The sequence below is a fragment of the Phalacrocorax carbo genome, chromosome 18, assembly GCF_963921805.1.
Source record: "Phalacrocorax carbo chromosome 18, bPhaCar2.1, whole genome shotgun sequence".
Taxonomy (NCBI): domain Eukaryota; kingdom Metazoa; phylum Chordata; class Aves; order Suliformes; family Phalacrocoracidae; genus Phalacrocorax; species Phalacrocorax carbo.
Window position 1 is genome coordinate 9,015,784 of NC_087530.1, and position 1,153,433 is coordinate 10,169,216.

The window sequence follows — 1,153,433 nt, forward strand, 5'->3', positions numbered from 1 at the left end:
TTGTGGCCATCCCATCACACCCATCACTACACTGGGAAGTCAGAAAGAGTTCTGGGGTTTCCTGGGTGGACTGGGGGATTCTGAATAGAGACACAGATCAGGACAGGCACGGTACCCTGGCACTGGAGGCTGTACACAGCAGCCGGTACAGGAGGAGGTGAAAGGTGACCCTCCCCTTGACAGCCCTTGAAGAGGAAACACCAAAAAGGAGGGATGTAGCCATGGCCTCAGCCACTGTGGAAAGAAAAGCTTCATTGCAAAACCACAGGCTGACGGGACCTTTGAAGGGTCCAAGTCCTGCTCAAAGCCAGTCTAACTTGGGTCAGGCTGCTCAGGGCTGGTCCAGTTGAGCCCTGAATGGTTCCAGGGCTGGCGCTCCATCCAAGCTCTATTCAAGACTCTTGCTGTGAAGGTTTTTCCTCGTGTCTAGTTGAAATTTCCCTTGTTGCTACTTGCGACCAATGCCGCTCATCCTGTGCTGTGAGAAAAGTCCGGCTCTGAATGCGCTGAAATTTGGGTGGGAGAAAGGGTCTGACCTGTGGAACTCGGTGCTACAAAACAACCATGGAGGGCAAGGGCTCCGGAGGATTCAGAGAGTGATAGACAGATAATGAACATCCATAGATAAGCGGATAAAACGCTTACAAGGGATATAATCCTTTCTGTTCCTGGTGATAAGCCAGCTGCTGACTGACAGAGGCAAGGAGGAAAACCCTTCTGGGAAGATTATTCCAAACCTGGTGAATTTAAGCCATGGATACTTGCAGAACTGGTTGTGGCAATCTCAGATTCATTAGTGGTTATCTCTGGAAGCAGCAGAAGATTGGAAAGGGACAAAAAATGCTTAACTTTTAAAAAGTATTAGGAACATGGGGAGACGTGGGGAACTATAGACCCTTCAGTTTAATTTCAGTCCATGAAAAATCCTGATGGAAAGGTATGAATCCACAGTTTACAGGAATCTGGGAGGTGTCAAGGACAGGAGTCTCAGTGACCATGGATTTGTCAAGGACACCCGTCTTCAAACACCTCTGTGACAAACTGGAGAAATGAGCTGAAAAAATAAGAGGTTGAGATTCAGCTGGGGCAGCCAGAAAGTAATATGCCTAGGGATGATGGACTGCACAGGTGAGCTAGGCTTCAGTTCAGCAGAAAAAGATCTGAGGTTTGTTTTGTTCCACCAAGTGAGCATGAGTCAGTGATATCAAGCTGCTACAAAAACGGCAAACATCATCCCAGGTTGTATAAGAAGGCCGATGATGCAGGAGACGTGCATTAATCCTAGGGACTGGTGATGCCGCAGCGGAGCTCCATGACCAGGGTTACCATGTGGGAAGGAAGAGGTGGGAGAATGGGGCAGTGGTCAGGGGGAAGCGACAGGAATAATGAGGGCTAGAAGAAATTATTTCCAAGGAAAAACGTAGTCTAGAAATGAAGGGAAGTGGAATGTCAGTTTGGGTAATGCAAGGCTTGCCTAAAGGGCCAGTTTCGGAAAGAGGAGATCATGGCAATTTCTTTTCTGCCTGGGTCCTGGATTGGACTGAAAGCTCTAGCCAAAGTCAGTGCCTGGGAAGGGCAACTCAGAGGAGCCCTGGAAGAAGAGATTGCCAGACTTATCTGAGGATTGGTGGGTGGTGTAAATAAAGCTTAGGATATACCCAGGCTATGCGTCAGTGGGAACTGCCCTGCATGGCCCCCAGCATCTGCTGCTGCAATGCAACAGGATAGCAGACAGGCTGAGAAGATGTTTAATTTAACATTTTCCTTTTGTTAAATGGCTCCTACTGCCTAGGCAGGCCTGATAGGAGGACGGGGGATGTGCCAGACCCATGGTCACCTGGGAGGTGACACAGTAGCAGTCTGCTAGGGTGGGATAACCGAGTCCTCTCCTTTGTCAGCACCCCTGACACTGCTGGCTGCTCAGCAGCACTGGATGGGGAGGACAGAGAGGTTTGAGCAGAGAAGAAAGAGCCCTTGCCCTTGTGTTCTTCTGCTGCTTTTTGGGGCCTTGTTTTTTATTCTTAAGGAAAGATGTCCTCCAGCACCACCCATGGCTGCTGCATCTCCCTGGCTTTCTGGGTCAGGAGGTGAAGAGGCACAAGAGAAGGCATTCAGCAGTCTGGCAGCAAGCCTGAAAGCATCATCTCCACCAGAGAGTGGCAGTTAGCAGGGAAAAGTCCTGTTGGACCATCCCAAATGGATGCCCAAAGGCTGAGTGGAGAAGCCTTTGGCTGCAAGCAGCCTGCATAGAGCTGATCCATCTTGGGGACCCTCTTTGATGAGTGCCTGGGGGGAAATAACTTTTATCCCTTTGCAGAATCACAGTTTGATAGAGAAATAGGAGCGTATAACAGCTACCGAGAGATGGGCAGAAGCCCAGGAGAGGAGCAGAGAGAGGGCCCAGCCTCCCCCTGCTCCTCGGTCCGCTGGCAGGACTAGCGCCAGACAGCCCCATGCTGCTTCCAAGAACCAGGCAGCAGAAAATGACTCACGTCAAGTGAGCACAAAATGGTGTGCAGACAGTCAACCTCCTATTGTCTGTGTCCTCGGACGGCTGCCAAGCCCCGGCGCCTCGGCGGAGGCGGGGTAAAGAGCCTGGCTTGGTTGACATCTGCTCTACTCAAGCTACGGCAGAGGAGGAGGCTACAGGGCAACATGCCGTTCTCCTTCCCTCCCATCCGTGGTTGTGCTGGAGACGTCAGCAAGCGCTTCTGTTCATCCCAGGAAGCTCTGGCCTTGTGGCTGTTGGCCATCTCTGGTCATCCGGCAGGTTGCACTGTGCTTAAATCTTGACCCCAGCTGCTGGCACCCCACCACAGACCCCACCGCGGGTGCTTGTAATCAGCTCTACAGCAGCATGAAATGCAGAAAGGAGAGGCTTTGTGGGGCTCCTCTCTCATGCCACTAGGCTAGCGAGCATGAGGCAGACCTTGATCTCACCTGGGAGCATGGTGGAAACCAGGAGAAACCTCTGGCAAGACTCAGAGCCCCAGTAAAAGAAAGAGAGAAGAATATGGGTTTTTTTACATTAATTAAGGGGATAATATCCATACTGACGAAAAAAATAGCTTAGAGCACCGTTAATGTATGCTGTCCTAACATATGCTAAGTCATCAAAACCATGCCATTTTAAAAATATCCAGCATGCTTGCAGTGAATATCAGCCCATGTTATACACACGTTTTACCAAAGAAGACTTTCAGTCTCATTTAAAGATATCCAGGAAAGATTCTGCTTTCCGTCACCCAAGGGTAAGTCTCAGCATCAAAAGAGATAACATCCGTGGCTATAAAACACTGTGTATATTTATCCAGACTCAAAAGGCCATTTTTATAACTTCAATCTTGGTTTACTTTTCAATACTCTTATCTTTTTTGCCACGTTTTGGAAAATATATAAGGATTGGCTATTGGAACATGCAGCTTTGTGCAAAATATTTAATCGAAGCCCTTAATTGCAAGCTGTGAATGTAGTCCTGGTGACAGATTGTAAAGCCAGAAACCATTTGGTCAACGCACAACAGCTAACAAGGGTGTTTAAAAAAAAAGAAAAAGAGAAATACCAGCATATAGGACAGTATTTTAGCACAGACATGAGTTTTATTGCAAGAAAATAACCCTTTCAGAAAACTTAGGAAAACGGGGAAGGTAGGAATGTGTTATCAGATCCATAAGACATATGACAAAAATCAGGCTGCTTTTTTTTTTAATGTAGGAAAAAATATCTACCTTAAATCAAGCAAAAAGAAGTGATATATTCTTCTTACTAAAAGTAATTCTTGTCTATAAAAACTTCCAGGACTTCAAACAAAAACAAACCGAGGACTGGAAAACAGTCTCTGGAAGATGCTAGCTACTCCTGTTCGACTCATGTTTCCTCTTGTTGCCGTAAAGCTTGGTTGATTCCTTAAATGTTTGAAATGACAAGCTTCTCTCGAGATGTGCGGTTGCAACTCTTGTGCATCTGTGTACAGGCGCTCACAAAATAACTTCCCCGCCGCATTTGCTACGTGGCTGGCGAGATGCTGCTTGTACAACACGGCAAGGTCAGACGATGCTGCAGTTGGTTACTACTATAGCAGCAGCTGAAGCATAGAGTATTTATATTAATTAGGGAACTAGTTATCTGTCAAGAGGCACCTCACTAAATGTTGTTAAGAAAAAAGGACAATAACTTCTTTAATGACTGCTCGGGTTTAAAGGCACCCTTTAAGAATTAATTAAATTAAGATGATTATTTTGAGAGCTGGAAGACTTTTATACATAAAAGTGAGGTTGTTTGGACTTATTGGAAACAGAATTTCAGTTACTATTAAACCCTGATGAAACTAAAAGAATGACTCAGAAAATTGACCGAATAAAAGAAAAACTCTTAAGATGCCCTGCGAATTTCCCACCGCAAGAACAAAGGCAATTAGAAGTGTAGTGCATAGGCATTCAGCAGATTACATATTCATGAGCTGAAGACATTACCGGGTCCTTCCCCCACCGAAGGGATGGCAGGAGCCGATTTTACATCAAACGTCATGTTACCCATTCCACAAAGCGATGGGATCAAGCGGGGTCTGAAAACCCTGAACTGAGCTGAAAGCCGCATGTTTGTCCTGTCCCTCGCTCCGGGGTCCCCGCAGGCTCCGTGCGCGGGCAAGAGAATCCAGCAGAGCGAAGCACAGGAAGGGGCAGCCGCAGCGTGGGCTCTGCCCAGCCATATTTTCACAGGTGAGATGAAGCCATAAAATACTGCCACAAAATTTTATTTGCATTTTTGGGCTGATTTAAGGAGATATCAAAATGCTTTTATAATTCACAACATTGAGAGCTTCTTCGGTCAACACCAGATTGGTTAGAAATGGTTTCTTGCAATGCAGAGACAGGCTAAATTTGTGTCACAGGGCAGGATAGCATGAGTTTATTCAGATTTAAGAACTTTGGTATTCTTTGATACGCCTTTCTTAAGGCAGGTCTTACGATGGTTTCTTTTGAGTAAGAGACTTAAATATTTGCACTGGCTTCACAGGGTTTGCTTAAGATTATTCACGTTTCTTATTACTAGCTGTTTAGATTATCCCTGATATACCAAAATAGGATTTACAAGACTCCCCACACACATACAGACAAACCATGTCTGCGCCTTGTTTTTTATCTACCATTAAAACAAGATTACAACTCATTTTAGGAAAAAGGTACTTAGATCCACTCCAAGGGTAAATCCACTCTTGCCATATATAATCTCTGTTACAAAGTCTCCTCAGAGGGAAGTACAGAGGAAACTGTAACTGGAATAATCATCATTTATTGCATACAATCTCCTTTGGTTCAGATTGTTCTTTTGCTTTCTTTGGCAATAAAATAGCCACAAGTCATTCACAAAAATTTTTGTGTTCGTTCTTTATTGAGAGAACTTTTGAGGATGGGGCGAATAGTGGCATCACACCTTTCAACTGCCATGAAAGGCGATTTTAAAGATGGGGCCCTCCTTATGCATCTTGCTTTTAGCTTGCAGCAATTCCTGAGGCAAAGCCCAGCAGCTGGAGACATCACCTCTAGTCCCAGTCAGCCTGAAAGGTCCCTTCCTCCTGCACCTGAGAAAAGGGGATATTCAGCACCTACAGCTTAAAAAAAACCCCTTCCCTTGCCATTGGGGTGAATGTCAAGGTGTAACATCACCTGTTGTGTGGTGGGACCCCCAAATTCAGAGGACGGTGCTACCCAGACCCCCAGTACTATGCAAAGCCACAGTGGACGCTTCCAAAGCTCAGCCATGCCCCGTTATAGGAATGATTGCTCCTTGGGAACAATTAGTTTCCTTCTTCACTGGAGACTGAGTTATGGGCATCATCTGCTAAGGAGATACATGTGTACCCTCCTCTCCCATGGTATCAGGGCCAGGGGAGCTAACGGGCTATAATGGCCTGACCAGCCCCACCTATCACAGGCTGTATTTAAGCCCAGACCAAGTACCCCAGCCTCCCTTAGGTTATCCATGGGCTGTCTCTAGACCTTTTGTGGTCATACTGCTCCTCTGTGTCCTGCCCCACCAGCTGGCCTCCTGGATGGATGCTGGACTTGCCCTGTTCCTACAAGCCTTCCCTGATGCTGTGGTTTCTCAGCAGCTGGCTCCAATGTCCTCTTCAGGTATCATGGGATGGGCTGGGACCACAACAGAGCTTTGGCTCCTGGCCTTGAAGGAGCATCATGGCACTTGGATGTGGGGGCTAGAAGTGCCACCTACCTCACTGGTCATTGACTGGAGCTCCTCAGAGGGCTGGCATGGGTAGGGAGGCAGCACACAAGGCAAAATCAGCAGTACTGCAAGCCAAAAGGTGGGGCTGAGTCAGGGTGGAGATCCCTATGTAGGTCCTTCTTTGCACAATGGAACTGAGCTCTCCAGACCATCTCTCCATGCACAGCCTTTCTCCATAGAGGGATATGGCCTTCAGGGTGTGTCATGGTGACCTCCAGATGCATGAGAAACTTTATCCCAGTGCAATGAACCTTTCCTGGAAACTGTGTATCTGACCAGGACCCTTCTGCTGTGCTCGTCCTCCCTAGGCCGTGAGGACTACTAGGAGGCACCAGCTGACCTTGCTTTCTGGGGTGCATGGGGCAGGAGAAAGCTTGGTCACAGGAAAGCAGTTTCTCAGCCTGTTTGGCCTGTGCAGCAACAGCTCTGAAAGGTGATTGCTCTATATTTTGGGTTTTTAATATATGTGCTTGAAGGGGTTTAGAGGAGAAAACCATCAGCTCCAAACTCAGTGTTTGTGCATGCTGCAAGACCCTGCTTGTGCATCATTCCTTTCCTCTCCCCTTGTGCTCCCTTTGCTTGTTTGTGATTCTCGATGCTCTTCCTGGAGCTGCTGAAGGAGCTGATCCCTGCAGAAAGCCGCTGCTCCAGCACCATAGAGCCCCAGCATCCACTGAGGAGGACCATATGTACCCTGGCTAAGCAGCCACGAGCATCTCCCTACAGCTCCCAGCCAGAGCAGGAGCGAGGTAGGAAGACTCAGCAGCTCCCTGCTTTGTGCTGTTTGCATTGCTGAGCTGCAAAGGGTGTGCAAATATTCTCTTTGGAGCGCGGGGACATTACTTGTGACAGAGCAAGTGAGCACACTGGGGCAGGGGCTGCCGTTTACTTTGTGCTTGTAGATTAGACCCAGCTCTAAGAGCTGTTCTACATGGCGCAGGATAAACACTGGGTGAACCGCACAGATCTGAGCTACCAGCTTGTGCGTCTAATCATATTTCTAAAAGATGCCAACAGAGGGCATCCGCTGCCAGACATGCAGCCTGCAAACTCCCTGCTGCAGCCCCTGTGCCTGGCGTCAGGAAAAGAGCATCTCAGGCTTTTTTAACCCTCTCCCACTTAGGTTAGGTTAAGCTTTGTCAGAGGTTTTAAGCAGATGGGTTTTTTCAATGGGTGTTTTCACTGTCCTTTGGAAAAAGGAGGAGGTGGGGAAACAATAATTCACAGCTGCAGTCTTTTGGTCAAGGCAGGACTTTGATAATTAGTGTCTAAGGGCAGTCTCCACACAGCCTGGCAGAGCAGCAGCCAGGTTCAAAGTGAAGGTGGATGCTCTGTTGTCCTGTGCAGCTGTAAACTAAATCAGAAACACTGCTGTGCTGGCATTGAGGGAGAGCAGGAGATTTCATGACATGGCTTTGGTGGATTTAAATAGTCAGCTTTATTTATAGGTGTTTATTCCTGGTGTTTAATCTCCTTGTTTCATGTCTCTTGTGGACAGTCAAAAAGAAATCAAACTTCTAAAGCCTGCTGCTCCCTCTGGTAAATACGTATTGATGTTTAGGCTGTGGAGCAGGCTCACTCTGAGCACATCGTCACTCTTACTTTGTTAAGATCTCACACCAAAACATCCAAGATGTTCAAAGGCCAGGCAGCCTGTCCGATGGCAAGCTCATTAATCCAATTTTGACTGCATCAGCAAAGGTCCCAAGACAAGGGCTGTTGTTGGGGCTTGTGTGAGGGTAAGGGATGGAAGAAGTCTTATCTGAGGTTTCCTCCCTGCACATAAAACCAGCAGAAGTTTAACAAGTGCAGGAACTGGGGAACTGTGCCTCTGAGTGGACTAAGAACAAGGCTCAGCCTGAGCCGGGTGAGGGCTTAGGTGTAAATGGATGATTCCAAGTGACGTGTTTTATCAGAAATAAGGATAGGGCACAAGCCAGATACTCAGCTCCCCGTAGTTGTGTATTTCTTTTAAATCAGCCTGGGTGGAGTGTGACCTCTTTGAGATCCAGCTCAGCAGTAATGGGGCTGGTGGTTGCTGGGCTCCCAGAAGTATATTCTGCTCTAGGGTTTCCAGTTGTTTTGTGCACAAAATGGGGTAAATACCTAAAAATCAGGCCTGGCTAGGATAGCCATCTGTGCTTAGGAAAGCCCTGTCCCTGCCTCATGAAGCTAAACCTGATCCAAGCTGTGCCATGTCTGACCTGGTCCAGTAGTACCTGTTCTGGGTCTGGTTTAACTCCTGGTGCAGGAACCTTTTAACTTCCAAAAAGTGTACACATTTTCAATGGTGCAGCTTGAAATACATGAACCTGATCTTTTTAGAAAAGGTGTTTGCTTGCTTTGATTATTTACCCAGGGTTTCCCAACTGGCCACCAAAAAAAAAAAATTCTGCCCTGTACTTGTAGGTCATCTCTGCTCCACATTATAGGTTGAATAAGGGCCAGAAACATACAGCCAAATCTGATTTATGGACTGCCATAGAGATTTAAGAAATTTATGATTTGATTAATCCATCCCATATATCTCTTTCTTTATTACCGGTAATTCATGCTATATATCATAGCCTTCTGTGCAGCAATTTGGCTGCCTGGTGCATGCCGATGTTTCCTAAGGGTTAAATTCTACGGTGCACCAAACAAACTGCTGTGATATGCTGGTTAAATATGTGTTCAGCAGTACTGGAGTCTGACTTACCCAATAGATTTGTTCCGGTTTAACAAGTGAGTATGTATTTAGGACACAGGGTATGTGCAGGACAACATACTGGGCAGGGGGGTGGTTGGAAAAGAACCTTTGCAAAACACACTGATGTGCCAGGGTGACCAAAGCTTGTAGAAAATGAACAGGCATCTGCAGTGCTCCTATAAACATGCTGAGCCTATAGACAGGGTGACCAGCTCTTGTTATGCAGGAGGACTGCCTGGTGACAGTCTTCACTAGCGGGGCGAGGAGCCTTGGCAGCGGGGTTGGCTGCTGAGAACTGGTCCCTGCTGGCAATCTTTGTTTTCACTCAGAGGGAGGTGGGGGTTTGGCATAGGGCAGGAAAAGCAAATCAACTGATTAAGTCAATGAGAGGATAAAAAATAACATACCTCAGATTGAATGAGGATGTGACCTGAGACTGTAGATGCTTCTGCTGCTGGTAAACATGTTTTCTGGTTTTTTTTTTTTCCTGTAACGCTATCGACATTTTAAAATGATCAGAATATTTCAGAGTGCATTTAACAAGACAGAAGTACTGGATTTCAATACTGTCAACTGCAGAAAGCAGAAGGTGGGTCCTAAATTACCTTCAAAATCATAACAATTTAAAAAGCGCAATACTTTCTAATTTGCTTTCTGTTTTTCCAGCTAGTCTAGGTTACCCTGCTCACCGCCTCCTCCCCTGGGAGCAGGACTTTGAAAAGGAGGAGGAGAGGGGTGACTCTGGTTGCACTGGGGGAAGCAGCAAGCACACACCTGACAGCCCTGGAGCGCATTCCCTGTGCAGGATCCAGGTGTGTGAGCTTCCCCTGCCTGGCCCTGCCACTGCTGCCTGGGGGGGGCGGGGGACCCCCCTCCCCAGCCCTGCAGTCCTTGGTTTCTGCTGACGGGGAGTGGGGATGCCAATTAGCAGGAGCCCCACTTTCATTTTACAGTGAGGACTCCTGCCTGTTGGGGACTGGTGGGAGTTGAGCAAGGTTTCACCCAGCAGCCTTCAGTAATGCCTCAGCTCTGTTAAGCTGCCCACAGTTTCAGCCAGCTGCCTCTTTCAGAAAAGCCCTGCATCTTCATTACCTTCCCCTCGAGCCATCTGGTCCCCCAACCTGACCTTTTTAAAAAAGATTGGTTAAAAAAACTGGAGCAGTCCCTGAACAGAAGACCTTGTGTGTCATGTTTAAGCCCAGAGCAAATTTTTATGTCCAAGCTGTAAAACCTTGAAAATAAAGATTTATAATTGAGATTCTGGCTGAAGCAGAGTGAACAGAGATGGTCTAATTAAATTCTGTAGTGGATATAATTAGCCCATTTATTCATTTATTACCCTTTATACAGCTAATGCAGGCTACCCCATCACCATTTGTTTATGAAGAGCCTGTTACCTGGCTGCCCGGCTTGGGCTGCACAGCAGCCAGGCCCATCGTGATGCTCTGGAGGGGCTGCAGAGAACAAGCAGGTCTGATCTGACAGATGCTTTTTCAGAAGCCAACCCAGCTCTCAAATGAGTCAGCTCAGAAAGAGCAGAGTGGAAAGGAAAGAGGCTCTGGGTTCTGCTTTGGACTCTTGGGCAGAGCTGACAACTGACTTTGATCAAGCGTGGTGGCTTGGGAGAAAAGGGGTTTTGGGGTTTTTCTGGAGCAGAGTGGTTCTCTGGTGTCGTACACACCTGGTACCATGGCCCTGAATCCTTGCTGTGCACTATGGAGGGCCTCTGTAACAGCCATGCTGACATGTCTGGATTTCTGCTTTCTCTCCTTCGTAGTTCAGCATGGAAATGGCACTTGCAAACCCGTAACACAGATAACTACTCACACATCCTTTGGGAGAGCCTCATCTGACTAAAAGCCCAGCTGGCTTTTCCAGAATGGAGCTGTTTCCTTTTACCAAAGACTCATTTTGCTTCACTTTCTTGCAGCCATCACAAGATAAAAAAAAAAAAAAATGAATCAACCAGAGATTATTTTTCATGAAAGTTTAATCAGGCACTGTCCCCTTCCTGCTCTTGTGTGAGCAAACCTTGATGAGTGTGTAGGGCTTGAATGTGGAGTAAAAAAACATCTGCTTGAGAGGCAAGAAGTGCAGGGAAAATCCTTTCCTTGCTGGCATCTGTCTATTTGGGCAGACTGTCCTGCTGCAGATGTGCCGCCTGCAGTTCAGCCTCTGGGTCCCTTAACCCATCCATCTCTTCAGCAGTGAAAGCGAATACCTGCCCCCTCCTTTCCCTCCCTTTGCTGCTCCTTAATATTTCATGCATCAAAGAAGTTTCACTTGTAATGCAAAAACTGATTAATCAAGTAGAGTGCAAGAGTTACATGCATTCAAAGTTTCTTTCCTCTTGGGAAGGAGAGGAGCCACGCTGGAGCCTGTTATTGCTCAGGAAAGAGTGTCACAGGTCAGGCATATTGGGGTGGTTACACAGTACTGATGGAGGGGGAAGGACAGCCTCAGTTGCTCGACTTTGGCCCGAGCAACAGGCTGCTTTCCAATTGTCCCAGGGTCCTCCCCTCCTCCGTAGGTATACTTGTCAGCCACCTCTGAGGTGGTTTGGAGGGGGAATTGTAGCAAGGCACCTGCCTGGCTCCAGGTGCCTAAGGAAGGCCTTGCCTTAGGGTGTGCGAGGTCCCTTTTTGTTGTGGCTTCGCTCCTGAACATGCCCAGCACACTGCTGACACAATCCATGAGCCACATCTGGCTAAAACCCCAGTGTGCTCCGGGAGGGGCGTTACAGAGGTACCTGGTGCAGGACGGTGTCACTCAGGAAGAAAACCAGAAAATGCCCTGATGCCACAGTGATGGGCACCTGACCACAACCTTCCTGCCCGGGTAAAGTCAAGGCTGATACTTGTAAAATAATGATTTAGTCTGTACCTCAACACAAAGTGCTTAACAGCCTTTCCTAGCTGTAGAAATTGTGCAGCCCTCTGTTACCGCTCCAGGCCCTTCTGAACTGAGCCCAGGGGCTGTTTCCCAGCGCACAGTGGTGTTTCACGGCCCTCCAGTAAAAGGTACGAATCAACTACTTGTATCTGAGAAGGAAGAAATTCAGCCGCTCCTGGCTGCTAGCTTTAGCTTCCCTGGTTTTGCAGAGTGTCCCCTCAGGGTGCTTGTCTGGAAGTGGTCAGGAAGCTCCTAGTTTGATGCTGTGTCAGAAAGACAACATCTCCTGCAGCTCTGGGCACAGCGAGGGGTCTGTTGCCTCACCACTAACCGAGAAGCAAGAACGTCACCTACTGAATTGCAAAGGGCACTTTCTGCATCCCCTCGCTCGCTCTCCCAGGAGGCATTTCTCTGAATTGCTGACCCAGCCTGTCTCTTGCTTTGCTTGCGAGAGCTGACAAAAGCACAGCTTGAGCAACGTAGTCGTTGACCACAGTCAGATACCATATGGCTGCGGACCAGCATTCGTACACCGCAGCTTAGAAACAAAATTAATTTTGTGGCGTTTCCTTCAGAATATAAAAACCCTTCTCACTTTTTTAGTGGAGTTATTGATGCTGATGTGACTCTAGCAGGGTGAAATATCAGCCTCTGATTACATCATAGCTGTATGACTGACTTTCTCCTCCACTTGCTAGCAGTAGGATTTGCGATACACATTACAGACATAAATTCTTCTCTAAATTGTAAATACATAGTGCATTTTAATGATTGCTGCTGTATGTACATATCTTTGGTAATAGGGCCAATTGAAAACCACTTCAGAAAGCTGCTATTGATATCTTTGCAATAACCTCCTCCTCTGCGCCAGCCGATAAAAGAAGCATTAGTTCTGGGTGTCCAGAAATCCAGCTCACAGGACTGAAAGTCGAAGAATGCTTCATCTGTGACCCTTTAAATGAGAATGACTTTTTCCCCTCCCCATCCTTTTTAAACTTAGATAGTATAGGTATTTTAAGCATTTTTCAGCAAAATGTCTGCACAAAGTTCTCCACAGAGGCACAAAATCGTGGGTTTGCCTGAATCCCACTTGGGGTATTGTCATACAGAAGAAACTGTCCCTGGGGCTGAGCTGCTCTGCTTGGGAATAAGGAAATAAATTGAAGAGCGTCTCAAAGTTCCTGCTAAAAAAATCCACTCAGGTGAAAATTGGGAGTGAACGTAGGCAGATGCAGACATAAGGTAGGCATAGTTCAGTGTAGCCAAGGTTCCCAGTTCACATGACACACAACATATGCTCTGCCTACTTTTAGAGGCGTCTCCACCTGATAACAGCCCACTATTGCTGCTCAATAGTGGAGAAACTCCCAGCTCATGCCGAGAAAATCTGTGCTTTTTGTACCGAAAACCTCACGCTTGGGACTGTTACAGAATCGATTTCTGCAGCCCTCGGTATCTCTTTTTATCTCTTATGGTAACAAGTAATTATTTTCTTGAGTTTTGGTATGTAAGTGAGGACACAACCCGCAAGGGTGGAAAATAGAAGGGGTTTGCCCCCAAACTGCACAGTCAGTTAGCAGCTGAGGTGAGAACGGAGCTCGAGTCTCCTGACAACTCGTCAGATCCCCTACCCTCCCCATAACACCCTACCCAGATGGGTCTTGTCAGTGTAATGCGTTTTCACTTGTAAGACGATTTCCATTTTCAGCCCTGAGTTTTTGCTAGGAACGGCAGTTTTTGCTGGTTTCTTGGCCCTAATGCTATTGAAATCGATGGTCAGGCAGTGACTGACTTCCCTCAGGAAAGGCTGGACTCATGAAGAAAAGGAAAAAGATATTAAAAATAGACCTCATTTACAAATAGAAATCTGGGTTACGGACTATGCTGTTGGCCTGAAAATCCACATTTTGTGTGGACTTAAAATAACCCCAAATCAGCAAGTTTAAGCAAACTTCTGTAAGTGTTCCTAGAATATTTTGCTAGGAACTGAAACTCCCTCAGTGCAATGTGCTTTACCCTGTTCATGCCATTTCCTTTTCTGTTGAATGCTGCTCAGGGGGGGTAATGGAAATCCGTTACCTCTGTTGTAACCCAGGGCTAAACTTATTTTCCTTTGGAAATATTATTGGTGGTTTTCAAAAAGTGAGGTTTTGTGTTTAGCTCAGTTCTTTGGAATTAAAAAGCAGGTGGAACCCTTTTCTCCTGAAAACCAGAACAGAGGTTTGCATTTACACCAGGAAGGATCTAGGCTAAATGGAAGCCGAATGTACCCATTTAAAGACAGTGGTTTGCAGAACATTCCCCTTTATTGTTGTGTCCATGTTTGTACAGGAGGACTTGCAAAAATCTCTGTGTGCTTCTCAGAAGATAGTTGTTAGCGGTACTTTATGAATACTCGCAGCAAGGCAAAATAGGATTGAATGATGCATGTAGAGCGGCTCAAATCTTTGGGTAGGGGCACAGCCAAGACAACCCCTCAAGTCCCTCCCAGCACTCTTTGCTAACATCTCAGGGCTTGCCCAGAGTCAGTCAGTCAGGGGCAATGCAGGCATTTGAACCCATGTCTGCTGATCATTACTTTCCACCTCTAAACCCTGAAAAACATTCACCACGTTGCTTGATGGTATATGCTGCATCAGAGAAAATCTAGATACACCTAGAACGCGTCCTCCCTTCCAATTCAGCTGGATCCATGGCAAAACTAAAGAAGAAACCCCCCCACACCCCAAAGCGCACTGCCCAGAACTGTGACCGCAGTAGGTACCTCTGCATCCCCTTCCCACCCCAAGGACATCCCCTTGCCAAAATCCTCCTGTACTTGACAGCAGAAAGAGTCTCTACTTGTGGCACACACAGGGCTGTGCAGCAAGTGGCTACCAGGAGATCTAAGTAACAGGGAGGTGGCCTTAAACAGAAATAGATATTTTTCTTTTTCAAGATTTTCAGTTCTAAAAAAGATCAAAAATGTACTTTAGCACTTTAGACATACTGCCTACTAGTGTGACGTTTTGCATATCTCTGCGGTATTGTTCCTTTGGTCTTTTTGCCTAGAAGAATTGTTAAAATTAGGAAAAAGAAATTAGCACACACCCTGCTAATGCCTGGAAATTAGTCCACATACTGACAGCAGCCTAAGTCAGTCCAAAAGCCAACCTTTCCTCCTTTAAGAAAAGAAAAAAAAACAGGGGAAAACTCTTTTCTACTGTTACAGCTGACATTTAGGACTGCATTTTTTGCTTGGTTTGTTTCTTCTTTTCCAGCACGCCTAGAAACTTCATCCCTCCCAGTTCGGCAGAGCTGGGGTCCCACAGTTAATATTTTGTTGACTAGTTGCCTGTTTGCTGTTGAGCACTTTTTGGTTTCTCTCTATTCCTGTAGCTGGAAAGAGGCACCGTACTCACACCGCCACTCTCACGGCAGCTTGTTACGGCTGCGAGCTGCGGCTGCTCCTGGAGCGGGGACGGGCCCCGGCAGCGGGGCTCGAGCTGTTTGTTTGCTGGGTTTCACGTTCTTTGCCATCCTGCCGTTGTTGTGGTTTTAACATTAGATGACCCAGGTATCTCAGAAGGCTGTTTTGCCTCAATAGGCGTGTGATGAATTGATCTTAATTAGCTTGTGGAAATAATATAAGCCTGAGCATTAAGCGTGCTTTGTTAGGGTTTTGACATCTTCTTTTATATGTACATCTACAAATAAAATCAGGTAGATTAGCAGTCACTAGGAAATTGTTGTGAGTCACTGACTCATAACTACCGTAGGCTGCCTCTCCTCGTCTCGGTTAGTCATGCCCGACCGTGGGCAGCGGTTCATGCAGCTCTGGGCTGGGGTTAACTCTGTCCCTTTTGCCCGCGGGGCCAGGGCTTGCCTCCAGGCTAACCCCCATCATTCTACCTTCCCTGCTGGAAGAGCCAGTTGGCTCCGTCGTGGCTCAAGCAGAGCGTGAGCCAAGATCGCAGCAGGGGAGCTCACCTGGTTTGTCTTCAGGCACAAACTCCAGCCCTCGGGAGGCACCGGGGCATCCGTGTGATGGGCAGATATAGGAACCCGTGATTAGACCTCAGCATCGCTTACTCCTCTGGCTCCCATTTAAACGCTGGCTGTTACAGATCAGGTCAAAAATCTTTGCTAGAAGTCACTGGTTTGTCTCCTCCAGGCTTGTCATTGCAAGCCATCTTCGCGTGCCCTGGCCACTGGAGGTGCTGATTCCCTTGCGAAAGGCCAGTAACTAGTAAAAGCTCACGGGAAGCATATTTCTGTGCTGTTTCTAACTGCAGCCTTGGCAGTTGCCTCCAAGGAAGGGCTACCCTGCAGGTGTGCGTGGCGATGAGCTGCATCCCATGGCCAGGCGGGGGGGGGGGGGCCGGGGGTGTGTGTGGAAGGGAAATCTGGATTTTGTGGCTAAGGAGAGGACGCGGTGATGCGCCCAGGGCAGCAGCCTGGGGTGGGGGGTGCAGGCCAGGGGGACGGAGGGATGGGAAGGGGGGGGGAAAAGGGCCGGGGGGGCTGGGGGGCCGGTGCCCGGCGGGTCAGGGGGCCGCAGGGAGGGCCGGGGCAGGGAGCCGGGCGCGGGGCGGGCTCAGCCCGGGGCGCTGCTCCCGGGGAGCGGCGGAGGGTCCCCGGAACGGCGGCGCGGGCGGGGGGCGGCGGCGGGGCGGGGCGGGCCGGGAGGCGGGGCCGGGCGGCGGCGGCGGCGGCGGGCTGGGGCGGCTCAGAGCGCCCGGCTCCGCTCGCCTCCCCTCGCCTCGCCTCGCCGCGGCTCTCCTGCGCCTGGCTCCGGCCCGGCATGGCCGCTCCGCCGCGCCGCCGCCGCCGCCCCGCCGCGCCGCCCCCGCTGCTGGTGGTGCCGGTGGTGCTGGTGGTGCTGGGCGGCGGGCCCGGCGCGGCGGCGGCGTCGCGGGAACCCCCCGGTCCCTGCCGCGTGAAAACGGTCACGGTGTCCACGCTGCCGGTGCTCCGTGAGAACGACATCAGCTGGAGCGGCGCCCCGCCGCCCGCCGCCGCCGATTCCCGGCTGCTGCTCTTCGTCCGCAGCGAGCTGCCCGGCCGCGTCGCCGTGCAGGACGACCTGGACAACACCGAGCTGCCCTTCTTCACCCTCGGTAGGTGCCCGCGCCGCTTCCCCCGCCGCGTCCCGTCCCGTCCCGCCGATCCCCCCCCCCCCCCCTCCCGGGGGTCGCGGAGCATCCCGGTGCGGGCAGCCGGCGTCCCCTCCCGCGCCGGGGTTTGTGTGTGTGCGTCCCCCCCCGCCCCGCATCGCGGCCAGCCCGGTTGCGTTTGGAGCTCTCTAACGCTGCCCTTGCTGCACCCTGGGTTGTTGGCTTATTTTTTCCTGCCGGGGAGGGATTTTTTAGCAGGGCCTGAGGGCTGCTGCCTTTTAAAAGCCCTGGGAGTAAAGCGTCTCTGCTCAGGCTATAAAGTGATGGGTGCTGCCTCTTGTGCTCCAACTTGAACGCTTAGCCCTGCAGGAGGTACCACCGAGCCTGGGAGAACGGCAGAGGCTCGTTTTCTAGGCAGAGCCTAATTTTATAAATGCTTCGTCTTAATTCTCGAAGCTCGCTCTCGCCTCACGCACAACTCCGGCGCCTGGCTCTGTGGCGAACGCCCGCAGACTTTCCTCCTATCTCGGCTTTTGTGGGGAGGGGGATGGGACTAGAAATAATTCCGTTGTTGGACTTTGGGCTCGATGCCGGCTCCTGTTGTCTCAGGTGGGGTGCCCGCGCTGCCTCTTGTCACTTTTATCCTGAGCTGTGCTTTAATCAGCCTGGGGATCCTCCGGGAGAACTGTGGGGAGCGCCGTGTGGGCAGCGTGGTGTTTACTCTGCCAGGTCACCGAAGGTTTTCCGTTGATCTCTTCTTTATCCACTAGCTTTCTTGCTTTTCGCTCTCTGAACCTAGGATGATTCAAGTACCCGCTTAACTTCGGGTCTGCGATACCGCTTGACACGGCTGGCTTGTGACTTCGGCGCATCGCCCTGCGTGCATCAGGCGTGTCGCGGTGTGCCGGCGTGCGGGCTGACCTGGCGGGCACCTCGCCGTGATCCCCTTCCCACGCCCCGTGGAAGTGACTGCCTTTCACTGGGTGCGATGAGCCGGAGTAGGAAAATGACTGTCCGTGTCTCCCTGTCCTGTCATTTTACCTCTGTGAAGCTTTCTTGTAGCAAGCGCCTGTAATAAATAAGCTGATGGTACTTCTTGAGCCTCTTGGGTTCTGGCTTTGCAGCGTGGCTTCCTTAGACACGGTTGGTCAACCACAAAAATCCCAAACAAACCAGATACTCTATTTCAAGTAATGAAAGTGAAAAATCAAAGGTTTGAAGGAATGACGTTTATCTTGCAGTGATTAAAAGTAACAAGAAGTTTCATGGTTCACTGAGTTGAATTTTCATATTGGAGTACGGTTCCTTCAGGGACGGGGTGGGAATTGCGCACTGATCTAAATATATCGGAAGGCAAAGAAACCCCTCTGTGTGTTGCTCAAGTTGGAGGAGAGAAATTTGTCTTGATAGATCAGAGATATGATCTTGTACAGCAAATCCTATTTCTGTGAGTGACTGCCGACAGAGAGACCATGTCTCGGTCTAAAAAATTATCTTTTGCTTGCCTGGGATATTGGTTACGTGTGTACTCTTTCATATGTAGCATGTCTCTTGCAAAGCTGTGTTTTTGTTGCTGCCCCTTCATAGAGGAAAGACCCCAAAACACCCCCTCCTGTTCCCCCGAACCTGTGGGCATCAGGCGATCGGAAGATAAATGGAAGCTTTGCCCATGGTGGGATGGCTTCATCACCATCCTGAAATTAATCAGCATGTTGCCTCCGGAGGAGGTAAAACACTTGTCCTTCCCCAAGGTCTAGCTCATGAATTGCTGTGGATGCTCTGATATTTCAAATTTGTTGCACTTCTCCCCGTCTCCTGGTATGGCAACTGAGTCTCGCTTGCAGTTAACTCTTTTCTGGGTGAGTGCTTTAGAGGATTTCTGCTGGCTCGTTTTTCTAGTGCAGGAAGTAAGGCTGGAGTTCTCTATAGTGGTTTTTCCCCCTGCATCCGTCTCAGGGTTCATCGGTGGTTGGGAACCCGAGAGCTGCTGCTGCCTCGGAACGGGCTCTTGGACCTCAGTTGAATGGCTTTGGAGTGACTTGAGGGCAGGGATTGCTTTAAACTGTGGCTTCTCGTCGCCAGAATCTTTGAAGCCCTTATCATTAGCTGATTTCTGATGCTTATGTGTATTTATGCATGTTGCTGAACATGTTTAGAGGCTGCCGGGCCTGAGCTCCAGAAGGCAGTAAGAGCTGACATCCTGCTGATTGCAAATGTGTTGAGGGTTCCTAAATGTCTTTAAGTTCTGGCTCTTTCTGCTAGCAAAGACTGCTCTCTGGCCTCATGGGGGTGAGGATGGGGTAGGAGGACCCCCTAAAGCACACATTTCAGGGCAGCCACCCTGACTGGCATCCTGGAGGTGTTTTGAGGAGAAAAAAAACCCAACCCACCAACTCAAAACCATGAAGCAGGTGGAGCTGAGTCCTGGTGCTGATACTACAGACTCAGAAGCAAAATAAGTTTTAAATAGAGGCCATCCTGTTCTGCAGGGCTCAAAAGTCTTTCCAGACCAGGAAGTATGAAATAAAACATTGCCTTGCTTGGTGATGATGAGCTTGTTTAAGCGCTGTGGGCAAAGGCAGGCAGCCTGAAGTCCTGGGCCTGCTCAGCAGCTCCCAGCTTAGTAAGTCTCCCGAGGCTGGAGTGGTTCCTGCGCCTCTCATCACTCCTTTGCGATGAAGGTGGGGGGCGGGGGTGGTGGTGGGGTGTCTGTAGCTAAACGCTGACAGGTGCCAGAGCCTTGCCGGCAGCAGTGTGAAACTTCTGCTCATTCCTTGTAAGGGCAGAGCAAGTTAAAATATGCTGAGATAGATGCTCTGAGTCGGTGGCTGGTACAAAGCACATGCAGTGCTCTGTGCCCCTTTTCTTTAAAGGATTCCTCCTTCTAGGAAGGAAGCAACTTTTTCTGTTCCCTGACAATAACAGATTTTATTCACTTAAGTATAAGCGCATAAAGTGAGAGAGCGTCCAGGGTTGCATCCCTGCCTGCAGGGAAGCCTGGTCTGCAGGAGCCACCGCATGACTGAGACGGAAGGAGAAAGGAGCGCTAGGAAATTCCCACGCAGCTGACCCCCGGCCCCGTGGTGCGCGGGCAGGAGCAGCAGCAGCAGCAGCAGCAGCAGGAGCAGCAGCAGCAGCAGCAGCAGCAGCAGCAGCAGCAGGAGCAGCAGCAGCAGCAGCAGCAGCAGCAGCAGCAGGAGCAGCAGCAGCAGCAGCAGCAGCAGCAGCAGCAGCAGCAGCAGCAGGAGCAGCAGCAGCCGCTTGCTCGCCCGCGCGAGCCGTGGGTCGCGAGTGGAGGCGCGGGAAGGAGCCCGCTAGGGGGTGGTGGGAGCCCGGAGATGCTCCGCCAGCAGCATCTGCTCTGCCGGAGCCCTCCCTGCGAGGGGTGCAGCCTGCACGCAGCCTCCTGCAGCGGGTGGGGAGGCCAGCGAGGAGCGGTTTTGTCCTCCCTGAACAGAGAGAAAACTTTGTTTCCTCCTTGCATCCTTCCCCGGGCTGCAGCAGGGGGACCCGCTGCTGAAACGCCGCTCAGCAGCTCTAGTTTGCTCCGTGTCCCTTCTTCAGCAGAGTGTCTCAGTTTCCGTATTTTCTACGCCTTGCTTTATTTTTTCTCTCTTGCACTGGAGACAAGAAGGATGTTTCTCCCCCTACCCCACAGTTACGTTGCTATAAAATTACCCAGCAGAGCACAGTGGTGGCAGGAAATGACAAATGTAACTTTGCCATCAGTGCATTATGAATTGCTGTGCATCCCCTTTCCTGAAAAAGCATCCTGCCCTTTCCTTAACCTTGGATACAACTGATGCTTTGCGGTATTTCCCCCCCAGTTCTTCTAGTGTTACGCTGGCAAATGGTGCAGAGTTGACTTTATTCTTGTACAATGAGGTCTCTCTAAGGTATGTATCTTGATTTAGTCAGCAGCCGTGTGTTCTGTACAATAGCTGCTCCACAAGCAGCGTAGACAGCTTTAAGTGCAATTCAGGGAATGAAGCAGTTAGCTTCTGAGCTAATTTAGACGAGCTCTGCCTATGTGTGAGCAGATATATATAGAGGAGAGAGAAAGCAAGAGGCAGACAAATTTTCACCGCTGCTCTTACCGGTAGTGGCTTACATAAGAACAGTTTACTACACACTTCTCATAAATGGCCTTAATGGATGCTGTGTGACTGGTGTCTGCAGTGCTACAAGGTGCTTTTGTTTTGGTGGTTGTCAGAAAAGGTGCTGGTGCACCTACATCACAGCTACATCACCATGACCCCTCTGCATGGCCGATGGTTATCCCCCGCTTCTCGAAGCTGTGCAGCTCCTCCATCTCCTCAGCAGTTCGTGCCACTTCTTTTACCTTCTTTCTTAACTTCTCCTGAAGCCGTCTTGTAACTTGAGCAACTTCTCTTTAGGGTAGGAACGCATTAAAATAAGGGCAAGCACTTAGTTCCCTGCGGATTGTTCGAATTTACTGCTTTTTCTGAAAATACCTGAGCAGGGTTTTGCCACCCTTGCTTTTGTCAACAGGTCCCGTTTTTGCAGGGCAGGGTGGGGAGGCTGGAGGGTTACTCCTGGGGAGTGCAGGAAGATTTTTGAAGCCACTGTTCAGAAGCGCCATTCTCTGCTTTGAGTTGGCCTGTGAGATGTGGAGCAGCATCGTGCGGGTAGAGGAGAGGCAGCGTGCCGGGCATGAGACCCCGCTCGTCAGGGCATGGCATCTAAAACTGGGTTGTCTCTGCAGAGAGAAGCCAATGGGTAAAGACCGGCTTCAACACCTCCCTTTTCTGTTAACTGTGTCCCGCTAGACTCAAAGAGCTGCACTGCATATCTGGCCGGAGGTTTGGTTAATCAAGTGTTGGGTTTCTTTTTGTTCATTTTTCTTTTTCTGGCTGTTCCCAAGGTAGTCCAAAGGGTAAAGAATCACGTCTTCCACCAGGCAAGTGGAGGGAGCCAAAAAGTCTCAGCGAGGTGGTACAGTGAAGATGAGACGCATCGGTGGGCTCCTTGGGGTACTGGGGAGGATGTAGACCTGAAAGCAGGGGCTGCTTCCCTTCCCCTTCATGCCCATCCCCAGCTGTGCGTGGCTGTGGGGTCTGGGCCTGATCCCTTGTGGCAGGGGCTGCCTGGGGAGGGTGTAGGAAAGAGGGGAAACCTGCTGGTAGCAGTCTCCTCCCCTCCTCGTATGAAGCTATGTGATTACTTCAGCTTTCCAGGCCGTTGGGTTCTTGTAGTTGGAAAGGGAAGGAAGGAAAGCCTGGCTCGGGGCGAGGTTGTATTGGTGACGTGGGTCCTGAGCTCGAGATCTGCCCACTGTGGTTGCAGGAGAGGCGAGCTCTGTAACACCCAGAAAGGCTGTAGGCACAAAATGCCCATGAAAATGGGTCTGTCCTCAGATGACTGCTTCCCTCCCCCAAGACAAGGTTGAATGTGACTTGTCCAGCACGGTGGGGTGTGGACTTGCAGGGATTTTGCTTTGTCTCTGGTATTTTCTGGGGTGAAAATCCATGTTAAAACTGGGAATCTGTACCTGAGTGGCAGGCTGTACTGAGGGAGTTGCTGCTTTCCAAGAGTACCCGTGTTGACCAGCTAGTGGCAACAGAAGATTAACTATAGAGAGAGGAGCCGGTTTTCTGCAGCTGAATTGTCAGGCTGGAGTAGTAGGAGGAGGAGGCTGATGGCTGGGGATCCCCTCTGCTCCCCCTTCCTCCCCTGTGATGGCAGCGGGTTTTGCCTGATGTTGGTGTGCCAGAGACCTCTACTGCTCTTCTGCTGGAAGAAAAAATGTGCTTTTCTTCAGAATTAGGTGGGGACCTTGAATTTGTCAGTGGAGGCTGGGGAGGTGAGTGACTTCCTACTGCCACCATGCAGATACACATTACCTCCAAAACTTGCTGCCTTTTCCTTTCTAAGCGCTAGAAGTATGAACCCCGGCTGTGTGACGGACAAGCCTTTGTGCTGCCTCAGTGATACGGTGCTGCTGCGCAGTGTTGGCTGGCTGTGAAACCAGGCTGAGCCCACGGGCTTTGCTGGTGTAACAGGAGTTCAGGTGCAGGACTGGCTGGGACAGGAGGAGAGCAGATTGATGCCACTTGTGGGAATGATGAGATATTGATCTTATGCTACCTTGACATATATGTTAGCAGTTGCAGGTGGCTTGAGAAACACCTACCATCACACCAAAATGCCTTGTAGAGTGTGGGAGTAGACTGGGGTTGGAGACTGAAAGGAGAAGTGAAGAAAATAGAAATGCCTTGATTGAAGCCTTTCATCGTCTAATGCCCACAGTACGGCTCGTGTCGGGAGTGTCCTCCTCCAGCTGCAACTATCTGAATTGGGAATTAATGAGCCTCGGCCAGTCTACTCTTGCTGCTCCCAGTCCTGCCCCTGTCGCTACCTGTGGGGTGGGTGACGGCATCGAGCAGAGATGATTCTTGTGCATAACCAGCTCTAAGAAATGGGGCCACTTAAAAGAATTGAATGCTTGTGCTGCTGCTCGGGTCTCAGCTAATGCAGTTAAGGTTTCCAGTGTCCAGACAGTATGGAGACACTTAATGGTATTGAAGAAACAGAAATGGCATGCGGAGGGGCGAGCGGTGATCCTGGCTGCCTGCATCTGCGCTGCCTGGGCGAGGCTTTCTGGGCGTCTCTTGAGAAGGAGGCAGGTGGGGGGAAAAAGCAGAGTAAATGATTTTGGCCCGTCAGTGTCTTTGGGCATCTTCCCTGTGTGCCATGCAAGAGGCCCTGCTCTTGAGCGCGTCCGGCGTGCTTATCCCGCTGCGGTCCGGGAGGAAGGAGGGATTCCTCGCAGGAGGAGGTTGGGCTGTGACTGCCTGCGAGAAGATGGGGCAGATAAGGTTTGGAGCCAGGGCTCTGCCTGTGGGCAGAGATGGCTGGTGGGGAGGAATACAGAAGTACGAGTTCCCCTCTGTTTCTCATTATCTGTTCCCTACCAGTCTTGCACCCCTCCCTCTGTGCTTCCACCTCTCCCGTCTCTGTGCAAGACAAAGTCTGTATGAAACCGCAACTGGCTTTGAAAGCAGCAGCAAAAGGGGAGAAATTTTCCATTAGCAGCATCAGCAGTAAAAGAGATTTTTTCCCAGTCACCTGGTAACTGCTGTATTTAGGAAGATTACTGAGCTGATGGTGTTGCTCCCAGGCACATGCATGGGAGCGATCCTGTTAGAGGGGGAAGCAAGGGCCAGCATGCATGGCTACAGGCAGCACGGTCTGCATGGAGGCGAGCTGGTAAAGGTTAGCTGCGCATCTCTCTGCAAGGGAGAGGAGAGCCACGGCACTGGAGAGGGGACCCGCTGGGCCTAGCACCTTGCATGCACCGTCATCTGCTCTTCTAGTGCACAGAGAATGAAGCAGAAATTTCATTGCCAGCTGCACTATCGAGCTGGGTGGGGGGAGCGGAGTGCGGATCTTCGGGGGTGGGCGCTTGCCCGTCCTCAAGTGGCAGAGGGAATACCTCCCCTTTGGGAACCAGCCAGTTATTTTGGGGCCTGATATCAGACCCAGAGAAAGAAAGGTGAGATATGCCTACTGAGGGGTGCTGTGCTGGCTGCAGAGACCCTAAATGTGAATGTGAAACCTCCCTCCCAAAAGCCCATGGTCCCAGAACTGCGTAACCGGGGTGTAGGGTCTGGAGACCCCAGATTTGTTCCCAGCCCTGCTGGTGGCCCTGGGCATCCTCGCAGGGGCTCAGCTGTGCTCATACCTCTGAGGCTTTGGTTCTTTTCCCTTTCCCTGCTCCTTTATCTCTCTCTGGGGGGCAGCGGGGTGGCCTCGCCTGGGGCCGGCTCTGCTGCATGAGCAGGGCTCCCCGGCCAGCCCCGAGGGCTGCTGAGGTACTCGCCTAACGTGAGCTGGCGTTGCAGAGTGTGCCTGCGGCTGCCGCAGTCGCGCTGTCTGTCCCAAGGCCGTTCACAGCCTCTATCCTTCCCTTGCTGCTCTTTCTGGTTCTCAAGCAATTGGCGTTCCAGGGAGCGCAGCGCATCCCTAAGATATGGGATCAAGTGACAGAAGATAGGAGTTGGCAACAGCATAGGAATTTTTTTTTTTCGCCTCTAGCCAACTGCTCAGTAACATCAGCTTCTTGATGCGCCGCTCCTGTGTCAGCAGCATGTTGTGATGGCAAATGCAGGGCAATTTGTGTGGGGCAGCAGGGAGGAGGGCTGGAGCAGAACGTGTTTGCTGCAGCCCAGGACCAGGACCTGCTGCTTGTCTGCCCCGACCAGGGAGCACCTGGTGTGTGTGCTGAGGCTGAAAAGCCTCTAGCTCTGCTGGCGCTTGCCATGTTGCTATTGCTCTTGCTGCCTGGGGGTCTGATAGGAGCTGGGGTAAAAGCTGATGCCGCCGACCTCATTCATTACTTGTGCAGCGTGCACCCAGAGCGAGATCTGCTCTCTCAAGCAGTTCCCCACTTAGATGGGCTTCCTGGGGCGAAGGGGCTCCCACGGCAGATGCTGCCAGTTGTTCCCTCCTCAGTCTCAGTTGCTCAGTGCTGCCTGGCACAGGCTGCTCTGTGGGGGTAGAGGGAGATGGAAAACCTTTCACCTTGGCTTGCTGGGTCTCAGCAGTGACCTGTGTGGTGGGTTCAGCATGAGTGGTGGCCCTGGAGAGCTCTGGGTCTTGTTGGACATCCTGATATGTCCCTTTTCCTTCTAATCCCATCACACTTCTTTCTTGTCCTTTGTACCTCTCATCTGTTTAAATTAGAGGAGTTTAAACTCTCTTTCCTGCCCTGTAACTTGCCCAGGGAATTCCTCCCAGCTTCTCTGAAAGCCGCCTTGTTGGCATCACGCTCCGCCTTCTCTGCCCCTGAAGTCTTGGGAAATCTGGGCAGAAGGAGGTGTCCAGGAGGAGTGAGGTGTTGGGAAGGTGATCCAAGAGGTGGATGCACGTTCCCCTCCCTCTCTTCCATGCCATCCAAACTGCGCAGCCCGTGGTCAAGCTGTGTCCACAGATTCATTTGTAGCATCAATTAGGCTTCCAAAAAAAGTAGAAACCGTTTCCTCCCCTTCCTGCGAGGAGCAGACAGGCGTTTGCAGGAGGCACAGCCTGAGCCAAAGCAGCCTGTTGGGGTTTAGTTCCCTGTGCCCGGGGCTTTTGCTGGTTCAGGCTCTGGTGTGGCCTGGGATCCCCCAGCCCCGGGGCCACCCGCTGAGTGCAGCAAACGTCTCCCATCATGTTCTGGTTGGAGGAGGAGCTTGAGGTGGGCAGCTCAGGGTCTCCCAGGGGGTGCCAGCGCTGGGGATCACTTGATTAAGGTAGGTTCAACTCATGGGAGCCTCCGGGCCTTTACTGGGGATGGCTTTTGGTACAGGAGGTTGTATGGTAGCCCCAAGTGAAGAGGAGGGATGGTGTAGAGGAGCCGATCACAGCAGTGGCATTTTGGGGACCCGACAGGTATGTTTGGGAGTGAGACACGTTGCAGGCTGAAGTGATCCAGCAGTGATGACGTTGGCCTTATCTGTGCAGGCAGGTCCTCGCCTGCTGTTGCTGGAAGGGCTCTGGCTGCTCCGTCTACCATGTTCATATCAGGGGCTTCAGCATTTTCATCCCCCGCAGAGCGGAAGGGAGGGCTGTAGGGGTGCATTCGTCACCTGAAGAGCCCCTGGGCTTCGGCTGAACTTTGTGTTCGAGCAATAAAACCGTGCTAGGAAATGTGTGCTGTAACAAAGCCCATGGATATAATACATCTGTATCACACTGTACCTTTCATCTTGAAGGATTCCCAAGGAGCTTTACAAACTCGGTGTGCTGCAGCCTGCCAGGGTGACTGAACGCTATCAGTGCAGGCTGCAGTCTAATCTCTGTGGTAGCGCGTGTCCCCCCCCCCCGCTCCCCCTCGCAGGGGGAACTTTATGAAGTCTGATCTCGGACTAGTGCTGTACCAGGTGTTTTCCTCTAAGCCTGAGTTTCTCAGGAGAAAAAGGAAAACCATGTAGCTGTTTGTTATGCAAAAACAGCAAAGAAATATTCTTCCTGGGGCAGTAGGAGTGGGTGGGAGTTACTTTCGCGCACCTTCAACAGCTTTGGATCTTGGCAGAGAAGCATTTGCAGGGGAACATGCCCTCCCTGCTGTCCCAAGAAACGGGATAATAAAGTTTGAGCACTTGAGAAATTGCTTCTGGGCATAAGCAGGGTGGCAGAGTTCAGCTGATGGGCACTGGGGCTGCTGCCAGGGCAGCTCTTGGGAGGGAGACTGCAAATGTCTGCCTGAAGTCATTGGTGTGCAAGTCTTTTGTCACCCAGTGTCCCCTTCTGTCCACCCAGAGACACTCCCTGAGCCAGCTGATGGTGTGTCTGTGTCCTGCAGCCTTTGGTAACGTCTGGGCCGTTGCTGCCTCCCACTGCACAGGACGGCAGCAGGGAAGGGCGATGCAGCCTTCTGCCTCGGTCACCCTTGGTGGTCTCCAGCTCCAGCTGGGTTTATTTTCATCTGTTTTTAGCTTACTTGGAGCTGTGGGGGAGGTGGGAGGTGTCTGAAGTTGCTGTCAGTGGTGGCAGAGCCTAAAAATCAAAACTGGAAGTGGGATAAGGGGCACTAAGCGAAGCTGTCATCAGAGACATATGCTTGAAAAGTGGAGGTTAACTTGAGTCTATTTTTGTTTGGAGTGGTACATGCTGAGGCTGTTTTGTGTAGCAGTTTGTTTATGGGATGTATTTTCCCATCCTGTGTAGCTCCTCAAATGTATGCTATAAACAAACTGTAAAATCAAAAGCAGCCTTTACGTGTTCCCATTAAATGCATCCTGGAGCACAGGAGGTCCAGGGCGCGTGGTGCTGGCAGAGGTACCTGCCAGCTTGAGGTCCGCAATTAAGGAGGAGACAACACGCCATCAAGGGAGGTTATGTTGTTATGTTTGAGTATGGGAATTGCTGCAGGTGCCCCTGGGATGGAGCCTGGACACCTGAAAAGCACGCCTGCCTTATTGCCCGTTTGCTCTTGCACTGGAGGCTCCGAGCCTTCTCGTGCTCATCCCCGAGGAGCGCAGGTGTTGCCACCTGCAGCTCCTTTAGCTTCTCCTCCTTCCCTAGACCCCATCGAGGCAGTTCCTTAGGCCACGAAGGATGGGATGTGGTGTTGCTAGCGTAGTTCGTGGATCCTGGCTATTAAGAGCCTTCAGTATTTATTGAATTTCAAGAAGGCAGTAGAGGTTTGTGCTCATCCTTATTGTAGTTGTTGCAGTCGCATGCCGTGTACTGGATCAGCGGCCATGTGTTTCTCGCTTTAATTTTTCTGTGCGTGATCAGAGGGGCTAGAAGTGTATTTAATTAAATAGCAACAGCCTCGCCTTTTAACACAATTCAAGAAGCCTGAGCTGCTTGAAGACACAAACTCCATTACGTTCCTTTACGTCTTATCACATCCCAGTGCTTGCTGTTTCCTTCTCTTCTGTTCTTTGCTCTCCCCAGACAAGCAGCACAGTTGTCCTTACTATGTTCCTGGCTTCTGCTGTGTCGGAGGAGGAAATCCATTATCCGGTGGCATGGCAGCTGGGAGGGAGGTCGGGGACGCTGCCTGTAGGGGCTGCTCATAGCCAGCTTGGGGTCTTGCCGGAGCAGCAGTTTGCACGACAGACACGCTGCTCCTTGTTGTACTCAATTTTATTCTGCTTTTGTAGCAGCTGCCTTTGCCGCTTAGCTGACAAGCTGTTCCTTAACGTGCCATGGCCCAGCGGCGTGCGGGAACAGGAACAAGAGCTGGGATCTGGGCAGGATGTAAGCTCCATGAGCTGGAGGTGCGGGGACGCTGCCAGCCTCTGCTTCTGCTCTCCAGGAGTGCGTGCGCTGCCCAAAATCACGTGTGCTGCCCAAAACTGTGCGTGCCGGGGGAGGTTTTCTTTGCTGCCTGGGCTCGCTTTAAAGACTGTTGTAAAATCTTTTCCCTCCTTGCCAATGAAGGGTTTTACAGCGTGTTGCAATGAGCTGCTTAAATGCAAAACAGGAGGAAGAAATCCTCTTTGCAGCACTCCTCCCATCTGAGCGGAGCGGCAGCCCAGGGCCTGCGCTGGGGCGAGATATGGGAGATAGGGAGTGTGTGCAGGGGATGCTGAAGGAAAGTTGAGCCTCGTGAGAGCCTTCCCTTTGCAGAGCAATGCACCGGTGTTTCTGCTGCGGCCTCTCCCAGCTGCATTGCCTCCCCAAAAACATGTTCCCTGCTGCTCGGCAGGTTCCTCTGCCGGTTTGGGGTGTGCCAGGAGTTGCATAAACTCAATTTTTTAGTAGACCTTGGTCTGCAAAGCTTTTCTGCAGCAAGAATGGTGCACATTTGTCCGTGGATACCTGCCCCCCATCTGAAGCAGCTCTGTGATCACCTCCCTGGGAAGGGTGTCCCAAATCGCCCCATGTCCCGCAGCCTCTCTCTGCAGGGAGCTGCTGTGGGACAGTAGCTGCCCACCCCTGCTCCCGGAGGGGCTTTGGGCTGGGAAGGAAGGTGACTTTTTTTTTTTTTTGCTGTGGTTTTCTGTGGATGTGGGGCTGTGGTTTTTAATCACTGCTTGTTCTGATCCTCTCTCTACAAAACTGCTCTGAAGGCACCTAAGGGCAAACGAGCAGGTGTTAATATTATTCTCCTTTTGCTGTTGTTGACTGGGGGAAGAATTTAGGTTGAAGAAGAGCTGTTATTTGTTGTGGCGCTTCTCGCCTCAGCTGTGGCAGCTGAGGGGCAGGTGAGACCAGGGCAAGAGGAGAGGTCCTCTGGACCTGGCTGGGGAACAGGCTGCAGCTTTAATTTGGCTGGGAATGGCCGTGCAGCGTTTCCCCAGCCTTCTCCATGCTCTTGTTCTTCCAACTCTGTGCAAATATTTGCAGCAGTTAGGGAGCTGCCCAGGGAGGTTTTTATTCCTGGCATGAACTGAGTTAGAGGGAAAGGCTGGCCCAGGAGGATGGGCTTACGGGGCACACCAAGGCTCACCCTGTCCAGCAGCCTCTGCTGTGGTGGCCAACGGAAGGTGGGGAACAGGGCACGGGTCCCTGGAGCATCCCGTGGAGGTTTACTCCTGCATTCCTATGGGATGATTGCTTGCACAGAGCTGCAAGAAGTATCTGTGTGTCCTGACCGAGCTGAAAGGGTCCCACAACAGCTCCCGAGGGGCTCCTGCATCTCCATCATGTTGGCCTCTCTGGGACGTCCTTCTGTTGATGGGGATGCTGTGTTGTGCCGTGCAGACGGGCTGCGGTGAGGGAAGAGGGAGGTTTTTCTTTGAGGTCTCATGGACACGCCAAGTGCTGACCAGGGGCCAGCACAGAGGGAAGGATGCTTCTGTTAATTAGCACTAGATGAAAGGAAGACTTGTCTTTATTCAAAGAGCACTTGTTCCAGTTTCATTGCGGCCCCTTAGTTCTGAGCTTTAAAGTTCGGTGTATGTGTGAACAATAAGTTTGGAAAGATGTTTTGAAGCTGAAATCGCAGCATTGTTATGAAAATGCTGAAGGGGAGTTGTGACACTGTTTTGAAGATGAAAGTATTTTTACAATCTTAAACTGACACATTTAAAAAAAAAAAAGAAAAGAAAAATAAAGTTTGCACGAAAGACAGCTTTCAGCAAGACTTTCCTTGGCCAGAATCAAACGTGACCATCCATGAAGATTGGTGAAGGCACTTTGAGGTGCTGCTGGCTTTGGTTGTCACATAGGTGACCCTGTGTCCAGCGTGGCGAAGTGAGTGGCTCCTCTTGGTTTTAGTGGTCTGTGCTGGGCAAGGCGAGCTCTGTGCGGCCCTGGCGGAGGGAGCGGTGGGTGCCCTCTGCCCCTCTGGGTGCCTGCTTCTCTCTGGGCACCTGATGGAGCAGCAGGAGGAGGACACGAGATGAGGTGTTGGTGGAATATGGCCATGTGCTGGTCTCATCCTTGCTGCCCAAGTGATGCCTTCACCACTTTGACCCCAGCAGTGCTCGTTGCTGTTGGAGTTGGTCTGTGCAAACAACATTTTCACAGCTCTTTAGCAAGCATCTGCATAACAGGTTAGCTCAGCAGCACCCTCTCAGTGAGGAGTGAAGGAAGAGGCTGGAGCTGGCCATCTCCAGCACCGGCTCTGGGCAGCTCCTGCTCCTCCTCCGTTTCCTGGGGCTCATTGGTTTGTGCCATTTCGGCTCACCTGCAGGCACTGGGGAAGCTGGGCTGTGGGGCAGAGGCTGGCTATGAAACACCGGTGTCAGGAGGGGGAATGGCCTGGTGGGTCTGGGGACTTCCAGCACCTTGGGCTCTGTCGCAGCATCTCCCAGTGACTGGCTCCCCCGTCCCAACGTTGCATCTCGCCAGTTTAAGCTGCGGTCCAGCCCTGGCTGCTCGTGCATCGCCTCCTGCACGGAGCAGCCTCTTGCACCCCATGAAGACGTAGCATACGAGAACGTGTCTGGGGTGTCTAATGAGGCTGTGCTAAGCGCACCTCCCCTTTGCCAGCTGCCTGCAGCTCCTCTCGGCCGGGATGGCAAACAGCATCGTTGGTCACTCACCTACCACCTTTTCTTGGGATTTTCTTTTCCATTACCACCTAAATGCACTGGCTTGTGGTGATGGCTTTTTTTTTTTATTCCCATTAAGCTCTAGTTTCCATTGCACTCTCTCAGATACCCAGGGGCCTCTGAGCACCTGCCCTATAATTAAAAGCAATCTATTACGATGTCTGAGGGGGCTGTGCGAGTTACAGGGCCACGAGCCCTGCTCTGCTGCAGAAGAGCTGCCAGGCAGTTCCTTCGTTAGAAAATAGACACCAAAAATTCCTCTTCCACCCCCAACTTTGTCTTCCTGCCAGCCCTGGATTCCAGATTTATTTAAGGGTCTTTTCTTTTGGGCTCGGGTAGGTGTGGAGCGTGTATTTTTTGCCATGTCAGTCTGACAAGCCCTTGGGGAGGATGAGTGGGTGTCTTAAAGCATTAGGGAGAAACTTGGCAAGTGCTTCAGCTCCAGGGATCTCTTCACATTTTTGGCTGCATCTGCTTTTTTATCCTGCTGTGCTTAAACTTTTCTGAACCAGCAAAGTCACACCCCAGCTGCACTGCCATGCAGGAGTAACGCAGCTCCTGTTCCTCGAAGGCCTGGCTGCAGAGACCAAATGGTTTCAGTGGTTTCTCCCAAGGGTGCCAGTGATGGATGGTGCTGGATGGGACAATCCCGGGTCCTTCTGCCCAGCACTCCTGAATCTGGGTGTTAACCATGGACGGGGATGGTCTTGCCATCTCTGCATCATGGAGGAGGGTCCTCTGCTCTTGGGGCTGGGATGGAGCTGGGCAGGAAGGTGCTCAGAGCTGGTTGCACAAAGGGGCAGCTGTGTGTGGCACGTGCATACTGTGCTTGGGTGTTTTCCCAAAAAAAAGACAGGCTCTTCTGAGCCTCTTCAAGGTGTTTATTTCTTGTTGTGTGGTGTTCCATGCTCCCAGCTTGGTTCCTAGCCTTGTGCATGGTATTTGGGATCTGGTTTCAGGAGGTGAAAGCAGTCTGTTAGCTGTGTTGGGGGTTAGGGGGAAGAGCTTTATGTTCCATGACCTTTACTGTACTGCAGTTAAAGAAAGCATACATGAGTGTGTGGATTCATCTGGTGGAAAATACAGGGCTTTTGAGTCCTTCTGGGATTGTCTTCTTGGCTTTGCTGCTGACTTCTGAAACGACCTTGAGCAAGCGGGCACACCTCCCTATACCTTTTCCTTATCTACTGTTTGCAAGGGCTCAGGGGGCTCCCTGTTTGCATCACCAGGGTGGTGTAAAATTCCCGTGTGGAGGCTGTGCCGGTGGGTAGGAAGGAGGGACCCTCTTGGCTCCTTTCCTGCTACCCTGCCTACAGGCTGGTGGTGCATGAAGAGCTGAGGAAAGGAGACCTGTGGAAGAGTGGTAAGTGGACTTGATGGACCAGGATCCGCTGCTTCTCTGAGCTGGGGTAGCTGCTGCCCCATACCTTCTCTAGCTGAGAGCTCTCCCCACGGCTCAACAAGCGGCTGAGCAGTGGGAAAGCAGGATGCTGCTGTCGAGTCCGATGGCTGTAACATGCTGTCCTAACGAGGAGTTGGGGTTTTCTCTCTGCTTTAGTGTGCTAAAAATGATCTGCATGGTTGAAAGTTCTCCTCCTCTCCCCTGCGTGCACGTGCTGTCTCCTGATCTCTGCGAGAATGACAGCTTCTCTAATTAGGCAGCCAAGGAGGTAACCTTAGCAACTCCACGCTGGTGCTGGGGACCATCTCCAGCTACCCTTGGAGATGGCGTGTCTGGTGTTCAGATAGCCTCTCACAAGGACAGGAGGGCTCGGGCTGCTTTCATGCCCTGACGCCACTTTGCATGGCTGCTGGTGTCTGCCACGGAAAGCAAGGGCCGGCCCGGGAGGAGGCACCTACGTCCCATCGCTGCTTGCTCTGTTCCTGCTGATGCGCAGGCTGGGTGTGCTACCTGCCGCAGCTCTGGGAGAGGTGCTCTGGTGGCTGTGGGCAGTATGGGAAGGGAACTGATGCAGAAGGAGATGCTGAGCCTGCTTCTGCACTGGTGATGCCTGCTCTGCTGTGAGGGGAGGCTTGGAGCAGCGTCAGGGGAAGCGCTGGAGAGCCAGGAGAGCAGGAACCTGCCCTCAAGGAGCTCAGCGTGGGGCATGCACTTGGCTTTCCCGTCTCCTTAGGTTGCAGGCAGTGGGACCTGATAGCCTGGCCGCAGAGCAGCGCTGGCCGGGGCTTGGAGGGAGGGTGGTTGCGAGCGCAGTAGTGTCCGTGTTTGCTGCAAAAGGACTGCTGGTGTCCTGTGCCCTGGGAGCTGACAGCTCGCCGTCCCTCCGTCCTCGCCGTCCCTCCGTCCTCGCCGTCCCTCCGTCCTCGCCGTCCCTCCGTCCTCGCCGTCCCTCCGTCCTCGCCGTCCCTCCGTCCTCGCCGTCCCTCCGTCCTCGCCGTCCCTCCGTCCTCGCCGTCCCTCCGTCCTCGCCGTCCCTCCGTCCTCGCCGCCCGGGCTGATGTGGCGGCTGCTGCACTGAGCAGTCCCTTAAAATCTGAATGCGCCTCCTGCTCTGTGGGCTGGAAGGGGCCTTGGCTACTTGAAACAGTGCTTGGAAATACTTTTTTATAGCAGCTGGGAGCGAGCCAGGGTGAAAATGAGCTAAGGCCGCTGAAGGGAGATAAGCTGAGACGTAAACTGTGATTTTCTGCCCTGTGAGCCCTATGCATGGATTTCATCTTTTAATGGAAGTGCAGTAAATAAAAGCCATTTTCACAATAAGCTGAGCAACAGGTCATAAGCGTCTGAGCCACTGAAATTGATAGAAGTGAGCTAAGCGTAACAAATCTCCCAAAATTGCACCAGACTCCACTTGTATCTAGTCCCTTCCTGCATCTCACCAATTATAGCAAACGGCAATTATTTCTGAGCCAGAGCTTCCTCTGAATAAAACCTCAGTCAAACTGCAGATGTTTTATCATCTTTTCAAATAGATTTGTACCGGAGAAAAAAACCCCGGTGGGGAGAAATCCCATTTGAAGGGGCTTTCCTTAGCAGTGTTTGCAGAAAAAGTAGATGCTGGACACGCACGGAAGCGTAAATTTGACCGATCCATAGTTTGCTGGCTCTGGGTGAGAGGGGGATTCAGGGAGATGTCAAGCGTGTTCCCTTTCAAATGTCACTTGTGTCTTTGTTAGGATGGAGCGTGGGCTGAGGATGTGCTGGCGTCAGCCGTCGCGGCATGACCCAGTCGCTGATGGGATGCTCCTGTTGATGGGGCCCTTGTGGAGCATCGATTTTTTTCTCTTTCTTCCAGTTAGATCCTTCCCAGTCCCCACCACAGGGCTCCGTGCTGGTGCCCAGTGATGCTTCTGGGGTGTAAAGCAGGCTCTCAAGTGCACGCTCAGAATAAATGCTAACACTTTTGTCCCATATAAGCTCTATGCTTTTTTTACAAACCTCTCTGCGGCAGAGCCTTGGGGATGCACCTGCAGCAGGAGTAGCGGGGTGTGTGCGTGAAATTTCCTCATCTCTGCACTAGCTTGATTTGAGGGGGTTACCTGGGAATTTATTTGAATTTGTTTGCAAGCGCTTCTAAGGAGGTGCTCATTTTATACATGGAGATGTGGCACCACTGGTTTTACCTTCTCGGTCTCCAAAGTCAAACAGCCTGGTCTTCACCGTTGTTTCTGGGGTTGTGGTGTTTGAACAAGATGTCTCCGGTACCGTACAGAGCATAGGGCTCGTGGAGGAGGGTTGTGCAGGTGGCTGTCAGCGTGTATATGGTCACTCCTTGGCCGAATCTTTGTGCCGAGGCATGAGGCATCTCAGCCCTGATGTTTTTCTGTATGTAGGAGTGAAGTGTGCTGCTTGGGATTTGTTGGAAACGTGCTTCTGCTAGAGAAGCTGACGAAGAAGTGCCACAAGATAGCGGGTGTCTGAAGCTCAGCTGGCTTTCTGATTGATGTCATTAGTGCTCCCTACTGAAAAATCCCTCAGAAGCTGGACACTTTCTGTCTCTGGATTCCTCCAGAAGTTTTAGCTGAACAGCTTCTTGTTAGGTGCTTAGAGGCTGCTAATGTGGCACCCTCCTGGGTCCCTGAAAAAAATTGCAAGGTCTTAAATTGCCCAAGGACTGATTTGTCTCTCATGGTGCTGTTAGCGAAGTGCATCACTCAGTTATTTTGCAATGCCTGAAGCCTGTGGGATGGGATGGGGAGGCTCCATTGCCTGCCGCAGCCCTGGGGCCGCCACTCGGTAAGGCTTTACTAGCACAGGTGAGATGAGAAATCACCAACGGGGAGCGATGAGCGTTGTTCAATGATGCGTCCTCCCCTGTCATGGGGGAGCAGAGTTTGATTGATTTACTTTATGTTAGTTTCACATGAAGAAAAATCTTGCTTCTTTTTCTTTTTTTTTTTTAACACCTTAGACTTGGGAATTACATTTCTGCCCCCCTCACCCCAATGGAGGGTTGTTAATGAGAAGCACTGAACCAGCTTCTCTTCAATTTAATTTGCTTGCATGAGCTGGCAGTGCCCCACTCCCCAACCACCTCCCAAAAATATATGTCAAATATTTGTTGAGAGGCTTCCAGGGCTGCTTCCAAACGGGCTGCACACATGATTCTGCTGGCAGATGTTCTCCATAAACTTTGCAGCTTGATGCTTGCAGGCAAATACATATCTCTGTGGCTGGAGTCCCCTTGCCCAGTTTGGAGAAGGAGCATGTGTGTGTGCTGTGTCCTCGGGAACAGCTCATGGTGGGGGGCTCTGGGCAAAGCAGCTCTCGGAGTCAGCGGGAGCCCTATTTCTGTGCTGAGGGAGCAGGTCGAGGAGGGAAGCATTGAAAAGCCACAAAATGTTGTATTTCAGACCTCTCCCGGGCTTTCCTGGCAGGGGGAGGGTTGGCTGGTCTTGGGGTGATGAGAAGGGCCCTTGTAGCTGACCACAGGCTGGGAGGTGGAGATGGAGGGTCTGGGTGGGCAAGACCTTGGCACTGGCCAGGCCGCGAATGCCTGTTTGGCTGAAGTTCAGAAAACAGTCTGAAGTCCATGCCTTTCTGTGCCCTCATGCCTTTCTTTGGAGAGGTGTTGCAGATTGTTAGTTAAATTTCAGGTGTTCCCTGAGTAGCTTTTTCCTTCCCACACGCAGGTGGGCAGCCCCACCATCAGCATCTCCGCTGCCATGGGGTGGCACAGTCACCAGATTTGGAGCTGGCCAAAGAGAGCCCTGCTCCCCACGGTACCGCTGTGCTGGCTTATCTGTTATCAGAAGCAGGGCTGTCATCAGGCTTTACAACCTCCTTTGCCATCTCTCTGCTAGCTGAGGCACATCTGGCTCTTCTCTCCTGGTCAAGCGGCAGCCAGGGCTCTCGATGTGTCCCATCGCAGGGATGCACTTTGTTGTCCACCTTTGGAGTCTCCTCTACCAGTGGTATTGGAGGCAAATCAACTAAAATATAGGATCAGAGTGGTTATTCAGTACATCTACCTTCCTCTGGCGAGTGGTTTGGCATGCAGAACATGTTCATTTATTCGCCTAAGCAGAATTTCATCGTCCACCTCCCGTGGTGCATAATGAATCCAGCCAGAGACGATTGACCCTCGTAGCCACAGCAAGCTGAATCTCCCCAAGATCCTCCTCAAACTGCGACTTACTCTCCACGCCTTGCAGTGTTGCCATAATGCAGTTGGCCCCTGCGAACCTCTTTTCAATTTGGGAAGCACTGTCTTTGTTTCCTTTTGCCTAGCCAGCTGTAATCCCTGCCTGGCTGTGCCCCTTACTGGGTAGCCGTTTATTTTCCTTAATCTTTTATGAAGCACTTTTATCATAAGCTCTCTGAAAATCTGCTGAAATTAGACCCTCTAAATCACCTTCATCTATTTGAAAGGCTTTCTTTTGCAGATAATACTGCCAGGTTGCTTAGCATGCCCCTTTTCCACCATTCCTTAAGGAAGTTGTGTTGCCTTGACCTGTTCAGATTATACTTTGCCGGTTTCTATATTGGCTGACCCCTAATTAGACTCTGAGTGAAGTTCCTGCTCTCCTGCAGTTTGGTATTTAGCTCTGTGGCCCTGGGGCCACAGTGTTCTGCTTTTTAAAAATAATAATAGTAATAATAAAAATACTGCAGCTGTTTTAGTGTTTGCATAGCTTTTAGGAAAAGCATCCAGGGCTTGGTGTGGATAGTGTGGGAATTATATTAATGTTTGGTACAACTCTGTACCTGATCTAAGAAGCTTTTTTAGATGTGAAGGACTGAAACTAGCTTGTTGGCCAGCTCTGCGAAGGGTGTGCTGAGACATTTGGGAAGTGCAAGTTTCACTGTGTAGCTACAACCTTTGAGAAATCTCACTGTACGCCTCTGATGTAGCTTTTCTAATAGTTTATTCCTCATTCGATGTGGGGGGCGTTTCTTCCTGGAGATGCTGACCCCCATAAGATGGGGAGAGCCATGGGTGCGCTGGCTGCCCGCAGGCAGCTGCCTTATCAGTCCTTCTGTGCGCAGGGAGGAGGGAGGCTGGTGCACAGCCCGGCACTGCGCTTGAGAATTAGTATTTTCTTTCTTATAGGCTAAAAGAAGTGTATTCTTGAAGCAAATGGCTGTAGCCTTTCCCTGATTTGAAAGCTTGGGGAAAAATAGCGTTGGTTGACCAGCTCTCTGTACTTGGGAAGGTAAGGCTATTTGGAGGAAAGCCTCCACCTTGCAGCCTCAGGCAGAACTGTATCCAGCATCTGGAAGTTGCAATTAGATAAATTCAGGCTGAAAATGAAGAACAAATCCCAAAATGAAATTAGCTGGCCCCCGTTGGGCTGGGGTCGTGCTGGTGATCTCTCCTGCCTGCGTTTTCGGGAACAGCTTGTTTCTGGAAGGGCTGCTCTCTGGCAGCGTTCTCTCGTACTCCAACTGCTGGAAGGCTACAGCGGGCCGTAATATTGCTTTTTTTTCCCCCTGCTTCCTACAAATAAAGCAAGCTTCTTTCCAGACTTCTCAGGAAAGGTAGGACACAGGAGGGATGTCTTTGAATAGAAACATCTGTGCTTCCCCCGTCCCCTCACTCCTTTCGCAAGGTTAAATGCCACAGCAGAGAAGGAAATTGAGTTTTGGTGTCTGTGCTCCCGAAGGCTGCTCTCAGCTGGGGAAATGCATCATCCTGCTGGGCTGTCATGCTAATCCCTCCTGGGATTGCTTGTTGGCCGGGAGGCAATGACAGACCGAAGCGGTTGCAGCCAGTGCTCCCGGTGTCCTCGGGTCAATGGGATGCTGGTCCCATCATGCACTTATAATGGAGAGGGTATCTCTAGAACCAAGGATTTATTTACTGTGTCTGGCCTGGCAGGGGTAATTTGGGATTGCAAGGAATAAGTAATCAGATTTCCATTTTCTGAGGGCAATGCCAAGTAAGAATGTATGAGTCTAATGCTTTTTTTTTTTTATTGTTTAGAAGAAAAGAAACCTTGCACTCTCTGCAGTGGGGTGGGCTGTATATTAAAAATAGAGGTTAAAGCCTGGAAGTGGACCTACAGATGCCTTGCAAGAAAGACTCCAGGACATTTTCCCATCTAATCTCTGGTGGAAGAGCTATTGACCCTAGGGTGGCCTTGTGAAGAAGGGAAAATCATGCTGTTCCCCATCCTTTCACCCCTAGTCTCCTTTCCCATAGGACTCAGTGAATTCTTCCTCTGATCATGCAGCTGTCATCAGCTGATGGGAGACTTTATCTTCTGCGTCCACTTGGTGGGGTGTGGATCGGGCTATCCAGGAGAGATCCTCCTGCTGAAGTGTTACAACTCCTCGTTTGGAGATTTGGCCTGTTTAGGAGACTTCCTGACAGAGTCCCTCGGGAGGCAGTCCTGAAGGGCAAGGGGGTCCAGCTGACTGGAGATTAGCAAATGTGACGCCCATCCGCAAGAAGGGGTGGAAGGAGGATCCAGGGAACTACAGACCTGTCAGCCTGACCTCAGTGCTGGGGAACGTTATGGAGCAGATTGTCTTTAGTGCCATCACAGGCACGTACAGGACAACCAGGGGATCAGGCCCAGCCAGCAGGGGTTTATGAAAGGCAGGTCCTGCTTCACTAACCTGATGTCCTTCTGTGACAAGGTGACCTGCTTAGCGGGTGAGGGAAAGGCTGTGGATGTTGCCTACCTAGACTTTAGCAAAGCCTTTGGCACTTTTTCCCACAGCATCCTCCTGGAGAAACTGGCTGCTCATGGCTTGGATGGGTGCACTCTTCGCTGGGTAAAAAACTGGTTGGCTGGCCAAGCCCAGAGAGTTGTGGTGAATGGAGCTAAATCCGTTTGGTGGCCGGCCACAAGTGGTGTTCCCCAGGGCTCAGTGTTGGGGCCAGTCTTGTTAATATCTTTATCAATGATCTGGACGAGGGGGTTGAGTGCACCCTCAGTAAGTTTGCAGATAACTCCAAGTTGGGTGGAAGCATTGATCTGCTCGAGGGCAGGAGGGCTCTGCAGAGGGACCTGGACAGGCTGGATCGATGAGCCAAGGCCAACGGTATGAAGTTTAACAAGGCCCAGGGCCGGGTCCTGCCCTTGGGTCACACCAACCCCAGGCAGCGCCCCAGGCCCGGGGCAGAGGGGCTGGGAAGTGCCCGGCGGAGAAGGCCCTGGGGGGGCTGGCTGACAGCCGGCTGGGCATGAGCCAGCAGTGCCCGGGTGGCCAAGGAGGCCACCAGCCCCCGGGCTTGTGTCAGCACTGGTGTGGCCAGCAGGAGCCGGGCAGGGATGGGGCCCCTGTGCTCGGCCCTGGGGAGGCCCCACCTCGAATGCTGGGCTCAGGTTTGGGCCCCTCGGGACAAGAAGGGCCTTGAGGGGCTGGAGCGTGTCCAGAGAAGGGCAGCGGGGCTGGGGCAGGGTCTGGAGCACAAGTGTGCTGGGGGGCGGCTGAGGGGGCTGGGGGGGTTTAGCCTGGAGAAGGGGGGGCTGAGGGGAGCCCTTCTCGCTCTCTGCAGCTGCCTGAGAGGGGCTGGAGTGAGGGGGGGGTCGGTCTCTGCTCCCAAGTCACCAGTGATGGGACGAGAGGGAACGGCCTCAAGCTGCGTCAGGGGAGGTTTGGGTTGGAGATGAGGGAAAATTACTTCACCAAAAGGGTTGTCAAGCATTGGAAGAGGCTGCCCAGGGAAGCGGTTGAGTCTCCATCCCTGGAGGTATTTAAAAGATGTGCAATGTGGTGCTTGGGGACATGGTTTAGTGGTGGACTTGACAGTGCTGGATTAATGGTTGGATTTGATGATCTTAAAGGTTTTTTCCAACCTAAACGATTCTGTGATTCTATGATCCCATGCTGTGCAGAAGAAGAAAGGTCTCAGTTTTGGGAGAAGGGAATTGAACCCCTGTTGCCCATCAGCACATGTGTATATGTACACATGTATGTATGTGTACATAAAAAAGCCTCTTTAAACATGTTGGCTAATGTGTTAAAAATAATTGTTATTAGTTACAGAAATTACTAGCAATATTGCAATAGCTGTATTACAGCCTAAATTTTCACTTGATTGCTGCCACATAATTTTTAGCAAATAACCAAAGCATTCTAACTTAAATATTGTCACAACATCCTTTTAATAGGCAAATGAGGTAATTATAATCTTCTTGGATAATAGGATAGCGTCTACCTACCAATGTGCATGTAATGCATTTTGCTGATTTCAAGCAGGCTTTGGAGATCTGCATTTTCTTTTACAGTAGTTCTGCAAAACTTTTTAAAAAAAACCTTCAGCTGGGTGAACAGGGGGGTCTGCAGATGGGCAGATGAACACGCAGGTCCTGGTGCCATCCTTCCTGATGAAGCTTTTATGTGGTTGCTTTTTTCTGGGAAGAATTTGTCCATGGGCAGGGGATAAACTCTGACATAATGTGCAGACTTCAGCCCTGCTCCGAGCATGCCGGTGGCTCGGTTTTGGGATTAGTGGCTGAGCGGAGCTTGCGGCAAAGCAAGTGTTTTGGACATGGGGCTGGCTTTTTAAAATGAAATCCCAATCTCTTACAGCCCCCAAACCTGAAATCGTCTCGGGTTGCTTTCCAACTCTGCAAACTGAGTTTTGTGTGTGAGTGGCACAAGCAACTCCAAGCTACTGGTGCTGCTGGGGTCCCAGGGGCTGCAAGGCAGCTGGTGCTGGGCACAGGCAGGGGTTGGCATTACAGTTGTCTTTGGGGCCCACCAGCTCTGTGATCTGCTTTGCCTCCTTCCCCTCCAAATGCACCTCATGAGTATTCATGCTTCCTGTGAATAGTGGGGTGCACGAGGAAGGGCAGGAGCAGGAGGGGTTTCTGTTTGTAGCTTGTCTGTGTTCAAGTTTTCTTGGCCTGGTCTGAGGTTTGCAGTGAAATGTTGCTAGTGGATTCCGGCGGCTTGGATCTTGAATTGGTGGAGTGGAAGCTGGCAGCTCTGCGTTGCTTTGGATTTCAGAATGAAGGGATGGGTGCTGGGCTTGGCTGCAGGAGCCACCGCTGTTGGGGTGCGTATGGGGAAGGGAGGCTGGGCTAAAATTTTACCTGAATTAATTGCAGCCAGGGAAAGGAGTTGGGATGCAGCAGGTGCCTGGGATGGAAGCGCTGCCTGTGTGGGATGGCTGGCTGCCTTCACGCTGCCTGCTGACAGCCGCAGTCCAGGGGGACGTGGCACACGCAGGTGAGCTTGTGGGCTCTCGTGTGCCACCCGCTGCTCCGAGAGCCAGTGGTCACAAAACGTGCATAACAGGTTCATCCCCTGCAGCATCCCCTACTCCGATCTTGGAGGTTCTGGGCTTGGCGGGTCTCAGGGGCATCCAGCATTTGTCAGGGAATTGTTTCACAAACCAGCATCTCCTCTGTCCCCCCAGTCCCCCTGATGCTCCCTCCCGCCTGCGACGGGTGCTGATGGGGAAGGAAATTGCAGCTGCAGAATGAGCTGCGCTGCTGTACCTTGCCATCACCTAAGCTATACTTTTTTCCTGCTCTCGCTCGCACCCTGCCTCTGATGATTGTAGCGGGGAAAACGCCTTGATTGCTGACAGCTTCTCAGGAGTTGCGACACAATTGAATCAGTTCCCTTTCAGTGCATAGAAGCCCTTCAAATTGTAATCACAGGCCATTCTCCATCTCCGCATTGTGTTCAGCAGGCAGCTGTGAACCGGCGCTGTCCTCCTCCTCCTCCTCCTCGGAGCCCCCAGGGCCGTGCTGGCTCCAATCCCCTTGCTCTCACCCCTGGCAGGGCTGCTCCTTGGCAGGTATTTGCATGCCCCCTGTGAACAAAAATTGTGATGGAATGGGCTGGGATGGCGTGGCAAAGCCACCAGGAGTGGGTGAGGTGGCTTTTGGGGACAGCCAGCGGCAGCCGGGTTCAGGGGCTGTGGGTCAGATGCTGTGCTTGCGCATCTGCATCCCGCTCCCAAGTGGAGGGGTGGAATGCCCTGGGCTGAAGGCAAAATGAGGGTGCTGCCAGGCTCCCGTCCCACCTGCCTTGCAGCCCGAGGCAGATGGACGTAGCGCTTGGAGCTGTAATACTGGCTTCGAGGTGGGTCTTCTAGGAGCAATCCATTTTCTAGTGCTCTTCTTCTTTTTTGGGGGGAAACCCCAGGAGTGAACTGGGGGCAACCACCTTCCACTTCCCAACCCAGAAGAGAAAGCAGAAACGAGCCTCCACAGTCATGGGAGCAAAACCATCCATGTCTTCCCCTGCTGCTGTTCTGGGTGTCCCAGTGGGGCTGTGGAAAGGTGACCGGCAGCCAGGCAGGGCTTGACTGGTGACACCTGGAACCCGGAGAGTTCCCACGGGGCGAGGAAACGTCAGCCCTGCCGGTGCCTTGTGCTGGTGCCATGTGGCTATTTCATCACCATGTGTCAATGTTGGGTGCCCTACCCTGTCAACCACATTTTTGCTGGTTTTGCTCTCTTTCTCTTCCCTGACCCTTCACTTTTTGTGCTGCATCTTTCTTTGCTTTCCTTGGCTTTCCTTTTGTTCACTGGCTCCCCCTCTGTGTCTTTGTGCTCCCTTCAGAAACTTCCCAGCCTTCCCTCTCCTGCAGGGCCATGTCCACGCGGATGCCGGTAGGACCAGACGGGTGTCTCTCCTGCCCCTCAGCTCCAGTTTCATGTGGGCAGGTGACCGAGTGCTGCCTGCCCAGAGCTAGCAAACGCAGCAGAGGGTGGACGTGTCAATGGAAAATTGAGTGCAGAGAGAATTAGGGCAGCAAGGCATAATAATAAAACCTATTGCTGTTGAAACCAAGCCAGGAGAAGCTATAGAGGGAGGGCTGGGTGCCAACTCTAGGGAAAAAAGTATGATTCAGCGTTGCCCTGAGCTCATCTCTCTGGAAGTAAGGATAGGGCTGGGATAAGCTTTTGGGCAAGGGACTGCAGGGAGCAGACACTGGCCGGGGCAGAGCCCTGGGACCACCTGCCTTTGAGAGCCTTGCTCCCCTCCCCGCAGACCCCAGTGCCAGCTGGTGGTTTTTGCCGGTCTGGCTGCTTCCTTCTGTTCTGTTCCTTCTCTGTAGAGCTGGGGAGGTAAATCTGAAAAGAAAATAAATACTTAGTGGGAAAGAATAGCTTGAAAGGGGTTCTGTGCTTTGGGGGTGGGAGGTTTTGTTGTTCTGGTTGTGCTTGCTTCCTTTCCCCAAGGAGAAAACCTAAAACTTGTTAAACTTGAAAGGCCTGAAGTCCCCAGCGCACGGCGTGGCTGGGGGTGAGCGCTGTCGCGGCCTGCGAGTGCACGACAAGTATTTGGGTGAATTTGTTCTGGGAGCGCTGGTCCCGATTTGGCAACGCAGCTCAGGCGTGTGCTTTGCTTTAAGCACCAGTGCTGTGGAGGCTTCAAGCCAATGCTTTGCTGAAAAGCATCCGATAGGCTCAAGATACTGTTTTCTTTGCTGTGATTTTTTTCTCTTTTTCTTTTTTTTTTTTCCTTCATGTTGGGAAGGGGAACTATCTCAAGGTGGCAGTCAATTAAAAAAACAAAACTCAAAACCTGGCTGCTGTGATCTGTTGTTCTCCCCCCTACTAAGCCCCATCGGTTCCTTCTGAATACAGAAGTAATGTTAGCAATGCTAACAACCTCGTTATCACAGATGGTGTCTTTAAGGCAGCCTGGTTTGTCTCCAAGGCTTTCAAACTTTCTTTTGTCCCAAGAAGTCAAAGTAAATTGTAGGCAGCCAGCTAGAACATGGGTTCCTGGGGGATCGGCTTTCCTTGGCAGATAAGCAGGCTTTTTTGTTACTATTGAGGCCTCCTGCATTGAGGTCTCCTTGTGTTCCCGAGCCCTCTGATTGTACAACTGTCACCATTATGTGCTGCATGAGGGCACAATGGGACATACTGGGAAACCAGGTCAGAGGAGCGCAGGCATCCCTGGTGCGTCTCGCAGCATCCTTGCTCGACATTGCTGGCACGTGGTGTAGCATCTCAATGCTTCAGTGCCTAATAGCAGCACCCAAGCTTGAAACACAGGGAGAGGGGACCCTTTGCCGTAGGACGGCTTGACCTCCGGTTTCACGCATGGCTTCGTGCTGGTGGGAGCCTGAGTTTCCTGAGGAGGGTGGCCAAACCTCGTGGCTAACCCAGTCCTGGAGCTGAGGAAGGACCAACCCTCTTCCCATGCCAAAGCCAAGAAACAAATGGCCCTGACTTCAGCTTAAAAATTGTGTCCTCACATCAGCTGGGGTAGAGCAGCTCATATATTCTTGTTTCCCTAAATGAAGGATGCACTCAAGCAATTGAAAACAACTTCTGGGACAATCTCGTTCCATTATGTCTAATGGAACCGGGTGTACGTGGCACGTCGCGCGTGCTGATATCTTAGAGAAACAAAGCGGGATTTTCCCATTATTCAGAGAATGGATGAGACGTGAAATGAACTCAGAGGCGTTTCAGTTTGTCACAATAGAGCAAAGTGAGTCACGTTTGGAGGATTCAGGAACAAAATGTGTGCGATTTCTTGTATTTCCCTGTTTGCATGCTCCCTCCCTCTTCGGTCCCCCTCCTCCCTTTCCTGTTAAAATTTGTCAGCAGAAACCCGAACTCAAGGCACACTTGCTTATACTTAAGAGTCATCAGTGGAGGTTAGACTGTAGCCCCCTCTCCTCCCTGGACGGGGCTGCAGGAGAGGACCTCACCAGCTCAGGCATCAGCGGATGCTCCTGAAATGGGATTTTATTTGTCATTTTGTTTGTAAGCCCAGAGGAGGCGTTTGCTTGTGTCTTAAAAGCTGGCAGTGGCCATGAGGAGCAGCTAATCCAGCGAGCCAAGGCAAGAGCATCTCAGCTCTTTCAAATGTTTTTGTTGGAGCATTAAGAAATAACCAAATATCCTGTGAACTGGAATAATTAATCTCATATTGATAAGTAAGCTAATGGATTCAATGGACTATGGGATGCTGTATTTGCAGCCCTGGGGCTGCTTGATGCTTCGCAGCCAGAGAGGAGCATCCAAAACTCCTTTCAGAAAATATAATTTCACTGAAGAAAGGGCGGGTGGGGGCAAAGGGGGAACACTTAAGCTGTACCCTCCAGTTGGCTGAATTAGAACTAAAACTGTCATTTTACTTTGAAATATTATTTCTCATGGCTGGACTGCAGGGAGTTTGGGGTTCTGCTGGGCATGTGTCCTGCTTCCAGCTCTGCGCCATCATAAATGAGGGATGGGGGAGGCTGGTTTGCGATCGGCTTCGGCATAAACCTGGCGAAGGTGTGCAGCACTTGCCCAGGAGCACGGCCTATTCGAACACCTTTGCTTTGGTGGCACTGAAATATTTCCAGAGGCCAAACGGTGCCACCCAGGTCTGTCCTGGCTTGGGCGGGTGTAGGTGCAACGTTAATGCAAGTGAGGAGCACCACAGAGCTGTGTCCTCCCGTAACGGGGGACCTTGTGCTAAACTTGGCAGTGCTTCCAGGGACAATGACCGGCAACGCCTTACCTGGGTCAGCACTTGCTGGGCACCCCCCCGTTTTTGGTTATTTTATCGTTATTGGAGTTTTTTCCAAAGCAAGGCAAGGAGCCGGTGTAGGGGTGGCGATGCAGAGACTGGAGTGGGCAGCAGCTTTCCTCAGTCAGATGGTGCAGAGTTTGGAAGCGGTGTGGAGTATTTCTTTTATGGCCGGCATGAAATACTGCAGTTTGTTTCTCCTTAAGCAGCGTAATTTAATTTTCTCCTGCAAAAATGCTGCCCAAAAATAAATCCCTTACAGGAGAAACTTAATTAGAAAGCCTTGGACATAAATCTCTTGCAGGGCTCTTTGAGCATTCCGGATCCCATCCTGGCCGTAGGGGTCTCCTGCCAGGTGAGGAGGGGAGAGCCCCACTTTCAAGACCTTCCCCTGGAGTCGTTTCTGCCTCTTGTCAAGCTCCTCTTTGCTGCACCTGGGTTGCTGATTAAGAATTACCTTGAAAGGCATCTTCAAACTCTTAAAGGACTGTTTCCCGACTTAACAAATCAATGCATTAAAATCTATAAATATTTAATCACTGTTTGCTCTCCAGCGAGGCTGGCCTTGTGCCTCTTCCCCTCTCTGTTCCCCTCCACACCAGTAAGACCCTTCCCTGCAATGCCCAGGTAATCCGTTTGCTAATGCCCACTGCACGACTGTGCCCCTTCTTCTCTGGTAGCAGGAGGTCCAAAGAAGAAGCAGTCCCCAAGGAGCATGGGAAAACCCTGGCTGGGGTTTCTGCTACAAGCAAATCAGCAACTGCCGTGGCAGGTTGAACCACACAGCTTGAAGGGTGTGGGATTTTTTATTTTTAAATGTTCTCCCATCTCCATGAAGCATCTGCCAGTGCTTTGTCTTGTGTGTGAGGGTTTGAAACTGGTCCTTCAGCACATCCAGGGTAAGCAGGAGGGGGTGTGTGTGGCACTGGGAAGTGAGGGTCCAGCAGGTAACTGAGAAGGCGAGATATTGGCCCTGGTTACGCAGCGGTTGGGTGCGACAGCGGACACCTCCCGTGCTGTACCAGCAGGATGCTCGTGGGCGACTGGCTGCCCAGCCGTACGCCTATTTCTGTGCAAGCTGTGGCCCTGAACTGCAAAACTCAAACCAATCCCCAAGAAAACTCTAAAATTCTTTAGAAAAGAGACACAAATAATGTGGCTTATGAAAGGGGTTCTTTATAACTCTGAACCTTTTTTTTTTTTCTCCCGCTGCAATTAAATTCAAGGTCTTGTATCATCTGCTCTTATCATTCCCAGGGAGAAGCCGTGACAGCCTGAGCACTGGGAGGAGGGAGCCAGGCTGCACCCTGAGCTGGGGGAGAGGTGGGTGGGCAGCCTGCCCTGGGTGCAGTGCCCAGACCCTTCTGGGAGAGGCTGCTGGGGGGGGCCCTGGGATGAAATGGGACGTCCTGCCCGAGCTGGGCTGATGGACAGGGACCAGAGGTGCTGGCGTGGTGTGCTGCGGGTGCAGGAGGCCCAGTTTCCCTGCAGGACTGGAGGCTAATGTCTCCAGTGCCCGTGCTAGCTGGGGTGTTGCTGCATGAAACTTGTTGTGGGAGGGGGAACAGGGCAAGTTTTGCGGGGAAAAAAGCATTTAGACAAAAGCTGATAGCATGTTACGTAGCAGAGAAGGAGCAAAACCTCCCAGCCGGAGCTGCAGGCTGTTGCTTGCAAGAGCTTTCCCTCTCCTCTCCCCCTGCTTGTGAGCTTGATGGCTTCTTGCTGCGCTGTCGCATGCCTGCGGCGTTTGTGTTTTCCCCATTACTTGTTTGGAAGATTTCTGGGGCTGTTGGCCTGAGTTATGGAAAGAGGCAGGCGTCGGAGCAGCTGTGTTGGTGATGATACCAGGGCTCAGCCAAGCTGGGCGCAGACTGCTGCTTTCCTTCGGTTGCCGGCTGCACTTCCCGGGGAATCTCATTATCCTGGCTCTCTTCTCAACCCGTAACAATTTATTAGCCTTTGCCCATCTCTGGAGCTTTGGCTGTCTTTGCCTCCTTTCCTGAAAAGGTGACATTTGAAGGGATTGAAGATGTCAAAGTGAAGGCTTAAAATGGGCAGGCACGGGGAGATGGGTGCCGGTCCTTCTCCAGGCGGTCGGCAGAAGGTGCTCCCCCAGAGCGGCAGCCCTGTGCCCCGGGTTTTGTGCAGAGCGCCAAGCCCTGCCTCGCGGGTACCGGGACCGGACTTGGCAGGCTCTGTGCTTGTGTGCTGTAATTTTGAGAAGTCCCAGCGATGTGGGTAGACTTTCCTGGGTGTTCAGGGGGAGATGTGTGCCTGGAGATGCAGTGCTGGATGCCTGTTAGTGCTGGCCATCACTGGTCCAGGAAGAGGCTGGATGATGGATTTGCCTGCAGGAACCTTAATGGGGTGCCCCCTTGTCCCATGCTCTAAGTGGCTTCATCTGGAATCTGCTTTATTTCTGAAAGTACAAATGAGAGACAACCAAATATGTGGGGCTGGCTGGCTCCAATTCAGGGGCTTTAGCGGAGTCCTCCAGCCAGGAGCCTGTGGGGAGCCCAGGGAAGCTGGAGGCGGTGGCAGGAGCCATCCCATTTTGAAAACAATGAAATGCAAAATGTCTTTATTTCCCCCCGCCCCTCCCCTGAAATGGGAAGGAAATTCCAAAAAATCTCGTCATGACAACTCTGACACTTCTGTTCCCATTTGCTCCAAAATTACCTTCCAAATATAGTTCAGTTCTTTCCAGCAGAAGACCTGTCAGAGAGACTCTTCCAGGACAGCTGAGGAAGAGGGAAAATACTGAAGCAGCATCCATCCCCACTATCTCTAAGGGAACTAAACGTGGCACATTTCAGCTCTGGGTGCCTGTGCTGTGCTCTCTCCTGCAGCATGAATCCCAAAGGGAGACAATGTTCTGAGTATTATAATTTGATGATAATAATTCAGCATTTACAGAATCTTCTATCTCTGAATAACAAAGGATGTCAGGAAAAAAATATTACCCCCAGTGACAGGTGGGGGGATGAGAGGTGAAGTCGAGTGAGTTGAGCTGAAGATCTGGGTGTGAAACCTGGGGTTTCTGACTTCTGGGCTGGAGAGCTTTACTTTCCTGATGCCCTCCCCACACCCCAGCTGCCTCGCAGGGGATGTCACCCAGAGGGTGCTGATGGGGTGCTCTGGTTGTGGAGGTTTTGGGGATTCTGCAGCCCTTAGTGCAGTTCGCGGGTACATCGTCGCTGCGGTGGGCTCTGCTGGAAGGCGAGATGCCAGCAGTGAGGGGAGGGTGTCCCAGAGCTTTGGAGACAACGGACAGAAAATGATTTGTTTGAAAAGTAAATAAATGCAAGCTTTCAGAAAGGGTCCGGTCGCTGTTTCTGATGACATAAGAAATGGCAAGGCTTCAGAAAGCAGGCTGGGTTTGTGCTCCTGCCCTTGACACGCTATTCAGATATCTGTATGAAAGTGATGTCCATATTATCATTATACCTAATTGTTCAAACTCCTTCTTATCTGCATGACTTCACTTCTGAAATGACCGAATGAGAGGATGGGGGAGAGGAAGGGGGGGGGGGTGTCTGCGGTAGTGAGTCAAAACCAGGGATTAGAACAGAAATTGTCTTATAATTAAAGTTACAGAGCTGCTGCCGCAGCAGTGTAATTACTAATGGGGATCAGTGAAGCGCAGATGAGGAAACATAAGATACCTGGCTGTTGGTGAGCATCTGAGCAGGGGTGAGGAGGCAAAATGATGCTGTTTGGGAGGACAGCTGGGGATGAAGTCAGGGGATGAGCAGGGTGAAAGGAAGGGGAGAGGAGAGCAGTCCTGTGCTGTCACAGCTCCCGGAGGTATTTCAAGCTGGATGCATGGTATGGGGTTCTCTTTGACCAGGTTTGCGTGTGCACCATCAGGTACGGCGAAGCACCTTGCAGCCCCTCCCGCCTGCTGCCGGAGGGGCTGCCGGCATGTGCGTGCGTTTCACTCCAGGAGCAGGCGACCTGTTGTTTCTGTGAAGGGAACCTTTTATTTGGTGAGCATTGGCCTCTGCTGCTTCATTTCATGCTCGGTGCTTGAAGATCAAGGGCTGTTTCTTTCCAAGACCTTTATGAAATGCGCCTGAGTTAGTGGAGCTGGATAGTTAACACTGGGAGGGAGGATGGGAGGTGGTTTTTTCCTGGTCCAATACTTGTGGCTGTTGTGTTGCATTCCTCTGCCCCTTCCATGTACGTGCTGCCTGTTTTTTATTTATTAATGTTGACCAAGCGTTGGTTTTTGGGAGGGTTCTCTGCGGTGACACAATTAGAGCTGTGCATCGGCAAACGCTCAGAAATGAGCAGTTATCTGTGTCTGCTCCTGGCAAAGGCCGCGGAGTTGCTGGCTGCCGAAATGAGCTTTGGTGACCCTGGTTTGGCTCTTGTGCTCAGGGTCAAAAGGAGTTATTTTTATTTTTGCCTTCTATATGGCCAATAGCATCTCTTCTCATTTGGATGCTCTTTCTGCTGGTGTCTCTGCCCGGTTGCTGCCTGGAGGATGGAGCGCAGCTGGATGTGGCTATGGTACCGACAGCCTCAGCATCCTCCACCCCAAGGCAGGAGCATGGGATGCGCTTCTCCACTACCAGAAGTTAAACTAGAGAGAGGCAAGGGCTGTTTCCTGGGTTGTGCTGGGGGGGTTAAGGTGGAGAAGTTGTTCCTGCTGGCGTGAGCTCTGCACCCGGTGAGGACCGAAGCGGGCTGGGATGAGGGGAGTGCCAGGCTGCAGTACCTTGTGCTAATGCACTTCCCTGCAATATGCAAAATGCTTACAGGAGCAATGGGAATTTCTGCCTGACCTCAGCTGGTGTGATCAACTGATGCCCTGAAGCATGAAAATAAATAGCTCTGACTCATAAGAACAAGTGGTGCAATTACTTTAGCTAGGATAAAATATTTGTAAGTATCTAATCCTTCTCTGTACCGTGTGCAGAAGCGAGTACTTATCTCCCCGCTGCTCCCTCTTCCCCGCAGCAGCACAGCTCCATGCAAGCAAGGAGCCTCTTAAACTCCTCGTGCCTTGGTACATCTGTTCCCGCAGCCTTTGCTCCAAGCTGGGGCAGTGGGAGGGAGGCGCAGCCCCGGGAGTTGCTGTGAGTGGAAGTTGTGTCTCTTAGTTTGGGGTTATATTGTGGCTTTGCCTTAAAAAAGTAGGGCAGGAGCGAGTGCCTGGAGATCTGTTAGCAAAAGGACAGCTCAGAAGGAGCAGGAGGTATGAGTTGAAGCCCAAGGAGAGTTCCCTGGCTCCTGGCTGGGTGTGTGGCGTGGCGAACGTACCCACCAGCAGCATTAGGGTTTCTCCTGGGGTCACTGGTGTGAAGGGGCTAATCCGGGGTGTTTGGCCTGGCTGAGGGTTGGCTGCCGGGCTCTGGGGCTGGCCAGCTTGCCTTGCCTCGCCTCTTTAGCCTGGGAGCGGTGGAGGGGAGATGGGACTGCCCCGCCAGCGGGAGGCTACAGGGGTGGTAGCAGTGAACCCCATTAAATGACACACAGAAGGTGAATTCGGATGTGAACTTAACTTTTTTTTTCCTTCCTTAATACTAGCCACCAGCTGTGTCTCTCCCCTGGATTTGCTAGGTGCTGTTTTATGTTTTAATTTTGACTTCTAATCACTGCAGCTGATCTCATGTGTAGTGGTGGGGAGCCCTCTGCATCCCCTCGCCCCCGTGTGTGGGCACACACCTAATCCCTCCTGACCCACAGGTGAGAAAGGCCTTGTGCCTTGGATGCATTGACGTGGAAAATAAACAGCTTAACAGGCAGGATGCTGGAGTCGTGTCGGGGCTGCTGCGCGGGGCCGGTGCTGGCCGTTAGCAGCTCGCGTTGCCCAGATCTTGGCGTGCAAATGCTGCCTAATCAATGCCGACATACGGAGGCAGCACAGTGGGCAGGAGAGCGCCGGCGAGATGCAAGTTGCGCTCCGGGAAGGGCGAGGGCAGCGCCATTCGTCCCACAGGCCGAGCTCGTGGGGGTCTCCGTCTTGCTCTCCTTTGCGGTGCCCCATGGTCAGTCCCAGGGACAAGGCTGGTCCCAGTGCAAAGCTGGGATTTTTCTGACTCAAGCATTTTCTTTCCTTTTCTGTTTTGTTTGTTTGTTTGTTTGTTTGTTTTTTCATTGGGTTTGGCCCAAGAGTGATTTAATGATCTTCTTCTACAATTCAGGGGGTTTTTGGCTTTGTTTCAAGCATTCGCTATTTCAGAACTAATTGTCAAATGAAACATCAAGTTCACAACAAAACATTTTAAGGGTTTTTTTTCCCTTAATGCTTTCAGCAAACAGAAAAATGACTTAATCTCATGGCTGTGGCCTGATGTCCAATCTGCGTTTGATAGTGCTATATTTGGACAAATGTACAGGGCAATACATTCCTCTTTTCTTCTTTCCCCCCCTGCCGATTTCACAGTCAGCAGGAAAATAGTCCTGACTTCAGCTGTACTCTTACAGCATTAGCATCTTGCGAGGACCTGCCCCGAGCGGCTGGAGGTGTGCAGATTACTGCTGCAGACTGCCCGTGTACTCGCTGGCGGCTGCATCAGTCTGTCTCATGGTTTCCAAGGTTTCTTGCATGTCCAGGGAACAGGACTTGCTGAAGGAAGGCTCTGTAGCACTGGACCGCAGCGTTCAGATGACTCAAAGGCAGCCTGAGTCTAGCTTACAGCAGAGCTAAAACTGGGGTTAAGGATCTGGTGGTCCAGCGCTACCCTCACTGATGTTCCCCATCCTCCTCTGAGCCCTGGTGCTGCTGGGGAGCTGCGGGTTTGCCCTCTCCCCCGCGTCTTCAGGGTGTCGTGATCTTGGGGTGGTGGTGGTGCCTCGGACCAGGGGAGCTCTGCCTGCGGGGGGACATCATCTCCTGGGGCTGGGAGAGCAGGGCGAAGCACTACCAGAATAATAGGATTTGGTTTGTTTTAAAGAGACTGAAATAAGCTATTTCTCATAGCTGCTCATCTCTGGAAGATGCTTGCCCATGGGAGAAAAACAAGCCTGGAGTACAGCGCTTTTTAGATAGCAAATAATTGGTGGGACAAGGCCAGTTTTCGAGAGCTTGAGGCCAGCGTTGTACCTGCTCGGCACCCACCAGCAGGACGAGGTCTCTCCAGAGCGCTCGCTGCCCAGCAGCTTCAGTATTCCTGCCAGGTTCCCCGAGCAGGGCTTGAAACTGAAAATGCCTCCAATGCACACAAACTAATTACTGCCGCCTGCCCCTGGAGAGTGCGTGTGATTTGAGCTGCAAGTCCTGTATCTTGATCATTCCCTGGGAAAGAAACAAAAACAGTCTTGTAGCAGTGGTCCCCACAGACTTGGGAAGATGTGTGACTCAAGCTTGATTGCATTACTCCATCAGCAACTGCGATATTAAAAACATTTAATAAACACATTTGGAGCGCAGATTGACGCGCCTGCGTTAGGCTCGCTTTGGGAGCCGAGCGCTGAAGTTCACCGTGGACGTTGTTTCTTGCTGTGGTGTGTCAGCACGGCCCCGGCAGCGGCTGGTCCTGGCCCCGAGCTGGGCTAACGCTGCGAGTCACCGGTTTCCCAAGGGAATAATTTCCTGGACCTTAATGCTAAAGCTGGCCAAGGGAAAAGGGGGCTATCCCGTGGCAAGCCTCCGGGCGTCAATGATTCTGAGCCCTTAGGATATATATATATATATATATAAAATAATTTTTTTTCTGCCTTCAGAATGGGGTTGTGTTGATCTGCCTGTCGCATGCATCAGGTTGTGTTTTGCGATTTGGTGTGTTTCTTTTTTTCGCTGTCACTCTGATCAGAAGAGACAAAAGCCTCCCCATGGCACCGGGCAACCTTCCTGCTGAAAGGGGAACACCCTGGGAAGGGTTTGGATTGAGCAAAGCAGGCCCTTCTGATGGAAACCCATTAGCTGCTGCTGCTGCTTTTCTCCCTCCTCTCTTCCTTGCTAGAATAAAGTGGTTTGCATCATTTTCCCCCTTGTTTCAGCCAACAAACATGTTTGTTCCTCCTTAATTACCTGGGTGTCAATGGGGTGCTTCATCACTGTCTCTCCTCAGCCAGTTCCTTTTCCTTTCAATATGTAGCAGATAACCAGGGGCCTCAATTGCAAATCCTGCAAAATCCTCCAAACTGGAAAAAAACCCAAAAATGACCTTAAGATGACTTTCGATGTCCATGGAAATTAAAATTAACTGGACTTATTTGACTGGCCTGAGGGGAGGAAGATATTTAAAAAAAAAAAAAGAAAGACACAATCTGACAAATGAGCCGGGAAAGTTTCGAGTGTCTCAGGTGAATGGGAACGTTAGAATATGTATTAGTTATAAATGCTCTAGTGCAGGGTGCCTGAAATTGTTGTAGGAAAATAATCTGTGTGGATGCACGAGGAATGGATGTGAGATGCGCAGGGCTGCGGTAGGAACGTGACCCCGCGAGCGGGTTTCCCTGCAGCTGGGAGAGAGCAGGAGCCGAGCGGTCTGCGCTCGCTGGGGAGCTTGGGGGACTCGGCTCGCCTTCGTGCGCTTCGCTCGCGCTATGAAGGTTCATTTTGGTGGTGCTGGCGGCTCTGCCTGAGCTTGGCCCTCACTTTCGATGCGTCTTGCACAAACGCAGAGGGCGGCAGAGCGAAGGGACGTGGCGTGCGGGTGCTGTGTTCTGGTAGCTGTGAAGCACAAAATGGCTCGCACAAGGACACGTAGGCTGGTCCTGGCGGAGGTTGTGCTTCAGTCCAGATCCCCTGAGCTGCCACTGCTGTATCTCACCTGTGAGGCCTCTTCCATATGGACAAACAAGCTGATGGACACAGGGCGGAAGGTGGCTGGAGATGTGCACGGGGTTGGTCCTCTTGGGATTTCCCAGGCCCCGGGGTTTTGCTTCGAGCAACCACGTTCCCAAGGCGGTCGCACACTGCTGTAACACCATGTAGTGTCACCCTTGCCCTCATGTCAAGGGGACACATGTCCCATGACAGCCTGACGGAGTAGCTGTCCTCTTCTGTCTACTGCTCGAGTGTGCTCCTTGTCTTAGCCGATACCTGGTGAGGTGAAAAGAGACTAGATGAAGGCAAAGAAGCCAAAAGCACGGTGTGTGGAGGGGGAAGGCGCTGGGTGTGTTGACTTGAAGGAACACACCGTCTCATTGAATGTGAGGGTGCACTGGGGTCATGTGGCAACCCCCGTTCCCCATCCCCCCCGCACTGCTTGGCCGGGGAGGGGGTAGAAGAGTTGGGAACGAAGCAGCTCGAGTGAGAGCGGCTCGGTGGGGGTATGGCAGCCAGCCAAGGTGAACCCACCATGGCAGGCAAGCAAGGCGTGTGCAGGTACAACCTGTCACCCAGCCCAGGGCAGGGTGGCTGTGCTGAGGTTCTCGGGGTTGTGTGTTGGAGGCTACGGCTGTCGGTCCCAGTCTGGAGCTGCTGGAGAAGGGATTCCCTTGCACTGCAGTGTGAAGGGTCTGTGCTCCCTGATGGTCCAGGCCATTGTTCCATCTCCATGACTGCTTCTTGTTTGCCTATGGACTCGTTTGTCAGGTTGGGCAGCAGCATTATCTTGACAAGAGAGAGAGATTTAGAGCTCTGTAATCCATGCTTGTCCATCCTAATTACTTCCCTTACTAGCCTTCAGGAGAGTAACTTTACAGTGGTAATTAGTCTCTTCAATCCCACCCTATCTTAATAATTAACATGGAGTTAGAATGTGAGCAGAGGATCTCTGTTTTGGGCTGAAAAGGTCCTTTGGTGGGGAACAGTGACATAGATTTCTTAAGCCTAGAGAGGACAACCTTGGGGATGGCACGGGGAGGCTGTGGGACCTGTGGGACACTGACAACAAGTAGCAAGCAATGCGAGTGAAAACTGTGTTTCCACAGTGTGAGTTTGGATGTTTTATTACAGGAAGCGTTTGGCAGGCGCTGGTGATGCGGTATCGGAGTGGTAAGCATCTGCGGTTTGTATGGGCTTCACCTGGAGCTGCGAGCATCCAGCTCTGCTGAAAATGAGCCCATTCATCATCTCTAGGGTTTGAGACACAGCACAAAAGGGGCAGTTTGACCTAATACTACCCTATAGCAGCTGTAATTACTGAAGTATAATTAATTTCAAATGGATCCAGAGACTTCTTTCCATTAACATCCAGAGTAAAAAAGAGTGAGTGGGCAGGAATCGCAAGCCAGGCAGTGATCAGCCTGACAGTCATTGCAGGCAGGGGATAAGTTGCATTTTGCAGAGGCAAAGGGCAGGATTAGACCTAGCAGGGCTCCTGCATGCTTCTCTGGGAAGACACTGGTTTTCACTTCTGGTGTTTAAATGAGGATCTTAGCTCTGAGTACAAGCAATATAGCTTGTGATGTGATGATCAAGGGCAGCCACGGTGGCAAATCTCTTGCAGGAAGCTTGATTCTCAGCTTTTTCCAAGTGCAAGTGCTTCAGTTTATAACACTCAAATCTCATTGGGGTAGTGTGTTGGTTTTGGTTATGTCCTTTTTTCAGAAGGAGGCCCACAGAAGAAGTTTGCAGGAGATGGAAAAGTGGGGCCCTGGAAACTACTCCATTCTCACCAATTTTAGATGATATTGCTAAGGCAGGATGCACAGAAACTGGGTTGTTAGTCTGGACACTCAGTGCTGCCTCAACTCGAAGATCTGGCTGTGTGTATCGAATCTGGTGTTTCTTTGAAATTGGTTAAGTCTCAGCTCAGTCTTGTTTTGTGCTTTTTGGAATGAAGCCGTTGATCAGCAAGGTGGGTGTGAGGAGCAGCAAGTGCTTTTGCATGGTTTGCCAGCTTCTGGGGATGAATGCAGCTGGGGCGCCGCTGCTCTGGAGCTGACCTCTGTCTCTGAGGAGCTTGAGAGTAAATGTATGTAAAGGGAGGGATGGAATTGAAATTTTTTTTTTTAGGCTGCTTCTTTAATTTTCAGACATCATGTATGTAATCTGGCTCTGGGAAAAACATCTTGGTTTTTATTACAATCCCCAAAGGCTCATACTGATAGGTTGGTTTAGAGCTGGCAGTAATCCCTTCGAGAAAGCATCTGCAAAACTATCTGAAAGCTAGACTCTGCACCATCTCTGTTTCTCAATATCTGTCCTCACTGGCTTTTTCCATCCTTATCCCCAGTCTGTTCCCTTGTGCTGGAGCTCCAAAAAAAAACCTGCTTCTGCCAGGTCAGCCATCCAGGTTAACCATTGGACATGGCCAAGAGGGTCTCAGGTCCTGGTTCCACCCAGGCTTTGAAGTAGGAGTGCAGGGACATGGAGGGGCTCACCCATCTGAAGAGCTTCCCTCCCTTGCCAGCCATTGCTGCAGAAGCTGTATTTCCCTTGGCTTCTTCCAAGATTAATTCGATCCCCACCGTGGAGTGGTGCCAGGCAGGTGTCAGGCTCTGATGGATGGGCAGAGACACTAAGCAGTTGGGTAAGGATCCCGCTTGGTCGTGCCCCTTGGCTCCTTGCCCCGCTCCCGTGCCGGGGACACGGCCCCTCTGCGGTCCACCTTTCCCTTCCATCATCACCATCGTGCTAAACTGAAGAGACAGCACCGTTCAATAATTCATAACCTCGTGTAGTCTTTGTAATATTTAAAGGAGGAGAAAAAAAAACCCTTTGGTTTGTCCTTCCTCCAGGCTGGAGATAGAGGAGCAGGAGTGATGGAGGCTGTTGGGCTCCTTGGGCAATGCTGTTTGTCCAACCTGGTGCAGCGACGGATACAAATGCCTTCTTGCAGCCAGATGCAGAAGGGAGGGACACAAGGCAGGCAAAAGCCCTCTGAAGGTGTGAACGTTGTGTTGGAGAAGGCTTTGCAAGCGACTCATGCGGGGGCCAGAGAAAGTGCTGGCTAAGATTTTACTTTTTCATTTGGTTTTGAGTGTGTTTAAATGATTCTCATGGTCAAGTCTGGCTTTCAAATGGGATTTGATAATTCCGAAACTGGGATGTTACTGAAACCCAGCAAAACTGGCTCTTCAAGCAATTTTCCGATGAGTTTTGAACAGTTGCCTTCCCATCTGTGTAACATAGCCTCATGGAATAACTGTATAAGCTGTTCTGCTTCCTCTGGCTATAAGGTGAGGTGCTGGATTTATCCCCCACCCATCCAGGCTTATTTTCATTCTTGTACAGACTTTTCTGAAACCTGAGTAGAAGGTGCTGTGCAAGTCCAAAGTGTTTGATTGTTTAGAAGTCACTGGAGTATTTTGTGTTCATTATTTTAACAATTGGAGAGAGGGTTTTATTTTCTCCAGAATCATAAACACAATCTTCAGTGTGTTTTATGAAAACAATAAACCTAAACTCTAATAACCACACATTTTCCTTGCTTTATGTACACACATCCTTGGGGAACAGAGCCTCAAGGACTCATCTTGCTCTGCTTTTAACAGAGTTTTAATGTGCTCAAGTTGGTAAGTGGTGGAGAGCTAGATTATGAATTTGCTTTGGTACCTAAAGGAGTTTTCTTTCCCTTTAAAAATGTTCAAGGTGAGCAAAAAAGGCACCTCTGGAAGAGAAAGCCAGTGACGCAATGCGAAAATTTCAGCACTGCGATCCGAAAATCAGGCTTCATTTGAATGCTGTATATTGCAAAATCCTCTGTATGAGGACTAATTAGCTTTCTTGCATCTCTTTCCTATCCTGTGAATAATACTGTTTTCTTTTAGAAGAGATCTGAGGCTCTCAGAGGCAATTTATAAAGGAGGATGCTCTGTTACAGATGGAGAACCAAAGCGGGGAGACGAAAGGACGCAGTTCCTAAAGTATTTAGCCACCTAATGGATTTTTTGTTTTTGAGTGCAGAAGTAGGTTAGGGCCTGAGCTTTGTCTGTGGTAGGTTTTTTTTTTTTTTTTTTATTGAGAACTCACTTAACAAGACAGTTTTCATCCAGAAGTGCTGAGAAATCCAAAATACCATGGAGATGCTCCAGTTTGGAACATGTTTCAGGGGAAGGGGGGGAGAAAATCCCACCTTTTCGCATTCTTCAAAGCAGAGCGTGTGACCGGGTGGGTAGGGGTCCGTGTGCGCTGTAGTCACCCTGGGACAGCAAATGGCCATGGTCCTGGCCGCGTCGCGACCTACGGTCACTGCTGCTGGAGGGGGTAGACAGACAGGTTATTTTCCCCTCTCCCTCGTGGTGAAACTTCCAAATGGTCTTTATTTTGCACCAGAGGCCAGGATAAGGTTCAAAATCTCAGAAGAGCCCCTTTGATCTTCATGGGAGCAGCTTCTCTATTTGTTTGATTTCACTGTGGTGTGACTAGGACATGCAGGCTGCGTCTTTGCCTGCCAGAAGCCCCAACAGGGCCAAGCAGATCTATAAATATGTGAATTTATAAATTTCTGTGGGGTGAGTGGCAGAGCCAGGGGTTGAACAGAGGGCTTCTCAGTATCTGCCCAGTGTGGCAGCGATGGGCACTGTAAAGGATCACCAGGCTGCACTTACGGCTCATCCTTGCAAGCACCACGTGCTCAGAGCAGGAACCCCAACGTGTGGGGCATCAGGAGGGACAATGTATGTCTGTAGATCCCAAAGCTGCAACAGCAAAGGGCTGGAGCCCTGAATGCCAGTATCCCCGGTGCACAAATGATCTCGGCGGGTGGAAAGTTGTCAGGGAGGAAAGAGGAGGAGATGAAAGGTGTTGCTGCTGCTGATGGGCAGAAGGTGGTGTGTAAATGCAGACAAGTGCCTGCCTCCCTGGGAGGGGAGAGCTCTGAGCCAGCACTGCATGGGCCGGCTACGGGCCCCATGCTTACGGTCCTGGGCAGCCGGAGTTAATTCGTGTGTGTTTAACACGGCAGAGCTGCTGGGCGCCGTCGCTGTTTCAAGCTAAGGTGGAGTTCTCGCGTCCAAAGTCCTTTGATGGTTGTCTGTGAGTATCAGGGCTCTCTGGTTTCCAAAAGGAACAATCCACAGAAGAGTGATAAATGTGTTTAATTTTTGCAGAGCTTGTAGCCTGGTTTTATCCCAAGATCCGTCTCTTGAGGTTTTATTAGCTGATGGTGTCTGTAGGAAAAAGTCAAAGCGACTAGACAGGAACAGCCGTGGAATTGATGTAGGAAGCAAGAGCATGTTTTGGAGATAATGTTTCTCATTCTTGCCATTACTATGTGCTGAGTTTAGGCAGCGCATTTCCAGTTTGCTGTGGTTTTACAGCTCCTGCCTGCCAAAAAATCCTCCGGCTGGCCTCCGGCTTGGGCAGGGTGTGAGCTGCACGCTCTGCTCGTCATGGGCCCCCTGCTCTGGTCACTGGGACAGTCCCTGCTGGGTTGGAGCGCAGGGACCAGTGACAAGACGGGTGACAAATGCTCTTCTCCCCTGCGCCCGGTTCTGATAAACCTGGTGCAGAGGAAAGCTTGGCTTGGCTTGCTGAAAGCTCCAGGTGGCAGGAAGGGCCCATCTGCTCCGGGTGTGCTGGCACGGGGAGATGATCACCCTACCTTTGAATCTGGGAGAGAGACGATTTGCAAACATGTGTTGATGTGTTCCCGTAGGAAGCCAGGCACTAAATCATCACCTTGCAGCTTGCGTGCAGATTCATCCAGGGAACCTATTTAATTAGGGGATAAATTTAGAAATCAATTATTAGTTGCAGAAACAGTTTCTTTCCCTCTAATGAGGCTGCAAGGATTCATCCCCCTCTGCCTCTTTCCCATGACCTTTGTGTATGCAGATCAAGGGTGGAAATGCTCCGGGTCTCTTCTTTCTCGGTGTAGGTGGCCCTTTTTGGGCAGCTGCCATACAGCTTTCCCCGAGACTCTGTAAGGACAGCAAGTGGATCTCATGGTGTGGTAATGATGGGGGCACCAGGTCCACTGTTAATGGAGACATGGGTTAGCCTTTCCTAATGGGGTAGGGGTTGGGAAGGGATGTGAACTTGTTGGGAAGGGGAAAATAAGGATGAAGGGCTGGAGCGGGGTGGTAGCCCTGTTGCTAATGATAGGAAGGAAGGATGCGGGGCAGGAAAAGCTTCATGAAGCATTTCCACTGGTGGGGAATGCTAGGCAACCTGGCTGGGAAGGAGTGGGACCGTATGGGGTGGTGTGGGTTGATGGTGAGTTGGCAAAGGTTCTGCAAAGCCAGGTTAGGGCTGCAATGACAGTAAAGCTGGGCCTCGTCTGCCTGTTTGGGAAGATGTGGCGCCGGTGGGCTCGAGCTACCAGCAGAGCTGGAGGAACTCCTGTGCAAGCGCAGCGGCTGGAGACCTCCCTGTGCCTGGCTCAGGCTGGCACCCCATGGCATTGCACCCTGGCACTGTCGCAGGCGTTTCCCTGACCCTTGTGCAAGGGCTGGCACCCCGGCACGGTAACAGGGGTGTTGGAACGGCCTGGCCACCTTCTGGAAGTGCTGCAGGGTTTTCTAGTGACACAGGATTGCTCTCTTATTTCGGGAGGTGATGCACTTGTTGCAAGACATGGCTAGCACCCCTGCTTCTCCACTTGCGCTGCTGGAGAAAGGGACCCTGCTTTTGCTAGCCCAGGGCGGTGATTGTGTTTGTGAGGACACTGCTGCTTCGGGCTTCGGTCTCTGCCACTTCATTGCTTCTAATGACAAATTGCTTACCTTCTCTTTTGGCTTACCCACTTTTAAATGGGGAAAAATTATTTTGCCCACAGGCTCCGAGAAGCCTTAATAAATTCGGTTGCTTTTATTATTTTGGATTTTAATGTCTCCTCGTCTTACGATGCCACTTTCTGAGCCCTCCAGCGACTTCTCTGTGCTCTTAGATCATCTGCTTTGAGTCCAGTTCATTTCAGTGCAAGTCAGTCCAGAGAGAGGTGAGGATTTTCACAGCTACGTCTCATTAAACCCTTTTGCTTCTGGCAGCCGGACGGCTTGCAGCCTCCCACCGCAGCCCTTTGCTCCAGGGCTGAGACTGCCCAGGTGGTCTGTCCTGCTCAGGGAGGGTCCTTGGTGCTTGGCCAGCGGGAGGCTGTCCGTGTGTCCCGGGCTGATGGCATCCCTCTGAGGTAGATAAATGTGCAGGTTGCTCCTGGATTAAGGTGTAATACTGGGCTCTCAGAGGGAAGTGAATTTTCTGTGAGGTTGTGAGAGCTCATTTCTGTAAGTAGGAGCTGAATTTGGGGTTTGTGTGTAGCCAAGACAGAACCTGGGTGCTTGAGTGGTACCTGGGAGGCTTTGGAGAACAGGGGGCTTTCCAGGGAGCAAGCGCTCAAGAGCCTCTCCCGCAGAAGAGATAAGACCCTTAATACTTTTTAACCACGGTGGATGACTGCCTTGACAGCAAGTGAAGGGACCCTCTTAGTGTAGGAGCCCGTCAGGATGCACGTGAAGGGGCTCCAGCAAATGTTAATTCCTGGTAACTGATACTTTTGCCTTTTTGGGTGAGGGTATGCCCAGAATTTTCAGGCTACTTGGCTTCTGATGCACGTACCTGCTGCTCCAGGTGACACATAGGCTGAAGAGCCCAAGTTATCAACTACCTACTTTTTTTCCTTAAAATCCCCAGCCAGCCGTCAGCTCCTCTCCTTTGCACTTCTGGCTCTTCCTCCTTGGAGAAGGACATCTGTCTCTCAGGAGGGTGAACATCCTAGTGCTTGTGTCTCTAGAAAGTGGTGAGCCCTCTTTCCTCCTTCCCTACTTTCTCCTCCTCCTCTCCCCATCCCACCCCAGTGCGTGGGGAGTTTCTACTGGGAGCCCCCCAGCGCTCAAGAACTTACCGGGAAGGGAGATCCTTGGAGGAACCATGATAGAAAAATTACTTTGCTTCACAGTTTGAGCAGTGCCCTGAGCTAGGAAACTACCTTATCGTTTGAAGAGGTATGTTTCCTAAATAGAGACATTTAAAAAACACATAGAGGTTATAAAGCACTTGGCTAGTTTTAATCAAGCTCTGAGTGATGCTCGCCCCTCGAGGCCGGCCCCGTTCGCTCACTCCCCGGCGTACGCTGTGCAGGACGGCGGAGGCTGTGAAACGTGGTGCGCTCCTTTGTTGTGAAGTCTGCCTGGCTTTGCAACGCTCTTCAAGTCACCTGAATAGGTCATGTTGCCCTTCTGCTCCTGCCGCAGCTTGCAGGGAAGAGAAGGGCGGTCCCCGCTGCCTGGCGTGTCCCTTCGCCTGCGTGACAGCCTTTGTCTGCCCCTCGGTGCCCACCCCGCTGCGCTGAGCTGCCCTCTGCCCCGCTCCGCTCCCAGCCCTCAACTGCTGCAGAAACTCGCAGTCAAAGACAAAGTTGCACTTGCTGCTCTCACCTCCACAAGGAAGAGGCCACAGTGGGTATTTTTTCCGAAAATGGAATGTGTTCTCTTTGCACAAGCCTCATCTAGAGCCATAGTGACACCGGGGTCGGCTCTGCTGCCGTGGTGTCTGTGCTTGAAGTGCTGCTGGCTGCGCTGGAAAAAGGCATCCCCACCCCAGCCTCACCGGCCAATGCCTGTGTCAAGGAAAAGAAAGCAGGAGGGATGCAGGCAGGCTGGGGCTGACTGAGCACCTTCTTGCTTTTGCTGTGGGACTTGGGTTAAAATACCAGCAGAATCCATCCGGCCCTGTCTCCACGTGCCAGTGTTTGCCACCCACTCGGGGACCGCACGCTGCCACTGCAGGCGATGCACGGTGCCTTGCCCGTGCCTTGCCCGCCCGCCCGGCTGCCTCCTCCCTTGTGTTCCCTCAGCTGCTGTGAAAAATCAAGCGAGTGGTTATCGCAAAAACAGCTCTTGCTCAGTAGCCTCCGGTTGTGTCAATAGACACCTCAGATCTGTTCATGCTCCAAGCGAAGCTCCCGTGTCACCGTGCAGGCAGCAATCTGCGGCGGCAGGCGATGGCACTCCAAGCACCAGCACCTCGGCTTAGCTGAGCTGTGCCTGGGCTTGAGGGTTAAATAGGAGTTTTTTCTTGCCCAAGTAGGGTGGGAATAGACCCTGTAATGCATGTAGCAGTCCTGCAGGAGCCAAGCTGGGGTTTTCAGACGTGTTGGAGTCACGTGCCAGGCTGGAGCAGTGACGGAGAGATGTCCTGTGTGGCAGCGGGTGCGGGCTGGCACCCGGAGCGGGGCAGACCAGGCCCCTGCAGGGCTCAGGCTGAGCAGATTTGCCTGCCCTGACGCAGCAGATCTGCCGGTCCCCTGCACGTTGCTGAATTTTCTGAGCCAGGACATCCCTACTGTCTTCATAAAAACCTGTCTCATTTAATCGATCCTTAAAACAGCGGCAGGCCAGGGCCGGCATTGTTGTGTGCCCATTACCTGTAGGAAAGCTTCCTCATCAAAGACATTGATTTCTTTAACAGGGGTTGGACGCTCAAAAACTGGTGCTTGTGCCTTTCAAATAGACTTTTTCCCCCATGTGTCAAGGTCTGTCTCTTGTTGATTTTGAGGAGTAAGTGGGGAACAGAAGCCTTTTGCAGCTTTCCTCATGTACTTCTACAGCAGCAGCTTCCGTGGACCGGCAGCTCATTCTCCTGCGACAAGAGGAAAGGCTCATCTCTTCCTTGCACCATCAAGTGCTCTTTCAGAAGTGAATTCCGTGACTCTCTTGGGTGAGCTGGGAGGCTCCAGAGAAGTGGTAAAGCTTGAGCTTTTCAGTAAAACCCCAAAGCAGCTCCAAAGCAAACTCCTGTCCCTCAGCTGGGTGATGGAGATGGAGAAAGGGGAGAGGGCTGCTAAGCAAAATCTGCACGTCAAGGCTCTTTCAAGGACCGTGTTCACTCCCATCGCTCCTGCAAGCCTGCCCTTCATCTCTGCAGGATACACGGGAGGGGCTGTGACACTGAAAGTCACTTTCCTTCGCCTTTTTTTTTTTTTTTTTTGACAAAGGCTGCTCAGCCAGGTGGATGGCACTGTCGAGGGGCTGTGGCAAGCCTGGATGTCCCACCTATCCGAAGAAGCTGCACCCAGGAGCTCTCTGCCAGCTGCTCTTCCAGACCCAGCGTTTCTCATTCAAACCGAGATGACCTGTCATGTTGAGCTGTGTGCGAGTAATTTCTATAGGATTGGCTTAACATGCAGCAGCGCTGTCTGCCTGCACGCAGTTGGCTTCCACCGCTGGTCAATGGGAGTCTCTGCTGACAAATAAAAATGGAATTGAATGGAAGGGAATTGAAAGTCAAAAGGGCCCTGTAATAATTTTAGAGCGCCTGAGGCGCCACGCTGAAGCCCTGGCATTATAAATAAGGGTAATGTACTAGAGACTGAATTGCAATCAAAGCAGCTGTAAGAAAGTGGAGCGTGCGCTGAGCTTCCTTAAAGTGCGTGGAGTCAGGTTATGATCTGAAGGCAGTGCAGGCTAATCAATATCCGCTTGCTGACGTATATAAGGACCCTAAAGCCTGCGATTAGAAAGGCCGAAGGGATGTGGGGACCGTGCAGAGGGCTCCAGAGCCAGGAGGGAGAGCTGTGTTGCAGCAGCTCAACGCTCAGAGTGTTTCCAGGGGCTGAGCTGTCGAAGAGGCTGTCTCTGTCCTCCCTGCTCACCCTGTCTCGTCTCCTGGACCATCCATGTGATGATGCAGTCTGCTGACCTCTTGCTGCATTTCATGATAATTACATCTACCTAAATATTCTTTTTTTTTTTTTTAAAAAAAGGCATGTCTATGAATAAGGTTGGTGGAAGGATGGGAAGAATCCAAATATCCTGGCTGAGTTCGCTGTCCCTGACATTAACTGGAGTCAGTCCAGTACTATCACTGAGCTCACAAGTGTAACACCAGCTCATGCCAAATTGCACAGGCTGCCCCAGAAGGGCTGGAGCTGAGTCAGAGGGTCGGGCAGGGAAATGTGACATTGGGTTGGCGCTGGTGCCTGCTGAAGCTGGGCAGATGCTGTGGGCCCGCCTTGGGACAGCTGGTGCAATTGCATGGCTCTAATAGCTCGATGGCAAGACATGATGGTAGTGAGGAGAGCCCTTCTTGTGTTGGGACTCACTGTCTGGCTTCAAGTGCCGGTGGCTGAATTTATCAGCTCAGTGCATTTATTCCTTCACACCCCACTCAGCCACCGCGGGCCGTGCATGTCCTGCTTTGTGCCATGTGCAAGGTGAGAATCCCTTTTTCTGCAAAAGTGAATGGGCTTGGGAAGAGTACCAGCTGAAGGGGTGCCATGTACCTCTGTGTTGTGGGTGTAGGTGTACCCACAGACCTTGCTCCCACCAAATCACTGCCTGCAGGAAGAGTTTTACTGGTAAAAGGGTGTAAATTTTCAAGCCCACAAGATGAGATGCACGGGATGGGTTTCCAGCTCTTTGAGAAACCAGGAGTGCTGGTGTTCACGAGGGAGGAGTTGCTGGGGTGCTTGGTGGCTCCTTGCTGCTGACAAAAGCATCGACAAGCTCAGTCTGGGAGTCACCCCTGCGTGGGGCAGAGTCAGTGCAAAGCCTTTCTCAGCATTTTTTGAAAAGTCTCCAGAAGGATTTTTGGCCAAGGCACTGTGAAGGTGGGAACAACGCCTTCTCTCGCAGCTTTCTGTGCTGGTGATGCCCTACCGGCAGCATGGGGCAGGGCTGAAGGTCGAATGTCCTGGGGTTGCAAGGAGGCACGTTGTCGGTTCGCAGCGGTGACAGAGCAGGCAATTGTGCTGGTGTTTTGTCTGTCCCCTGCCTTCGATAGTGTGGATGGCGAGGTGGTACCGACGGTGCCATCCCCGGTGAGTGCCAGTTCTCCCTGGCAGCACGGGGGGATGCTCTGCGGCTGCGCTTGCCCCTGTGCCTCTCCAGCCTGGCTGTGGGGAGAGGCAGGTTCTCCATCTGAATTGAGGAGGCTTTCTCATTTCTTGGGTTCCTGTTGAGCTTGGGATCAGCCCTCAGGCATGTTTCTCTGATTGTCAGGGATCCTTCGGTGGCAGCTCATCTCTTACCACATCTATGAAGTCTGAGGACTGCCGGTCCCAGGAGCATGCCTGAGACCTGGCTTCTCCTTCTTCTTCTTGGGCAAAGACCCAAAATAGCCAAACCCACTTCACTGCAAATCCCATCTGACCCTTGGGTACCTGTTTCACCCGTCAACATCAGACGCACGATGCTGCTGGCAGAGCAAATGAGGTGCAGAGAGAGCACCCCAGCCTGCCCACAGTGTTGGTGGGGTGCCCCATGGACCACCCCAAGACCAAAGCTCCTTGAAGCCCTCCTCCATCCAGCACCATCCCTGGACATGCACCGTGTCCTAGCAGACATGCACAGTGCCGAAGCCACCCCTGAAATGCCCTGCAGATGCAGCCCTGCGTTCCTCGGCCTTTGAAAAGACATGATCAGAGGGAGCTTGACATCTTTTTTCCCCCCCTTCTTAAACTTCTGGGCTTCCCTATTACTTTTTATGATCTGCAGCTGCATTTTTGTGTTGCCCTAGGGAGTACTGCGGGGGGAACAGGGGAGTAGGTGTAGAAGGGAAGGAACATGTTAAAAAATGAGCGGGGGGGTGGGGTGGGAATATAACCCACCACATTGCCACCAAAAGACCCAAACCCTTAGAACTGTTAGGGCCTGTTTGACTGCAGAATAGTCCCCCGGGGAGCATGGGGGAAGCCCCATTACTAGAGTCGTTGTGGAGCTAGGCTGCTCAGAGAGCGATAATCTATTCCGCAGGGAGCAATCCTGTGCTGGCAAGGGCACTGGGGAGAGCTCTCTGTTTATGACTTTCTGCATAAATTTGGTTTATTAGCATAAGTGGTAGCTAGCACTGAAGAACCTATAAACCAACACTTCACCGGAGGTTGGCGCCTCTGGAGAACATTAACACAGCAGAGCCCCTGGACTAGGCAGGAGAAATGGGGTCGCAGGATTGGGGGTGATGCATGGGCAAGAAGAGGACGACAGTGTCGACAGTGCTGGCTTTTTGTTCGAGATGGGATCGTGTTTCTGAGCCTGCCTTAAAAGGAAATATCATCGATAAACAGATCTCCAGCTTTCCCCCTGCCAACAGATTAAGACGGTGAGTTGTGCAGGTGACCGGATAAAGCCTGGCTGCAGGGTGCAGGTCCTGCTGGGATGAAGCAGGTGGTGAGGAAGAAGGCAGGAGGAGCCTGGGTCCATACTTGGAAATTACTCACAGGCTTCCCACCCATCACACCAAGGATTTGGTCCTTATTGTGAAGGTGTCTGGCAGGTCCCAGGGTCTGAGCAGCGCTGGGGAGCAGAGAGGAGGGGAAACACAAGGAGGGTTTGGTTATCCGGGGGTGGGGAACCGTGCAGCGATGAACTGCCGTAAGCAAAATGGCTTATTTTAATAATGACCTTCAAGAATTAAATAAAAATACAATAATCACGGTAGATTAGCAAGAACAAGCCAATTAAATACAAAACAGGCTTTGTAAAATGCCATGACAGATAAGGCAGGGCTGCAACCTCCCAAATAACTGATGAATGTTGAAGCATTGCATAAGGTCGGGGCGGGGGCTGGGGGAGCTATTGAATATTTCAAGCCTGGCAGCCTGCCTTGGAGAAGGCAGAGGTGAAAAGGCTATCTCTGCCTGTTCTCTGCCTTCAGTAAAATAGAGCGGGAGGGGGCGGAGAGGAGGGAGGAGATGGGTAGGGCGGCCAGGAGCCCGAAGGCATGGAGTAACAATCCTCCAACTTTAATATCTGCTGTTTCATTTTATATTCATCATGTCAGCATAATCTGCTTTTATGGGAATCGTCTTGGTTCCCAACCAAATGCATTTAGGCCCTTTTGCTTTTAAGTTTGATTGTAATATGAGTTGAAGACTTCAGTGAAATGTTTATATGTAAGGATTGCAGCAATGGTAAAGGGAATTAGAGAATCACTTGGAAGGGGTCTTGCTGTGGTTGCTGCTGTCCCTTGCCTTGTCCTGAGCGGGTGACCTCCTGATGGGCACGAACCCAGGTCGGGGGCTGAGCCCCGGGAAAGGCTTTGTTTGGATCTCTTGTTTGATTTAAAGGAAAATGTGGAAATTGAAGTTTTATGGGACCCAGAGCCTGAGGAAGGGCAAAAAAGAATGTGCTCTGTGTGCCCTTTTTCTTTTAATTAGGTGGTGCCGAAGGCTGGTGGGGCTGTGGGGTGGCGGCACAGCTTGGGCTCAGCTGAGCTGCGTGATGGGAGACGAAGGGCAGGTGTAAAGAGTTGGGGGCAGGGGCTGGCTGAGGCTGGAGAGGAGACATCTCTGCTGACGTTGCAGGGGAATAGGCTCCTCAGGTCTCTGCTGTGGGATAGAGAAACATGTTTGCCTGTGGGCTTCTGTCGGGAACAAGGCGTCTGGCTGGCTGCTGCAGGAAAGGAGGACCCTTGTCCCTTCTCTGCCCTTCTTTGATGGGTGCAGCGAGCAGGTGGGAAGATGGCGTGGCAGATGTTTTGTGGTCTGTTTGGCTGTTTTACTCGGTGTTTTACCCATGAAGTTGTGTTTGAACCCTGGCTGAAAACTCCCTGTCTGCTAGATGCTGAGATTTTAAATAGCTATAGACCGTAAATGCTTTTTCCATTGCTGCCCATTTAAAACCTTAGCTGTATCTCATTCTGTTTTGGTGCAGGAATGCCCTTAATTTGTTCCAAAAGCATTTGAAAGCTCTGATAACAGGCAATCTTGCTGCAGACTATTGCATCCTTTCTGATGGACGGGCTATCGCTGCTGTAACTACCGTGTAGATAGTGGAGTGACAATGCGTGTCCAGTGAAACACAGGCGGTGTAATACTCATGTCAAGTATATGAGGCCAGGGAACTTCCCTGCCTTTGGATATTGAAGGGTTCTGCAGCTAACAGGGCTTGAAAAGGCTTTTTTTCTTTTGTGAGCAGTGAATCTGATTGAAGGCTCATGATGTCCTGGCAATGCTGGGAGGGGTAATGGCCAGGTTTCCTGCAACACGGGCTGCAGGGGTGAAGAGCATACTGGTATTTATAAATGTATGGTAAATGGTACCCAGGCTTGGCAAGTCAACTTTCGTGAGAAATTGCCTCGCTGCTGGGTTTGCTTAAAATTGTGAAATGAATGTGAAATTGAAGTTTCTACTTTTGGAAGAGACCTTTTGAAAATGAAACAGGCTTATCTTCAGTCTAGGCTAAAATCCAAAAAATTGCCTATATCTCAGAACTCCCCAGAAATGTTCTCTGTGATCCTTTTAAATATCCCATGCGAAAATGTGTGTGCAAGGGAAGAAATTTGAGGCAAGATTGACCCTGGAGTTTTTTTCCTGGCTTCCTTAATGTGTTGTAGCCTTTGCAAACTGTAGCAGTGGGATCCTGGTGGCACCCACATCAGGTCTGTGCTGTGGGCTGGGTGATGTAACCTCCTTTCCTGAGCTCTTTTGGAAAGGTCTGCTGCAGGGATGTGCGTGTGATGTGTGTGTAATACTGAAAATCATCCTCTCCTACGGGTGACTGTCCCTCTGAACAGAATTAAGATGGCTTTGCATAACCAGAGTCAAGCCTCTTGATGTGTCCATGCTGTCTCACGGGCTGTTTGCTTCAGTAGAAGAGGTTGTGATATCTGTCCCAAAGCTAAGTTACTGCTTTTAGTCCTAAAAGTAGCATTGTTGCAATTTTAATTAGACAAGGAGATGCTTTTCAGGACAGACCTTTGAAGTATTGCTAGGAAAACAACTGCAATTAAGCAGCCCTGATATTCCTCTCATTTTGTTCTTACTTTTACTGCTATAAGAAACCTTCAGTTTTACTGTCTTTGGTGGTGAGAGACACAAGCCTCCTTTCATTAGATTCCCAGGTGTTGTGCAGGCTGCTGTCCTGTGGTGTGAGCTGCAGGGCTGGCTTGATTTTCAGGGTAAAGAGTGCAAGAAATGTGTCTTGGTACTGATCTGCTCCAGCAAATGGCTATTTATATTACATTGAAGGAGGGACGGGATTATTAGGAGCAATCTCATTGCAATGACAGAGATATGACAGGGAGCTCGTGGGTCCCCTCCAAAGTGCAAGCCTGGGCTCTTGATGGGTCCCATGCATGGTCTGGAGCTGTTTGGTTTTTTCCCTTTGAGTGCTCAGATGTGTGTAGAGATTGGGGATAACGACAGGCGCTGTGCTTGGGAGGCAGAGATAATGAGCACAGCCTGCCGATTAGATTCAGGTGACAGTGCAGCCGGCTCAGGTATGTCAGTGGTATAATTAATGAGGTGCTGAATCAGGGACTTGGCAGTAATGGGGTAACCTTGTCCCTGCCCTCAGCTGGGCTGTGCAGCAAGGGGGGGTCCTGCAGGGCTTTGGACACGATGGGGACTTTTCTGTGAGCATGGGGTGGTTGCCTCCATTTTAATCCACAGTGGAAAGCCACGAGCTTGCTGGTGGAAAATGTATTGATTTCAAGGGTAAGAATAATTGGTCCTGAAGGATCAAAAGGTTTTTTTTGCTGGGCTGGGACGTGGGTCTGTGGAAGTGGAAGTGCCTGGTCTTGTAGCCTGCATAGTGGCTCATGCGCCAGCACCCAAGCATCTTGTCCTGAAAGGTGTGGGTAACTCCTCAGGCCAGCCTCAGCTGGGCTTGTTCCTTCCTTCATCTCCACTGGGAGCTGGAACTGGATGTGCTTTTGCTCAGCAGGGTTCAGGAAGATGAAATGCAAAACGCCACTGCCGTTCCCTTTGCCCGTGGGGGAGCAAGCCCTGCCCTCCCCGCTGACCCTCTGCGGCCAAGGTGCGGAGGAGGACCTTCTCTCCACTCCCACCGTGGTGCCAGGGCAACCTGAACTCGTGCTGCCGGCCTTTCTGGAGCAGGCACGCCATGCAGACTGCAGGTCGTGATCTGTTATAGCTGCTCGCCCTCCCCAAACAGGAGGGAGTTGAATTTGGGTCTCCCACAAAGCAGGTGGCTGCCGAAGCCATGGGCCCAGTGACTAAGAGGACCTGACTTGCTTCCCATTGCTTATATTGCAAATGGAAAAACAAACAGAAAAAAAGAGGTGGTGGAAGGAGAAATATTTTGGCTCATTTTGTGCTAGTATTTTTTTTTCGGTTTTGATTCGGCTGCCAAACTGCCAAATCAGTTCTTTGCAGAGATCCGTTTAAAACTTGATGGGCAGCTGTGGAGCTGTCAGCACTCCTGCCTGTGTCTGCTGCTGCCTGGCCAAGGTGGGAGCTGCAGCTGAGGCCTGGAGCTGCTGACTTTGGCTGCGCTGGAGGCTGCAGATCTGGGGCTGGCTTTTGGTTACGTGGTGCCTGGATTGTCCAAGCCCCTGATTAGTCAGGTGTGGTGCCCTAAGTCAGGGGAAGCTGCCACGGTGGAGGTGTGTGCTGGGATGCTGTAATCCCAGCTCCCAGGGTGCTTACGCTGTAAATCAGGATCAGGTGGGATGCAAAACTAACAGAAGGCTGCAGAAGATGACAGACAGACGCGCAACCCTGAGGTCAATAGGCATTTGTCAAGCCCGGTGGTTACCTCTTCTTGCTGGTGCTCATTAGTCTGTACTGGCAATGTCCCTCTAAATACAGCTGCAGTGCTACCTCGCAACCTGGGAGAAGGTTTCTGTTGCAAATGCCGGCAGAGTATGTGCTGATGTCCACAGTTTGGCTTGCGTGGCACCAAGCGTCCTCCTTCCACCCCGTGCTGAGCAGCAAACCTCCACCGGGTTTGGCTGCAGATCTCTAGGAGCTTCTTCCAGCTTTTTGCTGGGAGAGCTATAGGAGGTTAAAGGCACCTTGTGCAACATGTTATTTGTTGCTGTTGCCTTTCTAGTGCAGAAATCCCAAGGCACTCCGTAGCCCCTTGCTTTTTATTAAGGAAGACATCTGTTAGTGTTCGTATATGGGGGAAACAGCAGACAGAGGCCAAAAAGCAATGCTTAAGCTCATCCTGTAGATCAGAAGCAGCACTAGGGGTGAGACTCAAAAGTCCTGATTTCCAGAACTGCTAAGAATACCTGCTTTTAGCTCCATGGAGAAAAGTGATCCTCAGTTGCATGTTTTATCCCTGCAGAGATGTCGGGGACCGTGGCTGACATTTCGCTGGTGCACTGGAAGCAGCAGTGGCTGGAGAACGGCACCCTGTACTTCCACGTCTCTATGAGCAGCGCTGAGCAGCTCTCCCGGGCCACCCCCCCCAGCCTCCAGGAGCCTTCGGAGATAGTGGAGGAGCAGATGCACATTCTTCATATCTCGGTCATGGTGAGTCAAAGCTGCCGATGGCATTGGAGGGCGCAGAAGACCCTCTGGGGTGGGGGGGACGGCGGCTGGCAGCCAGATCGTGGTGGGAGGGTGATGATAAGGAATAGGATGGCAAGTCCGGTGTGCAAATGTCCATGTCCCTTCTCAGTTGGGCCTTCAGGGAGGGCCACATGTTTTTGAATTGGCCAGGAAAAAGAAGAGTGGTTGTTCTTTTAAGAAAATGAAATAAGGTAAAACAGACCCTAGGGAAGAAGCTGTTGGGAGCGTGACAAGGAAGCTTGTGGTTCCTCCTGCCTCTGCTAGCAACTGGCAAGGTCAGTGGAGTATTTCTCCTTGGTCTTGCATTTAGGCGTGTGCAAAGGCAAGGTTTTGGGCTTGGTCATTTCTTTATGAAGCTTTCTGAAACTGAATTTTACCCATCAAGTAAATATGGGCTGTAGCATGATCCTTCTCTAGCAAAGGACAAGCCTGACCTAGAAGTAAAAAGAAGATCCAGATGCTCTGAATGTCTTAATCTCAGGTGTTTATGTGACCTTTTATTAACAGATTGTGTATGTGCTCTGTTGCCTTTTAAAATGCCTATTTCAGTATCTTCTGAGGTGGTTGCCTACGTATTTGGATCTGGTCCATCTGTGTGTAGAGCTCCATCTGTAAGACGGGACTAAATGTATTGTCCCTTAACTCCCGTTGGGATAAACTATCCTGCCAATAAAAGAAAAAAAATAAAGTTAGGCTTGTAGGTCCTGTGTACGTGCATGTCATCTATTTGCCCAAAGAAAGTCTTTTATAGGATTGGGGATCCTGTTGCAGCAGCCCTCTGCAAAATGTGTGTCTGTTCATATCTCTAAACCCGTGCATGGTCTCCTTGCCTTCTGTTCTTTGTTTTGGAAGAGCAGAGATGACTGCACAAAGCCTTCCCCCCACCCCTTTGAGCAAGCGGCTATTTGGCTTTTACAACTTAAACTCTGGTTTTTTAGAGTGTCTCAGCTGTTGTCATTGGGGCTTTAGATTGGGCACTGAGTACGTGTAAGCATGGAGAGAGGCTTTGCATTAAGGCTGTTGGGCAAGATAAGAGTCAGCGTGATAGCAGGATGGCAGAAGGGAGGGGAATCGGCGACTGCAGCTTACTGGGTTGGACGGGGAATGATTATTACGTCCTGCTAAAAATGTCAGTGTGATGGAGTTTTGGAGGGGGGGAAAAGGGGTAAAACTGGTATACTTAAAAAATGGGCCTGAAAAAATGAGAGAGAGACAGAGCAAGGAATGAAGATGGCAAAACCCAAGTCTGAGGTGTGAAAAGCTCGATCCCTGTTTGGGTGTGGGATTGCTCGACTGTGGTGAGCAAACCTGAGCCATGGAGAAGAGGCCCGTGGCTTTGGGGGGGACGCTGGCTCTTGAGGCTGGTGATTACTGCAGTTGCTTGAAATGCGGATTTTCTTTAGTAGGGAGAGATTCAATCCTGGTCCTTGGACCTTGCTGAAGCTGATCTTTCTAAAAAACAACATGATGATTGTAATGAATTGATGCTTTGGAGGGAGAAATGAGTGTCTTTGAGAAATCACTTCCCAGAGCCTTCATTTGCTGTAGTGCAGAGCTCAGGAGCAGTGATGCTAGTAGGCTGGAGCTGGAAGCATTGCTGTGCATATCACAGAGGAAATGTTTTTGCACTCTAATCCGGGGTTAGCCAGTGAAGATCTGCTTTGCCACATCTCGCTGAAGCTGATAGCATGGGAGCATCCGTGGCTTTGTTGTGAGAGTTGACTCATGACTGAGCCTCTCCTGCCTTTCTACAAAACAAGGGGAAGACAGGAAAGTTTGTCCTTCACAGAAAGAGCCATAATTCCACTTTCTTTATAAACCCCGATACTCCTCGCAACGGGAGCAGAGTTCCCAGTCAGGGATGTGGGTCCTGGGGAGGCAGAAGCCCTGGGTGTTTTTTCCCTGGGTCAGGATTGCAGCACTGACTTGAAACTTTGCCCAGGTTTTTTTGAAGATTCCTTAACTTGAGTGAACCCAAGCCAAGTAGAAGATAAATGTGTGTTTTGTTAGGTTTTTTCCACACCTCAAAACCACATGGAGTTCTGTAGCTAAAGTAAAATGGGGCAAAAGTCTTTGTTTCATGGGTGACATACTTCATCTGAGCCCTTGGGCTCTGTTCAGGCTCCTTTCCCATGCTTGTACTTTCCTCCCTGACCCCAGTTAAACGGTGTCTCAGAGACCGCTCATCGTTCGAGCCCTCCTGCCTCCCCGGCAGTGGGGTTCCCTGGCCGTGCCGTGCTTGGCAGCCGCCCGATCCCAGCACAGAGGGGCTGTGTGGTACCCCCCACCCCGTCCTCCCCTGCGCCCACCATGTCCCTATCCCTTCCCCTGCTGTCCACGCAGCTGGATGTCCCTGTGTCCTCCTTTCCAGCTTCTCAAACACTTTTCCCTCTGCTTCCAATGTCTCCTGCATGCTCTCTGTAGACTCAAACACCGTTCCAGCTATGCAGGAGGCGTTTCAGGCCACGCCAGCGCTGCTGTGGGAGTGAGGGTCTGCGTGCCCCGTTCATCATCAGCCCAGCATCTCGCTACAGGGGACAGGAGCAGACACGGCCAAGTGCTTCCTTCCATCTCCTTTAAGTGGCTGTAACACTTACTTTTACCTGTCTCCTCGTCCTCTGGCTGAGTTATAGAAAGCCGGGGAAGGTTTGCCTGGGGGATCTTGCTAATCTCCTGCTTAGGGAGTACTCTGGCAAAGCTTTATTGGACAGTGAGACATCTCTAAGCTGAGCTCCCTCTGACGGGAACGTTGCTTTGGATTTGTGTAGATCTTTATGACTTGGCTGGTTGCTCCTGCTCTGCCTCCAAAGCCAAGACCTCCTCTGCACTGTGTGGGGGCTGCAGGGGGGCATAAATCCTGGGTGTACTCTTCCTTCCAGTGATTTTAGCTGTCGGAGTGTGGCTTTCTGGTTTGGGGTGGGTTTGCTCCCAGTGCAACAGTAAAAGGGCCAGTGGTGTCTGTGACCCCACGTCCCTGGGGCCACCATCTGCCCCTGCAAAAGCCATGGACACTGGCTGACTGTGACGCTCTTCACACCTCCCTGTCTGAGCTCAAGGGCATCTTTGATAGCAAAATAATACTTTTTTTTTGTTTTGTTTGGGTTTTCCATCCCCATCCCCCCCCCAGTGTTTTTTCTTCGTCTCTCCCCAATGAGACATAATGTTAATTACTGCAGTTAAAGGGAATTCAGTCTCCATTACTGTCTGCCACCCCTTTCCTCTTGGCGAGGGCATCTGAAATTTGTCTCCCAAATGGAAAGAAAGGAGGAAGGGGAAGAAACAAATATGCAAATGCTAGATTTTATTTATTTACTTTTTTTTTTGCGCAGTGTCAAATAGGAAGGAATCAATATTTTTGTCATTATGCCTGTTGTGTGTTTTCCCCACAATCTTAGCTGTCATTTGGGTTTAATTGTGTTGTTTCCTCTTGTGTGGAAGTAAATCTTATCTGTTTTGGATTAAAATTCAATGAAGGTCACAGCAGCTCGAAAACTTACCAGGCTGCAGCAATTAATGTTCATTTGGCTTTGATAAATTGGAATGTTCCCCACAATAGGACTGGAGTGGATTTCAGAAGCAATAATTCTTCCATTAACTCAATGATTCCCCGCGTGATAGAGCGTCTTGTCATTGCTCTGTTTGTCATCTGTCACTTCAAGGATCTGGGCATATGCCTGATATGATTTATCATGATTATTGGGGCTGCTTGTGTCAAAACATTTTAAACCACTAATTATTCCAGCCTTGTAAATTGCTGAATTTAACAAAACATAACAGATATTTATTTTTTTGTTGTTCCCCACCATCTTGTGTCCCTGTTTAATTATTGCTCTGTGTTGTTGTAAATTCAGACCCAGGGCCGCATCCAACAGCATTTGCCGTAGATGGGGGCTTATTTGCTGGGCTCTGGGGAGATGGAGGTGTGGGGAGGGGCAGGACAGGCACATTTTCTCTCTGCATTGACCCACCTTGCAGACCTTTGGTAGGGCCGTTGCACCCCACAGCTCCTCCTGGCCCTGCGGGTGCCCGGGGCGCAGGTTTGGGAAGAGGATGCAAAGCTGCGTCCCATCCCGCTGGCGGAGGGACCAGCCGCTCCGCTCCTTGCAGATGTGGCTGCCAGTGCCATGGGCTGGTTTTGCCTCTCGTAAGGCTGTATGAGCGATGCTGGTAAAAGCCCTGGCTGCGGGAGATCAGAGCCGGGCCTGTGCCCGCGTGGTGTGCGGCTTTGCGTTGCCTCCGCTCCATCTCCAGCAGAAATAAGGTGGGCTTTTTTTGAGAACGATAACAAGCAAAAGCCTCATTTCATCTTGTACTGCTGCCCTGCAAGGGAGCGTTTTAGCGTCTGGAATAAAAGGTGACCAGACCTCATCAGGCTGCCCTTTTTTTATATTAATATTTTTTATTTTTAATGCCTACTTTTTGTTGGTTGTTACTGGCAGTAGACAAGTTAGCTGCTGGTTTCTAGGGCTCCCAGTGGAATTTTTCCACTCTTATTTACGAGTTTCCTTTTTAATTCTTGTTCTTATGTGTTCTGATGTTTCCATAATGATCAACCATTGGTGCTGTGCTCTGGCAGCCTGAGACGAGTATAAAGTGTGCTCTTAAACGCTTTGCTCTGATTTAGCATCCTGCTCTGAAGCGGAGCCGGGTAGGGGTCCCGGGCACCCGATGTACCGCGCAGGTTTCTCGTGGCTGCCTCGGCCTGGGGCAGCTCTCTAGCTTCTTAAGCATTGCAAGAGCAAGTGAGGTTGTAGGAGCTGCTGCTGTCTCCTTTCTGAAGCTGCGGTCACCTGGGGAGGGCCATGACAAATGCATTCATATGCCTTTTTTCCCCCCTTTTTTCCTTTTTTGCCATTGTCTGACCCATATCACAGCTCCCCCTCCCTCCACGCTCCACTGCCTGTGTTTCCTCAGGGACCCCATGTCTCGTTAGGCTCTTGCCTTTCAGCTTGGCCGCAGTGTCGTGTGTGGGTGGCATCACGCTTCTCCTGCGTAACCATTGGGGTGCGATGGGAGCCGTACCCCAGTGGGATGAGCCCCTTGGTGCCTCGGCTGCCCTGGACACAGCGTCCATCCAGCGTGTTGGACAGGATGGTGAGGTCTCCTCCAAACAGCTGCGCAAGCCCAGCTCCCTTTCTGTGCATGTGCGGCAGGGGTTATTCTCCTTCCCATAGATATATCGTCATACCGGTGCAGCTGGGCTTATCCTGGCACATGCAGGAGGGGAGAGGAGGCCAAAACCCTTTGCAAAGATGGGGTGATTCCCACCCTCCCCAGCAAACAGGTCTCTGAGGGATTGCTCCAGGTCCTGCAGGCTTCGGACACATCCACGTGCGGGCTCCTTCAGCTCCGCCATTCCCCCCTGCTTGGCCATCATTTGAGTGGTGCCTTGTTTTCCTACCCCACGGTATTTTCTTCTCCTTGGTGCAAAACCTCCCAATGGATTTACTTCCCTCCCGACCGCGTGCTCACAGCTTGCGTGCCGGCGTGTCCTGCGGGATGGCTGGTCGCTCCAGCGGAGCCGGCTCCTCTGGTGGATGCACAAAGTTGCTTGAGCGTTACTCTGGCTCCTTGCAGTGTGTCTTGCTGATGGCAGCATTGGAGCTCCTGTCAGCCAGCGCAATTGGGGGGGGAAAAATAATGGTGTAACTTGAGTAATGAGGTAGTGAAGAAGGCACAACATCTGTGTCATCATTTCTGCACCAGGAGGTCAACCAGATTCATAAAACATGCACTTCCAGCTTGTGATATGTTTAGGAATTAATTAAGGTAGGAAAAGAATTGCTGCCGCAGCGGATTTCCTTATCTGAAAGGTACTAAAAAGCTAAATTGATCTCCAATGAGCTGTTTTTATTAAAAAACAAAACCAAAAAGAACCCTAAAACCCCAGGAGCAGGGTTCAGTTGTGTCCCTCTCTGAGAATCACGCCCCCACTCCTTGCATGTGGGGAGAGGAAAAAGAGGTGCCCACCCCAATGTGCAGATGGACCGAGCATCTCCAAATTCCTGGGGGGCGGATGGAGATGCAGGCTCTGTGCTGATGACAGACCAAGCACCTTGCCTGGAGCAGCGTCCCATCAGCAGCCCTTTCCAGTCTGCTGAAGATGTCCCAAAGATCCTCCCTGAGCGTCTTTGGGGTGGCCAAGGGGGCTTGTGGGACCTTTTCTGGGTCTAGTGGCCCAAGGTGGTGGGGCTGAGCGCTTGCAGACCCTGTCGATTTGGGGACTGGAGCTCAGCACAGCTGGAAGCTGAACGTCACCCTAACGACCTTTACCTGCCCTGTTGCCATCAGGAGCACCTTGGAGACGGTAATAAAGTCACGCATGTACATTTGGACTGGCGTGGGGAAGGGTTGCTGCTGGATGAAGCTAGAAGCAACTGGCCCTGACGTCTTCTCTTTCCCAGGGTCAGGACATCCATTGCCTTGAAATGTCATTTCCATAATGTGCCACTAACCAACTTCTTGTGGACTGGGAGAAGCAACCTCTTTCTTTCACCCTCCTTCTTTGCAGAGACAGTATAAAATGGGAATTAAATGTAGTTAACGATGTGCTCCTGTATTTAGGGAATTCATTTTGGGGGGATTTGTCTTTAAAGTGTCACTTTTGTGACAAGGACACCTGTTACGTTAATAATTTTTCACTAATCTCTCTCTCTTTTCTACCTTAGCTGCTGTGAATACATTAGGCACTTTATAGCTTTCTAGCTAGCAGATCCTCCCCCCACCCTGTGCTAAAATATGTAACTGGAGTGCTTGATTTGCATCTCTGATAAAGCAAGGCTGGGTAAATACTCTTAGTTCATCCGAACTGAGCAGCAAGCTAACTTTCTTGTGTCATCCCCAGAGCAATCAAAGTTGGTACCGGGGAAAAAGCAGCCATAGGAAGCGTTGGGGAGGGGTTTGCTTTTTGCAGATGGCATCGAAATGCGTGGGAGGGATCTGCAGCCTTAGAAAATTCCCAACCTCGACATGCTGAGAAGAGAGGATGGAGGATAAAAAGTAAGAGCTTGCATTGGAAAGGTGGCCAGTATAGTCAGGGGGTGCTAGGGCTGGAAGGGGGATGCTGAAGTGGTGAGGAGATGGAGAAGAACCGTGGAAGGATGGTTTTGGAAACAGGGTGAGGAGCATTGGAGCAGCGTTAGCTCATGGCTCAAGGTGGGACACGCAGCAAGGCGTTGTGTGTGTCTGCCTTCGCCCCCGTGGCGGGTCCCTCCACGCTGCTGGCGACAGCGAGCCGTGTATTTTTATCGCACGGCGCGCTGGGCTGCGCGGGGAGTTTGCCGATTTCAGATTCTTGTCTTGAACTTGTTCCCTTCCTTCCTCCTCCTCGCTCTTCCCCTTCCCACCATCTGTCTGGGAGAAATACTTGTACATCTACAGCGCCGCGGGGTGTAGCTGGTAGCATGACCTTTTCTCGGTGTTTTTTCTCTCAGCTTGGGCGAAGCAGATGGAAAAGCCAGGCTTTGGTGGGATAGCTCTGCCTTGGCTCCGGGTTTGCAGAGCAGTCGGAGAGGAAGGAGCATCCCTGTCCCAAGCAGGTCAGGTATCCTGGTGCTGCGGGTCTTGCTGAGCTGCAGGGCTCCCCGAGGGAGCAATTCTGCGTGGGCCCCCCCGTGCTAATCCTGCGTATAAAGTGCCGGGAGTGTTTGATGGGTACCTTTTGAAACATTGACATAAACACAGAAATGCTTTACAGCTACTAGCCTAGATCTAATTGCTTTAAACTGCCAGGCTCAAACCTACATACGGCATTAAAGTTGTCATGAAACTTTAATCCAGGAAAACTCTGGTGGATGCTGAGCTCTCTGGGAGGTGCGGTGGTGCCTGGCACCTGGCTCCAAGGTAACTGCTTAGGATGGAGAGTGTTTCCCAGGGCTGCAGAGCTCGCACTGCCAGCCTTGGGATGCTCCTCGGCTGGGTGCCGGCGGGGTGTAGGGTGCTGTGCCCCCTGCCGCCTTGCCGGCGAGGCCGCGCTCCGTGCCGGGGGACACCGGGCTCCTTACCTCCCTGCAGGAGTGGCAGGGCTTGCGCGCTGTCTCTGGCTTTCTGTCAGTACAACGTGGGCTCTGACCCTGGGGACGCAGGGAGCTGGGTGAGGCTTCTCACCCTGGGGTTGTATTTTTCTGTTTCAGCTACAAGGAAGACCCTTGTGGGCTTGAAGGCTGGGCTGGGGTTCAGTCAAGGAGTGAAATATCTTACTTTTTCCTTCAAATCTGGTGTTACCTCCGTTCTCTCGGTAGTTATTCTTGTTTGAATGCAGGTTAGAAATGTTTGCGTTGGTTAAAATGTTGTCGGTATCAGGCATTGGCTCATGTAGAAGTGAACTGTGATGAACCTGATGCAGAATAGCTTAAAGCTGTTTATGAAAGATTTTGCATTACAGCACTACAAGAGACTGAATTTTCATTTCGTTGGCAAATCCCAAAGATGGGAGTGTTAACGACAGGATGAAATGTAATATCGTATTTGTCCCCAGAAATATGATGTTTGCTTTCAGTTTGGGCTTTTTTTTTTCCATTTAAAAATAAATTGGACTTAGTTTCTCAAGGCAACATTATACTGTGAAAAGGCAGAGCGCTTTTTGTTCAGGGAAGTGTCAGAATGAAATGTTTCTACTCTTCCACACTTTCCACATCCTCCCCAAAACCACTTACACTTTAGTTTCAGCTGATGTGAAACTGTCGAAGCAGATAAACCCTTCCTTGAAAAAACTTGCCAAGCTCTTCATGGAGTAACTGCGCCTAAACCAGAGGAGATGCGGTGCTGTGGGGGGTGGGGATGTGGGCCTGATGATTCCTCACCAAGTTTCTCCAGCCTCTGTAGCACCCAGCCCCGGTGAAGAGGATGATAAAATACCTGCTGGTGTGAAACAGGGGGAAGAAGCTCATGCATAAATGATTTTCTCTGATCATCATAGAGATGCTAATATAGGAAAGGATTTTTTTTATGTGCGTGTCTGGTTCTTGCTGCTGTAGGAAGTTGGGCAAAATTCCCACTGGCTTAATTGGGAGCAACATCAGGCCAAGTGTGGTTATTTTTACCTGTCACTGCTCCCACTCCACCTCCTCCCTTCCACCTCCATCCCCCCCGGACAGTTTCAGCCTTCAAAAGGTCTCCGCCAGCTCCGAGCAGCAGCCTCGTGTTCATGATGTGCAGCAAAGGAAAAGGGGGGAAAAAATGTAATTGTGCTTATTTTTAAAATCCAATTATCTAAAACTGCAGGAAAATAATTATTTTTGAAGGGAGCTGTTCGGACTGGCTGGGCTTTGCCCCTGGGTGGGAGCAGCCCGGGGCTGGGCTGGGCTGGATTTGTTATGGTAGCAGCTGGAGAGGGAGCGAGTGGGAGCATCAGCCCCAGCTCTACTGGGAAACGCTCAGCTTTCAGGGGTTTGGCACTTCATTCGTTGTGTTGCCCTTTATCCAACAGGGAAACTGGTTGTTTCGCCTTCCAGCTTCCTTCTTTCTAGCTCCTCAGGGCAGGGGAGACCACTTTTTTTTTTTTTTTTTTGGATGGGGAGGTAAGAAACCTGCCTGCAGAAGGATGGCAGCAAAGCTGGCTGATACCTGCCATTGCAAAGGCAGAGATGCTTTAGCAGAGGCATATCTGGTTATGAACTCATTGCCAGCCACGCCTTAGGCAAGCTTGAGCTCTCCTGCTGTCCTGGGCATGGTTTTACTTATTGCACCAAACTCATGAGTCTCGGGGTGAAACCCAGGTGGTGACAGCAGAGATTGCAGGGGGAGCAGAGAAGAGCCCCAGAGTTGAATTTACTGGTTATTTTACAAACATTGGGGTTTTGGGAGCATTGTTCTGCAGAGGTCTGCCTTGGGGGGTGGGTTTGATAAGGCAGAAGTAAAGGGATGGGCAGCCCTGTCTGGCTGCCACGAGCTGCAGCAACAAGGCAGCCGTCGGCAGCGTGAAATTGCAATGGGGGAACGACTGGATGGAGGGCGCTGGTTAATGTCCCAACGGGAGTCCCTAGCTACGATTAAGCTGCGGGCTTTGCTTGGCCTCTCCTGGAGATCCATCATTCTTCATGCCAGCACTGGGCCTGTCAGACTCCCTCTGCCACAGAAGTTGATGATTTGCGCTCCCCGACTTGCTCAGGCATCGGGATGGTGCTCGGTGAGGCAGGCGAGGGCTCTGTGGGGTGCCAACAGAGCCGGGTACCAGGGACCTGATCCTGCACTACATCCTGGGATGGCCAGGACCTCAAGGATGGTGAGGGCAGGGCAGCCGCTTCTCCTACCACCCTTCCTCATGCTGGGGGCTTGGTATGCGTAGCTGTTTAGACACTGTCTCCTTCACGACCCTGGGGGTTCAGGCATATCTTCAACCCCCTTGGAAAGTGGTCCTTCACCTGCGGGCAGCCTCAGGTGGTTGGGAGAGGAGGGGATGGGGATGAATCCTGGGGCTCCGGTTTCAGAGGGCATCATAGCCATCTGTGGCACAGGATTAGGTAGGGAAGAGGCTTATTTACAAACTGCAAACAAAAGCAATAATTGCTGCAAGGCTCATAGGAACAAACAGAAATGAGGCAACAGCACCAGGTACGTCGACCTATCACTTGAATTAGTGCCAAGGATTCCTCTTGTCCCGCAGCATCCAGCTAACAAGCCGTGAGATGCCTCTTGGCTGCATGGCTGAGGATCCAGTTATCAAGTAAGGATTGTGCCCTTAGGCTGAGATTACAGGAGGGGACATGGAGGGCTGTGCCCTCCTGTCCTGTGCCCTTTCACTGTCGGCTGCCAGCAAAAGCTTTTCTGCCCGCCTTATGTGCCCTGCCAGGAAGGGCTGGTGCTGTTGCTGCCTGCAGCTCCTGGATCCTGAGGTGACACAGCCAGCATGTCACTGGCCCTGTTCCACACCAAACATCTTGAAGAATCAGCTACCTGGGGATGCTGGTTGATCTTGGGGATGCTGGTTGGCCTGACAGATCTTACCTCCCTCTTTGAGAGCTACCTTGAGCTTATGTCATCCTCAGCTTTGGGGTTACCCTTTCCCAGATCCGCGTAGGATGCTCATGGCTTGTGCTGCGTTGAATGCTTCAACACTGAATATAGTGTGGAGCCATTTTCAGTTCTCCTCTCCCTCTCTGTGTGCTTGAAGAACCTCTGCCATGCAGCTTGGCTCATCCTTCCCTTGTCTGGGGCCAAGGCAAGGAGGAGGAGTTGGCCACATTGTTCTAGTAGCTGCTGCTTAGTTCTGGGAATTGGGGAAATAACCAGAGGAGTGAAGTGACCTGATTCTTCTCCCCCCTCAACCCTGTGCTCCCTGGGAAGCAGGAATTAGCTTAAGGTGTTTGCTGGCTTGTATTTCCCCTGCTTCCCCCACTGCCCCCACCCCCGGCAGGGAGGTTGGGGGTTGCATGAGCATTTCAACAGCTTGCATGTGGTCTGCAGGGATGGCTGAGGCTGGGGTTAGGCAAGGACACAGAGATTTTCTCAAGGATACTGACTGGTTTGGATTTGGCTACCACAGTCCCTATATACCACCCCCCCCAACCTTGTACCCCTCCCAGCACCAGCCCCAGCACCCTGCACTGCTGCCAGGCAGAGCCTTCCCTGTGGGCGTCTGAGGATGAGCTGTTCCCAGTGGTGCAGAAGTGCCCTTCCCCAGCTGAGATAGGTTGGGGTAAAACATTGACCTTGGCAGACGCAGACCTCTGAAGGGTCATGTCCCTGCCTGTGGGCGCTCTGGCTGGCCTGGGCTTCATGGCTGGTGCCATATGGCAGGAGGTAGTCCTGGGTGGAGGTGACCCGTGTTGGCTCTGGGGCACTTGTGCTCCACAGGCTGCTGTAGTACCAAGGTCCTGGCTTTGCTCTCCGGGCAGATCTTTGTGGAGGGAGCACTGTGTACATGCGAGCAGGCTGCGATGCTCCCAGGGATGGCTTGAGCTTTCCAGGCGTTGCACGGTGTAGCTGAACCTGGGGAGGTACCTGGTGCTCAGTTGCCAACATGATTCATGACAACAGGAAGACTGGCTTTAATGATGAAGTCATGTGCTGTGTATCTCTTTGCCAACCACTGTTTTAAAGTGACCACACTTCACCTGGCCAGGCCTTGCCTGTCACCTGGGTGTCTCTGCTCACGTACGATCTCTTTCCATGCTGGGGCACTCTGTTCTGCTGCAGCAGCTGCGTGGGGGCTATATGCCCCTCCTCAGGTAAAGGTACCCTGTCTAATAACAGGTGCTGCCCTGCAGCTGGGGGCAGAGCTGTCACCCGGACGGGCTGTCCATGTGCTGCACTCAGGTTGTTCCTGGGATGGATGGCTGGGCTTGTCTCCTTGCTCTCCCGATCAGTCTTCCTTTCTTCTCCCTTTAAAAAAAAAAACCAAAAGAACAAAGCATCAGACTCATCCTGTCCTTCCCTGGGAAGCTGCTGTGCCCAGCCGCGAGGCTCTGGGTGCAGAGGGCTTCACCCTCTGTACCCTCTGGGTGCTGGCGAGCTCCTTCCTGCTGCAGCATCCTCAGCAGAGCAGTCACCTCTGTCGGGATGGCTGCGTGCGCCCGGGAGGAGAGGGGAGGCTTGTAGCCTCTCTGCCAGCTACCCTGCCTTTTTGGGTCATGAAATTTTGAGGCAAAATCCCTCTCTTTCTCCCCCATGGACTGAAGCCTGTTGGCAAAGCTGTGCACCCAGCAGCGCTCATCTCTGTAGGCTTGCTGGGGTGGGCATGATGCCTGCCTGGGAGACCTGTGTTGCTTTTGGGGGCTCTGTACAGCAGCACGGGGTGCAGGGGGGGTGCACAAAATGCAGCCGCTCCCTCCTGCCTGTGAAGGAGGCAGTAGGAGCCCTGCTTTCCCTGTGCTGACTGGAGGATGTGGGGAGGGTGATGGCTTTGCCCTGGCTGCTGAGCAAAGCGATGGTCCCAGGATGCGTCTGCTCACCTCCTGCCGCAGCTCCGTCCCCTTGGCTCAGCTCTGTTTCCCTTAGCAAAACAAGTGGTGGGGAGTTTTTTCTTTCCTTTTTAAATGGCCACTTTTCACTTTTTTTATGCTCTTCCTCCTTGGCATGCAGGTCAGCAGGGGGAGGGAGCCTTCAGCCAAGCTCTCCATCACATGTCCCTTGTTTTTTGTGTGTTATTTTTTCCCCACTGCTGTCCTTGCCAAGGGAAGGACATTGTATAGCCGCTGAGACTGGCAGGGGCTGTAATGCTGCCTGCCAATAGCCTCGATGTCTGAAAAGGCTTAGGAAATCCAAGCTCTAAATTAGCTCCCAAATCTTCTTCTTCCCTTTCTCTGGTCAGAGTGCCCTGCAGAGCAAGCCAAGCTCCCCTTTTGTCGCTGGGCTCCCCGGCGAGCGGCTGGCTTTGCAGCGGTGCTGGGGGGCTTTGCCTGGCGAGCCCAGTGCGATGGTCCCATGGGGATAACCGGGGAGACCCTCAGCATGGCGTGGCTCAAGGCAAGCTGGAGCACCCCGGGGAGAGGTGGGGGGCAAATTTCTGGCATCCTCCCTGGCCACAGCCTCCTCGCAGCCTTTGCTGCCCTGTCCCCCTGCCCAGCTCCCTCCCCGTATAAGCGCTTTGCAGCCTGGCAAGCGCGTTGGGGTTCTCAGCTGTGGCACTGGAGAGGGCGGGAGGGGAAGCGCAGAGCTGAGAGATGGCTGCCAAAAGCCTCCCTGGGGAGGTGGGAGGCCCAGCCTGTGCTTGCCCCAAGGATGCTGCCAAGAGCAGCCAAGGTCACGGCATCGCTGGCAGCGTACACGGCCAGGAGATCTGGGGCCAGATGAAGCCAGAGGAGGGGAGCAGGAGGCGTGCTGGCTGCGTATCTGGTAGAGGAGGGGACAACCTGTGCTGTGCCCAGCTGTCACTCCCCCCCCCCCCCCCCCAGCACCTCATTTCTGCCCTTGCCAGGTCAGTCGGTGAAGTCAGTGGCTGCTTCTGCTGCGCTGTGAGATGGCAGCGGGCAGCAGGTCTGTGCCCCTGCGCTCTGTGTCTGCAGGATGTCTGCAGGGTAACTTTTTTCCTGGGGCCTTGGTGAGAGGTGATTTTGCGGCAGCCGAGCTTGGGGAAGAGCTTTGCTCGGCAGTGCCGCTGTGTTTTGGCGAGGCTGTGTCGTGGGGCTTCGTCTTCTGCTTTCTCCTCTCATGAGATAGAAATGGAAAGGACTCGCCTTTGCTATCTCTCTGGGAAATTCAGGCTTCAGCTCTGCAAATGCCTGGCGGTTCAGCACCCCCACTGGCCCTCCAGCCTTCACCACCAAATACAAATTGTTTAAGTGTCTCCAGCAACTCTCTGTAAGTAGCTTTTGGTGCTCAGGTGCCGCAAAGAGAGCACAGGCATTACATCTGATATGCTGTCCTAACCCCAAACCGTCCCGGAAAGGGCTCCTGCACCTTCTGCTTGGGGGTCTCTGCATCCCTCCTGGCTTTGCCTGTGGGTGAGGAAGGCGATCCTTGCCCTGAGGGCTGAGCGTCGCCAGGGCACGTTGGTGCAGCTCAGCAAGGGAGGTGGTGAGGCCAGGCTGCTGCTGCAAGCATCGCTCCTTCTCCAGGCCCTCGGAGGTGGCACATGTGTGGGGGAGAGCGTGAGCTGTGCAGAGCAGCCTCGGGCGGTGAAGTCTGCCCGCTTCGTCCTAGCGGTGGGTACCTTAGGAAACAGCAGAGGAAAATTCCACTTCTAGAGGCATGTAACTTGGGCTTTGTGGTGTGGTGTTTTTTTTTTTTAAAGGCTCTGTCAAGCTCCTGCTCTCTTTCCCCCTCCCCGTGCTATGCAGCCAGCTCTGAAGCAGAAGTGATATTCTCTGCCAATGCAATGATTAGCCTTTCCGCTAATGACCCAAGAACAGTGTCCAAAATAAATGAGCCCAACCTGCTCATCTTATTAGCCAAATGATTGCAAAGAAAGAGGAAATATCTGCAAAAACCGCTTAGGCAGCTGGAATTTGGAAGCGTGGTGGAGTCATTGCTCGAAGTATGGAGAGGAGCCATATGTCTTCAAAAAGCCAGTCCTCTCCCGGAGAGGGAAGAGCCTCTGCGTTATAAGGCAGGGTTCTGCTCACCCCCTGCTCTCCCTTTTGCGAGGTGACCCCGAGGGGCCGGAGCTGTGGCTGTTGTTGAGCTCTGTTGGCTCCCGAGGCGGAGAAGCTGGGGATGGACAGGTGTTTCTCTTGCTGTCTTCCATGTACGTCCTTTAAGTGACAGGCAGCAGCACTGCAATGCTGGTCAGGAGAGCAACTGATGTGGTAACCAGCGCTATGTCATTCTTTCAGAAGTTGTTCTTATGTCCTCCAGGCTCTTCCCAATTCAGTTGGCAGTGTCATGGAGCATCCTCGTTTCACGTGCAGAAGGGTGAGGACCAAAAAAGCAAGAGCTGTAGAGGCACAGGGGGTTCTGCAGGGAAAGGAGGTGGAAAGGGCCTCTTGTGATCCCCCTCGTAGGTCATGGTGATGTTGAAGTAAAACAAGAGCTCACCTTGGGAAGGGATTTCAGGCTTAATGTAAATGTATGAGAGAAACAGGGCTCGGTGCAGGAGAAGGGGTATGTCATGTGGAGTGGTGACTATGCCGAGAAGCTGGAGGGCTGGGTGTGAGAAACCCCCTGATTTCGGAAGCAGCTTAACCTTCTCTATGGGGTGAACTCAAATGAAAGTTGGGTTGTTTCCTCGGTTGCCGCTTGTGCAGCCCAGTAGGTCTCTCACCAGCTGAAAGGCCTGACCCTGGCGTGAGGCTCTGCGGGAGGTGACAGTAGTGCTGGGGGCTGAGGCTGGAGGCTGAGACGAGCCCTGAATACATAACCCTGTAGCCCTGAAGCTGTATCACATCAGAGGATGCACACGAGTCTCACGTCTTGTTTGATAACAGAGAAAACCACCCTTGTTCCTCTTGTTCTCTTGAGCCAGGGGGACTTGGCTCACAAAGCATGAGGCCCTAAAAATTGCTGAGGAGGAGGAGGTTGTCCTCCTTCCAGCACCTGGCGTGCATGCCATATGCTTCCCTGACCACCTCCATAGCACAGCCGTTGTGAGCTCCCGTGTGCCGGCTCGTGTGTTCAGCCTCGCAGCTCACGGGCTGGTGTCCCGGGCTGCTCGTGGGGTCCCACCAGCCCCTCAGCGTCGCGGGGCTGGGCGTCCCACCGGGACTCTTCAGCAGGCAAATATGCAGACTGACACATGACCAAAAGCACTTCATGCACATTATATGGCTCTGCGTGTGCGTGTATGAAATATAAATTTCATGTGTATATGTGTATATATATTTTTTACTGAGCTGGGATCTGAAAGGTGTAATGTACAGAAACAGGAACCGTGACTTCTTTATTTTTTTTAATTTAACTACATACATATGTAGCTAGTTCTTTGCTCTGTTCCATTTTATACAAACTTAAATTGTGCCTTGAACTTCTTTCTTCCTTTCCTAATTGGTGCGGGAATTGCTAATTGTATGTTTTTGTTCTGAAAAAGTTTCAAGTTTAAACAATTATCTGTGCTGGAAAATATCCTGACAGTGCAAATATTGAAAACTCAAATATGAACTAGATAAACAAATGTCCCTTGCTATCTTTGCACCCATCTATGTCTTTCACTGCACTGAACCTCCCTGGAAAATGCCTTCAATCCATGGGGTTTGGAGGTTGGTGAGGCGCGGGAAGCTTCACCTGCACGCCCCGGGCCCCACAAGCGTACCCTGTGCTTTGCGAAAGCATCGGCTTGTGCTAATTTTTCATTGTCATTTTCTTAAACAAGTTTTTCAGGTTAATGCTGAAGTGGTTTGGCTTGGGAAGGTGTGGCGTTTTGTTGACTGCAGGGTGGTTTTCCTTTTGAGTGGGGGAGTTGTTTGTTCGGTACCCCAAACCTCCTACACGTGCCCACCCTCTCGATGGCACTGGCATCATTTGGCATACTCCAGGGGCGCCGCCTTTCTCAAGGATTTTGCAGGATGAGGATTACTTTTCCATAGGATCTCTGGAGTGGAAGAGATGTGGAGAGGTCATTAAATCCATTTCTCTGCCCCCAGGCAGGATCAATAACCCTTTGTCACTGGTGATGGATGTTTCTTTATCCTGCTCTGCAAGACTTCGCCGTCCCCCCAGGCAGTTGTTCCAGGCTGAGCTATCTGACCCAGATTTGGGCTTGGACTGTGGCTGACCCGAGGAGGAACAGCCTTACAAACCCCACCAAAACACGCTTCCCTTCCAGAACGCTGCCTTCAGCCCAACTTTGCAACAGCCTAATATTTCAAATAACTTCTACAATGTTTGGACTGATTTAGATAAGCAGGCGGTTTGAAGTGATTGATGGAAATCCTTTTTCTGTAAATGTTTTGCTCTGAGGATTTAGCTGCAAGTATCTTGCTGCCAGTAGCGAGCTGGAATGCAGGCTGGCATCTTCCTCTTGCCCCGATGTTGCCCATGGTTCCTTGGACAGAGGTTGCAGGCCCGTGTACGTGCGGAGGATGGCTACCTGCTTTTTAAGGGGAAAGGTCTAAGTGCTTGTATTTTCCTTTCCAAGGTGTCCCTTGAAAAGTGGGATGTGCCCATGCTCCACGTAGCCACCTCCGCTCCTCTTGCTCCAGCAGCTGGTCGCTGCAGGGACTGGACGTTTGGTGCCTGCAGCGGTGGAGAGCTGCCACGATGGCTGAGGCCCTTGGTCCTGGGCTTTCGTTCCCAAGGGCTCCTCTTGGTCTGTGCAAGACACGTTCAGCATATGGTTTTAAAACACATCCCCCCCTGTCTGGCTTGTGTGAGGGCATCTGGTCTTAGGTAAGTAACCGAGCTGCTCTTCTGTGGTGTCTAGCACAGATCTATCCTTGGATTTATGGATTTATCCTTGTCCCGCTCCCATGAAACAGGGGCAGGGCTGTTTGAGTTGCTGAAAGGACACTGGGGTGCAGGGATTGAATGATTCTTAGGTCAGATAGAGCTATGGCAGGAGCTGGGGACGGAACACATCATCTCCCCAGCTGTGCAGCACCCTGACCCCTGCCCCAGCTGCCCTCCCTGTGCCTGGGCGAGTAGAAAGCAGTGAGCTTTGGAAGTGCTTTGGGCAAGGGGTGGCTCTGGGCAGCTTCCTAGGTGTGTTCTTCCTCTTCCTCCCACGGGGTCTCTGGTGCGTAGGAAGGTACTTGTGATGGATAGCTTGGTATCACGATGCCCAGCAGCCCTAGCCAGGGTAAGGGCTCTCTTGGTGTTGCGGCAGAAGCTGCTGTCCCACGTTCCTGAGCTGGTGCTCATGGGTGGTGGCAGGTCACCATAGAGCAGGGACAACTGCTGTGTGCGGGGCGGAGAGAGGGCGCAATGAAGCATTTGGGTTACTGGGCTCTGCAGTGCCAAAGGGCAGAGCTGATGCTCAGCGTCGTTCTGCTGATGCATGGGGTGCCTTGCCCTGGGGAAGGCCAGAAAGCGTGCCTAGCACAGGTGGGTGGTCACCAAGGAGAAGAGTGGAAAGCCAAAGCCTAGTGCAGGTTCTTGACCCTCTTGTGGGGCTGTTAGTCCTGCTGTTTTCATCTTTACACGTTTGTGGCTTGTGAGCATTGTGGGGTCCCTACTAGTGCCACATGTCCCCTCTCTGCTGTAAGGGTGGAAACTGCCTTGTGGCACATGGCAAATGTTCATGGCAGAAGTTAATGATTGAGCTGTTGGCTGGGAAGGATCCCTCAAGCTCAGCTGCACTGTTAAAGAGCATCACTGAGTTATGTGAGGAGGAAAACAAGGGTGGAAGTGAAGGGTTGTGAGAATCTATGTTCAGATCCCCTAAACCTCAGGATCCCGTTCTGACAAGACCCATCTGTGGTGGACATGAGGTGCTGCGCCTCAGGGCCCTGTGGCAAATCTCCCTGGAGCAGCCCTGCCTGCTGCTGACCCTGCCAGCTGTCCTCTTTGGGGTTGTACCCACACTTTACATAGCCAAAAGAGGTATTTAAGCCCCCCCTTTAGCAGACCAGTCTTGTTCCATGGTGAGCATTTACCGGCCAGGCAGGGATGCAGTTGCCGAGTGTGTAACTTTACTCACCCGGTGCTCTTGGGACAGGCTTTTCCTCGCCTCCTGCTATCCAGGGCTATCACATTAAATTGTCTGCTGCAACTGCTTGGCCATCACATAGATTTTTATCTCAAGTGTCCTTACGAAAGGGAGCCCTGAGCTGTTGCTGTGAATGTTAAAACGGTAACTGTGTTTTGCACCAGGTGATGGGAAGGAGCAGCATTAGGGCTTGTGATTGCCAGCAGCAAAGGCTGTAGACTGTGGCTGCGTGTGGGCAGCTCTGCCTCTTCTCCAGAGGGCTGAGCATCCCAGAGGAGTGGGAGAGGACCAGCACCTCTCTGCTTTAGCACAGCCAAGCTCTTCTGGTGGCTGGAGGTGGCTCAGGTCTGTGGCTGTGTCCCGGGATGAGCTGGGGAGAGAGGCTGTTGTGGAAGCAGGGCTTAGTAGGGCAGAAGGGTGTGCTGCTGCTTGAGATGGGGACACAGGAGAGGGAGCAGAGCCCTGGGCCTTGTTTTCTTAGTTGTTTTCTTGCATGTAGTGACTCTGGCCCCACTTGGGCTCCTGAGGTCCTGTTTGTGTGCTGGATCCTGTCCCAGCCCTCTGCTGAGGCTGCCAGCAGAGAGCAACTTGTTTTGGAAACTCCTTGATGGAAAGCATTTGCTTGCCTTAGAGCGAAGGTTTCCTCCGTTTGGCTGGGCAGTGCTGGCTCTTCCCTCCATGGTGTCTTCGATCCTGGTGTGTGAACTAGCCCTGCAGAGTCGTCTTCTGCCGCTGGAAGATCCCTGCAGGTGTGGAAAGCCTGGCCACGGAACCTCAGGGAATGCTGGGAAGGGCTGTGCAGCGGAAGGGATTGGAGGATGACCGTCTCTCCTTAGCCGCAGGTTAAGCTCTTGGTGAATGGTGTCCCAGTGTAGGGTGCCATTGCTTGGGATCATGGCTAGTAAAGAGCTAAGCATCCTCCTTGCCCTCTTGGATACCGCTTTGCTGCAGTGGCACGTGGAGCACTGATTTCACCAGGTCTCGCATCCAGGTGCTCTCCAACCACGGACTGGAAGGTTGCCTTCACCTCAGTGTTTTGCATGTTGACTGGGTGTCCTGGGCTCCCTGAGTTGGGACCTGGACATGGACGAGAAAGGTTGAACCAATTCTCCAGGGCTCTGTCTATACAACATACTTGGGATGCATTTCTGGTTTTTTTGGCTTCCTTTGTCCTGTAGGAAATTACTCTTTTGCAATGAAAGCCTGAAAGGAGGTCAGATGCTGAGGACATCAGCTGAACGCCTGGGGACCAAGAGGTTCTTTTTGTTTGGAGTAAGGGGAGGATGAGAAAGACAGAGGAGACCATGCAGATCTGCGCTGCCTCTCTAATGGATGCTTCTCTCTACCTGGGGGCTCTCTCCTTGCCACCTGCCTTCACTTTGCTAACCAGGAAAGCTCCTCTGGGAACATACAGCTGTATCTTCATCTCCCATTCATGCTTTTCCCCTCAGGCAAAGCTGTTTCTTCTGCAGGAGGCCAGGCCTTCTCTGACTGTGAGAGCGTTGCATGGGCTGGGCTTAATTTAGATTGGATGTGTGCTTGTAAACTCAGCCCAGCCAGAGGATAGGCACTGCATCCAGGTGAGGTGTGATGGAGCTGTAGCTGAGTGGGAGGTGGTTTTCCTGTGTCCCAGAAGCCAAAAACAAACTGTTGGGGGTGCCCGTGCATTGGTGGGGGAAGCAAACCAAAGCTTAATACCCACTGCCTGCACCGGGAGCAGCACATGGGGGAGTAAAGAGGTGCTTTGTGAGCCAAAAGGTGTGGGGAGAAGGGCTTTATTAGCTCCTTTTGAAATATTTCGTCTTGATTCCCATTTAGCTGTGGAATCTAACTTTATTTTAGCTTTAAATTTAGATTTTCAAAACAGGCCTGTCAAATTAGCAGAAGGAAATTTGATTAGAAAATGGCAGCGGGATTGAGATCTTTGTTTTTCTCTGTGCGTGATTTGGCTCAGAGATCACTTGTAACCAAAAATACCCTATTGGAAAGTGGTTTCAGCTAATGAACACTTTCCAACTGGGGGGAAAAAAAATCGGAGAGCAGAGCTGGAAAATTCCTGCCACCAGCTTCCCAGCCAGTGGCTGCCCCTCGGCAGGGACCTGGAGGGTTGGGCTGCAGGGCCAGAGCTGTGGTGGTGTTGGGGATGACTCGGGGACTGGAACAACAGGGAATGCAGAAGAGGGTGGGATGGTTTTGTGCCTTCCCCTGTCCTCTCCTGCTCACTGCTGTCCCTGCGTCTGGGTTCAACTGTTTGAACTGTGTGAGGGCACTGGTGGCTGAGCCTCGGCATGGCTCTGGGCGCTGCCCATCCTGTGCCTGGGATACAGGGGGATGCTTAAATGGGGAGGGGTGTGTGTGCGCGCGCGCTGTAAGGCTGTTTTGGGGTGGAGGTGCAGAGCTTTCCCCTGCCTGTTAACCCCAGTGCCTTGGTGCATCTGCCATCCGTCCATCCCCAGGCCAGGCAGGGGGGAGTCCGTCCTGGAGGGCAGGATTCAACGGGGAAGGATGAGGGAATTAATTAAATGGTGGCGTTAAACACTGGCTAATAACAGCTTTGGGGAGAGGGGGGAGCTGCCATGCCCAGCACCCAGGGCTGCCCCACAGAGCCTTCCTGGGGGGGGATAAGAGGGAGGTTTGGGGTTGGGGGATACTTTTCCTTGCACAGAGCCCTGTTTGAAGCCTGTTTGCATTAATGAGCTGCATCAGCTGAACATCCAACCCGTATGGCTGTTCTTGGCCCTAGCAAGCCCCTGCTGGTGCCACTCGGTGGGCGAGCAGGGACGGGGTGCCGCAGAGCTTGTGCCGCAATCAGTGCTGCCGTGGGGGGCAGAGGGCTGGGAGTGGGTAAGTGGGGGTCAGGCTGGCTCCAAAGCAGCCATCCTTGCCCTGTCCCTGCCTGCTGACGGGGACGGTGCCGCCTGCCATCAGAGGCTGAATTCACTCCGTGATTACTCACAGATGCTGCAATTACACTGGTGACACCGTGTCAAAAACCTCACGGCAGCATCGGCGTGCACACGGGGACGGGAGGGGGTTATTAGCCTGTTATTATCCATTTACCCAGATATCCTGGCTAATCAGCTTTCAGATGGGGAGAATTAATTGGTTTCATTTGTAGCACCAAGCATGTTTAATTGAAATGAATTCTTTCCCATTTCCAAATGGGCACTTTCTCAGCTGCTGTTGGATGGGGAGTGGGCGCCGCAGCGTTCCCATCATGGACCCTCACGGTACGGTGCAGCTGGGCTGCAGTGAATCAGCTGTAATAGCAGTGCCCTTCAATCCTCTCTGCATCTGGGAAGGAGCTCTTGTTTCAGATGCACTCCAAACCCTTTGCTTAAAGCAAGGGGAGTGCAAGTCCCAGCCTGCCTCAGTCCTTCGAGGCGTATAGAGCAGTGTGTAGCGGGGAGCTCGGCAGGCCATCCCGGTGGCAGGCCGCGACATTGCTGTGGTGCTTTCTGTGGGCAAGAGGTGCAGCCTGGGGGATGGAGGCAGGAGGTGAGGCTGGGTGGGCCTGTCTAGCATGCGTGCAGGATGCTCAGGGCTGTTGCGAGCTGTGTGCCTGGAATAAAACTGCTCTATACCCCAGCTGCTGCGGCTTGCCCTGCTCCAGGTCTCGCCCTGGCTTTGCTGCAGCACCAGGCAGGCTGCTGAGCTGCCCACACAAGAGAAGATCATAGAATCATTAAGGTTGCAAAAGACCGCTAGGATCATCAAGTCCAACCATCAACCCAACACCACCAGGTCTCCTAAACCATGCCCTGAAGTGCCACGTCTACATGTTTTTGAACCCCCCCAGGGACGGTGACTCCCCCACCTCTCTGGGCAGCCTGTGCCAGGGCCTGACCGCTCTGGCAGGGAAGGCATTTTCCCTCATCTCCAACCCAAACCTCCCCTGACGCAGCTTGAGGCTGTTCCCTCTCGTCCTGTCACTGGTGACCTGGGAGCAGAGACCAGCCCCCCCCTCACTCCAGCCCCTCTCAGGCAGCTGCAGAGAGCGAGAAGGGCCCCCCTCAGCCCCCCCTTCTCCAGGCTAAACCCCCCCAACCCCCTCAGCCGCCCCCCAGCACACTTGTGCTCCAGACCCTGCCCCAGCCCCACTGCCCTTCTCTGGACACGCTCCAGCCCCTCAAGGTCCTTCTTACAGTGAGATGTCTGTGTTGGGTGGGCCCAGAACCAGGGACCGAGCAGTGCCCTGCAGCCCTAGCAGAAGTGGAAGGGGTGGCAGCCGGTGACCTCTCCTGCAGGGGATGGCACTGATGTTGCCTGTGAGGATGCAAGGAGAGAAAACCCAGCACCCTGGGGGTGTGTGTGTGTGTGGCACTGAGTGAGGCCACCAGCTCCCCCAAACCCTTCTGCCCGTCGGAGCTATTGCTGCTGCCCACTGGCCTCTTCCTGCTCTGGTGCCAGCTTCTCTTAATTAAAGGTCTGCCTCTTTTTTGCAAGAACGTGGCTGTAATTAATGCTGGGTGCAAGGACTGCTTCTTGCTATATGAGAACACAAGTGGAAGCTCACAGCTCTCCAAAGGTCACTTTAGATAGCAGGGATGCATCCCTGAGCCCTGCCCCAGTGGGGGCTGCACTTGGGTTGTCCCCAGGGAGTCCCTTCAGGTCCACTGTTCCCAGTTCTGCTTTAGCAAGGGTGCGGGTTACATTGGTGGGGGACTCAGAAACAGTCATAGGCTTTAAATTCAAGTGGTTGAGGAGGGCTGGACTGGACTGCCTCAGATCCCTGGTCCTTCCTCAAAATGCACAGAAAAATACTCTTTTGGAAGTGCCACCATCTTGGTACTCTCCTGTAGCATTCTACAGGGGAGAGATGTAGGTGGGATCCCTGCCTTCTTCCTCCTTTGCTCTGCCTCCATCATTTTTTGGGGTTGTTTAGCCTGGAGAAGAGGAGGCTCTGGGGAGACCTTATCACTCTCTGCAACTGCCTGAGGGGGAGTTGGTCTCTGCTCCCAGGTCACCAGTGACAGGACGAGAGGGAACGGCCTCAAGCTGCGCCAGGGCAGGTTTAGATTGGAGATGAGGGAAAATGCCTTCCCTGCCAGAGCGGTCAGGCCCTGGCACAGGCTGCCCAGAGAGGTGGGGGAGTCACCGTCCCTGGGGGGGTTCAAAAACATGTAGACGTGGCACTTCAGGGCATGGTTTAGGAGACCTGGTGGTGTTGGGTTGATGGTTGGACTTGATGATCCTAGAGGTCTTTTGCAACCTTAATGATTCTATGATTCTCTGTGGTGTCCTGTATCCATACAGAACAAAAGACTGGAATTGCAGGTGCCTTGAGCCGCAAGTGCATTGGGATGGGGGCTTTCCCCTTGGTGTGCAGAGCTCTCCAGAGCTGAAGCTGCTCTGGCTGCACCCCGGGGATGCGAAGGGCCCCATGGCACCTGCAAACTCAGCTTCTTCCCCAGCCCAGCAGCGAGATGCCCTGTGCTCCCCATTGCAGCTCTGTCCCCCCGGCAAGGAAATCACTGGCCTCATCCCCTTCAAAGCGCACTTGAAAACAAACGAGCAAAACAAAGCTGGCACGTTCCTGTCCTGTTATGTTACTGGATTTCGATCAATACAGCGAGAGGGGGCTGGGCAAACGACTAGCTGGGTTTTGGTGAGATGGCTTAGCATGGTCTGACATGCCATGGAATGAAAAGGTTTCCGTGGGCCCATGGGTGCGTAAGCAGGGAGTGTGGGAGCTGTACGGCAGGTAAACCCCTGTCCCAGTGGGTTTCCTTTTCCACCGTGTGAAGCCTCGAGGTGATCTGGAGGTATCACTCTGAGGGCTGGGTAAAGGGATCTCTTCATTCTTGGGCAAGAAGACAAAAAAGCCTCTAAACACCTGATAAATTCTATGTACGTGCAAAGTCCTGGTGAAGTTAATGGGAGTTAAGCGTATGGTTAAGTGCTGTACTTAACTGGGCTCTTAACAACCCGATGGGAATAACTGTGGTGTTTTTTGGAAAGAAGAAGGTTGGTGGACTTGCTGAGCTTTTTTGATCCTTTCTTTAAATCAAAGTCTCGGATCTGCCTGTTCTGTGGTGCACGGGGTAGGGGTAGGGGGGTCTGTGCTTTTGTCAAATTGCATGCGTGCAAACTGATTAACTCCTTCTTTTCCTGGTGTGCAACGCCCCAGGTACCAGCGGAGGCTCTTCTCCAGGGCAGGGGGGGCTGTGGTGTGTATCTCCTGCGGTGTGAGTTACAACGCCAGGACTGCAGCGATGCCAAACGCTGCACAGGCACATGCATGCAGCTTTTGTCCCTTATTGTGTTTGTATGCCCTCCCTCTCCCCTGGAAAGCAGCGGTTTGTGTTGCTGCTTTTCAGAAGGATGTTCATTATGCTGACATATTTGCACTTTAAATATGGTAAGGCAGGTTTTTTTTACGCAAAAAGCTGGATCGTTCTCAGAGCAGCTGCCAGCTCTGGGCTCTGTAATAGACCTTTAAAAAAAACCCTACTGCCAACAAAAAGAGCTCTTTCCCTCCTCTCCTGTGTGCACAACAGCACCTTCCCATCAGCTGCTTGCTCCGTAAATTGTTCTGAGATGCCCATAAATAAACTCTAAACTCCTTTTCCAGTCTTGTTACCTGCCTTCGCTCCACCCTGTGTATGCAGGAGAGCGGCAGTACACACCAATGCAGAGACCACCTGGCCCATCGGTGGGGCTTGGAAGTGTTGGGTTACTCTAAGAAGTCCCTGTTCCTTAATGCCGCGGTGAATTTTTCTCTGTTTTGCCACCTTTTCTGGACAACTGTCCAAGATCTGGCAGCCCCCAGAAGCTGGCTGGGTAATTAAGCAGAAAGGATGTTGTACCACGTCACTCACCAGCGCTTGGAAGCTGGAGGCACAATGTGAATTGTGTTCGTGTTCCCTCATCCAGAGATGTGCATCTCTTATTAGATTAATTTTTTTTTAATATATGCAGAATATACAGTGGGAACAGCATTAATTCGCACTAATGGTTGTGAGATCCACTGAGAATTAACTGCATTTTTTGTAAATTAGTGGGGAAGCGGATAAACAATTACTAAAAAAACCAAGAAAGGTACTTTTGCAACAGCAGTACATGTTACTCATTTATCTGACAAGTGTTCTTTTCTTTTAATTATATTTCATCGTTTGCTAGCGAACGCTCTGCTGGTAGGTATTGTAATAACCCTAGTAATTTGAGACCTCGCTTTAGCATTTGTTAAACCTTTGGAAGGGGTACGCCCCGCAGTGGCTGTGATTTCGGGGGCCCCCGTGGTAACGGTCACTCGAGTCTGTGGTGGCTCCTGGAGGCCCCGGCTGACGCTGGGGTGCCGCAGGGATAAGCTGCGTACACGTGCTCTGGGAGATGCTCCTGAGCGCTTGCTGTCCGAACAAAGCAGATAAACACGGGGCAGGAACAAAGGCAGGACGTGCACCGCGTTTTGTGGGGGGCACTGAGCGCTGGAGATGCTGAGGTTTGTGGGTGGCCGCTCAGGTGGGTCTGAAATCAGCCTGAGGCAAAGGCTCCAAAAAGATGTGCAGCTTCTGGGTTTTATCCTTTTTTTTTTTAATTTTGAATTAGCAGCTTTAACTGCATCCCTCCTTCATCGTGCCACCTTGACGCACCTCTTCCTGTGACTAATACCAGTGCTGCTCTGTTGCTGGGGCCAGCTGAGCAGCAGGTTGGCTTCTCCATCAGATGCTAAAATGAATATTCTGCATTTTTTTCTGGAGTAGAAGGCACCAGCTCGGGCAGAAGCTGGGGAGGAGTTTGTGGCCTCCACTGGGCAGTGGGCGAAGCATGGCTGTGATTAAAAGTGACTGCAGAAAAGCAGAGTGGTGCGACTTGGCCAGCACAGCCGAGCGTGTTGCACTGGATGTTCTGCCCTTGGATGGGGCACCTGCGCGGGCAGGGCTGAGTCCGCAGCTCAGGTCAGGAAAGTCTGGAAGAACTCCATGTGATGTTCCCGTAGGCAGCACCGTCCGTCCCTGAAACGGGAGGAGCGAAGTGCAGAGCAAGGCGGGTTTGGGCTCCTGTGGGACTGGCTGTTCCCGCCCGGGGGTGCGCAGGTGCAAGGCCCTAATCTGCAGGTCTGTTGGAGGGGTCTCATTAAGAGGATCCCCCAAATGACCATCTCTGCGCTCAGACGGGAAGCTCTGGAGGGAGAAGTGGGGCAGGGATGTGGTCCTCGCTAATGTCAGGCAAAGCAGGAACGGTCAATCTGCTGTTACTGTTGATTTTGGTGAAACCAAGCTGAAACTGAGCCTTGGAGGGCTTCGTTGCTCTTCTCTTTCATGTGAGAAGGTATTAGGGCTACAGGCAGTCTCCTTGGTCCTCCTTGATATTGGGTGGATTCCCACTTGCCCTTCCCCTGGCAGAGGCTGCCTTTGCTGGGATGCAGCCGCCGGGCAGCTCCGCCAGCTGTTGGCGTGCTCCTCGCCTGAGCCGGGTCCCCGCGGGCGGTCGGGCTTTGGCCTCTGGCCTGAAGGTGCTTCGAGAGAGCCATTGTATGGGTGGTGGCTCTGCACTTGCCGGTTTTGAGGGACTTGCCTTTACCCCATGCTCAATTGGAAGGTGCTTTGTGTATTGGCACAACCCTGGGCGCGCTCAACCTGCGACGCGTGGCAGCCCGTGCTCGCGAGACCCCCGTGTGCTGGGGAGAGGCTTCCCGTGGCTGTGGTGACTTTTTGTATTTAAAAACAAGGTGGTTGTTTTTTCTTAATGCAAGTGGATTTTTCCTCCCCTTTGGAACATGGCTAAAATGCAATTCAGGTACTGGGTATAAATGAGCCAAGCAGGAGGAACATGTGGAGGTGTCTCTAGCAGGCTTGACGGCGGGGAAGGATGGGGCTCTGTAGCTGAAACTCCTTGGAGGGGGGAAAAAAACCCTTTTGTATTTGTCTCAGCTTTGTACTCAGCCAGCCTGCCCACATTAGGGAAACATGAGCATGAACGCACGAGACCTTATGCATTTTAAAATCTCTCCTCTCTGAGGGCAAGCTCCGGGTTAGCAGGTCAGCCGATTTAGGTGAGCCATTTACCGCGCATTAAAATCACAATTTATGCAATCTGTGCTCTGGTTTTAAAAAGAGCTAGCAATCAGGTGCTTAATAAAAATCACCTCCAGCCCTCCCCTTTCAGTTCACTGCAAATAAATGCCCTTTTTTCTTTTTTTTTTTTTTTTTAATTTTGTTTTGCATCATAAAAATGGATTAGGAGTCATTTTGAATTGTAATCCTAGCAAGATGTGCAGCTTGGGATATGCAGGCATGTTCGGTGTGATTGAGGTTTGTGTATTTTGGTGCTTGCATCCAGCCGGTGCCTGGGAGACCATTCAAATAAACATTTACTAGAACATCACATTGCATGTCTGAACGGCGCAGAAAGGCCGATTGGCAGGTTCACTCCTCCTTTTTGTTTCCGTTCTTGGATGAAACAGCAAAACAAAATTCAGCGTGGCTTTTAAAAAAGATAAAATTATATGGAAATGTGACTTTTTGTCTGACTCGTTATTTTTTTTTAACGCAGAAGAGTCGGAGATTTTAAAGTTATGGTTCCCACAGCAACTGTAACTCTCATCTCTTGTGCATGTGTTATGCTTTGCAGGACTGTATATGCTATTAAATTTATGCCCAATGCGTGTATGTACGGAATGGCAAGCAGAGCGGCCGCGTATGACGGATCTGCCCGGGCCTGATGGAGCGATCCTACGGGAACCCTTCCCTTTAAACCCCTGGGCCAGATCCTGCACTCCCTTGCACCAGTTTAAGCCCTTTCGGAGAGGGTGGTTCGTAGGTGCTGTCGACTCTGGGCAGGGTTGGGTGGCACAGCTGTGATAACAATGCAGTGCCTCATCATCGCTGGAGCTTGGTGAAGTTGTAAGAGCGTGGAAAGAGGGGAGGAAAAAAGACATAATGCAGTTCTCTTCAGGCCACAATTCAAGCAGCCATCCCTGCTCAGCAAAGCACTGAGGCGTGTGCTATAGTCTCATGGACCGTAATGGGTATTAAACACATATTTAAAGTTAAGCGTGTGGTTAAGCACCTTGGTGAAGCGGTGCTCGAATGGGGATTTGAAGCATACAGGGAGAAAATGCTGTATTTTTTAGTAGATTTGCCTTGTGTCATTACTGTCTTCTATGGAGAGGTGAGGTTGAGTTGTTTTGAGCTCGGGACTGGATCCAGATCTTTTTGGAATATTTTTTTTTTAATTCCTGATCTTTATCTCTTCCTCACTAGCCTTCATGCTGGCTTGCTGTCTGTCCTTGGTCATCTTGTCATGCTCTTCCTCAGTTTCCCTGCCTGATGCTCACCTGCCCGTGGGCTCATTTACTGACCCCCGCGGCACGTGGGGGTTCGTGCTGTCAGAGGGTGGTTCTGATCCATGGACGGGGTGGGTAACTGGAGCAGAAGGGACTCAGCAGGACCCCGCACCCCGGAGGCGTGCCAGCACTGCTCCACAATTCGGGCAGGTGACCTGCAGTGACGGAGGTGTCCCAGCTCTCCCAGGAGCATCATGCTTCTTACAGTTGTGCACGTTCTCATCGCATGTCAAGCGGTGACTGACTTCTCGCACCATCCGCCATGGATGCAGGAAGAGAGTAAGCATCCTTCTGTCCTTGGTGTATGCTGTCACATCCCTTCCGCTGGCAGAAGCTGTGTGAGGACCAAGCAGGCTTGGGCAGGTCCGTGTCTGTGGGAGCATCTCCTGAGACGGGATCCGGCGCCTTCCCAAACTTCAGGTGCTGCTGCTCCATTTCTATCTGTGAGCCCTGCTTTCCTCTTGTAGCAGATGTGGCTGCTTCTTGCAAAGCCTGTTTCCCGAAGCCCTGTTTCTCTCCTGTCCTTTCCCTCCTTGCATGCTTTTGGTTGGCTCCGATAACCCTTCCCTGCCCTCCTCTATGGTGTGCATTAGTGGATGGGGTGATCTGGGGCCTCTTTCTTCTGCTTATCTCCTCTTATCACAAAGTTGAAGAGATGTCTGTATTTCTGAGACCTTTTCTACCTTTTTAGACTTGGTTGTGATGGGCCAGTGTGTACGGACATGAGAGGGGGAGGACCGAGAGGCAGACAGAGGTGCTGTGGCTGCAGAAACCTTGATTCTGGAGGAAACAGCCAAACTCCCCTATTACGGGGTTCACAGCTGGAGGCTGGTGTATCCCCACTCTAGGGAAGAGCACACTGAATACCATCCTTTCCACTGCCCTGCTGTTTCTTTAAAGTCAGAGGGATTGAGTACTGTCTGAGTATGCCCTACAGCCCAGGAGGGTGAGGAAGTGGCAGGGTGCAGAGGAGGTCATGATAAACGGCAGTGTGCGGGAGAGGGAGGACTCCGAGAGATGTCTGCAGAGATCAGCCTTATTTTTCATAGTTAATGATGTGAAAGAAGGTGCAAACAGCATGTTAATCAAGATTTGCAGAAGAAATATTTAAATCGAGAGGTACAGCAACGAGAGTAAGAGCAATAAGGTAAAGGAGTCCTAGGGAGAAGCTGGTGTGGTGCGGAGGCTTGATCTGGAACGGGAAGATGCAGATACCAGGCAACCCAGCGTGTTAAATGGGGTATTTTTCTTCCAAAGTTGTCCTGAGCATAGCTTGGTCGGGGTACAGGTGTGGGGGTCCTGGTGCGGGGTCTGGCCTTGCAAAGGGACCTGCTGGTGGAGCTGGGAGGGAGAGGGTGGACAGACCTGGGGCTGCTCCCGGCCAGCGTGGGCACCGATGGGTGTCCTCTCTGAGTTTGGCTGCAGCAGAGGGTTTGGCCGAGAGGACTGATTGCCGATTAACAGCCACTGTTACAACGGCTAACGTGGATAATCCCAGCTCTGGTTGTGGTTCACTGTGGGACATGGCCGTGGAGGATCCGTGCCTGGGAGCAAGCCTCCTCCTGGTGAAGCAGCATTTATAGGGTCTCAGTGCTGTTGTTCGCCATTGCTTTTAGTTAAATTAATTAGAAATCAGTTAGCTCAAATTACAGCATCGCTAAAACCTAATGCAAATGTTTGCTACACCTGCTCATTGAGCACTGCTTTATTAGAGTCCTTGGCAATGGCAGGGCCGGGCCGGCAGAGGTTTGTGTGCCAAGCTGCGGAGGTCCAAGGTTTGGTCCTTGCTGGTGGCAATCCCCGTTAGCTCTGTGTTAGGTGGATGTGCCTTACCTGCCCGCCTGTGTCCATGGTCCGCTGGCGCTGTTGACTGGGAGGAGAGGAAATGTTTGAAAGAGAGGTAAGATGCTCTAGAGCTGAATGCTGTGACTCATGAAGAAACGTGGGGAGGACAAAATTGGGGGACTGGAAGACTAGAAGGGACTGTGGGGTCATCTGCTCTGCCCTTCACTGCTGCACAGGGCACAAGAATTCCCTGAAGCCTTTATTTCTTATTTGAAATAAAGCAAAACTTTTCTAAAAGCTTCTAGGCTTGATCTAAAAAAAAAAAAAATTGACAGTGATGGATAATCCACTACAACCCTCGGTAAACTGTTCTAGTGTTTAATTACCTTCATGGCCAGAAAGGAAAGAAAGGAAAAAGTACACAGTGTGAAGAGCTCTGAGGATTGTGTGGTTATCGCTGATACCTGTTTGCTTACTGTGGCTCGCCTGCTGGGACTGCGCAGGGCAATGTGATGCTCTGGCATCAGGGTCCTGCTCGCCCCAGCTCTCTGAAGCTGCAGGGTGGGATGGGGGGGTCTTTGTGCAGGGTTTGTGCTGGGCAGAGCCCGGCTGTCCCGGGGGACTGTCCTTGGAGTGACAGCCCCGGGCTGCACGAGCCCCGTTTCACCCAGCAGCAGGTGGTTCGTGATGGGGCTTGTTGTCAGCACAATGTGGGACAATAATCGGTTCTGGATGTCGTGTGGGAGAATAGTGGCTTAAAAGTTAGGAAAAAAAAAAAAAAAAAAAAAGGATATTATTTCCTCCCTAGAGCAAAGCTCTGCGTCAGCGTTCAGAGGAAGCAGCAGAAGGGGTTCTGGTCAGTACCAGGCCGAATGCCGCGTTGATTTGCACTGATTTTGCTTTGTCCCACAGAAGGGATGCTGTGCTGTAACAGGTCTGCTCAGCCCAAACCGTGTTCTCCTCCAGCCTGGGACCTTCTGTGGCTGCAGCCTTGTTTGGCGTGGCGGCTGGCAGACCCTCAGGGCTTGCTTTCCTGACGGCTGGGCTGCATCGCTGCGGTTGTGCTGTGTTTGGCTGCAAAGCTGCAGGGCTGGAGGGCCCCTGTGGGGAGCCACGCCAAGTCCGCCCCGCTACGGGGAGCAGAGCTGACCGAGGAGCCCTGGCAGAGTTGGGAAAGGGCAGAACCTGTTGCAAGAAAGAGTTTATCCAGACCCCAGAGGAGCAGGACTCCCCCCTCATCTTTCACTGCTTTGGCAGAGAAGGGTGGTGGCTTGTGTTCGAAGCAGCACATGCATCCTCTTGCTGCTCAGAAATTGTTCAGCAGCTCGGACGGATGCCCAAGCAGTGATCATCCTCCAGGTCGGCAGCTTGGCAGCCTTCATAATTTATATGAGCATCCAATCTCTTGGGCTTTGAGGTGGCCTCTTCCATCAGTTTTCCTTCAGTGCTTCAAGTAAGTCCCAGCCTTGCTGCTTTCCAGCTTCAGCTGAGGTTTGCTCCCGTGCCACAAGCCCTGCAGTTCTGCACACACTTGGGTTGTCCCCGCCAGCCCTCCTCTTCCCCATCCTCCTCCTCCTCCTCCCATCCCTCCTCCTCTTCTGTAGGTCTCAGCAACCCTCTGGTGCCCAGCAGCTCCCGCTTGGCCAGCACGGGGCACATGGGAGCACGGCAGGAAGGACATTACGTGGGAGAATATGCATGTTCACAGCTCAGAGGATTAAAGGCCCGTGTTCTTATCACTGCAGAACAGAGTATTATAAATCCAGCCTTAGAATACCAAATCCCCGCGCGGCTCGGCCATTGTTTGGGAATATTAAAAAGCTCCGAGACAGAAATAATCAGTTTCCGAATGACACATTGTCAAATAAAACATTTCTCATATTATCCCTTCCTTCCCCTTTCTCTCTCCCGCTCCCTCAGTTGGATAATTTAACATGAAAAATAGATTAAAATGAGGCTGGCTTGAATGCCTCCTAAGTTTGACTTTTTTTTTTTACCCTCCTTTCCCCCCCAGAAAGCTCCTCCGGCATGCGTACCACGATTAAATAAGCAGCTGCTGGCCTGGGGTCAGGGACGAAAGGAGCACATTGAAACTGAGCAGCCTGCTGTGAGCCTGTGAGTGTTCACCTGAGGGGCTGGCACAGGCACCCCCAGCCTTTCCCAGGCAGAGGGGGGGCTGTTGTCTCGGTGGCTGGCAGAGCAGAGATCTCCGGCTCATCCCCAAAGGATGCGGGAGCCGCGGCCAGGCTGGGCTGGGAGCCCTCGGCTTCCTTGAGCCAACCCTGTAGGTCCCAATCCAGGGCGGGGGGAACAGCACGCTAATAACCTCTGTGCCTTTACACCGTTTTGTAATTTCTCCTAAGCAGAGATATCTTTAAATTAACATGCTGGCAGGTTGATCTGTTCCAAGGCATTTCCTGGGGGCAGGCGCAAGGTGAGCCCAGCCAGGCAGATGCACGGCCCCAGCACTGCCGTGGGTGCCTGGACGCCTTTCCTGGGTCCAGCTGGCAAAGCTGCTGCTTGGGAAGGGCTTTCTTAGTCACCCCAGCCTTTTCTGAACATCTGGGTTGTCTCCAGTTGTGCTTTTCCAGGGAGGAATCGTGCCCGCGTCCCTGTGGGTGTGGGGTGCTCTTCTCTGCACCCGCTTTGCAGTTGCAGAGAGCACCCAGGCACGAGCGACGTCCAGCTGGGCAGCTCGGGGGCTTGGCTGTGCAGCCTTGGAGGAGGCTGTTCCCGGTAGTCATGTCCGCATTGTTATGAGTGTGGACGGCCAGGTAGGGTTCTCATCCCGCTGGTGCTTCAGGTACTGCGGGGCACGAACCTGGTTGGATCAGCAAGCCCTGCCCTTCCACACGGAGATCCCCGAGCATCTCCTGGATGCTAAACCAAACCGCCTTTCTTGATGGTGCATGTCACCTAAATTGGGGAAGTCAAGCTGAGCAATATCCTCATGAATCCCTGAGCCCTTCTCCCATTACTGCCAGTTTGGGGGGAGAGGTGGAGGGGTCCTGAAGAGAGACACGAGGCTGGGCTCCTCTCTGCAGCGCATTGTGGTGCCAGAGTGGCCAGGGAAGCATCTCTCCTCTGCTTCTGCTCCTGAGGCCTCTCCCCCAGCTAACTCATCCTGTGAGCTGCAATTTTCAGTGCTGCCTCTTTATAGATGATCCTGTTTATGAGTCGGAGCCGCGCTCTGGGTACCGCATGGAGCTTTGTATCGAATGCAGATGAAATATTTGAATGTCTCTGCTTTGTTTTTGCACGCTCAGTAAAGTTCTGGGCTGTGGCATCCCCTGTGCCAAAGAAACGCCGGCCCTGCCTTGGCTGTTCCACGTCATGCTGTAAAGCCCCCATTGCTCACGCCGCTCTGGATTTACATGCCCTGCTTCGCTCATCTGCCACGGGATAAAATTTCTCCAACACTGCGGAGATTAAGAGGGTGGAAGCTGGCACATGCACAGCTCCTGCCTGCACAGGGCTGAGCGCCTGTAACCTCCACAGCAGCCAGGAGCAGGGCTGGTGCTCACTTCAGTGCTTCCTAGACCAGCTCCCTTGGGAGGAGATGCCACTTCCACAGACATATGGATATTTAGGAAGTTTATTTTTTTTGGTAAAGTTTGGTGTGGTGTTTTATGTGTTTTGGTTTTTTGGTTTTTTTGTTTTTTTTTTTTTTTTTAATGGTACGGTGGTTGGGAGCTGTGGTAAATAAAATTTGGAGGTGGAGGAAGAGGAGAGCTTTGCAGAGAAGGTTTTGGTCTGGAAAATGTTGTGCTGTGCCCCCAGGTCTGCACCTGAAGTCTCGCTGAAACCATAGGCAAGTCACAACCAGAAATGATGGAGCTGGGGTAACCGTGCCCTGGGGAGTGGCAGTTGCATGGTGCAGTTTGTTGCACCATCATTTATGTGAAATGTTGTGTGTCTCTGCTGAGGCTTTACTGCTCCGGTGTCAGTGGCTGGGTGGTTTTAATGAGGTTTCTTTCTCCTCAGCGGTGGGATGCGATTGCCTCCTTTCCCATCTCCCCGTGCAGGGCGGGAGGGGGAGCTTGCCCACCTCAGCCCCTGGGCATGTCGGGGGGCTTGGGGGGACCCAAGGGTGCGTGGTAAGAACAAAGTCACCAGGAGGGTGGGCAGAATAACTTGGGCAGAGCTGAGCTGGGGCTGTCACTGTGCTGTCCCTGGCCGAAGGCCACCTCCAGCATCCTACTGCTCCTGCCTGTGATATCCTGCTGCAGAGGTGGCAGCTCCATGAACCCACCGGTGTGCGGTTCGTGGAGCACTGATGAAAGGGTGCTCTGGGGGTGGAAGAGGGAGAGGGTCTACAGATGCTGGCCGCAGTGTCTCCTGACCCATCCCTGTGACCCGTGCATCTCCTGACCCGTGCCCTTTGCTCTCCTGCAGGGTGGGCTGATCGCGCTGCTCCTGCTCCTCTTGGTCTTCACAGTGGCTCTGTACGCCCAGCGGCGCTGGCACAAGCGCCGCCGCATCCCCCAGAAGAGCGCCAGCACGGAGGCCACCCACGAGATCCACTACATCCCCTCGGTGCTGCTGGGCCCCCAGGCCCGCGAGAGCTTCCGCAACTCGCGCCTCCAGGCCCACAACTCGGTCATCGGGGTGCCCATCCGCGAGACCCCCATCCTGGATGACTACGAGGACGAGGAGGAGGAGGAGATGCCGCGGAGGGCAGAGCCCAGCACCAGGGAGGATGAGTTTGGCAGCCAGGTGACGCAGACGCTGGAGAGCCTGGGCCGGGGTGGGGAGGAGAAGCCTGACTACGAGAAGAAAGGTTCGTGGCTCTTCTCTCTCCTCTTTTCCCTCTCCCTGTCCTTCACCGGGGTGTCTGTGATGCGCGGTTCGCCTGGAGAGGGTGGCTCATCCATGCATAGCCCCTGTGGCTAGTGCTTGGCTCTCTAGGCTTTGGTCCTCAGGTGTCATCTACAAGGTGGTTTGCAGACCACGTGCTGAAGCTGCCCTTCCCGAGAGGGGAATCACCTTTGAATGATGCTAGGGAAGTTGAGGCACAGTAGCTGTGAGCACTCAGCTGTCACTGTCAGCCCTGAGGACCAGGTCCCCTGGTCTCGCAGCGCTCCCTGACTGTGCTTTGCTGGTGGTTTAAGTGCCACAGGGGCGCGTGAGCTGTGTGCTTGGGTGCTCCACAGAGGGGTGGGTTCATAGGATTTGATCTGCCTCCTTCATCAGTGTTCTCTTCCAAAACCAGTCTCCTGTTTCCAGCATGAGCCTGCCTGGCGTGGTGGGATGGGAAGCCGATGGCTCTGCCTTCGGGCTTGGTGGTGTATCTCATCCTTGCAATGGCAGAGTCTGCTGTTGAACCCCTGGTGGGTTGGGGATGCCTGGCTGGGGGGAGCAGATCTGGCATTGTCCCAGGGAGGGGAGCTGCTTTTTTGCCACGGGCTTGTGCAGCGCCTTGCACGGGACAGCAGGGAGGAGACCTTCCCGCTGCTCCAGAAGCACTGGAGCTCCTGTCTCCTCAACAGGATGGGAATGCTGGGATTCATCCTGACTTGTGGCTGTGGGTGAGTGCACATGGCCATCAATCAGGCCAGTCTTTGCTCTCTAGGTGGCAGAAATGTTCATTTCATTGCTGTCAAGTAGAGCATCAGTTCTAGCGAGCGAACGTGTTGGTGCGCCAGGGCACCACCAGCCTGCTGAACCTTGGTGCTCCTCCAAGAACTGCTCCGTAAAGCTCTATTTTCTACAAGCAGCAAAATATCCCCGGTGCTTTATTCTCTGAGCAATCAGACGAATGATCCTGTAGTCATCTGCAAACAAAGCCATCAGGGCCGTAGATTTAAGGCAAGCACACAGGAGCTCTGTGCGGAGTTGGAAATGGCAGATCTGAAAACTCTCATTGCGGCAAGAACCGCAGAGCTGAATCCACGTGGATCTGATGGATGGACGCAGACCCTGAATGTGAGCTGTTTCCCACCTGTGGTGTTTGGTCCTGTTATAGATGGCATGGCGGGTATTTAGAGTATCTGTGGGTCAGATTAAAAAGAAGCCTGTGCAGTTTCACGTGTGGGTTCTGGCTGCTGGCTGTTGTACGACCTGCCTGTCCCTACGGTGCTTGTAGGGTATAACATAGGTTTATGTTGCTGTTATGAAGTATAAATCCCGGGGTAGTAGCTGCAGGGAGCTGGACAGTGAGAGCTGGGCTGGGGTGCCGTTCCTGAGCAGGCGAGGTGCTGCGGGTGCTTTGTGCCTTCCCTGAAGGTGCTGGGCTGGGATTTGGAGGAGCTAAGGTCACTTTGGGGCTCCTCCTCTCCAAAGCTCTGCCCGGCTCAGAAAGATAGTAGTGGTGGGGTCCCTCTGGGGAAAGCAGTCTAACATTGGCACAGCAAGTAGCCAGAGACTGGATACAACAGGACAGGCAGAGTCCTCTGCGGTCACGGTGTACGCGACGGTACCCGTTGCTGGGTGTACCAGGTGTGTGGGAGCAGAGGGAAGCCTGCGCAGGCAGGGTTGGCAGCGGGTCCTGCGGGCTGAGCAGCTGGGCAGGTGCCTTTCCTGCTATCAGCCTGTGCGGCTTCTCCTGGGAGAGGAGAGACCCAGCCGCGGGCGATGGGTGCTGGCGGTGTCTCAGTGCACTGCTGAAAGGCACTCAGGAGCTCCAGGAGGCGGCCAGTGCCAGAGCCTAAACGAAGCAGTCTAGACTGGCTGCTCTCTGTTTAGTTGTTCTCTTAACTAAAAACAAAACTCGCGCTGCCGAACCGTGTGCTCTCTGCACTTGGAGAGCCGTGGCCGAGGGGGCCAGGCAGGGTCCGGGTGCTGCCCCCCTGCCTGCGCAGCGACGGAGGGACGTGGGCCGCGCGGTACAACTGCGTGACTCGAGGGGATGTTTCTCCTGCACGGAGAAGAGCGGCTCTTTCCCCGGGGTTCCCAAGGCTAATGCACACTTGGTTGTCTGCATTTTTAAAGTCTCTTAGAAGCTGCAACACCCACTTCTGCTTATTGAAATGTCATTAGAAGCCATTTAATGTTGTTCACCTGCAATGCACAGTAAAATGCATTTGAATAAACAAAAGCAAAGTACATTAGTGCTAATTGCTGAGTGACTCCAGCAGGAGCGAGGAAGGGATGCTCCAGCTCCCTCTGTGCAGGGAGGGGCCTCCTGGGGTGATGCTGGACTGTCCTGCCCTTCCTCCCGTGAGCATGTGGGATTTCCATAAAGGCCAAGCGGTCCCTGCGGGAGCACCCATGGTGGCAGTGCTGGGGGACGGGGATGGGGACAGGGACTCTTCTCAGCTCTGTGGAGGAACGTGCGGCTCTGAGCACTGCAGCCAGGGAGAGCCCAGGTGATGCATCCTGTCTGGAAAGCAGATCCCTGCACCCGCAACAGTCATAAGTGGTGGCTGAGGCTGTGTTTCTTCTCAGACAAACATGGAGGTGCCCAGGAGTCCATCTGCCATCCTCTAGTGCTGATCTGAGCATCCCTGTTGGCATCCCCCTTTGTGTACGGTGGGCTGTCACCAGCCCACGGTGTTCCCTAACCCTCTGCTTCAGTGAGAATGAACAAATGAAAGCCTTCATATATCGTAACTGAGCTACCTTTTTTTATTCTTTCATATTCTCCTCTTTGTTTTGCTTTTCTATAAATTATTTAAAGTTGTATGAGTGGGGAAGACAGCAGTAACTGCATTTCAGTCCTCTTCAAAACATAATAGTAAACAAGATCTAGGGCAGAATATTAAACTATCCGAGGGCTTCAGGAATTGGCAATAAAGAACTTCTTACGCTGACTGAAACCCCCCCCAAGCCAGGGCTGGAAGCCGCCTGCAGGGCCAGGGCTGCCGCAGGCCGAGGGATATGTTCACAAGTGCTCCCACCAGTTCAGCTCGTGATGCCGTCGGGCTTTGCACCGTGGGTCAAGGCAGGTTTGTGTCTCGCCTGGTCTCATCCTTCCAAACCGTGCCAGTTCACTCTGTGTTTCTCCCCAGATGGATGTGGCTTTGCTCGAGGAGTCAGGCTACGGTATGTGCTCGGTGCTGTTCTCTGCTGAAGCTGGCCAGAGCCTGGATCACCTAGGGTGAGGTGGCTGTAGTTCAGATATAGGATTTATAGACTAGAACTATAAATGTACGTGCCGTGGGCTTTGCGCTCTGACCTGGTTTGCACACGCATTGGAAACGTGACGGTCCGGGAGGCGTTGGACGTGCCGCACACATGGGCGCTTTGCCCTGCCCGCAAGCAGCAGATGCAGCCGGGATTCCCTGGGGATGGGGCAGGTGGGGTGGGGACACTCTGCAGTTGGTGCGAGCAGACGCCATGGACCTGGAGCTCCCCAGGGGCTGGAAATGAGTTCTGCTCGAGCATGGTTTTGTAGGTGGATTGAAGATGGATGAATGAAGGCAAACGCAGCTGGAGCATGGCCCTAGCTTGAGGACAGGGTCGGCCTTCCCCCTGGTGCCCAGCTGCCTGGCTGGAGCTGCCAGGTTTTGGTGCGATCACCGGGACCAGGCAAGGAGCTGTGCCCGTGTACCGGGGGCTCCATCAGCACGCAAGGGGAAAGCTCTCCTTGCTGCTCCTGCAGTGTAGCTGCGTCGTGATAAGGCATCAGCTGGGACTTGTCAGCAGGCTCCAAACAGTATCATCGCTGACGCTGTCACTAGAGGCTCTTTCAAGTGTCACTTCGCAGCATTAATTACCAGGGATGGCAAATCCGATGAAGATGGAGCATTTTGGCTCACCCTCCACCTGCCTGCGCTGCTTGCTTTCCCCCACGTGCCGGGCAGCGATGGATTTGCAGGTGCCAGGTCGTGCCGGAGGCGGGCACTTCCCATCATTTGGGATTCATGCACCCTGTGCTGCGCGGCTGTTGGGCTCCATTGCCCTTTCCATGAGGAAGAGTGTGGGGTTTTTTTATTCCCCTCATGGAGCTTCTGGATGTACCAGGCCAGGCAGGGAATTGCACTGGATGACTGCTGTGCACAGCCGCGCAAAATGGGAGAGAAATCCCAGCCCAGGAGGTCGAGCAGCACAAATGTGTGTTTTGCAAATCACGGGCAAGCGGAGCATGGATCAGCGCGCCAAACTTCCCTCCCAAGTCTCGGGCAGCACTCTGCAGCGATGCGGATGGGAGGGCTGCTCCCACGCGGTGCCGGAGCATCTGAAGTGAAGCCCAGCGCAAACAAAGCATGGGAGCAATGTGCTGAATAATGACATGGAGCAACAAGCGCGTCTGAGTGATAAAGTTAATGAAATTACAGGTTCTGACCTGATACCAGGCTCTGCTGTGGGTAGATAAACAGCAGGGCAAAGATGAGATGTTTATTTCTCCCTAGCTGCAGTCGTAATCTGGATGCGCTGTGCTAGGCCATTAACATTATTACTGTTATGCAAAATAATTTTTGACTTGGGGGGGAGAGGGAAGAAAGAAAGAAAAATCCCCCAACTCCCTAGAAAATGGAAAGCTGACAAAATTAGAATTGCAGCAGGAGCACAAGCTGACCTGGTGACATTGCACAGAGCCCAGATGAATTTAGAAGAAAAATCCGAGGCAGTTGAAAAAGAAAAGTAGTCTTTTTTTTTATTAATATAATAAAATGAAATGGAGCGAGGAAGGAGGCAATAGCCAGACAGTCCTAATTAGCCAAAAGGATCCCTTTGTTCTGGTGTGGAAAGGGGACCCTGCCATCTCCTCGTGGTTTTGGGTTCTCTCTAGAAATTAGAAAGTCTCCAGGGGCTTCGTGCCCCGTGGGTGTGTGTGGTGCCACGGGGGTTCTGCTGGTGTGGGGTGCGGATTCTGGGGCCTGTCTTTGCTGGGGAGGCCCCCGTGTCCGAACCTAGTCCCCGTGTCCGAACCCAGGCCCTGTGTGTACACAGCGCTCTGCGATTAAGGGGATTTCGGTAAATTCATGCAGGTGATGTTCCTGTCCTCTCTGCCTCGGTCCTTACTTCTCTGGGTAGTTTTCATTCTATGCTTCTGATGATTTCTGCTCTCCTGCCTTTCTCAAGCAGATGGCCTCAAGCTCCAGCCCTTTGGGAATTCCTAACTTGCTTTTATCTTTTAATATACCTGGCTCTGATCTTCACTGACACGGTTTCATCCTACAGCAGCAGGAGCACTTTGCTTCTGTCCATCAAGTGCTGTTTGAGGGGCTTTGGCCCCCAGTCCATCGCAGGCAGCACCGCTACGACCCCAGGAGGGACACGTTGCGTGCACAGAGATGGAGTTAGTAAGTGAAAGCATATAAAGGTCCAGCTAAGCCTGAATATGGGCTTACCCACAAGTTGCCCAGCCAGAAGATTTTGACAAACCAAATCTCGTAAGGGTCAGTGGGAAGCAGAACTTCTGCCCAGTGAAAACTGAGGAGAAAATAGATGTTAGACTTGAAAATCGAGTATCTGCAATTCCAGTCCTGCAACAAAGGACCCATCTTTATTTTCTCAGTTTCTTTCATGTTAAAAAAAAAAAAAGAAAAGAACTTTTCAAGCAGGCCTTTGTGCTGGCTTCACAGACTCTGCAGTCTCGGTATGGCCTCCAAGTCTAGACAGGAGACAGGACTTATTACCAATGATACCAATGATTAATACCGTAGGCATATCAAAGGTGTGGTTGTACAGTCATCTTGAATTCATATCTCCTGGACTTTCTTCTCACCTGCTGTGTTAACTTAGGTAAACCCCTGAAGTTTCTCTTACTTAATCCATGGATGCTTTTCTCTGTAGTGATAGCGAGAGGCTTTTGAGGATGCCCGAAAGATGGTCTGGCACCGGGAGTGAACCTGGAGACGTAGAACCAGCTTTGCTCTGCCGCTGGTTGCTTTGGTTAACCCTGGTCATGTCACTTAATGGTCCAGTCCTCTGTGGGTTGGAGAGGGGAGCCAAGCCAGGCAGCACAAGGAAACGTTGAGAACTTCTAATGTAAGGGGTTGTGGTCCCAGCAGCCTCCCAGCCAAATGGCTCTGGGTGATGCAGTCTGGGAGAACTGCGGGAGAAGGGTTTTTGGCCGGGGGAGGCAAATAGCTTAGGTTTGAGATAATGGCGAAGGGCAGGCAGGGGGAGGGTCCTGGTGATGAGGACGGGGAGCTTCCTGTGCCACCCACCAGCCCTGGAGCAGCTTTTCTGGTGGCCACATCTCAGTCACCAACTTCACCTCCGGGTGAAGACTCCTCTAGGGGAGGGTTAAGGCAGGGCTCTGGCCTGAGGTCCTGGGGGCAGGGCTGGGGAAAGGGGCATTTTGGGGGCTGAGATGTGGAAGAGGAGGGCAGGTAGTTAAGCTGTGGCCTAGAGTTGCTATTAGTTGCAAATATATGTGCTCTGCAGTGTCCTGCAGGTGAGATTTAAAGACATGGTGCGAGTCAGAGGCGGTGCCCTCGCAATGGGCAGGGCGGTGGTGTTCTCCTCCGTGATGCAGAAGGGAGAGCCCACGGGCAACGGGAGCGACATGACCATGCTGGTGTTGCCATCCCTGAGCCGGCAGCCCAGCATCCTCGGGGGGACATCTGCACCCAGCTGGGCTCGTGGCTGGCTGCCAGCAGGGCTGTGCCGTCCCTGGTGCCCGCGCCGCCGTTCTGGGGCTGGGAGCTGCTGCCGGCAGCTGCCGCTCGCTCGGGTAGGCAGATGCAGTGCCACCCTGAATCGAGCATTAACCAGAGGCTTTCTGAGCCTTTAATAAATAAAATGATGGCTTAACGTTTGCTGGCGCTGGAAGCTAAAACGGGACAGTACATCAGGCTGGCATCTGATGTGTCTTGGGGCTCTGTCTTCTTTCCAGTGACCTGATGGGATCATGACCCTCTTTGTACGTGATCAGCTTTTCCCAGCTTTAATCCCCGTCAACTCCTTGCGTAATTTACAAAGACCTTTGAAAATGTATATTCACATAGCCTGCCCAGGGAAAGTGTTTTTTGCAGTCCGCTATTCCTGGCTGAAAAAACGGGCTGCAAATTTCAGCTTTAAAAAAATACTAAAAAACATGAAGCCCAACAGGACAGGAATCAGGTCCCAATTCAGGAAGACATTTAAGCATGTGCTTAGCTAGTGTCTGTAGTTATTAGATAAATTAAATGTGTCTTTGTGTCCAACATGCTTAATTCCAACTGGCTTGAGTGCATTAATGAAGAGACATGGGGCCCCAGTTGCAGAGGTTACAACGGATATGCCATTGGGCCCTTCAGTTCTATAGTGATGCCAGCTGACTTTTATGTTGATTTTAAAATGTCCACACCTGCCAGCAAAAAGCTTTGCTTTCTAGAGATATAAACACAGTCATAATTAATATATCAATTGTCTTTTGAGCTCTGGACAGAGAGCTGCCAGGCTGGTGTTTTAGGTTTGTTTTGATCACTCCACACTGAACTGGTTGCCCCCATCCCAAATTTGGGTTGTCCCCATCAATGTGTTGGGAGGGAACAGTAGTCTCTTGGCCTGGTGGTCCTGCAGGATACCCTCCACCTCCCAAAAAACTGGCCGAAGGCAGCACCACAGATGCGCAGGAGCGTGCCCAGGAGGTCTGCGCAATGGGACGCACATCCACCGTGCCTCCTGCCTCCAGCAGCAGGTCAGAGGGGATAGGGAAGCTCCTGGGCGCTGGTGGCCTCCTCTGGTCCTGCACCCCCCTCACCAAGGGATGTGCTGTGATGGCATGTGCTTCATGACTAATTAAGGCTTAAATATCTCTCAGGCTGGTTGGAGCTCTTCCTGGCCCACTGTTGAGGGAAGACTGGTAGGTTGGATTTCCTGGTGTGGTTTTGTTGTTTCTCTCCCCTCCCTTCACCGTTGCTATATCCCCACTCACTAATTTCGTGAGACAGAGGGAAGAAGCAGACAGAAAAGCAGCTTCTGATGGTGCCATAGTGAATGGAAGAGAAGAGAGGTGCTTTAATATTCCAGCATTTTGATGAGCATCCCAAAGGGATGGCGGTTTCCCACTGATTTATTGCTGCTTTGCAAGGCTTGGGCTAGTCTTGCCCTGACACTGCACAACAACCCATGTGAGAAGAAATAGTCTTCCCTTCTCCCAGCCACAGCTGGGTGACTTGTGGCTCCTCAAGTCAGCAGCAGCTCTTTTAACATGGGTTTTTGTTGGGTTTTGTGGCGTTGCTGATGCCTGGTGGAGATGTCATGGCAGCTTTGTGTGCAGTAGCCCTGATTCCCCAGGTGTCCAAAGTGCTTTTCATCCAGGCGAAATCACGAGCTCACAGAAGATAAGCTGTGAAGTTTTGGCTGTCCAAGAAAAACAAGCCATCAGGAACTATATTTATATAAATGCTAGGCGTGTGTTGTTCATCACTTTGTGCATCACTATGAATGTTTGATAAAGCACTACATTATTTAAGGCATAGCTGGGTTGTAGGCCAGTTGTTGACCAGGATTAGTTTTGAGATGATTTTTTTACTACTTTTTTTTTCCTGATGCAAAAATCTAAAAAAAATTTAGTATGGTGGCTGTTCATTCCCCATGGGAGACCCTGGGGATCTCAAGTGTCCTCCCTTGAGTTTGTGTTGCATTGCATCTTGCAGCTGCCTTGTGTGCAGTGTAGAGGACCTGGGGGAGTGTCATCTCTGCCCAGGGCTGTCTGTCCATGGTTTCAGCATGGAGCAAAAACCTGCCACCAGTTTCTGAAGTCAAGCTGACGAGGAGAAGAGGGCGTGGGGTCTGGGATGAAGGAGAACCGCCCCACAACGTTCCCCATTTCTGCTGGAAATATATAGATGCTCATGAACTCGGGCAGCCCGTGGGATGCATGGCTCAGAGCTGAGGCTGCTTCAGATCCTGTCACCTGCATGAGAGCGATGGGTTTGTCTTGGACCATGATGGTCAGCACTTCTTCACCTTGGCTTTTAGCGGTGTTGTGGCTCTGTCTGTGTGCGCAGGATGTTCTCCCCATCGGTCTGTCCCGAGCTTACGGGGAGGGGAGCAGGGAGGGCAGCTGCAGCACCAGCTCTTCGCTCTGTTTGCATGTCCTCTCCCTATCGGTCGTGTTTTACCTGGCCACGGCACCGAGACAGTTAGTTTTGTCAGCTGGCTCCTAAGGAAGATGGATCAAGGCTGGGCACCTGCACTGATTGTAGGTCTGCAGGCACCTTCCAGCCCCATTTATCATTAGGCAGTGACCTACCCAAAGGACCAGCGGGAGAGGAAACTTATTAACAAGGTGCTTCAAATCAATCCTTTCCGACGGCCCCGCTGAGTTACAGCGTTTGCTGCAACTCACCTACCGGGTCCTGCGGTGTCTGGCCGCGCTCAGCCTCACTTCTTTGCCCACGTGGCTTGAAACTGGTTTGCTCCCTTGTTCTCCCTGGCATGTGGCACTGAGTTGCTGGTACCATGAAAAGGTATCTTGCCTATTGGGCAAAGGGAATTTAATTTCCAGCTAAGAAATTCATTCTGCGTTGCTGAGCAGGGAGTTGGGTGGTGGTTGAGACTGGAGAGGGGTCACTGTGCCACATTTCCCACCCACATTTGCCGGCCGTTGCTGTTCCGGGAGCCCTGCCCTGCCCGTGCCCATCCCTAGGGGTGCCAGGACTCGCAAACACGTGCTTTACAAATGCTGAAGTGCTGCTGCACCAGGTTCTGTCCCCCAGCGGTGGTTGCTCGGCCAGGTGGGGATGAGGCTTTCCCCTCCCCTTGGTGGGTCTCTGTCCCAGCTGGCTCCATGGGGCAGTTTTTCCTCTGGATTTGTGGAGTTGTAGGAGATGTGCCGTAGGGAGAGGGAGCTGGAGGTCAGCGCTGTGCTCTCGAGCCAATGTCTCTCCTCCATGCAACGTTAGCCGGGGCCGCTTCGTTTGCCCCTTAGCACCAAATTGGGAAGCTTCCTACAGAGTGTTCCTATTTAACTTTTTCATTATCTTATAACTTGAGGAGCATTAGCTGCTGCTGAGGGTCTGCCTTCCTTCCCCATGCCTCTCTGCTTGCTGTGTAAGTGAAAAAGTTAGTGTGTCTCATAAGAAACGGTAAGTTAAGGGTTTATTACAGTGGAGATGGTGGGAAGCAGAGCCACTTGTGGCCTTGGACCTTCTTGGTGCTGGGGCAGCATCCCATGGCCAAAGGCTTTTGCTTGCAGAATGACAAATGAGGTAAAAGGACGAATCATAGACTCATAGAATAGTTTGGGTTGGAAGGGACCTTTAAAGGTCACCAGTCCAACCCCCCTGCAGTGAGATGTCCCTGCAGTGGGACATCTTCAACTAGATCAGGTTGCTCAGAGCCCCGTCCAATCTGATTTTGAATGTTTCCAGGGATGGGGCATCGACCACCTCTCTGGGCAACCTGGGCCAGTGCTTCACCACCCTCATCGTAAAAGATTTCTTCCTTATATCTAGTCTGAATCTACCCTACTTTAATTTAAAACTACCACCCCTTGTCCTATTGCAACAGGCCCTACTAAAAACTCTGTCCCCATCTTTTCTTATAAACCCTCTTTAACTATTGAAAGGCCGCAATAAAGTCTCCCCAGAGCCTTCTCTTCTCCAGGCTGAACAACCCCAATCTGCAGTGCCCTGGAGGTGTCAGGGGAGGGGTGTGCTAGAAAAGTCTTTGCCCCGTAGAAGAGCTGAGGATTTCCTCTTCAGAAACAGCTCCTGGGAAGGTCGAGCCCAGCTGGTGGCAGCCCAAGGCACTCAGAGACCCGTCCGCTTTTGCAAGATGCTCGCAAGGCAAAGGTGTGAGGCAGAGGCGGGGGCTGTTGGATTGCGGCTTTTAAGTGTTTGATCTTTTGCGATGTGTGTATAATGATATTGCATTGTCTTAATTATCGACGTGGGAAGTTGGGAGCGTGGCGGGGGAAGGGAAAGGAGGAAGGCAGAAAGGCAGGGAAAGTACGGGGTGACAAATAACTTGCAGCCTCCATCGATGGGGCCCCGATTGTGGTTGGAGTTGGAAACGATGCTATTAATACAATGCTTATTCATTTCCTATAATAAAAAAATGGAAGTGCTTTGCAATTACCCAATTCCGAATGAAATTAACATTCCGTGGCATTTTCCAGTAAACGGTTAGTTTGCACACATGAGTGGAGGCAATTAGCTGGGAAGCGATTGAGCGTCGTGACTGGAGAGAGGATGAAGAAGGGTCAGGGCAGCCGGTGCTGGGAGGGTGCTGCCGTGGGTGCCAGCTCTGGGTGCCCCTTCCCCGGGGGGCTGGGCGTTCTCCTGGGTCCTGCCAGTTTGAGGAGCCGCTCCCCCGGCTGCAGCAAGGACAGGAGCTGCAGATACTATCTCCTCTTCTTGATAGGTGAGGGAGGAACTGCAAAGCTTTGCAATGAAGAGGAAAAAGAGTGGGGGTGTGGTCAGAGGGGCTGGGGTTGCCCTGGTGCTCCCCGGGGTCCCCGTCCCTGTTGCGGGATGCTGAGCAGGTCTCCATCCCCCTCCCAGGCTGCATGCCAGCATCCCTCCCTCCCCGTGATGTGCCCCAAGTTTTATTAAAAACCAATGGAGACATTTTCTTCCCAGATTTGGTAAACTACTGAAAACTTCTGATCCTATCAGGTTTTTTTTTGGTGTTCCCCCCCCCGCCTCATACCAGATAAGGACTGTGCTGGATCTGAGCCCGGAGCTGAGGGTGGTAGAAAACAGGGTAGGGAAGCAGGCATCTCATGAATATATGAAGGAGGAAAGTACATTTGTTCAGTTTCCTTCAAAGGAGATGTCTCGAATAAAACTTTATCTCTTCTTCTGCTACCCTCCCCCTCCAATTTGCAATTAAAATCAGACTTTTATGTGTAAAAATCTATTTTTATAGCAAGAGATTTATTAATGTATATGATAATCTATTAACGTATTAATACCTATATTAAAAAAATTATACATTTTCTATTTTAAAACTCAACAAAAGGGGCCGGGAGAGAAAAGAAGGAAAAAGTCGAGATAGAACTCAAGCATTTTCAAAACGCTCCCGGGTTCCCATATCCCTCCGTCGCTGCATCTGAAAACCCCTCTGTGTAAAAGAGCTTCTCGGAGAGAGATTGATCCTCCCTCGCGCCGCGTTGGCAGCTGGGCTGGGGGCCAGCTCCGGCAAAGCGCGTGGTGCCACGTATATCATTTCCCCTGATGGGTTCGCCTAAGAATGGCTTGGAGCTGTACGCGTTGCAGGAGGTGCTTGGTCCCTTGATGTATGGGTATGTGTGGTTATTTGTGCTTTGTTTTGAATTTTATATATATGTATATTAAATATACGTATCTATATATCTCCTGAGTTGGTTGTATAATGCAGCCAGCAGTGTCCTGGTGTTCTTGGACACGGTGTGCCTGCATGTGGCATATGATGTGACTAACGGAGAGCAGGGGACCGATGGGGACAGAGACTCTTGCTCAAGAGGTGGTAGAGTTGCTTGTTGGCTGGAAAAAAAGGTGGAGAGCTAAAGCTCTCAGGGTTTCTCACGTCTTTGCTGTATCCACCACGCTCTGTGGCAGGATGTTGTTCTGCAGATGTGTTTTCTTCCCAATACGTGTGAAGCTGTTGTACAAATCTCTCCCACCATCATCACCAGGCATCAGTGTAATTACCTAATTTTACACTAGCAAAGGTCTCTGGTTTCTGGAGCTTAGCACCTTCAGGGTGGCATTGTTGAAACTCAGCCTGCATCCCAGCTTCAGAACAAAGACTGTTGCTTATTTCATGCTTCGAAAAGCAACAAACACCCATTATTTAGAGCTGGTGAGAAAACAGAGTTTCCACCATGTGGAAAACTTTAAGTATGGTGAAATTTATGCTCATCGCAAGTAGAATCAGAAAGTTGATTTCCTTAATTACTTTGTAGAACAGAAATTTCCAAAATACCGATCCAGAAACATCAAAATATGTGTATTGAAACTCAGGGATCAGATTTGGGGGAAACAATTATAATGTTATTAAACTGCCTTATACACACCTGATGTTTACATGGTGCATTAGGGACATGGCGATGCATTAGCCCTTTCGAGCCAGCGTCAGTGGTTGCCAGGAGGGCGCCCTCCCCTCTGCCTAGAAAAAGTGGATTATTTGAAAACTACTGGAAGCAGTGGGTGAGAGGGCAGGAGGTGGGCCTGGAGAAGAGCTGGGTCTGAGTCAAAGGGGCCGTGTTCTACACGTGGCTACACGTGCCGTCTTGAATGTGTGCACAGGTCAGGAGGTAAAAATCCCACCACCCGTGACTTCTAATTGCACCCAAACTTTTTCATTTAATCCTTGATTGAGTTTGACATGTTCTTGCAAAACACTTTGATTCCAGCAAAGCAGCACGCTCAGTCGAGCAGCTCTTGAGCTGCTCTGTGAGTTACTTCTCTCTCCAAAACTCTGGGAGTATTTTAACCACCAGTAATGTTGAGGAATCAATAACTTGCCCTCTGACACTCAGAAATCAAAGATAGGGATGGGAAAATCAGATGCCTGAAAAATTATATTTTTTAAAAATATGTTTTACTCAACACCTAGTGAGGGAGGCTCCAATAACAAGCTGCTCTTGCCTTCCCAGTCTTCTTGCTGCAGCTGTAGCGTGAGGAGGACAGGGATGGCTGTAGCTCCAGGGACCAAAACTTGAAGCCGAACGCAGAAGACTGGGAGACTCAGGGATACTGGCACCTTTGCAGACCTTAAGCCTCACTGCTCGGTTTTAATGTACCTCAAGACCTGAGCCGTGGGGCTGTCCAGCTCTCCCAACCGCTCAGCGGCAGCACGAGGCGTTGAGACTGGTTTGGGGAGAAGCTGCTGCCTTTCCCCACCTTGCTAGTGTCCGGCGCAGCACCAGGTGGGGCTGCCAGGTACTGGGTGGGTATAGTGTCTCTGCGGGCTGCAGGAGCATTGCCTGAGGGCATTCTCCGGTGTGGGGTACAGCTGCTCTATTGGGGTCCTCCAAGGCTATGTCTGAAGACCCTAAAGTATCTCAGTGAGGTTGAGGGCTTTTTTCCAAGGGCTACGTGGTAATTCCATCGCCACCGGCTTCATCCTGGCTTCCCAGCCTCTGCTGGCAGAAAACAGGTTGCACAGTCAAAGGGGTATTGCAGTTCCTTGTTCTGGCCCTCGGGAATGTCCTGGGATGATGGAGGCACCATCCAAGTGCAACCAGCGGAGGTCAAGGCATGCAGCCAGCACGTCTCTCAAGTACCGGTCGTGGGTGGTTATGTTAATCTAAGCCTGCGACGGTGTTTGGGAGAATCCTTCCTGGCCACTGACGCTGGGGAGACGCTACTTTTGGTATCTCCCCAGAAGAACCCCTCAGACCCATCCTGTGTGTCTGGGAAAGGTAGGGCTCTCCTGGCTGCACCGGGAGTCCCATGAGGACTGAATGGGTGCTGCCGCTTCCCATCTCCATTGCGGTGTATTTTTACCCGAACATCGCTTGTATTGTTCAGTTGATGACTTTGTTGTTGTTGTTGTAATTTTTAAGCCAAACAACATATTTTTCCACTGCAATTTGTGCCAGCAAAGAGGAAGGAAGAAAGGAAGGCTGTTGGTATGAATTGTTTTGTGGGAGACATGCAAACGAATAGGGGAGCCATAAGGAGAGCAAATCGCTTTCAAAATAGCGTATGGGGGTGGACAGGAGGGAGGTGTATGACGGTAACATGTAATGTGCTTTACAAAGGTACGGTGACCTTCAGCTGCGTCCTTAAATTGCTGCCAGAGATGGAAGCTGATTTTGCGGAGGCTGAAGAGCCTCATGCTTCCTCTGCTTCGCTTGTTCCTGGGGTTGTTACGCTGCCAGGGGCCCTCGCTATAGGATGCGGTGAGATTGAGATCGTAGCGTTGTGCCAAACCTCGGGGTGAATCTCACCACCTCTGCCAGGGTGGAGAAACTCTCGACGTGGTGGTGAAGATGTGAGCTCAGGAGCCCTGATGGATTTATCTCCTGGAAACCAGGGATGGGAGAGAAGGTAGTCTGGCAAGCTTCGCTCGAGGAGAGGACGGGCCTGTTGCCTCTAAATCTGCGTCGTGTTTGGCGGTCGCTGGGAGGAGCTGGTGCCCGGGCGCTGGCGATGCGGCCGCGGTGCGCTGGGGAGGGGAGCGGAGCAGCGTGCGGGGAGCGTGGCAGCGCCGGGAGCCGCCGGCTGAGCCCGGGTTTAGCCTGTGCAGCCCAGGCGGGTTCTGCTGGGGTATTCGAAGCTTTGCACTACCCTGCGGTAGTGTGTGTCCCTGTCCTTTTCAGAACTATTAAAACCTCAGTGGGAGACGGGAACGCCAAGCACGTGTGCAGCGTGTGCGTGGCACGGCGGTGCGTGTGCGCAAACTGGTGTTTGCCGTGCGGTTGTGTGATGCCTGCGGAGGCACCGGTCCAGGCGGTGGGTTCCTACCCCTGGCTGTCCGGGCTCAGATGCTGAATATGGAAATCCCTGGGTGACAAAGGCCAGGTGGCAGTTTGCGGTGGACTCTGTCTCTTTTATGGGTCTGATGGACACCCACATAGTCAATAGGGTCCCAGCAGCCTCGGTGAGTGCAGTGCCTCATTAAGTTACGGTGCGTTGGTTTCTTCTCCCTCCCCCTCACCGTGGTTGGCAGTGCATGAAGGGTCCTTCCTTCATCCTTGACCTCTGATGCTCGTTCAGTTGAAGCCCAGCTACCTTTCATTTTCCATGAGGGTTTTATCCATGCTGGCCATGTCAAACTCTACTTGCTGAGATCATGTCGACAAGGGTTGGTTGTTGGTGTTTTGTTTTGTTGTTTTTGTTTGGGTTTTTTTTTCTTATTATTGCTCTAAATCCCTGAGCTCAGGGACACAGAGAGCCCAACAATGTGCTGCCGCACACGAGCTGTGCAGCGCAATGCGATGCACCAGCTTTTTGCTCCTATTCCTGGTATAAGTATTTGTAGCATCATTGCAAATAGCCGGCGACTGCAGGGGTCCTCTCCCCACGAAGGTAATGCTCTCCCCCTGCTTTTGGCGTTCGCTCTGCTGACGAGCAGGCGAGCAGATGCCTACGGATGGATGTGCCGAGCGTGGTGGCCAGATGGGATACGATCACTGTGGCGCTGATTACTCCCATCAGCCGAGCAGGGACTATGAGAGAGCCGTGACCTCTCCGCGTTTCATCGCTAGCTGAAGGCATGGCCCCCTCCTCCTCCCCTCCCGTGCTCTCCTTCTGGCCTCCTTTTGGTAAATAAGCCTCAGCAGCACGGTTCCCGAGTTCCCTGATCCGCTCACACACGTTATATATCGCACGGCCCCAAGGTTCAAATAACTTGCCATCTGTTCGCGGGGAGGCCCTGCTACGCTTGCTCCCAGGCGGAGGAGCTGCGGGGACGGGCTTCCCCCCGCAGACACGGTGCTGAGCCATGCTGGTGCTGCCGCAGCATCCTTTCCCGGTGCCGCGGAGGCGCCCTGCAAGAGGGGGTTGGATATGTGCTCTCAGAGGTGGGACTAGATGCTCTTTGGGGACCTTTCCCTGCTCTGGATTTTGTTTTTTTTTTTTTTTTTTACCCCTGCAATGCTGCTTGCTGGGGCATCCGACACCACAGGATCTGGCCGTGCCTGCCATAAATGTAGAGGGCTTTGGGGAGCTCTGCCTTTGATCTGTGGTGCCTGGGGGACCCCGGTGTAGAACAATTGGAAGACGTAACATAGCTGGTCCCTTAGGCCACCCTGGAGAGAGCTCTGGAGCTCTCACGAAATGGTTCCCACCTTTGGTGCTTGTGCAGGCGGTGGGTTTGATCCTTGTCTCTCCATCACCTGGTGCAGCAGTGCTGAGTGGATGGATCTTCTCCCAGGCCCTCCCAATGCGCCTGTGCCCACGGGCACAGCAGCCTGTCTGCTCTTCTCCGGCGCTCCCCCTCCCAATGGCCCCAGTAGATGTCGGTACGTTCTCTGCAGCCTGTGTGGGTAGAAAAAGCATCCTGGGGAGGTCTAAGAGCCTCTTTTCCCTGGGGAGGCCCAGGACATCACCTTTGGGATTTGAGGAGAAGAAAGGAGGAGCTGATTCATGGGCTGGTGTGGCACTGCCTGTGGCATGGGGCCGTGGGGGCTCTGTCTTCCCTGCAGCGCCGGTGGCTGTTGGAGGAGTCTGCTGTAGACTCCGCGTTTCAGTCAAATCCTTGTCTGGATTATAAATGTCTCGTCCTGCATGGCCACCTTCTCATTTCACACTAAAATGGGCCCTGCCACATGCTGTGGAGGGAATTAGAGTCCATGGTCCGGAGCAGTTACGCACCTCGAGCTCGCCGGGTGCCTGAGGAGCTCCATACAGATCTAATGTGTCTCTGGAGCCGGGAGATGCAGTGGGGTGATGCATCAGCCTGCAACTCCTGGCGGGCTGGGGAGCTCCGAGGTGCTCACTCATTCCTTACCGAGCGGGACGCGGGGTGGCTATAGGGCTGGGGATCCCTGCCAGCCCCGCGTGGGCACGCCATGGACAGGGCGAGCTTCAGGAGCTTATCAGAGGACTTTGTGACTCTCAAAACGGAGACAGGACAGAGGTTATGTTCTGCTAATGAGTTTATTCAAGGAGCTGACAGAGGCCAAACCATTTGTTAAACCTGGGAGACCGCTGTGGCCTGCAGGAGGACAAGCCTTTTCATCCTGAATTTCAACTTTGCTCTTTGTTAGTGCTTTCATGATTTCCCATAACCGCCTGTTGTGCGGGTGGGTGGCGAGTTTCATAGAACAATTCAGGGGCTTTTTTCTTCCGTATTGCTGGATAGGGGCTGTGTGAGAGCAAGGAGGGGAGTTGCTTAAATATAAGCAAGGTGTGATGTTCCAGGGGACATTGCAGCAAGCTTTTTCTTGAGCTCAGGTGCTGCTGCCCAGCGTGTGAGTTCAGCCCCTGGAAGTCCCCAGGGATTCCTGGTGCAGCTCACGGCATGCCCAGACCGGCTCTACATCGTTTGCCTCACTCCCACCCAGCCTTGCCCCTGGCTCCATAATCCCAAACTTGCCTGCTGGGGATTAACCAAGGCCCCCAAAGGCTGCCAAGTCTGGGGTTCGACTCCAAGCTCCCAGGGCAGAGTTGAACCTGACCTGAAGCCATCTCCGTGCTTGGGGTGTTCCGGTGTGTTTTGAACCCTTCAGGCTTGGATAAGGGCACGATGCTTCCAAGTGCTCTGCATGCACGTGGGGGAAGAGGCAAGGAATAATCCAGAATGCTGGGAAAGCAGTGTGAAAAATGCAATTTCCATAAACTCATAATTTTCTAATTCCTGTGGCTTTGGTAAAGCTTGGAAAGTGGTGGATGGATCCCCGTGGGTGACTTCGGAGGGTCTTGGCAGAGCTCCTGCCCCAGGACTCAGCTCCAGCTCACGCTGCCCTCTGCTAGGAAGGGGTTGTACGGGCAGTGGGGACGTGGCTGCCCGGTCCTCTTTTAACTGCAGTCTCTTTGCTGGCGTTGCAGCTCCCGAGGTGACGCAGGAGACGGTGGAGTCCCTGATGCAGAAGTTCAAGGAGAGCTTTCGCACCAACACGCCCATCGAGATTGGGCAGCTCCAGCCCGCGCTGCGCAGCACGTCCGTGGGGAGACGGAAACGCCGGAGCCGGCCCCGAGGTAGGCTGCCGCGGTCGCCAGCCGCTCCTCTGGTGCCCTGGATTTGGCCACGTCCACAGGAGTTTGGCTGGGGACGAAGGCAGGAGCTCCTTGGCCTCACTGCTGAGCATGGGGAACCCGGAGCTCCTTGGTGATGGGTGAAGAGGCGCAAACACCATGCAGCGTCCTCTGGATGGTCTGGTGGAGGTGCTTGGGAGTGGTGTCACCTCACGTTACGCCCCCCCCCCCCCCCCGGATTTATCCAGGTCTGCTGCACAACCAGGGTCCCTGCCAGCTGCCCCATCTAACCGAGGTTCGGTGGAGTGAAATACACTTTCTTGTCAAGTTTTTATTTCAGAGGAAAGAGTGAAGCTCATTTTGGCTCTAACTCCCATTGCTGGGGCCTCTCTTCGTTGCACTTTCCCAGTACTTAGAGTTTTTTGGGCCATTTTTTTAGGGGCCACACAGAGGGTGGGAGCAGCATTTCATGGCTCTGTAGGCTTGCGCCACACAAAAGCGTGCTGGAGGGCTGCTGAGTTGTATTTGTAACCTTGATTGCCATTGCCAGCTGCACCGGAGCAACGGGAGGAGGTTGGCTGGAACAGCCCCGTTAGCAGGATTGGTCCCTGCGTTGCCTCTCATCAAGCGAAACCACCTCCTCCTATTGCTATCGCTGCTTAAAACGGTGATGGCGTGGGCTAAGCGGTGAGTGCCGAGGCTGCGTGGAGGGTTTGGGTCCAGATTTCTAGCTGGGGATGAGGAGGAGGAGGTGTTGGGGTCCCTCCAGGGATGATGGGCAGGGACGTCCCTTGGCCGTGGGCTACCCTGTGCACTGCGGGTCTCTGTGGCAGTGCCAGAAACCGAGAAGGAAATACTTTTCTTTCTGTTTACTGTTGGTTTTGTTTTTCATTTATTTATGAGTCTGAAATGTGATCTTTTATTCTGGATACATTTTCCTGTAATACAGGCCTGGAGAGGGCTGCTTTTATTATAGCTCTGCTCATAAATTATTCACTTAGTGTGAAGAAAAAGTTCTGACTCTTTAACTGGTTTAAATTATTTGGTTTCTTTTCTAGTAATTATTCAAATACGTATATCTGGATTTTAGCGTGCGTGTGTGTGGGTGCTTTGCTGTCCACAGTGACTGTCTGGTGAAGTTTCCCTGACTCCCTGCTCCAGCCTCATGGTTTTTTTGTTTTTATCTCACTTTTAAACCTCTGGAAGGCAGGAGGCTTTTTGGTCATTAATGGAGCAAGTCAATTAATCCTTATGGCCAGGCTTAGGAGGAGACACGATGCCCAGCTGCAGGGAGAGCGTCTGGCTGCAGGGGAGCAGAGTGCAGCCCCGAGCCAGCCTGGCTTGTCCCCCATCTCTGGCGATACGCACCCTCCATCTCCCACCTCCCCAGGCTGGTGCTCCCCTGCCTCCCTGCAAATCCCCAGCTGTGCCAGAGCATGCCCCAGCGCCGTCTTCCCAAACCTCGCCCCATCGCCGCTATCCCCCTGGATTCCCTCTGCCCATCGGTGGCCACAGGAATAGTCAGTGGATACTGGGTCAAGAGATCCCCTTCGTCGCCCTCCATTTCTGCCCAGCTTGTGTTTCCTCTATACAGGGGTTGGAGATTGGCTCGTGCCCAACATCTCTGCTTGGGATGGGGAGCTGAACTTCCCCTCCCGCTGCGGTGACCCGCTCGGAAACCCAGCTGTGGTGCTCAGCCAGGTCACCCTCCCTCCCTCCCTCCCTCCCTCCCTCCCTCCCTCCCTCCCTCCCTCCCTCCCTCCCTCCCTCCCTCCCTCCCTCCCTCCCTCCTTCCCTCCCTCCCTCCCTCCCTCCTTCCCTCCCTCCCACGGCTGCTGCACGGGCAGTCCTCAGCCCTGTGCAATTACAGCTGGGCTGTCCAGCAGGTCCCCAGCAGCAGGCTCAGCCAGACTTGTGTTGGAGAAAACATACTGCCTCCCCTGGGGCCCTTGTGCCCTTCCCTCTGCTCCCGGTGAGGAAGGGGCCCCCTGGGAGCCAGAGCATGCCCAGCTGCCCAGCCTCAAATCTTCCCTGCTGTGCCCGTCGCCGTATTTTGCTCTCGGGCTGTCTCCCGCGGCGTTGGGCGTGTGTCTCGGGTATGCCAGGGTGCCTGCTCCGGGCAGCCTCTTGAACACCTGAATTGTGGGGCTGGGGAAGGGCTTTGGGGGTGGGATGCAGGTGATGGGGAGGAGCTGGGCACCAGCACCTCGAGCTGTTCTGGTCCTGAGCTGGTCGCGATGGTCCCAAAGGTGCTGCAGGATGGGTGGGGATGTCTCGCTGCACCCCCGTGCTGCTGGGCTCAGCTCCAGTAGAAGCGAGGAGGATGGCTGTAAGTGAAGGGCCCAGGTTAGCTGGGAAGGGGCTGCTGTGGGTGTTCCCTTGTCTGCACTGGAAGCAGGACGGGTACCCGCAGCATCAGTGCCCAACTTACCATGGTTTCCTTGGGTCTCTGTTCCTCCCAGCAGCTGCTCTGCAGATGGTTGCGTGTGCTGTCAGAGGTGGTGGGGAGCTCTGTCTGGCCTTAGTTGCCCAAGGCATAATGTACCCCATGGGCTTCAGGAGGGGACTGTGACTTTGAGTGTCTCCACCTACGGGGGAGCCCTCACTGGCACACCCTAGGAAAAAGATTATAAGGTCTCACTCCCCACAGTCCCATCCCATCCTCTTTTCCTTTTAATTTAAATTTCTTTTCACTTGTCAAAACTGTGGCCAGGCGCTGCTGCTGAGGCTGTATCCATGCTTTTCCCTCTCCTCTCCCGTGCTGGAGGTTTTGTTTTTACAGCCCGCAGTTAATTGTCCCTCCAGCGGGCGAGCAGTTGGAGTGCTATCAAACATTAAGGTTAAATGATGATATCACAACTCGCGATGTTTGCATTTTACATCCAATTGCAAACACAAACCCTTCGCCTCATTAATCCTTTGCAGTCCGTGAGGTTTTTTTTCCCTCCCCCTAAATGAAATTGTCCGTTTGGGATGCATTTATTTCCTTTTAACAGCCCTGTGACAGTTCCACCGATGGAGTTTGCATCCAACTTTGTTACTGGGTAGTGACAAGTTGGCCTGATGGATGCATGTGTGTAATTATTTTCTCGCAGTTCGATTTAATTAATGCTTAACCTCATCAGAGCCCTGCAGTTGGAGCGCTCTCCCCGCAGGAACCGCGCGCAGCAAAAGGATTTCCTTATGGAAAGGCTCCGAAAGGGCTCCGAGTGCCGCTCCTGCAGCAGCACGGGATAAACCAAACCAGAAAACAACCAACCCACCTCCCCGGCCCAACAAAAACAGATCTGGGACAAGCTTTGCCTTGCTTCGCTTCCCTGCACTAAGTGCACTTAAACTGCTGCCTATTGCTTGTCATTAAATCTGATTCTGCACTAAGTGTTTCTAACAGCTCTGGGAAAGGTCGTATTTTGCCAAGATGATTGAGTTTAAAAAAAAACAAACCCCCACACCACCCTCTCCATTTACAAGTACCATATAACTTTATTTTGTCTAGTGCCTTTTTCATACAAACTTTCTCCCCAAACACTTTTATGGAGTGAAGCACGTTTAGAGTTTATAAATAATAGAGGGAGAGCGAGGATGATAAGAGCTGAGGTGCAGGAGGGGTGGGCTGGAAGGAGGATATCTCTGCTGAGGGCTGGCAGCGTAGAAGGGAAGGATGCTGCGTCTGAAAGGGTCTGGATTCACTGGCTCCCAAACTGCAGCCAGGCTGGTACTGGGAGCATCCCAACCCAGCTGCATCAGAGCGGGGCTTAAACTGGGAAGCGATGCCCTGGGAAATGTGGGGAGAGGCAGTGGTGCAGGGACCGAGGATGCCTTGGCTGATGGACCACCCTGTGCGCCCGCCCCAGGGGCTGGGGGGTGTCTAGGTGCAGGGCTGGGAGGTGGCCTTGGGGGGAGGCCTGTCTGCGCAGAGAGGGGGTCTGGTGCCCTCTCCTGGGGCAGGCCTTTAAAAACACCCTGGCTTTGAGAATAAATAAGCAATTAAATAAATCCTTCTGCCTGAGGCGGGATGGCGCTGTTCATCAGGGTTGCAGCTTCTTGTGTTTTAGAGGTCTTGGTTGTGCCATGAGTTACCCCAAGTTACCCTCGGGAGGAGAGCCGGGCTCACCCACAGTCCCTGCTTTTGCCAGGACACCCCTGCCTCCCCTGTCTGTCTGTCCTGTAGTGCCCGTGGAGCATCGTGTTTTGTTGGCGAGGCTTTTTTGGGGTTCAGCTGGGACCTTTCACCTCATCTGAGTCAAAGCATCACATCCAGCTCCTTGAGATGGTTCTTGGTGAAAGTAAAACCCGTCAGAGCTGTGCAAAGGCTGGGGTCTGGACTCAGTGCAATCCCAGTTTTCTGTGGCGGAAGCCGCGGGGTCACCACCTGGGTGTCGCAGCACCTGCCCCGGGGTGGGTTTTCTGGCCATAGGCAGAAAGAGAAAGGAAGATCAATGAGGAGGAAGAATTTTCAGCAGCTGAAGCCAGCATGCGTGCCTGTGTACCCCTGCTGCAATGACAAACCAGAGCAGAGCGCTTCATTTTTTAAAGGGCTTTTTTTCTTTATCCTTTTTTCGTGTTGACTGGACACATTTCAAAAGAAAACGTTTGCGTTTGTTTTTTCTCCCTAAAATTGCGTCTAATTTACGTTCCTCTGGTCACGTTTGTTTTTTTCAGTTGGCTGGTGTGCTTTTTGGGGATAAATGAATGAAACAAAAAATCTCCCCTTAGCTAATTGTATGGCTCCTCGTCGCCCTGCCAGCCCTCGGTGCGCGGACCTCGCGGCAGTGCTGGGGAGGAGGGGATGGGGGCTCATCAGCTCGTTTTCACTGGGAAGCCTGGGAGCAGAGGGACTCGTTGGACACCCAGGAGACTGTGTTCCACGGGGCAAGTGGGCGCGGAGGTGGAATGAACGGAACGGGGTCGAGCAGGGAGGTGGTGGGTCTTGAGTGCTGTGGTGTGCAGGGTTTGGCCCTTGCTCTGGAGGGGTGGGGTGCACGGGCACAGATGTCATCCAGGGGGACAAATACGAGCTCCCACTTCTGTTACAACATCTAGCTTGGAGGGATTAAGTATCCGAGGTTAACCTGGCCTCAGACAGGAGTTCTCCAAAGAGCTTCTGTTACTTATTTCTTTATTTTAACTTGGTTTTGATTTGTTTTGCATCCATTTGGCTTCCCTGAGACGCTCTGTAACCTCTTGGCTTTGGGGAAGGGATTTAAAATGTCACGTTTGCTTTTTTTTTAAAAAAATGACAGAAATGCGCCTTTAAAAATACACGTGGTTCTGGCTAACAAAAAGTCTTTGGGGATAACAGAGCCCTCTAATTCCCAAATTTTATTTCCTTAGTCCCTATTGAGCGTTAAAGCTACCATCTTTAATTATGCCATAACGAGAGGTGTTTGCCTTGGCACCCCGCCTTGCTCCCCGCTAAATTAATGTCGGGCTCAGAATGAGCGCCCTACCCTGGCGCGTGGCTGAGCTGCGATCTATTTGAACGGATTAACGAGCTTGTAAATCTGCAAACAGGATTAGAGGCGAGAGCATCCTCCTTGAGCTCCCCCTCCTCGGCTGGTCCCCAGGCGGTGGGGCAGGAGGCAGGGAGAGCAGGCGAGGAGGGGGAGCTTTGTTTTTTCTTAAATCTAAATGACGGGGTATAAAAGGGGTGTAGCTCCTTGGGGGAGCTGCTGGGAGAGTTGCTGGTGCGTTACGGGTACCTGGTGCTACGAAGCTGCTGTTTCCCTGTCTTCCCTCTTTTAAACATCTTATTCTGCTTTGTAATCGGTTGTGGCGATTAGAATCCTTTTTCTGTTAGCTGGTGTTTTTTCCTTTCTCTTTTTAAAGCAGAAAGGAGTGCTGACCAGGCAGGGCTGCTTGGCTTTAGCTGGCTGCTCTCCCTGTTCATCCCCACCAGCAGCTGCACATGGGGGCTCTCTGCTATGAGCGTCCTCAGCCCCATCGTGAGCATCCTTGGCCCTGCCGTGAGCATCCTCAGCCCCGTGCCCCGGTGAGCAGCCTGCCACAGAGGCCAGCCAGTGCAGCTGGTGCCAGGACATATTGCCCCAAGTCCGAGAATTATCACAGGGATGCTTCAGCAAGATTTTGGGGCCAGTTAAACATGAAATCAGGTTCATGGTGGAATCAGTTGAGGATCAGCGCTCCTGCATCCTACGGGCTGCCTCAGCTGGGCTGTGGGACCGCCAAAACTACTACCAAGATGTGTTCCAGCATCCTTGGCAGTGTGACGGGGTAAAAGGGCGTCCCTTGCAGCCATTCCTCTGCCCTGAGCTCGTGTTTCCAGGCTGACCTCTGCCACCGCGTGTTGGGTCAGAGGAGATGTTTCTGCTGCGGGCTGGGGACCTGCGCCGGGTCTCCCAACTCCTGTATTTATACATCCTGCGTAGTGCTGGGTAATCAGAAAATGCAATATCGCTGTCACCAGCTCTCCGAAGACATCCAGCCTGAGTAATTTAACATGTCAGCGCCATCCATCACGGAGACGCAGCCGGCAAACAAACGTGGAGCGGCCAGAGGGGGCTGGAACGGTGGCTGGTGGAGCGGCTGCTGCCTGCACCGGCTGCCTGGTCACCTTGGCAGCGTGCGAGAGTGGAGCAGGCGATGGAGATCACCGCCTCTGTCCACCCCCGGCCACCTACCCGCACAAAAGCAACCAGGTCTGGCTCACGGGAGGGTGGGAGAAGGATGTGCCATGTCCTGCCTGCACAGGAAATATCCAGGTCCCTCTCCTGGGTAGAGGAGATGCTCTGCCAAGCTCCCGGGGGAAAACCCTCCCATAGCTGGCGTCTTTCTCCCAGCCCTGGGTGCCTCCGGCAGCAGAAGAGCCTGGGGCAGCCCCTGCTCGGTGGGAGAAGGAGGTGTGCAGCAGAGCTGCAGTCCTGGCCAGTTGCCCAAGGGCCTGTGTTAGAAGCCCAGGTTAATTAAGATTTTCCTTGCTAATGCAAATAAGCCTTATTGGTTTTACCATTCTGCTGTGCCCTTCAGAGCCCCCGTCCCTGGGTGCAGGTGTATCATGACATCAGATGTTCACTGTGATACAGGGGCCTGAAGAGGGGCTGACAGTGGGTTATGGTTTGGGTTGCAAGTCTGTAAACCCCCCCAGACCCTGTGTCCAAGCACTAAACGCTGCTGGCTGCAAGCACTGACCCCTCCATCTGCTTTCAGGAGGAAAGGAACTGGTGGAGCCTCTTCCTACCCTCCCTGTTGAGACCCCCCTGAGGGCACTGCACGGCCAGGTTGGGGCCTGGATGGGGCAGGAGCCACGTGCTGAGCTCCTGGCATCCCTATGGCTCCTGCCAGCCACCTCTCATTGCAGTGATTCAGGATTTCAGAGGGCAGAAGGCACTGCTCGTTTTCTGTTCTCCTGCCAAGAAGTGGGGAAATTGTGCTTCTGCCTAGAATAAAAGGTTTTTTAAAAACAGTAAAATATTTTAATGGCAGTTTAAAGGGCCACTGTCAACCCCTTGAGGCCTCTTTGCTTTAAACTCTGCAAGGATTGAAGGACTTCTGCCAGTTAGAGTCTGTGCTGCTTTTTAAGCATCTGTCGCTCCTTGGTGGGGCTGGTGGCTGACGTGAGCGGGGCCCCTCCAGCACCTCACACCGGCTCCAGCTCCGGGACAGAGATACTGGGTAAACCACGAGCCAGCCCTGCTCCTGGCCACAGCTGTCGGTGCCGCCGCTGTCGGGATGGGTGCTGCTGGCCATTGTAACGAGCTGGTGGGCCAAAGTGGGCGCTGAGGGAGGGAAATGGGACCCTTGCCATGCAGGGGGGTCCCAAGAGCCCCCCAAGTGCTGTATTCCCCCCGTGTCTCTTGTCTCAGCTGGGTTTGCTTTGAAGCAAGCACCTAAAATTTACTGTACTTCACCATGTGGGTGACCTTGGGAAAAGGAGCTTCTACATTCAGAGGTTTTATTTGTAAATACATTGCAATGCATTTGTAAAATTCATTCCTGAGGGGAGGAAGCATCTTATATTTATGTTGCAATTGGCACCATGGGGACTTGATTCACGACAAGGGCAATAAAGAACCAGCCAGCTCATGAGTGGTAAAAGCCCCCAGTTGATTTTGGTGACCCCAAGCAGAGCACCTGGCCTGGGAGCAGTGGATGCTGGCCAAACGCAACAGCTCTGCCGAGGAGCTCCTGGCTCCCCCCCGCTGCTGTGCATCCCAGCTGACAGGGCTGATTTTTTCCTCTCTATTGCTTGCAGGTGGGATCGGGTTTGGACGTGCCAAAGGAAACTCTGGCTCTGAGGCGGACGATGAAACCCAGCTAACCTTCTACACTGAGCAGTATCGAAGCCGGAGGCGAAGCAAAGGTACAAAAATTATACAGGCACCTGTGACAAACGTGGGTGTAAGAGGCAAAAAACAGTTGAGCACCTTGACTGTTTCCATGGGTGATGCTGTCTGATACTGCATGAGCCTAGTAAGGACCGCCATACCAGGCTGCAGTGGTAAGGACATCCCAAGGTGTGCTGTCTGTGCGATGCAGCACCGTGTAGGAGCCATAAATAGCATTTCCTGGTGATGTTGCTGAGGTTCTGGGTTTCTTTGATGATTTCTAGTATCAGTTACATTGCACATGCCCTGGCACTTCCCTAAAGCTGCATTGGCACGTGGTGACCATGTTCGTCATCGTCCTGGCACCAGTGCAGCTGTCAGGGATGGTCACCTTGGCAATTCCTTGCTCCAAACTCCTGTTTTCTGCCCTTTATTTCCCATGCAGAGCATCCGTCGGACAGAAATTTCCCAGCCTTCCTCTCGGCACAAAGGCAATTAAAAGGAACCAATTAAAAATGAGGGCTGGGGTAGGGATTTGTAGATCGGCATCCCTTGAGGCTTTTTTGTGTGTTAGAAGAGCTGAGAAACTGAAATATCATCTGCAGTTGGAAATTAGTGTCCATGTTTCCTCTGGTCACATCACGGTGGATTGTTTTTGCTCGGGACCCTTGGACCAAGCTCTTTGTAGAGGATAGGGCGAGCCTCGCTGCTGCTGCTGCATTTGAAAAATCACTGTCAGGAAATAACTACGCTGGGAAGCAATCTAAAAATTGCACAGTGGGTCTGCTCCCTTCATTTGTTTTCTGTATTAAGCCGGGCATCGGCAGAGCGCAGCATGTCAGATAGATGCCTGTGCCCGCAGCAGCAAACGTGGCCCCATTTGTTTCAATGATTAGGCATTCCGATAAATGCTCGCAATGTGTTTATTTGAATGTGAAATTACCTCAACACCTCTGATCAGCTTGATGATTGCACATGGGTATAAACACAGGCATGCACAGGGGTGTATTGCGTTTGTTCCTGCCGAATGGCAAAGCATTCCCCTTTTTTTTTCCTTTTCCATGAGTTTTAGAACCACGAGAAGTTCTCACCGAGTTTAAAATGAGCTTTTGATGAAAAGTAGGGGAAGAATTCGTGAGTTAAGGATACCTGTTGCAATATGAACATAGCTGTGTTACGGGTAAAATGATTTGCGAGAGAAGGAAGAAACTGGTCGTCTTGCAAACAGAGACAAAAGAAATGGTCCTGAAAAATCGGTGGCACGGGGAAAATTTCCCAAATGCTGATGTAGTTTTTTCAATAACTTACTCTGAAATACTGGGCTGGGTGAAAGTCCTTGGGTACTTTGGAAAAGTTGCTGGAGATTGGGGTCTTCTTTTTTTCCAGCCACCAGAAGTGCATGAGCAAGGTGTGGAAAGCTGTGTTTTAATGAAAAGCAGACAAATCTTTGCTTTCTTGCCGCCTTGATGCCATTCCCCATGAGTTCAAGTGCTCTGTCAGTCTCTCGAAACATGCTTGTGCTATGTGCTGGGTACAAAGATATGCTTATTGACAGATACGTTGGCTTTGGGGTGTTTGTTTAAGCTTCTTTGTAGGGCAGATACAAAGGAGTAGATAAATAGGATGAATTCCTTTAATTTTCATTGAATAAGCTGTTGTTCACCTGGGCAGCTTTGATGGCTGGGTTTGAAGGGAGTTCAGGAGGAAGAGCTGCCTCGCACGGTTGCAGAGAGCTGGCTGTTAGATCTACGTTGGTGTTGGAGTGATGCTGTGAGAACCTGGTGTGTTCGTGTTCGGTGGTGGCTAACCGAGGGAATTGTCTTGCATAAAGTCCCCATTGTATTTCCCCTCCTGTCTAGCTAAATTTCGCCAGCGCTGCGTCCTTGAAAGGAATTTTCCATTAGACTTTCATTGACTCTTCTCTCCCTCGTGGAAGGAAAGCAATAGCTTAGTGGGAAGTCACAGTACCGAACTCATAATTACAAGTTCAGCAAAGATCCATAATTGGATGAGATCATAACTCTAATAGAGAAGGATGCATCGTCAGATACGGTTAATTCTTACAGTGATGTTCCCGTATTGATTTCGCTGTGCTTACGTGCTATTGTAGGTGCCGTGAGATAGTTATCAGGTCCAAGGAGAGAGATTCTTTGGGGTTTCTCTCCTCGGATTAGGTTTTGCAGGATTGCGCTTAATTACTGATACCGTCAAGGCATTGATCCCAGCCGATGCAATGGGATTTTTCCACTTAGGTGGTGCATAGGCTCAGTTTTACTTTGAGCTTTGTTGAATTCAGCTGGTTAAAAGTAGTTGTGGGCTTTGTCTCCTGTAAAAGAAAGACTGCAGTTTTCATAGTGCCTTGGCAAAGGTAAATTAGAGGGACGCTCCCATAGGTAAATACTGAGCAAGGGAGAGCTTTTTCTGGTAGCTCAGGACCAGGAGACTTGTTGATATCTGCTTTTCAATGCTGGAATACATGGGGAAGTAAATCTGATCAATCTGGGCACAGAGGCAGGGCCGGCCGATGTGTGGCTGCACCACACATCTTCCCAGGTTCTAGGTCTGTGGGATCCCCTTACACTTCTGCTCTCATGTCTTTGGAAAGTCTCCAAAGACTTTGGAAGTTAAAGAGGGGGAGAGCGTAAGAAATAATGCAGGAGAGGCTTTCCCATGGAGCCTTGGTCCTTTGCTGTTGGGCTCAGGCCCATTACTGGGATTAGAGCTGGGAGAAGCAGTGCTGGTTACTGGTGTCTCTGGGGAGCTGGCTCATGCTAAGAAGGGCTCTGTTCATACCTGTCTTCAGCGAGGCATCAGTTTCCTTCACCATGGCCCTGGGCCCATGCCCACGCCGGCTCTCCGCTCTCTGCTTCTTTTTGATGGATCAGTGTGGCCTCCGCTCTGGGTGGCAGCGCTGACAGCAGGGTTGCAGTGCAGTCCCAAGGGAGCTGGAATTTGGACTTCATGTCCTGCTTTTCCAAGTGAAACAAGTCCTGAGAAGGCTGTCAGGCCATGCGGAGCTCCGTGCTCGAAGGCAGGAGGGGCGCTCAGCTGGGGCCAGGGGTGGCTGGTTTGCTTCTTTCTGCTGACCCCCATTACTGGCTCCACGAGATTTTCCAGAAATGAGGTTTTCTTGCAACATGTTTGTAACAGGTTTGTGTGCTCCAAGACTCTGCTTGCGGGGTGCAGGGGGGATGGCTGTCCCCTCTCCTACGCCCCTGGGAGAATTAGGAAGCGTGGGAACCCCCCCCCCCACGTGACCGCCGTAGTACTCGGATGGCTTTTGTCTCCAGAGCTGTCAGTCATCCCACCTTTCCCCAGCACTGACATCTCTGCGAGAGAGAGCCTGCCAGTGTTGTAGAGATGCTAATCTACATCCCCAGCTGCCCATCACTGGTGATATCAAGCTTTGATACTTACTCAGCTCCTCTCGTCTCCTGAGCAGTGTGGAATGTGTTCAGTCAGGTCCGCCTCTGACTTTGAGAGGAAAATATTAGTAGCAAAAATAAAAGCCCAAACCAAACAGGGAAGCAGAGCCCTGTGCACAAACCTTGCTTTGCACAGTGCATTGCTCCTGCTCCATCCCTCCTGCTCCGGAGTGGTGGTTGTCTCCTGCCCAGCAAAATATATTCAGCTCTGGGTCTGACTTTGCAGCCCTGAGCTCCTCAGGTCGCATGAAGTGCCTGCCCGATGGCTGTTGAAATAGAGAGAAAGGCTGGTGGGAGAAAAGCAGCAGCATCGTAACTCCAAGGCCGTATCGGGCTCCCTGCAGCGGTGGGCTGGGCCCTGCGCTCTGTGATGCACAGCTCGTCAAGGACTCCGTGAGTCTAAGGAGCCCCTCCGGCTCGCCGGTGGGGAGGGGGGAGGCGCGAGCGAGCCTCCCCCGCCTCAGTCTGCTTCCTCGGCCCTGGAGCAGCTGCTCTGTAACACAGAACTGTTCCTGCTCTTTTAAAGCCCTTCTAGGAGAAGGTTTCTAAGGGATAAATGAAGGGTAAATCGTCATCGCTTCGGGTCTGCAGAGCAGATGCTGTGCAGCTTCCTGAGGAACCTGAGACAGGGGAAGCGAAGGAGACCCTGTGAGGGGCTAAGCACCCCGATCCCATGCTTCTTGGAGACCTGCAGAATCTCTGGCCCCTCCTGCTCCCCAGCCGTTGTCCCTGTGTCTGAGCCGCTGGGAGCTGCCAGGAGCCACCACGGCTGCTGGTGAGCCCCTGGGGCTGGGGCGTGGGCTGATCTCCACCCCCCCGTGAAGCACAAAGGTCAGGTACAGAGAGTTGCTGGAAACCTGGGAACAAAGCAGAGCGCTGGGTGCGAGCGCAAAGCGATGCTGTTGGTACCATGATGTGCTGAAGCGCACCCAGCACGGTGACCCAGCTGGGATCTCTCATTGAATGTCCTCAGCTGGCTGCTGCTCTTCAAACAGGGCTCTGGCAGGCATCTGCTTCAGCCCGAGCTGGACGACCCCCAGCCCATTCCGTCATGCTTGGGTCTGGGATCACTTCGGTCCTCTCCGCATCATCTCGGTTGCAGCCTCTTAAAAGAGGAGGGGGGAAATATCCCACCCTGTTTGCATGCATTGCTTGCATCCAGGTGGTACCTTCCCGTCCCAGCAAGCTGCTCCCATCCCAGGTGAGCTCCCCAACACCCCAGGGAAGGGGGGGACGTGGGTTTGGGATGCTTCTTGGCTGAGGTCTCCATGAAAAAGGCGCCCGGCTGTTTCCGTACCACACAGTGATGGTTTAGACAAATTAGCAGAGTCCAATTATGTAGCTAGGATTGGTGTCAGCCGCGCGTGTGTGCGCACATGTGTACGCCTTGCTGGCTGGTGAAGTCTTCTGAGGGCTGTTAGAGAAATGAGAAGCTGAGCTTTGATCTGCCTCTGTGTTTGGTGTTTAAAACAAGGCCTCTTATAAGGGAATATTAGGTATTCGGAGTCTGTTACATACAAGGAATCTTCGCTTTGATCCTCTCCTGTCTCCGGAGGCAGCAGACACTTATTATTTCATGGGGAACTAAACGAAATGCAGAATGAAATTTGGGTGCTGCTCTCCGTGCTCTGGCAGTGCCCCCAGCCCCGCCAGGGCTGAGCAAACGTCATGAGCAGCGTGTTGCCCCAGCTCTGCCGTGGTCCTCAGGGTATTGCTCCCCCCGGGTCCGCACCGCCTCGGGCTCGCCATGCCGGCAGCCTTCAAACCGGGGAGGGGATGCTTTCAGGAGTCAAAGGGACACAAAAGGTGATAAAGCAAACATGTTGGTTTGGGTTGTTTATAGTAGCAAGAGGGAGCAATGGGTCTGTCCATGCCTCGTGCTGTCTGTCTGTGCTCGGGGAGCCTTCTCCCTCTCTGCTGGCGCTGGCAGCCCCGTGCAGCTCAGCTGCTGTGTGTCCCCTCCTCGTGTGGTCAGCCCACAGCACGGCCAGCCGTGCCCCAGCCCCTGCAGCGCTGCACGACTGGCTTCCCTGGGAAGGGGACACACAGCCGCTCGCTGCGGGGACAGACGGACGGGTCAGGGCTGGTGTCTGGCACACACCCGCTGGTTTGTGGCACATGGCGCTACGCTGCTCTCTGCGAGGCCAGGGAGGAGCACCCCAGAGGGGACAACTGGTGTCTCATATGACCCAGAGACCCCTGAATCTCTGAGGATGAGACCTTCATGACACAAGTCTCATTTTTACCTCCCAGAGCACTGGGGTACATCCACCCCCCGCAGCTGCACCCCTGCAGCACAGCCCCTGCACAGACCCCTGTGGAGCCCCAGGGCAGTGGTGCCGATGAGGGATGCTGTAACTTTCCAACCTTTCTTGGCTCTCAGAAGCTGTCATGGATGGTGTTTTTCCAGCAAGCAAACAAACGTGGTGCTTTTGCATGATGGCTTAATTTTGCTCGCAGAACAAGCAGGCACTGCATCAGCAAATGAAACCCACCCAGCGCCCCTCGCCATCCCTATTAGACTCCGTCTGTGCAGGGAAGCTGGGCTGGGGCGGCTCCAGCCGCCTCTTTGGTTCCGTAAGTCCCCGGTGGCTGTAGGTACGGGGGTGCACACGTGCTTCTGCCCATGCATGGGCACGTTCGTGGGGTAATGAGGTTATGGGGAGAGGGGCTGCTGCAGGGAGCTGGTTGCAGAGCGTGAGCTGGGGAGCAGAGGGGTCCGCAATTAAAGCAGTTGTGGTGCCGTGGCAGCCGCAGGCTCTTTAACTTCCCCGGACTGCGCTAGAGATAACAGCTTTTACATCTGTTCCTGGAGGCAGTGTGGGTCTTTCTATTTATTTATTTATTTTTTGATTGTATCTGATACAGCCTCAGCGAGTAATTGAGTGTTTGAGAGTGAAAAATTATCTCTCCGGCTTGGCCCTTATCTTGACAGCAAAGCAGCACTTTTAATTTAATTTTGTTCAGAGCATGTGGGTAACAAATTTCACTAATCGCTCTGCTGTCGCCCTCCGCATGGTAACGAGTCTCTTGTTTCCCAGGAAGCAGAACATAAACATGGTGCTGGATGCGGGTGGGAGGAGGGCGAGGGTTAGCGCGGGCTGGAAAATGAAGACGCATTTCGGCACCGATGCTTGGCGCGCCCGTGACGCGATGGATTTGTCTTGTGGCTGGAGCAGGAGGAGGAGTGGGAGGAGGCACAGGGTGGTGGATGTCACACTGTGCTGGTGAAGCTCGCCCTTGCGCAGCGTTTGGCTGCGGGGGAAACTGAGGCACGGAGGGGACATGCCTCAGCCCTGGGGAGCTGTTGCAGAGCAGAGTTTTTTAGTCGCGCTTTGCATCTATTCCAAAAATAACGGAGGGAGGGGAAAGATGACGTGTCTGGCTTTGGCGATCCCAGCCCACTTCCCAGGTCCCAGGCGGCAGCGCGGCTCTGCCTGCGGGGCGGCGGTGGGAGAGCGGACAGGGCCTGGATGGGCGGCGGGGTGGAGGTCCAGCAGCGACGGGCCGCTCGCCGGGTGCTGGGGCATCTCCTGCCAGGTCCCAAGCCCTCCACGGCGGCCTGGCCCCAACCCCAGCTCCCTCCTGGTCTCCAAAATCAGTTTGGCTGTCTGGCCAGCCCTTGACTCGCCAAGTGCAATCCTACCTGAGCTGTGACTCAACACGAGCTATTTCCTAGATAATGATTACTTTTTTTCTTTTTCCTGTAGGAATAATGTTTTCATTACACTGTATTGAAAATTGCTTTCCCTCCTCCTTAAAATGAAGCCTTCCACTCAGATTTGCCTTTGTATTTGTATATTGTAAAATTGGGACTCATTTGGAGTTTAAAACAAAAAAAGATCAGGCTTTAATTCCACGAGAAGTGTTTCCATTGATTTGCGTGAAAGAAAATTCCAGTGCAGGCAATCTCTGCCTTTAAATATGTAACTGTTTCTTTAATGTGATTTTATCTCAACTGATTCAGCACCAAGAACATGAAAGCAAAACTGACTTCATTGATTTTAATTGTCCATGCCCAGAGAAATGCAAAAAACATAACAGCGCCAGGAAAGCAAATCGGGTTTGCACAAATTCTTCCCCGTTTGCTGTGCCAAGGGAGGTCTAAGACAGGAGGGCAGGAGACCCTGCCAGTGGTGAGCCTGCCTGTGGCGATCAGGGCTGGTGGTGATGGGGCTGGGGGTGGTGACCCTGGCGCTGATGGGGCTGGGGGTGGTGCTGGGGCTGGGGGTGGTGACCCTAGTGGTAGCGATGCTGACCCTGGTGGCGATGGGGCTGGTGGGTCAGCAAAGACCAGCATCTCAACCTGTGCCACCTTAGTCATCTCCATTTCCCCCCTCCCCTCTGCTGCCCCTTCCTTGCCCAGCCTTCAAAGCCTTTCCCTTCCCTCCATTTCCCCTCTTCCTCCTCCTCCTGATTGAAATTTGCTAGCGGCATCTCCCTGCAAGCTGCAGGCATGGTGTTTTAGAGCAAAGGGGGAGCACCACTGGCAACTGTATAAATAGGACGTAAATACATTTATTCAGTACATGAGGCATTAAAACTCCAGGAGAACATAAAGAGCCGAGGCTCACTCCTCTTGCAGGAGGAGCGCAAGAGCTCGCTGGGGCGAGCGGCGCAGGCTGTGGTGCGCACTAGAGCTCAGCCACCGAGCCCTTGACCTTGCCGCAGGGTCCGACAGCCTGACCCTGACCTCCCTGTGGCCCTGCCACCCCTTGGCATCCTCCTTTTCCTGACCCACACCCCAGGACGGACTTTTTCTGCAGCCCCCTGTGCCATACCAGAGGACGCGTCAGCTAATTGCTAGTGGGTAATTCATAAATGTTAATAGTATTAATCTGATTCAGTGTGTGCTTAGCAAGATCAAATCCTCTATAAATCCAGAAGTGTCTGATCTCACCCTCCTGCTGCACAACGCAGCCGTCTTTCCTCCCTGCTTCCCCCCTCCCCTCCCCTTCTTGTGTGCACCCTCTCTGCCTTCTTGGGGGTGAAAGGGGTCTCCCCCGGCACGGGGTGGGAGCAAAGCTGCCACTTCGGGGCCGATCCCATCCTGCTGGCTCTGGGGCAGCCCTGTGCCCAAATCCTGACCCAGATCCAGACTCTGGATGTGAGCACCTTCACTCGGGATTTGTCCGAAGCAGCGATGGAGAAGGTGCCAGCTCAAGGAGAGGCTGAGGCCGGGCGAGGTAGAGAGGGTCTGCAATGAAACGCCTGCTCGTACTCTCACCCCGCGGCCTGCGGGCGTTCATTGCATCAACGTCCATCGCCTTCTGAGAGAAGCGCCTTGGGGCAGGGCGGTCCGTGAAGGCTTGGTAGGTACTGTGGTGTGGGAGAGCTGGAAGGAGGATGTCCCATCCCATCCCGTGTGTCTGGTGTACTGGAAAAAGAGGGACCATCCTGAAGTGGAAGGGGTGGGGAGGCCGTGGCGAGGGGCAGAGGCTCAGGGCAGGGAGGGGAGATGGTCCCTGGCGGGGCCGTGTCCCGTGGCAAGAGCCACCTGCCAACGCCGCTGCTCATCTTAATTGGCGTTTGATTTGATTCAACGCGATCTCCTGCTTGTAAAACACCTTGAGATGTTTCTGTGTGTGAGGGTGTCCTGGAAACGCTGTTGTACCGTATTAATGAGCCTCTGCTTGAACATAAAGAAGGATCATTAGGAGCGCCCAACTGACATGGCAGCAGCAGCAGCGTGCGTCGGGAGCAGCGTGGGGAGGCGAGAGGGGCTGCGGAGGGCTCGCTGCCCCCCGGGGGTGCCGGAGGAGCCGCTCACCCCGCGCCGGGCGCTTCTGCATGCGGCACGGCACAGCGGCCGGGCGCTGGTGGCTGCGCCGCACGTTGCTAAGCAGTCCAGGCACTCGCTGCTCTGCCACTCGGTTTCCCCAGCCCCATCTTCCTTGGGCGGCAGAAATACATTTTAATGTCCAAGTAGCCGCGAAACATTCTGTATTATGCTATTATCTCCGGGGGGGTGGCGAAGATTGCAAAGCACTTGGTGTTTAACACCCACATATGGCTAACACCATGGGCTGTGTTGATAAAGATGGGGTAATTAAAGTTTATTTTTTTTATAGACTAATCTCCCAAGCATGTATTTATGAGCCTGATTTAGAAACATCATATTACCAAGAGTGCGGGATATTTGTGTTGCTTGTAAATCCATATGTGTTCTGAACATGCCTCTTTTGTTTTTTTTCCCTTAAATTTAGGCAGCACTGCCAATATTAAAGAAATGAGCTCGGGGTTTTGGTGGTTCCCCCCCCCTCCTCGTCCTTTAGGTGGGCAAGGCAAGTGTACAAAGCAGCGAGTAATTAACTGCATGAGGAAATGATATTTCAAAGGAGACAGAGTGCATTTGGAGGGGCTGTTTGCAGAGTGTTTACACCAGTGGCTTTGAATTTATCTTCATCTTGCAGCAGGTGCAAAATCTTCAGGGGAAGGTGGCGCTTTGCAGGCTGTTTGAGCTGTCTGCAGAGGGGCCCGCATTTCTCCGGGAAGCCGGAGCCGGGCTAATTGGCACTGGTGCTTAAGGGGGGAAAAGTCCTGGATGGGAAAGGTGGTGGTGGCAGGAGCCCCTCTGACCACAGCCCTGGCTAATCCTCTTGTCTTCCAGTCTAATTAAGCTGCCGTTAATTGGATCACTAGCAGGAAGCATCTCAGGTAAGATTCTGCCCTCAAACGGAGCAGTTTGCCTCTCCTTTCTACTTCTCTCTCCTTTTCTCTCACAGGCTGGGGGAGAGGTTATTTTTGCCCATTTAGGAAGAAGTAATTTCTTCTTATTCTTCATCCTTGTCGTGTGTCCTGCCTGCTGCTCTGCCCGCTCCTCGGGTCTGCCTCTCCAGTGAGCCCCCGTGGGCCATCGCTTTCCCCCTAAGACAGCCTGGCTGAGCACTCGGGCACCCGCTTGCTCTGCTGCAACCATCCAAAATACAACAGAAACATGCTGAATTTAAAGTACAGAGAGGCCATCTCAATATATGAAGGATTTATTAGGGCAGAAGAATCTGGGGAGCGAGTTTAGTCACAGCTGTTCCTGGTCGCCACCTTCCTCTTGGGCATTTTGGACCCCACAGGACCCAAACAAAGACTTGTGTTGGGTGCTGAGGCTCTCTTCTGAGTCCAGTCGGCCGTCCATGAAGGCCTTGCATTCCCCCCCAGGCTTCCTCCTCTTGATAAAGGAGTGGAGGTTGATACTAGCTTGTCCAGTGGACCTGGCTTTGCAAATCTGCACTTTAAACACCTCCTTGGATATCTGGAGATGACAAGGAGTGGAGGGAAAGAGCAGGCTTCACCCAGGTAGAGCTCCCATCGCCAGTGTAGTGGTTTATCCTGGTGTTGCCTGAGTTACAGAGGTGGTTTGGACATCCAAAGAAGGAATGGGTCATTTTGTCTCGCATCCTGAACAGAAGCATCAAGCCTCAGTGAACCCATTGAGGTTGGTTTGATTAGCAGTGGCTTGCTAAGAATACATTTGCTTGTGGTTTTAGAGGCCTGGCATGAAGCTGTTTATCTCCAGATGGGTGTTTAAATGCAGCACAGGAGTGCTTCTGCTGCAGCATCAGTGGTCTGAAGAGAAGGTGATGGGATGGAGAATGGGAGCCACGTCCTTCCCTTTAAAGAACAAGGGAAGGATCTGCTTTTCCAACAGCCTCCCATCAAACCTGGCAGCAAATTGGCCGTGAGCAATAAAGAGCTGAGCTGGAAATCCAATTTCTGCTCAAGCAGAAGACCCGTTGTTTTGGTTCAGTTGGTCAAAGCCAATGTCAGGCAGTTCTAGAGGTCAATAATTAGCACTGTGATGGAAACAAGTGGGGAGTGGGAGGCAGGGGAGCGTGGAAGGTAGTTATAGGAGACTTGTAGCACATTGTCCCTTTCCTTGGGCAGCCAAGCTCAAACTCATTGAGCTGTAATGGGCTTTTTGCTGTTTCAAGCTCCTGTGCCCCCCGCCTCCTAGTCACAGGGAAAGAAGCAGCCACATGGACTGGTGGGGATGGGAGCTCCCAGATCCTAATTCCTCCAGCTCCCCTCTGGCTGCAGGATGGTGAAAGCTGCCGTCGTACCTGTGATTCAGGCTCTTTGTGAAAAGGGGATAATACTCGTCTAACTCGTAAGGGATTTGTGATTTAATGTTTGCAAAGCACTTTAAGACCCTGGATTGAAAGGTGATTTATAATGGTAAAATCCAGTGTTCTCTGGTCTATTGTATACTTGGCTGTGTCCAATTATCCTGATGGAGGCTTTTTTCCTTCTTCCTCCCCCCCCCCCCCAGCTTTTATGCATTCCTGTAGTAATTCCAAGCAAACGCGGCGTTTGTGGCAGGCACAGTATGCCCAGCAAGGGGATGAGTTTGCCTCCCAAGGAGGTGCTAACTTACGCTGAATGATATGAATAAAGATTGGGAAGAAAAAAAGGGGATTGCAAGGTGAAGGGCGCAGGAGTTTGGCAATAAAGCTGTGAAATAGGGGTGGGAAGGCTGTTTAAATGATGCATGCATAAGGAAACTAAAAGATGCTTCATAAATAATCAATTTGCATACTCATGTTGGTCATAGTGACGGGGGTATTTTCCAGCAGATCAGCCACTTCTCCTGTCCTGCAAATGCTGGTTGGAGCATCCACTGTGCAGGCTCTGTCCTGCAACAAGGGATGCTTTGGTGGGGCATGCTGCCCTGCCTGGAAAACACAGGCCGGGCTCAGACTGAGCATGAAATCCCTGCCCTGGCACCAGCATCTCTAACAGCGGCTTCTGTCAAATTACAACCACTGGATGTATTTTCCCATTCAGTTTTCAAAGCGAAGCTTTTTAAATCTCGCTTTGCTGATGAGATGGCAAGGGCCGGGGAGCAAGGGAGGAGAGGATGGATTGGCTTCCAAAAATAAATAAGTGTCCTCACCTAAATCCTGAGCAGGGACACGGTTAGGTCTGCTGGGAGCTCCGTCATCTCAGCCGCACCGTAATAGACTGTGCAGTGGCTGGAGTTAATCGCCGGGCTGTGCCCTCTCCTTGGCATTGCCGGGCTCCCCAGGTGGGTGTTAAGCAGCGTCCCAAGCACTGGCAGAAGGGAAATGGCTGCTCCATGAGGCATCTGTTGTCAGCTTTGAGCAAAGCGGAGCGCTGGTGTGAGGCGTCAGACTGGGTGACCCTGGGGGATGCGGTGCAGTTGGAGCAGCAGTGGGGCAGCCCCCAGCTCCAGAGAGGCTGGGCTGGGGGGGGACACCAGTGGTGCCCCAGGGATGCAGACTCTAGGGCTGCTCCCTTCTCGGGCAGTGGAGACCTATTGAGGGGGTAATGGTGGCCAAGGGACAGTTTCTCCTGGTCACCTCCATCGGTGGAGGGTATCTCACCTGGACACGTGCTCCTGGCATGTGCCCAACAAGAGCATCTGAATCTCCTGGGGCAGCCAGGTCTCTCGCAATTACTCTATATTGCCCAGCTTCACCCCATTCCCCGTGGAGTTTGGGGGTTGCTCTGTCCCACCCAACTGTAGTTGACAGTGATTCAGTCATCTTAATGCCACCCTGCTCCATGAGGGTTTCCCAGGTTTGCTGGCCTCTCTAGACCTGCAGATGCCCAAGCTCTGGGTTGGCTTGTTGCCTTTCACCTAATGCTTAGAAAAAACCAAAAAACCACCACTCCCCCCCCCCCCCCCAGGCCAACCAACCAAAAAAACAAACAAAAAAACCCCAAATAAATAGAAGCCACCAGCCAAGCCTGGCCGAGTGTGCAGGTCTGAGTGGAGCCATGGGGTGATGGGATTGTTCCTCAGTGCAGGCATCCCTTAGCCTTGTTGCCAGGCACATGGCCTTCGAGACAAGGGAGGGCAGCCCGGGAGTGACCCGCGTGCTGTGCGGGGACCGGGCGGGCCGGGTGTCTGCATCGGCGACCGGCTTTTGTGTGTCAGAAAATACTGAGTTGCTTTGTGGGAGATGCTGTGAGCTTCTGCACACCACAAAATGAAACTGGTTTTGTAACATCTCCTATCTCTCAAAAGCGGCTGGCTCTGTAGGTCACTTTGTTGTTCGGTGTAGTCCCCCTGTGATGAGTGAATATTTGTGTAAATAATTAATACTCATTGGTTCTCTGTGACACCTACAGGTGCAGACTTCTCCTGGCGTTAAGCGAAAGCAAATGATGCCGTGGCCCAGGCAGCCCTCAGATTTGGCTTGATTATTTTTTTCTTTTTGACTTGACAAGATTTGTCAGATAAACCGAGGCTGACGAGAAGCGATGGCGGCTCTGCTGGCAGGGGCGGTGAATGGCTCTGGGGAGGGGGGGTTCCTAGGGAGAGGGTCTTCACAGGGCTCTGAGCAGGTTGTCTCCCTCCTCTAGGAAAATACAGTCCCCGGGATGGATGCAACTCAGTGAGTGAAACAACACGAATGTTAGAAACCCAGCCAAACCAGGTGTGATGGGAAGGATGGGGTTTGCAGGCCTCGGGAGCTCTTTCAGTGCTACTGGACCGACCTGTTTGTTTTCAATGCCTGCCCTTCCCCGGGGTTGGGGCTCTCCTGGTACAGCTTTGCCTTTTGACCACCCACCCCTCTCTCTGCCCTCCAGGTTCGATGAAGAGCCCTGTCAACAAGACGGCGCTGACCCTGATCGCGGTCAGCTCCTGCGTCCTGGCCGTGGTGTGCGGCTCCCAGCTCTCCTGCCCGCTGACCGTCAAGGTGACGCTTCACGTACCCGAGCACTTCATCGCGGATGGTAAGACCCTCCGGGGACTCGAATGACCCCGCTGCCCCACCGGGTGTGTTTGGGGCATGGGGGGGTCCCTCTCTTTGAGAATTGCCTCGGCTGCGTTCGGCTGCAGGGATCCCCCTTCCCAGAGGAGCGATGCACGTCTGCAAGCCCGAGGCCAAAATCCTCTCAGTCGTGTCTTTTTTTAGCTTTGTTATTATTACTACTATCAGTGCCTGATGGATATTCTGGTTTTCCTCCGAACCCTCTGATGTGCCCTGGGAACCTGCATAGACAGATGTCCTCCTGTCCTGCAGCAGCAAGGCTGCTCTTCCCAGCCCCTTGCAGCATTGCGGAGTGAAATTGCTAGGATTTGAGCAAAAGCAGAGATGCTTTGAAAAATTAGACGAGGGCTGCTGTCACTATTTATTGCGTTCTCCAACTGGGCTCCCTGTGTTTGTTGTGTTTCACTGACCTTTTCTTTATAATGTGCAGTGAGCGTCGAGTGCAAGTTTTCGGTAACACGAGGGCAAATTTCATTTTCTTCCAGCAGACGGGACCCATTATTCAGTCAGTTCCAATTCCTCAGCTCCGGCGCTTGTCTTGCTATGCGGGGCGTGCGGAGGGGGGCACCTTTTCTCTGCCAGAAATGTGCTGCATGGAGTTGGTGCATCGCTGGCTCGCTGGGGTGTCCCAGCGTGGCCAGCTGCTCTACAGCCCCTCACTTTGGGGGCCGGGATGAAGGGCAGCTCTTGGGGGGATTAATATTTTGGGAAGAGGTAGAGGGTTAAAGCAGTGCAGCGGTACAGCAGCAGCAGGGGGTGATGGAGAGGGGTTTAAACCATCACCCCATGGCAGGGAGGGACTCAGCAACGTGTTTGAAGTGGGATTCAGCTCTGCTAAGGGTGGTTTCTTCTTGGCCTGGATATGCGTATGTAGGACGTTACCTGTGCTGCAACACCAAGAGAGCGCGTGCTCTCCCCGGCCCTGCCACTGACCCTTGCTGCCTCGTTAACCCCGCTGCTGTGTCTGCACCTAACGGTGCTGATGGGGTGGGCGTTGGGTGCAGCCGGCGGGCTGATGCTCCCGTGCTGGCGTGCGAGGCTGCCTCTGCTCCGATCCCCAAGGATGCTTCTTAGCTGCTGACCCTGCAAATTACAAGCCAGTACATGGGCTATCCCGGCCGTCAAAGCTTGGTCCTTAAAGGAAAAAGGAGGAGAGCGTCTACTTTGCAGTCTGAGATTGGAGGAACTAAACATCAGAAGGGACATGAAAAAGGCATAACTTGAAACAAGGGACTTGTCTACACCTTGACCTGTTTCTAAAATGTTTTAAGGATAGTCCAGGCTGCACATAAATATTCTGAAGTCTTCACAGATCGTTATGCCGAGTAGCTGGATAACAGAAACTATTTTTGCACTTGGGAAATGAGGTTGCTCCAGTGTTAACTCGTGTCCCTTTGAGACTGGCACCCGCCAGTTCATCGCTTGGACTGGGAGTTCACAGCTGGTTCTGGTACTTGCTGAAGGTCAGCCAGGAAGGCAGTGACGGGGACAGGACCTCGGCATCCTGCTCCTGCCCTGCGGTTCAGGGACGTGGAAGACAGCATGTCCTCGAAAAAGAAAATAAAACAAAATGCAATGTGACTCTGTAGAATTACAGTGAAAAGCTGAGCCTGTGCTTGTCACCGGGAAGGGGGTGGCAATGCAAATTATGCAAATACGGAGAAAACTCGAATGAAAATGACAATGAAATACCAATAAAACAGATTAATATCCTTGAAACTGGGGGAAATGGGATGATCTCCAGTCCTGACTTAATGACTTTTCTAAAGAGAAAGTGGCAAGAGGACTGGTAAAAATGGTTTGGAGAAGGATTAATATGAACTTTGTAATGAAACTGTAAAATATAATTACAAACTGCAAAAACTTTTAAAATATTTTTTATGAGAAACAGTCAAATTCTTCACATAGAAGCAGCCAAGACATTTTGCAGTGGCTATCACTTTTACTGAAATCTCATCATTTTATGCGATGGCAGAGTCCCTTGCCTGGGAAGAGAAAAGCTCTTAAAATTGTCCCTTCATTTTGAATAACAACAAATCCCATGGCAGCACCCAACTGGCAGCAAAATATTATAAAACATTTAAAGACATCACAGAACCGAGCCGGGTTGGGAAATGTTAATGATACCCAGGAAAGCGTGGCCGGCTGTGTTTGCAGAGGCTTGGCACCTGGAGTCTTACGCTGATGAAAAATAGGAGCCTTGCTCTTCCCTGGCCACCTCCTGGGTGGGTTTAACCCTGCTTTTTGCCTGGGTGCAAAGGGGGGTTGGCATGGGCATCCCCACGTGAGCGAAGTGATGGCAGGGCCGGTGGCTTTGGCACAGCCAAGGCTGGGAGCTTTGATCAGTCTTAAACCAGCCTCTCACGTGGCACCCGATGGGGCACACCGCGTCTCGTGAATGTTGCTGTGCACTTAAATTGTCTGGTTCCTGAAGATGTTCTCTTTTGTATTTCGCATGACGATAAGGCAGGCGCTGCGAGAAGGCAGGGATGATACATTCACGGGAGATGTTCCTGTGCGAGAGGAGGGTGCCCTCTCATTCCTTTTTGAGATGCGGTGTTTCAATAGATGCCAGTAGCCAAGGAAAATCTTAAAGCGGAGCAGCTACCACCACCTCTGCAGGAAAAGCCAAACAAAGACAGAGGCTGAAAGAAATCGAGCTCTTAGCAGATGAAAACTCGTCTTTGAAGGAAACTTTAAACAGACGCCAGCCAGTTCCAGTGTGCCAGGAGCCAAAGCCAAGTTGGGAAAAGGAAGGGGAGGTGGGGAAGAAGCCCCACCAAATGTCTCCAGCCTCAGAGGAAAGCAGCTTTCCCCCTCTGCAGTGGGCAACAGCGTTAGAGAAAGCTTCTGAGCCCGCTGGAGTCACAGGATGGGAACAGGGATGGGGAGGACTGGGACCAGAAGCCAACTGGCAGCAAAGGCTGGGAGAATGTATTCCAAGCAGCAGTATTAATAACCAGCCGGTCTCTTGCCCTTATTTATCTCTCTCGGTTTGTTTTCTTCCTTTTATTCATTTGATGGGGTTCACCCGCCTGCTCCTCTCCCCTCTGAGCAATTACTGCCTGGTTTGTACAGCTGCTCTGCCTTCATTTCGCAGGGTGGCCAAATCCAGGAAAGCCTGGCAGAAGCTGCCGTGCTCTTTGCTGCCGTGGCTGGCTGGGGCAGGCGGGGGGCCTCCTGCCTCGGAATCAGGCCGGTGCCTCGGAATCTTCTGCTAGGATGCGGTGCTGGGGCGTCCTCTCCTCCCTTCTGCTGCTCCTGGGCCCCGTGTTTTGGGGCAGCCTCTGCCCGTGCTGAGCTGAAGGCATCGTTCTGATTTCAGAGACGGTTTGGATTTATAGAAAGAATTGTAGTGGCTTTTATGAGGATATGGAAATGCAAAGCATTATTTGGAGGACCCTTTAGCAGTGTCAAAGGAGGGAAGGAAGGAGAGAGAGCTCCTCCATCTAAGTCATAAACCCCCTTATGAATATGTGAGCCACTCAGCCCTATACATTCAAATAGTTGGGTTTTTTTTTCTTTCTTTCTTGTAAGTAATCATTTAAAAAGTAGAGATACAGCAATGGGAGCAGCTTGCAGGGAAGGCAGGTCTGGAGAAAGATACCCTAGAGGACTCAGTCTGGAGTATGTCCTTGCTGCACAACAGTTTGAAATATAGTATCAATTAAAGCTTCCCATTTTTACAGCCTGCGAAGAGGTTATATACGGCGTGGGTGGATGTTTGTATCTGGATACTTTAGTGGGAGAGGTAGGTGAGATCCTCCAGTGCGTACAGAAGGAAGCAAGAGCTACATTTAGCTAGGGGCTTGTAGGGCTTCGTTTTATAAGTGGAAATAAAGTAAAGGGTATAAAGTAGGTTTCTGTCACTTCAAAGACATCTAGGGCATTTGCAACCTCCCTCCCTCCGCTTCCGAGACGCGTGCCAGAGGAGATGCGGTAACCCCTCTGCCTGAAGCCTCGCTGAACGGCGGGCTGGGTGGCTTACGGAGGTCGGGAGCAGAGGCAGCGCTTGGCGGGCTCTGCTCCGAGCCGCCCGCGTTCCCGCTTCGGCCCTCCGGCGAAGGCGGGTGCACCCCCCGGGATGAACGCTGCCCTGCGGCGGGGGGAGGAGAGCAAACCCAGCCCCACCCCGCGCGACGCCAGGAGGGCAGCGGGAGGTGGAATTGCCACTCAAGAGCGTGCTTTGGGTTTGAGCGTCTGACAAGATGGCAGAGTTGGAGGAAGCTTCTTTTCTTTTCTCTTTTAAGCTTCGTGTGCCTGCGTCTGCTCGCCTGAACAATGACGTTCTGTGATTGTCACGCAGCTGATCGGTAATTGTTTCGTCTGAAGATTATTTCCTACCTTCCTCCCACCACTGTTTCCTCCAAGTCACCGGTGGAATTGGATGCTGCTATTAGCAACTTGTGTTAATTTTCCCCGAAGATTGCCGAGCTCTGCAGACTGCAATTGTTGGACTCGCAACAACTTCTCATTTTGGTTTTAATTAAATGTGTTGCTTTAAATTGTTTGCTTTTGACATCTCCTGCTCAATCTTCTGCAGCCCTCAGAGGTGACCAGGCATTAGCTTGTGTCCTCAGGCGCTCGCCTGCGTGTGTGCTCAGCACGTGCCGTGCATGCGGTCGCAGGGAAATGAGCAGCAGGAGGTGGGGGACCAGCTGCCTCCCCGTCCTGTTTTACAGCAAGCAGAAGCTGGAGACACTCTTTTATTTACCTGTGAAGCACCCCAGGTTTATACCAGACGGATGGAGACAGGGAACTGATCTCAAAGGTATTTCCCTGAGCTTTCAGAGGGGTGCTGCCATTGGGGTCCCCCACGTTCTCCAGCTGGTCCCAGCCCCACCAGCCCCCTCTGAACTCAGCAGAGGAAATTGGCTGGCTTAAAATAAGTTTTCTCTTGTTCTGTTTTCTCCCCCTGGAGTCATTCTGCTGCAGGGGTGCCTGTTTTGCTGTACAGAGACTTGGGTCAGGGCTTCGGCAGAAGCAATATTTTCTTGTTGCAGACTCGGTGCCAGGTCTGGCTGCGCCAGACCCCATGTGTTTCTGGAAAGGTGGCCGTGTTTGGGGGCAGCTTTACAGGCTGCATTTCATTCCATCAGCTCTTAATCACCGGGTCACCTCCGTGTCTGCATTATAGCTCACTCCTGTTCCTGCGCCTCTTTGGCTGGCAAGAAAATGTGAGCAAATGGCTGTAGCATTACCAGACATGAACTCTAAATATTAACATCAATTTATAAACTGTATCAGCGTGGATCAAAGGGATTCCAAGACGGTTTTACGGTGCGAATGCTCTTTGCATGAAGAACTAATAAGATTCTGGAAGCTGAAGTACATCATGTTTTTACCGTGCCTTTGACAGGCTCGGGATCCTGCACTCGGCTCTTCCCCGTGCCAGCCTGGCTCCCCTGGCCACGTGCCTGCCACAAGCATGCCTGCCTGCTGGGGCAGCTCGCTTTGCAAGGGAAGGCGAATGCCTCTTCCTTTCTCCTTTTAGGATTCATCGGAGCAAGGCCAGGGGGATCGGTGCTGATATTTGGGTGGTGTCAGCAGGGCCTGGCTCAGAGCTGGGAGATGTTGCATCTGAGAGGCAGGATGCATCCACCAGTGGGGAGGTGGCAGCCAGCGCCTGCTGAGCTTCTACCAGCACCATTTACCCTTTAACTGGGGAGGGATGGTGAGGGAAGGCTACACTAAGGCACAATATCCTTGACCAAATAACCTACTCCCTTCCTAGATGGAGGGATGCAAACATTGACTTCTGCATCTGCAGGATGAGACCCTGCCTGCTTGCAGCGTGGTGGTGGGTCAGTCCTGGGAAGATGGTTTAGGCCATGCGTGCTTTCGAACAAGAATTGATGGGATACCTGCAGCAGCTATGATGCAGCAGTGATTTTTTGGAGGCTGCATAGCTAGGAACATGCTACTTCACTTTATCATTCTCCCAACAAGTAGCATTGCTGATGCGCAGTCTCTGGGTGAGTGGGTGGTAGCTTGCTGCGGCCCCGTGGCGTATTAACTTTACGTGTGCTGCCTCTCGGTTCTGTTTCCTGCCATCCTAGTCTTGGGGCTGGCTGAAAAATCCCCATTCACACACAACTTTGTTTTTTAAAGCTTATCGTAACTCATCCATCATATACTTTATGGCGTGATTAGATTTAGGCTGGATTTCCCCAAACCCTTGTCCAATATCTAGAGAACCTCACTGAGAAAGAGCCCCAGGCTGGAGCGTGGGAGTTGGGAGATACAGAGCATTAAGGAGAAGCTTTTCCTTAGGAGTCTAATTTCTGCCTCAGCCATTGCTGGCCCAGATGCCTACTGAGGACGGAGTCGTGCTGTTACTAATGCCTGCACAATTATATTGTCTAATAACGCCATGGGAGATCTCATTGCTGTGTGAGCTTGGCCACAAGGCAGGGGTGGGAAGATGCTGTCTCCCTTGGGTTTGGGAAAAGGTGGCCAAGTCATTACCTGCTGAATAATGTTAAATCCGTGCATTGCTTGTCAGAAGTTCAGCCGTGGCAAAATCAAGACTGACTGCCAAGAAAACCTAAAGAAAGAGTCTGTCAGAATTGTCAAGAAAGTGCAATTTAACAATTAAAATGTAACCCTGCTCCTCCCACAGGAAAGATGCTTCTAGTCAGAGCTGTGATTACATACAGATTTGTGTCACTAATTTGCCTCTGCTTTGCCAGAGTGGAAAAGCTCTGGCAGGATTGACGGTCTTTCTAAGGGATGGGGGGCTCTGGGTTTGATCACCGGTGTGTTGGGGAGCGCTGGCATGAGCAACCCATGGCCGTGCAAGTAGTTTGTGTGCGGAAAATACCTCCTTGGGTCAAGCGCTGTGTGCCATATAAACTGTATGTACCTCGGCTGATGGAAGATTAAATGAAAGGAGTGTCTATAGGCTTTTGTGGTTTTAAAAACTTGCTATCATAACTTTCTGTTTAGGCATTTCATCTTGTTCAAGAGAGGAGTCATTGGAAAAACAAGATCAAGTGGATGGCTTGAATTTTAACCCACTGTGATACTACCCCTGGTGTCAATTTAGAATAAAGAATTAGGAGTTCAACTTCAAAAAAATTTACATTATTCCAAAATTACCAAGTTTTGCACTGAGCAGGAGAGGGGTGGTAAAGCTGAGCACCGTGTGAGTCTGTGGGTGTGATCCTGCACCAAGCCCGGCTTCCTTGCTTAGGTCAGTATATGTGTGTCCTGAAAATCCAAAGACCTGTTGGCTCTCCTGCATTTTCTGAAAGAAATTCAAGAAGCAGAAGTTTTCATTCCCTGGGTCCAGGACAGGAGAACAACAGCTGATAATGGAAAGAGCTGATAGGGGAGGAGTTTTCTCTTTGGGAAATGTTCTTTCAAGTTTAACAAGGAGGAAAAAAAGAAGGTCTCTAAAAAATGAAATAGGGTTGTTCTTTGTACCTATAGAATGGAGCAAGAGGGGTAATCCTTTCTGTAGCATTAAAAAAAAATATCTGTAATAGGATTATAATTGTACGATAGTATAGGGATGGCTACGGTAATAGCAACCTGTAGTATGACCTACCATGGCTTTCCAACACAAAATACTAATTTTAGATGAAAGGGAGTTTCGTTGGCCAAGATGCAGCGAATGGACCAAAGACGGCAAAAAAAACGGAGGGAGGAAGAAATAGAAATTCTTAAAAAAAATTATTTTTTGATCTCTTCCCTTGAAAACGAGAGAGAGAGAGAGAGAGAGGAAAAGCCAAACCCTTTTAGCTGCCTTTTGGGTGCTTTGTTCTTTTCCCTTGTTAGATATCTCTTCTGAGCTGTTTTATCCTGTTGTGTTCTGGAAAATGATTTTTGAAATGTCAAAACTTCAAGCCTCTTTTGTCAAGGCGTAAGCACTTCCACTGAACTTTGAAGGAGACCCCAGCATGAGAGACATTAACTTTTGATGCTGCCTTAACTGATCGGGCTTTGATCAGCGTTGGAGAAGGAAGGGGGGTGTGTGTGTTGAACGTACGCATGCAAAAACCCAAACAAGTCAATCCCCTGAAGTGCTGGTGGACTTCATGGAGCCGGGAGGCAGTTGCGTAGCCGTGTACTGATGATCTCCATGGCATTGCAATGCTGCTCTACCACATAGACTGGATCATAAAGCCGTCAGTGCTCAAGGGACAAGTCCTACCACAGGGGTTCCTGGGAGGAGGTGGTGGTGGTGGGTAGAGAGCTGCCATTTCGTTGTTGTATTCCCTTGTTTGGCTGACGGTTGCCTTACCCTGATGGTTGCCCTGGGGCCTAAATGTCTCCATTTAAGGGGGATTTCACTGAGCTTTTGGGTGGGAAGCTCAAAACTTGTGTCCAGGAGGACACCTGGGAGGGGACGGGGTTAGCAGTAGAGGACATCAGGGTGGACAGTCTCTCCTGGGTGTCTTTGGAGAGCGTCTCTGCTGGGATCTGCTCCCAGGGTCTACAGGCAGCAACTATAGGTGTGCGTCAAACTGTAGGCTGGGTGCAGTGTAGGGTGCTTCGGTGGGGTCTGAGGTCCTTGATGCAGATTTTCAGAGGTTGGTTCGGAGTGGGGTCTACCCCCCACTGCCCCGGTGGTGTGAGCCCCTTGGCTTCCCCGTCAGCCCCCTTCCCTCCTCCTTGATTTCTCTCCGTTGAGAGACTGCTGCACGTTGGTGAAAACAAACCTGGCTGATGTTGCTGGCAAGCTAAAGATGTTTGAAACAACTCTTGCTTAGAAAATGTTTGTTCTCGGTAGTTTCTGAAAGGATTTAGTACTCAACCCGCCCTTTCCGATCTTTTCAAGATGGTTTTGATAAGTGCGCACTGTTGACTTTTGAAAACCGTTTTCTATGTGTGGATTCTTTGAAAATAAAGGGGAAAATTGTGTGAAAAGGCTTTGAAATCTTCAGAATTTTAGCTTTCAAAATATTTGTAAAATGCCTTTTCCTGTTATTTTTTTCTCAAGCAAGCTGTAAAAGGATCAAGGTTGGGATGTTTGTTTGTTTGTATTTTCAGTGGGAGTGAAGGTGATGAGAGCGGCTGTGAACACGTCTGAAAACCTCACCCAGCTGAGCGGCGATGCACTCAGCTTCAAAGATGTGAGAAGTTTTCTTGCTTGGAGTTGTCCCCTCCTTCCTCCTAGGAAGGAATGAAAGTGTTTACAATTAACTAAAACCTTTTAATTTCCCCAGATTCCTTTTTTTTTTTTTTTTTCTTCGACTGAGGCAGAAAAGGCTCCATTTTAGACTGCAGAGGAATTCAGGGATTGTGGATTCAAATGTTTTCACTTCTGCTTTTTTTTTAAAAAAAAAAAAAACTTTTGATATTGGGGGTAATTTCTCAATCAGACTTACTAAAATCAAAATAAGTAATTCATCTTGAAAATGCCAGGACTTTTCTTTTTTATTTAAGTTATGGTTGCATTATATTTGGGAAGGTCTTCCTCTGTACAGAATACGACAAAGTTTGATCAATTTGCAAACTATTTCAAACTTCCAAAATTTTTGGTTTTACATGGACACCAAACTTCTGCTGAAAGAGGAGTTATTGGCTCCTGGCCAGGTGTCATATCTTGGTGTTGATTTAGGAGGTGCTTCCATAAATAGATAATTTTGGGGGGTTTACACTTCCAGCAGCAAACAGGCTGGGTTATCCAAAGGTAACGAAAATTTGGCAGCAAGGCCATGAATGTGCTTCCTCCTCCCGGAGGAGCTCAGGACGTGGGGCTGGTGGGGAGCTCCAGGAGTCACCCCTCCATTGCTCACCCTGACCATGGGTTCCCCTCCACGTAGCAGCTCCTGGGCCAGGATGCTCTGCCAGCTCGAGTCACCTTTGTCTTTATGAATACTAATTATATGGCTATTTTATGTCTGATTGGTTCCATTACTTTCAGGCTGGCTGTATTTTAACTGGAAGCCGGGTTCATGAAGTAGGGATTTTATCAAGAGCTGGTGGTTTTGCTCTTCAGTCTTCGGGTGCAGAGGGAGTTGTGCGTAGCTGAGCCTTAAAATGTGCTTGCGTGTATCCCAAGCCTCGCTTCTTATTAGGGAACTAAAAAAAATGAGAAAGCAAGATTGACAGGTTACCACATTGACAGGTTACATACACGTAAATAGTAAACACTCCCAGGGGTTCAGAAATTCTGTTTGATAAAACAAACCAGCAATAGTTATCATTGGTATTTAAAGCTATCTTTAAATATTCATGGAAAAGAATAATTAGAAATAAAATCACGTGGCTCTAAGGTACTTCTTTGTGCTCAGCGTTTCGATGCTTTCCACTGGTGCTGTGGAGTTTACCCGGCAATTTACTGCTGCCGGGTGTCTGATGGAGGCGTATCCTGCAGCCTTGGTGAGGCAGGCTCCTGCCTCGCTGCGTCTCCAGGGCAGCTGGACCCTGGATGTCTAATTTTCATTTGCTTGAACAGTCAGTAGCTTGGCAGCCTCCGTTGGCTTTGAGTGTAGAGGTGTGCCTGCGAATACATTTATGGTGTATAAACAGTGTAAGTGTAGAAGATTTGAATTCATGTGAAATTAGGGCCCAGATCTGTGCGGTGCTGAGATCTCAGGGTACCTGGAAATGGGGTTGCTCACTGGGATGCTTGACTTGGAGCTTTGCTTTTTTTATCCTCTGCAAGGATAATATGGCATGGGATGAGGTTCAGAAGGGCTCCTTCTTGGTAAAGCATCAGTGATTCTCTTCAAAAGGAAATTAGGAGTTTGTGTTCAAGCAGGTTCATGTGGGGTGGTGGCTGCTATGGTCTTTTTCTCATGCTTTTCTAATCGCTTCGCCTTCATTGAGCTAAGATCTTAGCTTAGAAAAATGATGTCCCAGTCCTTTACTAAGTGATACAAGCCCTAAAGTTTCATGAAAATACTCCCTGGATCTATAGACTTGCCATCCTTGGGTGACCGCTTGGGAGGATTGGGATCTTCAGATAGCGGTTGCAGATTTTGCTCACGTTTGCAAGTCCTAGCGTGTAGTGGGAGGGTAGCTGTGGGTTCCTGGGCTACCTGGCAGTTTCTCTTGCCCACTCTTCTTTGAAGGTTTCTTCTCCCCTGTTTTTAGAGGCTTTTACCCTGGTAACTTTTGGAAAACACCACTTAATGGCAGGGGTTTTTTGGCTCCCCTCTGATCTGTGCAGCGCTATTACGGAGGCAGTCTTATAATCAATGTAATTGAAGATCAGAGTTAATGAGGACCTTTGTGCCTGCAAAATCCCCCAAGCGATGCTGGGCCTCAGATGTTAGATAAGGAAATGATTGGGCTGAACTGAAAATCTATTTGGCTAATTAGATGATGCGTATTCCCAGATGCCAGTGGGGAAAAATACATTTCACAAAATAAAGAAACATAACATTTTGTAAGAAAAGCTTTTTGGCAGGAGTTCGCTTCTGACTCTCAGGAGGGAGAGGGGAGGGATTGTCTCTGATACGAGACCACTCATATGAGAAGTTGTGTTGGGCCGGTTCGCTCACTTTCAGCTAAAGAGCTGAAGTGGGAATGGCCCACGCTGCTGCTGCCCACCCCTGTCCTGAGCCTGGCATCCAGGCGTCTCGCGGACACACCCTGCATGAGCTGGGGAAGCGATGCTCCAATCTGGCCGATCAGAATAATTCCATTGCTCCATATTTCTGCAGAGATCTGGGAATCAAATCCAGTATCTCGTGATGCTGAGTGGGGTGGGGGTAGGGGTAGGGGAGTGTCTGGGCAGAGGAGTGTCCCAGCTGATGGGCCATTCATTGGGAAACGTTTGTATGGAGAAAAATGGTCAAATGAAGTTCTTTGGGTCCAAGTGTGGGTGAACTTGGTATTACTTTGCTGATCTTGACATTACAGCAGCTCCTGAACCATAGAGCGTTCTGATATTGGGCCGAAACGTGTTTGGGTTTTTTTTAATTTTTATTTTTACACTCACTTAACATATTTTTTCCCCACCCTCCAGGCAGCAGCTTCGTTGTGAGCGAGGGAAGCTACTTGGACATCTCCGACTGGCTTAATCCAGCCAAGCTGTCCCTGTACTATCAGATCAATGCCACATCCCCCTGGGTGAGAGACCTCTGTGGGCAGAGGACCACTGATGCCTGTGAACAGCTGTGTGACCAAGAGACAGGTAAGGGAGGCGGGGGAAGAATGAAGACCTTGCAAAGCTTGGAGATGCAAGGGAGAAGGTTCGTCTCTGGGTACTTCAATGCCTGCTCACTCACCTCTGTGTGAGTCTGGTGTTAGGCACAGAGGCCAAGAGGTACCAGCAGGGTCACGCAGTGGTGACCCCCACCAGCAAAGTATAAAGAAGGTGGGCACAAGGATGGGGATTCAAAATGGTGGTCCTATCAGTTCTTTGGTGTGGCAGCTACAGGCACGTGGAGTTTATCTGCTTCTAAGTTGTGCTCTTTCACTCTCCGGTCTGGAAAACCTACTCGTGAGCTTGCCCATCTCCAGAGCACCACAGTTCCCATTAGTGCTCCTGCCTGATTGTCAGCCGGGTTGGATCCCTCCCCCAGCCCTTCCTCGTGGAGCTGTGCAGCCTGCCATCTTCCCTCATCTGTAAATGACCTTTTTGCGGAGCGCGTTCTGCTTGTGCGCAAAGGCTGCCCCTGTGAAGCAGCAGCCAGCCCTGCTGAGACTCTGAGATGTGGGGCTGGGCAAAGGCGAAGTGTCACCTTTCCTTCTGGCCTGTGTGCTCCTGGGTGACAAACAGGGATCCCGGAGTCCACAGTGAACTGGGAACACAGAACCCAGCAAACATGCAACTAGAGAATGCAGACAGGGGGTCTGCGTGGGTGGGAAATAAGTATGTGACCCCAGCCAACAACTGGCATCTCCTCAGCTGATGCAGGTGACAAGACCTTGCATGGGAAGGTGGCTCAGGGACTGTGCTGAGTTTTTGTAATGCGGGGCGCACCATGGCTTCTGCAGCAGGGAGCGTTGCTCGGGCTCCTCAGTGCCTCGCCTCGGGTGGGATGCCTCCTTCGTGGCATGGAGACAAGTGGCCCTGTTGCTGCTGTCATGCTCTGCATCTAGAGAGCACAGCAAACCCCCGCCGCCTTGCAGAGAAGTACCATTCCCAGGTTAGCCCTGGCTCTCCTTGTGAGCTGCTTTCCTCCTCTCTAAGGGAGGGAAAATGAGAAAATGGGAATTTCTCTGCTACCTGTGTTTGCGCGTGAGACTCATGGCTGCAGGTCGGGATGTTGGTTTCTGGCTTTGCCAGGGGCTTTGAAGAGGCGTGGCTTTCACAGGAGAAGGCTTTTTCTAAGCCTCTTATGGCCATGAACTGTACCGTTAATACACAGCACCTTGAGAGGAAGAAACCCTCCTGGGTCATGAACACACCATGGGCTGGTGAGCGTGATGCCATTCTCATCCCCCCCTGCTCAGTTGAGATGCAAATACTGAGCTTGATCTCAAAAATCCATTTTCCTTGTCAAGGCAATGTTCTTTTTAGTACTTCAGTCCTCAAGGCTTGTCTGCACAGAAGCACTGGCAGGCATCACTGCAGCAGGATAATTACGCTGGATGAACTCCCTGTGTAGACGAGCCCTGGGCATCGCCTACAGTCCCAAGGAGGGCTGGGAGGTGGCAGCAGCCACCCTGGCAGATGGAGATGGTGCGGGAGGGGGCTTCTCTCATCCAGATGTCACAGAGCAGAAGGATTGTTTCAGGTATCAGTGAAATGCTGCAAGGGAGGGAGGATGTGTTCAGCCCTCCCCTTGTTCAGGGGAGGAGGAGAGGGAAAAAAAACTGTGTCCAGGAGAAACCGCAGGGAGACCATATGGAACCAGACTATGACTCCCCCATTGGAAGAGCCCCGTGGCTCTGCTTGCCAGCCCCACGCCATCCTTGGCACCGAGCAGGGCTGGTTGAATCCTTGCATGGCCTCCGCTGCGAGGAGCGGCTGTTTTCCCGGGCTGGCCCAGCTGCTGCTGCCCCTGCATCCCCAGCTCACCAGGGCAGCTTGTCACTCTCACTCAGCATCCTGTGCTTGAGCAGGATGTGTCAGGTCGCGTTTGCCGGGAAGGGAGCGGTGCTCGTTAGCCCGGGAGGTGCTCTGCTCCGGCACTGCGCTCGATCCTAACCTCGCCAGCTGCTCTGCAACTCCTGTCGCTGGTTCCCATCCTCCCCGCTGTACGCGTGGTGGGAGGTGAGGGCAGAGCAGCCTTGACCTGAATCTTCAGGTTCCTCACCCAAAATCAACAGATCAGCTTCTTCCCTCTCCCTGCAGCCTAGGAACGTGCATGTGGATAAAGTAAAAGTTCTCTCCAGTCTCTGCCAGTCGGTTCTGTAGGGGTAGAGCAGGACTAGCCTGTGGGGCTGCTGATTTTCAGAACCTAAATCTAGGTCCCCCTTAAGAGGTCAAACTTCACAAGAGCTGAGCAACCACGCACTGAAAATTAGGCCTTTGGAAGTACCTATTTGACACCCTACCCTAGGACATAGCCCCAGGCACCACTTACGTCCATCACCAGCCTTTAGCTGGTGAGAAGTTTCCATGCTAGGCTGGGAGATCGTAACTCCATGATGCCCTGCATGTATTTTTAGATTTATTTTTATTAATGTCATTCTATTTATAAGGGTGATTTATTTTTATCACCATGAGAGAGGCAGGCCTGTGGTTTTACTATGGGGCATAAATCCTGCTGAGATTTCAACCTTCTCAGGTCAGGGATTTTATCATCTCTGTGAGCATCCCAAGCAATGGGTGCTGGGGGTTTCCCCTGCCCACCGTCCTCTTTGGCTGCGCAAAGCGTCCATGAGGAGGATGGACTGAAGTTTGTCCTGTCTGGAGGATGAAAGCCTTGAAGGTTTCCTCTGTGAAGAGCAGCAGAGCCAGCTTTGAGGTCCTCCAGCATATTTATCTCTAATGTGACTTCAGCCTTACCCTTGGAGCCATTCCCTGTGGCAGCGTGGATGCAGCCTTGCCCCAGAGCATCCTTGCCCCTAGGTGCAGGTAGGGCTCTGCAGGCAGGGCTCGTCCTCGGTTGCAGTGCCACAGGCTCCTGGCACATGTTTGGACAGAGGCCCCCCAGGTCATGGATGCTCTGTCTGGTGAGACTTGAGCTCTTACCCCTTTCCAGCACTGAAGACCTCTTTCGGGTGGGAGTTTTATATAAGATCTGTCTGTACAATGCGCTGACTCATGACTCCAGCCACCAAGTGCTACTTCAGTATGAGAAAATGGAGGCTCTGAAACACTAGGAAATGCCAAAATACATTTTGCTTGCCCGACCTTAATTTGCCTTCCCTTGTGTCTTTGCTGTGTGACTCACTCTTTAATTAAATGATTGCTGCCCCCCTGACAAATTTCAAACCTGCATTGCAAAGCACCAGCTCATCAGAGCTTTTCAGAGGAAGCACCAACATCTGCACATTAGCAAAATATCATCTTTCTCCTCCCCCCCGCCTTGGAAACGGCCAAGCTGGTTGGTCTGATGTGACTGCAAATATATAAACAAATGGATGCTGCTGAGGGTCTTCCCCCTGCAGACTTTACCTGGTGGCCGTGCCCCAGCTGCCACGGCGGACGGGACAGGTACCTCTCCGGGGTCAGGATGCGATCCTCAGCTGAAGAGGTTCAGCCAAAACACTCGATCCTCTTGGCAGGTGCTGATTGTGCTGCTGGAAGCAGGAATGGGGAAGGTTTCTCATCTTCTGGGACTGGCAGTCGACTCTCTTCACTCTCCGTAATTTGGACAGATGTGGAGTACATTGCCAGCGCCGCCGCTCGTACCACGTGCTGGGATACCTCTGCGTAAAATCCAGGAGCACTGCTTTTTCACTGGCCTCTTTACCAGCGCCGGTAACATTTATGAGAGCTTCTGTTTTCAGCGGCATATGCAAATCCTGATTTGTGAGCACAATTACCTGCTTTGTATGCACAAAACTGATTCACTTGCACATTCTGCGGGCATCGCTTAAGAGACCTGCTGGAGAATCAGTCCCTTAGGGCCAAATGCTGGAAAAAACAGCCTCTGATTTTATGCTGTCAGGCTTGCTGGAGCAGTGGCATAAATGAGATGGATAGCTACCTTGATTAGCAGGTGCAAATGTGCTGAGTTTTTTTTCCCCATCTATAAATCAGGCACTTCTCCATCAAAATTCTCTCCTTTGCATCCACAATTGATGGCACCCCCCAAAGCAGTAGGCACACGCTTGTAAGGACCAAATGAGATGTGGTAGCGAAGGGTCTTTTCTGGAAATTGGCAGGAGGAAAAAAAACAGGGTTTCCATCATCTTCCAAATGGGCTAGTTTGTCACCAGAGCTGCAGATGGTGTTCCTGTCCGGGTAGGACAGGGGTCTTGCGGGCAGGAGACAGATGAAAGTCATTTTTAAATAGAGCCATTTTTTAAAGGCAACCTGTTAAGGGGATTTGGAGGTTGCAGAGCTGAGCATGTAAATCAGGAGATGACCAACCTTGGTGAGGGTGTATTTGTGTTTATGAAAACAGCCATTTTCTCTGATAGTTCAATGTAATATCACGCAGCTTTTGTGCACATCAAGTAATATTTGTTTGTTCTTGTGCACTTCTGCTGTTTTCGCTGTTGGAGGATCCTAGTGTCTTTATTGACTTAGACTTTTATAAGATGAGGTTCTGTCTCTCTAAGGTATGTAGTTTAATAACTTGGTCAAAAACCATGTAATATACGATTTCTTTTCATGTGGCGGCACAGCTTGCCTCGTGCACCAAGCAGGGCAGGAGGCAGTTAACTCCCAAGCTAATTTAGCTTTGGGCTGAAGTGTTCTACATAAACAGCAATCAAAATGCATGCCTGCAAGGGGGCTGAGTTAAGGTTATCTGTGCTGTCTTTACACTCTCATTTTCTGCCATTAGAGTGTTTAATCCTGCAGCTGCTAATGTTCTTGTAATGGCATTTCTGTGCTTGTCTAAAGACCACGGGGAGGGGGGGAAGAGGAGTGAGGTTTCCTGTATGGAGCTGCTTCCAGGCCCGCCTCCCCGGCTTGACCTGTCCCACCAGCGCTGCAGGAGGTGGCTTCTCACCCCACCATGGTCAGCTCTGAGACAGTGGTCACCCCAGAAGGTGACAGCTGTGGCATTTTGGACCACCCTTAGTCCACCCTTGGGACCTCTCAGTGCTTCCTTGCGTCAGCCACACTCATGTGCCCAGGGAGAGCTCCCTCAGCTGAGCAGATGATCATGAGAATAAAATCCATGCAGAGTGTAAACCCAGATGCCATCCTTGGAAGTTAAGCTGTGAAGGATCTGGGTGAAGAGGGTGACTTGCAGCGGGGGGAGAGGAGGGATAACTGTCGAATTAACCCCAGTTTTTCCCTCCATGCTCTGTGCCAGGTCGGCCAGGCAGAAGCCACCTTCCCTATCTCGTTCCTCGAGAGCTAAAGTGCTTTTACTGAAATTGCATTTCTTGTCAGGATGAAGCAGAGACCCCGGTTTGGAAAGTGCCGTCCCCAAAGGCCTTGACCAGCAGATAGCAAGGGCAAGAAGAGCAGTTTTTCAGAGAGCTTTACTGGGAGCCGGTGCTGCCACCGTGGTTGGAGGAGCCACGGCCTCGGCCAGGGCCAACATGACTCGAGGAGCAGCTCTCTGAAGATGCTTCACTTGTTAATTGAATTTGGGAATTTAATATCCTACTAAGACCCTCATTCATCCCTGCCTGTGTTTAAATTTTTCCAAATCTCTTTTTTAAGAGAGGCCCTTGCTCTGCCATCTCGCAGAGGCACAGCAAACTCTTTAAGGAGGGGTTTTGTTGCAGGGTTTTTTAACTTTCCTCTCATCCCTACCTCTACCGATGGGAAACCGTGATGCCAACCCTTGTGCAAATGCATGTCTTGCCCCATCCCTGGCGAGCTCACCCTTGTCATCGCGCTGCTGGGAGCTGCCTCTCCCAGGCTAGCTGCACCAGGGCACCTGGGCAGCCGTCACCTGCTGCAGTTGCACCCGCAGCAGCCAGTTTGAGGCTGGCACGGGAAGTGCTGCTAGCAGATAGTTTGGTGTTTTGTTGTTTTCATTTAGGCCAGACTGCAGGCAGAGAAACTCCTGTCTGTGGAAGGACTTGGTGTCTGAGATCTCTCGTGTATTTCCCTGGTAGAGTGATCGTCCCGTGGCAGGAGGGCTGGCAGCAAGGGGGGCTGTTGCTGCGTCGGGCCCGTGGCACCTCCCTGTGGGTTATGACAGCTCTAGGGTGGGGTGCTGGGGCGCAGCCAGATCTGCCTGCACAGGGGTTGCTGTAGGCAGGGAGGGAGACAGGCCAAGGCAGGGAGCATCGCACGTGGTTCGGAGACAGTGGCGGGGACCGTCAGGCCATGCCGTGCCCCCGAGGGTACTCCACAGCCTCCTCTCGCACCGAGGGTCCAGGGTGCTCTGCAGTGGCGAGGAGGATCTCTGCCTGTGAGAGATGCCTGCGGGGCCAGAGCATGCCCTTCACACGGCTGAAGGACACAGGGTTTGACTGGCCCTTGTCAGGCTTTTTGCGGATGCTGGACAAAGAGGTTGTTTCTCCGCCAGAAGCTCAGAAACATTTTGCAAAGGATAAATCAATGCAGGGCTTTCTCCAGACGCAGATGAGACTCTTGAGGCCTTGACAGCTTCCTTAAGGGAGGTTTGTGGCCATGGCTCTTGGAGAGATGGGGTGATTTGTGTTGGTCTGTTGGCGGCTTGTGCCACACAGCTGATGCTCAGGGCTGCTGGTCATGGTCCTGGGTATTGCCACCACCTTGGAAGGGACATGTTGGGGGACAGCAGAGCTGAGGGCAGCACGGGGTGTCCCTCATGGTGGAAGGAGGCAGCCCATGGGTCCAACGGGGCAGCACCCAGGTCCCCTCTGCCCCCGTGGGGGCTCCTGGGCAGTGGCTCCTGCTGTAAACAGTGGTGACAAGGGGACATGGCCCTCGCAAGCACCAAACTGGTGGCTGGGACAGCAGCGCCAGGCCAGGAGATTCTGTTTGCAGCCACCTTTGCTCCTGGAGAGGGGATTCAGGCCACACAGCTTGAACTGCTGTTGGGGGCAAAGACTTTGCATCCTGGCAGGGAAGAAGGGGGGGACCCTCCAGTCCTCCCACCTCGGAGCAGGCTGGTAACCCTGGAGATGGCTCTGTGCTCGTGCAGAAGAGAGGGGCTTTGTGCTGTGGCCCTGCAGCGAACACTGGTGCAGTCAGGGCTGGCAGGGCGGGCAGCCGCTGCGCTCAACGGCCGCCTCTGTTCGCTGAAAAACGCTCGGCCTGGGCTTGCCGCCCGGCGCCCACCTCCCTCTGCAGCCCCTTTCTCCTCCTGTGCCACGGTGGGTGGAAGGAGGAGAAGCAAGAGGTGGTGTCGGAGGGACAGCTGTGCTGGAGCTCACCCCCCCACCGGGATGCCTGCTGGGATGGCGAATCTGCGGGGAGGATGACCCAGCTGGGCTGCGGAGCTGAGGGTGGCTGGGGAGGTGGTGCTGCAGCTCCCTGGCTTGCTGGTACTGAGGGTGCTTTGTTGGGGCAGCCCTGTCCCCTGGTGTGTGTCCCCAGAAAGGAGGGTCCACCCTTGGGTGCTGACCTGAAAAGCTGGGGCCAGGCTGTACATCACTCAGGGTGGGAGAGGCAGCTTTGAAGCAGGTGTGAGCGTGTAATGCAATGCTCACGCAGGTCAAAAGACACATGTTTGTAGTCCTGCAGCCTCCAGGAATAAGCTACCACCTGAGCTGGGGGGGCTTGTCCCCAGAACCATCCTTTTGTGGCAGGGGCATGACCCAGTAGAGCAGGGCATCCCTGCAAACCCAGGGGTGGAGGTGCTGCTGTGGAGAAGGGAATCGTGGACACCGGCAGTGCCAGGAGAGGATTGATGAGCCACAGGTTTGTTCTAACACTGCCAAAGCCCCTCTGGCTCCTTAAATAAAAATGCCAATGACAGCAAAGAGCAGCTTCCCGGGGAGCACAGGGACTCCAAGAGCTTTGTGCTGCGCGCTGGGTGGGTGGATTAGGGGGATCTTGCAGCTTTATCACCGCAGATCACCTCTCTCCCTAACGAGGCTAACAGGATTACTCTGGCACGCCGGCGGTTCGTCCCGCAGCCCTGCTCTGCTGCTCCCCGGGCAGAGCGTGGGGATGGCCGGGGAGGATGCAGATGCAGCACAAGACCCCCTTTCCCCTTTCAGGAGGAGCAGCAGCACGGTGCAGTGGGCAAAATGGAAGAATAGTTCTGCAGCTTCCAGCTTAAATAGAAAAAAAACCCAAAAGTGAGCTAAAGCCTCCAGCTGTGCTGGTCGAGATGCAGCAGGGGCCAGAGGGCTGTTTTCTTCCACGTACTTGGCTTTGCACCATGCCTGTGCCACTGGAGGTGATGAGCTTGGATGTAGCTTGTGTTAGATTCGCTTCCTTCAGGCACGAGCAAGCCTCAGCATGGGCCATCCCTGAGCCAAAAGCCACGGATGCTAATGATGACTGCAGACTGCTCCAGCCCTGCCCTTCTGCAGCTCCAGCCCTAAAGCCCGTGTGAAGCATGGGCAATGCAAGAAGCCCTTTGCTCAGAAATGGGCAGAAGCAGCTCATGTCTGCATGATGAAACCAGGTTGATATGTCCTTAGCTTGCCCTGTTCCTCCAGGTCAGCCTCCAGCTCCTTCTCGCTTCCCAGCTGAGGGCAGGAGCGATGCTGGCAGCGTTGCCTGCAGGATGCCTGCAGGAGGGCTGCCTGGGGCCAGAGGGAGCTCGGGCTGCTTTTCCCCAGGTGCTGCAGGCTGGGTTCCCTGCTCCCGCCTGCTGCCTTTCTGTGTGCGGCTCTGTGTGGCACTGTGGGCTGAGCTGCTGGTACTCTCTTCCACCAGACTCCCTGGGGATGAAGGCTCAGCAGGTGGGAGGTTGCAGGTAAGACACGCCTGTGGTGTTTTGGGATGTGTCCTGCTGGTTCAGACAGCGGTTCAGGTTCACCCTCCCTGAGCAGAAACCAGCCCGGAAACTCCATGTCACCCGTGATTAGTCATGGCAGCGTGGTCTTTGATGAGGTTTTGTGTAAGTGGGGCGAGCGGAGCAGGGGAGGATGGAGAGCAGTGCTGTGGGTGCTGCCACGTTCTCGTGGCCTCAGCTGTCCCCTTGCCCTTCCCTGTAGCTGCACGTGTCGCAACAATGACGTGTTTTCTGAGTCTTGCTAGAGCTGTGGTGTTGCATTTCCCGGCTTAGGCACCTTTTCTCTGCAACAGCAGAGGTTTCCTGGCCCGCTCCCAGTGTTTTGTTGAATAATACACTGGAAATGTAACATGGGACCTCCAGAGCTGAATGAGCAGCGATCCTTGCTTTTGCTGTAACAGTTCATAATTTGCCATGGATTATCCAACACGATTTGTGGGTTATGAATCTGAAGGAAGAGGAAGGGCCACACATGCCTGTGTTTTTAGCATGGGCAGAGTGCGGGTTGGTGGCTGCAGAAATAGGATGCTTGTCACAGTGGTTTGTAGATCCTGATTTATTTGTCCTCCCGCAGCAGCCGAACACTGCGTGGAGGCATGTGCAGGACCTGTGGAAACTGCATCTGGCTTCCGGTACAGTTATTTGTCAAACTTGGTTATTTTGGTTAACCCTGGCTTTAAGCTCAGGTTGAATCCTAACTTAGCATGCACGATGCTGAGGGGATAACTTCACTTATCTCAGAAGCACATGGGATTTAGTAACTCTGAACAAGGGCATTGTTTTGGATTTTGATGGTTTGGTTTTTTTAATGGCATGTTGAAATCTGCTCTTTAGAAAATACACCTACCCTAAACAGGCATTAGAGCTACAGGAACCTCCATTTCTGCCACTCCAGGGAATTTACTGGGTGTTTCTCTGTCCATGGGGATTAACCTGGCTGGTTCAGCTCCCCCCCAGCTCAGCATCGTGCTGAGGAGAGAGAGAAAATAATGGACTGGCTCAGGGGGCCAAAGGAGGAGTGTGGATGCTGATGGGGAGAGAGCAAAAGCTCCCGAAAACCTGTTAGAGCACCGTAGGTTCTACTGAGGTGGTTTTTGAAACTCCACTAATTGCCTGTCGGTAGTTCTAGGTACAGAAATGGATCCTAAACCATCTGTCCCAAAGAGGTGGAGTCCCCACTCCTCCAGCAGACTGCAATGTTCAGTCGATCCCGTGCTGGGAGCCTTCCTATCCAATTTCTGAAACTGCCAAAAGTGTGCCAATCTCCCTGGTCCCGAGTGGTCCTGGAGGGGGGAAGGTACCCGTGGTCTCCGTGCCCTGAGTGGATTTCCCTCGCGTCCCATCTTCCTGCAGCCCTGGATCTCCCCAGCGGGTGACACCATTTGCCCTCTCACTTACTGAAATAAACCTCCCAATAAACCTCCCAATAAAGCTTTGAGCACCGGCTATAGCTGTTGAAACTCCAGGATTGGAGTCAATAAAATCAATATTTCTGCAGGTTGATAGAGTTTCTCCTTCCAACACCAAACTGACGGAGCAGTAAACAAACCAGTAGACAAAATCAACCCTCCTGCTCTGCGGGAAAGGGGTTCATCACCCCGGCGCCTCCAGCCATTGATATGGAGGGAGGTGTTTGGGCTGTTTGATACCAACAGCATCAAACACCATGATGTTTAATAGGTGGTTTTTCCCTGCTTGCTCTAATTTCCATGACAGGAGCTGAGCACGAGCCGGTGCCCCAAGACTCCCAGCTCTGCTTCGCAAGCACTTTGAGATGTCTCTCGTTTGCAGAGCATATATTTGTTATGTAATAAGCGCCAGGAATTAATGATCCGCGGCGCAGCTGGGGAAACTTGCGTGCTAAGCACCCACGGAAAAAAATAACTTTTCTTTTTTTAAAATCACTGATAGAGCCATTAGGACCTGCGTTTTCTTGCAATGAGACCTCCCCAGCCCACGGGCACGGCTGAGCTGGAGCAGGGGCTGGCGCCACCGCCTCTCTCCCAACTCTTTCCCTTTGGAGGAGCAATGTTCCTGCTGCTCCCGTTATGAATCATGAAGTTAGCAGCTTTTGACAGATCATAAATCAGTGCTTCGAAGTCGCTAGGACAAATCCCAGGACATTTAATCTTTAATATTAGACGTGTTTAAGGCAGTGAATATTTCATGAAGGTGCTGTTGCATTTTAGCACATCATTAGCTGTCTCTTTTTTTCCCCCCTCTTTTCTTTTTTGCCGCCTCCCCCTTTCCAGGCAGCTCTTCCTCAAAAATCTCAGCAGTTGAACCCCCGTCTCGCTCCCTCCTGACAATAAAGCTCTTTACTGTAATCCCTGTGAGACATTTTAAGAACTTACTTAGGATCCTGATGAGCACGCAGGTACCTGCCAGTCTGCATTAGTGCCGTGATGGGGGTCCCCCATGTCCCCCCCCCAGCATGCTCCGCAGATCCCCACCTCTGCCAGTGTTTACAGCTCAGCCTGCCCTGACGTCAGGCACGATGGGGAGAGGAGGGGAAGCAGGGGGGAACCATCAGCAGGAGCTTGTAACAGAAACTCCACGTGCAAATCCAATTAATCTTTTGATTTTGCTGTTTCTTGCTCCGGGTTATGTATTTCTACCAAACACAGAATCAATTTGGGCCAAGCACAGTCGGGTTTCTGGTGTGGGAAATGTCTTTTCCTGCTGTCAAAAGGGTGTAACAGGGTGAGCCAGCATCCAGAGAGCAAAGGGGAGCAGGGCCGAGAGCCCCTCAGCCAGGGGATGGGGAAGCAGCATGGGCACTGCCTGCAGAGGATGGAGGTCAGGGCTGTCTGCATCCTCCTGTGGGACTTTGGGCTGCAGGAGGCTGCGCCATCCCATCGCTGTGCGAGGTGTTGGGAGCAGAGGTGGGAAGGGGACATGGCCAGGATGAATCGGGAGCATCCCCTGCCTGGGAGGTGCATGGAGTGGATGCTGGCTCTCCTCAAGCGAGGTCATGATCCCCGCTGAGGAATGAACCACTGGCCCAAGAGCAGAGATTTGCTGAGCCTGGAGAGCTGCAGGGCTGCACAGGAACACAGGTTAAGGACAAACCTTCTGCATCATGAAATCCCACCCCCAGCTACTGTGACTGCTACATCATGTAACCCCTCCAAAAGAGCTACAGGTTTCGTGCAGCTTTCCACACCTCATCTCCTCTTGCACATCTCCTGGAGGTTTTAGAAGAGTCCAAAGAGCTCCAGATCCACAGCAGGAACCAGGAATGGCCGTGAACAAGCAGAGAAGAACCGCAAGGGAGGAGGACCCAATGCTGCGGTCGCTGACGTGCCTCTGGGGCAGAAAGGTCTCATCTCCCCCTCTTCTCTTTTAGGAGAGTGCAGCTGCCACGAAGGCTATGCCCCGGACCCCGTCCACCGCCACTTGTGTGTGCGCAGCGACTGGGGACACAGCGAAGGGTGAGTGGTGATATGATGGTGTGTTTGCTCTGTCCTGGCTCCCACATCGGCGAGGTGCCCCGTTCTCCTCCCCACTGGCTGGCACCGGCACCAAAGACCCCGGACTGGGCTGAGGTGCTTTCCCTGCCGAGCGACATGCCACAGCTGCTTTTTCCCTCTCTGCCTCCCAGGCCGTGGCCCTACACGACGCTCGAGCGGGGATACGACTTGGTCACAGGAGAGCAGGCGCCGGAGAAGATACTCAGGTGAGTCAAAGGTGTGTTTGGCTTGGATGTTCAGGAGGGGAGAGCCGTGAGGACATCCCAGTGAATGCTATCTCTTGGTTGCTCCCGGCTCCGTCTTGTGCTGGCTGGGGCACGTGAGTGTTGTTTGTCTTTGACAGACCTGAAAGATTTGTCTGTAGTCTGCAGATGAGGAAGGGTCTCCCTCTCGTCCCCCTGAGCTGGACATATCTCTGCAGAAGGGAGGACAGTGCACACGTAAAGTCCCCCTGGACTAAAAAGAAGAATCTTGACCATCCCCATGTTCTCCCTGTCACATCTCTAGCTATTCCTCTCTCATTTGGCTTTCAGGACAAGACCAAATGACTCACTCATCCCATGGTGCCACTGTTGCGCTGACTTCCAAGTGGTCAGGTGCAGTAGAGGGCCGCCTTTTGCTGTGGACACTCTGTTCCTATATGACATGTTTGTCCTTATTCTAGGTCCACCTATAGCTTGGGTCAAGGCCTGTGGCTGCCTGTCAGTAAGAGCTTCGTGGTGCCCCCCGTGGAGCTTTCCATCAATCCTCTTGCCAGCTGCAAGACAGATGTTCTGGTGACGGAAGATCCAGCAGATGTCAGGTAGGAAGCAGATTTCTTGTTTTCCTCACACTTGAGTGACTACACTGCTCCTTAAATTGTTATTGAGGATGCAGTAATTTCTATGATGATAAGTTTGATTAATCTTCTTCCAATAAGAAATCTGATGCGATAGCTCTCCAGGCTCTTTTGGGCCTTACGGGTCTGGGCCAGGCATGTGTATATAGCTCCGAAGTCTGACAGTCCAGTCAGGTGAATTGGTGTGAACCTGTGGCAAGGCAATTTTAAAGTAGCTTAAATCTAATATTAGATTGCATAGCTTAAATTGATGCATTTACCAGTATGAAGGTGGTGTCATCTTTCAAAAACTCCTAGGGATATCACATCCACCCAGCCCCTGATACTCTGCTATGGTGCTCCTGAAGGGCCAGGGTCAGACCCTGGTGAAAGGCCGTGTTTCCTGTCCAATTATTATACAATTAGAGGGTTTTTTTTTCCCTTCCTTGAATTCAGTAAGCATCCGGATATTTCTCTGGCACCCCCATTTTGGCTAGCTTGTATTTTAACCAGATGTCGTTGGGCTTGTGACAGCCTAGTTCAGAAGTGGGGCCTAAGAGGGCATTGCAGGAGAATCGCCCTGGTGGAAGGAGAGGCTGTTTGCTGGGAGAATGTGCTGAGGGTGGGCAAAGGGGGATCCCTTGGAAGAGGAGCCAGGCAAAACAGTTGTCGTCTGTGACCCAGCGGGAAAGGGAGCAGCAGCCTCTGCCTCAGAGAGCAATGGTCATGGTAGTCCTCCTCTGCCTGGTTTACAAGCATTTATCAGTAAACTACACAGGTTTAACTGTTTAATTTCTAAGGTAATTAGTCTGTGTTCCTCTCTCCCCCATTAAACTAAGATTGAGTATGGGAGACTCTGTGATCCCTCCCTCCCCCTCTTCCTTCTCGCTGCCTTCTCCTGTTGATGGGATTTCCTCATCCACAAATTCTTCTGTTTGTTGCGAATCATCTTCCTGGGCACGAGCAGGATTCTTATATCTCCCAGACCCTTCTGTCTTGTCTTCTGCTAGACAAAGAGTGATGGGATGGTGGATTTCCATTCTTCTCTCCCATCATCATGAGGCTTGGCAGGGCTATGCTTGGAGCAAGTGCCGACAAAACCTACGGCAGAGCCAGGACTGGCATCCAAGAGGTCCTCACTTCCAAGTGTGTTTTTGTTACTAATTAGCGCTTGGCCCCACCCTGCAAAAAGAGACTGATGGTACATATCTATCATGATTTGGCTGTCTTAGGAGTGTTGCTTTTCTTGTCTGTGGAAGACTACTGCTTTGCATTTGAGAAGGTGAAGGGGTGCCTTGTCATAGGTTAACATTTTCTAAGCTAAAATGCCAGGAGAACACGATTTCTTTCTTGCCTCCTCACATCTTCACGGAAAGCACCTTAGTGAAAGCAGAGGCTAGGAGGCTTGCTTTCTGCTCCAGTGTAGTAACTGGGCACTGATCCTCATGGAAGAGTCTCGGTCGGGATGGATCAGCACCAGGCAGGAGGAGGGAAGCTTCTGGCACAGAGGCTGTTGCCTGCTCCCCTCATAAAGGGAACCCGAACTGAGAATTCCAGGTATAAATATTGGAGTGACCCAGCTAGAATAAGGGAGGCGAGTTCACGGTGCTTGTATCTTGCATACAGGAGATGCTAAATTATTAAAACTTTAATAAACGTAATAATAAATATTTGATGTTGAATTATGGAAGGTTTCACAGATACAGTGAAAGCCAAAACGTGATCTATTATTTCTGCATTAGAACTTAAACACTTCTCAAACGGGGATCAGGCCGCAAGCTCGGGGTCCCGTGACCCTGGGGTGGGTGGAAACCAAGGCGATACCACCAGAGCGGAGCGTTACGGTGTGGAGGAGCTAATGCTGGGGCTGTTCAGGTCCGCTGCAGTCAGTGAGCAGGGATGTTGCTGCATTTGGAGCTCGCGGGCATCGCGTTGGCCTGTCTCCGAGAAACTCGTCTGAGGTTCTTGGGTGCTTTCATGAACTGAGAAAGGTATTTTTAGAGCTTGCAACCTCTTTGCTTTGTCCCACTGGCCTGAGACAAGTGTTGGTAGCTTCTCAAGGGCGCAGTAATGCAGCGGTTTTGGTGGTTCAGCTGTCCAGATGATGGCGCGTAATGTCAGACCTACCATCAGAGGTGAACACGTGCTGTCCATAGTGTAGGTGTTCGAACGTAGCCATCCTGCTGCATGGGGGCACCTGTTCCCTGGGCTGTGGGACCACGGTAACACTGCTGTCCCTCCATGCTGGCAGCTCCTGCAGGTGGTCCTGCAACGCTGGAGCTCTAATACAATCACATCCCCATGCCAAGGGGCAGATCTGGGCTGTAATTACACCAGCTCCAACACAGCCGCATCTCAGCACCTGGAGTGCCTTGTTTGCTGTCCTGTAACTCTGTGATGGTAGCTCAGTCCTGCATTTCTTCTATTTAATTGTATTTAATAATGAGCGTGCTGCATTCCTCCAGACGTTTCATTAGTCCAACACCTTTTGGCTCTGGGGTCACTTGTCTTGAAGAGTTTAATGGAGGGAAATTGCAGAAAGCCTGGTTTGGAGAAAACAAGCAATGAAATCTTTACAACTCAGAGGGTTAAATGTTCAAACCTGGCCTTGCGTTTTTATGAAGATGCTTGAGGCTGCGGAAGGGACAGGTGGGGCTCTGCCTTTCAGCGACCCTCCAGAGGAATGCTGACTCCCTGCTGCTTCTCCAGAGGGACACTGTTCTCCGTGTGTTTTACCACTGAGCAGTGCAACAAGTTGTACGCAGTGCTTTGGTGGGTGGGAACGAAGGGCCCAAGCCTCCTGCTGCTGCTGTGGCCAAGTCATTAGAGAAACTTCCTATAGACAGGAGCCAAAGGTCTACGTGCAAACATCCCACCGGGGATGCTCGATGTGTGCTGGGGCTTGAGGGAGAACAGGATTTTGCACGCAGAACTCAGTGCTGGAGGTTTTAGGGCTGTGCACCATAAATCAAGCATGAGGGTGCTTAGAGTTAATGAAGCTCACATGGATAATTTATCAGTAACCATACTGAGCATCCCCTCCTTGACCCCAGAATCTGATCCTCTGTGCGATGATCAGGTCAGTCCCATGTCTGGGATCATGGCGGCCACACTAAGAGTGTCATCTTTGTTCATATGAGGTTGGCCAGCAGCGCTGCAGGGCTCTCCCTGCACTGGGAAGCCTCTGGCTTGGGCTGGAGGCTGGCTCCCAGGCTGGGCAGGCTGCCCCAGCTGCGCATCCCTGCCAGGATGAGAAATACCTCCAGTCCCACCTTGTCTCACTTGTTTTGAAGACCCCTGTTTCCCTCTCCCCATTGCTCCCGTCTCTCTCTCTTATCTGTATTTCTCCCATAACCTGGCGATAAACACAGTAGTCTATTTTTTTTTAAACAAATTACTATTAGGTGTTTAATCCTTCTGCTGGCTTTCCCTGGATACCTTGCTGTCTCTTTCTGGCCCTTTAGGAGGTACTGCTTGTCCTGTGGGACCAGGAGTCGCTGTAATTGCAGCGGCGTACGCGGCTCTGCCCCGTTGGCAGCTCACCGGGAGGACCCACACCCACAGCCCCCGGGTCCCACCACCATCAGCACCGAGCATCCCTGCAGGGGGTAATAAAAGCATCCTTTGGGGTGCAGCTGGCTGCGGGGGACCGAGAGGGGGGATAATCTGGGGGGCAGAGTGCGGCACTGGCAAACGGCTGGTGGTCCTGGTTCACCGTGCCACCCGCTCTGCAGAAAAGTTGGTAATTTCTGGTGAGCGGCTATAAATCAGAGGCGCGAGCCTCAGCTGCCGCCTGACATGACATATAGCTCTATCGTTATGGCAACCATAGAAACAAATAAAAGCCTTGCCTTTACTTGACAAGCCTTTGAGATGTCCTGATGGAGAGACAAGTGTTCAGCGGCAGAATGAATTCTCTTGAACTCACTGTCGATTCATCTTTGTTTTGCTCCCAAGTGAGCCCCTTTGCTCTCTGAATTCTTTTCCAAAGTACAGTCAGCTGGATTTTTTTCTTTCTATTTGTTTGTTATTTTATTTTCAGTTCTCTCGGCAGCAGGGAGCTCTGCTCCCCAGCTCTGAGCCTGCATGCGTCCCGTCTCATGTCGAAGACAGGAGCTGGGGTTTTACTCCCTGCCTGTAGCTTTCCCTGGCTCAGCCTTGCCATGCCCTTGCGACACCATCACTTCTCCAGGCTTACAGGGGTTTTGCAGTGATTTTTTGCAGGGGATTTACAGTGATTTGGGCACTCATGGTTTTGCAAGTCGGTACTCAGCACTGCAATGTGAGGCTCCCTGGGAGCGGAGGAGGATGAAAAGTGAAGTGGATGAGAAAGGCAAAGGGAATCTGGGCCAGGAGAGAGGAAACAATTTTGCCGTGGCCATGCTGCCGCAGCAGCAGCAGCAGAGCTCATCTGCCTCATGCCTTAGCCTTGTGCCTTAGCCTTGTGCCATATCTGCAGGGACACAGGAAAACGGGTGCTCCTGCAGGCGAGCACCACTGAGGCTCAGGAGGTGCCTGGGCTGGTCCCCATGGGCAGCGTGCCAGCAGGGTACGGGCAGGAGCAGGCAGAGGGCACCTTGCCAGCTCTTCCTGTCATTCAGTGCGGGAGATGCCATGGGAACTTTTTTCCCACCTTTTCTGCCTCCCGGAATAGAGCAGGCTGTGATTTCTGGATACTCAGTGCTGGCAGGACCCCCAGCCAGGAGGTCGGGGGAGAGGAGAAACCCTGATTTTGGTCTGTTCCTCAGTGGGGACCCAGGGAGCTGCCTGCAGAGGCTCTTGATCCGTTGGTGCCAATAAAGCGACCGTGAGCGGCTATCAGCAGGTGCCTGTGATGAATGGATGGCTTCACATGATGGAGCAAATTGATCATTGCATCACCAGGCACAACTTACTCATTTCTGCTAAGAGGGCAATTCATTACCGTTCACATCACAGAGACACCGTCATCCCTGCAGATAACGTCCCTGACGCTCTGGCCTGCGCCTCTTATCACCCCAACATGCTGTCGTCTTGCAAAAGCAGTGGAGAAGCAGCTTGCAGTGCTTAACATGGGAATAAAGGCAGCCTTTGGCCTCATCCTCTGCAGGGAAAGGACAAATGCTTTACATAGAGGCAGCCACCAGCCTTGCATCTGTCAACTTAGCAGCATCCTGGCTGCTTACCGGGATTTCTCCAGCTCCCTGCCTCCCACTTTGATTTATGAGAGGAAGTTAGAAGGGTCAGGTATGTCTCACTTGGCTATGGGGAGACTAAATGGGAGTTGTAACCTTCTGACAGCCACCGAAGGGTGTGAGCAGCAAAATGAGAGGGATTATGGGAGTGGTGAGATGGGGAAATAGGGGCAGAGAGGAAAGGGGGGAAGCCGCCCCAAAACTTGAGCTGAAATCACCCAGGAGGTATCTAGCATAGGTCAGAATTGAAACGTTGGTCACGCAGGACCTCTGGGAGGGTGCAGGGACCTCACTGCCCTCAGCATGTCTCAGCATCCATCACCAGCCATGGGTGATCTTTCATGCCCAGAAGCAGAGGGACATTTCATCCCTCCCTCTTCAGGGGCTTTTAATAATTCCTGCTACGGTAATGCTGAGTTTCGCTCTGTCTCTGTGCTCCGGTCCTTTGTGCGAACCCACTGCATTTTGGAGGTCTTGATGCTGGGCCGTAAAACTGTACAGAAAATGATCAAACCCCTTGGGGTAGCGGATGTAAATTTGAATCTGGCTCATTGGCAGATCCATCATAGGAAGCACCAGCAACAGCTACAAGTTTGGCAGCTGAGCGATTGCTGTTCCTCTCGTCCATGGAGCCACACAGCCCAGGAGGGAAAAACAACCCGACGAGTGAACAGATTTTGTTTATGTATTTATTGAGACAATTAAAAAACTGTGACACCCGCCAAACATGCAAATGCTGTCTCACACCCAGAATGATTCCCTTTAATGTATCTGGGATCTCCCGTCACAGAGTAGGCTTTGGCACTGGGCTCTGCAGCCGCCCCTTACGCCAGATCTGCTGCTGTAGCTGTCTGTCCATCCATCCAACCGCCTCTGGAGCAGGATCCGTGGTGGAGCAGGATCGTGCCGGTGCTGAGACAAGCAGCGAGTGCAGAGGGTTTAGAGGGGGAGACAGGGGTTCTAAAACACTGTGCTCATGGGTGTGCTTAGCAGAAGGGGAGATGCAAGGCAGTGAAATCAGCAACCTTGGGTTTCTTCAATGAAAGGAGTTCTCCTGTACCTGTTTCCTGGTGTTATTTGTTTTTATGTCCCTGCCTTTGCTTCTTGTTAAACATCAGACAGAGTGTGCTTTGTAGCTGTTTTTTCAAAGTGCAGCCCCATGGCCTCTCTGCTCATACAGCTCGTCTCTACTATGTTTCCTCCATTACATTTATTTCCCCCTGCCCTGCATCTGAGTTTTATTACCTTTGCCTTTGCGTGCATCTCCTGCCTGGGAGAGAGGACTAGAAGGTTTTCAGGCAGGAGGGGGACCAGACAGTTCATCCCTCCCACAGTGCCATGCTGGGGCAGCAGGGACCTGCACCAGGCTTGGGACAGGGAACCTCTGCTCTCCTCCTCCTCCTCCTCCTCCTCCTCCTCCTCCTCCTCCTCCTCCTCCTCCTCCTCCTCCTCCTCCTCCTGCTGTGCCAGGGAGGGAGCCGCTGTGTTTTTGGAAAGGGTCAGGTCGCTGGGTTTGGACACAGCAGTGCCAGGCCAGCGCTGCGGAGCCGGTTTGTAGTGCGAGCACTTGAGCCCCAGCAAGTGCAGAGTATTTGGGGTCAGCTCTGCCCTCTCCTGTTTCAGGAGGAGCCGACGCACATCGCCTTCAGCCGGTGCCAGGCGAGAGCGTGTGGCTGCCAGGCCGGTGGGCTGGGGCTTGGAGCTGCACCCGCAGGTGGCTGGGGCCGGGAGAGGGATGGCGGAGGAATGAGGATGGTGGCAGCAGCAGGAGGGACAGGATTTCCTGGGTGCCTGGGGAGGATGCTCTGGGTTCCTGCCCCTTGCTGAGGGCTGTCCTCAGGAATTTTGTCCTTAAGACCCCAAGATGATTCAGGGTGGTGGGACAATGGCCCTGGTCCTGTCTGGATGTGGAGCTCTCCTTCAGCTTAGCTGTGTTGTGGGATATACGGTCCCAGCTGGGGCAGTGACATTGGGAATGGGTTAATATCTTTTCTTCAGCTATTTCTTAATGCAACTTAGTAGAAAGAGCTGGCACCACCCACCAACCAGTTCTTATGAGATTTCAGTTGCCTTAAACTTGCTTGACGTGGACCGTGTTTCCTCCTCCTTTCTCGTTTTTATCTCCCGTAACTACCATTGGATCACTTCATCCAGAGGACAAAACTAATAAAATTCAGCCGAGCTGAAACGTTCCTGGGAGTGCGCCAGGGACCTGCGAGAGGCTCCACAGCCGGAGCAGGGAGGAGGCAACGGGAGCGGAGGTGGACACGACCAGGGAAGCTTTGTCCTTCTGCTTTAAGGGCACCGTGCAAAGACACTGGTCTTGCAGGCTTGGAAAGGACGCTTGGAGAAGACAGACCCCTACATTTATTTTTATGGGTTTTTTTTAATTGCTGAAGGGAAGGGGGGATGCAGACGTTGCTGCAGAGGAACATTGTTGTTGCTGTGGAGGGATGAGGGAAGGCAGCTCGGTGCAAACCAGACAAAACTGAGGGAGAGAGCTCAGGTCCAGCTTTCACCCCAGGGCAGGCAGCGACCGTGCTGAGCCCGGCAGGGTGGGCAGCCAGGGCCGGGCATGGGGGCAGCCGCAGCCCCAGCCAGCGAACCAGGACGTGAGCACCCTCCGAAGTCAAATCAAGTTAATTGGTTTCAGCTCCTGCTTCTGAGTAGCTGGGGCCGGGGTGATGTTTCCCTCAGCTCCAGTGGGCTTGGTACAGTGCCCCACCACCACAGCTGCTGCCCCCAAGGGATTTGCACTGCTCCGGTATGTCACCCCAGCTCTTGGTGTGATTTATTAGGGCAAAATGCCCTCCATCTCTCCCACCAGCCTCAGGGCAGCCAAGGGAGCGACCAGTGAAGTGCCTCCCGGGCAGCTCAGAGTAGCTTTGCTTGTGCCGTGCTGGTCCTTCTCATTCCACACAGTTTCCAGACGCAGGAGGAACGCCCTGCAGGCTTTCCCTGACCTCCAGGCAAAGGAGCAAAAGCAGCTCAAAATGAGGTTAGAAGCACCAAAAAGCTCAGCACATGGTTTAGAGACAGCGTCAGCATTGCACAGGTCAGGGGATGGTGCACCCTGTCTGGCGCTGCCCGTCGGCTCGGAAAACCTTTCCGTGCTTTGCTGCAGCTGGCCAGCGGGACCACAGCCCGAGCGGATCATGCGTCAGCTGGATTGTCTGCCCTTTGCCTCTGCTCTGGCCACCTCTCGCATCGTTGCCCCTCTTACTCTGTTTATTTGGTGCTTACTCAGCGTCTCTTTTTCTGATTTAGATGCTTATAAGTACCTGTCAGGTCTTTCTCCAGTCTCCCTGAATCTGGCTGCTGGCTACAGAGTGAAAAGCAAAAGCTTTCTTGACTTCTTCCTGCTGCTACACGTTTAAAGCCCAGAGGTCCGGTGGACGGTGGTGCTTTCCTGGGCACCACGCTGCAGTGTGTTAAGCAGAATATATTTTTGAGGGACTAAATCAAAGAATGATGCAAAGCTGGAGAGGTTTGGAAGAAGGGCTGGGGAACGAGTGGAGGGAAAAAGAAAAAAATAAAATTAGGTGAAGCCTTGCAAAAAAAATCCCATCTTAGGAATTGCCGTGCTTTCACTGGGCTGTGGTTTAACCCCAGCTGGCAGCTAAGTGCCGCACAGCCGTTTGCTCACTCCCCCCCAGTGGGATGGGGAGAGAATCAGAAGGGTAAAAAAAGTCAGAAAACTCGTGGGTTGAGATAAAGACAGTCTAACAGGTAAAGCAAAAGCCGCGCACACAAGCAAAGCAAACCGCGGAATTCATCCCCTCCTCCCCACGGGCAGGGGGTGCTCAGCCATCGCCAGGGCAGCTGGGCTCCATCACGCCTAATGGTGGCTTGGGAAGACAAACGCCATCACCCCAAACATCCCCCCTTCCTCCTTCTTCCCCCAGCTCTATGTGCTGAGCTTGATGCCATGTGGCGAGGGACATCCCTGGGGTCAGCTGGGGTCACTGTCCCAGCCGTGGGACCCAACCCCTTGTGCCCCCCCAGCCCCTCGCTGGTGGGGTGGGGTGAGGGGCAGAAAAGGCCTTGGCTCTGTGTAAGCCCGGCTCAGCAGGAATGAAAACATCCCTGGGTTATCAGCGCTGTTCCCAGCACAAATCCAAACCAAAGCCCGGTACCGGCTACTATGGAGAAAATTAACTCTATCCCAGCCTAAACCAGCACACACTGCCTGAAGAATTACTGTGCCGTAATCAACCAATTGCAAAACATTTCCTGCCATGTTTTTGATATAATAAGGTGCTGCTGGCTGCAGTTAAGTGCCTTTTATCGTAACACGGATGGGTGCCGTTAGGAACCCGCTGCCGTGCCATGCCGCAGGCTGTGCTGCACTCAGGGCCAGGCTCCGGCCGGGCTGAGCGGCGCTGGCGGTGGCCGGAGTGGAGGCAGGGAAGGCAGCGCTGGGAGGAAGGGATGGGGATGAGGGTGTTGATGGACCACAAGGTCTGTATGTAATTCATCTAGCACATCTTTCTCATCCACTGGGGGAAACGAAAACAGCTGGTATTGAGCAGGCTTTGGAGGGCAGGCACGTGGCGGGTGAAGAGCCTCCAGTTGGATCTAGGGCACATTCAGGTCTGTTGGCATTGTGGCTGGATGGGTTTTAGGGGAGAATGTATTCATGTCTCCCACAAACAGGAGATCAGGGCGTTGCATGTGGGGGTTTGTCCCAGGCATCACATAGCCAGCTCAGGCTGGGGTAGTGTCCCCCAGTGCCTCTCACCCTCCCAGCTGGTGGCTCTGCCATGGGCTGTCCCATGGGCTGTCACTGCCTTGCCACATGCACCCCAGCCCTGCCCCTGCCCCTGCCCTGCCGTGGGGCTGTCTCCCAGCAGCAGCTCGTCAGGAGCCGCGCTGAACCCAGCCGCGCACAATTAAACACCAGCTAATGCTTCCCTGCTTCCCTGCTACTGCGGAGGGCTTAAAATGACATAAATGAAGAAGCTGAGAATTAAGGCAGGATACTGTGTAAATATGCACTGAGCTTTTGCTGTGAGAAGTCTCTTTGTTCAGTTCAGACTACATTTCCCTTTTATTCTTAATCGGTGTGTATCAAGTACAGATGGGCCAGAGCTGGAGGTGCTGGCTCTGAAATGGGGCTCCTCTGGAGCTGGACACAGCTTGGGGTTAATGATAAAGTTGTGGGTGGTTCAGTAAAGGGCTTCTTGACCCGTAGAGTCGAAGGGGTAAATACATTGCTTATAACCATCCATACCAGACATGACCTATATGTGTAACAGGTCCCTGACATGTGTTAGGGCTCTTCTACCAAAGTAAATGCTGTGGAGCAGCTATTCTGCACTGCTTCCCCAGGGGCATGCCCTGAAGACCCTGCGGGAAAGGATGGAGTTAACTCACCACAAGGCTCTTGATCTCAGCCCCCCTTTTATTCTATATGTGCTCAGGCTGACAGCCCGTAATCTGCCATTAACCCTTTATTAACTCAAAGCCTGCCCTTATTTTGAAGCATGAACTTTAAGCTCAGTAGCACCAAGGCTGTTTTCCCAGGTGGCAGTCTCTGCAGAAGCTGAGTGACATCTGGGCAGTGCTGCCTCTTGCCTGCAAGCGTTGGTAGTGGCTGCTGGCCTGGCTCACAGCCCGCCCGTCCCCGAGCGCCCTGCGTAGGCGCTTGGGAGGTGTTGAGTGGTGGTACCCGGTTTCCTCCTGTTCCGTGTCGATGCCTTCCTTCAGGGAAGCTGTGTGTTTCTGCTCACCTCATGCCCACAGCCAGTCTTTGTGGTGGCATTTTACCTATAAGTTAGTAGTTGGCTTCTGTTTGGGTCCAAAGGATGTTGACTGGTGCTGAGAACTAAAATGAGCCCTCCTAGACCTGCTCCATGTAGTTGGGATGGGCACCACTGCAAGACAAGACTATTTATTATGGATGGACTATTCCAGGCTATCTGTCTCCTTAGTTCTCACCCTTTCTGAATAGGTGCTTCATGTTCCCTGTTCCTCCAGGGAGCTATTGACGGCTCTGGTTATCATCCTGATTCTCCCCATGGGAAAGGAGACCTGGGGGAGGCAGGGTGTGGTGCTTCACTTATCTGAGCCAAGAAGCCAGCACTAGGTGTGTTATGAGACCTGGCTTCTCTCCCTTATAGGAGCTTCTCCAGGACTTAAGGCAGGAGCAGATCATCCCTACCTGATGTGACTGTAGGCAAACCTGAGCCCACCCTTTCTACCCTCCTGCCTGTGCGGTGGGACCTGGGTCCAGGTGAAGGAACCCTCCTGGGTTTGTGTTAGTTGGACTTGGGGCCAGACCACTGTGAAGACGTGGGTCATTTTTGGGGGTTAAAGCCATGATTTGTGCCCAGACATAGCTGATACATGAGGAGAAGGGTCAATAATGGCTGCCATTGACCTGAAGGGCTTTTCGTGGCATCACATCTGAAGCTCAGTGAGAGTAACAGACTCCCACTTTCCTGGTTAAACTGGGATATGCTGCATCACAGGCAATTATTATATATGGAAACCTCCTCTTTTATAGAAGCCTGGTTTATAAAAAGGAAAAGGAGCTTTTAGTCTGAGCCTGAAAAACTTCCTTGCAGTGAAAACAGTGCCTGACTCAATTATAAAGCATAAGCAGGCAGCAGACGGGCTTGGAAGCAGCTGGGGTGACTGAGTGGGGAGACACTGCCGGTATTTGGGCATGCTCATCTGCTGCCTGGCTCCATGGTAGAAAAGAAACCACAGTAATTCCTGCTGTCCCCTTGCCTGGCTCCAAGAGGGGCCAAGAAACAGGTGGGATTGAGTGCAGATCTGTCGACCGGTACAGGGAGAAGCTGTGATTTTTATGTGCCTTTTGGATTCATCAGCTGGGGTTTTGGTGGGATTTAAGGGAGCATGAAAAAATTTCCTGGTGAACATCTGGCTCCCCGATATTTTGGCAGCCTGCTGGGAGAGCACCGTGTGGGGTAGGCAGAGGTGGGGAGGTGGCAGCAGCTTTGCTGTCCCTTTGCTGCGGGGATGGTGGTCCTGAGCCCACCACTGCTTACAGCACGGATGGGTGGCTGTTCCTATGGAGGTTGTTGTCCTCTGCCGGTCCCTTGGTGTCATTCCAGCTGTGTAGCTGTGGGTGACAGGGCATGCAGAGAGTTGGAGGCATCCCCACAGATGCTCCAACCTCTCCCCCCGGCCTTCCCCTGTGGCACCTGGTCAGGCAGGGTGTTCCCAGAATAGCCCAAAACAGTCTCATTTTTTGGGAGTGTGTGGGTTTGGCTGTGCAAAGCCCAGCTGGAGGAGCAGCAGCAGGTAGCTGGAGTGAAGCCTCTGAGCTCTGGCCTCTCCACGGCAGCTGTGACAGTCTGACATGCGTCGGCATGTTGCCTGCTATAACTGGGGTTTTCTGAGCTTTGCAAGATTCATCTGGTCTCTCCTGGCGTTCCTGGTGGGAGCAGCGTTCGGGGAGATTCGGGCTGGGAAGTCTCGGCAGTTTAGAGGGAGCTGAGCTGGTTTGCAGGGCCAGCACGGCGTCTCTATGTGTGACATCGATCCTGCTGTTCTCTGGGTCAGGCGCCCACGCAGGCGCTTCCTCGAGAAATAAAACCCAGCGCCAAGTGCTGGGCGACCTAGTTAGGAAATGCACATCTCTGCTCCGACTTGGTGCCACAGCATCCCGGCAAAGTTGGTCCCACATCCTCTGCTGCAGCTCTGACGCTGCCAGGAGCTGCCGTGGTCCCTCCTGCCGCCGGGTGCCCGCACAACCACGTAGCGTGCCAGTGTCTGCCCCACGTGTCTTGCAGTGAGGGATTTTCACCTGCAGTGATAGAAATGCTCCTGCTCTGGGAAGGGCAGCCTTTTTTCTTTGCAGATGACAATGTGGCTGCAGAAGGCAGAGGAAGACGTGCTTGCGCAGGGGGCTGTGTCACCTGAACAGCCTGCATGGCTCAAGTGGAACAGCTTCTGTGTGTTCAACCTTGCTTTTTGGGGCTGAAGCAGGGATACATGTGGCATCTTTTAATTGCATGTGTGTGTATGCAATCTCTCACTCAGGGAAGTACGTCTCCCTGCCTGCCAGAGAGATGCCATTAACGGGACAGCTGGGACTTTGGTCATAGAACCATAGACCTCCTGGGCAGCAGCTGCCTCTCTCTGTCTTGGTTCCTCTGTTATAAATTCAGGAAATTTTTTTAGTAGAATTACCAATGGCTTGGCCAAGACCCTGTTTGCCAGCAGATGGCTTTGGCTTTGGGGACAGCACTGGGCATGGCCCCACAAGACTTGCTCTTGCTCTCTCTGAGCTGGGAAATGGGACCCCTGGGTGGGAGTAGTCGTCAAGTCCTATGAATTTGACAGTGGAAGACTTTGCTGCCAAACTCCTCCATCCTCTGATGAGAACACTAGTGCAAATATCAGATAGGTTCATTCCCCAAGCAGCTTGAGAAATGGTACTGAAAGCTCCCTGTCTCATCTTCCAGCCCGACTCAAAGGCTGCTTTTGTATGGTCTCTCAGCCACCTCGTAGTTCTGTGTGAATCCTTATCCACGGTGGCTTTGTTAATAATTTCTCCACATCACTCTACCAAGTTATCTGTTGAAGTCCAGACAGATCAGGTATTTCCCTTTCCTTAAAAAACCCAGTACAAATTCTTTTAGCACGGAAAGGTAAGGGGTGAATCTGATACCCTTCGGAGTCAACAGGTAGACAGATAGAGAGGACAGGGACCAGCGTGTCTGGCAGGAGCTGACGCCCCCGCTGCCTGTCCTGCCTGGGTGCAGCTGTTGTGCATCGACACCTATTGATGGGGTTGATCCCTGCAGGGATGTGCCAACTCCCCCGCCGGCTCCATGAGCTGTGCAAGCCCCCGTTGACACACCCAAGAGCTTCCCGAGCTTCAACCAGCTTCAGGCCCTCCTCGGCTCAGCCCATCCCAAAGGTCTCTGGTCCCCTCCGTGTCCCCTCCCAGCACAGAGCCCCCCATGCCTTCCCCAGAGCCACCGGCGAAGGAGGGGTTCCTGCCTCCTCCTGGTGACAGAATCAATACCAAAGGCCTCCATTAATATTCTAGGAATGGCAGAGAAGATTGACTGCCTCATTAGCAGGCATCGTGTGAAACTCTGACAATAATTAACAACTCAACGGTCTTATTTGCTGGCCTATCACAGAAGTATTCAATCAAAAATGTAATTTGCTCGACGCTCCCATTTACCATAAAGAGAATATTCCTTCAAAGTTTTAAATAGACTAATTAAGAGGGAAGAAATACAGGGAAAAAAATTATTAACAGTATAGTTTTAATGGGAAATTACTGGAGCGTATTAATAATGCAATAACCATTTTTAACAGCTGTCTGTCAGTTTGTGGGCCGGGGTAATTAAATTAGTCACTAAAGGGTTAGTCAAATTAGGTGTTGGAGAGCACTGCTGGGGCTAACGAAGGCGTGTCAAGCTTAACGCTCTGGCACACGGATGCTGACATGAGATGCTGACACTCACGGGAGGATCCCTCCGAGGTGCCCAGGGGCTGTGCGGGGGGAGCCCCGGTCACGCCAGGCACCGGCATCTCGCGTCTCCTCGCCTCAGTTTAGATGAACCCATCGTGCCGGGTGATGCGAGGAGTGGGGCAGAGCTATGCGTTGGCAAAGGCTGGGTCGTCTCCAGGATAATAATAAGAAAAGAGTCTTATCTGAGCATGAGCATGGCCCAGGGTGGCCTCGTGACGTCTGCTTCAGCCTGATGCTGCTCGGGGTTTTAATCTCTTTCTGAGAGCCAGAAGACAGCTGTGCAGGGGCTTTTTGGCAGTTGCTTTCAAGGCTTTTATATTCTGCGGGTTTCAGGCTCATGTTCCCCTTTCCTCCACGCCTTCGCCCCTTTTGGAATGAATCGCAGTTAATTTTGGATGTTGTCGAGCCTGAAAACACATCTTTCTTGCTGCTAGCCAATTAAAAAAAATATTTACAGCTCCATAAAGCAACGCGAGCTGTCAAGGTAACATCCTGCTGGCTCCCGTGCGGTGTGTTCAGGGCGGAGAGTAAGGATTTGGAGGAGTACTTGCTTGCATGAGCACAGTGAGGATTTCAAGCCCAGCGGAGAGGTTTCTGGCTGAGAAAATACTTGTGTCCAGCCTGTGGAGGTGTTCATGGGAAGCACAGTGCCCGGGGGACTTGGGGTGCTTGGTTTCCCAGCCAGGGGATGCTGCTGCGACTCCCTTTCCTTCTCTGCTCTGTAAATCAGGGTGGGGATGCTGGCCTCTGGCTCTGTGTGGGAAAGGATTACTCCTTCCGATGTGTTTTTTTGAGATGTTTTCTCCGTTTTGTATTGATGAACTAGGACCTTTTTTATAGTATGTTCATGCTGAAAAACAAACCAACACAAAGCAGTAATGAAAGCCCAGAGAAAAAGCCTCACCCATCAAGAGGTACCAAACAGTGTGGTGGTTGGGGTGTCTGGAGGGTGTAGAGGTCTATGAAACCATGGCCTAAATCATGCAGAGCAAGGACATCAATTTCCATATATTGGCTAAATGTCTGGGCTTTTCTGGGTAATTTTCTTGCTCTGATTTTACAGGGAAGCGTGCTTGAGATTTGAAAGTGATAGAGGTGATGGCAAAGCCTGTGTGTTCCCGTGAGAAGTTTCAGTTCACATGAATCAATGGGGCTTTTTTTGCAGATTCTTTCTCCCATCACCTCCATTTAAAATTTAAGTTAACTACAGAAACAACCCTATGTGCCTGAAATACTTGGGGCTTTCTGCTCCTCTTTCATTAAGATAGATGTAACGCTAGCAGTCACTTTAACTGGGTGATTTGGGAGGAAAATGTGCCCTGCATGGCACTCAGGGGTCAAATAAATACCTGGTGGAAGCCCTCTGGTTCAGCTGTTGACTGTTCAGATTGCTTCAAGAGGAGAACCCTGGGAGAAGGGAAAAGGTAAAACCCGTCAAACCCACCAAAACACCTCAATATCCCAACAACTGCAAATAAAAATGTTCCCGCCCATATTGCAGCGGGTTGAGTGGCCGGGCTGGGCACTCGGGCGAAGGCAGGCCCTCCTCTTTCTCACATGTTGGAGAATTACAAGCTGTATAGATTATTTTAATGGCTGTATTACTTCCAACTGTGCCTTCACCATCTGTTCTTTCCCAATTACGGATGCAAAAACCCAGCATGTTTCTCCATTCCGGCAGTAGAGAATGAAATATAAGCGCTGTAAAAGGATGTATATTCTTTCAACAATGTAGTTGGCACCTGCGATATTTCGCTCATGCTTCCGACCCGCGTTGGTCGAGCTGCTCTGCCTGGTCCCTCCGCACCGCTCCGGGCCGATGCCCGGATCTGCGGTGGCTGAGGGACTCGTTGATAAAAAGAAGGTGATGTGCTACATGGTTTGTCCAAGCCATGCGGGGCAGCTGAATTATTAACGCTGACCAAGCGTCTAAGTGCTACAAAACTCAACAAGAACCTCTTACCTCTGGCACAGCGATAAACAGGATTGAGGCACGGTGGGAGGGAGGGAATTAAGGCAGGACATCAAAGACTGGATTCCGTCAAGTAAATCATGCCATTGCTTCAGTAAAAGAGCCCCTAAATGTTTTATTAGGGATTTTCAACAACTACCAAAATTAAGATGGAAGGGATGAATTATTAAAAAACAGATTAACTAAACTAGCCTCTGAATTAAACATGAAAGGTACCTATCAGGAGCAGCGTGGGCACCGTGTGCTGCAGTCATCGAGTCCTTCAGCCAGGCACGGCAGTGGTGGCCTGGAGAGGGGGAGCGGCAGGGCCGGGGGGATGGAGAGCTGCAAGCTGCTCTGCGGGTTGGGGTTGCATTGCCAGGGCACGGAGAGGCTGGCTGCAGAGTCGGGAAAGCAGAGCGCCAGGTGCTGCATAAGCATCAAAGGAGGCGGTTTCTGCCTTGGAGAGACGCAGGCTAGGTACACAAGGTGGAGCAAAAGAAATAATGTTAAATAATGCAGGTACCAAAAGGTGACTTGCCTGAAGTACTAAAGCCAGGATCTGAACTTTCTTCTGCTGTGTGCTAGTCTGGTGTTATCAACTCGAAGCCATCCGTGGCAGGAGAAGCACCGAGCCCGCATACAGCTCAGGGGTTGTGCTTGGTGTTGGGGACCTCGTGGACCTGCTCCACTGGCTTTGGTGCTCATGGCAGGGTAAGGAGGGTTTGCAGGGGCTGGAGAGCCTCTCGGGTGGGTGGGTGAGGGGTGCTCCTGCGGCCCCTCCTGCCAGCTCACCTGGGAGGATGGGGATGCAGTTTGGGTGGTGCCAACAGCTGGGCACAGCTGGCGCTCCCAGGCCGGAGCAGGGGGTCTGTCAGCGCCTTTGCTTAGTTCAGGGACGCTGTTCCGCCCCCAGCTTGCTGCGTGCCCACGAGCAGGCAACTTCGGTGTCTTGCGCTATGTTTCTTCCATCTGTCAAATAGAGACAATGTATTCTTCACTTCCTAAAGTGGCTGTGTTATCTTAATTTGCTGTTTAAGTGCCCTTGCAGTACGATCTGTCCCAACGTTATGCGTGCAAGGCTACAGCAGCCCGTGAAGGTCAAGCACAGGCAAGAACGGGAGGTGGAGAGATGCTGCTGTCTCTAGTTTGTTTTGTTCCAGCCCCCGGGAGGGTGGGAGCATCGTCTCCAGGTGCTAAGCACAAAATGGGGTGGAATTTCTATTTGTTTCTTCTCCTTCTCTTTCTTCTTCCCCAACATGTTCAAAGCTCTTATGTGCAAGTCTACAGTCAAACTCCTGCAAATGCCAGCACTCGTACAGCTGCTGGGAACAATTCACAGTGTCTACAGTAGCACTGCTTTAAGGTGTACTCTGGTGGAGCAAGTGGAGCTTCATTCATAATAATAATAATAACAACACACTATTTTGCAGTTATAGGCTGCTTTTCATCTTCACAACTCAAAGGAGCATTAATTAACTGCGCGGCACGGTGGGAGGTAGGTATCTGTTGTTGTCGTCCCTGTTTTACAGACGAGTCTGGAGCGCTGACACATCCTGCGCGTTGCCTGCGGTCGGTCGTGCGGTAATTCACCCCCCGAGGCTGCAGCCGATCCTGAAATGCCAGCTCCTGCTCGGGGCTTTATTGCTGGGAACGCTCCCTGCTCATCTCTGGTGGCAGAGCAGGAGTTTAGAGATCATCTTCATTGCTTTAAACCAAGTTTGCTTTTGGGTAGATAGATGCGAATATTGCTGAAGACGAATTTGAGTCTTCTAATGTGAATTAGGCCAAACGCTGAAAGCACGTTCATTGCCCTCAGGCCAGGGTTAGGTCAGCATTTCAGCTTTGGGGTGCTGCTTCCATCAGGAGAAAAACTGAGAGACACAAATTAAGCTCAGTCTTTGCTGTGATCCCTGCTTTTCACAAATACGTATGGAGAAGACTATTTGAAATGGTAAAAATACAAGCACCAACTGTTTTCTTGCTCATAAATCCCCAGGTTTGCCTCTCCAGTAAGCTCTGTCTCAAAAAACCTCCTACTTGACTCTTTTTCCAAGGTTCACATTTGCAGAGGCTTGCTTCTGCTGCTGCTCGTTGGTTGAAAAATCAATGTTTTGGCCCTTGTGTATGTAATCAAAGAGGAGTCTTCGCTTGTATTTTGGGAAAGCTTTTGACCAAGATGCTTTGGGTAACCCTCATCTCTCCTTGCACGCAGCATTGGGTCGGCATCGCTCCCTGTGCAGCTGCAGTGTGAAACAGGTCAGGCTGAGAGGTCCCCCAGGAAGAGGAGTGGGGTGCTTGCTGCTGCAGGTGTCGGGGTGGGATCAGCCCTCCCTCGCCCCCCGCCTCCTCCGAGAGCCCACGCGATCCTCACAGCTCCCTCTCCTTCCCGGAGGCACCAGCTGCCACGGGCTCTGATGGATGTTCCTGGCATCCATCCGAAGACCTTCACCTGTCGCTGCCTGCTCTGGCAGAGGGGGTTCGTGGGGTCCATGGTGGGAGCCTGGGCTCCGCACGCCTCTGCATGTCTCTCTCTGGTGCCTTTCAGAGGAAGCATATTGTATTCTAGGCGTTCTCCTCAGCCCTGCAGGGCAGACCGTGGATTTGCATGGAAGCCTTTCCATTTAGCCTCCTTAATTAAGATAGACGCTAAAATAAAGGTGGCGAATGGAATGTGATGGGCAGGAGAAGGAGGGTGGTCCTGCAGCGTGCAAGTGCTCTTGTCTTCCCCCTCCTTGCCTCCTTTCCTCCTGCCATCAATCTCCTGTTGCTAAATGTGCAGCTGGAGAGCGGGTTCCCGGGCAAACTTCCCCCTGATAGGTTTTGACAGACCTAATCAGGCAGGAGTAGAGACGACCATGTCCCACACTCCTGTGAATTGTGCTTCAAGCTGAATATCCTTCACTGTGACACCGGCAACTGAAACGAATGTGATGGCTGGGATCTGGCCGGCCCAAGGGCAGGGATGCTCCCGTCCCATGTGCACCTCCCCGCAGCTCCAATCGTTGCCCGCGGGCTCGGGCCCCCGATGCATCCCTTGCCATAGCGCAGCTCTTCTAAACACCTTTCATGTGAGACACTTAGTGCTGATAATTGAGCTCAGGGAAGAATCTGCCAGGAGGTGTAGTCTCTTCTGCCTTTATTAAATGTGTGTATTCTTTATGTTCAGCTTAATAATGCAATAGCACAAAGGTTTACAGATGAAGGCAGGATGTCTGTTCTGGGAAGGCTTGGTATCAGAGCAAGGCCGCAGGCGCTCCGAGTTAAACTTCAAAATCAGCGTGTGTTTGTGTGTAAGCACAGTGCTGCCATTGGTTTAATACCATTGTCTGCTCTTTAGAGGTGCTTCAGGTCATGGGTTACTGTTCGGGGGGGTAGGCTTATAAATAAAGAAATAACCCAACAAAATAAGGAGGTAGATCTTCCGAAGTGATGTCTCCTTTGGAAACCTGAGTCTGGGACTAGTGAGAAACCCTGGGAGTCTGCTCAGCCCTCTGCATTTCTACCCATACACACCATTAATAGGCCTGCCTGGGAGGTCTAAACTAGGGTAGCGACGATGTCAAGAGGCTAAAAGATGGGGCAACATGTCAAGGGTAATGAATCCTGTTACGGGCACTGGGATTTTGTCATTTTACAGGTTGGTAGTTCTGGGGTGTCTAAGACAGTGCAAAGTGCAAGGAGTTTCTTCCGTAATTGAGGGTTTCTGTCTCTCTCCCAAATGGTGTTTTACCTATGTAATCCTACGGGTGAGCTCAAGACCTTCCCTTTCCTCAGGAAGGCCAATAACAGGCTCCTTCTTCTCTCTTTGGCATCTATTGGAGGAGGTCCCAAGGGCCGTAGGCTGGGACTGATTTGACTGCACTTAGGAGCAGCTTAGATCGTCCCTAGATCTGTATCTAAGCTAGCCCCCGAGGATGCCCTTTCTAATCAGCAGAGATCTGGTCCATGGAGCTCAGGGCATCGATCAGCTCTTGCTGCAGTCCTTGACCACCTTAGGGCAGGGGCATCATCCCCAAATTGAGCTGATCTCTCCCGGTGAGTTTGGAGGAGCCAGAAGTGATGAATCCTATGTGTATCTTGGGTTACCTTGGGATGGGTGAGCTGAATCCCATCCTTGGCATCTCTGAGACCTCTGGGAGGGTTGGTCTGGCCACTTCTGGACCAGAAGTCGGGTCCCAGCCCTGTGCAGGCTGCGCACCCACTCCAGGAAAATGCCATTGGCACCAGCAGATGCTCAGCTTCAGGAATGCAATCCCCTGTCATCTTATCCCAGGATATGGGTCTGAGATCTTCTGTTTTGAGCACAGCAGACCCGGTCTCACTGCATAGTCCCAAGCCTTGGCAGAGCCGACACAGTTCCTGCCTCCCAGCGTTGAGCTCCCAAGTGAAGTGTCCTTATGTGAGATACGCACATGTGCCTTGCTTCAGCCTTTCTGCCTTTAACCCTCTCTCTTCCTCAGGTAAATGATGATGTTCCCTGTTCCACATTCAACTCCCCACACAATTCATCTTGTTTATTGACCCAAGCAGAAAGTCAATGTTTTCTTCATCTGCCATTTGCTTCGATGGCAGTCAATTTGGTTCAGCAGGAACAAAAATGGATGCAACAGAGTTCAGTGCCAGATTCTTCGCCTTTTTTTTTGTTTTTTAAAATGCTGATTATCCTTTTTTTCTGTACACACCTGGCCCTGGACGCAGTTCGGCAGCCTTCGCTATACGATATGGCTGCGGGCAAGGCTGAAACTGTAGAGCAATCACCCTGCGAATTGGCAAGGCGGGAGGAAGCCCACAGGTCATCTCATTACTGGCAGGTGTTGCCATGGCCAGGGCTGCCCCCTCCCTCCTGGTGGGTGCTGTTTGCTTCTGAAACATTGGCCTTCGGGGTTTTCATGTGCATTTGAAGCTCTGCCTCTTCCTCAAAAGTCTGAAGGTGATGCTTTGCAGCTATCACTCGGATCACAGATTTTCAGGCACAGTGCCATGGGCTCCCAGGGGCTGTGGTTTGCAGTGGGGGTGTGAAAGGGAGTGGGGAAAGGCTTGCTTGCCTCTCCGCTGGGGTATTCGTAAGACTGTAAATCAGGAAAGGTTCATTTAAGTGCACTGAAGAGAGCTGCCCCATGCACAGGTCTAAATACAGCTTCTGCCCCAAAGAGTTTGCAAGTTGGGGACAGCATGTGGCTGCTTTGAGGTCTGTCCGGGCAGCACTCACTGACGTGGGGGTGAGAGGGGTATGGGGCACGGGGCATCTTTGCAGGGGAGATACAAGACAAACCTTCCTGGCGGTGTGGGTGCAGTTTTAAGACTTAGCCAAGGTGATTTAGTGGGACCAGCCACGGGGCGGTCCGGGTCCTCCCTTAGCCACTGATGCCCATCGCTTCCCCCAGGGGCCTCTCTCTGATCCTGGACTGTGCTTGTTCAGGGATTTAAACTGGCAGAAAATCCCTGTCTTTGTGGTAGGAAATGATTTGCTCTCAAGTGCCCACATCTCCAGGCAGGTGTGGGATGGGTCCCTACCAAAGGCGGCAGCAGATTGGGGTGCCCCTCACCTCTGGATACCAGACCTCTGAAGGTGGTGTCCTCAGAAGGGCTTGGTACCTGGTGGCTTTCCAAGGAGGGTGCTGCCCTTGTGACAAGCCTGGCTGTACATTGAGGAGCTACTAATGGATGCTGGGCACCTTGGAAAACACAGCTGGCATTGGGTGCCTTGGTAAGAGCTGAGTCCTTTGAAAAATCTGCCCATACGGATGGAAAATCCCTATGCAAATCTCTCCCCAGGTATAAAATTAATTGGATTCCAACTTCAAAGACTAGTTCTGGAAACGAACTGTAAATAATCTAGTTGTGCCTCAGTTCCTCTGTCTGCGGACATTCACCTGGCTCTTTCAAAGCCAGTGAGTGTTGCTGATAGAAAGTGCTATATTTAGCAGCAAAGCTATGCATATATGTATACATATGCATAAATGCATCCCTAGTAAATGACCCAGGTGTGTGGTGTTTTCTGAAATACAGCTCATGGGTTTGATTCTCCAAAAAGCTCTGGTATTGCTTCTCATGGGCTCTTACCCCTCTCTCTGTGCAGCTGTATGTATGCCAATGCCGTGGGATGCTTGCTCGCCCAGTGCCGTGGCTGGGAAGCAGTGCACCCAGCTCCCCAGGTCTATGGGGTGCAGGTAGGGTCGACAGGGTCTGGTGAACCCTGGGATGTGGAGGGGTTGGTGAAGGTCACCCAGCTGTGTGGCTTTCAGGGGGGTTCAGCTGGACAGAGCTTTATTGCAGAGCCTAGTGTTGCCCCTGGATCTGCATGGGGATGCTGAGCTGCTGCGGCATTATAGGGCTGGCTTCTCCACAGGCTGTCCTGCCAGCGGTGAGCATCTCATCGGGGCAGGGATCCACACTCTGAATGCTTATCGCTGCCCATGAGGAGATGGTTGATCCCTGGCACCCGTTTTCCCAGGGGCTCGATGCTGTCTGTTCCCAGCGGATCGATAGGAGCACCTGTGAAAAATCAGGGCATGGATGTCTGATCCTGCAGCCTTGGCTGTTTCCTATTTATCTAATCTAATTCTATTGACATTTCTAAAGTGCTTATCACCACTGCATCTAAGCACTTTATACGTTTCTTGAGAAAAAAAATCCCAGTTGCTGTGTGATGAGAGTGGTTGAGTCTGGGATGTGGCTGGTCCCCGTGCCTGGGTGCAGGCAAACAACGGGCTAGAGGGTAACCCCCTCCCTCTCCCAGTTTCCCTGCAAAGTCCAACCTTTCCTGCTGACCCTGCGACAAAGTCAGATCCAGAAGAGCCCATTACAACAGAAGGCTTGTCCAAAATACCCTTGAAGGCTATGAAGGGGAAGGAAAACCCCAGTGACTCATTTGTGCCTAAAATGCTGAAGTCTAAGCACCAAGCTGGGATTTTCAAGCTTGCCATTGCAAAATGCTCACGATGACCAAGGGAGATAGAGCTCCCCATGCCGTACCCCGTACTGGGTCGGTCCCCAGCTCTCACGGGGTGCTGTAGGACATCTCTGCCTCCGTGGGGCTGGGGGACAAGCTTCAGCACTGAGAGGGCTGTACCACCCCCGGGGCTGGGGCACAGGGGCAGGGGACAGAGCCAACACGTGGGCTGGGATCCTTCCAGCTCCTCTCTGCTTTTCTGGCCCCTTTGAGATCCCACCAGCGAGGATCTCAGTTTCGAGGTGGGGAAAGCAGGGAGGAGACATGGGAACTGCCACAGCCAAGCTCTCTTTTGGGATAGAATATATGTCTGTTTTAAATGGGAAAATCCTTTAGCTCATCCCCAGCTCATCCCTTTGGGCTGATGAATGAGCAGTGACCTGAAATCTTGGTTTGCTGACTATTTTGAAGGGCAAAGACAAGGAGAAAGTGGCTGGATGCTCAGTTCCTCTGTGGTGTCTGCCCGGGTCCGTGTTGGGAGCGAATACAGGCGAGGTAGCGAGGAAGAGCCCAGAGCCCATCACGGCAGTGAGGTTAATGGCATTTTTCGCCATGCCACATAAAGTCTATGCAAATCTATGTTTTGTTCAGACCAGCCCAGGCAGGGCTGCAATCGCTGCCTGGTACTGGGGTGGCCTGACCCATCTCATGATGTTTACAGCCTTTAATAGTTTAGGATGAGAGATCCCAAGCCTTCTGTCTAGGCTTTTGCTTGATTGCTTGTTTTTCTAAGATTTCTTTTTCTCCCTGAGGCAAAACTGTTGCAGAGGATTGAGGCAGACGTTTTGTGGAGGGTCTCTCTTTTACAGGCGAAGAACCGCCTTCATTTGACCAGCTTAAAAGCGGTGCTGAAAAACTTGAATCACTGCACACGGCATGAAGTCTTGTTTGATTTTAGCAGCAAGAGTCGGCAGCAATCCTCCATGCCCGAGCACAGCCAAGCATTCCTGCTCGGAAATGCTGGCTGAGGGAGTGAGGGTGGCCAGCAGCGGCTGGCCAGAAATACCGAGTTTGTGTCTAGCGGGGAAGGGGAACTGGGGGAACGGGGGACAAGAGGGGAAGAGGATGGTGAGCGGGCAGGTAGGAGCCTGACAGGATGATTTTGCCCTGGGGAGAGCTCTGCTCACCAAAGGCTGAGTGATGGTGCGTCCTGCAACTGCTGCTGAAAAATGTCCTCTCTTCCAGACTAAATGCCTCCCCTTTCCTCCCTGCTCAGAATAAAATCCCAATTAGGCTCCTCTTCAGCAAACGTTATCAAGTTTGCAAAACTCCAAAGCCGGGAGGTGCCAGGGTCAGTTTGCTGTGCAGCCTTCAGGCAGCCCCTCTGTGCGTATGCATTATGAAACCGTCTTTAATGGCATGATCATATCCTAGTTTTTCACCTTTGCCTCACTCAGTGCAGCCAATGAACCTGCTCTGGGAATGATCTGCATTAATGTGGAGCTGTAAAAACTTCAACCCAAGTCAATGAGAGCTGTGCTTTGAGCAGGAGAAGTGTCGTTTAATGCTAAGCACTCTGAAACATCAAGTCTACATGTCTCAGATTTGGTGCGTGTAATGTAGTGGATGTTTTCTATATTACTGTTCCTGGGCCTTAGCTTCCCATCTGTAAAATGGGGGTGGTAAGAGGGAGACTGGGGACTTAATCACTTTATTGGTTGTGAAATACTGCTGCGTTTTGGTGTTGAGCAAAGGATAAGCAACCCATGATGAGCCGAGTAATTGTGCATGCAGAACAGCACCTGAATAGAGCACAGTAAAGTAGGAGCTATGCGTCCTCCAACAAAGAGAGAACAAGATACTGAGAAGCTGCAGATGAAGTTGTTTGTAGGACGCTGAGAAGCCAGCGGATGTTCATAGGTACCCAGGGATGAGTTTTGGGATGCCTAAAGGTCGAGCTCTGGACTGTTTCAGGCACCCAGAGACACCTGGTTACAGCTCAGCACCATCACCTTTGGTGTTTGGGGAGAAATAGGTCCTTCAGATAACCCTCCTGTATGTGGTCTTGAAATCACACCTTCATCAAAGTGCATAATTACCAGAGACTGAATTAAGGTTGCCTTGGCAACCTTAGGTCTCCCGTTTTCTTAAGTTTTGAGCAAGTCACAATGCAACCTTTATAATTTCCTTCCCTATACCTTTTCTGCGAGCGCAGACCTGCGCGTACCTGCGTTGCGTACGGCCGTGGCTCCCGATTGCAGGATGCCTGATGGACCTCCATGTCTCTGCATTGCAGGGCAGATGTTTTGCAGGATCCCTTCACCGGTGGAGATCCCACCATCCAGGCGGAGATAGCCGGGACGTGGCATGTCCCCTGGGGGGCTTTGCTCCCTGTAAGTTTAACTGTGGGGTACTGTGCTTGGCAGCTGCCCTGGATTTGAGTGGCAGGGCTGCGGGAAGGGCTGGTTGCAGGGGCAAGACAGGGATGATAGCAGAGCCCGTGCCGCTTCCCTGCCAAGCTCCTGCAGAAGCCTGATCTCCATGGAGGATCTGGAGCCGGGCTGGCCTCCCTTGTCCTCCTGGGCCCCTGCCCTTGGTCACAGTATGCGGTTCTGGGGTCAGAACCAGGGGTTTAATCAACATCAAACGAGCTTTCTCTCCCTCCCACCCCTCACTTCTCCTCCTACAGCATGATGTGTTTCGCTCCATCCCTCCCGATAAGCCCACGGGACTCCTGGCCGCCCACCTGCGTGGTGCAGGGGTCAGCGTTTTGTTGGTGGGGGTGTTAGAAGTGGTTTTGGATGCCTCCTGTCATGGCAGCCAGCAGCATCAGCAAGGTCTGCTCGGCTCAGGGCAGCTCCGCCGTGGCAAGCCGCGAGCCCTCCCTGTGGTCTCTACCTTCCCCTTCTGCACAGATTTTTTTCCTCCAGTTGTTTTTTATTTCTAAATTGAAGCCAGAAATGTATTTACACGTTCACTATTTTGAAAATAATATTTGAGAGGATGGGATGGAAGGAATTGATGGGCAAACTGAGCTAGTGAAAATATTAATTAGCTTAGAGAAATCATTTGATAATTTTCATTTATGTATTTTTTAATTATGCATTTCTGCCTTTGCTGATAACCCCCGCGCCAATAGCGTGATCCATTTTCCTAGATAAACATTACTTTGTGAGTTAATTAGTGCTCAATTACTATCAATTAATATGTACTACTACTGATTCTGTGTTGAACAAGCAGATTCCATTACTATAAACTGCTTAAATTATTAATATTTGGAGCTGCCTAGAACCCCTCATGTTGTTCTTTCTGTTCCTCGTGGTCTAAATGCTATATTTTTTCATAATTTTATGTCTTAAGATGTTGAAACTACGCTTTTCCCATGCTTCTGGTTTGCTACTGTTTTTTGAACTTCTAGAAATCATGAAGTTTTTCTTTGCAGCTGAAGTTTGGAGAAGCAGTGTAGGGAAAGGGATGGGTCAGGCTCATCTCGTGTAACTTTGGTGCTTCATAGGTAAATAACAACTAAAGTTAATACAACTGAATTAGGTGTGCCTGGCTCTGGCTGGTGATATGGTCAACAGAGGGAAGCGGATTCCTTGGAAGCTGAAACATCAGCTGGGATGTTAGGAGTGGTTGTGGTAATAGCAGCAGGGAGCTGGGGCTTTGCATCTGCATGGAAGGGGAGAAGTAGTTTTGTCAGTGCTGGACACCTTCGAGATGGGGACAGTCACATCCCTGCCTTGAAGAATTAGCTCCTGATGAAGCTAATGAGGGGCAGGTGGAAAATGCACAGGAGCGGGGACATTTGCCAGGTGCTTGGTGGGCCTGAGCCCCTGCGACACAGCTGTCAGCTCCAAGAGATATAAAACAGGAGGATAAAGGCTGGGACCTCAGAAATGGCTGGGAAAGCTGTACCCTAAATAAATGCAGAACGGGGAGGTGGGGATACAGGACAACACGCATCCATTTGGCCGCGACGAGCTTGGCTGTGCTTCTCCTCCTGGCTGGTGTCCCCAGGTGCTTAGCGCGGGTTTTCTGTCCCACCTGGAGCACTTGCTGTGCTCCAAGCCTCCGTCTCATCCCATTCCACATCTTGCTGTTGAGGTGCCTGATGCACAGGAGCATCCTGACCTGATGATAGCGTCACCGCACGGGAAACGCAACCACCGAACTGGGGATTAATTACAATCCGTGGTGAAGCAGGCGCTGACACATGTAATTTTCAGCGTACTGACCCTGGTTTATCATCCCTATTAAGGCTTGTGTGCCTTTTCTTAAACCTCCTGGTGCCAAAGGAGACTGAGCTGGCATCGCCTGTCTTTGACTTTGGCTTGCGCAAGGTTGCAGTGGTGACTGCAATTCTTCCCTGAAACAGGAAAAAAAATGCCCAGAATTAAAACTATTTTATTTATCTCAGCTGTGGCATCCCGGTCTTTTGTATGGCAGAGCCGTGCCGCATCCGAGGATGGGGGCCCACCTGGTGTGATCAGGAAGATCCCTGTCCTCTAGTGTCTCCCGGGACGTGTGCTGCATGTGATGGACTTCCTGAGCTCGCTTTTATTCCGGTGTGTTTGTTTTTGCTTTGCTTTGCTGTAATTAAATTTCTGGCCCTTCTGGTTGCTGAGGTGTCCTCAAAACGCCTTGGCAGAGTGATTGTTTTATTGAAGCTCTAGCAAATTATTGGAGCGTGGTAGGGAATTTTTCACAGTTTCAACCTCAAGGTTTTTGGGAGAGCATTTTTGCAAGTGTTTATTATAGTATTACGACAAGAAGTGAAACTACCTGGAAAAGTTTTAGTAAGCAGCTCATCATCTGCGGTGTGCCAGCGTAGCTCCATTGAAGTGCCTTCTCCAACATCACTCAGGTAAGGAAGATTTCTCCCAGTTTAGGACCTGGATCAAGTTTTTCCTTGAAACCTCAAAGCACTATTAAAGTGGCTGAAAATTGTCCGTGGGTGTGCTGGGTTGAAACTCAGTTTTTCTGCATAAAATAATAAATCTGCTCCATGCACACACATCTTCAGGCACCACACTGAGAGACCTGATTGAAGACGTAGGCTTAAGCGTGCCCAAGTTTCAGACTCTGAAGTCCCTTGGTTAGAAGCTGCCACCGCCTCGTTGGGTCCTCCAGCACTGGGGCTGGATTAACTTTTCCAATGCATCCCAGCTTGGTCTGTGCATGGATGGACTTGCTCAGGAGGTACCTCATGGTTCGGTGCTGCAGGAGATGGTTGCTGCATGACCTATGGACTTGGTAAACGGTGTAGTGGGTGCAGGAGAGGGCTGTAGAGGGAATAGTCTCTTGCTGCAGGCAGAATAAAAAAAGGGAAAGGTTGAAATCCTGGAGAAAACATATTCTGTTGTATTTAAATCAGAGACTGATTTCCTGAGGTGACCATGTATTCATCATAATTCGGGTGTTTATCTGCATGGCCCTCTGCACAGAACAGCTGAGCCTGTGGTGCAATCAGACCCGGTTGGAATTGTGCTGTGAGCATGGGAAGTGCTAAAAGTACTAAAAATAATTTTGAAAGCATCTCCCATTGGACACCCAACAGTGGTAAGCACCTTTAATCCTGATCTCTTGTTGCCTTGGCTCCGCGTCTTAAACGTGAAGAAAATAATACCCAGTGTAGAGAAGCTGTGAGAATAGGCTAACGTTTGTGAGATGCTGGGGGTCCTGGGTGGTGAGTCCCCAGGAGGGGAAAGGATGGCTGTTCCTTTGCAGGTGAGTGGGAATGCCATGTTGCTCAGAGCAGGTAGTGGTACCTCGGGGTCCCGAGGAGTCTGCCTGCAGCCAGGGCCCCAGCCCCGTGTGCTGGTCAAACCCCAGCAATTCACTTCTGACTGTTGGGCTTTGCAGATGCAATTTGTGGTTTTATTGGTTATGTGTAATGCTTACATTAAAAATGTGTTTAAAAGTTTTGCAGCGCACCCTCAGCTGGGCTTCATGTGTTGGTCAGGCAGGCAGACCCGCCGTGCCCATTTCTGTGATGAATTTTACTGGGCATTGTGTGAACACCCTGAGCTCTTCCCAGCCTTAACACGGCCAAGCGCTGCAGTGCAGAAAGCCAGGGACGAAGAGCTGGGTTAACTTTGCTTCTGCTACGGTCTGTAACACCCCTCCAATCTGATATTTCAAGCTTGCAGATGAAAGCACCTACCCTCCTCGGCTCTCCATCTTCCACCCAGCATTTGCAATTCATTGCTGGTGAAGAAGTGTCCAGCCCACGTGGCTACAGACAGAGGCAGCAAAAAGGCTCGTGCAGGTCCTGCTTCTATCAATTCCATTAATACCTTTGAACTGTTTAGTCTGAAACTCAAGGAAGAGTTTGGCAATCTCACTAATGATTTCAGTGCTGGCCGGATTAGCAGAGGAAGGCTGGGGTTTAGTGGAGGAAAAAGAGATGTGAAAGAAGAGAAAAAGAGGGGAACAGGTGAGAGCACAAGTGATGCTCAGAGTATTTGCTGGGGAGGAAATAGCCAACCCACTACATGGACTGGGGCTTCAGCTGCTGCAGGTCTGGGGCTGTGTCTGGGGACTCCTTGGAGGCATTTTGCCATCCAGCTCCTCCTGGAAACTGCTCTGGAGGGACGGGTGCTCGGCTTGAGCTTTCGGGGCTGGGTGGGACTGTAATGGGGACTAGAATGGGAAAGCTCCCATTCTAGCTCCACGGCTCCCACGTGAGCATCCATGGGGCAAAGGCCGAGGGTCCCTCTGGGTAAAGCCAGCTCTGGGTGAGATGACCTGATGGGCCATGGAAGAAGGGTGAAAGGCAAAGGACATCCAGGTTTAGCCCCTGGTTGGACATAACAGGAAAAGGGAGCAAAGTCTGCACAGGGAGACACTTCTCTGGTGGGATCTTAGCGACAAGGACACCAGCCCTTTCTCAAGTCTTGCAGCCCAGCGGAAGTTTCGTGGCTAGAGACAGTCAAAATTGCTCAGGCAAGCAGCTGTTGGGCTGAAAAAGGCAGAATCTGGGTGTAAATTGCTCTGTCCTGGTCTGCAAGTGCATCAGCTCTTAAGTTCCCTGTTGAGCGGGCTCTTGCCAATGGCAGTAGGAAGCAGCGCGAGGTGCTGGACACGAGGCATGGTGGCTGGGCTGCCCCGGGTGGTTTTGGGTCCCTGCTCTGTGCCGGTCCCTCCTTTGGGATGATGATCTCCTTTGGGATGAAGCTTCAGGTTACGCAGCATCATGCCTTTTGCTGCTAGTGGGCCCTGTCTCTAGAAACTCATGAACCCCAAATCTCCCCTGATCCCTCTCCAAACACAGCTCGGGGAGCAGATGGTAGAGCAGCACTGGCTTAGTCCCCAGCTCACATCCTTTTCTTTGTTTTTCTCAGTGATGGTTAACTTTGTAAGACACCGAAGCCTTTAACCATTAGCAGACAATAAAAAGGGGCAGCTGAGTTGGATAACACCCACTAATCCCCTTCCAGAATGAGCTGGAGAGAAGAGCCACTGCGAAGCTCAGGAGCTTATTCTGAGATGAGTGCTTTGGAGGCTTTGAGAATTGCCTGGTGTTGGTATTTCATGAATAAATAACCCCCAGTGATATTTGTCACTGAATCTGCTTCATTAACAAGGGCCTGGAACAAAGAAGGAAGGTGGAGAAAAGTATTTTCAAGGGAATCAAGGCGAGTGCAGGGGATGGAAGGTGGTACGGGGCTGGGAGAGGTTGGGTGCTGTGTTCTGCACCGCAGGAGCTGTGGCAAGTCAGGTGGCGAGCCCTGCTGTTGTGCTTTGCGCCGACCATTTGTGGCAATAGAAGCTGTTGGAAAAGGGGCTTTTACTGAGGCTGTGTATCATCGGTAGGTCCTGGCAGAGAGGGGAGTGCATTTCATTTATAAGTGTATCATTTGGGCGTCTGGCTGTGGCTTTGGGAGGCCTGGTCACTCAATGAAATCCAATACAGGTAGATGGAGAACAAGAGAAAAGAGCTGTTCCTTTGCAGGCAGCTCGTTACTGCAGGGAAAGTGATTCATCCGTCAGGGCTGGTCTAATCTGGCGTGCCTGGGCGGTGGGGAGGGACGGCTGCCCCCGGCGGGCACGGCGCGGTGGTGGCCAGACGCTGCCATCGCTCCTCATGTGTCCCCTGCCTCGTCGGCACTGCCGGCTCTTCAGGGCGGATTTGGGGCCTGGGGGCTGCAGCCCCATACAGCGGGCAGGGAGGGACGGGCAGGGGTCACCACTGGAGCTGCGTGGGTGGAAAATCATCTGCTCCGTGACACGTGTTGCCTGTCCCATTGTCACTGCGGGAGGCAGGTAGTTAATTATTGCTCTTCACCCCATAAAATTAAACGGAGGCGTCGAGGCTGGCAGTGCCAAAGCCTCGGCAGCGCCTGCCTGCACCGAGCCCGGCTCTGCCAGCCCCGCTGGAGGCAGATGAAACCAGAGCTTGCTCCGAGCATGTCAGCCCTCTCATCTGCTGACGTCCCCTTTGTCAGGGCACCGCTCTGAAGTGATGCCCCTCTCATCTAATGACGGCCGGTGCAGAAGCAGTCTGGCCAAGCAGACCCCCTCCGTCTGCAGGCAGCACCGGCACCCCGCTCCTCTCGCAGGTGACGTTTGAACACTTACCCCCAGCTCCGCTTCCCCACCTGCCGGCGAGGTTAATATTTTAATGCATTTAGTGGCTCGTTCTGGCTCAGCAGCCCCTGCCCATGTTTTGTTGGGGGTCATCCATTATGCCAGGCATGATTTTGGAGAGCAAGGTTCCTGTTCCTGTCCTCCACCCTCCTGAGGGCAGAAGGTCATTTTGTACTTCCAGCTTTTAAATTATAAGCGTGATGAGCTGCCCCTGCCAGCCCCAGCCCGGGAGCACAGCACCGTGCGGGATGAGCCCTCTTCTCCAGCTCTCTGGAGTTACCCTGGCCAAGGATCTGGCCCCGGGGTCTCCTTTACACCACCCAGCACAGGTGTAGCTCCTCACCTTCTCCCTTCAGGGCCGTGGGAGCTGCAGGAGGGTCTGGTTGGTTGGTGGCCAAATCATAAAGCCAGGAGGAAGCACGGGGACACACTTTTTGCAGTGCACATATGATGAGAAACCCCTCGGAAGGACCAGATGGGGCTGAGCTTTCCGGGTGGGTGGCAGAGGAGTTGTCATGGTTTGTTGGTTTGTTTTTTTTTTTTATTTAAATAATTATCTCTACATTAATAAGCAGACTTTTTTGGTTAGTAAATAATATGCTCTTTCTCTCCCCCCATATCTCCAGCAGAAATACATGTCCCGATCTAATATATTGTGTCTTTCTCACTCCCTCACTTCGGAGGAGCTCCAAATTCTGGTGGGAACAGAGTGCTAATAGAAAAGGGCCTCTAAAGGTATTTGAAACACGACCAAGAAAGGACAGAGGGAGATTCAGCTCCAAATATGCTGGAAAATCTAGGAGATGGGCCAAGAGAGGGGGAATATTGGAAGCCTTATCACCAAGAAGGAAAAGTTAATTGGGAAGCATTAATTGGGGTGAAAGCAGGCAGCGCAGACGTGACTTTGCTACGCGGGGCAGCGATGCAGCCAGGGGCACTGCGGTGGGCACGGAGGTACGCTGGTGCCGGGGTAACTTGTCTGCCCTGACCCACAGTAGCGGAGAAGCTGCCCTCCACCTCAGTCTGAGCAGGAATGTGCCAATTTACCAGTTCTTGCTGGTTTTATGGTGCTTTCCTTGCTGAAAGTCCCAGCTTCTGGAATCCTGTGACTGCCTGGAAATCTAGAATCTGCAAAATCATTACTTCAGTACTGCGTAGGGCTTTATCTCTTTGGGTTTGGTCTCTGGGTAGTTTCTAGCCCTTAAGCTTGCAGGGAAAAGCTCAATTACACTCTAAAGGCTCAGAAAGCAGAAGGCAAATTTAGGGGAGGGGAAAAAAAACACCCTCACCCAGTGACTGATTTATTTTTAAAATCTCATCATTTTTATGCCAATCTCATATTTTTTTTAATGCCTGACTCATGATTTTTTTGAGCATTTGGTGTTGGCAGGGCTGCGTGCGTGAGTGTGACGGCATGTGTGTGTGCGCTGGGGCCCTCCGCTGATAGATAATGCAGTGCTGGTTCAAGACAGCAGTGCTGTGGTCTTCAGGGGCTGCTGAATACTTCTCCACTGCTCTTCCATTGCCAAGTGCACGGTTTTCAAATTAAAAACTCCCCAAAAAGGGAGACTAGCACTGGACATTGAGTCATTGTGTGGCTTTTTAGGTGCTGATGGGAGAGTGGGGGAGATGCTAAAGGGGAATAAACCACCCTGTGACTCCCAACATTGCCGGGGGGGGGGTCGGGGGGGGGAGTATTTTAAGGTTAGAGGGGTCAGTGTTTATTTGTAGCCCTCTGTGTACAATAGTCTATGGAGGTCAAGTCCATCTCCATCACTGACTTGTTCTGTGATCTTGGGTAAATTGCTTTGTGTCTCTCCAGTCGGTAAGAGGGTGACGGGATCTGTTGCCCAAGACGTGTTGCAGGTGTCAGTTAATATTTAAAATGTGCTTTGAAGATGAAAAATACCTTGGAGATTCTTAAAGCTCTCGACAAGCATCTGTGTTCCCTTTGCAGGCACCCAGCAGAAAGCGAAGTGCCTGAACACTTTGTCACAGACAAAATCTGCTGAGTGTGCAGCTTGGAGAGGCAGGGCTGGGAGCTTCCCAAGGCTTTACATGGACATTGAACTCATGGGCATTTATGCTTCTTGCTTGCTCAAGAGCAGGGCGTCACAGCGTGGTGGTGTCCGGGGCTGGCGGAGCTGTCGCAGGCTGGAGCAGTGCAGCAGAGCGCCGTGCCTGCACCCATCCCTGCATCCCCTGCTCCATCCCCCGGCCCCCGGCGCCAAGCGCAGGCATGACCCTCCACACCCAAGTCCCAGCAAGCGCGAAGCCAAGTTTCATATGGCATTCCAGCTTTGGCAGTTGTCCCCAGGTGATGGACAAGGTGTGAGTGCTTGGGGAGGCTTGGCCCAGCTGCGAAATGTGCAGGAGGAGTTTCACTGTTGTGGATTTGCTGTTGTCTATTATAGAGTTGGATTCACACACAACTCCAGACTACTAATAAAGTATCTCTTAGTTGCTAGTTTGCCTGAAAGTGGTAGATAGTATCTTTGAAATGCCATAACTAGCTGATTTTCACCAAGGAAGGCAGAGTTATGCAGCAAATTTTTTATATATAGGGTAATCACAAAGCCTGAATTTTCTTGGGAAGCTTCCTTTGACTCGATTTTGCTAATCAAAATACCATGACTTTGCTAGAGCAGATCTCTCTGTGGATTGCCCTGGCCATGCCATGCGCTGCCAGTTCCCTGCCAGCCCTAACGGTGCCTTTTCTCTCCAAGGGAAGAAGCGATGCTGTCCACTTACTTTGAAACCATCAATGACTTGCTCTCCTCCTTCGGGCCGGTCCGAGACTGCTCCCGCAACAACGGTGGCTGTACCCGCAACTTCAAGTGTGTTTCGGATCGCAAGGTGGACTCGACAGGCTGCGTGGTAGGTACCGTGGCTACTGGCCCCCAGGGCTGGCGTCTGCTCTGGGGACAAGCCAGACGGGGACGTTGCCTGCTCCCTCTCCAGGGACGTGGTCAAGGGGATGTGTGTGCTGGTGGTGGACTCTTCCCACCCCCGGGGCCTTCACGGCAAATCACATATGCCTTAAGGACCACAGGGAAGGAGCCTGGGGGCTCAGATCAGCAAAAGAAAAATGCTTGAGGCTGATGGTCCTTTTCCTGCTTGTCAAGAAAGCGCAAGCTGAAAGCAATCTCACCTTTTCTCCTGCCTTGTGCTTCCCAGTGTGGGAGAAAGATGAAGCACCTCCCCATCCTCTCCCACTCTGGGCCCCTGTGACACCCTCAGGGTTTTGATGATTTGCTTCTGAACGTGCTCACATCTTGCCAGACAATCTTCTGAGTCCCAGGTTTTGCAATCCCCCCTCCAGAAGACCTCTTAGACCCTAAACCACTAGTTTTGGGCAGAGGTTCTGAATCATTCCCAGCTATTGATGCACAGAGGGGTTTTGCTGTTCTTCCAGAGGGGAGCAGGAGAGCTCAGCAACTCTCCCAGCTCTAACCCGTCTCCCCTGACGGCAAAGCTGCCACTTCCCTGCATGCAGACCAATACGATGTGCGGGGGTGTAGGGTCAAAGTGTTGGGCAACTGGGGGAAACCCGGAGCATCCCTTCTCGCCTGGCTGTTGGAGGAGCCGTCTGCCTGCCAGGCAGCAGGAGGTGGCCCCCGCGGGGGTCCAGAGCTCGTCACCCACTCCGCCTGCCCTGCAAACACACACCCGCTGCTCTGCCCCCTCCCCTCCCCTCTTGCCGTGGGCAGAGCCCCCATCGCCCCATCCCTCCCATCTTGGCAGAGGTGGGAGTTAAGTGTCTTTTTATTTATTGAAGATGTTTATATATGGCAGCCGGGAAAGGTCAGGCTGGAGCGGTGCAGTCCCGGGGGTGGCTTTTTCATTATCCCCTTCTCCGATTGCTTGTTAAGGCCATTTAGCACGACAGCCTGATGTGTCACCAGCAGCGCCCAATGCCATCTCCCCTTGCCGTTCTCTCCCTTTCCTGCTTTTCTTTCCCCCCCATTGTTGTTTCCTTTTGTTCCCTTTTCCAGGGAGCAGCTGCCTTTTTCATCTTTTGGGGGATTTTCCCTGTTTTTTTTGTGGTGTAATTTTTCTCTGAACACCAGTGTGCCTCCCAGACACTGTCAGAAGCAATTGGGGCTCTGATCACCCCATGCTGCTGGGAAGAGATGCCTCTTTTTTAGAAGTCAGGATATATTAAGATAGAAATTGTCAATAAATTACAGGCCTAGCACTTACCACGCCAGTGCACGGAGAGGCAGAAATTGAAAACTGTGTCACTGGGGGAAAATAGCACCCCCCGCTTTTGTAATGTCTAAATGAAGCTTTATTTAAGAGAATGAACCACGTACAGCAGGCAGCGGGGAGAAAGGGGAAGCAGTGGGAGCGGTTCTGCTGGAGCGCATCCCTTCCCTGAGAGCCATGGGTGAGAGGTGACACATGGGGACCGTGAGACCCCCGTCCCCCCACATCACGCTGGGCTCCCAGGGCCGCGCATCCCACAGGGACAGAAGATGGCCACAGAGATGCCTGTCTCTCCTCCCTCTGCTCTTCAGCACTTTTTCTCCTTGCTGCAGGAGTACAAGGTTGCTCTGCCCTTCTCCACAGTCCCTGGTCGTGGGGTGAAGCCTCCCAGCTCCCCAGTCCCAGGTGTAGCCTGAGGCAGCAGAGCTAAGCTCCCTGGGGGGCAGTTTGGAGACGGCTGCTGCATCCCACCTCTGGTCCACGTTTCCCCCTGCTTCCCATTGGACTGACGCCCGGGGCACAGTGCTCCATCCCTCCCAGCTCTCCCAACTCCGTGTGATGTCTTACACTCGTCACCTGCGTGTAGGTCCCCAGCAATGGCAGGGGTGCAAGCAGAGGTCTGGGGGGGCACTGCCCCATGTTTCTGGCCACGGGTCCATGGCTGTCAATCTGAAAAGCCTAAGGGGTGGGCAAGCAGCGCTGCCCCCAGCCCCGGGTCATGCTCATGGGGCTGAGTGGGGTTGCAGGTGATGGGAGCTGAGTTTTGGAGCTCGCCGCAGCCCCAGCATGCGACCTTGCAGCACCAGCCCCTGCGCTGAGCGATACGTCCCCTCCTCATCCCAGCTGGGCTCCTGGAGTCTGCCGGGTGTGCGTTGGGCTTCCAGTGCGGGCAGGGATAGGATCATTTGCTGCAAATTTGCAGGGATGTCAGTTACTTTTAAAGCTGAACTGCCATGAACTCAATTTGCCAATTTGGTAAGTGCTATGGGCAATATTGGGATGTAATTTAATTAAGCTATCCCCTTTTTATAGAGTTCAGGGAGCATTCGTGTTCTAATTTTAGCACTAGGTTTGCTTCAGCTTTACTCCGGACACTGTTTCGCAAATCATGACATGTTGTTAATCTTTACCAGTCAACAGTTTATTAATTTGCCAAGGACCACAGACGTATATAATCAGTGGTTCATCAATCAAGGCTAAATCCAACAAATGTTCCAGGCAGGTACTGAGCATAAAATATACATGCAGCCTTGTAAGCAATTAATACGCAGCAGAGCCGGAGCCCAGCAGCTCAACCAGGGAACAGCACAAATCTCAAAGATTTCTTATTCCTTTTATAGATAATCATCATCTGTTACCAATTCCTTCATGCCTTTAGTACAGCTTCCAGTAATTCTGCGACGACTGGGCATGCATTTATCTTCGGGCTCTTTTAGCAGCATAGGCTCTGCCATTACCTAATTGTCTGGCCTTAAAAGGACTTGGTTGAAATGTTGAGGGCAGTTGTTTGCAGCTCGTGGTGGAGTATCTTTGAGGGTGGTCTCCCTGGGCTTACAAAGGAGAAAAGAGGGTGTCCCTTCGCTTAGTTAAAACTCCGCACGCAAGGTGTCACGTGGAAGACCCCAAAGGCTCTGCGGTGGGGCTCCCATCCGGAGGGGTGGCAGCTCCCCACCTTCCATCCCACACTTCCCATGGGGCCCTTTTTTCCCCTTTTAATGATTTTTCTGTTATTTTTACCTGTACCCAGTAGGTGGCATTAGTGCATAAAGGTTTTCTGCAGTTCTTTTCTTATCGGAGGCTTTTTTTGTTTGGGTGACTTTAAGAAGCATGAGCTGCAACCTTGCTAAGACCTTGGCATTGCTAACTGGGGCCTTGCCTTTGAGCCCCCCCTTACAAGATGACAAAACAATCCCCAAGCTCTAGAAAACTTGTTTCTGTGCTGCTTTTCCTTGTTGCACCCCAGTATTGCTGTCGTGTCTGGGAAGCCATGGGTATTTCCCAAGAAGCCAAAATCCCAGTGAGCTCTAAACCTGCTGGCTCTGCTTTGCACATTGAGTCTAAGTGTACATTTTGTACCATCTTGCAGGGATCACAGCAAACCAGGAGAAATTGTGCTGGAGGAATAAGTCAGATTATTGCCATTACAGGAATATATATCGCTGATTCCTTCTACCAGCATGGTGGTTATTGCTCAGCCAGGAGGGAGGATGCTGAAGAAGGGAAAGTGGTTGGCCCTCATGTGTTGGTGATTTATAATTTGAGATGAAAATCTGTGAATTGGCCTTGAGAGACTAAAGAGGGAAGAAGCAAACACCTGTAACCTGTCTTAAATTCAGGTTTCTTACCTGTCTCTCAGCTTGGCTTTACTCACTGATGCTAGTCCTCTCGTTTGCCCTGGAAAACGTATCTGCCTCATACCTGCCACCCCATGGCTGTACCTGTTGGGGAGCCCCAGCGAGGCAGGATTGCAGCCCCAGGGGAATAAGAAGGGTGAGGTTTTTTTTTTCCCAAGGAAAGTAAGCTTTGATCTTAGTTCATGAGCTGGGTGAGGAGATGGATGGTGCCTCTCCAGTGCAGGTTGGGCAACCTCAGCATCACTGCAGGAGGAGGCAGCAGCAGTTACAGGTATGCAGTGAAGGTGCGTGTCTGAGTCCCGTGGTGCCTCTCAGGGTGGGGTCTCATCACCGTCAGGACCTCCTGGAGAAGCAGGAGGGCACAAGCTACCTAGCTGGTGGTGGGGAGGGCAACTCAGAGTCCCATGCCAAGATAGCAGCAAGATTAGGGCCCTTGTTTCCCTGCTCCGTGAGCAGCTTCACCGCAGTGACACGGCGGCAGATGGGTGTGGGTGGTATGGTCTGATGGTTCTGGAACATCTGCGATGCCCATAGATGTTAGCGAGTTGGTCTTTTAAGTCAGAAGAGAGTGACTTGTGGCACGGAGGCCAAAGATGTTGCAGGGGATGTGGAAGGGCTCACAGCGTGGCTGCGCTGCAGGATCTGTCCCACCTTGGGAGAGGGGTCAGCAAAAGGTAGAAGAGCCTGCTGAGCCCAGGCAGCGGGTGCCGCTGTTCTGCGCAGACATGAAATCCTGCTGATCATCACCATCTCCCTGCTCTCAGGCTGGGGTTCCTCTAGCACAGATTTATTTCTAATTTGAGTGAGGAAAAAAGTATAGTTTGTCTCCAAGCATGATGTGATCGGGGGTCAGCCCATCAGGCAAGAGGGACTTTGTCTGGTTCAGCAGTTTACAGAAGGGAGAGCATCTACCAGAGAGTCTCTTGATGAAGCTGTGGCCCATGGTGACACCGGCGTGGTGTTGGGCCCAGCCTTTTTAGGCAGCAAAGGAGGAGAAATTTGCCATGGTCCATACAGGTGTATAACCCTCAGCGCAGCCTGTCTGGAGCTAATCCTTCTCTTTTGCTCTCTTCCACATCAAAACGATGGGCTGTTCCTTAGCCGCTGCAAAGTGGGGCAGAGAAATGGCTTAATTTAAGAGTGTAACCGTTTCGATGAGAAATGGGATTAGAATTGAAGGAACAGGGCAGTGGCTACCGCTCTGGTCTCCTCCTTCCAGCACAAGTCACCCAGGGGTGTGGGGAGATACTTTGAAATGAAGTGGATGATGCTGAGAACTGATATTCTTGGGGAGAAATTGCGTATTTGGGAGTTTCCGCCCAAATCAAAATGCTGTGCAAAAGTCCCCTGCATATCTGAAAATTCCAAAATATTTTAGTTCAGAACATGTCCTTTCTATGAAGGAGGGAGAAATGTTTAATTCCAACATTATCATCTGGAGTTTTGTGTTATATATTGTGTTATCCCAGTGTACTGCCTGAAATAAAAACAAAATTAGGCAGTGGAAAGCAAAACGTTTCAACCTTGTCAAAATTAAATGCTCTCCTAATTTCCCAATGAATTTTGAGATGTAATTGATGGAATCCCACAAAGCACTTAAGCTTCATCAAATCTGCATTTTTCTGACAGACAATTGTTCATTGAAAAATAAAAACTCATCCGTCCCAGCCTTATGAGGCACCTAGCTAATTATGTTGAAGATGCACACACAAGGGAGGGAGATGGGGAGGAAGCCATTCTCTTCTAATCCCTTTAAAGTTTAGCTGGCTCCTTGAAGCAGAAGATGACTGCTTGTGCACGTTATGGTTGGAAGTAGAAGCCCCCTGAGCTCAACAGCAAGCCCCCCTCCCAAGGAGCCTGCAATTTCGGATTTATCTCATTAAGCTGGGTAACTACCTGTGATGAAAATGGGATTTGAGGAAGAGAGGGAAGCAAAGGATGGCAAAAGCCGATGGGGTTGGTAGCCGGCTGTGGCAGGGAGCGGAGGGGCCGGGGGGGAGCCCACCGCCTGCCTGCTTTTGCTTGAAGTGCTGCAAAAGGTGTTTGCACCACGTTGGCAAGCGGTGGCCAAATTTAAAAGCAAGTGGAATAGCTTAGGAAGCACCAGGGAGTGCTGGAGGTCTCTGCCTGCACTGGGAAGAGGTAGCTTGGTTGATAGAAGTCCCATTTTCTCCAGTGTTGGCTTTTCCAGTGATGTTCCTTGGAGGGCTTGGCTGGCAGCAGCCCTTGCCCCTCTGCTCCCCAGCAAACTGGGATGCTTCATGTGCTGTGGTTGCAGCTGGGTTGGGTCTTCGGGTTCGATTTGGATCATAGGATTTGGTGTGTAGCATTGTGGCTGGGCTGTACCCTGGATGTCAGGTGAGGCAGGAGTTGAATTTCTGGTCTCCCAAAGGTTTCTGGAGGTGCCAGCCTCCACTCTGGCTGGGAAGGAAAAGGCCCCAATGACAGGAGGTGCTGGCGCGCCCCAAAACGGGCTGTTGGTGACTCCTGGAAGGAAAGCAGCTGGAGGGTTTCCACTAGCTTCATTTCCTTGCTCCAGCAGCTCTGAGCACTTACGTCTATGTACGTAGCATCCCGCCAGCTGCTTGAAACAAGTCCATCCCACTTTGAACTGAGATGCAAAAAATACACAGTGACTTGCCCAAGAGGGTCCATGCGAGAGCTGTGCAGTGGCCGGAGGCAACGAGATGCTGCCTCATTGCACGGAGCTTTGGTCTCCTCCGTGGAGCCCCCAGCCCGCTGTCAGAGGGGGAGCAAGCCAAGGGGCGTGAGCTATCACAGCGTGTGCTTGGGAGCCTGGGAGACAGATGGGTTTGATTTTTTTCTGAGGCTAAAATAATGATTGATGATCTTGAAAGCGAAAAGGAAGCAGGGGAAAGGAGGGAGGGGGGGAAAGAGTGGGAAGATAATGACTCTTATTTCAGAAAACAGTTGTAATGTTTCCCTCTGGGAAGGATGCTCTCCCACTGTGGGGTGTTGAGGAGGGGTCTGCCGCAGCCAGGGTGATGAGGACGTCACTGCCCTGAGGAGATGGGGCAAGGGTGACCCTGGAGAGAGACTGCCTGGAGCCGATGGGCACTTCAGTGGCCAGCTTTTTGGCACGTTTTGCCAAAACATTAGGACAGGAGAGATAAATCTCACCCGCAGAGACTGGGCTGTGTACAGCCAGACTCCGGTCCTGCTGCAGCTGAGGAGCACTGCTCGCCGGGGGCCTTCTGGGCCAAGAAAGCGAAGGCAGAATAAGTTGAAGTTGTCCGAATATATATATATGTGTGTATATATATATGAACGCATAGGAGTTACTGCATTTGTATCATTTCTGAGCTCCAACAAGCAAATAACACACATGCCACTGCATAGTTTGGAGTTCATTAAAATGCTGGCACTTGCTTATACCTCAGCAGTGCCCCAGACTAATGTTCTTGTCTCACACTGAAGAGGTTCCTTGGTGAGAAGTGAGGATGCCTCTAAATGAAGGGGGGTGATTAGGGCCTTTGGACATTGCACTCGGTGCCTCTGCAGCACTGAGCCACCAGCACTTTTTGCAGCCTCAGGCTGGCGGTGCTGGGGATGCAGCCTGGAGGAGCTGCACTGGGCAGGATCATGGGGCTGGGGTCCTGGGTCTTGCCTCCAGACGCATCCAGACGTGGGTGTGCAGTACCCAGAGCGGCACTGGGAGCAGGATTTGGTGGCAGTTCCCCTGTGTGGTTTTAAAGAGCTGCGGAGGAGCCGGGCTCGTCTGCGCCAAGAGCATCACCTCCGACACCCCAGTATGGGAGAAGTCTGGGCTTTTATCTCTGACAAAAAGGCTGCTATTGTTGAGAAAACAGAGTGGAATAATAAAAAGGGCAGTTTACTCTCTACAGAAACACTTTATTAAATATTCTGTTTTCTTAAACTTAATAATGGAAGAGAGGAGCTGAGCTGAGAAACCCTGGCAGACAGCTTAGATGGAGAGCTGGTGTCCTCTTGTTTTGGGGATCCTTGTCAGTAATGAGACTTGGATTTTATTTCCAGTGACCCCCTCACCCATCTCACTGCTAATGAGTTTTGTAAACGAGAAAGGAGAGAAAAGGGGCCTTTGCTCACTAATGTGAACAGGGACTCATCCAGAAACTTCATTTCCTAAGACACAATCTTTTACAGGTTTCAGCAGATGCTTTCTTTCTTCTTCTTGAAGACGATCCTCCTGCCGTTGCGTTTGCTCTGGCCGTGTGAGGACGGTGGCGATGGGTGGAGGAGCTGTGCCGAGTGCTGGTGGCAGGAGGCCACGTGGTGTCCCACGCTGTGCTGGCACGATGGCGGTGGGCACAGGCACCCCGATTTGTTCCAAACCGCAGCCCTGTGCATCGGCAAGGCTGGCTCTGGTGGCCTCCCAGGGGTGGCAGCGGGCATGTGGCAGCAGGTCCAACCAGCTCTGCCACTCCATGTCACCTTGGATATGTCATTTAAAAGGCAAAAAAGCCCATTTCTTCAAAAACCTGATAAAAATAGCACTTTCTTATTCAGCATATCCATTTTCCATGCGTACCTGGAGTCTGTCTGCTGACTGCAATCACAAAAATAAGGACCTGGGTGCTCTGCCCAGCGCGGCTGGAAGGTGACGAGCCCGTGCCCGGCTGTGCTATCAGGCAAACCCCGCCGAGCTGCCGGCGGTTCCTCCTTCGCAAACCTATCGGCAACAGCAGGGTTGGGGCATTGTAGCTGTGGGTCACGTTTAGCCTGCAGGTTCTGTATTATCAGTGCTAATGCAGAAGAAGATAAGAAAGTAAGTTTTCTTTTCCAAGCCCAAGAGCACTTTCCAGGGCTGGCTGTCATCACAGAGAAACCAATTCACTCCTGCATAGGCAGTGGATTTGCAAGGCAGTGGAATTACATTTGTATGGTAACGGCTTCTCACTGACTTTTCGGAGCAGACCAGGAGCTGGAGTCTCCCCCTACCTCCCTTTTCTTCTCCATAGCACAGATTAAGTCCCAAACCTTCTTCCCAAGTGGTGAGGTTATTTCTGCTTGTCAGATCCATGGATGAAGGATAGTCTGGAGTTTGAAGCGAGTTCCCGAGAAATGTGGGTCTAACGTGGCAAACCACAAACAGCTTTCTTTTGAATGGCAGACTAACTAGGATCCCTTTGCTTCCCTGGATAAATGGATCCACCGTGTATCCGGACGGGGGTTGCACAGAGGTGGTTGGCCGGGGACTGCGGGGGCACCACGTCTCGCCAGCTTTCCTCCCACTGGGGAGGGACGTGTCACCCGGGATCGCCCAGACAGAGTTATTGGCTGAGTTGCTTATTGATTTTCTAATCATTTTCCAACACAGCCCCCCATCCTGTGTCACTGCCAAGGCAGATCGCAAATTGAACTGCAGCTGAATTGATGGAGGATTGATTAAAACTCACTGTAATTATTGGTTCTCTGCTGCCCGAGCCAGGCAAATCAATGTCAGCAATAACAGATCTGGTCCTTTATAAAAGCCCAGCAAATGCAGAGCGAGCACCAGTTTTGGGAGGCCACTTGGGAGCCCAGACCTTTCAGCACAGCCCGGGAGTCGCAATTAGCTCGAGGCAGTTTTTCCTGGGTAATTTCTGACTACTGTGGGCAAGAGCATAGTTACACCCAAATGGGCTTTAGTTTTCCCCCTGCTCTGATCTGCTGGTGGGACATCTCGATTGCAGATCCTCTGCTCCAGGGATAGGGAGATCTGTAGTAAAGATTTATTGTACCAAGTAGTTGCTCCATCCACCTATTCATCCCTGTAAAACCCTCTGCGCGGGTGGCTGGCGATGCCTTTCCCACCATCTGCCTGTTTGTTTTGCTGGCTGGCAGAGCTCACCGGGTTCCCCTGCCTTGCTGTCCCTGGCATCTTCGTCTTCCCCACCCCCAAAAATCAGGGACACCTCCCGTGTTTGTGCGTTGGCTACCAAAGCTTTCTGTCCCTGAAGAGCTTCTTGATGAGATCTGCTTGAGGGCAGGAAGGCTCTGCAGGGGGACCTGGACGACTGCATCGATGGGCCAAGGCCAACTGTGTGAGGTTTAACAAGGCCAAGTGCCGGGTCCTGCCCTTGGGTCGCACCAACCCCAGGCAGCGCCCCAGGCCTGGGGCAGAGGGGCTGGGAAGTGCCCGGCGGAGAAGGCCCTGGGGGTGCTGGCTGACAGCCGGCTGGGCATGAGCCAGCAGTGCCCGGGTGGCCAAGGAGGCCACCAGCCCCCGGGCTTGTGTCAGCACTGGTGTGGCCAGCAGGGGCCGGGCAGGGATGGGGCCCCTGTGCTCGGCCCTGGGGAGGCCCCACCTCGAATGCTGGGCTCAGGTTTGGGCCCCTCGGGACAAGAAGGGCCTGGAGGGGCTGGAGCGTGTCCAGAGAAGGGCAGGGGGGCTGGGGCAGGGTCTGGAGCACAAGTGTGCTGGGGGACGGCTGAGGGGGCTGGGGGGGTTTAGCCTGGAGCAGAGGGGGCTGAGGGGAGCCCTTCTCGCTCTCTGCAGCTGCCTGAGAGGGGCTGGAGTGAGGGGGGGGCTGGTCTCTGCTCCCAAGTCACCAGTGACGGGACGAGAGGGAACAGCCTCAAGCTGCGTCAGGGGAGGTTTGGGTTGGGTGTGAGGGAAAATGTCTTCCCTGCCAGAGCAGTCAGGCCCTGGCACAGGCTGCCCAGAGAGGTGGGGGAGTCACCGTCCCTGGGGGGGTTCAAAAACATGTAGACGTGGCACTTCAGGGCATGGTTTAGGAGACCTGGTGGTGTTGTGTTGATGGTTGGTCTTGATGATCCTAGAGGTCTTTTGCAACCTGAATGATTCTATGATTCTTGCTGCAAAACTACAGCTGGCTGCAGAGCTGGCTCCCCTCTGAGCCGGGGATCGGTACAGAGCAGAAGGGGTGCTTTCTTTTGCAGATTTTGTGCTGAGCTATTTGCCTGCCATAATTGATGTGTATTCGGAAGCATAATTACAAACCGAAAGGAAACACACTTTGTGGTGATTAAAAGCTGAACTGGAGGAATATCCCAGGGGTGGCCTAGATCAGAGTGGTGTAAAGGATGGGAGGGCTTTGGTGACGTGCTAACCCAGTCCCAGGGGAGAATCCATCTTCCTCTGCGGGCTGGGGAAGATGCTGAGCTCAGCACATGGACCATTGCCAGGGCGAGAGGCCCAAGTGACAGCTCAGAAAAGCCGTGACCAATCCCCTGGCTGTGATCCTGTAACTTCTGTGGACTTAAGGTCCCCTCTGGTTGCCATCAGCACCCTGAAAAGTCCCTTGGGAGCTCCAGAGGGGAATTGAGCAGAGTCTCAGACCTCCCCATCCCCATTGGTGTGGAGAGAGCAGCAGAGAGGCAGATGTGGTGCCGTGGGACAGAAGATGCTGTTTGCAGTCAGCCCTCCGTGTCCTCCAGGGAGGTGTGTTTCTGCCAGTTTGCACAGCTCCTATTCTTACAATGGGGCTGGCAGACGCAGAGGAGACCGCAGGAGAGAAGTGTTGTGTCTGTGGATTCACAAACATGCTTATCCTGATCCTGTTTCCCAGGCAGATCAGCAATGAAAAGCACAGATTGTTCTACGTGCCGTCTCCTCCTTCATACTTATTCTGTGTATGCATCTAGAAGGCTTCCTGCTTCCATGTCTTCTGCTGCCTCATGCCTAGGCAGGGCTAATGTTTCCCAGGCTGCCTGCCCAGGGCCCTGCCTGTGCCGTGCCTGCTCTGCAGAGATGGGCAGCATCCTATTCCAGAGCCCTTTGCTGCCAACATAGAATCACAGAATGGTTTGGGTTGGAGGGGACCTTTAAAGGTCACCTAGTCCAACCCCCTGCAGTGAGCAGGGACATCAACTAGACCAGTTGCTCACAGCCCCGTCCAATCTGATTTTTGAATGTTTCCAGGGATGGAGCATCGACCACCTCTCTGGGCAACCTGGGCCAGGGTTTCACCACCATCAATGTAAAAAATTTCTCCTTTATATCTAGTCTGAATCTACCCTACCTTAGTTTAAAACTGTCCTAACATCCTTTGGCTAGAAAAGCTGCGTGCCTCAACCCTCCCTTGCCTTCCCTTCCCACCTTACCCAGTACCTGCAAGGAAGGTGCTGAGGTTTGCAGGGTCCACCCGAGCTTCAGGGCTGAGGGCGTGGGAGCCAGCCGGGTGTCTGAGGGACGTCGGGCGTGGGGATGCCTGAGACGCTGCGGTTGCTGCAAGTGGGGCAGCAGCTTTGACACTGCTGCTGTAGGGAAGTGGCACAGGGTTTCTAGGAGGTGGAGAGAAACTTCTCATCGCTGAGATGAGGTGGGCCAGGGCTCTCTAAAGTATCTTTCTGATATCCACTGCATGCAGTTTGTTTCTTGAGTAGCCAAGAGTGAGCAAGGTTCAGCAGCCCATCTCCCACCAGGACCCTACCTGTGACAGCGAACATGGGCCCAGGGTCTCCTGAACTTTTATTAATATGTACAGCATTTTGCTCACACAGAAAATTGATTTTCTTTTTTAAGCATGAAATATAGCTGTTTTATAACCTTTCTTCTGCTTGACAAAGGCCATTTATAACCTGCCTTCATCACTACCCGTACAAGCTCCAGTCTAACGCATCTTCAAGAAATTCCATAATGCATTTTTAATTGTGAGCTGCTCCTGGGTGAGATTTATTTATTTTTTCAAGGACTGGGCTTTTTGTTGTTGTTTGTGTGCTTGCGTGTTTGGCAAAAAGGGATAAATAACGCAAGTAGAATAGAAGAGTGCTTTAATCTGGGTGACAATTTATTGATAGCATTTGCCGCCTGCTCGCTTTTATCTTTTGGGACAAGGAAAGCCAGCTGGGGAACTGAAATTAAAACCCAGAGCCAGATCCCCAGCTTGTGTGAGTCAGCATAGTTCCCTTGGCTGTGGAAAACTGTTCTGATGAGCCTGGGCTGCGATCCCATCCTCCCCCAGTCCTGCCTCCACCACGGGCCAGTCCTGCCTGCAGCTGCCTCCTCCCGTAGGAGGATGCTTTCGGAGATGATGCCAAGGCCACATTTGCTGGCCTGCCTGGCATGGGTTGAGATGGTTTTCTGGGTCACTCTCAAGCACTGAGATGGTTTTCTGGGTTGGTCCCAGGTGTTGAGATTTTTTTTCTGGGTCACACTGGGCTTCTCTGCATCTCAGAGGAAGAGGTAACAAATGAAGAGGGTTTTTCCAGCACGTTACAGAGTGGGTCATCACACCTTGCCCCATGCTGGCTTGAGGCGTCATTGCTGTGTTATTTGGCTGCCTCAGGGATTTCACCCTCCTCCAGAGGAAAGATGGGGAGCGTGGCTTTTGCAGCAGACCAGGCCCTTGCCCTGTGGTCCTTGCCCCTTCCCCAAAGGCTGTGCAAGGTGGTGCAGGGCCCTTGGGGCTGCCCCATCCATCACTTGGGATGAACTCATCTCCTTTAGACGTAGACGGAGTTCAGCAGCACAACACACAAAGCCCTCTGGCTCATGGGTGGGCAATGCCCTGGGACTGGGAGGGCACCCCCCAGGCTGTGGCTCCAGGGTAGGTGAGGACCCTCAGGTGACCTTACTGTGTCCCCTCTCGCTGCAGTGCCCCGAGGACCTCCGACCCATGAAGGATGGCACAGGTTGCTACGACTACTCCAAAGGGATCGACTGCTCGGACGGCTTCAATGGCGGCTGTGAGCAGCTCTGTCTCCAGCAGACCCTGCCTCTGCCCCACGACCCATCATCCAGCACCATCTTCATGTTCTGCGGGTGAGTCCCCTCCAAAGCTCTTGCATCTCCTGCTAGGAGCTAAATAGCCCGTGCCCTTTTCCATCCCTGCCAGCCCTCCTGTGCCACCCATCCCCAAACCGGCATGCCCAGCAGGGGAGCTGGGCGCCTGAGAAAAAGGCTTTTTGTGGGGCTGAATTCCAACAGGGTGTGGAGGCACCTGGTTTGGCTGCAGGAAGTACATGTGAGTGCGAGGAGCAATGTGAGCAGATGCACCTTCCTCCTCTCCCCCACTGTGTGACAGTACGGTTTGATCTGTGACTCACCATAAAGGGACCCAAAAATCGTACGTTGTGTGTTGGAGGGGGAAGGTGGAGGACTTGTTTAAAAAATACTACTTTTTTTCCCCCCCCCTCCCCTGTGCCTCTCTTAAAATAGAGTTTCATCCCTGGTTTTGGCTGGGATCCTATAATCCTACACAGTTTAGCATTTTCTCTCAGGAAAATCTCCCTGGCTACAGTATGTTCTAAAAGGAGCTCAGTGATTATCTGGCTTTCTGTTGCACAGCTGCAGCCATCCATCCATCACCTCCCCCAGCCTGTGCCCAGCCCGGCCCTGGGGCCCTGCACATTGCATCCCTTGGCTGGTTCATGCTCTTGGGCACACGAGGAGCCTACTTCATGCCCCTGTAGGAAAGATTAGGGTGAAGGAGGAGAAAAGGAACCCTTTTGGGAAGGAAATCCCACAGAATCCTAACAGTAACTCTGGGGAGCATCTGTTGAGTCCCGATATACAGGTGCAGCAGAGACCACATGCAGCTCGAGCCGATGGCTGCTCCTCTGCAAGCCCAGGGAGCTCTGCCTGTGTCAGCTTCTCTTTTTTTATCCCTTTTTGATGGTTTGTTGGTTCCTCCCCCCCCTCTTTTTTTATTATTGTTTAGCAGCACAGAGCGGTTGAGTCACTGAGAGAGAGCACATGGCCCGTGCCGTGCCTGCAAAAGGGTTTGGAAATCCATATAGGCCCCAGCAACATTTGTGGGGAGGGTCTAGAAAATCTTGGGACATTACATGGTCTCCATGTGCATGCACGCAGAGAATCTGCATTTCAATCTTCCATCCCCAAGGACAGAGACTGTTTCCCTTTCTTCATAATCCCATTTCAAGGCAGAGCTGCACTTCGGGAACAGGCAAGGAAAAGTGCGACAGACGGGTGGGAGTTTTGCTTGCAGCAGTAAAATGCAGTAGAGGACTGGGAGAGGGGAGGAAGCCTGGATGGAGCTGGGATTGGTGTTAGCAGAGCACTGTGGCTATGGGGAGGAAGGGGCAGGCAGGGAATGGACGTTTCCTTGTCAGCTGGGAGCCACAGTTGTAGGGAAGAGACCAGAGGAAGAATAGAAGAAGGGGAGGCAGGATGAGCACATATGCAAAAGATGCCACTGGTGTCTCCAGTGTCTGTAGTTAAATCACATCCCTGCTGCCTGCCTCAGTTTCTCTTACTGTCTGTTGAAGATAAGCATGTGCATCTTACCCACAATGTGCTTGAAAGAGGGATCAAAGAGCAAAGGAGCAGCCATGCTGGAGCTGCTTCCTTGCAGGAGGGCTTTGCTGGATGAAAAAAAGGGCAGGAGCTCGATTTTGCTTTGTTCTTGCCTGGGGAGTGTTTGTACCTGCACTGCAGCAGCATCAGAGGGCACCAGGCAGGCAGGGACTGTCGGCAATGGTCGAGCAGCAGACGCACAGTGGGCCCAGCTCTGCTCTCCAGTGCGGGGCAGCTCTCGGGCAGGAGAGCGTGGCTGCAGGCAGACAGGGTCACGCTGCTGCAGGGAGGATGGGTGTTGGGAGCCAAGCGCTCACTTGCTGGTCACCCAACCAAGCCACTGCAGAGGATGTGGGCTCTGCAACCTCTGCGCCTTCCTGGGCAGCTGCTGCACGTGTTGGCGATGATCGGCTGCGCTTGGCAGAGACTCATCCCGTGGCAGAGCTCGTGGGGTTGCATGCTCTGCGCCTGGCCCATCTCATGTAGCTTACGGTGCTCTGCAGGTGCGTGGAGGAGTACAAGCTGGCCCCTGATGGGAAGTCCTGCCTGATGCTGTCTGACATCTGTGAGGGCCCCAAGTGCCTGAAGTCAGATGCCAAGTTCAACGACACCCTCTTTGGGGAGATGCTTCACGGCTATAACAACAGGAGCCAGCACGTTAACCAAGGGCAGGTGTTCCAGATGACTTTCAGGTATGGCCCGGTTCTGCTCCTAGTTCTGGGAACATCAGGATGGTGGGATGAGACCAAGTCTATTGGTGCAGAGCCAGCATCTCTGATACAGGCACTAGGGGAAGAGAGCAAGAGGACAAGAAGCGTCCATGGTTTTCCTGGTTGCTCATCCTTCCCTCAGGCAGTAGCATCGGACCCTCCCGGGCCAGCGCGTGTCTTGTTGGATGAGTGTTTGATTGCCTTTGAGCTTTTCTTGGTAGTGTTGCCTCATCTCTTTCTGAACATTGATGCCTTTCATCTCCGCAATATCCTGTGACAATGAGTTCCGCCATTTAATTGCTTGTAGTATGAAAGAGCATTTCCTTTGGTGTGCTTTCAACCTGGGCGAGCTGGTTTTATTCAGTGCCCCCAGTTATAGTACTGGGAGGGGCCATGGATACGGCTTAAGAAATAACAGAAATACGCTGAAGGTAAATACCCCACCAGAATGCAAGTAGCAGGTAGCAGAGCGTGTTTGCAGGCTGCGTCCCGGGCATATCAGGAGTGCTGAGGGTCCGATGCAGGCGGGGAGAGCAGGGTTTGAAGAGCCCAGGTCTTTGTCTTTCGGTGCTCATGGAGGAGAGCTTGCTGATAGTTGCTGAATTCAGGGCTGGAAAATGAGTTGATTTATTTATTTTTCTTCGATTCTCCTGAATGCGGCCACATTTTGATCGCGTGTAAACCAAGGTGTGCCTATGAGTTTCAAAGCAGCAGCACTGATCACGGTCAGGAGATGACCCAGCCCATATCCCACCCTGACATGACTCTTCCTTGCCCAGCATCTGCCATGCACTGAGAGTTTCCTTCCCCTTAAGGCACCGAGACCTCATTGCTGTCTCCAGTTTTAGCTGGAATTGTGGGTGTTCATCGCTGCTGGCCATGGTGTTTTTCTGGGCACTTTTTCCCCAGCTGAGTGCAAAGCCTTCCTAGCTATGAATTCTTGCTGAACTCTGGCCTTTTGCTTTCTTGATGGCAGTTGAATTACGAGCTCCCCCAGCACAAAGGCGCTCGGAACGCCACAGCCAGCACAGTGCTTGGAGCCAGCGGAGCCGCGGCCTTTGCTGGAAGTGAGAATTGACAGTACATGAAGGCAATTTTCCCAGTGGGCTCCTCTTTGCTTTCTCTCCCTCCCACGTTACAAGTGTCAGGGGGTCTGTCAGAGCAGAGCCAGAGCTGCAGAGTGGAAATTTTCCATGAGCTGGTGGGTTGAGCTGGTCTGGGGGCTTCAAAAACTCCCCAAACCTATCATTTGGAAATGCCAGACCTGGATGGGCTCCCCTCAAATGAGGTCCAGCCCCAGCTTGTGCCGTCGGTCTCTATGCACCAAACCTCCTTTTGCAGAGGCTTTAATTTCCTCTCCAGCTCATCTGTAGCCTGCCCTTTGCTTGTACTGCAAAGCAGGAGGGTTGGAAAGCCATCCTTCCCCTGCCTCAGCCAGGGCTGGGGTCTAAGGGCTGCTTTGTCACTGTGGGAAGCAAACACGTCCCCCATCCTCAGGGATAAATTCCAGTTGGAAAACACGCAAGGTTGCCGGTGGGTCTGGTTTATCCTGGGACATGTGGCTTCTCCAAGTCATGCCGTCTGAGGGCATCCTGGGGATGGTGGGTTTGGGCAGTCCCAGGCTGGACCAGGAGTGCTCTCAGGATAAAACACCTTTGGTGTTGGGATTGCATCATCCAGGGCTCAGAGCCCAAAGCAGTCCCTGGGGCTCTGGCTGACAGGTTTTCAGGTTAAGAAAAAGGGCTGCTAGTGATCTGTCCTCCTTCCCACGGCTGGCACAGCTCCTGCCGCGCTGTGTGGGTGATGGCCAGGGTGCATGCTTTTCCCGGTGATGGTCTTTGCAGTGGGAGCCAGGTTCTCTGCACAAGCTCGCCACCACAAACAGGTTTTTCAGTGCCCAGCATCAGCTGGGGGACTAGTCCCATGTCTAGCAGCTGTAAGGGGTGGGAGAAAACAGATCTGAAACAGGAGCAACCTGCAAAGTGTGCCTGCGTGTTGCAGGCTGTAGAATGTGATGCGCTGGCTGGGCAGACCTGGGAGCCTGGCAGGAGGCAGCATGTCTGCTCCAGAAATGCTTTCAGCAGCCTGGAAGGTCAGCACAGCCAACCTTTCCCATCTGAATGTAGCCTAGTGGCTCCAGAAGCACCAGGCAGTGATGAGAAGGGCTCGCTTCCCCGCACACAGCGTCCTTCCCCGCGGCCAGGCTGCCCGGTGTGTCGGAGGGTTACGCTGTAGAAGCACCGTTATATCATCTCCTAACAAGGGAAGAGAAGGAGGTTAATGGAGAAGAAATTATTAACTAAAAGGTGTAATTTGCCTCTGATTTTCATAGATATTCAAGAATCTCTCTGAGCATTAAGACACCAGCTGTTAGAGAAGCCCTTAATTTGGTGCATTTGAAACATAGCAGGAAGCTGCCTAATACCAGGGATTAAAAGCCTGTTTCTGCAAAGTAGGAGCAAGAACCTGCTATCAGAACAAGGGGCTGAGTATTTTAGAGGGATTTATAACTGCTGGGATCCTTTAGCTATGCAGATGTGACAGTCCTTTGAATGGTGTCTGCTTCCCATGTCACCGCATCTTCAGTGTCTTTAATAAATAGGATATTCTCAATCCGCCAGGCATGTCAGCATGGTGTTGGGAGGAAGGTGGGAAAAGCCTTCTCTCACACCTTGACCTGGGCAACACCTACCAGTTACAGTGGTATTTCCATCCCGTTGGAGTTGGGTGGTCTCTGTACCACCCAAAGGTCTGCCCATGCTGATTAGAGCCTCTGCCCTTCTGTGGTGGCTGCATGGTCCTCCCGGCTGTGGCTTGGCACGGCAGCGGGATGGAGCCGGTGTAGCGCCGACAGCTTTATTGTGTCTGGCCAGCTCGAAAGGATGGGGATGTGCAGTGGGTACCTCTAGAAGGCAGCGTAAGGGCGGTGTTTGACATGAGCGTGCAGCACAGCAGGCTGGTAGTGGGAGAGCTGCACAGCTTGCAGATCCCAGACCTGAGACCAGCCTGCAGTTCTAGTTAGTGCTGGCTCAGATTTTGGTTTTACCCTTTAACCCACATCATTTTATCCAAGGTAGTCGGGCAGCACCCAGACACTTCGGGGGCATGACTGAGGAGATGGTAACACCCAAGGGAAGGATGGAGGAAGTAAATCTTGGCTGCTGTGAGCAGGGATGGGCAGCAGCCAGAACAGTTCACACTGCGTGCACTGTATGTGCTCTGTATATACACCAGCACTGGTGCAACACCTCGTTGTGCTGCACAGACCCTGTCCCTGCTCGGACGTCCCTTCGTGCTGGTACCAAGGACCCTTTCCCCATCCATCAGTGTCAGTGAAGCCACAGCCCAGCAGGACCGTGAGCACCACGGCATCCCTGCAGCTCAGCTGGAGCCATCATGAGTTAGGAGTTCTGTGGACAGCTTTTTCCGTACTGAAGTGGCTTAATAACCACTAATTATTGCTGTGGTGTTTGGCGTGCTCGCCTGACCTGTTGGATAAGCCCGTGTCAAGGCTCCTGCTTGGAGGAGTGTGCCACGTCATTGCTGCTGCTGTTTTATTGCAAGCGTTTAAATCAAAGCACTCCTCCGGTGATGCTTCTGCCATGCAGTCCCTCGCCATGCACTTTGGTGGGGGGCAGAGGAGGGGTCTTTGGTCACACACCAGAAATTCCCCTTGCTCCTTCTGCTGTTGAGCCGAAAGCACGTTCAGAGTCTCTGCCTTCTTCTGGGCATCCCTCTTTTTTTAAAAAAAAGGTTCTTCTCTTTTGGCAAAACACTGTGCAATGTTAATAAATATTTGGGATTGGAGCTGATCTATTCCAGTCACACCTCTCGGTCTAGCCGGGAGGCTCAGCAGTGGATCCAGCTCGCTAAAGACTAGATTAGAGCAATTTTCCCCCCGTTGCCTCACGGTGGGGCAGAGCCCAAACTCCGCACATCCCCAAATCTTGGGGGGATTATTTTCCAAATGGGTTGTTTGTTCATTCCTTATCTGTTTTGTGCCATCTCTTTGCCTCGAGGGAATAGAGATTTTTGTTTAAGAGCTGTTTGCAGTTTCAGACTGTTGCTTTTATGCCATTAATATGGAGAAAACCCAAATTACTACCTGTGGAGCCAGCTTTACTCACTGGGTTATTACTGCACGGCAAATGGGATGTCAGAGCAATGTGCTGTGGAGCGCTCCCCAGGGAGCAGCCGTCTGCCCTAACCGGGGTCTCTTCCCATCCCTGCCTCCAGCTCTGCCTCTCATCCTGGCTCCGGCTTCAGCTTGGCACAGTCCTGAGACATGGGGAGCACCCTGCTCACCCGCACAGCCCGTTTGATCCCCCCGAGCAGAGACGCAACGAGTCTGGGGAGTTTCTGGGTGTTGGGCTCAGCTAAGCAGCCAAAATGGTTTGGTGGCTGGAGGAGAGAGAGGTTTTGTCAGCATTCCCTCGCTGCTCAGTGCAAAAAAAATGGCTCAACACTGAGTGTTCTCCCCTCTCCAGAAGCAGGGAGGGCAGTGCTGGAGGATGCAGGGCTGCTGTGCTGCGCTGAGCACCTTCCCGCAGATTGAAACACTCTCCATCCCTCTGCAAATCAGTCCTTGTAGGATGCTGTTCCGCACATCCCCCCCTGTAAAATAGGGCTGCTACTTCTTTACGGCCCTGGGGAAGGGAAAGGGTGGGTTGGAAGCGGTGCACAGTGCCGGCCGGTGCTGCTGAGCACAGCACCGAGGTGGCCGGGGTGCTGTGGGGAGGGACGGGCACCCCCTCGCCCCGAGCGCTGCGAGCCTGGCAGCCGGCTCTGCCTCCACACAGCTACGTTAATGCTGTCAGGCGGCGCGCTGGGTCGCTGAACCGATGCGGGAAATTGTCATAATATTGATGGGGAGTTTGGCAAGTTAATTTTAAATCTGTCACTCCTTCCCCTCGCTGCTTCTCAGCCCTTAATAAACTAGCATGGCAACGGCGGGGCGTGCTGACAGCTCGGCGCCATCCCCGCCGGGGGGCTGCTTTTGGAGATGTCCCCACCCCATCGCTCCCCCTGCACCAGGGGAGGCCTTGTGTGAGCTGCACCCAGTGTCTCCCCGCCCATGGGTGGTGCCAGGATGGGTGCTCAGCCAGCTGTGGCATCGCAGCTGGGTGCGGGAGGCCGGCTTGGGGCTTTGCTGGTGCCTCTCAGCTTGGAGCTCACGGGCCAGCCCCAGCGAGAATGGCCTGCCTCCCCCATGGCATCACAGCTGTAGCATCTGTAACTCGTTAAATTAACACTATTGATTTTTTCATATTTTTTTCCTTCTCTTTGAAACCTCTGAGCACAGAAGTTATAATTGCGCTGTTTATTATTCCTGTGCTGGCGAGCTCGGCGCCAGCCGGTACCCCAACGCCTTGTTTACCTATTACCCTTCAGGCCAGGATAACGGATGGGTCTCTTTTCCAGTGGCTGCCTTCCATTTCATTCCTCTTTTTATTATTTGTTGCTGCAATTCTATTACCTGTTCACAACTCTGAAGCCTCACACATACTAGTTGGAAGCAGTGATGTCTTTCCAAGCCAGGCTAATGCCTCAGGCCTTGGTCCTCAGTAGTGGGTAAGGGGGTCAGTAGCACTTTAGCAGCTCCATGGAGCTGTTGTGCGATGTGACGATGCTCCTCTCTCCGCCCGGCTCCCAGCGTGTGCCATGCAGGAGCACTACCTGCTCCCAGCCAGGGATGCTGCCTTCGGAGCAGAGATGTGCTGGTACCCGCTTCTGGCCATGCCTCACGCAATGGCTTTACAGCCCCCAAAGGGCCCCCATCTGAGCCTTTTTTCCTCAATCCCCCAAGGGCCCCTGAAAAAATAAGCCATTTTTCATCAATCCCATATTTTCCACCTCTCAGCCTAACACTGGGGACATCCTGGCTGTTTCTTGAGTCCATCCAGCCCTTTTCAGAGCCCACAACAGGTTGCACATAGACACATGCTCTGTATTTTGAGTGCATCCTCACTGGCCTTGAGATTTTACCAATCCAATGCGTAAATGACTAATGGAATTAGCACAGCACCCCATCAGTTAGGTTACTATTGCATCCTGCGTGCATCAGCCCTGCTCTGTTTCAAAGTTAGCATCCCACCAAGAAGGGGAACAGATTGTGTGACTTTAAGCTGGTATTTCCAACAGTCTGCAGCCACATGCTTTTGCACCGGATTGGTAGCGGGTTTTTTATTCCTGTAGCAAAACAGAAGCAAGTCTAGTGCCAGTGATATCCTGAAGACAATGCAGAGGTCCAGGGCAGAAGAGTTGTTTTTTAAAATACACAGAGGTGTTAGTAATAGAGGTATTTTAAGTACTAGAGGTTTTTCAGACTCACTCTGCGCCTGGCGTGGGTAGGATTTAGGGAGCAGGCAGCACATCCTTGCCAAGCATGGGCATGGCTATCACAGCCACCTCCTGCTCTTGCTGCTCCAGATGCGCCCCTGAGCTGCTCCGTTTCATTCCAGTCTGTGCAGGCAGCGGGGTAACCTCGCATGGGGTCAGTCTCTGCTGTTTGGCCATTGCCCACAAGAGCCCCACCACTCCCAGTACGTGTGCACCCTGGGAAGGAGGAGGGACAGCGGGAAGGGAGCTGCCAGCACAGCCAGAGCCCAAAACTGCATCCATGACTTGGGGCTTGGCCTCCTTCCCCAGCCCCTCCTGAGCCCCAGTGGTGCCAGGCAGCGTGTGAAGAGGTGCCTGTACAAAAAATAAATAGGTGGGTGTTAAAAAACGCAACCTAACACCCCACCTTTATCATGAGGCTGAGGAAAAGCCAAACAGCTTTCACCTTAGTCCGTGCCCCAAAAGCAGGCTTTGCAGCTGTGCAAACCGATGAGTTTGTGTTCCAAAGGTGAGCCTGGGTCCCGGCGATGGGCAGTGAGGGGGCAGAGCTGGTGTGGTGCCCTGGGAGATGTGGGTACCATGGGTACCTACCCAAACCCACTCTTCCAGACAGATGCGGTCCAGAGTGGAGACACTGCTGTTGGAGACGGTACCAGCACCCACCAAAGCTGATGGCGTGTCACCCCAGGCTTTTGCTGGGCTCGGGGACCAGCCGGTGGTGGCAGAGCTTTCCTTTCCCCCAGCAGCACTGCTGCCCCCGCAGCGAGGGATGCTGGGGAGCTGCCCCCCCACCCCACGCCCCTGCTCCCGCGTTTGTGTCTGCACAGATGTTTGTATTCTCTGCAGCTGATGAAAATATTCATTATCTTGTTAGCTGCTGCGGCGGAGGAAGTTCAGATTTACATTTCCACAGCTAATCACGCAGCGCAAACAGAGCCTGTCACCCAGCAGCGCTAATTGGGCAGAGCAGCACTGCACCCAGGCACAGAGCCCTCCCTCCTGCCCTTCGCACCGCCAGCGCTGCCATGCCAGTGGGGACGGCAGGGGAGAAGGGCTGGGGCCGTGCAGGTGTGCTGTGGAGGCGAGGAGGATGATGGGGTTTCTGGGAGCAGGAGGTGGAGGAAGGCAGCAGGCACTGGGCCTTGGGCTGCGTGCCTTAGCTGGGTTGGTTGGAGGAGTGCTGGTCCTTGGGGTGGATGGGAGCAGGCAGTGGGATCCCAGTCCGGGAAGGCAGCTGGGCAAGCCATGTGTGTGTGCATGTGGGAAGGTCGTGTCTCCAAGCCCCGGGGCTAGGAGCTTCTCGTGGGATGGGAGGTGAAAGGTCTGGGACCGCAGCCATCCTCTGGAGTAGCTGGTCTGGGACACGTGCTCCTTCTGCAAGGTCATCGGCCTGTGACCCTTGGGGGACACCCATGTTCCCCCCAGCAGCTGTCAGGGAGTTCATTGAGGTCTTCAGGGCTCACCCTGTGAAAAGCTGCTGGTGACACCCTTGTCTCGAGACCTGAACATGAAGAAAGGATAAAGGTTTGAGAGAGGGGACATGGGCCCACACAAGAGAGGAGGGACTGGAGGTCAGCATTGGGCACTTGCAGATCCAGAGGGGGCTCTGCTCCTCTCCTTGGTTTGACAGAGGCGTGGTGATTCGTGTGCCATCCCCTCCTTGTCACCGTTCCTTTCACGGTGCCTGACACTGCTAAGCCTGCCTTTGCTTTTCCGAGCTCCCAGGACACCCAGGAGGTTCCCCACTTCCTCCGTGGCGTGGGGAGCAGTCCATGAGACAGACTGGTTGACCTGCTAGCCTTTCCCATCCCTGACTTTTATGATACTAATTATAGCTGGTGTTATTGCATAGTTAATCTGCATTATTAAGAGATGCAGTGGAGATTGGTTTTGTAATAATAACAGCTCAGATTTATAGAGTACCTTTCATCCCAGGGGGTCCTTACTGGCTTAATAGCCTTGCAGTGGTGTAGAGATTTGCAGAGAGGAATTGCTTTGCCTTCTTTCCTCATCCAACATGGGGTGCCACCACTCCTGGGCCACGGGGGCTCTGCACCCACTCAGGACACATGAAAATAAGGGTTATGCTCAGCTGAAAAGAAATAAGAGACTGAGGCGGGAGGGTTTGAGGCAGTGAATTGTAACCACCCAACTCTAAACTGTGATAGGAGGGGGTTTCCATCATGCTGTGGGCACATCCCTGGTGGTCCACATTAGCACAGGCCGTGGGTTTGTGCTGCTTTGCACCACGGACACCGCTCCAGCGGTACCTCCGGGAACAAGGCTGACACTTACCAGCCTGTCACTGCTCTTCCTTGCTACTGCCAGCGCTGGTTGATGGAGATTCCCCATCCAAGGACTAAATCAGCTTGACATTGACTTAGCAATGCGGATCCTTGCTCCAGGCAATGCAGTCGCGAGCAGGCACCAGCATGGGGATATCTGAGTGCTCCGCAGCTATGCCAGCTGTCGAGCCATACCTGCTTCCGAGTTAGCAGCAGGGCTTGGATGCAGTCCTTGGTGCAGCAGAAGATTTTGTCTTGCTTTTTCCCATCCCAAGTGATCTCTCCGGGGATGGAGAATCTGCCCTTCTGCATGTTGCAGTGTAACTCGTGGCTGCGTAAACCTGAAGGCAAGTGTTAGGTTTGGTCTTGGGCCCCGTCAGTTAAACCCATTGTCCACCAACGGTGGTGGACAAGCTATGCTGGGACCCCTCCCATCCCCTGCCGCACCCTACCCATAGGACACGTGGGATAACCCAGGAGATCTCCTCAATCTTCCACCGCAGCCGTTTCCTGGGCAGTGTGACCTGGCTTGGATGCTGGAGCCATGGCTCAGTGCAGAGGAATGCAGGAGCAGGCAGTGGGGACTGACCCACCATCACTTGCCCTCCTCCCCATCCCCCACCGATGCTCCCTTGCTGTCGTGCTCTCACGCTGCCCAGATGGCAGCTGGGCGAGGAGGAGTCTCCCATGGGCTGTCGCCTGCAATAACAGTTTTCTCGAGATGAAAGCTTGGGGCATTTTCACCAGTTCATTTCTCTCCCCGCATGGGCCAAAGGAGCCTGGTGCAGCCTGCATGCCCATGCCCCGGCTTTCCAGGGGATGGTGCCACTCGCCAGCTGTGCCCATACCCATGGGCAGCAGGTGAACATCTGGAAGGTGCGATGGCACCGCCACTTGTCACCAGGCAGCTGCGCAGCCCTGGTGCAATGGCCCGCAGAGCTGGAAGGAAGGAAGCAAAGTGGAAGGTGCTCCAAGGCACCTCGCTGAGCCCCGGAGCGGCACTTGGCTCTCAGTGCCCACCTTTCCTTGGGAGGATGGCAAGAGGTGCATCGCTGCAGGTGCCGTCACCCCTCCCCGGCTCACCGCGCGCATCGTTTCGTGGCTTCCGTCATTAACTTCGCACACAGAAACGCGACTTCGCAGATGCGGACACAAATCCCAGCTAATTCACCATATGCTCTGGCTGCCTGGGAGCACCTGGGAGCTGCTGCTCACAGATGTGTCCCTGAGCGCTGCCCTGCCTGGGCACTGCCTTTGCCTCCCTTGCCTGTCTCCAGCCGCCGGGGGATGCCAGGCTCTGCACAGCAGCTCGCTGCAGAGCGGCCGCCGTGGTCCATGCTGGCAGGCTTGCTGCTGGGCAGAGCCACGGGCCGCCCAAACATCCTGCATAGGCACCTTGTGGGGGCACCGGGCACCGCTGGGATCACCCCAGGCTCGGTCGATCCTAGCACAGGGACCCTGGAACAGCTGGAGCCCATGCTGGTGTGTGGCAGGCCTTTAGCAGAGGGGAAGCAGGAGCATTAACTGCATTGAAATGACTTTGTTGGAGTGCCAGCATATGAAATGTGTGGTGATATTGCAGCCCTGCCACTGCCTGTGGCTGTTTTTCCTCTGCTTCTAATGACTAATAGAGAGAAGACAAAACAATTTCTATTAGTTTCTCCCACGCCGCAGTGGGTTTCTTATTTTCCAAACCTCATTAGAGTTTGTAATACCATGGTGGTAGTCAAGAGCAGTCCGAATCACCCTGGGGGGAAAGAAGAACTGAAGAGATATGATGTGCAGCCCAGTATTAACACTGCTCCTGGCTCATTTCCAGGGTCCCTCCTGATTCCTTTCCAAACTCTTATGCCTTATCTCCATCTTAAAGGTTAACGATGAAGCTTAGGAGAGGGGAAAAGAGTGCTTAAGATCCCAAATTGTTAAAAGAGAATGGATGTGTGTGCTGAGCGTAGAGCTGGGTCTGCATTTACATTGGAAAGGCAAATATTATTTAAAAGGCAGTGCTTGCGCTTCCCAGGCCGTTGCAGCTGGGGTGTGGGTTTCCCTGGGAAAGCTGCTGGTGCGAGGGGCTGCTGGCGTGCAAAGAGGCCAGTGGCTTCAGGTTGCCATGCCTAAATCCCCCAGGGACTGGATACAAGTCAGGCACCAGCCTCACACCAGTTTCTTGGGAAGCCCCAGTGTGCGGCCCTGGCTCCTCTGAAGTCAGTGGGAGTTTTGTTATTTGTTGCCTCGTTACAAATAACCCTGATGAAAGCACCAGGCACGCCTGGAGCTGCTTGAGCAATGCTCGGGAAATGATTGGAAACAGCACCCAAACAACCCGTGCAAAAGGACCTGCAGCCTTGGCTCAGCTTGCCACCAAAATAATCATTCAGAGGAGGCATCCAGCCTGGCTCTGGGTTGCTCAGGCATAGAAAAACCGTGCCTGTAGAGAAACCAGCCCCAGATCATCTCGCAGTGGCTACAGCCCGGTGGGCAGAAGCTTTGTGAGCAGCTCCAGGAGGTCTGTCTGTCTTCACAGCACTTCCCCATCCAGATTGTTAAAAAGCTGAAAGTTGCTGGGCTTATGGAAGCCGACAAGGTCAGATCCTTTGGCTGTCAGTGATGGCAAAACTAATGGAGGGAGACACCTTGAAGAGCAGATACGCGGAGCAAGACGTGGATCCTCCTGGCAGGCACTAAGCAGCACCAGCCCTTGCAAACGGGCAAATTTCTCAGCAGCCACATCAGCTGTCGGGCGATTCGCAGACCTGCCCATCGAGGAAGGGTGGCACGTGGCTCAGACCTGTCCTCCTGGACACACCACTAGGTTGCAGGCTCAGGACAAGGCTGCTGAGGCCAAAACCTGTCCAGCTGGTGAGATCAGGCAGAGCCACGGAGGGAGAGAGGTTTTGGCTACTTGCTCTTCTGCTTTTCCCCTGTGCAAGGAGAGGAGGAGCAGAGGTGTGTGTGGAAGGGCTTGTTCTGGGTGATGATGCTCCTAAGTGACATGATGCACCTACACGATGTGACTCGAGCAGGACAATAGTAAGGAGAGAGCAACTTAAAGATGCAAAGCGATGGGTCAGTCATACGCTGGGTTGTATTTCATCAGCTTCCTTGCTGCTGTTGGTGGTGGGAGCAGTCTCCGGCAAAGAGCTGGGGTCCTGCTCTGTCAGAGGGAAGGCACTGTCCGTGGACTCTGGTATTTTGGGCTCTGGTCCTGATGCAACTAGGAGATGTCACCTGGGTTTGTGTGTTAATGATGGCAGCTTCTGCACCAAGTTGTGTCTCATAGCTCTCATGCGTTCACCTCCTGAGGGGTTTGCTCTCTGTGGGTATGGGCTTCCAAGAGCAAGTTATGCCAGAGTTACAGGCAAACAAGAGACAGGTTGTGACTCTTTCCCCTTTCCCCAGCTGGGGATGTGTCGGCTTTTTGTCTTCATTCTACTCTAAAACGGGGACTTTTGACTTCTCTTAAAACTTGTTGCAGAAAATCACCTTTAAGCTTATGTTAAGTACGGGAAATTTTAATCCCAACGGGAACAACCCATATATTTGTGAAGTTGTGTAAGGGGCTGAAAACTAGAGCTTTGCATGGGATTCTTCTTGCAGCCCCAACTCCGTAATTAAAGCATAAATCCAGCTTTGTGTGCCTGCGCACTGCCTGCTACACAGGCGCCAGGCGTTGCTGTGGGAACCGTAACTTTCCAAATTTGTTTTCACTCGTCACACTGTTCCAGCCTGCTCCCAACAGGCACTCCGGAGGAAGAAAGATCCACAGCCTAGCGCAGGATTTGACCCACAGGAGACACATTTTACTGGAATAAATAAATAGCTATATAATGGGGAGCAGGGTGGAGAGGATAATAAAAAGTGATAAATGGGCACTGAAGATGTCACCGGGACCCGGCATCTCGAGAGCCAGCAGCTGGGAGAGGCTGGGGAGCCTCTTGGAGTCCCTCTGCATGGCTATGGGCACTCTACCTGAGCTGTGTTGCTTTTGCTGGCCAGAGCCACATGCCGGGGCTCACAAGGGTACAGGAGGGAGATCTCTGCTCCTATTGCTTGTGGCTTCTCCATCTCCCCATCTCAAAGCAAATTCCTGTGTCTTTCCTTTAGAAATGACTTCAGGAGAGGATGCACTTTTCCTCACTGGCCCACCAGTGCCACGGTGGTGGGCACTGCTGGCTGGGTTGTCCTGAGTGCTCAGTGGTGTCACCAGGGCTGTGCGGAGCAGAGGAAGGCTTTAGCATTTGGGGGATGTTTGGAGATGATTTGTAGGAAAATCAGGTTGGAATGGTCTGGTGTTGGCAGAGGACGGTGCTGATGGGCATGGGCACGCAGGTCCTGGGGCGCTGGAGGTAGGGTCCTGCTGCTGACCCAGGCTCGGGCATGAGCAGTGTGGAGAGTCGAGTTATCGGTTCAACAGCTGAATTAAAACACCAGCAGCAACATGCTTTGGATTACCGTGAAATGAATTTGATGTTCTGGTGCGCTAATGGAGAATGGGAAAGCAGTCGCAGTCTCCGTTGAGACTTGCCTTTAGCTACCAGGGAGGTGCAGAACCCCCGTGGCAGGCACGGAGGTGCTGGCAACACAGTGGTGGCAACTATTCGTTTTCCTCCATCTATTTTTACTTAAAAAAAAACAACAACAAAAAAAATCTCTGCTCAGGTTCTGCAGCGAGTTCAAGTGGAGCTGACAGATAGCTTTGCATCAACTGAATTCCTGCTTTATGGTGAATAAACTATTCACTGGGAAGGAATCCCCTTCCCTGCCTTTGCTGGCTCCCCCAGAGCAGTGCTGCTCCCACTGCATCCTTCTGTCTGGCTGTCACTGCTGTCCCATGTCCAGATGTCCTTTAGTGGCTGTCACCATCATTGTGCCATGGCTGGGTCCTTGCACGGCACCACACGCCCGGTGGCACAGGCAGTAGTGGGGTTTGCAGCTCCTGCTCCCAGCCGCGGACCCTGGTGACAGCCACCACCCTCTGCCCGGTCCTGCGGCTCTCACCGTCCTCCCCCGTGCTTCGGTGTCCCCAAATTGGGTGTGACAAGGGCCACCAAGGGCCACCAAGGGCCTCCCACAGCCGTGCCGGTGTGGCGCCACAGTTAGTATTCCAGTGCTTGGATCGAAGAGCCACCGAGCTCGAGCCCACAGCATTTCACCAGCATCAGCTGAGCCCTTTCTAACACCTCCCTGTTACGGAGCCGGTGGCTTCACCATCGCGCAGCCCCAGCCCCGCGGGAGGGCGGGAGTGGGGGCACAGGGCGGGGGGTCTCGGTCGCTCCCCGCCCCACAGAGGGTTTTGGGGCAGGTGTTGGGGCTTGGTCTGAGGGCACGTGGAGGGGATGGTGCTGAGCACCGTGCTTGTGGGCACATCACACCGGCCCTGAGGAGCACCGTGCATGCCCACAGGCACTGCGGCCCCAGCACTGTTGTGATTTACTTCCCTGAAATGCCTCAATTTAAATGCTAATTCTTCCTGAACCGAGGGGGTAAGGCAGCTATTGAATATTGTCTGAATATTGAACTGTTTATTGCTGGCACCGAAGTGGGGTACGCTGGGGATGTGGCAGGGAAGGCTGGGCAGCACAGATACCGGTCTTATCCACGGCATCGGGGCTGATGGAGGGATGGGGGTGATGGCTGTGGCCACACTGGGGGGATTTGGGGGGCACAGGCAGCTCAGAGTTGGTGCTCTCCTTTCTTCCCCCCAGCCCAGTCCGACCACGCATCGTTGCAAATGGTGGTTAGGGCTGAAAGTTGGGGAGCCTGAGGGGGCTCTGGGGCCTGGCAAAACCTGAGTGGTCTCTCCTTTTTTATCCTGCCTCGTTATACAGGAGTGGGGCCTCACTAAAATTAATGACCAGTAAATTTGGAGTAAGTAACTGCTGCTTCAGAGGGTTTGCATTAAGCCTTTATAATTCACCAGTGCCTGAGGTCATGGAGACGCGTGGGGGGAGATTTACGGCATGCTTACCTTCTCCGAAGTGGCTGTGGAAACAGGACACCCTCTTTCCTGTCTCCCAGTAACTCCAGATCCATTTTTTTTTTGGTGATGACAAACTAAGAAGCAGCTATTTCTGAACGTCCCCGTGTCAGATACAGGCTGGGCTCTTGTGAGCTTGCAGCCACTGCAGCGGGAAAGCTCCTCCGAGGAAAAGTTGGGTCAAAAGCTGGCACTAAATAACCTCAAATCCATCTTGTTCTCCCCAAGCCATTGCAGGACAGAAAGAAGTAAGATTAATAAATTATTCTTGCCAGAGAAGGCATGCTTTCAGACTTGCATAGCAGAAAGTGCAGTCCTCACTTAGTCACTTTGCTGAACATAAGCACGCTGGATGATAATGTGATTAACATTTGTAGCTGTGCCGGCTCAGATGAGGGTAATTAAATCTCACGCTTCAGGGCATCAGCTAATCACTTGTGGGGTCATTTTATATATATATATATATATATAATTTTTTTTTACCCCATCATGAATATATCTGCCCAGTTGCTGCGATTCAGGGTGTGCTTCTGCTGTCAGTGGCAGATGGAGGCAGGAAGCCCCATGCCAGCTGATGCTTGGATTTGTAGTAGGCACTGTACAGGAGCAAGGAGTGTCTCCGAAAGGGTGCGCGGGCAGAGTCTGGCATCGAGGTTGTGTCCTTGGGGAGCAAAGTGTGAAGGGAGGAAGCCACAGCCGGCTCAAGGAGGAGAAGCTGCTCCTTCACCCAACGGTGTTGCTAACAGGAAAATGAAATGAATGTGAGTCACCAGCTGATCTTTCACTACTGCAGGCCAAAATCCCACTGCAAGTGTGGGCCAAAATCCCACTGTGAGCTTGGCCCTGGCTTTCAGTGCCTCAGCGAGGGGATGAGGTGCCCCAGGGCTCAGCAGAATCATGCCATGCAGCAGGACCCAGCAGCCGTGGCCCCATTCAGGAGGAACACAGCACCCCGGCTGCTCCCCAGCACCTGCATCGGGCTCTCCTGCTCCCCCAAAACCAGGCTTTCGCTCAGGGATGCTGCGGGGTGCTGCTCCTTTTTGGAGGCTTCCAGTTGGCTGCATGAGATGATACCAGCACTGCAGAGCACAGCAATGCAGCCCTACGCTGCACCATGCCACGGCTGTATTGCGTGACCTTGGGTGTATTATTTAAGGTCAGATTTCCTGAAAGCATCTCTAGTTGGTGTATCTAATTTCAGAAGGACAGGAGAACACTGGCACAGCAGGCTCCTGCTGCCTGAGCCCTCCTCCTGGTACCTGAGCAGCCGCTAATTGCATTTACCCCGCCAGCACCCCGAGATGGAGGGAGCTGCTCTCTGTTACATGTGTCACCCGAGGCAACAGGTGCATTTTACAACTCGGCCAAGGTTAATATGAAGTGTCCGTCAAAGCCAGGATTTTGAACTCAGTTTAATCCAGGCGACTGCCTTCCTCCTCAGCCCACCCTGGCAGTACGAGAGCTCGGTGAAGCCTTTGGCTGTTTCACCTTTCTCAGCATCAAGACTCGTTTATCTGGAAGTCAGCTCCCCCCCGAGGGAGGCACGTACTCGGGGTCGGATGCTCCTGGGGACTAGGGCTGCAAGGGAGAGACAGCGTTTCCTTGCATAATGACTCAGATTCTGCAAAATGCCCTGAGAGACGTTCAGATCCCCACCAGGGCAGTGCTGCCAGTCAATGAGTAGATTCAGCGTGCATCATGCTGTAGAGAGCAGCGTGCTTGCTGCTCCTGCAAGTATCAGGCATCTGCTCCGTGAGTGTTGGGGAGATGCTGGGGGCAGAACAGGACAGAGGAGGATGTTCTGAGGCTAGGACTTGCAGGGAGCAGACAGGTTTGCCAGGCTCTCTCCTGATCCCATTGGAATAAACCCGGCTCCACAGCTGGTAGGAACTGAGAGGTCACAAAGGCACTGCCGTACCTCTTGGAAACAGCATGGACCCTCAGGTGTGAACCCGTGCAGAGGTGCCGGTGGCTCGGCCGTGCCCCAGATGGAGGCACGTGTGGCAGCACATGCACAGGGATGCTGTGGCATCCATCCCTTCGTCTGTGTCCCTGCCCCTCGCACAGAGCCCGACAGCTTTGATCAGAGCTTCCAGAGAGCACAAAAGCCTGGCAGAAACTCCTTTTTGTGCCTTTACAGCGAGCAGCGCTGCGAGCTGCCGGGTTATTAGTAAGGCACAGTGGAAAAGGAGCTACAGCCCTCTGCCGGCTGCGGCTCCGCAGCACACTGCCCTCCACGCCGGCCAGGCACGCCGCGGGCAGCAGCCGCCTGGCACAAGCGGTTTTGGGTGTCCCCATCATCCCCACTCCGGGTTTGCCTTCCTACCCCCGCAGAAGCAGTGGGGGCTCAGCGCGGTGCTGGCTGCCAGGGCTCTGCGGGGGGGGCTGCGCCATGCTCGGACCCTGCGCCCAGCGGGTGTTCCCCTCTGTGGGGCTTCGGCTCATCCCTGCTTTGGGGTGGCAGGGAGCAGGGGGCTGGAGACGGGGAGGGAGGGAGGAGATGCGGGAAGGCTTTGGTGGTGAAAATGCATCACTAAAGTGCTCCTGGAGCCCTGCCTTGTACTGTTGCGCCCTCCCATTATGGGAGCACGTTGTGGGCACGCACCAGTATGTATGCCCACGCCTTGTCTCGCACTTGCCCCTTGTTTTTCCTCCACCTTTCGACTGCAGAGCGGTTAAAGCAAATGGCATGACAGCAAGCAGCACCGCAGAGCGCGGCTTTTCAGTAAATACCTTTTCATAGAGGCGTCAGCTCTGAGCAGCAGCTGCTGAGCGCGGGTTCCCCTCATGCTGGTGTGCGTTGCCTCCAGCTTCTCCCTCCTTAGCAGCCTGTGCATGGACCACCAGCCCCCGCGGGCTGTCCTGCCACCCGGATGAGCTGGGCTCGTGCCCAGGGAGAGGTGATCTGTGGGTTGGTGGCAAGGGCGGGTGTCGGTGAGATGGTCCGGGTGGGTTTACATGGGAGGAGGAGACGCCGCTTCTTCGCATCTTCTCTGCCCCACGCTCAGGTGCAGGGCATAGGGTTAATGCAGTCTTCTGGTGTCTGCCATGCCCTGTGTTTCTGGCCACCATGACTGAGCTCTTCTGGCACCGCCAGGCCTGTCCCCTTGTGCTGCGGGGTGGTGGGACAACACTTAGGAAGGTGTCCCTCCTGGTCCTCTCGGAGGTGGGATGCAGCCTGGACAGGCTTCTGCCATGACCTGCCTGGCCCTTGTGCTCACCCTCAGGTGCAGGGCTGACCTATCAGGGAGGGACAGTCCCCACGCCCCGGGCCGGCAGGCGGGCTCAGCACAGCTGCATCCCGCCTTCCTGGTGCGGCATCGTGCCTCTCCGGGGCTTCGGGATTTGGTAGCACTGATGCTTTTCTCCCTTTTTTGCTGAGGCAGAGCAGCAGAGGCACCGACACGCTCCTTCCCGGGTTCCCTACTGACTTGCCTAATTTTGCAGCCCCTGCTTCCCACCACCCACACGGTTCCCAGCTCCGGCAGTAATTGCACTTCCCCATTTGCATCGCTACGACAGCAAAGGGCTCAGAACAGCAAAGCACCGCTCCGCCACGGGGATCCCACGCCTGGCATGATTAATAGGAGATTTGTGAGCACACGTGTGAGCGAGAGGCTTTTCCCCTCAGACAAATAAGCCACTTTTTCTCCAGCAGCGCCTGAAGTGAAGCTCCTGAGATGCAATCAGGTGCCAGTGGCTTCGAGGCAGGGGCGCAGTGTGAAGGCAGGCTGCTGCCTGGTGGCAGAGCTGCCTGCCAGCCATGCTCAGCCCCGCTTGTGTGTCCCCTCCTGCAGCTGCTCATCCCAGTGCTCCTCACCTGCCTCAGGGCTGGGAGCATCCCCAGGCTGGTTGCGTGGGGCTATGGCATCCTGCTCACCACTGGCACAGCTTGCACCGGCTGTAGCTTGACCCTAGAGCAGCAGGAGGGCCCCGGGGAAGTGCTCCACCAGCCCGGCGTACCACCACAGCAGGACCCTTGGAGGTGCCCAAGGTGTCCCCACTTGCAAGATGACGATGGGATGATGGAGCATCCCTCCCAGGGTCGAGCTGCGGAGGGTAAAACCAGGGAAGGGGAGTGAACTGAGAAGCTGTTAAAAGGAAAACCTATTCAGAAAAATACAGCTGGGGCAGGCGGTGCCAGCCTGAGCCTCCCCCCGGCTTCTGGGGCTGACCTGATTTTGCAGGAACCTCCCTTTTTTCTGCTCAGCTGCCCTTTTGTCTCTGTACCCGGAGGATGCAGAGTCTCCTGGCCTATATTTTGGCTCTAAGATCAATATTTAAAATCCCCCCTCCCGTTTCCTTTGCGCAGGCGTGAGGCATTTCGCTTGCCGGGGGAGGCTTGTCTCCCAGAGACCTGTCTGTTCACCATTTCAAATAATTTCCCCAGTATCGTTGTTCTAGAAACAATTCATTAGGGGCCTATTATACAATGTTATACCTGCCAAGGTTAGAAAAGATCCCGCATGTGTGGTAAAATTGCACCATGAGCTGCACACGCTGGCTTTTTTTTTTGTCGTCTGCCTAGAAATGTACCTTTTCTTCCTTTTGGAGAGCTAGTCGTCTGGGGACAAAGCCGTGGGGGCAATGATGCTGCCTGGGATGGGGAGCCCTAGCGGGGCTTGGTCTGGTGCTTGGTCATGGTCCCGTACTGGGAAGATGCTGCAGGTGGTGGAAAGGGGCAGCTTTGGGGTGTAGCAGCCATTCCTCTCTCCTCACTGCTGTCTGCCCCTCTCCAGTGGCACACTTTGAAAATCCAGGCCAAAACTGGTGGCTGGGTTCCCAGGCTGAGAGCGGTCCCACGCCGCCGGAGAGCTAACAGAGCCACAGTCCCCAGGGAGCTCATTAAGTCCCACCTCGGAGGGCTGCGGAGCCAGGGGCAGCTGGCGATAGGGGCTGCAAACCCCATCCCTTGTCAGGTCTCCTGCTTGCAGGAGATGCCCCTTGCCTTCTTGGGCCATCCGTCCCTGTGCCGCCGGGGCGGCTCAGCCCCCCTGCCTGGCTGTGGCCTGCATCGTTGCTTTGCAGTTGTCTTTTTCTCTCTGCAGGGAGAATAACTTCATCAAGGACTTCCCCCAGCTGGCTGATGGCCTCATGGTGATCCCGCTGCCTGTGGAGGAGCAGTGCCGTGGTGTCCTCTCGGAGCCCCTTCCTGACCTCCAACTTCTCACCGGTACGAGCTGCCCCCGGGCTCAGCCCCCACTGGGCACAAGCGCAACAGCAAGAGCCCCTTCTCCCACCCTGCATCCCAGCATGGGCCCAAAGGGGCATCAGCACCCCCAGCATCTTGGGGTCCTTCATGGCATCCCTCCTGCATCCCCTGGGCAGCAATAGCATACGGGCTGTGCAAGTCCACGCTGGCATGGCAAGGCAGCATCTCCGTCCCCGCAAGCTCCTGGCAGCCGCAGCATGCCACCGCAATGCTGGTCCTGCCGGCACCCTGGGGACCCCATGGTGTGACTGCCGGAGGGGGTTACCGTCCCTGCTACCATGCCGTTTCTCGCCCCTGCGGCGTGTAGCAAAGCAGTTGCTCGGTGTGAGCAGTAAGCGTTCCCTAAGCTCGGCCGCCGGGTCGGCAGGGGCTGAGTGCTGGCTCTTCCTTTGCAGGGGACATCAAGTACGACGAGGCGATGGGCTACCCCATGGTGCAGCACTGGCGGGTCAGGAGCAACCTCTACAGGGTGAAGCTTAGCTCCATCACCCTTTCCACAGGTGAGGGTTTCTAGCGGTGGGGAGACGTGTGTCTATGCGGGTGGGTGGGTGGTAGTCTTCTGCCTCTAGCATCTGTGCTACCACCTCACCAGCGTTTCCCACCACCAGGCTCTGCACGGGCAGTAACTGAGGCTTCCAGCACTGCTGCAGAGGCAGGCAGAGAGATTTTCCTCCTTTGTACAGGGGAGAAACCGAGGCAGGGAGTTTGTGTGGCTCCGTTGCACAAACCAAGAGCTGGGGTCAGGGCCAGGATCAAGCTAATAAGCAACACTGCAGGGAGGATTCACATGGGGGTGGCTTTGTATACGTGTATGTAAGGCAAACAGTAAGTTCTTGAAAAAAATGTGTTTTCAAAAGGACCCAAAGCGCTTGTAAATGTGTGTCATATAAAGCAGGGAGTCGCAGATGAAGAAGGGGCGGGCAGGAGGATCTTGGAAACGTCAAAACATTTCACTTCCATGTTTTTATAGCTACACATTTTGTTTCAGAAATGCTGAAACATTTTGTTGTGACCTGAAATGTTTTGCTTTTCTATTTCAAAACCGCATTCTTTATTTAAAAATCAACCTGTTTTTAAATGGGGAAAGAAAGAAAAAAAAAAAGATTTAATGCAGACAGGCTGCACAACCCCAGAACAAAATAACCTGCTTGGAGCTGAACAAAATATTTGAGTTCAGCTCAAAATTAATTCTTCTAGCCTTCTCCTTCAATAAACCAACCAACCAGCCAGATAACCTCATTTTGGTGACAGTTATGACGTATTTTCTTGCAGTATGTTTTCCATTCCACCACTGAACCAAAACAATTATATCAGCCAGCTCTAAATGATGCCAGGGTGTCGTGTAGTCACCAATACTTCCACGATATTTCGTCTCTGTAGAGCAGTGAGGGTCCATGTCCTTGTCCCGTGACAGCAGTCTCCGCTGTCTGCACGGGCGCTGCAGGGAGTTGCTCAAGAGACGCCCCAACCCTTGCGCACCCATGAAGCTGCCATCAGCCCAGCCCCGTGTGTCCCTTCGGGTTGTCTCCAGCTTTCCCAAAAATAGTTATCGGTTGTGCAGGGTATTTACACTGGGGATGGTCTGCAGTGCAATCTGTAATAAATCACGCCAGGAGAACACCTCTGGTTATGGTTACTGCAAAGCAAAGGCCAAGCACATCCTCTGGGGAGAGCGCTGATGGTGTCCCCGCAGCCTGCCGAAGGGGATGGAGCTGGTGCGAGGGTGTTTGTGTGTTTGCGTGAATATGTGTGTCTGTGCACACATGCATTCATGTGTACATCCCTACAAACTGATTTGAGAAATCTTGTAGGGAGAAGAATCATAGAGGATGACAGAGCCACAGCCCAGGGTAAACAGCAGGTTGGGCATTCCAAAGGATCATGTAGAGCATGGAGGCAAGAGAGGAGGAACTGCACTTTGCACCCACGTGGGGACTTGTGTGTGTTGAGCAGGGGATCTTCTGGGCCTCCCTCCCCCGGGGCTGTGGCTGGCAGCCCTGCCTGGCTGACCTGCCGATCCCCTGCCTCCCTCCCACAGGCTTTGCAAACATCCTGAAGATCCTGAACAAGGACAGCAGCCGGGAGGAGCTGCTCTCCTTCATCCAGCAGTTTGGCTCCCACTACATCGTGGAGGCGCTGTACGGCTCCGAGTTCAGCTGCACCATCCACTTCCCCAGCAAGAAGGTCCAGCAGCAGCTCTGGCTCCAGTACCAGAAAGGTGAGGAGTGCGGCAGAAACGGGCTGTGGCACAAATGCCAGTATTAATTCGTGGTGTTTTCCACCCATCAGCCCCTCTCCCCCATGCATACACTGCCACTGTGCTGGTTAGTGGGCAGAGACAGGAGACCTGCACCAAACTGAGTGCCCGGCAGCTGGAGATGGTGGCACATGGCTATGGGGGGCAGCCCTGAGCCAGGGGAACCCATCCTGCCTGCTTCTGCCTGCTTCTGCCCTTCAGCTGCCACATTCTGGCTCCATCATTCCCCACGGGGACCCTCTTCACCACCTGCCTCCAGCTCTGCCACAGTGGCCCCGGCACGCCAGGGGTGCTTGGGGTCGGGTGATGGAGAGGTGACATAATTGAGCTGTCTTAGAATGGCTTCATTTTATTGCTTGTGACAATGATGGTCTTTAAGGAAGTGTATTAAATCAATAGCAGACTCATTGTGCTACACCATAAATAATGAGACACATCATTAAACAGGGCAATAAACTTCAGGACTTTGAAGTAATACAATTAGGTTATGTTTATAAAAACTCCCTTATCGCTGTAGCCTTCCATTTACCAATTCATCTCTCTCCTCCAGGTAGCTGGGGATATTCCCCAGGTCTGATAGTTTTTCCATTGAAAAACATCTGTGGTGTTTCATAGGACCCGTTGCAGGGCTAATGGTAATGGAGGTTTAAAAGGCATTTGCATCCTGCCCCGTGGGCGCTGCCTACGGCGGCCTCGTTTTGTGTGAGCCAGCAGATAGATGTGTGCTTCTGTCCGCTGCCTCCATCACTTTCTGCTCATTTTTTTCCTCTGTCTTCCCAGCACAGCTCGTCTTGTAAGCGTATTTATAACACCCTGTACTCATTTGTTTGGGTTTTAAATAGTGATAAATGAAGTTTGCCATAGCAGTGTCCCTGTTCAGTGGGAGAAAGCGTCGTGGAGGTAACGTGGTGTTTATGTACTCGCAATGTTATTAATCATTCGGGCATGCTCCCTGCAGTCCCCGGGTAAATGCATTGGTGGGGAGCAGACCCGGCGTGGCTCCATGGTCCCAGCGCTATCACCGCACACACAGGGTTTCTCTGGAGATGCCAGGTGGGAAGGAGAGGTGGATGCCGAGGTCTGAGCCTGGCATGAGCATCGCTGCTGCTTCACGGTCCTGGGGCCAGAGGGGAAATGAACGGTGGCAATACTTGATCCAGTGGTGAAATACCACCCACTTCTGAGCCCCCAACTTCTCCCTGGCCGGGGGCAGCAGCGGTTCCCAGGATTCAACTGCAAAGCCGTGCAGTGGCACAGGGCCTGAAGGCGCGCAGTGGCTCACTGACAAAATAATTTCCTTTTTAGTCCATGGTATGCAGTTGGCCGAGGTGGGCTCCCTCGCTCCTCACCCAGCTCCTGCCCACGCCCCTGGAGCTGTGCCCGCCCCGTGCCGCTCGCAGGGCCGCCCCAGCACGCTGGGGGCATCCAGAGCATCCTTCCCAAGCGCCCGCGAAGCACCAGAGCACTTGTGGGTCCGCAGGGATCCCCCACGGGTTCTGCATGTAATGCCAGGACATAAGCATTCAGTTTCTGACCATGAAACTAAAGATGAATCTAAAGATGCCGGGTGCTGGCTCCGTCTTCGTGTGTGGCCCCGCCTGCAGCTTCGGTAGCTGGTGGGGTCGGTGAGGTTGAACTTTGGGGCCATCAGTACTGCAGAGGGGACCAGTGTTGTACTTAGCTCTTTGCTGGCCAAAAAATGCTCTTGGAAGGACATGGAGGATGTTTGGGGCTCTTGCTGATACGGGGGGAGATCGGCTCTGTGGACAGAGAAGAAGGTGTCACGGGAAACCCAGGGCTTTCTGCTGGAGAAACCTGTTAGCTAAGAGTGAGAGCTTGCTGTTTATGGTAGATGGATTTTATTCCCAGCTTCTCCACAGACTTACCCTCATCTTGCCAGCGACATAAGGAGGATCTCAATAAATAGCTCCAGCTAGATGTTTCTGGATGCCTTCTCCACTCAGAAACAGCTCTGGCCCGCCGGGCTCCCTGCTGCTAGCCAGCCCGTTTCCGAACTGCTCAGAGAGCGCACATATGCATCATCTCTAATAAATACAAAAGTAAGGCCACAATAACTGTAATTTGTTAGCGAACAAAGCAGGTCAGAAGAGGAGGGGGAGAGGAGAGACTCGAGCTAATTGGAGTGGCACCAAATATGAAAAAAATGCACATTGCAGCATGTTTGCAGCATCTCACAAAATTATTTTAATATTTTAATCAACTTCATAAATCAATCGGCAGGTCTCAGGAGGAGGCCTCCGCCAATACAGCGCACAATCTGTGCGTTGAGCCCTAATTGAAAACATGGTCTCGAAGAAGAGACCGCGCCGCTGGCAGCCGGACTCCTTGTAAAGCGCCGGGCCAGGCGCTGGCTCTCTGCCGAGGCTGGAGCAAGCCGAACGCCGCGCTTGCAGCCGGCACAGCAGCCCGTGATGTGGGTCGGTGTCTGCAGAGCGCTTCCTTCAGCCAAAGAGAGGAGAAAGAGATACAGCTCTTACCAGGGACAGCAGAAAGTTGGTATCTTCTCGCTGCTTGGACCCACCGCCCCGCCGGGATGGGTGGGCTCAGGCACCGCCGGCGGTTGCAGGCAGCTCTGCTTGTAGGAATGCAAAATGTTCCTTTTCCTCCTGCAAGCAGATAAGGTGTGTGCTGGGGGGAGGCGAGGCGATGGAGCTGCCCGCCCTTGTTCCAAAGGATTCCCAGCAGTGAATCCTGCAAACGAGAGGCATGAAGGCATGGCTACCCGCCTGCATGGCTGCGGCACACCGAGCACCATGCTCATTCAGGGCAGGCATGGAAACATCCCCCAGGCTCCCCCTCAGCTGCCACGTTAGCCTGTGAGCAAACCAAACGGAATCCCAATTTTATTTTGGGCAGAGTGATTAAAAGCCTGGCTTTTTGGGCTGCTTCCTCTGGCTCTGTGCAGATTTAACTCATCGGATTGGCCTCTGAGTGGGGACCTTGAGATTGACCCAGCCATCAATCTGTGCCACAAGAGCCCACATTGGTTTCCTCCCCCATCAAAGTCAGCATTTAATGCCGATGGTACCTCATTAAGTTCACACCAACTGTGTGAGCATCTTCATCTGGCGGCTGGGGCAAACACGACACCCCTGGCCACCTCCTGTTGTGTGTAAGAATGTGCTGGGTCTGGCCGGGATGGAGTGACCTGGCTTTGTGGCAGCCCTTGTGGTGCTGTGCTTTGGAGTTGTGGCTAAACCAGTGTCGATAACGACCCAGCGCATTGGCTGCTGCCGAACAGTGCTTGCACAGCGTCAGGGCTTCCTCTCTTTCCCGCTCTGTTCCTGCAGTGAATAGGCTGGGGTGGGCAAGAGGTTGGGAGGGGACATAGCCAGGACAGCTGACCCAAACTGGGCTGTTCCACAGCATATAATGCCATGCTCAGTGATAAAACTAGAGCTGGAGGATGAGGGTCAGCCCACCACAAAGTCACAAGATGTACAGGAGGAAAGAGAGCATCCCTCCATCCAGCAAATCCCACCTGCCACGGACCACTTCAGGCCCTGCTGAAGGTTTATCAGCGACCTGGTTGCTCTGTGACCCCTCGGTCTGGCTGGACGAGGAGGAGGAGGAGAGCTTGGTTAGGGAAAGAGAAGAACTGCTCTGATAGCAAAATCTGACAGCCCCAGTGGGATTTCTCCAAGAGCTGTTCTAGCTTGCTCGTTCCCACTGCGATACACAAAATGCAGAACAAATGTCTGTAAGTGCTCCGGCACTTAGAGAAAATGGAGACGTTATCAGCAGTAATGCGGAGGGTCTCGTCTTGTCAAGCATTTGAGTGACAACTCTTTTCCTTCACATGGTGCAGACTAGCTGAGCCTCAGCATGGGAGACTTCTGTTCTCCAGCTGGGAAAAGTTGGAAAAAAGAAGGGTGTGCCGGTAGCATGCTGCCGCGGAGGAGCACGCAGGCTCGCGGGAGCTCCTCTCTCTTGCCACCCAGGACCGGGGAGATGCACAGCTGGGGAGTGGGGAGCGGTGCTGATGGGCTTGGGGTGTGTTGTGCATGGGTGGAGGAGATTCAGAGGGTTTCCCCACCCAACTGTTAGGTTGCAGCAGTACTTTAGGTCTGTGGTGAGTGAAATGTTTGTTTTTCTTGCATTTCCTATGATCACTAGATAGAGTTTCCTTGGCTGAGGTTGCCTGGCCACATTGGGCACTCAGCAAGCTGAGCCTTGAAAGTGGCTGCTACAGATGTGAAAGATGTTTAACAAGGCCCAGTGCCGGGTCCTGCCCTTGGGTCACACCAACCCCAGGCAGCGCCCCAGGCCTGGGGCAGAGGGGCTGGGAAGTGCCCGGCGGAGAAGGCCCTGGGGGTGCTGGCTGACAGCCGGCTGGGCATGAGCCAGCAGTGCCCGGGTGGCCAAGGAGGCCACCAGCCCCCGGGCTTGTGTCAGCCCTGGTGTGGCCAGCAGGGGCCGGGCAGGGATGGGGCCCCTGTGCTCGGCCCTGGGGAGGCCCCACCTCGAATGCTGGGCTCAGGTTTGGGCCCCTCGGGACAAGAAGGGCCTTGAGGGGCTGGAGCGTGTCCAGAGAAGGGCAGCGGGGCTGGGGCAGGGTCTGGAGCACAAGTGTGCTGGGGGGCGGCTGGGGGAGCTGGGGGGGTTTAGCCTGGAGAAGGGGGGGCTGAGGGGAGCCCTTCTCGCTCTCTGCAGCTGCCTGAGAGGGGCTGGAGTGAGGGGGGGGCTGGTCTCTGCTCCCAAGTCACCAGGGACAGGGCGAGAGGGAACGGCCTCAGGCTGCGTCAGGGGAGGTTTGGGTTGGAGATGAGGGAAAATTTTGCTACTACAGGAGTGGTCAGGCCCTGGCACAGGCTGCCCAGAGAGGTGGGGCAGTCCCCATCCCTGGGGGTGTTAAAAAAACATGTAGATGTGGCACTTCAGGACATGGTTTAGGAGGCCTGGGGGTTTTGGGCTGGCAGTTGGACTTGATGATCCTAGAGGTCTTTTCCAACCTTAATGATTCTATAAGTCTATGTTCCCTCTCAGTAACACCTCTTGGATTAAAGTAGTCTACAGAGGGGCTGTGCCCTGGCAGGTCCTATCACATTCCCTAAGGCTTTCTGCCCACCAGCCCCACCAGTACTTGCTTCTCTTCCCTTGGACCATATCTTGTTGCTTGTATTTACCTTTCAGAGGTTACAGTTTTCATGCGTTTTTGTGAACTCAGGAGTTTAGACAAAAGATCGTCATAAAATGCAAGCCCCTTCAAGCCTACAGCCTCGAGCTCTGCTAAAGTAGCTGTCCATATTCTTCTGAGTAAGGTCTGCGGATCCCTTCTGTCCTCTCAAGGTCTCATTTATCTCCCTTCAGGTCTGGTACTGCCTTAACACAGTTAAGATTCAAGTAGTCCATGGGAGCCTTTAGTTTTTATTTCCTAGACACGATCAGGTGCATTAAGAAAGCTGTAAGGCAAGCTTTGCATCTATTAAAGGAGATAATGGCTTTCCCTTATACCTGCTTGGTCAGAAGTAAAGTGTATAGAATTTCCCTGTCCTTGAGATCTGTTCCTATAAACAACCACTCTATTACCTTTGTAACACCCTTACTGCTTGCAGTTTATGTCATTATATTTATTTCAAAACCTCCGATTTTGACATTTTGTTGGGAGGAGGAAAAAACAATCTAGCTGGTTGCCGTGAAATTTAGTTTAGACTAAAATATGTGCTGTGACTCAGTCTGCTAAATGACCTTATGCACTGCTCATTGTAATCCAAAATTGCCAGGCAAGTAGAGTAATTAGTTGTGCAAAATGAAATAACTTTAAATCCTCGCATTGAGTAATGACCCAGAAAAATCACTTAAGCTATACAATAGAAAAGACTTGAAGCATCTGGCTTTATTTTTACTTTTGTAGCTCTGCCCCCTTTGATTAAGAAACAGGCTCTCCCCCACATCCCTTTAGAAACCCTGGCTGTCAGTTCCTGCCCAGAACAAATGTTTGTGGCTTAGTTGCCGCTGCCCTAAGAAATCATAACTTCTCATAAAACGGCAGGGTAAGTCTAACAGCACCGGCACAGCAGGTTCGTATACGTTTGATAAACCAGTGACTCGTATCTGTTTAAAGAGCTGCTTTGTACCATCTGAGATTAGTCTAAGCAATAAAAACCTTCACCCAGATCAGCAAACCCAGCCGGGTAGCAAGGCCAGGGGAGGACCTGCACGTGCTGCTGACGTACTGATGCCTTTGAAAGACGAGTGGCAAATGGCTTAGCATTCCTTTGGCTCCACCTAAATACACTGTTTCTAATATGATTTTCTGCAGCATTTATCAAAATTATCCAGAATAAAAGGCGAACCCTCACAGCAGCCCTCCTACCGGCCCCAGCAAACACGTAACCTCTGCAGCGGCGCAGAGCCGAGCCAGAAAGCCCCTCGATGAGCCAGGGACGTGGGCGATGAAGCCTTCAGCCAGGGTCCCACGTCCCATAACTGAGTGCTCGGTGCCAGTAAATTTCAACCAGACCTTTAAAACATCAGGTATCGGCTGCAGCGAAAAGTAAGATATTGCCTTTGTGGGAGTATTGGCGTGAACTGAGGTACGGAACTCGAGTATTTGTTTAGGAGGTGGGTAGGGAAGTGTCAGATAAAGTTACGCGAGACCTGCCAAGGAGATCAGATTTATCCTCTGCAACCTGACAGCATAACGGGTCTCGTAGCCATTGCGTTCCCAGGTCTAATCCCACTGGCTGTAAAAACCAGTCTGCCACCAAAGGGAGGAGATGAAGTGTTTTTAGTAAGAAAATGAGCCATTTGCAGCCACTTTTAATTGGATCAATTTTTTCCTTTATTACACAATCTTTAAAAACCAAACACATATGTATAACCAGACAAGCTCTTTCTCCAGGTACAGAGCAGAAGCCAAACTATTTCATCACAATCCTTAATTACTCCATTTCATCTGGTTTGGCAGACAATCACAACGGGGGGGGGGGGGGACACACCACGGCAAGTAACACAGCTCTGCAAAATCACCTCACAGTCACTATCGAGCTTTCTCAAGGGATGTGCATACCTTGGGCGAGGGACAGCAGGTTTTCTGTTTTCCTTTTCTGCCTGGAACGCAAGCCTAGAAGAGCCGCAGGTGACACACACCCCAAGGCAGTGTCCTGGCCCACCAGTGCATCGCAAGGTAGTGTTATTTTTCTTGAATCTCTGAGTGAGAAACAGATGACAGATGCTTTTTTTGAACTGCATAACCAGGAACAGGCTGGGGTAACCAACTGCTCAGTTTACTGGACCAGCTTTTACGTCCCTTCAAGCACTCCAGGAAATGTTATTGCTAGTAGTGCGATGTTTATTGCAAAAAAAAAAAAAAATAATTAAAAAATCCATTGGCACAGAAAATGACGGAGGTACATATCATCATAGATAATATTGCTTCAATTATTCAGGTCCACGGTAGCTTTCTGCTTGGAGCAGTTCTTAGAAACTGGAGAAATGTTTAAAAGAGATCAGTAGGAGAGGAACTGCCATTACCATAATACTGGAAAAAATGCCTTGAGTTACAACGTAATTAACTGCAGAAGGGCCCAGTAATAGTTGTCATCTCCAAAAACATACATGCAGGATGAGGTCGGCTCCCCAAATTGCTGTTACAGACCTTAGGCGACTGCCCCCTCCCACCCAAAAAAGAGAAGCAGAGAACGTAAATAATTATGTGCGAGTTGGCAGCCTTGGCAAACACACAGAGCAGCTCGGGGGGGAAGGAGGCTTCAATTCCCTCCCTCGGCACCATCTACCGCGCTGGTGTCTTAGCTCCTACTCCCTTCTCCACAAGCTTTTTCCAGCAAATTATAACAAAATAGGAAATTGCCCTGATGGAGGGGCACCTCCATCACACAGCGGGGCGTTTGTTGTGCCGGCCCTCTTCAGCGCTTTGGCTGAGCAGAACAGGGAGAGAGGAAAAAAAAAAAACCAACCAAAATCCTGCCAAAATCTGTTCCCGGCGCTGCTTCTGCAAACCCTGGAACTGCCAAGCAACCGCCTGCAGCAGCAGCGGCTCTGAAGCCTGTTTTACTTTGCTGTTTCACTAGGGGAAAGTATATGGGAGCTTGAAAAAAATCACCTGTTGCATACATGTTGTAGCACAAGTAGCAAACAATTTGCTGTAGCGTGGCAGCCACCGTAAAATCTACTTTTTTATTGTCTGTCGTGCCCCCAGATTTGCAACTACGTTGTTGATAGCAACAAATAAATGCACTGCAGTGTAACTATTTTCTGTGGCAGATTAACATGCTACAACTGTGCCCTATTTAAATGCATCTTTCCTTCAATAAACTATTATAGGCAAGCAGCACCACACTGAGGTACACATTTATCAGCCAGGAGAGTAGCTCTGTGGGGGCCTTGGTTCACACAGCTGCAGTTTTGTGCTTCATTTGGCCCAAAGCCGTGATGAACATGAGCTCTGGTGCCTGCTGGTGCCGTAAAAAAAAAAATATCTGAGGAATGTAGTGTTTTGCTGTGCAAGGGAAAAAAGGGCAGTGCACCAATGGATGTGCTTCCAAGTATTAAAAAAATAAAAGCAAGACAGTCATTCCCGCCACCTCCATCCGCAACTCAGCAGCGAGTACCTCGCACATACGAAGTGCAGATGGGTGGAAACATATCGCTAAATGCAATGGTCTGGAATGCGGAGAAGTGAAGTGCAGGTGAACCTATAGTATATTGCATTTAATCTCACTTACTACAATCTCCCTGCCTTATTCCCCCGGCCCTTCCCTCCCCATGAAGCTTTAGATACCAGACATATCTTCCAAAGACAGTTTCCAGGACACATTTAGTAATAAAACAACAGTAAATATAAACTGTGGCTTCCCCCTCTTTTTTTTTCCTCCAGCCCCTTCCCTTTTTACCCCCTTCTACCTAGCAGAACTCTTAATAATAACAAAAAACCTGTTGCCATCAGAGGGCAGCTCTCTAGCTCAGCGCAGTCTCCCATGATTGCACAGTATTCACTCTACATTGAACAGACACAGTTCACAAATGGCACGACAGGGGTGATCTCCTGAATACCAGAAAAACAGAGAGAGAAAACCCTCCCTTGTCAGTTTGAAAGTAAAGCTCCATCTCCCCGCAGTTTTAGAGGGCTATTTCGTTTTATGCAGTGTTGCAATCAGAAATTGCTTTCTCTGGTAGTTGCCCAGACAACTGCTACCCAGTTCCTTGCAAGCACCACAGCAAGAGGAGGATTGCCTCTCTAGTCCTCTAAGGGAAGGTGATTTAGAGCAGTCAGTCAGTGTTTATGGCACAAAGAAAGATACTAGGGTTAAAGCTGGAAGTGTAGGAGATGCGGCGAAAGGAGGTGAGGTTTATGGAGTGACCAGTCATTTAGCAAGGAACCCACGCTGCAGAAGGACGGATCGTTTCCCTCATGTTTGTTGTTCTTATTTTTTTTGTTTGGATTTTATATAAAAAAAGAAGAAAAAGCAGACCACCACCACGTAGGCTATTTTTGTTTCTACACACAAAGCATGACAGCCCCTGTACCAAACCCCCTTCGGGTATGGCACAATCTTCCTGAACGCCTGACACCGGTTCCCATCAGATTGCCATGAGGCTGCTGCCAAAAGGGGCTTTACCTAGAGAGATGCCTTTAAGGGGTGGAATACCTTCTCAGATGGTAACTGTAGATCTTGATGCAATGATCCCAACAGTCCAGCACCAGCAGCTGTCCTTTGGGAGTGATGGCGATGCCGACGGGACAGGTGAGTCCTTCCCGGATTAAGATATTATAGCCACCTCCTTTAGGAAAATGCAGGATTTCTTTACGGCTGCTGTCAGCAACAATAAGGTCTCCCCTGGCATCGACACACATGCCAGCAATGCATCTGAAATCCTCATTCTCAGAGAAGAAGTGGCTAATCTGGCGTCCCAGCTGCCCATCTGGGCTGACGGAGCCAATTGAAAAGCCTCCTTCTAAATGGTGTTCGTACTGCCGGTTTTCCAGGTTAAGCCCCAGCCCTTGTGTAAAGTATATGGTCCCTTCAGCATCGCAGGTGACAAACTTTGGGCGCACTGCGCTACATAAGCAACTGTACTTCACTACCCCCATGCCGCGATCCACCGTGAAACACCAGAGCTTCCCTCCTTCCACATCAGTCACTACAAACTGCCCAGAAGGCAGGGCGGCGATGCCCCAGGGCTTGCTTAGCTGGCTCCGGTGACACGCCACGCAATGGCCATCCATGGTGTAGACCTTGACAGAGTTATCGTAGCTGTCAGTCACACCTATCAGGCCATGGCAGTTCATGGTGACAGAAAGGGGAGTCAAATTGGGCAAGTCTGCTCCAAGGAAACTCAGCACAAAACTATCAATTCCACTGGGGCTCCGGCGGATCTCCTTCAGAAAGCCCTTGCGGGTAAAAACCTGGATTCGGAAGTTGCCACGGTCTGCCACAAGCACCTCTCCTTGCAGGGTGACGTGCAGGCTGACGGGGAGGTTAAACATCCCTGGCAGGCTGCCCTTGGAGCCCATCTTCTTGATGAAGTGACACTGCTGGATGCTCGTGGCTGCTTCAGGCATCCTTGGCTTGGCCGGTGAGGAATTTGGTGTGCAGCTGGCCTCTTCCTGCCCCACGTCAGGCTCCCTAAATGATGCCGATGAGCATGCTGCAGTTTCCATGAGCGATTCCTCCATGTTAACGGTCCGGGGTTTCTTCACCACCTGCCCGATCTGCAGCGGTCCCACATGGCTCACCTTAAGGAGTTCAACCTCTTGAAGAGTCAGCTCCCTTGGGAGACTGTTGGTCAGTTCCGGTTCTTCCTCATCTGCTGCCTCCTCCAAGAGAGCTATATCTCCCTGCTTTATTTTGGCAAGGAAATAGTCACAGCGAGACATTATCTGTACTTCTGCTAAGTTCAGCAGATAAGCTTGCTCCTCCATTACCTGATTATTTACCTTCTCCACATCAGACAAAGAGGTGGTGAAGAACTTGCGTGATCTGGCCAGCTCCTCCTGGATCTTGCGCTCTTCTTTGCTGTAATCTTGTAGAACTGCTTTGTATCTAGCTTGCAGGTCTCTCGAAACACCCTCCAGGGATGCTTTTCTTTTCTGCAGATCACCCATGAGCTCACGAAGTCTGGCAAGCCTCGTCCCAAATTCCCTCCTACGCTCTTCAGCAGCCTCTTTGATAGCAATGACTCTATGTCCTTGGGGCGTGTGTGATGTCTCCTTGCACGGCTCACATAAAACCAAGCCACAGCTCTTGCAGAAGTGTCTTGGCAACCTTCTCCCACAGACTTTGCACATGAGAAGACCCACCACTTCCCCCAGTCCGGCGGTGTCTATGATCTTGAGCACAGTAAGATTGTCAGTCAGCTGAGCTAAGCTTGTGATCCGCGTGATTTTGCTGCAAAAGGGGCACCGTATCCCATTAATGCTGTTTGCTAGGAGTTTCTCCAAGCACTGTTTGCAGATGGTGTGCCCGCAGTGTAAGAGCTTGGGTCTCAGGTGCTCCTCGGTGAAGGACTCCATGCAAATGGGGCACTCCAGGACCTCTCGGAGTGCATCCGAGTTGAGATGAGGGGCTGCAGCCATGGCGTTCCAAGGCAGCTTTAGCCAATGCAAGGTCTTGTAATCGCATCTATCCCAAGGTGCTCCGATCCTGTCCAGAAAGGAAAAAGGAAACATGATTTATGCCATCACCAGCAGTTACAGATGCATGCAATTTATTTCCGATTTATCACCCAACCCTGGAAAAAAGCAGCCCAGTTAGCTTCTCCACGTTTAGAAAGGATGGATTAGTCATAGCTAATCTCAGAGTGGGCAAATTCCAAAACTAACTTGCAGCTCCTAGTGCAATGAATTGTTCACTTGCAAAATTTATAAGTAGAACTGAAAGAAGTGTAATGGCAGCAATAAGGAAGCCCAATAGATATTGATGACTGAATCATCTCCTCATGGTGCCCATCTCCCGCTGCCAAGCCTCCGAGTTTATGTAATTTACTGAAACCCAGGGAGATTAAACCAAGCATTCAAAATGTTGCACATCAAAAGAGGAACCAGATGGTGCAACGCTTTAGGACATTAATATATCACCTCTGGAGACCTGCATTCAGATGTGACATCAGATACGAACGAAATAAATGTCGTTGTTTTACTCTGCTTTTCTAGATAGCCAAAATAAATTTTCAAGGTTTCATACGTTTGCCAGAGAGCGAAACTAGAAGGAATGATTTGTCAGCTTCCACTCGTTCAGGGAATGACTGTACATACTGAAAACACACAGCAAAGATTTTACGCCAGCGTATTTCATTAACCTCTGCCACGCTGCATCATGCTTCAGCATGCAGATTAAACACAGCTCGACGCGGCAGTGTTCTAGCAGCGTTATTAGCAATAATGGAGTTAACAGGCAACTCCAAACATTCGATAATACATATACTACAAGTGTTCACTATTAGTTCTTGAACTTAGATTAATTACATATAATTTCTCCTTATTTCCTTGCAGCATTGACCTCATTCTTGTATTCTGGTTCAGTTTTATACCACTCTGGTTGCCGTTCAGCTTCAATCCAGGTTTCTCCATCCTCACATCCCTCACGGCAGGGAGCTGATCCCAGCAGCTCTCTTGCTCAAGCAGCCATCCATTCAAAAGGAACAGAACAGGGTTCACATCATTAAGTTATTATTCAGTAGACTGGGTTTCAATACCTTTGCAATTGCATTGCTTAGCCATTAAAGGAAATGGGGAAGAAAACATTTCTTCTAGGGAGAGAGAAAGTAGTTAGTCTTTAAAATGAGGAGACGGTCACGGAGGGATGTGAACAGACAGCTTTTTCTGAATAATGGCTGTATGCATGCAGCACTCTTGCTTCCCTGCTGGGTTTGCCTGCTTCATCCTCAGGAGCATTTCAGACAGAAAAGTTCACTGTATTTCAGTTTACCATTTGCTCAAGGGGAAGAAGACAACTGCAATGAAGAAAAGTTCTTTACGTTCATATAGAGAAGGAAAAAAAAAAATCATTTTAATGTACCAGCTGCAGTTTACAGTCCTTTGACGCCCACATTTCAGGAAGGGATTCAGTGGCATAGCAGAACCTCCAAGTACCAAGCTGGGATCTGATCCTTGGCTCGACGGCAGCGCGATGACTATCGCATCCCCGGCAGGCCGGGAGCGGTGGCAGTCCAGGCGCTTCCTGCCCCTGGCACTGAATACGCTTCCCTTTTATTCTTAGTGTATATCTCAGCTGGGGAAGCAAAAGCCTGGGCACTGCCACGTAGATCAGAAACCCTCCTCAAAGGGATGAAAAATCTGTATTTTAAAACGGTTTTTAAAAATGAAACACAATACCAAATCTATTATTCCTATTTTCCTTGGAAATATGTCAAAAGACTTGCTTAGGAAAGGATGAGGGAGCAGCGCAGACACCAGATACACCAGAGAGTTACATAAAAAGCTGCCTTTAAAACAAGTATTTTCATTAAAGAACAATAGCGGAGGGGATTTTAAGTTAGGTTCAGTTTTTAGGGAAGACGAGTTGTACGGCATTCTTTTCATATATAAACCCCTTTTATCGGAATGCCAGCACACGCCTTAGTGATGCAAAATTATTTTCACTGCTGCACTTTTTATCTTGCATTTAGCCGTGCCTCCACGGAGGTTTCCTCAACAGGGAGTCGTTCTGGTGTATGGGTCCCTCCCGAGGCACTTCTGCCACAAGGCAGGGTATCAGAGGAAGCCTCAGCTGAGGGTCAAGATAAAAAAAAAACTCTGTAAATTATGCGAGTTTGGTTCCTTATATTTCAAAAATTTTCCTGACGTAATTTCCTCGCTCTGTTGTCTGCAGTCAGGATGCGCGGTGAAGACATGCCGGACGCGATGAAGCCTAGTTTCGTTTGTCGTTCATGCCTTGTGTCATTAAGGAGTTAAAACAACAGGGCGAAGCAGCACAGCCTGCGGCGCGGCTCCTTCCCCCGGCGCTTCCCGCAGCACCCGGGCGAGCACCAACACAGCCATGGCGGCCGTGCGCGCCCCCGGGGGGCTCCGGCCCACAGCGAGGGCTGCGGCAGCCCCGCGGCCGGTCGGTGCCGGGAACGGGCCGGGCCGGGAGGCGCTGCGCGGGGGGAGACGCGGGGCTGTACGGCCGGACAGACTGACGGGACGCCCGGGTCGGTACGAACGGACGCTTTAACGGCAGGACGAGCCCCCACCCCGTCCCCTCCCCCAACCCCGCCGCGGGACTGTCACCCGGGCGGGCCCCGGGCCCGCGGGGACACACGGACGGACACGCGGACGGACACACGGAGGACCCCGCGCCCCCGCCCTACCTGCCCGCCGCTGCCGGGCCGGGCCGCGCCGCTCCCCGGCATGCCCCGCGCCGCCGCACCGCCCCTGCGCGCGGGCCGCTGAGCATGCCGGGAGGCGGAGTCCCGGGGCCGGCAGCGGGGGGGGGGAGCGGGAGGAGGGAGGCCCCGGCGGTCCCGGTCCGCCCTCACCGGGCGGGGGGGGCGGAGGACCCGCAGGCCGGCCCCGGGCCCGGCCCCGCCGGGGGCCGGAGCAGGGACCCGCCCGCCCGGGCCGGCCTGGCCCCTCCTCCGCGCGTGTGCCGTAGCGGTTTGTGGCCAGGAAAGCTAAAAGGGGAAAAAAGGGGAGCAGAAACATATTTTGTTTCTTTCTTCCTTCCGTTACGTGCGGTTCCGCCACACACGGGTCCACCCGTGTCCCTTCCCTCAGCCCGCGGCGCTGCCGCAGCAGCCCCCTCCCCTCCCCTCCCCGCGCCCCCGTAGGCTTTGCATCACCGCCTGAAAATTCGTCTTTCTCAGCCCGTTTCACAAAGCGCCTCGCAGCCGCCCGTGGACTCCCAGGACAAAAAGGACTATTTTTAGGTAGAGAATAGCAAATGTAATCAGTTGATTGGGTGATGCGCATAAATGCCGTCAGTGAATAGACAGGCAGCTGCAGTTGCTTATGCAAGGACTTGCTCGGGGCACGTCCTGGTTGATATTAATTTCCTTCCCACGGTGGCCCCGATTCTGCACTGGTGGCCGGCGGTCAGCGCAGCTGCCGCGGCGCAGGCTGGAAATCATCGGTTTATGGGGAACCGAGCAGTTATGCTATTTGCCCTCCATCAGAGGAGAGCTTGCATCGCCCGGTCATTCGGCTCCTCTGCTCACGCCTGGGAGGGAGCAAAGGATGGCATCGCCGTTACACCCCCGCAGGACTAATGTCTGGAGTCATTAATCATAGAATCAGTCATTTCCCTCCTGCCTCTTCCCTCCTCCTCCTCGTCCCTCCAGCCTTTATTCCTGACCTCTCTGCCCCTCAGACATGCTCTTGCGCTGCCGGCAGGCTGGCAGCTGGAGCCGGAGGCCAGGGTCCGGCCGCTGGACCGTGGCTCTACTCTGCCCTGGCATTTCTCGGGGTCACGCTGCTGTAAGAGCTGTCAGTAACACCAGCCCTGTTCCAGCCCGGCTTTCGCTCAGCCGTCGTGAGGCGGCTTTGCAGATGGCAGAGAGCAGTTTTGCCGTGACCCCGCGGGGCGGCAGGGCCGATCAGGAAATGGCGGGGCTTGGGGCTTCCTCTGTGGCAGCAGGGAGAAGCCCAGGCCTGGGCAGGCAGGTCCAGGGGAGCCGTGTCCTTCACGCACCAGCAGTGCCGTGGCTCCGGTGCCGCCGGCAGCGCTGCCGGTCACAGCAGCACCCGGGCAGTGTCCTGCAGCCGGCCCTGCTCCCCGGCTGGTGTGCAGGTGAAGGTCGGGAGGCTCAGAGGAGTTTGCTGCCGGGGCGGGGGGGAGGCAAGCCTGCAGGTTAACCATTTCCCGTAAGCCCTGCCTGCGGCCTGTCTGCCTGCGTGCCCAGGCGGGAGCGGGGCGCAGCCGGACGCGTGCCAGCAGCTGTGGGGCCGTGCCCAGACCTTTCAGCAAAAGCTGCAGCACATTTCCACTGTTGCTCACTCGCTCCAGCAGCTACCAACCAGCACCGAGGAAAGCACTAGCATAATGCAGCAATTCTTGCCACCTTCTGGTTTTGGAATTTTTTCTACTTTTTTTCTGTTCAGAATTGAATAGAATAGTTCAGTTGGAAGGGGTCTGCACCTGAGCAGTGATCAGGAGCAGCAGGGATCATCAGCGTGGGCAGCGGATGCACTCAAAGAGCAGATGCAAAGCCTGGCCAGGGTTGAAAAAGAAAATGAGTGAGAATTATGGTGTCCTGTTTCATACCATGCTTCAGGCCCTGAGCAGCAAACCTCCGTGGGACACCCCCCCAGGCACCAGTGGTTCCCTCAGGGTGTTTCTGTGCCCCGGGAGGGGACATGGGGTTCACTCCCAGCTCCTGGTATCGCCAAGGAAATGTTCTTTCGGCCCCTGATGTATTTTCCAGTGAATAAAAGTGGATGTTGGCGTTGAACCAGGGAGGTCTAGCAGATTTTCTGAGAGCACACCTGAAAATGAACAGTGTGAGGGAAAAATAATGGTAGGAGTAAGGAAATAAGCTTTTAATGCATTCTGGGGAGAAAACAAAGGACTCTGTGGATTTGATTGGAGGTGATAATGATGTTACCCAGAATGTCAGAGTATGGGCACCCTGTGCCATGACGAGGAAGGACGGGGAGGCTGTGAACCCTGACCCCCTGGCAGAGTGGCGTGTCCTGAGGGGCTGCCCCATGCTCATGGTCATCCAGCTGGCAGGGCTTGGGAGGTCTCAGACATCCCCTGGCAAATGGATGTGCTGGTGTGTTGGAGCAGGGAGGGAGCCAGCTGCCGATGTGGGTCTTACACAGCATCCCAAGGGTGGCGGCAGCAGCAATTTGGGGGGTCATGGAGCCGTCCTTGCGGGGCCATAGTGGCTTGGAGGCAGTGGGGTGAGCACTGAGATGCTGCTGAGGGTCGGATGAGCAGGGCAGGGCTTCGGTTGTTGTTCCTGGGAGTTGGCGCAGGCAGCAGGGTGCAGTGGGGCTGTGCAGGGCTCTGCTAGTTCCTTTGATAAAGTGAGCTCACCAGTGATGCCTGCACCACCGCCTTTTATAGAGGTTTATCAGTGATCTCTCAAAGCCCTCCTGGCTTTTTTTTCTTTATACCATAGGCTTGCAAGTCTGTAAATGTCTCATCTGAAGCTGAGATTACTGCAGAGCCTGCCTGGCCAACCTGCAGGCGGAGGCGATGGTCTGCCTCTGGATTTCTCCCTGCCGGTACCTTTGGGATCAGCCCCAGGGCAGAGGGGGTCCCGTGGGCAGGCAGGGGTCGCGCGTGCCGCTGAGCCACAAGCACTGCGGTGCGGCTCTCTGGCCGCTCCTTGCAGTTGGGTGTTGGGGCACACAGAGTCCACAGGGTTCTGTGTTTAATTGATTTAGGTTAATCAGCTGGGAGCAGCGGTCACAGCATCAGCAGGGAGAACGGGGTTTGCAGCGGGAGGCTGCCCAGGGGCAGAGGCAGACAGGCAGCTGGCAGTGTGGGGCTCTCCAGATACAACGGGGGGAGAAAAGGGGTCACAAACCATCACATTCAGGAGATTATCCCGTGTCGGCACTCAGGGATGTTACGGATTTGGATTGCAGGCTCCCCAGAGGATGAGGCCCAGGAGGTCCCCGCAGAGTGGCTGTGGGGTGACAGCGGCAGAGCGAGCGGTGGCAGGATCGCCAGCCCAAGAGCCATCCTCCCGCGATGCCACGAGAGGGCAGCAGGTCCTCACGGACCGCGGTGGCCACAACTGCCCCACAGCCACGCCGGTGGCAGAGCCCCACGCCACCCCACCGCCTGCTCCGAGGGGGGCTTGGCAGAGGTGTCGCATGGGCGCACGCCCACGGCTTGCAAAGCCCCAGCGTGCACGCTTCTGGGGTCTGCGCCTGCGCGCTGCGTCCCTCCTGGACAGCCTGTAGTCATGCCTTCACCCAAGCTTCCCACGCAGGACACAATGCCACGGGACGGCTACCTTCCCCCAAAATTTGGGCAGCGGTTCCTAGGTGAGCCCTCCCTTGCCCAGCCCACGCGTGAGCCCTGGGGACACAGGCGTTGCTGGCTGCTTGGCAGCTCGGCACAGGCGGGATGGCATTTCCTGGGCAGCGGCGGGGGCTGGCACCGCGCTCCTTGCGCGCTTGGACACATGTGGCCGAGGAGCGCTGCTGGCTCCCCCGGGCATTGCGCCCATAACCTTCTCGCAGCCCCGAGCAGTGTTTGCCCATCACTAACAGCAGGCAGTGTTAAATCTGTCCGAGCTCTTCACAGACCTGTTGGTTACCGCACTGATAATATCTCACTGCAAGAGATATTCCCAGGCAAACACATCCATTGATTTTCTTTCTAACTCCCTTTCGATGGATTTGCCAACAAATGGGGATATTATTCTACCAGATAATAAAGGGGCAGCCTGTGCCCGCGGATGTGTATTGGCCATAAATCCCCGCGGCCCTGCCCGTGGTGGCACTAGGGCTGTGAAGCTGGAGGGTGGTGTAAAAGGGAGGTGGACCAGAATTACATCTTCCTTACATGAAATGGAAAACCCAGGTCCTAAATCAGGTCCAGCTGAGCAGCCAGTCAGTGTCGGTGGGGTTAACCTGTTGAGCCTGGAGGAATCCCTACCTGGGTCTGTTCCTGACGTTCCCTCTACGGCTTCAGCTGGAGAGCCTTCTCCTCCCCTTGTTCCAAGCTTTTCTGCTGTTGAAGAGCTACCACATCCTACCCCTGATGTGGCTGCATTCTTGTGGTAAATGGAGTTATTCCCAGTTTTGGAATGACTTAGGATCTTTTGGAAGAGGCGCTGGATTAAATGCTGGACCACTAGCAAACCCATCATCTTCTGGGAGCTCTCAAGAGAAAATAGCACTCCAACACAAAAGAGTTAGGTATTATGCTTCTGTTATTGTTATAGTAGTGGTGTTATCGTGCTTCCCTCTTGTCCAAACACTAGGAGGTGCTGCTGGTAACACTGGAAGCGTTTCCCCACATCTGCAACTGCTGCATCCCGAGCAGGGACCCCTGCCCGCTGAGCAGGCAGTCACCTCGTGCTGTGGGGTTATTAAATCCTGGTGGAGCACAGAGACAGAGCCAGGCACCCTGACAGGCGAGCGGTACCTCTGCACACCCTGCGCTGCTCATCCTCCCTTTCTTACGCAAGGCTTGACGCTTAGCGGAAGGCTGTTATTTTATTTGTTTTGTTGTGTTGTTGGTTTTTTTTTTTTTTAAACACATACTTCAGACAAACAAACAAACTAATAACTCCCACAAGTTGCAGTGATGCGTCTAACCACATCCGCAGCACTGTGCTTCCAAACAGATGTTGCCAGGATTCAACTGAGTCGCCAGCAGTGTTAGGAAAGCATGTTCAGATGCAAGGGCTGATAAGGAATCTCGCTGTCCTCGCTGCTGCTGCGCTGTAGCCCCTGCAGCCAAGCCTCATCCTTCTGCCAGAAGGGGACCTTTGGAGCACCCTGTGGTCACCTGCAAAGCCCTTCCCTGGGAGCCAAGCACAGGCTTTGCAAGAGCAATCTGAGCACCCTGGGAGGTTATTCAGTTCTGCGTGGGGCTCGTGCAATGTGGACCTGAATGCTAAAGCTGGGTTTACTTACTCTGTGCTGGACCCGGCAAAGACAACAGGAGTGTTTCTGTTGCCTTCGCTGGCAGCTGGAGGTGGCATTGCAATGGTACATTGCAGGGTCTGGTTCTGATTCTCTTCAACAGCAAAAACTTCCTTTGACTTCATCAGGAATAGGGTTGGGCCTCCCATATTTTCATTCGAGAAGAAGCCAGTCAGCTGGGCCTCAGCGCTGACGAACACTGTACAGCAAGTAGGTAATAAAAGCCAGACCAAGCCTCCAGGAATATGCAGGGTTTCTCCAGTTCACTGTCAGGTTTGCCATGGGGAGAGTGAGCTGGTCCCCAAGCCCCCTCCTTGTGTGCTCGCAGCTGAGCAAAGAACCAAAACTCATCTCAGAGGTAGTAGGGAGGGACACGGGGGGACCCTGCTCCCTTCTCCCTGGGCTACAGTTGCAACGGCAGGTCCAGGAATAAAGGAGTGTGTTTTGGGGGAAAATACCTCCCAGATCTGAATAATTCCTCTGTGAGGTGCCGTGAGTGGCGCGGGATGTGGGTGGGGGGAGAAGGAAGCACGGTCTCTGTCAAAGAAATTGCCAGCTTTCTAGAGATGAGTGCAGTCCCGAAGGCACCTGGAGCTGGTGCTTTCCGCCCCCTCCCCAAGCAAGCAGATGAGGACCAACAGTCCTCCTCGCTGTCTCTGCCCAGCTCTGGAGGAGCTGGCTCACAAGCAGGGTGTGCAGCTGGCACTCACAGGTACATTTTAAGAACAGAAACAGGGTGGGGGTTTTTTTTGTTAAGCCCCCAAAGCTCGTTCCACAAAAGCTACCAGGAATTGCTATCCAGTGCTGATGACTTCCAAGTGCTCGTCTGGATGGGAGATGGCAATTTGGCAGTGAAGCCCGTCTCCCTGTGCTGAGCCACGTCCTATTTCATTTTCCTCCTTTGGAGTTGTACCCAGAGCCTTTTTGGTACAAGGGAACACTGTGGATCCCTTGCCAGCATGCTGAACCAGGACGCTCAGCTGCAGTAACCCCTTACCTCCCTAGGAAGCCAGTCTGCAAAGCAATCCTTTTCCCAAAGCGGTTGGTCTCTACCACCCCTGGCTACAATGCCCTTTACTGGGAGCGATGGGCAAAGGAGCCAGCGGGTGGTGCAGGATGTGTTGGATGAGCTGATGCTCGTTTTCTTTACTTGCTAAAGGGGCTGTCTTGTCAGAGTGGACTCTGCAGACGGCTCTCCTTATCTAGCCCACCATTTGCAGGGAAGCCATGTCCTCTCCTTCCCCAAGGTGACATGTCCGGCAGAGCACCGCTGCATGGAGCTTCGTCTGTATTCCTGAATGGGGCAGCTAATGCAAACACTTGAGTCTAAGCTCTTACAGCTGCATCAGCTGGGTTGTCCCTCAGCACAGGGCGATGCAGGGAGGCTGTTGAGCACACAGGCCGGGTGCCCCCAGAGCTGGTGCTCGCCCGCAGAGGAAAATCCTTGTGCAGAGGTTCATTTTACTCCTTACTTGCCTCAGCTTGCTCTGTGCAAATACAGACCACAACTGAGGAGGACCAAGGGAGGTTGCTCTTCCTGCTTATTCATCCCACTCCTTACTGCTTGTTTGTACAAAGAGCAACTGAGACCACAAGCACTGTGTGTACATGCATCGTGTGCCCTGTGCTTCAGCGCAGAGAGGACGGGGGACACAGGGAGAAAACAGAGCAGATAGCTTCAACTGAGCCTCTCACAAGGCATTCCCAGAGCAGCGCGCCAGGAGCTGGACCATGCTGCCCATCCAGCCTGGGTTTCTTCTTTAAGGTGTTGGTGGAAGCCTGTATATGTGATTTGAACAATGATTTTTGGAAAGCCTTTTAGAAAGGCTTGAAACTGTGTGCCACATCTCCAGACGAGCCTTAGCTAAGCTTAGGCTAAGCCATAGCCTGTGTTAAGGACACATCCAGGCATTGAGGCTAGTGGTCAATAATTCAGGAAGGAAGGTTTGACATCCTATTGCCGCTCATGAGGTAGATAACTGATAGCACTTTCTGTTCAGCTCTATATTCATGTTCTCCCTTAAAGCATGGCTCCAAAACTTCCTTCCCCATGGAGGACTGCTGAAATCACTGCTTGACCGCTGGTGAAGCTTCGCAGCCCAGAAGCGTCACTGTCATCTCCTTTCTCTTCTAAATGTAGTTTAGTAGTGATGTTAAAAAAAATGTTACTCTTACCCAGAAGTGAGCAGAGGCTAATGGTATGCCTTGTAGCTTCGCTCTTTCTGAGCCACCCAGTTTATTACAGCTTCATGGCTTTCCCTTACAAGGCTTGAAGTTGCCTGGAGCTGCTCTTCAGAAAAAAAAAAAAGCTCTCCAAGAACAAGCTCCAACCCTCATTTTCTATGTCTGCATACACCAGTGTCTCCCTGGATGTTGAGACATCTCCTCACAGCCTTGTTTTAATTTATCTAAGCAACTGTCCCCCTTTTATCCCACTGAAACACGGGTTGGTTGGAATTTGCTTGTTCTTCCTGTGACAGCTTTGATCCTGTGCACAGAAGTGTTCCCTGACAGCCAGACAGCAGGGAAGGGCTGTCCCTAGCCTGAAGGCCTTCAGGAGTCATGAATGAATACTGTGTTTACTTGCATTTCTGATTGCCTAGTGCCTTGCCAGATCAGCTGCATGTCACTGCAAGCCGAGGGCATTGAGACAATCCTCTTTCCTCTGCAGCTCCTTCTTGGGACTGGGAGGGTGTTGTTGGAGGCAACAGCCAGCCAGCTCACGGTGTTGGGAGCCTCATTCGGACATAGAATGGAGAAAGGCTTTTCTTCTGTAGGACTATCACCAGGTTATGAAGGTTGAGCCTTCGTTCTTGGATCAACCCAAGAAGAGTGTCTATAGATAAAGAGTTTGGAAAGAAGGGTGCAGGACAGCGATGGGAGTCCTGGCTCCTTTGCTCAGGGTATCGCCAGGTGCGATGTTTTCCGTGTGCTTTGCGAGCGTTTGGACCAGGGCAGAACAAAGTACGGCTCTCTGGGTTTATCTTCTTGTGGTTAAGACCCCTGGGAAGCTTCACAACGGGTTTCAAAGGCCTGAATATTTCCTGAAAGCAGAATGTTGAATAGTTTGGTTTTGGAAACGCCTTTGTCTATTCCCTGTGTGGTGAGATTGTTCCGGTACCTGCTTACCCCCTCTGCCAAGGGGCTTCATCCCACCATGTAGTCTCTTTGCAGCCTCCTTTGGGTCCGTCTGCATGCCCTGGATAATATGTCACCCAAAAGAGGGACTGCAGGGACTAGAGAGGGCTGGCGTTGGGGCAGGAGTGAGGGCACTCAGCTCTTTGACCTGGTTGCTTTGGAGAGGTTTCTCTTTGGCAGGGAAGATATACTTGGGTGGTTTTGTTTCATTTTGAAGTGCAGAAAGTAAATAGACAAATTCAAAAAAAAGGAAGCTGGAAATGCTCACACTTTCTACCCACTCCCAAGCAGTGACCTGCAAGTTCTGTTTTTCTCCTTCTCTCCTTGACCTTTCTGGTTTCCTGCTCCCACCTGGCCTATACCTTCAGCAGCTGTGTTTATCCTGGCTACAGCAAAGTTTGGGTTTGGGATGACTGTGCTGAGATTTATTTAATGTTGTTTGGTTTCTTTTCTCTCCCAAAACCAGAAACAACAGAGCTTGGAAACAAGAAAGAGTTGAAATCCATGCCCTTCATCACCTATCTCTCGGGCCTGCTGACAGCACAGATGCTGTCTGATGACCACCTTATCTCAGGTGTAGAGATTCACTGCGAGGAGAAAGGGCGCTGCCCATCCACGTGCCATTTGTGCCGGCGCCCTGGCAAGGAGCAGCTCAGCCCTACGCCGGTTCTGCTGGAGATCAACCGAGTGGTGCCTCTGTATGCTCTGATCCAGGACAACGATACCAGGGAGGTGAGTGAGCCGGTGATGGACCAGCTCCACCACTATGATCCTGCCTTGGTCACTTCTCAAGTCTGCCTTCTTTGGTCTCTGCATAAATGTTGGGTATCCCAGAGCAGGGCAGTATTTTTGTGTGCATGTTTGGTGAAGAACACTTCAGGATGGTGTCAGTGATGGAGCTGGCAGGTCCTGCTGCCCACCACCTCCAGCTCTTGTAGACCTATGTCTCCCTGCCTTCAGGGTGGTGAAGGCAATGCTATGAGCAGCTGGGACCACGGCCATTCCAGGTGTCCATCCACAGCAGACAGCAGTGTGCAGATTGTGTCCTGTGGATGGGGTCTTAGAAGCCAGGCATCAGGTCAGTCTTTCACTCCTGGCTCTGAGACCTCGGCCGTAGCTGTGCAAGGGATGGCCAAAGTCCTGCAGGGCTCCAGCGTGGCTTTGCAAAGCGTGGGTGCAGAGGGAGGGCATAACCAGCCCCTCGGGACAGTCCTGCAGCCACAGGAGGTCACTGTTACTCCAGGAGGGACCAGCCAAGCTGGAGGTCACCCTTCCCTGGGGCTGGGCTCCTCTCCCTCCTGCAAGAACTTCAGTGTTAATCCTATGGAGATTGATTTCCCACCTTCCCCTTTCACTGGTGCCCCCTGCCCCCCTCTGCAGCCCTCTAACCCCAATCCCAAATCCAAAAATGACAGACCTGCTTAAAGTCACTTATTAGCACTGAGCCTGCACTTGATTAAGATGCCTGGAGTTGAGCCAGTGTGCAACAGCTGTGGGAGGGATGCAGAGGGCTGCAGGTCAGGAAGCAATCCTAGCACATGGAGGTGTGACCACCAGGAATGATGCTTCACCCCCTCCCCAGATTCACAGGCAGAAGAGCCCCTGTGCTTCTCCTGGCACCCAAGTCCCTTATGGGGACTGTCCCTCCTTGTCTACCTCTTGATCTTGTTCCTGCTTTCCCATCAATCAGCCCTCCTGGTTCTTCCATGCAACTGTGCCTGACTTCCATACCTCAGTTCCTCTCTCTTTCTAGTTCTTTTTCCCCAAACTCCCTTTCTGCCACTATTTTCTCACCCTGGTTCCTTTCCTCATCCATGCCTGCCCTTCCCACTGGGCAGGTCTTGTGTAGACATTGACCTGCCATTATCAGCATGTCCAAGCCAGTGCTGGGATGAGGCGTTACAGGCACAGGGAGAACAGTGGGAAAGTTGGTTTCCTTCAGGCAAGAAAGATACGCTTTCCAGCAGCGATCTGCAAGAAACCAGTTCCTTTTGGGATATGAGAGGTAGGTTAGCCAGCGGGGAAGGGGTAACAGCAAAAGCAAGCAGAGCCCAGCAGGATCTGGGGGATGTCCATGGACCCTGCTTACCACCAGCTCCCCTTCCTAGCCCCGTGCCCAGGTGGCAATGCCACCCGGCTTCCCTGGCCCTGGCTGCAAGGTCCACTCCTCCTTCTCCTCGCCTGTCCCCCCAGCCCTGCCGACACTACCTGCCCTGCCGGGCTCCCTTGGGGTGCCTCCTTGTCCTGGGGAGCTGGAGCCTGTGTTTCACCAGCAGCAGCCTCCCTCCCTCCCTCCCCTGGCTCAGGCGGAGGGCTGGCCCCATCAGCTGCAGCTGGAGGACAGCCCGCATTGTGCTTTCTGCTGAGGCGCTGGGAAAACCAGCAAACAAACACACAAACAAACAAAACTCCAATGAAGCAACCAAACTATAGAAGCCCCAGCCATCTTCCAGGGGGCTGCAATCGATGCATCCCTCCTCCTCCCTCCACTTGCTCACCTGGAGGTGGAGGGGCACCCCCGGGGAGCCTGTCAGTGCAAGGGTGCTGTGTGTGAGCCTGCTCCCCCTTCACCCCTGGGTGCTCTCGATCAGCGGTGCTGGGGTTAGAGGTGGCAGGACAAGGGATTCGGGCAGCTGCAGGACAGAGGATGCTGCTGGAGCAGGTGCCAAGGGGACGCTGGGAGCTGGCATCGAGCAGCACGTGCCAGGACAGGTCACCTTCTTCCATCCGCAGTGGTGGGCCCTGGATGGGGGGGCAGGTGGGTGCAGGCCGTGCAGCTGCACTGGGTCTCATTGTTTTGGCTGTGGGCTTCTCTTGATGGCAGGCCCTCTCATCCCCCCATCCCTGCAGCCCATCCCAGACCATCCCCACCCTTGCCACAGCAGGACACAGGGAGTGCTTTCTGGCTTCCCTGTCCCTCCGTCTCTTTCCTGGCCATTCCTATTCCCTCAACGTGAACCCCTTGTCTCACATCAGCCCCAGCACTTTCATTTCCCCTTCTTGCTCACTCTTAAACCTTCATCTGATCGGCTGTCCTGCTCCCTCCATCCCTTTTTCCCAGCTTGCTTCCTACCCTTCTCTCCATCAGCCTCTCTGCTGCAGGATATTTATTTCTTTCCCTCTCTTCCCCCTGCTGCCCGTCGGCCCCACAGGCCTGGTGCCTGGTGGCTGTAATCCATTGCTGCCGGAGGGACTCGCTGCCACTACAGCACAAACCTCACCTCTTGGCACTGGAGGGTTTGCTGGGTGGCCTGGGCTGGGCAAGGCTGCACTCTCCTCTCCAGAGGAGATGGAGCTGATGGTAGCCATTCCCGTGCCCCAGAGAGGATGGCTTGGTGCGGGGTTGGCGCTGCCTGTGTGAGAACGTGTCCCTGCACCTCTCATGGCATCGTGAGCTCAGGGACGAGGGATGCCCACAGGGGCAGGGGCATGGCCCTCCCCTCACTGTCCCCCATGAGCAGGGAGGGAGGGCTACTAGGAAGGGGCAGGGGTCTGGGGGCAGTGGGAAGCCGCCGTCTCCACAGCGGCATCACCCTGTTGCCAAGACCCAGCAGTGTGCCCTGGTCCACCGCGAGCGTGCCGGAAAGCCGCTGGCTTAAACTGCTTCCTCTCTCTGCGCACCAGGGTCGGCTCCCAAAGGGCGGGTGCTGTCAGGAGCACCTCCTCTATGGTCTGCATGATGAAATGTCCTTTTTCAGCATCAAGAAGGGGGCCTGGCGGGGGGGGGTGTGGGGCTGTCCCAGCACTAGCAAAGTGGCATTTGCCTGTGGCATAAACAAGATCTGCAGACGCCTGGGCTGAGCCAAGTTGTGCATCTCCAAGCACAGCCCGGAGCACAAGCTCAGTCTGCAGTTGAGTGCTCCCCTGTCTGCTTTTCCCTGTTCTTGTGGATAATACTCGATTGATAAAGCAAACGCTGACCTCGCGAGAACCGCAAGCAGAACCCGATTTCCCCATAGTATTAAGAAAATAGTGGTTGTAAAGAACTAAGATCTTTCTCTTTGCATATATGATCACACAGATAATTCTATACATGTACAGAGAGAAAGCAACATCATTAATAAGGTGGATACTAATACCTATAGAGTTTGCTGAAAGTTTTCCCATATAAGCCTAGCAGCAGAGGTGAGGCAAGACACAGGTAAAGACATTTTGCCCATTTCAGTATGTGCAGGGATTTTTTTAGTAGGTTTGTCTCTTCATCTGCCTCAGTGCAGTGAGTTACACACTTTTTAACATTTACAACTGCCACACTGGGCAAGGCCATGTTCTCGGTTGCTGATGACCTTGCCAGACTCTAAGTGTTGGGGTTTAAGTTTCCATGATGGGTGTCTGGCTTGGGCTGACTTGCAATTTTTCTATGTGTGCATGTTTGATTTCAGCTAAAACTGACCATTTCCAAGAGGGAGATTAGGTGAAATATATTGCTTTGCGCACATGAAATAAGTTGGAAAACTCTTTATTTCCGTGTCATTGGGAACTGCTGTTTTCTTCATGCTTTGAAGCAATGGCTTGAAATTTAGAAGGGCTCCAGGAGTCAGGTTTTGCCTTTTGCTGCCCAGGGAACATTTGTCCAGAGGCATTTGTGCTGTGAGCTTAAGGAAACTCTCATCTGTATGTGATCAGCAGGGGTTTTCTATCTGTCTCCCCAGTCCTGCTCAAGCATCACTCCTGCTCCCAGCAGCGGAGCGAAACAGTATCTCAGTGTGTTCAATGAAAACTCAATGGATTGAGCCCCTGCAAGGAGGTGTTTCTGTTTTCCCGTGTGGTTTAATGGCATTGGTCAGAGAACTTGCACGGTCGCTGATAGCTGCAGCCTGGCTGGGGACTTTGGCAGTGCTGGGGTGGAGAAGGAGCTTCCCAGGGTCATGAAAAACATGTTTGAAAACCCAAGCACCTCTTGAAGGGCTTTGCTGACTGGCTTTTTCATGGCAGTCATGGCTGATGTGGCTGTGGGTAGAAGGTTTCACAGGGGAAGGACTGCTTGCTGGAACAGGGGCAATGCTGGAGTCCTCCCTCCACCAGTCCCAGTCAGCTGGTGAGATTAAAGTAGTCCAAGTAGGTTTATAGCACCATTGCGGTTATAGCTCCATTCCTCTTCAGTCTAAATGCTCACAACATGGGTTGAAGAGATGTAAAGAGACAGAGAAACTGTGACCTTGGCAGTGACTTCTCTGGATGTCTCTGGAACCTGCATCTTATTTTGATTGATGCTGTCTGCACACATCTCTCTTCTGCTTCGCTTGAGCTCTGCAGCAGTGCAGACACCACAGTGTGCTCCATGGACCCTCCACTGCTGTGTCCAGATGAAGCTGGAGGAGATTCTCCACTGCAGGACTGTGAAAGAAGCCTCCACCAGTGTCAGTGCTGACCAGGCCCAACAGCAGAGAGTTTCTACCCATTCTGGGGCTTTCTGCTGGCAAAATGCCCCCAACATCTCGAGGGCAGGGTACTGTTGAGTGCTTGTGATGGGAGAGAAGGGAGATGTGGTGACCCTGGCTGATTCCCTCTAGTGAATGTCCTGGAGCCAAAGGAGGGGAGAGCTGCATGTCACCCCAGTGCGAGTGCCAGGCTTTGGTGGCCTTCCTCTTCCACCATCAACATATTCCTGCCTGCCCTCACCTCATGGGGCGGGCAGCATACTTCTTACTGCCCAGCATAGCCCTGGAGTCCACCAAGAGGCAGGGGCTGAGAGAGTGAGACCCCAGGTTTGCATATTCTGCAAACCTCTGTGTCCCCTGGACTGAGCTGTGGGAGGGCAAGCCAGGCAGCTAACCCTGAGAGGCAGCAGGAGGAGCGGGGCTGCCCTGCGTCCCCCCTCCCTCCCAATGCCAGCGCCAGCATGGGGAGCATCACCGAGACCTGGAAGATTCGGTGCATCCAGGAGCACCTTTGACAGGGATGCTGACATGCGTGGCCGGGGCCACAGGGCAGCTGTGGTCAGCAGTGGGGAGGAAAGGGGCAGGTGGGTTTGGCAACGTGGTCCCTCCTGTTTGTGGTCTGTTCCTTTCCCCCCCAAAAAAAACTGAAACAAACACAAAGCCGCTCCTGCGGAGCAGCTTGGCCAGCTGCAGAAGTGCTTAGAGGGTGGCGTGGCGAGGGGGGCTCAGGGAAGGGGGGCAGGAGAGATCAATCTCGCTCCTAGTGGGAAATGGACTCAAACCCCTGTAGTTTGTATTTAAGGAGACAAATGGATGTGGAGCTTGGATTTTTAGAACACCCCTAGGACCTTGATTTAATTTGAAAATTGAGTAATCTCAGTGTTTGCCTGCAGCTACAGCCTCCTCACAGCACATGCGACCCAGCCTGCGGTGTGGAGGGGATACGGGGGTGGCTGGGGGGGCACATCCCCACACTGCCAGCCCCTTCGGCCTCCGCAGGAGCCCAGCACGTGGCTGGGACCCCAGCGGGGTCTCAGGAAAAGCTGCTTCATTGCCTGTGCATGGACCACAGTGTGCTAGTACCAGCCATGCCTGCCTGCCAGGGGCCTGCAGGGGCCCTGCTGGGTCATCTGCCAGGATGGCAGCTCTCGAGGTTGGAGCAAAATTTCCCATCACTCCTTCCCACCCCTTGCCTGCGAGCACCCGCTGGCCCCGAGGAACCATCTCATGCTGAGCAGAGCGTGGCCACCACTGAGCACTTCAGTGTCCCTGGGCTGGCAGGGTGGCCTTGGCCAGGGCGCTGGGAGTAGAGGACCGGGAGAGCCGCGGGCAGCGAGTGTGCCCAGCCTGTGCTCATGCCGCAGGGGAGCCCTGTGCCAGCCTCGGCGTCTGCCCGAGCCCAGCCAGATGGGCAGCTGAGTTATCACGGACCAGAAGGCAAGCAAGGGCAAAGATGGAAGAGATCCTCTTTCATCCATCTATCTCATCCTTCAAACTCCCAGCTTGCTCTGAGGATGCCCTGATGATGATGGGATCATGTGTCCTTCCTCCCCCCCAGAGCAGGCTGGCTGCTTGCACAGATGATGGCAAAGTGGTGCTGGCAGTTTCAGAGGGAGCTGCTTTTCCTCCTGGGTCCAGCTGATCTCCGTGCCCTTGCTGCTTGCTTGCTCCGATGGTTATATTTAGGCAGAATTGGAAAGCGTAGCTGGTTTTGATGTCTTCTGTTGGTGGTCTTTGGTCAGGTCTCGGGGTCAAGGCTGTCTCTCACTTGCTTTTGGTGAGGTACAGTGCGATGGAGCCGTACCCTGGCTGCATAGCCAGAGCGCTTCTGTGCACTTATACCAACCCTGAATTACCAGGATGGACAGCCTAAATGGCCCACAATGGGGTGAAACACGTCCGTCATACCTCAATTGCTGCCTGTCTGTCAGGGTGGTGGGGAGCCCACCCTCATTTGTGTAGGCTGGGCTTGCCTGTGCGGCTCTCCACCCCTGGGCAAGGAGCTGGAGTATCCAAGTGTATCGCTGCTGCTACGACCCCCACTTAGGTGTCGACATTGCCCTCGAAGGGCAGAGCAGATGGAAAAGAGCACACCTGAGAAATCCAGGATCCTGGGGTGCTGGTGCCCTGAGACCCCATGGTCCCGCAGCAGGAGCTTCCCTTGCCAGGCGATTCCGGGCTCTGCCGCTGGCTTTGGAATTACGACTGTGCCTAGGAGAGGAGCCCTTGGCTCCGTTAGGTAAATGTTGTCCATACAGCTGTCCTGGTTCGGCCTGTAGGGAAGGAAACCCTGTAAGTGGAGACAAGAGACGTGCCTGGAGGAGGTTGGTCCTAGTCCTGAGCAGGACTAGGAGAAACGTACACCTGAGAGAAGGGAGAGATGGGGAGGAGGAGAAGGCAGAGGAATCGAGGCAGGGGCTGGAGAAGCCAAACCGAGGCTTATTTATCAGGGAGGAGTTTGCTGTACCCCTTAAATCGCATTCAGGAAGACAGATATCTGGGCCCTTCCCATTGCCCTATATCTCAGGGCTGATTCTCCTGGTGTCCTCTGCCCATCTGAGCCTTGCAGGAGGGTGAGGTTTTGCTGGATTCCATGGGGACAGGGTGAGAGGTGTCCCAAGGCTGTGGGCTCTCTTCATCCTCCATGTAGCAGCAGACGGCAGAGCTACTGGAGGACAACTATCCTCCCAGTACACACGCGGCTTCCCCAAAGCAGCCCCTGAAGGCGTGAAGAGACAGTGCCAGGGATTTCTTTCTCCACCACCAAAGCTGAAAGGGAGCCAGGGCAAATGGGGACAGTGTTTGTATTGTTGAGGTGAGGTTTTTGTTTTGGTCTCGGGTGTGGTTTTTTTTTTTTTAATTTGTTTTTGCTTTGTTTTAATATCTGCTAATTGGCCCTTGTCCTCCTCCTCCTGCACTTGAGCATCCTGCTGCAGCTCTAGCTCACATCCGACTCGCGTTACCGGGGAAGAATAGCTGCATTGTAACCGCCCCGATCGTGCTATAATGGGGAGCTTTGTAGCTGAGGTGTGAAAGCGGAGCTGGCTCCCCAGGACAGGACTCTCACTGCAGCGCGAAGGCTTTTATTTCCCCTGCTGCCAGGTTTTAGTGTCCTCTGCTGCTCCCTCAGATCCCATAAATAACAGAAACCAGGATGCTGCCCACCCTGGGTCCCTTCCAGCACCCTGACCTTTCCAGCAAACCGCTGATGTCCTTCCCAGGATGAAGTGCTGGTGATCCTGCTCCCCGGGGACAGGCAGCCAGCGGCAGGGAGGGTGTGAGCAGCACAAGATGAGATCACCTGCCAACAGCAGTAGGGAAACTTCATCCTCCTTTGCCGTGAACATGGAACAGGCTTTCAGACGCAGACTGCATGATCCTGGAAAGAGTCTCTGGCTTGGGACATCCTTAGTTTTCCTCCTCCTTTCCCCCCCCCCGCCCCTCCTCCCAGAGATGTCTAGACTAAGGAGCAGAGTTTGTCTCCTGTGAGTGGCACTGAGCGTTACTGTCAGGGCATGGAAAGCTTTTCCTCCAGCTACCCTATCATCATGGTAGCATCCCATTCAGGCTGTGATATCCCTGCTTGAGCCTACATCCCATAGTCTTCTTTCCCTTGATGAACAGGCAGTATTGCTATTGCTATCTACAGACTGCTTGGAGCACAGCAGCATCCAGGAGCTGCGGTCAATGGCCCTGTTGTGTCAGGCTCCGTGTGGGGTGGCATCGCTGGGTGACTGGATTTGCTGGTAAGCAGAAGAGGGCTGCACCTCGCCAGGGTGCCCTCTGCCCGCGCCGGGGGGAAGGTGGTGGTGGTGGTGCGCAGGCACCATCTCCCTCCTGCAAGCAGGAAGGGACAGAATGTCTCCCTTGGCTGCTGTGTCCCTGGACATGAGGCAGAGCCTGTCTGCTGGCATGACCCAGCCTGCTTCCACTCTTCTTCCCTTCCTTCTACATTTAGAAGAAGAAAAACAAACAAGCAAAGGCAAAAAACAATTGAGGCAGATTTTCATATCCCTGTCAGCCATGGAGAAGAGCAGATGTTCACAGATAAGCACCCAACACATGCCCCTTCCAGTACCCCATCTGGAAACACCAGCCCCTGTGGTGCGTGCTGAGTCCTGTAAATGCTGATCTGAAAGGTTCCTTCATGTCCTATAACTTACCTCTCTGGGGATGTCAACAGAAAACCCACGGTCAGAAATAACTTAATGCTTCTCCCTCCAACAGCCAGGTCTAACAGAGGACAAAGGAAATGTTCTTCTATATTCTGTTGCAAAGTGTCTAAGCTATAAAATGGGGCCAAATGGCCTCCCTCTGAGCACAAATAACAACAGGAGAAAGATCCATATGCAATCGAGTGTAGGATAAATGTGCTTAGCTGATCATTCGTTTCCCTAATATTTTTTTTATGAATAGGCTTAACTTATGGTAAGATGGGACTTTATGGTCCTCTAAGTCTTGCTTGTGTCAAAACAAATGAACTAGCCATCCTATGGGGGAACTATCAATCCAATATATGTGTGTGTATGGGTGTGGGGAGTCAGACCTATTATACCTTTAAGAGCAAATTAGATGCTGTTCCTATGATTCATAATGCTATATATCTAATGGCATGACTCGTCATCTAGAAAATAAACGTTTCGAGCCAGTTTCTCATCTCATAAATTTCCCCTCTGGCACTGAAGGACATAAACTAAATGGGCTGACTCACAGGGAAACAATACAATTTGGATACTTTTAAATGAAAGATAAAATTGCCTTAGGGCACAGAGGGGCGTTGAGATCCCGGGGAGTGGTTGGCAAGCGCAGGACGTCGCTTTGGGGGCCGCTCTGCCATCCCCATCAGGCAGGGCTGCTCCCGGGAAGCCCTTCACACTTGCAGAGCTTGTTGGGTTGTCCTAGCTCGGTAGCTTGGTGTGACCACCGTCGCAAAGCATTTGATATGGAGATGGTCTTCTCATTGTACATGGTGTCTCCTGGCAGGGAAGAGAGCGCTTGCTGCAAGTTTCTGAGCATGGCAGCAGGGAAGGACAGGAGATGTGGAGGTGCCCACTCCAAGGCGGGAGGGGAAGGTTGTCCTTGGCCACTGCAGACCAGGGAGGTCCCTGTGCGTTCCCATCTGCAGCTCTCCCACAGGCTGCAGGTGCCCATGGGACGGGTTTCAGCACCCTCACTTCATCCTTTGTTCATCGCTCTTGGTCTTCCTGCTTTGGGCTTCTGGTTTAGGTGGCATCTCCGTTCCCCTGCATTTGTGTGAGCAGTTGCATACCCCCCCGAGCTACACTGTCAGAAGGAGAAAGGGAAGGAGAGGTTTTCACATGGTTGCCACCTGTGGGGGAGCACATGCCTGCAGCGTGCCTTTGGGGCTGGGCTGGTTAAAGCTATCGCCTTTGCAAGGGAAGGCAGCTTCAATGGCTGATTTCTACCGGGGCCTGAGAGCAGCCCCTGCCACTGCAGCCAGAGCCTGGACCAGGCTGGGGAAGGTGAGGGAAGGAAGGGTGGGCTGTGTCAGAACTACAGCAAAAGCTGTAAGTGGCTTCAGGGCTGGGAGGACCACAGAGTCTTCAAAGCCCACTGGGACCCTGCGTTTGTCCTGAGGTTTCTGTGGAGCAAGTGCATGCCCCAGGGAGCGGGCTGGTGTCCCCACAGAGAGTGTAGAGCCTCCTAAAGCAAGGGTGGCCATCCTCCTGTGAGGAGCTTCATCCCTTCTTTCTGCATGATCTTACCCATTTCCCCCATCAGTTCGCTCTTGCCACTTCCCCACCCTTTGACACACGTTCCCTGGCACTGACGGGAAAATCCTGGAAACCAGTGGCTAGAAATCCCGCTGGGAAGTGAGGGAAGGTGAGTCTTGGCTGCCCAGCCACCCCAGCCCATGCCTGACGTCAGCCGGCTGCTGGAAATCGGATGGAGGCAGCAGCCAGCACCGGGGGCTAGCCGTGCTCCGCGAAACCCGGTTAGCGCGCGTAGGTGCGGTCGCCTTAATGAGTGCAATTGAAGGACGCATCGATTAGCTAACCTCATTTGTGTGAAGGTTGACACAAGGCAGATGACGGCTGGGTACCTGCAGGATCTGATTAAAATGTGCGCGAGGCTGCGCAGGCAGAGCAGAGGGGATTGCTCATCCAGCCTTGCACTTACCAGCAGGAAAAAAAGAAAATAGAAAGCAGGAATTGACTATTGGATTTGGCTAAAGGGCATGGATGGGGCGGGTGGGATTTCGTCCCTGGGCTGGGGATGTGCAGGGAGGAGCTGGGTTAGGGGCCAGGGAGGGAGTGTGCAGAGAGGCGGGGGCCGGGGCTGGGGACAGGGTGACAGCAGAGCGGTGCCATCGGTGTGACAGTGCAGCTCTTCCAGGGATCACCCAACATCCGTCTTCGCCCACAGTGCATGTCTGTGCACACATGTGCCCACAACGTATGTATTTATCCTGCTTCCTAGGGAGAGCAGACACTTCCCCATCCATCTACGTGCATCGCCTTCTGTTTCTATCCTGCACAGACCCGCTGCTCTCTACAGAAGTGTATCTGCACCCATTTATCCATGTGTCAGATAAACTCCTCTCTGTCTTCCCTGCTCTCCAATTACTTTGCGATGCCCTTTCCAGCCCAGCGCTTCAGTTACATTCTAAAGAACAAAATAAAATAACGTCACATTTTCTCTTTCACATGTTTTTTCCTTCCTTTTTTTTTTTTTTTTTCCCTTTTTTGAACTGTCCCATTTTGTAAATGCCTGGAAGCAGAAAATGTTTCAGAGGCGAGAGCCTCGAGGCGCCTCATTAAAGGTGCTCGGGGTGTTTGGGGAGAGCAACAAAACGCCGGACAATGGGAGCCCTGACGTCAGGCTCTATTTATACCTCCTCTTTTCAGAAACCTCCCCGGGATGGCGCTTTTCCTAGAGTTTTCTGCTAAATGCCACAGCCGCTGGAGCCATCCCTATCCTCCTCAAAGGGCACATTTTTATCTTTAAGGCGTAACCTGGCAGCACGGGCGGTATCACCCGGGCCAGGCATCCGCAGGCGGCTTTGAATGGGCGGAATAGTGCTGCTGCGAGCTGGGCTGCGCGGAGGCTGGCAGCGAGGCTGCTGTACGTGGATGCGGACCTGTGAAGGCATTTCAACCCCAAATTGTGCCTTTTAAAAGGTCAAAAGCATTACAGAGAGGTTTGTTTTAGCAGGTGAAGTTTGGGTGTTATGAAATCTTAGCAGGGCACTGTGGCTTCACAGGGTCTGGCTGAACTGTGTGTGCAGGGACAGATGCTCTCTTCCAAGCTGGAGGTTTAATTAGGCATGACAGGCAAAGGGTAGTGGGAAAAACCACTGTAAATCCACGCAGTCTGAACCACAGCAGGGTACGGAGTGAGGGATGTGCCATCCTGCAGCACGGGGACCGACACCCAGCACCCTGGGTTGTGGGATGGGCACAGGGAGGACGCCGCAGGGTTAGACCTGGAGGCCTTTGGGAATTCAGTCAAAGTGTTTCAGCCTCAGACAGCTGTTATTCTAGGCATCCACTGGCATCACGAGGAGCGGCTGGGAGGGCTCCTGGTCAGGCTGGGGACAGCCTGCGGAGGGAAGGCTGCCCAGATGGGGAGCATCCTGTGAAAGCATTTTGCAGGATTTAATTTTTTCTTCCAGATACTGGTATTTTGCTTGTGAATATTCCTTATGAAAGTGAATAAAGCAGCAATTTGCTTGCAGGGGGGCAGCTTGTACGAATAACAGACCTATGAGAAGGATGGAAGTGGTCTGTGTTGTTGGGGAGGTAGGAATTACTGTATTCTTAGTGGGGACAGCAAGAGCTATGGGATGGGCACGTGGAAAAGTTTCATTGTGCACAGCAGCCGCGTAAAGAACCCTACATACGATGTCCAGTGTCACAGATGGGCTTATGTTTGTGTTACTTCAGGCAGCTCATTCTTCCACCACAGGAGATTCCCCTCTGTCCAAGGCATCATGCAGACACTTCCCGTCCCCACACCAAAAGCAGCACCCAGGGATGAACCAGCATCGCTCAACAGGCGGGAGATGAAGCGCAGGGAGGTGAAGGGGCTTGTCCAGGGCCGTGCAGAGAGTCAGTGGCAGAGCTGGGGAGGACGCCCCTGTATTTCCCAATCCCGGGGCTCTGCGCACACACACCTCTGGCGCTCAGCACCGCGCGGCCAAGCCGCTGGCCAGATTTCACCAAGTCTTTAGCACACATGTTCACGCTTTTTGTTCTCATGTCAGGCTTTCAAGGGAGCCCTGATGAGCTCATACTGGTGCTCAGGGAAAGGCGATGTTATCGAAGACTGGTGCAGGTGTGACCTCAACGCCTTCGATGAGAATGGACTCCCGAACTGCAGCCCTCTCCCTCCGCCTGTGTACGTATCGGTGCGAGCCCCTCCCGCGGGTCACGGTCCCCCGGCACCAGCCCCTTTCCCGCAGGCTCAGCCCACGGGCACCTCCTTCCTCTCGCATTCGAGCCCCGGGGCCATAGTCCAGCGCTCCTCACTGTGTGACTGATGCCTTTAGGATATCCTGGCTCCGGCTGTGGCCCTGGAAGGTTTCCTTATAGATTTTCATCACCTGATTAGCAGGGCTCGTAGAATGGGATTTCAAATGCTGAAAGAAATGGAATTACGGTGCAATTCATTGTGGCTTGTCAGAGCAAGAGCAAATCAGGAGCAAACTGATGGGGAATTAGCTGAGAAAGCAGGAAGACTGGCTCCAGTGAGCCACAAGGAGCAGAACACCTTCTTAGTGAGCCAATATCCTCGGGGGGGATTCATTTCCCATCCTGAGTCCAACAAACACGCTCGTATGTTTGGAGCCGGACTCTCCATAGCCTTGTACTTCGCCTTTTTATCCACCCCAGTGCAAAGAGAACAGATGCCTTTGCACTAGCACAGCCAGGAGCATAAAGCCCTTCTGCCTTCACCCCTACCCATGTGGTCCCTGGTCTGGGCAGGAGTTCCCACACAGCTGCCCTGCTTTGGCTTTTGCTCACACCCATCAGAGGCTTGCTCATTTGCAGCTGGGTAAATTCACAGCCACACCTGTCCCTTCTCTCCCTCCCTCGCCTTTGCTCACTGGCGATGCAGACTAGACCTTCTCCTCCTGTAGACTTATCCCAGCTGGGTTGCTTGAAGGTTAAGCTGGGTCCTCCCCTTCTCTTTTGTTCCTGGGCAGCTAGTCCTTGGTTCCCTGTGGGGTTGCTGAAGTTCAGCTGTTCTCCCAGGAGATGAAGGCTCCTTTAGACAGGATATTTGGGGTTACATGGCTGCAGTTGCATGGCCTAGGCTTTTCAAGGAGCAGGGGGAGGTAAGGACACAACATTGCAGTAGGCTGGACCCAACTGGCCTTCAGCTGGAAGTTCTGTGCTCACCTACCTGCTCTCCCCCGTGCCCCCTGTCCTTGTGGGTCTGTCTGCCCATCCCTGTGGATGAGTGTGAGCCCTGCCTGGCGTTGTGCTGCCTGGAGGTGGATTCCTCCCCAGAAAGGGAGCTGATGTCTTATTTGGTTTCTTTCCTGTCTCCTGCCCAGCCTGCGGCTCTCCCCCAACGTGGAGCCCTCCAGCACCGTGGTCTCTCTGGAGTGGCTGGATGTGCAGCCTGCCATTGGGATGAAGGTGTCTGACTATGTCCTGCAGCACAAGAAGGTGGATGAGTACACGGACACGGACCTCTACACAGGTGGGTGCGGCTGCCAAGGGCGAGCTCCTCTTGGTGCAGAGGGTGCGCAGCGGTGCATCCTGTGCCCCGCCTGCCCGGGAGCTGCTGCTTTTGTGGAGAATGGTGCGTAGAGCCAAGGTGTTATATGAGGTATAAAAACTGCTCCATTCAGGAGAGGTTTCTGAAGGCTTCTGCAGATGTGGGTATTTGAGGGGAAAGGGAAATAAAAACCACAGTGTGGCGGAAATAAATTATTTGCCCTGTTTGGGTAGTGGGCCTGTGAGTTGGAGTTTCTGACTGAAACAACTGTTTGATCTGGGCAGTCTGAAGTGCTGTGAGATGGTGGGTGTGGGAGGAAGGTCAGCCCTCAAAAACTCAAGGACTTCACTGGTCCATTCCAGTGAATACTGCATTGCATGTCAGCCTTTGAAAGGACACTTTAAGTTGCCTTGCAAACCTATTGAAGTAACTCAAAGCCTGCAATATTTAGGGAGATCATTTGAGCAGCACAAAACTTCTCCAGGGGAACCTGAAAGCTCCTTGGGTTGGAGTTTGAGTCTTTGGACTATGTGCTCTGTACCTTGCAAAGGCTTTGTCAGCAACTCCAGCCATGCTCCAGGAGCTGCTGGGCAAGGCAGAGGGGTGTGAAGGATGGGGTTTGATTTGGGTGAATCAATGATGTATTTCAGAAAATAGCACCTGACACCTTGACTGATGCTACTGCTGCATGGAAAGCCAGGCAAAACCTCCTACTGCTTTTTGCTCAAGGATTTTGGATGTAGTTTGTTAAAGAAGCTCATGTGATATGTCAGAGACAGGCAGTGTTGTTGACTGAAGCAGAGATTTACCTTTGTGTGAAGTCTCCTTCCCCCAGATGCTGGCAGTGCCTAATTTCAGCCCCCCAAGGTAAAGGAACACAGGAAGGTTTCTGCCTGTCATTGGAGCAAAGCTCTGCGACAGCTACTCCTTTGGGTGATTAAAAATCTCATTTGTTTTAAGGTGGAGCCTGTTCAGCTTATGCAAGGTGTGCATGTCTGAGCTGGCTGCAAGGACAAGGAACCAGACCGACGGTGGGGACAGGGCCGGCATTGGAGGGGGAAACCTCACTGTACTCATGCAGTCTTGCAGGGGCTTCCTGGAGGTCCTGGCAAGACGTTTGTCTGTGTTTCCCTGTTGGGAAGGCAATCTCAGGAAGATAATTCAGAGCAAGATCAGGAGTTTCACACAGGCAGGCCTTAGGTCTTGGTCGGAAGCTTTCTCAGGTTGTGATGGTGGCTTTTTCTGCTCCTTACTGGTTTTGTAAGACCCTCTGTGCCTCTACCCTGAAAGGAGCGGGTTCTCTGCTGCCATGAGCTGCCACAGAGCAAACTGCTCCAGCTCGCATCCACAGGGAAATTTTCACCCTCCCTGTCCATCTCAGGCCCATCTATTCTGCCTCTGCAGCCTCTCTTACTACCATATCCAAAATTTTTGTGCTACAAGAGCTGGACTTGTGGGGCTCTGGCTCTCTCTAGCAGAACATCCTGGGGGGCCCCAGCTGTTTGTGGAGACCCCTGTGAGAAGGAGGTCTGGTTCCTGGCTCATACCCCAGTCCTGTCCCACAGGAGCTTTTTCCTACACCTCGCCAGCATCCACTTCCAGAGCTGCCCGATGTGGCCGTGGCCCCTGGGTTATGTTTCTAGTTTCCCGGCATGGAAGAAGGCTTGTTCTTTATCTTGGAGGAGCACCCTCCAGTAATGGAGAAAGAAAACAAGCCACCAAAGGAGGGGCTTTGTTTTGGATGGGGATTCCAGATTGCTCACACATTGGTCAGGTGAGGCCAGACCGGGGAAACTTGGGGTTTCTCCTTTGAAGTAGCTGGATCTTTGCCTGGCAGCCAGAGTAGGAAATACAGATTATTATTATTATTTTCCTTTTATGACTGCCATGTGTTTGACAGGCGATTGAATTCATTGTGGGGAACTGCCCTCCCCTCTCCCTGCTCTGGGGGACTGTTCAGGACAGAATGACCCCATTAACAATTAAAGGGAAAAGTCAATCCTAAATCTCTCCCTTTTTTTCTATGTTGTTTATAACCAAACAACATTCCTGCCTTCATTCCTTTCTTACCCTACAGGCCCCTAATGCCAGATGACCTGATTCTTGCAAATACCTTGCGTAGGTTTGCAGAGATGCTGACTGCTGCAGCTCTCAAAGGCTTCACTTGGTACCGTGCTTCACCCAGCCAAAAAGCCTACCACGGGTATCCCCTCCCCACCATCGCCTACCCGTCATGCTACACCCCACCCCCATCACATCTGAGCAGCATCCTCAAAACAATGCATCAACCCCAGAAGGGGGAAGCTTTCGGAGGGGGGTGTGGGATATGAAATCTGAATGGCTTTTGATGGATATTGGCAAATCTTCCTTTCCCATCAGTCTCCTGGCTGCTGGCAGGTAGGAGCAGGTTGCTCCTGTTTCTGGGAGGTGCGCCACAGGTGTTTGCAGAGTGTGGCAGTGCTGGGCTGGGAAGATTCTGCAAGGTGTGAGGGCTCTTGAGGCTGCTCCATTCATCCCTCGGATCTCTTGAGTCTAAATGGGTGGGTTATTTGTGCTTGTACAGGTTTTTTTTTTTGTTTTGCTTTACTGCAGTTGTAGCCATTTCTTATTGGGAATCCTGGCATTGGCTGGGGCTAGAGCTGTGCCAACCTGCTCTCAGCCCCGTGGCAAGCTAGATGGTGCCTGGCCCCTGCTGAACCTGCCTTCCTCCTGCCCCCTCAAAGCCTCCAGTCTCTCACCCTTGCGGAATTACTTGGCCCCCCCCCTTGCTCTGCAACTGGAAGATGTAGCATTTCCCTTGAGCCAGAAAATATTTGCCCCTCTTCTTGGAGCGGAGTCAGGAGGGAGTTTTGAGGCTGGTCTAACGTGCATCCCTTCTGCTCCCTGCCAGGCTCCGCACGGGGCGGCAATGCGGTGGGACAGGGCAGAAGGAGCCGGGAGCTCGCGTGGGGCGGCTGCCCCCGGCTGTACGTGCTTTTTAAAGAGGCTTATTACTGGTGCTTAGAAAAACACAGCCCTTGGACCATCTGAGGCTAATAGGAGGTGAACTTGTGTTCAAAACAAACCACACTTTCAACACCAGCGCGCGGGGAGCGAGCGGCTCTCCACTCAGGAGCCAGCGGAGAAGACGGAGAGCAATTACATCCCAAACTGTTTATTAAAACTTGTGGAAATTACTCATAACTCTGTGTGCAACGGCTTTGTAGTTGAGTGATGCTCTTTGTTTGAACATGGGGCTCTCGAAGAGGGTGCGAGCGTGTGTGTGTGTGCGCGCAGCCGAGCACGCCAGCGCATTATGTCATGGATGAAGCAGGCGCTGCACTTGAGAGAGGGAGAGGGAGAAATGTGTTTTACAGGGTGAGGTACAAACTGAAATGGCTGTGAACATCTGGAACTGATATTAGGCTTGGAAAATGTTTTCTGTCACTCCAACACTCCTCTGGAGGAAGGTTTCTGAAGTTAAGAAGCTCCGAAGGGGATGAGGGGGAGGGACAAGGGGATAACATGACTGCGGCGTAAAGTGCTTTTTATGTCTCGGTTCTGGTTGCTGTAGCCAGGCCGTGTCCCTGCCTGTGCCGGGTGGGGAACCTGGGGTATTGACATCGCTCTTTGTGGTGGCCCTGGCTTAGAAGGTCCCCTGGATGAGCTGAGCCCCACTGCCTGAGACGGTCCTGCATGGGGAACACTGCATTCTCCAGCCCGTGCTGGGTAGGACAGGAGGATCCTTGGCCTGGTTTTAGGGTTGGGAGCCAAGGAGCTGAGGTTGAAGGCTTCATCTGAAAGACAAAGGGTGAAATCCTTGGGTGAGGTTTAACTGCCTGGTTTAACACCACCGGGACCATCTCTGGGGCCCACCTGGGAGGTGGCACCCACCTGGGGGCCAGTGCAGGTTGGGACGGCTGCTGTGGGCATGCAAAATGCAAGGCTTAGAAACAAAAACGTGATTTGAATGTGCGTGTAGCACACACACAGCAGGACTGGGAACGGCTGGAGGAGGACAAGGGGCTGGGCTTCTGCTGTGTGATGGACTGGGCTACGTGGGCTCAGCGGGGGGCTGCATCATGCCCGGGTGATGGCCATGTTGCTGCTGTGATGCTTTGTAGTTCTGGGAGCTCTTTGGTTCCTTCCTCGATGTTCCTCTCCCTGGTGCAGTTTTCTTCCCCTCCTGCCTGTGTCTGCTGCTGGATCTCTGACAACGCATCTATCAAACAGGGCCTGTCTGAGGCAGGAGGGGCTCCCTACCGAGGTCAGCCCTGGGGGCCACATGATGGTGCTGAGCTCCTGCTGTGTCTCTGGGCCCCAGCTCTCTGAGGAGACTCGGGGGTGGCCGCCATGTACCTGCACAAGGGATGGTGAGGAGGCCTGTGGAGTTGGTGTTCCGTGTGTGAGCCGCGAGAGGATCTCAAAGCTCTTTGCTGTTCATAAGTCAGACCATTCCTCCTGGGGATCACGCAAGGGGCTCTCCCATGCTGTGCAGATGGAGGAATTAATTAAAAACAAGATACAGAAATAAAATGCTTTCCCTGAGATCACAAGAGCTGGTCAGTGAATTGGCCTCAGCACAAGACCCTCAGCATCGAACAGTACTTGCCTCTGAGAGCAGAGGGGGATGCAAGTCCTTGGACCCCTCCAGCTTCCTGCCCTGCTCTCGCCTCGGTGCTCTGTCAGGTCCCACATCTGACCACTGAACTACGCCGTACCTCCCAGTCATCCCCCACCACCCGAGCGGTCAGCTCTGTACCCGTGAAAAGCACATGCAATAGCTGTGCTCCTTGAGCCTGAAGCCGTCTCCTCCTGCTTGTGCTCCAGCATCAAAGTGGGTAGAACTGGGAAGACGCAGAGGAACGAAGCAGCACTTACTGTCACTATGGTTGAGGGTGACAGTGAGCGTGAAGGCGATGCTGCCACAACGTGCTGCTCACTCTGTGTTGCTGCTACCAGATCACAAAAGGTGGATTACTAGGCTCTACCTCTTTCCCAGCCCATCGTCTTCCATCCTGTTCTGCATAGGCTCTCACGCTGTGGTTTCCTCTGTCTTTTGTGGTACTACTTCTGCAGTTGGGTTAATGTACTTGGGGATATTGTGGGGTATTAGTCGGGAAAAGAATACAACAAATACACCTCTCATTTGCTTTTATGCAGCGGTGCTGCTGTCAGTCACGAGGTGCCATGTCCCAGAAGGTGAGGTCTAAGCAGAGACTCCCAAGCTTTATTATTTCTCACGACACCCAGCGATCCTGGCTGCTCCTGTGTCTCTTTGGCTGGGCAGTGATCACATTCATAAGAAGGAGGTAGCTTGTAGTCCTCAAAGAAAGGAGGAGAACAGAAACACAGCCTGCTGAGTGAGCTTGTTGGAGATCATGTAGACCTCAGAGCAGGAGAATGCAGATCCTAGCAGCTTGGTCAGAGTCCTCTAGTGCACGAGGGCCCTCTGTATACAGGACTGCGGTATGGAGATGAGCTGGCAGGTAAGCTGGGGAGGGTGTCTGGAGAATAGGCTGAGCAGAGCGATGTACAGAAGTTGAGGGTATGGTTATATAAAACCTGTGCATGGCACCGTGCCGGCGTTCAGGCTTCTCTGGAGCAATGCTGTTCTGCAGAGGAGTCTCTGAATACACATCGTGTCTGCAAAAGAAAGTGGAAGAGGTCAAACCAGAAGGCTTGGTGTTTTGTAGACTTCCAAGTTGTGCTCCGAATTAAGATTTGAGAGTATCTTATTTATAACTTAACTCTGCTCTGTAGAGCATCGTTCTGACGTGTCTGGGTGGCCAGGCCTGCATAGATATAGCTATGGCAACCATCGCTTCCGCTACACCCTCTTGTGTGCAAGCTGTGCTGCTGCTGTCATGTGAAAACCAGTGATAGGCTGGAAGAAGAAGAGGAAAAGACTATCTGTCCAGAACAAGTACTGTGCCTGTCAGTAAGGAGTCAGTGCAATCTCTGTACAACCAGGTTGCGCTCCTATAACACGCCTTAAAATCATCTTTAGAGTCCTGACTTCCAAACAGGCTGGGCACCAGAGAGTAGTAGGAGTTGACGCTGCCCTTAGAATGCTGTAGGAGCTTGAGGTCCAGTCAGGAGTTCGGTAAATACGTGAACACCCAGTTTTAAATCATGCCAATGACGTGTGGAGGATGTTAAAACATAAGTGTTTAAACCACTTGTTAAAGATGCTAATGATCTTGGGTGTGGGTGATGGGATTGACTGCCGCTGTAGAGCCCTGTGGAGGTAAAGCTCTCTCTGAGCGAACCGTGGCACCTGTATTAATATAGGTGCCATTCTTGTAGATTTTTGATTTGTAATTTGGCCCAGGAGTCGTAGGCTTTGCAGCTGGTGGATTGCAAACTGAGACTTGGAATAGAGATCAGTCTCCTTTGGTTTCAGAACAGTAGTTCTGCTCTTCCTATCTCTGATACCGGGCCACTGCTCTCAGCACAGCGATGCTGGTGGTCAGGAAGGTTAGTGCTCAGCTTGGGAGCGATAGAAAGCTCCTTCAGGGGGCATCTGTGTGTTTGACTTGTGTTCCAAAGATGTCCTTGAACATCACCAAAGTAGAGGAGGACCTGATGGTGGTCAGGAGCTGGTGACCCACCGTGGCCAGTCTTATACTCGCTGCTTGGTTGCTTCTGTCTGCTCATTCCTTGGTGATCTGCCTGGTGGATCTCAGCTGGTTCCTCAGTGGGCAGATGTTTGGTGGATCACAACCACCACTCAGCAAGGAGGAGCTTGCTTACACTCTGGGGATGGAAATGCAGCAGATCTTCATCTGCAAAGGCCCGTGCAGGGAGCCTGGGCAGGGCAGGGCTGCTGCGAGGAAGCTGTCATTGCTGCTGCCTCTCTTGTAACTAGTGCATGGGTAAAGATGTTTTCAATGCTCAGAGTACCCTTCTTGAGTGCTGAATCCACTTCGCTTGTTAGCAAAAGGAAAGTTGATTCAAAAAGAAGCCTTTGAAGAGAAGGTCAAGGTTTTGGAAGCTGCTTCCTGGGATGTGTTGTGTAATAGCACCAAGCAAGTGCTTAATTTTGGCCATTACACTTGCTGTGAAGCACTGATTTCTCTCCCACTGGGGCAGCTGTAGTTATTTCCACCTACTAGTGTCATTTTTGTATCCTGGAAAGCAGAAGGGAGGTGGAGGATTCTCAGCTCTCAATTACGATTGAGTCAGTTGCTGAAATATTTCATTAATTCACATTTCCATATAGTTGTTCCAGGTTTTTTTATTTTTATCTGCCCAGACACCTTTTGAACAGAACTGGGCGTTATCTTTGCTTTCTCCCACATCACTTCATAGGTGGAGAGCTGGGACTGTCTGCCTGTTCCCCGCCGACTGCGGAGGATGGAGCAGCCTGGATGGTGCCACGAGTGTGTCATGCACTTTGAGAGCGTAGTGTTTGCCAAGGGCTTTGTGCTGTCTGTTCAGAGCTACCTATCCCTCAAGGCAAAGGACAGATGTAGATGCTCCCTTTTAGCTAAGAAGGCTCTGAACTTCTTAAATGGCAGTTAATGAGGCCAGTCATGGAGGTTTTTTACTAGTCTGTAATTTTATCCTCTAGGATTAAGTTTCTCCTGATCTGGAAAAGTCAAGGCCACAAATCCATCTTGTCAGAAAGCATCAAAAGCGAAGACTGCTAACACAGACAGACGGATCATGGCATGTGAGTGCACTTCAGTGGAACCTTTTCACAGGAGCCTTTATTGACTAGACAGGCTTTTCTAATCAATAAATTGTGGTTCGAATTTGGAGGGAAGCTCAGTCTGTGTTTGTAAAGCTGGCACTTGGCAATGCAGCCCCTGAGCTACTTGGAAAATTTAGGCTGTGGGGCATCTGTGGATGCAACACAGCCCTGCTCTGGGAAGGAACCTGGGCATGCTAGCTGGGCAAAAACCACGGGTCTTCCCTTTAGATGGGCTCTCAGTGGCACCCAGACTGGGATTCCCTGCCAGGTTAGGACCTTTCTGGAGATTTTGCACGTTCCTCTTGTTCTAGCCAAAGCCTGAGATGAGATCCTGAATGGGATGGGGAATCTGCTTTCCACCCCTTTGGCTTCTGTTGAGATTTCCCATGTGTTCAGCTTTGTCAGGTGGCTGAAATACAATCCAAAAAGTCAGGCAGCATCCCTCCACACTTCTCTGGAGGGAAATAAGGATAGGAAAGGGATCCAAGGAGGCACAAAGGCTGCCTTGGGACAGCCTATTCTGTCCTGTTTGAAACATTCCAACCCTGGTGCAGGAGGTCCTGTGGGGACGTTGCAGCCCTTTTGGGCTGTGATCCTGCCCGTTGCCTGCTCTGCCCTGCCAGCACCAAAGCTGCTCTAACCCACATGGTTCCCCAAGCACATCTGCATTAGATGACATGTGGTTGTACCAGCCCTTCATCCCTGCGTCTCCCAAGTCAGACTGCGTGTGCTCTGTGTCCTGAGGACCATCGTCCCCTGCCTCCCTGTTCGCCAAGACAATTGGGGCTCCTCTTGTGGGGCAGAGGCTCAAGGTGGGGCACGTCACCTATTCCCCATGTTCCTTTGGTGCAAGGGAAGTTAAGCAAAAACGGAGAGGGATTAAACCTTGAGTCAGGGGATTTACCAATTAAAATAGCTGCTCCTCCTGCAGGTTTCATATGATACAAGAGCAGGGAAAGACCCTCCCCGTCTCCCCCGTGACCCCTTCCCAGTTTGTTCAGCTTGCTAGGGATTGAGATCTGGCTCTTAAGAGGGAAGGGGCAGCTGGTTCATGCTGTTTAGATAGGATAAACCTTTCTTCCCTGTAATTGGGTGATTGGACTTGTGAGCTTTCTCAGATATTAATCTGGACACCCTAGAGGGGGTCAGATTAGGTTATGGAGACATAATAGGAAATACTGCTGTGGCTAGTTTGGGTTATGGGGGATAGCGTGGATATTCTGCGGCGTTCCCCTGCTGGGTTCCCACTGATGGGCCTGCGTGGTGGGGTCAAGGAGCGGTCTTATCTCAGCATCGGGTTGACTTGGTCTTTGCAGGGAGTGACTGTTGCTGAACTCTTTCCACCCCTATAATCCTGTTCTTCCAGAGATGGGACCATGACCTCTCCTGTGCCAGAGGGAGGGGTGGGTGGTGCCGACCTGCCACTGGGGCTTGTTTGCAGGGGAGATAACATCTTATTTTCAAATGGGTGTCATGTCTCCAGGAACCTTGGGATAGAAAAAGCTTCACGTTCTGAACTGGTGTTGTTTGGACCAAGTAAGATCTTTCTCCTTGCTAGCCCATGTCATGCCAATCGTGTGGAAGGGGTCGATGCACCCCAGAGGGGATCATTTAGAGCAGCAAGCATTTAAGTGCATGCTTTCATCTGTCCCATGTGAGAGATGTAGCTGAGGAAGGATGTCATGTTGGTCTAGTCAGCCACTGAGATGAGCTTGTCCCTGTGGCCAGATGAGTGTTTCAGAGATGTTTAGGGATGCTGCTTCCTGAGGGGTATTGGAGAATGGAAACCCACCATGTTTATGCCGCAGACCTGTCTGGTGTGTGGGTTAATACCTCCTCCCATTCCTGTGCGCTGTGTCCGGGAGCAGCTCTGCAGCGTTGCCGGGTGCGAGTTCTGCTGATACAAGCCTGGTTCCAGGCATCGGTCTGCAGAGCTCCTTCCAGCCCTCGTTTCTTTTTATTAACAGTGAGATGACAGATAGGGGATGGTCATTAATTTAATAAAGGAAGTTTCTGATCATGACTACAGAAGCAAGGTCCTGAGGTTTTTTTGTGGTGGTCTGATGACTCACCCTGATGAAATAGTGTGATGCTGGGATAGAAAATACCTTGCTGGAGCTTGGAGCACGGCAATGGCTCTTCTTACATAGTAGCTAGGCTCCTACAGTCATTCTGCCATCCTTGGCTGGACTGTCCTTTGGACCGGCCTCAGCAATATGAGCATTACCCCCACTGAGAAGAGCTGAATTTCAACTCCAGAGAGACCCACGGTCCTATGCAGCTAAGTCAATTTGCTGGCTTTAATGAGAATGACTCTTTGTTTCCCTGGTGCTGGCCCTTAACACCTTCCTGGGGTGACGGTGGAGTCACGAGTGTTGAGGTATGGCTGAGGGATCCCACTCTCCCTGGTCCCCTTTGTGGCACACTCACACATGTGCACACACGTGAGGACTCAGAGCAGGAGCGCAGGTGCTAGCAGCGTGGCTGTGCTGGGAGAGGAGAGCTTGTACACAATCACAGACAATACCTGGCTTTCCTTTACCCTGTGCTGTCATCTGTGGAAATCAATAAATCTCACCAACTTGATTGTGCAGCCTGGGAAATCGAGGCACTTGGTAGTAACAGCTGTGTGGGCTCTAAATCCAGAAGAGCCAGTTAAGAGCAAGGGGTCTAAATTAATGTACAGTTAATATTTACTGTGCTTGCTGCTCTCAAGCCTCAAAAGTTCACACTTGGCTGCAGATTATTTTCACATCTCAATTTCCAGTTCCTCTGGAAAACCTTGGTGTTGTCTTGGTAGATGGAAAGCGTCAAACCCAGGTGAATGTGCCCGCCCTGCTAGGGACCAAAGCGAGCAGGAGCGATAGCGACCCGTGCGCATCAAAAAAGCCACTGGGTCTGCCCCGTCGTGGTGGTGCTCTCGTGGATGGCGAGATGGCCATCCCACCTGGGTGCCCTGGGGTGTGCCAGCCCCTGTGGGCACAACGTGCGGGGGCTCTTGCCCCTCTGCACCCTGACTTCATGGGTGGTCCTCCCGCAGCCCTGCAGCTGACGGAGCTTGCGCTGCCAGACGCCCCCAGGATGGTGTGTTGGTGTCCAGCACCACAGCCCCATCTCAGCACCCTGTTTTCCGAGGACAAATGCTTGAGATCGTTGTGTCCCTATTTAAGCTATGGAGCTTTCTTTGAAAGCTCTCAGACCTTTTCCAGTCCTCAAGGATAAGCTCAGAGAAGCAGCAAGAGCTGCTTAAAATTGGGTGCTGGGGCCTCTAGACCTAGCTAGAGGCTGCATGTTCCCCTTCTGGGGGGGCTGGGAGGACTTTTGGTGCCTGCTCCGCCTGACCCCAGATCCCAGCCTCCCTGCTCCCTCCTGCCCGGACAGCGGGCGGCTGCAGAGAGGCATGCCGGGGCTTGTTGGGAGCAGGGCTGGAGAAGGGAGCGCGTGAGGCGGAGAGATGGCCTGTGATGGGGTGGGGGGGATGCAGGAAAGCTGCCCAGTTCATCTGGGCAAGGCTGGGCTAGCACGGGAGGTGGGTAGCTGGACAGGCGCACCTCGGGAACACCCCAGCTGTGCGGCGCGAGGGTCGGCTGCTCGGCATCTGCCTGTGTCCTCCAGCCGCAAACAGCTGGCGCGTTCGTCGGGAACACGCCGAGCTGCACCGGGACCGACCCCGCTTCAGCACAGCCAGGTCAGCCAGCTCTCTTCGGATCTCAGTCACGGGCTGATCCTGTACCCTGGGGGCTGCGGTGCCTGCGGGGAGGGTCCTCTCCCCCCGGGGTACCCTGTAAGCAGGGTGCTGGGGTGAACCTCTGCCCTCCTCTCTGCATGTACGGCAGCGGGCAGATGGGCTGCAGTAGACACCAAAGCCAGGCGGCAGGGTTGGGGATGGGAAATGCCTTCCTCCCTGCCCCCCGTGCTCATCAGCCAACCTCCTTGAGCATGTGATAGATTCCCTTTATCTGCTAATATTAGTCTTAAAACAATCCAGATCTGTCCATAATCCTGTTAGAGCCTTTGACTCTTGCTCCTATGACTCCCAGCAGCTCTAATTACAGATACTCATGCTGGTGATTAATGACTTGATTCATCTTCAGTGGCACCAGGTTTACATGTGAAGCCCGCTTTCCCCCTGCAATGATCTGTGCAAAGGGGGAAATAATCCCTGTTAAAAACCAATAGCACACAAATGTGGTTTTGGTGTTTTGCCTTTGTCTGGCCCTTCTGCATCCTGTCCATCCTTTCACTCATGTCCCCCCAGCCTTTCATCTCTGAGAGAATGAGCCTAATTGCCACACGCTCTAATTTTACTGTACTGTAACCCATAAATCACTCCGACACATGGAGCATTTTCATGCTCCTTAACAAAAGGAGCAGGATTTTCTCCTCTGCTGCGTGTTTTACAAGTGACTAATTGCATCAAGGCACCTTTGAAGCAATGACTTCATCAATTGCTCATCCTGCAGATGCACTGCTGGTTATGTATGCCTGATCAGAATCCTACGTTTATTAGGATTAATTTATTCTCCAATCATTTTTCTTCCACCACAAGGACAGGAAAGTTGAGCGATGTTACTTGCTCAGCTACGTAAGCACGATTTCTTGCCTCATTACTGAGCCTGAGATATTTTTGTTACACGCTGAAACTTTTCCAAATGAAAATGAGTAATGTTACGTCTCGGACAGAAGTGCTCCCGGGACACTAGAGAAATCAAGTTATTTCAGGGTGCCTACAAATTGGCTTCAGATCTTCATCATCTTCCTTTCTAATTTTGCCCCCCCTTCCCCCCCGCCATTTGCCATGGGGCACATGTCTGTGTGAGCAATAGCACACCTTGGGGCCTCATACAGAGGGGTCCAGGGGTGGGTAAGAGTATAGTTTCTCCCAACTAGAGACCGTCCAGAACAGGGGGATCATGCTTAAGGTTAGCAAATCCTTACGAGGCTGCTGGCAAATAAGCCGGGTGTGTGGCTGAGTGGGAGGGGTGTGGAAGGGCTGGCTGTATGAAGAAAAAAGGATGTATTGAACACAGGCTGAGCATCTCCAAGGAGGAGGCACTGTAACTGGTGAGGACAGAGCGCAGTAAACACAGGCAAATTGACACATTTTCTTAAAAGCTGTGGTCAAACTGTTTCGTAGGAGTAGTGGCTGATAACAACTGCCAGAAGCCCTCGACTCAGCTGCTAACCTCCCACCCCCAGAAAGACTTCTCTTTTGGGAAGGACAGAGCTTGTTTGCATCCAGGCAGGAATTTTGCCTCGGCTACTTCCCGTCTGGTGTTTATCTGCCCTTAATTCACTGCTGGCCCCAGCAAGTGTCGGGGTGTGTGTGTGTGATTTTGGAGCATATCTAATGGTCCAAATGGGGTCATTTTGAACTAGAGCTGGGTTTAGGGCTGTGGTTTGGGGGAGCTGTGGTACTGCTGGGGAGTCTCACCTGGATGATGTGCAGTGCTGGGGTGAGGAGGTGCAGGAGAGAGGACGGAGGATGAACATTGGGGGCAGATGGTTTCTTTTTGTTGTACCACAAGGGAGTGCACCAAAGCCCCCGTACCGGGCTGGGAGAGTGCTCATGCAGCACTGGGGAGCTTGGGTTTGGCAAGAGACCAGAGAAAAGCAGGTGACGGCTTTGGAGAGGTTGAGGAGAGGGCAGTTCTGGACCTAGAGAGGATGTACCGAAGCCCAGAGCCGTACAGAGGCATGCTTGTTTCACTTTGCCAACAGCAAACTGGCAAGACACTGGTTGTTTTGATGGCAAAACTGCTGTCCTGCTGGATGTCCAGCCTTGGTTCATGTCGCATGTAGCAGGGCTGGCTATTAATGAGCGGCAGAGCGGAGACCAGATCCCCGGCTGTCCTGGAGCCCCACAGTCCCGCTCTCCCTCTGGCCCCACGGTGGGGGGCTTGGGTTGGGGTAGACAAAGAGGGGGTGTTGCCGAAAAAGCATTTTAAGAGGCAGGGGATGCTGGTAAATGTGGATCTTTGCCTACAGAGGGGGCTCCTGCACTGCCCGAGCCCGTCTGGGCTGGGAAGGCAGGAGAAGGGATGCAGCGGCTGCCAGCTGACCTTTCTCAAACAGTTCATGGGTTTCCAGAGCAGCCGAGGTGTCAGCGGTGTAGAGCAGTCACAGCTTCCCAGTCGCTGGAGGAGGAAGGCAGGGGGCACTCGAAAGGGGAGGAAAAGGCTCGGTCCTGGAAGGGTGGAAACCTTGCAACCTATTAACTGTTTCTCGGCAGAGAGAGGTGGAAAGCAAACAAGGGGCTGCTTTTCTCCTGCGCTGTGCTTGCCCGTTCCCATCCTTTCTGCCCTTCTCTCTTCTGCCCCTGCCTGCCTTTCTCGAAGGCAGGACCTAGCTAGTGACACTGAGGATTTAGGTGAAAAATCAGCTCTGGCCCGCCAAGTTGAGCAGACCTAAACAGCAGCGTGCTGGAAAGCAAAGCGTGCCTCTGTGCCCGGAGCCCTGGCAGTCCCCATGGTTGTGTCTCCGTGCAAAGCCCTCTTCTTTGATGAAGTCTCTGCAATCAGACTTAATTAGTAGGCAGGGACCCATGGAAAAAACCTTTTCCAGCCCTTTTTTAACCAGCGTGTAGCGGTGTGCTCTGCGTTGTCAGATCTTTACTTGCTGAAAGCGCGTTTGTCTCAAGCAAGGGAAGGGGCTGAGTTGCTCCATGACAGCCTAAAACTAAGATGCTCTTGCTCACGGATGACAAAGCTTGGGAGTAAATTAGCAAGCGGAGTCTGTGAAAGAAAATGTTTCCTTAAACATTTCCATAAAAGCTAATTGGCCTGTAAGAGCAGTGTACCTGTGGGCACGCTGCCTCCGGGGTCTGGGACTTGGGAATCTATTCCTGGCTCAGCTAATAATTTTCAGTGTGACTTTGAGCAGGTCATTTCAGTTCTTTGTGCCTTGGTTTCCCTTTCTCTGAAATGAGAAGAATATTCCCTTCCAGAGCACTGATAAGGTTTAAGTACTAAAATTTTATTACTCATTTGAAGATCCTTGGCAGAGGGATATTATGCATATAGAAGGTTAATGATGATGATAGAAAGAGAATAAAAAAAGAAATTGCTGTTTTATTTTTATTTTGTTCTTTAAATGATGTTTAATAGCCAGTTTTCAATTCAGGAATAAAACCCAGTCCTCTGTGACCACCAAATTGTCTCGCAAACTCTGTTCTGCATGCTCTTAAATCTCGCAGAGAAAGCGAGGAGCGTACCCCTCTCTCTGCTCTTAGGAGCAATCAGCAAAACTCATCTTGAGCAGCTGATCTCCAGCAAGAGTTTTTCTTTTCTCAGTTAGGAAGCTTGTCTTGATTCATGATTAATTAAGAGAGCACTTCCTAAGAGTCCTCTACCCAGTGTTGGGGGTCTGTTAGGGGCTCATGGTCCCCGCTGGGGTGACAGCCCCTTGCACCAGGCCCAGTGTGTGTTAGGCAGCTCCTTGCCCAGAGCCTGGGCAGATGGAGGGACCTGCCCGAGGTCAGGTAGGAAGTCAGGCAGACCTGGCAAACAGGACTTTAGCCCTGCCAGAGGGAATTAAAGGCTGACCTGAGCCGTTACCCCGCCCCAAGTTAACCCCATGCCTTTCCAGAAGAATTTCTAAGCAAGCACGTCCCACCACTGTGATGACCTGGAGAGCCAAGGTGCCCGTTCCAGGAAAGAGCCTGTTAGTGTTTGCAGCGACGCTGCGGGCTGGGGGTTGCCCACAGGGTGGGTGCCCACCCAGCCCTTCGCTGGCCCTGCAGCCCTGCCCACGGTGCCCTGCCCAGCTGCCCCAGCAGCACTGCTGGCCACCCTCGTTTGTCATCCTCACCACAGCTACTGTAGGCTGTAAATGTCAACCACAGCGAAACCGAGCGCAGTCTGCGGCCGGGTGTTTGCTTATTTATTTCTTTTTTCATTTGTTTTTTTCACAAACATTAGCTACGTCAAGAATGCCGTGTTTGTCACCCCCAAACTATTACAAAAGTTAAGGTCAAATTCATGGAATAGTTTTGGCTGGGGAAAAGAACAATGTAGATGAGTTGGTCCCTGTGGGTGAAGTGTGGGGGCTGGAGGATGCTGTCTCCTCTCTTTCCGCCGGTTGTAGATGAGGGTTTTCCGTCTGGGTGGCAATGTCCAGGCATGGGGTTGAGGCTGCGTTCGTGAGGATGCAGTCTTGGTACTTCTGTTCTCTTCTTCCTGCTGAATTCCACTTTGGAGAAATACTTAGTGAGGTCTTGTTTGTTGGGGGAGGTAGTATTTCTTGTTAGGCCAATAGAATTACCTGAAGAAGGAAATTGGAGAAAAAGGACCAGCTTGTGGACTCATGGTCCTCCATTAGTCACCAGCTAATCCCAGTCACCATCGCCCTACACTCCTCATAGTCCAATGGCTCATTTAAGAGGTGCAAGACCTCTGCCCATTTTGCTCATCTATCTATGCTATCCTGCCCCTCTGTCTGCCCACACAACCTTCCTCTGAGCCATCCTCCTGCATGCCCCCGTCACCTCCTGCCAAACTTGTTGTCTTGTTTTCTTCCTGCACAAATTTCCACTTCTGAGATCCTTCCCCTCCATTTGCATCTTGGTGTCTCTCGCAGTGAGCTCGCCCCGCCTCATCCCACATGCGCAGTTGCAGCCTTGCATCTTCTCTGGGATCCCCCACTGTGCTGCCCAGCACGAATAGCTCCAGCCAGGGGCCTGCAAGCCTTCCGTGGGTGACAGTGCAAAATACACTTGGGGTATTGCTTTTTGGTTTCCCATGCAGTTGCATTTAACTGCACACAGTATCTGCCCCAGCTCATCTTTGCCATCCCTCTGCTTGGGAGGCTGTGTAACGCAACTGCAGTGTTTGTCTGGTTTCTGTGCAGCGGCTCGTCCCCGGAGCAGATGACATTTTGCTATGGCTTTCTTGGTCAGTGTTCCTCCACTCTGCTTTTGGCACTGAACACGAGTCCTGCAGGTAGCTGGGTTGCAAAACATGGTGCTGCTTCCTGCTGGCTGGCCAAAGCGTCCAGCAGAGACCAGCCAGAGTCTTGAGCCAGGTCTGAAGACTTTATTGGCCCTTATTGGAAAATAATCTTCAATGGATCTAAACACTTCCCTGATGAGGCAGTTCAAGCTCTTTGTTCACACTGGCAAGCAAACCAACACCAAAATTGCCACAGCCACACCCTCTGCGAGAACTTGGTGATTCATGACCCCTTAATCCAACTTGATGACCAAATGCTGGCACAATGGGAAAAATCACTGTAGGAAGATGAAGGAAGAAACCAAACGGCCGGCCTTTATCCTCCTTTTCAGTCCTGTGATGTGGGGCTGTCCTGGCGTGTGTCTCCCTGTGGAGGCTCTCACTGGCAGAGTTTAGGTACCTGTTGCCTCTCTGCCCGTGGCAGGAGCTGAGGGACCTGGGAATGGGAGGGCTTGGGGCCAGTATTCAACCCTAAAGTGCTGGTCCATCGCTTCTTGGCTTTGCTGTTGACGTCTTGAATATCCCTTGAGTTTCTTCCCAGCACTTTAAATTTTGTCTCTGTAACAGGCTTTTAAACAAGAACCCTCGCACTGTCCCCACCCACTCATCATGTTCTCTCAAAGATCTTCTCAAAACTTTCCCAAAAAGCTGCCATGTGTACAGACAGCTGGTTTTCTCCTCATCCCAGTGCCCTTCTCCCTCATTTCTCCGTCTCCATCTGGATTCTCCTGGCCATGTCTGGGAGGGATTCAGCTCTAGGTGCAGTGTGTGCACTGGGGAAGGGAAGGACCTGTACTCCCATTAACCCTCCCACCTCGATAAATATGGTCATGATGAATTTGTTGAAGACATGGGCTGATTTGGGGTTCTTTTTTGCCATCTGTATCTGTACAGAGCTGATGTGGGACTATGATGGTAACAGTTTTTCACAGAATCACAGAATATCTTGAGTTGGAAGGGACCCATAAGGATCAACAAGACAAAATCCCTGAAGAAGGAGTTGTCTGCTCGTGCATATGTGTATAAAATCTCTCCCAACAAGACCCTGATCTCTCTTGGGACCTCAAGGTCTACTGCAAGATGAAACAATCGAATACCATTGCCCGGCAAAAGGTCACATTGCATCGGTAAAATTCATCTTTGTAAAGAAGAGGAGCGTGGTCTATCTCTCTGTTTAAGAGCTGGGCTTCAAGTTGTTGCCAGACGAGCTGTTTGGGTATTTGGTTTGCATAATGGAAGATGGGGAAGTGCTGTGAAAGGCTGTAAGGGAGATCCCACAGGTGTGGCTTTGCCTCCTGCACCCCTGCAGCGTCCCTGCTCATGCTCTGGGTCCTGCCACTCACTCGGTGCTTATTCATACCAGGAATAAACCCAGCCCTTTTTTGACCTTAAGTGATGTTTTAGGATTTCTTTTATTTGTGGACCTTGGCTTGGCCTTCTGTCACTATTTGTCTCTCCAAAAAAAGGATTCTGCTCTTTCAATTTCTATGTCCAATTTGGAGGGGGGGATATTACCAATCGGGGTCAGTAAATAGCTCATCTGACTTCGTAATACTTAGCATTTAGATAGTGCTTTCCACCATCAGAGCCCTTTGCAAACTCCCAGTAATCCTCCCAGCTCCCCTCGAGTTAGGTAAGTATAACTAATCCCAAACAAATAGCTTCAGTGTGGAACTAATGTAGAGAATGCATAAGAGTAATTTAAGGTTTAAAAGAAAACTAGTGGGTAATTTCACATCAAAATTAGAAAAAAAGGGCAGAGGGAAGGAAAAAAGCCCGAGTTATTGAATGTGAAAGTTAAAACGGGCATGAACAAGTTGTTAATTTGCCTTTCAAGTAGCCAAGATAGGCTGTAGATATTACAACTACTTAGTGTAGGTCCTGCCATTTGGAGATATGATATATATCAAAGCTTCAATAATAGGTAGGATGATTAAATTAAAGATGCCCTCAAGGTTAGCCTTTCTGTGCATGTTAGACCTTACCAGGTTTTTCATGTAATTTATTTCTAAATCTTGCAAACAATACTGCATTCCGTCTTTTGTGTGTTTATATCTAACAACCATATTTACTTATTAGTTTTAAAGTTTCATCCCCCTCCTGCCTCTCATCTCAGATGACTGGGAACCCAAGGAGATTTGCACACCCTCATTAGTAGCTTCATCGTAATGTTTTGTAATTTGTGTGTCTTGGTTCACTTTTTTCCCCAAGTCTGGTTGAACAGTTGCATTCGGCCACCAACAGAACTCATTAATCCGTGTTCCATTTGGGATAAATTTCTGAGAGAAAGGGCTCAAAATCAGATTCCCTTTGGAAACCGAGTGCCTGATCTTTGTTCTAGACAATTACCTGCTGCCTCGTGCATCCTGCTCCGCATGCAGGATACTACATCCGCGGGGCATTCCCCGAGTGAGGAGGGAAGCTGCAATTAAAGGCTTAGATCTCTAAATCTGATGGCTCAGCAAGTCACCTCCCATCTGCTTTCCAGCGTTATCTGTGGGTGCTGGACCAGACCTAGGGCTCCAGCAGACCAAGACTCCTGTGAAAACCCATTTGTGCAGCTATTTGCCCATCCAGGAAATCTCCTTGCAGACTGAGTGACTCTGAGCTGGCGTTTTCCCTGCGTGTATCCTCTAAATGGGTCTTCTCCTGTATGGACTTTAAAAGATGACCCCAGTTCAGAGGCATCTGTGTGGTTTTCTTGCACCCATGCATTGCCATTGCAACCGATCCCTGTGCTGTGTAAGATGTTGCATGCTTGATCAAGGTTTTACAGAGCGATTTAGCTGCAGATGCTATTGCAAACTGCAAGTAGCTACTTGCATCATAAGGACATTTTGCAGCATTTTCATTGCCCCCAAGCATTGCCCACGGATCCGAGTCCCTGCCACAGTCCCAGCACTCACAGCAGCTATGCGTGCCAAAGCCCCGCATGTCCCCACTGCCCTGGCTTGAACTGGAAGGTGTTGGGGTGACCAGGCATGACGACGCTGATGTGTGACCCTGGATAAGTGCTGGCAGGGCTGTGGGCAGGGCAGGGCAGGACCGAGGTGTGCAGGGGGCAGTCCTGGCATGGGAGCGGGCTTAGATCTGTGTGTGGGGCAGGGGTTGTGGGTGGGCTGGGAGTCGCAGCTGGGGCATCTCAGGAGTGGAGACCAAGAGTGGGACAAGCTGTGGTCCAGCCAGGCTAAGCTACATTAGCAGAACTGCAGAGGATGTTCTCCAGGTGCTTTTCTCCCTTACAGTCACCTAAATCCAAAATCCACTGTCTCCTGCCCCAGGCGTTTCTAGGCAATTACATATTTGCCTCAGACTTCTCTTCCCTTCCATCCTCAGCCCTATGTTCTGAAAGCAGGGTAACTAAAACATACCTGAAAAGGACCAAGCATGACTTTATCGCAGAGATTAGGTTCAGGAGAGGCAGGACAGAGCCCACCCCTCCTTCGTGCCCCCCACCCTCCCTCTCCATCCGCTGTACCCTTCTGCTGCGAACTTGTCAAGAAGAAAGAATAATAAAGGCTTGGCAGGTCTATTCACACAGTGTAAAATTGAATTAGTGGAGGTATGTGAGGAACATGGCTCAATTTCCATGGGGATGAGGAGATCTCTATCACCACCCCCCCAGGATTATCCCATGCCGCACAAAGCTGCTTTTGGTGCTAGCGGGTGGGCATCCCCCCGTGAGCCTCGTCGGGGTAAAATCAAGGTGATGTCTGAGTTGGGCTGGCCTTGCTGGACTGGGGGCTTAGTCAGGGCAGGGAAGTGGAAAAAGGAGAACCAAGCTGAGGGGAAGCAGAGATGAGTGTCTGCAAACGTGCAGGCTGGAGATTGGTGAGTGATAGGAGCTGGGAACCCCCCTGTTGTTTTCTGCCCCCTCTCCTTTGACAAGGCTCAGCACCTTTTGATGCTCTTTGACAAACCTGTGGGGTTTGAGGAGGTTCTGAGCCACGGCTGGGCCAGGAGGGGCTGTGGCAAGGGCAGGGGAAGGCAATTGGAGGAGATTGCATCCTAATCCCAAAAATAACAGCACTGCTTTCCCTATCTGCTGCTGATGAGCTCCACCTCCCCTGCATTCAGTGGCAGCTGAGAAAATGTCAAGGATACGACCTGTAGAGGTGTTAGCCCTCTTGCAAAGGGATTATCATCTGTCTGTCCCAGAAAGGTCCCTGCAGCCCATCTAAAAGCTCATCCAGCCCAGCACACCCCCATGAAACCTCAGGGAAGGGCTGAGGCTTCAGCCTGAGCGTGGGTGGCAGCGCCACAGGACGGACGTGACACTGCTAATGACAGGGGAGCGACGGGAAAGCAATACCAGCTTTCTGGGCTGATGGGCTCCGCGTTGGCCGCCCTGGATGGTGAAGTGCAAAATGGAAAGGAAAAGCAAGAGGGAAGAGCGCTGTTTGCGCACACGCCCCTGCACAGGCAAGCCAAGCTCGGGGGCCAGGCGGCCGGGAGCGAGCAGCCTCTTTGCTTCCTCCCTCTCCACCCTGGAGGGATGCGGCTGGGTGGAGATCTGGCCAAACCTCTCGTCCTCTCCCTCGCCAGCGCAGCTGAGCTGGGGCAACTGGTATCTAGCGTCGGCGCGGTTCTGGCATCCACAGGAGGGAGACGTGCTGTGCATCCCTATAGTGCGATGAGGGCCAAGGAAAAAACCCTTGAATGGGATGGGAGAACATATGGGATGGGTGTGATGTGGCTTTAGGTTGTGCAGGGCAGGGTTTAAAGCAGAGTCACACCATGTCAGGTGGGAAGGTATCTTCTCGTTGCATGGACAGCATGGGAAGTGGTACAGGGCCAAGGGAAAGGAGCTGCTCGGGGCAGAAGGGCACCCAGAAAGAGGAGGGGGGAGCTGTGCAGCATCCCCCAGGAGAGCAAGCCTGCCCGGGCAGTGAGGAGCGGCAGGGTCCTCCGTGGGCAGCCGATGGAGCGGGGAGGCTGGAGAAGCTGCCCAGCCCTTTGGTTGTCTCTCCTCCATCAGCTGGATCTGCCATTTGCAGCCTCTTTTTCCCACTTCGGAGTGATTTGTCCTCTGCTTCCTGCGGGAGGGCAGTGGCCCAGTTCTCATGAGCAGCCCTGCCAGGTCTGCTTGCCGAGAGCTGCCCATCCCAGGCCGGGAAAAATGGGCCCAAAATACCATGCGATGTGCAGATGTTCCCTTTGGGTTACTGCCCATCCCAAGTATCGCAGGCCAGGCTCCATCAGCACTGACCCATGCACTGCACGCTGGAAAGCCTCATTTTTATAATTTGGAAAAGCCTGTTTCCTTTAGGTGTGACCCTTCGCCATCTTAAAAGTTAAATTTCTCATTTTCCAGAGACTTGGGCACAAGCTCTATAGCTAGGACCCTTCTTGATCAAGCCTGGCCCCTTAGAGCCTCTTTCACACCTCTGTTGTTCCCCAAAAAGGCAACCAAGGCCTCTAAACACTAATGTTTTACTTTTGCAATGAGGAGCTGCTCTCTTTGCAGCGTGTATGGCTGCTGGTAACCATACGCTGCTTCTATACAGCACCCGTGTGCAAGCATTGTACAAAACTTGATATCCACGTATCCTCTAAGATGGGCGGGAGGTCTGCGAGGGGCGTTCAGGGAACTGCTGGGGACCCCCTGCTGCCGCACTTCACCCGTCTCCCCCCTTCAGCAAGGTGATGTTACAGTAAACCAGACTGGCACTGCACGTTTGGGGAACGGGTGCTGGGGAAAGGCAGAGCAGCCTTTCACCCCGCTCGCTGGCTTGCATAGCTCCGCGAGCCGTGTCGGCAGCGGAGTCAGAGACAAAACTCATTGCTGCCTTTGGGGTACCAAAGGTATCCAAGGCCGCTCCCCCTGTATCCCACACCATCGCAGGACCCCTTCGGATGCCAGCACGCTGGCGCAGGTAGTGACGTGAGCTTCAGTTTCCAGACTAGTGAAGGGTTAAAAACAAGCCCGTGGTGAGCCCTGCGGTGCTGAGCGGGCAGGATGGGGAGCACGAGGGCTGTCTGGCCACAGTGCCAGCTCAAGCCCTTGGCATTTGCCTACCACACGCCTTCCCTCGTCCCTGGGAAGCAGAGCCCACAGCCCTTTTGCTTGTTTGGTTTTGTCCTGTAACCAGCCTGTTTATTGTTCTGAAAAGGTTAAATTGGTCAGGGGAAAAAAAAAAAAGGATAGATTTTTTTTTTTCTTCCCCTTTCTAATGAGAGTCTGGGGACCTTTTCCCTGCTGACGTCAGAGTCGTATCCAATAGCCTTTGCAGTGAGGCCTGATTTGCAAAGGACACCCTGGGGAAAAGCAAAAATCTTGGTGAAACCTTTAAAAAGAAAAAGCACCCTTTGAGATGATTTTCTGCTTCTTTTATGTCCTGATTTCACCTTCTAATTACTAATTCCTTATTTCTTTTTTTTTTTTCCCCCCTAGCCAAGGGAAGGCGGGAGGGGAGGCATTTGCAGCCCCCCATGCACGCACACACTCCCCGTCTCTCCCTGCGCTTGGCTCTCCCCCCCAGCTGCCATGCAAGGAGAAGCCAAGCCGGAGCAGCTGGGCTGCTCCGTCCTGCCTTGGCCGGGAAGCCGAGGGGGCCCCGTCTGGGTCGCGCTGCACTCAGGCAGCCCCAGCCCTGCCATTCGCCGTGCGCGCCCTGCCTTGCCTTGCCTTGCCTTGCCTTGCCTTGCTTTGCCTTGCCTTGCCTTGCGGGCAGGACGGCGTGGTGCCTGCTGGGCAGTGGTGCGGCATCGGCTGCCTCTGACCATCTGGCAGGTCCAGAGGGACATGGGGGGCCATCCCCTCCTTCCTCCAGGTAGGCAGGAACGGGCAGTGCCGAGGTGGAGTTGCGGCTCTACCTGTGCTCCTGCCTGTCCAGGCTTTCAGAGCAAGAGCAGCATCTCCTGGGTCGTGCCCCAGCCGTGCCCTGCCGCTCCTCGCCTCCCGCCGCGGCCGTGCCCTGTCCCCCCAGCAGGACCGGCAAGGGCGTAGGTGGCAGGGACAGAATTTTAGCTTGGCCACGCTGGGGAAAGATGCCAGGACGTCCCGGCTGGACCCCATGTCCTGTGTTTATGGTGAGGCTGCGGGAGATGCCCACGGCGCTTGCTGGGAGCTGGAGGGGGGTCAGGGAGGAGCTCTCGGCCGGAGCTGGCATTTCTGAGATGCTGCTCACGGGGCTGCCTTGGAGCCGCAGCCCACGGGCAGCTGTGGTCGTGGTCAGGAATTTGACTCAATGCTCCTAATTGCCACCCCAGCATAAGCTTGTGAGCCCGTGTGCCTGAAACGCGCTCCCTGGGGAGGAGGGTTCCTTATGCACAGCTGAGTCATTCGATACCCTCCAGGTGGAGACTCGGTTTTAGTAGAAACATTTTAAATTTATCTTTAAAAGTTATTACTTCTTCCCCTCCTGCCCATGCTGCCCAGGGACGGAGAATCCCAGCAGCTTTGTGGCACCAGAACTGCTCTTCAAACCTCTGCCCACCGTGCCTGTGTGGCAGGGGCGGGCAGGACGTCACCAGCCCTCAGCACCACGGTCGAGAGATGTCCTCAGGATGCTCACCTCCCCTCCTTCCTCAGCGAGGGAGGCTGGGATGCACCCAGGCCTCTTGGGCATGTTTATCTGGTGGTTTTCTGGGTAGCTTGTGTGCTGGTTTTGAGGGCATTCAAAGGAAGATGTGTCTCATCCTCATTATAGCCAGACTTTGCTGGGCTTAGAGGTTGTCTGTTTGGAGAATGCAGAGTACTGCTGGCCGCAGGGTGATGGCATTTGGTTACCCTCCCGTGTCCTGGAAGCAAAGACCATCTCCCGTGTGCTGAAGCAGCCACATTTCGGGTGGGCTGCAGTACAGGTTCAGAGGATGCGGCCCCCCCTGGGGTCCCACCTGCGAGCAGCAATGGGTGCTTCCTCAGAGGACAGGGACAACAGCGTTTATGAGTCCAACAAAAAACCTAAAATTCAAACAGTACAAATATAGTTCTGGGTCCAAACTTCATGGCCCTTCTCTTCCTAAGGAGTTGAATCTTTTCCCGGTACAAATACATCCAAACTTTGAGCAAGCTCAGCTTCTGCTCTGGCTCTTAAGTCAAGCTTTGCAGATTCAATTGCTCTCTTTCTCCTGCTTAGCTCTGGACATGTTTCAGCACTAAGTAGATCTGGGTCCACAGCCATGCTTTCCTCATCCTCCCCAAAGCTTTTCCTGTCCGGCAGCAGTCAAACCGCTCGGGTTTTGTGTGCCGAGCCCAGCGTAACTCCTTTGCTCTGGTGTGCAGGGCTCCTGGTGCACCGGGCTGCAGGGCAAAGTGCCTGGGGGGCTGCTCACTGGTGTAGGGGGACAACTGCACCTCACTGATGCAATTAGCAGGGCTTGTTATGAAACTCTTTCATTAGTATCTTATTGCCTACTACGTGCAGCCTACAACCATGCGCTCAACTCGCTGCAAATGTCATTGGTTTGACAAACCTGCTCGTTCCTCTGCTGGTAGTGGGGGAATCCTGCCAGGAAAAGGTATCTCCTGGGAAAAAAAAATCTCTTCGTGCCCTGATATTGGGAGGGTCTGTATGCAGGTCTCTGCCAGTATCCAGGACTCTCTTCGCACTGCAGATGAAATACCCCTGCGATAAAGCAGGTACCTGTGCAGGGTGGAAAGAGGCTTCCTAAGACACAGAGGACAGACTTGTACTATAATGAAGAAAAGCTCAGGATTTCAACTGCCCGTCTTAAGGCAAGATTTCTTTCAGCACTCTTCAGAGTGACTGAAGTGAGTGACTGGCTGGGGTAGGCATGTGTTACCTGTCTACGTGATGAAGGACCCAGGAGTGATTTCTGGATCTTGCATGCTGTGTGCACTCCTGAGGATGCTCCTCTGGGAGAAGGTGGGGTAGCCATGGCGCAAGAGTGTGACGTGTGGGGAAAGGGCCGCCAGGGAAACACAGCAAAGCCCTGCAGTGGCTTCGGCACGTGCCACAACGTGCTTTGCCGTGGCGGCAGCTCGGCAGCTGGGAGCAGGTCTGGGGACAGCCCCATTTGCACAAGGGAGCCAAGGGCTGTCGTGAAGCAGAGAGGTGAAGCAGTGGGGCCGTGAGTGACGGCACCGGCCCCCCAGCACCAAACCGCTCTCCCTGGCACCCCCAGCTGCCGGCAGCACAGCCTGCCCCTGAACAACTGCAGCGGCAACCTCCTCCAAGAAAAATATCCCGGCTGCCATGGTGGTTGAGCAAGGTGCTGGAGGGGGTGAGTGCAGCGGTGTGACACAGGTGTGGTGAGGAGGTCCCAGTGATGGCTCATGCTGGGCTGCAGCCCCATCCCTCCTCTTCCTGCGCTCCTCACTGGAGACCTGCTGCCCAGCCAAGTTTGTCTCTGAACAGCCGCGATACATTGGGAAGGCTGGGAGCACCCTCCAGCTGCCCCTCCTCCACCTTTTCCCTCGTCTCCCTGGCTTTTCTTCCTCCCCCCCCCCCCCCATCATCGCTTTCTGCTGCTGCTTCTCACTTTGGAGTTACCTTCAGCAAACGCTGCTGCATCCTACCCGAGCCAGGCGTAAAAGCAGCTCTGGCCCCGTGGCCAAATGTAGGCTTAGAGGCACAGCACAGACACAGCTCCATTAAGCCAGGCTGAGCCTTACGGGAATCGTTCCTGGCCAGGGCTTGAAAAACAAATATAGCACGTTGGTTTGCTTTGGCTGCGCCAGGAGGGTCATGCAGGGCCACAGGTTTGCTGTTCTGATGGGAGGCAAGGTCCAAAGAGCAGCGTAATAGGCTGAAAAGCTGTGGAAATGGTATGTCATTATTTACATGTCAGGGACGGAGCCAGCAAAAGCTGAGGATGGGCTCGTAGGAATGGTCCAGGTTTGTGCTTGCGCTCATCACGCGTGGGAGAGATGCGGGTCATCCCGGAGGCTGGTGGGGTCTCAGCCACGTGTTCAACCAGAGCAGGTCATGCAGAGAGGGACGGGTGAAAGTCCAGCCCCGTCCTGCAAAGGACAGGCAGCATCCCATCCATCCGAGCTCATGCTGCTCCACTACACCTGCTTGGCTGTCTCAAAGCACAACAGCTCTGCACCGAGTCGAAGCATCCAAAGGTTTGCTGGGTTTCAGCAGAGGTTTGACCATCACGAGCCTGCCCTGGGCGCTTCTCCTGCCTTGGGTCCCGCAAGGGGCAGGCGTGGAGGTGCTGGCAGCGGCGGTTCCGTCCAGGAAACTTTCTGTGCTGCCTCAGGCGCGGGGTTTATTCTGCCCCTTGCTGCACAACCTGGGCAATGAGACTTTTCTCCCAGTTTTGCTACATCTAAACTGTTTCAATTGCCAGTTCTTTGGGACAGGAATTATTCATCCATAAGGCATCCAGCATGTGTTGGTTATTATTTGGATATGTTATTATGAGTCAAGTAGGCAGTAATAATTTATGCTGGAGCTGGAGCTGACCTTTGTACACCAGGGAAACCAACCTGAAAAGGGAAAACAGTGACGACATCCACTGTGTTTACTGACATTTTGGCTTTTTACTGGCATGTTTTCAAATACCAAAAAAAGTCAGTAAGTGGATTCTCTATAAGTACACATAGATACAGTATATAAACATGATGCAGGAGTGAAGGTTTTAGTTCTGCATCTTTTGTGTGTATGTGCATATCTATATAAAAATGCCGGCATCAGATTTGCAAAATTAATATCTAAATGATTTTCTGTGTGCGTGCTTTCTGTTTATGACCAAAACATTACTGCCTTTTCTTTCATTACCCATCATTTAAGTGAAAAACAAAAAAGCTATAACTCTAGGTTATATAAAAAAACTTATTGTATCACGTGAAGCTTACACTGGACTAAGAGTGGAAAAAAACTGCCTTAAAGTTAATTTACCATTATTATTATTGTGTTCGGGGCAGGGTGGGGAAGAAATACGGACTAGTACCAAGATTCAGTCTTTGATTTTATTTTCTTTCCACCTCCTCTTTGTAATTGCAGTGCTGGGTGCTGGCCCCATCCAGGAGGTGGGCATAGACATGCCTACGGGCACGTTCACGTGCACACACGGCCTCTCTCCTCTCTTGCATGCTCACATCCAACCCAGCCCATGCAGATGGATCTTTGACTGCTCAGTCATCACCTTATAAATAGCTTTTCCTACATGTACTTGGCCAACTGCATCATGCAGTGAGTGATACCCTGAGCTGCTCAGATTCTGGCTGCAGGTTTGTGCTGACCCATTGTGGGAATTTAAGCTGTTGCTTCGCCCCTTAGATCCTAATTCATCCTTTGGGTTTGCTCTTTTGGGACTGGGAATTGTCCAGGACAGGAATCGTGTCTACATGCCCAGCAGAAATAAGTGCTAATTAAACCTGGAGATGGCCTGGATATTCGGTCTGAAGGGAAGAGAGGTGTGTACGCGTATATACATGTATATAGATGTACACACAATATGCATGTATTTAATTACGACAAAAGGGAACAGTTCCCCTTCTTTCCCTCCTGTAATGATTTAAAATATTCCGTTAAGTAAAATCTCCCCTTTACAGCCCCCTACATCCCCTCCCTGCCCCCTCATAAAACCTGCTTAGGGTTAATTTAGTGGCTTTGTTGTGTGAAAGTGAAACTTTTTTTTTCTTCCTGACCTTTTAAAAACTTAATATTTTTAATCGTTGGTAACTGTCTTTAAAAAAGTCACTTTGAAAGCTAAAATTGCATTGTTCCATTCCAACAATGTCATAATAGGGCAGTTTCAACACTATTAAGGGGATTGTCTCGTTTTGTTTCCCCTAAACCAAAATTTCTTTGACCTGTACGCCTGTTCCTAAACCTATCATTTTTAACCAGAAGGACGTTTTTGCTGGACAGCTGGTTTGGGCGTAGCATTCCTAACCAGTCCTGCTCATAACTGCAGCCTGGTCTCTTGGGAGATCCTGTAGTTCACTGGGGGTGGCCCAAGCCTTTCGCTGGGCGGGGGGGCACCAGTTTTGGGACCCTTTGCATTCCCCAGGGAAGGAGGGGAGGTGAGCGGCAGCGGCTCTCGGGCTGGGGCAGGTTGCCTGGCCCGGTCCCACCACGCGCTGCCCCACGCAGGTGGAGCTTCCCCGTGCTGTGCTGTGCCAACTCCAGGCAGAGGTGGGTCAAACACCACGGAGAGCTGGTGGCCCTCCACACTGAGCAGGGCGCCAGCACATGTGTGCAGGTGCATGCTCGTAGCCTCAATTTATTATTATATGTTTTTTGCAAGCTTGTCCAGACCAGCCAAGAACGTGTCCTTCTCCTGTACCACAGCTCCCTGTTGGCTTGGCTCACCGGAGGGTTTTCATGTTTGCTCCTGTTGTCTCTCAAGACAAAAGGGCTGGGATTTCTCCAAGTCTGGGATGTTTTTGTTTTGGTTTTTTTTTTGCATTGACCTTGCGAGGTGAGCTGCTCCAGCTGACATGACATGCCTTCGGACGTCTCCTTCTTCCCCCACCCATTCCTCCTGTGGAAACCCCGCCGTCCCTCCCTGGGTGTCTCTTGGCTCCTCTTGGCTGCCCTGAACCCAGTATCGTGAACGTGCTCGGAAATAGCTCCAGCAGCACCTTTCTTAAATCATGTGTATTACATGCAGCCTCAACGTTCGTTGGGAGGCCACTGGAATGGCTGGGAGGGATTTACCAGGTCCAAATTCACTTGACAGAAAAACAAAATTCCAGCGTAATTTTAACCAGCTGTGGTGGGAGAGTGAAGGAGAGAGAGAGGCAAGGAGAAGGAAAGCTCGGTGTGTGGGGGGAGCGGGCGGGAGGGGCGGTGGGAGAGAGGTGGTGCTGCGAAGGGGCTGTTTTGAGCAGCGATTGTGCAAAGAGGAGCCCTGGGAGGCCACCGCATCGCGGGCCGGTGACGATAGGAGGTGATGCCGATGCCAACGAGGCAGCACTGGGATTGCTCCGTCCTGCTGAGCCCTCGTGGCATCACTGCTGTTTGCCCGGAGGGGGGGATGTGATTTCCCTGTCGGAAAGGATGAATCCATACTGTATTCATGTCATCTTCGGAACCGCAGTGGAGAGCGTGTGTCAAAAAGATTGCCTATTAATAGCTCATTGAAACCAGGGACATCTCAGGCATACACAAATCTATGCCCGTGTTGAGATTTTGCAGAATCAGAGCTATGTGTTATGATGCATAAATGTTGATAAAAATGAGTTCTTGTAGGACATAAATAGAGGAGAACATTCACACCATTTACAAGAAAAAGCCGCAGTGTTCATGCTGATAAAAGAACCCAAGTGAACGCTGTCCTGTGTGGAGGGACACCCTGCTCAGCTGAGAAGAAATTCCTTGGAGATAAATGAGCTGAGCATCCTGAGCTTCCCAGTGATAATTTCCATGGAAGTATAACAACTATTTTTGTTTTATTTTGTTTTACTTTTCAAAAAAAAAAAGAATAGCACAGCATTGTGGCTTGATGCTTGGTTTTGTGAGAGCTTGTGCGTGCACCAAACTCGATAAGGCAGGAAATACGGTGTGGTGGGGTTGGCCTGGAGCAGCAGGGCTGTGCATCAAGGGCAGGAGGTTGGAGAAATCTCTGGTTAATCTCTGGTGCAAAAGAGGCTTTTGGGGCAGTTGTTCTAGACGTCCTACCACACATGAGGGTGGCTGAGAGTCCTTGTTTCTCCTGGTCTGCCCCCACAGCAATGGTCTCCCGCTCCCCTGGTGCTGTTAGGGGATGTGTGGGCTGAGTGTGCCTATCTGCAACTGTGGTAGTTGTGGCTGATGTTCTTGGAGCTTCTGAAAAACCCAGAAGACACTGCTTGTCCCATTGACTATGTCCCAGTAGTCTCCTTAACTATGTACCTGCCCTGCTTTCTCTCTCAAATCCTTTCCCACTAGATCTTACAGTTTTGTGAAGGCAATTGCATGAGACTGGGTTTTGCATCTTCTGGAGATGGACACCTCTTCCTAGCCAGGTGCAGTCTGCAGTTCAGCGCTGTCCAAGCCGTAACCCTGACCAGTGGTAGAAGCTTGACAAAAGTCAACTCTCTGAAAGAGAAACCCTACTAGGTGGAAGACGACCAGTTAGGGTATGGTTAGACAACCTTCAGTATTGGTATAACTCCCCATTTATGTATTTATATGTTGAGTGTTTTTTGAGAGCTTTGTCAAAAGAGGCAAGCATTTAAAGGAGCTGTGTGACTGCTCCAATGTCATCCAGGTAAAAGTGGTACCTCATCTTCCTGGGAGCCTAAAGGCTGCTCATTTCATGTGGCTAGAGATCCCTGGGAGAAACATTTCTGCATTAAAGATGCCAGCAGTGACAGGTTGCATTAAGCACGCAGCCAGAAAGGTGTCTTGTGGGCCCGCTTTCCATAACAGCGCTGCTGGCCACGTAATGTCAAGCTGCCTATTGACTATCGCTTGTTCCCCTGGACCCCAGCACTCTCACTTCCCTTTGCAATGCATGACATGGTTTCTTTCAGACCAAATGGCCAAACCAGGCTTCATACGATTATTTTTTACCCCAGTCAGCATGACTGACTTTGTTTCTATCTGCTCCTTCATGGCTGGGGAAGCCATAAGTGAACTTGGGGGGCTTGGAGAGGGCATCTTTGTCATAACACTGGGCTGTGTTTTACCTACAGCAACATCTATTAGACTCAAGCCTATCCAGTACCCAACATGCTAGGAGCCCGGAGACCAAGAATTGGCAGCCAATGAGTTGGGGTGTTGATTTCCCATTAACTTCTAAGGTGCCCCTTTCCTCCGGCTGTCCTGGGGACATTGACATCACCACTTCTGGAGATGCTGCTGGCTAAAGTATGATTTAGTGTGAAACGACTGAGTTTAGATGTGTCTAAAAGGATCTACTTTCCCCTGGGAGTCCAGAGGTGTTGACTCTCTCTGATCACTCAGTCCTGGGCTCTCACCCATGGATAATTATGTTCTTCCATGGATGATCCTGAAGGCCAAGTTCTGCTGGAGCGGGAGGACTTGCAGGTGGGCAGTGGTCAGCTCTTCACCTCGTGCTTCCTACAGCTGTTGCTGCAGCCACTCTTCAGTTTTCTGTCTAGGGAGGGTCGGAGACAGGGAAAAAAAACCTTGACGTAACTGTCCCTCCCTTCCCCGTTCAGTAGCAGCAGTGAAATTCATGATCCATTCCCGTTGGCGCTGAGCTACCCTTGATGGCTTCTCGCAGGAGCACTAAGGACTTTGGCTTGGTCCAAGGGGTGATATTAAGCAAAACACTTCATACCTCAGCCCATAGCGATCCTGGACTTGGAGCTGGGCTGCTATGGTGACAGTCTCCCTCGAGATGCCTAAATCAATTAGACAGGGACAGATCATCTCTGGTCTCTCAACTTTTTCCCCATTGCCCTCCCCCATTCCATCTAGCTGCATGTTCTGTGCAAGATACCTACCACTCCCAGCCGGTAATGACTTCCACATGGGGCTGGACCTTGTGGACAAATCCCCTGTAACAATAGGAAATGTTCCTTGGTCTCTCATTGTGTCTGTCTTTGGGAAGGAGGAGAAGGCGTTGACGACAAGCTGAAGAGCTCTAATATTCCTCCCGGACAGCTGATTAATTCCATCCTCTGCATCCGCTCTGGACCATCCCGCCCCGCCCCGCGCCTTCTGCTTTTTATTGTTCTCTCCACCTGGCTCCCTCTGGCAAGGAAACCGATGGGATTTCGTGCCACGTGGAGCTCCAAATGGAAAACCCGGACAGCGAGAGCCTCTGCTCCCCCCGCGGTCCAGGCCCAGTGGCTCTTTCTGGAGGAGGAGAGTCTGCGCCTTCCTCGCAGCCAAGACCGAGCACTGGAACGGGGACGGAGCATTCCTCCCCGGCACGTCCGCTCCCGCCTGGGAGAGACGAGACCCTGCCTTTTCCCACTCCTTCCCCCGCCATCAGGATAGCTCCTCTCTTTGCAGATAGCTGCAGGCTCACTCCCCCGCTCAGGCCCTCTTCCTGCACCTGCGGGCACGCTCCTGCTTAGAAATGGCCCGGGCTCCTGCGGGGTTGTGCCCACCCTTGCCCTGAAAATTGCTTTGCCCGCTGCATGCTGCAAGGCCCCTCTTGCTCGTCCTTTCCCCTGCCCGTGTTGTTTGTTCACCCGCAGACTGACGCAGCGAGTGCTTGCGGTGGCTCCCACGCCCAGCTGCGGTCACACGTGCACACAGAGGCGCTCAGGTTTGCATGCTCGCTCTTTCGGCACAGTCTGGTTTTGTCTCAAGTACTTGCCATTCCCTCGCCAGATGCACACTCCGGCCTCATTGCTCAGCTGTGATCCATGGAAAAGGGGGAAAAAGAGAGACAAGGGCATTTTGATTATGATTATGGAGTTGATTTATTAGAATCATTTTAAAACACAAAGCCATCTGTGTGCCTCTTCCCTATCCAAGATTTATAAAAGACCAAACCATCCATCTGACCCCCAGCTCTCCCTCCCCTCCTCTTCCCCCGCCTCATCCTCGCCTTCCATTCTCCTTTGTGGCTCTCTTGCCAAAACACTTGCCCATACTTAATTCTCCTCCCAGAGAGACAATGCTTTGCATTCTTGTATTGGAAGCCAAAAAAAAAGACAATTCTATTCTGTCTCTGCTTTGCAGCTTGGTCTGCTAAGTTGCTTTCCCAAGAGTCTGTGTTTAAAACGAAAAAAGATAAAGGAAAAGACAAGTTGGTGCTGAAAGGTGCTGGAACATCATCGCGTGGGGGTAACGTTTTCATTCACTCCACATATCAAACAGCCACTGGCAGGCTGTCCCCAGGCGGAGCGAATGGGACTCAAGCCTGTTCCAAAGGGCTCACCTTTAGGACGGAAAGACGCTTTTGGACTTTGTCTCCCATCCTTCCTTTGTTCCCTTTTGAGGGCCTTGGCTCAAGCCCCAGTTTTCGAGGGTTGAGGTGTGCTGACAGATTCTCTGAGCAGGATGAGCCGGTGGCTGAAGTCCAGAGCAGGAGGAGAACTGAGGTCCGAGTTTCCTGGAATCGCGTTGTGACAAGCAGGAAGAGGCTCGGCCCTCCTCTTCCTCACTGCTCTGCTTGATGCCGGTCCAGCCTCCCCGGGGTGCTGACATCAGAAGAGCTGTAATGGTTTATGCCTCTTGAGGACTTGCCTGTCCCCACTGTGGCCAAGTCTTTTCACCTCTCCATGCCTCCATTTTTTCCAGATCTGCGATGCTGTAGGCATTTCTGTGGTCACCAGAAAAACTAAATCGGTGTCACCAACTGGCAGTTAAGGATCTTGATATTATAATGCTGTTGTCCTTCTCACGAGGTTGCAAGGTAGGGAGCAGAGCTAGAGCTCTGCAGCTCCTGTCTTAGATGGAAAGAGAGATAGAGGGAGCATTTGCATGCGGTTTGCGTGAGCTAGAAGTGGTCAAATGAAGTTTGGGATTACCTAATGCATGCTTAGCCTTTTCTTATTTACACATCAGGGAAGCATTTTCCTCAGTTCAGCAAATTAATTTGTAGCCAGTGTCCAGCGTTCAAAATCACAGTGATGGTGGGAGAAGGTCACAAGCAATGGTGATCGCAATCCTGAACAGCAGTGTTTTGACTTTGATTTTGTTTGTGCGTGCTTGGGTACAATCAAAACCTTTCTGGGTTTTGTAACTGTTTTTTTGAACTTCATCTTTCCATATAAATCTTATTTTTATGTTGTTAGTGGTTCTCATATGAGATCTGACATTTGATATTTGATACTGGCAGAGGAGAATGAAACCTATTAATGAAGGCTCATGGGTTCAACAGGATCCTAGGGAATAAGAGCAGGGGTTGTGAAAAGACCTGAGGATTTAGTGTCACTGTCATCCGCTCGAGCTCTTGAATCTCTTTACTGACCTCTTTCTATCCACGGAATTGTCTGTCTTCGGTTTCCCTGGTTCCAGGTGTATATTCATTGAAGTTGATGACTTATCCACTTTGTTGTACACTAAATCACCCAAACGCTGAGTGTCCTCCAGGACCTCTTCGCAATTCCCTTATGGCTGCTTAGAAAAGATAGGCATAACCTCATGCTTATTTTTTTTTTAGTAAAGAAAGAAAAAGGAGTTTTACTTAGAGCACAAAACTGCTGTGATTTGCGTGGCCCGTCTTTGCACCGCAGTCCCTCTCACTCCTCTTCCGGAAGGACAGCTTGTAGAGGAAAGACACTGCTCAGCTGGGCTAAAATTTCTCAGGAATCCTAGGAAAGGGCTGGAAGCGATGGTCTTCCAGGCCTAGAGAGGAATAACCCTGCTTAAACCAGCTGTGAGGAGGGTCCAACCAGCAGCCTTCAACATCTGCGCTGAAATGCTCAGCCATGAAAAGCCTTAAAGATGACCCTCCAGTTTAGGCATCCCCAAATGAGTGAGGACAGTGAACGGCTGCATCTCACAGACTCTTCTTCTCGGATTGGAGTGCAAAGATCCCTGCTTGCTCCACGAATGCTGACCTAAGAAAGGGAATTTCCAGCCCGTATTCCCGACACTCTTAGCTTCTCCCTTTTGATTTCTCTTGAACGCGACGTTCATCTCCGCTTCCCGTCCAACGCTGCTGTATCATGGTTTAAACAGCTGCCACGTCCCACCCTCGAGGCAGCTGCGTCTCAGGGCTGCCTGGGGAGCACAGGGCTCCTCGCCCCAATGCTGGTCCTGCTGCCCGAGCATGATGGGGCCATGGGGTGCAGGTCTGGCTGGAGGGATGGGGCAGGACCATGCCAGGCCATCTACCGGTCTTCCTTCACACTTTGCGGTCTGGGGCAGAGATGCCTTTTCTCCTCATTTTTTTCCCTTTCCTTTTTTTTTCTTTTTTTTTCTTCTTCTTTTTTCCCCTTTTTTTTTCTTTCCATTGGTTGTTTGGATTAAGGGGCCTTAAAGGGGCCAGACATTTTTTGTGTTCTCTCATACCCTATAAATAACCGGCACCTCTCCAGTGCTCCAACTCCACCCTTCAGTTGCAGATTCCACTGTCTAGCTGCCACCACTCCGCATGGCCTTTCACACTCTTCCTTTCTAATATGGAAATATTAGTAAAAAAACTTGCTGTCACCAATACTCCAAGAGGAGGAGGGGGAAAAGGCAGAGAGAGGTGGGAGGTGGGAGGGGAGGACACAACCAGCCAAAAAAAGTATCAGAAGGAATGTTCTTCTCCCTCCCAGGTTTACAGCAATGCCTTTCCATCCAGAGTAATCTGTTTTGTTTTCCTTCTCCCTCAGCCTGAAAGTGCTGCAGCATTATCATGTAATGTTGCTTAATGTGACCAAAGGCTTCAGCGAGTTGCCTCGTGGACCGCAAGCATAGCCCAAATTCCAAGGCAGCGATGCCTGCGGCATCTCATTAAAGCAGAGGACTTGCAGTCCTCTCTGTGTCCCATGAATGGTTGTTTGGGGTTTTGTTTTTTCCTTTTCTTTTCTTACCCCCCCCCCCTTTTTTTTTTTTCAAAGTGCAAGCCGCCACCCCAAGTGCCAGGGAGGGATTTTGTAACTGAGGAGGCATATCTGGGAGGTATTCGTGGAATCTTTCAAATGCTTGGTCAGTCCTCTGTGGTTTCCTTTGAGCAACTGCCCACCCTGCCAGCTCCCACCACCCCTTCCCAAGCCCCCTGACATGCAACCGGTTGCGCCATTCACACTGCATTTTCACATGACAGTCATCTCCTCCGAATTTCTTTCTGTTCCTTCCTCCTGGCCTATTTTCTGATGCTGGTGAAGGATCAGAGGGTAGTAGTCCTGAAGGCTAGAGTCATCTGTTGAACAACAGAGCAGGGAGAGATACAGGACAAGTTCCTACCTATGAAGCATCCTGATCCAATTTAGGGAGAGAGATGTAAGCCCTACTCAGTGCTAGATGGTGCTAAGACTTTGAGTAAGGGAAGTGGGATACTCTAGCAGATAAAGGTCAGATTGCTCTACCTGAGATGTTATTCCATCAGTATGTTATAATGTCTTGTGAATTTTTTTCCCACCAGCCATCTCTGGGGCAGGCAACTCTTTTTGTTCCCAATTTGGGAAGGTAGAGTTGAAGCATGGAGCCCTGGAGATAAGGTTTGGCTTGGGCGTTGCTAGTTGCCTGGGCTTTCCAGGCCAGTTGGTTCCCACTGGCCAGGGTGATGGGCTCTTAGCCTGTGGGTACAAGCTCCCACGTACCATTGTCCACAAGCTCTGCGGGAGATGTGCTGGTGGGTTGTGCCGGCTGTGATTTTGATCAGAGTATTTGAGACTACATGGATGGAAATGTGGACTCATGGGATGGTGTCTCGCAGTCCTCCTTCCTGGAGCTCAGCCTGCGGCCACATTTCAGTTGTGCTTCCTTGATGGTGTGTATGGTAGAAAAGTCTGACTATGAGACTGGTGGTTTCCACGACAGTTTGTCTGTATCCTTAGCCCTGGACACGTGCTCATTAGCGTCATCTGCCTAGCCTGCATGGCCAGGCCCCTGCAGCGGTCAGTGGGGCTGCACAGGTTTCCTCTGTGGGAAATCCCTCTTGCATGTCTTCGTTAATGTTGCCTGGATGTGAGGAATCACTGTCAGGAGATACCTTTACTTTTCTGTTGACTAAAGGAAGAACTTAACGTGATGCCTGGTTCAGAGAGGGCTAAAGGGAGGTAAACCCCAGCCAGCGTGATTTATTTTGCAGCCTAAGAGCTGCCCTGCTTTCTGCTTGCACACCACGCCAGCAGGGTTACCTGCCGAGCAAATGGCAGCATGTCATTTTTGTTACCACTTGCAATTTAAAAAACTAATAGAAGAGAAACCCCTGTGCACTAAAACAGCAAAGCAGTGAGGCCTGTTCATGCATAATTTGCAAGACGCTTCTATATTGCCTTGTTACTGGATTTTATTACTTTCTTCTGTTTTTCCTGTATAAGGCCTGAATCCTGCCCCACAGACGTCACTGACATTCCCCAGTCTCTTTCAGCAGGAGACAGGTGAAGCCCTTTCGTTCAGGCATTTCTCTGTGCCGTGAGATCTCCGTGCATTCACCAGTGGTGGTCTCGCAACAACCAGCACAGCACCATCCGCAGTCCCTGCACAGCCCTCTGCCCTTTCTGCATTACCATTGCATTAGTGCTTAATGCACGAGTTGCCTCTCCCCTGCAGCTGCAGCAGGCACCAGGCAGTTGGGAAACATTAAGCAATGTTTTTCAGCCCCTGAATAAGGAGTGACGGAGCTATGCGCTGCCTTTTGGCTGGGGCACGCTCACCCACCCTTTGGGAGGGATGTGTACGTGGTGTGGGCCAGTGCAGGAGCTGTGAGGGGCTGGAGCATCTCGGGGAACTCGGGAGAAGCCAAAGAACCTCTCTGTGGAGTGTGTGCAAACTGAGTACTGATGGCCTCGCAGTGCTGCCAACTTGAATGAAATTTCTGAAGACAAAGCCGAGTCGTTAACTCAGTGACCACCCTGTCTGCCAAATGCCAAGCCCCTGCTCTGAACACTGGGCCTTCACAACAAAAGTTGTAAGTTGGTTTTGGTTTTTTGACCTTTTTTTTTTTTGTTTTTACACATGAGGAAAACTATATTTTTTTCCCAAGCTGCCTTGTTGGAATTGGCCGGGCTTGTTTTATCTGAGACTTTCCAAAGAAAATTCAGCCTGAGGCAGATACCCAGTGTGGAAAATTTCAACCCAAACAGTTGAAGTTTGGCAGCGGTGTAGGAGCTGAACATACGGAAAGTGCTGGGCCAGTGTACTGAAGCCATGCTACCTGCTCTGCTTGGGGGGTGTTTGCATGGGCGTCCCCTTCTCAGGTAGCTGAGCGTGGATCTGGCCTCATGCAGAGATGCAGTAAGGGACAGAAACATCTGTGCTGGGTTATGGGAGCCTGCACGCTAACCATAAAACCACTGCTGATGGTGGGACCCTGCCCGGTCACCTTCTTAGAGATGCTGCGGTGAGAAGGGCCAGGGGAGCTGGATCACACCTCGCTGCCATCGGGGCAGGGCTCATGCGTTTGGGATGTTCTGCGTGAAGGATGGGTAACTTGAATGAGGAGAGGATCCTTTCCTGCCTCTGGTCCCTCTTATCAAACTGAGGGTGACACCAGCTGCTAGCTGGTGGTCTTAACCCTTCAGAGTTCACATCTGAGATATGTGCTCATACCCACGTTGTACCCATACGTATCTTCTGTGCTGACAAGAGGCTTCCAGCATGGGCACCGCTCCACCCAAAAGGTGAGCAGTTGCTTTGTGTTCCCTCCATGGCATCAGTATCAAACAGATCTGTGGTTTTGGACCGGTCCCCGAGCGGGGCAGGTGCTGGGGGGCAAGTGCCAGGGAGCCTTGCTTCTGTGCGAGCTGCTTCCCGAAACCCTGCGGCCTTCCGCCTCTGCCAGCCCCAGGACTCTTCTTACTGCACTCTTCCTGTTGGGTTCAGAAAGAGGTTTGTGAGCCTAGGGTTGTTGTTCTTTTTGTTCTTCTTGTTGTGATTTTAATGAAGCCTGCAGCCTTTTTGAGGAAGTGTTTAATCATGTAAGAGCCTGTTTGGATTTCTCAGTGGGGCCACATGTGTTGGGCATTTATTTCCCCCAGGTCGCCTGTGGCGGGGCAAGGCGAGGGGCTCTGCTCTCACCTCTGCCTCCCCTCTCAACGCCCCTTTCTGAACAAAACCCAGACACAACCTGGAACCAAGTGCCAAGCCAAGTCTTCAGCTTTTCTTTTCCCTGCCCACCACGTGCTCATGCAGATGCACACTGTCCCCATCACCTCCCTGGTGGCCACGAGGCATCCTGTCACCCGCCCCTGCCAGCCGCGTGGGGACGGCCACAGCACGGGATAATGTGTTACCGCCAGACAACCTGGGTGATGACTTTTCTTAATTAATCTGGCTTTCCTTCCCCCTCATTCTTTTTTATTTCTGTCCCCAAAGTGTGGCAGAAAACACCAGATGCTGTCAGATGTGTTGCACAGGCAGGGTGACATCAGTCGTTTCCTTTGGGATGGTGCTTTACGGTCCGGCTAAACTTTTTAGGGCCGGTTTTCATTAAAAATGGCTTTTGAAAATGGGTAAGTAATAATTTGCTAAATCAGGCCCTGAACTGCTCAGTTTAACAAATTATTGCTTTTTTAAAAAAAAAATAATATGTGAAAAGAGAAGCCCAGTTTAATGAAAACTGGCCAGGTTGGATCAGGCTGCATGTTAATTCCCATTCGGTGTCACCACCATCTTCATCGTCATGGTTTAGTCATGCCCTTCTTTACATGTTAATTAAACTGATGTGTCAGTAAGTGTTATAAGTACAAACTTGGTTTTTTTTGCTTTTGCACTGTTGCTTTTGCAACATTTGTTTAGTTTTCATTCAATGCATAAAATATGAAGAGAACAAAAAACTTGTGCACATTGTATCATGTAATTAGATGAGTAACCAGATGTTAATTAATATATGAATATCGTTTTTATTTCCAATTGTCTGGCTGTGGTTTGAGCAAACCTATGTCTCCCAGCTGTTGCTACACGAAACGGAGTCAGAGCAAAAACAGAGCTAGAGTTCAGCTGCTCTGTTCCCAGAGCACAGACTATTACCCCAGCTGAAAGAGGAGATGCTTTTAGGATGTGCTGTCCCCAGACGTGACACAGTGGTGTGACATTCTCCCTCTATCCAGCGGAGGGCAACAGGGGACACGCTCACAGCCACGTACCTCCTGACCAGTTTGGGGAGCCGGTATACTGGGGCTTTGAAGCCCTGCAGAAATGCCTCCAGGTCTTTCCTCCTGGACACCACAGGCCGGTGGGATTTCTGCTACCAAGCCGTGATTATTTATACACCAGCTCTGTGGCTCTTGGAGGAGTCCATGGAGATTTTCAAAATTCAACTGGATAAAGCCCTGAGCAACCATGCCCTGGCTTTGCAGTTGGCCCCACTTTGAAGAGGCGGGACTGGAGACTTTCCGTGATTCTCTGATGGCAAGGCAGGCAGTGGGCCACCACACTCAGCCTTTTGACATCAAAGGATTTGATTCTTCCCTGTTTCAGCTGGAAGACCCTTTCTAAGCTGATCCAAAAATTTCCTTTCCTTTTCTCCAGTCTCATCCAGTGGCAACCTGTGGTTGTGCTGTGACCAGCCACTGCATCCAGGTGTTCCTCCTCCTCCTTTGTTTCTGTTCACAGAGGTTCCTGCTAACAAACAATTTTAATGTTCATCTTTAAGTTAATTTGCATTTTTAAATATTAGAATTCATTCCACTTGTATTACTATAGCCCTCAAGATCAATTTCTTTTGACTCATCCTCTGATCTCCTGTGCACTAATAATGCATTCCACTTCATTGCTGCTAAAATCATTGCTGCATTTCCAGTGAGATATAACACTGATTACAAGACTCATCATTGAGGAACTCTGCTAGTTATAACTCTGTTCCCATCACTCTCTGCTCAGCATAGCCTGTTTTAATTTGTCCATTACTCAGTTCCTACCTGCTGTATAATTCTTCTGCTAATTCCCATTTTTCCAAGCTTACCTAATAATTACCCATGTCATGTCATGGCTAGTGCCTCTTGATACCCAGATAAATCCAATTGTACCATGCTTCTCATGTGTAGGGAATTAACTGTCTCATTGAAGAAATACATCAGGTTTGTCTCACACAATTTACTAAAGCTGCCCTTGCAGTTTATTCTCCTTGTCTTCATGTCATTAACGAGTCCTTTCTTTAAAAGAGGAAAAAAAAAAAAAAGAGGGCTCTATAATGAGATAATTTTCTCTCTCAAAGCTACACATGTGCCTTGAATATCAGCAAGGAAGGCCGAGCCATTCCACCTCTTTGACCCATCACATGGTCCATAGATGCATTGACTTTCTCGAGGCATCCCATCTTCTGCTAAGTCAAAACGAAAGCCCGTGACTTTCTCTAAATTGCTTGTGAACTCCCTGACACTCTCTCTTTGTCTCTGTTTTTCCTTCTCTCCTCCAGTAGCTGGCATGAGGAGAATAACAGTGGAATCTCCCACATTGCTGTGGTCTGAGCAGGTTTCCCTCACATTATGTCTAAATAAATATTAATAAGAAAAATGGAATAAGAGCTCATTGACAAATTCGGCAAATATTTGCCTCTGCCTTCTCTTTCCAGCCACCTGGCTCCTGGAGGAAAGTTTTGCCCTTTCTCAGACCAGAGCATTCAGGAAATAAACACTCGGTTTATTTTCTTGGAGGAGGAGGAAAATGAAAATAGCATTATGGGGCCTGAAGCCCGCATCTCACATTTTGTGTGGCTGGAAGGAACTTCAAACCGCTAGCTTGAGCAATGACTTCTGTCTGTGCCTTCAAGTGGCAAGTTATCACAGAACTGGCCAGGATGGGCTTGAATGATGTCCGTGATTTCACCTTGATGACCCGGAGTGCTTTTCAGCACCCTTGGAGGGACTTGGTATCAAAAAAGCTCCCGGAAAAAAGAGACTGATTCTTCAAGCCAATCTTTGCACTTGAGAAATTGAAACCTTGGTTTTAACGGCAGCAATGGGCAGAAGGAATGAAGAGAGAAAAGCAGGGATGGTAACAGCGCTAGCTCCCGGGGGACGTGGTTCAGGCAGCCGTAGCCGTGGTTGCTAGCCGAGACCTGGAGCGTGGTCTTGGGAGACAAGCACCCGCCTGGGAGGTGGCTTTTGTGCAAGGCTGCCCGAGGGCTTGAAGGGTGCAGGGGCACCCTGACTTTAAAAAAAATTACTGAAACGGTCAACGCATTTTTGCTTGCTGGGATTTGGCTTACTGGCGGCTTGAGCGGAGGCTGTGTTGGAGGGCAAGAAGACAAAGTTGAGATCAAGACCAGGCAGTTGTGTTGTTGCAGTGCGGGTTTCCAGCTGACCCTGGCCTTCTGGTGGAGGTTATATTTGTTCCTGCTTTTTCTTTGGTTTCTGAATAGAAGAGGGATTGGGGCTGGGGTAAACAAGGAGGGATGAGGGAAAACAAGATGATGGGAGGTATGACAGTGAGTCACAAAATGAAAATACGGTAATTGTCACTCTGATTGCTGGTTAATTGGATGCCTTCTGGGAGAGGAAAGCCCATCAGGGGAATACATGGGGTTCAGGGCAGCAGATCCCATAAAGCAAACAAATGCTGTGAAAAGGCTTTTCTGGAGAACCACAAAATCCAGTGTCTGGGACATTTTCTGGGTGTTTCTGTTGTCTTCTTGCCTTCCTGCTCAGAGGAGCTGTACCGCACCAAGCACAGTTTGGAGCCAGGCTCTCGTCTGGCACAAATTGCTCCGTTCCCACTCATGCCAGCGGAGCTGCTGCGGCTTGTAACGGCAGAGGCTTCGGCTCTGTCGCTGACGCAGTTCTCTCTGTGTCCTGTTTCTCTTTCCTCTGAGGAAACAATCTCGGTGTGGTCTTGCAGAGGTATAGCAGAAAGGGTACTTTAATGATTTACAGTTATTCTCTGCGACAGAAGTATGCGACTGTATAAGACGCTTGCTTTAATTTAATAGCAAGCTGCTGGGGAAAACAAGCAGGAAAACCCAAAACACAGAAGCTCAAGAGAAGCCACTTTCTGCGGAGCAATGGTAGAGGCAATTCCTTAGCCAATAGTTGTGAAGATCTCCTACCTTCCATTTACAACCAAGTTCAGAGCCACTGGCAGGCTGCTCAAAATGTTTGTAAGGTTCCCCCTGTGCAGAGTTTGTGAGTGTTGTTGCTGAGTTTTTGGGCTGATGTGCACAGCTACTGGGGAGTGCCAGAGCTGCACAGACACCCGTCACGAGTGGTAAGGTAGACCTCCTTGTGGACTGTTGGGGTTTGCTGTTGTTCACAAGCTCTCTCTGTCAGACGGTGTATTTTCCCATAGCTAATTGTTAACTACCAGTCAAGAGGACTAACCCTGCCCACGCTGGGTTAGAAGGCTAAAGAAGCAGAGGGACCTGAAGCAGATCCCTCTGGGCAAATCGGTTAGCTCTGCCTCTGGGGAGGTAAAGGCAGTAGATGGTGGCTGGTTCTCGAACAGCTGGAGTGGGAGGTTGAGGTTCAGGTAGCTCTTTGGCCTTAATGCCATCCATGGTCCCAGGCAAACGTGAAGGACACCGTTACGCTGCAGAGCGGGAACTACCCCTCCAGCAGCTCTGTGCAGAGGCTGGCACAGGGCAAGACATTTGCAACCCTCACTGGTGCTGACCCTGACCCACAGCTACATGGAGGAGTTTGGTGTGAGGGCTGCCTACCTTCCTCCAGAGCAACAGCTGGTGGTGTTCACACCACAGGCCATCTTCTGACTGAGTGCCCACCTTCAGGTCTCCTTAATCACTGCCAGCAGAGAGCTGCCTTTCAGACAGATGCATCCCTGCCTGGCTCCTGGCCATGACCAAATGGTAGCCAAGCTCCCCGCAGCTCCTCCAGCCCAGCCTCGGCTGCCTCCCTGCCATGGAGCTTTGCTCCAGGTGCTCGCTGGGCAGAAAGCAGACAAAAATTGTTCTCGGGATACCACGTGGTGGCGTTCCTTAGTCCTCCAAGGATGGAGCAGTGGATCCCGCCGTTCCCTTAACGAGACTGACTAATTATTTATTACAAAGGAGGTTGCAGGAATCTGGAGCGGAAACTGCTCCCCAGGCCAGCTAGCTCACACCTAAGCACGCCAGGCTGCTTTCAGAGCAGAGCCCATGCCGGAGCAATCAGACCTGCTGCTGGGAGGCTCGCAAGAGAGGGACCAAGGCTGTTTTATGCATATATGTGTGTGTGTATGTATATATATCTATGTATAGAAAGTGTGCATGCGTGTGTGTGTGTGTATATTTTACAATGTTAAGCTATAAACTGTGGGGGTTAGGTATGAATTAGAACCTTATAAAATGTGTTTACTCATTCTGTGTAACTCAAAGCAGGGATTAAACGGTAGGAAAAACTGACCAGGAGAATTTTCCAAGCAGAAAAGGTTTTACAGCTCTCATTGTGAACTTGAGAGGGAGGGCTTTTTTTTATTTATGGTTTTTTTCAGCACAAATTTTTTGTGTTTGAATTTTTATGGTTATTAAATAAAAGGGGGGTGGCAGCTGAGGAGGAAGGATGACTGGGGGAATAGCAGGAGAGCATTCTGGCAGGGAGTTTTCCCCAGGCACCTGAGCCCCGTGCTCCTCTCCATATCTTGTGACAATGTGCTTTCTGTGCCAGTGACATCCAGAAGGGCCTCCCCATGGCATGCCGTGCTCCTAAGCAGGCCCTGCTTTTCTCATCTCCTTGAAGGCATCTTTTATGGGGAAAACAGAGTCCCATAATGCTGCCGCAGTTAAAGGGAATAGGTGTGGGAATGGAGCGGTGGAGGGAGAGGCAGCAGGGAGGTGAAGCTCTGCTGAGCATCTCAGGCAGGGAAAAAAGACAGGTAAGAGCAGGGGATGGGGAAGGATTGAGGTCTTACAGCCTGTTTGCCCTCTTTCTCATAAAGGAAGGCTAGACAAAGCACCACAGAAATAATCTCACTGCTATCAAGTGAGGGTCAGTTCCAGCTGAGTGGTGTTCGATAAAGAGCAAGGTGCATGCTACCCGGAACCATTTCATTTCTTATTTCCTTCTCTTCTTGGGTACAGCTTTCTTTCTGCACCATCTTTTTGGTCTGTTCTACGTTCTAGTTCTTGCTGCTTTGGTGAATCATCTCTGCCTTCTGGACTGGTGACCCATGTGCAGTTAGCAGAACCTGACTCACTCTTCTCTACATGTTATTTCCACAGGCTTAGGAAGGTTGGGGTTTGGTTGTTGGGGTTTGGGTTGGTTTTTTGGTTTGTTGTTTTTTTTTTTTTTCCACTTCACTTTATGAACATTTTCCAGGGACCAGGGGAAGGGAGAGGAGAAGAGAGACCTGAGAGGGTTCATTGTTTGGGTAATTTTCCCTACTGCTAAATGTCAACATCCTACGCTTGATGCTTAGGACAGGGAGTAGAGGGGCTTCTATTTCAGGCTTTGCAAAGGTTGGGAGAGACTCACCTTATCTCTCTAACATGGTCCAAGCAATGTTTGGGTTCTATTTACGGATTTGAAGAAAAGAGGGCAGTGATAACCTCACTGTGTGAGCTCCCGGTTGGCTACCTGGTGCTGGCTTCCCTCGTCAGCACAGATCCTGGAACAGCCCTGGAATCCGTTTACCACTTGGCTTAATCCTGCTCTGCTCGTTCGGGAATCTGTCTTTTGTCGTCTGAGCGGTAAGATGTTGCACAGTTGCTGGCGATGACGTGTCTCCGACTAACCATCCTAGAGCGATCAGTGATCCTGGGGATGGGAAGCATGCCCAGATACCTTGCTTTGCCAAGGACATCTAGGAGTCAAACAACTGTTCCCGCCATAGAAGGCCTTTGGTGAGATGGGTTCCCAGGGGACATCGTCCATCAGAGCTCTCCTGGCTAACAACTCCCCTTGCCTGTGGATGCCAGGATTGATTTGTCTTGATTTCTGGGAAATGTGACTTAAAATTCAGAGCAGAAGGCATTCCTTCTGTGCCAGCATCCTGCTGTGCGCTTATGGCAGGTATCCTCAGTGCCTGGAGTTTGCTGACTTGTAAAAAAGGGTTAATAGTCTTTCAGAGATGAAAGCCAGCTATTAGCGGCTAGAGATGTGGAGTGGGGCTCTGGGTTATAGCCTCAAATTTGCCTTTTGCCTCCTATCTTGAAAAAGTAATTTCCTTTCTTTGCATCCCTGCTACTTTGCCTGCCGCCTCTCCTGATGCTGCAGCCTCCTGCGACACAGGTGTGTATTGTAATGGAGCTCACGTCTTGGCTGAGGGATGTAAATGCTGCCACATTGTCAGAGGTATTAATGGTCTTTGTGAAGTGCATTGAAGTCTCTAGGTGTCAGGCACCTTGTTGACACATGTTTTGTCCTCAAGGAAACAAAATCAGCTCAGTTTAGGGAATTGGAGATTGTATTGTATCCTTGTGAGCAGCAGGACTGTGCAGTGGTGTGGGAGATCCTGTCTCACCTTGTAGTCTTAGTGGAAAAGATGGAGTGACTGCTGATATGATGATGGATGCTGAAGTAGACTCCTTATGGCCAAGAGGTTCCCAGATCTTTCTCCTCTTCTCTGACTTGTGTCTTCTAATGAATCAAAAAATGTGATGAAAAATGTTAACTTCGTTATGGAGAAATCAGTAAGTGAATGATTCATAAGCTGTGTTAAGAAAGCTGTTGTGAATATACTGTCGTAACTCAGGTAGTTCCTTGTTCAAGAACTGAGAACTGATGTCAACTCTTGCATATGTTAGTCCTGACCGAGTGGGTGTTTTCTAGCTTCTGAGTTTGGTCAGATAATTCCTTCTTTTCTCAGTTTTATCCTGATACTGCATTTGTCTTCTCTTGTGATACCTGCTAGGATAAATGGAGAGTTACGAAAAGAGGCACAGTCAAATGACATGCTTTCTAGTCTGAATCTGAGGTAACTGAACATATACATAACTGAACATATACAAAAATATTTAGAACTCGCTGTGTGTTTGCACAAGTTTTAACCTTGGTCCTGGAAGTATGTTCATTAGTTTATCTGGCACACAAGTGTAATGGAACAACTCACATGTATAAAGCTAAACATGTGTAAATGTTTGCAAGATATGGGTCAATAATTCTTCGGAAATCATAGCAAACCAACTCTCTATTTTCTTATGCAGTGGTATTCTCCTATCCGTCTCAGACAAGTGATCTGAAATATCTGTAATAATCATTATGGTGTAGTTGTTCCAAATAGCTCACAGCCAGGATGCAGAAACTCAGCTAGTGTAAATTGTTATTGTTCCATTGACTTCAAGGGAACTACAGGAGATTTTATGAACTGAGGATCTGCCCCCACATTCTCAAATGTCTAAAACTGCATATTAGGGCCAAATACAAGGTCTGCTTCCATGTGGGTCCCTCCATCAGGACCAATTTTTGTAAGTGTTCGTTGGCTAACAGGATGCAGATCTGGCTGAAGCTGTGTGTGCTGAGCTCTTCAGAATACAGTGGTCCAAAGATTTATCGCTAATTCATCAGCATTTATGTATATTACCTCTATTTAGAATAAATGGGACCAAACAGAGTATATTTTCTTTAAATTGGTTGCTGCTACAGGTAGTGGTTTGGTCCACTTCCCAGCACTGAGCCATGAAGTGTAAGAAGGGACCGGGAGCAGGGTCAAGGCAACAGTGGCAATACAGAAGAAACTGGCTGACCTAAGAAGTCCGAAGGTTCCACTTTCCCAAGAAGTGCAAGGAGAAGCGCAGCGCAGACCAGCTGATGGCTTTTCAGCACAGGTTTTATTAATTTGATTTGACAATTCACCCGAGATAATTATGTTTTTAGAAATTAACTGCACACTGAGTTTCTTTCTAGGAAATGTTTTTTCCCTGTCCTGCTAGTCTGGTATTTGCATATGTGTGTAAGGCTTGATCTCCAGTGCGTGCAAATCAGCCAGCGGGGTTCTGTGGGGCATTAAACTACTGGAGTATTTGCTCATAAAGAGCTGAAAATAAAGGTAAGAGACTGCTCAGTGGAGCTGCAGATGAAGGAGCTGAGCCTGCTGTTTGGCAGGTCTCCCCTGCTTTCTTCAGACCATCATGTACTGGGCAGGGGAGGAAGTTTGTGTACCATGCAAGTGTGTATGTCAGACACATTGTAGGTGTATCACCAGGGCCTGCTTGGCCTGGCCAGAATCACCTCATCATTGACCTTTCTTTAGGAAGGATCCCAGGATTTGTTCTCTGACACGTCTCATGGTGAAAGCTGCTCCCTTTCAAGTTTAGTCATCTTAATCCCAGCAGAAGGTGGAACCTCCCAGTGCTCTGGACTGGTGGAGCCCAGGTCTTTGGTGCCATCTTTGCATCAAAAATCTGGGGTCATTCTCAGACTGTAACTCATTCCCCTAGGAACCGCAAGAGTGCAGTAGCTTTGTGCGTTTCAGAAGAAAGAGGTTATGATACAGGTTTTGTTGCCATGTCCGAAGAAGTATGTGACACATCACTTTATGCTGTAGAAGAATGGCTCTGGGGCTGTGGAAGGGCTGGTGGGATTCCTGGTGAACATCAGGCTCCGTGCAGTCTTGGATCTGCTACAGACTGCTGACTATGGGCCTTGGGGACCACCAAGTGTTGTGAACCACTGGTCCATTGTTTAGAAATCTCTAATTTAAAAGAAGCTAAAAATGAAAGGAAAGCAAGAATGAGGGTGGGAACTAGATCTGTGGTGATAGACAGAATCTTCTGCCAGACAAGAAGTATCTGAGGACAAAGCTCATGTCTTTGCTTTGTGTCTGCACAACTCCCAGCACAAATGGGTTCCCACTTTGCCTTGAAATCAACTATTTTAACACGCTGCAGAGCCCAAAACAAACTCCAAGGGAATAGATAAATTCATTTGGATTCTCCACCATGCTAATGTGAATACGTGGCTTTGAGATTGGAACTGGTTCATGCCTGGATGGCTCCAAGCATAGCAGAGTCAGCTTGTGTCTGGCTGTGGTTGACCCTTAGCAACCCAGTGAACCTTGAGAAATACTGGAGAGCTCACAGTGCAGAATGAAACGCATTAATTCACACTCTCCTCCAGCAGCATACTGCCTTGGGGGAGATGGAGGAGGTGATGCGTTTTTACATGAGTCAAAGCAGTTTTTCTGAGGTCTTAGATACTGACTGTGAAAGAACTGTGATAAGCAGTCTGTGGAGAGCTCAGGTGAGGGAGCAGTGAGTTCTACTGATGACCCTAAAAGCAGAATACACTCATGATTAGCCTTGTGCATCCTGTTTTTAGGACATTGCAGCTCATCCAAATTAAGACCATTTCCTTCTGTTCAACTGGCTGCTCTTGATAAGAACAGTGCAAGACAGCCCATCCTTCAGTTCCGCGTGGTCACCCTGTATGCAGCAAGTTCTAGCCCTGGAGAGCATCAGCGAAGCCTTTCGAGGGACTTTTGTGGCACTGGACTGCAACTTTTGCTCTTAGCTCAGCTAAAGCATTGGTCCTTAAATTTAGCCATCTACAAATGCAGCCTTCCATCAGCAGAGGAACTGGGAAGCCCAGAGGAGAGCTCTCCGTCATTATTAATGTGTCTGGTAGCATATAGACATAGGAAGCAAATTCCCTCCAAATTCACAGCTCAGGCAAGGTGAAGTCAGAGAAGTGCTGCAATTTGCACCTTTGTACAAGTTGGCAAGCGAGGCACAAACTGAGGCATAACCACTGGCTTTTCTGTTTCAGCCTAGACAACCTGTGCCCATAGAGGGATTCCCAATGGATGCATCTTTGAGAAAAGTCACAACAAAGAAATTATTTCAGCGGCTGCAGGCTTTTTGGGCATGGGGCTTAGGCTGCCATCTAACACGAGAGGCTGGCATGCATGGATGCTCCCAGAATGTGGGCAGAATATTTTTCAGTAATAACTAGGCCTTTTTATTTCTTTTATAATCTGGCAAGCCATGTAGGGAAGAAGGTTTTGACTTCCTTCCACCAGGATCAGTAGGGACGGTTTGGTTTTAATGATCTAGGCAGCGAGACAGACCATCTGCTGATGTAAATCGGAACAGCTCCATCGCCTAAAGTTATGTTACACTAATTTAAATCAGCCCAGCATCTCCAAGAGAAACCACCTTTCACTGCCTTCCCCCACCAAGCACCAGCTCCGAAGCACATTAAACTCAGGTATGACCTCGGTGTGGAGGCACCACCCTGCAAGCCTGTGCTCCCCACCTACCCATCCAAAAACCCAGTCCAAGCCTTCTGCTCACAGCCCTCCTCTGAACCTCCCTTCCTCGGAGGCAGACCCCTGGAGGAAGAGGAGGGTGGGATGAGGACCCCCAAAAGGTGACAGACTTGGAGGGCTGAGCATGCCATTTGTTTCTTCATTTCAGGAACCAAAACCTGGCAAAACCAAAGCAGATTAAGGTCTCTTTTTCCATCTGCTTCGCTGGCATTGCTCTGGAGGTCACTGCCGGGGACGGAGGGCCTCGCTGGGCCCCATCTGCCTTCCCTGGGCTCCTTCCTTTATGCCCACTTGGGCTTCTGACATTCTACTCTGTTTTTCTTTCCTTGAAAATGGATCGGGAATTGGGAGCCGCTGCGCAGGAACGCGCCTGTTCCCCATTACAGCTCCACCGGGGCTGTAACACGATCGTGCCTGCTCCATACCCACACAGATATTTATTTATCCATACAGGCTTTCTCCTTGTTTTCATTAAGTTAGGCAGAAAAGGTTAATCTTTCTTCTGCTAAAGCTTCAAAACCAACCAAGCTAAATAAAATATGATTTCTTTCATTTCTTTTTTAAAGGACACTCTCTTCCCCCCAGCCCCCCCGCCCTTAAGTACCAGAATGAGGTCACAGTCAGAGATGCCACAAGAGTAAATTGAAAACAGGTTGAAAAAAAGCAAAAGGGAGAAAGACGGAGAGAGAAAACCACAATCAGAAGAAAGTCACTGGTAACATTGCAGGGTTGGTTTCGTCCAGTCTAGTAAAGAAGCTGTCAAGACAGAGACATTGGTGCCTTCCTACTTTCCCCTTTGTGCTCTTTCTAGGAATCTCAAAGGTGGTTCTCAGCAGAGAGGTCTGCTCTCGTCTTCATTTCCACTTCGGTTTGCACAGCCTGGGTTCTGTCCACGCTGCTCTCGGCACAGGGACATGGGCTGAAGGTGTGGGAATGCTGTGAGGGTCCCGGAGCTTCCTTTTGCAACTCTAACCTCCTGGAGGCTCCTGGCCTTGCTCTTTTGTTTAGTCTGTTTGAACTCAATGCCATAACTCTTGTTGTCTTTGGTGGGATGGTTGATAGGTGATTCATCCTGCCTGCCGTCCGCAACTGCTGGGCGCTGGCACGGGTCGCAGTGGAAGGACTGAGGCAGTCTAAGACTGCTGGATGCTGTGGGTGAACAGTCTGAGCCTGGTCCCATCCATTTTCATTCCTCAGTCTCCATTCCTGCCCATCTGAGCCTCCTGCCACTAGAATTGTGCTCACTTGAGAGCAGATTGCCAGCTCAGTCTTGCAAAATGGCAGCTGAGTCGAGGTTGTCCCCCTCCTCCTCCAGACCAGACATCAAGTTGACTTCCCACATGGCTAGCCCAGAACCAGCGCCAGTGGGTTGACCTATATGCCTCGGTATGGCCAGGAGAAGTTTGCAAAGCTTCACAAAATGGCGCTGACCCCCCTGCAAGCTCCAAGCGTGCTGTTGTTTTCCTCTGTTTTAGGGAGAGCTCTGACTCACCACAACACCAGAACCAGTATGAGAGGCATGTTTACAAAACCAGAAAGAGGAGGTTTGCTCCACAGCTGTGTGTGCAGAGGAGGACAAGGCAGTAGCGAGGAGAGAGAAGGAAAATGCCACCAAGAGGGAGTTGCATCTTTCTGCAGTTATCAGCAGAGCAGAGACTGATTTTCAAAAGCTGCCTGGGGAATTGGATGGTTTGGGGCAGACCAGTCCTGGGAAGGCAGTGGCATGGAAATAAGGGGGAAGAGAGTCTTGCAGGGATTTGGTCTACAGTTGGGAGTATGAGCATCCCTTTGCTGAGCACAATTACTCCGTTATCTGTAATCAGTGTGCAGCACGTACCATCTTCTGCTCTGTGCACAGCATTTAGCATAGTGATGAGGAGCTCTGGTCTGGATTTTTTACTACTGAGAAGTAAACACAGGTGAGGCATCCTCACAGGAGCTGGTCATTTGTCCTTGATATCTGTAACAGCTTATTGCTTTATTTAGCATGACATCAATTATTTATTACTATTAATGAAGGACACAGATGGCTGTCTGGTCAACAAAATATCTCCTGCTCCACAGAGATGATCTACTTAGCTATCATTTACTCTGCAGAGAACCTTTGGATTCTTTCTGAAATTTAATAACAGAAGCAAAGATACTACAACAGTCTAGAAGGTTTGTGCTTCAGGACTTCTTTGGGAGGCTGAAATCTTTCTTTATATTTGCTGGCAGGGTGTGTGAAAACACAGGTCCAGACAGGAAAGAGAAGCCCCTTTGCTTTCTATCTCAAGCTACTTATCCGTATAATCCCTTTTATAAAGTGATCAAACTCCTTCTTAAAAGATATTTGCCTTTCTCAGGAGTAGACCGTTTATTCATATCCAATTTACTTTCTCTTGCCATTACTGCCCATTAGCCTAAATATTTATTTTCCATCTGAGTGCCTGCCCTGTTGATGTATTTACAGTCATGTATTTCTGCTTGGCCTTTTTATGTCTCTGCTCGTATGGTAAACTTATGCTTTTTGTTATTTCCCTGTGAAGCCTTCTCTCTTGTTTTCCCTGTGCCTTGTTCATAAGCACAGATGAGCAATGCTGTGCACTGAGCTCCCACGATGGTCTTGTGCAGTTAGGTCATCATCCTTCCATTGCTGCAACATCCTAAGACCACTTCTTGGTAGGGCAACGTTGGTGGTCCATCATCCTCTTGCAATGCCAGCAAATGCACCTGTTGCAATCCACTGACAGGGCCCCAGTCTAAATGTAGGGAATAACTTGTTTTCTGGTCCTAGGGAAGGCTTAGGAAATTTCATTTCAGCTCCTTTCAGAGCACTGTGGACTCAACAAAGAGAGACTTCTCTTGTGTGAGATGAACAAATAAAAGTTCCGCATACTCTGCTTCACCCAGGGGAGAGCATGGACAAGCAGCTCCCTGTGTTTGCGGCAGATTGACAGCTCTGGGTAGTCGGTTCGTCCCTGGGGTGTCCCTTACCCAACCCCATCTTTGCTCCACCGTCCGTGCCGTCTGGCACCGCCAGCGATCTCACTGCTGCTTGTACAGGTGCAGAAAGACTCCCAGCCTTGGGGCTGAGGTTTCAGCACCTTTGCTAGCATCTGTTTTGCTATTTCCATAACAAACTCTTTGCTTTTTTCTGATTGTAGCAGGGCCAACGGGAGAGGAAAGTTCCCCAGAGGCTCCAGCTTGAACACAAAGCACCCTCTTGCTGTAGGGATTTCACTGCAAGGGTTTTGGCTTAACCCAAGTTGACTCCGCGTTGGCAGACCCTGAGAGCTTCCTTTCCTTCCACGCAGGGGGACAGCAACACACTCCACAGCCTGCGCCTGATCCGTGGCAAACCAGACCATGGTACGATGCAGTTGCCACTGCATTTCAGTGCAGTGCTCGCTGCCAGCCTGTTCCCCTCAAAGCTACCCGGAAAGACCATGAAAGATGAGCACGCAGAAGTTAGTGGATGCCTTAAAGATAGTTAGCTGTATGATTTTAACACGTGCTTTAATTCAGTGGTTGCACGTGATGTTTTCCATCCCATTTCCAGTCTCCTGCAGGTCTGGTTCCACCCTCTGCACTCCCTGTCTCAGCCCTGTGTTTATCTCTCCTATCCCATCTCTTGTGCTCCCTGGCACAGATGTCCTGGCTCCTTGTACCTGTGGACTGCCAGTCCAAATCTCCCCTTGGTCTTGCCCAGTTGCTCATCACAGTCTCTCTGCCCAGCTATTTTCTTTTCTACTCCTCAACCCTGCTCCCTCTCAACCCTGAGTGCTCTGGAGGAAGGTATGAGATCCCACAGCAGGCACCTGTGGGATGACTGTCCCCCCGTGAAGGTTCTGTATGGTCAGAAGGGAGGTTGCTCGAGGTCTGAGGAGGCTTAAAAGCTCTTGCTGTGGTTCAGCAATACATTCAGGTCCTGTTTCTTTGTTATGTGTCTGTGATTCATCTGCTTTGTAAGGCACAGCAGTGTCTGTTCTCAATGACTTCTGGTGACAGGGAGTTCCCCAATCTGGCCCAACGTCGTACAAGAAGGGATGGAAATGAAAGTTGGAAATGAGCAATAGGGTTGTGTTTGTTTGTTTAAACCATAAACCCAGAGCTAAGGGGCTTGCTCGAAGCCGTTCAGCACTCGTGACTTCCAAGCAGTGGTTTTAGTGCTGCCAGGCCAACCTGCCCGTTGAGTTGACTTGGGGTTTGGTACGGACCTGGGGCTGGGAACTGGATTAAGCTGCGGAGACGAGTGACAGGGCTGCCTGAAAAAGTTTGGAAAGAACAAGTCGTGCTGGGAGCATTAAAATGAATAATTAAGGCTTGGATTCCTTTAGGGAGGAAAAGAATTTACTGTTGCTCTTTTCTCTGGCCAAGGGGGACATTTGTTACTGAGTTGTGTATTTTGAGACAAGACGCAAATGTGGTTTGGGGGGGCTGGGGAGGAGGGGATTTTTTTCTTCTACCTGGGTAATCCAGCCGCACAGCGAGACTTTCTGGGCTGGTTATACCACTGGGTCAATTCCGACGGTCTGCACCAAGAACCTGGACTTGTGCTTCATTTCAGTAGTCCTCAGTCACTTCCACTTTTAGAAAAAATAAAGAAAGGAAAGTGCTGAGAGGGAATTCTCCTCTTCCCTCTGCTGCGGTGTACCTGGCACAGCAATCTGGGTGCAGGTTTGCTTATACCAGCATAACTCTACCAGCTGCAGCAGCCCTTTCTCCGATTCCCATCAGTGGGAGTGGGGGCACAACGAGGGCAGCTGCTCTGGTTTTTTTACTGCTTAGTACCTTGGGCTTTCAGTACCACTGAAGCAAAATGGGACTTGAATGCAATGAGCTCTAACTGACACTGCCCACTGCAAGGAGACAGGTTGCACGACAGTGGATAACCGTGCCCAAAAAGCTTAATAAATGAAGCATTTTCAGTTTCATCAGGGTCATGTTCTAAGTGTTTAATAAGCTTTATAAACCAGAAGGCAAAAAAAAAAAAGCTTTTCAGGATTTTTAATTAGTTTTTTTTTTTCTTCAAGTGCTTGTGAAGGGGCGAGCACTCTTCAGCACAGCTGAAGCAGCTCCAGTCAGAGCTCCAGGGGCCAGCAGAGCACTCATGAAAGGGAATGCAAAGCTATGGATAATCATTGAACTTAAAAAAAACCAAAACAACAAAAAAAAAACAAACAAACAAAAAAAACCAAACCAACCAAACAAACGAACAAAAAAGCACATTGACAGCAATTCCATCAAAGCTCTAAAAACGTCTCCTTTTCCTGACAATCTAACATAGCAGAAACACATTTCACTGTGACAGGTGATTTTTGAAAATAACCATGTCCCCTTTAAGAATTGAATCTGCAGTTGGGGCAGGAAAGCCCTCTTTAGCCCGACTTCCAGCTCTTCTGGAGACCGCACGTGGTGTTTGCCCTGAGTCCACGCATTGCCCGTATGCCCTGTGAGTGCCCCCTCCCGCTGTCCAAGCAATGACTTAGCACTGGCCCTGCCTTCTGCAGTGGGACCCTGTTACAGCCGATGGCCCAGGTGTGTTTTAGAATCGTACAATCACAGAATGGTTCGGGTTGGAAGGGACCTTTAGAGGTCACCTGGTCCAACCCCCCTGCAGTGAGCAGGGACATCACTTCTAAGCATCATCATTCAAAGCAAGGCATCACTTCAAAGCAGGATTCTGCTTGCTTTGTCCACAGGAGTTATTCCCCAAATAGACTTGGGGCCATTCCTACCAGCCACAGCCAGCTGGGGTTTGCTGATTGCCTGTCCTGTGTACAGGTGTTCCTACGGTGTTTTGTTTTTTTTTAAATGGTCAGCAGTAATGTTGCACTTGCATTGATGTTTTGGTCTTGCTCATCTCTTTGCTTTCCAGGAGAATCCTTGAGCTTTGCGGATGATTTGCTTTCTGGCCTTGCAACATCCTGCGTGGCAGCGGGTAGGAGCCATGGAGACGTCCCTGAAACCAGCCTCTATTCAGTCATTTTCAAGTGCCTGGAACCAGATGGTCTGTACAAGTAAGGAGAGGCATGTGGGGAGGTGCTGGGGACGAGGCGGGATTTCCAATGCTATTGTTCAGTTGCTATTAACCTTTTTGGTTAGCACCATGTTCCATCAGACACTGGACAAATGATGAGACTCTCTTTGTTGCTTTGAGTGTTAGGCTCAGCTAGTGAAATGCAAACCAGTGTCTGCCAGTACATCACAGGAGGCACTGGGAACCTGCGGAGACTCCACTGGAATAACTTACATTTTCAGTATGCTGGGCTTCCAGGTCCATGCCTGGTGGGATAGGGCCGTCTCTCATGGATGAATTGAGCTAATGTGGTCAGATTGAAGCAAGTTGCCAAATGCCTGGTGGACCAAAATGGCCAGATGTCAAGTGAGATCGGTGTTATTTATGTAAGTTGCTGCTCATATTGGTAGGACGCGTATATCAGATCAGAGAGACACCAAATCCATCTGCCCACCGCCCAGTCACCTGCAGGGATGGCCGGCCACGCCTGCGCTGATCTTCTTGTTTCCTTACTTGACTCTTCTGAGATCTCCTTTGAGTACATGGGATTGGATTTTCTGTTTGAATTCTGTGGAGTAATTTGTGTCCAAAGCAAAGGGATAACTGCAGGATGTGAATATTAACTTCTCCTTCAGTAGCATTTGGAGATGGTCTGGGCTTTTCAACCTGGCTTGTTAGCCAGGGCATCATCTGTCTTAGTGGGGATAGCAGGAGCCAGGAGAGCGAGAGGAAAAAAAGAAAGAAAAAAGGCAAGGAGACAGAGAAGAGACAGAGGAAGCAAGAGAGAAACACCCAGGGCTTAATGTCAGAGTGACTGTAATAATTAAAACACATTTTGTAGTGTAATGAAACTTTTTATGGGACCACAAAAGCATTTAAAGCGAGAGCTGGCAAATGGTCTGTCAGCGAGAACTTTTAAAGATCTTGATTAATACTTTCCCTTTGCCTCCCCCTCCACCTCCCCCCAGTTAAGTATGTTGACGGCCTCTGAAGAAGAAGCGGCCTTTATTGCGCATCTCTCGAGCAGAGCTGTGTCCAGGAGCGGGCTCCAAGTGATACCTCTTGCCATTTAATAATTCCAAATGTTTTCCTGTTAAATATATAACACATAAATATAATTATTAATGTCTCTGGGAACTGGGCTGTTCTGACAAGGTGCCAGGGAGAGGCTGGAGCAACCGCAGAGCTTGCTAATAACCCACCACCCATAAAATCGGCTGGTTGTGAACTCTCAGCTGTTCAGCTTATGGGTGCCAGGGGCACCGGGAGAGCCACTGGGCTTGGTGGGGAGGCTGCTGCTGAGGTGAACACAGGGAGCTGGGAGCCAGAAGGTCTGACTCTTGGGCAGCCTGGGCTGCCAAATCATCTTCCCCATCTACAGGGATAATTGCACTTACCCGTCACTTTAGGGGCTTTGTGATCTAATTCCTGATGTCTGCAAAGGGCTGGGAGAGGCTTGGGTGGAAGGTGTAAGGCTTTATCTGGAGTTGTGTCATCCCTTTGGCCAAAGCCAGGCTTCTGCTTCACGGTCGTGAGGCACATTGCCATGGAGGGGGTCAATGACACCCCAGGTCCTCTATGTGGCTGTGGGCAGCTCCTGCTTTCTGTGGGTGTCCCTGAGCGAGGGACAGTAGCTTTTTGTGGGGAGCCATGGCTGCAGGCAGCCCACAGGCATCAGTCCCTTGGCATTGAGGAGCTCTGGGCCTCGTCCTTCTGTGGGGACGGGCTCTGGGGTGACGCACAACGTTTGCTCTGTCCCGCAGCTAATGCTCAGCAGGGCTTGGCGTGCCGTTCCCAGGGCTGTACACACTGAAGCATGCATGTAAGGACACGTGTTTGTGTTGGCACTTGTGGGGCAAGGACCCCTGCTCCTGGGCATCCAAAAAACGTGCGTGCACACACACACACTGCAGCACACCCTCCTTGGCACCTGCTGCCGCATGCCCCAGCACACCTGCATGGACCGATACACCTACTGCTCAGCACGTTTGCACGCACTGCCATGGACGCACATCCCGCACACAGAGACATTTGCTCCAACCTGGGGCCTGACCAGCATGTCCTCTGATCATAGACACACACACTAAACATTCCACTGTTCAGATGTCCATACAGTTGCAACACAGCATGAAAAAGGCCAGAACAGTGAAATGTGAGGCTAGCACTCTGTTCTGAGCCCGCGCAGACGTAACAACAGAAACATGGGCACAGGGTCGTTTTTTAAATTGAATTTCTTCTGCTTGTTTCATTTGTTCCTGTGGAAAAATAGCTATCTTGGAAGGCTCTGGCCTGGGTATAATCCTGGTTATAGCAACTTGGCAGGGACCTGCGCTCTTCCTGAGGCTGTTAGGTGAGCACACAGGCTTTGCAGCATCAGAGCTCTTCAAAAGCAAATGCTTATGCTTGTTGGGTAGTCTGAGGGTATCACATAAACCAAGAGGGGACTGTGAGATCGTGGAAGTCTCTTCTGCTCTGTAAATATGTTGAACATCCTGTCCCTTTTCTTCTGTAGTACCTATGGCAATTACGCTCTGATGTTGACCGTTAGTTTGGAGTATTACCAGCCTGAGATCAAAGCTGGGCTTGAGTATAAAAAACAAAACCAAAAAATGCTCTACAAGCAAACAAATATACAAAGTCTGATTGATTCCTCTGATTCTGAGACTTCTGTAATTTCAAAACATAAGCTAATGAAAGGAGAACTAATTTATTTTTCCTTTGCCATTTCAGTCTGACAAATATGTTTCCTGTCAGTCCTTTGCTTTCACCTGCCTCTGGTACCTTGGGGTTGGGATACTAGTCCCTGCACAGAAGGTTTTCAGAGGGAAAGTAGTTTGTGGCAGCAAGGATGCATGTGCTCCATAGGCTCATGTAAGTGCATAGACACTCCTGCTGGTCTGTCAGACATGGGTGCCCACGCTTGGGGATCCATGCTGCAGTCATGTGAATGCACTCTGTGTGCACACATACAGGGACACTGAGGATGGTCCTTGAAGACTGTCAAGTTTGGTTTAAGCTCTTAAAAGACAGGTCTTATTATTCTTGCATCACAGGAAAGGGGATTATTCTCCCCCGAGGTCAGCTAGACCAGAGCAGGCTGTCAAGCTTCCTTCCAAGTTCCCCAAGCTTCCCCCAGGTGGATCTGGAAGAGGATGGGGTGAGGAAGGCAGAGGGAGAGATGTCTCTGTGCCTGTTAAGTGCTCATCTTGCATGGACCGGCCAGTCCAAACAGCAGTTAACGCCAATCAGACTGATGGTTTGGGAGCTTGGGAGTACCATGCTGTGACAGGCAACTGATGATGCACCAAGCACCAAACACCAGTCAAGAGAAAGAGCTCTGGCTTGTCTCAGAGGTCAAACTCAGCCTGCAGGACTAAGCTTACATTGCTTATGGCTCTACTATAGCTCAGCACCCTACAAACCGAACCAATCTCTTTGCTATGGAGACAGGAGCTTCCCCTATGCATCCCACTGTCTCCCTGAGCCTTCAGCCCAGCTCATCCATCTCTCTGGCTCATCCATCTCAGCTTCACACCCTGTCATTCCCTGAGTGCCTGGGGATGCCTCTTCACTGAGCTATACCTGATCGGCTGCCGCAAAGCAGCTTTGCCAGCCCAGCACGTTCATTTCAGATACTTGGGGAGACACCAAGTATCCCTCAGCCAAAAAGGGAAATTTTGGAACAGGAAGTGAAAACCCCCTCCAGCTCCTCAATGGAGCTGCAGTGCAAGCACACCAACTTCTTCCCTGCACCACAGATACTATAATTATAGATTAGATTAAATCCCAATGTTTCACTTTATTTACATTCCTGACCTAGCCTATTCATTTCCGGTGTTTGTGCCAAGAATCAGCACAAAATTTACTGGAAATAATATGGAAGTCATCAGGATCCCTTCCAAAGCCTTTCCTTGGAGTGTGTTCATATGCTGAGAAGGAGCCTCGAATTTGCATTCCCTTTGCTGGCTCAGATAGGGTTTCCCAGGGTGATCCTGAACCAGCCCAAAGGCTCTGGGAGAGCACGTTTCAGGAGTATTGGAAAGGTGGAAACGCCTTCCTAGGGGATGAAGATTGGGCCCTGTCATCGGATAGAAGGGGACTCAGTTAGACCTCAGAATGACAACACAAGGCTTCCGTCTGCAGCCAAGACCTGATGGCCAGCATCTTCCCCTGTGGGGTCTGGAGACCATCGCCAGCATGGCCAGGCTTAGCCTCTATCATCACATGCTGGCTAACAGTGAACATACTGTATTTTGGCAAGCTTAAGGAAAGAGGCAAAGGCACTGAGTAGTGGCAACCCATTGCAGCACAGAGAGTCAGTGACTGCAGTTCAGCAAGCTGAATGCGCTAAGGAGCTGGCCCAGAACACGGCTGATTAATGTTGACTGACCTCTGCCTTATGCATAGCTGGGATAAAAAGTGGAATGGAAGCCCTTGGTGCTCAGGAGTGTGCTAGTGCTGGCAGCAGCCTGCTGCTCCTTATATGATACTAATTGTTATTGTTGGTCATCCATCAGGAAGACACGTGAATGAACACTGGAGCAGTCAGAGACAGATCCCAAATAGCTCAGTGGCACGGGTTAAACCACATCTGTTACAGCCCTTGGCTGAGTCCCCTGTGTGCACAGGAGCTGCGCTGCTTCATTGAATCCACCTCTTCTATTCTGCATGCTCTCCAGCTTCCTGAAGCGGAGTGGTGTATGGCTGTAGTTTCTTCTCAGGCATTCCTGGCTTGCAGAAGCTCAAACAAGGCAAGTCAGGAGTTGAACAAGTGTTTGCTAAATCCCAGGCCTGTGCTCTAACTGCAGGCTCCTCCTTCTCAGCAGTTTAGGGTTGCTTCAGAACCAGGCTGCCCAAATGCTGGCTTGGATGTGGTTTTGCTGAAGTAAGTCCAGCACAAAGCTGCGTGGGCACATCTGGGCCACGTGCAGATCACTACAGTGGAGTTGGCTTGGTCCCATGGAAGATGGTCTTTACAGATTGCTCAGGGGCTCAAGATGCTCAGTCTCTCCTTCTGCTGATATTAATGAAGACCCGTGCATGGAGGAAGGTTGGACTCCTACTGAAGTTTCCAACATTAGGAGACTATACAAATAGAAGCCACAGAAAGGACATGGCCAGGCAAGGTACTGGAGGCTCTTCCCAACTCTGCCATTTGCTCTACTGAGCGATGTAGGCAGATCACTTTGTCTCACATTCATCTTCATCTGTTTGCCTGTTTCCTTTATAAGCTCAGGTTTTAAGCTTTACCAACCATTTACCACCACCCTTCTAAAAGTTGGGTTTTATGAATCCTCATTCCAGATCCAGATCTGCCCCTGCCACCAGTATTCAGGCACCTGGGACAGATCTGGAGTCAGAAGGTACCTTTCCACTGACCTCAGTGGAACCTTCTTCCCTAGTATCTGCCAAGCGTATGAGCATCTCCCTCCTTTTTGCTGGAAAGACCAGGTTATCCTCCCCAAACTCTCTGTTTCTGTGCATACCTCGTGTCGCAAAGAGAAACAGAACAGCCTTTGCTGCCTCGCACGGCCAGCTCCTCCCCACCCTTTCCTCAGGACATCCGGATTGAAATAACATTCTTGGTGTTTTTGTTCTAAAAACTGCTGGCATCCAAGCCCCAAACCTGGCTGGATCCAGGCCCGTTCATATTGCTCCTCTGGGGGTGGCTGGAGGAAGGCTGGCAGTGGGGGAGCGAGGAGGAGGAGAAGGCATGGACAGGTTGTGGTGTAGGGTACTACAGCTGTGGGAATGTGTGAATATAGGCTTCTTCTCGGAAATGGTAATGGGATCAAGAAGTTTGGTCTCTTCCTCTGTTGGTAGACAAATGGACCTCTGCAATTCCACCTTTTCCCCATCTCCAAATCCCTATCACCAACCCTTTACAGTTCTGGACTTGGAGAGTATTCTTGTTTCTGAGTGTGTAGAAACCTAATGCACTAACGTAGATCGATCCAAGTCTTATCTCATTGACTAATGGGAGAGCGAGCACAAGAGATGTGATATAAATATCAACACAGGCATTGCTGACTTTGATTTGACTCTAGCCAGCAAAAGCTGCACTGTGCTACTGCGTTCGAGCAGTTTGGTTTGTTCATCGGTTCTTCGTGGTATAGAGTACATTTATCCTGAAGGCTGGAAAGCTGAGGGTCGTGCTGATTTGATTCTTACAGTGGAGTTTGAACACTCTCTCCTTCCAGGACACATGGAATTCACTGCTTGGAGTGGGTGTTTCTTTATCCTGTAGGGGAGAACTGAGTCAGGAGAAGAGCAAATGTTTTTGTTCTTGTTGGACGTGTCCTATCTAGGGAAACTGAGGCAGGGAGCGGTGACGTGACATGCATGAAGCTGGAGATGAGCAAAGTCGAGGGGTGCCCTTGCTCACACTTCATGTAAACCCCACTTCGGAAGAGCACTTAAGAGAATCACTTTTTTGGTCAGGGGATTAAGCAATGCCTCCTGCACAAAAATAGGGTCTCCTCTTCCTAATTTCCTCATGCAGTCTGGGACCCAGGTACCAGAGAGGTCTCATCAAGGAAGCCGTGGCACGACCTCAAAAATGCTGCTGTCTGTCATGGTGGCTCACACTCTCCCCTCTCTCTTACTCTTGTTCTCAGTGTGTTGGTGTATTTTTCCCAGCAAAGCCAATCTGGCAGCCAAACTACTTTTTTGCACAGTACTAGAGCGAGTGGGTGATGCCACTTTGCCAGCTGGAGTTTCCCCTCTGTTGCCAGAGCACAGATAAAGCTTCTGCCGCTGCACCTCCGTGCCGGGCGCCTAGCAGGAGCCTTGCGGGGGGCAGCACCAGGGCTTTGACACAAAGAGGCAGTGTTACATCACGTCTGCAGCTCCGGGCCCTGCTTGCAGTCCTGCTGGGGTATGCACAGCCCAAAACAAGCTCTGCCCATGTTGATCCTGGAATTTAAATTACGGGCAAGCGTGATGCAGAGGGATCCAAGCAGGCTGCGTGCGAGCCAGCCTAAGCCAGACGCAGCACGACTGTGTTTGCTTGGCAGTCCCATGGCTTTACACCTGCTCTGCCAAGCCAAGAGGAGAGCAAGGGGGTATCTGACAGAGTGCAAACCTGGGCTGGCAGGGCTGGTCTGCAGCAGGATTGGAGCTGGTGCCTTACGTGCTATGGTGCAGGTGATGTTTTCCTGCTCAGGTCTGTGTTAGGGTGATTATCCCTTCACTATGCGTTGTTCTGTGCCTCAATAATTCTTGTACACCCCAGGCAGACTTTGTCTCTGCAAAATGATGGTCAGATTTACTACGTGTGGGTTCATTCATCACTAATCAACACTTTGATGTTTGGATGTTTTTGCCTCCTCCTTTGACTGCTCCCCTGTACCCAGTAGCAGCTCAGCCTGATATTTGCAGACAATTCAAGTTTGTAATAGGCTAATTCTAGCCTTAAGGAGTGGCCAAAAGCAGCTTAGCTGTATCCATAAATATGCCCCAGGAAGGAGGTGACAAGCTGCTTTGGTGCCCAGGTGTTTAGATACTACTGCACCCACAGGTCTTATCTGAAGCTAGAGCCATACCCACAGCCCATGGAGTAAATCAGCCCAGACAGACTCTGGATGGGACCCCAGGACCCAAAAGCTGGAGATATTGGGCCCAAAAGGTGTGATGCTGATCCAAATAAAAAGATAAGTCACAAAATAATCCTACCCACCATCTTTTCTACCTCACTCTAGATGCAAAGTTTTAATGCCATTACTTACAAGATCTGTCCCAGCTCAGACCAGCAATATGCATATATCTCATATGCGGCCTGCAAGTCTATAAAACTAGTTAAACATTTTTTCATTTCATTTTTTCCAAAGGACACCTGCAGCACATCCCACCCCACCCTTTTCTTGTAACAACAACAACAGTCTCTCACCAGTCTTGTCTCCCAGAGAATACTTTATCTTCATTTTCATTTTTTTCCCTCTGTATTTAAAAAAAAAACAAACATTTTTAATCTTTGGCTTGTGCGGACCATTAGATCTGTAAGCACCCACCTCCTGGTTGTACCAGACTGGATTTTATCAGCACGCAGCGAGCCCTCCAGCTCTGCCACCGCTTCTCCCCCCGAAGGTCGCAGGGAGTTTGTCACGGGGGAGCTGCACAGCTGACAGAGCCCCTGCACAGGCGGCTGCAGAACTCAGCTGCTTTCCAGTAGATCTCAAGTGACTTTTAACTTATTCCTTGGGTTTTGGGATTGCTCCCCCCTGCAAAAGAAGTTTCCTTGTATTTTCCTAGTTAGAGGATATTGAGTACATGGGGTCACTTCTGTGCTGCTCCCATCTTCAGTGGTGCCGAAGGCGGGTGGTGGTCCCTTAGGCAGCCGTGGATCCAGATGATGGAGCAGGAGTGTGGTAGGGCATGGCTTGCAATTTCTCCGCAACTGATGATACTTAACTCTTTTGTTTTAAAGTGGACTTGTCAGGAGTGCCCACATTCTGAGACCTTTTTCAGTTTCACGTCCTGAGGCTTTAGAAATCCCTTAGCTTCACAGCTTCACAGCCCTCATTGCCCGTCTCAAGTTATGTTAGTGCTTAGGTGGCCAAGTCCCTACTGCAGAACCTGTGTTTGCAAAAGTAACCAGTGAATTCAGGTATCTCCGTTTTAGGAGCATCATCTTCAAGGCTTCACTGGCAGAGCCACAGCTCCTATTGGCCTCAGCTGAATTTGCACTGGAGTAGGTCAGTGTAAAATGGAGACACTCAAGGTTAGCAAGTAACCTCAAAGTAGCTGCTTCTTCCTGAGTTTTCCCACCTGTAAAACAGACATGTTAAAACTGAGCTACATTGTTTGCTAGGTTTCCTGTGCAGTGAGGAGAACAGCATAATAAAATGGGAGAGAAAGCCGAGAGTAGCTGCTTGGTTGCAGAGGTGGCATCTACGTGGAGCGGTGGGACTTGCTATGGGTGGGTGATGTTCCCTGCTGGAGCTATGGCCCACTTGGTCTCTCCTTGGTCTCCCCAACCTGACGCCACCTCGTGCTGCCAAAGATATTTGCCTCGAGTACCCTCAGAGTGATTGCTCCCAGCACACATGCCCTCATTGCTCCTGGTCACCTCACACACACTTCCCTCATCAGGAATGAGATAAATTTGATTATACACCAGTATGGTTTCTATTATGAAAAGGGGGAATAAAATACCCTGGCTTTCACTGAAAACTCTCAGAGCCAAAGCTTATGTTATGATTTAAACATTTATTAAAAAAAAAAGTAGGGGGTGAAGGTTGCTTTTTGTTCAGGGGGTGGTGGATGGAGCGTGTAGTGGGGCAGGGTCCCACCAGGTCCTGACTTCATTAGATGAGCTGATGGAGCTAGGTGTGGAGACCTGCTGCCCTGGCAGGAAGGGGCGCAACAGGAACCCCCATTCAGGGAGCTCAGCGATGGGTCACTGGTAGACATTTGCCCAGACACCTGGAGCCACTGGCTGGGCAGCCATCCAGCTCAGCGAGGTGGGCTTGGGTGCTTACCTTGACTCAGCTCTGGGTTGTCATACCCCTGAATCAGGGCCTGCTGCTTTTCTTCCATCTATTCTCCTGTTGCTTTCTGCTGGGAAAGCCGCATGGCAGCAGTAACCTGAGCTATGTCCGGAGCATGCCAGCCCCTGGTATAGTTTTCTCCTTCCTTCTGAGCATCTCCCACCGCCCTGCAGTTGTAGAAATAGCAACTCAACACCAGTCAGAAGGGCCTGCCTCCAGGCTGGGATACTTTCATATTTTCTTTCTATCTGGTTTGCGTCATTGCAGCATCAGTCTTGTAGCCTTTCTGTGGCAGGGTGTGGGGGGAGTATGTATCCTGCACACCAGAGGCTCTACGAACACCAATGCCAGTTTCTTCCATGGGGTGGGGAATGCTCAGGTATGACTCTTGCTCTCCGTGACACCTACCCCAGGCTGCTGGGGGAACCTCTCAGAACAAGCACCCCAAACCAAAACACTTCTTCAGTGCCCTTTGACATGTCACCACAGATGTAAGGGATTTGAAGCCATTATGGCTGCCACAAGTTGTCCTCTTGGCCCTACACTGCATCTCCCTTCTTGCAGGAGCATCCGTTCCTCATGGGTGAGGACTGATGCATGTCCCCGGCTTGGGCAGCCTGTTATCCAGTGGAAGTTGCTGTCTTGATAACAGCATCATCTTGCTTAATTGTGAGCTTAGTTGTCGCAGAGCAAGTCTGGGATAATGCCCAGGGGTCGCATCGATGCAGCTCTCCCTACATTACACCTATAAAGTAGATGAAGACAGAAACAAGGACTCTGTCTCACCCCACTCTCTGTCCTGCCTGCCCAGCTGGCCTCATCCCCATCTAGGCAGTAGGTAGGGAACTGGTGAGGGCCTGAAGCTGCCTGGGGTCATCCTATAAATCCAACCTTTGCAGCACTGCTGCAGGCTGGGATGTATTTTCCCAACTCACAGGCTGCCTCTGGGGAGCATCACCACTACCAGTGTCACCTTCTCTGTCCTTTCTGCCTCTTGTTCTTCTCCCCTCTGGGTTTGGGCGCTTTTGGTGGTTTTGTTAGGGTTTGTGTAAATTTTGCGGAGCTGTGTCCCTGTGGGTGCTGCCCTTTGTCAGTGCTGGTCCCGAGCGCGTGGAAATGTATGGATGAGGACTGCTGTGCATGTCTGTCCATACTGTTTATGCGTTTGGATCTGGGGGGCTGGGACACCTTGCTTTGCCGGGGATCTTTCCTGTACCAGCAGCAGGAATATGGACCTTAGTGCTACCCAATTGCCCCATAACCCACCATCCCATAACCCTTATCCCATAGTGACTCTGAGCCAAAATCATGGCCAGATCCTGCTTTAAATAACCTCTGGGTATGGAGGTGTATTTTGAGGTGTTCGATGAGGATACCAGTGGCGGTGCATGTGTGGAGCAGCGTGTGATCATGTGGCTGGCTACCCCCGTGCTCTGGCAGGAGAAGCAAACCCTTTACAGAGGGCTTTCCACCAAGGGCTCTGCAGAGAACAGAATATCCTAAATAGTGCTGCAGCCCAGCAATGTCCTCCACCTCCTGGTCCCCTTAGCAGTGTACCCCACACCGTGCTCGCCAGGCATCATCTTGCATTTACATCCCTGTAGCTCTTCCATTGCCTATCCAAACCCGCCTGATCGCTGCTCTGGCAGAGCTGCTCCGGTGCAGCCCAGCCCATGGTGTAAAGCCCACCCCATGGCGTGAAGCCCACCTGTGTCACCCCACATGGCTCCCGAGCTCTTGCAGGCCACCTCCAGCTTTCAGCTCTGTCCCTGGCTTCTACCTGCTGCACTGCCACATGCTGAATTGTTTTCCAAGTGGAAATATGAGTTGAAGTATTAACTCCACAAGGGCCTTTCTGTGCAATGCGCCGGGATTAAATATTTATGTTGGCAAAAAGCATGTAATAGGCAGCTCAAGATCAGAGATAATGAAATTGAGGTGTCTGGAAAAAGGGGGAAGGAGGCAGGGGGCTTGCAGGACCAGAAAGGAGAGGGACCGAAGTGGGTTGTAGCATGTGTGCATGGACCATTGCTTTCAGTTTTATTAATACCTGACCTGTTTGCGGGGGAACCCCAGCCCCGTCGCTGGGAGCTCTGCAATGCACAAGGGAGTGCAGAGACCGGCCATCGCCGTTCCTTGTTTGCAGGAGTAATTGTAACCCAGGTGACTTTAGCTTAGAGCCATCTGAAGTGAGGTAGGGCAGTGTCCTGGGAAAGGTGCCTGGGTAGGGAGTAGCGAGCGACGAGACCCTCTCTATGTCATCTGTAAAGGATGTGTGATCCTAAATCATTAACAGTGGTGATACGGGATCCCTCGCTCTTCCAGACCACTGCAGTCAAGGTTATTTACCAGTGACTGTGTCCGATCAGGCAGCAATGCGGTTTGGATTTTACAGAGGGCTCCCAATCGGGTCAGGAGGATGCTTATCATGGTGACCACAGCACACCAAGCAGGGAAGGCCCCTGTAAGCCTCCATGGTGGGCGTTAACGAAGAGCCCCGCGAGGATGGGCAGCAGGGGTGCACGAGGGGAACAGGCAGAGGTGAGGTGCGCAGCGCGGAGGGTGCTGGGCGATGCAGGAAGGAGGACCCGCTCCTCCGCCGCGGGAGGAAAACAAGGAGCACACGCAGCAGCAAAGGGCGCTGCTCTTTCTCAATTCATTATCTTTATGAGACAACAACATCTTTCTCTTTCCCCCAAATAACAAATATCGCAGAATGCGGCACATGGGGGGTGTGAGTCCTGCGCCGTGCTGTGGGACCGCGGCCAGTCGCGGAGCCTCCGGGGAGGTATGAAACGAGGCATGAATGGAGTGTTAGGAGAGAATGGAAACTCTCCACTGGCTCCCAGGCTGGCTGTCTTGCGGGGGGTCCCTTGCTCATGATGACAGCGCTGCCTCTCATAAACACGCATTTCCTCATCCCTGTTTGTTTCTCTCTCTTGTGCAATCTCTTGTACCAGACGGGAATGGGAATGAGTCCCAATGGTACATGAATGTGTTACAAAAAACCTTCCCACCCTGCCACCAACGAAGTACTGAGAAATAACAACAGGGTTTAAAAGAAAAAAAGAGAAAGAAAAGAAAGATGGGGGAGCCGGATGGATTTGCTACTGGCCATTAGTTATTATTATGAGTGTAAACGCAAGGGCATGGCTATGCTGGTAGTTTGCAGCATCAGCCAGCACTTAGAAGCCCCCACTACACTTGGTGCTGTGCATCCCTCTGGGAAAAGGAAGTTCCTTCCCCAAATGACTTTCCTGGGTGAAAAACATGGGACAAAATTAGGGGCAAAATAACTTGGCCGAGATCACGTAGTGCTCAAACCAAGAGATAGTCCTAGCTCCAGCCTGCCTGCCCAGCACTGTCCCCTGTGCTGGGTTGTTTCACTTGGGATGTGCGAGCAGCGCAGTTGCTGCCCTGCTGCCGGTCCATGGGCATCGGCCAGGCTGCCCTCCTCAATCGACACCTCTAGGATAGAGCACAACCGGAGTGAGGTGTAGGAGCAAGGACAAGTCCCACCATCAAACACAACAAGTCTTCTGGACTGGTAATAGAGGTTAGAAGGTCTCCTGGACCTGGGCTGGTGGAGCAGGGAGGGAGGATCCGTGTGTTAGCTCTAGCTGCAGAGGAGGAAAAGCTGCTGGGAGTTGCAATCCTTCCACCCGGAGGGAAAAGCAAGGGAAGAAACCTGCAGGGAGCGATGCCTCTGGAGCAGCATTTGCAGGAGAGCGGGCCTGGCTCCACACCTCTGGATGCTCACAAGCATGGGCACTGCAACAACGAGGTGCTCTCACAAAATGCAGGGCAGTGGGTCTCCGCTCCCAGCAGAGGCCTGCTGGGGGTAGCAGGGCTCTCACTCCAGGCTGGTTGGCTGTATAGCCATCATTTCAATAAAGAAATTATTAAAAGGGAGCAGGGAGGGATGGGGGAGAAAAACCCAAAACATCTGTTTTACTTCAAATCAGAGAAGATTCCTTCGCTTGCAAGGAATGTGTAAATCACGCCGGGCTGGGAGATGTACATAACCCTGCCTGAAAGCTCCTCTGCACTTCAAACGAATTCTAACGTGCTTACTGGGATTTTGTTTTTATTATTTGTTTCGGCCCCCCCTCCTTGTCCTACCCTCCACCCTCCCTGTCTGCCTGCTGGAGCTGTGAGAATCTCCCGTCTGTTGCCAGCCCCTCACCCCGTCCCCCCTCGATTCGGGGGCCTCGGGGCGTGGGGGGAGCGGCCAGCGGGCTGTAGCGACCACAGACCTGGCTGGCATCCTTCTGCTGGGGCTTGCTGGCATGCAGCATCCCTGCCTTGGCACCATCCTCCCCCACACCATCCCTGAACCGACATCGCAGGGCCATTGCAGGGACCCGCTGGCTGCCCCTGCCGCTCCCGCAGCCTGGCGCAAGGTATAGGTGCCTCTCACACAGAGGCTGGCACATTGGGATCCTGCCTGGGGTGCTGTGAGCACAGGCATCCCCCTCCTCCTAGCTGTTCCCTTGAGTGCTGTTATTGTTGTCGTGCTTTGTCTTGCTTTGTTTTGTGCGGAGGGTGAAGCTAGGGCTGGCCAACGGTGCTGGGGACAAGCCCAACAGAGATAGACAGCCAGCTTCTGCTCATAGAGGGGCACGTCCACCTCCCCAAGCCAACCTACTAAGGTGACTTGCCCTGCACCAGAGGGACTACCCTCGGGGCCCCGGACAGGCTCCGCTTCTTGTGGTTGATGCAGCCCTTCACCCTTCTTCTGAGACTGTTGAGCAGGAGGCCCTACTGTGGTGGCTTATATAAGAACAGTCATCCATCGACTCGCTTGACGTGGACCACCCACTACTCCTCAGATGACACTGGCCTTTGAAGTCACTACCAGCCTACGCTGGATTTCAACCAGCAGCCCAGATGGAAGCCAAGTCCCCAGGAGGATGAGAACGAGCCCTACCAAGGGGATCTCCAGCGGCACCAAACTGTGAGGTGTCTGGTTCTTGTTTAGAGTGACTGTGAGGTTGGGAGGGGCAAATGTTTCCCAGTTTGCCAAGGGTCACAACCTTCCTCTCCCCCCATCTCCCCAGGGCCAGCGATGGCCAAGCTTTGCAGAGCATTGGTAGGTTGAATGGCTGCTATGGTTAGCTGTGAACATTTCCATTGTGGAGCTCACTGCAGGGATCCAGGGCCTTACTTGTCTCTCCTTTCTCCCTGGCACAACTGGAGGAAGAGTTTGATTTATTCCCTATCTCCTTCTGGGCAGCCTTCTCGTCTCCTGCAGCTGCAGCCTCCCAGAGCCCTGCTGTCTCTTCATGAAGGAGGACAGCAGCCATCCCAGGAGTAGCCCAAGGAAGGTACTAAAGTGATGTGTCTCTCTTGGGAGGCCCACCCAGCATGCAGGACCAATGCTTTCAGATGAGGCTGAAAGCCACCCACCCATAGGTCTGTGTGAAGGAGACAAGCAAAACCTCAGGGTAATGACTTACCCCTAAACACCTAACCTTTGCAGAGCTGGGGCTGGAGGCTTCGGGGTGTCTGTGGCTGAGAGAAGAGAAGGGCAGGGTTGTCCCAGACTTAAGGGGAGAGCAGAAGGTATTGCAGCAGAAGGGAGGGAGGACGTGGGTGCTGCCTGGGGATACCCTGGCCCTGGGAGCAGAGGGGGCATTGGCGGGAGGGTTGTGGAGAGATGGAGAGATTGATGAGCATTGCGGTGCTCCTGTGAAGGCTGCAGCAGGACCTGAAGGACATGTGCGGATGCTGGAGAAAACCCTCCTTGGCCGTGCTGTGCCCATCCGTCCAGCTCGATCCATCACCAGCTCTCACTGACGCTCTGCAGCTGGAGTGGGATGAGCCCCTGTGGTTTGCAGCCTCAGGCATCAATCTGAGCCATGGCATGGGGGGAATTGTTCCAGCAGCACAGGGAGTCGGAGGCAATTCATCTGACCTTTGTCCAAGGGCTTTGTCTGGGATCTCCTGGTGAGCCCCAGCAGAAGAGGGACTCTGGCACTCAACTGACTGATATGAGCTGCTTTTGCTTCACTGGAGATAAAAGCAAGAGCCCATAGTGGCTCAGCACCACCTCCTTCTGGTTCTTCACTCCACCAAAGGGCATAATGCTTCACATCCTGGGTGACCTGGGACCTCCTCTGGCTTGCCCCAAGCCCTGAGACAGGCAGTGGAGATTGTGAAGAGCTGGGCCAGTTCTTGCTGCATTGCCTTTATAAGCACATCTGTGAATCTTTATCCTCACAGCCAGCAGGACGAAAGCAAGGACGCAACTGCCAAGAAATACGGACCTCAAACCCCCTCTATCCATCCTCCCCAAAGCTGGTAATTCCTTAGAGATCCTGCTTTTTCTGCCATCGTCGTGTCCTCAGAGTTTAGGGTCCATGCCTGTGGGACAGCCTAGAGGGTCCACAGGGCATCTTCAAGCTAATAAAAGACTTCTTGCTCCTTCGAGCGTGCCTAGAAGCTAAAGCCCCAAGGTTGCAACATAGGCTGTGTTAATGTTGTGTTATGTCAGGGCGGCTTTTTTGGGTGTGCTGTTATGCTGCCACGCCAAGGAGCTGTTCTCTCTCCTATGTCTCGTCTCCATCAGCAGTTTTGTGCAGTGCAGCAGCCCCTCTCTCCAGAGAAACTCGCTCTGCTCTTCCTTCATCAGTGGTGTAAAGCTGCTCCTGAAAGGATGTACTCTGAGCATGAGCACACTGGGGAAACAGAAACCTTATTAGGGGTGAGGGATGAGGGAGTAATTATCTGCTCCTTGCCAGTGGCTGCAAGGAGCCGGGGTGACAAAGGAGGAAATCCATAAGACAGAGAAAAGGGCAAGGTGGGGCAGGGGGCACTGCTGGTGCTCTCAGCCCTGGGATGGTGAAGGCACCCTGGGGACGCAGCAGCCAAGAGGGCTGCAGTGACCGTGCTGCACCTTCTGGGTGAAACCATGGCCCTGCTGAAACCAGCTGGCAATTTTCCCTTGTTTCCAGTGAAACACGTTTTCGCCTAAGGCAATCTTGGCACTGCCGCTTGCAAGGTGTCCGGCTGGCAAAGGGGCTCCTTGTGGGATCTTGGCCCTCCAACACAGGTATCATTCAGGAGCAGGGCTCTAGGGAACAGAAAGTGGCCTGTGTATCAAGGCCCTCTTTCACAGCCATGGCGGTACTGGGAATTGCTGCTCTGATAGGGTTTATTGACAGGGTTTCGAGGGAAATCTCAGGAAATTGAGACATTGCAGCTGAGTCTGGGAAGGTGAATGTTCTCCTGGGGATTTCTCTAGCAGGGAGGCAATGGATCCAGGCAGTAGCAAGAAATGGTCAGGATTTTTAATTAATTTCTTTCTTTCCCTTTCATCCTTTTTTTGGATCTTGTTCAACAGGGATCTGAAACAAAAAGAGATTGATGAAGTGCTATAAGGAGCGAGAGCTGAGCAAATCTGCGCCGTAGCTTGGCTCAGGCGTGCAGCGTCTGCCGCGCGTGCGGAGGGGAGTCGGGGGGACCAGCGCTCGCACCTTGCCTGCTGCAGGTTTTGGCTTTCCATGGCCTCAAAGCTCAGAGACACAGGGCAAGCCTGGGAGACCTGGAGCAGCATGCTATGCTGACCCAGTGCCGTGCGGAGACAGCATTTCAGTGCCAAAAGTCAACTAGCGGCATTTTCCCATTCCTCGATTCTCAAACTGAAATGTCTGTAGCTGAGCTGCCTCATTTGTGCTACCTGGGGATTGAACTTGTGTGTGGACATGCTCAGCAGCCTCCTGTGAGCCTCTCCTCCCTCTTGCCATCTCCCCAGGGCCACCCAGCTTCCAGGGGACAGCAGCCACTGCCTCAGAAAAATCCAGGTGCTGGGTAAGAAGGCATGTGATACTGCCTTAGTTTCTGTGTCTGTTGTCATGCAGAGGTGCACGGCAGCTGTGGGGTTTGCAGTGCGAGCAGTGGGCGCTGCAGAACGCCTCTGTGGGCACAGTGGTGGGGTGCCGTGACGCCGAAGTGGCACAGTCCCACCCTGCACCCCTCTAATGCAGCAGCATTAAGTGACCCTGCCCTCCTTCCTCGCAGCTTCCCTGAGAAGTAACAAGCTCTCAAGTCAGTGGTTTTGAGCATGGACACGGCATCAGCTGCAACTCAGGGTAGCGTTGCGGGTAACCATGGGTGACTTTCCCAGGGTTGCCACAGAGCAGAGCAGAGATGGACCCATGGCTGTGCAAGCCTGTCCCCAGCCCCACAGCTGCTCCACCTGCCCTCCCTGTCTCAGAAATCAGGTCTCCTCTGCCCTTTTCCAGACATCTCCTTGAATAAGCAGCCTCTTGCTCTGCAGAGCAGCCTGTGCTCTTCCTCTTGCCAGGAGTATTTGATGGGCACTGTTTTATCCGCTTCCAAAAGGCATCAGACACCCGAGGCATGTTGTGGCAGGTACATTTATTTCCCTCCATCTGACAACTGTGGTCTGGTATTGCTGGGAGGCATCTGTTGAAGGATAACGATTAGTCTCATGGCATTTGCTGTCCTGGAAAAAAAGGTGTGAATTGTGAGAACAGTTTACTGACAGCCTCATGTATTTGTGTAATGGCAAAGCTTCAATACTCTGGTGTGGCACCAGCGTTGCTGCTAACCTGTTCCTCCGTCACGCTGATGGGAGCAAGGTCAGTTGTCACAGATGGTTAAAGGAAGCCCAGTTACAAAAGGTAGCTTTCTTCAGTGGTAGAACTGTGAGGAGAGGTTTCTAAAAGATGGGGTTTTTTTCAAGATGGCACTCTCCACTGTTTCCTTATTGCCCAGTATAGGCTCTGTGGAAAGACAGAGCCAAAAACGATAGCAATGCAAAAAAGAAGACAACAGTCCTTTTGCAGAAGAGGTATGATACCTAAGGAGGAATTCACTGGGTGGTGGTAGCAGGTTGGTGTTGCCTCCTGCGGTGTCTCTCCCCAGCGTGCAGCAGGCACTGAGCTGGCTCAGAAACTCCTCTTCCACAACAAGCTGCCCCTCTGTGCTGGCACAGCCTGAGGTCACAGCTCAAGCCCTTGTCCCCAGCCCTGTCCCACATTCCTGCTGGGCTTCAAATGCCCTAACAGGAGCATCTGGTTGCAGTAATACTTGTGACAGCGCCAGCCCCAGGGAGACAGCACGAGGACATCCACTGCATAAAGCTTAGCCCAAATCCTGAGTCTCCAGCAGGGCCTCTGGTAGGGAAGCAGCATGGTCAGTCCCGTGCCAGGGTACCAGCCTATATCGCTACCTGGCACAATGGACACGGGCAGGGCATGAGCAATCAGCCCAAAGACAGGGCCCAACAAATAGCCCAAGAAATCCTCTCCTCCCCAAAACCACTCCCTGCTCATTGTCTGCTTGGTATTTGCTGTGGAGACCAGGGGGTTGTTCTCATTTACCTTCCTTAATTATTTCAAATCACAGAGTTGCCAATAAGCTCAGCTGCATTCCTGTGGCTTGTGTGGATGGGCTGCTTTTTATTTGATTTGATTTCTTTTTAAACTGTAATGGTTTCTGAATTGGGAATGCTTGCACCAAGCACACACTCCCCTTTCCATGCTTGCCCAGGCTGCTGCTGGCAGGCGAGCCCCGCTCCTGCTCCCTAGCCATCAATGAAAGCGGCTGGGAGGCTTGGCAGGAGATGTACAAGCCCACAGTGGGGGGACAGGTGGGTGCCCAGTGGCCCTGTGGACCACGCACGCCCCATGACATGTGACTGGGGGTAAAACACCCACAGGTCTGCTCCACCCTGCAGCACCCCTGGGCTCCCCTACTTTGCTAGAATAGTCCTTTGGGGAAGCTGTTTGTCTAAATTTATTGACGTTTTTAGCAGCCAGGAGATGCTGAGATGAAGGTCTGTTGCCGCTCAGCAGGCTGATGCTCTGCTGTGAGTACTGGGACAAGGGAATGCACGCACCATCTCAGCTTCGCCGCCTCCAGGCTGCCCCCAGCGAGCCCCTCACCTTGGTGTCTGGGAGCTGAAGGCACTAGAAGCCTGGGAGAGGACAGCGTTTGCTCATGGGTGCCCTGAGCACAAGGGTGTGCTCAGCGCTGGGTGCAAGGAGCGTGTTCACGCCCGCGTGTGTTTGTGGCACCGTTCCTGCCTGCTCCACTCTGCACATGGCTGAGTGCGGGCGCAGCCCGAGCCTCGCTGGCCCCGGGTCCCTCGTGCCCAGACCCTGTGTTGACATCACCAGGGAGGGGGGAGGCAGGGATTGCCAAGAGCTGGTCCACTGAGGGCTTTTAAACAGAGGCCTCTGAATTATTGTTCAGCTGGAACAGGAAGCAAGAAGGGCTGGCAAAGCAGGGGTGTGATATGTGTGTGTCAGCACGCTGGACCAGCCTCAGCGGCGCAGCGCTGGTTGCGTGTGAGCCCAGAGACCCTGGGCTGTGCAGAAGGCACGGATAAGCCGTGACCAACCAGAGGGTGACGGCAGGACGTACACATACCACCGAAGTGATGCAACCTCAGCCAGGTCAGGATTGGTGTTTTTGTGCTCAGCATCACAAGTGGTGGCACCGGCGCTGCCAGGGGAGAGATTATCCATTGCACCGTGAGTGTGACAGCAGCCAGGTCTGCCTTGCACCGAGCCCCTGGAGCTAGCAGCAAAACAGAGTCTCGTGGCTGCAGGAGCAAGGCGCCAAGCCCAGGCTTATCAGCCAAACTCAAGCCAAGCCCTACTGGCAAGAGCATCTTGTGGTTGCACCACTTCGGAAAGCATGAGACCATATTTCTGCATGATGCTGGACTCTAGAGCAGCATCCCTGCCCCGTGCCCCATTTACGTGGTGCAGGGGTCTCCTTAGCCCAGCCCAGGCTTGTCACGCAGCCGTTGCTTTTGGTTGCAGCCAGCTACTCGTAGACACCTGGTTATTTGCACGGGAGTTCGTCAGCTGCAGAAGTGCTTATCGGACTCTTTATCGGACCCTTTTCTCTGCAGCCCAGGCAGCCCATTTGTTGTGCAGCATCTCACTGAGCAGCTGCACAAGCCCAAAGGCTTCAGGAAGAGCAGTGCACAAGACAGAACTGAAATGCCTGTGGTATCTCTGTAGGATATAAAGAAATCAGCCGCCGAGCTAAGGAAGGTCAGATGCAGAAGTCCTTATCTCCCTTCCTGCAAATAAGGATCATGAGTAAAGCACTCAAACATCATAAGCATCATGAGAGGGAGTTAAAAAAACATGAGCTGATGTTGTTGTCTATAAATAAATAACATGTTCTGGGATTTCATGCTCAGCCTTACGGTTTCATGCCTGTAGAGTTTTGTAATTTTGGCGGGTTTTTTTTTTTCTGCATTGAGAAAGGATAGAAACATATTTTTCTATTTTCTTTTTTTAACATAATTGACAATTTTCCACAATCATTGGATTCCAGTAACTGAAGCTTTAACACCCCCCTCCACTTTCTCTTCCTCCCCCAAGAAGCTTCTTGAGCCTAGTGATAAAATCCAGGCTTCAGCCAACATTGGGTGGGGTATTTACGAAGAAGGTGTTGTTGACGTTTCATGAGGCCACATGTTAATTGCTTTCTATCTCTCTCTAAAAGTTCCTTTGGTTCCCAATAGGTTTGGATTTAGTAGTAAACATTTAAGCGGCATTACTTTATAGGACTTCATATACTGAGTTTTGCTGCAGAGGTGGCAGTGTTTCCAGCCATGTAGGGGCTGATCTCTGCCAAGAGCATATGTGCTTCCAGTGGTGAAATGCTCTTTGGAACTTCTTTGGGCAAAATACATCTTAGTATTTCTAGAAAAACAACTGCTTATGTATGATCTTACTGAAGGCACGAGTAAAAAAGAGGATCAGCTGTGAGACAGTAGCAGGTAGCCCCAAGCTCCGTTGGAAAGCACAGGGAGAACATGGGAAAACATCGTGGGAAAAGTTTATTGCTAAACAAAACACCTCCAGGTTATGAAGGAGACTCTGCCAGATCGTAGCTACCATATGGCATTCCAGGTTGTCTGACATGGTTTCATGCACTGAGTGTATGTCTGGGATCTTTTGTTTCCAGCTTTGACTTTGCCTTTGAGATCCTCTGCCTTGGGCAAAATGCTCAGAACCACTCTTTGGCCTCGTTTTGTTTTGTGTTGTTTTTACACATTATCAAGGTTGGCATAATCAGGTGCAGCTCCATCATCGTTGGTGGGGATGCTGCCTGTTTGGTCCTTGGCCCAAAGCGCTGTACGTAGATGTACGTATGGCAGGAGGATCTGCCCGTAGCGTTGCAGAGCCGGACTCCAGCCTGCCACGTGCTCTGTGTAGCTCCCTCCCTCAGTCGGGCTCGCTTCGGTTTTCCCCTTATTTGCCATGCAGACATCCCCATCCCTCCCATGTGGTAGCGGTCCCTCGCCTCCCGCCAGCTGCCCTCTTCATGCCCTGTTGGGTCCCTGGCTGGTCCCATCCCTGCCCGCAGCTCCTCGCCTGCATCTGCCGGGGGTTTCTCTTAGATGCAGCAAGCAAGATCCGCCTGTTAATGCTGGGTTTACACTAAGCTACTGGTCTTTGCACTCTCTTCTCTTAATTGTCTGCTTCCGGGAATAAAAGAAAAAATAAGCCCCAGCACTCTGCGCAGTGCCATTAACTGGCCGTAAAAGTGTTTTGCCGCAGAGCGGCTGGGTGGTCAAGTGGTTTGAGAACAAGATTGGAAACCATCATCTCCCGAATTTCCAAACTGTTCATGTCACTGAGCCTCTCCGGGGCACGATGCTTCACCCCATATGTCTCTGTTTACCGTCGATAAAACAGAACTATTAATACTGCTGTGCTTCAGGGTGATCTTTTGGACCGTAATTAATGTTAAAACCTTCTGAGATCACTCGCTGGAAGGAGCTAGAGAGGTGCAGAGGGCTGCGTACTGCCGGGGCTGCCAGCTTCCACCAGAGCTGAATTTATTGGTGCTGATTTCAAAACATCTCATTCAGAGTGAGTTGAAATGAAAAACTTTTCTCTAAGGTTTTCAAAAGAGGACTGGTTTCAGGTGAGGTAAAGCAATTATTTTCTTTCTCAAAAAAATAATTTTTGACTAGATCAAAATCACTTCGATTCTGATGTTTGTCCATTTACATTTTGGGTCTTTTTTTCTTATATCATCTGCAAAAAATGGTGAAATGAAGGGCTTGTTTGTTGATACATATTTTTTAACCCAGGCCTGACCAGTACAGACGCTCTTGCTCTTGGCAGATGAGTGACTTTGTTTCTGTGTGTGCTGGGCAGAGGGGAAAAGTTCAGTCAAAGGGCTGACGCAGGTCTTTAACATCACCCAAAGGGATGGATGTGCTTTACCACCCTGCCAAGCAGAGATGCTTCCTCCTGACCCCGCTGGCGATGGAATAGGGGATGTGGGCACTAATTGCCGAATATTACACTTGTATTTTGATAAAAGTCTGCCGTTTTCCAAGGAAAGTGCTCTGGCACTGATTGCCTCAGAGCTAATGGAGCCTTACTGACTGAGCCACTATAGGCAGAGCAGAGGTTACACATTAGCTGTGCTCACCCATTTAAAAAAGAAAACAAAACAACACAGCCACTGTGGCTAAGCAAGTGACCCCAGGGTGGGGATGGGGATCAGCTTGCAGCAGTAACCTGCTTGTGAAGCCCTTTTACTGCTTCTTGTGCTTATGCTGATGAGGAAGACGAGCGTTGCCCCAGGCTGAGCACCTGGATGGGCAGCAGGACTCCTGGGGTGAGAGTTCCTCATTTCACTGGGTCTGAGATGTCCCCCCCCCAACACTGGGTGCCCCTATTGCTGTTGCATCCTGGACCTGGAAAGAGGAGGATTCATGCCGCCAAGCTGCCGAGGCACGTACCTTACCCGCTCACAGCAGGAGACTCCTTACTCACCTTGAACCCCTTGCCTAGTGAAGGGAGGAGGAGGGACGGCAGCACCCCCAGGTTGGGATGCAAAGCCCTGAAGTTAGACTCCTGCCCTGAATTCGATATTACCCTATTGCTCTGTTGCTGTCCCTTAATTATAGCGGGAGAACAGCCTGTGTGTGGTACTTGTGAAGTTGCACAGTGCGGACGTCCTTCCTGAGATGCTCCCACTCTGAGCAGCGTTCCTTGTAAATTAAGGAAAATGATGTCATGCCAAAAAGTTAAATAGCATCTCCTTTGGTGAGCTCAGCGTGCACGTCCCCTGCATGCCCCAGCTTTGTGAAAATGGGAGTTGTCCCTACACACAAGTGGGTTCCTTGGCATCCTTTCAGACAGCAAGTATTGTTAAGGAGCTAATGCTAATTGCTTGGAGAGAATATGTCCTGTGCTGGGAATTGCTACTGTGCAAATGTCAGCTCTTATCAGCCATGTGTGGGGTGCGCAGGGCCAGCAGGGAGGAGAGAGGGGGGCTGGCAGTGCTCCTGTGTGGGGTGAGGAAATTGCTTCTGTCTCCATTAAGATGCTAAGGAGTTAGGACCATTCCTTATGTAAACATACCTCAGGGTCCCAATCCCATTTAAGCTTCAGCTGCTTTTATGATACTCTTTGCATTCACTTGCAAAAGCTTCTTGGCTTTACCTTAGGACAAGGAGTGGGGCTGTGTTATTTCTTGGGAGCTGGGTACCCCGCCACCAGGCACCTCAGACCTCCAAGGGGTTCAAACCAGCTCCTGCACTCTGTCAAAGCCAGCTCGAGTTTCCATGCCTGGCTCGAAGTGAATAAGTATGAACCGATGCCTTTTGGGAGAGTGGACAGAAGATTGTCACCCCTGCTGCGAAGAATCATTCTCATTTTGGAGCTTTGATATTCTGACCAGGACTCTGAGCTCAGCATCCTGGGACGTCCCGTGCAGCCACAGCCTGTTTATTCAATGCTTCACCCAGCACAAAAGCCATATTTTACTGTCAGATGCTCTCCATTAGCTTGAAGTGGGAAATTATCTTTCCCACCCTTTTACCAACCCCACCCTGGTGAGGAAATGAAGGAGAAAACAACCTCAAGGGCCGTTCACAGGATGTGTACGAGTTGTCGCTTGTCAGCACAGAGCCCACTTACAGCAGGAATTGCTGCTCCGCTCTCAGGAGGGCCGGAGAGGAGCCCAGCCTGCAAACGCCAGAACGTTATGATGTTTGCATCGGTGCATCCTTTCGCAGTCACGCGGCTGCAGGGTGCAGCCCCACAGGGCTCCCAGGGACATCAGGGAGAGGAAACGGTGCTCCTTTCCCTGGGTGCTCTCCTGGTCTAAGCCCGAAATCGTCTCACATCTCCTTGAGATGCCAAAACTGACGGATAGGAGCCTGGACCACGTTTTTCCTTTCTGTTGTGAAGGCTGGTTCCCATAACAACCTGGTGGTGTGGGCCTGAGGGATAAAGACATTATTTTCCCTTTCCTTCCTGCCTTCCAGATTTACCCTCTATGCGGTGGATACGCGGGGGAGACACTCAGAGCTGAGCACGGTCACCCTGAGGACAGCCTGCCCACTGGTAGACGACAGCAAGGCAGAAGGTCAGTGTTCAGGCACCTCGTTTTCCATGAGAGAAGACACTTGCTGCTAATTTTGCTTTTCCTCTGTACATTGTACTCCTGCAAGCTCCTCCAGCCCCTCCTCTCCCCGTGAGAAGGCTCCTGTGAATTCGCCCACGAGCACAAGGACTTTAATCTGGGGAGAGGTGACAAACTGCAAGGGTGTCCAGTAGCAAGGTCCCCTCAGCTGGGGAGCTGGTGGCTCCCGTGGTCCTGTGCCATGCAGCGCCACGGCATCCTTCCTTGTGCGCGGCCGTGGGAGCCGATAACGTGCTTTTGACACACATTCCTTGGAAAAAGAGCAACCTGTTCTTGCAGAAGCGAGAGAGGCCGCCCTCGCTGTGTCAGGGCAGTGAGCAGTGCAGGACACTGTCAGCTCAGGAGTTTAAAAGGATGCTGGTGGCAGCTGGTTTGGTTCTGAAACAGAAACATCGATGAAAGGCCAGCCACTTTTGTGCATTTACATTTTCCAGTTTTGAAGCCAATAGCATTTGTTCTTACGCCCAGAGTGCATGGCTGCTTTCAAATTTAAAAAGATTCCTCTAAAGTGAGTTACCTGTTTTCTTTCTTCCTTGCTTTCTATTTTGAAAAGCACACAAAAGAAAGTTTTGATTAATGCTTTTTTCCATGTTATTGCTAAGCACTCCCAGGAAAACTGAGGAAATGGGAGACAAAAGAAAAGGAAGTGGGGTTTTGTACATTTTTCATTTCCAAAAAAAGATTCTTTTCTACAGCAGAGAATGCACCCTCTTGTTTAATACATCTGAGCTGCTGTAGTGGGTACCCACAATGATGATGTGCGCTATTTCTGGCTCAAGTACCGTCTTGCGATCAACAGTGTCATATTCTTCCTATCCTTTAGCATCTCAGCCATGCAATTGCTTTTGTTTTGGTGAATTAGGGAAGAGCTTGCCTGCCCTACCTGGGAGGATAAGGCTGTGTCTGCCTGTGCTGGCAGCCTTCCTTCTCTCCTTCTCCTGTTCCTTCATGGAGTACTTCTGGAGTGTTAGGGGCTGCTCTGCTCATGCAAGGCACCCACTGCAGGATTAGCCTGAGGAATTGCTAAATGCTCCCCAAGTTACTAAACCCTGCTGCAGGCAGCCCCAAGGGACTGGCAGCCATCCCAGATGCCCGCCCCTCCTGCCAGCCCTGCCAAGGGCTTCGCTCCTCCTCCTCCTGTGTTAGCACCTTCTGGCTGTTCGTTAATCCCGTCCCCCTGATCCTTTCCAGAGATAGCTGACAAAATCTACAACCTCTACAACGGCTACACCAGTGGGAAGGAGCAGCAGACGGCCTATAACACACTGATGGAGGTCTCCGCTTCCATGCTCTTCCGAGTCCAGCACCACTACAACTCCCACTACGAGAAGTTTGGAGACTTTGTGTGGCGCAGTGAGGACGAGCTGGGGCCCAGGTACCTGTCCCTTCCCTGTGTCCTCCCCTGCCCTGCTCCCTGGAGCACCCTTCTGCTTGGCCACTGTGGAAGTGAACCTCATGCCTTCTCCTCGTAGCTGAGGGAAGTTCCCTTCTGGTGTCCCCCAAGTTGTCTTGCCATCCCCTGGGACTGCCAGGTCCCAGTCGGTCTTTGGATAAATGTTACGGGACATCTAGCAGTTGGGTGGTCTTTGCACGGATGCTTGTGGGACATGTAGCAACCAGCCTGATCCAGGCGGGTGATACTGCAGATGAGGTGAGTGTGTTGGAAAATCAGGGGGGTGATGGGCAAAGGGTGTAAATTAGGCCTGGGACATAGTGAAGGATGCCAGCGAGTGCACAGCATCTCATCTGTTATCTATATACAGCTTTATACTAGAAATATTTTCTCTTTACTATACATTTGATACTCTGAGTATGTTGTTCCCGGGAGTATGTTGTTCCCGGGAGTATAAAGAGCAACCTTTCCAGAGGGGCTGCATCTGCAAACCCCCAGCGTACAGTGAAAGGGGTAGTAAGACTCTAAGAGATCACAGCTCAGAAATAACAGGTCCACGGACTGCATTTCATCCACGATGCTGGCAGTGTCCTCGCAGTATCCCAGCAAAGGCCAGATATGCCACCCAGCCCCTTGGGAAACACTCAGCAAGAAATGCTCAGAAGTAGCCCTATCCCTCTGGACATCTTCAGATCTCCTGTAGGATTCAATACTGCTTTGAAGCTTTTAGAGACATGGTTCATCCAGCATCCTCATCTGACATGTTCTCTGAGAGGCTGAAGCAGAGGAAGGTGCAGGAACAGGGTCTTGCAGTCCATGAATAATTGGAAAAGATTTTCCTTCTCTCCCCACTGCTTTTATCTTGCTTGTTGGACACGGCTCAGGATCTGTCCTTAATACCAGGATGACAGCTCCTCACAACATTTTAGACCCCTCCTGGACATAAATCCAAGATGGCCTGGGGCTTGCCCTCCTCCAGAGATGACCTTCATCATAGTTTCTTTGGTAGTTCATTAGCCTCTGGCATGAAGCCACTCATCCTTCCCACTGCCTTCCTCCTTCTTTGATAGTGCTGCTGCTATGTTTGTCTTACAGTTGCTCCTCTCTCTATAAATCCCTGGCAACCATCAGCTTCTTCTTACATGTCCTTATTTCCTCCGTTACGTGAGACCCAACACACTTACTGAAGGATGCTAGCTAGCCTGATACCCACATCAAGCCATGAGATTTGCAAGGTGACATTTAAATTGCCCGTATTGCCTGACTCTATGCCAAGCTACCTCTGGAGTCAGTGGTCGATTCGGCCGCTGTTTGTCTTCCTCACCGAGCCAGATGAGCTCCTAACAGTGCTCGCATGCCCGTTCTGTACTTGAGAAATATGTGACTTGCAGCCAAGGAGAAGCATCTATAAATGCCGCGGCAGCCGGTGCCAGGCTCTTGACAAGAGCGAAGCTCTGCCATCCCGCCTTGCTTCTCGGGGAGCTTGGACAGAAACAGAGGCTCTGACGTAGCGGGAGGCAAGTGAGGCTTTGCCAAGGGAGGCCATCTCGTAACACGATTTTAATTGACGGGCTGTTCTCCTTCCCAGGGGGACATTCATTTTCGTACCTTGAAATGTTTATCAGATGAGCCTCAGCTTCACAGTAAATGTTCGGTCATAAAGCTGAGCAACAAGAGGGAAGTTGATTGCCTCCGTGTAATAAATACATCACACTGGAGTCCTCGTGAGCCCAGTTTCCATGAAAGCCACAGGTTACTGCAAACAGCTGCTTGCGAGAAGACACACTGACAGCCAGATGTCCCAACCAGACGGTTTGCATTAAGGAGACATTAAAAACTTAGCTCATAGGTGGCCCTAAACCAGGACTTTCTGTGGTCAGCAGCATCTTGGCACCTGGCTTGCCTCATCCTGCTAGTCTCCTTTAGCAGCAACCACCCCTTTCCTGCTCCCCCCATTCCTCTTACAGACACCAAGCGAATCTCACAGAGTTAATTTGTTCCAACAAAACAGAAGAATCTGTCTAAAGCAGTGAAGGTTTAATGCTACTGTGCATTCAGACCTTCGGATCTGTGCAGCCAGAGCACTTCCTGACACAGTGACAGAGAGATTTCTCTATTATTTTCTCTTACTGTATTTTTCGGGACAATTCTTTGGACCGCTGCAAACAGGGCCTGGCTTTTAGGAGGAGGCGGGACAAATAATTAAGTTAAATCTCCCTTCCACGCCCCTACTTGTGGCTACCAGCAGCAACGGGGTCAGGATGTGGCGCCAGCCCGGGGCTCGCAGCCTCTCCTTTGCTCTAGCAAGTCGCCCAGGCAGGCAGCTGGGACAGCCGCAGGAGACAAAGTGCATCTCCATAGCAGCTGCCTTCTGGTACCGAGGGGGAATGCAATGTACTGATGGGAGGCTGCGATAAGAGACCATCAAGTCCCGGACTCATTGTCCTCCCAGATGAGGGTCTGATAGACCCAGGTCAGTTCTCAGTAGAGTAGAAAAATCTGAACTTATGACAAAATCACCCCGTATGGGAACACAGCAGCCAGGCAGCCACCCTCTCCCCACAGCAGTCGCAGGACATTCATCCTTCCCTCCAGCCCAGGTATAATTTCTTTGCTTCTTCATGCTGGTTCATTCTCCTTTAGTACCCTCCTCCTAGGTTAGACAGGGCAGGGTTTTGCTTGTCTGGATATGTTTTCATCCTGCACCAGCCATGAAGATGAGTGATGGCTGTCCCCTGTGCAGCTGGGGGACAAACGTCCTTGCAGGAGCACACCCAGGGCTCGGCAAAGCAGGAGGTAGTGTGTCTCCTGCTCTTGGGCACGTTCTTGCAGAGCTGGGGCTGGAAACCAGGGACCTTGGTGCCCTGTCCCCTGTGCAATCACTGCACAGCACTCCTTTACGCTGGGGCTGCTGGTTCATGCACGAGCCCTTGGAAAAATCCCTGGCAGCAGACACCCACCCCCCACCTCTTTCTTCTCCCCCACCGTGCCATGAGGTACCGCAGAGGGAAGCAGCCATGTAGAGCCATCACTATTTTTAAATCCCCCTCTTCATCATTTATGACTGTGGCTGTGACCTCCGAAATCCGTCACATAAGTGGAGACCAGAATCAGTCCCTGGCTGGCGCCGACTTAAAACAACTGTCCCTGCGGCAGGCACATGGCAGGTGGGAGGGCACCGCTGGCCCGCACCAACATGGGGGCACCCCCCATCCGGGCTGTGGGGTGGGGGGAAAGGGGGTTGCTTCATCCCTTTGGGTGCTGAGAGCTCAGGGTCCAGCCACAGGCAGCCACTAGTGTGACTCCCCCTTTGCTCACTCCCCTGCCGTCCTCTCCGGATTCCTGCCCTTTAATAAGGCAATAAATTACCGTTTCTGGCAGGGATGAGGTTGGGCAGCATTTAGGAAGATTTCATTTCCAGTATTTGAAAAGGTGGTCGTTCTGACCCGACAGCCCTCCGCAGGGAGCACTTGGGTAATACCCAGCGCTTGATTTATGGTGTTAAATTGGCAGCCCAAGAACTGCTCCTGTAATTTATTACCCAGCCTTCACCAGAAAGCCTCTCTCTCTTTCTCACGCCTCCCCTTGCCCGTTCTGTCTCTCTTTCTCCTTATTTTTATTAAGAGGGAACAGCTGACAGCCGAAAGCTAAATCTAACATTTACACATGACTTCATTACCCCACTAAAATAAATGACTCAAAGCGGTGAAACCCATCAAAATTGGGGCTTTGGCACTGGATGCCAAAAGTGAGGGCCCTGATTCCCTCCCTCCCCATCACCCTGTCTCCTCCTTGACCACGGCGCTGTGTGTTTTCAGCATCCTCTTAGCGCCAACCCATCGTGTGCTGCATCCCACCCTTAAACATTGATACTTCCCTGGGGCTGACTGCATCAGGCACCTGCAGATGCAGCAGGTGTGTGGAGACCAGCTCCTCAAGGAGCACGGCACATGAGACATCAGCAAGTCTGGATGGGTTTACTTCTGGTCTTCTGGCCACCTTGAGCTGCTCCTCACACATAGGAATGTTTGCCTCAGTAAGAGACCTGAGTATGTATCAGGAAGCGAGGACAACATGGTGATTTTTAGCAAGATCCAGGAGATCATGGAAGTATGGTGGAGCAAGGAATGAAAATGGGAAGGTGGAGAGGGCCAAGGGAAATGGAGGCAAAGGAATGAGCAGGTAGTACAGAGAAGTGAGAGGTGGGTAAAGAAAGCTATGGAGAGGAGGAGAAAGGTGAAGTGGTGATAAGGGAGAAGAGGAAGAGAAGAGCTTGGCCAGCAGGCATGTGTGGGTGCATGCTGGGATTCCACCCCTTGTCTAGGTTTGGGCCAAGCTGTGGTTACCCACAGCTGGGTTTTGCCTCGAGGGCTGATCATGGCCACTCATTGTCACTCCCCTCTTGCTATGGCTGGGAAAGTCCTTGTGGTGAGCTGGAGTGGAAACCAATCTGAGGGAAACTCAGATTGCTTGGTTGGCCTTTGGATGGATGACTTCCTTGTGTTGGCCCCATGGACACCTGCACCAGCACAAGCAAACGGGCAGGGACAAGCTGGGGAAGCGGCAATGCTCCCATTGTCTGTGGAGATGATTTATGATAAAAAAGGGTGACCATGCAGCTATGGCCTTAGAGAGATGATAGTTATCCTTTTTGAGGAGGAGGGTATTCTGGCTAAATGGTCCCCTCCCGAGCACTGGCAGCTCACAGGAGTCCATCCTATGAGCTGACTGTGGGCCCTGTGCTTGCTCAGCCTTCCCTGAAAAAGGAGAATCAGCGCAGATGTTAAGAAACAATATCTCAGCGTTAGGGTGGGTGAGCAAGGAAGGGTTGCCAACTCTTGTCTCTAAGAACAGGTTAGACAGATATTCATCAGGGCAGGTTGATCCCAGCAAGTAAATGGCACAGATGATGCCTTTTGGTCCCTTCCAGCACTAGTGACTGTGATTTGCTGAAGTTTCTTAACTGTAGTGACAGTCACTGCAGACTTTGATTTGCTGCTGAGCTTAAATCAATCAGTCTTTACTGAGAGCATCTAATGCCATCATAGAATTTCATAACTTCTTAGCAGTAGGCGTCCAGCAGTGAAGGACCTGTTCTTGGCAGAGTGTCAGGTCTTGACACGCAGTGGGAGCACCAGATGCTGGGGAAGGTCAGGCGGCTGCTATGGAGAGCAGCATGAGTAGAGGTATTCTGTCAGAGCCGGGCACAGCTCAGCCCATGACATCATTATTATATATGTGAGTATATAGCTAACGAGGCTCAAATTGCCTAGTCAGGCTTGTCTATAAAATTAAATCGATAGATGGATACCATGAAATATTGTCCAGAAAGCGCCAGCTCCCCTGGAAAGCTGACCCTGAGCCCGTCATCCCTGGGGAGGAGCGGGGAAGTTTTCCTCTGCAGCCCTGGAGGAGCAGTGGTTTCCTACAGCCTTTCATCCAGTCTTCCCGCTCCAAAGGGAGACGTCTGTAGCTGGCTGGGGATCCCAGGATGCCCTTTTGCCTCCTGCCACTGTCTCTGCCCTCTGCGCTGGCGCTGGGGCGACTCTGGCCAGCCCTTCCCCGGCATCCCATCCCTGGGTGCCTGTGGGTGTGTGACCGCATCGGGCTCCCAGCGCTCCCCCCAGCTGGGAGCTCACAGCCCCGGCTGAAACACCGCTCAGCTTTCATAATCAGATAATCCCCATGTTTATGCCTTGCTGACTGACAGCGCTGCCCCTGACATATCATTATCGGGAATTTACATTCCTGCAGGAACTGTGAAATCCCCTAGCCCTGAATCCAGAGCTTTCCTGTGGCACCAGAGGGAGAGGAAATAATCTGTGATCTTGAGACTTTCAGACCACTGAAGTAAACCCTCTTCTCCTCCCTTTGTTTGATTTAGCACTTTACAGACTCCCACAAGGGGATTATTGGTTTCTTATGGGTTTATTTTGTTTTGTCTTAATGTGTTGTGCTTTTATTCTCGCTCTTCTAGTGTCAGTCCTTTTGGGCCATTTGCCTCCTGGAGACTTGGGAAAACAGGAAAGGGAGGACTGGGCTCATGAGTCGGGAGCAGTAAGATGCTGGGGGTCTCACCAGGTTGCTCAGGGTATACATGCCCCAGCGCCTGCCAGGAGCACATGGTGGTGGGGGTGACCTTCTAGCTGGGGGCAGACAGTGTCCCCAGGGCACCCAAGCAGCTCTGATGGGTCAGACCAGAGGTCTCTCCAGCCCCATTGACCTGGTGCTGTGAAATAGTAGATATACCCAGAACTTTGGGGCAAAACAGAGCTTCTGTCCATCTGAAACAGGAAAGGCATGGTCTTAGGCAATAGGTCTTGTCCGTTCCTTGTCGCAAGACAGAGCCTGTGGTGGAACAACGGAGTCCTGGCTCACGGTCTCCTCTTTGCATTGCCCTCCCTGCTCTGTCCCTATCTCTGTCCCCTCCAGGAAGGCACACCTGATCCTGAGGAGGCTGGAGAAGGTCAGCAGTCACTGCTCGACCCTGCTACGCAGTGCCTACATCCAGAGCCGCACCGAGACCATGCCCTACTTGTTCTGCCGCAGCGAAGAAGTCCGGCCGCCCGGCATGGTCTGGTACAGCATCCTAAAGGACACCAAAGTAACGTGCGAGGAGAAGATGGTCTCCATGCTGCGCAACACGTACGGGGAGTCCAAGGGGCGGTGAGGGAAGGTGTGGGCCTGGAGCTGTGGGAGGCAAAGGGACTCCGAGGAGTCGAGGACTCGTGATGCGCTGAGTGGCTGGTGGGGTTCGGGGTCGGGTGGTGTTCGGAGGGGATGGAGGGGGACAGCGAGGCCAAACAGGACTTTCTGATGCAGATGGCAGAGAAACAAGAAATCAGCAAGTTGGACTTTAATTTCTTTTCCTTTTTATTTTTAATTTTTCAAGAAGAAAAACAAAAGAAAAGAAATTACCTAATTTGACTCAGCATAAAAGCCTCTCCTTTTTAATCTTTTCTTACTGAATTTCCTGGACTACACGCTCCAAAACCCTGGGAGGAGGAGATACCCGCTCGAGGCCAGGGCCAAGCAGAGGGGAGCTGCTGGGCACAGGGCGAAGTCCTCCCTGCCTGCCCCGCCTGCCCCGCCGCCGGGCAGGAGCTGTGGGGCGAGGGGCCCCGGTACCGTGGCGGCCGAGGACGCCAGGAGGAGGTGGCGCGGGTGGCCGGCGACATCGCGCTGCCAGCGAAGGTCACGGGGGGAAGCCAGGCAGGTGCCGGGATGCTGCAGGCAAGCTGGGCTTTTGTGCCACTCCGAGCCAATGGACCGGCTCCGTGCGCAGCCTTCATTCGCAAGGCTCCCGGCGGCTTGTTCTGTGCATTAAAGATTCATATTAAGTCCATCTCTGCTGCCTCCTTGATGTTTCTTCCTGACACCGTCTCGCCACCGCTGGGGCGTTCGTAGGGTTTCAGGACCGGAGAGGACGGCACCGACAGCTGTCCCATGCTGGGACGTGGCTGAGATGAGGGGCCGTATCTGGAACCAGCGCCGACCCCGAGAGCTGGACACGCAGCGAGGAGGGGAAAGTGCAGCCTCTTTGCGTAGGGTCCTCTCCTTCCCCACCACCCAGCTTGGCCACCGGCCTCGGTGGGAGCTGGAGGCGTGTGGGAAAGCCCCAGAAGAAGCCAGGGGCTAAAAAGACATGGAGAATCTGGTTTCTTTTACTGTCAGATGTGGGTCAGGCTGGCCTGGGATCCCTGTGGGTTTTTTAGCCTGGTAGCCAAACCAAAGAGTGTGGGAGGGTGAGAGGGGGGGAAAAACAAAAAACCCAAAAATCAGATCAGCTCAAAGCTATAGCTTTTTCTTTTTAAAGCAAAACAACAAACCTGGAGGGGGAAAGGGTTGAATGTGGGTTGAATGAATCAGTTTAGTCAGCCCAAAGCAAATAGTTTTGTTTAGTTTTTCAGGTTACTTAACCCTTTAACGTAAAAACAAACAAGCAGGAGCTGAGTTTCAAAATGAAAATGTTTTGAAACCAAACAAAGGTGCAGGATTTGATGTGGCGGAAGTTCAGCCAGAGACCTTTTTCTTCCTGAGCAAAACTTATTTGCCTGATTTGCACCCAGTCAAAAATTCTCATCGTTTGTCCCAAACTGCTCTTTTTTTTTTCCCCTCTCTTCGGTTATGTCTCTTCATTTGTCTTGAGCCATGTTGATGTTGCACATTGGGAAGGCCTCCAGTACCTGGTCAAAGTCCCGCTGGAGTTCCCAGAAAACTTTGCCTTGCTGTAGCAGCCTGTGGAGCAAGCGCCAAAGTGTTGCAGGTTGCCTGAGGTCTTAATTCTTAAGCTAAATCCCTTTTTTCTGACAGAGAGGGAGAAGACAGAGTCACTGAGGGATCTGGGCTATGGCCACTGAGTCACTGAGGCTTGTAGAGCACCGAGCACAAGGGTCACGGAGGAAACACAGCGCCACGTATGTTAGAACCTCTCCCAGCCCTCAGCACTGCTGCTGCCCATTACCCATCCGTTTGCCCTTTGGGGGTGGCTGGTGGTCATGGAGTTTGGTGGTGGGGACGAAGGGAGATCACTGTGACTTGCTGCAGACGAACACAGACTCTGCATTTGCCTGGCCAGAGCTCCCGAGCCCCAGGGCAGCTCTCAGCACCCATCCAGCATCCCGGGCACCAGGCAGGCCTGAAGCAGGTCTGTGAGCCGCAGAGAGGCCGGAGCTCACAGATCTTGCACCTCCCGAAATGGGAGACACCGGTGTGGGCGGAGGTGAGGCAATATTTGTTCAGCTTGGCTATTGTGTAAAAAAACCAAAACATAGCAAAACCCTTGAAGTGCAAATGAGCAGGTGTCCCGGCCAGTGCCCGGACTGGCGTTTCTGGCACTGCGGTGTTATACCAAGCTGCTCATTTCATGCGCTGCCGTGACACGGTATATGCACTGCTGGGCAGGGGGAAAACGCCTAAAACTCTCTTCGGAGCCACTGATACAGATAACTGGGTCTGATCCTGCCCTCCGGACAGCTGCAGAGCGGGCGGTGGCCCCATCGCCCTGCAGGACGGGTGCCCCCGGGCGCTCAGCAGGACACGGCACTCGCCGAGACTGCCAGGGCCAGCAGCGACCGCGCAGAGCCCGGCCGGTGCCTGCCCGACGGCGCGTCGCTGCTAGCGCTGGGTGCACCTCCAGGTGCTTTGAAGCCATCTTGTTTTCTCAAGGCTCTGGCCCGCAGCTGCGCTTTTCCCTGTATTTTACAAACATGGTGTTTTATTTTGTTTTCGTTTGTTTTTGCTCGGAGGTGATTCATTTCTCTTGAAAGCGCCGTGCAGTGTGCGGTGCGATGGGGAACAGCCCTGCAGTTTCACTGCAGGCGAGAGCCGGTGTTGACCAACCTAATGGAGAAATTGCTTGTGTTTTCTGTAAGGCGGCTGGCGGGACTGGAGGCAGTCGTGTGTGACGGGGGCTAATGCTACTCGTGGGATTCCTGACCATCATGAGTGTGGTGGTAGGCATTAGGAACAGGAGATGCCAGCCAAAATCCAGGGCAGCTGGCTGGATGCCCTTCAGCATGTTCTGCTCCACTCTGATACAGTGAGCTCCCACACAATGGTATTTTTTTTGCACCTGGGGTACTCATCCCAGCAGCCTCCCTCGGCAGAGCTCAGAGGGGAAGGGGCAAAGCCCACAGCGCGGGGCCGTTTTGCTGCAGCGACGGGAAGGAAACCTTCAACTCTGGTAGCCCTAACTTCTGCTGGGAACAAAACAGGAGCAGCACAAGGACAGGCTGGCTGTTCCCCTGGCTCCATGCTGCAGCTGTGTCTGCTGCGAAGACCAGGGGCCTAATTCTTGCTGCTTACCTTGGAAGGCTGCTGAAGAACTTCACTTCGCATCCTTGGTGAGGCTGGCTGTTGAGTACGGGTATGTATACAGAGCCAGTTGTGTGTAAGCCTGTGCTAATATGTACACAGCAGGTAGAAGAGTCTAGACTCCAGGGCAGGAAGGCTGCGGAGTTTGACGGCTATTAACCTGTCGAGAAGCGCACCTAGCTCCTAGATCAAAGCCAGAAGAGCCTCTGGCTGGTGATGCTACCCAGCGTGGCGTACCCAAGCCAAACAAAACCGAGGAATTCATCGAGGTTACACATCCTCCAGCACGCAGCTGAAAGGAAGGGTCTGTATTTTCTCCCTGGAAACTTTGGAGAATGTTACCCTCTGGCTTTCAAGATAAACAGTTGTAGTCACAGCCCAGCTATTCTGGCAGATGGACCTGTGCCCCATAGCGTGTGTGTATACACACACACGCACACACTCCCCTGTTCCTCTGGCTCCCTTAGGGAAAAGGGATCTTTGCTCCAAAGCAAGCTGCCCAGGAGCAGGTTCCTCTTGCCAACCATACCCCCACTTTGCTGTGCCACCAGCCGGGCTTTGGCAGGCCGGGGCCAGCGCTGCCCTGGGTGGGGAGAAGACCAAGGGGTGGATGAAACATGAAAAGTGAGTGGCGAGAGGGGCAAAAACGCTCCATCACCCAGGTTTAATAGATAAACTACCCACATCCATTTGTAAAGCTGAAATTATTTGCCTGATGGCATGAAGCAGGGAAGGGTAACGTGGCATCAGTGGCTGCTGGATGGAGACACCAGCTTTAGGATGAGTTCAGGTCAAAAGGAGCCATCTCCTCCATGTGCCTTTGCAGTGAGTGTATGTGCAGGTAACGCTATTGCTAAAGCAGTTGTGGGTGTGTGCAGCACAGCTGCTCCCTGCGCAGCCTGGCCTGCCTCCCACCATCCATGGCACCCCACCCAGCACCCCATAAACTCCAGCTCAGCACCAGGACGGGGTTTCTCTGCAGAGGCTGCTCACTCTTCACCATATGGGTGTTTACCCTCTTCCTTTTAACAAACATATTCACTGCCACTTTCAGCACCCCTTGAATGTCCCAGCGGGCACACGCCCTTCTTAAGGGCACCCCAAATCTGCCACTTGTTTGGCAGCTCAGAGCTGGTGACAGCCTCAAGTCCCCTCCCAGGGCTGCGTGGGGCTGCCCCCTCCCGAGGAGCAGAACAGCCCTGAACAATCCCCATTGTCCCCACGGCCATTGTTCCCCACCGTCCTCGTCCCCGGCCAGGCTGCAGCTGGCACGGTGCACAGAGGGGCTGATTGTTTGGGTTGCTGTGCTGCTGATGACACACCACTTTGGGACAGCTTCTTCCCACGGCAAAGGCCTCCTGAGTCAAGTGCTGCATTTGCTCCTTTATTTATTTGTTTGGTTTCTGCTTTTCCTCTTTGTTTTTTTTTCTTTATTTTCGCTTGGTTGGATGAGGCTCTGCTGAGGCTGTGGAAGAAGCCAAGGGAGTGCCGAGGCTGGTCAGCGTGGGCAGCCCAGGTCCTCTCCAACGTGGGGGGGGGGAGTGCCTGGGGTGGACAAAGCCTTGCAGCACACTAATGCTTAGCCATGACAAAGCCCTGGGTTGTGTCAGATGCCTCGGTGGCCTGCCAGCTCACACCTTGTTGCGCTGGGAGGATGGAAACAGCACATTGTACCTGCTGGGCAGGAGGCAGGATTAGCTCTCCATAAGCTGAACGTCACCAATGTGAATTAATTTGTGCACTGCAAGATGCAAAGGAAAAGGTTTCTGGTTTGTTTTTTTGTTTTTTTTTTGTTTTTTTCCCCCTAAGCACACTTGGCCTGCCTGCCTCCCCCAGCGTTGGTGGCCGTGACATTAAGACAGGAGGAACCATGGCTCATAGTCTCACGACGGTGGGGGGACGTGCCCTGGGCAGCGCTGGCCCTGCTAGCGCCGTTCATGGTGCTGGGCTGGGGAGGGCAAGGCTGTGCCCAAAGGGCTTTCAGCAGCTGCAAAGGCTTCGAGGAATGGTTGTAGTCGGTAAAGTGTGTTCCAGCTTCGGCATTTCATATGGTGCTACGGGAGACCAGGAGGTTTTAAATGCTTGCGTGGAAAGTTTGAGCACTGCAGTATTCATGACGTGTGCAATAAAAAGGATTCCCTTTCCCTTCCCTGCTCCTGCCCACCCTCCCGTCTCCCCAAGCCTGTTTAGCAGCTGCTGTGGTGTGCAGCCTTCACACCTTATGGAAACACAGCGGTGTCAGGGCTCAGGAAGGCCCATGTTATTAGGGTGATATCTTGAAAAGAACCTGTTTATTCTGAGCACATCTGTGCTATGAGGTGAGCGCCCAAAGAGAGAGCTGGGCTTTGAAGTTCAGCCAGAACCATGCCCATATTTCAGTTCTTTCATCAAAAATGCCAGTGAACCTGAAGCATAAGTCAGTGGTGGTAAGGGGCAGCAGCAGCAAGCTTAGTTACGGGGCTCTTAGGCTTCTTTAAAAAACTATATGAGTGAGGGAAGACCTTATAAATGGGTAAAGTGGCAGATAGCATCTTAAAAGCGGGGAGGGGGTGGCTAGAAGTGACCATGTTGCTGTTTGGACTAGTTCTTCATTCACCATAGGGAAAGCAATCAAAAAGTTGTGAATATCTTTTCATCTGAAAAAAAAAATAATGTCATGAAAACTGTTTTTAACCACTAACGATCCTTCCCAGGCCTGGAAGAAGTCAGCCAAAAGATTCTCAAGACCTTTAAAAGTATTTTGACACAGTACTGCCTCATTTGGACTAAAAAAAAAAAATATAAGACCCTGGCCCTTTGGCTGCATTTTCTCAGAGAACGTAGGCCAGTTGAATGATGTAGGCAGCTGTTATTCCAAATCAGGGCACAGTGAAAATGTGGGGCCATCATAGTGTTGTGGTAGTGTATGAGCAGCAAAACAGAGAATTCTGGCCTGGAAACTGCTCGCTTTTATTCACCTCCCAGGTGTGTGCCTTGGAAACTGAAAATGTGAAGAAATGGGATGAACGAGTCCAGTAAAAGACAGTGGTGGACCGCAAAGTGTCTGTGTGTGAAAGCAAGCGAGCTCATGGGCACACACCTGTCTGTGCACGCACCTGAATGTTCATCTGATCTTCAGATGCTGTTGCTTACATGGAAAGAAGGTTTCTTTTATACTTGGGAGTAAGTTCCCTTTATATTCCAGTCTCTCTACAGTTTTTTTTTAAGCCTCTCTGTCTTTTTGTCCAAATTATTCAAAGTTGCTAACAGCCTCATTTTCCTTTACCACAATTACCAATGCCATACTTGTTTGAGAAGCTGTGGCTTTCAGCTGGGAGAGAACTTTGCCGTATGAATTCAGAGCAATTTCCCTGCCTTTCATATATAATTAATGCAGTCAGCTCCTTTTGATTTAATGCAGCCAACAGGAACCGCATCTGGTGGCACAAGCGCCTCGCAGTCACTTCGGCATGTGGGTCTCTTGGAGATGCCGCTGGCCCCGTCTGGGTGACTTTGAGCGTGTCATGAGACCCCCTGGGCTGGTCACCCTACAGCAAGGTGAGCAGCAGTAGTGCTACGGGGCTGAGCGATCAGAGCTGCTTTCCTTGCAAAGTCTCAGCCAGATGGAACATTTGCTGGTGGCCACGAGCCCTGCTGCCATCTCGCAGGACGCTGCCTTCAGACCTTCTTCAATGCATGTATTGATTTCTTTTTTTCCCCTCTCCCTCTCTTTAGTGATTGATTTCCAGACAGATGCGTGAACTGGACACAGAAACTGTTGTTTTGACTGTGCATGTCAATGGATTGTGCTTGGGGGGGTGTGCACATGCTGGGGGGGGGGCAGAGCTGGACATCGCTCAGCACATGCAGCCCAGCCCAGCAGGAGCGAGCGGCCCGCTGAACGCTGGCTTTATGGGTTGCTCCCATCTTAAGGCCCTTATTAATGCTTAATAGATAGTTCAACACAGAGCCAATTGATTTGTGTATTGCTATAGACACAAACCATTTAATACATTGTTTATGGGCCTTTTTATCTACAGTATGTTCTATTGATAGGTCTGTCTGTGACGTGCTTATACCCTATTAATAATGCATTGACCATTGACAAGGATGGTATAGAAAGCGTGATATGCTCTCGCTGGTGCTCTTTATGTCTCTCCCTGCTCAAGCTATTGCAGTGGATTTTGACAGTTAAAATGCAAAATATTTTTTAGTGAGTGTCTTATGCTAGTGTTAAAAAAAAAAACACCCAAATTATTTATTCTCATCCTTCAGTCTATTGCCCTCAAACATCCCACGGATTGAGTCGTGTGGAATTGAGTTATTGTTCAATCCAGAGGGTGTTTAGGCACTGTAGTTTTACTGCCACACTTTCAAAGGGTGCCAAGATGGTACCCACCAGTACAAAGGGAAATGTGTAACAGGGAAAGCATAGTTGCAATTTAACACTCCTGCCCCCATGCACCCCCTCCTTGCCCTCTGCCCCAGCTCCCAGCCTCCATGTCTTATCAGGACTTCCTGGGGAGGTAAATCATTAATGAGTCTGGGGGTTAACTGGGTTAAAAATGACTGCCTTTAGGATCAGGGGGTCAATAAATGTCAGTGCTAAATGGCACCTACCCTGATTGCACGTGCCTCCTCAACGTTTGGAGATGTCAATGCTGAATCAATTCACATTTGGATGCTGAATCAATACAGATTTCTCAGTACAACGGCACAAAGTCCCATTCCTTGCCTACCACAGCAGGGTCTGAGCAGGCAGCAGGCTGGGTCCTGCGCCCCAGCCCCGGCCCAGGGGTCCCGCCGAGCCGCAACGGTGCGGGGAAAGCATCGGCAAAGCAGGGCCAGCACGGCTGTGACCAAGGGGAGGCAAAGCCTCAGAGAGAGGAAAATCTGGAAAGCTCCTTGGCCAGAATGGGGCCAAAGGACTTTGCCATTAATGACTGTCAATTTAATTACCCAGGGAAGTGGCCCTTGGCTGGGGGCGGGTGGGCTGCACACGCTGTGCAGGGCTGAGCTCTGCACTGCTGCAGGCTTCGCTGGAGCTGCAGCTCCTCCAGCCCACCCTCCTCTCCACAAACACCTGCCATGGCAACAAAAAGCCACACTTTTGGTAATGAAAGGCCAGAAGTTTCTTACTCCCATTCAGGTTATGCCACACATTAGCAAGAACTGACAGCCCTGTTGCTTCAGTCCAGCCCTTTTGTTTTGGACCCGTGCGTTCCCGCGGCCATGCATCGCTGCGCCTGCCAGAACGCCGATAAAGGCTTGCAGAGCCCCATTCTCCCGCAGGAGAAAGATGTGCACCTTCGTTGCAGGTGAGGCAGCGCTGAGCAGGGGCCGTGACCAGGATGGGTTGTGACACCGCGCGTGTGCGTGCGTACACTGGGCGCGGGGCTTTAGCATCACCAGACGCGCGCGCTCCCTGTGCGTACCTTACCAGGCCTTGGTCTCGCGTGGCAGGACTGCAAGCCCAGCTGTCTCTTGACCACTGGGGACTGTCTTATCTTCAACTGTAAGTTTTCTTGTGTGTCCAAGGGCTTCGTGCAGCGGCACGTTAAGCTCCGTGGCTGCCCACAGTTAGCTTTCACCCTTCCTTCTCTCCTAGGAATACCCTAGTCAAGGCAAATTCCTGCTGGGACTCATTTTCTGGATGACCATGTTCTGCACGTGATGGAGAGCGTGAGCAGAGACCCTGGACAACTTTTAAGAAAAAAATTTCTTTACAAATATCCAACCACCAAATTGTCAAGCGTCTCCCACACACAAAATCTATGCTGAGCAGGACCTGACCCACCTTGGCAGACGCAAACCCGCTGGAGGTGAAATGGGCTCTTGGGCTGCCACGTGGCTCTGGCCGGCGCTGCCTCCCTCCACCCGCCACAGGCCTCTCCCCTCAGGACTCTGTCGAAACACCGCGGTTTTTAAAACCCCTGCCCAAACCCGAAGCTCAGCAGGAGCCCCTGGCCAGGGTGGCCCGTGCAGCTGTGCAGCCAGATGTGGGACCCCGCAGCCGCGCTCGGCGCTCACCCCCCCAGGTACCCGGCGATGCTCGGGGGCAGCTCGACCGAAAGCAAAGGAGACGTGGCAAGAGCAAGCGGTCCAGTTCAGAACTCTTTAATACAAGCTTATATTGTTTGTGTTTCTGATTCTCTGTTCTCCCAACATCTGGGGACATTAACCCTCATATGTGTGTGAGCATGTGTATGAAGATATATACAAAATCACACAGTTAAATATTTAAGCATACAAGGTATTATATATTTATATAATATAGAACTTTAGGGTATAGGAATCAACAATGGCAAAATATTTCTGATGAATCTGACATAACTTTTTTTGAGTGAAACATGACCTGTTTTTGAAAGACCAGAGGAAGTTGTTGCTTATTAAAAGGAAGAGAAAAACCTGTATAAAGAAATTCTGTGAAAATGATTTAAAAAACATCATGAACCAAAAAAAGGACAACTGTTAAAAACTGTATTGAAAAAAAAATAAATTAGATGAACAATTGTGTAAATATAAATTAAAAAAGATGACAATCTTAATAAATAAGCTTTACTATTTACATCTTTATATATTGCTTGGAGACTTAAATTAGATCCGTTAAAAACAAACGAACGCAAAATAAAACCCAAAATCGGAGCAGCAAACGTACAGGCGTGAGGTACAGAATTAAGGGTTGAACTGTATTTTGCTTGTTTCTTTTTTTTTTTTTTTCTTTTCTCTTTTATACAGTAGACCAGTAGAATTCTTGTGAAAATAGATCCTCAGCACTTCATTGGAGTATTGGTTGACGTGGCTTCCAAAAGGTGCCAAGAAAGATTCCATAATAATAATAATAATAACCATAATAATCATAATTATAACAATAATAAAAAGATACAATATGATACATAAATATGGAAGAGCAGTTGGTAATATGAATACATTTTTCTCTAGACGAGATCACAGTTTTATTTGTAAATATTACACTGATATATATATATAATATTACACATATAATATTATATATATATCATATATATATTTATATATATATTTATATATATAGTACGGCTCAATCCTGCTCCCAGTGAAGTCAACAACAACAACAAAAACCCCTGTTGACTCGATGGGAGCAAAATTCAGCCTATCATCTGCAGACAGGTAAGTAATTACAGAGGCCGTACAATGCAAACTCCGCAATGGTTCCAATTCCCTCTTTAATTGCTGGTGAAATGTTTTGTTAAAGCCCTGGTTCTTTGCACTCAGAAGATGGAAACTGGTGGCTGAATTATGGCCTCGCTAAACAAATGAAAAACCAAAAGACCAAACCAAACCAGGATGGGAACCAAATGCAACTTGGACTCATTAGCTCCGCATCTCGACCTAACAGGACTAACACCACCACCAAGTAGCACCAAGACTCCTCATCTGACACCTGAAGCCAACCCAAGCTCTTGTTTCTGGCCTCAGAGGAAACGACTGTTATTCCTAATAAATCTTAGATGTGTAGATCAGGTGAAAAGGGGAAAATTCAGTTTGCCAAACTAAGACAGAAACAAAATGTTAAGCTCCACTTTGCTCCTGCTAAAACGACCGGGAGTGTCCACACCAGTTCCCCGTCTGGTGGCAACAGCTCAGCACCAAACCCCTATTGCCCAAATCAACCGTAGCTCCAGGGAAGTACATCCTGGGCCACCTGGACCTCCCTCTGTTGATGTTTTGGTCACACTCCCACTGAACTCAGAGCTCAAGGTCCTCCAGTGGCAAGGGGCCTGTCCTAGGGCTCCAGCGTGCCCAACACATGAGGTCAGCTGGAGGCAGGGGCGCTTCTGCACCCCTGGCAGGGAGATGGCTTTCCCCAGAGGGTGGGATGATGTGGAAGAAATGCAAAGCAAATCAGCTCAGTTGCACCACTGAGACCAAAATGGGGCCCACAACCACGACGACGCCAAGAGCGTATCTAAGCCGGGCATACGGTCCCCTCCCGGTGATACGAACATGCCCATTAACTTGCGCTGGGGCATCCAGGGATCGGGCAGGGGTGGGCAAGACGCTGCCAAAAGGCTTGGAATTTCCATGGCATCCAAAAAAGTTCAAAGGCCAAACTGGCAGCTCTGGCACCGCTTTGAGCATCCCAGCCTCAGCTGACTTAATCCCATCCCCTCCTGACTTCTAGCCTGGCCTCGAATGGAAATGACGGACTGGAGTGCGGGAAGGGGACGGTCGTCACCCCGCATCCCGCTCACGGGAATCACCTGTCTGCTCACGTAGCAGCTTTCTCCTTCCCCCCCTCACTCCCAATCTCTCGCAGCTCTTCGGGATTCAGACTGTGCAGTGCTTCTGAGTGCAGTAATTAGAGCACAGTGAAATACTGGATAAATGCATATGTACAGTTGGATAATGTAAAAATAAGCACAAATACACACTTAAAAAAATAATCTGGAAAAAAAAAAACTCCACCCCCCCCTCCCCCCACAAACAACAATATACCAGGGGAAAAAATACCTTAGCCTTAGTTCCTGGACTTAGCACAAAGCACAAGGAAAACAAAACCAGACAATGTTATAAAACCTCACGGTACTTCTAGGGTAAGCTACACTTAAGTATCTAGCTCTCTACTCAGCTGGCTGAATCAGTGTTTTCCTTTCAAACACACAAAAATAGGCTTTGCTCTTCTTGGGTTTGGATTATGCGGGTTTTCTTTTCTCCTTTTTTGTGTTTTTTTCTTTCCTTTTCTTCCTCTCTGTAAAGCCTCACTTGTTATTTTTTTCCCCCACTTGAATCAGTTGCAGCAAGAAACTTTTGTTGGCTGTTGGGTTTTCTTTTTTTTTTCCTCTCTCTTTTTTTTTTCTTTTTTTTTTTTTTTTTCTTAAACACAGGTAAAACCTAGAACAAACCGACAGTTACAACCAAGTGAAACCGAAACCGGAAGGGAGGTAGCTGGAACCCGACTCCAAGAGTCCTCTGGTGCCATCCTCCTTTCTCAGCCTGGGCGGGGGACAGCGGAAGATGCAAGAAAAGCAGGAGGACACCAGCTCAGCCCGTCTGCGAGAGGGTGGGGAGGGAGAGGGGTAGCAGCTGAGAGGAGGTTCCCACCCCACCGTGCACCAGTCTCTGCTTTCTGCTCCAGCTTTCCCTCCCACTGGCCATGAACACCACCCATAGCCAGGAGGCTGGCTGGTGGCCCCAGCGAGGGTGCAGCCTTGGCTCACTGGCCGTGACAGAGAAGATCTTGGCACTGATGTGACCTGGACTTTATGAGCAGCTTAATTTCATCAGCATGAGCACCCTCTCCTGTTCCCCCCCAGCCTTCTTGTTTGATGTTGTCCTATACCACTGCCTTGGTGGGTAACGTCCCCCTTCATCTCCCACCCAATGGCCATCACAGTCATGGAGGGTCTTTCCTAGGGACTCCACTGGGCCTTCAAGGCCCTTAACATTGGTAGTAGATGCTGGAAGGCCATCCAGTTGGCCTTGCCCCGGGCTGGGGGCCCAGGGGACAGTAGCTGGGCACGTGTCCATGCTCACAGCTACCCTTTCTGCACCCCCTGGGAGCATGGTACAGCACCTGAAATGCAGAAGGCAAAGCTTTGCCCCAATGCAATCTTTTCCCAATGGGGAAAAAAAAATGCCATTGGATTTAACATTACTCAGAGCAGAACTTCTTCTGCTCCTGGTTCTGCCAGCCCTGTTGGAGAAGATGGACAGTGCCAACACAACAGTTGGAAAAAATATCATGTAGCAGCACAGAAAGTCTGCCCATGGGAAAGGGAGCCGGGTCATTCCTGGACTGCAGGAGTGAGGCTGTGTTGGCTAGAGGCTGCCGTCTCCCTTGAGCTGAGAAGGACTCCAACTCAGTGAGCAGAGGCTGCCCCTGGCTGGGCAGAGGAGCTCAGCGGGCCCTGAGCTCCTGGGAGCCCACAGCAGCAAGTGGCAATAATGCTTATACAGACAGGTCTCTCCTGGGCAATGTCCTAGGTGGGAAAACCAGATGGAAAATCTCCTCCATGCTGAGCAACATAGCTGGGAAGGGGCTTTTGCAAAGTGAGCTGCCATCAAGATGCATGCAGGACCTGAACTGGGGCTTCCTCCTGGGGCGTAACCCAGGTGGGGTGGAAGGGGGTCATCATGCCAAGATGCCTCAGGCACTGAGGACATGATGTGTTGGCAGTCTGAAAGGCTTTTGCGGTTGTGAGCTCTTCTGATGGGCTGGATGGCACATGAAGAAACTGCCAACACAAAAGGGGAGGACAAAGGGACCTGAAGGAAGCAACCTTTTTATGAGTCTTTACTTCCATTGTTAATTAGGTGGCAAGGGATGAAAGTGGAAGTTTTGCCCAGGCCCAGCTTTTGCCAAAGTTCTCTACGCTGGAGGATGTTCGGCCTAATTCCCCAGAAGGAGCCCTGATCCCAGTGCCCCTCCCTTTCCTGTAGCCCACCGCACGGTGGGGGCAGAGCCATCTGCACAGCTCCCATGGCCAAGCCTTCTCCGGGAATAACTACGAGCTTCACAACAGAGAGCTCCTCACCTTCTTATGACAATCACCTCTCCAGGCCCCTAAATTCTAGTTCTTGAGATTCATCTCTGGTTTATTCTGACAGAAACAACCCCAGCAGTGGTTGACGAGAGCCTGGATCCATGCACCTACAACTCTGTCAGTTTTCCATTTCTCGTTCTCCTACCCATCTTTACATCCACCTCCAAGAGCTAAATGACACCCCCCGCCTTACCCTTCTGCCTTGTTCCAGTGCCTAAATGTTCAATCAAGCAGGAGTAGGAAAAAAATCTTTCCAACTTGTCTTTACCCGGTAGATTGTACAAGTCAGGAGAGCCCTAAGGAACAGACTTAACACTTGGAAGGATGCTCTTTTGGATGTGTGGTCTTCCTAGCAGGAGCCTGAAGCAGCAGGAGACAAGCCCAAGTCGCACTGGGATTTACTGGGATGGGTTGTAGCAGCAGCACTAGATGCACTGGGCATCTCAGTGACACGACATGATGAACCCTACGATGAAATGAAATGAGACCCAAGGGTCTGGCACAACATGTGCCCCCCTGGCCTGAAACAGGAGGATGGAGCTATACAACAGGGAAGTATGAGGTCTGCTGCAGCTAATGCCCTTCCTTCTGGAAGATTACAAGCAGCTAAGCTCCTGGTCTATCAAAGGTGTCCAACCCACTGGCCTGGCAGGTTAATACTGACAAACATGGCCAAAATTCTAACACTGTCTCCTGCGGTCCTTTCCCCACAGCATGTGCCTCCTCCTCCTCTTCCCTTCTCCTGGGAAAACAGGAGCTTGAAGCAGCTGTTAGATATATACCACCATAACAGGCGGGTGGAGGAGGTCTGGAGAACCACTTGGCTGGGTGGAGACCAGAAAGCAGATTCCTTTGGCTGGCTGGTGTCCTGTTTTCTTGCCCCAATGCTGAGGAAGAGACCAGAGGGTTTGAAAGGCAGGTTGTAGGTAAGCTTTAAGGCAGACTGTTTGGTTGCATGGGGTTGTTTTCACCCTGTCCTGACACAGTAAGGAAACGAGTTGTATGGGACATAGCAGCAGGAGTAGCAGCAGCAGACATGCTCAAATGACAAGTGCGGGGGTGAGTTACCCTCTCTGCTCCTCAGAAGCAATCATCCACGTTTGTCGATGCCAGTCCTTGGACTCCCCACTCCCTGACTCCACCATGGGACCACTTGCCCACCTCCACACAGAAACGTCCCAGCAGCCCCGCAGCTTCCAGGCAGGCTACAAGAGGGCTTTTTGTTGGCTTTTGAGGGCAGGGGAGAAGGAGGAGCTGTACAGAAAGGCCACTGCAGTCTGCTGAGCTCCCTGGCTGGAAGTAGCGTTCCTGTGAGGAGCAGATGCATCCTACATCTCGAGCTGGCTGAGCGTCTGGCAAGTCACTTGCCAAGAGACACAGCCCTGTGGAGATCCCACCCCAATCTCAGTGCCCCGAGCATGCGATACCTTGGCATTCAGCATCAGAAAAGGCTCAGCTTGGAGTCCTCCAAGAGCATGGCCTTTTCCATGAACGGTCTGAGTTGTGAGTGCTAGAGAGGGGAAAGTGTTTTTGTGTTGATCATAATCTCTCTCTCTTTCTCTCTTTCCCTACTTATTTCTATAAATATGCGTACATAAATAGCTTGTTTCTCGCCTTGAATCTAGATATGAACTGTTCAGATTAGGTGGGCATAACATGCTGTTTTGATACATGAAAGTCTTCTCGACTTGATTCTTGGTTGTTTGTTTCTTGTCATCACTATTTAAGATATAGTTAATACATAAACCCCTACTTTGAGTTCTCCTTGGACAAAAATTAAAGGCAGACTGGTTGAATTCTAAGGGTCCCTGGTGCAGAAATGCCATCCAGTTGAGCAGCTAAATGTTAAAAACGATACCAAAAAGGATGTGGTGTCTCTCCTAGCCTGCCTTGAGCAGTGTGGTCCTCCATTCCACGTCTGTTGGCATTACCCAAGACTGAAGCCGCGGAGGTCTTTCTGATTGTGCTCTTGGGCATTGGGGTCCCGACAAGCACACTCTCCTTGTAGGTCACAGGACATAGGGAATGGAGTAACCTGTGGAAGGAGACCAAAGACACAGAGACATGAAGGAGTGTACACACCTCCAGCACCCTGGACACCAAACGAGACCTCTGGAGTGATCTTCAGAGATCAGCTGCAGCCTTCAGCTGTGTGAATTTTTTTACAGTGGTTTATTTTACTGCTGACCTGGTGGTGCACTGAGGTGTCAGGCAGCTACCTGTCCACAAGAGAGGCTGGGAAAAGTGTAAAGAAGAACTTGTTCAACTCATGCAGCTACTAGTCAGCAAAGACTCCCGTAAGAGCTCGCATCAGGCACATGAACATAGCTGGCTAGGGAGACATGTACTTCCCCAGTACTCGGGGGCTTTTTGGGACACTTACTATGATGCCCAGATCACGTTACATTGCCAACCTTTTCTGAAAAGCTATCTTTACCCCAAAGGCTACAAACACTAAATGACAGGAAAGTTACAAACCCCTCATCTCATGTGACCAACTCAAATGATAACCAAACACAACTGGGTCCAGCAGGTCCCAACTCCGGTCCTCCCGTAGCATTCCTATCCACCTCCAGCTCGGGGGTTTCGGTGAGCCCTACTCCTGGGCCATAATCTCCCCTCTGTAGGGTACCACTTTACAGTAGGGCCCTTTGGCTTGGGTGCTGCTGCCGTGCCCAAGTCCATTTGTGCACTTAACTGTGAATGTTCTCGGTTTCAATTCCTCAGGGCAGGAACCAAACACTACCTAGCAGGTCAGTGAGGCTGTAATGCAGCAGAGAGACTTCTCTAAATACATGTTGTGTTTAAGGTCAAGAGATGCAGTTAATGGGCACTGAGGAATAGCAAAAGAATGCAAGGAAGAGACTGGTACGTGCATGTTCTGTCATCCGTCCATGATATTCCTGGAGAAGTGTGGGAAGGAGCTGAAAGAATAGCCTACAGTGCCTGGCTAGCGGAAGTTGATTTTGGCCTATTGCATCATGGTATTGACATGAAGAAAAGGGGGTGGCAGTGGAACAGCGTCTTGCTTGCCCTGAAGTGAATTCCCAAGAATTTCTCCCATCTGCGCAGACTGAGCAAATGACCTCATTCCCCTCCTTTACGCTCCTTCCAAGACAGTGCCACAACCTGTTCCACCCTTCCCGGTGAGGGCTGCACACGCACGTTCCGTCTGCTTCCCTTGGCTTTGCTGCCACATGTTTGCTCTCTCTTTCACAAACACTTTACTCCAGGCTATGAAGCGTGGGTCTGCCTGTTCCTTATGTATCATCAACAGCACATCTAGGAATGTGGACCAAGCGCTGTGCATGAACACATAGCTGTCATTTCCACCTCGACTTTCCATACGTGTCCCTGCATGTCCATCTCTAGCATGCCTTTCTCCTGATGCACACAAGAATGGGATGGAGAGGTGTGGATCTTTATTTCACAACTGGGGAGCCTAAGGCAGGGACATGCTGACAGAGACATTAAATAGCCAAATTACCAAATCAGGGTTTAGAGAGCCTCCTCCCCTTGCTTTTGACTTCATTCCCAGAAGACCTGACCCTCCAGGTAGAATAGGGTGATGACTCTTCATCAAGCCATAGCCTTGGTGACTTACAAGCTAAGTAACCAACCAGTGAATAACCTGACTCTACGATTGTGCAAATGAGGAGGTTGCAAAGAGAAGAGATAGTCCAAAAAGTTAATAGCAAATTATTTCAAATAATTGGAAACTAAAAAAAGTTTATAAACTACAGAAAACAATAGGAGCTTAAGGGTCACTTGATCCACCAGAAACCAGCCAGAGCAGGACTGTCTCATATCACAGTGTCATGAATATTCTTAGATAGGAAAACAGAGACATCTGCAAACAATGGGGTTTAGGGAGGAGGCTGAGAGTGGATTGTTTAATGACTGAATTAAAATACTAGAAAGGAAAACAGAAAAGATACATTAAAAAATTACTTTTTTTGTTCAATTTAAAAAGAAACATTTTGGTTTAGGTTATCTGTTACAGTTCAGGTTTGACCTTTCCCTCCAAGACACACAAATAAAAAAGACTTTCAAAGCAAAAGTTATGTTTTGAAATAAAAACTTATTTCACTTAGAAAATGCTCAAACAAAACATTTAAATATATCTGGAGTTTTCCCCTATTTTTATTTATTTGTCCCGAATCATTCAGCTCAATCCAGATTTGTCAATGATTTTGATTTTAAAAATCCTTCCTGTTGTACGACAAAGCTACTGGTTGCAGGTAAGACCTGGGGACCTGATTCTTTCATTTGGCTTGATCAAGCTTTTCCTCTCCCTGGCCTGGATTCACTGTGTTCATCTGTAACACTAACAAAAGCGATTAAGTGGCCCCTGCATTCAAAGGGAGACAGGCTCACAGAGAAGGTGGATACGCGTTTTGCACTGAACCAGGAAAACCACACACTCAACTCAGGCATTTCAGTAAAGTGGCTGAAATTAGCCATGACAACCTACTGCTCTTTGTCTCTGCTGCTGTCCGTGCGTACGTGGGCAGTGAAACCTGTTGCGGGCATGGAGCTCCATAAACGCTACCATTCCTCTTGCAGGACCACCAGAGCCAAGAGTAAAAGCTCTGCACAACTGTCTCCAAACTACCAACTCACATTCCCTCTGTGGGCTGTGCTGAAATCGCGGCCTTAGAACGCCAACCTGGCATGAGTTTGATGTTGCCTTGAAGTGATCTACCTTCTTCATTCCCTCTCCTCCCATCTCTCCTGGTGAGTCCCTCGGTTTCCTCTTTGCTTTCTTACAGGTCACTGGAAATATGTGCTCAGCACTGGAGCGACCTGAACAAAAGGTGCACGTGAGAGACTAGATTACTACTACATTGCAGCCAATTTCTGGGGAGAGGGAGCCGCTAGAGAAGGAATGTGTTGCCATGTGTTGTCCTCTAGAACCCCTCCAGTCTCCTAACAGCAGTCATGGACAGAAGTGCAGAAGCTTTCTCTCTGGGGCAGAGCCACGGCCCCAGGAGCAGACAGTTTCATGGCTCAGCAGCAGTCACAGCAGCGGGTAGCCTGAGTGTCAGAGGGTTTCTTCCTGATCAGATTAGCCTGATTCACTTTATGTCCCTTACAGAGTTTTTTTCTGCAATTTGATTTTTACAGTGCTATTGTCCAGATAGATGAATTGTCTTACGGCAGTGAGCTCCAGGGATCAGTTTTCTTTTATGTGAAAAGGCAGAGATTTCTATGGGTAATGAGCACATCTGCAGTCATATTAGACAAGACAAAATTCTCCAAACACTTAGCAGTAATACAGGGTTTCCACATTAAAAAAACATCTACAACAAATACACATTTGAGTTCCCCAAGAACCTGATTTCCATCGGTATTTAGGGAATCAAACCCCCAAACAGCATCTACTATGATCGTCACAAGTACCCAACTCAGAGAAACTGTAAAACCCCGCAGAAGGACAGTCTCTTGCCTTGGGCTCGTACAGCGGTAGCCCTCTGGAGTGCAGAGACATGAGTAAAGCTGCTGGATGTGCTAGAAATAATAAACGCTGAACCCTTTTGTGAATGATAGCCCATTTAGGTGTGGAGCCCAGATATACATACTCCAAGATTAACTGCATCTTTTCTTTTTAAATAGGTCTGTGAAAGCCCAACCCATTAACAGAATATATGACCTGCACGGAAACTTCCAGATATACCCATTGTAAAGCCAGTATTAAAGAATCAGCTCTTCTTCCTTTCACCCACCAAGTCCTGCATTCACCCTACATCTATCTTCCCTTGTAGAAAACGTGGCTAATATCTAGGAGGGCTGGGAGAAAAAGCTAAAAATTAAGCTTGAGGCCTGGCTCAGTCATTTGAAGAAGTAGTGCAGGACATTGTCTCCTCAGACTAAGTCAAATAGGTTGAAAAAGGCACAACTGTAGCGCACAGCTCTGCATGCCTACATTCACCCCATACACACACACACACACACATCTGGAGATGATCCAGAACACAGTGTGGATCGGTAGTACTCAGGGGGCTGTGGGTCACACCTGAGCCACACTGGACCACTGGCTATCTTCAAGAGAAAACAGACACAACCTAAATCGCATCTGTCGCCCCAGACGTGTGCACTGCATGACACACCATGCTCTGCACCTAAGGGAGAAATTGCAGCAGGCGTAGGCTTACGGGGTAGGCAGGAGGCTAGCATGGACGTCTGGGGTGTAACACACAGGACATCAGAGACACCTCCACCTCGACCAACTCCCCACCACTGCACAGTGCATGAACCCATACTTCCATTCTCCACAAAGGTATGGGAGCCCTAAGCCTCCTCTCCCATGCTAGGTACGGAGACCTTGGATAAAACCCAAGTTCCCTCTTGGAAACAGGGCAGCATTTGTCCTTGATGCCAGCTCCTAACTGTGGGAACAAAGACAACGATACAACAGACTGGTGCAGAACTGGGATCCAGGTCATGAAATGAATGAGAGGCCACAAATCCTTGCTACACGGCACCTATCTAAAGAGGCTGGTGACATCCCAAGACAGATCCCCTCTGAGAAAGGCCAGTCTATAGGGAACTGGTGGGAATGTTGACAGGAGAAATCCCAGACAGGTACAGGGAGGGATGGGAAAGAGTTCTGCCAAGGGTCGGGGCTCATCCCTCATACAGGCTCGTATCAGGTTGACCCGGCTGTACCTCTCACCCAGCACACTTGGGGCTGGTTCACAGCAGCACCAGTGCAAGCAGAATCAGGCCCAGGGAAGGGTAGGGGTTGAGGGTCGGGGGAAGCAGGGGAGGAGGGCTGCAAAGTGTTGGGAAACAGCCTGTTGTTAGATTTCAGGCCTGAAGTGTTTGCGAAATCTCCCAGACGAGCCTAGCTGGAAATATGAAGGCCCTGCTGCTGCAGTCAGAGCCTGTGCGAGCGAACGCGGCATGTTGAGATAAGCATGGCAGGCCGTGCTGAGTGTCGCAGCCCTGCGCCCCCCGAGACCCGCGCAGCTCCAACGCCGGTGAGTATTTTGTTCCCTGGCAAGGCCCTTGTGGGACAAAAATGTATCTTGTAAGGGTCTTCTCAGTGGTTTTCAGCATTTAGGTCACCAGGGCTATTTTGAGATAACAGAACAAGACTGAGCCCCCTTTTAACTCTGGGGGCTGGTGTGCAGGTTCACACCTCAGGCACTGCTCCACAGGGCCTGGGAAAGGCGAAGATGAAGCTGGCAGGAAACATCCTCTCCATGCAGCACATACAGTTTTAAAGGCTTGAATTTTTGTTAACTTCCCCGCCATAAACCAGGCTTTCCCCCATCGAAGCCAGCTAGCCTGGTGTAACACGGCATAGCTCAACTAAGCCCAACAGATGCTCCTCTCCCTCCGTCGGGTATAAATCGGGAGCAGCCTCACCAGAACCAGTGGAAGCAGGATGGCCCAAAGCCAGCAGGGATCCCCGGGAAAGCCCCGCCCTCATGGATCCCCGCATCCCCTCCTTCCCACTGTGTGAAGCGAGGGAGCCCGTTTGCCAAACCACACGAAGCTCAGTTACTCAGCAATCAGCTGCACTTCCTACCCTCGTGCTACTGATTGTGCAAACATGAATGTAATTAGTCTAAATAATCACCAAAGACTTAATAGGAGCCAGACCACCCAGAGGCCAAATAGCTGGCGGTAGAGCAGGGAAGGTTTGTTCGCTGGTTTTTGTAACACTTGCTAATGAAGTGAGGTCGGATGGCAAAGCAAACACCCTCCACTAGCACATCCCCTGGGAACGCTGTATGTTGTGGGAAGCCCTATGTCCCTTGAAGCCAAGAACGTTCTCTCAGGATAGGCAACATGTGCTACTACCATCACTGCTTTTAATTTATTGCTGCCTGGAAAGCCTCCCTGAACAATTATGAAACCAAGTTCTGAGCCCCAAAATAAGCTCCCGTCCCAACCAACCATGACTGAAAACGCTCCTCACATGGCAAACAGCTCTCCACTGAGGCTGCGACCAACAGCTCATGGGTAAGTGAGTTCACCCGCACGCCTGGGTGAAGCAGCGCGCTCGGAGCACGCAGCAACGCTCAGCCGCTTCCAGAGGCATGAAGCAACACTCCGCATTGTATCCCTCCTTCCTCCATGCTCACCCACCATTCATTGTATCTCTCCAGCTAATTACAGAGCTGACAAAGACAAACACACCCAGCTGGGGACATTCAAGTTGGGAGCAGCATCGTGGCAGGAACATCCGTTCTTCTGGATAAGCAGAATTTCCTCATCCGGGGTGGTCACTTAGGCCGCTAATCGCATGAACTACCTCAAAAACGATGGAGCAAGACCTGAGATTCCCCAAGACAGGTCTGTGCTGCAGTTAGAGAGCTGGGAGAAGGCGCTTATGTCTCAAAAATACCGGGAAATGGTTATGTCTGTTTTCTTAGGGGTAGAAGTGCAGCAGACCCCCCTTTCCAGGGAGGCAAGGACAGTCTTTGGAAATCCCTGCTGGAGCCAGCAGCAGCCCCTCAGTTCAAAGCTCCTTTCTTTAGGCCTTGAATTCTCAGCCATAAAGTCTCTGAAGAGGTTTTGATAACTTGCCTATCTTTTAGATAAGCAAAGCTTTGGATGAATCCCACACGGTCCTCTATCTACTGCAAGTCCTCATTTGTTTTCCGCTGAGGTACTTGCTGGTTTTCCTCTCCAAGGTGTTGGACAGAAATGTCAAGAGGCTGAAGGGGCAGCATGTGAGATGGGAATTTTTGCTGGGACGATTTTTCTTTTTCTCTTCTAAGTGCTATGGGGCAAAGCTGTTGAGGAAAAACCCAAGTGATAACTGAGCGAGACAGGCTTTTCTCATGGGAGCAGTAGGTTTACTCCTTATGCGATGAAAAGGAAAGGCAGAGAGGAAAGACAGATGAAAGGTTGCCCTTTTCAAATGGTTTATGTTGGGGGAATTTTAAAACGGCAAATTCTATTTAAATTTGCAGGGACCAGGCTGCAGTATCTTCAGCTAAACAAATTGGCAATCCAAGTCGAACAAAGAACACAAGCAGAGCCTAAAGAGAGACATTTCTGATTTCTGCAAGGCCTCTCTAGACAGCCATGTCCAGGAGAAACTTGTAAAAGGGAAGTGGAAGAGAAAAGAAAAGGGGAACAGCAATTGGAGAGAAGAATTCCTGAAACTAATCAGAAAGAAATACCCATAACCTCTCTCCCCGCAACGTCGCATGCCCCAGGAGTTCCTCACAGGCAGCCGCCAGCCCAGAGACAGCCAGTTATGCCCAGGTTATTTATTTTTCTCACTTTAGCAGTGTCACGTATTTAATGTTTTGAAAAATAGTATCTTCTTTTATCTGCGGCAGGATACAAAGCAAGAAGCAGCTTCCTAGAGCAGCCAGGCAGAAGGGAGCTGGCAACCTGTGCTGGGTCAGGAGGGTAGGAAGATTAAAAGGAGATGGGATTTTGCTTTGTCCTTCACGGAAGACTTTATCCCCTCCAGATACACAACAGAAGCTTTCTCTCCCTTGGAGGTTGGCCGGCAATGGCCTTCCTGTCTCTCAAAGCTGCTCCTGGGTCACGCACAGGGCAAGCTGCAAGGCGCACAGCCCCGTCCTCTGCCCCAACCGCAAACCCTGCCACCGGCCCCCTGCTCCTCATGCTGCCCACCTGCCCGGGGCTGCACCGTCAGGCGCCACAGGACGCGCGTCCCCTTCCTTGGGTGGCACTCATCCCCGTGCCAGCCCTGGCTTCTTGCCCGCTGCAGGGGGATGCTGGTCAATTAGCGCACAACAAATTATTAGGCTGATGAATGCCTCTTTTTCCCGCTTGCTGACTGCAGTTGCCTCAAATTTATGCCCAGATTATGACTGAATTTATTCGTTGCCATTTGTAGCATTCAAAAGAGGTCTTTAATGATTTCTTTTAAGCTCTCTAGCCTGATTGTGAAAAATGCAGGGCAAATACACATTATTTCCTATCTAAGCAGCAGCGCTGATTAGTTGGCGGTTGGTCAGATAAGACACCGCTCTGCTCCCCTCTCGCTGTAGAAATGCACAAGGTCATTTGCTGCTAATGCTCAAATGCAAAGGAAAAACACGGCCTAAGCAAACACTGCGTGGAAGCCTCTTGTGCATTTTCAGGGCAACAAAACAGGGACGTGCAAAATCTCACATTAACTAAGAGGGCTAAGAATTAAAGCAAATATGGCTTAAATAATTTTGCTTTCACGCTGCCTGGTTCGCAGCATTGTGTGCGGCTGACAGTGCTTCTGGGAGGGTAGTGGGATTGCAGTGAGACTTAAGTCTTGACAGTTTGTGGACATTAAAGATCTGAAGCCAGCTCTTACTTGACTGTTAACTCCTGAATCTTCACATGATGCAATGTTAATCTTCAGCCCTTTCCTAAAATAATGTGTGGAGTTGCTATGTTCTGTTAAATGTGAACCATGTGTCACCTCAGCAATGGCTGCAACGGTGAAAAGATGATAAATCTAAAGCTTGTAAAATGTCCTGTGACATTTTGGGAGAAAAACAGGTGTTGCATAAATGTTAGACATTTATGGGTAAACTTGCAGGGGCTTTAAAAGACTGACACATCTGCCACATAGTATGTAACCCTGAAAGAAAAGGAGCAGAGCAGTCTCTTTCATGTGTCTCACTCTTTCTACAACCGTATGAAAATACATCCTCATCTGGTATTGGAATTAACAGAGCTGGACTTGCCCCTCCCTATGTCTCCTCCAGGTTTCTGGCTTTTACACCCAATGTGTATTTTAAAACTGTGCCTTTTTAAGTAGGTGGCAAACTGTGCTGGAATGATTTGGTATGCGGAGTATTTTTATTCAGCTCCCTTTTCTCTCACCTTTCATTGTTTTTCCCTTTGGAATATCTCCTGCAACGCTCCACTCATAAACCTCTTCAAAGAGAGGGCTGTATTTGAACAGCTTTGCCTGAAATCTGGTCCCAGTCAAAGGCCTCAGACGGGAAAATAACTCGCAGAGCCGAGACCCGCGGCCCCACGGCTGCTGCCGCAGGTGTCAGTGGCCGCTTTGCAGGCAGAGAGGTGCTGCCTGCCGCCTCTTTGGCTTTGACGCCCCGGCCCCGCCGGCTTGGTTATTATTCCCTCCTTTACCCTATAAATGTAATAAACTGGGACTTAGCATCTTGCTTTTGGCATGGAAGGTCCAAGGAGAAAGTGGTTTTCTCACTCCTCCCAAGTGCCTTGTTCGGCTCCTGGGATGTTGCTGGTGTTTTGGGAGAAAGAGAAGACTTTGGAAGCTGAAAGCGTGCTGAGGAAGCGACGGGCTCTGTGGTTCAGCTCTCAAACCCTGTGATCTCTGGGATGGGGGTTTCTAAAGTACAAACTAGGGTAGGGCAAGTCTAATTCCCCCAGCCACAAAGATACAGCTCCCAGTGAAATCAGTGGAAGCAGACTTATCTCTGAAAAGCTACAAAACCTCCCCCTCCATGGGGGAAATGAGTCAGATGCGTGACCAGCTGCCTGACTCTGAACCACTTGCCCTTTGCGTCGGGCAGTTTTAGCAATGAAACCAGTAACTGACTGGGCTACAAAGCGCTTTCCCCCTCTTGGGTGGTCGCTTCATTTCTGGGTGGCAGTGAAGCAGCAGATATTTTGAGTGTGACTGGCCTGGCTGGTAAGTGCTCACAACTCTGTGCAGATCCCACTCTGTCTCAACCCCCTGTCCAGCAATAAATTCGGCTCCCAAACCTTAATCCTATACCTCTCCCCCTCAATTTGGCACTCACGCCCCTTATGTTTCAGTCCCGTCCCCACCCTAGCAATAAGCTGTGCCCTTAGCTCCTGTCCTGACAGGGCTGGTTTGGGTCGGTCCCCTCCCGGCCACCTCCCTTCCATTTCTCTGGTACCTCTTGGGATTTTTCATCCCCTGCTCTCAAGCCTGGAGGCAGCGAGATAAAGTTTCCTAGGCAGGCTGTTGTAGGAAGAGAAGACCTATGCCATGCTGAGCTACTGGCCGCTTCCAGCTCTGCCCTCCCGGCTGAGGCCAACGGGCAAGCTGTGCCTGCCCTTGGGCTACTCCTCCCAAGGAGGTGGAAAATCAGCCGGAGATAGGAATCTCTGCTTGGAGACAACACTGAAGATAAGCCACTGCCTGTCACCCTGCTCATCTCTGCAGTGGCTGTTTCAGAGTCCAGGCTCGCCATGGGGAACTCCACCCTTGGGTAACAGAGAAGCTCACCTGCCCATGCTTCCCTCCCAGCATGTGGCTCGCAGGGACACTTGCAAAAGACACACAGCAATACAGGGAAAAGTGTCCAAAAAGCACATTTAGGAAAACTACTTCTTCCCCCACCTCTTCCCCAGTGGACAAATGAACTCCTTCCACTTGCCAAGACATGTCCACTTCCCTTCAGTGTTCCCAGAGAGGCCAGAGACAGCCCACAGTGCTGTACTAGTAAGGGATCCTGGGCTGAACCAAGGTAAAGAAACCTCCAGCAAAAGCTGTCTTAGAAAGGACTGCTCCCTGCAGACAGGTCTTCAGTCCCTCAGCTGTGGTAGAGAGGACCTTCCTCCTCAGATGGGTGAAATGGATGATGTGTGCTAAGCCTGAGATCCCTCTGTCTGCTCCCAAGTTTGTTTTTTTTATTTATTCATATATATCAGATACTTAACCAGGCTGGATTTTCTTCATTCTGATTTACATTCAAATCTTGAATATGAGGTAAAAATCTCACATGGCAGAGGCTAAGATTTTCTTTCCTTTCTTTGGGAAACAAGTTCAAAATCTGTCCTGGTTAGAAACACATGAATTGTTGTACTGCTTCAAACCACAAACTCCATCTCTCATCTCCTGTCTGTAACAGTGGCCAGAAATGGGTGTTAAAAGAAGCACAAAAAAGTGGGATGTGTGTGAATCCTTCCCTGGGCTCAAGCAGCCAAAGGTTTAGATATTCCTGATCTAGAAACTGCATCCAGATCACAGTGTCTAATAACCACTAATGGAGTGAACCTCCATGAATATGCCTATTCTCTTTTTGGAGCTGGGACGGTCAGCGAGCCATGCGTGTGTGGGTACACACAGGTCCAAGTACAAACCTACAATGATGCTTTCGTTGTGTGCTCTGTTCTTTTCCTAATGACTCCTAACCTTTAGTTTCCCCTCTGAGCATTGAGGGTGGATAGCAGGACAGGCAAATACACAGTGTTTCTGTGTGAAGGTCTCCTAAGTACTAGGTGCGGCTTTTCTCATTAACATCTCCCAGGGTTTTGGAGGGAGCCAGCCTTTGCCTATAGACAAGTTAGGGTTTATTTACAATAAGAATGAATGAATGCCTCTGAGTACTTTATTTAAGAAACTGCCTTGCACAGATATAAGGCAGGTTATGATGAGAAATGCACATCCTTATCAAGATAGAGCTTCAAAATGAACCAACAAAAACTCAGTGCCTATGGTGAGCTGATGCCTGGACTGAAGATCCTTCTGAGACCTCGGACCACCCCTGTTCTAGGAAAAATTAAATTTTCCCAGGCACAAAGCAGCACTCACCAAGGAATTCCCAGGGAAAAGAGGAAGCAGCACCCCTACCTTTTTGGTCTTGACTGTTGAGGCACAGCAGTCCCCACCATCATAGTTGCAGAAGGCTCGGTTGTTGATGGAGTCACAGTAGTTGTCCCCCATGAAAGGCTGAAAAAGGGAAAAGCAGAAAAAGAATGAAAACGCGGACATGGATAAAACTTATAACAGTATGTCAGAAGATAAACATGAAGACTTGAAGGAGCCATGTAGTTTGTAACATTACCAACCGCCCTTAAAAGCAAGACATAATTATTCCCCGCTCCCTTCAAAGAACACATTAAAAAAATGACACTAGATGGAAGGGAAATGAGCCCTTGTTGGCTTTCCACATTCCACATAAGATGATGCTTCAGGAATATTAATTTGACTAGGCCCAGAGACAGCATCAAGGCATCTAAAATTGTAGCACCTTTTGATAATTTTAAGCTAACCTTCCAAACTATGTGGGCTAAGAAGAAGATTATGTATAGCAGCAAAACTGGCTTGCTTTTAATAGCTGTACTTCCCACCACAGTTCTAACTATGCAACAAGTGTTTGCTCTGAGGGCACAAAACGTATCACAAAGAGAAATGGAAGTGGCCTGAGCTCAGCTCAGGGACCACGTGCTCTTGTTCTCTGACCAGCAGTGGCCGCGTGTGACCTTGGCCATAACACGTAATCTCCCTCCGCTCCACAGCTCAGAGCTGGGATAATGGCAATTATTCAGAAGGATGTTGTGGAGAGCTATTAAGTAAAATTCATAAATCACCTTGAAAAAGAAAATGTGTCACTAGTCTGTGCAATGTGATCACTAGTCTATGTGCTGCACAGGACCTGAATAATAATCATGATTCTGAAGAAAAGGCTCGAAGTCTGATTTTTCGTTACACATTGGAGCCCTCTTGGTCAGCAAGTACAAAAGTCTTTCTTGGAAGCCAAAACTGTGCCCGATGCTAAAAAAAGGCCCATACAAGTGTGAGAACCCCAGGCAGCTCTGAAAGCTCAGAAGAACGGGTGCTCGGCAGAGAGCACAGTCGTATCTCTGTAACACTTCTTACACACACAGGCCCATGGGGCCATTCCCATTTTATCTGCTCTTCGGAAAATTCATTTATTCTGCACTGTGAAAAACACACCAGGGACTTTCCTACAAGAAGGCATCATTGCAGAGCAGGTGGGGAGGCTTGTGGATTTCCTGGGAGGATTTTGCAGAAATTGTAGTGCCAGAGTCTCCCTGACGATAGACACCTGACGAACCAGCAACGAGAGCTCGCCGTGCTCTCCCCAGACAGTGCCACGGCCGTGCTCATCGGTATTGAAATGGACACTGGAGTGGTTGCCGATGCAGGCTTTTACTGTCAGTGTTTTGTGAATTTAAATATTTCTATCAGGGTAGAGGAAATCCAGGCAATGATGGCAATATCGGACCAGAGCAGGACTACCAGGAGGTAACTTTCTCATTCCATGTCACTTGTTTAGCTACATGCAAATACTACAAATGCTGACGTGGAAATCAGAGTTACAGGGTGAGGCTCCTACCCCTGTAAACTGGCTTAACTCCATTGGCTTCCACAGAGATTGACTTATTTATACAGGCAAAGACTTTGACTTGCAAACACCCTTGCAAAGTAATTAATATGCGAAGGGTTAAAAGTGAATTATTTATAAAGAGATGGAGAGATATTTTTACGCCAACCTGGTCATATTCAAAAACGTGAACTTTGCCCAAACTCCCAAGACATTTTGTAGGCTTCTCCATGTTTCCCTTGTATTGCCTGGCTGTGCCTGTGGGTCAAGAAAGGCTTGCCTTTAATGTTCCATGCCTATGTCTGTACCCTACACCTATGAACACTGGGAAATCAGTAAAAGAAACTTGTGGAAGAATTCGCCTTTCATTTGCACTGGTTCAGAGTAGGCAAGTCGGTCCTTTGGAGGAGAAGAATGGGACAAACAACATCTATTCTAATTCGGTATCAAAATCCTCATCTGGGAGACCTTGGGAGCCTGGCTGTGGAGGGTGAGGTCTCTAGAGGTCTTCATGCATATCTTAGTGCTCCTATATTTTTGGAGGACTATGTAAGTAGGCTGGGGGACCAGTTTGGTACCGAAACACCTAAGTTGGTTGCCGAGTTGGCTGACTCAAACCTCTATTCCTGCCACTAGGGAGCGACAAAAAATCACATTGCAGCAGCAGCCTGGGTTACCACTGTGACAGCCAAGAGTAAAATAGTGCCCCGCTTACAGCCTTCTATTCAGGGAACCCTCCCTAACGCTAAGGATATTAATACATTGAGGATTGTATCAGCTTAATGGCCCGGTATTATTGACCTACTGACTTATTAGTCCCTGTTTCCATAGTTGTGAAAAGAGGCTCAGTGAAGATGGCATCTCTTCTGAAACCTTAATGCCAGAGAGCAAGCACTGGTCCATTCGTGGATCCTGGAAGCATCATGCTCTAGGCCATTATCAATTGTTTGGGCAAAGCCTTCCAAGATGATAGATTGTGATGCAGTGACTCTGCTGAAAGAATGATGAAAAGAAGAAAGTTCCTATTGATGCAGAGGGGTCTGGCAATTAACAATGATGGAAGGGAAGAAAATGCTGAGAAAAAGCATGTCAGTAATAATGGCTTCTGGTAAATTATTACATCATTGCAAAGTTTGCCTCGGTAACAACTATCCTTAAACAGCAGGAGAATGGATACCCAATGGTGCATCAGCACCTGAATGGCATTTCTTAATGGTCGCTGGATGTTATTTTAGCTCTCTTTGGAGAATAGGGGCGCCTAGCCAGCCTGCATGAATGTAATGCGTGAGATGGCTTATGACATTCAAAGCACTGACAGCAGAATGCTTTTCATTTAGGGAACAACTAGACAGAAACTATTACATTGTTGGAGAGTTATTACCCTCTCGGGCCCAACATTTGTATGCGAAGGAAACCTGTCTTTCACTTCAAGACAAATCACGTCGCACAGCAATGTGGTCTAGAGTTTCATGTCAGATTTAGGAGTTCTGTGCCATGTTCTGCCACTCCGGGCAAATAACTTCAGAGCGCTTGTAAAATTGGGTTACTGGGTGCTGAGAGCGCAGTCAATGCTGCAGAAGGTCAGGAGATGTGGGGCCAAGACACGGCTCTTTGGCTGCCCGTCCATGTAACCGAAGAAGCCATCTATCCCTCTACCTGTGAGCTACCCCATTTCTAAAACTTCATGAAGCTTCCCAGCCTCTCAGAGGTACCACGAAGACTGACTTCTTGACATGGCTGAGATATTCAAGGGCCGGCATGATGGAAACGGCATGAGCATAGTGACCCTGAAAGAGGTGCTTCAGCCCCGTTTAACCACTGGAAGCGTCTTAAGACTTCTCAGACTTTTCAAAGCCAGCAGAAACAACATCCTTCAAAATAATTGCTTTTTTCAAATATCACACAAGACTGTAAAAATGTATCACAGCTGAAATGTACCTGAATTTTTCTCATTTTTTTTCTGGTTCAGACGAAGGTGCACAGTGGAGGGATGTGTGATTTGCTCACTGTCCAGCTGTGCTCTCCACCCAGTGGTATAATTTCTGCCTCTGGCTTTCCTAAAGTTTATCTGCACACACCAATCCCCAAAGCCAAGCTGGCCTTGGAAAGAATCAGCCCTCTAATAAGATGTCTAAATCAAGGAAAAATGACTGAAGGTTTTTGCAACTTCCCAGAAATTCCAAGATCCTTGGAAATTCTGACTGCCTACCAACATTGTTGGGCCACTTGATTGTTCAAGTCCTGTAAGAGTCACCCAACCATCGGCTCTAGGAAAATGACTGTTTCACCCCTGAGTGTCAGAACTGCTGCCGGAGATCCCAGTCTGTTTGATAGCATAGGCAGGGCAAAAGCCTCTTTGACCCACTTGAAAAACAGCATTTACAAGCCAGGTGACTGCAGCGACTGTTACCATAACGCTTAGGAGTGCAAGCACGGACCACCCGAGCTAATGTGAAAGCTCACCTCGCAGCCTTTGACACAATGAATCAGGGAAGGGTGAGGGTACCACTTGAGTCCCGCTGTGCAGACAACGCTCTGGAGAGGAGGAGAAGGAAAAAAAACCAGGTTAAGACAAAGAAATCAGTGTACAGAAAGTCAGCGTGCTGGCTCCTATGGCTCTCCTGCACTTAACCAATGAGGTTCAGTTCCTAACACCTCTTGTGTTCTCAGGACCTGGCTGTCCTCCAGGTATTTACAAGAAGTGTTGGACTTGACACTTGCAATAACAGAACATTTGAGATTAAAATAATATTTAAGGTTCTCCTAAAATGTCATGTCCAATATTTCACTCATGGTGGGGGAACGTGGCAGGGAAAGGCAAAGGCACAGGTCCACTGTCTTGCTCTTGGGTAGGGGGGACACATTTCAGAAATTAAGTGAGGGATTTCTTTGGTGTTGCAAAACGTTGTCCTCTTTCATTACCCACCATATCTGTGCTTCCTGAAGATGCTAAAGGTGGACTTTCAGATACATTTTTGCACCATCCTTTAGATCTTAAATGGAAGCACCTCCCATGACATGCCTTTAGAATAACTCCCAGAAAAGACAGCATCATCTGCTACATTATATGAGCTTTATAATAATTTCTGCATTTATGATAAATTCTGCAGTGCCTAGTTTTGGGCAAAAATGACCAGCCAACTCAATGATGACACACCCAGGGCAGCCATTGTTTGCCTATAGACATGGAAACTTAGATTTTAAGAGTGGATGAAAAGTTTGGCCAGTCAATGGGGATGGTGGTTCAACACCATGGAGGGCTAGGAGGTAGGGCTGGCACCTATTCACCAGGACATCAAGCACAATGTTAGTTTTGCGTTATTGTCCGTGGATGAAACACTACGATGTCCAGTTGGGCAAGACGAACACACATAGGCACTTGGGCAGGGGTCGGGGTTGGATGCAGGCCTGGGGAAGGAAGAGATTAACATTTGGGAAGACCTGACGTGCACGCCATCCCTTCCTCTGTTTATTTGAGGGCTAATTTAATCCATCTGCAGGGGAACCTCAGCATGTTTTTATAGTTTCTGTCATTTGAGGCTTACCTGGCGTGTGCTAGAAAAAGGACTTTTATACTATCTGACTTGGGCTGTTTATCTTTCCGATGCTCTCGGATTTTCCACTATTAGTCAAGCCCGGCTTGCCCCACCTGCCTTGCAACAGGGCCCGTCTGTGTGAGTGGAGAAGCGGCCGGGCGAGGCGGGAGGACGTTGTTTTTCCCCCGGGAGGGAGGCTGCAAGGTGCGGGGGCCCTGCGGTGTCAGACATTCCCCCAGCGCACTCCTGACAGACAGCTGGAGATTTCCAGGCTGTTGCCTGCCACAAATGGTGAGATTTTAATCTCTTTTTTTTTTTTCCCTCTCTTCTGTTTATTGCACTTCAGAGGCAAAAAAAAAAAGAAAACTTTTCTAGGTTTCAAAATAAACAAGGCCAGTCAACAGACTGGGAGGGGGGAGAGTAAAGGAAGCAGTTCAAGAGCATTTGAACCCAAGAATTAAACCAAAGTAGAAAAACTCAGGCATTTGCCTGCTGTATCCAAGGCCAGCCAGACAATAAGTAGAAGTGCACTTCCAAAGAGCATCTTGCATTCCCCTGGTAAGACGCATCAATATTTACAAAACCTCTTGATACGCGTGAATGTGTGTGAGCATTTGGAGCTAACAAAAGGAGCCAAATAGCCCTGAAACAGGCTCTGAATACCGGGAGGTTTCCAAGTGAGAGCAATCCCTTGCGGAAGATGCACTGACTACGTTCCTGACCCTCCCAGTATTAAAAACCCAGCACCTTCCCTTAGAGGAACAGATTGAAGGTGAAGTCTCTGCTAGGAGGGTGCTCTCCTTGAAGCTCTCGCTCAAGGTCATCTCAGTCCCAAGGGCTGCACAGTCTTTGGCTGGACAGCCTCCAGGGCACAGCCCTAGGCTGCTCGCCACAGCACAGGAAAGCCAGTTGACCTTATGCTAGATTAATCACTGGGTCAGTGGGACATTCACATTGCTCTTGAGTGGGACCTGCCAATGGCTTAGTCCCATTTACTTTGCCCTCTCCTCAGTTGATACTTTGCTAGGCTGGTGGAGACCATTAGAGCTACTCCAGCTGAATTCAATCCTTCAATCTAACATTCACAGAGCTGGACGCAGAGCACGCTCAGGGAAGGGCCCTCGGCCATGGCCCTGATTCCTCTTGCTGGTCTTCCAAACGCTGAATTCCCACCACCCAGCCTGTGTGTACCCTCAAGCTCCTGCTGTGGTGTGTGTGGTGCAACAGGACGGGAGAGAGATTGTTCATACAGGGAGAGCCTGGGTTGGAAAATTAAGAAAATGGGGATGATTCAGGTTGCTGGGCATCGTTCCTGCCTCTTGTGGTGCTACCGGGCACAAAGGTGCCACAGAGTGCTGCTTGGGACAGCTGAGATAAACACACATATAAAAAGCAAGCAAGGAAGGATATAGGCAGCAGTACTGTAGGACGTGACCAGGATCCGATGGCGTCAGTGCACGCAGAAAGGAAGGTGGGCTTACAAGGCCAACAAAGGATGCAATAAGAGGTGGGTGGAAGGACCACATCCGACATGTGCCAGGCAGGGCACGGGGGATAAAGCCCATCTGGCTGCTGCCTCCGTGAGCTCCATCCCTGCCCCGTGCCGCCACGTGCTCCAAGCCGCTGCGGTGACATATGCTGCCCTCATGGCCCCCGCTCCCCTTATGCATCGGCTTCTGCAGCACAGCTGCCCCCCCGCGCGGGCCGTGCTGCGCAGCCGGGCGTATTGACTTTGGTTCTGTCCCCATCCCAGAAACGCCATCCAGCTACATCTGCGGTTTGGTGGCTGCGACTCCATCTGCCGCGAAGGGAGAGGAAGCGGGGATGCTCTCCCACAGTAGGTAACAAAGAGCCAAGAAAGCAAATCAAGCTGTCATTTTCTCCTTGTGAGGGAAGGCCTAGTGCCTCCGGTCACGGCGCTTCCCTCCCGTGGTGGGACTAACACAATGATGTCAACCATTTGCGGGCTGCAGAGGGGATTAGGTTTCCCCAAGAGAGGCCAGTGGAGAGCTCTCCTCCACCTTAGATGGGTCAAGTGTCCCCCAGGGCTAAAGCCCGTGACTGGCATCTACTGGTCTCAGCTAACTCTTTCCTCAGGCACTAAACGAACATGACAATTAACCGCGGGCTTAATGTCGCAGTGGTGAGGGGATCGGCCACTGCTGCCAAGGGAGGGGAGACACGGTGCTTTGTGCCTGTTCCCTCCTGTAGCTACAGATGGGGTGGGCAGTCCTGCCTTCCTGGGCACCGAGCTGCCGCACTGCAATAAGTCATTTCACCGCTCCGTGACTCGGTTTCCCTGCCTGCAAAATGAGCCCAACACTTAGAGGAGAGGAGAAGGAAGGAGGAAAACTGCAAAGCTTAAACGAATAGGGAAGTACTTAAAGGAAGTTCCCCTTAATGACTTCTGGACATCCAAAATCCCAGGCCTTGCAGTGCATATGGGAAAACACATCGCCAGTGGTAGGGCAGCATCCCAGGTGTGCGGAGGGGCCGTGGCCACACTCAGCCCCACTCGTAGGCAGGGTCGGGGCACGCCGACCCTCTCAGGGCTACCCTTGCCATGTGCTTGCACAAGATTTGGCCTGTTCCTGCTCAGCACAAAGGCAAGGACCCAAATTCAGACAACCTAAGAAATTAGGTGTCTGCCCTGTTTCTCTGCAGTCAGTGGGAAAGAGCTGTCAAGCTGTCTTTCTGAGACATTTCACTTTTTTCTCTCCACTGCCTGCATACTCAGCCTTGGCAGCTCTATCTATAGATGTCTTCAACAGCTCGCTGCCCCTTGCACACGCATGGTAAATGGGAAATCATGGGAACAGCAATTCTTGCTCTGAACATGGCCCACTGCAGAACAACAGGCGCACAAAAGATTTCAGGTGACCTTTTTCCTGCCCCCCCCCCCCCCCCCCGCAGAAAATACTGGTTTGGAAGATACTACCAACTTACACTGATTTTGGCAAACTATTTCAGTCCCAACAAAGCAACTCAGCCCAAACCTATTCTGAAAAACGCTGTAATATTTAGACATTTTTCAAAATGATATATCTGTTGCTGTTGTTCCTTTGAGAGAACATTTAAAGCCTTTTTAATTTTCATTAAACAAAAAGTTTTAAAAAAACCCTTGGAAATGAAATGCTAAGTTATATTCAAACCAACATTGGTTTTTTTCTCCAATATTTTGGTTCACCAAAAATCACAGCAATAACAAAGTCACTTTGATTAGGAGAAAACATTTTTTTTAATTTGACAGAACTTCCAGCAAACTGAAAAATCGAGTGATTTGCACAGCACTCCTCTAAACAGCCCCCAGAGGAGGGATGGTTCCCTCTTCCCACTTCACTTCCATAACAGCTGTTGCTTGAGCAGCTACACACAAACATTTTTTTCTTGCTGGCTCTCCCTGTTTTATCTGTGCCTGTCCTCTCAAAGGTAAGCTCCAGAGACCGTCCTGCCTTTATCTGCTTCTCATACCGCACTCATTTGTACATTCCTTGTGCCTGAAATTAAGTAACTAAAAGTGTTTCCTTTGCGTCATTCAAGTACTTTGAGATCCACGAAGACTTGCCGTGTAAATGCAACCAGCTGCTCGCTTTACTCGTGCGGCACAACAGCAAGCTGTCACTCGCCATAAACGGAGACACATATTATTAATGATATGTAACACACTGCCATGGGGACCTTCCCCTAAGGCATCCCAGTCCCGTCTCTCTGGGGTCTCCCCGGTCCTACCAGCAGCAGCGTTTTCCCCAGTGGCACCCCACAAGGCACCGCTCCCTGCGGGTGACGTCCCCTTATCTGGGGACTTGAATAAGACGGATGTTTTACAGCTACCAAAAAAATCCCCTCCAGTGTGTCTCTGCATCATCCCGCTCATCTCCTAAAGGCTCCCCTCCACCTCCCAACACAAGTTTTCAAGCCTAAATCTCACCCTCTAGTTGCAAAGTGTTTGTGGGGTTGAACTTTTATCCGCTCACAGCCTAAAGCTCCTGCAAGATCCTCACCATCAGGGCAAAAAAGGTCTTATTTACCACTGTACTCTTGGAAACCATGATTCCTCCTCCATCCCTCCCTCCCCTCTTCTCCCCCTTTACTACTCTATGTTTTCCCTGCTGCCTAATGAGCCCTCCAGAGACCTGCAGGTATAAAACTCGTTACAGCTCCCTCTGCGTACCCGCATCAATAAACGAAGGAGCACAGCAGAGAACGGGAGGGAAGCTGTCACTTTATTTCACCATGAATTACAAAACCACTTTAAAGTCTAGCACTCGGGAAAGGGCCAGTGAGAAATTGCCCTAATACAGAGATAGGGGTTTTCTTTATGTTTCATGCCAGAAACTTGGCAAAGCCTAGGCTTAGGCAGTAATATAATCTCGGCATCTGAAGTGAATGGGAAGCTGGGAAGGACACCGCGAGCTTGTTGTATTCTCTGGACTTAGGTTCCCCACACCTTTCCAGGATTTATTCTATTGCTCTGTGTGAAATAGGGAAGTATAAAGTGGTGGAGATTTTTGGAGCGGCTCTCTATCCACGGCCAAGAGCAGATTTCAAAAAATCCCAAACCCTGTGTACATATTTAGAGAAGCAAACAGACTGTCAAAGCTGCTCAGGACATGCTGGGGCTGTGTTGTCTATTTGTTCTCCTCCTCAATGAAGTTCAAGTGTGTAAAATAGACTCTTGCAAAGCCAGGGCCAAGTACGTAAGAGCTGACTGCGTTTGCTCAAGCACCACCAGCAACCTGCACCCTGGTGACACGTTGATGTGCCAGCATCTTCCGACATGCACTTGAGCATGTCCAGATAAACGTCTACACCTGCAGGAACACTGTGTAGGCACAAGCGCCTGGTTACACGCATTTCTAGGTGGGAGGGCACATTCGTGTAAATGGCGTGAGGGTTTTCAGAAAGAGGTAACTGGTATCCAAGCGTAGGCATGAAGCCAAGCAGCTACTTGCTGCAAGTGGCAGGCGTGTGCAGGGGTGAGCGTGTGCGCAAGGCGCTGTGCATGGGTGTGCGCGGCCCCGCCAGGGCAGGCCAGTGCCGGTGTGCGCTGGAGGACGCACAGGACAGCGTGCCATGAGCGGTTAATGCTGCCTGTGCGTTTGCAGCAGGCAGGAGGAAGAAGCGGTGACCTCTGGAAGGGGCTGTGCTGAGCAGGCATCTCTTGCATGCGGGCGAAGGGGCGGGGGGGAGAACTCAGCCAGCTCTGCTGGTTCGGGAAATGAAATACCCTCTGTATCAGCTTCTTTTGTCATCCAAAAGCAGTGCAGGAAAATCCAGCCCTACCACCCAAAGAATGCAAAATACTGAACAGGAGGAAGAAAATAAAACCTGGCCAGTGCCCTTTCTCTCACTGTCCTTCACATCTTCCTATGTAATGAATGGTGTTTCCAGATCAGACCCGCTGTAGGTGCTGGCTGGATCTGAGCACACTGATTTGGGGCCTTTACCTTGAACTGACTTTCACTGAGAAATCAGCTTGGAGAGAAAGCCACCATGTTACTGAACAGCATACAAACAAACATCAGGAATCCCAAAAGGCAACATTCCCCACGCATTCCCCTCACTGAATGAACCACAGGTGATACTGTTCACTCACTGCACATAAAAGTGCAACATGGGATATAGTTAGTGAGACCACCAGGCACTGACCTTCACTCTTTGAGGGTTCATCCAGTGCTGGATGTCTTGCACGGTCTCATTCACGCGCAGGAGGATGGGCTCGTGACTGTGATCCAGACATGAGGTGGTGCACTCCGCGCCTGCACAAAACACGGAGAAGATAAAGCTAAAGGATAAAGCAAGCAGCTTCTGACCCTTTCAGCATCCTTCCAGCTGAAGGACAGGATTAGGGCTCGTTTTTCCTAAATTGCAATTAGCAGTCAACCATAACTATCACATATCTTCTAGCCACACATGAAATGCTGAGTACAACCCTGCACCTCAGCAGGAGACCGTGGGGGTGGCAGAGATTCCAGGGCCTTTTTGTATGAGCTGCATATCTAGGTATTTCTCTGGCTATTAACTCCAAGAAGGGGGTCAGGATCATCAGAAAATGTGAAGGCTTTTCCATTTTAACTGCTCTTTCAAGCAATGGGACTGATTAAGCAGAGGCTGTTGAACTCATCTCACCTATGACATGACAAAAACCTACCGTTTGATCTGTCAAATTTACGGACCTTCAATACTAATCTTTCGAAGGGTGACCAAGCCTAATGATATTGCAGACGAGCTATCACCTAAGTCCCAGAGTTGATAAGAGGTACGCAGAGACGTAATGATGGCTTTGTTCACACATAAACCTGCTTTTTCTCTGATTAACTGTCATGCCCAGTGGGAATCCTGTCCTTTCTTTATTAAAACATGCTGCGATACTCTGCAGCAATATCCCAGAGCCCTGTGGTGACACAACCATAAGCCCTAGTGTGTTGGACCATTACCATTTCCCCCCTGGAAAATCACTCTTGAATGGCACAGCTGCTGCAAACATGTCATTAGGATTTCTGCACTCCAATCAGCGCTGGGGGAGGAATTAATCTCCACGTTGGTTTGGAGAGCTGAACCTTTGGCTCAACACACACCTCAGCCTGGAAGGGCAGATTAGGTGTCTGAGGAATTACCGAAGGTGTGTGGGATTCATAGTGACCATGACTGGATGCTATTATTTTCCCCACCTGCTTCTGCCTTCTCACGTACTCCCACATGGAGGAGTCAGTGGGAGCAGAGCAGACCTGGGCTGTTGAGCCTGCAAGACGGGGAGCGCTTGGGGTTTGTTTTGCTTTCCCAGCACACGTGGCAGAGGCTCCATGGACCCGCTGGATGAGGCCCATTGACACCAGCCCCATTGCGAACAAGCGGCAGGAGAGCGCCTTCTCATAAGGACGCTGATCAGGCTTCCAAAAACACAAAGAAGAGAAGAAAAACCCAAGAACCTGATCCAGAAAGGTGGTGCTGGGCGAGCCTAACAAAGTGTGTGGTATGTCTCCATCTGCTGAGGATAAGAGCCAATGGCTGCTGTGCCCTTGCCGAGCTCTTCCTCCCTCGTCCAGGAGGATCTGGCCCATGAGTCCCTCGCCGCCGTGATGGCCGCGTGGTCCCATCCCAGGATCAAGCCCACTGGATCTGGGATCGGCACCTGCTGGCTGCTGCCCCGGCAGGGCTGGGAGAGGACTGAGGGCTGGCAGGCCCCCGCTGCGTGGGCAGCCGCAGACCCTCCTGCATCCAGCCCCGAGATGCTCCCCTGCAAACCAGGAACTGGTATTCCTCTCCTTGCTAAAACCTGGCTGGCCCCGGGAGGTAACCTCGTCTCAAGGGTAAAACACCTTGCCACATTAAGAGTCGCCACAACCTGCTTGCCACTCACTCTTCCGCGCTCCACCACGCTATTTACGCTTACGGAAAGGAGTAGGTCAGAATTGTTTTGATATATGATCTGTAATTGGCATCATTACAGAGCGGTGATCTCATCCAGGTCGTGTTCTCCTCCCCAGGGAGGGAACACAAGGAGGCTCGTGGTCCCTCGCATGGCTGCGATATAATGAGGGAGCTGCGCAACGAGGAAATTTCTCTAAGTTCAAAGGGACGGGCGGAGGGAGGAGGGGGCTGGCAGGGGCTGGGAGTGGGGCTGCAGGAAGGGGCCTCGTGGGTCTGCGAGGGCTGCGGCCAGTGCAGATCCCGTTGCAGCCCTTATTGCAGGGAAACCTCAAAAACGGGGGCTGACAATACAAAATAGCATGTACAGTCCAGTGTGCGGTCTGTCCCTCCCTCTGCCTGGGTGACACAAAGCAAAGCTGGGTGCAGAAAGTCATCACTCCTTGCAGAGTGACCAGGCACCCCAGAAGGAAAGGGGAAATCACACCCTTACAACAGCTCCTAAACAATGGTCATGCCAAAGGGGATGCTCGACTGGTCTCATATTCTTTCTGAAGAGGCCTGAATTAGCCTGGTGCTGCGCTTCCCTGCCAGCTCCCTGGGCGTGCATGTGTGCCTGCAGTTGAAGGAGGAGGACACTGCAAAAGTGTAAGAGCAAATGCAGGCACAATCTCTCCCTGTATTTTGAGGACTGGATGTGTCTCTGAAGTAGTCTGGCATCCTGGCTGCCCATTGAACCCAGCTGGCCAAGGAGGGGCACGATGAAACTGGAAGCGCTGCAAGGAGCAGGAGATCAGAGCATGTTACATGATACCTGGACTCTCAAAGCTTCATGTTTCCTAACAGCCGTTCCCTGAAAAGCCTCCAAAAGTGACTCCAAGGACTGCAGGCTCCTTCCTTCCCCCTTCTCGTTCCCATCCTCTCCCTCGTCTCCTGTCCCACTGCTCCCCACTCCCACCTGAGCTGCATCCCCCTGTGGCAGAGAGCCGGGGCTGGTGCTCACAAACCTATGCCGTAGCCGCCGGCGCACTGCAGCTTCAGGTGGCTGTTGAGCTGCGTGGGCAGCGTGCACTGGCCCTGCATTTCCCTGCAGAGATGAAAGGAGCCACTCCAGGTGCCATCTTTCCGGCAGTGAATCACGTTGCTTCCACGGCCCTGGGAATGAGAGGAGATAATGAGGATGGTTACAAAAACAACAGCAAAGACTGGCTGACAAGTGAGAAGCTGGCAGAGCTGAGCTGGGAGCAAAGTTCTGCTGGAGCTGGAAGAGCCCCCGGTTGGGACTGCCAGCCTTGGGGGGCAAGAAGGAGTTTTCTTCCAAAGAATAGAAAAAAGGAAACCTGCATTGCATACAAACACACATACGCCTCTTCCGTGCAATGCAATGTCTTTACAAGGCCCTTGCAAGGTCTCTACCTTAAAACAGACCCACTCCAGTTGAGATAAAGCTGCGTTCACGCCATTTGCCTTCTTTCTCGTTGAGAGGTTTGCGTTGAATGCAGACAACCTTTTCCCTCTTCCCATTTTCTAACTAGTTGCATCATCTTTGTCTCAGAAAAGAAAGAATCCCCAATGGCCATCTGAAGGAGGAAGGAAAGCGGGACACGAGCAGGGATGCTTAGCAGGGCAGAACAGGCTCTTTAGAGCTTGGCTGCCTTGAGTGACAGCAAGCAAAGAGGCTGAGACAGCCACGCAGAGGGACAGGTGGAAAGGAGGAAAAAAATCCTCGGGTGTGGGAATGGCCAAGGAACAGAATATGACATTTCTCTTATAGAAGAGATTCTCTGTATGATACTGAAGAATGAATACAAAAGTCTGAGGGGAAATATCATGCCCTTTAGAAACAACAAAGGAGTGCACAGGCAATCTTTTGTCAGATCTATCCTCGTGGCATTGGGGATTTCTGTACAAGCTGTTCTGCAGGATCTGCGAGCCTAAGTGCCACGGGGTAATGTGGGACATTCAACAGGAGGATGTCTGGTGTGGCTGGGCTCCAATCCTCCTGCGGGGGCCTTGCTGGGTGGGAGAACCATGCAGGATCTCTGCTTCTCCTCACCCGTTTTACATGCCAGGCATGTTGCCTGCAGTCTACCCACCCTGCTCTTGGAGAGTGTGCTGGATATCTTTGGGGATCCTTTAAGAGTGCTGCCTGCGCTGGGATCCCAGCAGGGCTGCTGAACTTTTCTTACGAGCTCTTCCCCAAGACCCACACCCATCATTGCACAGCGATCTGCACAAGCCCCCGGTACCAGCGTTGGAAGATTGCTCAGCCTTCACAGTTAGTCTTGTCCTTAGTATCCTAATGCTTTTTTTGCTCAGCTTTGTTGATGAACACAATGTTTAGTGAGATGCAAAGTGGTCTTATCAGCAGACTACTGCATGGGACCTGCTTCCCCTTCTCTAGAAATCTGGCCATTGCCAGAAGTAATAAGAAAATCATATGAAAGGATAATGGACCAGATGGACTAAGGGTGTGATCCAGCTTGGTGACTCTCACCTAAGGGCCAGTTTAGCAGAGACTGATTAATTTAGATCTGACTGTTCGTATGATTTGTGCACAATATTCAGAAATGGAAGACCCTTGCTCTGGGTGTCAGGGGAGGTACCTGCTTAAATGACCATTACGTTCCTGGTGATTAAGAGATGCCATATGTACAGCTGAGTAATGATCTTTCAGCGTGGTGACAAATTCAGGAAGAGATCGCTAAGTGATAATTGAGCACAATTTGCTGTTTTAGCAAGTGTGGTGCACTTCCATTGCAATTTGCATGCCAGGGCTCAAGCATGATTTTTAAAGGTGAGCCATGAAACCTGATTTATTTTCCTGGAGCTGGCTGTGCTTGAGGGTACTATTGTATAGTTTCTGCAACATACTCAGAGATCCCAGGATATCCATTGCTATAGTAACATACTGTCCATCATCCCCTGACCTGCAAAATCTCTTGTGAAAATCCCTGCTGGGTTTCTTGCTTGGATGCAACGTGCATTATCACCTTATATAGCTGAGAGAGACTTAGTGGGGTTTAATCCTTAAATAATTAACACCTCTCAAGTGGTTCTGGCTTGTGCCAGGAGTCCTCCCTCTTTTTCTGTAGGCTATTTTCTGGGATATCTGGAAATACCTTTCTCTGCAAATCCCTTCTGCAAGATGTTATCTGCTCCTTTGCTCAAGATACTTTTGTAGCTGAACAGTCACTACACTCTTCCTTATAGTGAACAGAGACACAGCTGTATCTCTCACTTTCCAGAGCTCACTTCGTTATTGCTGTAACCCTGACTCCACTGTTTGCTCCTCTTCACGTTCAGCTCATTTAAAAGCAAACACAAACCCGTTATACCAGTTGTCATTACCCGGGTGGCCCCAGTTTGCCTGCATGGCAGCGATGGTACACGCCTTCAGCCTTCTAGATGCACAGAGCCACAGACGCATTATCCCAGAGTTCGCACCCAAACTGCACCCAACTCCTCGTTTCACAAGGCTCGAAGCCTCTTGTAAGCCTTATACAAGGCAACCTTTTTCAGGTGCCCTGATGTGAAACGCATGGGCTCTGCCTGCTGTCCCTGTGAAGAGGGCAGGCCAACCTGGCAGGGAATGGGGGCAGCAATTGGCTTTTAACGTTTGGAGCAGGTATCAGAGGTGTCTTTCAGATCACTGGCCCTAGGGCAGTGTTGGTGCCTTTTAATATGGCCTTGGAATCTGGAACGATATTAAAAGTGCTTTGACAGAGCGCTCCCGGCTCCCTGCAGTGCATGTAGCATCAGCAGCTTCTACATCCCCACTTTCTCTTCCCAAGTGTATTAAGCAGCAGTGCACTTCTGGGAGAAGTTATTTATCTCACAAACTATAATTACCTCTGGCAAGGAAAACACACAGAATCACAGAATAGTAAGGGTTGGAAGGGACCTCTGGAGATCATCTCGTCCAAAACTAAGCATTTCAAACAAGATACTAAAGGCCAGACCTTCTTGTATCAGTGAACACAGCTCCTAGGAAGTCAACACGCTGATTTATGCCAGTTGAGGAGCCGACCCCTGATGCGGAATGACACCTTCACAGCCAAAAAAACCATGAACGTCTAGAGACAGTTCACTTGAATAGTTGTAATCCCGATAAAGTTGAACTATCATACAGCACACATACGTATACTGATAACGAGAAAAAGAATCGGAGGGAAAAGCGAGGTAAAATGGAATGAACAAACAGAACAAGTGCAGGTAACTCATACCCTGCTTACTGTCATTCATTACTCCTTGTTTTCTAGCTAGATCATAGAGCCACTGAGGCAGATTTTTCAGCCACTTATTGTCTGGAAACAGTAAGACACTCACTGCTAGTCCTCTATGGGTAACAGTTAATACCATTACTACTATCATAAAAATAATATTTTCAGGCTCTTCACAGTAGCTGTCTCTCCCTACGTTAATTACATATATCCCTCCTCCGTTTCTCTGTCTGTGGTCTCAGAAGAGCTCAATGGCACTCGGCCCATCCAAGATCAGGGTCCTAATAGGATGTATGATAAAACCACGCTTGTATGGACGGTTATAGTTTGGATACGAGAGACTTACCGACTGATTGTCATCATCTTCGCACTTGATCCGGCACTCGCTGTTGAACTGGAAGCCGTTGGAGCACTGGTAAAGCCCATGAAACTTGGAAGGTGGAGGGTCACAGGTAACGGGCACGCAAGCGCCCGGCAGCCACGTGCCATCTTGCGTGCACTGGATCTTAAAGGCTCGCCTTTTTGTGCAGAAAAAAACAAGACCGTTTAGTGAGTGGCTGAGTCAGCTAAGAGTCTCTAAAGCCTGTGAGCTCTGCTAGCAGGTTGCAGGGGATGGGTGTGCTTGAGCTTTTAACACTTGGGGAACAAGCCGTGAATCTGCGTCATGAGGTCTCTGAGCAAAAATAACGATTATTTGCAAAGCCAACATTAGGCTGCCCAGCCTAAACGCCTCTTTGGGCCTTGGACATATCTCCCAAAAACTCTGCTTCCCAGGCTTGTGGGCTGTGGTTGGTTTGAAGTGGGTTTGTGCGGAGTCAGAAGTATACGATAGCACTAACCCTTTCCTGCAGAGTTTCAAAGGGGACTCCCCAGGCTGCATATCAAAGGGGTATTTCTAAGGTGAGGTCTGTTTTTTGAGCACTGGTTAGGATTTTCAAAGAAGCCTAAGTGTGCTCGGTGCCTAAATCCCCTTGAAACTGCGCAACTATCTGCCTGAAGGAATTGCTCAGTGATATTCACTTCAGCACATATAGTCTGTTATAAACAGCCCATCCCTCTCCCAAAATCATTTTAACTCATGGCTTTCTGAATCATGCTGACAGCATGGCATAACTCTTTCACGTACTTTCTTGCTTTTCTGGAGGATCCAGGGACATGGTAACCTGGTTTGCATTTGTACTTGCAAAACGAGCCCACTTTGTGCTTATCTTCTCGGCAACGAGTAGTCTGGAGATCTGCATTCGGGACGATGGAGGGTGCTCGACACATCAGCTCACACAGGGCCTCCGGAAAGGACCACAGCCCATCCTCCATGCAGGTCAAGTTGCTGTTGTTTCCTAAGAACAGCGAGCAAAGTTAACAATGTTCAGCAGGACTATTTTTTTGAAATGTCGTTACACCCATAATATATCAAAAGCCACTTCAGTTCGTTTGACAAATTCAACTGTGTATGTCCTATGCGTTTTCTCTTTCTAGATGATGGCATTAAATCATTAAGGACTCTGTTTCGAGATGACAGGCAGAGAGTGCTTATTTCAGGAAATGCTGTAGGATAGGGGAAGCCACACTGGCTTTGTAATCTTTTATATTTCTCTTCCTTATTTTGTTCTTCTCTGAAAGGAAGCTTGCTTCACACATCAACCCCCTCCTCTCCAAAGTCATGGCATTAACAGAGGGTTTGGTGCCATTACATTCTTCATTCTGCTTCTGTGTTATATCTCTTCCCTGAATCTGTCCTTTTTATTTCAATTTCGAGCCTTTTGGAGCAGCATCTGTTAGTATTAGAGTCACTAGTCCAACACAATGAGGAGCCATTCTCAGCTGGGGACTCTCAGTCCTTGGGGACTACTGTGATAAATACGATTCATAATACTCATTAGAGACTCGTTTTCCTTAGGAAGCTTTCTTGGCCAGCATCTCAAAGGTAAAAGGTACAATAGATCTATTTGCCTCTGCTATGACCTACTTGACTTCAGAAGGTTAAGCTAAAAGTAGCCTAGTCTCAGTGTATTTTACATTCTTTGTTATTTTATACTGTATGTTGAAAAGGAATAAGCTTTTCCTAAGAAACAAAGCACAGCTATGAGCCACTAACCCTTCAAAAATCCCTAATACTCTATTGAAATCCCCGAACACTGCTGCAGGAACTCTTCTCAACCCACAAGGCACATTTTCAACAGTAAGCCAACTTTGGAGTTATCCCAAATAATACTGACAAACTGCTAACCCCAGAGCAATGCCATCTCTCTGAGAGGGAAGGAAGAGAGCCGGGGCATGAGGCTGAAATTCAAAGAAGAAGAAAACAAAAGGCTCTGGAGGGCTCAGGAAGGTATGTGGAGGAGCCCTCCTGCCCTACCCACAAAGATAAGAGAAGCCGCATTAAATCAGCCCTGGCTTTCTCTCTCCCCTCCCCAACTGCAGATGATTGCAGAGGTATTTTGTGCAGAAGGGAGCTCTTTTCTAGAGCACCAGCATGCTCCTCTGCTCTGACTCACGCAGCAGCTCTGCAGACCAGCCCTGGTGATATCATAGTTGCCACTGCAAAGTGATAAGCTGTGACATTAGCAACAGTGGCTGTCATGACGTCAGTGATTGAATTAGGCATGAGTCATTCGAACGCCATTCTCCAGAAGCTTAGTGACCACATCTATTAGTCATCACCGATGGCTGTACACCAAATGATGCCTTTACCTTACAGTTCACAGAGTTTCTGGACAAAAGTGAAGTGATGCTACACACCACAGCTGCACCCCCTGACCCGGGGGTTGGCTATCACCCTCCAGCTACCTCCGCTGGAGGCATCAGCTGAAGCTCTTGTTGGTCATAATGAATATCATTGTTTTCACCACCCCCTCAAAAAAATTCCAGGCATTTTCAATGAAAAAACACCTCTTGTTGAAGATGACCCTCTGAGTGTATGGGCAAAAAAAGGGAATTCTTTGATAAAAATCTCCCCTTTGAGTAGTCTTAACTTTCACTGCGTGTTGGCTGCTTGAGGTTACCCTCCTAAATCAGAGTTAAAAGAATTAAGCAATTTGGTTATATATGAAGAAATCACCATATCCTTTCATGGAAAAGAAGAATACTTCCAGTGCAATGAATCCTAGCAGAAAAAGTGAGACCACATGTACGAAAAAAGCTTATACAGCATTTGTACCTGCGTTGACAAGAGCAGTTAAGAATACTCCCCTGCAAGATGACAAGTTAATTTGGCTGTAATGTTCCTTCAAATACAGTGATACCTTTTCTTGTTTCCTGAGGACCTGACCAAAAAGGGTGATGTGCCAGTGAGCAGAAGAGTTGATGATGGTGAGAAGATGATGGGGATGCTAGCAGAAAAGCAGCAGGGAATAAGGTAGGGGAGGAAAGGAAAGAAGGCAGAAAAGTGTGTTATTTTTAAGGAAAAAATTGTAGAAAGTCCCAAACAAGCAAAGGAGAGAAAGGTCAGATGAAGTGTGGAAAAGGAGGTGTGATGGGTAGACTAGGAAAAATAGTGATGGGGGACTGTGCCACTGGGACATGGGACTTTTCAGTCTTCTCCTGCCCTTCCAAATACATGGAGGAGGCATAGAAGGGAGGCAGACACAGAAAACAGAGAAGGCATGGGAAAGAAGATGAGAGAGTTCAATTTGATTTATCCCCATGACTTTTCCATGTTTTGGTTGTATGGAAGCAATATTCACTGTCATTACTGCCTGGCCAGCCGTGATCAAGGCAAGGTCAAAGGAAGGTAATAGAGAGATGCAAAGGAACTTAACTTCTAAAATAAATAAACCTTCCTGGAGAGTCTCATAATTCTTCATACTTAAAATATCATGAATAATTCTAAAACAACAGCGAGAGTAACATATATTACTAGGAACAGTCTGTGTTAGCTGTGCGGCTATCCCCAGGTCACTGCACAGACGCCCTCAATACCTTTCAGAAGAGCAGGAGGTCGGCAAGTGAAGGAGCATTTCTTGCCAAAGGTGGTCCCCTCGCTGCAGTTGAAGGTCGCTGGGTAGACATGGTACTGGTCTGGGACACCGCAGTCCACAGGCTCGCAGGTCACCTGCTTGTTCCACTTCCCATCCGTGCAAGTCATGGTGATGCTGGTCTCCATCTGGAAAAAAGACACATGCCTACAGCTACCACAGCCGGCAAGGGAGAGATCAAAACCATTTCAAGACTATTTACTTTGGCTCTCAAGTCAAGCAAAACTGGGCCTGATCACTACCATCACCACCTGGACAGCAGCTACTAAAAACACCAAGTCCCACAAAAAACGGTGTAAGAGCACCAGGATGTATTTCTGTCACCTCTGGAGCGAGACACCAAAGCGCTTCCATACAAAGAGCGGAGCACTACAAATAATCAGAACTCTTGTCTGCATCGCCTCCTGAGACGAGCTGGGAAAGCTGCAGCTCTGCCCTGTGATCAGAAAGCAGCGCGCAAGTCTGAGCTGTTTGGAGCTGACAGCTATCCCCGGTCCCTGTCACCTTTGCAGTGACACAGCCACTCCACGGGCATCCCCATGTAGTTCTGAATAGTCAAACGCACTCTTGGGTTTGAATTAAAGTCCAACCTGACATGAACCCATTTGGGACTCCATCCCAAGGCTCTCCCAAGAGGTGTCAGTGACCCTTGGACTGGGGTACCGAGGGAGGTGGCCTGGGCCATGCCAACATCGTGTTCAGATACTGACAGCTGCTGTTACGGCTTCTACTATCAGAGTGCCCCGAGGCTCCGGATGAAATCAGGGCGCTGCTGCCCTGGCACTGGCGACGCGCACACCTGAGAGACAGCTTCTTCCTGGAGGAGTTTGCAATGGACAGACCCAAGAGCATCCTGCCTATACATTCACCTGGCACTTGAGAGGCTCACTACAGAGTCAGTACCTGTGCTCTGACCTCCCTAATGTCACTCTTACTACACAGCTACCCAGAAGCTATGCTTCTGTGGATTTGAAGAATAGTCCAAACAATGCAGCACATTGCAAGCCTGAAGTGCCAGGGAGAGAGAAAAAAAAAAAGGGGGGGAGGTAAAGGAGCCACCCATCCAAAGCTAAGATGAAGGACAACAAGATGTTGCCAAAGAGAACAGAATAAACAACTTTTAACTTTCTAATTAAAAAGGGAAAATTATTAAAAACTATAAGTGAAGAATCTGAAAGAAGGACTCTTCCCTCCACACCAGAATAAAGAGAGGGACAGAAGAAAAAGAAATGTGAGAAACCCAAACACGAGAAGGGGAAGATGCCAGCGAGGAATCTGACCAAGCCGTACAGCAGCACTCCTCTGCCTCCAGGGAATGTTTTATTCAGGGCTGGGACGCTCACAGGAGATTTGCACCGCCGACCATTGATCTGGGTTTATAAAAGGAAGGGGAATTTTTCTAGCACACATCAAAGGGACCTGGATTCCCTTTTTGCAAAAACACCCTAATGGTTTCAACAGAAGTTCAGACCTGTCTCCCTTTGATATATGGTTGCATTCAGAATGGAAAAAGCAGTCCCAGAGCTGAGAAACTGGACACTTCCCAAGTGGGCACAAAACCCCTTTTCTAGACTGTGGAGTTTATTTAAACAGGGAGCACTGCTGATGGAAAAAAATGTCTTTTCTCCAAATTTAGAGTAGCACATTCTGGGATTCTCGGAGCGCTCAGGTGAAGGGACACCCTGTGTTCTCATTCCCAATCATTTTGCTCCCCAGTGGCAGTTAATTCTGCCTTTGTGGCTTATCAGAATATCTGCACTATTAACAAGTATGTATCTTCTGTAGGCAGCGGATGACTTGGAGATGCCTGTGCTTGCAGGAAGTCGCGGTGCGATGGCCACAGGAGAAGGGGTGAGACAGCATACTTCCAGCTCTTCACAGCGCATACGCACAGCAGCATCACCACCACATTTGCACGCCAGGCTGGGCGGCTCCAGCATTCAGCAAAGCCTCCATTTCCCTTCACATCAAATAACACTCTAGCACCGTGGATGCCGGGCACCTCGACAGCAGGAGGTTAAAACACAAAGCCAAGCTATTGATGTCAGGGGCTATCCAAATGTTCTGGAAAAGACATAGGTCTTGCACTGTATCTTGCTGGATGCTGCATCCACACTGACCACAGGGAAGCTCTATCAGTGATAGGAGATTCCGCTCCAAGAATTCAGCTATTAGTGTTGGTGTGATCTAGCGTAGGAATAAATGATTACTTCTACTAGCTGATACTGGCTGCTGAGACACAGTATGGTGCACAAGGGAGTTCCTCTAACGACAGGATAGCACATCAGGTGTACCTCTACAGAACACCAAATAAACAGTGCAAATTCAGAATCCGGAATATAACGCAAAAAATTTAGAAAGAAGCAGTATCTGTGCAAGACAGTCACACCTTCCAGAAAATGGGCAAACCCATTTTGCCCAAGCTAACACTTGTGAGAGGATTTCAGCTGCAGCCGTGGTCTTTGTTAGCAGGAAGCAGCAGGACGCTACAGCCTGCTGGAAATGCAACGTGCCTGGGGTGGCCCCTCCTTGGAAGGGATCCCTCATCACAACTGTACTCCCACGGCACTCTATTTCTGCCCCTCTTCTAGACCTTGATGTGACAAATAAAAGTCTCTTCATGTTTTCATCTCTGGGTTTTTCCCCATGGTACTTTCCCAACCAAAACACTAACCAAATCTGGTAGAATCACTTTCTTACAGACCTATACGGCTTTTCCTCTTCCTGGCCGACTGCAGGGCCGTTCCCACACAGAGAAGCTATGCCCATGCGGGTAAGACCCTGGCTTCTCAGCTTTTTCCAGTAATTTGTTCCACACTTTGTATGATGGAAGCTGAGGTTGTCAGGGTCAGACATAATAATGGCGCATTTTAGAGCATGTCTATCATGTCATCACTTCAAGCAATAGGAGCACATGCATTTCTGCAGCAGAACATAACAGGGAACATTCCCCGCAATGGAGACAAAGGCCAGTGGCTTTGACTGAACGCAGGCAGGACAGCCCTAACGTGGAAATTATTGCAGATGGCACCCACCAGCTTTCAGTTTCTCCCTCTTGTGAAGTCCCACCCGAAGGTGGGATCATTGCAGGGCAGGACGCCAGGCTGCTGAGCGGGAGCCCGGCTCTCCCCAGCACCACGCTGCACCTCGGGGGTATTCCCAGTCGACAGCCTGAGCAGTGCCGCCGTTGGCTCTGTGGCAGCATCCACATCTCCCACCCGAAGCCTGAGCAGGCACGTGCCTGTTTCGCCTGTCTGATCTGACAAGGTCACCCAGCTCACAGCAGTCCATACGAAGCACTTGGCTTTCTCATCTGGTTTATTAGCTGTCACTTTGGGCACTTTGTGCTGCTTTGACTGGCATCGCAGCAACCGCTTCCCTTCATGTCCTGCCTTCCAAAAGAGGCTTATGCAAGGAGGCGGGGGGAGGGAGGCAAGGAGGAGAAAAGAGGACAAAAAAAGAGGGCCTCCAAAGATACAGCGTGCAGTACAGTGAAGAGGATGCAAACTTAAACAAATCTGGTGCCAGAAAGATTTGTTTCTTGGGACTTTTAACAGCCTGGGAGAATTCATGTCTCCTTCCTGCTGCCCAAGATCGCAGCCGGCTCCTTCTTCAAGCGATGCTTCACGTGTGAAGTTTCCTCTCCTTAAAAATGAACAGCTGTGCCCTCCCCTCTAAGTATTCTTCCACTTCTGCCCACTACTGTGCCTCTAATTGAACCCACATGAGCCGCGCTTTCTTTTCCTGGCATGATTGATGATGCCTTTGCACAACATTAGGGAGCTGCTGGGTTTTAAATAACACCTCTTGACCAGAGCAGCAGTGGTGGTAGCTTCAAGGAGAGATGACAACAAGTAACTGAATGAGCGGGGCTTTCAGCGAAGGACAAGGGGGAGGAAAACAGTGAAAGACAAAGGGGGAAAGGGGGAGAAGAGAAGAAAGAGTGATGGAGTTGTCAGGGGGTGGGAAGAAATTGGGGGGAAATGAAAACATCCCGAGATCTTCTTTGTGAGAAAGATACACGAAGGATTTTGCTCCATCACTAGGCAAACCCTTTATTGTTGTTGTTGCTGAAGTCCCTAAATGAGGAGAGGCCGAGAGTCTGTAAACAGCTCAGCTTTTTTTTTTATTATTTTCAAATAGCAAACAGTTTCTTCTGCACATAGTGCTGACGGTTTTTAGGGTTTGGTGATTTTATGGAGTTTTAATAGAATTTGGGAATGGGAGCTTCTCAGAGAGCAGAGATGAATGAATTTTTTGCCCTAAGACTGATTAAAATGGTGGCTTCAGAAGACACAGAGGCCAGAAAGTGCAGAAACTGTTAAGAAGATTTTCAAAGACCCCTTAGATGTAAAAGATTGATTTGAAATGTGACTTGTGCCCCTACATCTGAGGTGCTTTTGAAAATTTTGCTTTTAATTCTCTGTTCACCCCTTTTTTCTGTCTTTCAGTGAAATATGGAAGACAAATGTGGTTCAGATGCTAAACCAGGGTGTTTTCACTATTCTGTCAGTCATATTCATCAGCATGCAGTGGTCATGGGCCACCGATGTTCAGTCTGCTCTTTGAGACATTGCACCTCACCTCAGCCTCCTTCCTACCCAAGAACGTGAAACATTAGCATATGCAAAGCTACTTTCCTTCCTCCTCTTCTTTGTGTAGGCCACACTGCCATGGTAAATGAGAAAAAAAAATAGCTCTAGACCCTAAAATTATTTAAACAAGCAAAATATCCAACTAAATGACAACAGTGGAACTACCAACAGCTTTGTGCAAGGTTCCTCAATCGTGGCAGAAGGTCCCTCTGGCCGTAGATAACAACCCACATGCCCTATCTCATATCCAAAGGCTTGTGATCAGAAGAGGACCTGAAGCTGGGAAACAATTCCGAAAGGAGCACAACACAATTCCGTACAACACAGTACGAGGAATCCAAACCACGGATTCTGGACTTCCTTGGATAATTCATATCTTGTCTACATGTTCCCCAAGTTCTGCTTTGGAGCACCTGACACAAAGAAATGAAACAAGATGATAGTGAAAGAAACTGTCCATTTTTTTTCAACCAAGCTCTGAAGCACATGAATAAACTTTTAAAGCACGGTTCATGTGCTTAGCTGAACATGGCTATCTTTAAGATGCTCCAGCTCCTTCTCTGATTTGAACACTGAATGCACAGCACTGAGCAAAACAAAGCTATTGGCCTCAGGGGTTTTATCAGAGGAAAAAAGATGATGAAGTGCAATAGTAGACCAGGGTGAGAGGAAGCATATTGTAATAGGCAGTGAATCACGTTAGCTGGGGTGCTAAAATCCTCCACTCCTGTCACATGAGTCTGATCAAGGCTCTGAAACCAAACATCTCAGAGCAAACCCATATACAGTTGGCTGAGCCTCCCCAAAAGGTACTTCTTGCGTTTAAATAACACAGCACTGGTGAAACATGTTTAGGCTGTTTTATTTGGTTTGGGATTCCTGTGTGCTCAATGTACAGATCCCTTCCAACTATTTCCTGGTTCAGCCATTCAGACTCGTTTGAGAACTTGTTTTCTGTTCTGTAAAAATGCTCAGCTGGAGCTGGGGTTCTGGTGCTGATGCCAATTAGGATGGAAGAGGCCCAGCTCGCGGGGTCCTGTATTTGTTTTGTAATTGAGTTGAAAGGGCTGACTCATTCCCCTCCACTCTGTCTCCCCCCTCTGCGAGCTGATGAAGAACACAGTATTTCACAAATACAGACAGGCTGCCGAGCCCGGCTGCCTGCCCCGAGCCCTCCCTGGCCCCAGATGTGCGTGCTGCCCCGACAACACGTGAGAAGGTGCCGACGGGGGAAACCACCCCCACGCCGCGCTCACGGGATCCGGCAGCGCTAGGGATGGGAGCGCAAACGGGGGTGCCTGCCCTGCCGCCCAGCTGCACGCCGAGGCTGGGCCATGCTGCACAGACACCTCGTCCACCTCCCCCAGCACAAAGAACCTGCGGTTTTTTGATGTTTAAAGAAATTGATAGCTTTCCTCAATACCCCACTCATTGCATCAAGACATGCTGCTTTTCTAGGACTGGATCATTAATGCATGGCTTAGAGAAGATGGGGGAGCACTCCCTGGCCCACTGGGGTAGGTTGTCGGTGCTTTGTTTGGAAGCAAAAAGGTTTGTGTGCTTTTTCCACCCCCTTGATACCATGGATTTCTGCAGTGCCAGGGTGTGGTTGGGAGCAGATGGACTGAAACACTGCAAAGGAGTTAAGACACTATTAGCCTCAACCCAAGGAATAAAATGAGATATTTTGCCCAGAAACCAGTTGTGCAAAAAACCAAAACACCCCACCCCCATAAAACCAACCCAAGAAACACTGTTTGGCTGAGTTCAGCCAGGGAGATCAGAGAAGACCTGAACACATATTTAAACCTTTTGGGCTAAAAATTTCTCAATTTGGGGAACATCTGAGCTTTGCTCACTGTCAGTTACCTCTTCCTACACAGTGCAGATGGCTCCTATTCTGATGAGTATTTGGATAAGGTCTTGTCCCAAGGCTGAGCTGAGATATTGGGTTTTAGGCTGAGTTATTTCTCAATTTCTCCACATCTGTTTGCTCATCCCTGTCTTGTGGGCCATACAAAACCAGCAGAACAAACCTGGCTCTTGCTGAGATCATCGTCTCGCTGGACTTGCAAAATGTAGCCTGTCTTGCAGCTCACGTTGCACTGGGCACCGCTGTACCAGCCGCCACCGGTGCAGTTCAGCAGCGCGTTCTCGATCTCCAGCTTTTGGCAGTCGGTGGCTTCGCAGGAGTAGTGGACACAGCTAAGTGGGAGACAAGAAGTGGTATTTTTCATTCAATTCATTTAATTCATTCCACAAAGGCAAGTGTGTCTGACTGACAAACTCATCGCTTGCCAGGCAGCAGGTACGCAGCGTGCATACTGAACCCGATTCGGCAAAGGGCTCTTCACCAACGAGCACACCCTCTAGCTGTGTCTTCCGAAGGGAGGGACAGTGGTAACAGTGATGACAATGAAAGAAAATTACAGGTCTTGTGGCAAAAGGGAAGAGCCTGCCAATTCCACAGAATGATCTGTTCTGCAGTATTTAACTACGCTGTGGCCTTCCTAGTCCTGGACCAACATGCGTCCATCCCTCCCACGAGAGCACTCTCCCTCCAAGAGCAGTCCTTATGCTCCATCCAATTTTAAACCTCTGCCGAATTCAGGAGTGCCCGATATTGCCAGTGATAAGTGTGCATGTGTGCGCGTGTGAGGAGGGGTTCCTGTGATAGACACTCTTATCTTTGAGAAACTTGATTGAAATCAACACATTCATTTTATTCCACTTCATGAGGAACACCAAACATCAGCTGTGTAGCTGTGTTGATAAGCTCTTATCAAGCTCAGCAGCACGCTGTCATTTCAGATCTCTCCAGTTGCTGTCCTGCCGTCCATAAAATGTTTTCCAGGATGGAAACTGTCTGCTCTCCCTACAGTAAATTACTGTTACATTTAGCACAACTTGTAAAAAGAGGTTTTTGTTTTATTTTTGTATACACAGAGATGTCTGGTTGACACAAAATCTTTCACCATGTCTGATGACCCGAGTCAAACATTATAGCACATGTTCAAATGTGAAGTATGGGGCAGTCCCTCAGCTAAAGGGCAATGAAAATGCTGAGCGTCTTAAAACATTCAGACTAGATAAAAGGAATAAATTTTTTACACTGATGGTGGTGAAACCCTGGCCCAGGTTGCCCAGAGAGGTGGTCGATGCCCCACCCCTGGAAACATTCGAAATCAGATTGGACAGGGCTGTGAGCAACTGGTCTAGTTGATGTCCCTGCTCACTGCAGGGCGTTGGACTAGGTGACCTTTAAAGGTGCCTCCCAACCCAAACCATTCTGTGATTCTGTGGGCAAAGACGTTTTGCTGGATTAGAGACAAAATTTCTGGGGTTAAGGATTCCCATAAGGTGATATGCCTCTGCTGAAATTTAAAATGAACTTAAATTAAATACAGTTAAATTAATTCTGAGGAGGGAAAACCTTGACTTATTTCACCATCTACGTGGATAGAGAAGAACCTGAAACACAGAAGTTACAGAAAGAAGGGAAAGCAATGCATCAATACCCATTTTTTGAAACGGATTACAAGCAAGCTATTCCTGCCTCCTAGAAAAAGGGTTAACAGGCACCAAACCCCCATCCGCCTTAGTAAGCACAGAACTTAGCATGTGCGTGGTGTTTTGCTGCGTTCAAAGCATTGTGCAGACATTATCTAATTAATTTTCATGACACCCCTGTGAGACACCTGGGCTGGTATTGTTATCCCCACGTTACTGATAGAGAAGCACATCTGCACATGTCTCTACTGAGCTCTAGATCAGATTAAACTACAGGATTATGTACCTCCACAACTCATTTCTCTGTCCCAGACTAGTGCTATATGGGAAGTGCCCGCTGCTTGTAATTTAAGTTTGCTTGTTCAGTGGCGGCCCTTCCCTGGAGGGCTATGAGCCATAAACAATTTCTGCATTCAGAAAGGTCTTATTTCCTCATTGTACACAAAGCATTGCCGCTGACAGGACTGAGGAAGGAGAATTCCACCTCTGTGTCAGCCAACGCAATACCCTTGTATGCAACAAACAGCAGCCTGTCTATCAGCGCTACAACTGTGATGCTCGTTACTTCTGCAGAAGGGATGGTCCTCTGCCAGTGCTGACCTACACGGAGCGAGCCTGCCTTCAGCAGGATCCTCCCCCGCATACCACTGGTTTCATGCATGCTTTCCAGTCACGGCAACTCACAGCCTGACATACAAATTTCAGCCGCCATTGATTTCACTTTGCACTGATCGTTAAGACTGTGGATGAGCCGCTGGAAGAACAAGTGGACAGTATATCCTGGCGCCCAGGTGGTCTCCTCTTGCGGAGAAACGAGGTGAGGAGAACAGCCGTGTGCAACTGTCTTGTAAATGCCAACACGCATCACCCAGGGGCGTGAACCGCAGACCTGACTCTGGTCTGGCAGCAGCGCCCCGGGCAGCCTCACGCTGTGGCTCCCCGAGTGGAGCCGTACCTTGCTGTTGACCTCAGAGCACTGCTGGTTGAGTAAGTCACCAATCAACATTAGCAAGAATATCTGAACGTGGATGTTGAGTGGGAGTGTAAATGGTGAATGGTGTCTTGTCGAATCCTCCCTGCACGTCCCAGTTATACCTACCCATGGAAGCTAACCGCCACTTTGCTCCCCTCCGTTTGTCAGGCGGTGAGGCTGCAATATGAGTTCCTCCCGTGCCAGGGCTCCAGCGACGAGGAAGTTGACTCATTGAGGAAAAAAGCGAGCACCATTGCCAAGCCATTCTCAGAAGTACACATTGAGAACCTTGACTGCCCGTTGCAAAACTCCCGCAAAATCAGAAAACCTTTTTGCACTAATGTTGGAAAAATAAAATAATAGCAGACCTAATTCATTTAATATCTTACGTGAATCAATGTGCTACACATCATTGCAGCACTCAATTCAGCCCTGAATGGCTTCAGACAGAAGGATAAGCCTAAGAAAACCTTTGCAATTCGCACAAAGGGAAATCTGGAGGAACGTCACCGCGGTAAGTGGCATCGTTTTTCATTTCCATCAATGTAAAGGAGAAAAAGAATCTGGTTTCTTGAGTTCATATCAGGACACCAGATGAGCAAGCCTGGGCTTAAAAGTCCTGCAGAACTGAAACGCCAGAGACAAAGGCATTAAGAAACACTTATTGTGATGTTCTTCTTTCTGTTTACAAGTCCCCTTGTGGTCTTCTTAAATGGCCAGGGAACATTTTTAGCCACCCCCTCCAGGCTCCAGATTATGCCTCGGTTAGCAGATCATCTGGGCAGCTCTCTCTGTCTGTAACTCTATATGAATGACTTCAGTGACAAACAATACAACCATTCACTTTTTGTAAAAAAACAACCACTGCCACCAAATGTTTCCAATTTAAATATTTCTGGTTCTCTAGCTACTGGTTCCAATTTGGTATCAGCTACTGTCAGCTGTAAATCCCAATGAATTTTGAAGTCATGATCCTGAATTGAGTTCTGCAAATGCAGAAATAAGAAGGAGAAATTAATATCTCCAAGTAGGAAGTTTAGACAAAGAACCCATCACATCTATATTACAGAATTGTGGGTTACAGAAGCTCTTGCACGGGTACTGCCATTTAACAGTGGTTAATCATCACATGCTCCAGAAACTATGCATTCATTGGGAAAGAAACAATATAGAGTATCTGAGAATGAAATCCTGGCACGGGACAGCTTATCCCATTTTCCTGCAAACAAAAATTGGGTGACTTCATCAAAACTGCCTACTTCAAATCATCCTGCGTCTATCCTAGCTCCCCAGATGCACGTGGGACTCGCTTCCCAGAGCATGAGCTGGTCTCGACAAAAGCTATGCAAGGGACCCAAGGACCACCCTAACGATTTACTGATATACATGCAACGAACAACTGCCGGCGCCTGGGATATTCCCTGGCGGCATTTATTTTACTAGGTCCGTGGCAGGATTCACCTGTTCCCGTTCTTGCCCCGCCAGTGTGTGATTTCCCAAAGCGACATTTTCACACCAAGCTGAGTGCAAGGAGCTGTGGATTTCTCGCACACTTTCCACAGCCTGCAGCGTGCTAAAAATACATAGTTCAAGGCAGACCATTTCAACGATGTAAAAAGCCCTGAACTGAGTTAGCTTCACACGTAGGCTGAAGTTCTGAGCCAGTTCTTACTTTATTCAAATCCATTCTGCTAATCCTTAATCTAAATGAGCTCAGTCATTATCCTCTAAATCTTTATTTCTCTGTGCCAATATTGGCCCCAATTCAGCAAGGCACTTAAATATGTGCTTAACTTCAAAAGCACGGTTAAGTCCCACTGATGGATTTGACTACAGGGGGATGTAAGCAAATAGCTAAGGGCTTTGCTAAATTGGGGTCTTAGTGACACAATCCTAGAAACATTTGTATTTTAACATGTTTACAGAGAATTATAACAATTAAGTGGAACTCTTCCTTCCTCACATAAAAACAATCCAGAACTTCCTCTTTCGAAAAGTTTATGGCAGCCAAAATTTCTTTTCCTAATGCTGGAGTCAAGCACTTCTCCAAGAACTCATCTTAACATAGTGCCCTAATTATTTGTTTCCTTCATGATAGCTCTGACACATATATATGCACAGGTGAGCATAAAAGCCCACAGTATACACTTGTTATGAGAAGAGCCACAACATTATCTATTGTACATAGGAAAAACTTCCTTCTTCCCAGTTCAGGACAGCCTGGGTTGCTGCTCTGAAGCACACTTTGGTTTTGTCCTACACCACCATACATAAACCTCACACAGAGGAAACCTTCTGAGGTTTTTTTAAACAGATTGATCCTTATAGTGGGTTTGTCTTCTCCTCTGTAGAGATTCCCCTAAAGGCAAGAGCAGGGACTTTCTAATCCAAATATATAGGCACCATATTGAAAAGCAAAGGCTGCTAACCACATTCCTTGCTGTAGAAATCAAAAAGTATGAACTGCAAAGGCAGCAATGAATTTACCTTCTTCAGTCTTCAGCTAAAACGCACTGGTCTCCTCGTACTACAACAAAACTCTCAAAGAACATCCGCCCGCATCCCCGGGGCTCAATGGGGACCGGTGAACCTGTGCGGCCCTTTCCTTTTAGGTGTTTGCCTTCAAACCTGGTCCATGAGAGTGACCAGAAGAGTCGCATCACCTGTGGTCCCTTCAGTGATCTCACTGCCATACCGCTGGGCCTGACTCTGATAACAATCACAACAAAACCTTAACTCAAACTGATAGGGTCAGGAATGCAGATAAACCCAGACATTTACAGAAAACACTTGATCCATCCCCAGGTAAGCTGTGGGGGAAGGAGAGGCACGAGCCAGCACGTCCCCACCGCTGTCCCCACCACTGGCAGGGCAACATTCTCCTGGGGACTGACTCTGCCTTCCGCCTGCCTGCACCCTGCCTGCACCCCGCCGTGTGAGATATTCCTGCCTGGGGGGGTCCATATTGAACCGATAAAGCTCTCAAAGCCCCTTCCTTTGCCCTGCCAGCCTGGAAGGGGGGCCGTGTGCCTGGGCGTTAGCAGCCCCACAGGCCTCCCTGCCAGAGTCTGACCAGGCAAACAAAGAAAACGCATCACCTTCCACTTTAATAAAAGCCAAATGATGCCGTTTGCCAATTACCAAAATGGGGCGAAGGTTAAAAACCCATTGAATTATAACGCATGTCACGGACCAAAGCTTCTATGATTAACAGTTCTGTGAGAAATTCATTAATTTCACCAGAAGCAAGCTGACAGAGATTGCGCTTAATGACAGAATGCAGGGCAGGGGAAAGGCAGCTGAATCGGGAAACAGAAAGCTGCATTAAATCACACACAAAAAAAAGGATGAGGAGACCCTTTTCTCCCCCCCTTATAAAAAGGGGAAAAAAAAAAACCCGGAGTTACAAAGGGCGGTTGCATTTGTTGTACTGCTGAAGATTTATCTCCATCACTTTTTGTTGGGGAAGCTGACAGCAGGAGGAACAATACAAAGAGAAGAGCTGGAGTGGGCTACGTCTCCCTGGGGCTTGTTTGGGGCAGCAAAGGGCAAAAGCTCAGAGGACGGCTCTCCGTGGAGGCCGGGGCAAGGACAGGCGATGCCGCATTGGCCAGGAGTGGGTCTTGGGTCTTGGTCTACAGTGCTGGTCCCCCCAGTTCTCAAACGCCCTGATGTACACACTTATGGAGGAAGGCAAACCCAAAATCTTCCCTGCAGAAAGAATTCTGCAGGTGTAACAGTGAGTTCGTACCAATATTTAACCAAACAATGAAAAGGAAAATCTTTTTGCTACACTAACCAGAAGGCACAGCGTGGGGCATGTACAGCTGGAGAGCCGCGGGCAGCCAGAGCCCGCTCCAGGGGAGGGGAGGCTTATCTTCATTCCAAAAACTGAGTTAATGGAGGATTAGAAAGCTGGAAACTCCTGAAATCTACAATTCTGACAGCTGAATTGGGGTGTCTACCTGGGTTTTCACGCCTCCCACCTGCAGTTTCCAGGAGAGGAACAAATGGCACCAGGCGGGATGGAGGAGAAGACAGGCCTCGTGAACGTGGCAGGGGAATGCCATCGAAGAAAGGCAGCACTTCACAAGGACTGCCTTGCCAGGGACGGGAGGCCCCCAGCTGATGATTCCTACCCAGCGAAAAGGGCAAAAACCTCATTTTTGAGGAACCGCTGTCGAAGGCAGCCCCAATGCCCCGGACTTTCTTCCTGCTCGAGCGACTGCGGGTGGGAAATTACACCTCTGCGTCTGCACACCCAATTTCACCATCCATTCCATGAGGCTAAATAGGAAATAATGAAAGTATAATAATTTGAGCTATAAAGCACGAGAGAAGAACTAACTAGGACGTTATATCTGGTCTAAGGCTGCAGTGTGAAAATAACGTGTGGCGTTTTTACAGCACATCTCCAGCAGTGAGGTAAACTTTTGCTGAAAACAAAAAAGAGCCTGTGGTCAGCTGCAGCAAAAAACCCCAACAACTGGAAAAATACAACTGGAAAGTACAACATATTTTTTTTAAACCCTCTATAAATGTCTTCAGAAGGATGGAATGGATGTTCAAGAGCACTAACGATGACTGAGGACAACTACCTATAAAATTCAATGGGACTTTTGCTTTTAAGCTCCTTTTTCTCTCCTCAAATACTAACTGTAATACATATTTTAAGAAAGAAGAGTGAGCGCATGTTTTATTTTCAGTTATTAAGTTGTCACTAACCCATGGGAGTGATCCATTCACCCTCAAAATAAAAGCTGTGTTAACTTTTAAAGGCCAATATATTTCTTTTCCCTCACATATTTAAAATCTGCACCCTTGCCTAAAAGTGCTTATATCTGGTTGTAAATCCTCTCCAACTAAAATAATTCTCCTTGAAGAGAAAGAAATAATATCTCTTAGAAGCCAAAAAGCAGGCAAAAAAATCCATGTTTACCTAAGGAAAATGAAAGCGGTAAAATTGATGCTTACACATAGGAAGGAAATTTTCTTTAAAAATTAAATAAATATTTAAAAAATCATCTAAGGCAAACGCAACCAGTGAGGAAATGGGAGAAGGGAAGCATGGGCAGTGTGGGACTGGTGCTCGAAGGGCATCTGATGGGGAGACTCTGAGCATTGGAGGCACAAAACGCACATCCAGCTTCTGAACTGGTTAAGAACAAACTAAAAACTCCCTCTTTCTATGTTCTTCCTGGATTGGGTAAAATAACAAACGAAAAAGATGGCAGGTGACAGCAAAGGTATCACCTATTTCCTGGCTGCACAACTTAATGAACAACTTCCTCTACACCTTGGATACCTGAACTGCTTAGAGTTTCTTGTACAGAAGAATCAATCATATATGGTCACCCAAAACGATCCCATCACAAGGCAAACCGAGATTTTCCACTATAGCACTGTCATCAATGGAAAAAATCCCACTGATTTCAGTTGGCTTTGGATCAGGGCTTTATTTCAGAGAGTTTCTAGGTCCTTGACTGACATGGGAAACTTTATGATCAATCCAGCGTTGTAACCTGCAAGACCTCTGTTACTCTGCAAGTTACTCCGAACAAGCGAGGCGCCGATGGAAGCTTTGGAGAGCAAGGGACTGAGATGGTTCAGCGCATCAAGAAAAGAAAACAATGTCCAAAAAACCCTAAAAACCAACCCAAAACAAGAAGGAAATAAAGCAGAGGCAAACGGCGGCGGGTGATTCTTCTTCAAGAGATTTCTAAAGGTTAGTTTGCTGGGCTGCAGAGGCTCACTGAAGCTTTGCCTAAGGGGAATGCATTTTTTATTAAGGAAATAACTTTCTAAACACAGAGCACTTCTAATTTCGTAAGTGAACAAGTGGTTCAATTCCTACTGAAAACTTGAGAGGCAGGAATGTGGTCCTGCATCTCAGCCCTCTCGAGCTCCCTTTTGCTGCTCACCATCTCCTTCCAGTGGGTCTTTCTTGCTCTTTTTCTGCCCTGTTCCTGCACTGGGATTTGGCCAAACTTCCACAAGTAGACTTCTCATCTGAAACTTGATCCTGCTGTCTTTGGGCCTCTGAATTTATACAACCTATTGCACAGAATGATCAGACTCCTTGAATCTAGGTCAGAACACACTGACTGGATTGATTTAGCTATAGATATACTCCTTTTTTTTAAAATTTATTTTCCCTTCCCTCTCCCTCTTCTCACCCTCCCGCCTTTCCTGGAATAAAAGCAGGTCCTAAAAACAAGCCAGAACATTATCAAAAAGCCTGACAGCTTGCCTAGGAGGCTGAGCAGAGGTTTGCTGGGATATGCAACTTGTTTTACTATTGCTGCCGCTATGGTATGACGACTGCTCACAACTTTGAATTCACAAAGATAAAAAAAAAAAAAATCATTCTTTCAGGGGTTTTGCTAAATTCTCCCCTCTTCTTTTCACTGCCTCACTGAAAGGATCCATGAAGCTGCCGCACCAGAGGCCACGAAAGGTCACAATCTCTGTGGGATGCTGTAAAGCAGAGACTGAGAGGGGTTGGTGGTGATCTATTGATGTGTCTGTAATAACAACAAGAATAAAACGGTAGCCATAAACCTTTCATCCTGGGGGGTCCCACAGAGCTTTTCAAAACACGGGCCGGATCCGGAGAGGTACTGAGGGCCCTTCCCCAGCTATAAAACCACCACGAATACTGGTGCCCAAGCACCTGCTGCACGGGGACGAGCACCTTGCAGGATCCGGCCCCGCTGGGGCACAAGCATCACTTTGTCTCCGCGCGACCGCTTCCGTGGGAGGTCCCTGTAGCACTTTTAGCAGCACAAAGCGGTTTAGATCGAGGCCGGCATGTGAGTGGGGAAAATGATGCCATACTGGGGAATGTATGGAGAGTTAACTGGCCCCAATTCCAAGCTTGGGATAAAGGAGGGAGGAGAAAGGAAGAGGAAATAATTCACTAACAGTATCCCATGCGGGTTAAATGTCCCATCCATCCTGATCAATGAGAACACTGCTGGTTTTTTACCAGCGACACAAAAGGGTCAGCAGGGTTCAGCTGCTGTGCCCCTCCTGCCTCCTCTTAACCCCCGGCGCAGGCGGGCGGCGCGGGGGGTGGTGGGTGGCGAGGCAGAAGGAAGCAAGCTGACAGGCTCACCTCTGCTCCGCCGGGCTGTAGGTCTGTCCTCGCTGGCAGCTGCTGATGGTGATGGGGTCGAAGTTGTGGAAGGAACGCAGGGCCACCCCGGAGATGGCCACAAACTGGGAGCTGAAGCTAATGAGGACAGCCTGGGTGTGATAAAAAGGGTGACTGAGGTCATGGATGACTGGGATAATCAGGGGATTGTTCCTGCAGCTCAGGACGTGGACACCTGCCAGAGGAGAGACAAGATCAGAGGAAGGGTCAGACTTAACACAATCGCTTCCTGAAGCCGTGGGCACTTCAGAAGCATTTCACCCATAGGCACAGCCCTATAGAGCTGAAAAGTTATGATAAGCTGCCTGGAGGGGCTTCCCAAATCGCTCCGGAGAGCTTAGGAGAGAAGTATATCCCTCCAGACAGCTGAAGAAAGGCTGCCATTCTCTCCGCGAGCGCGGCAGGCTCTCAGAGCACTTTCTTTAGACCACAGCTACATTTCTATTGTGTTCTGTTAAATCAGGAGCAACCATCATGGAGGAAGCGGAGTCGCACTATTGTACAACTGGTCTGAGAGGACAGTTGGAGCCTTTATACCGCGCATCAAATGGTGCCGGCAGGCCGGGCGGCTTTGTGCGCCATGGGCAGTGCACCAGAGCCTTGCTCGTAGCTGCGCATGTCATTAGCGCTCAGCGTAAACCTTTTTTGCATGAGCTCTTTACTCAATGTGCCCGGTTTTGACATTTTTTTTGGATGATTTTCAGCCTTATAGTATCTTTCTCTTTTCTAAAAAGGTAAAGATGGTCCTGGAGAGAGAAACGAGGGTGATGGACCTACTAAGGATTTTACAGGTGATCTCATTTGAGAAGAAAATAATTGTGTCTCAGGAAAATAAATGTGTCTCAAGAGGGTGAGGTACACAGAAGCACCAGCAAGGTGACAAGGAGACTTCTTAATCCCTTTTCTTCAGCAGAGAAGGCACTCGGTGAGGGTCAGGAACAAATTCCCACCTTCAAGCAGAAGCAACTTGAATTCAAATGGGCCAAATCCACCTCAGGAATAACTCAAAGGACAGACAGATGTCGGCTGGCCTCAGAATTCATTAATTGAGATTCATAGCCTGACGGCTGACTGCAAAGCCCTGCCTCCGCGGCTCCGTGGCATCGCTCCGAGGATCAGCTTGGCTCCAGCTCCATTCGCTTCACTGGAGCTCCCCCAGCAATGGCTTTGGCCCAGGCTCTTTGGCTACCCTGATACACTTACAAATTTTAAAAATAAAATAAATTCTATTTGCATGCTTAACTGGCTCGAGAATATCTTTTTTTTTTTCCAGTTCAGGTTTCTTGACTCAAAAGGGAAGGCATAAAAAAGTTTTCATTTTTCTCCTTAGAAAGTGATTTCCTGTGAATTAAGACAGACTTCTGACCACTCTCTTTAAACATCTATCTCCCACCCTCTACTTTAAAAAAAATCTTCCTGTAATAAAAAAATAAAATAAAAAGCAAACCTCTTTTTGTTTTGGTCTTTACCTGACCCTGAAATAACCTCCCTGTCTACTTGCCTCCCACAGGTCTTTTGATATCAGCTCCTTGTGGAACGGGGCACGTTTCTCACTTACAAACAGGTGCAGTTAATACTCGAAATCCCGGGTTCCCAAATTCCTTGGTAGTTTCTGCCTTCTCTGATGGAAAGCCAAGAAAGGCCTTATGGTACGAGACTGTTTATTCGCTTCAATTTCATTCCTTGCACTCAGGTGGTGTCCACAACAAAACAGACCCTCAGAGCTGTGCTGCACTTGCTGGTGCTTCCCGACCCAGACAAGGTAAATGGGGGCTGAACAGGTCAGGTTCATGTAACTCACCTGCCTTGATTAGCAAAAACCCACTCAGGATAGTACAGGTGCCCATGGCAAGGGAGTTAGAGCTGCCTCCGTGCTTGCCCCTCTTTCTGTAGCTCCGTATCCACCTATTCAATGTACAACAGCTCTTGCAAAGTACCCAGCAGCTGAGCCCCAGCGTCTGCAATGGCTCTGAACTAACAGCGCTGAGCTGTTTGGCATCGCAACCTCTCCGTCTCCTACCGAGACTCAGAAGGAGCTTCTCATTATCTTCTGGGAGTCCATACGGTAAAACCTTGCTCTGACCAAGGTGGGAAACTGCACTTCTGGACAGACTGCATTTTCTTCATGGGAGTGTCTTTAGCACACTGAGGACTGATCAAGCTTTGAATTACTGCTACTTCCGTTTGGACGTACTTTTAGTTTGCCACTGACTAAGGCTGGCTGACCATCTGCAGCCAATCCTGCACCAAGCGCTTGCCAAAGTTTGCATTTCAGCTGCAATTTCTAGCTTGCCACGGTGATAATTCAAACACATCAAATACAATATCCAGGAAAAGGACTTAATGCCACACCCAGAACTCAAGACAAAACAGTGACTGGAAGCTCTGCCTGAGTGAGAACTGCTGGGTAGCCTACCTACACCTCTCCTCTGCTCCGGGCCAGCCTCTTCTGAAAAGATCAGAGGGGCTTTTCCATGATGAAGGCAGCATTTCAGCTGTGAAGATCTCCAGGCGTCAGTCTGAGCCATGCCAAGCTCATGTTGCAACTTCATCGAGGATTTCGAAACCTAGCCCTCAGTTTCCTCTTTGCTCCTCTTTCTTGTTCTCTTTCTCTCACAATCGGACTGTGTCTCTCTATAAAACATTGCACTGAGTATTCGTTGGCATGCTCGTGTCTCCATCACTGATTTCTCAGGGGGAAAGAGCTATGTGCCACTGTTTTGCGAAAGGAGGGTAAGACTGATCCAGGGGCTCTGGCAAAGTGGGAGCTATCTTGACTCAACCTGCACAACTTGCTATGAATTTCGGTTTGTTCTTGGACAACAGACCCCACACATAGTTCCTTTCTTTTCCCACCAAACTATATTACCCAGGACAGTCATCCAACACTTGTCACTTGTGTGTGTCCCTTCTCCTTCTCATCACTAGGAGGAAGTTCATTTGAGTTTCAGCTTGTCAAAATTGCACACTTATGGTAAACCAGAAAGCTGGGGGAAGGGGGTTGGTTATGTTTCCTTAAAAACTGCTCTCAGGACAACACAGCCAGCTTTCTTCCCAGTGGAAAAAAGGGCAGGGGACAGCTGGAAAGGGATTATGCAAGTCCTACCCTGACACAGAGTTGGGAGCTAGGGTGAGCTCCTTGGTCTTGGAGCTTAAATGCAGCCAGAATCAATTCACCAGACACAACTTTCCCAGATTCAGGGACCTGTGCCCAGGGTAGAGACAAAAATGGTCTATCCTGGCACTGCAGCACAACTAGCAGGTCCACAGCCTCTGTCAGGCATATCTGCTCGAGGCCATGCAAGCAGCCACAAGGGCCCTGGTGTTAGATGTTCATCAAACCTAAAATAGTTTGCATGAAAAATTTTGGCCATTAAATAGCTGTGGAAACCTCCCTGCAAGCAGGACTAGAGATCTGCCCAGCTACACCTTATGAAGCAGAAGTGTTAGCTGCACCAGCTGGTGCAGGTCCCTCACTCCCTGCTACCAGCAGTTCATCTGTATCACTGTCAACATCTCTCCAGGGAGGTGCTGTGTGTGAAACATTGAAATAGTGCTTATTTCAATGACTAAAGAGGAACTAATCACTTCTGAAAGCATAGTGAACAGGCATGAAGAAACGTCTGCATAAAATGATGCATCATTTTCAACACAGTCTAGTCAAAGTCAGGTCTTGGACCATTAAGCGAGCACTTTTTTTGTCTGATCCTGGAAAAGCTGAGCAGGAGTATTGGTCAGTTTGTGCATGGGGGTACCAACAGATTAAGCAAGCAACGAAGAGGGAGTTGAATATGATACAGTCTTACCAAGATCATGGCTTTGCTCTTTGGTGTCAAACAGCTGCACACCGATGGTCTCCTGCTTCTGATCCAGGTAATAGGTCCCATCAGTGACCAAGTGAACTAGGACTGCCGCAGCCACCATAGGCTGGGAAAAATAAGCCTGGGAAAACAAAAGCCCCACAAAGGCTGAGGCGGAGAACTGTGGTGGGCTTTAAAAAAACCCCAAGAGTCAGTGCAGGACTTTTAAAATAACAATTCCCATCCCAGCTCACACAGAAGTCTTCTCTTCCAATCTCTTCTACACAAACTAGATAAACTCGAGTCAAACAGCCCTGCAGCTGGAGGCTGTAACCTCTCAGAAATTCAATAGCCTTGTCACAGGAGGGGACTTCACCACTGACTCTCTAGACAGTGCTCAGAGACTTTGTTTTGCTATTTTGCACTAAACATACTTCAAAGAAAGGAGCAGCTTGGCCCTGGGAAGGCTGTCCCATGATATTTTGCCTGTTGTAGAAACTTTGCACAGGCAGGCAAAGAGGAGACTTCTGAATGACACGTGCATTTCCTACCTTCAGCCAGAAAACGGTCTGTGTCATGTGGGAATACTGGAAGTTGGCCGTGCAGGGGTACCAGGCATACTGAGAGACACCATCATTCAAGTCAATCACCTTAGTTCGACACATCTGCAGGGCAAAAAAGAAACACCAAAACGGATGTAGATGACAGTAAGGAAGGATTACGACTGTTTAAAGTAGGGAAAAAAGTCCAGGTGAACCGTTAGGATAAAACAATACACAATAATGATGTTTTTAAATACCAAGAGATTACTCAAAAGTTAAGTTTCAAGGTCTTCCACCTCATTAAGAAAAACTGAAACACAAAAAGGAGCTAAAGACTCACAGCAGCTGGATGGCAGCCAACAGTTTCCTCTTAATTTGGTACGAGGCCTTTGGCAGCATTCGGAACAACGGTGCTCCCACCCAAATGGACCACGACTCTTCCCACTGGAGTGAAAGTGACAATCGCTTCTGAACGTACCAGCTTACAGCACAGAGAGCCTGCAGATGCTCTCCGCAGTACTCAAGCAATGTCCTATTTAAACCTGCATGGTATTGTAACCCCAGGGAAGCCACAGATGGCCACGTAAACTTGGAAGCAAGCGTAGCCAGGAAAGGCCTGCCTCTACAACCCCATTTAAGCAAACTAGTTTCTTGTTTTGTTAACTAGTTTCTGTAAGTGGGATCACCCTCTTCCTACACCTATAGCACTCTCCATGGCAGGCACCAGTGGGATTATAAGTGAACTGCTCTTTTCAATAAAGAACAAGTAGATGAATCCCAAGTGCTGGCACGGATGAAAAACTCGAAGAAGAAAATGCCTGATTTTAAGTACCAGAGAGCCTTGCAGCGCTGTCAGTATGTAAGATGTGAAAATGAAGCTGCCAGATATGGTAGGATTTACCCTGAAACCACACTGCTTGGGGAAGCTGCTTCATAAAAGGAACACACACGACCATAGCCTTCATTCCCCGAATAAGAATGAAGAAGGAAATGCCCACCATGTAAAAGGCTACAACTGCATTAGAAGGATGCTTCCAGCTGAGGCTCTCGGAGCATCTGAAGGGTAACTGTTAAGATTCATGACACTTTGGTGAACTCAGTGACTATCATGGGGACGGAAGGAATTCCTTGTGCTCACACAGTATAGTGGCAACGGAGCTACGAATGTAACCCAAGAGGCCAAACCATCTCCAGCAGTTGTGCTAGCCACAGGAGAGCTGAGGACTGATCACCCGAACCACCTGCACTAGGTGCTAACTGGAGCCATATACTCTTTGGGACAGTATTAGATTTCCTTCCAAGACCAGAGCCTGAACGAAGTAATCAGGTGGTGATATGCTGTCAGTAAAGCTGTTCCCATACGCAATTTCACTGATTATTAAAACAAAAAGAAAACCCTGAAGCAAAACAAGAGAATTAACAGAGGTGTTTTTAACCATTCAAAATCCTATGCCCGCTCGGTAATTCTGCATGGATTTGCACTCTTGGTCTTGGCAGGCAAAGTCTGGGCAATGCAAAGACAGCCTGGGATGCCTGGGAATGAGAAACCAGATCGGCTAAAAGTGAGGTAATCACCTCTACAATCTGAGTCCTTCAAGAGCAAGCACAGAGGAATCTATGGGCAAAACATAAATCAGCTTTAATGGGCTGGAAGAAGATTTTTAGTTTATTTATTTTTTAGAACAACTGGGACCAAGCTTCATTGAGGCTAGCCAGTGGATAGTGTTACATTTTACAGCAGAGCAAGGCTTTACATAAACTATCTTTGGCATTTGAAATCCAGGCCAGCAATTCGACATGTACCATTTCGCAATTCTCCCTTCTTGCATTTTCAGCAGCCTGTCTCTTGTTGGGAGCATGGTTTTTATTTTAATACCTCTCCAGCTAGGGAATTTATCTTACCCACATCTGCAATTTATATGGTCAGAGAGCTCTTTGACATGAACAAAGGTCTCATTACTTTTATATGATTTTGTTCTTATTCTTATATCTCCTCCTGCTCTATTGGTCCAAAAAGGTGGCTGAAAGAAATCAAAGTACTGACGTTTGGTGCATTTTAAATACCACTTAACAGAGGAGTGAAAACCTGTATTAAGAAATCACCCAGACCTTCACCAAAAGTTTGAATCATACCCACAGTGAACCCCTGCTAAGGTGGGTTGGAAATCTCTGATAACTTTTAAATGCCTTGTGTGATCTGTGTGCGTGTGTGAACTCCAGCCCTTTCTGCTTCTGCCTGAGAATATTAGCAAAAATTGTAACATTGCATAAAAAGCTTGCGCTTGAGATGTGCAACGGAGGTGTCCAGACTTGGTAGACTGGTCTGGTTTGAACAGGTCAGATAAGCTTCCTCCTGCTAAGGCTGGTCCATTGCTACTCAGGCAAGTGTTTCAAAGTGGTACTGGGGTAAAATGTTCTTTTAGGAGAAGAGTATGAATGAGAAGCGTGGGAAAAGTTTAACAGCCACAACATTAAGAGTGACTACAAGAGCCTCTTCTACGCTAGCTGCTCTCTAATAAGCTCGGCTAATGGCAAAAAAAAGTTGTTTAAGATTTTGTAATAACAGTCTGATTGGATAAACAGTCCCTGTCACCTACAGACTCCGCCATCTCAACAGGCTCTAACGCATGTGGTAAATACATCCCCTTTTCAATTCTACCCAGTTACTGAGTGTCACACCACAACTGCAAAGTCTGAGAACCATTTGCTGGGAGAGTCTTTCACACCTCTGCTTTTAAGGCATCCCTAGAAGATGGCAGCAGTGTGAAGGCACTTATTACTGCAGTACCACCACTTTTAAGCTACAAGTTCCAATGGCCTAGAAGACGGATCATCATCCCCCCTCACAGCTACAAAATTCAGAGGAATTCACACTTATAGGAACTTATTTCCCAACATCCTCCAGTTTGCTACGGTGATGCACAACAGCAGCTGAAGCACCTGACAGCTGTGGAGGGAAGAAAGGATAGCTGCACTTTTCATTTCAGGGTGTTACCAAACACTAAAGTATTTGCTTTGAAGAATGACAGCATCACTCAGGGCTCAAAACTTCGCTCACTGGGGCTTATCCAGGTTCTCAGACCCACACAGCAACTGGGATCCACAGGAGCTTAGTATCTGCTCCAAAGTATTTGGGGACTATTTGTGTCTTCTTACTGGAAGCCCATGTCATACCCCTCCCTAGGAAGCTGCTTTCAATTAAAAGAGCTGATGTCTGTTCCTCTCGGAGGTTCTAATCCAGCCCGTCTCCCACCCACACATTTTGTACACAAACATCGACAGACAGAATGAACAAGGCCAGAGAGCACTGTGGGATCTTCCCACAAGAGGGAATGCCTGGAGGATTCCCTTTGACTGATTTATACAACCTCTTGTCAATCACAGGGACAGCATGTTCTTCAAACTGCCTCTCCTGTTTTCCATCTCTTACTCAAGGGGACCGAGGAATGTGTCAACAGAAAGGGAAAAGTGATGTATCGGGAGCACTTAGTTCATTGCCACATCTAAAATGCATTTACTATTGCAATCAACTCCATTTCCTCACAATGTTTTCCTTCAAAGTAATATGGGAAAATTTGCTGAAAAGCAAATTTTGGAAGGCACCCTTGTGAATGATTTCAGCCATCCCATGACTCAGGCAACAATAGTTGCGTTGTTGGGCTCCTGTAGCAGACGAACTACAGGTTAAGGATCACTGATCCTGTGGACTGGGCACTGGACTGGGGCTCAGCCTGACCGTGCCCAGCACATGTCCCCAGTACAACCTTCTGGCCATCTTCTCCAGGCCTGACACCCCCGTCTGTAAGCCGAGGATGATATTCCCCCACGTCACACGGGTATCTTGAGGGTAAAAGCCACTAGCCACAAAAAGGTGCTCAGATGTTACAAAGAGAAGGGACAAACAAAGAATATACATGTGTGAAGGATATACCTCCCCACAGGAGTGGGTTAAATACAAACAGATGCCATCCCACTCTGTCCTTCCCATCAAGCAAGTACAGCCAGACACCACAGGCTTTGCATACGCTGGTGGTTCTCGTCTCTCACATTGTAACATCAAAATAATTCTAAATGCAGACAGGCAAAGCTGCTATTTAAACTAGGATGCTGCCCTGCTCAGCTCTGGCATACGGCTGACGCTGCGGTTGGAGTGGACGTGCCTGTCTGCATGCCCACAGGCGGCTGTAAACAGAGCAAATCTCCAGTGCGCAGATCTGCCTGCTCCCAAAATCCCATCTGTTGTCCCATGGCGGGCCTTCCTCCAGACCATGTCTTCAAGCTACGCATGGCTGTGAAGGGCCATCGCAAGCACTTGTCCATCAGGCAGCAGGGAGCAACCTCCTTCTGGAGGAGAAGGGTGGAAGCGGTTATCGTGCCCCACACGCGAGGCTGCTGCCTCTCCCTCCCTCCTTTTTACTGGGGACTGAGCTGCTGCCGCTTCTGCGCCGAGACAGATAATGCTGTGAGCCTCTGGGACGAAACGGGCTGCACCCTGTCCCATTTGCTAAACAGAAAACCAGAGAAAAAGCAGGAACAGGATCTATTGGTAAAACCCACAGTACCATCTATTTGTGGAGCGCACAGCAACCTGAGTAAGGTTGTACAAGTGCACAGAACTATTCCCGGACTGATATGAAATGCGTGGAGGCACAAAGAGGACATCTTCTGTTTGAAGATCCAGCTAAAGAACAGATTTCAACTATAATAATGAAATGTAATTAATCTACAGTTTTTAGACGACTGCTTTGCAGAATGTTATTTATATTTAACTCAACACACGCCAGAGAATCCCAACCATGACATAAGCAGCATTTTAACACATCCCTTGCAGATGAAAACTTTCTCCCTCTATTGCCAGACACGGGGGCTGGCAGTCACCCAGACCTTTTATTCTTAAATATGTTATTGTTCTTGCAGACCTAAGGTTAATCTTACCCAAGGATGAGAAACTATGGTGCAGTTGCTAAATATCAGAAAGGTTCCTGCTTGTTTATTGCCCAATATTATCAGGCAGCTTGACTGCCACATGGACACCACCCAGTTTGCCGACTGCAGAACAGACCTCCAATCTGTTCTGAAAGCTGTTGCACTGTTCTTCTCATTTAGGCTGGGAATTGGGTTGGAGTTACAGAAAAAAAAGAGAAAATGCCCACATTAGTGAGCACCGAACCATTAAAAAGGCCACCATTTGAGTTCCAACAAACACCCCAAAAATCAGCCAATTTCTATGACCATTTCAAACCTCAAGAGCCCACAGAGCTCAGATGGAAATTATACACAAACAGGCGTAACTCAAGGGACATCAGAAGTTTTGCTCTGGGTTTGTTTTCTAGGTTCTGGTCAGAAATGCTTTAGGACTAGTCTCTTTATTAGTGTTCTGGATTTGGCCTGTCAGAAGATTTGAGTCAAGAGTTGTATGCCCAACTATGAAAGTCAGCACTGGGGCATTGCAGGTTGGCCTCTAAAACTTAAGGAAAGCATTCAAAGTTACTTTTTCCAAACCAATGCATGTATTAATTTTTTCTGTGCGCTAACAATGATTTTAAATACTCTGTTGTTGTAAAATCATAAGCAAAACCCCAAACCAAATCAGCATAGGTTATAAGCAGCATTCAGCAGCATAGGTTATAAGCATAAGATGATGAGAGAAAGCTGTGCCCTCCCTCTTTTAATAGCCTCCTTGCCTTCTGGTCTGCTGCTTCTTCCTCAGCAGCAACTTTCCCTTACCTCTGATGCTCATGAACCACAGCTTCTATTCCAAACCTCTCCTTGTCCTCTGTGTCTGATAACACAGTTTTACTAAGTTTTGTGCTCTTTGTCTGCTTTTGCCTGTTTTCATTGGGGTACTTAAAGGTCTGATGGCAAAAGATGAAAACCTGCAGCATGCCCTGCTCCAGGACAAAGGCATGCAGGCAGGTGATCAGCAGAAAAGCTTTATCAACTAGAAGCTGATAAAACTCCTGGGGTAGCACACTGACGCTATATTACTCCCAGATTCAGTTGGCTCAGAAATAAGAGGAAATCTCATCTGTCAATTTTACCCGTGTAATGCAGAACAGGATTTGGCTGTGGGATTGGGAAGCACATTACAATGTCCTGCAGGACAAAATAAAGCCCCACTGCCAGTTGCTATGTCCAGTTCCAGCACGGCCACTTCCCCTTTGATTCTGGAGCAGCCGATGGTGTCTGGACCTCACAGACTTAGTATTCAATTAGCACGTTACTACGGCTTTCTTAGCCCAGACCCCCAACTGCCAGCTGAAGGTTTGGCTGGATTTTTAGTAATTGGAAAGTGATCTTTATGTGTATGAAAACACCACAGCTGATATGGCGTCGGCGTCAATAGTTCGTTTGCAGTGTGACATGATGACAAATTCCTCTACTTTACAATAAAAATGATAGTGTTCATTTCCAAAGGGAAATTTCCTTGGGTAGAATTTTGGATGCAACACAGGGCTGTGATTCAGACAGGAGTGGGAGACGCAAGGGCTATTTTGTTTTGTCGTATAAGTTGGTTTAGTTTCAGGAAAGCGAATAGGGGCTACAGGGATCTCCATTAGATGATGGCCCAGATTGCATGTGTATTCAATGTGTGTTATTAACTTTAGCTTTCTCAAAAAATGCAGTTATTTCACTTCCAAAGACTCTGTATGAACAATATATTTCAATTTTTAAATCATGCAGACCTGCATTCTTTGAGCTTTTCTTTGAATTTCTGTTATCTCTAGATTCAAAGCAAACTTCATTTAAAACCGGTGAGTTCAAATCAAAATCACATAAAACCATAAACTTCACATGGTATACGTGAAAAAACTGTAAATCAGTTCTGACTGGCCCTATCCCAAACCCATATCGGCTTTGACATCCAGCCAGGTGTAATCAAAATATCTAGGATGCTAGCTGGACCTGTGGAAAAAACAATATGGAGTTTTGATTTTACAACAAAACCCTAACCAGATGACTTTTGCATGGTTCAAAGGATCACCTCAAAGACCTCAGTCGAGCCAGGGCCAGACACTACAGAAAAAGAGTGAGAAAAACAGAAACAATTGCACTAATGGGTTTTAATAACCAACTCAACTTCTGCACAGGCCCACAGGCAAACGCCAGCATTTGGAGCTCGTGAGTGCAGTTTGTACGTGCCCCTCCTTCTTTTGCCATGCCGCGATGCACCCTGGAAGGATGTGAGCGCAAGCAATAGCTCCAAGCGCACAGCTGCGCAGAATACAGCCTCAGCGGAAGCACATGAAAGTGTGCCGTGCGCTCCTGTGTATTCACATCAGAGGCTTGCTATTTCTTCAACACAGCAGCAGCACAGAAAGATGCTGCTCTTAAACAGCAGCATCATCCACCCAGCACTGCCAGGATCTCACCTAGAAGGCACAGTTCTTAGAATTAGCCCTAAATTGCATTCTGTTATTATGTTCAAGTTCATAAATACATCTACCGGTAGAAATGGCAGCCAAATGCAACCTGCTAGACAGACAGCATAAAGAAACAGCACCCAAACAAGACCTTATAGCTTTAGTTTTGCAAACATCAGCCTCATTAAAGCGAAAAGACATTTTCAATCTGTGGCAAAAGCTTCTGTCTACAACTTCCACATTGCTGCTCACAAAAGTGTGAAGGCATTATAGACTGATAAGTGCTTTAACAGACTATATATCCATCCACTGGAGAGCGAGGTTAAACAAATACAGTAGCCAGAACATTATTGTTGGCTGCGCGCTCGGGTTCCCGAACTGCCTGTCTCTAACTTGAACCAGCCAGGTCCACTCCAGCAAAGCTCGCACACAACTGCGGGCCAAGGCTGGCCGTGGGGGTGCTGCGGCAAAGGAAAACAATCCCATCCCATAAGCTTTTACCACTGATGAGTAGAGCGAAAGCTTTTTCTTTTTTTTTTTTCCTTTGACTGGAGCATTTCATTTGGGAGCAGCTGGCATCAGAAAATCAAACTGTCAAAGGCAGAATGTGCACCACGCTTTAGGAGGATCTTAAATATATTTTTATTGTTATATTAGTGGATCTGACTCACTGGATTCATTGTAGTTTTGCTGGTTTGGCACTCCTGCAAGGCAAAGCAGGGCTGGGCTTGGTAGCATCCCTTCCCTCCCACCCAAAGCTGGTCCTATCAATTTGCTTGGACAAAGAAAGCACGCAGCTAGTTAGGGAAAGCCCAAAAGCAACAACAACAAATCCCTTAAGAACTTCAGCTTGATGAGAAGCTCTCCATCAGAAGAACACGCTGGCTCAGGTGGACAGAGATGCTTAGAAGCACTCGGGCAACATTTCTGATAGGAAGAGAGCCAAACAGGAAAAAATGAAGCCCCAACATTTTCAGCTAGCGAGGAGGAAAAAGCCACATCGCTTTCATTTCCAGCACAGTAGGAGTAGAGCCTAAATATCCCCACACCTAACCCCACCTGCCCTGAACTGCCCCAAGCGCACACGGGGCACAGGAGCAGCTTCCAAGGGATGTGAGGCAATGCAGGTGCTACCACGAGCTCTGAAGATTGCTCACTAAGCTTCGCCTGCGGCTGAAGCAAACAGCCGTGCAGTGGTTAATGTCAGCTCTGACCACATGATCACATTCAGGAAAGGTCAAAAGAGTGATTTTTAATTTAAAAACATCTGTGTGTTTAAAGAACAAAACTTTCTCATGTGCAGAAAACCAGGAGTTTCCAGCGCTTTTATTTCCAGAGTTAAAGTCATGCTTTTCAGCTTTGTTTAGGGTTATGGACCATGTAAACAGGCCATGTAAACCACAGGCAACCCTCATCACACAGCTTTTCCACATGCAAGGATAATTGGGGGTGCAAATCTCTCTCCCCCGGCTCCTTTTCTGTCTCCAAGCTACTCGGCTTCCCATACCACACTCCCAGCGAGCCAGCCAGACACCCAGTTGTCGTCCTTCCCTATATGAAGACGTACACATGCCTCTAATCCTAAGGGTATAAGCCTGCTCTGGGCTGTCAACAGGCCTTAATTGGATACATTCAGGGAGATGATACATTGGGAGAGGCCCTGAATTTAATAGCGAAAGGGAAGGCTGTGGCAGGGCTCCCAGGGAGCGCGGCGGGGGGGCACAGAGGAGAGCTACCATGTGCCGTCCTGGGCAGCCGACTACGGTTACACCTCAGCAGTCAAACCCTTTTGATTGCCCATCCAACTAAGCCCTACGTCAGTGTGCATTAATTAAGATTAAACCATGTGGCTTGTTTTTCTTAATACCTGAAGGCACGGCTTGTGGTATACAAATCAGAACGTTCGCCCTTGCTTCACCGGGCTTTTTCCACTGAAATTGCAGAGTAATGGAATTCTTGCTGTGTGAACGAATTCCTCTGAATGAGTTGGACCATCCAGGGAGAGTCAATACAGCAGCAGCCAGTTGCTTCCTCCCGTCCACGCACATCTGCACCCAAGCAAAGGTTTGGCTGCAGGTGTCCGGGGAAGCCTGTCGCTTCCCTCTAACCTCAGAACAGCCCTGGTCGATCTGATAAACCTCAAACTCCAACAAATTAAACAAAAAGATCACTTAGAGTGCTTCATCCTTGACGTCCCAGGCCAGTAGGGGAGTTCACAGGAGCTCCCAGCTGCTCCCGGAAGAAGTTACTGCGGGGACTGAATTATGAGCACCACCTGTGGGAGGAAGCTGACGGCTCCCTCAGCCTCGCTGCCGCCCGGGAGCAGGCTCTGGGAGGACAGACTGGGAGCACAGGGGATGGAGGAAATCATGGCTGTTCAGTCTTGGCCTTTCCCTACAGAAACAAGCACCAGGACACAGTTAAATTCCACAGAGCGAGGGTCTCCGTCCCCAGCAGGTAAGGCTCACAGCGTAAGCACAGTGCAGCGCACCCAGAACAGATCGCTCTGCTGGAAGGGCAGCTTCTTCAGAGATATTTGCTTGGAGAAAGGTGGAAAGGTCATCTCCGCCCTGTGCTTCTGCTTCCCCTCTCTGAAAAGAGACTCGTCTTCTCTCAGGGAGATGATGCAAGGGTTAATTACCAAAAAATGGGAAAATAAGGTCCACTGCCCAAAGCGCTAAGCGTAAGGATTTTGGCCCAATGACCAAAACGGCTAAGCGGAACTTGATGTTCTCCTGAAATGAGGGCTCTCCCAGTGAGTAGGTACACGCACAGACAGATCATAGCACTGACCATACAAATAACCATTTCCTGGCATGCATTAACGTTTGCAGCCGGACCCTGAGGCTACGGTGTAAAGCCAGGCCCCAGGGAGACTCCTGCTGATAGCAGTGGGGGCTGGGCCCACTTGCCAGAGGGGTAAATCTTGTCTTCTTATCAGATCCACCACTGAAATGACCCCAGAGGAAATGGTGAACCTCCAACTTTACAGGCAGTATTTCCAAAAATGAGCAGGGAGTTGGGGTTCCTCAACAGTTACGGCTCCAGCAAATCCAGCATGATTCAGGAGAGGTTTAGAGCTTATCCAAATGGTCTTCAGTTTTGGGGTGTTTTTCCTTTTTAAAGCAGATACTTATTTGCAGGTGGGGAGAGGGGTTGACTTGAGAGACCTTCAGGACAGCGCTGGGTAAGCACCACCCTCCAAAAACGATGCCTTTTAGAGACATCTGAAGATGAACACCCTAGAATTCATTGGCATTCAAAATACGAGGTCTCTTATGACAATGTGGGCTAAAATGCCTACAGTTCTCTGAACAAGTAGTGCAGACAATCCTTCATTTAAAAGAAAAAATAAATTCTCCACTCCTGGCATGAGAAAGTTTACTTTCAGGCTTAAAGAAATGATCGTGTGGTTTTGGGGATGGCATTCCGTTCTGCTGAAGAATAGCACCCTGCCTGCCTGTATATCTGTGGCTTTGTAGCTACATTAGAATCCTGGAGAGCTCTGTTTACATATTTTACATGTTTTCTTGTGCAGAACATGAAACCAAATTACATAGTAAAGGCCATTACGGCTTTGCTCTTGCACCCTTTTCCGTCCTCTCCTTCCAATCATTTGTTTTAATTCTATCCAAAATAATCGACTGGGTATTTTTAACTGCGCTTGACTGACTGGCAATGCTTCAGGCAGGTTTATTCGCTGTTGTACAGGGAAATCACGCAAAAGCTGGTGAAGCTACATGCCAGGGGGGTAGGGAGAAGACGGCCAGGGCGGGGGTGGGATGAGAAATGCTGAGGACCCTTCACGCATGAACAAAGCAGACGTGTCGATGCATTTATGCAAAATCATTCTGCTCTGAATGGAGAGGGACCCAAGACAAACAACCCGGATGGGATGCAGGAGCGCTATCCCACGCTTACGGCTGGACATGCTCTGCATCTAAAGGCTCGTGAGCAGCAGCAGCAGACGGAGGGACTGGCAGGTTGAGGGGCAAGGGCCGAGGAGGGGGGTCTCCTTTCAGAAGAGTGCACGCTAACGAGCACCGCTGCTGTTGAGGGGTCTGGCTTTCAAGGTCGCTGGTGCCAGGGGGGTCCAAACTGTTTTGTATTTCCGTGCGTAATCTGGGTAGGTGGCTGGGTGGCTGGGTGTACAGCAGATATGATCATAAAATGGTAAGTTACTTCCTAAAGAAGCACATAATCATTATTATCCAAGACAATATTCCTTTCTTGCCTCTCTTGTCGCCTCTAGCAACAACAAATGGCATGGAATTCTGCTCTCGTTTCGTTAGTGGTAAATGTTTCCTGGTCCTAGGAAGACGGGACCAATTTCCGGCACCTGAGGATTTTTGGTTTGACCTTCATCTCTGAAAAGGTCAGATTGAACCTCTCTGAGAGTACTGATGGCTGCTTTGCTCTCTGCATCATCCTTTGTTTCTTTTATCTATTTTCTGTACAGTACACAAAGGGAACACAGTGTACCAGCCCCTGGTACTCACTGTTCTGTTTCCCTTAGATGACTTGCATATGTGCTCTTGAAAAATTATTCTAAAAACTAAGGGGGGAAGGGAGTGGAAAGAAAAAAATATCCCTTGAGTGTTTGGCAAAATTGCTTGGAATCTCCTCTGACATCTCATTGTGTTCTCTCTGTCCTCCCCTCACACAGATCAGCCAGAGGCTACGACATCAGCCATGGGGTCTGCTGGTTTCCTACTGCCAGGAGCAGAGCAGCACTGCTAGACATGGGGACGGAGGGGTGAGAGGGAGGGAATCGCTGTCTGTCCTAGCAGGGAGCAGGCAGCCAGGTGATGGGCAGCATCCCCTTTTCTCCAGCCAGCTCTGGATCGACTTTAAGCCACCTCTCTTTCTCAGCCACCTCTCTGCAACTGAGCCTTTTTCAAGCCAGCCTACCTAGAAATCCCATTTCTTATTTTATTTTTCTTCAGAGACCACCCCAGAACACTGAGATCATTCCTGAGCAGAAGCCATGACACTGATGTTAGCACACATCTTTGTAGCATCCCTCACCTTGGCGTGGGCCCTTCGCAGGGACCACCTCCTCCAACGAGGCGAAGCAGCAATGCAAACATGCGAATAAGGACCGGTGGAGTTCCTTTGGCAGAAAGGCTGCAAAATCCAGCTTTCCCAGCAACACAGGTGGGAAACAAGATTTCTGGCCATTAAGGCAAGGAGTTAGTGGGACAGTTTTCCACTCCTTTTGTACTGGAAACACACAGCCAAACTGTGCTAGGATGAAGACTGGTTAATTCACAAATGGGATGATGTGTGGTGCCTGACAGAGCTAAAAATGCAGATTTAATGACCCCCAAAGCCCTTCCAGGTCTCTGCTCCCAGACAGCGACTCTGAGCAGGCCTTGAACAGTTTCCTTTTTATCCAAGATACAAACATTTTCCTTTCAAGACGTCTTGAACTTCCTAGTCTTGGGGAGGTCGAGGCTCAATATCCCGGTGACTGCAACATGTCTGAAGGATACTGAGGTTTAATCCTCAGCAGTAGCTTTACCCTTCTGTGCTCTGGTTTCCACCTCTATTAAAAGAAACAGAATCCAAACAGTGTGGCTGTGATAAACCTTAATTAATCCCTGTACATCGAAAAAACATGAAAAATATCATCACTTAATCCAAGGAAGGAGCATTCCAGCCTGAATTTGCCTGATGGTCAGGGCCAGGCTTGTGATGCAACTCTCCAGCCTTCAGGCAAAAGACCAAATTGGCTGGTCTGTAGCATCCAGGGGAAGGCCTGAAATAAAGACATTGTTTTGGACCCCCTTGAACTAACTTTAGACTTGGAGACTCTGTAACCTAAGCCAAAGCCTTTTGGTGGATCAGCCAGTCCTGGAAATGAGCTCAAATGCGTACAGCAAACCTACATTCCTCTTGCGACAGCCTGTGCACAGTGTCCAGTTCATCTTTTTCCAGAAATGGTCTCTGATCACTCATGGTTCCTCCATTATGGTTTTTCTAAGTGGGATTCTGCCTTCAACCTCCAGAGATTAGTGGTTCAAAGCCTGGCTCGGCTATAAATAACAAAGACATTTGCAAAGCAAATCATCTTATTAAAAATGGCGGGTTTTTTATCCCTCCAACCACAATAAAACTCTTACCGTTGAAGAGCAACAGGACTTGGCTGTGAATTGGGAAGTTCAAAAACGGCCACTTGCAGAGCCGACAGACAGACACCCTCCCTCTTCTCAGCAAGATCACCCCAAAGGAAAGGAATGGCTTCTCCATTAAAAGTTGCAGGTTTCCTCTCTTCCCACTCCTGTTCAAGATTACTCTATTTGTTAGCTTTACTGGATCTTTGGGGAATTATCTTCAGTGTTATATTTATTAGACAGAATAAAACTGCGTGGCAGAGAACTTCATTATCCTTCTTTTCAGTTTTGTTACGGTATTTTCTTACCACTCTTGGAGCCCTTGCTCTACCACGTTCTTTCTTCTAGTATTCAGGATATTTTTGTGCTCCTGTCTTCCCCTTTTGTGGGCAATTTCAGACATACTGCAATTCTAGACATCTTTCTGCTGCTGGTGGACGAATAGGTTTGTTGCAGTGAGTCTGGATGAGTGCAATTGTGGGAACTGTAATAGGGACAGGAGGGGGCCTCTGTGGGAAAGATGTAATAAGAATCCTCTTCCACAACTTGTTACTCCATAGCAGCCCCTGTGGGGTACCCAGAGGAGAACAGGGTGTGTTCGTCTGTCCGGGAATGAAAACGAATCCCAGGATCTGTCTGTGCCCAGCAGCCTCGGGAAAGAGTCCCCTTTCAGTTAACTGTGCCTGAGCTGCACGGCTTTTTCTGTACAGGGGAAAATGAGGCTTGGACAACGGCATAGGGAAAAAACCCACAATCATATATATATCTGTGTATATATGGTTACTTGGTCTAAACAACTTCTGCACAACTGGGAGGAAATGCAATGGAAGTCATAGCTACTGGGGGACTGGCCCTCTAAATCACCAACACAGACCAGCTTCCAAGTCCTGAGCGCGCATCGTCATGACAAGAGTAACAAAGTTAACAATAAGCCACCTATATGGATCTATATCTATTAACCCCCTTTTATCATTCTCTATTATAAAGGCCAAAGGAATGCAGATGAATCAATTCTCCAAAAGCAGGACCAGCAAGAGGAAAGGAGACATGGCATCTCCAGCCTCCCATGGTTGGTCTGCACCCATCTGCCTCTGCTCCTCTTGCCCAGGCCTTGGAGCAACCCTCCTGAAACAGGCCTGTCAGAGGCTTCCTCCAAAGGCACATCTGTATAGAAAAGACATTTTAGCAAAATATCCAAATCCTTCATGCTCAGTACAACCTACTCTAGAAAGGGAGACTAACATATAAGCCAATGCACTCAACCCAGTGTAAACTGTGGCAAAACAAAATTGGTGTGCAATGACAGCATGGACATCGAGTTGACTAAGGTCAATGCAAGACCCAGATTTCTTGAACCCTACCAGACAGCCAACCTTTTATGGTCACCTAATCCACACTGCATGGGCCTACTCCTTACTGATGCAGTTTCACCAGTGATGATAAAATAGGGACTGTCTGGGTAAACCATGAGTTGGCTTTTTAAACTCAGGCGTTGTCAAGCCTAGGTGTGCTTGACTTGGTGTCAGGAGGCCATGTCCTACCCCCTCTGGCTGGTAACAAGGAGGTTGACCCTAGGTGGGTACAGACTGGTCAGGGAAATAAGTCCCTGGGGACTTCCGATACAGAAAAAATTGCAGCTACTCACAAAACAGATCAGCCGGAGCACCCTTTGTCTGTTTATGCCTACTGGATCTGTCCTTCAGCTAGTATAAATCTGCCCAGCGCTACTGCCTTTTGTAGTCTTTGCCAGCATACATCAGCTGATGACTTAATGCTAGCATCAATAATTGTTAGCACAAGAAAGGCCCCGAGAAATAAACAGTGCTGTAGAAAACCCCACACAACCAGTACATCAACACTGATAATATTTCACACACAGTGGATGGCAAGGAGAGGCTGTTTACAAACTCACAGCAAGAACTGTAGGGAAAAGAGCAGCCCAAGAGTGTGCAAAGCCCTTATTGCTGAATTCTTCCTGCAGTCGACAACAGGTACTGAGCAGCGTCTGCTTCAAGATCTGCGGAGGATGCCAGATTAGAAATCAGACTGTAAAAATACCCTGCACCGGTGCTCGCATTTCTGTGCTGGTGCAATGTTGCTGACTGGTCCTCTTTGGCTCTAAATATGATGCTGTCAGTACTGAGAATATTTCTTAATCAGCACTGAAGAGTGGCTGCCAGGAAAGTAGAAGTGGCTGTCTATCAGTCTTGCTTCTGCAGAAAGGGCGATTGTTTAAAGGCGGGGGGCTGTTTGACCTTTCCATTTTTCAAATGTGTATCTCTTCGCCAAGACTGTGTCGTTCTTTGTAAGCATTTTGTTGTTCAAAACAAACCTTATACTGTGAACTTTTTTTCCTTGCTTAGTATGTTGCCATTCAGCAGCCTCATACTAACAAGTAAGGAACCGGCATGTAAGATCCATCTCAAAATAATAGGCAAGTGCGGGCACCCTACTTCTAAGGAACAACCAATTCTGCGAAAACGGGTGACGACTTAGGTGAACTGGGCAAACAGGTGTGGGGCGGTCAGTCCGCAGAAGCAACCCCACTATAACAAGTAAGTGGGCTCCGGCTTGCGCTCACAAACAATCCTCCAAGAGTAAACAAGTGCACGCAGGCAGATATTGCTGAGAAATACCACAACAACAAACCAACCTGCGATGCTTACTCCTCAGAAACAGCCTAGGCAAAACTACGACAGTCATGCAGAGAAACAGGTGCTGAGATATCTGAGGATGAGAAATATCTTAAGTCACCAAGGACATGCTTAAAACGCTTTTAAGTACCTTGAGAACACGGGGGCAATTACAAGAAACGGGGATGGCTAACAAACAGGCAGCTTATGTATTGTGTATATTGCTGTGCACTGCACTCAAACATATCTTTCATGGCATTCCTGATGAGAAGCCAACACAAATGCCACTCTGATTAATCAGGAAACTACCCAGCAACAACACGGAAAGTTTGCACAACACCAGCAAGCACACAACCTACTCTGAAAGATATCTGGGTGAGGAAAGGTGCTCCTTTCATCAATACAAAAAACCCCTAGGGCTCAATGGTTGTGCAGATAATGAAGCCAAACTTGTTTACACACCCGTGATCATTACATGCAGTGATTAGAGGAGATGTTAGGTTAATTTTCATCTCCGCTAACTAACAGACTGATGACCTGCTGCCCCACCTAACCTCTCCAGAGTGACAAGTCAGGTGCTTTCACAAGCCGATGAGGCTGTCTTGTTCCTGGGGAAAACAAAGACTTTCTCAACATATACGATTAAAAAGGTCAGTGAACCCCATGCACTCAAACTGGTGTAATAGGACCAGCTGAGCTAAAGCAAAAATTCCTTTTGCTGGAAGTAAATAGCACACTGTTATCTCCCCAGGGGCCAGGCAATAACAGGAGGCATGTTCCCATTCACTCTGCCAGTGTGTGATATGCTAGTGCTCTGCCTATAGATACAACAGCTTTTTTTCCCCTTTGTTATTTTTTTTTAACAAGGCTGTGACAACTTCATCTCATCTGGGTACAACAAACATGCCTGAGCTGTGGCTACACATCGGGGCTTTCTGCTGTGTGTGCGTGTGATGGTGTTTTTTCCACCCCAGGACCATATGTTACCTACGGCGTGGCGTGGCTCTGTTTCTACCGGTGCATTAGGAGAAAATCAGGGCAGCGGCTGCATGGGGACAGAGTGCCTGGGGACACGCACATAGAGCAGCACCTGACCGGGAGACGGCGGGCTCCAAACTGTACTACAGCACAGGGAGCTCGAACGAGAAAGAAGTTACGAAGGCACTGACAGGGGTCCAGAGGAAAGTTCCTTTTACAGTGTGAAATAATAAATGAGACCATGACAAAAAGGCAATGCTGGGCTTGGGATTCTGTCTTGGTACTATGCCAGCTAACCACGCTTTGTGCATTTAAAAACTGACCTGGTCATTAATTTGTTACAGACTTGTGCAATGTGAACAAGGCCAAGTCTCTTGGATAAAGATGTTTTCTCTTGCAAGCCAACTGGAAATGCTTAGCGTTTACTATTCACAAAGAAATCTGCTTGTCATATCTGTGACACGGGATTCCTCTCTGCACTGCCCACTCAGTACACCTCCCAGATAATTAGACTGTAAGAACAACTTGGCTGCATCAAACCAAAAGTCCACCTAATCCACTGCTCTGCATCTAGCAAGGGACAACAGTGGATGCTGAAGGACAAATATATGAAGCAGCTCTTATATATGATGGTTCTTTCTCTGCTGTATCCTCTAAAAAACCAACAACAAGCAATGTGGGCTTTCCTGAGTCAGGCTGCCTCTGGACTGTTGCATCTGCATCGTGTACAGCTCTGTTTTCCAGGAATTCATTTAACGTCTTTTTGAACTCATTTGGATCTAATTCTCTCAGGGAGACAAAAGGTAAAGTTATGGTAACTGGAACTATTTATGTTACAAAGGAGACATGTAAGAAGGGGGTTAAAGCTAATGAATGGCTTTGGGAATGGACGGGACCTTTCTCAGAATAGAACAATAGGGTGCTTTTATGAAACTGGGAGACAGAAAACACAAAACTATTAAAAAAGAAAGAACGCTCTTTTGTATTATTTGGCATTAGCGTTCAGAACTCATCGCCACAAGAGAGTACCCTGTGCTAGCTGCAGAGAGTCTCTCTAGTCTTTTAGGTGATGCTGGTTAGTCGAGGTGACTCCTACACAGCTTACTGAGTCAAGCAGGCCCCAAATTCAGCCAGTTGTTAGTTGGATGATCGGAATTGAATTTCAACCCCTCACTACTAGTCAGGCTCAGAAAGAGGGAAACTGCTGTCAGGGGCCTTCCTTGGTGAAGCAGCAAGTTACCAGGCAGGGGTAACACCGCACATGAACGCTGACCATCTGGCTACGCTCACGAATGTTGCTCCTTGCTGGACATCACTTCCCAGGACAGGAAAGGGAGAATGCTTTCCTTACCTGGGTTGCTGCTGGCTGACCGATGACCACCCATCCTGGACACTGCTGGTCACTGTGATGTGAGACAGAGACATTGGAAGCCCACTGATCGAGGAAGCCTTTGGGAGTGTAAACGCCACAGTCTTTGATGCTGGTCATTTGCTCAAATTCCTCACATACTCCATCACCGTCGTGAAAATAGCACCTGCTGGGTTCATCTGCCAGGAGAAAGCAGAGAATAGAAATCACAAAGGGCTGGGTACACACGTCTGCAATTTAGTCGCTAGGACCTGATAACGTCAGTGGTCGTGTATCTGCTGGACCAGGTCACTGGGAAGTGAAAGCGCTGGCCACTTCTAGGCAATAGCAAGGTGATTTTTAGAAAGCCAAGCAACAATAGTCAACTTTTGTACTGGGCAATTCCCCCAAGATTCTTCCTAATGTAAGGGTGTTTCTGCTTACTTGCATCTTTCTCCATTTAAAAGGATGGAGACAGAAGAAAGCAGAGATAGGAAATACATAGAGAGACAATGCGGGTGTTGGCGTAATTCCATCAACTGGGATGGAAAAATGCCAACCAAGGGTCTGGTCTACAATGTTTCCCTTTTTGTTTTTAAAAAATATCTGCAAAACAACAACAAAGGCAGCAACTGGGAATTTAGGGATGGCGAAAACTGCCAGGTCCACAGTTGCAGCGACCAAAAGGCCAAACAGATCTGTTTATCCAAAGAGCAGATAAAGTGTACCTAGTGTGAAGGTAAGCTTGCCACATACACACACGGCTTCAACCAACGTGACTCAGATTTGACCTGAAAGGATCAAACGCAGCAGGAGACTTTATTATCCTTGTCCATTTATTCTGTGGCTTCTCTAATGAGACTGCCAACAAAGATGCCAAATTTTTGAGGTTGTTTCTGTAACACTGGCCCATTAAAAACTGAACTAAGATCCATCTACTCTTTTCAAACAGACTGCATAGCAATAATGACTTTCAGTCATTAGAGTACTCTGTGAAATGGAAACCTTTGACCTGTTGGTATCCTATTTTGTATTGTATTATCATTGCCAGTCCCCAGAGGTATCCAGTTCTGACAGCCTGTTGTATTTTTGTCTGGCAAATAAGCCTGCTGAAAAAACGGTAGGAAATTAGCCAGAGCTGCTAGCTGGACTGATGGAAACGATCCCTAAGGAGAGTCCTGTCGGTAGCATTGGACTATCTCAAGCTAGGTGTCAGAAAATCCAACGGCTGCTCAATTTTGAGTTATTTCCAAACTACTAAATCCCCTGTTTATTTTTCCTCCTAGTTTACACAGTGAAATACCATCATGAGCCAGAAAAAAAATCAGTTTATTGCAATTCAATTATTTAATGACTTTCACTCCTTTTCCCCTCCCTTCCTCCCAATCCCCTGTGCAAAATTCCAGGTCCTTAAGAGAGTGTGAGTTTGAAAGAACAGAGAAGTCTATCAGGGAAGTATGTCATTACGGTTTCATTTCAGCACAACCTCCGCAGCCAACTTGCGTACGTGGGCAAGCATGGGGAACTGTGTATTTGCGGGGCCGGTACTGCGAGCTGGCCAAAAGGAGCCAGCACGAAGCTGGAAGCCGTTCAGCTGTATGAGCACAGCCCTGCGTCGGAGCGAATATTCCCAGGGTGGCCAAACTTCTTGACCCTACGTGTCACATCTTAAAATCTTCATATGGCTGGGAGCCACCAAACATATACCACACACCTCGAAGAGCTCGGAGCGCTTGGGAGAGTGCTTCACAGACAAAAGATGACAATGGCTCCCTGGGGTGTCCCATTACTCCACGGTGGGAGGGGGCTTGGGTGGATGTGCAGATGGGCCCTAAGGCAGCCCAGCAGCGCTGGCCCCAGCGCCCAGCTGCCTTGCCTCCTCCCACAGCCGGATTGCCCAACAGCCCTGATGCCAGCAGGGCCCTGCTACTCCTCCTCCTATAGTGGCGCAGCTGGGAACGTGTGCTTGAACTGCTCATGAAGCGTACGTGCCCTGAGAGCCCCGGACTGGACATCCCTCTATAACATACCTTGTTTCTTTGCAGGGCTTATTAATGCTGGCACAGTGCTACGCCACTGTGGCTCGTTCATCCCTGGGAGAGGCCTGGCCAGCTCAAGGAAGGGGCAGAGCGAGCATGTAACTGGGATGGCCATGGAGCCAAACTCTCGGTTCCTTCACCTTACACTTCTGCACGTCTTGTTCAGCTCCCCTCGCTGCAGAGATGATCAAAGCATAGGCCAGGTCTCCACTGTACCCAAGAACAGTAGGATAAAACTAAGCGGCTCACCCGCCTCAGAGCACTATGTCCCAGTTTGAGTGAGAGTCTCAGCAGAAATCTCTGAGAAATATTCAGCCCTGGAGAGACTGTGGTCAGCAATCAAAAATCCTCAAAAACAAATCCCAAACATATGAAAATACATATTTTTGGAAAAAGAGATTCTCTGTCATTTTATGAAAAGGGCTTATTTCTATAAAAAGGGGAAAAAAAGAAAGGAATATACCTACCATATTAAAAAGTGCCAACCTTCAGCCTATAAAAATATGCACAGTCAGCTACACACTTACAGTGAAACACCAGCACCCAAGTGCGTCCTGCCGCACACCCACGCTGACAGAAGCCTTGACACACAAACACACGTATGCTTTCTTTACACATCCCCGACGCAGCCACCCCACTGGTGCAAACGCGTACCCAGAAACTCACAGCCCAGTTTTAGGCATATGTGTTTAGACAGTGTTTCCCTGGCCTTCCTGAAGCACTGACTTATTTTCACGACAGGCACTGAAGTAAGCACATTTATATGGCAACGTACTCCTGCGCTGGCTCCAAATGTTCCCTCCTAATGCGATGATAAACGTAATGGGCTTCTGATAAGATCATGTGTTTGGGATAAAAGAATACTCAAGCCCTACTCCAATCCGATGACTTAATTCATACTCACATGGATGGGAAGGCAGCCTTTGAATAGCTGTGATCCAGGCCAGTGTGTGATCCTAACAGAGGCTAATTTGTTCCTGATTATGCTTAAGACCCCAATAAATCTGTCTGCTCAGAGCCTGCAAAACCCGAGGGAGGAACTGAATGGAGAGGCTGAGATGTCTGAATTAAATGGAGGCTGCCGAAACGATTAACAAAGTCTTACTGAACTGCACTGTCATGAGCCCTCCTGCAGTGCCGGCCCTGGAGCATCGCAGCACCCTGCCCTCCTCCTGCAGTGCCGGCCCTGGAGCATCGCAGCACCCTGCCCTCCTCCTGCAGTGCCGGCCCTGGAGCATCGCAGCACCCTGCCCTCCTCCTGCAGTGCCGGCCCTGGAGCATCGCAGCACCCTGCCCTCCATCGCAGCGCGGGTTCGCGGGCTCGATGACACCTCGCACAAAAGCTGAGAGATTAGGTACCCGCTTGCTTTTGTGTGCTTTGAAAAATGATGGGGGAAAGTGGCTTTACAACCCTAGTTTTCTTCTAAGGAAGGTCTGTAAGTCCTACTACTGACATGCCATCCTGAAGCATGCAACGCCTTGAGCGTTGGTGAGAAGAGAGGAAGACTATTCCTCTCCATGAACTTCCTACTCTGATGGCAAAAAGGGGGACTGTTTTGAGTCCTTCTGAGACACCAGTGAGGGGACTGACGATGGCATCAACCTATGACAGCCAAACGTGGTGCATCACTGGGTGGGCTGCTAAAGAGAAGCAGAGGCTCTTCCTTCCTCAGGTATTGAGCACCAGCTCTGACTCCTGATTCTCCCTGCAGTCTTGGATGTTTGGTAGGTTACGCATTAGGCTTTACATTTTCATGAGCAAACTGAAGAACGACCAGATTGTTTCTTCCTACGATTGCCCTCACAAAATAAAAACTAACAGGATTCTTCCCTTTCCGCAGTGGTGTGAACACAGCTCAGTTAAATCCGTAGAGTCCTACAGGCTCAGAGGCGGGGAGGGCAGTGTCAGGAGTGGCATATTTCTAGGAAGCAGTAGCTAACATCTTTATTTCCATAATGGTGCAAAATGCCTTTTCTGTTCTCTTCTCAACCACCGTGACATGAAATGCATCCAGGGCTGTGGTAATATGAGCTAATTTTTTGTCCCCACAGAGATCTATAGGCTTCCAAGACCTGGCGAAGGTCATAGCGATGTGTTTGTCACGTACAGCCTGCATCATGGACTACGTTCATCGACACCGTGGACACCTCACTTCAAAGTTGAATCAAATTTGAAGGAGATATGGAGACAGGGAACATGAAGGGAATCTGTTTTGTCCTCAAGGAAAAATTACTTTAAAAATTAAAAAGCAGCTGCCTGGAAATCCAGCTTAGATCTAGAAGAGTAAAATGTCTGCAGGCGTAGCACCTGGCAGCAGGAGACAGCATTTCTGGGGGATCGACAGCAGATGCTGAAGGATCCTGAACTGAACTCCTGGAACATGTATTCATTCACGCAGCCCAAGCTCCTTTTCCGTGACAGAGTTCTTACTGAAGGCACAAAAATGTTGGGGCTAAACCAAAGTCCCTCTCTTGCCCTTGCTTTGGGAAAAGGCACTCTCCAGTTCAGCGAAGATTTCTGTGACATCTGGGAATCCCTGAATGCTCTGTGGCAGCCGTCAACATGGAGAAAGGCGATTTGTTGGGGAAACAGATTGCCAAGACGTGGTCTGCTTACTACTGCAGTTGGGCTTCAAGATCCAGAATAATCTTGGGGCTCTTGTGTGTTGAGCCAAAAAATGCTGCAAACTCCACTTCTCCTTGCTTCTTAAGCTGTCCAAGCAGGGTTGCAAAAGGCAGCCTTCTGTATTGAAATACAAACCCTTCCTCTGAGGTTAATAAATGAAAGGATGCACAAGGTAAGGCAGAGGATTTAGGGAGCACCTGGGAAGCACCTGTTAGACCAGGTCTGGATGAGCAGGTAACAACCCATCACAGTCACCTGTTCAAAGCCGGGCTAGAAAATCACTAGCAAAACGAATGAAGTCTGGTAGAGCTCAGGAAGCAGACATGCAGGATATACACTTATCTGTGGTAGGCAGCCTTCCACCTCATTAAAAAAAAAAAAAGAGATAAAGAGATCCAATTCATAGCACAGGGCACATCCTCCAACGAGGCTTTTAATGTCTGAGCAGCATGGTCAAAGTGCTGGGGACAGACACTCGGGGCGGCTTCCTGTTTTCAGCTAGAAGGCAGTGATTGGCATCAGCATAGTCTTCTTTTGTGCAATAACTACTATTTTTTTAAAAGGCCAGACAAAAAAAAAAAAAGGAATATTTTTAAGCTCAGCTGTTTACTTAGGGATGTTTCCAACTACAACAAGCCTCATGCCACATAACTATTCGTCCGAGAAAAAAAAAAAAAAAGAAAAAAGAAGAAAAGGGGGGACAAAAATGCAGAAGCATTGTCTCAGAGTAACAAATTCTTGGAACAGAGGGACCTTCACATTTTAACCCCTGAACGGTCTCTCCAGAGGCGTGCAGGCCTTTTCGGATACAGTGGAGGCCAGATCACAGGCTCACCTAAGTCAGCAACTTCTACAAAAGCGTGATTTTACCACCGCATCACTTAATTGGTATCTCCAGCACTTCTGTTTATGTTCACAGATGAGAAGAAACGTATCCAGAGGTTCCTATCACAAAAGGAGAAATAATTCCTCCGCAGATCACATGAACCCGGCAGCTGAGCGATCGCAGAACCTGCTCCATTTATTTCTATGGAAGTTTTACCTTTGGCTTCAGTGGGAAGAGAGTGAATAACATGGCCTGCTTCCAGGATATCTGCTAATCTCTTCTTTAATATTGAAGAAGCCAGAGACAGAGATATTTCCTGCTACAGTAAAATATTCGAGAGTTATTTTCCTTCCTGGATATTCTGATTTGAAAAGAGGAAAACCATTAAACAGAGCTTGGGCAGACCTTTCCGAATAAAGTTGCATATCAATAAATTGTGACATTGTCCTTCAATGAAATAAAACAGACACCTTGGAAATGAAGGCAACGCAAGCGTTGCAATCTACTGCGGAACATCCAGGGGCCTCGCAGGAGGCTTTTTGCTGTACAATATGACAATCGTGTCTGAGCATCTCCTGAACCGAGCAGGCGGGCGTAATGCATTTGCGGAGCGCAGCTCCCTGGTAACTCAGCTGCTTCATGGAAATACATTCCTGGGCTTGTTCTTTGTCTGGCGTGACTCGGCTCATCGGTGTGATATAGCGGTCGGAGCACAATAATTCTGCAATTGATCTGCATGCTGCAGACAGATACAGTTACAACTCCCTTGCAGAGCCCAGCATTGAAATTTGATATTTCACCTCGAAGAACATGAGCCTTTGTCACTTAAGCAAAAGGATATTTTCCATGGCTGGCAGGGGTAGTAAGACTTTATCTGCTCTGGGGCTAGCCAACAGGAGCCAGCGTGGCCTTCCCCCAACCCCAGGCAACCAGGCATGCTATAAAAGCGCTACAGCACGTGTCCTCTTCCCACCTAATCTTGTTTCCCTCCCTGGGTGGCTGGATAAATCAGAAAAGCGGTGCTGAGAATACTTCAATATTTCCTCAGACTTACATAGATTTAGTAGCTAAACTTGGAGCCTGCTTGACTGAAAACCTTGAGGCTTCTGTTACACAAGGCAGCAACCGCTACGACCACGAGAAGGCTGGCCGGCGTGGCCCTTCTTGACACCTGGCCCACTTGCTTGGGAGCCCAAAAGAAAAAACCCAGTGGTGCCATTGACCAAGGAAAACAAACTGCTTGTTTGTGCTCAGCACCATCCTCCAAGCACAGCAAGTAGCTGTCGAGTCAGAGGATGCTCTAAGGAGGGAACTATGACCAGCCGTGGAAGCCACTCCGATCCACAGAGAGTAATGTGTGAGGGATGCAAGTAGCAAAGGAGTAATTCTTCTGCTGGGCTTTCGTTGTAGCTGTGTCCTAAAAACCAAAGCTGGATTGAGCTGGGCTGGAGCCACTGGCCTAGGGAAAAATGCAGGCAAATACCACTCCAGGCCATTCTCCCCCACAAAAAAGCATCTGTCCTTTGTATTTTGCTGCCTGAGATGCCTGCTCTCTCTGCTCTGTGGCTCAGCTGGCCCTGCTAAGATTGCACTATTAATGGTGACAGTCTGAAAATCACTTTAAGAGACTTTATGACGATGCTGTGATTACTAACTTGCCAAATGAAGTGCTTAGACATTTTAGAACATGTAGCCACACTCCCATGAGCTGCAGGACAGTCAGCTTCAAAGTATTTGCCTTAAGCTGAAGGATTCACACAAATATCATCTGAATAGGCTCGGTCATTAAATTAATTGCTATTTGCTATGAAATTCTACTGTAGAACCCCAGCTTCTTTATCGACAGCAATCCTCTTTCCCAAGCTCCTTGGTCAATGCTTTAGTCTTATTGATGCCCTGGGAGATGCTGAGTTTCTCTTGCAAGGTGGCTCGGTTTCTCCCATGCTGTTGTTCTACTGAAAGCCCTCGGCAGGGTCAGCCAAGGCCTATTTAATGCTCGTGAAAGAAGGCGAAATCACCATTAGCTGCTGTGTGGGGCCGCGGCTTCGGCAGTCAAAGCTGTGTTCCTGTGCAGGGGTATGAGGAAAGGAGGGGGAGAGGATGGGAGCGAGGCGCGCTCTCAAAGCATGCCCACAATGAATATGGATGGTCATCCATCAATTTATTTTAAGCACATTACTTCTCTGTCAGAAAGGGGAAAAAAAAGGAAAAAGGAAGAAAGGAAAGAAAAGACATATAAAATTAGGTTTGTGTCACTCATTTAACACTGCAATTTCCCTAGAGGATTATGCACCAAATAGAGATAGCAAGCTCATGAATATTAATCATTTCCCTGAATGCAATGCAGCCCGCCAAACAATAAGATTAGGGGAAAGTGCTATGCTTAATTTATGGATAATGGGAGAGGTAAAGGATAGAGCTCCCACAAAGGTAAGGCTCACAGCTGGAGGGAGAGGCCTCTGAGGAGGAGGAGGACAGATCCAGATTTGTAATGTAGCAAAAAAACATTTGAGGCCAAGCAGGAGCGAAAGAAAAGGTGGTTAAGGATCCTCGTCAAATTAAAATCATACTTCTCCCTGAACAACCACTGGCAACTAATGCTTCAAGCATGCCAGAAATTGGTGGTAAATTCAAGAGCTAGGTATATTTATTTTCTCTCTTCCGCTACTCTGTGCCTTTTCTTTGTATTTCACATCCCTGAGGCCCTGATCCGACAAACCACGGAGACTTGCGTCTAACCTGAAACATTCACGCTTTTCAGTGGGACCACTCACATGTGGAAGTTAGTGGAAGCGCTGCCCTGTTTTGCTGTAAAAAGGCTTTAGCGAAGGGTCCCTTATAAGCAAAGGAGATAAAGTGTAGCAATAATAACACCAATAAGATGCGACTGAAAACCCCATAAATTACCAGGCAAACTTAAGCTTAGATAGAAGTTCTGAAGCTACTTCCCAGCTGTGTTTCAATGTGTCTATCAGTCTTTACTCATCTCTTTTCATATTACTTTCTCTCCCCCTCCCTTCTTTTTTATTGATCTCTGCATCTTTTTTATTATATCCTTCTCTTTCTTCAGCACTGGCGAGCTAAATCAATGCATAATGCACATCACACTCAACAAAAGGAATGCAAATGAAAGCAGCGCCCTTTTTCAATGTCCGCACATATATCTAGATGCATGCGTACAATGTCGGTGTGTGGGAGGGTGCAGACCAAGGACAAGGTGCTCAGCTGCTTGTTAGACACCCATTTCTCAACGGCCCGGTGGGAATGGATCAAGTGCTAAAAAGCCCCGGGTTCCCACAACTGCAAATCATAACTCTTATGACTGGGGTCTGTTTTACACAGGACACGTCGGCTTGAACTTGGCTGAGATCCGCAGTAATCGCAAAAAACAGTTATCCCGGGAGTAATCAAGAGCGAGGTGAAAGAAAAGCAGCCAAGAGGTAGGAGAGGGGTGCATCAGTCACAGCGGACACGACTTTGATTCACTTGTCTCCTACAAATCAAAAGGCAAAGTGAAACTTTCCCCATGGGACCAAATTCTGTGCAGAGGAGATAAAATATGCAAAATCTGCTATGCAAAGGGGAAAAAAAGGTAGAGATGATAAATTTCAGGATGGGGAAGAGTGAGTGTACCGCAGAACTTAAAAACAAAAGGAGCACTGCCAGATGCTTTCATTAATTAATTAATTAATCTCACTGTCGCTCTTCAGCATGTTGCAGGAAGAAAATGCTATTAATCTTATCTGTTTTCTGTTACTCGGCTTTGTGTTCAGGGAAGGCCAGGACAGCCTGACAGTAAGACCACACAGTTTTCTTCCCTGCCTCCCTCCTTCCTTCCCCCGCTCCCCTCCTCCCGTGGCAGAGCAGATTGATCCGCTGTTATCTGATTAGAGAGGAAAGGGGGGGGAAAACAAAACCAAGGGAAAAAAAAAAAAGATAAGTCTAATTTTATTACAGACACTAGTGCAAAGTGTCTTGAGAGCCTTGTGCCATTTATTCAGCGGAAAGTTGGACCAATCAAAAAAACACATAAACCTCACGATCCTAAGAGGCAAAGGGAGCAAGAGAGGCAGAGGGACACCTGCAAACAGGCTGCCTCCATCCTTGGAGATATCCAGAACACAGCTGGACATGACCCTGAGCAACATGCTCCAACTTTGAAGCTAGATCTAACTTTGAAGTTGGCCCTCCTAGGACCAGAGACCTCCAGAGATTCCTTCCAACCTAAATTATGCTGTGATTCAGGCTCTAAATCTAAAGCTTGATGGTATTTCCAGGCTCTGTCGTATTTCTCTTCTACCACGTGAGGTGACTTGCGCGGTCTCTGCTTTGGAAGGGAGAATCCCGCCTGGGCTTTGCTATCAAACCTCCCGCTATGGAGCCCTCCTGATGATGCCACTTCAACCCTGCCTTCGCAAACAACATGTTTACTGATTATTTTCAGGCATGTGGGACCCAATCCTGCAGACAATTTGTGACAAGCATTGCATTCACTGTTGTGGTTAGATTTGCTGTAAGTCTAAAGAATGCCTTGTGGTAGTTCAGAAACATGCCTGGGAGGAAGCATTTGCAAGATCAAACCCCGAGGCCCCCAATTCAGCAAAGCCTCTGAACATGTGCTTGAGGCTCACTGAATTCTTTGGCGAAGGGGAGTGATTCCCGGGGCTCTAAAGAGCTACATAATACGAGAACAACATCATTGCAAGAATAACACTGTCTGAAATAATTACTTGTTGTCCTACAGGATTATAACATGTGTTAGCCTTGTAAACACGGAAATAAATTACACTTATTTTTCTGAGCTCCTCACAGAGGGACCCAAGCATTCTGTGTTTTCCAAGAAAATACCCCACCAGTCTCAAAAGAGACTTTTAGTTGGCTTACGGCAGAGGATCCAGGATGATATTATTAGATTGTGGAGAACGCTAAATTTCTGCTCTTTTTAATTATTATTTATTATGTACAGCCTCTTGCTTCCTCAACGTCTTTACGTCTTCTGGTGAGATTTTAATGCTTCATAAAATACACATCAGCACTGTTCATTCATCTGAAAGACTGGCCAGCAGCTTCTCTCTAGCTCTTGATGTCCTAATTCATGGTGGTCCAGCACCCATAAAAGCCAACAGGACCTGCCTCACAGGTATTCCCTGCTCCGAACCTTTCCTAGGGACTTGATGGCGGCAGCGTTTGCCCCAAAACAACCGCAGCTGGTCTACCCTGGCAGACACTGCATGCACACCGAGACCACCACCACCACCACAACAGCTGCACCACCGCAACCGCACAGTCAGGCAACGGAACATTTTTTAAGGTCTGAGTCCATGCACCTTTCCGTTGATTCAGTTGATCTGATTCACCTAAGTCACTCCCCTGTTCAGCATTTGACAAACAATTTGATTTCATGCGCTTTTGTAATCCAGGACCTGTGCAAAACCGCAACCTCCCAAAGCCCATGAAAAACAAACAACGTTTTACCTCTGGAATTCCCCTTTCTTTTTTCAAAACAAGCAAATCTGAAAAATCACTTCCTCTGTTACGGTGTAGAAAAATCTGTGCATATGTTTTAGTTGCTTCATTTTCTAATCATATTGCTATCAGGCAGGTTTTATTCCACATTCTTAACCAGCCCTGTTGCTGGTCCTGGAGAAGAAAGCATACGCAGGCATAAAGCAGGCTCCTGCACCCAGCTGGCAGGACATCGCTCTGTGGCCCAAGGCTTGGGACACCCCACTCTTACTCCTCTCCGGGGATTTACTCAGAGCATGATGCAGCTGCCGCCCAGCCCACAAAACCCAGTTTCCTTGAGAACCAGCGTACACAGGGGAGGGCCGGGGTCGTGTCCTAACGTGACGCTGGGATGTGGTCAGAGCACAGGCGCGGAGGAGCTCAGGCCTGCTGCTGAGCAGGGTGATACAGATGCAACCGTACAGCTCCAACCCAAACCCTTGCTGAACCAGCCTCGCACTATGCATGACTTTTGGAGAACCCAAAACATTTGCATAAGTGTTTATCTCACTTTCAAAATATTATGACTAATATCTTTCAGTGCTTGAGGCTCTAATGCAGCAAGTTACTTGAAACACAAACGTAAGTTCAAGACCACCAATAGTCACAATTAGCCTCCACCACAAATACTCTCAGATTTCAATGGAGCAATTTACATATGTAAATATGTAAATAAGTACATCACCAAATCAGGCCTCAAGTCCCACAGAGTCTGATGATGAAGTAAAAATGTAGCCATTATGATGAGACACGCAGTCCCCGGCTTACCACCCAAGGGAACATGGTGCCTGTGAGGTCCTTGATGTGTTGCTCCAGGCACAAGACAGAACCGTCCGTTTGCCAAAAAGAGCAAATTTCAGTCTTGCCACCGTTACATTATCTGCTTAGGACTGATGTCCTGAGCTGAAGGCGTGGGATCGCTATGTCCGCTCCATGGGCCAGAGTACTTGCTTGGTCAGTCCAGATAAGGAATCTCATAAAATCTCTTCAGAAAAAGCCAGCCCTTTATAAACATTAACTTTGGTTTCAGAAGCTCTGGATATCTCACAAACCTTGCTGAGCCCTGTTTGGGAAATTCAATCCCACAAGGCAGGGCTGCCCCACAGAAGGTGCAGCGTAAATCGGTCTCCATTTCCCTTCTCTGCCCCCAGCATTCCTAGAGAGTTTAACATGTAAAGCTCACAACCGCAGCCCTGCTAGCCCCGATAGCTCCAGCATCTTCCGGCCATTGTGCTTACAGGTTTTGCTAATCAGAGCAAACCAGGCTTGCAAATGAAATCTGATTAAGTAGTTTTCACCTCTGAAAAAGGGGATTAGCTAGACCTTTGATCCTCAGATATTGATTTGCAACTCAAAGGAGGTGTGACCTCAGCTGGACTTGCTTCTGCTCCCAGTCCCTTCCCCTTTCACTCCTCCTCCTGTTTACCAGAAAAAAATCAGTTCGTGTCTTCTCACGTAGCCAGATCTAAAGCCTATTGAAGCCGGTGGAAAACCACCCACTGACTTCAATGGGCTTTGGATCAGTCCCACAATGGCTGACTTAGCCTTAAGTCCTAGGCTGTTTCAAAGCCAGCAGAACCAATTTCCCATCAAAATGACCAGAAGCTGGGAAGATATGTTCGCCTTTCAGACCTACAAATTCCACCTTTTTTTCTCTCTTCCATGACAACTCTTGAGCTGGAAATGCTGAAAATACTGTTGATTTTTTCCTTGCACTCTGCGTAGGGTTGTTGCCCACCGTGAGTGGAAGGGCTCTGGGCCACACTTACCGATACAATTAAAGGATAACTCCTGCAGGCAGAATAGGGAGCAGCCATCGCCATTGATCTTATTCATATCGTCGCATTCTTCCCCCAAGTCTCTGTAGGCAGGGCACACACATGCAAAAAGGAGTCAGATGGCAAATGGCATCATCCCAACGATTGCTGCAACCCCTCTGCAGAACCCCAAAGCCCTGAAATCCAGTAGAGCGGCTTTGTGAGCCGACCCTTAAAATACCTCTCCCTTTCTTCTCCAGCCCTGACTTTCATCATTCCTTGTTCACAAGCTTGCCTGGCCACTTGTCTCCTGCACATGTGGATACCACTTGCTGTTCTCTGATGAGGATATGAGCAACTTCCTTCATAGATGGTGTGGCTGCAACTCAGCAGGTGGGGAAAAAGAGAACAGGAATCTCTGAAACTCTTTGTATTAAATCTGGAAGGGCCAGACTGTGACCCCAGCATGGGAAAAACAAGGCATAAAGCCTGGTGCTGGGCTATTCCAGGTGAGAGCACTCGGAGGAGAGCAGTTGACAGGGAGCAGGTGGTGTCGGGGATGGGGCCCTGCCTTGTGCCAGCCTGCACGGCTGCAGCAGCGTGTGGGGAGAAGAGTGAGAACCAGATGAGAAAGGGGCTGCCACAGCTGCAAGTGGGGCCACAACCAACCAAGCTGTGACACAGTCTGGTTCCTGCTCGCTCCTGAGGCAGCTCAGCTATTGTTCGACGCTTGCTGCAAAGCCACAAGTGATGTTTGAGGAATGTGCAAACATAACAGTAGGAGAAAAGTTATGGAAAGCAAAATTAATCTGTCTTTCTCCACCTCTCTCTCCAAGAATGCCCTGGATTCATATGTTGTTTGATTGTTCTCTTTGATTTCCCTGCCTGTTGGGTCTCATCCTGCAAATACTTGCTGCCAGGTATATTGTCTGACACAGTTTTACTACGTGATTGCTGATCAGCATTATTTCAAGCAAATAATACTGGCTGGATTAAGCACTTGTTTGTTGTTACTTTCATAATTTAAATAATTACATTGCCTAATGCCAGGAAGCTTTGAAGCAGGTGGACTTAAGGGCCAACATAGTGAAAGAATAAACCCTAACATAGTTGTGAATGATTGTTTTACTTTTTCAGTGGTCTGGGGATTGGCAGCTGGTGAGAGGGAGGAGCTGATTGAGAACATGCAACTCCCAGCGGTCTCCCTCAGAGGCCAAATCTATCACCTCCAAATGCATCCCAGCTCCGGTGGTCGGTCAAACAAGAGGTTGCACCAGGAACCAGGCCCAACACGTGGCAGGGGTTTTACCCTGTCCACCAGCTGCCAGACACATGGGACTTCATGTCCAAGGACAGCATCAAAGGCTGTGTAAATTTTTCCAGCACTTACTTCAGCTCCATATAGGAAATGTCATATACATGTATAAAGATGCAAACAGCATAAAGAGCATATAGCGTACTTTCATATCGATCCTGCTGTCTGGACTCCATTATCTGTATCTCTGTCTGTATCTACTGGTGCCAGGATAGCAGGGCCTAAGTTCCAATTAAATGTCATCATCCTGGTAATCATCAAGCCCATGAGTCATTATCTACAACGAGAGCTGGCCTAAACTAAAGAGACATCAGAGGTCATCAATTCCTTTCTAGTCTCAGATTCTGGCTGAGGAGATGTGCCTGGATTTATCTGTTTGCTCGCTCCAGACTTACATTTGGATAATCCCATCTCCACAGTATCCACTTCCAGAGATATACACAAGCGTGGGGGAAGGCTCACTCTCCTCCGTCCCAGAAACAATGATGACCTGGTATGTGTACGTGGTCCTATCGCTCAGTTCCCTGCAAGGCAAAAGGAAATATTAAGTGTTCGGTACAGCAAAGGCGGTAGCAAAGCACAGAGAAGGGGGTGCTGAAATGGGGGTTGGCTGCCAAAAAAGCAAGTTTTTAGTTCAGTCAGGTCCTCAGAATATTCCCACCTCGTTTTGAAGGGATTACTTTTTCATTGGGTGTCTTTTTCTCGTGCGCACAATCAGCGCTACCTACGTCCATGCTTGATTTATGCTCAGCTCTGAAATAGGTGCCACTCTTGCCTATTTGACAGCTAATCTACTTGCTAAAACCATGCAGTTTGGTGCGTTGCTGCTTACATCCATACCCACTGAGGTGGTGGCATTGCACTGACACCGCGGCAGTGCATCAATCCTCACCACGTGCAGTGGGAAACGGTAACGGCATTGCCGGCAGTCGATAGTACTGCAGCATTTGAGAAACCAGCCCTGTGCTTCACTCTGTTTGGCCTTGGACACCTCTGCTCCCGTCTCCCCGCGTCAGGGACAGTGTTATCTGCAAGTTTGTGGCATAGTTCATGTAAGAAATTTAAAACACCCCGTAACTACTGATTACTTCCTGAACAGCCCTGAGCTCAATCCAACCGCAGCTGGAGCCAGTGGGAATTTGCCTATTGATTTGGCAGAATTGGACTGGGCAGAATTTATCACTGGTTCAGTGATAAATAAGTTATCCACTTTGCATATGGGTATTAAAAAAGTAGAGTTAAAAAGAAGGTTTCTTCCTCTCCAGGAGAGCGTGAAAATTAGGATCCACACCACAGCACTGGATCACGGTATTAGCATCGAAATATTCACAGAAAGAATTAGCAAACTGTTACATATTTATGCAGAGCCATAATTACCTAAATCCTGTGCATCTGTAAATGAGGAATCATTTTTTTACATGCAATACAGAAATAATATAAGCCTAATATAAACGTTTAGCTCTTTTACAATGTCTTTTACATTATCGGAACTCAAAATGTTCCACAAAGAAACTCATTAACATTATCCTCATTGTGGTGATTTGTAAAGCCACGCAATGGCGAAGGCAAAACGATTTGCTCGAAGTCATCAATCAGGCTAATTGCAGAGCCCATAACACAACCCAGCTCTTTCCTAACCCACGCCAGTCCTCTACTTACTATGCTCATCTTGCCCCAATTACTGACAGTGATACACATGTCTTTTTGTCACAGGAACTTGGTCAAAAAGCATGTATTAACGCATGTATTAACGTAACTGTGCGCTACGAAGAGATGTATCTGCTACACAGAGCAACAAAGCCATTGAAGTAGGTATCAATGGACTGTGGCTACTGAAATCTTCAAGTTTGTGAAATAAGTATGTCCTTACAACGTTCATTAAATTAACAAGCATGACTTAAACTCCAATATCACACATTGTATTTTACAACAAAGCTGTTTCTCACGGATACCATGCCTGCAAAACGACTGCCATTGAAAAAAAACCTGCATGCGAACAGCTTTGGCGTTTGATTCTTTGTTACCACACTTGAAATGGGGAGTGAAACTCAGTGGAGCGAAAACCCAACACAACTGGCTTTCTCAGCGCTTCTTCACCCGACCCCGGTCGGCAATAGTCTATAGCTCCTATCAGCGACATTTGAGGATTCAGGTAGCACAAACACTATCTTAATTCAGCTACAGACTGGGGAGACATCGACCCAGATATTGGTATGAGTGTTTATTCAATCAAAGTGAAAAATGTCAAACTTCTGCCCTTGGACCTGTTTAAAACAATCGTTTTGGAAAAAAAAAAATAAATACAAAACTATAGGAAATAACTTCAGTGGCCAAAAACATACTGATGTGTAATACTGAGAGTTTCCTCTAGATTTTACTCCTGGATAAATCCACTTATTAAGATGGGAAGTTTCTGATATATACTGATGAAATCAAAGCCAAGGCAAGCTTTGATTATTAAAGAGCAGTTATTTCTCAAAGTCTTTCTTCAAAACCATTTGTAAGATATTTAAGATGAACAAGTATACTTGCAGAAATGTGGATTTTCTCACTGGGGATCTGCTAACCGCAAAAAAAGGTTCAATTCTTAAAGACTGTTAACAAATGAACAGTTCGGCAGCTCTAACATCTACAAAATAAATGAATCCACGCTGCTTTCTGATGCGCTGAGATCACGTGGCCGAGTGCAAAATAGTAGTTTTCAGATCCCGATTTATTTCTGTGATTTCCACCAATACCCGCAGGTGATGGGCAGGCATTCGGCTAACGCAGAAAGTGTGCTCTGCGAGCATGTTTTAGTATGTGGGAGTGTTTGTGTATGCTTGTGTGCACATGTAAGCAAAAGGAAAACAGGAGAAGTTCACATTTGTTTATGTACAGGGCGGGAAGTTGGCAGAACATAATGGAAGAAGACACAGTACTAAATTAAGCACGGGAGAGAATATAGTGTTTATGAATTATTAGGTGACTGGAGATGAATGTGTATGTGGGTGAATAAGAAGACTGGAAATGATAGTTACGAGGTGGGGAGAACTCTGGCATATTGAAGTGTACGGATTGTGAATGCAAAACTGCGCATGGGGACAGGACCCTGCGGGCGTCGAAGAGTGAGCGCTGGCTTTTGGCAGCGGGCTTTGGTCGAATCCTGTCACCTTGTACACGCTGGCGAGGGGAGATTTCCAACTGCAGCCTGCTGCTCAGAAATGGAAAGCTCTTGGAGCAGTGATACATTCCGACAGGCAAATGATCCTTAGTAGTGACAGGCAAGAAAGAAAAAAAAAAAGAAAAAAAGGCCATTTCTTCCCCAAAAAAGAAGGTGAGCAAAATACTCCTTACAGGTATATCTAGGTATTTGTACAGCCTGGCTTCCCTTACTTCTACACAGCTTCGGTACAAAACAGCCATTAACTAATTTATGCTCACAATACCCCATGAGCTATGGACGTAATATCCTTGTCTTAGGTTAACGTACAGAGAAAGGGAAGACAAATGCCTAGAGACATAGGGGCACCAAAAAGCAACACCAGGACTGGGAGCCAGCTCCCCGGTCCCACGCTGCAGCTGCAGGGCCAAATCCTGCCCATCCTCACCCCGGCCCCCCTCTCCCACAGCCCCGTTGGGAGCAACCTGGAGCCTCACGACCTTCCCTGCGCTGGGGATGGCGGGGAAGCCCCAGGCTGTCACACCCAGGAACAGCACCAGCGAAGCAGGCATGCCCAGAGGAGACCAGAAACGGGCGCACACGTGCTCCGGGCGCCCTCCAGCACCACCGCGGTCCGAGCTGGCGATGTGCCCCGACTGGAGCACCAGACAGCCACCTCAGAAACTCAATGCAAGGCATCGCACGTTCGGTTCACCCTGGCCTGATGCAACTGGTGGCAAAAACCTGATTGAGCTGGATGTGGCATTTCACGTCTCAACAACTGGAACCTGAGACACTTATATCCTCCTGAACTGTTAAATATATCATACCGGCAGCAACTGAGAGTTTTAGCATTCCTTCACAGTACCCACATTTCGGAAAAATATAGCTGCTAAAGGCATGATATGTGCAATACTTTGGGCAGCAATCCAGTACCATAGCGAGGGAGGGAGGAAGGAATGCAGGAACGGGGAGGGGGGAACGACTAAAAAAGAATTTATTCTTTCCTATATAGTTATGGGGCACCAAGGCTGACATTACAGACTGTATCTGGAGATGTCAGCAAAACAAGCTCTGCTCCAAGTGGTGATAAAAGTGTGATTTTTGACCATTTATTTTCTCTCCCGCCTTCCCCCGGAGCTGATGGCACACTAACAGCGATATTGTGCTCTTTGCACTCTGCTGTCAGGCAGGTCCAGCGCACGCCGGCTTCGTACAATGCTACTTAAGGAAGTGAGACAGAAGAACATCTTTAACATTAAGGATGTGAACAAACACTCTTTTAAATTTATATCTATGGTCTTTTAATGACCTTTTCGAGAACTGAGTAAGCCGCATTGATCGCTGCAGCTTCCGCCCGTGGGGAGGCAGTCTTATTAAAAAGCAATGACTCAAGCCCTCTGCTTAGAGGGGGAACTAGGACGTGCCGTGTGAAATACCATGAGGGCAACTTCCCTGTCTGCTGTGGCGAGTGACAGATCCAGGGTCAGAAATATAAAACCCTCTAATTCTTTTCCTGTTTTTACTGGGGTGGCTGGGCAGTTGAGTTAATCTTGCTGTGTCCCCCAGGCAAGGGACCTCTGCTTTCAGTTTGGGTGTTCCTGTAAAACTGACGGGAAAAATTATACCTCTGGGAAGTAGTTTTCTACCCAGATCAAGGTGGGTTTAAAGGATCGTTGAATTTACAGCAGCAACACGCATGCCCTCGAGTGCCAGCAGATCTGCAAGGGCTGACACCGCCCCAACCACATCGCTCTGTGCCCAGTGTAGGGCTTCAGCATGAGGGGACCCAGCACACCCAGACGCCGGGAAGGCACCGGGGGAGAGCAAACACCTCGCGCCTCTCTCCCAGCTACAATGGCATATACATTTTTCTTATTACATATAATGGCAGGAAGGGGTTTTTTATACAGCAAAGACTTGTTTCAAACAAAACTGAAAATATCCTTAAGGCTGATCCCAGCTTCTGCCCTGTGAAAACATAAATGGCCAGAAAGCAACGAAAGCAGACAGCACTCCTGTTATTTACAGACAAGACGACAAGGTCCTAGGCATCCCCAATTAAATTACGGCTGTCAGAGGCAGTGTCATGTGAAACAGGCAAATTCTGCACCTTACGTGTCCTCATGAAGGCCCCGTTTTTGTCTGACCTTAAATAGCCACCAAACTCTTGAGCCAAAAGACAATGTTTCCTGGAGAGCTCTCCACAGCCCGGAATGAGTCTGCCAGCAACGTCCCTGCTTCCCTCTAACACCGTTGCCTTTGCTCTTCTTCCCTAGCAAGGAAGCCTGCTGAGCAAAACAGGAAATCTGCTGGCAGCAAACAGCAGCGACCCACATCTTCACCTGTTGCAGTGCTTTGGATCAGCTGCTCAAGGTGGGCTGGATCCAACCACACACGGGAGAGCGGGAGGTCTACGCCCATCTGTCCCATCCTCCGCAGCCTGGAGCTGTCCAGTTGGTTCCCCACAGGCTGCTCACAGCCACTGAAAACCCCAACATCATTTACAGAGGTCCTGAAATACCCAAAATATCCACTAATTCAGTGGAGCAGCACTGCACCGCTCAGACATGTTTAGAGCCTCCCAGTCCTGGACACTGAACCGAGCCTCAATGTTTCTAGATCGGAGGAGCTAACGCTGCTCTCCTCATTGCTGCTTAGAGAGCCGTCATTAAACTGCAGTGGGTTTTACCTCTCTGCAACGCCATTGCGGTGTTTGCAGGTTCCCCCCATCCCCAGGTGCTCCAGGAGCAATTGATAAAGAGTAACCCAGGGGATGAGTCTGCTTTAGGACAACCCAAACAGATTTGCTCCCCAACTCCCGTCCTTTTTCCCACATTGCCATTGTCTACAAATACAACCATTTTCTTCTTTTATCTCCTCTCTCGCACACGCTCCCCCTCACCTTGCCTTTCTTTCTTTTAATAAAAATGGCATGAGAAGCACGGCAGAAGATAATGAAGAGAATTCCTGCCCGGCTCGGCAGTCGGGAGAGAGGAGGGGCGGGATGCTGTAAACAAAAGAAGGACGTCAAAAATCCCGAGCTCTTGCAACGGGCTGTTTTTTCAGCTGCGGTCCGTTCTCTTGCTGTTTGGATAAGCCCAGCGACATGGCAGGTGCAAAGGCCTCAAAACAAGCCTCCCGCCTCTCTCTCAGACACCGAGCTGACTGAGAAGACATAAATGCCAAGGAAGCAGCCTCAGAGAGGCTTTTCTCTCTACCCATGATAAGATAGGTCCCAGCAGGGGCAGTGGGTTTGCTCTGTGCCCTCCAGCTTTTTTAATGATTTATTTGTTTACAAGCAAGTCATAACAGAGTACTTGAAGTATTAAACAAATGCGTGTAGGTTGGATGGAAGAGGTGTATTTCTGTTCCCAAACCCATCCTAAACCTGAGCTGGGTATTTCTGATGAAGAAGAACAGAGCAGCCAAGGACCGGATCAGATAATCTCAGCTGCGCACTGGGTGGGGTACATTTTGTACCATCAGGTGTCTCTGCTCCCTGAAGCCCAAAGCAGTGGCGTGAAGACAATGCCCAAACTTAACTGTTGCTCCTGGCTGTATGAGGAAGGTATCTCTATTAACACCTGAAAAACCCACCTTACCCACTTATGCAGTACCATGAGAGCCCATGTATTTGAGACTGAGGTCAAAGGTTGAGGGATCCAATCTATTAGGAAAAGGAAAATATCCTTTGCTCCATGAAATACTTCTACGAACCAAAGTTACCTCCCCCTCTCACAATCACCACAAAACCAAAACAGGCGATAAGTGTGGAGCTCTGCTCTCGCTTACGCTGGTATAAATCTCAAGTAACTTTAGAGACCTCAGCAAAATACTCCAGGTTTAAACATTGCAACTCAGCTGCTTGTCCACTCCTCTGACTTGCAAACGGGTGCACGTTTGCTGCTCAGACCAGCTCCCTGCCTGCTCGAGGTGCCCTGGCGCAGGACTACACGCCTGGCTGCAGCACCTCTGCTCTGAAACCCAGGTCCCGCTGAGGACCTTAAACACAGTTGGTTTTGAATATTTTTTTACACAGACTGCTCTCTTCTGTCCTTTGTGCAAGAACCATAAGTTTTTAAAGTAGCAAACATATAGATATATATGCAACTGATTAACTCCAGCAGACTTTGATATAATCATCCAAATATTTGCCCTGCTACCAATTTAAAACACAGTAGCACATTTAATAAAAAAACAAAGTTTGCAGCCAAGGCCTTAAAGGTATTTCTTCGTTTTTCTCAAAAGAAAAAAGTTAACATAATTTTCTACTTTCATGTTTAAACAACAATTATGAATTTTTGAAGTGGATGATATAAACGGAGGATCTAAATGAGATTGTGTTACAAATCCTGGGATAGAGTAAATCCTAGAGGCCCAGGGCCTCACGTGGGTGTCTGCACTAGACAGGCGATTTCACGGCAGCGCACAGGTTAAGTGTCAGAGCACCTGGTTGCTATTAGAAGCAGGGAAGGAGGGGGACAATCTGTTGTGTTTGCTTCTTCACCGCTGCGATCAGCCCCTAAACTGAGACGGGAGTGCTTCTCAACATGAAGCTCAGACGCGGCTGCCGCAGGAGGGAAGGCTGTTATGTTTTGACCGAAGAAGGAAAGATCTGGGACATGAAATGCAGAAAGCCCTATTTCCAACTGGTGGAAGCCAGCACTTCTCTACTGATTTCAAGGGAACAGTGCCAGTATCCACCACCTGAGGATAGTGCTCCGGTCTACCGGCGTGGCAGAGAGAAAACAGTAACCCGACCGGCAGGCAGGTTAGGACAGGTTAATTGCTTTAAAGGCCATCATCGTCACTGGCGAACCTTTGCCTGTTGCATCGTGCCTCTCGATGAGCGCTGCCTGATTACTCACTGCTAACGACATCCCGGTTGTGCGCAGTTTCTCCATGTAGGATGGCCAGCGGCAGATTCCGCACGGGCTCCGGCGCTGGTTCAGACCACCCCACAGGAGAAGTGCCTGATGCACACCCTGTACAGGGTCTGGGACCACAGCAACCGCCCCATGACTTTTGGATGTCCGTTATTCATCGCCGGGGCTGGGAGCACTTCAGCTGCTACCCTCAGCCCTGTGCCAGTTCGTCAGGTTCAGGTCTCCCTGTGGGCAGAAGGCTCTTCCCAATTTAGGGTCGTCAGCTTGGCAGAATAACATTCTTCAGCTTCTCTGAATCCAGACCCGACCTCTAGGATTTCCTTTCAACAGGCCTGAGCCAAGACCCAATTTTCAGAACTTAATACTCTCCCGTTTCCATGTAATCCCACCAAAATGGTAAACAGAGCCATGGGAGCAGACGCTCGCAGTGCCTGATCCAAAGGCTCCTGAAGCCAGTGGAAGTTATTATGTGCATTTTCAGCAGGGCTTAGATTGGGCCCAAAGCGAACACAGATGTTTGCAGCTTTCTCTGGTTTCACCTCTACCATCCCTCCTCGACAAAACTCCGCTTTAGAGGGTAAGGGCACAGGGGCCGCGGCACTCCTGCGGCGCTGCTGCTCGGGCGGCGGGGGGCCCTCTCTGTCCCTATGCATACGTGTGAGACGTACGCGCCGTCACGCACGCCGCGCAGCACAGCCCAGCCCGCGGAGATGGGCGATGGGACGAGGTGACTATTCCAAAGGAACATTTTGTCATTTCCCTCCTTAGGGGCTCTGTGTTTTGCCTTAAGCCACTTCAGATTATGAGAAATCCTACTAGCTGGTCTCCAGTGGGATCTGTAATGGTTTAATAACTGAACATTACTGAACATATTTCCACTAGCCTCTTTCTAAAATCCCATCATGAGCTAATTTCCTCTATTGTCATTACATCTGCAACTGGTCTTACATTTCAAAAAACTCTGTACCACTGTGAATAAATGATCTCCTTTACTGCACTGAGCTCTCAGAGCCAGTATTTTTAGTAGTGGCTGATAATTTGGGGTGCCCAGTTCCAGGGGTACAATTGGCAGAGAAGAACGAGCTTTATTCCCACCTTGCCCCTCCTCTCACAAAAAGCTCCAGGAAAATGCTAGAGTTGGGGCATCAGCACAGAGATGCCCAACCTCACTATCCATTCCAGAAGATCCTGGCCAGAAAAACTAAGACCAAGTTTGGGTGAAGCAATCACCCGAAGGGTGCCTCGGGCCCGCAGTGTGCCCAGTGCATCCGTGCCATGCAGCGACACACCTAAAAGGCTTCCGTCTTGTCTGTCGCTGTATCCAACCAGGCATTAAGGACAGCACAGGTATTTTAGCCTTACTGCAGCATTGTTTTCAAATCCTTGCCTGTTCGAGTGTCGCTCCAAATTTAACAGAGACTTGGAATTTATTTCCTAGGAAAATATATTAAAATAAAATGCCCAGGAAATGATCAGGCCAATAGTTCAGTAAAAGTAGCTGAAAAAAGCTGTACTGGCTGACACTGCTGATAAAAAGGTAGGTAACACATTTCTGCTTCTTCTGCGGTATTTGAGGCTCACTCCAAGTTTTACAAGAGAGTTATTTTTAAATTGTTGCATAACACATGTCTGTCCAATATTTCTTTCCTCAATCAAGCAAAGAAAATGCATTTGCTATTCCTGGGAGATTTCTGGTGCTTCTTATCTTATTTAGAGCCCAAAATAAAGATGCACACAAGAAGGCAAACATCAGAGAGAAATTATTATCCATGAGCTAATGCACAGTCTAATTTACCACATATCTGAGACTGTTTCACCTGCAATAAATTATTTTGCCCAGCAGGAAAAGTCCTGTTTGACCTTCATTTTTTCTTTTCCTGCAGCTGAAAACTCTGCTACTACTTCTAGGTCGCGAGTTCAAATTCCACCCTGGCTGGGAGTGATTAAATATATCAATTTCTAATAGTATCTATTTTGTTAATAACAGGACAGCCGTTAACGTTCACTTTTTCAGGGACACTTGCATCTGGCTAAGCTGTAGTCTACAGCTCTGATCTCTCTACAGCCTCTGTGTATCGCCCAAGAGGTACATTGGAAATGGGAATCCGACGTAGCAGCAGTCCTTGGGGAGTCCCTGCCTGGAGCAGAGCTGGCAGAGCCGATCGCGAGGCGAAGTCTCATTCCCCAAATGGGACAGTCCCTCTTCCCTGGCTCTTCCCATGCTCTCGAGCCATTTCTTTGAGAGAGGCAGCTGGGGGTCATTCAGAGCAATCCCACCCTTCAAAGGCAGACCCAGGCTGAAAAACTCCTGTGGGCTGCCCTGTGTCAGGATCACAAACCCATAAAGATGTAAACCCGCCCTTACTACGTTATTCTTGCATCATGTGCGGCCGAGCCAGAACAGGAGCTACAGATTTTGTCAAGTGCCAGCTATAGTTACAGCGTTACATAATAAACCTCAACAGCGAAGAATCACAAATCTATCACTACAGCTGGCACCAAATGGCATCTTTGCACAGGCTTAGCAGAAAAGCTGCCAACTGAATGGGCACAGACTGTCAAATTGTTCTTTCTCTTCTCCAGGGCAGGGTTAAGGCAATTTGGCAGAGGGTGGTAAGGGAAAAAATTGCTCTATCTGTTCTGTGTGTGGGGTCAGGAAGCAGGTTTTATTCTTTCGCAAAGATAACCTGGCACCTTTAATGAAGAAAGCAAGAAAGAAGGAAAGCCATCAGAATGTGGCTTCCAGCTGTCAAGTCACATCAGCCAAGTGGAGATGTATAATCCCTGAGAGCGCCGGCACTGCTAGCCCCTAACATTTGATTGTGAGCTCTTTGAAAGAAGGCACCTGGCGTTTTTCTTCTCTAAAACGCCCAGCACACTACTAGCAGCTATAAATAACAACAACCACTACGTTGGTATTTAGCAGCACAGCATATATGAAGGAAAGACACAGGAAGAGTAGACGGAAGAGAAGCAGCTTTCCTCTTCCCGGCTTCCCGAGCCCTCGGTGTAGAGCAGGGTACGCGCTCCTCTCTGGCGCGGGGAGCAGAGCCAGTCATCCCTGCTGCCTCCCTGCCCAGCCCCAGCTCCCCGCTGCCATCCAAGCCAGAGGCGAGGCCACGCTGACGGGAAAGGAAACAATTTCCCCAGGGACGTTGGCAGTGAAGATGCTGCTGGGTGGAGGACTCTGCTTCTACCAGCACTTCCCCTCTGAGCCTATGACCAGTTTTCAGATGAGCCTAAGGCCAGTTTCCCGCTGTTGGAAGGGAGGTGTGGGACAGGCGATCATCCCATATATTTCTGTTCTTTCATCATGAGAAGTTTCCAGGTTCATTAAGCAGGAACGGGGCGATCAATACCGGCTGCACGCGGAAGGAGCTGACAACGCAGCCAAGGCTAGAGAGGCTCTCGGAGAGGCATGAAGAAGGACGGTGCCTGCGAGCGGATCACCCACACCTCCGCTGAGCGCCGGGACTGTTACGCTGTCCTACACCAGCTGAATAGTAAACTTCACAACTTTGCCAAAACTGACCACAGGCAGCTCTGATACACTCAAAGCTCTTCACTGACGTGCAGAGGCTTTCGGGCGGTGGCGGCACGGCTGCTAATCCAGCTGGGAAACTTGGGTCAGAGAGGAACAACTGGAACATGTACTCCTTAGTGCAAGAACTCTGGATGAGGAACTAGGCAAGAACTAGCAGTGCTAGCACTGTACCTGAAACTGGGAATTATAGGGGTAAGAGAAACCTGGTGGGACAGAAGGGTATATGAATTTTGGTAAAGCTCAAAATAGCTTTGTTCGTGCAGCATTGCAAACTGATAGGGAAGCTCTCAAGAAGGAGCAAGAAAGCATGAATCTGTTCCTGTTGAAGCTTGGTAAAAGTGTTTTTACTGGAGAAGAGCTGTAAACTTTCATATGGATACAGGTAGGGATCTCTCATATATTACTAGAGAGAAATAATATGGAGAATTGTGTAATTATGGGAAAGAAACCTCCTAGATGCAGACTATAGAACAAACGCCTTTAATACTGGCGGGTCTCTGGTACTGCTAGGCGTGAGAGCAGGCACCAAATACTCAGGGACTCAACTAGAGATGACGCTATTTTGCACTTATTTCCTGTAGCTGTAATAGGTTGGATTAAAAGAGAAATTGGAATGAAAATGGAAACTTGTCTTTCAGCGATCACTTTGAGGTTAAGTAACAACCGTTTCCTGCAAATAAAGCTCTGAATGCCAAAAGCCCAAGTATCCGCAGACAACACAGAATTGATAAATAGGCTCAGTCAATGCATAGAAGGATGGAGTTGTGACATAGAAATGACTAATTTACAGGATGTCTCAAAATGGTGCATATGTTGGTATAAGACCATACTATGCATGTAGGACCAAGAAATTCAGAATAGGCTGGGAGCTCATCATTGCAAGTGAGAGGGGAAGAAGCAGTTGGTTGTATTTATTCAACTGCAAGACACCTATAAGCCATCAGTGGGATGTATCCACAAAAAAAGCATACAAGGTCCTTGCACGCATCAAGGCAAGGCACTTCCAGGGTAGCTGGGTAAGTATTTGTGCATAAGGACACCTGGAATACCATATACAGTCCTAAAGCCTGCTGGGAATCCAGACGTGTAGTATGCCGATATTGCATGGACAACCTAGCAGCTCTTGCATATAAATTTGGGCATGTAAAGTGCTTTCTTAACATTTCAGTCCTATCTTAGATACTCCCCAGTATTTCCTGGCATATCAAGAGAGGTTTGGCATGGTAAGTGTGGAGGAGGGGCGAGCATAAGTTGGTGATAATATGGGATTCAGCTTTTGGTGTCGGGAGAATATCCATCCAGTGATCTGTATCTTGTTTGGGTGGAAATATGGTGTTAATTATCTTCATGACAGATGGGTCTGGCAATTCATTTCAGCTGCTTTAGATCATACATTCCTCTGGCTGGTAGACCTTCAGAAAATAGAGAAATAGATCTTCAAGATGAAGGAAGGAATGCCATAATAAGGACAGATGTTGCCATGAAATTTTAGTGTTGCATTCAGCAGGAACTTAGGTTTACATATCATCATTGTGATATTCATATTTTTCCAGTCCTCTGTTCAGCTGGGCCTGTGTCATGTAAATGCAGTCTTCCTATTGAGTTCAGGGGCTAAAGGCATACCAGTCATGGGCTGTAATGAATTATTGCTTATTATGAATAGCCACCGCTGATTCTCCAGCCTTCCAGCTTCTTCATATGGGTAAGAACCTTCAGACTAAGAACTGTGTTCCATCTCCTTCAACTACTCATCATCTGGGGCTTCTGACAAGTCACTTCTCATACGCCCTTCTGATTGGGCACCAGTAACAAATGGCAAATGCATCAGTAATGCAAATTTTGGAAGACACAATTGTTTTGGATAAAGTACAATGCTAAAGTACGTGAACCGCTAAGGACCCAAGAAGAATGCCACAGCAGCCCTCCAGCTACCTGCAATCTTGATGATGGTAATTTCTCAGTCATCCCACAATCGCTCCAAGAAGCCCGAGTGAGATCTGCACTCCGTCGTCTTAGATGGGGAGTTAAAACACAGTAAATGACATGGAGTTTACATGCTTAGCACTGAACAGAACTCCCGATTCTAACAAACTATTTTAAACTATTGTACTTCCTTAAACAACAATGTACACAGATGACAACCAGTCCCCCCCAACTATTATTGAGCAACAAAAAGGTTTAGGCATAGAATGTAGGCATAAAATAGCCAAAACTGAGGAGAAAAACATATTCCCTATATGAAAAAATGCAAGTTTCTCTCTCAGTCTCTCTTTTCTTTCTTTTTCACGTATGAATGCAGTATCTCTAGGTGTCACTTAAGTACTAAAGCTCTAGTCAGTGTAGGAATGGTTCAGATGAATATATCAGAGGACAGCACACTTGCTTCTCAGTGATGCTCAACTCTGCAAAACCAAAACTCGTAGCAGGGCTTCATGCTGGGATTCTTTCTAAGGTTATTTCAGTCAGTGCCTTTGTTTTGAAAGAAGCCTACAGGTTAACACCACAGAGACGACCCAATCCATCACCGTCCACCACATTTTGAGGTTCCCTACAAAGTCTGTGGCAGAAAAGTTGGGAAAATTTCCAATTCTTAGAAACTTTTCCAGTTATTCTGACAACTTTCCAAAACTAACCTCAGTGTCTCTCGGCTTGGCCTGCCAGAGGGGAGAACATAGGTCTGTCCAGCACACCCGGCCGCTCCCCGCTCGCAAGAGTGCAATGGGGAACACGGGCTGCGCAGCCCAGAGCGTCCCGGTGGGACTGACACCTAACTGTACCTGTGACATCCTCAGGAGAGCGTCTCGTTGTGGGCGCTCTCTTCTCACTAAGCTCTTAAAAAAATCAGTGGTTGCTACAAATGAATGCAAAAGCAATGATTGCTCCCTAACTGCAATGATGTGAGCGCAAAAGCGCTACAGTAAGGGCAACGTGAGGGCAAAGCAATTACCATGTTTGCCATTGTGACTCTCTTGCACGTTATTTCTAGAGAACAGCCAGAGCGAAACGCTCTATGTAGGAGCACAACCCAGACTTTGGATTAAATTGTGAGCTGAGACTTTGAGACTTGCAGATGACGCTCCTTCCTTATCACTCGCTGCGGTGTGAAGACTCAGCAGTTCTGTGCTGCACCTGGCCTGACCTCCTTTTTTTCCCCACTGATTTATTTAGCTTTCTGCTGTCTTCCTAGGCTCTGACTCTCATTTTGTATCACAGATACCACCAATTCTGGCTGATCATACTCAGCGGAATTGAGTGTACTGCCTAGTTTCTGTAAGGTCCAAGGATAAGAGCCCGTCCCTTAGAAATGACTGTTAGCCTCAGCTTGAGCCAAGAGCTGAGATTAAAATTCAGCTTGACAACAGAAGGTCTGGCATTATTTTGCATTTCTTAATAAAAGGTTTCCACTGTTCTAGTTATTTACTCTCCTCTGTGGAGCACCCAGTGCTGACTAGGCAAGGGCTATCCATTAAAGGCTGTCTCTCCTCTCAGCTTAAAAAGAAGTTCCCTCTCTTTGATGGGAAGAAGGTAGGAGAAATTAATTTTTCTTTCAGCATCGCCACACCTGGGGAAAGGATCTCGCTCACAGATAACAGCGCAAGCAAATATTTTCTTTGGGAGAAAAAGAGAAAGCGAAGATCAAGGTCAGAGGAGGCAAGAGCAAAGATATGTGACTGCCTTCAAAATAACCTTCCACAGAACATGTGGGGGTGTCATTTTATTTAATACGGAAAACATGCAAAAGCATAAAGGAGGGGTAACTGGCTTGGGGCTTACAGAGAGATAAAGGGTCTGCAAAGTCTGGTTGCACAGATACGCTGAATTCCAGCTGTACAGAATGAGACAAACAGGCAGATGCAAACAGGTCAAGAGAGACTGCATTTGCCTCTACACACACAAACACACGTAGCAGCGTAGCCCAACACCTGTCCCCAGCTTCCCTGAAGCATCTTCCCTCCTTCCTGCTTGTAAGGGCTGTGGCTACTCTTTGCACAAGGTGCCAATGGAAAATTCATCTTGCCTTTGCCTCTACTACATAACCACAACCCCAGGCAGAGTTTCACCAAGTTTTCTGTGTCTCAAGGCACGGCCCAGCAGCAGCCTGGATGTACAGCATGAGCCTACGAACCTGCGTGACCCCATCACCAGAGGATACGGATCGGAGCTGCGCACATAGGTGTATTAGGATTAAAAAAAAATCACTCCACTTTTCAAGATTTCAAACACATGCTGAAGTCTTCAATCAAAACCAACTACAAGTGCTTAAGAATCTGCATCTTTGACTCCTCACCCAGTGACTAAAAAATTCATTGTAGTTTTCTAAGCATCTCATTAAAGCTCACTGGCAGGATTTTCCCCGTACTCCTTGGAAAGACGCAGACAACCTGAGGCCAGCTAGACTAGAGCGTTTGGTTAGGTTAGCTGTGCCAGCCTCCAGGAGCATCTGTTTCTGTCTACTGATCACAGGTAGAGCCCAGAAAGACTAGCGTAAATTTTATGTCTGATTTTTAGCTGGCTACGTAACTAGGTGAGACACACAGACAGGACAGTAATGTTACCCCATGGGATTTATTCAATGACGCACAAGAAAACTGTCATCAATCCCCAGCTACTGATTTAATTATTAGAGCATCCCTTTCGCTACAGCTGGCTACAAGCTAGAATTCACCCACAAAATATAATAAAAGACAAGGGAACAGAGCTCAGAATACAAGTTATGTTTTGGGCTTTTTTTTTTTTTTTTGACACATTTTGTTATGAACCCAAAACTGGACCTGATCCTGTGGGAACTTGTGCTAAGGTATGCAAATATTTCAAACCAAACCAGTCCCATTTTCCAATGAGAGTGGGCCAGGTTTCAGGCAAAGATGCTTTCACAGCAAAACCATGGGAAAATTCACCATTTTCCATGTTTCCAATATGCCAATATTCATCTCCTGTGAAGTGCCAGCAATTGTTGGAACGAGGCTACAGCCCAAGAAAGCACTTAAGCACATGCTTAACTTTCAGCACATGAGTAACCTCAGTGATGTCCTGGGTCTTGTTTTTATATTCAGTATTGTTAGTTACCTTGAATTTTTAAATCCGTAGGGACAATTTGCATCTTCTGAGCTGTATAATTGGGCCATGAAAGGGATGGTAGCTCATGATTACTGAATTGTTAATTAATCATTTTTATTATATTTAAATATGCTTTAGAAGACCATAATGATGTATGCTTCCTTGATATTAGCTGTACTAATTAGATCATCTTTTCTAAATTAGAGTGCAGTTTTCTTAGCAGGTTTCCTTTTATCTGGTGTTCATTTTTCAAAAGGGCTTCATGTTGCTCCCACAGATGAGTGAATCATTTCCAGGGAATCACGTTATGCAAAAGATGTTTTTCTTGCCGCTGTAGAATGTCTACGGGTAGACCATGGCTCTCCTTGAAATCATTAAATATTTTGAAGTTGGACTTGCCTCAACAATCACACGTTCCTTGACTAGATGAGCATAACTGCATCTGGGATGAAACTCAGTCCCTACAACAAACTAGCGCGTTATCATGTTAGAACAATCCCACTCTAACACAACTTTGGTGACATGTGAAAGCAGAAAATGAGAAGAAATACATTTATATATCTGAACATTCAAGTATATTTTTTTGCATTCTTTCTCTAGCAGTTAATTGGTGCTCCAGCACTGAAAGCCATTCTGCTCCTTTCTCTGTCAAAATATTATGTTCAAAAGATTTCTAAGGAAATTATGACCATGTTACTCTAGAGGTCCTTATTTAGGTTATCTTAAACATTTAACTTATCATAGCTCTGGTAGTCCGCTATACCCTTCCTGGTTAATCAAAGCCTGAGCTTCACATCTCCGCACAACTAACCTGGAAATGTCTCAAAAACCATCTGTGAAATCTCAGGCTGTTTCACCTGAGTGTGATGCTCCTGGTTCCAGAGAGAAACTAGGAGAAAGTCATCTCTTGGTGATACTTGGTATGTCCACCTAGTTCAAAATCCTACCAATCAGTTGTGATGCTGGACATTAACAGGATAAGAACAAGAGGTTATTGTTTTATTCTGAACAAGTCTCTCCAGCTCTCAGGAAAGCAGTACTTACGTGTCGACAAATCTCCTGCTGAGGTTTGAGATGACAACTGGAGATCCAGACTGGAAAGGAGGGTCCCGAACCACTTTGTACTGGATGGGTTTGCAGTCTGCGCACAGCGTGCTGTGGGGAACAGAGCTCAGCATGGCAGCATCGATTTCCAGGTGCTCATCCAGGGTGTAGATCTGGATCCCGTACACCTCCTCGCCCACCCGTCCTGCATCCAGCTTTATGGTCAATGGGATGTCGCAGAAGACATTCTGTGGCCCAAGAGAAATGTTCTTCCCACTGACGGTGAGCAACTTGATGTCATTCACCGCTCCGCTGGAGTCCCAGTCCGGGGAAACAAACGTCACCCAGACCGTGAGGGACTCTGGAGTCAGGGGATAACGGAACTCCAGCTGCAGGTAGCAGCCCTGAGGCTCAGGACAGGCTGGGGGCACCGTGTGTTGGTTGACGGCCGAGTTGGGACTCCATGTTCTGACACTGGATTTACAAGGCTGCTCAACATCGGGGTGCCCTGGAAAGAAAGAAGGAAGCACAGACATGGCACAAAAGAAGTTAGAGAACATGGCTTATCATTGGCATCAGTCTTGAAAGACAAACTGGTAGCAGGAGAGCATATCTGTCCAGAAAACTAATTATTTACTTGAGCAGAACAGGCACAGCCAGCATGGAGAGGAGGAATAGAACGCCAAGGTCTCCTGGGCAGGTGAGGGACACAAACCCAGTTTAAGTGCCCGGCTGGAGTGGACACGACACAACACACACTGTGCCAGTGCACCTGGTCCTGTATCTCCTATTTCTAGTGCCTTCCCCTGTGCCAAACGATGGCATTTTCTACCACTTCCACTTGGTACTTTACCCGATAAACAGAGTCACTTTGCCTTCAGAGCACCTCCGGGCTCCTATTTATTCCCTTGCCTCTCACTCTAAAATAAGACCTTTTTCTCTTTAACAAAGACAAGAAAAGAGCTTTTGTTGATTCCAAGAAGCTGTTGCACTGTGCTGTTGAGGGGCAACTCCTATGCCATTTACAGGCTAATCTAGCACGTTGTGTACGACCCCTTTTTTGGAGGCATGTGGAGCACAGGTCTGAGCTGTCTCTTTGTGCTCCTTGTGATGAAACAACAGGCACTTGTACTTTTACATTTCTCACCGTTGGCTATGTTCAACTACATGGGAGGTATTACTAAAAACTAATGAAAGCCACAATGCTTGCTGGGTTCCCAAATACTATGGTAACATTACAATTTGGCACGGAGTCATGGACTGCAAGATCCAGAGAGGTCAGATGGGTGGAACAGTTGGTAAAAGAATCCAGTGAGAGCTATAAATTCCCTCTTCCTTCCCAAATAATCACATGAGAAAGGAGCAAGCAGGACAGGGAGAAGGCAAGGTACAGAAAAGAAGAAAGGAAAAAGTAAAGATAAAGAAAGGTAATGAGAGAAGTGGAGAAGGCAGAGAAAAAAAACAGAGAGCACAGCTGTTTGCAACTGAGGAAGAAAGCAAGATAAAACACTGGGCAAACATGAACAAACAGGACATCACTACTAATTTAAAGAGAAAAGGGCAATGTGTGAAGGTTATTCTTATTGTCTGCGATCCAATGAAGCATTAGAAATGTGCCTCTTTTGTCAAGGATAAACAGCACAGGGAATTCTCCCATTCATACCAAATGAACCCAGATGCAGAATAGATTTCCTGGTATCTCAGACAGTCCTCCCCGCAATCCAACACAATCATCCTGCAGATGCACAACTTTCAATGCTTCTCCCTCACCCACACGTACCCCGTAGCCCTCCACTCCTCCTTGCATGCCACAGAGTAGCGGGAATGCCACTAACCTCAGCATCCGGAGAGACCGCAGCAGTGATATATTTTGAAGAAAGCCAGAGTTCCATTTAACATGCTCAAGTTTTTTCCCCCTGGCAAGCTTGCAAGTACTGCGTATAATCATCCTGAGTAGCGAATACCCCATTCGACTCACGTTATCTCACAACACTCACTGCCGTCCGCATGTGCTTGGCTGGGTCCTCCGATGGCTTTCTCACAGACTCACAGCAAGCTCCTGACTGCAGCCCTTAGAAGGTGGTTTTTAACCCTAGTATCTCACAGGGCCTTGAAAAGATCTGTGAATATTATTGCTGCCATCTCACAGATAGGAAAAGAGAGTTGATTAATGGCTCACAGCCGAGTATGTTCTCAGGAGTGGTCTCCACCTGGGTTCCTGCAAATTCACCTCTGCCAGTTCAAGGCCTCTGTAAAACTTAAATAGTAAATAAACCCACTTGTTTTGGTAGATCAGGGTGTGATCCCTGGAGCTGCATGAACTGGACTCGGCCTCCAGGGAGTTTAATGCAAATCATTTCCCCAAAATGGGAGCTCGATTGTAGTTGTCCGTAGACTAAAAAGCTCAATGAAATTGAAAAGACCCTTCCTTAAATATCATCAAACTCTCAGACCTGGGTAAGAAACATTCATTTAACTGTGGAAGAGGATGGAGACCTTTTTCCACATAACTGTAGATTTCTAGAGATGGGGAAACACTACGAATATTACAAATAATTGTATATAGCAAGAAATGGTGTAGTAGTTATTCTGCCCATGTGCCCTCAGATTCTGAAAATCCTTTGTCTTATGAGATCATCAGTGAGATTGGTCACAGAACAGCACCTCATGCAACGTCATACCTTGCCTAACACAAACAGGATGTGAGCGTAAGGTTTGTGAGGAGTCAAATCCCATCTCCGGGTCAGAGAGCAAGGATGGTAGGCTGGGACGGACGCTTCCCCAAAACATGAGCCGCAGCCACCGCCTGGTGTGAGAGGCATAAGCGAAGTGGCTGGGAGGAATGCCCCTCCGCTGCCCCGGCACACGGACAGAGACTTGACACACTTGCACGGGGAGGGCAGCTGGGATCAGCAGCCTCTCGGGATGCAGCCTCTGTCACAACTACAACTCCTTTGACACATTTCTTATGTGGTCAAGACAAAGGGACCATCCAGCGGGACTCTAATGTCCAACTGGGACAATTCCACTTGCAAATACAGAATGAATCACTCCCGAGTGAAATAGTGGCCACCGGGAAAGGTGGAGCACTAGAGCAGCCTAAGGCAGCAAGATTTTTTATTATATTCTCATACTTCTTCTAGTCAATAGTGAGCCAGGCAGTAGGAATTGACTGATATACGCCTATGTTGCACAGTAAGCAAAGGTACTTAATGGGGTTTGAGCCAAAATCACCTTTCGTATATAAAAAACCCCTTTGACCGAGTTGTGAAGGTGCTGTAAGGTTGTTTATGTAGCTGGTGTTGCTGGTGAGAATCCAGGTAGGTTAGAGCTTTCTTGCTCTACGGTGAAGGCAAAGAGTAAATCAGAACTGCTCGATCGCCAGTGCCTTCCGAGGAGCAAAGAGCCACTCCTGCAACGGGCACAACTGGCTGAGAAAGAATAAAAAAATATCTCAGCCCAGGGGGTTGGACCCCACCACACTCGGGCACAAGCAGGGCCCTGGGAAGGACACAGTCCCCACGGCAGAGTTTTGCAGTGGGACCACAGCTGGCGTCAGCTACCTGGGGTAACTGTGCAGCGTTAACAATGCTATGAGACCTCAGAGAAATGAAATCAGACCAACCAGGTTCAGAGCTGCTTCAGAGACACGTGAGAAATGTGGTTTTTCTGGTAAGAAGCTGGATGAGTACTACGAAACATTTTCCATGAGTGTCGTGTCAAATTTGAAAATGAGTTCATTTTGGCCATGCTTATGCCTCTTTTGTATTCACTTTCCACGAACATCCAAGCAGCGGAGATTTACACACATGAACGCTTGCAGAAAGTGAATGTAAAGCTTGCATGCTTGAGTACTCACAGATAGACAATTAAAGAAGCCAGACAATGATCTAACTGTGCTATTTGTAACTCAGACCAAGTGCAAATAGGCAGAGATCCTGAATGTCAGGGAGTGTGGTAGTGATGACAGAAAATTACAGAGCAACAAATACCATACACTCGGTATGTTTTCTACCCTGAAGTGGAGGCAACTTAGTAATAGGATAGGATTCCCAAATTTTCTTTCCAGAGCAATGGCACCAGAGCAATTGAGTGAGACAGATAAGAATCAGACTGCACCCTTCATAGTTAAGAACATGCAGGCACACACTGTAAGAAGAGGAAATTAAATGCAAAATGCAGCTGAGTAATAAATCTTAGAGTAGCTTAGTTTCTCTAGGAATGATGCCGCTGGCAAGACATGTGAGATCTAGAAGTTTTCAAATCAGAGCTCGTTGGAGAAATTTTGACGGAACGGCGTATCTCAATGGAATATGCAGTTCTTTCAAAATCAAAACACTTTGTAAAATTGGGTTTATTTGGCCAAAATTTTATTCTGGAGAAGAAAATGGGAAGAAAGTTCTAACAATATTGGAACATTGCGTTTTGACATTTTTGGAAGAAATTGTTTCACTTTTGCACTTTGAAACAGTTTTCATTTAGATATTAGAAGTTGCTTTTGCTCTAGATTATATACTAAAAGGGGAGATTTTCAAATGTCATAATTTAACCAAAGTTCATGAAAGAGGAATTATATGAGCTAAACAAAACATTTTGGCCAGCCTCAAACACTTTTTGTTTTTAATTTTCCTTCATGGAGAATTTCAAAAGTTTCAGGTTTTGTTCCAAATGAAACCAGGCTTCAAAGTCCTGTAATCCTTGGCTAAGTGGAAATTCCACCTTCCACCCTGCACTACTACTGCAAGCGATCCAAACTTCACTAATCCTGTTTACTTGATAATCCAGTCACACTCATAGCCGGAGCGCTGCTTCCCAGGTCGAAGCTCCTGACCAACACCCTCCCGGGGGGCAGGTGCGCTCTGCCTGGCAGCCTTGGCCCTTGGCTGTCCTAACTCGGGGGGTGAGGTGGAGTGAACCGCAAACTCATGGGGCCCCCGCCCTGGGACACGGGAGCACGGGGCAGAGGACGCTTGCCCACACATCTTGTCCCGTCACACAGCGGGGGCGCAGCTCGCTGCACACGCTGGCCTTAGGGCTAGGGAGGGCTCCTGGGTGCCAGAGCTGTGCATCTCACCATATTAGCTTACAAAAAAATCTTCCTTGTAGAACAACTCTCACGTACTCTAGCCGCAGGACAGAGAAGCCCTTAATGTAAGGAGGTATTTGTATAATGAGTTTGCAAAATCCAGGGATTGGCCTTTGAGTTCAGTGAGCCCACCTGTGTGTTTACAGTGAAGTCTGGGCCCAGAGCGTGCTGTTCCTGGAGGAACAGCTCGTGATTGACAGATTGAAATAATACTCTGCTCTTTCCGAACCGTACCTTGTGATTGCTGACCTCTGCCTAGTATAATCTTAAATATGCTCTACCACATCCACCTACTTATGTAATGGAAGGTACACATGGAGGAGAGTTAACGATGGAGATCTAATGGCATCGTACGACCAGCTCTGCAGACAATTCTCCCTCCAACACGCTCAAAGAGAAGCAGTAAGAATGACTTGCAAAACATCCTGAACTAGACCGGGCTTGACGTAGTCACCTGCATTCATGCTGCAGAGTACTTGCCCAAAGGGCAATCTCCACTCCTTTCAGCGTGTCTGCTGGTGCAGCCTGCTACTATTCAATGCAAGGGCAGCAGAAATCAGGCCCAAATAAATAACACGCAATTCTTCACTTTCGGAGTTGGAGTAGAAGGAGTAAACAGCTCCCCTGAGGAATTCATCTGGCAGATGTGAATGGTCAGCGTTTCTTGGCACTCCGCTGCTTTCTGAAATTCAGGTTCAGCTCCCGGAATTCATTTAATTCATGGGCAGGCTGAGGACACGGGGACCAAAACACAGGTATTTCAGCCAGTGGCATTACCTCAGGGCACAGTGTATTCATCTGTCCTCTGGTTTTGTTCATGGTACATACAGGTCTGATCAGTCACTCTCCCCCAGATTTTCCCACTGCCTTTGTGGCTCCCCTTTTGCTCTGGCCCGACTCCTCCCCTGCCATGTCTTTGTCCCCCGTGACTCACCTTCTGCTTCCCGTGGGCTCCAGTGCCCCGAGGGATCGCAGGGCATCGGGGAAGAGGCGCTGAAGGCGTATTGCACCAGGACTCTTCCTTCCGCGCACAGATCACATGCTGATCCCACTTCTCTAGGAGGCCAGGAAAACAGGAAAACACACCAACTTAGTAACAGCTGAACGAGCTGCTTATTCAACTATAATAAAAGCAGTAAGACTTAGAATTCAGTTCCACTTAACCCTCTTCTCACAGCACGGACAAGAGTGTTTTCTGACGCTGACCTTCTGTAGGTTTGGGCTAACAGCCTGCAGAGACGGCATCTGTGAGTCCGCCATCCAACACAAAATGACAGCAACCTCTGAAATCATGCTCAGCTATGTTTTTTTTTTCTCCCCTGCACTACAACTGGATCAAACCCTGACAAAAGAAAATACGTGTTGCTTAGTGCTTAGAGAAGAGAAACCGGCCTCAGGAGATTTCAGATCTATTTCTGTTCCCACCATGGATTTATTGCTTGAACTTGTAGTATCTTCAGGACTGTGAAGGCCTTGGGCTTAGTGGTGATTACAGAAGAGGGCAAAGTCCCAGGCTGTGAGAACATCAGACAGAGCTGCTCTCCGAAGCACAGCTTTGCTAAGTACGCAAGGACCTGCTTTTGGAGGTGTATCACAGCCCAGATCATTACAGGCCTGGAAAAGGGGTGGGTTCTGAACATACAGGAAAGAACACGCTCTTAATCCTTTTTGCAGGGGAAACTGGATTTGATATCTGGCAGCTCAGGCACCAGCGGATGGCTTTTTCTGAACTGGAACATCTTATGGGCCCACGCCATCAGATGGCATGACATGGCATTAAGAAACGCACTTCACTGCCCAGTGCCAGCATTACTTCGCCTACACAATACATCTGATACCAGCTACTGTCAATAAAGTCCGATCAGCAGAAGTGGTTGAACAGGAAAACACTGATTCACAAATATATTTGCTATTACATTCACAAGATCAGGCCTTAAGCTGATGTGGACTGGAGTGGCTCTTCCATAATATCAAGCTGATTTACATCAGCTGAAAATGCACCTCACACAGTTCAGCCCTACGTTCCCTGGATCACAAAATTTGGAACTGTGTATGGTTCTTCAGCCCAGTAAGTTGCTTATTATTCAGAATTCATTGTTCTGCTTTAAGGAAAGCTGCCCACTCAAAATGAAAGGAAAAAAGTAATAATCTTAATGATTAAATGCACCTAGGAAAGGACAGAAGGTTTAGGCACACAATTTGTGCGTAACACATAGTGTACTCTCTAAGCTACCCAAGTAAGAATGGATTGAGCCATCAATTATTATAATCAGCTCTGCAGATTGTAACCAACTCCCACTACACGATTTATTTCAGCACTGCCTTGCGAAGGGCACTGTGATCCTCAGGCAGAAGTCATTCTGGATCCTCAGCGAGGACACCAGGACTGCACATTCACTCTCCCAGCCCTTCCAGGCTGTGCGATCTCATTTCCCTTTGGTGCTGGGGATGACACACGCTCAGCCGCTCCACAGCTTAGCATCTCCTATTTGTTGACAGGCATCTATTTGAAAGTCAACTTTCTGTTGGGCTAATTAGGCAGAAGCAGGGATTGTCAATGGGGGGACTTGGAATGAAATCAGTGGTAAAACTGGTATCCATTTCAGTATGGCCCACAGCCATACACAAAGAGATGGTGAATGACTAACTTGCAGACAGTGCAGAAAGGGATGCACCTGCTGAAAACATCTGAAGAATAAAATGTGGCGATGGGGTAGAATAGAGGAGAGGGAGGCAAAGGTGCCCTCCTCTTCCCTGCGTGATCTGTAATGCTGTAATGAACAAATTTGGGCATGTTGTGAATAACTTCTGTCTCTGTCTCATTTTACCCACCTGCACCATTGGTATGACGCTGCCTCCCTATTTCGTCTCTCAGCTGTCTTTGTAGCAGTGGTTTAAGTGTCTAACTCAGCTTGCCTAAATAATATATGCAAAAAAATTCAAGAATCCAGAATAAAAGGTACTGAGAAATCAAAACGTAGAATTATTACTGCGCAGTTGTTTTTCAGACACATGCATCAACAGTCAGGATAGAAGTCCCTGCAATAATAATCTTTCAGTTTCTCTGCAGAGACTCCTGCATTAGCGCTTGGTCCTGGATAAGGACAGGGCTTTGAAAGCCAAGTTTCCACAATTAGGACTGCTCTTTACTCAAATTAGCAGCTATACAATTTCATCACAGGCTGCCATGGTGGAAAAAACTGTAGGCTTATGGACAAACATTTCCTTTTACCAGCAAGGACTTGGAGGTAAGAGAAATCACAAGGAGCATCATGTGGGAAAGGCTATGAGCAACCTTTCTCTTTTTACTTTTCCAATTTGGGAGCCAAACTCAACCCTGATGTAACTCCACTGGCTGAAAGGAGTTACACAGGGGATGACGTCTGGGTTCAAGTCTGCACACTCTTGCACACAAATCCTACAAACAGCCATGAATGTCAAAACTAATTATGGAATCACATTTACAGGCTTAAGAAAATCTAAGCCAGATCCTCACACCTTATGCAGCCACTGACATCAAGACAAAATGAGCGTAAATTGGTTCAAAACACTATTAATTAGGAACGATAGCATATCTGACACCTTAAACACTGGTGCACATGACTCCCCAAAGTGCAGGGTAATGGAAAATCTAGACTCCTCTGTTTTCTCATAAGCCAAGTACTGGGGAAATTCCAGCTTATGAAGTTCAGAGTGCAGGAGGAATTCATTCCTACAGCGTGATATTTCAGTGAAGCGGATTCAAAATCTAAAGATTACTAGTGAAAACCAGACAATTATCTTCACGGCCAGCACCAGTTCAGTGGATAATTCAAAACCAGTAAAAATCTGTCATTTCTTTCAGTAAAGAGTGACTGTTTTCAAACTAAATTGTATCTGCTTACTTGAAATTCAGAATTGGTGCTCTCCCCTCTAACATACTGAAACTTTCCAGCAAGGTTTAAGCAAGTGATTATCAAGCCCAGCCATCTAGATCTGGGACACCATACTGACCAAAATATTTGCTTGCTAAGAATGAGATAGCATCAGATTCATGGAAATTAATGCAGTCACCTCAATGAAAACTTGGAAGAGCAGATGCATTCAAAGTTTTCTGTCCAAGCAGAATTTGCTGCAGAGCCCTATTACAATAACTGTTTACATCCTGCCTACGCATATCAAACAGGAGGCGCATGAATGGATGCTTAGCGACAGCAGATGAACGCATCTAATAGATGCAGTCAGGAAATGAACAGAGTTTTCTTCTTCTCACTTCTTTTCCCTTGTTTTGTTGGCTCTATTATTATTTTATTATTACATATTATTGTATGTGCATGTGACATTTTTCACTTTTTTTTTTTAATGGGAAGATGGAGAATGGTAAGTATTCAAATCCCGTGTGGAGTAGCTACAAGAAGAAATGCTGGTTCTTGATATATTTGATTATTAGAGATGCTTAGAAGCTCAGCTAGGTGCTGGAGTATAGGGTCAAACACAAGTTGGCGAATTTAAGTGCAGATAAATGACTCTTTAGAGTAATATAGCAGGCGTCAACTGAACACACTGAACAGGCAAGGAGGGTCTGTCAGGAAGAAGATTTTACTTCTGTGCACAGCTCAGGCAGCTACTCTTGCCAAACTGTGAGGAGGACACAGGAAATCCAACCCCAAATTTACAAGAACTATGAGTTAGCATTACTCCCTGTCCCCAAATCCACATAATTAATGTAATTCCTAGAACTGAGGCCCTAAGAGAAAAGCACCTAATACTGTGGCACCTGTGACAGAGCTGCATCTAAGCAGGGAAAAGGCACACGGCCTTTACTTCCATGCTTCATCTCCCTTCAGCCGCAGGCCTCGCCCGCAGATACAGCCAGCCCAGTGTTACATTTTTAAACACTAGGCTAAATTTTCCCTTCCTGATTTTCATTAAGCAGAGGTCACTGCCTGTGCACAGCTCTAGAGAATAAAAGGGACATAAAGGAACTCGAGTTACACTGAGCGCGCCTACAGTAGCATTGTAATTTGGATCAGGAATGAACTTTTGAAGTGAAACTCTTCATCTTCCCTACTTAGAGCACTCGGAGCAGTCCTAGAGCATGGAAGCTGGACCCAGTTTTGCCTGAAACCAGAGTGGAGATGTCCTCCAGGATGACACCTGATGTGCTCCAACTGCTAATGCCGAGGGGCCAGGCTAGAGCTAGGCTGAAACCGCCCCCTCCCAAAACCCCTACAGTGTTGACGTCAGGTCTTCATTAACAACTGTTTTGCGCTAGAGATCTCCTTATATTGGGCCACAATACTTGCTAATGTAGCCAGAGCCATTCATCCTTTTAAGGCCCTTTTACACTGTCAAAACAGCATGGAAGGGGCCTCTGTGCATTAGAAACCAGGCCCAAGGCACTCAGCAGTTGAGTATCAGTCTTCTGTTTTTTACATGAATAGTCCCATTGAAGTGAATGAGTTTATTCATTCGAGTGAGGCAAGTAAAATTTGGGCCATGGTGTGCACTTTGTGTAAAAATATCTGCAAAGATTTACAGTATTCCCACACACAGATAAGATTATACTTGGCCAATTTTACCTCCTACTTGTCTTGCACAGTGACCCAATTTTACAAATTGATACAGGCATGTATCTCTAACCGAGCAGCGCTGGACACGTCGGTGCTACAAGTTCAGCACGTGAGCTTTTCCAGTATTAGTCACTATAATACTACTGTCATCCTCGGTTTGATTAATAGATCAGAATTTTGGGCATGCTTTAGACAGGATCGTTTATATATTTCAGTGACGCTTTTAAATGGCCAGAGCAACATTTCTGTATCTGTTAGCACTGGGAATCTCATTTTAACAAGGAACTGGACTCAAAGTATTTGAGGCTGTCTCTTTAAATCTTTTTAGTAATACTGAGCACACAGATTTGAAAACCCAAAGGATTCTTTTCTCTAGAAAATCACTTTTTATTTAACATACGATAACTCTGTTATGAAACTTTAGATTTAGCAGGCTATCCACTGTATGTTATTTAAGAAGCAACTAACTAGGGGTTATTAAGAACATATTGATTGAATTATAAGAAATATGTAATAAAGACATATTTGGTTACATAACAATTAACTCTGCATCAATGTGTTTTAAGAGGCAGATGGTATTTATTTAACACACAATAAGTATCTTCTGAAATCTAAATTAAATTGGAGAAACTTAATTCACCTAAAAATGATTATGGGCTAAAAAATTCTGAATTAATTTTCAGAACTTCACATAAGTCCTTTTCACATGTAGGGAATAAAAGGATTCAGTTGCAAAACTGCAATTAAAACAACTACTGTTCTGAGCACAAGATCTTTCTTTATCAACTCCTAATATGATTTGATTGCCCTCCCTGCATTAATCTGCAATAAAGGTAGAAAATCTCATCTGAGCAGAAAATAACAGCTATCTGCCTACTCAGATAAAGTGCAGGCTGGCCACTGAAATGGCCACGGTGTCCTAGCAGCGCTGGCAGGAGTTTCATCCCTGATGGAGGCAGTGGCTCTCAAGGTGCTCTCACCGAACAAAGCAGCAGTGCTGAGACAGCTCTTTGGGTGCTAATATGCTTGTAAATTTGGCCTCCTGTGATATGTACTGCTACAGTCCTGAAGGACACGCCAAGTTTGCTCTCTATAAAATAACAAAGCAAAAAGTGGAGAAGAAATGCAAACAGGGAAGGTGAGTCGACAGTCATGCGAGAAGGTAAATCATTTAGGAAGTTCTCTGCTAGGACTCCCAAAGCCCCTGCAGCCCATCCAAGCACTGCGTAAGAGTATTTAGATGAACTCCCCAGTCGCTCAGGTCATCCTGGGGTAAGAGTTGCTCTGGCGATGAACTGCAAAGTGGTGCAACTCTTGTCCAGAGCCCTGCATTCATTTAATTTTTATTGGTACCACGTAGCTGCATGCCTACCAGACATGAACACACACGCATACTCTGACCTACATGCTCTACTCAGGATGCAGCAGGATGGCATTTGCATGAGACGCAGGGTTTTAGGTCTTTGACTCTGCCTTGCTCAGCTCCCATCTCAGACCTGCAGCTCAGGCAAGGAGGCGGCATTTGTCCCTCTTCCCAGCCCTGCCGCCTCTTTGCCCTGTGAGACTCCTCTGGGTTGTCACAGAAGTAGAAACAAGGTTCACCTTGTCCTTGCAAAAGAAACGTGCAAGAGGAGGAGGGGGAACATGCAGGCAGAGCTGAAGCCCACAGGTATCTGGGAGGAGCAATAACAGCAGGAACGACAGGGCCAGAATTGTTGATTGAAAATTCCTCCCATAACATATGGAAAAAGATTTGCCCTTTACATGGCAAATCAATGGCCCTCAACAGAGTGCTACAGGCTGAGAAAGGAAGAGCAGAAAACAGATCAATAACCTCCTCAATATGAACCGATTTAGGAAAGAGCCTTAACCCAGACTGAGCGTAGCACGTGTTAAAGCTGCACTCCTTGAGTGGGGCCGCAGGTCGTCCTCCTATTTTTCCCCTTTCCATTCAGTTCAATGCAAGAGTACAGAGCAGCGCGTGATCACCTTTCAAAGAAGTGGCCGTCAATGGGCGGAAACCACTCCAGGGTGACGGAGGTGGAAGTCCGAGCCACAATCTGGGGGGCAATTGCAATAGGAGCCGGTTTCTTCGCAGGCTGCCAGCTCTGATAGACGAGGTCCAAGTAGCAGTGCATCCTGGCCACTTGGTTGGGCGTGAAGGAGTTGGTGCAGTCATCGTCTGAAATTAAAACAGAAGCCACATCAACCACGTGGGAGATAAGGTGGGAGCAAGAGAGAGAATTACGACCCGGTGAATGGCAGCTTCTTGCAAGGGCTGGGATGGGTTCTTGCAGCACTGAAAAGTTAATGGCCTGTGAACAAATGAGGGCAGTCATCACCTGTGGAGGCAGGTGAAAGGACACAAAAAACCCAAAAAATCAATCAATAAACATTCCCCTCCACTTGTCCGGGATACATATGAAGCACCCAGAGATCATCCCAAGATGAGAAGAGGCACGTGGAGGTAGAGAAAAAGAAAGCCTCAGTGCAGAACCTTCTGGTCAGAATTGGGGCTACCAGTGGACCTCCAGGCTTAAAAGAATTTCACGTCTAAAAGAATATCTCTGAGAGAGGATAAAAGGGCAAAGGATGGCTAGTGTTAGGGTAAAGTATTGACTGAGATTCATGCAAACCATGTGCAGTAGACTTTGACAGATTTTCTTGCTTAAAAGAACACAGAATTTTAAAAATATGTATTTTTTAAAGGTTCTTATGTTTTCTAATGAACAAATAAAAATGTTCTGAAAGATCCATTTAAAAAATCATTACAAGCACTGATTAAAAATGTAAATTTTTGGTGTACAAAATAACTTTATTTCTATTAAAAGTCTCCCACTTTACTGTTATGATTCTAAGCCCTTTCTGAACTTCTCATAAACATTTCTGAAATTTCAAATTTCTTTTTCATTCAAAATGGAGAAATCATTTTGCTGGATAATTTCCCATAAATATCCATTTCTCATTTCATCTGTTTTCCCCAAACATGACTTGCCAACAAGAATGCATCTAGTGCCCTCTGAACACCACGCAACTTTACATCTACAATGCCCAGGAGAAGTCGAAAATTATTATTTCTCTATTGTGCAGATCACCAAAGGCATAAATACGTTGTGCACAGTCACCCAGAAAAGCTATGCTGAGGAACTTATTGCTAGCACTTTAACCATTTTTCTGGTACTCTTCCCATCGGATGAAAAGCTCTCGAAAACACAGGGTGTTTCTTCACATGTGCCTGCCGAGTTCCCAGCCCAGTAAAGCTCAGTCGCAGAAGGGACCTCCGCATGCTGCCACGATACAAACAACAATGACAGTTTTGCACAGATCAAGTAATACACTTTTCTGGGAAGATGCAGGTCACCGAAGGCTGCTCAGAGAGTCGCCTGCGTGTGTGTAAGTTCAATATTGTAATAGCGTTACTAGATGCTCTGATGTCTGCAAGTGCGTGCCCTGTGGAACTCAAGAGGAACAAAAAAAATATGAATTCATTCTAAAGAGAAGTGTGAATTTGCTGGCTAAATTAAAACCTTACCACATCTTCCCTGAGAGGCACGCAAAAGCAGACTGCTTCGTTTGGGATCCTGCTCAGGTTACAGCCCCAAATACAGTCCTACCACAGTAAGGACCCATCAGTTCGCATGTTCTCCTGTGTCTCTCCTAATTCCACCAAGCAGTAAGCCTCCCCTCATCAAACATGCACAGCAGACAGACAGACACCACCGGCTTGAAAATATCTACAAACCCCTGTGGGTATGCAAAAAGCTGCTTTAATATGACATCTCTGGATTTCCTCAATAATTATCAATGGTCTATCCCTAAGCATGTTGTAAAAGCCACAAATATTCTTCACGGAAGCCCAGAAGGAGACAAAGACCCTTAATAGCCATCATAAAGGAACAATAAAATATATATAGGACAAAGCAGCGAGACAATGGCACAGGAGAAAGATGCCCTGCATTCTCAATCTGTTTAAACATCAGCACAGGCTGTGTCCTGGGGGAGGGGAAGGGAGGAGAGGTGAGCGAGAAAGGTATTTCACTTGATTTCAAGAAAGGTTCAAGATCCTCTGATGAAGCAATAATCAGAGAAATTCAAGAGACTTTGCCGGGCTGATTATTCCAACAGAATTCAGAGGCAGAATTCCTGCTGGTTTCATGGAAAGTGCTCTTAACGACTAACTTATCTTTTTATTTGGGAACACCACAGCTATTTGGACTTGTAAAAATAATTTACAAATCTAATTTCTCATACTTCTTGATCTTCTGGACATCGTAACTTGTTATTTCAGGGGGAAAAAAGTTACCCTTTAAGTCAGTACTTTGCTACAGAGTTGGGAGTAACTGGACAGATGGATGTTAGACACAGACAAACACAATACGATCAAGCTGTGTACAAGCAGCAAAACAGAAAAGAAAGGCAGGCAATGTTTAGAGCTGCATGACCTCAACCTAGATGTTTCAAAGGTATTTCTATAGCAATTTGATATCCTGATATATTTTTATTCCACTGCCAACAACAGAAAAGCAAACAGATTCATGCATGAGCTCTAGAGATGCCTATCAAGTTGCTTCACTTAATTTTTCAACAAGAAGAAAAAAGAAAGGTTTCTGCTCCGAACACCAGCACATGTTTAGCTCCAAGAGCAGATAGGTATCTCTGTGGTCTGCTTCTCTGTCTCAGCTCTCGAGAGAATTGGCAAGGCAAGCTCTCTTTGGAAGAAGAGACCTCAGCGGTTTGAAACACGGACGCTCCACCCCTGTCGCACACACACGAGCAGATCTGGTGGAGGGATACTGTCATCTGAAGCGGCACTGACTTATTTGTGTGATGCTAACAGGAGGCTGCATCAGGCAGCAAGACTTTCTGCCCTACCGCATGCACAGAAGTGCCCAACACGCCGAGGAGCTGACTCAGTGTATGCTTGTCCCTGAAAACCCCCTCTAAATAGAAAAATAAAGAGAAAACTAAGCATCACTTTTAGCTAGTGACCTGAACAGCATAAAAGCATTTCTGTTATAAATCATTTCAATTTGTGCCCCGAATGGCATTAAACACTTTGCGTCTCTACAGTTTTATTACAGAATAAGCACTCCTATGACCTTTTGAGTGGGCAATCTGTGTTTTTGCCTGGAGTATAAAGGTGCCCTTCAGTGGCTACAAGTGTATTGGTCACCTTTAAAATGTTGTTGGTGCTGTCAGCTCAATGTCACAGACCTTCATCACGGCTAGCCCCTGTGACCCAAAATAAGAGGAAATACGAGCCAAGGTATCCCGTTCTTTCTGGGAAATAACAGGATCCTTCAACTCCCCTTGAACTTTCAGGGGGGCAGCAAGGACCCCACCCCAACCTGGTCCGATGGGCAAGAGTCACAGGAGCTCACGCCCCCTTCACGTTATGCTCTGTTGGTAGGAGTGCGATGAACCAGCACCCCTGAGCAACACAGCTGTGCCTACAGAAGCCTGTACAACTACAAAATTAGGCTTTTGCTTAAGCAGCTTATTCCTCTTGGGGGGGTCGTTTTACCGCACTGATACGGAGCCTTCGTAGTTGCACTCCCAGCACAAACTAGCACAGCACAGTGGTAGCCTTTGAGCAGAAGAGCAATCCTGATCCAGGTACTACCCCAGCATTCAGACTCTGATGATGAGACTCAGACATGAGTGATGGCGGCTGAATGACAGTGACACCGAATCAGTAACCAAACATGGTATTTGAATGGACGCATCAAGGCATGAGCAGTGTTTCATTACATGTCTACAAATCACAGGTTCATTACGCAGCCTTGGTGGTATCAATACTTGTCTGACATTCAATATGTCCTTGAGGGAGGGTAAACAATCTCTGAATTTGGGTTTTTCAAAGAAGACCTCATAGATCAGGCATCCGGATCGCAGGGACACAGGGTGTCAAATTTGCTGTAGAGCCTTTAGAAGCTGTTTTCTTAGTGCTTATCTCATTTCTTCCCTCCCCCAAACTTTCTGCCTGGTCATCACATGAAACTATGTAAAGTTAGGGAAAACTGGGGAAAAAAAGAACTGGAAGGGATTCCTGAGGCCGTCCAGTTCAGTCTTTCATCAAGCGTGGTCCTAGACCAACAGACTCACGTGTCAGCATACAGCCCCACATGAAACAGACTGTAAAAATCAGAGGTAATGCTGCTATTCTTTGTTCCCGCCCAACCACAGACACCAACAGCAAACCAAGGAAACCCAAGTACCTGCGTAGCTCATGAAGTTACTGAACGGCGTATTTAGGAAACTGTGAAAACCGCATGTGTCGTTGCCAGGTCCAGGATCTCCACACAGCTTGTGCTTAGGAGCAGGGTTGGTGTCACTGCAGAGGTCCCCGGTCTCGAAGGACGGCTCAGTTTCCATGCACGGATCACTGCAGGAGAGGATCTCTGAGATTCCCCGGAAGACGTGATAGAGCCCCAGGCTGTGCCCAATTTCATGGATCATCGTGTGTGTGTGGCCAGGGATTCCATAGAAGGAAGGATTCAGCACAATGCCACCTGCAAGGGGAAAAGAGAAGAGCTTTGTTTGCCTTGTCTTCTTCAGAACAGCAAGAGAAAGGGAAAGGCAGACAATCCTAAGGGCAGATGGACTGGCAGTTCCTCGGATCCTCTATAGCACAGACTGGTTTTTGCACAATCAGGCACATGGCCTGCTCAGAGAAACTGCACAGCAAGGTTTAACCTCACCCTTAATCTGGGGCTCTAAGGGTGAGGAATCATGGGACAAAGTCCAACATCCAAAACGAAAAACACAGTGACAATCGGTCTTTCCACTGAATATGGTCAGTTTGGTTGGTTTGTTAACTCAGAGAAAAATCCTACATGCAATTACCTCATTCTAAGCAATTTTAAATCATTTTCTGTGCTTAAATAGAATGATTCTGCCCAAATAAGTGTACGCAATGCATTTGATACCAAGAGTCAAACAAAACATACCTGAAGGACTCTCTGTATACTATTCCACAGAGTAAAGATATAATAGAAGCCCATTAACTTCTGGAACACCTCAAAAATTGCAGTAGGTTACACCAATATTTGCAAAGTAATAGCTGGGCAAAGGAAACAGAATACACCCAAGGCTGGAAGGGTTTTTGTGGGGTGTTCTCTGATCATACAGACAGCTTTGAAGTAACTGTCAGAAGCACACTCTGGTCATACACTCAGACAAGCCTAGTTTGATCAGAACTGCACATTCCACTAATGAATATGCATAAGTCTAATGTGTCAGAAAACATAAAACCCTGGAATGTGACATTTCTAAAAGAACTGCATGGTTTTTAAATGTGCACAAAGAAAACCAACAGTGATTTTTTGTTGTTGTTGTATGCATTATGGGATGTGCAGATAAGCAAATAGTAAATTAGTGAGGCTTTACAGTATATCGAATTAATCGTAAGAATTATATTTTTAGCTCAGCGAGAGATACTTTTGGATTTATGATATGCTTCATATTTTCTTTATTTAGCTTGTTGACCTCAACTTTTCCCAGCCTTTTATTTAAAACTGTTTGTGTATATTGCCTACCATGAGAATGGGAGACTGCTTTGTAAAAGTTATAGTGGGAAAATAAATCTTGGATATGGTACACTAATAATTTTGTGACAATGAGGAGAGAAAAGGTTTTGGCAGGAGGAACGTTATCAGGGACTGTAGAGCAGGGAAGATGAGATCACCAGGTTCTGACACTCCATAGACTCTTCCTTCTCATCTGCCTGGAGACTTGGTTGCAATAACCATGGAATTACAGGAAAATAAGACTGAGAAGATCTTAAGAAGTCATCTAACTCTGTTCTCAAACAATGCGGGACCAATTAGGTCTACACCATCCCTCACACACCGGCCTAACATCTCTTTACAACCCCTGATGACATCACTACCCCAGCAATCAATTTCAGCACTCGGTACCCTTACGGCTGCAAGGATTTAAATCCCATCTAATCTGAACTGATTTTTTGGCAACTTAAGTTCATGACTTCAAGTCCTGCCTCGCACGGATACGAAGAACAGAAGATTCTCCTCCCCTTTCATCAGCTTTTATGAGATTGTCATCATCCCCACTTCAGGCTCTTTTCCTTCAGTCTGAATAACTGCAATCCATTCAACCTTTCCTTGTAGCTCAACCCTTTTTCTAGACCTCCCTGACTGTTGCTCGCCTTTGGTTTTCCCAGTTGCCTCACATTTTCCTTCAGGTACAGTGTCCAAACATGATACAGTGTTCCAGCTGAAATTTTATCAATGCTGAGGAGAGAGGAAGGACCACTTTGGATGTCTTGCAAGGACACATGCAAATTTAAATACAGACAGAAAAGAGAGAACAAAATCAATCTCGCTGCAACATCACGCCTGTTATGACACACGCAGCATCCGCGCGTCCTTTTCACAGCGCTGAGCTGGTCCTTACACTAGCTCTCCACAGGCCCAATGAATTGTCAGCAGACCTACGAGTATGCAGCCACTGCAACCCCCATGTTCCTTGCATCCCTCTCTCCCCTTGTATACAATACATGCTCTGAGTCCTCCAGCGCTTGGGGTCTACCCACGTGGAGCCATTTACACTCACAGAGTACCCTCATATATTGTTTTGTGGGGGTCTCTTTCCCAAAGATACTTCCAGGGTTTGTCTTCCAATGGCAGGAGGATTGGTAAAATTCCTCAGCAGGACATGCCTTCAAAATAAAGGCTGGTAAATCATTCTGGCATTGGACAGCCCCGAGGCAGCTGGAGAGAGAGATTTTATTTTTGCCTTTGTTGAAAATTTATATTTTTCACAGCTGTCAACAATCTAAATCAATTGCAGTTTTACAGAAAAGATAAACTCCCTCACCCAGACAATCTCTATCCCAGCCTTTAGATCTGCACCACAGGACATATTTCATATTTTTTATTAAGTACATATTGGATTTATAGAAAAGAGTAAAAAAGATTAAAGATGAATTCTTACAGACCAAGCACAGGTCCGGGAGGGCTATTATGACAGGAAATTATGAGCATTATTTATTTATTTCTACTTTTTTCCACTGCAAGTCAACATTAAACTGTTGGCTAATGTCTTTTTTTTTTTTTCTCGTGAGATCTTTTTTTGGTCAATGAATTCCGTCAATACACTGTAGGAGCTGAATTTAAATTGTTTTGCTCAGGCATGATGTTGACAATTAGCTTAACGAAGTGACAGAGGAACTCATCAGGGCTTTGGGCAAGCCCCAGCCTTCTTGCAGAAGGTTCTTCTTGGCACTCTGGAGCTCTCCCCTTGTTCTCTGCTCCCTCCCACGGCAACACCAAGGGAAGCTGTGAAAATACTCATTTAAGGAAGGATTTGCTATACTGTAGCCTTATTGCACTCCAGCAGTGGCATTAGGGCTGGTGCTTTCCACCAGCAACCCATACCGTTGCACAGCCAGAGGCAAACGGAGTTCCTGTGGGGCTGGTGCAGGAGCAGGGGGTTGTGGTGTTACAGAGTGATAGGAATCACAGTAGTGTGGGTGCTGGTCGAGGCTGGGGTTAATATCTGGCTTCGGTTTTGCCAGAAGGTGTTGCCACGGGGAATGCTCACTGGCAGGCATTAACAGCATCTTCTGGTTTGGGTGCTCCCAGCTGGAGCCCATGGAGGTGGGGCTGGAGGCGAGTCAGAGTGGAAGTGGCTTCACTTCCAGCCTACCTCGGCAGGAGACTGGATGTGTGTCAGTGCCAGTCTTGGGAAGGGAAGTTTGCTCATACTTCTTCCAGAGCAGCTGCAGAGCTGAATGTCGTAATAAAACGTTTACTAACCGAAGTAGGGCAGCCAGCTCCAACTGCTTGGTCTGACCATGGAGCCTCTCTCAGCCATAGAGACAGGTGACTATAAAGAGATGTTAACATCTAGCTTTGGAGTAATGTATTTTTGAACACGGAAAAGCCTCCCTGACTGATGGCTCAAGTTGTAGTCCAGCTCTCATAGTATGCTTTAGGATAATAAACACCACATTTTGCTCTCCTTGTATAGGTTTACATTTGTCACATCTTTTTTGTTTTGCTCAATGTGGTGTTGGGTAATATAAAAACTGGCTGAAACAGCCTTTCACAAAGACTGAACTTGGCTGAAACTACACTTCACTTCCAGCCTAGGAAGGTCTGGACAGGCTGGAGAAATATCTGGAAAACTTGTGAGAATCCCTGCTCTTTCAAGATGACCAGATCAGCTTTGCAACCCCAGGGACGTTTGTGCAGTTAAGAGAAGCATATACAGACTCAGCCAGTGCCTTCTGAACCTTTTGAGGTTCATCTGACATTTTGCAAGGAACACAGGTCCAGTGGCACCGCAGGTGTCAGGGCAGTGAGTCATTCGGGAGGTTGCACAGCTTTGTCTGGATCCCTGGGTTCCAGCAGCCATAGTCAGCAACCTAGTTATGAAACATGCAGGGCAGTCTGCAGGGTACTGAACTCTTTCCAGTTCCACTCAAATGAACATTAGAAATACAATCTCTCAGCAGTTTGCTCTTTTGCACATTGGTAGAGAAAAATAGCAACAAATTTCCACTATAGTCTGTGAGGAAAATTAATCGAACGCTTACTAAGTAATGAGCTAAGGATCAGAACATAACGGGCTAAGGTTAAAAATCCACTCCTGTCTAGCATCCCCCCACCTATCCCCCCAGTCTTCCTCACAAAGTGCTCCCATGGACTGAATGCCCTGTAAAGTAGCTTCACTTAAAAGGTGAAATACTTTCAGCTTGACATCATCTACAAATACCATAATATGCTTTGGGTTTATAACCTAATATTTTCCTGGTTGTGAGCCAGTATCTGGGAATCGTGAAATACTTTTTTTCCCCTGACTATATATTAGAGGAATGATAAGAAATCAGAACAGAGCTTAACGCATATTTGTCTTTCCTTCTTAGCGCCTCAGAAGAATGCTTTACAAAAAGAAACATCTTTATCACTCACCTAGATGCATCAAGGCTTCCTTGTCCCAGGGCCAAGTTGCCACTCCAGCCAGCTCTTCCTCAGAGGAATTGGCAAAGAAGATGTTGAGGTGTGTGGATCCGTCCAGTTTGAGTATGTTCTTTAGTTCATTGACATCTAAGTATGCTCTGTAGAAAAAGAAAAGCTTTTTTTTTTCTAAAGGTGACACAAAAAGCAACAAAGTATTGAAGAAATGCTGCAATCCAGGCAAAGATCTTACAATATCCTGCATATCAGTCACCTGAAATACTTTCATAACCCACTCCCAAACTTCAATTACTTTGCATTCATACAGTGAATCTCATCTAAGGACTTCAGGCCATTGATTAACTAAGGCCACAAAATCCAAGGTATATACATAAAGCTGTCCACATTCCTAAGATAAGTATAGGAATCTATTCATTAGGAATGTAATTAACCGTGTATTAGGGTCAGTAAATCTTTTTATATCAGCAGTTACCTTGCACATTTCCTCTAAGCCGTTTATTATTGTTACCTCTAATTTTCCTTCACAATAACAAGTTTCACATCTCCAGGCTGGCACAACAACCAACACCAGCTCACAACGTCACTCCTTTAGCCCCAGCGGCAGTCACTTGGGCTGAGATGCACACGGTCTGGCCCTGACGTAGGATGGTTGCTGGGGAATTGCTGCTTCCAGCAAGCAAAGCTGTGCCAAGAGATCTCCTTGCGGGAGATCTCCGCAGGAGTGGTACCATACCATGTCATAAAGTCCTGAGGCTCCTCAGGAGTCCCCCTGAGGTGAGCAGCGCTTCTTCCTAGCTTCTGGGGTGTCTGGAGGTTACAAAGCAAGCTGCTTGCAGGCAAACAAAGCAAATCCCTTAAGCCTGATGGCCTTTGGAAGTACTTTTTTGCGCTCCTTTATAGGAGTAGACTTTATCAATACTGGAATACAAGAGCTACTTGCTGAAGTGTGTACGCTGCTTTCAGTGGCACCGTGATGCCCCAACTCAGGGTAAAGCTGGAGAAAGTGAAGCGTAAGAGTAAACCCATTGCTTCTCTGTTTCCAGCTCACATTGCCTTTTGATATGAAGTGTTGTGCTAACGCTAAGATCTAAAACACGGGTAAGTTGTACTACCTTCACTTGGCAGGTGGAAACAACAGAGAGGGAGATCACACCGAGTTAAGCACAGTTGACTAGCTTCTAAGGACAGCATGACGGTCTTGAGCAGGTTGATTCCTGCTTCCTGAGGTCCCCCTTTCTGTATGCGTATGGGTGTGTATAGGGCTCACGTAGCTCTCTCAAACCAAACGCGCTCACATTCAGTAAGTAGGGTTCCTTGCATACTTTGCAAGGCTTTCGTTCCCAGAAGGGTGAAGAAAAAATAGGGGAGTTGGCTCAGCACCAAGATCTTTCTGTCCTTCCCTGGAGGACTCCCCAATGGAAAACACATTCATATTTCCACAATAGCTTCCCCTGCCACTTGCTGAAGTCATTGCCTCCAAAATAGTTCATGGCTGGGTGTCCCCAGGCCCTCGCTGACTCATGGAGGAAGACGTGCTCTTTAGGGACACCAGTGGAAGGGTATGTTTCCATTCCATACAGTGTTTTTCTTCCGATCAAATGTGGATGACATCCTGAAGGACAGGTCAGCACTGTGACCCTTTACACATTTCTCATCCCTCCCCTGTTCCCAACACATCTATGGAAAATATACAGATCTTCCCCTTAGCTTCCCAAGCTCATTCTGCATCTTTCTGCACAACATTCTGAGGCTGTGCGTGATCTACTTCCAGGATCATCTTTGTGCCTTTGAAAACATCTTTTTCAAAGATGGGCTTATACTTATACATGTCCACGAGCAATAGATTGAAATGACACCTGAGAGCTAACGTGCGTTTCCAGACGGAAGTGTCAGTGTGCCGGGGGAGCGTGTGACGACGGATGCGTGCACGTGAAGGGGCCGATACGTACGTCTGCACGAATGGCAGCATCAGTAAAAGGCAGTGAGCAAAAATGTAAGAGAGAACGTGGGAGTGATGCGGTACTTTCTGCAAGAGAGAAAAGGACAGAGACAGAAGCACTGCGTACCTCTGAGTAGAAAAACGTTTGTGTGTTTTGTATCACAGTGGGAAGGAAAGGCCCACTGTCTGTATTGAGACTGCGGTTGTTGACTCTGGATGAAGACGCTTTATGGCCTATGCAAATCCCTGTAGGAGTAACTATAATCAAACCCCTCTCCCGAGACTACCACTTTCATCCTCGCACTTCTCTTTACAGTTTCAAATAATCTAAACTAATATTTCTTTATTCTCAGCTGTCCCTTTGCTTATTGTTTACACAATCCGATCCCCATTTATATCCTCGGTGCCTGGCCACAGTCGCTCTCTCACTTGCGTACAGGCTGTGTGCTTTAACATCTAGGGCTGTTTTGTACCTGCATTATTACTGCAGACAGCATCCAGAGCAGACAGCATTTAACTAATTGGCCAGTGATGTCAGTGCATCCCCAGGACTGAACTCATGCCTTACGTTAATCCACTGTACTAAGTCAACTGAACTTGGTTTTATAGTATTTCTCTGACCACTGCTTCTCTGCTAGCCAACGAAAGTCTGCCAATGAAGAGAATATATTCAAACGGTGTAAAAACAGACTGCTAAGAGGATTTTTAGCAAAGGGTCTGCACAGGAGTAGGTGTAAACAGATCGTGCTTGGGAGGAAGCAAATGCAACCCCCTTTGTAAAAGCCATCAGTGACCCCCAGCACATAAACATGCTCGAGCATTTAGCTCAGGCAAATCCCTTGTAAGCGTGTGATCGTGTGCCTGCTTGGGCGTGCATGAAGAGGGGTGTGAGTGTGTAAGCAAGGGTTTGGATTGTGCGCACATGCAAGACAGCCAAAGGTATGTACGCAAAGAACCAGAGCGTGTGTAAGAGATAAAAACACGAGCTGGAATTCCATCCTCTCCTTCCTCCCCATGTTTCTAATAACCTCCCATCCCTATCCATCATCACCACATTCCTACACTCAAGGAGGCATAAATTAACTACTTTTGCAGTTCATGTCCAACTACGTAGCCGCAGGCAGCAGACCCAACAGTTACCAGGTCAAAATAGTTTTCAGTTATTGCATTGGACTAGGCTGACTCCCCCCTGCTGCCGCGGCTGCTTTGTTATCAGCTCAGACTATCTGACCCAATGCAATCTGCGAGCATTGCTTACACTTCTCAAGGTTATGTGGGTCCCCTGATAGAGGACATAATGTCTGTCACATGGGCTCGTGCCAAAGAGAACCAAAGAGCCCAGCCTTTCCAGCACTGCCAAACTCGCATTTCAAAGACATGAGTGCAGTCTTGGAAAGGGATCAAAGCCTTTCCAACTGTCATTAGAATATTTCCTTTATGCATCTCTCCGTGAGTGCCAGCAACATATTTCATAAAATTCATTGGCTCGAGATGGTACCTCCAATATAAACCTGAATGGGGGAACTGTCAGGGCAAGCCTATGTGGAAAACAAAACAAAACCCAAAGCACAACAAAACACATGTAATTCCTGTAATGGAAAAAACATACGATGCTGTGAGCGTGCCTTGCTCAAGAAAGCCTAATGAGCCTATTAGTGCATCATAAAAGGTCTCCTTTGCTGGAATCTGTTTTAGACATAGAAATTCTATGGGCTGTTTAAGGCCATTTGGGACACCAAATCATATCATGCAACGTCCACATTCCTACCCATATCTTTTCATCGACTTATTTGTCCAATGCACAGCTTCGGTTTGCCTTTTTCCTCCATTACAGTGTAAATAACCCTCTGAAACTGTACTGCACAGCAGCTCACCCTATCCAGTAAGCCCCAGACCTCAAACAGTAATGCGTATCCCGTACAGTGCTCCAGTTTCAGCCTAATGGAGCCTTTAGCTCATCCAGCAGTGTCTCGCGACCGCCCTACCCGCCACGCAGCCTGCCCCATCAGTCACACCAGCCATTATCCCCGTGCCTGTCTCATCTGTCAGGCTCGTTTCCCATCCATTTGGGCTGTGGCTTCGACGCAGGAGGACTCGTCCCGGGCGGCGAGGCGAAGCCCCCAGCCAGCAGCCCCACTGGCCCGCGGGGGCCACCGCGAGGAGCTCCCTTCTGCCGGCCCTCAGGTCCAAAGCCAAACCCAGCCACACAGCTCTGCCGCTTAGCTACAAACACATCTGATAATGGCTTCTACACTCGCTTGGTATCAGGTCTAATCATATTAAACCTGGCATTGGTGACTAGAGTCGAGCAGTTTTGTAACTGGGTTGGAAGCTCTTCCTCCCCTGTTTTCTTCTAGGTCAGAAAGTGGCTTTCCTGTGCTTCCCTTATGTGGCTGGGGTGCAGCCTCTTGCACTCGTGGTTGTTTTTGCAAGGAACAATGAGCCTTCCAGCCCTTATTGTTAGGAAATGTTTTCTACTGTTTGCTCTGAGTTATTCTCTATTTGACTTTGTTTTGTTTTTTTCCTTCAAAGACAAGTGTCACTTTACAGCATGAAAACAAACAGGGTGCTTAAGGGATTATTTGCAAGACCCCACCCAAACACAGAGTAGGAACTTTGCTATCTGCTCAGTATGGAGCGTAGTCTCCAACTGCCTGATGAATTTGTTAGGAATAAAAGGCACTGCATTTCATCATTAAAAAACAAAACAAAACAAAACAAAACACAACACAAAACCACCAGCATCTTCTGAATTGGGAAGTCAGCCTCGAAAAGTCTCCATTTTATCTCTTGACATACAATGCCCTATCCTTTACCTAGCGGTTCAGCACACGGCAGGGTAGTCAATCTGCTGGAATCCTAGCGTCCCAATACGTCACTCTCCTTCCCAAGACTCCTTGTTGCTGCTTTCATTTGGTGTTCCCAAAACAACTGTCCCGCTTAAACCATGGCAAACAGTTTAGCTCTTCTGGACAGCCCCGGCAACCCTCGCCGGCAGCCTGTGCCAGACCCAGGTGTGGTTCCCAACGCGTGGCTGATACGTCTCAGTGGTGTTCCCTTTGTCCCTCCAGCTCTGATCCGAGGACTGGGAATTGGGAAACCCCAGGGTTGATGCTAACTCATTAGAGCAACAAAGGCCACAGCAGTCGGTATGTGGACAGGCACTTACCAAACGTCTGTCCCAGCTGTTCAAGCTGCATGGGGGGCCCAAGGTTTTAGGATGCAGTGTCCACCTAGAGATTTTCAGTATCTGCACTGAACAGCAAGGATGGTTTTGAGATAAATGGTGTTCCTCCTGAAGATAATGGCAAGAGCTGTGACTTCAACAGCACTGAAAGCTGACCTTGAAATGGGGCCATTTGGCAGATGTGCACAATTGTAATTTAGCTTTTCCCCCTGTGATTTCTCAGTCTTGGGTGGTTACACACGGAACTCTCCTTTTGGAGACACAGCGTTGATGCCGGTGTATAAGTTGCCTTTTGCCTTCTGTCACAGAGTCACTTAGAAACAAGTCTGGAAAGGGTGTCCAGAGACCATTGCTGGTAGCCCTCTGCCCAAAGCAGGGGCATCCCTATATGTCACCCCAAGCAAATTTTTATTTAGTTTATGCTTAAGACCACACGTGACAAGGACTCTGCCACTGCCCCAGCAACCTGTAGCCCATGTTTCAATGCCTTTATGGTCAGGAAGCTTTTCTGAAGGTCTACCTAAATCTTTTTTGCTGCAACAGATGGGCATGACTATTTGTGCCATTTCCCACAGACAGGGAGATTAGATTATTTCCTTCTGCTTTGCCAAACCTATTCCTTATTTGAAAGCTTATTATATCCCCTGTAAACCACCTCATTTTTAGGCTAAAACCACCTTATTTCTTCAGCCGCTCCCCACTGGTTATATTTTTTAGGACCTCCGGTCAGTTCTGATGCTCTCATCTGCACCCTCCGCATCTTTCTCAAAGGCAGGCCATCAAAAGAGGACACAGTCCTCAAGCTGAGAGCTTATCAGTGCCATGTAACTGCTGCGTTCATGCCGCCTATCACCTCCAACCTGACATAAAGTACACAGTAGAGATTTCAGACCTACAAACATTTATAACCATTTTTCTTCTTTTTTGCCTGAAGTGCTACAGGTCTATCAAAAACCTGAACAAAAAAAGACAACCTAGAAACCGTCTTTAGCAGTGGGCTTGCAATAAAACTTTTGTCTGACCTGATGTTAAAGATCTGCCTTTGCTGGCAAATTTAATTTTGCTCCTTATTTCAGCCAGATTGCCATAAATCATGTGAAGCAGGAAGCGTGCCTCATCTACATTTAGTTTAGTGTTAATTTAAGACACTGGTGTAAGTGTAGTAAAAGTCATCATAATTTATTGATAAAGGTATAAATCTTTCAGTGATTGGGACAGAGCCTGAAACAGAGTGGAGCCAGAGTATTACAAAGTGAAAGGCTTCAGGTCCCCATTTAGATCCAGATCACTGCCTGTGTTCACACTGAAATCCAAATGTGTGACTGTAGTTCTGACCGCATCCAAACCAGGCAGTCACTAGGTCATGGCCACAAGCATAAATTGCAAGCACTGTCAGCACACGTAGGCTTGGCAGCTTTTAAAGAATTCTGGTTTATCCACTGCAGCAAAATGTCCTCTGCAGCCCCCAAATCTGATCTCCCGTTACAAGAAAGGAGGAATGTTTTGGTGAAAAAAATAGTAATGATAAGCATCCAAGAAAAGACACTTAGGATAATTGTTCAAATATAAACCCAGCTTCTCGGGTAGGTTTGGTAGCCTGTGCTGAACTCTGTGTCACTCTCCGTGACACTGCTAATGCATTCCCGTTAGCTGGTTAAAGCTGGACGAGGGTTTTTTGACATCAGTGGCCAGTCCTACAGTTAAGACTGACCCTAAGCAACACGTATTGCAAAATAAAAGCCACACAGCTACAAAAATCTGGGTTTTTCTTGATCCTAGGGTGCCCTTTTTTCTAAACTGAATTAATTCTACCATTATGCTAGTGACTCAGGCTTTACTTATCCTACAGAAAAAAAAAAAGAAAAAATATTATAGAGCTTTACTGTGCAAACTATAGGACTCATTTGGGTCTGGGTTTTCTTAATCCTGCAACAGAGACTAAGAACAACTCCTTGGTCTAAAGTAGGGAATTTTGACAATTATCAAGTAATCAGTTTCATTCCATTTGCTTTGAAACGTCGGCTTTCCAGCAGGACAATCCTAGACGTACGCACATATACACTGCAACATTTTGCACTATATATCTATGGGGTTGCAAGGGAAAAAACCCTACCCCATCCAGAAAGGAAATTATTTGCTACTGAGTTCTAAAAGTCAGTAGTATCATCTATAGAACCCTAGAGGCGGGCCCCTGCTCAGCCTTATCTGACTTTCTCACAGAGACCTCGAATAAACGATACAGCTGTATTTCATACAACTGCCTATAGGTAACTGCTGGATGTCGTAAATGCAATATCTACTTAATGGGCTGAACCACAGCAACAGGTTGGAATAAACCTGACGGCTGGACTACTCCAAGCCCAGCTCTGGGTCCTCCTCGGGTTTGGTTCATGTCAGCTCGCACTTTGAGCCAACTCCTGTTCTCACCGGGCCGCACACGAGTATCAGCTCTGACTGTGAGGTATTTGCTCCAGTGTAAATCTAGAGTTAGTCAGAGCAAAATCTGATTCTCGAAGTGCAGCTACAGGTTCAAATCCAAAATCTCAAAGGAAACGTCAGCTGAAACGACCAATTTTTGCCCAATTTCTGGCCAACGCAACTTGCTTTTTTAAGGAGGGAGGCGGGTTTCCTCAGATCTCCATACGGATTCTCTCAAAGGTTTGTAAATCCTTGCCAAATCCTTCACAAACCTGGGCTGAGATTCAGAAATACAGTGAAAACAGATCTTCTTTTTTTTTTCCCCCGGCACTTTTGCTGCTGGTTCTGGCCAGGATAAGGAAGACTAGAGGCTCAGGGAAAAAGAACGGGGAAAAAGATGATGCAAAAATTTTCAAATGTCAAACATGTTCTGTCTGATCTCTGGGCAAAAATTTGGGGTGGCTGTTAATGTACACAAAATCATTTGTTCCCTCTCTCCCTTTACCCTCCCAGGCTTTACTGCCCACTTCTTATACCAGAGATCCCACCTTTATATAACCTTTATGGAGGTTTATAGAGACTTGCAGTGCTACGGACCATAAATATGTGATCACTGAGCCTTCTTCCTTTGCAAGGTCCACGTCCAAGAGCATAGCAATGTTTGAGTTCACTTGTGCAACAAGAACTGAAAAACCCCGTTCCCTCGCACGACCATAAAAAATAATTAAGCTAACCAACTACACAGAACTAGGAAAAGATATGCTGGCTGGCCAACTTGCAGGAATTAAAAAGAAAACAAAGGGAAAGCCTTGGCAAAGAGAATCGTGATCTTACTGTACAATTAACTTCTGAGACAGTGAGTAGGATTAAAGCACGGAACATTTCAAGACGCATCTCTTTAAAACAGCAAAGCATTATGATGCATATATGCACATTTCACAGTCCTTTGAAATCAGCAACACTGGCAGGTTTATTTGTTTTGGTTGTCTCTTGTTCTTTCTTTTACTACTTTGGGATTTTTCTTCTCTCTCCTTTTCAAGACTAGAGCCAAATGACCCATGAGAAATGTACTGTAATTTGTCTCTTATCCATCCCTCATCTCCATCTGATATTCCCTCTGCCCTGGTTACCCTGATGTTTTTCCAGACCCTACAGGCTGAACCATTGCAACAAGGAGAAAAGTCAAACGACAAAGAAAGAAGCGGCGTAAGGATATTTTCAGGAACCCATTCTGTTAAAACAGATTTCCTTTGCCACTTTATGAAAACCTTTTGGCTGCAGCAAACCTCATTCATGTATACTCGACAATTTAAATCAGTATAGGAAGGTATATATATATTTTAGGCTATTTTAACCATCAGTTATACTGCTTGGCACTTCCACAGCGCTTCCCCTCTGGGCCTCAAAATGCTTCCTAAACATGAAGACAGAAATTCCACTCTGGTCAAAGCCCTGACACAAGCCCTCTGCACCACTCCAAACCCCGTCCAAGGGCTTAAGCGATACTAAAGTGGGACAAGAACCCTTGCGCTGGGCCTCCCCTCAAGAAATTTTACCATGACTGAAGAAGCCATGAAATAGGCAAATGGAATAATTTTTCCTTGTCTTGCAAATGGGAAAATTGAGGTAGCGAAATGCAATAATTTGTTCAGAGTAAAAAAACCATTCAGGGTGACAGCTAGGATTAGAAACTCGATCTCTCGAGCGTATGTTCTGTGATAATATAGATCATCTTTCTTTTAAATAAGCGGTGGCTTGTGTTACTGATCCTTTAAGTTTTCTTCTGGTGGACACTAATCATATTTTACAAGCCTTCACTCTTATTTTACAATCTTTTACTCATATTTTACAGTCTCCAAAAAAAGTCCTAGAGGCCCGGTGCTCAGCGGATGGAAAGTCAGACCTCCCTACAATAAGCTGGTCCTTCCTGAATCCCTCAACTTCACAGTTTCTGAAGACAATGTAGCGCATTTACTTCATAAACAGATTTTCTTGTGGAACGAGGGCTCTGCTTTCAATGAGCACACAGCCACCATTCTAATAATATTTGGCGTTTACATACCACCTCTCATCCCAGAGCTTCCCAGACAACCAACAGATACGTGTATAATACAGTACACAATAGTTCAAGTAAAGGACAATTTGGTTTCAGTCACCAGAACAAACCTGTTTTTTTCACGGGAAGCACCAGAGACCAGGAATGCAGCCTGTCCTCACTCCCCTGAATCAGGTCAAGAGTTAGGTAGAGCCTCTGTTAATCAGTCTGGAAGTCAGAGATCAAGAGGAAACTTGAGGCTTTGACACAGAATTTTCTTTAATTATAGGAGTAGCTCATACCAACTCTCTATTTTAAAGCTGTCTAACAGTTTCCACTACTAATACTCAACCCCAGCCTTGTCTTTCTCACCTCCATGCCGGTGGCTGTGGGGTCAGGCTTGAGATCACGTTTGCGGCCTGCCCAAACAAGTGCCTGGCTGGTGTGACCCTGGGGAGTCACGGCTGGGGTGACCCACGTTTGGAACTTCTGGAGCACCGGGAAACGCCTTGTGTCCCCTCGTTAGAGTCCACAGAAAGCATGGGGTTACCCTACTGCATGGGCACGGCTCTGTCCTGGCCTCCATCTACCTGTGCCGTCCGCCCTCGCAGCAGGCAACCGCCGGCAGGCAGGACGGGTCAGGACCCTGCCTCAGTGGGCTCTGGCGGGTCACCTACCGAGGGAATCTTTGGGATTTTTAGGCAGGCAAACACATGTCGGGGCAGGGAGCCCTGCGGCCTCGGGGTGCTCGCAGTTGCGCTGCAGTTAGTCACCGCTCCTGCAGGCGGGTGACACGTGGCACCGTCCCTGCCGGCGTGTGCAGCTGGGGCTTTGAGGGCTGGTCCTTTAGCATCTTCCCTAATCAACAGGCAGAAAAAAATGCAGGATGAAAAAAGAACAAGATCAAATTCTTTGCTCCTTTCATCTCACTTTTTGACACTAATCCTCCCTGCTCATAAACCCCGTGCCACAAAGCGAGATATACATTGCTATTGGAATGAAGAGCGACTTGGAATCAGGCCGACATCAGCAAAAAAATAAAATAAAATCATATATAACCACGAAGGACCTAGCATGTTTATTACAGATACTTCTGGAGTTGATGGGCCAAAATAACCAGTCCAAATATGCATCTTGCAAAACATCACTTTTGCTTTGGAGATGCCGCTTCTTTTCTGTTTTTGTTTTTACAACTCATGGACTTCCAAATCTCGTTTCTTAACCTCCTGGCAGGGCTGTGCATGAAGTTGGTCCTGCTGCAGTGGGCAGATCATCAATGGCTTATGGTTAGGATAATCTCAATTTTCCTCTTTTCTGAGAAAGAAATGAAAACCTGATTCAAATGAGACTGGTTGAATTTTCCTCTTATTTCATCCTATGCAGGATGGGTAGGAGACACCAAAGAGAGATCACAAAGAACATAGCCTGGTGATGAAGAATTCAGTTCAGGGAAACCAGGAAAAGGTTGTGCCCTGGCACTAAAAGCCTCACATTTTCAAAGTTCATGAGATTTTTTTCTCCCTGTTACAACAAAGGACTAATATTTAGCTCTTTTTGCTTCCTGGTTTTCTGTTTGTTTGGTTGGTTTTTGTTTTTTTTTTTTTCAGGGGGTATTGATGGATCACACCAGTGAAGTCTTGAACACATTTTTTAAGAATAAAAAAAGAAAATTGAATAGTCAGATTCAAAGAACCACTAAATATTATGAGATCTACAAAAGCTAGTTACTCTTGTTCTTTCCCAGCAGTGAAGAGATTACAAGGAAACAGAAAACGTCAGTCACTGAAACAGAAATTTCACATAAGAACACATAGCTTTGAAGTTCCCAGAATCCACAGTAAATTGCCAGGTGATCTGGCAGAAACACCAACACACCTGCAATGAAAATAGTTCAGAATTGCAGAAAGAAAATATTGCGGACAGCGTATTTTCTAAATCCAACTTCCCCCCCCCAAAAAAAAAATTCTATTCCTGTTCACCAGGAAGACAGAAAGAAAGGAAAAGAAAGAGCAGGAGAGAGGACTTAGATCATGATTTTGTCAAGCAACTACTGTTGGGAGACGAAACGCGGCAGCAGTGGCTGTAACAGAGACTGCTAACGTAATTCACTCCCTGACATCAAAACCCTGCCCCTCGTTTCTCTCTGTAGAGCCAGAGACAAGCAGCAGGAGGAAAGATGCAAATGTGCCTTTTCCAAACACTCAAGAACTTTCAGACTCTCTGGTTTTTAAACCTATGCAGGAGCTGCAACTCCCGCATGGATACGAGGTAAAGCAAATACCATTGTACGTGTGTGCTTCTGAAAGCGGGTGTTTCTTGAACTGAAGGTTATATCAAGCAGAAAAGGCCCTCTACCCCTTAAGTAAACAGTGGGCAGCAGACACATCGAGTGCCCAGGTTATTAGCTGGATGGAAGGACGTGTGGGTTGCCTCACATATGGATCTGCTAACATGTGTACCAGAAAACAGGCACTATCAGTCTAAAACATAAGGCTGATTGTAAGCATTCCCTGGAGGACACATTTCCCAAGACCCTACAAAATTGGACTGGCAGCTTATGAAACGTACAATACTGATCCAGCATGTAACAGTAAACTATAGGAAATCATACCCATATATTTGGCCTTCAGACATGAGTGCAGAAATTGCCTGTTTTGGCACTACAAGCCTGTGGATCCACTGAATCAAACACAGACCTCTAGCAAGGGCTACGAGAACGCAAAGATCTGTTCTCCCTTGTCAAATACTAACCCAAGAGGGGGAAACTCTAACTGTCCGGTACGGCAAATTTCTTGACCAACTTCTGCCACGAGCGCGGCCACTACAGACAGGCCCCGCTGTTCAACTTCCCCATAACATTTGCACCTTCTGTCACTCTATTTGCATTTCTTGACCACACATCAACTTTTGCTCTGATTTGCTCCAGTAATTTACTGGTAACATGTCACTAATGACTACTACAGTACGTAAGATCTTGATGACTACAAAACCAGCTTTGCAGAGGATCCGGCAAAAATCGCAGGTTGTCATTCTTGTCCACTGTTTCCCACACATAGACCCTGAATTATACAAACCCGCATTTATAAAACGTATGTTAGCATGAAATGTCTTGCAGCTCCCCGTCAAAGACAGAGCGGGGCTGTTAGGAATTCCCTCGCTTCCACAACTCCTCTGCTGCCAGCTCAAGTACATCTCAAGAACTTTGCAAAGCCTGACATCCTGCCTTACTCAGCTGTGGGGCAAGAGAAGGCATCCCGGAACCACCTCTTGGACTGTCGCCTCCTGATGGTTTTCTAGATCAACAACTGGAAATGCTTCAGGTACTGTTCCCAGATGGATAAAAAAAAAAACTTTGCATCTAATCAAGATGACGATAGCTAAAGATTAGAGCCTGCATTTTTAAGACAACATAGGACATTCTGAAGCAAAACCACATGAATAAATCTATCCCCAGAAGTGAAACAGAGGAATTCTGAGTGTATGAGGAGAAGCCAGGAACTCCTATCCCTTTTCTGAATCCAAGTGGGTGCCAGGTGGGGGAGGGGGATCAAACAGCACAGATTTCTTCAGACAAACTGGGAGAAACACTCCGATGTGTCCAGTGGAAGCATTTTACTCTGTGCTTGGAAGTTTATCATGACCGATCAATTCTGGAAGAATTAGTGAGTGAGTTCTGGTTTTTGGCACTGACACAGTCATGGTAAAAAGGCTGGAGGCAAAAGGGAAGTAATTTTCATAATGCAGTGAACTGTTGCCATCAATCCTTACCCAAAACATTTCTTCTGCTTACTCTAGTGCAGTGCTGTTCTGCAGCAGCTTTCCTCTCAGCTATCGCCCTTCGTCTCGGGAAGGCTCGCAACCTTACCCGTGCCCTGAATGTAGAGATCGAAGCCAGAGACCAAAGTCTTCGGGAGTTCAAATCTTTCTACGGACTTGAAAGAGCTTGGGATGTGTAACTTAGTCCAGACAGAAAGCATAGCATACGTTTGGAACAACATTATATACGTAAAAATAGAAAAGACTGAATGACCGTTCAGGAATGCAGCGTGATGGGGAAGCCTGATGTAAACTGTGCGTGGCATTACATAGCTACTTTGAGCCTCCAACCTAGGTGCTCTGGTGGAAGAACCTACCTTTTCTCCAGCAATTATAAAGACTTTAAGATTTAATTCTCTAAATCATGCCTATGCTGTTTGCCTATACCTGCTGTGAGCAGGTGGCACGACTGTTCCCCTAAGGAACTAACTGAGCAACAACTACAAATAGCCGATGTTTATCCTCAGCACTTAGTGCAATAGCATTGAGACTACACATTTTGGGAGGGATCAGCTACTCTCAGAATTCGTCCTTAACAGAAAGCAAGCCAAATGTGAAGGCAAATTAAAACCCCTTAATCGGAAATGCCAAGCCCAAACATATTCAGGCATTTTGAATAACATAAGTTTATGTAATTCTTACTATTTCTCAGGCATGCCTATGTTTGTCTCTATTTGTGCTTGCTGGGATTGAAGACAGGAATAGAGCATCATCAAGCTCGTGGAAATCAGGAGATTACAGAAAAATCCTGTTTTGTAATTGTTCTCAACCAGTTCTGCAAACCTAAGCAGTTCAGACAGTTTGGAAACATTTCCATGCTCTCTGATGCTCACATGAAGCAAACTAAGCTCTGGCCTTTTTGAGGTCTACCCACGTTCTCTAAGTAAGTGTATCATATTTCTTTATTTACTTAGGATTTTTCACCAGTTTATCTCTCCCTGTCTTGTTTTTAATTAAACAAAACAAAGAAATGAATCAAGCAAACACAAAACAACTTAAGGCAAAGCTTTTCAAAGTGTAAAGGTGATTTTGATACCCACAAGTGGGTCTTGTCCTGGGAATATAATTCCCTTTTGTGCCTTTGGAGGGTGCACAAAAAATGTGTAGATGATTACAGTGACAGATCTATTAATTGATATCATCTGGATTTTACATTACTTAATCAATGTCTGAGCTCTGACTGTGAAAGATGCTTAAATTGACACCCTCACTCCTTTCTGCTCAATGCTCCCTAACCCGTCTTCTTTGATATACGAATATAAAGGCTGACAAGGGCACAAGTCTCATTACATCATATCACAGAAATTAGAAATGAATCAATAAACAAAGAGGCAAACTCCTGATCAGCCCGTTCCTACCACACAATGTGGAATTCTTCACATTTTAACCCTAATCCCACATCTGATCAAACTGAAATGTCTTCAGGGTCAGGAATACCTCCGCTTCCTTTTGGTATTTCTTTCACAGTCTAATCACATCTCAGAAAAACTGGTATTTTGTGTTTATGTGTCTTACCTTTATCCTTCGTATAATTTGTGCTGTTTAATGCTGAAGAAGTAATTCAGCAACACGCTTCACGATGGGGCAGGTCCTTAATGGAGGAGAAATGCTGGCATGGCCCGAGTAACAGATTAAATCCCCTTCTTGGCATATTCATTTATACTGTGTCTTTCTGTATAATTTTGACATGGAATTTTCCTGGCATAAATCACACAGGTTTCCCTCTTCCCCTCCACACCACGCTGCGTAGCTCTGTGTTTTGGTAAATCTCATCTATTAATAGTTGCCCTCTGTGGCTATAAAAAAATACCTCAGTAGTCAAAAGCCAACCCTTGCTAGGGAACAGCTGTGGATGCCTGAACGCACGCAGGACCCGGCATCACACAGCAAAGCCCTTTCTTGGCTCCGTGTCAGAGCAAACTGATTAAATAAGGCCATAGTCAAGCTAACGGAAAAGGAGCCCCTTCCCTGCAACAGAGGGAAAGAGAAGCCGACTCCAGCACTAGGCTGGAGAAATATCAGGTTATTTCCATTTTCTCACTGACATTTTCTTTTTCCTTTTTTAAACTCAGTAAACCCCCCTCCTGTGTCTTCCTCGCTCCACCCTTCTGCCAAGTCCCAATAAACTCTTGCACTTAAAGAAATAGAACAAAGACGTCATCGCAGCGAGTATCAAAGGTCACAGGGTAAATTTTAAGGTCTAGTCTACTCTTTTTTGCCTGATTGATTTAACTGATTAAAGCATTTCTGCTCTTCCTGTGCTTTCAGCAGCATCCTGGGTAACTCAGGGGAAATTCAAACCAACCAGCTGTGATCCATATTACAAAGTCAAGGCTGGAAATACAACACAAGGATGTTGACGGGGCCATACTGGAAAGGGTGAAAGGAGAGGACTGTTGTCTCCCGGTAAAGCGACAAAGTGCTTTTATGGGTCAGAATGAGAAATACTCAGCTTCGCAGAGGATACAGGGAGTTCACCATCTCAGCACTGAAGGGTACCAGTCCCATCACAGAAAGGCTGGCTGGTGACAAAGTCCCTGGCTCCAGGCAGCAGGAACCCTCCCCAGATTTCACTTTGAAGTTTCATTTGCATGAACTAAAGTTCTCGAAAATCCTCAAGAATTGGCTGAATTTCCGGGACTTCCACGCAAAGTCCGTACGATGCCACAGCCATCGCAAGGGTGATGGTACGGGAGCCTCAAGCCCTCTGGAAACCAGGCTCGGGCTGTCCGCACTTACGGCACGCCTGGTCTGAGGCTGCAGGTACTTGCAAAGCTAATGCCACGGAACTTCAGCACTTTTCAAATTTCCCTAGTGATATTTCACTAAGATAAATTCACCTTGCAAAGCTGATGGGAATAATTTGAAAAACTAACAGGGCCTTGTGCCGGGGAAACCACCACAGCTTCTCACCGAAGTCTTCAATTTATTGACACGACAAGGTTATAGCATGAGAAGCAAATTTATTCCATATTATCTACTAGCAATATAGCTCAAAAGATGCACTTTGAGGCAGCAGAAAGAATTTTATTCTCCAAAGCCTTGTAATTCAACCCTGCTGAAGCTGCCCTCACACAAATCAGTGATGACACATCTTTTCAACATCTAAGGCCAAAATTATTTTTAAAAGCATTGCAGGTAATTGCCACTGCTGTCATTCCAAACCACTGATGTTTCCACTGTTGTACCATCACTGATGTAACCCAGCAAGTGTCAACAGCAAACATGGGCTGCTTCTGCAATTATTGAATTAATGGAAATAATACATTTCACAACAAACAGCTCACACATATCAATAGCCACGACCAGATCTTTAACTAGAATGTATATGAGATGTTCTGTGTTTCCAAGGTTTGTCAAATAGTACTCAAACATCTGGGTACCTTCTAAAATAATTGGTCTGTAGGGTGCAGATTTTATTGATCTTTTTCACCGGGGTGGATTGGCCACGAGAGTCTTTTAAACAACGGTAGAAAAAAATTTGCTGAACCTAGTTGTCCTGAAGAATTTCAGAAAGATCAAATTAGGCCAAAAACTCTAATCTTGGTTTCAGTGGGGTCCCTTTTTAGCAGGGGTCCCTCTAGCAGGGTCCTTCCTTTAAAAGAAAAAGGAAATTAAAAATGAAAAACAACACTGGGGAGAAGTTAAGCATGTACTTCAAACTCACACATGCCAGGAAATTTAGAGTTAAAGGTGAAACTCCACCTTAAAGAGCTCCACACTGGAGATATTTCAGTGAACAAACATAATGTGTTCTGAAATACAAAAACCCAGTAGGGTGCACTAGGTATGGAGTTTCAGCCTTCACTCCAAATTTCCTGGCTTTTTGGAGGTTTATTAGGGTTTCATAGCCCAAACGTTTAAGTACTCCAAAAAGTTTCCTCAGTGCAGCTCACCCTGATCCGTTTGGAAGCTGAGAACAAGCACTCCAATGGTGTAGCCACCCATCCATTACTGATGAACCTGAAAATACTTTCTTGCAAATTTATGTTAATTTAGAGTGCTGAAATTATGTGCAAACTAGGTAGGTTCAGTTGAGTTACCCTGAGAAACTCCACGTTAGCAAATCTACTCAGAACAAAATTAAAGGACAGGATTTCATTGACCCCAGCAGAGCAAGCGCTCCTAATCCTCCTCCACTGTATGTGGGTCCTGTAACTCCACCTCAGCCAGGGCTGCAATCAAGCAAACACAGAACTGCTTTTGATGGCAGTGGTTTGTACTCCTGGTCTCAGCACTCTACCAGGTTGTGGGGTGAGGATATATCCACCCTACTGCTCAATGAAACTGGCCCTAACGGATGAAAGATGACTATGGCTATCAGCATCACGCTTTTTTACAACATAGCTTTTATGAACATGTGTTACAAACATTGAATTGATTCCAGAGTAGCTCAGGAATCCTGAAAGATCTCTTGTGAGGCTCTGCATCATTGCATTTCCTGAGAGCTTTAAGGAAATCATTACCAGCAACTCTCCGTAGCCCCTCTGATCACCCACATGCTTCATCCTTCTCAAATAAGCACAAAGAGAAACTTTTAGGACTCTCTATGATGATTTCAGTGGGTATCTTGTCATATAGGTAATGGATAAGCCTCACACGTACTTTGAAGTTGGCTTCACCAGTCTGCACAAGCACATCTTAGTGGTGGACAGGTGCAACAGTGCTGGGACAGGTGCAACAGTGCTGGGACAGGTGCAACAGTGATGGGACGGCTCCACACTGTCCTGATCCTGGGGCATATGAGGGACAATTAATTCTTCTCATTGCAGTTAAGAGAAGATAAGCTGAGACACCCACTTCTTGGGTTCTCCCCTAGCCCTAGACTGGGCAGAGGAGGGAGCCTGTACTGGAGGGATGACCTTTGTTGGGGAAAGAAGGAAGACAGAATAGGGAGGAGGCAGGCAGGGACTTAAAACATCAGGAACCGGTGCCAGAGAAGTTCAGACATGGGCCAGTAGACACAGACTGTGCTCCATGCTGTTGCCTACAAATCTGCTTTTGCGTCCTTTCTCCTTCAGTCTTTTCCAAGACCGTCCTCTCTTCCACCACCTTTCCCTCTAGGTAATCCCCTCCTCGCTCTGTTCCACCTATCACATTTAAACACACATAGACACCCAGAGCCACTGACATACGCTCCTTGTCATAGCTCTGAAATCCCCAACAGGCCAACAAACTAAAAAAAGAACGACTACAAAAAAATCACACGCAATGACTTCTTGGGAGAAATATTATCATTGTTTTTGGTACCAGATCAGCTGATTAATTTGGGAGGAAAAAAGGACAAGTTTTCAAGCTCATAAGCCCTTCTTTATATTATGTGTTTTTCCTAACACTATTGCTTGGCTTAAGAAAAGACAGCTGCCTACTGCTTAAACTTGCCTCACTTGTAAGCTTCAACCCTCCCAGCTGCATCAAGAACATCATTGCTCTGAAAGTCATAGCACTGGCACAGTATTATCTGTTTCTTCTGCTAAGAACTTGCATCCCTTTTCACGATCTTTCCATCACACCTCCTGAGGCTGCAGGCAAGTCGTCTGTGGCATAAAGGTATTTTTCTATGCAAGAATATAGACTACTTGTAGAAACTAGCTATTTTCTGAGTAATCACGCTTTTGGGTTGGCTTTCTCCCCCTGCATTAAGTTCACGGATATCGGGCAAAGGCAGAGCCGCTAGGCCGGTATTCAGGCCTCTGCTCACATCGACATTTCCAGCTGAGACTATATAAAGAAAATTCACCTTATCCTTCTCACCCCTTCTCCTGAACCCTGCGAACCCACTACGTGAAGGCACCAGTAATGCCGAGGGTTTGAAGTGTGGCTGCACAGAGCAAAATCCCCCAGGACATAGCACAAGTCAGCATCACCTCTTCTGAAAGATTTCTGTACATTTCCACTGGTAGCAGTAGTGAAGGGATCATTAGAGGGGGAAAAAAAAAAACAACTGAAGTACTGTTTGTCCAACTCCAGCAATCCACGGGAGGGGCAAAGTCAGATGCGTCGTGCTCAGGGATGTTGGAAATGGAGCACGGTGGAGGTGGCTGCTCTGTGTTTCCCCAGGGGGCAGCTATTGCTTGTAAGAATTGGACTTACATTCCTATCAGAAAAGAATTCTGAAAGATAGGATGGGAATTGCAAATATAAGTATTGCACCCGGCTAAGCTTGCCACAGAAATAACCTGTACTTTTTGTCTTTCTCTGAGTGAAAGGTGCAACCTCCTGAATCTACAGAAGGTTTCGGCTGCCGCTAATTAAAAACGCCGAGGACACCTCACACCCGCTGGTGAAGGGAGGTTGTACACAAACGGATGTGGGAGAAAAACAGGGTGATTAATGCAAAGCCCCATAGCACTTTAAAGAGGCACGTTAGACGTGATCAAACTGTGGGTCTGTGTGTAAGGCAGTATAATCTGAATTGATCAGCAAAGAGAATAAATCTGCTTATACACACTGCTACTTTTCAGAACATGGGAGGGGATGAGCTCCACCTTGTTCGCTTAAACAGAGGCTGGTAAGGGCTTGCTGGAGAGCGTCCGTACCCACTGGGTACGGCTGCCGGCCCCGGAGGACACAGTGCTGCAGAGCAGCAAGGGGCAAGCTCAGTCTTTGCCAAATCTGCAGACTCTGCGCTTGCAAATCTTCCGTGTGGGGTTCCAGCGCCAGAGCCAAATGGGTCTGCATTAGCGCTGGAGAGTATAATAATTCTTTAATCTATTGTCTCCCACAAGGATTCTTAATGATCTCTGATAGTTTACTCCATAGATTTTATAGGCTGTCTTCATTCCAAGCATCCTGCAGTTTGACCAGACAGTGATCTTTTTACATAATGGATAACGTCCATGAAAGAAACCATGAGTCCTATGAGTCTTGGGGAAAAAATGTTTCTTGAAAAAAACTGTTGGAAAAGATGACTGTGGGTCAAGCTAAATCGAGCAAACTCCTACTGTTTCTAGGGCGTGCAATCGTATATGTAGAAACAGTTTCTTTAGTACTGAAGTCCTGTCTATATCAGAATTCAGTACTAGACTTATAAATGTCAGTTGCTAGCATGGGAACAGATGCAACTCCTCCCAGCTGATTAACATCCCTGACATCTGGAATAGAGGACAGAATAAACAGAGAGAACAGAGGATTTCCTGTTGGGACTTGGCTTTTGGGTGACAACTACCAAGATACAAGATACAACTCTGTCCTTGAGAGTGTTACCTCTCCACCTTCTAAACAGCCCTGGGGTGGGTAATTAAAGAACTGGACATTTAACACCGAATCCCTAGACAAAAACTCAGGTATTTGCTATATGTCCGTCTGATACCTGTGTGAATGCAGGAATCCTTGATGTCAAGAGCTGCACAATGGTCTCTTCAAGGCAAGGGATTAAGGTCTCAAGCTTCCTGAACTGAAGAGCTTTGACGAATTTCTTCTGTTCTTTTTAGTGTTAGGTGGAAATTAATCCTGTATTGGGAATCCAGGAGTTTTTCTTACAACTCTTCTAGCTCCTAGAAAAGGGCATTAAGTATCCGCCCTCCGCCAGAGTAAGTTGACCATATTTTGCAAAGAAGCCTCATGAAAAGATTTCCAGTGGAAGAGAAGGAAAAAGAGTTAAGAGGCTGATCTGATCCGAAACACCGTGGAAGAGCCCTGGAGTGCAGCCACCGCTCAGCTATCTGCACGAGGCTGACCTAGGCTGTGGATTAGCCAGCCACCTCCTGCTTTTAATGCTGCCGCTGCCATCCACACAGCTTCGCAGGGTGTGCTCATCACACAAGGTTCTGCCATACCCATTGCTGTTCAAAACCACTATGGAGATTTCTATAACTTGTTCAAACATGTATTCAGAGTCTAATTTATGTGTGACTGGAACGTGCCAATGCCCTTAATCTTGAGCGAGCTGTTATGATGCAACACTAAGCTTTGCTGAACTGCACAATACAAGCCTTGGAAAAGGCCACAGAAACGGGTGGGATCAGCAGGGCGCTGGACTCCAGCTCTTTGGTTCTGTGTCACCCTGAGTCTGCAGGCAGGTGCTGCCAACGGAGCGTGCGAGGATCACCCCTGCCCCTCGCTTAGGCAGAGCAGAAGGGTTGCGGGAGCCTTCAGGGCACACATGTGGATGTTGAGAAAGCCTGTCCCCAGGGTCGGTTATTCTGAGGGGATTTCCAGCAAGTATTCAGTAGATTGTATGAATCGAGGGAGTTCGAAGACACTCCAGTAGCTTTTCCTGTTTCAGGAATTTCATCAGCATTTTCCTAAGAAGGCAGCAAGGGGAATGCTTTCTTATCTGTCCATGCGATCCTGTGGTGAAGCCTGATGTGCAAGCCCAATATTACATTAAAGGAATGGCTCGGTTAACCATAGTATGGTGCAAGAATTTGCCACATCAAATGGCACTTACAGAGCATGATTTCCTACGATCCCTTGCTGTTTGTTTCAAGTTTTTTGAAAAGGAGCCATGGTAGGTGTCATGAGCTCAGTCTTCCCTATTTTGTAACCAGCAACATCCCAAACAACACAAGGAATGTGTCTTTCTGGCAAGTGTGTTTATCCTTAATCCTTCCTTTTGTATTGGGCCAGACTGTATGATCTTAGCATGTTCTAATTTCCCAGAACTGCAGAACAGTATTTGTAAATCTTGTGCTGGAACTAAATACATTTTGTCCCATTCTCATGAAATTAATAAAAGAAGTGAGGCAGATATTCTTGCATAAAGCCTGCTGTGTGGCTAATGATAACCAATCTTCTGGGTTTTCCCTGGAGGCTATTAAAAAAGAGGAGAGATGATCTAGCTGGTACCACAATGTTTACAGCTTTCTGATGAGCAGCTCTGAGAGCAGAGTCCCCATCCATCGGCGTTGTCCCTCTGAACTGTCCCTCTGGCAAACTTCCTTACAGCTATGCCACTGTACTTAAACATCTACGCACCAACGTCCCCACTACCTGACCATGGCACCGAATATCAGCTCTTTGGAGGAAAATATTTTTGGAGAGATGCCAGAAAAAGAGGTTGGAGAGGGGAGAGGGAAAAAAAAAAAGCAAAACCCAGCTCTGCTGCTGGGATCAGCTCTAAGGTCACCATAGCTGAACAACAAGAGTGGCTGAAGGACACCATCAAAGTACCTGAGCACTTTGTCCAAGGTGCCGCCAAAGGGATCACAAGAAACATAATGCAGATCAGAGGTGTCTTCAGATTGTTTCAGTGGTATCACGTCTGTGGTTGCACTTAGTCCAGAAGCATCCACAGAGCTTTTTGTAACAAGACTCATAGCAGCTTTGTCCCAGGATGGAGGCTTGATGGGCTGTGACAGAGACAGTCAGAAGAGGGAAAGTGACTGGAAACGGATACATCTTCTTTTGGGGTTGAAGAGGCACTGAAGAGGGTTCCTGTTTATAACAGCATTAATCAACCATTAGCACTTTTTGGTTGGTTCCAAAGGACAAAAGTATTTCAGGAGCAAACTCTGCATGGTGAACAGCTGGCTGCAACTGCTGACACTAAGGGTGTAGAAGGAGCAAAACCCAGTAGCAACTGTGGGCCCTCCCAGTACCAAGGAAGGCTGTGAAGAGTCTTTTCAGCACAAAGTTCAGGAAAAATTTACTGGTCCCATTTCATCTATATTCCCCTTTTTATCCGATGCCTCATCAGACAGAGGGCTCTTTTCTCTTTCTTCTGCTGTTGTTAGACTAAACTTTGGCAGAGGAAATACCTGGAATTAGATGTGAGCCCTCAGTGGCTGTAGAGATGTCTTCACTGATGTGGTGCAAGGCCTGCACTAGAGGGGACCGAGGACTCTTTGCCAATTAAAGTGATGACAAGAGGAGCTGGTGGTGCAAAATGGGCCCAGATGGTGCCAACTGAGTCACAGATTTTGACTGAGTCACTAACTGGCATGAAAATCTCTCTCAGGGGATGAGGCTGAGGGCAATGCCAAAGCCAAACACAGGGTTTGGATCTTCACCCTTTTAGTCAATGAAGGCTATGCTGCCAAAGCCACTGCCCAAAACCTGTATTTGTTAGCCTAAATACTCAAAGCAGTGTTCAGCCTTCCAGAGCTCATTGATCAAGTCCATAGGCCTGACAGCTGTATTTTGCCCTGCTGAGTGCAAACACCCATCGTAGTGGTGTGTATGAGCTCAGCCCAAGCACATCAGCCACCAGATAAAGGCTCCAGACAGATGGAATATCTTCTAGTGCCCTTCTTGGTTTCATTGGACAATGATCAATCCTGCATTACAACGTTTGCACAAAGACAAATGAAATCTATCTGTTTTTAAAAGAAAGTGTTTGGAGGATCTATGGATTTTCTCAAGCTCTACGCTGTGGAAGAGGACCTTCAGGCCTCCCTCATTGACTTAAGTGTGTCAGTCAAGAGGAGGTGGCTTCTCAAGACAAAATGAACGTATAAGAGATCTGTGAGCTCAATGCCATGAAACACAAATCCTCCAGACAAGTTCAGCAAGGTGGTTGTCTCCAAAAGGAACCTGTAACTCCATACAAAAAGTAACTATGCTGTGTTAAACTTCTGATTTTGGAATTAAATTCCTTGCTTGGGCTTGTGCAAGTACAATCTGTGCAGCAAAAAGACTTCATTTGAAATAGAAACATCTCTGTAGGTCAGAAAAACATTGAGGCACAGTCTTAAATCTGTGAACTAAAATTTAAAAGGCTTTTCTTGTTTCATTTTGTATGGGTATTATGCTGGTCACAGAACAAGTGATAAAAGGGTACTATCAGATTAAAAATAATGTATTTTTCTAAAAATTGTCATAGCTGTTATAACTAACACCTCAAGTTCTCAGAACTACGGTGTTAAAACAATCCAATTTGCATTATGCCTTTGATGATATTTGCTTAGTTGTATTCCTCTCCAGTTGAACAGTATTAAAAGATTGGTATTTTTCCTTTCAATATTTTCAATCATTAGTATTTAAAGTATTTCCTCATTTGAGCTTTGTTCGCTGGTAACTGACTGAAGTCAAGCTGAGCTCTAAGGATTTTTTAAAAAACAACCTCACTGGAGTTTAAAAAAAAAAAAAAGAACAACTAGAAAGGAAGCATTTCTTTGCAGCTTAATTATGTGTATTTAAAGCTCCAGTAGAGCTGATAATGTTGTTTAAAAAATTCTCTCTACTAAGGAAGTTACAAATTTAGCCTGAATTGCTATAATGGAAGGGACTCCAGAACATCTCATACTTTCCTTCTTAACCTGAACTTTAGCGTTGACAACACCGGGTGTTCTGACCGTCTCGTGGTTTTCCCTCATGACTCCATGAATTGCCCTAAAAAAAACCTGTAACATGGGATAGAGACAACAATTCCAGCTTTAACCTTCATCTTCTGTGTGTTTATATTTCTAACTCATTCACTGGGAACACTTTTCTACTTCAACATACTAACTCTTATCTGAAGATGATCAAAAGCAAATTGGAGTCATTGTAAATACATGGCGCTCAACTCAACTGATGCAAGTGTCTCAGGGGTGCCCCTCTTCAAACTACAACAAAGGCGCTCAGGATTTTATAAACTCACATCCACCCACAGAAAGTTGCCCTGCCATCTCCAAGGAAGTGGCATCACCCCCATTTTCATAAGTATGAAAAGGGCGCAGAAGAGTTCAATTACCCACCCAACGTGTGCAACAGCACGCCAGGAACCTGGTACCCACCCCCCTCCTCAGAACCCACAGACTCAGCTGCCCCTCTGCAGCAGCGCTTACAGAAAGCTGTACTTAGAGCATTAAGAATATAGAATAACCAACCTACCTTCAAAGAAGTCCTACATAATTAAAGTCTACCTAAGAGTATTTATGTTTTGTTCCATGCCTGAGGGGCTCTTCCCTCTCCAAATACATATGAGTTTTCTATGACATCCAATCCCTACTCCTAAGAGTCTGTGGTTAAAATAAACTGTGAAATGCTACAACATACTGCTCATAACCTGCAACTAATGGGTCTCCAAAAGTTGGCTGCTTCAGTCTTCAGCACTAACTTTCTTTAGCTTAGATGGGGAATAGCAATTCACCATGAAGTCACTGTTGAGACCATTACTGAGATTGCATTTAGTTAACTGTAATGTGAGCTAAATACTAAGAAAAAATTAAATCACTTAAAAACTCCAAAGCCCATAATGCCAATAACACAAGGGTTCAACAACCAGCTGGCTGATCAATGCCTAGACAAATATTCATTGATATGATCACACAAAAGCTTGTTTGTTTAAGAAATTGCCTACCTGTAAGGAGAGTATGGGTCAAAGCACGTCTTGGTGACTTCTGTTATCTCTGGGTTACAGCATTCCCCACCATCAAAGTTGTATCTCTCGTAATTACAATCCATGTCGCACACACCGTTCTGCTTCTTCTTGTTGAAGAGCGTGTGGCGTACGTGTCGGCAGTCTCCGCCGTCGTACCCGGTCAAGGTGTGGTTGCACTCAGGGTCACAGTTCTCATCCCCAATCTTGCTGATATCACAGTTGGCCAGGATGAGTCGGTGGCGAAGGGAAGAGTTCTTCACCTCCAGCACCTCCAGCTCCCAGGTGATGTTGTAGCGGCTGAAAGCCTCATTTAAATGCTGGTGCTGGAACTCAATCTGCTGCCGGCTGACGGTGGGGTTCTGGTGCTTGTCATCATAGAGATTTACCACACGGTAGCGAACGATTTTGTTGCGGCGGAAGCTAGGGAGCTTGTTGTAGCTGGCGATTACATCCGTGTTGTCACACACTGTCTGTCCGCAGAGAGGAGGGTCTAGGCTGGTATCCAGCAAATAGCCATGGTGATAGCTGAACTTGCTCTGAGGACTGCTGCCATCCTTCATGGGAGACCAGGTGTTTTTCACATTCAGTAAACTGTCTTGAAGAACTAGCTGAGGTAGAGGCGTGTCTTGTCTGTGAATTGCCTGGCCCATGTCCAACAAGATCTCCTTCTGAGACCGGGCTGTCCTCCAGAGGCTGAAGTGCTCTACGTAACCCCGATAGTTCTGGTTCAGGGCATTTCCTCCAACCATGAGCACCTTGCACTTCAAGGTCAGAAGACTGAAGATGCTGCCCACTTGCTCTCCACTTGTGGCCACCTGGGCACCATTCACATAGAGTTTCATCAGGTGCCCATCATACGTGGCAGCCAGATGCACCCACTGGTTGGGGAAGTAGCTGCGATGTGCTGCAATGGTGGTTACTTTGCGAGCACGGTCCGTCTTCAGAGAGAAGAAATAGCGGGGGTCTCTATTCCCCTGGTCACTGACGGTGTTAATCCCCAGGACCCATCCTCGGTCACGGGAGGTGTAAGAACATTTGTCATACAGTCCTATGTGCCCCCAAAAAAGAAATACGAATAAATAAGGATGACAGAATAAAGAAATTAGTCTTTCAATTGTATAAATATAGCTCTCTATATGTATATACACACACTCACCTACATATGCTAGAAAGTTAGTGTACAAGAAAGACATTAAATCACCTGGCGCATGATTGTGGGAGGTCAAGCTAAGACTTGCTATTAAAGGTCACACTTTGCCAGTGGCGTGTACGAATGGGATTCCCCTTTTTTGACCAAAAACCTTTTGCTAATTTCTGTCAGCAAAATGCTGTACTGTGCATTTGGCTCTTACCTTCCCTCAACCTATACGTCGCTGACTGAAAATAAGAACAGTCTTGAGAAGCAATCCTTGTCGATCTCACTCATATCTCATACCCCTGAACCCTGTATCTAATAAGGTTCAGAGCAGAAATAAGTACAAAATCTAAGTACTGCACAGTTTAAGAAACGCTGGGCAGCCGCCACAATCTTGGTAGGATCAAGCACCCACAGAGCGTGAATGTGATGTGTTCAGGCTACCTTCAAACCCATACCCAATAAAAATCAGTAAGCAAATGGCATACACTGGTATGCTGGATGTGCTGAACAAGGTGTACACCACACCACGAAAGGACGAGAAACATGCACGGATGGACACACGCATTCGGAAAGATTCCTGCCCCCTCACACACACACAAGAACAATTTGGTGCACTGCAGGGAATATACACTAATGATTTCTCTCATAGACCATGTGTGGATCCACACCTAAAGCTCTCTCAACTGGTCTTCAGACAGCTCCAAGCGGTGGGAAGAGCCCACACCTTCTCAGTTTGGGACAATTGTTTGGCAAGTTGAAGACATACATTTCCATCTTTCAGTTCTCAAACGCCAAGGGCTGCAGGAACACCCCTCAACTGAAAAAATAATCGTTAGAGCCTTCAGCACCAAATGGCCTTTCTACTATCAGCACATAGGAGGCAACCCTTCCCCCAAGCCTTCACTTCCAAAAGCCTAAACGAAAATCATAAATCTCTGACAGTTCAGTCCTCATGAAAAGACTAAATATCCCCTTACCTCACCCCTGCACCCTAACCCTCCCAGCACTACAACCAAATAACATCTTCTGCTTCTGACTAAGTTGCTCAACAGCCATCTGTTAACAATCACTCATTAACAGTGCAGTCTTGTCTAGTATCAACAGAGCAAAGGTTACAGGAGCATTCACTGTATTTTTCCTCCCCTCTCCCAGCACCCACCTTCCCCCCTCTCCTCACACCCTTCCCCTCCCCTCCTCCGCCCCCCGTAAAAAAAGTCTTCTGATGGGAAAGTTAAAAAAATTTAAACAGGCCTTTTTTCTGCGCGCTGGTATTTTGCTAGGGACTCTGAGCTCCCCCTTTTCCTGTTGCCTTTGGAAGAGAGATCCCAGGGTTCGGAAGGTAATATGTTTATTCATCTGTAGGGCGCACTCAGTTCAAAACCTTTTCGCGACCAGCTTCTAGTTTATACTGCTACTTCTGATCACGAGAAAGGAGAGGAGAACCAGGGAAGGAAAAAACAAATATGCTAAAAAAAATTACATTTGCTGGGATGGATATTTACCTGAGAAATTTGTGACAGGAGAGCCGAAGCTACCAATGACCTTCTGGAGTCTGTTTTTTAAGCGTTTTAAAATTTTTCTTTACGGAATAAATAGTTCTACAAAGCGTTCATTTTCAGAGATACGAGAGACCATAAACATCTGCATTTTTATGAATCTCAAATGAAGGTATTGTCCAACGATAGTGGGTGGATAATACTGCAATGAATGAGAAGACAGCTGGCAAGACAAGTCCCTCTTCCAAATAAGTCATTAAAAAAAAAAGTTATAAAAACCTCAACTTATTGTTAATAGAAGCATTAGAGCTGGTCAGAGGTTTTGTAAGAGAGATTTTGCCTGCCAAGAAATGCCAACATGGTGAGAGCAGGAAAAGCAATGCAGAAATGCGCGAGTCCCAACAAATCTCTCGGAGAAGGTACGGGTCATCGACACGGCCAGGGGAACCCCAGGGACTCGCTCGGCTCTCTTGACCACAAGCATAGAAGGTCAACCCAGCCCAGCCACACTCCCCATCATCTCCTGCCACCTTTGCCACCCAGTGACCGAATTCTCCAGGCCTGCGGACCACAGGGCAGCTGCACACACAATAGCTTCTCCACCTGCTTCTTAAGGCATCCAAAATCCCTGCTGTTGGACGGACAGACGGCTGGAAGTCCTGGAACAGGCTTCTGGGGTCTCCAGCTCTGGGAAGTCCACCATACACTCTTTACGGGTCAAGTTTTTTGGCTTTTTGTACTGACTGGGGCTGGAAATATTCCCCCAAAGAACTAATAAATTATTGTGGAATGGAAATTCAGTTTCCTAGCCAGCATTAAAGAATATCTTCCTCTCTCTCTGAAGTGCTGCATGATGCTAGTGATTGACCTCAGCTGAACAGATGGAGCTGCTGGAGGAATACTACAGAATAGTAGCAATCCTCCCTTGCCTTTGAGCATTTAAACCCTGATGTGATGCAACGTGTCTTGAGTTTGGCTCAAACAGCTGCCATCAATTCAAGATTTACAGGGAGCCAAAGGAGGGCAGGAAAAGAAAAAAACAGTGACAATAGGGACACCACTGAACATGCCAGTATGAAAGCTGCTGAACTAAAACAGTCTACTATTCCAGTTCCTTACATTTTCTAGTTTAGGGCAAAGGTCATTACTGAATCCATATGCCACGTACAGTATTCTTTTCTCAAACTTTTACTATTACAGACATCCAACTCTTGATGAAAAGATGGATTGAACACAAGCCCTTCAGCAGCAAGACTTGTTTTATTCTTAAGAGAAAGGAAAAAGGGTAAGAAAAGGGATAAGAAACCCACACTCCCTATAACTTGCAAGTCGTACCAGCTCTTTATGACCTTCTTTTGCTGGTATGCTGTACCTACTTTCCCAATCCTTCACTTACTTTTGGCTTTAGACTAAGAATCCTCCGGCTAAGGGAGTGTCACTTTTCCGTTTTGTCCCCAGCACAATGAAACTAATTTCAGCTGGGACTTCGGATGTCATAATAAAAGAATTTATTACCTCTTCTATGACAACTAATAAGGGCAAAGCCATTGGAAGAGGGACATGTGAAATAATTGCCAGAACTTCTGAAAACTGAATAATTTGATGTTTTCACAATTTATTTCAATTTAGTAAAAGGTTCCATAGCCATGAGTTATTTCTCAGACATAATTAAGAACATTTTAAACAAGAGGCCTCTTTTACCCCAAACAAGGCTGGTTTTGAGCAAAATCACCCCTCACAATGGTTGACACTCTGAATGTCAAAATTCAGCTGTGACCACAACCAACATTTACATGAAAAACATACAGAGTTTAGATTCTTATTTACACTGAGAATTCTTTACAATAATATGGTAAAGGACATTTTTAGCTACTTAAATATCCCTTTACAAACCAAGAGTGGTGTAAAGAGGCCTCATGGTAAATGAGACTCAAGCCAATGACTGCAAAACCACAATTTGGCGAATATGCCTGAAGTTTCTGAGCCAAGAAATGGTGCGAAATAAAACTGATGTTTGTTTTCCCCACAGCAATTAGATTAAAAAAATATGTACAAGTTTCATACAGCAGCAAACAGTTTTCCTCACTTCTGCTTGCCCTGAGTTGCTAGAAAGGGATGGAGCTACAGCTGAGAAGAGTACTGACAAGCCCTTCTAACTCCTTAGTCTGAATGGTTTTTTTCCCCCATACAGCTCCTGTTCCTGAAACTCAAGGGATTAAAACATAATTCTACCTTTTATTTTAAAAAAAAGAAGAGGCGTTAGTTCAGCTTTCCAGTAAGAACCATTGGTAACCCTCCTTCCCCACAAAGTGAGTCACTTTTCAGACAACTCCAGAGAAGTGCATGAACAGGGTAAGGTGCCATGTTCCTGTTGCTTGGCCAAAGACAGACTTTGATGGCCCACAAGGCTTCTTGCAGTCCCGTGATGTTTGTCCCTTATGGGAAAAGTAAAATCCTAGGCATCAAAGGAGGGGGAAAAGCTGGAAAATTAAGCTCCAAAGCCCCAACGCCAAAAGCCAAACAGAGAAAACCAGAAATATAGTTGCTCCCCTTTTTTACAAGTGAAATCTCAACGTTCTCGCTACTGACCCACAACTGCTCCAGTATACGAATGTCCGCCTGACCTCTTCCAGGAGGCCCTAACCAAGGCCAGTGTATGATTTATATAACTCTGTTTTCAGGGCTCTGCTGGGGACTTAAATAAAGCCGCATCCTTGCATGGGCCCTGTGCGCTGGACGGGATTTGGCCGCACGAGCACACTGTGTAGCCTCAGCTGCTGAACTTCTGGAAGAAAGTCCTGGGTGAGGACACGAGGCATTGCTGTAACCAAGCTCACGATGCCGAGATTGGAGCAGATGTTTATCAGCAGCAGCCACAGAGAAACGGGAACTCACAGCTAGAGGCTGTAGCTGCTGGAGTCCTAAGTAGCTCGCTCTGTGGGCAGAGTTTGAAAGAAGAGAGGCCGAAGTAGCCCATGCCAGCTGCTGTAATCCACTTTAATATTATCAATAACAGACTCCAGGCCTCCCTCTCTCACTTCAGTGCAGTTTCTTGTGTCTTGCTAAGAGCAATCTTCCCGGTAATCAGCCCAGCCATAAAATTACCTAAGGATTTAATTCTGTATGCAGAAAGTTTCCCCACTTTGCCGAGCAACTGGAAGGAAAAAAAAAAAGAAAAGAAAAAAAAAAGGGACTTGTTATGCTTTCCTTTCCAGGAGCTGAGAGCTGAGAGGCTGGGGGAAGGGGAAGAAGGAGGTCAGTTTGACTTTGAACACATCAGGTGTGCTGCGGAGCCCGTCACAGCCGTGCAAGGCAGAACGGAAAACAGTGCCCTGCACTTCTGAAAGTTGGCCATGCCTGTTTTGCTGGGGGACTACAACCAGAGGTGACAGGACTCAGTTATGAAAGGGGAATTTAGGTCAACAATCAAAGCTGCAGTCAGGGGGCCCAAGAACAGGGAGCTAAAGGTTGGGGCTGTTTTTTTCTTTAGCATGCTTTAATCGTTTAGTATCAAAGCACAGAGGAACGCTTGAAAGAGCAAATATTCTACAGGAACCTATAGAAAGCTTTTATCTGTCCAGAGGAAAATAATTAAAACCGACAGATTTGGGTTAAGTATCCCCATGTTCCATGCAATTGGATAAGTCAGTGAAGATCCACTGGAGCAGCCCGAGTTCTGCACTGGATATTTCATGGTATGACGTTGAACCCAATATACTTTTACAAAAGGGAGAAATAATCTCTCCTTTCCTTTGCCATGCTTACCCCAGCCCCCACTTCCTTCCATGATAGTTAAATAATTCAAAGTCCGGAGTACTTAAGGCAACATCTCTGTCTATACCATTTCCGACACAGCTAAGAGGCCTCCTGAGGTCGCCCCCTGAGATGAGGAGTGGCTCAAGCAAACCACCTGAGACTTGCTCAGGTGGCATTGTACTACTTAAGCGAGCAAAAAGGGGATGTTTGCTGCTCCTATCAATCTAGCTGAATTCACACCAGATATTCTCATTTACAAGCTACGCAATAGGATTCAGATCTGAGGCAGAAAGACAGAGTTCTTTTTGTTTTGACATGAAACACAAGATCTACATCACGTAGAAATACAGAGTCTAATACAGCTATGCCTATTTAATGTTGAGAACTTGGCCCAAGGCTCTTTGCAATATCAAAATCTTTATATTGTTGCCATTTAGCATTAAATTAAGCATATATCTGTACTGTCTCTCAAATTCCCAGTCAGTCATATGCTCAATGAGATACCTTGAAGCCTGAAAACAGGGAGGTGAGAACAGCTAAAACAGCAAAACATGAATTTGTAGTGGCTGGTTAGTTTTGAACATTACATAAATCCTTCCCTTCTGATAAGAAAATCCTGTAGGCTGCAACAGAGCAGCCACTGGCATGGACAATCACATTAGGGACACTTCACTGAGCCCATTGTGAGAATATACCCACTAACAGTATACGAGAGCTTAGTGCAGATAGATCTGGTAGGCTGGGGCTAGTGAGAAATTATTAGATCGTGAGGATTTCGAGGTGTAAACGAACACACAACGCTGCATAACCAGATGGCACACAGGAGCGAGCTTCAGTCCTTGCAGCATTATAACAGGGTCATCCTTGGACTGGGTATTGCTTTTGCAAGGGCTCCTCTGTATACAGTATCAGCGTAAACAAGTATTAGTGGGAAGGTTGGCTTCTTATCTAGATCTCCCTAAGCATTTCACAACAAAGCTGCAGAACCAGTGGAGACTGGTACTTGGTTAACAAACTGCGGCTCTTTATGATCTAATAACTAGGTTTAGGCGGACTTTTAGATGGACGCACATCCTTCGCAAGGGTCAAACTTCAGTCCCTGCTATAAAGTCTGGGACCACAGGAACATTCCAGAGATCAAGGGTAAGGATTTTCTAATATCTACAAAACAATTTCTTTCTCTGCCTTATTGTCAGAAACAACCAAATATTTTTGGTTGAAGCTTGGAAAACCAGTATGTGTCCATGTTATTAGACATGACATTAACACATGCAGACATAGGGACAGTACTAAGATAGTACAGGCAGGCTTCGTTCTGATACTATAACTTTAAGTCGTGAACTCTGCAGCCATCAGCATGTTCCTTCAGAGAATCACTGGTGTATGTCATAAATATGGGAGGCTTCGCATCAGGCTGGATTGAGACAAGAATTCAGGTTGGCGGCTGCCAGTTTTAGACACTCTAGTGTGGCCCGTTGATAATAAAGCAGAGTTTAGTGTTTATGAAAACCCAAATATCCTTCAAATATGGGGAATGGAAAGCTCTCAGTAGGTTTGTTGGTTTGACTCGAAGAGACTCGAACACACCTCTCAGCTTCCAAGCTTATCTGTGCTCACTGATCAGCAGCACCAGGTTAGGAATTAACCATCCCAAGGAAGCTGAGGCAGTGTATTCACTGTTAGAGAAAGCCAGCGTTAACATCATTCTCACTTCAAAAGCAGATGTTGCAAAACACACGGCTACCTATCAAGAGGCATGCATGAAAATTATCCATCTTTCACAGACACGTGCACAAGTAACACACACAAAACTGGAGGCACACACAAACCTGCAAAAAAGGACATAAATACAATGGCACACCAGCAGAAGGGTCGCTCTACGCACACAGACGAATGCGTAGACTTCCACGTCTCCTCCTCCCCCCTGCAGTATTAGCCAAATACTGATTAGCTATCAAAGGTCTGCAGATGAATATTCTCGTGTGCATGCTAACACGGAGCGGCTTTCCTCCCTTTTGTAAGGGTTAATGCTTGAGAGCAAACACAGGGAGCATCTTCTACAGAAGGAAGACATGTAAGTACCATATTCCAGGCAATCTAAATGATAACGGGGTATTTCTGGGCTCATTTTAGAAAACAGCAGAGCGAATTGATCATAAACTGGGTCAAGATAGGTCAGCATACCTCAGTGCAGATCAGATGGCCAGAGCATCCCAGGAGGAAACGTTCTCCTGGAAGGATTATTAGGGGCACATCTGTGCCATCAGATGACCGTGCACAATACCCATCAGCTCACTGGGAGTTCAATATGGCATTTCCTTTCAAAATGTGCTTTGTGCCTGGCGAGCACTGCAAGTCATTCAGCTGCAGCAGCGGCCAAGCCCGTAGTCATGCTGGAAAAACGCCCAGCGTGCTGCCCTATGGAACCCCGCGATGGCCAGGAACGCGGAGCAGCGAGAAGTGGAAGCCTACGCATGAGATCGCTTGTGGTGCTGATCAAAATACACAGCAAGGATTGAAGGGGGGACAACACCACAGCTTGTTTTGCTTTTTAGAATTCCCTTGTCTCTGACCTTTACAGCAGCTTTAGGGCAGCACTGGAACCAGCTGAGCAGTCACTACTCCAGCTGCAGGGAGAAGAGCTTTTACACCATTGCACAATGCCTGTGTGGTTGCGGGGGGGAGGTCAGGGCTAGAGAACAAAGAAGGAAATCTAGTGGCACCTAAATCAAACATTATGATCAATGAGGGAGTGGGAAGAGGACCTGGGGAGCGGGGACAACCTTACAACCTTTCCAGGATCAGACAGATGGCCAACATCCACATTATTACAAAAACAAAACAAAAACAAAAAATTCCATGAATTCAAACTAGGGCACCCTGGGAGGAGACTGTAAAAATCACATCATGATAGCTTAGATTCATCTTTGTAATTGAGGGGCATTTCCACATGAAACAGTTCTAGTTATTTAATTGGATTTTGAGAACATTCTTGGGCAGATATTTTGTGAGTACAGAACTGAGTAGTTCCAGCGCGTTTACACTGATTTATCCCATGCAAGGTCTTTGCCTCTGTGAGAATTAAATATCTTTTTGTAAAAATCTTAGATCTTATCCAGACTCAAATATCTTATTGCATCTGTCTTTCCCATATGATTGCATCTGTCCTGTACTAATAGCAACAACTGAGGAATTTACCAACCTTAAAAGAAACGTCTCCGATGCAATACACAGAACAGCAGGCAGTAACAGCAGGCGGGACGGAGCTGATTGTGCCTGCTTTCTGCTGTCGCTTGTGAGAGATCCGGGCCTTCTCCAATCATGACTATTTCATGCCTCAAATTCCCCGCTCCATACTTGCATACAAGTTCCAAACCCATACACAAACCACAGAGATATTTCTGCTTTCTAGGAAACATCCTGCTGAAAAAACCTGCCTCTCTAACATGATATAACTATTATAGTATGCATTCCAGATCGGCTGTAGTCACCACATACTAACCTAAGTATATAATTTTAGAGCTCTATTTTTCTGCTCAGTTTGAATCCAATTTCATTTGTTTTGGTATGATTTTCCTCCTGGAAATACCTGAGCCTGTATTTCTGCTCTACAAATATCAGTGATCACTTGATCTGTGAGCACAAATAAATAGACATCTAAAAGAAAATTCTCACACAGATACTCACGATGTCTTAGAAGTGTATAGAAACAAGTTCACACCTATTAAACCAAAGGCTGTAGCTGAAAATTCAGCCTTTATTTCTTAAAAGACAAGATGGGACAGCGATGGGCAAACCTCCAAAAGGTCATAATTCTACTTCGCTTTCCATAAGCGTTGCCAAAGTCAAATGCTTCTCAAAAGTAATTGACCTTCTCAAGTCTGCAGAACTGGGAGAAAAATGTAAAAGAAACAAGCTACCTTGGAAGATTTTTGGCAATTCTTGTGTTTAGCTGAGCAGCAGGAAATATCATATGTCCAACCTTTCTTATGTTATTTCAGCCCTTCCACTTCTGGTTAAATTTGGAACCGAAGAAATGAAGACTAACAAAATAGCATGTACACGTACTACTTTCTCTGTGCATAGGCCTATACACACATGTGCACATGGGGTTTGAGGGAGCAGGCTGGGGCATTTCGAGCACTTGGCTGAAATTTGAATTTTGAGGAACAGTCTCCAGCTGGGGATGGCTCAAATGAAACGAAATCCTGTCTCAGAACACTAATTACCTTCGATAGTTCTTTGGTCTGTATTTTCTCTTGGCAACACAGCCAAAGTCACAGGAGTAGCTCCTTTCAGCATAGCCTACATACCCTTCGGGACTGCTGTTCTGCCCTGAGACTGTGAGACAGACCACCCAGCAAGGAAATGACAAGCAAAAGTCACCCCGAGCTTATTCTCTGCTTTCTCGGTCACTTCTTTAACGGATGTCTGCTGCGTTAGCTTCACAGTCCTGACATTGTCAATGCTCCAGCTTCCAGAGGGAAACTTTGATTTTGCTCCCTGAAGTTTGTTTTCTGGAGGTAAATTCTTGGCTTCATTGAAGTCAACAGTAAAACTCTTACTACCTTCAATGAGAAAAGATTTCAGCCTTGATTTTCAGCACACCGGGCTGTTGAAGGGGCAAAGTCAAACTGTTGTTCAGCACACCATGCCAGTTAAAGGTGACAAAATCTAAACAAGATTAACACATGAAACTGAGCCTGACAATTCAATTGTACTGATACCCAGGAGACCCTACAAAGAGCTGGAAATATTATGGTGATTAGAAATATCCTACCAGTGCCAAGGAGAATCCACAGAAATACTGGAAAATTAAAGGATTTGAAATTAGCGTCCTAGTGCTACCTGTGCTTTACTGTTGGCTTCAATAACTTTTGTAGTAATAGCTGAAAAACCCAGAACAATCTGACATTAGAAGCACTCAGGCACAATACATCTGAGGACTGAATTAACTCCTCTTTAAAGAACTTGTAAGTTGGAAAAACACTGACATTTCATTTGAAAGTTATGGAAACAGTCCACCATTTTACTCAGAAAGGTTTTTCAAGGATTGACTACTCTCAGGGCTAAAACACGGCCTTTTCTCTCTGTTCTGAAGTTGCTTAGTCTCCGTGTGCATCCATTAGATTTACTCATATTGTCTACAATTAGATTTCCAACCTCAAATTATCAGATTAATATTCCTCAAACATATACTTAAAGATAATGATCAAGTCACCTCTTAATCTTCTTGAGTCAAATACTTCCAGACTTGTTACAAATCATATAATTATTGTCATTGTTAATGTTTTTTCTCTAACTCCTCTTTCGTACAACATTCCTCTTAAACTGCGGACACCAGAACTGGACAAAGTCCTTCAGCGGCAGCTACTCCAGTGTCAGTACAAGGATAACACAACCTCCCCAGTCCTGCTCAACGCTTCCTTGTTTACACAGCCAACGATGACTCCAAACCTTTGGCCACAGCATCCCACTGGCAGCTCACATTTACGTGCTTTATCTATTCCAAGAGGCAGTTACTCCTCCACATTTAGCTTCCAGGTGAAAGACCCCTCCCCCACCACCCATCCTTTATGTATGACCTGCCGCCCGTCTTTCTGTATGTATGACTTCACATTTGGCTTTAGTCTAATGCATACTGTTTGCATGTTCTCAGTTTTTGAAAACACCCAAATGAGAGTCCTGTTTTGGTCATTGTTTACCACTCCCTGAACTCTGCAACATCTGCAAATTTTATCAGCGCTGATTTTATGTTTTCTTGCAGGTTGTTGACAGAAAATATTAACTAGTAAAGAGCCAAGATTGCATTGTGCTGAATAGGAGGGAATGTGGCCAGAGTCACACTGTTCAGGCAACAGCTCTGTTTTTCAGTAGGGGAAAATAAATACCTGTGATACTCACGAATACGAGCTTACACAAGTCAAGGGAAAAAAGATGGGACAAATAGATAAGTAGGAGATTGGCAAGATATGCCTCTGTCTTTTTGTCTCTTTGGCATTCTCAGCCTTCTCTTTATAGCAGCAGGGCGCTGCAGGGACCTAGCGCGACCCTGGCCAACGGGAATTCTTGGCTAGGCATTTCTTCTTTTTGGTACAATGGAGTGGCATTTGCCATTTACAGCATCACACATGATCAAAGCGCTGCACTGATGATATTACCTCATCCTTACAAGCAGCATCCCTCTGAGGGCTGCTGAGAACCATTATTCCACCTTCACAGGTGGGAAGGACAGAGCTGAAGACACCTCAGAGCAATTGCAAAGGAGCAACTAAAACCCCAGAGCAAACTGTCCACCTCCAACTACTATGCGACAAAACAAGCAGCTTGAATTAGCAGAAGGAGCCTGATTCTCTCTCACACAGCAATTTCATCACTGCTGAAACAAACACCCTTTCTTTCTCCCAAAGCATCTAATTTATCGCTCAAGGAAATCTCTGTTCTCTTCCCAAAACCACCAGCCAAAAAGAAACCTCTACTCTTTGCAACTGCCTCTGTTTTCTTCTCTGCCAACTAGTCTCTGTCTCTCCTTTCCTTGCAGAATATCTTGTTGCAATGCCCTTCTATAATAATTTTCACACAAAAATGTGTGCCTTGTCAAGCTTGCCCTGTCACCGGTGTTTGACAAGTGTCAGAGAAACCCCATAAAAGCCAGGCTGCGAGTTCATCAGTGCAAAGGATACCATGTGTTGAACACATTGACAGTTCTCAATAAATAACATCCCCGCTGAACAGCTGGTTGGATTTCTTGGGTTTGGAAGAATGTTGGCCACGTTGCCTACTTACGTGCATCCTCCTCAATGATGCACAGAAGATCCCGCGCGTGGGGAGCGGAAATACATCACTTCCAGAAGATACCAAAATATTTTTTTGGTTTTTTTTTTAAATGCATCTGAACACAAGTTTAGATCCTGACTCAAGGTTTATGGACAATTTCAGACGTACAGATGTGCAATAATGTGTTAGTTTCTTAATATAGGTGCAAGAGATGTTCATCCTGAGGGAGGGGAGGGGAGAGATGGGTGATGGTAGGAAGAGCTATCTTAATCTCATTTCCTTCTTCCGTCTCCCTCATGAAATACATGGCTCCTATTTCATTTAGTGCCTTAAGTATCAGAGCACAGACATTGTTCACCAAAACAGTTTGGCCTTCACAGTGTGAGACAAAAACCATGTGGCTGGGACAGAAAGGCCCTTGCTTCGCTGCCTCTGCCCTCAGTGCTTGAGGCAGAGGGAGGAGTTTGGTCCAGTGCTCAGCCTCCTGCCACTCTTCCAAGGTGTCTTCGTCCACAAGTGCAAGTGCTCCCGGCCCACCTTTGCTGCCAAATCCCAACCCTGCAGGAACCTTCGGAGAAGAAACTCAGACCCTCACAGTATCATTTTGCCTCTGAGAGATGCAGCTGCTGTTGCGTCCCTCTCTGGCTTGTTCCATGGAGCCTGCAGGTGTTTGGATACAGCCATCTCCCAGTAAAACTAGTGGTATGCTGATGTTTAAAATAAAATAAACCCCTAGTATTATAGCACAAAGCTGAAGACCACCCTTGTTTGAGCACTGCCTTTGGTGAGACATAGAATGTAAACAGTCTGTTTGATTAAACCATTTCTAGCAAAAGGACTTTGGGGAATTCCAGTCTTTCCCAGCGCAAAGAGAAGAAGATGCTCTGTTCTTCATTAATTCAGAGCTCTTCAAAGGGCAAGAATGAATCGTTCAACTTTCCTCCTAGGAGAAACTGTTGATAGTTACCCTGGAATTCTTGGAGGAAGCTCACCAGTATAAATCAGGTCCATTTCCACCACCACCCCACTCGGATCTTTATGTAATCTGTTCACAGGCAAAGGGATTGTGCAACAACTGATAAACTTTGTCAGTGCTGCACTATGAAATGCTCATTTCTGATTGCCCTCCCCCCCGTTGGGGTGGGAGGTGGAGAGACCACACTGGAATATTCTCACAGGTAAGGCTATTAATTACATGGCAGAAAATATTTGTACAGTAACAGAAACTGCTCTTTCAACATAAAACAACAGATAAAGACTATTTTAAACCATCACATTTTAAGGTACGGAGATTCTGCCAGCACCGCAGACCTTTCGTAATACATACGTAACTTCATGGCTCTTAGAACTGGAAGTGAGGCCACAACTTTCGCATCTATTGTATCTGTAAAAACTCCCTTATTCCCAATTTCCAAAGACACTGCTCATGGAAGAGGGGAGCCTGGGACGGTGACATGAGCACTGCACTGATACCAAACCTCCGCACCCATGAGGAACCACAGCCCTGATCAGAGCTGCCCCCCTCATGCCCAGAGCATTTCTTTAGCTGATGATTTTCCCATGCATTTTGAGAAGCCAGAACAGCTTTTTAGGGGATTCCAGTGTCTCCTGGAAGGAAACAAACACGTAATTCCTCTACCTGCTACCAGAGACCACCAAGGTGCAGTACTAAAGGCACAACTCAGGAACAGTCACAAGGAAATGGACTTTTTTCTTGGGTTCCCCCTGTGCTGTAAGGGCTTTGGGGGACCTCTGCAGCAAGGTAAAGTACTTTATGTTTTCCAGCTGACAATACTATTACCACGCCTGTCTGCCCCTTGCTCCAGAGCTCATGGTGACTACGCAGTCCCATGTTATCTACCACCATGGGTGCTGCTCACTCCTATCTCCTCAAGCTGGTGGTTCTGTGAGAGTGAGGTGCAACGCCAGATGTATCAGCCTCTTGGTCAGACTACAGTAGGACAATTTTCCTTTGGGCTATTTTAGTCCTTTTACAGCCTTTGCCCAACTTAAGAACAGTTTTGCCAGGAGCCAGAATCTAAATTTCAGTGTTTTTAAAAAAAAAAAAAAAACAAAAACACAAAAAACCAAGACAGAATCAGTGGATTTATGAAGAAGAAATTCTACAAGTTCATTGAAGCTAGCCTCCCTGTTTGGGGTTCCCGAATACTGCCCACGCTGATTTTAAAGCAAATTGAGACTATAATTTTACTCCCTCTTTTTTCATATTTTCCGTGATGAAGGGAAAAGAAGAGAAAGTCGCATGGTTAGACAGACAGGCAAACATCTCATCAAAGAAACTCCTACAAGCAGATGCAGAGTAGGAAACATCCAGCAACCCTGCTGGCTCCAACCCACAGCCTGGACCTGAGTGCACGGTTGATTTTCATTAACTAACTTTTCTTCCTGTGAACTTCCTCTGAGGGTGTTTGTTTATAAACAAAGGAGGGGATATTATTGCTGGAGATGGGACAGTATGGGAGGGGGTGAAGGAGTGTAGGGCCGCGAGACTGGAGAGCAGAGTTCAGAAGTGTTTGTTGCCGGAAACACAAAGGGCTCACTGTAAAAACAGTATATGGCCTAATTTCACAGTCTAGAGGGATTACGATAGGTATATGCAGAAAATGCTCCAAAAAGTAAAAACAACCCCACATTGTACAAATGTTTCCCACTGCATCACCATAACCATTACACACCCAAATTAAACCATCGACAGCGGTGACGGTGGTTGGAGGTTGTTCTCCATGACATCCACTTCTCAGCTTGTTCATTCTCCCCATTGCATGCACTCTGCCTCTGCCTCAAATTCTACATGTTCATCGGTCTGGAGCAGCCCCCCTAATTTCCTCTCCAAAGGAGTTACTCTAGGTTTACATTGGTGTGTTCAACAGCAGAATCTGGCTTGCACTGCTCACCCTTCCCTCTGCCAAGTACATGTTTCAAAATCGTGTGCGTAATGCATTTAGTTAACATTTGCTTTTTCTCCGAGTACTCCTTTTCTCCCTGAACATCTCCATTCATGAGCTACAGCACAGGAGGCTTCCAATTCTTGTCTACTTTACGCTGAAAATAATACCCATTAAATTATCACTGGTGAAAGGTGCTGTTTTGACCTCAGAGAGGCTGCTCTGTTTATCCACAAGACAGATGCAATGTAAGACAGTAGTAATGCAAGCTCCAGATTTCAGCCTTAGCACCTCAGTCTGTACAAGCACAGATGCTGCTGAATTCGGAACAAAATAGCGTGGATTGTATGACATACAGCCTCCCTGCTGACGCTCCCGACAGGAACACCGGTTGTTTAGCCATGAGAGCGTGCGCTAGATGATGACCCCTCCTCAGAACAGTCTGGGGGACCAACACGCTGTGTGCAAAGCCCCTTCTGCAACCACTCACCTGGTCGGTATTTAACTATGGGGTAAATGAGTTCTTTTTGCCCTTAATTAATAACCTGATATATGCAGAGACAGATTTTCAGCATTTCCTAGGAACATGCTTGGCAGTTACAAATTACGTACTTTACAAGCTGCTTCAGCAAGTCAATATATTAATCAATGTGCAGATGTAACAAAAATATCAGAGTATTCCAATTTAAATAAGAGCACTCTGAACTGAGGGGCTTCGGTGATATTTGCTTTTCTCTCCCATTATGGGCCGCGTATGCAGTTCCATTTGAGAAATGCAATAGTTCATGCTGATTCAAACATCACCAGCATGTCTGGGTCAGAGATATTAATTCAAGACCATCTGATTTGCTGCCATCTCCTAAGAGCTCACATCACAAACGCCAGCTGCCTTCTTCACCCGCCCCCCATGTTGCCAGTGCTTTCAGCAGCGTGACACCAGGGGAAAGACTTCATAACCACCACCAGCTCAGAGCAACAATTACCCGGCGAGGAACCACCAGCAGCTACAAGGAAACATTCTACAAGAATTCGGGTGTGTTGACTTCACGTGGAGAACAACCCAGGCTGAGAAATAACTATCATTGCCCCTAAAAGAAAATAAAAAGGGTTTAACAGAAGGCCGAGCCTGCTGGGATCTGCTTCTAGCTCTGTCACCAACACACTGCCAAATCTTGGACAAATCAGAGCATCCCTCTGTTCCTCAGTTTCCCTGATTTTAAGGGCAATGTTCTCTCATGCCTGAGAAACTTATCACCATCATCAGCAGGATGTTTTGAGGCAGTTATCAGGACTACAAAACCGCAATCTTGCTGCAATGATAAAGGAAAATAACCGTACCAGGATACATTGGAACAGGAGAAAAAAAAAACTCCTACGTTCAAAACTAAGTAACACTGGTAACAGTGAAGGCCTTTCCTTTCCATTTCTTTCTCTGTCTTAAATAAAACAAACAAAATAATGGTGATACGATCTCTTTCCTCAATCCAATGGATGATCTTTCTGAATATGCTTCCAACACTAACAACAGGCAAGAAAGAAAACGAAGGAGGAAAGAAGCCTGCAGCTGATGCTCGGTGTCGGGAACAGGGCTGCTCTTCTCCCAGTTCCATGACGACATAAGACTCCTGGGAATCAGATGAGGGAGGGGAAGATGGGTCAGAGGAGAGAAATCCATATGGGAAAGTGATTTAAAGCAAATAGACAATAAATTAGATAAAGAAAAGGAGGAAAAACACAGCAGAGGGGAGAAAGGAGAAGAGATAAAAAAGCCCTAAGTATCACTCAGAAGGAAGACTCAAGGAAAGCCTACCAGACCCCAGGAGTTAATCAGCAAAGAACAGAGAGGTTTTCTTCTCTAACACAGCAATTCTTTGGCTTTCATGAGCTGGTATCATATCTCTCAGATGCTGCTTCACCAGGCCAATTCCAGATGCTTCTCAGTTTCACTTCACCCTCACTCCCTCTTTGTGAGAACAACAGCTCGCTCCTTGTTTGTGTACCACTAGGATGGATATTAAACAGAACAATATCAATAATTCCTGGAAAATATGCATGAGCGTATGCCTGACGAAGCACACGAACACACAGCCTGCTTACCCTCTGCTCCCACAGCACTCCCAGCACGAGTTGGCTGAAGCCACCAACCTGGCGGCCACCCCTGGGCCGCGAGGAGGGGACACCACCGTCCCGCAGCAAGAGAAGATGAGAACTACAGAGAGCACAGGGTTACCCCCGGCACGCGCTTGCTAGGGAGGAGGAAACCAGCAACTGTGCGGAGCAGGAAGAAGGGAAAGACAGGGGAATCAAGGACACCAGATAGGAGAGAAAGAACTGAGACTATGATGGTGATAAGAGAGGGTGGAGAGATTGGACGGGAAAGTTACACAATTACATCATCCAGCAAAACAGAAAACCGGACAGAGTGTTGTGTTTTGAATAAGTGCTCTTTATAATGCTTAAAAAAAAAAAAAGGAAGAGAAAGGTTGAAAGAGACAGGAGCCAAAGTGGGATTTGGAGTATAGCAAAAACAACTAAAATAAACATGTCCCCTTCCCCTGGCCAATTTCTCTGATGCTAGGGCTTCAAAATTTTTCTTCTCTTGTATCCGAAGCAGGAAAGGACACCAAAATAAAGGATGTAAAAGCAAGGACCTTGGAAGGGTCCAGGCTGTAGAGGAGGGATGTAGAAGACCAACTGAAATCAGAGCCTAAGGCAAAGTCAGCCAAGGTCAATGGTATCTTTTCATGATCTTGCGCAGGTTTAGGATGAAATCCATGCTGCCTGCGTAAATCTAACATCGTGAATCCAGCCCCATTCTCACCAAGGCATAATCTGACTTGCATTTATAGCTGTTCATAGTTTTACCTGTGATACATCCTGCACCCTTCCTTGGTAGTGGCAACCTTATGGACATTGAACAGTCCTCAACCAAGCAAATTGTTCTGATCACTATGAACAAGGATAGCAGAAAGTAAAATTCTGGGAGAAGACGCTCACTCCTGTTCACCTTTTTGAGTTCTGCTCTGCTCGTGTTGAGAGTAAGAGAACTCCAACTTCATGGATGGCTTTGGGGACAGTAAACTTTACAAGAGGCACTAAGATCAAATCAAAGCAGTTGACAAGATCTGCCGCTTGTGTCAGAATATGTAGGGAAATAAACAAGCTGCTCTTCCTTGATCACTGGAGTTTAAATGCGCTATTGATCTGGGAAAAAAATCAAAGGTGCTTTGGAAATTGTGTGTGCATGTGCATGCTTGCTCACACCAGAGAAAATGAAAAGAAACGTAGAGACAGGCAGAAATTAGCAGAAGGACAATCAAGCATTTCAACTCCACAGAAAGCTAAAATAAAACTAAGGATCACATCCAGATGTCAGCTACCCCAGGGCAGGGAAACGTCCATAGAGCAATGGAAGTGTAAGGTCAGAAGGAAGGTACACCTTCATTTTCAGAAGTCTCATTTTTGGGCAAATAAACAAACAACAAGGACAGCACAGCCAATTGTTCTGTGTCCAGAACAATGCACGAAGCAAGCGCCCAGCAGCTAGGAAAGAGAAAAGTCCAATATATTTTGCATATTTGCAATAGAAAGATAATATCTACTGATCACATAAAGACAGTATTAGATGAAAAATCTGGTAGTATTGAGAGAGGAGGTTAAATGAAGATGATGCTGATATTAGACTAGCTGGTGAAGTTGAAAGAAAAATGTAGAGGGTTTTGATCAAACAAGAGTTTTCGGACGTATTTTCAGAATAATCTGGAGTATAAGATTTGAAGAAGTAAAAATGCAGTAAAGCGAACGCGTTCATTCTTACTATGACGGGATGCAGGAACTGCCACACAGACTAAGATCAGAGAAGGGTGGGAAATGTTTGATAAAATATTTTTCTCAGGAAAAAGGGAAATTAATCAAAACAGACTATCTGTGGGAAAGGATCAGTTTTGGCAAATATTCTAACTTAAAATTTCAATAGAAGTTTCATAACTGTCAAAACACCTGATTCTTTTTTAACTTTCTGGAAAGAAGAAAGCTGATACCATTTACCAGAAGATGTTTTCCTTTCTCATACTTGACACTTTTCTAAACCAATGCTTTGGATTTTAGGTACTTAAGATGATGTCAATCTGTCCTCCTCTTTTCCTGTCTTATATTATAGTGGTGACTCTTGGTCTTAGCTAAAGATCTTTCGTTTATAGTACGGCACTGGGAAACTTTCTGTGGCCTGTGCTATATCAGAACCTACAAAGTGGATACTCTGTGATTGTTTGGACTAATTATCTGCTGTTATATCCCTGACACTGCAGGGGACTGAATTTGGCAACCCAGGTGGTCCCTTCTCTGCTTCTGCTCCTATAATTTCTATCAGAGAAAAGAAAAGAGGAGCTGAAAAAACAACGGCTAAAATTGGAAGCAAAACTATTATACGGGAACATTTCAGCTGACCCCAGTCATGGAAGGGTTTATTTTTGTTTTTTCAATATGTCTTTTTGAAAAAAGCCACTATATTTTGGCTCCTTTCTCTGGCTCAGGCCAGCATGAGCAATGGAAATCCAAGGTGAAAGCACTCAGTTAATCCCGTGGTCTTGCGAGTAGCTAAAACTCATTGGTCCGGCAGTATTTTTGTGTTAAAGCTGCTCAGGCAGGCATCGTGGCTGCACCTCTCTTGTGACAGACCTGAGGAGCCTGGCACCTACCTCCTGACAGAGCCAGACCCAGGTGCTGAAGAAGGCATTTCTCCACCAAAAATCCCTGCTCTGCCCAGCTGACGTGCCCCTGCTGCGTTTAACCGGGGTCGGGCCCCAGTGACCAGGGAGGTGCCCGCCAGCGGTTCGGCTCTTTGCTGTTCAACACACCCAGCCAAGGATCTCTCCCGCCCTTGGCAAAGGCTAATGACCACATGAAGCTCATGGAGAAGCACCAGCAAACTCCTGGGCCCGCTCTGAAAGCGGGGACCTGTCCCATTTTTCATGAGTGGCACCTACCTTCATGGGAGGGTCTGGGTTAGGGTCCCCAGGGAGCCACCGTTGCCCCTCGCATCGCTGCAGTGTTCAGTGAGACCTCTGGGATTTGGGATTTAAGCGCACCCCTCACTACGCCACGTGTGGCTGGGGCTGATGTTGGGCACCTCTGCCTCTGCTCGGCGCGGCCGTGCCGCGGGATCCCCTCGGCCATCTGCAACGCTCGCCAGCTGCTGTGCGGGGAGGCGACACGGGGACCCAGAGAGCAGCTTCAACCTGACGCAGTAACTTTCAGGCATCTGAATCACCGACCAGGTCTGTCTTTCTGCGATGGCTTAGCGTGCGAAGGCTCTCCAAGGGCTGCTTCTCGCCCTCACCGTCGAGGCCCGCCTGCTGCCGCTCTGCTCTGCGCTTCTCCAGACGTCTCCACGAATCCCCGAGGAGAGCCCCGCTCCCGCTCTCCCTCCAGACACCATTCCCTCAGCTCGCTTTCTGCCTCGTGCAAGTTTTTTCTAACTGAAACAGGCTGGCTTGAAATAAATCAGGCCGAAATGAAGCTTGGAGAGGCAAGCTCAGCCTGGGACACATCTCCGTGCCTACTGGAGACAGCCATGCATCATTTAGGAATCTAAATTTATCATCCTTCACACACACAGAGTCAATTTTCCCTCTTTCTTTTATTACCGTTTTATTAATTAGAGCAGCCTAAGTAATGCAGAGTAAGTGCTGTAAGAAAAATAAAAACCCTACCAACTTCTAACCGTCCTGTTCTGAGTGTGGTGTGTAGCTGGTCAAAAGAACAAGACTGGTTAAAATTGGAAATATTATGGAAAGAAAAATCCTTTTTCTTTTCCAGTTTCTGACTCCTGTCCCGGCTTCTGCAGGCTGAAGGAAATGTGCTGTTCAAATACAAATATTTAGTAAATGACAAGCTTTACCATATTTTTTCAGTGGCTTATTAGTCAAGCTTTATCCAGACCCATAGTCATGAAGTGGCTAAGCATTTGAACCCGTCTGCAGGGAAGCCAAAACCACACAGCTACCTGCAGCCTTCAGCAACGGTGTACGGGAGGCTTGTCGCCCCGACGGAGCATCTGGTCCCTTGGGTCCAGCCGTTACTCCATTCCGCCCATCATGCCCATCACCCCAGGACCCGCACATGCCAGCGCTAATTAAACAACAGAACTACAAGCTTTACGTTTGACTTACTCTATAGTCCTTAATTCTAGTACTTCATTACAGATCAAAACAAGAAAATTCATTCAATTAAAAGACCAGAGGCTGTTGAAGATGAGCAAATGCTGCATTATCTATCTACCCGTTATTTTAACGCCAGTGAAACTCAGAGTAACTCTCTGTTGACAATGCCCTCAAGTTCCCACCACACCTGCAACAAGGATCAGCTCTGGAGACAGGACCCAGCTCGCCGATTCTACCTGAAGTGTATTAAATCAATATCAAACTCCAAAACTTCCGAAGGAAACCAAATTAACCCCCCAAATTAAACATACATTCTTAAACCCTGTGGAGGGAACAGACCTACGCAGTGTCAATTACATGTCTTATAATTGCCCAATTATTGGACCCCAACACAGATGTTTCTCAGTCTCTTACATGCAAGAGCTGTGGCTTTAAGTGAGCTCCACTGTGCTGATTTTGGCATTTCTTTCCCTTTGGATTCTGCTGCAGTTTTATGTTCATCAAGGACTGAAGTTGGGAAAACATAGGCACTCCCTTACATATGAAGCTTTATTAAGTTGGGATCATGCTCTCTGTTGGCAGGCAGAGGAATAGAGAGACAGAGGAGAATGAAACCGGGAAGGGAAAAAAAAACCAAACCAAAACACAAACAACTTTCACTCTTCAGAGCAGGCACGCCTTCTTACTCCAGCTCCCGCTGCCGATCATTCATCCTGCTCCTCGCAGCTCCCAGCCAGTAAAGAGTCAACATCTCATTCCTGTGAAAACATGAGCTACCCCGCTCCTGAGCCATACACCAGAAAACACCCTGACAGGGACTCGGGAGGATCCTGTTTCTTAGGATGGAGTTGCATTTCCACAGTAGAACTGAAATATCTTTGATGACAACAGAAGCAAGGTCAACGGTGCTTTGAAGCGTCTTATTTTGCATGGCATGTGTATTACCTAACTTGACTACAGTCTGGACCTTAACTCCTTCCTTCACAACTAGAGATGCATTCAAAGACTCTACAGGGGAAAGTGTACAAACTTGCGTGATTAATACCACGTGCACATGTGTGTATATGTAAGAGGGATCTACTGTGCTGTGTGGTAGGTACGCACATCCAAGGAGCGTTCGTCCAAGAACTGTATGGCCCGGGGAAGGAGGGAAGTATGCACGAGCTGCGAGCTGCCTCGGCTGGAGAGCCGCACGGCGGGAGCCGCGCAAACGAAGCAGAGCCCAGCTCCGAAAAAGCCTCTGAGCTTTTGCATAACGCAGACCAATGGGTCAGGCTTCTAGTTTCCCAACAGCTTTCCCTGACAAACGCCAGAAGAGATATCAGTGAAGTCAAACAGGGCAGCAATAACATCACTGCCAACCAGCGTGAAAATTGGCAGAGCCTGGCACCAAGGACTGCCTATCATCAGAGACAGGGCATGGCCCGGCACAATGACGAAGCCTCTTAACAGCCCTGTAAAATTAGCCATTTACGAAAACAAATTGAATACTGCAGCAGAGGGTGACGTAAGGAGACTTGGCTCCAGACAGAAACAGAAACTCCTGTAGCCTGGATTAGCAGAAGAGATCCGTTATATCAGGGCTCAGGCGTAGAAGCTGATAACAACTCGGGTCCTACATGAGATTTTCAACAGACACACCAGGCTTCCCCTATAGGCACACATGTGGCTCCTGTATGACTTGCAGAGACTACTTATATGCCAGCAAGGCAGGGTGGAAGGGGAGCAGTCAACAGAGGCAGAAAGCAGAAAGTAGATGAAGATACAAGCAGGACTCCGAAAAAGAGTTGTCTTCCAGTCAGTCCTGCCCTCTCCCTCAGATCCGTACAATCACACAGTCTCCCACTTCACAACTGGGTTGGAAGATGGGGAGAAACTCACTTCTGCCACTGTCAGCAAATCTGACCCAGTCCCTGTCCCCTTGATTTCAGTGGGGTCCTACAGATGCAGCTTCAATGGCAGAACAGGGCTTCTGCGTCTGTCACATCCCAAAACAGTGAAAATGAGAAAGCCAAGAGTTTTGGCAGCCAGAACCCTTGACTTCCTCACTGAGGGAAGCGTAATCTCTCCCTAAGCTTGCTGCAGGTCTGGGAGGCTGTGGTGTGCAGAGGGTACTCCGAGTGAGTTCCTCTTGGACTTCTTCCAGGTGTTTACACACAGAGCCAAACCTGGCTCCTCTTCAAGAGTGCGTGGGGGGGGGGGGGGGAGGCGGAGCTTCAAAATAAAATAAAAATCACAAAGCCCTCCTGAGCTGAGCTGCAACCTCTACGGTGCTAAACTGGGGCATTTCTTTTCATTTTTCACAGTGGAATGTTATTTCCATGCATAAAATGGGTCAAGTGTTTTATACAGGCAACAACCCAACTTCCCCCATCCAATTAAAGTATCTTACTACAAATGATCTTTGTGTGTGTTCGTCTAGGTTCCCTGTTGTATGAATCGGAGATACTTGCACCAAAGACAGACATGGGGTCTTAGGTGTTGGGTTAAGCACATTAGAAAATACACTGACCGTGTTTTGCCACTGACGAGATCAGCGTAAACCCAAATTCTGCCTTCCCTAACTTGAAAGAGAAGCACTTTGAGCCCTGGGGTTTAAGTTAGGATTGGGAACCAGAAGAGCGAAGTATGAGAAAGCCAGGGAAAATAAAGCAAGTAATAATCTATTTCAGCTATGAAATAACTCGTCTGCCTGTCGTACTCAAGGCAAAAGGGACCAGCCCGTGCCCAGCACCTCCCGCCCGCCCCGGCAGCCACACACACCCCGCGTCCCCCTCCTCACAAGTCAGCAGGGCAGCCGGGACTGGGGAAAGTTAAGGCAACGCTCTGCTGAGTTCATCTTAGTTTTTGTTTTCCTTAGGACAAAGCAACTTCCCTGCGAGACGACAGTCGCGCGGGTCAGGGATGGGGCAGCGGAGATGGAGCAAATCGGCGAAGGGAGGGCGGCCGGCGAGAGGCGCGCGGGGCTGGTGCGGGGCAGCCGCGGTACCCCCAGCACAGGCATCGCTGCCTTCTGGTAGGAAGTGACTCCAGCTAAAGGGAAAGGGGAAATCCTCCCTGTCTCTTTAAGGCATCCCAGGACATGGAAACTTTGTACTTTCAGGGAATCTCCTTGCCAAAAGAACTGTAAAACATGTCTTCCTTCCCCCCCCCCCGTTTCTCTTTCTGACTTGTTTTCTTTTTTTCCAGGGGCATTTCCATTTTCTATTACTTCCTTCAGAGCGAAGATGGATGTGGCAACATTTATAAGGGTTTGTAACCCTCGGAAAAGTATCCGATTTCACGACAACTTCGCTGCACTTTATCACTAAAGCAGGGAGAGGGCGGGAGGTGGCGGGAGGGAGGGGGAGAGGGAGCGAGCGCGGGGGAAAAGGACCCAAATTCATGATGGGCTCATAAAATTTAAATAAGAAAAGTGCAATATTCCTCATGATTGTTCAGCTCAGACAGCTTAGACTGGTAGCTGCTTTGAGTACTAAATGATTTTATAGGGCTATTTGACCTTACAATCATTTGTGTTACACTTGCCATTTCTAAGGGGAGACAAAAACACTCAATGCATCCTCTAGCTGCAGCGCTAGTCCCAGCCCCAGCTGAGTGTCGAGGGGTTGGGAACTTTATAAACTCATTCGATTCATTTGAGGTTTCACAATAGCCAAAAGTTCCTTTAAAGCTTTTTGGAAACCACATGCTAACATTGCATCTAAAAAGGTAACAGAGAAGTACACTGAAGAGCTAATAAACCCAAGGAAATCGTATAGGGACCTTAGATATGCATTTCTTTGCAGCCACACACTAGACACATACATTTCTTTTCATACATACATACAAGCTGCTTTCAAACGCTCTATTTACAGTTTTCCAACCTGAAAATTAGGTAAAAACCCACCGTAAGAGCTCCCTCTCCTATCTGCATCTTAATCCGTACACACAGAAATAAAGAACCTACCCCGGATACTGCCATTTCCCCATGCAAAAGTTTACATAACTTTTTCTGCAAGCATACACTTTCAGACAGTTTGCCGAGCTCCGGGATTTCACCGAATATATATATAATAAACGCACCCGAGCGTGTTTACACATGCACTCACGTCCATATGTACGCTGCAAGGCACACACGCACAGTTAAATGTACACACACATCCACTACACACACGCACGCCTACAGCTGGCTGTTCTGCCGGCTGCCGAAACGTAAAAGGGATGCTGCAGCCACAGGCACGACGAACTACCTACCTGCAATGACAGCCGGAGATCTCTGTCCTCCTTCAGCTTTCAGCCACACTTGCAAAGTGAAGGCATCTCGGGGCAGCTCAATATCTGCCTTCAGCCGCAGCTGATCACCTTGTCCACTGAAATAGAGCGCCCTGCTCGGGGTAAGGGACTCCTCTTCGTCCTTTACCTCCCGCTGTTGCCTCCTGCGGGGGACATGCCCAGGCTCCAGCCCAGCAGTGGAGCGCCTTCCTCGGGCTAACCTGGTGGCACAGGTGCCCGGGGCAGTGTAGAGGAGCTGGCGGCTGTGCCTGGTGTCCCTTCTTGCCCTGCGGGAGCGCTCGTCCATCCCACATTCGGGTCCACTGGCTAGGGCTGTACAGAGAAGCACAAGAGGCAGCAGCAAACTCCAGAGCTGCATTTCCAATCTTCCCCCCCCTTCTCCCCTGCAAATCCTCCCGATCTGCCAGCTTTGGGCTCCTCCTTGCCTTGACTTTCTTCTCTTGTTCACCCTTCTTGGTATTTGCTCTTTTTATAACCCTTCTCAGTTGCTTTTTCTTTTCTTTTTTTCTTTTTCTTTCTTTCTTTTTCCTGCTTATAGATTTTTTTTTCCTTAAAACAAATAAAAATAAAATAAATCAAAACTCCTTCTTGCTTGAAATGTATTTCTCTGTTCTTCCTCCTCTATCTGTCTTCTTCTCCTCTATTCCTCCACAGCTGGAATTCCTCTCTCTCTTCTTTTCTCTGCTGGATTTTCTTCCCTTTATTTTTTTCTTCTTAAAAAAACCACACACACACTCTCACACACACACACCCCAAAACAAAAAAACAAAACAACCCCCCCAGCTTTCTCCAAGACTCAGACCCACTGATTTCCCTCCCCCCCAAAAGATGCTCTAATCTATTTATTTTTTTGGCCTCCTTTATAACATAAGCCACAACCCCCTCCTTCCCCCCAACCTCCCCCCCTCCCTTCTTCTCCACAAAATGAAAGAAAAGAGAAAAAGCCCCTCAGAAGATGAGTAAACAAGAATATGCTAATCTACTCTAGGGTGCTCCACCTTCCCAATTGAATGATTCCCATTAAAACTGCAGGGATCATGACTAATCAATCAGCTTGAAGGAACAGATAGCTCCAAAGGTTCAAACACTTTTGCTGTTTTCTTTCCCCCCTTCTTTTCCTCTCTCCCTCTTTCCCCCTATCACTTTCCCCCCTCTTATTTATTTTTTAAAGAAGACAATCAAGATGAATGGATCAATGTGACAAAAATCCTGCACCCCCCTTTTTGCAGTCTCCCCAGCTTTCTTTCTCAGTCCAGTCCAAAACACACATTCCTATTTTTTTTTCTTGGCAAAAGAGAAAGCTATTTCTCCTCTCAGACTCCCCGTTGCACTTTGCTGGTAAACCTTATGCTCCTCTGCAGCACATAAAGAGTCTTGAAACTTGAGTCTCAGATATTTTTTAATTGCTTGCTTTCTTTCTTTCTCTCTTTTTCACTCTCTCTCTTTTTCTAATTCTTTCTTTTCCTCTTATTATTTTCTTAAAGTTATGCAATCAGCCAGGCTCCCCCTTTTGTGGTCCCCCTCAGTGCAGTTGTGTGCAGCTAATCCAAATGTTGCATCAAAGGTCCCCATCGAATCATCAGGAGCTAAAAGGAGAGAAGCTTTTTGAAGAGCATTTGCCTTCCAGAAGCTGTAGCAAACAGAGCAGGATTTGGCTTTTGAATGCTCCAAAGACTCCTGGTTTTTTTGAAATAATAATAAAAAAAATTATTAATTTTATTGGTGGGTTGAGTCAAAAAATCCTCTCTCAATATTGCTAATTTTTCAGTCTAAGGAATTCAGCTCTCCTGGTTTCCTTGGCTTAGTTGTAGCCACAGGTAAGATTCTGGCTGCTTGCTGGTTTGTAGATCTCTGTTTCTGAGCTGGGACGTTTCTTTTTTTTCCTCCTTTCTTTTTTTTTTTTTTTAATATTTTTTTTTTCACTCTTGAAAGATCTCAAAAGCTCCCCCTGATGGCAACAAAAAGGATTTTTCCAAGTACTTAATAAGTGGAAATGACTTAGCAGTAGCACACTCTGAACCTACGGGCCGCTATTCCGCTCAGAAGTAGTCCAGGAGAACCAAGTTAAACTGCACCAGATGCAGTCACAAACCCAGTAACCCACATCATCCCCTTCTTCCATCTCCAGATTAACCACTGTCACACCTTACTTTCCTAGAAACTTTTAGCAGCAACCACGCAGGAGAGTTTTCCTGGGACTGTAATCGTTCCGCTTTTGCAGATCGCCCTGTTAGTACGAGTTTGTTATGACTACTCCCACTTAAAATATACATGATAGAATTAATGAAAGTAAATTTTTCAATGAGAAAGAGTTGTTGCGTGCTTGAAAGGCTTCCGAGAGATGTTTTTTTCAGTTTTTAATTTGCAAACACTGAAGAACGTGCAATTGGCATTTTCAGAGATCTGGGCTATATCCACGAAGCCCCCCCAGAAGTCGGCAGGAACTCCAGCTGACCAGCCCTCTCTAACCGTACAGACCTTCCCTCCCCAACAGCTCGACCTACAAGACAGACACAAAATACTGGCAACATCTACAAAGTTTTTAATAGAAGACCTCAAAGCAATTAAGGCTCTCAACAACCAAGAGGAAATTGTTAGCTGGGAAACAAACTGTACCACGGTATAAACTCCCACAAATGTCCTGAAGAACTCAGAGGGATGCAAAAAAGACACTTATGTGTACGTGCCTGCTCGGCAGAAACAATTTAAGATCAGAGCTTAAGTACTGCGCTTTACTATTCTAATTCAGCACATAGAGGACAGTGCAAAGCAAACAAAAATTCAGAAATTTAAAGCGAACCTGTTCAACTTCAAATAAGAGCTAAACCAGGAAGAGCCTTGCTGCCGGGGACACTGCTTTCTCCACTTGACAACTCCCCCAAAGTCCCCGGGAACTTTGCCCACGTCGAGTCTGGAAGAGCAGGCTCTTTAACTTAAATAACGCGGGTTCCCGTTTTTCCAGTGGAAAAAGCTAATTCTGTGAAATCACAATGTTTCTTAGCGACATTATGACTTGGCTAAAATCATCAAAGAAAATTACTGAGGCGTTTCAATTGGATGGCACCGCACCGTTTCATTTGGAACCTATTTGGCCTTCTACCTCTTAGAATATCACCGACAAAAGAAAGGGCTTCGCTGGGACCAAAGCATGACACTTCAGCGCATCAGGCCGCAACTCCAGTAACAAATTCTGGGGTGTTCTTGCTGCAAAGGACAGGCCCAAAGCTCAGCTTTCTGTACTGACAGAAGACAGAAGAAAGTATGAAAAGATGGAATTTACCTCTAGAGCATGAATTTCATGTTCAGTCAGTTTTATTTCTAAGACAGCAAAAGCATAAAGAAAATGTGATACATAAACTCTTGAGTCCTGAGTGATAAAGAACAGAGAGTGGAAGAGATGTGATTTTTAGGAATAGTGAGTAAATCTGGGATTCCTTAAGTCTGTGGGTCAGATCTAACTTCCCTGACAACAGATGAAATTCTACCCTGCACAGATGGACGTTTATTCTCTGCTTAAGCCAGTACTTAAGTGATGTACGGGCCTTCTGGCAGGGGGGTTTCTGCCCAAGGAGAATAATCCTCCTGTTGAACTCGAGTGGAGTACTCTCCTAAGTAGAGGGAGCAGGATATTATCCTGCATCTAGAGGTATTTTCACAAGAAAAAGGAAAAAAGCACCAAACCCTAGATACACATACAGAGACAAGAATTAAAATAGATATTATGCCAAAAAAATAGCATTGAGCTACATGCTGTATGCAGTCATTATAAGTAGAAATACTCAGCAGGAATCTGAGCTGAAGCTGCCAATAACTCCCAGGTTCAAGACTAGAGCTGAGTGAATAAATCATAACAAATAATGGTTTTGTCAAATTTTGACTTTTTTTCCCTCCTATTTGCAAGCAGACTGCAAAACCTCTTAAATACGTTCAAAATGATATGCCCATTTCTTCCTCATATTTAATATTTCTCTAAGGCCAATTAGCACACAATTTACTGTAATGTACACATTTTCACATTTGTTCTGTGTTAATTAGGCAAGGAAGTCACAGAGCGTTATTTTTGGCTCCCTGGGGGTCAGGTTTAATCACTCACAATATAGTAAGATTCCTAATTTTAGATATGATGGGAGATTCCACCATTTGAAACTCTCATTGTGAAAAGCAGCGTTGGCTCTCCAAATTACTCACATGAAGGTCAATTAAAAACAATGTTTCTTGAAAGTCGAGCTGAAAAGCCTGCCAGTTACAGCTGAATTGAGGCCCTACTATTTTGGGCAAGTATTTGTACATATTTGTCCTCACTGTGCAGAACTCCATCAATCACAGCAGAGGTTTGCACGGTTTTTACCCCTCACCGATATCCCAATCAAGTCTCTCCCAACTTGGCTTGTGTTGAGGATCGCTGAAACACAATCCAACAGCTACTCTGTTCAGAATCAGACAGGGTCCAGACACCAGATTTTAATGCGACGTGTTGGATTCAAGGAATATTTTATGCAATCAACAATGGTATGATAGGAATCACGCTGCCTCCACAGAATAGCGAGGAATGAAACCCAAAGAGCCGAGAATAGCTTCAAAGAAAAGGGATTTGGGCATTCTGGGTTGTGAATCCCATGAAGTCCAGCACCTCTTAGGAGACAGAGCCACTCGACTGGTGTCAAGACGGTGAGACAAGGTTGCGTTAGGTGGAACGTGGCTGCAGCTCCTCGTGAGCACAAGGAAACGCAGAAATGCTAATAACCGAAAAACCAACAACAAAAAAATGTCAAACATGTTCAGCCCTGGAAAAGATTTAACAGAAGACCTAATTTGGACTCAGTGTAAATTTGCCAGTTTTTTAAATGCTTTCTCTATCTGTCCTTCCTCCTCCTATTTTAAAAAGGACAAACGATTAAAGGTTTGCGTGCTGCCTTTGTTGTCACACGCCACACTATTAACAACCCTGATTTTAAGAGCCCTTTATAACTATTGCCTGCACACTTGTAATTCCATACAGCTACACTGACTTGAGCAGAAATCAGAACGCCAGCACTACATTGCCTTTACAAGTGGATAAGAGACCCTTCTACTGCTGTTCCCCCAGTTGTCCCGTATGTAAAATACATGCTATGTTAATTTACATCAATAAAACAGCTTCACGTCAATTTGAAATATACCATTTAATCCAGAAAAGTTTACTGAACAATTAAGGAGTGCAATAAATGACAATCAAGACTAAATATATAATTGATAATTGAGGTATCAGTAATTTTATAAGGTAATTTGCAGTCAGTGGCTATAAATTCCTATTTAAACCTGGCATACCACTCTTTTTTGCCCTGCAGAGAGCTGTATTTCCTAACAATAGTGATGCCTGTTCGCCTGGAATTTGGTTACTTTATCCTTCAAATTTCCCTCATGAAATATCGTATTTCCAGAAAAGTTACATATTCTTTGTATTTTTTTCACCACATTCTTGAAATACATTCTTGGGGGTGGTGCAATGATCTCTACTCTACAGCATTGTGGTGGGAGCAAAAAGGCACTGTAGATGATGTAAGCAATGGGGCACATTCTTCCTCTTCAATTAAACCAGGTAAATGCTGATTAATTCAGTGGGTTCATTTAAATTTGGCCGGTATACTGCAATTCTGGGTGTTCAGGATGGACTGCCCACATGAAATCCTTGCTCGGGCGTGAAGAGAACAACCACCGGACCTCACCTATGTGGGGCCCAGTCGCCACTCCAAGGCCACGTCCCTGTGACCCCAGACGCACACGCGAGGATGCACAAGGCTTATGTGAGCAGCCCCAGTGGGTCCCACGGGGCGACTGTGGGGCCAGGGCCTCTACCTCTCACTTCTGCAGGGCCTCATCCCGATATGGGAGAGCACCACACAGGCAAAGGAGGCAGGTTCCTAAACCAGCAGACTGATGGGGGCAGCAAAATCACAGCCTAAAGCAAAAGATACGGCGAGAAGGAAGGACCTCCTGGGTCTCAGCAAGTGCCCACAGCACCATGCCCAGCCAGCCCCACACCACCAGGGTGGCCGAGGGGCTCCCCTGCACGCCTGGGGCAGGAGCGAGCTCCCAGTACCCTCCCGAGGCCCCCCTGGCATCGACCCTATAGCAACAGCCCTGCTCGGAGCTCCCTGCCCCTCTTGCACCCCAACAAGAACACAAAAACTCTTTGCCTTTCTTCCCCCTCTCATTTAAGGAGACTAAAATGATGTTTATTTTAAAAGTCCGTTTGCCCAGTTATTTAGGATCCTGACATGAAACCAGGCTGCTGAAACCCAGAACTGCAGAAGACTCTTTTTGTCGCTTCTGCACTGTTTGCCCAATGAGGAATTTCTGCAGGGCCGGGAGGAAGGGATACCAAATGTTGCTCTTGAAAAAAACAGGTAAAACCCAACACGGTGCACAAGGAGATGCCCTGATTTTCCAGAACACAAGATGTGTTATGTGGCTCCCACACCATCTCACCCAAAGGTTACGTGCCCTCCACTATTTCTGGTGTTGGGCCAAACGCTGGGGAAAGCGAATTGGACCTGGCTGGGAAGGAAAGGGCAACAAGACAAGCAGTCAACTGACCGCGAAGGGGAAACTTGTCATTTGCATCTCCTAGTGATTGGCAAATACCAGAAGCTGGTTTATGACCTGCAGGAGGAGGACTGCACAGGGCCATTGCTTTACTCACACCTGAGCACATTCAGTTTGTTTGGGCTGCCTCGCTGCACTCTGTAACTCGGGAGAGTTACAAGCCCACCCTGACATCCGCTGGGGCCACCTCAAATCCATCTCTACGATGCACAGTCAGGCTCCCGAAACAGCCAAGACCAAATCGGGAGGGCAACAGGGGAGAAGAAAAGACTATTTCACTGAATCAAAGACTTATCAGAGGGCACCAGACAGTCAAACAAGTCTAAGAGAAAAGACGGAGGCTTGCTTATTACGCAGGGGTCCCCTGCCTTTGTAAACATACGGTACATTAGCAGATGTTCCACCCAAAGAGGCCCATATCCACAACACAAAACACACCACTGGATCGCTGTTAATTAGTCACTGCCCCACAGGCAAGTCTCAGCCCAGAGGTCAAGGACTGGGTAAGCTCTGGAGCCTGAACTATCCTCTTAGACCTACTAATGTTTTCCCCACAAGATAAATAGTGACACGGGTGCAGAGCGGGGAGGGGGGCTGCCTTGGCAAGGCGTAGGAGGCCTCTGCTAGCTGGGTACCTGTTCAGAAGATACATGGGAGGTCATCAGTCTTTGAGCGCTCTGCTCTGACATCTTCCTCTAACCATACATCACTTTTAGAACATTAAAGAGAGAAAGGTCATTATCAGCTGTCCTGGAGGAGGAACACAGCAGAAGCGGCGGGGCGGCTCCCCGGCCCCACGCGCCAGGGTGGGCTCACTCGCAGGGGGTGGCATCGGCCGCTGGAGGAGAGGTGGCTCCAGGGGGTGGGGATGGGGAAGAGGATCCGCTTGCTGCACTCGCAGCTCCCCCAAAGTGTAGTCAGCACATTGTGGTACTATATCAGAGGAGCTGCAGAAACTGCTCTGAAAGCCAGAAGGAAAGTCTGGTGCTGGCACGTACGTATGCATGGAGACAGACAAGGAGCAGGACTCAGACAGACAGATGGAAATACATGGCTCAGGAATAATCTCAAAAATTCAAACATCTTTTGGCCATGTTTTGGTATTCACAGGCATCATCTACAACAAAGTTTAACGTACCCAAATGTTTTTCCTAAACTAAATTTCTGCTCCAATGCCAGTACTAACAGGATTAACAAGAGAACCCTGTCGTGTCTTGCTATTGAAGAAGATAATCAAGCAAATGATAAACAAATTGATCAAGAGAAAGACACTGTGTGTCATTCCGCAGCAAGAAAGCCAAAAGACAGAATTCAGAGGAAAAGCTGCTCTCTGCATTTGAGAGCTATTCCCAGCGAAATGGGATTTCCCCTTTCTGCTTTCATTTGAATGGCATTTGAAAAACACAGCTGCAGAGTCCCATGCACACAAGGTACGGAGCCAAGTGGGGAACCCTCCCAGTCAGGCTGTCACAGCCTTCAGCAGCGGATCTGAATTTAGCAGTTTGTCCTGTCTTCACAGCACACAGGGCCCAAGTCAAGTCCTCGACTGAAATGCTCCCAAGCCTCAACAGGCACCCGATCCTCATCCGGACTAGGATCCTTGAGATCAGCCATAAATCAGCAGTCAAAGGCTAACTTCTGCCCCAGGCCGACAGAGGAGGTCAGTCCGAACGCAAAGCACCCGGCACCTGAACCAAACCACAGATTATACCTTAAACCTGAAGTTCAGACCAAGGCAGGCAGGATCTGGCATTGCAGAGCAAGGTGATCACCTGCCTGCCTGGAAAATATATCTGGTCTTTTCAGTCATGTGCTTAGCTGCAGAATCTGAAAAATCTCATAGCTATCTGTCATCCCCTTGCACCTGAAGCAAGCACTCCAGAGTCCTCCCTTCCTGACCCCAGCCACACTGTCAAGCTTCGCCATCCTCATACCGGCCTTGCACCCCGTCTGCATCATCTTCCCGTGCCCCCCAATACTCTGCCCCCAGGACCCACAGATATTAATTGATATGTCAAAAGAAAGTTCAGGCAAGGATGTACTAAATCAAAACATTCCACTCATACCTCCCAGGCTTCTCAGTGCAACCGAGATTCTTCAAATAGAGTAAAAAAAAACCAAAACAAGACAAAACAAAACGGAGGAGGAAAGAACAGAAAGAGTGGAAATAGAAACCAGACAGAAGAAAAGCAGAAGGAAAAAGAAAACCAACAGAAAAACACAAATAAATTGGAGGACAGCCCTTGCTAAAAGCTGCAGGTTGGGATATTTTTGTTAAGAATTTGGCATCGGTGGCTTTCTGTGATATGTCACTGTGTGAAATAAATACAATATAGCAGGCATCATAGGAAACAATTGCCATATGTGAAGGTGGTGGCAGCCTGTGCTTCCCCACCACCCCCTATTGCTTTCGTCTGCACTGAAGCTGCGTTTAAACTAGTGAAATCCACCTCTATCTGTCTTAATGTATAAATACATTTTCAGCCAAGACCCACCACTGGCTATAGTTGTATGGCAACTCTCAATCGAAATGTCTAAGCAGGGTTTCGACTTTATCCCCAGCTCATTATTAATGCATTTAACAGGATTTTCAAAAATTTCCTTTGCTCTTTGAGGTGATACCCGGTTCTCCAGTGATACGTAGCAGATCTCTCTGATGCAGTACAGCTCGCTATCGAGTGTCAAACCCTGTTTGCCCACTAGCATAGAAAAACAGAAAACATCATATGGACAGCTATAAAAGCTGCAGAGAACTGGATCTGAGAAAACTAAAACCTTGTTTGTATTGGAGGATATTTCATGCATCCTAGTTTTAAAACTGCTTGTTATTGCATGAGTACATCTGTGCACAGAATTAGACACACTAAATGGACTGGCCTGTTGAAATGGCAGCTCAGATACACTCCTAAGGCAGGTAATTAAACCAACGAGTACATGAGTGACCTGGTTAAGAATCTCAAGAAAATAGAAAATTCCTCAGGAGGCAAAAACTGGAATGGAAATATCAAAATTTATCCTGTAGCAAAAAATAGCCTCCTTTCATTCCTTTGCCACCGATGCTTCAAAAAAGAACGAGGAAAAAGAAAAGGGCATCAAATGAAAACCCAAATAATACATGAAAACATTCTCCAAAACGAAATAGGCGTAGAAGCACAAAGCCCTGTATATATTCAACACTATTTTTAGAAAACATTTAAACCTACAGACTTCAAAATTAATTCTCCAAAGTACATTTCTATAGCGCAATACAAATCTCATTAAATTCCATAGTTCACAATATTTATACAGAAAGGTACCCTTTGCTATTAAATGCTATAGGACCTGCCCAGAAAGGTTAGCAACTCTTTCTAGGATACCAAAATCTTTTCAGTTCGGTTCATCACTAAAAAATGGTTGGACTGATTTTCATTGGATCAGATTTGAGTTGTTGTCAGAATAGTTTACTGAAGTTACTACAAAAAATAGGGAGGCTTTTTGTTCAGAAATTAAATCAACTTTGCTAGGAGTATTCACAATATTTTAGCCCTTAAAACATCACGTGCTCCGAAACAGAGCATGCTTTGTGGCAAGAAACGTATTGCCAACTTTCAATAGGAATAGCTGTACGGGCAGTTTGCAGCAATTACTTCGCGGGGAATGAGGGCAGCTCGCTCGCTGAAGGTGAGCGGGGTGATGAGCCCCACTGTGTGGGTTGGGGCACCCCAACCAAACTCAAGAGCTATAGAGGTTTGTTGGTGCTGCCTTTTCAATTATGTCAGTGGAAGCAAAGAATTTAAATAGGAGTTGATGTTCACATATCCAACTACTAAGTTTCTACAAGGTTGCAAGGATAGCTGTTCTTTTTCCAACCTTGCCAAGTATGGCCAAGCTTGTCGAGTTGATCTGATCCTTTTTGATTGCCTTCTGTGACGTGATTTGTTGGAGGACATCATGAGCCTTCACTCCTCAAAAGCTCACCTAGAATACACCTGAAAGTACCAGGAGGTAATAGAGGGACCGGGCAGAGGTGCAGCAGAAAAAAACATGTGCTGACATTCATTATACAAATTCAAGTCTTCACCCTTCTATGTCTCACATCTTTTGCCCACACTAAATTCAGCAATGCCGCCATTAGAAAAATGCAGTTGAAAAATGAGGAAGATTATCAGGCTCAAGAACCCATACTGTAAACCACATCCTATATTGGGTCTTTGTTTCCTCGTTCCACTAACTTACTTTTAATAAAGTGGATTGTAACAATAGCATGAAACTAAGAGGGAGAGGGAAAAAAGGGAGAAAGGGAGGGGAAAAAGAAGGAAGAAAAACACTCTCTGTTTGTTTAGATTGGGTCACATTGTGAATTTAGGTTTCGTTTTTCTCTTAATTTTGTGCAAAGATTGGCCTTAAGAAGAAACACATTTCTGGAATTGGGAACCTACAGCGTGGTACGGCTTTCAAGACACCATGCCAAAGTGTCTCTTTAATTATTTTTTAGATGAATTTTCCTTGTTCTGAGCTAATGGGTAACAGACCATGTCACAAAAATATCCCACATCCCAATTTATTCAGCAGAGAAGAGCTTTTCCTAAGAGTTTTCAAGGGGTTTAAAACCATAGGCAAAGAGTCCTCAGACCCGATGCCTACAGGTTGTAGGCATCTAGTTCAGGTTCACTGCAGACACATTCAACCAATGACTTTCCAGTTTCAGCTGCAATTTAAGATTAAACTCAGGATGCTCATGAGGCAACAAACCTGTTTGCTTTCCTCTGTTCTTTCACTGCCTACACACCCCAGAGTAAAACCCTAAGAGAGCTCCCAGAAACTATAGGTACAGCTTCAACAACCCTTTAAAATGTACAAAATAAACCTGCCTGAGTGATTAAGATGTTTTTGATGTTTAAGATTACTGAATGCATGAAAATTAACAGATGCCCCTGAGTCATCTTCAGCCAGGAAAGTCATAAGAAACCCTGGAGCAAGCCATTTTCAGCGATAAAAGGCGCCAAGGTCCACGGCAGGAGTCACTGTGGGAAGCCAGCTGAGGGAAGCTCTCAGCCCCTCCAGGTTCAGCCTTACTCTTCGGGAGCCACTGCCAGAGCAATGTGTTGGCTTGGGGCACCTCAGGCAAGAGCGGTGGCCAAAATCCGTGCAGGATGCTGGTGTTGGGGAGAGGCCGGCCCAGTGCCCCGGCCGGCCCGGCTCTGGGGGACCGAGAGGACCGGGTGGGTTCCTCTTTCTGGAGGAAATCACACTTTTCTCTAACGTAAGTTCTTCCCAAAAGGGATGCTGAAGCCAGCCTGCTTTTTGTTCTCAGTAATCACTTTACCAATATTTCAAAGGCATTATATAACTGAAACAGTGTAAAGTTATTGCTACCGACATTGTCAAGAAATCATTAACATTTCTTAACAGGAACAGCACAACTGTTCATGTCATGGCTGTCTCATTTACTTTCAAATCAAAGCTTTCAAATTAAATATTAATTTAATATTAAAATATTAATGCATTCCCACTGTTTCTGTAACAAATATTAATTTCTTATGGCATTTCCAGGCAAATGCATATATTATAAACTTCATCTCCCACAGGAGGTCCCTCAGCCTTCCTTTTTCCTCTTTCAGCGTTATCCTGATACCAGGCCAGAAAGGGACTTTGAGAGAAGGAGGGGCTGCCTGATGAAGGGGAAGCAAGGTGGATAATTTAACTTAAAGCGTACCCCATTCCTCCCCTCCCACACAACCTCCCCACCCTTAGATCAGGATATCGAAGGCTGCCATTATATCTCCCGCCTACAGAATGAGTCATTCATACATTCAGCAATTCCTGTTGGAAAAACAGTGAATGCCTCTGTCACCAGAGCCCATTACAGAAATTAAACTTTGCAAATCATCAGGGAGGGGCAAGATTTAAAGTCTTTCAAGGCGCACGCCTGGTCTCTCCGGTCTCAGTAAGAGCGGAATTGATTTGACAATAAGCTTTTACAGGCTTAATGCCTACGGTAGGCAGCACGCACATACCCGGGTAGGAAGCAGGTCAGAGGAACAGACTACTTCCCTCCTGAATAATTTTTTTTTTTTTTCCAGCAGTTCATCTCAGGCAAAAAGACACCGAATGGAAATCTGCAGTGGCATTTCCATTGCTGTACCACAGCTCGACATCCAAGGCTCGCACGAAGAGCACCCCTTGGCCACCCACCTCCGGCTCCTGCCGGGTGTCCCTGTGGGAGGCTCCCCGGAGGCAGCGAGCCGGGGCAGAACCTGCAGCACCCTAAGGAAAGCTTTGGGCTTTCAAGGATTTCACTCTGTAGGAAACTCCGACTGGGAGGATCCACAGAAAAAGCTAAGATTAAGTACTGACAAATGGTCAAGACATAACCCCATTCAGAAAGGCTAATTTTCTGCACAGTTTACTATAATTACTTCTGTTGCTTGTAGCTTCCTTATCCCTCCCTCCTGAGACCACTAAATCTACGCTACTCTTCTTCAGAGTTGAGGAATAAAACCTCTTTGGCCTTCAGGCTCTTTGCTATTTTCTCTCACTATTTCCTTCTCCAGTCATGAAATATCCTGGAGTTTGGGGGGGATTTGTTTGTTTGGGTTTTTTTTGTGTTGTTTTTTTAAACCAAGTACTTCATCTGCATAAAATTCATTCACTCGCATTGTTCAGGGGAAGGGAAATTATTTTTTGTTTCAATTTGCCAAGGGCTCCAGACCTCCCTGTCTCTATCAAAGGCCTGTGATAGTATTATCAAGGCTTAACAAGGGGCTTCTAACAGGAGTGGACACAGGTTGCATCTGAAATACTCTGGTGATGGATTTCAGATTGGTTGTTGGATGCTGACGTTAAAATGATGTTGGGAGATTCCTTCCTCAATAGGAAGGGCAGGAGGTGCCACCCTGGAGGGACCATGTCTCTTTATGCCCTTCTAATCCTGCTACAAGCCAAGCCTTTTTGTCTGAGTATTCATGCCCTGAGTGCTCAATAGGATTAGGAAAGCTACTTTCTCAGTTTGTTCTGAAGGCAAGAAGTCAGGAGAGCTTAGGTGAAAATCTGTTAGCTCAAATGGGTTCTTGCCTTTCTCTGAGGTTTGCCATCACAGGGCATGTTGCAGAAGCCATATAATCGCTTAGGATTAAAACTAGAAACAACTATCTTTGACAGTGCTAACTTCAGGTACTCATCACAAAGAGAGGAGTTGGGATGCTTGGTCTACCTGAGGGTGTTTCTCCTTACCAATCTTTCTTTCTATGCAAATCCCACACAGAGACTATCTTTGGAAAGAGTGTTCCTGTGCAGAAACTAGTGGCGTGACCAGTGAACCTAATATTGGAATCGTGTTTCCTTAAATCCCCAGAAATTGCGTAGCAGGGTACAACCATCACCTCCAGGAGGAGCACAGAAACCCACCAATTTGCTCAGGCAAACGTCTCGCCCAGCCACCATCCCTCTCTCACAGCCCTTGCCCCTCTTGCTCCCCTCTCAGCAGCCACCTCCCACTAAACCCTTCGCCCTCCCCTCCTGCCAAAACCTGCTCCTCCACATCTAGCCCCAAATCTAACATCCACCTCCCCTCTTCTTTCCCTCCCTATAATTGCATCCTTCACCTCTTGAACTGTCCAACTCCTCCACATTCGTTTTCTTTCTCCCATTACTCTCACTTTCCATTCTCTCCCCTCATCCTTCCCTCCTGTAAATGGTACCTGTCCTTTCTATACCACTTCACCCTTTCTCCCTCCAAAGCAGCATCCAGCTCCTGGAAGCATTCACTATTTTACCTCCTCCCTGTAAAATACTTCCTGACGTTTTTTTACTTTTTTTTTTTTTTTAAAGGATGCTACATAAAAATAAACTATATTCTTTTTTGAAAGTCCCTGTGACCATTAAACCACCACACTCAGCTGTGAGTTTTTACAGCTTATCATAAAGCCTCCTGCGGTCCCATTATAGTTGACTAAGGGAATAAAACATGGTTCAAAAATAATCCCAGCAGCCAACCATTACCGATTTCCTCCTGTGCTTCTTAACCGATTAAAAAAAAAAATCAACATATTAGAAGTACTCCGTCTCCAGGTTTCCAGAGCAGCGCCCAGAGGAGACAGGGGAAGGGAGAGCGTGCAGGGCAGCTCCTGCTGACCGCCCCCATCGGCCACCAGTCCCCGTGCAAAACAGAGGCGGGTGCAATGCCCCCAACCACCTGCCTGCCCCGCAACGAAGAGGCATCGGTCCCACACTGGCTGCTGGCTAGGACACCTCCGAGTGGCATCGGTCTAGTTTTTCAACCAGAGATTATGGAGGGTCTATCGCGGCCTCCAGAAGGGACAGAAGAAACCGAAAAGGAAGCAGCGCAGGAGCAGGTTCAGAAGCCGACGGCAACACTGGAAAGGGCCCCGGGCTCGGCTGCGGGGCCAGGCGGACGAGGGCACCGCGGGGCCCCGCTCACGGACGTGTTTTGGGGCGGGTGTGCAGGAGGAAGCCGCGCAAACACGAAGCATGAGTCAGAGCCACACCTCGCAAGTGGCTGTCACCAACGTCTGTTATTGTTATGCAGGAGACTCTGGCATTACTGGGAAGGTTTTCTGGGTTGTGGCCAATGAAGCGATTGCTGTGGAGGATATTAGGTGTAACAGGATGTTTTTCTAGCAAGGGCTAAAGGCAGAAGCTATGTCATTGCTTTGGCTTCCCTTCTTCCACACCTCCACTAGGGATGAAAATGGATCCCAAGGTGGGGGCAGAACTTTGAACGTGCAGTCAGCAACTCACTCACTCTCTTTTTGAACAAGTTATTTAAAAGTACTAATAATTGTATTAGGGATGAGCACATTTTCCGGCTATCCAGCTCACTCTCCCTCCCTAATGCTGACATTTCAAATAGACTGTTATAGTTATACCATTACTAGATTAAAAGGATGTTGCAGGCAGCCTCAATTATAAATTCAAGTGGTTCTATGAAGTGAAAAAAATCTCCTGAAAATAATAATGTTAGTTTTACAACTTTATTCTCGGCAGTTGTAGCATGCTGTGTGAGCAGTAGGGAGGATTAGAAAAGCTCCACAGCCTGTATCAGAAGGTGGGTAACATTGGCCCGAAGGTTCTTGTACCTCTATGTGACAATTCTTAAAATCTTTCATTCAAGAGGAATGCAAGATAACCAGCAAAATCTATAGTAGCACAGACTAGGAGCTTTTGTTCAGCTGATCCATGGCTTCTGCTCCTTGAGAAACAAAACAGTCAAAAAATCTGCCACTAAACCACCAAATCCCCAAATAACTATCAGCAATATATGAGAGACCAAAGGATCGCGCTACAGCATCATCGCACAGAGCGAAGCAGGGCAGGTACGTGGGTATCTAGATTTGCCCTTTTTCGTCTCTCGCCAAGGCCTCTTTTGCTACCTGCACTGCCTCTCAAGCTGTCAGTGCCTTGAGCTTGGACCAGACAAAAATTTTCACCTGCAACATTTGATTAAATATAAGCAAAAAGTATAGTGTTTAATCCACGCGACACTTGCAGGTAATTGCAAAGCTAAAACGCAGCCCCTTTCTGCATAACATACAAAGCGTATTTTAAAGATAATTCTGATGGGCAGGCATCATTTGGAGCAGGAACACTTCTTCCCAACACTGAGGAGTGAGGGGTTGTTCCCTACCATCGTTCTCTAGTTTTCTCCAGTTTCCTTATCCTGATATGAAATTAGGTAAACACTGACATTTCCCTTAGATCACTTACAGCCCCAAAAAAGTTCTGAGGTTTGTTTGAAGAACTGCCCCCAAAATTCAGATGTTTTCCTGCCTTTGCTCTAGGCCCTCCGTAAATCTTCAAAATCCGAAGGAGGGCAGGAAACCTTTCCTAGGATTTCTATCTTGCATCTGGCTGAACTACGATGCCATCCAAAAAGCCTGCAACACGACGTTCTGACGTGCCTGGCTCTGTGAAGCCAGGAAATGCAGAGGTCTACAGAAACTGAAGCTTTCTGAAGAGGTAACTTGGATCGCCTCTAAAACACTGGGCTCACAATGTATGCTGAATTAAGCCAAAGATTTGGGAGAAAAGTTGCATTTCCTTTCTCCAACCTTGTATCACCTATCCTTAGCTCGCAGCCTGCAAGACAGACAGGTTTATACCTTCCTATCACTTGAGCTCTGTCTCAGCTCAGCGTAGGGAAGCTAAGGGTGGCGATGCAGCCACGTGAAGCCGCCGCGGCAGAGCTGGAAGAGTTATTACGGTGACAAGTGGCTACTGCCCGGCCACTACCCAGAAGAAAGTAGTGCATTGTGAGCTACCAAACAATGTAAGCAGGGTTTTTTATAACATTGATTAGGAAAACTTCATTTTATAGCCAGGCAATGCCAAACGTATATTTGTATCAGAATCAGACACTTCACACAGTGTATAACATCATAGACTCCAAGACCCTCAATTTTTCACTATTACAGTTTTTTGCTGTATCATGGTTTAAAAAAAAACCAACCCAGCCATCTGTTGCAATTATAGCAATGAATTTCACCGCCGCAGATGGAAGAAAATACAGAAGGTTGCAGAGTCAAGATTTCAGTGATTAGGAAATCCCTGAATTATGCTTGACTGTGCAATCAAAATTTGTTCCCCATGTGCACACACACTACAGCAATGTCCCCAGCACTACGTTCACAGGCTCCTCTGTCACACGCTACTTAGGGCTGCCTCACTCAGCGCACAGATCCCTGTTCCAGGGATGAAATTGGGGTGGAGAGCAAATGAAGCTCTGTTTTTGGCAGGTGAGCACGGACAGCAGTCCCTTCCTCTTTCATGCACTGATAGTTCAGGAGCAGGGGCTCCCAAACCGTGCAACGTGCACAGTTGGAGAGAATTAGCTGCAAATTTAGGACCAGAAAAATGCACATCAGCAGAGTGAGGCCCCATGTCCTATTAGCAAATGTCAAGTGCTTTTGTGTGGACGTTTGAGAGTTTCACACTGAAACAGCTATGCGTTTGTTTGTTTTTTTAATGGGTAATACAACATAATTTCCTCCCAATTTGTTCCTGGAAAGAGAAGTCTGCTTTGGCTCAAACGTTTTAAGAGATGAACCAGCAGGAAAAAATTCAGCCTGCATGAGTAACTGAAAAAAGTCATGGTTTTATATTGAAAGCACTAGAAAATCATAGCCTTGGCTGTTATCTCTCCCATGGCCTATTCTCAGAAGCAGCTACACCTGAAGGCATTTGTTTTAAGGTAGGTTTGGGGTTTTGTTTTGGTTTTGTTGGTTGTTTTCAAGCTGTAAGTGAAATTCTGGACCATTCACAATCTCTCTTGAAACTATATAAAATTAAGCTAATAGTTTTGGCCAAAAGAGATGAAAAAGAACAGAAAACAAAAGCTTTTGAAAGAGTCCAACTGTTCCAGTTCCAACTTTTCAAAACGATGGGATTCTATTTTTCATTCCATGTGAAGTTTTGAGACCAAATTTACCTCCATTTAATTTTAAAGCACTGACACTTTGAGGTAATGCTTTATTTTGAGCTACACAAAAATTGTTGCCTAATCTGACGCCCTCCCCATCTGGAGGGGAAGGCACTTCACGGGGTGGTAGTGACAAGAGGCCGTGCAACAAGTGTCGGCAGAGCTTTTCCGCAGGCTGAAACCTTTTTGATGCAAGATCCGCAGGAGTCTCTTTCCAGGAGTTTTTGGACACACGCTAGCCAGAGGAAAATATTTCTAAGACTCTGGTTATCTGAGACTCTGCTTTCCCTCTCTGGGTGTGGTTTGGAAGATGCTTTCCAGAGACATCCTCCTCACTGTTGACTGCATTTAACACCTCCATATTTGGCTAAACTGTTGGTTCAAGGTACCTTCTGGCAGTTAGTTGTCTGATGCTGACCTCCATTTGCAGCGCTCGATTAGTCGGGACAGTTCTCTGCAAGGGCATTTTGGTCCATCTCCAGAAAGCTTGTGGGAGACGGGAAAAACTGTTAACTGAAAATATTTCAATGTGGTCTTTTGCCTGTCCTTGGAGCAGCCCAGGGGTCACTTTTTCCATGGGTAACTTATTACCCTCCACAAGTAATTTCAGAAGATGCATTTTTTTTCCCTCCAGGAGGGGAGGAATTTCCCAAATTCATTGTGTAGCTCTATCATCCTGATTCTAATTGGGCCTATTTATAAACGAAGGCATCTGTCACCGTGCAGAAGAGAGGTCAGCTCTAGGCTTAGGGAGGATGCTCGTTCCCTTTGCCACGTGGGAAGCACAAGCGCGATTGTGTTTGCTGTCAATGCACTCACTCTATTTTTCAGGAACAAACTATACATTTTTCCAGCAAGCGCACTTATTACAGGTTTGTTTGCCAAGTGGAGTGGTGTTGCCTCCCTCCTTGATTATGGTTAAGTAAAAGTTTTTTTGTATAAATGGGAAAACAAACGGAACAGATTCTCTGGCCTTCCAACCCTCTCAGGCACCTTTGGTATGAGGTTTATCACTCAGCAAGGGGAGGGGAGGAAATAACTTTTTTGGACACCCCTTGTTACGATATGGACAGCTGATCATAATACAAGATAATCCACAGTGACAATGTTTTACAAATCCGTCACAACGGTATGCAAGTCAGAGAAAAAAGTTCTAGGCCAAATCCCTAGAAAACATAAATCGATTTATACTGAAGAATATACCCCTTTGTCTATAGCTTACAGAATTATTCGTGCCAAATCACTTCATAGAGAAGTTTGGGTTTTTTTCTTGTTGCTGGACAAGTTACTTAGGGATACAGTTTTCCTGGTTCCTGCGTAAGAATAACCTCGTGATCGCACCCAGTCTCCATCTAGCTCAGCATCCTGCCTCTGCATCCAGGGCCAAAAGGCAGTGCTGGACCAGAAAATCCGTCATTCCTATGACAGAACACCACATGAGGCCTGACGGTGAACCAAACCCCTCCACTTCTTTGTCCCAGAGGAAAAGGGAGCCAAGTCCCTGCATCACCACGTGGCTTTTAGTGTTGTAGTCCACAGGTAACCGGCCGCACAGTTCCCTAATGACTCCCAATTTGCTAGCCATGCGTTCATTTCTACCTGCCACCTTCTGCTAGATCAATGCTAGAAGTGTGTGTGCACATGAAATGCTGAGCTACGGGCACCCCGCTTCTGGCATTTTAGATGAAACAACTCGATTTCACTGGCAGAGTTAAAAGAAAGCATTACCTATTGCTCTCATCTGAGACTGTAAGAAACAGAGTGGGATTTCTTATCTACTAAACTTTCCGAGGGCTGGCCTGAAGGACATGGGCTCCGTTTCCTTGAAATAGCACACAGCGTATTACATCAGGCTCGTGTCTGTCCCAAGCTGAACTACAGAGTAACTGGAGAATGGAAAAAACGCTGCCAGCGCCCAAGTTGCCTGTTGCCACCTCCCACTGTAAGCTCCTTATCTGGGAAATGCCTCGTGGATCGGGTGGCAGAGTTTCAACCGAAGAGCCTCTTCTGGTGCCCTTCCTGCCCGAAGCAGCCCACCGCGGCCGCAGAGCGGCTCCCAGGCAGGGCAGCCCTCGCTCCACGCCGCGGGACGAGGGTCAGGGCGAGCGGCCCAGCGCACCGAGGAGGATCGTCCCTTCCAGGCTTTCGTAGCACTGCGTATAATGCAACAGGATTCTGATAAGGAGGGAGGGGGAACGACTAATTTTGCCGTCAGATGGAGTAAAATTAGCTTAGGTAAGTAAGGGTGTCTGGCTGGCAGACAGCCTATTTCAAATACAGCCCAGTGAGCTCAGCACCATGGCCAAGAAAACAGTGGGATTTGTATTTTGAAGTGCTTCGTTAGATCAAGTGCTCGTAGCCAAAGCTGAGAGCGAGTCGTAGGGGGAGGAATGGGGTGGTGGCAGCTGGGAGTCTGGCAGCTGTGTGATCTCTGGGGGCTACAAATGAACATGTAAATTTCTATATTAAGCAGCAAAAGCATCTATTAGAGTAAAATTGCTCCAGCTTAATTGTTAGATAGGCATGTTTGTTAAAATACAATTTAGGCAAGATCGTATCGTTCTTCCTCACTCAAGAGTGTATGCTCGATAACGTCGTTTGTCAGCAACTGCCTATTATGTTAAATAGCTGAGGAATTGCTGGATATCTTTCTGCTTAGATAATAACATTAAAGTTTCTTGAAGCATTTTAGAAGTCTGACTAATCTCTCTGTCTCTCTCTTTTATTTTTCTAAAGTGAATTTAGTGCTGGTGAAAGGTTCCAGATTGACAGCCCTGGAGACAGGAGCTGATTGCTTATCCACCTAATAGGTACAGTCCAGACAGCCGCAGTGCGCGTACCGCTCCCTCCCAGCCACCGGCTCTGGCTCCTGCACCTTGCACTGTCACTTTGAACACTGAAGAGCGGCTGCAAGGCTTTGCTGAATGTGTGATGGTGGTGGGCGTTCACAGAGGTGAGCCGTGGTTTTCTCAGGTGAACCTTCTCGGGTGCCCTTTATAGCCCGAGAAGTGGCTATACTGAATCACCCTCCAGAAAAAACAGCAAGAGCCTGACTTAGTCTTATCTACCTCCTTTTGGCTATTAAGGGAGCCCTGGGACTTCAGGCTTACGCAGGTGCAATTAATGGGGAGTCTATGTGGCTCCCTCTGATCTCCTGCGAAGTGATAGCTTTTGTGCAGCTGCCCAGCACTACACGCAAGCAAATAACCACCGCTTCGAACCAGTCCCGAGGTCCAGGCCTTGAGAAGTGCCTGCAGCTAAGAACTGGCAAAGAGACGGACAATGGTCGTTGGCTGAAACGGCCACGAAGTGCAACAACCGGAGCCAGCCAAACAACAGAGGATTCGTTTGTTTGCTTCTGACACCTACAGAGCTGAAACCACCTGGATGCCTGGACAATCATCAGCTGGCAACAACATTCAGACACCAACATCCCAAGATGCATCTGAACGACAACCTAGTTACAGGAAAGATAATGATATGTGGTACTAAAGCTATCCAAGTCCCTGACTCATAACTTCACTCTCCATTCAGCTGTCGTTACTGGGCATTCCCACCTACTGAAAGATATATGCATTTGTAGAAAGAATATCATACTGCAGGAGACATGACAACTTGTGGGAAAGCACTTTGTTGAGCTTTGTGGTTGAAGGCACCTCTGGAAAATGCATCAAGCTAGAAAAGTGCTCGAGTGCTTCACATATTGCACCATCACATTTTCTCCTGCTGGCAGCTCTTGAAGGTCGGCTTTGGCAAATCATATGAAATCATGCAGTGCATGGAGCAAACAGGTGAAAAAAGGCAGCAAATCCAACCAAAGTGGGTAGATCTGGATGCTGCCTTAAGTAAACGAAGACAATTTTTCATTTGGCTGTCATTCCTGTTTTCATTTGTAGAAATGTTATTGCTCTTTGGATACCAATATGGCAAGCAAGGAAGCAACCATCTAAACAGGCTATTACTTCCTCATAGAGGACAAGGCCTTTCCTTTCTCCAGCCAAATGCCTCCAAACATCCACATACAAGCTCTGCATTGGCAAGCTTGCTTCTATAATGAATTGGGGCATCAAACCTTTGTGACAGCCAGTGTGAAAAGCAATCCTAGGGAAAACTGTACTAGATAAATGACCTTTACTCGACAATTCTTAGGTTGCTCTTGAGCAACTGTAATTGATGGAGGAGGGAGGAGGATAAACCACAAGCCTCAACAAGGAAAAAGGTTTACACAACAGTTCCTGTTTTCCAAAAGTTCCCCAAACAAACATCACAGTGGCAAATTCTACACTTTTATTTCATTCTGTTTTGGCTCTCAGAGGGAGAATATCTACATCCCCACTCCTGTAAAGACATATGTACATTATTAATATATACCTTACGATTGTTGTTTCATGCAGCTACTCCCAGGACACAAAGTTTTGAATACACACAAAAGCCTTTACAGAATTGGGGGTTTTTCCTCTTATATGCTTATTCAAATGCCGTCAGACATTATCAATTTCATTTCCTACAATTACAATTATATTACAGTCATAAATAATTTCTCTTTTATCCCAAATATTCACTATTCCAGGGCACCGAGTGAAATTGCAAACATTTTGGTTATAGCCCTAAGCAGTACACACATCGTAAGTGCGATGAGCTGAGCTCGCTCCAGTCCCAAAATTGATTTGGCTTCCACACCTCTGCAAATTAGGTTACAGATTTCCATACTCAAGTGAAAAAACCAACCTGCAACTTTAATGCTTAATATTTAAACAAAGTGCTTAATGTTTACACTCTAAGTTCTTTTTCTAAATTTAAGCCTTTGCCTAAGTTAGAAAATAGTAATAGGTGAACCTCAAACCATTGGAAGGTTGGGTTCAGTTCAGAAGCTTATCCAAACCCTTTTTGTGTTTAAAAAACATTGGCTTGGAGACTTGCAAGAACATGAGTCATCTGGATGCCACTCTGACTTATTACAAGCCATCAGACTCTGAGTGATGGTCCCCAAGTTCTCTTTCTGATCACCAATTTGGCTATTGCTTTCAAATTTAATGATGCTGAGTCACACTGATGATAAAATCTTTTGGAAAACCAGTTTAATCTGTCGGCAGAGCCACAGCCAAATGTAGGTCTGTCTGAGCCATGCCCTCATTTGCTCCCATCTCAGCCTATTCCAGTCCACCCTGGAACATTCCCCAAGGCCACGGCTGATGCAAAGGTGATACAAAATTAATAGATCTGCAGTTTGATTCCCCAGTCCTCCTATTACCAGGAGTACTCCAGAAAGGCCCCGAGATTTCACCTGCAGCACCTCTCTGTCAGGTCTGTTTATGTTAAGAGCCATAGAAAAACGTCAAATCAAACCTTGTGGCTAATGCAAGATGTACATACTTGATGTGGTAGAGTTACATAAACTCATGACAACTACAGTCACCCAAACTACACCTCAGAGCTGGTCAATGCAGCGTAGGAAGAACAGTTTTTCTCAAGACTGAACATGTGTCCACCATAAAGAAGAAGTTGCATGCTTTGCAGCCATCCTTAACGGCTTATCTCTAGAGACTGTCCACAGCCTTAAAAGGCAGCTGTGGCCAGGTCTGGGTGAACTCAGCGGCCTTCAGAACATCACACAGAACTCTTGTTCTGTTAAAATTCACCAGGTTGAGGCATCCCATCCTACTTTATCTCGCTGTTTATTGTAGGATGATATGATCCACCACAAAAATCACATCAGCCTTTATACACCAATAAACAATTTAGTCGTAGCTCAATTGTCCAGAAATAGTAACCATCTTATCACTGAGAGATAAAGGGGGGCAAGAAAAGTTAATAAAAAGGGAATAACAAAGCTTTCCTTGGTATCCTGGGCTGCATTAAAAGGAGTGTGGCCAGCAGGGCGAGGGAGGTTGTCCCCCCTCTCTGCTCCGCCCTAGTTAGGCCACATCTGGAGTGCTGCGTCCAGTTCTGGTCTCCCCAATTCAAAAAAGACAGGGAACTACTGGACTGAGGCCAGCGCAGAGCTGCCAAGATGGTCGGGGACTGGAGCATCTTCCTTATGAGGAAAGGCTGAGAGACCTGGGTCTGTTCAGCCGGGAGAAGAGAAGGCTGAGGGGGATCTCATCAGTGCTTATAAATATCTGAAGGGTGGGTGTCAAGAGGATGGGGCCGGGCTCTTTTCAGCGGTGCCCAACGACAGGGCAAGGGGCCACGGGCACAAGCTGGAACACGGGAAGTTCCACCTCAATATGAGGAAAACTTTTTGGAGCCTAAGCAAAACTTGATACAGCTCACAGCTTCAGTTAAGTCACGGTCTTCTTCAGCTTCAGTCTTAATGGAAATAAACCTACCTAGTTAGCTGGTGCCACTGAGTTCATTAAAAAACCCCAGCAGGTAGGGGGTGTTTTGCAGACAACAGTGACCTGGTAAAGCATGATTCTTAAAAGAAAAAAAAACGAACCACAACAAAAAACCCTGTTTAAGCTCCTCCAAGGCTGTATTTGAGGCCACCGACATTAACAGAACTCTTCACTGACTCTATCATCTCCTCCATCAGAATTACTCTTCCTTCATGGAATTACCTAATTGACATCTAGGCCAGCCTCACCTCTCTGCTGTCATTCATTTTTGGGCAGAGGACTGCGATCATTCCAATGCATGCTGAAGCAGAAGACTGCATCCACTGGCAGACTATCAGGTTGCTGTGACACGGTGGACCAGCTGGGGACAAAGTCCACCGTAGTGGGAATTTGTCCTTAGGTATTTATGCTTATATCATTCTAAACAGAAACAGAAAAGACCAACAGAGAGAGCCAGAATTTAAGAAAAAATTACTGCCTTTAAGAAATGGCAGTAACTTACACCAAAATTATCCATCATCTGTGACACTTCTCCCAGGAATTTCTGGACCCATTCCTGTCACAACATCAGAGAAGAAACCTGGGCCATGAAAGGACATAAGTTGTGTCCTCTGAAGGCGACATCACAGAGATCAAATTCAATGAAGGGAACCCAAATAACCTATTTCTATTCCTGCAACTTCTGGTAAATTTTATTTCTGTGATTTGAGGTGATTATTTTTCCCTTTGATACCATTTTCAGTGCATGCCCTTCATCTCCCCTGTGGAGCCAGCCCAAATGTCACAGGGACTATTAATGGTGTATACTTAACACACATACTTACAGTATGTTCATTCTCAGGGAGACTAAACATTATTGAAAGGTTACAGCATTTATTTTGATGTGTGTCTGTTTGACCAACTCTAGCAAATGTTACACAAACACAAAATGGGCTTTCCTTCCCTGTTCCTCACAAGCCACCCTGAGCCATTGATTTTTAAACAGAAAACCTTCCTCAAATCAATGAGAAATTAAAAAAACTGATGCCACAATATGGCACACGGAGATAGTTCAAACGTACAGCAAACAGACATGGAAAGGAGAAAGAGACGTTTCATCCTCACTCCCTGTAGCCCTACTAAAGCCAGTTTGGAGCTTCAAGTCCACCAGTTTCTATCAACTTCTGGCTGATTGCAGGGACCACCTCCCCAGCAGTAATGCACTATTAGGAAGAATCAGAAGTTTGATTCCTCACTCTTTTGATTCTCATTTAATGGCTGAGATTTGGATGGATTTCTTGTGACTCCTAAGGATTTCCTGTTTTCATTGGGACTGGACGTAACAGTCAATAAATACAGCCCTTCCTGTGGCCAAGTCCCTAGCAAGGAGCACAAGCATGGAGACAAAAACAAACCTGTAAACCACTGGTTAGAATTTAAATTTTCATATTATCCCAGTTGTTTAGTGAGGATCTAACCACGCATCCATCCTTAACAGTCACTACTCATCTGCAAAAGTGGGATTAATAATCCCCATTGTAGCTCCTAACAACTCTATTGACTCTTATGTGTTTTTTCAAGAGAGCTAGACCTGTAGAAAACAAACAAAAAAAAACCCCCAAACAGAACCAAGTAGTTTCCCCCTCTTGCCTCAAACTCTGTATAAGATCACAAAGATTCAGTGCTAGGGAAACCCCCACGTCACACCTCAACGGACTGCAAAGAGAGTCAAGGGCATACGAGGCCACAGCAAAGCAAAGCAAAGCAGGCGGTTCTATTTATCATGTGCTAGTTCCGCCTTGTTTTACCATACCTTAGGAGTTGCTGTTGGGGAATACATCCAACGCCACCAAAGCAGAGTTCTAGCCTGAACACTGTTCACATGAAGCCAGAATCATAAAGCAGTAGCAGCAGCTAATATTCAGAATATTAGGCAAGCTAATGAATAGGTTCCCTCAGTATACACTCCCAGCCCAAAAACACAACCTTCCATGCCAGCCACCAATTAACTTCAGTGTCTTGTCTTTATGCTGGAAGAAATTCAGCTGACTGGACTCCTTAACCAAAAGGCCAAATGAGAAAATAAACCAAGAAAAACCAGGCTGTCCTTTCCTCAGGCATCACAGTGCACTTACACCTTGTCCTTGGACTCTAAGCTGCCCTTTTTCTCAGAAACTCATCTTCAAGCAACCAACCATTCACACACGGCTTCTTTCCCACCTTCTAGCTGCTGCCCAGCGCAGGCATCTGCCCCCGCACTCCCCAGACCTGGAGGAGCTGGAGCAGCGAGGAGGTTTGCAGCTGCGGGCGCCTAGGAGGTGGTGTCAGAGGCCTCATGGCTCCCAAAGAGCCCTGTAATCCTACCCGTGCCTCCTCTGACTGGACCAGAGTTGTATCTTGGGTGATACTATGGGGTAAAGGAGCAGCCTGGAGTTAGGCCGGTAGAATTAGAATAAAAGAGCAGCCGGTTCTCCACCTCAGCCACTCTTCCTGCCCTCCACAGTGACCTTGCATTCACACCCCTCACCTCCCAGCCCTCCCAGTCAGTCAGACTGGAAAGCTCTCAGTGCACTGCCTCCAGTTGAGCAACCTGGGAGGAGAGGAGAAAGACTCCATCCCTCATCTGAACACAGCAATCCTTGGTCCTCAGGAGATGTCCTTGGAAGAAACACCCTTCTCAGGGCAGACAGCCCAGTGATGCTATGGAAGGGACTTCAGTGGCTCTTGCACAAATAGCCATTGGCATTTTTCTATTGCCAAGACAGAAGCCTTGAAAATAAGTAAATAAAACAGAAACCTAAGTCTGGGCAATATCTCCATTCCTTTGCCAATCCTGAGGAGCAACAGGGAAGGTTGCACCCTCCGCTACTGTAGAAGTGGGTCACTGGGGCAGCGGTCACCAAATATTTTACCAGCAGCTTCGCTTCCACCTGGAAGCATCGTTTCACAAGAACTTGTCACAGCCTCGTAGGCCTCCGCCGTGCCACGGTCCTGCTGGGAACACAGCAGCCTCCCTGGGGGACCAGTGCACAGGGGGTTCACAGCGACCCCTTCCTATCATGGCACCCCATGTTGTCCCCGTTCACTGAGGACGTATAGGGGTGGATCTGCGGGGACACCCCCAGAATAAAGAAATGCCCTTCTCTCACCTCAAAAGATGAATGAACCAGAAAGGTACAAAAACTTCAACCCAGCTGGTATAAAACAGGAACTATTCCCAAACATGACACCAAAGCTCTTACTGAAAGTTAAAAAGCAAATATTTTCGTAATTCATTTTTCAATTTCATGCCACCTCTGCACTAATTGCTTGCGGCCAGGATCCTGCCTGCCAAAATGTTACAAAATGCTACCGATCAACGCTACAAGAGAAACCTGTTGGAGGAATTCTCACACAACGGGCCCCCAGCCAGAAGAAACGATGAAGGCAGGTAAGCTTCGAAAGAGCCACCCAGAGCACTTCGTCAGCGCTTCCCCGAAGCAGGTCTCCAGCCCCCTAAAGTGCCCTCCCTCCCCTCCACCCCTTCCCCGCGCTTGCAGCAGGGCTGAGCCCTGGCCGAGGCCGCGCCGCAGGGTCTGTAGGGCTCTGCGGGGCGTTAGGCGGCCGTGCGGGTGCAGAGCTGCTTCAGGAATCAAACAGCTGCATAGTTTCTGACCATCTCGGCACAACAACCCCATGTCGATACGCGGAGAGGAATGCGGAGACCTCAACGGTGCCTCTCGACACCCATCTGTTTTTTAGAGTCAACCTCCCTGAACTTCTCTGCAAACTATTAGCGCGCTGAACGTCCAGTCGAGGGCTATGCTTTGTGTGTGTGCTTTAATTCCAAAGTAAACTCTTTTGCCTCAAGAAACATGCAACACAATAAACTAATTTGAGTTGAGCTTACTTTAATCTTTCTGGGCTTTTTGTTGTTTTGATCTGATCCCAGAAGTGGAAGTCTGGTTTAGGTATCGTGTTTTTGTTTTGTTTTGGGGTTGAGGGTTTTTTTTCCCCTCTTTCTGGGATTTGCTCTCCACAAGCCAGATTCCTGGATTTGACAAGTTCTGGTTTATGCTACTTACACTGCCACCTGCGCAGCCAGAGAGAGATTTAAAAGGCCGACTTCCCTGTTGGTAAAAGAAACAACAAGCAAACAGAGCGCTGTGTTCAGGGCAGGCTCAAAGGAAATCGGCTTCCTTTCTTCATACAAATTTACAGATGTGTCCTTCCCCATTTTCCTGTGCCCCATCCTTGGACCTGGCCAATGCTCTTCCTCCACATCGTGCACTTAAGGGGTCCTCCTGCAATATTAGTTTTGTTTAATAATCCTCCTCTTTCCTACTTTTGCCACAGCCTGCCGACAAAGCACCAGGGAGCCACGCAGGTACGCAGGCTGCCTCGGGGACACTGCTGCGGCAGTTGCTGCTGGGCAGCGTCACCGCCGTGTCACATCGCTGCTTCTCTCACCAGGCCAGGAAGACCCCGAGACCACAGCCGTCCCATCAAGAGCCCAGTGATGTAATTTGCCCGATATCCAGGCAGAACGCGGCCAGATTTTGCTGACTGGTGAAGTGACTCACATTGTACGGAGAGTCCTACATGGGGTCGAGAGGAGGTTCAAGAGTCCTGATTCAAAATCTCTTGCGTGGCTGAACAGACCACAGCTCAAACAGGAAGGGTGGGGAGCAAAAGCGACGGAGCAGAGAAGAATGAGGTTCACTGCGGCCCAAACCGGGCAGCATCAGCCTGGATATCTAGGCGATAAGCCCAACGTACACACTTCTGCTGCACATTTTCATTTTGGAAAACCAAAGGTCAAGGGATTGGAAGTTTTGCTCAGTTCCTAGTAAGGTCTGCCAAGCACTACTGTAACAACCCAGCTCTCCGAGTACATTACAGGCACGGTAACGGAAAAGGAAAAATAATAATAATAAAAAAGGAACAAGTAATCTCTTTGTATAAAAATAAAAACAAATAATGCACTGTAAACATAAAAGCTACTTGGCGAGGTGAGATCTGACGTTACAACTCAATGGGATTCTCCAATACTGTGCACAGCTCAGAAAGCCGTCTCAGAAAAAAAACAGTGTTGTTCTGGACTTCTCCTTCTTTCATGACTGTATCACTATTTAAAGTCAATGAAACAAAAATAATAAAAAAAAAAAAGGAAAGGCCAACTGCTTCTAAAGGTAAGTGGGACCTTCCCTTCAGTCTTTACACCCTCCCCACTCCCTCCAGGTTCCCTCCCTCCCTATTCAGATAAACCAAAGTGAATAAGCACACCAGGATGCAAGAGCAGAACAGAATGACTAAGACCTCGATGTGTAATTATATGTCTGTACTGTAACTAGACATAAACCTTTTAAAAATTCAAATAGGTGACTCAAAGCTATCGAGACTTTTCCAAACACCAGACAGAACAAAAAAAACCCCCTCCATTAGGATATTTTCAGTTAAAGCAATTACATTTAAATAAAGCTGCTTATTATTGTAATTGCAGAAAAGCTCTACAATTCAGTTTGGCTTTGACAATGAGGCATTGACTGAGGAGCATCCAGGACACACTCCGCCTTGATTTGACATCTGTCTCCCTCCAAGTCACTCATCTTCACCCACTGGAGGTATAAGGACAGACTGTTATTTCAAGCAACTGCAAATTAGATGCTGTTTCAAAAGAGCCTTGACTTTGTACATAAATCACAGCTCCTTGTAAAGCTTATAGTACTCCTGGGTCTGCAGAGACGGGGGAAGTGCCAACAGGTAGGAGGAGATACGGTGACTCTGTGCCACAGATACCGCATAAACTGGGGACTAAAAGCACAAGATGCTAGTCTGAGCTCAGCATAGGACTGAGGCCCATAACTTGTGTGCCAGGCACAAGCAGCTGCTCCACCGTATACAGCAACGAATGGCACCCAATCCCTCAATCCTGCAAAGAGGCAGCTTCACAAACCAAATTCTTCTTCAACTATCAACTTTCAGCTAATGAACTTGCAAGAAGACCCACATCCACGAAATGTGGTGCAGAGAATAACTGTATTCTGTATCAGTTGATCATATAGGCCCGAAAATACCTTTAGAAAAAAAAAAAAAAAGAGTGGTGCAATTGGATATTCAGTCTACAGTTGACAAAAGATAACTCCACATCAAGGTACTCCTGGAATGCAAGAATGCAAAATATTCTGCTCCAGGCCTAATCCTGATTAGGTGCCTTGGGCTAAAAGGAAATACTTTTTATTTCTGTTACAAAACATGAATAAACAGAAGCCCTGGGTAACACGAAGTGAAAACTGAGTAGGGATTCCAAGATTTACCCCATTAATCATAAATTACTAAGAAAAACAAAACATAAAATGGCCTGCTTTGTTTCCTTCGGTTTCTGAAAGAAGCAGCAGCCACAAAAACATCAGTGTGGATGATAGAATAGAAATGATTGTGTAGAAACTGCGTCTATGATGTGCATGGTTAATGGTTCATTGGATGGCTCACTTCCTAATGGAAGGGCCAGGTTGTGCAACAGCTTCTTACACAGGGAAGAATTACCAACACAGCAGTCCCACCGGTGTCTGCAGAGCTGGGAGACGCCCGTCATGAGCGTAAGGGGCTGCGGGTCTGACCCACCCGCTGAAGTGATTCAGGCAGCAGGGCTTCGGCTTTCCTCATGGGAAGCTGTGCTCAGATCGCCAGACCTGGAGGTGGAGAAGGCCAGTTAGATCATCCAGCTCATTTCCCTGCCAGCGCAGGTTTGTCTTCAAAGACGTTTTCTAGGATTTTGTCCAGACTGCTTTAAAAAAGCTCTAAACAATGGGATTCCACCACCGTCTGCAGTGACTATTTCATAGCCCAGCGGCCTTCGCTTGTAAACGTTTCCTGATAACCACATTTATTGTGTTTCTGTCCTGCATTACTCCATTATTTCTAGCCCCAGACTTCTCCCTCTCTGGCAAGGGGATGGCAAACAATTAAAATTCAGCCGGATTCACCTCGTTGGGGTTGCGGTGGCTTATCCTGTGGTGACAAAGTTTCTCTTTTAAGGAAATAAGTACAGGATTTTGCTCCAGGAAACTGGAATGTCCACTGGATCTTTATGATCTTAGGAGGGCTTGGTCATCAGCTCAGCAGATCCGGAAAGAGTGCCTGCAATTGTTTTTTCAGTCCTTCTCTACATACTGTCCCCTTGGTTTAGGAAATTTGGGAGATTCTGCCCCCTCCCCGCTCCCTCTCTTCCTTATTTACAGGCTGTACATCCCGCAGGGACGTTACACCCTTACCTTGCGTTTCTTGCTGCCATTACTCTACAGAGTCTCCTCTTTTTTTGTTTTGTTCGGCTGATTCAGTGTATTTAGGCTCTTTTTACCAAGTACTTCTCACCACAATGCTGTATGAATCCTAAAACTCTTACTGATAAATAATGCATTCTGGCAAAATATAAATCCATTTCCCTCTATTAGCTACAATTACAGCCTAAAATAGTAATGGGGGTATTGGGTTACTAAAGCAGCCATGCTTTCATTAAGAGCAGTCACCATTCAGATCGCACGTTGAGCCCAAATAGGATAAGTTCACATTCACCTTTCTTTTGGTCATCGTCTCCCTCCACTTATTGGCACTGAGAGGTTTACCCGGTTTGCTCCTGCGCTCCTTCCAGATCCTCGCAGGGGCTGACGACTGAATCAAGCCTTCCTTTGCCTGCGTTATTTAATCCCACCTGGGCATAATAAATAGGAAATCCCCAGCACTCTTTACAATATTTGTAGCACTGGGACACTTTTACGACATTATTACAACTGGAGCATTGTTGTACCTTGAGATTTTTAGAGGTCTCACTACAAGGAATTTTCTCTTGATACTCAGCTTGGGTTGTACTTGTTTTCCTTCCACTGCCTGCAGGTTTGCCTCTGTTGGCTCAAACTACACATTTCTGTTTCTCTCTAGTATTTATGTGTTTGAAGATAGTTATCATATACCTACTTAGTCATTTTAAACCAAGCAGCCATATTTAGCTCTTTTTAATCTACTCGTAAATCATCCCACCCTGGTCTCCTTTGCCAACGTCAGGAATGTTTTCCTATAGCTCCAAAAGTGAAATATACCTCTGTTACAAAATAGCTTGTATCTGATTGCAGAGAGAAGAAAAAAATGGTTTCAGAAATTACAGGAAAATGAAAGCCGACTATCCTCTGGCAGGTAAAATTCCCATGAGTCCAGAGCCTCGTGCCTTACGTTCCCTGCTTCAAAATCCTTAAAGAACCTCAGAACTAAGCAATGGCATATCAAAATACCCAATATAACGCACCTAATCACTCATGTCACTTCTGACCCCTGCCACTTGGGATCAGGGCATTTCCTTCCTTGCACTTTGTTAAATGTGTTTTTAATCTGCTTAAATTGCATGACAACATGGCACAATGTAAATGGGCGCATGACCCAAGTGATTTCTAGAAGACCTTATTACAAAGGTGGTTCTTTCCTATTCAGTCAGTGAAAAGGATTGGGCTACATCTTGCCTTGGCCTTGTTTAGGCTCTGAATAAGGGAAGGAAAGACGAGAGTCCCAAAATCCTTTTCCCATGTTGCTGATCATGCGCTCCCTCCACCTACGCTCAGGCGTCTGCTGCAGGACCAACAAGACCGTCTGTCCTGCCTTCTGAGCCAGGGCAATGTTGCCCCTGGGCAGCACTGCCATCCCTTCCACAGATGTACAAAACCTCTCCGGGATGTACAAAAATTCTCTCTTTCTGCCTCTCTGGGAGGCAGAAATGCTCCTGCATCGCTCTGCCCAAGTCTGGTCCCAGGGATGTGCACACATCCACACCGCACACTTGCCCAGCTGCTGCTGGGTCCCCTTCTGACCTCTCATCCTTGCTTTTCTAATGGGATGGCAGGTAGGGAGCAGAGTTCCCAGGGTAATTATCCTGTGAAACAAACCACTCTATATTTCCTTTTTTTCTTTCGTTCCTTTTTTCTTCTTTAGAAGAGTTAATACACTGGATTTCCGCATGTAATCAGCCAAACATTGCAGCACAACTCTAAAAGAAAAAACAAGGGGTTTTTTTCTTAATATGTTTCTCCCACTGTTCAGTTGTTTATAGGATTCAGTCATTCTCATCAAGCCAAACCTGGCAGGACTAACTCTGATCCCACATTCAACAAAATCGCTGCTGTGTTTATATATCCAGGGGGACTTTTCAGAGGGGGAGAAAAGCACCTCCAGTATGTTAATTCCCCAGGACCTGACGATTAATGAACTAATCTTATTACACGTGCCGGGGGCGGAATCCTGGTAGATGAAACCTGAGCTAATGAATTAAAGCCCAAAAACTCCTTTGGCTGCACAAACGTGCTTTTAATTTCAGCTAACCTTTCAATAATAATACTTCAGGATTTTTTTTCCATGATGCTTATACTTTCTGAAGATATGTGACCCCTCTTGGATACAAGCTCCTTTGTTATTTTATTTCTTGGAAATATTTAGCAATGTCCCAATAACTTTCTTGTTAAAATTGTATTTGCTTTTCCTGTCCTGAAGGTTGTAGCTGAGTTTTCCTCTCTCAATGGAGGGCCCTTGGCTTTTTACTGAATTTTTACTGCTGGGAGTAAATACAGAATAGGAGAAATGTTTGCCATATGTTGACATAATGGTCACATTGTGGGAGGGGAGCAGAGAGGAAGGCTGGCCCCCTGACATCATGGCAGAAGTGCCCTTTTTTCACAGTTAAAAGTAGGTAAATAAATTATGGTAAATAAAACCAACTTGAACTTTCTCTAAGGGCTTCAAAGGAAACCTAAATCCCATGTGATTACAGAAGCTGAAAAAAGATCAATTAGCATTCCACATGTTTAGAGACATTGGTCAGAAAGACACATTATGAGCAATTTATGCTCACACAAGGACTCCCCAAAAAGGTCAGTTTTTCCTCTGAATACCTTAGATACCACGTCGGACAGCAGTAGAGGAAACACAGAGGTAGAGATCTTCAAAAGTCTTTCAAACCCATTCCTATCTCTGCACTTTCTGTTCAGTTTGGATCCTTAGCAGTCTCCTTTTATTTACTGCTTGTGTGTTGTCCACGATAATGTACACAATGCTCTCTTAACCCTTCTGTATGTTTCCATAATAAGTGATGACTTTTCTAAGAACTTGTACCAGAATATATTGGTTGAGTCACTGGTTAATCTGCCGCCATGGTCTTTATTTAAAGTGGTTTGGAACTTTATTCTGCGAGCATCAAAGAGATTTTAGCATCTTACTATGCAATACAAGTTGCGAATTAATAGTAAACATGAACAATCCTCTACCTCAATTTGATCCATCAAAAGGACTGGGAAAGGAACAGTAATTTTACCTCACCTGGGTGGAAAAAAAAAAATCCAAAAAGATCCTTTGTGATTTTACACCAAGACAGCTATTACCATGTGAAACTCCAGGTGGACAGGAGGGATCATTGCTTTCGTGCCCACCTAGCTGGCTATGAAAAACCTGCCTGGGAAGAATCAGGGGAGACATCTTGTCAAACTCTGGAAAGAAAACGTCCTCGTGCCCTACATGTACTGCACTTTCACCCTGAGATAACCAACTTGATGCAATACGTTTCCTTTTTTCAAACACAGTGCAACTTCTCCCCACAAGCATACCCCACTTTTCTGAAACCCACTCTGACGAGATGTATGCACACCCACCGTCTTCACTCCGTTTCAATTTAGTTAACGCCTTTTGATAGCTTACATTTAGTTGACACTTCCTGGCCCCATATCTTTCAGCCATGATTTTCAAATACTTCTTGAGTTCTGCAGCCCCATTTATCAAGACTGGGAGACAGGCAGGCTACTTTTGGTCAACCATCAGATAACCAAAATACCAACCATTCAAAAACTCAGAAAACTAAGGATTAAATCCTATGACATCAGGGAAGCACCTGATAAAAGAGAGGGGAGGAAAGTACCATGAGAACATATACATGACTGATAAGTGCGTCCATTGAGATTCTGCTGGCATACCCACAGGCATGCCTTGAATGCTTTGATACGGTTTAAGGCCCTAAAATACACTCTTTCAAGAGGAAAAACGCCATGCCTTTTACAGAACAAAGCACTCATCACTGTGAGAATGGGGCAGAAACAGTCCCACAGAAAATAGCCAACAAACAAAATTGCCGAGCAGCCTCTGGGGTGGCGCTGGCAGCAGAGCAGACCTGGCTTTGCCACCAAGCTCCGGTGGCCAACCACGCCAGCCAAGCGCTTCGTCCGTCTGGCCCACGTAGACCTGAATGTCAGTACAGCTCTACCTACCCCCGGCCCAGATTCCCACAGGGACTTCAAGATAATACCGCAATATGAGCCTAAAAAAGGCTTGCTTTGGACTGAGTGCTACCCCACAGATGTGTGCAGGTCTGTCTTTTGAGAATAAGAGGGGTCTTTCCTCACGGCTTCTCTGCCTCTCACACCATAGCAAAAGTCTTCAGCAAAGCATTAAAAACACACTAAAAAGAAACTACGGGGGAGCAAGAATGGATGTTGTAAGGGATTCTACTGACATACAAGACACCAAGACGCTGCTGCCCGTCTCGATGGGCAGTGGCGGGGGAGGCCCCGCGTCCCGAGGCCGGGCAAACCCCGCCACAGAGGGGCACGACCCTGCCAGACTGAGCATCTCCGGCAGCACCGAGGAAACCACCTCACTCATCTGATACCCTCTCCCCACACACACGCTTCTTTTTCCAGGCATGCCACTAGCAAATATCACTTCTAATGATATGCCTCTGCTGGCAAAGTTTACAAATAATTCTTTCAGGCAGGACGGCGGGGGCGAGGGCGCCTGCCCCAAGGCCTTCTCGCAGGCGCTGCGTGGGGAAGCGGTGGTTTTTGTTGGCAGCGCCGAGGCCCGAGCCCCTCGTGCCGGGGAGCCGCGGGAGGAGCACGGCGGGCTAACGTAAAAGCAAGCACAGGCTTTGGCAGGCTCGCGGCAGCCGACCTTCCTCCCGAGGCGCGCGCACACGGGTTTGTTCCACACGCTGCTGTTGGTTATTTCAGCTCTTTTTTTCCCCCTAGATTCCCCCTCCGTCAGCTCCATAAAATAATACATAAGCATGTGATACCTCAGAAGTTGGACGGGGCGGTTGCGAGCAGAAAAACCGCTATTTTAAATTCTCTGGAAAAACGGGTTATAGAATCTATATTTAAATAAAGGTTAGAACAATAAAGCTGCAGGGTTTTTCCACAGTAACTCTCACCTTCTCAGACAGTAAATGCTGAGTAACCGCTCGGCCCTCCTCGCCCCGGCCACGGGGCTCCGGCTTCTCTCGTGTTTACTGAACGTCTGCAGCAATGTCAGGGCAAGCCACAAGGCCGCTCTTTTTCGGAGATCGTTCCACTTGTCACCGTGTTAGGGGGAAAAAAAAAAAATAAAGAAAGGGGAGGGAGGCAGAAGCAGCCGCCCGAGCGTGGGCCGGACCGAGGGCTGCTCCAGGCTGGGCTGGCGGCACTTCCACCCGCCTCTGGCTGCGCCGGGACGCAGCGAGGGATCCGTGCGGATGCGAGAGGGGCACTGCCTATTTTTAGGCAGCTGGAGTTTCCACGAGGATTCCTAAATCTCTAGTTTCATTAGGGCGTGTGTGCTTTTTTAAGAACAGGTCATTTAAAATTGTGGTTGCGTCGCTCTACTTCTTTCCCTTCCACAGCACGAGGCTCATGATATAAATAACAAACCTATTAAATAAACGTGTGAGCCTACCGTAAGACACAAAAAAGGCCCGGCCAGGAGGCTGGAGCCGGGGCGATGAACAAGGGCAGTGGCGGGACCGGTGACAAGTGGCCCGTGCGGTCACCGTCAGTGGCTGGTTGGTTCAGCGACAAGCCTTTGCCTGCTCTGGGCTACTTCTCCCAGGCTACTACAAAGTCGGATTTACCCACTCGAGCCCTCACGGTCCAAACCTGACTGCTTCCCATATGCACACAATTTCTATACACTTTGAAATAAACAGCGTACATTAGAGTCAAGCTCTCAGGCCAAGTCCTGTGTCGCTCTCACTGGGGTCTTCCAGTTTTAAGCCTCACACGGCACTTAGAACTGTCCGGTGATTTGGCTTGTCAGCTCACTGGCATAGGCACTTGTGCACATTACCCTCCTGACCTCAGAACGACAATCCGCCCCCTCCCACCCTTTCTATTTTTCATTTTTTTTTCTCCCCCCAACTGCCTGACAAGGCTAAACTGTCTACTTACTGTTCCCCACACAGCAGCAGCAGCTGGGAGCATCTGGCATGGGACATATGGAATTTAATTTCCCGATATTTACATAGATTGAAACAATTCTGACTCCAGACTTCAGAAGACCTATTGCACCAGACCTCAAGGCAAAAGCTTTCAGTTCATTTCATTTTCTTCCTCCTCTTCTTTTGGTGAATGAGCTGGGAATACCAGTTTAAAGTCTGCATGGGCTTTGGGATGTTGAAAGATACTCAAGTCCTTGATCTATAAGGCTTACAGGGTAAATGCTGCTTTTTTGCTTTTGGGGAATCCAAAAGGACTTTTAAGAGCCCTAGCCACTTTAAAAATATCTTTTTTCAATGACCTTGACTAGATTTGAAACAGTCCATTTGAGAGTTTTGCACATGTGGCTACAGATAAAAGTTTCTTTGTAAAAAATAAAATAGCTAAAGGGAATTATGCAGTCATACAAAGGAGAATGAAAAGGGACACGTCTAGTGCTGACTGCAGGGCCAGCGCTGCTGCTCTGCTGCCGCTGAGCAGAGAGTTAAACCAGGACACGCTCCTGAGCAAGACAGACGCTATATGGAAATGGCAAAGCAAAATGTGGCTGAAACACTTCACTCCTCCAAAACAGTTGGTTGTCTTTACTTTGCCGGTCAGTTACCATCCAGGACATTTTCAGTAATTGCAGAAACAGAGACTTTCAAGGCGATGGAGTCCATTATCAACAAAGAATTGCCAGGGATGGCAACACACCAATCCAACTTCACAAAATCTCTCTAAAATCCCTCTTGTAACAACACTTGAAGAGAATGGCTTAAAAATCCCACCTTATTTTAAGGACGTCCACAACAGACTTACCAATTAGCAAAGCAGATAGGATGGCTTGTCTTTTCTATGGCTATAAGTGACCAGATTCTTCAAAAGGCACTGGTGCAAACGTGAATACCAGCAGTATCAGTCATGGACCTCCTCCAACGTACAGCAACTGAGGACCTCACACGTTGAGGTGCAATTTGCCAGTAAAATCCCAGTGGCTGAGCTAGAAAGATAGTACGGTTTCCTGGGAGAGTTCACCCAACAGAAAATATACCTCTTGCTTGGTGTATACACATTTTTTAAGCCACAGGTAATTTTTTTGAGAGTGCATCAGGTTGAGGCCAAACCAGGACTCAGATCCTCAGATTTAGATTTTGAATTTAGATTCCGATGCTCAAAAGGCAACCTGAAAACTTCCGCCAACCCTAAAGGCACCTCATTTATTTCCTTGGAACTCCCCAAGCTCTTCCAGTTTTGCTTCTTTGCTTGCTCAGCTGTTCCATGAAAAACGCTTAAAGAACCTTGGAGTTAAGGCTGGAACTCAGGTCTCCTGCCACTGGCAAAGGCACTTTTTACAAGGCCTCAGGTTTTTTTCCCTCCTCCTTATCCAATGACTCCTGTGTTCTTATTGAGAGACCAGTAAAACTAACTGCAGCACTGGAAAACATGCCCAGTGCAGAGCAACCAGCTCCCTGGGCAGAGATCTTTCTGGAAAGAAGGAGATTCCGATCTGAATTCTCCCACGCAGAAGCACAATCTGAATCTGGGTCCCCAGCGGCCTGGGTGAGCACTCAGGCACAGGGATGTCATGTAAGAAAGGGTCAGTCTGCGAAATCTGTCCCACTGTCAGCACCAGGTCTTCAATCTTCTTCTAAAAACGCCGGTCTCTCCGGTACTGCCACTGTTCAGGTACGGCCATCCCCAGAGAGGGTTTGCAATACACAAGGCAGATCTCCACTTGCGCTAAATGGGAGCAGTTGAGACTGGAAAGAAGTTTAAAATCCCCACTTCTAATTGCTTATTTAACTCGCTTGTTAAATTTGATTTTACACTTGTGTGCCAAAGGATCTCCTTGTTATGGACTTTAAAAAAAATCTAATAATATATAGTGTTTTAATACTGGGTTACTTCAACTTTTGTTACTCTATTTAGAGGACCTTATTATACTTTTATTGCTATTAAAGAACTGTATTCTCCTTATGATTATTTTACAGGGCTCTAGATAGTTGATCTGGATGCTTTCTTATTAACTGTACCAGGTGGTAGAAATGCCAATTATCCTCTTTAATATCAGTAATTCAGACTACATGGCAAGGCTGACCTCAGCGTCTCTCATGCCCCAAGAGGAACTACATTATATCACCGCATAAGGGGTCAGAGATGAGAGAGCTTTTGGCAAGGGACTTTCACTGTGTAGATGAAAGCATCTTGATTAAAAATTATGCTTCCTGCATAACACTGCTGTTCTTACACTTTCCAAACCCACATGAGGCTGCTTTCTAAAAGATGGGTAAAATGATCCCTGTATAGTTTAAGTAATATATGTGCCATGTAGTTTTAGAGTTTTTCAGGATGAAAGGTACTGTGGTACAGTCAGACTTCAGGACAGGTTGTTCAGCATCCAAAAGTAATTGGTACTGAAAAGGAGTAAAAAGATGGTGGATGCCCCTAGGCTGCTCTAAATTGGGCTTCAGAATCGGTACATGGGATTTACACCGTCTCTATTAGCTGAGTTCCCAAACACTTTTTACAGCATTAATGCATTTCTCCTCACAAATCCCTAGGAGGCAAGAATTTTAAAAAGCAAACAAGCAAACCAAGAAGTCAGAGCATACCGACTGAGAACGAAACTCTGAGCGATGACTGTGGGTGTCTCCACTCTCGCCGCCTAATTTGGCATATCTCAAAGGGCAGAGGTGGGTCTCAAAATCAGGTCCGATAAGAGGATCTCATTTTTAAGACTCAAAAGCTGAATCACTTCCTTTTGACCCTCAAACATCCATTAAACAGCCTGGAAATCCCAGCCAAAGACCCTGAAGGCCATCTGTGGCGGAGGAAGGAATGAAATGCCCGTCTCCCGTATCGGAGGCCCCTTACCACTTCCTCCCATAGCCTCCCGCAGGATGTCACGCCAGCCCGGCCACTCACGCTGCATGGCGTCACACCACTGGAAACCCCAGGGCAAGGAAGGCAGAGTCAACCCCAAGGTATCCCCAAACACTCGTTGTTTGTCCAAGAACAAGAAATTTGAGGCCAGCTTTCTGAAAGCCTTGAGCCCCAGAGTAGATGTGAAATGTAGACTCTATTTTCACAAGTGTTCAGCACGCAATCTATTGAGCTCTTCTGAAAATCTGGACCTTATTTAGACAAGTAAATGAGAGCCAAGCTCTTTTTAAAAAAGAGGATTTAATAGAAATGTCTGCCGCCTCCTATTCTTAGGCCCCAAAGTAAGTGGTGCTGGCTGTGGTGGGAACTGCTGGTGCATGGCTGGTGACTGGCTTCGTCATCCCAGGAGATCCTGTGGGTTGCTCAAATGTTCATGAAGAGCCAACAGAAAAGTGTCCACTGAGCAGACAGGAAAAAAAAAAAAAAATCAGCTTCACGGTACAGCAAATGTTCAGGGAAAACGTTTGCATAGGTCTAGTGTGAACTGGTTAAAAGTCAAATCCGAGTGCTGGTCTCCTGGCAGCTAAACCCGTATTACAAAATCCCATTGCCTTAGTTCACTTCAGAATTGTCTCAGCTACTCATTCCTATATCAGTGGGAAATTTGGAAGTGACTTTGGATTTGCAGTTTCCTTTTGATAAATGTATTAAAAATACCAATATAACTGCTTTTTATATCATAATAAAAATACATGGAGGATTAAATCCTGCCTAACTCTTGCTGACTTGGAAGCAAGTTTGCATGCTTTCCTCACATCCAGATTCGATTACACTAACTCTTAATGTACAGCTTTGCCAGAAATGTTTTTATTAGAAGAAATTGCACTTGGTCCAGAATGTGGCAGCAGGAGTGATCTCTGACATGTAGGGTAACAGGCTTTTTTTTCACCAATCTGAGATCTCTACATGGGTTTCTAATTTCAGCCGGAATTGAGTTGAAATATTGGCTTTTGGATCAGCAAGAGATTGGACATGATTACAGGTAATGCTGGACTTTGGAAGTCTTGGACAAAAACTTTTGGCCAATAGGCTTTTTGCATTATATTCCTCAGCTGGGAAGCTCTCTGCCAGAGTGTACTCACATTCACTCTTGACTTGCCTCCTCTCGTTACTAGTGTGTATTTTATTCCTTAAAAGAACTTTTTAAAAACCCTTTCTTTCCCAAAATAATTTAGCTGCATCTGGAATTGTACTGTGTATCCCAAACAGCTTTCAAAAGTATTGATAATTTTGTGAAGGGCTTTGAAGTAGCAGCTGTGAAAGATACTGCAGAGATGAAAAGAGATTGAATGGTTGACAGCCTTGCTTCTTTTATATTGGCTGACTTTGTAACACTACTTGATTTAGTCAATCAACCACATATCTTTCCAAAGTGTTTTGTCGTGGTTTTTTTTTTTGCAAGCAGCTTTGACATTATTAACAGCCAACATAAAGTAAAACAAGGATGGTTTTGAACAGTGAATGATGATTATCATGTTCACCTTTCCATCAGATGCATAATTTTAAAGAAAAAGTACTAGAACCGTTCCCATTGCTTTGCTGGAAGTCGGCAAAGGCCAAGGGAACGTATTCCCATGTGCTTGCACAGTGATTGCCCGTGTCTGCCTTGGGGCCTGTGGACAGAAGGCTACTGCCACTAAAGTGAGACAGTCGTGATGCAAGACTGGAGTTAACACAGTGCAGGACTGAGATCCACCTAAATCTTCTAGACGATTGAGCTCTGCACAGTTGAAGACTGAGGAACACAGGCTGCAAGATCTGTAAGTAACTGCAAGGATCACATTGGGAGTTAAGATTAAAATGAAGGGCAGACTGAGGTTTCTGAAACCAGCTGAGAAAGCCTAGGTCTCAATCTTGCTAGATTCCTGAGGCGGTCGGAAGACACTTTAATTACATGATCAATACAGTTTCAAAGTAAGCACGGAAGCCACAATGACTCTGAGGGCGCAAACATTATTTGAAGGGTAAAGTGAAATCCCGTTGAAGAAAAACGTGAGATCTCTGCTTTAGAGAAGCCAATCAATGCCTGCTCTCTCTTCTATGTGTTAAGTTTAGAAACATTTGAAGACATCTGAAACAGAAGTGTAAAGACAGTGATGCAAAAACTCAGCAGTTTCCCGGATCCCTGAGAAAGCGTACTGTGGAACAGACAAGCACCAGGAACAAATTCATCCTGCTGAGGCAAAGCAGGTGCCTGAAACATGGCACTGCTTGTTGCAAAACCAAGGGACTCCTGTCACGCAGAACAAGGCTTGTAAGTAGCTTGTCCCCTTCTTCACAGGCTGCTGCTTCCTTGGACAAAATAATGAAGATTTCCTTTTTCACTGAGAAAACTCTGGAGCCAATATCCCAAAAGAGACATTAGACTGAGATGCTGCAGCAGTAAATACCTAACCTATCCTGTCTTTACCGATTAAGGCAATATTCCATAATTACAGCACATACCATAGAGAAGATAAAGGAACAATAGCAATGATTGCTGTTGGTATTTATTTGTTTTTAGAGAAAACTCTGATCTGTTGAACTAAACACTGTAGCCATAAGTTTCCGTTACGCTATTGTTTTAAAAGAAGATCAAGACGGATTCGTGAATCTATTCCAGAATGCCCTCCTACATGACTAAGGTACCCACCTAGATTTGACTGAAGGCCCGAATAAAGAAAAGAAGGACTCTGAGTCATCTCAATCCAAGCCACTGGACAGTGATGGTCTCGGATGGATGTAATCATATCCTTCCATCTCCCCCATCCTGAAAAATGTTAAAAGTTTTAAGTCTGAGAAAAAATGAAAACAAACATTAGAAAGTCAAAAAAATGTTTTCTGTTGAACTGAGTTCTCATTTTCAGGCCAACTGTAACAAAAACATTGTAGAAGTACATGAGCAAAGCCCAGACCTTCCAGGCTGGAACGCAACACCGATCCGTCAAATCAAGGCCATCACAGTCATGTCCCTCCTGCAAAAGACAACTGCATCATTTAATCACTTGCAGAAATCTACCACTCTCCATCCTAAAACCACTGCGATTTTCAGCAAGTAAGTAATGCCATCACACTATAGTGCAGAAGAGTGGTGTCAGAAGGAATGACTCTGCAAAGGAAATCTAAGCTTGAGAATGAGAGAAGTCTAGTTGATAAGGTTCAAAAAAGACAAGTCAGTAAAGAAGAGCTTTCTCTGATATGCAAAACCCACGGACTCTGCATTCCTTTTTCCAAATCCTTTTTATGTTCTGTCTACTTGTGGTAGGGACAGTATCAGACTATACACCTAGAGCAACCGGCTCCGTCCAACACACCACTCTAAGTCAGTCCCACTGCGTCCTTACACAGAACATCCCAAAAGAATTACACTCATCCTTGGCCATGCCCCATGGGGGTTTGCTGAGGCTTTGAACAGAGCAAGAGGCAGTGGAGCTTCCACTGAAATTCAAAAGGATCCAGGTGCCAGCTTTTCTAGGCTCCTCCAAATATCCCCACCGGTATAAATATTTCAAAGTACTTTTCCCTTCACAGTTAACTTCTCTGGCCCAGAACTAGTCCAGAGTGAAATTTTATGGACTGCAGATTTAAGGGCAGGCACATCCAAGAGAATGATAAACCATGTCCCTCCCAAGGTGTCTCTAATTCCCTGCGATTGCAGAATGAGGACACTGCAGGGTTTTATTGCTGATGAACTCCAAGAGCAAGGAATTTTCTCTGTATTTATTGAGAATGATAAAGATGCAAGAGTGATTATTAATGTGCATCTCATGCATTTGCAATTATGCAAATACACATGCAAATGAAGCACAACCTTTGGGCTCCTGTCATGTTGCCAATGCATCCCTCTGTGGCTCAAATTTTGAATATGCTCCTTGCTTCAATATTAGGTATTACACACAGGTCCCAGATGCTGTAGGATTCTGAGCATCTTCCAGCCTGCCCTAAAAACATCAGGCTCCCTTCAACTTCAACAGATGCTCAAGGGTCTTCATACCACCCCCAAGTCTCAAAACCTCTTCGGAGCAGGTTAGAAGGACACTGAACTCACCACTCACAGGGGAATCTTCAGGGCAAATCACCAGTATGTGAAGAAAGGCAGCCAGCAGTGCCCCAATTTGCTGGGTCTGCAATCATTCAAGACATTATTTAACGCTGTGGCTCACAGCGAAGCTGAAGCGTGTGCCCACCTTTCTGTTTAATTAAAGTACAAAATGTAATTAGTAATTTGTTTGGGGGTTCTCTTGGGATGACGAAGAGCAGACCTGCTAAGGGAGCCAAGGCTCCCTTAGTGTACGTGCTGAGGTGAAGCTCATCTGAATGCGCCGCACAGCGTGCTGCCTTGGACGTGGCAGGAGCTCTCCCTCTCCTGCTACCCACTCCCGCCCAGGAACTGCTGAAACAGGATTAAGCCACCTCCTAAAGGAATAAATCTGTTGCTTTCATTCCTCTCTAGCTATGCACACATTCAAAATCTTGATAAATGAACAGGTCATAAACTTCCTACAAGAACTGCTGACAGTACATCAAAGTTACTGTACTTCCACTGCCCCGGTGGTGGGCGGAACCATTGCTGGGACAGACCGTCATCCTCTGCATCCAAGAGCCAACTGAAAGCACATCCCAAGCACGTTTCTCAGCCCTGAAAGCGAGACTTGGGCTGAGCCTGAAGCTGAGCCCTGTCCTCTCTTCAACCAGAAGCTCAGTCAGACCCAACAGGGATCCCACAGCATCGTGCTGCAGGTACGATAAACGTGGAAGCCCACGGTTTCTTCCAGAAGTTGTGCAAAGCACAAAAAAGCAGAAGAAAAGGCTATCTCTTGTTACGCCAGAACAAGAACTCTGCTGACTTGAACTCCTCTGGCTCCGTGACTTTACTCCTGAACAGGGGCAAATAGAGGTTAGTGCCTCAACTCGAAGAACGGTAACAACAAAGTGAAGAATGAGGAGTGATCAGGCACATGACATGCTGGTATTTTTCCCTGCAATGCAGCCTCTGCCATGCGTTCCCTCTCTTCAAGAGATGTTGAAATCCAACCCTGATTTGATTCCCATCTAAGTGTGCTAAATAAAACTCCCAGATCACAAATGTGCACAGAGCAGAGCTTTGCATGGGACTACTTGCAAGGTGACTACTGCTAAGGCGGTCTCTGTGTGAGTCTGCTACATACACATCCAACTCCTACACATCATCCCCCAGAAGGGAAACTTTTTTAGGAGAAAAGAGGAGCAAAAAAATAAAAACAAGAATCTGAACAGGGGCTACATACAAAAAGGCCTAAAAAGTTAACTGAGCAAACATTTGGCAGAATATTTTTAACCTTTTTTTGGTGATTCTGGGACTGCAAGTGTGGGTAGTGGGGGAGCATAAGTCCTGAAGAAATCCTTTCCCAGCCAGTTACCTGCAAGGCAATGTCAGCGTGCAGTTTTCTACCGTGCTCAGGACAGCAAGGGACTTCAGGTCCCAGCCAGGGCCAGGAAGGATTGTGTGAGCATCTTCTAGACCGTGTTCTCATTGTCCCTCTCATCACAGCAGTGGCGGACCAGTCTCTTAATACTGTGGGGTCAGAAACATGCTACAGGTTTCTTTTTAAAGGGCCCCGGATCTGGGAAGAGCTCTTCTCTCAAAACATCCCTCTCTCAATTATGCCTGGTTCCCAATTCATGCATTTCTGGAAATCTTGCCTTACTTTAAAACCTGTAAAACCATTTCTTCTCCTCACAGTGCTGGGGTGTCTAGGAAGAGTCTTCCTTGCTCCCGCCCATCCCATCAGCTCAGGTAAAAACAAACCCACAAAACCAGTGGCACATGGAAGACGATAATCTGCATCCTTTCCACAACCTTCCCAATCATTCACCTTCTAATACAATTAAGAGTGAGGGCTGTGAAATCCCTGACGAACCACCACTCCCTTCTCCTGCCCTCCACTGGGACTGCCGCAGTGCCCATTGCTCCTGCAGCGCTGCCACCCCCCGTAGCTGCCCCACCCTTCACGCTGGGCGATGCACAAGCACACGGGGGAAGGAGAAAAAATGGACAAAAGCAAGCCAAGATTAAAGAAGCCCTTCTCACAACAAGGACCAGGCACGCTGCTGCAAACTGCACAGATTTAGTCAGGATGGTGTCTTCCTCAACTATGCAAAACAGTTGAAAGGAGAACAACATGCACCAGCCAAAATTCTTCGTGTAACAGAATGTCATCGCTAAAGCCAGAGACATCAGAAATGTGCCAGATGACACCAGAATTTGAACTCTGAAGCACTGCTGCGCTGGAACGCACCCATCAAGATAGCCCTTGGATCAACGTAGACCAGTGTGCGCTGAGAAAATTGTCATAGGTTGAAATTCAGAAGAAACGGGCTCCGTCTGCTGATATACTTTGTTGAGTCTACACTTCACAAAAAATGCAGTGGCACCATTCAAAGCATGAGCAGCATAATTCATCATCAGCTAGATACCATATATGCACAAGTAACGGACACAATTTTGCCCTCAAAAACCCAGGTGCAGCAGTGGTACATGCTTGCTTAAAACTGTCAGAAAACTACTGCTTGCTATAAATCACGGCTTGAAATTTTATATAGGAAAATATCTTTACTCCTACCCTGAGCATCTAAGTACCTGCATCTATTCAAATTCCTGCTTTGCCTGTGTCCCTTAAAAATATATCAAGATCAGTGGAGAAAAAACTGGTCATAAACCAAGATTTTCAAAGCAGTTACAGGTCTAATTCTCAAACACTTACAACTCATTGTCTGAAATAGCATTTCAAAAAGTCTTAGAAACAACCAAACAGAGATCATTTTTTTGGTCCCGTGCAACCAACTCCATTAGCCAACCATTTTTCTTGCCCCAACAAATGGGATAGAGCGCTGAAACCATGAAAATATACAGACAGTTTCAAAACCTGGGATTAGGAAATGCCAAACATATTTATATCAAAAGCAAGGTTGTACTTTTACAGTTTTCCATTTAAAAAATCAGAACATTTAACTGAAACGGTCAATCTTCCTCCCCTTTCAGAAGCGTTCGATATGGTCCAAGGCCCAACATGTTCTTAGGACACGTGTCCAAAATGGTTCAACCAAAGCCTATTTAAACTCCTTGGATGGGGAGCGCTGAGCTCCTACCACCTCCTGTTGAGACACGACCTCACCATTCGTAAAGAGCCTCACAACATGCAATGCCACACAGACTTCATTGGGAAAAAAAATAAAACACCAGGAATCAGAACAATGGCAATTTCAGTCTTGCAGCTCTTTCACGTTCACTTTCAAAAAGGAAAAGTAAGAAGCCTGGGAGGCTGCATTACCGCAGGCACCGATCCCTCAATATGCATGTGAACTCAAGTAACCTTCTATTCATCCAGGCCCTAAAATAGGAAGGCACAGTTCTGGACAAGCATATTGATCTGGATTCCTGTAACTATCCCTTTGAAACACAAATAAACTATTGTTAAAAAAACCCCAACAGATCTCAGTGTGTGCTCTGGTTCCTTTGCAATGTGTACTATCTGACTACAATCCATCTTGGCAGTGGAACAGCTACGCAGACATTCTTCTGAGCCAGCTCTAATGTAAAGGGATGCCAAGTATGTCTTCCCTTTTGTATTTACAGTAATAGTTTCAGCTTTCCCCACCACTGGGAGTGCTGTTGGGGATCAGCTGGCAAAAATATACTTATCTAAAAGGACCACTGCAATTCCACTCAAAGCTGAACTGTTTTGCAGGGGTTGTCGGCAAGGACCTTCTCCCACATTAATCTACAGCAAATAACGTCGCCGTGCTGTCACTGGCACAAAGCTGACAGCAAATCCTGTTTCTGCCTCCTCCCAAGCTGGACTATCTCCTGACAGACCACTGGCCTCAGTTTGGCTCTCTTACACTGGTCTATGTTTGGAGTGACACTCTCTGGTGTGTCTGAGCTGTGCTGTCTGCTCTGGAAGGGGAAAAACAAGGGTGATCTATCACAGAAGCGGGTCCTTCAGAGAGGCAGGTACGCAAATGTTTGAATCAAACTGTGCTAAAATGCAGCCAGGCTATTCTGGCCTCCAGGGACTGTCAAGGAGTGGGCAGGGACACGGGATGTGCACTGCATCACTGCACTGAGAAACCTGCAAATAGGGCTGTTCTGCGGTAGTAAAATTTGCCAACTTCAGGGCTGCTTTGCACTGCAAAGCCTAGAGCAAGATGCCTCCAGCTGGCCTGACAACACAGCTGGCAGGTCACCCCGAAGTAGCCAGTGTGACACCGACAGACGGACAGGCTATTAACTTTCATGAGGGCTTCCGATACCTGAACAATAGAAAGTTTTGCTGATTATGATCTTAACTACACCAAAAACAAGAGCTAGAAACCAGTTTTCTGCTAGCTTGAACCATGGGTGGACCCACAGGGCTCAGCACTGCCCTAAGGAGAGCACCTAAAAGGACAGACAGCAGGCTGCCGGTCTGCAGGCAGGAGAAGGGGCGACTGGCGAGGGCTCGGACCGGGCCGATTGCCAAGCGGAATCGAAAGTACCATTTTTCACACAACACAGATGAGAAAATCTGCCCTGGGTTTTGAGGACTCCCACCATTCCACACATCTCTTCTGAGCTCCTACACGTGCATGGCAACCTGGATCCCGAGGTCTTACCACTTGTGCCCTTACCTGCACTCTTACGAAGGAAAGGTGCAAATCCTACACCAGCATGACACCACATCAGGCTTGCTGCAGCGCTACTGCACTCTTCCCCTCTGTAACATTTGCCCAGCTTAGCGTTACGTTCTTTCCTAACAAAGCAGACAGAGAACGCGTTGAAGATCCTGCTGTGCAGGAGCTCAAGGAGGGAGAAATTATTTTATCTTTCCAGGATATGCCCGTGGGTGTGGAAGCTCTGCCCAAGGCACCGTGCAACACAAAGCAATCACTGAAGTCTGTGGAAAGGAATTGCAGGGAGTAATTTCCCACTGCTAACAGCAAACTCGGAGAAGTTTGGGGTACAGGAAATCTGAAACCAGCCTGTCTCCTCTCCATTAAAATGGGGCACAATCACCATATGACTGCCCTGTCTTCTCAATACTACAGAATAATGCACCGGTTTTGTCACAAAGCTAAAACTCCCACCAGGATTTCAGAACTATTTTTGTTGGCTTTTCCTGAGGTGATAATTCATGTAAATAAACTACCCCCCACGATCATTTAACATTCACCTTATTATACCATTATCCTAATTTCTATTTTGTTAAGCCTTAGGGGATTTAGCTGAGCACGGATCCATTGCAGCAAGTGCTATAAAGACACACAGTAGAAAGCAGTCCCTGCTTCAATGAATTTACAGTCTGAATAGACAAAAGGCAGGAGAAAGGCAGAATTATTCTCCAGACCCCACCAAAACAGCCAATAAACTTACCCCCACTTCCTGCTGACTTGTACTCCAGAACGTCAGCTTCCATTAAAATAAGCAACAACAACAAAAGACATTTCTAGCTCCTGTGGTTGTAAAAAGACTCTTGAAGACATGCTAAATCAATGCAATCACATTTACCCAGCTATGCAGATGACTTCAGAAAGAGACATAGCCATTCGTCTCTGACAGGGCCCAAATAATTACAGATCTCCGCAGCTGCAGACCTCTCCATTTCAGTGCAGTGACTCTTAGTCCGTATCTCCCCGTCTTACTTCATCCTACCTGAAGCTGTGACTTATCCTCCAGTTTTCCCATCCCAAATCCACACGAATATTTCCATCACTACTGTGGGCAGTCGGCGACTAAAAGTTTTGGCTGCCAGAGCTGGTGTCCTCCTTACCCTCAGCAGTAGGAGAAGCACAGCAGGGCTAAAGATGGGAGTCTGAAGTGAACTGTGCCGGAACCAGGACCCAGAGGAAGAGACCAATGGAAATGAACAGAGAGGAGAAAAAAAACCCAAGAAAATAGTCCCTCGTCCACAGCAATACCTCCTCCTGAAAGCATTATGTCCACAAAACATCCACAGCCGGCGGGACAGAGGGAATTTCATGGAAAGGAAACAAAGCAAGCTTTACCACATTGTTTAGGTTTGTACCACAAAACACGTGAATCACCAGCGAGCGTCCCCACCACACAGACAGACAGAGCTCAGGTGACTTCAAAGTCGGCGCTTGAGCCAAAACTAGACCTTCCTGAGCGAAACCAGTAGTGTACCCACTGCCTTATCCTCCTTTCCAATAGGACACGTTGCACGTTAGTAAACCTTCCTACCTGTATACGATTACATGTGTTGAAAGCACAGACAGGTCTTCAACATAAAAAAACCCAATCCTGTCTTCTCATCTTGAAAGGACGCGGCCAGTCAAGGTGATGTTGGGAACATTGCACACTTGGGAACATACCCGTGCTTTCACCACCTGCTGGCATGCTCAAGACAGATCTAGCTCTGCAAACTTCACCTCCCCTGCCAGCAGGAAATAAATCTTGTGGTTTTAGAGTTGGAGAGTGAATCCATATTCAGTTAGGAATTTATGGTGACTTTATGGATCCCACAAATGCTTCACTACCACCATTTTCTGGAAACTGTACAATTCCTGCAGCTCATTCACTGTGTTCAATTGCCTTTTTTCAGGGAAGCACTTCTAATTGCTTTTTTACAGATACGGGTTTCTGTAAAGAACAGAACACGGCTCATACCGTATAAAATGTTACCATAGCCTTTTCAACTATATATAGCTTTTATAGCTAGTTTTAATTTCCCCAGAGTATTCATCCCAAAGGGTCAAATCTGCCTCTTGTGTAACTCCCATGGATACACACCGAAGTGTATTTCACACAATAATTACAGTGCTACAATTCGAGCAAAGTTTTCTCGTACAATTTCTACCACCTCACAAGGGCCCTTTCCTTTCAGCTACAATGAAATGTATAGCAGTAAGCAAATACCTGTGCAGTCTGCACTGATTTACGGATATCCAAACACTGTTACTAGCCCTTAAGTCCCCATGGCTGTCTGTTTGTTGTTGGATGGGTATTTTTTGTTTTTAATATTGCATCGGATTGTTCCACTCTTTCCCTGGGAAACATTTGTACACATTTCTGCACCGCAAACACTGCAAAGCCAGTATCAATTTTCTTCCTTTATATTAGCCCCTCTGGTACCTTTACATTAACCCAGAATGAATCACTGGCCTCCCAGTCATTTCTTGCTTCATACAGTTTTGAGAAATGGTGTAACTCGCATTTCAGAGAAGGCCTGGTTTCTGCAGACGGGTTCCTCAACTGCCAAATAGCTGGCGTGATGGCTCACGCTTCCTCTGTACGCGCATCCCATCCAGACAGCCCCTGGCAACTCCTTCGCTTTTTCTCCCCGCTCTGCATCCAGCGTGCTGGCAAAGGAACTCCACTGCAGCCGGCGCAACACACACACGGAATGGCAAAGTGACTCCCTTCCTCCCACCAGCATTATTCGTTTCCACCAAACAGGGTCAGCTCGTACCGTCAGCTTTCACTGCCAACCTGGTGTCCTTTTTCTACCCAAATTGCTCATCTTTTTCATTAACTGACTCTCTCACCCTGTACAGAGAGACATGTTTACTCTCTGTGCTCCTCACCCATAGAGCACCCAGCTCTATCAAAACAGATGAAAGAAAGACACAGCACACACAAGCTGAGCCAACGCTTAACAAACTGCCCGTCGATAGCAAACCTTGGGCAAGCTAATAAGGAGAAACGTGTCCGTAAGTGTCTGCATTCGACCAGTGAAATGTGAGTTGTGTTTTAGATTGCAGCAGACGCAGATGGATGAGAGTGTCCTTAGTCCAGTGTAAAACCCAAAGCTCAATGTATCCTTCACAGTGGTGGAAGAAATACGGGAATACAAAGGACAGATCAGTGACCTGAGGATTTAAGTCCTGCTTGGTCCCCTCCTGCCTGACCAGCAGAGAAGAAAAGCCCAGCTGTGAGTGCAGCAGCGTCTCCTCTTGTCACAGGGGACCCAGAGCAGCCAGAAGTACTTGACAGTTGAGACTGAATATTTGCCTTCTTCCTCTGCATTTCCAGCAGCTAACTGGAGAAAGACCCATGCCGAATTTGCTAACTTCAGCGCCTCTGCTGGGCTCTCTGAATGCCACCCTCAAACCCATCATACACTTCCCAAGGTGCCCTTTTCCCTCACTGAGGGAATCGTAGCAGCAACACAGAGAGACACCGAATGACCCACAAAGCTGAAGGGCATCTAAACGGTGTGTTGTGTAAACTGAAAGGAAATTAAGGTGACTATTTAAAGACCAATGAAAACAGCAAAAAGGAAAGAATTCATTAAAACAAAATAGGGCCTCGCAGAGAAAAGACATTATTTTCCATCTTCCTGGTTAGAAGTCTCCTTATTTCATCGGACTTATTCACTCCACTCTCAGAAGTGTTGTTATCCCCATTTAACTCATGAGAAACTGGGGCATAAGAGGAGTTGTTTTTGAAAGGCCATGCACGGTTTGTATGGCAGAGCAAGAATAAAATATTTACAGCCCTAAATACCCGGGCCTTTTTTCCTTAAGGCACCGGCAGGCTGAGGTATTGACTTTTACAGCAAATCTGTCTTGACAACTACAGTAAATCTGTCTCACGACAAGGGTATTGGGATCAGCCCACTACAAAACATGACATAAATCTGTCCCTTATAGTTTGAGGAGAAGGTGTAGATTTGGGTATTAAACCCATTGAAATCTCCCATTACAAAACCCCAAACCTCGTGAAACACATCTAAACACATCTGTTCCTTTCAGGGCCTGACATTCAGATAGCTGAGCTCCATGAAAACTTTGACTGGGGTTAATACATTTAGTTGGGAAAATACAAGACTGAGATTCAAGAAACGCAGTTTTGGTCCATAGCTTTGACATGAATTTTTTGTTGCTTTTGGACAACCGAGCCCCCTTGCCTGCCAGGTTGGAATAGCTGCCGTCTTGTCTCCTTAGCTTCCAAGTTCTTCACGGAGAGGGTCATCTCTACAGGAATACATACTGCACTGGAGCTCAGGCCCTGAAAAGGATCTGGAAGTCAGATCACTTAAAATATAGCTTAAAATGACATCAGATACATTCCGATATCCCACACAATTCCAGTATTAGTTCAGGTTTGGTTTGGGTTTTTTTTTTTTTTTGTGAAAGTTCTGGCTGGAATCCCACGGAAAATGCCTGAGGGCTCCCCATGATGGGGAGCCAGCGTGAAGTGAAAGAAACCAAATCATTCAGTCCACGCTGGTGCCACGGCCCCCCCAAAGCCATGCCGGCACGGCCTCCCCCGAGGCCGGCTCTCCCCGACCCCCCTCGCCCGCACAGCACGCTCGTGGCAACGGGCAACGCATTTCCAGGGGGGTCCGATGAAACCAAAGCGAGTGCATTTAAGAACGAATGCGTTGCTAGCAATTTAAGCTGCGTTAAAGAGCCAGTGTGAGTACTCTGTTGGTAACATACTGCATACATTTATCAACCAAACACAAACCCGTTTGAATAGATTTCTTGCGGCCTGTTATGTATGAGGGGAAAATATCACCTAGTCTCTGGGCTGATGAGAGCCCATACTTTTCCTTCTAATCTTAACTGCCTATTATTAGCAACCCCGTTTATAGAATGCCCCTCTGCCTTATATATCCCAAGCACCCCAATTTTCCGCTCTGCATGGGCATGCGGCAGGGGAAGACACAGAGCATTCCATTACTGGCATTTCAATGTGCCTTTTGCAGCACACTCCTACACTCGGGATAATCTAATTACACAGGGCAGAAACCTCACCCAACCATATATTTTCCTTAGACCCTGTTGCCACCAGCTACTTTTACTCCTCATTGAAACAGAGTCCCCCTCTTTTTTATTTCCTCCTCCTTTTTTTTTTTTTTTCCACATCGTTAAAAATTTATTATTTAGACTGATGATGACATCATCTGGAAAGGGACCCAGGCTGTGGTCATCAGGGCCTTTTTCTGCATTACAGAGAAGCAGTTTCTCCTCTCTCCCTTGCAGATCATTAATTTTTAAAATAGAGCTTTGCTTTAAATATATACAGCGCATTTTGCTTTCAGCTGATGAGTCAGAGGAGCTGTCTTTCAACCAGGTCGGGTGCCCCCCGTGCCATGCTTCCAGCCCAAACCAGCACGCACGCTCCCTGATGAAGCTCTGGCTTCAGGCCACTGCAAAGAACAGGAGAGAGTTTCTGTGTAAATAAACAAAAAATGCAATTTTTGTTTATTATTATTTTGACCAGCTTTGCTCCGCCATGCATCCTGGAATGGCTTGCAGAGTAGAAGCCTGGCCCTGCAGGTGCTCCTCAGGGTAGGCTTTGCCTGCAAATATTTTCTTTAAGGGAAGACCCTGTAACACGGCTCTTCCACAAGGAACGTGAGCAAGTGTCAGCCCAGTGTGGCCGTATTTCACCGTACCACGTTGTGCTTTTATGGTGACTATCCCGTGAATCCTGACACCATCCTTTTGAGGGCTGTGGTTTCCTCTCCCCAGTAGACACCACGTCAGGTTTCTGCATTATCGGTAGGATTACACAAGGGATTAACAAAGCAGATGCTAATTGTGGGTATTCACTACTTGTACCCTAGACCCGAAAAGGCTGGACCACGTCCCTTCAACCAGGCGGAGCGGGCAGATGTGTGTGTGAGCACCACAACTCTGCAGGCTGGCTGCCAGCAGGAGGGCCAGCACCCGAGGCAGCCCGCAGAGCCCTCCGAGAAATGCCGATGCTGTCCGCCACGTGTGCCCCACGGTGGGATCCACAACAGAGCAGATGGGGCCTGGCAAGGGAGAAGCTGCAGAGAACTGTATGCGTGTAGTGTCCTTGCCTGCAGGGAAACACCTCCACCCCTGCAGAGCCCATCATCCAGATCTCACCTTGTCGGGAACAGGAGCTCTGGAGAGCGCAATTCTGCATTCATCCACTTTCACTTTAATCCAGCCCTAAATCTACACGTAGTGGTTGCTAATTGTATTTCCTGAGGGGGAACCATGATCTTCTTCAACTGTATGTATTTCTTCATCCTTTAGGATGCGCAAATCCTTGTAAGCATTCTCTTATTTAAGGCAGTATTTTACTGCTTGCAAGTCCCTTCAGATAACTAGATTTTATCACCCCCCACACACATCTGGGCATTCACAAAAGTACATGGGATCACAACGGATGCGCAGCCACCTTGGAAATGCTTTAACATGATGTAGCAATTTAGGAGGAAAGGACAAGGCATATCTTATCTGAACGAGGATGCAGGTCACACTTAGAGAATGGGGGTGTAAACACCACTTACTTTTAGATACCTGTCTGAGCCTACATTAGGAGACTAAACTCTCTAGACTTCTTATATACAGAAAGAGGGGGAAAAAACGGACTTCCAGAAGGCACGTCAGAGAACAAACAATTTAGGTGCACTCTCCCTTCATTGACTCAATGGAGAAACAAAGTGATGGAGAAAGCCTCCTAAATAAGGTGTTATAAATAGCTGCAATCAACACGTAGAAGAGACTCACTCGACTAAGTGTCTGACCAGGGCAAGGTGTTGCTCATCCAGCACAGTGAAAGCTGCCATGAGTTCTTTAATAAGCGCAAGTGGCTTCAGCTTGGGTTTTAGGTTTACTCCAAGCACAACACCAGTCCTCAAACTGTGCTGGGGCATGAGTTCAGGACAGGTCCATGAAGAACAGTGCTCCCCATTCAATCATGTCCAGCTATTACTTTCTTTAATGCCTTGTTTTTCACTGAATTTTCCACATCCTAGAACAGGCCCATCCCTTAGCTTATGAGCACTCAGAAGCTAATGAAACCCTTGCATGGTATACATGGATTCAGGCTTAAGAAAAATAATTTTATAGTCCTTTATTATTATACTATTATTATTATTATTATATTTTCCATAGCTCCCTAGTAGATAGGGAGAACTGTCAAAGTTCGTACATAGAAAACAGTGTCATACATAGCTTCTGAGAAGAATATGAAAAAGTCATAAGTATAAACTGGCTGTTACATGGACATGCGCTGTAATATTTTCTTGGACTCAGTGATCCAGTAACACAGGTCAACAAAATCTGTCAGAACAACCCACAGTGCCTTGCTCACTCTCAGAATCACTGCTTTCCCCTCCAGCTCGCCAGCCTGACTGCTTGCAGGTCCTGAGCTCCCTCCCCACCCTCCAAGCTTCCAAGGGATGATCTACAGAGCATGCCATAATCCTTCCTTTTTGGCTGAAAAAAACCCAAAACAGATGGGAGATGGAGATGAAGCAAAGAACAAAAGTAGACAGCACAATCAAATACATTTCACTGCACTTAAGTACAAGAATTGTTCTCCAAACACAGTTTCTCCAGGGAACAGGCAACGGCAGAGAAGGGAGGGTACAATGCTGTATGGTCATAAATGGACAGGAGCAGCCAATAGGACGACCTCTGGGTGCAGATAGGCTCTACCCTATGTACATTTTTAAGAAAAAACACCCGTATCTCTATTTCAAATTACAGCAGAGAGCTTGCTTCAGAACTCACTGCTTCCTCTACACCTGCTGGCTCTGGTTCTCCTGTTCACTCCTCAAACTCAGAATCCCCCTTTCCTAGAGCTCCCGTTGCCCTCCACAGAAGAACTCCGCCACCTCTGCCCTCCCCACTCTGCCCCTGCCAAGCGCCTGCTGTTCAAAACCTGGTCCTCAGCCCCACTGTGCGGGAACCTTCCCGCTATCTGCCAGGAGCCTGTGAAGTGGGCCCTAAGTGGGCTGCTGGAGGAGAGAGGAAGGTTTTATATGCAGCAAAAAAGAAGTTAAAATGAATTAGATTATGATCGTATTAATTCAGGGCACCCACCCAATCCTTTCATTAGCTTGATTCTCCTGCTACTGCAGCAATCTATAAATGTTATAAGCTTTAAATGCTCTATGTACTTTAAACTTCATAGGAGACTACTACTATTAACACAGAAGTTGGGATGAAAGGGGGATGATAAACAGAGTTATATATGAGCCTGTCAAGGCCATGAATACACAACCATATGCTAAACATTCCCAGAACTTGGGATGAGACTTCCAGATACTTCATATCAAGCAGCTCCCAAGGTGACCTCTAAGGCTACATTTCCAAGAGTGCTCAGGTCCCACCAGCAGCGTGAAGCCTTCCTCCTTTTTGGCCATTCACTGCCTCGAAGGAAGATGTTACATGACTGTGACCAGGCCCGAAACACTGAGCGATTCAGCCTAACCCTTTACGCTGCAGCCCAGACAACCACAAGCGTGTGGTTAGCAAAAAAGTTCCGTGAACTTCTGAACTCTCCTTATTTCTCTTAGGCAGGGAATTAAGTGGACTTAGTCACACAGACCTTCAGTCAGGGGTCTTTGAAGATGAGGAGCTGGCAGTGATAACACTTTGTGTGTATGTGTGGGGAGGCATTTTTTCCTCTTAATCCTGAATACCATGTTCAGCTTCTTAATGAGAAAAAAAACAGGGATGAGGGCAGCAGCCTTCATATGGGGATGAAATCACTTCTTCCTAATCGCCATTGGAGCCCTGGCAGCAGGAGACCATCAGGTCACAACCTAATACCTTTTCCAGTCATAAATTTGTAGATATCTCCAGTAATGGGTCTGATCTGAGTTTACAGGAGCTGGGCTTTTTTTGTTCTTTTTTCTCAGAACAGCCTTATGGAAGAACAGCTCCTTTACAGGCAGTACCCTGAATTTATAGAGCTTTATCTCAACCACCCACTGACCATTAAATTCCATATTTACATCTACAGCCAAATGGGTAAACAAGTAAGTAGAGTAATTTTAAAAGTCAAATCTCCATTAACTTTTATGTGACTGAAGATGAGATGAAAGTACCTAGGCATCAAGCCTAGCCTCGGCATGCTTTCCAGGAATAAAACTATGCTGCTTTCTTACCTTCCATAAAGAGATCAGGACGAAATATTAATCAGTAATAGTTTCACTCCCTTTTTAAAAATTAAGCGTATGTCTCTAAACCAATGGTTTCTCTCTTTACCAGCAGCTGCGTTACCAGCAGACGCCCATTCTCAGCCTTCCACCCGAACAACAGAAAGTCTCAGAAAAACACTTCCAGAATAGGATACGTTTCGTAACCAAAACACACAACAGCAATAGGGAAAAAAAACCCAGAAGCACTTGCTCACAGTAATAGCTATTTTCCTTTCCTCTTAAAGCAACACAATGAAGCAATTACTGTACGCTGTACTTCCACGGGCTGTTTTAGCCAAAGCAATTGGCTGGACGGCTTGGAGGGGGCTGGAGGTGTGGCACAAAAAGAAACAACTCCTACCAGATATGATTCACTACCAACAAAAACATCCCCATGGTACCTCTTACTTTTCATAGGATGAGGACAGGTTTTCCACAGCAGGGTTTTCCAGTTAGAGGAATTTTTCTGTAATGGGATTGATGACATAGGTGTCGGTATGAAAATAGGAAGGACCTCAAAGGTTACAGCTAAGCTGGGAGTCTCCTTGTACCTGAACCGTTGCAGATTCTCAGAAAACTCCTTGTGGTCTCAGTAGGACGCACCATATGGGAAACCCTTTAATTTACTTGAGAAAGGAGAACCCGTTCATGGGTAATTATCTCTCTGGAATTACATTTAACGGAGAATATATGAATAAACATAGACCAGTCCTTGTTAGGTGAGCCATCGTGTCTCTCAGAAACATGCACCATCTATTGCTGGACACACGGAACGGAGAACCAACAGATTGGACCAAGGAACATCTAAATTAGAAGTAGAACATCATGTAAATGTGTTCTGTCTCCAGGCATCAAATTATGTCAATCATCAGACCCACTTTACACATATATATTCTAAAACATGTCTTTAGTTCTGACGGCCTTTGGCACACAGCTTCGGTATGAGTGTGCCTGTAAATTTGTATTTGTTTTAAAAGTATTAAAGGCGGAATTGGCAGCAACTTCTACATTTAGCTTGCTTGGCGCTTTCTTTTAGAAAAGATTCTTTAAGCCTTTTTTTGGAAACTTAAAAAAAATTATGAGACACCCACTATAAAATTAAATTGAAGGACAGGCAGGTGGGAGAGAAATACTATTACCATTTTTCTCCATGTCAGGAGGCACTAATGGTTCAACGTTTTGCATTATAACACATGAGCTTTTGTAATTGTCTCACGGAGGCGGAAGTCTGATGAGACAGAGCTGAGGTTAGGGGCGTCTGAGATTTCTGACTGTCATCCTGTAAAAGTTTTCCTAACATCCAGGTTGTTGTACGTCAGCAGGGAGTCTGGTGCTGCAACACCGAATGCAGTTAAAGGTTGCGTTGCTCTGACAGATTATTAAATTATTGTATAATATATTTGAAGCAGTATTTCAGTACGAGGTTACGTGTTTTTGCAACTTTGACTCACGCACGCTACTCGCAGCTCCCAGTGAGTTCAACCAGAGACGTGCGTGGTTGGTACGTCTTAAAGTCAGACATTTTTAACCATCAGCCAGTGGGTAGTAAACAATTAAGCAGATGATTTCTTCTGCTCCACAGGTGTGCTACCACAGCAAGTGGAATGACCATTTTACACCCAAATTGTGCTTTGGATGAATAAACAAAGAGAAGCATGAAACTAAGATACAAAATGTTACTATTGCCTGACTTTTTTTTTTTTAATAGATAACAGAACAATGTCAAAAAGCATAAACAATCATTTAACTGCCCTTTCATTTAATGAATCTGCCATAGGATAAAGGTCTATTAATACCAGATTTCTAGTAATGGATAAAAACAGACCTAGATAGAATAATTCATAAAAAAGAAACAATACCCATGGCATTGCCGGGAATAGTACTGCTGTCAAAAAATGTCAGGAAAAGTTGTAAAACTTCTACAATAAAATAGCTTATAAAGACTTTTATCGTTTAAAAATATAAGGAAATATGAGAAAATATACTAACATACAAAATTTCAAACTAAAAAATGCCATTGCATGCTGACATTTATTTTCTACCCCGTCTGAAATCGCTTGCAAACTTTGTATACTGAGGACTAGGAAAGCAGAGGAAATGGGAAAATATTTTCTTACTTTCTTACTTTCTCCAAGTCTCATAATTTTGATGGTATTTAGAAAAATGAGAAATTTCTGTCACCTCGGTCCATCAATTATACCTCAGTCGGTGTAGCCTGAACTTGGCATTTATCATCTGTGGATATTTCACCCCAAAACTGGCATATAAGCCCTAAAAGACTCTTGTGCAAATGACTATGTACGTCTTCTATACACTTATTGCTGCAAATGGTACCTTAACTGAGCACTAAGAATCACACCTGCCTGTCACAAACGTTTAAGAGCACATCATCTGCTAATGCCATACCGAAACGTAGCAATACACCCAACTGTCTTAAAAGATCTGCCAATTCATTGATGCTTACGCTTTCCCAGCAAATATCTGGTTTTGTCTCAAATAAACACATGCAAATAAAGCCACCCTTTATGTCAATAAATTATGGTTTGTGTACTTCATTTTCATGCCAATGGGAAAGATGTTATAAGAAAAGTAGTTCGAGGATGGTCAAAGAGAATTGCAATTAATCTGCCAGAAAGAGTTATGGTAAATATTATTATTATGATTATTAATGATTTGTAAAGCGCTGTAAATCTCCATGACAGTAATTATGATGCTTTGTATATATAAATTTGGCATTCTGCATATACAAGCACTTGGGCTTGAACTCTTCCTAGATCATTAGGAAATTAGAGGTCATATCATCGGTCACTTGAAAAGTAATTTCCTGCAGATTTTCAGGCGATTCTCAGATTTATCCTCACTGTAAAAAAGGTACTAATGATTTCTCCCCAGGCAAACAAGCTTACAGGGAGGCTGTGATTAACAGCCTTTTAAGTACAGCGACCCGGAGTTGCAGAAGACACAGCGAGTCTGGAACCCCTTTTGTGTCAGCCACAAGGAAAACCAGGGTGGGTATGGCCTGTCGGGGACGAGGAGGTGGCAGGCTGAGGGCCCATGTTCTACATATGTTGGTAGAGTTTCCAAAATAAACTGAATCTGTGGAAAGCATTAATCTTCAGGGGCCTCCTCTAGGCTATGTGTCACTTAATGTATGGAGAAAGGCAGTGGGATTGAAATGATCTGTCGTTCTCATGTTAATCCTCCGTGTGGAGGAAATTCTCTGAGAGAGGGGTCCGCTTCTTCCCAACTCTCTTTCTCAAGACTAAGACTCAGATCTTTGGAAATCTGTGATTCCAGGTAGGGAATTCCCACAAAGCATGACTTGCTGTTAAAAGCGGAGAGAGGCAGCTTCCCACCTCCTCTTGCAGGGAATCAATAACCTTCCTGCTGGCAGCAGTTCAGCTGTGTTTCATGCCCTGCCCTCCTCTGTTGATAAGCAAAAAGGACATTACAAGTCAATTCCATTGAAAATTACACTCAAGTGTCCTCTGCTCAGCTAAATAAGCAGTTTCTGCAGTCTAAAAGCCAGACAGAAATAATTCACCTATTCCATCTCTCCTGCTGAAACGCCCTACCTTCCATCCCAGCCAAGAGCGCTGTTCCCCTCCCCTTACAGGAGCACCCACGGGTGCCGCTGGGGACGTGCCTGTGGGAAGGTGCAGTTTGCAAACAGACAACAGGGTACGGCTCCTCTAAAGGCATGCACGTTCGCAGCTTCAACTGATGGCTGCGTCTGCGAGGCAAAGCAGTGATACTGGTGTTGAATCTCACTACTCAGTGCTGGCTAAACAGGGAGTGCCCAAGCAAGCTGGGCTCTGACATGACATGATTTCTCTATCAAAAAACAAAAGTAAAATAAAATAAAACCATTGGGAGTACTTTATCCACTGTATTATGACTGAGTTCAATAGCCTTGCTATTCCAAGCTTTGGAGTGATGGCTTTATGAGAACATCAAAAGCAGCAAGCCTGACCAACCCTCCTGGATACACGCACGCTTCTCCTACGAGGAGCTGCAAGCGGCTTCAGGCAGCGTCCATTGGGAGCTTCCCAAAAGAGAACCCTTCCTGAATTATGAGCGGGCCCACACACACACACACTCAGCTTCACAGTCCATTGCTTTCCCAGGAGCGGAGTCTGTGCTGTCTGCACCAAGGCAATATATCTCTTTATGGCCTGCCAGCGACTTTACAGAGAGATAAACAAAGCTTTTAAATCAAAAGAAGCAGGAGAAGAAGAAGTTTGGCACCCCAGAACACACGCCACTATTTATTTTTTAACCCTTCATGACAAACAGGAAAGCAAGGAGTTTCTTATGCAACTGCCAACCAACAACCAAGGGAGAAACAGGAAACCCAAGGGTGAAAATCTGAAGAATTTGCTTAAGTTTGAAAATCTATGGCAAAATCTCTGTTCAGCAAAGAAAGGGCCTGCATTCATTTAAAATAATCTGAGAAATGGATATGGCACTAAAATCAGCTGGAGGAGACGGCACAGAATTGAGCTGTAGAATAAACAGACTTAAAGTAGAACAGTCCGAATTTCCTGTTAACCAAGGATGTAAGATTCTCTTTGCCTCGCCCAGACTGACTATAAATTTTGGGGGGCAAGAAGGAACATCTACCTCATGTGCACAGCATCAAGAATGAGATCCTCATCAAGGTCAGAGCGTAGGGAGGTTCTGTGATGTAAATAACAGCAGCTCAGGACGATACGTGATGATTTGGCATTATTTTGGTTTTACCAAATCATCATATATTTTCCCAAGCTGCTTTTCAACTGTGGAGCCTTTTGGGACAGGCAAGAGCAAGTAGGACCACGGCTCCTTCAATGATTGGATTTCATCATTTTAGAGTTGAGTGGAAAGTTGAATTTTTCAGAGGAATAAAAATCCAGAGCTACTGCAAGTTGGAAAACACCAGAAGCACCCAAAGCACTCCGGTGACTCATTTCTTTAAAAGTTTCATCATTTCCCAGCCCTACAACCTGTTTCATAGATCTGGGCCATGGACTGTAATTAGGTGCTGGGAGAATGTTTAAATCCATTAACCACCTCTCCCTCTTCACCAGAGACTCTGAAAATTCACAGATTCACAGAATGGCAGGGGTTAGAAGGGACCTCTGGAGATCATCTCATCCAACCCCCCTGCCTGAGCAGGCACCCCCAGAGCAGAGGCACAGGAACGCGTCCAGGCGGGGGGTGAATGTCCCCAGGGAAGGGACCCCACAGCCTCTCTGGGCAGCCTGTGCCCCTGCTCTGGCACCCGCACAGGGAAGGGGTTTGTCCTCATGTTCAGGTGGAGCTTCCCGTGTTCCAGCTTGTGCCCGTGGCCCCTTGGCCTGGCGTTGGGCACCGCTGAAAAGAGCCCGGCCCCGTCGTCCTGACACCTGCCCTTCAGATATTTATAGGTATTTATGAAATCCCCCCTCAGCCTTCTCTCCTCCAGGCTGAACAAGCCCAGGTCTCTCAGCCTTTCCTCACAAGGCAGACGCTCCAGCCCCTGATCCCCTTGGCAGCTCTGCGCTGGCCTTGCTCCAGCGGTTCCACATCCTTCTTAAACTGGGGGACCAAAACTGGACACAGCCCTGCAGCTGTGGCCTCACTAGGGCAGAGCAGGGGGGGACGATAATCTCCCTTGACCTACTGGCCACACTCCTTTCCATGCCCCCCAGGGCACCGCTGGCCCCCTTGGCCCCAAGGGCCCGGTGCTGGCTCAGGGTCACCTCGCTGCCCCCCAGCACCCCCAGGGCCTCTCAGCAGAGCCGCTCTCCAGCAGGTCCCTCCCAGCCTGTGCTGGTGCGGGGGGCTGTTCCTCCCCGGGGGCAGGACCCTGCACTTGCTCTTGCTGAATCCCATGAGGCTCCCCCGGGCCCAGCTCTCCAGCCTGCCCAGCCCTCGCTGGGTGGCAGCACAGCCTCTGGTGCATCAGCCACCCTTCCCAGCTTGGTGTCATCAGCGACCTTGCTGAGGTTACGCTCTATCCCATCATGCAGGTCATTGCTGAATATATTGAACAGGGCTGGACCTGTTGAGTGAATATGTTTGGTTTCCTCCTAGAAAATTCCTTCTGACTGCAAAACGAAAAAATCCACCCGTATCCCAAGAAGAACTACCCCAAATATTGCTCAGCAGCTACTGCTGTGCAGAAGTGAAAAGAAAGCTTGTGGGGATAGATTTCACAGGACCAGATCATTCAACTTCAGGCAAAAAAAAAAAAAGAGGGTGGAGGCTTACGGGTACCCATTCACTCACGCAAACCAGGGTCTGCTTTTTTCGCACCCACTAGACCAAGCCAGATGCTTTCAGATGTGTGCACAAACTGTTTGAAAAGCCACCAACTTGTACATGCAAGGAGATTATCTGTGTGAACACGTACAGGCCAGCTCGTCATCTTCAGCTCCCCGTTTGCAGCCCAAAAGTCTTCCACTAACAAGAGAGAACGCCTTCAAAGAAGGCAGGTTCTTCCACTAAAATTCTAGCCCATGTGAACCAATCTTACGTCCGCCTTCCCAAATCCCAGTCCAAGGCATGCTGCTATAATAAAAGGGTTGCTTCAGGTCAGGTTCCTGCATAAGATGATTGGCAAAATTCAGAACTAGAACGGGAATAAAGCTGCAAATCCTTTCCCGCCTGCCCAGACGCTCAGAGCTTTCCCTCACGCCGACTGCACAGCAGCTGAACCTCACCACCTCCGGTAGGACTATTCCTGATTATACCTATGTAAAAGTCAGAGGCCAGAAGCCCAAACTCAGTCCAAAGTAAAACAGACTCTCCCTTCTGGCCGCGACCACAAATCTCACCAGAGCAATCCCAGCACCTCAGCACAAAAAAGCTGCTTTTCAGTATTTCTAGCTGCTTTCACAGTTTTTTCACCCAAAACTTAGAGTGCATAAAAGCAACCCCATATTCTTCTGATTTTTTTTTTAATATTATTTCTAGCATTTTGGGGTGTTTTTTTTTCTCTGTGATCACAGCTGAACTTCCTACTGGCCCAAAGGGAGTAGAGAGCAATAACTTTAAATGGCCTAGTAGATGCAGCCATGGCTTCAAGCCAGCACTAATTTCCAATCTTGTTATGCTGAAGAAAGAGGGTGAAGAAAAAGAAAAAAAAAAAGGGGGGGGGGGGGGAAGAGGAAGAATGGAAAACCAGTAAAAACAGAAATATCCCTTAATGTTAGTGAGAATTGGGAAGTCCTGGTTCCAGTGACAGGTTTAAGTTTCTATTAAAAAAAGTAGTAGCATTTGGAATATCATTTTAAAATGAGAGTGAATATGTTTCCTTAGACACAGAACATCCTTGTGACATTCAGGTCTTTGCATACTGCAGGCAGGATGGAATTTTACTGACCAAATAAAGCATCGTCACTACTTGAGTACAGCAAACATTTGTAAAAACATATTCAACATGTCATAAATTAACTGAATTTGGGAGCCTGTAAACACTCACTTGAACTCACAGTTCTTTGATTTCACCAGCATACCCAGATATCTGGATACCCAGAGGATCCCAAATTCATCCCTTAACCTGTGAAAGCATTGGCTTTTCAACTCCTTTTGCATTTTCTAAACTCCTTTGGGCCTACTTAGCCTACTCACCGTCCCCTTCCCTGACAGTGGGTGAAAATTAAGAGCACTGAGGAAAAGATAACATTCTGCAACACCTTCCCGAAAGCTCTTACTTTCCAAACTCAGGCTTTTACCACTACTGGAGAAAAAATACATTTACAGCAAATGCTAGTCAAGACAAAGTAAAACGTTATCTGCACAAGGAACAGATGCAAACCAAAATAAAACTCCAAAAGGAATTTAGGAAGGAAATACGGAGTTACCCACATAGTTATTTGGCCAAGAAAATGGAGATACTCTTGTAAAGAGCGCTGTGACCACAACCTCCACGAGCCGAGGCCCCGGGCCAGCAGCAGCGATGGGCTCAGCTTTTATCCCCACCGAAGCAGACCTGGGTCTGGAGCACAGGCTGCAAACTGATGGAGAGGAGAAGCACCGCTCCCTTACAAACTGGTCTCTGCTACAGTTAGGTCACACAGAGCTCCTGGGGTGAGGATGGCTGCACGGTGCAATAACATCCTGTCAGCACAAGGCGATGGGACTAAAAAGATGCTGGCAGTCTTCATTTTTTTTTTTCCCCCACTGGGTTGCCCCCCCATTCAACCTCTCCTTCCAGCAGCATCGCCCAGATGGATTCAGCTTGCAGCTCTGCCCGCCTTATGATCCGGATTTCTGTGCATGAGCGGAAGGTAGGGCTGAAGCAAAACAAGAGCTAGAGTTCAGCACAATACTGCAAACACAACAGAGTTTTCTAAACTCTGTTTAGTTTAGTAATAAACTAAATTACTAAACTCTGTTTAGTAATCTAAACTGAGGAGGTCTGGCAGGTAATCCAGGTTCAGTCCAAAGGGAGTTACACAAAGAAGCGTAATATGCCCAAAGGTGTGAGGAAACGCAGGGTATAAAAATTAACAACTCATTCTCTAATATCAAGTAAGGGACAAGGAAAAGAGATCCCCTGTCCTTTCACTTCGGTTTCTTTCTCTCTACATTCAGGCTTTCCAAATTCACTAGAGAGACTCTGACAACAGATGATGTTTTCTTTTGAGGCTGCATGTCTTGCATCCCCTGGAAAAGGCAGCAAGACACATTGTCTCCTTTTAATCTCAATAATTAGTCCTCAAGGCTGCCAGGCATTTTATTACCTTCGGTGATGCAAAGCTGAATCCAGATTCCTAAATCAGGGCCATCAGATCTGAAGTTTAACTGTAGATGATACGACCAGTGTTAGATTCCCCAAAGGCTCCCACTAAAGCCAAGGAAACTGCTGCTACTGGTTTTAGTGCAAAGTCTTCCTATCTTCCTTGGACAATCCTGGCAAGCACCAGATAGAGACCTAGAACCGCAAAGCAGTAAAATATGGTCAGAAATAACCATAGCAGGAACCCCTTGGAAGAGAGCTGTAGGGCTGTTGGGACAATTAACGCTGCGTGACAAAGTGCTGCTTCATTGTCAGAGACACACAAGCATTACCCACCCGCCGCTTCAAGTCCTCGCTGGGAGAGCAATTTCCAGGCATCTAACTCCTATTGATTTCTCACTGATTTGAATTGGAGTTAGCGCCCAGACAGCAGACAAAGAATCACTTACACAGTCCCTTAAGCTTTTAAGTGCATAAGGAACATTTAAAAACAGGGTGACAGAAATATCTCTGGTGCCCAGTTCCCTTCTGAAATTGGACTTTGTTTGCCTGCTTTCGTTCTTCTTATTTGATGGTGAAAAACAAAACTGGGCGAGCGTGCCTGAACCTCCCCCACAGACCCCTCTCGCTCCCCCAAACCCTCTGCAGGCAGAGACCCAATGCCACGCGCAGAACAACAGCGCAGGAGCAGCATTTCTCCTTTGCGGCAGCAGACTCTAGGCCAGCATTAGGACATGTAGCTTTAGGACCAGATGCTGCCTCCTAATGTGCACAAGCATCTTTTCCCTCCAAATACCGATTGCTCCTGTTGGTCTGATGCCAAAGGTCCCCTCATGAGACACACGCACCTCCCTGTTTTTAAACCTCCCTGCATTTGGGTAAGTTGGGAGTTAATTTCTTTAACATGAAAATTGCCCGGGTATAATTGTAAGTAAATCCAGTTCAGTATGCCAAAATGATCTGCAGGTTTGGAAAAAAAAAAAAATGATAAAGATATTAAAACACCCAAACAACAAAAACAGTCATAATTTCTCAGCATTTTATATCAGCTGTGGGCCCATGCAGAAACTGAGGCAATTTGGTCAAAAAAACAGATGTTAACTGAGGAGACGCATCCTGCGCTGCAGGTCCTTGGCAGTAATGAACAAGCTGTGTGGAGAGTTTTGTGCATTTAAATCGCCTTTAGAGGAAAATTGTTCCAGAGAGGAAAGACTGGAAGGTATTTGGGGCAGGGACCAACTCAGTTGCTCTTTGCATAGGATGCCAACGTCCGGGCATGTAATTCCTAATTGCTAACAAAACAAAACAAAACAATTGTTATCAGGAAAGATCCCACTGTAGAGAGACTCTGCGCAGGAGGACGGGGGTTACGCAGGTGCCATTCCCAGTCCTGCCAGGCGCCCTTTAAAAAGCACCTGAACACTTTGAAGATGCTGTTTCTGCATCCAATCTATGGAGGGGAGTCTCATCAGATGGCCTCGCTTCACCAGAAAGCTGTGAGCCCCTTGCTTCGGATGTACTTTGAGATCCCCAAATGAAGGTGCTCAGTAAGAGCAAACAAACAAGAAGATAAACTACTGATCATCCAGCTTCAAGCTTCCGTTTGAAAAACGACACTCAGAAACACAAGAGATGCTGCCGTGCAAATAAGGGTGAATGAGTAGAGTCGCGTCCATCCCGAAGCCAGTTCAAGCAGAAGCTCACCTGAGGGCAGCAGTGTTTCTCGGGGGGACGCCTCTCTGGCTTTTTGGAGAGCGCCTGCACAGGTCTGCATTGTGCCGGGCTGCTCTGAGGCCAGGGAGGAAAATGGTAATTGTTTCTTTTATTTTTCATCTCTCCCCTACATCTCCTCCCTAGCAACTTCGGCTGCAGCCACATTCTATTTTTTCCCCTTACAATTGTTTCAATAGATTCTTTATGGTTTATGGGTTGGTGTTTGGTGGGGGTTTTTTTCCCCCTTAAACTGAAGCCTGAAATATGCTCTGAATTAAGAAAAAGCTCCATGTCACTGGGGATTGGACTGCTGCTGAACTGTTCCGTGTGTGTGCGCGCGTGTGTGTGTGTGCGCAACCTCCCGGCCAAAAATGCCTCAGGGGCTCTCCCTAACTGTTGGGGTCCTAAAAAGGGTCCGTTTCTCCTGACTGGCCCCCTCTGAAATGGCTGGGGGGGGGGAAAGCTTTCTCCACCCCCACTAACACCACACTCCCTCTCTAGCACATCTGTCCAAGCTTGCTCACTGCTGGCCCTTTCCTTCCCCATATGCTACAGGCATTTTTGGCCTGACTGAATCCTTAGTGCATTAAGCAGGAGGCCCCTGGTTCAAGAAATCTCCCCCACTTATACAGTGCAGAAGAAATGGTGTGTACAGCAGCAGGGTGAGAAGAAGGGATCGGCAAGGGGCAGGGGGAAGAAGGTCTGTGGGGAGGGGGAGCATCTCGCCTGTTATCTTTATCAAAGAAGAAGTACGTTCACTGCAGGAAAGTAACACACAGCTTTGGCTTTTAACCTCTTGTGCTCCCCAGGCAAAGTGTGAAGGTGGGATTTTACAGAGGCTTGCTGCTTGTAAGCACTGGTTGAGAGGTACAGAGGTCTCCTTGGTCCATACAGTCTCCATCTCTAGTTAGGGTCATTTATTCTGGGATGATGCAGCTGTGTAGCAAAACAACACACATGAACACACACACCCCCCAAACAAGAAACCTTCTGGATATCACTTTGTTTGGTCCCAGGTTTAAAACTGGAATTTGGGAACCGGTCAGTGCAGCTGGAAATCACTCCGTCTGGATCTGGCTGGTCCAGCCCTAGCGAGGGTCATGTGCTGGGGCAGCCAGCTACACTGCGCAACCTCCCTCAAACCTACCATCAGGCTACCTAGTCCTGCATCTCAACTCCCAAGGCGCGAAAAACGGCAATCCCAATGCTAAACACACAGATCGGTGGCGAGGACTCAGCCCTTGCTACTCGGACAACTGCTTCCTGCTGCTCAGGCGCACAAAGCGATGTAGTGTAAGGGAAGAGAGGGTGCTGTGAAGGCAGAGAGGGTGCTGTGAAGGCAGAAAAGCTGCCAACCTCCACGTCTTCTCTCAACTTGTCATTAGGGCGTCTCTAACAAAACTACCGAACTGCCGACGTGCGGGGACCCAGGACCCTTCGCAGGGCTGTGCCAAAACGACCACGGCCATTTGGTGGTGTCGGTAGCCTTGTCGTGGCTCAGTTTCCCGTAACTGCACGAGCTGGGCTCCGTGAGACCCCTGGGGAAAGGCGGTTCAGAGCGGGACAGCACGGTGCTGGGTGGCCAGCCGCTGCTCGGCTGGACCTCACCTGGCAGAGCCTCCCCAGGGAGCCAGCGCAGACCAGCCCTGAGGAAACGGTACGGAAACATTTCAGGTTGAAAGGGCAGAAAGGTGTGCGGCTGGGGGTTTTGCTTTGGTTTGGTTGGTTGTTTTTTCCCTAAACAGCGTAATGAAATGTAAAATGCTGCCGGTTTTAGGTATTTGGCCTTTCAAGGGGCCGCTTCTATTTACTGGAAACCTGTGTGCAACAGCTGTGCTCACACTACCTTTATGTCCCTTTTACACTTCTAGGCTCACGCACAGAAACCAAACAGCATACAATGACATATATGTCCTTCTCATCACAATTCTAGAAAGGAAGAGGGAAGACGGAATTACATCCTAATTATCCCTGTTTCAGCAATGAGAAATTCCTCAGCCTCGGGAAGCTGCAGGTGTCTGGAGGTCTTAGGCACTTTGAAAACCCCAGCCTCCCTTCACCTTTGTACCAAAAAGTCATCTGTGATTTCAAACAAGAGGACTCAGTCGCCAGGAAGCAGCGCTCACCCGTTAGTGGTGAGCTTGGGCAAGGCAAGTCCTGTATGTACCAGTACTCTTCCGCTCTGACGCGGTTATGTCAGTCAACTGCAGATAACATAAAGCCATGTAAAAACCAAAGCAATTTAACTACGAACCACAGCACAATCAAGTAGAAAAAGTAAAACAAAGGTAGAGAAATATAAGAGACCCACAACACAGCTGCCGAGGAAGACCACCGTCATACGGAACAACTACTCCCTGTTGCCTACTGTCCAAATAACCGGACATGAGACGGGGACAACACTTCTCACAAAACCTGAAGGTTATTGCAGTTGAAAGGGCACCTGACCTGGAGCTTTTAGTATGTATAATATAGAATAGCCCTGGTGAAACTACTTAATCTACCTTGTTCCTCAGCTACTGTAAGAAGTGTAATAGTCACTTACCTCACATGACTGTTGGATGAATTAAAACCTTTCATGATTATAAGAACTTAGATGCACATCCCTCTGGAAAAGAATAGACAAATGATCAACACTCCATCTACATGTCAGTTCCAAATGTTTTCCAGTCTGATCTTTAAATGCACTTACAATTACAAGCTAAGATATAAGAGCCCCAAGACCCCCGAAGTCTAGCCTGCTCCCTCACGCAGAGGGCGATACAGCATACTCCTAGAGCATCCCTGGCAGATGACTAACTTGTTTTTAAAGACCTCCAAAGAAGCAGACCCAGTAATCTTCTCATACAGCTTATTTTAGTGCTGAACTACCCTTGAAGCTAGAAAGCTTTTTCTAGTATCTAAACTAAACCCTTTCTACTAGAAATTATGCCAATTATTTTTCTCCTACTCATTGCAGCTATGAGGAACAATTCATCACCATTCTCTTTCTAGTAATGCTTTACATATTGGAGGAATGTTATCACACCCTGTCAGTCTTCCCTTCTCTAGACTAAACAAATCCAATTCTTTCAATCTTTCCTCATAGGTTGCGTTTTCCAAACATCTTATCATTCCTATGGCTCTCCTTTAGTCCCTCTCCAATTTGTCAAGACTGTTCTTGAACTGCACAACCAACGCGGAATGCAGCCAAGGCTGTACGAAGGCTGCTGAAAAGCAAAATCTACCCGTCTTTTACCCACAAGTCCCACTAAAACTCTCCGTTGCATGAGCTGTCTTTCCTGAAGCAGTTTTATGATGCTATATCACAGTGAGTTTATGGTTTTCCAGCACTCTGCATCCTTAATTGCTTTGATTTTTAAATACTGCCTCTATTGCTAAGTATTTTCTGTTTCGCATTCTATTCTGTACTTGCACTTATTTCATTAACCGTTATGATTTGTTTTACCACATTTCAAGTTGCTAATTTCATATAACCAGGTACAAAAATCATTCAGAGTTATGCTTCTCCTTTCCAAAATGCTGCAATCCCACCCAACATGACCTCAGAAAATTTTATTAGTCTGCGCTTTATATCACCATGCAAGACAGTCACGGAAGTACTGAGCACGTCCCGCCCCAGGGCAGAGCCCTGGGGGACCTCGTTTGACACGCCCTCCCACCTTGACAGGAAACTATCCGTATCTACTCTTGAAGCCTTAATTTACAACCAGTTGTGCCCCCACAATGCGGCAATTTGAAACAGAGCACATTTCTCTACTTTGACTATGAGGACGGCATGAATGACACCATTCAAAGCCTTACTAAAAATCAACAAACATCCTATCTACTTTGTGGTTTTTATTTACTAGTTCATCTACCCTGCAAAGAAATCGTACTGGTTTGACATGATTTGCTCTTGACAAATCCATATTTGCTGTTTCTTATTAACTTCTTATTCTCTGAGTGCTTGTAACAGCTAATTCTAGAGACTTTTTGGGTATTGAAGTTAGTTTTACTGTTCCATAATCCCTCTGGTTCTCATTTTCCCCCTATTTAAAAATAGACCTTATGTTTACCCTTCCCTGGGCCTCTGACTCTACCTTGGTCATCAGTGAACTCTGAAAGATAATCTCTACTCACTCTGGGATTGTTTCAGCTAGATCCCAAAGATCTCCAGGGTAGAATTCATCAGGTCCTGCTGAATTGCAGAACATCTAAATTATCTACATTTTAGCCAGCATGGTCTTTTGCTATTTCAGACGATCCCCTTGTTAAAACTTACTGCATTAGTATAGAACGACAATCAACCATTTTTTGGAGAAGCAACCAAAAAAGGCATTGAATACTTCATTCTGTATCATTTGGTATTTCCTCTCCTTCCTTTTTAAGTACTGGACTAACTATCCTAACATTTGTTGGCTTTATGTTTGCATTTATGTTTTTAAGGGATTTTGACTCAGGGACTGATTTATAGGGGATAAAGTAATGCAAGAGCAGGATCTGTATTATCTAGAAACTCAGACACCGTGAGCAGATGAGTCGATGCATAATTTTTTGCTTCAGAAATAACTCAGAGCCATTAAAAAAAAAAAAGACAACATTCCCTTAGAAATTAACAAGTCGAAGTAATATAAATACATGTGTGGAAGCTTCTGCTTTACTTTAAGAAAGTTTATCAGGTAACCAGTATACGCAAGACCATGCATGCATGCTTGTGTCTCTGCGCACGAGCTGATGACCAAAAGCATTTTGAAAAGCAAATTTAAATGCTAATGTGCTCAATATATAATTTCTCGTCTAACTGGTCAAGTCATTTCCAAATGCATTTTGTCCACGGATGTCACAGAGAGGAAAGGGAGACGATGACTAAAGTACACAGTGCACTTCGAAAGCAAAACAACTCAAAGCACTTTTTTTTTTTCACGTGTAGCCATTAGCAAGAGATCCTTGGAAACCTGTGGGTTTTATGAGGTTTGATGAGCTCGTAATCGGAAATGGCCGAAATTTGAAATGAGGACTTCTGAGCGCTGTGTCTGGATGGAAATGGGAGGCTTGCTTCTGCCTGATTTCCTACTTAAAACAGGCTTATGTGCAAATTCAGATAAACCTGGCTAACAATGATAATGCCAAAGTGGACTGGTAGCACAGGGCCAAGTGCTGCTGATACAGACTGACTAAAACGAATTTATTCCCAAACTCAGATCGAAATATACTTTGATCAGAGAAACAGGTAAATGGTTCAGAAGCAGGTTAGTGGCATCAAGAAAGGAAAGAAGGATAAGGCTGGGTCAGAGGAAACCAGGGGGAAAAAAAAAGTAGAGTTTGAGAAATGGAAATAGCCAGGCGATCACAAAAGCTCTGAAAAGCATCTGGGAAAATATCCCAGATTTTCCAAGCAATCTAGGTGCCGAGCTCTCTTGGGACGTCTCGGCCTACACCCCTCATGGTGTAATTAACGTTGCTGGAGTGAGGGCAACGGAGACACTGCCGATTTCAAAGGCAGGACTGCTAATTCCTCCAGACAAGCTGCATCCTGTAAGCACGAAAGAAACCTGACTACTGAACTTTGTGTGCCCGTAGCAGGATGATGGAACATCTTCTGTCTCCTCTTTCTCAGTTCATAGACCCCAGATATAGAAACCAAACTGCAGAGCACCTGGAATCACTGCAACCCTCCGCGCATTTACAGGAGCTACTGAGTATGCTTACAGGAGCTCCCAGAAAGTTCCCTGAGAGATCTGAGGCTCTTTGTTCGAGCCGTACCTGAAAGCAACACATTCATCTCTTGCATATACATCATAACTGTTCTCCTTTATTTTGAATTTCAGGCTGCACTTGATTAACTCTGCAAAATATTTTGGGATGTAGTGGTCTGGAACAACATACGCAGAATAGATTATGATTATGCAGGGTGAACCAGATCACTGAACATGAGATAGATTAGCAGCTATACTAGACAGTCAGTCTATTTAAGTCTTCTGCATTTCATTGTGATTTAATTTAATTACAATACTGTGGGGTTTTTCCAGTGTAATGCTTGAAAATAGGATTTCTTTTCTATCTGGAAGATTAGCATTATTATTTAAGCGTGTTCCTGTTCTGGACAAAAGCCCTCAATATTTTTGGTTAAAACTACGTTTTCAAGAAATTCCAGCCTCTAAAAATTATACATCTGGTGAGGATGACTCTTGTTCTTCACCCCCAGCTGAAACACAGGAAACTTAGAAATTCAAGGTTAAAGACTCAGTGAAAGTTGGTGAAAGACTTCTTTAAAAAAACGTTCCAGGCCTAGAACAGAGTTGTTGTTGTTTCTACTAGAAATATTAATTAAAAATGTTTGCTAATCTCACAGTGCCGGTTTATACTAATAATCACTGAAGAGCTGCACTCGGTACTGCTCGGGCCCTCTGCATCCTGCGAGCTCCTTTCCCGTCCCTACAGACCATTCGGACACCGCGCTGACTGCAGTGCCCTCCTCTGAACACAAAGTGTGACCCTAAGGAAAAGACCGTCACAGCTGTTCCCAAGCGCCTGGGTGCAACGAACTTCCCGGGGAGAGGTGGCCTGCGCAGGCAGGGAGGGCAGCCGCGCCTTGCCAGACACCTTTGTTCCCCTCTTCTGGCGGTTACCCCACGCCACGCTCCGGGATGCGGCTCTGGGAGACCCCGTTTGGCTGCAGACAGGCTAATGTGGAGCAAGCTGGGGCGGGGGGAGCTGCGAACTGCACGCCAAGCAGAAGCACTCTCCTGTAGCTTTAGATTTCAATCTTCTACTTCAGAGAACCAAAGACAAGTATCAGCAGCTGGGCCCTGAGTAAATCGCAGTCACAGAGCCTGTGTAAATACTGAGGTTTCAGAAGAATGACCTTATGCCAAACAGCTTTGTGCTGGCAAGGGGGGCAGGAACGCTGCGCGTCCGCTAGAGAAACTCCTGCTTCTTGAAACGTCCGTGGACATGTCCGAACAGGCCCGAACTTGCCGGAGGTTAAAGCCAGACAGAAATTTCTGCCTTTTTAGCCTGGCTCCTCTGTTTAAATTGGAGTGATGACATCAGAGGAAATGAAGGATCAGGGACAGAGAGAGGGAGGGAGCCTTCAGAGACGGAGAGCGGCTCGCTGCAGAGTGCCGCAGCTCAGCCGGCTTCCACAGATCAAATACCTCGGCTTTCACTTATGCATAAGCTGGCCCCTTCTCCAAGGGTGAGCAAGAAATCCAGTCCCCGTGTTCAACTCATGGACAGAACAGAAGAGTGATTTGATTAATGCATGTAGACATATATGTGAGGGGAGGGATGGGAAGAAAGAAAGGAGAAAGTGCTCTCTGGAGGCTCTGTATTAATTAAAGACTACTCTCCAATGAAATAACCATCTACAGAACTGTATTCCAATTACAAGGCCTCCCGTAACAATTTTAGCATCTCCCGCCTATGCTCCTGCAGCTTTCTGCATCAAGCCAGCCAAAGCTCCTTGCTCCCTCCTGTCGCCCGTCCCTGGGCTCTGGGCACAGCTCCTCAAAGCCTGCCGGGAGGGTCACACAGCCGGAGAAGAGGACAGCCCACAGGGGAACACAGCCGGGCTCATATGAAAGCAGGACGGTTATATTCATTGGAAACCAGGGGCCAATAATCATAGATAAATGGGAGTCGGACTCCCAGTAAAACATCGAGGGGAACTGGGGCATTGGCTTAGCTGTCCTCCCTAAATGTGTCCTCTGCACGGCAGGGATTTACCTACGGAAGCCCGGTGCACTACAAAGTAAGCCCAGATTATAGAGACTATAGGTTTATTAGTTTTTTCTCTGCTCTGGAAGACCTTTAAGCCTGGTTGTAACTTTATGCGTGTGGGTACAGCCCTACACCTGGCTGGAACCCCTTTCTGAAATCCAGAGGCATCCATACGAGAGCAGGGTCTCCCAGACAGATCCCATTTCAGGTCTTCCCTGGCCCAATGTTAAAAAAAAAGCTTATTTAATTGTTTCACTTTCATAAAATCTCATTTTACTAGAGTTTCCTACATCCCCTGGGATCACGGTAGAATTAAGCTTTACCTGTCTTGTAACATTTAATCTGGTATCTTGCAGCGTGCTGGGTATTACAGTGTGGGGGGAACTAAACCAGCTCCTTTTCCTTTCCTTTCCTTTTTTTTGATATGAAGATAGCAGAAAACTGCTTTGGGGAACTGCCAGACAAGTCATACCCCTTCACACAGAATACGGCTCCCGAGAAAGCTGCTCTGGCCTGAAAGGTTGGGTCTTTTGCAACGTTACTCTACTCAAGAGCTTTATGCTAATTGTTCTGATCAGCAATAACATCTTCTGTTTTGCCATTTTATGGACATTATGTAAAGTAAAAGGACAATGAAGTAAAATGGATTTTGTCAAAGCCACCAAACCATTACAAAAGAAGATTCATTGCATAATGGATGCCCTTTTCCCCATAGGGAAAGAAAAATACCCTGGCTTCAGCTTAATTTTTTTGTTTTGTCTGTTTGATATCTGATGCCTACCAGAAGGATTTGTAAAGAAACCTAAGGCATTTAGACTCCAATTTAATGGGATTTAAGCGCTTACTTCTGTTGGAAATGTTTGAAAACAATATGCTAAAGACGAAATGAACTACTGAGTTTTAATCACCTCCAAACTTTGATACCTTCAACAATAACACGTTGAAAACAGCAGAAAATTATGGGGCTGGAGGAAGCAGAATGCAAATGAACCCTTCTGTGTCCTGACTTTCCAAAACATTTCAGACTATTGGTTCTCAATAATTTCAACTGAGGCTGCAATTACCAAAGTCTTCTGAAAGTCAGCTGTCAGCTTTTAAAGTATTTTTTTTTTCCTATAATAGCAGATGGTTTGGAGATACAGCGGCTCTAAATGCTCACTTGAGGAATCTGAAAATTCCAGAAATAGGAGATTTGAAAACTGACAGTCAGTTGATAAGTTTTGAGGCTATCCTATGAAGCTGAGAAAAGGCGAAAAGAAAAGATCAGGAGGAGACAGTCAAAGAGAAAATATGAACAGGCTTTCTCAAAATAACCAGAGCTCAGTGGCAGTAACAGGGGAATAACAGAACCTGCTCGGTGCCTGACTCCGCTACTTCTGCCTTTACTCTTGTTGAGCAGGAGCATTAGTTTCACTGAAATCAATCAGCCTGCCTCTGGAGTCAGCTGTTATTTAATTTCACTGAAGGGAAAGGGCAGAATCAAGCCAGTAAATACTATCACGTTTATAGATATGTTTTGTTATGTTACATGAGAAATAGTAGCATGGGACTGCTGGGACTTTTCTGACTGATAAAGCTGTTATCATATTTCTATTTTTCACTGGGGAGCTGCAGCACCAAGAGATCAAGGTCATGTTTAGCAGGGAGGGCTTAGGGGGTATTTTACATATGAATAACTTTAAGCATATGTTTAAGCGTTTATCTGAACTAGAATTTCTACAAATGGCCTAAGACAATACAGATCAAGCGAAGTCCACAGCAGTGAGCATCAAGTAGCTGTTCAGGGCTATAATTGCAAAACCATAAACTCTTTGCAATGATAGCTCTATTAATGTCATCATTTTCTTGTCCCTAAAGAACGTTTCTGGCCCTTATAGCCCATCTAGCAGAGGAAAGTAAGGAGACATGAGCTCCAAGTTCCTCTCCATTTCTTATCTAAATACAGCCTCTTAGTTCATCAAGAGCGTCACACTGTCCTAAGCCTCTCATTTTAACAAGAGATGAGAGTTTTACCTGAAGTGCTTCAGTGACTCTCTTAGACAAGTCTGAAGCTCTTGAGACTAGTATTAAATGCACTAGGTGTTTCTTCTGCATTACTCAGATCCTTCAAGAAGTCAGAGGGAGAAATGAATATGTATTCTATATGTCAGCTGGTTATATCAAAGCCTATCTGTGTCTAATTATGGAAAACAATCTGCCTATGTGAAGTTAACGGGGAAAGCTCTAAACAGATGTTGATTAAAGAGTGCCTCTGTAGAGTACTTTTTGAGAGGTCATTTTGCTGAGTTTAGATTGAGATGGATGAAGGTGAGGTATTTGGCAGTGGATTGCATCTTTGAAGTGAGTGACGAGATCGGGTTTTAGTATGGAAGCACAGAGGTTACGGTGACATTCATCTGCTGGGGAGACAAGTGGAATTATTAAGAGAATGAACAAACCAATTTGTGTGAGCGAGAAACCTTTTTGAAGTGAGTAGTCGCATTTACTTTAGAGGTACGTATGAATGTAAAGGTTAGTCTGAGTCGTGCAAGAGAAAATCAGTGAACTTTTTTTTCTGGAGATAATGGCATAGAGAGGATACTCAATAATTTCCAATGAAAATCTCTTAAACGATGAGCCTTTGCTTCAGATTAAATTCTTCTTTACCCTGAACAACATTAGGGTGAATATGTTCCATTAAAAACTTCTTCACAGCCCTGAAGGTACTATCAAAGGTCAATCAGCTTAACCAAGAGGAGGGCTGGTTTTTTAGTTCCCCTGAAACACTGGTAGTGAAAATAAGGCACGGTATTACCCTAAACAATTTGCAGAGGATGGGCCCAGCCCTTTAGTGCTGGAAAATGATAGGTCTGCTGAGCAGAGAACTTGGCCCACGTATTCAAGCCCTCGTGGAGATTACGCCTGAGATGGAACAAAGGAAATGCCACAAGCTCCTCCCTCTCAAATGGTGTTGGCACTCTTCGTGACAATCCCAGCAGATCTATTACCTCTCTGGAAACATCCTACTGTGCTTTATACCTCCTTGTGGAATAGCCACAATTTACTGGTAGCCAGAAGCCATTAGGTGGAGATGGTCATTTCTCCTTCTCTTTGATTTCAACAAACAAAAATCCAATGTACAACAAGGAGCTGCAGATAGGAACGCCACTGAATGTTTGACTGTAAATGAAACCCTCAGTAGCTTATTGCTTGGAAGTGAGAGCAGAGGTTGAAAAGTAAATGCACTTTGTCCAGGGCAGAGCTTTGCTAAAATAATTTCTGACAGCCTGTGCCAAAGCACTGAAGTCAACAGACTTGGCTAATCCACCCTGATAAATGCAACAGTTACAAAAATAAATACCTTCAAGAAGCAGCTGGCTGCTGGCCAACACGAACAATCAGAAGACGGCCACACTGGATGTCCCTAAACCCCGAAACAGTCAATAAAATAATTACCTTTCCAGTGGCATTTCTTTCAGGCATGGACGGTCCCTGCTTGCTACCAGCCATGGACACCTCACTCATGACTAACCTATTTTCTGCCCCAAAGGACTATTATCATAGAATCATAGAATCGTTAAGGTTGGAAAAGACCCATAAGATCATCGAGTCCAGCCACTAACCTATCACTGCCAAGTCCACCACTAAACCATATCCTTGAGCACCACATCTACCCTTCTTTTAAATACCTCCAGGGATGGAGACTCCACCACCTCCCTGGTATTAGCGGGTACCAGCTGTACCGTTGGGGCTTATTTCCACGAGTTTCTTTATCCAAACAACCACCAACTATAAACAAGACCCAGTATTCAAACTGCTCTATAGGACCTTCTGTCTTCTTTGTTGTTTGGCACCGTTGTCACCTTATCGCTTAAAGAGAGATGGGCAGAACAATGTGAGGTGACTTTTGAGCCCACTACATCAACACTGGAAGTAACACGGCTCTCGTATTTACTGGTTTTGCTGCATTATTCCATACAGAATAGAGAATGAAAATATAACGTCACTATTTTTTGGCAGTTAAACTTACTTTTTTGGCAATTTAACTTACTTCAAAGCATATTTCACTAAGTACAGAGGAAGAGTTGCCGTGGAGAGAAATGTATAAAGGAGAAGAGTGAAATAGATAATATATTTAAGAACTGTCCTTTCCTTTGGCCCACTTCCCATGGAGTCTTTCCATCTAACTTATCCAGTACTGTGAATCTCGGAGAAGTCAACGGACCTCTTTGCAACTTCCAGAAGAAGCCAGGAAAGAAAGATGCAAGTACTTGTAAGGAAATCCTTGAATTTCCAATAGCTTCTTATGCAGTGGCTTAATGTCTAGACTCTTTCTTGGAATGAAGGCTCTGGATCATTTTCCTTTTTTCCCCCAAGTACTGCCCTGCACGACTGCAAGGCATCTCTCAAACTGCATTCATTGCTTTTCCTACATTTGTACCTCACTTTCAAACTTTAGAAGCAAGGTTATATTATAAAAAAGATAGAAAGAGAAAGCTAAAAGGATATTTTAATCACCATTGATTTTATAGATTTCTGACTAATCCTGCATTAAGCACACCTTCAGTATATCGCAGTTCAACTGATTACCATCTCACAACTAGGCCTTCATTTCATAAATAATTTTATATATCTTTTCATACTAGATTAAGCTGTAGCTCTCCATACAGTGTTGCTAATCTCAGATTCATTCCGCTTTCACAGCTTGCACACCCTGATTTTGCTCTGCTACAACCATTTCAGTTCAGTATATGATGTTCTGTTGACATCTATAGATCACTACATCACTAATACAAAGCTTTAGCTCTGCTGCTGAACTGGTTTTGCAGGTCCATCTCTATGCCTCACAGAGGGTGACAATTTACTACAGTTTCGCTTAAAGAGAATTTGCTCTTTCCTCAAGTGCTAGCAACTCCTGCTTTAATATTTCAGAGACAAGCACCCACTCCACTTTACTCCAGCCCTGGACCAAGTGCAGTCCGTTTGTCAGCAGCAAAGTTATGCGTTCCACATCCATTGGCCTTTGTCCTCACCCTGAGCTTTAACCGTTGCCTCCAAGTAGGAAACCAGAATATATGGGCACGGTGATACTAGGTGGAAGCACCATTTATTAGTATTGTCTATTTATAGAAGGAGCCAAAAAAATCTTATCCCATCACAAATCCAAACCCCCATCTCCATAACCCCAGCAATGCTACCCCAACATGTCACTTTTGCACACAAAGGTCCCTCCTCCTGTCTGCAAAGGAACTAACATAGCGTGGGTCCCACCAGAATAACTTAGTCCTGTAAAGCAGTTTTATAGACATCAGCAACCGTGGTGTCACTGTGCATCCACAATAGCAGCTTGCAGTGATTTAACGACCAGAGGTTTCAAACTATTCTTTATTTTAACCACGGCTTCCAAGTTTAAAGTGTAGAACAAAGTCATGGTGGCAATGGCAGAACATTGCTTGTCAGACAGCCCTAAATCTGGGATGCATTAACAGCGGTTGGAGACAGCCTATTTATTAATTCATACCGTAGGTTCACAGAGTTGTTGTCTACTAATCTGTTAATTCAGAGAGTCGTTGGTTGAACCTGAAGGAGCTCGGGATCGTCTACAGAGCGACTCCAGTGCATAAGGCAGTGATGAAAATGAAAAGGCTTAAATTTAGAGAAAACGTGGGTCAGCTTTGGTGGAGGTGCACGTACTTTGGCATTGCTGCTTTCTTCTCTCTGTTTTATGTCACCAGCAGCAGCACCAAAACTTTGCAGGGGTTTTTCAGACGTCGTCTCCCTTTAGCCATGTATCTTTATCGTGGGTATTTACACTGAAATAAGGTAATCAAGTTTATGAAAGGCCAGCTCCAGTTATCTCCCGCCCATAATGCACTCCATCAGATGAGCCAGCATGACAGGACAGAACCTCAGAATACATCATGCATTATGGATCATTTCTTGCATCTCTCAGGCACTGCATTCTTACATCACTTCTTTACAGGAGGCATGAGAGAGGAACTAATATATGCATGTCTTAGCACAGTATGTAATGCAGTGAAGTCCTGACCTTGTTCAAAGTTACTAAGTGCTATTAATATATATAATGGAAATAAATATTAGCCTTGCTTTGCAGATCGAGCAACCTGAGCCACAAGGCCCCCGAGCGATTTGTCAGGCCCGACAGGGAGCCAGGTATCCTGACAATTCCTTTTACTCTAAGCACCTGACAAAGTTCATTCCCATCCATCCTAGGGCTCCTGCTGGGGGTGGGGAAAATCGCCTCTAAAAATGTTCCTGCTTTATCAGCAAAAAGGGGGCGATAACAAAAACAGCTCAGGCCAGACAAAAGCTAATTGAAGCATATGGGCTGGCGCAGATACTTAGAAGCACTGCCTTAAAATAGCCCAGCAAGACCAAGGGATGAATCTTCCTCGAGGACTGCAGCAGGCAGACAAGGAACGGGCAGTCAGCAGTAAGGCTTGAAATGAACCACGATAAAGCATTTCCAGGCAGGTCAAGCACCTGCTTCAGACTTTCTGAAAGGACAATGTGGTCCACTGTGCTGAAAGCAGCAGTGCCGAAGAGAACATATCCCTAAATCACTCTCCTACACGAGATGGCTGCCTAAACTTTCCAGTGGGCAGTCTGAGTCCTACCATACTCTTGCCTTAGAGCCAGCCTCAAATATAGGTATGAGATCATGGGTACGGAGGTGCTATTGATGCTGCACTGAAGTGACCTTCTCTAGAACCTTGAATATAAATGGAAAACACCATAGGCGACCAAACAAAAATTTGACACATTGCCTGGAGAAAAGACTGTTTCAGTGCTTGAAAGAGGAATGCTGTATGGCAGCAAGCAATAGGTAGCACCCATTAAGCAGGATCTCTTTGGGCACAGGTCTGGGGGATAAGTTTTCAGTGTGACATTGAATTCTTTGGCCACTGTAGTAGGCTTAGCTTCTTTAAAGAAATTTCCTCAGAGGAATATAAGCCATTTCCAAGCATGAACAGCGTACATTAAAGGACTACTCAGGCTTTGATTCAGAAAAGCACTTAAGCACCCTTCTTGTAAAGGGATACTTTCGGCGCTTGGACCTTGGAAGGGAAGGTGTGTTGTGGTCTCTTTGGCTCAATACCACATATCAGGGTATACAATAAGCCTCAAACTAATGCAATTAAGGAATAATATTTCACAGTGGACATATTTAATAGGCTAATGCCCACTGCAGCAGTTCTTGCACCTAGAACTGGTCATTGCCAGGGGCAGCACACTGCCTAGACAGAAGAATGACCCACTTTATAAAGGCATCGTCTGAAATATTTAAGGAAAAAAAAATTTAAAAAACCAAACCCGGAAACCTTATTGCGTTGCACTGTTAATTTGAAAGGGATGACTTTGCTCTTCAGCTGTGATAGTTTTGCATGGATTGATAAGGTGACGCACACAAAAATGGAGGCACAAGGAACAAAGCACAGGGGAACAGCTTCTATGGACAGAGGAGCTTCTTGCCAACAGCATCTACAGGCAGGAGAGCTCCAGGGGACTGTGGATTTTCTGCACGAGAGCAGGGGTATGGGAGGCAGGAGTGGAGGTAAAAAAAGGTTGGCTTCATAAAAAATCTTTGATCTAGAAGAAGAAAAAGAAGCAAACCAGGGGACAGAACGGGGGGCGGGACAGGACAGGGGATAGGTCATGACGGGACACAACCCAAACAAAACCACTCATATCTCATAGCTGGCTGAAGTCTTTGGGAAGAAGATTACAAAGAATGTCACCAGAATTTACCTTTTTAAAATTGTGCCAAAACTTCCAAATTAGAAAACCCTTGCATCTGCATTCATCTTTACCATGAAAGCACCAATAATACTGATAACTAAGATTCTAAATCATAGACTCATTCATCTTAGAGGTAAAATTTGTTTGTAATTCCACAGTATTTTATTTCATGATGCACTAGTAAATGTTCAGTAGTGCATTTTGCAATAATAATAAACTAAAAGCAACATGAGATCTCAGTGCTGTAACTTGGCTGTTAAATCTTTTCTTGAAAACGCTATGAGCTTGCCAGAATACTTGGTGAGAGATGTCAGGGTTGCAAGTTGACACAGAAAGAATTAACCAGGTTAATATATACCACAGACTTCTCTTCTAGCTATTTCTGTTATGATTAATCTTCCAAACTCTTTGTAAATGTTTTTATTAGAAATATTATTCTTGACATTAATGTTCTTATTGTAGGACACCTAAAGTTTTAGTTCAAATTCCAGTTTTAATTTGATCCTCATCGCTCATGCCGTAGACACAACTTCCTCGTGTCTGTCCCTTCAAAATATTATGTAGACATAGCGACATTATACAATACAAGAAAATAAGATTAATAAGGTAGGAAAATTTTTTCCTTTCAGATGAGAAAACTGATCTTCGGTGTCATAGCCAGGGTTACATGAGGAGTTAACAGGAGAATTATTTATTCCTGTTCCAGTGTCTTAATGAGTCAATCATCCTTCCTTGCCAGTTAGCTCTTCTTATAATTACAGTGTACAATGACGCATGTTTTAAGAGTATAGACAAGCACAGAGTTAATATCATGTTAAGTGGTCTGTCAAGTAACTGCATCAGCTCTGTCAAAGTCTGTCCATCTAGGGATGTACTCAGAAGAGTGTGACCAGGGCAGCTGTGGATGAAGAACATCCAGTGAAACCCCTAAGATTTATTTGCAGCCTAGTTCTTACAGTTCCTTTCTGTAGTTCCCAAGGAAGCAGATAAGGTCTTCTCGAAAGTGTGAGAAGGGCAGTGCAGCACTTCTCCTTGAAGCACTGATACAAAGTCAACAGATGCTTTTCCATGGAAAAGAACTTCAGATTTAACTATGTCCTGGAAAGTGTACAGACTGAGCTCGCTCATCTGTCGTCGGGAGCTGATCCCTCTCAGGCTCATTTCACATCTCCGTCTTCAGCCTTATGTGACCAAAATTACTTTTGGCCCTGGCTGCACAAGAAGGACAGTTTGGCTTTGAGTTCCTGAGACTCCATCCCCTATTTTTAAGTTCACATGAAAAGAGATAGCAGTGCAGCCAGAGGTGATGTACTGTACTGCGAACACGGGGATCCTCTTACACTAGCGAGAACACTCCTGGGCACAATCTACCTGCTGGTAAGAAGTGTCAGCTTAACAGTTCTCCCAGAGTCATGAAACCAGATAAACCTTCCTGTCTGCATTGACCTTCAGCTTCCTGAAATACTGCGCAAAGATAGTTGTGCTTATCTTTCAGATGTTGGTTTAGAGCAAGGGTTAGCTAGACAGCATCTTGAACTCCCTCCCATCTCCAGCTTGCTAGGACTACGTGCTACACATAATGGCACAAGCTCTCATCCTCACTGGCCTTGTTGATACTTTCTTCAGCTTCTGGACACAGACCTCCTTGCAATTTAAATTTACAGCTTCGCATCCTATTCTTGTTCTCCAAAGATAACAGGTTTCCTCTTGCATGCACAGGCCTTTCATGCATTTGAAGATTTATCGTATCCTCTCTCACCCTTTTAATCTTAGATAAAATCAGACTATTCAGGATTTCTTCAGAAGTCACATATTCTCTCTGACCACCCTGTTGACTCTTAACCCAGATTAACTGGGGAAAAGGGAAAGAATACTTTTCATAGCATTCTCACGTTATGAAGGACTTCTCTTTTAAGGGCAATGAATGCCTTTGCTGCCACTTAAGCTCCTGCCAAGGGTCTCTGCAGAACAGTCTCTTTCTGATTGAACTTTTAATAAGTTCTTCATTTTTCTAACTTGGTCACCTGATCATTAATGGCTATTTGTCTACTTCTGTAAGCCCAGAATAAATATTCGTTGGTGAGAGTGCTACTGGAACTACTTGATTTGCACAAAACATTATTGGTAGAATATCTAGATACCATAATAAAGGCTCGGTGAAATTATATCAAGTGCTACAGAATTGCATGAAAAGGAGATCTCCTTACTAAAAGATCCAAACTAAGTCAGGGAAGACAGGAGATGTAAGTATCACCATTATTCCCACTTTACAGGTGAAGAACAGAATATAGCAATGGGACATTTAAAAGGCTCCTAAGCAATCAGGGTAACAGGTAATTTCCTAATTAGCTCCTAGCCTTAACGAGTTGCTTCAGAGGTCTACTCAGACCCAGATCAACCCTACAGCCACACTCCTTCCAATCCTTTACAGTTTCAAGGGAAAACGTCTGCTTCATTCTTCATGAAAACAGCTCCATTTCAAACCCAAAGAGGCTATGAAGGCCATACACTATATGAAGACTACGATGATGGTAGGAACACTCTACTGAAGCAATGAAAGGTATGAAGATCATCTTGTGAAAGGCCCGACCTAAGATCATGCCCCTTATGTCAAAGAGAACTCTCTCAGTTTATCTGCCAAGTTTTATATCCCACTTCTTTGGGCTTTCCAACGCTCTGCAAACCAAGCCCAGAGTTTCATTATTTATTTATTTGGGATACTGTGTGTCACAGTGACACATTGAGAAACTGGCATCTGCAATTTTCACATGTCAGAGTGACTGTAACTTGAACTGACAAAATAAATTGCTGTTCACACACTCCCACTGACTTTGTTATGTCCCTGAAGCCCTAGGCCTATTTTTTCAATTAAGATCCCCCCTTCTTCTATCCCCCCTCTTCCTACTGCAAAAGCACAATGAACGGCTGGCAGGAGGGAACGTGACTTCCACAGCTGGCAGTAGTTGACTGAAAGGCAACGGCATTGCTGATACAGAGAGCAAATTATTCTCCTTGTTTTTTCAGGAAAAGGAACACGTCCTTCCTCCATCAACCTACCAAACCTTTCAGAGCTCGGTGTGCAGAAGACAACAGGGCTGTGTCAGGTTTGCTGTAGCCTTTTGGCTCTCAGCTTCACAAAACGAGTTGAGCAGTTCTACTAGGACAGAGTGGTTCTCAAGTAAAACCAGTGGAAAATTTCCTAATCAGGAGATTAAATTCATCTGATCACAGGAATGTCAGAGATCTGAGCGAGTTCAGTGAGAAACTGTACTCATCTCCCTAGGAATTTCACTAGAAACGGTGGGTAATAAAAATTGCACATATGGGGATATCTCATTTGCTGCATGGTCCAATGAGGAAAAATAACCTTAAATAATCTTAAAGACCTGAGTGCCCCCTAAGCTTTGGCTCACTGAAGGCTCAACATGAACAGTTCCTGTCTCTCCTTTGCCTAATTTCACATCGGTGAGCCTGAGCCATCACCTCACTTCCGACTCCTACCTCCATTCCTTCTTGTCCTGTCCCAGCGGGCATGGAAAACATTCCCTTCTCTGCAGTGGCGCAAGCCAAACAAAGCAAGCAGCAACTATTTCAAGCACCAGAACAAGTAAGGCTCATGAAGCAATGCTGCCCAACTTTCTTATTCCTGTGACAATTATACCTCTCCAGAGCCCCTGACTTGGATTCCACATCGTCTTCTTCATTTGGTAAAATGCATCACATACTCCTAGGTGCTACCGAAGGAAAATATATTTTGTTTAACGCTCCAGGTTGACCCAAGTTGTTCCCTCATTTTGTAATCCTTTCCATTTATTTGAGCTGAATTTGGAGCAACAAAACCACATTTGGCTCGCATGACATTTAATTGCAAGTACTTCACACACTTCTAAATTCCTTCCTTTCATGTACAGCACTACATATTTAGTCAAGGACGCATTGGGGAAGGTCAGTAGGAGGGGAGAGATCGACGAGAAAACCGTCTTCTAATGCACTGGCCATTTCAGAAAGAGCACTGATCAACCACAAGGGCTAGTCATATGTATGAACAATTCTATGTTCCTACGGGCAGAGCTGCAAGGGTGAACTCAGTTATCTAACAACAGCCACGTACCGGGCAGTCATCAACTCAGGGAGGTGTCCTGTGGCCTAGGAAGTTATGAGAACACAACGTAACTTGGATTACAAAAAGGGTTATTTGGAGGCTTCAAAGTTTGCGGTAGTGACTATCTCACAAAAAATTCTCCTTCTGGGCTATGAGGCTACAAAGAACAACACGGTTCTGCCTATACCAGACGAGCCATGAACAATACAGAAATGAAGAGAGTGACGAAAGGAAAGAGGAAGGGAGCCCAAAGTCTCCACAGACAGGCACTCCGAAGGAGTAGAGTATAAAATACAGACCCAATTAGTGATATTAAACAAATGCAATTATTCAGTTAAGTACATGAGAACACTTATTGTGTTTACTAATTGTAACTCTTAAATGATACAGTTAAAACCAAGGTAAAAATCAAAGAATGGATTCCATGCCCCTCCACCTCTGGGCCCGTGCCTTAGTGCAGATCACTGTTTCTGAACTCAGGAGTCATCGCTTTTAGTCTTCAGCTCAGCTATCGCCCCAAGATTTCTGTGCCATCAGCTCCTGGTTAGCTTTTCAAGGACCAGCCAGGAACCTTCAAATTTGTTTCCATTTCATTTCAATATTTAAACACATTGCGTGTGGGGGGGGGGGAAGATTTAAAATGGGAGTAATTCCTTTCCATGGAAAATTCCAAATTTCTACTTTTTTGGTCCAAAATAGAAGAAGAAAAATTTCCCCCCTAAGGTTTTGCCGTACACACAAACATCAACCTCAGAGTAACTCTTAGCTATACCCCTTAATCTCAGGTTCCTGAACCGAACCTGCTACTACCCAGAGAGGGCTGCTTACACATGCTCCTCTCAACCCCATTCCAGGATGTTCTCACAGCCAGATGTGTGCACATACATATGGATCCACTCTGGACTGGTTCTGCTCTAATTTCCACAAGGACAAATGGGAATAAAGCCTTTTTAGCCAACTGAATCTTGCACAGAAAGGATGAGAGATGAGTGTTAAGAACACTGTGTTCTGCTCTCCAAAGAGATTGAGCGTGAACTCAGTAACAGCAGTTAGAACGGGTGTCCAATGGGGAGGAGAGAGCACAGGAGCAGGGACATCTCTGAAGTGCCAACAGGAGCTCCGCGTTCCTTGGGCACAGATGCCCACATCTCTTGGTGTCACTTCAAGCCACGGAAACGAAACTTTCTTCTCAAGTGGGCATCAGCAGGGCCTTTGAGACTTGGTTTCATGCTAAGGAAATCAAGGGCAGCAGTTGCTCTGCCTTTAACCTTGAAGTAAATCTACTGAGAACAGAAATTGCTAACTTGACAGTTGATGAGAGTATATTCCTCTGCACCTACACAGCAGGTAGAACAAAAATAGCAATAGTATAAACTTTTTCCCATCAACTTGTTGCTCCTCAGCATTCACCTTCAGAATACCTGTGGGCTTTTTTATTGTGCAAGTAAGGCTCATCTGTGTTTTCATACCCCCTGGCAGGGATGGTGGATCAGCGGGAGGCACACGCAGGATAACCACAGGAACAAGGAAAGACTGGAGTAAGCATACCCACACCTCCGTACAAGCAGCCCAAGGCTCTAGAAAATTCCCTGGGAGCTTTTGGGGTCAGTGTGTCGCTGTTTCCTTACTCATCCTTCCCTGACGCATACAAAAAAAATTGTTCCCATATGAAAGCATGAACTGCAGATACACAATAGAGCGAAAGTTAAACAAATTTCTTCCTCAGATAGACTGTCCAAGGAAGAATGGTCTGATTCATGCAACTTAACTATGACTAAAGCCACTGTTTGTGCTTTAGAAATGTGCTTAGGTGTTGGCAGCCACCTCAGATCTTTGCAGTGCATCAGCAGCTTATAGCTTTGAAGACCAAATTCAACCTTTCAAACTCAATTCCATCCCAGACAAAGGCCTTCGCATTTGAACTGAGCAACACACACTAGAAATATTTTAAAGAAGATACTGATTTGTCAAAAACAAAGGTATTTTTCAGAGTTGCATTTGTTTCAGCACAAGCAGAGAGATGTTTCTTCCTGACCCCTCAGTCAAACTAAGCAGCAGTGGCTGAGTGATTACACTACTCAGATTTGTGCAGGTTGAAGAACCGTCTGCTCCACAAAAAGCACCTGAATTCAAGCACTCGCCATGCTGTGTGAACATCCTGGCAATGTACGGCTGACTATTGGGCTGCAGAGTGGGGGAAACAGCAAAGTCCCCTTTTGGGAATAGAAGAAGGAAGGAAAAGAAAAGAAAAAAGAAATCTAATTTGTGATTTCATTCTGTAGCAGAATACAGGGCTGAACCTCTGCGTCACCCAGGCGGACCTTGTGTCATCCAGCAAAGCCCTTTAGCAGAAGTACAGCTTTGCCATTAATAGGGTGTTCAATGAGAATTCAGCAAGGCTGAGACTGCCCCAAGTGCTTATCAGTCAGCAGCAACACACACAAAAGAGATCCTACCTTTACTAGACTATATCCACCAAACATGTTCACATAGTGTTTTCCAGGATGCAGGAATTTTGGTTTTCCACACTGCTGCATGCTACATAAGAATTTCACACAGATGACAGCTTAAACAACATTTTTTCCCCAGAAAACCTTCATAGTGTCCCGAATTTTCTTTGACCACCTCCTCTGGAATACAAACAACAGCCATCACTGTAGTAAAAGGTCTCTATTCCAGGAGCGCTGGACTTGCATCTGCTCGTCTCCAGAGATCCTCCTAAATCATATTACTCCTTCCCGAGCAGAGCTGATTGAAGAGCAAAAGAGAACTTCAAGGTGAATAAAAGCCCTGTGTTAAGCATGACGTTATACACAGGGGTTGTGGTATCACAGCAGCTTTGGAAATGCCCACGAACCTCCAAAGCTTTGATTTCAGCATTAAGTAATGCTGGTCTGAACATTCATCCAGAAATGTGCACTGCACAGAATTTTTTATGTATAACTTTTCTTTTTCAAAAGGTTCACTTCTCCCTCCAGGTCAGGAGACTAAAAAAAACGCCAAGAACATCAGATTCACTATTCGGGTCAGTCCAGTAATACATCTCTTGCGGCACCCTGCCTGACAGATGAGTTGAGCCAGCACCAGCTGCTCCAGTGGTAAATATGAAACTCTGCAGTAGGCAGTTATGAAATAACCTTGCTAAGAGGAGCTTTCTTGCTAGCCTCGTCCTAACCCCTACCATTTAGCAGTTGGCGTGCACCCAGAAGTACACAGCACCCAGAAGGATGCCTATACCCCTTTTTAAATTATCCTAACATAATTGGATGTTCTCATTAGCCTTACACGTTTCTACCACGGTCAATCATCCCATAAATCAAAATGCCAACTGCTTATTTACATGTTGGGGGCAGAATATTTACGATATTTAATAAATACTTGATGTTTATGTTCCATCAGGCCTCCCAGTCCAAGGCTGACCGTGCTGTAGACATAGCAAGAGACTGTCTGCTCGAGCAGGAATATAAACTGCCCGGTCTGAATGGCGGAGCAGCATCAACCCTGTTGAGAGAAGAGGCAGAGGAGTATTTTGGGTGAAGTTAGCTGCGAGGTCTGTAGCAGAACAAGGAACTGGAGCAAGACAGGTGTTTCCCACGCTACCTAGACCAACAACATTTTTGCACACTTTTGTGGCCGGCTCACCGTGGTCCTTTGGACCATGGAGGAAACCAGTTTCACAGCCTGGGGACAGCTGGTCTGTGCAAGAGCCTCCCCACGCAGTGCAGTAACCTCAAGGCAGACACACAGGGAAAACTAGGATGAATTTACGGACAATTGGCAAAGCAAACATGGCTGAAGACATTAGGAATATTTTTCAGAAATGGTCTGAAAAAAGCTGGTCACAAAAGGAATCAGACATGTCCAATATACCAAGAAGCTCCTATACATATACATATGTGCTTGTATATAAATACATCTGTATCTGTGGATCTATAAGTATTTATACGCCTTGGCTTTCCCAACCAGGTGAAAACCATCCAAGCAAAACTGCATGATGTTTTTCTCCAGTCACGCGCACGTTAATGTTGATAAAAAATTTTCACTGCTTTCCTCCTTCTCAGAAAAGAGTTAGAACAAGGATATTTCTCTTGCCTGGTGAAACACACCGCCAATTATCTTCCATTTATCTGCAAAATTCCTAACAAACACTTCTAGTGGCTTTCGAGCAAAAGCTAGCCTTTTTTTATTGAATCTGCCTTTCACTCCTTCTCCAAAGCAGAGGTAAAAATAAAACTATTTTCACTTTCTTTCCAAACCAGGTAAGATTTTCCTTTGCTGGCCTGCTGCTCCCCCACTCCATTTAGCACTTGTTTCCACTGCTGGGGTGATCAATCTTTCAGCAGAGCTACTTTCCCCGGTTTACATGGAAAGTATATACAGACAAAGGCAACAAGCACTGATAAGAACAGTTCGGACTAGAAAGGAGCCATCAGCAATACAGCAGATATACTGCAGCGACGTGGTGGGTACCAAGCAAAATCCGGCCCCTTCACTGCGTTACAGCTGTACTTGTGCACAAGAACAACAAGCTCCCTGGGACAGGGACTCGTAATAAAAAACACAAGGAAATAAAACGATGAAGTGCATTCTGATCTTAAGTAGTCAGTATCTCCAGAGCAAGAAATTTGGTATCATATTTTTTGGTGCAAAATAGGCTTCCGAAGGATTCACACCGATCACCTAAATGCCTTGTTATTCCATCCGGACTCAACAGAGAAGCAAACACCTTTGTCCATCCTGCTCCAAGTTTTCTTACCCTTGACATAAAAGGCTGAGCCCTGAACACAGTAAAACCTGGAAAGTACAGAGAAGGTCCAGCTACAGCATGCTCAATTCACCTTCCTCTTTATAAGTAAACAAATAAATAGCCCTTAAGACTCTGTTTTGCTTCACACCTTTGTTTGAGGATTTAGCTTCACCTCCTACAGCTGGCCACCCTTTCAAAGGGGCCAAATTTTAGCCAGATTTGAGTCTGCACAGAAACCAAGGGAAATGTGACTGGGGGGGCAGGAGCAGGAGGGGGAAGAACGAAATGAGTTTTCTTCAGGATCTGAACACAAAAACTGAAACAAAAGAGCCTGCGAGGTGACACCATCAGCGCTCTCAGCTCTGAAACTACATCACATCCCAAAGGCAGGAGGAGAGTGAAGCAGCAGCTCTGAACAGCTCAAACATACTTGCAGATGCCGAATCAGTTGAAACTCTTCATGATCGTAATATAGCAAGCATCATGCTCACTTCTATCAAAACTGGCGGCCTGTCAGTTGAAAGGAAAAGCCTTCCTTGCATCTCCAAGACCTGGAAAGGATTTCAGGGTGGCTGCACAATTTTTTTCAAGCCTCCCACCTCCCTCGTACCTCAATGAACAACAAGAGATCTTTTCTCTTTAATCTGCAATGCCACCTTGTGGCTATAAACAATGCGAACATTTAAAAGACAACATTTAAACCAAAATTCTAGGTCACTTTGACCAGAGAGGGAAGTACCACATCTGCAAGAGAAACACCTGATGCAGGAGGACAGAAGTTATCTGTGGATGCCTGCATTTTCTTGAAGCTAGCGTTCAATCTGTATGGGCTTCAGTGATGGGAATTCATAGATTCATAGTGCATATGGAAAAGAAGCTCATTACATAGGTCCAGTGTTGGCTAATTTCATTTCATCGTCTCGCTCCATACCGTCAGGAGGCAGGTGGATAGATCGTCTCCTTGGGAGAGGGATGCAGGTTTTCTTCAGATCCCTTGTCTCTTATTTCCTGTAATCCCTCCACACCAGACCTTCAGAGAAGCAGCAGCAGCTGAAGCACACAGCCAGGCTGGGCAGCCAGGGCATACACGACGTTCCCAACCCACAGCACTGACATTTGCTGCAAGCATGCAGCGACTCTCCAAACACCTCGGGCACGTGCAGGTATTGCTTTCCAACTTGCCCGTTAGTCCCTTCTTGCAACCGTGGGGCTCCTTCCCACCAGGGATTTACAACCCCTTTCAAGAAGGGCACTCACAATGACTTCCCCAGGCAAAACAGGATTTGCCCCAGGTAGAACCACCTGCCTGACAAACACTGGTGCTGAGAGAGGATATCCAATCTATAGAAGAAATTTCAGCCACAGCTTTTAGCTGTGTGCTACAAAAAGCCCCAGCTCCCGTCCTTCCCAACCCTCCTGGATGGTGGTGCCGACGGCCCAGCTGGGCTCCTCCTTCCTCCCCTGTCTCAAGACAGGCTCATGCTCTAGGAACATGTGCCTTCTCCAATAGCTCCTTCAATCCGAGGCAGAGCGAACATCCACAATCTACGTTCTTGCGTTACGCTGGGAGAGGCACTGAGGTCCCTCTGGACAGGAAGACCTGGCTTAATTCAAGTTGGACGCTGTTAACCTGTCGCAATGTCCATTATCTAAAAACAGTACGATTCAGCAGTTTTCTTCTGAAGGCCTCAGAGATATATTTTGAAATAATTTAGCATGTCTCAACGTCGCCTTTTGAGCAGACAAGTATTCCTCCCATCTCACAGCTGGCAGGCCAAGGCACACAAATACTAAACCCTTCTGGGTAGGGAGTAGCTGCCCTGCTATTCACAAAAATTATTGTATTTTCAAGCTTTAAAATACGATTCTCTCAGGCAAATTAGGAGCAGCTGTCCCTCCCTGAGACAAGTTGGCTTCTCACAAATATTTGGCATTTATAATACTCTTGTCCTTTGGCCACTGGGCCTGGTTTGCAATTAGGCCTGATTTTAAGATTGAATAACCAGGCTCTGGGTTGCTGGGGGATGAGAGGTAGTACAAGGCTAAATTCAGCAACAGTGCAAGTCAGGGCATTTGCAGAAGCTAGATGGAGGAGCTCTCACGTTGATGTCACCCCAGACCCCTAATCCAACAGTGGTTTCGTTCCCTACTCCTTGCATCCTGGGGAGCTGTTTGCACCTGGGAAGAAGCTGTTATGGACTACTGACATTAACACATACACATCTACTCTACCAAGGTGCAAACACTTCATCCACTCTCAGCAAGGCAAACGCGGACCACAGAGGCGGGGCTCCTTTCTCCTCAGGACCGTTCAGCATGTTACCTACGGGACTGAGTATGAAGAAATCTCCACTCATGGTTCTGCTGGGAACTCCATGGAGCCAACAGACTACTTCTAAGTGACAGCACTGAGTATTAGCCTAGATTTATCCCACCTTACTTTATAAACTTACTGAAGTCTTTAAGTAGGAAGTCCAGGAGGTACAGCCTAGGATAAGCCTTCTAGATCCCCACTCTAATCAATAAAAAGACAAAAGCCCTCCTGAAAGTAATTAAGATCTGAGATGGACTAAGACAATGTTTCCAAGTGATGTCACTGGGGTGCTGCCAAAGCCCTAACCGAAATCTGGATACATAAATCTGCTGCTGCTTCTCTGCCCGCAGGACCTGTTGCCACACTGCACAAAGGACGTTAGATGGCTTGGATGAGATTTTTGGCATGTTATTCTTATCCTTCTTATCTCACAGGTGTTTAAAAAAGGTTGTTAGATTACTTGTTCATATACCTTTCCAGAAATTGATGTTAAGTTGGTGGATCTCTAGCTCCCCAACTCCTCCTCTTTCTTCCTTTTTTTTTTTTAAGAATATCAACTGCGCTAGTCTTTTCCCAGGCTTCTGATTCCCTCCTTTGCAAGTTAACCCCACCTTCAGCACTGAATTTCTTCTTTTTAAGCATCCTAAAAATAAATTCATAATTCCAACCAATTTAAAAAAACACCTAAATTATCCAGGTTGGCCCTAACCCATTTTCACATATCTAGGTTGGGACCTTACTGCTTTATAAGTAGTCCTAATTACAGAAATCATCTAATTAGTGTTAAACTTCATATGAAGAAAAGACATTAAACAATTATCTTTAGTGCTGATGTGTTGATAGCTTTCTTCCCTATTGTGTAGCAGAAGAACAGTGATACAGAACGATACCTAGCTACTGCCAATGGCTTTAAAACGTTATATCTTTATTTAGTTCTTTGGCCTCTCTGATTTTGTCTATGCTCCCGCTACACTTCTGTTCTCATTCTGGGAGACTGACCTAGTTTCTTCTTATTGCATGTTTCTTTCTTGCATTTGAGGTCAACGATGAGCTCATGATTAAACCAATTTGGTCCCCTACTATACTTTCTGAATGGGATAGCTTGAACCTGTGGCCTTAAGACTCCCTAAGGTTCTGCCAGCTTTCCTTAAGTCACTTTTTCCTTAGCTCACTCTCTCAGGAGATCTTTTCTCCCAACTCTTAAAGTCTACTCCAGTTACCTGGCTTTCCTGAAAGCTTTTTTTTTTTTTTTTTGCTGTGTTTTTTCACCATATAAAATGTACCCATTTTGCCTTTACAGTCTTTGTAAAAGGCACATAATCAATCTCTCAATAAACATTTAATCAGGAATTTATTTACATGTAATACGTGCTTAATAAAATGCAGCCAGTAAGAGGAGTAGAAAGACAGCAGTAAGCAGCAGGTTCTGTGAACACCCAAGTCTTTAGCTTACCAATATATCGTACAGTAGAAACACAGTATTTGCCAAAGCCATTTGTTAGGCAGTACGCATTGAGCAGATAGCTTCAAATTGACGACGTGCGCTGTTTTGGCCCGAGGAGATACCTAGCCAGAGAGGTAATCATTCATACCCTCTAACCCAGGCAGTGCCATTTTGAACGCTGGTATCTGAAGCAAACTGTGCAAGCACAGAAAGCAAAAAAATCTGAAGTAATTGATCTAATTAATCAATTTACCAATGCTACTCTTGCTGAGCATCTTAACTATTGGAGGTGCACTGAATTTTAACAACGTGTGCAGCGCGTATTTGCTCACCTTCAGGATACAATGAAGGCACAGATCCCCACCCACAGCAATGAAAAAAGCCAAGAGCATGAGTATAATGAATCTGTAGGATATCCCCACATCAAGAACTGAAAATAATGCATGGTCTTTCTCAAACTACTCTGTGTCAATTAAAAACTGAAACATGAGGATCCACGCTACTCCTCTGGTTTGAAGGCTTATTAAAATCCTTTCTTCCTCCACCTCCTACTCCTCGCTCCTACCCTTAGGACTTTAACAAGTGGGCCGACTGCCACATAACTCAAAATCCACAAACAGAAAACATCACTTCCAGCTGCTATTTTTGTCATTTCCCTGCTTTCCAAAAGAGCACTCTCACACCTTATTCCTGACCATCTTCACCTCCTACCCCATCCCTGAAGTCGTCTTTTTCCTCAGGGGACAGGGACAGCCAGTTATCAGCCCCAGGTCTGGTGGAGCCCTGAATGAGGATCCAACTTCACAGTCCAGCTAGCCTGTGTCACCACCAAACCCGAAGATTTCCCATCTTCCTACAGCGTACTTCAATGGCTTAACAGCTCAGGGGGAAAATGTCACAGAAGCAGTAAGAGCAACTGCTTTTTCTCACTTGTTCTGAGATTACGTGTGGATGCCAAATCCTGGACAAACAAATGAGTTATTTGGATGAAGACAAATGGAGAGCCACGCAAGTTGGCTGAATTACAGATGTTGTCAATGGAGCATCAAAAAAGTTCATCTGGGGATATATACAAAAGTCTTTGCACTTTACAGTCACTGAACGTCCTTTAGCCTCCCCAAAGAGGTCAAGAGGAGATCAAAAAATAAATGCCATTCCAGCAAATGAGTGTATTTATTTTTTCCCAATGTGTGTTTTTAAGTGCTGGATCAAGCTTGTAAACTCTCTCTCATGCCGAGTACTCTCATTTATGCAAAGTTTGATTGGTCTCGGCCTCCCAGAGACACCTGAAGGGGATGCTGAGATATGACAGCCCTGGCGTCCCCCTGCATCCCTTACAGCAAAACAAGGAGCAAAATGAAGCATTAATTTTGAAACCTTCAGGAGAATGAAGCAGAATAGATTCACTTGTCAGTAATGCCCGTACTGATTAATATAAATGCACGTGGTAGCCAATATCAGAGCGCACTACGTGGATCGATTTACATAATTATTTGAGAACTCACCCTCCCCTCCTTGACTTTGATACTTGGTACATATTTATTTACACAACACTGCACTGCCAAACAAGCCAAATGTTTTCCAGAAAGACATCAGAAGAATTACAATTGTTTGAGCAGTGGTTATTTCAGGATGATAAAAAACAAACTCAACTCAAATCCATTTAGCAACTGAAGCGCTTTCCTCAGATCACAAACAATGCTGCTGCTGTCCTTGCGTGGTCGCTGACCTTGAGTGGCTCTGAAGTCACCCCTGCAGCTCAGGAAAGAGCTGTCATAGGTGTAACTCAGGCAGAAGACGACTGCTGCGTTCAGCAATGCGGGAGCAAGTTAGGGACAAAGCCCTAATGCCCACAGGTGTTACAGGTAGGGTGGAAGAAATTGTGAGAGACACTCTCTCATATTACAGGGAATAAAGCGATGAAAGTCAAGTGGCTTGTATGAACCTGTATCTTTACCACAACTGATCTGCAGATCTTCTGGACCCAGGCAGGTGCACCAAAGCCTGATTTCCACTGGTGCCCAGGGAGCTACAAGGCACCAGTGGGCTCCCGTTACACCGGCAGACATCGCTGCTTATTTCTGGAGCTCACCACCTTAGCAAGTCAGACCGCAAGTATCAGCCGCTAATAAGGGACTGCCTCTATTATATTGCCCTGTACAGATCCTCCAACACCACCCCGCCTAACTCACACCCCTCAACAGCATGCTCAGCACAGACCCTGACGGGACGGTAGAAGAGCACTTACTCCGATGGGCTGCGACACCACCTTCTCACCACGTCAAGCCTAAGTCCACCCTTGCCCAGCGTCGGTGCAACCGGTGCGGCTCGCGGGGCTGAGCTCTGACACAGTGAGAGGTGCGCCCAGCCAGCGTTCGCTTGATATTTCATTACTTTTGTAACGTTTCTCTTTAGTTGGGTGAAACAAATACAAAAAACAACTTTCACAAGTTAAATCAAACACAGGGAAAAAAGTTAACTAAACTTTCCAGAACTTCCAAAGGTATCAGTTGGAGTTTCTGGCAGGGGAGGCTCTGGCTTTACATTCATCTGGACACAACATGTTTTTTTTCCAGATCCTAACTGATCTCTAGAGTTACTCAGCACACAAACAATGCCTGTTGTTTTGGAGCTGATTTCTCAACCTATTATGTGTATTCCTGTTTACAAACAGTGGCTGCAGCATGCAGAAAATCCGCAGGGGACTTGACTGCACCCACTTAACTCTCTCGCCTGCCCGCATGTGGGCAACCCTAGAGTCATCTTCTGCGATCACACCAAGCGTCTGGAGCAGAGGCAGAAACTGAACCCAGAACACCCAAAACTGCCCTTCCCCAAATAGCACCGGATTAGTGGGTGGGTAAATGGTGGAAGGAGCTAGGAGGAGTAGGGGAGGTAACATTGCAATGCTTTCAATAATTATAGCAGTTGTCATAAGAACATGAGATTGCGGCACATGCTTTAATCACGTTACTCAGTTTACGTTCTAGAGCACACGCGTAACTTCTGACGTGCTCCTTTGGGGAACAGGCAACCAAGCGGGAGGCATCAAGAAATTCAACCTACAGCTAGAGACAGCAAGAAGCAGGAACAGTTTTATCTATTTGCATGAGCTTGAAGTTTTGGCTTGTACAGAATTATGGGCCCAGAATTTTATCTTCAGCTCAAATGTGAACAGAAGTGCTCAAAAGTTGAGTGTGAAAAATCAGCCAGAATCACGAAGTTTTGCCTGGCTCAGGAGAGGGATCAGATTCATGTAAAATTATAGTTCAAATTGGTTTCCACCCAAGATCGTAAATCCACCTAGGTTTGCCAATAGGATTCTGACCGTCAGCAAATCATTTCTTTGGCAATGCTGGATAATTTCAAGGGCTTCAGAGTAAAACCCTGAGGGTTTGCCTGAGCCATTGGTCTCTGTGGGAAGAGGAGGTGGTGAGGGCCAAGGACACCCCTGAGAATAATGTGCACCCCAGTAATCTATCCACACGGGGAGCAGCGTGGCAGGGAGGTCTCTGGGCATTTTTACCTCCTGATTGGCATAAGCTGTGGAGCATGTACTCCTGCACGGCAGGCCACAGTCTGGGGGCCAGGTAGCCCTCCAACATTTATACTGGGGCTTCTCCGACCTCTGCTTCACCGCTGGCATCTCACCTTAGCGTGTTATACAGGTACATCAGCACCTGAATCCCAGTGGAATTAGAAAGCCACAGTTTTTAACCTCTCTGAGGTCCTGTGGGTATAAATACCATCCCCTAAACCTCACATAGTGACTTTCATCCTCAGTTAGAAAAACGCATCCTCCACCCGCCGCTCCAACACAGGCCTGATGCATTTGGCTGGTGGCAGGAGCCTGTCCCTCGGCAAGGGAAACACAGGCTGGGCTAGTGGGGGAAAACGGTGTTTTGAAATGAAGGGATGAGTAAACAAAATCCACTTTGCAGAGCTGCAGGGACTTTCTGTGTTGCCTGCAGTGTATAGTGGCTCAGGGAAGCGGCATTCACGGTAGTACTCCTTCCTAACAAGTGGAAAGGGCCCTCTCATATTTCCACTACTTTCTGCAGTTTTAACACATGGGGTCTGAGACTGTGACCATGACCTCAACTGTCTTACAATGTCCCCCCACAGGGAAGCCCCACACTTATCGTTTAAGCAAGTATTAAGTCTGCACGCAGCTCTGTGCATTGAGAAAAATCCCAGCACACATTTCTCCTCTTCCACCCAATGCAAAATGAGGATTGATTTTGCTCCAAGCAAGGAGGAGCATTTGGAATATAATGAAGTTGGAAAGGGTGGAATGGGAGTACAAAGAGATGAGTCCAAGCTCAGCATGACAAATGGTATACAGGACCACTTGGTTTTATTATACACTATCAAATATCTGTAACTCAAACAGCAGAGCTAATAAGCATGCCAATGTATATATTTACATTGCCTGAAATGTGCACAACCCTGCACAGAAATTAGAGTGCAACTGTTATGATCAAGCCATTAGAGAAAACAAAATCAATCCAAAGCATAGGCCAGCTTTGCTAACAAGCTCCCTGCTTTGCTGGCTCCCCTTTTCTCAGAAAGTTTTCAGCAGAAAAAGACCTGAATGTCAGAACGATTCTGACCTCGGAATGAAGGAGCATCCACAGGAAGCCTTAAGAACTAATTGAAATAGTACTTCACTTAGCTAAAATGCAAATAATACAGCAGCTGTGAGAAATACAGACCATGAACCAGCATCAGGGGTAAGAGGGAAGTGAATCCCCTTTGTATTGATGCAAAGGTAGACTCGACTCTCTGGAGTGCTTTCGGCAGCAGGCATCCCACATCCGCCTCCTCTTGCGGACCTGGGGTGATTTCTCTCTTGCCGTTAGCTCTGGGCAGAGAAGGTTTTCAGGATTTTGAAGATTCGCCCTCCCTTCCCACCCTCATGCCCAAACCAGGCAAAAATAAAGTTGAAATTGCAGAAACTTTGTATGGAGCAAAAAGCTAACGAGGAAAGGGAGAAAAAACAGTTTGGGTAAAGTGGAATGCTCTCCTTTCAAACTTTAAAGATATCTTGTTTTGCTTTAGATCATTTTTACTTGATGTTTCTTTCTCTAAATTTAGCTTAATTCCAGTTATATAATTCAGAATTCTTTGTTGTTGGATAAAAGAATATCTATAAAAAAACAGAGCCTTGCTCATGAGAAATTTGGAATAATCCAGATTATTCCTGTCCATGAAGATATTAATATTTTTACTGATTTTTTTCCAAACCAGTTCTGCCTCTTTATGCAGAAGGAGAGCTCTTCATAAGTTTCAGATGCTCAGTTTTGCAGCCTACATGACCTTTCGTTCTCACAGAGTTTTATTTGCATTAAGTTATTAAAACAGTATAAACTAGTAGCCTATCAATAAAACACTCTTTAAAGGATTTTAGGGCACCGCATGTTTTGCAGGCTCAGTGCAGGACTGGAGATCGGCGCTAGACAGTCAGGGAAGTTCAAGACAGCCAGTACTTCCCTTGACAATGTTGATTTCTCCTAGTTCTGTGTTGAGAGGATGACAACCGGCTTTGCCGTAGGATGTTGCCAGGCTGCCTGTCTCCCAACACAAGGATGTCTCAGCCTCCACAGAACAGAACATGCTCTGTGCTTGACACAATAGCACGCTGCAGCAGCACTGGGGATAGGCACAGCATGCAGACAGACGAGAATGAGCAATTTTTAAGGTAACTGTCTCTTAGGCCAGCAAAGAAAACCTCTTCTGGACTCAAACGATGTTTTAAATGAAGAACCAAGTGCTTGACAAAGAGACCTTGGAAGACAGAGATATGCCTCTGTCTGATTACAACTTGAATACCATGGTTGAAGAGAACCTGGACGGATTCTTGGCAGACAGAAATGGGCACTCACTAATTTACTTCTCCTGAGGATCTACTTCTCCTCTACTATCATGTCAGCTGGGATATAAATAAATCTAATGTAAAGAATAAATTTGCATGGCACTTTTATCTAGAAGGACCCCAACGGAACGTATTTAGCTCTTTGTCTGCCATCAAAACGTAGTCGCCACAAAGGTCAAGCACAGCAGCTCCTCAGGTACAGCAAAATAGATCAAGTTTATTGTATCCATTGGAAATTGCACAAAGGAGGCATGGTACAAATAAAGTTTATGTCTTCTGGAACTTAACCAGTACACTGGGACTAAGTCTTCGATGTTTGTAAAGACCTTTTTGCGACCCAGAGGTAGAATTTCGATCTTACAGATTTCCAAGGTAACTCCTACCAACAGATCTCTCCTGAACAATAGTACCACGTGCTGTTGATACAGCATCAAACCACAAAGGAGGGCTGTCTTGCTACTCAGTAACTCCTGCTCCCACCATCTGGTCCGTAGTTCATTCTGCAGACATCTTCTATCCAAGGTCTCTGCTGGCCGTGGTTCAGGCTCATGTGCAAGCTAGGCAAAACTACACACATTTTCTCCTGGCTATATACGTATGCCAGCAGATGTCTGAGCTGAGAATTTCAAGATGAGTAAGGTGGTCTGGGTATGTAATCCCTCATGCAAAAATCCCTTGCTTCCTAAAGAAAACCTCCGAGCCCTGGAATCACATATTGTCCAAAAAGAGGCATCCAGAGCATTTTAAGGACAAGGTGTGTCTATCTGAAACACTAAATCGCCGTTTCACTGCAGTGAATTACTAAAACTGTTATTGAGCAGTTTCTGAAATGAAACAGAGGACTGACCTCTGTGTCGTCTCCAACTAACGTGATTCAGGCCAACAAGGTCAACTAAGAACCACTTGCACCCTCTGCATTCTCGCAGCTCATTAGGGAACACTACTGAAAGAACCCTACACTGTGTCAGCAAATAGTTCAGGAATTCAGGAAAAAAAGAATATGAGGTAATTTCATCTGACCATTATCCTCAATAAGTGCAATTACTAGAAAAGGGCATTTGCTGCCTGCCTGCTGACATGTCCCATTCCTTCCCACTTAACATTAATATATCCATTGCTTTTATTAGGCAAATAACCAGAGACTCAATTCAAAAGTGGAACCCCATTTTGTCAGGTATTACCAGTACAGATATCTGGACGTCTGTTAGGGTCTAGCAATTCAGAGATGCACTGAGCAGCACTGCAGGGCTCCCAGCCCCCTTAGCAGTATTTTCCACCAGTCACTTAAAACACCGCTTTGTTCCACAGGTTAATTTCCTTTAACTTTGTGGGTCTTTTCCACCTAAAAAATTATTTGTAATAGCAAGGAACAGGAGAAATAGAAAGAAATTATGATCTGTAGGAACACTAACATGCCAAGTAAAGAGGAGTTTAGGTTTATACTTCTGCAGAGAGAAAAATGTTCAATGCCTTCAAAACCAGTTAAAATTGTATTTTCAGCAGATTCATAAACATAAACAACACTTGACATGTTTGACTCGCACTTTTTGGCATTTCTTTTGGATTTTTCACAGATCTAAAGGCGAGAAGCAAATTAGCCATTAAGCCATCCATTCTGAGCAGCTACCATTTATCTCATGCAGATCTTGGCCACAAAGAACGTCCTGAGAGCTGGGTTAGGGCAGAGGGAAAATGTCCTGATATAACCTTAGCATAGAAATCCTTTAGATAACTGTAGTAGTAGTAGCTTGAAAATGTAACCTTCTAACAAAGATCTTCAAGTCTGGTATTGCAAGGAGCTTACCGCAAGATATATAGCTCTTTGAGATATTGCAAATATGGTTTCCTAAATCACCTTTTCACACCAATCTCAGTCCCACTGGTGATACATCTAAATCAAAAAAAGAGGCACTAATAGCCCACACTTTTGTCCAGCCTAGCCCTTATTACAGCTTTTTAGCTCTAAAGCATTTATAGAGTTAAGTTTTAATAAATGTTTAATTAATGCTTAAAATTAAGCTAAAATATCTATTCAACAGCTCTCAGCTGCTATTAATATTCATACCAGAGCTCCGTGATTAATGCATACAGGGTTTTTATGACCTTTAATTCAAATTCTGAATCACTGTTTGATTTGGCCATTGTTAGCATACTTTTTTGTTGGCTACTCACAGATTGTTTTACAGTTTTGAAAGCATTTGAGAAACACTGGTTCTCTGTGCAAAACAACTCTACTTAATTAGCCCTCTTTTAAGAGTGTTGTCTGCTTAAATTTTGAAGTGTCTGAAAGGCAACAAGGGACAATGATTGTTATTGCATAACGTTTCTTTTGCCCAAGTGCTAGAAATCAATCGGATCAGGATTTTCATGATGCTAAGTGCTGTATAAATACATAATAAATGAAAGTCCACATCACAAAGAACACATCTTCTGAAAAGACAACACATACATAAAGTCTGCTGAGACAGCTCTGCCTTGGGCTAGTCTTGGCAGGGGCAAAGGACCAGTAATAGATTTGACTCCAACCAGAAACGGTATGTGAAAACACACGCTGGTTTATAAATATGCTAATGCCTTAAATTGTATTGCTATCTCACCAGCAACTGGACAGTTTATGGAGAATAAATGAAACAAACTGCCTTTCTTCAAGAAAGAAGAATAACCTAGCAGTCATACTCTGCACTCTTATTAGATTACTTATGATTGAAGAACATCAGCAAAGAATACATCGGGCTAGCCAGTACGGCATTTGCACGATCAATATATTGATGGATTTTATGTACAGATGTATATAGAAAAATATAACTGTGCATAAATAGTGGTTGCTTATAGATGCATAAGCCTCCTTGGCCACAAGTGCTAAATGGCCCCTCTTCAAAGATCCCCCCGAGAATGACCTTTTATTCAAACGCTCTGCGTGCCTCACCGGTGCCGGCCGTGGTGCAGCCACCCACCACCACCCACAAACTCTGTGTTTTCCCTGGCCAGGACCTTTCTGAGCTCACTTCCAAAAACCTCTGAAGGCAGAACCCCCCTGGACCATCATGCAGCTGGGAGCGATCCCCTGACGCGCCAGGTGAACCATGGGGAGCGTTGCACTGCCAGCGCAGCAGGGACGCTGCAGACAGTCCCTCCCTCCAGCTCGCTCGTGCACGTGCTGCAGGGTGAGGTCAGGAAAAGAGAAACTTGTACTGCCTCCCGTGGGGTCACAAGTTAACAGCCGTGACATGGAGCCTAAGGACGCACAGACTACATCGCTCCCCACCAGCGTGCTCCTGCTCAACCCTTACACAAGGGCACACCGCATTTGCCGCTCTCGGGGACCATGCACCGGACCCGCCAACACCTAGAAGCACACACTAAACCCATCTCAATGGAAAAAGTAGGGTTGGTTTTGGTATTGTGGACTCTTAACCATGAGGATAACTGCCCAAAGGCTGTGCTGGAGTTGCCACTGCTACCAATTTGTAAATCAAAACAGGACTCCTGATACCCCAAGATTTGTTCCTCAGCAGAAAGGATGCAGTTTGTGGAGCTACTACAGTCTGTGCTACAGAAGATCCGTGGAACTGACTTCACAATGATCAGCTTTGGTTTTTTGATCCTTGCTTCTTTATACCACATCACAGCCTGCTAATTATCTAAGGAAATAAGTAATCCTTTCCAAATAGTATTTTTTTTTTTGCAAGAGAGAGTGCAGATGTCAATATCTATATGAAAAATAAGTTACTGAAACACAAAGCAGTGCACTTGTAGGAGCAGCGTAGGAAGAACTGTGGGAAACTATGTCACCACATTGCTCTTTGGTTTTGGGCAGATCCAAGTTCCCCTCCCAATTTTTGTTTCAATTCTAAGCATTTTAAGAGTCTCACATTAGATGGAAACAATACTCAGCATACCGAAGTCCAGATTCCCATCTGGGACTTAATGATATTGTAATAATCATCTTAATACTGAGCGATGTTGTAACACAGAAATTCAGCACTATGGATCTTTCCCCATCCCGTGAGATACCCAGGCTTACAGATAACAGGAACATGGGAATTCAACTCTTCAAACTTCATGTGTCTCATTAAAGTAGTAATTTATAGTCTCTCATTAGAGAAAGTGATTTTGTTTTAAATTGTTGTGCATGAGAAAAAGCCAACTATAAGCAGGGGAATTATCGAAGGTTACGCTTGCTCCTTTATCCACCAACTCCAAGAGGGATTAAATTGCCTTGATACAGATTCAAATTTAATTTCAGAACAATGCATCATATTTCTCTGTGTAATATCCATCTGAAGAAAATAAATTATAATACGCAAAAAGGATATAAAAAATATGATATCAGATATGACTTGTCTCCACTTCAGCTGAATGACTTTATTGTTAGTCAAAAAAAGAAGTGAGTCATTTCTCTATCCACTGAACTTCTGACTCTGATACATTTCAGTCGCTGATGCAAACGGATGGAGCTCTGGGTGAGTCCATCTGCCTCCCTTCTTGGAAAATTTTGAGGTTTTGATCAGGAGTACAATGACAGCAAGTTTTCTGGTGCTATTTATTCAATCATCAAGTCAAATATTCTCTCCGTAGCCAGAAATCTGACCAGATTTAGTTGTGTGAAAAAAAGAGTTGACTGGTTTAGCATATGATTGGTACTTTCCACCACTACAAAAAAAAAAAGGTAAAAAATGTATTGCCACAGTAAGGATACCATCTGTTTACTACCACTAAAGAGAATAATAATACTTCGTGTTTAGAAATATTCATATTATTCTTTCCCAGCATTTGTTCAGGCTTGGGCTTCACTCACGACACAGTTCAGCAGCCTCTAAGAACTGCAACTAAAACAATTTACATTTAATATTAGCCTGTTTGCAGTATCTGGTCCTGCTTCCTCAAGTTAAAAATGACACTTGAGATTGAATTTGGACAGTACTCTTTAGTTCACCTGAGGACAGGACTTATTCCTGCGCACCCATCTACCCCAGACACCTTTGCTCCATAAGCTACCCGAGCGAAACTTGTCCATCCCAAAGAAGATGCAACTCCGTTACTGTTCTCTGCCAAAGAGTATTAGTTTCAGCCAAGTAATCCACGCTTTTCGATTTCCTTTCACAGTTACAGCTTCAAGCTTTCGGACATAGTTTCAATTTCTGCTAACAGCTACAATTGTGTCCATCACAAGCGTGGCTGTTTCAGAAGGAGAATTGCTGTGGGATTCAGTAAATTAGGATGCATTTCTTTCGCCTAAGAGAAGCAATAATTTCACCAGACAATGGCTGTAACAGACCCCTTCCCACCCCCACAAAGCATGTGCCATGGAAAAAGTCTGTCAGTTACAACAGCGGAAGCGACTTCCTAAATTAGGCTGCAATGACACAAATTTTGGTACTGGATCCCACTATTCAAAAGCAGCATTCCCACATCACCCATGGCTTTTTTATTCAGATTCTCATCACCGGTGGCTTTTTTTTATTCAGGCTAAAGAGCAAAACTCTAAAAAGAGATAAAAACTAACAATTTGCATCCTGCAAGGTAGGTGTAAACACCCCTGCTGCAGGGCTGCCCAAAGGTACCGTCCTCGCTGCCTGCACCTAACAGATTTCTGTTTATTTTCCAACAAACATGCAATATTCTCAAAGAATAAATGCTAACTCTTAGTTCCCAGTATACTCAGGTTACTTCAGGTTATTGCAGAGTGAAGTTCAGATCAAACCAGAGATGGCTGAAATTATTTTTTCAGATTAAACAGTTTTCTTATCGGGGAAAACACTTTTCCAAACACAGCTTTTTTTTATTTTGCACAAAATTGTTGACGCTGTTGAATCCTTCCATTGGGAAGAATTGCAGCTTCCACTCCTCGAAATGAAAGCGCAAAACTTCGTAAAGGTTTCACGATGCTACTTTTGGATTGTTTTGCTTTTACCCGCGCTGACGCCTCCTTGGTTCGGCTGCAAGCGCGACACGCAGATCCACACACAACCCGCGATCACTGCTGAAAATTACTGAAGTATCTGCAGAAGCGGGTGCATGAGAGATGAGAATTAACCTACAAGGACAGGCATGAACGGGCACTTATGTATAGAAATGACAAGAACCTATGCCCAGCGCTCTCATACCTCTGAAGCCATTTGGTGGGTCGGGACAACGAAAGCTGTAGCTGTTACACAAGACAGAAATTACTGGGTGGCAAACGGGGCACCACACGTGACAAATGCTTATATTAAAAAGCAATGACATTTCATTCTGCTTGCCAGGGTGGGCATGAGCCTCAGTTTAGGATCCCCCAGAATAAAGAGTTTCACATTGCCCGTGAAACCTGTGCAGCTCTCAGCAGAGCAGAGCAGCACTCACAACGGTTTGTAAGTTTTGGTGCATTTTACTAAAGCGTGAGAAGAAAAAGCTACCGGCCTAATGCTGCTCGGCTCACAAAGAGCCAGGAGCACTGGAGGAAGGAGCCGGCAGGAGTCACCGGCTCTTGCACATCGCTGGGTAACCAGCACACCCACCCTGCCGGCTCCTTGCCCTTCCACAGGGCAACCGCTCGTCAAAGCGGGGCACAGCTCACAGGGGGAACGCAAACATTTTAACTGACAACACCCTCCAGTGCCGTGAAAAAAAGAATGGGCTTAACCGGACAAGGCAAGGCTGACGCGCAGTCCTCTGCCCCTCCGGCCCCACCGCGCGGCGCCTGCTCCTGGGGAGGCTTCAGCCCCTCGGCCGCTCTTTTCGCTTCCGCAAGATGCAGCAGGTCAGACAAGGGCGGGGGGAACCAAACCAAAAAAAAGGAGAAAAAGCATACAGCTTGACAGGATACTGAATGTCTTTCTGCCTCTTTCCAACAAAGCAGGAAACTGCCCCTTGAAGCCTTACCTCATATACCCCCTCTGCTCAGAACAAATCTGGTTTTGGCCTTAACAGTCACCCACGATGCGGATCGCAGCAGCAGGCAGGACGGCACGCTTCCCTCGGCTCTGCGCCCTTGGCTCAGGGAGAATTCATTATGAACAAAACATCCAAAAGGAATAAACCCTCCTGGTGCTCAGAATAGGACTTTTCTCCCTCTTGCTGCTTTGTGCTCTCTTCCTCCTTTTCTTACTTTCAGAAATACAGAATATGTATTTTTAATAAGAATACAGATACAGATTTCTAAAGAACTGAGTATGCAACACTTTTGTCCCTTAGGAACGCATCAACGGCTGTACTAGCACCGACACGAAGGAGAAACTTTTGAAATCAATCTGCCAGGAGACTCAAATCAGTATTACATTGACCATAAACGCCACAATTAATGTCCTCGGGTTGAGCATCAGCGCTCACCTGAAAAGCCTGTGCACGGCAGGCATAGCGTGACTGCATTAAAAAAATCCACTTCTGCAGCTAGCTGCACTCGGGGGCCAAAGAGCCATGAATGTTTCATCTCCCTCCGGCCCTGGAGGACGGGAACCACACGTAGGAGCTCCGGAGTGGAACTTGCGCTGTGCATCTGTAAATGAACATCACGTTCAAACCTGCCGCTGCTCCGGAGGGATCGGCACGAAACCAGAGCGAGTCGCAATACGAGGGGGAAATGTGCTGTTGCCGAGCTTCTAAGCTTGTGAGAGGGCTTCACAGTGTATAGAGGGATGCCAAAGAAATAAACTTGATCTTACAAGTCTAAAGCTTGACGTGAAGCTTTTTAGAGTCAGTGGGAAACCTTCCACTGGTGTCTCTGAATTTTGATCTAGGTACCCAAAGCACCAGTCTCAACTAGCATCGTTACCATTTATTTTTGCCATTGCAACTTCATGTATATAATTAAAGTTGTAGTTGTTGGTTCCCTGTGACCTTCCACCACTAAAATCCCAGGTTGTTTTGGCAGAATTAAAATGCCTTCCAGATTTTCAAAGACTTTCTGATTGTAAGAAAAACTAAAGAGTTGAAACTTTTACCCAGGATAAAAACAAGAAAACTGAGTAAAAAATAGACATGAATCCTAAAAATCTCCATTTTGTTACAAAGAAAACAACCAAAAAAATTCTTAAAGAAAACAAAATAATACTTTTCTTTACCATTTGGCTACAAAATTTGTTTAAAAGGTGCTCCTAAACCTCTTCTGTACTTTGACACTTCATACTATAGATACTGGCTCAATGCTTCGCTACCAGAAAAACCGACTAAAGCACCTTTTAGCACATCATTAATCCTGATCAGAAAAGGAAAAATCAGTCAAGTTGCTGGGGCAGACTCCAGTAAACAAGTTGAAAAACTTCACTCAGCCTAGATTTCAACAAAGGCACTTGGGTACCAACGCAAAACACCAGCACTTGTTTGGCTTAAAAATAAATAAATATTTTTCTTTAGGAAAAAAAAATCAGGCAAATAGATTCAGTCTGTGCAAAATTAAACCCTAAATCTGGAAAGACAGGAAGTAGGAAATGGGTGGGAAGAGATAGATAATTCTATACAAACAAAACTATATGTCAAGGAGCCAGAAGAAAGTTCTGAGCTTAGAGAGGAACAGAGGGCCAGGTCCTCAGCAGAGATAAATCAGCCCAATTCCATCAAAATCAAGGGAGACGCAGCTCTTTGCACCAGCTGCCAATCTCATCCACCAACCAAACTCTCCACCAACTTGTATTCTGGGCCCTCCAAAAAATTTCCTCTTGGAGTATAAAGCCTGTATTTATCCATTGGCCTTAGAAAGTATGCACAGCTGTGACATAAGTAACCCTTGCTCTGTTTTTAAATGTATGCAAACATAAAACGAAGAAGAAAAACGACATTAAAATAATGTTAAGGATTTGGCTTGGGGCCATCAAAGCTAGGACATTCCAAGTTAAAGCTGAAACGACATCCTTAACCTTAACTCACCCCATTGTGCCTGGGTATTGCAGCTGCTGAAAGGGGAAAATCAGAGCGGTTACGGTCTGGCGTGTGAATGAGTGCTGAGGGACTCTTAAATCCATGATTATTTGGCTGCCGCACACCATGCACTGGATCCACGTGCTAGCAATCCTTATGCAATCTTTGCTGGGAGAGGAAAAGAAATATCCCTCAGGCTGCACTTGCACAGTGATGGGACTTCTGGAGAAAGTAAAAAGGCCACTTTTTTTAATTAATGCAAGATCTATAACTGTTTGCAGAGAGCATGAGGAGCACCCATGATCTGGACTGCTAACCCGGAGTACCTGTGATCAGTACATAGACTGGGGAACCTCCCTGCAGCAAGTGATGCTGGGGAAGCAGCAGGTGAATCCTTCGCCATTCAATTATTTCTCATTAGAGAACTTCTCAGTAGAGGGTCTTTCCGACAAAAAGTTACCCTTAACAGCAATTTTTTCATGAGAAGATTCAATACACCAACCCCAAAATTTCCTGAAAGTCAAAACTGCTTTTTGTTTCCAAATGGAAAGTTGAGGCATTGGTCAAACTGTGGATTTTCATCAAACTGTATTTTTCTTTTTTTACACAGTTACTAGGTTGGGCATGGGTTCCTTCTCCTTTCTTTCTCACCTAGTCCATCTCTTCCTTCTTTCTCTACTCCTAAAATAGTAGAAATACAGATAGAGAACAACAGAAAAGAGAAAGAAAGGCTATAAGAAAAAAAAAGACTATCAACACAGAAATCCTTCAAGTCCAAACAGTCAACGCCTCAGGAGTGCCGGAAGCTGTAGGTAAAAGCAATTGTAAAATTCCCTTGTACATGCACATCTGCATGCAAACAAATAGCAACAGATAAGTATTTGTAGTTTAGACTAATATTTGCTTGACTTAAACAACAAAATCTGTGGCAAAGCTGGTCAAGATAGTATTTTTATTTTTTTTAATAGAAGTCCAAACAGTTCTTGAGTTAAAATAGCTCGCCAGTTGTCAGGTTCAGAGGCTACCAAGGGCCTCTCTAGCCCTGATTTTCTGCACTTCTCTGACTGGCCACACATACACACACACCTATGGATTTAGCACATCCAAAAGTGCTAAAGTTATGTGGGGCAGTCATTGAGAGTCGTGGCTAAAGTGCAAACTGCTGCTGTGATAACTGCCAGGAACTTGGTTCTGTTTCAGCATTGCCATTGTTTCAAGCAACCGACAGCATCCACCACCAGGTAGAACCCTTGGCCCCGTTCTCTCTTTGCCTTGAGAAGTAAGAGAAAATACTTCTCAAAGACTATATTTTCTGACGCAGTGTTTTATCTTGCAGGAGAATGCACAATAAAAGGTATAATCATTATTTTTATAGAACATATTACTATTGTCTGAGCCTCTCTGCTCCACCAGGGATAGGAAAATAACTGACTTGGGACAATGAACTCTTCGTATTTCTCTGCTCACGCAGTACTCATAGATTTATGTCCGGGTAAACTCAGCCCCGATCTCAGGAGTGAGAAGAGACAAGGAGTAATGGAAGGACCTGAGGGCTTAGATGTTTTGCTTTGCCACAGCCTCCATCGGGATCGTGCCCCTTTGAACACAGTCGCAAACCGGGGTAAATCAGAGTAACCCACAGAATGGGGGGGGCGCAGGTGTCTCCATCAGTCCTGCAAGGGGCAAGCCATGTTTAAGATAGCTGTAAAGTGATCCCAGGACGTAGCTCTAGTGATCTTCAGCCAAATGGAACTGAAATGCTCACAGACAGGTTCAGGGTGATCTGTTGGGCTGCACATCTTACCAAGGACTAGTTTGTTCATTGGGAAGACTTAGGCAGAGTCTCCACCATCTCCCCACTATTTTCACTTCCCAGTCTTTCTCCGTGGCTGCCGAGAACACTTAATTTTAATATGAAGGTAGTAGAATGGCACAAGGATAGGCTGCGATAATAATTTAATCATAAAAAATAAGCTCCATTGGAAAATACTGAGGAGTCATATTTAACTGTCTGGCTATTATGTTTGATTAAAGTACAGTGCAAAAATATTAATTAATTGGGCTAGTTACATAGACAGCTTTATGTCCTGCAGCAATTCATGTAATAACAAATTGATTTTTAGCTAAGCGAGACACTGCAAGCTGAAGAAAAGGAGAAACTGGAAATAGTGCCTGAATGCATTATGTGTCCTTAGTCTGAAGCTATAATGTATGTGTGGCGTAAAATGCTGGGGAGAAATACAGAGAACAGTTTCTTCAGTGGGAGAACGAAACCTAATTCATTTAGTGCCCTTTGAATATTTAAACTCCTCCATTTCACATTCACGTAATTTCACTCTTACTAATATTACATGCTGGGCAGACTTCAATATTAAAACCCCCAAAATAAATTTACAATACAGCGACAAGTTAAAGAAGCTTTTATATGGAAATGCCTCCAGCTGAAATAAGGGACAGTTGTATTTCAGCTCCTAACAGACAACTCTGCACAACCAAAGTCACTTCCAAAAATAACAGCTCCTTCTACCGTTCTTTACATGCAGAGCCAGAAAAAAAGGTTATATAGATAGAAATTTGATTCAGGTCCCTAAATCAAGTCTAATGGCTTTGTGCTATGATTTCAGTGGATCCTGCTGGTTGTGCCTTATGGCGGGGCTGCCGCGCAAAGACCCTGCAGATCGCTGGCGGAGCCTGCCCACAGCTCTCCCGTGCCACAGGAGCACGTCGCCTGCGCCGAGAGGCTGGCCAGGCGGTGCCCAAAGCCAGGCGGTGCCCAAAGCCAGGCGGTGCCCAAAGCCAGGCGGTGCCCAAAGCCAGGCGCGCCAGCCGCACAGCCGGGACAGGCCCGGCGAGCCGAGCTGCTCGGGGAAGCAGGGCACGCTCACACATCGGGATGTTGCAACATTTATGCCCTGATACAAGTCCTTGATCTGCTGTTGAACTCGGCATCAGCAAGACTGCTCGGGACTCTAACCCTTGAGAGCAGCTTAGAGAAAAACCCACCACATCCAAAGGGTGGGAGATGGGTGAGGAAGAAAGAAAAAAGCTTCAGGATTCTGCAGCATTGATATTACAGGGAGAAAGAATATGAAAGAACAGATGTGCGTGTTCAGGGCAGAAGGTAGCTGCCTTCCTGCCTCCCTGATACACGTGCCCCAGAAGTGCCCATGCTTCTCACAAGGATGCAGCTTTTTGGAGGTGAAACAATGAACCCTGAGTGGAGAAAGACAAGAGCAAGGGTTTTTTTCAGAAGAAAGCAAGCACTCGTGAAAACTGTCACAGCTACTTAGGAAATTGAAAATATTTTCCATCCTTGTCTGAATGATGATTTCCAGATTTTAATTATTTCCCAATTGTCTCTGAGAAGGAAACATGGCTACGAACCTCATTTGGGCCTGAGGAAATAAGACGACTGTCAACTGTACAGAATAGATCCGATCAGATTAAGAGATATTTGGGATATTAAGCATAAGAATTTGACAAGGGAGCCAGAACAGTGTATATGTTTGGATACGTGCAAAACCCCAGAGTATTTCTGCAAGCTCACGTCTACTTCACTGTGATGCTTGCACGGAGATATGAGAACAAATTGTTTGAGTACATTTACCTCTACACTTGACTCGTTTCACCGTTTATGCTCCCAGCATCTGCATAAAGCAACAGATGGTTTCAAATTATCTGAGTAGAGCTGAAATTCATTTTAGCAAAAATGAAAGAACAGAATCACAGAACACAGAATGCTCTGGGTTGGAAGGGACCTTTAGAGGCCACCCAGTCCAACCCCCTGCCATGAGCAGGGGCATCTGCAACTAGACCAGGTCGCTCAGAGCCCCGTTCAGCCTGGCCTCGGATGTTTCCAGGAATGGGGCATCGGACACTTCTCTGGGCAACCTGGGCCAGTCTTTCACCACCCTCATAGTAAAAACTGTTTTCCCTATATCCAGTCTAAATCTCCCCTCCTCTAGTTTAAAACCATCACCCCTTGTCCTGTCACAGCAGCCCTTGCTAAAGAGGTCACCCCACCCTTCCCACAGTCCCCCTTTAAGCACTGGGAGGCCGCAATAAGGTCTCCCCGCAGCCTTCTCTTCCCCAGGCTGAACAACCCCAGCTCTCCCAGCCTGGCCTTGCAGGAAAGGTGCTCCAGCCCTCAGAGCATTTCTGTGGCTCTTAGAAGAGAGCCTTAAGTTAGTTATATTAACCTAGAAATGGGTCTCAGGCACGACCACAGAGGGAAAACTGAGGTCAGTAAAACGAGGGTATTGACAAACTGGACCGAGCCCAGAGGTGCACGACTAAGAAGGTAACAGATCATACCTCAGAGCACGTGAAGTATGAAGAGCAGTGGGGAAAGCTGAGTTTGCTCTACCTGAGGGCTAAAGGGACATCTCACCAGAGTCTCCAAGCACCTAACAGCAGGGTAATGAGAAGACGGTGCCAGGCTCTTCTTAGAGGTGCATAAACAAAGAGCAAGAGGAAACACAGAGGTTGCAGTTAAGAAAATTTCCAGCTAGAAAAGGGGGACAAATAATCATAAGAGTAAATACTGGGACAGACTGCATGAAAAGACTACAATCTCCATCCTTAAAGACACCCACACGCCAACTGTACAAAGCCCTAAGCAACCCCATGTAACTTCAAGCTTAGCCTTGCTGTGAGCAGGAGGGTCGGACCAGAAAGACCCAGATGTTCCCCCTTGCACCCAACCTAGTTATTCTATGATGTATTTCATCTTCTATTGAGACAGTATTTTTCCTAGGAGAAGAGGAAGTCAGTCTTTTAGCAACAGAAATGAATTTTAAAAAAAATACTGTGACTTGAATACGAACACGATTCAATACAAAAAACAAATCCCTTTTTATGCCACTTAGCGGACAGCAGTGCCTCTGATGGTGAGTGCACTTAACAGAACACCCTGTGAAATAAGAATACTCTTTATAGTGGAATTTGACGCCTTTGGTTTGGTGATATAGACAGAACGAACAAAAGCAATTGAGAAGAGATTGGCAGAGAAACTCAACTTTATCGTGTTCTTCACAATGGCACAGTGGTTAGTTCAGAGCCTCTCTGAAGGGCGATAGCACAAAGTCCGAAACTGCATGGGCAGACACCGGTATCGCTTCAACAACAATCAGACACAAAGGGAGAACGTTTATTGAGTAAATGAATGTTTCTGGTGGCTCAGCATCTGAGGACTTTGATCAGAAAGCAAACAGTAAAGCCTCTATCCTTAACACTGTCCTGCAGTAAGCTTTCACATAAAGCTATATATATAAGGTACTGTGCAGAAAAGGAATGGGCTGTTCAGCGTGCATTGCACAACCCCTTGTTTCCTACTCACTCCTCCTCAAGCAATGCATTCATTCCCCAGAGGAATTTTCCAGTCTGAGGAGCAAAACAAGCCAAGAATGTGTTAAAACAGGTGTTTCAATCAGCTCTGGGTACAATCTTAGTACAACTGAGGTTAAAAATATTTGGGAATGATGTAATAAAAACATAATAAGTTCTTGCTGTATATTCCCCTCCACCCACGTAGTAAGACGGTCTGCGTGGAGGCTGTCAGTTGTTCTCTCTTTTCATAAAGTACACGCTCAGGTTCAAGGGCCAGAGCCAGCTCTGACTTTTGCCAAATTAAGCTAGAACAGCCCGGGATGGCGAGGAATTGGCAATGGCAAGTCCAGGCTTTGAAGGAAGTTTGTGGTAACACAGCGCTGCTTGAGTCCACTCTTATGGTGGGTGTTAACAACAAAACAAGCATTTGCAGTTGGAAATCTGCTCCACTGGCAGAGAATGAGGTGACAACGGGTCAAATGTACCATGCCATTTGTTCCCAGCCCCTGCACACTTTAGTCCCACCGTGTTACAGGTCCCTTAAATGAAAACTGATCCTCTTCCTCCAGTCCCACTTGTTACGCTGCAGAAAAGCGGTGCTGCTAATGTGCCTGGTTAACAAGCGAGCGCGCTGCAACACACAGCGCTGCAGCTGCTACAAAAATCCTAATAGCGCCTGACTGATGATCTCTGTAGACAGAACTTAGGAAAAATAAGAGCTCTTCATGTTCTCTCTACCTGTCACTGGAGATGAAATCCTTGTGGGTTTGCAGTCAATTTTCCTGAGATGTGAAGTTTGCTAGCAAGTCAAAGTGTACCCCTAAATCAGTACTGAGGTATTACATGCATTATTACCACTCTATTTGTTGCCTCCATAAACTGAACTATTATGTGGTTTGTCATGGCAAAGTGCTTAGGGAGACTCTCAGCACAAAAAGCACAATAGAAAAGCCTGTTCCAGCTGAAATGAAGGCTGTTAATAGACAGCTCAGATCATTTCCATCCTGTATCCTGATCTTAAGACAGACCAGACTGCTTCACTTGGAAAATATCACATCACTTTACATTCCACTCTCCCCGGTTATAAATCATTGTTTAAAACCTACCTGATTTAAATTTGGAGAGCATCCATCTGTCAAGCTCCACGTCTCCAGCACCTTTTGTGCCAAAAAGGTGCCACCAGGTGTTCTTATCAAATACTCACATTAACAGCTCAATTAATTATGAGTTAGCCAGATCAAACAGGCCAGTCTCTAGCTTGACAGGCATCTGATGTTCAGATATCCTACCTATGCAAACTTTACAAAGTCAAGCAAATTCAAATTCCAGAGGGCACAGATCAATACCACATTAAAATGCTGAGCTTATCTCTTCACTCGAAAAACTCATGAGAGAGAGTGTGTAGAATCTGCTGTTTGTCAATTCATCTATGGAATGAAAATAGAAGAGCAATCCACTAGATCATAACTGTTTGATATGGCCGCAAAGGACACAAACCGGGAGGCAAAGAAGTGCAGAACTCCACGAAGCCAACAGAAAGCAGGAAGCGGTGCCTGCTAGATGCATGTTTTAGAATGACCGCAGGGATGTAAGCCCCTTCCTGCTCAGTATGTCAGAAGACAAGACATTTCCGAGCAAGCACAGGGTCTGCAAAGAAGTCTGTCCACCCAGTGCTATTACTGTCTTTGCAAATCTCAGCCTAGCTAGAGAGAGAAGTTCCACAAGGAGGTTTTTGGTACAGCACCTCATCAGCCTTCCCCACCTAAGAAACACCGCTGGGGATATTTCCTTCAGTGTTCACCAAAGCTCTGTGAACCAAATAAAACCATCTACCTTGAGCCCACCCCATTCACTCTCCAGGCTAATGATGCTGGGAAGGGGTGCAACACAACATTGCTCCAAATTTAAGCTCTGTACATGAGACGACATACAAGCTTCTGCAGATACCGACTGCTCATCACTTCGGTATCCTTATAAACCTTTAATGTTCGCACAGTTTCAGCTATCCCTGTGTTTAGAGAAGAGGCCAAGATAAAAGCCAAGGTATTAAACCTGGCTGCAAAGAAACGGGAGGAAAAACATACATTGGGATACAAAGCTAAAAGTCCTCAGCATTGCAGAGTTCCAGGTGTCAGACTCATTCTGACGTTTGGGGATCTTTTCCAGCTCATACCTTTAATTACTTGAGCTTTGTCAATTCAAATTTGTCAACTACAAATTGTCCATTTATTTTGTTGTTGTTAATGACATGGGCTGTTACTTATTTAAAAGTAAGGAACTGAGTCACAGATGCCTCCGTAAGAGTAATACTTAGCATTTATGGCAAATAACACTTCCCAGCATATTACAGGCAAAGACTAATCAATCTTCCTGGCATATGTATGAGATAAGAAAGTATTATCTTAGTAATGCATTATTGGTCAGATCTCACGTGCCTGAGAGTACTGAGCTATATTCCTTCATCCTAGTCACTCCGTTGAATTGCACCGTCATTGAATTACGCGTCTGCATAATCTGTTACTTTATTTGCATTGTACCTCGCAGTTCGCACAAACTAAAGGTAGGATATTTGCAGGAGCTTACGGAGAGAGGAAGACCCTAGCTGTGACTGTGGTTGGTGGGCAGACACAGCAGCAGCTGGCCTCTGCCCTGCGTGGGCTTTGAAGCCCTCATGGGCAGCCTGCAGATGGCTTACCTGGGAGCCCTACTTCATGCCTGTCAGAGACCTAAGCAGCTGGGCTCTTCGAGCAGACATGGTCCACTGTTTTCCAAAGAGCACGCCTGGCTTGACCTCGGCTGAGCTTGCTGCTCTCTGTGCAGACCACAAGTCCTGTCCTCGACATGGCCCAAGGGCAGGTCTCTAGATGCAGTTCAACACACCACACTTCCACCTTCCTCTGTGAGGGAGCGACAGCTGTTGGCACACTTCAGCTTCCAAATGTCTCTATTTTAAGATAGAGACCAACTTCTATATATCACTAATCTGTCCAGAAAACTGAAGGGGTTGAGGAAGCCTGCAAACACTTTCAAACAACTGTGTGCTTTACTGCAGTTAGAAATGCCTAATTTGATAAAGCTCACAGGGCCCTAAATATTTGGTTTTGAATTCCCGAGAAACAAGGACATAAAGAAAATACAGCAATTAACAGATTTGCACAGCCAGGTTCGGTGTTTCTGAAGGTCATACAACGATTCTGGGGCAGACACACCATCCAAACCCAAGGCACTGGCCTTCATTGCTTTTGACCAACATCATCCTTCTTCCTAATTCATGTGATCTGATGCCACTGCTATTTAGTGTTCGAATGCAATCATATGCCAGAGTGCTTTGTTGGATCCGGGCCTTCTGACTGACCCTTGCCATTGCCAGCTGCGTGCTGAGATAACAAAATGAAACGCATAAAGGCTGGAAACATCAAATGGGGCTAAGGTATTTTTATGGCCAATTCTTGCCAAAACTGTAGAATCCCCACTGGGTCTCTTGAAAATTTCAGCTCAAAGATTACACAGCAGGGCTCAACAGAGGCATCAAACCAGCCTGGACCAGAGAAAGTTTCTCTGCCTGAGAATCAATAGGGAAAGAGAGAAGGGCGATTCAGTGCTCCGGCGGGTCCTTACATCTCTGCAAATGTACCTTTATGACAGCAAAAGACAGAGTGTCACGAACATGCTAATTCCACCGGAAGACCAATTTTGACTGCCACAGGAAAATAAGTCAAGTGAAATAAAACTAAAAGGAAATAATTTTCTGTTAAGTTTAGCTTCTCCTCATTCTTGGTCGCTTGTTTTACGATGCATTGTCTGTTATGATCTTCCACTAAGAACATCTACTTCATCCACAAGGGCTTTCCTCATGGCTGAAAGTACTACGCTAATTGTTTTCCTCTTCCATTATCATTTATCTTTTATAAAGAGGTGTTAACTATGACACTTGCGTTTGAAAGGCAGTTTTTCTTATTGAAAGCTTAGCTTCAGAATAACGGGAAAGATTAGCATACTTTTAAATTGCCTCATTTCTTTACAAAAACATGACAGATAAAAGATATGTCACACAGCTGATTCACTCATTCTAAGTACTGCATTTAATTAACTGAAGTAGAGCACCTATATTTCTTAAAGGATGCTTTTGAGTTTCCCAGCTATAGGTTACTCTCAAGAGTCTCAATCTTCAGTTTTCTGGTCTCTAACAGGCAGCTCTGGAAGACATTCAGAGCTTTTTACACAACTCTAGAGTAAAAAAAAAGACATTTTCTATGCCTCCGTGGAAAACAGAAAGGCCAAAAAACTTTCTGAAGTGAAACAGAAAGGGTATCTTTTTCTTCGCTACAGAAGCCTGTAATGACCACAAGTGAGTCTTTCCACACACACTCCTTTTTTAAGTCTTTTAATCAAAAAATCTGAGAAGAAATATTTCTGAAATTACCTTTTTCTTTTCTGTTTTTGTTTGCTTCTGTCTAAGGGAGAGGAAAATTGAGGTTGCACCATTTAAGCAGCAGCTTAGTGCAAACTGTAACTAGGATATATCAGACTTGTAGGAAAGAGATAGATGGGAGTGCGATTCACCCACGTAGCTTCTCCAAGGCAACTAAGCAGCACATTTCCTTTGGCAAATTTGAAATCCCTATGTCTACTCAACACAAAAAACAATGCAAAACTATTTGTCACAATGACTCCTAAGCATAAAGAAAACAAAGTGAATGATAACCAGGAAAAAAATGTGATAAATTGGAAGCTGTAAATTGCATACTCTTATGAAAACACAATCAAATTTTACGCACTTACAGACACAGCGTGCAAGTATGCAGGAGCAGGAATCACAGTTTATATAATACATCAGACTTTAAAAGATGCTTCATGCATCAAAGTTCACTGCTAATAATTTTCTTCAATGGGCAACACGAGGGTGAGAAGCGAAGAGCCCAGACACAAAACTGCCTGCATGCAAAGTGATTTCAGATACAGAACACGAGCAAACTAGAAAGGCAATCTTTCTTCCCTACCCCTTCAAAATCTGTACCCATGACTGTACCTCTGAAGGTCATTTGTACTAAGTAGGTCAAGTGTTTCCAACAGATGTATGATTTTCAAGTGGGCACCATGTGTCTCAGTGCATCTTTGTTTCTGCTTCATGAACATTGTGTTACACAGTTGTAAGGCACGATGCACTGTAATTTTTAACAATAGGATTAAAAATTACTTGGATTGTAAATGCTCTGGAGCAGAGGACATCTCTTTGGCATTTGTACCGTGCCGAGTACAACGGGGGTCTTGTCCGTGGCGGAAGACCCTCAGAGCTACAAGGTTAATAAATTTTAATGTCCTATAGAAGTTTCAGAAATGTCAAACACCTGCAGCTTCCATTAGCATAACGGGGCAGTGTGTTATTAATTATTCTCATGCTTAAAATGCTTCAGTTGCCCAATCAGGAAGCAGAAATGACCCCACGTCACTTGGGCGACCAACCACACTGCAGGCGGTGGGAATAGAAAACAGATTTGGGCCTGGGGCCGGAACGCGACCCCTCTGAGCTGCCTCCCAGTAATTGCAAAACAACCAACGCTCTGAAAGCAAGGCAGGGTTGATTTGCGACTACTTAACAGCTATAGAGGCATTAAGTTGTTAATACTGTTTGTAATGAGTGTTTTGGCCAATTCCAGTCTTGAGCATTCAGGACTCTTGAAAACAGCAGTGATTTCTGCCAAGCTGTAGCTTGGCTAATTTCTTCCTTACATCCCTACCTCACAGTTTCATTATTTGTAGTAAGTCAAATGCTGAGCTGGAATAAGTCAGAGCAGATTCATTTGTGTATGGAAATACACTAATTTTTACCAGCTGAAGATTAGCACCAGAAGTCTTTGCCCTCTGTGATAAACATTAACTACATGAAAAATTACTTAATTTAACAGAACCAATGCTGGCTTTTTTAAAATGTAAAATATTTATCACTTCTATTCTGCACTTCCAGAAAATTTAAAGTGCTTTCACTGAGCTAAAACTCATGTCCTACTTTTTGACCCTGGGTATCCTTATTCACAGCCCCGTGGAGCTGACACATGTGCTGTGCTCACCCCGCAGAGGTGACTCGGAACTGCACAGGCTGAAGGAAGCTCACTACGCGATGGCGCTCTCTCTTCTACAATGAGTACCAGTTTTCATCCTGCTTCAGCTAAAGCCTGGAAAACAGCAGACCCAACAGTTTCTCTGGCTCTGTGTTGTTACGCAAGCCGCGGTTCCAGGTAAATAATGTCATTAAATGGAATTAGAAAAAGCACGTGACAATGAAATTAATAAGAAGAAAGGCCTGGATGGGCAGTAAGGGGAGAAGGAATCCTATGTTTGACTCTAGAGACTTCATGGTAATTTCTCATTGAATTTTCTTACTAAAAATTCTAAATTATCCCTTAAACATGTGGGCTTTTTTGGTGAGCTTTGTTTTGTATCTTCCTTGATATTTCTTTACATTTTCTGCAGAATGTACAACAGTGAAAAATTATCCTTGCACACTGCTAGGATACTACTGATAGAGACTTGTGCACCATAAAAGAAGCCACTCTTTATGGCTTTCAGCTTTACACCGCTCTGGTGCCCTACAGGCTTATCTTTCAGTACAGAGAAGGGCTTGAAATCCACTCTTACATTACACTGTAACATCACTCATTTAAAGCAGATAAAGTGAAGGAGTGAAAACACTGCGGACATCTGAATATGCAACTTAGTACAACAGAATCAGAAACTTGGTGGAAGCACTGAGGTTGAGAGACAGAGCGATTCCCCTCCTCCAGCCAGACAGCAAGCCCGAGGTGGCCGAGCAGATAAGTCTCTGCACAGGGCACTTGGACACTGCCCAGAGCTGGAGCTACTTCAAGGCCTGTCCTCACACACAGGTGACTTGAACATCTATTCTCTGTCACCGAGTGCTGTTGGTCAAGCATTTCTGCCTATTAGGTTCCAACAAAATTTGATGGTGTCAAGAAATAAAAGATGAGTCCTAGGATTCCACTAAGCTACGAGTAATGTGACTTGTCTGAAGGCCTCTTGGCACGCTCCGGACAAAAATAGTTCAAGCATCAGTAAATAAGCAAGAAAAATACACCCAAAGCTGTAAGGTATAGAGAGTAACAGCAAGAACGAACAATAATACCAATTCACGACTTTGCAAGGGCGTTCTTTCTGCCACAGCCAGTGTATTCTCTGCTTTAAAGAGACCATCTCCATAACTTGATATACCTCTTTATTATTATTAATGCCATTGTCGCTTTAGAACATAAGCATTTCAGAGAACAAATAAGGTCTTTGCTCAGATGGACGTTCCATACAGCTTATGATTCAATGACACAACGATCATTAGGCTCACAGAATTAAAGCACTTGAATATTCATCCAACCCTTATGCCACTTCTGTCTGCCAACTTGGACTGCGAGACTTTCACAAACAGCCTTTAAGCTGCCTTTTAGTGCCTGCCCTTCCTCTCGTACCAGGAATGCCGCAAGAACGAAGGCAGCTGGCAAAACTGAAAAGCAACAGAGGAAAAGAAAACAGAGAAATAACTAACCACAGTTTTGTGAACTTCAAACAATCAGAACAGAAAACAAAAGAGGAAAGAATACGCATTTTGCGTTAGCCTTACTCCGTATTCGTTATACCCATGCTGAGTCTTCTACCCCGTAGGCCAAACGTAACGCTACCCCTAGCGTCAAGCCATACTGCATTGCAGTTCAGCGGCTGAGCAAAGTCCATCAAATTCTGGGAGCCTCAGACATAGCAAACTTGAGGAAGCTGCCTCGCATAGCTTTATCCCTGGGTGAGGGAACAGGATGATTCCCCGGCCCCAGAAGAAAAATGTGAACCTTCACCCATGAAGAGGAATTCCCCTTAACATACAGTCTGTAGGGAGAGTCCTCCACCCTGATTCCTGGATACTGGCAATAGGCTGAAGGCCAGCATCGTGCCTTGCCATGGCCTTTATATGGTCAACATGGGAAATGACTAATGGAAACCACCATTTTTGGCTTCTCTCAAAAGCAACTAAAAATAACAAATAGCTATGTCAATCCCCAATTCTGACTAGAGTAAGAACCGCTCCCCCAGAGAATAAGAAAACACGAAAGCTGTGGGGACAGATCAAGTGGATTCCCCTAATGACATCCTCGCTCCTCCTTGGAAATTCTTCCTTTTTCAGAAACAAGAGTCACAGGGTAAACTTGACACTTGCTACAATGGTGCCTCTCCCCATTGAAAACAGACACGTTCCTGGGAGTCCCTAAAGGAAATGGAGAAAAAAATAAACACGCACGAGACATCAGCACTCGGGGGCAAAGGGAATATAACAAGAATGGAATATTTGTAAAGAAAAATATATAGGGAAAAGGACTTTGCCTCTGACCTACAGCATCCTGGTGAGAAAAATGGCTGCTGGGTAAGTCCCATAGTGTTCCTATAAAGCAATGAAATCTATGGAGTACAGATAAAGTAAAAGCTATTAAAAATAATTAAAACCTTCCAGAAAAGATATCAAAGAAACCCCCAGGTACTGGGAAAAAGCTACAGGCTGCAGCCAGTTTGCTGCAGAGACGTGCAGGACCAGGCAGACACCGAGGACTCATTTCTCCCTCGCATCCAGGTGCCGCCGACAGAGGCCCCACGGGCTCGGCGGAGCTGCTACGAGCCACAACCACACCAGCAAAGCAATGACTCGGCCCTCCCCGGCCCGGGGAGAACGCCTCGCCCAACGCACCTCTGAGCCAGAATAAGTTCCTCCTCTGAGCAGTAACTTCTCAATCCAGTCATACTTATTCGAAAGGATATTCCTTACTCCAGTTTGCTCACACCCAGAAGTTACTGCCCCGCACCAGTACGAGACCACATTATGCAAAGCGTCGGGCTGCTAGCGCCCAGCCTGCGCCATCGCACCTCGTGGTGCGGGTGCTGGCTACTCACGCGCTTGCACACGATGGCGCAGATTTCACCAACGCTTTGCACGTGACTATGTTGGTACAACTGCTCTGTAGCCAAGAAGCCCGTTCTTGCTGTGACAGATCACACGGGTGTCCCACGGTGGGGTCTGTCCCACAGCGGGGCGGGCTCCCGGTGTCCAGCTCGATACAGCACGCCCCTCTGCCCCACCACACTCTGGGTATGTCACCAAAAGCATGTTTGTCTCAGGGCCAGAACGTGAGTGTCTGTTACGTCAAGATAAGTATTTCAGAAAAGTAAATAAAAGCAGCGTGTATGAGAGAAGATGCACGATAATCCCCTACAGCACCTTCCACTATAGGAAATCAAAAAGCTGAAGTGGGAGCTATTACCGAGCCAAGAGCGGTGCACGCAGAGCATCTGCGGCGAGGCTGGCAGGGCAGGGGCTGCAACGCAGGCACTGCAGCTCAGCTTCCCCTTCTTGTTTTGCAGATTATTTCACCCTGCGAACACTGCCGTTTTATTTTACCTTAGTCAAAGCTGTTAAAATAGTGATTCTAAATACAGGCATCTTTTCTAACAATATTTTTCCCACTTTCAGTTGGGGTAGGGGATGGGGGAAGGGCATTTTTATAAGCATTGTTCAAGCACGGTCCCTTTTCACAACAGAAAGCATATTTTTCTCATTTCCTACTACGCACACCACCAAGCTTATCTGCTTTGCAAAGATGAATAGCTGAGTCAACTCTGCTGGGATTCAGCCCTCTAGGCTTAAACATCATGAGTGCTTCCGTCTCCCTCATTATCTAAAAACAATTAGTAAAGAGAAGAGAAAGCTGCATTAGAGCTGGCAGCTTCCTAGTCTCATCCCTTGCTACAACATCTCTCAGAAACGCCTGTATTTCCATGAGCTGATCTTAAGCCACAGATACTGGATCCAGACACCGGTTCATATTGCTATCAACTCTCCTTACGTGAAGCTGGTCAGGATGAGTGATGGAGTTCAGACACGTCAACAGAGGCCCGAAATGCAGCACACAACTCCCCCAAACACTTCCGTTTGGGAAGGGGCTTTCTCATCTATGCCAGTTGGGTTCACCTCTAACGTACTTGCATCAACACACGTTGTCAGACCAAGACAATTAAAAATTCAGTCATTTCAAACCCAAAAAGCACCTAGATCCCAGGGAGAAAAGGCCCAGCTACAATTCAAAAGCAGCTCCGGGCATAAGACAATAACTGCAACGGCTAATGTGTTTGAGGCATCTGCCCCCTCCCGGTTAGCACGCACCAGGTTCACCTAAAAAGCTCTGTACCAAAGTTAGGAATAGAACAACTTAGGCTACAGTCTAATATTCTTGATTAAGTATATGTTTAGGGGCCTTGATGCTTTGATAAAAAGTGAATTTTAATCCCATTTAGAGCAATAAAACCGCTTAAGTAGTATCCTTCTTGGAAGCCTGAATCATTGCTCAGGCTAAGCCTGGTAAGTGTATCGCCTGAAATTGCCTCTTTCTGCGTTTAGAGTTGGTAAGAGCAAAATAGTGCCTGCATTTCTCAGTGAAGGTTTTATGTCCAGTTATAATTTACTACCTTGGAAACTATTGTCAGGAGAGCATCAAAGGAATGTCGAGAAAGACTGTCAATCTTGAGAACGTATCTCATTAACCTCCCCACTAGGACTGCAACAACATGGTTCCTTTATAATTTATTCTGAGGCTTCAGGGAAGAGGATCCTAAGACAGATCTTTAGCTGAAAGGTAGCAGGCTTTAAGGTCTCTCTGCTGGACTTGGGAAGACTGGACAGCGAGTTACCTTTTCTTCAGAAAAGGGCTGATGAGGCAGTGAGCAGGATATGGCGTTGGCCTGTGGTTTGCTAATTCTCTGCAGATTCCCCAAACTCTTTTATTACCAGGACTTAAAGCTGCACTATACAGAGCCAAGGGGGATTTGAACTTCACTCAGCAAACCAGCTGACTTTGATGGGAATTACTCAAAGTTCACATAAGGGCTGTAGGACTGGACAGAAAGAGTGGAAAGAGTGGAGGAGGATATTACATTCTTGGATGCAAGTTGTTGGCTAAAGAATATATGAGATGTGAATAGCCACTAAAGAGCATGTTCAGGCTGCCTAGATTTCTCCCGAGTCCCTTTGCCTCTTGGCTGGCTTCAGATTCAGGTCTTCAGATCTTCATTCGGGTCTCCAGAGGATTTCAGTGGTGCCTGGATTTTGAGATAGCCTAGGCAGAGAAATGTAGGTGAAACTTAAACTCTGAATAAAAGCCTAAATGGACCATTATTTCAGCCTCCCCAGGAAGGGCTGTTTACTCTAAAGGGAACACTTAAGAGTAGAGCCTTTATACATTCAGCAGCTTCATCTGCTTAGCAATAAGGTGAACTTATTACTAGTCTATGCAGACTCTACCATTTTGGGACAAACTTCATTATGGCCATCCTTACAATATTTTTCTCTCCTGTCTCCTTCACGTTAGTGTGTTTTCTAGATAAATAGTAAAATAGCACTGATATTACCCCATTATCACATCAGAAGAAAAGGGTACAGATTTTGTACTCGGGCTGTTAAACTTCCATGTGAGCTTTGTAAGGTGGATCTAACCAGAAGGGCAGATTTGGCAGCACTTTCTCCTGTTGAGCCACAGAATGAGACTAGTTTGGGGCCAAGGTACTGGGGGTGTTTGTCTTCTAAAGCTCAGGTAGAAAGAAAGCAGAATACAGTCAGATTACGAACAAAGTACAAAAATATATACCAACCAGAATAGTTTATGCATGACATCAGTGCAAGCCTTCACCCAAATGCAGACTCAGACTTTACGTAAATGCACGTGCATTGACCCTTAAACCTAAGGGGCCATAAGGAGCAGCACTGAAGCATGAGACACAATGCAAGGAAGATTCAACTCAGCATTCCTGATCAGCCTCAGCTCTCTCAGGGCTTTATGGATAACTGGAGGTTTGAGAACTATGAGTTCAGGGCCACTGTACTGGAGCTTGGAAATATTATATGCTTTAGGAAGTTTTATGTTTCCAGTTTTGATTCTCATCTGAGTAGAAAGAAGAAAAGCAGTCTAGAGCAGGTGAATCTTATCACTGTTTGTACACACTTGCATCCTTTATTTGCCAGATGCTCTCCAATAATTTAAGGAGACTAAACCCTGCTCTAAAACTCAGTTAAAAAACAGATAGGCATATGCTAGACAGAAGAGGAAAAAAAGGTGACTGTGTTTGCTTCACAGTAATTACACTGTAAGTGCGAGTGTCTACAGAAATACATGTTCTAATGATGGGGGGGAGGTGTTAGAGCAAAGATACACAAAGAATCTTTAATCTGGTTTGAGTACTGAAAGCAGGGAAGCAGGAGCTGCAAAGATTATTCCTGCACACGTACAAAGACTCAGGTTCCCTTTGTGCACCTTGCACTGAAGCCTGGACTACTAAGGTGCACATCTGTCAGGGAGCCTTTGAGCTACCGGGACTAAAGCGATGCTGTATGCATGTTTGCTTCCAGAATAGAGTCTTGTTCAACATGGAGAGAAGGGATAACTTGTAGTAACTGCACTCAACTGATTTTGCAAGCTTAGAGTAGTGTACCTTTGGTTAACTTATTTGTGTGTCCATACTTCTCTATCCCAGACCACAAGGTCTGGCTCAAAAGAAAAAAAAAGTCCCGAACACAAAACACCTTTTACTAACCATTCTGGCACTCAGGGAGCCTCCAACATCATCGAAAGCCCAGCAGGTGGGTTGGACACTTCGCAACAGAAAGACTTTTGCCTCTGGTGCTTGATGCGTTTGAGGCCTCTGCCAAATAGCAGGCGCAGAAGCACCTCTTTTCCCTGGAACCTGAACGTATCCTCCTCGCCAAGAGGAGAAAGGCTGCTGAGAAGAGAGCTGTGCTGGCCCATTTCGGTAATTGATGCTACAATAAAAGTCTTGGCCAGGTTCCTGGGGAAGACGCTGCATTGCACCGAGGTACCAGGGGCTTCTTTAAGTGCTCATGCTCATCGGGTCCTTCTTGGGATCTTTCATAAGAACAGTACAGACAGGCATGCATTTCCCCTCAGAGATTTAAGACAATGCCGTTACCAAAATTATTTCTCCTTCAACCCTCTCACATGACACGTAGGGCTTTAAAGGAGGCACAGGTGATGGAAGTTAACCTCTGTAAACCACCTCTTCCGTGTTGCTGGACCTTCTCAAATAAAGCCAGCCTCATCAGATCTCCAGCATGGTGTTTGTCAGCATTCCCAGTGTGAGAGGATACACTGACCCGCCGCTGCTCTTTCTGTATTCAGGCAAATTGGGAATAACAGGACCAAAATCAGGTTCTATAGCCATACACGCTGCTTATGTTTGTTTTACTGCAGAGATCAGTTTCCTGGTTACCCTTTTGTCTGACAAAGCATTTTCCTGTGGGCTGGGATTAGCTCAGAAAAGCTCTTTTGCAATATACGTATATTGCATATATGTAGAATATAATTTCCATATATATTTGTATGCAGTGGAATATACATACATTGCATATACAAGGAAAGACTTCCATGCAAGGGTCGGTCCATGAAGGGGCTAATTACATCTTCCTTAAATCACTGTTACATGCCCCATCTCCACACAACTCCCCCAAACACTTTGCCAATTGAACAGACAGAAAATTAGCACATTTTCCTCACTGCACTCCTGAGGAAGGCATGAACAATCCTGAACAAGGTAAAAAAAAACGTACCACAAGGAACACGCAACCTATATTGAGCTGGTTGTTTTACAAGGCTATGAAGAGAGGGAAAGCATCCACACAGATTTACATTAAGAACAGGTTGGTTTTATCTTTTCAAGCAAAAGCACATTAAGGCAAAGAGCGGTGCCATCCAACGCCTGCAGATTTTGTACGTGCAGGCTTTCTTCCAAGCAAGCAATGTGAAAACATGCTTGTTTCACCTCGTTACGGGTACTCTTCTGCCCCTTGCCTGGGGAAGAGGATCATTATTGATAAAGAAATATATCTTTCCTTATCAATAGAAGAAATGTTTCACCTAATCAAGTTTCCTGGAAGGTGTAGGAGTTTTATACCCCCATTTATTGTGGTGTGTAGCACAGCAGTGATGGGAAGGAAGAGACCAGCTGGTAAGGAATGGACTCTGGGCACAACTTTCCCTAAACTTCCTTTTAATCCAAACATCCAAGTTATAAGGAGGCTCTCTGGAAGACAGGATGTTTCCCAAACCCTGACTAAAGCTAACAAATTAATTTTAAAGTCTGCAAGAATGCCTGACAAAACTACAACCCAGAGAGCCCAGCAGGATGACAGCCCTACAGACACCGTCTAAGCTACCTTCAGTCCAGGAGGTGACACCCCTTCTGCATAGGAACAGCAAAATGATGGAACAGGTCACTGTCACATGTCTCCAAGAATTCATTTCGTGTCCCAGCTCGGTAGAGGCCAGATCCGAAAGATTTTATGACCTGCTGCAAATTTATGGAAGATGCATCTGAGATGAAGGCTGACTGAAAGGGTCCAAGGAGCATTTGATGTCTGAGGCTTGGAGGATGTTAGAAGAGATCTTTGTAGTTTGCTTAAGGATTTTATAAGCCAAGCTGGAACATAAATGGTTTCAACTGTGTTTTGTAATGCAGTACTACTAAAAGTGAAAAGAAAGGGTCTGCGTTTCAAATACTAGGCTCCCAGTGAAAACCCCGTATTTTCTCTTCTAAGTTTTCTTCCTCTCCATTTTTAAAATCCAATAAATGAATATACACTAAATGGGCCTGATAGTGGGGAGCTATTGATTCTAAACAAGATCTGCCTGTGAAAGAGAGAGCTAAATGGGTTAGAAAATAAGAGAAAATTGATGTGTGAGGCCTCAGACAGGCACATTTCCACATAAACGTAGCTCAGGCAGTAAATACTAGGACAGGGAGAGAAGAGCGTGTGTATTTTTCTGCCTACCTGACTTGCCCTCAGTGCAAGGTGAACAAAGTTTCGCGCTGCCTCACACTTCAGCTGCAGCGTCAGCTTTTTCAGGCTAGCCTTGTTCACATCAATTACAGCACTGTTCACACATGCACAGGAACCAGCGTGATGATGCCCTAGGATGCTCACAGGCAAACTACTTATTATGCCTAGCTTTCCTTTGAGCCAGCTTGTCAGCCGGTGTAAATCAGCACAGCCTCCCCAAAATCAGTGCTGGAATTTTACCCCAGCAGCAATTTTTAGCCATTGGTCCAACATGGCTAACAGGAGCTCTTCACAGCCACAGGCCACTTTGTGCACAGGTACTTTAGAGCGCCCGGTTTAGATCTCACTGGCACCACGGTAAGGCAGAAGCAACCCCATTAAAGCTGATGGTACAAATTCTCAGCTCATATTAAAAAGTCACCTCCTTTGAGTTACAGGAGCTGTGCCTGTAGAGCAGCAGAAGCACTTCAGGACAAGGGCTGAAGCAGGGTTATAGAATTTGAGTTCCTTACTCAAAACAAAAAGTCAGCCGAGTGCCTTTGTCATTCTGTGTTTGCAAAGTAGAAGGTTGGGGAATGATATCTGCATTGCCTAAACGTCCACCTTTCAAAAACCTCTCCTAGGAAACTATCAGGTAGATAAAACTTTTAAGCCACTCTCAGACCTGGTTCTGATATTTGTTGTTACAGAGGTCTCGGTGCAGAGATTTGTTCCACTTGGTTTTAATCAAACTGCTTAATTACAAAATGCTGGGGGACTTACTGCTTGCTTTTCAAGTTTGGTCATTAATCTGTGTTAGATTCTGCTCAAATGAATTATGGCACCGAGCCATTTTGCTTCACAAAACTAACATTTAAAGAAGTAAATAACTGAAAATGGTTAAAAGGCATAATTATTTTTGTAATGCAACATCTAATTAATCCATGAAGCTCACTGAAAGAAGTGCTAATTGAAGAGAATACCTTAACAAGATTTTCAAAAGGAATGATTAGCCACGGTTAGGAATAGGAATTATAGGGATTTTGCCATGCCAGTAACTGAAATCAAGCTGCAAAGTCACTTTCACATTTCTATATATAAGCTAACCGCAGGCAGGGGCTGAGAACGCTTCTGTCTCCCTCGCATGAGCAGCCTGATGCAACACGTTGGTTGTTTGCGTCTGTCTGAGGCATGACACGTTAGCCATTATCAGAGACAAGGTCCATCTAATCTTGTATCATTCATCTGTTTTCTTGCGGCAGTTCCAATATTGCTGTGTAACGTCAGAGGAATGCAATAATGAATAACTGACTCATGATGAAGCCATCATCTCAAAAGCCTTCTATGCAACTAAATGAATTAGTGCTTGGTATGAGCAATATCTTGATGTGACTAAGCTCCCAAGATAACTCAACCGTTTACCCATTAGCAAAGCAAACTGGAAACAGCCCAGAACTAGGCTTCTGGCAGAACACCTTCAGGGTAATTTCCCCATTGCAAGCATGACAAGCGTGCCCTCAAGAGATGTGATCCCTTATAGGAAAAACTGCAGAAAGGACAGTAGTTATTGAAAACACAATTGAAATTCTGGCTCCGCTGAAGCTCCAGGAGTTCTACCAATTCACATGGCTCTTTAAATCCCATTCCCTGTTCTGCCGCTTGGGAAGATGGGATACAGGAGCTCAGGCAGCCTACACGCAGAGAAGTATCACCTCTTTCCTTCACAGCACCAGCACCAAGCTTGAACAGAATTTATTCTTCTCGCCTAAGAGATCTGCTTGTTGGAGCTACACATAGCACTGAGTACCGCCGCTGCACGGAAGCGACCGTGGCCAATCCCTCACCACCTGTTTCTCCCATGCCTCTGCAGGCTCCGCGCCAGCTCACACGTGTCAGGGAGAAGACGGAATCTTCAAGAAATCCCGAACATTTGAAAGCTGAACAACTATTACTGGCTCCAAGTACCCATTTTTATTTTTTGCCCAGGAGTTTTTCCTCTACCTTCAAATTCAACCAATTAGTCAATTTTTTATAGTAACCATAACTGACATAAAAGATCAAACCAGCCTCTGGTACATGGTTCTGATTTCAGCCACAGTCGGCCGATTACTACGCTTTGCTGTTACAAGCCAAGTATTATGACACAGGAAAAAATATTGAAGTGAGTTCAAAAAAAAAAAATCTTAGAATACGCACCCAAAGTATTAGCTGTTTTCTGAGTGAGAATACATAATAAAACAAATTTTGTTTATACGGAAAATGTGCTGGAAATAAGACACCCACAGAATCTACGCTTAATTGTCTCAAATGAAGAAAAGCTATGACAGATCCACTGGTGTATGGTTTTGTATACGTAAATGGATAGCTATAGTTTGAGATGCTGCAGAGCAGTTTTTCAAGAAGCCTGAAGTAAAATACAGTCTCTGGACTTCTATTCTTTTATTACATGTTTAAGTTGTTCTTTTGTCTCCACATATTTAAGAAATACTTTCCTTATGATTTCTGTCCCTCAACTCATTTTGTCCAATGTTAAGTATTAAAATAAGTGTTTTTGCAGATACAGCTTTTCCCTTCCAATATCTCTTATCACAGAAATATTGGCTGGGAGGGACCTCTCAGCCTCCCGCTCAACACGGGACCATTGCCAGCGCTGGCTCAGGTCAGCCACGGCTTTGTCTAGCCAAGACTCAACAACCTCCAAGGATGGGCGCTTCCACAGCCTGTCTAGACAACCCGTCCCAGGCCTGCACTTCCTTTCTAGTGAAAACTGTTCTCCTAGTATTCAACTTACAGCTTCCAAATGGCTGTTTTACAGCCACTGCCCCCTTGTTTTATTATCTGGCACTAACACCTCCCTCACCTTGGTAACTCTGCTCCAAGTGGTTGGAGATCGCTCGTAGGGAGCTGCTTCATCCCTCTTTGCCCGACTAACCAAGCCCAGCTCCGTGAACCTCCCTGCTCAGTCACATCTTGGTTGCTCCCAAAGATCTCCAACAGTTTTGTGCTGGGTCTTCTCCCTTATGCTCAGGGAACTGAAGCTCTCAGTTTTCAGGCCTAAGTACTGCAGGAGAACGGGGCAAACTTGAAAAGAAAGGAAACAACAGATATTTTTTTTCTTTTTTGCACTTCAGCAGGCGCCCACGCCCTGAAGCTGTGTCTTACTAAGAAGCTTCCCACTTCTTATTTGGGTAAATGTAGGATCCCAGCAGCCCGTCCTCCAGCTGGCAGTACCTGACAGGCTTTGGCAATTGTGCATTATCCCTATACAATTGGAAATTATGTTGCCATTAGATCACCAAGTACCCAATTCATTCAGAAAAAACAATGCAATACAAGTGAAGTAGGATAAATTAGCCTTTATCCCCATTTTCTCATATGGGCCTTTTACAGCTGTTACATTAACATCCATCTGTCTATCGTATTTCTGATGCCATTCACCGCTATCATTTTAACAGCTACAGTCTCCTTTCATCCAAATGAAGGATTTGTGTGGGAACAGCTGGACCGCTACGCGCAGCTCCCAGTCCATCGCTCCCTTATTACTGTGAAACATGTAGAGAGGTGCATAACTTCATGTGCCGCTTCACAAGATTTCAAAGAGAACCGTGGCCTCTGTCCAAAGAGGGTTTAATCATGGTTTTGCCAAACCAAAATGCTCAAAAATCACAAATACAGCCAGCCCAAACCCATGAGATTGATTTATTTAGATGCTTCATTCAGCAACTCTTAAATAGGAAAAAGATGCTGAAAGACTTCAAGGATCTGGGCTTTAATACCTTGCAAATGATACTGAAATCACCCTCTTGGCTCCTCCAGCATTTAGGGAGGTTTTTTTGTCTCACTTTCTGGATGAGGGACTGAGTGAGAAATGTCAGCAAGGTCTGACAATGCCGGCGAAGCAAAACCTTTACTCCCCTTAATCTCTGCACCTCAATTCAGAGCCACATTTCCTATATAAACCCTTCCTCCTCACTGGTTCTTCAGCTAGAGATCTGTGGCAGAAGACTCCACAGGAGCACAAAACAGCGGGAGAAGTGCCCAAGCTAGATAACAGCTTCACGTACTGAGAGACTAAAACGGAGGAGATGATGCAATTTATGAGGGATGCTGTGCACTACACAGAAAGGTCTGAAGGGGCAGCTGCACAAAAGCTTGCTTCATGAGAGGGCATTCACCTTGGCCTACCTACAACAAACAACACAGAGCTCTGCTAGTTTTGTCTCAGCAAAGCCACTTCCACGGTCCGAAACGTCCCTGGCAGCTTCACATAATGGCAAACGCCCACAGAACTGGAGCGTGCCGCTGCCTGATTCAGCGTGGTGCCTGCAGGTGCCCCTCCGCTTTGGATGACTTGCCAACCTCCTCACCCTGGTACGAAACAGAACCCACTGCAGGCATTGTTCTTTAGCTGACCTTAAAGAAGCTAGAGCAGAGCAAGTACAGCTTGGCTTCGTGCTTATGGGAAAGCCAGTTCCACTGAAGACCTGATTGCTACTGGTTTCTGAGTGGTCTCACACACAGCGATTAATGCTGCTTTCTTCGGACAATATGCAGAACCTTTTCACGTAAAGTTTTCAGAGCTTCAGAGTTGGTTTGGTGTTATTTGCTCAATCTTGTGGCCTGAGGAAGTAACAGAGAAAAACCAAGCCTTCTTTATTATTATTTTAAAAGGAATCTTGAACTTTGGGGCTGTCTCCAACCCTTTCTTTGAATTCCTTATTTTCATTTGAGTGGAGCTCAATTATGTACTGCTTTTGAGCCAAAATTCATGAGATCGTAGGGAAACAAATTGCTGCACAAAGCCAGACCAAAGGTCTGATAGGGGTTCCTGAAAAACCAAGGCAAGTCAACTCAAAAGCCATTCCAAAATAAATTCCCAAGGATTCACCCACAAAGCACACAAGGAAAGCGGGCAGATGGGGAAACAAGTGTCCCTCCTCCTGATCCCTGGCCACCCACTATGTATAATCTAGTCCAATGATCTACACACACTTTTACCCATCGCAGCCCCAGCAGTCATGGCAGATCCCACATCAGCAGGAGCAATGCTAATACACAGCACACAGCTTTTCCAGGAGTACTGTAGACAACTAAGGCCGCATTAATTACCCTGTGAGAGCCCCTGTTCGAATCAATAAAGATTAGAGCACAAGTCTAAAAACTGCAGTAACCAAAAACCTGTTCAGCGTGCATTAAGCAATGCACTTACCCTGCACAGCTCGGTCGCTCTCACCCTCTTCTGACCTCCAACACGCTCACTCCATACATATTGTTTTGTTACTAACAAATTAAAATTCAGTTAACATTCCTGGAGACTTCAATCACAGTGCTTAAAAACCCTGCATATCTCAGCAAATGCACTCATCTTCCAGTTCTGAGATGATCACAATTTTTATTTTTATTATTTTAAATGTTCTTGCCAGTTTCCACTGCAAATCATGCAATGTCTGGTAAGCAAATGAAAGGGTAGAATGTTCTCATGCTTCGGAAAGACATTCAGTGTGGGAGAAAGTTTCTTAGAAGTCGCTGCACTCTTTTTCTAAAAAGAAAAATACAGTACATACTTGGAATAGAATGAATAGAACAGAAAAGATGACACAAAGACAGGGGTGTAGGGAATATTTTGATGGTGGCCTTAAGAGCTGAAGATGTTTCTCTGCTACACTGGAACTGAGAAACATCTGGACGAAGAAGGAATCAAAGAAAGAAGCCTTTATTACAAGCCCTAGTGTAAAAAGAGAGTGTTTACTTGCTAAAGAGAATACAGCGAGTTTTTATGCCCATTTCATACAGAAAGTCATTATTAACACCCTCGCATTATGGCTGCCTCAGGCAGATGCACTCAAGCTCCAAACTAAACTGAGCCGATAGAAATAAATTTCACCTTTCATGGGTGGCTTTGCCCACTACTTCAGCTCTTGCCTCAGCACACTGCTCGTGTTTAGGGATCCTGCTACATCTCAAAAGACGGGGAGCTTTAGAAACCACCATTTGTCAGCAGAACAAATGTTGGAGGCTACAGGTTAAAAAGCCTTCCCTTCTGACTACTTAATGCGTACAGCCCTGAACACTCATCCTCTCTGGATTTTAATAACTACCAGTTGCTCTTTTATTTCATAAAGCTTACCTGAACGGCATCTGGGATTGTAATAGCTCATGCCAGTACCTGCTACGTGGAGCCAGTTCTCCCTCACGCTCAGAGGAAGCGGAAGTTAGACACCCTCACACAGCACATGGCAAAGCAGGACTAGAACCTGCACCACAGCCATTTACATTAAAGTGAGTGTAATCAGCCAGTCTGGTTAGTAACACTCTTGACTTCTGCTTTGACATGACTGCAACACGCAGGGCAGCAGAGGATCCCGCCTTAGCATGTTTAGGCATTCAGAGAACAGAACAGCATGGTACAGGTTTAATGATAATGGTATAGTGCTCTATAGTACATTCTTTTCAGCCTCTCTTTAATTATAACCACCATATATAACCTACACCATGAACGATAGCCTGGCAAAGACAAGTAGAAAATTTGGGATCTGCAGAAGTTTCAGTTTGGCATCTCCCAGCAGCATGAAATTGGATGAAGCAAATCATATTTTAGACCATAAGCAGGGGGTGGGGACGTGATTTTTTTTTCCTATTCGAAGAACTTCTGAGTAGGATCAGCTTTGGGAGCCAAGCACAGGCTAAGAGCAATTTCACATAAATACAGGAAGAACCAATGACAACACTTGGGAATAATCACAGTGAGTCAAACCTGCAGAAGTCTTCCCAATGCTGCAGGATGACTTGGAAAAACACTCTCATTTTCCAAAGACAGTAAGTGATGATAAATGAGGACACATTTATTAAGAGGGAACTCTGCATCCAGTTTTGTTCTTTCAAATCACAGCAGAGGATGGGGTCTCTGTATGCTGAGCACTTTCCTAATGCAATAATCCCAACTTGTCCAAGATGTGACTAATAACCTCGTTGACAGATTTGTTTAACGCCTTGAAGGACTTTGCGGCTCCAGAAAAGAGAGCAAGCAGAAGGATGCTTGCTTTGAAGAAAACTCATCTTCTCATTTAACCTCAGTTTCCAGAGGTTCAAACAGAAGAATATGCGCATCTCAAGGGGATCTCTGAAGCTCAGAAAAAATGTGTAATTAAAACTGGAATATATGAGTGCTGAAGGCTGCTCATCGCCTCTGCCAAGATGGGCATGAGCTTTAGGCAATCGAAAGACTTTTCTCCCTGTAGCCCAGCTAAGGATGCATCGGCCAAACCAAAATCCAGTAGCACAAATGAACTAGGCAGCTGGCGGCTCTGCAGCTTTTCCTCCTGCTATGGATTGCCACTGTCTTCGTGCACAGCATTCATCTCTCTCCACCTTCTTTTTCCTCACTTACAGGACATAATCGCACTTGGTTCCCATACAGAACTACTGTGAATTGAAATTCATTCAGGCTGGTTGAGAGATGATATGGGAATGTAAAGCATCAGCCGTGCCAGAGGAGCCTGCAGGCGAGCTTCAGCAGACAGCCATGTGCTAAGCCGGAGCAGAGTATGCACGGGAGAAGAATTACATTCGGGTGGTGGCACAGGGGAAATTATGAAAGCAATTCAGAAGCATTGTAATAAAGTACAATGCACTGTAGCACTGCTCAAATTCAAAACAGGAATAAATTCTTTCATATGTTAAGTGCTCCCTGAAGTACGGGGCTGCCTGAAGCGCGAGGCCCTGTATGGGGGGCACAGTGGTACATGCTTAAAGCTGGGTTTGGGTGCGTGACACTGAGCTGCAGCTGAAATTCAAATTGACATGCCCACAGCTCCTTAGCTGTCTGAACCACAAAAGCCAAATTAAACATTGCTTCAGCTGGAACTTACCCTTTGTACCTTTAAAACCATTATATTAAAGAGCAATGTCATTTATGAGCTGGCCATGGGGAAGGGCAGGTGTCTAACACTGAGAAATCATTTCAGCTATGGGTGATAAATCCAGTCTATAAACGGAAAGCATCCAAAATGAGCTCCCCATTCAATCCACCCCTTTATTTTTCAGTTGCTTTTGCTGGGATAGAAGTGAGCTCCAAACCTGAACAACCTCCCTTAGTGGCAGTGGCACAGCTGTAACCTGAGGTCACATCAGCATGTTGCTGGCAGCCTGATCCAATACCTGCTGAATTCAATGGAAACCCTTCAATGGGCTTCAGCAAGCTTTGGTTTACTCCCTAGGTGACACTGCATGTCTTTTTTTCTTCTTTTAAGCTTCACAGGATCAGGCAGTTAAGAGTGTTATTTAATCTCTAGCCAGCTTGAGTTGACTTCTCCACAGGAAGCTTGGTCTCAGCAATAGACCTTGGAGCCTTCCACTGTGAAGCAGCAGAGAGGAACATGTGTCACTTGGGGGCTGTTATTAATCATCATTTCCTTGGGGATGGTTCAAGTAGATTCTGACGTCTAAACGACACAAGTTCACCAGGGCAGAGAAGGTATCTCCGTGCCTCCTAACTCACCCACTGGCAACACAGTCCCAGAGACCGTGTTGATCATAGAAACATGCCTGGCTATTATCTGAGCGTACAGGAGCTGGCCATCGCTCCCCACGGGGCATTTAGGGGGTGGGAGGGCACAAAGACACTGAGTACTCTAGCTTCAGAGGAGATATTTAGCAATGATGATGATAGGCCCCTGTCCCCCCAAGAAGCTCAGCTTGTCAATGTGTTCACATTCAGTACATCCTCATGTTCTTCCAAAATTAATTCTTAGTTTCAAAGGCCTGACAACCATGTATGGCACTGCCTGTTACTCATGAATATGCAAGTGTATTTACATTGCAAGAAGGTTACTGTACAGATAGAGCTTGACGAAATGGATTATAAATCTTCTGCCTTTCATAACAGCCTAAGCTGAAGAGGACATGGAAACTAGGATGCAGGAGAAAACCAAACCAATGTCCTTCTGTCTAGAAATCTAGAGAGGCGATCTGCTACTAGAACTGGTAGCAGGTCAGCAGCAATACCAGCAATGCTTCAGATGAATGATTTGCTGACAAGAGGACACATCTCCAGCATCTTCGACTTCCTCTTTCCACGGTGCTAAATGAAGGAAGGTGAACACGGCTGCCTGGCACACGCTGACTGCCCCCTCTCCTGCCACCCGCACGAGGGGCGCCTGCAACTGCCTGTTACAGCTCTGCTGTCCCAACAGCCGCAGAGCTTGTCCAGTGCATGAAAAGAGCCATCAACAGCGTTTCCTCGAACACAGGGCAGGACTCCACTACCTACAAGTTTTAAGTTCTTCTTTCCTAGGGAGGAAGCTCTCCCCTAGAGTGATCAGCAATGGGAAATGAAGACGCATATGTTACCTCACAGCTCGGTCCTAGGAAACTATATTTGCATCCAGAAATAGATGAAAATTTGCCTGCTGCAGGAAGGAAATTCAAATTTGTGTTTGTCATTTAGCTCTTCCCAGAACCATCAAAGTGACAGAACTACAAACCAGGGACTGCTTCAGCTTCGGCACCTGGCACTGTTACCTGGAGTGCCACTTCTCAGGCTGTTATGAACCAAATGCAGAATCCTCTTCCACCAATCTCATACTCCCCGCATGGCACTTCTTCAGCAAGATATTTGGGCTTAGTTGGAAATATATATGCTTTGCTATTAAATAGCTTTCTGCAGCCGTCTTTGCAAAATACAGTCACACAGACTGAACATAGTTTGTAAAATGTAAGCTGTGTGTCAAACTACGATGTTGAAGGGGACTTCTGCCCACTGCTTTGAGCCTCAAGCCCTATAATTATTGAGTGGCATTTTAAGGTATCACACTAGGCACCCATTATGCCCATCTGCATGAGTGGTCTCATTTCCTTACATTTACAACCTGCAAAAATCATGAATAAACTTTGACTTTATGATTTTTTTTTTGCCTTTCCAGTAAACTTCAGATTTGTAACTTGGCAGAGGGAGCCATTGTATTTAACCACCTGTGCAGACATTAACTAAACACTTGAGCTTTAAAACCAAGAAAACACGAAGTGTTAACACCGCTTACATAGATGCTTGGGTACCTTCCAACTTCTCTTAGCAAGATGTGGTTGGGAATGTGCAGCACCTTCGTACAGCTCTGCTCTCCCTTACTGTACAAGGACGTGGGAGTGCTGCCTCGTGCAGGAGGATTTACGGTGTTAGAGCCGTTCCCAGGCAAGAGTCATTGCAAGGGAAGGTGCACACAGGGCTTCGAGGAGGTCACAGACTCTCTCTGTGCTGTGCTTACTCGACACAGGCTGCTCGCAAGCTGAAAGCCACAGAAATTTCACAGCTAACCCCAGCAGGCGTTTCCACTTGTGTTATTCTTAATATTTCATTGAAAAACACCACCAGCTCTGAACAAAGCAACAGCCTTGTTCTGCAAGGTACTTCACATGCACTTGGTCACAAGTGGCCCCATCCCAAAGAGTTGTGGGCTGTACTGACAATGAACAGAAGAAAACCTTTGTTAACCACATTTCACAGGTGGAAAATTGAAGCCCAGAGGGAATAAACTGACTTACTGATGGCCACACAAGTCAGGGGCAGAACCAGGATTTCAACCCTGGTACACCAATTTCAAGATCCATGCCTTAACTCCAACATTACCCTTAGCTACTACTGGAGAAATAAAGACCACAAGAATTGGCTGCAAAAAACTCGCTCAAATTCTTTCAAGCTAGAGACATAACACAGAGGAAACCATTATAGCTGCAGGAAAGGCAAATCTATACCATACCCTGGCCCTTCTTGGACCCTTTCCAAGTCCTTGCTGTTCAACCCTTCAGGGACTTTGATTTCAGAGTTGTCAAGTTTCAGTTAATTATCTCTGTTTTGTTAGACTCTGATCTGCCTCATTTCTTCCATATAAACCACAGCAGCGGATGCTGTACCCACCTATGGTCTAGATATATGCAGAATTACCTTTAAGCCTGAGTCAATGTGACAGGGCCAGAGCTAACGGGCTGAAGCCAGTGTCCTTTACATCGACTCCGTTGGGCTGGACCTCCTCAAACCAAATCCCTGGTGACTGCTGCACTGTACATAAAACCTGTGCCATTACAAGGCTCTCGCCGTGTAAGCCAGAGCCGAGAAGCCCGTCGGGCCTCCGAGCAAGAAGCCCCTGCTAAATGGTCAGTTCAGAGTCAGTACAAATAAACTGACATTGCTCAAAAGTGAGATCATTGGCAATTTATTCCTGCCCAAGCCCTACCAGAAAGAAAACAGTGTTTCATGTTGGGGCTTTTTTCCTCCTCTCTCCCGTTCTCATTTCTCATCTCTTTGCTATTTCCATGTGCTTCCCACCACACTGTGATTAATCTTTTCTAAGGCCTAAGGGACTGGAGTAAAGAGGTAAGTCAGACTGTATCAAAGACCCTACACAGAGGCAGCCAGGATCTGCCCCTGCCTTTGTGGGGCTGCAGCATTCCAAGAAACATTTTCCATCCTCAGAAGTTATAAAGAGTCAGAACTTTTACAGCTCATTAGTAAATCATTAATGAGATATTCCCTCTACCTCTCAACAAGCTCCTTGCTTCCCTCCCCCAAACCAATGCTGAAATCCTCCCGTGAAAAAGAGCATTTTGTTTTCAGGTTCCTGTAAACGCCAAACTCCTTTTCTTCCACTCCCCAGCACAACATTTTCCAAGAGCTAAATTCAAGTCCGCCAAGGCTACTGCCAGGGAGGTGCGGAGCCGCAGCCAACCTGCTTGGCACAAGCAAGGGGATTACCACGCTATGCCACACATGTATCGTACCTAAATTCTGTCTTTCCAGAAAAACCCACCAAATTATTAAGAGCTGGAGCCCTGGTGAAAGACCAGAAGATATTCCACTCTAGCACAGATGCCAAATCTACACGAGAAACTTGCCAGTCTGGCCATTGATGTCAATTAAAGCGAGGAACAGGGTCAACTTTTGTGATGTGTGCCAGTAAAAGCTTTTCCAATGCAGCCATATAAATGCACATTTATCAGCAGCTTTCACTCACTGAATAGTTATCAGTTGATATCAGCAAAAGTGGTTTCTGTCAGTATAAATTATGCCTATTTGATGAGGATCCTGGAAGCAAAGGTGTATTAGAGGAACAGGTGTAAAATAGGTCTTGAGCTCCGGCACTGAGAAATAATGCAATATTTTCCAAAAACCAGTTCCAAAAAGGGTTCTGTGCAACACGGATGAGAGCTCCAGCATCTGAACACTTGCCTGAACTACTGGAAAAGAAATGGCCTCCTGCCAGGTACCCAGCTCCAAGAAAGTCTCCCACCATATTTGCAAAGATTTGGGTTCTCTATCAGATCCAAATCTTACGACATTACATTTGGCTTTAAGAAACAAAATAAAAGTTTAGAGGAATGCCTCGTCATGGGGCCTCTAGTTTTCTTTACTTTTTATTAAGTTAAAAGACCCCAAAACCCTCACATATGTATCTCATGGCATGTTAGCACTTATTCCTACCCTTGCCACAGACTCAGTATCTGCAAACATTTACAGTGTTTTGGTGTGGTCGTTCTTGCAAAATTATCAATAGTCTAGAAGTACTTGACAGTATCCCTGAAGTCTGAGCTGCTGACACCTTCTGATTGAAAACAGAATTCCCCAATGAAGCCTGTCCTCTGTTTGAGAGAGAGAAGTCAGAAAGTATAATGTTGCTGAAAGATTAGAAGTAAAAGCAAAGAACTCCAAATATGTTATATATTTAAATATCACAGGGAGTATGGTACTTGGCCGTAATGTTTTAACATATCACTGATAATAACAGGACATACAAGCTCTAAGCCTGAGTCAAAAAGTATCAATGCCTAGAAGATGACCGGAAATTCAGAGTTCAATTTAGTTCTGTGTTTTAAATGTAAATCCAAACCAATTATACTCCACATAGATTTGTCTGAAGAATTTTAACAAAAATATTGTCAGCACCAGAATATTTCACTCAGGACATTGCCTCCCATGACATTACCTCTCAAACTCTTCCAGAGATTCTCTCATGCCTGTGAGTCAGGGGAAAACGTGGTGGGATGTACAGTTAATTTTTGCATGGGGCTTTGGTAGTTCAGAATGGACACGCCAATAGTAGACAATCAATAACTCCATCCTAACAATAACAGGTCCTGTAACTAATCAGGACAGTTTAACAATAACCCTAACAATAGTAGTCATAAATGCTGCACGAACTGGGATCTTGCGTTCATTATATTCCTTTCTAAATTTGAGGGAGAAAAAACAGAAATCAGTGCGAAAACGGGCATTGCCGTACAATGTCAGAGGAAGGAGGGACTGCCTGGCACGCAGCTCCTGGTACTGGTAAAGAAAGATGCTGAACTGGGGCCACATTTCAATGACATGACAAGACCTTTCTCCAGCTGCCCTTTGCTGCTCTGCTTTACCCATTCTGCTCGCTTTTCTGTCAAACCTGGGCCTCGGGGCAGAAAGTCCGCCCATTTCTGTAATATTGAGCTATCAATATTTTTACAGGTACAAAGAGCTGGAGTTAAACCCAGAAATACAATGTCTCGTGCATCCTGGAAAAGCATCCAGCACCCATGCAACAGACTTCTCAAAATTTATGTAATTAAAGACTGGATCCCATAGATTCTCTCACCTTCATAAATGAACACAGCATCTGCAAGTCAGCAGAGGAAAAAATAAAAAAAAGTCCTGGAGACGCTTTACTTTTTTAAGAAAATTAAGATGGCAGCTGCTAGACTTTTTTTTAAGAGACTACTGAGATGCCCTAGTTATTCAATGGAAAACTACACAGAAAAGCAAAATATTTCTCTACTTGCCAAAGGGCAAAGAGGGAAACCAGACAAGATTAAAATCAGCAATTTTACCCTGACAGTGACATCAAATCTTTCCTAATGGAACCACATGCAACATAAAAGTGATCTATTGCCAGGATGCAAGTGTTCTGGTTGATTTCAAATCAAACTAATTCTAATATCAAAGTACAATTGGTGGAGCCCTTGTTTATATATGGCAAGAATTAAATCCAGAACAACTATTTGTTGGAAACTGAGTACTTACGCTTGCCATCAAAGTTGTTTGGACTTTCCCCGCTTTAATCTTTCTGGTTTTTAACAGAGCCTGGATTCTCTGGTCATCACCCGTAAAGGCGGACTCGGACACGCCTGTGTTGGGGAGTTAACACGGGTGTACTCAGCCCCCACAGTGCTGGTGGAGGCAAAAGCACGAGCTTTTTCAGGCCGGTCACAAGCCAGACAGATCCGGCCCAGGCCTGCCATTCCTGGTCACGGTGGCCGCCACGTCCGTCTCCCTGCCCCAGGGTCGGGTCCAGCGCACAACCCCGCCGCCCGCCCCTCGTCCCCAGGCCCCTTGTGCCCCTCCAGGGCACGGAGCAGGCACCGCACCCATGGCTCCCCGCAGCCCTTGCCCTCACAGGGACAAACGCCTCCGTGGCGGCGGGGGGACAGCGAGGGGGACGCTGCAGGGACAGGCGCCGGCTCAGGCACAAACGTCAGGGCCATCCACACCGCGCGAGCGGGCCGGGTAGTGAGCAGATAGGAAGCTATCAAGGAAATAGGTAAATGCCAAAATATTAGCACAGAAGTAGCAACAAAGGGATACATTAGGAAAAAATAGTTCTGATTTAGGCCATGGTTCTGCAAAGCAAATGAAGCAAGAACAGCTACAACCAGTTAACAGCCAAGCAAAACCTGCCCATTAAGAGATATTTGCATTTTGCAAAGGCCCAAAGAGACCTATTTTTCTATTTTATTTCTTCAAACATCTTTTTTTGAGGGAAAGGGTAATTTAGCTCAAATTTTCCTTAGATTTTTCTTTAGTGAGCACAGCCTGGTTTTTATTGGGAAGAGAATAATCTTTTCAGGAACGTTATTAAAAAAGCAAGCCATGTCTGTTCAATTAAAATTTTAAATAAGATATGAATTCATTTGCAAAATGTGAAGTGCTAATAACCTTGGCATATTTTAGTCAGATGCACTTTAAGAACAATTCTTTTCTCCATGAAAAGCATTTCATATGAACAACTTAAATCAGCTCTATTAGCAGTTTTAGACACAGGGATGTGGTTATGAAGACAATTCCAGCCAGAAAAGGGCAGACATTTGTAGGGGAAAATTAAGGGAATGTAAATCATTTTCCAATAAATATTCCATGCAGAATATTCAATTCTGTGATACACAATACTGTCTTTTTCCAGAGATATTGCCTTCCCTCCCTGTGGATGCTGAAAGTGATTGCAGTATTAAGTTTCAATTGATTGTTAACAAAACCCCAAGCCTGTTCCTACTTCTGATTCAATCCACTTAGAATAGCAGGCTGAGCTTTTCTAATCTCATTTTAATTTTCCATGGGGGACTAAGTGTCCAAAATCCTTGCGAGGGGGCTGGAAGTTTCAGCTGTAGGATGCAACAACCTGATTCAAAGTCAATGGAGAAAGACTGTCATTTAGATTAGGTCCCTAATGGCCTCCGCACGCTCTGGAAAGTGCCCTGAATTACCATCTTTCTCATAAAGCAGAATATCGTTCTGCCCATATAGGCCTCCAAATACAGTTAACACTCAGCCTTTGGAAGAAAAAGGATTACAAGAAACAGCCTTAAGAGAATAGTCTCGCATTACAGCTGCCTGTTAACGGGCAGCAGGACTGTTTTTCCTCAGTTCGCTATTACCGATGCTAGTCTGGAGTCCCCTGTGCCATGCCACCTTTCCAGACTTTGACTTTTGCATATCTGGTAACTGCCTGAATCCTAACCCGTGCCTCCTGTGCACGCAAGGACTGCAGGGGAAACGTGACAATCATTCCCCAAACTTTCCTCTTGACCTGCCCTGCTCTACCTGCACCACCTCATACCTTCCCCACCTTTCTGTCCCGCTCCGTACCTGGCAGGGCAAGAGGGAGTCGCCTATCTGGGCAGGTTCACTGTCTCTTCACTTGCTTTCACCTTCCAAAAAAATAAACCACAAAACCAAAACACAGTTTAGCAAAAAAGGCACCCCAAGCACTTTGGTTCCTCAAGTCCCATTCACTCAGGCCTGGTTCCTGTAAATCTCATACTGGTTATTTAACACAAACCCTCCCGCCAGTCCCAGAAGTGCCATGGTGGTGTTCAAAGAGGAATTTCAACCTTGGCAGATGTTCGGGGACAGCCTCAAAAGACTCGCTCAAATAGCCCACATCCTCCTTTAAAAAATCAACCCCTTAACCTGCAATTTCTCTCTCCCGCCCCACCTTAACTCCTTTCCTCTCCGCATACCTTTTCTCGGTAACTTCGACATTTTCAACATTAATGGGATAAATACAGGAAATTCCTGCTGCATGTTAAAATGAAGAGGTTTTACAGTAATGTTTCAGTCCTGCATATCAAACTAAGAATAAACTTTCTTTACAGCTCAGTGCTTGACCCCACGTACAACTTTTGGAATACACAAGAAGACACACAATAACTACAGAAGTCACGTTCAACAGCTCAAGAAACAACGCCAGTAGAGCAGTGCCCGAACCACCCCGCAGCCAGCACCCTGCTAAGCAGCTCTGCTCCGTACCTCTCCTCTACAGCTTTGTTCTTCAGACTTAATGAGACAGATGCAAACAGCAGGCACTTATTCTCTAATTAACCAATTTGGCTGCCACTTTGTGATCATTAACCCAATGCTGCTGGGTCAAAATTGCACCCAAAGTATTCCTTCCTTCCCCGCGCTCTCTCCCTTTCAATCCCAATGTATGCCGGGCTTTGAAATCAGCCGCCTCCCTCCATTCCCCAACCTCCGCTGCGTACAAACCATCTTTGCTCACTCACTGCAGCACCTTACAAGATGTATTCCTGAGATCTAAAAATAAGCTTGTTAGATTATCTGACAGTCAAAAATTAAATGAAATTGGAAGTAGTAATTATTTTCTTGATTATTTAATACGGGCCAGACTTTTATCAAAATATTTTGACATGAGAAGATTTGTGAAAATAAATAGGCAATCAGCAAGTCATTGCTAACGGAAAAGAATTTTTTTTCCAAGGAAACAAGTATATATTACCTGTCACTGCCATGTGAAAGTCTCATGCTTTAAAAGATGATGTGTTAACAGCACTTTATCTAGAAGACAGCATAACAGACAGATCGACATCATCAAAAGACAGATTCATGAGGTGCCACCCTGAACATGTCAGAAGCACTGCTTTGTACCCAAAGATTAGTGAACTTCTATGTATTTAGGAGTTCCTGGGGGGCAGAAACTGGAGTACAGGTCTCTGCTAAGCTTGATGAGAGCCCTAATCACTAGCCTAAAAACACTGAAAAGAGGAAAAAAAAAAAAACCACATTCATCCATCCTCCTCCTTTCTCAACTGAGAAACTCTGGACAACATCAACAGAGGAGCTAGAGGGCACTTGCTCCGCAAAACATTGATGCCAAACATGAAGAGGGGGCTCGACAACTTTGTGCCACCCACCACATCAGTACCTTAAACCACACAAGCATAGGCGATCTCATTGCCCTCCATCTTCTAGAGCGGTATGGGACACCTCCTGCCCAAGCCAGATAGCTGTCATAGCTGGTTATGCTCATTTGGACTTGCCACTTGTACTCTGAGTTAGTGAGTGCCAATGTTAGTGGAGCATTTCTTGCTTCATACCCAGGTAACCCCAGTCTTTCATGATCTTATTACGAAGAGTCTTGGGATCTGCAACAGATCAGCTGTTTAGTGTTAGCTATGAATACACAGTGCCAGCTTGTTATAGCACAAACAGCTGCTATAATTATTTGCCTCTACTCTTTTAAAAAGAGGAGGAATAACATATGAAATGGATTTTTTTCTGCTTTAGGGATAACATTAACATCATTTTCCTATGCTTCCCTCTTTTTTGGAACTGGTTTGCATAACATTTCCTAGAAATACGCTCCATATGTACACCAGCTAGCTACACCAACCACACTGGCACGACGTTTCGAGCGGGGGCGATTCGGAGGCGGTGGGAGGAAGGACCCATCTACATGCATTTGTTAACACCAACAAATACAAAGATGGGCTGTGGTTGAGCCAGGTGAATTGTTCCAAAACAGCAGGAGAACTCCCATCAGACTTACACAAACTAGGTCTGGAAAGATTACATTCAGCACAGAAAAATACACACCTCAATTTGGAAAGGCCTCATTTAGCATCTGGTGTGGTGTGTCAGATTCCATTTGAGATACTGGGCTCCGGAGACCAGTGGGAGAAAACAACACACTCCAGAGTACATGTGTAACATGAGGAGTTAATCCCACACAGGCATTCATCTTTTCAAAGTATATATTTCTGACAGTTTTGGAAAGCACACTTACAATTTCCATAATGTTTGAAAACATACAGACACTTTCTCTCAGTGTCACAGCGTCTTGAACTTCGGAGGCCCTCTTCGTGACACCATAAACTTCTCCTTGGAAGCACAGTATGATGTCAGAGGATGTAACAGTACAAGAGGTGAAGAGGAAAGCTGTGGGAGCATTCAAATAACTTTTTCTGGCCTAAAAAAAAATAAAATAAAAACTGGAATTTGATCCAAGAACATTTTGTTCATTTGCTATACAGGGGTGCCTTTTGTATGAGCACAGACTGTTTTGTGGACTCTGGTCCTCTGTAGTCACCATGAAACGGAAAATATACAATGAAGCTAGTGATGTGTTATCATCGAAGATTTCTATGAATGCTATTTCTGTCTTATGTTCACAGTGACTGCTGGTCAAACGTTCACCCACTACAACTTGATAAAAACAGGAGTTTTAATGAATTATCACAGATATTTATAGGTTATTTTCTTTTCTCTCTTATCTTGTCTGCGCAGTTGGCGTGACAATGCTCATTAGTGTTCAGGTTTAAGTGAATCTTCCAAAATAAATAGCATTTTTCAAAGCTGCTGGTTTCTCACACATTCATCAGGGTTAAAAATATCAATATTTTTAATACATACATACACTTTGATATAATCCAGGTAAGCCAAGCATAACTGAACGGCTGTATCTGTCACCTTCAGGCTTGACTTGTGCCATAGTTCCAACAGAGATTTAATGAATAAGTCAAATTTGATGCAAACTTTCAGAAGTTTCACAGCTCTAATCAGCAAAATAAAAGTGTGCTAGATAATTACTGGAGTGTTAAGCTGATATTTATCTCTGTAATCCCCCAGATGAAAGCACGAGATTTCACAAGACCAATCTTTCTATTTAATACCATATGCAAAAAAAAAAAAAACCACAGGACATTATAGCACTGTTTGAAGGCAGCATCAAGATGTTAATGAACAGCAAAACTGTTTGCACCTTCAGCCCTGCTCAGCCCCTGTGAAACGATTCTCTTACATGACCATGCTGGCTGTCACCAGGATCAGGCTCAGGGCTAGCAATGCTCATGTATCCCCCTTCCCCTCCTTCAGCACTCCGCTTTCCCCCACCATTTCTTTATTCCACACACTTCAACCTCTGTTCTCTCATTTCATCACAGCCTTTTCTGCTGGAAATCATCATTTTACCAAGCAAGAGCTCACAAATAGCAGCATGTACCTACACTGCTTAAAAAGGCCTACTAGCCACTCAGACAGGGCACTGGCAGGAAGGCAGAACATCATGCCCATCACCTGAAGTAGCCTCCATCGACACCTCTTCATAGGGTTGTGTGTGGTTTCAGACCTTCGGAGAAGGCTGAAGCTGCACATGCTCATACATCTGCAGGACAGAGCTCATGACCCACCTCCAGGACATTCTACTTATTTCAAATACTCCAATGCCCTGAAGTTAAAACATATTTTTAAATATGGGCAACACATTCATCTCCAACCATATATCAAACAGATCAGCTGTCTCAAGATTCCAGAAAGGTATCAGTCTGCAGTTAGCATACAGCACTTTCCCAAATGACTACCACTTCAGCAAATTTATTAGCCTCTGAACACAAGATAGCATTACTAACAGCATTGAACAGCCTTAAAAGGAGTCAAAGCTATTATTTTTACTCAGTTTGATCCTGCAGTTTCAAAAACTCACTAAAAACAAAGCCCCAGAGGCAGTGAATACGTTTTGGAGATCTCAAGCTTTTTTTAAAGCCCCAGGTAGAGCACAGCTGTTCAGCATACCACCTTCATCAACCGTCTTCTGTTCTACCATTATATTGATATTCACACCTACAGAGACACACGAATACTTGTGATTAAGAAAATTAAACACAAATGAAACAAAAACATCTCAGGAAGAATATGTGGACTTCAGTGGTAGAACATGCCTCAATACACTAAAGGAAGAAGAGGGGAGAACAGATGGGTTTCTCGCTTTGCCTTCATACTCTTTCATACTTGTACTAGTTCATACTTTGGATTAATATTTTTATCCAAACTCAGTGATTAACAATGAAAAGAGACAGACAGAGGATTGTATTTCACTCTATAATTAGGCAGACACAATGAGGTGAGTTCTCAGCGTGGTACAGAGGAAAATAAAGCATCCATAGCTCCATTAGTGATACTTCCTACACACAGGGGAATAACTTTTATTTCAAGACATGCAGTAGCAAGGAGAATTTAAAAAGCCCTCAGACCCACGAAAACCAAGGTTTACAGCGTTATTAATAAAAAAAAATAGCACAAGGCCTTCTTTCAGGACAAGACTTAACTCTTCCTTAACTTTAAGCACATTCTTACGAGCCTGATCACTTGGAGAACAAAGAAGCGGACAACATCCTATTTCAATACTAGAAATATGATGCACTTGCTCTTTTTAAACAGTCTGTGTAAAAAAGCTGTCATAAACCTAGTTTTAATCAGACTCCAACATCCTTCATGCATGTTTTGTGCAACTGAAGCGTCACTGGCCAAGTGCTGACTCCATCTTCACCTCAGCGAGCCTGTGCATGTGGAACAGAGGACACTGCTTGTCATGGGATCCAGTGACGGACTCGTAGGGGAGCACACATTGAAAGCAAAAGGAACCCAGCTCTGGGAAAGACACAAGGCTCTGCAAACAGGGCACAATCCAGGTGCTGATCTGCTGAGATTCTCAGGCCACGCACAGAACGGTCTGCCTGCCATCACTGTGGCAACATTTTGCTTCCCTGGGTTTGCTTGTGACCGAGGTGCTATCACACAGATGGGCCGGAAAGAATTGGTTTCTGGCAAAACATGTGAGACTAAGTTACACATGCAGCAAAAAAGCCCGTTTACCACAGTAATGAAGATATTGATAGTTTCAGACCTGAACACAGGAGTACATGCTTGTGGCCTCAAGCTGTGTCAGGGAAGGTTTAGACTGGATATGAGGGAAAATGTCTTCCCTGCCAGAGCGGTCAGGCCCTGGCACAGGCTGCCCAGAGAGGTGGGGGAGTCACCGTCCCTGGGGGGGTTCAAAAAAAGGTGTAGATGTGGCACTTCAGGGCATGGTTTAGGAGGCCTGGGGGTGTTGGGTTGATGGTTGGACTTGATGATCCTAGAGGTCTTCTCCAACATTAATGATTCTATGATTCTATGACCTAGTTCTAGAGACTAAGCACCCATGAAGGCTGTACAGAAGTGACCACCCTGATCACCCGTACTCAGTTTAAAAACTGATGTGGAACTAGGACCAAGAAAAACAACACATGAAGGGGTCTGCAAGACTCTAGTCCCGTCAGTCTCCACACTGATGTTGGGGCAGTGTCTTGGTAAGCTAGACTTGCATCTCACTGGCTTTCCACGATGGTTTTGCTCTTAAACAGCTTGTACTTTACCAGTGACAGCAGAATGATGGCTAACTTATTAGTGCCACTACAAAAAAATACAAAGCAGGTGCCAAAAATAACACGAGGTCTGTTGTGCTCAATGCAAGTAGCAGGAGCCCGCAGCTGAAGTCTGAACAGCCATGGCAGAGGGTGACAGCCAGCAGCCCGGGCAGGGCGTATTCGAGGCATGTGGGGACAAGATCTGATGATTCAGCTCTTCTAGCAAACTCACCCTGCTCTATTTAGAGCAAAGCACAGCAAAGTACAACCTCTCACGTCCCTTCCTCTCCCCTCTTAGAAGCACAGGAATTGCCATGGTGACTGACTGGTGGCCCAACAAATTTAATACCCTGCTGTCAACAGTAGCTGGTACTCAGTGCTACAAAGGCAAAAATACAACAGCTCTGCAGCAGGCAGTTACAGAACAGCTAGTCAAGAGGGAAAGTTTCCTCCTAATCCCCTTGCCATTTGATATTGGCTTATAGCTTCAGTAGCAGCAGACTCAGACCCTGCATGAGGAAGTATTTGAACACAAACATAGCATTAAACATGGGCTTATAGGCACATGGTCAAATCCGACAGTCTTCAATGAACTGTTTCCCTGCACAGAGCCATGCTCCTGAACTGCAGCATAAGGGTTTAAGCCACGGGGGCTTGTTCTTTCCCTGCAAGAAACACAGTTCTTCTGTAGGTAACACCAGTTCCTCACGTCAAAAAAAGATGTGGCCCATAATGAGAGTTGCATTTGAATTTGTGTTGTCAGACTGCCTTAGACAGAGACACAGATCTGCTCTGAAAAGGTCTGCAGATTTCCTGGGAGCTGCTCCAGTCCAGATCTTAAATTGATATCCCTGCACATATGCTCCTTGCAGAAGCGGGTAACCCACATCAAGACGACATTTAAAACTGGAGTTGCCTGGGGATAGAACTTGATGCAATTATCACTGGCTGTAGCCAGACCTCAAGGGCTCAGACAGTACCCCCAGCTGAGTCAAATTTTCCAAAGGAATCAACAGCCATCTCCACCAAAGCTCTGGTCTCTCTTGGAAACCTGGAACTGCCTCTATATACTAACGCCAGAGTGACGGACAGCACTGGCCTAGACAGATATAAGAGGTACCTGTCAGTCTTTTGTAAAACTATTCTGGACCAAGACTTCTTTTCCAGTTGCGATGGAGAACTCTCTCAAATAAAGCAGCATATGGAAAACCCCCAGCACTGCATGTTCTCATAATTTTTGGAGCACTGTAAATATTTGAGTCAGTAGATCTTAATCCATAAACACAGCTGGACTCAAGAAACAATGATGGTAACTTACTATAATTTAAACAATTGTGTAACAAAACAAACCAATGATAATCACTTTGGTTTTCTAAGGACAATAGGCACAACCTTTTCACAAAGTTAACGTGATGGTACATGTAATTACATGAAAAATAAACTTACATATGCTAAGATAAATCATTCTCAGCTTTTAAAGAGCACTGTAGAGGAATTACAGCAGAGGAGAAAAGCTGTATGGTGCAAAGCCAGCATTTCATATAATGTACAGAGCTGGAATGGTAACTGCCAGCCAAAGGACATCCCTCTTCCCTTCTATCCTCTTCCAGAACATATTAGTTTAATTGCTTTATGACCAGGAACATCATTCCCCAAAGTTCACCCTCAGTGTAAGCCCTCGTGCACACAGTTTACATACAAAGAACTAGTGGCTGATCTCTGCTGTGATTAAGGAGAGGAACATTTATCCAAACTTCATAAGAACAGACCTGGGCAGTCAACTCACATTCGAAATAAGGTGGTTTAAGTTCTTTCCTGAAAGGTCAAGTAAGGTCACTTCCTTCTTATTTCCATTGCTGCTTTGAATTTTCACAAGTGTTTGCATTCAGCAACGTAACCTAGAAACAGAAGTAAGGACAATTCTGAAAGGGATTTGAACCGCACTGTCCCAGGCAGGGTGCTATTCTGAAGCTTTTACCGGAGATGTAAAGTGGGTTCAGCTAACACCAAAACCCATAGCCAAGGAAAACTATGCCAAAACAAAATAAAATTTAAGTGCACACACTTTTTTTTGAGCAAAATCCTGGTTATGGCTATAAACCCTTTATTACTTTGCTAACACCAACACAAAAGAACTCCAGCTTTCATATTTTGCATCCAATTTTCAAAAGATAAGATTCCTACTCAAACTTCCAGAATCCACAGTTCAAATAAAAACTTCAGATAAGGAAGGCTGAAGCTCGCTAGCCAGGCACTATGAAAGGTTGCTGTTCCAGCACTGCAATACCCATACTAACAGAGTTTGGCTCCCTTGCATGTACCCCTTAGGGATTATTGTGGATAAGCCTGTAAACAAGCTAAATACATGCTGTGAGCCCCAACTTCCAGCTCTTGGTGGAATCACCAGTACCACATAAAATGAGAAAGCTGACATCTGAACTAATTCCTTATACCAGGAAAATTCCTAGTTCTAAAATTGCTAGTTCAAAAAGGAGCACATGAGCAAAACGGCATATTTTCCAGCTCCCTCCCTTGCACTGAGACACAGATGAGCCATATTAACTGCAACTTGCAAAAAAATCAAATATGGAAAACGTCAACCCCACAGTACAAGTCTGGCAAAGTTATAATCAACTAAAATCAGGATCTTATAATAGGAACTGACAGGGAAATTCTAGCTACTTGTGCTGCTTTATAAACGCTAACATTATCTGGCAGACGGATGAAGCCACAAAGATGAGATCCAGCTCTGGATGAGAACTTCTCCAAGTTTTCAGGAAAGTTTGATAGAGGAGTTCAGTTTGGTCCAGGTGGAAGTGTACGTCGTTCAGAAATAAACAATTAGAAGGTCTAAGAATGGTTAAAGGTTCAAAGGAGCTGTTTCCAGTCAGATTAAAACTTTCTTTTCCATACAGAAAACCACAATACAGAATGGTCATTTCAGTGCCTAACACATGACCCCTAAATCAGTATGCTGCACTTCACACTAGAAATGTTGCCTCTGCTCCATTTGAATATGCAAGAACATTCTTTAAAAAAGGGAATAATAAATCCAGAACAATGACCACATTAATCCAGACCCTATTTGGCTGGGTCTGCCAAACAACCATTAACAGCCATTTATGCAGTTCCTAAATGGGAGATCATTCATTGACTCACAAATGATGTCACACTCCAAATGATGGAATATTTCTTTGCTTTTGTGGCTTTGCCATACTATTTCTGCAAGGCTGCCAGGCAGGTAAACAGAATTCCACTTAATCTGTCTGCAACTTAAGAAAAAAAAACCACCACCCAACAACATACAGCTTGTCCATTGAGTCTAGCACTTTCAAAGATGAGTGCTTAACATTGGCCACCTAGATCCAAATTTAGGAACATAAATAAGTACCCTGTTTTTTTAAAGCCTTTAAATAAGTATCTTATGTTCCACACTGTTTTCCTATTCCATGCTGCTCTTCAGTAAGGACCTCGAGGGGTGGGCAGAGAAGAGGGACATTGTGCTATCCCAATGTATTGTCTCCCAGACTTCACTCTACTTGCATAGTGGGATAGCAGGAGGACTGGCTACAGAACAACAGTTCTGCTCCACTAAACCCTCCGGCATTTTGAAATTTAGCTTCATTCCACATCACTGGTGCAGTACAAGGAGAACAGTTCTGCAAGAGATTTAGGGAGAGGTGAGAGCGACTGACATGGTTGAGAACAGAGACTCCAATCTGCTTTAATCAGAAAAGCGACTGCACCTTATCCATCATTCCAAGCCAGCAACTCTGTCACAGAGCTGCCCTGAACCTGAGGAAACTTCCTGATGAGTATTTCAGGAAAACTTATTACTCCAACTGGCTTAAATGCTTTCCGCAAGCAGGACACTTCAAACAGTAAACAAACTTTTAATCAAACCGTTCTTGGCCATCTCTATAGGACAAGTCGTTTTCCTAGTAGATGAGTTTGCAAATGCAAGCTGGGACCCGACAACATGACAGCACGGCTCCAGCACTACCACCACTAACAAGAAGTCAGATGCAGGAATATTTTCTCATCATTTTCTTCACAACAGATCCGTGGTAAGGGCTCAAGGGAAAAGAAAGGAAGTTGCTTGAACTATGAGAGTTGGAATGTCAGAAGTACTCACCCTACTCCCACTGGGGTCAGCAGCAGGAGAGTGGCCAAAAATTTCAAAAATTTTTTGCCTTATATGTATCAATTTCAGGAGTCAAGAGACAAGGAGTGATCAGAAGACATCTCCTCATCAGGCAACAATACCTAGGCCCAGGTAGAAACCGCTTCTCTACTGCCCATCTAGGATGGTGACGAGCTGCAGACCACTCTTCAGCTTCCAACCACCTGCTCCGATGAATGCAGACTTGCATTCATCTTACCGAAGGTAGCACATGGAGCCACATAGCACCTATGACCCCTTTATTTGTCAGTGTGGGGGGAAAACATGTTCCAAAGGAATCTTCCATAGCGTCAGTATACATATACCTACCTGTGTGCCACTCATCTATCGTGGGACACCAAGCATCGGTGAAGTCAGTGCCAAAAGTTAAATAGAGCTAATACAGACACTGAAGTCTCTTCTCCCTCTGCCACACAATAATAAACATTTTTCTGAATAACTACCATCAGCAGGACCTTGCAAGCATTGGCCCAGTTTTATGTGGACAGGCGTATAGCAATGGGGATGTTGCTACTGGCTTTGGTAGGATCAGATTTAGGCCAAGACTAAAAATCAAACAAGAGTTAATTGGGCTACATTAGGTTCAAAGTTTGAGCCAAAGTAGTCTCAAGTCAGTCTCTCCTCACTTTGTGGTTTAAATGTTTAAGTTGCCTAAACCCATAGACATAGCAAATTGCAAACAGCTCCAGCTGAACCTAACTTTCGGATTCCTGCTTTTCAATTCTTGTACTACTTCTCCTTATTTAGTCTTCCCTCATTACTATTTTTGTAAATTATTCACATCAGAAATAGTGAGTCACAAAGAACTACATAAATAGCTAGTTATGTTACAGGACAGAATCCCTCAATATTTTCAATCTCCTAAATGACTGATTGCTGGGTCTCTCAGTTTGTTATTTCCAAAGTGCACCCACCCAGCACCCAAGGCAAAGCAAGTTTTGGGGTGGGAATGCATTGCTTTTTTACTGAAAATAATCCAAAGCAAAACTTAGCAAAAAGAAACACCAAACAACTTGAGACAATGCAAAATTACAGATTTGCAAGGAATTCAGATGATGAGATGACATTAAAGAATAAAGTGAGCACCAAACAACCCAGGTAAATTTGAAAATCTCAGGCTGGGTATCTGAAAAGAAGCTAGTTTCAGCTAATTCAGTCCATACTCAGCACATTTGCAGTATTTTTGGGGTTTTTTCCTCCCCCCCCCCCCCCCCAAACACATGCACAGCAAACTCTGTGTAAAAATTTCTCCATTACTTCTACGCTTAAATAGGTCACTGAAAGGCAAAGAGCATGGTGATCTATGCCTTTGTACGCCCCAAATCCTGCTTTGGCGTTCCATCTCTGTTTAGCTGAGCCTTAATGTCATGCATAGCTTGTTTGCAGCAAGTCTTAACAAGCCTGAAGTTGACCATGCTTTTAGGAGTTCATTTGTATTTTATGTTCTGAATTCACACCCCGAGCATCTTGACCCCAGTTTCCACAGAAGCAGACTCAGGCAGGCTGCTGTTCCTAGCAGGATGGTGCATCGCGAGGAGTGTGCAGCCCAGATGCCAGGTAGGGGCTACTTCGTCTCCTGCTTCTCTGGGAACTGCATTTCCCTGACAAAGTCAGTCAGCCTCCTCTAAGGCTGAAGTGGCACCAGCTGGCCAGGGTGTGGGCACCACATCAGCCACACACCCTTTTCCATCTGCTCTGAGGATAATTTGTTGGATAGGACTCCTAGGCTGAAATCAGAGGGGTGCCAGGTCTCCCCGAGGCAGGGAAGGGATGGGATCTCGGTGCAGCAGCAGCTGCCGGTACCCAACAGGACTGTGTTCTCACTTTGAAGAGCTCCTTCCCCTTAATGCTTATTCCAAAATGATTTGCAGATTTTTATAGAAGTGTGGCAGAGATGAAAACTAAGCATTACCAAAGGAAAAAAGTGAAAAAATACATTTTCAGTTGAATTTTGAAAAGACAACAAAATATGAAAAAGTTGTTCCAGATGGTGGGAATGTACTTGAGGAATTTCATTTAATCACATTCTTGCAAGATGTTTTGATTTGGATGACATATATCAATTGCATACTTAAATTAACAGCCCTTCCTACTGAAGTAAATGTAAAGCTCCCAGGAGCAGGAAAGGGTCTCTGTGCTTTTACTTTAAGTGCAAGCACAGTATATATGGAGCTGACAGTCTTTTTGTTATTCTCTTGAGGACAAGCAATGATTTATCAAGACACTCTGCAAGAATGTGTCCATTTTGAAAGCAACCTCAAGGCCGTTTGCCCACCTGGGGCCTCAGTTCTCTGCCCACTGGAGATGCCAAGACAATTCCCACCGCCTGTGCCCTACCTGACAGGTAGGTTGGCCAAGTCCCAAACGCCTTGGAAGTAAGTGTGATGGCCAGAGAGAGCAGGAACCCTAGAAAAATATGAGGGTTCCAGCTTCTATAATCTGATTCCCCTTCAGCAAGCCCCCAGTGCTCTTGCCCCAAGGTAATTCTCAGATGGATATTCCAGAGGTGGGGCACCAAGACAGCCCAAGCCACTCCGCTCTCCTCAGGTAGGTGGGCAGGGTGTACTGAAGGCCTCCCCAAAGCCAAAAAGAAGTCAAACAAATCACTGAGGCTCCACTTGGAAGGGCAATTCCATGTTCCACCCAGGTTTCCCACATGCTACAGTCATTTAAGCCACCTTCCAGAAAAGCCTGATGGTTCCAAGATGACCATTTCATTTTACATATTTTATATATGTATATTTTGATGTGTATATATAAAAAACATAAACTGCATCCCCATAGTGAGCCAACTGATATTTTAAGATCCTACTTGCGTTAATAATTTCATACGTTTCTTCCCTGGCAAGGGAACCCAGGTAAGAAGACCTAGCACACGAACAGGTCGGTATCAGAACTATAGCACAGATTTTCTACATTTCAGATAAGAAATTTTCTATCTTTGAGGCCATAGTACCTCTCAGATAGAACATTAAAAGCAGATTATTTATTACAGAGGAGTTTTCATTATGAGTTGAAAATCAGTTTATACCTAAAGTGCACATCAAAGCTTTGAAAGATGGAGAATTTCAGTCACCTCCAAAAAACTGCAAATGCAAACTATCTTTTTGCACAGCTTCCTCCTGCAGCTGTACTCTGAAGGGAGATATACATACACGTACAGGTATGTATATTAGTTATTACTAGAATAACTGTAATAAGGCCTTTTGTTTGGCGACTGTCTATTTCTAAGAAGTGAAGCATGATGAGATTTAGCTCGCCAGCTGCACACTTCACTTTCCCATATCCCCAAACAGAGATTTAAAATAGCCTGTTTATCAGATGTGTATCTAACTCATATTCCACTGTGAGGTCTAAAAAGGAATTTCCATTCTTACAAATGTCCCCCTTGTGGGGCATTACCGTCTGTTCCGATCATTGTAAAGGGTCCCTCTTTCCTTCTAGTCCAAAACCCACTGAAGCATTTCTTTAATGACTCTAAAACAAAAGGCTAGAGGCTTTCTTGCCTTAATTTATGTACAAATACATTACCAATTAAAAGGTAACTCTGAAGAACAGAGCTGATAATGGAACGCCTTCTGCAACCTGAACTGCAGCATTGCTACCATGACATTATAATAATTAGTTAATCTACCCTCTAATTTGTCTCAATTTGCAGTGGCAGACTAGAAGCTGCTGTCTACATGATTTCTCATTGAAAACTGTGGTAGGAGAAGACAAAAAAAAACAAACAAAGAGAGGTTTTTTCCCAACACCCACCCATTCTATGCATAATCTTTTCCCTCTTCTCTCCACCACCGCTGTAATCTGGAATACATCTCCATTAAGACAAATGGAGGTATCCTCCAGATCCACTATGAAAACAGAATTTGGCTTACTACCACTGAAATACACCGAACTCATGCATTCAGAAATGCCTTATCACTGCAGCCAGGCTGCTGCCTGTGCTCTCGTGCCCTGCCAGGTTTCGCGCAGTGAAGTTTGCGGCATACTTCCCTGCCGAATGGAGGCCTTCCTCTTTCCCTTCTACGCAACACCACCCCCCCTTGCAAAGGATTTGTGGGAAGTTCATCAGTTCCCCGTTACTCCTCTGGCTATTCAAAACAAAGGCAGATCCTCCCTTCTCACCTAAGCTGCTCAGATGGATGGAACATCTGTGCATCAGAAACACAGGGGGTAAAGAGGAGTTCAAGGCAGAAGTCTGTACTTCAGTAATGCCCTCACATGACTTAGATGCACATTTCTTTCCATCAGGAATCAACTATTTTGCTTCCACACCTGTGCAGCCAGATGTCATACAACAGTATTTCAAGCCATTAGAAAGACATTTCAGAATCTGTATGCTGAAAAAAGGCAGGGAGAGAAAAAATCATAAATTAAAGATTTCATTCTCCAATTAGTTCAAGATTTTAAGAAAATACATCTTGCTTTTTCAGGAGTTCTATTTACCTATCTGCACAACATTTGTGACACCCCTTATTTCTTACATCAACTCCATTTTCATTGCTTCCATAAGATGAAACCACTGTTATCTAAAAAAAACAAGTACAAAGTGTACAACTTGTAGCAAGCATTTGCCAAAATATTGGCCTTCAGCACTTCTTTTTAAACAAACATAAGGAAATGAGATGACCTTTAAATCACTTCTTGACATGTACTAAATCTACAGAAATTAGGAAGATTCTCTGGAAAGAGCTGTATAATTTTAGTACTCACAGTATATTTTTAGCATATGCTAAGAATATTTTGTATACTAGAAGAATGCCGCATGCAGTAAAACTTCAGGGATTTTGTCAAGCTTTGGAAGTCTAGGGTTTAGGTTAAAGGGCAGTAGAAGTAGTAGGTGGATGGCTTGAAGCAAGCATGAAATAACCACCATAAGCTAATCAAAGCTTGCATCACCTGGGCAACATCCTTTTATTGCCCCCCTTCTCTTATTCTTTAAAAGTAGAGCTTGGGGATTCATTAGTAAACAAACTCCTTCTCCCACTCATCCCCTTCTGCTCCTAAGACACAGAGAGTAAGGGCAAACGACAAGTCTGATCTGCAGGCTGCACAGGTAGATCGGAGCAGGCAGCCAAATCGGAGCCCTAAACCAGGATGAGCTCAGTCATCCCATGTTCCCTTTTCCCAGTGAGATGAACTCTGTATCCAAACAGAAGGTGGTTGGCAGAAGAACAAGAGTCACAGGAACCAGTGATGCTGAGAACAGCACAAGGAAGGAGAACAGGCAACGTAGCTGCTGCCTAGCAAGAACCCCAAGAGACCCTTTGCACGTATGGGGTGCCTCAGCTGAAGCACAAGCGGTCCCGCAGCAGAGGATTTGCTGAAGACCTCTGCTTAGTGTAAGCAGCTTGCCTCAAAGGGGAGATGTATTTCATTGGGAGGGAAAGGACTGCAGCTAGTTGTTCCCATCTGAGTGCAAAGAGCACTCATTTTCCTTCTGTATCACTGATGAAGTGTGATGAGCAGCAAGCGTCACAGGGCAAACGCAGCCCAGCCTAGCTCCATACGGTGTCACAGAGCTGTGCCCATTCGCACCGTCACTGAATCTGGTCGCAGCACCACATCAGCTCTTTGTGCGAGAGGTGTAAAGGGACACCTTGTACTACAGCCCGAGACGTGATGGTGTAAAAACGTTGTGGACTTCCACATAAAAGATGGAAACTGGATCCAGTAGATATCGGTGACTGCAAGTATTTGCTTCTCATCACAAAAATGCCAGCTCAGACTAAGATAGGCTTAACATCACATCTAAATAAAAGAGACAGAACAGCGCAAGCCTGGAAGGAAAAGCAGACAAGGACGACAATTCTGGGCACAATTAGCAACGTCTCACCTAGTAAGCGTATCACTTCAGCAACCCAGCACTGCGAAGACTGAGACAAAGTCAGAAGAAGGGTTAAATGCCATTCATTGAACATACAACTCTTAACAATAAGAAATTAAGAACTGCCAACACATTTCTCCCTATTTCTCACTCACACGTGTGTGCATTATTCCCTGCAAAATTCATACAAGCAAGGCTTTCAGAGTTTGAAGAGGCAGGCTGCGCTGTCATTTAATCTTGACTAAATCAAGGAATTGCTCTGCTCAGTTTCCTGAGAGCAGAAGTGCTGGCCAGAGATACATGCCTATTTAGTAATGCCCCATTCAGTCCATGGCAGCTACAGGTTCACTGTCTTCATTTTTCCCCCCCTTCCTTAGGACAATTCCTACTAGGAAATACCAGCAGCTCCCAACTCCCTCCACTAGTTTCCGTGAACCCTCCTGTAGAACCCTTCTCCCCTGTGCATTCCGGTCAGGAATTCCACTTCATAGCAAGATGCACAGGAGGGGGTCATTGCAATAGGCAAACCACGTGGGCAAAAACACCAGGAAAAATTAAGAACAGAAACAAGAACTTAAATTGCTCATGACCGGACCTTCCAGCCTTGCAGTTTGTGAAGTCACTCTCCTTGGAAGCACAACGACAGAAGTTTCACATCTCCGTTTTTGTTCTGTCTAACAGACCCCATAACAGGCAGGATGACAGAAAGTCCCGTCCCAAGGACCTAGCTCACTACTACCACTTCAGAACAGATCCAGCTCTCATAGCAAGTACCGCCTGTTCAGGAGACATCAATGATGCACAGTCATGAAGTTAAGGCAGAGAATGTTTTGACTGTTAATTCAAGATGCTCTCAGAGCTCTGTGGTGACCCAGCTGGTCATTCCTGCTCTTGTTTGTCCGAGCAGGAGAACAGTCCACAGATCACAGTGGTTATGAGTAAGCAAGCATGTATGTACTTCTGTTGACAGCATCTTCCCAGAAATGATCACAGAACCTGACTGGTATGCATAAGGTCTTTAGACTTTTTTTAAGTATGTTAAACATATATATTTATAAATCTCGTTTCAGATGAAAGCCAGAAATAAGACTTACTTTCTTCAGCCTTTTGATAACTTCCTGTAGACAAAGATGTACAGAAGCTGCTGCTTAGCACAGGGCGCACTTATTGCGCATATTTAAGGATTGCAAATAAGTGTTCCTTGCCCAAATATTTTCATCCATGGGGTGATGTGTTTACATACCCTGTGGTACCTCAGCAGCAGTTACTTGGGATATACTATGCCTCTAATGTTCAAAACGTAGCACGCCACATGCTGGCAGTCAGGTAGCCTCAAACTGTTTGACTTCACCGAGAAACACTGCTCCAGATGTTAAAGAGCGTTATCTTCCCTTTTTAGAGATGACTTTCCCCCATTACTGCCTTTTTCCCCTACCTAGAAATCTGAAAACTAAAGTTAGCAGAGACATAGTCAGAAAATAGAAGAAATTATATAGCTTACGCAATATGGAATACATTCAAATAAACCAGAAAAAAGCTACAAAAATAACTACAAAATTTGCTGTTCTCTGGAAAAAGAAGGGCTTATTTTTCAGAGCATGGGGATGAACCAAGACATTCCTAATACACAGGGAGTGTGTATTCCTAATGCCCAAAGATGGAAGCGTGTAAGTTTAGGTTGTTCTTGCCATCCCAACCCCCATATTTCTAAGCTTTTGGTGAGACCAAGCAAGAAACATTCAGCTTGTACTAACGTGGACTTATGGGAGACACAACACACGAGGCAGAAAGTACTTCAGGAAGAGCACTCTTGAGCTATGAAGTCACTTGTTTTCACAGCAATATGGTGCTCTTCCTTTCCATCCATAAGTAATGTGTCCACTGTCATCGCACCCAAGTGCTTCCTCATGCAAGAGGTGACCATCTTTGTATGTGGGGAACTACATAGAGACCCAGACGCTGAGTAAAGCACTTATCCAGAACAGCGCTTAACCCTGCTTCAGTTCTGAGATAAAACTGACCCCAAGCGACTTGCCCAGCCCTACAGAGTTCATCTCTGTCATTCTTCCCTGCTCTTTTCTCCTGCCAAAGCACTCTTTTGAGCAGGCCACGGTTCTGCTGGTCTGTGAACATTAGCAGCAAAGGACGGGCTGTGTTCCGAGTAAGGCACACTATAGGGACAAAGGCAATCGGGGTTTACGTGGCTTCTTGTCTTTTTGAACAAACTGTAAAAGTCTCTCCAGAGGTGATGAGACATCTGCCTCCTTATGAAGGAGTTCAATGATCAATGGTTCATTACCATACCTAGATGTCTGAAAGGCCAAGACACTAATTTCTGACTATATTCTGATACAGATCTCAGCACATAGTACTTCTTAAATAATGCCTTGCTGGAGATGTGCACACATATCCTACACTTCAAAAATCATTGCTTCCCTAAAAACTGGAGTATGTTGTCCAGCATGCACCTAATTGCTTAGAACGGCTGGCAATAGGCATAAGAAAGGATTTTGAGAAAACAACTTGATTCTTCAGGGAAGGCAGGAGCCTGTACCACCCCCTGCAATTGTTGCTAAACATTCAAGGATCCTTAGAAGGCAGCTCAGCCATCGCCGTGCTAAGGGAGAGCAGAGCTACACACTGGTTAGAGCTAATTAGGCAGAGAGGAGTTACTGCTGTTTCTATACAAGACGTGAGTGGAAGCAATAGATCAAACCCAGATCCTGAACTCCTGTAGTAAACACAAAGCATATCAGGAGGAGCTGCTGGCAAGCCCAGCATCCGAGAAACATGGGAACATGCTTGGGACCCCATCTGCAGGCATCCTAACAGCTTCTCTGAAATTTCACAAGCAGGGGGATGTCCTAGATAATGGATGGGAGCCCAGCTGCCCCCAGATGAGGGAGTTTCCTTTGTGCACGAGTCCCTAAGTTATTTCAGCAGTATCTGGCAGTGACGCTCTTGTTAAGGCTGCTATTTATAAAGCCTGATTGTTCGTTCAGGGATAGCTCTTGGCATACGAGGCCTCAGGAGAGCTGAAGTGATCTGGTTAACAAAACATCCAGCAAGCTGGGAAATCAAGTCTGCTTTTGATTTATAATGCAGCAAACTAAAATTATGATTTGCCAGGCTCATTTTGGCACTCATAATTCAACTACAGTTCTGATTATTTTAAAAAAAATTAAAAACCCACCAAGTTTAATTACCATAATTATGAAAATACTCAGAGTGAAAAGGACTTGAAAATAATGAGGCAAACTCACACAGCTCGAACTCCACCAATTAACAGGATGTTAGGTTAGCAAGACAAGTCTCAGCAAAGAAAAACTTCTCTGCTGGCACCATTGCAGCAGAGGGGACAGACCCACCTCGTGCCTAGGTTATATTACAAACCTATTGCACCCTCTTGTGCTGAGGGGTCAGAATTACTTTAGCTTGGTTGGCTTGAAACTAATTGCTCTGCAGCACTTGACCTTCAAATCAGCTCTCCTGCAGCAGGCTACGCCAAAGCATGCAGCCTTCTCGCAGCTATATGTTGAGGGTTGCCACGAGTGTCCAAGTGATGGACTAATTTTCTCTGCAGGACTGAATATTATTGACTTCCAGGCTTTTGTGGATCCCCCCGATCTTTATTTTGCATACGTGACTGCAGATTTTTGTTGAACTCAAACAGTATCAGAAACTTTGTAGAGTTACTTGGTAGATCCCACAAATCTGCCTGGCCAGACAGAGCTGAACTGCACCCTTTCCTGGGCTTCCTAGGAGGGGAAAAACGCTAACACCTATAAACACAAAGAGGATCCCTGTAAAACATGAATATTTCTTCTCCTACATTGTTCAGGCCTCAGGTGGGGGTACCACATCCAGTGTCTGCTGCTGCATTTTAAGCAAAGCAACAACTGGAGCTAGTTCAGAGGAAATGAGTAAGAATAAGACGCCTGAAAAACACTGAGTGAGAGACAAGGCTGAACGATCAGGGAGTGTCCTGCCTAAGAAAGATCAACGAGTTCCTCTCAGTCTTCAACTAGGCAAGAGGGAACAAAAACAATTTTTTCTCTCTGCTCCTGGTTGATAGGACAAGGAATAACAACACTAATTTGAACCATGGGAGATTAAGGTGAAATATTAGGAAGACAAAAATCTCCTCAGTCTGTTAAAGTACTCCTGCATTGCAAATTAAAAGCAGATTAGGCAGGTATGTCAGGAATAACCTAGGTAGAACAGATCCTGCCTTGATGCAGCAGGCTGAATTACATGATTTCTCGAGGTCCCTTCCAGGCTTGTTGCTATTGTGTTCAGCTCTGGAATTGTTCCTCCCTGATTAACACCGAGGCTTGTTTTCAGAGTGTCACACACAAGCTTCTACAACAGCTAAATACAAAAGTTCTTCTCTGGCAGTCACATACACAATCCCCAGCACTATCTCCGGCTGGTAACACCAGCGGTAACACTAATTTGCAGCTCCTGATCACTGTGAAAACAAAACATTTCTAAATATTTCACTGTCCTAACTGCAAATTTTAGTCTAAGTCAAAGCTGGTTCTGCTACAACATGAAAAATATTTCAGATACAGAAAATCCACAAGCGCCTAAATCAATAGGCTAAATAGAAAGCAGGAGCCTCAGTTGCTGCTATCAGATCAGTGCCACAGCTTCCCTTAAGCTGGTTTTGGCCCGTTCTTTTCTGAGGATGAAATCTAAAGAAAACACACCAAATAACAAAACTCAAAAAAAAAAAAAAAGGAGGGGGGGAGGGGACTACAAGACCACCATAAATGTCCTATTTTAACGAGGATAACTTTCCCTCCATCTTTCCTCATGAAGGCATGCTGCTGCAGCAGGGGTGGGGCATCTGTTGGGATTTTCTGAGTGCTGGTGGGGAAGTTTCCAAAGCCTGGCTCGGGGTGGGTAGGACGGGCCTGCAACAATTGAAACTAAATTGCATTCTAATCCATGAATCAAAGCACTTGCAATTACCATTTCAAGGCAGGTGAAACAATAACAAATAACAAACAAAGAGATGTTTCAAGTCTTTGCTGATGCACTTTGTGTTTACTGCAAAAACTGCTAACTGGACACATTTTACCCAGAGCCAAGGTGATTGTCTGCGATAGCCCCAGTTAATCAAGTCTAAGAAAAATGAGAGTGTAATCTCCAGTATTGTAAAGTAGTATTTCAAACCTCCTCCGGCATGCACCCAATGTAGCTTTTATAGTCTTTGCTTAGATTTAAAATGGGAGAACAGAAGCCACGTATGAATTGGGCCAAATTGCACGTTGGCTTAGAAACAGTGCAGGCTCTTGAACCCCACAGTATGGGTTAAAAAAAACCCCATAGGTAAGCAGCAAACCATACACATGCCACTTTACATGAGTTTATAGTACACCAACATGAAGCGCTCTGCATTGAAGACTTGAGAATTTTGACAAGAGTTACATAAAAATTGGTATTACAGACCCAGATGGTTAAAGTGGTTTTCTGTATTATTATTATTAGTCAAGTTCCTAAAACACAGGTTTCTCCCCCATAAGGCAGATATCTGCATACTGATTGCAGGTTCCTCTAAAAATTTCTTAGCAACTCCTTAGAAGTGGTCACAAACCACAGGTTGAAAACCAGTGGTTTCAGTAATTTCCTGGTACGCTTTTGTCTCTCGATACATCTAACCTCTGGGCCACAGCCCATCTCTTGCAAATCAGCCATCTTTAACACTCCGACCTTCTCTTAGCAGCACAAGAGATCCACAGCTCAGAAGGAAGAAGTAGCACCCACCATGCAGGCCTTTCAATATTAGCGGCAAAACCTCAAACCAGGCTCTGAAGCCAACAGAAAAGCAACACAGAGGAGAAGCTGAAGCCGCCAGCTCCCTGGCAATCAGCATTTCTACCCTCAGACTCATAGAAAGGAACCGAGGCACAGAAGGAAGGGGGAGCAATGAGTCTAAAACCAAACTGAAATGAAGGTTCTGAGATGTGAGTGGATCTCTTGGGAGCCTTCAGCTGCCAAAAACTGGCCCTATTTTTACTTCAAGGTGCATTGCGAAGGCAAAGGTTGCTGCTTGTACCCTTGAGCTACCACTGTTGCTAACCCCACACAGCAACTCGTTCTGAACAGCGCAGGCTGTTTTGCAGGAATGATGATTTGTCCAAACTCCGGTTTTGTTACTGGACTGAACAGAAACAGCCTTAACTAACAGTGGGCTTTTGGCAGGACAGGCACAGAAACCCAGCGAGTTATTCAACCCCTGGTCCTCCCAGCTCAGCCTGCTATTAACACATACGCTAAATCCCCTATCAACAGTACTGGAAGCCATGCAGGTAAACTGAAAACAAAGCTGGCCCTTTCAGATGAGCTGATGGAATAGGAGCGCTTGCCTGCAGGAGAAGAGAAAGGGGAGGGGAACTAGCTAAGCCTCAGGCTCCAGGGAATCCACGGCTGGATGATTTCTGGGCACCCATCCTGCTCTTGTTCTCCTGGAGTCGCAGGGCATTAAGTTCACATTCACGTAGAACTCAGGCTGCTTTGGATCTGGCGACAGTGACGCCCCATCTAGCAGGGAGAGAGCTCCTCTGCTGACAAGCAGCTGGGTCAGGACCCAGCAATATCCCTGCTGCAGCCCCCACACCAGCTGTTTGCCTTGGCCAGGGCTGCAGGCAGCAGCTGAGCTCAGCAAGTTGCATTTTGAGCACAGCACCATTGCAGCCGGGGTTCTTCACTGGCAATGTGATTCATGCTCCAAAGGTCACCTTCTCCTCCATCCCCTGAGCCAGAGGGAGGAAAGAAGGGAAAAAGGAGGAGCAGAGAGAAAGGGAAGCTGATTCTCACCACAGCTGCAGGCTCCAACTCTAAACTGCTAACCCCTTTGCTCCTTGGAAAGCCGACTCCCAAATCCCTAGGTGTTTCATTATCTCTTCCACTCCCTCCCAGAGTTTCTCTCAGGTAATTGTTCCCACATAGCATCTGCTTCAATCTGAGCCAGCTTCCTCCTTCACTATAAGGTTTTTCATCATAAGCGAGGTGACGGCTTTGCTTCGGCCCCCTCGTTCCCTGCAGAAGCATTAAGAAGTCTGAGAGGCAAACAAGCAAGTTTGTGCAGGGACAAAACTCATACCCAGTTAGAATGGGAACCACCAATCCTAAGGGAAACTATGTTGTTTGCAATACTGAGAAACAGACTAAGCACAGAGTCAGAAATAACCTTCTACCAGCCAGATAACCTGACCAGACACAGATAGACTTGCCTTCAGACCCCATCCCACTCACACGCATGCTGGTAAGAGATTCCTCCACCTCCAGGAAGAACAAAGCAATTGTCATTCCCACATCACTGCTGGTAAAGCCGTGGTTTTCAGAGAAGTCACCATTCCTGCTACAAACAGCAGCCAAATGGAGCTGCAAGAACTTGTATCTTTGGTCCTGGTTAGGTCATCGTAACCCTCGCAAGACAAGTGAGGAATCATGAGCTCATCCCTTGGCAGGAAGAGACTGACCGTAGTTTGCAATATTCATAGTAATTTGTGTAATTTAATGCAGAGGGTGAAGTTCTCAGCCAGGGTAAAATCAGAGCAATGCCAATTTTGCACTATTGAAGCAGCTGGGTCAGCCTGTTAATAAAGAATTCAACTCTTTAAAAATTTCTTCTGTTCACCTTGAAGAAGACCCCTTGAACTATACACTGGTTTTAGGTTGCTGTAACTGTCAGCTAATTGCTACCCAGTCACTGCTGTAAAAGGCAAAGTGCTCTCCATCACGGCTTTGTCTGATTGGGTCTGGGTAAATGGAAAAAAGCAGAGAAAGCATGGTTCAAAGATATTTTAACCAAGTCGTTAGGATGCTCACGAATAATCATGAATCTCAACAGCAACTAATTACAAAAATAATTCAGTCACTAGCTTTTGAAAGTGTAACAATGTTCATTGGGCCAAATTCAATACTGCTGTAGATTCCCGGAAGCACCACAGCAGCAGAGGGGAGATGGTCTATTGGCATCTCCAGCTTTTCCCAAGAGACATAACAGCAGGCAGGAATACGTCTCATTGCTCTCTGTATTAAGCAAGGAGTACTACTAGAGAACAGGGCACTACAGTGGAGCACTGATGGCAGACCAGGTTATGAACACTGTGTATTCCAAAAGAACAAGGATATGAAGGAGACTGAGCAATGCAACACATGAGCTGGTTCATGAATAAACCCTCCTGTTCGTCGATTCAGGCAGCATTATTCCTATTAAAATGCCACAGGCCAATCTGAAAAATCAGGCTCTGATCATGGGCATGTACATGCCCATAAAGTTCCTCAAGCCTGGGTACACATCGCTGAATTTGGACTTTGGTCCCTATTTGTTTTCTTCCCCATGTCCTTGCTCAAACAGGCTGCTGTGGAAGCCAGAAGGGTTGTTTCCTGGCATGCAGGCCCAAGAAAGCCCACTTCCAAGGCTAGGTTCGGGGAAGACCACACTCTGGCTAGCTCTCTTGTAGCAGCTTTAGTACCACTCCCCAGTAGAGAAAAGGGATACAATTCCCCCCCTCCTTGCCACCAATCCTACACCAGCAGCACTCCTACCATGGCAAAATCACCCCAATTTACTCCAAAAACTATCAGGTCCAAAGGTTTTAAACTGAGCCTTATGGCCATGACCTACAGCCACCACTGCGCCTGTGAGTAATTTGCTTTTGTAGAAGCAGGCTTTTGGATCTGCTTTTAAACTGAAGTCCAGCAGCCAAGTAGGTGGCCACTTAATATCTCTGGGTACTTTCAGAGAAGATTAGGTGAAAGTCCAAATCCAGGTTGACATTCCCTCTCTCCGAGAAACAGGCCTGCAATAAATAAGGCTCCGTGCAAGTTGTTGTTCCTGCTATACTGCTCTTCTCAGCCACTTACTGCCAATATGTTCCTCATTAGCACTCTGGGAAGCTGCGAGTGCATAAGGCACTCTGTGCAGCCCCATTTTTATTCTATTCTCAAACACATGGAAACACTTTAAAAGTAAGAGCCTTGGGACCTGTGCAAGGGCGACAAGTGATGAGATGAGGAGAGGAGACCAGAGCCAGCCCCTGACAAATTTGAACCATCCAGTCTTTAATCCACAACAACAAAAAAAAAGAAAAAAGAAATCAATGCTAAACAAACCTAGGCCTTTTCAGAAAGGAGATTACATGTGTAATGGAAAAATTACAGGTATTGGGAGTCTGGCCTACAAAAATTGGTTAAAATTAAGAGCCTTCAGTTAGCTTTCCATGATTAATGGAACTTCCCCTACATGCAACTCAGTCAACATTTCCATCCCCCTTGGAGCATACTAAGAACCCCCTATTTTTTTAATTTAAGGAAAATGGAATTTTAAGACTTCATAACATTTCCATAACTTACCACAACCAGATGATTAGCCATTTCCCCCTTCAAATACCATCTCCCTCATGAAGCAGAGCTGGCAACCAGGGGAATAGAGGGCTGTTGCTTTCATACCTCCTACCTGGGACAACATTTTCCTCATAGTGCCTTGGAACAAGGGGCAGGAGCAATGCCACAGCACAGAGCAGACCCTGTTCTTAAAGAAGGTGGCATCCCTATACTGTTGGGCACGATGGATCATGGGCATGCCTGGTCCTTGCCGTAAGTGAAAGGAAGTTTCACGTAATTAATTCCTAATAAAACAGTTGAGCCCTAGCACTAGACAAAACAGAAATAGGCCATTAATGCCAACCCCACAGGACTTTAAGAGTTAAAGCTGTTGGAAGAAATATTTGTGCATGTGCTTTCATGCCAGTGGAAACATAAGAAAAAGCCTGAACTCTCTGCACTGGCACAGCAGGTTCAGCTTTGATCTCTCAGGAGGTTCATTTCCTTCATTAGGCTTTTCTTAAAATTCACTTTTATGAACCCTTTTAATTTCCCCCCTGCATTTTTCCCCCCCATAAAAGCCTTTTTAGATTCATTCAACAAAGGGGCAGGGTGGGGGAGGAGAATCTCATTTAATTGCCACTAAGCGTTACCTGAAGCTGCTAGTCATGTACAGGGATGCTGGAGCTGTTCATTGTGCGAGTCACAGGAACTGAAGGAGGGAAAAACCCCACTAAGGGAATAATAAACCATTAAAAGAAACACAGGGAGGAGAGAGAGGAACAGAACCACAAAGCACCGACAAAGGGAAAGGTGAGGCAGTACAGGGAACAGCAGGGAGATCTCCAGCAGAACTTGGCTGGTCACTGCTGCAAAACAAGCAGAGCACTTACAGCCCACATCGCCCACGGTCTCCCCTCGGTTTCATCTCTGTTGGTGCTGGATAGCTGATCAAACCAGAACCTCTCCCCATTTCAGGTTTCTGCTCTGTAAATACAGTACAATGACAAAACCCCATCCTCATAGCAGGGCTGTAAGGCTTAAAAACCCCAGACTACAGGAGTTTAAAGGGGGTTCAACACCCCACTATCCAAGTTCCAGTACCAAGCTGATTACAGCATTTGGGCAGGTGATTTATGGCTGCTGCTCCTGTAGGAGAAGCATGGGAAACAGGGGCACACTTTGAAACGCCTTCCTCTGCTGACTGCAGTAGGGAGAATTCAAACTCTGCATCTATTTCTGATGGACTCCTTGCAAAAAAAAACACAAAACACACCATGTACACATCATCTCATCTGACCTATATGGAAGCTACAGGTGAGTGTTGAGTTCACTCTCCAAATGGAGGTCTGGGTCATCTCAGCAGCATGCCACCCTACACCACAAAAGCCTTTTAATAGCAAGGAATGTAAAGGTATTGCCTGGGTTCCTGCATACAGTCCCCCACTATTGCAGTCTATTGGACTGGAGAATTCTATTCACAAGCAGCAGCTTCGCTTTAACAGTAGTTTGTGGCTTTACCCCCACCATTCCTATTAAAAGCTTAGCTTCTTATGATTAGCCAGTTACTTGGAGTAATTTAAACAATGAAACAATCATTTGGTGTAAGACTATTCACCAGCTCATTCATGTAGATGAACTTGCTTAAGTCCTTGGAAGCAGATACTGTGCTTAATGAGAAAACTGCGTCCAGATTCCTGCTCTGGCTGTAGTGAACCCTCAGGAGTTGTGTCCTCTGACACGAGGTAACAACCCCCATTTCACACTCTCAGCCGGCTTCTACTAGAGAAAGGAGGAAGTTACAGTTTCTAGATAATTTCCAAGGGACAGATTCTGACCTCAGACAAAAACATAAAACATGAATCCACACAAGGAAGGCTATTTGGTTATTCTACTTTTAAGACTGGTGTAGCAGAGATGAGGTTCTGCCCTGCCTTTTCATTTCTGATGTTCACTTAATTCACTGTAACATGAACACAACTGGATTTAACAGGACTCAACAACTGCAATATCTCACAGTATTTCTTCAGCCCTGGAAGCACAGGCCTCCGCTTTTCCGCTACATCAACCCCAGGCCTCCCCCCAGCCCAAACTCAATTTCAATTACATTTAACAAAGCTAGGTGGATGGGCAGCACGAAGTCAGATGAAGTTCAGTGCAGACAAATGCAAGGTAATGCACTTGGGAAAGGATAATTTGAACTACACAGGAAAAAAAAACCCAGAATGCTTTTGCGAGATAATCATCTGCTGTGCACAGAGAGGTAGGGAACTGAAAAGACTATAATGGAAAGAGATGGCAAGTCCTTCCTTGGGAAGCTGTTCACCCCAGCTCACAGTAATCTGAGCTCACCCTAACTCTTGCAGCACTGCAGCAACAGAAAAGCTCTAAGAGATCACAGAGAGACTTCCACGCAAGTAAAGCTTGAATGGAGTTTGAGTCTGGTGGAGTACAGGAAAGGATGCATGAAAGAGCAGCTCTTTGTGTGCCTGTGAGTCAGAACAAGCTGGGGTGTTCTGGGTACCCAGCTGCAAACCCCAAGGCAGACAAACTTCTTCCCTCCTCCCCAAAAAAAAAAAAAAACACAAAAACCCCAAAACCAAAAAACCAAATTTTAGTCCAGATCTCCAGGAGTTATGAAGCCCTATACAGACACGATAACCACTGGTGATCAGGACAGTCATCTTACAGGATAGGACCCCGTGTCAAACCAATTCCACAGCAAGACCCTCTGCGCGTGCACTGCCTTTGCCCATCAGCTCTCCTTACACACCAGCACAGACCCGAGACCCAAACCCTCTGTGGGCTGGGGGGACAAGCTGGGGTGGACAGGGGCGCACACACAACTACTACACCAACCTACGCTCAGCAAAACAAAAGCCAGCCAGAACCTCAAGCTCTCTGTAATGCCATCTAGATTTGCTGGAGAGCAGAAGCAACTGCACGCGCAGCCTCTCCCCGCGAGCACTCCTGCTCCCCACTGCCGCCAGCCTGCGTCCACGTCCCACACGCACCCAGGGGAGAAGCTACATCACTTGCTCACACCTACACAGCAGGGTGAAAGAGAGCAAGCCTGACTCCTCACTCCCCATCTAGTGCCTTAAACACCAAGGTCTTCCCCTCCACACACCTCAGGAGGTCAAAGACAGACAGCACAGATGTGGGAAATGCAGTAATGCCTGCCCAGGGCTTTGCTAACCTTCCCCGACTGCCTGCAAGCTATCACCCCACCAGGGAAAGGAGGGATTGCAGACATGGAGCACCTCGCAGGCTGGACCCTGGGCAGGGAGCAGATTTCGTGAAGTGTGGGGCCATCTGATGGCAGAAGCAGGCAGCGCTAGTCAAGGCATCCCAAACGCTGCACTGCTTCACTCCATTCATCTTCAGTAATTGAATGCATGCCCTAGGGGGGTGCACTGTGCAGGGGCGAGAGGAAGGAGGGGGAACAGTATTTATATTTGTCTTCCCAGATTTAGTTTGTCTTTATCTCTAGCTATTTTGAATGTCATGGGGAGTTAATGAAGACATGTTGTGCATCTGCAATGCATGGAACAACTTCTCTCCTGTCTCAGCATATTAAGTTCTTTCTTACTTACAGTAGGAGTTACAGGGAAAGAACAGACACAAATGGAATGGGGAGATAAAAGAAAAGCAGAAAGACAGTAGAAGAAAAGCAGGAAACTCCCTTTTTTTATTTCAGATCTCAAAAGTTGCACCACACAGCATTTTCTGGCCCCTTCACCATGTACCTCTTGACCGGACATGTCAGTCCTGGAAGAACTTCCCGGTCCCCTCAGCAGGACATAGGCACAGCCCCTTAAACACCGCATTAAAGATCACACTGCTCCACAGTTCACTCCCCACTACAAACGCAAGCCCAGGTGAGGGCTCACAGCAGAGATGCATCCTGAGCGTAGCACCCTCCCCAGTGCCAAGAGGCACATCCCCAGGCCCTGATGTAACAGACCTGCAGCCACCAGATCTCCCTCCAGAAACTAGGGAGGACATGCCATACAGCAAGACCTCAGGGCTCCCACCACAGGCACAGATACTGCTCTGCAGCTGGATATTTTTAGTTGCTCTTCCTGTACTACAGACAGGAAACTGAGGCAGACAGCAAACACAGGCTCAGGTCTATAAAGGCTTTCTGGCCTCCAATCTCTTTCTTAAGACAATCCCTGGCTTAGATCTCACCAGTGATTTCCAAGTGAAGAGAGAAGGCAATGGCAGAGAAAAGCCCTTTCCCTAGGATATCCCTTCCTCAGGTCTCCTCTCGCCCTCCTGGGAGAGGCAAGAGTACAGACTTTCCTTAATCATGAGGCTGTTCTCTTAGAAATTAAGATCTTCCCTTTCCTGGCACTTCCCATCCTCTCTCTTTTCCTGAGGCAAGATCTGGCACACCTTAGATGTTCTGGTTTGGCCTGAAGTTTTATTTAGACTGCTCCTTACTTTGGGGATTCTCTGTTTATATCATCAGAGGGTGTTAATAAGGGCAGAATGGTTTCCAGATCCACACCAGCTGACTGGATTTCCTGAATCCACGCCATCTGTAAAAACAGAAATGTTCCCTTCTCCTTGTACACACAGATAAATGCATTAAGGTTAAACCTCCTGGGGCAGGAGTACAGGAGAGGCTTGGACTGCTGGCCAAATGAAACCCAGCAAGCTCTGGAACAAGGTACAGAACTACCATTTTTAATATCGAGGCTCAGCTGAAGACATGAAAGATCTCATCGCTCTGTGGAGCGGACAGAAGAGTTTGACATTTTAAAAGAGCACACTAAGGAGTTTCTGGCACCTCTCTCGGACACATCTGGCACTGGCCACCCTCAGAGACACAGGAATATGCAAACTCAGGCCCTGGCTGGTATTACCGCACTTGCATATCCCTATCATTCAGCTCTTCCATTTCAAGGCAAGCTTCTCTGGAGTCACTCGCTCACCCGCTGCACACGACAGCATAGCACACTAATCCAGATGCCTCTCAATTACGCGAGGAGGCAGCACAGCAAGAGAGGTGCTTGGGAGAGATGGGACACTGGGCCTCCAACGCCTGGGTGTGCAACGGGTTTGCTGATAGCCTGGGGCCTGTCAGCAGGAAGGGCTTATTTCTTGTAAGCCTGACACCAGTTTGGTAGAAAATTCCCAGTTTGGAGTGAGCTATGCACACCAAACTGGGAACTGAAAATATAATGTCTCAGCCAAGACTGCTGGCCTCTTTCACCCCAATGCTCATCAGGTTCACGCAAAAACCCTTGTTTTATCTAGACACTGGCATGAAGAGGTGAACACAGGGCTGTATCAGCTTAATGTTTCCACTATTTGTTCTCCCCATCTAACACAGCTAAATGCTGCCCAGACTCTTAGGAAGTGACAGCTAGCAGTACAGCCAAAAAAATTCATTACTGTAATACACCAGCACAAAAATCACTCTCAAGTGAAAACAGGCTAAAGCATCAAAGAGTTAGTCTGGCTGAAGTAACACCAGCAAGCAGCTTTGAAATACTGACCAAGAAGCAAGCGAAGGGGGTGTCAAGGAGTTAAGTCCCTTATCCAGTGACTTCTACCCAGAACTACTATATCTACTGAGTTACCCCAGGAGGGATAATTTTGTCAGTTCAGCAAATTGCATCAGCTCAACACATCTGATAAGCTTTGCAAGGAAGAGGAGGGGTAGACTTTACAACCAGGAGCAAGAGCGAACTTACACAACCTACCCTCTTCCAGCAGGAATGAGGCATCCCTCAGGCTCAGCCATAGCATGTCCCTTTCTTCACTCCAAGTTGTTCCTTTGATAAAACTAGTTCTGTCTCAAGAAGGGATGAAGATGCAGCAGCTAAACTGGAATAGCAGTGAGCAGCCAAGCTGCAAGACCTTAGGAGTGCTCCAAATCATGGGGACTCCTAGCCGACAGAGGCACGTATCCCCCACCCTCTGCATCCCAACTACAGAACCAGGATATTTCTCTTTCCTCTTCCTATGCCAGCAGTGCTCATGTCTTAAGTCTGGTTTGGGGATAGATTTGGCCTTTACTGACCAGTTTGAAATCACCTTGCAGGTGAGGGAACACCTAAGGGAGTGACACCGCATGCCCAGATGGGGTTGTTTCATCCCCCAGTGCCATCTGCTCCATGAACAAGCAGCAGCTCTGACCACAGCATATCTGACTAAATCTTTTAGTTCCCAGACAGGCTTGACAGCACAGACCGTTTAATGTCAAGCCTCTTACTGAGTTGCAGTGGAAATGAGGATATTCCCCTTTGGAAGCTTCCCCAGCTCACTGAAACCCAAACACCTGGTTATTGTTTTCTCTCATAGGAATAAAAAAGCTTCAGACAACATGCATCTCACACAGCTACAATACTGCAAAGGACACAAAACATTAGCATCCCAGCTCAGTCAAGCTGTCTTTGTTACAACATTAAGCTATACACACCCCAAAACTGACAGCCTGTGCCCCGACACTGGGGCAATCGCCAAACAGACGGCAAAGGTGCAGGCACTGTGCAACTCCCCGGCAGCGGTGCTGCTGACGGCCTGGGGAGCAAAGGGTCACGAGAGCTGGCTCTCAGCTTGGCTTCCAAGTGAAGAGAGCCCTGGTGTGTTTAGAACAAATCCAGTCACCAATTTGGTGTTTCTGAGGAATTTTTTCTTTGTGCCAGCATAAACGCTGCAATACTGAGATTTTCAAGGTCTTCAATCCTTGATGTGTTCAGAACTGCAACTTGAACTGTAAAATAGAACGATGCTGCTCAGATTATGCCAACACCTTGTTTAGCGCATGACAACTATTTACCTCAATTAAAAAGAGCAATTTGCTACACAGTATTCTTAAAGTCACCATGCTCCAGAAGAGCAGCCCTGCAAACGCTGGCCAGAATCCAAAAGCGCTCCATTATAAAGCTACTCTAATACAGAACTATACTAATGCATATACATGAAGTTTCATAACTTAAATCCACGTTCTTTAGCTTCCATCCCATCAAATCAGACAGTTCACAAATGCAGTTATTTCAGCTTCCAATGAAATACATGAACTTCATTATATCTGTATATTTTACCTTCCTTAACAGAAAATCCAACCACCTGGTTTGATTTCGAGAACTCTGAAAATCATGACACACCAAAAGCCACTAATTTTTTGATAATTCAGCTCAGTTTTCTGTTCTATATTTTGTGTTCACTGTAAAGTAATGAACTACATTTAATAGCAACGGACCATTTAATCCACAAATCCTCTCTCAAACAATAGCCAAGAACAAGCATTCCCATTCTCTTTATACTTTATGGCTTCTTTATACTTTAGCCAGCCTCCCAAAAGTCACTTTATATGGTTTATGGTTGAAATGAAGTTTAGAAAGTATTCCCTTCTGGGGTTTTTATTTGTTGTTGGGTTTGGGATTTTTTGGTTTGGTTTGTTTGGGGGTTGTTTTTTTTTTAAACTACCAAATTTATTGCACATATCAGAAGCTTCCTTACCCCGTTTTTATTTTTATACTAAAAAGTTTATCTACAGCAATATTATGACTTAATCTCTGCCTCAGTTTCCCTAACGTGTAACACTTACTGAGGTGATTGCACAGTAATTGCTGTGATGGCAGAACTAACAATCACTGTTCTAGCCATTAAAGCATTTCATTGTTTCACACCATTGATTTCTTCTCTAAAGTAATTAAGAGCATGAAAGATGAGAACGAGCCTCATTAGCTCCCACAAGTACCCTCCAGCTCCTCCATGAACCTTCCCAAGGAGCAACAACTCACCATAGGCACACACAGGCACAAGAGCAGAGGGTTATGTGGTGCAGCCAGTTTGCGCTCCCTGCCCAGCCCCGCAAGCCCACTGATCCCGGGTGGCTGCCTCCTGTGCAGCACCGAGCACAACAGGCATTACTTTCGTACCGAGCTCTCCAGATGATACCTAACAAAAATCCTCTGTTCCAGCCTGTACAAATTGGAGAGACTGGGGGAGAAGTGCAGTGGAGAGAGCTACCAGAGCTATCAGCTCTAGCTTCTCTCCCTTTCCCTTAAAACCCACTGACAGTGTCTCAGAATAAAGTAAGCCATTTGCTGGATCTCCCTTATCTTATTGTACATCAATTTGCTGAAACATTCATGGGATCACTACGCATTTCATTTACCCTTAAGGCCAACCCCTCTGCTTATTAAATTAAGAAGATGAATGAGAGATTTGCTCTCTTGCTAGCAGCCCAGGGGATTCATTAGTCAAGTAAATGATTGCACTTGCCTCAAGTTATGCTACTGCAATGTTTGTAATGTGTCCTCTGATCTCAGCTCCCCATGCACTTTTTGGAAACAAGGTTGGCTTTCAGACAGGTCACATTTAATTCCAGTCACTTGACTTCAGCAAATAGAAAAAAAGGCCTCAAATTCACTATCCTATTCCCTTCCTTTGCTCAGCCCTCCAGACGTCTCACAGAACAGACACACAAGGGGAATCAGGAGCTACGTGTAAGCTACCAGTATTCATCCCATTTATGTCTGTACCAAGCACAGTTACCATTTCAGCGCTGACATTAAGTACAGATTTGGGTACACAGTGACACACTGCAGCAACAGAACTGCACTGGGCAGAAGGGAACGCTTCCACCCCACCAAGTCAAACCATTAATTAAGCACCGAGGCAACTGTTAACAAGCTCCTTTTGGCCCTCCAGAAAGGAGACAGCTCTGGGTAACTGCACCAGAGAACATCAGCATTTCTGTGTGTGATATTAGGAAAGTAGGAAGAAAATGGCACCTCAGAAAAAGATTAAAATTCACATCCCAGTTAGACTGCAGTGAAGTGTGAGGGGAAGGGGGCTGGACCCAAATAAACTCATTAACTCATTATCCCCAAATAACTGGCATAACTGTCCCCAGTTTTGCAGGACTATTCCACAAAAAGCAGAACCTGGCTAAACAAGTCCCACGAGCACGGTTGGGTGAGCACTTCAGCAGCGTGATAAGCATCACAGGAGAGAGACCCTCTGGTGAGTTACATGAAGACAAGCAAATGGAAGACTGCACATCTTTAGGTTACTTACAGGTTGTGCTGTCTTGGATGTGGCCTCCTGGAAACACAGCCTGCCACCTTTAACACTAGGGAAGTGTTACAGCAAAAAGCACACTTTCTGGGTAACAGACCTGCAATGAAGCATATTCTTTTTAGCAATGACAATACCAAGAACCATGGTACCCGTCACCCAATACAACTCCTAGAGATGCCCAGGTGACGACACGCTCTGCTACAACACTACACAAGTGAGTCTGAAACATCAGGCACTGGGAAAAGGGCCCAGTTTGTCAAAGTTTCCTAGCAAATCTGTAACCAACCAGAAATGAAAGACAGGAGACTTTGGGGCTGCTCTCTTCCCAGCACTGCACCTAAGGAAAGTCACACAGCAGGCAAACACTCAGAAATGCTCACCCCATGAAATGCACCACAGCTGCAGTAGGAAAGAGATACAGCCTGGGAAAGGCGAAGAGTGTGTGCACTGCACACCAGAGCTACAGATGAGCATGGAAAAGGGAGGGACTAGTCCAATAGCAACAGCAATGAAAGGGAGTTAAGGTACCCAAGCTAAAGTAACTATCCCTCCTCTCCCTGCCATCACCCACCATTCCAGTGCTTACTTACCTCACAGCTTTACCACAACTTCCCCACCTGACTTTCATCAAGTCATTTATCCCCCTCTCTATTTATAGAGTAACATGGCAATTCTGCTACATCTGCAGGGAATAAAGGCTTTAGCCAGGGCTGATTTCACACAGTGAAACATGTCCAGGGCCCACAAGGTGCATATTGAGGGTCTGTTTGAAAAGTACAGAATGACGAAAGACTCTTTTCTGCTTTACCACTAATTTCACATGAATTTTTAATCAAATTGTTGCTAGTTGACAGCTAGGTGAAACCACATAGCATGCCCCTCTAGGAGTAAACCTGCCTCTGCTTAAAGCAGTATTGGGACACAGTCTACCAGGAGGAGCCACTCCAGGGACAGACAGGAGGCAAGTCCGATGAGTTCTGTACATACAAATTCTCTCAGTCACCAAGCAGCACCATCAGGACAAAAAAATAACCTTGCAGCAGCTCGTTACACAGCAGAGAATTTTATGGTAGCTACCGAGAGCTGCAAAACTCCCTCTCCCCTTAGCATTAGCTGCTTGCTTTAAAGGAAATCGTGAATCCTACACCCCTGTTTCTCTTGGTCGGGTTAGCTGCTAATTGCTCAGGCAACCCCACCCAGGGAAGGGCTCTTAGTCCTGAAGAGATGGATGTGCCTGACAAAAGGCAAGAGACAGGAATTACCCAGCCTGTGTAGGGTTGGGATGTAGCATTCCTTGCCCTAGACAGGTGGGAGTTAATTACAGTGTCACAGATCGGGAATCTGTCCCCAAATCTACTTCCCATTCTAGCTTTGGATATTGTTGACTGATTTTGAACACAGCAAAACCCTCAGCAGCAGCCAGAGGTGCTGAGTATCCTGGCTCCCACGAGCTGCAGCCCAGGGAGGCTCTGGAGAGACCCCGGCCGGCCCGGGGAGGCGCAGGGCCTGCCCACGCCCGTCCCGCGCAGGGGGCTTTCGGCCCGCCGAGGGGAGCGCGCGCCCCCGGGCGCCGGGGCGGGCTGGAGGGGCAGGCTTGCCGCTTTTAGTAGAGGAATTACACATTCGAGGTCTCCCACCTCCCCCTGCTCTGCAGGGGCTCCGGGGGCATGCAGGCACCCCGGAGGCCGAGCGCCTCGGCTCCCCTCCCAACCTCCACCCGAAACGCCTCACCCTCTGCTTTTCCACGCCAAACACACAAATTTAAGGAGCTGCCGCCACCTAGAGGGCCTCAACACCGCACCCCCCCGCTCCCCGCCCCTCAGCCGCTACGCGGGAACGGCGGTCCTCGACCGGCCCCCCCCCCCCGGATCCCCCCCGGGCCTTACCGCCGGGCCCCAGCGCTCCGGGCCTCCCGCCGCCGCCCGTCCGGCCCCGGGGGCCCTTCGCCCCCTCAAGCCAGGCGGCGGGAGCCCGTGTAACCTGCCGGGCTCGCCCCGAAGTGCCGGCTGCAGCCGCCTGGGCTGGGCCCGCCGGCCGCTGGGACGGAGCTACCTGCGGGGTCACAGCGGGGGCGGAGGGGGCGTTTGGGGTGCCCTGGCAGCAGCCCCGCACCTGCCATGGGCTGGCAGCCCCGCAGGGGCCCTCCCCGAGCCGGGCGATGAGGTGCCTTCCAGAGCAAACCCCCCGCGCCCCTGCGCCTTCCAGAACAAACCCCCCCCGGACCCCTGCTCCTTCCAGAACAAACCCCCCGCGCCCCTGCGCCTTCCAGAACAAACCCCCCGCGCCCCTGCGCCTTCCAGAGCAAACCCCCCTCCCGCCCCTGCTCCTTCCAGAGCAAACCCCCCCCGGACCCCTGCTCCTTCCAGAACAAACCCCCCGCGCCCCTGCTCCTTCCAGAGCAAACCCCCCGCGCCCCTGCGCCTTCCAGAACAAACCCCCCGCGCCCCTGCGCCTTCCAGAGCAAACCCCCCCCGGACCCCTGCGCCTTCCAGAACAAACCCCCCGCGCCCCTGCTCCTTCCAGAACAAACCCCCCCCGGACCCCTGCGCCTTCCAGAGCAAACCCCCCTCCCGCCCCTGCGCCTTCCAGAACAAACCCCCCCCCGGACCCCTGCGCCTTCCAGAACAAACCCCCCGCGCCCCTGCTCCTTCCAGAACAAACCCCCCCCCGGACCCCTGCGCCTTCCAGAACAAACCCCCCGCGCCCCTGCTCCTTCCAGAACAAACCCCCCCCGGACCCCTGCGCCTTCCAGAACAAACCCCCCGCGCCCCTGCTCCTTCCAGAACAAACCCCCCCCGGACCCCTGCTCCTTCCAGAACAAACCCCCCGCGACCCTGCTCCTTCCAGAGCAAACCCCCCGCACCCCTGCTCCTTCCAGAACAAACCCCCCGCGCCCCTGCTCCTTCCAGAGCAAACCCCCCGCACCCCTGCTCCTTCCAGAACAAACCCCCCGCACCCCTGCTCCTTCCAGAGCAAACCCCCCTCCCGCCCCTGCGCCTTCCAGAGCAAACCCCCCGCACCCCTGCTCCTTCCAGAACAAACCCCCCGCACCCCTGCTCCTTCCAGAGCAAACCCCCCGCACCCCTGCTCCTTCCAGAACAAACCCCCCGCACCCCTGCTCCTTCCAGAGCAAACCCCCCGCACCCCTGCTCCTTCCAGAGCAAACCCCCCCCGGACCCCTGCTCCTTCCAGAACAAACCCCCCGCGCCCCTGCGCCTTCCAGAACAAACCCCCCGCGCCCCTGCTCCTTCCAGAGCAAACCCCCCGCACCCCTGCGCCTTCCAGAGCAAACCCCCCTCCCGCCCCTGCGCCTTCCAGAGCAAACCCCCCTCCCGCCCCTGCTCCTTCCAGAGTAAACCCCCCGCACCCCTGCGCCTTCCAGAGCAAACCCCCCGCACCCCTGCGCCTTCCAGAGCAAACCCCCCTCCCGCCCCTGCGCCTTCCAGAGCAAACCCCCCTCCCGCCCCTGCGCCTTCCAGAGCAAACCCCCCCCGGACCCCTGCTCCTTCCAGAACAAACCCCCCGCACCCCTGCTCCTTCCAGAGCAAACCCCCCTCCCGCCCCTGCGCCTTCCAGAGCAAACCCCCCGCACCCCTGCGCCTTCCAGAGCAAACCCCCCGCACCCCTGCTCCTTCCAGAACAAACCCCCCGCACCCCTGCGCCTTCCAGAACAAACCCCCCTCCCGCCCCTGCGCCTTCCAGAGCAAACCCCCCGCACCCCTGCTCCTTCCAGAGCAAACCCCCCGCACCCCTGCTCCTTCCAGAACAAACCCCCCGCACCCCTGCTCCTTCCAGAACAAACCCCCCGCACCCCTGCTCCTTCCAGAGCAAACCCCCCGCGCCCCTGCGCCTTCCAGAGCAAACCCCCCCCGCACCCCTGCTCCTTCCAGAACAAACCCCCCGGACCCCTGCGCCTTCCAGAGCAAACCCCCCGCACCCCTGCGCCTTCCAGAGCAAACCCCCCTCCCGCCCCTGCTCCTTCCAGAGCAAACCCCCCTCCCGCCCCTGCTCCTTCCAGAGCAAACCCCCCTCCCGCCCCTGCTCCTTCCAGAGTAAACCCCCCGCGCCCCTGCTCCTTCCAGAGCAAACCCCCCCCGGACCCCTGCTCCTTCCAGAGCAAACCCCCCTCCCGCCCCTGCGCCTTCCAGAGTAAACCCCCCGCGCCCCTGCTCCTTCCAGAGCAAACCCCCCGCACCCCTGCTCCTTCCAGAGCAAACCCCCCTCCCGCCCCTGCTCCTTCCAGAACAAACCCCCCTCCCGCCCCTGCGCCTTCCAGAGCAAACCCCCCTCCCGCCCCTGCTCCTTCCAGAGCAAACCCCCCTCCCGCCCCTGCGCCTTCCAGAGCAAACCCCCCGCGCCCCTGCTCCTTCCAGAGCAAACCCCCCTCCCGCCCCTGCTCCTTCCAGAGTAAACCCCCCGCGCCCCTGCGCCTTCCAGAGCAAACCCCCCGCACCCCTGCTCCTTCCAGAACAAACCCCCCGCACCCCTGCTCCTTCCAGAGCAAACCCCCCGCACCCCTGCTCCTTCCAGAACAAACCCCCCGCACCCCTGCTCCTTCCAGAGCAAACCCCCCTCCCGCCCCTGCGCCTTCCAGAGCAAACCCCCCGCACCCCTGCTCCTTCCAGAACAAACCCCCCGCACCCCTGCTCCTTCCAGAGCAAACCCCCCGCACCCCTGCTCCTTCCAGAACAAACCCCCCGCACCCCTGCTCCTTCCAGAGCAAACCCCCCGCACCCCTGCTCCTTCCAGAACAAACCCCCCGCACCCCTGCTCCTTCCAGAGCAAACCCCCCGCACCCCTGCGCCTTCCAGAGCAAACCCCCCTCCCGCCCCTGCGCCTTCCAGAGCAAACCCCCCTCCCGCCCCTGCGCCTTCCAGAGCAAACCCCCCGCACCCCTGCTCCTTCCAGAGCAAATCCCCCGCACCCCTGCTCCTTCCAGAACAAACCCCCCGCACCCCTGCTCCTTCCAGAGCAAACCCCCCGCACCCCTGCTCCTTCCAGAGCAAACCCCCCGCACCCCTGCTCCTTCCAGAGCAAACCCCCCGCACCCCTGCTCCTTCCAGAGCAAACCCCCCGCACCCCTGCGCCTTCCAGAGCAAACCCCCCTCCCGCCCCTGCTCCTTCCAGAGCAAACCCCCCGCACCCCTGCTCCTTCCAGAGCAAACCCCCCGCACCCCTGCGCCTTCCAGAGCAAACCCCCCTCCCGCCCCTGCGCCTTCCAGAGCAAACCCCCCGCGCCCCTGCGCCTTCCAGAGCAAACCCCCCCCGGACCCCTGCTCCTTCCAGAACAAACCCCCCGCGCCCCTGCTCCTTCCAGAGCAAACCCCCCACACCCCTGCGCCTTCCAGAGCAAACCCCCCTCCCGCCCCTGCGCCTTCCAGAGCAAACCCCCCTCCCGCCCCTGCGCCTTCCAGAGCAAACCCCCCGCGCCCCTGCGCCTTCCAGAGCAAACCCCCCCCGGACCCCTGCTCCTTCCAGAACAAACCCCCCGCGCCCCTGCTCCTTCCAGAGCAAACCCCCTGCACCCCTGCGCCTTCCAGAGCAAACCCCCCGCACCCCTGCTCCTTCCAGAACAAACCCCCCTCCCGCCCCTGCGCCTTCCAGAGCAAACCCCCCGCACCCCTGCTCCTTCCAGAACATACCCCCCCCGCGCCCCTGCTCCTTCCAGAACAAACCCCCCCCGCGCCCCTGCGCCTTCCAGAGCAAACCCCCCTCCCGCCCCTGCGCCTTCCAGAGCAAACCTCCTGCTTTCCCATGGTGAGGAAGCTGGGGCAGGTAGGCTTCAGTGTGGCCAAGGCCAGATTTTGAAAGTAAGAGTAAAAAGAGGATGGTGAAGAAATTTTCTGCAGAGGCTAAGGAAGGATGGTGGATCCTATCTCAGGATTAGGTGCTAGATGTGTTCCCAGGCTGGTGGCTTGACAAGGTGCAAGAGGAAAAGCTGTGCCATAGAAAAAGGCCATGGGAGGCAATTGTGCTGCTCCCAAATTGTGGGACAACGCAGGGTCCCCAAGGCTGTCTTTGATATCACGAGAGGAACCCAAACCCCTGGGCTGTATGGGTCACTCCAGCATGTCTGGATGTCCCGGCTAAAGGGTGAGACAAAATTCAAAGTAGGAGCCAGGTCGGAGTGTGGAAACGTGGAAAGGCAGGTGCCATGACGAAAACGCATGTAATTAAAAGAGACTGCTCTGCTTAGTAGGATTGTGAAGAGAACTGCGTGGACACAGACAGCGGAAGGAAAGTCAAAGATAAATGTGGAAGAATTTTGACAGGATAAATATGTTACTTCTGCTACAAAAGCACTTACATGTTATTTCAGACGACAGCCTCTGTCTGCAGTTTTGTACAGAGTACATCTGCAAGGGCTCTTCCGTGCGCCTCTGCCTGAAATCTGCACAGCATGGGCTTATTCAGAAAGCTTCCGAGATTACTTTCTTATCCTGAGAACAAGGAAGGGATTCGTTCCAGGTACAGAGCATTAGCTGCAAATCACAAAATTCAGTAGCTAATATCACTAGGAATCAAAGTATTTTTAACAGGGTTGATGTTAGTAATTTTAGGGTGTCTTCTGAAGAGAGACATAAAAAGAACTACAAGGATTTAGGCTAAAGTCTCCTCTGCAGCTAGTGGAAAATTCCAAGAAATCTTCCATTATGTCAAGTTTAATGTCTGCAATACAAAGCCTTGAACATGCCAGATATCACCTGGCCCGGAGCGCACAGTCAGACAATCACATCTCTTACTCGGACGCAGATGGGGGACATTCAGGGAATTATCTAAGGGAAGACCTGAAAAATGTGAGGTTGCTCTGCCGTGATCTAATACTGGCTCACACGTCTCTCCTGGGACACTGACGCTGGCTGGCAGCAGCGGTTTTGCTGCAGGTGTCTGCAATATGGCAGGGCAAGGCTGTTCTTTTGCCTTGGTGTCATCTCTGTGATGGAGCTTCAGCAGCAGTGACAGCAGTGCCGCCAGGTCTGGTGTCTCAAGAGTGACCCTGATTTTGCGAGGCGTGAAGTTAGCTTCAGGTTTGTGTTGCAGTGGTCCGACGCAGCAATGGGACACCTTGATGCAAGGCCACCGCAGATGGTGAAATGACGAGTCAAGGAGCTGATGTTGCTCCCGGTGGTTGCACCGCTGCATTTGTATCAGTTGTATCCTGGGACTGAAGCTTGTTTTGTGGGATAAAACCCAAAAGCTGTCAGTCTTTTGCCTAAGGTTGCATCCTACCTCACACAACCTGCTGAAAGGTGAGTGATAACAGAGCTACCTGTGCATTATGAGCCAGTCAACAATTTTGTGATGACAGAGACTGAGAACAGCGCTGGGAGATAGATATGCGATTCCTGATTACTTGTAAAGAAAAAGCAACCTAGACCTGATAACACAGCATACAGTAACAGCAGTGACGTATTCTCCCTAATTCAGGGTGCCCTGTGAGCCTCAGATGAGTTGTAACCAGGTCACACACACCTTTACTCCTGCTGGTCTCAGAGCCTTGCAGTGTAATGCCTGCAGGTTTGTGTGACTCCCCAGCAAGGAGGGGGATGCTCAAATCACCATCTTGCCTGAGGACTCAACTTTCAGAGGCTGATGCCACTCATACCTTCAAATTGCCCTTATAGTTCCCTCTCCTTACAGCTCTCTGAGCTCTGCCCAGTGTGCCCTCAAGCTTTCTGCTGTTTTTGGTAGGCAATTTGCACAGTCAAAAAGGTTGATCACACTGCCGTAATTAAGATGATGCCAATCTAGATTAAATGACTTTACTCATTTGCATGCCTGTTACTATCATCATCTTTGCTATAACAGCATTTGGCTCTGAAGCTGATGGAAAATCTCTGCTACTGCTGAGCTGTCCTGGAAGGGGTGGGAAATTCTGATCCCGCTGAGGAGGCAGTGATGGCAGTTTATGCAATGTACCACCTCGCAGACACCAGCACATCTGCACGCAGGGAAAAGCAGGAGCAAAGAATGCACCAAGGGTCAGCAGCACTTGAAGGCTGCAGAAAGACAGGAGAAACTGAAGCCTTTCTCTGCATCCCAAAGGTGATGCAGGGTTGCATGTCCCTGGGAACCCAAAGCAGGTCTGATTGTTTAAAAGCCGTCTTCCATTTCTCAAAGACAAATTTGTGGTTGCCGTTTGTTTGCACTGCCCACACCAAGACATGGCTCCTATGTGTGCAAAGTCAAGAGCACAGCAGCAGCGCTGTCAGCAGGAGAGGAATGAAACATCCTTCTGACCTTTCTCTCTTGAGGACAAATGTACCACCCCTGGATTGCAACGCAAATATCTAAAACAATTTCTGCTACTGCACCAGGCTGGGAAGGCGACAGGGCCGGAACTGAATTAATTTCAGTCACCTGAGCTGAGTTTCAGGCAGATCAGGCTTAACAGGGCCAGAAAAGAAGTGATTTGTAACACTCAGAGGAATGAAATCATAATACATTAGGGATGCTGTTACATCCTGTATGATGCCTATACCTGCTTGTTGAATTAATGTCCAGGTACCAATATTTGGGAGAGATGCCAGATGCAGCACGCACAGGGCTTTGCGATTTCTGGCGCCAGCGTACTCCAGCAAGAGTGTAAAAGGAATATTTTTTGGCAAAAATACAATCACTTCCTTGGTTTGTTGATCACTTTTTGTTGCAGTTGCCTTCTTCAGTAGGAGCTGAAAGCTTTTTGAAGATTTCAAGAGTATACTTTGGAAAAATATCCACGTTTATAGCTCCTGTCACAGAAAGAATAGCCATGATTTCCTCTGCAGTAACACCCTGACGTTTAAATTGAGCCGAGCCATGGATTTCATGTGGTATATTTGAGAGCAGCATCTCTGCAGTAGCTCACGGCTCCCCGGGCCTGTCAACATCCCGTGCCTGTGCACTGTGTGTGCTGATACCTGATACAGCTACAGAAACAAAGTCTGTTTGCCTGCAGGCCTTTTTCCTGTGTTGAGAGTTGAGTTACTGGTGAATGTTGTGAAATTTCAATGAAGGTGTAGGATTGGAGACCTGTACTGATCTTGGGGATTTTGATAGCTCTTGTTAGACTTTCACTCCAGTAAAGCTGTACTGACACTGCACAGATGTCTGTTCTGACTCCCATCACAAATGATGGACTCATCTAAAAAACAGATAAAGTAAATACAGGGAAAATATTTTGCTTTGTATTTTGTTTTGCTTTGCTTTCAGGTAAAAAAACTGGCAGGCTCCCATCATCTGAGCAATAGTACTAGCTACTAGGAGAAGGATTTGTTCATGTCTATGGGCTAGTCCAGAGAAAAGAAGCTCTGAGCAGCAGAGACCCTCCTCTAGCTCTAGCACACAGTGCCCATGGCTTAAGTCCCATGTTGAAGCCCCATGGTTAGAGTCTATTATTTTACCGTGGGGTTTTGTTTTACTGTACCTATTTATTAAAAATAGAGATCACAGCTCTCAGTCTAGGATCACCAGGGCAGGTGCATTTTTACTCGGGTATGAAATCCATGGCTGAGAATTGTGTGGCGTGTGGCTGACAGACAGATGCAGTGGGTGACTTCCATGGCCTCCCGTCTCTTGAGCCCTAAATTCAAACCATGGTGGACTATGAATGAAAATAGGTTTGTGCCTGTGCTTTGTTTTACAGCACTGGAGTCCTGAGTTTGGTCTCTCACAGGCACTAGCGCAGTTTAAGGCTCTTGGGCAAAGGACACGTTGGGGGGGTTGTGGAACAGAGGGGTGCGGGCTCTGTGGCTCGCGGGGGTTTGCAGCGGGAGAGGACAGGGTGCCAGCACATTGCCAGCACTGTGCAGATGTGCAGGCGGGACCGGGAAAAGAGAAGATACATGTTGGTTGGATGGATGGATGGGTGCATGCATGCATGCATACATACTGGCACATACTTGTACGTGCTATGCCAGCCCTGATTTTCACAAGCTCAGCAACATATGCAAACATGAATGGAGAAAATGAGCACTCCAGTTGTGCTATGCAACTCACGTTCCTTCTCCATCCATCTTTTTCCTCTTTCATCCCTAAATTTCATACATGTACGGGCACTTGCACATCTACTTTCAGCTGCTGACTGGAATCCCTTTTTGTAGTTATTCTGTGGAAGACACAGTACTCTGCAATGTCCGGAAGGTGGCAAGCTTTCAATTCACATTGCTCTGTGCTTCCACTCACTTCCCCAAAGCAAAGAATTTGAGGAAAGCTAGGACTACAGAGCCCTGTTTGTTCATGGGGTGAAAGCCTGTGTCCAAGTATGTGTGTGTGAGACAGAGGGAGAATTGCCCGTGACTGATTAGCAGTGTCAATGACAGGGGAAGCAGTGTTCTGCTACACTCACAGATACCAGGCCATTGGGTTTGTCATCCTCCAGGGCAAGGCGCTGTGAGACAATAGTCAGAGAGAGACTTAGGCTGCAGCATTTTCCCAAGCTTTCTGAATACACTGATTTTGCCACAGCATTCTGCATTAAGAGGTGGGTCAAATCCATTCCTATCAAAACAAAACCAAGAGAGTTTTGAGAAAATCATGTTCTCCCTCTGCACGTTGGCATACATGCTTTTAACTTCCTCCATCCCCTTTAGTGGAAGCAGCACTTAGCCACACCGCATGTCCTTGCAGGGTAACAGCAGAAATTACGTGTTTCTGAGCACAGGCAGCACTAAAGCAGGCACCCATGCACGTGCACATGGAGCTGGGTGCTGAACTGAAGGACCTCACGTCGTTTTACAGCGGACTTAGTCTGTCACCCTCCAAATGATATATGGGCTGTGGCTCTGGCGAGGGAGGCCAGGCAGGCAGCACTGAGAGCAGCTCTACCAGTGACCTGCCAGGGTGTTTCCTTCGACGAGGGCAGCTTCCCCTCCTGCTCTTTGCTTATTTAGGCTGTAACCTCTTCGGATCAGGCACTGTCCCGTACGATGTGCCTGTTTGTCACAAAGCCTGTGACATTCGGATTCGGTTTCAAGGTTGTGGATGTCACTGGCAGGCAAGAGGGACCCGGGGTGGCAGCAGAGCTTCATGGCAGGTTGGCACCTCCTCAGAGCCATGCCGTCTCATGGGTGAATCCCTCCTCTGCAATGACACCGTGTTCAGAAGGAAACCTTCAGGGTGGTTTCTCAAGCTTTCCTGACACTGCAACATCAATGCCAAATGAGATTAAAAGAATTTATTTCTTCCAGACAAGCTTAAATGTGGAATACATAAAGCCAAAAAAAAAGTCCAGGTAAGCAAAAGAACCTCAGCTACCCCTGTGACAGTAACACAGGGGTGGTAATTATTACTTGGGTCAGGTGTTAACTATTAATTTATGATGGGCCTAGGATGAAGCCTTGGCACTTGCTCTGTTGCTCTTTCCTAGTGAAAGCAAGTTCCAAAGTAGACAGTTAACAGAAATAAGACAAGCGTGACAGCATCCCTCCTCTGCTGGCGCTGCGGCAGAATTAATTTTTCCTTAGCTCCCGGACTGAGTAGGAGTGGTGGTGTTTCAGGGTTTTTACGGATTCAACCAGTTCTTTAGGCCACTGATAAGAAACACATGGAATGTAGCTCAGGTTACCTCAAACATGTCTTCAAGAAAAGCACTATGCCAAGAATCATTTTACACATCCCTGCTTCCTGCATCATCCAAAATGAGGCATAAAATTCTATTTCCCTCTTTCTTCGGCCTCTAACCCACTGCAAGCTGCTGGTGACATCACCAAACACAGGAGCGGAGCTGGAGACACTCAAAAATATTGTTACAGCCTTTATGTGCACTTGGGGGTGCATAATTTAATATAATACATGGTTAATAAAGCCTACAGCCCAGCCTCTTCTTCTTCCCTTTGCAGACCCCTTCCTGCAGTACAGAATTTATTTTCCTTAGATCTTCATCCTTTCCCCAAAACTCTTCTCCTCACCCTGTGAAATTTTTCCTGGTTGGAAAACGTATTTAAATACACTATTTGAAAGGATAAACCAGGCAGTCCAAAAGAAATAGCTGCTAACAAGCAGGGAATTACCCTTCACACTGCTGAAAAACAACCCCTTAAAACCAGTGTGGGATGCCTTTGCAGAGTGGGGCAACTTTCACTAGAGCTGCTTCCAAGGATCCCAGCCTGAGAGCACTGTTAGTCATGGCACCATTAAACTGGCTTCTGTTAATTGTGTCAAACCGAGCAGTAATAGGCATCAGCTTCTCCTATTCAAGAGCTCTCCTTTGTGGAGAAGTCTTTCCTGCTTTTCAGGGCACATAAGAAACCCTTGGGAGCAGCCCTGGCAACCCTCCAGCAGCTCACAGATTCCCTCCTGTGCCTGCAGGGCTTTGTATTCCTGTCTCTTACCACTCAACAAAAGTGAGAGCTGGGGGGAATGGCATCGCCGGGGGTGCTCTCAGTCTATCACGGGTCCCCTTCTGCTATAAGTTACCAGAAGCAGAAGGTTGCAATTAATGTCTCATCTCCCAGGCAGACCCTCCATTGATAGTCACTGACTTGATCTCCACTCTCCTGCCTAGATAGCCTGTAGAAGGTGGAGTTAGCCCAAACTGGAGAGATCAAGAGAGGTGGAGCCTAAATACTGTATAACCTAGTGGGTAGACTTGCGAGAGCTATAAAATGAGCTCTTCTTTGGCAGGGGAGGGACATGAACCCAGGCTTCCCATAGCGCCCTTGCATTCACATCCACTTGCCACTGAGATACTGGAAAAAAGAAGAGAAAGCACCGTGACTCCAGCCATGATGGTGCCCCTCCAGCCAGAGCTCATCTGTGAATCCAGCCTGAACTAACACGCAGCTTGGGGACCACTGCAACTTATTTTGTGGCAAAAATCACTATTTGACAATTGAAATATGAAATGATCTATGCAGGTCTGATGTGCAGCTTCAGGCCTTCTAAGAATCATCTGGAGAGCCTAGATAAAAAAGTAAAGAGAGAAAAGACTCAGGCAGCTTTAAATTAAACTAGAGGCTGGACCAGTGTCAGCACTGGAGTATAAAAGACATCGCTGCAGGTTACCTCTGTGAATTCACACAACCCTCACCTTTGCTCTGCAGCACTTCCCTGAAGTTTTGAACATGGGCCACACCTTCCGATTTCAACTTCTAAATGTTTGATTTAATACCAACAATATAGGAAGGTCCTCAAATGTATAGTTTTGAGAGGCTTTAAAAATAATAGTTTCCTTGAGGCATAAAACCAATTACAGGAGTTATTCCATATTGACTTCTTCCCCTCTTGACAGTGCTTTATGCACTTAGATCTCTCTGAAGGTAAATGCCCTCTGAACTACAGTAAGATGACAAAATAGTCAATAAAAGGACATGGATTTCAGATCAGCCCTGGGATTATTTTAGCCATCCACTCTGAAACCTCTTGACAAAAATCTTGGGCTCAGTCTCAAGCCATGCAAAGAGGAGCGGCTTCTATCGCACCAGTGGAACAGGCTTGGCTTAGCAAGAGCTTTGAGACCAAATTGTGTTTTTACAAAAGTAGAACATTATTTCAACCATCGGGTTGCATCTGAAGAAAGGTAGAGCCAGCTCCCAGTGTGGCTGGGGAAGCGGGATTCTGTTTCTTGCGTCATCCCATGAGAAGGAAAACAGACAGCCCTTCAAATCCTCTCCCAAACCCACAGTGAGTTCAGCCCCAAATAGAGCCACCACTCTGAGTTTTTAGAAAGGCTTGGCTGCAGATTTCAAGTTTTATATACAAAGAGACAAGATGTGCAAAAAGCTTATTTGTCATTTTGGCCTCTCAGTAGTTTCAAAGTCAGATTTCAGATTAATTCAGACACTGCCTGTGAAACGTTAGAAATGGGAGCTCCTGGGGTCTGTCTGCGTGTGCTAGGCTTGAACCTCTGTTGAAAATCTGCTCTTCCGTGTTACTCAGCAGACAATTAAAACGCATCATCTGTCTTTTTGCCTCTAGGTTCCTAGGTACAGCTTGGCAGCAGGGCTGGAGTTCATCTAACAGCTGGCACAGAGCACAGGGTGCTGAATGTGCCTTTCCCTGCAAACAACTGTGAATTTAGGATGGATCTGAAGGAGCAGAGCTGGTGGGACTCTGGCCTGGTATTGCTTGAGAGCGTCTGCACTTCCGTCTGTCATTTGGTCTGGCTCTCTGCCTGGAGGAAAAGAACTCAGAGCTTTTTCCTAATAGGCATGCAACCGATCCAAGTACCAGCATCAATTACTGACAGACTCATCAGGGATATCAGCAAATGTGATTGCCCTCAACATTAATTGTCCTCACTGAGAAAGCAGACTGGCCAGACTGTCTGAGGGAAGTCAGCACTGCTTGTTTATACAGAATTAAAAATTTTGACTGACCTAGATAGGGAACTTTGAACGTGTGGCTTAAATGTAGCAGCTGTAAGGTTAGCCTGTGTCTGGGAAAGCCCAGATACATATGCTTTCTCTGCCTCAATGTTGGTCCAGGCACAACGGCACTGGCTGACTTTCCAGGATTTCTGCGTAACTCACAGCTCAGGCAGGGCAGAAGCTCAGACCAGCCTGTGAGTCTCTGGAAGTCCTGAAGAAATACCCACGGTGCGTATGCAGGTGAACCAGGGCATTTGTGCAAGGGGAGATCACTGCTCTGTGCTCACCGTACTCCCTCCGGAGGTGCTATTCAGATCAATCTGCCTGGAGATCCCAGCAGGAATTAATTGGTGCCTTCACTACCTTGTTCCTTTGGTTATGCAGATCCAGGGCACAGAGATTTGGTTACCATCCTTCAGCCAAGTGCCAGGTGGGAACTTCCCCATTCAATGAACAAGAGGATTTAGTTAAAATACCAAGGACACCTTACCACAAGCAGGGATTAGTCAGCCACTCTTACTGCACATTGCTGGGCCCAGATCCATAGCAATACAGGGATGGAGAAGCTAACTCCTGACAAGGTCTGTCACTGCTTGGAGGGAAGGAAAGGCCCTATGTCTCTGGAGGCACGTGGATTTCTGACAGCTGTGACACATAAACACGGAGTTCGCATTGAAACGGGATCAGATCCACTGCAGCTCATGTACATCTATTTGTCAGTCTAGAAACTGTATCCAGTAACTGAAATTAACTTCTGAAATGCACTGGATTTTATAGACTAAAACCAATGGCTTCATGGTAAAGTGGCATTTGATTCCTGCATGAAATACTACAGGATGCCATTTCTGTAATTTCCTCCTCACTTGATCATGATAACACAGTCCCTTAGGCACTGGAAAGCCAGAGAATATGTGCCAAGTGGAGGAGATGGAAACGGGAGAGTTGCCAGTGACACAAAACACAGTTAAGGAAACAGTGTTTGAGAGTGATTGTTGTGTGATAGGGAATGTTTTGTCTTTTTCTGCATCAATCACTTGGAGTGAGAAGAGATAATATTTTTTTAAAAGCTTGGAAGCCATTCTTAGAACTGCTTTGAACCAGCTTCCAAGCGGAGCTTTGCTCACCCTCTAAATCCCTTCCTCTCTAAAGTTTCAAATGCAACAGCAACAATAAGAAAAAAATATGTACCTCCACCTACCTTGACCATTCAAAAAAATGGTCAGGACAGAAAGCAGAAAGCATGGCAATGTGGTTCGTATTTAGGTTTAACCCTTTCGTTGCCAAGAGTGAAGCGTACCAAGGCACACTGCACTCATTCCTGCTCTGACCCGCTATAGCACTGATACTGGTGTCAATCTATTCCTTTGCTACTCACAGTAGAGGGACAGAGAAGAGCTAAGCTGAAAGCCAGGTGACACAGCAGTGCAGGATGGACTAGCATATTTTATTTCAACAGCTAACAGTGATAATACGCTCAAGTAATTGCAGCTAGTTAAGAAGATGCAAAATTCCTGTCTATGAGGAAGTTTATGCATGGTTCTAACACCTTTCCCAGAAGGAAAGGAGCAGTCAGTGTGCTTCGGAGCACAGATTTAATGCACGTGCCTTTCCAAGCAGCTATCTGGGAACACATCTGAGGCTGATGCAGTGTTGTTTCTGCGTAATCATTTATACCAACCAGAGCCTGAGCTGAAAGAGCAGTAATCTGCGGGCATTTCATGGGGCTGTGAAGATACCTTGGTGAATACAGACACTTCTGCCATGGACCAATCTTATAACTGGAACAGTGCTGCCTTTTATATAGCTGGTAATCCATAATGGGATAAAATTACGTCCTCAATTTCCAAATACGTGTCATTCTTGCTGAAAGATGCGCCACAGAAAATAAAGCCAGAGTCTGCAATCCTGCGATTTGTACTGTTACCAGACAACAAAGAATCATAAGGCAAGTTCTTTCTATGTAGCACCAAAAAGGGATCTCTATCATATAAAGAAAGCCAGGTATACTTTGAGCTAGTGGCCAAAGTCTCCAAAATCATCTTATAACTCTAACTGTCCAAGTAAACGCATTTACATGTCCAGGTGTCTTAAGAGATTCACTGGAAAAGGATATGCCCGTAATCCTCTCTTTTTTAACATCTTTAATGTGTTGAGGATCTCTTCTCTGATTAATTTTGCAATTTCAAAGCAAAAAAAAGCTTTGAAAATAAACTGAGTGTATTGGGAGACTATTAGAACTGAAGTCAGACCCCTGTGGAGTGCCACCGCTAATAATCACTGGGGAGATTTACTGAGGAGGTAGCATTCTGGGATTTGTGTTAGAGGCTAAGAGATAGGTGTCATTGGAGTCCTTGAAGAGACCTGTTAGGCTGTCCAAACCTGCAAGCTGGTTCTACCTAATTCCAATGAAAATCACCAGCTCACTTTTTGTTGTGATATTTTCATCATATTTACCTACAATCTCAGAAAATCTCCAGGTCACCATGAGATTTTAGATGCATCCAAACTACAATTTGGGAAAAAAAAATCCTTGCAAATTCAACTTAAGGGTCATCCACAATGCTCAGCCCCAGCATATCCCAATGTCAAAAGATGTCAGTCATCCTGTTGAGTGCAGTTTCCCATATGAAATGTACAGAAGATGCTCTGCTGCTTTTTGCAGCAGATTCTCATTTCCTGGTTGCCCAATGGCCTGAGTTTCTGATGGTGAGAGAGGTCAGCTAAAAAAAAGAGTTGACTCTGCTGGGAGATACTTACTGGTAGACTGGAACACGAGCTATTTGACTGCACTCACCCACTCACATGAATGGGTACGTGGGATATGCTGAAGCATGGAGCATGCTCAAGCTTGATCCTTAAGAAAGCTCCAAGGCTTAGCCAAGGTGCTGCTAAACAGTATGGAGAGAAAGCAAGTGAGGATTTAAAAACAGGCTCAGACTCAAAGTGACAATGTAAATTTATGCTCTTTGCATTTTCATTCCCTCAGGCTAGTGTATTTTTCTGCATTATTTCCCACTATGTAAGCAAGTTCCTCTGTGTACTGGCTTGACTGATCAGTGGTATGAGAAACCTGCCAGGGATGAGCACATAGCCAAGGGTCAGCCTATTCTTAAATTATTAATAAACGCTTTCCAATGAATCTGCCTCTGCACATGCAGTGATTTAGGCCTGGATGACTCTGGGGATCTCAGAGAGAGAATCACATGCTTATTCCTTGTTTTCGTTATTGTTTCTCTTTCAATGAATCCTCCTGAGAAGGTGGAAGCCCTCCTTCACCTCTGACGGGGCTTGTTCATGCTCCTGTTGATGGCAGAGGAAATTCAGCAACTGACTTTAACAGGGTGGGAAAACTTGCTATGTGCATTTTCAAATATTTCTTCAGCTTTGTGACATCATCACCTCTAGTAGGTTCAGAAAGGTTTCTGGGCCTGAGACCAAATTTGTATCAAGTAAAGAAGTCATCATTGTCTGAACTGGGCCCTGGTTCTTCCCCAGCACGTGTCTGTCATGGTGATAATCCCTGGGAAGGCCAACAAATACCTATGGCCTCCCAGAACATCCAACAGCTGTCCTTAGCAGGTTAGAGTCATACACCAGGCGTGGCATTAAGTCCAAGGAAGGATATTGTATTTTACAGCCAAAGGATGCCAAGGCTATTCCAGATATACATAAATTACCCGCTGTGTGGAGAAGGCATTAATTTTCACGCGTTTTAGCAAATATACTGAAGAACAGAGATGTTTTCGTGAAGTTTGTCTAATGAATTGTCCACAAAGTAGATGGAGCAAAGATGCTATAGTCATAAGAGAAAACTCTGGAACAGAAAAGGCAGCCAAAGAGCCAAACAACAAGCTAGATACCATTTGAAGTGAGAGGTGTCGAAACCAAAACAGAGTTCCTGTCTCTTTGAGTGTGAAGAGAATCGAGGATTGGATTTGAATGCCAGGATCTCCTGTACAGTTTTGGTTCCTGGCCCCATGAGATGAAAGTCAGAGTTACCTGGAGTTGTTGGAAGCTATGGGCGCAGTGCTGATCAGGAGCCCGTCCCCTTCCCACAGGGAAATGTGCTCACAGTGGACAGTAAGTGGATGCAAAAAATACACAGCCCAGCATTCCTTTCCACCTTTGTTAGGACTGGAAGAACATAATTTTAATTTGTGAATGTAGGTAGTTAATGGTTTTTGCTTCCACTCTCCAATGTCTACCATTAAGAATTTAGATCTTTAGAGAATTTAAAAAGTTAAGCTATTTTTCATTTATATTTAACTGATGAACTCCTGCTGCCAATCTGTAATCAGGAATTCAATATGGAATTATTGAGAGATGATTTTTGAATCTCACCTCCTGCCCACAGTCTGCTTGAATAAATAAGAGCATCAGAGGGATTTTTTTTATTAACTGTTAATCCAAAAAACTAAGTTGATAAAATCTTACAAATATCCAGTGTTAGCATTTGAATTCCCATGAAGTTAACGTTGGATAATCCAGCCTTCATCTATACTGTTTTAAGAGCAGATCTTTAAACTGTGCAAATTCCATATCCAAACACAGTAGTATAGTGCCTACCCTTTACATCACACTGAAGACAAGAGATCCTAAAGGAACAAAATGCTAAACAATAGCGTTTTTTTCCTCTTTGTTAAATGACTGATAAACCAGGCAAGGAGAAGTGGAAGGAACTGCTTCAATCCAACAGCAGCTCAGAGACGACACAGGGCGGAGAACAGAGGACTTCAGACTCATTCTTGACTGGATCGTTATGCAAAGAGGTATTTCTGTGTGTGCTTTAATGAGGCATGTTAGAAAGTATGGCATTACCTACTTAGGCTCTGGCTGCACCATCTTTTTTTCTAATGCAGCAACTTTTACAGCAAATCAGGAACTAATTTAGCAATGTTAGGTCTGAGTTTTAGAAAGAGAAATGTAACTGCTGGATTAAATTGCGATTTTACAGGCAGAAGTTACAGGGATCTGGTATACTGGCGTGGAGGGACTTGGCTTCAATCCTCTACCACGAGCAGGGTGATTTATATGGACACTCTGCAAACTTTACAATAAAAGACTGGCTTGGGAGCTGAAATGGAGGAGGGCAACTACTAAGTCTACAGCACAGCTTCCCACAGTAATCCGGGATTTACTTGGAGGTCTTCCATGAGAAAGCAAAACGTGGTGAGATCACATCCCATGGTGAACTGATAGAGAAGGGGGAATCCTTCCACAGCTGTAGGCTGATCTATACATGCAAATATGTGAAGTCACAGCTTCCATTAAAGTCAATCTATCACAAGTGCCTTGGCATGTGATAACTCCTCTCAGTCCGAGTGATTCATAGAAATGACCCTGTTTTCAACAGCAAGGGAGAATTTGCAAGACCTTAGCTTGGCAACTGGCAACACCAAGGGTTTAGCGGAGAGATGGAAATAACGTACCAAGTAGAAAAAAATGTGGGGGAGGATGTGTGCACAAAACATCTTGGGAGTTTAGGAAAATATCCAGCCTCCCACTAAGTTGCTGTGGGGTTATTAATGAAATGTCTCATTCTCTCCAACTTTTCTTCCAACCTTTTCCTCCCCAGGGGCATGATCTATCATCAAAGAACATTTTTATTTGGCTTAGTAGGTTAATAATGATGGATGGTTTAAAAGGAGCAGGTTTGGAACCCATCTCACCTCCCACTACTGAAAATTAATCAGAGCACAGTTGACCAAAGCGTAGGTGGAAAGGAACATAAGGCTTCTTTGGCCTGTTGGTGTCAGCTGGCACACCAGTCTACAATACAACTTAGTAGAAACATTAACAGACAGTAGATGCACTAGGAGCCAATGGCATGTAGTCGTCATCATCTGTTTTATATCCCTTATTGTTTTGTGTGAGCTGATAGGTCACCTGCCAGTCTGCCCACACCAAGAGGCTCCAGCTGGCGGACTATTTGGTTTGAAGCAACACTCATCAAGAAAGACTGGAAGATCAGCTGGAAGAAGTCCAAAGAAAAGCAGGAGGAATGATCAGAGCTCTAGAGAATGTGACCTGTGATGAAGGATTGAAAAGACCTGGTCTATTTAAGCCTGGAGAAGAGAAAGCAAAGGAAAGACATGATAACACTGCTCAAATATGTGCAAGGTAATTGCAAAAAGGAAGGGAACAAAATGTTTACTATATCCATTGTGTTAAGGACGATAAATCATAAGTTTAAAGTGTACCTGAGGAAGTTTTGATGAAACTGTATGGAATGCACAGGAATAGCAAAGCCCCTGAATAATTTCTGTAAGGAAACTGTATGCTTGCCAAAGTTGGAGGTTTCTGAGCAGCGCAGGCATGTCAGACTGCTATCTGTAGGCAGCAGTTCAGTATAGCCGACCCAGCCTCGGGTATGGGGCTCGCTAAACAATTTTTTAAGGTACCTTTCAGACTTTTTCTATGATCGGTGATTAAAAAAACGTTCTTCTGTCACTCCAAGTGAAGGACACAGAAGAAACATAGCCATCAACAAGAGTTAATGTGGACAAAGCAACTAGATACTAAAGTCTGAGGGAGACAATGCCCAGAATATCTTAAGTCATATTTTGTAATGGAGCCTGCAACTTCACCATCAGATAAGACTTAAAAACATGTGAAGGGTTATTTGTGGGATGACTAGAGACTGGGGCTAAGAGGAAATTAATGTTCCACTCATTCATTTTGGAAATATTCTCATTAGTAATTGCCCCATTTATAGTTAGAGGAAAACAGAATGTTCAAATTCCTGGCAGCAGAACACTTCCCTAGTTGCAGATAAATATTGATATTGGCTTTAAGTCAGTTTACAAAAAGAAATGAGAACAACAGTTCCAGTGATGCCTGTCAGGCTTTGAAGCATCTTTTGAGAAACCGTTTGGTGAGTGGCATTGTGCAGGACACAAAGCCAAAACTATTCACTATCAATAGCCTGATTAGGGGAATTCAGGAGAAAGACCCTGTGGAGCAGGGCTGCTCCTGCTGGTGGTCCTCAGCCCCTTGCAGCAACAGCATTTGTACAAACTCTCAAAAAAGGGTGCATTTTGAGACCAGCTCACCAGGGCTGTGCTCTGTGAGTGCTTCCACTTTCTGGGACTGAGGCCTGTGCTTTAGTTGGGCATTTGGTGGACACCAAGGTTAGAAATATGGGGCCAAACCTGGGGGGATGCCTAAGGAGATCAACACCCATATTGTAAACACCTTCTGCCAGTCCTTCCACGGGAGTGCTCCAGACCCAGTCACACAGCATCTGTGTCCCAACACACTGTCTCTGGGAGCTTAATGGTGTGAAATGGTATGGAAAGGATTGAAAGAAATACAGAATTGCGGTAGGTTACACTCCTTCATTTGTGCTTAGACATCTGTGCTTTGGCTTGTATGGGTTTGGATTTCAGACTGCCGTTATACTTGGAGGTAAGAAGGTGGGCTGAGCCTGATTAAGCAGGTTTACATGGGTTTGTGATCTCTTTTATCTGCTTCCTCACCCATAACCTAGTTAGCAGCTTTTCAAGAGCCAGCTTCCTGCAAGCTGTGTAGTGCATAACCCTTCCAGCACTTAATGTTCCTTCCTCTCCTTTGAGAAAAATAAATAATAATAATAATAACAGCAGCAATAACAATAATCATTCTTATGCTCTGTGACTTCACCTCCCAGAGCTGCCCAATTTCTCATTTTTTCCTACTGCTGGGTTTACATTTCACTCAAGGAGTGAGGCTTCTTCCCTGAACGCTAACCTTTATGCCCACAACAGTCTTTTTCCTTGAGATGAGAAGCCAGTAGATCCTACGCACTCCCAAGGGCAAACAAGCCACAGTTCTCAGCAGAAGGCAACGGGTCTCCTAAACTCAGTAACTGCCAGACACTAGCTGTCATGACCCACACTGCCACCAAGCCTTTCACAGGAGACAGGGTCCACCTTCAAAGATACTGGTCCACCAGAGAACTGAAATACACAGAATTTTCAGCATCAATTAGCTTTAAACCAAGAAAAAGGCTATGACAGTGCCTTTCACTCAAAGGGCACGAAGAAGTATTCCCTCATCCTGGAGTGATTATTTACTGCATATTATTTGGCACTCACCCTTCATTTATCTATCAGGAATATCCAGCAGCTCTCATTTCTAAGATATGGGAAATAGCTGCAAAGAAGATAGAAATTACTTAAATTATTCACAAACTAGCTGCAGACTAATCCCAAATCCTCAATCAGTGATATCTCGTAAAAGTTTGACTATTCTGTTCTCTGCTTCAGTCCATTTTTTGTGTTGGGGAAAGCCCAGATTTTCTGTCAGGGTTAGGTGTCAGAAAATATTACAAAAGGGCCCATTTGCCAGGTGCAAGGTTGCTGTATGCAGATCTGCTAGGGACTTGCTGTAACGTCTTGGAAAAGACAATTGCCACCCTATGCCTCAGTTTCCCCACTGGCTGTATGGCAACAAAGACACGGAACTACCTCTGTAAACCCACATGTGCTGGTCTGACATATATTCCATCAATGCTGGTCTGACATATATTCCATCAAAACCAGTAGGAGTCCAAGCCTCTCAGAGGACCAGTAAGTGCTGTCGGTGGCGCACACCCGGCTCCCTGACCTGTAGATATCTTCCCTAACCTTCCAGCCACCACTACACATATGATTTGTCATGATCTGCTTGAAGACATTTACACTCAGGATTTTCCATTAATTACCATCCTAAGGATAGGACGACAGCCCCATTAGCTCGGAAAGTCATTACGTGAACAGGAAACCACCTCAGACCTTCTGGCTAATCTCATTAACTGCCTTTTTCTAGTCTCCTGACCAGATGTGTGCAGAAGACAGTTTGGAAAGACAGAGAAGGGCAGCTCACAGGGGAGACGAGGGCAGTCAGGAGGCAGAGGTTTTACCTTCCTGCTCCACTGCATGACCTCAGGCAAGTCACTTAATCTCTGCCTCCACTCCCACTCTTTGGCTATATAGCTATCGGACAGCTCTTCATGGTGTGGGCAGCCACAAAGCATACTCGGGGACTTTACAGTCAGGGGGATCGTTAGATTACCTACTCCAGCGTTTCATGTGGGCCAGGCCATTAAATTTCACTTAATTATTATGAACCAAATAATTTGTGTTTGTCCAAAATGTCCCTTCCAGAAAGGCTTTGTAGGAAAACATCCAGCAACGCAGAATTTCTCACACAAATTTATCCAGCTTCAGCTCTACCTGCTGCTTCTTACTTTGCTGGGTAACGGAGGAGCTCAGCGTGGTCCACTATTTTACTTTTTTCCCCAGGAATGTTCTTACATATTTACTTCACCTCTCAATACTTTCTTTTACCAAATGTATTTAACCAATTTATGTTCTTGTTCTGAAGCATTTTCTCAGCCTTCATGTAACTTCTGTACCCTCCTTTACAAGTTTTCACACTTTCTATGGTGCCAAATTTACACATCACAGTAGAACACATTTGCAGGAGATGTGATAGCCCAAGACTTCAGTGAAGCAAGCTTTGTGGGGAGAAATCATACAATTTATACTTTATTAGATCAACTGATGGAGTTAGAAGGAAAAGGTTTCATGTACATGCTTTTTTTAAATTTTATTTTCAAATTCCAGACCAGTGCTACACAGAGGAACTCAGTCACGTTTTTAGTCCTACTGTTGCTCCACTTATGCACAACCAACAGTATTAACTTCCTTTGTCTCGCTGGGAGAGACACTGACAGATAGTCTGGCTGGCTTATCTGCTCTGCCTCTCGCTTTCTGCCAGCCACTACTGATACCACAGGAGCCAAGGGCAAGGTATCTCGGGTAACGTGCAAATCCATCATAATAACTAAATGATGGGAGAAAGGCTCTTTGAAAACTCTTTCTACTTTTCAAAGAGAGAAAGTTTGTTTTGGCAGAAAAGTGAGATTTCTGTGAGATTTTAAAATGTGTGCTGAAGATTTTTGACAACTGATTTTTGCCTGAGAGGTTATATGGAATTCTGCTATCCATAGCTGTCACGTCATCTGTGTTTGTTAAACTTTTCTGCAGCTCCCTGAAACACATTTGAAGCTCTGGCGTGTCCAATATTCCCTGGTGTTTCTCTCTGAACATTAGTTTTCTCCTTCTGATTTAGCCCTTAGACTTGTCTTCTAGTTGAGGCTAAAAATGGTTGTGCCTTGCATGAGACAAGCTGCTGTGCAATATGGAGCAAGTCCCAAGTGTTGGTTTGAAATGTCCAAACAAACAAACAAGCAAACAGTGATGTTGGGAGCACGCATGAAAGGAGAGAGGGCGTCCGTCAGCCCTGGCCAAAGCCCTCTGTGCTTTTCTCCATGACCTTGTATTGTAGAATAGATGCTTATGGGGTATTTCCTTGGGGAGAGTTTTCCCCAGTTAAGAACCACAGAAAGGAGCTACAGAGTTTTCCCACTTGATTAATGTTTTGGATCCAATTGCTGTTTTTTTAAGTCAGCTACTGTCAGGAGGAAATGACTGTTACAACTGCCGTTTAGGTATGTATGGGCATCACAGCACCGCGTTCAAGCTAACAAAGTGGCCCAAAACTGCAGCCCCAAGGATTTGGCTCAGAGACTCCGAGAACTGATTGGCAGCAGAAAAACTAAAGAATATCACAAGAATCACCCCAGAGGCATCCAGAACTTTGGCAAACATCAGCTTGTACAGATTCTGGGGGAAACGTTTTTCTTATGGAGAATGGAAAAAGCAATGGGGACAATAAGGGTGGGTTTGGGCTTTTTGTCAAACTGTCAGTTTTGTTTTGTTGTGTTCTCAGTCTAGGCGTAAATTTTTGTCCTGCCTAATCCAGTTGATTTATTCCTACTATGAAGATGAACTGAAAGATTTTCTCTCTTTCCTGGGCTACCTTGGTGTGTATTCTCTCTGACACTCGACATGCTGCATGTAATTGTCACATCAATACACGTCTGCAAGTCTGACTGCTCAGAACTTTGTCCCAAGCACTGGAAAACTACTGCAGCCTGAAAAGTATAGCTAATAGGATCCATCTGCTTTGGAGACATTTTTAATTCCTATGATTTACTCGTTAATTTTCTCTTCTCTAATTACACATGAACGTCAGCGAGGGGAACTGGAAAAAGAGAAACAAGAAAGGGAAAAAGAGCCAACTGTCAGCGACTGACTGCATTTCGTGCTGCAGTCACTAGCCGGCGTGATCCACACAGGCATTGCAAGACATCCTAGTCCCGGCTCTTTCTCGGAGATAGACTGTGAAATAAGGAATATTTTTCAAGGGGAATTAGAAAAGGGAGAATCCTGGTGGGTGAATGAATTGTGTCTGAAGAGAGAATCCAGAAGTACTGTCAATGGGTTAGATGGACTGACTATTATTAAGAGACTCTGAATGAATGGACCAACCATCACCACGTCAGTCCCTGCCCTAAAGCCATGCACTGAGACCTGGAGAGGGGAGAGGTTGTTTATAAAAATAAAATTATCAAAGTAATCCAGCAAAAGGGCGAGCCAGAGAGCCAGCACAAGCCCCTGTGTTCCCCATGGCCCTGCAGCAGTGTACGCCCTCCGCTTTCCCCTGCGAGGCCAGTAACCTGCAGACCTCTGGCCCCAGAGGGGTAGCACAGCACAACTCAATGCCAAGTGCTGGATTTTTTTTGGCTTAGAGAAACACCATATATCCAGTCCCTAGGATCCTAAACATAATTTATACTAATAGAGTCACTTGTGCCTGCACTGGCAGCTCCCTGCCTGGGGTTGCATGCGGAGGATGGCCAGCAGCTCCTGGCTGCATCTAGCAGAGAGAATCATAAGATTTTAAGGCAGTTTCTTCAATGATTCAGCAAACTAGGCCTGTTTCAGATAGACTAAAGTTCTGCCTGTGCTGTGAGGACACAAACTGCCTCTAAATCTGAAAATATCTATTCACCCACCCTGATCTAGTCCTGTGCATGTGTCATGCAGGATATCACCATTGCCTGCTACACCCGATGCACCTCCCTGACTTTTTTCCAGTCTGAGGTGCTTTAACCCAGAAATGGTAAGCAAACCTCCCCCATGGCATGGTTTCACCCCACACTCACTTTCTGCCTGTTTGAGCTCCGCATTTAGTTATTTCTTGGTTTTACCTTCCCTAGTGAGGAACCTGTTTGAAACCAGGAATTTGAGAAAAGCTGAACTACGCAAACCTGAGCCTGCTGCTGCCTTTCCTGGAGTTGTGGCTGATTCCTGAAGGGATCACTCACTTTCACAAAACCTTTACTAATGCAGCACAGAACAAGATGTAGAAGGAAAATAGCAACGAGAAGAAATCACTTCTTTGTTTTCTTATCATATAAGGGGGGCATTTATAAATTTCCAGAAAGTGCTGGGCAGCTCTCCGTAACCTTTATCAAAATACTAATAATTAACAAGGAACCCTTTTCTGTCCAGGTGAATATGCGGGCCCAGCTTTTAGCACCCCGTTACCAGCAACCGATCAAGTCACACAAAATACAGTCATACAGACATCCACTTTCGTGTTATATTACTGACGCTTCTCATATATTCCAGTATTTTTCTAATGTAGGTCAACCTTACGAACACAAATGTACTCATCTTCACTCCTTTGAGGGAAAAAATACTGAAATCTTCACTTTGCCAATAGGAAACTGAGAAATAACCGTTCTAAGGGCTCAAACACACCAAGATGTTGCTGTATTGCCTGATTTGCAGCCCTCAGTGAAAGGTGACCCACAAAGGTTTCTTCAGATCGCTCTCACGTTACAGCATGCCGAGGCCAGTCGTTGTCCTGTCCTTGCAAGGGGTTTATGCACCTCATTTCCATGGAAATCAATCACAGCTAAGCACTGAAATACCATCTGAGCATTTACTGAGGTGACCTAAGAAGCCTCTAGTTAAGCCTAGATTTGAACAGACTCTTCCCAAGCACCATGATGAGTGAAATAACTTCCTTTGCTACCTCTGAAACTTCTACAGTAGCATCTAGAAAAGAAAGTCAACAATCTGAGGATGTTTGCATGATTTTAGGTTACTCATAAAAATATGTGATAAATTAAGTGCAGATTACCAGCCACAGTGTTTGTGTGAGATAGCCATTAAAGGAGATTGCTAAAAAGAATTTTGTATTTAAAATTTTTTTCTGGCTTTAGTTTGTTTACTTTTAAAATGCTATCCTTCAGTATTTAATTGTTAATTTTGCTATTTCAAATTTAAAAAATTCCCTCAGCAACAAAGCCAAGTTGGACCACACAGACTGCATTTCTGCAGGCTTCATACAAACTCTTCTGCCTCCAGTTCTGAAATCCAAAAGGCTGACGAAGTCTTCTCATATCCCTACTCTTGATTTTTAATAATCTCACCATGATGCAAGTGTGAACTAAGAAGGTGTTTGATGTAACCAGGTTTATGAGGCCACGATTAATAAGCCAGGCAATACTATAGGACCCAGGAATGCTTCCTGGCTCCCAGGTTTAGGTGTAAGTACTGGCAAAGCTCCAACTCTGCAACACGACCAAGTCTTGACCCTGCTCAGCCCTTCCTGCACTTCAGTTTCCAAGCGAAGAAGCCCAAGCCCGTAAGCTAGAAATGCTCTAGGCTGTGCCTGAACAGGCCCCGAGGGGGACAAGAAATGCAGTTTGTTGCAGGGCACCGAACGGATGCATCCATACAGTGACATAATCAGGGCATAAGTGACGTTAACACCGTTTCCTCGGGGCTGCGTTTCAACACTTCCTCTTCCACCTGAAACAGTGCATAAAAGGCAGTGCGTTAGCAGCAGGGAACCCTGGGGGAGAGGTGAGGGCAGGCTGTCTAGACGCAAATTAGCACATGCTCCCAGCTCTACCTCGGTGGCACACGGACGTGTGTACTTTCCTACGGCTGCAGAAAATGCAGGCCAAGGAGGACAGCACAAGTGGGGTGCTGATGCCACTCATGCCATTCTCACCCAAACAGTCAGAGATCTCTGTGCAGCTCTGGCTTGGAGCACAACAGGAATTTGAGGTCTGGAGTCACCGGTAGCCCTGATGTGTGGCTGACAACAGATGCCAGCAAGTTCTTGCTTGGTGCCTTCTGCCTGGATAATTACCTGGTGTCTAGGGTAGAAAAAACCAAACCTTTCCCACATTCTTTTACAGAAATCTCTTGCTCAGGGGTCTCATACATTTTCTATAATAGGTACTGAAAACATTTTGGCTCTATCCATTTTAGTAGCCAATGTGTTTTCAATCCTGCGTGAGGGGGAAGGGACTTATTTTTGACAAGTGGTGTTAATAATGAGTCATTCTCTAGCACAGACAGTCTCCTGGGTTTTAACCTATAGCCTTTTTTTTCACCCCACTTAGTTCTTCCCACGTGCAAAGTAATTTGGCTCTGTAGAGGCCCTGTCATGGTTATTTATGTATTCTGGGCCTCTATTTGTTCCCCATCTCTCTCCCATCGCAGCATGGCTCTGCATGGGAGTATCTCCAGGCAGAAAACAAAACAATTCAAAGAAAAGACACCAATATCTTCCTCCTCCTCCTCCTGTATGAGCTCCCTAGGTGGACTTAGTAAACTCTTCACAGCTCTTGGCGAAGTATCAGATCAGTAGGAAGGTAAAAAACCCCACTGACTTCATATTTACTACATCTTTGTGACATGAAAGCACTTGCTTTTCGGTGTTATATTTTCTCTCCTGTTTGTACATGGAGAATTCGAGCTTAGAGGAGGGTCTGAAACTTGTGTCACCTACAGCCACTGTAGGAAATGTAGTGCTTTCTGGCAACTGCGCACATCCGTACCCTACATCCCACAGCCAGGTATGAACATCTCTGCAGAACACGCCGTCAGTTTGGTGCCCTCACAAGGAGCATTCCCAGCTGATAGATCGCTGCCCTAATAGCTAAGGCAAATGGATGATTATTCATTCTCCAATTCCAAGCACACCTCAGGTCTTAAGGCTGTCTTATTTAAGGTTGTGTGTCAAGACGAAGGCTGTGTTAGACACTCTAGGTGGGTACAGTGCCTAAAACAACAGACCTGCAATTTCTGATGGGATTTAGGTGTTACTACACTATAAATAATAAATACCAATTTTAACAGAGACATTTATAGAAATATATACCCAGATATATAGACTTTACTTCCTCTAACATTATTTATTCGCTGTGATCAGGCAGTGAACTCAGCAATGAAAAACACAATTAGATATGCCATGTATTTTGCCAAGAATATCAAACAATGTAATGAGTTTCTTTGTATATATGTGCTATTTCGCTGCTGTTCCTTACTGAATTAAATTACTTGACTCATATTTTTTCATCAGTTCTTATAGGCAAGGCTAGTGCTTTCACTTTCTGGGTAGCACTTGGATTTTAAGAGTTGGAAGACTCAAATCATGTTTCCGGCATTAGGTATTAACTGCCCATCTGTGGTTAGGTGCCTGTGGGTTGAAGCAATGTAATTCCTTCTGGTTTTGAATGAAATATCTGTGACTGCCAGCCTGCACTGTGATCTCAAACAGTTATATCTTCTACAGATGATACAGAAGAGCACCATGCCCATATCTGCTACAGACAAGCAGAGCACTGAAGAACAAACAACATTCACCTACAGCATATACTGTGGTTCCTGCTTTTTTGCATTATGTGACAGAATAAACCTGGTCCCCGTGAAGCTGGGAGAGGACTACGCTGCACTGGAGATAGCTCGGTTCAGGAATGGCTGCAGCTTTGAGCAGGCTCTCCCCTCCTGTCTAGTGTTTGAAGACTGAAGTGAAAATAAATGCAGGTCAGTGAGTCAGGTGCTTGAATTTCTTCGTTAACCAGTTATGGGGATGCCCATACGTAGCTGCTTCACCTTTCAGACTTTACATGTTAAAAATGCAGAAGAACTTGCCTTCCACGTTAGGGGTGGTGTAGATGCAACCGTGAAGGTGATATATCTGCCCTTCACAGCACCCTCCGACAGCAGGAGACACCTTACAGCGTGGCTACCTCTTACTCTGTGGAACCATGAGACAGAAGGACATTAGTGCTGTACGTCCCAATTTTGGACATGAGGTTTTCTTTTGAAATTTTGTTATAATCCTCCAACCTCAGGAGAGGATGGGTAGCCTATCCTGTGGATGCCTGTGCTCAAACTCCTCCTAGGCTGCTTTTATGGTATCCTTTGTGCAGACACCAAACTCACTCCTGCATCATGTTGAGTGCCTCCTTGGAGGTGCTGATAGCTCCCTTGCTTCACTGTCTGCAATGGGAGGAAAACGGTGCAGCCGAATGTTTATGGTGCCATAAAAGCCAACAACAGTAATGAGGTGGTGACATGAGCAATGCAATATCTGCACGGCTCCCAGGCTGTGCCTCTGTTCAGCTGATCCATCATCACTGCCTCTCTGACATGGCACTCCCCCAACTCTCTGGAAGGAAATCCTCCACAATCATTTTATTAATAAGGAACCAAGTACCAGCTTAGAGATGAAGGTGCTAATTGTGGCACATCAGCAGCCAGAAGAAACAATTCCTCTAGGATCACACACATTAGTCTCCCGTGGCTGCCGGTCAGAGTGAGAAGCATTCCCTTAGTTGTGCTGACAGCTGCTAATAAGACAGCAAAACACTCTGCAAGTGTGACCGTTAATGCTGCCAGCCGGGAAGCTGGGGATCACATCCCTGGCAGATCTCAGTCTCCAACATTTGCTTGTTGGATAAGCATGAGGGGTTATACTGGAGTCCCTTGCAGGCAGGAAAAGGGATAAAATGGCTTTCCATGCATGAATCGCTACACTGGTGAAAGGAAGGCTTAGTTAAGCAGCACAGCTCTGAATGGGTCATACTTTCTGGCCCAAAGCAACTCTGTGATGCTATCTTGAGGTCTATTGACACTGCTGTTGAAGATAAAAGGTAAGGAGTAGCCGTCGCTATTTTTATGATCAGGTTGTTGGAACAGGGATGCGCCTCAGCTGGGTATCTCAGTAGTGAATATTTTCAGGGAAAGAGCTCTGCCCACTTGTGTTTACATCCTGCCCTCGCCAACTGGCATCTGAACATCACAGATGTGGTGCTTGGAAAGGATTTCTGGAGGTTTCTAGTCCAATCTCCCATTTGGCTGTTGGACTATTGCCAGTACTAGGTCAAGGCAGCCAAGGCTGGGAGCCCCTGGGAACAGCAGTGGTACAGCCCCTCTGGTGACCTGCTCAGTGCCACACTACCCTCCTAGTGAAGATGTTTCCCCTAACGCCCAATATAAATATCCTATGCTACAACTGGTGGCTGTAGCACACTTACAAAGAAGTAACTAAAGAAAGCTGATGTGGTCGCCCAGCTGCGCATGTGTATTTACCTGAAGCTAAGGACCTCAGACCCGGTTCCCAGGTACTCAGCCCTGCACCTCCAGTGCTTCCACATTCACAGCAATCCTTAGAAAGGTAACCCTGTATGCTGGCAGGAATTTGTGCCTCAGAAAACATCGGTTTCCAATTCCATCCAAATTTCATTAACCTTTCTAGGGACAAATACACATCCCAGGGCCTGCAATTGTTTCTTAAACTCACAACAATATTTAGGGCTGTGTCAGTGCTTTTCCAAGCTCTACCAGCAAAACTGAAACCATGCCTAATCCCTTCCTTTGCAAAATTTCCAGTTAGCAATATTCTGTCACAAGGAGCCGGTATTAAGTGAGGAAAAAGCCCAGACTGCTATGCCAGGTGCCGAGGCGCATTATAGATGCAACAATAGTTCAGCCACAGTGTGCACAAATACAGCTACATGTCTGGCTGGAATCAAACCACATTCCTTCCCTAAGCTGGCAGCTTACCTCCGTCTCCTTCTACAAGACCCTGACTGACCTCAATACCAAACAAGCCCCCATCCCATCTCCATCTTCGGCTCTATCCAGCTGTTATTTTGAGACCCAAAGAGGCTGTCTTGTGAATTAGAGCCTCCAAAAAGAGGAGAAACTTGCTGCATCAGTCGAATTCCTACACCTTTCTTTTTCTAAGTTGTAGCTGGGCAAACATCCATAGAGTCCAGTAGCTACACAGCAAAAAGAAACAGGGAAGAAAAAAAGGAAATTAAAAAGAAAAGTTATGAATTAAAATTATGAAATGGAGAATAAAGGGTAAAGTCTGTGGAAGTAGGAAAGGGAATAGGAATAAAGAGGGAAGGTGAGGGGACAAGGAGAAACGTTGAGAAAAGTGGCACATAGTCTCTGCCTGGAGAGTTACCATAGATTTAGTTTTCACTATTAAAAAAAACAGAATCAATGGCTGGCCCCGAGCCTCACGCTGGCAGCCTCTGCTATTCTGATCTCAGGACCAGCATCTGTCAGCAATTTTCAAGAGGAACCATTAGAAATCACAACGTTTAACAGTTTGTCTTGGCCCCCTGGAATTTTACCACCCCCATCAGCTACTGAAAAAAAAAAAAGCAGGGGGTTGGAAGGTGGAGAGGGGAGGAGGGTGGAAGAGAAGAAGGAAGAGAAAACAAAATGGTACTTGTAAGATTTAATGTGTGCCTCCCCCTTTTCCTCTGCTTATATGCCACATCCGCAAAGGTGATATATAGATGGTGGTTTTGGCCTCATTCCTACGTGCTCTAACAACACGGATGCTGGTTTAGAGGAGAGCCCTGGGCTGGCTGGAAATTCCCCGTGAGCAGGCTCCAGGCATCTCTGCTGGGGAGCCTTCCTGGAAGCAGAACAGACTCGGAGATTTACAGCACTTTGCAAAGCAAATTGTTCCTGACACTCCTGACACAAGAGTGACTTCTGGGCATCTCACATATAAATCCAACAGAAAGAGAGATGTAGCATTTCCCAGAAGTGGTTCAGTCACTTGGCTACCACCGGACAATTTATTCCATCTGTTCTTCTATCCACATCTCTAAATAGCGAACCACAAAAGGCCGTATGGGGAGTGGGGAAAGGGAAGAGCAGTTTCTCAGAGCATCTTGGCAAGCCTGGCTGTGTGCAGTGCTTGGTGGTCAGCTCTGGAGGGGACACCGACATTCACAATAAAGAGGTTTTAAAATAAAATGTTCAAAGGGCTGGTTCTGCTTGGCACCAATGAAACTGGTGAAACAAAACTGAATGAAGGAAAACAAATCATTGCAGTGAGGTTTGAATACCTTTTCTACAGTGCCAATAGCATGAATCAAAACCACTGTGCTGAAGGAGAGACGTGGCAGCTGAACGATGGGCTGTCGCAGTGGTAAGGAGCGCTGTGCCGAGCAACTTAAAAGGACCAGAATCCGGTGTCTCGTCCACTTTTCTCTAAGTGTTGCCTAATTTCAGCCCCAAAGCACCAAGTGCTACGGGGATTTAAAAATATACTGAAGACTGAGCAGGATTTCAGGTCCGGATCTGTCTCAACTTCTACATGAGCTCCATATAAGTTGTATACATCCAGCAGGAGATCTGTGTGTGTCCATCGGGTTCATGCAGTATGAACATCACACTTTGGTTCTTCTCTTAAGTATACAGTGTAGCTAGGAAGCATTTCCCCATTTCCCTGGTGCACCTTCTGCTTTATACAGGACTCATCCTTTCTCTGCACTGCTGGAGGCAGGCTGTGCAGGGGATACACCAGTAATCCTGGCCTCGTTCACATCCTGAGATGTCCATTTTATCTAGCCTATAACCAGAGCTGGAAGGAGAATGGGTTGTTGTTTTTTTACTCTAAGTCAGATTATTAGGAAGGGAGTACCGGGGGTGTTTTACTTTCTTCAGTGACACGGGACATAACCAAGCCTTGGGGCTACATAGAGGTTTTACCTGACAAATCCCCTGAAGCATTAGGGCCCTTGTCCTTACTCCCTTGTGCTCTCTCCGATGCCCTGGTCTCGTTATGACTATTGGTCTTTAACTATGTGGCTTTGGGAGATATTCTGTGGTTTATAAAGACTCAAAGACTAATCAGTCCTTGCCAGTCTGTGCCTTGCCTGACTATGGAAAGAGCAGACTTGTAAGAGTTAAGCTGAGCCTACAACATTAGCTGTGAGCAGCAGAGAATCTGGATTTTGACTTGCTGTCCCCAGAGATCAGGGAACTTTACCTTGAGTTCCTGTCCCTCTCTAGAATGAAATGCATTTGCTCACAGACCCCTGACTTTGCAGTGATATTTTGCTACAAGATGGCTAGAGTTAAATACAGAGATTTGAAAAGTTGCTTCTGGGCAGAAGGCCACATTATCAAGGTAATAATTTGATTTACTCTTACTGCACAGAGCGTCTTACTGCAGGTGTCAGACCAACGCCAGGATCCCTGTCTAGCATCTCTCTTGACCTCAGAAGAGGTGAACAGCTTTATCAGCTAGATGGGCAGATTGAGCAAGAAGTGAAGGAAAGACTCAGGGGAGAGATGTCTCTCAGCCTATGCTTAGTTTACAGTGACTTAAAAGCCATCCAAACAGAAATGCCAAATGAGTTTTAAAACCATCCAAACAGAGAAGAGCTAAATGACTTTTTCAGATCCCTTGGACACTTGAATCATGTGCAAACACAATGTGACTTGCAACATTTCATAGCCTGCATTCCAGCAACACCATACAATAAAATGAAGTTTATATAATGTTTTTCACACCAGGGATAGGGTGACAGACAAGGGACATGGGTGGATGAGTTTAACAAGACTAATACTAAACAGTCGGCCTGGTATTAGCTATCAGATCTTGATTTGTCTACACATGACATTTGGAGTCTAGCCAAGTTTTAGAAAAATAGCTATGGTGAGCTAAACTAAGCTTGGCTACCTTTAACCTTGGACTAGATTACCACACAGAGAAGAGTGGAAGCTGTAGGTATCCGCCTGTTTTAGATTACTGAATAGCTAACTCCCTATTATATACATTTGGATCATATTTGAAAGATTCCACCAAGTTTTATTACTTGGTTCTATCTCTATTTTCTTAGTCAATTAGCTAAATGACTTGTCTTTAATAAATTTTTGGCTTTTTTTTTTTCACAGAAAGGAAAAATGTTTCCTGGTTAATATACATGATTCAGGATTTTAGAAAGGAACAGAGAAATCTTAGCATCTGTTTTCACATTGCCTTGACAGGGACAGACCTCAATTAAGTATCTTATTAAAAGTGTCTCCTCCTGCACTATATCAAGGCTTGGTGCTTTTGCTGGAAGTTTAAAAAGTGCACACACGCTAACTGCAGACTGGTATTCCAAAGGTGACGGAGCTGTCAATATAGCAAATAGTTGCAAAGGAGATGGATCACGGAAACTAAAAGGTTGTGGCAGCTTGGCTAGTATCTGGGAACACTTTCGATCCAAGTATATTTGGACGTTTACTGAGGAAGTTATCTAGTACAAAATATTCTCAAAATGAGAGCCAACAACTTTTAAATTCATTTGATGCTTTTTCCATGTTTAATTTGCCATTAGCTGTCTCACTTTATTGATGGTGCTGTTTTAGTTGTTCTTCCCACTGCTACAGTTAGAATAGCTTAAGTTACCTTTGACAATCAATCAGCCTATTTAGACACATGGAAAATCCAAGAATTAAAAAATGTAAATTATAAAAAATTCACCTTGAGTTTTCCATCATCATTTTGGCTCCTCAGAAGTGTTTGAAAACATTTGCAAAAGATTTATATAAACAGAGAGCTTGTTTTTCTAGACCAAATCCCTGCACCTGCTACAGTCGTTCCACTGATTGTCCTTGACCCTGACCCTCAGCCACCACGAACCAGCTTGCACTAAGGAAGTCAAGTAAAGCAACACTGTTTTACACCAGGCAAAGACTCGTCCTTTGTGATGGTGAACATCAGGTATAAGTACATACGTGCTATTTCACGGCTCGTGATGACATCGTGTCCTTCCTGTATAAATTCTTGTTTGTTCAGATTGTTTATACACCATAAATGCCTGCCTTCTCTGTCAGAAGTATGCAATACCTGAAGCGTTTACAGTTTCTTACCATGCATAAACATCTTTCCCCCTTTGGAGCTGTAAACGTTTGATACCTTCCAGCAACTCATCTCTGTAATCAACTCCGAGGAGAACATTTCTGGATAACGCTGTCATATTTCCAAAAGCAGAACAAGTGATTCAGAGCAGTAGATAAGTCACTCTGGAAGTCTAAGTGTGTCTTGATTTCAACACAGCAATGCGTACCAGCGTGAGCCCAGGGATTAAGTGACTACATTCAGTTTTCCTTGCTGGGAACAACCGAGCAATTTCTTTGGGATTTCTTTAACTTCCCTTCCTCAGAATTGCTTACTGAAAATTTTCTTGTGAATCATATCTTTTTCTGGTTCTGTAAGTTTGAAACAGAGACCTTAAAGAGCAGAAACAAACTTCAACCAGAGGTCAGCAGATAGAAGATGTATTTTCACATATGTGCTGAGTCACTGAAAGGAGTCCAGGAAAAGCAGATGTATCTCTCTTCATGAGCATTCAAGTAAGTCATAACCATGCTCCAGAACAAAGAGAGTGCTCCACATGGCTGGATCTGATGCCTCCTGAGGTTTTGACCTCCTAGTATCACTCAGACCAAACATTCATTTGAACTTATGGAAATTAAGCGCCAGAGTATCACCAGAATTCAGGGGAGTTGCTTAAGTCTAGTTGGTTAAGAAATGGGATACTTCTATCCCATTTAAACTCCTATGAATTCCTGGCTGTCTAAGGTATTCTGTTTGATCACTGCTTCAAACTGTGTGTACTGCTAAAGCTTTCAAAGAGCATATTCCATCTTCCACCCCAGAGATAAATGAATTGTGGTGGGAAGATCCTCTTTCTTCACGTATCAGGTAGAGGAGGATGAAAAGATCAGGGCAGGCACTAGCACCTTTGGGACGGCTGGGTAAGGAGACAGCAACTTGCTCTTTACCCGCAAAATGTGTGCAGCAGTGGCAGTTGTTTGGCATGTCTCAGTCCTGCTTCAACACTGTGTTTTAGCCATGTGGCAGAACTAAGGCAAAGCGAGTTCAAGGTGTGAGTGTTCTTTTCTGCCACTCATCTGTTTGTGAATGGTGCCAGTACCAGCAGTGGCCTTGAGGGAGAGATTTTGGCATATATCCACCAAAAACTAGCTCAGAAAGGATGTCCCCACATTACCAAAAACAGCTGGAGCACTAACGGCTATCTGCTCCTCACGGCTGGCTCCAGCAGCTGGTCACCAAACCAGCCTGGTCAAATCCTTCCTGATCCACCTCAGTGCAGAGCCAGCTGTGAGCGTTGGCTCAAGTGGTCCAAAGCGCAGCAGGAGATTCCAGGGGCCACTGCAAATCTTCAGCGGTAGGGGCAGCATCCTGTGGATACATCATTAGATGCAAATGAGGAGTGTACTGCAGACACAACGTTCTCAGGTATTTCCAACAGTTTTGCAAGTGGTTTGTAATCATTCTGACAAGAAGTAACAGGGTGAGATATCAGGAATGGTCAATGGCTGAGACTCTATGGTAAGGATGCTTGCATGCTTTCATTTATGATAAAAGATGAAAGCTGCTGCTGATCAAAATTTCCAGGCAACAAAGTTTGTGAAAGTGGCATAGGGCCACAGTGCAAGGCACATCACATGGGAATTTAGCCATATTCCACAGAGATGTTTTGACAGGGACATCTCATCCAAGGCCAAGCTTGGCATAGTAGAACATCAGTGGTGACAGGCAAAGGCTGCAGAGTCCATGAAGAAGCCTCAAGATCACCATGTGGCCTTTAAGGATCTTTCAGAAGGTTTTTTGAATAAGGAATATGAAAATACTCTCATCTGTATAGACATGTCTGTACATAGGTATCGTCATTGTGTGGTTAACATAGGTGAGCAGTACCAAGGTTATTAAAAATTGGTAAAAAAGAGTTACCCTGACAAGCAGCTTATGCATTCCCATTCATGTGTTGCTGAGAGAACTGGAGGCATTTTCTGGAGGTCTCTACCCTGCAGCCAGCTGGTGCTCCTGGATTCCTTCCCTACAGGCCTTAATGCTGCTGCACAGGTACAACTAAATACCATAGTTAGGCTGAAGTCTCACTGAACACCCGCCAGTCACAGCATTGCATCAGGCGACATTTGGAAAAAATGCCTTTTAGGTGGCATGGCTTTGCAGTGCCCTACCCTTACATCTCTCTTATGGATGCAACTGCTTCTGCAAGTGTGGTGAATCACCAAATGACATCTCTAAAATTATTTTATAATTTGCCTAAAACATTACGTAAGAGGAAAGAAAGCGTCAGGGCACTCTGAACCACAATTTAAGTTATTCCTTCTCCCTGGAGATGATGGGTCAGATTCTGTCTCCCAGACTGGTGTAAAATCCTGCACTTCATGGCAGTTACTACCTTGCTCTCCTCAAAAACACAATGGGGTCCTCCATACGGCAGAGACTTGCAGCGTCCATGAAAGCATAAGCAGAGCCAGCAAGGGAGAGAGGGCAGTGCAGTAAAGCAGCACCTCTCTGCTCGTGGGACCAGTCCCATGCTCAGTAGCACAGTCTGTACCATGCAGTCTCTTAGTCCTACCCTCCAATGTACAATGGTCTCATCCTGTGGTCTCTCTTCGTTAAGCTTTCTTAAAACATACCAGCTGAAAAAGCCATTTTGCACAAAGACTTTGTAAAACTCATCTCCTTTTGCCTCCTTCCCTGCAAACCCCATGAAACTGCCTATCCCCTCATCACTAGGAAAGCAAGCTGCTGCAGAAATAGAAACACTGCGTCATAAACCCAGCTGATGCCAATTAATAGAGACCCACTGACTTTTATGGAGCTGCACTAACTTACAGCAGCTGAGGGTGCAATTGACATTCAGCAAATTACATCCATTTTTAACAGAGTATCTGGCCTTCAACCTAAGGGTAATCCAAAGAGATTGCAAAAGCTCTATTTAGAAGCCAGGCATGGGTGATACTATAATGCAATTATTCCCAGCAAAGAGGGGTCTTCTGCATGAGGAGCAGGGGCCAAGAGCTCCTTGGCTGCGGGAGACTGCGTGGAAAAAATTTCTTTTCCTACTCCATTGTGGGTGGCAGAAGCACACTTGTTAGATCTGAAGTAACCTGAGGTTTGAAAAATGTTGAAATTTGCACTTTTATGTGTCTGCTATGAGATCACCAGAGACTGAGGATTTGCAGACAATGAAACCGTCACATATCTGCTCCTGTAGGAAAGTCTCCCTGGGAAGATCCAGCAAGGAGGGGGAGAGGCAAAGGCCGCTCTGCAGCCTGTGGTTTGGGAGCTTCCCCTGACACAGCAGCCGTGTCACCTGATAGTCCATGTGTTTCACGTTACCAGTTTTCACTGCTACATAACAGTGGTATAAAAAGCAGAGCAAGCAAATAATAATAATAAAAAAAATCACATCCCATTGGTACAATACTTGTGCTCTATTTTAACTCAATGCGCAGCTCTTCAGTAGCAGGACACAGGGTCTCCTGCGCTGTGGCATTTTCCTTTTGTCGTGTAAGAAATGAGAGCTTTTTTCTAGGAAGAGCTAAGGACATCCCCTGGCTTGGGACACAACACCTATAAAAAGGATCCATTAGAAATCCTTCAGCACTGGCAGCATGACTACACATTGCTGTCTGCAGGAGGAAAACAGGGACACGTCTTAACTTGTGTTACTCAGCAAAAAACACAATTCAACATAATTTTGAAATCATATGCACCAGGTGGTTAAAAGGAAAATTCAGTTAACAGAGGAATGTTCTTGGAGTTTGCTAAAATGTGAGAAAATCTTTCTAATCAAAGTATTTTAATTGGGTTTCAATACTATTTTATTTCAAACCTAAACTAATCACTATACGCTTTGCTTTCTGAACCAAAACAAAAAACTGAACACACTGTAGTCACTTTTAATATCAGTTTTGAGGGTAAACAGCACTGATTGATGACCCACAAACCATGAGCAAAAATGAACAAGTCTCTCCCTTTATTGGGAAAATAACCAAAAAGTTGCTGTACAGGATGTGCTTAAGCTCTTCTCCTGATACGACTTTTGAGCACTCCATTTCTCCACAGTCACCTCCGGCCCACCATCCATCCAAACATTTACTATATTGTGGTGTCTAAAAGCACAGATATGAATAGTGAAATTCTTATTATTTAAAAGGAGGTCGTGATTTCCCTGTTGTGGTCACAAAGATAAGCATCTCTAAGAAAATACTTGGAGCTCTAGCTTCAGACTTGGGTCTGAACTGAATGAACTGGGAGCGCAGAGAGGTCCTGGCCAAAATCAACCAAGACAAGGAGGAGGGAAAGAATGTAAGAGTCTGGAAAAGTTTAGCTGGATGGAGCTTAGAGTCCAGAAAGTGCTGGGGATACAAAGACTGGAATCATTTATACTTCAGAGAGATGACAGTTAAACCTTCAGTTTTACCATTTAAAGCCTTTTTGCCCACTTCATGACAAGCATTAGCACTAAACAAGTCTAAATGAACCATCTCATTTTGAAACTGCTCTAAGAGTGCATCCCACACCAGTTCCCAGACTCTGAGTTCTCTCTTTCTGAGAACTGCCCACCATACTTTGAGCCACAGCAGCACAGGAAAAGAGGAAGGACACTGCCTTGTCAGCATACCCTCACTTCTGAGATGCTGCCAGCAGCTACACACAGCATTTCTTGGAAGCAGGGAATGCCGCAGCACAACTGCGTGTACCCAAGACTGTTATTAAAGGAATCTACCAGCACCCTGCTGGCAGCTAGGAACACAAACCAAAAATCACAGGCTTTAATTTGGATTGGAGTGGTTTGATGAAACATGAAAACCAACTGATTGCTGCAGAGGTGGAAGCTAAAGATAGATCTGACCAAACTGACAAAATCAGCAGCGTGCTGGGTTAGACAGCCTGGCGGTGTGGAGAAGGGTGTAATGATGGGGGAACGTCTTTCCAAAGAGAGACATGGGAAATAGGACAGGAGAACAGTTGTATAGGAGCCCTGAATCCCTTCAGGTATGCCTCTCTCAGAAGTCCCATATTCCATCAGCCTCTAAGAAAAACTTTCTGTAAAATGCTTTGCACTTTGGCACTGAAGGATCTCATAACACCACTGGTTCCAGACGGACTGGCTTCAGAGAGCCGCAGTCCTTCTGAAAGGGAGTTTCAGGAGCAAGTCCTTCCCAGGAAAGAAGTGGAAGAGGGAAGTGGAAAAAGTTTCCTACAGAAGGACTAAAATAGACTAAAAGAGTAAGTCTTACTGTAAAAGAGAATGGAAAGGAAAATCTGCAAGTCAATGAGAGAATTCACACGTATAAATAGACAAAGGCAGATGTTAATGAGTCATTGCTCACTCAGAGAAATAAGCCATGTGCCTTTTCTTTGAGTCACTGGCACATCCTGCGGCAGCAGCAGCGACCTCATTTTTAACAATTAATTACTCATATAGTCTTCCAGCTGTTTAAAAGCTCTGTGAAGGATTGAATAACATGACGTCACCTCTCATCCATGCTATTCCCTACCTGAAACGCACACTGGTTGCTGGGGGGATTAGCTCTTGTGTATGAGCAGGAAGAAACAGAGCCTGTAAGAGGGCAGGTGTTGGGCTCACAAGCAGACAAAGATTCCCCCACTTGCAGTCCTTGCTGCGTGCTCTGGGAGCGTAGCTCTTTAGGCTCAGTACAGACCCTACAACATTCATCAATCATTAGCAAAAAAATGCCTAGGCTAGAAAAACCTCAAAAGAAGTGTGAAGTTATTGCCAGCTCCACCGTAAAATACCAGCTCCTCACTTTAAGTCTACTGCAAGAGTTTGCAATACAGCTATGAGAAATGTGTCTCTCAGTGGTATGCAAACAGGCATCCAGAGGTGCTCTGGCATCCACATGTGAAGCTAAAGGGATGACATAACAGGGGAGGAGAGAAGCATTAGGAGATAACATGAAACTTCACAGAGTGCTTACCAACTTCCAGGCGTGGTGGTCTGGCCTAACAGTTTAGTGCTAAGCCCTTAATCTATAGACTGAAGTTTTGCATCTGTAGAGTGTTTTTTGGGGCTTTTAATTTTTGCAGACTATTTCAGGCTGCAGGATAAGTTATGTATAGCTTGTGGAGCATGGAACACACTGTATATAGTGCCGAATAAGCAGGCATTTAAAGAACGCATCTAGGAGAAGTAACTTATTGAAATCATATGTTATTTTTAGATTACATATTTCCAGGCCAGCTTCATTGGCTCCACTCCCTTATTTTTTGGTCTGGTTATCACAGGCTATCTCAAGGTTCCTCCATCTGCCAAGATTTCTGCGTGAGTGTTCCCTCAATGGCTTGCTATAAAGGACAGTCAGTCCTAGGGCATCTTTGGACTACAGCCATGGATTTAACCTCAAACCAATGTAATTTTTCTTTCAATGCTTTTTTTCTACCCTGCAATCATGCTTAGCTTCTTTCCCAGGACCTTGATGCAGTGATGCCCGAGAGAAGAGCAATTTCTGATTCACAAGGGCAGGCGGTAGCAGTGGTACCTACTAGCTCTCATACTGCCATCATCCCAGACTGTAGGAAAGAGGCACTAAAAGTTAAGTCAGAACCAGGATCAAGTCCTGAACACAGATCCCCGGTTTAGGACTGTCTCCATCCCAGAAGTCACTCCAATGCTTGTGAGAAATGAGCAGTGCATGTCATAGGGAATTAGGATGGGAGACAGAATTGTTTTGTAATTGATTTCATATTGATTTTAAGAATAAATAGCTATGAGAGAGAGACAAACCTTGTTTTGTTGCTACTACATGAGTTGGACATGTGCTTTGGAAATGAGAGGGCTTCAATCTCAAGGCTTGCTGAAATAAAGCATTTCTGGCATGGATTGATCGATGTTGCTTTGTAGAGTGAAGCAGTAACGGCTCCTTACAATCATACAGTAAGCTCTGCTTAAGGAGAAGAAATACCGGGAGAAGAAAAGGTGACTTTTAAAAGTGAAATGGGAAGTATAGTAGAATAAAAGTTATTAATTGCTTCTTACTCACTTTCAATCTGTCTAGCCATCCAAAACCAGATATGGCTCTCAAACACATTACCCAAAAGACTCTTAAAAAAAGGGGTGATTATAATGTATTCTTTTGTTCCATAACCTGAAACCCAGTTATAAATGTAGGAATACTGCTGCCTGCCTAGCAGGCAGGATGAAGGTCGCTTGTCGGGCATCTTGGGCAAAGATGTTATTTGGACACTTAGGGCAGAATGCAATGTTACGATTACTCTTTCAGAAAAGGATGTATCTAAGGTGAGGTAGAAATTTAAAGGGAAGATCTGGATCCTCTGTGAAAGACTCTAGAAGAAGAAAACATGAGACAGAAGTTGGGCAAAACCCGTTCTTTCCATCTCAGAACTGCGCCCAAATTAGTTCTGGCATTTACACTATATGAACAATTTAACCCAGAGAAAAGGGTCTTCTCCCAACAGACTCAAAACCAATTCACTGTCTTTGCCTGAAAGAATGTTAGCACTTAGTTACTCCCTCCTGCAAACTGACAAACATCAGCCCAGACTTGCGATTGCTTTCACACTTCAGCCAACTGCCATGGAGAAAGGGTTGGAAGACCATAAATATTGGCTGACAAAATAATGGAATGGATTCAAGCTCCTACGCAAAGGAACGTGTTGGGTAATATCTCCCTGTGACTTGGTTCTGACTAGAAATCAGTTTTATTCTGATTATTCCAACTATTCACATCCTTGGTACTGAAGAAAACAGAATAGGTTAGAAATCCTGCAAATAATCAAAAGGCAAACAACTCCCAAGGTCTCTGGGGGATCAGACACATTTGCCCAGTCAGTTTGCTCAGAATTTATAGACTCAGCCTTTGTAGGCTCTACAGCTGACTAAATGTGGGCATTCACTGTGTTCAGCAGGAGTCAGAAACTCAGTTAAGACCAAGCCTTACTGTAGTAGATATAACATATAACAGTTGCGACAGTCAAATACCTGCATGTAAACATCTAACAATCTAAACATGAAAAAGGCGGGGGGGGGGGGGGGGGGGGAGCAGGGAGATAAAAGAAAGGGTGGAGGAAGGAATGAAAGACAAATGAAGTGGAGATACAAACAGTTTCCCCAAAGGTAGAAAGGATAGGAGCTTTAGTTAGGTCTTCACCCCAAGTCTACCCTACCTCCATTCTCACGAAGTACAATTTTGCATGGAAAGATGGAGATGAAACTATGTGACCCATACAACAAAGCCTCGTATAGGTCATCAGTTAGCCTTAGTAAGCTGAAACCAGAAAGCATTGTACCAGACCACATCATCTTCTAAATTAAATCAGCATCCAGAATTTACTTGTGAAGTTGGATATTTTGAAGATCGAAATATAATCATAAGCAAACTAGAAAGGCTTTGCCTGTAAATGTGGTTGGAATACCTGGTTATAAAAGCAGCTGTGCAAACATCATAACTGATTTGGAAATCAGTATGTGCTTGTTAAACTAGTCTCTGGAGACAAAATTCTCCATTACAGTATTATCTCTAACAAATATGCATTGTTTGTGGAAGGAGGAGATTGCAGGAGGGACAAGTAGTAAGACACAATTTTCACTTCTAGGTAACTGCACAGACTATGTGTTTGAAGACAATTTATTTGCTAAACAAGAACAAGCCAAAGGTCTATGATGTGGTCAAATACCTTAGTAACAGTCTCAGAAAAACACGTTACTTTTTGTTAATTGCTGCAGAAGAGGTTACCTCTAGGCCAGCATGGAACTAAGCCTCCTGGGCTGTGCAATCTTTTATTAATACCTAGTGATCTACCCCTTCTGCAAACAGGCAGAGCTTTTGGTCTCCAGGACTAGTGTGGTACCATTAAGGTTATCTGGGTGCAAAGCCAACAAAATACTTTCCTGGATTTGCCGCTGTCTTTGAACAAGGGAGTGTCTGAGGCTACTAAGTGGTGAACCGCAGATGGGGCTGAAAGCCATGGTTGTCATCTCTCGTCTGCCCACAATTTAATCGCTATTGTAGTTACAGCAGATCTGTAGCAAATGTGAGTTTGATTTAAGGTTATCAGTGAGACAATCAACCACAGTAACTGGTAAGTTATTAAACAGATTAATTGCTTCATTGTTAGAAAAATGTACAACAGTTTTAGTCTGATCTCACCTCACTGTGATTTCTGTTGACTGGTAGATGTATATCCAACAATAAAGAGGTTCCCTGAAGAAGTCTTCAGGCTCTGCTGTCCCACCCTTCAAGTGGTTTCCTTCCAATCAGTTTCCATGGCCACCACTGTCTATTAAAATAACTGACTGATCATTGCTTTCCCAGACAGGAGTCAAGACACCAGGAGAGCCAGACACTAAAGAAAGAGGTGGGTTAATCATTGATTTAGAGGCCCAGGATTAAAAAAAAATCCAAGGAACAGACAGCAAAGTAACATGAGAGTATTATTGTAGAGGTAAGTATTGTGGCTGGCATTAGATATATGGAAGTAGACATTTCAAGACACAAAACCATAGTCAGTATTTTTACCTTTCTGCCTGTTTTTTTTTGTTTGTTTTGATATCCGAAGTCTGCAAACTGAATACTGAGATGACTCATAGTGCCCCTTGCTGGTTAAGAATAAGACAGAAAACTTGAAGAAGCTTATTTATATGCCACTTGAAAGTGGACACTTAAGTGAGTATTAGTTCAGCATTCTGAGAATAGTCTTAAAGAGGATGACCAACCCAACCCCTTCAGTACATACAGTCCTTCCTCAGGAAGCATCAGTCTTACTTTGTTCTACTGACAGCTTTGCAGAAGAAGGAATATTTGGGATACACTGGTAATACTTGAAGCAAAAACTGCAGATCTGACTTCTTACAACAGCTGTAACTGAGCATTGTGAATAAGAATAGTCTTTTTAAGCCATCTTAAAAAAATAGCCTTCTCAGCTCATCTGCATATGGTTTCTGTGTCCTACATTTAGCTCAAAAGATTAAAGCATGAGAACATAGACAACATGCCAAGGCAGTTATGACAAGTTTTATAGGGGCCTTTCTTATCCATAATCCTTGGAATATAAAGGGAGTTACTTCTCCTCCCTTTAACAATCTTCTGGCTGACTGAGTATCTAGACAACCTTTCTAGAGCAAGATCTTGAAACTACTACATAGGGAATGAGCAAAACACCTCATCTGACAAAGTTTCTGGACTTCAACAACTCAGTGTCATTGTGAATTTTCTCAGTGGCACTTGAAGGCTTCGCTGTCCTCAGTGAAACATTTCCATCTCTCCTTAAGGCATTTGGTGCTCGGAACCATTTGTACACGTAGCCAAGAAAACAGAGAACTGCAAAAGCTGATATACACTGGCCTTTGCTTTTCTGTCTAACTGGGAAGATGATTAAAGGTCTAGTAAACGTCTCCAGAGCCCTGCCTCTCTAAGCATTGATGAACCCTGCCCCAAAAAAGGAAAGTTTCTCATTTCTCCTGGCAAGGAAAAACTGCAAGTTGGGGTCTCTTGAAGCTTTTTCAAGGAGCATGGAGGAAAATGCATACAGTCTGCAGAACAGTAGCCACAAGGCAAAGGTGCCAAGGCAAAGGTCTCTGGAGTGCAGGGCAAACACAGAGCAGGACAGCAGAAGCTATAACAAGCCTTCTTGTGTGTTGATATCAGAGGTGACCACCCCGTATCCCTTCTATGGTTCTATCCCTTAAGAAGCAGACAGATTAGGAAGAAGTAGTATATTTCTAACAAAGACATGCTGGAAGAACACCGACATGAAGGAGGCAGATAAGAGATTCAGACATCTTTCCTCCCTTTTTCTCAGCAACTCCTACCAAAAAGATGCATCACTCTAATTCCTATGCTTAACCAGGTTACCTCCTCAAAGCTCCTGACTTTCTTCTAGCTCTGCCATGACCACACACTATCCCTCCCTACTCCAGGTTACTTCATTTGGGTAAAAAAAAAAAAAAAGCAGACGTGTCCTGCAGTGAATTAGTGCTGTATAACAATAGAAACTTTAAGACTCCTACTTCATTTCTAGGAAGACACACATGCTATGTGAGGAAGGATTTGCTGGAAAAGAAAAGATGACCTCATAGCTCTGGCAGTTGGATACACAGACTGGATATCAGCTTCTAGCACCAAGTACCCCACCACGCTAAGCTAAGTCATTTCAGCCAGGTGGCCACTTATTCTGTGTTCCTTGTTTGACCTGGGCCCCCAGAGCCTGATGTGCCAAAGCGCTAAGTACTCACAGCTGCAGCTGAACTCAGGGGGAGCTGGGAACAAGTGCTCTATACTGCTAAGTGCTCTGAAAAAAATCAGCCCTTGGGGATCTCTCAATGAGCACCCAAAAGTTAGAGGTTACTTACATCCCATGTCCCTATTTCCCCATCAGTCCCACTGTATCTAAACATAATGGAAATGAGTATGAGTGCTTTGTAAATGCAAAATGCAGTAGTAATAAGCACAACAGGAAGAAACCAACCAAGAAAAGTCAGAATTGAATTGACTATTATCCAGTAAATAAAGCACGAGACTGATCTAAACAATAGGAAGAGCAGTTGCTCATCCTCATCATGACAAGTACTGAGTCACATGGGGAAAAAAGTAGTCATGTTTTCTGAAACTGTAGCATAATGTACATATATAAAGAGACCAAATTCAGGTTACTTAGGAACTATGATTCCGACTTTTCCCGACTGCAGAAAGTTTGGCCTTGCAACTTCAAATACACTTACATAAAAATAACCCAAAAAATACATGTGGTGGTAGAGGACTTTGCCATTGAAGTTGATGGCTATAGTAGTTACAGCGTAGCCAGATCTCTTAGACAACTCTTAAAGTTTCTGGCTTTAACATTTTACAGAAACTAGGAAATGTGTCTCATCTGGCCCTTGTAGCTTTTAAAAGAAGTTTTTCTTAAAAAAAAAAATATTAAAAAAAGCATTTCTTTAGGCATAGCAGAAAGAAGAGAAAGATGCCCATCAGGGGAGCGAGGGTAGCTAAGTGGATTTTAAGCCAGGAGGCTGTGGTTTGTTTCACTGTCTACCACAGATTTCATGTGTGGCCTTCTGAAATCTGGAAAATCAAATGCACAAAAGGGATTCAAGTGACAAAGCTTGAGGTGCACTCGGTCTCTGCAGCAGTGATCTGTAGCCCCCAGAACCCCTCTTCTTCTCCACAGCTTAGCTTATTGATCAGCAGTATCACAAGATGGCATTTCTCTCTTTAGGTTTCAGACTGGTAACCATCTTTGGAAAGCCTCTCCATCCAGGACAAGGCAAGGCAAGGAACCCTGTTATGGATGTTTTTGGAGCACAGAGTATGTGATTGTTTCTAGTCAATGCTCAGAGAACTCCAAGATGTAAACCAGCTCAGTGCCGTGGGGGGGGGAGTGTCAAGCCCACATTTCCAATCACTGTAACCTCAGAGTGGAATCAGACTGTAACCTCGGTGGTTAGGACACAGAACAGCTTAATACAGTCACAGTGAGAAAGGCTATTTTTCTCTCCTCCATTTCTGGTGAATCTGGAACCTAGGCTGACACCTTGTCACACAGTCTATAAAGAGTTGAATGAAATCTGAGGACCCTTAAGCTTTTCAGTGTCTGAAATATGGATCTGTAGCAAAACTGAGAGCCAATACAACCCATGTAGCCACACAATGCATGTTCTCCTGGCATGCCTTCATAATACATTTATATATAATTTTATGTTTAGTAAACTTTGACTAATCACTTGACTTAAGTTACAGCGTTCCACAGATTCATGCACGTCATCTGAAATAACCATCACTAAGAGATAAGGCAATGGCATGAAGACAAGCATACTAATTCTAATTATTTCTGATGATATTCCGATTTAAAATAGATGTTGATACTTAGCCTGCTCTAGTTAGCTTTCCAAGAGCAGAATTCCAAAACAATTCCTTACCAAAATCAGCCCCTCTTACCTCAGATCACTGCATCTCCAGATAACTTCCATGATGTCCGTACAAGACTCCAGGGAACAATTCCTAGATTGATACTTTCCATTGGAAATACTCCATGTTTTCTCTAAAGATCTAGGGAAAACACATCTTTGCTTTCTTTCTCAAAGTTAAGAAAGCTCATTAAAATATTAAATGAGGCTAGCTCAAGAAGTTTTTTGGTCACATTACTTGCCAATTGTTTTCTTAATTTGTTGCTTTGTGTGCAAAAAGAAAATAAAGTATAAAACCCGAATGTGAACATACTCATTTTCTATGCTGGCAGAGTTATTTTCTCATGCTTGTGACAGCTGAGTGACCTACTTTTATTTGCTCAAGTCTCAGTGCCTCTGTGGTAGGAGGCACCACTGGGATGTTAGCACCATTTAGAAAGGGGTGGTTTTCTGAATGACTAAATTAACCTGGGTTTTTTGTGACCAGCTGTGATTCAGAAGCCAACAAATATTTCAGTTAAAAGCAACTGATAGATGATAGCACAAAGCCTTGGTTCAGAAGATGGATCTAGGAAGGGAAGTAAAGGTGCCACTTGAACCAGGGTCTGCATCACCTTCTTGATTATCCGTTACTGGTAATTTTAAAAACTGACCTTCAAAAAGAGCTACAACTTCACTACAGTAGGAATCGGATCTTCACAGTGGTTGCCAGTGTGAAGTCTTCTACTTGCTGGTTCCAGAGGCTACCCATTTTTAGTCTGAAAGAGAGAAGAATACAGCATTTCAGACATATCCAGCACTACTTTGGAATTAGTTCAAGAAAGGCCAGCCAGCTTAGGTGCCATATTTCTCCCCTCAGACATGTTTGCAGAATCCTTACAGGCCTTAGGCATGTCTCAAGTTACGCTACATCCTGAACTTTGAACATAACAATCATAAGGACAGCCACATCTTTCCACCCTTCAGAGAGAGATAGCAGCACAAAGTGAATATTGACTAATAAGGAGCAAATGGAGATGTAGAAAAACAACATGATATGGCTAACAAAGAAACTTAGGAAGTAAAAGAATGGGCAAGTCTATCAAGTGGACTCTGTTGTTAGTGGTCACGTCCTGATCTTTTTCATACATTCTCCTACTTGTATGCAATTTTCTCTCAGTCTTGTGAAGAATTAAAAGACCATTGTCTTTGTTTGCAACATAATTCACTGACTTCCATGGATTTATGCAAGCCATGAATTTGGATCACTCTGTGGAAAACATACCGCTTCTCCTGAGTAGATAGATATTAAAAAGGTTGGCAGGAAGGAATCCCCTCTGAAAGGCACTGGAAACATGGTGCATGTAGGAAGAGGATTTTAAACTTGGCAAAATAACCTACAGTAAATGCTTACTTGTGCTAGACTTTATGCAGTTGATTCAGTAAGATAAACAAAAGTTCTTTGGATTGGTTTCCTCATATCTTTAGTTTCATCTCAAGAAGACCAATATGTCTAACAAGAACATACAACAAACTACATCCCACTCCCCTTGTCTCAAGAAAAATTTCAGGGCTGGTGAAATTCTCTCAGGCTGCAGGTAAATGTTTCTGTAGAAGGCAGACTCTGTTACCACGAATGTCACTGGGAGTGCTACTGCTGACAGAGATTAACATTTGGCTCTTAGTGGTTATCTATCCCTTAGCCTTTTCTGCAGGCTGGGCTATTCCTGGTTTATCTAAATTATCCAGACTGAAAATGCCATCCTTGCAAGAGCAGAATCAAGGGCTCTGCTGGTCAGGACCCATAATACAGTGGACTATTTCTTAATCCTATTTTAGGTTTTCATCTTTCATATGTCTATACATCCTCAAAATGTATATGAATTTGTAATGAAGTCTTCTTCCATACTGGCTTTGTGAACTGACATACGGCTCAGCTGCAGCTGTGCATTAAGCAATTGCATCAACTTTAGATGATATCAAAGCCCTTCCTCATGTCAGCCAGTTGCTATGTAATCTGCAAAATGCCAAAAGATCAGGGTCCCCTTAGTCCTCTTGAAATGAATAATCAAAGTGTTACACTTTGACAGCAGTTCATCACTGCCTGTTAACAATTAGGCTGCCAAATGAACAGCTATCCTGTTAGGAACCAGTTTGAGTTCACTGCTTTCCGGCATCACAACTTTTTCAGTTTTAAATATAACAAAGAACCTTAAAGAATGTATAACCCAGCTTGTGGTAGCTAAACCCCCACATGGGTGAACACCAGAAGAATGTAATGTAACAGCACAAAGGTAATCCTAAAATCCTTTAAGTCTTACTGCATCTGCAAGCCCCCCACCTAATATTCTGGGAGGGGGAAACAGACACTTGATTTGCTCAGTCACTGCATGCACGCCAAGCAATGCCGGCAAGCACCTAGAAAAGATGGCATGCTTAGATTTTCAGATTGCTGCAAAATTGCAATAGACACCTTTTCAGTGACCCTCATCACCACCAAAGACAAAAAGACAGAAGCTTACTGGGTAGTTTATTGTATGATAAAAGAAAAAAGAGTAGGTACAGCTCAGATAGAAGTACCGAAGCTTTGAAATCCTTTTATGTTTATTTTGGAATAAGAGGTGAAAACTTCAGCCGTTCAGGTGAAATACAAATAGGCTGTTAAAATTTGTCTTGTAACATAATCCATTGCTAAAGAGAGAGGAGATCTTTTCTTCTTCCTATCTGTGTTTCCTTTCCCTATTTTTCTTGAGATGAAGTGGTCCTGCAGTAGCAAGATTTTAAAGAGACTTCTATCTCTTTCAGAAGGTCTCTGTTGCCATTTTTAATACATGACTGAAAAGACTTTTTATTAAGCTTTTATAACTTGCCCTAGCTACTCCTCAAAGGATTTTTAAGATGTTCCTACTGCACCATCCAAGCAATCTGCATAGCATTAGAGAGCTCTTTAGTGAATTAGATAGGGCCACATACATCTGCTCTGGGAAGCTGATAGTTAACTTTGGTCTTTCTCTGCTTGTGTCGGGCACTTACTAAGTTTTAATGTCTGCTTGATGAGTTTTGATTCCTCGTACAGTGCCATTTTGTATGCAGGGCTGCTTACAATTTTTCAATGGAGAAATGAGATCCTTTTAAAAAGAATTTCAGCTGCTTTCATTTTGAAGAGTATTCATTTTTAAATGAAAGGTATTAAGAACCTCTGGCTAAATATTTAATGATTATTTTGGCAGGTTACAGCTGAAAAAAACCTCTTTAGATATTTACATCCCTTGCTGATGCGTCTTCCTCATAGGAAAACTTTTCCTCTGGAACATTCAGTTTTACATGAAAACACATCAGCTTTTTCCTGCTCATTGATTGGGCCTCATCCCTCATGTCATCTTGTTACAGAGGAAGAGTTTTGTAAAACAATGGTTTTGTCACACTGCTTAAAGATGCTGGATTCACGTCACCTCCCATGGAAGTCTGTTTCCCAGCTGGCTCTTGGCAGTGAAGCGTATGTTTGCCACAACTGCCGCATACATCGTCCTAGACTTCATGATCTTTGAAAATTTTCTAGTGTTAGTCCTCCCACACATTTTTCCGTTTTCCCCTTTTTTTCCATTTTGTAACCCAACCCTGACAAAGACATACTTGTTTACAGGAAAACAACAGGCCAGTGAACCGCCTCCTCTTAGATGAAAAATTCTTTACTCTATAAACTTGTTTCCTTGTGCTTTATTAATTTTTCCATATCATGATAACGATCTGCTAACCTGAGTGACAAAGGGGCCTCTCTTGTGCGCACACGCTCGCAGTCTTCTACAACAAAGAGTTACCAGTGGAAGTGCTGTGTTTATATACACAGGCTCAGCTTCCGGAGAAACACGCTAACTTTATTTCTCTTCTGTCTGGAGTGAAGTGAGGCACGTTCCAGTTTAAGTTAAATAATCCCAGAAAATCCCTGAAACTTTAGACTTTCTGGAAGAGTTTTGGAACATCCCCAAAGGCAAATAGAGGGATTTTGCAGAGCATTCCGATACTCATATGAAAATGATTTTGGGGAAATACACACAATGCAAACCACTCTAGGGATTATGAGTCTTCCAGTAAAGAATTCCTTCAGCTTAGCATTTCTTAGATAAAAGGCTTCAGAAATAGGAAAGCATTATAATCTCATTTTAGGGTTATTTGTTCTAACTGATAGGAGTTTCAATGCACTGACAGGTGAGGTAAGTGCTATGCGGTCTGTTCACAAGTATATAATAGAGTATTGGCTTCCACATTTCTCTAAGTGTATATTCATGTCTCTTTCTCCTCCCTCCATGTGCCTCTATTTAGCGAGCTGAATATCGACCATCTTGATTCTCCCCTCAAAAATAGCAGTATAAAGCAGGAATAATCCTAGTGAATCACTAACTAAAGCCAGTTTGAGCAGAGAATCAGGCCTCAAAGAACAGTAGTGAGTTCTGAATTTGCCTTTCCTGTCACAAGGCGAATACAAAGGGCATGTGATATACTACTGGATCAGAGGGGTCTGAGAGCCTCTTTTCACTGGAAGTAATTAATACGCAGAAAAATCAGACCCCAACTTTCTCACAAGAGAGAGGAATGTCTTAATTTGGCCTTATAAGAATCTCCTGTCCACCTAGAGAGCTCTGTACACACATTAAAACAGAAGCATTAACAAAACGAGGCACGTTCTTAGTGAGTTTATTGCAGGCAAACAACATATGAACATTTAAGTGAGCCAACAATTCTTTGGTGGCCTATTTGAAGTCAGCTGTTTGTTTCCCTCCATTTTCTAAGTAGATACGTGTCCTCATTAAGTACAGGCAAATAATTCATACAGAAATGGGTGTAGGCTTGTAATTGGAGGATTTTCTTTTTATTTTGGTTGTAATTTTGAAAACCAGTCTACTTTGGCAAAAACAATCTATTCTGTATAAAAATCTGTTTAGCAGAAATGGATTTCTTTTACAGAGAATCCTGTGACTCTCACACAGGCCAACTGTGTTTCACAAAGTGACCTTCAGCACTGGGCTAACTGGCCCTTATTCCTAACTTACTAGGACGCTAGAATTTTTAAAGAGTATTTGGGAGATAACTGAGACTAAATAATGACACACTTCCTAGATTAGACCATGCATGGCCTTTCTGCCAAGTACCTTATCTAAAATAATTATTCTTTTGAGGAAAAAGACAACACATCATGCTTTTTAGTTTCTAATCTATTGTTTGGCTCATTCCTTCCTGCATGCTAAATAAGGAAGACCTGATCTATTCAGTACTGAAAGGAGAAAAGTTAGTGACTTGAACCTCACTCCTGTTCCTGAATTTCATTTGTAGTAGTCTGAACATCAGAGCTGTCACTGCTTAGGACAGTGCCTGAAACAGGAGGCTACTCCACAGCTGAGGGACAAGGAATCTTTACGTTGCTTCTGCTTGAAGCTGTTCCACTTTGCAGACAGCATTTACAGTTCTTCAGTTACACAAACAAGGGAGCAAGGATGAGCTGTTGCCTTGTGGCTAGAGAAGGAAATCAGAGCTTGATTGCACTGTCTAGTCTGAGGACACTTTCATTTAAGAATAGAACAAGACAAAAGAGAGTAAAAGCTCACATTCACTGGAAGAAAAATCCTCTTTCAAGATATTGAAGGGGATGAGATGTAAAACACAGCCTGTCCCCAGTGTTTCCTCACTTCCTAGAGGTGATAGCTCCTTGCTCAGAGCTTTTTTTCCCCCTTCTCAAACCTGGAGCATCAAAGTCTTTCCATGCAGTGTATATACAGAATAGCAGCACTTAATCCTGCATTCCCCAATCCCTTCTGGAACTTGGGTCGTGGTATCTACCAACAGAAATTACTTTAGAGTATACAGCTGGCAGAAACAACTAGCAAGAAGCAGAGGTAAGCTGCGTTTAAAGTGTAACCAGAGTTCTTGCGATGTAACTAAAAGTCTGCTCTGGCTCCTGAAACTCATGAAACACCTCATCCTCACAGAGTTGAGACATGACACACATTAGCCAAAGCCTCATATAATCAGCTTAGGAACCTGAATAAGGCTAACAGTAAAAACAGCTCCCACCAATCCGCTCTCCAGAGCTTTCACTTTCTAAGCAGACCAGAAGAGTTATTCCCAAATACCCCATAATCTTACAAGAAGGATTTATCAAGCACACACTTTTAAAGATGCACTTCTCTGTGGTAGGTGCAATATAGTTAGTCACTTCACTGGGCATTTCTTTACGATATTCTAGGTTATTTGGAATTTACCTTCGATACATCTGCATCCTGTTCACATGCATTTTAGCAGCATGCAACTGGGAGGAATCACCTGGGTCATCAAGGCTGGTTCCCTGCTACTGCAAGCAAAGGCGTAACAGAGTCTCTTTCATAAATTCATGTCCCACAAGCTCATGGGCGTGCTGGCATAGATATCCCAATGCTTTCATGGTCTCCCCTGTCAGGACACAGTAGTGTCAGCTGCTTCCAAAGGGACAGGGAGCCAGGAGTGACCCTGGGGCTAGCAGAACAGGAGCCTCAGCAGCCCCTGAGCAAGGTGAGCAAGACAGACCAGGGGGTGGGGGCCAGGTTCAATTAAAAGTCCCAATCACCAGACAAGTTCATAGCGATGAAGCAGGTTCAAGGCCAAGCCAGGAGCAAGTACAAGTCAGCAATTCAGGATTAGGTTCAGTGGTGGTGAACAAGATCAGATACAGTCCAGTGATCACAGGCAGGTGGCAACACAGATTTGAGTCTAAGCCAGTCAGGGTCCAGATCAGTAAGTCTGTGGCTCAGCGTGGCTGTAGCTGAGCTAGTGACCAGCAATCTGCAGCATACCTTAAACTAGAAGCAAAATCCTAGGTCTGAGCTTAAATGACTTCCTGAGGCCACTGGCAGGGTGGAGACCTCAGGTGAGGCTGGTCAGGGCCATTAAGGCTATTAGTGCCCTCAGGGTGCTGGCACCCTCACAATTTGCATGCCTATCTCTTCCTCTTTATTTCTCTGCTTTTTGTCTTTTTCTTTGCTGTGGTAGTCTAAAGTGCTTGTGGAGGGGACATTGCTCTAGAGAGACCTTTTCAAACTGGTGAGTAGATCTTGCATTGAAAGCTAAAAAGGGCCAAAAGTAGACACTAACCGATCTCTGCAGGGAATAGCTCAGAGCTGGTAGCCTGCCACCATCACACTTTGCTCCCTGGGCTCAAGGGCCCAAGTCAGAGCTAATCAGTGGAGCACAGCTGCAGGGCTGCCTGCAGCCTTTGAGACAGCCCAGGCCCAGGCTTTTAGATGTCTTAGGTCAAGAACAGGACAGGTCACGGAGTCTGCTGAGTATCAGCTGTAGCATCGCAGTTACTCTGCTCAGTAAACAGGTTACAGTCTGCCTCATAAGCAACAGTTTCCCATGGCCAGTGGCTCTGAGGCAGCCTGTCTGCTTTTGCTACAGCATCGCTGTAGTGCAGGGCAGTGGAGGAAAGTGAAGTTCAGTAATACGAAAAAAGCACTACAGGGTAGCTTTTTGCAGCTTGTGTGAGAAATAACTTAATTCTCGTGGGGTTAGTATATCGATTACGTGTTACTATGCAATTCATATACTAAATGCAACACAACAAGCTTTCATGCTATGCCAGAGCAGAAGTCAAATATCCACATCTGTACAAGATCATGTTTCCTCAACAGTGACAAGAGAAGGCCGCGCGGATGTGCTGAAAAGCAAAGGTGACTATAATGGGTTTTGTTTACAAAACAGTCCATGGAAGTACCGTAACCAAGTCCCAGTGAATCCTCATGGAATTTAGGGGCTTAATTCCCTTGTGCTTTTTTTGAGGACACCAAACATAAACAAATTATGTGAGATGACAGCAGCAGCATTCTTAACCAGTGAGTATTCCCACTATGTTTCTCTGTTCTCCCAGATAACTTTCATCTAGATGTTATTCACTCATGGATTTCCCTCTGGAGCAAAATACTTCACTAATATTTTGTATTCTTAAAAAAACCCAAAATTAACATTTAGATACTTTAAAGCTGATTCCTAAAACAAAATAGAAAGACTACAAAGACAGGACATCTGTAACCAGGTCCCACAGAGCAGATGATCAGAAGATGCTGGCTCAGACAGTTGCTAGTGATCCTCCACCGACTGGGACAAGCTGATACTTTTCCTTGCTGCTGTAGCACTCCATGAATATATTTCGTGTTTTCAAGGGGATGGTTTAATGGTTAATCAATTACTATCAAACACGTATAAAGAAATCATAATCCCATCCTTGCTCAGGGCTGACTAAGAATTATAAGGTTACAGTGTTGTCTGTGTTTTTTCTGGACAGTTCAGGAAGGTCTCGTGTACATCAGCCTGCTCACTGCCGCCGCCCCCATCCCGTTCCCTTTGTGTCTGTACAGCTTCTGAAGCCACACGCTGACCTGGATGAAAAAAAACTCCTTAAAAAAACCCCATTATTTTTAGGTGAGATCACTTCAGCAATCTTGTTCAGAACCGTGTGTGAACAGTTGCCTCAGTGTTAGTGAAGGCAAGTAAAGTGCAGTATGCAATTTGAAATTTCTTCAATGAGCTTTGCTGCCAGAGAAGACGTGTCTGATTATTTCTCTGTTTTCCAGAAATGAATGGGAAATGGTGGCCTGTCTTTCTGCCCTGAACTCTCCTTACTGTTTATTCAAAACATTAAATAAATTACATGCTCTTCCTACTGAAAATCAGAATGAAAAGTACAATGCTAATTAATTTTTTGAACTAGCAGCCTGCAAAAGCCTCAGCATGTTAGGTCAATCAGCTTTTCAAAATGTAAAGCGCTGTTCTGGATTCATTTAATGTGTTGGGTTTATATTTTAAAGCCTAGAAAAGAGAACTGAAAAACCTGTAGTGAAGTACTATACGTAAACTTAAAAAATTGGGGGGAGTGGTGGTTTTCTGCTCTTTCGAAGCTGACTTTTGTCCACAAAATCCATGAAAATTTATTCTGCAGTACCTGAAAATATGTGATGGTTTATAAGCACTTCTACCACAGACCAGTTCTTTCGCTATGACTCAAGCTCCAGTCAGACTTTTAGGTGACTTCAAAAGAGCACTTAGTTAACCCAGAGAATTTTTTTTAGGGACACTAAGGCACATTCAGCACTTTTACAATTCCATCTTGGCTCCATGTTAACTTGACCTTGCACACATAACAGCTCTACATGTCAGATGACGGATGGTCCATAGGCCTTGTCAGGCCTTATGCATCATTCACAACCCATTATTTCTGAAGTGCTGTTAGCAAGCAAACTCAAACAATCTTTTTCCCAAGCTGCCCTTTCACCCATGGCCTTGGGAAGCTTTAGTGCACAGGAATCCAAAAGCCTCTTCAGCTAAAATGACATGCTCCAAATGGATAGTCAGCTGTTTATTTCAGCATGAAGACTCCCTTCTCCTGGATCTTATTTTGGATCTTTCTCTGATAGAATTTGTGGTGCCCAGATGGTTTCTGAATTGAAACGGATTTCCTCCCCCTGCTCTGTCTCCCTTTAATTCTTCCCTCCTTTTGAACATGCTGAGAGACTGAGATAGTTGCAAGTGATAGCTAAGACAGAGACAGCAGTCTCATGGATGAAAATGAGCATGAGCCAAGGCACCCAGTTTACTTGTTCTGGGAGACTGGCCTCTGCAGTCAGACACCAAGAGGATGCCAAATAATGAAGTCAGCAGTTGTACAGATGCCTTGCGCTTGGGGCCATGCTCAACATATCAAATCTAACTAGAAGTTTTTTTGAAGGTTGCTCAGAAGTGGACCAAATGTTGCTTACTGTACTGTCTACATACAATCATTGCTATGTCTTTCTGACCAGACTGGCATACTGCCTGCTGCTTAGGAGACTGTTGCTATTGTTATAGCAAAATTTTTCCTTTCCACAATGAACTTCACTGCTTTTTATGATTATCTTGAATAAAGAATAGTTATTTCACTGCTGGGTTCCAGGAGGAAAAAACAGTCCACCTACACCTAGACCACATTTCTCTTCCCAAAGCAGTTTTGTCAGGGAAAGAAGTATTAACCTATGTGGTGAATAATCACAAAGGTTATTCCTGTTCTGAAGCTGTTAGCCAAGGTCGCACAAGAAGTCACTGTCTGAACCAGGAATTTAACACGGTGCTCTTGGGTTGCAGTCTAGCATCCATCTACTTCAGCAGTTTTATTTGTTCTGGTGAAATGGAATATCTCCTACTCATTTCTAAGTTGTCCAATCCTGGGGATTGAAAGAAACAGAGTTTGACCTTTTTATTATCCATGTTAAAACATCATTACTGACCAGTGGAAATTCTGAAAGCTGCACTGGCAAAGTTGCCTTTTCTAAAGATGTGAAGAAAACTCTTCAGAGGAAGGAGGGCTCCTTAGCTGCAGAAGAAGGAGGGAAATTTTTAAAGGAAGGCAAATTTGCGGTCTCACCTTGAGACTAAACCATCAGAAGTAGACACCTAGCAGCTTCGATTTAGAGCATCAAGTAATGCAGAAAGAAATCTGCATCCTCCAGCTTTTTTCTGAAGGGTTAAATCTGGATGAGACTCGTGGGGACTACTCTTTCACAAGATAAATTTTAAAGTAAACTGTGATACTTACAGATCCGAGTTCCAGTTCTGTTCCCATTACATCAGTAGTTCTCAACTTCACGTTATGACTATGTAAGAAAGACTCTCTCACAAGTACTTATATTGCACTTCACTGTAAGGAAAAGCTACTGCCTATTTACAGAGCTGCTACTTTCCCTAATGCTGATACAAGCAAAAAGGTGGGGAGAAATTTTGCTAAACGTAGCCCCGATTTGCTTTCACAATTTCCACTGAGTGAATTACATCTCACACTTTTGGGCTGCTGCTGCTTTCTTCTAGGTGTCTGGGGAGGGTGTGCCCCCCCTGTGCTCCTGCCATTAGGCGGCTGGGGCACAGTTTTGTTTCCTTCTGCTTAATCACAGACGCTCTCTTTCTATCTGTTTCCAACTGGTCAAAGTAGAACAGTTGTCAAGGCTGGTACTGTGTCTTTACTATTTGTAGTCTTGATCGCATGCCCAGGACTGTCAGCTTTAGGACTGGAAAAAGATTTTCTGTTAAGGTACAAACCTGGCAATGTTCCCCTGCCCTGGGAAGTGCAGACTACCTGCACTGACCTGGGGTACCACAGTGGAAGCTTTCGGTACTGCTGGTGCCTCTTCCTCTCAGGTTCTGTGACACACAGCAGGTTACTTTTCTGGCTTAAAAACAGTGCAAGAAGATGGAGAATCAGGAGGAGTACGAATTTGTGAACCAATGGAATGTCCTAATAGAGGATGACAAGCCACTGAGCACATTCTTCCATTTCTCTGGCCAAGTTCAATTTGAAATGTTCAACATTATTGGCAGACACAAAGAGACAGTCAAGGTAAATAATGTAGTCTGTGCTTTGGTTAATTAACTGCCTGAAGTACCACCCATGGAGCAGATAAATCAAACTATTCTTCTGAGTCCTGACTGAAACAAGGTTAAAGGAATATTTTTAACACTACCATAATCTAATATGTGAACAAATGTACAGATACTGCATTCAAGAGAGCTGTAACAAAATAACTGTACTGCTAAGGGGTTGACTGGATAAATGCCAACATGTTCACTGCCCTGAAAATAGAAGACTAGAAAATACACATATCAAGTTAAACTAATGATTTATGTGTCCCAGAGGCAGATATCAGTAGAGGGAACCCCTGAAGGCACAAATAACGAATACATTGCCTGTAAGAGAGGTATTTATTTCTCCTTGTAGTAGGAGGCTATTTCATAACAGAGAGCATGATAATTTCATATTCCTCCCAACATTTCAAGAGGCTTACTGATGCTCCCCAGAGGACTGTCTGTCTGCGGGGAGGCTGCTCAATGAGGGCAGCAGGTACTCCCAAAGGCAGCTGCTTTTGAAAGTGGGTGGGCTGGCTACGAGCAGAGGTCAGGGCCGGCAAACTTGAGAAAATGGTGACTGGAAGCATGTACTGGAAAGTAGAACAGTGTAGGGAAAAATATGGCTGGAGAGAGGTGGGAATAAAGTGACTTGCTAGAGAAAGGTCTCAGCAAAGTACACAAGAGAAGTTTTCAGAAAGTACAGAAGAGAGAAAGAGTTTAGCACAGTGCTAAGGAGTGGATCTTTCCATACAATACAATGCATCCTTCCCAAGCAACACATACTGGCTGGCTTAGTACAGCTCTGTCAGTCAGCCCTGGTGAAGGAAAGGAAAGTAACACAAGTGGAATGATATTGTTGTTTGGCAACCTCTTACTACGCTCAGGGCTAGTACCCTTGCATGCCACTGCACTATGCCATTATATAGTCAGCATTTGCCTTTAGCTCATAAACCTAAAGTGCATCCCAATGTACAGTGTAACTCTAGCCCCAGGAAATTCCCCTGTAGTCTTTCAGGTTGTGGCTGTACTGCTAAATGGAGCAGGGTAAGTTCAGGGGCTCAAGCGCCAGTTGTTACAGTCAATACCATGCAACTGCTGTCTCCTGTGCACAATCATGACCTGTGACAACTAGCTGTCTTCAGGGCAACACTCAGTCAGACCCAGTTCTGGGAAAAACAAGTTCCAGGGCTTATTAGGTAACATAGGCAAGACTGCACCAGGCTGGTTTCTTTACCTTACACTGCTCCAGGAGACTTTGGACCCTCAGGAATTCCCAGTTTGCGTCCATGGTGCATCCCAAGGCATGCAGCATCTTTATGTTCATACAATGAAAACACCATTTTGATGGGCTACAACACAGTTCTCACACTACTTCCAGCATCTTGAACTGAAAAAAAAAAGCATGCGAAAACTAATAACTATGTGTTAAGAGTCACACGCACACAACAGAAAACCCAGCTGTACTGTGTGAAAGTAGCCAGCCTGTGTCCTTTGGCGTCTGGGTGAGCAAACTGCCCATGATTTGTTTAGCAAGGAAGAATAGGCCCAAAATCCAGGAGCTTACGCTCATACAGGTTGTATCCTGAATCTACAGTCTGGTAGTACAGGAAGGTTTTCAGGACCCCAAATCAATAGGCAAGATTCTGTCCGTGTGTCCAGCCCCTGTGTTACAATCCCATGGTGCTTCTGGTAAGGGCTTGTTCAAACAGTATTCTAATCACAGAAAAAAATTAGAGCCTTATTCAATAGAGCCTTTTCAGCTGTGATTGTGTGAGTTTAGGGGAAGCATCCTCGAACCATTCTCACCCCATTCCCAGTTGGGATTATTACTATAGGAATGGAGAGACCCCATTCCTAGTCTCTCTGTTCTCACCCATCTCTAATTTTTTCGTCCATTTAAACAACTGCCCAGAAGGAAAGACTGCCCACCAGCAAGCTCCTTGTCTGGAGTGCCTACAAGGAGAGGTTTCTGATACCTCTCTTTCATGGCAACTTGGAATCTAACCTTATATTTAGATTGGTGGCATGTGTTCATGCCTAAAAATGCACTCAGAATATCCAATGGCCTATAGCTGTCAACAGAGATCTTAATATAGACATATGAGTAGCTCATCCCCAAGCAGACACATCCCAGACTCACATGATGACCCTGAAATCCCATTAGGAGCAGTTTAACGCATTGACAAGAACCACAGGGAGAGCAATGTTCTTTATGTATGTAAAATAGATGCTGGAAAACCAGCATGTATGTGGGATGAAAAAAGGAGAGGGGAATAAAAGAACTCTTCGGGTAGATATGAACCCACTAATAATAAGTAGTATTAGTTCACAGGAAAGAATATTTATGATATCAGAAACCACTAAGACATCTGTTTATTTTAATGTTAAAGAAGATCTTCCCTAAAGGAAATGTGAAAGTGCTGCAAGGACTCCCAGACCAACTTCAGCCAGAAAGGCAGGCGGCAGCAAGATACAGTTACTCAATCACAGATTGCCTGCAGACAGTGAATCAGACTCTGCAGAGATCCCTGCTCAGCAACCCATGGCGCAATGAGCGTCAGATCCGCTAGCTACAGTCAGCCCTGCATATGGGAAACATTTGGGGTCTCCGCAGATGGGGTATGTCTGGGCTGTGACCTAGACAGAGAACGGAGCCATGCACACTAATTTCGACACCAGAATCTTTGTTGCTTGTGCTATATGAGAAGAAATGGAGGATAACTGTAGATTATTCAGCTGCAAGCTGACCTGTGGTGGTAATTGTTACTGGTACCCGCACAGTTCCATGCTATAGTGCAGCCTGAATTGCTGAGATATATTTAGAGTGATTAGAGGGGATCTGGCAGTGCATAATGTCACACTCAAGCTTATGTTACACCAACATCCACGTTCTTCTGATCTGTTCATTCATCTAGCAAAAGCCAAAACCAAGACAACTTATTCCTGGTATCACTTGAATTCAGTCAGGCTATGCCATGAATGAATTTAGCCCATGACCTTCAACAGGCACTGGTTCAAACACTTACCTTCAGATACATAGATATAGCTCCTGTTAAAGCCGTCAGATCACACATATTTCAACAAACAGCTGGTAACAGAGTATTTAAATCCTTGTCTTTTAGGCAGAAAGTCAGCCCTTAAATATAAATCTGCCTGTGCTGGCAGTGAATAGTCTTCATGGGCATGTGGCCAGCTGAAGTGAAATCCATGCACTTCTGAATGTGCAAAACTTGCATAGCACAAGGACAATGACTCTGTGCTTCAAGCACAGGCTGATCGCAAGCTATAGCAGAAGGCTGTTTCTCTATATGAGATATTACAAAAACATCTTTCTCATGATCCCAAACAAGAAAATAGTTTAAAGAGAGAGAGAAGCCAGTGGCAATATCATTTTTTGTTCCTCTTTCAGCCCCTGGACATTTCAGAATAACTGTGGTCATGCCTGCGCTGTGAGGCAGACTGATTCAATATGATCAGTACCCTGCCCTGGTTCCCAGCGCTGCTCCGTAGGCAGCTGTGGATGGAAAAGGAAGAATGTTTTAAGTTTTTCTACTCTATGCATGGCCTGGAATAGGAAGGAAGTATTTAACCAGGAAAAGATAGAGAAGGGGAGCTGTGCTTTGGCCTTTGCTGTTCTGTTTTGCTCTTATTGTGCTTTCATTTGCAAAACATTAATATACAGCAAAAGCTACTAAAAGGACTACAGTTTGGGTTTTGTTCTCTGAAAATTGTGAAAAGTGACTTTGGAAGGAAGAGATAAAAGGGTGAGATGTTAGTCCAGTTGGTTAATACACTTGGATACTATGGCTATGAGTATGATACAGGAAAGCCTATAATCTCCAGGCTAAGTTCATTAGCTTTTGATGTCTCCCCAAGGCAAATGAGCAGAATGAGGCTAACTGTTGATATAACTTGATTTCAGGTTGGTAATCTTTTGGATTCTGGAAAGATACTGATTTACATGTGAGAGAATACATGTACCATAATCAGCTGTGGTGAGATGTGCAAAGCTGAAGTTTCCAGAAAGTACTTTTAATTAAAAAAAATGTTGTCAAGATCCTCAGAATTTCCCAGTAGAGTACTCTAAACAAACAAAGTCACAGCCTTTCAGCAGATGCCTGTGAATTTACATATCCCTTTTGAATTAGCCAGCATCCGGGATTTGCACGATTTTACATAGAGGACTTCTTCTTTTTAGTTATTTCTTATATTTATGACACTTCAAAACACCCTGTAGTGTGCAGAGGGCAAGAGCAGGTGTTCTCATGACCCCTTAGTATGCATCCAATTTTCTTTTGTGCAGAAAGAATCCAGCGATTACACTTTCTATAGGCCAAACTTCAGGTTTTCCACTTGGTAAAGCTTAAAAAATGTAGCTGCCTTCTTGTGGTTTCCTGTGGGTTTATTGTTTTGTTTTGTTTTTTTCCAGAAGTGTGCAGAACCTCACTTCAAAGGACGGATGGCTTGTTCACATAGGTGCCTGCGTGGTTTTGAATACAAAAGTCTTATTAATTTCTCCCTGTCAGGTAGCTGTCAACACCCTACAATCTCTGTTTGTGCTGTGAGAGCCCAACTCTATTCTTTTAGCCTAGAGTTTTAAGTTAAGAGATTCAATATTTCTGTAGCACTGCTCCCCATGCATACAGTTAAGGCGATTAACTGTATTAAGGTCATTGAGACTGTGAAGATGAAGTCATAATTTATGAGATATTGTAATGCAATGCAATGCAATGAACCATATGTGGCACTGACCCAGGTGGGTCAGGTACTGGGAGCTGCGTTGCTGTATGGGACTATGGGACTGAGGAATGCACTGGGAAGAAAGCCATGGCCAAGCCTGCTGCTGGTTCTGAGCAAGCCTGGTCGGAGCCAGCCCAATTGCCAGTACTTTGCACTACGCTGTGCAGCACAGGTACATCTGCAGAGGGTTTCCAGCATGCTGCAGACTGGTTTTACTTTTTATGGTTTGTCTTCTCTCAAGTGGGCAGCAGTAGGAGAATCTTGAGGGTTTTGACTTGAAAAGTCCAAGCCATTACCACTTTTATGGTGGCTTGTTGATCAGGATGAGGAAAGAGGACACTTCCATCTATCCCACATCACTTCTTCCTGAAGAACACGGGTGTAACCATTTTACAGCTGAATGTCTCACTCTACGCACAGATTCCAGGTACAACATTCCACAGAGGTCTCCCAAAGCCAACAGCTGCTGTTTTCAAACATAAACGTATAATTCCCATTTAGGATTAAATAAAGACTTTGCTATGTCTCTCTGGTCGATACAGATCCTCCTCTTCTGTAACAGGAGTAACAGCTTAGATGCCAGAGACCTGTTAATGTCTTGTTCATTTTGTATCAGCCTTGTTCCCTGGTGATGCTAGTCTCCCCGGTATTCTAAAATACTTTACCAGGACAAGCTGTGGGCTCAGGGAAAACAGCTTCTTATTTCCAGGATGGCAGATACATGTCCCAGGAGTGTAAAAATTAAACTCACTCACCTCTGAAACCACCCCCAGGTGGAACATGTTTTACTTTAAACTGGGATACTTAAGGCAGGGGTGAAATGGCCGTGCAGTGGGCTGAGAGTGCTCAGTGTGTTTCTATCTCATGAAAGATGTAGTAACATTTTTGTTTGCTGAAATAAGGTAACAGATCAAATGCCTCACTGAATTCACAGGTCTGTGATAGACGAGCTGCTAGGACAGCGCTGAACTCTCTGATACTGAAAAACTTACAAACAGCACATCATTAACATTCAAGAGGAAGCCATCACGGAGCATACCGGCCCATTGCATAATAACATCCTGAGAAAGAGCTATTTGTTGTCTTAAGAGTCTAGAATCACCTGAAATAAAGGTAGGTATGCCAAAAGCATTCAGGTATGGAATTATGTCACTGCATTTTTTAAAGCCTCATCAACGCGTGGAGTCTATCCTTATTTTCATTGATAAAAAAGTGTATTGTAAGGGCTAAAAAAGCCTTGTGTCTAAGGCCAAAAGTCATGGTAAGTGGAATGAAGGCTTGGGAATGAAGGCTTCTTTGAATTTACTGGGAAAAAAGTCAAAAGACAAAAATTGTTGATAAAGTGTTGGATAAGAAATGGCATGAGGAGACAGCCTAGGGGGGGAAAAAAGCAAACTGTAAGGAAATATCTCCAAATAATCTTTATAGAGGGCTTTATCCAGCAGAAAATGTGAATTGGTTGCTCTCAAGCTTAAATGAGCACAGCTTCTCTGACTTCAGGGAGCTCCTGACATATTATCTGAGTTTAACAAATGAAAATGAGGTGAAAATACTTGAAATCCTGGCTCCACTCATGTCAATAGAATGTTTATGTCGCCTTTTCCTTGGAGTCAGAATTTCGCTTGAAAGTTATGTGTATTTGCATTCACCAGTTGAAAGGGAAAACTGGCAGCAGAATGCATGATCTGAGTATCCTATAGCCAGACATAAATCATCCGCTCCCTTTATAGCTTTGACAGACAAGCTTACTCACGGTGGAGAGGGCATGTTGGAATAGAGCTAATGAGCACAATATTTTAGTCATTGTTTAAGAAGGTAACAGATCCTTCGGGACTTGTTGGAGATGTTGCCACCTAAAGCACAGTAATCATCATCTTCAGAGGCTGTTCAAGATGCTGCTCTGAAAAGAATCATAGGCTGTTGTGAGGGGTATGTCTGCAAAGTGTGAAAACAGCACAGAGAGATACTGCAAATAAAACTCACAGTGAAACAGATTTCAGTTGTTGACTGTATATCTGGGACACCAGGTAGGATGTTGTGGCTCTCACTGGATGTCACTACCTAAGTGGATTACAGTTATGTTAATTACGTTTGTCTGTTCATGCTGCAGTCGAATCTCCCAGCTGCCGTGTCGTACACCGAAATTACACAGGCTTCATGACTGCAAGCACAGAAGAGGCTTATAAAGCTTTGGCCATAAAAATGTAACTTTCAATTGAAAATGGGCTTATTATAACAGGAATGAAAAGAAGAAAAGAACTGAACAGGGGTGTAGCAAACAAACAAAAGCACAGAGTGAGTTTGTCATAGCAATCTGAAGCAAACAGGAGCGAGCACTAGGCAGGGCTCACATGCAGTGCTCTGCAGCACAAAGCTGCAAGAGCACAAAGACCAGAAAATCAGGGTGATTTTGTAAAAACACATGATGAAACATTGCCTTTTATTTGGCTGCCAGCTTTACTAACTTCCCAAGGCACTTCTTTGCTAGCCTGGCTTGATCAAATGCTTCCCAGCATAAAACAGTACCTCTCTAGACAGATGGATCATGCAAGACCTTAAGCCCAAAATGAAGATATCATCTCCCACAACTACCACAAGCCTAAAAATATTAGTGATTGTTTATAATACTACAGTGAAAAGGAATGCAAAGGAAAAGATCTGTGGGCAACTTTCCCACTTTCCAGGCCTAGTGAATTTTCTCAGACACGCATCCTGTGTCTCATTCACCTCAGAGTACTTTGCTTTACAGGTTTCTTTAAAAAAGATCTTCTGCAAAAGTTCTTCAGGATGCTGCCCTAAAAAGCAGACCAAGTGCCTGCGCTGCTTCTGGATATGTGATACTGCCCAGCACAGCAGGGCTGCTCTGAGTGACCACTATATCAGATTTAATTAAAAACTCCAGGCTAGCACACAAAACAGTGATGAGGAATGCTCCCGACTGCAGATACCAGGTTTGGCATGTCAAGCTTTGTTACCAAATCTTTTCATCTTTCTAGGCTGGTAAATAGCTTCATTTCCAACATGCATTCAGGAATTATTGCAGAGAATTCAAAGACAAGGAGGGAATGGAGAGTTGGGGTAAGAAAAGAGGGTGGCAAGTAGTTTTCTGTTAAATAAAAGTGTGTTTTGAATTGAGATCTTGAGTACAAAACCAAATGGCCTTTAGATGTGACTTTACAAATTACAATATCAGTAGAAAAAATGTCTCTTAAATGTTAAGTTTTCCCTCAAGATTCAAGTGAGCACTCATGCTGGCTGCTTCACTTCATTCCTTCCCCCAACTTCCAAGCTGAAATGTCAGCTCAAACTCTATTTACGGTCCCTCACTTTAGACTTTCTTATGGCACTGCAAAAGTAACATTTGAATTTCCATTTCATCAACTCGAAGAAAAGCCACTCCAAACTTCAGATATGTTGGATACAGGGATTAAAACTGTGCACTGCTTACCTATCTCCTAGCTGTTTTGTCTAAAACAAAGGGATTGGTTCTGTGCATGAATCTGATGTGTGTAATATCTAAGCTATCAAGTAACACTAGCAGTACCAGAGCATGCTGAGAAAGGTTTATCAAGGGTGTTTTTCTGTAGGATATTTAACTACAGTCATGGCACTGCCCTTATGTGCTCTACTCCCTTCTGATTATGGTGTAAGTCACTTAGTAAGGATAAAGCACCAAAAGAAACATTTTGTGCCTCCTTTGTGCAAATGTTCAAGGCGCATACATTCGTCTTCTACAGCACTAACAATGTTTTAAGAGGTTATGACCCTCTTAGACCCCCAAATGTACATATTCCCCCTCCTCCCAGTTGTTGCACTAACAGTTAGGTTATGGCAGTCATGTGTTCTCTAAACCAAATAAATTAAATTATCTGGATTAAGAGCATCTTTATTAAAGTCTGATCACTTTCCTGATTCACTTTAGAGAACTAGTCCCATATCCTGTAGCAGTGGCACATCTGAGAGGTGGCAAACTCTGAACTTCAAACTTTGAGTTGATACACCCCTAGATGTCCGAGATAGTTATTAAAATAAGCACAAAAGTTCCTGAGTAGCTCCAGTTTCTCTGGAGAGCAGATCACTACTGCTCTTGGGTTGCCTCTGTTTAAATGCAGAGCAGTCCAACTCTACCTTGAAAATGTGTCCAAACTTTTATCAGATGGAATTATTCTCATGGTCCTAAGATATTAGATGATGTGAGTAGCAATAAGAACTGCCAACTTGGACTGAAGTCTCGTCTTGTGCTGCACCTTCCAGTGTATGCATCTAGGAAGTGGGCGTGACATCAAGACAAGTGTAAACAAGCCTTTATCAACTGATATGCCCATGGATTTTAAGTTACTCCAGAGACTGTATTTACACTGCTGAATAGGAAGGACCAGCAACCAATACCCAGTTCTAACTTCAAATTTTGCTTAACGGCTCATACCCACACCGCCTACAGCCAGCCCTCTGTAGAGCAGACTCATCGTAGAGCTTGCTGAAGTGGTCCAAACAGAGTCCAAAAGAGACTTAACAAAGCAGCATGGACAACCGAGAGTCCTTGCTTGATTGCCCTCCCTCATTTCCTGGACGTCCCTCATTTAGCAGTACAGATGTACCAATAGTATATTCGTGGTACTTTGACCACTTCAGGTCTGTTACTGAACCATCAGTCAGCAGCCAGCTCTTCTTGCCAAACAGCTTCTAGCTCCTGCTGAAGGTTTTAACGAGATTGATTTAACCAGGACAGTGTAATGTCAAATCTCTAGCACTAACCGTCTTAGGCTTAGTCTTGTTACTGCTGAGTCTAAAACATGCTGTCTGCAAGTATTTCAGAACAGCAAAAATTCAAGTATGACTTGCAAGCACAAGTATTTCAGAACAGTCTACACAGACACAAAGCAAAATCAGCTGGATTTAAAGTCTTCTCCTGAAGAGAACAGTGTCCTGTTTTATTTCCTTGCTGAGCTCAGACCCCTTTTGCGACTTTTGGGCCTCCCTCGTAGACTGAATGATCAGACATCATGCCTGGATCCGTTTTCTCGTCTTTCCTGTATTTCACTGTCATTTTGTGTCAAGTGGAGGCAGAGAGAGGGGGAAAAGAAGGGAAACTAGAAGGATCACTTCCTTGCATTACTTGCAGTCTCCTCCTTTGTTTCTCTCCTTCCCTTGCCTCTGTTAGTACAAGGCTAAATTCTCCCCAGAGACGAGTTAGGGACCCTTTGAGGATCTGTGAGGAGCTCTGCAGAGCTGGGGAGCAAGTTCCATCACAACCAAACTGTGTTGCAGCAAGAAAAACATTTAGCAGAAGGTGCTGACATAGTGTTATAGCTGGCTTCTCACTGTGCCTGGTGGAGTTTCCTCTGCTTTAAGAGACAGAACTCCAAAACCCTATGAAAGTCAGCACGTGTTGTTGTGTGGACACAGTGCTACAGAGGACAAACCTCTCGATACTATTTCAGGTCAGCTCAAACAGCTATCAAAGAGCTGCTTCTCATTGCAGACACACAGGACTGATGCTTGACCATAAATGATGTTTTTTCCACCCCCTGCTGTTTCCCTCCTCTGCCTTCACATCTGTGGTCTTATCTGGAGCCGTGCACTTGCACCATGCTGTGATAAAAAGTTAACATAATAAGTAACTGGCAAACCCACATCACTGGCAACATCTGATGAGTGAGTCATTCTTGCTATAGGAGCCATTTCCTTTAAAGTGGAAAGAAAAGGAATATAATACAGAAAAATAAGGAACCAGTCACTGAACTTTCCATAAATAATGTTTCCTCCTAATTTTCTTTCACCAGTTGACTTGCCCTCCTTGCTTTCTCCCTTTGCTGCCTAAGTTCCCAGCTCCTGGTTCTAGTAATTTGTCAATGAACTGCAAAAGGAGCAGCGTGAGTCATACCAAGCCCAGACAAACAGCAGCCTATGGGGAACCTTCTCCCACTCCAGAGGGGAAGATTTAATTCTCTGGCTTTAAAAACTCAGTGTAATTAGAAGGGGAAAGGGGAAAAAAGCTGTTCCAAACATGATGTCAGTGTTTCCACTACTTCACAGGGAAACCATGTCCCCCTCTTATTTTAAAGATGAAATATTAGTGCTTATTTTCCTGTCAGTTGTGTGTGTATGAGGAAAGGGGAGGTAAAAGGCTAAGGATTTGCTGGCTTCTTTTACCTAACTATGAAAATATCAAGAGCCTGCATCAGCTGAGAAGTGGGAAGCAGCTGGAATATATCTGGAGAGAACAGAGCAGCCAAGCAAGCTCCATAATGGAAACCTGCACTGAAGAAATCCTGAGGTGGCTCAAACTCCACGGTTCTCAGTGAGCCCTTCTAACTTCCTGGAGTGTGATAGGAAATGAGTCTGTATTCAGAGGTTAGTCAATGGTTAAAAAGAAGGTTACCTAAGTGCAGATTGACTATCAGTACAGGCTGTTCAACATTTAAAATACAGCTATTTTCTGTGCCCCCAGTATGACAAAAATAGCTGTCAAGGGTGTGGTTAAGATATAGGGCACATACCTGCACTAATCAAATCTGAACACCTTCTCAGTCACCAAGTATAATGTAAGGCCCTGGTCCTGTCCTATAATAAAAAGCGTTTCCTTACTTTTGCCCCCAAGTATAGGTGTATGATGTACTGGAATATTTGGCACAGATCTACGCATGAAAATGCATGACAGAATATAAGCTGCCAAATAACAAAAGTTTGTAGAGCAGGATGCTGGTAAATAATACAGCCCAGGTGCACCAAAGCACTGCGGCATCGTCAGTCCCCCTGAGCTGCTAACGCTGTGGGGGACCACAAAAATCAAGGCTGATGGAACAACAGGATCCAACAGGTCCACAAACATTAAAACACCAAGCTTTGGGCTTCTCTTGAGTCTGAGGTTACTGATTATTTTCCCTTTTGTTTCCAGGGGCATCAATCTGTGTGCCAAGAGCAATTGGCATGCCAAATCTGAAATCTATTCTGAGTTCCAGCTTTGTAAGCATGCAAATGCCACCCCTTGGCACCATGGCCTTCAACCACACACTGCTCTTTCCACCACTTCTCTCATCCTGTGCCTCCAGAGCAGCTCCCCATCATGTCCCACTTTGGCTTGTGCTACTGTATTTTATAGCCTTGTGGCTGGCAGTCTGGCTACATCCAAGGGGAAGCAGTTAGATCTGTGGATGATCCCCTCTGTGCTGTTTCTGTGTGGTGTGCGTATGCTGCGGGCAAAGTGTAAGAGTGCAAATTAGTTACATTAGTGCCCAGGCAAAGGCAGAAGTGCCTGCAACTAGTATCACCTTTGTGCACATCTTCCTTCCCTTTTTTTTGTAAACAGAGTGCAATGCTTAAATTCCTGTCCCCATCTCTTCCCTCTCAGCATGCAAAGTTTAGCAAGAAATGTGTGTTTATAGAGGTAAGGAATGAAATCCTTGTCTCAGCTTGACCCTGTCTGCCCCCATTCCATTAAATACCATTCCTCAGACATTAGAAACAAAGAATAGAAGGATAGAGTCTCTCTCAAACACACTCAGGCCAAATAGCAATTTGTGTTTAGCATTTTTGCACTTATAGATTCCTTTTTCTCATTTTGACAGTGACTTTGCTTCTTTCCCTATAAACAATACTCAGTAATCCGCTTTTCAAAATGGCTTCTGAAATCAAAGATGATGTCCTGCCTCCCAGGGCAGCAGCTGTGTTGCCTTGCCTACACCAGGAGGAGTAACGGCAACATAAGATTTTCACTTTATTATGCTATAAATTATGAAGTCATGGAAGAGTGTCAGAGAATAAGACACACGTCCTTGCAATGTAACACTGCCTCCACAGCCATCCCAGTGGACACTATGCTGCAGGAAGAGACTTGGGAAGAGGGGAAAAACGTCTTTCCCATCAGCAGCTGGATTCAGACACTACCTGTGGCTCAATCTGCTGGCTGATTCAGCTTTCCTTGTGGTTATAGTGAAGTAACCCTGGCTAACATAGAGCACAGGGGACATTAAGCCATTTGCTCAGAAAATTTAATCAGGCACAATACGATCCATTGTCCTTTGCTGGCTTTACATTAAGGAAAATCAAAACCAGGTTATAGCAGAGGTTAAAGCATAGACATCTTGCTCGTGCATGTAGCTATCATCCTCACTCAAAAAAGTGTGACAGCCACATGGAGAATGGCAGAGTAACTATGGAAAATATTTGCAGTTTTAGTCTTGAAGCGAAGGGAAGGATCAGTTTGTGGGGTGCAGTACTTCTGCCATGTGACATGCCATGTCACTTAGCCTTCCCAGGCTAAACCTAACTCTAGGAAGAGAGCCAAGCTCAGGAGTTTCAAACTCTTCAAATGGGGAATCATATCTTACAGGAGGACAAAGCCTATACTAGGAGATCATGTCTAGTCTCATTTACTATCAACAGACATCCCAGGGCAACTACTGCAGTGCCAGTCATATTAAGACAGTTTTCCATACTTACGTAGCTCTCCTTATATAGTTTAGCATATCCTGAAGAGAAAACAAATCTTAAATAAATTCTAACAGATCTGCCAGTAAGGCCGCCAAAAGTACAAGACTGAGTATCAAAAACAAGAGGACTTGCTGGCATTTGAAGAGGGGAGTTGGGGTGTGGGGCAAGGGAGCTCTTCCAGGCCATGGGGAGTAGAGTGGAGGTGGTAAAAAAGGGGATGATGAAGAAACAAGAAGAGAAGAAGAGAATCTTAGATCTAGGAGAGAAAGAATAAAGGAGTCACAGGGCAGATACTGTAAATACTCAGGAATTCCAAACACTGAAACCTCTCATTTTTTCTCCTTTCCAACAAATGAGCTAAAAATCCTGTATTTCATTTACCTTTTTGTTTTCACTGCCACTCTCAATTTATCTGCCAAACACTGGCTTTTACTACAACTACGAACAGTCATCAAATAGAACACCACAGGAAATCTAGTTATTTTTTCTATACAATTTCTTATCCAGGACAAATCAGATGGGTTTTTTACTGTTATTTTATTTCCAGAAGACCTGCAGTTTGAAAGAACAGCTTATAGAAGGCATGGTATGGCACAAAAGATGGGCAATAGAATTCTGCAGGTCCAAATGCTTAACTGTGCGCTTAGTTCAAATCCTCTGATCCTGGTGTGGGAACTGTTGTATTCCCAATTCCTAAAGAACATCATTTAGATTTTTCTTTTTCTCCAGAAAATCTATTTTCTTTCATACACACACGTACATATGTTTGCTCGTGACTGCTGCCCCTGATCCTCCATCCTTCCAGTCCTCTGTGTTACATGCACCATGTTCTTGAGAGCACTCTAAGTCTCTGTGGCCCATTAAAAGCTGAAGTCTGCAAATTGATCTGTGGGAGGCCGTTCATGCATAAGGACAAACATGCTCACTAGGAAAACTCTTGTTGAACCATTAACGCCAGACCAGTTCCATGCAGAAGTGTGTAATTAGTCTGGTTAACTAATACTGGAAGCTATTTCCCCAGCAGTTTGGGAGGTTTTGAAAGCCATAACAAAGTTATAAAGCATGAAAAGAAAAAGATTAAATGCTGTTTCAAATTATCAAATTCAGTCTCCTTGAGGATGCATACAAGAGAATGGCAACCCATTAAGAAACAAGAGCCAGCTGAATTTAAACAAAACTCAAACCTTGTGACTTTTCACTTAACAGTGGTGATTGCACAATTGTTGTTCTGTTATATAAGTAGGCAGACTATGTTGCCTGCAAATAATCAAGTTAAAATCTTGAAGATCCAGAGTTGTAAATATCCTCCCCATTTCGAGTCCAAAGATCTTTTTGAAAGAAGCATGGATCTCATTATACTAAAAATATCTAAAGTGATTAGATTTTGTTATGGGTAAAATCTTTGCCAAATCTCCCTCATAAACCTTATTTTGTTAAACAAAATCCAAAAACACCAATCTGATTAACATTATTGCTTTCATAAAGATGGGCACTATGGTGAAAGCCTTTTCTTCCTGAATTAGGACAGTTTCATATTTTGCAAGGATTTGCTGTTTTAAATTGTTAGAGACATTCAGTTATTTTCTCTTTTTCTCTACAAAATGAACAACGCACATACTGTCCAGCTTCATCTGGCTCTTGTAAAGAGTAGCATGAAAGAAAGCAAAGAAAGTTCAGTAGTCCTAAGAAAACCTAGTGTTTTCAGGTCCTTTGTTACAGTCCAGAAAGTTGCTCTATGAACTAAATGGCTGCTGAACGTTGCATTCAGGGAGGTAAATGCACCCTTAAGCAGTGTGACCTCAGTGCATTTACATTCAAATGAGTCTGGAGACAGCTTAGCTGTGTAAAAAAGCAAGAGACATTAAAAGAAGTAGTATTTTTATTTCCTACATAAAACATCATGATTCTGACCCTGATATCACTGATATTCAAGTAAATGAAAAATATCTCCCTGTAACATCTGGCCTTATTCAATAGCTTTTTCTCCAGAACAATGCAAAAATCCTCAAATGGTCCTACTAATCCTAGTGGTAAGGAAGTGCTTCACAATCTTTAACGCTACTTTAGCATGCCAAAGTGATATACCATCCCTGCTGCAGGCAGATCTGAAGCAGAGAGGTGATACCTTACTCAGGCTTGAGTTCCTTTAGCCTTATTCCTACACACCAGACCACCTTACAACAGTTTTGACCATCTGGAATCTGAAGTAACCTACCTGTGTCTCTGCAGAGAAGCAATATGCAGACTGCAGATGCTTTTGTAGGATGGTCCCAGCAGGCTCAGCAGCTACAATCTGCAAAACTGAGCTTCAACTCAGGCATTATCAAGAAATCATTACTCATGTCAGCTCAGAAAGTAATGAGCTAACCCTCACCAGGTTAAATCAAAAGCAACTGGATACCTAAATAGCTTTTAGAAGTGACACAGCGTAAAAATCAAAGAAGCCTATGGGACAGCAAGAAATCATACAGCAGCACTCCCATTCCTCAATATTCTCTCTTCTCTAAACTGAGTAGAGTCAAAATTGTAACCCAGCTTGGATCTGCTTTCCACAGAACTTTGTCCAGAATCTGTACTCTTACTGATCTGGTCAGTGATCCCAGGTTTGCTGCTGAAAGCAGAATCCAGGCTTTTGAGCATCAGGCTGAACAATTCGCACAGTTTCCCTGAATATACCTGTAAAGAGAGATTTCAAAAATCTGCAGTAAGGCTTATATAAGGATTAAAGCCCAGACTGACATAAATGTTAGAAAATGTGTTTGGTTCGGACGAGCCTAAAGAAGCTTAAACATTGAGCCAAATCTGTTTAATCTGGAAATGATGCTGGAAATCCCATAAAGTAAGGCTTTCTTGAAAGATCTGTAGTACTTCCTTATTTTCATGTGGTCAGAAATTACTATAAGAAATATGTCTTTTCATGCGATTTCAGTATTTCAGCTTTATGTCTGAGCCAAAATCAAAGCTGCTTTAATTTTATTTTCAGTAAGCTCTAACTAGCCTGTAAAAAGAGGGCTGCAATTAGATTTAGGTTGATATGTCAAGATTTGTTCCGTAATCCTGAACACAATACTTATATGCTTTTTGACCTTTTTTCTTATTAATCAACCATGTTTCCATTTTACCAGCAAATTTTAAACTTTGTATGGCCTTAAATTTGCTATATCTTAACTTGGTATGGCCAAGGTAGTCCCTCTTCTCAGGATAATATCCACAAATTTCAGACTCCCAGCCTAGCAGAGGATTCCTGCTTACGTGCTTCCTCCCACAGTTAACCATGACATTTTGCCATCTCCAAGGAGCCACCCTGGGGCTGCCTGACCCGCACACACAGCTCGAGCAGCAGAGCGGTCACTCTTCCCACAGAGGGAACCTCTTGTTCAGCAGCATGAGCGCCTCATGACTTTGAAGTCATTACTCTCAAATGCAATTCTCTGGGGCCCATTGACTTCAGCAGGCCTTTTATCTGTCCCAGATGCCTGCTATTGAAAAGGGGTCGCTGCTGCTTCTGCTAAGTCCAAACACTGAGTAGCAGCAGTGACTCTTGCCAATTCCGGATCCAACTCTAGGAAAGTTGTATTTTCCAACCCCACCAAAAGAAATGCTTGTCACATTATTCATGCATGTGGTCTTTTACCATATGAGGAGGCAGGCTGAGAAAGGGAAAAGCCAACGTTAATATTTGCACAAACCAATCCTGGCCAGAATCAGAACAAGTGAGACAGTATGTCCTTGAATCTTAGAGCAGAGACCAAGCGATGGGAAAGCATCATGAAGCCAGCAGTCGCGGGGCTCCCAAGGATGATTGCTCATGAGCCTTAATGGATGTTTTGAACCCTGGGTTCTGTGACCCTGGAATACAGTGCTCACACTATAGAGTTCGAGACACAAGGATGCCTCAGCACTACCAGGATTCTGGCTGTATGCCCTACCAAACAATTAGCTGCTGGTAGTACTACAGTGTCATAAATACACCTGACACTAGCCTTTTGCCACCAGGTCCTGCTGCCCCTCTGTGGCCGGCACCCTACCCGTATCTCCTCTGTACCATGGCAGAGGGGTGAGGGGGCAGCTGAAAACAGACTGTTCTCCCCTGTTCCACCCCCAAGGACATGTCTCCCTCTCTGGAGCAGAGCAGAGCTTCCCTGCATGCAGGCTTACATGGAGGTGGCAGATGTGGTGGGATAGAAAGGCTTCTCCTACAGTGCGATGCAATAAAAGAGAATAAGCCTCCCTGCTCTCACTGCCACTCCGTGAGTATAGACTGCATTCAGATTCTTCTAAATTTCTTCCTCTGAAAATGCAAAATGCAGGCAAAGCCAAAGGAATCTTCTGCCATACAGAAGTGTCCTGGTGTTTGGAATGTCTCCTTGTTAATAATATAACTTCGTTAATAAAGGCTCCTTTCAGAAGCATGTTGCCCACCTTAGCATGAATAATCAAATACTTTTTTGAGGGAATACTTTGGAGAAAAACTGAGAAGGCACATATGTTTCTAAACAAAAATCATCAAAAAGAAAACACTTTATCCAGAGAAGCTACAGGAAATCTATGAGATACTCTGAGGATTACAAATAAAATTTGAAACTAGAAGCGATAGAGCAATTATCCCTCAGGCCTAGAGGAAAATAAACTACTCCAACTTGATTTGCCAGAGGGAAAGGGCTCTAGAAGTAAATCCATGGCAGCGAAAATCTAGAATTTCCCAAGAGCCAAGATGCTGGCAGAGAGCATCACAAAATCCTACCTTTGGTGCAAAAGGAATATTCCAGTTAACGAAACACCCAGCTTCAAAAATCTGCTACATTTTGTAAAAAATACTTTGAAAAATTTGTCCCTTCTAGCAATATTTCCAATCAAAAAAAATCTTTACTGCGCAGGAGACCATTTTACAGTGGAAATGCATTTACCCATCCCAGAGGACTCCTGGAGATGAATCCAGAAAAGGGTGCAAACAAGTGACTCAGAACGAGGGGGAGTTTGGTCTGGCAAAGCAAGAGCTAAAAGAATGTGATAGGGATGCTTCTTGTTCCAGAAAGGACGGACTGGAACAGACCACAAACAGATGAGGAAAACATGGATAAAGTGAGTGAGGAAGAAACTTAAATTTTAGGAAATCTTAGGAGAGGGTTAAAAAACTGTTTCAATGAAAAGGAAGGGGGAAGGGGTTTGGTTTTGTATTAATCCAATCCAATGTCATCTGGCAACATAACATGGTGGTATAATATTTGGAGTGGTATTCATGAGTATAAAAGTTAGGAAGCGCAAGAGCTAGGTGAAAAAAGGCTGTTGGCACAAGAGCTTGATCTTGATGAAATAAAGTTCTGCCGCCTTACTCAAAGCTTTCATTAATAAATGGCCATAAGCCGGGCAGTAATGTGCTATGGTTGGAAATAAGGATTTTAACCATCATAGATACAAGGTTTTGGATCAGCCTGCTCACAGGAGTACTGGGACTCAGTCTTGATTTGAAAATCCGTCTTGATGCATTTAGGAATGCCATTATGCTATGGATGCCTGACAGAGCCAGAGACTGGACATGACCTTGAAGGACATTTTCAGCCCTTTTTCCTAGTTCCTCCAACAGCATAGTATCAGTCAGTCAATGTCTATGATCACTTTAGCACAGGGCTGCACTACATTCTTCCCAACTCCCCAGACCGAAGCAATTTCATATTTGCCAGCTGAATAAAAAGCAAAATCATTTTAACAGGAAATGCACCAGCTCTTCTTTCATGTTTGGACAGCAATACCTAAAGGCCTAGCATCCAGCAGCCAGTGCGGCTTTGTTTGAAACCTTCAATAAAACAAACTTCAGCAATATTTTGGAAAGGTTTCACTGAAAGGAAGGGCCAAGTTTCAGATGTTACACTGTTTCCATAACTAGATTTCAACTGCCTCTTTCTGCAAAGGTCAGAAATGTTTAGTTTCACCACCTTGCTCCTGCCCATCCCAGAAACTGGGATGACTTTTAAAATTTGGATCCATATACACCTTTGGGCTCCAGCATTTCCCAGAAGGACTCTAGTGGAAGCTAAGCGCCTCATCAAGATCATGCATAAACAAACCTTGCTTTTCTAGAGTGTCTTTACCATGATCAGGCAGAGAATTTGTTTTCTCTTAGTTGGGTAGATTCTAAATATTTGATCTGTTGTTCTCTGCCAGTGCTCTGCTCTCATCAAAGAGTTAATGAAGAGCACCAGATTTCAGCTCCTAGTAGGGCCTTGTAGTTAGTAGTTCATGACACAAACTCTGGTCAGGCAAATAGAATTCATTTACATTGTGGCTAAGTCAGTAGCCAGACTTTCAACCACATTGACGTGCAACAAATAAAGTAAACTGCCTCCAGGCTTTCCGAGATATACGGAGCCAGCAGGAAGCAGAGGTATGGCAGCATCCTGCCAGCTGCTCACCAACCTTACTCTTGAGGGGTGAAAATTTCTCCTTTGCTGAACTGTTGCTTAGGGCAAGCATCAACAACCTGATCACTTCTCTCAACACAAAAGTTGGGTGTACCCAAAACAGCCTTAAGGACAAGGATTCAGAAGCACTGTCCTCATGACAGTGGACATTAAAGCAAGATGCCTATTTAGGCTCACAATAGTTTTTGTATATTCCCAGTGCTGCACAACTGAGCTTGCTTTCTCTAGTCTTGTTCATGACGAAGAACACAAAATTTTCTCCTATGCTTTAAAGAGCTTACTCATGAGAACAACTCAGTAAGTCTCTGATTTTGTGAACATGAACAAATGAGTAGCTTCACTACAGCAAGCAGCTCCTGTGTCAGAGAGCTGCCAGACGACTGTTTCAAATAGCCTCATCAGTAAGCCTCAGCTCAGAAGGACTGAAAAGCATTCAAAAGATACAAACCAATGTTTTGCATGAAATCCATCAACTAGCCATGACCATAATCCTTTTTTATGACCCAGAACACTTAACAGCTCTGCCCACAAACAGCCTAAAACCCACCAGCCTCAGAGATTTACAGCCTGAGCACTTCTGCAGCTCTTCCATGCATTTCAGGTGGATCAGACATAGATGGGGCTGAATCTGGTGTAGCCCAGTCTACTGCACTCCCAAAGTCTGTTCTTCCTAAGCCTGTCACTGGTGTTTTTAGCCAACGCTACTGTCAGGCCAATAGCCAGTTATGCATGGAAGAAGGAAAATGAGTTCTCTTTCCCTTTCTCTTGGCCGTGGAGGGCTTCAGGTCATCCCAAGCCAACTGGTATTTTGGTGGAACTTCTTCAGTTGCTCATCCTGCAAGATCAAAACCTCAGCCATTGGAGCTGCATGTATAAGGAAAGTCTCCTTACAGCATGAGGTTGGATTTGCTGCCTGAAGATGACCAGCACATGATATGATGAAGCTCTAGTTTGTGCCTCTCCAGTATAACACTGTTTTTTATTCACCAGCATGAAAACACACACAGGTCTTGTTTAGATTCTAATACTGTTCTAAACATGAAGAGAACTGGAAAGAAAATACGAGCTTCCCCTTGGGATATAAGACCATCCTCTATTTCAGGAAAAAGAGCAATTCAGTTTTCAGCAAAAGCTAAAGAAAACACAAAACACTGTCTTTGCGAAAAATGGGATATGGTATATCAATATTTTAAAGAGCTTTTTGCCATTCAAAATGTTTTAATTATAGTAAATTCTTCTGTTCAAGAGGGGGATACTGGAAAGGAAACCCACATAAAGATGTTCTTCATAATATCCCACTGATTTGAAAGGGTCAGATTTTCTCCCCTACAGATTTGGTACTGGCATTAATTAACCTCATTTCTGAGAAACATTGGACTCTTCTTAAAACTCTCCAGTGACAGCAATTCCACACACCCCTAGGCAATCCAGTGCCTTGGTCTCCTTAGAACATCTTTTATAACTCATTCTCTAAAATTTCCTTTCCTGTGATTTAAGTCTTTCACTACTGTTCTTGTTTGCACGGCACGTCCAGAACAGTTTAACCTTTTGCAGCTAACTTTTATGTATTTAAGGAACATTATGTCTCTTTCAGTTCTCCTCTCCGTGTTTAATAAACCCCATTCTTTCAGTCATACACCAAAGGTCATGGTTGTTTTAAAACGTTCGATCATTCTTGGTTTTCTCCTCCAGGGTTCCTACAACTGCTCTTCACCTTTCCTCAAGTGCACTGCCATTCATGAAGTCCTGCCCACCAGGAAGCAAGCAGCCCAGGATACAGGAGATCTGAAGGCAGGGAGCAACATGACAAATAAAACCTCAGAACAAAACTGTAATACCAGGAGGATGTTTGCTCACAGTACTACTTATTCTAGTACAACTTCAAAACCTCAGGATTATGAAGTTAAAGCCCAGGGTTCTTATCTTATCTGAATATGTTTGCACATTCTTAGCACTGAGACAAAGCTTCTTTAACTAGAGTCCAGCTCTGTGCGTTTAAATTCTTTGAAGTCAACAGTAGGGAGGCCTGGCTAAGTCAATCTGTTACTTTTGGAAGCAAGTCTGCCCCATTATCACACCCCTTCTCTCCACTTTTGCTGGTTTAACACCACAATGAGTCTTCCCTGATCTCTCTTTCCTTAAAAAAGTAGACTATGAAAGCAGGCATAACAGGTTTTCTTTGCTGTAATGGGGGGAGGGGAAGCAAGAAGAGATGGACAACATTGCATCAGGATTTATAAGCAAGTTGGATGAAAGTGAGTGACAAAGTGATGAGACCCAAATAGAAAAGAACATGGAACAAACATAGGGCAAGTGATGTGATCATCTGGCTTTACTCACTTTTATGAGATCTAGGCAATCCAGAAAAGCTACAAGGTCAAAACCCAATATATATATATAGCTTTATATATATATAAAATGTATATATATTTATATATGTATAAAGCCAGGATCACCAGATTTTGGAGAAGAAACTAAATGCTAAGGGATGTGTTCAACGGAGCAGAGTCTGGATGGAGGACTGTCACTAGTGGTGTTTCCCAGGGGTCTGTGCTGAGTCCAGTCCCGTTCAACATACTCATCAGTGACCTGGATGATGGGATAGAGTGTAACCTCAGCAAGTTCGTTGGTGATACCAAAAAGGAAGGAGTAGCTGATACGCCGGAAAGCTGTGCTGCCATCCAGCGAGGGCTGGGCAGGCTGGAGAGCTGGGCCCAGGGGAGCCTCATGGAATTCAACAAGAGCAAGTACAAGGTCCTGCCCCTGGGGAGGAACAACCCCCCGCACCAGCACAGGCTGGGGGCTGAACTACTGGAAAGCGGCTCTGCTGAGGAGGACCTGGGAGTGCTGGTGGGCAGCGAGGTGACCCTGAGCCAGCAATGTGTCCCTGTGGCCAGGAAGGGCAGCAATATTCTGGGCTGCATTAAAAGGAGTGTGGCCAGTAGGTTGAGGGGGGTTGTCCTCCCCCTCTACTCTGCCCTAGTGAGACCACATCTGGAGTGCTGTGTCCACTTTTGGCCCCCCAGTTTAAGAAGTATGTGGAACTCTTTGAGCAAGTGCAGTGCAGAGCTGCCAAGATGATCAGGGTACCGGAGCATCTCCCTTATGAGGAAAGGCTGAGAGACTTGGGTTTGTTTAGCCTGGAGAAGAGAAGGCTGAGGGGGGATTTCATAAATACCTGTAAATATCTAAAGGGTGGGTGTCAGGACAATGGAACTGGACTCTTTTCAATAGTGCTCAATGACAGGCCAAGGGGTGATGGGCACAAGTTGGAACACAGGAATTTCCACCTCAACATGAGAAAAATTTCTTCCCTGTGCAGGTGCCAGAGCAGTGGCACAGGCTGCCCAGAGAACCTGTGGAGTCCCTTCCCTGGAGACATTCACATCCCGCCTGGACATGGTCCTGTGCCCCCTGCTCTGGGTGTGCCTGCTGAAGCAGGGGCACTGGATGAGATGATCTCCAGAGGTCCCTTCCAACCCCTGCCATTCTGTGATTCTGTGACTCCACTTTGACTGCAGAATGGGTTTCCTCTCATTACTTCCTATTTGTTCTTCTGCAAATAAAACATTCTTCCTTCAAGGAGGCAAATGAAGATTAGGCAATGGAAAAGAAAACCTTGTTTAAGGGTGAGGAAATCGTAGGCGTCATTTCACAGTAAAGACTTATCTATTTACATGACAAAGATTAGTCAAACTGGATGACATTACCACATGGCTACCATCCTGTTCCACAGGCATGTTGGAGAGCAAGCCCTGTTACATTTAAGCATCACATTGATCATACTGAGCTAGCACCATGAAAGAGGAGGAGGAAGGCAGAGGAAAACATACTTTTCACATCAAGTTCTGCTTTCCTTCTGCTAAAGCCATTCACAGAGGCATCATTCACAAGCTTAGACCTGATTTTGTTTGTGTTTTAACATGATCATTTTTTAACATGACTATGACTATGTTAAGTGCAGTGTATCTGTGCATACATACTCCTGGAGGAATGTTATTTACAGGGGAGGATTAATGTAAACAGTTATGCAGGCCCTGGTGATCTAGTCATTCACCCTAACTAACCAAGCAGCCTAAACACATCCATCTCCATCTGCCTGAGTTGTCTGAGGTCCCTGTGCACCACTTCTTATTTCTAAGTTTCCATTCACTGTTTCCAAAACTTGTACATATTGACTAGGACTGCAAGAACTGTTTTCAGTTCTTTTTCCAAGTCAGGGTGAAACTTGCCTTCAAACTATTTAGTTGATTCACCTTTTTTTCTTTCCTTCTCCATGCCTGCACCCTGACCACAGAAGTCCTTTCCAAGCTTTTCTCCTAAGCATGCTTAATGCCAGTTTTACTGGGCTCCTGTTCATAACCCCAAGCCAGGGATAGGTCACTTGAAGTGCTATACTTTTTCTCCCTGTGCCTCTGTTTGCTTAAGCTGCTGAACAAAAAGGCTAGCCTAATTTAGCAAGACTTTCTTTTTTTTCCTCTTCAGCTTTTCTAAATGACGTGTTGCATTTCAGTTTTTTTCTGAGGTAGCTGAAAGACAGGTCGGGGGAAAGAGTCATGATTTGCTAGCCCTTGTGCCTGAGCTTGGCAGGAGGCAGTTTTGTATAGCACCTTCCCTATCTTCCCCATATACCAGGGATTTACATTTTATATTAGGCAGTCAACATACAGGTCTATTGTGCGAGGAAAAATTAGATTCATTTGCATGTGGATTATCTAATTAGATCTTACAGAGACTTATAGACTGATATGGTAATGTTTCACAACCATTTGCACTTTCTTTTGTATAGGAAATAGAAAATGGGTACCATGCAGCAGAAAATGAAGCCTATTATGTGTTATTTCTGTGCATATTTATAACATATACATTAGAAAAATTTAATTGTCAACAATGAGATGCTGAACAATCACAGTAATAAAGAGGACTGGCTACTATAAAATATTTGATGGAAATGAGGCAATTCATCAGTTCCAAATGGGATGCCATTTACATGAAAATGAAAGCAGCTGTAATTCCCACTAGAAAGTAACAGCTCTCACCTCCTCCTTTCTTCTACAGTATCATCATTACCGTTTATGACTTTTAGCTGTGCATCATACATACACAGGGAGCTCCATTATACTGTGTGTTGTTGAAACTCAGGTCAAGGAAAAACATTTCTTCACACAGGGAATCATTTCAAGCACAATCATACAGTAAGACACGTACAAAAACTCGCCCTGCTCCCTATCCAGGGGAGCCTGCTCTGCTCTTCCCTCCTCCCAGAGAAAACAGCAGTTCAATCCCAAGGAGGCTAATCCAAGACCAGCCCAGCGGCAGCACCCAGGCAAGGCACAGCCCTGCACCCCAGCAACCCCAGAGGAACCCCTTTGGGAATTCTCAACCCACTCCATGGCACAGCAACAGCAAGGCAAAGCACTTCTGCACATGGATAAAACATTGAATAAGGGGCTTCACAGCATTCTCCGCTGCTAGGTTTGCACAAAAAGGCTGCCCATCACCCTGCCCACGCATCCTCCTGCAGCAGCTCCCCACGCAGCCCCTGCACAGAGACTCTGCCCACTCCCAGGGGTGCTCATGCCAAGGGGAGCCCAGCATTTGAATCTGGATCCAGCTTATGTGTTTTGGTTAAGCTAAGGTTATGCTTTTCATGTAGGGATAATAAAGGGCTGTGTACCTGGGAGCACGAAGCCAGGGAAAGCCCTAGGGATAAAGATTTACCCAAGTCACCTTCACAGCTTAGAGTAGTTGGGAAAGGGATTTTGGAAGAGGCAGGAGAAAAGGTGTCCTTCAGATGTACCTTTTGAGGAAGAAAGAGCCACTTGAATTAATCTCTTAAAGTGTTTTAAGTCATGGAGTCAAATGGAGCCTGTGACATGAATGCTGAGGTGGAAGCTCTAAGGAGAGCAAGCCTTGTGAAGGCACCCTGGTGGACTTTCTCCCATACTACTCCTGTATTTTGCCTTTCATCTTCCAAAATTCAAGAATTTGAGGATTTTTTTTATTTCCCTCAGCAGCCTGCTGTGTATCAGATCTTTAACACATGCATAATCATTTGGATGTGTCCCTGAAATATAAAATTTATAGCACATATGCAGGCCATCTGTGCATGCAGCACATTTCTGACAGAAAATCACATGCAGAGTTAAGATGGCCTTAGGTAAGAGTGTCTGTACCTCACACTGGCCCTGAAATCACTTCAGCTGTGAAAAAGCTGCTAGAGCTCCTAGGACAGCACACCTTATAGACAAGTGATGCACCTCCAGAAATTACAGACTTAATCAGCATTTACATTTCGCTGGGGAACTCCCAAGTACTTGATTCTAGGCCATTTGTGCAGCCAAGAGGACCTCTCATGAGTTTTGTCTGCATATAGGTCTAGGATATTGCTCAGGTTTTTGTTTCTCTCAGTCTGCCCTGGCTGGTTAATACTCTCTCTGCAAACTGCAGCACCCTTGAAAATGTTCTACATTAGGAGAACTCTCCAGATTTAAGTATAACTTTATTTATGATTTATACAGAATGTAATTAAACCAAAAGTGGGACCTTTCAGAAAATACAAGCCAAATAACTGTTGCTATAAACATGCTGTGGGCTTTCTGCCTACTAGTCTCTCGAGCCAAGTTGCTTTATTTGCACACTGGGATTCTTAAACCCAGATGTACATTAAAGATGTACATCCAACAGTCTTCACAGGGTGAAGTTTGCTGATGATACCAAGAAGGAAAGAGTAGCTGATACACCAGAAGGCTGTGCTGCCATCCAGCGAGGGCTGGGCAGGCTGGAGAGCTGGGCCCAGGGGAGCCTCATGGAATTCAACAAGAGCAAGTGCAAGGTCCTGCCCATGGGGAGGAACAACCCCCCGCACCAGCACAGGCTGGGGGCTGAACTACTGGAAAGCGGCTCTGCTGAGGAGGACCTGGGAGTGCTGGTGGGCAGCGAGGTGACCCTGAGCCAGCAATGTGTCCCTGTGGCCAGGAAGGGCAGCAATATTCTGGGCTGCATTAAAAGGAGTGTGGCCAGTAGGTTGAGGGAGGTTGTCCTCCCCCTCTACTCTGCCCTAGTGAGACCACATCTGGAGTGCTGTGTCCACTTTTGGCCCCCCAGTTTAAGAAGTATGTGGAACTCTTTGAGCAAGTGCAGTGCAGAGCTGCCAAGATGATCAGGGTACCGGAGCATCTCCCTTATGAGGAAAGGCTGAGAGACTTGGGTTTGTTTAGCCTGGAGAAGAGAAGGCTGAGGGGGGATTTCATAAATACCTGTAAATATCTAAAGGGTGGGTGTCAGGACAATGGAACTGGACTCTTTTCAATAGTGCTCAATGACAGGCCAAGGGGTGATGGGCACAAGTTGGAACACAGGAATTTCCACCTCAACATGAGAAAAATTTCTTCCCTGTGCAGGTGCCAGAGCAGTGGCACAGGCTGCCCAGAGAACCTGTGGAGTCCCTTCCCTGGAGACATTCACATCCCGCCTGGACGTGGTCCTGTGCCCCCTGCTCTGGGTGTGCCTGCTGAAGCAGGGGCACTGGAAAAGATGATCTCCAGAGGTCCCTTCCAACCCCTGCCATTCTGTGATTCTGTGAACTGCGGATCCCTATCAAACAGTTACCCTTAAAGAGGAGTTTATCTGTACATTTGGAAAGGACAAATGAAATACTGTGGCAAGCTGCCCTGCCCACCCCAACACCAATTAATCCTTAGTGGTGGATAAGCCATGGCATAAATCTGCTTTAAGATCCACCATGACCAGGGATGGTTATCTGAATGCCCTCTCTACCGAATAAGGAGATCCTCACTGCCTACCCAAAGTAGTTTGCGAGTTCAATATAATAGATCACTCTTTAAAAGTGCTTGTTTCTCCACTGACTGTAAAACAAGCCAGACATTCCACTTAGACTAAGTACCTAACTTTTAGACAGCAATCTGAGGTTAATCCTACCTTGTGTGCCAATTATCTGCAGTTCAGGGCTTAAGCATTTGTAGACAACCTATTTTGGGCTGAGGTGAGATGCGCAGCCTTTTCAAGATACATAGCTGGTGTAAACCAAATTAACATGCAAAGGCATGAATAAGCAAATGTAAAACAAATTCGAAAGAATCTCACTGAATTTTGCAAAAATACCCATGAACATATTTGAGGAAATGAAAAAAATTGTGAAGATGCAACAATTTTTTAATGATTACAATGATTGTGTTACCTTAGTTCTTCTACCTTCCTGTATGTTATGTGTGACTTTATAAGGGGAGTAAGCTAAAACCTTATTCTGAGCTGCAAATGAAGGAAACAGGCATTTGGAACTCCTGAAATTCAATGGGGCAACCCCTTTTACAGCTTCTTTTTCTGATCTTCCCCAATGAGTACAAGGACAACCATGTAGACAGACAGATGAGTTTTAAGAACAGGGACAGATCAGCTGGAGTCAGATGAGACAGGATCTAGAAAGTATTTGTAGGCTTCATCTTTTAAAGACCAACCACTGTTTCAAAATGATATTCTGTAGAAACCAAAGCCAGAGATGATCTGCGGTCAGTCTTTAAGTTGCAGGAGTCAGGCAGTTCAGTCTGCATAAAAGCCTTGCCAAGAGCTCCTGAAAGTGGTATGCAATTACATAAAGGTGCGGTGCCCCAAATCTGCAAAAATCTATAAAGAATTTTCTTTTCTTATATGTTTTACTCTTGGTCTTAGGGTTCTGAGTACAGCACAAATGAAAATTCTGCAGAGTGTTGCTAGTCTACAGTTATAAAACAGTGAATTTCGTAGATGGTTCACAGGGGCAGCTTTGTGATGAAAACCTAATACCACCCCGTCTCCTTAGGCTACCTCTAGAGTACACAGGGGAGCTACATCCACAACTGAAAGTGCAGAAATATTTTGGTCCTAAACATTATTCTTGTTGTGAATTGGTCTTGTTCCTGCCCACAGTTGGTTTTGCTCACTTATTTTGAGGAACTTGTAGGAAAATCCCTTCAACCATTTTTCAGTTAGAAGAAACACAATTATTGCCACATACTTCCCCCACACAAATACCTCGTAAACAGCTGGAACTTTTAAGCACAGACCTTGGCCAGGCCTTGTCAGGGGTGTTTGGAGATACCAGACATGGCTACAGTGAGTCAGTGTTGCTTTGCCCAAGCATTTAAAAAAAAACCCAAACAAACAACCTCCCCCAACCCCCCCACCCCCCAAGATTGCCTTAAGTCACTAGATTTTTTTTCTTTTAACTTCTGAAATGTTGGGATTCACATGTTCAAGATTTTATCTACAGCTATGATGCCTAAAATCATGGAATAAAAAAAGACGTTCATGTTCAAATACCATACTCCAATAGTTGGGCCTGTAAGGCAAAACTCAAATAGTCAATGTGTGATATATCACGAGAGCTAGGAACTTAGATGAATTCAGTTGGTAGAAGAAAAAGCAAGTTAAATTATGAACTTTAGAACCCCATTCATGCCAAATGTCCAGAAGCTTGACTGCTTATTCAGTGGTTTAGTAATAACCTGGCACACCCATTCTGCCACACAGTCCGTACTTAAAACCTATGAAAGACAGAGGGAAGAGTTACAGGAAATCATTCTGCAAGAAAAACAGCGCAGGGTTTGTATCTGGCTGGGGCAAGGACACTTGGCAACACCATAAAGGGTCCCTCAACTAGCAAGGGAAAAAATGCAGTAATGATTATGTTGACACAGTTGCAGTGTGGAGAGGCTTCTAGTACAAATGATATTTTCATAGTCATGTTGATAAATGCTTTTTTAGATAACAAGAAAACTTTTTTCTTGCTCTCTTTTGCTAGTCATAAATTAATTGGGTTTTTTACTACCATCTCTTCTAATTAGTGATTTAGGAGGAAAATGCTTTGAGAGAGTTTAAAATTTCCATTTGCAGTGGTTGAGCTGGAATAAGAATTTGCTCTTTGAAGTTGGTTGAATGGGGGGACCCACAGTAAAAGAAAATTATTTTCAAGGGATGATGAAGCTCTTTACCAACGTACCTTGAATTTAACAGGTAGCTTTGGCCAAAGTTGTTAGGGAAAAACCTTCAAAAAGATCGAAGTGTTATTATGTGATGTTTTCACCCTGATTTGCTTTGTTTTCTGTATTATATTTTCTATATCTTCTGGTTTGAAAATGAATATATATTGACTCAAAAGCAATGCTTCAAGTCTTTTTTTTTTTCTTTTTTCAAAAGATTAAATAACTAAAAGAAACAAAAAGATTGAAGTCCAAGAGAATATTTATAGATTGAGGTGAAGTGAATTTTCTTGAGCTGGTGGGAAGAAAACACAAAAGACTATTTTTCTTATCTTTCTCTCCCCTTTGCGCTTTGACTGAAAAAAACCCTAGGATTACTTTTCTCCTTTCTTCAGTTGTGCTATACCTAGAAAATCATTTCACCCCATCTTTTATACCTCCTCTGATTCCAGCCTGATTTACAATTTCTTCTGGAAAGCACACGTTTAGGACCTTGTGATTTTGGAGCACGGAGAGCCCCGCTATTCCGCGCTGAGAATGCAGCGGCACTCCCTGCCTGCTCGCAGCCCTCCCTGCTGCCAGCGGGCCCAGTACGGGCCCAGCCTTTTAACCCTGAGCTGGCAAGGCCGAGCCCACAGAACGTCCCTTACCTGTCAGAAGGGGAAGGTGACCTTGGGCTCGCACACAGTGTGGTAGATGCGGTGAGGCGAGGGGTGGGGGCTGCTGAGCCATTGCAGCCTGAGGAGGCAGATCCATGTCTGCACTGTGAATATATGAGAGGAAGAATGCGAATATTGAGGTGGGGAGTTTTCTGCGGCACAGCTTTCAGCATTCCTGTCGAGGCAGCGCAAGGGCCTCGCCAGGCCAGGCTGGCGGCGGCGGGTGGCAGCAGCATCAGGGTCAGAGACAGCTCAGAATGGCCACAGGGCCTGGCAGGCCTGTGCCAGAGAGCAGCACCCCACAGCATGGCTGGGGCATGGGCTGAGGGCCCCAGGCTCGAATGGGGTCTAAGGGGCTGCTCAGGGCTTTTGGTGCCCTCAGGGCCTTCACGCACAAGCTGGGCGCCAAACCCCGCTGAGGCCTGGGCCCTAGAGCGGTATAATGGCTGTGGGGACAAAGCCAGGACAGGGATGCTGGGTAGTGAGCAGCAGAGCCAGCGCCCACGGGGAGGCCAGGGGCTCTCAGAAACTGGGGGGCTCCCAGGAACCTGGGGCCGAGCAAGGTGTGGGTGCTGTGGGGACGCCAAAGCCCTGGGCCCCGCATGCCCAGCTCAGGGCTCCAGCTAGTTTCTGTTGCTGGACAGGAGCTGAGTGGGGTAATGTGGCCAACAGGGCAGCAGCCTCACCAGGCAGGGGCTATCCTGCCATACCTGAGCAGGGCCAGTCCAGGGATGGCAGCCAAAAGCCCACAGCATCAGCACACAACCAAAAGAAGACTTGGTACTCCCATCTGAGCTTAAATACAGTCTTGCCATGGCTGTTGTCAGGTGGGGCTTGTCAGGGTTGTTAGTGCTCTCCTGGCCCTGACAGGGCTTTTCCGCTAACAGCTGTGATATGAGTGTGAAAGTCTCAGGATTTGGAGTTTTTCCATAGCACCCCAGCTTCCAGACCTAACAAGTAGCATGAGAACTTCAGCCACCATTACCATGAATCTGTGCTTCCTCAACCTGCGTGCATCTGGAAGAAAAATCAAATGTGCTGTCTGAGTGCATCTGAAAGGCAGAGTTACAAAAATAGAAAGTAAGCAGTCTTTTGTTTTTAAAACAGCCTTATGATTTTTGGAAGCTCCAGATTGGCAATATCTGCAGGACATTAAACCCATCCACTTTTTTCCCCCTCTGTTGTTTTTCTTTTGCAATAATCCTGTATCTGAAACACAGTGCTCCAGTAATTGCTAGAGACGGACAATCTTTGGGGATCTAAAAGAATAATGCATTAAGTTTGCATGCCTGTGATTCCATTTAAGTTGTGGAATAGGAAGGTTTTCAGTATAAAAAATTATATCAGCCTTTCCCACTCATGTAGGAGCTGAGAAATACTGCTTCGATCTTTCGCTTTGATTTTGTTAGTGAGACTGTTGCACAGCATTTATTTGTAAGTTTTAATTTGCTTATTTATACTTTACTTTAAAACTGTTTGCAATGCACTGACCCTTGTTACATATCTGTACAACACCTAGCTTAAGACTCTTTTCCCTGAAAAGCCTTGCAATCATAAGACCCTTCATTAAGTTGATAGATGATAGGCAAGTTCCCAGGTGAAGATCTAAAGTCTTGGCTTTTTCTAGGTTCTCTAGCCACTTCGCCTCTTTGACTAAACAAACCCTACATAAGTGAGGAAAGGGTTAACAAGCTCATTAAAAGGATAATTGGCCTCAGTCAATGATATCAGAGGCAAGTGTTAGGGTTTTCCCATTCTGGTTTGCCAGTAGAGGACAAGGCGTAGCTTAAAAGGGAGTAGGAGAGGTGCCTGGTGGTTTGTGGTAAGAAGACTTACTGCTTAAGTCCAAAAAAACCCCTATATTGTGGTATGCTCTCCCTGGAGGCTAAAATGATGGTTATGAATTTGGCTAGCTGCAGTTGATTGTGGCTAGTTTAAGCCTATACCTTGTAGAAGCATGTCCATATGTTTTGTGCTGAGTTTTTAGTAGTCTGGAACTGTGGAATAGCCTTTAGTCTAGAAAGTACTACTGTCTGAGAGGATAGGCTGGAAGAAAAGAAAAGGCTTTTCTGCTTCAGTGTGGAATACTGAGATAGGCTTTGGCTGTCCCCTCCTGCAGAAGTTGTGCTGTCATGAAGCTTTTTTTTCCTTTCTAGGGGAAAGGATTAAAAGGAAGAAGGAGTGACAAGTAGTATAATGATGTTAACTCTGGACTTCTGTGAGGGGGGGCTAAATATGGACAGTCCCATATCTGAAGATTAAAGTTCAAAAATTACATGAGGTTGCAATCAGAGGTATCTTAAATCACTTCACTTATGTATGTGATTCAAAACACCGTGTTCAAGTTAAACCATGTTATCTGTATATGTCTTTAGGGTATGCAGAAACAAAGTCTAGAGGAACAAATAAACTGGCTGAGCTGTGATAAGTGTGTCAGGGCCCTCAATCCACCACTAGGTCTTAGTAACCCTGATCAGCCTCACCTGGGACCCCTACCAACACTCTGCCCAGGGCCCAGAAAACCCATTTAGGCTCAGGCCTAGACCTTTGTATTTCTTAGAACTATGTTATATGTTCTTGTGTTTCCAGCCCTACCTCTTCAATGGACTTTGGATATACGATGGTAGGTGGTCATCTCCTGGCAGGACTCCTTGTATGTACGTCCACAGTTTGTCTCCAGCCCTGCCTTTGGCTCTGTCTCTTGCGTGGACTTTGTACCTATGTTGTAGCCTTTTTCCCAGACCTGACCCTGGCCTTGTTTCCTTTTGCTCCTGACTGTGTTCTGTGGAGTAACCCATCCTTGTTGCTCCCTGACAAAGCAAAGGAAATGCGTGCTTTGTAGATGTATTCAGGGACCTCTTGTCTAAGGCCTTACGTTTAGTCTTTCAAAATTTTGAAGCTACATAAGCTTTACAGTGTCCATCATGGTGATGTAATGGTGCATTTAATGTGCCTACTGCTCATGCAAAACAACTCTTAAGACTTTATTTTTCCTCCCTGGAGGCTTGAGGAAGATGTTTTTATATGCTGCTCCTTCCTGCCTATATTTTTCTTTTTTGTTCCTTCCACATTACATGAGACAGTAGGTGGGAATATGCAGCCAGATAATAGTAATTTATTACGGATCTGTCAGAGTTGTTCAAAAGTCTTTCCAGCTAGTACTATAAATCGATCACTTCTGTCCTTTTCTTGCCTTTAGTGATCCGAGAATACTGTTTAAGGGAGGCAATGCCATGTCTAAATTTCCTTAAAACATTTAAGTAGCATGTACTGGAAGATGCCATATGGAGAAGTATTTTTGCCTTACCAGATATGATTGGATTAATCAGTCATGTCTAGGTGATAAGTTTTTTGCATTCTGTCTTCCCCAAAGTGAGTCTCCTTATCGCCTTTGTCTCTGCTCGCAATACAGGAGTTTTGTTTATGTTAGGACTCTGTGATCCTCCTTCCTCCCCACTTTGGGAATACGCAGTAGAAATTTTGCTCCTCCTTATTTTTGCTTTCTGTGCCTGCTACTTCCTATGTTTGATTGTCTCAGATAAAATGAGTTGGGAGCAACAATTAGCTGTTAACCTTCCTAGAATTGTGGTCCTGATAAATTCTTATTCTGGTATTTTCCCAGGAATTTCAGGGTATTGTTTATAACCAAATGGGGTGGGGGGAAGGGCTTAAAGCTGGAAGCTAATGTTATGTATATTAATTCTAGGTTTGAGGAGAGTGCTAACCTTAAGTTTTTGGTCAGTCATAACTCAGTAGCGTTACAGGGTAAAGGCAGGTATGCAGCTTGTACTGTACCAAAGTGTAGTATGAGGAATTATTTTTTTATTCCTCACTTCAAAAGAAATCCTTTCCTCCTGCAAAGAAAGGAGGCGGTTACAAATGGATGCCAGCTTCCACTAGGATCAAAACACATGTTTCTCATGGTAGAAACTTCGAACTTTCCGTACTGTCTGTTTGCCTCTCTTGATTAAAACAATGTGAAGGTGCATCTGGAATCAAAATCTGGTACCGAGTTTACGTGTGCTTGCTAGATGTGTGAAAGTATTTATGCCTTTCTCATACATTGTATAAGTGCAGTGTGTAAATCACCAAGTTCTAGTTACTCTTAATTAGTCAAGAGTTTTGTTGGAAATGGTTGTGCTGAATCATATTTGTCAGGTAGGTGGTTCTACTGCTGTTGGTATGTGTAAAATGAAGCATGTAACGCTGTGCATTAGTGCATCTGAGCGTGACTCAGTGGTGAGTATCTTGTCCTATAAAGCCATAGCACTATTACTAATAAATAAAAAAAAGAAACAGTTAACTTATTTTAAAGAACATCTTTCCACAGCCTGTGTTGTTATCTTTCTGCTGACCTTAAACACAATGGATTAATCCAGCGTGCAAAATGACCACTTCCCTTAGGCAGGAATTTGCAAACAGTTTCAGAGCAGAATAGTCCATTAACTTTCAGCTGCACCATTTTTTGGTTATGACCAACTTCCTGGCTTTGTGTCAAAGCTCTCGTTCTCACTATTTAATTGCACTTCACCTTTTTGGGCATTCTGAAGGGATGGCAGAAGGCATAGCAGTCTGTCTGCTTTCTCTTGGTAGTCCATCATCAAATATGTTCAGGTTATCACTCTTGTACTTGTTCTGGGAAATTATCACCTAAGGTCACCTTTTAAATTATGACTTTTCAAGAAAACATTGTGCTGTTGGAAATGTTCCCAGCTATAGAAGTAGCAGAGTGAATGCTTACAACTTTGGATTCCATATTTTTACAGTTCCCCATTGGATAAAATTAATTCTTCTGTTGGACATTGCTTAAAAGTATATATGCAATAACATTAGATGCAGATGGAACCCTAATCAAAGGTTCTTTACTAACCTTCTGCAAAGTGCTTAATTATTTGTAATGGAGACACATGTAGTGTCATGGGGAAGGAGCACTGAGCTTTGAGCCTCAGATAGAAGCAGAAGCTCCCAATCTAATTATTCTGCTTGTGCTCGAAATGGAAACGAAACACAGCATTTATAATCAATCCCATTATGAATATGAAAACATGAGGGTATGGGCTGTTTTTTTCCGGTGTAGATGGCTTTCATGAGGACTGAACTTTCTGTTAAAGAAAACATAGCCCTGAAGCCCACGAAGATGAGATGCAGAACATTCCCTCCCCACCCAAAGCTGTTTTGCAATTATTTAACAATTTGGCTTTGTTCATTCTCATGGAGTTTAACTGAACTTGAGGTAACCTAACACTAAAGTTGAACAGTTAACTTCCAGAAGCCACTGTACTTCTTTTAGAACATCAGCTTTCACTGGAAGCCAGTAGGATAGGCCTTTAAGTGCTGTGGGCAAAACTCTTTCAAGAGTCTACAAAACAAACATCTGTGAGCCATGTGTTCCTTTCCATCTATTCCTAGGTACTATTTTACAAGGCAGCTGAATCTAAAGCTGTTATGACTTTTGATTTCAAAATCTTGGTGTCCTGAGCCCTGGACCGAGTGGGTCCTGTGGTGAGATATGTATCACAACGCACAGTCAACAGGGAACTTCAGAGAGGAAAATGAAGTGCTGTGTACTGTCCACCTGGCTTTACTTTTCTAGAGTCTTTTTCTCTGACAGAAGCAGGGGGGTTGTCTGCTTTGCTGTAGTCTCAGTAGGGAAATAGCCTGAGGATGTTCTTTCCCCAAAGCATAAATGTATCCTTTCTGGTCTTCCTATTAGACCTAAATGTCAGTGCCACAGCAGTTGCCAATTTGTCTTTCACATTCGTGTTGTGATGAGTCTTTAGCTCTGAATTATGTTTGTTTTCAGTTCAAAGAGTGATGTTCACTGCTGTGAGGATTACTACTGTGAGTGGTAAGCACTGAAAATAGTATTGGAAATGTTTCAGGGGAGGGCAGGATCTCATACAACTTTTAGAACACTACAAAGTAGATACAAAATGTTCTTGCCTGGTTGCGTTCTACGTAAGTGTTAAATGACAGCATGTATGCAAGGTGACAGACTACGGCATCTGTGCTGTAAATGCACTGAAATTAAATGTTCTCTTGCATTGTAGCAGTTAGTCAGACTGCAAAGAGTAAAATTAATATTCCTGGGTGTGTAGCATTCTGTAAATAGACATAACCAAAAGAGAAATTGTTCTATTAACCTCAGACATTGAATATTAATATCAATCTGTCTCAGAAAGAGAGAACTGGTTTTGGATATTCCTTTTATCTCATGCTGTACCTTGCACCCAAGCAAAGAGAGCAACTGAAGACTGGGACTGCTTTAAAAAAAACCCAAACACACACCACAACAACAACAACAAAAGGAAGAAATTTATGTTAGTGATCTAATTTGGTTTGGACAGTACAAATTGGAGAATACTTCTTTGGTAACACACTGGTTGTGGTTTTGAGTCCCTGACACTGTGTGTGCTGACTTGCAGCAGCTGAGAATTTTTTTGCCTCCAGCCATTATGTTTCTATAGCTACAGTAGCATGTGTTTGCTTCCTCACTGGATCTTTTATACACTAGGGATGGTGTCTGGAGTGAGAGATCCCTCTGAATCCCATTCTACCCAGCAGAGAATTATTAATGTAAAGAAGATTTCCTCTTTGTTACTGCCATTTTGGAGGAAGCACTGACTTTGCAAGGAAGGCTCCTCCTCAATTTCTTTCAAGATCTGGAGTCCAGAAGCATGTCCTGGAACAAGCCCAGGTGATTAACTCCTTCAGAAAGAAATTGCTTGTGTGTTCTTATAGTTACAGGAGGATGTGACCATGTTTTATATGTGTGGTTAGACAACTTGCTTATGATAAGGCAAGTCCAAAACTGTGTCTTTCTCCAAGGAGGATGTCCTTATCCTTTGTCTTTAGGCTTTTGAGTGGTGTTTGCCACTGCTCTTAGAATAGAATAGAATATTTCAGTTGGAAGGGACCTACAACAATCATCTAGTCCAATTTCCTGACCACTTCAGGGCTGACCAAAGTTAAAGCATGTTCTTAAAGGTATTGTCCCAATTCCTGTTAAACACTGGCAGGCTTGGGGCATCTACCACCTCTCTAGGAAGCCTGTTCCAGTGTTTGAACACCCTCTTGGATACAGAAATGCTTCCTAATGTCTGGTCTAAACCACTCTGATGCAGCTTTGAACCATTCCTACAAGTCCTATTACTGGATACCAGGGAGAAGAGATCAGCACCTCCCTCTCCACATCCCCTCCTCAGGAAGCCGCAGTGAGCAATGAGGTCACCCCTCAGCCTCCTTTCCTCCAAACTAGACAAGCCCAAAGTCCTTAGCGGCTCCTCAGAGGACCTGCCTTCCAGCCCTTTCACCAGCTTTGTTGCCCTCCTCTGGATGCATTCAAGGACCTTCACATTCTTCTTAAATTGTGGGCCCCAGAACTGCACACAGTATTCATGGTGAGGCCGCACCAATTGACTGGCTGGTTATAGGAGCTCTGTTGACTTGAGGTCATATGGGAGGAGAAGGAGTGAGGGAGTGTCACTGAATGTGTCTTGGATTCCTGCTCAAAGAAAGTCTATCTGATATTTATCACAGAATTCCTTCATAAAATATAGAGTCCTTGGTCCTATCTCCTTGTTCTACATCTGGAACTTTCTTGAGGATCCTTTTGGGGTGTGTATTGTTTTCATTTCAACCTCTGTGCATTTTTCTTGGGAGAACTGAGCACCAGTCACATTAGAGTATCATTTTCCTTGTTAACTAAAAATTTGGCTCCTGTTCATTGTGGTTGCATTAGCTTACCTTGCATCTACTTAAAATTATATACAACAAAAGCAAGACTGAGTCTAATATAGCTCTGTTAAAGTAAATGAATATTGATTATAGCTAACGTGGGACCAAGTTAATATTTTTCTGAATTCATGCTGCTTTGGGTATAGCGGCTTGTCTGTATTCTTTATATATAACATGCTTAGTATATAAAGTTAGGATATTGCTGTCATTGCTGGACAGATGAGGATGTTCTAGAATGCCTGTTTTTTAATAAAACAGATAAATAAAGATGATTAATGGGGCTAGTAGAACCAGCTGTATATAAGGAGGCCTAAAGTTTCTGGCTCTTTATTTATATTCCTAGAAATCAGTGCCTTTTATCCAAAATGTTAGAGAATAGCTACCTGTCTAGCTTATTACCAGCAGACTACTTCGCTGTTTTCACAAAATGATGTTAACAGAGGAAAAGGCCTTGTCTCTGTGTATTTTTTTATTATTGTTGTTGTTGTTTTGTTGTTTGGTTTGGTTTGGTTGTTTTAAACCAGCTCTCGCTGAGCTTTAATTGCCTTGTCAGAGTTCAAAGGAGATAACCCCAATGTTTGTGAAGCTGTTCTTCATTTGCGTGCTCCTGAATGTAACAAGAAATGCCTCGTTCTTACAAAGCTTGCAAAAACTGTCTTGAATTCTGGCATTTCTTAACTCCAGACTTTTTGACTTTGTAGCTGATAGTACTGTGATACTTTATCCACCTGTGATACTTGCACAATGCCAAGTATTTACAAGTCATGATTTTTTACTGCAATTGCACTTTAGATTACTCTGTTTAAATCTTCAGCACATTTTAGTCAACTATTTTTGTTGCAGTGACTAGGTTTTCTTGATTTTGAACGTAAACTGTTCTTGTTATCACGGGGGGTGGGGGGTGGCAGCAGCAGCAAAGGTATTTTAACCTGGCAGCAGTGGCAGAAACCACAACTTTGACATGTTAATTTAAAATGAACTTATTAAGCAGAATATGGTGTAAGGTAGTGCCATAGATGTGACAGAAAGCTAGACTGGCTATAGGATCTTCTGTGAAAGGGTGCTCACAACTCACTTGTGTGCCTTGGAAAATCCTGACTTATTACAAAGAGGTGCGTGCGTGTGGTGTTTTATAACTCTTTCCAGGAGGAGCACAGTGTGTTCTTCTGGGACCTGTATGGCTAATGCAGTGTGTTGGAGGCCTGTTATTTTGAATGATATTTACTTGGTTTCTTTCTTTATGTTGGTGGCAATTTTGGCACAACAAAGCTTATATGCAACTGAATTCTTTTAATATAATCATGAGAAGGTGGAAACAATTGTTTTTCAGGCTGTGGTTTCTCATTCTCATCCAAGTGCAATGCTCGCCCATGCTGTCCTCAGAGGAATGCTCTAAGACTCAATGCTGCTGGCTGGAATGCAGGAGGGTTCAGCCACATGCTGGCTTCCCTGCCTCTGAAAAACGCTGAGGATAGGTTTGTTATCACTTCTCCCTGTTGGGAGAAGCTACAGAGTTAGGGATACCTGTATGCTGGTCGAATAACTCCAGGTGAGAGGCTTTGCACATGTACATGAGGCAAGGAAAAGCCTAAACTAGTCCTCTCATTGAAGATCTCTGTTTTGAGGCTTATTTATTTATTTAATGGCAGCTGAAAGACCAATACTAGCAGCAAATCCACTCAGTTCTTTATAGGTTTACTAATCACAAGCTGCTTCCCACTAAAACTAAAAGCCAAACTTCCAGGAGGCGGTAGGGTGATGATCAGTCACTGGACTTACAAGAAGTCTTGCAAATACGCTTGTTCATGGGAGATGAACTTTTGTAACTTGTCTGCCCGGAAGAAATACAGAAAATTCTCAACTCAGAAGTTCAGAGAATCTTTTAAGGTTTAGCCAGAAAAAAAATGAGTAATGTCTAATCACTGCAAGTCCCAGCTCTCTAGCCTGACACCTTAATTTTTTTCCTCCTCTGCTTTGTCTCCTTCCCCCATGGCACACCTATATCCTCCTGCAGCCATGTGCACAAATGATTATGTGTAGCTGTAAGCTTACCTTCTGCCTGTGATTCACTGAGCTGCCACACAACTTACTCAAGAAGAACTATTTAGCTGGGGGAGTGTTTGTCAGCATTCATCAAGAGCACAGCACCTCACCCAAGATGGCCTGGTGGAAATATGAAGGATAAGTGCAGTTGTTGAGATAATTATTTGCAGGTTGCTTATGTTTTCCAGCTTCATGACTTGAGGGGTTTGTGTAGGATTATGCCTTAGCTCGGTGTTGTGGTTTAGCCCCCGCAGTCAGCAACAAAGCACCACACAGCTGCTTGCTCACTCCCCCTGCCCCGGTGGGTTGGGGGAGAGAATCAGAAGGGCAAAAGTAAGAAAACTCATGGGTTGAGAGAAGAACAGTTTAGTAATTAAAATAAAATAGTAATAGTGACAGTAATAATAATATAATGAAAAGGAAAATAGTAAGAGAGGGAGACAGGTGAAACTTGAGGGGGGGGGGGAAGTGATGCAACTGCTCGCCACCCGTCAACACCGCCGGTCCCTGAGCTGCGATTGCTGCTCCCCTGCGCCAGCTCCCTCCAGTTAAATATACTGAGCATGACATAATATGATATGGAATATCCATTTGGCCAGTTTGGGTCAGCTGTCTTGGCTGCGCCCCCACCCCTCCCGACTCCTTGTGCCCCTGGCAGGGCATGGGAAGCTGGAAAGGTCCTTGACTAGTGTAAGCATTACTTAGCAACAACTAAAGCATCGGTGTGTTATCAACATTATTCTCATACTGAGTCCAAAACACAGCACTATACCAGCTACCAGGAAGAAAATTAACTCTGTCCCAGCCAAAACCAGGACACACAGTTAGGAAGGTTTTTAAAGTACTAACTGTTGACCTGGAATCAATACAAGTTCCCCAACCCTGTTGATTCTGAAACTGTTTTGTAACTAATTGCATTAATTACATCTGCACGTTCGTGTATGTAAATATGAATGTGGACTGGAGATGCTTTAGTTTCAATGACTTATCATTTGTAAGTAGAAAGATGATTAACGTTTCAATTCATTTTATCCTCAGGTCTGAATAAATTCAATTTTTCCAGTCAAAGGGTCTGGTGCAACCGAACGGCCATATTTTCCAGTGATCTCTGCTTGGGAGCTTTGTTGTGATGTTCTCTGGGTTTTTTGCCAGTGCTGCAATCAACATGTTCAATGTTTTTGCAAGTGGGAAGACAACACCTCAGAATGTTTTATTTGCCAATAGGCACTGGCTATCAAATCTAGATTTAAGCCTGATCATCTCTACAGATTTTGGCTGGCTTTGGAATTGGGAGTTTTGGCAAATTACTAGTGGAAATGTATAAATGGAAAGTCAATAACAGCAAGGCACACCTTATTTCAGTTTTCATGCTTTCGTTTCCTTTAGTCCTGTTGGGATTTGATCCTCTGTTGTTGTGGTTTGGTTTTTTTTTGTTTTCTTTTGTTTTGTTTTTTTTTTTTGTCATGGTGCTTTCCTCAGATGAGAGAAACAGCTATGCTTGCAAGTGACCCAGGGTGGATTTCCAGGAATGGATATCTGGCATGGGCTTCAGTGGCAAGTGGCTGCAGGAGGTGGTAGCCTCAATCCTTTTTTAATTGGCCTTATAAGATACAGTGGAAAATTAGACTGCAGCTTTTGCCTGCTGCCTCTTGCAGTCATTCCATATTGGAAGGATTTCATTGACTGTATGAGAGAATCCTAATTAGGAGAAAAAAAGGTTTGATTTCCTAGGCTAATACAAAGAAATACAAACTATATAAGCAGAAATAAAAGCAAGACTCTCCCTTTCTCTAAAGATGCCAGCCTGAGATGCACTGCTGCTGTGTTTGTGTTTCCATACAATATAAATGCTTTGACCCAATGAGAGGAAAGTCCCTTCCTAGTGCCAGTGACCCCAGTCATTGCTACTCTAGTAGTTCTGTTCATGGTCTGTCTGAGCTCCCCTAAGGGCTTCGAGCACAGTAAGACCACTTAATCCCTCCTCTATACTATCCACTTTCATTTTCATGGCCTTGCCCCCTACATTTCTAGGGACTTAGCGTTGGCTGCTTCCTGTAGCACTTTCCACCTGGGCAGGCTGGAGTTGAATCCAGTTGGTTGCAGGGTGCTTCTGGCTGTGTGTTTACAAGATTGTGCTAAGAATTGGTGTGATGAGTGAGCAGGACTCACCTGTATTGTCCTGGAACTTGAAGACCATCCACAACAAAGGGCAGATGTTTAGTGGTGTCCTGACCTCATAATTGAAATAGGTTAAAAGAAGGTGGGAATCATGAATGTACTGAAGTGCAAGGAGGTTAAATAGCTTCTTAATAACTTTCTGCCTGGCCACTAGATCTACTAGCTCACTGTGTCACTATATAGTCTCTTCTTTCCTATGCTCTTGTGCATAATTTCAGAGGGGAAAAAATGATTATGATCAGGGCTTTGGTCAGCTTAATAAAACTGATATGGCTTTAAAAGTTTTGAATTTTTGATGGAGAAGCAGCCATCCTTCATGTGGTCTGTGAGGATTCCTGTGTTACTTTGTACCTCTTAAGTAATAGCTGGTAGAGATCTTGCTTTTGTAACTCAGTCTGGCCTATAAGTCGCTGTTCCAGCTTGCAAATTTTTTTACCTGCTAAACTCTGCCTTAAGATGCTCAATTTCTGTTGTTTTCAGATTAGAATTGGTTATAGTTCAGAAGCCAATAGCATCTATGTGCTTATTTAGAAAACTCAAGTGTTTTATTGTCGTGTAAGCTTAAACTATGGAAATGACCTTACTGGCTTCACAGGATTTTTTTTGCTGAAGTGCAGATTGTGTGGGTTTTTTTCATGTAATTAGTCAAATGCTCCACCATAAGGTCAGCTCTTGATAGAGCATTAATCAAGGTCTGTGTGCTATTCTTCCCTGCTCTGAAAGATTGCCTGGATTTCAGTGAAAGCTGAGGATATCTGGTGAGATTGTGTAGTAGGTAAATAGAGCTTTAGAGAAATGACTGTCAGAGCATGCCATCTGGTGAAGGAGAGGGCTGCTCTCCATCCTTGCCTTGTGCTCTTGGCAAGCACAAGATTGATGATGTGAATTCAGATTTCCCTGTGAAAAGGCTGATGCTACTTCTCTTCAATATGCTTTCATAGTAATTTAAAGAGTCATTTCAGTTTGTTCGTATCACCTTATGCTTTACAGCTGTGATGCAGTCCCACAAATACACAGAATACTGGTGGAATGTCACAGCCATCTGGGTCTCCCGTTGACTTGGTTTTTAAGTCAACAACATTCATGTGTGCTGTCTTTGCTTTTTGGAAAGAAGGTTCTAGCGCAGGAATAAAGCACCCTACCACATGCTGAGTCTTCAGCTTTTACTGACAGGGATGAGGTAATTTCCATCTGGTGTGTGCTTGTATGGATCTGCAAATGTGCTAACAGCTGCTGCTGCTCACCTTTCAGATATGGTAGTATTGCAAAGAGCAAGGGTATGTGCTGCTCAGCAGGAAGTATTCACTGGACTCCACCCATGGCAAGTGATCAAAGGTTGTTAGTGGAAAAAAAGCTTTTAACTGTAAACTCTGGATTAGTGAGTGTTGAAAGACTTGTTTTTTCCATGTATCTAACCTGGCAGGATTTTCAGATGGACAGTAATCACAAAAGATGTCAGAGTTCCTGGATGTGGCAAGCATCTTCCTCCTGAAAGGTATCTTCCTCAGTTTTTCTCTATTCAGCTGATGCTTTCTTCCCTCCTTGAGATGGAGAAACTGTCCTTCAGTGAAGGTATTATCTACCCTAGGCTGTCTTATTTTTAGCAGCAGGTAGAGCCTTCAATGTTTTCCAGGCTTCCTACAGATAAACATTCCCAAGTTTGGATTAGATTCATGCAGTACAAAATTGAGATATAAACTGAGAGCTGGGGCTGAACCAGTGGTAGACTTCAAGCTGAGGCCTTAAGAGCTGTTTGCTAGGCTTCTGTTGTGAGTGACAGTTCTTAGTTCAGCTGTAATGTTTCAGCCAAACGGTAAGCAAAATGGAGGTGGAAGGGGAAAATCAGAGAAAGGCTGTCCTTTGTACATCTCAAGTCAAAATCTGAAGCAACAAATTTAAATGAAAGGATGTGACCCTAAGAAAATGCAGGAATCTGGAGTCTGGATTGCAAGTTTTTGTGATTGACATAGCCATATTGAGAACTCAAGTTATGCTGGTAGTGCATCTGCTTGAAACGTGAGGTTCTTGAGGTCTCCTTTAATGGAAAATCTTAAATGAGAGAGAAGTACCAATAAATTAACTTCTTGCTGTGGGATGGAGACTATAGCTACTGCAGCAGTCTATGCCAGTATCAGTTTATTGGTGGATTGAGGGACTTTTTTATTTGTTTTGATTCTTTTGTGCACTTAAATATGAATCTGTAAAACTAGGATTGAAAACCATTTTGGACCAGAGATTTGTTGTGAGGGAAATGGAAGGGAAGCTTTTTTCAGGCAGCCTGGTTCTCCATTTTGTTGCATCAGCTGTATAATGTATGGTTCACCTGAGCACCACAGAGAAAAAATGGGCTTTTGGTGTTTCAGTGTTCCTAGTCCCAGCCTGGAATGGATGGGGGGAACATATCCGCACTTCAGTAACAAGAGAACTGGCTTGAGTTTTTAGGTGAAGGCTCAAATTGGGTATTTCATACAAATCAGTGTATTTAGCCATAATAACAACAAGCTTCTCCTACAGCTGGTGCAATAATGCCCAAAGCAATGCTTTATATTTTTCCAGACCAAGGGGAGGCATAAGTCTGTTTTAGACACCAGACTCTATTTTGTTATTGGTTTTTCACACCCGTGTTTCCTTAGGATGTAATGTAAACATAACTTGATCAATGCTTAATTTATTGTCCTAGAAATAGCACCGGAGATCTGGCATTGAATGAAATGTGAATGGAGGGACAGTGTTTTTATGCTTAACATGAGTGAAATGATACTTATAATGTACATATGAAACAACAGGGAGACGAGGGCTGGAGTTTCCATTAGCCAACTGGGTGATATTTTTAAGAAGCTGCATCTGGCAGATCCATTAGCTGCTGTTACAGCTTTCAGGAACTTTTAGGAGGACTGTTAAAACATCCCAGTGCTCTGACCCCAGAGCACACAGCATAAGGAATTGGAATTCCTTTGCTGTAGCAAATAATTCATCCCTATCATCTTGCTGAGGGTAAAGTGGTGTGCTGGTTTTGGCTGAGAAGGGGTTAATTCTCCTCACTGTGGGGGTCGGCTACCTTTCCAGCTTCCCGCGCTCTGCCGCGTGGCGGGGGGGGGGGGCTGGGAGGGGCAGGGCCATGGTGGGGGCGGCTGACCCCGACTGGCCAATGGTAGGTTCATTCCATACCATGTGACACCATGACCAATATATTGAGGTGGGGGGCAGTTGCACGGAGCACGGAGGCGGCGCGGCGTCGGGTCGGCGGGCGGCTGCGGCGTGGGCAGTTTGTTCCGGCGGTTCGTTCCCCCTCTCCCCTCCCTTCCCCCCACCCCCCCCCCGGGGCTTTGCGCCTCTCGTTGTTCTCCTTTACATTGCATTTCTACTGTTGTTTTCTTTTAATTCTCGTTGTTCCCCTTTACATTGCATTTCTACTGTTGTTTTCTTTAAATTTTAATTATTAAACTGTTCTTATCCCAACCCACGAGCGTTACCCTCCTGATTCTCTCCCCCATCTACCGGTGGGGAGTGAGCGAGCGACTGTGTGGGGCTGAGCTGCCGCTAAACCACGACAGTCTTTTTGGCGCCCAACGTGGGGCTCAAGGGTTGGAGATAACAACAGCTGCTGGTCACAGCACCATGTTGTCCTTTTTGCAGTTGGTGTTACAGATTGGTGTTGGTTTGTTGAGTCTGCTGTGTTCTGCTGTGATTAGTAATGTTTTGCCTACAAGATTTGTTATACAAACACTCGTTTTCAGCTTTATCTGGTATTTGGGGTTTTTGCTGAAACCGTTACTGTACTTTGGATACCACCTTGTTGAGGCAATTAGCAATTATACCTCCTCCTCTGAGAGATTTTATATGGAGGAAATACAGAATAATACCTTTGCAACTTTGTTCTATGATGTCTGTGCCTTTGTTACAACAACGTCTTTGTATCTTGAACATCCTTGGGTGGTTAAGGTGCACTTATTGTTAGTTTTTGGGCAGGTTGTTTTGGTTTTGACTAAGCAACTTAAGAATATCACCCAGAAATCTGCCCCGAGGCTTGATAGTTACGAGTGGCAGGGCATGTGGGATAGCATGGGCAAATACCTAGGGCAGTGGGCACCCCCAGTGTTTTGGAGTTTCACCCCCGAACAAGTGCAGAATCCTAAAAAACTAGTAGAATATTTGGAGAAAGTATGTTGTTACGCTGGGAACTCCAGAGAGACACAGATAACTGCAACATGCTGGGGTCTGGCCCATGCATACCGAGCCCTGCTCAACAGCATTCAGTGCCCCCAGGGGGAAGAGAATGTCTCTGGATTGAAATGCAAAGTGACTGGCACTGTAGACAATCCAGCCCGGACGACAGGCACTGCAGCCACTCAAACCCCCACAACAAGTACCGGAGCTAGCTCAGAAAATAAACCCGTACCAGTATCAGTTGCCCCCATACACAAGACAAAATATTGGAAGCGGACATCAACTCGTTTAGAACGGGATGATGAAGAACCAGGGCCATCGCGGGGAGAGGAGGGAGAAGTAATAAATGAAATAGAGACCACCCGATCCCTGTCCTTAAGCGAGTTGCGAGATATGCGAAAAGATTATAGCCGTCGTTCAGGTGAGCACATTGTCACCTGGCTGCTCCGATGCTGGGATAATGGGGCCAGTAGCCTGGAACTAGAGGGAAAAGAAGCCAAACAATTGGGATCCCTTTCTGGGGAAGGGGGCGTTGACAAAGCAATAGGAAAAAAGCCACAAGCCCTCAGCCTCTGGAGGCGACTCCTGTCTGGAGTGAAGGAAAGGTATCCCTTTAAAGAAGATGTTACATATCGCCCAGGAAAATGGACAACTATGGAGAAAGGCATCCAGTATCTAAGGGAATTAGCTGTGTTTGAGGTGATTTATGGTGACCTGGATGATCAACGGTCATCCAAAGATCCAGATGAAGCCGAGTGCACACGACCCATGTGGCGGAAGTTTGTACGGAGCGCACCATCTTCGCATGCAAACTCATTGGCAGTGATGTCCTGGAAAGATGACGAGACACCAACGGTGGCAGAGGTGATAGATAGACTCCGAGATTACGACACAAATATCTCTTCCTCGCTTGTCTCTGCTGTGGAGAAACTATCCCAAGAGGTCCAGCAACTCAAAGAAGATCTGTCCTACTCCCCACCTCGACAGAGCAGTGTCTCAGCTGTTAGGAATAAGCGTCCTTTGGCTCAAAGAAGGGGATACACACCACGGGCCACCCTATGGTTCTACCTGCGTGACCACGGAGAGGACATGATGAGGTGGGATGGCAAGCCTACCTCGACCCTACAGGCACGAGTGCATGAACTGCAAGGAAGAACAGTCACTCAGGGGGGCTCTTCCAGGAAAGCTGCTGCTCCAATTTCCAGTGAACAAGTCCCCAGACAGAGGAGTAGAAGCGCAGATTTTATTTCTAAGTGTAATAGAGGGACTCCTGATTCACATTTGCAGGAAGTGAGTTGTGACTGCCATGATCAGGACTAGAGGGGCCCTGCCTCCAGCCGGGTGGAGGAAAGGGATAACCGGGCTTACTGGACTGTGTGGATCCGATGGCCTGGCACGTCCGACCCACAGGAGTATAAAGCTTTAGTGGACACCGGCGCACAGTGCACCTTAATGCCATCGAACTATATAGGGGCAGAACCCATCAGCATTGCTGGAGTGACAGGGGGATCCCAAGAGCTAACTGTATTGGAGGCCGAAGTGAGCCTAACTGGCAATGAGTGGCAGAAGCACCCCATTGTGACTGGCCCAGAGGCTCCGTGCATCCTTGGCATAGACTACCTCAGGAAAGGGTATTTCAAGGACCCAAAAGGTTACAAATGGGCTTTTGGTGTAGCTGCCTTGGAGACGGAGGAAACTGAACAGCTGTCTACCTTGCCTGGTCTCTCAAAGGACCCTTCTGTGGTGGGGTTGCTGAAGGTCAAAGAACAACAGGTGCCAATCGCCACCACAACAGTGCACCGGCGGCAATATCGCACCAACAGAGACTCTCTGATCCCCATCCATAAACTCATTCACCAACTGAGGAGCCAAGGAGTCATCAGTAAGACCCACTCACCCTTTAACAGTCCCATATGGCCAGTCCGGAAGTCTAATGGAGAGTGGAGACTAACAGTAGACTATCGTGGCCTGAATGAAGTCACTCCACCGTTGAGTGCTGCTGTGCCAGACATGCTAGAACTTCAATACGAACTGGAGTCAAAGGCGGCCAAGTGGTATGCCACAATTGATATTGCTAATGCATTCTTCTCAATCCCTCTGGCAGCAGAGTGCAGGCCACAGTTTGCTTTCACATGGAGGGGCGTCCAGTATACCTGGAATCGACTGCCCCAGGGGTGGAAACACAGTCCTACCATTTGCCATGGACTGATTCAGACTGTACTGGAACAGGGAGAAGCTCCAGAACACCTTCAGTACATTGATGACATCATTGTGTGGGGCAGCACAGCGGAAGAAGTTTTTGAGAAAGGAGAGAAAATAGTCCAAATCCTTCTGAAAGCTGGTTTTGCCATAAAACAAAGTAAGGTGAAGGGACCTGCACGAGAAATCCAGTTCTTAGGAATCAAATGGCAAGATGGTCGTCGTCATATCCCAATGGATGTGATCAACAAAATAGCAGCCATGTCTCCACCAACCAGCAAAAAGGAAACACAAGCTTTCTTGGGCGTTGTGGGTTTTTGGAGAATGCATATTCCAAATTACAGTCTGATTGTAAGCCCTCTCTATCAAGTGACCCGGAAAAAGAATGATTTCAAATGGGGCCCTGAGCAACGACAAGCCTTTGAACAGATTAAACGAGAAATAGTCCATGCAGTAGCTCTTGGGCCAGTCCGGGCAGGACAAGATGTAAAAAATGTGCTCTACACTGCAGCCGGGGAGAATGGCCCTACCTGGAGCCTCTGGCAGAAAGCACCAGGGGAGACCCGGGGTCGACCCCTAGGGTTTTGGAGTCGGGGATACAGAGGGTCCGAAGCCCGCTATACTCCAACTGAAAAAGAGATATTGGCAGCATATGAAGGGGTTCGAGCTGCTTCAGAAGTGGTTGGTACTGAAGCACAGTTGCTCCTGGCACCCCGACTGCCAGTGCTGGGCTGGATGTTCAAAGGAAACATCCCCTCTACACACCATGCAACTGATGCTACATGGAGTAAATGGGTTGCACTGATTACCCAGCGGGCTCGAGTAGGAAACCCCAGTCGCCCAGGAATCTTGGAAGTGATTATGGACTGGCCAGAAGGCAAAGATTTTGGATTATCACCAGAGGAGGAGGTGACACGTGCTGAAGAAGCCCCACTGTATAACCAACTGCCAGAAAATGAGAAGCAATACGCCCTGTTCACTGATGGGTCCTGTCGCCTTGTGGGAAAGCACCGGAGATGGAAGGCTGCTGTATGGAGTCCTACACGACAAGTAGCAGAAACTGCTGAAGGAGAAGGTGAATCGAGCCAGTTTGCAGAGGTAAAGGCCATCCAGCTGGCCTTAGACATCGCTGAACGGGAAAAGTGGCCAGTGCTCTATCTCTATACTGACTCCTGGATGGTGGCAAATGCCTTGTGGGGCTGGCTGCAGCAATGGAAGCAAAGCAACTGGCAGCGCAGAGGCAAACCCATCTGGGCTGCCGCACTGTGGCAAGATATTGCTGCCCGGGTAGAGAACCTGGTTGTAAAGGTACGTCATGTGGATGCTCACGTTCCCAAGAGTCGGGCCACTGAAGAACATCGGAACAACCAGCAGGTGGATCAGGCTGCCAAGATTGAAGTGGCTGAGGTGGATCTGGACTGGCAGCATAAGGGTGAACTATTTCTAGCTCGGTGGGCCCATGACACCTCAGGTCATCAAGGGAGAGATGCAACATACAGGTGGGCTCGTGATCGAGGGGTGGACTTGACCATGGATATTATTGCACAGGTTATCCACGAATGTGACACATGCGCTGCAATCAAGCAAGCGAAGCGGGTAAAGCCTCTGTGGTATGGGGGACGATGGCTGAAATATAAATATGGGGAGGCCTGGCAAATTGACTATATCACACTCCCACAGACCCGCCAAGGCAAGCGCCATGTGCTTACAATGGTAGAAACAACGACTGGCTGGCTGGAAACATATCCTGTCCCCCACGCCACTGCCCGGAACACTATCCTGGGCCTTGAGAAACAAGTCCTGTGGCGACATGGCACCCCAGAGAGAATTGAGTCAGACAACGGGACTCATTTCCGAAATAGCCTCATAGACATCTGGGCCAAAGAGCATGGCATTGAGTGGGTGTATCACATCCCCTATCACGCACCAGCCTCTGGGAAAATTGAACGGTACAATGGACTGTTAAAAACTACACTGAGAGCAATGGGGGGTGGAACATTCAAGCACTGGGATACACATTTAGCAAAAGCCACGTGGTTAGTCAACACGAGGGGATCTGCCAACCGAGCTGGCCCTGCCCAGTCAGAATCCTTACGTACTGTGGAAGGGGATAGAGTCCCTGTAGTGCACACAAAAAGTATGCTGGGCAAAACAGTCTGGGTTCTTCCTGCCTCCGGCAAAGGCAAACCCATTCGTGGGATTGCTTTTGCTCGAGGACCTGGGTGCACTTGGTGGGTGATGCGGGAGGATGGAGAAATCCGATGTGTGCCTCAAGGGGATTTGATTTTGGGTGAAAACAGTCAATGAACTGAATGGCACAATGTGAACTGCTATATAATACTGTGTGTCACCTCTGTGTTGTACCAATGATATCAGAGTACGAGCCTCCCAACCTATGGAAGATCAACTATGAAACAAGCCGTGCAGCAGTGATGGAACGATGACTGACTCGGTATGCAGCGACCCAACGCCACACACCATCTCTCCCACCCGGAAAGACTGATACAACAGATGGAGCCCAGAGTCATGGACTGGATGAACTCAATGGACATTTTTAATGGACATTGTACAGGGAAGGCCCATGAACTAAGGGAATGATGTCTGTGTATTATGTTAAAGGATGGGAAGGGGAGGGGTGGTGGTTGGTATGGTTGTATTGCAGCATATGGGACCTGGGCATGGTGTAAATGGTATGGAATAAGGGGTGGAGAATGTGCTGGTTTTGGCTGAGAAGGGGTTAATTCTCCTCACTGTGGGGGTCGGCTACCTTTCCAGCTTCCCGCGCTCTGCCGCGTGGCGGGGGGGGGGGGCTGGGAGGGGCAGGGCCATGGTGGGGGCGGCTGACCCCGACTGGCCAATGGTAGGTTCATTCCATACCATGTGACACCATGACCAATATATTGAGGTGGGGGGCAGTTGCACGGAGCACGGAGGCGGCGCGGCGTCGGGTCGGCGGGCGGCGCGCGGCTGCGGCGCGGGCAGTTTGTTCCGGCGGTTCGTTCCCCCTCTCCCCTCCCTTCCCCCCACCCCCCCCCCGGGGCTTTGCGCCTCTCGTTGTTCTCCTTTACATTGCATTTCTACTGTTGTTTTCTTTTAATTCTCGTTGTTCCCCTTTACATTGCATTTCTACTGTTGTTTTCTTTAAATTTTAATTATTAAACTGTTCTTATCCCAACCCACGAGCGTTACCCTCCTGATTCTCTCCCCCATCTACCGGTGGGGAGTGAGCGAGCGACTGTGTGGGGCTGAGCTGCCGCTAAACCACGACAAGTGGGAATAGTTAAAACAGCATGAAAGGATGTCTGGAGGTCTGTGTTGCTCACCCTCCTGAATTTAGTCAAGGATGTTGATGGTAGCGTGCAAATGGGATTGGCTGAGAACTGGTAACATTATCAGCATGTGACCCAAGTCCTTCAGTTTCTAAAGGACATGGCAACTAGTGACTAAGTCAAATGTGAGTAGGACACCTGTAACTATATTATAATTACTTATGAACTGATGAAAGTGTTCCTGTGTGTTTCTGAAAAATCATCCCTGGAATCTTCACAGCTAATTATATTAGGAATGAGACCACCCGTCACTACAGAAATACTTCAGCAACAGCATCTGAATCTGAGGACAGCAGGCGTAACTCAGGTGGTCATTGCTAGATCTGGGGCAGAAACTTTGGTTCCACCCATCTTGTTGCCATCCAGAGCTGCTCACTAGGAAGTGAGGCAATGCAAATGTCTGATGGGTTAAAGGGAGCCAAGCTAGGAAATCAGCTTAGGATCTGCACCTCAGATACTGAGTAGTTAGTTGTGTCAAAGGAGTATATTTCCATGGAAGCTGATCCTAGGAAAAGTTAAAATGATGCAAACTATTACACTAAAAACAGGAGTGGGTCCAAAACAAAGCTCTGAATTTGAGTGGTCTGCAGCTCTAAGCATTAAAGAGCTTGATACTGATACGAGCTATACACGTGCAGTCAGCCTCTCTACTTGATCATCTGGATCAAGACTTACTGATTACTTCATATTTATGAAGTACTTTGTGTGGAAGCCTTGATATCACCAGTTCTCAGCCAATCATAAAAGAATGAAGAGCTTGATTTCTGACTCTCGGGTAGGAATATTCTATGCATGATATGTACTCAACAGCTCCAGCTGGGTTGGAGGAGAACACCAGCCAGGAGAAATATGGTTGCAGTCCATATTCCATATACCATAGTCCAGGTAGCAATCTGTAGCTTGCCTGGTTGGATTAGAATTCTTGCCTGTGTTCCTCAACTATCCAACTGGTAACTTGGTGAAACAGCTGTGAAAAAATTTTAAGATCCCCCAAATTCCATCATATTCCTTGATTGTTGACATGGGGAGCCTTGACCAGAAAAGACACACAGGTGTGTTTTGGTGAAGTCTATACATGGTGCTTAAGCCAGGGCATGGATTTAATTGCAAATACTGGTACTGCAGGAAATGCTTGGCAGTGTTTGAAGTACATATTTGAGCTGAAAACAAGGAAAAGGGGAGTGAACTGATGCAAGATGAAGCTAAAAAGATAGTTGTTTTTCCTTCTCTGGTTTGAAAACTGTATAGTTCTAGAGTTCTCTGCCTTTGAAGTCTGTGGCAAAAATAAGCAAAGAGTGTTTACTGAAAAACTTTAATGCCAAGGAAAACAATGATCAGTTCTCCTGAACCGGTGATAAGCAGACTGTCTAGGTTGCTGTTGTACAGCCTGAAGAGGCAGGACTGGTACTATAGAATTAGTTTATTGGTTATTTGCCAGTGTATGTCACTGCTGGTGTGACCAAATGCCCCAGGCTACTTCACGCTTTCTAGATGCATCCTTAATAAAAACTCAGCTTGTGTGTGTGTGTGTTGAAACAAAATGAACTATACTAGTAAAACGTCTAGTCAAGATTAACAGATACAGCTCAAAGGTCTTGGCTGTCACATACAAACACTAAATTACATGGCCGTTATGGGGAGTAGGTAGCTGAAGCCCTTTCTGACAGACCTTACTAAAATTTGTCTGGTTTTAAGAAAGGCATGTGTGTTTTCTGATCAGTAGTGTATGATCAGGGAGACGAGATGCACTAAAATGAGCAAGGCTTCTTTTAAGTCTTTAGTGTATTTTCTTGGGGATAAATTAATTCTGAGAAAGGGGAAAAAGAGTATAATTTGTTTCTGCTTACTGCATTTGCACTAGTGATGAGAAGCATACTAGTTCTTACAGGAGTTATCCTGCTCTTCCCTCAGCTGTATCCCCTTTTTGGAACAATGGGTGCTGTGCAAAGAATCCCCACATTATCTTCCAGTTTCCCTTACTGCCCTTAAATCTTGTGCTAGTTGTCAAACTTGCATGTTACTCTTATGTTTAGTTAATTCTGGTTTATTTGGCTTAGGGAAAGGTAACTTATTCCTGCAATGGAGTAATTCAGAAAACTGATCCTTACAGGTCAAAGAATCTGGCAGATCTCAGTGTGGGCACATGTGAAAGGTGCATTTTCTGTGCCTGCTAACTGATGTGGTTGGTGATACCTGAGCAGGGAAGCAGCAGGGAACCATCCTCCGAGCAGGGGGAAGATCTCTAGGCTCTGAAAGGAACAGCACATCTCTTGTTCCCAGTGAGGGCTGTGGAAGGCAGCAGCAGCTGCTTCTTATCAATCAAACATTTTGAAGCTCTTGAGTCAAAGTATTTATGCTACTGGACAGTTTGTTTAATCAATGGACCTTTTTTGATTCCTTTTTTCCAAAAAAAACTGAAAATGAGTGACGTGTATGTGCCTTAGTATAAATAAGAAATGAATGAGTCCTCGTGTCAGAATTAGTAATGCTTCATACTGCTCTGAGGGGTTTAAGGAAATACTGATGTGTGCGTACCAACAGAAAGTAAACATCAATTAAAGGAAAAAACAAGCTGCTTAATCTTACTTAGTTTAGTTTTGGACAGAAAACCTCAAGAAACGATGACTGTCTTTATAGCGTGCAACTTTTGGTGTTAAGGGTAATAACCTCCTAGGAGGGGTAGGATAGCATGTGAACCTACATCCTCACTGGATTCTGAGAGTCTGTAGGAGTGAGATGGAAAAATAGGTCCGTGGAAATCAAAATGTTTACAAAGGTTAATCTACTTCTAAACAGCCTCTTTCCAGAACAGAAATCACAATAATCTAGCACCAGTGTGACAGGGAGATCCAGCAGCTAGATTAGGTATGGTGTGGAGACACGAGGCTGTGCAGCTGGTTTGTAACATAACAAATAGCATCAAACTTGGGGAATTCCTGGAGGTGAAAACAGTTTGAATTTGGGAGAGTACTGGGGGGAAATACTATTATAAGGGCTTGCGTGTTTCTTACTTTTCCTAGGTGCTCATGGCCTCACTTATGAGCGTGGTGGAGTTTTTTTAGATAACAACTCACTTCTTGCCTGGAGGTCCATTTTGTGTGACCCTTCTGCCTCTGCTTCTTCAGCTGCCTTGATAATATTTCATCAGCTCCAGCAGTACCTAATCTGTCATCTCTTGCAAGCCATTTCCCTTGAAAAATGCTTCTCTTCTGAATGCACCCAGGTGTTGAATTCAGGAAGCTCTCACCAAATTGAAGGTGACAGAGCAGTGGAATGGGCTGCCCAGAGAGGTTGCGGAGTCTCAGTCCCTGGAGGTGATCAAAACCCACCTGGATGCAGTCCTGTACCCCCTGCTCTTGGGGTGCCTGCTCAAGCAGGGGAGTTGGATGAGATGATCTCCAGAGGTCCCTTCCAACCCCTGCCATTCTGTGAAATTCACTCTTTTGCTGACTCAGCACTTTTCCTATAGAAGTTGTGCTTCCACTTACTTTGTTTGGGCTGACTGGGGATCTTTCAAACAAAGCAAGTTGTTTCTGGAAATCTCTGTAAGATGAAGTGCCAGGACAGTGAAGCAGTTGCCCAGAAGGCCAACACCCAGCTTAGGCTGAAAGTCTAAACTGACAGAAAAGCCCTAGGGCTTTGCTGGTACCTCTAGTGTGGGTTTATTAAGTGCCTGGGACATTCTGTAATATGCTGCATTGGTTCCATACAGTTCCTGGGCACCTTTGACCTTCCTGGTCTGCTTGCACCTAGCTTGGGGTATATCAAAAGTTGATAGCAGGCTTTTCTTTCTCCTGCCCAGCCTCTTCAATTAATTTCCTTTTTAAATCCGGACTCTCCAAATGGGATACTGGCAAAAAAGCCTCTGAATATCTTCACAGGGTGTTGCATTATAGTTAACAGCTTACAGCTTGGTATTATTGTCTCTCTAGCTAGACGAACCTTTGGTCTGAAGCAGTGTGGCGATGTAGGCATTCCTCCTTTGGCAAGTTACTTTGACAGAGACTAACAAAAGTATTTAAGGCTCCTGTTACTTTGATAAACTTTGGAGGATTTTTGTATCTAGTTGCACCTTTGCAGTTTAAGACAATGACCCAGACAACAGGTAACTTTTCTAGAGAAAGCAATATCTTCTTGCAAGCTGATACAATGATAACCTGGTCTCAGGAGGTGCGCGCTCTCTCTAGGTTCTGTGCTAATCTATTTTTTCACGATTTTAATTCGAAACCCTGAAGTTTTGGATGCCATGGAAGATCTCCTAATTATAAGAATTGTACCTGATTTCTACTAAGGTAGAATTATTTTTGAGGAGGGTAGACTTGCAGAGCAGAAGGCATAAGGGGTAAAATAGTTTAAGAAGAGATGGGGAAAAACTGAAAGCAGGGGATTTAAAAACAGCTCTGAGATTTTGTTTTTTTGGCAGGGGTTCCAAGAAACAGTATTATCTAGAAAAAGTAATTATTTTTTGCTGAAGTTCTTGCAAGTTAGGTCTTGAAAAACTTGATCTACTTCTACTTCAACTAAAGTTTGGAGGCAAATAGAACTTCTCAGGGTATCAAACTATTAAATGAATCATAATTAGGAGGGGATATGACAGCTTTTTCTTTGGCATCTTCTAAACATTTAATTCTTTCAGGTTTGAGATTGTTTCTCATTATAACAATCTTGATTTTTTTGTTTTTTCCTTTTGGAAGTTCCTTCAAAATGTAAATGAAGCATGCTTAATTTGGGGGTCAAATGTTATTTTGGATTAAAGCAGTTTTAATCTGTCAAGAATGTTTTTGCTTTGCCAGACCACTTATTACTGGTTCTTTGGAAATGCTAAAATCATATCGTTAAATATACAAGCTAATTTCAATGTGTGAACTCTGCAGTCAGTGCTGCAATTTTTGCTTTGATACTTAATACACAAGATCTACTTTTCTATATTTTATCTATGCTTTTATATATTTTTTTTTTCTCTGTAGAAATAAGGCTTGGGCAATAGTCTTCCTACTGTTTGTTCCTACTACTTGTAGGAACAAGTAGTCTTCCTATTCCAATGCTGCTAAGATGAATAAGTAGTCTGAAAGCTTGCTTCCAAATTTTCTTGCTGGATGAGGTTGTTGTAAGTAGGCTGTTGCTACGGTTTGAAAACACAATGGGTAGGAAAGATCTTTAGGCTGAAGGACGATTTCAGCCCTGCTGAAGTGACTCATGTATGATTTTGTGTGGGTCTGTATTACTTAATGAAGTAATATGTCTTCCAGTCCTGTTCATTCACTAAAGCAAGCTCTAGTATTGAGAGATCTACAAGAACAAGGAAGAATAGGCAGAATTTTGTTCTGGCAGCCGTTCTCCGGAGCTTGTGGATGTCCTGTTAGTTCCTAGTTGTGTTGAAATCAGTAGAAGCTCTTCCTCTGCATCCAGCGGGAGCAGAGTATTTTGACTGTTTTTCATGAACTGCAGGGACTGTTTGTGGCAGGTCCTATTGAGTCGTTTAATATACCTATATATCTTTTGTTGCTGTACGCTTCTGTGGGAGAACTTATCTTGGGCCGCATATCTCCGGGACACAGGGCTCTACCCACCCTGGGGACAGTGATGCACAGACATCAATATGATGGATACCAAATGTCCGTTTATTTAACTGCGTCACACGCTTATATAGCTCTTGTGCTTCCTGTTCCTGCCACTCCTATGCGGAGGAGTCCATCTTTCCGTCGCATCCTGTGATCTTCCGGTCGCCGATCCCTGTCTATTCCCCTACAATCTTTAAGGAAGTGTTTTGTGGAGTTTGACAACTAAGGGAAATAAGGGTAGGAATGAATAGGGTGAAGGTGGGACTTTCACCTTTTGTAGAGTTATCGTCAAACAAATTATATGCTTGAATATGTTGTTTCCAGTATTTCGGGCTACACTGGCTGGTAGAACTTAGAATTCCAGAAGGCTGTTGCTTCTGTAGGACAGCTGCTGCTACCTCAGCTGTGCAAGGGGATTCATACTTAGGAGGAAGGAAGTCTAGATGAAAACGGTAAATGAACATCTACCCTAACAGTATATGCCGTTTTTCCTTGAGATCACGGAACACAAGGTGGCGTTGCAGCCAGGTCAGTGAGGGTGTGCTCGGAGAAGGGAGTCTGTGGCTCGTGGGCAGGGAGGAAGCAGACAGATGCTTGCACATGTGTTTTGAGGGATGCACACCTTCAGGGCTAATGGCTTGTTACAGGTCAACGTGGCTAACACAGCTGCGGAGATATCAAATCTTTCACTTTTTATAAACTTGGGTTCATTTGTGCGGGCAGCTTCCAAGTGGTGCTGAGGGCAGGGGGGATGCAAAGTAGGAGCCTTCCGCAGATGGCTGAAATGATTGAGTGTTAGAGGTACGGTTGCTTCATTTCAGCAAATGGCCCAAAACTCTGACAGGGAAAAGAGCTTGTCTCATCAGGCACCCTTTTTTTTTGTTTTCAGTGTGCTTTCAAGTGTTTTGACATCTTTTGTTGTTGTGCTTGATTTATTGTGATTGTTTGTTTGGTTGGTTTGGGTTGTTTGTTTTTTTTAAATGGGGCCTCACAAAGCATTTGACTTGCACAGAGCATTTCCAGATCCCAGCTCCACTGACTGTTCTCTGTGTTGAAATCATGCCTCTTGCTCCTTTTTCTACTCCTGTTACTCAAAAGCAATATATATTAAGACCAGCTTAAGAAGCTTTTTGTAAAAAGATTATTTTCCTTGTTAAAAGCTTTTTTAGAATGGCTGAAACTCTTCTCCAGGTCCCAAAATTAATTCAGTTGTTCATGCATTTTAGGTTATTTCCATGCTATAAAATAAAACTGATCACTGAAGAGAAAGCAGTGAGATAAAATCTAGGAATGTCTGTGTTCCATTACTTGGCTAGTCCCTAATGCCTTCAGAGAAACCGAACGAGTATTTTAATATTCATCATTTTGTGATGAATCTTGGAAACTCCTCTGTAGAGCCTGGGTAGTTAAAGAGGCATCATTGCTCATCATCTGTGCATCCCTTGCCATTGTAGAGGTGATCTATGCTTTTATGTTTATGAATTAGCAGTTCAGTAGCTTGGTCAGGGATGGCCGGCAGTGCTTAGGTAGAAGCAGAGAAAACTATACAACGGTGGAAAAGAGTAGTCAAAATGTTGAAGTCTAGTTCCTTGTAATACTCTGGTCACCTTATGTCCCCGGGCTCTCCTGAGTAAAAAAAACCAAAAAGATAGTTGTTTTTCAGTGACTAATGACTGTTGTCTGCCTGTTCATAGTGCATCAAGTGAACTCCATGCAAAGCTCCTGAACAGTCCAGCTCTGTTGGAGCACGACTGCTGGAGAGGTGAGCTGCCCTGCTGGAATGTATGCTGAAGTGACTTTTCAGGCCACAGGAGCTGGTGTGTGCTGTGGAGCTATGGTTATTGCATGCCTTTGAGGTGAACGCTCCTGTGCGATGGTATCGCTCAGGGCTTTGCTTTGGATTTTGTAATGAGCAGCTCTGAAGTCAAGAAGCCTGTCCAAGTCTGTCATGATTGTTACTGCATGTCAGGGCAGGTTTTTAGTCTTTGTTTCTCATGGATACAGTTCTCTGCTTCAGATATGTAGTCTCTTCTAAAAATTTATTGAGAGCTTTTATCTTCTTTTGAGATTCTGTTTGACTGGCCACCTGTGTGAGTGCAAATGCTGTTCCTCCCCTTCTACTTGGCTACGGTACCATTCTTTCACAAGCAACACTAATATTAGACCAATAAACTCCATGCTGTGTAAGTCTGTGCTGTGCTTTATTTATACTGGTATAACCTAGAAGTAAAATATGTTCAGAACAAGCCTTTTCTGGTTTCTTTTAAAAGGAAAATGTTTAGTTAATCTCTGATGGTTGTAATGCAAATTTTAAACTTTTTAACAGAAAGTGAGATCTGAGCTTTGGTGAGTCAAGTGCATCCACATGTAGCACTCGCCTCCTCTTTCTTCTATTGGTGACTCTTGCTTACCTGCTTCAGATACTTTAGATTTTCATGCCACTTTTTTCCTGTGCTGTTAGGGGCATGTGAGCTCCTTGCATGCTCTTTCAGAAATAAGCAAAGTTTTATGAAGAAAAGACACCATTTGACAGAGCTTAAGGACACAAAACAACGAGGTGCTATTGATCAAAGAGGCCTTGAACAGTTTCAAGGGCAAATACAAAGACAAATGCTGGTTTTGTTACAAAAAAACAATCCCAGCTCTTCAGAAAGAGATCTGTTCTTTTCCCCACCTTCCCAAGTTATTTAGGATCTATGAGTGCTGAAGGTACCAAACTCATTTTTATTCTTCTCCCCACAGAGAGCCCAGGAGCCTTGCCTGACCACACTGCCCTTGCTTCTCACTGGTTTGCCCTTCTCTCCCTTCCTTTTCAGAGCATCTTTAAAACAACTCTGCCTTGTTCAGTATGTTGATGTTGGCTGTCTGAATTGCAGCTAAATCAAAAACATAGCTGATGATTTGGACAGATACAAGCTGTGTGGGGTACTTGCCAGCATTATATTTGCTTTTGTCTTCATAAAAAGTAGTCCTTGGAGATGTAGGCTTGCAACCAGTAAGAGTCTGACAAAGGCATGTGCTTTTATATAGTTTTCTATATAAAAAGCCAGCTTCATGAGTTATTTCAGGCCATGGCTGCTGCTTGCTTCTTGATCAGATGCACAGCATGATAATGTTGTGAAAGAAAAAGGCTTGTTTGTGGCCCTGCAGATTTTTTTGTAATTGGATGCAAGTGACTAAAATTGTGCAGTGTTCACCCTGGGCAATCCTTCTCCGTGTCTGTTTTACTGATGCGGTGGATGTGAGTGCCCACGCTGGGAGCAGGCTGTGCTCAGGATCTCAGTACGGGAAAGGTGAGACTGTCAGTAGGAAAAGTTGCTTGGTGCCTTATTGGCAGTGTTTATATTTTTCAGCGCTGTTTAAGAAAGTGAAAAGTATGAAATATTTGGGGTGTCCTGTTAACAACTTACTTGGAGCTCATGGCTGATTTTAGGCACCTGAACAGTCTTAAAGGATTCAATATGGTCACATGAACTTGGCGAAAGTGTGACTGCTACATGGGACTTAAATGACTTGAAGCTGAGTCATTATCTTACATGTATTTCCCATGGGATTGGGGGTATGCACCTTATTCTCTGCCTCAGTTTTCTGCTGGTGAAACTGTTAAGACCATTTAGTTGTAAGACATTAAATACTGTAGTTTGTAAGCTCTACATTAATAGGTGCTGTGTTAAAGGATTAACACAAATAGAACTGGGGTAATTCCTGTGGTGTTGGGCCAAATTTGGTCTCAGTCTAGTAGAAAGCGTGGCTGATATGCAAGATGCAACTTGCTGAGGCAGGGTAACAGATGGATTAATTAACAGCCTTGGTAGAGAGATCGTTGAACGTCCTGTCAACACAACGCTGTAGTTCTCGGAGCTCTTGCATGAAAGGAAAGGCAAGGCAGGCAATCACATACTAGAAATCTAAGGTGGGAAGAAGCTTTTCTTTAAAGCAGGGTAGGAGTAAAGTAAGGTGGGAGTAGGAAAGAAAAGGAGGTGCATTTACCAGCAGCCCACTCTAGCACTCCCTTGGAGAGGGCTAGGTAATGAACTTCCTTCTATATATGGACAGAGTTTGGGTTTTTTTCTCCTGTGTGCCAAAGCCCTGTAAAAGCAGCCTCATCACCAATTCTGTTCTCGGTGACTAGTTACCCGTGCTGTTCCTGAAAGCCAGAGTTTCCACACAGACAATTCAGAAACTTCTGAGTGCAATTAATCTGTTCCATTTAACAACTATTTTCTTCTGCTGTTCTTTACCTTACAAGGCAAAGAGGCCTAAGCAGTATTGGGAAGAAATGTTTTTATGGACAGATGGGCTCTAAAACTGCCATCTACCTAGGAGACTAAGGGCATGCTGAAATATCTGAGAAGGCTGATGGTAAAATTACTTGCTCCGTAGACACAGGAGTCATTTGACACTGTCTGCTTTTATGTAATCCTTCACCCCCCCTCCAGTGGTCTTGCTGTTCCCAGGATAACAGATCGTTCTTGCTTTTCATCATCTTCATGAGGCATCTTGCCTCTTCTGCCTGCCTGGTATGTTAGGACTCGCTGATTTCTCTGCCTGTGCCTGAGGCAGAGTTTGCTAGTTTGCCATCCCAGGGTCAGTACAGCACTACTTCACTCGCTTGACTCCGGGGTCAGAGCTGGCTTGGCTGGCTGGGAGCACAGGCACAGCTGGCAGGAAACTGGCTCACTGAGGATGAAGCCAGCCATTTTGTAGGCCAACAGCCACCAGGGATGTGAGGGATATTATTTTAAATGATGCTGGAGATCCCTTCCATTAGCTGGGTTTAAGTATTTATAGGAGTTAATAAACTGAGATAGAACAAGATAAATATTTGTCTTTATATCATATATCAGGTCAGTGGCAGAATAGGGAAGAGAGGAAATCTAAGTTTTCCCCTGTGTTTCTACTCTTCTCCCATTAATGCTAAACTGTTGTTGACCTGGCTGCCTCCCAGCTAGATGTCTCTGCTCATCTGGCTCTGACAGCAAAAAGGGCACGGAGTTGTAGGATGGAGCCCAAGCTAATAAGCTTGGTAAAGTATGCTCTCTTGGGGTCTTCCTCTCTGAACTTCACCTGCAAATTTGATCTGCCTTTCAGTTGGGGAGCTAAAGGCACAGTGTAGGCATTTTCTCATCTGCATCATTGTCTTAAACTGTTCCAAAGACTCACTCTTGTTTTTGAAGGCTACAATCTGCCTAAAGTACTGCAGTGTTGCACTTCTTGTGAAGCTGCAATAAGGTTTTATAGCAGTTCTACTTTATTTCCCCAGTTGCTTCGCTGTCCCAACCAAAAGGCCAGGTAATGCATATGTCTGGTGCCAACGTTTCTGGCTATAATTTATCCATACTTCTACCTCCTCCCTTCTTCACTTCCTACTTTTTAAGACCAGTAATATTTGGATGGTAATTCTAGCCTCAAAGCTTGTACAAATTCATTAAAGGTCTGGCCTTTTGAAGTGGAATTAGTACTTTGTTAAAGCTGTTTGTATTTTGGGTCATGACCACCTAATCAGAGGCCTTTGTACATCTGGGCTGTGCTAATTAAAGCTGCCTGCCCTGGAGCACAGAAGCAGAGGCATCAGCTCAGTGCACAGAGCAGCTCCTCAGATTCCAGTTGCAGACCAACCTCTTGCTTCTGTGCTGGATGCTGATTGCTATCAGACAAACCTCCAGAGTAGAAGCACGTGTCTGCTTGTGTAGTAATTTCCTATACCCCAGTATCACCACTGTTAAACACCCTTGAGCCTTTTTCCCGTAAGGCTTTTTTCTCTTAAAAGGTAAGTTTGATATGGTCTCTAGTTCCTTGCCAGATGCCTGCGTAAATCCTCCATCCAGGGATGGAAACTGTGCATCTTCCAGTCCTGTAGATCTTTGCCAGTGCCTTCAAATGCTATATCTCTGGCTTCTGGTTGTGTTCAGCAGGGGCTACAGCATGGGATTTCTACTGCTTAAGTACATGCTGCTGTCCAAGCTTGAGCTCCTTATTAATGCAAAAATATAGCTGAAATTGAAATTGCTTGTCTGGAGCTCTGGTTCTGTGTTTCCTGTTGAATCGTGATCAGAAGTGAAGTGGGGACAGTACAGATAGAAATCATGGAGTTGCTAAAGGTGTATCAGTTTGTTGTTTCCAACATTGACATCTATGCTCAAGATCTTTAAAATCGTCTAAAGAACCTCACTGTTAAGCTGGACTCCTTAAAAGGGCTTGGCATGAAAGGACTAGGTTTTTCTAAATTGCTCAGCTTGTTATGGATCCACAGATGGCTAGACTTCCCAAAATTATTCTGAACACTGTAAAGTATGTACTGAATGCTCAAAACTGGCTGATTACACTTATGCTAACATGAGCTAAACAGACGCTTCGAATGAAAAATTTTCTAAATTTTTAAAAGTCTGAACTTTGCAAAATGTAATTATGGTACTCCAGGGCAAGATCTTTCTATGCAAGCCACATTTGAGATGCTCACTGGCCGTGGCAGTAACTCCCAGCTCTGCAGTAGGTTTTTACATATGAGCTATGTAGGAAACAGTATTTGGCATTTTGGCACTCTTTGTATATCCTTTTGAAATAGCCTAATTAATCCATTATTTTAGGAGGATGATATATAGATTTCATTCTTGTGATAGTGTAGCTTACACAAGGCAGAAGATGTCTTACAATCCACACAGGTATTGATGAAGTCCATCTGAGCTTTTGGCCGTAGTAGCACAGTTATTAACATAACACGAGCAGCTGAACTTGCAGGTCTTGGACATTCTAAAGCATCTGACTTATGTGAGAAATGCAGAATTTCTGGAGAGAATAGAGGCCTCTCAAGAGGAGGAAGATGTCTTTTAGGAGTGTTGCTCAGATATGAAAGAAGTAAAGGAACTGGGGGCTTAAGCATATCTGCTTTCTTGGCTTTTGATGCCTTAGTGAGGTGTTCAAGTTGTACACATCACTTAACTTTTTTTGATGGCTTACTCCTGAACTAAAATGAAGATCCTTTGGGATCAAACTATTCTTGATAAACTTCTCAAGCTTTTAAGAAATACTTTGGGGATTACTGACCTTTAAATTTTAGTGATCTGACTTTAGTGTACTGCCTTATTTAACTTCAGATCTCATAAAACAGTAGAACAGATCAACGTTTTGAAGAAAAAATAGAATAGTCCACAGCCACTCCCACAGCTTGGCATTAATCTACAAATGGTTCTAGTTGGCTTGGGCTGCTTTTCTTTTTGCATGGAAAAAAATAATCCGGGTCTAGTTATCAACAGCAAAGTCAAAACATAGAAGCATCTTAAGTCCCTACATGGTGTGAGTCTTGGCAGTAGCTCACTTTGATTAAATACAAATCAACCAGGAGGTTTTTTCCCCTTTCTCAGCATCTCTTTTGGCAGAGCCTCCATCTGTGGTTAGTGTTGGAGAGCCTGGCTGCTGTTTCAAGCTGAAAAGAATGCCCACCGTGGGATATGGTGAATAGCTCTATTCATAAGTCATCTTGCCCTCCCTTTTCCTCTCTCCAGCAATGCACTCAAGGTCTCCAGGATACTTGTGCAACCTTGGGCACAACATCCTGAGTGGCGTGGAGAAGAGCACGGTACAGTCCGTCCTGAGGAATGGAAGCAGCACGTAGCTGCTGCTCATAATGCACATCAGAAAAGGACTTCATACATCTCATCCTTTATTTCCTTCTTGAGTATAACCCTGCTATTTCCCTTCTCCAGGGTCCGATTCTTTCCACTTATGCAGTCTGTTGGCTCAGTTTTCTGCCCTAGCAGGCTTCTTGTATGTGTAAGGAAAGTCGCATCCCCTTCTTTGGACACAGAGCCAATAATATGGGTAGCTGAAGGAAGCGCCTGCTGTGTGATTCTTGTTACCTTGCTTGGCACAATAAGGACTGCTGATCCTGGACTTGGGAAAGGACTTCTTTAAGGATTTTTACACTGAAAAAGTTTCTCTTTCATTTTACACTGTCGTGAAACTTCAGCGTTGGAAAGCTTGGCAACTTGCAAACTGTGCTGCCTTTTCTTGTTTAGTTTATTAGCAGAGAAGAAAATGTGGGATGTAGGAGGGAAAGCAAATAGAGGGTGGGAGTGGAGAGGGTATAGAGGAGTAGAAAAAAATTTAAGATGTAAAAATGGAAGTGAAACTTCCTGAAACTAACTTTTATAGAATTATATCAGTAAATGTCAGTCCTGGAAAGAATTACTTTCATGGCTTTCATTTTCTGACCAACTTTTTTTCACTGGTGGAACAGCATTGTTTGACCATGATGGTGGCCTGGTCTAGTCAGCCGCTTCTCCTTCTGTTCATACTGCTCTCTAGTGTCCTCGTCCTGATCCACTGAGCTGTGTTAATTTATATCAGGAAGTAGCTTTGCTCTGCCATACAGCTGCAGCCAGTTTTTCAGTTCATTGCATTTTCAGCAGAGTTTCTTTCATGATGATGTTTTGCAGGAAACTGTGGACACTTGAGTATCCTCTCAATTTGTGAGGCTTTGAACTATTTCTATACTATGCTTTAACAATACTATAACTTCTATTGGTTTATGAATTGACACTTAAAGTATGCATCTAGTTGAGTTCCTACAGAGCAAAGCATCTAAATTAAGGATAATTCTTCCCTTCCTCTATTTAAAAGAAAATATGTTCTAATTAATCCCTTACCTGTCAAAGGTGTGAGTGACCAAAATTGAAAGTTCACTTTCTTGCGGACTTTACCCTCTGTCACTAACCAGGGAAGTAGCTTAAGAAGGCTGTTAACGTCACTGGTAGTATTTGAGGTTGAAGACTTACTCAAAATGAAAAGTAAATAAAGTTGTCAATAGAAGTATATAAAATTGAGGGACCAGCACAATGTAATAAACCTTAACTCCCTTAATGGGCTTGAAAGAGAAAGGTGGACTCATACAACCAAACCTGTGTCATGAGGAAGCAATTTGGCTGTTGAACAGTCCTCCAGGACATGACATTCCTAACAGGATGGGCTATTCTAAGTTGCATGGAATTCATCCTTCTGCCTTCTCCTTTCCATGCCCATATTATGGGCACCAGTACAACTGCATAAGGCTTGTTGGGATACCTGTTATGCTTTGGAAGAATTGAGGTATCAACAGTGCACAATGGAGTTGCCTAAAATATTGAGAGAGCTGTACTAGCCAGAAAGTAGTTGAGCTGGAGCTCCAAGCTGCAAATAAAATTAGCCATTTTGAATGGTCAGGGTTCAGTTACTAAAGCAAGCATCACATGGACTGCAGAGTTTTTACTGGCAGTGTCATGTGCCAGGTAAGGTAGATTGTGTTTAAAAATGACCAAATGGGACAAACCTGAAAACCTAATGAACTTGTTCTTAACACAATTTTAGCTGTCAGCTGAGAATGCATTTGGCTTGTGCTGCTGATTTTGTAAATATACTTACAGATACAATCTGTGTCCCATGTGGCAAAGGAAGAAAGCTCTTGTACAGGCTCCTTCAGTTCAAGGTGCCAGTTTCCTTGATTTCTGACTAGTAAATATAAGGCATTCTTGTTCTCTACAGTGATGTGGTGATGGTATTGTGGCTGAGTCCCAGGTCCTAGCAGAGAATCCAAAAGGCTTCTCTAGATAATTGTCCACAGCTGATGACTAACAGGGAAATTCTACCTGCTGTCCCCAACAGAAGTAATCTTCTCTTTGATAGAGAATGCCATCATGTCCAGGTTGTCACCCAGTAAAGCGATGATGACGCTAGCATTGTGATCTATCATATCTTACCAAGCGCAGCAGCCCATTATGGAGTATGTGTGCAGCACTCACTGCCTCCTCATTCAGCCTCCTGGACTGCACTGGTCAAATCTTATTTGACATGCTGGTGACAGTGACACTTTGGAGCCACAGTCAAGCTCAGAGCCCTGTTGGGGTCATACACCTAGCAGGAGACACGCCTCGTATTGAAGAATTTCAAAATGTGAAGGGAAAGTATCCTTACAAACTACTTGCTGGACAGATACACTCACATAAAGTTGCGGAACTCAACCCTCAAAGCAGCAGGCTGCAGGTGAAAGACACATTAAATTTGATTTTACTGATGACTGAAGACTGCACTTGTTAGCTGTAACTTTCCTGTCACATTAATACTGTTTGCAGCACTTTGTGCCACCTTTCATGTGGAAGTATATCCATAAATCCCTTATTTCAGATTAAGGCATCATCTAGTCCTGCATGAACTGAACCTGTGAGAGGGTTTTGGTGTGAAGAATTGGCAACAGAAATACTGAGAATCTTTCAGGATGTCATAGTGGAAATGTTAACTGAAATGTTAATTAAAACAAAATTTCAGCATTAGTTCTACCTTAGTTCTCCTTTTCCCCCCAGACCCAAGAATTCTCCTGTAACAGAAGCTGGGATTGGGTTTTCTATGAACAGAGCTGCTCTGATGTTTTCTTAGGATTATATGTGCTTCCACATGTAGTTCCAGTCAGATGACTGCATGTTAGCTGGAAAATGTGATCTGAAGAGATGGCGAGTGACTAGAGACTGTTTGTTTTTCATCTAGAGTTCTGATTTCACAGCTGGAGAAAGTCATGGCACTTACAGTCCCGACTTCTCCTTCATGGCTCACTATTTAATTCTGCAGGAACATGCTGAGACCAGCTAGGTAAGATGACAGAATCGACCATTTCATGAGTAAAACTTCTCAAAGTGGGATGGAGGCTAGAAGACAGAAAACAGGTTGTGGGTTGTTCCCCACCCCCCTGCTTGGCCCTGAGGTTTCTTCCTTTGGCAGTCTGGAAAGTGTCCCTCCTGCAGTCAGTCACACAGTAAAGCACTCCAAAACATTTGGCTGCCCTAGGCAGCTCCTTGTTCTTCCTACAGAATAGAGCTCTGTTGCACTAGCAGACCCAGGTTCAGAGCTTTGTATTTTGCTGTGTGACCACTGTGTCCTTCTGCTGAGTATCTGTTAATTTAGGAATTAACCTGACTTATCTACACCTAAGTTCTCCATGCAAGTGACAGAGCTGGAGCGCACCAGCAAGCAGCCAAGACCAACACAAATGGGGGCAGACTCATAGGTCTGCTAGATTTTGGGGAGTGCTGTAGTCTGCACTTCAGTAAGTTGAACTGCTCTGAACTCTTTACTTGCAGCTCCTGGGATTATTTGTTTGCTTTCTGGGCACACAAAACCCTGTCACAATATTATTAGAGGACTTAAGTGGTACTTCAGTGCAAGTGGCATGTTTCCATGCTACACAACTTGTGTTTTAACAGAAAATTGTTCTAAACAAATCCCCAGATAGAAGTAGTAATTCATTAGCAGCACTTGTTCTTTCTAGGACGATGGAATTTGTGACTAAACTAAAGTTCTATTAATTTTATTTTCTAAAAGCAATCCTGAGAAGGCTCATAGCAGAGCACCAATAACACTTTCTCAGTGAGAAAAGCACAGAGTTCCTACTGTTGTAGACTGAAATGCTATTTTTTAATGTAATCTTAAATAGGTACCAATATGTGAAGAAACCCTTTGATATTTTGTCATGCATATATATGCTACAGTACTAATCCACTGAGTGATACTGAATGCTCAGGTAATAATAGTAGGCTTTTCAGTTGTATCTTTTTCATTTGAGTTGATTCATAGTTTAGAGCCATCACTAATTATGAGTGATTACAGACCTAGACTTATTCTTCTCCCTTTTGTCTTTGCCCTTCCTTCATTTTTTCCACCTACAAGAGGAGCTGTAAGTGCTGAGCATCTCTGAAACCCCAGCCTTGGGATCCAGTCCATAGTCCTTTTTCCTGTAGCCAATTGGCTGCCACAAAAGAATTGGGTAATAATAACTAGAGAGCCAGGAAGGCTTACTTCAATTGAACAGCATGCCTGAAAGCTGACGAGCTATGGGCTGAGAAGTTTACTTGGAAAATTTCTTAACAAGTCATTGGAAGAAGTTAATCTTCTGAGAACTGCTTTAAGACAAGCCTGGATTGCATACCTTGTGATATATTTACATAATGACCCCTGAGAGCACCTACATATTTCAATCAATAGACGTATCCTGTAGCCCAGCTCTTTCTTAATGATGTATTTGTGCTCATGTGAAGACACGTGAGAGACACAAATACCTGTCTTTTGAGGCTGGACAAGGTTGGCTGACCATTCAGAGTATAAGCATAGAAGACTTGACCCTGAGCATCCTGCAATTAAACTGTTCTTTTCAAAGGCTTGCCAGTAACTGCAACAGTCTCTTATTTTTGTTGTTTAGAAGTGTGAACTGGCATCCACTGTGCAAGGTCTTAATGAATCCTGAACTCCTGCCCTGTAGGCCAGTTTTTCAGGATGTACAAAAGATGATCCAGTGTCAATAACTGCTGTAAGTTAGAAAAGTAGAGGTTGTCCTCCCCATTTATTCTGAAGGAAACCAGCTGTTTTTCCTCTTATTGGCATCTCACTCTTTCACCTTAAATGATTGTGGCTAGGTCAGCTGCTGTTGGGTGCTTCGCAGCTGCACATCTTCATTTTAAAGGGTGGTTATCCATGCTCTCCCTCATATTTCCCTGCTGCAATTATCATAAATGACATCAGAAGTAGTGAATGTGTCTGGAGTCCAAAGTCAAGTTTATTTTAAAAAGCCTTATAGCTAACCATGCCCCCCAAACCCATGCAAAAATTCTGATACTAAACTTGAGACTGGTGCCAAGGATTGTTTACCTCTGCACTGAACTTTAACTACTGCTCTTCTGTCTGCTTTTACCCTTTTCCTAGAGGTTCCTGGAAATGTGAAGCTAGTAATGTGTCAGACTCCAGTCTTTCCTCTGCATGCACACTGGACTTGGTCTAAAAAGGGGCTTATTCTTCCTACTTCTTTTAGTCCTCTGGAAGGACGTGCTCTTCTGGTGGAAACTGTCAAGTCTTTGATCCTTAAGCCTGATCCTGCAAAATATTGCTGAAGTCTCATGCCACTGGCAGCTAGGCATGCTTGCCTGAAGGACAGAATCTGTGCTGGACAGCCAGTGTAACGGGAGGAGAGGATTTCCTACATCACCTTGAGCTATCACTTTGTACTACATTGTCTGGGTGCTGGCTGCTTCTCTCTCTTTGGGCTTTCCAAAGGACTGGGAACCCATAGCCTAATTATCTGAGCAGGTAGAGTGGGGCTCTTGGTCACCTTGCATCCACCCTTTGTTCCTTCCAATATTATTTCTTAAGAGAAGAGAGACTCGCTGTGTGTTTTTGCTGATTATGGGATTAGCTGGACATGAAACATAGAAATCCTGAAATGGGAGCAGAACCTGGGAGTTGCATAAGCCTACAGTTGGGGAAATAGAAAAGTTGGGATGACAAAAATCAGTGTGGGCCAGAAGTTAAACTGGTCAGTGGATGAGCCGTAAGGCAAGACGTGGATGAGCTCACATGGCCAAAGCTGGCAGAAGCAGTTGGTACTGTTGAAAGAAATGTTGTTTTAGTTAACATTGTGGAAGCTTCATAAGTTGAAAGTCACTAAGGAAATAAGAAACCTTGGCTTCAGTGGGGAAGGCAGGATGTGAGGGTGCCTTTGTTCAGTGCTAATTTGTTTTCACTTGAGTTACTGTTTCATCAGTGCTGTCCTTGAAACCTTGGCTGTTATCCAAGGAGGAAAGCTAAAAGTAATGGGGGAAGGCAGCCCTCCCAAAAAGCTTTGAAACGAAGCTGTTAGTAAGCTAGTGTTATCACAGAGGTAGCAGGTTAGGATAAGTAATTTTCAAGTGTCTGAACTGTTGCATGTTAGGGCCTTTTTTGTATGGGTTTCTAAGCTTGCTTTGAGAAGTCCCAAATCCCTTAGTGTATGGTGTGGTCCCTTCTGGGCTGCTTTAGGAGTGTAATGGTACTAAGTATATTTATGGCCAGTTATATATCTTAGTGATTGTTGCTCCTCCTGGAGCTGTAGAAGGAGAATAGAGATAAATGACTGCCATTCCACAAAAGATCTCTTCTCTGCCAAAATTCTTGCCATCTGCCTAGTCACCCTCTCATTTTGGAAAAATTACTTATCTGCATTACAGGAGCTTTCCATATATAGATCTATTCTTCAGCCCTGCTCTCTTACAGATCTAAGCATTAGCTTTAATTTAGCTTAATACATCTGGGAGTAAAAAAATCAGTTCCTTAAAACAGAGAAAGGTTTTAAAGTTCCCTTTGATCTGTGGATGCAATGTACTTGGCACTCTTAACTCTCTTACAGACTATACCAATGTGGCTTGAGCCTGCTACCTGCTTGTTCTGTAAGCATAGGTTTGGGCCACTTGTTTGTCTGGGTTGGGGTCCAGTCCAATGTAAACTGGGTGCAGGTCACCCTTCAATTTAGTTTAATTGGGGGTGAATCAGATCCCTGTTGCTTAGAGACGCTTTTTCTAAGTAGGCATTTGAAACAGCAGGCTCTGTAGTAGCTAAAAGTCACTTTGAGCTTCAGATGAGAACTGAATTTTGTCTTTGCCTTCATGATTTGATTTCTCAAACAGCTGCTTCTGTGCTAAACAGGGGAAACTTTCAAATCCATCTTAGGTATCTGGCTGAACACCCTTTTTCTGGATTGGAATCAGCTGCTGTTTCCATCCTGCCTAAAGGTTTATAGTCTGAAGGTGGGAATACTCTCTCCCCTGGAGACTGAGTTGGCTCCAGTCAGTTTCACTGGCAGTAGGACTTGTGGTTCAGTCAACCATGCTTGAAACACTTGCCCAAGCTTTCTGATAGGTTCTGGGAATGTTTGTTCTTGAAATAAGAACTTCTGTGGTACTGTTGCCTCCATTCATGTTTCTGCTGTGCTCTGGGCCTAAAAGGCTTGACTATAATTTTTGAAGAAAAATCTGTCTTGTCAACTGTCATGGTTTAGCCCCAGTCAGCAACCAAGCACCACGCAGCTGCTTGCTCACTCCCCCATGGTGGGACGGGGGAGAGAATCGGAAGAGTAAAAGTGAGGCAACTCATGGTTTGAGATAGAGACAGTTTAACAGGTAAAGCAAAGACTGCACATGGAAGCAAAGCAAAACAAGGAATTCATTCACTACTTCCCATGGGCAGGCAGCTGCTCAGCCATCGCCAGGAAAGCAGGGCTCCGTCACACGTAACAGTTACTTGGGAAGACAAATGCCATCACTCAGAATGTCCTCCCCTTCTTTCTTCTTTCCCCAGCTCTATATGCTGAGGTTAATGCCATATGGTGTGGAATATCCTGTTGGTTAGTTTGGGTCAGCTGTCCTGGCTGTGTCCCCTCCCGGTTTCTTGTGCACCCAGCAGAGCATGGGGAGCTGAAAAAGTCTTTGACCAGTGTAAGTGCTACTTAGCAACAACTAAAACATCTCCACATTATCACCACTTTTTCCAGCAAAAATCCAAAACATAGCCCCATACTAGCTACTACGAAGAAATTGAACTGTATCCCAGCTGAAACCAGGACATCAGCTGCAGTAAAAAAAGGGATGTTCTTAAAAACTAAAACCAAATCTAAGATTTCTTCCATGTGCCAGCAGTACTAACCCTGTCAGAGTTCAAGGAGCATCTGGATGGCACTCTTAGTCATGTGGCTTAATTTTAGGTAGTCCTGTGAGGAACAGGAGGTTGGGCTTGATGGTCCTTATGGGTTCCTTCCAACTCAAGATAGTCTATGATTCTGTTCTACAATAATGTCTCCCCTGAGCCAAAGGAGGTCTTTGCAACTACCAATAATAAAAGGTATGCCTACAGCATGGTCTAAGGTGGGAGTGTGTAGTAGTTCTAGGTACTGGAACCAGCTGGGCCGTAAAGCTCTGTCCAAGGTAACTTTGCACAAGAGAGTACATGAACTGCTCTTATCCTGTGCAGCATGACTGATGTAAGAATCTGAGGTTATGTGTTTCAAGCAAGCTTGAGGAAGTTGTCTCTGCACCTGTGCTTTGTTCTGCAATGTATGTTTAGGCCACAGAGGGTAGTCCTTGTCTCTAAGCAGAAAACTGGAATTCTGCTTATTCTCAGAGCAGGAACAGCACAAGCATCTGTGCTATTCTGAAATGGAAAAGCCCTGTAGTTTTGAGAAAGGAAGCAAGTCCCGTTGCCCAACTTGAGTGAATGAAGAAGCAACATCTTGTCTATGGGCTGAAAGTGACAAGGGACAAAAGGAAGGAAAAAAGTAATCAAGTAGGTGAATACTAACTGCAAACGAATTCAAAAATGCACATAGAACAACTGTAACTGGAACAGCCTGGCTACACAGGGTTCAAGTGTGGCAGCTCCTGTACTGAAGCAGATTGAACAGGGAGGTAACTTGACTTGTGTTGACATGTTCTGCCTCTTGCAAGTGGTGACAAAACCTGGATTAACAAAGCTACAAGAGGTATGGCCAGGTGTCCTTTTTTATTCTTGTTAGCTCAGAGTGAGCAGAACTTACAAGACCTGTGCAGATGATGGTCACAGGTGTTTGTCATGCAGTGAAGCGTAATGCACAGATTGTAGGTTTAGGTACCTTGTGTGGGGAACTGGTGACAATAAAACCCCATCTGCTTTCTGGTGTACCAGGGTTGTGTGGTGCTCCTGAGTGCTATGCAGATCGGAGGGCTACAGCTAGTGTTTGTTACCCTGGGATGTCCACTCAGAACGACTCAAGATAATTTTAACAACTGAAGTCATGATTAGGCAGCCATGTCTATATAAACATCTAAATTTGGCCCAATGAAATTTTCTTTTTTTTCATTATGGGGTTTTAGGAGGCTGAATAAAAGAATGCTACATAAATGAACAAACTGTACTATTGTAATTCAGCTTTATTGCTACTCTTCAACTTTGAAGCTGAGCGGTGCACTTCTTTCCTGTCCTCCTGATTTCTCTGGAAGCATGCTTACCAGTTGTGGGTATGCTGGAAATGATATGTGGGTATGGACTTCTGAACCAAACTGATGTGCAGAGTGTGTACAGAACTGTTCAGCTGGAAGCCTGGCCAGCAAGGCAAATGGGAGAATCACTGATTACTTTTGAAATGGAAATGCCAGCGAGAAAGCTATCATTAAGCCATGGCTGGTCAGACAACTGGGTGGCTTCGGGAACTGGGTGGTGCCTGTGGAGAATATAGTAATGATTAAGGAAGCATAAAGTGGCTAGCAAAGCCTGAGGAGGTGGACTAATGTGTAGTCTGGCCTTCCAAAGCTGACCAGATCCTCAGGAAAACCATAATTGCCACTGAGCACCAAGGAATAGTCCTTTAGTTTGGCCAGACCTGTGTTTGTTCAAATTAGCAAAACTATGACTCCACAGTGAGTGACTCCACACTGTTCTTGTCAAGGCTATTCTTTCCAGAGGCAAATGCCTGAGCTTGAAAGGAAGACAGAAGGACTTCACACAGCTTAAGCTACTGGGAGCTCTTGTAAGAGGTCATCTTACAAGATGTTAGGTTACAAGGTTACTTAAGAGGCCTCTTGCAGGAGGTACATAGAATCATAGAATCATAGAATCGTTAAGGTTGGAGAAGACCCTTAAGATCATCAAGTCCAACCGCTAACCTATCACTGCCAAGCCCACCACTAAACCATATCCTCAAGCACCATATCTAGCCTTCTTTTAAATACCTGTTGCGGGGTATACATTTCCCTGTTGCTCCTGCATAGAACCTCATAACTTCTTTTGTTAAAGCATTTCTTCTGAAGGCACCTAATCTCTAGATATTGAGGGAGAGATGCTGACCTCACCTCCTGCAGTATTGAGGGAGTGATCCTGCCACTTGTTTGGATGTGGTGTTCTGGAGTTTGTTCACCATCTCTGCTAAAAAATCATGCCTTCTTTTAAACTTCTTTTTCTGGCTTAATATTTAGCTGTCAGTTCTTAATAAGCTTTTGCTTTGTAGTACCTTAAAAGCCACTTAACACCTGGTAGCTCTTCTTCATATAGGTACTGGCATTCCATAATTAGAAGGACCCCAGTGCAGAGTCAATGCTATTGGAGAACAGGTTTATTTCAAAGGGAGGATCTGAGGAAGAATTCCACTTTTGGGTTCAGATCACTAGTCTTAGTGTTTGGTGCATGTCTAGGCTTAGCAGGCAGAAGGTACGGCAAGAACTCATCTGTGCTATATTTCTTTGCAAGATTGAGTGGAATAGGTGAAGAATTTGTTCCAAGGAGCTTGGATATTTCCTACTGCTCTGAATTGTTGTGGAAAAATACCTACACCTGCTAAACAGCTACCGCCCTAACAACAGGGGAACAGAGAATTTGGTCTGCATTCAAGCTGTATCATGTAGTGATTTAAAGGGACTTGGCTAAATAGTCGTTTTAATGTACTCTTTTGTTACTTTCCATTTACTTGTTACTGGTTTTACATAGTAGGTTATTATTGCATTGAGTCTCTTTTTGCAGGTGTTTTACAATTTACTTTCATGACTATGTTTTAGCAATAGCACTTTAAATTGTGAACTTTTTATGGAAGCACTGGCATTACGCAAGAATTTGCCTTTCAGTACTGTGTTCCACTTCACAGTTAGCAGTTGTGTGTGCATAAAGGAAGAGGTGCTTTGGCCGTGGTGGTTTTGCTGAGGAGGTGAATATTCAAGTTATGCCAATTAAGCAATGTCCTTACACCAGGGAAACACTGATCTACAAAGACAATAGGTGTTTATTACTAACAATGTGTGCTGCTAAAGCAGAAAGGAGATCTAGCTAGTAAAAAAATTGTAAGAAAGTGCTGAAACAGCACTGCAAAGGCATAGAAGAGACTAAGTGTCCTTGTAGTGACAACAAGTTGACCTACTTTGCACTTTTCTTGTATCAGGCTGTTCAGTAAATCTCACAGTACCCTAACAAGTCACCTGGGAATGCCTTCTTCCATTTTTGTGCTCTGTTTTTTGAGCTTCTATAGGTTGTAATAATCACTGGACCATACTCCTGTGTTGCTATGAGATGACCATGCTTGCATGATTGTTGGGTGATAATTCCTTTACGTTACATAGCTCCTTTCTCTCCGTTCCTCTCACTTTCCTTTCTTGCTGCAACTCTGTTTTAAGTGTAGATCAGTGTGCCCTGTGCTCTCTGTGAGGTGAGATGGGCTGAAGTTAGGCCTTGCACACCACTCTAAGAAAGTTATGGGAAGTATTTCCAAATTTAACAAAATTAGGAAATATAAGACTATATTTTGTGTGTGTGCATAGAATAGCGGGACCCAAATTTGCCCTAAAGCAGTTTCAGTAGTTCAGGTTAGAATTGTGGATGGAAGTGTATGAAAGTAGGGAATAGGACAGCTGTGGGTTTGTTGATGCTACCTGTTAGAAAGCCCTGTGTGGGTTAGTTCCAGGAACTTTCTGCCACTGTTTCCCAGATGGTTACTTGGGCTGGCTCAAGTGGCATTTAACATGACCATGTAACACTGAGATCCCTTTTTTCCTGCTTTGCCATCTTTTCAGACTCAGACATCTTGTCCTAAGAAGAGCTCTGGGGGATGGAGCTTCAGTTCCACTTGTTTGGAACAAACCAGTATTTGGCATCAGCAATGACACCCAGTAATTTCTTGAGAGCCAGACCACTGGGAAACTAGTCTCTTATGGAATTCACCATTTCTGTTCAGTGCAGATACCTGTCTATGCTGCATACGCTGATGCATAGTAGATGCAAACTGTTCCTGCCTGCTACTGAGTACCTGATGCAACAAGAACCAAATCACTATGGTAATTCACCGGTACCCTCATGTGTTCACAGCCAATTGTTTCTCAGAGTTCACATCTTGGAGATTAGCCTGGGTTTATTTTACGTTCTGTTTTTTCCTTTAGAGGTGAAAAAAATTAGGAAGACGGACCTTGTTTAGGAATACCAGGCTCTTTAAAATAAGTCCAATGCCTTCTTTTTGGTGGATTTTCACTTCTCTAGTGTTTAAACAGTGCCATTGCATTACATGACTAATAACTCTGAAGGGGGTTTCTTCTTCATCTTCTCTTTAGGGGTAGCACTATATACACAGCAGAGTGTGTATTTTGGGAGTGTTTTCTGCTCTGTTTGCATTATTTAAATATGAATATGGTGCTACAAAGACCAGGCTAGTGAAGAAGGTGACGAGGTCTTTGCTTACTTCCTGAGTGTACCCAACAGCATCAGGCTAGTCTTGGGGCTAGGACTGTCTTCTGTACAGGACAGTTTTACCCTTCTAGCAAAACTTTAGGTCTGCACTTTGTCACATGCAGACATCTACAGTAACAACAGCCATATCATTATGCCTAAAGCCTCACCTTTTCCTTCTATCTTCTTGCTATCTTCACCTATGCTGACTGTAAATCAAAAACCACTACTACAGTCAGTGGAGTAAACCATAGCCCTCTAGCTTTCTTTACTGTTCCTACAAAGGAATAAGAAATGGTAATTTGTTTTGTAAAACTCTGTGGTTTTGCTCTTCCTAAGCAGGTTTTCTCTGGACATTACTTATATGAGAAATTTGACAAAATTCTGTCACTGTTTCTTAATTTATATCTAAAAGCCTGAGGTTAAAAACATTAAACCTGACCCATGCTAAATGAGAAGAAATTATGCTCTAGTTAGGAAAGGGAGTCAGCAGAAGGGGGACCATTGTCACACGTCTTTCGTAATTGCTTTGCCTTGTGACTATGAGTTTGGCTTGAGTTTATAGCTTTTACTCTACTGAGGAGAAGAAATGAAAAGCTTTGCACCCAGAAACAGAAGTGCCTATGTAATGTGTGGCTCTGTTCTCCCATGGTGCACACCTATATGAATGGCATGTGGTCGGAGTTGGGACATTGGATTTCATCCCAAAAGACATGCTGTTTCCCCCTATCTGTGCTACTAACTTCCATGTGCCCCAGTGACTTCAGTCCCCATGCTTTGACTAGTTTAAGATTGGAGAGGACTGTTCTCATCTCCTGAAGTCCATTCTGTTGCTACACTCAGCCTTCCAGTGACCAAGGACTCCAGCAGTAACCAAATGCAAAAATAGTAGCATCAGGTATAACCAGCTAGAGGGCAGAAAATGATCTAGTGAAGCAGATTCCTATGCAACCCTCTGTTAGATACTGAAGTATCCTAACAGAAGGGGAAATGTGCCCTGGTCTTTTCAACACAGGTGTGCGCTGTTGGTTATGATGTCTCAGAACTAGTCTGACTGCAGGTGTCCCCTCACTGGGGCTGAGGCAGGTATATTTATGAGCTGGAGCTCACAAGTAGTTCATTCTTGCCTAGCCTCAGATATGGGGGGTTCCTGCATAAGAGTGCCAGCTGGGTAAAAATAATTAATTTACTATTTTGCAGCTACCCTTTTGCACTGTAAAACTCTTGATTTTGTGGGGAAAATGAGTCTGTCTTGGTGGTATTTTTTTTTCTTTAGGCAAACTCAGATGGTCTGGTTTCAAGCAGCATCCCACCAAAGAATAACACCTCTATATTACAGTGGCATGGTGGGAGGAGAGAGAGGTGGGGAGGCAGAATGAGGGAGAACAGTGTTCAAAGAATGTTAGCTTTGTTTCAAAGGTGGAAACAACCATGTAACATGCAAAAGCAAGGAGTTCTAATATGTTCTTAAACATTTCCATCACCGCTCTACCTCTGCAGACACAGCTTGGCAATAAATCAAAGTGAAAGCAAACACTCATCCAAGCTAGCCATTAGGCTGAAATAGAAATTAAATGGGGTGGGGGGGGTGAGAAAAAAAGTAGTTTACATCAGTGAGGTTAAGGAACAGGCAGACAAAACATTCAGCAGCAGGGGAATACATCCTGCTTCCAGTTTTGCCTGATTGTAAGCCAGCACTAGAAATGGAAACTTGTTGATTGCAGTAACTGGCTACAGGGAAGTGAGCTGCATGGCTTGCCTGTGTTACTTCACAGGTGAGATATCTACTGGGAAAATGGTGGTGCTCAGACCGGGTTTTTGATGTCAGCCTGCTGAAAGCTACTGCAGATGCCACTTGCTGACTAAGGCTTACTTCCACCCCTCATGTGAGGGACCAAGTATCTGTGCATTTCTCGTTTGCTGTTTCTACCTGCTGCTTTGCTAGACCTCAACTGATTCTAATCAGACCGTAATGCTATAGGAATATTATCTCCTTTGCATTGCTTTAGAGGAGAATGATCGAGAAACCATGAAAAAAATTAAGCGACAGGGTGAATTCAGAAGGGTGAAATGTCACTCAACGTTCACTTTCTGTGCACTATCCTTGTGCTGAAAGCCTTATTTTAATTTGATAGTCATCTTAAACTCAGCCCATCCTCATGATTTCAGTTAATAGCTTCTGGCCTTCAGTAGCCTAATGGTCCTTTCTGTTCCTTAGAAGCTCTTCACCAAGCATAGATCCTTGAATCAGCTGCATGTGCTTTCTCTTGCTTAGAAAAGTTGGTAAGAGGTAGTGAAGAGGAACAGCCCAATCATTTATGCTTTTATAATTTTCTTTTAGCTGTCTTATCAACTGCATGTGACAGTCTCCACTTTTAGAATCATTTTGAGAACAGTGTGATGAGACAGTCCTGGTCACAATGTACTTATATCCAAGAAAGGATAGGCATAATGTACAAGAAACTTCAGTGACCCACTAAAGGCAGTTCATCAGGATAAAATTGGCCTGAGACAGGTCATCAGAGCTCCTGTGCAATATGGTTCTTGCTAATATATACTGTTAGTTTGAGAGTCTGCCCTTCTTTATTCTTGGAGCACTGGCAGATCAAGCTCTAGTAGGCTCAACAATGGTATTTTGCTCATGCTTTCTCTAATCATCCCTTAGCAAGAAGAGGTGTCTTGCCTTTCAAGGGCAGCTGAATGGGATGTCTTTGCTGCCAGAGTTAATAGACCTGCATCTTCATGCGAAACTGTCTCCAGTAGGCTCAAAAGCCCTTCAGATTCTCTCTTGCTAACAAAACTGTGGATCTCCTTTACAATTTTCATCTGGAAGTGTCTGCGATGAACCTTTATTGCTCAGCACCACCTGAGGCATTAGTGGTAACATTAAGTGAAAGGCACTCCCTTGTTTTATTACAACTGGAGTTTCAGGCTGAGGAAAACTTTATTTCCTACACTGGAAAAAATAAAACTCATGAGGTTTTCAGCCACAGACTGTACTATATTTAGAATGCCTTAAATCACTGTAAGCTCTAGATTTGAAGGGGTTATTATAGAGTGTGTGTATGTATTTAGATGTGTGTGTGTGTTTGTTTTTTATTGTGGAAGGCTAGTCAACAGGGATTTTGTGGTTCTGTTTGGCAATGATGAAGTAATTAAAGTGCATTTTGAGGAATAGTGGAGAAAGAAATTATGACAGCCAAGAGGGGAAGAAATAGAGGAGGTTAGGGATTTATTGAGAATAATTTACTAATCCTTCTTCCCCTACTGCTCTTGCAAACCTCAGTCTTTACCTCACAAAGCTGGAAGGCTGCCAAGGGAAAGAGAATCAATAAGATTACACCAAACTCTACAGTCCTTACTGAAATACATTAAAGGCCAGAAGAATACCCAGATGACCCTGGAAGGTTCTAAGCTGTTCCTGTAGTGACTCATCCAGAAAGATTCCCCCATTGTCCTATATTTTCCAGCCTGCCAGACAAATAAGTACTTTGCAGGTTATAAGTGTGTATACCTGTGTATGTATGCCATAGCAACAGAATTCATAATGGTTTAAGGGTTTCCATGTCAGGCATCTAGATTAAGTGCAGTACTCCATAGTGACAAAGAAATATTTCAGAGATATACGACAGAGATATTCACAGCACTGTCAGCTCTCAATATTCAGTTTTAAGTCCCACAGTTTTGGAAACTCGGTTTCCTTTTCTGAAGTCTTGGAGTTTGGCTTCATGTAATTAGGTGAGATGGTAAGAATTTATTTTTCTTCCCTGTCTTGTGATTTTTCAGCCAGGTTCCCTCCTTCAGGAATAAGGAGCACAAAGTGACTTCCCCTTCTGCCAATCCCAGATTTTTGAGAGTGCACAATTCCAGACTAGCACGTGCTTGTGTTTGTATCTGCATTTACAGTATGTCTGATCAACTTGTCAACTGGAGGTAAACACACTGCTAATACACATCTGTAAGCAGTTATGGGGTGTCCCTTGCAAGCCTTGCCAAGGGCAAAGGGGAACATCGGGTCACTAGGAAGAACACGTGCTGCTGTGGAGATCTGCAGTTGCTGGACACAATGGAGCAGCACATAGGTGTTTGGGGAAATATGATTTTCCAGCAATTGGGAGGGTTGTGGGAAAACTAAGTGGAGTTCAAAATTCAGTTTGGATCTGACTCTGTTCTGATGAGATTAATTTACTCCAGAAGTCACTGCTAGGGGTAGAGGGAATGGAGGAATTCTGTGCCAGGCTGTTCCTTTTTCATTTCCAACAGGGAAATGATTTCATTTCAAAGTGCATCTCTCTGCTTTCTGTTACCAGCCCAGAGCCAGGTCAGGACAGCCAATTTTGAAGAACACCTTCTGTCAGTAGTACATGAGTAACAAAGGCACTTCATGCACTGCTGTGGGTGCAGAAGTTCTGCAGGGAATTTGCGGACTGCTCACTATGCAGCTTAAGCTTTGAGCCTGCTGCAGTAAATATGACTGAGGAGAAGAAAGAACATATAATTAAAAGAAGGCTCCTCTTTTGAGGCATGGTAGGCAAGGCCTATGCCCAAATACAATTCAGTGTTTGAATTTTTGTGTTCTTGCATGCAAGTTTTGCTGCAATACCCCAGATATTTCATATGTATGGCTACTGAGCTTGGCTCCTTGCATGGAAAACTGTGACAAACCCTTGCCTCAGACATACATAGTTAGACAATTAGTAGAAAGAAAGAGGGAGGGGAGGGTGGGGAAAGAAATAGGTGTGCTGAGCCCTGGAGCTTTCCTGTGCTGCATATATAATGTCTCTTTTCCTTAGCAACGGGGGAATTTACATACATACACCCTTCTGAAATATCCTTGTATTTGTTAAAGGTATCACCTCTGTCAAAGGGTTGTTTTTTAAATTAATAATTTGCTATTTTCTATTTATTCTGTGCATGCCAAGGGTTTGAGTCAGAGCTGTGCATTCAGGTTCCCCTCAACTGGTTCTGATTAGAGGCTGAGTGATGGAGCAGAGAGTCTGGAACGGCTCCAACTGGATTCCATGATGTCTCGACTTTAATGTAGTTAAAAATCCCAGACCTGGTGGTGTAGTTTATTGCAGTGGACTCTTACCTCACCTTCGGAGCTGTAGAAAGCACAGCTTTCTACATGCTTTTGCTACTATATACTTAAGGTAAAAGGTAAAATTAATTACCATGATTATTTTCAGAGCTAATTGCATTATTTATCAGGAATACTATTACTAATTACAGTAGCATCACAGACTACTTCTATTCATAAAGTAATGATTTGCATTAGTTTATTAGTGGAGGTTATCTGGACTTTCATCTTTAAGATTACCTGTCCTCTACAATAGCTGGTTTCATACCAGATGTTACTACTATTCCTAGCAGTAAAACTCATCAACTAACTCAGTGTGGCTGCAGACTGAAATTTTTAAAACTGAAAACAGAGGGAAAAAAAAATAGTCTGCTGTATTTGTTCCGCCTGGAAGGTTACATCCCACTATTTGTGTGTTTAAACTATGTTTAATGTAAGTAGACTCAGGAACCTCTCAAATGCTGAAAAAGCATTTTAGCACAGGGGTTCATTTGTATAAACAACTTCTTAAGATTCAGATGGACTTCATGTTTTTGGGAGTTTAAAGCTATCTCACTGTTAGAGGTAAACCAGAAGCTGTGTTTAAAATAAAATTACAGAGCAGTTCATGACAATTTGAGATGAAAATCTTTCTTGCTGCTACTATTAACTAGTTAAATATTTTACTTTTACTATTCAGCCAGTGCTGGGCTACTATTTGGATGTAATTAAGTAAAGCACTTTTGCACGTTCCCAGCTTTCAGCCTGTCAGTTGAATTACTTGCATACATAAATTAGACACATGTTTAAAAGTCTTGCTGACTTAGGACTCTAATCTTAACTTTTATCTTTGCATACAAAAACTTTTTCCTTCTGTGAAAATTTGTGTGCTGGCAAGCTTTAGCTTCAAGGAATGGGCTACACGTTAATACACATGCTGATGACTTTGGAGAATTCATATGTGCCTGCACAGGACCAAAGGCAGTCTGTGGCATGTGCCAGATGTGAATGTTGTATAGAGCGAGGCTGTTTGAAAGTTCCGGAGATCTGATAGCTTCGGCTGCTGGAAATCTGGAAGCTAAGAATTCTGTCCAAAGAGTTTAAGATGGTGAACTGATTTCAAGTTTTACTTCACCTGACTTCAACTCCCTTAGAGGGAATCACTAAGGCTTACTTTATTTATATTAGTTATTGATATGCACAGGTTTTTATAGCCAAGATGCATGTATTTGTAAAGCTAAGCAAGACCCTAATTTCTGTTCCAGCTAGTGTATTTAAACACAAAAATCTTCGGTTTATAACAAAGATTGCCACGGCAGAACAAATTTCAGTATTCCTCCATAGGTCCATATAGACATTTGCAAGGGCTGACCAGAGGACTAGGATCTCATGGTATTAAAGGCATTTGGCATTGAAATAAAACAGGTGGGTTGCTTATGGATTTATATGTATTCTGATAGTGACCATGCTGCATGTTTGAATGATTGTATTGATAATGTCTGATAGGAAATGTGCAGATAGATTTGGGAGCAACTGTGTTTTGGTGACAGTTTATATAATCCTCAGGAGAATTTGCAGTACTTTGACATTGATAAGTCACCTTGGCTGGGGTTTCCAGAGAAATATATGGTATGGTTCTTTGTGTTTTATTTCTTGGCACACGGCATTGATTTGAGGGCCATTTTAATGCAGGAAACTGCACAAGATATTTCGATGACATCTGGTGGGGAGCCATACTTCTGTGGTTTGGTTTTTGGTTTTTTTTTAAGCAGTGGGGTTATTTTGTTTTAATATTTCTCCCCATAATCTCTGTACTTTGGTCCAGCTGTAGGACTTTCTGTACGGTATCTGGCCCAAAGCCTCTTGAAGGTGATGAAAGACTCTCAATGATTTAAATAGGCTTTGGATGACCCCATATTTTAGGAGAGATCCTCCTTGCATTGGTTGTCATTCTCTCCTCTTATTTCTCACTGCATAAATTACAAGGTCATTTGGAGTCTCTGTGTTTTGCTGGAGGATGTGCTTCACATATGGAACTCCGTTCAGCCAGTTCACTGGCTCCCTTTTCCATGCTAAAACACTTCAGAGAAGTAGTATTCTCTACTGAACATTACTGAAAAGGTGACGTGTAGGACCCAGTGGTTGATGTCTGATTTCTCTGGGTTTAAGAGTTAGCCAGGTTTTGCAGTGGAAACTTTTATACATTTTATACAGTCATGAATGGAGGAACAATGTACACTAGCTTTATTCATCTACTAATGCTCCAAGGGGTTCTCAGCAGTAAAACGAATGACATTGAAATATGTTGAATTGCTATAAAGAAATTTTTCATCTATCTGTAAGATGTTGAGATCAGAAGGACAGAATTCTATTGAACTGTATTCAGAATCTTTGCTTGTGACTTTGGGCTAGAATTTCACCTTGGGAAAAAAAAATTTCTTCAATCCCTGTCAACTTTGTCTCAGTAGTTGTAGTATTAAATTCTGACAGGCCAAGTGATGGCCCTGTTCAGTGTTGTCATATAGATATAGCCTACTAAAACCAGTGAATCACTAGAGATAGACTATCCAGTAAGTGTATGTCTAAAGATTTAGATATTTAGAAGGCAGAGGTATCAGTTTTCCTTCCTGCTTTATGGAAATGGTTTGAGGAGTTCTTGATTCTCTTTGCCAGTAAGAATGAGCATGATGAACCAAGTCCTCTCTAGTTATGTACCTGTTTACACTTCCCAGATACATCCAGATTCAAGCATTAAAACTGCATACATGGGACTGGTGTTATTGGAAAATAGTTCAAATATTTACTGAACAGATTCAAAAGCTGTCGACTGGTGCAAAACTGTATGGGATTTCTTTTTATAATTGGTAAAATTAGTGTCCCTTAGTAACTAATAACTCAGAATAATAGGAGTTAAAATAGATAACAAAATGCTTTTTCCTAATCCTGTGTATATCCCTTTGATTTTTTTTTCTTTTTTAAGAAAAAGGCAGTTTGCTTTAGAACCAAATGTAATTATTAGATCTAAGTATGAAGCTCTTTGCCATTTACAGCCATGAAAATATGTCCGCAACCATTTCACTGGAGCAAAAGAAGGTGAAACAAATAATTAGGGTCACTGTGCTGATTTTGGCCTGGACAGAGTTATTTTTCTCCATAGTAGCTTGTATGGGACTGTAGTTTGGATTTGTGCTGGTAACAGATGTTTTCGTTCCTGCTGGGCAGTGCTGACACAGAGCCAAGGCCTCTTCTGCTCCTCACCCCACCCCACCAGCGAGTGGGCTGGGGGGGGGGGGCACAAGGAGTTGGGTCCCACGGCTGGGACGGTGACCCCAAGTGACCCAAGGGATGTAGCACACCATATGGCATCAAGCTCAGCATATAGACCTGGGGGAAGAAGAAAGAAGGGGGGATGTTCGGAGAGATGATATTTGTCTTCCCAAGTCACCATTATGTGTGATGGAGCCCTGCTTTCCTGGTGGTGGCTGAGCACCCGCCTGCCTGTGGGAAAGAGGGAATGAATTCCTTGTTTTGCTTTGCTTGTGTGAGTGGCTCTTGCTTTACCTATTGAACTATCATTATCTTAACGCATGAGTTTTCTGACTTTTACCCTCCTGATCCTCTCCCCCATTCCCACTGCGGGGGCAGTGAGCAAGCAGCTGTGGGGCTGAGCTGCCGGCCGGGGATAAACCAGAGCAGTCACTCAGCTATTGGGGGTTAAAAGCACAAGTAAAGAATTAGCTACACCAAGTTGCCATTCTTGAAATAAAAGGAATGCTGGAACTTCTGCAAAGAGTAAAAAGTAGTTAGGAGGATAGAAATTTAAATCAACCTTAACAAAGTTGATGAGTTTCCAAGATCGTTGGCCTATGTAAATGTGGGCTGTTCTAATAATGTCAGTCAGTTTGTCACTCACTCCCTACCAGCTGCCTGACTGCATTTATGTATATGTTATCAGAATAATACCAGTGTAGTTTCAAAACTTGACTTTTATAATATTATTAACCTTTGTGGTTTTACTGTCCTGACAAACTGGAAAATGTGTTCTTCAGAGCCTCAAAACATTGACACAATTACCAACTACTAAATATTTGTAACACTTTTAAATATTTGCCCCAGGCAGCAAATATTTTGTTGATTTCTGTTTTTTTGGCCTTCTGTAGGCTAGTCAGGCATTGCTCAGTTTCTTTCTCTGGATAACATGCCGTTGTGCCAAATGATAACAAGAGTTTCTTGCCCTACAGAATTACACTGTTGCTGAAAGCCCTGCATGGAACTTACTAGGAATGATTTACCAGCCATGACTCTTTCCACTTCTTTCCCCACCTGCCTCTGTCTTCTTTAGTGGCTTAAATCAACATACATATCAAAGGCCTCAAGTCTGGCCACCATGATGTTTTTTTTTTTAATTAGGCAGTGTTCCAGTGAGATGCACTTCAAAAAAGCTGGGATGAAAGTCATTGTTAACTGGATTCTGGGAGCTGTATCTGTATCTGGCTTCCAAGCAGCCATTAGGTTTAGCAGCAAAATGAACAGCAAATGTTGGTCATACAGAAATGTCTTATCACAACTTGAGATAGAGAGAGAAAGTAGAAGTTTGGGAGGGGCAGATGAGGTGGTGAGAAGAGCTCATAAAAAGCCATTTTATTAACAAGGCGGAGAGCTCGGCTTTTTGAAGTCCCGTGGAGTTTAGTCAGAAGCTGTTGTGTAACAAATACAGTTGCGCAGTTTCCAAAGGGAGTCGTGGCAGTGGAAGTTCTTACCCTGGGGTTAAATGCTGTGGGGTCTTGTAGGTTTTTTTTCTCTCAAGGGAAAAAACAACAGCAGCAGCAACAATGTAAAGTAACAAACATTCACCTTCCCCTCACCCACTGCCCTAAAACACTGTGCTGGTTTTGGCTGGGAAGGGGTTAATTCTCCTCACCGGGGGGGGGGGGGGGGGGGCTGCCTTTCCGGCTTCCCGCGCTCTGCCGCGTGGCGCGGGGCTGGGAGGGGCGGGGCCATGGCGGGGGCGGCTGGCCCCGGCTGGCCAATGGCCATGTTCATGCCATACCACGTGACACCATGACCAGGATATGGAGGGGGGGCAGGCGCGGCTCGGGGGCGGTGCGGCGCCGGGGCGGCGGTAGGTGAGCGGCTGCGGCGCGGGCGGGTTGTTTCGGCGGTTCCTTCCCCTCCCCCGGGGCTTTGCGCCTCTCGTTGTTCTCCTTTCCGTTGCATTTCTGTTGTTGTTTCTTTTAATTTTAATTATTAAACTGTTCTTATCCCAACCCACGAGCGTTACCCTTCTGATTCCCTCCCCCATCTACCGGTGGGGGAGGGAGCGAGCGGCTGCGTGGGGCTGAGCTGCACTAAACCACAACAAAACAAAAAAAAACCCCACACAAAAAACCCAAACAGAAGAAAAAACTCAAACCCAACACAACCCACAAAACCCCCAGGAATACAGCTATTTATGGTTGCTTCTACCACCAGGTTATTCATATGTCCACCTCTTGGTCACCTTAAGCTTTCAAGACCTGTAAAAAGCATGCCGTATCAAGCCGATGATGGTTTCGAACAGGCAATGCTGTTTGGCTCTTTTGGAGCCCTTTTGGCAAAGGCAGTTTTTGCTGCCTGAGCAGCGCAAGTTCGGCCTGAGTTGGGAGTTACGCTGAGGACGCAAGAACTCTGTACGTGTGAGGTCCCAGAGAGTATGCGGTTATGACCACAAATGTTATCTTTAAAGGAATAACTTTTTCAGTGAAAACTAATTTGGAATAAAGTAAATTGAGTGATTTGCAGTAGTGTAGATAAAAGTCCCACAGAACTCCTCACTTCTGGGTGAGAAGCTACTGATACTTATCAGAAAATAACTGGCTTGGTTTCCAGTTGATATCTTTCCTGTGGAAAACCAATTATTATTGTTGGCTTTCTCTCTGGCGGTGGAGTACCACACCCAGAATATAGTCTAGGAATTTGTTTGCCAGATTATCTGCCAAGTAATTAAATTACTGTGGAAAATGAGCCAACAGGACGATGAAGGGGTTGATCATTTAGAGAGGGCGAAGTGCTGATCTGAACATGAGTGAGGTCTCAAGCTTTTCTCAAGCAAACATTTTGGGGGACAGTCAGATGTCCTGCTGAAGATGATTTAAAGTAACCTGGTTAACCATGTTGAAAGCAGCCTGTTCATTTTCAGTCTGTTGTGTCGGTATGTGCGGTCACACGACAGGAAATAAAATGCAGCCAGGCACAATAACTTAATACAGCAAACTCTGCAGGTCTTCAGGCTATATTCTTAATGAAATGTCTCATCGCTATTTTACAAATGGGAGACTAAAGCACAGAGATGAGATGACTTGCTATAAAATGTCAGTCAAGTCACTGGCACAGTAGGATAAAAATCCTCCTGTGACATAGCACACCATCTTCAATGGGACTTCGTTTCTTCACAGCATCTAAAGTTCTGACGTCCAACCCTGAACAGAAATTATTCTCTAATTCTATGTTCAGGTCTCTATCTTTTGGTTTTGTTTTTTTCAAGAATTCTCAACCATTCAAAGTGCGTGGGATGGTCTAGGGTGGAGTGAATTTGATTCCTTCTCTTAAGAACTACCTTCCTTGTCTCTGAGACCCTGATTCTAGTGCTAAGGTTCAAATACAAAAGAAAAATTTTCTGCAGATTTAAAAATGTGCCACATCACTAGCGTGTCAGATGTAGCATAATCACTTGACTTTTGTCTGTCCTGATCTGCATATATCATTGATCTGACTGGTTTGCACCTAAGAAGCCTTTTCTTTACAAAATGGTGTATCCTTGGAGAGGGAGAAGAGTCTGTTTCAATGGTATTTCATAAGGAATTTTTGTTTCCTTGAAACACTTCTGGCAAGCTCTGCATAATGCTGGGAAATTTTGTTATTGCCTTATTTTCATGACATTGCAAGGATTAATTCTGTGGAGACCAGGTATGCAGGTAGTACAGTAAGAAGAAAGGAAAATAGCTGGAGAAAGATAACAGACTACACTGGCACCTACTTTTCTTAAATTCTAACAGATGTCTTTATTACAGTTCTTAGCATGTGGCTACCACAGCAGGAGATCAAGTTACGTTCTCTTTGGAGAATAAAAAGAGAGTAATTAGAATCCCTATTCTGTTTCTTCAGAGATTCTAATTTCAGCAGTTTAAGCCTGTTAAGGAGGAGTTGTCTTTCAAGCTCTGCTTCTTGTGTTTAAAGCTCCTGGAAGTGGTGCTAAAGAACCATGAGGAATAGGGGAAAGAAAAGGGGATCATGTTCTGTTAAGTTGATGGAACTATGTGATGACATCATGGTTAAAGCTCTTCTCAGCAGAAGAGCCCACAAGCAAGAGAAACCTATCAGCAGCGTGTGTAGGCTAGTATATATACTCAGCTGGTTAAATTAAATTGTATTGAAAACAGGCTCTTAGTACTTGTGATATAAGAATATATACAATCCAGCTTAAAAGCAGAGTTCAGAGAAGTTATTTTAACTACAGAGGGTTTGGCTGGCAAATGGCAAAAGAATTAAGAACAAGCTGTTTCTTGCCTTTCTATTTTTATCACTGTTAGCAGATGTGAATTTTCCATGAACAGTTTTAATGAATCTTTTTTTAAAACTATAGTTGCTGCAGTGTCAAAGTGCCTGTGCTCGGTCAGCCTCTTGGTGCTTGCTCTGTAGTGAATATAAGTATGTTTTAAAACTGTGTAGTATAGCTGTTTGATCTGATTTTTCCAGCCTTTATTTTTGAGTTTTGCTCATGTTTTGCTCTATGCTCAGAACATCTGTTGGACCAAACTTTATATATTTGTCCAATCTGGAATGAAAACAACTTAGGGTTTCAGGCCAATAAATAAGCATGCTTGTTTTCTGTTAACTCTAGATGCTTGTGATAAGATATTTTAAGACCTTTGGTAAAGTTGGCAGCATATCCACAACTTCTACTACTAGTGTTATAGTATGAAGCACAGTCAAAAAGATGGACCGACTCATTGTAGTTTGTTTTTCTCACGTTAAAGGTGTCTCAAGACAATTTGACTGTCTCATTCCTTTACTGATGCTCATGGTCCTTAAAGCTTCATCTCAAGTGCCACCTGTTAAAGCTGACATAGATAATTTTCATAATGAATGTAGATTCTGATGTTGTGACTGGTTCTCTGCCCTCAAAAAATGAGCAGGACTGGGGCTAAATGGTACTTTCAGATGCACTAGGTAGTTTTGGACACAGATGAAGCTTCCAATGTGTAGCGTTTACTTGTGGTGATGATTCACAGGAAACCTTTTCTAGATATGCCAGGAAAAAAAATGGTTCTTGTCTCATCTCAGCAGCTTCATTTGTGGAAAAGTACATGCTTGGACTACAGCTGTTTTTAAGATGTGGCGAGTAGACTGGCCACCAGGCTCTTGTAACTCAGGAGATTGCTGAGCGTTGCAGGCTGAACCAGGGGAAGCCTCCGCTCCCTGCCTGTCCGTAGCGGGGTTCACGCCTCACGGCCTCGGGGCCGCCTGCCCCGGGCCGCTCCTTGCTTCAGCACCGCGGTGGGGGACAGCGGCTCGGGCCGGGCTCGGCTCGGCTGGGCTCGGCTCAGCTGGGCTCGGCTCGGCGGGCAGAAGCCCGCCGGCAGCACCGCGTGGCTCTCCCCAGAGCCTCTGTAGCCTTTGCTTAACCGTTTCCACAAACGTATCTCGGTTCCCTGTGCTCTGGGCAAGATTTACAGATGCCACAGTAACAGTTTCAACCTGAAGCTTTTGCATGGCTGGCAAAACCTGGTTCTCATTTCTTCTCCTGGTGAAGCATTGTCCTTGCCAGCAGTTTTGCACTGAAACGGACATGTAAGAATTGTGGGTTGATGATTCATTTTGGAGTCTTGTGTAATTTATGGGAAAAGGAGACAGGTGGAAAGATGGACACTCTTCAGGGTATCTTATTTTTAAAGAAGTTAACCTGTGAGGAGAGTTTATAAACTATAGTTGGTTAATATATGCATAGACTGACATGCAGAGCTTGTCTTCTATTGAATTAAATTAGGCTGCACTAGCTGTTTCAGAGAACTGTGCATAGGCAGCTGTGGAGTGTTTTGTTGTTGTTTCTAACTCAGTGTTTACTGGCTGATTTCTGAATTGGCCCATGAGAAATTTAAACTCCTTGTTTAAAAAATACTGGCCCTGTGGCAAAAACCCTCATTATAGCTCTGAATATTCTTTGTATCTGTGTGTCCAGCCCTTTCTTTGAAGCTCTTGCTTTGAATGAGAAAAATAAAGGACTTTTGTAGGGAAAAAAGGACTGGGATATGTAAAACCGTTTTGGTTGGGAGTGGAGGGACTTCAGCTTGCTCTTAAGATAAAGCACTTTGTGGTAAAATTCTACTGCTCTGTGGCCTTTGGGTAAAGTGTGGCCACCTGGGTTGAAAAGCAGACATGTCTGAGGGTTGAGGAAGCAGCGCCTTCCGCTAAGCAAGCGGTGTCTCAATAACTAGCTAGACTTTGTCACAATTCTGTTGTTAAATATGCTAATTATGTATTACCTTTTTTCATGTGCTTCCCAATTTATTAATGGCCTGTTACTACAAATAGGACTATATATTGTTGGAGTTCACCAGGCCCAGCTGCAGAGGCAGCTTGGTGTTCAGTAATTTTTGTCTGGATGAAAAGTTCCAGCCCTCCTCTGTGTCTCGCTCTTTGAATGCATCCGCTTCCTGCAGCACTGCCGTCCAGCTTTCATGTGGTTGCTTCATGTGTGGCCTCTCATGCATAACAACTTAGCCAAAAGGTTGTAATTCACTCTTAGGTATCATCCATGTCCCTATTCTGTACTGAGATTTTGGGCTTCAGCTTATTTTTCGTTAAATCTGCTGTTTTCGTTTTGTCTTCTTTGGCAGAAAATGTGAAATACTTGCTCTGAAAATTAATCTTGATTTTTAGGTCTAAATTTTCTCTTGCGTTCTAGGACACTCTGTTCCAAAATTATGAGGTTTTGGTTCTCTTTCATTAATGTTAATCCCCAACACATGTCACTTTCTTGAAAATATTACAATAAAATATTGTAATAGGCTTGTTTTCCCATTTCACGGGGAACGAAACTAAAAGTGGCTATTAGTTTCAGCTGACATCCTATTGAAGATAGATATTATATTTGTATTGGCTGTTCCCTATTCCTGTAGCATCTGTAAACCTTGTAACTCTTAATAATTTTATAGATAAACTAATGAAGTACATCTCCACAACAGTATAGGGACAGCCTGTAACTGTGTAGTTATGTCTCGTTGAGAAGTGTTTCCTGAGTGTTTCCCTTGGTTTGCCTCCTAGAGGTTAGGAAGCTGTAAATGAGAAGAGACAACTTTCTCTTTCTCTGCTTATCTTTTAAAAAGATACTTCTGATTGTTAGTGCATTTTGTCAGACACTTTTTTGCATTAAGAGTCCTGAACCTACCATCACTGGTCAACAGGAGAGTTATGCAGAACTGGGATCTCATTCAAGCACAGCCAGAGCATAGGCATTTAGCAACTCAATGGCAAGACCAGTGTTCCGGTGATGTACAGAAGGGCAAGTACAGCTAAAGCGTATGTAGAATTTGGAAGTGGTAAACTGAGGCATTGACGGGATTTCAGCGACAGCTAATGGTGGTATTCAAAACTATGTTTTTTACAAAAAAAACCCCAAACAACAACAACAACAAAACCCAACACATTTTTAGGATGGTTTTGTGACTTAACCAAAGTCACATGGGGTTGGTGGTTTTTTTTTTTTCCCTTAAACTTCTAAATGCAAATTTCTGGATTCCCATTCCATTCTGCACTTCTGTTGATAGTGCTTGTATGCATTGACAGTGTAGAATACAGCCTGTCTTCTTTTTAGCCTGCTTTGACCCAAGTCTCACCAGCAACCGTCTTTCTCACCCTTTCTGGTTTGACACATTGCTGTGTTTCATGTCCACAGTTCTTGGCTCTACAGGTGTGTGTTGCAAGGCAAATAATGGGTCCAGTGCTAACACAGTGCAGCTGCAGAAGGGAACCTTTAATTAAATAGCTTGAAGCAAAAATTCTTTGCTCCTGGAGGCTGGCAAGTGGGGAGGGAAATGAAATTTCAGCTTGGGTTCCATGTGGTTTCTTGTTTTTCACATATGAAGATACATTCAGGCCACTGAGTGGTGCGCTGGCATGGGGATCTCCTGCCAGGTAAGAGGACCTGTTGTTTGTCAGGCTGCGCGCCAGGGAAGCCATCTGCATTGCATTTGGCCACAGCAGCAGAGAACAGAGTGTGCTCAAGGCAAAAATGGCTGACCAAACAACTTCTGGTATAAGGTGATCGAAATCACTGGCATTAGGTGCAGGATGAACTTGAGGCAAATTTAGAATATGTGAATTATTTGAGCAAGAACTTTCTGAACACAGCAAATGTTAATGTGTCAGCCCAATTCCCTCTTATGGTAGGCAAGTATCACTTACTGTCTTCTTTTCACTGACTGGAAAATTAACATTTCAAGGGCTTCAACCTCAGTAATCTTGATATATACTGGAACCAATTCTGTTTTTGCAGTGTTACTCTTCATGGGTGCTGATGTAGGTGAAATTTGAAAGCAGCTTTTCCTTTTTGCCAGAGAGAACTGGGACAGCTTACGCAAGCAGATGAATCTCCAAGAAACAATGGTGTGTTACCTGTTGATATTGGCAATTGTGCTCAAGTTTAATTCAAAATATGGAGTCTGATTCATTGTTGCTGTGCTTATTCTGCTGATGCAACCTCTGCCTGGGTGATTACTGTTGCTGGCCTCAAAAGTTAACAGGCCTACAAAAGCATCTGTCAGCAAATAAAAAGCTAGGCTCCAAGGAAAGTGTTTTAAAACTATATCTGAAGCCTGCTGGAATTTGCATTAGATTCTTTTTGAGTTGCATCAGCTGGGACTCTATTGTAACTGCTTGACACTTACCATTTACTGATGCTGAATGGAATACTAATTGAGAGAGGTTTTAATAGAGATGTCAACTATTCAAAGGACAGCGTTTGACAAATGCTGGCAAGTATTTTTACAACAATTATTTTATATGAAGCTTTTCATGTAGACAAATCCCAAGGTGCTTTACATTAATCTTTTTGGGGGAGGGAGAAAGAGTTGTGATTTGTTCTTGTCTTTAAATATTTGAAACCCTCTGATGTTCTGTCTGTCATGATAAAAGTCCACTGATGAGGACTGCCAGGAGAAAGAAAAGCTCATCTTCTATGTGCAGGGTATTATGGAGCAATCACTTATTCCATAATGCAGCCAGTTAGTTTCTGTTGAGTTCTTTTGCCTCTGGCATAGATTAATATATTCTATTTGTCTTTAAAATTAAGAGTGGATAGTAGGTATGTGAATTTCTTTCAGAAGGTGTTACATGAAATGACATCTAAGGTACAGCACATATTGTCCTGCTTAAATAGAGAATACATCAAACACTGATATCAATTTAACAAGCAGCTAATTGGAAATGGTTATAAAAGTAAAACAGAAAACAAAACAATATCATCCACCACCCCCTGAAATTTAAATGTCACTTCTAATGAGAAACATACTTAATGCATTGTAAGATTATGCTATTCAAGAATGATAAATTAGCAAGTTTTTTCTATATATAGCTGTGACTTGACCCGTAAAAGCTCCAGTTGACCCAGAGGGAATAGTGGTCTCAGTTGAATAAGGCATTCCTGAGTGCCTCTCTCTGAATGCAGGTTCAGGGCCCTGAAGGTATTTAGGGACTTAACTTGCTGCTTTGAATGGTACAAAGGTGCTTAAGAGCTCTTTTAGCTTTGTTTGTTGTTGCTTTGGAGGAAAGCTTAGCAGCATCATGCTGATGAAGTTGTCAGTGAAGAAGGCAACGAGGGATCAGATGTGATCAGAGAGGGGAAACACTCAAGTAGGTTTTTTTACCTGCTTTGCTCTGACCTGTCCTGCTGTCAGCTACAGTTCTTGCAGATACTTGGTGTCCTTTTGCCATACTTAAGAGTTATGTCAGAGGACTTTAGGAGTAGTAGATTCCTACTTCCTACACAGGTAAGTAGAGAAAAGTAAAAAGTACTGTGTGGAATCAGTGTTTTGAAGAAAAACTCAGATTATGTAAATTAATGTTTATTAGCATCAGCAGGAAGCTGGCTGTTTCTGTGCCTCTCCTGTGGGGAGACAAAGGGTTAACATATTGATGGACAGGGTACGTTGGTATATGTAGGCAAAACTTCATTTTGTAAGGTGCTGCTTATCCAGCATGCTCTAAGACATCAAGTCATATTAGTTCATTGGAGATAATTACTTTAAACAACTACTCCCCTATGTGGTGAACTTTCCTTTTCTGTAGTGATAACCCAAAACTTTTCCAGCAGAGAAGAATTGCTAGCTCTACATCATCTGTGTCTCGCCAGTTGATACTTCAGTCTTAATTTGTCTCAATTTGCCTCAAATTTAGGATAAGGGATACCAAGGAAGCTTGGAAGATGAGTTCCTAAAACTTGCATTTTGTGTTTAAATTAGTATTCCAGTGTTTAAATTGGTTTAAATTAGTATTCCAGTGCTTTCTAATTAAAGGATTTGCTTTCTAGTTGGTGTAGCTACAACCTCTTCGGGCCCACATCTGATGTTTGAACGATTGCTATTCTCCCAGTGTGTTCAGATCTAGTTGTGTTAAATCAGTGCAAAACCACCTTTAACTGACATGGTGTTCGAAGACCAGCTGAGATATTATGAAACCATCTTATGATTTTGGTAAGAATGTAATCTAACAAGAGTAGTTGGACAGCTGATATAGCAAACTACTAGAAAGCTATGGCTTCATTAATTTTTTTAATTGCATATAATCTCATACAGTTTTGACTGGAACCTACACTGAGGGTACAGGTAAGGCTCCTGCCCATGATCTGATGAAGCCGATGAGTTGTCTGGCCTCGAACACAAAAAAACCCAAAAGGCAAAATGGGAGAAATCCCTGAGTATTTTGTCACTTAAAAGGAAGGGCAGTTAAAATACTAGAAGAGACATTATAAAGCTGCATCCTGTACTGGTAAGGAGAGAAGGTCAAGTAAATCTTCTGTCATTAGCATTTGATCCTATAAATATTTAAATGTCAGCCCTCCTGGGTGGAATGCAGTACTACTTTCTGAAATGGCATTATGCTAGAAAGATGCTATTTAAATTTTTGCTAATGCTGTGCTGCAATTTGATCTTTTTATGCCTCACCGATTAATTTGACTTTCTGTAAGAGAAATAAAAATTCATCTCACATCTCCCAAAGATAAAGTTTTTATAACAGCATGTAAAAAAAATGAAAATAAAAATTGAAAAACCTGAACTAAATACTAGTGATCGAAAGCTGTGGGTTTTTTCAGTAACGACTCCAGTGTCACACAGCTCCACCACCTTTTTAGCTACAGAATATTTTTAGTGTATGGAAAATGTCTTTTCTGATCAGCTGGGCTCCTCATTTCAGTGCTGAGTTGTTGTAATGAGCACAGAATCTTCTTCCCCTGCTTGTCTGTTCAGATGGGCAAAGCCAAAGATATTAATGTAACTTCTCTTTTAGAAAACACTGGTTAGTTTCAATACAATAATTTGAAGCTTTATTTTATAATAAAGTTTCAAATATATAAACTGCACATTCTGAAAGAAAAAACTTATGAGGCACTGATGAAACCAAGTCTCTGAGGTTCAATTAAGTATTTTGGTTTAATGTACTCTCTGCATTTTGACCGCGGGACTGAAAAGCCTATCCACGAGAAAGCTTTATTTGAGAAGACCTTTTTCCCCTGCTTTTTCTCACTCTAAAAGTTCAGAGGATCAAATAAAAAGTTTACTGAAGTCCATTTCTCAGGAAGTTGACTGGTATTTTGTTTGTTCAACTTCAGATCTTTGGCAATCGTTGTTGCTTTTTATTTTTTTTCTCTCTCTCTGGTAATACAGGGGATTCAGTTGTGCTGAAATAGCACCACAATAAAATAAAAGTTGTCTTTGACAAATCTCTCTTCACATGGTCAAATGGCCTTCTCCTCCTTTCCTTATGGCCATATTTGGCCTGGAAGAACACAATTACTTTTTGTTTTGCTGTGTTGGGGGGTTTCTTGGATGTCGGGTTTGACCCTGTTTACTCAGAAAGAGGAAGAAATCCTCAGTAACGCTCCTCTAATCATTTCTGATGGACAATAGCTTCTGTATGTCAGGAATTCCAGCTGAGGAGGACTGGCTGCATTACTGACCTTCATACACAGTTGTAATTTTGTGAATTGCTGCCTGTATAGCATTGAAACAACAGGGCTTTTCTTATTCCATTGTTTGAATTTGGGAATGGAGGACTTAAAGGCTTTTATGCCTTCTGCAGAAAAGTTGCCAAACAATTTCATTTTCTCGGTGACTTGGGATATAATAGAAGAAGCAAAAGCAAGCCTGAACTGGTTTAAAATGAACAGAGATGGATACACTAAGGGAAGCGGGGAATGAAGTTGTGTGGCTGAGGAGCTCATGGACTCAGCTATGGAAGAGACTAGGAATTTATTCATGGAGAAAATGTTAAAACTGTCAGGAATATGTAGATATATAAAGATGTACATGTGTGTAGATATAGAGAGAGATATAAAAGGAACTTTTAAAATAAATAAATGATCCCAGAATGTAACTGGTGGTTGTCATTGGACTTCAAGTGCAGAGTCCAAAAGGAGTGGGGGAAAAGCTGCTGTGGAGATCAAGAAGTGTAACAGGAAAAGGACAAATGTGAAAAAGTAAAGCTTCAACCAAGCTTGAAAGAAAGGAGGAAGGGAAAGAAAAGCAAAATATGAGACCAGAAAGTCTGATAACTATGCAATGAAGATTAAGTACATGACCTGAAAAATGTGAACTTAATTAACTTAACATTGAGAAGCAGACCCAAATTGTTGCTAAAGCATCATGAGTGCTTATTACTAGAAGGAAATCCCAAGCGCTTTGTAGCTGCAGAGGAAGAATCACACAGACTGTCAACAGAGCATGCTTGTTAAAATACTTATTCCCATTCAAGTTAGGAAAATCTCCCTAGTACTGATTTGTAACATGGCTGTGACTTGCCAATACAGCTGCTGATCTGCAACTACGCTAATAATGGAACTTTAAAAGTATCTTAATTACAGGAGAGCATCCCACTGCTGCATCAGAGACGTCTGACCACTTTACAAAGGTGGTGGTTTTCAGTCTCTTAATTATGGACTGGGATGCAGAAGCAAAGGGCAAAGCATTTGCAAAATGATTACAGATTTTTCATGACTTCAGTTTAGATGCTTATTTTAAGATGAGTTTTCAGACTTGTTCATCTCTGCTGAAGATGCTAAGCCAAGTAAATAGCCTGAAATTACTTCAGGCAGTGGGAGCTGAAGGGATACAATTCAGACCTCCCGCTTGCTGTACCCTGCTCCAGTGGGGCTCTGTGGTGCTATTATATACTGTGCTGCTTAAAATGCTTCTCAGGCTGTTAAATGTTCCTCAAGAAATACCAGTCTGTCTCCAGCACTGCACTCCCCTGGGGCCTTTGACTGATGGAAGTGTCATATTTAGCAAGAAGTCTAGTGTTTATTTCTGATGTTATTCAGCTAGTTTCCTTTCACTCTTTCACTTGTTTTCTTAAATGCTTTCCAACTACTCCACTTAATTAGGAGAATTAATACTTCTCAGCGATAGAGGCTTCTTTTCCTTTGGATTGTGTGCAATTAAAAATACACTGTCAAGAGAAAGGGTGGTCTTTATTGCTTAGACTGTGGGATTAGGTATTTGAAACACAAGGTATTGTGTGACAAGTAACTTAGTCCCCTTGTTCCTCATCTACGAATTCTGGGTAATTATTCCCCTTTCCACCCCCTTCTTTGCCTACCTTGTCTGCTTAGTCTTTGAGTTCCTGGGAAGAGGTAGTAATTTCCAGTGTGTTTAACAGCTCTTGAGAGGGATCTGTCATTTCACCATTACTAGCTACTACTTCTGCAGGAAACTTTGAAAGCTACTAGCTCCGTGTTTTCTGTCCTTTATAAATTTTTTTTCTCTTGTTGCTTTTTACCTTTGTCTTCATAATCAAGGAAGCACATTGGTCTTCCCCCCATACCTGCTGTGCCTGGCAGATATCAAGCACTTTCAGCATGCTGTAAGCCATTTCTCCAAAATGGATTTCCTTAGCTTTGCTGCATTCAGCAATTGGTCACCTTTTTTTTTTTAGTGTTTTCATCATAAGAAATCTGCCTTTTCCACTGTGATTGATATCTTCCTACTTTGGGTCAACTTTTCCTTTTATGCTAATTTTTACCAACTTTGATTACAGCAGGAATTTTTGAGGTGGTACTGGCTTTTGTCCATTTTTCACATAAATTTGCAAAATTCAGATGCTTACTCTAATAGATCTAGGCTGAGATTCTGAACCAGGCTTCCATGTTTGGTTTTTTTTGTCTGTACCTTTACCAAAATAGTCACAATTGGATTAGCAAAGTTTAATTCTCCATCACAAGTGCAGGCAAATGTTCTTTGCATGTCTTCCACCCTAAGTTTGACTTGGCTGAAAGCTGTTCAGTTTTTTGATGGCAAAAGGCATTAAACTGAGTAAGCTTTTATGTGTATTTGAAATATAAAAACTGCAAAGGTGTTGTATTGAAAAGGTTATCCAGTACTGTAAGTATTTCACACAGTATTCATGACTGGGGACTACACTGAAAATGCCATATGTTCAAAGTAAAGAGAGTCTCCAGCAGTATGTTAAATTTCTTAGAAGAGCTGCGGAGGTCCTTTTTCCATTACAGCCCAGACGTGACTGGAGCAGATTATACAAGACCTCTAATTACCTTTCCTTAAGCTTCAGAAAGACCTGTAACGCTGCCCTGTGGCAAAAAGCTTTCTCTTTCTCCTACTCAATGGGTTATTGTGCTGTTTCCCTCCAGCTGCTTGTCATTCTGGAGAAGTGCTGACTGGAAGACGGCTGGTTTGTATTTGATAACTGACACTTATTGCTTGAGACAGACAAGGGTTTAAATTCTCTCTCCCTTGGGAAAGGTGATGTTTGTGAAAAAACACAGGCCAAGCTCCTGTCTGTCACTGAAAGATGAGCTAATCTTTTCTCTTGACATCGTGTGAAGCTGTGAGCTGTGGCACAACAACCCCGTTCTCTTGCCACCCAAAGTCAGAAGAGAACAACTGCAAAGATTGCTTTGGCAACTGTCCTCCCATCGTTTGTGCTAATTTGCTCTGGTTCTTAGAGCGCTTTGGGCTCGTTTCTGAAGCTACACTCTGTTTCACTCCGTGGTTTTACGATAGTGAGCTAATGGGATTCGTACCCCAGGACAAGCTGGGGGCAAGGGAATGTTCTTCACTAAACCCTCAGCTGCTGGAAGTGAGTTGAAATCAGTGCTTAACTTCCTGATGTTGTCCTGCTGACTGGCCTCTGGTTTCCATAGATCTGAAGCGAACTAAATGGCTGCATAAAGTTTTTTTTTAAAGCAAATCAAAGCAAACCCCCAAACTTAAGTCATGCTGTTTAGTTATGTTTTGTCTGTTTCTTTGGAGCAAGTTTCCCAGCTTCTGGTCTAAAACTTGTTACTCAGCTAGTGCTGCACAATGTATAGCAATTTATTTTGATACAGGACAACAGGCTTTGGGGTTTTAAGCTTTATTTTACTACAAATGAAATCAACTCAGGATATGAATGGTGCAGTTAAAATTAGGCATTGTCTTAAGTCCATAACGTGGTGGCTGGGAGGTGTTCGCTTGACTTCTTGTGATTTTTTTTGGAATAGGAAACAAGGCAAATAGAACCTCATTTTCCAGACCCCTGTTCATGGGATGGTACGGGCAGACAAAAACGAGCAGCTGTCTGCAAAACCTCCCGATAAAGGCAAAAAGGGTCTTCAGAGAGACTCCTTCCTGTGCATCATCAGCATTGCAATAAGTGCTGCTGTTAGTTCCCTTGAGCTATCTAAAGATGGTACTGTTTCTGTGGGGGTTTTGTGCATATGTTGCTACTGCATCTGTCACAATGACTTTTTTCCTAAACAGAAACTAGATCATGGTTATAAGGTGCTATGGATGGCAGACGTTGCATTTTTCAAATGACAGATTGGGTAATTACTGGCACTGGTCAGATATCTTTTCCATTGAAACTTTTCTGCTCAAATAATGGAAAAGCACTGAAAATACTTCTCTGGGAAGACCCATATGTTTTGAAGCAGAACTTAAAATGAAGAATTATTTGGAAGTTTTCAGCTCTCTAATTGAAGTTTCAACTTTCCTGAGGAAAGCAGCCACCTTATTTTTAGGGAAAACTATGAACATTTTGTACTCTGAGGTTGGATTAGTTGTTGCAGTCCTCAAAATGTTTCTGCTAAATAGTCAAAGCATAAGTACTCATTCTTATTTCTGTGCCTTCTTAACAAGGAATAAGTAGTTAATTATTTTGTGTGCCCACAACCCAGGACATAATAAATCCACATGGAACCCCTCAAAGTGAGTCAGAACTCAAGGATCATTTCAAATTAATGATGTGCTGTTAAGATTCCCCTCACAGGAAAGTTCATGATAAAAACAGTTCTCAGCTCCACACGCTGTCACCCTGCTAAATTTGCCCTCACTTGTACCGAACAACTTTTTGGGAGCAGAGGTTTTCTGAACTAGGCCAGCAAAATAATGCAGGGATGTGGTACGGATTTACACACTGGTACATACATTAGGTTAGTTAATTGCAGATCACTTCACAGACCTAATTTAAAGCCAAAACTGAATGTAAAAAATGGCTCTGCTTAGGAGATTAGAAACAATTAATTGAGGTGGGAAGGGGGATAATCTCAAACTGAATTTGTCAATGAAGAAATTGAATGCAGAGCTGCTCTCAAGCACTTCCTTCTGCTGATGAAAATAAGATGGCCCACGAACTAACTTTGTTAGAACAAGATTAGGCACAAGAACTGTCCGGTTTCTGATGCGATGGTGCCGTGGAGTAGAGACATCACAGAATGTTTCCTGCTGGGATAGTTTTAGAAATGTGTTCCCACTGGGGGAAGAATGGCCCAGGAGAAAATGTAGTCCATGTGGATCTAATACTGAGATTTATTTTTACAAAATGGGAGAATTGGCTCGTGCAATGTTTTTTCTGTATTTCACAGCAAACTTGGAATTAAAGAGTTTTTTTCAGGCCAGAGCTTACAGGCATATTTTTCCTGCATAATATGGGACAAAACTTTAGAGAACACTCACCTCCCATTAGTAATGCCTTCGTGTGTCATGCTTTGTTGTAGCTCTCAGAAGAGGTTAGCAGCAATATCCGTGCTTTGCATAGGAGGCACTGAGACACCCACAGGCCCCTGAATTTGTCTGTTTCCACTCAGCAGGCTGCTGGAAGCTGAGACTTAAAGGATACAGGGAGCTTACCCTTCTCGGTGGACATGCAAAGCGTAATGGGAAGAATTAGAACCATCTAACTTCTTGAGGATGACTTTGACCCTAGCTATGATTGAAGGTGCAGGTTATCCTTGCTTTTGGATTCAAAGTGTTTCATAGCATTCCCATTCCAGAGCTGCAGAAGGTATACCCATTCTGATGTCATCCACAGCCCGTGTTTAACCCTGCTGGACTCCTTTCAATTATATGTGATCCAGTGTTGGTAAGGTTTGGGATTTATGCCACAAAACAGGCTTAAGGAAACCTTTTAGAGCAATTTGACAGTCTCTTTTTCCAACTGGAGTGACGGAGGCTAAGAAGAATAAGCCTTTTTATGCAGCACATGGATTAGGCCAACTTGAAGATCTAATTACAAAGCCAAGGAAACAGCTTTTGCTGTTCCCAGAGTACAAATGTTGTCTTTCCAATTGCCACATGTTCAAGCTGACATCAGTCCCTGAAAAAAGTGATGTCTACTGAAATGGCAGATTTCTGTTCCTCAAACTCTGCATCGCTGCATTCCTTTGGGGAAGAAGCAGGTCAAGGTTTTGCATGAGTCCAGTAGATCCATGAGTGTACCTGGGTTAACATGACAGCAAGTTGCATCAAAGGCAGGGGGTATAGCCCATTGCTGCCAGCTGTGATGGCCTGGCCCAGCTCCCTGGGGAGGAAGCTGAAAGAAATCAGGGAGGGAACTGGGAGAAGGGTGTGAAGAAAGAAACTGGGTTGGAAGCAGGGAAAACAAAAAGAAAAAAAAAAGAAACAAGGTGCTTTAGCTGGGAACAGGATGGATTAAATAGATGGATTATCTCAGCAATTGTTTGCTTATTTATTCTTGGCCCAGATTTTGATACCTAGTTGAATCAAATTATATTTCAATGTTTTCCATGTCTGGAATGTTTATTATCCCTTAATAAACCTATTTTACTGCAAATACTTGGTGTGCTTGGGGTCTAAGTAAAGAAAAGCGGAGGATCTTTTCCCGAAAAGATCCAAACCTGTATCTCCTGCATCCAAGCAGGTACTCTGATTATCATGCTATAACTTATTTAAGCAGAAGAACACAGTCTCTCCCTGCTGAAACATGGAAGATTTCCAAGTGGAAGATCTGTTGATCCCATGAGTATGGAGGCACTCCTGGCTAGTTTTGATGGCTGCCTTAAACACAGGCGTTTGGAGCCTGGACAGAGAAGGGTGTTGAACCCTGATCACTTGCCTCGTGTTTTTGCTTTCCCTTGAGCTGGCTGTCTACAAATATAAAAGGGGAACTGGCACTATTATATCTGTGAGGGTACTTCTGGGTTTTTTCCCCTCAGCTGGTACTATTTGCTGAAGCTGTTCTCTAGGAATACACCTTGCCAATTTTTACTTGCAGAAAGGAAAGAATAATTAAAGACAGGTAGTATCCAAATGGGATAAGGTTGAAGAAGACTTTCCTGTAAGAAATCAGGACCTGGCATGAAAGGATTTGACGCTGGCTTTAGCAGGCTGCCTCCCTGCTACAGAACTTCAAACTTTGCTGTTGGCCTGGTACTTGATGCACCTGATCATATAGTACACACGTGATGGTGCATATTTATTTATAAGGAGCCACAGTACCATACTAGCTTCTGTGTGGATTTTGGTTCATCCTCAGGTACAGTTGCTCTCTGGCTTGAGTCGCATGTGCCACGCAGTACTGGCTGGGATCAGCAGGCCAGGCAACGGGCTGTGTGTGACAGCTGGGGTCGTGGCACTGCATTTTGGACCTGTATGATACAGCCGCGGGCTGTATTGGCATAGGACTGAATCCCAAGCCCACACCTTTAAGCAACTAAAATGTGGGTGGATGCAAGGATGTGTATTTGGAACAGTTGCTGTTATGTAAATTAAGAGGTAAAAATCACAAGCACAAGAGTGAACAAAGAATTGAGGGAGCAAGTGAAGTGTTTTCCAGGCCGTCACATATGGTTGTGTGTGTGTCCTCTACTGGTGTTTGGAAATGGGGGTTGTTTAAAATCAGTGAAACTTCTTTTTGAAGGTGTGACACTTGTATTGATGCTCTGCTGGAGTTATGGTTCTGTTCTCATCTCGAGGAGGGACTGACTGATATCCTGAGATTTTTTAAAACGTATAAAAATAGATGTTGATGGTGATTTATTGGCGATGGGTGTGGAAACTGCAACTCTTTCCAAATTTTCTGCTTTCAGTTGTTCTGAATGTTTTTATTTAGAGATGGTAGTCTGGGAGAAGGCGTCAGAGAGCATACATGACTTAAAGGGAGCAACAAACTCAGAGTTTAGCTGTTATTATTAAAATGTCTTCTAGAATTTATCAAGGATGAAAATAATGGGATCTGAACAGTTGCAAAACCTAAACACAGTAAGGTGTGCTTGTGTGTGCGTGTGTGTGTGGTTTCTTGAACAATCCCCAAGAGTCTGTAGCAGGATTATCCATTTCTATCAAATTCTCCTTGAAGGTGAACATGTCTAATAGAGCCCTTAGGCCTCTGTTGTTCTCCAATGTCACTGAAATAAGATCTGAAAAAAAAAAAAAGGAATTGAACCAGTGTAGAAGTACAGTTATGTTTTGGGAAACCAGGCTCTCAAATGCTAGGAAAGATAAAGCATTTTCTTTGAAGAGGCTGGCAGAGTGATTTACCTGCAGACAGCCTTTTGCAGGACAGAGGTGACGGCAGGTCAGAAAACAAATGAAAGTTTAGCTTCCTGCCTGGCAGAGGCTAGGCCTGTCAGCCCAAGAAGATGGAGGGGTGCTCAGGGCAGCGGGTTATCCAGGCGTGTTCACAGCTACAACTGGAATGTAAACAGTCTGAGCTCCTATAAGAAAATGTCTTGCCTTGAATTTAAATCCTCCATTTGAACTTACCAAGCCCTCAAACCTCTGGTGTATATTTTTGCCGCTGCAGCCCAGGGGGAAATCTATTTTGCTGTTACTCCCTTCTGTCTCTCAGCTCTCTGCAACGTTTCTCCCATCTTACCCTGCCCACTGCCTCCCTTCCAGCCTCCACAAGCAGCCCCAGGAAGAACAGGAGACTATTACAGAAACCACTACAAAGAGCTCACTGTGCAAACCCCCTCCAACAATGGCCAACTACAAAACACAGCACTGCAACTAAAAGGCAAGAATTGCTGCATCTGCTCTGCAGAGCCCCGTCAAAGGTCAGCTTCTAACAGGAGTGATCTCTTCTTCACTGGCACTTGTCTTTTCTTGCAGAGTTTCTAGCGTTTCCTTCCATCACTGTTACCTTGGCACCTTTCCTTCCACCTCCCCTACCACACCAGAAAATTATCCTGTCCGTAGTCCCCATTTGTTCATCTTCCACGTCATACTTCCCCATGGATTCTCTGGAAATCAGCAGGAGAGATTTGCTGACTTTAAAACACTTTCTCTTATGCTTCCCCCCCTCCCTCCTTCCTCTCCTCTTAGAGCCCATTGAAGAGATATGTGTGCATCTATATCTATCTGTCTATATATATATATATTCCAGCTGTTTGAATTAAGTGTATGGCACACTTTAGATTTTACTTAATCTAGAATTTATTAAATCATTCACTGGACCCTTTGTTTTTTGAAAACTGCTTTTGCATTGAATACAGACAAAGAAAAAAGAAAAGGGGGGGGGGAGAGGAGGGAACCTGAAGGGCTTGCAAGAGGACAGATTCTCTCTCTTGCAGCTGTAGCTCTCAACCAGGATGTCAACTGGTCCTTGCAGAGGTTTTGCAGTACTCCTGAGACCAATGACCAGACTAAGGACCGTGACTGAGGCTGTAACAGGAAGATCTGTGATGGGCAGGGGAGCAGGCAAGAGAGGGGTGGGCAGCAGTTAAGAGAAGACAGCTTAGACTTCTCCTGCATTTCTGAAGATGATGTTGACCTTGGCTTTGAAACTCTTCTTTCATCTGCCCAGCTTGCATTTCATCTCTTCACTTTGAATACTTTGGTATATTTTGTTTTATCTGGATTTCTTTTAAAAGCAATTGTGCAGGGTCAGATAAATTCAGTGAAAATTGAACATGTAATTTTGATTGTTCTTCAACTAATAAACAGGAATTATGTTTGGTTTGGCAGCAAGAAGGAAAGGTCTTAAGTGGGCGTACTTGGCCAAAAAGCCATAAAGAACAACATTCGTACACATAAGAATGATACATTTTCTGTCTCTCCTCAAGGGTTTATGAACTGAATTTAAATATGCTGTAGCAAAGCTCTGCTCGTCGTGCATGATGCGGCCCGTTCAGCATGACAGAATGGCTGAAGGAAGGAGTGGGTGTTAGGGTGCCTAGCTTTTCCCTAATCCCCACTGACTGAACGCCAGATGTCAAATAGCAGGTGTTACCTTTAACTTGTTACAAAGTTCAAGTTCAATTATTCTAATGTTTGTTTTTCCCTAGCTATAATAAGGCTCAGAGTTTGGGGTGTGACATATTTCAGCTTCTTGGCTTCGTACAGTAAGAGATGTGTAGTTGTGGGGACAAAGCTGAAAGTGGTGTAAACCGAAATGGTGAAATAGTGTTGTAGGGACAAAACTGAGTTGGGTTGTTTATGCATCTGATGGCCTGGTTTAGTCTCTCTTGTCTACTATATAAAACATCAGCTGAATAATATTCTTGCAAATAAAATATCTCTGTAATGTCTGGATATTTAGAGTTTCCCTTGGGTATTTAAGTCTCTGAGAGAGGATCAGCCTGGAACAGTCAGATGGAAATTACAGAAAGCTGCCATGGAAAGGGTGGAAAAAAAGTGTTTTCTTGTTGTTTCAGACAGAAATTTCTGACATGTCCTTGTTTAAACAGTTAGAAAGAGCCCATAAATCTGTCTTTCAATTTCAGCTAGCCCAGCAGAGAGGGGAAACCCCTTTCTTTACCGTGGCGGCCAATATTTTGTTGGTACTTTAACCACTTACTAGGGAACAAACTTCTTCATCAGAACTTGTTCCAAGTGTGATTATTTTGTGTTTATGTATTGTGTTGCCAGGCTGGAAACAAAATCAAAACAAGTCTGGAATTTAATCAGTTATAAAGAGCATAACTGAAACAGAATGCATGAGGCCAGCTAAGAGGCACCCAAGTGGCAGCTTCTGTCTATCCAGATCAGGTATATTCTTCCTTGGGGTTGGGGGGTGGCACCTTGCTAAAGAATTAAGGCTCTATTTTGGGACCAAGATTTGTGTCTACATCTAGCTTTAAACACCCCCATGCAATCCTGATGAATAAAGTTGTGTAAAAATGGATCATTATTTGTGTTGCCTCATCATGAACTACTATTTACATCCAAATGTATGAGTGCTCTGCTCCCCCCTGATGTCTTTCTCTAACCTGTCTCAACCACGAGTGCAAAGCACAGAGCCCAGATTTGCTTCTTATAAAGCTATGTCAGGTGGACCTTGGCAGTGTCCATATGGATCATAGCAGATACACTCATATAGGATGTCTTGTGTGTGGCTGATGCCGTTGTAGTGCATTTGAGAGACACTCATGGAAAGCCCAACTGCAGGTGGGTTGGGGGAGACACGGCTGCTTCTGATGAGATATGTAAACCTGCAAAGGGTAGCGTAATCAGTTTTTTACAAAGTTGTCAAAGGAGCCAGTTTTTCAGCATTTTTGCTACTGCCTTTAGCAATAAATTCCACTGTATTGACTTTGCTAGCCCTGCTTTGAGTTTTGCCGATACACAGACTTGTGCCCTTTTGTTAAATCCTTAAACAATTTTTGCTAAACTCCCCTGTGGCCGTGCCTGATATGCAGTAATTTACTGATGCTGAGTATGACCATGGATGGTTACAGTGCAGCTCTGTGGGAAGTTCTGCGTTTTTTTCTATGCATACTTTGGCTTAATTCACAGTGGATGTCTTAGGGAAGATTTTAATTTCCACTGAATAGGAGGCATTCTTTCAAAGCCTTTCACTATGTTAAAAGTCCCATTTAATATTATATTTAGCTTCTGCTGGTAACACTAAACAATATTTTGATAGGACTAGATATTCACCTCTAACCACTGATTGCAAGCTGAGGGAAAATGTGCAGCTGTTGAATTCAGCCATGTCTGCTGAATACTCTCAAATGATATGTGGGATTATATAGCCCTTAAAGAGAAAAATTGCAGGGGTCTGTAGAAGGGCTATTTCCTTTCTTCCCCCTTGGTGAGATTTTGAAACAGAGAAATGGATCTGTCTGAAGAAATGCGGAGCCTGGCTCTATGGTTTTATGCATGTATTTAAGTGCCTGCTTAAGCCACCTGTGTATGAATTGGCCTCTGTCTAGAAGCTGTGCGGCCATGCTGATGTGGCAACAAGCCTGGGGCTTTGAGGGACGTGTAAAATGGCCCATATGACTATTAGCCTGAAGCAGGCTCAAGTCTAGGCAGCCTCAGACATGGGCAGAATAATGCGGCTGCTTGCAAAGAGCGTGTAGATGAGCCTTCAGCAAACGCAAGTGAAGAGGATGACCACTGGTCCCGTAGGTGGGGTAAGAGGTGCCTGACTGCCTTCCCTGTGCTGTGCTTTACCGGCTGGGGAGAAACAAGACTTGGATTGCTGCCTAATCCACAGCTAAAGAGATCAAAGGGAAATCCTTCTGCTGTGTTTTGATTGCAACCTACTGGGATTAAAAGAGGAAAGAAAGCAGTGGATCCCAAGTTTCAGCTATCCATTAGTGAGGAAGTGTCACAATCTTGGCTTAGGGTTTTAGCTTAAGTTTTTGTTTTCAGCTTTGGAAGCTGTGGGTTTGGTCTCTGGAGGAATGATTAAATGATGGTTTTTCAAGCAGCTGTTTGTGGGGAGCTGACTCCCCTGCAAAGGTGAAAACATGAACATAGCAAATACCAAATACCAGGCCCTGCTGTAAAGCAATCGCGTACAGCTGTTTGCCCTCTTGTTCCTCCCTCCATGGCCCCGTGAGTGAAGGCCCCTGGCTCCCATACTGAAAGCTCAGACAGAAATGTCCCTGATTAACAGCTGACTAATGTACAACTGATAAAATCACTTAAACATAATCCCCAAATGGCGACACTTGTAAATGATGGGTTCACATTTTTTATTCAAGTGTAAAGGGGGGGGGGGGGGCGGAAGGGGAGTTGTTTTGTTTCTGTTCTTCTCATTTGCTTTTAACCTCAGAAACAATTGGCATGGAAAAAGAATTCTCAAAGACTCTGAAAATAGTGAATCTGAATAAGCAGAATATTTTGCAAATGAGACGCCACACGCACACACAGTATCCCTGCAGTAGTGCTCTGAGAAGAGAAGTATCAACGGTCCCCTCCAAGGAATGAAGGCATTAATCTCAGGAGCAGAAAACAAAGAGAAAACATTGAAGTAGCCACCTAAACGTGACTCATTACACCATTTGTCTCAATTAATGTACTGAGACAATGGACTGATTATCTCAGTAACACTGGGTCATGTTACACCCAACAGCTTGCGTTGAGGAGGAATTAGCCCCTCATCATGAAGCGGTATATAATGCCCTCCTTAGACAGTAGCTGAGTCATCAGTCATGAAAGAAGAAATAAATCCTGGAGAAGTGGTTAATTGATTAGAGTAAAGGAGCAAGAGCTGGGGGCCCAACCTCCGGCTTTAGAACGACTCACTGAAGCCCTGGGCAAGACATCTAACCTCTGTGTATCTCTGTTTCCACAAAATGAGATAAATTATAGCTGTCTCACAAAAAGGGCTGCCTTTTGACTCTCTTGTTACTGAACACGGTGTCTCATAGTCATTATTGGATATGTATCTCCTCTTTCCTATGAGGATCCAAAATTTCTGACTCAAAGCTGCCAAACTGACAGAAGTTAGATGACTGCCCTAAGGTGCAAAGAAGGGAGATGGAAACAAGACACAAATGACATAAACTTGAGAGGGGAGGGAGTACTAAAAACGGGGAGGTAAAAAGAGTTTTACCATTAGAGGCTTTTTTTCCTTTGTTTCTCCCTGGTAGGTACAGAGGATGTTAAATGTGTTCTGCATGAGAACATATGTTTCTTTTAAACAACGAGCCATCGATGTTGCAATACAATATTTGTTGACTTGTGATTTTTTTTTTATAAGAAACTTTTTCATTTCCACTTCCTGTACTGTCTTGTAGAAACTGTAGGGGCAGGGATTTATGAGCTTTTCTGTTTAGTGGAGATTGATTTTTATTGATGGAGGCGATTGAAAAGGGGACTTGTCCTTACTTCTTGAGCTGAGAAGTGAGATGATGCTTCTCTGACTTGCTTTAATTCTGTATAGCTAGGAAAAATTAGATAAACGTATTTCAGCTGAGGCTGACACTGCTTTGAGAAAGGGTTTTATTAGTGAAACGGATTTGCAGAGACAGCAAGGTGGCAGAAACAATCTTTGGTTTAGCACTTAATGAAGGTGGGGCAGCTGTTTGCAGTGTTGCTTCTTTAGTGTAGACTTTTAAAGAACCTGGTGTATCCTCTCTTTCTATATCTATCCTCAGGCTACTTTGGACTGTGATATCAAGAGCTGGCATAACCTTGCAGACTGACATGCTACAGTGGATAGGATGAAGTGTTTTAGATTACAAGTTAGTTACTGATGTTGGTATCAAAGTGATTTATCCACAAAAGTTTACATTTGCTTGCCAGATGTGTGGTGCAGTTACAGATGTTGATGGGAATTGCAACGTTGTAGGGAGAAGAGGGCCAGCTCTCCTGAAACTCAGTTGTACCAACACGCCAGAAGAAAGGAAGGTAAGCATGAATGGAAATGCTGAAAGGTTAATGCAGCATAGAATAGAGTCATAGAATCATTAAGTTTGGAAAAGACCTCTAGGATCACCAAATCCAACCATCAACCCAGCACCCCCAGGCCTCCTAAATCATGCCCTGAAGTGCCACATCTACATGTTTTTTGAACACCCCCAGGGACGGTGACTCCCCCACCTCTCTGGGCAGCCTGTGCCAGGGCCTGACCACTCTTTCAGTAAAGGCATTTTTCCTAATCTCCAACCCAAACCTCCCCTGACGCAGCTTGAGGCCGTTTCCTCTCGCCCTGTCACTGGCGACTTGGGAGCAGAGACCGACCCCCCCTCACTCCAGCCCCTCTCAGGCAGCTGCAGAGAGCGAGAAGGGCTCCCCTCAGCCTCCTCTTCTCCAGGCTAAACCCCCCCAGCCCCCTCAGCCGCTCCTCATCAGACCTGCTCTCCAGACCCTGTACCAGCTTTGTTGCCCTAATTACATCCCACTTCACATTGTACTGTTTTTTCCCTTTAAGCCTTTTTCACATGTAAATTACCTAAAAACAGATTTAAGAATAAAGATTTACTGTTGGCCTTTATGCCATCTCTGTGCCTCACTTCTTGAAACATTTTACTTCTGTCTTTCAGTGAGCAATGGTGAGGCTGCCCCTCAGACCCTGCAACACTGCCTTACTGATGTCTGCTTATAATACCTCAGCTGTCACTTCTGAATTTCTCCTCTTTCTCTCTATGGTCCAGAATATTTCCTCCCCCATAGAAGACCCTCCAGAAGCCATTGGTTAGCTGATCCTTTGCCAGCTGTCCCCTCAAGATGCCAGCCTGTCCATTAAGATGCCACCATCTAGAATCAGGCTTGTCAGAAACAGCTCTCCATTACATTTCCAGACTACACATGCTGTTATGGAATCTTATATCAGATCTACATCTCAGGCTCCTTGTATGCTTTCCTTCTCAATAAAGTGTGTCTCTTCTGGTTCTTCCCTGTCTTTTCCCAAGTTTCTTCCTTATTGCTCCTCTCTTCCTCTGTCTTGCCTTCCTTTCACCTACCTGAGAATGATTCTCCTTTACGTAAGAGTAATAGCTTGTCATAGCCTAAACAGCAAAACGATTCTCTACACGCAGTGTAGAGTCAAGGGCACGTTTTCAATGATGGTGCAGGCAGACCTTATTTGCACTACTTGTGCTCCAAGAAAGCCCGACACCAGCCAGTTCAGATCCATATCAACAGAGAGGTAGGGCATAGTAACCCGCGCTCCTCCTCATCCTCCTGTTAGAACGGCTGCTACGTGTCTCACCAACTCATGATTGGGAAACTGCCTCAGTCCATGCAGATATGATCTACTTCAACTGTAAGCCAAGCTTTTTAAACAGTTTGCTACACATGTAGTATAAGGTTGGTAATGCACTTGCATTTCCCACTTCTGTGGTATATCCATAAAATTCTGGGCAAATTGTTGAAAGCAAAAACCAGAGTGATCTGCCATCTTATTGCTTACACAAACGGTAAAGTTGGCATAGACTGACAAGTACACATTACAAAATAAATTATGTTTACACATCTGGATGAATGCATATTCATAGAAAGGTTTTGGATCCATCTCTGAAGCTCAGCCTGTTTTTTAGAGTCTCCCCTACCTTGTTCTGTGTAGGAAACAGTGGGTTACAGACAGTGATACTGTTATTGACACGGAGCTGCATCTTGCTCTGAATATGTTCTCTACCACTCCCCTGCCAAACAGCAACATGGGTAAGGAGAGGGAAGGGAGGGGAGTAAAGCAATCAGTGTTGGTAAAGACTGGCTGCAGCAGGCACGTACGTGGAACACCCTGCTGTGATGCTGTGCAGGGTTCCATGTATACTTGCAGGCTTCCTTTGGTTAATCTTTGGGTACCACTAACTATTTCTTTTCCTGCTGGGAAGCGGGGAATTTCATTACTGCATAAACCTAAGGCAGCTTTCTGAATGAAATGGAGATGTTAGCAGGTAATCCAAAGGAATGGGTCACAAAGTGCTCTGATTTCCTAGGTAGTTGCCCGAAATGAAGGAGCCCTTTATTCAATGCTATTTTTAAAAGAAACAAGGCCATCCTGGTATGTTTGCATTTTCCAGCCTATTCCAAAGGGGGTGTCTCTGTGTGGTCAGTCCATGAATAGGGTACCTTGCCTATACACATAGGTAATGATCATCCCAGCTTAGGCATAATTTTGAGTTTCACTTTTGATAGCAATGTGACCGAAAAGTATGAGGTAGGTAGTGTATGCATGGAAGGTAACGATTTCCTGCGAGACAGTAATGCCTTTAACAGAGATATTTCAGGAGGGAGCAGGATCACTGCAGATAGTTGATAGCTTTTGCAGGGATTAGTGCTGTTAAAGCAAACACCTCGGAGTGTTCCTTGGAAAAGTAACTTCGCAGTTGAGGCTGTGTGTTGTGTACAAACTAATTATGGATACAACAATGCTGAGCACTTCCAGAAACTCCTGACTAATTTTTCCTTAAGGGGGAGAAATTGCTTAACATCCAGATGTGACAAAGGGTAGGAAAGCCTAAACACATTTGCAGGGAATGTAATTGTAGCAAAAAGCCAGCATGGCCTGGCTAAGCTGAAGAGAAGCCTACTGGACCCTGGCCATTGCTCTGGAAAGCAAGTGACAGTGAAAGTCCGGTCTCCCTGGATGGATTTGTTAGCTCCTCTTAGATTATTTTAATGAAGGCACAGCAGGCAGGACAAGGCAAATGGGGAGCTGCTGCCTGGCCGTAGCCTTTTCACCAAACGTAGCTATGGAGCAAACTGAAAACCAGACAACTGAAGGGTTTCACCATCTGTCACAGGGAAGAAGGAGACTCTGAAAAGTTAATTATCCCCTGACTTTCCTAGGAAAAAATCTCCTATTTAGCAACACTTAGATTTTGGGGTTTAGTAGGGAAGTTCTGGTTTCTTGTCTGTCTGCTCAGAGGGCAAGTGAGCTGTAGGTTAGGAGCTGCTTTCCTCAAAGGCTGCCCTTGCGTGCCTGGGTTGGTTGCTGCTTTCTTATTGTAAGTGATCAGCTAAAGAGGACACAGTGCTGAAGACTATGCGAGTTCCTGTCTTCTCTGCTCCTCCAGTTCATCCCCACCCAAACCCAGAGCTATTGCTGGTTCTCCTGTAATCAGTCACCACCTGTATCATTGACTGCCCCAGAGCCTGTTCCCCAGAGTCCTTGATTAAGTGTAATTGGGAAATAGCTGAGAAATAATATGAAAAATACTTTGTGGTGATTGAGTTCCTCTATCTTCCTCACAAGCCTTCAAGAAGCAGCTGCCATGGCCTTTTGACAAATGTCAGTAAAGCCTTTAGAAAGACAATGAGTTTGTGGTTTTCCAGGGGCGGCTGTGAGAGCATCATGGGCAGCTGGCCAAGCAATATTGTGCTTTTGACTGTCACTGCAGGCTGTCTTTAAAAGAAGTAGCAGAAAACCAGCAGCATTAGCGATGAGAGATTTGGAGATAATGCTCTACTATCTGCCAGAGTGTTTTGCAACTTAGTATGATAAAGCAGTGGATCTTCTAGATAAGTCATCCATTAAAGGCACCTAGGTAGGGTTTAGCAGTTGTTGTGATAAGGATCAAAGCCTAAAATGTGAACCTCTCCCATAATATCTGTGCCTACAAGTGTTTGCTGACAGAAGTACTAATGGCAGAGCTTAGCTCTGCTTGAGTTCCCCTGCTCTTGTTGTTTATCTGGTGAAGCCCAAAGGGTGGGTATGGTTCTTCTTATATTTTTAGCAGTTTGTTTTGCAGCAGATGACTATGCATTTAAGCATTCATTTCTTCTTCTATAGTGCAAACAACTACAGTCTGAACTTGTTTGTTTACAAATCAAAATGTTTGGATAGCAGACTTTCTTGGGGAGACACTCTACATCTAGGGGGTGACAAATATTGCGGTTTCAAGTTACCTCTTCCAATGGAAAATAAGAAAATGAAACAAGTCTGCATCCTATGTCAGAGCTTGTAGCTGGTCTGGACATCTGGATCAACTTTGCTCTTGAGTAAAGGATGAGACTCTTATCTCCTTCCATGCTAGTGAAGAAAAATGGTGATCATTGTAAAATGGCAATCACGAGCACTAAATTCCCAGGGGAAGATACTGTACAAATGGCTTTTGATTGCTTGCTTATGTCTTTTTTTTATTTTTTTTATTTTGGTAATGAACTGTTTCACAAAGACTTTAATCCATTCTATATATTTATTACTTGACAAATGAGGCTTGGTTCTAAAATAAAGTAAACCTGAAATCATAATAAAAGTAGGTTGATAGTCTTCAGATGTGAAGCTTGCAACAGCTGCTTTTTGGCCTCCTGAGACTAGATTTCCCCAAGTGGTGAGGTTAGCTGGGCAGTCTGATCCGCGCTGCCGGTGCCACAGCTGCCCTTTCTGCAGGCACACACTGAAGACATTCAGGGGAAAGAGCAGCTCTATTCTAATTGCTTGTTCTTGATTCTTATAAAAGTATTGTAAAAGCAAACAAACAAAAACCCCAAACAAACAAACGAAAAAACCCGAACACTAAACCACCTCCAAACAAACAAACAACGCCCCCCCCAAAAACCACCACCACCACCAAATCAAACAAGAGGAGAAAAAAAAAAAAACAAACAACAAAAAAAGGGAAATCATAAGAAAAACTGGGCTTCTATTATTCTTCAGGTGTGAAAATGGTCACAGTTGTTCTTTGGCCTCCTGAAACAGGACTTCCCAAGTGGTTTGTTTGTTTGGCTTGACGGTTTCTTCTTGTTGGCAGCAACGTCCCCAGAAGAACTCCCAGTCCTCCGCTGCTGACGGTGTTTGCAGGAAGCGCCAGTGCTCAGTTTCTCAGAGCCAAGCTGCAAACACTGTCAGGACTTCTCTAACAAGCTGCACGCTCAAGTTCACGCAGAGTCATTTTACTTACAGGAAAAGGCTGAGTGGATGATCTGGAATTTTCTAAAAACTTGGTGCCAGTAGATTTCCAAAGCTGTTCTTAGAAATCAAGAAGTTTTGAGTAAACTTATCTGGAAGAGTTCTCTCTCCGTAACTGGAATTAGTGGTGAAAGAGAGAGGAAGGGAAGAGTCTCCAGCTAGCCAGCGGCTAAGCGGCTGAAGTCAGATTCAAGTCATCCTCTTTTTACAGAGGTGAATTGTGGTAGCTCAGTCCCGTATAGGTGGGTGAACAGGTGGTTAAAACCTGTGTCCGGTTACTTTTAGGTAGTGGTGCAGTTCTGACTTATGGTCTCGCTGATTAAGATGATTTCCTGAGGTGTGACACCTTGAGCAGTTATTTGAACCTACTTTTGTACAATTCTTGGGAATGCAATGGACACTAATGTCTTAGCTGTTTCTTGCAGTTTATATTTCATTATCTGACTAGAATGAAAATGTTTTGACTTCATCCTGATGTGGCATGAAAAAAAAATCCCTTTGAAGTTTTACCTTTTCAATAAAATAGATTTTTACGTTTTTTCTTTTCCAGTCAGCTGTTGTAGTGAAATGTTCTGACGTTGCTGCAAGATCCAGAACCTGCTACAGAGCATGTGAGATGCTGTGAATACGGTGACCAGTGCCCTGTTGCCTGAATCAGTATCCTGAACGCAGCCTGACATTCACTGCGTTGACTCAGTGGTAGTTCTCATCATGGTACTCTGATTTAGTTACTGGAACACAAGATCTTGCGCTTCATGTTAACCTGTACTGGGATTGCCTGATATTATTGGTTTGAGAGTGAACAGCAGGCATGAGTTACCCTCTTTCCAGTGTCCCACCTGAGAAGTTAAAGTATCGACGAGGTTCATGTCCTAATTGCAATGAACAGCCTGCTGTCCCGCGCAGATGTGGCACTGACTTGTTTTAGCCCTGATGCTGTAATGTGTTAAGCATCTTCATGTTGGCCTGACTTTAGAACTGAGTAGGGCTCTAAGAAATTTGCAGTGACGTATATTGCCACTGCAAATCCTAAATCATTTCCGTATGCCTGGTATGGAAGAATGGGCCAAAACAGTGCTCTGTGCTAGAAAGGAGCAGAATCTTTCGGAGAATAACACTGGACTGATTTGTTTTAAATATTTGTAAGTGTTGAGGTATTTTGCAGAATAATTTTTGAGTGTTGCAAGAGTATTGTTGGTTTTGCCACCATTATTATGAAATAGGAAAGATTCTCAAATATCTCACAGAAAGGAAGTAAAAATAAATTGAGGTTTTCTGCTCAGAATTTTGCCTCTAGAATACAGGCTTAAAAAAAGCAAGCAGACAAGGGAAAAATAGGCTGTAAGGAGAATTTGTCTCAGAAGGAGCAGAATTCTTCCAGAAGTCAAAAAAACATCAGATCTGAAGGAAGATGTGGGTTGAAAGATGCTCTTTTTGAATGTATGGATCCAATTGAAACTGAGATGGTGTGTGTACCCCTTGCTGGAAAGTTTCATGTACCTAATTAACTAACAGTGGAAATGAGGGTGAGTGATTAAGGCAAGAATCTTTTGCTTTAATAACCAAGAACATTCCATTTAGGAGAAGAGGGAATGGTGCATAGGTATGTCAGAGCATCCCTGTGTGTTCATTCTTGTGTTATAGCAAAATTCAGAGAAGGATTAACAACCACATGAGACAACATGGGGAGAGATGAGGTAATGTTACCCCTTCTAAAAATACATGGATGGGAAAAAAATCTTATTTGAGAAAAGTTTTAGGATTTGTTCCCCTCATACCAAAACAAGTGCATTATTTTCAGCCACTCTAAATGTAAATGGTCTATGAGCTCTTGAACGGTATCAGCAATGAATAAGAAGAAAGATGTTCTGCTTTTCTGAGTGCGAATGGGCCATTGTATAGGCATGAACCAACAGCAGACCGACCTCTGGCACGTGAAAAGCTGAACTGCAAGTCTTTGCTTAATCTTCACAAAAGTGACTTTGATAACTAGCCCTTTTAAAGTAAAACTTTACTGGAAGTAATTTTTTTCCATTTCTGTGAGAACAGAAATCTGGCATGATGTGCATGCTGCTACACCACTTGGGCTCCGAGTTTAATCTGTGAGTGATAAAGGACCACTTTGTCTTTCTGTTTCCTGAAATGCATGTTTTCCTACATGTCTCTGCTCCGTTCTCTCCAGTAGTTTGTTCTGCCTAATTACACGGAGTGTCACAGCACGAGCAGGTGGTAAGTGCTGCAAAGAGCTGTGCTATCCATTTTCCCAACCAGAAGCTGCCTCTGGTGTCACTAAGGTTTCCATACAGCTCATTTTGCAACTTGTTCTGATTTGCAGAGCTAACATTTTCTCCAGAATACACCATTTTTTTCTTTCTGTTAGCCTTTCAGTTAAGCTATAAGAGAAGTTTACAAGAATTCAACTAGTTTTCAGTGTCCTTCAAGACACTCTGCTGAGCCCTATTACACAATTTGCAGATGGCTGTGCTTTACATTACAAATTATTGGTATAGAGCATCTACTCCTGAAGGCAGCTAGCTGTATATGCCTCATTATAAACTTTCATGGCATATCTTGCGTCTTTGAGCAGTTTTCTAGTTCTGCTGCGGCTCAGTCTTGCAGTTGTACAAGTCCCTCAGGCAGCAGGGCTAGTACTGGTGGAGAAAAAACAGCAGCACGTTCTGAATAAGTCACTATTGGCACCTGAAACCTAATGCTCTTTTCTCAATGAAATAGGGATTGGTGGCTGACACTGGGGAAAGTACCTGATCTAGTTGTTACTCATCTTTTCTCTAACTGTGGAAGGAAACATGGGTCTGTGCAGCTTTCTCTTTTTGGGTAGGATTTGTGGTTGGTGAGAGTGGGACTAGGTTGAGTAACATAACATGTTCGAAAAGAATCACCTCTTTATAGTTGTCCTAAATTCAAATAAAATCTTGGCTCTTTATTCTTTTGCAGTACATATTGTGTGTATTTTATTTGTATGTTCTTGGCACACTTGTCATATGCTGTGGCAAAAAAATAAAAAAACAATCTTTAGACAAAACAACTCTTTCCTAAATTAAAAAGGATCTCTTCTTCTTGGTAAGCAAGCCACTATTTAATTTTCTGCGTTTGAAGTTTGAGTGGCATGCAAAAGGACATAGCACAACAAACCTTGTTCTTAATTTACAAATGAGTCAACATTTTTTAAAGTAATAAACCTTGTAAAAATCCAGTTAGCATATACACCAGCTTTTATGGTTGCTTTGCTGTTTCTGAGGAGGCGCCCAGACTAAAAACTTAAAGGAAGTTCACTATCTTTTTCTAGTTATGAGGAGCAACATAAAAGAGGAGGCTTTATGACAGGAGAACCTTTCTGTTCCCTTTTTACCTGCTCTGTCTTGGGTGGCATCAAGGACACACTTTTCACACTTATGTTCTCATGTGAAGTAAGAATTAAAAACGTCTACCAGATGGATATTTCTTGGAATCTTGATATGGTTAAAGGTAGGATAGATTATTCCTCTACTCATAATCATGTAATCTTGAGAAATCTGTCTGCACATCCAAGAGAACTTGATCTTACATTTCCAGGCAGGAGAGGAAGATTGGCTGTAGGACCTTGGGTACCCTGCTGTCCCTCTGAGCCTGGAAATCTACTGCACAAGCACTGCACATATTCTTCGTGCTCGCACTCAGCTGCCAGCTTGCCCTGGTTCACCCCAAATCTTTGAATCTTAATTTTTACTCCTAAAATAAACAGTGACCAAATTTCTGCTAATTTATATTAATCCATGACAACACTAAGAAAGCTGGCAGCTCTTTCACAGCTAAGCTCTAGTACTTTTCACAACCTAGATGTTGCCTTCTCTAGCTTGTGTGGCTGATTCAGCGGCTGGACTTTGACCTGTTGGGAAAAAACTTCAGGTGAAAGTGTTCCCTGTTCTACCCAGTAGCCCTGTAGTAAATTCTGCTGCCTGTCTTAAAGTCTTGGATACAGTCTTCTCTAGCAGCACATCTGGGGCGAGTTGCTCCCCCATTCCAAAGGCTCCACTTGATACAGAATATGATACAAATATGGAAACAGCTTCCTGTCCTTGCTCCAAGAAATACTTAGCTAGTGACACAAAGCAGGGCGAGTTTATGAGGAGAAGCTGAGAGACTTCCAGCTGGTAATTAGTGACTGCTGTGGGAGCTTTGACTCAAGGGTTCCCATCCTTGCTCCAAATCCAACAAAGCTGGGCCTTGGTCCTAAATCTCCTTCACCCTAAATGGCTTTGGCTGTTGATTTTGAGTTGAAGAGGTTAACAGTACCTGTTGTCTTCTTAGTTTTGTGTGAGATGGGGTTCACCTGCATTGGTGCTCTCTGGAAGACCCTTCTGGAGATAAACATCTCCTTTCGGTCCGGAATTAAACACTGGATTTTCTTCAGACTCCACCTCTCTCCTAGTTGTTTTTAATATCTTGGCGATCTGTGGTTTGATATACTGGCTTCTTCCTGCAAGACCTTATTAGAGACCTCCGTTGTTACTGTGATAATTAATGAAGTGTTTGCATTTCTCACTAATCCCAAATGGCTGGGCAGAAGATCAAGAACCTGTCTTTATTTACCTAGTTCTTTGAAGATTTTTATTCTAAATATGAAGGTTCTCACCTCAGCTGCAGCTAGAGACATGAATAGATTAGGGATAAATGAAGTGTTGACATAAATGGAATTGAAAAAGTATAAATGAGACAGAAGCAGAATGTAAAGTTCTATTTTTCAGCTTGCTCAGAGGTTTGCCTGTCTTTCTTGCTGTAAATCAAGGTATAAATCCCATTGGGTTTGATCTTAAAGCAGCATCTCCTAATCTTGAAGACATTCTGGTATATAAGGTGGGATTGATGTTGGGGTTTTCCAGGTGAGGAAGAGTGGCATGAAAGGACTGTGCATCACCTGAAATCACACAGGATTTCTGGTGGGGGAGGAAATGTTGAATACATATCTTTAACTAGTACCTTAACATCTAGTCTTTTCATTTCTGGATTGAAGTCTCTATATATGGGAGAAGAGTAATAAATGAAAGTTAAGCAAAACTGAATCCCATGCTGTTAAAGTCTTTCTCAGCTGATGTTTTCCACCATTCCTGTAGTCATCTTTAAATATGTGGGGTTGGTGGGGTTTTTTTTGCTGTTGTTTTTTTGCTGTGGTGTTTTTTTTTTGCACTGTAATATTTCTGTTAGGAATTGGGATATCAGTAAAGCGATAACAAATACGAAGCGTGCTCAGCAAGAAAGACATGACCAAGGCTGACACTAAAATTCCATCTACCTCTACACTTTTAAAAAAAGGGTGGGAAAGGTCCCTCTATGTGCTCAAATGTGCTTCATTGCAAAGAAATGAGGTATTCTTATCTGACGAGGAAAACCTCGATCATGTGTATCCGGCCGGTATTCCTGGGTCAGAGCTAGTGTGTTCGCCCAGGCAGGATTACTCAGAAAGCCTGTGTGATTTAGGGAGGCACAAGAGATTGCATTATTCCAAAAGACATGTGCCACAAACTTATTGCCGGATGCACACTCACATGAAAACAATTATTTACGTGTTAAATGAAACCTCGTAGCAAGGCCCAAAGCTCCCCATTTATGGTCTGACTGGAGCCCCAGCTGCATTTGTGAGCAATTTCCCTGACTTCATGGCCCAGAAAGCAAAGCTCCAGCTGTGTTTCTGGAGGAAAGGTGTCCCGTGTAGCCCCAGGAGCGCCATGCGGAGGTGGCGGAGGAGGAGGAAGCCACCCCAGCCCAGAGCACCAGGGACGTGCAGAGGAAGTGACTGCACTGAGGGGATAATGTCATAGAGGAGGAGTTGGCTAAAGCCCTGCAAATACGATTTGGCCTAAGGCCACGCAGAAGCTAGGAATGACCTTAAATAGTAGTCTAGCTTGTGTTAGCATGTGCTGCCTGAACGGCAGCTAGGAACGTCCCGGGCTGCTGACTCACCGGCTGCTGGGGTGAAAGCTGGCGATGCCGCGGCTTGCTCAATGTGGGAGACGAATGCTGCGTTATTCATCACCGTTTGGGACGGGATGTCGTGAGGTGTCCGTAGACTCTTGCAGGAACTGACATGTCCTGATTTCCTTTGCATAAGGGCAGGGAGTTGGTGTTTCTGTGGAACAGAAGCCGCTGGCTACAAATTGGTAACAGCCAAATTCAGCTGAAGTCTAGATCAGACTTGGGATGTGCTGCACAGGTGTTGGATCTGCAGCATGGATGTTGTCCTAGCATTTTAATGAGGAATCTTCACGTGAATTTCTATTTCTACAGCACAGTTGTGCTTCAGGGGCAAAGACTCACTGGTTTAAAAAACCCCAAATCTCCTGTTTTGAATAAAGTTTGTAAAAGTGTATACTGGGTGTAGGCAGCAAGGTTTTGGTAGCGGGGAGTTTGCAGGGGTCTCTGTGAGGAGGGGCCAGGGCTGCCCTGTGCTGGACACAGCCACTTCCAGCCAGCTCCGGGAGCCTCGTGCAGGGCACAGCTGGGCCTGCAAGCTACACTGGTGGGGCCTCTGTGAAAAACGTATTTTAAAAAGGGGCAAAACACCATGCAAGCAGCGAGAATGAGGAAAAAACTATGAGGAACTAGCCCTGTGAATGCCTGCGAGGAGGGGGAGCGGGTATTGCCCTGCAGCCTGCGGGGAGGACCACACCAGAGCAGAGACCCGCACTGCAGGCCCTGGAGGACTCGTGCTGGAGCAGGGGAATGTTTGCTGACAGGAGCCGTGGCCGGTGGAGGACCCCATGGTGGAGCAGGTGAAAAGTGTGAGGAGGGAAGAGCGTTAGAGAAGAGCTGTTAAGGACTGACCATAACCCTCCATTCCTTATCTTCCTGTACCACTCGGGGTTGGGGAGAAACAGAGGAGCTGGGAGTGAAGTTGAGCCTGTGATGTGGGGGAAAGGCGTTTCAATTTGTTTCTCACTTTCCCAACTTATTTTAATTGACAACATGTTAAATTACTTTTCAAAAAAATGTCTGTTTTGCCCATGGCTGTAGTTGGTAAATGATCTCCCTGTCTTTATCTCAGCCCACACATTTTCCATCTTGTTTTCTTCCCCAGCCCTGTTGAGGAGGGGGAGTTTTCTTAGTCTCCTAACATTTAACCAAAATCTCTTCAGGAAGAAGCAATGCCCGGCATCAGCATCTCCATCAGAACAGCCACCGTTGCCCACGGCCTTGGCAGCTGCTGCACCTCACTGAGAGCCTGGGAGGTCTGCGAGAATCACAGGAGGTACCATACAGCTGGAAGCTTGGTAAGCACAATTTACAACCGCTTACTAATTCTAGATGGGAATATAATGTTACCTTGGGCTAATCGTTTTAAAATAAATCATCTGAATCAGACACCTGCCTAGGTAATCACCATAGCAATTTCAAAACAAACAATAGTAACCTCAAAATTATCAAGAGAGCCTAAGGAAAATGAGGACCTGGGTTGCAGTTTTGGACAGTATTTAAAATTATACCTACGTGGTCTTTTGCAGGCGAACATGAGCTTGTTTACCACGTGCACTGCACTGACTGAAAGACACATGACTGTGTAGACTCTGTGCCTGAACTAGTATGTGCCACATTTCTGCAGACCTCATTAACTTGGGCAAAAGTGTGTACCTGTAAAAGCTCTGCCACACTAGGTTCCAAGGGTCTTGTGGCTGTCTGGACCTGAACATAGGTAGAACAAACTCCTGCCTGTCTGCTGGATACCACGTCAACATATCCAAAGTAAATCAAGAGCTGAAGCTTATGGCCTGTCAGTGGATCATCAGTCCCTGAGCCGTCCTGGTATCCATCCACCCTGTTCAGTGGATGTTCAGCCCTCAAGCTGGTCAGGGAAAGTTTTCCTAACTGTGTATATACATATCTTTGCATTCAAAAGTCATGCGTGCAGCTGACTGAGCTGCTTGAAGTCATCATCTGGATTAAAGAGAAAAACAGTAAACATGATTAAATGGTTATTAAAAGGAGTCTGAAGAAAGGAAAAGGGCACAGGCACCCATATATCTCACTCTGGGGTATCTACGTCAACAAAGCCAGAAAAGCAGCTGTTGGGATTGTTAGCAGAGAACTCTTAAGTGATGATGTCTTCACATGAAAACATGCAGTTAGCATCCTGCTGTGATAATATCAGCAGCTGCTTCTAGCTTCAGCCATTCTCTGGAGTTTAGGCTCCACATGCAAACCAGCTGAACTCTGTCCGCATCGAGGGGGGAATACTAGGCACTTGGACTGGCTTCCCTGCTCTAATCTGGAAGAATCAACGAGTTCACGGTTCAGGAATGCTCCTAAGAAACCACAACAAGGGATTATGAGCAACTGCAGACACGGAAAGTCTGTGCACCACAGACCCAACTTCCCTGCAGAGGGAGGGAAAAAGGAGAGGGAGATGGGGGATGACCCAAAGAAGGAAAAGCTCTGGGATTTCTAACTCATCTCCCTTAAGGGCTCCTAAAGCAGCACATCATGTTGCTTCATATGCAGAACATGAGGTTTCCTGGTGGCACTTGTAATATGCTGGGGCAAGTCTTGCCCCTCCAGCCCTCCCCTTGGTATCTGCCAGCTGTGCTGAATGTGACAGGGGTGTGCATGCAGCACTGCAACAGCTCCTGCTGCTGCACCTCGTGGAGGACGGGCACTGAATAAGGAAGTGTTTCCCAGATGACTGGTGATCTTCAAAGATACATGGCAAAAAGAATTACATGCCAAAGACCTGTAATTTTGCAAAGAACTGTATCTTCAATGTGTGTTTTATAAAAAAAAAAAAATAGAGAAAAGAGAAAAACCCCTCTGTCATTAGAACTGTTGGATGCCAGCATAACCTGTTTTTGATGGTATCGCTCCTTCTTCCGCCTGACAAAGCAGATGGGTGGTTTTTTGCACGTGACAAAATATAAGCTATAAAAGGCAATTAGTAAAAGAATGTTTCTGGTTTTACGGATCCTAGAAATGTGCTAGCTCTGCACATTGTTTATGATTTTCCCCTTACTCCAAGCTTTTTTCCAAAATGGCCAGTGAGTTTGGATACCCAAAACTGGGATGGTTGGTACATATGTGTAGGTATATATCGACAAAGATCTTGCTGTGGTTGTGTTTAAAAAGGAAAAGAAAAGAGAAAACAACAACAATAACAAAACCAAAATGGATGTTTATACACAATGGGAATGCTGTAAATTCTCCAATATGTTAACAGATAAAGGACAGACTAAACAACAGAAAGAGCACCGTAAAAAATTTTGAGAGGTTTTTTTTTTTTAATACTAACCTTACTTACTCTTTGATTATTTCTTTTCCAGTCAGATGTTCCTAATGGAAAATTACAATGTAGCATCAAATAGCTCAGAGTTAATGAATGTGAACAGTAATTCTGATGTGACAAACACCCGTTTTTAAAGCATGATAATTATTAACAATTGTAAAAATTGTTGTGGAAATACTTGTTACTCTTTTCAGCATAGTGGTGTAAGTACCTACAAAGGACAGAATCTTTCAGCTGGGTTATGGGGAAAAATTCTTACTTGGGACCAAATGCTGCTTTGGGTTATAAAATAGCAAAATCTGTTGTGTTTACCTCATAGCTTTTGACAAGGACTGTCCCAGCTTTGACAGTATTCTTTTCATACCCCTCTTTCCCCAGCATTCCGAACAACCCTGTATGTTTCCCAGAGCAACTCTGTATCTGCAAAACTTCGTTGAGACTGATAACCCCACTGACTTCCTGTCTACAAAAGAAAACATGCAGGAGGTTGTTGCTCCCGCTGAAGAAGTCATGTTGTCTAGCGTAACAGTTTCACATGGTTATATATCTAGACACTCATGCCCTAAAAGCCTGATTCTTCTGAAGAAATGCATACTGCACATACTTGATTGTCTGACTCATAAGACTGGTGCCAGGACTTTAGCTTTTCATTTCTATTTATTCACCATGGGAAACCTGAAGTACAAATACATTGGATGAAAGCCTGGCTCCAGTGAAGTCAAGGACAAAATTCTCATTGATTTCTGTAGGCAGAGAACTTCACTTCTGTGCTTTTGGTTGTACTTTACTGTTCCTGGCTTAGGGCTAAAGTGACATTTGAAAGGACTCTGTTACCCATAGTGATGATGAATTCCAGTGGCACTTCCAAACACAGCCCATGTGTAAAAGAAGCATCTGTTTCTGTCCTGAAGAGCTTGTAGCTTATGAAGTAAGCCAGATTCAAAGGAGTGCGCAGTAAAGATTTTTTCATCACGACACATACTCAGACCTTGAGTCTGTTTGAAGCTCCCTTATGTCAGGCCACAGCAGGGGGAAAAAGGTAAACATGGCTGGCCTAGGTGTTGATTAGCATTTAGAAGCTCACAGAAGTTTGGTACCAAGCAGTCTTCATATGATGAAGCTTGTGCCTGCCTGTCCCACAGGGAGAGGCCATGCCCAAACAGCCCAGATTTTGATGGTTCTTTCAGTGCTAAAGCAGCCCCTTGGGGTTGTAAGCTCCCCAGCATACACTGCAGCAGCACTGCTGCCACTCTAATTTGTGCTGCGATACCTAGTTTTGCTACTTCTCTACAGAAGTGAAAAAAATTATTGTGGAGTGTACTGTAATTAGGGAGCTGGACTTGGCTGTAGCCTTCTTATTAACACATTGCAAGGGCTCGCTGTCTTTTCATGTGCTTTGTCAAGTACAAATTCTGATTAAGAATCTTTTAAATAAAGCCCCCCAAAAAACAAAGAAACCCACCCCAAAACAAACCATACAGTTAGGAACATAATATTTCAAGAAACCCCCCTGAAATATCTTAAAGAGCTTAGCATCTGAGTTGAGAGAAGTCCATTGGTTAAAAAAAAATAAATACCGACAGCTCCCCAGTGCCCAATTAATCATTTACTCTTAACAACAGACTCACAGGCAGACACAAAAGTGGAACAGGAAAGCAGGAGAAATGAAATGCTCCTTTGTCTTGTGGCTGAACTCGTTGCCCTTGCCAGGACACAAACAGTTCATCTGGGCAGAGAAACCCACTGGCCCACTTGGCATCCTGCAGCTGCTGGCATGTGCTAAACAGGTCGGTAGGTGGTCTGGCACAGGCCTCTTGGACGTGCTTTCTCACAAGGTTCCTTGCTTTGTACGGGGAAAAGCAGTTCAGCAGAAAGATCTTTTCCATAGGATTCATAAACCATTTCAAGGTACTTAGAGTACTCTGTTAAATACGTAGATAAACTTTAAAAAGGTAGATAAATTCTGTAAGGCTGTAGAATTATTTCAAAACTACCCCATATAATTTCTATGGAAATCTGTTTTTTCTTGATGAACTATACAACCATCTTAGCAGAGAAATTGTGCATAAAACAGGATTTGTGCTTTCAGAAATCATTAAAATTATTGGGTGAAATAATCTGGCTGAAACTCTCACCTAGCCTATATAAGAATCACAGTGCTGCTTCTCTGCCTCAATATCTGTTAGTGTGTTTTGGCTATGAAGGCTGTGACACGTTTCACTTGCTTACTTCAAATGTAGTAGGGGATTGGTTATGCTGGTAGTTATTTTTAAATTATTTTTATTATTTTTATTTGTTTTCATTATTTTTATTATTATATTATTATTGCAGGAATATATTAATCCTTAGATAGAGTACGCCTGATTTACACTAAACTCTTGAAAGAACTTTCAGGTTTTAAGTAGGGAGTCAGATGGAAAAAGGAGGAAGGATGTGAAGAAGTCAGGACAAACTGGCCCAATTTGACACACCTATTTTTCTATCAGCTTAGTGTTATCTCTTAGGGCTGCTTTCTTTAGAGGTTGTTAGTATAACAACTGACTGTTACTTGAAAGGTAACGATTTTCCTCTACAACCTTTCACTTACGTGCAGCGATGGGGACACCAGGATGGGACTTTCTGAAGCTGAGGCTGTGAGTTATTATAGAAGTTGATAGTTACAGCCTCGGCGGTGTTACTTCTTATCAGCTGGATCAGCAAAAATACAATGACCCAAGGTTGGAAGATAGTTTGTCTTTCACTGGTGTTTAATCTGGCATGATTTTGTTCATTTTCTTTCAGCAGCTTAAACTGGTGCATTCTGCATGTAATACGGTGGGATTACGTGTGCTGATAACCCCATGAGCGGGTAGCTCCTTAATCAGATGCAATTCTACCTCATTTGATGGAAATGCCCCAAATTTATATTTTAAATATTTGAATTTCTTTCAATTACTATTTAAGATAAAGTGCTTAAGCAATGTACACCTTTGCTCTGTCAACTCGGTGACGGTTGGATTCTGTTCTATCAACTGGCCTATATGGATTGTCCCACATCAGCGGACATGTGAAGTGGCCCCTGGTTAAGAGCCCTTCCCAGTACATGAGCTAAACGAACTGTTCTGTGAAATGAAGAAACAGGGCTTTAGATATCAAGGGAGTTTTACTGGAAAAAAGCGTCATGAGGAATGTTGTGAGTCTCCACTCTTGGAAGCTGTCCTGCAAGTGGGTTGTGAAGAAAGGGATTCCTAAAATATAAATGAAAAACAACTTTTCATTCAGAGTCTGTTCTGTCTTCTAAATCAAGAAATAGAATGTGTTACACAGTAAACTGAAAAATTTTAATTGGATACTTTTTTAATAGAAGAAGGTGCAGAGAATCAGCTTTGTGTCCCACTCTCAAGCATAGTTGTCTCTGTGAAAACTGAAGGCCCAGACATTGCCACAGCTGCCTTTAAACCATTGAAGATTTTATGAGTTCTACCAGCACACATGAAGTCGAGTCAGCAGAATATTTTTGGGAGATGTTCCCACTTCCTTTCCAGCCAAATATACCCACCTGGTTGGTCTGGATTGGCCTCCTGAATCATAAAATGCTTGTATCTGCTTCCCATTTACTGCCGCCTCCTTCATCGTGAATTCCATATTGTCAGCAACATTTCTGCCTGACTGTTTTTTATGCAAGTAGATAACACACTTTATTCCTAAGAGAACCCTTTCTCGTAGAGTTTCTAAGGAGAAAAAAGTCACTCTTTTCCAAACAATTGTCAAGAGCTCATAAGCCTTCTGGAGCATCACACAAAAGCAACTTAATCCTGCAAACGTCATGTTGCCTTGATCTCTCTGAACAGGAATTTGTTAAGTTGTTGCTACAACATTTGCAACAATCGTGCCCTGTGTCGTTGCCGCGTGCCGCAAATCACATGCAGAGAGCTGTCGGGAGTAACAATAACATATCAAGGATGAAATGGCTTAAGTCCTGTGTGAAAGATACAGTGCCATAATTCCAGGTTGTTCATCGGTTTTTCCCCTGTCTGCTTCTACTGGATCCTTTGAGACTGAATTAGGTCATGGATCTGTAGGGGGGTGGCATTTGCTGTGTAGAGGGGAAAAAAAATAGAGTTTAGAATAGCTGGGGCTCGATGCCTTCATAAGGATCTACTGAAAGCAGTTTTGCAGTGTGACCTAGTCTACAGCTGCAGAGCCAGCACGGGGAAAGGGAATTTGTTACTGCTTTGCTGGGGCAGAGCAGGGAACAAACTAGCTCGAGACTTGTCTGCAGCGGGATAAATACTGCTATTAAAGTTCATTCTCTTACTCTTTTTGCAGTGAATATTCCTATGGACATTCTCCTGAGTGCCTTTGTGCAGTTTCAGCTCATCTGCTTCCAAACTGGATTAAGGTAAGCCTTATAACGGCTACACACACATGGGAAGACAGTCACATACTTGTACAGCATGAGCTCTAAGCTGGCAGATGAGCACCAGCTCAGGTTAAGGAGCTCTGCATCTGTGTTAAAATGCCATTAAAATCCCAGGTGGTGCAGAGAAGGATGTATCAGCTTGGGTTTAGTGCTGGGCTGTCATGGCTGCGGATTTGCTGGCTTGTGACCTGCCAGCATGGGTTGCAGGTGGAGGAGACATGCAACGTGCTTGCACGTACCCTTGTACATAAACTGTTGGTACAGCACAGGTATTTCTATGGGAGAGTAAAAGCATACTAAGTAGTCCACAGTAGTTTTCATGGACTTTTTCTTCTTCAAGGCCAGAGAACCTATCTCTTCCTTTGCTCAAAATGGGTAGTAGCTTAATTCCAACCTGTCTGCAGCAAACCTCCTTTTTCCCTCCATGTACCACCCAGTTAGAAAGAGGAGTAATTGGCACATGCATGTCAATGTGATGATAACTGTGATCTTTCTTGCAGTTAGTTGTTGGGGTGTAGTCCTAGCTGAGCAGCTCTGTTTGATTACTAGGTTTATCTGAAGGTTCAGGTACTGTTCAAAAGATTAAAGATATTTTTGCTGTAGTTGTACCACACTGCCAAGCTATTTACCTTCCCATGGAAGTTCTAGGTAATGCCTTGTTTAATACAAAGCTTAAAATCCCTTTCTTAAGCAAAGACTAAAATAGTATGGCTTGTTTTAACTCAGAAAAAGATCAGCTGTGCTGAAAATGAGCAAAAGATAAAGCATTCCAAGCTGCCTTGTCTTTTTTATTGACTCTATTTTTAGCATGTTTTCCTAGGGAAATGAGGTTTATACAACTTACATATTCATAAATTTAACCATCCAGCCTGCCTGGCATGTCTCCTCCCCCTGAGCTCCATGTGTGCCTTTAAATTGAACATATTGTCAGATTCTGATCAGATGTTTGAGGAATGAAATTCTTGATGTTAGTAAATCTGTACACAGTGCCAGCGACTATGCAGACCAGAAAAGCCAGATTTGTGTGCCCACTAACAGAAAGGCAGGAAGAAGTCAGCTGTGACCCAGCTTGGCCATGGCCAGTTGGCCGGTCAGCACGTATGTACTGGCTGGCCAGTTCGGGCTCTGTAAGTCTTAACTAGGAACAGAATGTGACATCTTAGGCTTGGTAGAAGTATTGTGGCGGGGAAGGTCAGAGGCGGAATTTCAGGAGCAAAGGTCAGAAATCGATAGGAATTCAGTCTGTTCTACTGTGCATGGAGCAGCTTGTTCTGGAAATAGTACCGTTGTGAACCGTGTGTATGCATTTGGAAGGGTGAGGTACAAGGTAGGATAAACATTGAAGTCCTGGTTCTTCTTTGAAACAAAGCCTGTTCATACCGAACTGATGCCACAAGGAGCCTTTTAGTCATTAACTTCACTTGCTGTCCCTCCAGGGCAGGCAACTCAAGTGGACATTAGTACAACTGAGAATCTTCTCTCCATTTTATACAGTGATGTTTTATTTTCTTCCTGTGCAAGGAAAGACATTTGTTTGTATACCTTCAGGGGTTTTTTAATATACAAAAGTAGAGTGAGAAGAACCAAATGTTCATCTTTATAGAATGAATGTTAGGGAATTCACAGGCATGGGATGACAGTAAGAGAGAGCTGCTATGATCCACTGAGGGTGACCTTCACCTTAAGATTAAGAAAACCTGTACTAATGTATTTTTGATGCTAATTTATGCTTTGTCGCCAATAATTTCAAATGGTTTACAGTTAGGTGTTGCACTTGTATCTCTACCTCTGCTAAAACTGCATGACATAGGCCCCGACTCAGCAAAGCTCTTAAGAATATGCTGAACTTTGAAGGTCATTTGGTGTCCATGAATTTGAAGATTTTGGATTGCAGTGTTGTTTTGAGTAAGGGTAAATACAGGCACATACCTCAACATGCCATATGGCAGGGTTTGGGCTATTCTAGAGGCATTTCCACCTGTAAATTGTCTCTTTCCAAATCTCTTTGCATTGCCCTTTTGAGGAGAGTGACTTTCTTATCTCTGGTGTATTAGCAGCCTCTGACTCCCTTCATCATTCAGATGAAGTCTACGATGTATGAGGGGGAGAATTTTTTTTCCTTTTATCAGATGTAAGCGTCGCTTTTAACTGTGGGTGTACTGGGTTTTTTGTGTTCTTACCTAGGTGTACATTTTCTGGTGCCAGTTTCTCTTTTAAGTCAGGATTTAAATTTGAGTATTTTTCTAACAAGCACCTGGTAAAGATATGGGTACATCTTGAAACAAAATGTTGGTCTGAAGAGTTAGAAACCTTCACAGAAGTTTTTTTCCTCTCTTTTCACACATAGGCTGTACTCTGAGTCTCAGGTCTCTGTGATAATTTATCTGCTATAAAACATTTTTATGCCTTTCATCTGAACAGTATCTTTGAAGTCCCCACCCATTCCTACTCTAAATGTGGCTTTCCCAATGGCCTCCACACAGAAATCTGTTTCAATTAGAGAAGGAAATCCTCTGGAATTAATTTTCCAAAATGATTTCACCTCCTTTGTCATTTCCAGTGGTAAAATGAGACTTTACAGACTTCGGGGAGGGGGAAGAGACAGACACCTGAAGCAGGGCCTCTGCTTAGGTTGTAAGCATCAAAAGCCTTTATTGGATCTAACCCTAGAGCCGTGGCCAAAGGTAATGAAGTGAAATAATAGGATAAACAGTTTACCGCAGTCCTCAAATGAATTTTTTGCAGATATATTCTCCTAGACTGGGAACCCTACTGACTCCATAAGCCTTCCCCCCACAGCTCGTTTATTTAAGGAAGTGTTTTTCACATGCGAATTCCATTCACCTGCCAATGGTGACCCTGTGACACCAGCTGTGTGACAATACGCATTTTGTGGAGGAGGCAACTGACAGTGGATACAGAAGAAAATGCTGGAGTTAGGTAGGCAAGTGGGCTTTGTACATGCACAGTTACAGATCATTAGTTGTTGCTCAGTGAGTTTATTTTGGTGGTCTAACTTCTCCAGTGAAATATACACAAAAGGTGCAAAAAGAGCCTTCATCTCTGTGTCCTGACGAAAGCATTCTTTGCTCCTGGGAGAGTAAGTGGAAATGGAAACACATGCTTATTTTATTATGTTGTTGGGATGAAGAGGGAGGAGATCCAGTTCATCAAACAGGGCTTTGAAAAAATTTGTTGAAATGATGGGTCTGTCCATCCTGTCCATTAAGGGACCTCTGGGATTTGCCGAGAGCCTGAGTCTTCTGCCAGAGGGGTCTGGGCTCCTGCAGAGAATTAATAATATTACTGATTTCCTGTTACACCTGCTAGATGCAGCACCCCACCATCAGTGTGAGAAAAAACCACAAAACAAACTTATTTCTAGAGAGGATTAAAGCAAAGCAGGTTTTCCTTTCTTTTATATAGTAACTGCTAATCAACACTTTGAAGAGAGTTTTGTAGAGAAGGAATTCCCCATCTGGAGGAAAGATGTGGTGTGTGGATTCAGATTTTCTGTTATAATAACAAAACTGTATAGTCTTCTAGCTGATTTTTGCAGCTGAATCACTGAGCCAACTTTCTGAACCTGAGCTGGGTGAGGGGAAGGCTGAACAAGAATGGTGCATAATGTTCTTGCAAGATTTTCTCAAGGGCTTTCAATTAGAGATTATTGTGTCATCACAGAGAAAGGGCAGCCTGGAGGTCATATCTGGTACGGGAAACCCCAGGCAGGTCTTTTAAAATAGCAAGGTCGAATCAAAATTAAGAACTAATGAGAAAAGGCCAGCTTGTTACTCAGCATGACTTCACTAAAATCAGCTGTGCTGTATCGGGGTAGAGATCTGTCTCTGAATACAAATACATTTGCAGCATACTTGGACTATAGGATGTCATATCCTTATAAAGTATAAATCCAAGCAGAGTCTCTTGTTGTAGACCTTCCTCATATAAACAGTCTATAAACACATGAGTTGTCAACCTGATTATTCACGTAAGTAAAGATTAAGATCTGCCCCACGATGTCGTGTCTCTGCTACTCACAGTAGGGATATGAGACATGAAAAGAGTGAGTCTGCTGGTGTGTTTGGAGGCTGGAGTGCCTGGTTGAGACAGCAGCAGATGTTTCTGTGTGGATACCCACACGGTCTGGGAGAATCTTGTGTCCACTTCATTTGTCTCTGTTCTGTGTACAGTATTAAACTGTGACATTAAAGAAATTATTTCATCGTTCTCCATGAGTCCAGAATATGCACCGGGTCAGCAGTGCTAGATTACCAGCATCTGGCATGCAGGGTGTGTGTTGTTTCAAGAAAAGCAGGATAGAAGGACACTTTAAAAGCAAACAAAAGGTTGAAACAATCTGGCTCCAGGCAGTTAGAAGGACCTGGGTTCAGGGTGTGGAAACACAGCCAACACATGCTCTTACCCCAGGCTGTGTAAAACAAGAACTCCTTCACAGTTTGGTCCCACCCCCGGCTATGGGGTGTTGCACTGGACTAAGTGTTACCTGACTTTGATGTTCTCCAGACAGACCCCCGTATTTGTTCATGTTTACACATTTTGACAGGGAAGGAACAGCTCTGCTTAATATCCCCTGGGTTTCCTTGCAGCAGTTTCAAACACTGCTGTGCAAATAACAAACTCAGCAGGGCCTACGACAACTCGGTTCCCTCCAGGCAGAGTTTGTGTCTGGCAGGACAGCGAGCTAAAGCGCAGATTGCTGACGTAGATTTCAGACCTACAGGCTCTCCTGCATGCAGATATTTGGAAAGCTCTGGTTCCCTCCAAATAGGGGTAGGAAAGTGATGGAGAAGCTGTGATGGGCTAATCAGTTAGCTCCCTCCTCCTCCTTTCCTTTTTAATCCATCTCAGCATGCTTCATAAATACTTTTCATGGTAGCTGAACATTGAGGAGATATTCCAACATACCAGTTGCAGGGATATATTGGAATCACATGTACAGCCAGTAGTATCCTGCCTTTAATATCATATGTGAACACGTCACTAAATCCCAGGTTTGTGGAAAATTTGGTTTTATGTAGTTTATGCTTTCTTTCTGACACTGAACTTAATACTTATTTGAGCCTGTATATAGAATAACTGGGATGGGGCTAATGTACTGAAGACCCTTGGTAAAATTTTGTCCTCAGCTGCACTGGTTTTACTCAGTATTTGTCTTACTGCAGGCCTTGCTTTACTGTGTTGTGTTATGTGCAGAGGACCTGGAAAGTAAGGTAGTTCCTGCCCTGAAAAGTTGGAAGAAATAAAGGACTTATAGGTATGACTGGATTTCTGATAAGGAAACTCAGGCACAAAGAATACTAAATGAATTTTCTATGTTTTGGGGGTGATCAGGGCATTTATTGCAAGACTGTCTTTCCTCATCCCTCTGAACTTTGATCATATTTAATATCTTCTTTTTTAATGGTTTTTCCTTTTGAATTAACAAGGAGAAGCAACAAAGAAACCGAAAGTAAACCTGAAATGTATAAAATCTGTATACTGAAGATATAGCATGCCTTCCTCTGAAGGACCTTTCATCTAAATCCTAGGAAGCTGTGTTATCACTACCGGGAATAACAAGGAATTACCATTATCTGAAAAACAAGATAAGGCAGGAAGGCAAGGATGTACACATGAAAATGAGTGGCCTGGATTGGGGTGAAGCTTTCTTCTTTGCAAATGAACATATTTGATTCGGTGAATTCCAACACTGGTCTTCTCTTGATCTTTTGAGAACTTGGGCTTTTCTTGATTTCTCTTTTTTCCCCCTCTCTCTCTGAATATTATGAAATAGAACAATGTGTCACACCATAAACTGGAATCCAACAGGTTGAAACTTGATTTACATTCAGGATCAATGAGGTTAAATGCAGCAAGCCAAAACCTTCATTAAAAGGCAATTTCAATGTCCAATGTGCAGGAATGCAAAGAAGCAGCAACTAGAAATAATGAATACACTGCAGAGCTGTTGAAACTACCTAAGTCTGTTTATATCTAATGGCTGTATTCAAAAAAAAAGACAATCCAGTCTTACTAGCAATCAGAAATACAAGACAAAACTGAGAAAGGGTAAAGCCTCATTGTCTTTAAATGAATACTGTAAGAAAACAGTAAAACTAGAATCAATGTTTGGCTCCAAGGCCTGCTTTTTGCTGTAAGCAAGATGAAATGAGAATGGATTTAGAACCTTTCTCTAAAGAAAGTTTTAGTCTGTAAATAAACTGTGGAAAAAACCCAAAACCCTGGGCCGAAAAGCCGAATTCAGTGCTTGTGGTGTTCTGTACTTGAACTGTGCATTTGGCGAAAGCACCAATCTACTCGGTTTGTACAAACATAATGGATAAAGAGCTGTCAGATGGCTGAAACTCATTACAGTTCATAACCGGGGCAGAATTTGACATGTACTGGGCCGGGAAAGAATGGGCCAAATAGCCTACCCCCGCTCTTGTGCGGAGGTTGGACAGTCAGTATCAACAACAAGACACAAAGCTTAGTGAGATGAAGGTCTTTTGGGGAGCAGTGTGAGGAGGGTGTGTAAAGCTACGTGTGTGAAGCTTCTGAAGTTCAGGAGGAACTTCTCAGCTAAACTGTGAGAAACCATAGCAACCGAAGTAGGCAAAACAGGTTCTCTGGATATCTCATAGTATACCAAGGAAACAAGTGGTGTTACGAGGTCCTAAATGTAAGCTATATACAAAACTAGATTTGCAGCTGAGGAAAATTGGCTGAACTCTATTTGAGCAAAGTTGAACTGTATTGCTTTATATTTCATGAAGTTTTCTGTGTTTGGCAGTGCAATAGTTTAGGCTTTCTGACATACTTAAGCATAGATGGGTGGATGGAACAAAGTATGATTTAATTCAGTCAGTTGTTGTAAATATTTATGAACACAGCCATGGTAGGGAATGCATTGTTACTCGGCATTAATAAGAATAAAAAGGGCAAACATGACTGAGGCTCGTGAGGGCGGAACTGGGGCCGGTGAAATTTATGTACAGATCTGTTCTTCACCAGAGTTGAGATATCCTTGTGAAGCTCTAGACAGGTAGGTGAATAGCTATGCAGAGGTATAGGTGCCCGTTTCAAGCTAAGAATTATTCCCCTATTGATATTAATGTACTGAAATATTAGAGGAAGTGTTTTGGTTTGTTGAGGGCAGAAGTTTGGTTTCAGTGATGTGTTTGTTCCCTGCTGGTTCTAATAACCCACGAGCTTCATTCTCCCTTGTGTTTGGGTCCCAGAGAGCCACTATGACACTAATGAAACAGATTTCCTGATGTGGGTTGTAGTCAGCTGAACGCGTAAGTGTCTGCAAGTTCAGGATCCGACAGTTATCATGAGTCATTAGGAAAAAGTATTCTTTAACTTAAAGGTTGGGAAAGGATTGTTGGGTATTTTCCTTTCTGAAAAGCTGAAATCTTTTTTTTCCCAGATGTGTCCATTCCAAAGGCAGTTTCCTTCTAGTTCTGCCTTGCCCAGAAGCCGCACATTCCATTGCAGACTTGCAAAGTGATGAAGGATTTGGTTTGGCTGAGGCATCCTCCTGGGTGCAAGGAGATCCGGCTGCTTCTGGCTCTGTTGCAGACGCTGTATATAACCTTATCTATGTCATTTGGTCTTTATGTTGTTTTCTGTCTGTAACTGTACAAAACACAGTGTGGGTTTCAGGTAGAGGATTCTGGAAAGGCAAAGAATAGCACCAATGTTCAATTCATTGTTTTTTCAGGTTCAACTTTCAAACTTAGCCTTACCTTATTCCGGAAAGGATTTTATTGTGGTTTGCTGTACTGGGCAGAACAAGGTCTGTATCATGGAATACTTACTCTTTCTCCTTTATGAGACTATCTATACAAGTATTTCCATCCTTCACTGCCTTACTCTAATACTTTGATTATCTTACTGAAGGAAAAATCTGCCACGATAATCTGAAGTAGATAAAGCTCAAACCAAAAATCTTCACTTGCACAGTTCTAGTGTGACACCTTAGGGAGCTATTTTGTAGGCACGGATCCATTTGTCTGACTCTTCTGGCTAACACCTCTGCAAAACCAGATGTGTTTAGCTCTTTGGCCTGCTGTCCTCTGGCTTCCAAACTTGATTCTTGGAGGGAGAGTCAGGAAAGAATGTCATCCCTCCCCTTCCCGCCGCCACCTTTTCCACAGTCAACTTCTACCTTCCCGCCTGCCTTGCCGGCACCTTCCTTAGCATGTGACTCCTGGAAGTTTCTACTCATTGGTTATGTTTCAGGATGACGGGCTTGGCCAGATCCTGGGCTGTGGAACTCAGTGGTAAACATTCTCACGAAAGGCTTACTGTCTGTCATAATAATTTGCTAATCTGTTTATAGCTGGGATTCTTACAAAATGAAATCAGTCCCCCACATAGCCTTTTCATCCCAATACCTCCAAGAAACTGACTTGATGACTTTGATGACATCACTTTGCTTGCTGCTGCTTAACTCAGTGACATTGAGCAGTACACCTCCAGGATTTGTCCTACTTTGGAGCTCACAAGGCAAAAGAACAATTAAAAGGGTTCTTACGTCCCCTTCCTTATTGCAAGGGAACCCTGAATTGAATTCAATGGTTCAAGACTGTCTGCTGGAAACTGGTTTGTAGTAAATGTGGGTGAAGCAGTGTGAATGGAAGCCAAAGCCATGATAATCAAGCACATTTGAAACTTCAGTGAGTTGGAGAGTCATTAAAAGGTGACTGTTAGCTCCTTAAATGACTGTGCTGTTTCTATTATATTGTGTCACAACTTTGTGAAGACTCTGCAGCCAGAGAGCTTATGGATGTCATTTATACCATAACTTTGGGGCTCTTCCAGCTGCCTTGAAGCCTGCATTGAACACATTCAAAGCCCACCTCTCCTTTCTGTCCTCAAATATTGCTAGCAAAACAAAGGGCTAATTGTACCATATTCAGGCCTAACTTCCAAGTAAGCTTCAAAATGGGTGCCATGAATAGTAAGGACTACTAAAATACACAACATAATTTCGCTACAGTCTCCAGTGTACTCACAAATCTAACTTTATTTGCAGTGGTATCTCCCACTGCCACCTCCTTATTACAGCCATTATCTATGTCACTGAGGTGAAAGCAGTATAGCAAGTTGCACCTATGTATTGCTGTGCAGATGCATCCCAAGAATACACTAGTGTGCATGAACAGCAGCCTTTTCAGCAGGGATTGTACAGCTGCAAGGCCAAAGGTCACTGTTACTCTAGGGCAGGGTTAACCTAGACGGCTCTATAATGAAGTTGATGTTAAAGATCTCAAAAGAACTCAGTAACTGTCAATACAGAGTTTCCCGGTCTTTGCTGTGGAAAAATTTGCAAAGATTCTTAGTGAAATTATGCTACATTGTTGTTTACATTCTTCTCTTAACTGATGCAAAGGGATGAGTTTTGAGTTTTTAAAAAATACCTACTTGTCAGCTGAACTGGGGGGCTGCTAATGCGTTCATTTCTTTTGCGGTTAAAGTGTATTTGAAAGTGCTCAGTAACTCAAGGGAAATCACTGCAGCCAGTCAGGAATGATCATGGAAACGGAAAATCCCTAGTTGTCTTGCTGAGGCAACCCAGACAAGGCTGTGCAATCAGTACAGAGCTGTTCTGCCTGCTCTGTGAAGGGACCCACGCAGCACTGTAATATCCGGCTCAGGTGCAGCCCAAATCCCTGGAAAAAGGGGAAAGAACAGGCCAAAAGTTGCTCCAGATAATGTCTCATTTTGTAGGAGTTTCTGGTATTTGGCAAGTATCTTTACCTTTTATTTTCTCTTTCTCTTTGAAAGATCCACTTACAGGGAGCCTTTGGGTATGTCTGTACCGCAGGCCAATGCTATGATAGTAGTTTAACCTTGGCTCAACTTACGCATACAAACTTCCTCGTTCTGGCAGTAGGACTGCAGCGGTGCTCAAAGAGGGCTTCAAAACTCCCCTGGGATTCTGAAACACACCTTCAGTGACATTGATGTTGTGAGGCAACCTGTTACCAAATAGTCTGTAAACTTTATTTTCTGTGCCCTCACATCCATTGCTCCTTTTGCCGTCTAGTCTAGAACTAGCTGGCATAAGCCACTTCACAATTTTTAAATTGCAGTTTGTCTAGATATCAAAACCATGCTGCAAGTTTTTTAAAGGACATACTCAAGAGGCTGCAGCTGTTTGATGTGTGTGATACAGGGATAGTTTATGAAGCAGGAGAAAGCATCTTAACGCACTGTTTCTGAGCCTTCCCCTGGATCCTGAATTCAGGTTGAATGAGGAGACATATGGCTTCACAGTGCCTGGCTGGTGCAACAGAAGGTACCGAGGGTCTGCTCCCCTACCTGTCATTGCCACCGCAGGTGTGAGGAACGAAAGGGTTTTGACTTGTGCAAAGAGTGTAAAATGAATGAGGAAGGATGTTTCTCCAAAGAGATTCTGGCAGCAGTCTAGTATCAGTTGCACGTGCTGGACAGGGTTATCCCGGGCATAAGGCTCCAGGGGCTGCTCAGTGTGTTGTGCATCCTGAGGATAAGAGAAGCATTGAGTTGATTCCTAAGGCCTCCTTCCCTCCTTAATATTGCCTTTTTGAATGTTGGCCTTTGCTCCCAATAAGCATTGTTTCTGTAGTTGTCTCTCTGGCTAATGCCTGTCATCATCCGGTGAGAGGGACAGCTAGTTAGGTCACGAAATGACACTTCCTGAATATCCAAGACTGGAAAGTCATAGTAAGAGCCAAGTGCCTTCGGATGTGTACATGGGCTCCAACTTGCATGGTGTAGGTGGTGTCATTTCATATCCTTTGACCACCTTGTCTGAAGAATGGAAATTTTTGGGTTTCCCCAGTTGTTATAATTGACTTCAGGATGGGTCTGTGATCAGGAACTTTCATCAGTGAACTTCTGGGAAAACTGAATAAGTTATAATAATTTTTATTAAGTCCTCAAAACCTCCCATGCAGCTTGCATTTAGTGAGCAAAGGGAAACCATTCAAATTATGCTTAGCAAGTCCCATAGTTCTCTGAGGAGAGCTGGGTCTCATGCTATGCTCAGCCTAGTCTCCAAACCAAACTGACATGGCGGCATTTGGAGGAAGGTTTTTAGAAGTGTCCAGATTGTTGACGTTTTCTCCAAACAGACCTATTAACCTGTGAAGGAATTTGAGATTTGCACACCCTGAGTCATGAGGGTACCTGAGCCGTATTTTCAATGATCACATTATTCATATTCTTGAGGTAAAAAAATATTCCATTGACGTATTATGTCTCGCCTTGTGCTTCCTGATACTATATAGGAGGCTGCTCCTAGGCACTTCTGATGTCAAACTTAACCACATTTAGAGACTTCCTTTCTCCAGGTGGAATATGGTCTATTGACACAGTTGGCTTTTTATGGTGTGGTGAAACATTAACTGCTTCCTCTCCTCCAGTCTAGAGCATCAAACTTTTGACCTGTCCTTTAGGAGGCAAGCTCATTTACACCAGTCAAAACCTGAAGTAATGCCACTTTTTTGTGGGGAAGCTATTTTGGATTTACACCCTTTTAAAAGCAGAGCTTAATCCTGAGTGCTCTCCTTTCTCTCAGTCTCTTCCTGCCTGGTTAAAATGTCAAAGTTTTTGTAGGCTCCCACACTAAATCCACAGCAGTCTGGAGATCAGGCAGTCTTATGCCATTGTGGCAAATATATCTGCTCTCTCTGAAATAGATTTGCCTTTCATCAGATTCTTCTTTAATGAGGTAAAAGATTTAATTTCATGGTTAAAAAAATAAAATGAAATAAAAGATATGTGATACATGAGCAACTCCATTAGACTCTGTAGGAGAATGAGAAGTGCCAGACAAGGTCTAGACAGCAGTCCAGGCAGCCCAATAACTTGTCTCTGAAATGGTTAATTATGGAACAAATAGCTCACTTTCAATGCTGCCTTGAGAAAAGGTCCAACTATCAGATGGTCCAGAACCTAGAGAGAAATTGACCTTCGTAATAAGCACATCTCGTAGATTCTTGCCTTGGCAAAGCGCATTGCACTTAAGCGAAGCTAAGTATGAGGAGTAGAAACAAAAAGGGAAAGGGAAGAGCAGGTGTCTCTGTGCAAAATAAGCAGGTATATACATACATGGGTGTATGTGCCTGAACCATCAGCACCATCCTGTGCTGACCCTTCTGGCCAGCCGCGGGAACAGGCCGGGGCAGGTCCTTGCTGGCGGTGGGAGGAGGGAGCGCAGCGCAGCGTAACTCCTGCCGTGGGGCTGGCTGTAAAGTGGCCACAGTGCAGGGGGGGCTGGATTTGACCCTAGAAAATGCTGTCCACAGGAGCCCTCAGGACTCTGCAAGCATTTCCCATAGCTTTTAATCATGTGAGTCTTTTATGAACAAGAGGTTTTGTTGGGGTTTTTTGTTTTGTTTTTATACACAGTACAAGAAGTATTAATTCCCTGGACTGTTTTCAGAAGAGAAAACCTGAAAGGCGTCTGTGTTGTGAGTTGTTCCCCTTGATATAGCTCTTATACCAACTGTACACTTTGCAGTCACCTTCTGGAAAAGACACAAGTTAAGTTAGAAAACTCAGAACGCTTTGTATGTTCGTTGCCCTCATTACTGGGGTGTTTGCTTTTGTCTGTCAGTGAATGTAAAAAATGGAAAATAATTTTTCCGTCTTTCACTGAGGGTTAATTTAGTCATCTGTACTACAGCGTTGGAACAGGCACAGGTGCCAAGAGTTGCTTCCAAGATTATATTTTACTAACTTCCTTACTGGAGATGCAAATTGTTTTACTGAGGCATTGCTTGTTATTCCCGCTGCACCTTTTTTTTCCCCTGGATCTGAGACCCCCTGAATCCTTGTCTCTGCTGTCTGAGCCAGCTGCTGAAATGAGTAAAATCTATTGTACTATCCTTCCTGAATTGTAACGTGTCTTTAAACATATCCAGCTCATGACAGAGCACCCCATAGAATAAAGAGGGCATTTCTCCCCGGTTCTCTTGCTATCATTGTCTTGCTGCCTGCTCAGGGGCTTCTTACCTTAATGTTTTTCGGTATTGTAGGGCTGTGACAACTCCACTAAATAGGACACAGGCTTGCTTACAGCTGCTTACGTTCTTGACTGGTTAGAAATGCCTATTAAGCCACCTAAATGTGAGTATTGAAATGGGTCACTGTTAGCGTGGGGCTCTGGGCTATTAGGAGGGTTGATGCATCAAGGGTTAACATCCCCCTCGCAGCCCTGTCTTGAGTGCCTGAGATCTGGGAGCATGGATGGGGAGGTGGCACAAACAGGAAGGATGCTTTCTGGCTCCGTGAAGCCTTTCTGTGCTGCCTCACCTAAAGGAAGAGCAGTCAGTGTTTCAACAGGGCCTTGGTGTCATTTCATGGCAGCGTCTCAGTGGGGCTGAGCATCCTCTACCTACAGATGTCAGTTTATTTGTGTTGTGGCTGCGCACAAAGCACTGAGATGCTCCAGCTCACTTCTTCAGCTACTTTATGGGCTACTCTGAATGTAAAGGGAATTATTTGGCAGCTTGTTTCAGCAGACAATATCGTTGTTATTGCTAAATGCTTTCCTCCTGGCTTGCCTTGGGGTGGGCAGGCGGGGGAACTCCCGCAGCTAATTAGAAACAGGTATTTGTCTGCAGGTAACGCTGCCAGACAGAAGCCCTTTTGCATCTCACAGAGTCCACGCAATCTGCAACATCTGAACAAGGCCCATGGGGAAAGAGATGAATTTTTCACACCTGTTTCCCCAAATTTAATAATAATAAAAAATTCCATGGAAGCTCAAGAAGGCAACATTCCAGTAACATTTTGCTTTTACTGACTGAAATTTCCCGTAAGATGGGCCTCTGGCTATAGAATGGAAAATCTGTCCTCACTCACTTCCCCCTCAGTACTGGGCGGACGTATGGAGTCTGGTTGCTTTTTCATTCTTGTCAGGGCTGCTGCAGTAGCTCTGTGCTTGTTAGTCCCGGGTGCCATGAAGTCAGAGCCACGAGCCTCCCCGTCGCAGTAGGCGGTGGGGGTTGGTAGTTTGTTCCAGGGGACGTTCCTAAGCCCTGTGTCACTTCATTACACAGCAAATTGGGAACAGACACTAGTAATGTAGACAGAAGAAGAAAAAAAGAAAAGAAAAAGTGGAGTCATAATACTATCAGAGAAATACGTGTAAAGTCCCTAAGTGCTTCTGCACCTTGGCCAAACGCCAGGTTGAAATCCAAGATGTTTGATGTGTTGAGTTCTGAGTTCCCCACCACTCTGCTCTCTTTTATATTTTATTTTTATTTAGCAACAGGTAGTGAGATACAAACTTTATTGTGTAGCAGTTACCATGGTGAGGTGGTGGAAAACTGCAGTAGGAGGACATGGGCTGAATTTGGCTATAATTGACTGGAATTCATGACATGGAGTATCTTTTGTTGGCTTTACAAAATGGAATCACTTCCTAACTGTAATAAGCAATCTTGGACGTGATCATTTTGGGATACTAAAGCACTGACTGTTACAGGAGTACTTCTAATCCTCACTGCATAATGGTGTCTGGAAAAGGCTTTTAAAGAAGTAATAAAATATTCGGATTTTGATACTGATATAAGTTCTGAGTCGTCTCTCTGTTCTCCAGGCACCAGTTTTAGAATTCAGCCTTGTGGGAGGCATTGCCTTTGCCAGAATAAATTCAGTTTAAAATAAGAACAGTAGGAAAAGAACTCTCAAAATGCAAATGTTTGCCCTACAATTTGCTTTAGATGAGAGAATCATAACTGCGCTCTAACAAGATCAGGGCTGTTCTGGAGATGACAGACTAAAGCAGAGATCTACAGCAGGAAATCTTTTCTTGGTTAGATCCTCATTTAGTTGTGCGCTTCTGTGCATTCCTTATTATAGACAGCAACTGCCATTTGTCTGGGGTAATTAAAAATCTGAATTTACTCCTGTACACAGCAACAAGACTTTTCTGCTCTGTCTTGATTATTTTGAAAGCATAGGTGTTATTAAATTATTGATACTGATAGTGAAAAAAAGAGAAATGCCTGTTCTTTTTTTGTGAATTGAACTTGTGCATTCAATTAACTTCAATTCTGTAACTGAAGTTTTGGAGGAGTATTTGCACAATACCATCACATACCTTGCACTCCAAAAGTATGGGGATAAAAGAATTGTATTCACAATAAAAGCAACATACATGACTTCTGTTGTTGTGCTGTCGTATAAATAGGTTGCAAGGAACCTTACTGAACGTGGAATGATTTGGATTGTTCTGTTGTGGAAGGTTTGCCTTGTTTGCTAGCTCCGAAAGGGAGATAAACTTAAATCTGACCTAAGAAAGATGGCTACGAGCAAGAGAGGTGGTTTAAACTGAATTTGCTCTTCTGTTGTTGACGTTAAGAGAAACCCAGACTTATGAGGAAATAACAGGGTGTTCCTGGGTTTTAGAAATGCAGGAAAGGCACTTGGTATAAATTATGCATTTTCCTGTCCAACTCTAACATATATTTTGCTTCTGCTGTGTTATCTGATGGACTCTAGTCTCAGTCTAGTGTGGGCTGCACTGCCCTATTAAGGATGTAAAGAACTGGGAAATAAGAAAGGATTGGTTAGGGCTCAATTACAAACCTACTTTTTTTTTTTTTAATTCATGACTTAGATCATCCTGAGAAATGCACTGTTCTTTTTTTTTTTTCTTCCTTAAAATTTTTGATAAGCCTGGATTTCTAAAGAATACAGAAACAACGTAAGAAGTGAGCTAACCCATTTGAAGAAGTTTGGGATTACAGCTGTGTTTAATAAAATCTGAGTTAGCTATAGAGAATGTAAGTAAGCTAAATCCCATCTGCTTTGAGGTTTCCCTGTGGTCCCAGGAGAAGCCAAATGCAGGATATGAGGAGAGGTGTATGGGCTCCTACCGGAAATGCTGGGAGAAAGGCAAGGAAAAAAGGCGTCCCTCTTCTCCTTTGGTCTGCTTTTACGATGTGACCTCACTAGCGACACGGTGCAGTGTGTTGAGCAATACCCAAGGAGAGAGCTGGAAGCGCTTGTGTTCCCTCTCACTGCCATGTAAACGGGATCAGAGCTCTGTAAATAGCCAGCATCAGCTCTCCCCTTTCCCATTGCTTTGCTGTGTCCATAGATACCTTGGGTAAAATAGGCAGTGCCAGGAACTGGGCTGGTAGGACTCTGCTCCTGTCTCTTCATGCCTGGGTCGAAATTGGAGATGAACAGCTAGATCAGGGAGGACATTTCTGAGGACTCCGGTGAGTGATGTGGGATTAATCATGCAGCTGGTCCTTGCCAGTCTTTGACAACTTGGGGATGATATCCCAGCTGGTCAGGGGGCAATTCTGAGAAAAAACAGAGGAGAGGAAGACACTAATTAGCACTTTTCACTAAAAATCAGCAAGATTGGAGCTGAGGAGTCAAGTGGAAATTCTCACGTCTGCTTTTCCTTGACCATGTTTCTTGTTACGTTATCAAGAAGCAAGGCAATAATTAGGCAAAAGTAGCTGTAAAAACCCCTTTGTTGGTCCTCAAGGAAGACAGAATTATATTTCAAGGGTATGCATCATACCTACCAGCCCCACTCCCTTCTGCTCCTGGGATATTGCTCTTGAACCTGAGGTTCAACATCCAAAGTTAGTTCTTCCTTGAACAGATTAGTTCTAACTCTCACACTAAAACATGTGGCTGGCCTGTACAAATGCTGTGCAGGTCAAACAGCTCTGCTGTCTGGCTTATGTCTCTACTATTTCAGTGAACTTTCACGTCTTGAGCTGATTGCAGAGGCTAAAAATTACAAAGCAAATGATCGGTTCTCCATCAGCCAGATTCCTGACTTTCTCTAATGACTTTATCTGCTGCTCATCCCCAAAAGCTGGATGGAAGGGTTAAATATCCCTATTTGCTAATCTGTGACTGTGATTTATTAGTTTAATATCATTTTAGGATAAACTTTGAAGACTAGAGACGTAAATGTCTAGGGCCAGCACAAACAGGTACTTTTTAGTTGTTTTGGGACATTTCCTGTCTCCTCAACCACAGCTTGAGATCCCTAGTGCTTGGACAGACAGCTTTCCTCCAAGGTTTGTTTCTGGGTTTGGGCGGGGATGTTTTTTCTTTTTTTTTTTTTACTCAAAGGACAGACAAACAGGCCCCTTCCTCTCTCATCAGGGTGCTTTGAATAGAAATGTTTTTTCCCCTCTCTTATGTCAGTGGACTATCTTTGTAAAAGCCAGTCAGATTGTGCAAGATAGACACAGTGTGTCTGCTTATCAACAAGTGGGTCTTTTATGGATGCTATTGATAGAACATTGATTGGAATACCTATCACAAATACTATTTTGTCTATATGCCTGCTTAGCTTCACTCACAGGAATGCCAGTGATGATGTGCGTGATGGGATGGTTACAAATGTGGCTAAACAGCAGCTTTGATTTAATTTCCAGAGGGTATATAATTAAAGGTCCTTCTGCCACATTTTTCTACAGTGTTTTGCTTTAGGATTAAGACAGCCATTGTGACCAGCTTTCTACTCTAAAGGTTGGGCATGGTACCTTGACAGCCAGTGGATCTTGTCTCTCTTATTAGGAATTATTAATCAGTGCACAGTAATTACCAAACCCACCACCTTCAACTCCATGGATCAAAGTCCTTGTAGAGTTTCTCTTTTGCTATGTTGTGTACATTTGTTATGGGTTACCTGTTAAATAGTTAACCAGGCCAAGTACAGCTTTTAGACTGATTGACAGCATTGCCTGAAGCCTGAATGACAAAACTGAGCTGTAATCTTCCCTGCCCCTAAAAAATAATTTTTCACTGTTTTTCTCAGAATAGATGCCTTCGTCCTAAAGCAGGAATTGTAACAGAACAAGGGTGTTGCATATATAGGTATGGGTAGCTGAAAAATGTCAAATTTGTCATGTAGGCTTCTGGGTGGGTATTAGAAAGTCTTGAACCTTGCGTTTGATTTCTCATTCTGCTGCTGACATCATGTTTAATTTTGGTGTAGTTCCCCCTCCAAAAAAAAAAAAAAAAAGCGCTATACTCTTTGCCAGGCTTGTTTTACTAAACTATATTGGTTTTGGTACAGCTTTTCATGCCCTAGGGAAGACTATATTACCTTTAAAGTTTCATCTAGTTCTTTTTCTCTGTAAGTCCTTTGGCATTTTTGGATGAAACATGCAGTTGGGACTAAATACTGCTTTAAGTCATGAAATCACTTCTCTGTTTTTTACTTACAGCACAGCATGGCTCACACTAATTAAAATCATTTAAGGAAGTAGTTAGCTACAGAGGAGCTTCTTGTTAAATCTTAAGTTTCCTTTTTCCTGAGAAAGTAGATTATAATATTTAACAGCAGCAAACAAAGATATTACTATGTAACTGGTGTGCATTTTTGCAGAGGAGTAGTCTCATGCTTATGCTACGTGAGGGGTCCATTTATGGTGACCAGCTGGCATGTCTTTTAGCGGCTGAACATGCTTACTGGGAGCAACACCGCACTTGGGGTAGTGCTTATTTCAGGCACCCTTTACTTCAGGGCCCTTCAGGGCCATCACTTAGTTCAGGAGGGCTTCAAAGATTACGGAGTATTCACAGCTTTTTTGCTGGGGTGAGGAGGAGGTCTATGGGAGGTGTTAATAAGGCTGTTTGGATAGCAAGCAACATCAAATTCCAACCCAGAATTAAGACAGATTCTTATTAAACAAACGGTACCTGATATACCAAGATACAGACCGAGGGAACATTGCTATTGCTGTCTGTGGAGAGCTACATTTTTCAACTACCATGTTCATTAGATGCCCCCATCTCTAAGGGAGTGCTTAGGGAGAGCAGTCCTGTGGGTAATGTAGGCTGCCTTCCTCCCGGGTCGTGACAGCTGGGTGACATTGCATCGTGTTTCCTAACAAAAGGGTACTTAGGTGTGCTCATGTCTGTTTGTGCTATATAACTATCCACCCTTCAGTCGTTATTAGCATTAGGAATCGTCATCACTGTAGGGCATGTACCAATGACGGCTATCGCTATATCTGAACATGTTTCATACAGAATGGTTAAGCACCATGGACTTTTGCTTTATTGTTTTCATTATTTAAGCTTCGGTAGGGAAACTGTTCCTGCAAGACATTTAAGGATGTATTTAATGTCATTAGCTCGAATTTTTGACATCAATAGGCTTAAAAACGTGATTAGAGTAAAGTGCATGTAAGTATTTAGGGATGCATAGAAGCCTGCGCTTAAGTATTTTTATGAACTTAAGCACTTGGAGGATACAAATTGGTGTGACCTTGTACAAAACCTGTACAGAAGTTAGAGTTACTTTCTCTGTGTCATCTGTGGATTAAACACTCATCAGTAACGCTAACGTGCTGATAAAAACTATGTCATCCCACATCATGAGCTTCACTTTCTCACTCAGTCCTCAGCAATTTGGTATATTCTTCCTTGTCACTCTTCCTACCTTGATGCATAGTGAAAACCATATTTTGTCTCATAAACTTCTGATAAAATCCACTGCAAATATAATAAATGTCAATTATATTTGTGAACATTAGAAGTCATTCTGTGTCACAGAGTCCGGCACCAGCAGTTTAGATGGAAAATATTTATGTACTGACATAGTTGTTATTGTCTATTTACTCTTTTTTCTTTTTAGTAAAGCTTTGATTTTTCTTGAGTGAGTTTAGCATAGTGCTCTCCAGATTATATTTGTAAATGTTTGTGGTATCACTAACAACAAATTCTTGTCTAGTGCATATTATCAGTGTGCTGATGTCTACTTTGCAAAGTACATTTATTTTATAGACCAGGGAAAGAGATGATCACAGTTATCTTTTCAGAGCATGGCAGACCTTGCATTAGCACCCAAGTCGTCTGACTCTACTCTCATGTATCCCTTAACAGGCACATAACTTCTTTTTGCAGTGTGATAAGAGAGTATGAAATAACTTTATTAAACACCAACATTTTCCCAGTTACCTCATTTGTGGTTAATCTGGTGGTCTTTCCAGGCCATGCAAATACAGCCAAGACATACTTACCTCTTAAAAGTCTGGTTAAAGAAAGGCTAAATGGATATCTGTCACTACTGCCTTCCTGCGTACAGGCAGTACACATGCCCAGTGGGTCTGCTCTCAGATAGCCACATCTTATTTCTTCATTTAGGGAATGAATGCAACCCTTGGGGCATGTCCTGATGATGATAATAATAAATCAAAATAACAGAGGAAATTTCCTTTTCTTTTCTGGAGATCATATCTTAAAAATTCCAAAATTTACAAGTATGTTTTTGTAATTTAGTGTTTGGTGTGATATTTAATATTTTAATGACTATTATGAGGCCTCAACTTTACTACTGTTACATGTGCAGTTGGTTCCACTGAAGCTCTCCGTAGTGCTGGTCTGTGCAGCAATTTCAGACTTGTACCTTCAGTTTCTGCATTCATCTATTTAGGTCAGACTTCCCCTGGGTTAAGAACAAGCTTCTGCATTCTCTGATACCAAAACAGTGGACACTCTTCCTGCCTTTCAATGTGGGCTGCGAATGTCAGGATCAATCCAGCCTCAAAGCAATGTTGTCTTCAGCATGGTTGAACATGGTCAAACCAGTGCTCATAGCATTTGGGAAAGGATCGTCTATGTATATCTATATAAATTAGGGTTCTCACCTAAATATAAAAACTGGACAAGTAGCCAAAAGTCTGCAGTGCTTGAAAGCCCTTATTCTGTTTGAGAGTCATCACATCAGGGAAGGCAGAATGTTAGTAGTGTAGGATTACTGCAAATAGCAGATATTTAAAGCTACAGTTATGATATTTAGATATTTTTCTGGGGAAATAAGTTGAGGTGTCCCCTTGTGTATTGCCATTGAGTGATTCTAAATAAATGCTCTCATAGAAATCAAAGTCTGTTTGCAAATAATTGTCAAGTAAGAAGCAGTGAACGCATTGGAACAATGGTTTGCTGCAAATTAGTGGGAAATCGAGTGAAAAGTAGCAGATAAGATGGTAGCCCAAGAGCCAAAGTTTTAGCAAGGTTACCAGAATGCTACCCAATGTGAACTAGAATTAACTGATCTCTATTTGGCTACAGCTGTAGAGGAATCGAGGCAATGTGGATGCAAAGACAAAAGTACTGTGAACTTGATTCTGTACTGGTGAAGTCTTGTGAATATGGTCTCAAAAGAAAGAAAACATAGGGCAAGGATATTCAGTGAAGAAGGATCAAAATATCTCTGGAAATTACGTGACCTGAAAGCATCAGTCATAAGAATGGAGCTTTTCATTAGAAGTGTAAGAATGGAAAAGATCTTTAAAGTCATGCCTCCTTAAGGATCAACCCTGTGATATTACAGTGTCTCTTTAAATCTTGATTTTCATCTTCCTCTTAACATTAAATATGATAAGCTGTCTTCAGCAGGATGCACTTCATTGTGACTAAATTGGTACTGTTTCTCGAGCTGGCTGCCTTGGCTGTCTCCAGGCTGTGCTCTTGGGTTCTCCTTTTGAGCACCGTCCTGCTCTAACAGTTTCCTGTGAGAAATGCCCCTCTTTCCAGCCACAGGCACCGAGTACTTCTCCTTGCTCCTAAAATTGTTCAAAACAAGTGTCTGTTTCCCTGCCCGAAAGCAATGTCATCTGGCCATTTATGTTTCATAAGTTATATTCCAGTGGCTCACTGCATTCCCACCTGCGTGTTATTAAAATCGGCTGCACTATGTGCGTGGCAAAAGACTTCTCAGGCTGCGTGAACGGTAGTGTTAATTCCCCTGTGCTTATGTCTTTGCATTCAGGGCAGCTTTCCCTCTCTCAAAGTAGATTGTTCCTAGGACTGACTGGGTGAACCAACACAGGTATTAAAGTGGAACTAAGTCTAATTATCTGTGTTATAACAATTTTGTCCCAAGGTAATAATGAGCGTAATTTTTTGCAATCCAGTAATATTTTCCAAAACAATAAGTTGGTCTATTTTATGCTTTCATAATTATCAAGATATTCCTAGTTTTCTCTATCTGTTATGACCTTCTGTACACGTTCGCATTTCATCTCTAATATGAGCTTGTAAGCATATAAAACCACAGCAATAAACTCAGGAGTATGAAGTCCAGTGTCCATTTAATTTCTCCCTGTTCCTTTAATTTAAAAAAAAAAAAAAATCAATTGCTATCCACATTTATCTAATGAAATAGGATAACACAGGGCACAGAATCCAATTTTAGTCCTGCTTGTTAGAGATCACAACCTAAAGCTATCTTTCTGATTAAAATACATTTTCCCTGTCCTTTCATGCTATCATTTGCTTCTGACTCAGTGTATCATTCAGTGTTTGCAACAGACTATGATTAAGGATGGATAAGCCCAAAAAGATAAAGCAAGAACAGGCCTGAACTCTTACCTGAGACACATACGGCATATTTTTTTGAAATTAGGTCAGTGGGCAGAGAACTATTGGGGAAAAATTGAGTTTAAATTTTGATTCAATAACTGTTTGCAGAAAAGTTGTATTAGCAAATGCTCCAAAACCAAATCCTGCAAGGTGCTTCCCACAGTTGATACACAAGCTTTAACTTTTTTTTTTAGACTGTGGGTGTTGACAATGAAAAAAAGTGTTTTGCAAACGTATGTGGAAGGTCCACTGAAGTAAGAGACAGCGAATGGTTCATTGTACGGGGAGCCATCTTTTCCTGAGTCCATGTCAGGTTTTATTGGAGAAATTGTGTTCTGTCTCATGTGCAGTTTTTGGCCTCGAGTACATGTTTAAATTGGATTTCACAAGAATCTGTAATTGGGGGAGGGCTAATGTAGGCTGGCACCAGGACCATCTTGAGAACGTTCTGGGAAGAATTACACACAAAAATTGTAGACTTACTAGTAGGTGTGTACAGAAAACCTTTGCAATTGGTGGAGATGTCCAGAACAAGATTTACTTTTAAGAAATCGGCAATCAAAGAGGATCCGATGCCTTTACCAGGGATTAATTAAGATTTCTGACCCTCTCTCCAGCAAAGGCTCTTTTCTTCTTTTAGGGCATGACTGGTATAAAACACAGCGTGTCAAAAAATTAACTCAGAAATTGGAAATGGATGTCCATAAGTGGCTGATAGACATGCATCACTGATTTTACTGAAACTTCTGATCTCAGTATTTTTTGAACACTTCTGTAATTGGTTGGAGAAGCGGGTTCTGTTTCTTGGAAAAATAATTTGTAAAAACTTCTAGAAGGTTTACTTGTTTTGTTTTGGTGTTTTTTGGTTGGTTTTTCAGCAGCAGCTCTTTGGAAATGACTAAAATTTGTGCCATGTGCTGAGGAAGGGAGCTCAGCGTGAGCTCAGCGTTATTATTAGACACAAGAGAATACACACATGGGGTCAATGTTATGTATGAAAGCCACAGCAAAGAAAATTTAAGTAGTTCAGCGAGCAAAAGAACTCTACTTTTTATGGTCTCCAAAAATAATGATTGTAAAATGGTGATTCAGAATTTCGGGGTCAGGAATTCTCCCATCCGTTCCTAAGTGTGTAGGATGGGCCAAATCTTCCTGCTAGTACTGTGCTTGTGAAGCAGCAAAAAGGAAAAACTCCTGAAAGTGATGTGTGAGCTCATGGAGCCTGGGAAAGGTCAGCTGTGGGGAGATACAGTCAGAAAGAAACATGGTCAGCAAGGCCTGGGCAATCAATTTTTATCCTTATGAGCATCCTTGCTCCTGAGTAGGAACCCATCGCTTTCCTCCTGGGCCGTCCCATAGCCCCTTGAAATTGGTGAGTAGTGTTCTGTGTTTTTGTTGTCTTCAGAGGTGTTTGTATAAGTCTGGCTTTCTAAATCATCAAACAGAAGAGCGGTTTCATCCTTTATCCTAGAAGATATACCTGAAAGTTAAAGATTAATATTCCTTTCTCCCCCGGTGCCACCGCCTCCCTCCCCCCAGCAAAAAGACCCCAAACCAACAGTGGGCTGGGGTATAGGCAAGGGAGAGGCAGACTTTAGTCTCAGGTAGGAGGGAGATCGGTGTTAATGAGAACCCTTTAACTGTGACCTTTATTTTTTGCCACAAGCCTGAGGTTCAAGGGTAGACAGAGATAACAAACACCCGTGAAGAGGTCCCAGCTGAGCACGCTGTGTGTTACTGATAGCTCTGGGATGGGAAGCAGAGAGAATGCAATGACTGAGAAACCATAAGCCTCACAGAAGTGGATGAATTATCTTTACACACACAGAGCCACCTAATCTCTTTTTATCAGATCTGAGAAGAAAGGGAATCCCTCCCGTGTCATTCTCTTCGGGCTTTTAGCTCTTCTGGTGTTTTACAACGAATCGGGCTAGGATTCTGCTCACTAGACTTTTCTCTTGATTTCTCCACTCTTCTCCCTACAGCTCTTGAGAGAGCAAAAAGGGAGCAAAAGGACGCAAAGGAGATCACAGGCTTGAAAATATGGGGATTTGCCAGATCCTCAGTTTGTGTAAATCTGAATTTTTCAGTTGATTCCAGTGGAGCAGAGTCGATTTACATTAGACTCATTATGTTCTGTAGGAGTTCCTAGAATTGAAATCCTGCTTGTGATTCCTCTGTTTTTATTTAAATATATTACTCTTTTGCAATGTTAAAATAATGGGGATGAGGGGATTAAAACTCCTGATAATGTACTCTGCTGATGCTGTAAGGAAAATATTCTGCTTTCTGAGTCATTTGCCCTGAGCTGACTTTCTTTTTTAATGGTTCAGGGGTTTCCTTCTTTAGCCATAAATTGCATGCAAATTCTTTTTTTGTGTGTGTGCCTGTGTATGACAGTGTGTGTATGTGAGTGTGCGTGTGTGTCTTTCAGAAGCTAAGCCAAAGAGAGAGGCTGTTCCTTTAAAGCAAAACTGAAAAAAATGCCTTCAGGCATCCTATTACAGTGGAATGAGCCAAGGATCAGGATTTGCAGCTCAGCTATATAAACCCAGCAGAATCTGGCTGATCTGACCAGTTTGCCTTACTGTCAAACGCTTCTGTCTTTCACACACTCACACGCAAAATTAGACAACGCAACTTCTCTGAGTTTTGACAGGACGGCAACAAAGTCAGAAGCCGAAAGCTGACTTTAACATCATATTTATTTCATGGAGACTGATAACAGCGGGATCTAATCTTTGTCAGAGTCTGTAAGGTAAGTCTGCTTCCTTCCTGAATTAAAAAATCAGGAGCTCTCTCCCACACAAGTTTGCAAAGACACAGTGCTCTGTCATGACCCTCAGAGTTATGACTATCAGTCTGAATAGTCAGGGGTCTTATTAAGGAATAGTTTTGAATTGAAGCATGCCTGCCTTTAGTTCGTCTTTATTGCCCAGTGTAATAGTAATGTAAGAAAAGTCTCAATGACCTCAATCTGATCGGGTGAATGAGTGAAGGATGAGTTACTTGAATGCTGAACATCTCCAGAGATATAGACAGAAACCAAATTGGCAGGAAGGGGAGAAAATCAGATTTTGGATTTCCTTTTGGCTACTGAACTAATATAAACGTTTCCCCCATCCTCACCTCATGCCAGACCAAATCCACTTCACTTCTCAAACCTCCCAGGTAACTTCTCTTTCCTATGCTACTGTGTATGACTTGAAAAGGGTCAGGCCCTTTTCCTTTTTAATTTGCTCTCTGCGCACTTATTTGCACTGAAGCCTTTGCCACCTTCCTCCCACCCCCACTGGGCTCCAGTTTCTTTTAGAAGTATGGTAACATTAGTCTGCAGTGGGGAGCAAAAGACAAAGGAAGATTCAACTGGTATCTTATTACCAGTACTTAAATGGGTGCGTTCTGGGGAGTGGGAGGGTGAAATTCTCCATCATCATGGTAAAATGGAGACACTTGCTTTACCGTGTGTCTTAACTACTTGCTCCCTTGTTCACTGAGATTTTCTGCATGACTGTGTCTGCACTTACCAGTTAGGCTCAAATTGGCTTAAAATAGAGAAGCTGACCGGGAGAAGGTGACTGTACTTAGCTTCATTTCGAAGTTAAGCCCACTTACTCAGAACTTTCTGTTACCTCACCTTTGCAGAGTTTTCCCTGCCCGATTTTCTCTCTGGCTACTAGGAGACAGAGTTTTTGGCAGTTATTCTAAACTTCTGAAAATTCTGCATCATACTATGCAGGAGAAAGGTGTGTTCAGATTGAAATGACGGTGACATGTCTTCTTGCACAGCGGAGACATTATGAAATTAGAAAGCATAATAAAGGTATTTATCAAGTGTTCCTTCATGAAAAAAATAGAAGTCGTTGAGATGCATTTGACTCTATGGACTAGGTAAAAGCCTTATTGTCAAGCTGTTGCATTTGGTTCTCTCTCCCAGCTTATTCTTCAAAAAAAATCATATTAAATAATGGGAATTCACCTTAAACACCTCCCAGTGAATGTTATTTGTGGGTTTTGTTTTATTGTGCTGGGGTTGTGCTTTTGCCTTTTAAAGCTGTGAAATCTTAAGGGTGCTGTAGTCTGAGAATGAGCTGGACAGTAGGAGCTAGTGACAGTCCTTTGAATTCTAGGAGGACTTGCAGAAAAGCGTTACGATGTCTTTTGGGTTTTTTCTTACTGCCATTTGGGAACTTGGGAGCAAATGTCTGATCAGATGAAATCATTTAGTCAAAAGAAGAGAATGGGTCTTTGTGCAGTTCGCCTTCCCTGGCAGTGAAATTTGAAAGTACTTAGAAAGGTTATCAGGGTGTTCCTCTGCACCATTGCTCAGGAAAGGATGCGCATCTGAATCAAGCAAGGCAGCTGGAAAGGGGCAGAGTGAGAGGGATGCTGTACGGGGACTGCTTGCCCCCACTGCCGCGGACCCTACCAGAGTCACTATCCTCAGTAAATTACTATTTGTTTCCCATATTTTTTGCTCATTAATTTTATGCTCTGGCTCCTTTCAGCACAGAGAAAATTCTTTGCAAGTTCCAGTTCTTAATCCTATAACTACAGTTACATTATCAGTGTTTCCAAAGCTGTAGAAGAGCCAAAGAATCTGCTGAAAAGTGCACAGCCTGCAGATTAGAATGTCATGTCTCATTTGGAGAGGAAGCTGATACTCTGCTGAAGAAATCTCATCCAGGTACCTTGTAGTGATAGGCATATGAAAAGAGAACCAACCAGATCCCATCCTCCTGTTGAAATACTGGTGTTAGAGTTTACTGGGAATATCCCTAAACTCAGGGTGAAAAGTGCTCCACAAAATTGTGAGCAATGATTTAGCTGGAGACTTTTTGTTAATGGAAATCTATTTTTTTTCATCCCAGCTTTTTAAGGCTGGATCATTTCTCTTCAGTATTCAATTACATTTAGCTATCATGTTGCTAGAATAATATTTCTAAAGGTGTTTGAAGTTCGGATCAGGTGACTTATTTTTCATATTATTGCTTTTTATAAAATATCTTAAAAAAGCCAAAGACTATTCATGTATGAAGATGTTCTGACTTGCTATAAAGAGACTGTCAAAGTTTGTTCTTGACTATTGTTTCACTTTTTGATAAGAAAATGAGATTAGATGGCAGAGTCTGTGCTTCTTGGGACATTTTCATCCTTTTCAAGAGTGAAGCAGCACTGTGAAGCAAGCGTGCATTTGAAACAGTGGTGTTGCTTTGGAGCCAAAGCTTTAACCCTTTCATCCCTTCTGGTAAAACCATTTGAAATACTAGACCTGCTCGTGCAGTTCTCTGCCGTTTTCCTAGTAGAACGCAAGAGTACATCTGTTCGCCTAGCTTTGTAGGCTGTGTTCAGAGGTCTGAGTGGGGCACTAGATGGCAATGAAGTGTTCTGGGCTGTATAATGGTTGGCTGGTGTAAATGGATGTCCCGTATTGGCAAATCTGTAAGGGAGAAACAGTGTTTGTTCAGTTGGCTGTTTCCATTAGTGAACCCTGATATCATGTCTAGGTTGAATATTACATTTGGAAGTCAGCGTAACTGCAGGGGGTGGTGTCTGCTTCATTATCAGCTACACATTTACCTGTCCTACTTGTGTCACATATATTGAAACATGAGAAATTCAGAGTGGTTAAAAATTACTCTAAGTTGAAGCCTGTGACTTGATATATTCGTCCTTGGACATGTGCCATCACGGTCTGCTAAACTGAAGGGCCATTGACAGTCTTAAAGTCCAGTGTCTCATAGCTCTAGGCTTAGGAATGGGTGATTTACATCACTGGAAAGTTAGAAATCTTAGCTTTCCAATAATAAAAAGGTATTTGTTTTGAACTGTGACAGTTTGAGATATTGGGCTTTAAAATTGTGCTCTGATTTATCAACATCCACTTTCTCAGACTTAATTTCTGGTGTGAATTTAGCACACCCTTCTCAAAGACTGATCTCTGCTATGAAAACCCGTGGTTATAAACTACAGAAGTCTGAGTCTATTGTAAAATGTAGTAGCTACCCTTAGCAGTTTTAAGGAAGTTGCTAATGTAATATTGCAGAAAGATCATTGTTACTGAAATAGGAAACTAAGGAAGATAGCAATCAGAGTGAATTATACTGAGTAGATATTTTACCATCACCCAGGCTCGGCGATATGCAGAACTAGTGCAAGCACTTGCAGGACTAGTAACTAGCAATTCTGGACAGGAAACATCATAACTTGAGGTCAAGAGCTGAAAAATAAGGGATGTGTACAGGTTGCTTATGAGTTTATAAGGTGTAATTTAATTCATCGAAATGCTTGATATCGAAGTGGACTTGCTGTCCATGGCTTCTGTTGGTTTTGTGTAGAAGTTGACGATGTTGTTGCTATTGGTACAGCATTTTAGGCCTTGTTATAGTAGAAGGAGCGAATAGACCTATTAAGTGATGCTCTCTGCCACAAAAAACTTACAATCGCTATTATTAGCTGTTCAGAAAAGTTCTTTGTGAGTGAAGAGAAAAAAGGAAGGCGGCAGTTCTTTGAGGAACAGCACTACCGGAAAGAAGGAAAATGAACAATCCTGAGAGACAATCCTGAGCCGTCTCAGTTTCCATGAGCTCTGGGGTTTATATGAGTGTGAAACTTCCCCTAACTCAGTGCTTACTGTCCACTCGTGCGTTCGACCCTCTGTCCAATCTGTGCTGAAGTTAAATACCTTCCACATGTGGGAAAAGTTAAAAACCGGGCATTCTTCCAGCTAATGAAATCTTTCAATGTATGATGTAACTGAGCGGTGCAGAATGGCCAGACTGGGAAGGAGGAGTCAGAATGGGATTCTGCCTGACAAGAGATGTCTCTCGATCCAGCAGAAAGTGTTTGGGCACTGAAAGAAGGAATATAATAGGGATCCTTCAGCTAAAAGGACAAAGTTTGAATTACCTTCTCTTGTTAACATTCACTGGAATAATATACATGGTCTTATAACTAGGCATGGCCTTAATGTAATATTTTTACTGTATTTTTATATGCATCATTTTTCTCTCTCTCTCTCTTCTATATATTGCATATTCTGTTGCTGACAAAACAATAAAAAAACCCTATAGCTTCAGGGAGTATACCTGGACGTAGACTTTAAAGAATACTAGTTAATATACATTATGCCCCCTAAAGTACCCCTCATAAACAAATGTGAGATTTTGCTGCTCAGGTAGTGGAGCCAACGAGAATAACTTTCCATTTATGTTTTTGTTTGGCTTATGCATCACCGAAGATGAATCCACCCTGAGTTGATCTTGTTGCAAGAAATTTCTCCAAATTCACATCCTTAATTATCTTGCCACTGTAGTTTCAATTAAACTAAGGTGGGATGTTGCCAAGTTTTCAGAACTTCTAACTAGAGAGTCCCTGTGTACAAATAGCCTGTGGCATTTTGTATTCTTTGGGTAGCGGAGAACAACGTTGCCAAGTTTGCATTCAGTCATCCATCACATATTAGCCCACTGGAGGTCCATTCTTCCCTAGCAATAGGGGAGCTCTGCTTCCTACTTAGAAAGATTACTCACACAGAAAGCTCTTTCCCCATAACCAGAACTGCACAGGGAAGAGAAAGGACGCTTTCTTCAATTCATATAAGTGCTCCGTTTCCAAACTCTTGACAAAAATGATATTGTTTCATGCTTAGAAAACATATTCTTTTTAGTAATTGAGTAGAAAGTACGGGGTGGTAGAACAGAAATCTTTAATACTGATTTAAAAACCATTGCTTGAATCAAGGCACAACAAAGGTCTGTTGTAGTAGTCTGCCTCTTCCCTATGCCAGGCTGTAGCATTGGCTATATGGGTATAATATTGGCCAGGATACTCAAAGGAGTCTGAAATGGGGTGCTTGGGGAAATTCCACTGTAATGATTTTGCTACAACTACGTACTTGAGCATTTGTCTGTGTCTTATCCCAAGACGCACCAGAACGTCATAAGCTCATTAACCTAAAATTACAAATGCTAATTTTCTTATGGAATTAGGATATTAACCATAATATTAATCTAAATTGTCTTGATTCTTCTTTAAATGTATGCTCTTTTACACCATTCTGGCAGAACAAAGCTAATAGGGGATGTAACTGTCTTCTGACTGTATATGAAAATCAAACCATGAGATTGTTTCCCCGTGTGCCCATCAGAACCGGCTAAAGAGTTAATTCTACCATTAAGAAACTCTTGTTGGAAAGGTATTAAGAAAAAGATTTATTCCCCAGAAAGAAGTTTGCTTTTCATTCCCAAGAAATTAAAAGAACTGGAAACAGGCAGATTTTGTCAATCAATCAGTTTTGGGCTTGTCTCAAAGGCAGGATGTAGGGTTTCAGGTGAGGGAGCCAACTGCGAGCTGAGCACTTGTGACTGTGGTGTTCTGCCTCTTCGGTTTGATGAAAAGCCTTTATTTGAACAGGAAAGGTTCACTTTCAGTCTGTGTTATAGAGTGCAGTACAAGACCTTAGTGGTTATCTTCCTTCTTGGCCTGGCATGATCTCATTTGGTCAGAACTCAGTTGTTAGGTTTTCAAAAGGAGCTCAGTGTCTACTTTGCACTGACTCTTTGTTTTTACTGGTTCTTTTGGAAAGCCAGCCTCTTTTGGTTATGCTGAATCCTCCTAAATAGTTTCTCTGTGCTGTGTGACAAAGGTCTATGCCAAGAAAGATATAAAGGTAGCCTGTGATGTGTAGGCAATCCATTCCTCTTAGTAAGACAGAGTGTAATGCATATTTTTCCTTTACTTGTGGCTTGTACTTCCCTTCTGCATTGCTTGTACAACAGTAATTCAAGTCTGACTCAGAATGAATGCTGCACACTGTAGACTACAAGTCAAATGAGAACAGGATGCATACTAAGGGAAAGGTCTCAGATAATTTTTCTTATTGAAGTATTTTGGCAATGTAAATAGTTTCCAGGAAAAAAATGCTGGCATTTCCCATGGCGAGCACTCCTTATGAATGTCCTATCTATTTTTCCAGTTTGGTGGGCAACTGAAGTGTTTACAGGAGGATTATACCATCTGCAAGCCAGCGAATTTATATTTCCACCATCAAGTGTTAATTATGTTGTAGACTTATATACACTTTACAGCTTAGCCAGTGAATCACAGTCATCCAACACTACAAGTACTGCAGTTCCAGGTTTGATGGAAGGAACACAGGACCTAGAGACAGCACCACTCTCAAATGCATTAGACATTATTTGTACTTTATTTGTCCTTCTCAGGTCATTATTTCCTATACTATTTATTTGCCTTAGTACACTGGGATGTGACAGGGTCACTAGCAGAAGCAAGGAAATATGGCTTACTACCAGTCAGCCACGTGGGCCTGTCCATGCTTGCCCCATCACTGGACATGGTGTGTAGGCTCTTGCATCGCAGGGAGCTCAGTGTCACTGCCCCACCTGCGTTCTCAGAAGCCCCTTGCTTCTAGTATTGTAACGCCATGTCAGTGCTGAGGAAGGTCATTTTGGACGCAGAGTTCATTTGCTTTGGTTTGGTCAGGATCCCTCTAGAGTTGGGTGTGATTACATTTCCACATTACCAATGGTCCCACTGGCACTGTTCAAATGGGTGAAGTCTCATCGGTAAGAAAAGGGAACTGATCCTGAATTAACAGAGTGCTTTCCAGGTTGTGGCCTGACTCTCTTTTGTACTATTTGTGCTGCTCAGAACATGTGCAGGAACCCTTAAACTGTGTTTGTTTCTGTATATATACATAAAACTCACACTTGACGTAAGAAAAGTGTAATTCCTATAAATAGAGATGCCCTATATATCCTATAATCCTAAATCCTAATATCCTATTAATATGCTACACTTACAAAAAGGGGGCCTTAGTGTAAATAAAAATTGAGTCTACAGTGTCTAACTTCAGTGGTTTCACCTGGGGAGAGAGCTTTTTCTGCTAACATGAGCAATTATTGTTTTATTTTGATATGGCATGTTGAATATGCGTATAGTATAGCTGCTTGACATTGTCTTAATTATATAGCAGAGCAATCTCTTTTTGCAGAGGATGCCTTGGCCTGATGTGATTTGGTTTATGCTCATACAGGTCAGGAGTACTGCCTATGGAGCAACATGGGGATAAAACCAGTCTGACAGAGAGGAAATTAGAACCCACCGAGCATTTTTCGTGCATAGAATGGCACTTCATTGTCTGCCTTATTCCCTGTCCGCTTCACTTCAGCTTGCATTTCTGAGGGGATGGTTTTCTTCTATGCAGACTTCAGAGGCTGCCAGCCAAATTCTCATGTGACACAATTGCATTGATTTCACTGGAGATCTGTTGCTGGATAATTGAGCTCCACATCCCTTCTTTTATTCCACAGCTCAAATTGCTGTCAGCTAAGACTTCAGCACAGACAGGTCTCAAGTCACTGTGGGTTAAGAGAACGAGGTCAGAGTGCTGTTGGTGGAGGTCTCTCAAGTCTCCCATTAGTGTAACAGTGCCCAATTCGTTGACATTTGAAACAGCAGCACGGATTTTTGTCCGAGTTCAGTCACCATTGTGACTAATCACTTGCTCAGGGCTCTGTATATGGCTGTATTTTCCATTACATTACATAAGTGCTTCTGCTTCACGTCAGTGCACTGGGAAACACACTCAGACTGAACGTTTTAGAAACAGTCTCCTCTCTTTTTTCCAAATGACTTGCACTCAATTTGTTTCGTATTTTGTGAATCTGATTTCTATTTTATTTTGTTTTGCCAAGCCATGGTTGATTTCCTCTCCATCTTCATTTTTCATTACGTATTTTGTTCTACTACGAGTTCGCTACCCTACCCTAGGTTGCCAAAGATGCAAATTCTTCATGCTACCACATCTGACAGAACCAGGCCAAGCAGATATCTAGCCTGGGGGCTATTACTGGAAGTCAGATTTCAAGGAACTCCTTCTGTGGTCGTGTGAGTTAAAAAAATGTGCACATTCCTGCACATTTCAGACGCTAGTACCAAGGACAGAGGAGCTCCAGCAGGGAGGAAAAGCTGCCCAAGGAAACTAATAATTGTTTTAAAAGCAAAGAATTGTCTGGGGAGGGGTTACCCATATGTTTTCCCAACTTCTTTTAAGAAGATGATCAAAGTCTGCTAATGACAGGAGACAAGCAATAATATCTCTGATTGCCCAGTACAGTACAGGCTTTTATGACTGACTTCTGAGACATTTTTAGAGATGTCATTTTCGTTGCTTCAACCAGTATATGGTTAAATGAAAGTAAAATTACAAACTGCATGCAAATAACCACAATGAATTCTGAAAGTACCTGCTGCCCGCTGCCCAATATCATCTGTAGCAATTCATACTTCTTAAACACTTTTTGTTATTCCAGAGCAATACACACGTAAATTATTTATGCTCTTAGTTACAGCAGTGTCATTAAAACAGAACACTTCCACATCACTTGCCTCTGCGTGCGACATTCCTTCAGCTAAAATCACTTTAAATATGGAAAAGTGTGATTCTATGGAGTAGAATTTTGGCTAACCTCTCCCTTCTGACCTCCAGGAGAAATTTAAAAAAACAGCTTCATCAGAGATGCTGTACAAAGCAGTGTTGTCTGTGTGCTGAGCCTATCCACTTGTACACCGTGTGAGTATTTGTTTAATACGTCAATGGTTCCTAGTTCTTATAAATGCAAAGATCCTATTTTCTACTGCATAATTTTCACCAATATTTTTGGTAAGCTTATTAATTTGGCATCTGCTTTTTATAGCAGATCACCTATTTATTCACCTATTCATATTATTTTTATCAAGAGTGTTGATGATTCATTTCCTACCTCTCATTATCTGTAGAAAAGCTGATGTTTGATACTTTAGTTGAAAATTTTAGGGACAACTGAGACTGTCTAGGCTCCTATCCCCAGAATTGGCTGCTGCTTTCTTCTCAGGAACTCTTGCTCAGCATGAAAGGAGTGGGAAGAAAATTCAGAAGTCCTGAATTTCTGCTCTTCCCATCTCATCACAAAATCATCTAGAACTTTGTGAACGGCTGTGGAAAACCTATAGGTTGTTTTGGAAGAAACATGGTGGAGAAGGGTCTGGAAATGAAGCAGAGATTTGTGTGGGGAATGAACGTAAGTTGCTGTGATTCATACAAAAAAGCACACAAACCTCATAGTTTGAAACTGCATCAGTAAAGCCCTCAAAATAATTCAAAGTGAAGTCTCTAGTGTCTACCCAGAAAATAATGAGCTCCTGACAAAGTGTAACTTGGCAAAGAAACTTTCCAAAGACAAGTTTAGAAAACCATAGATCTTTTCCAGCTCTGCCTCTTTGCTATGAGGAGGAAAAAGCCAAGAGAGCAAGTGAATGCTTTTGCTATTAGGAAAGGCTTTATTAAAAGGTACAGTACACACTTAAGAGGCAAGAGTGATTTCGGCTGGGAGATTATGTGCAAAAGTTGCTTTTGCTGTGAAAGGGCCTTTTTTTATATTGTAAAAGGCACTAATCTAGGCTTCAGTGTCTGTGGCACCTCTCCTATGGACCTGATTCAATTCCACATTTAACAATCCAGAGTTCCACGTATCTCTTCAGCGACTAATGGGTAAAACTCACTTCTGTGCTGTAAATGCAAATGGGGGTTTCAGTGGGAAACTAAGCAAAAGGAAGGTGTGAACACATCCCTTCTGCTTTCCATGGAGTCCTTCTGAGACGACCCAATTCTATAGTTCTGCTACTGTTTTTAGAACAGCGACAGTTTTTCTGAATCCAGTGCCTTTGTTGCTGTTCACATCCCTAATGTGCCCTGCAGTTTCTAATCCACAGTTTTTGTCTAGGCGTTTTTCTTCCAGCTCTGAAAGCTACAGTACGAACAGAGATTGCTTGGCAGATGGGAGGAAAAAACTATTTAGCAGATGCATAGTCCTGTCTTTTTTTTTTTCTCTCTCAAGTTTGTAGCAAATTGCTCTGCTTGGCTGATTGCTGTGCACCCTGCCATGAGTCTGAATGCAGCTCAAAAGCACCCCACTGACCTGCTTGTTTTGTTTATCTTTTTTGAGTTCCCATTTCCAGAAATCGATGCTCAAGTGTCCGAGCTCTTAACAGAAAACCAAGCTCCAAGGACAGACTGAATTCCTTGTTAACTTGTGCCTCATCTCTGTTGCTGGAAGCTAGACGGGATAGGGTTGGTGCAAGTCCTCCCATAGTTATCTCTTCTAATTCTGTTTCTCTTTTTTAATTTATATGTTACATATTTGAATAACCTGCCCCATAAAATAACTAGTTTGTTTTTGAGGCTTGTATAAAAATCCCTCTGAGGTCTGAGCTGGATGTAGTATTCTTCTTTACCTCTGGCCTGAAAGCGTGAATCACTTCAGTTGTGTACCAGCAGAAGATGTTGCTACACAACAGTGGATAAAGCTCATCATGGAGGAAGATTGTGTGTCTGTCTGTGTATGAATGACTCCTCTGATTTCATGAAACATCTGGAGACTGTTATAGATGAAAGGGCATTCTGTAGATACAAGATAATTAGCTGGACCCATGTATTTTGTTTCAGTTGCAGATTTTTCTCAAATTTTCTGGTATGTTCCTCTGTGGGTTTTGTTAACCCTGTCATTTATTTCCATGGGTTCATCTTCTTATTCTGGTAATTGGCGTGGTACATCCTATGTTTTGGAGTCAGAACAAGTCTTCAATTTTCTATTGTTACTCTAGAATTTCAAGCAGTCGTGCAGTTATCTGCATATTTGCCACACATGTCTGGTCAGGCTTTCTTCTTCGGTGCAAAGGACATTTCCCTACCTGTGATTCTTTTTCTCCCTTACATTGCAGGGAAAACACTCCAATTCTTTGCTTTTAACTTAGGTTTTCCTGGCAATTTTATAGCACTCTTCAGGAAGATATTTAATTATGGAAATAAGGATTTGACAGTACCTTTCCTGTGAGGTCCTTGGGATACTTAATTCACCAAGACATACATTCCGCCTGTGAGGTTTCACCGGTGAATAAATTGAGACACACCAGATGATTTATGAAATAATTTCAGTGCAGGATGCCTGAGCTTCAGTCCTCAGTTCTAACCACGAGACCGCACTGCTATTCCCAAGGCTGTGAGCACTTTCTGGAGTCTCTGCCGAGAGCACATGGTTCTGTGGGAACTCCACACGTCCAGCCCTAACAAGCCAGCCCTATTTAGCTTCATTTCTCTTGTTACAGTTCAGAAAACTGCCTCAACTACTGTGGAGATGTAGTATTTCTGGGCCTGGGGAATGCATTCAGTGGGAGACCTGTCCATTCTCACTTTGCAATAATACTGTAAGGTAACAGTCTGTGCCTCACCATCCCATTGAACTGTAACTCCCATGTGAACGTATTCTTTGGCAGCCCTAGCTATCGGTTCATCTCAGACTTTATTTCCATTTTGATTTTCCCCATCAGTCAGCAGTAGACTCCCTAGTAAGTCCATCTGCCAGTTTGTATTCCCAGTTTTCGTAAAGGGGAGTCTCTACCATCAGAAAGATCCACCCTTACAGCACCACAGCCCAAGGCTCTGTGGTAGAGCAGAAGGGGGCTGCATGCTCCCCTGCCTGCTGTTGTCTTCCACATGTCCCTGCAGGACAAATCCGGAAGATACTTGCTCCTTTTTTAATGCTGTCTGAGCAGCAGGACCCAAATCACACCAACATACAAGCAACTGTTGTAAATGCCAGCTGAAATATTTTTTTTAAAAAAAGAATTCCTCTGAATGAACATTTGTTTGGCTTTTTCAGCTCGGCATTCAGTTTCACCTCTTCACATAGTAAAGCGAATAAACCTAATTTGTAAAAAACCTCTGTGCATTTTATAGATGCAGTATTTTAATTTCCTGGGCTTTGCACCTCTGAGGCAGAAAGAAGCAGCAACATAAACCATGCGAGACATTACTTAGTCAACCCACTGCAGTTTGCATTATTCCCTTGAACTCATTCAGCAGCATCCTTTTTACATGATTGTATCTTTATTTTGCCTCAAACAAAAGCTGTACTTTTAAAAAAGTAATACAGGGACATATTTTTAGCTGCTGTGAATCACTGGGATGCCACAGGTCAAATTCGCCAGCTGGTCTAACATGCTTTGCAGGAAAAGAGAAAGTAGAGTTTTGCTAACGCACCAGAACAGTATGATCAAATTAGAAGACTGAGAAACCTTAGTAGCTGTCTCCCTGCTTCCCATCCCCGCCCCCCGCCCAGCTCTTCTTTCTTCTTTTTTCCCAGTCTGTCAAGCTGTTTGTTTCACATCTTGAGCCAAGATGATTTCCAGCCAAACATGCTGGGGGGTGCGGGGGGAGTGTTATTTATCCGTAGTTACGATACTTTTTTGTATAATAAGCAGAACTTGTCTTGCAAAGAGAAGAATCAGTGTCCTCAAAGATGGTACAAACCAGAATTGTAACTGGACACTGAGTCAGCCATCAGTAAAAAGCTTTTTAGCTCTTGGACCACTATTTTTGAAGTATTTTGCTACCTGAAAATTCAGTTTTGTGCCTAACGGTGTTTTAAAATGCACTGACATGTCTTACTTCCCCATAGGCACATCTCTGTGCTTTCAGAGGTGTTAATGAATGTAAGATTAATTCTCTTTCTTCTCCTCTCCTGGGATGAGGGATAGCATGGGCTCGGTAGTTTCACTTCCATAATGCTTTTCACTTAGTAATTGAAGTCTAGGCTGCTCTGTGTTTTATTAGAAAAAAAGAGGTTGAAGAAATGATTGAGGTGGTTATTCTTTTAAAAAGGCCATTTTCTTCAAAGCAAGCCATCACAGAAAAATTACTGGTTTCCAAGTAGATTTCCTCAGAAAGGCTTTTTTGGGATAGGGTAGAATTTCTTCTTGAGAAAGGAAACTCCTGAAACGCTGCTGACTATATTTTAGTTTTCTTCTTGCTGAGTTTTCAGAATCGAATGAAAAATGGCATCTCTCAATGGCAAAATATGTGTTGTGAGAAAGATTTTAACTAGTTTTACTTGTTACTTTATCATCACTTGGCCACAGTTCTTTTACAGTGCTTTTTTTATAAAGCCAACCTTTATATGCCCGTTGGGTTGCTCAGACATCCAGTGGAGAGGACAGGGAGATACAGAATGTAATCATCCAAAATGAGAGGAAATAACTCAATTTTTTTTTCTGATCTAGGGGGTCACTCATGCCACCAAATAACTAGCCTGAAATAATGGGATTCTTATAAGTACATGTATTTAACAGCACATGTCTTTCTGTTTATAAACGTCTTTGCGTCCTTAGAGATAAATCAGTGGAAAAGAACTAAGAGCTTTGGTCTTAGACTTCACAAGCTAAGCTGACCTTGGGTGTGTGTCCTCCAAGGGAAATTAGTAATGATTCAGTCAGAACTCTTTCGCTGCTGTCAGAGCCGAGCTGGTTCTCCCGCCACAGGCTAAGGGGCATTTCAAAGTTGTCTGAACTGCAGGACAAAACATATTCTCATCCAAAGGCCTAAGTCTTTCTTCAAGTCAAGTAAAAATTGGGGACACGTTTTAGTTCACCTCCCCCATAATGACACAAAAGCCCGCTGTTTTGGTAAAGGATTTCACTACTGCAGAAGGTAGGTGCTGTGTCACTCCAGCAGTGAGGGGCACAGGATGGCTTCTGGGAGGCTTGCGCTGTTTGGATAGTGCACTGTAATATTTCATGGTGACATTTGCCACATGGATGTGTATAACTGTCTCTGCCACAAGGCTGGGCTCTGTAGAAAATTTGAGAATAGATTAAGACCTTTGTCCTGTCATCTGAGAACAATTAATACCTTTCCTGTGCCCCTTTCCCAACTTATTCCTCTTTCCTTTATCTGTTAGATAAAATGAAAAGAGAAAAAACCCACTTTATTCACTTCTCAATTCTGCCTGAGACTGTTTTTTAAAGACCCTTCTTTTGTGTGTTTAATCAGATGCTTGATAACAGAAGAAGCGTTGCTAACTAACCCGGGGTACAAAGAAGCCCCTTCAGAGGAACACATGACCTCATCGACGGGATTACTCTATCACATCGACAGGATTACTCTATCACATGAATTCAGACTCCATCGCACACCCAAAATAAATGTTAGGCTCCGTTTGCAGCTAAGTGCTTTATTCACCTCCATTTGGCAGGGCATATGCTTTGCCAATGTATTCCTCAGTCACTGGGATTAAACATGTATGGAAATTCAGCACAAGAGGCAGATTTTCCTGGTCACAAATGGCCTGCCATGCACTCAAAAGCTGCTGGCTGGGCCGTGCCTTTGGGCCATTGCCCTCCTGGAACCAGTGAGCTCTGGCACAGGTTTGCAGTCGTGGAGCAAGTCTGGTTTTAGCTCACAGCTCCCATTGTCTGTCTTGGTTTTGTTGGGTGCTCAGAGCCTTGGCAGCCAGGAGCTGACTCTGGGAGTGCTTGTGGGGTCACACGCAGCGCTCCCAAAACTAAGCCTTTGCCAGAAGGTGACACACATCCCACCCTGATGTATAAGAAGTGATGCCATTGTATTGCCCCGATGCTGTCAGGGTTTCTAGCACTTAATACTGGACAGCATTGATATCCTTAGGATATCTTTTTTATAGGCACTTCTCAGGAAGCACGTGGATTTCTGGCCAGGTGCTTTGAAATCTTGGTTTGGGTGTCAAGACTTCTATTGTCCCTGCGAGTGAAGAGGAGGACATGGAAAGCAGTGCAGCCTCCTACCCTGGCATGCTTTTGCTGGACAAGGTATAACAGCAGAGACCTTAGGGTCTCCAAGAAAAGACAGGAAAGGCTTCTGCAGTTGTTGAAGTAAAATTAACTAAAAAGGCAAGATCCTGCCAAGGCACAAGCTGGAGGCATATTTGGTACATGCCATATTATCCATAGTCAGGAGCCCGTGAGCGTGCTGGAAGGCGACACATCTGCAACTCAAACTGAGATGTATCATTTATTTATTTCTAATTATGCACATTTAACATTATATTACATGAGAGATTAAACACCGAGTTATGACCGTGGACTGATTAATTCTGCATTATGTATTGAAGTTACTCAGCAATTATCTTAATGCATTTTGAACTCAGATAATTTTATTGATTCTGGTGGTACCAAAATGAGTTATTAAGAGCTTTTGATTCCCGTGTTTAGTATGGGTCTCTTCTTGAGTCTGGTTGGCTATATTTAATAACTATTATGTAATGCCATGTTGGATGCTTCTCATATAAACAACGGTGTTCAAATAGCCGTAAGACTCTGACACCAGCCAAGAGTGGCTGGGATAATCTAGGACTCAGCAGGTGCCATTCCCTTAGGGTCTGATCTTGTAAATGTGAATTCTGCATAACACTTGTGGTCCTGTTGGTGGGACAACAGATATTGCAAGACCTTGTTCTTTAGGTTTTCAAGTTGATATTCATGATCGTTTTGATTAGGTGAGGGCTCAAGCCGTTATGAGAGCATCATGTTACAATACATGCTGTGCCTTTGCGTTTCTTTAAGGGACGGCAGTTTGCTTTCTACATGACAGCCTGAACGTACAACTTTGAAGTTATCTGCAGGAGGCAGCGTTCAGGGGTAGTTGCTCCTCCCGCGTCCTGCAGGAGTGGCCAGGGGCAGTGAGTTGAGCGGAAGGTTTGCGGGTGCTGCCACATGGCTGCCCAGTGCTGAAATGGAAACCTTATAGTAACACAAAGCTTTTCCATAAGGCTTGTTATTTCATTTCCTCCAATGGTGGCTGGCCTCTACAATGGCTCCAAAGGAAGCACTGAGTTTATTCTATAAGTACCTGTGCAGGCACGGCCTTAACAAGACTATCTTATGCCCAGCAGCCCTAAACAACATGGTGGTTGTTTCAGAGCAGCTCTGCTCTAGCCAGACTGTATAATTTCCAAAGGCACCTCATTTGCCTTTTTCACCATCAGTCTTGTCTATTGTCTGTCTGTGGCCTATTTAGAAGGTGACTGTGATTAAATCTTATCAAGAACTGAAGCCACATGGATACTATTGTTTAACACTTTTGAAGCTTCCTCTAATAGAGGTAGTATATAAACACATTAAGAAACAAACTCTGGTGTGAAGATCGTAGAACTTAGGCAGAAAAATTGAGAGCAGGGAAAGCCTTTTCCTAGAGGGTAAACTGAAGAATCCCTCTAGAGGAACAACTGGAAACGTAAAAAGAATTTTTATGTTTAGTTATTTTATGTTTAGTTATTTGCACTTTCTTTAGGGTGCAGATCTGCCACAGACTTATTAGAAATCAGGACGATAACTGACTTGGCTAAACTCATGCCAGAAATTAGGAGAGGTCTCAGATCTCACAAGTCCCAGCACAGAGCCATTTCTACCCACCTGGCTCTCAGCTGTGCCCTTGGTCCTTTGCTCTTGATGGAATAGCAATGGCAGCAGTAGTATGTTCAGGCAGAATTTCTTTGCTTTTCCTATCATCAGACAGGTAGTTCCTAAGAAAGATACATCAAGAAAGTCTTTAGGACTATGAAACTGGGAGGCACCTATTGGTTATTGAGTTTAATATCCTGTTATTGCAGGCACCTCATCATATAATCTGTTTTTAACTTCGGTTTAATTATTGCATGTTTTCAGCAGCCATTTTCTCCCAGCTGCCTCTGCCAGCTGACTTAATTTTTCGTTTAATTCTGAGACTTGCTCATTATCTTTAATACTTTATTGATCAAAGGTGTTACTGATACTGGAAGAAGACTACCTCTGATCTCTGAACTTTTGCTATGCTTTGAAAAAGAGCCAAACTCATTGTTTGGTTTGGGAAGGTCTGTTCGCTCTCTGAGATCTTGAACAAGGATAGACTTAGAGAGATTTTCCATGGCTAAGAGTACAAAACTTTTGAAACAAAGTAGTTTATAATGGAATAATCATGCTAATTTAACTCAAAATAGTCACTGTACGACAGAAGGTTTAGTCTCTCATGGGGCTCCTTTTATGCTTATCATTCAGAATTTACCATAGCTCTTTCACGTTTTTATGGATGTTGGCTTCAGTGGGTTATTTTTCCTTCCCCTTTTGTGGCACTGTCATGCTGATGGCTTTGAAATATGAGCCTTTGCTAAATTCTAAATTGTACACAAAGCAATTAATTAAAATTCCTTCCAAAAAAGCCTTGGCAAAGCCCTGTCTATATGCTGCTTTTCAGCCAAGGTAGAATGGGTGGAGGCTAAAATGAAGCCAAATGGTTTTATTTAAAGATGACGTACAGTAGGATCCTTGAAACAGAAACTATACAGATTCCCCAAAGTGGAAATGTCATCTAAGAGCCAAAGCCAAAGATGAAAAAATAAGTGGTGTGAAGGGTTCATGCTTAGTTGAGTGATGTTTAAGGCAGGACCTCAGGGGCTGGATGGGGCAAAAAAAAATAATCTGTGTATGTGTTTTAATTGCTGTTCTTTGAAACAGTCTGAGGTACAAGTATGATCACAGTTCTAATGATCACCGGGATCTACTGCAGGGTTCATTTATGGTAATCTAAAATTTGTTTTGTTTTTATTAGTAGTTCCGGTGGCATTGGCAAGGCCCTCAGAATCTGTGATGGATGCATTCTGCACATGAAAACTCTAATCTATGACAGCTAAGAAATTAATCATGAATTAACTGTGAAAATCACTTCCCATCTTGTCATCCAAAGTGCCCATAAGTGTCCTCAGTCCCATGAAAGGGACTGCTCTTAAATGGGCAGGGCCAGCACCAGATGAAGCACAGGTGGCTTCAGGGGGTATCCAGAGCTCTGAGTTGTGGATGCTCACCCACATCAAACACAAACTGCCAGTTTACCCTTGAGTAAAAGGGATTTAAGTCATAAAGGCAGACTCATGAAAAGGAGAGTATGGTGTTCGGGTCTGGTGCTGTAAGGTGCTATAAATGCCTTCTGGGGAGTGCTTGTGTTTGAACTACTGTGATGGTTCTCAGGGAAGCTGGATCGGCTTTATCAGTCTCACAGTGGGTAAAATACTTGGGCCTAAATGCAGAAGCTTGTAGGAGCTTGAGTGCTGACCTCTCTGTATCTGTGTTTTCCATATTTGAAATGGAGGAATGACACTTTGTCCACTCCAATTACAAAATCTTTTGGAGAAAAGATTTCTGCAACACCTACAGCATAGGTGGATGCCACGGGGCCCTTGTTCTGGGGCTGTGGACATCACTGAACCACCTCTGTAACAGAAAGTGGATTTTAGTACCTGCACCATGCTATATCTTTAGACCTCATACTTCTTTAATTAAGCAAACGTGTTTTAAAATTTCTTTCCCAGTTTCCTCTCTGCCTCTTTCTCCATGCAGTTGTGGCAGAGGGTGCTTTCTCATTCTTTTTCACTGTTGTTGGGCATCCACAGGCAGAAATATCTTTTTGATTAATGATTTTCTTTCCTTTTAACTTCCAGGAATTAAGTTCAGTGTGTAAATCTAGCAGGGGTGTAGCAAAGGCTTTCAAATCAGTGCCTTTGCATTTTGCTATTTATAAAGAGGATGTCACTGAGTCTGGGTCTGTAGAGGTTTGTGAGTTTTCTGGATATGGGATTTCTTATATAGAAAACCGTAGAGTATATGCAGGGTTTTTCTGTCTTCATAGACTGGCCATGGAGGTAGAAGTAAAGTTGTTTGACTATAGATCAGAGGTAAGTCTTCACAGTGCAACTTGGAAACTGGGTGGATTACAGCTTATCACACTGCATTTCATTTGTTAGAACTTCTGAGAATGAAGGAATCCGCTTCTTTCTTTCCTCTTTGATAGTTATGATCCTCTTTTCCTCCCTTCATGCAGTTGATTTAAGACTTCAGAAGAAATTTCTGGATTATGAGTATTTCCCTTTAGAGCTTTGCATTCTAAGGACCTATTCGTATCTGTGGTGTTTAATAGGTGTTGAAACAACTGCAACATCTCTTTGCATACGTCTATTCTGTAAGCCTTGGGAACATAATGGATTTTCTGAATTACTCTGGATTTGGCTTCCTTAAAATTCCTCTCCTTAGAACGAATACGATGGAAATAGAGAAGAAGGGAAAAAAGCAACAATTTGGCTTTGATCATTTCTGCTGGAAAGATTCAGTACTGATGGTTTAGGACTGTTATGAATTTCTGCTCTCTGCTGTGATTTAATGTAGTTTGACCTATATATACTGAGTATCCCTGCTGATTCCTTTGCCCTGTTGGAATTGGGAATGGAAAGAAAATTATTTTCTGTAGTTATGAATGTATGGAAACAGGAGTGAAAGATGATGAAGTCAGAACTGTTTGTGTTTTGGCCTCCCATGTCAAAACTTCCAGCCCTTCCCCCAAGTCTCTTTCTTTGAGAACATTTCAATTTACTTCAGAGTTAATCCATCTGTGTTTGAGAAGATGCCTGGAGCCTCAAAAGTCACATGCTCTTGGCAAAGCTACATTAGCACTTTTTCTTTAAAAGGTTGCATCTATTGAAGCCTTGCCTTGTGAAAATGCGCTCTGGCAGACAGTTTCAATTTGTTAATCCCCTGTAATAGCACTGCTTGTATTCCTTGTAGAAAATGCACAAATTCAAAATGCAAAGAGGGAGTATTCCAGGTCAGATCAGATTCCTAACGTGGCTTTTTTGTCCGTATGGCAATAGATAAAGAGAAGAGCACCATGAAATCATGATGCCAGTGCCTACACACGTGCAAGGCTGGATATCCTAGTCTTGACAGAACAAGACGGCCAAATCACACCATAGTGGAAATTCTTGAAACAGGAAGCTGCTTCGGTTAACAGATCACACAAAACTCTTTTGGGGTTAGCAATTAACAAACCTCAAAATGCACTGTTTTGTGTTTTCTGTAGAGGACTATGGCTCAACTCCAACTGAGTCATCCTCTGTCAGAACCCAGCCCATCGCTACTTTTATGCATTTTAACAAGATGCACTTGAATCCAATATACACTGGCAATATTTGAGCCCCTTCTGCTGTAACATTGGAAGTAGAGGGTGTCTGAGCAAATCTAAGCAGCCTTCTGCCTCCTTTAAGAAGGATAGCTGAGATACTTTTTAACACCTCCATTTCTTTATTGCTGCAATCGGTTTTGATTAAAATCACACAGGGTTCTCATTTGCATATTTATCACTCCACATAGCCACAAATCATCTCACCACTCTGCCACTCCTGAATTTGCAAGAGAGACTAGAGTGGTACACTAGAACTTTAAACTATGCAAACAGTAATTTAGTTTCTCACACCTGCTGGTTTCCAGCAAATAAGTCTTTGGGGAAGGAAAATATTCGTACATTACCTTTGCTCAGTATTCCCTGGGAGTCAGCGTTCCTGGGGTTTTTTCAAGATGGATTGAAAATTTCCTATTAAGAAACAAGTTTCTAATTAAATGGAAGGGTCCTGGAAAAGTTCTGGTGTCAGAAGGTGGGTATGGGGTGGGGGATATCTAAACAAAAAAAGAGCCCTAACATTTTTTCAGCTTTTGACAGCCAGACTATGATGTGCGTTCGGATCCTCAGATGAAAGGGTTGGAGTGGAAATGAAAATTATTTCTTTCCTTTGTGCTATTGACAGTCCATCTTACTTCCACCACATATTATTAAGAGTATTGCTAGCTAGTGATCAGGTTCTTAAGGACTGTTTTTCTATGAATGGCCTTTTTTTTTTCTTCTCTTAGGATAACATCTTTTACACTTAGTGTTTATACAAGACAAGGAAATATTTTTTTTCCTGAATGTCTTTCTGCATTAGCTGGTACTGCATCCATGATTAGTGTCTCAATTCATTGTCCCTAGTTTTTTTAATAGGCCAGAGAAACTCTAAAGTGAATAGTAACATGCTCTGAGCCAACCAAGACTGAGGAGTAGAGAGCAGACGGCAAGTTTAGCCTGTGTCTGGGATGAAAAAATGTGTATTATCTTCATACTCTTCTGATTTGAAATTGAACCCAAATCTCCTTGCAGAGTTTTTAAACTTTCAACACTACTATTGCCCCAATGGCTGAGCCATTGCCAAATGCCCTCTTCTGCTGTCGCATTGATACAGACGACACGTTTATCAGAAAGACTGACATTTCTATCCTGGGCACCTAGACAACATTTTCAGATATATTACCTGTTAAGTTTATGGGCTCTAGAGATCCTGTACAATATTAAACAAAACAAAACAAACCAACAAACCAACAAAAACCACCAAAAAACCCCCAACCCTCTTACGACGATAGCTGGTGCATCCAGTGTTAGTGAGCCAAGGTTTCATCAGACGGGTAGGCTGCCTAAGCATTCTTGGAAGCAAAGATGTGCATAGCAGGCCTCAGATGACTGAGAGATTCACTCTTGGATCTACTTTTTTGTCTGGTGCCAGTAGGAAGCTCATTACGTGACATGACTGCAAAATTCAGTCCTGCAGGAATTCAGTCCTGATTGCAGAGATTTAAGACACGTATGAGAGGCCACAGCACCTCTAGTTATTATTTGTATTGTGGTTGTGCCTAAGGGAACAGGAGAGAGGTGACAGATATCTCTTGCCCAATGAGGGTGATGGCTGTGGGAAGATGCCAGTGATCAGAGTGGAAGAACACAAGCTCTAGACTTTATTGTTCTGTGTGACAAGCAGAATATTTTGCAGACCAACCATACAATCATTGCCAAGATTTTTGAAGCAGTTGCCTTGCAGTCAGGGCAGCAGGAAGACATGTGGGGCACAGTTTATTAGGATAAGTAATATTCCATATTAGACAAACTGCTTGTAAAAAATGGACACATTCTTGGTCATACAAACCTCTCAACATATCTGACAGAGATGCTACAAAAATCACCTAGCTCCTTTTATATGCATTGCAGCAAGGCCGAACTCATCATGGGAAGGGTCACAGTCTTTTGTAAACTCTTGCTGTAAGACTTTTAGGTGCCTGTAAATAATCCAGCGGCTAATGTCTGCAAAGAAAATACAGGAAGGACGTCTCCAAGAGGCACATTTAAAATACCATCTACATGAGCCATTCTGAAGGGAAGAAGATGGGGAAGAACAAAGGAACAACAGAGCCTGGCAGTTGCTATGGCTTCCATTTATTTCTAGAACGGCCTGCTCTTGGGTGGTCCGTTGTGGTCTGAGCTGTTGTTTAGATATGTTTGAGGAATGGGAGTTGGAAAGATGAAGGATGTCATCTTTGTTCTTCTGGCCAAAACTATGGCTAATGTATAAATAATTATGTGAAGGTGTCTTCTTTTGTAGGTCTGTGATCTAGGAGTGGAGTTCAGCTAATCATGCTGGGTCCTTGGCAGATCAGATGAGAAACACCTGATCTGAACTAGCTCAGACATCACCCTAGGTGTCAAAACACAGAGGTCACAGATCAGACAGTGGTGAATACTTCTAGACCACCACAATGCTTCTTCATAAACTTCAAAAGGATGTCAGCCAAGATACATTAAGTCTTCCAGTATCGTGTGTAGGCTGAGAGGTTTGGCTGTTCTACTACAATGAGTATCCAGTAAAAGTAATGGTGTTCATGTGGCTTTCACCAATAGGGAAGGTAATAGTGGCAGTGGCTCTTGTCAGAAACAGGTTTTTCATTTTCCAGGCATATTTAGAAAATCACAGTTTGTACCATCATGGAATGATATGTAAACTCATGGTACTCAGCAGAAAATTGGCAATCATTTTTCTTGGTTTGGGCAAGGCCCACATTCTTGTAGGTTGGGATTTACAAAAGCTGTAAAGAAGCCATAAAGGTGCTCGTCTTTCACTAACATTCAGTGAGAATTAGATGCCAAGCTGCTTCCAGTTTGGTGGATTCCTCTGTCAAGCAGCCTGTCCCTTAAATAATTACTTGAGGATTAGGCACCAGTTGTAGCTATCCAACCTTGATCAGGGCAAAAAGTGTATCACTGCATGGAAAGCAATTTACAAACCCCAAGCGGGAGTGCTTGAGAGTAAAATCCCACTTCAAATGCTGTCCTGACATGTTTCATGAACTGGCAACCCAATTTAGGGGTTGGCCTGAGTCACAAAGGAGACCTGGACCATGTCTGTCTGTGTTATTCTTTATGAACTATGTTGTGATCTCTTCTGGTTCAGACAGGGGTAGCGCACATATTTGAACAAATGGTTTAAGTGTTAGAAATGGCTTAGGGCTGAATGCTTTTCCCTGAAAAGAAAAAAGCCTCCACTGCTGCTTGTTTACCTCTGATTTATTCCCCAATAAAAAGGGTGAAGTTCACTCTTTGTGAGCTCAACGTTGTCTACAAAAAAATTCACTTCAGTAAAATGTCTGATGTATTGGTGTCATTCTTTCACAAAAGCAGCTGGGGTAGCACGGGGAAAAAATGACCTCTACATTTCAGGGAAAGGAGAAGGATGGAGGAAGCTAGCCTCCCATCTGACAAACGAATTATCATCAAAACCGTGCTATTTAGAGAAGAAATTGCTGTTTCCTCCATTACTGGCATTTCACTAGCTTACACCTAGTGAAAGCACAGTCGCTGACCTAACCGTTTAACCAAGCTTTTCTGGGAGCAGAAAGGAAAACAAATGCTAAGATGACATTTATGAGGTGCACTTGTTTAGTCAGTTCATTAGCTGCTTTTGGTTCTCACTGTGCATGCCCAAGGGTTGATTCTGCATGGAAGTTAATAGAAGTCTTTTTGCTCCCCTGGCTCATATCATTTGAAGGGAACCAGTACAGACTGAGGAGAAAGATGAAATATTGAAGCTAGTTGAAAAGAATAAGTTTCAGGAAGAGTTAGTACAGCGTACAAGCGTACAGCCTAGCCAGGTGCTTGTAACTGTAAGCTATCTCTTGTATTATAGCTGATGAAAGATCAGACAGTGAGAAATGTTTCCTAGTGAAAAGGTGTATTGGGTGCTAAAAAGATCTTTTTACACCTGCATTGACGCAAAGCTTTCTCTCTTTCTTGAAGGACTTAGATGATCAAAGGATTTCTTTCTCTTCCTCTCCCTTTTTCTGTGTGCACACGTGTATTTCTACTGCTGTTTCCTGCAGCATGTCTCCCTTGTTTGAGTCTCATCTTCTGTTGCATCTCACTACTTCTATGCTAAAATATTGCTAGCTGTGGTACAAGCACTGACACCAGAACCTTCATCCTGCGGTGTTCTCCAGAGAGCTCCGTTTATCTTCACGCTGTCAATAAATCACCAGTATAGTGAAGGCTACTATTGGGCTACAAGCCCTGGAGTTCAGATTCTCAAGCAATTGGAATACTTTAAAGCATGTGGAAAAGGGCTGCAAAGAGCTCAGTAGTGTCAATATGCCTTTAGACAATTTCTTGAGTTTCTTACATGATCCAGCCTTCAGTAGCCTTCAAGAGGTGGACTAATGTGTGAAGGAAATACAGACTTTTAACATTAGTTGAATCATAACAGAATAGATATTTATTTTACCTACCTCCATCTGAAAGTAGTGTTCTCAGCTGAGATGACGCTCAACAGGCTTCTTTGCCCTGGTCTTCTGCTTGAGGCAGTTAAACCTTCCATATCGCACTATACCTGCTCTAAATTGGAAATAGTAGTAGCTTCCTTCAAGGCTCATGTCTTGTGACAATTTGTTCACAAGAGCACTGAGATCCTGGAAAACAAGGTAACGCACTGTTATTTTATATAAGAACAAGCTCAGCAGCTCGGGTGAAGTGAGGTTGTACGTTGAGCAGCACTCCAGCCATGTTCTTTAAGGATGCTAGCATGCATCCAGCGTCATAGGCCTTTTGTTGAGTGGTGTAGCTGCGGTTCATCCCTTATGCTGCTCCTTATTCTTCTAGGGAAGAGGCGAGCCAGGAAAGGAAGGGATATCCAACTTGGTTTGAACTGGCTTTTCAATTTCTGCTCCAGACTATAAAGGCCAAACATACATAAGACTCTATCAGCTTTGGAAAGGAGCTGCACACCACAATGGGACTCCCCACCCAGGTTTTGGCCTGTGCGATCTTAGCTTTGCTGTACCAGCATGTCAGTGGTGGACTCATCAAGCGAATTATCCGGCAGAAGCGGGAGACTGGGCTAAACGTGACCTTGCCAGAGGATAATCAGCCTGTGGTTTTTAACCATGTCTACAACATTAAGTTGCCTGTTGGCTCCCTTTGCTCTGTGGACCTGGATTCAGCAAGCGGTGATGCAGACCTGAAGGCAGAAATTGAGCCCGTCAAGAATTATGAGGAGCACACGGTGAATGAGGAGAACCAGATTGTCTTCACACACCGTATTAACATTCCCCGCCGAGCTTGTGGCTGTGCAGCTGCCCCGGACATTAAGGATCTGCTGAGCAGACTAGAGGAGCTGGAGGGGCTGGTATCCTCCCTACGGGAGCAGTGTGCCAGTGGAGCTGGATGCTGTCCCAATTCCCAGGCAGTAGAAGGTAAGGCAGACTGGGGAGCTGCTGTTGGGGAAATTCTTGTGCTGGCTGTAGGTCATGTTTAGAGTAGATACTCAAATCTGTTTCAAGAATAAGCAAAAGTCAACCTGTTAAATTTGAAACATAATCAAAACTGGGAATGTATTTGGCCAGCTTGCAAGATACACTCATTCACAATTTTGCAGTTTTATGAATCTGTGGGTCAGAAGCCTGCCTGGGCCACTTTGTAGCTGTGGTGCTGAGCACGTACGGCACTCGGGCACGGTGACAATCTGTGTTGGAGTTAAGATTAAAACTCATGCCGTCCAAGCTCCTGGCTCCACATTTTGTCCCCTTGAGTAAGCTGCCAATGTAACTGTTTTCATTTCCAAGTTTTATTTAATAGAGACCAATGAAAATACAGCAGGACATAAGGCAATAGACGAGCAACAATAGTTAGAGAAGGGGGAAAAAAGGTATCCTTCTGCCTTCTTTTAAACTGAGGTAAGAGACTGGTTATACAAGAGAGAACACACAGGTCTTCTCAGTAGTAGCCTGTTCCTCCGAGCACAGAGCCAGTCTCACAGTTGATGATACAGCATGCTGCCTGGCTTTTTATGTTCTGGAGTGAATTGGTGAATAATGCTTCATGGTGTATGCCCTAATGAAGCAGTCAGGAAAGCTGCTCAGTCAGTGGAAGAAGGATTTTGAGAAGGGCAGAGGAATCCAGCATGCTCATTTACCGAGCAGTTGGCAGGGGCTCTTCCCTGGCATTGCTGCAAATTAAAGCATTCCTGGTAAAATAAATCTCACTAGAGAAAGAAGGAAGAATTCTCTTTCAAAAGCTTCGGTGATTCTGGAAATTATGTCGTGCAGGGAGCTGGGGCTGTGTGCGCCACGCTGGCCTAACTCATCCCAGAGCTGAGGGGAGTAACGGGTTTTCTGGATCATTGGTACAGGTCGCCTGGACACAACACCCTATTGCAGCGGACACGGCAACTACAGCATCGAGATCTGTGGCTGCATTTGTGAGCCTGGCTGGAAAGGCACCAACTGCTCCGAACCGGACTGCCCACACAACTGCTTCAACCGGGGCCTCTGCGCCCAGGGCAAGTGCATCTGCAGCGAAGGTTTCACCGGCGAGGACTGCAGCCAGGCCGTCTGCCCGGCTGACTGTAACGACCAAGGCAAGTGTGTGGATGGAGTCTGCGTGTGCTTTGAGGGGTACGTAGGCACAGACTGCAGCGAAGAGCTCTGCTCCCGGGGGTGCAGCGTGCATGGGAGGTGTGTGAGCGGGCAGTGCGTGTGCCACGAGGGCTTCGCCGGTGAGGACTGCAGCGAGCCCCTCTGCCCCAACAACTGCCACAACCGTGGGCGCTGTGTGGACAATGAGTGCATCTGCGATGAGGGCTACACTGGTGAGGACTGCAGCGAGCTCATCTGCCCCAAAGACTGCTTTGATCGTGGGCGCTGCATCAACGGGACCTGCTTCTGCGAGGAGGGCTTCACCGGGGAGGACTGCGGGGAGCTGACCTGCCCTAACAACTGCAATGGGAACGGGCTCTGCGAGAACGGGCTGTGCATCTGCTACGAGGGCTTCGTGGGGGATGACTGCAGTGAGAAGAGGTGCCCAAAAGACTGCCACAACCGCGGGCGCTGCGTGGGCGGGCGCTGCATCTGCCACGAGGGGTACCTGGGCGAGGACTGCGGGGAGCTGCGGTGCCCCAGCGACTGCCACAACCGTGGGCGCTGCATCAACGGGCAGTGCGTGTGCCACGAGGGATTCATTGGAGAGGACTGCGGGGAGCTGCGGTGCCCCAGCGACTGCAACAGCCGCGGGCGCTGCATCAACGGGCAGTGCGTGTGCCACGAGGGATTCACTGGGAATGACTGCGGGGAGCTGCGGTGCCCCAGCGACTGCAACAGCCGCGGGCGCTGTGTCAATGGGCAGTGCGTGTGTGACGAGGGGTACACAGGGGAGGACTGCGGGGAGCTGCGGTGCCCCAATGATTGCAACAACCGTGGGCGCTGTGTGGAGGGGCGCTGTGAGTGTGACAATGGCTTCATGGGGGAGAACTGCGGGGAGCTGTCCTGTCCCAACAACTGCCACCAGCGTGGGCGCTGCGTTGATGGGCGCTGCGTGTGCCACGAGGGCTTCACCGGGGAGGACTGCCGTGAACGGTCCTGTACCAACGACTGCAACAACGCGGGCCGCTGCATCGACGGACGGTGTGTCTGTGACGAAGGTTACATGGGGGATGACTGCTCTGATGGTAGGTTGCAATGTTCCTTTTGAATTTCCTCCCCATGGTAATTCCCTGTGCCCATCTAGTAGCCTCAGAGGCTCTGTGAACCTTTTCCATGTATCTGGGCCCTGTTGTCGCTCCTCTTTGTCATAGTCCACACAGCTGAATCAGAGAAGTAACCACACCAGTAGCAAGACCTTGGCCTCCCTTACTTTTCAGGGCTTAGTGTAGTGTTTGCTGGTGACTTTTGGTGGTCAGCAAGCCAACAGGCTGATAATGGTGATGCAGTCCGTTTGTTATCTCCAAGGTTGCTCCTACCACAGTGTCACCAGAACTGTAGCTGGCACTGGCTGGGATTTGTCACCAGGACCTTTCAGTTTCTCATAGTACCTCTTGATGCTAAAAAAAAATGCATCTGAAAGAAACTGTTCTAGCTATGGAGAAGAGGGAGATGTATCGAGCACTAGGTATTCACCAGGAATAGACAAAAGAATATGGGCTGAATTTTGACTAAAGAATAAGTCTTTGCAGGAAGGAGATAATGCAGGATAATGAATGTCAGTGAATAAAGAGTTCGTGTATCAAATGTTTCTTACAGCCAGATGCTGGTTCCCAGTCTCATGCTGGATGGGTGAGAAAGAGGTTTGCATTTTTGCATTTACAATTCCATCAGTATCGTAGGGGCTGGAAATGAAACACCCAGGACTGATAATACACACTGACAGACCCCAAGGGCTCAGCTGTGGAGGTAGATCTCTGAGCTGGAGCCCTGGTGGAGGCAGAGGGTGTAGTGGAGGCAAGACACACACAGAAAATAGCAACGACCTGAGTGATGTGTATGAGACAACTGTCACAATGGCATTGCCAGATGTTGCAAACACTGCAGTGCAAGCTTTCAGGATTATTACAGGGACCTTGGCTATCTCTCAATTGGCCAAACAGATTTTTCTAAATAAAGCTAAGCTTGATTTTATAAATGTTATATATGTGTCTATATATATATATATGTGTGTGTGTGTTAGATCTGACAAAGCTTGTAGTAAAACCGTGGAATCAGCTGGAGCGGAAACTTAGCTATAAAGCCACATGCTTAGTTTCCCAGTACCACTGACTTTAGGGAAATTGATAGAAAATTTTGGCAGCTAGATAATGACAGACATTACGCTATAAAGGAGGTAGTTTTCTTTAGGAACTAAGACTTTGTAGAGTAATCAAAGAATACTTTGGGGTTGGGAACATTATAAAAGACAATGAAAACCCTTGAAAAGAAATTCCCATTTTTCATCTTCTCCCTCTGGAAGACTCCTGAGCCACATTTTGTTCTCTTGTGTGTGCTAATGTGGAGTCATCTATTGAAAGTATTTACAAAAATAATCATGTTTTATTTTACTTTGGAAAATCTGTGCAATTCTGTGTATCCAAACCCCAGGACTTCTAGCTATAAAATCATGTGTTGCTGGCAGTTGAATTAAACATCTGAATCCCTAGGGAGCCAGCTATAGTAGTCTTGAGCAGTAGCCATGAGAGGAGGAGCTGGGATACAGTCAGCCAAAGGTTGTGTGCAAGTGTGAGAGTAGAAATTGGCCCATGACTTTTGGAAATGTCTGTAGTCTTCATCAGCTGAACATCCCTTTCTTCAAGCAGTTAATTTGTGTGACATGGCTCCCCCATTCCCTGTTTGTTAGATAATTCTTTTAAACTGCTCCCGGGAAAATGTGAAACTGGGTAAGTCGTTATTGTGTGAGCCTTGAAAACTTCTTATAAGTTTGTTTTGTTTTTTTTCCCCTTCCCAGTGTCTCCTCCAACTCAGCTGACTGTGACAAATATAACAGATAAAACCGTAAATCTGGAATGGAGGCATGAGAATCTCGTCACTGAGTACCTCATCACCTATGTCCCTACCAGCAGCGGCGGCTTGGATATGCAGTTCACCGTGCCAGGAAACCAGACAGCTGCCACTATTCATGAACTGGAGCCGGGTGTAGAATACTTTATCCGTGTCTTTGCAATCCTTAAAAACAAGAAGAGTATTCCAGTCAGTGCCAGGGTAGCAACATGTGAGTTTACTATTCCCTGTATTCATTCTTTTGTCTATTCTATAGTATTACTCCTTTTGTATTTTCTATTTGCAATTCATCTTCTATTCTGGACAAAGACAGCCTTCTACACTTTCATTTTCTATTGTTTTCCAATACCAATGACTGTGTTAAAAGTTCAATTCACTAGCTCTTCTGCTCTCTGCAGTGCCTCCCAAGGAGTATCACAGGGTCTTTGTAAATTAGGGCCCTTGACTTCTTCACAATAAGGTACATTTTAAAAATCTGGTATTGCTTCCTGAAAAAATATAGAAATGTAGCAGTGTGAAAAAGAACAATGTGAAATTACTTGGATTCGAACTGTTACGACTAAAATGGAGGTTATATTTGTTCTGCATCTTCAGTGTGTTTTACCACAACTTATTTTCTGTCTGCCTATTTGTTGTTAATCTTCCTTTTTGCATTGTGCACATCGCAGTCATATCTAAACACCCCAGCCTCAAAACATAATCTTTGACTTCTGTCACTGTGCTTGTTTTAGAGACTTAGGGCAGGATTCATCTCACCTAACGTCAAATGTCCACACTAGGCTTCTTTCAAGAGAGCAAAAGTAGAGAGTTCTAGGGCAAGATTCATTTTACTGTAAGGTGACATCTAAAGCAGGTTAGAAGAATGTTTCTCCAAAGACAGAATAACTGGCTGTGAAGAGGGTTTAAACATCTCAGCTGCAGATACCTAAACAGCAGATATTTATAGCGGTGGAAAGAGGTCCCACCCTCAGTGCCCTATTTATTGGAACTTGTTGCTCAGGTAATTGCATGCTTTTTTTTTTCCTGTCACAGATCTGCCTGCTCCAGAAGGTCTGAAATTCAAATCTGTTAGAGAAACATCTGTCCAGGTGGAGTGGGATCCCCTGAACTTTTCATTTGATGGCTGGGAGCTGGTCTTCCATAATATGGTAAGGAGGCAGTACAGAGGCCATATATAAGTGAAAGATCCTGGATTTTTTTATATTTCTACTAACTGATTTTTCCATGTTTACAGAAAAAGGATGATAACGGAGATATAACCAGCAGCTTAAAAAGGCCAGAGACATCTTATATGCAGCCAGGTTTGGCACCAGGGCAACAGTATAATGTATCTCTTCATATTGTGAAAAACAATACCAGAGGACCAGGACTATCCAGAGTGATAACCACAAGTAAGCTCAACCTGAACTTGATGTAGTGCCACCAATAAAGCAACCGCTGTTTGGTGTAACCTCGGGAGTTTTTAAACAAAGAGAAAGCCAAGCTCTATACTCTGAATTGATGGGGGGAGTGAGGTGGGGAAAGAAATTAGTGGAGCTGCTAATGAAGAATACACGAGAAGAAATTAATTCCTTGCCAAATTACCTGTTTGAAGATGAAAGGAAATTTATGTTTAGCTGGAAGGTAGCAAGCAGTATGCAATTCTATTCTTTTTCAAAATGTACTTCAACAGGAACTGGAATTTCTTTCATCCTGGTGATATTTGCATGAAGAAATTATTTAAAGGAGAGTTTCTGTTGTGCAGATGGAGAACTTCTTAGGGTTCCTGCTTGTCTTTCCTTTGGCAGCTTCTGATGTTAATTAATTTTGATGAACTTGCTTCTGATGAATTGACTCTATTTGGCACTTTCTTCTACAACTACAGAAAGTAAAGGAAGAAAGTAATTGAAGATAAGCTTCAATTGGTAGAAGCCACTCATTTTAATTTTGCTCTGAATCAGCAATTAAAAGCACAAGAACATGTATGATTTTTCTGGCAAGACTTCTTTAAAAAAACACCTTTTTGTCTTCTTGTAACAGAGCTTGATGCCCCTAGCCACATTGAGGCAAAAGATGTCACAGACACCACAGCTCTTATCACATGGTCCAAACCCTTGGCTGAAATTGAAGGCATAGAGCTCACTTATGGCCCCAAGGACGTTCCAGGGGACAGGACAACCGTTGACCTCGATGAAGATGAAAACCAGTATTCTGTTGGAAACCTGAGGCCACACACCGAGTATGAAGTGATGCTCATCTCTCGTCGCGGGGAAATGGAAAGCGACCCTATGAAAGAAGTCTTTGTCACAGGTAAGAGCCTGGATACCAATCCAAGCTGCTGGGAGGGTAACGCAATCATCTTCCTGTGCTATTTGCATCATGTTGCTTGAGTCCATGGTTACTGCATCAACACAGAATCAGCACTGTTATAGAGGTACGTGAAAGTGTTTTTCTGTGCCTTGTATACCTTACTGGCTCAACAAAATATATAGACCCCCAAGTATCTGAATGTATTTTGAAAATGGGAATTATGATATTAAGTCACTTAGAAGCTTTTACGCATCATACCATAAATCTGTGCTTCAGGAAGCTGGTTCCTCTGGGTTACTTGTTTGTCTCCTAAGCTAAATATCTTCCATGGTTCCTATTCCAAGACCTTATTTCTGTTTGTCTAAATGCATAACAGATTAGCAAAGAGCTTTGCTTTTTTTTCCTTCCTCAGTTCTGCAAATGTTTTCTGTCGTGCTTTTATAAATTTACTTTGCTCCTTAGTGATCCTGGGAATGCTTTATGAAAGTCTGGGTCCTTTAGCATGTTATCAGTGTTTGATGCATTAAGGGAGCTGAGTAAATGGTACATAGAGAATTACCTCCCTTTTCATCCCAAAATGTAGTTGTTCATTCAGAGCAGGATTTGAGTCTGCTGTAGGTATGAACAGGGAAAGCCTGCTGAAGTTCTACATAATATTCGCCTTTTGTTTTGAGACTTTTGTTTTGAGTTCCTTTCAGCCATGAATGCAAGATATTGACTGAACAGAAATTCTAGGGATGATAAATTCTTTTTTGTTATCAGCCTCTTTTATTTTGAAAGTGGAGGTATTTATAAAGGAAAAATAGTATTTTCATCCATATATGTTCCTCCACAAGCCTATTTTGTAATAAAAATAACTATTAAAATGGAAAATGTTATTTTTGTCTCAGGAGGTAAAAGTTGAATTTCTTCCACCAATTTTTTCCCAAAGCTAGTGAACTCTCCACTTCATGCTAAAAGAAATCTGCTTGATGTAATTGAGAATATAGTGGTATCATGTCAGAGGAAACATAACTTCAGCTTTATGGATCATTTCACCTTCTAAAAAGTACTGTTATAAGAGAATGCTGTCGTAAGAGAATTATTCCTATTTAATATTTATTTATTGGTTGACTGATTACAGACTTGGATGCTCCAAGAAACCTGAAGCGGGTGTCACAGACAGACAATAGCATTACTTTGGAGTGGAAGAACAGCCATGCAAATATTGATAACTATCGAATCAAGTTTGCTCCCATCTCTGGTGGAGACCATGCTGAGATCACAGTGCCAAAGGGCAGCCAGGCAACAACCAGAGCCACCCTCACAGGTAGGAGAACGGAGAGGCTGTCATTAACGCCGTGCTGCGGCCATCACCCTAGGGCACAGTAGTGTGGTGAAAAAATGTCCTTTGGTCACTATACATAAGAGGTACAAGCAGAGGTTATGGATTTTGAGAACAAGCTGTTAAGTTAAAATACATATATATTTACACACCTGCAGATGGATAACTAGCCAACAGAAGGTGCGTGGCCATTTCACTTTCATGTGCATCTCTTAATCCCTCCAGTCCGTTCCCTGAGTTCTTGGTAGCTACATGTCTTTGTGGAGATGGCTTCAAAAGGCTTTTGCCTGTGCTAGGGATGGTATTTACTGATGCCAGTCTGCAACTTGTCTGTGTGCCTACATGTTGCCTTACCAGCCTGCAAGGTTAGATATTGGTACTTTCTCCATGACATATGGTTGTTTACCTGTGTTTCTTTGGCAGAAGTATCTATACTGCAAGCTCTTGAAAGTAGAAGCTATCTCTGGTTATGTGTTTGCACAGCGTCCAAAAGGCAGTCTCGGTCTGCCATAATCTTTATTCTTTGGCATGTACATGAAAAAAAGATTTATTAACATCAGGTCAGCTGGAGGGTCAACTGAAACCTCAATTCTCTGCATACACAGGAGATTATAGATCTTCTCTTGCATACATTCAGGCTTCTTTATTTAAAGAAATGCCCATAGGCATATTCCATGGACAAGAACTCATGTCTCCATTCCTCATCTCTTAGGTTTGAGGCCTGGAACTGAATATGGCATCGGAGTGACAGCAGTGAGACAGGACAGGGAAAGCGCTCCTGCTACCATTAATGCTGGCACTGGTGAGTAGCCTGATCCTCCTTTGCTCCAGGGGAAGCAGCAAGTCAGGCGGAGCCACTCTGATGTTTCTTTCCTTTCCAAGTAATGCTGTAAGAAAAGTTCTAGAAAGTTCTTAATTCCATTTTGGTACCAATGGGACATTTCCTCTCAAGAGAAAGAAAAAACATTTCCCCAAAGATCTTGACCTCTGGATCTGGCTTCCTTTTCCTGTATGAGGATGTCTTAATGCTCTGGGAGTTTCATCTCCAGGTGAGCTCCTTAATGGCAATTATGCTTACACTGATTACTCTGGCCTACCCTAATTGTGACGGTTTCTGGCAGAAATGGTGATTATGGCCAAAAGGATGATCTGATAAAAAGCACAGCCTCCATGGTCGCAATAGTCCTGACTGCCCTTCAGATCCAGGATTTTTCTCAAAATATCCCCTTTTCCTGGGTAAATTCTCTGAAGGCTTAACTTCTGCCTCTCCTTCATGCAAGGCCTGCTGAAGTGAGTGTAAGTGAGGGAAATTTGTCCTAGTGTGGTTTGTCTGTAAAAGAGAACTTCATCATCCTCTACCTATATTAAGCAACAGGGCTTCAAAAGCTCCAAAAGGCCGATAAGACTGTTGCTAGACACCCAGTATAGATGTTGCTCTATCTACAGATGCCTGAAAAACTGTCCCAGGGAAGTTCAGAGACAGCTCAGCTTTGCCTTTTTAACTTGTAGATCTTGATAACCCCAAGGCCTTGGAAGTCAGTGACCCGACTGAAACCACCTTATCCCTTCGCTGGAGAAGACCAGTGGCCAAGTTTGATCGTTATCGCCTCATTTATGTTAGCTCCTCTGGAAGGAAGAACGAGGTGGAGATCCCCGTGGACAGCATCTCTTTTATCCTGCGAGGGTTGGAGGCAGGGACAGAATACACCATTAGTCTGGTGGCGGAGAAAGGCAGACACAAAAGCAAACCCACAACTGTCAAGGGTTCGACTGGTGAGTAACAGCTTTTGATGAGTGCCATGCACCGGGTCACTGGGCAATGACTAGCCCAAGTACAACTTCACTTGATTTTGTAAGCCATGGCTGGGGAACTGCTTAAAAGCATCAACTGCCTGCAGAGCAGATGTAGCTCTGTATAGCATGATAGGCCTAACGGAGGGACAGCTGTGTATTTCCTTACCTGCTGTGTTTAGCTCTGTATTCTCAAAGATTTCTTGCTTATCCTTTGACAATACCCACAAAGAATGCAGCTATTTGTCCTGCAGGAGACGCAGACCTCAGTTTTAAATGTGGCTGCTTTTTTTGTGCATTATGTCTTATAACTTGTTTTGTTTTCTACAGCCAAAAACTAGGAGGAAGAGCAACCAGAATGTATTTAAAATTGCTTGTTCCTGCCTAACGAATTCTCTTCACAGCATGCCTCCACCCATCATGCTTCATCAGGGTCAACAGGGCTCTAATGTTGCCCTTTTTCAGTTTTCTCATCCAAAAGTGAGAAAGGCTACTGCCACAAAGCTGGTCACAGTCACTGTTTCCATTGGATACCGTGACTGTTACATTTGTCTACAAAAAGGGGGTCCATTTCTGCTGTCTCCATTTGTACAAACCACTCTACTTAACCGGTATCAGTGAACTACTTATTGAATAAGGTTTTATTCTTTGTGAAACATTTTGACCCAAAGTTTGTTGCATACCAAATTATATCTCAGTGTAGAACCCAATTAACTCCTGAATCTTTAGATGCCTTCAGGCTAAATCCTGAACTGGTGTAAGTAAGCAGAGACAGTGAAATCAGAATCAGTTGGGCTACAACTATCATCCTAAGCAGATATCAAGGTGTTTATCCTTCTCTTCCCAAAGACCATCTATGAGGTAAACACATGCCAGAAGTTGTGGATCTTACAAATTAATAGCTGTACAGCTTAACTGACCAAAACTGCTTTCAGATTCCCTGGTAGCATTCATGCCAGTAGAACATCTGAATGCTTTATAAAGTCAAGTAACCCAGTACAGCAGGGAGTTATATGGTATGGTGTAAACTACAGAAAGCCATCAGTACTGAATTGCTTGTTTGATGCATGTCAGGCCTGTGTCCAATGTAGGGAAAAGTCAGGAAGCCTTGAGGCACACACGTACAAAAGGAAGCTGAAGCGCGTGACTGTGGCAGGAGTGAGCAGGCTTCTCTTTTTTCAGTTATCTCTTTCCCTGTCTGTCTGAAGGCTGAGTGGTCTCAAAAGTCGTATACATAGAAGGTGAAAAGGCAGAAACAACATACTGTGGAATTTCACAGTCTGGACTTTCCAGCAGCAGTTTCCAAAGTCTCACAAGGTGGCTTCTTTTTCCTGGTTTGGCTTTGGTTTTCTTTTTTTTTTCATAAGTACGTTCATCTGGCCGGTGTATTTGTTTTAAGTCTTTACTCAGAGCAGCCCGTAAACAAGTTGTTCTCTGCAGTGCGCTCCTTAGAAGCACCAGCAGTAGTTGACATAACCTGTCTCTGTGACCTTCCTTCTGCGTAGGAACGGACAAATCCAAACACGTGAGCGTGGGGAGGCAGAAATGCTCTGTAAGCCTGTGGGGTATAAGACAAGAGGTCTCTTCTTCAGTTTACTTTTTTGTCAACCCTCAAGTCAGTCATCTTTATCCATGTTTCCAGTACTTGGGAGGTCCAGAAGGCCTCAGGCTAAGCCAAACAAACTTGTTGTTTTACCCTCTCTTGCAGAGCTATGGGGGACCTCAGGCCCATTGCACTGCTGGGGAGAGTGCTTGGAGCAGCCAGGGAGAGAGAGGGATGATTGAAGTGGAAAATGCCAGTAGCACGGCAAGGGCTGGACCAGCTCTTCTCAGTGGGTGGAGGAGACAGTCCTGCTGCTTAGAGGGGCATGTGCCACCCCTGCTGAACAAGGGAGCCAGGGCTGCAGAAGGGCTGAGAGTTTTTCTTTTCAGACTTTCCTTTGCTTCTCCAGATTGCCAGTTTTTCATCTTATATATCCTTCCCAGCCTCTTGATGGTTCAGTCAGGCTTCTCTGCCTGCAGGTACTCAGGAGTCCCTCACACATTATTTTTATTTGTTTGTATAGTGGATTTCCTGTCACTGAGGGTAAAGCTTCCTTCAGCCCCAGAGCTGAAGATCTTCTGTTGGTGCCTCCTCTCCCCTCTCACATTCTTCCTGTTATCTTTTCATGTATATCAGCTCTCCGCACACAGACAGCTGAAATATTCAGCGCTCATGAACCTCTAGCAAAGGACACGTCACAAACTCTTCCATGATATAGGATGGCAGCCTTCTGTTGCTTCTGTCTCTTCATATGGATGATGTGCAGCTCAACTGACAAAAGTTTTTTTTTAAGTGATGTCCATGATTCTGCATTCAAGGGATGGTAAAGATTCTGAAGTGAACAGTTTGCTAAATGTTATTTTGTGTTGCTGAAAAGGAAAGACTGAATATTTCACACTGCTATTTGCTTGTTTGTTTCTTTGTAGCTCTGTATAGTCTAACCCTACTGCAGGCAATGACTCCTGATGCAGAGGAGCTTTCTGGCTCTGGGAGCTTTCTTGCTCCAGAGCCCTCAGGGGTGCAGGAGGATGCACTGAGGGGCCTTGTGGTCTCGAGGGTAACAGACCACAGCTTTAGTGTTTCATGGTATGCGAATACAGGAGTCTACAGTAGTTTTGTGGTGGAGTACGAGGAAGTGTCATTGGCAGCTGGGCCCCCTGCAGAAACCTTCCTGCCCAGAGAATCTCTAGGTGCTGTGATTGACGGCCTCCAAGCTAACACTTCCTATAAAATCAAGGTGTATGGATTGGCTGGAGAACAGCGCTCCCCTCCTCTGGAAGCTGTGGCTACAACAGGTACCTCCTTTCTGTTATTAACAAAGGTATCACAAACTAGGGTACTGCTCATTTGTTAGAGGTCTCACCCAGCATTGCACTAAGGTTTTGGTTTAGAACCACTTCAGAAGTCAAGGAAGTGGAGCCGTTTTACTAGTTGGAGGGATCTTTCTGGCAGCATGTCTTGAGAATATTACATCAGCTTAACAACTAATCTGTAGGGCAAGCACACAATGCAGCTCTGAGGAAGCTGAGCCGTCAGACTGCAGCTTTGTTCTTTCTTGCTCTGGTTCTGGAACCCTGCCTGCATAGCCCAATGTGGGTCCTGGAGGAGGCGGGAGGTAATACATCAGGCATGAGAGGCCTGTGGAGATAAATGAGTGGACATTAAGAGAAACCAAGCGCCAACCTCAGATTCCTCTGCTGAAGGACCCAGATTGTGCAGCAACTGCTGATGAATCGTGGATGTGATACTGTCTTGCCTCTGGAAGTGAGTTGCACATAGGAGCATGGCTTGGGGAAGTAACTTTTCCATTCTGTTGAATGTTTTTAAGAAGATTTATGCTGTTTACCAAAGACCCTTGTCTGTGTTGTACGTCAGTCCCTCTTCCTCTCCTGGCTTCTACTAGTCTTAGATTGCACCACCCTTTTTTATACAAGCTCAAAGAATCATTAGGAAGAATGATTAGGTGAGCCAATGCAATGGAAAACTACAGTGCTGACCACTGGGAAACTAAACTTGCCAGTAAAGATTGTCCATTTCTTCAACTAATTCCTCTGCTAAGAGTACCTGGAACCTGTCTTCAATATGAGGATTTTTAGAGACAGCTACTGTAGTATTTCTGGCTTGTGATGCACTGCAATGTTTTCTTTATGGAATTCAGAGGTGGGCTGGCACTGTAAGCCTAGTGTAATCAGCTGGTTGAGAGAGGAGAAAGCCATTTAGCCAAAGGGTCTGAAAAGAATGCAAATATCTTGGTAGGCCGTCATGTCTTACAAATGTACTTGAGCTGGTAAGAGACTCCACAGTGAAACTGGCTGATAGCCTCTCTTGGAAAATAATACAAAATCCAAGAGACAGAAGCAAGAAATAATACAGAATACTCTTTGCTTCATCCCAAGTAACCGGGGAAATATCCTGGCAGGACATTAACATTCTTTTTAGTAAAATCGCCAGTGAAGCATTACAATGTCAAAATTCCTCGGAAGGCCAGCTACAGAAGTATAAACGTATTTAGGCCATATTCAGCCTGAAGATTTTACTAAGAGAATGATATTGAGAAGTATTCCAGTCTGAGAAAGAGCATATGTTTGTTGTCCATCCAGTTTCCTTCTACATAGCTTTCAGCTCTTTGGCATCTAGTATTCATTCATCTTGCTACCATGAATCATTCTGTCTGGCTGTCAACCACCCACCTAGGGCTCCTCGAGCTCTCTTTCTCTTCTCCCCATCTATTGCCCTAGTTGTTAAGTCAAGTGTTTGAACTCCATTTGTCTTGTTATCCTCAGTTTGATTGTTTTCCAAATGTTCTGTTATCAGTTCCAGTGTTCTGTCTGCTAAACAATAACACAGATACTGTCTGTGGTATCTTCCTACCATTCTTTCTCATCCACAAATTCATTTGTGGAGTCAAGTCATTAAACCCAAGGTAATATTCAGAATTAGGTCTGAAAAAATTTCAGGGGTAATAGAACTACATCTAATTACATATGCTCCATGAGACTGTCTGTACATGGCAACTTCTCATGTAGTTGTCAAAGTTGGCACAATAAGCCACTTGTGACAGCAAAATTCTGAATTAAAATGCCGCTTAGGTGGTTGGTCCCTCAGGTTTTGTATAATACAGTTGAGCTGTTACTGTATTGCCCATTCAGATTAGAGTAACCAAGTCCTTGTGTGGTTGTACTAGAACTGGCAGGAGTCTGGGAGAAATGTTGGTTGGGGTGGTGAAGTAAAACGAGGGAATATGAGAAGCCAATTTTGACTAATATTACACATGGTTCTTTCAGGCATCCTCAGTAGATCAGGAGTGTGATGCCAACCTTGGGGTTTTTTTTCTTTTTCCCTTGTATATTCGGATGTTTTGCCCTCGTTTTCCAACTCAGGGTGCATGGCAGTTTCCCAGTGGGACCATCCACAGCATGGAGCTGTACCTGTGTAACGTACCGCTGCCCTTTCCTCCCCACTGGTCTGTTCACTCCAGTTATGTATGTCTTCTGCAAAAGTAATACGGTAAAGCCCAGCTACCACTACGCATGTTAAGTAGACAACCTTAAGGCCTTGACTACCAGTGCACTTGCTTGATGCAATGGTTTTTGCCCGTGCCCAGAATAGGAAAGAGCTGGTTGGCATCTAATTGTGCACAAGCAACTGAGGGTCGCCGAAGGCTAACGGTTCCATACTGCATGTCTTCCTGCTTTGTTACATGAGCTCCGCAACGCTGCTGCAGTCAGATAATAGTTCTGACAGTTGATTTACTGGAAAGAGGGAATTATGCTAATGGTTCCCATTGCAGATATGCTGGTGTGATGACAACGTGGCTGTCTTCAGTTTACAGCATATGTAGGGCCTGGTTCAGACCATGTGCTGGGGTGATTTAAGGAGGGCCCTTACCTAAGTCAAGAATATCAATGATACATGTAAATACAAATCACTGTTTGCCGCACAGGCTTCTCTCCTTCCTGGGGGTGAGCAGAAAACGTTTTTACACCTGTATTTGTCCTGAGAATATATTTCGAAGATAACATTTCTGCATTTATTTGAAAATATTTTAAATTTATCTTTCTCCTCTGAAAACTTTTTTTTGTCTGATACATGTGTGAATTTGGAGACAGATACTGAATCCTGAGTAGGTATTTGTGCTGATCTGATTGATGGTGGTAGACGACTTGCTCTCTCTTAATTGAATGCAAGTGGAGCATGAGAGCAAGGAAGTCACTGAGGTGTGAAATGATGCGGTTTTCCACTAATGAGGAGATAATTCTGCATGTTAGAAAAATCACCTGCCTGTTGCCTTGCAGCTGTGATCAGAAACACATTCTCTGTGGTCTCCACAGTTCTCAGATTTTCAAAATCTGACTGTGCTACAGGATATATTCACAGATCATTCAGCATGTTGAAGGCCAAGTCTTTTTCCCTTCAGTTCATTTGGATCTCTTTAAAGAAAGATTTCTCAAGTTCTTTCTGTCGTGGTTTTTAGGTAAGGATGTGCATCCCCCCCACCTTTTTTGAAAATTCTGCATGTATCCAGATGGATAACTCCTCCAAGCCTGTTTTTGATTGGATAGGGTGAGATTTAGCATGCATCTGCTGTGGCTGATTTCTTAGTCTGGATTCGGATACGTTTGCGATATTTGGTATGCATTCCACTTACGGCTTGTATCAGAAGCAATAACAGATGTGCTGTAGTAAAGATAAAAGGCATGCTTGAGAGACTTAGGGTTCAGATCCTCACCGATGTAAATTAGCAAGGTTCTTTGGAGGTAGTCAAAGTGTACTGATTTACATCAACTGAGGATGTGCCCATTTCGCTGCTGGAAGCATTTCAGCTCATTTCTGCGTTTAACAGTTGTTGCTCTGGAGCTGTTAGTTAGCGCGGTTGTGAGAGAGCCATGTTGTGCTTGGTGATGCTACCTTTGCTTGTGGCCTGGATTCAGTCTCCAAAAAAGAAGTACCCATCTGTTTTCTCTGTTCTTAGAGCTATTTAATGCAAAGCACACAAACTGTTTTGTAGGAGATGTTAGCTGTCTTTTGGTATATTTGGGGGTTTATTATCAGGAAATTTTAACCTGCAATTTACCTCTGTTTAGCACATCTAGTCACAACACCTGGAGAATCAAACAATGAAACATCATTTAATCCTACCAGTCCTGCACCTACAGAGCTAAGTTATTTAACAAACCCCAGCTTTGATGCTCGTGCTCTGCTTTCGGTGCCCACTGACCTTCCCATCTCAGAAGCCACTGGTGCTCTTCATGACCTTAATATAACACACAGGACTTTCAGTAGTTTCACCCTGTCTTGGGCAGCACAGGATGAGGTATTTGATCAGTTCTTTATCACTCTGAAAGACCTGTCCAGTTTAAACAGAACAAAGGAAATCTTTTTGCCGGGAAACCATCGAGAAACAGAAATTACCAATCTCACAGCTGGCACACAATACCAGATTAACCTCCACGGAAGCACTCAAGGTCAGCTCTCTTGGTCCCTGGAAGCCCTAGCTGCTACAGGTATTTTCTATGGATTCATTAGCCGTATGTTCCTTTTCTGCTTTGAAATACAGAATTTCATTTTCGTACTGCTGTTCCACTGCAGAAACGCTAGGCCTTGTGAGTGATGCCTTTCTTCATAGGTTTATTTTTTTCATTCTTCCTTTTGCACGGAATAAAACTCTTATCGCTGTGGAATGAGAGCCTTGAGCGGTGCAGCATGGACAAGGCCCCATGCAGCTTTTAAGGTGATGTAGCATCAATTCTCTCTTTTCCAATTGCATGCAAAGAGAGTCATTGATGCATCTGCTATTTACACGGCACATGAAAATAGCAAGATGCTACAGGTATTTATCTGGACTGTGGTTCAAACACAAGAAAGATCGCAAGGAGGTTGCAGTTTGCAGCACTGGCATGGAAGTGGTGATGTCAGAGAAAAAAAGATTGTAACACATTGGGAGTATACCATTCTGAAAACTTCCACCTCTTATCCCTGTTCCATGAATTTCCTGAGGAAACAGACCTATTGCCACAGGGCTCAGTTCAATAGTGATCAAAGCACCAGTGCATAATTTCATATCTGGAGAACCTAGCTGGAGGCTCATGACTGTACCTGTCCATCACCCAAAACCAAATTCACAACATGGAATGAAAAATTTACATAGAAACACACAGATTATTTCACACCTACTACAAGGCTAGAGCAGTCTCATCTCTCAATGGTTTGTTCTCTCTTTTTTTTAAGTAAGAATCATCATCCCTTGATATCATTTGCCATGAGATTGTCATTGTTTTGTTGTATATGTTGGATGCTCTATGGATGAGGCTTTTGGAGGTCTCCAACTGTCCAAGTTGGTGCATGATTTTGTATGAAAATCTCTTGGTCCCTAAAGAGCATGATGGGGTTGTCTGCACTTCCATTTCAGACATGCATGAGAAACAGGAGGAAAAGGGACTCTGCATCTTGGAGGAGAATGAAACTGAGCACTCTTCAGATAAATCTGAATTGCTTTTAAGCTGTGATGATGACTGCATTACTTATTATTATCAAGCTTTTACTTAGAAGATTTTACCTTGCTAACTTTTGGTTTGATTTCATTTTCATTTTAAGGAAATGTGTTTGCTTTATTTGCCACCAAAAGATTATTTCTGATACAACCTGCTCCTTTTCTGTCCTGCTTTCTCTTTTTCAGCTAAACAGTGATACTTTGACAGGATTCATATTTTGCCTCAATGAGTCTCATTTCTGCTCCTGATCAAGCAAAACAGCTCTGGATTCATGCTTTGTTTTGTTTTGTTTTTGTTGAACATCATTGTGTTATTTCATAAACAATGTCTTCCTTCTAACAGGTTGGGAAAACTCATCAAAGCTTTTGTGTTCCTGAGTAGTAGCAATTTACGATACATTAGTGAATCTCACTGAAGATAATTGACTGTGATCTATGAGTGCTCAACCTCTGAAAATACAACCCCAGCTACCTATATAAGGCTATGCAGCAGGCATACAATAAACACTCTGTTTTTACAGGAAGAAAACTTATATGAGTAATGTTGCCTAATTTTCATTTATTTCAGGGCCCATGTACCTGCTGCTTTAAATTATGCTTAAAATATTATTAGATTTGAAGTTTACAACTGACAACCCAGATCCATTTCCCTCTATGCATGATGTCTTATAGATTCTTAGTCGTGCAGATTGGGATTATTCAGTTAGACTCTGTTCTTATTATAATGCTTATGGAAGTAATGTAATGCAAGTAAATAACAAAAGTGCTAGAAAGTCATCGCAGTCCGTAGGCCAATGATAGATCACATAGCAAGATTTTCCATGTAGAAAAAAACAGGTATTGCTTTGTCATTTTCCCATATGACTGCTAATTTTAAGGAATCGGTTGTATTTCCTCTGTAACAGAGGACTTTCTGTTCTTGCTGAGAAAATGACCTAAACTTTCAGATTTAACAGCATCAGAGAGTTAGCTCTGATGGTTCCCAACTTCCTAGGCCACCCCTGTGATGGGTTATAAGAATGTTGATTTCTGTGAATGCAGATTTCAATTTTAGATTAATATCAGTAACTCTTAAAATCTAAGCTTCTCTGCCTCCAGGAAGGTTTTGTGGACAGAATAATGTAATATAGGGAATACAAATCCGTTAAACTGAAGACATGCAGACGTGGAGGAATTCTCCTCTTCTTTATTGTTTCGGATTAGTAGTAGTTTAGAAGAATAAATAGCATCCTTCATGTGAACACAATTAAAAGCATAAACATCTGAATCCCAACTGCTCTAAATTCAGTGTCTTCCTACCCTTACAAAAAGCGTGATTGCCGTATTCACAGTCACTTCATAACGGCAAACACCAAGTCGTTAATAGTGCTGTAAAGTGGTTATAGTAATACTTACTTGTCTCATAGGGAATTGTAATTAATGTTGCCAAAACTCTTGCAGCTGTAAGATGGTCTATAAACTACTTTCTGTAAGCAGTCTTTTAGCATTAGTGTGGTTATTATCTATTATTAGAGTTCTCTTCTTATTGTTCTGTTTTGCCGTGTCTCTGAAGGGACTTTACAAGTTATCTGGGGCAGCTGAGAATGCAAATGTGTGTGGGGTGCATCTCCGTGTCACTGATTAGAAGTGAAATTCATTAACACTGACCATCATTAAATAATACTTCATCACCACTAGTCTCTAATCTGAGTAACTGATTGACTCTCTGTCCTTATTCAGAGGAGGAACCTGAGCTTGGACAATTATCAGTATCAGAGACTGGCTGGGATGGTTTCCAGCTCACCTGGACAGCAGCCGACAGGGCCTATGAGAGCTTTATCATTCAGGTGCAGGAGTCTGGCAATCCCGAAGAAACCTGGAATATCACAGTCCCAGGCGGACTGCGCTTTGTGAATGTTACGGGCCTCAAGGCCAACACACCTTATAACATCACACTTTATGGTGTGATTCAAGGCTACAGGACCAAACCCCTTTCTGTTGAAACCGTGACAGGTATCTTTTCAAGTCACTCACCCAGTCTTACAGCTCCCTTTCTTTGCAGACAAGGGTGTGAGCCAGAGCTATTGCAACTGCTTGGCAAAGCTTGCTCACTTGGTCGACTTTGCATGGGGTGCACTGAACTCATTAAAGCTTGGCTGAACATCTCTGGCGTGGAAATGTCTCATGATCAGACTTTCCAATAAGAGTCTCAGTGTCCCCATGGAGGCCTTTGCTTTTAGGAATGCTTTTTTCCCCCCACTTCAGAATGGCTTATTTTGTTCCCTTTACTTGCTTTTCTGTTGGTTGACGCTAACAGCAAAACCCAACTGGCTGTCGTACATGCTCGGGAAAACCCAGGGTCCCTTGTAAAATTATAAAAATCTATTCTTTATAGTCCAGATAATCAAAGCCCAAGAGTATGTTTAGTTTTTACCCTTCAGAAGCTACCTCTGAGATTATGCACCAGCTTCTATGTAAATACAAACTCAGGGGTGTAGTGTGTGCATCTGTCTTCAGGGTAAGGATAAGGTAAGGATAGACACCTTCTATATGTTCTCATATAGAAAAGAACAAAGTCAATTCCTTCCAAGAGTAGTACCATATATTAAGCTACATAAAGTTATAAAACAGTCTGATTGGTCTGAAAAAGATACAATACAAGAAGGCCAAATTCAGCAGAAATACCCTGGCATAAAACTGACCTGAAAAAAGGAAGGCAAGCCCCACATTGTCAGGAGGTTGCATGAAGCTAGTCAAGAGACTCAAAAATAATTTTCTCCCTGATCTTGTGAAAGATGGCAGTTTTAAATGAGAGCTTATCATGAGCTTTTACCATGAGAGGTAAACATACGCTTATGTCTATGCTGTATCCAGCATCGATACCAGTTCATGATTCTGCCAGGTGTTTTGATCATTGGTAATGAACACAGAATGAATTAATTGACAACATAGGGGCACCAGTGGCTCTTCCTTCAGAAAATTTCTTGTAGACAATATCCACTGCCTCTGGGCTTTCTTACAGACTTTTGCAACCTCCTGTGATTGTGAGATGGCCAGAGCTTGCTCATGTTTGATTTCCCCAAGCACATGTTACTCAGCACAGAGGGTATAAAAGTACACATAAGAACTAACCAGAATTAAAACAGCAAATGTAGTAGAGCTTGCTTGTTTCAGGAATGCTTTAAGCAGCCTGGCTTAGGTAGAAATGTGTCTGGCACAAGGCATTTGCCTTGGGCTTTGTCCTGCTGCAGGCTAGAAGTCCTGTGCTTTGAGAGTCCTGAGTGTGAGCTGGTAGCAGATTGCCCATTGAAACCAGACAAATGCAGCTAGACAAAGGAGGCTGTGCAGGGACAAACAAGAAAACAGACATCATGGGTGTCCTGCCTAAATATGCAGTGTGCTCTCTTTTCATTAACTTAATGAAAACAGCAGAAGATGCCCTGCTGAGGTTTTCCCTTCCCTTTCTGGGTCATGCTCAGCACCCGGCTTTTCAAAATTTTCCCTTCTGGGGATTTCCAATTGTCAGAATTTTCTGAGCCTTTCTGTAACACATCAGGGATGTCTACAGAGAGGAAGAAACCCCAAGGCAGCTATCACTGCTTTGAATTTTGGCTCCAGCTCCAAAATAACATGCCAGCTTTCATAGGCTTAAGCTGAAAGGGAAAGTAGAAGAGCAAAGAAAACACAACCTTTTCCTTTGGATAGAGCAATAGCTCTAGTTTTAGCTTCTCCTAAAACTGGAAGCTGACTTTTCCAAATGCCCCAGAGGCATTCAGAAGAGTTCTTTTGCATCTGCTTTCATGCTCAGACCTCAAAGACACATGGCTGCTTCTGGAGGTAAAGGGAAATAGCCATAGCTTTAAAGCTTGTTTTCTTTCTTGTGTTTCCTTTTTTTTCTTTCTTCTTCAACCTTTTGACATGCTTCCATTGATTTCTTCCCCTTAGTACCTGTCTGCTTGTAGCAAGCTTGTACTCAAACCCTCTTCTCCAATGGCAGCTTGGAGTGCTGCCAGCATGAGCAGAGAGAAGCACGGCATTTCTGAGCAGGAGGCGGTCCAGGGCTGTCCCCTTCTGACCAATGTTGTTTCCCTCCTCAGGAGCGCACCCAGAAGTTGGTGAGCTAACCGTTTCCGACATTACTCCTGAAAGCTTCAACCTTTCTTGGACAACCACCAATGGGGACTTCGACGTCTTTACTATTGAAATTATTGATTCTAACAGGTTGCTGGAGCCCATGGAGTTCAACATCTCAGGCAATTCAAGAACTGCTCATATCTCAGGGCTTTCTCCCAGCACTGATTTTATTGTCTACCTCTATGGGATCTCTCATGGTTTCCGCACACAGGCAATAAGTGCTGCAGCTACAACAGGTATATAAAACCTACCTCAAAGCTAACTCTCCTTTCTTCTAACTATTCCTTAAAGGTTGTGCCCCTTTTCCTGCCCTCAGCTTCCACGACAGTCTACCCATTGCCAAATCCTCTACCTCATTGTTTGACACCTTCTAAGGAAGACCTGCCGGAGACATTTTGAACTGTGAATGTTAATCCTCCATCCCATCCAGCAAAGTCAGTCAATCATATTGTGATGTGATTTCGTTCACATAATAAGCTTGCTCTTGTTCAAACATTAAGGTAGGGGCAACCTCTGACACAGAGGAAGTTTTGGTTTGAGAACCAAAACAAATTTCCCAAGAACCAAATGGGAGGTGATTCGTTACGTTAGCCTCGCAACATGTGTTTGCATCTGTCACACAGCACAGAGGAGGCACTATTTCTCTCAGATAAGCTGATTTATATCCTGATTCTCTAAATAGATGTCAGGCACATCCCAGTCTGTGACAGCAGACTCCTACAGGCAGATGCGTTGCTTGAATTCAACTTCAGAATTCAGTTTGCATGGGATGAGAGATTGAAAGAGCCAATTTGACTTGATGTTGGTGAATAAAATAGGTAGGCATTTAGTTGTTGGCACACTGTGCATCTCATTTTTTCAAGGAAAGACAAGGAAATCAAATGTTTGATGTGTTCTAGCCAATTACAGTATGAAGATGGAAGGAGAGGACTAAACTACGGAAGCAGAAAGCACATTCTTATAGTAGTCAGATAATAGCTCACTTTATGATCATTTAATATCTCTACCAAATTTTGCCTGCTGACATGGTCTTAGGAAAAGTTGTCATAGCAATATATTAATGTGGCCAATGACATTAAGCAGAATATAAAATTTCATTGATCAGATAATACAGAGTTGCAGTTTCTAGCATCAGATTGTGAACTGCCTCACTGAATCGTGGGTGACACGGGCATGGTGACTGCAGGCGTTGTGGTGTGTAAAACATTAAGAAACACAAGGCTAGATGATTTTTGTGACCTGTGGCTCATATGAGCTCAAACCTATATTATTTTATTTTGTTGCTTTGGGTTTTAATAATTGCAATACATTTCCGTTTGTTTTTCTTCCCATAGTAGAGGAACCTCTCCTTAGCAAACTCACTGTATCAAATGCTACCTCAGACAGCATGTCACTCACGTGGGAAGCACAGGACAATGCCTTTGACCATTTTATTCTAGAAGTCAGAAATTCTGACTTCCCTTTGGACTCCCTGGTGCACACAGTGCCAGGGGCCTCCCGGCGCTATGTAGTCACCAGCCTCAAAGCTGCCACTAATTACACTGTCCAACTCCATGGTGTAATTGATGGGCAAGGTGGTCAGACCTTGACAACACTGGCAACCACAGGTATTTCACTGTTTCACCTTCCAGGTTTGCTTTTTTCTCTTCTGTCTTTTGCTGTCCACCGAACTGCTCTAAAACATGGCTCCAACTCATCATCGTTCCTTTAGTAAATTATAGGGAGCTCATTATGAGGGGAGGCTGAAATAAGCTGGGCTTGAAAGTGCTTGGAAAAAGAGAGATCTGAGACAATGGAAAAGGCTGAAAAAGTGCCCCCAGCATTAAGGGAGTCAGTAGTAAACCATGATTGGTTTCCTTATATATACACTTATCTGCAAGTTCTGTGTATATATAATTTACTTGCTCCAGATGGTTAATATTTTTCACAGAGTCTCTTTGCACTTGATCTGGAAAAAGGTTCTTGTTCGTCCCATCCTCAATTGCTTTGTTGTGGCTGGGAGTCCTTCATGTCTTTATCAGCCTGGAGAGGCACCTGCATGTCATTTTGGTTCCTTGTTCTTAAAACCAAATGTTTCCCGAGGCATTTGCATCTCTTGTGGGAGTTTCATGCAGCATGATAAATGACCAAACAAAAATGCATGGAGTGGTCTGGCCACCTTGTGCTGGTTCTGATGTCCTTCTCTGCCTAGCATTTTTGTGTGTTCCCGGCAGAGAGCAGGGCTCAAAAGGGAAGTCCTCCCTTTCTTTATGGTCAGCCCACCACTCTGTCACTTGCATTGCTACCTTTGAGTCTGTCTGGTTTCAGAGGATGTCAGAGCTTTCCCTGTGGTGATTCCAGGATGGCAGGAGACTTGCCTGAAGGGATAATTTCGACTTATTTTGCATGTAGTGTTCTTTGGAGTCTGGGTGTCATGATGTGAATGTGCCTGACTGGATGCAAGTGGCATGTGAAGGAATGTGGTCATTTCAGGATGACATTGGAAAGGATTGGTTTGTCCTCTCTGACCTGCATGCGGGGCTCACGGCTCCATGTTCGGTTTCACTGGGTCCTCCACCCAAGCCTGTTTGCTTTGTGGATATTCTCTCATCTCCTCCCCTGTCTTTGGAAGTACCATGCTTACATGGTGACATCTTCACTGTCAGCCATGAAGGCATTGACGGTCACTGGTTGACAGCATGACAATAGCATGTGTCCTTAATTGGGGCCACTTGGATTCACCTGTTCCTAGACATTTCTGGAGAAGAAGGTGGGCTATTATTTAAAAGTCTTGCAATGGGGAACGGGAGTAAAAGTTGGAACATCTTGTAGCAGTTCATGTTTTAGTTAAGAAAAGGATTTCATTCTTTCACTGTTCTCTTTGTCGGTGGGATACATCTTTCTTACTTGTCTCCCAGCATGAATCACCTGCTTAGTTATTTTCCTGTATCTCACTGGCTGCATTTCCCAAGGTGTTCTTGGTTTATACTCAGTTGGCAAGAGAAAAAATAGAAAGTCAGCCCCGAGAACAACCACAGGAATCTCTGACCACCTGACTGCCAGGTCATGTTTGTGCTCTCTCTGTGCTCTAATGAATCATTAATGATTTTATGCTAAATGGAATAACTTTAAAACAGGACGGGCGAGAAACCCTCCCCGTCCTATAGTGTGGAGGCCGAGCTTCTCCCCTGGCAAGGGTGAGATGTGATTCTGAATTCCCTCTAGCACAAAAGGAAAGTCTCTGCTTCTTAAAGAAGTGCCCTGATCACTGAACAGTCAGAAAGGAGAGCAACAGCAGTGTTGTGGGGTTTTTTTGTTCAGTCTATTAGGTATGCTCTGATTTTGCCTAATCAGAGGGTGAGGAACACCTTATCGGTGGAGTCCAGGGAGGTTTTGGCCTGAGATTAGTGCTGAGATAATCACTGAGGACTGAAACTCCTCATAAAGTTCAGGGCTCAAAAATAAACATATCTACAACTCCAGGCAGCAGAACACTAAACAGATGCTGACCTGGGATTTCAAGGTTGTCTGTTTTGGACTTACCTAATTCCTGCCTGAATCCTTCTTTATCTACTTTGGAATTGCTGTGGGTTTGTAGTCCCATCAATTTCTCAGTGTGGAGTTCCTGCAATTTCGATGGTTTTACCAGAGGGCTGTATGCTGTTGGTGCTTCTGTAAATCAGACCCACATTTCATTAGAAAAATTGAGGGTTTTTAAGAAAATTGAACGAAAAAATACATTAAGAGCCAGCACTAATTTCAGTGGCTTCTTTCCAAAACCTTACAACATAGCTGTTGCAATGCTCCATTTCTTTTTTTCTTCAACCACTGCAAAACAAGGCTAAAATGTTCAGCCTTATCTTTAAGCATCTGTTAACCTCCACTGCTAATTCCCCCAGCCCCCTGGAGTAATGCTGTCTCTTCACCTGTGTTCCTTTCTCCTTCAGAGGCTGAGCCACAGCTGGGCACGCTCACACTCACAAATGTTACCCCTGACAGCTTCAACCTCTCATGGACCACAAGAGATGGGCCTTTTGCCAAGTTTGTAATACACATTAGAGATTCCTATGCAGCACATGAACCCCAGGAGCTTACAGTGTCGGGAGGTGCTCGCAGCGCTCACATCTCAGGCCTGCTAGATTACACTGGCTATGATATTAACATTAAGGGGACCACCAATGCAGGTGTTCACACAGAGCCCCTCACTGCTTTTGTCATGACAGGTACCTGCTTAAAAGTTTGGAGTCTATTTATTGGCTTATAAAAATATATATTCCGGCATGGATTGAAAAAAAAAAAAAAGAGTCTCTACAGCACTGAATATCTTGTCCAGCAATGATGCTTTTGTTGGTAAACGTAGTGCAAGGATGGGTCAGACCAGCCATGTTGACCTTAAAAAAATTTCTAGGAGGAGTGCTAGTTTAAAGTGAGTTTAGAGGCCTCTGGAACCTTTCTCCCATGTCTAATAATCTTTTTTAATTCCTGAAGTTTGAGGGGGAAAGTTGCCGAATACTCAGTAGGTGCATCTGAAGGATCCAGAGAGGACTGCACTTTAGAACGCGTCCTGTCCTGTGATGTCCTCTCAACACATCCCTTATGCCTGAATATTTTGGCCAGATTTTAACTGGGATCGGTTGTATATCACATGCCTTCTAGATGATAAAAAAAAATATCACAGAGTTCACCTTCTATGTATTATGTGGCCAGTATGTGCTACTAAGGCTTGTCAGATGGACGCCCTAAATAGGATTAACGGAGAAACTGAGGCCTTTTCCTTTTTCTCTTCTCTTCATTCACACGCAGTGGGAACACCAGCTACAGTAGCAGCATCCCTTGCAGCATCTGAGCTGTTAGTTTCTGTGAAAGGCAATGTCCATGATCATTCTCCTTAAGGCACATAGTTGCACCAGCTCTGACCTGCCCCCGATGACATTTAGTCACATAGTAAGAAGCGATCAGTTCTTTACTTCAGAAACCTCTGCTCTTCTGCCTCACCAGAGCACAAGGGCTTCCTTTTTGAAAATAAACCATGGACATCAGTATTTTGAGAGGAAACTTCCCACACTAGGTAAACATGTGGCACTCTCTACACAGCAGAAGGATGTGCCAGCAGTTTACATGAACCTGCTGGCTTTAGAGCGTTGGTGTCACTCAACACCTATCCCAGGAAAATAATTTCAGTATTTTGGGGTCATTATTTGTTTACCCACCCTCCCAGAGACCAAACCAAAATGTGAATCTTTGGGATTGCTTGATTAGAAGCAAGTAAGCTGCAAAAATGACTCCAAATTGAGTAAATTTGAGCTGAATCTTTGGCACACAAATGTGTAAACATCAAAACATAAGGACTTCCAAATTATAAAACTTTAGGAGGGAATTTTTATGCGAAGTTCTAACAGAGCATTAATTTCAACAGTTGTGAAGTGTCAAAACCAAATCCAAAACCCTTTCCCAGAGAAAGTTTTGTGTTTAACTAACTGGTATTTGAGTGATTGGAAGATGGAATGAGTCAACAAAACAAGGTTTGACAAATAGTTTAGAGAAATACTAGCAATGCCTGGGATCCAGGATCAAGGCCAGGGCTTAGCAGAGCCAGTTGATCTTCCTATTTGACTTGTCAGATTTTGAGTGAGCAAAATACACTGAGAAACTATCTTGTGAAAATTTGGCCTATTTCTTTTTCAGGGACTTGGTGGGAAAGTTTTGAGGAGTTGAACACAGCCTCTAAACTTTGACAAATGTCATGCTGATATGAAAAAAAAAAAAAGACCCCTCACTGGAATTTCTTTAAGTTGTCAACATAGCACACTAGCAGCTGCCTGTGAAGCTCTTTGGACAAATTATTGTCTGTTCTGCAGTCATTAGCCCCTGCCCTCAGCCAGTGCAAACTCTGGCTACTCTCCTCTCCCCTGCAAACAAACAATCATGCAAGTATTTAGTACTTGCACTGGCTATGACCCTGACTGATTAATGTTCTGCTTCTGGCAGTCCTTCTGGCATCTCTGACCCCTCCACCACTGAAGGGAAAAGCTGGAGTAGAGAGGTAAAGAAGCAAAATACAGGAATTGTGAATGCCGAAGTTGCTTGTCCCTAAAGCACCGATGGCGGAGACAGGTGGAAGGAAATGAAAGCTTTATGCACAGCATTTCTAAAGCAGCTTTGGTTATAACTGTCTTACAGTGCATGTGTAACAGAAGAAATGTGCTTACACAGTGAGCTCGGAGGGAATTTCAAAGGAGCTTGTGAGATGAGGTGCTGAGACACCCTTGATGGAAATTTAGACTTGAGCATCTAACTTCTGCAGGCTCCATTGAAAATCCTAGTCTTGTGGTCCTGGCTATGCACTTCTATTAAATCCATACTTTGGGGAAAAATGTGATTTATGTTTTGTGGAATCTGTGACACTTTCTAATTTGCAATGTTTTTCGCTTCTTTTTTCTGTGTGTTTTTGCACCTTCCCTTCTTTTAGAGGCCATGCCCCCACTGGAAAACCTAACTGTCTCTGATATTAACCCTTATGGGTTCACAGTGTCGTGGATGGCATCGGAGAATGCCTTTGACAACTTTCTAGTAGTCGTGGTGGATTCTGGCAAGCTGCTGGACCCACAGGAGTTCCTCCTTACGGGAGCCCAGCGGCAACTGAAGCTTAAAGGCCTTATTACTGGCATTGGCTATGAGGTTATGCTTTATGGTTTTGCCAAGGGGCACCAAACAAAGCCCCTAAGCACTGTGGCTGTTACAGGTATTTTAATGTGAACAAATTGTTCTCTTCCACCCTTTCTCTCTTGCTTTTCTTTTCACATGGAAGATGTTTCATGCAATCCATTTGCAAAGCAAACCTTGGCATTTGCATCCTTTTCTGCATCGTGGCTACACATAACTCCTCATGATTGATAGGTTCACCAATGACATTCCGTTCCTTTTAACTTGATGTTTCCCTTTTGTCTTGGCGAGGGATCCTGTAGAGGCGCATGACGTGGGTTGCTGGGTGAAAGTATCTGGTTTGGTCATGCAGGTATTTCTAACTGAAGTCTTTAAAGGAAAATGGTTGCATGCGGGAGCTCATCTTGTTAACAGCTGCTGGGCACATCAGCATTCTCCAAGTTGCCAACCATCAGGACTTCAGGAAAAGTCATGGTTTTCTTGCCCATGGCCTCCTTTCTTTTGCTCTGTGGGGGTTCAACCCAAAGACCATCGAGTGTGATCATTGCCACCCATAAAGTTGACATCTCTCTCCAGGAAACCTTAGCTCATGTTTTCAACCTCATCATAGCTGCCGTTTTCCAGCAACCCTTGAGCTTTCTTGAAAAATCATTGCAGACTGATTCTCTAGCCCCATAACCATTGAGTCTCATCTGCATGTTGCTGTCTCTGCAGCAGTAAAGTTGGGGATTACCTGATTTGAGGTTCACAAGAAAATAAATAGGAATATATTTCTGTAGAAAAAAAGAAGTGCATTGGAGATGCTGTAAGATAGCAAACTCTCCAGTAGCATTTCTCTAGGTAATGATGCCTGACCATACTGAGCTAAAGATATTTTGCAGGTAATTAATAACTTACAGCTCCTGGGATCCTTTTGAATGGGTTCTTCCACTAAAGACAGTAGGTCTTGCATTTAGTTTTAAGTGTGCTGTCTAAGGGATATGAATATTCAATGTTCCCCTTTGCTGCTTCAACATTTGTTCAATATCGAAGTAGAGGATACATCTGATCAGAAGCATCACAGATGCCAGAAGTGCATGAAATAAGGGGCTTGCATGAAGAAAAAGACTTTCAAGTGTCTTGTATGTTGTCCTCCTAACAGAGAGAGACCTGACAATATTACAGGCATGCCTGCAGTTCTATAACAAGAGCTTGTTTTTATCATGCATAAAGGTTTCACATAGGTAGCGAGGCAGAAATGCACATGGAACTTTCTATTAGCATGTGTAACTTTGCATGTCAGAGGCAAATGGTATATGTCCGTGCAGTGGATTTGCTATTAAAGAGTGAAAGTCTGGATGGGCCTGCACACACTCACATATATCTTCAGTATGTGTATAATGCTAACAGTCTTTTTTTTCCCCCCCCAATAGCTGGCAGATTGTTTCCCTTTCTTTGAACTGTGGTTGGATTCTTGCAGTGTGTTTTATCCAGACCTCAGATAGGTCTCTAATGAACTGATTAAAAAAATCATTTCTTTTTCCTACTGCCATTTTCTCCTTTTTTAGAAGCAGAACCCGAGGTCGACAACCTTCTGGTTTCAGATGCTACTCCAGATGGCTTCCGTCTGTCCTGGACTGCAGATGATGGGGTTTTCGACAGTTTTGTTCTAAAAATAAGGGATACGAAAAGGAAATCTGATCCACTGGAACTAATAGTACCAGGCCATGAGCGCACCCAGGATATAACAGGGCTGAAAGAGGGTACTGAATATGAAATTGAGCTCTATGGATTTAGCAGTGGACGACGTTCCCAACCCGTAAATGCTGTAGCAACCACAGGTATTGCCTTTGCAGTAGGAAAAGCGTAACATGTTCATGCCTGTTTCTTTCAGCATTTCTCTTTTTCATAGCCAGCTTGAGCTGTTACTGAGGTGTTCGGACTGTGTCCTGCAAGCGCCTTATCCAAATTACTGGTTCAATATGGTGTAGTTATTTATACTCAATCATCTCAGATTCCTTAGCTTCATCCCTGTCTATTTAATATGGTTTCATTTATTTACTTTCATCATCTGGAATTAGGCAGCAGAGTCCAGCAATTAAAGCACTGGCTTTGAGGGCCAAGAAATATTGTCTCTGTACCAGCCTTTTTCAGTGATTTCCTACGACTAATTACATATCACCACGGCAGAACAATTCACCTCCCTAGAAAAGAGGTATGACAAAATGAATTTGCAAAAGCTATTGAGAAATTTGTGTATGGCTTGATCAGCAAAGGACTAAGCACCATTAACTTAGACTGCCTTTACTAGGAACAACACGTGCTCAATAATTCAAAATAAACTTTCTTGCAGAATCAAAGGTTTGAACTCCCTCAACACAAGTTGCTGCCTATGCTCATTCTTGTGTGTCAAAAATCCTGATGTAAATTAACTTTAGTGACTTACCCAGGTAAAATCATCCGGAAGAAAAGATGCAAGTATGACTGCCAATTCTGGCCATTTTGATTTAAAAATACCAGGGACTTAATCCTCAATTGCAACATGCCAATTACACGAAGCTGGAGTTCTTGCCTTTCCTAGTCTCACATTAATGAAGAAACATTGCAGACATAACTGCAGATGAATTCTGTCTGAGGTTAGACTAAAACTATATAAGTTTTCGAAAAATCTCTGCCAGAACTGAGCTTCATTTTCTCAGTGCCAGAGAGAAGAAGAAATTTTTGCTATTTATGACTGGAATAATTTTTCTTCTATTATTTTTCTATAAAAATATGCAGATACTAGTCAAGTAAAAAGTTCTCAAGGCTTAGGTTGAATTCCTTAGATTAATTTGAACAAAAAAAAGAATCATAATTTGAAGCATTTCGTTTTGGTGCTTTTGAATTAAGATTTTCAATTTTTTTTTCCATCAAAATCATGGTTTCATTTTGAAACATATGTAAATCTAAAGCAAATGAAGCAATGTTCTGTGACCCAAATTCATTCTTTTAAAAATTTTGAGCTTGCTGATATGAAAACATAGCAATTTCAAATCAACCTAATTCCAGGAGGAGGGGAACGCGAAGGGGACAGGTAAGTTCAGTGTGTGAGGAAGCCAACAGAAATGCATAAGAGGCATTTGCCCAGCTGTGGCAGTGTACTCAAGGCAGCGCACTGAAAAGGGACAAGAAGAACTCAGTACTGAGCAGCTTCTCCTGAAATAGCAAGGCCTCATGATTCACCCTAGTGTCTGTGGTGCCAGTTGTTAGCATGGAAAGGCGCATTTCTGACCAGCTCCGCTGATTGCCATCACATCCCTTGAATAAACAGCAAGGGCATATATACACTCACCCAGACATTTACATGAAGCAGAACATGCATCCATCACAAGCCTTTCTCCAGGCTCACGGGGGTTGACTCATAATGGAGAGGGATGTTTAAAGTCAACTGCACTTGCTAGCAGCATGTCCCCATTTTCACTGACTTCCAGGATATTTATGGTAAACAACTAAGAGTTATCATTTTCCTCATGACTACATTCTTATCCAGTTCTTTCAGGAAGATTTAGCATATGTCACCTACTGAAGCCAATAGCCCAAATGATGTTTGGCAGGTATAAATAGCCCATGGATAATTGATAATAGAGTTGGAGCCACAAAAATCCAGCTAAATAATTCAGGCTGCAGGTTATACTGCATTGGGTAGCTGGGCCACCAAGGCATCTAACTAATTTATTTTTTAGGAGTTGGTTATTAGACAAACATGTCTATTTATAGCATTTCCAGTCTGGTTGCAAAGAAATATTTCTACCCCTGAAAGGGGTAGCTCAGACAGACCTATATTCAGCCTTACTTTATTCTGGCCTATGTACAAGTTAAGAGTGAGCAAGGAATAAATTAGCTAGAAAGCCTTTAGCTTTAGTAGAGGAGATAGTAAAATAACAGTTGGAACAAAGCTACCAAACAGACCAGCAAACCTAAACCAAACACTACCAAGGAAAAGAAGGCAGGAAAATATTCTAGATTGAAAATTTTGCTCTGTATTTATCACTCAGCTTCGCTCTTCTTCCCTGCGGGGGCATGTACCCTTGTACGTGCTACTTGGGTATCATGGGTGCTTTAGCAACCTCACAGGAAGGTTCTCCATCTCCCATACAGCTAATGGGGAACGATGCTGGAGGATAATGCCAGTTACCTGTATCAGCCCAACGGGTGAACTGAGGTTTTTTATAAGTGACGAGACAGAAGCACGCTGGCCATTTTTTATGCCTGCTTAATTCTGGCTTTCAGGTGGCTCAAGAAGATGGTTTCATTTACTTCTTTTTAATTTCCCTGTGCTCAAAGGTACCACCTTCTTACACCTCTGGGACTCATTCCAAGACTGATGCTTGCTCTGATGGTCCATTATACTTTCTTTGCCAGGTTTGCTCCCAGGAAAGTAGCTGCAGTGGGCAGCTGGGGATGTGGAACTCTCACGTAGTCAAGGCTCTTATTACTGCTGTTTGTTATGCAGTTCACCTGGTACAGAAAACAGGCATTAAGCCCACGGAAGTGTGCACAGCAGAGCGAAAGTGGGATGGATTGGCTACTTTATTTTTTGGGAAAGGCTGGAATTCCCCATGTGTATGAAAATCAAGTGCCGGTCCATCTCTTTGGTCTCCAGAGTCACCACTAGCACTTGTCACCGGTTGCTAAGGGCACCTACAACGTGAAGCAAAATCAATGTGATTTTCACTTTTCTCTCTTTCTCAGGTTTTCTTTATGCTCTTCTGTTTCCTTCATACCATACGTAAATCAGTAGCCTGACTAACCCCACCTTGCTTTATTTGTTATCTTTAATTCTTTTCTTTCTTTGGCTTTTCCATGTCAGCAAACCCCATAAATGCCACATGTCTAGTGAGCTCCAGAGAAATAATTTACATTTCTCTTGAGAGCTCAGTTGTTTTCCTTTCCTTGCCTTTCAGTTGATTTAGTGCATTGCTGCTAGAGCTTTGGGGACACATGGAACAAACAGCCCTCTTACTTCTTCCCGCAGACAGGTTCTTTCCAAACTATTTCAAGCACAGTCACTTTTTTTCTCCTCTTGCCCCCCTTCCCGTGCCCTCAGCCTGTCTCCACCACTCTTAGTGTGGCTGATGTTTGGTATATCTCCTCTTTGTGCTAATGGCCTACTCCATGTGGGCTGTTTAACTTTTTAACACATCAGGGTTGTTTTGGTTACAGTCAAAAAGGCAAACTGGAAGTGAGATGCTCAATGTAAACTTTTAAGTGGCAGGTCTCTTTACCACGTCCTTCCAGAAGGCCTTTCCATGCTTGTTTTGCAGCAGCTTAATTGAGCCTTAAACTGGAAAGTTTCAGATACATGTTGGTTTGCATCTTAAGACTGGGTCATTTTGGCAAAACTTGGGCTTTGTTTGCCTAGCTTACTGAGCTTATTAATTTATATGGGCGAATGTAGTGCTCAGGTTTATACAGGGAAAGGCTGGGTTGTATGACAAAGAGCTGCAGGTGAACCACAAGTACCTTCCTCGTGATGTTTGTACTTGGATGTCCTCTGGGTGGATGTGCATGAATGTACTAAGAAAAATCATGGTCTCAGATATAGACTCCAAGAAGAAAATCTTGTCAGTTCTAGTTTGTAGACAACAGAAGTTACAGGCAGTCAGTGCTTGAGACGATGGACCCCTGATGAACTCACGCAACTGTGTCCAGGTCATTTTTAGGCATCCTATAGTAGAATCTTTAGGCTCTGGAAGAGACATCTCTCTACTGCTAAGGGCTGCCATTGCTATGTGTCACAGATAGGGCTCTAAGACTCAATGGAAAGTCTAAAAATCATCCAAGCGAAATTGGGGTAGAAAAAATTATAAATACAATGTCTCCTGGGTAATAAAATGGCATTCCTGTAAGTATTCCTCCATACTCTTCCATAACACTGAAATCTCTGTTACTTCTGTGTGCTTGATTTGTCTGGGGTATTTTTAAGCTATGCATGACTGTAATGTTACTGAAAAAGGAAAAATTAGACCAAATAGATTGCTGCTGACAGTATCTAATAAAACTGTTAACTCTTTGGTACTCCCTGCATTGGTGGTGTTTAGGACAGAGTCTGACAGTGTCAGCTCTTGGGATAGAGGGATAAGACAAATCAGCGTTCCAGCACTAAGGACTGATTTACCTTTTCTTTCTATGTGGTGTGTTTGTTCTCTATTCTCCACTGACAGTTGTTGGATCTCCCAAGGGAATTTTTTTCTCTGACATCACGGAAAATTCCGCTACAGTCAGCTGGACACCCCCTAGCACCCATGTGGACAGCTTCCGGATCTCCTATGTCCCTCTCACAGGAGGTGAGTAACTGCAATGAGGGACAGGGAGGAGGATGGTGAAAGGAGAGCAGAAAGGGTTTGTTTGGCTGATATCCATCTCTCAGTCAATCTCCCAGGTGGTCTTACACAGATTATCATTTTTTTCTTCAAACTGCTGACCAAGAACACGGGTGTGCATACATGGCCCCACTAGCCAACCTGTCTGAGCACAGTGTCCCACGTCCCATGGACAAGACTTGTAAGGGAGGTCAGAGCTCAGTGCTGGAGTGGTTGCATCCCTAATAGCACCACGTTCACGAAAATTTCTGTTCCTGCTGAGCCTCCTAAGTGAGGATTTATTTCCCAACTCTCTCATTATTTTGTAGGCACTTTATGAGCTAAGCATATTTGAAAAGATGGCTCTTGGAAGTAATAGTTGTAATCCATGGTTATAATAGTTTTCCAAGGCGGTGATTTTTCTTAGTACTCCCCAAAGTTGTTTCATTCCATCCATTATATCTCTGGTTTAGTATTCAGATTAAAAAACTTCCTATACTTAAATGGATTTTTAGCATAACTTAGGGACATCTCTGAAAGGAAACAGCTAAAGAGTGAACACTACAGACATCAGGACCATAAAAGTCATGCTATAGACTAAGGTAACGATATAGGCCTTTAGACAACAACAACGAGATGGGTGAAGGAGAAACTTCCAGCCCTTACTAGAAACAAAGCAGATCTAAACTGCAAGTCCTGTCCTCGAAGGTGTATGAATTTCCATGCAGAGAGTGCTGTGTTTTTCACCTATGTATCATTCGTAAAAACATATTTTTCTGAACAGAAATGTTGTTTTTTTCTGATTGTTGGCATACCACTAGGAACGAATACAGACCAATGTCTTAGATTTCGGTGTCATGACAGCAGTACTTTTTCCTCAGGATGCCCTTTGACATCAGTGATTGTAACTAGGGAAAATTCCCCTCCTCCCGTACAAGTACATCCATGTTTGTCATAATGTCTCTAACTTGAAACACATCCTTCGAGCATTTACTGGAGTTTGGTGTCACTAATCCCTTGGCATTTGTCTTCATCCTAGGTCCTCCAAGTGTTGTTACAGTTGATGGAAGCAAGACAAGGACCAAGTTGGTGAAGTTAGTCCCAGGTTTAGACTACAATGTTAGTATCATCTCTGTGAAAGGCTTTGAAGAAAGTGAACCCATCTCTGGCACTCTGAAAACAGGTACTATATAAAGAGGAAATAGCAGGTTTTCAAATGCATTGTCTGTGCTGCAGGAGAGCCTCAGCAACGGGAGCTGAAGACCCACTGAGATCCCACTTTTGCTGTTTGCACAAACTGTAGGAAGTTTTCTTCCTTTGTGCCTTTGTATTTCGGATTACGTAGAACTTGTTAAGTTTGATCAGGCTCCCATTTGCTAAGTGCTGAACCAACTTGCAGTGAGAGAGAGACAATTCATGTATTTACAGTCCTAATACATCAGAAAAACCCAGAAATCTAATTAATACCGTTTCACAAATTAGGGAGCAAAGGGCCAGCTCAGCTGAGCAGTTCAGGCCAGTTTCTGTTGTGGTCTCAAACTCCATACCTCCCAGGTTCTAGACTGTGTTCTAAGCATAAAAACATTCTCTGTCCTGGTTTTTCTTCAAAACCACTTTAAATATCCCTGCAGGAAATGAGGGTCCATCATGCTCCTGCTGACCCCACCCTGCAGCCTCATTCATTCTTTCCTTTTTGGGGGGGGCGAACAAGTATTCAGAGAACTGAGGCAAGGAACAAGATGATGAGTATTGGATAGTAACATGAAATTTATAGCTCGTTCCGGGGGAACTGGAGGCAGAGAATCTATCCCAGTTCAGGGAGAGCATAAAACTATGTGAAAAAGAGGGTCCCATCGGAAACAAAGCAGGACGGGTGGGGATTTTGGATAGTTGGCTGGCTGTTTGATTGGTTTATTTTTAAAAGTGCAGGGCATGCTGGTAGAAGGTCGCAATGGCTACCAGTTGCTGTCACATTAGTTATTTTTCCCAGCTCTGTCTCCTGAGTTGTCTCCAAAAAGCAGTCCAGATTTGAGGGTGTTGAAAGAAATACGTCAGCTCTGACAGAACCGTTAAGGTTGAGGATATCAAGACTGATCTGAGAACATAGTTAGTTATGTCTGTTCCCAGTGTTTAATCTTTTCATGCATTGACCTCCCTTTCCAGTAGAGGCATTTGATGTCTCTTTATAGGCACTGACGTCTTTTCTGCAGAGCTCCATTATTCCAAAGGGGATCATAAAAGCCGCACCAAGCAGCAGTGTTCGCGCGTTTCATACCATATATTTACAACAGAGCATTGAACAGAGCTGAGAATGTTTGTCAAATTCCTTCACTCTGTTATTCTCTGTCTTTCAGCTCTGGACAGCCCGTCAGGCCTAGTAGTGGTGAACATCACAGACTCTGAGGCTCTGGCAACCTGGCAGCCAGCAATTGCTGCCGTGGATAATTACGTTGTCTCCTATGCTTCTGAGGATGGTAAGAAGAGTTAGTGACAGCATTACAGCTCTCCAGAGATGCTCAGAAATGTGTGCAGCAATGTGACTTCAGGCGGATGGATGGCAGGGGGCTGTTATTTGAAGGAGGTGTCTTGCTGGAAGCATTAAAAAAATTATCATTTTAGTTAAGCATTCCCAATTCTGACATGAACAGAGATAACCAGTATTCTTGAAAGGAAAAGATGGTGTTATAATTCATATGAACACTAGAGAGTGCTAATTCTTTTAGATAAAGGACTCTGGTGCTAATTCAGATTCAACATATGTGTAAGCAGAGAGATGAGCTCTGGGCTTTCGCTATTTTGTGCTTGCTCCCAGCTAGTGAAGAATGTAAAAATTAAAAAAAAAAAATTAACTGAGTGGAGCATGGAGTTGAGTACATCATGACATGTCTGAATAATGCCGGGACCCGGTCTCTTCTGTGTTTTCTTCTTAGAACCAGAAGTTACTCAGATGGTATCAGGAAACACCGTGGAGTATGACCTGAAGGGCCTCCGACCTGCAACTGAGTACATGCTGAGTGTCCATGCTCTGAAGGACATGCAGAAGAGTGAAACCCTCTCCACCCAGTTTACTACAGGTGCTATGTCCCACCTTACTGTGGGGAGAGCTGCTATCTCTTCTAGTCCCACCTGGCTTACATTTCTCTAATACCATAAAGTCAGCCAGCGCATTGTGGTTTTTTTACTAGAAACTTGAATTTTGACAGTATTTGCACCAAATTTTCTCTGGTGGAAGGCCAGGGTGGCTGGTCCAGAAGGTTTTCTATCACCAGTTCTACAGATTCTCACACAAAGCAGGAGCTCCTCTTTGGGGCTGATGTTGGGGTACCAATGCTGAAGGTATCCAGCTGGTTTCATACTTACGGCTTTCCTCGAGCATCAGTGAAATCATGGGCGTTTCTCACCTTCCTGACTGTTACTTGCCTTGTCCCAGGGCGTTAACTAGAGAGCCAAGAGCTGAGCCATACAAATTCAGTGTTATAATTGCAGTGGAGAAGGAAAGCTGTAGCCAGACCAAATATGAAAAGTTTTCCTATTCAAAAGAGGCATCATTGGATTGGATTTTCTTCCTGGGAATATGTAAATAGGGATCTGTCTTGTGTGCAATAATGAAATGCACAATTTTGTTTCAGTACAACTGCTTATAAACTAAAGTGCCTGAGACAAGCCGATATTTTAACTTAAATACCTTTATTTTAAAACTTCCAATGACAAAAGTAATTTTTAATCACAAAATTTAGGCTGAAATATTTTTTAATTTCGGATTTCTGGGTATAAAAAGTTTGCTTTCTTCATTTGTCTTAATATGCTACCCATAAGACAGCCTGTGTACTAAACTCCATATAGATGTGATTGCAGTTGATCTGTTGTCTCCTTCAGGACTGGATGCTCCAAGAGATTTAAGTGCCACTGAGGTTCAGTCAGAAACAGCTGTGATAACCTGGAGGCCTCCACGTGCTCCTGTCACTAGTTATCTCCTAATCTACGAGTCCATTGATGGCAGAGTCAAGGTATAGCACTTGTGACCAAACCAGAAGGGCTGTGCCTCAAAACTGGGCAGTAAAGATGCTCTGAAGTGTCCAGCAATGGAGCATAAACATGTGTCTTAAGTTAAACACGGTGAAATACTAAGTGCCTGTTGCAGTGCTAGCTTGAACACAAATGCATTTAAACCTCCTGAAGGACTTCTGTGTTATATCCTAAAACAGAAGCTCAGTTGAAGCCTGAATTTTGACAGTCATCTCCCCACAATATGCATAAAAGCACAAGCAACCATTTTGCCTCATTCCAAACCTGTATCATGGACTAAACTCACATACCCCGAAGAATGGGATTCCCCTTTCTAAACTCAGGAGAATCCATCTCTGTGCAGGTGAGGTGCCTAAGGCAGACCAAAAATCTTTGAAAGTGCGTGTTGCTCTCCAATAATTTTATTATGTTCCTACTTAACAAATGACACTAGATGCTTAAATATGAATGAGGTGAATCCCAGAAAAAATGACATAATTTTGGATGCCCAGCCTAGTACATCAGAAAGGGGTCTCATTTTCAGGAGGACAAATTCCCTAAGCATACTGAAAATCAGTCCCTTAAACTTCGAGAAAAACAGCTTTTTGAAGACTGGAGCATGGTATTTCCTTGTCCTAAAGGGTGATTCTTCTCAATTTTTTCTGAGTTTCACAGAGATATCTATACAATGTGCACATTCAAGGCATGTAAACATCTATGCTGACTTGCTTTTAAACCGCACAGCTTATATATTATGATGGTAAATATTCTTTTCCAGACAACTTTTCTCGAACTTCTAAAGGAAGTTATCTTGATAAACATCTTAGAGGAATAGAATTTTTGTATTAAATAATTTAGATGGTTAAAAATACCATAAATAATTACCACAAAAAAATAATGTGACAAACTAAAATATGTTGCAGTTCCAGTTATTAACATTTCCTCACTGAGATTTCACTGTATTATTTCTCCTCCCTGTAGGAAGTCATCCTAAACCCCGAGACAACTTCCTACAGCCTGACAGAGCTGAGCCCATCTACCCAGTACACGGTGAAACTCCAGGCGCTGAACACACCCCTGAAGAGCAGAACAATCCAGACTATTTTCACCACAAGTAAGGACCGCCGAGTGCACGCACAGCTGAAATAACATATAAGTTACTGCTCTCAGGACAGCACTGAGCTCTCTTATAAGCAGTCACAGACCTCACAGAAGATTTGCAATCCAATTGTCAGTATGCACTTCATCTGCTTGTAGTGTTGGTGCAAAAGTCCCTGTTCCCCCTGCGCTCTAGCGTCGTCCTCTTCCCCTGACTGGCAGGATGAAATTCTTTTCTTTATAACCATCCACGTCACCTCTATATCCCCTCTCTGATGAAACAGCCTGTCTTTCCCACGTAAAATATCAAAGGAAGCATTACTCTAAAATCCAAACTGACACCCTGATTTATCTCAGTATTGATGCATAGCAAGCTGTTAAAACAAATCAGCATTTTAAGTTGAAATAAAGCAAACCACACACACACACACAAATCAGTTCAGTGGTCCAAGGAGATGAATTTCTGAGCAGGTTTTTTTCTCCGCTTTTTGAGATCAGTTTTCACAAAGCCACACAGCATGTCTGTTCCAGCTCTCCAGTGAGCTCAATGCAAGGATAGGCTGGGTTCCCTGAAGGTCACTTCATAGCTGGCATTAAAAAAGAAAGAGTTGTTCAGTATTAACTGTGAAACCTTGCCTGTCATTTGTCTCACTTTTCACGGTTTCCAGCCTTTCAGACCCAGTAGGACCTTCAGCCATTTCCATTCTTCCTTCTGCCTCTTGTACCAACTTCAGCCCAAGGACTCACAGCGGTGCTAATAAACATCATGTAGCCCCGAGCCTGCTCATGGTCACTCCTTGTGTAGAGCAGGGTGGCAACAATCCACAACCAGAAACAGGAGGAGAATTAAAACCGGGCGTATTTAAGTGCCATTTGGCAAATTGACCCCAAGTGGGGCTGAATGGGGTGCCTTCACCCATACAAAAACAGCGTCAGCCTCATTCAGGCAGATGCTTAAGCCTGTCCTTAACTCTCGACATACATTTGGGTGCTGTTTAGTGAACACTGAAGTAGCTCCCTGCAGAGAGACGCTTTTCTCCAAATCCCAAAGCTGATGCAAATTCTTTGCAGCTGAGGCACAGGCAGGGATGTGCAACACACTGGAAAGGGAGCAACACCCACGCTGTGAGCAGCCACAGTTAAAAACTCTCCTATGGACATACTTAGAAAATCGCTTAATTAGACCATTGGCTGAAAAGGTTAATGGCCTAAGTGAATATAAAAAGAAAAAAAGTAAAGCTTTTTTGGGGGGTTAGAAATTGTTCTGACTGCGGTGATGCTATTAGCTTATTATCAGAAAGAAATGCTTAATGAGATTTCCCTGTAGTTTCCACTGTTATTCTTGGCTTTGTTTTTTAAAAGCCTAGTTTTATGACATACTTAATATTGTGCTTGCTAGCAAAATATTCCCAATTTATTTATTTTTGGCTGTAGTCCTGTCTTTGTATTTCCCCCTCCCTTTTCTGTCACATAATCAGAGGTTGGTGGATTTGGTTTTACCCAAAAGTTGCAAACACAGCTCATGCCATTTAAATATTTAGCTGGAGGATGCACTCCTATCATAGCAGGGAGTAGTTATCTGCCATTCACAGCACTTCCAGAAGTCTAGACAGATGTGCAAAAGCATATTCAAAAGAAAAATTTACATCATCTGCTGTTTACTGTGGATCTTTTTATGTAGGACAGCAACTACGAGCCTGTTCCTGGGCTCTGTACCTGGCTGTGCCAGTGACACACAACAGATTTTCATGAGTCACCTGTATTCAACAAGTTCCTTGTAATTGCTGATTTCTTAAGGACTGCTCTCTCTTTTTTTGTATGCAGCTGGTCTTCTCTATCCTTATCCTAAAGACTGCTCCCAGGCTCTCCTGAATGGAGAAACTACCTCTGGGCTCTACACAATTTACCTGAATGGGGACAAGGCTCAGCCTCTGCAAGTCTTCTGCGACATGGCCGAGGACGGGGGCGGATGGATTGTGAGTAAGAGGGAGAGGGCCCGCATCACCCCCGCGCACATCTGCCTGAGCCAAGAGCAGGGGTAGCAGACCCCATCCCAGCTCATCTATGGCATCCCTCATAGTGCTCTATTATCAGAGTAGGGCTAACATTTCTACAGATTTGGGGAGTTTTATCTCAGGTAGGACACCTAGGTGCCTAGAACAAGGTTACCAGCTCGTTCTGTAGCCAGAGCAGAGAGAGGTGTCTCCAAAGGGTGGGTCACTTCAGTGGTTTCAGCACCCAGGAAAAGCACTGATCTCTCTCCACTGGGTATAGGAGTTGCCAAAATGACCATACTTTCTAAATAGCTAATTAAGTGAGAGGAGGGCAGCTTGACCCTATTTGAATGAGAGAGACAGCGAAGGACATTAAAGCACAGGCCAGAAAAAGCATTTGTTCAGCAGCCACGTGGCGGGGTGGCTGCCAGGCTTCCCAGGCCATTATACAAGGGACACATCCCACTCGGACAGCAAACGAATGGCAATAAAAATGCCAGCCCTGGTATCTTCAAACCTGAACGTGTCAGAGGCGCCCACGGCACAGGAAGAAAGGAGGAACTGGAGAAATGCATGTCTAGGAGATAGAGCATGTAGAGGGTCCTGGCTGAGAAATACAGAACTGCAAGGGGCTGTTAAAGCCGAGAGGAGGAACTAAAAGGCCGCATCACTCAGGGAGGCCTGGGAACCCAGTAGATAACCTAGAGACTTAATAAAAACAAGGAGCATTCAACAGACTTGGTACAATTCAGCAGCTGCAGTGAGATTGCTGCTTTGGGTGGGGAGGGCTGGGGAGAAACGATGCCAACCTCTGCATTTGTAAAGCCTCGTTGCTAGTGTCCTTTATGTCAAAGGCAGTCTGTTGGTAACACTGCTTGCACGTGGTGTTCCAGGTGTTCCTGAGGCGTCAAAATGGAAAGGAAGACTTCTACAGGAACTGGAAGACTTATGCGGCTGGTTTTGGAGATCCCAAGGATGAATTCTGGATAGGTAAGTAGCAAGAATTTGTCTTTTTTGAAAAAGAAGACACAAAGCCCAAAAGAATAGGAACCACTTTGAAGCCTCCATTTAGTTGGCAAGAACATTTGTGAACGGGAACATAATCTGCATGAAGGAGGCTAGGGGCAGCATGCTGCAAGGGAGATTGAAATGGCCAGGTCCAAGCCAGTCCCTTCAGCTGCTGTTCCTAGTTGTCATGCTTCCTGGGTCACCAAACGTACCAAACCAATGCTCACTGGTGCTCTGAAGGAAGTCAGGAGGTAACCCAAGAAGGAACTGCAGACATTCTTCCTCTACTCCTAGGACACCCCCAGCAACAAAAGCGAAGTGGGGAAAACAGAAGTAAAAAGCAAATTTTCAAAGATTGCGCTACGTATTATTTGGTTGTAAATGAAAGGCAACGACGATCACACAGCACAATTCTGATTACTTTTCCCAAAGGGCTACCTGCTGCTGTGATTTGAAAGGAAGAGGTGTCTCAATCAGCCTGTTTTTTTCTATTTGGTTACATTACCCTACAGCTGAAATACCTCACTTTCCTCACCAGCATTTATGCCCTGTTCTGTCTGTACAGGCCAGTATGATCTCCTTTATGGGATAACGTGATGGTAGACAAATAAACTTGGGGAGACAAATGGGTTGTTCATTTATTTCCACAGGTCTGGAGAACCTCCACAAGATCACTTCTCAGGGCCAGTACGAGCTGCGTGTGGATCTGCGCGACAAAGGTGAGACAGCTTACGCTGTCTACGACAGGTTCGGCGTTGGGGACGCGAAGAGCAGATACCGGCTAAGAGTGGATGGGTACAGTGGCACAGCAGGTGAGATGAAATATTTGTTTTTTCTTCAGATTTGCAATATCCTCCCAGTTGGCTCAAGGTAACAGTGTGTGAATGTTGCAGATCATCATCACAGCAGGCACCGCTTATCTGTCAGGTGTTTGAAAATATGAACATACCAATACATTTTATGTTTCCATTTTAAATCCTCTAGTCATTTAGGTGCCACATTTTATGGCATGCCTACGACAGAATATAAACAAGTATATTAAACAGCCACATATCTCATTTGGCCAACGCTTGACTGTCATTTATGTAGCTAATAATAGTTTGGCACAGCCTCATCTCTTGTCAGTGGAACATGCAGAAGAGTACGCATGATTTGTAATTTTGCTGAACAAATCATCTGGCTTTTGTAATCATACTGGGGCAAACCCTGCAGCCCTTATTGAGTCCTCTTCAGGGCTTCAGAGGATTAAGAGATAAATCCAGCTCCACAGGATGTCTTAAAAGGAGATACTTTTCATGCTGCAAGGTGCATGAGACCACAGAGATGCCTGTGTATGGACTCTGCCTTGTGACCATCCCATGAACTTTATGCACAGCCAGTAGGGATACAGAGAATATGCAGCAGTAGTAGAATTAATGTGTATTTAAGGCAAACACTTGATGCAGAGCAGTAGTAACTACTACAGCTAGTAGGATTCAATCCTACTACTTCATCTTCCTAAGCATTCAGGCGTAAGATTAACGGATGGAGCAACACAGCTGCATGAATGTGAGCTCTGCTTCAGGCGTACACAGACGGCTGCTCCTATGGCACCCAGCTGTAAGTGGGCACCCAGACCCTGGGAGTGGGAAGGCAACAGTAGGCAGACACCTCTCTGTGTTTCCAGCTGATGAAGATGGGTACCTTTTCTGCACGGGCCAGCTAAGTGCGAAGGATTTTTTGTCTTGACTCACTCCTTGTGGAGGTCCCTTTGGACTTCATTTTTTCCTTCTGTACAGGGCCAATAAGTGTGGAAATTGAGCTGCATGAAAAACCACTTAATAAGCTGAGGATTACAGACCACCCGGGAAAACATTTTCACTTGCCTCCAATGACTAAAAATGTGTACTTCATTCTGTAGTAAACCAACTCAATTTTAAAAAACTTAGATACACAGCCAGGCTTTACAGGGAGTGAACGGCACAGGACAGACGTTTCCTGCAGAAACGCTCCCATGTAAACTAACTAGGCAAACCACTGACTTTGCTCTTTCTTTCGTCTCCCCCATCCAGGTGACTCCATGACATACCATAATGGAAGGGCCTTCTCCACCTTTGACAAGGACAACGATTCTGCCATCACCAACTGTGCTTTGTCATACAAGGGAGCATTCTGGTACAAGAATTGTCACCGAGTCAATCTGATGGGCAGATACGGTGACAACAGCCACAGTCAGGTGAGCTTGGTGCTTGAAGGCTTCCGTAATGCATTACATGAATTGCAATTATGGATCGGTCTGGAGGGTCAGCTAGCCGGACGTCAGAGCACCAACCAAGCCCACTCTCCAGACCAAAGGGTCATAGGGAAAGATATGAGCAGTTGCTCACAAAACCACTAATTTAATGTCAGCTGGTGAAATACTGATGGTTTTGTATGATTTTCCAAGGGAATATCCCAAGTATGCAGGGGACAACTGTAGTTTTCAAAATGTGAAACAGAAAGTTCTTCCTGCCATGAAAGCCAGGCAAAGCGGGGCAGCTCTGGGGCCCAGCGTGTGGGTTGGTTTGTACAGGTAGTGCATGCTAGCAGCCAGAGCCCTGTGCTTCCCAAAGCCCTTCCAGCTTGTTGCGCCTCTGTTCCCCAGTCAGAGAACAGCCTGCAAGCTCGAACGAGAGCAGTAAAGGCTGACAACAGGAGAAGCAAATGTGTGACCTCCCACACTTCATCTTTGTCTTTGCAGGGAGTCAACTGGTTCCACTGGAAGGGCCACGAATATTCCATCCAGTTTGCAGAGATGAAGCTGAGACCGTCCAGCTTCCGAAACCTGGAAGGAAGACGAAAGCGAGCATAAAGCCCCCGAGGTGGTGATGGGGCTACAGGGAGGGAGATGGGGGGAGGGATGCAGAGCAGGGGTGTGGGGGGGATCCTCTGGCATCACTGGGTGGTGGGGTGTGAGGAGCTGGTAGTCGTACCAAAGCATCGGTGACCCTTGGCCCAACAGAGGCTTCTGCAGCAGTCCAGACAACAAGCCTTAGTGTCCCAGTGTTTTCAGCAGAGCAGCTCTGGCTGCCCATCAGTAATGTCCTCCACACCAAAGACAAGGATCTCAAGGGTTATATGCTGTTTTATTAATTGTTGTTTTCTCAGAAAGCCTCTGGGATAAAATTCTTCCACAGTCTGATTATCTCTTGGGTGGCCCAGGGTAGGGGAGGGAGAACAGTTTTGTACATTGGTAGTTTGTTTTAGAACCAGCCATATTTTACACACAGAATTGTGTACGATTAATTATCATTATTATTATTATTATTATTAGTTATAATTGAAATCCTTTGGTCATTGGAAAGCCTTTTTTATATATATCAAGTACCACAGAGAAGGAGGGGGTGGGAAAGGGAAAGCAGTATGTTTTAAAACTTAAGCATAAGATTAATATTATTAATATAATGACAAAGTAATAATAATAATGATAATAATAATAAGCTAAGTTTTTGTCATTTTTAAGAGAACCATGCTTTCGGAAACACAGCGGGACAGTGTCTGATTGTAAATTTTTTATATAAATAAAAGCACAATTACTTTTAAATAAATTTCTACTTTTTTTGTATTTGTTGAGTTTTGTGCATGTCCAGGGTATATTTACTTAGACAGGGAAGTAAATAAAGGCTGAGAATGACTAGGCTGCTGAGCCCGCACGGAAAACTGTTCCTTTTGTCAGTGGTTAGCTGTAAGTATTCTGCTGGGTTTGTTCCTGTGAAACGCCCGTGAGGATTTGGTTTCTTTTAGAACATATTTCTTTTTTTTGTTCCTGCCCAAAAGCTTCTTGCGTGTTTTTCTAAGTGTTACTGACCAATGCTTGCTCCATCTCGGTGGGAATAACTAACAAAAGAATACAAAGCAAATACAGAGTTGTTGTTAGGTACCATTGGCGACTTTGAACACTTGTGTAAATAAAAGGCTCTCTTATTTTATATGAATGAAACCTATGTGTAGTTGCTCTGTATTAGACTCTTCAGTTGAAGACAATAAAAGATCTTTTGTTTTAATCCAGTCTCTCTGCCCTACTTCAAGGTTGACCTTTTCAGACAGAGCAAATGTTTCTGCCTCCTCCTTGACAATCACTGGAAGGTAGCTGGGAAAGAAGGTGCTTTCAGTCAGAGCGAATATGGCCAGCTCTGCAAATTAAGACTTACCGTGAAGTGCTAGCTGTTAGGTAAGGTCAGATGGTGTTGATTTGACACAGGGTGTGAAAAATGTGTGTGCATTGGAAATATCACAAAAAATCTTCCAAATTAGGAGGGAGGAAAGGAAGGAGGGAGGGGATCACTTCCCTTAGGTCCCGTCTGCCTGATTTACAGATATTCTTTATTTTAATATTATTATTTTTAACTGCAATCCTTTGATTATTGCATTTCTGAGCTTTAGCTGAGCGTTAGTCCTTGGGAATTGTTATGTCCCAGGACCAATTTGTTCATGGTCTTGACTGACACTTTGGCATCACCCCAGAGTGGGGAGGCCCCATGCTGGCGTGTGCACGGGGACTGACCAGCTTTGCTGAGAGCGCGCCCCGGGAAGCAGGAACTGCTGTATGGAGACACAGAGGAGTATCAAAGCCTGTGTTCTGTGCTTTATCAGTAGTCAGTCTCAGCAACTACACCTCAGAAATGTCCGATTTCTGTAGGTGTTTATAACGCAGCTCCCAGGAACCGTCTGACACAGTGAGCAGCTCTTCGTCGCTGAGCAGACTTTAGGACCACGGACTAAGAGAATGCACAGGCGTGGTGCAGAGGATTTGCTGGCTGGGAGCAGGCAATGCCTGGCTGGGGAAGTGGGAGAAGTCCCTAACAGAATTAGTAAAACATTAGAGGTTTTCTGTTCTGTTCCAGCTTCTCTTGGCAGCCAGGCTCACTCTCCTCATCCGTTTTAAGCCTGGCTACCGGCAGATGGCACATGGAGTCCGTCTGTCCCAGCCTGTGCCTCTCTGTTTGGCAGCACTTGGATACCCTGCAGGTATCCAACATCAGTCGGACGCTGCCATTCTTCACTGTTGTCTTCTCATACGGTGATGTCCGGCACTCCGAGCTTCCTGGCTGTTGTTGGTGTCCCTGCAGCAGTGGTCTTTGCTGGGAACCCTAACTGCAGTAGAGCATTGCCCTGTGGCCGCACAGCGTCGCAAGGGCACCTGTGAGAAAAAGTTTATTTTTGGCTTGCAGGAGCTAGGTCACAGCAAATGCACGTGTCAAAGAGGAACTCCTGTTTGCTTTCTTCATCAATATTATTTCATGGACGTTGAATTTATTTCTTTTTCTCTCCCCTTTCCCCCCGACCCAAACTGAATTTATACTGGGAGATATTGTTTGTTTTGCACAGGAAGCACAAGTTGCCTTTGACCTTCCAGAGCACTGGCAAGGGTCTGAGTTGCAGCACTCCATTGAATGAATTCTCCATAATTAAAGGCCTTCTTTGGTGTTTCTCAGAGCAAATGATTGGCAGTATGAAAGAGAGCAAATCCAGTAATGAAGAAATATGCTCCACTCTCAAGATGCTTTTCATGTTATTAGGGAATGGCACTAAATCTCTGTAACTGGGGACTTGAAAGCTCTTGCAGTCTGTTTGCAGTCGTTCAGAGGAAGATTTGACATCTATTAAATTATTTCCTCATTTCTAGTAACATCACAAAGCTGCCTGTATCTGGCTGTGATGTCATTTAGTTTGGCAGATCCAAACAGGGCCGCTGGAGAGGGGCTCAGATTTGTACCTCACTCCAGAAATGATGTGAACACACTGCAGAGAAGAAAGATAATATTTCCTGTAATTACACACTGACTTATGTCTTGCTTGGTATTTTTCATGATTGCTACTGCAAGAGAGAAACTGGCAAATCCTTGAAGTAACACGTGCCACAACACCTTTCAGAGCTCCACCATGGGCTATTGTAAGGAATATTTGCTTTCTGGCTTTTCTCTCCCCGCTCTCCTGATTGTAACTTGTGAGAATACCTTAAAAACACCCTCAGTTTTGAAATCAATTTATAAACCTGCCAAAGGTGCACCAAATCGCTGGCTGACTGGTTTGTCAGCTTAAAAAACTTTAAGCCACCTTAGTGCTTATGTTAATACTTAACATGATGAAACTGTTCAGGAGCCTCAAGGAGACACGAAGCAAAGGGTTTCAAAATATTTAGGCAGCAATACCCAAGGTCTCAAAGGCACTGAAGGAGATATTTGGGGAAATGAGCAGGATTTATGGGGTTAACGGTATCCATAAGGGGTATTTTTGAGACATGCAGATGGCAAAGCATCTTTTTGAGTGCTGTTGCACCTATCGTCCCTCCGTCAGTCCGTGTGCGTGCCCAGCCCTGCAGAGACCCTTATTCATACTGCAGTCCTAGCAAGACCTCGGGTGTGGATGTCTTACTTGAGTTTGGGTGAGGTGAGCCCCTCAAGCCAGTTGGGCAAAAGGCAGCTGGATAAGTAATTTTGGGGGACTGAGGCTTAAGGTGATGGCAGCTTTTAGCTTATTAAATCCTCTGGCTTTCTGTGGGACTCGGACTACTAAATGATGGTTTTCCCTGAATCCAGCGCAGCCACACTGACAGAGCAGCTAGAGCACTCCAGTGTGATGTGGGAGATGATAGATGCTTTAGGTTCATCCATCTGCCTGAACCAGAGCAAGAGTTTGACCCCAGGAGAGCACCCTCCTCTGCCACACCATCTCTGGGTGCAGCGCCCTTACCTCTTCTGATGCTGTTCCGTTCTGTTCACTGAGCAAGGGAACTGGTCTCACCTATTGCCGGGCTAAATGCGACCACAAAGCCAGGGCATCGTGCCCGAGCCTGCATTAGCAAATAAGTAGCCCAAACTATTGCAGTGATCTGTAACAGAAGACACCTTCTATTTCCCATGTCTCCTGTACAAGGATGTCACTTCATTCAAAATTACAAGTTTGACTTGCTTTGCTTTAAGAGGGGCTGGGCATAAGTGGGGGTTAAAGAGGATGTAAAACTAGGAATCAAGTATGGAGTGATCCGGTGACAGCCTCCTCTACCTCAGACCCTCTGTCTCAGTCTTCACTGCTTGAATCCAAAACTGCGGTCTTGAAAAACCTTCTTGCACGTGCCACATTAACTCTAAGGGTTTTTAAACTCTGCAGGAGCTGTATTTTTTTCTTTATTTTTGTTATCTTTTTCTTCTCCTTCTTTTAAGCATTCTTTGTGCTTAACCTAATGAACTTGCTGTGTCAGGCCTTGTCAGTAGAAAGGAAAGCGGAATAGAAATGTTCAGATGGCATCAATAAGCAGCAGCTTGAGCCTCCACCCAGAAAATGGCAAGGTGGTGGCATCAGCCTCATAGGTACCGTGCCACTTCATACTTCTGCCTTCCGTGGATGTGGACAAATGACACAGGCCTCTGGGATGGAGCTGGGATTGCTGAGACAGCACTCGGCTGGTTGCTGCTGCTTCTCTGCTCTCCAGGTGCTACGGGCTCCTTACTGGAAGTAATGAGCAGATATGAGACACCTTCGTGTAAAGTTACAAATATAGGACCTTGACAAAATGATCAGGCAAAATGATAAAATGTATTTTATGGGAAATGTGGTGAAAAAAACTATATAAAATTAAGAAAAAAAAGACATGGACCCTTCTGCAGCTTTAGAGCTCCAGGTGGGGATATCCCCTGTTGAGGATTGCTGTATCATTTTCTTCGAAAAAAGTCTGCCCAGAAACCCTCCTGACTCTAGTCTTTGTTCATGTGTCTTTTTCTTGGGTATTTCCCCAGCAGCCTCACCAGGTAAAGAAATCTCAGCCTATAGTGTGGGTACAACATATGTTTGTCTTGATATACAAGGTGGGGTTTGCCTCCAAGAGACTGCAAGTAAATATCAGCAAAAGCTGCACATATGATCGTTGTTCTTGGAAGGCTGACAGCCTCACTGTAAAAAAAAACACATCTTAATCAGACCTTCAATCTAGAGAATAACACAACCTTTCTGTGGTGAAGAAGAAGCTGGTTTAGGTGAGAGGTAAAGACAGTTCTCAGAAAAAAAAAACCCAAACAAAAAAAAAAACAACCCCCAAACAAAAAACCCCATAAAAAGACGATGTAAGAACAGCTCTGGCTTTCTGGGTCATCCTCAGCTGCTCACAAGCTCTTCCTGCCTCCAGCCCAAGAAGTTTAGGAGCAGCAACACAACCCTCATGATTGTATGGTGAAGAGGTTTTCACTTGACTAGCAACCTTGGTGAGGGATTTCCACAGGGCTGAGAATGAGACTCCACCTGGGCTTGTATCAATCATGTTCCTTCTGCAAAATGAATCAGTCCTATTGAATTTTGCAGTGGAAATTACATCCTGAGGGGAGAATGGAGCAGGAAAATATAACCACATGCAAGCATTTCAACACCTCTGTAATTTAAAGGAAGGTTTTCTGGAGGTGGTAGGAGTTGGATAAGAACGATAGAGGAAGTAATTGCATTATAGTTAAAAAAAGAAGCTGATGTTCTGTCCAAGTATACAGTCTATGTCTGTCTTTCATCCCTTCTACTCCTACATTTAGACACGCGCACTGAAAAACCCACTTCAGGTTTAGTCACTTTTAAAGTGTGGGGAACTCGTGGTCTCAGTGACATGATGTCTGAAGTTACTCACTTGTGCTCTTTTAGGTGACATGGAGGATAACAATTTTTAAGCGTAAAAGTCCCCCTTTGGGACCTCCAAAATGGCAAGAGATAGGGCTGAGCTTTTCAAAGGGGTCTTGCATGTAGGAGGCCCAAGCCACCTTCCTTAGTGCTGACATTTTGCTCCCACACCTTGGCTTCTCAGAAGACTGTGGAGAGGAACAAAGGAGAGATATTTTTTTATATGGCAGCTGTGGTTATGCCATGGAGACAGGAGCTTGCAAACTGCCTCCCCCGCCCAGCACCCCCACCGCAGCTCCCGGGACTCAGCCTGGAAGCCTCACACGTTCCAGTCGCTGGATATGGAGAGGAGCCTCTGAAGCCCAGGACACTGTGCAGAATGACCGCTAGTCGCGGTGTGTTAACGGTTAAGAGGTTTTTCAGTGTACAACATCCACAGCAACTAATAGCTGCTGTTACTCACAAATTAAGACTCCTTGTGCTTGGATTGCCGCAGGGAAAAATTCTAGCCTTGTGTACCTTCTACCTGCCATGCACTGGCAAAACCACTTCAAAGGCATCATGTTGCAAGATAGCGTCTCTGCCTGAAACCATTGAGGATACACGGGTAGTGATGAAGTCAAAGGGCCTGATGATTTTACTCGTTCACCTCTTTGTCAGGTACTTTCCTCAGAGGAAATCATTCAGTTTCCTGTGTTTTTACTGTAAATTATATGCTGCAAAGAGGAAAGAGAGAAAGAGACCAAGACAGATAGACAGATCAGGAGGGAAAAAACCAACACACGGATGGTTTCAGTACAGATAATCCCTTTCACTGCCACTTTTGCGGCTCCCGTTGCCTAAGGCATCCCCCTTCTTTATAGCTGTGCAGAAAAGGTTAAACACAACATCTAACCTGAAATTTTGTCCACTGCTTAAACTGAAACTACTTTCAGGACTGAAAGTGCTCATTTCCTCCCCACCCTTCCCCTGCCTCTTTACTTTTACTTAGTGCCATGTCCTTCTATTTCTGTAGCTGGCAAAGAGAGAAGAGAAATAATGTGAAAAACACTGTTGCTTGTCCAAGTGGAAGAAAAAATTCCTGGCTATGTCACTTGAGAGCACAACCGTTCAGATTTATTCTCAAAGATAATTTCTATATTTTCATCAAACCTATTGTAAAAGTCTCAGCTTTAGGAAGAGTTGGGGGTTTTTTGTTAACAAGGTATTCTAGGTTTCCATGCAACTAGGATGCTGCTTGAAAAGAAGATTCTTAGCCCAAAAAAAGCTGTTTTCCCTAGTAAAAGGCTTGGAAGGGAAATTTTGACGTAACCCCCACAGAGATGTTTCAAGCCCATTATGACACATGTAAGCAGTGTAACTGGCTGCGATTAACTAAAAAAAAAAAAAAAAATCTATCATATTCTGAGTATGTGTAAACCCTGAACCATTTGACTTTTCCCTAGAAAATAAATAGTAAAAATGAGCTTAGACCCCCGAGATGTCAATTTTTGTATGTTTTAAGTACAAATCTGGTGCATCTTCTATGTTATAGTAGCCAGACTACCTGGAAATAACACACCCCACTGCAGTGCTGGCACAGCAGTCAAATTAATTGCAGGTGCTTTTTTAATATGAAGTTTGTCAGACCAGTGTGATACAGGCAGCAGCGCTGTGGTTTGGCAGGCTCCAGCCAGCCCGAAGGAGTCTCCGCTGAAGCCCTGTGTGTGAATATATTCCAGCGATAGCTATACTTGGATAAAATGGCTACCTGGTGGGGGCTTATGGAGGAGGATAGCCTGATTTCCCATGCGTGGTTGCAGCTGACCAGCACGATTTTTGCTTTCCAAAAGGCTTTCCAAGCACTCAGGGCTCCAGCCACTGCTCTGAAGTCTTCTCACTGAAATGAGTTAAGGTCTCTCAGCTACCAAAATTTCAGTTCTCCTGAGCAAGACCTACATTCTGAGCCCTGCATCACCCCAAACCATCTCGCCATCCCAAACCCTTGTCATCGCACTTGGCTGTGGAGCTGAAAAACAGCTCTTTGACTTGGTGCTGCTTCCAGACCGTAGCAGGAGAGCCTCTCTTAGCTGCAAGGCGAAACAGGATTGCTCGGCATATAGAGTGCAACATGCACATGTACCACTGCAGACGGAAGAGAGGAGAGAGTGTGCGTGTGCGTGTCGGGGGCAGGGGTTTGGGTGTCTGTGCCAGTACCCTTAGCTGTGCTGCCTTACGAGTACCATCATGCCATCAGACAAAGGGAAGGCATCAGCTGGGAAACTCCCCTGGTAAAATCCCATGTGCTGGAGGATGTAATAAGTCACTTCAGGTGACACATCCCTGGTCACTTCGGCACCGCCTGGCACTGCTACAGGTTGCAGTCGCTTTAGCTTGCTTTCTTTCCTGTTTGCCTTGCACAGGCTGGTGTGGGCTGTTGTGTGTTTGTAGAGGCCTTTGGGCTGTGGCTTTTCCAGGGTGAAGGCTCCCCCCAGAAGCTTTTGGGTCTGGGCTAACGTCCCACACCCCACCAGCCTTCCTCCTTCTAGCAGTTTAAATGATGCCCCAAGTGCAGGGGAAGCACTGCTGTGAGCTGTCAAAGAGTTTCAGCTTTCAGCGAGTCAGCTGTACTTCAACAGGTAATAGACATGTACATATGTATGCATCTATGTGCGTACCTAGGCGTAGGTAGACAGTATCCATGTTTGTATATGCATTTGCCCACAAATATCCATCTGGATGAGGGTATATTCATGTGCACTACAGCAAGAGAGAGTGTGTGTGTGTGTATGCACATGACCAGCGTGCACGTGCACTCACACACACCTCCGTATGAGTAGGAGTTCTCTGATTTCATTCACTTATCTATATGCTTCAAATTACATTACAGAAAAAGAAGGGAAGAACCAACGAGGTGCCTCTGTCCTGGGAGGGATTCGTGCCAGACCAGAGCTTGCTTCGTGTGCCTAAGGCCTAAGCAGGTGGGGAACGTAATCAAGCAAAGGAACAGTAATCGTGTACCTCTAGCTTTGGTTAATGCTCCTAGCTGGAAAGTTTTCCTTCTCCCAGGAAAGGATTTTAACAATCTGTGCCTTTAGAGCTTCTCTCATTGCTACAGTTCGGCAATTCTCACCAAAGTTCCCCTCCCAATAAGGCATTGATCTGGGAGGCTTTGCAACATCCTGGGCTCTGGAGAGGTCTGTTTTCTTTGCCAGCTCAACACTGAATAAACACCACCTGATCACGTTACCTACGTAGATAACCAGGGATCTTTACAGGACAGCAAAAATGGGGGCATGTGGTACCTCCGAGACAAGAGACCAACTTTTCATTTACTTTTCAGTAAAAATGAGGATAGCCCCTCAGCTCTGTCACAAAGGCAACAAAACCAAAGGCAGCTGCAAAGATGGGCTGTCTGGAGTTAGAACATAGCAAAGAATTAAACATCGGCATGCTCAGCTGTCTGAACAGTTAATGCCCCAATTAAAAGTGGATAAGTTGTTTGTAAACCTGGTTAGACCACGGACCTGGAGAAGAAATAGCAGAAAGGATACACATGGCTTACAAGTGACTTTTATTCCAATTGCAAAGCAAACAACATGTGATGAAAGTTTAAGGTTTCTGTAGCAAAACCCCCATAAGCTTTGCACACATTACTGGGCAAAGAAACATCAGATGCTTTATTTTTCAGTTGAAGGGTGCATGATTGGCTGCAAAACCAGAACCTACTGTAAGGACTTTGCTGCCTCACAGGCGGTCAGGTTTCCAAAGTACTGAAAGTACAGCAGATTTTGGGAGGCTGTTCTGCACCTCGTATTTCTGGAACTAAGAGCACCTTGGTAAGTGGCCATCTAGAGAGTTAAAAACCTGTGCTGAGTGTCTTGGTTTATGTCAGCTTAGTCCTGAGATAGGTATGTGTGCGCATACAGATAAGGAATCAGATTAAGAGTGTACATAAAGTGAATATATGATAATAGAGTGTGCTGTTCCTGCTAGGAAATCACTTCTATTTCAGGCAAGTGGTGTATAATGATAGTTTTAAAATCTTTTATTGGTGATAGGCATATGTGAATATGTGTGGGTATATGTATTTTTAATATATATCTCACAGAAAGATGTTATCTATCTCCTGTAAACAGCATGGCAAGAAATGTCCCATCAGCACAAATGCATTGAGTGTGGTCCTTCAGAGTTAACGACGGCGTCTAAAAGCAAGAATATTCTGTGGAGTTTCAGTGCAAACATTTCACAGAAGGGTTCAGTTATTATTACTGTTATTTGCAGTGCAGTACTTTCTAGAAGATCCAATGGAGAAGACACAGCTTTTTAGGGGGACAGTTGTGTGAGCATCTAACTCCCTGCCTGGCATTTAGCCCAGCTCTCCTCTTCTCAGAACAGGACCTTTGGAAAACGAAGGCAGCGCATCCTGAGTACGCCGTCCCTCAGCGCACGAGGGCATCTGGGTGCAAATGTTTTTTCCACTGACAACCCAATCGAACGTCTAGGCTGGTGCAGCACTGCCACGTTTCTTTGAAAAACAAGCTCTCCTTCCTGGGAAGACAACTCATGTCAGGGGTCAAACACACTGAACAGGCCAAGTGGCCCAGAGTGTTTGCAGGGTCTGCAGTGGTGGCAGGGAGTTGAGCTACCTTTTGTGGTCATCACAGCTCACCCTAGGAGAAATCAATAGAGAAGCTGGCAGGCGTTGGTGTCTGCAATGGGCAAAGTGAGAAAATAATAAAGGAAGGCAGGCTGTCAAGGAGGATTTTTAGCAAACAGTGATCATGTTAATCCTCTGACCTAGTTTCTGAAAGGCCTATATAAGGAAGAATATTCTCCACTGAGCAAGCAGCTAATAAGCAGTGCCAGCATTTAAGAGTTTGGAGTGCATCAGTTCTGAGATTCAGCTATCTCTTCCTGGAAAAAAATAAAGCGCAGAAAACAAACACTCTTCAGAAAAATCCACCCCTCCCCCCCCCCCAATCTATTTCTAACAAAAGCTTTGCACCTTAGCGATGCTGTGGGTTGGCACCGTGGCCCCAAGGACACTGCTGTGTTTGCCCACTGGTGGGTGAGCTGCCAGGTGGCCTTCACCAGACAGAAAAATTCCTCCCCCGACATTACCGCAGCTTACTTTAATGGAGTTACTGCAAACATCCACCCCTTTGAACCACATGCACACACAAGCAGGCATTAATGCAGTCCTGGAAGCACACTCTTACATCTCCCTTGTGGACTCTCCTTTTTTTATGGCTTAAAGCTGTTGGCAGCCCTAAGCCCACAGCCTGAGTAGGTACGTCCAGGTTGGGCAGAAAGGCCTCTCGCTTCAGCCAGGGTGGCCACTTCTGGAAGTCACCTGTGGCTTTGGGAGCCTTCATCTCCACTTGGCCAATGTGAGATAGTTCAAAGCTTCTTTCTTCAGCCAGGCTTAGCTGCAGGACCTTCCCTTTGGCTTCCAGTGGGGCTGAAGTTACTTAGCAAATTAGTATGAAGTTTATCAAGTTGGACTTCAAAAAGCAGGAAACTTAGAGCTATTGTCCAAATCTGATCATTTTTGGCCAGTTTTCACATGCTTATTGCTTATTTCACTGCTTACATTGGTACTAACTGGGTGTACAGCAACAGCTGGAACTTTCTACTTTACTAAGTTTAAGACTACACAGCTAGTCCTTGTAAGAGTCATGAGATTATTTTTCCTGTCATTGTCCTTCCAAGAGGTGCTTCATATGTTCTGGTGTAAGAGACATCATAACGTTTCAAAGCTTCTTACCCATCTATCGAGAAAGCGGTATACCAGAAAATATACAGAAGTGCCTTCCCTTCTGAGAGCCCCAGTCCCTTTCTGTAGAATGAGGTACAGAAACCCCAGCTCAAAACACTCTGCTCCTCAGGATGAAGATGTTTGCAGGGCCATTGGGAGAAAGTGAAAACCATTGTGCGGTGCTGTGGTTGGGGGAAGGGAAACGGTTTGGTTCATTAATCATACATATCATTGATTCTCTAGCTCTCTTGCTTCCTTCTTAAGGGACCACTTATGGAAGAAGGCTTTCCTTATAGCTTTGCTTGTATAACTGCAAAAAAAGCACATCCAGATAGAGGTGTTCTCCAGGGATATGTGGGTGTGTGAAGAGTGCAAAATAAGAGCTACTTGCTGCCATTCTGTACTTTAAATGTTTTCCTAATCTTTCTTCTTCTTACATTAAATTTTTCTTCTCGTAGAGAAATCTGCTAGGAGACACTTTGTACTGGAACCTTTCAAAACCAGCAAGAGACAACAGGCCCAGAGCAGACCTCCTCAGGGGTTTCTATTTTATCTGTGTCAAAACCGAAGCACAGAGGTACTAAATGCCCAGTTCAATACATACAGCAAATCACTGCCAGAGCCAAAAGCATCATTACCTTCCTCCCTTGACTGCCATCCCCATTGCTTCAACCCTTCGAGCATCTGAGCTCATCCTCATCTCTCTCCTCAAGGCACAGGGATTGGGATGAGCTCAGCATGCAAATGGAGGCTGGCTCCTTCCTACGATGCTGCTGTAATAGTTTCCACTGAATGTCCCCTGCGAAAGAAAGAAAGAAAAAAGAACGTTAAAGCTTTTTTTTTATTTTTTTTTTTTCAAAAATAAAATAGCGAGCCCCAGGGGAACATATGACACAATCATCTCCCTCCTCCTGTTCTTTCTGCATCATCTTGTACAACATACACTATCTTGTGGGAGGACGTCTGAGAGGAATTTGCCACAGGTGCTTGTAAAACTAACCACATTTTTCTTGCAGCTTCATAACCGCCTGCCTAACTGGTATGTCAGAATCCCTCGGCATGGTGTGCTCGCTGCAGCTACCAGTAACCTCAAAGTGGGTTTGCTGCGAGGGGCCAGCAGACGAGCCGACCATGGCAGCGATACAAATTTTTGCCCCTCGCTAACCTTTCACAACACCTACCTGTTTATTAGGTCTTTAAAGCACTTAGGCATACTTGTGGGTTTCTGTAAAATTGCAAAACAAGAAATGTCCTCTGATTCTCAGGAAACCATACAAAACCACACCAGAAATCTGTCAGCTAGTCTGAAGTGTGTTCTTACTGTGCCTGTATCAATAGGGATGGGGGCACTAATACAGATAAAAGAGAAACTGACCTGGCATTAGCTGAAATGAAAACAAACCAAAAAAAAAAACCTGCCTCAGCTCTTCTAACAGGTAAATTTTAAGCTTTTCTTCATAAATCTAACATTTTAATTTTCGTTTTTCTTCATAATTTTGACCAGCTTGGGACTGCCTGCTCTTGGCTAAACCTCTCAAGGCAAAGCAGAGATGGGCACTGTTTCCCTCCCAGCCTCTGGCACGGCTGCAGGCACGCGGCTCCGGTCCGGCCGTGGGGAGAGGCAGGGAGTCCTGCCGGCTGCCCCTGCCGCCTCCTCCCAGAAACCCGCAGTGGCATCTTCCCCTTTCACTGCGCTCAGTTTTAATGCCTTTTGCTCCAAGCCAAAACACTGGCACCCAGCTCCTTTCGCTCATGGCCTCATGGGGTTTCATCAGCAGCTGCCGGGGGCTGCTCGTGGGGGTCGCAGCCCTACAGGTCTGGCTGTCTTGCAGGGTTTGGATTAAAGAGCACACCTTGCTTTTGATTTTCCTTATTCTTTTCCATGGTCTGAGACTTCAGGCAGCTGCTCCCCTGTACAGCCGGGCTCTCTGTTTACCCAGATATTTGAGTATCCCAGAGACGGAGCCCTCTTAGTACAAGCAGACGGCAGCTGAGTCACTGGAGAGAACCAGCTACTTCCACGGCATGAATCACACCCTCCTGAAGCAAATACATAAAATAAGCTAGACAAACCCCTTCTGAAAAGTGTTTATTTCTCCCTGTGATTACAAAGACAAGTAACTCCCATTGCAGATATCAAAGCTCGGTGAAAGTAACTCTCTTGTGTCCTCCAAAGCCAGCAGCCGACAAATAAAACGGCTCTCGGCACTCTCCCAGCTTAGTCTGCGTGCCATGAAAACTGGAGCACAGATCTAGGGTTCCTTTTGGTTAAGGGAATGCTCCTCGATGCCACCCATCTGCACCCAGAGGGCTGCAGCTGTCATTTGCCTGGGAGACCCTCTTGTACCAAAGCTTGATCACAGGGAAAGACACGCACAACGGGGCTGGTGCTCTCAGCTATTTATTTTTTTAATTGCCAACAAGTGTTTGGGCAACATTATCATGTACTGGAAAAGACACTTTTTGGTGCTGTAGCTGCCGTCTCACCCCGTGGGGGAGCTGAAAGGTCTGGAAGGGGACAAGGCAGACGGGACAGTACAGGGAGGGTTAGAGAATGCAACAGATTCTGAGCTTCGCTGCCATCGTTAAGAGAGGAGGTATGAAAGAGCACTATGAAATATTGAGTGCATGGAGTCCATAAGCCAGAGCTGACTCCAGTTCTTTATCTATCAAGCCTAAGAGGCATCCCAGGAAAATAAACCCTTCAAAACATTTAAAATAAATTAAAATAATATTTGCTTTATTGTCATAGTTTTAGCTGGGATAGAGTTTATTTTCTTCACTGCAGCCGGCGCAGTGCTGTGCTTTGGACTCAGTATGAAAACAGTGTTGGTAACACACCGATGCTTTAGCTGTTGCTGGGCAGAGCTTGTGCTAGTCAAGGGCTTTTCCAGCTCCCCATGCCCTGCCGGGGGCACCAGCAGCAGGGAGGGGAGGGGGCACAGCCGAGAGAGTGGATCCAAACTGGCCAGAGGGATATTCCATATCATGTGACGTCATGCCCAGTGTGTTACTGGGAGGGGCTGGCAGGGGGAGGGAGGCAGCAATCGCGGCTCGGGGACGGGCAGCATCGGTCGGCGGGTGGTGAGCGGCTGTGTCGTTTGTGTTCCCGTTTTTTTTCCCTTTTCCCCTTTTCCTTTTTATTATATTATCATTATTGTTACTGTTATTATTATAATAATCATTATTATTATAATTATAATTTTATTGTAGTTATTAAACTGTTCTTATCTCAACCTACAAGTTTATTTTTTGTGCTTTTACTCTTCTGACTCTCCCCCCCGTCCCACAGGGGTGGGGGGAGTGAGCGAGCGGCTGCGAGGTGTTTAGTTGCCAACTGAGGCTGAACCACGACAACATTGCATAATTAAATCATGGATCTCATTGTCAGAGTGTGTAACTGGACTCAGATAAGAATTAGATAACTCAGGTTAATGCCCACTATGTATTTTGCCTGTTGCTTATACTCTCTTCCAAAGCATCTTGTACTTAATTACTGTGCTTGCAGATTGTGTATGGGTATTTGGTCTGACTCAGTAGAGTGCTCTGATTCACTGCAGTGACAAAAGGCGGCGGGTGGTGACCTATTTGACATTTTGTTAAGTGGCTTTTGACAATCTGCATCCCCTGGCTCCAGAATCGTTTTACTGTACATGTGGAGCACACCTTTCTAGTGCCTATTGCTGCTACCGCTCCTGGCATAAAAATAAAATTATGGCTCTTTCCTTATCCGACTAATGTGGAAGGGGTTGTTCATCTTCTGCAGGGTCCAGGTGGTAAGTGGTTGAATTCTCAGACTTATCTAATAAGTACTCATCCTGTAAGTGAGCCCAAGGGAGGGAATTTTAACTTGCAGTTTTCAGGAAATTATTATCAGGTATTTTCCTATCCTTTCATTCAGCTTACAGTATTCTGGCTTGTGCAGGCTATTTAGTAACAATAATGCCTTGAGGATGGGAGAACTTTGGTCAAGTCTGTGTTCTGAATTACTCAGAGAGGGAGATCATATCTAAAGTTTTTCTGGTGTGCATTGGTACCTTAATCAAGCCAGTTAATGGATAAGGAACAATGTCTCCATCACCTAGCTCCGGTTTTGGCAAGAACCAAACCCATCAGAAGTGTAAAAGCATTTAATCTTGGATCTGTCTAAATGACTGTTTAAACTTGTCTAATTTCAGTCTTTCAGCACTTCCAAAAGATTTTAGCACTTGTGGTTTCACCTCAACCGTTCAGCAAATTTCAACTCAAATTCATGAACTGGCTTGGCCAACCCGAAACTGCCTTTTCCAATGAACTGATGATTCATTGAACCATTTTCTCCCAGCTTTAGAGCCACAGCATTTCATGGAGGCCAGTTCTTTGCTCAGAGAGATGGCTATCACAACTGATTCCACCGTAGGAGTGTTGAAAGCACAGGCTGTGGGCTGTGTAATCATATAGGACTATCTGCTGTGGTAACTTGAACGATTGTGGTACCTCCTCCTCTGCCTTCTTTCAATTAATCTAACAGATTTATTGCCATTCAACTACTGCATTGAGCAAACAATTTACCAGGGTTAAACTTATCAGACTTTGCAGTCTCCTTATGACTGGGATGGGCTTTGATTTGCAGGTCCATTGTATGCTCTGTCATTTTGCTTTCCACCTGGCTGGTTTCCCTTCCTTTATGCCGCACAGTCAGCTGTAGGTCAGGCTAAATATTTAGATTTTTAACATTATAAAAAAAGGGAAGCAAGAAGTCTCAAAAGTGGGCTATAGAAAAATTCCCCTTGGTGTGGAGAACCGCTGTCCCGACGACTGGTTTTAATCAGAAAAGTGGTTTCCAAACCAACAGGTTCCCCTACAAAATAAAGCGCGGTCACCAGTGTCTGTCTGCTGCTCAGCTGGAGTACTCACCAGAGGAGCTGCCCGACCTCTGCCTGCCTCCATCCCCAGCGGCAGCTGCCTGCGAGGATGAGAACCTGCTCCTCATGCCAGGTGCCGTGACGCCTGGCCAAGCTGTGCCCTTGGCCATCGCCCCCGTTGCTGCTCACTCTTCTCCAAAGGAGAGGGGTGAGCAGCAGCAGTGGGGTTGGGTCTTCCCCACTCCTCTGAGCCATGCACCACATCCTCTGCCTACATAGTGACTCACCACCGGTTGTGCCGTCCAGCGCCTGAACATCACCCCAGCGCCAGCTCACGGCACACAGCCTCCACTGTCCCCACTGCGCTGCTCTTATGCCCAATTGCCTCTTACTCTCTGTTCCTCTTCAGTCCCCCAGTCATCTATGTAAATGTCCTGTCCAGCTCTGGACCATATCCACACCGTCTCTTCATCCTTGGTTTGCCCACACACCCCAACCTTGACGCTCATCCCCAGTACCCCATGGCTATTCCATCACCCCAGCTCCCTCCTCTGCCACTCTCTCAAGTGCTGCATCAAGAAGGGCAGAAGCTGCTCCCTCGCTAGCAAGGCAGACCAGTCTCTTGCTGCTTTAATAGAGTCACTGGCAGTGCAGCGGTTCATCGTGATGTTTGGCTGTACTGTGAACAGTCACGACCCTTTGGGGGCCCTACACTCCTTTTCCAGGGAAGCCCAGTGCATTTGACAATGCTTCCAAATGGGATTTAGTGGTGGCAGAATGAGTGAGTCCCAGCTCTGGGCCGTGTCATGGCAGTTGTCTTCATGAAGAAGATCCTTTCCATTCCAGTGGACTCACAAACTTAATCTTTCAGCCACCCAGTCCCTCACTTATTGCTACAGCTCCTTACTTCTCCAGCTTTTCCTATACTCCACCTACCTTACCTGTTTGCTAGCCCCTGACCCTTCTCCCCATGTCTTTGTGCACAATCATCCAATCCTTATCACATGGAGGTGTCTTTTCAGGAAACAAAGCAAACTGATCAATTTTTAAAGTGTTATGAAATTCATTAGATTGGCAGTAGGGGAAGTCTTCCTGAATTAATGAATAAAAGTGCTGGCAGAATTTGCTGTCACTGGAGAACCACTGGCCATGCAGATATTTCATCAGGAACTAGATTTGTATTTGGTTGCAATGCTGCAGTTTAAGAATAACTTCTATTTAGGAAAAAAAAAAATAAATCCTAGAAATGTGTCACAAACCAAATGTCTCTTTCTCCACCACCCAACTGTAGCAAACGGAGATCAAAGGGCTTAATTTTTCCCATAGTTTCAAGCTGAATAAATACATTGACTAAATAAAATAGTATCAAGTGAAGTGTTCCAAAACAAAATGTCATTTTTATAGGAAAATGAAATCACTCTATTCCCAAAATGCTGAACTTGCATCTTTCAAGCTCATCTAAAATGTAAGGGATTTTTTCAATTTTCTGAAAAGTTTTATCAGAACGGCCGTCTTCCCAAAAAAGGGTTTTGCTTTTAACAAACCAGAATTTCTGAGGGGGGGGGTCCACTGCAATTTCTAACTGGTTGCGTGCCATTTTGGATTCGGACTCAGAAGCCCATAGTCCCAGCGTGGGAGGCGACACAGACCTGCAGTATGACTGTCACAGGTCACTTCCTTCAGGCTAGAGCTACCCTCATGGTTAAGGTTGCCCTGAAGGTCACGTCAAAGCCTGCAGTGGACAGATATAACCACAGTAAACTCCAAATATGCCATGGCATGCATAGAATTAAGGTTTCCTTGGGTTTGGCAAACCTACCGCAGCATATCTACCAGCTATCACTTGCTGAGACTCGCCCTTATGCCTGGAGCACACCTGGACAAGCAGAAATGCCTCTGTGTGTCCCAAAAGCCCCATCTCCAGAGTCTCTGCTGCGGGTTCTCCCTTTCCTTCTCCCCAAAACTAGACTGGATCCTTGCAGGATCATGCACCAGCATCGAAGGGTTTTGCTGCCTGCCCCCAGGGATGCTCCGGGCAAACAAGGGTAGTTCATGTACTTCAGGCTGGGAGATGGAGCCTTAAAGACCAGATAGCTGGTGCTCTGTGCTTTAGCTTCCTATCAAACTTTGTATCGCCTGTTCAGACTGCAGACTTCCAAGACTGCTTTGTAATATGTTTGTACAGCAACCAATACCGCATGTTTCCATTGCTAGCTGTTACCACGACACAAGCAAGGCTTTGTCAAGGCTAAACACCTTTTTTTAAACAAGTGCACTGATAACCCTGTCTGGCTGCATATCAACGCTTTTATGTCTCATTGCTAGTTTTTAGACTTTGAGGTCTTTTTGTCTCTGCCTAAGTTGTTTTTTGGCAAGAAAAATGCTTATAGGAATATAGATAGTATCACAAAGCAACAATAATCATAGCCACAGATTAGTGGTTCGTCTGTGCTGTCCCTCCTTCACTGCAGATGAGTGAATGACCTATATTTGGCTTGTGGCTAGCCCGTACCTGGTACATCACACCCTCAGCCCCTGCCCTCCTGCCTTCATATTGACTAATAATAACAACAACTCCTTAGCGAGCTGTTTACCACCCACATATATCTACCCCCAAAAAAACCCAGAGGAAATAACATGAGGTAACATGCTTTTTTCTATTTATAAACAGAAAAAGATGATTCCCAGTAATAAAACAGATAGATGTTTATCTGCTACGGCAGAAATGTTGAGTCGATTTTTTGAAATTCCAAACTTGAAGTTTCCTTTACTTGTGTCAAAGCTGTTTCATCTTCTCTCACAACCTACACCACCACCTCCTCTTTCTCATTATCTTCACCATACTCCTTCCCGCATTCCTTACCTTGCCTGGCTGCATGTGAAGAGACTGCCCTGGCCCAGCCAGGACAGCAGGGACAAGCCACCGTCACAAGCACCTGTGGAGCTTTTCCTCAGCCCATGATGCAGTTTCTGCAACTGAGTTCAGGGTAGAAACTCACTGCAGCTCCACTGATCTCACTTGTCCAACGCATCTGGCAAAGGCTTTGGAAAGACACAGGCCGTCTCTGTTCCATTAGTTACTTCTCCACCCTCTGCCTCAGTTTTTCTCTCTGTAAAATGGTAGACATCAGGTAGATCTTTCTTGTAAAAGGATTTGAGCTCTGGGCTGGAAAAGGTTGGAGTTAGGTGTATTGCAATAGACCTAAAGGCATTAGCAGGTCCTTCTGCTCAGTGCTGGATTCAAACGTGTCTCTTCCCCAAGCATTCACAGAAGAAGCAGGCAAGTTCAGCACACGTGTTGCTGGCTTTCGTTGCCGAACGGTCGTCTGGTCCCCTCCCACCCTCCTCCCTTGGGCTTTTGGCCCAAGAAAGTCAAGGCAGAATCACTCCCATCTCTTTTAAAATTTTCCTCCCCCTTCAAGGGATGCTGACAGATGGCACGGCCATATGTTTGCACAGCTCCCACCCAGGTGAGCATGCCACTTTCCTCCCGGAGCTGTGGGGGAAAGTGGGACGCAGCGGGTGACAGGGCACTGGTCAGGCAGGATGGCTGTGGCAGAGCCCAGACATGAAACCAGATTTCCTTTCAGTCTGAGTTTTACCCATGGGCCAATCCCCTCTAGAAAATAGCTAAGCCAAACCAAAACAAAACAGCTTGTCAAGACACATCCCGAAAGTGCCTAATTACATTTAACAGTGACCACAGAGAAAATGGGATATTTTTGCATTTGAGTGGGTGCCTCTAACTTTCAATTGTTTGCTGTGTTTTTTCTTTTTCATTCAAAGCACTGTTTCAAGCAGCAGTTTGTAGTTTCCCATCCTGCATGTTCTAAGAAATGTGATCTGTTACAGATTTTCCCTGCTTAACAGTTGCAGTGACAGGAATGAGCAGACGATTTGGGGTCTAGAAAATGCCTTTAATGAGAGAAATTTGAGCAATTTGGTTTATTTATTTAATAAACTGAGGAATGAAGAAAATTTGAACCTGGTTCAATGTGAATTTAAGTTAAGAAAAGGAAAGTTTTGACCAGTGGAAATGGCAGTTAATAACAGATGAGGTGAAAGAAAACTCCAAATCTTTCATCTTTTCTATCTTTCTGTCTGACTCTCTGTCAATCCAATAGGAAAGGGGAGCAAATCCATGAGACTGAAGTTAGTTGGCATGACTCCTTGAAAGAAATGGCAGGTCCTTCATGACTTGAAGTCTTTGAAATGAAAGCTAGGTATCTTTTAAAATGAAATCTTCCAGTCTATTTGAGTTTCCTGCTTCAGTTGTGCTCAATAAGGTAATTCCTAAGGTATTCAGCAAAAGAATTAGTACTGATGTATCCTGGATGACAGAATTGGCTCAGCAGGTGAGACAGCCTTCGGAAATGTGTCCATCAAAAATGCATACATTGGCTTATATATCACTAAAAATGCATATTTCAAGACAATTTTTCTACATTATAATATACCTCTAGTACTAGTCATCCTACATTTCAATCCTATTTTCAATTATGTTCTGTTTGACTGTCATGAATTCAAGGCTGAAGCCGTCTTTTATGTGCACAGCCCTTGCTGCACTACACTCTCATGTGTGCGAGCAGCCTCAGCTAGCAAGTGTTTGATCAGTTCCCTGGCCTGACTTAGAAATGCTCCAAGTTTTACTCTCTACTGGAGGAAGCTACTGTTAATGAGAGAGAACAACACTAGTATTTTCCCAGTCTCTTGAAACCCTGAGGTATAAAAGATGTAGAATTGTCTATGTCAAGCCTGCACATTCCATAAATTTCCCACCATGACAAAGAGAATCCTTGATTTTTGTCTTCCAGGTATGTATTCAAGGCTGAAACTATACTAACAAGATCAATATGAGGGCCAAAACCAAGTCCAAAGCTCAGGAGCCAAGAAGCTCCAATCTATTTTCACTTAAACTACCTAGGGGTTCACACTGAACACACAGAGTTGTCTCTCTGCAGCCAGGCATCTGAGAGCAAAGACTTGCATTGTCAACCATTATATTCCCAGTATACAAACGTGTATAGACAGCAATCCAAAGTGCTTAACCCTTCATGCTTATTTTTTTCAGTCTCCAAGAAACTTTCATAATGAAACCCCCAAAAATGAGGTGAAATATATGGTTTGGACTGGAAACCATGAGCAGTTCTGTGGTTTTGCTTAGGTTTGTACTGAAACTAGTCCAAACTAGGTAGTTTCTTTTAGCTGAATTTTACCTAAAGATTTTGAATTCATTCATACCTGAAACTGAGAGTGAAATTTAGGGGGCATGAACCCATATAGTCTAAAAGAAGGAAAAAGGGTTTGCATGAAACCACAGGTCAGGTTTGCTAACTGAGTTTAGCACCACTTTGAGTTGCTCTGCATGGTGTTTGCTGCTGACTCACTGAACCACGGCTGCTGTTTGGTGGACTTCATGATTCTTTGGCTACTTGTGAGTTGTCAAGTTGCTGTGGGAACACACAGGTACTCAAGTGCTGCTGTTTTCATGGTAGCACCATTGAATGCATGACTGAGCCTTGCCTTGTGGCATGCCTTCTGCATTGCTCTGATCAGCTCGAAATCCACATGTAGGCTGGCAGGCCTCCAGTGTGGAAAAGTCTGCGGAAAAATCACAGAGAAGTACTATTGCCAGAAAACCACTATTTGGTACGGTGGGTCATGTTGACGGGTTCTCTTGATTGTCCTTTGGGCGTCTCAGTGCCCATCTCTTCTGGGCAGGGTGAAAAACCTGCTTTTCCATCAGCAAAACCTGTTGTGTGTTGTATGTGCAAGGAAGTACTAAGATATTTGCATAAAGGCTTCAAAAAAAGAAATAAAGGAATCTGGGGCGGCAGGGGGCATATACAAGAAATGAGAAGATTAAATTTTTCAGCATAAGCCTGCCTAAATTGAGACTGACATTGCTAAGGTTCCTGGGTTACATTAATTCAAGAGAAGCTGAAGTAGAAACGATATGAATATCAATGGAAATGCACAGAGCTTTTGTACGCTGTGATTGGAATCAAAGACAAAAACACCAAATTTGATTCCACAGAGGGCAAACAAAGCAGGATCCATGGTGGATATGTCCATCTTGAGGATAAGAAATACAGCTTTGATAAAAGCTTTGGGTATTTTTAGGGTAACTGCTCTAGTGAAAATACCAGCAGATGCAGTATTTTACCTGACACCTTTACAGGGACAAAGGAGGACTTTCACTCAAGGCTGAATATTTCACTTCTGCTTTTTCATTGCCCTGTGACTTACACGTTTTCTCTGGCTTCCATAAACGAACAGCCAGTTTTTCCAGAGGCGATCATGCCCTGGCAGTCACGGCTGCCGTGTGACATGGTGATGCCTCGATTTCTTTATCCCACTGTTACCGCTCCTCCCTGGATGCACCCGACTGAGATAGCTCTTAATCCCTGGTCATCCCTGCTTGACAATGGTCTTTTATCATTTCATTCCTGAAGATGGTGCATTATGCTTATTTGGTGGCTGCCACCCTCAGAAGGGTGATGTCAAAAGGTGGGTGCAATTTTTCCCAAGAACTGCAATGATTAACCTCCCAGCCCTCTGCCTGCTAATGAGGCTCATGCTCCTAAATCACAAGAGCCCCCAGTCATTTTCCCTGCCTTTAGCTATCTGAAGGATATCTAGATCAAACAACTTGTCTAGGCTATTTCTATAATCTCTCCATGATATGGGCTGGAGACAAAACATTACCAAACGGAGTCACCCCACCTAACTCAACTATTTCAAGCCAGGGTGAATCACTTACCAAGAAAGAACCTTCTAGCTTACACCTCTGTCTGCCTTCAGAATTGGCCTGGGGAGGTGAGAAGCATTTCATCCAACACATTTGTGAAAATCTTGCCCCTTGCCAATGAGGAGAGCTTGTGAGAAGCCAAGCAACTCTGAAAATTCACTGCAGAAAAACTCTCTTCCAGAGTTGTAGATAAGCACAACTGTAAATTAGAGTAGTTATAAATTGCATAGGGCTGCGACCTGAACTGCTCCGTTCAGAGAAGTTGATTGCAACCAAGTGCTATGCTGCTCCAAGGAGGGAACTTGGAGCTTTTCTTATGGTGAGTTTTGTCTTTAACCATAGTTATGGGAGACTAGAAAGGAGCTACATCTTGCAGGTGTCCTAGGCCCAGCTCATAACCAAAACCTACCAGTAGCTTCAAGCTGACCTTGTGCTAATCGCCATGACAAAAAAGCTTCAGATTACTTTCATCATTTAAGGCTTTTTGAAACGTTGTTCTTGCCCCATTCTTAGGATTTCTACCAATTTCACCCCTAGAAAGAAAGCCTCTATCTCGCTGAGGAGATGGAGTTTATTTCCTTTTACCATCATCTTTTTTGTGTGGATTTTGACAGATCACTTAAGTGAAGACGCCCTTGGCTGCAGCTTTTCTGTGTGTGCTCAGGCTCCTAAGCCACGTCACATCAACTCTGTAGAGGTGTGGGGACCTCTTGGGGGAGTTTTTGTGGGCACCGACACCTGAAGAGGGTCCCCAGACTTGAATGCCCAGCTGTATCTAACCACCAAGCCCGTACAGAGGCACTTTCAGCTTCTGATGCTTCATTACTTGTCCTTAACAGGGAGATAGAGGACAAACACCACATTGACCCACCTTAAATAGGTGCTGTGAGGGTAAACCCCTCACAGACTGTGAGGTGACCTAAGGTAGCTCTGGCACCTCTAGGCAGCTAACTATCACATACACAACAGTGGAAATTTTGCAAGCTCATCCCTTCCTTGCACTATAGGGATGGAAAAAATAAACAACTTCACAGATTCTTCCTTGAGAAAAAGAGTGATTGAGTGTTATTATTTTGAGAAAGGTGAACTACTGAAGCCCTTCAACTTGCCAGAATTATAAATATACTTTCACCCTTCATTCCTGCTTTTCCTGTGATGTATATACTGCGTTTCAAGCTAGTTGTGACTTGGCTTTTCAATGGTTCTCATATTATTATAGGGTTTAGTGCATGAATGCCACGCTGAGCAGACTGTATATTTCCCTCTTTATAAGACATAGGGAGATTTAGTAGCTGTCAAATGTAGAATGCCATCCTTTTGTGTCGTCTTTATTTGTAATCTAGATAAATCATACTGCAAGCTAAAGTCAGTCGTGATGTAATTCTGCTCTTCTAGTGAAGTTTTACCAGAGATTATGTGGTCCCTATGAAGGTTTCGTTATTTTCTATCTGACCTCCAGATCACTCATCTCTCTTCAATCAAAAGCTTTCAACATACTTCCAATACACAGGGAGCATAAATAATAGATTTTGACATAAACCAGACCAATTAGTCTGTAGTTCAGGATTCCACTTCTTACCATGGAGAATTATTATAAGTTTCATATTAACACACAGGAAAATTATTATTACAGCCTAACCTTTCCAGAGCAATGCCTTTCATAACCTGGACCCTTATATCTATTTCTCCAAAGACATCTGAGTTCCCCTTTCCATCTAAGAGGTACCATCATCATTTCCAAAATCATTGCTCATCTGCAACCCCAGGTGTCTCCAGGCCTCACGCTCTTCCTTAGTTAGGGGTGAGGCCACCCACACGCAGATGCAAAATGCTGCTCGAGTCTGATCCTGCCCCACAGCTCAGGCCCCACCTGATGTTTCCTTGTCTAGCTCATCAGCATTACTATTTTCCAGATTTTCCAAGCAAAAACCATATGCCCTTTTCCCAAATAGCATGTGAGATTATAGGATCTAAAAGCCCTTTTCCAACTTAAAATCTGTGAATCTCTTATACACATAGGGTGTAAGATCTTGTTCTATGACACCTTGATCGCAGTGCTGCATTTCTCTGCCAGCCCTGGGTATGTCTGGAGGCAGCTGGTTTCAGGGCCGCTTCCCCTCATACCGCACATCAAAGTGTGTTGTCTGGAGACCTCATGCAAGGCCCAGCACAATGAAATGGAGCCGTTCCCGTCACTTCTGTGGGTTTCAGTGCTTACAGCTATTTCTTTCTGCCACCCAAATCCACTTATTAGCAATTCCTCTTGCTGGCCCAAAACCACCATATGGATTTGCTCGGGCCTAGATTTTCAGGTTGTCCAGAGACTTTAAGAACCACACTCAGACCAGCACATGTAAATGTCTTTTTTTTTCTGCTTTTAATGAACTTCAAGGTGTTACGATCCTCTTTCTCTCAAATTTAGACCCCAGAGAAGGCACTAGAGTCTGAATATATTTCCAGGTGGTTCAATTTTTTATTATGCTGCTTGAATCACTCAGAAATGCCCTGGTTTTTAGGAAATTATGAGAACCATGCTGGAAATGAAGATCCTTCCACTGTTTTGTAACAGAATAAGTGGAATTTCAGGTATCTGAAATCTCTGGACAGGCCTGAAACTCACAGTCTAAATAACTGCATTTTTTTTGTTCATTTAAGCAATGTTATTAATTTTTCCATTTCTTCCAGCTCTGTGATTTGTGAATTATCTTCTTCATTTTACTCCCAAGTCATTAATCAGACTACGGAAGGGTTTAGTACCCAGAAAAGAGTTTTTTCCACTTGGATTGACTCTTACCAGCAAATGTTGCTGAAAGATACCAAAGATTTTTGGGCAAAGCAGGCAGCTCCCTTCTCTGGGGATGATGCTACATGGGAAGAACTGTTACTGTTTAGGCAGCCAGTAACTCCTACTGACAAAATTCACTCTCTGATAAATCTGTGGAAGTTATTGCACTTCTATAACTGTTACATTTTTACTGTTTTAATACTGTATTTTATTATCTATCCTCTGGTTTCTACCTGCACTTCAGAAGAGATGGATTGCGTGTATCACCTACAGCAAAAAAAGGTGTTTTTCCCCCTATAGTTAATTTTCAGCTGATTTAATATACCTGTTTTTCTATTGCCTTACAAGGCTGAGTGATGTAATTCTTTTGAACAAGGAAGACAGTTGCACAGCATGAATAAAGGCGCTGTAGCTTCCCACGGAGATAATACTGCACAATGACAGCTCTAATCTTTCTTTTCTTTCTCTTATTTTCCTCCCATCTGATATCTATTTTTATTCAGTAATTCTATTTGAGAAACAAAATGAGAAAAGAACATTGCTATTCCTGGAAACCTTCCAATATGTTTCAGGAGTAGAAGGCTTGGATGAGCGATTCGCAGCTCTACCCTCAAAAGACCATTTTATGGCAACAGCCAACAACATCATCCCAACACTGTTAGGAATGCGATAGTGGAGTGTTGTTCACTTCATTCTGTGACCAACCTTTGGATCAGGATCACACAAATAGCCACGTATTCTAATAAATATAATTAAAAAAAAATCACAACAAACAACTTTGTCAACCCTGGCCCAGGTACCCATCTCCCCTGGCTTGGGCTGAGGTGTGGAGTAGAAATATAATGCTGAAGTGCAGTATGAGAGAGTGATTCATTGGGGGAAACTTAAAAACCTCCGACAACAAGGTGATTCATATCTTGAGCGCTAATGGCGCTTTTCAGTAACCTCAGTTTACTGATTTTGCATTTCCATATCAAGTGATTTACAAGTGCCCACATGTGCTTACATGTTTATGTGTGTGCACTCAGGTGCAACTCAGCTGAAGTTAAACAACTCTATCTTTAATGGAGTTTGTCTTTGAAGATAAGAAGCTCAATATCATCTTTGCTATCTAAGATCCTTAATTAGGGGGCACTAGGAAACACTCAGGATAATAAAATATACATTATGGTGCATCTTCTCTGAGCCCTTTCAGATCTTGAAAAGCTAAGGATGAGTTTCCGGTAGCAAACTACTTGGGTGTAAACATGAATGATGGTTTGGATGAGAAATGCACGCAGTTCCTATTGAGCATAAAATCAGGAACTTCTAAAGGCACCTATGCACTTCGCACCCCTGGATTGCAGTGACAGCTACGCATCTTTGAAGAACTGGCCATTAATGGCTTTCAGAAAGGTTTTCAGTTCTCACAGACTTCCGTCAAAGGTGAATTTCCTTTGACCATGCGGATGGTTTTTCGGTTCGCAGCAAGTTTATTTCCTTTCAGCAGAGGAGTAGATAAATATCAACAAGGGACTGGGATATTTTGTATTTTTCTGCTAAAGCGAGTCACTTGCAAGCGCTACCAAGAAATAATTAGAACTGCTGGCTTTGTGGTTCATGTGTTTTCTCCCTCTTTGTCCTATTATGCAAAGCTCTTTGCTGCAGAGGATGCAGCTTGTGCCAATGCAAATACGGGCAAGCACCTGCTATTTAACCTCTTGAACAGGAGCGTGTGAGAGTTGATAGAACATTGGTCAGCAGGCTTGAAAGCAGTGAACTGTGCTCTGGAAATCAGGCATAATCAGACAGATAGTGTGCTAGGGTTTGTGGAGTGACATTGTTAGGAACTAGAGGATAACAGAGCATTGCACTAAAGTTATGTTTGGAAGAGCTTCGCCACTTACAAGCCAGGATACACAGCCACAGTACCCCAAGAACACCTATTTAACAGCGAGGTATGGTGGTTTATTTATTGCCAAAGACAAAGCTACAGAAGTATCTGCTCATCCTGCAGACTTACCCCATTTAAAAGCTACTGGCTGCCTTAACAGTATAGCTGTCTTAGCTGAGCAGTATTTCACTTCCACATTTCAAGATATTTCACCCAGCACTAAAGGGAAATCATTCACAGATCCTGCTGTTACCTGGAGCAGTCTTAGGTATTTGCCTTTGCTGTCTTGGAACACCGTATAGCATTATGTCACTGTGTGAGTGGATGCTCTGTGCTCCTATATATTATGTGTCCTTCCCAGAAGATTTCAGCATTTCCAACTCACTAAACTCTGTGGGTTTCCGATGCTGTACTAGTTGGCTAACCAAATTTAGCTTAGAAAGTAATGGGACAAATTTCTTCTAGATTGCACTTGTTTACACAGGGAATGAATTTGTCCTGTTTTCCCTTACTGGCCTTCACTGATCTCTTTTTCTTTTGTAGTCATCACCACTACAGTATCTGGTTGTCCACGTATAAGTAAGTTCAGCACAAATGTTTTACTGTTTGAAGAGCTGACCATGCACATCCATGTGCAACCACAGAAGCCTACAAGCTCACAGAGGACAGTGCCTTCCTCGTGACACCAAGCATGATGTGACATACTTAAAACTACATAACCATTATCCTCTCAAAAATCATCTCTTGCTGAGGTATGTATCTGCTCAGCCATGAGCAAGAGATGTTGAAGTATCTTTTCAAGAACAGTAGATGTTGCCAGTCACTACAAGATCTCCACAGTTTGGATTTTCCTGCATTTCAGAATAGTCACATTGTCAACGAGGTTTGGGGAGCAATGCCCGTCGTAGGAGACCTCCATGTTCTGCTTCCCAACAGCTGGGTTTGTTGCTCTGCAGAACTGACTGGTTTAAGGGGCCAAAAGAACTTTTGCAGGCAAGACTCTGTAAATCTTTCCCTTGCAAATCGAGATTAATTTCCAGCACAAACCAGGGTGAGGGAGAACCACTGCTGCCAGCGGCTGTCCAAGGTTGTACATTGACCAGGCAGGACCCAGCAGGTGAGGATCCATCTCACCCAAGCTGTCAGGCTTGAGCAACAGATTTCCTGAGGAAGCCCTGACCAAGTGTGTTACACTACTGTCTCATCCTTAAGGAGAAGAGGCTTCTTCCCTTTGTCTCTGATTAAAATAGACTGTGCCTGTTTCCACGACGATAAGAGGTGCTCTGAAAAACACTATTCTGAAAATCTAAGGAAGCTTTTGTAGTGCTGTGCTCTAATGATTTTATTAGAAGATAGTAGTAATTATAGTAAGATGCCAAGACCCTTTAATATAAGGAGTGTAAAGAATAATTGGATTAAAATAGAAAGGTATTACCTCTGGTTTGGGAATCCCACAAGCCCAAATCAGAGGAAACTGGAGAATTAAACTCAATTAAAAACTCTACCTGCTTTTTGTGTTCTGATATTCTTTCCAAGACATCTCTTGTTTCCCTCTACTGAAGGAAAGGTGTTGAGCTAGAGGGATGATTGGTGAGATCCTGTTCAGCCTCTCTGATATCCTTGTATCCGCAAACTGTGAAGAGCTGAGACAAATAATACTCCTAGTAATCTCGATCGTGTTGGAAGAGTTAACTGGCTTGCGCTGATACGAATCAAAAGAGGACACACATCTAACTGTGAAAATTTTCAGAAACCCCCAAGTGTTTTCAGAGCGGGACTGGCCAGAAAGCGAGGAGTCATCTCACATAAAAAATGCAGGGTTAGTAATGGCTTGTCCCTTCACACTGGAATGAAGTAGAAATATTTCCAGTTGAAGAAACCCCATTTAGGTTCTGTGAGAAACCCCATGGCTGGGTGATGGTCCCAGGCTAGGACGAAGAAAGGCTTGTGGACAGGATAGAAATGAGCATTAATTCTCTAGCTGCAAATAAGCCAGGGCAGGAAGGTGAATGCACACACCCTCTGTGGGCACATCCTAACATCATGCTTTCAGCAACTTTGGTGTGACCGCTTTCTTTCTGTGCCTCTGCCTACAACTTGCATCCTGTATCAGAGATGTCTTCCTCACACATTTCTGTGAAATACTTCAATGAAAAATCTCACCCAACATCTCCAGCCCTTCACAGGCAGGAGCTACAGTCACTGAACTCAAAGCCTTGGTCATTTCTGAACACAGAGCTCTGGCGATCACAGCTCTGGGACGCTACTGGGAATAAGAAGAGGTTACTCTGTGCGACAGGAAGGCAGCGTTCTGGCGTGATTTCTGTACTGAACTGTAGCTGCACTGAGTATAAAATGGAACAGAATTTGCATAGCTCTCCATTTCACAGAAAGCCAGTGACGGGGGGGGGACGACGGGGCGGGGGGGATGACAGCTGATCTTGGTAACTATTCACCTTCTGACATCAGAAACCTCTGCTGCAGCATACAAGACTGCCATCACGAAATCCCTGATCAAGAACATGAAGCTCCTTCCCCTCTTCACAGCTGCGTCCTGCTTCACGCCCCCAGGTCCCTCTTTCTTTGTACTACAAGTGATGAAGTTTTTTTTCCAGATCACATGAGCCAGGATGAAGGGGGAAAATCCTGCCAGGAACAGAGATGGGCTGCAACTTGAACCTGATCAAGAGGAGATACAGAGCAGTACCCTGAGAGGTATATAAGAATGTGCTCGGCACAAGAGCAAACACTTTTTCAGGCGAAGGACTCTCATGAATCAGCCATGCATGTGAATGAAGACACTGTTTCAAGGAGGCTTGGAGCCACTAACAAAACATGTTTGTATTTCATCATCGCGACCCTTGTTGTGTTACTCGTCTTTGCATTAGCCACCATCATGGTCTTACTGGTTCAGAGGACGGTAAGCAATTTCTTACTTTATTCACTGTCTTTTTCTTCTTTATTTTTTTTTTACCCTACTACTTTCCAAAAATTATCCTGTGGCCAGAAAGTCGCTGCCTCCTGTCGTCAATGCGTACGCATGCATTAGGGGAGAGAAAGAGGAAACAAAGAGGGAGAGAAAAGAACTTTCGAGAGAAATATCTTTTTCCAGCCTCTAACTTGTAGCATGCAATTTCTATTCTGTAAATGGAAGTGGAAAGCTAATAATCCAAGCAAGCCACCCTCTGTCCTGCCTAGTTAGGAGGAGAGGTGGAAAGAAGATAGATCAGTGCCTCTGTGTCTGATGCCTGGTTTTATATGTGCCTCCTGTCGCTTCTACAAAGAGCGACGACAGTCCAAGATGGTCTGGGCTGGGAGTGTCTACATGTGTTCCTCTGAAATACTGATAAATTTTAGTTACGGACATAACACAAGGCACCTCTGCGTGGTGCTCTGCTGGGATGCACCGATGCAGTGAAGCAGAGCTCTCCTGAACTACCCAGAGCACTGGCTGGGGGCAAAGTAGCTCCCTGTCCCTCCCTGTCAGTCCCACTCTTCGGTGGGGTTTGTCATGCAAAAGTAGAGTTATGGCAAGGGTGATTGGAGGGCTTAAGTGAGGCAAGGGCTGAGAAAAACAACAGTTCTCTCTGCCTACAGACATTTTTTTCCTTCTTAAAACAAAGAGGATTGCTCTCAAGTAGATCTGGTCTTGAATGGGGAATCAATGAGACAGTTACAGCCAGAGCAGAGGTACAGGTGATGGTGAATATGAAAAGTGCATTTCTAATCTCACTAGAAACACTGTCATGAACTTTACCTGGGTAAAATGAAAGGTTAGAATTTTTATAGGCTTTGAAATCTTATTACAAAAATCTAAGTGCTGAAGTACTTCCACTACTATTCATAGAATGAAGGCACCAGCATGGGGCTGCTGGAGGAAGTTGGCCATGGAAAACTAAATATGATCTTTCAGCTCAATATTTTCTCTTACTAAATTTACCCTATGCAACTTGTGTATCTGTTTATGCACATTACCCTGAAATTAAACCATGAAGGCTTGACTGATACGTCTTCAAGTTGCACCAAAGAGGAGTCATTTACCCGAAATCAGCGTTCTTCCAAAAGAGACGCAGTTTAGGCACAGTTAGAATGAGACATGGGGGTTTTCAAGTGATAAATAGTAGGACATTAAGGGAGATCTTTAAAATAACAGCCTGGGTAATTACAGAATTGCCACAGCTTTTCTATATAATGAGGCTTTCATTTGTACTTATTATGTAAGTAAGCATTAAATTACCTCTCCATCAGGATAAAGGCAGTTACACTAGTTGCCTGAGGAACAACATTACTGAAAGAGTCAAGGTTTTAATTTAAAAGAGTAATGACATTATTGCAGGTGCTTTGGAAATGAGCTTGGCTGAAGGAGAAAGTAGGAAGCTGAGGTGTGTGAGAAACACAAAACCAAGCAGCAATTTTACGCTGCGAGAGGAATTTGGCAGTAAAAGCATAACTTCTGTTCTTGTCCTCAGGGAGCAGAAAGACCCCCAGGTCAGAAGCAGCACAGGCATCCTCCATCTGTGACTGGTCTTGAATTTCCAGGCCAGGGAACAAGTGTTGATTCTGTGAGCTGGGTTCCTTGAGAAACTCCAGGTCTTGCTCCAAAACCACTTTAGCTGACAGTCACACCATCAGCATAAGGTTAGGCACAAACGCCCTTGGTAAATACAGTGGTGGCTGGGCTGAGCATCTTGTAAGTGTTGACTTCAGCAGCTCCAGGACAGGAGGTCTGGGGGTTCTTGTATTTGGATCCCTGGCTATTGAGTCCTGTTGCTGTAGGGAGTAGAGCATCAGCAGCTGGGTTAATTATTTTCTTTGTAACTTCTCAAAAAAGGACCAACATTTTGTGGATCAGCCTCTTGGGATGACCTGTTTTTCTCTCCAGGTCTTGTCAGCTGCATTATATGGGTGATCCTTGACCACAGGGGCAATGGTGCCCTCCTTATGCTGAGCTGAGATAGAAACTTTTATTTGCCTCTGTCCAAAGGAATGTTAGAGGTTCTTAGGGACAATGCAGGTCTTGTGACCCATGTCTTGGGTACCACTGCATTAAGAGGAGGCTGCTGGTGGCAAGATCACCCAGTCCCCTAGCCCCATTGCAGGTACATGGAAGTTGGCTGCTTGTCTTCCTTTTGATGAATTTACACTTGCCTAGTTTAAGATGAAGGAAAATGCATTGGAAAGGGAAATTCAAACTGTGTAGAAACAAGGCGCTCACATCACCCAAAGTCTAGGCGCTCTGAGCAAGGGCAATCCAACATGAAAGACTAAAACAAAAAAGCAACTATGATTCCAGAACTGCTTCTGTGAATCTAACAACACTTCTAATATACTTTTTCACCATCCCCTGCCCAGAAATTTCCAACACCCCAAGAAATTTCCTTTACGTCTTGTTTTCAGGAAGGGTGGCTCAACACATTAGTGTCAGACTTGGGAAGTGTCATATTTTGGAACTAAACTATGTTTTTTGGAACTAAACTATGGTTTTTGAAACTAACTATGTGCAGTGCTGAAGTCAGTTCATTTCTTCAGCTTTCATCTGCAGAAACCCTTGGCTTCAGGCCATTCACTTGTCTCGATATTACAAGTGACTGTTTTCCTCTGGAATAAGAATAGTTGGTGTATGGTGGTCCACAGCCTTCATTTTTCTTAACACTGTTACAAGAGTGCTGAAACCTCCACCCTTCTGCCTGCTGCATTTCACTGCTGCTAGTTATATGTATATTTACACATCTATGTAGATAAACGTATTTATTTATATATATAGAAAGATATATGCACAATCAGTGAAAGAGTATAGGACAGAAAGGAGCAGGCAAATGTAATTTTAAGACACACATGCCCTAGTAAATCTTATGCTGTACTGCAAGGTATGCTGTATCAGACAACTAGGCCACCTACCTCTGTGAACAATTCTGTGTGAACGTTCAAAGTCCATAATCTGAGATGGGCCATCACTGCTCTGGTTTTTGTAGACTTCATATTTTTAACCTCCAAACTGAGCGGGCAAATCTTTCCAGCAGAGTTAAGGCACCAGTGTTGCAAATGATAACAGTCAGTGAAGATATTTATATTTGCTGATTTAGTCTTCAAGGCTGCTGGAGTCAAAAATGTAAAACCCATTTAGCAGTGGGACTGCCGTAACAAGGAATCACAACTACAGCACCTAGCAAGTTCCTGCACCGTGGATTTGCTGATTTATGTCTGCTTAAAAATAATCTTGTCATGGACTGCCCTAATCGGCGTCTATTGGCCCCCTCTGGTGGAGAATCCTGACAAAAATTAAAAATTAAAAAACAAAACAAAACAAAACAAACCCAACCACTGAAAATTGCCCCTGAAAGCAGATTTCCCACTTGTTGAACACCACAGGAAAACCACTGAGGCAATTCAGAAGAAAACTGCACTGATCCAACTCTTGCCATCGGTGTTCTGTACGGTGACAGTCATCTGCTCTCTAGAGGCGTCACTTTAATAGGTTTTGCCAGGACTGGAAGAGCTGAATTTCACACAGAGCTATGTTTCCTGTGATGCTCATTGTCAGATCAGCTGCATGGATGGCACTTGCCTTTCTAGAGCTTTCGTGTGTAGTTTCTACCTTTGCCTCTTGGTAACTCAGGGCCACCTACCTAAAGTGCCGCTGCTGTCCTTCCCCCTCAGCCAGAGACAGGTAATGATGGTTTGAGGCTGAGCAAAAACATGGGAGAGCCTTGAGGCTTTTTTTCAAATTGCAAAACTTCCTTCGAGGACAGCAGTCCAAAGAGCTGATCCCCCAGAGCTGCTGTGTGGACATGCTTTGGAAGTGTCTTGGACCTAGTTAAGCTGACCCCAGGCCAGTTTCTGGCAGACTGTGCTTTCAGGGTGTGTTTCCTTATACTTTCTGGAGGTGGATACACGCTTCAGAGACCCCTGGTTGAATGAATATTCAGAGTTCTGACACAGGATATTAGAATGACCCTCTAGCAGCACCAGTCTGTCTCAGCTTGGGAAAATTTCTTGTGAAATGAATTATAATTTTCTATATTGAAGCAAACTCAAATTATTCTGCTTGCTGAGTAAAGACTGAGATCCTTCATCATCAGCACCCAGATGACTCCAGAGAAGGTGAAATTCATTGTCATGAATTCTTCCTGAGCTGGCACGGAAGAATTTAATCTCTTTGAGCTCCTACTGTGTGCCTCTTTGCATTCTAAATTACAGCGTTACATCCAATATTTGTGCTGTTAGAAAATAAAGAAGTAATACCAGTAATATTTCAAAGCAAGCTTTAAAGTTTTATTTGAATATCCACTCAAATGTCACTAAAATAAATTGCATTAGTATCTGCTGTTTTCACCCACTGGGAGAATTCCCAGGTGAGAACACCATACATTAATACATTTTAATTTTGTTTCTGTTGCCCTGACTACAAAGCAAGCTGTGAGCCATCAGCCTTATCCTGCACACCATCTCCAAGGGAGGGCTGCAAGGTGAGCACCTCACCAACGATAATGTCTCAATCACTCTACCAAACACTTCTCTACAGGCAGCAGTGGATCTGCTATCTGATTTTGTTTAGCATAATCTAGCTGGGGACAGAGCATCCCCTTTCTGTCATGCAAAAATACTTTTAATTCTCCGCAGAGGGCAGAAATGCTCATACATCGTATTGAAAAGTAACAGCTCCCTGCGCCCTGAGTGCTTGTGAGAGGCCCAGCCCAGTGCAAGGGTCCAAGACAGGAGCTGAGAGGTTCCAGAAGATGGTCCTTGGGAGTATTTTCAGCCAAGACTGGTCTCAGTCCCACATTTGATGACATGTGTGCATAGAATCCATGAGAGCTTGCAAGGGAGGACGTTGTATAGGGGATCAAAAAGCTTGGAAATGCCTGGTTTTTCAAACTACATCTCTAGGTTCCCGTTCTTCTCCTAACCCAGCAGCCTTCCTGTACAGCTTAGGAAGATCACCTGGAGATACACTGTCTCAACAAGTAACTTCTCCCCTGTGTTGCATAGGTGTGGGGAGAGAAAATGAACAAATCATGTATTACAGATACCCAAATTATGAAGCAACTATGCCACCTCTGTCTGCAAGACACAGTATTTTGGCGTTAGACCGAAGGATAACATTGCTTTGCCGGGAGCAGATGCAGCTCTACACTTCAGCCATGGTTGAAACAAGGTCACGTTAGGCCAAAATCTAATTTAAAGTATTCTTAAACATTTAAGGCTAGAACATTAAGTACCACAAACAAACCCAACATGACTTTTCTCACTCTCCAACCATCATCCTTCTCCCCACGCCACACATTATCCTATTTACACACAGGAATAATACGCTTATGTTTTAAGACTGCTATGGATGAAGATGTCTCCCACCACGTGCATCGTGTGCCTTATTCCTCCAGGAGATATTAGATGTTCTGCTAAAGCAGCTTCCCAACTTTCTTCTTCTTGGGCATCGTGGTCGGTCACTGGAACAGGTTTTCCAGGGAAGTGGTCAAGGCATCAAGCCTGTCAGAGTTCCAGGAGCATCTGGACAATGCTCTTAATCATATAGTCTAGTTTTAGCTAGTCCTGCAAGGAGCAGGGAGTTGGACTCAATGAACCTTATGGGTCCCTTCCAACTCCAGATATCCTATGATCCTATGATCCTATGCCAAATTGGGCCTGGGCTGGTTAGCCTGCATAATTAGCCCAGGTAATTGGTATCCAGGTAAGAGGAGCTGGTTTAGGCTAGCCTGAGCAAAAACCACTCCCTGATACTGAAATCACTGTGGGACTGCCTGGTGTGTTTGGGTGAAAGGACATGTCACAGAGTTTCAAGCACTGAGGAACTCTCAGTATCTTCCTTTGGCTGTTGGGAGAATTTGTTTGCTCCTCAAGGGCACTGACAGACATTTATGAGCTGTCGGTTACTTTACTTGCGTGGAAGTAATATGCAAGCAAGCACAGGCTTCAGGGTTGTATGTCTGGACGGCAGAGAGGTGTGATAAAACAGAAGCAAGACCACAGATGAAGCCTGCCATATTTCACACCGGGAGCATGTTTCCTGAGAAGTTCTCAGGCCATGCTGATTGAGGACAATTTCCCATGCTATTTTGACCCTTGGGTTTACACCCCAGCACGAAGAAGGAGGAAAGGTGAAGCAGAACAACTTTGTCACTCTCAGACCCATGTTGGGGCTCTACGGCTTTTATTTTCACCCGGCTACTGGCTTCCCAGGGACAGAGACTGGCTCTCAAGGGTGTCCAGTCCCACTTTGTCCTACTGTCTCCAAGCTTTTGCAAGTCACAGAGTGAGGTTTTGGGGACTTGTGCTTCCAAAACAGCCCCAACAAAAGCCACACACATCTTACTGCACTGAGAGAATTTCTGGCTGTGTCAGAAATGTAGATTTTCTATGTTAGAAAAAAAGGTCAATGGTGAGGGATGACTGAGGATGATATTTGGATGAGTGCAGAGAGCTTGCCAGAGATGTTTGCTCCACAGAAATCCCTCACTTTATAAAAGCCTACGATCTATAGCACCTGGCACTGGCTGCCTGTGCATCAGGCTGTGTATTGCCTTCATGGCATGCAGTGGAAACTTTTAAGATCCACTTTTAAAGCAGGATCGTACTTGAACATGGATGTGCTCTGGGAGTAACTACCCCTCCTCTCGTTTCTCTTTCAGGCAGTTGATCGTGCCACGGAGGGCATCGCAAAACCTATCAGGACAGGTAAGACGCCTAAATTCACTAAACATGCCATTTATCTCATCTAATGCAAATATTGCCCAGGAGAAGCCAATTGTGCACATTGTAACATTTCACATAAAGTCTCCTCTTGGTGAAAAGCCAAGGGGGGGGCGGGGAAGAAGAAGAAGAAGAAAGTTTTCAAATTACTCGGTACCTCCGGAAACCAGTGCATGGCTGAGGAAATAACAAGTATGACTGAATCTGCCCTGAGGTGCCTTTGCAAGAGAGCCTTTTTGCCAGAGGATGTGAACTCAGTCTGACTATTAGGTCTTATTTTAAGGGCTGGCTCTTGCACGTGTGGGCATAATGTCCCCATCTTCACAAGGCATGGGTGCAAATGTGCTGGCATATATTTCAAAACAACTGAAATTTCTCCTGTACTCCTCTGGCCTGGAGCAGTCGTGTGTTTCCTACTGGTTTACGGGGAAAACAGAGGAGGGAATGGGTAGGTCTAGGAGGGACAAGAGGCACAGGGCAAGGAATTAAAACAGGCAAAGTATGAGCACAGGGAGTCCAAATTGGGAAAAAAACCTGTCCAACTAGACTAGCAGAGACAGTGTACCAAGATTCTGCTTTTCCTTAGCGTAAATCAGAAGGAGCACTATGTATTTCATTGGCATTGCTTCCCTGGTTACACAGCCCTTAGCACCAAGTATTCTCACTTCTTGCAAATACAAGTCCCTACTCAGTCCCATAGGGTGGGAGCTACCATTGCCTCCCACACTACAGATGGGAAAAATGAAGCACTTCGTTCATCTAGAAGCGATGGAAGAATGGGAAATTGAAGTTCAAGGTCCAGAGAGTTCTAATCACGTAACCAACTTTTCTGCAGCTGCATTTTTGCACACAAATGACATAATGCTTCATTTGGGCATCTTGGATAATTTTTTAATCCAAGACTCTTCCATATTGGGCTTGTTTCATAGCCCACATGTCTCAAAGTAGTCCCTGCATGTTACTGCATCCTTCCTGAGAACTTCACACCTTGCTTAACCATCATTTTTCATGTTTTAAAATTCCTGTAACCTGGAGGGATTTCATTCTCCCCATAGGATGGCGTCCCCGTCCCTGGGACATCCTAAGCATGTTTCTTAATTGCTTTCTCTCTTATCAACCTAAGTAGTTCCTTAAGTCTTTTAAAGTATCTCTTAAGTCTTCTAGTGCTTTATTTTGTACCTGAAGTTCCTCAGAAATAAAGCAGGGTCTGAACATACAAGGCAGATTTGGATAAGGGCATTTGGGCAGTCACATCACAGCCCCACTCCAGTGTATCCCAAAAGTGCCCAAAAAAAGCTTTGGAAACCTCATAGGCTGCAAAACATCAGCCTTGCTACCCATCGTTCCCAGTTGATGATGGAGAGTCCCCAGCAGCTGGGAGGCCATATGGTCCCAGAGCAGAACCTCCGCTCCTGTAAACCAACACAACCTCAGAGAAGTTACCAGAACTGTGCTGGTTTTCATGGCTGAGTTTTACCACCAGTTAGGAAGATGTAGTGAAAGTTGTTGGTGTGGAGTCTAGTGATTGACAGGGGAGCCACAGAGATTGTACCTGTCAGTCAGTATTATTTCAAAGCACAGCACAAGCAATACTGGCATCCCCAGGGCAGGGAGGAGAGGTCTTGCTAATTCAGAAGTGCATTGTAATACATATATTTTAATTTCATGTCAGACAACCTGTGCCAGTTGCTTTTTCTGCTCATCAATAACTGGCAGGCGCTAGAGAGGAGGAATGTACTCTCTCCAGGAATGTACAGGATGATGTTTCATTAGCCAGAAACCTTTCTGTCTTTGGGTCAATATCAATCACAGGCACCCTCTTGCTCTGAATTCTGCTGCTAACTCTGAGATGACACCATTAGTGAAAGACAAAGCAGGGAATGATAGAGAAACCCCACAAGGCAGGAAGAGTTGCTAAAGCTGTTTGCAATGGGTGTAAGCGCTCTATCAGCCTACCCCTCATGGCCTATCAGTCTCTATTGTATGTCTCTGGCAGGGTAATGGGGCATTAAAGCGTGAGCAAATTACAATGGTCTTTTATTTTTCTCTTAAAATGCATAAAGCAGGGCTAATTGATTAATATATCCCAGCGGGTAGTTTACTGAGAGCCCCTCGGCAGGGAGCTCTGTCATACGCTGCCAGGCATCGCTTGCTGACTTCTAAGCAGGGAGTTGCAGCAGCTGCTGCAACGCCCCATCCAGCAGCCGCAGAGCAGCAAGAAACAGAAGTGTAAGAAACATTTCAGGACAGGGATGTGGTGAGGCTGACGTTGCTGTGCATTTAGGTTTGGTTCTGTGTCTGCCTCTCAGATCTGCAGCCCAGATGTGGATAGTATAATTTGCATGTATTTTGTACCCACCTTGTTCACAACAGGGCTTTGAAGCCCTTTGTTGTCAAAACGGGAAGGCATGCAAAAAATGAGCATTGCCAAGTTGCCAACTTGGTGCCCAGCCTTGCTCCAGCGCTGTGTCGGTACCTACTTGTGCAAAACATCTCGGAGACACTAGTGAGGGGCGCAGGACTGTGCTAGGGGGAACAGCTGGGGCTCACTCAGGCAGAGACTGTATTGTAATGCAAATGGACAGTGGTCCAGCCACAGCTACATCACTGAATTAATTTTGTAATATTAAAGCAGGAGAAACACAATGATTTCGTTTAGATTTCCAATGAGATTATGTTCTATTATCAGCTAAACACCAGTGGGCACTGAAGGAGATTTATTGAAGGTTTACATTCCTGACTCAGCTGGCAGTCTTCAGTGGATGCGTTTGCAGGAATCCACAAGCAGTAGCTGAGAGTGATGCAATGTCACATAATAAAATGTTTGAAAAATGATATAAATCTCCTCAAAATCTGTGTGCCATTGTTGGTGGAGTACCTGAGCAACAGGGGGAAAGAATTAAATTCATCGTGGACTAGATGTTTGTGAACCATTCTTTCTGTGGAACTATTTTTATGTGGAAACTCATCCACATTTCATAAATGTCAAATCATATAGTAATATGAGTCAGAGAGTTATTATTTTTAGGTTCATTCTTTAGAGGAAAACTAAGTCACAGAGAAATTTATGACCTGCCAGCATCTGGAGAGGTTCAGACCTCATTGCCTCCTCTCTGCCCTCTCTAAACCTTGTTTCCCTATAAGGGTTGTAATCCTGGACTGATGGTTTTTCTAGTTATTTTGAACTACAAAGACATGATACCAAAATCTGTTCTCATTTACAGAAGGAAAAACCTGTAGATAGATATGCACACACACTATTTACATATATTTTTGTCTGGCAGTAAGATCCATTAACAGTTGATGGACAGACCAGGAAAGGAAATCCAGCACCCCATTCACAGTTTCAACGGGAAATAGGTTCCCAAATAAAAATCTGGCTCTGAGAACCTAAGATAATAGGGGTGACATTCACATCCTTGCCACCCTAGAGTAAATCAGGCTGAAGCCAGAGAAGCAAACAAGCCTTTCCAGGCTTACAGCAATATCTCTGAGTGCAGTTTGGCCTTCTACAACTAAATCTGATTTCTTCCAGCCTGGAATTGTCCCAGCACAACACTACTGAAATTGCTGAGCTGTTAGTCTTCAGAAATGGATCTCTTATGTTTAGACCATATAGATTTTTTGTTTTTCAGCTTCCGTACATGCCTGTGTATGTGTGCATACATGGGAAACTGTTTACAGTTCTGTCTGCTCTCGGGAGGTCCGGGCATATGAGCTGTGTTTCTCAGTTCAAAAAATTTGGGCAAGCCTGGGCTTGCAAATACTGGAAAGAGTGCACAGGCATCCTCCTAGGCAAGTATCCAGAAGAAACTGCAGCTAGACAGATTCCAGTTAGTCATAACAGGGGCTGGTTGCTTATTTAGTTCATAATGAGATGACCAGTATTGGTACAAAATGCTGAGTGTTAGATCTTCTGTCTCTCCAGCACTTAAAATGCAAGTTACAGAGGAATATATGTATGAATGGCTCATGAAACTATGTGACCTATGCTATACTGATGAGCAGGCTAGACACTTGAATAGTTTTGGCCTTAAACTCTACAAGATCTGCAGCAGTCAGGTGTGCAGTGATGTTTATAAGAGGTTCTTCCTAAATTTGGAGGAAAGAAACTGACACTTCTAAAGTTTATATTTTTGGAAGGAGGTTAAATTGTCAGATAAGTTCAGTTCCCTTTCAATGCACAGAACCAGAGTGACAGTCCTTGGGCTCTCGAGGATCAAAGGCACGCAGTGCGCATGTGACTGGTGCAGCCACGAGCAGAGCCCAGCTCTGCCACTGACCCAGGAGAGGACATCACCCAGCTGGTGCTTGTCACAGTGTCACTCAGCTGGGACAGCCCATCAGCACCAGCTGGCACTTAACTGGAGGAAGGGAGTTAAAGATAGCTGCAAGTAGTGGCTGCTGAAAAAATCAAGCAAGTTCTGCTAAATCTAGCATGCTGACAGAGAGGTATGAAATCACCTTGCCTAATTTTATAAGTACTTAAATCAGCCGGGGGTACAGAGGAACTGAAAGCTGTTTCTTGCCTATCCACAGCTCTTCACCTTGTAAGATAAGCTCAACCTTTTGACCTACCCTTGTGCCTGTCCACACTCAGCCTCCAGCTAGTTGTAATGCCACACACCCTGCAGAGGAATATCACTGTAAGAGGTGACTGGTACTAGGACAAGCCTCAAAAACCCCATTTGAGGGGCTTTCCGTGTCTGGGTATCGACACTTTGCACTCTGGCATGCCACTTTCAGCTCTTGGTTTCAGTGCCCTTTGTCTGTGCTCCCATTATACCCATCTCAGAGGTGGAGAAACTGAGGCAGCCTGCAGTGAGGCAAGTTCCCCAGGCAGAGTCACATCTCCTCAGACAGCAGGTCTGAGTGTATCCACGTGTCCCACAGCCCTTGGGTTCCTCCTGGCAGGACACAGCCCCTTTAGGTCCTGCTGTGTTTTGATGAGACTCTTTCCATTTTGTACTGCAGGTAGAAATCATGGGAATGTCAGTGAGGCCACGGCACCACTGAGTCCCATTTCACAGTCCTGCAGTGTGTCACAGAGTCACAGACCGGCAGGGGCTGGAAGGGACCCCTGGAGCTCATCCCATCCCCCTGCCTGAGCAGGCACCCCCAGAGCAGGGGCACAGGGCCGCGTCCAGGCGGGGGGTGAATGTCTCTGGGGAAGGGACCCCACAGCCTCTCTGGGCAGCCTGTGCCCCTGCTCTGGCACCCGCACAGGGAAGGGGTTTCTCCTCATGTTCAGGGGGAGCTTCCCGTGTTCCAGCTTGTGCCCGTGGCCCCTTGGCCTGGCGTTGGGCACCGCTGAAAAGAGCCCGGCCCCATCCTCCTGACACCCGCCCTTCAGATATTTATAAGCATTGATGAGATCCCCCTCAGTGTCCCCTTTGGCTCAGTAGGTAAAAGCTGCATTAAGCTCATGGAAATAGTCTGACCCTTTTCCTCAGGGCTGTGCCTCCTGGGTGCTCATCCTATGCTAAAAGGAGTCAGGAAGACGAAAGTGAATTATGTCCTGAAAGCTTCCTTAGAGCGACAGAACCTAAATGGCTTCCTGCTAAGGCTCCCCCCTTATCGGCAGGCTTCCTTCAAGCCGCCTGAGCTACAGCGTCTGTGCAGCACAGCGGACAATGAAACCATTGTGGTCTCTTTGGTACTTAGTCCCAAATGGGGCTTTGCTTTTCCTACTTCTCACAGTATTTTTAAGCTCCTGTTGACTTCAGTAGGATTACTTCTGCTTTACACTGTTAACTAGTACAAAGCCAATTAGGCAATGCGATTGCACATATCCATCAATCGATCCTGAAACTCTAGTAATTTCAGTCTCTCCTGCCTTGCACTGAAATGTTTCAGATAAAAGAATTAGCTTGAGAAATAAAACTAGAAAACAGTTATAAGCTGCCTCAGCAGAGCGAGAACCGGAAATGTCTCTATAAAACAATTTCTTTTTCCATAACTTGCCTTCTCAGAAACACAGCTGATGTCACCAAATCAATTGTTTAAACACACACACAAAACTTGCTGACATCAATAAATGTACGTACAGCTCTGGAAATGCAAAGTGCAGCTAGATCAGTGAGGGGTAGATCTTGAGAGATGCCATGAATATCCTGAGACAGCTCATGACTGCTGGGGCTCCCGGCGGCGCCAGGCTGTTTGTCTGCAGGCGCCGCGTTTTGCTTGCTTAGCAGATGTTGCAGGGCTGCAGCTTCCAAAGTATGCTGGAGCAGCAGGGGATTTTCTGCTTTATAGGGTAAACCCCCCAAATGCCACTGAGTTTCTGTAAAAATATTCTCCCTTCTTGCAGGACGCTTGTACTATGAGTGGGCTTAGGGCGCTGACTATGCATTACCAGAGACTGTTGCTACCACCATAAGAGCTTTAGCTTGAAATAAGGGCCAGAAGGGTTTTTTCTCCTATCCTGTGACATATCTCCACATCTCTATAGTGTCTGTGTACTCACTAAAACACTATATTGACATAGCTAACATCAGGAAAGTAGGCTTTGGTTTTTCTTTGGGGATTTCCAGCACAGCCAAGAGACTTTGATACAGGACTTACTCATTCCTGGAGCACAGTGAGCATCTGCTTCCCTCAAAAGTGTTTCAACTACTGAAATCAGAGAAAGATTGCCGTTCTTTCGAGATATCCACAGCCTCCTTCTCCAACAGCATGAGTGCAAAGGGTGCAATGTCACAAATCATCAACCAGGGACTTGTGTGCAGGACCAGCTTCTCCATCATTTATTCATCCTCCTGATCAAGTACCTCTTAAAAATCAGGCCCAGCAGACACCGTAAGGGTACAGAGATTTGGATCTCTTGTACTCTTAGTTTCAGGAATCCTATGAAAGTTAAGATCCTTGACTCTGCATTTAGTAAATTCCTTCTTGTTCATGTAAGGAACAAGAAATATGTCATCTGACGCCATGGAGTAGCGTCAGGATTTAGTAGAACTTAGTTTTGTGTATTAACTGGTCCTTCAGAGACCCTTGTAGGTTGGGTGACCCTTATACCAAATTTATAAACCGAGTCACAGGAAAACTTAGGTGATTTGTGTACTCTGTGAAAGGGTAGTAAAATTTTGTAAGGCTTTACTGAAACTCCTTCAAACTTTATTCCTGGTGTTCAGCTGCAGAATAAACCACAGGGAATTGCCAGTCTCCCATCTGAGCTCCTATGCACATCCCTTCCACAGCTGCAGCAGGGCTGAGAGATGTAAAGGAGAGCCAACACAGTGCGAAATAACCTTTCACCTGCCTGGCTGCAGTGATATATCCCGTTTTCCTGAATCTCTCTCTTGTCTGTGTGTCCCTATGTCTGTGGGCTGCACAGGGCAGTAAAGACTGTGCTCTCCACAGTCACAAAATAAAGGAGGAATAACCAGTGCCACCTAATGAATGCCCAGTAAGGTGAAAGGAGGAAAACCTTACACAGAACAGATGGGAAGGTGAAGTGTGGCTGGAAAGGAGGTGAAATCTGAGGGGAAGTGGTGGGGTACAGGGTCTGGGATGCAGGAGCTGGGATACTGGGATGTGGTGTCCGGAGGCAGGGCCTGGGATGCAGTGCTGGGATGCAGTCCTGGGATGCAAGGTCTGGAATGCCATCCTGGGATGCAGTGCCCGGGATGTGGTGCCAGGATGCCGTCCTGGGACGTGGTGCTGGGATGCGGTGGAGGGATGCTGTCCCAGAATGTGGTGCTGTGCAGGAATGTGGTGGCGGTATGCGATGCCGGGATGCGGTGCTGTTTCGGGATGCGGTACCGAGATGCGGTGCCGTGCTGGGATATGGTGCTGGGATGTGGTAGCAGGATGCCATCCTGGGATGCGGTGCTGTGGCGGGATGCGGCGCTGGGATGCGGCGCCGGGATGCGGTGCAGTAGCAGTGCTGTGGCGGGATGCGGTGCCATGGTGGGATGCGGTGCTGTGGCGGGGTGCGGCGCTGCTTTAGGATGCGGTGCCGGGATGCGGTGCCGGGCGCGGCCGGGGGAGGGAGCCGTCCGGCCGAGGGAGGGGCGCGCTGCGGCGGGGCAGCCCCGGCACCTCCCCGCCCCGGGGCTCTGGGTTTTGGGGACATTCCCTTGCGACACAGCTGCCTTTTGCACAGAACCGAGGTGCCGGCGCTGTGCGAGCCCCTTCCCCGCCGCGCACCTAGAACCGAAGCTGTCCCAGCGCCTCTGGCAGGGGGCTTTTTGGCCCGAACCTGCCGGGTGAACCTCACCTGAAACCCTGGTGACATCCACATTTTAACTGTGAGAGAACAGACTGACATCTCAAAAGCACCCATAGAGCCATTTTCAGAAGTATGTTCCACTTAGATGTCTTAAAGCTTCTTTCTGTAATCGCACCATACAAATAATTTGATTAAGTTAAGCTTACCTGCATGTGATTTCTATTTGTAAGAAGGAGAATAAGAAATACAATATTTTGGACCGACAACTGCAATCTACCAGAGCTTTATACTGTTACAGATTTACCGATAGAGTTACAGTGCTATACATTCCTTGTGCAGATAAGATTTTATCAGCCAAGGAGTAAGAGTCTCCGACATGCTGTTTCTAGCTGCTGCTGCTGCTTGTCACCTTGGAGCTGCTGCTGTGGAGTTTGTCCATAGCACAGTTACCGCACATAAGTGACGTGCCAAAAGCTGACAGCATTTTACAGTACAAAAAGATCAGGAGTGGTCACTTAATCTGTTGTTTCCTTCAGGGAACACCTCCGAAGACTATTTAAGAATCCTACAGAATTTCCCGACCAAGACAGCCGCTGCGTACATGAGAGGTCAGTGGGGAGCCCCGTGGAGGGCAAGAGCTGGCAAAGAGAGAGTGCAGAGCTGGCTGAAGAGCAGGCTGTTGGTGTTATGTGAACTGGTTTTAGTGGCAAATATCTTTTTCACCAAATGGGCATTTTATAGGAAAAAAATCCTTAGCTTTCCTGAAATGTGGGTGTGTTTGGTAAACCCCCTATCTGATCACATAAACTTTTTTTTTTAACTCAATAAAAAAAAAAAAGAGACCTTCTGCACACAAACACATTAATATGCATCGCCATTATTTCCCTTTAAATATTGCAGAAGGCCATTTTCACCGCATCTCCCTGTCTTGGGTTTCCCGAGGGCTGTGTAAGTCCTTGGAAATTTTTAACACCCCACTTTCATGTGTAAGCTCTCAGCCATCCAGCCAGGGCCTCTTCTTGGAGCTTCCTGCAGGAAAACCACTGAACAGGTGTCTCCTTTTACCAGGAAACACACTGCTGTGAGTCTCATAAGGCTGAATCCAGGCCAATATAGCCCAGCGGCTCATTTTAAAATGTGTTTGCTTTGCTTTCTAGTGTCCAATCCAGTAAACAGTTCAAAACTGAGCTTGACGGAGAAGGGTATTTGTGAAGACATCCAGTGCCAGAGCGAAGAGCTGGTGATACAGAAACAAGGCCTCTACTTGATCTATTGCCACTTGAACTTTCATTTTCCCAACTGTTCAAACAACCCCACTGACCTCAAGATAGAGCTCCTTGTGAACGGCAAAGTCAACAGGCAAACATTATCCACATGCTGTGCATCAGAAACGTGCCAGGAAAAGACTTTTACAACCTTGTTCCAGCTGCATTTGACATACCTGAATGTGAAGGACCGAATATCAGTAACACTTAATCATCCTAAATTCTTGAATGAAATTTCTCTTCCCAATGAAAACGTTCTTGGTGTCTTGAGGTACAGTGATGAAATGTGAGCAGCTGTCTGACTTCCCACTGCTGCCCACACTTATCTTTCTCTGAACTACAGTAGCCTGCTTTTACTAGGCAACACCTTGTTTTAAATTTCCTGTCTTACCTCATCGCTAGGGTCAACAAGGAACTTTGAGAATGTCCCAGAATGAAACCTAAAACACTGCAAGACCCACAACTGACAGATTGCTCTGGTTTGCTTCAGGGTACGATTGTTGTTGGACTCTCCACCATATAACCCCCAGATCTGCCTATGGTTCCTCAAAACAGTACTGTGTAAACACAGATTAAAACATAACTAGATTATGAGAAGAATATGCAATATTGAGACTTTTTGGCTTACAGACCACTGGCAAGGTGCCTGTGCTCAGGAGATGGGGAAATCTTTTAAACTGAATTTTATGGAGTAGTACCTTGACATGGTCTTTCCAAAAAACTAACAGTCAAAGCTTTTAACTAAGACTCTATTTACAACCGGAGCGTGCAACCACAACTCTGGAGTAAGTTTACAGATAGATCTTATGAAAGTAAACATCACAAAATTATTGACTCTCAGGCTGGTAGCTAAAACTCTGGGACAGGACACAGGAGATTTGGGACTTACAGGATATTTCTGTGCTGCATTCTGCTATGGACTTTATGCAATTCACTTCCAAGTGTCTTCCTTTACACTATTTATCCACCTTTTCTATTTAAATATTAAGCTCTTTGGGGCAGAGACTTTGTATATGCACAGTGCTCAGCCTCTGTTCCCACTTGGGTTTTCTAGACCTTCTCATAACAAATATTAAAAGAGTAATCTAGTTGCAAATCTAGCCGCATAACAAAGCTCCCTATGATACATTTTCCTCGAATCCTGTCCTGCCTGTTTGACAGTACCCTGCATGGCACCAGACCACACTGGTGCGTAAATACACCTCTAATGCATGCACTTTCTGAAAATTCAAGATTTAGGTCTGAAGTCCAGGTTTTTCTAAAGACAATTTCAGACCTGACCCTCAGCTGAGAGCTGTGGTCTTCAAGCAGCCCAGAGGATAGATGGTATCTGAGCTCCTTTGGCTTACCAGAAAGCTTAGATAACAAATGATAAAAGAGTAACCTCAGGCCCTCTTATTCTACGAATTGCAGTAATATAAGCATTTACTCAAAATGTAATTCTTAGAGTGTGGGGAGGGAAGGGACCAAAAAGTTACAAAAGCTGGTACCAGTTCACTCTTTCCTCTTTCCCTTTCATCCCCAAGATCCTACTAAGGTCTATTTTCATTGGTGTTCAACTTTTTCCCCTTGCATACTTGTACTTTTTTTCTTTTTCATGACTAGAGCTTGGTGAACTGTTCACATCAAAACAGTTAATCACACATTTGCTTTCTGGCTTCAGAAACTCAGTGTTTTATTTTTTTAAGCTTAGTTGATCCTATCAACTGATGCAGCTTAGTTCGTGTGAGCACACTCAAAATACTCCTAACAGCAGTAATTCGCTACTTGTGTTATGTCATCAGAAACTCCTGGTACGCTTTGGTGAGGTTTCATCCTATTGACCAGGTGACTTCAAAATACACAAGAAACTTGCAAAGGGCCATGAGCAATTGATATGATTCATTGCTAGAGATACCTACTTTCTGTTTTGATTAACATTGATGAAAACAAAAAATCCTTTTGCTATTAATGGTTGGGAAAAAAAAAAAGAAGAAAAACAAATCCATGTTTTCTTTCTTTCTTTTCCCCTTAAAAAAAAAGAAATTTATTTTTATAGGAGTCAGCATACCCTGCCTATGACCTTGTAACCTCCACTGGGATGTCCTCACCCCTATGGACTCTATAAATCTTTCACGTCTCTGAATAGGGTTTTTAACCTCTATCTGCCTCCACCTTGATACATACGGCTAATGCCCAGAGACGTTTGAGCAAGTCTGGCAGTCAGGAATCATAGCTCCTGAATATAGAAAAGGCACCTAATGAATGAAAATAAACATTTACTCACACATACCCCCCTCCCCCCACCTTCCCCTGAAGGCTTCAAATTGAAAGAGAAAGAGCATTCTTTAAAAAAATAAAGCAGCTCTCTGCATAGGATGATTTTATTCCATTATTTTGCCAGATGGAGAAAATCCTGACAAAGCAGGGCTAAGCTTCTCAGCCCCAGGCTTTTTAATACCACAGGATAAAGTAATTTGGCCTCTATGCTGTTGCCTCTGAGAAATAAGAATAAATTATAGCCATAAAGAGAGCCCATTAATAGTGGTGCAATTTTGCCATCAGTTACAAAAATGTTAAATAGCTTTCGCTGAAACAGGGCCCTGAGCCGAGCAGCAGCCTCCACCATTTCTAGCAGACTCCAAGTCACTTTACTTTCTCATCTTTTTCCCTTGTCTTATTTCCCCGTTTTTTGAAGCAGGTCATTTTTTTCAACAAACCTGTACTAAAAAAAGGTCCGGGCTGATCCCTTGCACAGCACCACATCTTTTCAGCAACATCAACAGCAATGCGCTTTGGGGAACAACCCATTCCCACAGTCTCAGCTTCACCGTTAGCAGCAGACAAGCTTTTCTGCATGAGGGTCCTCACTCTTCCGAGGCACACCTCAGACCTGCAGCCCCTGCTCTGGTTCCCCACGGCAGGGCTCCGTCCATGAGAAGGGGAGCACTACTGAAAGCACCGGAGTCACGGAGAAATTTTGAGAATTCCTCCCCTTGCCCTCAGATACGGCGAACGTGTGGCTTTCTGTGCGTACGCTCTATTGCTAACTTGAGCAGAAACAGGAAGCATCAGCAATCTCACAAGCAAGTGTGCTCTGTTGAGGTTTCTTGGCCCTTCTCAGATGCTGAAAAAGTTGCGCTCTTAAACTGCTTTCTGCTTGGCTAAGAAGCGTCTATGGGAGTTGGTATATGCCATCATTCATAATCGTGGTTGACTGAGGAAGGTGTGTATTGGCTTAATTCTGGCTGTTACTAGATGTTATAGAAAATTCTAATAGGGCCTTAAACAGCAGTCAAGTCAATGCAATACACTTCCATCCAAGCTCGCACGGGGGCAGCAAACCAAAATCAGATCAAGTTTAATATCAGAGATTACAGAGTTGCATCTGAACTTCACCAAAGCTATGAAGACCTTGAATCCAGGATTGCAATTAGACTTCACAGCCCGCGAAATCGGCCTGAACCCAAGCTCCTCAAAGTTCAGCTCTGAAAAATAGGTCACGGCTTATCTGACGCAGATTCATTATTTAGGCTATGCAAGTGCTTGCTGAGGGACCTGGTAGTTTTGCACTCACTTCACCTCTCGTTTTGTTTCATTTTCTTTTCTTCAGCACTTCCCAGAGGGAGAAAATATCATAGTCACTTAGAGAGAAACCCTTTACTGTTCCATGGGCCAACTAGGGGCCATGTGCTACCTAAAATTGCACAGCAGTCCTATGATCCCACTTGGATCAATAGCGCACTGACTTTCTGCACTCTTGTACTCCTCAGCCACTTGCTCATGCTCTTAAATTAATATTATTATTCTTCATAATGCTATTAGATACAAAAATATTTGTTTTCAAGCACCTTAACCTGCAGATCAAGTAAGAAAGGGGCCACTCAACACACATAACCAACCAGAAAGTGAAATAAACGAGAAGCCTTTGCTTTTTGGGACCTTTCGCTGAGCCTTACAGACAGGACTTTAAAAAAATGGAAGGGATACAACTTGTGTTTGGTACAAATAGCAAGGGAAAATATCAAAGCAAAGGCAGCTTCTGTAGGAGGAATAACTGTAAAAAATGCAAATTCTCATGAGCAGCACTTGTGACAGCTGGAATTGCACTCAGTGACCTCAAAACCTCTTCCAGCCTCAGCTTTTTATGGTTATAATTGGCTCAATTTCAAGAAAGTGCGATGGGCTGTGAGGATACAGAGCCTTGGAGAAATGGCTGGAAGAGTGCAGTGCCTCAACCCCCCAGGGGAGCTCAGCTCAAGTGCTTTAGATTCCCCGTTTCTGTTTTCAGTATTGATCCCAGGAGCTTGAAGGTCTGGGGTGGAGGAGGGTGGAGATGCACAATACAGCACCTTCTGAAATTCAGGAACTTCCAAGGAGGGTGAAGGTGGAGAGCCCCCAGTACCCAGCATTTGCATCAGGGCCAGAGCCTTCAACTCCTCCACGTTCAGCATCCCCTCTGGGCTGCAAAGGCCTTGCTGCAGGCAGCAACCACCCTCCTCTGTTGTAAGACGAGGATGTTGTACACCATGGGTAAAGTCATCAGTTTTTCCTGAGATGCCATATCCTGCAGTATTGGCACACCATTTCCTTTCAACCTTGTCCACAGCATCTAAATTTAGGAACCCTATTTCCCTCTATAGCCAGTGTGAAGCAAGAGCTCCCAGGAGGTGACTCAGAACACCCAAAATAACTGCCTAGATAAGACATCATCAACTGCTGAGTGAGCCTTTACTCAGTCTGGTCACCAGGTCCTTGGTCTCAACAGCTCCATTCAGTTCAAAATAAATAAAAGATTATTTAATCTGTGACTTTTTAATTTATGAACAGTTTCTACAGATAATTTATGGACACCTTCTACAGCTTCCCACAGAGTGCTGCCAATGCTTTGAGGCTGTGTGAGGCTCATGGGAAGCTCACGGCTCACCAGCAGAATCTGTTTTTAAGGTAAAACAGGAATGCCATCTGAGGAAGTTGCTAGATTTATGGATGCAAAAATATAATATTGGACTGCTTAGGTCATTTTCATTCCCACCAGCACCTATTGCCTGGACTTGTCCAGAACTGACAGAGGGAGAGCAACATTTTGGAATTAGGCACCGATTCAGTACTTAGGTTTTGAAGTGATTGGCTTCTCATCTAAAACCGTTTAGTAAATATTTGACAATTTTTTCATTCCTTCAGTTTACATATTTTTAATTCCCTTGTTTTTCTATTATTCTGCTTCTTCCTCCCTTTGCTTCTATTCTTCAGTCTCTATTTCTGCATAAAAGTGGATGGGAAAAAGCAAACAAATTATAAAGGAGGAAAAGGAAGGAAACCAAAGAAGCGTGAAGAACTGGAAAAAAAACCCACCTGTTTGAACAGTTAAATGAGCTCTACAGAAGCTCTAACTCCAAGGATGTGAGGGAAAATTGACATATGCAACAATCTGAAAATAGGTATTTCTACAGGTTTTGCTTTAGAAGTTGTTTAATGCTTAACAATGAGAATTTTAGCAATTTTTTAATACTTTATATGAATGTAATTCCAGGGGCTTCATCTGAGTTCCTCAAGCTTGACAGTGGCAGAAGAGCAGTACTTTTGCCTCTGGCAAGCAGAATTGTGTGCAGTATAGCAGAGCCTTTATATTTAAAGGGTATTTTTTTCATGTATAAACCTGACTGTGTTGTGAGACAGTTCATTGGGGGCTTTAGGAATAGACACATATAAAATGTCAAAATAATTATATCATGTAAAATGAAATCGTTCTGTGTTAATTATTACAGTTTAAATATTGGGGGCATGGGTGTTTTCCTGAATAAACACATCTGATTCATAACACTGTGGTGAGCGGGTCTTCAATCACCTTCAGATGCATCACAAAGCATGTCTCCAGGTGGATCATAGAATCATAGAACCAGTTAGGTTGGAAAAGACCTTTAAGGTCATTAAGTCCAACCATAAACCTAACACTGCCACGTCCACCACTAAACCATGTCTCTAAGTGCCACATCTACACATCTTGTGTGTACAGATCTGATCCTGCAGCCTATCCAAGCCCAGAAAAACAACGCCTATTCCTTTTGGGCAAGTTCATGCAATGCTGGGCCACAGCAGCCCTTTGGACTACCTGTTTTGGGCAGGGGGCTGTAGTGAGCGTCTGGTCTTCCCCAGGAGCATGGACCCTTGTAGCAGCTGTAGCAATGTCTATGGACATGTGTAGTTGGCCTTTAACTGACTAAGCTCCTGAGGCTAGGGAAGTGTTTATGAAATGCTGGCTGATTTAAATGTGTTGTGAGCTGAAATACACCTTGGGGTGATGGGGGGTGTTGGCTGGTCCCCTGATGCACAGTTCAGACCTGCAGCAGTGGGATGAGGTTGTGCAGCAGTTACTGGAGCAAAAGGCTCTGTCTGACTGTGTGTGTCTTGAATTAGTGATATCGGAGTCAAGGCACCTGCAAGTATCGCAGAGCTTTTGCTGTTACAGGGGCGTCATGAGAGGTTGATCTGGCCCTGAAAATGTAAGAAATAGTAAAGAAAATAGTAAGAAATAGTAAAGAAAACTATAGCACCTCTGAGTTTGCATAAGAAAACACAACAGACATGACCCATTCTGTAAGTCCTCTTATATTAAATTCTGTGCAGATAAGACAAAGTCACTTCTCATGGTAAAAGATTAAGAAATTGGAAAATAGCTTTATAAATAACCTGCATCATGAGGTACGTCATGTACAATTCAAAAGGTCATTACTTTTTGTTTTACTGAAGTCTGGGATTTACCACCAGTAGGACTGTAATGAATTGAAAATATGATTCATTGCAGCAGATTCACTACGATGTTAATTGTCAAGGATACACTTGATTAGCAGCATTGCCAGCTAGAAGACTGATCCTTTTAATAGGTGAAGTAAGGCCAGAATTGCAGAGGAAAGCAGAACTTGCTGGCCTGAGTCAAACCCAAGAGCTGCTGTCCTGGTGTCTGCAGCAGCCAGCATGGCTACGCCAGGTCAAAGGGCAAGACCGTGTCCCATGCACCGTCCTGTCCCGCCAGTGGCTGCTGGAGATCACCCGGAGCTCTGATGCTCTATGCACATCAACACCCCATCACCTTTTAAGTTAACATCAAAATCTGGTAACTCACAAATCTCCTGAAGTGCAATAAGCACAGAGTAATTCTTCAGAAATATTGAGGAGGAAAAAATTGGTCCTTTTGCTGGTTTTTAGTTTATTCCCTTTATATCAGAGTGAAACACCATTGCTTGGCTTTCCTTGTTGTGTTCCCAAAGCAAAAATGACTCATGCATCCCTCACTTGAGGTGTCATAGCTGATATTTTTCAATTTAAAGTCCATTTCACATGTTTTCTCTCCTGTTGCTAACTGAGCCATCCACAAAAAATAAAGTGCATAAATACAGGGAGGAAACATCTGTAACAAAACTGTACACAGAGGAAACTAAAGGCTGAAAGAATACGCAGTGAAACCTGATGTGAAAAAAAGCCAAGCCATACACTCACCTACTTAATTTGTGAGATAATGAGTTTATCTGGCTTTATACATTGTAAATGTTTCCTAGAAACTATCTGTTTTTACCATACAACCCAAATCCTGCCAAATGGACAAAATGAATCTGTTGAACAACAGGAACTACAACACATAATCCAGGAAATAATACTCCAATCCGCTCCCCATCATTGGCAAAAATCCTGTCCTTTAACTGCAAGGACGTCTTTTCCTTAATGGTTTTTAGAAGTTCATATGCTACAGTTGGTTTATCCTCCAGGATTCTAAAATATTCTGAGCCTACTCAGATGGAATATGCATCCCTGTTTGATGGAGACCTGTATAACCGACTATGTAAACTCGTATCATTCATAATGTTCTTTTTTCTGAAAGAACAGGCTCCAAAAGGGACGAAAAAGATCTCTTTCTCACCTCTGCATTCATGATTGCCCACCAGAGATAGATTATGTTAAAGGCAAAAGGGAATATTTCATAAAAGAAACTGAATTTTTTTTTCTTTTTCCCAAAGCTTGCAGGGCTCAGCCCCACAAGTAAAACAAGTGTCCTAGAAAGTGAAAGCCGTGAATTTTTCAACAAAGTCAAATTTTTTGCTCTCTTTTTCTGGAAAGTACCAGTTTTGCTGAAACACTTATCAGCGGAAGTTGCTAAGACCAGGCTGGAATTTCTGGTCAAGCCCACAAAAAGACCAAGACATTTGTCTTAACAAATTATCCAGGCTCTTCCCAGAGGCAGGAGGAGGTGGCTGCAAAGGCTTACCCCAGGTCCCCTCTGACGGAGGAGCGGCCCATCATGCAGCCCCCATCCCCAGTGCTGCGCTCCCCTCTACCACCAACAAAACAGTCCCGCTGCTCCGATTTCTCTAAGTTACCATAAGAGATTCATTGTGGCCAACAGCATCCTGTTGGGACCCTTGGATGCAGAGCAGATGCTTCTTTGCTAACAACAGGTCATTTCCAAAAAGCACAAAAGCACTAAGCAAAGTGCCAAGTGCTGAAGACCAAGTCTGGGAGCTGCTGCTCAAGGCAGCCCAGTACAATTCCTTTGCTAGAAGGGCTGGTGTTGCAAACATTACTGATTTCACCCCAGGGAGCTAGAATGGCTTATCCCTGTATCGGAGGTCTAGTGAACGGGTTTCAGTAATTTGGTTTGGGGTTTTGGAAGTGATAGGAGAAGGTCTGAAGAGTGTCCTGGAGAGCTGCAAATACTTGCAATGTGCAGGAGTGATTTTCAACCCAGATTCAGCAGTTACAGTTCATAGTTGTTGGAGTCTTCTGGAAAATCCATCACTGTGTAGCTCTCTGGAGGAGGCGGTACCCACCCCTTCCGGATTTGGCGAATCATCCTCTTGGAAGAGTATCTGGAACAGCATCATTCAGCTAAGCAGCACCGAGCGTGCTCACCCTTACTCACATTCATATTTATTTTCCAGCTATGCCTCACTCTCTTCTTGTCATCAGTCTCTTACTCCTCTCTTAAAAATGAAGAAATCCCTGGAAAATATGTTCCAGGTCTTTTCTTTGCTATTTTCTTTCACCTCACAGGAAGGTGGAAAGTACAAGGTATTGACCAGCACGTCCTCTTTCCATTTCCTTGAGTACGTTTCTCTCCTATGCTGGTTTTCACTGTGCCAGCTGCAGTCTCTGCTGCCTTCCCCTCCAGCCTCTCGGGGAGTGTCATGCAACTGAGACGTACCCTGTCTCGAAAATGGAGAATGACAGAAACTCTTTAGCAGAAGGGCACTACGACACAACTGCTGCCTCCCTCTTCTTACGACAAACTCTTGTAGGAGTTAAAGAAAGAAGAAAGTTGTTTTGCAAGTTGAAAAGAATGATCTTCTAACTTGCCAGAGCTCATGATGGATTTTGGCTGGGGCTTTCCAAGGAGTCCAAAACACTGAATGTACAGCTTTCTTAGAAATCAACTGACATTTTAATAGCAACTTTCTAAAAATACCATATTTCTGTTCATTCCCAGCTCTGCCACTGATTCGGTATGGCTGTGCCCATACTGACCTGAGGGCAGTGTTGGTCTCGGGCATGGCGCTGGCATCAGGCAATCGCGGCGTTGGATGCTGGTGGTACAACAGCCATGGGGGATGAGGGTGTGACAAATCCCATACCTGGTGTGAGGCTGAGGCCGTCCCAGGAAGGATTCTGGTACCAGTGACGCTGCTACAAGGCAGGCAGTGTGGCTAGCCAGGCTCACCTGTAGGCAGATGTTTTCCTGGCCCATATTAAGTCTTACTTTTCCTTCCAATCCCTTACCAAATTTCACACTGTATCCTGCTGCTTGTTTCTGGTTTATCTCAGGTCATGATTTGACAGCAAACGGGCAGCACAGCTGGACTCAGAATCCAGTTGAAATCCACATTCAGCATGTAAATGTGTCCTCTGCAAGCTCTGGCAAGTCAAGGGCAACCATTTTAGGTTCTCTCCATTTTCACAAGCACTGCTTGAGGCATATCCTTGCCCTCACCATCCCCCAAAAGCACTTGCACAAAATGAGCTACCAGCTATGAAAACATTTGCCAATATCCTATCTGAAGTTTATGTTTCCTGATCCACAATAAAATGAACAAACCTAACATTACTTTATCTCTGCATCATCAGATAGATGCTCCAAAATTACATCAATGACCTCAACAAAACAGCTTATAACGATGACAGATATATTTGTAGAAGACACAGAAGGCTTTAAAGGGCAAGTTTTCGATATTGGATACGTATGAACCCCCCCCCCCCCCGCCCCATGGGATATAGCCCTTGGGACTAGAGTGGTATAGGCACTTCCCACAGTACCATTGATCAGGATCCAAATACTGCACTGTGAAAGCAGAACTAATCCAACATCACAGCTTAGACTTAAGATAGATTGGGGGCATTTCAGCTGTACATCACATATAGGATTGTGCACTTCAACCATGAATAAAGAGATGTCTTCCAAGGAACAAATCACCAAAAAAAGTTTTGTAAAGAAAGAAGTTTAGTTCTGCTAATGTCTACTGTTCTTAAGCTGAAAGTTAAATCACAGTGCACTCCTCTCCAGTGCACTCCTCTTCAAAGTGTTGCTATTTAACTGTGGTTTCTGATACCGCGAACTTTTCAGTTTACTTGAAATAATTTAATCTTGACATGTGGGGTACCAGAAATTAGGACTCTCTAATGAGAAAGAAGGAACGGTCAAAAAAAAAATCTAACCTTATGATGGAAAAGAATTATACGTATCATACAACGGAAGGTCTTTCAAATCCTCTTCTAATTATTTTCTAGAAAATATTAAGAAATCTAATCACAAGTTTTAAGCAACCACAAGCACTGAAAAGGCTCCCATCAGCTTCCCCTGGACCTGCTGAATGCCCTAAAACTTGCAAGCAACCTTTGTGCATTTATTCACGTGCTTCACTGCAAGCATTAGTGTCACCACTTTCCTTGCCCTTTGGTTTTCTTTTTTTAGTATGCAAAAGTAAAAACACTCCTCCCTTCACAGTTACTAGACATGAAGCACAGTTTTCCAGCTCAAGAACGATTTTGATTTTTACACTCTCACACACAGTCCCCAGCCTCCCCCAGCTGGTGCCCCAGCAGCAGAGCTGCTGCAGCACTATGTGAAGCCATCCCAACCCAGGCTGGAGTTGAACCTAGTTGAACCTAGAAGAGCACCTTTAGCTGATTCCTGGTGGCAACACAAGCTCAGCACAGTGTTTATTTGTGGTAAGTGACTAATGAAGTCATAAAGCCAAATTTTCTTTAAAGGCAGGACTGGACACACCAAAGCCATAGTGAGGAGGGGAAAACCCCTAGACCTGTGCCTTTTCCTTCCCCTGATGAGCCAGATGCCACCACCCATACAATTTCTTCAGGACCACTGCCATTTCTCCTATCACTGCTGTGGGTCTCCACAGCAGGAAGGAAAGAGTTTTTTGCACCCTGTCCCTTGTACATGCCAACAGACGCAGTGGGTCAAGTGGAACCACAGAATTAAGTGGCAAATCTTTATTACCAACACACAGCTCTAAAAGAGACCCTGTAGTTTTCCAGATAAACGAGCAAAAACCCCAGGCTCTGATTCATACAGCGAATCATTTGGGTGAGGAATGGGAGGAAATCACTCAAGGCAGGCCACTGACCAGTGATTTTTACAGACATTTTATCAGGCATCGAGGTGGCTGGATTCAACAGCAAAAGCTTTTGTGGCAACTTGTACACCACGCAGGAGAGGATCCTGTGAATATATCCAAGATCTCTGATCATCTCAGTAATTGAAAGAGGTCTATGACTAAATCTTGCGCAAGCAGAAGATGTGTTTGAAAGCAGGCAATTAAGAACCCCATAGTGTCTGATATAGTAATATTTGACATTACCAGGTACTACTACGCTTAAAGCAAAAAGTGACTAGAGAATGAAAGTACCTTATGAGACACCATCCAGCAATCGCTATGCAGTCTGCTAATAGCTTGGTTAAATGTGTGGCTTTATTCTGTGATGGAGGAGGCAATGATACCATCTTTGTCACTTTCTTCTGAAACTGAGGAAGGAGCTCCATTATGAAGAAACAGGGGGTGAGAAGCACCTGCGGGAAGACCGCAAGCCCAGGAGCTAAAAAAATTTTCCTTACATTTTCCACACTCCCTTTTTATGCCTGTCTTCTTGCTCAGGATCAAAGAAAACAACTTACATAATATCCTAACAGCACAGTGACGTCCTCATGGTGCAGAACTTGCTCATTCCTATTTCACATGTGTTTAGACATGCCTGTGAGATACAGCATCTAACGTCTGTTGGCTTCCACCACAACCACAGTGCCCTGAAACAGCTTCTCCCCTTTTCAAAAGGCTTGAAATATTAGATAAAAAAAAGAATCTTCACCTTAATCAAAGATGCAGAGAAGTAGCCAGCAACCCCCTTGACATTGCTTTACATTAATATTTTCATGACATAACATCAGTGTAAGACCTCAAGGTCCTATTACTTTTCCCATCATAGTTTCTTTCATTTGTGCCTAAATCTGCACTGTGCACATGAAGGAGCCTTGCACATGCTTCCTGCTGCTCTTGGCCTCTTTCTGCAGCACACAGATGATGTGCTCTTTAATGAGAAAGAAGACATTTGACGAGGCACTACCAGACACTGCAAAATGAACAAGAACTTGCCAGGGATCTGAATGACACCAGGACTTGGCCCAACCCAGCAAACAATTAGCCTGTTTCTGGCAGGAAGGGAAGATTGGCTTTTGGGAGAAAAACCTTAAGAAAATAAAGGTTGAATATAGTTAAATAAATCACTTTGCACAGGCCTTGGGTCCAGATCCATCCTAAGCAGCGCAACACAACTCAGCATCCCCTCACACTGTACCCACCAAAAAGGAAAGGGGAAAAGCAAAAGGGTATTTTGGCTCTGAGGGCATGGTGTTGCTGCCTCACCTCACCCTAGTGCCCCTGCTGAGCTGCCAGAAAAGGCCAGCATTTTCCACACTTGCTTTCCTGCTGAAGGGAACTTGATGTGTGGGAAAATACAGATCTGGAAGCATTGCAGGAAGGATTGGGCTTCACTTGCCCCCGCAAACTCCCCTCTCCTACAGCTCCACTGCGCTGTTGGTGAAAACCCATCTCCACATCTTTCCTAGGATCCTTCCAGGTCCTCACTGTCACGTGCCTGGGCTGCTGCCATCCACATCTCGTATACGGGCTCCTACAGCAGGGAAGTCCAATTGCCATCACACAGCCCACATTTTAGGTGAAGCCTCCTGCCTCCCTGGAGCTGTACCATCCTTGAGGAGGGCTGAGTGTGCTCCATGTGTAGCTCAGTGTCCACAAGGTGAATGCCTCCCTTGCCCCAAAGGAGGGTGAGGTAACCACTGCCTTCTCAGCACCTCTGCCCACACACTACTAAAAGCAGAGGGACCTCACTTGGTCCCTGAAGGTCCTCTGCATGTACCAATGGGTCTCTGCAGGGCTGCTAGCAAGCTGCAGGCAGGGCTCCTCTAAACCCATATTTCTGGTGACTCATGGCAGCTGCTGTTACTCTTCCTTCTGCTTTCTCTGTCTCTGCTCATGGTCATCATTTCAGAATTAAAAAAAAAATATGAAACAATGACGTATATAATGTTGCGTATTGCTGCCTACCCTGCTGACCAGTATTGCTTCATTCTCATCCTTGCTCTCTCGTAATGGCATGTGGCCAACCCTCCTCTTACACTGAACAATTGTTACCATTGCAGTTTTATCTTGACACCAAACAACCTCCCCAGAAAATCTCAGATAAGGAAAGTTATCTGGTATATAAACTTTTATGCTGTGATAACTGGACCATCCTGAACTAATAAACAGAACTATGTGTTGAAAAAAACATTGGTTTCCTGCTCACTTCTCACAGTTAAGCTAAGCAAAGCTGGAGGAAGTTAGTTCAGGAAATAGCAGGAATTTGGCTACATAACTAAGGATTGTTTTTCACTGTACATAATATCCAAGACGTGAGCAACTTGATACTACAGTGGTGCTATTTAAATCATTATTAATAACATTACCCTCTTTAATTAATCTGAATACTTGGCTGAAAGAGTTAAAGAATCATATGTATACTGGCTGAACTGGATCTTTGGGCTTTTCTAGCCACCCTCCTGCTCAAAGCAAGACTGTCATCGGCACTAGATCAGGTTGGCCATGGCTTTCTCTAGACAAGCCTTGACACTTTCCTAGGAAGGGATTTAGGCACCTCTCCAATGGCCTATTTCTGTGCTGTATCACCCTCTGAGTGAAAAAAAGTCCTCCTAACATCCATTGTTAAGTTCCTAAAATGCAGTTGATGGCTGAGAATAGCTCCTGGGCATATTATCTGGTATCACCAAGGGTTTTTGGCTCCCCTTTGTTAAACTAAACCAGCCCAGCTCCCTCAACTCCTCCTCACAGGACAAGCTGCCCAGGACCCTGAACATCTCTGTAGTCACCATGGGAAGTGGAGAGGGAGGTGCTGATCTCTTCTCCCTGGTATCCAGTGATAGCACATTGGGAATGGTTCAAAGCTGCATCGGGGTGGTTTAGACCAGACATTAGGAAGCATTTCTGTATCCAAGAGGGTGTTCAAACACTTTCTAGAGAGGTGGTCGATGCCCCAAGACTGTCAGTGTTTAAGAGACATTTGGACAACATCCATAATAATTTGCTTCATCTTTTGGTCAGCCTTGAGGTGGTCTGGCAGTTGGATTAGATGATCATTGTAGGTCCCTTCCAACTGAAATTATTCTATTCTATTCTATTCTATTCTATTCTATTCTATTCTATTCTATTCTATTCTATTCTATTCTATTCTATTCTATTCTATTCTATTCTATTCTATTCTATTCTATTCTGCCAAAACTGGATAACATATTCCAGATACGATCTCATCCTCACCAAATAGCAGGGGTCAAACAACGCCCCTCAGTCTCCTGGCCACTGTCCTCCAGACTTTTATTAAGATATAAAAAAACTGTCTTGTTTTGTCATCCATACCTACTTACCCACATTGCACCTTAACTTGGTGTAACGAGGCCTGAGTCCAAACTTCATCGAAAGCTGTAGAATACCTTCCATTTATTTCACTAGATTGGGATCAGGCACTCATATTTTACTGGCATTACCACAGATTTGATGACACTGCCAGATGCCCACAGAGCATGAGTTTGAATTCTTCTTCCCTGGATATTGGGGCTTTTCCTTCCGCAGGCCAAATGAACAGCATCAGCCCGCCAGGATTATGGAGAACATTATCTCTCTCTGTGCCCCTTTCAAGTGCAGGTACATGGAAAGAAGTTTATTTTAAATCTCTTTTTCCTTTGGCAGCTACAAAGCTCCCTGCAGCTGCCTCGCCCACATCATTCCTTGGCACCTTGTTTGCCGGCGAGACGCAGAGCAGTTTCTCTGTGTGGAGGTGGCCTTCTCAGCCACCTCCAGATGCGGTGGAGGGGAGGAAATGCTTTGCAGACAGTGTGCTGAGGCAAGTGTTGGAACTTTCATTCCATTTAGTACTCTTTCCCCCTCCCCCAAGCTGCACCTTTATGCAAACCATATAAAGAGGTGGAAGCAGGTATTTTTCACTGGCACTGTGAATAATAGTGCGAGAACATAAAGTTTTGCCATATTTCTGGCACTTCTTTCTTTTCCTTGGAATTCTTCCATCATGGCTGAAGATCTTTATGAATTAAATAGGGTTGCCCCTCCTTCCTAGGCTCTGCTCCATCAACAAAATAAGAAAACTGAAGGTAGCCCTTCGACCAAAAGAAAAAATAAATTTGTAATTTCTCTTAAGCATTTTCTGACTTAATCAATTCTCTTATACCTGTTAATCAGGGACCACATCCTCACTAGGAGGTCCTAGGCACTGTGTTCATCAGCTTTGTCCCTACAGCATTGCCCTCAGGAAATGTGCAATGGGTGGCTGTCATGAAGTGTCCTCGCTGTAAAGCTGATGTTGCACAAAGTGGCGACGGGGTCTAACTTTCTGAGGCACTAACACGCCTGATTCAGCTCAGACACAACCCACCCCGCAAGATGGTGCTGAATGGTGGGGAGGAGTGTTGATGTGAACTCATGGCACCTGTATGGAGGCAGCTGAAGGGTGCTGTGATGCTGACCTGAAACACCACACCAAAGTCTGAGGTGGTCTCAAAGCTTGAGTGACCAGATGTGACTTGCTTCAGCGCACTCCTGGGCCCCCTTAGGAGAGGCCAGGCTGCCAGCTATGAAAGAAGGGGGCTGACACCACGCACGAGCAGAAAAGGACAGCTTTTTCTCTTAGATTTCTCAGCAAAAGCCCTGTGGGTATCACTACTCCAAGAGCAACACCTATTGGTATCAGCATATGCATGGAGACAGCAAGATGTATAGCTCTCAGAGTGCAGACCTCAGGTCAGGAGGTTGTCCCCAGCTTTGCCTGCTGTAAGCACGTACTGGAGGAGCCTTCGTGCTGCTGTAGCTTGCCAAGGAGAGCAGACCTGCTTGAAATGGTATAGGGGGAAGTACCAAAAGGTAAAGCAATCCACCGCTTCAAAATCTGACCTGTGTGGAGGATGCCTGATATCAGACCCAAGCTTTTTCATTTCCACATTTAGTCATTTCTAACCTAGGCTTTTCTGGAAGAAGCGATGGATGGTCAGATGAGAAGTGTTTAATGATTGGAAGTTAAGGCATTCACTGGGGTCTAGTCCAGTCTGGTAACCTCACACAAAATGACAAATATCAAACTCCACAGAAAAGAACATCACAGCAATGTAGACATGACTGTACCATTGGGTTCACCTCACAAACATTCTGTTCTGTTCATTGCACAATATTCGTAGTAAATTCATCATGGAACAGCTTAAAACTCTGCTTCTATTTTTAGCACATGCCTTTTCTAAATACATAAAAGAAACAAAGATGCTGCGCAGGGACATAATGCTGTTTCTGGCCAATGAAATCAAGACATAGCAGACAACTCTGGAAATGTGCCTGTGCATATTGTGCAAAAAACACTGATTGTATTACAAAAAACCCACTCTTTTTCTCATGGGAACTGTCTCATACTATGACACCATAGGTTTTATTTTGTCACTGCTAAACTGAGATTATACTTGGAATTTCCTCTCTGTGGGCAATGTTCAGAGGTTTCACTTTGTTTTCTTCCAGTACAGAGTGAAAAACCGAAAACCTTTTCCTAAATAGAATTCCTTAATTTGTCTAAGATTTAACTTCAGAAGAGTTGATCTGTTCTTTTATAATGTTACCAAGACAGAAAAAACACCCGTCCTTAATTAGATTAGTTTGGAATTAAGGCAAATTAAGTCAAGATGGGACAATCAAATGTCATTGAAATGAAACTTATAGATGATTAAATGGCAGTGCCATTCTTCCAAGAGTTTTTAGTTCATTCAAGCAAAATTTCTTTCCACAGGAAAAATATTTTTATCAGAAATATTTTGGTCAGATCTGACATGGCTCAAAGTGAAGTGTCAAGGGATGGATGCACCGTGGGGTTGAAGTTTTGCATCTCACTCTCTTTGCAGTAACCCAGCTTAGCTCTCCGAGCTACATAACCGCAGTCTGTGCTGTGCCTCAGTCTATGGTGCTCATTTTCTCTGCCATTTCATGTCTTTTAATTGGGTGCCAGATGACCTGATCATTCTGGCACATGGCAAAGGCAGCAAGTGGCCTGCCTGGAACTAGGCAGGTTTCTCTATTAAGTCCAGTGAAGGGGTTTCCAATCAGACTACAGAAAAGACCCTTGAGCTAATTGATCTTAAGCTGTGTTGTGGTTTAGCCCCACTTTGCAGCTAAGCACTGCAGAGCTGCTTGCTCACCTTCCCGCCCCGGTGCAATGGGGGAGAGAATCTGAAAAGCAAAAGTAAGAAAACTCGTGGGTTGAGATAAGAAGAGTTTAATAATTGAAATAAAATAAAATTTTAAAAAATAGTAATAATAATACTTGTAATGAAAAGGAAAACAATGAGAGAGAGAGAAACAAAACCCAGGAAAAACAAGTGATACAACTGCTCACCACCCACATACCAATGCCTAGCCGGTCCCTCAGCGGCGATCGCTGCCCCCGCAGCCAGCTCCCCCCAGTTTATATACTGAGCATGAGGTCATATGGTATGGAATATCCCTTGGGCCAGCTTGGGTCAGCTGTCTTGACTGTGCTCTCTCCCGACTCCTTGTGCCCCCGGCAGGGCATGGGAAGCTGGAAAGGTCCTTGACTAGTGTAAGCATTACGTAGCAACAACTAAAGCATCGGTGTGTTATCAACATTATTCTCATACTGAGTCCAAAACACAGCACTATACCAGCTACCAGGAAGAAAATTAACTCTGTCCCAGCCAAAACCAGGACAGGTTGCAAGAGATCTCCCTAAGCATTGCCAACCCGTTTCCTTTCAGTTACTGCCACCCCTCTGTCCTGGACAGTCCTCCCTCCTTTCCATCCTGGTGCATTCTGTTATTTTTGTGTTATAATTGCATTGATCATGGTATAACCCTTCGGTGCTGCATGATTTGTGTGCCCAGCATGAAACAACCTCTGTTCAAGCGGTCTTGCAATGAACCTGAGTGGTGATACGTGAATTTTTTGAAGTTGAGCATTGAGGCAGAGAGCATTGTGTGGCAGCTAGAATTTTAACAGCATTTCAGCACCTATTTCACCAACAGAGACCAAGCACAATTTCCAAAAGCAAGTAAATATGTTACGTAAGAACCATTCCAGATGAACGTCACTGCATTAGCACCAAGGAGTAGCATCTCATTAACACAGCTGGTTTCCCAATAACTTCAAACAACAGTACAAGAAGAGATGAGTCCTCTAAAAAAAGTTGTGTTGGTTCCCTTCTCCCCAGTCATCAAGGAAGAGAGCATAAGTTTTGTGTTACCTGACACGTGAAAACTTAGAAAGTATTTCTGCACTAGAGCTGTAACCCTAAAGAGTACAGAAATTAATCTAAACAACATTGATATTACAGACGAAAACATAATTAGCATTTGAGAAATGTCTGTTACTGAAGAAATCTACTTTAATTATAATAACAATAGTAATACTAGTAATAATAGTAATAACAATTTCTGATCAGATCCTCAGGTGCTTCACAGATAAGAGGCCTGGTATGATAGCCCCTGTTTTCCTATTGCAAGTTCAAAGCCCAGACAAGCAAAGCAACTGGCCAGTGCAGAATCCCTGTTTTTAAGCTGCAGGTCAGTGCTCTTGGGGGCATTTTATATAGTAACTGTAGCCAGCTCTCAAAGACGCCTGTAATCATCTTTTAGCCACACTCTTGATCTGTGTTTATGCCTTATGCTGCTTGCATTCTCCACACCTCTAGTAATCCTCACTAAGTTTTCCTGGAACACCTTCAATTGGACATGCTGCTACAGAGATGCTAGAGGCATACATACATGACAGCACTTTATACTGTTATTTCAGACAGTCTTTTCCATGGCAGCTCAATAAAAATACTTTGAGACCTAGTGGTCAGCAACCTTGAACCACACACAGCTGTCAGGCCATTTCTGAAAGTCTTTTCCAAAGATTCTGGTCCAAGAAATGACCATGTCCCAGCACGGAGGTGAATTGCACAGCCCAGGTACACAAACCAGCATTGGGCTGACTGGGGAGCCATGGTCACCCTAGTGCTGGAGGGCTGCCCTCCGCTTCCAGGCTTGCTGTATAGCTGTCCCCTGGACCTTCAGCAAGAGGTTGTTCATGGTACATCATTACGCACTGTGTGTGCCAGGGATTGTGCAAGCGGTGGTGGTGATTTCCAGGAGCAAGGCGACTTCCCTGCCATGAGTCCAGCCACTACAATGAGAGCTATTCAGCCTGTTTACATCAGCTGGCCGCTGCAAGAAGTAAAGCACCATTCAGACCCATGAACGAGGAAAGGGATGGATTGCTTATTAGCTACAAGAAGCTCTCTTTGTACCACCATGTTGAGGTGTGCAGCTCAGCAGAGGCAGAGCAGAGGTACTGTAGCCTCCTGGATCATGCCTGTGGCAGCACAGTTTGAGAAAGGCATGAAGGAAAATGGAAGAACAAACTAGACCTAGATATGAGAGAAGCCTTCCTACCTTGACTTACTAGTTTTTTGTCTACCAAAGGTCTGTGATTTCCATTAAATATAATAATTACTCATTCCTTGTACTGATACCAGTTGACCCCTAATGCCCTTCCATTACTCAGTCTAAAAAGCAGTCCTAGATGACTCATCAAGGGAGATTTTTCCCTTGAATCCCCAAGACTTGAGGTAGATCCTGCAAAATCCAGAGGGCTCAGTGGTGAGACATCATACTGGGTGTTTGGGGGTTGAGGAATGAAGGACAGAGCAAGAACATTCAGTGGTGTAAAAAAAAAGGTTACTGGAATGACCCAGAAGACACGGGAGGAGGAAGGAATAGGGAAGGAATGAATTTGCAAAGACAGGGAAATTGTGTGACTCAAAACACTGGGAGAAGTTCAATGGAAAAATGAAGTAGAGGAGTCTGCTACCCTAGGCAGGGAGGCAGGAATAGCTTCATGATTCGAGCTCATTCTTTTCCCCCCATGAGGTGGGGCACGCTGCTCTGCTAAAAGCTCAGGGTAAAGGAAGCACAAGGGCATCTTTCATCCAGCATTTGCTCAAAATGAACATACAGATACAATTTATTTCTACCAAGGTTGTTTAGCTGAAAGCTGTAGAAGTTACTACGAATCCCCTCCTGTGGTTTTCTACAGCTTCGTTACCTTAAGGTCATTGCCTTTTCTCAGCACACAAGATGATTTAGGATGTTTTTCCCCACTTGCTGTACTTCAAAACTTTAGATAACAGGTAAAGTTTCTGGGAATGACATGGCAGCTTGCATGGTATTTCTGCAAATGGAAGAGTTTTATTACATATTACAGAGAGATGTTAAGGCTTTCCACAATATTTCACCTTCCAGCAGCTAAAGAGGAGAGTTTAATCAATAATAACTACAAATAAATGGGCATCAGTCCTTCAGCTACAGCCAATACCATACAGTTTGTATATGACAAAGAGGTTGGAACATAGGGCAAGATTATTTTGCAGATGTGGGAGAAGCCATGCTGTTCTTTCTTGACAGACCTATGATAGCATAAGGGATGGAGAGAGGGTGAGATTTGTGCCAGTCATTTAGTAGGTTTTACACAGCAAATACTTTCCAAGTACTTCAAAGTAACCCCCTAAACCTGAGTTACACAGATTCTCCAAGTATTTCTGAAAGTCCTGGTCCACATTCTTCAACTTTGTATCAGTGAGACTTAAGGAAAGAAAAGAGGCTAAGGAAAAGAGGCTAAAATCTGCCTGCATCTTGTTTAGTTTACCATGGCAGCTATACAGACCATTTGCAGTCCATCTGCACTTGCCTCCAATCTTCCCCGTACTTATCCCTTCCCACTAGTGGAGCTGAGCGTAACAGGGCCTGCCACACAGCTGAAAGGGAAATATATGTCCTTGGAGGAGCAGGATATGCTTGGGTCTCTGGTGCCTTCTGGAAGGCCACATCACTGCTGTCTTATAACATCGACAACACACTTTAAAGTATCAACGCGTATATCACATGATAGTTGTATGTAGCAAGGTGGAATTAGATGATGAACATAAAATATTTCTATCATGTCTCTTCCCTTGCACCCCAGGATGTTTTGTCTAACAGAATTGTTACTTCCCCCAGTGGTCTCACCCTGCCTATGATCTGACCTTACTTTATTTTTAGATTACCAACGCCGGAACTTCACTGATCAAAGTAAAACCAGAAGTGATTTGTCTTTAACAATTGAATGGGGGAGAGCATCAGGAACAACCCTTCTTTATGAGAGACCTGCATGCTACCCATGTCATATCCGCCTCCCGACTGGCATCCCTTCTGCAAGCCTACTTTCTCTACACTTCTAAGACTCAAAATTGAAAAATTCTTCATGTTGTCAATGGTAGTGTGTTAATTTATAGGCTTCAAGTCCCATAAGATTAGATAATAAAACATTCTAGTGGCTGAGCGTTTTGGCAAGTATTATGGCATGACATCTGTATGCAAGTAAGAATGACTTTAGATGAAAGTAAAAACAAGCTGATGTTTAACCTGGGAAATGAGATGCACTTACAGATAGGAGCTATATGACTAGGTACAATTTTGCGATAAGGCACAGACTGTGTAATTTAGTTGGGCAGCAGTTTCTCAGCATTTTCCCCATATGATACCTTTAATATCAACTACTGTCTGTTTTGCCATACCAGAGAGGTTGCAAGTGGGAAAAATTAACAAGCTGTTAGTGAATTTTGCTCTTTCAAATAATTATTTGATTCCAGTTTTTAAAAATGTAACTTTTACTGCTTGATGCCTGTATAGGTTAACCTATAACTTCTTGTAGCAACTATAGCTCACAGTTCAGCTCTTCAAAGGTAATGAGCTTTAACTAGATCCAATCCATCTTATCAGGTAGACAGAAAGTCAAAGTTTTGATTGTGGCATAGTCACATCCTGTGTCAAGAGATAGCGATACTTCTAAAAGCCACTTCTGTACTCCAGTAACTCTATTATTTCATCGACCGGAAATCTCGGCTCCAATGCTCAGTGCAAATCATTTCTACTCTTTCCCAGAGGTCATTGACTCACTGTCTTTGCCCACACAACACAACTGGGAGATGAGGGCTGTTGCATCATTCTTCCGGACTCATGGACATACTGGAGCACATGATGGCTTGATCTCCCCATTTGCATGCCCACACTTGCATGTCCCTGAGCATTCAGAGGATGGTGTGGTTCCAGGTCTTGCTCTGGCCTGCAGTGTGGTCATGGACTGAGAGCACACCCACAAGCAGGAACGGTGCGTATAGGAGAGTGCTCCTCGTCCCACAGTTGAGATTCTGCCAGGAGATCCGAGGGGAAGAGATGAGGGATAGAGAGCTGTTGACAAGTTTCAGGAATTGACTCATTAACTTCCTTGGCACTTGAGAAGGCCCAATTAAGAAGCAGCAAAATTCTGACCTCAGAAAGGAGCCAGGAACATTAGCCTCCCAGAGACTCCTACCTGGAGGCTGCATCTGAGGCTGGGCTGTTCCAACAAGTCTCCTTCCTCACCCACTCGTCATTCAACCTATGAAGCTGACAGAGAAGTAATGCCTTTCAGTGAATTGCCTCATTAACCACACCCCAGCAGCCTTCACTTGTGCTGAGACGACTCCCTTCACGCTCTTCCACTGTCTCAAAGACGTAGGCTTCAGAGGTGCAACTTCATCCTAATTACACCATTACTTTTACCAAAACCTGCACAGTAGTGGAGCACACTTTATCTGGGTGCATTCAAGCCTGCTGTAAGCCACTTTCCTCTATGTTGACAGACCCACTTTCCCACCTCAGGCCCCCTAAACCTAGATCCTAGTGGCTAACGGATAACCAACCTCCACCAGGTCCTTCTGCACATTTTCACAATGAGATTTGGCCACCGTGTCTTCCACAGATCTAGGCTTCCCAGACTCCTCTCTCATCCTTCTGCCACATCTACCCACAAAGCTAGGTGTGTTCACAGTTCAAGCCTGTCTCCTGTCTACCTTAAGCACTCTCTTCTTGTTATGGGAACCTCACTGATCAGTTCATACCAGCACTAGACTCATATAGCCCCTTTACTAAGTGACTCCAGAGTCAGGGCATTCCCTTGAGGTGTCCCATCTTATTATTCACTTTGATAGTCTGCAGTTAGGTTTGGTACAGACAGTTATTTCCTCCCTGGTCACTACTTGGGTAGTCAGCCCTCTGCACATGCCGTGAGATTGTGGCAGTGTGTTGTCCCAGATGAATAGCTAGCCAGTGTCAGCTGCAAGAATACCCTTGCAGCTTGGTATACCCTTACAGCCAATCATGGAGAGAACTAATTCCCAGTTTCCCAAACTATTCTAATTATGACTCTCAAATCAAAATCTTAAATCAAATTATGAAACTCAAAGCAAAAAAAAAACCTCAATTGCATTGGAACACACGCATGCAAACACATATCCTGATAGACTTCCCTTGACACAAATGTCATCTCAAAAAAACAGAAGGAATTTCCCAGCTTCACTCCAGTCCAAATGGTGTATCTCAGAAATGCACCGGTTTTTCCTTCCTCCTTCTAGGGAGGCCACAGTTCAACTTTTTTGGACACCAGTCAAAGAAAAATGGCTCTAATCTGTCCAAGAAAAGCAGATCTCAGGAACTGTTCATATGATGCCTAAATTTCACAGGTGTTGAGAGGCCCGGTGAGTTAATATTGACTGAGCACTTAAGAGTCCTTCACAGCAAGAAGCCACACAAACGCTCCAGATAAATGCTGCAAAAACTGATCTGATTCTTCTGGTAATTCTAGAAAACTCAGATGATTCTGCTCCTCTGTTCAGATTTTCACAGATGTTTATATCATCCCTGAAACACAGATTTGTTCAGCACTAAATATAGCAAAGCTTAAGTGAGTGAAGGCTTGAGTCAGTCCCTCCTTGTTTACGTTTGTGTCACTTCTGCATTTGAAGCCATGACAACATATTTTGTTCAGCATGAAAATAGTATCCTCTCTCTCTTTGGAATTTCTTTTCCTTTAGTCCCACCTCACTGCTCATCCTAGTAGAAGGTCATTGTTTTCTTCACTCACCATAAGCAGCATTTGTCCCCGGACAGCAGAGGCTCATGAGACCTTGCAGACCTTACATAGTGTCTTCTGGTTTGATATGCATGTCTTCTGTTCTGGGCTGAACCACCCTTATGAATCACAATGAACTTTATCATATATTAATTCAACAGAGCAGCTTACACATTGAAATTTCCAGGAACAAAAAACAAGGTCAGGCCTTTATGGAGAGGTGGAAAAGAAACTTAATATTGGCTGACAACTAGCCTCAAATCATACTCCAGGTTATATAGGCTAAATTTAAGGATAGTTTTGCAAAAGAGAAACATCATCCTCCATGCATTCAAATACATATTTACATACACATCTAAAGGCTGATCCTAGGAGCTTGGCATGCCCCCAGCAAGAGCTGAACACCTCCTGTATGCCTGACAACACTTCCAGGGTTTATTAAACCTTCCAGCAAAAAGAGGGAGGGAGATAGAAAGCTTGAACCACAAAGAAACTTACTGTGGTTTGTTGTACACCTAACAATCTGGTGTTTCTCATCTTTACAAGGCATATTTAGGCTCCACTACCATGAAAGATTTGCTTTCATTAACAAATAATTTTTTTTTTTACAGGAGGAGAATCAATAAACAATAAGCAACTTTCCCACTGCAAGGTAAACTATATGAATTCAAGCCTGGCTTATATTAGTGCCTGCATCTTTTTTCAGTGTCAGAATAATAAACTACAATTGTTTGTCTGTACTCCACATTCAACAAAAAAGTACCCATGGTGGGTTTGTAACCTCTGTGTCAATAGAAGTAAAATCCCTTTGTACTAATGAAAAGATCGTAAGTTCATGCAGTTTCAACAGGGCCTCTAAGAGAGGGGGGCTGAAACGTTAGCATCGGCCTAAAAAAAACCTATATACAATCTTTGTGCCTTTTTCAGCCGGCTTTGTTTCTGAAACATATATTTGCTTCATCAATTTAGAAATGTAAAACTGGTCTTGGAGAATTTTTGCATGCTATTTCCACCTGGAACCCTGAAATTTCTCATGATACGTCATATTTCTGGGAACACTGGTTTGAAGATCAGCTCCCAGAGAACAGACATGCAGAAACTTTAACAAACTGACTCTCTGGCCTTGTTGAATTGCATTTATTTCTTAATCCCTAATTTCCTTTAAGGTAGGGTAAGAGTTTTGTGTGGGCAAGCAGGTTCTTCAGAATTGCAGCCAACAGAAAGGGTGTGTTGGAGGGAGGGGAAGACCAATACAAGTGAGGTGTCTCCCACGCCAAATGCACAAGACAGCTGCCAGCAACCCACTTGGGGATACTCTTCCACAACCCACCTGGGGAAACCACAGAGATATTACTCAAATGACCAGGTTTCTGGAAAGGACAAGTGGGTTGGAAGGCTCGGATCAGGAAATGTGTAATTAATACTGATCAAAAGAAGGAAGCAGCCTGAGCGTGGCCTCCTTCAGTGTGGGCACTCATCCTCTGCTGGTCATAAAGGTGTATCCACACCACTCCGCAGCTATCGCCCCAAGATCTGGCATGGTATACCATCGATTTCCTCCCACTGGAGCAGTGATAAGTTGCCAGTATCAGGAAGCCACGATGGAGTCATTTCCAGAAGTGTCCCAGCACTGCGTGCTGTCTGCTGCCTGCAGCTGGAGATCTACCGTGAAGGCATTTCTGCAGGCATGTCTCAAATCTCCCCAGCCCTGGTGCAGATGTAGATGTACAGGGCAAACATATACAACCCTTCCCCAAAAAATCCTCTCAGCTTCTAGCCATCAGAGGCCGAAGGGCTTCCTGAGACAGACAAATTCTGAGTATTTAGTTCCCACAGAGAACTGCTTTTTTATAAACACATCTTTTATAAACACATGTGCTTGAACCCATGCAAATTTTCAAATTTTCAATATCCACAATATCCTACAGAAAGTGGTTCTACAGCTTAAACTGGAGGGGGTGGGGAGGGGATGGGGAAATGTTGGGTTTTGGTTTGGGTCGGGTTTTTTTTTGGACCTCTCTCCTGTGGGTTTAGATTTTCAGCAAGTGCTAGAACACATTCTAGCATTAACTTAAATTGTTTAGATGATGGTGGCCATAAAGACCTGTCAGTGAAGGTTGATCATAAAATTTATGTTCACAGAACCCAGTGTGAACCAAGCCATAGATGTTCACACCAGTAATACCACTTGTAAAATTCTGGTCCGCTGAAATTGGGCATCTTGCCCAAAACCAGAGAGAGAAGGACCTCAGGGGGGTTTCTTCTTGTACAGTGATTGATTACGTTCTCTCCATCCAAACAAGAGTTTTCTTGGTATCATGATGCTCGCTAACAACTTTTATATGGTGACAGGCCACAAAACAACACATGTCAAGACTCACAGGAGATCAACTGCTTCTCCTGGGCAAGCTGATGGTTTTGGCAGAGTCCTTCCAACTGCCCGCACTGAGACACATGCAGGTGGCTTTTCCCCCCCGCTCCTATCCACCAGCCATACAAAGAAGCACCGCAGCCCCTGAGCCCTGGTAAACCCGTGCCGCCTTCCAGCTGAGCTCCCATCACCTCTCCAGCAGGGCCCCGAGGTGGCCGAGCTGTGCCGAAGGCAAGTCCTGCCTCCAAGGTTCATGTTAAGGAGTCATGGTCCCATCACAGGTCTAATGTCAGGCTCTAATTAGTTCTCTCAAAAGTATCCTAGGACAGCAGGGTCTGGCTCACCAGCTGGGAAGGAGAGCTCTGAAATAAATGTCAGTGAAGGGTACCGGCCCTGTGTTTGTTTATTTGCCTGGTGGGAAATGGTCCATAAAGACTCTGCCAAGGCAAGCCGCAAAGCTGTTAGAGAACGGCACGAAAAGCAAAATATTTGATAACAGAAATGTGGCAGGGGGTATGTAATGAGGAATAAATACATCCCACTGTTCATTTCAAGAGAAAAACGGGGTCAAATCAGCACTGGGAAACTGTCAGCACATGAAGAGAGATTAATTATCCTCAGATGCAAAAACTAAAGTTCACTATCCTACCACATGCACAGAAAGACATAGGAATCCTGAGTTCAATATGTGCTAATTTCTCTTTCCTGTCTCTGCCCTTGGCCGGGCCTGATGCCTGGGATGAGGTTAAAGTGTGACCATACTGACTTATGCAATGTGATACAACATCCCGAGTTGAGTGATCCTTCCTTTTCATCCCAGATAATGATCTGTTTCCCAAAGCATAAGGATTAAGAGCCTGGATTTAATTATCTCTGCACTTACCCAACTAGAGGGCCTTATCATTTACAGAGTTGTTCCCTCTGTGGCCCTACAGTCATCCCTCTGCTGTACTGCTGAGCTAAGTCTGACATCAGAACCTCTTCCTTTGGAAATAGGCTTTTCAGCACTGGAGAAAAGCTGCAGCTAAGTCAGAAATACAGTAGAAAACATTTGGATCTGGCACAAACCTTCCATGATAAACTTCCTTAGAGCACATCTAGAAGAGACTTCCCTAAATTCCTGTTCCATTGTGCAAACAACTCTTTCTCATTGTGCTTTGTCTGAACCCATCTGGGTTTTGCTTCCTAATTTTTCTCTCCTGTGAATGTGTTCCTGCATGCTTTGGTGATGCCCCTGTGGTGCAGGGGAGCAGGAGCAAGTGCAGTGGTGGAAACGGAGCCTTGGCTCTGCGTCCATTTGCCCGGCTGGCACGCAGCCTTGCCACTTGGCACACCAGCAGCATCCTGCCCCAGCATTTCAGCCGCGCCTGGAGCTGTTCTGGCAGACTCGCTTTCTATGGGAGCAGCAGGCCTTGTCCGAGGAAACATGGGACATCCCTACAGGGAAAGAAGACAACTCCTACCCACCAGGTTGTTGTGGTATGTACTCCACATGTTGGTGGCAGCCTAAAAATTGAAGCCCTGTCTCAGAAGCGAAACAGACATCACTCAAAAGCATGCCTTGGCCGACTAAGCCTCAAGGGTTTGAGGGCATACAGGTCAAGACCTTGAGCTGAGACTATATCACCACTGCCCTGCTCGGGGAAATCTGGAGTCTGGAAGAAGTGAGCTGCAAGATCCCCTGATCCCATTGCTCACACTTGACAGTTTATGTGCTGCATTGTTCCTAGAGAAGGCAATAGGAAACAGAAAGTTCAGCTGTGATGTATGAAAGGAAGGTAATGATAGTCATTCTTCCCTCAATTCATGCCGTATAAACCTTTCTACAAAATAACCAGGAACTGCACTGTATAATAAGATTGTCTTCATTTGTACACATTTGCCATGTAGAAACACGCATCACCAATGCTGTTTCATGTATTCTCAGCAACCTCTCGATGTTCAGACAAAATAGCTACCTGTGGTTTGCTCCTGGTAGGCTAACAGGCACGTAGAGCAGGAAGGCTGGTGCAGATCAGAGTCAAGAGCTCTGCTTCATCGAATCATTAGCTAGGGACTGTCAACAGCAAGGAGAAAAATAAAGCCCTGGATCATGAAGGGAATGCTTTACAGAGCCAAATTCCTTGTATGCACTGAAACAGATGGGAAAATGTGCAGCTAACTTGTCCCTGACAATACAAGTGTATTCTTGCAATACTTGAGCAAGATGCTACCCCAGCAACAGATGAGAAAAAGCAGTGTCTCTATAAACACATTGTGTACTCAGTCCAGGAGAAAAACTTTATACATCTGACCGGATTATATTATTTCCTGCTGATACTGCCTGTTCCCTAAACATCCTCATGAATGAGGAGCAGAGGTCAGACTTCGCACCCGTGCCCAGGTACATTGTGTGAATCTCACCTGAACAACAGTGGGGAAGGTCATCCTCAGCAGATGTGCACTGGTTTCACTCACTGATTTCAACATAATCTGTACCAATGTGGTCAGAAGTAGAGCATCTTCCCCACAGCACCTTTTTGAAAGCCTTGCCTGGAGTTTGGCTAAGAATACTTTTCTCAGCTCTCTAACCAGTTGGGCCTGGGCTATTGCAACAGTAAATGGTAAATGGTCTTTTTGGTTGACAGAGCAATGTTTTCCAATGTTTTTTAACATGAGCTTTCCTCTGTATCTCTGATTGTTTTCTGATCCTTGGAAATTCATTGGTAGAAAAAGTATAAAAAAGCAGAGAGCGTTATGCCCAGAAAGGAGTGAAGACAGCGAAAGGGTCTCTCAGGTCACCAGAAATCAATTTCCAAGAGGATAAACCACCTTGCGTGGCTGAGCTGCAACAACTCCTAAGGAAATGTCGGAAGCAAAATTCCTTGGTGAAGTGTAGAGAGTTCTCCTAGATGAGAACTAGGAAGCCCTGCACCTGACATCTTCTGGCTTCAAGAGAGATTTTGAGAGACTAAGGTGCTTTTAGTCTCTTGAAGACTAAAGTACAGACTAAGGTGTTCTTCCCTTGTCAAGTTGGTTCTTCCCTGTGCCATACTGCAATCTTATCACTCAGTCATCTAAAAGCTGTATATGTTACTCCCTTCTGGGCTCCAGTCTTGGGCAAACCCAGTAGTCTCCCTGGTGAGAAACCTATCCACAGAACAGAGGATGAGTTCTGCCAGGGTCTACGTGCCACAAGGACCATGCTGGATTTCAGCCTCTTTGCTCAATACATTGCATCGAAGTTATTCTAGGACACCTTGTGCCCTTACACTCCTTCTTGTGCCATCCCACTTCACCCCAGTGCACTGGATACAAGAAGTATGACAGAGCACAAAGCATCCTGTGTATTATCTGCCTTTCTCTCCTTGAAGTAAAGGCAGAGGGGTGAAGAAAGGCTACTGGGACACCAGAGGAGACCAAAGCTCTGGTCCATCTGTATCCCACCTGGGATCTTACTGCTGGGAAAAATCTCCTGGCGGCAGCAGTAGAATGTGAAGCAGTTCAGTACAGCAACAAAAGTGGTGCCCAGTGCAGCCACTTCGAATTTGAGAAATTCTGGGTTGTCTATGTCGTTCTGACAAGCACCATGGTTTGCCACAGCATATGCAAGGGGATAGACCAGCATTTGCCCTAAAGGCTCTCCTGTAGTCCCTGGCATGGCACAGCTCCCATCCTACAGCCCCTGCCTCCTCCGCAGCCGTGGGCTGGAGCCAAGGACATGGGAGCAGCATCCCCTTGGGCCATGACATTCCCACAGCTTCTGACACCACGGGAGTACCATGCAGCTGATCACCTCAGTTTGTGTGCGTGGGAGGAAAACATGTTTACAGGACATGCGCCATAGGGCAGAAGGAGGATTTCAGCAGCAGAGAGGTGGGAGGTCATGGCAAGGACACAGCGGCTGGAGGTGGAGAACCATCCTGCACTCTCCCACTCCTTCCCATCACACGTCATCCCCTGACAAGGGGCAGCTCAAAGAGCTGGTCCCCATCTCCTGTCTGGTGACAAACCCAGTCTAACTGGGTAACATTTCCACACAGCAACCAGCTACGTCCTACTTCTGCTTATTGGTGGTCAGGAGTTGTGTAAGAGTAATGACTGACCTGAAAAGCCCCTCCTGACGCATATCCATACCTGACCATGCCTACAGGAAAACCCTCCCACAACCCTTGTGCACGGTTCCTCTCCCAAGGCAGTGTCGATCATGCTAAGTCCCCTTTTCCTTTGGCTTCCCCCCAGCCTTGCTGCTCTCAGCAACCACAGCCGGCAGCACTTGAGTTCATTGGATGTCCACAGGTTGACCTTGGTGTAGTAGAAATTTCCACACCCGTAGCACTCCTGCTTTCACTGTTCCCCTTGCCTGGATCTGGCCATGGCCTGGCAGAAGCAGGTATTGCTTCTTGCTTTCTGTTCAGCCCCGATGCTCAGCTGCGTCAAGCCAAGCGGTGGTGGGTGCGGGATGGCTGCAGCAAAGGAAAACAGAGGAACCACCACTGAGTATGTGCCAGCAACCGACAGCCAGGGCATTGAGGCAACAGCAGCAAGGGGAAGGATGAAATTGCCAGCCTGGGAAGTCATGACTGGTGGTGCTGAGAGTGCTCAGCACCAGCTACAGCCTATCCATGCTGCACCTCTGGACACATGACATATCTGGTGGGAGACTCCAGATGACTTAGCAAAACACCAAGCAGGAAGGATATGACAAGATCAAGGGGAGCAAATGTCATTTTCTGATTCCCCCTCTCCTCCCAGCTGAAGGATGCTCTATGCTTTTTTTCCTATGGGAATCTCTCAGGTTTTAACTGGAAATGGTGCAGCTAAAACATTAACCATTCTGCACACAGTGAACAAGAAGCACTTTGAAAACTCTTAGTAAACGTTTGAAATGGTCTTTGAATGCTCAATTATTTTTTCTTCATCGTCACTGCAAGCTTAAAAACTAAAACCAGAGCCATTACCCAATGTAGGCAAGGAATGAATAAAGACGCTAAGCATCTTCCATGCTGAAGACAGAAATACCCGCAATACTATCCTTGTGTATACTGCTTTATCCTCACTATATATATGATTCAGCTTATTTGTCCTCAGACAAAATGCCCTCATACATATCATGCATTAGCAAGCAGAAAGAACAAAAAGCACTCAGAAAGAAGAGAAAACTCATCAGCACAAAGGTGGCATGCCCCAGTGGCAAGCTGTTTCTTTGGATGCCTAATTCCTTTCACGTTTTTTCTTCTCTTTATAAAACATCTCTAATCCCATATATTTAACTCCACAGTAAAATATCTCCCCTCTTTAAAGCTTGTTAAACAACAGAGGTGAGCTGGATTGGTAACCCCTGCAGACCTCTCCAGTCAGTAGAAACTAATCAGGGATCGCAGGCTGGGATGCATCTGACATGAGCAGGAGAATTTACCCGACAGTCAGGGCTGAGAGCTCAGCTGGGGGCAAATGGGGAGCAGGAGGAGAAACCTGAAGAGTGCCATGACAGACAGCTAGCAGGTCTGCCTGTGCCCACACCCTGTCTGCACATCCCTTCAGAGGAAAGTTGAGACTGTTGTGGTCACTGAAGGTCACCATTCCCTGTTCTGCAGCCAGGGGATGGCCGGGAAACGCTCCCGGCATAGCCGAGGGGGACCGGGTGGCAGGAGCCTAGTCCTGGGCAAGACACCTCCCAGCAAATAAAAGGCACACCGTGTGCCAATGCACCTGTGCTCTGGAGAGGAAAAAAGGTATTTCTCCTTCCTTTCTTGGAATTTTTAAGAACAAATTCTGAGCTTGGCTTCATGAACCAGGCAGGGAGCGTGACCCTGTTCCTGCCTCACCTCAAGAGCCCAGCGCTTGCTCTCCAAAGTTCTGGCTACTCATCTGCCATCTGAAGGTTTGCAGGTCACACACCACTGCAAGAAGTCTCAGACCAATAAAAGCCCTTATGAGCACTTTTAACTCTGAACTGGCTCCACTGGAATTCCTTGGAAAAAAAAAAAAAGGTAACTCCGGGGGTTTTGCTGGCTTACAGATTGGGGATATCTGTGGCTGTCTGCTTGAAAGGCATGTGCCTTGTATGTATATTAAGCATTTTGTGGCACTCATGATGAAGAGAAAATTAACTTTGACACTCGTGCCAAAATATTAGTGTTAGGTTTTTAGTACTCTGCCCTAGAATAAGCAGTGGAGACCCCAGAAAAAAAAAAATTATCACATGTCTGTACAACACTTCCACAGAAGTATGAGTTTTCTTTCTACTGATCTTAGCAGCACCTTCCTGCCCATTCTGGTTTTTTAAATTTATGATAAATGGAGCCATGTCTGTCCTGAAATTAGTCTGGGTGCTGTAAAACCAGAAAGTAGTCCTTGTCCTCAAGGTCTAACAGCCTAAATGAAAACAAAAGAAACAAAGCCAGTCACTAGCCTAAGGTCATGAAGGAGTTATGTGGCTGGGCTCAGATTAGAGCACACGTCCTTCGGTGCTTTACCAGTTCTCTTGTCCCATCTCCCTAAACCATACTGGGTTTCTCTGTTTCTTGCGTTCCCCTTCAACTTTCTTTTTCCCTAGCCTATTCCCTGTCCAGTCTGCTGGCAAGGGTCTCTGCTGCTGACAGCCTCAGCCATCCTCACTAACTAAATAATACGTTCTGCTCAGAGAATGAGTTTTAGCTTTCTAGTGTATCAAGAGCTGCACCAGACTATTGTAATAGGAAGATTTCTAGTAGTGTTATTGAAGTGCAAGTGGTAAGAGCTGGCTGAATTTTTATTGGTGGGGGGAGGTTGCAGACAGCCTGGGACATGAGAAAATATTTTTCTTTCATATTATTTTATATAACACAAATCTGAAATGTTTTTTATGGGGAGGTGGGGGAAACCAAAGCCTGTTGCTCTCTCATTAAAAAATAAGTAAGTTTCCACCCTCTTTCGCTACCCAGGGAAAAAGGAGAAGTTTCTGCACATCAGTGTGTGTGCATGTATAAATCAAAGAAAGTTTCAGTTTTGATGAGAAGCATGTTTTCCCGGGAAAAAAATTTCTGATTTCAACAATCTGGATAAGTCTACATGGCAACATCTCCCAGTCCTGGAGTGACCTTTGGAGTCACTTGCGATACCCTCGCCTTCCCTAAAAGACTTCTCCCAGGGCTCCAGAAAGCCGCATGCTCGCCTCTGCCCCTCGCTCTTGCTCTCCTCCTGCTTCTCACTTTCACTCCCATTGGTTTCATGTTCCCTTTGCTGTGTGGAAAAGCTTTCAAGCTTATCCAGCCCAGCAGCAGGGTTTGTCCTGGTTCCACCCACTGGGACTTTCCTAGTTTCCTTCTGCACAGCACGGGGGGGAAAAAGGCAGACGGAGGCACAGAGCACGCACCTCAGGGAGCTCGGGGAGCTGCAGTGCTCTCTTTCCCTGAGCTAGGTTTCTATTGTAGGCGGTGCATTCCTTGGGAGGGAGGGTGTGTGTGTGTGTCGGTGCCTTCCCACACTTGGGGCAGCTCTTATTTAATGGGGGTCTCCATGCAGGGCAGACGCCAGAAGAGATTTTGCCGTTCCCAGTTCCCATCCAGGAACAGCAGCAGCTTGCATGGCAGGCACCGGCATGGACCGCATGGCTGAGATAGCCCTGGAGGAGGCGGCTCCTGGGACCAACCAAGCCTCCAGGATGCACTTCACGGAAGATTTGCGGAGGATACGGTGCGCGGTGCTGCTGTGCCTGCTCTCGGTGCTGGTCCTGGCACTGCCCACTGCCTACCTGCTCGTTGGAAACCTCAGAGCGCCCAGCTCCTGCGCTGGCCAGGTAAGAGACTGACGGCCGATTTCTGTCCTGCCACCCTGTGAGAAGAGCACTGCATCCTCTGTCTCCAGGGTTGGGTTTGTTTGGTTCTTTCATTCTCTTCATGAGTTTCTCATGTTTAAGGGAGCATGAGAAACTCGCTGTTACGTTCCTTCTTCCTTTACACAGAGCAAATTACCTGGGATAAAACTTATTATTGTTTGGTCTTTGTAACTAATGGTTTCTGTTCCACTTGTCTTAATTTCACTAAGGTCACAGTACAATGCACAGCTTTAAAACTTTTATTGACGTGCTGCAGGAAATGCTTAAGAAACATGACTAGTTTATGGAAATTAGTGTCTCTCTGTTGATTTCAGCCAGATTTTGACACTATGGCTCATTTTCCTCCCTTGTTTTGGGTTAACTCTGAGACTTCCCCCCACAGTGTCCTATATCAACAAATATCCACTGACCGCACTGCAGTCAGTGGGTCAGTGCCTATTACCTATCGCTGGGCAGACAGCTACAGCTCTCATATTATTAATGCAAATTCCTGCAGAGATATGATTTGAGACAATTAAGAAGTCTGACCCTAAATTTCGCATCCCATTTTTTACTCCCCATCAAAACTTTCTCTAGATTCAGGGATCTTCTCAGCTCTTCTCCTTTGACTGACAGCTAAATTCACTTTGGTCCTAGCAATACAAACTTGCTGGTGTGGCAGCCTCATTCCTCCTCATGCCAGACTGCAAACAAGTGCCTATTTCCACAGCAGACTATGAATTCAGCAGGACTGGCCCATGCTAGAAGGATGCGTATGTGCATATAGTCTGAAGAATTAAGGTTTGAATTTTAGCTTCAGGTCTGAAATTCCCCAATTAGCCTGTTTACGTATGCTCATGTAGGAAGAGCAAAAGAAAGCAGTGTTAGTAAGCGGCTTCGAAAGCAGATTTCTAACCTTGCACACACTTAGCCTACTGAGGTTTACACTGTGTGACAGCTGTACCCATGGCTGCGTGCGTGCACACTCTTGGCTGCAGAGACGTGCTACCCCGCATTTGACCTCAAGTCTGCACAGCCGGCATCTCGCACCCAAGCAGTGCCGGCTTTTGGGTGCAGCATCTTCCACATTATCCGGTTATATGCACAGCTGAAAGAAGATGAGACAGTCCTGCACAGTACTTCAGGCTGTTAAATCTGCTGATTTCTTGCACGTGCGAAAGTGCACGTTACTGCGCTGACCCTGTTACTGCTGTTTAGGCCAGCTAGGGAGGGTGGACGCAGAATGAAGAGACACTTTGGACAGTCTCAGTCGCCTTGCTCTTTGTTTACATCCTGTGAGGTTGTACAAAGCAGAACGGTTCGGTTCTTGAAACCATCTTAGAGTGAAATAACAATAAAACGTTAGCCTGTTTGATTGGCCTAATGTGCTCCTGGCTCTTGACCCTGTTGGTAGAGTTAGCGGAGAAAAGTGTCTTTGTGACTAGGTTTGGCTTCTTAGGAGGAAAAGTACAACTTAAGCCATTAGATTTCCTCTAGCCTGGACTACCCTAGCGTGTATTTTCATGCATATGCACTGAATTATTAGCACATAGTGATGTAATATGGTGATCAAATGAGTTACAGCCTCTGCGAGTCCCAGTGAGGAAGAGAACAATCATCGGGGCTGGCCGGCTGCCCGTTGCCCTTGTGCCAAGCGCAGTGGGTGGAGCACCCAGCTACAGATCAACTGGATCCTGCATTTTCTGAATTTTTCACTCACTCCACTGGTGACTGACAGTACCACCAGTGTTGTCCAGCAACAGGGCACAGATGGGTAGCTTTGTCTGCCTGTGGAGCTTTCTGTTAATTCCCCAGAGAGCCATGTCACAGGCTGAGCCCAGGCACCGAGTCCTGCGCTTGGCATAGCTGTAGCCTGCTTCAGTCCCTGGAAATGTTTCTGGGCATAAAGCTTTCAGGGAAAATGTCTTTGGCATTTCCTTCTGCTTTTGAAGTGTTAGAACTGGATTGCTAAATGATGCCTTTCTCATGTGCCCCATTGATAGCCCAAATCAGGAGGACCAGGTTGGGACCAGATGCCTGTGCCAGAGCTCTCTGTGGCACTGGTTTTGGGGTGCGGATGCCCTGGGCATACTGGGAGGAAGTGGGCAGACTCGAGTTTGCACCAGATGCATATTCACTTGCTGACCCTTGCAGCAGCGAGCCCACAGGAGGAGTCCTCTCATTACCCCAGGATGAGAGCTCAGCCCACGCATGCCAGCTTATCAACTTCTCCTGCACTGGGGAGAGTCCTGGGAGGAGGGAGGGACTTGTCAGCAGAGCAGGTGAGAAGCAGACGTAGTAAATTCCTGAGCCAGTCCTTTCTGTAACAAACAGGAGGATAAGAGGAGCCGGGGAAGGTTTGTGCAACAGGGGTGTGTCTCTTCTACTTGCCTGCAGGGTGAGGCAGTTTATTCATCTCTGCTTCTGTGTGGGTGCACATGGTGTCACGTTCTGCCTCTAAAGGGATACAAACACACCTTTTCCTCTCGAATTGCCCCTTTCAGGAAAAAGCAAGACAAGTTATGTCATTACAGCAACTGCTTCTCTCTCTCTCACGATATACTGTGTCTTGCATGAATAATTCAAGTCCGATGATGGTTTCCCTGGACACCTTCCAGGCTCACTACACTGTCTCTTTTTTGGAAATAGAAATCACTTTCTTTTGTGCTTCAAGACAGAGTGAGGTGAGGAAATAGGGTTCTTTAAGCAGTAACACACGGCTTAGGTGATTAGCAGGAAATCTTTAAAAGGCTCTAGTGGTGCCCTTCCAGCAGAAGGGCCAGGACTGTTGTGCATCCTTCCCCCAAGGGAAGCCAAGTTTCAGCCTGAGTGCACAAAACTATCAAGGGAATGGCACAGCAGCCAGGAAAGCATCTCTGGCTGCCTTAGCAACCTGCTTAGCTAGCCCAGTAAAGCAGAGCATCAAGTCCTTTGGCCTGGAGATGTTGGTACTTGGGTTTATTTTCATGGCGTACTTGGCACAGCAGGACCCCGAGCAGCGTAAAGGGACATTCCAAAACCTGTCCAAAGGGTTGCACATGAACCTTTGTGCCATGTCAGCCTTGGAATGGAGAAGGGAGCTGTTGCAGTATAAGAAAGACTTTAAAGTCCTAGCATCTCCGCCTGGATCCCACCCCAAGGGATGAAGCCAGAAAGCTAGGAACAAAGCTTGGAAAAGGACTGCCAGAAACATAATTCATGCAGTGCCAGAAGCCCTAATGGCCTCCCCAAATGGGAAAGAGAACCTGAAAGGGCTTCCTGATCTGTAGGGAAGGAGAAATGCCTGGGAAGGAGCAGTGAGCATTGCACCTAGGCCCAGGTGTGTGGGATTCCCTGTCCAAAAGCCAGCAGCAGAAGTCCTGACTGGCCGCTGTTGCTTGATGCATATGGTCCTTGTGGGCAAAGAAGCCAGTGAGCATGTGCTCTGGGTACATGCTTACACTGGGCACTATAGTCCAGCTAAAATACTCCCACTGAAGCCAGTTGTTACTGGAACAGAAGAGGCCCCTACCAAAAATGCCCAGCGCAGCCCATGCAACATCTCTGGAGCCAGCAAAATTGTGGGTGTGTGTATGTACTGTGTATGTCCTGCAGAGACCCTGCCTGTAAAATAGCGTCCTGTGCTGAAAATGGAGTGGGTGGAGGTGCTGGGGATATTTTGCTTATTAATCTCTCTGCCTGCAGTGCCAAGCTGCTTTTCCCATGCTGTTCTCTGTTGGCTACACTGGCGCTTCCTGGAGGTGCAAGAGGCAAAGCACATGAACAGGGGATGTTCAGCCTTTTTTTTTTGGCTTTAGCAATTTACAGATATAAATGCACAGGGGGTTTGGACATTCTTGGTATCAAAAAAATATAGAAGTGTTTTGCATACCGCAGTCTTAAGGGTAATTAGAGCTGTCTGTCCAAGACATCGTTTGTCTGCAAGTCAGCTGAAGGTGGGATTTTCAGCACCACTCAGTGCTGGTTAGTCTCTCCACAGTAACCAAAGGGAAAACTGAAGTCAAGCCATGAACTTTCAGAATCACAGCTAAGCAAGAAAGGAAAAGAGAGAAAAACACTACTTGTGTAAATGATGTCTCCATTGTCTCATGCTGCTTAGTGCTCCCTCATCACCTCATCCACACCATCAATGTACAACATCTGTGTCTATTCAGGACAATATTACTTATACCTGGCCATTATGTAACATTATCTAGTGCTAAAATATTTTCCACAGGACGTTTAAAATTGTATCCTTATCAAATAGCATAATTAGGGAAAAAAGCCACCCTACCTTTGCCAAGCAACAGAATAATTTCACACCTTGCAGCACCCTGCTCTACCTACTGCATCACACTGTCCTTTAACATCTATGAATGCAGCTCCTGCACCTGGAGTTTCCATCTGGTCTTCTTTGGAAACAAATAAATTGAGGTTGCACAAAAAGCTTGTGACCAGTTTTTAATCAAAACCATTTTATTATTTTTTTATAAGAAGCAGAATTCTTCTTTATATCCTTCCCACTTTCCCAGCACCTCTGTTTGTATTGCAACATCTGAGTTTATATAAAGTAGTTCAGCAGAAGTTAGGCTTTAAATTTGTAAACAGTCCCGCTGAAGTTACATGATTAAGCATATGTTTGTGATTGATTTGTAGCTCATTGCAGCACTTAGCATTGTTACAAAATATGTCACTTGATAAATATGTAGGAAGTGTCACATAAATAATGGTGTAAATAAACTCCTATGCATATACGTCTGGCCAAAACCAAGGGGAAGTGTTTGAGGGAAATCCTCCACACCCATCTTGTGCTTCCCACCAGGACAAAGTCACCTGGCTATGACTCTGTGTCACATCAAAAGTACAGTCATGTTTAGACAACCCAGCAAGCAGGCAGGACCTTGGAGAAAGTCGTTAGTCATAATGAAAGGCCCAGACATCTCACTGACGGCACAACACCTTTTATCTGTCAGCCACAACGCTGAGCTTTCATACCACTGTCCCTTTTAGATTATACTTCCTGCAGAGCAGCAGACTCTTACGGCTGGACTATATATGTATGTACAATTGGGGAAGGAGAAAAAAAAAAAGATAATTTTCCCTGCAGTTTTCCTTTATTTTCTTTTTTCCAACACACTGGAGCAACTATTTTAGAAATTATGGTTTTCCGCAGGAGCACATGGATGTTTACTGCTAGTAAAGGATGAAACTATCTTTGGGCTTACTAGAGTAGTTAGCAGTCCCCAAACCCAGGCAGCCTGACTCTTCTCCCACACACTCTCCTTCCCCCAGCCAATACAAATTATCTATTTTCTACCTCTCCTGCAATATTTGAAGTTGTGTGAGACACAGCCACCAGGAAATAGCTTCAGCATCTACTTGCTAATGCTATTTCAGCCTGTTTATTAAGCTAAGGATTTGATCCTTAGCTGCAAGCTGATCAGTGGCAGTTCACTCGATTTGACGTATTTATTGTAGCTGTCCATAAAACGCACCATACCTCACAGCGTGCTCCCGACACACGTTGCATGATAGGGGTTCCTGACAGCCCTGATGGTCAACCCTGAGCTAGCTGCAGAACCCAGACTGCTTTCTGCAGTCACACTGTTGGCATAGACCCGCAATGACCTGTACCCTGGGGAGAGCACAAGGCATCCTCCCCACACCCCAGGGAGGCTGGATTCCGAGTCAGAATCCTGCAGCATCCTCTAATTCGGAGCTGTGCTGCTTTGCAGTCTGCCAAAAGAGGACTGGCATTTGGCAAGAAGCCACCGGCTAGGCCTGAGCGTGATTCAGAAGGACCAGCCCTGGTAGGCGTGTGGCAGGCAGACAGCAGCTTCCCTTTGAACTGCTCGACCTAAACATCAGAACTACTTGGCACAGCTCAGGGCCATGCCCTGCTGCCATGTAAATGCATGTTGGCACGGGGACGTAGTATGAGCATGCTGGTGTTCAGCTCTAAAACAAAACGTAAGAGGCAAGGAACCATGAACCACTCTGCCTTCCCTCGGTGGAGTTCCAGCGTGCTGCAGAGCTCACCTTCTGCCAGCTGCACCCTCAGACCTGCTCAGCTCCTTTCCGTCTTCCAAGGAGACCACCCAACATTCAAAACAGACCTAAGCGACAGACTTACAGTCTGAAATAACACAGATGCAGAAAGAATAGTGGGTGAAAGAGCAGCTCTGTAGCTGATACACCTCAGTTAGTCTCTTCACTGGTGTAATGGATGAACATTTGCGCCTGCAAAGGCTCAGACCTGCTGAGTCTGGAGACAGGGAAGAACCGCTCGCATTGCTCTGCTTGCTCTCCTTGCTCTGCACAGATTGAGGACAGGAGAGTCTCTAAGCGGCAGAGGCGCTCCAGCAGTGCTGGATGGATGCACCGTCCCAAAGGAGGTTTAGCGACAGGTAATTTGCACTAGCCACTCTGCCAGTCCTCTCCCAGTTATGCCAAGGGCTTCTCCAGCCTCTGGACAAGGCTGGAGTTCAACACAATAACCACCTCAGCAGCCCAGGTCCTGTCCCTGGCACCCTTTCAGAGCCACAGGCAGTTTCAAACAAACAGCAGAAAACTCTTGCAATGAAGCAAAGCCTTGTCAGGGCTTGTCCCTTTACATAAGAACTCTAGCTGAACTTGATAATATTACTGTAGCATATTCCATTTTCTGGGATGATGCAAACATGACCCTCTGGGGAGGTACTGTACACCCTGGAGCCCTGAGCTAACTGCTGTAAATCTCTCCTGCAGGTCACAGAAGAGAGGGGCTCTCGCTTTCTGACGCAGCGGGCAGTAGATACTGGTAAGTTTTCCGCTCCTTTCCCCCATCCTGAACACCTTTGCTTACTGAGGTTTTGCAATCGCTGCTGCAGCACGCTGCTGGCAGATGTCTCCCCACCGGCCCTTCAGAGGCAAACAAGCCAGGGCAGACAGAGGCAAACCTGTGCAACAGGACACAGGCAGATAACTAGGGCCATAGCGAAAGTACTGAGCAAGCTTGCTCCTGCTGCAGGAGCTCTTGGAGATCAGTATAACTCCCTGAACATGTAAAAACACGGATTCAGGAGCCCATGCACACCACGCTCTCATCCTTGTACACCACACCTCCCCTTGGTTCGTCCTCCAGCAATTTAAGAGACGGCCGCAACGTGCCCTTTCGACACCGCAGCAGGCCTGACAAGCTCGCTCGTTTGCAAAGGGATTTTCTTGCCTCAGCTGTGTCAATAAGCAATCATGGCAAATAACTTCTGACTCAAACGTATGCAGAAATGGAAAGGGGCTGTACAGGTTTCCTCAGCAGTACTGATCACCCCTCACATCTCATTGACTCGAATAGCAGCAAACATCCTTACACATTTTTTTTTCTTTTTTTTCCCCTCAGTTACAGATACACTTTCCAGTGCAGAAAAGCCAAGAGCACACCTGACAGGTAATGCTTGTTCAGAAATGAAGCATTTCCCATGGCTATGACAGCAGATATTGTGGTGCAATAATCTTGGTTTATACGGATCTGATAGGATCAGGCTTTGCAGGAAACGGGGAAAATAATCATCAGCTTTGCCTTGTTGACCATAACAGATTGACCGCAGCCTGTGTTTGTAGAAAAGGGCCCACAAAGGAGATAGTTGATAGAAATGTTGCCACTTTTCCAAGCCATTTCTTCCATTGAATGAGCAGCTCTTGTAACTTAACTTAAATAGGTGCCTGGAATCTCAGTGATCTGCTGAATCCCTTAGAAAAGGCAGGGGAAAGAGCTCAAGTGAGCAGTGAATTGGGAAGAACTGCTAGTTTTGGAGCAAAATCAGGTCAGATAAGACCAGGTTTAGACCTTATTTTTCTGCAAGGCCTGACTCAGGCCATGCACACTATATTGCCATCAAATCACCCCGTTTCAGTGAGATCATCTCTAACACATGTCAGAGCAAGCAAAGGAAGAGTAATGCCCAGCTGAACCCCTCCAAGGCCTTATCTTGCATTAGGAAGGTGCTATCACAAGTACTTATCGCAGGGTGGGCTGCCACACATTTCCGAGGGGCTGCCAGCATTTGCAAGGCCACCTTCTCACCACCTCAGCCTCAAAGGTATAGCTGTTATCATACAAAGGACACTGTCCTGGGCCCTCCCCATCCTCGCCAGCTCCACCCACCCGGAAAATTTAGATATTACCAGAGAATAGGGAAAAGTTCATGGCTAGATCCCAAGTGGATGGAGCTGAAAGGCTCTCCAGCTGCTCTGACCCAAGGCAATAGTGAACCTCACTGCAGAGATTTGTAAGCCTCACTGCAGAGGCTTACCCAACACCCTGTGTGTTGTCCCAGGGGAGCACTTCAGTAACTTGAAGCATGCAAGAAGAGGCATGATGCTTCACACAAACTCACCTACAGGATTAAAACAATCAGTGTTTCAGGGCTGATTTCTTTCCTGGTATAGTTTACTTTCCCTAATCCACAAGCTCCTTTGTAATGCACACCCTTGGTCCCGTCCCCTCTTGTACATGGGTTGCTAAAGATCCAAAACTGACCTGTCCTCCTTCAAAATCACATCATTGCTTACGTGCAAGTTTGTAAAAGCAAAAGGACCACGTCTGCTAGTGTAAGTCTCTTTGTTTCCCCTGAGTGCCCCCATGGCAGAGAGATCCAGAGGCTCCCAGTGCAGCTGACTCAGAAGAGCAGCCAAAGCACTGCTTCGTTGACGGGAACTTCCCTGGGTTGGTTGCACAAAAGTCCATTTGCCACAGGGAAGCACCCAACAGTTTACTTCAGATTTCCTCAGGACCCCCATCTGCAGAAATTCCTTTGCGTCGTTCCTGAGCAGTCTCCCTGGGATGGTGCCCATCCCCTTCAACCTGCCTTATTGGGCCAGTCGCTGCTGGCCATAGTGAGGAGCATGAAATGAAAAAGCTAAGGGGATTTTATTGCTCCTTTTCTGTGCAAAAAAGCTATACCCAGGCTCCTGTGTTACATAGCCATCGGGGAACCTGATTTCCATGAACTTATCTTTGATCATTTTTTAGCCCAAGAACATTTTTAGTGCTATACCCTGTGTCAGTGCATTCCCAAGCTTAACAGTGCATGACAGCCAGAAGATACTTCCTGTTATTTTAAACTTGCTGCATCATAATTTCTTGGGTACCACCATGGTCTTCTTTTCTCAGAAACTATGACTTGTGCACAGAAAGTGAAAAAGGGATAATTATTCTTCAGATCCCCCCTCTCAGGTACCTTTTTCAAAGTGAAGGTGATAGGCTGCAGACTCTCACTCATAGGAAATCTCTTCCAGATCTCTAGTCTCTCTTGTCTTTTTCTAGTTTTACGCACATATATCCTGAAGGTAAGAGCAGAGGAGCGAGAGGTATGAGAACTAGCCACAGTACTTTAATGGCAACGCACCACGGAATTAGCAGTAGCATAATGACTCCATGTTTTGGTCTCTGTTGCTTTACAATGAATTTTCCAACTGCTCTTTTTACCACACACTGAGCATTTTGAACTTATCCAAACTAGGATCAAGATCCCCTCTCCCAAGGTGGCTATAGCTAGTGAAGAATGGCACAATCCATGTGGATACCTGGCTAGAACTTTTCTCCATCCCCATTCTCCCCTGTGCACTAATGTATATTTGGTGCTGACTGCGCCATGCCATGCCATCATCCCCCCTCTGACTTATTTGGTTGCACTTTGGATCAAGATGCAGACCAATGCCTGTTCCTTCTTGTCACCAGCAATGGCTGGTGGCATGGCTGGCATGGCTGGATGAACTATGTTGCAGAAACCCCATCGAGTACCTGGCTGACACTTATCACGCTGCAAAGGCACCCGAGCCTTCCATTACATCTGAGTAGAAGATCGCTTTCTGCTTCCACTTGATTGTTGGAAGTAATGACCTTTCAAGGGCAGTTATTAAAATTCCAGGGCATGATCTTGAGCAACAGAGACCCTGCAGCCATGGGAATTTGCAGTACATGCTGTACAAGGGCTTGTACAAGAGGCTCAGACTCTAATTTCTTGCTGAGGCCAGGAGTCTGGCCTCAGGCTCTCACAGTGAGGATGAAGAATTGTGAAAACCCCACAAGTTCAGCAAGATGCCACAAAATATACCCCAAAACTGCCAATCAACTGGGATCCTCCAGCAAGGAACTAAACCAAAAGGGATCTGGGGAAAGGAGAAGTAATTTCAAATGGAAGGGATGCCAAAAATTTATAGTGAACAGGAAAGCTGAAGGAGCTGTAGCAATGATCCCTTATTAAAAGCAGACTATTTAATTCAAGAATTAGCATATGTATATTTGCAGGAAGTGTGGCTCCACTTATTTATGAAATAAATAAATGACAAGTACAAAGTACAACTGCTACTAGAAAAGGAGCTATACTGTATTCAAAGCCACTTTTCCTCTTGATCTATACCGAAATCTTGGGAAAAATTAATTAACTTGAAAATGGAGAGCATCAATAGAGTGAGCTTTAACCTAAAAGGGAGGTGGAAGATGTAAAACTTACAGTTGCCTAATTCTAAAAGTTATGAAATCATGTACTTCATTTGACATGTCTGTTAGTTATAAAAAACATTGAAGAATTGAATGTCATTGACATTTTAAATGCGTCATTGTACACAGAAAAGAGTACTTCACATGCATCTTCTCTTCAGTTTTCCCCCAAAATTCCCAAGACTGAAAAGAGCCCAGGACATTTTCTGGAAATATTCTGATCTTTTCAGGTCCTTCTCATTCTAAACAAGATTTCATCTGCTACTAACTGACCTCTGAGAGGTATTACTCCAAGGTCTTGTAAACCTTAGAGTCACCCAAATGCTACTTCCGTTTCATGCCAGGACTCAGACCAGTCCCTAGACACCCAAGAGGTAGATGAGGATGAAGGCAGATCATGAGTGTTTTCACTTTCTTTTATTCCTCTCTGTGTCAGGCAAAGCTCCATTGGCTCTAAGCCTCATAGTCCTTAGAATACTTCAATAATTTATCTTGACTTGCTATCACAATCCCTGTCTATCGTTCTCCCACAAATACTCTCATCATGTACTTTGCCTCTTGGGGAAAGATCAGAAAGATTTGATACTTCAACAGCACTGACAAGCAGGCTGAAAAAAGGCTGTTATTTCATTGTGCTACTCAGAGAATATGCAAGAAATTGCACTCCGAACACCTCCTTGTCTCCTTATGGATTATTTATTTCTAGAAAAGAGAGGGAAACGGATGCCACTGGGAGCGGAGCACATTAGTTTTTCTGAACTTCATTTCACCCAGGGTAAACCTAATGGTTATTGCCAAGAGAATTTCAAAACTTTCCTTTAGCTGCATTCAGTTTGCCTCCCTGCCCATGCACACACGCTCCTTCCCTAAATACTGAATCAAAATCAACTTTAAACATTAACTCAAGCTCATGAAAAAGGTCTCATTTCCTGGAAATCAGTTGCCTCAGTCTTTCTCAGTGCTTAACATTAACTTTCCAGCTTCATTTTAATACCTGGCAGAATCCCAATGGTTTTTATGCTCTTCCTTTTCACTGCCTCAGCTTCTGTTTTACCACCACAATTTTATGTGGCAGTCATGATAGATCAGAGAAAACTCATTCGCTTCCCTGCAGAAAAATGAATAAGTGCTAGGGCTTATTCTCCTGGCTGTCATGTGAGAGCAATTAAAATGGTGGAGGAGAGGTGAAGGGAATAGGGCAGCAGTTCCCTGATCCTTCCCCTGAGACCCCTGCAGCCTGGGGAGCATCCTTGGCTTGGCTCAGACTAATGCTGGGTTCTCCATTAGAGGTCTGCTTGTAATGAGCTAACCACAAGACTGGGAAGAAGTCTGAGGAAAGCTGAGGCTAACACCAAGTTAGGGTTTTGTTCCAGCAAAGCATTTACAAAAAAAAAAAGATACTAAAAATGGTTTTGAATAAATGTATTGCTTTGGAATTGGGCCTCCGGAGGCCTCCTGAAGTGGGGTCTTCTGAGTTTTTGTTAGAAATCAAATGGCACCGATAAATCAAAGGCAATTCTATAGCAAAAGATTTAATTGTGAACACTCAGGAAGAAAAGCTTGGCAGAAGGGTTAACAAACCCTCACATCCTTCAGAAGCAACTTGGCAGGAAGAGAAGTTCAAGTGTCTCAGAGCTTGGTGAGAGATGATATTGATCATTGTGAAACTTTTGCAAGCACAATAGCGTCTGTCTAAGAAACATAACTGCAATCCATCGCTACTGAAGAAAATGATGCTTTAGCATTTCTTATTACTCTCCCAAGCCATTAGGTACAGGCATGGTACCCATGTGTGCAGCTGCCCCAGCACTTACGGACAAGATTTCTACTCTGTAAATGGGCAAGATAGCACCCCAGACCTGCAGAGTAAAGCCATCTGTGTTGCTCCACAGTGCCATGAGACTCAGCCTTTAGGAAGCACGGTCTCATCATTCAGGATCTGGCCCACAACCAGGACAACCAGTCACAGCCTACCCTTTCAGGCCGCCTGCACTGGCTGAGGTCTTGAAAAGCATCCTTGGCTTTCGCTCCCAATTGCTCAGATCTGGACACCCGATGGACACCCTCCAAAATATCACTGGACAGTTGACCTGCAGCCAATTTTGCCCCAGTTTTCAAGCTGTGAAATAAGAACCTTTCTGTCCTAGCATTTTAATTACTCTGTTTAAATTGATTGCCCTTTGCAGTAGAGACCTCATGTTGCATTCAGCAGCATATCCCTGCCTGTAGCAAACTAACCCATCTCTTCTCCCTCTCCCTTCATCCTGCAGTGAAGAAACAAGATTTTACCAACACCGTGGGAAGCCATCTGCCCATCCTGCAGTGGGAAGACAAGCGAGGCTTGGCCTTTACCAAGAACAACCTGAATTATTCCAGCAACGCACTGGTGATACCTGTGTCTGGGGACTACTATGTCTATGCTCAGGTCACGTTCCGAGGGCTCATTCAAATTAACACTAAAACAAATTCTGTCACTGAGATCATCACCAAAGTCACTGACAGTTACCCCGAGCCCACCCAGCTGCTGACCGGCACCAAGACCCTCAGTGAAGAGGGAAACAGCTGGTTCCAGCCCATTTATCTGGGCGCAGTGGTCTCCTTAGAAGTAGGAGACAAGCTAATGGTCAACGTTAGTGACATCAAGCTGGTGGATTACACTAAGGAGCACAAAACTTTCTTTGGTGCTTTTTTACTTTAGGTGCCTGGCAGCAGCTGGTGGGAGCTTCCCTTCAGGGCCCTGGTGTGAACTCACTGGACCTTGGCTTTGTGGGCATGCGTCGGGGTGCGATATCTGTGCTGTTTTCCTTTTTCTGTGCTGTCATTCCCCTGCAGCTCATTGCATCCTTAAATTAAGGGGTAGGGAAAGCTGAAGCCACATGCTGAATTGAAACAAACAAACAAAACCACCAAAACAAAACAAAAAATAAAAACAAAACAACAAAAAAACCTCACAAACCAAATTAAAAAAAAAAAAAGAAAAAATGGAAGTCAGATTAGAGGAAAAAAGGTATTTTTGAAAGTAAAAACTGAGACCTCTTCCAAACTTTGTAAACAAGGGAGGAACAGTTTATACCTGTGGGTAGGAATATTGATCTTGAATATCACAGCTAGGCTGCATAACTAATTCCACCTCCAATGTACAATTTGCTCAGCTCAAAAAAGTGTTTTAAACTTTCTCCAGCATTTCCAGTATAGTTTTGCATGACCCTTCTTCAGATTCTCAATTCTAAAAGGTAATTACTTTTCATCATTTCCTTATTAATAGATTTGCTCAGTACTTTGCACTAATATAAAGCTCAGATTAATCATTAGCTGCTTAATTAATCCCTTGCGTTTTCCCTGTAAAGTAGATTAAAATTATATCTTGTGTTTTGCAGAAGCTACCTGAAATCTTTTTTTCCCCCAAGAAATTGTTTACAGTTCTTTAAGTCAACACACAGCCTCAAAACTTTATGTGAAATTTCTAGGGAACATGCAGAAACACTTTCTGTTTCAGCTTGAAAGTGGAATCTCCCTACCAGGTCCTAGCATTAGGAAAACAGAAAAGACAAGACAGAGACAGACACGCAGCAAAATTTTCCAGACTTTTTAAATCATCCACTAAAATTTCAAGAGAAAACCTCTGCAATATTTTGCTTTCCATTACACTTAATGCAGAGCAAGTGCAACTAAAGAAATCAGTGCCTTGGTGCTCTCCCTTGCAACTGTTGCCAATGCTGCAGTGGTCCCCTAACTGCAAGGGACTCCCCAGCCCACCCCTGAGTGAAGGCTGAAAACCAGTAGTCCCTACACAAGGTCAAAAGATCCAAAGACACGATCATGGCATGCCACAGCCAGGTGCGGAGCTCAGGAACGCCTCCCACTTTGCACTTATTTATTTTCATAGACCTTACTGTCTCTCAGGGAAATTCCTCATCCTTTCTTCTCCTCCCACAATAAATACATCACTGACAATGACTCAAGTCATATTCTTGTAGATTCAGCCTTTACACTCCTAACTACCAAGAGGTCTCACACTTGAGGACCCGCCACCAGGCCTTTCTGCAACAACAAGGCTTCATTCTCTGCAACTTGTTCTCTTTCCTGCCTCACCTCACTGGATTTCCTCCAGTTTCCACTTCTTGGCCAGAAGTGACAGCAAGGCTTGATTGCTTAGTTAACATTTCTGCTCAAAGCCAGGGTGGAGCCCAAAAGCACACTGAGCATCAGGGAGGCACTGCGGTTGGAGAATACATAGCACTGGGGATGGGAGATCGTGGCTAAGGAGCTAAAACGGGCAGAGGAGTTCTCTGGCGAAGACAGCCCAGCTATAAAGGACCACATTGCAGTCCAACCAGCAGTGAGCCCAGGCTGCTTTGCCCACAGCAAGCCTCTTCCTAGCAGGAGACCAGTTATTGCTGTGTGAAGATCTGTTTGATCTGACAAGGAAAGTCAGTAGCACAGCTGAAGCATAGAGCATAAAGGAAGGCCAAGGCAGACTGGGGTGAAGGGAGGGGAGGAGCAGAGGAGGAGGTGGGAAATCCAGGCAATACCAGGATCTCTGCCTCTTCATGGCTTGGTGTAGGCACCTTCATGCTGACAGCATGACTATACCTCTTAAACCTAGCAGATCTTTTATGTAGTAAATCACCTCGGAAAAGAAGGCTTTTTTGACCATCCTTCCCTATTCTGCAGTGCCTGGGTCCCATAGTACATAGTAAGTCTCAGTCCTTCACTGTTTTATCTACACTGTGACTGCATTAAGCATATCGCAAAAGCTAGGAGCTTGCCATCTTGCCCTGCCCTTCTTTCCTCAGTCAGTGTCTGTCTTGCTTCCAGATTCTCCTTTAGTCTAGGCATTTCATGTTGGTCCACTGTACAACACCACCCATCTAGGAGACCTTGACAATGTCCCTGAATCAAAATCTCATTACAGTTTGGCTTCCAATCCTTTCTTTGACTTGTCCTTTGTTTTCCCCACACTCACATCTCAGCTGTCCTCTTGATCCCGTTCTGCCACAGGCACCTTCCTGCTGTTTTGGCCCTGTACCATCAGGTGTAAGGACATCTCTTTCCAATCTAATTTTCTACATGAAACTTCTCTCTTACAATCACCCTGGTGCACAGAGAAAAACTGACGTCTGAAAATAGGATAGGATGGCAGAAAGTAATGTTAAAGGTCCTGCTAGCCGGTGCGAACACTCTTGGCCAAAACATCCTCTTATGGCTTCATTAGCTAGATTCACTTCCATTTTTAAGTCCTTACTCCTATGTTTCCTCCACCTGTTCAGCCTTTTTTTTTAAGCTGAAACTGGCTAAGATGGAGGCAGTTATCCCCCATGTATCTGTTCAGTTCCTAGCACACATGACCTGGCCTCATTACTTCTCAGAAAGGGTATCTTGTGATCCAGCTCCTTGGCAGAGCTGTCCTTACTGCTCAGAAACCCTCATGGCATAGTAAAATCTGGTGAAATCTCACTTTCTTGGCAGTTCAAGACAAGGTTCTTCTCTGGGAAACCCTAAGACTTTCCATATTTCAGATTTTCTAGAGTTCCTTCAGCACCCCACTCTGAGTTCTTCTGAGCTTCTGATCCCTTAGCTATGTGCCCAAAAGAGGACCTGAACTCATGAAAACATTAAATTTGCAGCTCTTGCAGACCACTACCTAAAGCACTTTAGGCGACTAGCGCATGAAACAACGTGGTAAATCTCATAAAGGGAAGACTTAAAAGTGACCTGTCCAGGACAGGTGATTTTCAGCAACTAGGTAGGAAAACTTCTGTGAAGTGTTATATAGCATGAATTTGGTTTATCCTTGAAGAAAATTGGAGTGCAAATTCTAGCTGTTCTGAGAAATTCAGAAAGCTCTTTATTTCTACAGATGAGATGATGTAGTATTCTTCTGGGGCCATACCACAATCCTGATAGGCTTGTACAGACAGCAGATTTCCATGAAAATTTTATCTAAAGGCATCAACACTTAATGTTTGATGCACTGAATGATGGTAAATATGAGGTCTGGGGGAGAGGAGTGGTGAATGCATTATTTGGCATACAATAAAAGAGCCTTCTATGGGATATATACACATATATACATAGACATATATTTGTGTATATTCCATAGAAGTTCTAGGAAGCCCTTTGGCAATAACGAGCCTTTTCTGCCACAAAGCACATAATTTGCGTCCACTGTACATTAATGAGAAATTTCACAAGTGAAAAATTGCCCGCTGCGGCTTCATTACAGGCATGACTCTCTTGACCCATTATCCATGGCACAAAAATAAGTATTTTAGTCCAGTTAGAGCAAGCCTTTGCACCCCATTACATGCACCAGCTTTCAGCATATTTAGCACACTAGCACATTTTATATGACATAAAGTAATATATCTGGCATTACTTGTTTTAAAGTGGTGCGGGCATATTAATCCACACATCTACCCTAGTGGAAATTCTCTTTCTCCTCTTTTTTACCCTCTCAGGGCTAATAAGGCTTATGTTACAGTGACCAGCAAATATAAAAAGTATGCAGGGGCTGATTCTGACACTGCTGTATATCAGATATTCCTCCACAGAAGTCAATGGCATGAAGTCAGGGTAAAGCCAGTTAAGTGAGACAGAGGTCAAGCTTAAAGAGAAATATCTCAAATACACAGAACCCAAGTTGTGGATTCTCAGATTTTTCCAAAGCTGCACAAGGACAGAAGTGTTCTCAGAAACTTGTGTTTATTGAATTAGAAAATTTCTTTAACGTAAATCATTTCTGGAGATGCGAAAATGCATATGCATCAGCATTTTCAGCTGAATGAGAAGATGATGAAATCTGGTCATGTGAACAAGTGACCTTTCATCTGTGGTTGAACCGAAAATATGTTTTATTTTGGGTGGATGTGAAACCAAAACAGTTATAAGAAAAAAAAATCCAAGCTGGAGAAAAAGGGTGAAATAGGCAGGTCATGCTAACTGAGTTAAAAATATATAATTTCTGGGTTTGACCCTTACATTTCTTAGGGCAGGGAAAAAATAATTTAAGCACTTTTCAGAACAAAACCATTGAAAGAAAAAGTAACAGAATTTTTTTTTTTAATATGAAGTCTGATCAAAATATTTGCGTTCTTAGGAATTCTTTTCTTCCTAATCTCTTTGATCCCCAAAATACTAACCCTAAATGTAACCAAAACTCATAAAAAGGTTCACTTACCTACCGCTGCCTTTCCCCTTAAAAATTAAGTATTGGTAAATAAGCATTAACTTTCTCTCTGTATATGTACAGAAGTAAACTTAAATCAAGCTATAAGGATCACAGCTCTAATCTTACCAACATATACCTGTGCTGTACTTAGTGCCGAGCTTGTAGCTAAAGGGATATCATCACAAAAGTGAGCTCGGTGTTCCTATCCCGTGTATGGGAGGAGTAAAATCTACGTTACTCAAACTGAAAGTGGGTAAAAAGTTTTACCTGAGTCTACCCTCGACTACACCATTATAGGACCAACCCTTCAAATGAAGGAGTGCTTACATGGACCACCTCCAGCACCTATATGTTGGCAGGATTAGGGTCTAGAGGTGGAAAGGTGAAGGTCACGTTCCTTAGAAAAACATAACCCAAATGGCGAAACGGATGCTGCTGAGATGATTGTGGACGTGAGAGTTCAGTAGATATTAGGATGAGCAGACCCCCAGTAAAAAGGGACGCTACCAGGCTATACTGAACTGCAGGACAGACCAAATGGAATGGGTTAAGGTACTCGCTTGTGATTTTCAATGCAGATATCTCAGAATTTTGAAAATATCTCATTTTTTCACCTTTGTATGGTATAACTGACCACACTGTGTTTTGTTTTATTAATCTCCTGAGTGGCCCATCATTTCAATTGAGAAATGAGGAGAAATATCATTCTTTAGAAGAATCAGAAAATGTTGAGAATTTTTGCCCGGATCTGGGTATTAGACACCAGTATAGCATTTTGCTATTGTAATGTATTTTCATGTAAGTGATTATATATTGTCTTGTGCTTTAGTACTGATGTGTGTCTTTACCAGTAGGACTTAGCTTCTTGTTTCCAAGTTTTATGATAATAAAAATGCAAGTTAACTAATGTGACAACTTCTGATCCTGGTCCCCTTCCAAAAACTCTAAGCAAATAGCACTCTTAAGAGCAATCAGCTAATACAGCCAGAAAATGCTGATGTATAAGAAACCGATTTTGTTGTGTGTTAATGTATGGATGATTGTTATTTTACACAGTCAGAGGTTCCTCACCAGACTGAACTCAGATTTGGTCTTTTTCCCACAGGTTTATAGAGACTTGCGTTTCAAAAGGGAATGTAAAGGTTGAGCAGATTTTCTTTCTCAGTGCCTTTTCCCCTTCACAGTGTGGGGAACAGCTGGTTCCTTCTTTTTGTTATTTCTTAGTTTATTTTGAAAAAGAAAGTCCTACCAGAAAGGCAGTGCTTGTCAGAAACTGCATCATAGCTGTACTCTCAGCCTGCTGAGTCAGGGAGTGATGCTCCCCGCCGAGCACCCATGGGAGACAGGAACCACGTTATCCCAGCCACCTTTGAAAATCACCATCTGCCCCAAAATGCAAGTTTGCCCTGTCTGCAACCACACAGAACACCTTGGCAGCTCGGGAATTGAGTGGTTCCAATTGCTCAGCTCCTGGCTGCCAGGCACAACCCAGCTAGGAAAAGATGCTCAAAGCCTGGTTTGAAGGCAGCAGAGCTCTGGGCACCCTTAGCCCTGTTCTAGCTTCAGCTTTGCTGTCCTTACACTTCCAGCATAATAGCAGCATCCACTGGATATGCATTTTTATCTTGGGTGGTGTTGTCTCCAATTCCTCTGCTGCCAGGAATGCAAATTCTTTCTTTCCACTAGCAGAATTGAGCAGCATTCTCCCATTGGGCTTATTATTTTGTATTTCCACAATTTCTGTTGTTTTTCTGTCTTGAACTCAGAGTATCATATTTAAATATCTTCAGAAGAGGTTCCTGGTTAAGGGCTCCATGCTCTGGATCAAGGAATGTTTTCACTTGAAAACTCTGATGGAAGACAGATGTTTACCCTGGTTTGCATCCACCTGCAAACACCCGAGATGCTTTGTTGGGCTGTGAGCGGCAGCCTCTGTAGATCAGCCAAGAGTTAATTAGAGTAGGAATCAGATTGCTTTCTCCTATAACACCAAAAGATTTGATTATTATTTTTTTTTTTGGGGGGGGGGGGTTGTGGTTTTTTTTAATTGACTAGCTACCTCACATTTAGAAGAATAGCAAAAGCAAATTGTGTGTTTATTATTATTATTTTCTGTTTTAACTTGAGCTGAGCAGAATTCCCATGTTGTATTGCCATTTTACTCTGTGCTTTGCACATGTAGGGTAATAGCTTGATTTAACATCATCTTTCTGGTCTAAATTCACTGGCACGTACACTCCCTCCACACAAGCATTGTGCTTCATTTTGTCTACCTTTAATCATACAGAAGGTGTCTACTCCTAATAAATTTCTAGGCTTCCTCTCTAGTGAGGTGGGGGTGAAGAGATGCACATTTCTGAAAGGCTACCTGCTAAGGAAGGTGGGGATAACAGGAGTGCCTCTCTCCCAGGGCTGCAGAGGGACATATATAGTATTTTTCTAGCTAAATGCAAGTAAGATGATAGTGGCAGCACTCAGTCAAAGCAATAATAGCACTGCACTTGCTTTCTCAGACGGCTGGATGAAGCCGCCCAGCTACTTCTTGGGCAGAATCCCCATAGGGTTTAGTGTTAACAAACATATCTGGACACATATCTTGAGGGAAGGGACAACCTCCCTTTCATACGATGAGATTGTTACTCTGTGAAATTCCCCCTGCAGAGTAGGACACTACCCATGAGAGGTTAACATTCCCAGCTCTCATCTGTTGGCCAAAATGCCCAACCACAGCTGGATCTGCTACTTGCCAGCTTCACTCTTGCATGCAGACCCCTTTCTCAAGCTGGGGACAGGGTCAGTGTCACAGTTAATACATCCAGCTTTTAGGAAGAGCTTTGAGTTCACTCTGGCTACGTGGATACTTTGCCTCCTGAGCATCGTGCAGGATGGAGCACAAGCTGAGATGAAGTGGAAGTGATGTGCACTTGCAGAAAGGGCCTCTGATATATCCTGGACAGGCAGCTGAATGAGGGCCGTGTTTTCTAGCACACTCAGCATCTGTCAGACAGGTTCAGGGGAAATGAGGACTCCACCTATTGGTTTCTTTTTTGAGACCTAGTGCCAAAGCCAGGTATGAACCTCTTCAAAAGTGCCAAACCAGGAGCCAAGTTTGTCAACAGTTACAGTTCCAAATTCATTTTGCCTTCTAAGTATTATTGCTAAATCCTTTGGAACAGCATGAAAGACATTGCCTGAGAAATTATATCCTGGTTTATTAAGCACCATAAATCAGGAGTATTTGGGTTTTGCTGAATTATGAACTAAACTAGCTTTCCAGGTGCTCTCATTCTTGCACAAATCAAGATATGTTCTTTCATTGATTGTAGAGTTTTATATTAAAACGTCAAAAAGGCACTGAAAGTGTTTGTTGCTTATTTATTGGTACTGTACATATAGATGTCTTAAATTTATGTAAGAGAAATTGTAAAAAATGTGGTATAAAGTTTAGATTGTGCTTATCAGCTGTTTCTTTCAGAAAATAGCTTTGATGCCTTAGACAACTAAGTTAATAAGTAGTTCTTTAAAACATGCTTTGTGTCTTAAAGTGAAAAATAAAAGCATTTCATTTGATTTGTATTTATTCCTGAGTCTTTCTTTATTCTAATAAACATCCACCAAGTGCTCGTATTGACAGTTGGGAACGGCAGACTTTTACCCATGCCAAAGTGGTTGAAGTGTGCTCTGTATTGCGTGTTATACAAAAAACCTACACATCTGAAAAAGCACGTACCTAAGCTATTGATCACATACATACAGAATACACATGCAGAAAATTATTAATCCTAACATTTAAGAACAGTGAAATTCGGCCCCATTCACTTGAGGACAAGTCTCAGACATTTTCATGAGCCTTTAAAATAAAAGTCTCTAATTAGAGACTTCTGCTGCAGTGACATATGACTGAGTACACGGACTGTAATTTTCAATTCCACACAGATATAATTTTTTTATCTAGCCAGAACTAGCTGAATCTCACCTTCATTTTTAAGGGCGCCAAACTCTCACTGACAACACCTCTCCCCAAAATAAAATTATAAAAATAATCAGTGCATCCCAAAGATGATGCATTTTGCTTTGGAAAGGAAAACTCCCATTTAACTGCTTTCTGCTCAAAACTAAGATTATTTAGTAAAACCTCACTGTTTTGAGATTTCTTTAGAATTTCAGAACATTTGAGCAGAACAGCATTTATGATGGAGAAAAATAGGATTTTGTGTGGATTAACTAAATTCCTAAGTCTTGCAATAGGACCCATTTGGCCAGCCCCAACAATTGTTATTTTTGCAAAAAAAACACCAAAGTGAAAAATAACGTTATTTTCTACAGTAATTAATTTTGTTCTTGGGTGTGAGCTAAAATTACAGGGGTGGCTCTGACCTGTGATCTGCAAGCCAGGTGTTAGTCTGGCTTCTTCTGAAGTCTAACGGAGATAGGGCAACTCTCTCAGGGGTCATCTCCCTTTTTGCTGTTAATTCCAGAGAGCTTAGAAATATTTCAGCACAGCTGAGGTTAGGAATCACACCCTGAACTTCAGTGTTTGAGCTGGATGAGTGCCTCTTTGGGTGAGCAGCTCTGTTTGTGGCCCCCAGAAAAGGCAGCTTAGCATTTCCCAGAATCAGAGCCTGAGGTTGGCTACTGCACCAGCCCGCATGGCTGGTCTTCAGCCACTAACATGATGACAGCAAAGCACCCAGCTGTCCCCCTTCTCTCTCTGCCATATTTGATGAGAATAAACTCATGAGTTAAATATGAAAGCACTGTCCTACATGCCAGGAGGGGAAAAGGTTCAGTATTCCCTGATGATGGTCCAGCCAGTTGATGACTGTAAAAGCACACCAACATCTCCAACTTTTGAGTTAATCTTTGCAGACAGGAGAGAGGCACATTTCTGCATGCAGAGACCAAAGTGGGAGAGATCTATTAACACACCATCAAGCAAACAGCTGCCAGGGCATGGTTATCTGTGAATCACACAAAACAGATACTTGCTCACTACACTTCCCATCTCTCATCAGTGCCTGAAAGCAAAAGATGAAAAATGACATCCTTTCAAAGAGGTGGTTAGAAGCAAGCGCTGCCCTTGCCCTAGCCCTTTAGCAAGATGACTTCACTTTTTGAAGAAAAGGAAGTGGGACATCTGTATGTAAATTGGGGGAATCTCTAGAACAAAGCCAAGCAGATATGAAACAGCTTTTTGCTATAGCAGTGGGACTGTTCCTCTTTGTTATTGAATTGTCTGGTGAGAAGGTAGGAAAGAGATTACACCACATGGAAAACTCCAGTATCTGTGTACAAATGTCTAGGTCCAGTGACACTAGATAGTCCCCTGGGCTGTGCTGCCACTGCCTTAGGCATGGTGGCATCTCATTATTTTACCTTCAGAGATCATCCTTTTATACTTATTTAACAGAGGAGGTGAGGTAAGGAGGGTTGAAAAGAACCTTTTCTTTATCCCTTGGCTGCAGCTAGTTCTCACATAGGCTAAAAGCCTAGGACTGACCTCCTGCATATCATGCTATTACTGACCCTTTACAGTCATAAACTAGACTTCGGTGCTTATTCATTAGGCACATGCTGTTGAGCAAATCTGTTATTCCTTACCCCAGCTACAACGTCAAGAAGGCGCTTATGCACCCATTCAAAGCCAAGTGTGTAACCACAAACAACTTTTTTGGCAAGCATAGCTTACTATGGGAGAATTTTCTTGCCTAAGCACACCATGGAGTCATGCTTTCATGTTGTAACTGTAGCTATGACACCACAGTTCTTTAAAGAGGTTTTACTTTATTTATTCTTGCGGAAGATTCCCCAGAGTTAGCTAAGCAAAGTCCCACTATTTTTAGGGCAACTATGTCGGATAAAGAGTGCTACCAGTGTTGCCATAAGGAATTTTCATTTCATTTCTTCCCAGAAAAGAGTGGATCTCCTAAGTAATCAGGCAAACTATGATGCTACACCAGCACTTGCTCTATACTTTCTGGAAAATCGCAGAGGAGGGCACGCACGCTATGAGTATGGCTGCAGCGAGCTGGCTGTGATGGCAGTGCCACCATCGCCCTGCAGACAGGCAGCAAGGACTGCTTCCACCTGCACTCTGTCTTTCTGTAACCCAGGTCTGGCCACCACATGCCCAAAGCAGGGGAAAGAGGAAACCGGGCAGGCTCCTGGGCCACCTCCAAGCCCAGCAGTTCTAAGCTATGTAACTTCTCCACCCTCTCTTTAAGTACGCATGTTACAGGATGCAAAGATTCAAGTGCTAAAACTAACTGTCTTGGTTTTGTAATTAATGGATTTCTGTCCATCTTCTGGTGGACTAAGATGCTAACTGATAACTTCCTATGTTGGGGCTGTGGCACCTCAAGTTAGTCTCTGCTGTCTAACCCCTCTACTATCCCTTCAGAAGGAACTGCCTTCCCCAACTCCAAAGGTTCCCATCGTCCATCTGCTCCCACACAGGACACCTTTGCCTGTGCAGTAGAGGATACAAATGAGATTCTTTTACCTCCTTTGTAAGTTAAGGCCTTTCTAATGTCAGATCTAGTGGAACCAAACCAAGGCTCATTCATTTAGGTTTATGTTCATGCAGCTTAGAAATCAGCAGAAGACTAACAACTTCAGCTCACTCTTCACAAAGCACTCTCCCAGCCCTCTCTGAAGGGCTCTGATAACCTTTATTGGCCTCAGGAATACCTGGCCCAGAATCTGGGAATATTCCACCTTCAGTGGCTTTCCCCCAGTGGTGGGTAAGCAACCCTCTGCCACTCAGAAATAAAAACCCCCAAGAATATTTTAATCTTCATTACAAGTACAGCACTGACAATGTGCATTGCACTTCATTCAGCTCAGGGCTCACCTCCAGAAACACCACTTTAGCAAAATAAAGGGTCTGTGTGAGAAGACAGCAGCTTCAGTGGAAGATCTTGGAAAAGATTTCTGCACTCAAAAGCAAGATTTCTTTCTGACTTCCCTGGGGACAGACAGGGTCCTCACAGCACTGGTTCTTCTGGCACAAGGCTCCTGTCCCAAAAAAGCCTAACCATGCTCCAGAGGCTCTCAGAGCCCCCAACCCTTCCTCCAGAGGTTGTGCAACTAGAAGGGGATTCTTCTGAGCTGAAGCTTTCTACACGTCAGGAACTGCAGGAGCCGAGAGCGTTGCTAATTCTACAGAAAACCGGTGAGCATCAGAAAGCACACGTCAGAGTAAGACCCAGGAAGGAACCATTTCTCAGACTATCTCACCTCTCCCCTGGTCTCCACAGGAAGAAGGTACATGCCAAAGGAGCAGGCAGGAACCACAGGGTGCTCTGCCCAGGCTCCCAGAGGGTGCACTTTGCCTCCCTTTGCCAAGCAGAGCAGGCAGAGTCCATGCCTCTCAGTAGGTCTGTGTGGATTGGAACAGGCCACACTGCCGGTCAGTAACCCAGACAGAGTATTCTCCCAGTAAATCAAAGACTGAAGACCCTTAAAGACATAGGAAACATCCCAAAATTTCAGGCCAACCACCTGTTGAGCACAGTTCTTGAACGATAGTGGTAGAAGATGCTGTTTAGGGAGAACATGGGGGGCTTTCCTTTCCCTTCTGTCCTGTTGCATCCACACTCACATCCACCATAGCAATGGTTTCAAAGGGTACATCCATACCTATTCCCTTTAGTATTAAACTCATGAGTAACAGGTCCATGAACAGACTAATCACTTTTAAACTACTCGGAACTATTTGTCCTCCAGTTTCCTTTGGCAGATTCCTTAAATTCTTTGCCTGCTGTGTAAAAGCACTCTCACTTGTTTCAACCTGAAGATGAGAACAGTCCTTGAGCCTCGGGCTGTGGCACTCACCTGGAGCACAGGAGACATGAGATCAGTCTAGTCTGGGACAGGTTATCCTTTACGGCCAAAGCCATAAACATGACAGTTGTGTGCCAGCATTCATATTTCCAGTTGTTTATCATTCAACAACCTGTACCACATGAAAGAAACCTCATTAGAAGCCACAATCACACCCTCTCTCCCTCCCATATGGATACAGTGGCCAACCTACATATCTTCTTGGCTACCAGACTAGTCCTGGAGCCACAGGAGTTAGCATGGATGCTAATAACCCACAGACTGGTTGGCTTGCTACACCATGTGAGGCCATCCTCCAGCAAGCAGAGAGCTCCCTACCAGGGCCCTGTGTAGTAGCCCTGGGGCTACTAGGACATCTTTTGTCAAACAGGCCATAAGTCAAAGCATCAGCTACCTTCCAGACTCTGAGAAAAAATACCACTGAGCAAGTGTTATTTCTTTTTACCCTGCCTTCCCCCCATTTTTACACGCCATTAATCTCTGATCTATGAGACAGAGAGAAAATAGAGATCAGCCAGGGCATTGCTGGCTTGTCACTCTTTTCCCCTTTACAGGCTTTCCTATCTGGCTCTTTAGCAAAACAACATATTTCTTATTTTCTTTCCCTTTTCCCCCCCATTCACTTTGGGGCAGGCAGTCACAGAGCCAGGGAGATCTGGGAGCCTACCCTGCAGTTCTCCGAGAGCCGTGCTCCAGGCATTAGAGAGAAGTGTGGCAGAAGGCTGCTATCTGCCACAGCACTCCCACACAGCAGGGATTTACAAGGAATTTCAGAAGTCATGCCAACAGGCTCAGACAGTAGAATGACATCTCCTCGCTCACCCTGTAGTCATCACCATTGATTACTTATGTGGGTAGGGACCAGAAAAAGCCTTTGGCTGAAGAAGAAAAGCACTAACTCAACTCAGTCAGGAAAACAGAAAACATCAGATAAGCATGAGCCTGAACTATTGCAGTACTTGAATGCCTTTTCACTCAAGTACTTAAAGCAGTCAGAACTGACCAAGTAGCTAAAAATAAATATATAAATAATTAGGACCATAAGCAGTCAGGCCCCCTCAGTTTCCCTTACAACCACACCAAGTAATACATTACACCTCAATTTCCCTCCATATCTTCAGGCATCAGCACATCCCCCCTACCCAAGCCCCCCTACACACCAAAGCATCTACCACAGACCCCTCTCCTAGCCCGCAACAACCCACCCCCAACATAACCACCTTCCTTTCCCACTTTCTTCTTCCTCTCTAATGCATCCAACTACAGGAGCAGAACAAGGTGGAGGCTAATGAAGTCAGTTAGCTCTCATTAACACCTTCTTGACCAAAGCAGGTGTTAGCTACCCTATCAGGCCACCTGCATATCTCGCTGCCCTGGGAGGAATTCCCCAACTCCACACAGGCTCTGTCTTGGTCTCTCTGTACTGCACCCTCCTCTTCAGGAAAATACAACAGCTGACAAAACCACAATAAAATGCTTAAGCACTTGGTGCTTTCCACAGTTTTCTGAGATGTTGAGGATCCCTCCCCGCCACTGCATGAGCCCAGCCTCCAAGCCATGGGCAGGTTCCTATTCCTGTAATTACTTTTCTGCCCACACATTTGCTCTGACTTGGATGTGGTGAAGAAGAACCTGCTACTAGACTTCAGCATCCACCACAGATATCAAAAGTTCACTTCCCTTGAGAAGTGAACTCCTTGCTCGGAACAAGAATATACACTGTTGGCATCAGAGAACATATTACTTGTAATTTAGTCTTTGTTTTCTCTGTCCTTACAGACTTCCCCTTATGCATTCAAGAACTTAAAGCAGCACCCTGTAAAACAGCCAAACTACAATGTCCTATAAGTGACAAATGGAATTGGTTATCAAGATTTACTTCCAAACACCACCATGTGCTCTGATGCCGTCACTCAAAATATTACTTGTTTTCTTAGGAATAACTGATGTATTTCCAGAAAATCAGGACATTTTCTGGCTGTTTACTCAGAAGAGGTACTGATTCACCTGGACTCAGTTGGTCTACGTCAAGAGAGTATCCCAGGCTCGTTAGTATATTTATCCTTGTATTACTCCGATGAGAAAGTCTTTCTTTGCAAATGGGGAACCATGGAGACACTAAATGAGTCGTCTGGAGTCACACAGGAAATCTGTGGTGGGGAAAGAAAAGGGAATCAGATAGGTGTTTCAAGGTTCCCCACTTGTCCCCTAACCTCTTCCCTGTACCCCAGCGCCCAGTGGGGGGGGGTGTTGGTCAGGGGGTAGTGAGAGTCCCCACCCCTGTAGCTGGTCTCGCAGAGACTCTGTGGAGTTCCCCCTCCTACACAGGCTGAGTCAGTGGTGGACACTGCTGTCCCCCGCTCTGCAGCACAGGCCGTGCATCCACCCACCTCTAGGCACCGAAGAGAATCAGTTGAGTTGAGGTTGAGAATCAGAGCAGGGGCACAGGCTGCCCAGAGAGGCTGTGGGGTCCCTTCCCCAGAGACATTCACCCCCCGCCTGGACGCGGCCCTGTGCCCCTGCTCTGGGGGTGCCTGCTCACGCAGGGGTGGGACGGGGTGAGCTCCAGAGGGCCCTGCCAGCCCCCGCCGGTCTGTGACTCTGTGAGTGAGAAGAAGGAGCAGGCAGGTGAAGGAGCCCAGGAAAACCAAGGCCAGCCTCCTGTAGGCCCAGTACAAGGCCTGGATGTTCACTTGGTTTCCACTGTATTCCCAACAGTGGAAATGCAGAGTGGGAAGTCTCCAGCCTGGCTCCCAGGCATCAGATGGGGCTGGGACCAGCTGACTGTAGCATGCATGGTCCTTACACCAAGTACCCTTGCGACCGCCTGTTGTCACTGTAAAATACTCTCTGCTGGGAGGAATACGCTGCACTCGGGAAAGCTGCCATGTATCTCTTCACACTCCTGCCTGGTTTGTTGGCTGTCTCCATGGGGAAACTGGAGACAATTCTGGCAATGTTCCTCTCTGGAGGAAGGAATCCATCCCCTGCTGGAAATGTTGCAGTAGAAAAAAAAATAAAAAGGAAACAAACTAGTTTTCAAAAGCAATCATTTCTAGCCACTAAATTCTCAGTCTAGATGGTTTTATTTTGAATTCATATGGGCTGACTCTGCTCTAGGATTAAAGTTATTGATCCGGTTCTTGATTACCGTCATCCGTCTTTGTATCTTTGTCCTGGGCTTATTATCATCTGTGCAGGGCAAAAGTCTCTAATTAGGGACAGCAATTTACAGTTTTTCTTGCTCCAGAGAGTCACCAACAAGGAAGCCATCAGCCTGCCAGCTGGCTGCAATGTCTCTGGGCCAGCTCGAGTTAATGGAGAGCAGTACCAGTCAGGAGCCTTCGGGTGGGGGGGCAGGTGGACCCAGGCAGCCACCCAAAGCCTGCAGGTAGGGCGAGCCTTTCGGAGGTCAGGGCTTCCCTGACATTTCCCCCAGGCTACTGCAAAACCACTGGAGTCACAAGGGCAGCAATAAATCTCACTTATAGTATCTTAGAGTAATAAATATTTGTCCCGGCTTCAGGGTTTTTTGTAATGCGAGTGAACTTTTAAGAAGTATTTATTATCTAGTGAAGTGGCTTGATTTACTTTCAGCAATACACATTTCCTCCTGGTTATCCATTGCTGGTCCCCAGGACTGAGCCAGGCGTAGCACAGAGCCAAGGTGACATCAGACCACATTGCTGTGCCATGGCAGGGCCTCCAAGGAGAAAAACTACTGGCATGAACCACCTTCAACAACTGTTGTAACAAGAAGGAGAGGTATGTTCCAGTGAATAATTACCAGGGGCTGTTCAGGAAAGCCATGTGAAGTCCCGTAAATAACATTCCTATGAATATTATGAGTGCCTGCATGCCACCCACCCTTACCCAGAGGCTGCCGGTGCCCACAGGCGCACATGGCCATTGTGCAGAGCGAAGCCCCAGTCCTTTCCTGGACCTCATGCAGTCCCACTGGTGTCAGAGGAGGCTTTCATGCTGATGCAGATGACTTCATGTCAGCCCATAGCTCCCCTCACCCAGCTCAGTAGGAAATGCAGACTCCGGCTGTTGCTGCTGTCTGTCCTGGGCATCCAGGTACCTCACCCGAGGAAACCACAGTGGTTTTGAGACAGTATTTATTCCTAGGTGGACTTCACCTGGGTATGATCTCAAGGCATGACTGGTTACACACGTGGACCCATTAATTAGACACAGCTTATGGGGCAAGAAATGTTATCATCCTGCTGTCCTGGTTTTGGCTGGGACAGAGTTAATTTTCTTCCTGGTAGCTGGTATAGTGCTGTGTTTTGGATTTAGTATGAGAATAATGTTGATAACATACCGATGCTTTAGTTGTTGCTAAGTAGTGCTTACACTGGTCAAGGATCTTTCCAGCTCCCCATGCCCTGCCGGGGGCACAAGAAGCTGGGAGGGGACGGGGCACAGCCTAGACAGCTGACCCAAACTGGCCAAATGGATATTCCATATCATATTATGTCATGGTCAGACAACAAACTGAGGGGATTTGGCCAGGGTAAGCAGCGATCGTGACTCAGGGACCGGTGGCATCGGTCGGTGGGTGGTGAGCTGTTGCATCACTTGTGTTTTTTTTCTTGGGTTTTGCCCCTCTCTCTCTCATTGTTTTTCTTTTCATTACAATATTATTATTTTTATTACTATTACTATTTTATTTTAATTAGTAAACTGTTCTTATCTCAACCCATGAGTTTCCTTACTTTTGCCCTTCTGATTCCCCCTTCCCACGGGGGTGGGGGGAGAGAGCGAGCGGCTCTGTGGTGCTGGGTTGCTGACTGGGGCTGAACCACAACAGTGGCAAAAGATCCCCTCCTGTAAATATTTTGAGGCAAGGGAAGACTTGGCAACTTCAGCACTCAAGAGATCTGGGAGAAGAGCTCAATTAACAACCCATCTTCTGTGGTCTGCCAAACCAAACAGAAAAATCTGTATTAACCGTGCTTGCTCATAAACAGCACACTCTTGCTCCCAGGCGAGCAGCCTGTGCAACGGGACCCGCTGCAGCCTCTCTGCCTCTGATATGCCATGACCAGAAGAAAGCACCATCAGAGAGAAGAGAGGGGAAATCATTAAAGAGGAGCCTGACTTCAGGGCTGGGGCTTGTGGCAGGACAGACTCGCCTCCTGTCCCCTGGGAGTTTTATGCAGACTATGCTCTGAATTTTCCAAGTACTTTATTTTATTTTTTAATAGGAAGCTTCAGGATTAAATATCAGAAGTATTTTTTTCTTGGTGATCTTTTATTTGCCCAGTCTCCCTTAAAATAGAAACTACCTGAATAATGTCTGACAGAGCCATAAATCCTGTAAGTATTGAGGTTGTTATTCATTTGGGAGTTCTGGATGTTGGACTGAAGCTCTAGTTTCAGCAAGATTTGCATCAGAACAGACTGTCTAATGCAGTGAGTAAAGCCTGGATGACTGCCGGAGAGCTGCCTGCGCAACAACACGACCGGTGGCTCTGGACCATACAAAAAGCCACCTGCACTTTAGCGTCTTCCCTGGCCACTGCACCACTGGCAGCTGGGGGAGATGCAAAACAGACCAACAGGGAAGGACTATCCACTGAACGCTGCTCTGAGGAGAACATTGACAACCCTTGACAGTAAAAATGACATGCAAAAAGTGGCAGGCAATTGACAGGCTCAGCAGAGCACTGATCATGATGTAAGAGACATGAGGATGTGGGAAGGATTCCCATTTTCTGTCTGGTTTTATCCTAAACTGACCAAGTGTTCATACACAGAGGTTCTTGTATAAGATCTCTCCTTGAGCAACTCCTTGCTATCCATTTGTCCTCAAATGTATTTTTTTAAAGGATGAAATAGTTCAAGGCATGCATCCCTAGGATGTTTGGGTTTTGACTCAGAGTCGCTAAATAAACAAAGCATGCTGAGAAAACGCAAAAAAAAAAAAATAAAGGACATAAAAATGTCGGGGCTTTCTCTGTTCATCTCCTCTGCACAGACAGACAGACAGACAGACAGACTCCCTGCAGTTACCACAAGGACTGAGCATTCTAGACATCACCAGGACCCCAGTGTGTCCTTTCAAACACTGTCCCTTCCCTCAACTGTCTTAAGCAAAATTAAGGACTTGTTTGTTAAAGTTGGAGCCAAGACAACTATGAAAAGGGATGTGTTGACCACGGCAAAGAAGGAGGAGAGATGAGGTTAAGCAGAGCACAGAGCTGCATAGAAATGGGTGGCAGAAAAGAAACGGGGCACCCAGTGGGGAGCGTCTCCCTTATGAGGAAAGGCTGAGAGACCTGGGTCTGTTCAGCCTGGAGAAGAGAAGGCTGAGGGGGGATCTCATCAGTGCTTATTAATATCTGAAGGGTGGGTGTCAAGAGAATGGGACCAGACCCTTTTCAGTGGTGGCCAATGCCAGGCCAAGGGGCAACAGGCACACGCTGGAACACAAGAGGTTCCACTTAAATATGAGAAAAGACTTCATTACTGTGTGGGTGCCAGCTGAAGTGCAGAGAGATAAAATAAACATGAACCAAAACCAGGATTTGAATGTGAGTTCATACTTCTCCATCAGGACCAGTGTCCCTCAGCAAACTGTGATTTTCATTTTGGTTTCTTTCTCTGGGGGTTTGTTGGGGTTTTTCTTTTGGTTTCTTGAAATGGGCAACTTCGTTCAGTCAAAAAAAAGTGATTAGCAATTGGATCAGACTTTCAAAATGCAGCCTGAGACTGGTGATGCCTCTCCTCATGTAAGTGAATTGCAGGTGGAAAGCCCAAATCCTACGATTTATCATCGCAGAAAAAGCAAAAGGCTCTGGAAACCTGTCTGGCAGCATGGATGTTGGGATCGCTTGCTTGAGCAGAGCAGAGCACTGGAAAGCTGAGAGCAGTGGAGAGCAGTGCTCACCTACGAGCCATCCACCGCTTGCACAGGGCAGGGACCTGCCAAGCAGCTGTAGTCGGATCCTCGTTTCCCCATCTCTGGTGGTAGAAACAGCTGGATCCTGGTGAATTCTGTAGCCAAAGTTACAGAACAGCTTTTGCTCCTGGGAAGTTACCGCTGAATCTCCCTGACATCCTCAGGGCTGGTTCTGTGTTGTTTTAGTTCAAATCTGACATTTCAGAGTTTGAGGCATGGGAAAACATAATGTTCAAGAACAGATACTGAATATCTCACTGTTCTGACACTGAGGAACCCTACGCCCTTTCCCCATCTCTAGAAGTACTATGCAATCTCCATCTGTAGCTTACACAGTTTGCTTGTCCTCTTTCAAACCCAACCTTGAAAAATACAGGGGGAAAAAAATCTAACGTACATACTTCTTTCTGTAGTTACTCCTCAGGTAAAAGTCCTCATAACTTTGAAACGTTTAACCTTCAAACATACAAAACTATTCTAAGCAAGGAGGGAACGACACTTTGAATTCTTACAAAGTAAGGGTTTTTTTCTAAGCAAGTTTAATGATGGGAACAGTGGGAGACTTGTGGTCTTAAAGTCCTGGTCTACCGCATTCGAAAACAGAACCTGCACCCCAGGGCAATTTCTGACATTTGAGTTTTCTACTTTAAAGTGGGATGAAAACTAAAAATATAGAAGTTCACTGAATAAGGACACCCAAGAATTTTTTTTTAAAGGTGAAACAAAAACTTCTGTAATTTCTAGAGAAATATATTTCCTTTCCAATGTTGATGTTTCAAAATGCCTCCCCCACAAATATTTCCTTATCTTAAAACCAGAAGTTTTACTCTAAAACATGATGCTCCCATGAAAAATACCCAATTCAGTGTATCACAATGTCTCATTAGGATTATTGTTCCAGGAAAAAAGGTTTTATTCAACCTAGAGTTCAACATTAGATCCTGAACTCTAGTTAATGGTTTTCTTTTAATAAACATTTACAAACCACTGCACAGAAGCACCTAGCATGCCACAGAGAAATATAATGTATAATTATAACGGTATTAGTGCCCTCAAAACGTGCCTGTACTTTGGTAGCACACCATCCAGTTCATACCGAATGACAACGAACAAACATTGCAGACCTAGAACAGAAAGGTATTACATCGCGGAGGAGCTGCTTATTAGGTTTACACATACTTCTGCCACTGACAAGAAGCCAGAAAATGACTCACATTACTTGTCAGAGGAAGAGCCTTACAACTGAGAGCACTGAACATATAAAAAATGAAATGAGAAAATGAGAAAGAGTTGGGAAATATATCAGCAAACAAACAAATTTTAAAAAACCTCAAAACCTTTTGAATTTTACAAGGTAGTTTCCCACAGAATATCTTTTAGGTCATCAAAAAGGAATCTTGGTTAAAACAAGGAGGCATAGCCAAAACATGTAAAAACTGACAATTGGACTGATTCCAACCTCAGCAAATCACTGACATTGGCTGTAGGGTTGGGAGTGTTTTCCCCTGCTTTTTGAATAGCATTATTAATGTCTGCTTTGACCTTTAACAAATAACATCTCCAGCAGCCTTCTAACCTGCAGGGACCACCAAGTGTCACAACCGAATTTATCTTCTTTCTTTTCTTGTGTTCATTTGAAGCCTTTAAGATAGAGCTACTCCCTGGGCTGAAGCTTCTATCAACCATAAATAATTCTCTTGTCTTACATTGCATTTACCAAACCTAATTGCCTTTGGCTTGCAACGGACATGATGTTCATTTCATTATTCCTGGCTGAGTTCTTTTTTTGCTGAGTGTACTCCTGGGAGATGTTTCTGTGGAAACAATGCTGTAGGAAAAGGGAGCTTAGGGGAAACCTGGGAAGTTTGGGGTTTTTTGCTCTTATCCTCACCTTATCTCACCAATGAAATGGAGCAGGATGCATGAAGGTAAGAAAACCTCTCTCAGATGGTTTTCATCAGTGGGTTTGCCTAGTGGACACACAGGAGTCTGGCAGACTCCTCCAGTCACTGATGGGTGTCACACGAAGTCAGAACACACCAGGGAAGTCCTGCATAGTAGGAGCTAAAGTTGGGGCCACATGCAGAAATGGAGAAGTGGGATGTCCCAGCCAGCAACAGGCAGGACATCAGCCCAGCACAAGGCAGTGGAAGTGCTGAGCTGAAACCTCACAGTCAGTAGACAGAGGAGAACAGTGTCCACTGCAGACTACTTCTTTTAAAAGAGGAGTTTCATTTTTTAAAATATCGCAAGATTACAAATTTGGCTTATAACATTAACCAGAGATAAGTCATGAAGTGTTTTTATTTATGTTTTTTTTCTCCTCTGTTTCAGTGAAGCAAAGACTAAGGCACTCAGTGCGTGTGGTGAGTGCTGCTGAGGACGCATATCCCCCACCTGCCCTGCAGCAACCCTCTCCAGGCAGGGTGTAGCTCCATCACAGGGACGTGCTGGCACGGGGCTGTGAGCAACCTTGGGCATATGCTCAGCTTGGGTTTGCTCCTGCAGCTTCAGCCAGTGACACAGCAGCTTCAGTGACAAGACACCAGCCAGGGTCCTGAGCCACGGAGCAGCACCAGCAAGCTCCCCAAGGACAGTCAGAGGAAAACTGATGGGGATATTTGCCCAGGCAGTGAATTTCTCAGGAGGCATGGCCAGAGGAGTACAGACCTGTCCTCTGTCCTGGAGAGCCCTAAGGATGTCTGAGAGGTGGGCCTGCCTGCTCTCCTCTGTAGTGAGTCACTGGAGACTGAGCATATGCTTTCACTTTGTGCGCAACAGAGAAATGGTGCATTTCTTTATTATTATTATTATTTACAGCAGCTCTTGCAGGTGTCCATTGAGTTAAATGCTACAACAAAACCCAAAAAGATGATTACCCTTAAGACCTTGGAAAACCAACCCATGACTTAAGATTCCGCCAGTGCTGCATGCCAAATCTGTGGCACCTCTGTAGACATCTGGTTTTAAGAAGCTAAACATCCAACCCTTGCTTACCTTCAGCCCCATTTAGAAGGCCTGTTGAGCTCCTTCACTTATCGCTAGTGACCTGTCCACAGCCTAGGAAGTCAAAAAGTTAAGAAACAACGAAACCAGTAGCAAAGCAGACGGTCACAGATTCATCCATGCCAAAGCAATGAGGGCTCGTGGCTTGCAGGTTGTTTCCAGTGCCACTTTCCAGTTCTTCACCCTTTATGATATCCCTTGTGCTTCCTTTCTGCAGCTGGTCCTGAATGCCACCATCCTCAGAAGTGAGCCGTGCTTCCTAAAGTTGATGCCATCATGAAAAAGCAGCCCAAAAGCCTCCCAGGAAGACCTGACAGAGATGAGTGAGGGCGAGCAGCTTTGACCAGCTTCAGGAAGCTTTATTTCTTCAAGAGTGTTGCAAAATATGAGCAGCTTTGGCCTAGGGAGAAGGGGCAGGGAATAAAGAAACCACATGTACGCATGGAAACATGGTAACCCATAAAGCCAATATCTCCTCCTCAGGACTGTAGAAAACAAACACAAATATTTTCTTGTCTAGGAGGAGCCAAAACAACTCTCCAACAGCTCTTCCAGAACAGTTCATAAAACTACATTAAATGAGTGATGCCAACTTGCTATTACACTGACAGCGCTTAGAAGTAAACAGGAGGATGATGGATGTGGTTTAAGTCTAAAGGGAACAAAGAGAAGGTTCACTCCCTACTGTCTCTTTTGGATGCCAATTGCTAATTCAAAATCTTCCCAGAACAACCCTGAGTTTAGCAGGAGAGCATGAAATGCCTCTTATTGTCATAGTGTTTGTGCCTTTGACTGAAAGATGCCAGAGCAAGAACCACCTGCTCCCCTGTCCCCCAGACAGAGCCCTGGATGCCCAGGGGTATGG

The 1,153,433-nt window shown here is 46.8% G+C and overlaps 6 protein-coding genes and 2 long non-coding RNA genes across 21 annotated transcripts; 5 read left to right on the forward strand and 3 right to left on the reverse strand.

Annotated features, from left to right (window-relative positions):
- The first annotated feature begins 16,499 nt into the window (after window positions 1-16,499).
- Window positions 16,500-375,399, forward strand: ASTN2 (astrotactin 2). Of its 2 annotated transcripts, XM_064469222.1 has the most exons (24): window positions 16,500-16,923; window positions 47,497-47,562; window positions 73,003-73,190; window positions 108,656-109,040; window positions 127,510-127,659; window positions 135,869-135,976; window positions 149,921-150,067; window positions 162,032-162,199; window positions 174,283-174,367; window positions 174,538-174,612; window positions 175,071-175,208; window positions 210,025-210,175; window positions 223,404-223,570; window positions 225,568-225,756; window positions 245,424-245,548; window positions 245,983-246,087; window positions 247,626-247,805; window positions 270,986-271,251; window positions 284,128-284,261; window positions 285,424-285,572; window positions 341,586-341,727; window positions 366,504-366,604; window positions 367,853-368,036; window positions 374,487-375,399. In XM_064469222.1, exons 1-24 carry the CDS (start codon window positions 16,608-16,610, stop codon window positions 374,722-374,724), a joined length of 3,957 nt encoding a protein of 1,318 aa, XP_064325292.1. In that variant the 5' UTR covers window positions 16,500-16,607; the 3' UTR covers window positions 374,725-375,399. The 2 variants fall into 2 exon arrangements, with proteins under 2 accessions (XP_064325292.1, XP_064325293.1); XM_064469223.1 differs by lacking the exon at window positions 47,497-47,562 and having other exon boundaries at window positions 16,501-16,923.
- Window positions 255,167-262,253, reverse strand: TRIM32 (tripartite motif containing 32). 5 transcript variants are annotated; one of them, XM_064469224.1, is made up of 3 exons: window positions 262,140-262,236; window positions 260,327-260,442; window positions 255,167-259,471 (listed from the first exon to the last, which is right to left on the reverse strand). In XM_064469224.1, the coding sequence occupies exons 1-3, from the start codon at window positions 262,179-262,181 to the stop codon at window positions 257,461-257,463; spliced, it is 2,169 nt and encodes a 722-aa protein (XP_064325294.1). In that variant the 5' UTR covers window positions 262,182-262,236; the 3' UTR covers window positions 255,167-257,460. The 5 variants fall into 5 exon arrangements, with proteins under 5 accessions (XP_064325294.1, XP_064325295.1, XP_064325296.1 ...); XM_064469225.1 differs by lacking the exon at window positions 260,327-260,442 and having other exon boundaries at window positions 262,140-262,253; XM_064469226.1 differs by lacking the exons at window positions 260,327-260,442; window positions 262,140-262,236 and adding an exon at window positions 260,846-262,090.
- Window positions 375,400-377,700: 2,301 nt separating the features above from the next.
- Window positions 377,701-383,556, forward strand: LOC135316255 (uncharacterized). The gene is made up of 2 exons (XR_010375678.1): window positions 377,701-383,364; window positions 383,458-383,556. It is a non-coding gene; the product is annotated as an uncharacterized LOC135316255 (long non-coding RNA).
- A 394-nt stretch (window positions 383,557-383,950) lies between these two features.
- PAPPA (pappalysin 1) lies at window positions 383,951-567,773 on the reverse strand. The gene is made up of 22 exons (XM_009501274.2): window positions 566,935-567,773; window positions 540,444-541,512; window positions 514,817-514,962; window positions 510,098-510,391; window positions 505,869-506,061; window positions 499,262-499,383; window positions 493,242-493,749; window positions 475,960-476,088; window positions 474,262-474,353; window positions 461,500-461,696; window positions 443,067-443,180; window positions 442,522-442,657; window positions 438,677-438,890; window positions 429,113-429,281; window positions 422,426-422,609; window positions 419,634-419,844; window positions 418,854-419,025; window positions 415,292-415,439; window positions 412,566-412,675; window positions 405,844-405,915; window positions 401,883-401,981; window positions 383,951-390,410 (listed from the first exon to the last, which is right to left on the reverse strand). Exons 1-22 carry the CDS (start codon window positions 567,329-567,331, stop codon window positions 390,303-390,305), a joined length of 4,884 nt encoding a protein of 1,627 aa, XP_009499569.2. The 5' UTR covers window positions 567,332-567,773; the 3' UTR covers window positions 383,951-390,302.
- Window positions 567,774-936,634: 368,861 nt separating this feature from the next.
- On the forward strand, window positions 936,635-1,036,718 carry TNC (tenascin C). Of its 9 annotated transcripts, XM_064468850.1 has the most exons (28): window positions 936,635-936,765; window positions 939,287-939,359; window positions 989,489-990,011; window positions 990,947-992,260; window positions 994,027-994,290; window positions 995,112-995,227; window positions 995,314-995,470; window positions 996,099-996,368; window positions 997,492-997,677; window positions 998,405-998,494; window positions 999,202-999,465; window positions 1,009,236-1,009,508; window positions 1,011,593-1,011,865; window positions 1,012,964-1,013,236; window positions 1,015,556-1,015,831; window positions 1,018,078-1,018,350; window positions 1,019,819-1,020,091; window positions 1,024,454-1,024,576; window positions 1,025,631-1,025,774; window positions 1,026,946-1,027,065; window positions 1,027,522-1,027,665; window positions 1,028,468-1,028,598; window positions 1,029,578-1,029,710; window positions 1,031,519-1,031,670; window positions 1,032,582-1,032,678; window positions 1,033,347-1,033,508; window positions 1,034,748-1,034,911; window positions 1,035,416-1,036,718. In XM_064468850.1, the coding sequence occupies exons 3-28, from the start codon at window positions 989,549-989,551 to the stop codon at window positions 1,035,524-1,035,526; spliced, it is 6,246 nt and encodes a 2,081-aa protein (XP_064324920.1). In that variant the 5' UTR covers window positions 936,635-936,765; window positions 939,287-939,359; window positions 989,489-989,548; the 3' UTR covers window positions 1,035,527-1,036,718. The 9 variants fall into 9 exon arrangements, with proteins under 9 accessions (XP_064324920.1, XP_064324915.1, XP_064324918.1 ...); XM_064468845.1 differs by lacking the exons at window positions 936,635-936,765; window positions 939,287-939,359 and adding an exon at window positions 964,297-964,500 and having other exon boundaries at window positions 989,419-990,011; XM_064468848.1 differs by lacking the exons at window positions 936,635-936,765; window positions 939,287-939,359 and adding an exon at window positions 964,297-964,500.
- On the reverse strand, window positions 953,155-956,074 carry LOC135316227 (uncharacterized). The gene is made up of 3 exons (XR_010375665.1): window positions 955,934-956,074; window positions 955,496-955,702; window positions 953,155-953,460 (listed from the first exon to the last, which is right to left on the reverse strand). It is a non-coding gene; the product is annotated as an uncharacterized LOC135316227 (long non-coding RNA).
- A 29,292-nt stretch (window positions 1,036,719-1,066,010) lies between the features above and the next one.
- On the forward strand, window positions 1,066,011-1,082,991 carry TNFSF8 (TNF superfamily member 8). The gene is made up of 4 exons (XM_064468928.1): window positions 1,066,011-1,066,222; window positions 1,072,950-1,072,995; window positions 1,081,720-1,081,791; window positions 1,082,341-1,082,991. The coding sequence occupies exons 1-4, from the start codon at window positions 1,066,028-1,066,030 to the stop codon at window positions 1,082,736-1,082,738; spliced, it is 711 nt and encodes a 236-aa protein (XP_064324998.1). The 5' UTR covers window positions 1,066,011-1,066,027; the 3' UTR covers window positions 1,082,739-1,082,991.
- Window positions 1,082,992-1,116,814: 33,823 nt separating this feature from the next.
- Window positions 1,116,815-1,136,789, forward strand: TNFSF15 (TNF superfamily member 15). The gene is made up of 4 exons (XM_009515436.2): window positions 1,116,815-1,117,159; window positions 1,123,904-1,123,955; window positions 1,124,535-1,124,582; window positions 1,129,907-1,136,789. The coding sequence occupies exons 1-4, from the start codon at window positions 1,116,947-1,116,949 to the stop codon at window positions 1,130,332-1,130,334; spliced, it is 741 nt and encodes a 246-aa protein (XP_009513731.2). The 5' UTR covers window positions 1,116,815-1,116,946; the 3' UTR covers window positions 1,130,335-1,136,789.
- The last annotated feature ends 16,644 nt before the right edge of the window (window positions 1,136,790-1,153,433 follow it).

Bases quoted from the DNA above. Each gene is read 5' to 3' on its own strand.
- TRIM32 (XM_064469224.1), bottom strand. From the start codon at position 262,181: ATGCCGGGGAGCGGCGCGGCCCGGCCCGGCAGCGGCGGGCAG. The intron at 260,443-262,139 runs GTAGGGCGGGGG...TGGCTGCTTGAG, and splicing joins GGCCCGGCAGCGGCGGGCAG to CAAGAGAGCTGCTGGGATCA. The intron at 259,472-260,326 runs GTCAATGCTGCA...CTTTCTGGACAG, and splicing joins AACCAGAATACAAGAATGAG to GATCGGAGCACCTTGGGATA.
- ASTN2 (XM_064469222.1), top strand. From the start codon at position 16,608: ATGGCCGCTCCGCCGCGCCGCCGCCGCCGCCCCGCCGCGCCGCCCCCG. The intron at 47,563-73,002 runs GTGGGTGGGCAG...TTATCCCTGCAG, and splicing joins CACCCTGAGCTGGGGGAGAG to AGATGTCGGGGACCGTGGCT. The intron at 271,252-284,127 runs GTGAGTGAGCCG...TTCTCATGTCAG, and splicing joins AGGACAACGATACCAGGGAG to GCTTTCAAGGGAGCCCTGAT.
- PAPPA (XM_009501274.2), bottom strand. From the start codon at position 567,331: ATGCAGCTCTGGAGTTTGCTGCTGCCTCTTGTGCTTCTCTGTACAGCC. The intron at 541,513-566,934 runs GTAGGTAGTTCG...GGGGGCACATAG, and splicing joins ATCTCCGGCTGTCATTGCAG to GACTGTATGACAAATGTTCT. The intron at 499,384-505,868 runs GTGATCACGCGC...CTGGCCTCCTAG, and splicing joins GACGGCCACTTCTTTGAAAG to AGAAGTGGGATCAGCATGTG.
- TNFSF8 (XM_064468928.1), top strand. From the start codon at position 1,066,028: ATGTGCTCGGCACAAGAGCAAACACTTTTTCAGGCGAAGGACTCTCAT. The intron at 1,066,223-1,072,949 runs GTAAGCAATTTC...TTTCTCTTTCAG, and splicing joins TCTTACTGGTTCAGAGGACG to GCAGTTGATCGTGCCACGGA. The intron at 1,081,792-1,082,340 runs GTCAGTGGGGAG...TTTGCTTTCTAG, and splicing joins AGCCGCTGCGTACATGAGAG to TGTCCAATCCAGTAAACAGT.
- TNC (XM_064468850.1), top strand. From the start codon at position 989,549: ATGGGACTCCCCACCCAGGTTTTGGCCTGTGCGATCTTAGCTTTGCTG. The intron at 990,012-990,946 runs GTAAGGCAGACT...TCATTGGTACAG, and splicing joins CAATTCCCAGGCAGTAGAAG to GTCGCCTGGACACAACACCC. The intron at 1,027,666-1,028,467 runs GTGCTATGTCCC...TGTCTCCTTCAG, and splicing joins CTCCACCCAGTTTACTACAG to GACTGGATGCTCCAAGAGAT.
- TNFSF15 (XM_009515436.2), top strand. From the start codon at position 1,116,947: ATGGCAGGCACCGGCATGGACCGCATGGCTGAGATAGCCCTGGAGGAG. The intron at 1,117,160-1,123,903 runs GTAAGAGACTGA...TCTCTCCTGCAG, and splicing joins CCAGCTCCTGCGCTGGCCAG to GTCACAGAAGAGAGGGGCTC. The intron at 1,123,956-1,124,534 runs GTAAGTTTTCCG...TTTTCCCCTCAG, and splicing joins GCAGCGGGCAGTAGATACTG to TTACAGATACACTTTCCAGT.